This window comes from Cervus elaphus, chromosome 33 (genome assembly GCF_910594005.1).
Source record: "Cervus elaphus chromosome 33, mCerEla1.1, whole genome shotgun sequence".
NCBI classification, from domain to species: domain Eukaryota; kingdom Metazoa; phylum Chordata; class Mammalia; order Artiodactyla; family Cervidae; genus Cervus; species Cervus elaphus.
In genome coordinates this window covers 62,338,048-63,440,387 of record NC_057847.1, presented here as the reverse complement: position 1 = coordinate 63,440,387, position 1,102,340 = coordinate 62,338,048, and the positions used below count along the sequence as shown (strand labels likewise).

The 1,102,340-nt window shown below is 39.5% G+C and overlaps 9 protein-coding genes, 3 long non-coding RNA genes, 3 other non-coding genes and 2 pseudogenes across 31 annotated transcripts; 8 read left to right on the top strand and 9 right to left on the bottom strand.

Annotated features, from left to right (window-relative positions):
- Window positions 1-14,956: 14,956 nt before the first annotated feature.
- RAB3GAP1 (RAB3 GTPase activating protein catalytic subunit 1) lies at window positions 14,957-111,397 on the top strand. 2 transcript variants are annotated; one of them, XM_043894249.1, is made up of 25 exons: window positions 14,957-15,005; window positions 15,107-15,162; window positions 20,331-20,406; window positions 40,925-41,057; window positions 44,013-44,091; window positions 57,359-57,478; window positions 58,909-59,074; window positions 64,120-64,219; window positions 67,405-67,486; window positions 72,859-72,927; window positions 74,341-74,414; window positions 76,947-77,039; window positions 77,458-77,627; window positions 79,834-79,923; window positions 80,933-81,105; window positions 82,450-82,504; window positions 83,351-83,722; window positions 95,778-95,915; window positions 99,547-99,774; window positions 105,063-105,159; window positions 105,257-105,360; window positions 105,484-105,599; window positions 107,074-107,176; window positions 109,655-109,675; window positions 110,502-111,397. In XM_043894249.1, exons 1-25 carry the CDS (start codon window positions 14,988-14,990, stop codon window positions 110,736-110,738), a joined length of 2,970 nt encoding a protein of 989 aa, XP_043750184.1. In that variant the 5' UTR covers window positions 14,957-14,987; the 3' UTR covers window positions 110,739-111,397. The 2 variants fall into 2 exon arrangements, with proteins under 2 accessions (XP_043750184.1, XP_043750185.1); XM_043894250.1 differs by lacking the exon at window positions 109,655-109,675.
- LOC122688332 lies at window positions 88,116-88,416 on the bottom strand (annotated as a pseudogene).
- On the bottom strand, window positions 88,620-89,431 carry LOC122688333 (annotated as a pseudogene).
- A 16,198-nt stretch (window positions 111,398-127,595) lies between the features above and the next one.
- On the bottom strand, window positions 127,596-406,235 carry ZRANB3 (zinc finger RANBP2-type containing 3). Of its 6 annotated transcripts, none has more exons than XM_043894549.1 (22): window positions 405,926-406,235; window positions 380,185-380,352; window positions 298,892-298,910; window positions 258,269-258,447; window positions 254,918-255,149; window positions 248,223-248,308; window positions 220,780-220,951; window positions 219,465-219,581; window positions 191,755-191,874; window positions 189,245-189,364; window positions 186,309-186,488; window positions 185,645-185,797; window positions 164,465-164,870; window positions 161,271-161,462; window positions 157,279-157,370; window positions 153,355-153,456; window positions 152,054-152,196; window positions 141,338-141,448; window positions 139,922-140,324; window positions 136,916-137,047; window positions 134,706-134,792; window positions 127,596-128,166 (listed from the first exon to the last, which is right to left on the bottom strand). In XM_043894549.1, the coding sequence occupies exons 2-22, from the start codon at window positions 380,343-380,345 to the stop codon at window positions 128,020-128,022; spliced, it is 3,354 nt and encodes a 1,117-aa protein (XP_043750484.1). In that variant the 5' UTR covers window positions 380,346-380,352; window positions 405,926-406,235; the 3' UTR covers window positions 127,596-128,019. The 6 variants fall into 6 exon arrangements, with proteins under 6 accessions (XP_043750484.1, XP_043750483.1, XP_043750485.1 ...); XM_043894548.1 differs by having other exon boundaries at window positions 405,954-406,234; XM_043894550.1 differs by having other exon boundaries at window positions 406,085-406,234.
- Window positions 148,322-150,758, top strand: LOC122688540. The gene is made up of 3 exons (XR_006339496.1): window positions 148,322-148,872; window positions 149,571-149,768; window positions 150,703-150,758. It is a non-coding gene; the product is annotated as an uncharacterized LOC122688540 (long non-coding RNA).
- TRNAG-CCC lies at window positions 224,036-224,108 on the bottom strand. Its single transcript has one exon. It is a non-coding gene; the product is annotated as a tRNA-Gly (tRNA).
- LOC122688539 (ATP synthase subunit g, mitochondrial-like) lies at window positions 281,506-281,894 on the top strand. Its single transcript, XM_043894568.1, has one exon. It carries the CDS (start codon window positions 281,568-281,570, stop codon window positions 281,892-281,894), a length of 327 nt encoding a protein of 108 aa, XP_043750503.1. The 5' UTR covers window positions 281,506-281,567.
- LOC122688541 lies at window positions 357,269-377,355 on the bottom strand. Its single transcript, XR_006339497.1, has 3 exons — window positions 377,342-377,355; window positions 366,519-366,520; window positions 357,269-359,279 (listed from the first exon to the last, which is right to left on the bottom strand). It is a non-coding gene; the product is annotated as an uncharacterized LOC122688541 (long non-coding RNA).
- Window positions 389,388-389,494, top strand: LOC122688860. The gene has a single exon (XR_006339602.1). It is a non-coding gene; the product is annotated as a U6 spliceosomal RNA (small nuclear RNA).
- A 672-nt stretch (window positions 406,236-406,907) lies between the features above and the next one.
- R3HDM1 (R3H domain containing 1) lies at window positions 406,908-561,768 on the top strand. Of its 11 annotated transcripts, none has more exons than XM_043894567.1 (27): window positions 406,908-407,066; window positions 471,193-471,401; window positions 472,845-473,055; window positions 486,931-486,972; window positions 487,422-487,511; window positions 491,668-491,782; window positions 492,812-492,890; window positions 499,750-499,809; window positions 499,893-500,033; window positions 503,684-503,792; window positions 503,882-503,977; window positions 506,302-506,339; window positions 506,420-506,470; window positions 506,587-506,813; window positions 508,846-509,100; window positions 511,737-511,888; window positions 515,227-515,328; window positions 517,525-517,812; window positions 519,894-520,017; window positions 532,758-532,912; window positions 536,337-536,488; window positions 553,609-553,712; window positions 555,728-555,900; window positions 557,395-557,539; window positions 558,944-559,026; window positions 559,393-559,477; window positions 560,424-561,768. In XM_043894567.1, the coding sequence occupies exons 3-27, from the start codon at window positions 472,885-472,887 to the stop codon at window positions 560,783-560,785; spliced, it is 3,399 nt and encodes a 1,132-aa protein (XP_043750502.1). In that variant the 5' UTR covers window positions 406,908-407,066; window positions 471,193-471,401; window positions 472,845-472,884; the 3' UTR covers window positions 560,786-561,768. The 11 variants fall into 11 exon arrangements, with proteins under 11 accessions (XP_043750502.1, XP_043750493.1, XP_043750494.1 ...); XM_043894558.1 differs by lacking the exon at window positions 515,227-515,328 and adding an exon at window positions 409,613-409,685; XM_043894559.1 differs by lacking the exon at window positions 515,227-515,328 and adding an exon at window positions 407,837-407,983.
- Window positions 428,937-429,044, top strand: LOC122688833. Its single transcript, XR_006339578.1, has one exon. It is a non-coding gene; the product is annotated as a U6 spliceosomal RNA (small nuclear RNA).
- A 16,457-nt stretch (window positions 561,769-578,225) lies between the features above and the next one.
- UBXN4 (UBX domain protein 4) lies at window positions 578,226-608,150 on the top strand. Its single transcript, XM_043894257.1, has 13 exons — window positions 578,226-578,477; window positions 584,886-584,988; window positions 587,545-587,573; window positions 588,240-588,358; window positions 589,002-589,176; window positions 592,757-592,850; window positions 595,954-596,008; window positions 596,759-596,923; window positions 597,635-597,762; window positions 601,937-602,039; window positions 603,775-603,906; window positions 605,346-605,548; window positions 607,491-608,150. Exons 1-13 carry the CDS (start codon window positions 578,396-578,398, stop codon window positions 607,627-607,629), a joined length of 1,527 nt encoding a protein of 508 aa, XP_043750192.1. The 5' UTR covers window positions 578,226-578,395; the 3' UTR covers window positions 607,630-608,150.
- Window positions 608,151-611,904: 3,754 nt separating this feature from the next.
- LCT (lactase) lies at window positions 611,905-659,498 on the bottom strand. Its single transcript, XM_043894256.1, has 17 exons — window positions 658,845-659,498; window positions 648,036-648,115; window positions 645,008-645,091; window positions 643,089-643,191; window positions 641,562-641,640; window positions 636,853-637,579; window positions 632,536-633,181; window positions 629,833-631,380; window positions 628,729-628,997; window positions 625,170-625,460; window positions 622,713-622,911; window positions 620,934-621,136; window positions 618,843-618,952; window positions 617,157-617,291; window positions 613,970-614,193; window positions 612,791-613,018; window positions 611,905-612,149 (listed from the first exon to the last, which is right to left on the bottom strand). Exons 1-17 carry the CDS (start codon window positions 659,482-659,484, stop codon window positions 611,905-611,907), a joined length of 5,811 nt encoding a protein of 1,936 aa, XP_043750191.1. The 5' UTR covers window positions 659,485-659,498.
- A 10,543-nt stretch (window positions 659,499-670,041) lies between these two features.
- On the bottom strand, window positions 670,042-707,971 carry MCM6 (minichromosome maintenance complex component 6). Its single transcript, XM_043894448.1, has 17 exons — window positions 707,781-707,971; window positions 702,842-702,988; window positions 701,378-701,488; window positions 700,074-700,323; window positions 698,173-698,338; window positions 697,754-697,899; window positions 696,817-696,967; window positions 694,397-694,538; window positions 692,009-692,150; window positions 691,196-691,303; window positions 689,998-690,153; window positions 688,067-688,195; window positions 686,184-686,345; window positions 675,530-675,665; window positions 674,887-675,042; window positions 674,020-674,159; window positions 670,042-670,785 (listed from the first exon to the last, which is right to left on the bottom strand). The coding sequence occupies exons 1-17, from the start codon at window positions 707,885-707,887 to the stop codon at window positions 670,669-670,671; spliced, it is 2,466 nt and encodes an 821-aa protein (XP_043750383.1). The 5' UTR covers window positions 707,888-707,971; the 3' UTR covers window positions 670,042-670,668.
- Window positions 707,972-750,467: 42,496 nt separating this feature from the next.
- On the bottom strand, window positions 750,468-813,509 carry DARS1 (aspartyl-tRNA synthetase 1). The gene is made up of 16 exons (XM_043894341.1): window positions 813,284-813,509; window positions 811,245-811,302; window positions 807,146-807,238; window positions 794,286-794,388; window positions 774,157-774,259; window positions 771,582-771,662; window positions 770,545-770,604; window positions 769,328-769,439; window positions 768,381-768,515; window positions 766,426-766,573; window positions 757,126-757,272; window positions 755,957-755,999; window positions 754,533-754,613; window positions 752,893-753,004; window positions 752,634-752,705; window positions 750,468-751,145 (listed from the first exon to the last, which is right to left on the bottom strand). Exons 1-16 carry the CDS (start codon window positions 813,347-813,349, stop codon window positions 751,054-751,056), a joined length of 1,506 nt encoding a protein of 501 aa, XP_043750276.1. The 5' UTR covers window positions 813,350-813,509; the 3' UTR covers window positions 750,468-751,053.
- A 133,683-nt stretch (window positions 813,510-947,192) lies between these two features.
- On the top strand, window positions 947,193-988,176 carry LOC122688586. Its single transcript, XR_006339514.1, has 3 exons — window positions 947,193-947,311; window positions 968,340-968,417; window positions 988,062-988,176. It is a non-coding gene; the product is annotated as an uncharacterized LOC122688586 (long non-coding RNA).
- Window positions 947,707-951,478, bottom strand: CXCR4 (C-X-C motif chemokine receptor 4). Its single transcript, XM_043894673.1, has 2 exons — window positions 951,341-951,478; window positions 947,707-949,285 (listed from the first exon to the last, which is right to left on the bottom strand). Exons 1-2 carry the CDS (start codon window positions 951,353-951,355, stop codon window positions 948,239-948,241), a joined length of 1,062 nt encoding a protein of 353 aa, XP_043750608.1. The 5' UTR covers window positions 951,356-951,478; the 3' UTR covers window positions 947,707-948,238.
- Window positions 988,177-1,102,340: the final 114,164 nt, after the last annotated feature.

Below are 1,102,340 nucleotides of genomic sequence, written 5' to 3'. Positions count from 1 at the left end.
TAGCTTGGAGACTTGAAAGTGGGACAGTCTCATTCAAGAAGGGAAATTAAGTGTTGTACATTCTTCAGAGTTGCTGTTTAAATGCTTGAAAGAGTTAGACTCCTATGCATTTGCATGTTTGGCACAAATGTTGTTGTTACCTTACCCACTGAGACTTTTTCCAGGAAAGCTGTGCCTTTATAATCACTGTAATGTGCCAAATGAGTCCCTTTCCAAATCTGAATATAGGTTACGGGAAGGATCCCATAGATTATCCCCAAACTGGTTGTGTTCTTAGAACACATGGTTGGGAAAACACTAGTAAATGGAAATTCTTATATGAGAACATATTTCTTGTCTGGACTTGTGCTATTACCAAGCAAAAGTTTCAATAAATAGACTGTATTTTTGTCCGAGTCATAAGTGGTAATAAATCCAGGTGAAAGAGACTTTAAAATTATGGTCTACAAAAGCATACTCATGAGGAAGTAGACTCAGGTCAATCCAAAACATAAGGTCGCCTGGCATCTGTGTGCTGCCAAATTCTTTCTACCACTAACCGTAGCATGCAGGGGTTTCTCTTCTAACCATGTACTTCACACTATATATGCTCAACTGAATAGAGTTCAGATATTTTATCACAGCAACAACTAACATTTATTAAATGCTTACTAGGTTCATCCTTCACATGAGATGCAACCCTTTTCTTTGCTGCGCTGCATGGCATGTGGAATTTCCCCAAACCAGGGATCAAAACCATACCCCTAGAATGGAAGCACAGAATCTTAACTACTGGACCACTAGCGAAGTCCCTGTCCTTTACATTAATGATGTCATTTAACCTTCACAACAACTCTATGTAATAGATACTACAATCACGATCAGCCAATAAAAGGTAGAGCTGGGGATTAAATCTGAATAGCCTGACTACAGTGTTGAAATATTCACCATTTTTACTAAGCTAACATGCAATACACACACACACACACACACACACACTCATATACTCACATACTCGCTCACACACACACATCAGGGTAAAAACCACTGAGAGATTGCTAGCTTTATGCACACTCTTTCATCACCCAATTCAGCCTGACCCAGTTTGACATGAATCCAAGTACATACAGGTTGTTACTCTGCTTTTACTTCCTCAACCTCCTTTGTTTCTACTCACAGGAAGAATAATACTCTATTAAGCTTTTATGTCAAGAGAAAGTTTCAAGTACTGTAGTTTCTGATGTTTAGCATTTCTGTAGGTTACCCTTGGGTTCAAACTGGTCTGCAATTCATGAACTTTTCACTTGATTCCCCAAAGAGTAATCCTCCTCTTCAATCTCACTTTCAGAAATAGTCATTCAGATCACCTTTTGTTTTGTTTAATAGAAACTCAGATTTTCAGAAGCAGTAATGGGATGAGCATGCAAAAAAACAGGAACATATTAGGTGATAAGGCCAGCATGGAGCTGTGTAAAAGGCTCTAAAGAAATATGAGAAAGGAGTGTCTAATCTGGGGGGATATGTTAGTTTGCTAAGGCTTCCATAACACAATGCCACAGTCTGGGTGTCTTAAACAACAATAATTTATTTTGTCACAGATCTTGGAAGTTCAAGATCAAGGTGTCAGTGGGTTTCTTATCTCCTGAGGCCTCTCTCCTTGGTTAGCAAATGGATCATTCTCACTGTGTCCTCACATGGTCTTTTCTCCCTGGTGTCTCTGCACGTGTCTTACGTAATCTCCTCTTTTTGTAAGTGTGCTTGGATTAGGGCCCATATTTGTTGTTGTTCAGTCGCTCAGTCATGTCCAACTCTTTGCAACCCCATGGGCTATAGCATGCCAGACTCCCCTGTCCTTCACTATCTCCTAGAGCTTGTTCAAACTCACGTCCATTGAGTCAGTGATGTCATCCAACCATCTCTTCCTTTTGTCATCCCCCTTTCCTCCTGCCTTCAATCTTTCCCAGCATCAGGATCTTTTCCAATGAGTCAGCTCATTGCATCAGATGGCCAAAGTATTGGAGCTTCAACTTCAGAATCAGTCCTTCCAATGAATATTCAGGACTGATCTCCTTTAGGATTGACTGGTTTGATCTCTTCGCAGTCCAAGGGGCTCCCAAAGAAACACCACAGTTCAAAGGCAGCAAGTCTTCGATGCTCAGCCTTCTTTATGGTCCAACTCTCACATCTGTACACGATTACTAGAAAAGCTATAGCTTTGACTATACGGATCTTTGTCAGCAAAGTGATGTCTCTGCTTTTTAACATGCTGCCTAGGTTTGTCATAGCTCTTTTTTTCAAAGAACAAGCATCTTTTAATTTCATGATCGCAGTCACCATCTGCAGTGATTTTGAAGCCCCAAGAAAATAAAGTCTGTCACTGTTTCCATTGTTTCCCCATCTATTTGCCATGAAGTGATGGGACCAGATGCCATGTTCTTAGTTTTTTGATTGTTGAGTTTTAAGCCAGCTTTTTTGTTTTTTGCTTTTTGTTTTTTTTAAGCCAGCCTTTTTGATCTCATTTTAACTCAGTCACCTCTTCAGAGGACTTATCTCCAGACCTAGTCACATTCTGAGATACTAAGGATTAACAGAAGGGCATAGGGAATTTCAAAGAAAGATATTTATCTGAGCTGAAACTTGAAGGACAAATAGTTCATCAGGTATAAACCATAGACAGAGGGACATTGCAGATAGACTAAACAGCAGCATGTCTAAAGGAAAGATAAAGGCATGAAATGTTGGGAAAATTGTGTTTCATGTATGTGTGTGCAGTTAGAATGCAGAATAAATGAGGAGAACAGAAAATGAGGCTATTTCCAGCTGAATTGAGAGAGAGATTAAAAGATTTTATTCAGGAACTTCCCTGGTGGTCCAGGAGTTAAGACTTTGCCTTCCAATGGAGAGGGTGCAGGTTTGATCCCTGGCTGGAGAGCTAAGATTACACATGCCTTGAGGCCAAAAAACTAAAACATAAAGCAGAAGCAATATTGTAACAAATTCAATAAAGACTTAAAAAAAATATTCTATTCATGGAGAGGGACATTCAGGCCTATGGTTTGGAAAAATTCTGACAGCAGGATTGAAAATTAACTCAAGGAGAGGGGCAGATATAAAAGTGAGAAGATTTTTATAAAGATTCAGGAAAATAATGGTGACCTAACCTAAAACAATAACAATAAAGACAAATTGGAGGAGCTGAGTCACGATATTAGAGCAAAGAATGTTTTAGATTTTCCAGGAATATAGTAGGATATACTATTTAGACCAGTTCTTCTATGGACAACAAATAAGAGGTGTAAGGTTAAATTATCTGAAGGTATACCTGAAGGAAAAGGGGGCCCACTCATTCATTCATTCATTCATCATATCTTGAATGTCTCTTTTTGTGTAAAGCTTTATTCTCATCACTATAGAAATACCAGACAAATAAGATTGTAGACTAAATGAATAAATAATCAAGGTACTATCAAGTGGTTACAAATGCCACGAAGAAAATTAAAGTGATAGAGACTGACAGTTGTGGGCAGAAAGAGTTTTATTAGATTGCATGCACATGGAAAGTCTCCCTTACAGGTAAACATTTGATCTACTACTTGAATGAAAAGAAGCAGCCAGCCCTTTGAATAGTTGATGGGAGAGCATTCTACACAGTGGGAACAGCCGAGGCAAAGGTCATAATGTATATATAAACATAACTTGTCAAAGTTACAGGAAGATGGTGAAGGTATTAGAACTGAGATTGGAGAGGTATGCAGGGGCCATATTTTGAAGGGCCTCATAGGCATCATAATGAGTTTGACTTATTCCAAGTGTAACATAAAACCATCAGAGCACTTTCCTCAAGGGAGTGACAATGTCTGATTCTTTTTTAAATCATATTGATAATTCTACAGAGAAAAGATTGTAAGGTGTAGCAGTGGAAGTCAGAGGTAAATATAAAAGCAATTGGTGCTTTGTTTACTGTAAGTACCTATTTGTGAGTGGAAACTTTGAAGGCAAAATATAAAACTATAACAACATTCTTGTTTGAAGGATATTCTTATGAGTACATTTTTATAAAAATCAAGGCAGAATAAAATAAAAGGCCTTGGGAAATGACTGCTTGCCTGAGGCCTCTATTTCTTCTTCAGCTCCAAGAAACCAACGTGAAATAACATTTTTACAGTCTATGATTAAAGATGTTCATAAACAAACTTCTAACACTTCCATTTCCTACCTCCACCGTTCCCCCCATCCCCACCCCGGCCACCTCTGATCATAGTTAAATATGGAAAAACTACAGTTTTTTTTTCTTTTTCTCACTATGGAGAATCTGGTAGTGTTATGGAAGATATACACATATGGGACCTATTTACTTTTTACTGAATATTTAAATATTGGGCAGGATGGAGTTAATACAGTTGGCCTTCATCCATTCCTCTCCCATTACTGGGGATGAAGAGGTCAAGATACTCTCAAAGAAAGAAAGTTTTGATGAATAACTCAGTATTGTAAACATGACAATAACTGAAACTCCTGGAAGATACATGGTTATTTGCTAGGAGGAGCATCCTTGTTTATAGAATGTGCTCGTTGCAGGATATCCCTACTTTACGACTGTCTATGAGAGTCCCTTGGACTGCAAGGAGATCCAACCAGTCCATCCTAAAGGAGATCAGTCCTGGGTGTTCATTGGAAGGACTGATGCTGAAGCTGAAACTCCGGTACTTTGGCCACCTCATGCGAACAGTTGACTCATTGGAAAAGACCCTGATGCTGGGAGGGATTAGGGGCAGGAGGAGAAGGGGACGACAGAGGATCAGATGGTTGGATAGCATCACCGACTCAATGGACGTGGGTTTTAGTAAACTCCGGGAGTTGGTGATGGACAGGAAGGCCTGGCGTGCTGTGGTTCATGGGGTCGCAAAGAGTCGGACACGACTGAGCGACTGAACTGAACTGAACTGATGGTAAATCTATGAAGTTAAGGAGCATGGCTTACTGAAAAATGTTACAAAACTCATTCAGCTATATGTCTATAAAATGGAAATGTTTCATTACAGACAGCTTATGTCTTACATGGGAAGAAAGGACCTGGGTGCTTCCCTCTGTGTCTCACACTTCTCCCTGCTTTGCCTGTTCCTGTTGATTAATTATACTCCTGAAATTATTCATAAAGCTTGATATTGGATGATGTTTTAGATCTGCATGAATCTGATTTGACAATATGATACACACATCCACATTTAGCTACTGGATGCAATTATCTTTGAAACATGCCTGTGAGTTCCCCTCACAGGAGATATCAGGTATTTCAAGAGACAGGAAAGCAGAAAAATTAAAATAATAAAGATTTTGGAGTGGAGCAAGGAACCCTAGAAGAGGAGTATCTAGACTGCATTCTCATCTTCAGTGTAATCTAGCTATGTGACCTGGGCTTGTGCTTAGTCGTTCAGTTGTGTCCGACTCCTTGTGGCCCCATGGACTATAGCCGGTCAGGCTCCTCTGTCCATGGAATTCTCCAGACAAGAATACTGGAATGGGTTGCCATACCCTTCTCCAGGGAATCTTTCCAACCCAGGGATGGATACCAGGTCTCCCACATGGCAGGCAGGTTCTTTATTGTCTGAGCCACCACCAGGGAAGACCATTTTCCTTTTTATAAATGAAGGGGTTGAGTAAAATGAATTCAGAAAACTCCTCTGATTCTAAAAGTTTGAGAATCTAAAATAGAAAATAAGCAAAGTAATTTCATTACAGGAGAAAAATCAAGAGATAAGAAATGACGCAGTGATGAAGTCCTCCCTCTGGTGATCCCCTGGAGAAGGGAAAGGCTACCCACTCCATGATTCTGGCCTAGAGAATTCCATGGACGTCCATAGGATTGCAAAGAGTCGGACATGGCTAAGCGACTTTCACTTCACTTCATTTCACTTGTGGTCACCATGTTCCAAAGCCAGCTCTCCTTTAGCTGTACCCCTCAGGGTCTTTGTATTAATAGTTCCCAGGCTCTGTTAGTCTCTCTGATCCAATAAGCACCCCTTCAATCCACTCTATTCTCCTGTCATTTCATACTTCTATTATGACAGAGTCTGACTTATTTTAGAGTTATTTTTATCTCTCCATTAGATTCTATTTTCCAGAAGACAAGTAACGAGTTTTAATTATCTTTGTTCTGCTATTATGTCTTTATGTTTTAGGCAGAGAAGGTTCTCAGTGATTATTTCTAGAACTAAATATACACAACAGTAGAGTGAAAAAACAATGAAGAATTTTATGTAGTGGCATTTTGCTTACTATGCGATGAGCTCAAGTTCTCAGTAGAGCTATGTTTTTTATTATTTTTCTGGCTAGGTAGAGAGGAGGAGAAAGGATTTCAGTGAACAATAATAGCAAATGAGATGCTGTAAGTGGAGGGGCTTGAAAAGGACAAAAATTGAAGTTTTGAATCCAATCTTAGCTATAAGAATACACTAATGAATACTTTTGAATATCTGGGCAACCCCACTATACTGAGTGGAAAAGGATTAAAGGATTTTAAAATTCTGAAAAGGGCTTTTCTGCTGAGGCAGCAGTGGATTGGTTGTGAGCTACGTCTTCTGCATATTAAGCATGACCCATTTGTCCCCTGCAGTGCAGTTGTAGGAAAAGGTGGCGGTGTTTTCAGGAAGACCATGAAGGGACCTTCTGCTTTTAAGGAATGAACACACTTTTCTGAGGAACACTTTCTTCCAAATCTCTTCTTTTCCACATAGAAGGTGGTAGAGTGAATGGAGGGTTGTAGGGTGATGGTGAAGGAAAGGAAGGAAGATAAATTGGGCATCTCAGTGGACAGAGAAAAGAGACGGAGGAAAGTATTGAGATTCAAGGGGCATAATGGTCTAGAGAAATCTGATAGAGAGACCAGGGTTTTTTGTGATGCTGAGTAGGGTATATTGGGTGGAGTTGTTGGTTTCATTGACTTAGGTGTTCTGTTTTGCAGCTCAGAAAGAGAATGTGAGCAGGGACAACTCCAACTCTATGAGATGGGAGCCAAAAATGATGTTCCATAAAGACTTGACAGACAAATATGATTGAATGTCACCTTCATCTGGACAGATTTTATAAAAAAACACAGACTCTTGCAATCCCACAGAAAAACAAGCAAAAGATTTGAAATCACTCTTCATAGGAGAGGAATATGAATAGTCAACAAACACATGGAAAATCGCTTAATCTCACCAAGGCTCAGGGAGATGCAAATCAAAACATTTTTTGTTCAGCATACTGGCAAAATCTTAAATGATTCATAGTATAAAATGTGTGAGGAAGTGGCTACTCTTTTACACTGTTAGTGGGTATATAAATTAGTAATGCTCATTTTGGACATTGTGATCTGGTACTACCTGTTATACTTTAAAAATGCACATACTTTTCAACCCAGCATTTCCACTCCTCCATATCCACCCTAGAATAATTTTCACACATGTTCACAAAAATGTAGGCAATAATTAATTTTTACTCTAGTATTTTTGAAGGGAACACATTTATCATGGAAAATTTCAAACATGCAAAGTAAACAGTATGGTATCATGAACCCATGCACTTGTCACCCATCTAAGAATGGTATTTATTAATAGCTTTAAATAGTAAATAGTCTACATATCAAGCATGGTAGAAAATTAATGAGTGGTGCATTCATACTTTGAATTTTGGAATGCTGTGTAGCAGTATAAAAAAGGTGGAAGGAGCTTTATATAATGCTCTAAATGGGCTCCAAATCACATAGGCAGGTAAAAAAAGTGAGTTGCCAAATTATGCATGTAGTATGATATGGGAGGTTGAAGAGGTTCAGAGCACATGCCTAGAAAGCCAGCCCTACCATTTAGTAGGCATGTGTGACTTACGCACATTACCTATGCTGCTTCTGCCTCAGTTTCCTCATCTGTAAAGGAAGGGTGTATGATAATAATAGTATCTACCTCATAGGGTTATTGTACGAATGCTCGGCATGCATCAAGTACTAGACATTATTTTTATTGGAATATAATTGCTTTACAATGTTGTGCTAGCTTCTGCTGTATAACATGGTGAGTCAGCTATATATATACATATATCCTCTTCCTCTTGAGCCTCTCTTGCACCCCCCCCCCCCATCCCACCCCTCTAGATCATCACAGAGCACCGAGCAGAACTCCCTCTGCTTTCCAGCAGGCTCCCACTAGCAGTCTATTTTACACATGGCAGTACACATATGTCAATGCTATTCAATGCTACTCTCTCAATTCATCCCACTTTCCCTCCCCCTCCCACCACCCACAATTCTGTTTTCTACACCTGCACTTCTATTCCTGCCCTGCAAATAGGAGCATCAGTACCATTTTTCTACATTCCATAGATATGGGTTAATATATGATGTTTGTTTTGTATTTCTGACTTACTTCTCTCCGTATGACAGGCTCTAGGTTCATCTACATCACTTCAACTAACTCAATTTTTTTCCTTTTAATGGATGGGTAGTATTCCATTGCATATGTGTACCACATCTTCTTTATCCACTCATCTGTTGATGGACATCTAGCCTGCCTCCATGTCTTGGCTATTGTAAATAGTGCTGCAATGAACATTGGGGTTAAAAAAATTAAACCCCTATATTGTGTCTCTATAAATGTTTATGTAAAAAGATAGGAAAGAGTCTGAAATTATTTACACTCAACTGGTATTGGTGATTTTATCTTAGGAGTATAGAAATAGAGAAGATGGTAAAGGAGATCATTTGTTTTATGCATATTATTTGAAACTTTTACAATAAGAAGACATTTCTATTATAATGCATGGACAAATTAAACAACTCCCAGGCTCTGACTTTGGTTATAAATAGTGATTTAAGTATTTCATATTTGGAAGTATATTGCAGTACATGCTCAGTTACTTTAGTCATGTCTGGCTCTTTGTGACCCTATGGACTGTAGCCTGCCAGGCTCCTCTGTCCATGGGATTTGGGATTCTCTGGATATGAATACTGGAGTGGGTTGCTGTGCCCTCCTCCAGGGGATCTTCTCGACCCAGGGATTGAATCTAGGTCTCCCATACTGCAAGCGCGTTCTTTACCACTGAGCCAACAGGGAAGCCCATATTGCAGTACATAGATGGGCAAAAGCAAAGAGCAAAGATAAATGGAAGAAAGAAGATTCACTACAGCAAAATAGCAGAAGCAGTTGAGACTGAAATTAGTCCATCTAGTCTAGTTAGAAATTAGACTGAAGGGGATGGTAAAAGGGCTCTGAGGAGCAGATAGTTACGTATCTGGAGATATTAATGTAAATGTAGTTAGCAGGTCTTACAATATGATACAAAAGGTCAGGATTATACTAAATTTTTGCATTTATTCATCACCTGTAGCTAGAATTGTTCATATCCATATTCATATCTTTCCTTATGACAAGGAAAGATCAGAGATTAAATAAGAATATGCCTATGTAAAATATGGTAATTAATTGTCCACACACACCACCCCATACAGCTAGAATATGCTCGTTCTGTAAACTTGTACATAATTCTTATGACTCTTTAATTGTTTTGTTTTCACATTCTGAGTTTAAAAATACATTAGCAATATAATAGTTTGAATGGAAACATGTAAACATGGGCAAACTAAGTCAACCTGCCAGTAAGAACTGTCTTTTCTGGATCTAATACCAGACAAGAAGCTAAGTTACAAACTTGGGAATTAGAACTAGTTGTTCTTGACTTAGCATTATCACCTAGAGGGACTTCAATTATACTTGAAACTTCCTGAGGGCAGGCATCTTGTTTTTAAGTTTTTGTTTCTCAGTTTCTAGAACAGGGTCAGGCACATAGAAGCTGCTTTTAACTGGTGTTTACTGAATGAAAAAAGGAGTGAATGAATGATGAGTTAAGGAAGTTTGCATTACTTCTCTTGAAATTCTCTAGAGATTCCTGCCTTGGTGGTATAACTCTTTCTGGTCCAAGAAACAGTGGACTGCTTATTTAGGATAAATGATATTGCTCGTGTGTTCAGAAAGGTTCAGTTCAGTTCAGTTCAGTTCAGTCGCTCAGTCGTGTCTGACTCTTTGAGACCCCATGAATTGCAGCACGCCAGGCCTCCCTGTCCATCACCAACTCCTGGAGTTTACTCAAACTCATGTCCATTGAGTCAGTGATGCCATTTAGCCATCTCATTCTCTGTCGTCCCCTTGTCCTCCTGCCCTAAATCTTTCCCGGCATCAGGGTCTTTTCCAATGACTCAACTCTTCGCATGAGGTGGCCAAAGTACTGGAGTTTCAGCTTCAGCATCAGTCCTTCCAATGAACACCCAGGACTGATCTCCTTTAGAATGGACTGGTTGGATCTCCTTGCAGTCCAAGGGACTCTCAAGAGTCTTCTCCAACACCGCAGTTCAAAAGCATCAATTTTTCGGCACTCAGCTTTCTTCACAGTCCAACTCTCACATCCATACATGACCACTGGAAAAACCATAGCCTTGAGTAGACGAACCTTTGTTGGCAAAGTGGTGTCTCTGCTTTTTAATATACTATCTAGGTTGGTCATCACTTTCCTTCCAAGGAGTAAGTGTCTTTTAATTTTATGGCTGCAATCACCATCTGCAGTGATTTTGGAGCCCCCAAAATAAAGTCTGACACTGCTTCCACTGTTTCCCCATCTATTTCCCAAAAGAAAGGTTACTCGATTATTTTTCCACCACTGATTTTACAAAGAGCATTAAGAAGATGAATAACCATTGTGCTTCCCTTTATAAATCATATTATAGTTCTTTCTGTCTTGTCTCAAGCTGTGGACACCTTTTTTAGTATATGTGCTGCCGAAGTGAGCACAGCTGTGGACACCTTAAGGGCAGGAATTATTCTTCGCACCCCTCCCTATGATTGACTATGACATGCCATGCTTCCCTGGTGGTTTCAGCAGTAAAGAGTCCATCTGCAACGCAGGAGACAAGGGTTTGATCCCTGGATTTGGAGGATCCCCTGGAGAAGGTAATGGCAACCCACTCCAGTATTCTTGCCTGGAAAATCCCACAGACAGAGGAGCCTTGTGGGCCACAGTCCATGCGGTTGCAAAGAGTTGGACACAACTGAGCGACTAACACTTTCACTTTTTTCCACTTCACTTTCATGACAGTAGATACTTGAAAATTTTGCTGAATGAATGAATGGATACTGATAATTTTGATAATTCTGATAGTTTTGATTTAGAGAATTTCTAAGAGTTTCCTGTTCTCATAGTGTCTTCCTCTTCCCGCTGTACCTTCTACTGCAATTGGTCTCAGAGCTATATCACAGACAATTCCTGATTCTCTCTGCACAGAGGCCATCAAGGCAGATGAGAATGGTGCAGTCCCATTGCTGTTGCTCCTCTCACAATGTTTGCTCTCTTGCTAAGACCTAATTAAACTGTGATGCCCCTGCATTCCTCTGAGGACTAAGCCAAGGGTGATTTTTCCAGGCCTCTAATCTCTTAAATTGCCTATGCGTCAAAACTCTCCCTGTGGCCATTATTGGTAACACCTTGAAATAACTGCAAGGTATGCCAGAGAGGGAATACACTTGCATGGAAAAACCCTTGCCTTTGGACGTGCAGCAAAATAGCTCTTAATACTGAAGAAACAAAATCTTTTCTGCTTCACGAACCAGTGAAAATCTAATAAAAGTGTGTCTCCCCTGGGTACTTTACATCATTAGCATCCTGGCTTCACACTTCACTTTAACAAATAACTTATTTAAAAAGTTTCTCCAGGGAGAAGCAGCCAAAAATAACTTGGAAGGAAACTTTACCTAGCAACCTGATAAGGCTTGTTTCCTACAGTTTCTGAAATTTAACTTCATGCAGCAAAGTCTTTGTGGTTTTTCAGTTTCAGATTTTGGCATGCACTGAAACTTCTTAATGGTTAACCAAAAAGGAAAAAAAAGTTGTTCAGTCGCTCAGTCGTGCCCAACTTTCTGCATGTCCGGCTCCCCTGTCCTCTGAACTGCTGCATGTCCGGCTCCCCTGTCCTCCACTGCCTCCTGGAGTTTGCTCAAATTCATGTCCACTGAGTCAGTGTTGCTATCTAACCATCTCATCCTCTGCTGCCCCCAATTCTCTGCTGCCTTCAGTCTTTCCCAGCATCAGGGTCTCTTCCAATGTGTTGGCTCTTAGCATCAGGTAGCCAAAGTATTGGAACTTCAGCTGCAGTACCAGTTCTTTCAATGAGTACTCAGGGTTGATTTCCTATAGGATTGACTGGTTGGATCTCCTTGCAGTCCAAGGGACTCTCAAGAGTCTTCTCCAGCACTAAAATTCAAAAGCATCAGTTCTTTGGTGCTCAGCCTTCTTTATGGTCCAACTCTCACATCCATACATGACTACTGGAAAAATCAGCTTTGATTACACAGACCTTTGTCAATAAAGTGATGTCTCTGCTTTTTAATACACTGTCTAGGCTTGTTACAGCTTTCCTTTCAAGGAGCAAGCGTCTTTTAATTTCACAGCTGTAGTCACCGTCTGCAGTGATTTTGGAGCCCAAGAAAATAAAGTCTGCCACTGTTTCCACTTTTTCCCCTTTTGTTTGCAATGAAGTAATGGGACAAGATGCCATGATCTTAGTTTTTGAATATTGAGTTTTAAACCAGCTTTTTCGCTCTCTTTTTTGACCTTCATCAAAAGGCTCTTTCGTCCTCTTCATTTTCTGCCATTAGAGTGCCATTTCCTTCTCCAGGGACTCTTCCCAACCAGAGATTGAACCAGCATCCCTTGTATCTCCTGCATTGGTAGGCAGATTCTTTACCACTGGGAAGCAATTTTCCCTTATCCCTGCATTTAATGTCATCAAGTCTGACTATTGTAACTGCAATATACCTATCAAATCAGTTGACCTTGTCTACTGATCCCTGGCAGTCAAAGCCTCCACACAATCACCCACTGGATGCTGTAACAGTCACTAGCTATTCCTACTTCTTCTTTTGCAACCCACCTCCCCCAATCCATTCCTATAGCAACCAGACCACTGAAAAATGTAAAGGATTTTATATTTTGGACCACAATACTCTCTTGCTTAAAACGTTTTAGCAATGCCCACCTTGCTTCACATTAAGGGCCATATAGAAGGCTCTTTAAGGTCTGGCCCATGTCTACCTCTTTAACCTCATTGCAACCACTGTGCTGTAGGTGTCTTCTTTTAGTTTGTTAGACAGATCAGACTTTCCTACCTTTATGCCTCTGGATATGCTATTCTCTGCCCTTAGAAGCCTTCCCTGCCCCCAACCTGGCTGCCTCCATTCTACCCTTCAGCTGGCCCTGAAGATTCTTCTTGTCATGGTCACCATTGGCCTCCACATTGCTAACGGTGATGCTGATACACATGGTACCTCTTCTTTTTGTTCGTGCAGTAAATTTTCAGTTTCCCTACTCCATCTTGAGTTCCCTTGAAATCAGGGATTGTATCTTCAGTATGTCTTCATTTCCTAGCAGTCTAGCATAATGACTGGCTTATAGTTGGTTTCTAATAAATGCTTATGTATGAAGGAAGGTGCAAGTTCAGACCTCTTGGGAAATATTGTTACAGTAGTAACTACAACTCCCACTAGTGTAGTGAACTTAAACTAGAAGGAATATCAAGAGATGGGGGTTCAAGTCTTGGCACTGGCAATAAGTATCAAATTCTTCTGACCTTAGTTTCCTCATCTGCACCATGTACATCACTGTATTTTTTATATTGCTCTCTCCTAAGCTTAAAATATTTAATTGCTAAAGCTGTATTTCTGAGTCCTCTAGCCACAAATTCCTTCTTGTGAGGTGCAAAAAATCATTAAATGAGATTTAATTAAAAAAACAAAACAAAACAAAACAAAAGCTTTTATGGACTTCCCTGGATTTCCAGTGGTTAAGATTCTGTGCTTCCACTGCAGGGGGCATGGTTCCATCCCTGGTTGGGAACTAAGATCCCTCATGCCCCATGGTGTGGCCAAAAAGAAAAATAAATAACAGGAGAATTTAAGGAAAAAAAGCTTTTAATTATGAAAAATTTCAGACCTAATAAAAGTTGAGAGAAAAGTATACATATCCATATACCCATCAATAGCTTAAACAATAGCTTATGTGCCCATGGCTAGTCTTGTTTTATTTCTAGCCATATCCACTTCCCTAGGGCTTCTCTAGTGGCTCAGCGGTAAGGAATCTGCCTACCAGCACAGGAGATGCAGGTTCGCTCTGGTTGTGAAGATCACCTGGAGAAGGAAATGGTAAGACACTCCACTTATTCTTGCCTGGGAAATCCCATGGACAGAGGAGCCTGAAGGTCTACAGTCCATGGAGTCCCAAAGAGTAGCAACTAAACAACAACAACCCTCCTCCTCCTCCAATTATTTGAAACAAATCCTGGACGTGGTATGATTTCCTCTGTAAAAGTTTCAGAATGTACGAGATATAATGACTAACAGGTAGCTGGCACTCCTATTCCTCATGGCTTAAAAAGTGTTCATTAAACAGCATGTTGCTCTTCTCAGATACCAGATAACTGGTATAATGGTTTTGATGACTTACCCAAACTGCCTGAATTCTTTGAGGGGTAAGAGGTGAGGGATGGTGGATATTACAGCATTTAGCTCAGTGCCTTGCAATTGAGAAGATGAATGAAAAAACAAGAACAAAACCAGTATGTTTTATGTTTTTTCATAGAATCATACCCGTATGAATCTAGGGCCTTGTTCTTGCTTCTGCTCCTTTCCTGAATTCATTACTCTACAGGAGAATTTTAAATTTTGTTAAATCAGCTAGAGAACGGGGACTTGAGGGTAGTGTAAGTTCTTTCTTCTCATGAACAAAATGTATTATTACAGAAGAAAAATTAAATGCCTTCAGCCTCAGGAGACTTCGCCAAACTAACCGGAAGAGGTGCCTCCGAGGGCGGGCCTGCGTGTAGGCTCCGCCCTCGCCCCGCCCCCGCACATTCTCGGCTCCCCTATTCCCCCCCTCCCCTCCCCTTCCTGCTTTTTTTCCCGGCAGTCCTAGCGCCCACATCGGCGTTCCCCAAGATGGCGGCTGACAGTGAGGTGAGGTGTCTGCCCCCTACCTATCCCTGTCTCTGTTTAAGTTAGCCCTTCCGTGTCAGCGCCCGAGAGCTCAATCTCTTTCTTTCTTTTCACTTACGCAGCCCGAGTCCGAGGTATTTGAGATCACGGACTTCACCACTGCCTCGGAATGGGAAAGGTGAGTGAGTCGTATCATTGGTTACCAGCAGTTTGGGCCCCGGGCCCGCCCGGCTACTTCCCCAACCTTGACTACAAGTGACGCCACTTCTGCGGTAAAAGTAAGCCCCTTGGCTCCCCGGTCTTCGCTTCCTCCCTTCTGTGGTCCACCGCAAGCCTCTTCCACGTCTCGAGTCTGACAAGCCCCGGCCCGCCCCCATCTGTCAAACCCCGGAGACTCTGGCTTTCCGAAGTTTTGTTTTCTCTCCTTTTAAAATCACTTTCATTAGACTTTTGGTCTTCTAGTTGTTGATCACCGGCCGAAACAGTTCCGGAGGCTACCTTCCGTTCCTGTGTTAATTTCCGTGTAACTAATTCGTTTGTTATAGTAAGCAACAAACTTCGCAGCTGCTTCCCCCCCCCCCCCCCGCCCCTTTCCTTGTACAACCGTTTCAAGAGGAGGCCTTTCTTCTGAATCCTGGTGGTTGTCCATCTGCCACACTTCCACCATCTCCATCCTTTTTTTTAGGGTAACCTTTCGAAACAGTTTGTGTGTGGCTTTGGAACGCTTAGTTGTTCCATTTCAGTGGGTAATGTGACCCCGGCTTCCTTTGCCATCGAAACTCCAAATTCCTGTATCATCAAACTCCAGTTGAGCAGCTGAGTGAAATTGTTGGATCACTGAAATTAGTTGAATGCCAAGTTTGTGGAGGAGTGATAGCTTAGGTCGAGATGTTGTCAGTTCGTCGTCCAAGAGGCCCTTCAGGTTTTTTGAGTACTGAGGTCAGCAGTTAGCTTGTTGGAATATTTTATAATCTTTCTCATTGGGAGAGGAAATCCATCTGGTTGTGAATGTCATGTCATTAAATGGCATAGAAAAGCTCCCTGCTGGGATGCTAGTTTGACCTGTGGTCCCCGCCCCACCCCCACCTCCCCCCAAAAAGGTAAGACATGACCACCCAGGCACGGCTTTATTGAGTAGGTACCATGTGTTCAGAACTACACTAATAGAAAAGAACAAAATCAAAACAAATCCTTTGATCTCTGTGTTAAAAAAAAAAACACAGCAAATAGTTATGTTAGTATAAGGATGGTAATTGTGGGTTTTAATTGTTGGAGGTATTTTCATAGAAAAGACGGGAAATGTGCCAGGCTTGGAAAGTGGAAAATAACTGGTTAAATGGAAAAAAAAACTGGTTAAATATGAGAGGGTCCTGACAGGAGCAGAGACAGGTGAAAACCTTTGGGATTTAATGAAACGTCTTTACTGGAGTGAAGACTGTTTGTTGAAGGAAAATAAATAAGATTATTAAGATAAAACCAGGTTATAGACAACCTCCAAAGCTAAGTAAAGGAATCTAAATTTGATGCTTTAAGACTAGTGATTCTCAAACTTTAGTGTGCATCAGAATCCTAGTTTATAATTCTGTATGTCTGAGGTGGATTCAAAAATTTTCATTTCTAAGAAAATCCCAGGTGCTACTGCTGGGTCAAGAGAACCATGCTTTAGAGCCAGTACAGAGCAGTAGCGGGAGACCCTTGATTTTGTGTTATGAGAGCTGTTTGCCAAGATGAGGTGAAATGAAGGCAAGTGAGTTACTATTTTGGTTAGGTTGGTGATTAGGAAACTGGAGAGAAAGGGTAGGAGGGAAGATTGTAAGACATTTCAAAGAAGTAGAAGATAAACTTGATGAGATGTAGGAGGAAAAAAAAAAACATGAAACTGCAGTTTCTTGCCTAGGAGAGTGAAGATAAGAAAGTGGCAAAGAGAGAAGAATATAGTTTTAGACCTGTTGCATTTGAAATAATAACTTAATGTCTTAAAGGTAGTTAGAAAATGTAGTAGTTTGAGTTTTGAGAGTGAATTGAGGAAACATTAGAGTATTTAATGGATAAATGATCACTTTCCACTAGCTAAATATTTAAAATATCCTCAGGTGAAATATTAAATCCTTCTAACTCCTTATTTGGAGGTAGTTGTTAACAGTTATGAAAACTACCTCAAAGTAGGAAATTTGATTTTTGGCTTTATGTTCTTGTTTATGGAATGAAACTAGCATTTTACAGTTCGTAGGAAAATGGTAAGACTTTGGAGTCTTTTAAACCTTGAGTTTAATGTTTGAATGAAATTTCTTGTCAGTATGTTATGAGCTGTATGGCAATTTATAGAAACCAATAACTCCTTTTATTATTTGTTCGTTGAAAAAATATTGAGTGAACATGTATCAAGCACAATGCAGGGCATAAGAATGTGGTGGTCAGTGAAAACAGTTGGTTCCTGCTGTTGATGAACATATAAACTAATGGAAAAGAAGGATGTGAATAAATAATAATACAAGTGAGTCTGTAGTTACAGTTGAAATGAGAGCTGAGAAGAGAGAGAAACAGTTTTTAAGAGCATATAACAAAAGAACCTAATATTGAGGAGTAAGAGGAAGTGATCCTTCAGGTGAGATCTAGAAAGCTTTCAGGGGTGGTTATTACATTTTTCTAATCAAATCTCAATACTTACAGAATAGGCTCCAATTTTGGTCTGTTTTAGTACTGATAGTATTGCTAACAGTGAATATTTTAAGGTGTTCCTTCTTTTACTGTGAAATTAAAATGTGAAGTCCCCTCAGTAGAGTCTGACTCTTTGTGATGCTATGGACTGTAGCCTTCCAGGCTCCTCTGTCCATGTGATTCCCCAGGCAAGAATACTGGAGTGGGTTGCCATTTGCTTCTCTAGCAGATCTTCCCAACCAAGAGATGGAACCCAAGTCTCTTAAGTCTCCTGCATTGGCAAGGGGGTTCTTTACTACTAGTGCCACTTGGGAAGCCCTTTTATTAACGTGAAGTGAAGTGAAAGTCACACAGTTGTGTCCAACTTTTTGCAACCCCATGGGCTATGCAGTCTATGGAATTCTCCAGGCCAGAATACTGGAGTGGGTAGCCTTTCCCTTCTCCAGGGGATCTTCCCAACCCAGGGATCAAACCCAGGTCTCCTGCATTGCAGGCGGATTCTTTACCAGCTGAGCCACAAGGGAAGCCCAAGAATTCTGGAGTGGGTAGCCTGTCCCTTCTCCAGTGGATGTTCCTGACCCAGGAATCGAACTTTACCAACTGAGCTATCAGGGAAGCCCTGATATTTATTGAAATACTTCATTATAAAAGAAAAAAAGAAAAATCACCTGTAATTCTACCACCAGGAGATAGCTACTATTAATATTTCGAGAAAATTCCATGTAATCTGTGTGTGTTATAAACTTATGTTAAACTGTATTCATACTTATATCTATAGCTTCATGTTTTCATTTAACATATCGACTTTTTCTTATTTCCTCAAGCGGGCTTCAAAACATGATTTTTAATGGGTGAATATTAGTCCATTGAGTGGATATGTCATTAATTTACGACTTTTTGCTGCAGTTGGACCTAAGATAGTTTCCAGTTTTTTACCTTTATAAATGTAATGTATATTTCATGTACACATTTTCACTCACATACACATACATTTAAATTTTTATTTTGTTTTGTAAACATATTATTTCTAGAGCACTCTTTATTAGAGCAGATAATTGCCATTTGAATCCCTTCAAAATACTATATTAATATCTTCATTTTAAAGAGGAATAATTAGAAGGTATAGTTGAATCATAAAAACTTACATCAAGAATGTAAATAATAATTTATAATGTCCCTGATGGCAAAACCTGATACTTGTGAATGTATTTTTACTAGAATTAATTTTAGTACTCTGGCAATAATATTTAGATGTTTTAGGAGAGCAGTGTTGCTGTTAGATTGCATCATACATACATAGTATAAGTAGTCAGCTCCTTGGTGGCTTGGGCTTCTGTGGTGGCTTATACGGTAAAGAATCTGCCTGCAGTGCTGGATACCTGAGTTGGATCCCTGGGTTGGGAAGATCCCCTGGAGGAGGGCATGGCAACCCACTCCAGTATTCTTGCCTGAAAAATCCCCATGGACAGAGGAACCTGGCGAGCTACAGTCCATGGGGTCACAAAGAATTGGACACAACTGAGCGACTAAGCTGAAAGTGTCCTTTTATATATATTGAACACTACTACTGAGATTTGACAGTGTTCATTTGCTGATATAGAGTGTATTGCTAGTCAGAATTCATTCTCTTTGATAGGTCTGCTTGATCATTAAAGATCAGTGAAAAGTTTAAAATCCCTTAAAGCTGACAAATCTACTTTGTTTCTTGCCAGGTGTCCATTAAAACTTGTTTTATTTTGATGGGCAAAGTTCCCAAATAATGTTTTTTGGAGGAGTGGAAGGCAAATCAGAGAATTCATAAGTATTTTTAAAGAAAGTTAATTAAAATAGATTATTTGGAGCATAGTGAAGAGATTATTGGTTTCAGAATTATCTTTATGTATGTATGTGTGTGTGCTCAGTCGTGTCTGACTCTTTGTGACCCCCACGGACTGTAGCCCACAAGGCTCCTCTGTCCATGGAATTTTCCAGGCAAGATTACTGGAGTGGATTACCATTTCCTACTCCAGGGAATCTTCCTTGCTCAGGGATTGAACCCTTGTCCCTACGTCTCCTGCATTGGAAGGTGGGTTCTTTACCACAGGTGCCACCTAGGAAGCTTGTGTGTGTGTGCTGAGTTGCTTCAGTGGTGTCTGACTCTGTGACCCTATCGTAGACTACCAGACTCTCCTCTGTCCATGGCAGGCAAGAATACTGGAGTCTGTTGCCATGCCCTCTTCCAGGGGATCTTCCTGACCTAGCTGTTGAACCTGTGTCTCTCATGGCTCCTGCATTGGCAGGCGGGTTCTTTACCAGTAGCACCACTTGGGAAGCCCAGTTATCCTTAATAGTATCATTTTAGTCTGTCAATTTTTACTTGTCCAGGTTTACTATTTTCAATATGGAGAGATTTATTTTTATTTTATATTTTATAGAAACCAGAATGGCATTGGGTAGGCAGTAGATTTTTGAAAAATGAAAAAAACATCTAAGACTTTAAAAAAATCTAAAAAGAATTAAAATCTAAGAATTCTTGGGCTAAAGATTACTTTTTTGTTTTTTGTTCCACATTGATACATTTACGATAACAATACTAAACTTTACAAGCCTTCTGTTAAAAATGTTAAAATACTTAAAAAAAACAAAGAAATTGTATAACAATAGGAAAAAATGTGATTACACAGTTTGAAAGTTTTTTCTCCTTCCTAGGTTTATTTCCAAAGTTGAAGAAGTCTTGAATGATTGGAAATTGATTGGAAACTCTTTGGGAAAGCCACTTGAAAAGGTCAGATCTATTTGCTGGTGTCTCTAAATGAGTATTTGCTTTGAAACTTCTTTTTTTAAGTCTTTTGCTGCATTTGGTACATTTAAAGTAAATGTTCTAAAAGTTATGTATAATTTATGAATATAAAATGGCATCTGGAAGAACTTGGATTTGAATCTGTGGCAATTAATATTTGTAAGATATTTGTGAACTGTTTTTTAATAATAAAATTTTATATGTATAATGTTGTTCTTTGTGAGTGATTTTATTTCTGCTTCTCCTGATGATTACTTTTCTCGTGCTTTCTCCTTTAGAATGTTTGAAAATCCTAATCCAAGATAATGATGGTTTTGCTTATAAACCATGCTCCAAATATTTACTGAAGCACATACTCTGAGAACAAACCTTGATTTCCTGTATTTCACGGGAGGGAACTAACAATTTGGTCTTGGGCTTATATAGGTGCTTTGTTAGACAAATTCTTTTCAAGTAATCTTTGGTTTTGTTAAAAATCTATTCTTAACTGCACTTTAGCTGTTTCTAAGGAGCTCTGAATTTTCATATTTGCTAGAGATTTTTAGCTTTATGGTGGTTAAACAGAATTTGAGATTTTCAAAGCATTGTGACTTTTCTTTATCCATATGAGGAAGAGCAGAAAAACTATAGAAATCACATCACTTCATACAGTGAGATATATAGATTAAATTGACTTACTGATTTAAAATATTGTATGATTGCATTTTTGAATAAAGAGATGTGAAGTTTTTAAATACAGATCTATTCCACTTGAAATAAAGACATACATACCAATAAGGTTAAAGGCAAAACACAATGGATATAACTGAGGTGGGAAATAATTTGTACTATCAAAAAGAGAGCTTAACTGTGTATTTGTCAGCTCTGATATTTCTTAAATATTTGATTTACACATATTCATTGGGTATCCTTTATGCCATATCTGAAGAAATTGTCAATAGAATAAGGTCCTTATTTGCATTGCAAATGAATTCTCATGAGAGAGGTAATGAATAAGATTAAAATTCTAGGTGCTAAGTTCAATATTGGAATTTAAGTTAGGAAATGTATTCAGTGTAGGTGGCATATTGCTATCAGGTAGTATGGGCGAAAGGAGGGTTAGCGCTTTCCAATCCTTTTCTCTTTATAGGTAGTAATAAATAAGTCAATCATGGAAAATCTGAACAGATCTCAAGGTGAGCTGTGCTGTGATGAATGAGATTAAAGAAAGTGTAAGGGATGGATTATTCAGCATAAAGAAAAGTCAGAGAAATAAGAAGTAAGATTGTAATGTATGTCGAGAACAGTTGATTATTAGTTTTCTTCCTCCACTGAGAGGGAATTAAGAGAAGTTATTTTTTTTTTTTTTTGAGAAGTTATTTTTTAAATACCTTTAATTATGGAAAGTTTCAAGCATATATAAGGTAAACAAAAATAGTATAATGAACCCCTATGTGCCTGTCACTCAGGTTCAGCAGTTCTTCAATTTCTTTCTTTAATATTATCTGTCTACTCCCCTCCCTACTAGATTTTTAAAAAATAGTTGTTTTAAATATACATAATGCACAAAACTGCTTATTTTGATAAATGTTTATTTACATCATGTAAGAGTCTTCACTCAAGATACTGGACATGTTTGTCATCCCAGAAATGTCCATAGTGAACCTTTCCACTTGATGCCCATGTTCCTCACTCATGCTGCTCCCGTGCCCCCTGCCCTGCCAAGGCATCTGCTGTTCTTTTCCTTTTTTCTTTTAAACCATAGATTACTTTGCCTACTTTACAGCTGGATATATGTGTTATCATACAGTACCATACTCTTTCTGCTGGCTTATTTTACATAGTATTTGAGATTATTGTAGGTTATTGGATGTATCATTATTTTTATTGCTAAATAGTGGTCTGTTGTATGAATATACCACAGTGCGTCACTTGTTGACAGATGTATTCACTGTTATGAATAAAGGAGACCATTCTTATGTGAGGCCTTTTGTAGACATAGGTTTTTATTTCTTTTGGGTAAATATCTCGGATTGGAATTACTGGGTCCTAGGGTAAGTGTATACTTAACTTTATGAGAAACTGCTAGAGCTATTGTAACATTTTACCTAACCACCAGCAATATGTGAGAGTTGGGGTATTTTCATATTTTCACCAACAATTGCTTGTTTTCAGTCTTGTCAATTTTAGTCTTCCTAATGGGTATAGGAAATGGCAACCCAGTCCAATATTCTTTCCTGACAATTCCATGGACAGAGGAGCCTGGTGTGCTACAATCCATGGGGTCATAAAGAGTTGGACATGACTGAGTGACTGAGCACATACATATATGCACAATCGTTTTGTAGTTTGTGGAATTAATTTGTATTTCTGTTTCTTGTTTTACTTTTGTATTTTGTGATGAATATTGGTAGTGATCATTTTTTTCACGTGCTTGTTAGCCGTTTGTGTGTCATTTTTGGTGAAATGTCTGTTCAAGTTTTTTGTCCGAATTTATTTACTTTTGGCTGAGGAAGACGTGCTCCAGAGCACATGGGCTCTGTAGTTCTGGCCTGTGGGCTTAGTTGCTGCCCCGCAGCATGTGTGATATAGTTCCCTGACCAGGGACTGAACCCACGTTCCCTGCATTGGAAGCTGGACTCTGATCCACTGGACCACCAGGGAAGTCCCCCTGCCCATATTTTAATTGGGTTTTTATTGAATTGTAGGAATCTTTTATGTATTCTGCTTTTAAGTCTGTGAAGACTTACACACAGATTTTAAGATACTATGTTTTCTTCTAGAATTTAGCATGTTAGCTTTTTATTTAGGTCTCTGATCCATTGTGAACTAATGATGTGTGTGGTGAGGTGAGAATCACAGTTCAATTTTTATACACAGCTATCTTATTCTAGGACCTTCTGTTGAAAACACCTCTTTCAATTTAATTGCATTGATGCCTTTGTCAGTCAGTTGACCTGGAGTTTACCTTCTGGAATCTGTATTCTGTTTGATTTATCTGTTGGAAAATCCTGATTGTCGGTAGCACATTGTACTGACATCAGTACTTTTATTTTCTTCAGCTCCAAAATTATGGTGGATGGTGACTGAAGCCATGAGATTAAAAGACACTTGCTCCTTGTCATTGCTCCTTGCAATGACAAACCTAGATAGCATATTAAAAACAGAGACATTACTTTGCCTACAAAGGTCCATATAGTCAACGCTATGGTTTTTCTAGTAGTCATGTATGGATATGAAAGCTGGACAGTAAAAAAGGTTGAATGCTGAAGAACTGATGCCTTCGAACTGTGGTGTTGGAGAAGACTCTTGAGAGTCCCTTGGACTGCAAGGAGATCAAATCAGTCAATGCTAAAGGAAATCAACCCTGAGTGTTCACTGGAAGGAATGATGCTGAAGCTCTAATACTTTGGCTACCTGATGCAAAGAGCTGATGCATTGGAAAAGACCCTGATGCTGGGAAAGAGTAAAGGCAGGAGGAGAAGGGGGCAACAGAGGATGAAATGGTTGGATAGCATCACCGACTCAATGGACATGAGTTTGAGCAGGCTCCAGGAAATGGTGACGTACAGGGAAGGCTTGAGTACTGCTTCTTCGGATGCGCAAAGAGTCGGACACGACTGAGCAACTGAACAACAACAAACCACATTGTCTTGGCCATTGTAGTTTAGAGATTCCTAACTTTGGCACTGTTGAAATTTTTTCCAGGTTGTTGTGGGGCTGTATTGTGTACTATAGAATTTTATTAGTATCTCTGGCCTCTTCCCAACTGGGAGGGTGCTACTGAAATCTACTAGGAAAACCAAAACTGTATCTGGTGGTAGTTTAGTCACTAAGTTGTGTCTGACTCTTGTGACCCCTCGGACTGTAGCCCACCAAGCTCCTCTGTCCATGGGATTTCCCAGGCAAGAATACTGAAATGGGTTGCCATTTCCTTCTCCAGGGGATCTTCCTGACCCAGGGATTGAACCTGTGTCTCCTGCATCGCAAGCAGATTCTTTACTGTTGAGCCATCAGATGTCCCCTGAGTTGCAAAATTGTCTCCAACTGAGAACCACTGAACAGTGTTAGACTAAGTCCTAGATTTAGTGAATGCAGATTTTCTAGCTTTTGTTGTTTTCCCAGATTGTTTTGTCTATTCTAGGATCTTATGTTTCCATTATGAATTTTAGAATAAGTTTGTCAGTTTATATAAAAAGGATTATGATTGTGCTGAGCCTATGATTGGGATTGTGTTGCGTTTATAGATTTTTTTGAGAAGTAACTTTTTGGCACTCTTGAAGCTTGACATCTCTTCACTTTTTAAGTCATCTTCACCTCAACAATATTTTGTAGTTTTTGGTGATGGCTTGCATATTTTTTGTTAATTTATTGCTAAATATTTTATATGATGCAGTTTGAAGTGGAATTATGTTTTGATTCTATTTTTCATTTTTTTGCTAGAACGTCTGTTGTAGTGGCGTTTACTCACTGAATCCTGTCCGACTCGTTGTGACCCCACGGACTGTAGCCCACTGGGCTCCTCGGTCTGTGGGCTTTCCTTGGGAAGAATACTGGAGTGAGTTTCGATTTTCTTCTCCAGGGGATCTTCCCCACCCAGGGGTCAAACCTGTGTGTCCTGCTTGGCAGGTGGATTCTTTACTACTGAGCCACCTGGGAAGCCCTTGGTACTTCATAGACATAGAATAATTTTGTATATTAATTTTGTGTTTTGATGTGGTTAAATGTAAAGATTCATAATCTTTTTGTTAATTCTTTCTCATTTTCTACATTCATAGTCATGTTGTTTGCAAACAGGGACAGTTTACTTCTTTATCAATTTTTGTACCTTTCATTTCTTACTTTTATTGCAGTAACCAGGACCCTTAATAAAATTTTAAATAGAATTGTTGAGAGTAGGCATCATTGCCTTCTTCCCAATTTTAGCAGTGAAACATCCAGTGTTTCACTACTAAGAGTTTGAGATTTTCATCAGTTCAGTTCAGTTGCACAGTCATGTCTGACTCTTTGCAACCCAATGGACTGTAGCACGCCAGGCCTTCCTGTCCATCACCAACTCCCGAAGCTTGCTCAAACGCATGTCCATCCAGTCAGTGATGCCATCCAACCATCTCATCCTCTGCCGTCCTCTTCTCCTGCCTTCACTCTTTCCCAGCATCAGGGTCTTTTCCAATGAGTCAGTTGTTTACAAACTCCAAAGTATTGGAGTTTCAGTTTCAGCATCAGTCCTTTCAGTGAATATTCTGGAGGATTTCTTTTAGGATTGACTGGTTTGATCTCCTTGCAGTCCAAGGGACTCTCAAGAGTCTTCTCCAACACTACAGTTCAAAAGCATCAATTCTTTGGTGCTCAGCTTTCTTTATAGTCCAACTCTCACATCCGTACATGACTGCTGGAAAAACTATAGCTTTGACTAGATGGACCTTTGTCAGCAATGTCTCTGCTTTTTAATATGCTGTCTAAGTTGGTCATAGCTTTTCTTCCAAGGAGTAAGAGTCTTTAATTTTCTGGCTGCAGTTACCATCTGCAGAGATTTGGGAACCCAAAAAAATAAAGTCTTGTCACGTTTCCATTGTTTCCCCATCTATTTGCCATGAAGTGAAGGGACCGGATGCCATGATCTTAGTTTTTTGAATGTTGAGTTTTAAACCAGCTTTTTCACTCTCCTCTTTCACTTTCATCAAGAGGCTCTTTAGTTGTTCTTCGCTTTCTGCCATAAGGATGGTGTTATTTGCATATCTGAGGTTATTAATATTTCTCCCTGCAATCGTGACTCCAGCTTGTGCTTCATCCAGCCTGACATTTTGCATGATGTACTCTGCATATAGGTTAAATAATCAGGGTGACAATATGCAGCCTTGATGTACTTCTTTCCCAATTCGGAACCAGTCTGTTGTTCCATGTCTAGTTCTAACTGTTGCTTTCTGACCTGCATACAGAGTTCTCAAGAGGCAGGTAAGGTAGTCTGGTATTCCCATCTCTTAAAGAATTTTCCACGGTTTGTTGTGATCTACACAGTCAAGGCTTTGTTCAGTTCAGTTTGGTTTAGTTGCTTAGTCGTGTCCGACTCTTTGCAACCCCATGAACTGCATGCAGCACGCCAGGCCTCCCTGTCCATCACCAACTCCGGGAGTCCACCCAAACCCATGTCCATTGAGTTGGTGATGCCATCCAACCATCTCATCCTCTGTCGTCCCCTTCTCCTGCCCTCAATCTTTCCCAGCATCAGGGTCTTTTCCAATGAGTCAGCTCTTTGCATCAGGTGGCCAAAGTATTAGAGTTTCAGCTTCAACATCAGTCCTTCCAATGAACACCCAGGACTGATCTCCTTTAGGATGGACTGGTGGGATCTCCTTGCAGTCCAAGGGACTCTCGAGTCTTCTCCAACACCACAGTTCAAAACATCAATCTTTGGCGCTCAGCTTGCTTTATAGTCCAACTCTCACATCCACACACGACCACTGGAAAAACCATAGTCTTGACTAGATGGACCTTTGTTGACAAAGTAATGTCTCTTGCTTTTTAATATGTTATCTAGGTTGGTCATAACTTTCCTTCCAAGGAGTAAGCATCTTTTAATGTCATGGCTGCAGTCACCATCTGCAGTGATTTTGGAGCCCAGAAAAATAAAGTCAGCCACTGTTTCCACTGTTTCCCCATCTATTTGCCATGAAGTGATTGGACCAGATGCCATCATCTTAGTTTTCTGAATGCTGAGCTTCAAGCCACCTTTTTCACTCTCCTCTTTCACTTTCAAGAGACCCTTTAGTTCTTCACTTTTTGCCATAAGGGTGGTGTCATCTGCATATCTGAGGTTACTGATATTTTTCCCGGCAATCTTGATTCCAGCCTGTGCTTCCTCCAGCTCAGTGTTTCTCATGATGTACTCTGCATATAAGTTAAATAAGCAGGGCGACTGTATGCAGCCTTGATGTACTCCTTTCCCAATTTGGAACCAGTCTGTTGTTCCATGTCCAGTTCTAACTGTTGCTTTCTGACCTGCATACAGGTTTCTCAAGAGGCAGGTCAGGTGGTCTGGTATTCCCATCTCTTTAAGAATTTTCCACAGTTTATTATGATCCACACAGTCAAAGGCTTTGGCATAGTCAATAAAGCAGAAATAGATGTTTTTCTGAAACTCTCTTTTGCTTTTTTGATGATCCAGCGGATATTGGCAGTTTGATCTCTGGTTCCTTGGCCTTTTCTAAAACCAGCTTGAACATCTGGAAGTTCACGGTTCACGTACTGTTGAAGCCTGGCTTGGAGAATTTTGGGCATTACTTTACTAGCCTGTGAGATGAGTGCAATTGTGTTTTAGTGTGAGCATCCTTTGGCATTGCCTTTCTTTGCAATTGGAATGAAAATTGACCTTTTCCAGTCCTGTAGCCACTGCTGAGTTTTCCAAATTTGCTGACATATTGAATGCAGTACTTTCACAGCATCATCTTTCAGGATTTGAAGTAGCTCAACTGGAATTCCATCACTTCCACTAGCTTTGTTCGTAGTGATGCTTCTTAATGCCCACTTGACTTCACATTCCAGGATGTCTGGCTCTAGGTGAGTGTGAGTGATCACACCATCGTGATTATCTGGGTCATGAAGATCTTTTTTGTACAGTTCTTCTGTGTATTCTTGCCACCTCTTCTTAGTATCCTCTGCTTCTGTTAGGTCCCTACCATTTCTGTCCTTTATTGAGCCCATCTTTGCATGAAATGTTCTTTTGGTATCTCTAATTTTCTTGAAGAGATCTCTAGTTTTTTCCTATTCTGTTGTTTTCCTCTTATTTCTTTGCATTAATCACTGAGGAAGGCTTTCTCTTCTCTCCTTGCTATTCTTTGGAACTCTGCATTCAAGTGGGTATACCTTTCTTTTTCTCCTTTGCTTTTCACTTCTCTTCTTTTCACAGCTACTTGTAAGGCCTCCTCAGGCAGCCATTTTACTATTTTGCATTTCTTTTTCTTGGGGATGGTCTTGATTCCTGTCTCCTGTACAATGTCACGAACCTCCGTCCATAGTTCATCAGGCACTCTGTCTATCAGATCTAGTCCCTTAAATCTGTTTCTCACTTCCATTGTATAAGTCATAAGGGATTTGATCTTTTAAGGAATTTGAACTTCCAGATGTTCAAGCTGGATTTAGAAAAGGCAGAAGAACCAGAGATCAAATTGCCAACTTCTGTTGGATCATTGAAAAAGCAAGAGAGTTCCAGAAAAACATCTATTTCTGCTTTATTGACTATGCCAAAGCCTCTGACTGTGTGGATCACAGTAAACAGTGGATAATTCTTCAAGAGATGGGAATACCAGACCACCTGACTTGCCTCTTGAGCATCATCTTTTAAAATTTGAAATAGGTCAGCTGGAATTCCATCATCTCCATTAGCTTTGTTTGCAGTGATGTTTCCCAAGGCCCACTTGACTTTGCATTCCAGGATATCTGGCTCTAGGTGAGTTATCACACCATCATGATTATCTTGGTCATGAAGGTCTTTTTTGTATAGTTTTCTGTGTATTCTTGCCACCTCTTCTTAATATCTTCTGTTTCTGTTAGGACGATACCATTTCTGTCCTTTATTGTGCCCATCTTTGCATGAAATATTCCCTTGGTATCGCTAATTTTCTTGAAGACATCTCTAGTCTCTCCCATTCTGTTGTTTTCCTCTATTTCTTTTCATTGATCACTGAGCAAGGCTTTCTTATCTCTCCTTGCTATTCTTTGGAACTCTGAATTCAAATGGGTATATCTTTCCTTTTCTCCTTTGCCTTTCGCTTCTCCTCTTTTCTCAACTATTATTAAGGCCTCCTTAGACAACCATGTTGCCTTTTTGCTTTTCTTTTTCTTGGGGATGATTTTGGTCACTGCCTCCTGTACAGTGTCAGGAACCTCCATCCATTGTTAGAGTCTATAGTCCCACCAGGGAAATTGTTTTAATTAGCTAGAAGTTTTTTTTTAATCATAATTTATTCAGATCTTATTCTGTATCTATTGAGATAATCATATGATTTTTCTTTTTTATTCTCTGAATGTGGTTAATTATGTTGATTATTTTTTTATTGTGGTAAAATATTCAGATGGTTTCCAACTTTTGGTGATTTAAGTTTTTCGATGGGTTTGGTATAAAAACTGGACACATTCAGTGGAAATTGTACTTTGAATTTTGATCTTTTCCCAGCCTAGTACTTGTGGTATAGTACACTCTCATGATGCTGGGCAGCAAACTAGCTCACAGTCAACCATTTGATCATGAGGGTAAGCAAGTGATGCACTTAAAACCATTCTGTACCCATATACTATTTTTTTCACTTTAAGTATTCAGCAAATTATGTGAGATGTTCAGTATTATATCATAAAATAGGCTTTTTGTTAGATGATTTTGTCTAAGTAGGCTAATGTAAGTGTTCTGAGCATGTTTAAGGTAGGCTTAGGCTGAGCTGTATAATATTTGATAGATAAGGTATATTAATGTGAACTTAATGATATTTCCAATTTATAAAGGATTTATTGGGCCATAATAACCCCAATGTAAGTCAAGGACAATTTGTACATAAGGTTTACCATTTTAAACATTTTCAAGTGTAAAATTCAGTGGCTTTAAGTATTTTTACATTGTTCAAGTTTCCATCAACCCAGACTGAACTATTTCACTGCCCCTAGTCTGAAACTTTTGGTAACCACTGTTCATTTTCTGCAAATTCACTTATTTAGCTCCCTCATATAAATAGAATCCTGTAGTATTTGTCCTTTTGTGTGTAGCTTGTTTTTCATCTCTAATACTTAATAAATTCAGGATTCATCCATGTGGTAGAATTTGTCAGAATGTCATTCCTTTTTAAGACAGAATAATACTCCATTGTGTGTGTATGTATTTATACACATACACAACACATTTTGCTTATCTGTTTATCTATCAATGGACACTTGAGTTACAGTAAGTCCCTTACATACAGACCTTCAAGTTGCGAACTTTCAAAGATGTGAATGTGGATTCACGTGTCTAATCATGTAAGGCATGAATGAAATTGCAGCTTGCCCGCTGCTCCTGTTGCTGTCAGTCCTTCAGCTCTGCCATCTCCCACCGTCTCTCTCTTCCAGTCAGTAACTCTTCTTGTCTGTTCACTCAGTGCCAGCCCCTGTATGCCAGCTGTCATACTGTGCTAGTGTACCTTTCGAGGTGCTATACTGTAAGATTAAACATGTTTTTTTTTTAATATTCTATTATTTTGGTTGCACTGGGTCTTTGTTGCTGTGTGGGCTCTTCTCTGGTTGTGGTGAGCGGGCTTCTCATTGTAGTGGCATCCCTTGTTGCAGAGCACAGGCTTTAGGGTGCACAGGCTTCAGTAGTTGTGGCACGTGGGCTCAGTTATCGCGCCTCCCGGGCTCTAGAGCATAGGTTCGTAGTTGTGGCACGTGAGCGCAGCATGGGTGTCCTCCTGAATCAGGGATCAAACTCATGACCCCTGCATTGCCAAGTGAATTCATTACCACTGAGCCACCAGAGAAGCCTCTGTTTTATTTTTTGTGTTTGTTTTTTATGTATTATTTGTGTGAAAAGTATTATAAACTTGGTACAATTTTACGTAGCTGATTGTGTTAGTTAGGTACTTAGGCTAACTTTCTTGGACTTATGAACAAATTGGACTCTCAAACTCACTCTCAGAACAGAACTTGTTTCTATGTAGGGGTGTATTTCCACTTTCTGGCTTTTGTGAATAATGCTGTTGTGAACATGCATGTGCAGATACCTGAGTTCCTTTCAACTCTTAAATATATACCCAGAAGTGCAATATTTCCATCATATGCTAATTGTTTTTTAATTTTTTGAATTGCCATACTGGCTGGCTAAAGCTACTATTTTTCTTTAAATGTAACTTTATTTAAAAAAATTTTTTTTAATTTATTTATTGGCTGTGCTGGCTTTTATCTAGTTGTGGCAAGAAGGGGCTACTCTGGTTGTGGTGCGAGGGCTTCTCATTGCTGTGGAGCATGGGCTCTAGGGGGCTCAGGCTTCAGTAGTTGCAGCTCCCAGGCTCTGGAGCACAGGCTCAATAGTTGTGGCTTACAGGCTCTGCTGCTCCACAGCAATGTGGGATCCTCCTGGATCAAGGATCGAACCCATGTCTCCTGCGTTAGCAGGCAGATTCTTTACCACTGAGCCACCAGGGAAGCCCGTTTACTTGGTTTATGAAGAATAGTCTTGCTGAAGAATTTTGGCTTGAAAAATTTCCCCTCCATTTCTTTAAAGATGTGGTTCTGTTGTTTTCTCTTCTCTATAATTTTTGATGAGAAATTAGGTGACACTCATTTTTGTTCTAGCTTGGTGTTCTTTTCTCTGGCTACGTTCAAGATTTTTTTCTTTATCTTTTTAAGTTGTCTATGAATGTTCATAGATGTATTTTGTTTGTGTTTTTCCTCTTTAGTTTTATTAATATGGCATATGTCAACTTTTGTTTTTCACCAAATTGGGGAAATTTTTGGCATTATTATTAATTTCTTTTTTACTCTTTGGCTACAGGGTACAGCCTTTGGGACTTTAGTTCCCTAATCAGGGATCATACTTGTGCCCCTTGCAGTGGTAGTGCTGAGTCTTAACTGTTGGACCACCAAGGAAGTCCCATTTGCCATTATTTTTTAAATATATTTCTGTCCTATTCTCTTCTTCTGTAATTTAAATAATATTTGACTTCTTGATACTGCCCCACATGTCTCTGAGGCTCTACTATACTCAGTCTATTTTTTCTCTCATATAATTTCTTAGAATTTATCTCTGCTGTCTCCAGTTTGCTGGTAAACCCACGTAGAGTATTTTCCAATTCAGTTATTGTAGTTTTATGACTAGAAATTTTTGGTTCCTTTTATGATTTCTAATTCTCTGTGAGTGCTTATCTCTAAAGTCGTTTTGGAAATACTGCCCTTTAGGCCTCCAATTGTGACATCTAGGTCTTGAGGTTGAATTTGTTCACTGTGTTCTCTTGAGTATATGTCACATTTTCATGGTTTTTTAAATTTGTTTTGTGTTTTTTTGTGTGCACTCAGTTGCTCAGTCTTTGTGACCTCATGGATTGTAGCTCTTCAGGCCCCTTCTGCCCATGAAATTTTCCAGACAAGAATACTGGAGTGGGGTGCTATTTCCTACTCTGGGGATCTTCCTGAACTAAGGATTGACCCACATCTCTTGTATCTCCTGCATTGGCAATGAATTCTTTACCAACCACTTTCCAGGTGCCACCTGGAAAGCCTTTTTTGGGGGAGGGGTGTGTATCCAATAATTTCTTAACTTTATACTTGTATTTTGAGTGAATGTATGGACTAGATTCTGTTGTGTTTTCTGAAGAACATTTTTTTTTGTTGTAGCACACAATTTGCCTAATTGGAGTAAAATTCCATTCTCTCTTTGTTGGTGACAGCAGCTGAAATCTTTTCTTTGAAGTTTCTTCTTTGTTAGTGTACCCTGGAGTTTCTATTGCACATGCATGGTTTAATAGCCAAGATTTGGGACAGAGTTTATTTGCAAAGTTTGGGGTTTACCCCTGGTTGTGCACAAATTAGTCTGTCCTTTAGGTCAGAAATTCTCATGATGTGGTCTGAGGACTTCTGTTGGACCCTGAGAACCTTCTCTGTTTTTCAGTATTTTTAGTTCTTCTAAAGAAAGATTTTTTTAACATTCAGATAACTACTTAAAATTAATTTTTGTGAATGAAATGAGGCAGTGATCTTTTTTATTCTGTTGGATAGCCAACATTTTCTGAATTATTGATTATGCTCTCTTTACCATATATTGAGTTCTATACATACTTGGGTTTGTTTCTAGAATATGAATACTTTGTATTCTTATAAATATGCTATTTTATTTTAATTATTGTATATTTATTGTATATTCTGGTGGGACAAAAATATGCTCCCATTATTTTTCTCTTCCAAAATTTTCTTTCTTTTTTTTTTTTTTCATTTTTTTTTTATTAGTTGGAGGCTAATTACTTTACAGTATTGTAGTGGTTTTTGCCATACATAGACATGAGTCAGCCATGGATTTACATGTGTTCCCCATCTTGAACCCCCCTCCCACCTCCCTTCCCATCCTATCCCTCTGGGTCATCCTAGTGCACCAGCCCTGAGCACTGATCTCATGCGTCCAGCCTGGACTGGCGATCTGTTTCACACTTGATAATATACATGTTTTGATGCTATTCTCTCAGATCATCCCACCCTCGCCTTCTCCCATAGAGTTCAAAAGTCTGTTCTATACATCTGTGTCTCTTTTTCTGTCTTGCATATAGGGTTATTGTTACCATCTCTCTAAATTCCATATATATGCATTAGTATACTGTATTGGTCTTTATCTTTCTGGCTTACTTCACTCTGTATAATGGGCTCCAGTTTTATCCGTCTCATTAGAACTGATTCAAATGAATTCTTTTTAATGGCTGAGTAATATTCCATTGTGTATATGTACCATAGCTTTCTTATCCATTCGTCTGCTCGTGGGCGTTTAGGTTGCTTCCATGTCCTGGCTATTATATAAACAGTGCTGCGATGAACATTGGGGTACACGTGTCTCTTTCAGATCTGGTTTCCTCAGTGTGTATGCCCAGCAGTGGGATTGCTGGGTCATATGGCAGTTCTTTTTTTTTTTTTCAGTGTTACAGCTCTATTTTATTTAGATAATAGCAGGAAAATCCATCTTCGAAGCGTGAGGGCACGTCGATCCAAAGACGCAAAGAGAAGAGCACCCCATCGTGCGGGAGTGAGAGAGAGAGCGCGCTTTGGCTCTTTTTTTATGTCTTTTTTCTCCCCCCTGGGCCTGTCCTATGCAAAGGGCTTAGGCAGGAGCGCTGTTCTCCCTGAAGTCCTCACTCCGGTCCTTGGACCTTCCTTTGACCTTCCTCTGTTCTATTTTTGCGGGCTTTTCCCTTCCTTGTCTTTTAGCCACCGCCAATTTTGACTCCTTTTCCCTATTCTAACTACCTAACATTCCCCCTTTGGGTGTCGAGGTCTTTCTGGCTACTTCCTGCTGAACTGGGACGGCGAGGGGTATTGGACCTCCCCCTCTTGCTAGTCTCAAGCCTCAGAGTCCTTATAGCGGTGTCCATCTAAGGGTGAGTGATGTTTTCGGTGGTCAGCTGTAGTTTTGTATCTTTGTTGAACTGGCACTGCATGTTGTAGCTTGTTGACCTTAACCGGAGGTCTTCTGGAATCTGAGACTGAGCCGCCTGGGCTTTCTGCTGAGTTTGTTTTTCGCTGCCCCGGTTTCCAGCACAATGGGCCTTCCCCTGCGCGGGGCTTTCTTCGTGTTCTGCTTCTACCGCGGGAGCTTTGGTGAGTTGGGCTCCTGCTGCGCTTGGCTTCTTCCGTGTGGAGGTTGTTTCAGCCAGGTTAAACCCGAGTCACGGCACCATAGATGTCAGGCGAGTGTATGCTTCTCGGTTCTTTGTCTCGTCACAACAAAAATGTGGAGTGACGGACATTAAAGCCCCCTCAGTGGGTCACAGCTCTTGGAGGACAGACCGTGTTATAACTCTTAAATAAATCAGTGTTACAGCTCAGTGTTACAGCTCTACTTATTTAGATCATAGCAGGAAAATCCATCTTCGAGCGTGAGGGGATGTCGATCCAAAGACGCAAAGAGAAGAGCACCCCATCGTGCGGGAGCCATATGGCCGTTCTAGTTCCAGTTTTTTAAGGAATCTCCACACTGTTCTCCATAGTGGCAGCCTGGTGGGCTGCAGTTGATGGGATCGCAAAGAGTCGGGCACAGCTAAATGACTAACAGGGCTTCCATGGTAATTCAGGTGGTAAATAATCTGCCTGCAGTGCTGGAGACCCCAGTTCAATTTCTGGGAAGATCCCTTGGAGAAGGAAACGGCTACCCACTCCAGTATTCTGGCCTGGAGAATTCCATGGACTGTATAGTCCATGAGGTCATAAACAGTCGGACACTACTGAGCGACTTTAACTTCAAACGACTGACAGTGTCACTTTCAACTAAAGAGAGTGATCTTCACTTTGCTGAGGCCTCAGGCCCTACAAAGTTCTGGCAGAGAGTATTTCTTACCTAAAATTTATTGAGTAAGTTGAAAGATTAGTGGAAAGGATTGTTGGGCCCACGTTATGCTGATGTTTAGTACGTTGTTCTTATGTAATTGCTATTTTCTTTTGGGAAAAGAACATCTTCCTCTCTCTGCCACATTTTCCTCAGAACTTTTAATATTCCCCCATATCTCATCTCTTTTTAAAGGATTATCCTTGTGATATTTTTTCTTTGTTGAGTAATAGTTTACTCACAGTAAAATGTCTAAAACTCAAGTTGACAGTTTATCTTCACAAATGTATCTTCCCATGTTACTGCCATCTAAACTAAAAATATAGGACATTTTCATCATCCCAGAAATATTCCTTGTTTTTCTCTTTGGTTAATCCCATAAGCAGCTATCGGTTTGTTTGTTTGTTTTTTTTAGTATAATTTGTTTATTTTGGGCTGTGCTCGGTCTTTGTTGCTGCACGGACTTTTCTCTAGTTGTGGTGAGTGGGGCTGCTCTAGTTGCAGTGCTTGGACTTGTCATTTCAGTGGCTCCTCTTGCTATAGAGCACGAGTTCTAGGTATGGGTTTCAGTAGTCATGGCAGGTGGGCTCAGTAGTTGTGGCTCCTGGGCTCTAGCACACAAACTCAGTTACTCCAAGGCATGTGGGATCTTACTGGACCAGGGATTGAACCTGTGTCTCCTGCATTGGCAGGCAGATTCTTTACTACTGAGCCACCAGGGAAGCCCTCATAAGTTCTTATTTTTTTCACTATATATTAGTTATATCCATTCTTGAGTTTCATATAAGTGAAATCATACACTATGCATTCCTTGTGTCTGAGTTTTTGCTCAACATGTTTTTAAAATTTGTCCATATTACACATGCCATTCTTTGCATGATTATACCACAGGATGTTTATCCATTTTCTTATTAATAGACACTTAAATTGTCTCTTTTTTTTTTATAGTAATAAAGCTGCTGGGGACGATTTGGTAAACTTATACTTTGATTTTTTTCTTGATTATATTCTTAGCAGAACTGCTGGGTCTTGTGTTCAGTTTTTTTAGAAACTGTCAGACTATTCTAAAGTACAAGGTTGTATCATATTCTTAGCAGTATGTGAAATTTCAAGTTGCTTTACATTCTGACAATTGGCATTGTCAGATTTTCATTTTTAGTCATCCTATTGGGTATGAAGTGGTATCTCATTGTGATCTTTATTTGCCGTTCACTGATGACTGCTGATATTCAGTATAATCTCATAATTCATCACAGTTAACTATTAGTCATTCGTAGCTTCTTTTGGGAAGTGCCTGTCAAGTATTTTGCTCATTTAAAAAAATTGGATTGTTTAGTTTTAAAAATTATCCTCATGTATCCTGGTTGTGACTCTTGTCAGATAAATATTTTGAGTCTTTCCACTAGCCAATGGCTTCCCTAATCATTTCCTTAATTGTGTCTTTTGATAAGTATGTTGATTTTAGTGGAGTTTATTTCTTCAGTTTTGATCTTATTGTTTAGTAACCTTTGTGTCCTGTCAAATGAATCTTTGCCTATTTCAAGGTTGTGAAGGTATTCCTTCACAACACAAAGGTTGTGTTCTCTTTTATATAAATATTTAATTATTTCAGACTCATTTGTTGAAAAGACCATCCTTTCCCTACCTGAATTGTAGTGGTTTGTTGTAAAATGATGTATAAGTGTGAATATATTTCTAGATTATCTGTTACATTTCATTGATCTATTTGTCTTTATGCCAGTACTGTACTGTCTTAAGTGCTATAGCAAGGTAAATCTTAAAATCAGATAGTATACTTTTTCATCAAAATTATTTTAGCTACTCCAGGTTCTTTGGATTTTCATATTAGTTTTAGAATCAGCTTGTTAGTCTTTACAAAATGCCTGCTGGGATATTGATTAGGATTTGATTGGATTTGATTAGTATTGACATCTTAATGGTGTTGTGTTTTCCAGTCTATGTACATGGTATCTCTGTTTAGGTCTTTAATATCTTTTTAGCAATACTTTGAGGTATTTTTAGGTAGAGTTCTTGTTTGTCTTTCATTGAGTCTCTGCCATAGATATTTGATTTTTTTGATGTCATAAGTGATATAAAAAATTTTTTTTAATTTTAAAATATTAAAAAATATTGTAAAAAATACTCATTTCCCAAGTGTTTGCTTGGGGGTGTGTGTGTGTGTGTGTGTGTATTAGTTTTAGTACTTTGTAGATTTCTTTGCACATATTATGTACATAATCAGGCCATTGGTGAAAGAAGATGGTTTTATTTCTTTCCAGTCTGTGTACTTATTTCTTTTTATTGTCTGAGTAGGGCCATCAGAAGTTATATTTGAATTATTAGATTAATTCTGAACTAAAAGTTGACCTTTCGGTTCTAATAGTAAATATACTCTTTACAAGTGACTGTATCATAATGGAATTGAAAGAGGGAGGTTGGAGTGTTATTTTTCAATCAAGCTAAATTATCTTAAGTTTGTTCTGCATACAGAATCTGGATGTCCTCTATGTCGAATACAACCAAATCCATCTTGAGATAGCTGTTTGGTAAGGTTGACAGTCATGGTACCTAGAATGCAGGAGTAGGATCAAATGATGTTTATTTGTATCATTTTTTAAAAAACTTAGTTTTTTAAAATAAACATATTTTCTTTTAAAATTTTTATTTTACTTATTTAATACAAAAAATTGTTTTGGCTGTGCTATGAGGCATGCAAGGTCTTAGTTCCCTGACCAGGGATTGAACATATGCCCTCTGCTGTGGAAATTGCCAAGTCTTAACCACTGGACCACCAGGCAAGTCCACTTCTTTCTCATTTTAAAAGAATATTTCATAATGTCATTTGTAGCAACATGGATGGATCTAGAGATTATCATACTAGGTGAAGCAAATCAGAAAGAGAAAGGCAAATACCATATGATATCACTTATATATGGAGTCTAAAATATGACACATATGAAACAGAAACAGTCTCAAAGTCATAGAAAACGGACTTGTGGTTGCCAAGGGGGAGGGGAGGTAAAGGAGGGTTGGTTGGGAGTGTGGGACTAGCAGATACAAGCTATTATATATAGAATGGGTAAACAGCAAGGTCCTATTGTATAGCACAGGGAACTGTATTCAATATCCTGTAATAAACCATAATGGAATAGAGTATGAAAAAGAGTGTATAACTGAATCACTTTGCTATACATCAGAGGCTAACACATTGTAAACCAAGTACGTTTCAATTAAAAAAAAAAAAACCAAAAATATTTTTTTTCAGCTTTTTTACAAGCTTGAAATGGGACTTATCTCTCATTTTCTGGACTTCTCCCCCTACCTTAGTTTTAGATTGCACTGCTTTATAGTGTGCTTTCTTCCTAGCAAACCAAGTTCTTATGTGTATCATAACTGCTTATTGCAGTTTGAGACTTTTGGTTCAGGTTCTAGGTATCTTAATTTAACACAGGTTAACCTCAGTTTAAAGAAACCTAACATATTAAAAAAAATAATAGTTTTTGATATGTAGTATGTTATTGTTCAGTCACTCAGTTGTGTCTGACTCTTTGCAACCCCATGGACTGCAGCACACCAGGCTTCCCTGTCTTTCACCAACTCCTGGAGCTTGCTCAAACTCATGTCCATTGAGTTGGTGATGCCATCCACCCATCTCCTCCTCTGTCATCCCCTTCTCCTGCCTTCAGTCTTTCCCAGCATAAGGGTCTTATCTAATGAGTTGGCTCTTCCATCAGCTGGCCAAAGTATTGGAGTTTCAGCTTCAGCATCAGTCCTTCAAATGAATATTCAGGATTGATTTCCTTTAGGATGGACTGGTTTGATCTCCTTGCAGTTCAAGGGACTCTCAAGAGTCTTCTCCAACACCACAGTTCAAAAGCATCAATTCTTCGGCTCTCAGCTTTCTTTATAGTCCAACTCTCACAACCATACATGACTACTAGAAAAACCATAGCTTTGACTATACGGACCTCTTTTGGCAAAGTAATGTCTCTGCTTTTTAATATGCTGTCTAGGTTGGTCATAGCTTTCCTTTCAAGGAGTGTGCGTCTTTTAATTTCATGGCTGCAGTCACCCTCTGCAGTGATTTTGGAGCCCAAGAAAATAAAGTCTGTCACTGTTTCCCCATCTATTTGCCATGAAGTAATGGGACTGGATGTGATGATCTTAGTTTTTTGAATGTTGAGTTTTAAGCTAACTTTTTCACTCTCCTCTCTCACCTTCATCAAGAGGCTCTTTATTTCGTCTTCATTTTCTGCCATACTGTTCATGGGGTTCTCAAGTCAAGAATACTGAAATGGTTTGCCATTCCCTTCTTCAGTGGACCACGTTTTGTCAGAACTCTTCACTATCACCCATCCGTCTTGGGTGGCCCTACATGGCATGGCTCATAGTTCATTGAATTAGACAAGGCTGTGATCCATGTGATCAGTTTGGTTAGTTTTCTGTGATATGCAGGTTACACGGTGGTTATTCTCCTCCCAAAAAGATTCAGAATTTTACATACCTTTCCAAGAATACATAAAATTGCCAGATGTTATATGATAGGTACAGTCCAAACTACACTTTTAAGAACTCAGTGACTCACAGAATCATTCCTCACCTTTTCTTATCTAGTTTGGGGCTCTCTGTACTTGGAAGTTGCTGAGTTGGTATTTCTGCCTCTTGGTGGTGCTGTGCTGTAATGACTATAGACTTCCCCAGTGGAAATAACAGCAATGGGAGACTGGAAGCTTTGTGGGAAAAATCCTTTTTTATGATTATTTTATGTAATTAAGGGGGCTGTTTGAAACTTTTAATTAAAATGTTTTCCAATCAAGTTGATACTTAAATGAAAATATTTGAATGCCAGAGCTCAATAAAGAAACTCACAGAACCTGTTCAGCAAATAAATGCTACAGATGTCATGCCACTTAAATTGATTTTACAAATTTGCTTGTTTCTGAAGCAATTTCTGATCTCCAACAATGCTGTGGAATACATAGTGATGTTATTAGATTTGAGATTTTTATAATAAATATTTCATTGTCATGTATTTTTTCTAATTTTTAAAATTTATAAAATTTAACCATTTTCTGTTAAAAGGTACTCAGATTCTGCTGTTGGTAGAGAGAGTTGGGTTTTTGTGTGTGTGTGTGTGAAGAGGCATGGGATTTACTATATATTCATTATTTTATATAGAGACTCATCTTACCAAAATTACTTGATTACTTGAAAACTACAGTTTTGTTAGTCACTTGATAGTTAATTTTCTAGGGAAATTTTCTTTTTAAAGGATCACTGTGATAAATCACTTATAAATAACTTCCTCTTGGTTTATTCACTTGTATGTTTTCCCTTTTCCCTTTTGAGGAGGATAAATATAGGATGAAGCTTTTAGATTAAGGGGCAGAAAAAGGGAAAAAAGATCTGTGGTGAAAAAACTAATGGTAACTATTGAATATGTTAAGGCGGTTGTTTTTTCCTTTTTTGTTTTTCTGTGAAACGCAGGGTGTGTTTACTTCTGGGACATGGGAAGAGAAATCCGATGAGATTTCCTTTGCAGACTTCAAGTTTTCGGTCACTCATCATTATCTTGTACAAGAATCCACTGATAAAGAAGGAAAGGATGAAGTACCAGAAGGTAAGTTTTTACTATTTACTATTTACTATTATTCTCTGGAGATGTTTTACATATGCACAGTTGTTTCACCACACCTGAAATAGAGTATGATTTTTGCAGAGTAATTATCACAGCATCATTCATTTTTAAATTAGTTAAATCATTTATTTGTAGAGTGCCTAACATGTGCTAGGGCTTTCCTCATAGCTCAGTTGGTAAATCAACTACCTGCAATGCAGGAGATCTAGGTTCAGTTCCTGGGTTGGGAAGATCCCTTGGAGAAGGGAATGGCAACCCACTCCAGTATTCTTGCCTGGAGAATCCCATGGACAGAGAGGAGCCTGGTGGGCTACAGTCCATGGGGGTCGCAAGAGTTGGACATGACCAACCAAACATGTGCTAGGTTCTGTGCTAAGTCCAATTGAGAAAAATGTACATTTCAGTAGGGGAGATAAAGTCTATAGGTAAGTAAGAATAATAAGAGGTAAAAAGTGATAAATGCTATCCCAAAGCACAAAGTTTTACTGGAGTTCAGAGGAGAAAAGATCAGTTTTAATCCAGGGAGATCAGAGAAGATGTTACGGAGAATTAAGTAACTAAGCTGGGCTTTGAAGAATTTTTGAAAGTTGTTTATTGATTAGTCAGTGTTGGCTTTGTGTATGCCCCAGGCTTTGGAGACAGATCAAGTGGATTAAAATTCTGGTTTCTCTACTGACTATTACTTGACCTTTCTAAGCTTGACTGATCTCATTTGTAAAATGAAGTAATACTACCTGGAGGGTAAGTGGGAAGATTTAATAAGATACTGTAGTAAGTGTGTATCTCATCATTACTAATGTTATCAGCCTCTTATATAAGCATTGCAATTAGTATTCAAGCTAGCAAACATCCTTTGCAGCTTAATAAAGGATTCTGAGAGTATTATTTCTTCCCCCCTACAAAGTCGCAAAGGTAATTTTAATTTATATTAGCTATCATTTTATTTATTTATATTTTTATTGATGTATAATTGCTTTACAATGTTGTGTTAGTTTATGCTGCACAACAAAGTGAATCAGCTACATGTATACATACATCCCTTCCCTCTCGAACCTCCCACTGCCATCCCACCCCCTAGACCATCACAGCATGGAGCTGAGCTCCCTGTGCTATATAGCAGCTTCCCACTAGCTGTTCTACACATGGTAGCGAATATATGTCAGTCATACTCTCCCAATTTGTCACACATATACTACCAGGTATTTTAAGAGAAGGATCCATGTTCAAATAGTCTTTTTTTTTTAAATAGTCTTTTTTTAATAGAATAATCTCATAATTTATTACTAACTTGAAATACAGTAATTTCTAATTCTGAGTTAATATTTTAATTTTATTAAATTTTGCATTTCCTATTGAAATAAAGTACCTGTTTTAGTACTTGGCCCCATGTTAGATGGTGTTTACAGTTGTTAATAGGTCACTATCCAAATCTTTGTTCTGAGATCTGCTAGTATAAAATAGTGAGTGAGCAAGGTATTAAAAAGTGTGAATTTTGAATCTGGTCAATATTCTTTTTCATTCACTCAGAAAATAACTATGCACAGTTAGTGTTCAATTTTTGATGGTCAAAACACATTATTATTTCTAAGTGTAGGCCTGAAATATTTTGTACCTTTTCTTACATAGGAATAAAATTATATTACCTTTTCTATTATATATATTATTTTCACAAAACAATTAGATAGCATCTGCGTTTAGATTCATAGACTAGGATAGATAATTTGACCATGTATACACTTGGATAGGACAATTATACAACAAAATAAACCAGAATATGAGAATGTATACTTTAGGAATAAGGGAAAGAGGGAAATATACACAGCTGGTAGAAGCCTAATAATAGCCTAGCTATTTCTGGGTCCAACATTCTGCTGATTAATGGCGGAAACTGTTCAAGGTATATAAATCTTGGGTGTTGTTAATTTGTAGAGAAAACATACATCAGGGAAAAGCTATTGTAATAAGGAGGCTTAGAATCAGTGTTTCTGAGATAGAGGAGACTGGAATGATGAGAGATAATTAATGAATTTAAGATAGTTAAGGCATTGTTACTGCATATGTGTAAGTATTTGGCAGTTTTAATTTGGTTGTGATTGAAGCTGTAACTAATGGTAGAAGTTAGAAGCAAATCATCAGCCCAGTTAATTTGAAGATACACATTTAAAATTATATTATCAGAGGTCAGAAGATTTGAGTACTGATTATTTGAGTTGCTTATTGCTTTAGTTAAGTAGAGCATCAAGTCATTAGTATTCTCCTATTTATTCTTTTTACAGATTAACAAAATATAAATTTGCTAAGCAAGTATAGCTGTATAGCAAAAGGAAGTATTTTTATAAACATTTTTTTGTGCTTTGAACTTATGGTGTATTTTCAAGTATAAATAATGATCACTAATGTTAGTATCTTATTATGGATTGTAATGCAAGTACTTCCAGATATATGGGTTATAAAGGAGAAGCTGCTTAGTGGTTTTACAAGAATATTTAAGATGGCTAGAGATGAAAAAAAAGGTTAGCTATGGGAGGTGATATAGAATTGACAGACTCTATATATAAATTCTGAAGAAAAGTAAAGACGAGGGCATGCCAAGAAGAACAAAAAAACCAAGGCTTTCTAGTAAGGAATGAAGAATTGTTTGAGTAATGATTTAGAAGAATGGAAAATACTATAAACATGGGAATGATATATATATATATTTTTTTTTTTAATAGACTGGCTTCTTTGTTTTTTTTTCTTTTTAAGAAAAGAGAGAGTGAGAGAGAGACATCGGTCTCCTTCCAAAGTTTAACTTTAGCCCTAGATGTAAATCCTGAAGCAATGGCAAAACTATATGGACTAGTAAGATGTGTTATAGAATGATGTCTTTAAATTATATGATGAAATACTGCCTTAGAATGAATGTACTTACTTGTTCATTATCAAATGTTTCCGTAGATGTTATTCCACAATCTATGCAAGACTTGCTGTGTATGAATAATGACTTTCCTCCCAGAGCACATTGCCTGGTAAGATGGTAAGTATACACTTTACACAGATAACTTTTAGAATGTATATCAGGGTGGCCCCCAGAGTGCCTGCAAGATAGATGATTTGCTCGGAATTCACACAGGACTCAGCATGTATTGATAGTTGCTCTTAATGCTAGGATTTCTTACAGTGACAGAATGCAAAGCAAAATCAGCAAAGGGGAAAAGTGCCTGAGGCAAAGTTTGGAGGAAGTGCAAGTGTTTAAGAGTCCTTTCCTAATGGAGTCACACAGGGTATAGTGAATTCCCTTAGCAACAAGTTGTGACAGTACATACGAAATGTTGTCTATCAGAGAAACTTGTTAAAAGCTAACTTGTTAGAAGCTCAGCTGTCTCAGATTTTTAACTAGTGACATGTCACGGAGATATCGTCTGACTGTGACATAAGAAAATTTTAGACTCCTAGAAGGAAAGCAGGTAAACCTGCTGTTTAAACCACTTTGTTTGTACAATTTATGCACAATAAGTCTTTATCAATTAGGATAAATGATGTGACCTCTCCCCAAATCCAAGTAGCCAAACCCAAATACCAGCCAAAGGTCAGCCTTGTAAGTAGGCCTTTCTGAGGATAGCAGTCACAGGGCTGTTAACTCTTTTTTGCACAGTAGTCATGGTCTAGGTTGTACCTAACTATGATTCTGATGACTAGCATAGAACAATTAAGTAATAGAAAGCTTCATATGTGTTGTTGAAAATCGAATTGACATAAAATGTTGATCTCAGTTATGTTATAGCATCAAAACTCAATTGTGTCTTAGTATTAATTGTGGTATGTTAATTTAAAAGTATCACATTTAAAAAACCTTATAATCTCTCTGAAGTTCTTTTAATTTTTTTCATTTATTCACAGCATCTCTTTATTTTGGAGATGTTAGTGTTAAAACATTCTACCACCAAAATGGCCCAAGCATAAGTATATGGTCAAGAAAGAAGACCTAGTTAAAGGAAATTTGTATACTGGTTTTAATTTACTCTGTTGGCCTGAGTCAGTCTTTTTTTTTTTTTTTTTAATTAAAAAATTTCTAAGGAAGGGGAAGAATGATAATCTGTGTTTCATTCCATAGTAATTATTATATCAAGTAGATTATGTGACACATAAAAAAAGAAAATTATTTGCATATGCAATAAACTGGATAATGTTTCATAAATAGTCCCATTATTTATTAGTAGTACTATTTATTGTTGCTGTGCAGGCTTTTCTCTAGTTGCTGTGAGGAGAAGCTACTCTCTAGTTGCAGTGTGTGGACTTGTTACTGCCATGGCTTCTCTTATTGTGGGCCACAGACTCTAGGTCACGTGGGCTTCGGTAGCTGTGGCTGGCTGGCTCTAGAGCACAGTCTTAGTAGTGGTGGTACATGGGCTTGGTTGCTCCATGGCATGTGGGCTCTTCCTGGACCAGGGATTGAACCCCTGTCTCCTGCATTAGGCAAATTCTTTACCACTGAGCCACCAGGGAAGTCCCCATCCAGATTTTCTTATCTTTTAGAATATAAATACATAGATTTAATATGACAAAATACATCAGAAGGCAGCATGGTGTCATAGAGTTTGCATTTACATTCATTCATTCAGCATTAATTGATCTACTATTTGCCCAGGCAGTGAATTAGACAAACTGATGTTTAATTTCTAGCTTAGGGACCTATTACCTTAGCAACTTTGGGCAAAACTTAATTTCGCTGATTTGGTTTCTAAGTTGGTGAAGTCAAGATAATAAATAATACGTACCTTTGAGAGTATTTGTGAGGATTTAATAAGATAATAACACATTATGTATACATCAGCATTGCAATGCTGTTATATAATTTCTGTTCAGCTTTTTAATATTTCAAAAAAGTGTACTGACACATAGTCCATGGTTAAATATTCATTGAGTGAATTCATGAAATCTTTCTTTGTATTAGATTAATGAATCACTTGTTAGTGATTTGTTTATGTATTAATGAAAATCACTTGTTAGTAGTTTTTTAATGTTCCCATTTTTATAAAATTTTATTTTAGAAATTAACATACAGTAAGTTGGACTTTTTTTTTATGTTCACTGAACTTTAGCACATTTGTTATTCAGTTGCTAAGTTGTGTCCAATTCTTTGCCGGACTGCGGCACACCAGCCATCTGTCCTTCACTATCTCCCATAGTTTGGTCGAGCTCATGTCCATTGAGTCTGTGATGCAATCTAACCATCTCATCCTCTGCTGCCCCTTTCTCTTGCCTTCATTCTTACCCAGAATCAGGGTTTTTTCCAGTGAGTAGGCTCTTTGCATTAGGTAGCCAAAGTATTGGAACTTCAGCTTTAGTATCAGTCTCTCCAATGAATCTTTAGGGTTGATTTTCTTTAGGATTGACTGATTTGATCTCCTAACAATTGAAAGGATTCTTGAGAGTCTTCTCCAGCACCACAATTTGAAGGTATCAATTCTTCAGCTCTCAGCCTTCTCTATGGTCCAGTTCTCATATCCATACATGACTACTGGAAAAACCATAGCTTTGACTATACAGACCTTTGTTGGCAAGTGATGTCTCTGCTTTTTAATACATTGTCTAGATTTTTCATAGCTTTTCTTCCAAGCAGCAAGTATCTTTTAATTTTGTGGCTACATTCACTCTGCAGTGTTTTTGGAGCCCAAGGAAACAATCTGTCACCATTTCCACTTTTTTCACATCTGTTTGCCATGAGATGATGGGACTGGATGCCATAATCTTCGTTTTTTGAATATTGAGTTTTAAGGCAGCTTTTTCACTCTCCTCTTTTACCCTCAACAAGAGGCTCCTTATCTCCTCTTCGCTTTCTGCCATTAGAGTGAAAATAATGGTACCATGTACATTCCCTGGTGGCTCAGATGGTGAAGAATCTGCCTGTAATACAGGAAACCAGGTTCAATCCTTGGCTCAGGAAGACCCCTGGAGAAGGGAATGGCTACTCTAGTATTCTTGCCTGGAAAATTCCATGGACCGGGGAGCCTAAAGGGCTACAGTACATAGGCTTGCAAAAAGTCAGACATAACTGAGTGACTAATGTTTTCAGGTTTTTCTTTTTTCATGTGCATTTGTATACAAGTTTTTAAAAATAGTTATTTATTTGGCTGTGTTGAGTCTTAGTTGCAGTACTTGGAATCTTTTTTTTTTTTTTTTGCACTTTACAGTGTATAGGCTCCAGAGTGTGTGGTCCTGGGAGCATATGAGATCTTAGTTCCCCAACCAGGAATTGAACCAATGTCCCCTGCATTGCAGGGTGGATTCTTAATTACTGGACCACCAGGGAAGTCCCGTATAGTTTTTAAATTGCTACCACCGAGTATAGGATAGTTCTATAACCTCCCCCAAACTCCTCTTCTCCATTCTAATATTTGGCAGTCACTAGCAAAGAGTCGGACATGACTGAGTGACTGAACTGAACATGTTCTTAGGCACTGTAAGCTTTGACCTTCCAGGAGTTTCATAGAGATGGAATCAAATAGTAACCATATGAGACTGTCTTCTTTCACTCACCATAATACTTTTGAGATCATTTGAAGTAATTTTGTATCAATGGTTTGTTCCTTTCTATTAGTAGTATTCTACTGTAGGGATAGTTTGTTTACTCTTTCCCCTGTTGATGGATAATAGATCTATTTCTTGGACGTTTATGAGTAGAGCTGCTGTAAATATTTTTGTGTAGATCTTTTATATGAAAATATATTTTTAGATTACTTGGGTAAGTACCTAGGGTGTGATTAAGTCACATGGAAGCCCAGTCACATGCTAAGTGTATATTTAACTTTATATGAAACAGCTAAACTGATTTCCAAAGTGATGTACCATTTTGCATTCCCACTAACAACATATGAGAGTTTCAGTTGCTCTGTATCCACAGTAGCACTTGGTGTCAGTTTTTTTAGTTTTAGCTATTTTTTGGAGAAGGCAATGGCACCCCACTCCAGTACTCTTGCCTGGAAAATCCCATGGGCGGAGGAGCCTGGTGGGCTGCAGTCCATGGGGCCGCGAAGAGTCAGACACGACTGAGCGACTTCACTCTCAAGTTTCACTTTCCTGCGTTGGAGAAGGAAATGGCAAGCAACTCCAGTGTTCTTGCCTAGAGAATTCCCGGGACGACGGAGCCTGGTGGGCTGCCGTCTATGGGGTCGCACAGAGTCAGACACGACTGAAGTGACTTAGCAGCAGCAGCAGCAGCATTCTAACAGATGTGTTGTTAGAATGAGAATATCTCATCCTAATTTTAATTTTAAATATCTTTCATGTGTTTATTTGCCATGAATATACTCTATGGTGAAATGTCTGCAAGTCTTTTGCCCACTTTTTAATTGAGTTGTTTTCTTATTGTTGTGTTTTGAGAGTTTTTTAATATATTCTAAATACAAATATTTTCTCAAGACTGTAATTTATCTTTTCATTCTCTTATTAGTGTCTTTTCCAGAATAAAGTTTTAAAAATTTGATGCAGTTTGGTTTATCAGCTTTTTACATTATGAATTATGCTTTTGGTGCCATGTCTGAGAACACTTGCTTGAGGTCAGAAAGCTTTCTCCTAATTAAAATATATATATATATATATATATATATATATATATATATATATGTGTGTGTATATAAACTTTAAAAAATTTGTGGTTTATTTTAGGTTTATAGAAAAGTTATAGAGATAGTTACAGACTCTTCCAGGATACCCTTCTCTCAGTTTTCCCTGTTGTTAGTTTGTATTACCATACGTGTGTGAGAACTGAAAAGCCAATGTTGGGACGTTAGTTAAAACTTGGCACATTGTCGTTCTTCAGTCTCTAAGTCATGTCTGACTCTCTGCGGCTCCATGGACTACAGCACGCCAGGTACGTTAGTCAGATTTTGTTTAGCTAGTTTTTCCACTAACATCCATTTTCTCTTCAAAGATCTAGTCTGGGATACTGCATTGTATTTAGTTATCTTGTCACCTTAGATTGTTCAGTCTACATTCCTGTGAAAATTTCTTAGTCTTTCCTCATTTTTGATCACTTGGAGCTTTGAGGGATACTAGTCAGGAATTTTGTAGAATGTCATTCAGTTTGAGAGATTTAAAAATTTAAAAAAAAATTTTTTTTCCGAAACTTTTTATTTTGTATTGGGGTATAGCCAATTAACAATGATGTGGTAGTTTGAGGAAAATGGCAAAGGAGCTCAATTTTAACATGTATCCGTTAAAATATTTTTTGAAGTAAAAAAAACTGTATGGTTACATTTGGGTTATGACTTTGGAAAGAAGATCATAAAGGTGAAGTGCCTGTATTGTATATCAGAAGGTCATATTAGCATCATGATTTAGTCACTAGTGACATTAACTTTGATTACATGGTCAATTTTTTGTTTTATTCTAAAAGTTTTACATTTTATATTTAGAGCTTTTATCCATTTCAAGTTGATTTTTGTATAATATTCTTTTCTTGCCTGTGGATGTTTAGTTGTCCCAACAGCATTTGTTGAAGAGTTTCCTTCATAGACTTACTTATTCAACTTTATCAAAGATCACGGGCCACCAGGTGGGATGCATGAGACAAGTGCTCCGGCCTGGTGCACTGGGAAGACCCAGAGGAATCGGGTGGAGAGGGAGGTGGGAGGGGGGATCGGGATTGGGAATACATGTAAATCCATGGCTGATTCATATCAATGTATGACAAAACCCACTGGAAAAAAAAATAAAATAAAAAAAAAATAAAAAAAAAAAAAAAAAAAAAAAAAAAAAAGAAAAGCAAACAAGGGAATAAATGTTGAAAAATAATAATAATAAAACTAAAAAATAAATAAAATAAACAAATATTAATAATAAAAAAAAAAAAAGATCACGGGCCACATTTTTGTGGGTTTATTTCTGGATGCTCTTGGTTTTATAAGTGTTTACATTAAATAGTCCCTTTCCTTTTCCTTTTTAAAATTTTTTTTCAAATTTGTTTTGGCTATTCTAGCTCCTTTGCTTTTCTGTTTACATTTTAGGATTGGTATATATCTACAAAAAGTCTCATTGGGATTTTGATTGGAATTGCCTAGAGTCTGTAGATTATTTTGGTGGAGAATTGATATGTTTATATGCTGGGTCTTCCACTTTATGGTCACAATTGGTCTCCAGTTATTTAGGTCTTCTTTGATTTCAGCATATGGATCCTGTATATTTTTTATTAGGTGTATATCTAATTATTGTTTGTTTAAAATGAGCTATTGTAATGGTATTGTTTACAATTTTTTCATATCCAGTGCTTTGTTGTTAGTATGTAGGAATGTGACTAATTTTTGTGCCTTGAGGTCATATCCTGTGACCTTACTAAATTCAGTTATTAGCTCTAGGAAGAGTTTTGTGGTGTCTTTTGAATTTTCTTTGTAAGTAGTCATATGAATAGGCATAGTTTTACTTCTTCTTTTCCAATATATGGTTCTGTTTTTTCCCTTGCCTTTTTAAACTGGCTAAGGCTCCAGTAAAATAGTGAATGTGAATGGTGAGAGTGGACATCTTTGTTTTGCTCCTAATCTTGTTTAGTCTTTTAGCATAAAATTTGACATCAAGTATAGTTTCTTCATTGATACTCTTTACTAGGTTGGGAAAGTTCTGTTCTTAGTTTGCTGGGAGCTTTTATATGAATGGATGTTGAATTTTGTGAAATGTGTTTTCTACTTAAATTGATGTGATCTTTTGTTTCTACGTGGGTTGATTTTCTAGATAGCTAATTAGCTTCACACTGCCAGGATGAACTCAACTTCTACTTTTTTGTGGTTTAACTTGCATTGATTTGCATGATTTTTACTTCTATAGCTGGATTTGATATGCTAATATTTTGTTAAGGATTTTAGTAGTAGTAGTAGTCAAACTCAGTCATGTCCGACTCTTTGTGACCCCCATGGACTGTAGCCTGCTAGGCTTCTCTGTCCATAGAATTCTCCAGCAAGAATATGAGAGTGGGTTGCCATTTCTTACTTCAGGGGATCTTCCCAACCCAGGGATTGAATCTGGGTCTCTTGCATTGCAGGCAGATTCTTTACCATGAACCACCAGGTAAGCCCCTGTTGAGGATTTTGGTGTCTGTGTTAATGAGAAATATTGGCCTACAGTTTCCTTACATTTTGGTTTTGATATCAGAGAAACACTGGCCTCATAACATCAGTTGGGAAGTAGTTTGTTCTCTTCTGTTTTTTGAAAGAGATTGTGTAAAATTGATGTTGCTTTCTTTAAATGTTTGGTAGAATTTGTCATGGAAACCACCTGGGCCTGGAGTTTTACTGAGGTGACAGTCCCTTCTAAGATCCAGGCTTTAAGCAAAAGTCTTCAGTCCACTTCCTTGTCTCATGTACACCCATATCCCTGAGGGGCCATTCAAGATGTTGCAACCTCTGTACTGATTTGGATTGACAGAAGCCCATGCACAGACAATACTTGATTAAATATAAAGGATACAGAAGGAAATTGATGTGTTCCTAGGTTACCTGGTAGAGAGATTCGGAACAACATCAGAAAAAATATGCAGCTTCTTACTCTTAGTGCCTCATAAGCTGGGGATGGTAATATCTGAATGACATCATACTTGCGGAAGCATAGTTTCCAAACCTAGACTTACTTATATTTATGAGACTAGGGCATTCTTGGACATAGCCTAACCTGTATACATACCAAAGACCACTTCTGCTCTGCTAGTTTATACTTTCTTATCTCAGAGTGGTGTAATTCACATTGTCATTGCTAGGCTAACGATGTGGTAGTCTCAGCCATAAACAGACTTTTCTTCCGTCATTCTCAGTCTCTGTAGTCTATCAAAGCATGGTCATTTTGCTCTGTAAGTCCTACCAATAGGCTTTTAGCATCTAAATGGCTTATCCTGTAAGATCCTGATCCCTAGCCACTAGCTGTTTTGGTGTCTACCCAGAGTTGATAATCCCCTGATTTTCTTCAGTCACCTTTACATGCTTACTTCTGCCTTTAAGTTCCCTCTTTGTTTTTGTGACTCAGGAATCTCCTTTTTATTATCTCAAGTTCAGCTATGTATTTCAAAAACATTATCGTATCTTACCAGGTGTTCTGGGGTGGAAGGGGACCTACGTCATATCAATCTGCTGTATCACTTCCATTTTTTTAATTTGATTTTTCTTAAAGATTAGAAAGGCAACAACCAAACTTTTGAGAACTATTTGAAAATTAGGTATATTAAAACTATGTGTTTTCTTTTATTCAACAAACATTCTTTTAAAACATTTACTGTGAGTCAGATACTGGGCTATCAAGGATAAAATGTGGTCCTTGTCTCAGATAGCTTTTGGATTAGAAGGGGGTTCAGAGATACGGGAACAGATGGCAGCACTGCTAAATGCTTTTATGGGGGGCAGCACAGAGCTTGAGGCAAACTCATAGGAGATACTGCCTTTCCAGACAGATCAAGTCAGGAAAATGTTTCCAGGAGAGGTGATACCTCACCTGAATCCTGCAAGGCAAGTGAGAATAAGCCAGGTGAGTTTAGATAAAAAGATATTCAAGGCAGAAGAAGAGCGTTAGTAGAGGTGATGATGCCTAATTGAACTTGAAGCCTGCAAATAGTTTGGGAAGCCTTGGGATAAGCTGAGGGTTGAGAATGGCAAAAGATGAGATGGTGTCTGTGTATTTGGAGTCTAATGTGAAGGCATCTTAACAAGATTTCATAATGTTCTCATATTTTTTAAATAGAATTTTGAAATTATAATTGTTAAAAATTCTTACTTTCAGGAATACAAATTAATCATGAAGCTTCTTAGCAACTGAAGAATAACATACACATAAGTTTTTCTAAGTTGAACTAAAGACCCTGATGCTGGGAAAAATTGAGGGCAGGAGGAGAAGGGGATGACAGAGGATGAGATGGTTGGATAGCATCACCGACTCAATGGACATGGGTTTGGGTGGACTCCGGGAGTTGGTGATGGACAGGGAGGCCTGGTGTGCTGCAGTTCATGGGGTCGCAAAGAGTGGGACACAATTGAGTGATTGAACTGAACTGAAAGTTAATAAAGCAGACCCTCAAAATTTGAAGTATAATGCAGAATATTTATACTATACATAGACAATGAGTAAAGATTGTCAGAATGAGAAAAACTTAATATATGATTAATCAAACTTTAAAAAATAGAACATTTATGTCAAATGCTGAGTTTTGATGGTTCAAGTTTATCAATCTCTTTCTATTTTGTTATCTCCTAGTTTCAGTTTTTATATCAAGCATCTGCCAGGTTAGCATTAACCCTGTTTAACTTTTTAAAAAATATTTTGTAAAACTAGTCTTAAAAGTATGTGGACATGACATTAATGAATCTGGATGTGGGTTCGTGCAGCAAAGCCAATTTACTGATAATGGGTTGTGGTGAAGGAAAGTACAGTGTTATTTCAGGGCACCAAACAAGGAGAATGGGAAATGCATGGTCAAAAGACCTAGCTTCATGATAGCTTTCGGGGAAGGGTTTTCAAGGGCATTGTGAGGGAGTGGGCCGCATGGTCCGTGATCAGCTTGTGCTCAGCTCTTGGGTTGGTTGGCATCAAGGTAAAGTTTTACACATCATCAGTTTTCTGGCACCAATCAGTTTGGGGACTTCATGCTTGCAGTCAGCAGTTTTCATCTGGTGGGGTCTGGTTTCTATAAAAACAACTTAGGAATGTGGGTCAGACCTTTATATTTTTCAAGGAACTGGGAGTTTGATGACTCTATTATGTGGTTGATTTATAATCTAAATTGTTATGTTTCCCAACCTAACATCTTTTCTTGGTTTCTACACGTTCACATATCCTGATAATTAATGCTCAAGCCAGCCTTCGGAGACCCAGGGGGTCTAGGAGATGAAAATAAAAGCCTCTTTCTTCAAAAGACAGGGACACAGGCACTTGCTTACTGTTTCATGATCAAGTTTTATATCTAGGCAAGGTTGTGGTTTAGTCACCAAGTCGTGTCCGACTCTTGTGACCCCATAGACTCTAGCCTGCCAGGCTCCTCTGTCCATGGGATTCTCCAGGCAGGAATACTGGAGTGGGTTGCCATTTCCTTCTCTAGGGGGTCTTTCCTACCCAGGAATTGAACCTGGGTCTCCTGCATTGCAGGCAGATTCTTTACCAACTGAGCTATAAGGGAATCTTAATGATGTGACTTGTTGGCTGCTTCTCTCTGCCTCCTTTTATTTTATTTTTTTCTATTTATTTTTATTAGTTGGAGGCTAATTACTTTACAATATTGTAGTGGTTTTTACCATACATTGACATGAATCAGCCATGGATTTACATGTGTTCCCCATCCTGAACCCCCCTCCTACCTCCCTCCCTCTCTGGCTCCTTTTATACCTATCCTTTAAATACCTTCTAATGGCTAATCCTGAAACCCTTATTATAAATTTAGTCCATTGATTAATTGCTATTTATTTTAAAAAAATAGTCATAGAAATGACACAAACATTAATCTTAGCAGACATTTATGTCCAAATGTAAATTTATGAGCTCTTTTGTGAGCAGAGGGTATGGTAGGTAGGCTCATAAGTCCTGTTAATATTCGTCTGCATACATAGTTACAGAATTTTCTTCTGGGATGAGAACTTTTAAGGTGTTTAAGATTTATTCTGTTAGCAACTTTCAGATGCACAGTACAGTATTCTTAACTATAGTCACCATGCTGTACATTACATCCCCATAATCTACTTCCTTTATAACTGGAGATTTGTATCTTTTGCTCTCTCCACCATTTCCACCACCTGTTTCACACACCACCTCTGGCAGCCACCAATCTGTTGTCTGTATCTAGGAGCTTGGTGCGTTGTGTTTGTTTGTTTTTATTGCATATGTAAGTGAGATCCTGTGTTATTTCGTTTTTCTCTGTCTGACCTGTTTCACTTGGCACAATGTCCTCACATCCGTGCACGTTGTTGCCCATGGTAAGGTTTCAGTTTTTTCCATGACAGAATAATAATCTGTTGTGTGTATGCATGCGTGCTTAGTCGCTTCAGTCGTGTCTGACTCTGTGACCCTGTAGCCCACCACGCTCCTCTGTCCTGCATATACATACACCACATTTTCTTCATTCATTCACCCATTAATGGATACTTAAGTTGTTTCTATATCTTGGTTTTTCTAAGTGATGCTAAAGTGTTGATGGGGGCACATAACTTTTTGAATTAGTGTTTTCATTTTCTTTGGATAAATACCCAGAAATAGAATTTCTGGGTCATAAGGTAGTTCCATTTTAAATTTTTTGGAGACACTTTTATACTGTTTTTCCTACTGGCTGCACCAGTTTATATCCCCACCAACAGTGTTTGAGGGTTCCCTTTTTTTTTTTTCCTGTGTTCTTGCTAATAGTTTTTCTTTTCTTTTTGATGATAATCACTCTAAAAAATATAAGGTTATATGTTGTTGTTTTGATTTGTATTTCCCTTATGATTAGTGATGTTTAGCATCTTTTCATGTAGCTGTTGATCACCTGTATGCATTGATCTTTTAAAGATAATAGTGATAGGGAAAATACATTTGAAATCAAAGAAGAGAGCATATTTAACGGAGGTAATGGAGTGTTATTTGAGATAAATATTCAAAAAAAAAAAAAAAAAAGAATCTATTGATGTTCCAGGATGACAGAGTAGGGAAAACATTCCAGGTAGTGGAAACAAAGACAATGAGGATTGAATTTTATTGCAGATAAATAGGAAGCAGTTCTCTTTGGCTTATTTCTTGTGAACAGGAGTATACACTGGCACAATTTTATGTGTATGGAGGGGGTAGTTTGGCAACAGCTATCAATGTTAAAGATGTTCAAGATGTTCTTTTATCCAGCACCTTCTAAGAATTTGTCCCACAATTATACCCTGTAGAAATTGTTGCAGTATTGTTGCAGTAGCATGAAACTGGAAACAAAGTACTGACCAGTAGGGGAGATGAGCCTTTGAAAAGAAGGTACAGAAAGTGTATTAATCGAATCTTTTTTGAGGATAGGATGGGTCAGTGAACAGATGGAACAGTTCTGGAAGAATGACCAAGAACTGTTGACAGCGGTTTCACTCTAGTTCCTGGGGATACCAAGGCAAATAAGTGCTTTTGTTTTCTTTCTTCCAAGCATATTAAGAAAAGAAAGAAAAAAACTGTATGTAAATAGATTTAGAGCCTAAAATTCACAGTCCTGGGTTCTTTGCAGTATATGATGCTACTTCTACATAACTAATTTTGATTTCAGGGGTAGGAGGGTAGAGGAGAGGTGAGAAGATGAAATGAACTTTTGTCATCTAAACAATAAACAGATTATAGTTGGATTTTAAAAAAAATTTAAATCTTTTTTGCTGCTGTTTTGGGGAATTTCTTGAGACTGTTCATAGAAGTATTCATAACTTTGTGTAGAGTTAAAATAGGCAAATGAATAATGCCTTTTATAAATTTATATTAAAAATATTGTTAAATAAAAACACAATGGGGAGTGAATAGGACAGGAATTTTCAGGAGGCAAGATTACCAGTTTGACCTTAATGTTTTTATAAATTTTGGCTGCAGATTTGTGGTTTTTAATGGACTTGTCAACTAAATGAGAAGTTTCCATTATTGTAAGATACCATAGCAAGAGTAAGCCATTTTCTGATAATTTTGTGATTCCTATCTAATATGTATTATTGAGTGAAAGAATATAATAATTCTTTAATTATGATACTAGAGTAAATCTGGAGAATTAAATGGCAACCCACTCCAATATTCTTACCTGGGAAATCCCATGGACAGAGGAGCCATTGGGCTACAGTCCATGGGGTTGCCAAAAAAAAAAAAAAGACAGACACAACTTAGCAACTAACCAACAAGAGTAAATCATGTTCTTACTTGGACAGCACAAGTATGACTAATAGTTATTTTCTTGACATTTAGGGAATCTATTAAACTTTATCTCTCCACATTAGTGGACTTGATGTTATCAGCTAATTAATGCAAGAAGTCAGTGCTGGCTTTCACGTTTTATTTATGAAACCTAACTTTTAGAACAAAACTGGTTACTTAATTTTTTTTTCTTTGTAATTTCAGCAAATCGCTGCTAATTTGTAAAAAATGGAGAGAAAATATTAGATGAATGATGGGAATTTTGTGCCAAATGAAGGAAATTCAGGTTGTTATAGGTTCAGTTGCCATTTAAGAAGGAAAGAAAGAAAGACCTGTGGTTCAAACCTAACTTTCTTTAAGGGAAATATTTTTCATGTTTCCCAAATAACAGATTTTTGTGTTCTGACATTCATGCCTGTTTAATGGCAGTGATTCTTTTTCTTTTTTTTTTTAAGGTATGGACTCCGGGAGTTTGTGGTGATAGCACCTGCTGCAAACAGTGATGCTGTCCTCAGTGAGTCTAAGTGCAATCTTCTTCTCAGCTCTGTGTCTATTGCTCTGGGAAACACTGGCTGGTAGGTGGACATTTCAAAACACCAAGACATGAGTTTTAAGAACTATTTTAAATTAAAATTTATGAAGGAAACTGCTTACTAAATATTAGGTTTTTGATTAATATAGGATTAGTGTTTATACATTATTATATTGGAATATGATATGTAAGGACCAACACAACAAAGTCTTTAGAGAAAGTATATCCAAAGGGAAACTTACTGAAATATTACATGAATATTTAAAATGAATAAATTGTACTGTTTTTGTATTTTGCTTCCAAATGTTTAAGCTATTTAAATTTTGATGCAAAATCAGAACATGGAAGCAACCTAGATATCCATCAAGAGATGAATGAATAAAGAAGTTGTGATACCTATACACAGTGGAATATTACTCAGCCATGAAAATGAATGAATTTGAGTCAGTTCTAATGAGGTAGATGAACCTAGAGCCTGTCCTACAGAGTGAAGTAAGTCAGAAAGAGAAGAACAAATAAGTATCATACATTAACATACACATGGAATCTAGAAAGATGGTACTGGTGAATCTATTTGTGGGGCAGCAGTGGGGATGCAGACAGAGAGAACAGACTTGTGGACACAATGAGAGAGAAGGTGGGACCATTGGGAGAGTAGCACTGAAGCATGTACCACATGTCAGATAGACAGCCAGTGGGGATTTGTTGTGTGACTGACTCAGGGAGCTCAACCCAGGCGCTGTAACAGCCTAGAGGGGTGGGATGAAGTGGGAGGTGGGAGGGGAGGGACATGTGTATACCTATGGCTGATTCATGTTGATGTATAGCAGAAACCAACACAACACTGTAAAGCAGTTATCCTCCAATTAAAAATAATTTTAAAAATACCAAAAAAAAAAGAATCTAATTTTAAAACTTGAGCCTCAACTAGGACTATGCATTCAGGTAACTTGAATTTTTTGTTTCAAATGACTGAAAGTGCTAAAAGTATTGATTTTTGAAGTTAAGATAGATTTTAGTGAGTAGGCTAATTTGCAGATATGGAAATCTTTGAATAAGGAGGAACAACTATATCTTCAAATGATTAAGTAAAATATAATTCATCATTAATGTAGGTTTAATTTGTATTGTTTAATACCTGTGAATCAAGTTTAATATGACCTTGAAAATCCTAGTATGGTAGGATCACTTTTAGTCAAGAAAATTTTTATTCTGCTTTTTTTTATGATTTTTCAGCCATTTAAAAATAATTTTCTGACTGTATGGTGCCACTTGATAATAATTTATTCAGTTTATTAGTGTAAGGAGAAAAGATACTAATAATGCCTTTGCTATAAATATGTCTGTGGAATGTTCCTTGTTTAGTTCTTTAAATATTTGAGATTAAAATAATGTTATACTGTAAAGGGAGATTTAGAAGCTATTCAATGTTTAATGAACTTACAGTCTATTCTTGTTAATTATATCCTACAGCCAGGTGCCACTCTTTGTGCAAATTCATCACAAATGGCGAAGAATGTATGTGGGTGAATGTCAGGGTCCTGGTGTCCGAACTGATTTCGAAATGGTTCATCTTCGAAAAGTGCCAAATCAGTATACTCATTTATCAGGTCTGCTGGATATCTTCAAATCAAAGATCGTGAGTTGGCATTGATACTTTGTCTTATCTGGGATCCAGATAAAAGTAGTAATTTAGTAATTTTATTGATTTCATAGAAATATTTCTAATATTGATCATATAATTACTTAGAAGAAAGATGTAATCGATCATAAAAATTACTGTGTGTATCTAAAGAAACAAATAGCCAATTAGTTTTTAGTGTACAAACACTAAAACTGGTTTTGGTTGTTCGGTTGGTTAACATTTGGATACTGTATTAACTCTTTATATTCCTTTTTCTCTAACAGTAATATTGCCAACCCTCCCCTGTGTGAGTGAGCATCTATGTAGCTGCTTGTTTGGGACTCTGACTGAGCAACTGAGATGTGAACTCTTTGGGTTCTGAATTGCTCTCCACCCCCCCGCCCCCAAGGGTCTATTTGATGTTTAAAATTAATCTGGCTTATAATGCTATGACTGAAGGCAGCAGGGCTAACTTGGATGTGCTCAATACATCTTTATTTTTCTCTAAAAGCACTATAACAGAGATATGGGGGACTTGCCTGTGCTACTCTTTTACAAAGTAGCTGTCCTAGACTCTTTAAAAATAGCAGTTTCATGATAGGCAATACAAAGGCTGGGAGCTGTTTAGCTTTAAAGAGACTAAAGTGATGTAACAACTAAAGGCAGTGTGTGATCTTGATCACAGCAAAATAGCCATAAAGGACACAATTGGGACAGTTTTAATATGGACTATATATTAGAAAATAATATCAGTGTTAAAATTCCTGAGTGTGATAATTGTGTTATGGTTGCATAGGCTAATGTCCTCATTCATAGGAATTACATGCTGAAGTATTTAGAGGTGAATTGCCATGATACTTGGCAATTTACTTTCAAAACTTTCAGTCAAAAAAATCATGTGGGTATTCATTATGCTAGCTTTGCAACCTTTCTGAAGGTTTACAAATTTTGAAAAATAAGAAAATGCTGAAATTTCTTTTTTTTAACATATATTGTTTGTAGAAAGATATTCAGGATTAGAACTTCATAAAAGTATGTTTTCAGTGTTGAGGCTGTAAATAGCATGGTGCTAGAATTATCACTAAAAAGATGAATCTATTTGACATTTTAAAAAGTACATGTACCAGGTTAAGAAATTAAAGAGGTAAAAACTTCTTTATATCCTTAGTCCCTTTCCTCAAAATAACTATTGTTAACTGTTTCTTGTGATTATCTCCATTAAACAAATGATAGAAGTATGTCTTTTAGAAAGTTCCCTGTCTATATGCAACTTTTTTTCCAAAACCTTTCTGGGCCTTGAAATGCTGTCTTAAATACTACTTAATTCTTCATGTGTTGCTTTGAGAAATTTTTGAAAAAGACAAATATGTGTTATTTCTACCCCATTAGTTTTCCTTTGTTCTCACCAAGTCTTCAATTATGTTTAATTATTTTAGATAAAATTCTAGTCAGATGCAAATATTAATGTTTTATTCCTCTTTTTAAAAACATTAGTGAAAGTTATTTTCATGGATCTTTTACTCCTCTACATAACTCAGCTTCTTACTGAAACTAGGGACCACATTAATTTGTGAAGCCTGATTTAGAATATGACTGTAAAAAAAAAAGTGTTCGTAATGTTTATTACATCATCTTTCAGAACTTTTACAAACCTCACTGGTCTAAATACGAAAGTTGATTTGATAAGAGTTGAACTTAAAATAATTGAGAGTTTTTTGGGTACTTTATTGGTATTACATAAAACTACTTAATATACAACTCTCTTATACTGTCTTTATAAAGCTATCTTTATAAATATTACCCTTTAAATCTACTGGAAGTGTTCCAAGACACTTTAGCCCCACAATGGCAATTTATTTCATTTTCACATGAATCTAATATTTTGAAAAGGTTTCCTTGGCAGAGTGGCAGCAGAGGGCGGTTGTCCTTGGAGTCACATAAAGTTTAAATTTAAATCCTCTTTTGCCACAATCCTTTAAATGTTTGAAAGCACTCTCATACCGTAGTGTTTCATTTTTCAGTTTAGACATTCCTCATTCTATCAGATGTTCTTTATGTTTCATGGTTTTATATTCTGATTTGGATATTTATCTTTCTTAGAACTGTATTTATTTCTTCATGTTCTGGGAAAGTTTTGTTTGCAGGCTCATTTTGAATGTCATCTTTCTGTAGTTTTTTAAGCTTTCCTATCTTCTCTAGTGGTTTTATAATTTTGTGATTGCTTCTTATCTGTAGACTATTTCAGAAGCCTGTTTTAAAATGGTGTTTGAAGCCTCTTGCTCGGTGTTGATATTGTGGTATCGCACACGGAGTCTTGGAATCATTGAATTGCTTGCTTGGATCATAGGAGTGGGTTTTTCCCCAGATCACACAACTTTTTCTAGCCCGATACCTTCCAGCACAGCCACTGCCCCAAGCTAGAGTACTCTGTTCATATGTCTGCCTTAAGCAGAGAGTCTTTGTAGTACCCTCAGTCTGGGCTGAGTACTTTTGGTTCCATTTAATGTAGTCCATAATCCTGGCTGTCACCTGGAACTTAGCAAGCATGTGTCTTGGGTCCCACTTAATGCTTTCAGTTTTCTGTACCTTTTCTATTCCTTTTCTAGGATCCGTGAAGATATTTATGTCGTGTTTGGTCCTAGCTGTTTGTTTTTGGTCATCTCTTTCTGTATTTGCCAGCATTGCTGTGTGACTGGAACAGAAGTTATGTGTCAAAGTATGGTTTCTAGATCATTACTGGGTCTAGATTTACTGGTGAATGCTCACTTGGTACCTAAATCTAAGTAAAAAGTAATTATTTCTGACCAGCCAGAATCTTACCTTGCTTCTATAGGACACAGCAGCCCAAAACTGAATTAGCTCTTTTTTTTTTGGCAGCTGTCTTGAGATTGAGTTTGTATTCAGTTAAAGTTACTAATGATATTTATAGCTGCTGCTGCTGCTGAGCTGAAGGGTCTGTGTTATTTCTCCTGACCAGCAGTATCAGAAACACCTGGAAACTGGGTAGATATGCAGGATATTGTTGAATCTGCATTTTCACAAGCTCACTAGGTCATGCTTATGCATATTTAATTCCTATTCCACATTAATATAGCTTAACCATTATTAAGGGAAGCTGAGATCATGAGATGTTTGGATATTATTAATTATTATTATTATTAATGAGTATAAAGATAGATCTTAATTTTCTGATTCATTAATATAAACTATTTTGCATGAGTGACCATTTGTCACTGTCTAACATTCTAGTTAAATATTCAAGACTGGCTTTGAGTTTATTTTCATTTCAAAGGGAAAAAAGACATCTTAAACCTAGTTTTACATTTTATAGCAGTTTTACTTTATTTAAAAAATGATTCACATTTTTTTTACATTCAACATGGCTGAAGAGACTAGTAAAAAATTATGTTTGTGTAATTAAAATTGTGTAAGATATTTTGAAATAGTATTTTACTTAATAGAATGTAATATCTCTTCCTGGTAGTAGTTTAAACAGCTTCTTTTGAAAGTTTATTTTTTTTAATTGGAGGATAATTACTTTACTATATAGTGATGGTTTCTGCCATACATCAACATGAATCAGCCACAGCCATACACATGTTCCACCCCCCCACCCCCCCCCCAAACCTTCCTTCCACCTCCCTCCCCATCCTACCTCTCTAGATTGTCACAGAGCACTGACTTTGGGTTTCCTGCATCATACAGCAAATTCCCACTGGCTATCTATTGTATATTTGGTCATGTATATGTTTCAACACTACTCTCTCAAGTCTTCCCACCATCTCCCTCTCCCACGGTGACCAAAATTCTGTTCTTTATATCTGTGTGCTTTGCTGCCCTGTAAATAGGGTCATCAGTACCATCTTTCTAGATTTCATGTATACGCGTTAATATACAGCATTTGTCTCTCTTTCTGACTTCACTGTGTATAATAGGGTCTAGATTAATCCCCCTCATTAGAACTGACTCATGTACTCCTTTTTATAGCTGAGTAATATTCCATTGTGTATATGTACCACAACTTCTTTATCCATTCCTCTGTTGATGGACATCTAGGTTGCCTCCATATTCTAGCTATTGTACATAGTACTGCAGTGAACATTGGGGTACATGTGTCTTTTTCAGTTATGGTTTCCTGAGGGTATATGCCCAGTAGTGGGATTGCTGGGTTGTATAGTAGTTTTATTCCTAGTTTTTTAAGGAATCTCCATATTGTTTTCTATAGTGACTGTTATCAATTTGCATTCCTACCAACGGTGCATGAGGGTTCCCTTTTCTCCACACCCTCTCTGGCATTTATTGTTAGTAGACTGTTTGATGATGGCCATTCTGACTGGTGTAAGATGATACCTCATTGTAGTTTTGATTTGCATTTCTGTAATAATGTGTGATGTTGAGCATCTTTTCATGTGTTTGTTGGCCTTCTGTATGTCTTCTTTGGAGACAGGTCTGTTTAGGTCTTCTGCCCAATTTTTGATTGGATTGTTTGTTTTTCTGGTATTGAGCTGCATGACCTGCTTGTATAATTTGGAGATTAATCCTCTGTCAGTTGTTTCCTTTGCTATTATTTTCTCCCATTCTGAGGGTTGCTTTTCACCTTGCTTGTACTTTCCTTCATTGTACAAAAGCTTTTAAGTTTAATTTGGTCCCTTTTGTTTATTTTTGTTTTTATTTCTATTACTGTAGGAGATGCGTCATGGAGGATCTTGCTGTGATTTATGTCAAAGAGTTAAGCAGCTTTATTTTAATGTAATTTGTTCTCTGGCATTAATTTATCTCTTGAGGTTTTAGGCTGTGAGAATTTCCCCTATGAAAATGATTTCTTAAATTCTGCACCTTTGGCTCTAATAACTTCAGTGACTTAGTTTTCCTTTTTAATGGCTAGAATGTCATACATACATTTTTTATGGCTGGTATATGTGTGCCATATCTAACACTATAATCTGAAAATCCCGGTGTCATAAAGGTAATAATTCATCTATTTCAGTAGCTTGAAATTTGGGTCTGGTATTACAAGGGTACTAACATTTCATTATATTGTCTTTGCATTTACTTCTTAGGGATGTCCTTTAACTCCGTTGCCTCCAGTTAATATTGCTATAAGGTTTACCTATGTACTTCAAGATTGGCAGCAGTATTTTTGGCCTCAGCAACCTCCGGGTGAGATAATTTAGAACTATATTCAGAAATGAAAAGTATTTAACAGTGTGTTTAAAGTGTTTGAAATATTTGTAACTCATTTTTAATGTATATAGTGTTGCTAATTTCATTGCCCTTATCACTTTTTTTCTCTTGAAAATTGTAGGTTGTTCTAGAGACAACTCTAGAATTACTCTAGACCATTACTCTAATTGTCAATTACTCTCTACTTGACAATCTGTCATTGAAAAAAATACTATTTATAAAGCATTCCCTTGCTATGGAACATTGTATGCTGAAAATTAGTATGTAATGAATGATTAAAATGTCTGCTTTCAGAATATAAGAAGAGAAACCTCTCTCCTACACGGAGAATAGACGTGCACAGAACCTTATAGAAAGTAGAGTTTGAAGAAGAGGGCTAAGTAAGGAAAGCAGAAAAGAAAAAAAAGAAATGTATATATACACATATGCTGGGAAGAGCTGTAGAATATTTTACTTTAACTTGTGTTTTTATAAAAATAAAAATCATTTTACCTACTTCGCCGTTGTTGTACTGATTCATTTAGTAGTCATTGATTTTTAGCCTATAAATTTGTTCCTGCCAGGGACACAGATATAAACAGACATTACCTAAGTTTTAGAAAAGCTCAGCCTGGTGGACATTTAGCCTAAGTAAGTGAGGTTTAGGCTCCTGGATGTTTCTCTCACATATAAGTGTACTTATATTCAAGTATATCTAGTAAGAAATTTAGTATCAACTTATAAATCGTAGAAGGATTTTATTAGCCCAAAAACATTTTTCATTCTACCTCCCTCAGAATTACATTATAATAAAATAATATTCTTTACTGTTTATTTCTGTTACAAGTGGTTGGTTGGTTTTTTATAAGATTGAAAATAGTAAATTGATAGTTTTAGGATGATGCTAAAATTAACATGGTACATTTAGCTTTTGGTGGTTTTATGTACTACTACTATTTTATATACCACTGAATAATTTGAAATTCTTAATGTGCAATAAGAGAACTGCATCTAACTATAGCAGAGGGAAATTAAAGCTAAACTGAAATTTATGTTAGAAGACTCAAATGTTTGTTTTGGTAATTTTAGTTCTCAAACAGTACCCACCAGACAATTTATAGTTGGCTTCTAGTTTTGAAGTTTCAGTTCCAACCTTCCTTTTCCTTTTTTCAAAAGCCATTCTATTAATAGTTAGATTTTAAAGATTTCCCCAGATAGTATTGTCTGTTGATGATATAAAAAGTTCAAGAATGAGAATCTTAACATTATACTTCTGATTGCCAATAAGGCCTTTGTTAATGTTCTATTGCAAGTTTTTAAAAATGAGTATCAAAATATTAACTTCTTCCTCAGTGGATTGAAAGTCACATAAATTTTTAATATTTTCCCTTTTAAGGGGAAGAGACTGAGCATGTAATATGGGCTAGACACTGCATTTTATGTACTGTTTCATGTAATTCTCATTTACTTATGAGACAAGTGGGGCTTCCCTCATAGCTCAGTTGGTAAAGAATCTGCCTGCAATGCTGGAGACCCCAGTTCAATTCCTGGGTCAGGAAGATCCACTGGAGAAGGGATAGGCTACCCACTCCAGTATTCTTGGGCTTCTCTTATGGCTCAGCTGGTAAAGAATCTGCCTGCAATGCAGGAGACCTGGGTTCGATCCCTGGGTTGGGAAGATCCCCTGGAGAAGAGAAAGGCTGCCTACTCCAGTATTCTGTCCTGGAGAATTCCAGGGACTATACAGTCCATGAGGTCACAAAGAGTCAGACACGACTAAGTGACTTTCACTTCACTTCACTTCGCTTTATGAGACAAGTATTATTTTTCTTAGAAAACAAAAGTAACTGACTCAAGGTGACATGGTCACCAAGTGCTAAAGTTCACATTTAAATCCTGGTCACACTCCAAGTTGCATCATCCTTTCATTCTACAATGTTGCTTTTCACCTTTTAATTTAATTAAAGTTTTGTACAGTTATAGTCCAGTAATAATTTTTAGCTTGCTAAGGTTTTAAAAAAATTATTTTTGATTGTGCTGGGTCTTGGTTGCTGCTGATTTTTCTCTAGTTCTGGCGAGGCGGGGCTACTTTCTACTTGCGGTGCCTTCTCTTGTGGCGCACAGGCTTAGTTGCCCTGTGGCACGTGGGATCTTCCCAGATCAGGGATCAAACCAGTGCCTCCTGCACGTTGGCAGATGGATTCTTTACCACTGAGCCACCATGGAAGCCCTAGCTCATTGATTTTAAACATGTGCTCATTATAAATTTTGAAGTTCTTAATTCATATTTTACAATAAAACTAGTTATTTTTGTCTCTGTTGTAAGCATGCTTTAGTTGGAAAAATGGAATGAATTTGAGAAAATTTACTGACTCAAGTAATTGAACCATATTTAATGCTAATTTTAATAATTTAGTTAGAGTGTAGGTATTTGTCAAACATGATTTTAGTGAATCTGTAAGTGTTCATAACTCAAGAGTAGACTTTAGTAATTCACAGTGTAGTGTGAATAATTAAAATCAATCATTTGTATTACTTTGAAGACAAATCTTTTTGACGTCTTTTAGAAGTGTTTATTACTTCTTCAAGAGGGATGAAACTAAGGGTTTCATCTAAGGGTGATTTACCTTCTAAATTTTCCTCTATTCTCAGATACCATTCATAATGGAATGGAAATTCTTTTCTGTGTTTCAGATATTTCCATGTACTGTCAACTTAAATAAAGCTTTATTAATGATGACTAATTTGGGCTATTCTGAAATTATTAACAGCAAAACTGATGAATGTAGGTTGATGATTAAATTTTTTAATGCTCATTTAATTGTTCTTTTAGATGACATTGATCACATACTTAGAAAATTTTTAAATTTTACAAGAATAATAATCTCTTTAATTGTATTTAAGGACTGTTTCAGAAGGGTAAAATTTAGAATGCAGGCTTGAATACAGCACTTTACAAACAGGAATTAAATGTATCCTTTTACTATAATTTTCCTTTTTTTTTTTTTTACTCTAACATTCTTGGAGGAAGTCTAGTATTTGACAGCTTGCTCTCTAACTTGCTGTGTCTTAATGTAGACAGTTTAAAATCTATAATCTCTCAAAAGGTTGATATAACTAGATTTAGATTCTTATTTCTCCACTTTTGGCTAACTTGTGGAAATTTTTTTTTTCATCTTTAGATATAGATGCGCTTGTAGGAGGAGAAGTGGGAGGCCTGGAATTTGGCAAGTTACCATTTGGTGCCTGTGAAGATCCCATTAGGTGTGACTTTCATTATATGATTTGAATTATGGGACTTTTTTAATTCTATTTGATGTTGATTTTACTGTGTTTTATAATACTGCAGCCTCCTGGAATGAATGTAGTACTGGAAATAGAGACCTACATGTAATAATCTGTCTATCTTTTTCTTTTTTTCCTCTGTAACTTAAGAAGTAAAAGAGGGTTTAAAGTAATATGTAAAACATATATAATACACTTAATGTATTTATATATATTGTTATATATATATAAGTGTATATTAATATAATACATTAATGTCATGTAATGTATAATGCAATATAATATATAATTTCACTAATACATTAATGTAATTAAGTGTATATTAATACACTTAATGTATAAGGAATCACTTACAGAAGTGATTCTTGGCCTACTTTGGGGAAACATTTTAAATATTGAAAAGCACAGACATTGTCATATAACACAAATTTTCATATGTCCATGACCCAGAGTTAACAATTTTTTGCATTTTTCCTGGCCACTTTTTCAAAATTAAGGCTTAAATAAGAGACACAAGGGTGACCTTATAGGTTACCCAATTGTTTTTGTAGAGGAACTACTGAACTTAAAGAATAAAAACAACTGTTTCATGTGAAAATGTAGGGGTTGGAAAACTTCATCACTGATAGCAAAATATTTGGAAAATATAAATAGTGCTGATATAAAAACTATCTCATTTGTTAAACTATTTGGTTATTTTAAAATACATATATTCATATTTTGTCGTTCAGTTGTTAAATTGTGTCCGACCCTGCGACCTCATGCTGTGACTGCAGCAAGCCAGGCTTCTCTGCCCTTGACTATGTCCCGGAATTTGCTCAAATTCGTCATGTCCATTAAGTCAGTGATGCTATCTAACCATCTCATCCTCGGCTACCCCCTTCTCCTTTTGCCTTCTTTAATACTCTCACTTAAATTGTAGAAATAATAATACTTTTAACTTAAAGTCACTTAAGGGAGACAGTAAAGTGGATATCTTTTAAAATTGATATTTATTATATGGGCCAGACACTATGCTAAGAGGAAGATACTGAAGTAAGTAAAACTGACAGATTCTGCCTTCTCGGCATTTGTAGTCTAATTAAAAAAATAGATGAACTATAATTATATAAATAAAATATATAAATAAATAAAATTAATACAAATATAAATAAAATAATATAAAATATTAATAAAAATATGTAAATAAATAAAATAAAATAAATAAAATTCATCTATAAAAATAGATGAACTATAATTCTAAGTAAATTTAGGATTATATATTATGGGATAATTTGAAGGAAAAGTATAGGACGTATTGACAGTAAAATGAGTGACTAGTTTAGATTTGTGTGCCATCAGTAAGGTCTTCTCAAGGGAAAGGGTATTTATTCTGAGTCTTAACCAGGGAAGAGTTTAGCCAGGCAGAGAATGAGAGGATGACCGTTCCAGGTGCAAGGAAGAGCCTGTGCAAAGCACCTCGATGCAGGAAAGAGCTTGGAAAGTTTACTGAAGGAAACAAAAGGTGGCTATCATGGCTAGAATGTAGTGAGCAAGCAAGAAACGGTGTGGGCTGGATACAGATATAATTGTGGCCTCCAATGGGGTCATTTATTTGAATTTTACTTAGAGTAAATTTTAGGGGGAGTACAATAAACTGACCTGATAGAAATGTGAAGGTTTTAATTATTAAATATTTCTTCCAAATCTGTATTGTGATGAGGAGTCAGTCAGCAAAGGAACAAGTGATTGAAGGACACAGAAATAAGTTGAGGGTAAGATGGTACATGTGGCACACCATTTAAATCAAACAGTGATGAGCAAATATTGTGGGCACAATGCTTTTGAAAAGGCATCTTTAATAGTGAAAGAGGAAATGAAGAGCCTTTTTCAGTGTCTTGTCTCATTGTCAAAGAAATTTTTCTATAGTTAGAGGGAGAGGAAAGGACTTAATCATAAAAGCTTAGGAATTGAATTTGAGGGTCATACTTTAAAAAATTCAGTAGTGGATAGTTTTAACTTTCAAATCATTCTAGTCATTTAAACAATATATCACATATTGTTTGTGATAATTTTTTACCTTAATTAGTTTTATTATGAATAATAAATTCATGTTCAGTGCAGAAAAAATGGGCAAAAACCATATGTTTAGTAGTCACACTGTCTAGTTGCAAACTGTAATAGTCAACTCTAATTCAAGCAAAAAATCAGTTTATTGGATAGATACTTAGTAACTCAAATGTTTAACTGGGACCATTGTAGACCCAGGCTCAGAAAATAGCCTTGAGCCAAGCCTGCCTAGTTGTCTGGTTCATAACCCAGGTTACACTGCATTGTTGTGGAGTGCTGGCCCACTGTGAATTCCTAACGGTGCTCACAGATTCAGATTCTCAGACTGGAGTTGCCAGTTAATCAAGCATCACTGAAGAGCAGAGAAATGAACTAATTGACCCTTTTGACTTCTGTATTCTCCAAACATAAGAAATGAGGTCAGAATCTAGACAGGAGGGAAAAAAAAGCACTAAATTTATAATCACCTACTCATAGGTGATCACTGACAACAGCTTGCTGTATGTGCTTCCGGCCATTTTTCATGTGTATGAATTAGGTGTGTATATGTACATGTCTATGTGTATGTATGCAGCAGATCCCCCCACCACCACCCCCAAGTTGATTTGCTAGGAGAACTCTTAGGACTCAATAACTGTGCTCATGCTTATTTACTAGGCAAGGCAATATGGTGCCAAAGTCAGCAAAGGGAAAAGGCATACGGGGTGAGGTCCAGAGCAAATGAAGGACAAACTTCATCTTCCCATGTAGTCACACAGGACACATTTAATTCCCCTAGCAATGAATTGTGACAGCTTGTGTGAAAGGCTGTCTACCAGGGAAGCTCCCTAGAGGCTCAGCACTTAGAAGTTTTAATCAGAGACTGATCATGTAGGCACCCTCTGGCTAGCATGTACCAGAAGGAAACCAGATGTTTCCATCAACCATGTTGTTGGCACAGGTAATTTAGGTACAGGGAATGATAGGAACCCTCCTGAAATTCAAGTTCCCAGATGCCACACCAGGGACTAGCCTTGCAAGTAATCCTTTCTCAGTGTTAGGCCAGCTATGGTAACTTTTCTGCACAGTGTTTTTATTTATTTTATAAATATATGTCATCATACATTTTTTGTGGCTTGTTATAATTTTACATGAAAACTTTCTGAAATTTAATTTTAATCTATAAAAAGAGGTCAGCAAACTATGACCTGTGGACCAAATCTGGCCAGTGGCCTGTTTTTATATATGTAATGAGCTAAATTACCATAGTTTAACGGGCTGAACTCTGGATGGTGAAACTGCAGCCCAAAAGATGTCCCTACAGTTAGCCCATGAATGTGCCCACAATCTGTACACACTGTGAATGGTCTTCATGGGGCTAGGTCTTGTTCACCCCATGCCCTTCCCAAGACACACCCCTTCTGATATAATGGAGCTTAGGGATCCGCTAGGCCTCCAGCAGAGCCTGCACCAGGCTTCCAGCAGATCTGCTCAGATCTTGATGCCTCTTAGCCACTCTACCCTTCATGGGTCTCCACCAGTGAAAGCCACCCCAAGCACACCAAAGGCTCAGGGGGTGAAGTCTCAACCCAAGAAAATTCTAGCGGAAATCATGCTCCCAAACCTCGTGAGACAGTGAGACTTTCCCTCCCAGATCTTCTTCATCAGGAAGACTGGTGACAGTCAATCTCAAGGTCGAGCTGCACCAATGCCTCCAGATGATGGACCCCGAGAGCATTTGAGAGCAGCTGTCCCCAACCTTCTGGCACCAGAAACGGGTTTCATGGAAGACCAGGGTGGTGGATGGTTTCAGGATGATTCAAGCACATGCCATTTATTATGTACTTTATTTCTATTCTTACTATTGCCTCAGATCCCTGGGTTGGGAAGATCTCTTGGAGAAGGGAATGGCAGCCTACTCCAGTTTTTCTTGCCTGGGAAATCCCATGGACAGAGGAGCCTGGCGGGCTACAATCCATGAGGTCACAAAGAGACATGACTTAGTGACTAAACAATAACAAGGGACTAAAAGTGGTTTTACATTTTTGAGGGTTTTAAAAGAAAAAAACAAGAATATAGCAAACTATTAATACATGGCCCATGAAAAGCACAAAATACTTACCAGAGGGTCCTTTGTAGAAAAAGTATGCCAGTCCCTGAACTATAAAAATGATATTTTCAAAATTGAGATATAACTTATGTACCATAAAAGTCACAGTTTTAAAGTATACAATTTAGTGTTTTTAGGGTTCAGAGTTGTGCAACCATCATTAGTATCTAATTCCAGAACATTTGCATTACCCCAAAAAGAAACCCCTCACCTCTTAACTGTCAACCGTCCCCCCGCCCCCGCCATCCCAGTCTCCCTAGGGCCTCTAGCTCTAGACTGATATTAATGTACTTTTTGCCTATATGGATTTGCCTTTTCCAGACATTTCAAATAGGTTGGATTTTACCATATGGGACCTTTTGTATCTGGCTGTTTTCACTTAACATCTTTTAGAGGTTCATTTACATTGTAGTGTGGATCAGTACATCATTGCTTTTTGTGACCATATAATATGCTATCCTTTGGAATAGTGCTACCTTTTACTTAACTCATCAACTGACAAACATTTGGTTTACTTATACTTTTTGGTTATTATATATAGCATAGTTTTTTCTTGTAGACATTCAGTTCAGTCACTCAGTCGTGTCCGACTCTTTGCGACCCCATGAATCACAGCACACCAGGCCTCCCTGTCCGTCACCAACTCCCGGAGTTTACTCAAACTCATGTCCATCGAGTCTGTGATGCCATCCAGCCATCTCATCCTCTGTCATCCCCTTCTCTTCCTGCCCCCAATCCCTCCCAGCATCACGGTCTTTTCCAATGAGTCAACTCTTCGCATGAGGTGGCCAAAGTATTGGAGTTTCAGCTTCAGCATCAGTCCTTCCAATGAACACCCAGGACTGATCTCCTTTAGGATGCGATCTCCTTGCAGTCCAAAGGACTCTCAAGAGTCTTCTCCAACACCATAGTTCAAAAGCATCAATTTTTCAGCGCTCAGCTTTCTTTACAGTCCAACTCTCACATCCATACATGACCACAGGAAAAACCATAGCCTTGACTAGACGGACCTTAACTTAATATAAATATGCCACCATTTGCTAAACCAGGTGCTTACAGTTTTATTATATTACAAATTGTGACCATTTTTAACATACTTTTTTTGGCATATTTCTGGTTATTTACTGAGGATACAATTCTAGAAGTAGAATTGTTGAATCAGTGTATATATACATTATTAAAGCTTACAGATATATTGTATGTTTTGTTTCAGTGAACTCCATTTAGCAACTACATGGCCTCACCTGACTGAAGGTATCATTGTGGATAATGATGTTTATTCGTAAGTATGTTAAAAATAGTACATTGAGAGTCACAGATTTCAAAAGACTAAAACTAACTGCCCAGTGGGTTAGCAATTTTTCTTTGAATCAATTTCTGATATGGTTGTTTGCTTTTGTTTTTAAAGGTCAGTGTTTAGACTGACTGATGTATATTAGAAATGTGTTTTAAGCTGTGGACTTTGGAGACAGGACCCTTAGTTCCAGGGTAATGAGCAGTCTGAATCTTACTTGGGCTTAGCGAAGAGGTCTCTAGTTAGTTTGGGAGTGAGTGCATAATTCTGTTGAACTTTTTGTAGCTGGTAAGAACATTTGATAAATGATTTTTAAGAGATGATGGTCATTAAAATATGTGGGAAGACATTTGATCATTAAATGCCATAAATAACAAAACATCCACATCATATACTCCTGATTGCACAGGAAAAAATTGAAAATTGCAGCGAGCACTACTATCCCAGAAGAATGTGGGGAAAGAGGAATTTAATTTTGGTATCTTCTCATTCTTGATGCAGAACAGTGAAAAATAGGACACTTTTTTTTTAATAGTTAAAATAAATGTGTTCTATTTTCTGATGGTAAAAGTAACACAGGCTTTTTAAATCAGATAATTTGGATGGGTATAAAGAAGAAAGATTACCTACAGTTCTGTTACTTAAAAAATAACCAGTTAGCATTTAAGGGTATTTATTTTTAAAGTATAAATTTATATATTAATTTGCTTTATTCATATAATACAGATATTCATTGAATAGATGTAGATCTGTGTTGTCAGTTTGTAAAGTACTATATAATATCCCATTAAGCGAGTACAGCATAATCTGTTTAACTGAGAAAATGGGGCACTTGATCTTGTGCAAATTTTTATAGTTTTCTTTTTTATTAATAATGTAATAAGAGATTAGGATTATTATACATTTTTGCTTGTTTCTCATTTCTCATTTTGTTTTATTTATTCCTAAAATAGTCTCCTTAGGTTATCATTGTATGTTGCCTGATCAGAATCATTTTTATGCTTTTTGATTAGTTTGTTCTGATTTTGATTTTTTTGTTTGTACTTTGTTGTCTAAGAATTTTGTCTTAAGGTTTTGTTTTTAAAAACTCATCTAAATGGCCTTCTGCATGTGAATAGCAGTAAGTTTAAGAGAGGCAAAATGGATTGCTTGTCCTTCTATATAATGTTTTCATTAGACTGCATTTTGGTAAATTTATGAGCCTTGACGATTGCTGCAAATAGGATCTTATGTTGTCCCCCCCCCCCCCCCAAGGAACTAGTGTCTTTTATTTTTTATTTTATTTTATTTTATTTATTTTTTCCATTTATTTTTATTAGTTGGAGGCTAATTACTTTACAATATTGTAGTGGTTTTTGCCATACATTGACATGAATCAGCCATTATCGTTTTGCATTTTAGTGATTTGGATCCTATGCAGGCTCCCCATTGGTCTGTTAGAGTTCGAAAAGCTGATAATCCTCAGTGTTTACTAGGTAAGATATTTATGTTCCTTTCCTGAAGTACCGCATATTTGTCTATTCTCCAGATGAGGAACACTGGATGTATTCTTTATACTTTATTTCACCTATCTGAAAACTTTTTTAAATTTTTTTACATTGTGACCTCCTTGGTTGACATCATTAAAAATTAATCTTTGTCAACAGCAGTGACTGTTTCTGGTTATTCCTAAATAATACGAGCAGACTTTCTCTTGTCATTTAGTTTTAACCAGTCTACACCTCAAAATTCTCTTATGTTTTCCCAGGATCTGAGTTTTATTTTCCTAATGCTTTATGTCACTTCTTTTTTTCCTTCTGTGGCATACTCTGCTTCTTCCATTCTGGCTAGTGGAACCCTTTTTGTCTTTTGTTATCCCTCTACACTTGCAGTATATGATAGGATGAACACTGAATTTGATGGTCTTATTAGATCCTTTCTGTAGGGCTCAGTACTGTATCTGCAGATATATTTTCTGATAGAGGTAAAGAGGTGTAAATAATCTTGTACATGTCATAGGGATATTTGAAGTAAGATAATAATATGTGAAAGTGAAAGTCACTCAGTCATGTCTGACTGTTTGCAACCCTGTTGACTATACAGTCCTTGGAATTCACCAGGCCAGAATACTGGAGTGGGTAGCCTTTCCCTTCTCTAGGGAATCTTCTCAACCCAAGGATCGAACCCAGGTCTCCTGCATTGCAGGCAGGTTCTTTACCAGCTGAGCCACAAGGGAAGTCCAAGAATACTGGAATGGGTAGCCTATCCCTTCTCCAGCAGATCTTCCTGACACAGGAATTGAACCAGGGTCTCCTGCATTGCAGGCAGATTCTTTACCAACTGAGCTATCAGGGAAACCCTGATATAATGTTATAGAAATATTATAGAAATGTTCTATAACATTTAGAACATATAGAACATTTCTATAACATTTTATAAATGTTATAACATTATAGAAATACTTTAAAAACTATCATTCACTCTTCAGGTCATAATTATTATATCCCATATCTAGAATTATCTTTCCCTTTCTGCTTTTGTAGATAATGTCTCTTTCATGAAGTCTTCTGAACTTCCTCCTCTTTCTACTCTTTTTCTCTCTTATATTTAGTGGATGTGAAAATTATTTTCTCCATATCTGTGTTCATCCATGCCACATTTATTTCATACAACCTGATATATTACCATTCAACTGATGGAGTTATTACTAAATATTTATTGATTAGAGTATTGGGGTATTTCTGTAAAGCATTTTTTTACTGAGCTCTGTATCATTCATCATGTTATTCATTAAATGCTAATTAGTGTTTACATATATAAGGTAAAATTCCTGCCACTGGTATCTTTGTCTTGAGGTATAGGGAAGTAGTGAGGCTTCCCTGGTGGCTCAGTGGTAAAGAATCTGCCAGTCAATGCAGGAGACGCTGAAGACGTGTGTTTGATCCCTGGGTTGGGACGATGCCCTGGAGAATGAAATGCCTACCCACTAGTATTCTTGCCTGGGAAACTCCATGGGCAGAGGAGCCTGGCAGGCTTCCCAGGAGGTTGCAGAGAGTCAGACACAACTTGGTGATTAAAACAATACGAAAATTGGGAGGTAGGTAGACGGGTGATACGAAATGTTTTAGAGTTGGATAGACCTTGTTTTAAATCCTAGATTCACCAACTTCATGAGAAAAGATACTATTTATCTTATTCAGGCCAATAGTAAGTGCTTAATATTACTACATCCAATTACTTTTCCTTTCATTCTAGAAGGAATTATAAGAAAAACTTTTACTATGCTGGGACACAGAGGGAAAGTAAAAGCAAGGCTACCTTTGAAATGGGATTAATTTTTAGCATTGGGTAGAGAAACTGAATGGTTCTTTTTCTTTCCTTTTTTTTTTTTGGTCAAACTTAATGCATTTTTATGACCAGAATTGCAACAAGAGTGGCAAATGTCTCTCATTTTTTTTTACACTGGGTCAAGACTAATCTCATCACCTTGCTCAGATGTCAACCTCTTGACTGGAAGGGCAGGTAGATCATGCAACAGTTCAGTTTGTTTTTTTTTTAATTTTTATTAGAATATAGTTGCTTTATAATGTGTTTCTGTTGTTCAGCATAGTGAATCAGTTACATGTATACATATATCTCTTTTTAAAATTTCTTTCCTACTTAGGTCAGTGCAGAGCACTGAGTAGAGTTCCCTTGAATGTTTTTTTTCTGCCATATGTTGAAAGTGAAAGTGAAATCGCTAAGTCATGTCTGACTCTTTGCGACTCTGTGGACTATAGCCTGCCAGGCTCCTCCATCCATGGGATTTTCCAGGCAAGAATACTGGAGTGGGTTGCCATTTCCTCTCCAGGAGATCTTCCCAACCCAGGGGTTGAACCCAGGTCTCCCTCACCACATAGTCTACCATCTGAGCCACCAGGGAAGCAATGTGTTAGTTAATAGCTTTTGTGAAAAGACATGTACCTTTATTTATAGGACTGACTTCTTTCAGTTACATTTCAAAAACGAGTAACATTTTTTCTGTGTAGGTGATTTTGTCACTGAATTTTTTAAAATTTGCCGTCGAAAGGAGTCAACTGATGAGATTCTTGGACGATCCACATTTGAGGAAGAAGGGAGAGGTGACTTAACTTTTTCTCTTTTTTAAAGTTATTTTCAAATGTCTTAACTCCTTCACATTTTCCAGCAACTTTTCATCTATTTTTCTCATTCAGGTTATATTAGGGAATCAAGTTTTGATGAACTAAACAGCTACCATTTTCTCTTGGCTATACCCTGAGCCTAAAACATTGTGTGATTAACAAGAAAATGTAAGATATTTTTAAAAATAGAGTTTTAGAGGTTTATTTTTGAAGTTCCTGGGCAGAAATTGTTATACCTTTGTTAATCATGCATCCATATAAAGCTAAACATGTGTATTAATGAAAAGTCACTGATGAAAAGGGTGACTAAAGTATTCTGTATAGTCATCAGTTTATTCATCACTTTAACCTGCTAGGTTGGTGATGTAATATGTATTCATTTTTATTCTTTTTATAGAAATTGCTGATATAACTCATGCTTTGTCAAAGTTGACAGAGCCTGCACCGGTTCCAATTCATAAATTATCAGTCTCTAACATGGTGCACACCGCAAAGAAGAAAATACGGAAGCACAGAGGTGTAGAAGAATCACCACTGAATAATGATGTCCTCAATACTATTCTCTTGGTAACTAAATGTAATGTTTTTATGTGTCTGTATGCGCACTCATTTATTATCTATACAGTTCCATCTGTGTGGCAGGTACTGAATGGGGATATAAAATGAGTAAAACACAGTCTCCACATTCAGAGTTGCCACTGGTGTAGTGGGAATAAGAAAAATGAACAGTAATTACAATACCATGTTACATGTAAGAATTCTGGCAAAGGGCCTGTGAGAACACAGCAGAGGGCGCATCTGTCTGTCTGAGCAGTGGGAATCAGGGAAAGCTTCATAAAGAGGGGACAATTGACAATTAGTCATAATTGGATTAAGGTTTAGAAGTGGACGAATTGCAGAGGCCTGAGAGAGCATGTCGGACAATCTGGTAGATGGCAGGGTACTTCCCAGAGGGCTCAGGGTTGAGACTGGAGAGTAGGTGGTGAAGTGCTTGCTGAGCATGGGACTTCATCTTACAGTTTAATGCCATTTAAAGCAGAAGGTTGACATGATCAAAACGGTACTCTCGAAAACTTGATAGCAAGTACTAGAGGGGGCTAGGATGTCTCCTAGGCATAGGCTGGTGGAACAGGTCCAGCCCAGGAACCATATACACCAGGGTTAATCCTGGTTTATTGTTTGACTTTGAACAAGCCATTTAATTTCAGTTTCTTCCTCTGAAGTGAATCTATTAAAAGCCTGTGAGGTTGTTGGATGGATTAAAGGACCTTCTGTTACACTGGTATTTAATAGACCTTTGCTAAATGGTAGCTATTCTTACTATAATTGTAGTTACAGTCTTACTTCTGACAACCTGTGCATTAAGACATTCTTGGGAAAAAACCTGTAAGAATAGTACAATGAAAAGAATATAGAACTTGAAAACTTGAAGTTAATTTTAGCCCTGCTGTTTATCTGAGAAAGACTTTTAGCCAGATTTTTAGTTTGTTTATTTGTAAGAGATGTGAGCACTGATACATAGCTCACGTAGTGGTATGAAAATAGGATATGGTGTATAAATGTGCTTAGTAGTGGAGGTTGACACTTGGTTGTTCCTCTCCTTAAGAAGAAAAATCTCTTCAACATGTTCTGTAGTACATGGCAAAGTATGCAAAGGAATTACAAGTCAGCGGTACCACAGAACACTTGGGGAGATTAGTGATTAAAGGATTGAAAATAAATTTCTGTAGAGAAGGCCCCTTCTTAAGGATAGATCCTTAAGAGATTTTATTCCAATTATGTAGCTCAGTTGTATGCACTGCAATTTTTTTTTTAACTACTTTGCACACCCTCACATATGCACCCTCACCCTCACATAAATCCTCACATGTGTTAACAGAAATCATGTAGGGAAGATTTATCAGTCATTATAGGCTTAGTCTGCTTCCCACTTTCTATAAGTATTTCGTGAGATAAAATTATGGGTCTTTAATGTCATACTTGTAGCATTTCATATATGAAAACCTGTGGGTTGTATTTCTCTATGGAGCCTCACAAGTGTTTGGGTGTTTAAATTTTTTCTTTTATAATTTTATCTATTTAATAATAGCACTTTAAAAAAAATTTAATGACCTTGGATGAGCCTGAAATCATAGCGCACAGATTTTGTGCCCTATGCACAGATTCTGGTTTTGCATTCTGTGAATTAAACAATTCACAGAACCTGGTGGTTACATTTAAGAAAATAACGATAACCCTATATGCAAAACGGAAAAAGAGACACAGAAATACAGAACAGACTTTTGAACTCTGTGGGAGAATGTGAGGGTGGGATATTTCAAAAGAACAGCATGTATACTATTTATGGTGAAACAGATCACCAGCCCAGGTGGGATGCATGAGACAAGTGCTCGGGCCTGGTGCACTGGGAAGACCCAGAGGAATTGGGTGGAGAGGGAGGTGGGAGGGGGGATCGGGATGGGGAATACATGTAAATCTATGGCTGATTCATATCAATGTATGGCAAAAAAAATTAAAAAAAAAAGAAAAGAAAGAAAAAAAATAATTAAATTAAAAAAAAATAAAAATAAAATTGACTAGCGACTCTGTTTTTTGGAGAAAAATAGAAAATATTTGAGATAGTGTAGAACCAACTGGCCAGTACAGTAAGAGCATTCTCATTGTTTTAAAAACACAACTGTTAAGATGTCAAATGGTGTTTATAAGAGTTACAAGAGTCTGCAAAGTAAGAAATTTCATTGAAAATGTGATTATTTTCTTTCTTTCCCATAAGTTCTTATTCCCTGATGCTGCTTCTGAGAAACCATTAGATGGGACTTCTTCAACAGACAACAGTAATCCTCCACTAGAGAGTGAAGAATATGTAAGTTAATTAATGTTAAATGTTTAAAATGCATTGAGTTTCTAGGGATTTTGCTATATTTCTAGCAACAGTCATGAAATTTACTTCACAACAATGACTACTGAAAACAGTTTTATATGTCTATACCTGTCATTTAAGCTCTTCCTCAGTTTAATAAAGACTTGGATGAGGAAAACATGATAATTTTCTAGCATTCACTATAAAACTTTCTCTGTTGTGAAATAAGGATCTTTTTATTGTAAAAATCACCTTAGGAAAACTTGAGTGAAGATCATGGCCTCCATTCAGTGACCTACTATAAAACGTTAACATAGATACATATTTGGGTAAAAGAAGTTTTCTGGAAATAATGAAAAAATATACTGTGTATGGTTAATAGGATATCCTTCAATTTAAACTTTTCATAAGTCATCAAATTTATGTTTTGCAATGGATTCTTCTTTGTATTTCAGAACTAGACAGAGAGTAGAAAATTCTTTAATGAAGTAATGTGTAAAATGAAGTAAAATGTTTATGTTTTCCTTTTTGAAGTCTTTGATAAATTGAGAAATAAGTTTAAATGACTGATGTAGAGATATATCAAATTGTTAACAATACTGTTAGGAAGTAATTTCATGAAGTGAGAAGGAAAAGCAGGGCTTTACATTTTTCATTTATACATCTCTGATTTTATGTTTTTGATTTTGGCAGGTGTGTATTCATTTGTAATTATAAGATCTTTATAACACATGAAATTTAGAGTATATCTTAAAGATTTCACAAAAGAAACTGAAAGCTGTACCTTTAGCCTCACTAAAATATAGTGTCATTTTTTGATCCTTATAAAGATCTTGAAAACATGGAGCTGCCTAAGAACAATATAGGCAATAATGTTTTAGACATTTGATAAAAGCCTGGCTGTTAGGATAGATTAATTTCAGGTATTAAAATCTCTGCCTACACAGTTTCTGATTATACATGTAAATGTATTGTTAACAAGTTTTTTTTGTTTCTATTTTGTTAAATTTAGAATCTCTACAATCAGTTCAAATCTGCACCGTCTGATAGTTTAACATACAAGTTGGCTTTGTGTCTTTGTATGATCAATTTCTACCATGGAGGACTGAAAGGAGTGGCACATCTCTGGCAGGAATTTGTTCTTGAAATGCGTTTCAGATGGGAAAACAACTTTCTGATTCCAGGGTAATAATTTCAATTCCTGATTGTAGAGATAGGATTTTTATTTGTTCACAAAATTTGACTTCTGACTCATTAATTCTCCTCTTGTAGGAAATCTGCCCCAAGAAAATGATAAGAAACTTAGGATATGATTTCTGTTCATTGGTATTCACTGCAGCAAATTTATAATAGGAAGGAAAAGTTACTCTAAGTATCAGACATTGAGTTCAGTCGCTCAGTTGTCTCTGACTCTTTGTGACCCCATGAACTGCAGCATGCCAGACTTCCCTGTCCATCACCAACTCCCGGAGCCTACTCAAACTCATGTCCATCGGGTCGGTGATGCCATCTGTCTCATCCTCTGTCGTCCTCTTCTCCTCCCGCCTTAGATCTTTCCCAGCATCAGGGTCTTTTCCAATAAAGAGTGTTTAAATAAATCATCATGTATTTCTATAATGGGAAGTTTTTTTCCAAGAATCCCTCTTAACATAGAAGATGATCATAATATTTGTAGTAAAGTAGACTGTAGTGTTATGTATACAGTGCTTTCAACTATGCTGATAGAGAATATTAGAAAATAGAATATATATAGAAATATGTATAGAAAAATAATTGGAAAGAAATATAACCAAATGTTAACAGTGGTTTAGTTGGAGGGAAAACATCTTTAGAGTTCAGAAGTTTGGATATTAAATATTACCTATAATTTTTTTTATATAGCTCATGTTGACATTTCACTTAAAGAGTTTAGCATATATGTTGAAACTGTGTAGGTTACTGTTCATTTGCCCATCCTACTCAAACTAAGGGAGGAAAATCATGATATTGGTAATACAAAATGGTAACTGATCCAAAAATGTTTACTCCTAAGTCATTTGCCAGCCTCTACTTAGCTGGATTCTCTTTTGGCTAATTACTGGGAACCACCTCATTTAGATTAGAGGAAATCCAGGCTCCCTTCAGCAAAAGAGAGGTGGAGATCAGTGATTTTTATATTGAGAATCTACCGTGATGATTGAGAACTGAATAAATAGTATAACTTCTTTTGTAGTGTTTGAAAGACTGCATGCTAGCTACTTCCTAGGGTGGATTTCAAGGCTTTAAGTTTTTAGTTTCTGTTAGCTTGAGAGCTATCACTACTTTTGTCTGTTGTGTTTTGTCTATTGTACTTGCTATTGGTAAATTATGGACTAGGAGAATAAAACACATTTTGATCTTTTAATTTTATTTGCTCCATCTAAGTTGCCTAATCTGTAGAAGTCTAGTTTTGCTTTCTTATCTATGTGGCTTAAATATATGGTGGTATAAAAATATGCATATCTGAAGCAATTCTACTGATAAGCTTTTTTCTAATACTTTATTTGATAGATTAGCAAGTGGACCCCCAGATCTAAGATGCTGTTTACTGCATCAGAAGCTACAGGTAAAAATTTCCCAGTGGCAGTATATAATTTGTGACAGTGGTTAGGTCAAGTTATTCTGACATTAAATGTAATAATAGATTATAGGCTGTTCTCATTGTGCTGCTGTAGGTTACGTAAGTCACTGTCTTTCACACCAAGGTCCAGGGAAAGGGTGGAGACTGAAAATAAAATATTCAGGCAGTGGGTAAATTTTTACTGTACCTGTCACTGGCGGAACAGCAATTTCCTCAGTCCTTGTCCTTGCAAAGGAAAAAATTCATTCGAGAGATATAAAGCAGTTTTAAGCAGCAGGAGTTTTATTAAGCAAAGAGAAAATAAGCTCCCATGAAAGGATGAGAATGGGCTATCTAGAAACCAGAAAGTGCCCTGAAGTGGGGGTCGGGTTGGTTTTTTCAGAGTGGTGGAAATTCTCTTCCTGTGTCTTGTGTTGTTTGACAAGTTGATTGACGCTTTAGCTTATATAACCTGTATCCTTGTGCACAGGTGCTTACCCATGAGCACCCACGCAAAGCCCACAGAGGGCGGGCAAAAACTGCAATGCTGCTTTGTTACAAACACAGTGTAATGAGCCCTGGGTTACTTTGAGTCACCTTTCAGGTCTTGGTGCACCTGTGCCAACCTGTGCTGGCAGTTTTTGTCTAGCTTGCTTCTAATAAGGCTGGAAACTTAGGGGTCCTGGAACCACAAAAGCAAGGATCTCTGGGTATATTCTGATCACCAGTGTCCAGGGAGGGGAAGGAAGGATAACTCTGTCCAGAATATGGCTGGGACCCATGCATGTCTGACTAACAATTCATATATAATAATAACTATAATAATAATAATTTTGTTTCTCTTTCCTTAAGATGTTAAATTGTTGTATTGAAAGAAAGAAGGCACGTGATGAGGGGAGAAAGACAAGTCCTTCAGATAATGTGACTAGTACATATTCAGGGGATGCTGGAAAATCTGGAGATCAGCTGGGGCCAGATAATCTGAGAGAGACAGATAAGGACAAAGGAGAGGTGGGAAAATCATGGGATTCTTGGAGTGACAGCGAGGAAGAGTTTTTTGAATGCCTAAGTGATACTGAAGAACTTAAGGGAAATGGACAAGAGAGTGGCAAAAAAGGAGGACCTAAGGAGATGGCAAGTTTAAAGCCAGAAGGACGACTCCATCAGCATGGGAAACTCACACTGCTACATAATGGAGAACCTCTCTACATTCCAGTGACCCAGGTGGGACAGGGACTGGTTCTTTAACTTGTATTTTTGTTGTTGTTATTGTTGTTTATATAACTTTATCTTAGTAGGAGATGATTGCTTTGGATAAAGGCACTTCTTTAAACAGTCTGTGTCTAAAGATCTATAGATTTGAAATCTAAATAAACTATTGGGATTTTTAGGTCTATTATTTGTGCTACTGAGAAATGTTTTGAAGTTTCAGTAGATAGTACTTCATCATGTATATGGTGACCTGTTATTTCTTCGGGTGTTTAAAAAAACAAAATCCAAAAATATTGGTGGGAAGAACAAAAGTAAAAATGCTTGATTTATGTAATTAGTTCTTATCTGTTCAATATGTAGTTTGAACACATTTTATACCATTAGGAAGTGGAATAGCAGCAGCTCAAGACCTAAGGAAGAGCAATGGTTTTTGGGTTTTTTGGGGTTTTTTTTGCATAGGTAATAAGTGAATATATTTTATTGTGAAAATCTCAGTCTAGAAAAAGTGAAAGTTACTACCCATTAATTCCAGTTCTTATCTGTAGAAATAACCGTTATTATTGGTTTGGGTTATAGTTTTTTATACCTATTTCTATGGATTGATGTATATACACGTATGCATATGGTACGTAGTTTTGTGGATTTTTAAAAATCTGTGTATTGATATGTAGCTTTTTAACCTAAAAGCTTGAAGATCTCTTCGTGTCATTACATATAGATCTACTTCATCTCTTTAATTGCTGTACATGGAAGAGCCATAGTTTATTTTAACTCTTCCTATCTTAATGCCTAATATGTTATTTGAAGCTTATTGCTATTATCCTGCTGCAGTATAAATTCTTGTTTTTCAATATTATCTGTTTCACATATGAATGTTTCTCCAAGGGAGAAATGGAATTTCTAGATAAATATATAAGATATAAAATTCCTCTTCAAAAGGGCTGTACCTATTTTATACCCCATCATTGATGAGTATAGGAATAAGGGAATATTGCTATCTCCCCAACTTTCTTTTCACACTTCCTTCCTTCCTTCCTTCCATAAATATGTGTTGAGTACCTAGTATATGCCAGCCACTGTCTTGGGACTATAGGATTTTAGTAGCAAAATTATATAGTACATTTCTTGAGCTTGTGTTACTTGTATTCATATTTTATTTAATTTTTAATAAAAATCTGACATTATGAGTCATAAAAGATTTTGCCAATATGATGGGCAGAAGTGGTATCTCAATGTCCTAGATTGTATTTCCCTGATTTTTGGTGAACCTTAGTGTCTTTTTAATATGTTTACAGCTATCCTTTCCTATAAGTTGCATTCCATTTTTCTTTTAGGTTGATGTTCTATTCTTATTGATTTATATGAGTCCTTTGTATTTTAAATATAAATCATCTATTATATACATTGTATATGTTTTCTCCTAGTTATTTTAAAAACTTGTCTATTTACTTACCTATTGAGTTATAAATTATAACTAAAGTGCACAAAATTCAAGTGCATAGTTTGAATTTTTTCATATTTGGAGACCCATTAAACTACCACTCATATCAAGATACAGAAAATTCTCATCACCCTAGAATAGCAATGATCAATAGAACTTTCTTTGAAGATGAACATGAGTATTTTGTGCTCTCCAGCACTATAGCCATTATCTATATGTAGCTATTGAATACTTGAAATGTGGCTAGGGCACCTGAGAAACTGAATTTTTTATTTAATATAATTTCCTAAAATTTTAATAGCCAGATATACTGAATGCCATAGCCTAGTATTGCCCTCCAGGTTAACTGTTTTTCTAACTTTTATCAGCATAGGTTAGTTTTATCAGTTTTTGAATATCATCAATGAAATCATACTTTGCTTGCTCTTTGTGTATAAATGGAATTGTGTACACTTGTGCATTTTTAACTACCGTCTATGAGATTCATCTACATCATTACATGAATCAATATTTGTGCATATTTTATTACTTTTATAGTATTCTATGAACATGCCACTCAATTCTTACAGTATATTGCATTCACCTGTTGGCTTCCCTGGTGGTTCAGTCGATAAAAGAGTCTGCCTGCAATGTGGGTTACCTGGGTTTGATTCCTGGGTTGGGAAGAACCCCTGGAGAAGGAAATGACAACCCACTCCAGAATTCTTGCTTGGAGAATTCCATGGACAGAGGAGTCCATGGGGTCACAAAGAGTCGGACACGACTCAGTGACTAGCTTTCACTATTTTCATTCACCTGTTGATGGAATTTGAGTTGTTTATAGCTAGAGTCATTCTAAATAAATGAACACTCTTATAAGTTGAATATTTCTTTTGGCTATATTCTTAAGAGTAGAATTGTTGGGTCATGTGGTAGTAATATGTTTGAACTTTAGTAGATACGGATAAACAGTCTCCCAGAGTGGTTGAATTAATTTATATTCCCTCCAACAATACAAAAATAATTGTGGCTTGTGCCACATAATCACTTATAATTGGTTTGTCAGGGGTCCCAGCACAACTCCCAGGTTTGATGATTTGCTGGGAGGACTTATAGGACTCAGCTTATAATCATGCTCACAGCTGTAACTTAATACAGCAAAGGGATGCAAAAAAAAATCAGAAAAAGGAAATGGCACATGGGACAAATTTCAGAGGATATCAAGCACAAGCTTCCAAGAGTCTCCTTGCAGTATAGTCAAACAAGATGCACTTAACTCCAACAATTGGTTGTGACCACATGTAAATGATGTCTACTAGGGAAACTTGTCAGGGGCTCAGTGGTCAGGGTTTTTATTGGGGCTGGTAACAATGGCACCTTCCCTAGCATGTGCCAAAATTCCAGATTCCCAAAAGGAAAAGTAGATGTTTAGCATAAACTATATTGTGTGCACAAAATTTAGGCATGTTGTTGTTGTTTAGTCTCTAAATCATGTTTGACTGTTTAGTGACCCCATGGATTGTGGGCCAACAGGCTCCTCTCTCCATGTGATATCTCAGGCAAGAATACTGGAATGAGTTGCCATTTCTTGCTCCAGGGGATCTTCCCAACCCAGGGATCAAACTGAGGTCTCCTGTGTCTTCTGCATTGCAGGAGGATTCTTTACCATGGAGCCACCAGGCATAATGAACTGTTTTTATCAGTTCTGAATATGGTGGGACTCTGCCAAAATCCGTGTTCCCAGAATCCAACCAAGCCAGCCAACTTTGCAAACAGGCCTTTCTGAGGAGAGTAATCTAAGGCCTGCTATGTTAACTCTTCTCTGCACACATTTTTTTTTTAAGGTGTTTTGTGATGCTTTAATGAAAGGAGATATATGCAATACATTTTTTCATTATTAAACATCTGTATGGAATTCACTAAAGAAATACCTCAACCACAAACATATAGCAAGGATAAAATAAAAGGAAATAAGTTATGGCACATAATTAATAAACAAAAGAAGATCTATTATTAATATTAGACATAGTATTTTAACACAAAGCAATATTTTAGATTGTTTACTACATAATATAAACAGAATAATACACAAATCACAGTTTAATAGATATTCAAGAAGAAATAATAAAACCAAAATCATAGCATGTGATTATAATATCCCCTTCTTATTTTTATTTTTTTAAACTTTTAATTGAAGGGTAATTTTTTTACTATGTTGTTGTTTTTATTTTTTTATGGTTTTTACAAATATTTTGTTTATTTAAATGAAACTGGTACAGACACTGTCCATTTAAAACCCATATCCCAGGCCAAAAAGTACAAATAAAGTCAAAAAGAGCAGTGTTCTGTTGTATACAGTTCTGCATGAATAACTTTAACTGCTGATGAAAACTAGATCTTTTCTGGGATCTTCTGACAAGATTTTTCTTTCATCCTAAAATGCTTTCTCTTCAGTGAAGCCATCTTTGGAGTTAGTCATTATTCTTTGTCATTTTGACTCCAACTGGATATTCCTCTTCTTTTGGCCCAGACCCTCAGATTTTAAAAGTAGCTTCAAGTTAAGGAAAGGTCATTTTCCACAGTTCTATTTTCCGAAAAGCTTCCATCTCCCACTGAAATTCATAGTCAGGAGTGAAACAATCACATGTTAGAACTTCAGGGCCAATTGGGAATTCATTAGGAACACTTGCATTAGTCAATCTTATTTATCACAAGCCTGCAAATGCACAGTCCTGGAAAAGGCGGGATCTCTATACACACCTGTAATTTTTAAAAAGGAGAGAGTGATATGAAGGGGGCCATGGTTTGATCACCAAAAATCAGCATAATGAAAAGAAACAATAATGAATAATGGACACTAAAATTCAAATTACCAGATGTTTTAAAGAGATAGGGTGCCAGTTTTCAATTCTGTTTTGAACACCACATTACAAAAGAACTATTTTTAAAAAAAGGATTAAGGGGAAAGAAAAAAAAGAAGAACATCTAAACCGTTGAATGACCCCCTGTTTGTTCCTGATAAACTTCAATTACATCTTCTTCCTCCATTCCCAGTTCTTTTGGAGTGTGATTATCAGCAATTCTCTGACCTTCAAAGAGAAACCTGAGTGAATTCATGGAACTCCCTGTCTTTGACAGTATGATTCTTTGAGTTTCTTGAGATGTGTTGTCATTTTCACTTTGAAGTGAATCTCACTGCTATCCTGTCCAATGACTCTGGGTTTAATATATTCTCCTTTCTTCTTATCCCACAAGTCCTTGAAGGTTTTGCTTTCTAGTCAGACATGGTGACGGTGGCTTCCCCCAGGGTCTCCGCACACCAGTGGCCTTGGGTAGGTAGAACCTCGCTCCGGGGTTTACAAATCCATCTCTGTACCCGACAGCACAACACTACGGCTGGAGGGACTTCTTCCATGCCTTCCCTATGTTATTATTTTTAATGTACACAGTTTATAATTCAAGGGCCAGAGCTTTCTCCCAGACTCAAGTTTATAAATTCTCAATTGACTTGTGAGGCCAGTAGGAGTACTTTTTCTTGTCTAATTTCGTTTCTGGAGAGACTTCATTCAAGTCCTCAGTGGTCATCTGATCAAATGGAATTATGTTTCTCATCTTCTTCAACTCTTTCTCATATTCCTGAATCCTGGTCTTTGGGAGAGACAAAAACTCAGCACAGCATTTCACATCTTCTTTTCTTCAGCCTCCACCTGGGCAGTATATTTATCCTCTGGTATAGGAACCTTTGGGCTTCCTTGGTTTCTCATCAGGTAAAGAATCTGCCTGCAATGCAAGAGACCCTGGTTCAATTCCTGGGTCAGGAAGATCCCCTGGAGAAGGGATCGGCTACCACTCCAGTATTCTTGGGCTTCCCTTGTGGCTCAGTGGGTAAAGAGTCCACGTGCAATTCTGGAGACCTGAGTTCGATCCCTGGGTTGGGAAGCTCCCCTGGAGGAGGGCATGGCGTCTCCAGTATTCTTGCCTGGAGAATCCCCATGGACAGAGGAGTCTGGCAGGCTACAATCCATGGGGTTGCAAAGAGCTGGACTGAGCAACTAAGCACAGTGGAGGAACCTTTAGGGCATTAAACTTCTCAAAATCATCACCAAGCTGGCTTTGGCCACATTTGCCTTGTAGTAAGCCCAGTCAATGGCAGGTGACTTCTCAGGCAGAGCAGCCAGCCTGGAAGTGAGGGTCTTATTCCAGGACTTCAAGGAGTTAGCCACGGCCTTCTGGTTTTGGGGGATGATCTCCCTGAAAGCTATATAGTCAGTGGCTTTTAGAGCAAGTTTCCATCCAGCCATCTTAAGAACCTTCACCAATCCCAGGTGGCCCACTAATTGGAGGATAATTGCTTCACAATATTGTGTTAGTTTCTGCCATATATCAGCATGAATCAGCCATAGGTATACATAGTTCTACTCCTTCTCTGTACTCTTCATAATTTCAGTCATTTTAATTTTTGCCTTTCTGGTGGTGGTTTGGTACTATCTCATGTTTTCATTTCTCTGATGAATAATAATACTGAATATATTTTCATATATTTATTGCCCATTTGGATATTTTCCTGGTGAAGTGCCTGTTCAAGACCTTTACCTATTTTTCAAAAGTTAGTTGTCTTTTTTCTCATTGATTTATAGGAATTCCTCACATATTTTCAGTATGAGTCCTTAGTTATATGTGTATATATGTGTGTGTGCGTGTGTGTGTGTATATGTAACAATTTCTCCTAGTCTGTGCATTGCTTATTCACTTTCTTAATGATGCTTTTTGTTGAACAGACATTCTTAATTTTAATAAAGTCTGATCTACCAATATTTTTCTAATGTAGATACTGCTTTTGTGTCCCATTAAGACCAACCTAGACAGCATATTAAAAAGCAGAGACATTACTTTGCTAACAAAGGTCCGTCTAGTCAAGGCTATGGTTTTTCCAGTAGTCATGTATGGATGTGAGAGTTGGACAGTAAAGAAAGCTGAGTGCTGAAAAATTGATGCTTTTGAACTGTGGTGTTGGAGAAGACTCTTGAGAGTCCCTTGGACTGTGAGGAGATCCAACCAGTCCATCCTAAAGGAGATCAGTCCTGGGTGTTCATTGGAAGGACTGATGTTGAAGCTGAAACTCCCAATACTTTGGCCACCTGATGCGAAGAGCTGACTCATTTGAAAAGACCCTGATGCTGGGAAAGATTGAGGGCAGAAGGACAAGGGGACGATAGAGGATAAGATGGTTGGATGGCATCACCAACTCAATGGACATGGGTCTGGGTGGACTCTGGGAGTTGGTGATGGACAGGGAGGCCTGGCGTGCTGCAGTTCATGGGGTCACAAAGAGTGGGACATGACTGAGAACTGAACTGAAGAAATTAACTACCCTGAGGTCCTGGAGATACTCTCTTGTGTTTTCTTCTGGAAGGTTTATGGTTTTGCCCTACGTATTTATCTTTGTGATCCATCTTAGATTGACTGTGCTTGGTGTGAGGAAGAGGTTAAGATTCTCTTTTTCTGTAAGGATGTACAGTTGTTTTCCATCATCATTATTCAGAAAAGACCTACCTTTTTCCATGGAGTGGCAGTGATGTTTTTGTTGTAAATCATGTGACTGTATGTGTGTTGGTTTATTTCTGGAATGTTCTGTTCTGTTAGTCCCTTTGTTTATCCTTGTGTCAGTAATGTACTGTTCTTATTACTATAGCTTTAAAAAAATCTGTCTTGTAGTATGATTTTTCTGACTTTGTTCTTCAAGATTATCTTGGCTATTGTTTTCATTTTTACGTAAATTTGGGGAACTGTCAGTTTCCACATACAAAATTATCCTGCTGAGATTTTAATTTATTTATCAAATTAGATTTAGCATTGCATTGAATTGGAGAGAATTGACATCTTAACAATATTGAGTCTCATAACCACGAAATGTCTTTCATTTTATTTATTGTTTCTTTTACTTTCCCTCATCAGTGTTTTTTAGTTTTTATTTAAAAAAGATTTATTTGACTGTGTCATGTCTTTGTTGTAGTATGCAGATCTTCATGGCTTCATGCAGGATCTTTCATTGTGTCACATGGACTCTCTAGTTGCAGCCTGTGGGCTCTTTGGTAGTAGCATGCAGACTCCAGTGTATGGGCTCAGTAGTTGTCTGACAGACTTAGTTGCTCCGCAGCATGTGGGATCTTAGTTCCCTGACCAGGGATCAAACCTGTGTCCCCTGCGTTGCCAGGCAGATTCTTAACCACTGAACCCACCAGGGAAGTCCCTGCTTTTTAGTTTTTAATATTGAGGCTTTTGTATATCTTTTATTAGATTTATGTCACAGTGTTTGTGATTTCTCAAATAACGTAAATGATGTTTTTAAATTTAATTTTTAAATTTTTCCCTGATATATAGCAATAGTTGATTGCTGTATATTGCCTTTGAATCTAGCAATCTTATTACATTCACTTATTTCTAGTAGTTTGTAGATTATTTAGAGTTTTCTATATACAGTCATGTTGTCTGTTAATATAGACAATGTGAATTATGGTTTTCTGACCTGTACACTTCTTGATTCTCTTTCATGTCTTATTGCACTGGCTAGGACCTCAGGTACAGTGTTGAATAATGGAGATCCTCCTCTTAATTTCAGAATGAAATCATGTGATAATCTTTGAGTGTATGTGACGTATGTATCATTTATTTTATGAAGGAGATTTCTATTCCTAGTTTCCGAGAGTTTATATCATAAACAGGTGTTGTATTTTATCAAATGTTTTATGATATTGAAATAATCATAAAATCATTTGAGTTTTAAATGAAATAGTGTATGATAAGTGAATGATACCATGTTTAATTCAAAATAACCACTCAATTTTTAGCTATTATTTTCTGTGAACTTTTTCTTATATAAGACATAAGAGACTAGTATTGCTTCCCAGGATGCAAGGGTTTACTTAAAAGTTTTTGTGACTAGTTTTCGTATTCTGAAATGGGTTGATCACTTGTAATAATTGTGCAGTGGGATATTGGGATGTTTGTTTGATAATTTGGAACATGGATTCTGTTAACTTTATTTCCTTGCTCATATTGTTTCCTTGTGAGCTGGCTGTTAGTTACATTAATTTTGTTTGTTTGACAGGCCTAATCTTTTTGCTTCTTTATATGTTTTAAAAGTAAATTATGTTTTAGATATTTCTTCACTAACATTTAGTATTAATAAATGGAAAAAAAACTAAAAAAAAAAACATTTAGTATTAGGACAGAAATATTCTAATACTGGAAACCAAGTACTTATTTTTTCTAATTTTGTTAGGGTGCATGCATTTGGTATTGAGGTCTTATGGCAGAGACTGAGGTTTTGGAGTCTAGCAGAACTAGATTTATAGCCTGGCACCACCAATTATTATTACTAGAATTGCTAGTAAAAGCTGTATTCTTTTCTGAGCCTTGTTTATCTCTTAAAAAATACATTAGTTTTCATTTTCTAGAATTTTATATAAATTTTATATAATTGCAGTAACTTTTTTGTGTGGGGGAAGTCTTTGAGCATAATTATTTTGAGATTCATGTATGTTGTGGAGAATCTTTTGAAGCAGGAGTTCTTAGGTAGTGGATTAGAACCAAACTAATAGCTCTCAAAGTCAGCATCAGATAGACATCCTAGATTCTCTTTAGTTTGCCACTCTGATGACATTGGGCAAGACACTGTCTCCACTCTGTTTCACTACATGTTAAATGCCCAGTTCACTTCTCAGTGATGAGATCATGTACATGAGAAAGCTTTGGGTACATCCAGATGTGGTACATGTAAGAATTATAGTCCTGGGCTTCCTTGGTGGTTAAGAATCCACCTTGCAATGCAAGGGACACCAGATTGGTGCCTGGCCTGGTTAGGATCCCACATGCCACGTGGCAACAAAGCCCATGTGGCCACAAGTATTGAGCCCTGGCTCTAGAGCTGCAAGCTGCAGCTACTGAAACCCATGTGCCTAGGGCCTGTGCTGTGCAACAAGAGAGGCCCCTGCAATGAGAAGCCAGGGCACCACAACTAAGAGTAACTACCGCTCACTGTAACTGGAGAAAGCCCACGCGCAGCATCGAAGACCCAGCACATCCAGAAAAAAATAAGTCTTAAAAAAATAAAAGGATGAAGTATAATCTTCGTGCTACTTGCCACTTGTATTCCTCTTGATCATGTTTTTCACTTACATTTCGTCTGAGTTCCCAGGTGGGAGGGGTAGTCAGTACCTCTTTCAGTCTCTTCCTTTCCTTCGGGAGGAGGCGAAAGGACAGTGAAAAGTAGTTTCTTTTCATGGAAATAATGAGGGAGTCTGCTCTTGAGTATATTGCTTCATTGGAGATTCTTGTAACTTTTGAATTTGACTGAGGAATTTTATATCATAGGGAAAATAGAGTAAAAAGCTTATGATACAACCTAAGTATTTTGTCTATAATTGCAAACGTTTATTGAGTTTGTGCTCGAGTCTGTTCTTTACAGCAGTGGATCACATAAAACATTGCTCAAGGTAACAGAGCTGGGATTCAAATACAGGCATGATGCTTCTAGAGCCCGAGCTCTTAACCACTCTGTCATGCTGCCTTACCAATTATTCAGTTCAGTTCAGTCGCTCAGTCATGTCCGACTCTTTGTGACCCCATGAATCACAGCACGCCAAGCCTCCCTGTCTATCACCAACTCCCGGAGTTTACTCAAACCCATGTCCATCAAGTCGGTGATGCCATCCAACCATCTCATCCTCTGTCGTCCTCTTCTCCTCCTGCCCCCAATCCTTCCCAGCATCAGGGTCTTTTCCAATGAGTACTCAACACCAAGTATCAGTGACCTTAAAAGTGATGTATGTTCATTGTAGAGACAACAAAACAAAAACTCACAATTCCATAATACAGAGGTAATCACTGTTAAAGTACTTCCTTCCCCTTTTCCCCTGTATCCAACCATTTCCCTGTTACTGTACATTCAGATTCTTTGAATTTTCATGCTGTTATAAATGATGCTACAGTGGTATTTCTAGAAGTGGAATTACTGGATCAGAGGGCATGATCATAAATGCTTGTCATGTATTGGTGGCCAGATTGTTGTCCAGGAAGATTTATATTCTCTCCAACAGTGTTTGAAAGTGCCCCTGTAAGGTTGTTTCAAAAATGAGAATGATACAAGGAAAAAAATTACTTTCTTCTGTTGGTTGCTGTGTTTTGAATGCTATACCTTTGCATTTCTTCTACTTTATTTCTGAAAGATATCTGTGAAAATTATTTATCTCTGTGGCAGAGGTTCTCAACTGGGAACTGTGTTTGGCCTCCCAGGGGTATTTGGCAAGGTCTGGGAACACTTTTGATTGTCATGAGGTGGAGTGGTAATACAGGCAGTAGAGGTACTACTGCAACAGGCAGGAGCAGAGATATGCTGCTAAACATCCTACAACGCACAGAAGAGGCTTCACAACAGACAATTATCCAGTCTAAAATGTCGGTAGTATGAGACTGAGAAAAAAACTAGCTTTATAGTAAGCTCCTGAAATCTAGAAGGAATCTTTTTATTGACAAGACACTGCTGCTGGGTCTTATCCTATTATTTAAGAATAAAAGAGTTCATGGTTTTCTGGTTTTAACAACAAAGCAGGCAAGATTTGTTTGGTTATTGTGTGACTTGTTAAGTTCTTCATATTTCAAATATAAAATCGAATGGAATCAGTTCTCAGAGAACTTTCCTCAACCCCTTTGAGCAGTTTTGAAATGTTTCTGTCACTCTCTTAATGATTCTACAGTTGTTTCTTCCTTTAGAGTTGCCTTAGCTGCTGTTTTATTTGGGGTTGCAATTAAAATATAGAATGTCTGTGATTCCCAAAGTAAAAAACAACAAACTTCTTGTGGGAACTGATAATTTCAACGTGTTTGGAACCTAAACTCAATGCAACTCCTCCAACATAAAACACAGTTATTTAGGGGCTTTTACTTGGCGTTCAGTTCATTTGCCTTTATTTTCATACATATATCAATTTTCATCTCTCATTAGTTATAATAAAAACCTTGTTGCAAGTAATAATGACATTCATAAAAACATTTAGGACCTCATTTCTTGATCATTGTTGTTACTCAATCACTTAGTCATGTCCGACTTTTTGCAACCCCATAAACTGCAGCATGCCAGGCTTCCCTGTCCTTCACTGTCTCCTGGAGTTTGCTCATACTCATGTCCATTGAGTCGATGATACCATCCAACCATCTCATCCTCTATCACCCACTTCTCCTCCTGCCCTCAGTCTTTCCCAGCATCAGCGTCTTTTCCAGTGAGTCAGCTCTTCACATCAGGTGACCAGATTATTGGAGCTTCAGCATCAGTCCTTCCAAAGAATATTCAGGGTTGATTTCCTTTAAGATATCATTAGTAGGGAGGAAGATGTTCAATGCATCCAGTTCCTCTCAAGAGGAAACATGATGATCTTATCTGTTGGGGAGGGGAACACTGAAAGTCATGTTTATTCTTATTGTTGCTTTTTTGTGTAGGTTCCAAAAAACTTGAGAATTTCTTTGAATTCTTTTAAATACATATCTTGTGACTGCTAGAGCTGAAACAGTTGTTGTCTTTGTTCTATTTTTATAGTTCTGCTTTCTATAAAAAAAAGCTATTCATGAGCTTTGTCCTTTTGTGCTCTGCAGGAACCAGCACCTATGACAGAAGATCTGCTCGAAGAACAGTCGGAGGTTCTAGCTAAATTGGGTACATCGGCAGAAGGGGCTCACCTCCGAGCGCGCATGCAAAGTGCGTGTCTGCTCTCAGATATGGAGTCTTTTAAGGTGGGTCACACTGTCAGCTCGGGAGTCTGTTTTGAGCTATTCTGGGACGAAGCTGTGAAAGTCACTCTATAAAGTGGTGTGAAGGCCCGAATGTCTTTTTTTCCTTAAATGTTTTGATTTCATTAGTAGTTACAACACCCTGCCTCCATCCCCTAAAGGTCACAGTCAAGCTTGCTTCTTGAATTTGAAAAAGAAAAGAACAATCTTTAAATAATAGTTGAAAGTTGAGAACTGAATCATTTCTTTATGTGTATTAGGCTGTCTTCTTCCTTTGTGTCAGTCAGTTTAATGTAAGGCTTTTAGGAACCCCTTCGGATTTAACATAGGCTGGTTTGTTCAACAAACCTTTGATTGCCTACTTTGTGACGGGCACTGTGATTAGGTAATTAAGTATAATGTTTATCCTCAATTATAGTCTGTTGAGGTTGTGGGAGGGGATATGTAAATAATTATTAAGTGATGAATTCTCTTAGGAAATCAAGGTCAAAAAGGTGACTGACTCTACTGAGTGGGAATCATGGAAAGTTTCTCAGAAGAGTCACCTTTTAGGGTGCGTAGGCATTTGCTACATGGAGAAGAGTATTTTAGGCTTAGATATAGGCCTGTATCTAGGACAGAGGATTCAGAGTGGTGACACTTAAACCCAGGGATAAAAAGAGTCTTGTTGAATTACTTTCTCTTGAAAGCAGAGGTACATCCACATACATTAAAAAGAAAACAGTGGGCAGTTCAGTGGGCCATAGGGCTTCCCTTTCCTGCTGCTGATTTTCTGACACTGTCTCTCATGCCCAGACTTTCCTCCTTAACCTACTGATAACTACGATGGCCTCCATCTCTTCATTCCATAGCCTCTCTTAGTACTGCTTTTTTGCTATGTAGACCAGACTAAGTTTGTTGTTTGAATGTAAACACTCCATGAAAACCTATGTTACTTGCATCTTGCCTGCTAACAAAGTTAAGTGACAGTAAAAGGGAGCCTTTTTATTCCCTGTTTGTTTACCCCATCATTCCTAAGAGAAGAAATCTTTAGTAAACCTCTTGAAAGCTGCAAGTTTTCCTTAGAGATTAGAAAGATACAGAAAATCTTTGAGTTTCGCTATGAGACAAGAAAGAGATGTGTTGTTTTATTTATTTATTTTTTTTGTTTTGTTTTGTTTTAAGAATCTTTTTTTTTTTTTTTTTTTTAAATTTTTTTCCAGTGGGTTTTGTCATACATTGATATGAATCAGCCATGGATTTACATGTATTCCCAATCCCGATCCCCCCTCCCACCTCCCTCTCCACCCGATTCCTCTGGGTCTTCCCGTTGTTTTAAAACAGATAGTTGGTACAGTGGGTAAAGAGAAGCCAGTTGACTGTCAGGGCCTGTGTTAAGTCAAAAAGGTAGAGAAGGGAATTGGCTTAGGGTTGTGCACAGTAGGAAGTACTGGCTCCATCGCAGCTGTTTTTTAACCCAACCATTACCTGCCTTAATAGTCATCTGTCCCTGTCCTGCTATAGTGTCCTGTAGAAGCATGTGCAGGAGGACATTCCCAATTGGAACTGTAAATGCTTTTTCCTATAGAAACGTATTTGCCTCTTGTGGTAAGGTGCTGTATAATTCCCTTAACACCGTGCTTCAACAAAACTGTGGTTCATTAGACTCTTTTGGACTAACCTGGGTAATGTACAAGTCTCTTACAGTGTTTTAACCAGAAAATAGATTGTATATCAAATAACCAACTTACACATCTGCCCACCCCTATGTGGGAGTCAGATAACATATTTAAGGAAATACGTAGTCACTCTAAAGATGGTATGGTTCCCTTTCCCTTTTTGTATAGGAGTGTACTGGGGCCATGGGAGGTCCCCAGAGCTTTGGATAAATGCTGATATGTAGCTGAGGCACTTACACGGCACAATTCCAGAGGGACAGGGCCTGTTCTAGAGCATGCCCTTGAAATAGATACCTGTAAGAGAAGAAGGAAGATAAGCCGTGGCTGAAGTGAATGCTGACAGCCAGAAGGAAGAATTCTAGTGTGAAATATCTTCCTTTAATACATTCTGTAGTACAGAGTTCTTTCTGTATTGATTTCTTTTTAAGGTTCACTCTCTTCACTCAAAGCTTAGGTTCACTGTCTTCACTCAAGGCCTGTCTCTTTATTTTCCTGCAATGTATTCATGTGGGTATGGTGTTGACTGGTTAATATCCAATCTTATACATGAATTCTGATTCATGCAGTAATCTTGACCCATTGCATTTCACAGAAGTTTTTTGTTGCCATGATGCCATAGCTCTTAGAAGTTGATGTTGTTGACTGTCAGTTAAGAACCCTGCTCTGATTCCTCACCCCTTTGAGGGCTTCCTAAATTGGTGGGCATGAGTATATTGATAGCCAATAAGCTCAATAAGGAGAAATTGGCAGTTTTGTTCTTTAAGACTAACCATTCTTATCATGTTGGTTTTCATTTTGGTCTAAGGTTAATTTGAAAAGAAAGAAAATGACTTTCTGCTTAGCACTTTTTAGCAATGCCTACATAGCTGTTTCAGGCAAGTAAATACAGTGTTCATCGCAGGATGACTATGTTGTGGTAGAGAATTGTAACCAGAAAGGAATGTGTTTAATGTGTGTACCCTTTGAGTACTAAAGGAATGACACTGATGCCCCTCCTTAGTACTCTGCTAATACATTACTGGGCTTCCCTTGAGGCTCAATGGTAAAGAATCTGCCTGCGATGCAGGAGACATGGGTTCGATCCCTGGGTGTGGAAGATCCCCTGGAGAAGGAAATGGTAACCCACTCCAGTATTCTTGCCTGGGAAATCCCATGGATAGAGGAGCCTAATGGGCTACACAGTCCATGGGGTCACAAAGAGTCACACACGACTAAACAACAACAACAACAGTGCATTACTGGGCACTTGTAAAAAGACCTCCATGTCTTACTACTCACACTGTAAAACCTCTCCCTCTTTTTCAAGCTTGGATGTAGAATTGCTTAAAAAATTTTGGCATGCATCATTGTTAATTCTATAGAGTTATCCACTAAATAAAGCTTTAATTAGTTTGGTTTCAGAAGCCTGAAAAACAGTAACTTGAATTCCAATTCCTTAATAGCACAAAAGCAGTTTATGTGATGGTAATTTGTTATATAAGGCACAAGAATTTGATGGCTGAATAGAACATATTCGAGGTTAGCTGATGTTTATTGCAGTACCAGTATTGACTCATTGAGGGAAAAAAGCAAAACTTTTCCATCACTGAGTTATTATTCTGATCATGTTGTATATTATTTAATTTACTTGACTTGAGCTTATTGATGCTTTTCTAAGTATTGAATAGTTATTGCACTGTAATTTTAAACTAACTTATATAACTTACAGTCTGAGATTTATTTTCTCTTTACATCAGATTTTTATTTCCAAATTCATCAAATGAAAATGTTTTCTTTTTCTATAAAATGGAGGCAAGAAAAACAAAGCACTTTGGTGCTTTAACATCTGATGTGATTTAATGGTGACATCCAATCTCAAGTCATGTACTAAATTTTGTGAAGATTAGTCTTTTTATGAAAATAAAAGTACGATTTTGAAAACAGGTTTATCAGTAACTGTTGATTTTTGATTCTGCTGAATTTTTTGTCTACTTTAGGCAGCTAATCCAGGTTGTTTTCTGGAAGATTTTGTGAGGTGGTACTCACCTCGGGATTATATTGAAGAGGAAGTGGTTGATGAAAAGGGCAACATGGTTCTGAAAGGAGAACTGAGTGCCCGAATGAAGATTCCAAGCAATATGTGGGTAGAGGCCTGGGAAACAGCTAAGCCAATTCCTGCTAGAAGGCAGAGGAGACTCTTTGATGACACACGGGAAGCAGAAAAGGTAACTGAGGTTTGGGTATCTAATGTGACTGCTAATTATTATCCTAGTATTTTAAAAACTGTGACAAGATACGAGAGCTTTGAACATACTTGAGAAACAAAGCTTTGAAATGTTATGAACCTTTTATATATCTAATATTCACATTTAAGGTTTTAGAACTGGTTACAAACAGGCCAAAGAATAAGACCTGCATATTTTACATAAAATGCTCATTCTTGGACCATCAGCATATGTCAAAAACCTTAAAAATGATCATGTCCTCTGACCTAGCAGTTCTGCTACCAAAAAAATGTATTAAGGAAATAATGGGAGAACTATATAAAGATCAGTATGCAACAGTGATGTTCAAGAAGTTTTTTAGTGAAAAAATAGATACAACCAAAGTTTCAAAAAATAGAGCACTGTTTAATAAATTATGGTATAATCATTTAGTAGACTACTTTGGGTCTAGAGAGTATGGATAGAGAGTCTTAAGAAGAGGTGAGAAGGGATACAGAAGACTTAGATGTGGCACAGTCACCCCAGAAAGACTGTTCCTAACACTGAGTGCCAAAATACTCAACACAGGTAGGGCTGGGCAGTTCATAGCACTGGCTCTAGGGACGTAAAGAGGGCTGGAAGTGGGCAATCAGAGACTCTCCTCTGCCTTAGGAAGGACCAGGTAAGTAGGTAGAAATGACATACCCCTTAGAGATAAAGCAATGATGGGAAAGAAGGAAATAAGGGGAACATTAAAGATTCTATAGAAAAAGAAGCGATATATATCAGCCTCCTTCATCTCCCACTATCCATTAAAGAAACTGTGCAAAGAGGGCACTTTCAAACTATGACATGACCAGTAGTAGTAAAGAGCAAACCACATCTTTATAAAACTACTGTAAAAAAGTGTGAATTGGATCATTTCAGCTAATGAAAATATTTCCCAGAAAATTGACCACAAAGCAGAATAAAATTGTAACATAATAGTCTAATCTGAATCAGATATTTTCATAGAAGCATGGGAGGGTGTGAAAAATCATGTTTAATCAGAAATAATAAAAACAAAGAGTCACATGAATCCAAAAACCCCACAAAAAAAATGAAACTACTGCTAATTTAACTCAGGATAGAAGTAGAAGAAAAAAAAACCATATTAAAATAAAGACTAAATTACATAGTACCTGCAGAAGAATAGGTTCATATTTAAATTTAATAAAAGGCATTGAGAAAGAGCATTAAAATAAGAGAAAGAAAATGAGATAAAGGAGTAAAAAGGATTAGAGAGAAAGTAGTAAAACTGAAAGATAGGAAAAGTAGAAATAACACTCATTTTTATCAGAGTCCTTGAAGCAGAAAAATCAAAACACTGGAACAGAACTAAATACTTAAAATTGTAATCTAAGAAAACTTCCTGAAAATGAAAGAAAGTCTGAATTTACATATTAAAAATGCTCATTGGGTGCAGGGGAAAATTGATTAGGTGTAATGAACTCCAAATTTTATCACTGTAGTACTACTAGACCTTAAATATTAAAAAAAAATTCTCAGACCTTGCAGGCAAAACATGAAAATAATTTACAAGGGCAAGAGAATTAGACAGTTGTCAGATTTTTCAGTAGCACAGCAGTATGGGGCAGAGTTTTCAAGAAATATAAGCAAAAAATACAAATTAAATATTTTACATTCTACCAAGATGTCCAAGTAATCAAAGTTATAAAAAATGTTTTCTCCAGGTTTTTGCACATAAAACTGTATACGTAGGCCCTTCCTGAGAAATCCACTACAGCTGCCCTGTCCAGTAGAGCTTTCTGCAGTGTTCAGAATGGTCATGGCTTTGCTGTGCAAATTGTAGCCCCTGGCTACACGTGGCTTTAATAAGCTCTTGAAATGTGACTAGTAGCATAGGAACTGAATTTTTAAATGGCTCTCTGTGGCAGCTGGCTGCCTTATTGAACAGCATAGTACAGAAGAATAAATTTAACCAAGAGGATGACTAGGGAAACTGGCAAAGGGCTAACGGTGAGCATTTCATTTATTTAATTTTAGAGCTAAAACTAAAACTAGATGGGTTCATGGGTAGAAGAAGAATATGTAAAAATTGTATATTAGGACAAAATAGAATGCATCTAAAAAAGTTGGGATGGAAAAAGAGGAAGAGGAAAGTAGAATGTAGTCATTGACTGTTACATAGATAATAGGTAGTAATCAAAGGATACTATTTAAAATTATCAGACCATAATTTTATAAAGGAAAGATATAAAGTTTATAAAATAAAGATATAAAGGAGTTAAGGGCAGCAGAAAAGGTAATATCGCAAGAATGAAAATATGAACCTCCCTAAGTACAATGGAAAAGTTATTCACAAGCAAAGAACACACACCAAATAGACCAACACACATTATAAAGATCATACTGCATAGAGAGTAATTGCAATGTAAGATAGTCTTATAAAACCCACGTCTGTGCTTTAAACAAGGTATTCTGTGACTCAAAAAGACTACAAAGTAAACAATGGACAGAGATTTACCAGGTATGAAACATTAAGAATTCAGGGATTATCATCCAGGTGCCAAATAAAACAGAATCAAAGCAGAAAAGCATTACATGAGATACATAAGGATGCTTTACAGTCTAAAAATGATATTTCGCAATGAGAATATACAGTTGTCAATGTTTATGCACTGAAAAATGTAATCATTTGTATAAAACAGAAATCATGGAAGATGCACGGAGAAATAGATCATAACACACTAATAGCAGAGTACTTTTAACACACTCCCAGTGTACGAGACAGTCAAGTAGACAAAACTAAACAAGATGATCAGTAAGGTTGCTCTTTTAGATACATCGCAAATACTATACCTTGATAATAGAAACAGCACTTCCTTTTCAAACACGCATGGAACATTCACCAAAACAGATAGTATATTAGGACGCAAAGAAAACATCAGTGGATTTCATAATGGAAATAACACCAATACTCTGATTGCTGCAATAAAATTAAGGATAATGGGTTAGATTGAAAGTAATTGATCAGTGTTAATTACATTCTTAATTTTAGGAAATACAGATATTTGGAGATAGAGGGATATCCTGTATGGAACATGATCTCAAATTATTTAGGAAAAAAATGTTTATATATTGTATGGACCTACAGAGGAGGAGAGATGCATATGATAAAAAAGAGGTAAAAGGAAATGAGTGCAGACAAAGGATGTACAACTATTTTGTATTCTTGGAAATTTGTTTTCTGTAAGTTAAGGAAAACAATATTTGTAATAGTGTTAACAAGGATGTTCAATAGGGGGAACTCTTATTACTCTATATAAGAATGAAAATCTGTTCAAATACTTAGTAAAATAAGTTGGAATATGATTTCAGTATTTGAAAAATAATAATTTGGCATTGTTTGTTTTTAGATAGATACCCTGAAGAAATTCCTCTACATGTATGCCACAAACTTATGAAATAATGTGAGGGGAACATTATTTTAATAGCAAAAAATGGGGGGTGCATTTTAATATAGCAAATTATATATAGCATGTATTAATATCTATGCATCTCAGAAACAATGCTGAATGAAAGGTTACTGAGGGGCATAACTAGAAACAATCCATTTATACAAAGATTAAATCCAGACAAAACTAGAAAACACATTGTTTAGGGCTATGTACATATGTGAGACAGCAATGAAGAAGAGGAATGAGTAGTGGTTACTTGAGGGATGGAGTGCATGATCGAGGTAGTCTTGATCAAGGCGAGCACCAGGAGGACTTGGAAAGTCCTGGTATCTTCTGTTTCTTAAGCTGATTGGTGTGTAAACAAGTGTTTGTGTTTTCTGTATATAAAATACTCTGCTATGTGTATTTTAAAAACATTTTTTAATTTTAAAAATATTTCAAAACATGAAGCCCTTCTAGGCAAATAGTTTTTTAAAATATTATTTATTTATGTCTATGCTAGGTCTTCCTTGCTTCAGTGGGCTTTCTCTAGTTGCAGAGTGCGAGGGCTACTCTCCAGTTGTGTGAGGGCTTCTCATCGCAATTCCTTCTCTTGTTGCAGAGCACAAGCTCTAGGCATGCAGGCTTCAGTAGTTGTGGAGCATGGGCTTAGTTGCTCTGCGTCATGTGAGATCTTCCTGGACCTTCCAGAGATAGAACCTGTGTGCCCTGCAATGGCAGGCGGATTCCTAACCACTGAACTACCAGGGAAGTCCCAAGGCAAATAACTCTAAATCATAAATCATTAAATGACCAAAGCAAGTTTTGAAATTGTTTGTATTTTGAGCTTTTGTTAAGAAGTTGCATACACATGTGTATCTTTGTGTTTAAATAGGCATAGAAATAAGCTTGAGAAGATAAACACAAAACTGTGTTGTTCCTTAGGAAGTAGGATTTCTCGAGAACTTCTGCATTATACTTCTTCGATTGTTTACTTTGAGATCTGTGAGCATTTTTCAGCCACAATGATGCTATATTTCTTTTGTCTTTACTGCTGTTGAATGAAGAGCTTAAAGGTAGGGACCATGTGCTACACATGCCTTCCTGTGTGTTTTTTTAATCAGAAAAGTAATAAATCTTCATTTTGGAGAAAACAATAAAACAACTGAAACAAACCAAAAAATTTAGAGGAACATCGCTAGCAATGTTTAGAAGTCCTAAGTGAGAAAAGCAGGTTACAAAACAGTGTTTTACATACCTAATATTAGTTTACTTAGGTGGCACTAGTGGTTAAAAAAAAAAAAAAAAAAAACTCTGCTAACGCAGGAGACATAAGAGACACGGGTTCGATCCCTGGGTTGGGAAGATCCTCTGGAGGAGGGCATGGACACCCTCTCCAGTATTCTTGCCTGGAGAATCCCATGGACAGAGGAGTCTGCTGGGCTATAGTTCATAGGGTCACATAGAGTCAGACATGACTGAAGGGACTTAGTACGCATGCAAATATATTATGTGTTTTCAAAATCTTGAAAAATCCTGCAGTGAAAATGCTCCACCATTAACAGTTGTTATCTCAAGGTGGTATCATTTGCGGATGGTTTTAGTGTTCTCTGTATCAAGAAAAAAGCATTGTGAGAGTATTCACCATTATTAAGGACTGAAGTTCTTAGCTGTTTCCAGTAACGTTATTCTTACTTTGGGGAGTAGCAGCTACTTACCTGAAGGAGTAGGATAGGTACTAAGAGAAGAGAGCTGTTCTCCATTCCTGTTAGAAGTGTGAATTCAGGGGACAGAGATCTTACTTCTGTAAATGGCTGCTTTCTCCTTTGGCAGCTGTCTTGATCATTTCTCTCTCTGGGTCTCTCTCAGGTACTGCACTATCTGGCAGTCCAGAAGCCGGCAGACCTTGCTCGGCACCTGTTACCCTGTGTCATCCACGCGGCTGTACTCAAGGTGAAGGAAGAAGGTAAATGTCCTGTTTGATCAGCCATTAGTTCATTTCCAAGATGAAAGTAGACTTTGCCTAACTTCTCTAATGATGGCTTTGATCTTTTTAAAAACAGAAAGTCTAGAAAACATTTCTTCAGTGAAGAAGATTATAAAGCAGATAATATCCCATTCCAGTAAAGTTTTGCACTTCCCTAATCCAGAAGACAAGAAATTGGAAGTAAGTCTGATCTTGTCAAATGTTCTTCCCAGTTGGCAGTAATTATTTAAAAATACATTTTTAAAATGCTTTGCTTTCTTTTGCCTTTTTCCAATGTATGCTTCTCCCCTTTTGCACTGTTAGGAAATCATCCATCAAATTACTAATGTAGAAGCTATAATTGCCAGAGCCCGCTCACTGAAAGCCAAGTTTGGAACTGAGAAATGTGAACAAGAAGAGGAAAAGGAAGATCTTGAAAGGTAATTGCTATCTGACTAACTCATCTTTCTCTCCCGTAGGAAAAGCCACCACTTTCTTAAGAAAAATTTCATAGAATGTTGAGATTCCTTTGTAGTGCTCCTATATTATTTGTACCAAGCATTGGTTAGAGACAGAGAAATATTTGTTCATTATAGGATTGCCCTCTCTTGTATTTCTGAGTACTTGCCACTTGTTTCCATTCCTCCCGGTTTAAGAACGAAGTCTTCCAAGTCTTCTAGGAATGTCCTTGTTTGCTCTTGGAGCAGTTGCCTCTGGAAGAACTGGCTGTTCATATTCACTCTCGTTGCTAGAAACTTTGCTTCCCACTCTAACTGTTCTTAACTACAGGCAGACGTGTTCTGAAACTATTTCTGCTCAACATTCCTACTTACCAGTTCTAAACAAGAGTTGTGAAATCAAATGTGCATATCCTCTGTCCCTTGTGAATATGTTTTGAAAGAGTGACCAGATGGCCTCTCCAAGATGAGGCAAATGACTGGGTCAGTCTTTTCCTCCTTCTGAGATCTGGACCATTTCGAAGGGGGGCTATCAGCTCAGATCCCTGTCCATTTTTGCCTGAGATACTTGAAAGAATGATGTTGTTTTAATAGATGAGAAAGTGTTTCCAGATTAGCTACTTCACTGGCTTGAATTTGTTATAACGAAAATTTTCATCAGCCTTTCCAAGAGAAATAGCATTATTGATGTTAAATAATTAATATTATATGACAAGGCATTTGCTACAGCTTTTAACAAGTTCTTGTGTGAATATCATGTCTTTTGTTGAGTGAAATTTTCTCCCAGCCTTCTCTGCTCTTGAATATTCCTTCCTTTTAAAGGAGGAGAATACACTTTATAATCAAAGGAAGTTTCTAAAATAGCAGTTCGAGTTAGTGAGCAGGTGGTGCGAGCTTGGTGGCTCTGTCTTCGACTCTCTTAGTTCCACCATGCGTTGTCTGTGGTGTACTTGGAAGACGAATGCTTCCAGCACATAATGGCACAGTTTACAATTGGGACTATGCCCAGCAAAACATATTTTAAGTGCATGTGTGTGTGTGCGCCCACACATGCACGCACACACCTCTTAAAAGAACAAAAATGAAAAACAAGGATCATTGCTTTGCTGTCTAAATTAAATGTGGTTTTTGTTGTTAAAAACATTTTAAAAAATCTTCTTTAGTATAATATTGTCTAAGCTTCTAGTCTGAAAGAAATAGACTATTTCTTCTTACACTTTGACAGAGATGGGCTTTTTGAAAAAACTTATAAAAAGAGTTGAAAGGCACGAAGGTTGTCATTTGAGTTGATTTTAATTCTAGATGTTGATCTATCCTGTTAAATTTTTACTCCAGCCTTGATGTAGGGTTCACCAGTATGATTTTGAGGGTTTGTCCCCAAAATTAATCAGGGAGGACTGAGCCAGTGTGAACTGAGCAGCTCCTTTCCCATCCTTTCTTTCCCTCTTTCTCCCAGGTTTGTGAGTTGCCTTCTGGAGCAACCTGAGGTGTTAGTCGTCGGTGCAGGCAGAGGACACGCTGGCAGGATCATTCACAAGCTGTTTGTGAATGCTCAGAGGGTATGTGAGATTCCTTCTTGACTGTGTCATGATCTCTCCAGGCCTCTGCTCAGTAAGGTACTGTTTTGATTCTCACACATGGAGCTGCTAAAAGCACTGGATTCGAACACTGAAGAAATAATGACTCTCAACAGTGACTTCTTAGTCTTTGAAATCCATCTGCTCTTTTACACATTTAAATAAAATGATAAGTTTATTTCTGAAATTTGTACCTAAATTTCAGAAGTTGGAATGGTCTGAAATTCCTTGTTAAAGAATCTGATAGGGACTTGGTTAGCAATGACCAGTGCAGTGGTGTGGAAAAAATGTTTACTGATGTCAAATTAGAATAGAGTTTAGTTTTACCAATTTTAAATTCCATGTACTGCAAGTGGATTCACAACTTAGCTTGTGAAATTGCAAATCTTAACTATTTTTATAACGGTGAAAAGATCTAACTTCAAAGCTTTCCTCAGAAAGAAGAGCAAGATTCAGATTTTTAGGACAGTGGAAACAGTCTTCAGCATAGAAAAAAAGCTCAATTTGAAAACTTTTCTGTCATTACCTTTATTGATGAAAGGAAATGTTTAAAAATTATATAGTACCTTCTGACATTCTAAACTATTAAGATTTGAATTTTTTATGAGGTTGGTATTAGTGACACTCTGTGTTGATGCTTTCTGTACAAATGTTTACTGGTTGTTTACTGGTTAAGAGGTGCTGGCTTTTTGCACATGAGTCTCACATTAGGACTTCTTAAAGATTCTGATAAAAGTATTTTGAAGCATAGTAAATACAGGGTGCCCCTTATGCAGTACTGTGATAACACTTAGAATGGTCCAATTTTGGAAGTGTAATTTTCACAGTCAAATAAGGAAAAGGATTTTCATGGGTTTATCCATGAAAAAGAAACTTCATAACCTCCTTTGAGTCAGTCTGGAGTGTATCTAGTTACTATATTCAAAATCGTAACCAGATATATTCATCTGTATTTTTAGCAAGAACTGAAAACTGAGATTATTTATGGGATGGCAAACTAAGGATTTCAAGTTAAAAACCAAGTATTTTATTTCCTTATAAAGTTCTAGAAAACAATAGATACTTACTTCGATTTATTATGTTTCTGACTCTGGCATGAAACAAGAATCAGGTTTGTTTTCACATCCTGTAATATCTTTGCCAGTTTATTAGCCAGAACCTTACAAATATATTTCCTTAACACCAATATGAATTTTCATCATACTGCAAAAATTCTTTTCTTAATTTTTAAAACTTGTTTGTTAAGAAGATTTAAAAATCTAAAGTATTTAGATTTTTAATGCTAAGAGTAGAACACTCTCATTGTTCTAAATAGTTAAGCAAAATTATTTTCCCCAATATGGAAATAATCTTCTCCCCCAAGATGTAAGTAAACTCTTACTGTTGTAAAAATTTGGATAATACAGAGAATTATAAAGAAAAATTAATGACCCTAAAACATTAATCACATTAATCTCACTACCCACTGATGATCACTGTCAACATTTAACATCTAGTATATTCAAATATATGTAAATTTTATAATATAGGATTATATTATTTGTTCTTATTTTCCACCTAATGTGATTATCTTTCTCATGGGTTATCTTTCTCATGGGTAAATATAGGACTATATCATCTTTTCACTGGGCTCATTGTATAGCTAATCTCCTTTAATGGATACTGAAATTGTACATTTATCCCACGTTATGTAATTTTCAAATATTTCAAGCTTTCAAACCTTGTAGTGAATGTTTTTCCAGATTCAGCAGACTGTAGTCCATATAACAAGCACCTGGTTGGTCTGTTTTTAAAGTCAGCTCTTAAATATCTGGGTAATACATAGAAACCAGTCAAGTTTACTCATGTAATTTTTCATAATTAACTGATACTTTATATCAATTCTACTATTAAATCAAGATTTTAACATTTTTAAAGTTATAAAATTTTACTGAAAAAATTTTATACCATAATTTTACATATTTAAAACTTTTCCTTAATATTAAGTTTTAATAAACTTTCATCATGATTACATTTATCATTGTTATATCCATATTTAAATAGAATTCTGCAAACAAATCACTGATTGGATTTTGCTTTGATTGTGCTAAATTAAGTCAGACATCTAGTCTTAAATTCATTGGGTTATCTATTTTTCAAGCCATGAGTACTTTTTTTTAGTATTTTAATCTTTAGTGAAAGAGCTAGGTTTTTGGTGAACATTTCCTCATTAAGTGACATTCTGTACATTGCCTGTTGAGCCATCAGATGCATGAGTAGTGGAATTTGTCTGCTCAGCTGGATGGCTAGGTGTGTTGTATGTGGTGTGTTTTTGTCTTGATACTCTTTTTGACAGGATCATGTTCCTTAATGTAGTGCATGCTGTCTCTGAAATAATCTTGAAATCTCTTGTCTAGCTCTTTTTAAACCATCTTGCTTGTTTCCCTTTCATCACTGTTTCTTTTCTCACCCTTCCTCAAGCTGACTGAGTCTTCTGATGAGGTAACAAAATAGCCTTTGTCCCTCGTAGTTTCTTGTTCCTTCCCATTTCTCTTAACTTCATAAGGTCATTAAGACTAACCAACCTCCTCTTTAACAGTCTGGGTTTGGCGTACCTTTCTTGCTGGTGTTTAACATTACATTTCATATTTCCATTGCTAAAACAACTTTTTTCCTGAAATTAATGGTATCGTGAAAGAAATATAGTGATCAGAGTTAAAATAAAAACTCTGGTTGAATATGTATTTTATGCAATTTTAATGAAAAAATAGATGCCTTTAACGTTGAGAACTTCTCTTTTGTGGCCACTGCTACATTTCATGGATCTCTATCACTTCTGCATCACATTAATCATCCAGCAAACAAACCAGTGTTCTCAGTTTTAATTTGACAAGTGAAAAGAATTGAAAGAATCAATAAATATCATCTTTCCAGACTCTGGAGAGCATCAGCTCCTTACTGGACTGAGGACAGCAGACTTGGACTTTGGTCATTGCTAGAAGAAATGTATAGAAACCAGAACAGCTCCATTTTCCCTCTTCATCAGATGTCTGAATATGGCCCTCACTTTCCACAGCAGATTGCTTGGCTGTCATTATCCTCTGTCTCTGTCACCAATTTATTTGTAATTTCTGGCTGCTCACGTAGTGTTTCAAGCTTCTTACATTTTCTGTGTTGTGATTTTTGAGCAATCATAACATAATCAATTGCATTACTGAGTAATGTAGAACATTTTTTCGTATTTATCATGCTTATTCATCTGTCCTTCAAAATGATCTAAGTTTAGCATTCAACTCGCTCTTGAATTTAGCATGTGATTCTCTTCAAGGCTGCAACCATGACTCCAGCAGAGGAGGAACTGAAGAGGATGGGCCCCCCAGAAGAGAAGAGGCAGAACTTGGCGGCAGACTTCCCTCCCCCCGCTGGCCGGGAACTCATTTTGCGCACAGCCGTGCCCCGCCCTGCTCCCTACTCCCGGGCTCTGCCTCAGCGCATGTACAGTGTTCTCACCAAAGAGGATTTCAGACTTGCAGGTGCCTTTTCATCAGATACCTCCTTCTTCTAGCTCTTCTTGAGTCCCCTCACTTGTGGCTTCGGAGACAGTGCTGACCCCTTCTGTGGGAAGGAAGCCATGTCAGTCAGAACCTGAGAGGCCGTGAAGAGGACCTGTCCAGTTCAGTGATTGAGTCATACCAGCATCTGAGAGACTTTCTGATGGGCTCCATAGGATCTTGGTGGGGGCAGAGGAATGGGCTTCAGCTCTTGAAAGATTTCTGCTCCAAAGAGATTGCCCTTGTTGGGGAGGGGGGTCAGGGAGGACACTAAAACAGCAGCAGTTCTTTGTACTCACTCCCTCAGGATTGCATTCACTTCTTCTGCGTGACTATCCCACAGGCTGTTGCCCTGCATTCATAGTCTCTATAACCACTTATGTTTATTAGTATCAAGTATGCAAAGTAGAGTATCTGTTAACTCAGATTTCCAGATATTTTGGTAGTAGCTTCTACTCCCAGAATCTGTGTTTTTAGAATCCTAAATGACACTCTGTTTATTCAGTCACCTGGTGGCAATCTTCATTGCACTAATTAACTTTTGATGAGCATTTTGAATATTCTAGGAGAAAGCCTGAAATTTCACCTAGCCTGTGTTTTTCCATGTAACTGTGACTTAAATGTATTCCTTCTGATTAAAAAAAAAGTATATATTAAATGTCACTGCAAATTAGTTTTATATATCTCTTGTAAGGTTTGTTTCTCTGACTTGTTTTGTCTTCAGTGGGCTTCCCTGGTGGCTCAGTGGTAAGGAATCCGCTTGCCAAGGCAGGACATGCGGGTTCAGTCCCTGGGTCAGGAAGGTCCCCTGGAGAAGAAAATGGCAACCTACTCAAATATTCTTGCTTGGTGGGCTGCAGTCCTTGGGGTCGCAAAAGAGTTGGACACAACTTAGCGACTGAACGACGACAACAAGCCCTGGAAGAGACACCATGCAGGTGGTTGTTCTTTCTCTTGCTGTACAGCATGCATTCCTTTTTTTGTAGTTACTGGACGGATACTGTATTTAATGAAGTAGAGATGAGCACATGCTAAAAATATAGCCTTGTATATAGAGATTATTATGCAGTCAGTATAATTCAGCATATGTGCTAATGTAATGAATAGAAGATAACTTCAGTGAACTGTTTTGCTTTTGTATTTTACTTAAAATGAAGATAATTGATGGGGGATGTGTGGCACCCAGCCTAAGGATAACAGCAACCTATTTCTAGTTATGTGATGATCAAGATTTATCAAGTCTGTGTTGCTAAAATGGCCTCTGTTCAGTAATTTTAAATCTATTTTTAGGCCTAAAATTCCCACCTTACTTCAAAGTTAAAAATGATTATACTGAAGCATAGGTCTTGGCTATGTAACGTAAAAGAATTAATACAACTCTGTAAGCCCTGTTACATTATTTTTGTAAAAATAAATGTAAATGTGTGTACATATGTGTATATATAAGCATATATATATATATATATATATATATATATATATATATATGAAGTGTGGGAGGCCATAATGGATTACCTCTGGCCTTCATAGCACTTTACTCTGAGATGCTGGACTTTGCTGCTGGGTAAACCACATACTACAGGCCTGAGGACTGAGCGCAGTACCAAGTATTAATAGAAAGCTTGTCTTTCAAGGACAGAGTTTGTCTGCTTTCTAATGAGAAAGTTAACAACAAAGAAACATTTTTCAAAGTGGTTGGACTTCAAAAAGGCTTCGTGAATCTAATAAAAGGGAAGGTGTTGTTCTCTGGCTAATTTTCTCTTCACCCTTCCATTGGGCATTTTGTTCTTAGTTAGTTTTATGCTGGTCTCAGATTTTCCTAAATAATTGCAGCCTGCTGAGTCTTGGCAAAGAACTCAAGAACACATTGTGCCTTTTTTAATGGCAGTTATTCCATTTTACTTTTATTGTATTTATATGTTTGTTTATTTTAAAATATTTTTAAGTACCTCCTTCATATCAGGTACTGTACTAGGCAATGAAGATAAAACAGAAACCAAACATACTCCCTCCCTATCAGTGACCTTCCTGTCAGGTAGGGAAGGCTGTGGTTACATTGCCAAAAATGGAGAGTGCAGTCAACTCTGTGGTATGAAATGAGGTCCAGGGTTTGTCATAGTAATTCATTCATTTGTTGTTAATGGAGGCTAACACATGCAGTAATAGTGAATATAAGGGATTGTGGGAGAGAGTTTTCAGCCAGGCTGTGGGGTAAGGAAACTCTTCCTAGGGATGGTTTCTAGGTTGAGAGCAGAAGATGAACAGGAGCTGAGGATCCCTGGTGGTCTGTGGTTGGGACCCCACTCTTCACTCTGGGGGCCTGGTGTCGCTGCTTCCAGGAAGTGGAGTTTATTTTTCCAGCTCTTTGTTCTGGACTTAGCCATGTGTTTCTTTGGTCATCAGAGCATTACCAAGCATACAGGGTTTGTTATACAGCAAAAATTAGCTGATATGGGAGGGTGTAGGAAGAGTGTTACAGGTAGAGAAAACAGAATGGGCAGAAAACTCACAAGCAGAAGAAAATGTATCTTTGGAGAATAGCCAGCATTTCAGTTTGGCTGGGTGTGACACCCAGAGTAGAAAGAGGCAAGATATGAAGATGGTAAGGTCACTGAGGCTAGATGGAGTTCTGGGTAAAACACAGTAAGACATTCAGGCCGTTGTCTTCAGGGCGTTGGTGAGTCGCTAAAGAGTTTGAAGGGAGGAAATGAGTGAGTTTTAGACCACACTAAATGGATTGGAGAGGCTAACAAAGTATTTGCATGTCCTAGGTCTGCTACTAAATTGGAAAGTAGCAATTATATCATCAGTGTTTCTTTTCCCCCCCTCCTTTGTGCTTTGTAACCCTGTTTCCACATAACTTCTCCTGGAACCAACAGGAAGTATCCTCTCAAGGGTCTTGCCACCTATATGTTCCTTTGTTGTTATTGTTCAGTTGCCAAGTTGTGTCCTACTCTTTGGGACCCCATGGACGGCAGCACACCAGTCTTGTGATGTGATCCACTGGAAGAGGGAAATAACAAGCCACTCCAGTATACTTGCTGTGAGAACCCTGTGAACTGTATAAAAAGGCAGTATGTTCCTCTACCACCATAATAATCCAGATTTTTCTTCAGGATGGGATTTTTAAAACCCTCTTCACACTTATTTTTATATTCCACTCATTAGTTTAGCACATGTCTTATTTTGTTGTTGTTGTTCAGTCATAAAGTCTTGTCTGACTCTGTGACCTCATGGACTGCAGCATGCTGGTCTCCTCTGTCATTCACTATCTCCCGGAGTTTTCTCAAACTCATGTCCATTGAGTCGGTGATGCCATCTAACCATCTCATCCTCTGCTGCCCTCTTCTGCCTTCAATCTTTCCCAGCATCAGGGTCTTTGCTAATGAGTCAGCTCTTTGCATCAGGTGGCCAAAGTATTGGCGCTTCAGCTTCAGTCCTTCGAATGAATATTCAGGGTGATTTCCTTTAGGACTGACTGGTTTGATCTTGCAGTCCACGGGACAGCACATGTTTACTGAATGCCAGCTGTGTGCCAGGTGCTGTTCTAGGCAGTGGGGATATCGCCGTGAACAGGGCAGGTACAAGGCCTTCATATTTACAGTGAGGGGTAAGTATAATCAGAGTATCTGAGTGAGGGGAGAATACTTTCTAGACAGGAGATAAGGGAAGGCCTGTGACGCAGGGACCGCAGAGACCTTAGTGAAGTGAGGGAACTGGCCTTGTGGATGTCTGAGGGATGATCTCGGACAGGGGACAGAAAAGAAGGGGGTGTGAGTGAACGTGGTATGTCAGAAGCACTGAGAAAAGGCCAGAGTGGTTGTAGAGATGATAGTAAATGAAGGAGGGGAGAGTAAAGGAAAGACAGTTGGACAAACCTGCAAGGACCAGATGTACACTAAAACGTTAGGAGGTTGGATTTGTTTTCTTGACTGAGAGGGAAAGTCAGTGGAGAATTCTGAATGGGGGAGGAAGGCATGGTGTCATGTTACAGCATTTGGGAACTTCACTCTGGCTGCCCTGTGGAGAGTGCAGAGGCCAAGGTAGAAGCAGTGAAACTGGGAGTGTTGATGGTTTGGAGCAGAGTGGTAGCAGTGGAGGGTATAAAAAGTGATCAGCTTTGATACATGTTTTGAAGGTGGAATGCACAGGATTTGCTGATAGAATTACTGAGGATATGAGAAAGGATCATCGATGACTTGGAAGTTTGGGACCTGAGTAACTGAGTGAATGAGGCTGTCATTTACTGAGATGGGTATGACTGTGGGATGGTCAAGTTTTGGGGCTGATGTGAGTAAAGATTTTGATTTAGGGGAATTCCCTGGCAATGCAGTGGTTAGGACTCTACGCTTCCACTGCTGGGGGCACAGGTTCAGTCCTTGGTTGAGGAACTAAGATCCTGGCAAGCCAAATGGACTGGCCGAAGGAGTTTAAAAAAAAAGAACTATAAAAAAAGACTTTGAGTTCAGTTCAGTCGCTCAGTTGTGTCCGACTCTTTGCGACCCCATGAACCGCAGCACACCAGGCCTCCCTGTCCATCACCAGCTCCCGGAGTTCACCCAAACTCATGTCCATCGAGTCGGTGATGCCATCCAACCATCTCATCCTCTGTCGTCCCCTTCTCCTCCTTTCCCAGCATCAGGGTCTTTTCAAATGAGTCAGCTCTTCGCATCAGGTGGCCAAAGTATTGGAGTTTCAGCTTCAGCATCAGTCCTTCCAATGAACACCCAGGACTGATCTCCTTTAGGATGGACTGGTTGGATCTCCTTGCAGTCCAAGGGACTCTCAAGAGTCTTTTCCCAACACCACAGTTCAAAAGCATCAGTTCCTCTGTGCTCACCTTTCTTCACAGTCCAACTCTCACATCCATACATGACTACTGGAAAAACCATAGCCTTGACTAGATGAACCTTTGTTGGCAAAGTAATGTCTCTGCTTTTTAATATGCTGTCTAGGTTGGTCATAACTTTCCTTCCAAGGAGTAAGCGTCTTTTAATTTCATGGCTGCAGTCACCCTCTGCAGTGATTTTGGAGCCCAGAAAAAGTTAGGATATGAAAAGAAAAAGAAAAGTTAGGATATGTTAATTTTGAGATACCAATTAGTTACCTGTGGTAGCCAGCATCTAAGATGGTCCCAGTTGTTCTCCACTTCTTCTCTCCAGATTCAAACCCTTCTGTAGTTCCCACCCCCCAAAAATTGTACCAAGACTGGTCTTTGTGACCAGCAGAACATGGAGTAAGTGTTGGTATGTGACTTCCAAGGTGGGTCTTCCCTGGTGGCCCAGTGGTTAAGACATGCATTTCTACTGCAGAGGGTGTGGATTCAATCCCTGGGTGAGGAACTGAGATCCTGAGTGCCAAAAAAAAAAAAAAGATTTCCGAGATTAGGTTATGAAAGACACAAATCTCAGGGTGCCTTTCTCTCTCAGATTACTCTGGTGGACGTCTACTGCCATGTCACAGACAACCCTAGGGAAAGGCCCATTTCTGAAGAATGAGGGCTCCTGCAAGTGGCCATATCCGTTTGGAAGCAGGTTCTCCCCAGCTTCAGAAGACTGCAGCCTCCTGAGGGACCCTGAACCAGAATTACCCAGCTAAGCAGCTCCTGGATTGCCAACCCTCAGACACTGTGAGAGGATGTTTGTTGTTTTAAGCTTCTCAACTGGGGGGCCATAGGTTACATAGCAACAGATAACTAATATAGTCAGTCCCATCACCTTATGGCAAATAGATGGGGAAACAATGGAAACAGTGGCAGGTTTTATTTACTTGGGCTCCAAAATCACAGATAGTGACTGCAACCATGAAATTAAAAGACGCTTGCTCCTTGGAAGAAAAGCTATGACAAATCTAGATACCGTATGAAAAAGCAGAGATACCATTTTGCTGACAAAGGTTCATATAGTCAGAACTATGGTTTTTTCAGTTGTCATGTACGGGTGTGAAAGTTGGACCATAAAGAAGGCTGAGCGCTGAAGAATTGATGCTTTCGAACTGTGGTGCTGGAGAAGACTCTTGAGAGTCTCTTGGACAGCAAGGAGATCAAACCAGTCCATCCTAAAGGAAATCAACCCTGAATATTCATTGGAAGGACTTTTGCTGAAACTGAAACTTCAATGCTTTGGCCACCTGGTGTGAAGAGCTGACTCATTAGAAAAGACCCTGATGCTGAGAGACATTGAGGACAGGAGGAGGAGTGACAGAGGATGAGATGGTTGGATGGCATCGCCGACTCAATGGACATGAGTTTGAGCAAACTTCAGAAGATAGTGAAGGACAAGAAAGCCTGGCGTGCTGCAGTCAGTAGGGTCACAAAGAGTCAGACATGACTTAGCGACTGAACAACAGAACAACAGTCAGAAGTGATTAGGCTGGAGTTTAAGGAAGAGGTTAGGGCTTGTGCTATAAATTGGGAAATATGGGCATAGATAGTACTTAAGCTGTAGAACAGTATTGAGACCCTTCAGAAGGAGATGCTCTAGGGACTGACCCAGAGATCAGAAAGAGGAGGAGGACAGCCAGAGGATACTGAGAAGGAGGATCCACTGAGGTAGGAGGAAAACTGGAAGTGTGATTTCCTAGAAGCCAAGAGAAAAAATCTTTGAAGGGAGCAGTTGATGAACTGTGTCAAATGCCATTGAGACATTGAGTAAGATGCAGACGAAGCACTGGCGGGTACCTGTGGTTGCAAAGTAACAAAGGCATCAGAGAGGGAATGCAGTTCTTCCTGGGAAAGAACAGAGGTGACCGCCGGAAGCCATGATTGTGTCCCCTCCAACCGTGGGCATACTTAATACTTCTGCCCTAAGCTAGATGGGGTTTTGGTTGCTGTGCACTATTCCTTTCCGGGAACTGGAGAGCAGGGGGCAGGAGGATAGGATAAGGAACGGGGCAAGAGTATGAAGCCAGTTGAGTCTGTTACAAGCCAACTGTGACCCACTCTTGTTGCCTGCATGCAGAGTAATGGATAGGACTGGGCATTCGTCAAGCAATGAATGAATGAGTGGCTGCCTCTTGGTGGCAAAACTCTTGTGTTTGAATCTTCTCAACTCAATTTCTTTGTCACTGGGCACCATGAAACCAGAACATTGCAGAATATTAGCTCCTGAAAGCCAGAGGCCTGCTGCTGACATTGCTCCAGCTCTGAGAAGTGGAGCTTGGCATCAGCCTGCAAAAGTGGGCTCACCTAACTTAGGAAATGCAAAATAAAGCTAGTTTGTATTCACATAACTTCTTTGCCAGCAGTGGTTCCCCTGGGAGCTTGTGATGTCTGACCAGTGGTCATTGATAAATTCCCCAGGTGAAGGCTTACCTACGTAGCAGGGACCATTCCAGGCTGAGCTTACCCGTCCAGGTAAGCAGCTGGACAGAAGACCCCTCCTTTGTCCCCACCCAGAGAGGACAGGCCTTGGCACAGTCCCTGACTTGTTCTCTGGGGTCATGTTCCTCTTGGCCCCTCCCCGAGGCCAACCTCACCAGTTCCTGGAGATCCTGATTCCAACTCAGAGGCACTTGCCATTCCCCCCACTTTCCAGCTGAGTGAGCCTCTCTGAGAAAAGTATTTGTCTTCCCTAACAGGCTGGAAAAAAAAGCTGAAATTTTTATTCCATGCAGAACCATGATAGAATGTTTCTTTTCAAGTTTTGCAGGTTTGTCTTCATCTTTGTTCCAGAACAGGTAAAGCGAATGATTTGTGAGGGAGATGTTTGCAGGCTGGGCTGGTTCGTGCTAGAGGTGCTGTTAGTTGGGTTCAAAGCTGTTGAGTTTAGTGTCTGCAGTACATAGCAGGCTTGTGATAAAAACTATTTCCCAGGAGAGAAAAAGAACTCATCACTATTCATTTCCTAAGGCTGCAGTAACAGAGTATCGCAAAACGGATGATATTAAACGGCAGCAATTTATTGTCTCACAGTTCTGGAGACTCCCAATTCAGAAATAGAGTGTTGGCAGGACTATGCTCTCCGAAGCCTGTTGGGGAGGAGGCTCCTTGCCTTTTTCTGGCTTCTGATGGTTGCTGGCGTCCTTGGTGATCCTTAGCTCCCAGCTGCAGCACTTTAGTCTCTGCCTCAGTGGTCACAGGGCAGAATATGCCCCCTACCCCCGTGTGTCTCTGTCTCTTTTTATGACATCAGCCGCCCCACTCCAGTACAACCTCATCTGAACTAGTTACCTCTGCAGTGACCTTATTTCTGCACCAGGTCACAGTCAGAGGTACTGGAGTTAGGACCTCAGCATATCTTTTTTTGAAGAGGGCTGAGGTCACAGTTCCACCCATGAAAGCATTACCCAAAAGCCATGCAGATGGACGGGGGCTGCTCTAGTGGCTGGTGAGCCCTGGGCCCTGATGACAAGGGCAGGGGCCTGGCTCTGGAGAGTTGGGTTCCAAACCTCTGCCTTCTCATCAGCCACAGACACCAAGCTGCTGCTGAACCTCCTCTTCCACTTAAATGGGGACAAAAGTGCCCAACAGGTTGTGACAGACATTCAACAAGATGAAGTCTGGAACGCGCGCAGCATGGTCCGGGTACGTAGGTGCTAAGTGGCCCAGCTCTGGGTGAGTTTCTGCTTAGCTGTTGGCTACAAGCCCTTTCCCTGTGGAGACAGATCCAGTGTTCACAGAGACAACAAAACAACAAGAGGGTCCCTGGAATCTCTACCTGCTCATCAAGTGAGTGGTTTTCTTTTGATTCCCTTCCTCCTCCTTGGCTCACAGACTCCATGGGAGAAGTTCCTTAGGTTTAAAGGCCAAGTAGACGTTGTCGAGGCAGATGGCTGGGGTGGGCAAGTGAGGAAGAGTCGTGCCACATCCAGGCGTCCGGCTCATCTGCGGAGGCCCCCAGCCCTGGTGCCTGTGTGGCCAGGGTGGAGGAGGAAGTGGCGGCTGGTTCATGATCCTCACAGGCCCCACTGGGGGGTTTGGAGCTGATTGAGTGAGAGCAGAGAAGCTCTGGAGAGTTTTCAGTAGAGTGACAGACCTATCGGAAACTGGTGATCACCACAGTGACCCCTGTGTGACGTGGCTGTGGCCTTGATCTTGGTGGTGATGGCGTGAGACATGCGGCAAGCAACACCGGCAGGACTTGGAGAAGCCCGGGAGGGGGGCAGTGAGAGCCAGGGTGGGTCTGCATGTCTCGCTCTGACCGCAGGGGCCAGCTGCTTGTTGGGAGAGGGTTTGTGCCTTGTATCCAGCCTGGCACAGCCACCTGCCCGCACAGCAGTGCGCCCCAGTGCGATCGGCACCGTCTGTCAGGTGACACGGGAAGCGCTGCTGTCTCCCGAGGGCTGCCCGGTGCTCACAGCGCCCAGGAGCCCCCTGCCCCGTCGCTGGCTGGTGGTGGGTGGGAGAGCCTGCTCCTCTGCGACTTCTCCTTTGCCTGAGCGAGTGGCCTCCACTGCACATGGACTCTCTTGTGTCAAGCACTTGTCAGGAACGTGACCTGGGCCGCTTCTAGGGGCCAGTCAGACCTGTCTAATCAGCAGTGGAGACATGGATCAGAACTTTTCTTAACTTCTTCAGCCATTTGACAGTTTGAGTAAATAATGACTTGTCAGTGCTATTTATTCCCATTCCTCTTTTTGAGCCCTATTTTTGGCCCAGAACAGTCTTTATTTTTGTCTGTGTTACATAACGAGGGAACAGCATTCTTAGTAACCCACTGTCACTCCTGTGTTATCTTGCCTACATGAAAAAAGGAAATATTTTTAGAGTGTGAATTTCCCAAACGTTCTCAACTATTCTGGGACTGGAGGGATAACGTCATGGTGGGAGGGCAGTGTGGGGAGAGGCCTGATCATCTTCTCTTTGGCCAGGGCTGACCCCTGCACCTCAGAAGCTGGCTGGACCTTCTGCCTACCTGGTCCTACCCTGGCCAAGAGGCAGGGGCTCCTCTCTGCACCGGTTTAACGTGTTCAGCTGGTTCTGGAGCCTAGAAATACCCTTAATTGATATTCTTCATTATCAAGGTTGGAGGGGGTACAAAATGACTACAAGCAGTGAGCCCCTCTTCTTCAGCATTCAGGGGACAGGCTGGATTCCCTTAGTGGGAGGTCGAACCAGGGAAGCCAAAGCGCTTTGAATAAGTTTAAAAGGCTCCTTTCTGGCAGCCCTGGGAAGCCATACTTAGCCTAACTGGCTGTGGCGTCAGAAGGCAGCTTCCATGAAATGGGTGTGAGCTGGGCGAGCGCAGTCCCAACAGGATGGGCTCGGCTGAACCGCAGAGTCTAAAAATAAACCTGTCCAAAGGGTCTGAGAGTTTCAGGTCTTGCCACCTGATTGGAGAGCCGGACATGTTTCCTTCCTGTGTTTATGAGGTTCCACAACAGTGTCCTGGTTGAAAACCGCCCTCAAAGCTGGGGCACAGCCTCCTATGGGGAAAGCCCACTGACATCTAGGCACAGGGGTGCGGCTGGAAGGAGTCTGAGACGGACCTCCCTGGGTTGTCATGGGAACCGTTCACCCAGTGAGTCCTGTGAGAGTCAGGGTACCCGGGTACTCCTACCCTGAGGAAATGCACCTGGGCCTATGGGTGCAAGTGTCCTAGCCCTCCCCCTGTCTGTGCAAGAGGAGGATTCTAGGTCTATCTGTGACCATCACACGTGTGCTCAGGTCTAGTGATGGGAGGAGCTGGGCAGGGTACAAGCACAGCTAGGCTGTGAGAGCTGAGGGGCCTGGCCAGAGGTTCCGTCCACGTGCATGTCTCGGGTACAGCATGGGGTGGCCATGGCGGGTGGTCACTTGGCTGATGCATGGGTTTGAGTCATGCCTAGAAGCAAGAGGGCTAGTGGGTGACTCTAGCTGACCACCCAGCATCAGCCTATCCCTCAGTGTTCAATAGGTTCCAAGTGAAAAAGCTGGCCCTGGAAAGAAAGCTAGAGAAGAGATTTTTTAAAAAGATTATTTACTTATTTTTGGCTGTGCTGGGTCTTCATTGCTGCGTGTAGGCTTTCTCTAGTTATAGCTAGTGGGGGCTACTCTCATGGTGTGTAGGCTTATTGCAGTGGCTTCTCTTGTTGCTAAGCATGGGCTCTAGAGCTCGTGGGCGTCAATAATCGGGGCTCACAGGCTCTACAGCGTGAGGCTCAGTAGTTGTGGCACAAGGGACTAGCCACTTCTTGGCATGTTGGATCTCCCCAAACCAGAGATTGAACCCTTGCATTGCAGGGCAGTTTCTTAAACACTGGACTGCCGGTGAAGCCTGAGGGATTTAATAAAAGGGTGACTAGATGTTTGTTCAGTTCAGTTGTTCAGTCGTGTCCGACTCTGCGACCCCATGAATTGCAGCACGCCAGGCCTCCCTGTCCATCACCAACTCCTAGAGTTTACTCAAACTCATGTCCATTGAGTCGGTGGTGCCATCCAGCCATCTCATCCTCTGTCATCCCCTTCTCCTTCTGCCTTCAATCTTGCCCAGCATCAGGGTCTTTTCCAGTGCGTCAACTCTTCGAATGAGGTGGCCAAAGTATTGGCGTTTCAGCTTCAGCATCAGTCCTTCCAATGAACACCCAGGACTGATCTCCTTTAGGATGGACTGGTTGCATCTCCTTGCAGTCCAGGGGACTCTCAAGAGTCTTCTCCAACAGCACAGTTCAAAAGCATCAATTTTTCGGCACTCAGCTTTCTTTACAGTCCAGCTCTCACATCCATACATGACCACTGGAAAAACCATAGCCTTGACTAGATGGACCTTTGTTGGCAAAGTAATGTATCTGCTTTTTAATATGCTATCTAGGTTGGTCATAACTTTCCTTCTGAGGAGTAAGCGTCTTTTAATTTCATGGCTACAATCACCATCTACAGTGATTTTGGAGCCCAAAAAATAAAGTCTGACACTGTTTCCACTGGTTCCCCATCTATTTCCCATGAGGTGATGGGACCAGGTGCCATGATCTTAGTTTTCTGAATGTTGAGCTTTAAGCCAACTCTTTCACTCTCCTCTTTCATTTTCATCAAGAGGCTTTTTAGTTCCTCTTCACTTTCTGCCATAAGGGTGGTGTCATCTGCATATCTGAGGTTACTGATGTTTCTCCCGGCGATCTTGATTCCAGCTTGTGCTTCTGATGTTTGTGTTCCCCTAGAATTCCTATGTTGAAATCCTAATCCACAGCGTGATGGCATTAGGAGGTGGGGCCTTTGGAAGGTGATTGGTCATGAGGTGGAACCTTAATGTGAATGGGGTTAGTGTTCTTACAAAGACACCCCAGAGAGCTCTCTCACTGCTCCTGCCACATGAGGACACAGAAGGAAGTCAGCAGGTGGCATCCCAAAAGAGGGTCTTCATAAGAGCCTGGCCGTGCTGGGACTGTGATCTCAGATTTCCAGCCTCCAGAACCATGAAAAATCGATTTCTTTTGATGATTGGCACCCAGTTTATGGTATTTTGTTAAAGCAGCACAAGCTGACTAAGACCAGCAGGCTTTAAAGAGTGGTTTTCAAATTTTTAGTTGCTTAGTGATATGGTTAAAACACAATATAATACAGCATTAATGGCCAAACTGTATAAATGACTTCAGGCTTATATTTACAAAATCATTAAGGATAATATATTTTTCAATTTCATGGGGAAAAGCATTGGTTAGTGGGATGCAGTTGGGTTCTTTTGGTGGTAAGAAACAAAGGATTCCCAGAGAGAAGTGAGGACCATGGAATGAAATTGAGCCATCACAGGCCTGACCATGGAGTCTAGAACCTGGGTTTTGGGATTTGGGTCAGCTCTAGAGAACCTTGGCAGCAGGAATTCACAGCTTCTCCTCCTAGTGCATGACTATGAATGCGACTTGGCTCTGAGGAACTGTCTTTCGGTCCCAGTCCCAGCTGGCCTCTTCCTCTTGTCCAGCTTGATCCCTTGGGGAATCGGTGCATGGCAGCTTCTCTGCCCTCTACATCACCACCTCTCAGTACCACTTTCTGTCGATACCTAGCTTGATCTTTCACTTTTCCAGTTCTGTAGAGAAACACCCCATCAGTCCAGTTTACCTTTTCATCCCAGCCCCATCTGGGCATAATTTGTGGGTCACTACCCAGCCTTGGGTTGTCCCTTCAGCTGTGGTGAGAAGTGTTCATGGATGTGACATGGTCACTGCTCCCTTAGGAGGGTCATGAAAAGGAAAAAGTCCTTTAGAAGATGGTGTGGCCGTAATTCCAGTGTGGTCGTGTTTATGACTTTAGTTATTCCTGAAGGTTTTTATTTAACTTTTTGTTTGGAAACTTAGAGAGTTGGAAGGATAGTACAAAGAAATCCAAAACATCCTTTATCCAAATTCACCCATTGGCAATATTTTGCCATTTTAGTTTTCTAGGCCAAGTTTTTAATACATCTGTGATAGATGAAAACTACGAATCCTCCATCACTGCTCTGCCCACCTTAGCTTTTTTCCTCCCCACCATGTTCTGATGGAGAGAAATGACAAAAACTATGTTGGGTCAACTCTAAGGAAAGAACTCGTGGGAAACGGAAGACAGTGTAACTGGGGGACAGCACACGGGTGTTAAAGGTACCGAGGATGTTGGGTTTATTGCTTTTCATTTGACTGTTTTAAAAAATAGTATACTCACTGGGAACTGAACGTTTCAGTCGCACGAGATGTATGACTGCACGCTGTGCTGTGTTCAGTTGTGTCCAACTCTTTGCAACCCTGTGGACTATAGCCTGCCAGGCTCCTCTGTCCATGGAGGTTCTCCAGGCCAGAATACTGGAGTGGGCTGCCATGCCCTCCTCCAGGAGAACTTCCCAACCCAGAGATCGAATTGAATCCAGGTTTCCCACAATGTAGGTGGATTCTTTACCATCTGAGGCACCAGGGAAGCCCAAAAATACTGGATTGGGTAGCCTATCCCTTCTCTAGGGGATCTTCCCAACCCAGGAATCGAACCGGGGTCACCTGCATTGCAAGCGGATTGTTTACCAGCTGAGCTCCCAGGGAAGCCCTACCATGACTGTGTGATTGAGGGGTAATGATGAGCAACCTGGCTTAGCTTGCCGGCCAGTTCTGGGGGTCTGGCTGCAAGATCCAAACTGGTCTGTGAGGCAGTTTGATGCCAACTTGTGGAGGCTTACATACCTGCCTTGGCTTAAGTGTGGATGGGGACAGTTGTGGATCTTATCATTGGGTGGGATTTCAAACGGATTTGTAGAGAGGGTTAAGAAATGTGGACACCTGCTCTTAGAGCTGCCTGCCATTTTGCCACCTGCCTGCACCCTCCTCTCTGTGTCTCCTCTCACACAGGATGAGACCTGTGGCTAAAGGCTATACGGTGATGTCTTATATGCACCTTTTTATAGGTATGGAACAACAAAAAAAGGTTTGGGTTCTGAACAGTAATTTTTAAATTCTCTTAGTTTATTTACATGAGATATTTAGAAAGGTCATCTATCTTTACCACCAAAACCCTTGTAACAATTATTTCCCTGCAATAATGAGAGATGGTTAAGTACGTCATTCAGCCACATGACAGAGGAGATTTAACCTCTTAGCAATAATACCCACCTATAGGAATGTCTTCCAGAGTGAACTTGAAAATGTCATACTGCCACCTCATTGGTGAGTTCGGTCTCTCTCAGTAATTATCTTGGACTAGATTATTGAGCAGAGAGAAAACTTGCTGTTTGTAACCACATACTTATTTGAGTTTGGATTCTCAAAACAGTTCTTGACTCCAGACAGAAGGGACATAGCCTGGATGTGCCACCTGCTGGGTCCTGTTGGCCGCCCATGACTCTGCCCCATGTGCCCAATCCCATACCCAGTGGGAAAGTCCTCTCTTCGGTCAGCGGGTCAGGTGGTATTTTCCGAACAGTCAGAGGAGACTTTCACTGGGGAACAATCATGGATGGAACAAGCAACAGAGTACAAGTCTGAATGATGTTTTTAACACTTTAAAAAGAGTGCCCACTAGTTGGGGGCCCTTTTGGGCTTTCCCCTCAGGCTCTCTGGGAGTGAACTCTCCAGTTTGCCCCATGAGGGGTATTTTACCATGAGGGGTACTCTGCTTGGGTAGAAAAGTTTACAACACATTTCGTAAGCAAGGTAGGGAGTGAGAACTCACCAATGCTTGCCCTGCGATTAGGCTTTTAGGTCAACGGCTTGTGAGTGAGAATGAGGAGGAGGCAGGTGAGGGCCCAGGCCGCCTCCTTCCTTTCCCCACAGAATGGCCCAGAGGATCAATTCCAGTGTTGAGTGGAGGAGGGCTGCCTGACTCACCCTGGGCTTTCGGCAGAGAAGAATAGCCTTCTTTTGTTAAGCTACTGTGTGTGCGTGCGTGCTCAGTTGCTAAGTTTTGTCTGACTCGGCAACCCCGTGGACTGCAGCCCAGCAGGCTCTCTGTCCCTGGGATTTTCCCAGGCAAGAATACTGGAGTGGGTTGCCATGTCCTCCTCCAGGAGATCTTCCCAACACAGGGATCAAACCCACCACTCCTGTGTCTCCTGCATTGCAGGCAGGTTCTTTACCACTGAGCCACCTGTGAAGTGAAAGTTGCTCAGTCATGACTGACTCTTTGCGACCCCATGGACCATACAGTCCATGGCTTTTCTTGACCCAGGAATCAAACCAGGGTCTCCTGCACTGCAGGTGGATTCTCTACCAGCTGAGCCGCCTAGGAAGCCCACTTAGGATTGTTTTTTTGAAGGGGCAGCTGGTATGAGCATAAAGTGATCAATAAAGGAAAACAAGGGAGCTGATCCCACTGGTGTTTTATAACGACCGTCCTCAGTGGTCATGTGGAGGGGATCCGAGCAGGCAAGCCTGGAGATCCGGTCCTGGGAAGATATGCCCACTGTCCCTCTCCTGGTATGTGGACGCTGCCAGTCCCTGAGTGTCAAAGGTGAGCGCCAGCAAAAAATTCAGTGTTTTGGCTTGTTCCTCATGGAGGCTTCTATTGTTTGTGGCTTAGGTTAAAACAGCGATGTATATAAGAGAGCTGAAGTCTCCCAGAGCTCAGGAGGGATGGCCTTCCTCCCAGGACACGTCCATCCTTCAGGGACAACATCCAAGGCAAGTATTCTATGTGAGGACTGGGGTGGACCCTGGGAAGGACGTCATGAGCCCTTTCAGCGAACATCTTCCCTAACAGCCTCTTCTAGAGATCCTGTCATGGGGCTGCTGGCAGAACTCAGGGTCTGAGGAGCAAGTGAGGCCTCTTGGCAGCACGCTTCTCAGGGGAACGCCCACTCACTAGGCATTCTTCCACAGAAGTGTCAGGTGCAACACCAGGAAAATGGTATGTAAGTTCCCTGAACACAGACCTAGGATCAGGGTCAGGATGAGAAGGAGGCACCCAGCAGAGTGGAAGGAGCCCCTGGGCAGGTCCCAGCACCTACAGGTAGGTAAACGCACTGATGCTCCTTGGAGATACTTCTGTGCCGCCAAGTATTTCTGAACAGGGTAAGCAGTCATTCAGGTGGCAAAATGAGAAGGTGTCTGCCTTTGATTTGCACAGCATTCCAAACATTCAGGGCAGCTTTTCAGCAAAGCTATGCAATAGGTGAAGCCTACCTGAGAAATCCTGCTGTTTGGGAACCCCACCCTTCTGTCTATTCATCCAACTCACCAGCTGATCAGGTCCCTTCCTTATACACCCCATCCTGCAGGCCACTTCCAATACATTTGCCCAGCTCTTCATAGCCTTGTACTAGTTAATCCAATGAGTTACCTCCTGCTGGTAGAGAGGAGGCCTGCTGTGATTGTCAGGACACATTATACAACAAATATAAAAGCTCTTTGATTCTGCTAGGTTGCAGAATCTTGACGGGCAGGGACCGTGTTTGACTTGTGTCTTCCTTTAATGCATTGAACCTTTGCACTATATAGGACTATTCCGCTTTAAAAAAAAAAAAAAAGGAAGAGTCGACAAAAAGTACATTTACTATTATTTCTTTTATTTAAGCCAGGTACCATTTTTATTATGAACTTTTAGATTCCAAATATGTATATGTTAAAAGGCACAAAGAATGCTAATCATCACCTGTAACCTGAGACCTGGCTTTAGAAGGAGAGCATTTTTGAACATTGAAAGGCTCCTGTGTCCCCTCCTTGATCGCATGCCCTTTCCTCCACCCACCAAATGTAACCACTCTCTCTGAGTTTCCTGCTAGCTACGCCTTGCTATTCTTTATACTTTCACCACATAGGAATGTGTTCTACACAGTCTCAGGGTACTCATGTTTTGTGTGTATTTGATCTTCGTATAGCAAAAACTGTGTGTAGTCTTCCTGACTTGCTTGGATTGTAGTTTCTATTTATGAACCACTCTCATGTTGATGTGCATAACCGAAGTTCACTAATTTTCACAGCTGTGTACTATTTTGTTGTGGAATATCTCCAGTTTATCCAGTCTTCTGTTACAAATATTTGGGTGGTCCAAGAGGTTTTGCTCCTATAAATGGTGCTCTGTGAACATTCTGGGGACCGCTCCTCATCCACACCTAGTTTCTCCCGCGTACATACCTGGTGAGGGATGCGCATCATCAGCTTTATTAGATGATATGTTGTTTTCCAAAGTGGCTGAACTAATCTATACTCCCACTCGTTCTGAATGAGATTTCTTTTTACTCCATATTCTTGCTAGCTCTCAGTACTGACAAAGATAATTTTTTTTTTTTTTATCAATTCAATGCATGTGAAATAGTATCTTATTATGGTTTTAACCTGCATTTACTGAGGTTTAACATCTTGGGTTAGGTATCTTTAAAAAAAAAAACTAAAAAAAAATGCAGTTCTGTCTTGCTCATTCAGCAACATTATAAACAGCTTTTCTTGAAGCAGGTGGGGTTCACAGATCTATCCCCACAAACAGAGAAAGATCTTCAGGGTTGTAAAGGGAAGCTGAGCTGCTACCAGCATTGTTATTCAGAAGTGGTGGGCTCCTTGCTATATTGAGTGTGAAAGTCTTGCTACTTCTGAAATGGAAGGCAAGTCCCAGTGACTTGTGCAGACTCCAGCCCCTTCTGGAACCATTCATCTTGAAGATACAAGTCATTCATGTCTCATTTCATTTTAGTCTTTCCTATTTTTTCCTTACTTAGCTTAGCTAAAGGATGGTCAGTTTTATCTTTTTAAAAAAACAGTTACTTTTGTTGATCCTTTCTGATCTATATTTCATTAATATCTTTTCTGATTTTTATTAATTCCTTCCTTCTGTTAATTTTTGGACTTAATTTGTTCTTTTATAAGAGATTAAAATAAATAAACAACCTAGGTGTAAGGTTAGGTTGTTTATTTTTAATCTCTTACAAAAACTAGGTGTTTTTTTATTTTAATCTCTTACTATACGAATTTTTGCTGTAAGCTTTCCTCTGAGAACTGCTTTTGCTGCATCCTACAATATTCAGTATGTTGCATTTTCCTTTGCACTGAAATAATTTTTCATTTCCAGTTTTGTTTCTTCTTTGACCCAGGGTTTGTTTAGAAGTGTGTTTTTAGTTTCCACATATGTATAGATATTCTCACTTTTCTCTTCTTTTCTTGTTTCATTTTATTGTGTTCAGAAAAAACAGCTTGATGATCTGTCATAAACTTGCTAAAATTTTTGTGTCGTCTATCTTGTGATCTATTCCACGTGCACTTGAGAAGAATATGTATTCTGCTGCTGTTGGATAGAATGTTCTGTTTATCTGTTAAGTCACTTTGTTCTAACATGTAGTTCAATTCCAACATTTCCTTTTGATTTTCTGTGTGGATGGTCTATCCATTGGTGATAGAGAGGTACTGAAGTCCCCTACAATTACTGCATTGTTGTCTGTTTCTCCCTTAATATCTCTTATTATTTGCTAATATATTTTGGTGTTGGGGAGCTGGGAGCCTATCTGTTTACAATATTGTATTTTCTTTTTAAATTATTTTATTGAAGTATAGTTAATTTTCAATGTTGTTAGTGATTCAGCAAAATGTTTCGGTTATCCATACACATTCTTAATATGTGCTGTGCTTCGTTGCTCAGTCGTGTCCAACTCTGCAACCCCAAGGACTGCAGCCGCCAGGCTCCTCTGTCCATGGGGTTTCTCTAGGCAAGAATACTGGGGTGGGTTACCATGCCATCCTCTGGGGGATCTTCCCACCCAGGAATCGAACCATGGTCTCGTGCATTGCAGGTGGATTCTTTACCAGCTGAGCTGCCAAGGAAGCCCATATTCTTAATATATGATATATATATATATACTTTTTCAGATTCTTTTCCATTACATGTTGTTATGAGATATTAAACGTAGTTCCCTGTGCTATACAGTAGGTCCTTGTTGTTTATCTATTTTATACATAGCCGTGTGTATATGTTAATCCCAAACTCCTAATTTATCTCCTCCCACTCCCCACTGTCCCCTGTGGCAACCATAAGTTTGTTTTCTGTATCTGTGAGTCTATTTCTGTTTTGTAAATAAGTTCATTTGTATTATTTTTTTTAATATTCCACAAATAAGTGATATCATGATATTTGTCTTTGTCTAACTTACTTCACTTAACATGATAATCTCTATGTCAATCCATGTTGCTGCAGATAAAATTATTTTATTCCTTTTTATGGCTTAGTAACAGTCTTTGTATATATATATTTACCACGTCTTCTTTACCCATCCATCTGTCAATGGACATTCAGGTTGCCTACATGTCTTGGATATTGTAAATAGTGTTGCTATGAACACTGAGGTATATGTATATTTTTCAAATTAGAGTTTGTCTTTTCCAGATGTATGTCCAGGAGTGGGTCTAGATATTACAGTAACTCTGTTTTTAGTGTAAGGAGACTTCATACTGTTTTTCACAGGGGTTGTACCAATTACATTGCTGCTAACAGTGTAGGAGGGTTCTTTTTCTCCTCACTCTCGTCAGCATTTACTATTCACTATTTGTAGACTTTTTGGTGATGGTCATTCTGACCAGTCTGAGGTGATACCTCTTTGTAGTTTTGATTTCCATTTCTCTAATAATGAGCAGTCTTGAGCATCTACCTTTTCGTGTGCTTGTTGGCCATCTGTATGTTTTCTTTGGAGAAATGTCTCTTTAGGTCTTCTGCCCATTTTTTGACTGGGTTTTTATTTTTTTTTTTCATATTAAGGTATATGACTGTTTGTCTATTTTGGAAATTAATCCCTTGCTGGTCACATCATTTGCAGATATTTTCTGCCAGCCTATAGGTTGTCTCTTTTTGTTTTGTTTATGGCTTCCTTTGCTATGCAAAATCTTTCTAAAATTTTTTTTTAATTTTTTATTGGCATATAGATGCTTTAAAATGTTGTTAGTTTCTGCTGTCAGCAGAGTGAACCAGCTAGATGTTTACACACACATATCACCCCATCTTTTAATTTTCTTCCCACTTAGGTCACCACAGAGCATTGAGTAGAGTTTCCTGTGCTATATATGTTAGTAATGTGTTTTACACATAGCAGTGTACACATGTCAATCCCAATTTCCCAGTTCATTCCACCATCCCCCCCCCCCCACCGGCTACACCCCTCATATCCATACATCCATAAATAAGAAAATAATGCCATTTGCAACAACATGGATGGACTTAGATTATCATACTAAGTGAAATAAGATAAAGACATATCATATGATATCACTCTATGTGGAATCTAATTTTAAAAAATTATACAACTGAACTTATTTACAAAATAGAAATAGACTTACAGATATAAAAAACAAATTTATGGTTACCAAAAGGAAAATGTGGGAGCAGGGATAAATCAGGAGCTTGGGATTAACATACAGTATATATAAGATTAACATACTACTATATATAAGATAGATAACCAAACAAGGACCTAGTGTATATAGCACAGGGAACTCAGTATTATGTGATAACCTATATAAGAATCTGAAAAAGAATGAAAATATATATGTATATGTATAACTGAATCACTTTGTTGTACATCTGAGACTAACGACATTGTAAATCAACTACAGTCCAATGAAATTAAAAAAATAGACCCACCTACCTATGGTCAATTAATCTGTGACAAGCAGGAGAAGAATTTACATTGGAGAAAGGCTTTTCATTAAGGGGTGCTAGAAAAACTACATGTAAGAGTGAAATTTGAGCCTACTGTAACACCATACACACAAAAAAACTCAAAATGGACCAAAGACCTAAATGCAAGGCTAGATACTATAACATTCTTAGAGAAAACATAGAGCAATTTTTGATATAAATTGCAGCAGTATCTTTTTTGATCTACCTCCTAGGGTAATAACAATTAAAAATAGGACCTAATTAAACCTAAAATCTTTTGCATAGCATAGAAAAGTGAAAGTGAAGTCACCTCCGACTCTTAGCGACCCCATGGACCGCAGCCTACCAGGCTCCTCCATCCATGGGATTTTCCAGGCAAGAGTACTGGAGTGGGGTGCCATTGCTTAAAAAAGGAAAAGACATGCATGGACAAGTGCTCGGGCCTGGTGCACTGGGAAGACCCAGAGGAATCGGGTGGAGAGGGAGGTGGGAGGGGGGATCGGGATGGGGAATACGTGTAAATCTATGGCTGATTCATATCAATGTATGACAAAAAAAAAAAAAAATTAAAAAAAAAAAAAAAGGAAAAGACAACCCTCTGAATGGGAAAAAAAATTTGCAAATGAAGTAACTGACAAGGGCTTAATCTCCAGGATATACACACAGCTCATATAACCTGATACTGAAAAAACAACCCAATCAAAAAATGGGCAGAAAAATGGTATGTTTGTTCTACTTTCTCAAGATTGCTCTGGCTATTGGTTCCATACACATTTTAGGATTTTTTTTTTCTATTTCTTTGAAAATGCCACTGGAATTTTGATAGGGATGATTGCACTGAATCTATAGATTGCTTCAGGTAGTATGGCTATTTTAACAATATTAACTTTTCTGATCCAGGAACATGGAATTTCTTCCATTTGTTTGTGTCTTCTTCAGTTTCTTTCACCAAAGACTTGTAGTTTCAGTGTACAAAGCTTTCATCTCCTTGCTTAAATATATCCTGAGTGAGTGAGTGAAAGTCACTCAGTTGTGTCCGACTCTTTACAACCCTGTGGACTGTAGCCCACCAGGCTCCTTTGTCCATGGAGTCCTTCAGGCAAGAATACTGGAGTGAGTTGCCATTTCCTTCTCTAGGGGATCTTCCCAATCTAAGGACTGAACCCAGGTCTCCTGCATTGTAGGCAGATTTTTTACCTTCTGAGCCACTAGGGAAGCCCTATTTATAATTTTTTTTGATGCCCTTATAGCATTTTTACCTGGAATTTTGAAATCTGGCAAGGAGAGAAACGATCTTCATGGGTCATTTCACCTCCAACTCTCATATAGTTCCCACACTGAGAATTTTCTCCCTGGAATTACCACTTTAGTTTGATCTAAAGAGCAAGCTCCACTCAAATCTGACCTGCTTAGACCAGTCTCACTTGCAAATATCTCATGCTGGAGGGAAAGTAGCGTGCTGGCTTCTCAGCTCTTAACTGTGAGGGATCCTTGGTTACCCTGGCAATGAGGCAGAAGACTGAAAAGAGCCTGACCAGCAAAGCAGAAAGAAGGCCAAAGAAAGCCCAACTAATTTTAAAAATGAACTGTAAAGTTTGATCTCATACAAGGGGCTTCCCAGGTGGTGCAGGTAAAAAAAATCTGCCTGCCAATGCAGCAGGCGCAAGAGACATGGGTCAGGAGACGTTTGATCCCTGGGTCAGGAAGCCCTGGAGAAATGGAATGGCAACTCAATCCAGTATTCTTGCCTGGAAAATTCCATGGACAGAGCAGCCTGGCAGGCTACAGTTCACAGGATCACAGAGAGTCAGACACAACTGAAAACACATGTTACATCATGTCAATGAAATATTGTAAACTTAAAAAAAACTCTGGAAGAGTTTGATTGTATAATATTTATAAAAATATATGTTGTGAAATACCAGCTACTAATTAAAACTAAAGAGTACTCAAACTAATGTTACATCCAAACAGTATTTGCAAACAGGCCTTTTGTGAATGTAGTTCTTCCTTGACTTTGTGAGTTCTGATGTATTGATTCTGATTCTCTCATGATTCTGATGTATTACCAGATTATGTCTTAGTTTTCTTTCATCATCACTCTTTTATGTCTATCAATTACATTTTAATGTTACCCTTGCACTTTTTAAATATTTATCTCCATCTGATCATACTTTAGAAAAAGTGTTTTATCATCATCATCCCTTTTAAAAGAGATTTCCGGAATACCCTTTTAATAAAATAGGACTTTAAAACCAGAAAATGATAACCTTGAGACAAAGAATGCTTTGACAGTAAGCCTAGTTTTATGCATTAAGACAAATTAAAAAATGAAGTTTAAATGGCATTTTGGTTTTTTTAAAACATGTTTTAACAGTTACTTCAGCCAGAATCCCTGAATTGTCCACAAACATCATGGGTCCAGTTAGGTTATTTTCAAAAGCATCTTTTCAATAAAGACGACTGGCTAAGAAATAAAACGAAGACAACACTCAAAATATGCACCCCAGGTTCATTTTGGAGGCATTTCGTGAACAAGAATCTCTCTTGCATACTAAGCAAGGAGGTCATGATTGGTCTAGAATTCCTGAATAATGATGATTTGCCTCCACAAAATTTCCCTTATGGCTTTACAATGTTGCATTTGGGCATATAGCAGTCCATGATCAATACTAACCCAGAAGCATTTTTCAAGTAATTCAGAGTATATTTTTCAAAAGCAATCTATGCGTAATACAGTGATTAAGGTATAGTCAGGGGAAACTGAAAGCTTAACAAACCCTTACTGAAATATAATGGAGTCTGCATGATATCAAGAAGATCATAGAAGTATTTAGTATTGTATTTCAGTTTGTTAAGTACTTCCAAAAAGTATTAACGCTAAAAGCATTTAACATGAAAAGGGAAGATGAATTCTTAATTTGTGTTTTGAAAATTTTCACTTTTAAAATATTAGACAAGCACAAAAAAAATTTGGTGACTTCTCCACATATAAACAACATGTCATTCATTTAAAAATGTTTATGCTTCATTTCTTTACCAAAAATCGTGTGATGTCTGATCCATGTTTTGATGCTAGAGATTGTCTTCTCACCTGGCTTCTTTCCTTGGCTTGACGGGCAGTTCTCTAAAAGTTAAAAAAAGTAATGCATGTGTACACATGTTAGAATTAAAGTATTGGCTACAGCAACTCAAAAACTCTGTTAATTCTGAAAAAAAAAAAATACATTATCACCACACTCGTGTCCCAGTGCTTTGCCCTTAGTGGGGTTACTAAGCCAATAACTCTGAGGTCTAGGTGTGTGCAGGGCCTGCCCACCTCCTGTTCTCTGGCCTTGAAAGCCTGTCCCAACCTAACAGCCAAGCCAATGCAAAAAAAAGAACAGGATTCTTTTGCTAATATAAACATTTTTCATGAGACTCTGAAACGGTGATTACAGAAGAAGGCACAGCATTCTCCTTTGCTGTATCTTAACTTTCTTACAGATCTTGACTGTGCTAACAGTTTGCACAGTTAAGAAATCAGATAACCTTTTGCCCAACTGAAGTCCATGTATGTGTGAAGTTATCCAGGTACAAGGGGTAAGGAGAGGAAAGAAAGGTTAAAACTAAAACCAAAACAAAGCCCTTCTTATGACATGATCCTACTTATGTAAAACTTATTTACATAATTTTTACACAGTAAAATTTGTGAATAAATTGAGGAATCTGAAATATTAAAAAGAGGCTAAGAAAGTGCTCCTATGATATGAATGCTGGCAGAGGATCTGAAAAATTCTCAAAATGTAAATACAGTTGATTAGCATTTTTACAAATATCAGGGTCTTTAAAATAAAGCCTCTAGGTTAGCAATTTGAAAGCAATAAAAAATATGTTTCTGAAAAAGATTTTTTTCCCCCTTACCTAACCTATTTTGAAAAAATTACAAGTAAACAAAATAATTCTTCTTTCACCACAGCAGCAATACCAGTGCAGTTAAACAGGCACTTTTCACCACCAGGATCGAAGGAGCATACCTGAGTACAATCCTTTGGGAAACAGCATGGAGGGAATTCATCTCCTGCAGTCTCAAAACTTGACTCAATTATTTTATAACTGAGAATCTATCTTAAGGAACAACCTCGAAATGTAAAAAATAGTTTGTATACAAAAAAATGTGGTTGGCAGCATTGTGTATATGAACCAAAGAATGTAAACAACTTCAGTGTTCATCAGTATGGGAGTGGCATAATTAACCACAGTAGAGATGTGTTCAATAGAATGATATGCAGCCATTTTAGATGATAAACACTGAATGCTTATCACAGGAACATGGGAAAATGCTTAAATTTTGCCATAAGTGGAAAAAAAAGTTGGGTACAAAGTTGCATATTAAATGTATGCTGCTTTCTAAGATTATATCTTAACAGGTAGATCCTGCGACCTTTTGCTGAACTACTTGTTAAAAATTCATCCTAGTTGACAGACCATATTATCTTCCTCTTTTCCTTTAGATTTAAGCCCTAGGTAATTGCTCCAAGATGTACCAGGTTTCATATTTAGGTCAACAGTGTAATGCCTGTATGTGGAAAACTGAGTTGGTCCTGCTACTGCTAACTGCTACTGCTAAGTCACTTCAGTCGTGTCCTACTCTGTGGGATCCCATCCCTGGGATTCTCCAGGCAAGAACACTGGAGTGGGTTGCCATTTCCCTCTCCAGTGCATAAAAGTGAGAAGTGAAAGTGAAGTCGCTCAGCCATGTCCGACTCTTCGCGACCCCATGGACTGCAGCCTACCAGGCTCCTCCGTCTATGGGATTTTCCAGGCAAGAGTACTGGAGTGGGGTGCCATTGCCTTCTCCAGAGTTGGTCCTAGAGATAATTTATTCATATTCTCAGATATTTTAGGACATATTTAGCTGCAGATGCAAACATATGCCACTGTCCCAATTCACTGAACTTCTAGTTTGAGGGTCTGGGTCTTTTCAAAACTGTGCAATACATAAGTTGTATTCATTTTCTTCTAGGTAGTGGTGAAAATTTCCTGGTCCTAGAATAAATCGAAAGGAAAGCAGTTTCTTTTTCATCTGTGACTGAGAACTTGCATAGACCTGAAGAAAAAACTCCAGTGGTTGGTAATGAAAAGAATAAAACACATCCCAGATCCCAGACCAGGAGATAGAGCCACCAGTGTAATCCTCCACACGTGAATGCACAGTTTCCAATGAGCTGTCTTAGGATGGAGTCAGATGTGTCTGCAGGCGTCACTGACCTCTCTGTGACAGACTGTGCAAAGGGTCTGCAGGTTGTCCAGGGAGCACTGCCCTCCCCCACCAGACACGGGCCGGATGTGGTCCACCTGCCAGAAGTGCCCTTCCCCTGGGCTTCTTATCATTTCATTAAGCTGTAATAAGAACACAGCATCAGCAATTTTCAACATACACTGTGGGAACTGCTGGTTCCGAATTGTGCCGTCATGTTTACACAGCAAAATCACAGGGCAAAATACATTAGGGTGGTTTTTTATAGCTTTTATTGTGAGTAGGAAAAACCCTCTAGGTTAGCAATTTGAAAGTAGTAAAAAAATATGTCTCTGAAAAAGGTGTTTTCTTCCCCCCCTTACCTAAACCCATTTTGAAAAAATTACAAGCAAGTATAAAACACCAAGCCTCCTGACAGACTGGGAAAAATCAGTTGCTTATGTACCTTTGAACTAGTTTATATAGTTACGAAAACAAAACTGATAAAAAAAAAGATTAGAAATAGAAAACTTCTGAGTATTACTGAACTCAGCCTTTAATTGTTGACCTAAATGCATTTGTACCTGTACCAGTGACGTTTAATAGTGATCATCTAGAACTTTTGTGATTACCTGAGAACCTCCTAAGTTATATGGACTGGAATCAAATTTCTAGAACAAATCTCTGTAACTTGAATATTTAGAATAAACAAAGATATTCATTTAAAGTAGACACTACCTAGGCCAGTCCTTGTAGACACACTTTATATTTAACCAGTGATGACTAACATTTAATTGGTATTATTTTAGCATTTGATCTGAGGTCACAGTTCACAGCATAGCAGTGTAAATAGAGTGGTTTAAATGGGACAAAGATTAGTGTGAAAGTGGTTTTCGTTTCCTTGGTCTTGAACAAGGAAGACTCTATAATCAACTTCATGGCTGCTGGCCATGGGAATCTGTGACACATCTCTGAAGTGCTTTAGGAAAGTTGTCAGGCCCACAGACAGCACGGGGACCTTAACAGTGTCTGGCCCGAAAGCGCAGCCCTAGGAGGCAGCAAACTGAAGCAGTAAACGGTCTACCTGAACTCCACTGTAGATGGGCTGACTTCCTCTCTTCTATACTGAACTTCCCGTCTTCGGTTAGAATATATATATTGACTTTTATTTTTGAGGTTGGCATTGTTAGAGGCAATGTCATATGGCAGCCTTGTGCGTAAAGCAAGTGGCATACTCTCAGGGAAAAAACACCCATTTTGGTCGTCTGGTTTGTAACCAAATCTTTTGCGCTGAGCACTCTCCACTGTGACATTTTGTGATCCAGAAGGTGCTTCTTTATTCTTCCCAAGAATTTGAAATCACTTGGGGCCAGCTTTCTATGTTCTAAAGTCACCTCTGGAAAGAAGCACCCCCTCTCCCCCTGGTCAACCCCATCTGTGCCCTGGGCACTGCTTATTCTCTAAGCGCTCCTCTTCTAGATGTATGCTACATTACTTCTGCATTCTTGGACAGATTGCCTTGCAGATGTTCATGAGTCATTTTTCTGTGTGTCTTCTGGAAGTCTCCACATGGAGGCAGCAGACAGTAGCTGGAGTCTGGCTGATGTCTCTGGGATGGGTGTCACACGCTGCTCACCAACTAGACTAGAAGATCTTTCAAGAGCTCTGGATAACGTTAGGGGAATAGTGTATTTCCCTACCTCTGAAAGTCATGCTACTTCACCTTTGCAGAAATGCTTATTAGTTAATTCAGCAATACTAAGTAAAGAAAACTGTAAGATTTTTGCTGGAATTTATCCAATATTTTTGTAGAGTCATTTTTAAAAACAAAGCATACTACAAATTTATACATTTTGCTCTAGTTTGAAGTTTAGAGGTGCTTGGATCACAACATTGGAAACCCAACTGAATTTTGGAAGTCAAAGTGATACTGAGAATACTGTGCTGGGAAGAGTATTTTATCATAAATTACATTTTACAGGGGAATAAACAAACATAAGTTTCCTTTGCATTGTAATGAACTACATTTTAGGGCTTATCTGTTTACCCCTTGTCACTCAATATTAACATCATTGAAAGTGGAATGACCAGACCCTAAGTGCCTCTCAGTGCAATGCACCACCTGTTAAGATCTCTTCCCAGAATAATCTAATGAGAATCTAGTTAGGGACTTCCCTGGTGGTTCAGTGGTTAAGATTTCGCCTTCCAGGGCAGGGGGTACAGGTTCGATTCCTGGTCGGGGAGCTAAGAACCCACATGCCTTGAGGCCAAAGAACCGAAACATAAAACATAAACAATACTGTAACAAATTCAATAAAGACTTTAAAAAATGGTCACATTAAAAAATGTTGAAAAAAAGAATCTAATTAAACTTCTAGATCTTATAACCATTATCCAGTAAGTCAGGGAGATAGAGAAACATGTCAAACAACATCATGAGGATATAGGTCCAGAATGTGGACCACACACAAATCCAGAATGTGGGAAATCCCCACAGGCAAATGATCCGGTTTCTTTAACAATCAGTGGAGTAAAAAAAGGAAAGGGGTTATATTACAGATTAAATGAAACATAAGAGGTATAATGACCAAATGCAATGTGCAGGTCATATTTTGATCCTAATTTGAACAAAGCAATTGCAAGACATTTTTGAGACCATCTGGGAAACCAATAATTATGTTGGGTGTGATCACGGATATTGGGCTATGGGTTTATATTTAAAAGAGAAAGACAAAGGCGAGGGAGAAAGAAAGTCTTCATCTGTGAAAGGTACATAATGAAAGTATCTAAGGGTGAAATGAAATGCTGTCTGAGATCTACTTTAAAATAATTCCAGGAGAGAAAAAGAATCGAAGTGAGGGAGACATGAAAATGAATAGCAAAATGTTGGTAAAGTCGGGTGACAGGTGTGTGGGTTCATTATTCTGCTTTTGTAAATGTATCTGAAAGTTCTCATATTAAAAAGGTTTTAAGAGGAAAGTTAGTCAGTGTTCATCACAGTGCAATGCTGTCTTTATCAGTCAGTGATTAAAATTTACCTGTTCCAATGAGAGCTTTGAGGTCCAGGTAGCATCCAGAAGACTCTTCCTCTGACTTTTAGGGGCATCTCTCAGACGTAAAAAGAGTTCTTGTGCATTCAGATTACACAGCTGACACACACCATGTTCAATTTCAAATACTTTGGCTCGCAGGTAACTATTATTAGATCGAATCCAAAACTCCTCCTGACATTTCAGAGAACAGAACCGTGAATCCCAAGCATCTGCTTTACGCTCTTGCTTAGTTTGGCAAGTGGGCTGCAGACAGCGAAGGCAAAGTGGGTTTCCTTCGTTATCCAGAGCCTGCAAATAGCCTCTGGATGTAGACGCCTTCAGAGCGAGATCACTGCGGGCTGTGCAGGCATTTAGAAATGGGACACTTTCTCCATCTCCAAGAAATTCTCTAGAAGGGGCAAAACATTGAATAGGTAATTAATGAAGGCTTACTCTGTTTTAAATCATTGTTACTTCATTTAAAGGTCTTCAAAGTTTCTGTGCTGACAAACAGTAAACATAGGGCATGCAGATTCTGTGATTCACTGGGGAAATGAAATATTAATAGCTATAGTCAGCACTCTATTACACACCAAGGAAAAGAAAGAATGGTGTGTTCAGAAAAATTAATTTGAATACAAATACGCTGCCTCTCTTTGTAACTTAGATGTCTTCAAGTTACACAGACTCTGAGGCGTCTAGAGAAGATGGAAAATAAAAAGTTAGAAAATGCTTCTTCAGTCTGGGAAAAGACAGGCTACCCGGCTCACTCAATGTGTTGGGTCACACACTTCATTAGGACCAGGAGGCCATTACCAAGACTTCCATGAACATCTGAATATTGCTGGCCTTCAGGAGACAGACTGTTCACATCCATTCGGTGGCAGAGCCAGGGAACCAACAGTGCTGACAGGAATTAGAATGGGAGACTTGCTACATATGTGCCTCCTTACAGGTAAACTCGGAGTTGATAGAATTAAAATTAGACATGAAACATGGCAGGACATAAACTCACTTTGTTAAACTAAAGGAAAAGGGACATTACTCAAGAATGTTGAAAAGTCCTGCATGGGAATTAGAATAGTTACTTTGCTATTAGAAGTGTTAAAAGAAAAACTTTTTATGATAGAACTCAAGACTGAGGGACAGAGCCCAGACTGGACCTCAATACTAGTATCTGGTAGCCTGGGGCAGGTCACATAACCCACTTGGCCTCAGGTACCTTCTTGATCTCTAATTTCTAAGATAAGGGAATCAGGAGCCTCACAGCGTTGCTAGGACAGAGGAGCTATTACTTTGTGAAAGCTTTTTGTAACGTGTAAAGTGGTCACACAGAGGTAAATTATTGTTATAGAAATGAATACATTCATTTAAAGAAAGAGCCTTAGTAACACTATGCCTGACAAGTAAAAAACCTCTTACTTTGTAGAAGGGTTCCCTGGCCTGGGCCCCTTTGTGATCAGTCGGACATGGCCTCCGTCATTCTTCACCTTGTCCATCGAGGCTGCAGCAACATCTTCTTTCGTTATATATCTGAAACAAATACACGTGAAGTGGATATCCTTTGAGAGTTTCTCTATTTCATGTTCACACTGCTCCTTGCAAAAGCAGTAGGAGAAAAAGGAATATATAAGTCTATTCATCATGCTAATACTTAAATTAGAGAATGGAATTTTCTTCCTCTACATTGGTCTCCATGTGTGGTAAACACATCTCTTTGTGTCAAATAAGTTTTCTGAAGATTTATTTTTCTAAGAAATTCAAGAGTCAGTCAATATCCTTTGGACCACTTTTCACTCACGGGAGAAAAGGAGTGGGTGTGGGAATAAGAAGTGATCCAGTGCGTGTGCCACTGCCTTGCCCAGCCGTGCAGAACATCTGTAACTGCACTTTGCCTCCCTCTTGGCCTCTCTCCAGGCTCCTCATATCACCTTCAGTTACAACAGTGTATCATCGTATCTGGATAAACTTACTCTCTTTAATTAATCAGTTCAATCACATTGTGTATAAGCTCAAGGTTGTTTCCATTATTATCCGCTCATACAGGGTTTATGGAATCCTCCACGGAAATAAAGCCATTTTTGATGAGGGATTCAGAACCTTGTTACACAACACTATCAATACCACATAATGGTTTAGGGACTGGAAGGAGAGAGGAAAGTTACTTCAATTACAGGGGATGGGGGATTTTAAGTAGGTGAAATGCAATTACCCAATTAATTCCTTCTAATTAGCATGGCCTACTTTCTTGAGTGGTTTACAGTTTTCTTTAAAAATTGCAGTTTTCTTTAAAAATTACTCTAACATGCATTTCTTCATATTCTCAAATACTTTATTTGGTAACTTGACAATAAAACCAAAGTTAAATCACAATGGAATTGTGCAGTTTATAGGTACAATTTCTTAAATTGCTTTTATATTGTTAAAGTATATTTAATAATTAACAGATTCCCTTTCTATAAAGTATGGTATTTTTGATTAGGTGATACAAATGCATATTTCAGAATTTTAAAGGCACACACTGCTGTATGTGGTGAATAATAAGACTCCCTTCCATTCCCATCATTTTCTCCCCACTTCTCCAAACTACATCTTTTGCCAGTTTTCAATATATCCTTTTAGAAACAGTTTATTTTTTCTTTCTAAAGGTGTATAACTTTAATATGGGGGCTTCCCTGATGGCTGAGTGGTAAAGAATCCACCTGCAATGCAGGAGACACAGGAGACCTGGGTTCAGTCCCCGGGTCGGGAAGATACCCTGGAGGAGGAAATAGCAACCCACTCCAGGTTCTTAGAAAATGCCATGGACAGAGGAGTCTGGTAGGCTATAGTCCATGGGGTCACAAAGAGTTGAATACGACTGAGCACAGGAGTGTGCAAACCTTTAATTTATTTCTCTGTATTTTTATGGTCATATAATTCACATATCATAAAATTTACCATTTTAAGGTTTACAATTCAGTGCATTTCAGTATATTCACATCGTGAATATCTAATGACATCTAATAACATCATGATCATCTAATGACGTCTAATAATATCATGACTATCTAATTCCAGAACATTTTTATAACCCCAGAAAGAAACCCATAGTCATTAGCAGTCACTCTCCATTACATTTTTTTATTTTTAAAAAAAATAAATAAATGGGACCTGATTAAACTTGAAAGCTTTTGCATGACAAAGGAAACCATAAGATGAAAAGACAACCCTCAGAATGGGAGAAAATATTTGCAAACTAAGCAACCAACAAGGGGATTAATTTCCAAAATACACAAACAGCTCATGCAGCATAGTATCAAGAAAAAACAAACAGCCCAATCAAAAATGGGCATAAGACCTACATAGGCATTTCTGCAAAGAACATGTACAGATGGCCAAAAGGCGCATGAAAAGATGCTCAGCATCACTAATAATCAGAGAAATGCAAATCAAAACTACAATGAGATACCATCTCACACTGATCAATGGTGTTTATCAAAAAATCTACAACAATAAATGCTGGAGAGGGTATGGAGAAAAGGGAACCCTCCTACACTATTGGTGGGAATGTGGAGAACTGTGGAGGCTCCTTAAAAAAAAATAAAAATAGAACTACCATATGACCTCAGCAATCCCATTCTTGGACATATACTGGGAGAAAACTATATCTCCAAAAGATACATATATCCCAATGTTTATTGGAGCACTATTTACAATGGCCAGGACATGAAAGCAACCTAAATGTCTATCAACAGAGGAATGGATAAGAGGATGTGGTACATATATACAATGGAGTATTCAGTTCAGTTCAGTCGCTCAGTCATGTCCAACTCTGCGACCCCATGAATCGCAGCATGCCAGGCTACCTGTCCATCACCAACTCCCGGAGTTTACTCAAATTCATGTCCATCGAGTCGGTGATGACAACCAACCATCTCATCCTCTGTCGTCCCCTTCTCCTCCTGCCAATCCCTCCCACATCAGGCTTTTCCAGTGCGTCAACTCTTCGCATGAGGTGGCCAAAGTATTGGAGTTTCAGCTTCAGCATCAGTCCTTCCAACAAACACCCAGGACTGATCTCCTTTAGGATGGACTGGTTGCATCTCCTTGCAGTCCAAGGGACTCTCAAGAGTCTTCTCCAACAGCACAGTTCAAAAGCATCAATTTTTCGGTGCTCAGCTTTCTTCACAGTCCAACTCTCACATTCATACAAGACCACTGGAAAAACCAAAGCCTTGACTAGATGGACCTTTGTTGGCAAAGTAATGTCTCTTGCTTTTTAATATGCTATCTAGGTTGGTCATAACTTTCCTTCCAAGGAGTAAGCGTCTTTTAATTTCATGGCTGCAGTCACCATCTGCAGTGATTTTGGAGCCCAGAAAAATAAAGTCTGACACTGTTTCCACTGTCTCCCCATCTATTTCCCATGAAGTGATGGGACCAGATGCCATGATCTTAGTTTTCTGAATGTTGAGCTTTAAGCCAACTTTTTCACTCTCCTCTTTCACTCTCATCAAGAGGCTTTTTAGTTCCTCTTCACTTTCTGCCATAAGGGTGGTGTCATCTGCATATCTGAGGTTATTGATATTTCTCCTGGCAATCTTAATTCCACTTGTGCTTCTTCCAGCCCAGCGTTTCTCATGATGTACTCTGCATATAAGTTAAATAAGCAGGGTGACAATATACAGCCTTGACATACTCCTTTTCCCATTTGGAACCAGTGTGTTGGTCCATGTCCAGTTCTAACTGTTGCTTCCTGACCTGCATATAGGTTTCTCAAGAGGTGGGTCAGGTGGTCTGGTATTCTCATCTCTTTCAAAATTTTCCACAGTTTATTGTGATCCACACAGTCAAAGGCTTTGGCATAGTCAATAAAGCAGAAATAGATGTTTTTCTGGAACTCTCTTGCTTTTTCGATGATCCAGCGGATGTTGGCAATTTGATCTCTGGTTCCTCGGCCTTTTCTAAAACGAGCTTGAACATCTGGAAGTTCATGGTTCACGTATTTTATCTACTACTGTGGATAGGAATCCCTTAGAAGAAATGGAGTAGCCATCATGGTCAACAAAAGAGTCCAAAATGCAATACTTGGATGCAATCTCAAAAATGACAGAATAATCTCTGTTCGTTTCCAAGGCAAACCATTCAATATCACAGTAATCCAAGCCTATGCCCCAACCAGTAATGCTGAAGAAGCTGAAGTTGAATGGTTCTATGAAGACTTACAAGACCTTTTAGAACTAACACCCAAAAAAGATGTCCTTTTCATTATAGGGGACTGGAATGCAAAAGTAGGAAGTCAAGAAACACCTGGAGTAACAGGCAAATTTGGCCTTGGGGTATGGAATGAAGCAGGGCAAAGGCTAGTAGAGTTTTGCCAAGAGAACGCACTGGTCATAGCAAACACCCACTTCCAACAACACAAGAGAAGACTCTACACATGGACATCACCAGATGGTCAACACTGAAATCAGATTGATTATAGTCTTTGCAGCCAAAGATGGAGAAGCTCTATACAGTCAGCAAAAACAAGACCAGGAGCTGATTGTGGCTCAGATCATGAATAATGGAGTACTACTTAACCATAAAAAGGAAAAAGCCTGCCATTTGCAGACATAGATGGACCAAGAGACTGTCATGCTAAGTGAAATAAATCAGAAAAAGAAATACCCTATATAAATGCATATATGTGGAATCTAGGAAAATGGACAGATGAACCTATTTGCAAAGCAGAAATAGAGACACAGATGTAGACAACAAACATGGACACCAAGGGAGGGGGATGGGGGTGGGATAAGTTGGGAGATTGGGATAGACGTATATATATACTATTGATACGATGTATAATGTAGATAACTAATGAGAACCTTCCATACAGCACAGAGAACTCTACTCAGTGCTCTGTGGTGACCTGAGTGGGAAGGAAATCCAAAAAAGAGAGGCTTTATGTATATGTATGAATGTAACTGATTGACTTTGCTTACAGCAGAAACACAACATTGTAAAGTAGCTACACTCTAATAAAAATTAAACAAAAACTAAAGGTAGAATAATGTACACTAATCTCCACCTTGCTCTTTTTGCCTAAAGGTACATTCTTGGAGATCTTTCCATATTAGCACACAGAAGATTGCTCTATACTTTTAATGGTTTCATGTTATTTCATTATCTAACTAGTCTCTGATTAATGCCCATTTAGGTTGTTCTAGACTCTGCTATCCCAAATAATGCTGTAATAAATAGTCCTATCCCAAATATCCCTATTTTCTATACAAGAACTATCTGTAGAATAAATTCCCTGAAGCAGACTTGCCAAGTCAAAGATCTTGGGTGCTCTAAGTTTGGATAGAGTTTGACACATTGCTGTCTCTGGGTTGGTACCAATTTCTATAGTGCTCAGTTGTGCCTGACGCTTTGTGACCTCCTGTAGTCTGCCAGGCTCCTCTGACCTCTTGCCTCTAAAAATTCCTCTAAGGAGTTTTCCAGGCAAGAATACTGGAGTGGGTTGCCATGCCCTCCTCCAGGGGATCTTCTCGACCCAGGGATCGAACCTGCATCTCCTGCATTGGCAGGTGGATCTTTTACCACTGAGCCACCTGGGAGGCCCTACCAATTTACAGACCCCGCCAGCAGTGGGTGAGAGTCCCGTACACTTTCACTACACAAGGCATAGCAGTTAAAAACGTCTCTGCTAAGGGTGACTGGTCTGTTGTTATAGCTTTAAATTTGAATTTCTCCTATTAAGAGCAGTGATGACTATCTTTTCACATGTTTGCATATCTACTTGTGTGTCTTTCTTAAAGCAAAAAGGAATCAGAGTGAATTCTTTTAGTATTCTTTAACTTGCCCTTTTACCTCCTAAATTCCCCCTACACACACACACACACACACACACACATACCATTTCTTCAGTCATTTTATTCCTTCCACAAAAGCATTTTGCTAAAGTATTCCAGCAGATTCTAAATGAACTTAAAAGCTTCCTAGCTTTGAGGGGCAATGAGATATTAAGCCTTGCCTATGGTAGTATTCAATGTTTAAAAGCTTAGAAACTTAATTTGGTAACTTTAAAAGATGCTGAGAAATTTATTCAGAGATTTAAGAACTGAAAATAACCTCTGGCTTCCCTATGAGACGTTTAAGTACAAATGTTTGGAAACTACAAGAAACAGATCAACCAGCCTCACAGCGGGTTGTTGACAACTTTTCAAACATAGTTGTGTTACCAATATTTAATTTTCCATTGAGGTTTGCTAAGTTCATAAGCATACCAACTCTCAAACAGATTACGGTGAATCCCAATTTTGACAAAGAGTGAAGGAAGAATGTTGTCTCCTGTAGCAATTCTGGGATGAGGATGGTTGTGGAAGGTGGACCATGGAAGTTTTGCAGTAAGAGAGGAGTGAGCTGGAAAGTGGCCTGCACCGATGAGAACAGTGCTGGGCTCAAGGCTGCCGACCTGACCAGCTGTGGCTATATGTTAAAAAGTTGGTATTCTAAACCCACAGGTTTCCAACTCAATCAGGCCTGCCCTCCAACAAGTGGGAACTCACCTAAGGAACCTAAACAATGGCTGGTGATATTGGCTTTAGGAGTGAGCTGCTCAAAAGCTGACTGCAACCTCTGAGCTTGGGTGTAGCCTGCAAACAAGTGGACAAATAATCACACCGGGAGATCTAGTTATTGCTTTTGGGAGAAGCCCCCCAAATTAATATATCTTTGTCTTCATTCTGAGGCTAGTCCATCTTTTCAGAGATGACTCCTCTAATCTCCTGCCTACTCTAAATTAAAATATGGCTGTTGGTGTGGCAGCTGAGCCAATAGAGGGATCTAGGGAGTGTAGTTTCTAGCGTAACACTTCTCTCTTTGTCTCCACTAAGCCTCTTGTTTCCAAGACGGGTGCCTCTCTGGTATAGTTTCTCTGGAAAGAAAACTATATTTTCTTGAGCTCCAAAATCACTGTGGATGGGGACTGCAGCCACAAAAGTAAAAGGCGCTTGCTCTTGGGGAGAAAAGCTATGTCAAACCTAGACAGCGTATTAAAAAGCAGAGACATCACTTTGCCCACAAAGGTTTGTATAGTCAAAGTTATGGTTTTTCTAGTAGTTATGAAGGGATGTGAGAGTCGGATTATAAGGAAGGCTGAGTGCCAAAGAATTTATGTTTTTGAATTGTGGTGTTGGACAAGACTCTTGAGAGTCCTTTGGTCTGCAGGGAGATCAAATCAGTCAATTGTGAAGGAAATCAACCCTGAATATTCATTGGAAGGACTGGTGCTGAAGCTGAAGCTCCAACACTTTAGCCACCTGATGTGAAGAGGCACCTCACTGGAAAAAACTCTGATGCTGGGAAAGATTGAGGGCAAGAGGAGAAGGGGGCAACAGAGGATGAGATGGTTGGATGGCATCACTGCCTCAATGGACAAAATTTGAGCCAACTCTGGGAGATAGTGAAGGACAGGGAAGCCTGGCATGTTGCAGTCCATGGGGTTGCAAAGAGTCGGACATGACTTAGCAACTGAACAACAACAACAGAAGGTAAACTGGCAGGATGATGAGAGGGCAAGGCATCCAGTATCTACCTGTTCCCCATACAGACTTCCAATTCAGTGCTGTTGTCTTGCCCCTTTCACACCTGCTTTCAGAGAGACACACTTCAGTTCACTGTGACTGCGGTTCTACAGCCAGAATCAGCATGCTTCCTCTATCATCACCCTCTGCAGAAGCACATGTTTCATTTTCCTGGCTCTGCTAAGTCCATGTCCCTGGAGCCCTCTCTCCCCCCACCTCTCTCTCATTAGTGACCAAGGTCTTTGGATCTACCTCTTTAATACCTCTCCTCATTCTCTCTCCTCCATTCCCATTTCTAATGCCTCAGTATAAGCCCCTATCTTTTTTTTCCAGGTCAACTGTAATTTAAAGATTATCTCTGTCTAGGAGTCCCATCTCCTGGTATTCAATTGAACACTCACCCAGGTAATGTTGCAAAGGGATTTTGCAGATGTAATTAAGGTTACTAATCAGTTGACCTTAAGAAAGGGAGCAATTCCAAAAGACAAAACAAAACAGAAAGGGATTAATTCCAAGCATGAGAAGTATTTGACACATCATTGCTGATTCTGAGACATAGGGGCCTATGTGCTAGAACTAAAAAAAAGTCTCTAGAAGCAAAGGGTGGCCCCCTGTCAATGGTCAGCAAGGAAACCAAAGTCCTACAGCCAGAAGAAACTGAATTCAGTCAACAACCTGAATAAATGTGGAAATGTATCCTTCCCAGACTATCATTAAGAACCTAGCCAGCTAGTATCTTTTTTTCAGTCTATAAAATCCAGAGCAGAGAAACAAGCAGGATCAACTCAGGCTCCTGACTTAAAAAATTGAGAGATAATAAATTCCTGTTATTTTCAGCCGCTAAGTTTGGGGTAATTTGTCAGGGCAGCAACCAGAAGCTAATGCCACCTGTCTCCCACTTCAAGTCTAGCCCTTTCAGTCTAATCTTTCAACTGGGGCCAGGGGGAGCTCTTAAAAAATACAAATCTGACTACTTACTCCATTGCTTCTTAACACAGCTTTATCTTTAATAGGTCACCTATATATAATATTTATAAATAATACTGTGTATCTGACTTAGGCTTGCACTGATTTTATGACTTTTGCTTTTATACCCTGACCAGCTGTCTTTCTTAGGTGGTGCTTCCATGTCTGCTGGAGAAGAAATAATAGGATGTGTTAGAAGTGGCTGGAATGAGCTGTAAATTCAGCTAAGAAGGGAATTATGATTGTGTAAAGAGAAGACCAGTACTTCAACTAAGACTATGGTTACAAAAATGAAAAGGAGAGGACTGGAGGAAGTATTGAGAAAAACAAAATAGGTGTGTTTTTTGTTATCTGTGTGTAGGTATGTGTGCGTATGTATATTTTTATATAGTCATGGGAAAAGCCAACCAGTACAAAAGAGTTGAGGCAAGAGTCCAAAACTGGCAGCTCATGGATAAATCCAACTAGTCGAAGGGCTTTACGTGACTCATACAGTGTTTAATTTTTAAATCTAAATTTGTGTGACATTAGATAGGTTATTCGGAGAAGGCAATGGCACCCCACTCCAGTACTCTTGCCTGGAAAATCCCATGGACGGAGGAGCCTGGTAGGCTGCAGTCCATGGGGTCGCGAAGAGTCAGACATGACCGAGCGACTTCACTTTCACTTTTCACTTTCATGCATTAGAGAAGGAAATGGCAACCCACTCCAGTGTTCTTGCCTGAAGAATCCCAGGGATGGGGTCGCACAGAGTCGGACACGACTGAAGTGACTTAGCAGATAGGTTATTACTTTCTAATTTGCTATAGTTTTACCCCCTACTCCATCCTTTTCTAGTTTTACACCTGACCTCATTCATTCTTGTATGGTTCCTTGCTTTATTTTTAGTCACATGAGTCTGTAATCTCAGCAGGAAGTATAAAGTCCCTACAGTCTCCACAAATCCCCTAATCATATGGTCCAGAGTCAGCAGTGGCATCAGTGACGTTGTGAAACAGGTAACTGTTTGGAAGAGTGGCCCTGTTCACTGGAGGATTTCTGGTAGTACCCCAGGCCTCAACCCAAGAGATGGTCTCAGCTGTATCCCCTAATTGTGACAATCTAAAAAAATGACCCCCAAGATTGCAACCACAGAAGAAACTGCCTCCAGCTGAGAACCATGTGTTAGAAAAACCTCTGATAGCAGTTCCTAAGCTATCTTCCCTGACACTATGTCACTAATAGCAATTACATATATTTGTGTCTCCATCCTTTTTTTTTTTTTTACAGGCTTCCCAAGTGACACCAGTGGTAAGGAATCTGCCTGCCAATGCAGGAGATGTGGGAGACGTGCGTTCAGTCCCTGGGTCGGGAAGATCCTCTGGAGGAGGGCATGGCAGCCTATTCCGGTATTCGTGCCTGGGAAATTCCATGGGCAGAAGAGCATAGTGAGCTTTGCAGTCCATGTGGCTGCAAAGAGTTAGACAAGACTGAGTAACTGAACACAGCAACCTTTTAATACACTTATTTTTACCCTTAACGATTTTCCATGTTCTCACATACGATATTTTGAGACAGCGGAAGAGGTCTTCACAGCATGAGGATTTAATGTACTTAAGCAACTGTATTGGATACAGTTCATGGATTTTTGTCACCCATGTGCATGGAAAAAGCTAGAGATGATAAAAATGCTGGATGTGAGGATGAAGAGAAATTACAGGTATATGGAGACAGCAAGAGCTAAAGAAAGGGCCTCTTCCTGCCAATTGTGCTGCTTGGTTTGGTGCTTTGTGATCTCTTCCAAAATGAGAGCTGGGCTATAGAACAGCCGCCCGCTTTTCCTCAGTATCTTTGCTTCATGCTGACAAAGAGTCTGCAGAGACTGGGGATTTCAGATCACACAAGGGGATGTCTCTGTGAGGCAAAGATGCTGCTGCTGCTGCTGCTGAGAAAAGAAAGGGATCGTGTAGAGATTTGAAAGGCACCCTATCGTGATGAAGGTGAAAGTCACAAACCCGAGATAGTCAACCTTTCCTATTACTTTGCTTCCAACCATGGGCATGATAACCGCCACCTTCCCCTAGTAGGGGCTTCCCACGTGGCGCGGTGGTAAAGAAACTGCCTGCCAATGCAGGAGACACAAGAGACACGGGTTTGATTCCTGGGTTGGGAAGATCCTCTGGAGGAGGAAATGGCAACCCACTCCAGTATTCTTGCCTGGGAAATCCCACGGGCAGAGGAGCCTGGTGGGCTACAGTCTGTGGGGTCACAAATAGTCGGACGCAACTGAGCACACACGCACAGCCTACTTGGGCGGTGGTACATCAAACAGAAGCAGCTGCCACGCTGAATCACACCCGAGATTCACGTCCCAAGAGCACCATCAACCTGCGAGTCTGGCCTCTCTCTCGATGAGCAGGACTCATAGTGAGCAAGAGCCAGACACTTTGATTTTCCCCAGCAGATGTGATCAAATTCACAAAATATCTAATTATATTGCTACAAAATACGCTGTCTTTTTATGTATCATATTCTCTTAATCCATCAGAATTTTGTTAGTGGTTCCATAAAATGTCTGACACTCCTATAGAAATAACTATGACAAACAATAAAATACAAAATGAAGAAAGGCAACTCATACCTCTTAGTGCTGTTTTGTTTGCTTTGCTGCTTTGCGATCTGTTCCAGAGCCAGAATTGGACTGCGGAACAGCTGCCCGCTTTTCCTGATGATCCTCTGCTTCATGGCAGTTAGACTGCTCCATTCTCGAACAAACCTCAAGATCTGGTGGGAAATGAGATAATGAAAAGAGTGTACAGTTCGCCAGGCATCTTCCTTTGAAAGCGAGGCTACGTATAGCATCTGAAAACGGATGTTTTATTATAACCCCAAACAGGCTTTGAGTCTCACGGTTTAAGGTTTTCTTCAGTTTGATGCAGTTTTCCTACCTTTGTTGTGAACCATCCATGGCCAGCTCTGCAGAGGTCTCTTCCAAGCCATCAGCTCTCTACAGACACCATTTAGGACACTCGGCACATGTCCTTCACGCACAGAGACCAACAGCAGTAATGTGCTCATTGACACCAAACGCGCGCACACCCCCACAGTGGCCGAGGCAAAACCGGATTTTGGGGGCAGTGGGTCTTGAGGGGTGACAGCGGCAGGCACCGTTTGTAGCTGAGTGCCTAACTCCCGCGGGAAAAAAGATGCCCATGATGAGTCTGGGACATTTCACTAGGGCTACTGCTCCTCTGCCTTACTCGTCAGTTATATGTAATTGGCTACTTTCTGGTAATCTGAGCATCAGCATTAGATGACACCAAAGAAAACAGCTCACGGCTACCTTTTCTTTTAAGATGGGTGCAGCCGACCACGGCCAGTGTTTTCATTTCTGCTCAAATGCAAAAACATCATCACTGTATTCTTGTAAACAGCACTATGATGCATGCTGGCTCAGCCCCCACACACGCTGACCCTCCTGAGCAGTGAAGATCAGTCAGCACGATCAGAACTAAGGCCTCCCCAGCAACTACGTGGCCTGCGGCTGCACCCTGTTGCTTCCCATGAGGAATGGAGTCCCCCCACATGGTGTTATCCCCGCTCTCAGAGCTCGTCAGTGTTAGAACTTAACCTACAAAGATAAAGTGTGATTCTGTCAGATACCAACCTCACAGCTGCTAATCCTGTGAATGAGAAAATAAATGATGTGAGGATGAGTCTATCCACAGAAACAGCAACCCGAGGTGTGATTGTTCACCAGGGTAACAGATTTCACGTTTATCCTGGTAAATTCATAGGCACTGCCTGGACTGATTAAAGTGCACCCAGTGATCTGACTCTGCAGCAGGCCACAAGCTGCTCTGCTTTTATCAAACTCAAAAATGGTCTTTAAGATTACTCAACAAATTTTCATTCAGAACAAATATGCAGGACGGTTCTTACCAGGGAGCGATTTTGTTTCAGCTGAAAGCTTGCTGGTAAATCTTCCCACAGGTCTAATTTTATATCCAAAGGAATGAAATTACAGTTCATCTGGTTTCCATCCTGATTATAGATGAGGAAGGCAGTATTAATCCATTTTGTCTGTAGGCACTAATAATTACTTTAAAAGTAAAGAATGCTATTATTGCATTTCATGCCCAGTCTTCTACACTGATAAACTGAGGCAGCTCATTCCAGACAAGATTCCACCCGTACTGCCCCCACTGAGAGGATACGGAGCCCAGGAGGGGGCCAGGCCCTCTGAAAGCTCCCGCTACATCTGGTCTAAGGGTAAACCATACCATGGAGAGAGGTGTCATCAGTCAAACATGAAGCATTTCTTTTATGAAGTGAAAGAAGAATCTCTGTATATAGAAATCTACTGTATAAACAAAAGTTTAACCCATATTCTGTCTAATTCTCTCAGCCAGAAAGAAATGTTACAGTTACCACAATCACTTTGGGGAAAGAAAAATACGCAAGAAGTACTTACATAGTGATTAAAAGTTCAGATGTGTAATTGTTATTCTGGCTGGGGTTCTGGCTGAAGTGAACTCCCATCAGACGTGGGGTTCTGGCTGAAGTGAACAGTTTAGAGGTATACTATTAACATGACATAAGATGCTAAACATCTGTTACTGCTCTTCCTTTTAAAGGGTGTTCTTTCAGGCACTGAATGGGGGTTTTTATATGAATTTCTGTTTCTAGATTTTATTTCAGGTCTCCTAAGGTGAAGAGAGGAGAAGGCAATGGCAACATGGACGGAGGGGCCTAGTGGGCTGCAGTCCATGGGGTCGCTAAGAGTCGGACACGAGTGAGCGACTTCACTTTCACTTTTCGCTTTCCTGCATTGGAGAAGGAAATGGCAACCCACTCCAGTGTTCTTGCCTGGAGAATCCCAGGGACAGGGGAGCCTGGTGGGCTGCCGTCTATGGGGTCACACAGAGCCGGACATGACTGAAGCGACTTAGCAGCAGCAAGGTGAAGAGAAAAGTTTTCTTCTGAACTCTCCTGTAGCTGTGAAAATCCCTGTTGACATTTCACCTGCTTAGTGTCTCGGGTTTAGAAAATTGATTGAATAATGTTTCATGGCAAGGGGACACGTAAGCATTTAGAAGAGTGGTAAAAATGCACTCGAGACTGTTGAGAGAGGTCAGGAAGGTGGCTGCGATATTTGCTTGGTGGCAGGCACACCGCTTTTCATACAGCTCAGGGCGTTCTCGTACGGACGTGACCATAAAGAAGAGCGAGTGCCGAAGAACTGATGCTTTCAAACTATGGGGTTGGAGAAGACTCTTGAGAATCCCTGGGACAGCAAGGAGATCAAACCAATCAATCATGAAGGAAATCAACCCTGAATATTCATTAGAAGGACTGGTGTTAAAGCTGAAGCTCCAATACTTTGGCCACCTGATTCAAAGAGCCAACTCATTGGAAGACTCTGATGCTGGAAATGATTGAGGACAGGGGGAGAAGGGGGTGCCAAAGGATTAGATGGTTGTATGGCATCACTGATTCAGTGGACCTGAGTTTGAGCAGAGTTCTGGGAGATGGTGAAGGACGTGGAGGCCTGGCATGCTGCAGTCCATGGGGTCACAAAGAGTCGGACACGACTTAGCGACTGAACTACAACGAAGGCACACTCTACCCTCTGCCATCTGCAGTTTCTCTCCAGTCTCCACCAGAGGAGGAAATACCCTGACATGATGATCCAGGATGCAGGGCCTTCACTGTACACAGTAAGAAGTTTAAGGGCTTCTGAATTCATGTGCTCTGCCTGGGGTCTGCCTTCTGGATTCTTGACCTTCTAGGCCCTGGGGGAGCCATTCTCTTGTTATTCTCAGGTGATGGTCTCACGAGGGGCAGGAGGTGGCTCAGACACTTAGACCTGTCTCTAGAGGAGCAAGGGGCTTCTTGGTGCTCCCCGAGTCTAGAAGTCCCACATGGTAGACCAAGGCTGAAGCCTTTAAGGGAAACTTGTCCTGCCTATCTTCATTCTTGATGTCGCTCTGGGCAGTGGTCCCAGAATGGAGACTGCTTGGAGCTTCTGGTATTCATGATCCTAGCCGTCTCCTAATCTTCTAGCAGTATCTTCCAATATTCAGTTAGAACTGAAGATTATTACATGGTACACCATCTCTCTGTATCTAATTATTTGGTTTAGCAGAAAACCTATAATTGAGTTTGGGCAGGCCCAACCTAACTTATCTTTAAAATGACATTATTTCAATAGAATGGCCCATGTGTTTAAAAACTCACAAATCCTATTTTACGATACTTGTAAAGATTAGAAGTTTGAACTGTAGATCAAGCAAAAGTGTTCATAAATCTCAGTAATTTTTTTTTCTCAAATACTCATACTATTGAACCTTGGCCAAAGATTCCCACATGGTCCCCAACACCCTTTCAGAAGACCCAGAGAGACATAAGTTTTATAATACTAGTGCAACACCATTTGCCTTTTCCACTGTTACTCTCTTAGGAATGTCCAGGGAAGTTTTCCACGCAGAGGCACATCTGAGAATCCCACCGTCTTCTATTATGCCTTCAGGAGAAACTGCTAAAGATGGAAAACAATGCCACTCTTCTCACTAAACATTGGTTTTGTTTTGGAAATTATAATTATTTTTCACAGAGATATGCTTTTTATATAAGTATGCAATGGATTTATTAGTGCTAGTTTGTTCATTTTTATTTGCTTATTCACTTATTTTTGGTTGTGCTGGGTCTTCGCTGCTGCACCGGGCTTTTCTCTGGTTGTGCTGAGCAGGAGCTACTCTGACGGTGCACAGGTTTCTCTTGCGGTGGAGCACCGGCTCCAGGTGCGTGGGGTTCAGTAGTTGCAGCACGTGGGCTTGGCAGCTGAAGCTTGCCGCCTCTAGAGCACGGCCTCATTAGTTGTGCAGCGCAGGCTGAGCTGTTCCACGGCACGTGGAATCTTCCTGACCCATGGACTGAACCGGGTCCCCTGCATTGACAGGCGGATTCTCATCCACTGCGCCACCAGGTAAGCCCTATTACTGCTAGTTTCACCTGGATAAGTATTTTAAGGTGTTTCTATTTTAATTTCAAATACAGTAAATATCAAGAGATATAACCCACATGCGGTTTCCCTGGTGGCTCAGTGGGAAAGAATCTACCTATTAATTTAGGAGACAGGGGTTCCATCCCTAGGTCAGGAAGATTCCCTGGAGAAGGAAATGGTAACCCACTCCAGTATTCTTGCCTGTAAAATCCCATGGACCAGAAGCCTGGTGGGCTATGGTCCATGGGTTGTAAAAGAGTTGGATACGACTTAGTGACTAAACAACAACATAACCTACATAAACAAAAGGTCTTTGGGTCCCCAGCAAATGTTAGGAGTGCTAAGAGGTCCTGCAACTGAAAAGTTTGAGCGCTGCTAACCCAGGCCATGAGCAGTCATGTTATTAAAGCTTCCCAGAGTTTACTCGGCATGTGTGGGCAGGCTTAGGCTTCTGTAAGGACGCTGCTGCTGCAGGGTCAGTGCAGGAGGCGCTCGGAGTGAGAGTTCACCAGGGCCAGGCACTGTGCTAAGGGCCTCCCAGGAATCAGCTTATCTTGTCCTGGCAACGACTGCTCCATATTTTACAGTTGAGGAAATAGGCACAGAGCAGCTAGGTACTGTGTCCAAGATTCCACAGTCAGTAACAGATCTGAACCTAGGCACCCTGGCCCTAGAGTCTGCACTTTTTAACTACCAAGCTGTTTGCCACTCATTGTCTTTAGATTTAACAGAGAAATCTGAGAATTAGCTTTAAGGAGGAAAAGAACTCACTACCCATCTCACTGCTAATAAAATTATCTCCATTGGAACATGAAAAAAGGAAGCTTTGTGTATGTTTCCAGAATCCACATGATGCCTACCTTAGTATAGACATGAATCCGGTCAGTATTCTTACTTGCACAAAACATCAGGGTATCATACAGTGGCCAAGCATCTGAACTCTTCAACTGTTCTAATGAAGAAGATAAAAAAGAACCTGAAGGCATATCTACCCTCTATCCAGAAGAGCTTACTTTAATCCTGTGTGGGTTAGGATGATGAAAGAGTTGTATCAAATATATCAGCACATTTGACAAACACGTACCTGGGCATGAAATAAAACATGGCAGGTGATCTAAGAGCATACTGGCTTATATGGTAACCAGTTGCTTTGGAACTTTTGCTAATGACCCAACAAGAAAAAAAAAAAGAAATTCAGCATTTGCTTAAAAAAAGATAAGCATTAGGCATAAGGGAGAATTTCATACCCTGAAAGAGTCCTTATCAGTCTTGAAGGAGTCTAGAATCTATTCTTATTGCTAGAGAGGGTTTAAGTTGAGACCAAATGAACACTATTTTGATTATCCACAGCAAGACTGCTATGTTGAGGGCCACTTAAATGACTGATGCCTTATGGCCTGGTGCCTCATATTCACAAAAGGAGATGAGTGAACAAGACGTCTTTCTCATCATCTCTGTTTATTTTTTTCTCAGTCCTACTGACCAATATATTCTGCAGAAAGGATAGGGTTATCCAAGCAGATCTAAATAATAATTAGTTAGCACTTATCAAGCACTTACAATGTGCCTGGTACTGGTCTAAGCACTTATATTAACACCTCTCAGAAACAAGTTGTGTGTCTTACAGAGGAGGGAAGCAAGGCACATCAATCTGCCCAAGGCCACTGGTAACAGAGCCCAGTAATCTGGCTCCAGAGCTGATGCTCTTAACTTCTGCCATGGTTCCTCAGTGACCCTTTACAGTATTTTTCCAGATCCACAAGTCTATGATTTATTTGCGGTACCATCTATTTGAATATTTCTAATTGAGACATCAGTCACTTTACAAACTCAGATTGTGGATTATCCCCATATTTCATAAATTCAAAAATGTATGCTTTCCCCACACTTTAATAAATCTGAAATTGGCATGTCTTCCAGTCAACAGCCTTGGCATTTTACAGCTACGGTTGGCCAGGTGACAGTTGTGAGGTAGTTTGCACTGCCTGAGCAAGAGCTTAGTCATAACTACAACACTGTCACTTCGACACCACACTTGAGATGTGTGCATTGTCATTTCCGAGTGTTGATTTTGATTACCTTCAAAATGTCTTCAAAATGTTTTACTGTGGTTTGGGATTGAAATGAAAAGTTATAATGTACACCAAAAACTTGCATATAGGATGAGAAAGCATAAATTTGTTATTAAAGAAGCAAACATGCATCACTAGAGGAATAACCAGTTACTGTGTCATAGCTAAACTGGCAGTTTCTTTCTTTCTTTATTTTGGCTGTGGGTCTTCATTGCTGAGCAAGCTTTTCTCTACTTATGGCAACCGGGGGCTACTCTCTAGGTGCAGTGCACAGGCTTCTTATTGGGTTGGCTTCTCTTGTGTGGAGCACAGGCTCTAGTCTATGGGCTCAAAGTTGTGGCACATGGGCTTAGTTGCCCCAAGACACGTGGAATATTCCCAGACTAGAGATTTAACTTGTGTCCCCTGCCTTGGCAGGTGGATTACTATCCACTACACCACCAGGGAAGTCCCATCTCTTAATAAGTGCCTATCATAATCATTGTCTCCAGATTTGAAGAACTATGTGCTTAAAGATCAGAAGTCACTCTTTGATAAAAAGCCTTATGAGAACAACTCCAAATCAGCTGATGTTTTTTGGTAGCTGCTAGTTACATCAGGGAATGTAATTTTCATTTTTTTCATGAAGTATAATTTAATGGTTCCAAACACCAGATAGCATCTTTTGAAGAAAAGGCCTTCCTTCCAGACCCTCAGAATTCCAGTTAGAATGAAGCTACAATTCCAGAGTGGTATACACCACTCTGGTTCTAAAAGAGCATATGTGGGTAGAAGAAGCATTTTACTATAATGTCCCTTCTCTTTCTTCTATTTTTCAAGGAAAGCGGTGTTAGTGGGCAGATGTGAAGAATGTCGCTTTTGCAGCCCAGCAATCTGAGAAGTAAAGAAAAAAACAGGGAATAGGTATAGGGGAACATACCAGGATTGTCTACTAGATGAGGCCAATGCAAATTTCACCAGCAGAATAGAATTTCTAAAAGTCTAGTGATTTTTGAAAGGAATGTGTAAGTAAAGCTAACATGCGTCTTCATCAAGGGACCGATTTGTAACTAACAAGCAAGTATTTCCCTGCTGTAGATGGAGAATCTCATGGCCCAGCTGATGACAGTTGCCAGTCGCTGATTCTGGGTCTGATATTTTGTTCACTGACCTGGACACTGTCCGAGAGCAATGGTTTCATCCACACTGGGGCCAGTGTCACAGCACAAACAAGGGAACTAGAGACAAAAAACCTGAGTCCAGATTGTCTACTTAAAGGCCATTAAAATGAACAGACCTGAACAGAATCTATTGCGAGATAGTTTTGGGAAGACCTTGAGGAGTTAGAGGAAAGGAAAGCTGAGTACAGAAGAAAGGAAGATGCCTAGAGTTTAGAAATACTTAATAAACATTTCATTTTAGAGCTATGAATCCAACACCAAATTATATCTATGTTTAACTTCCCTGGTGGCTCAGACGGTAAAGAATCTGCCTGTCAATGGGAAGAGCCCTGGGGGAAAGGCATGGCACCCCACTCCAGTATTCTTGCCTGGAGAATTCCATGGACAGAGGAGCCTGGTGGGCTACAGTCCACGGGGGTGCAAAGAGTTGGATACGATTGAGCGACTAACACTTTTATTTTTTTAGAGCTATGAATCTAACTCTAGACTATATCTATGTTTAACAGCAACTAACTTAAAAGAAAAACTTTGACAATCCATCCCGAACACTTTGGGGTTGTTATAATGAAACACCAACCTGTGGGTTACTATGGTCACAAACTGAGTAACAAAGAAAAAAACCCCACAGTAAACTCAAAATCTTTTGCCAGCTGGCGCACAAAGATTGTGAGGGATGACGTACAGGCTGGTTTTTGCCAACCACTGCAGCCATAAATAATGAATGGAATCAATGAAAGAAGTAAACAAACCTGAGACACTACATGGTTGGTTGGTCCTCAACACAGTCATGATTCACATAGTCTTGAAATTATGTTCCTTAAAAACATTTTACTTAAAAAAACAACAACCCTCAAAACTCTAAATATAAAATATGCTGATTAATTGTAGCCACTTAAAAGAAACTCATGTGTATGGGTTTCATGGTGGTACAGTGGATAAGAATCCGCCTGCCAGTGCAGGGGACACAGGTTCGATCCCTGGTCTGGGAAGATTCCACTTGCCGCAGAGCAATTAAGGCCGTGAACCACAACTACTGAGTCTGCACTCTTGAGGCTGCATGCTGCAACTACTGTGCCCATGTGCCTGCAGCCTGTTCTCCAGGGCACGAGGAGCCACGGCAAGAAGCCTGCACATCACAACGGGGAGAAGCCCCAACTTGTTGCAAATGGAGAAAGCCTACATGCACCAACAAAGACCCAGTGCAACCAAAAATAATAAAAAATAAAAGAAATTCACTTGTAAAGGATTAATGATCTCCTAAGTGGCTGTCAATCATCTGTCAATCTTATAGCAAACCATGGTGTCCAAAAGGACTCCCAAATATCAAAACCATGCTCTCACTGCAAGAATGGGCCAGGCTTGGTGGAAGCTGGGCAACAGGCTGGAGACAGCACACGTAGCCCATATGAGTTTAGCTCTCTCTGTAACATCTGAATGCCAACAGCTCTGCTTTTCTAGCCATCTGGTGTTTATGTATGTAGTTACAAATGGTTGGTATTTTTAATATAAAAGGGAATACAAGGAACCTGGAACAAGGTAGTAATCGCAAACCTATTAACAGTGTTCCATGTCTAAGCGTACGGTTATTACTTGGATCCTGGAAATGGAAACAAGACTTACCATCACCTGGGGGGATAAGCCTGTCTTCACTCTCAGCTTTTGAAATTTCTTCCTTGCTCTCAGCTAATGGTTCAGGTGCTGAATGTGCCAGGACTTGTTTCTCTCCGTCAGAACTAGTGTGAATTTTTTCGGAGGTGTCCTGAGAATCATCTTTCTCGTTTTTGGTTTTATTCTGGGTGTGGCTGAGGCTACCTATTTGTAGAACAAATTTGTACGACAAACAAAATAATTTGTGAAAAACAAATAATTTACATCTATATTTAGCTAAAGTCATTGTATACCCTAAAGTCAGTACAGAAAGCAGAGTTTAAAAATGTCACAGCTGAGTGGTACAAAAAGAAACAAAGTCAACAACATCTGTTCATTCTTTCTAAACATTTCTTGGGGATCACCAAGTATCACTCTAGGTGCTGGAAAGGCAGAGGGAACAAGTCAGAAAGGTCCCTGCTTCCTAGAGATTCCATTCCAAAGGGCAGAGATAAACAGGCAAACAAACAGGATCTTTTCTGCTAAAGAGAATAAGTGAGTAAGAGGATGGGGTGGGAGGCTCCCTGGAGGTGAGAGCTGCTCGGGGATCTGGGAAGCCTAGCCCCACGGGGCCTATATTCTTGGCTTAGAGCCTTAGTGTCACTGGAGGCCATTAAAAGGTTTTTAGCACAGGAATGTAATGATCTAAGTTTTTAAAGGATCCCTCCTTCTGCTGTGGAGAGAAGGACCAGCCAAAAGAAGGCATCAGAGAGAGAGATGCTGGTGGCTTCCAGTGTGACAGTAGCAATGAAGATGTGGTGACTGGAATCAAGGTACTTTGTAAAGGCTACACTAGCAGAACTTCATGAGGATGGGAGGAAAAATCAAAGATGCTGCCTCCAGGTTTTTAGCACAATAGGGGAAGACAGGGGAAGAGAAACTTTGGTGTTAGATGTAGTGACTGTAAATCAAGAATTCCATTTTGGACATATTAAACTTGAGGTACCCCTTAGACATCCAGGTGGAGATGTTACGTAGGTCACTGCATACATCCAATCTGGAATTCAAATGAGAGATGCAAATCTGGGAGTATGAAGTATAAGATGCAGAGGATAAGCAATAGATGTTAAGAACAAAGCACAAGAGAAATGTTACATACTGACAACTCTAGTGATCAATGCTTTTGAATTGTGGTGCTGGAGAAGACTCTTGAGAGTCCCTTGGCCAGCAAGGAGATCCAACCAGTCAATCCTAAAGGAAATCAATCCTGAATATTCATTGGAAGGACTGATGCTGAAGCTGAAGCTCCAATACTTTGGCCACCTGATGAGAAGAGCTGACTCATTGGAAAAGATCTTCATGCTGGGAAAGACTGAAGGGAAAAGGAGAAGGGGATGACAGAGGGTGAGATGGTTGGATGCCATCACTACTGACTCAATGGACATGAATCTGATCAAACTCTGGGAGACCGTGAAGGACACAGAAGCCTGGAGTGCTGCGGTCCATGGAGTCACAAAGAATCAGGCACAACCTGGAGACTGAACAACAGCAAGTATTCAACGTACATTACAGCAAATTTCAGCTAATGTACCAGAGACCACTAGTTAGCAACTTTATAAGACTTTCCAGTCCTGTATCCTAACATCCCTCATTTAATGTTTTGAATTCACTGTTTCCTCAAAGTGTTATGTGGCAGGTATTGATTTTAAAATTTAGATGAATTGGAATTCTGCTTTTTAATACTTTTGGGGTGCATCCAAGTCAAGGTTGGAAATGATTATGTCAAACTGTAGTAGTATTAATCTAATAATAAACTATCATATATGGTAATATCACTGTTACTTGGAATATGTATTGTTCTTAAATGAGATTGTTTCATATTCACAAAAGGTGTTTTGTTTTTTTAGGCTGCTTGACAGGTTGCTTATTAAATCATGGTTCTAGAAATCTTCATTGTTGCTCTTGGTATCATAAAGAAAAATCAGAACTTATAAAACCCTATTAAACCATGATTTTTATTGCTCAGTCATTCAATTTATAGACTTTGTGTGAACTAATATTATTTTGTAGTCACAAGATACTTTATTTTTATTGCCTGTAGCAGTTGGAAATTGAATGAGATAATGCAAATTATGGCAGATATTATATGGGATAATCTTGTGGCTCCAATTTAGTTCATAGACAACAGGTGTCCACGTTACAAATATAATCACCCAGATGGCAGACTTGTCAGTTTTGGGAGGAACACCCAGAATCAAAGGAGGAAAGACTCAGCTACTGATTACATTTTCTTTCAGATCAAAATTAAGGCAGAGGAGAGCAAGGCAAGCAGGAAGGAACTGGAGCATTAGAGCTTCTATCTTTGCTGAGTTTCTGTTAATGTCAAGACTCTGAAGAATTCACATATGATGGGGACGTGTGTATAATCATTACACACTTTGATAAGATTTAATTTATAATTTCTTCTAGTTTCCAAAACCATCCACTTGGCATTTTTAGTTACCATAAAAGTGGTCTCTAAAATTGGAAACAAAGGAATACTGATGATGTTTTCTTAAGACAACCACAGTTGTTAATAATCATTTCAAAAATAAAACACCAGAAAATGGCATATCACGCATGCAAAACATACTCTGAGGTATGTTTATGATTTCTAGTTTTAAATAGCATGTTTTAGAAAAGGATAAACTCATAAAACAGACGTGAGATTTTGTTTTTAAAAGAAGATCAATAGAGGAATTTTTATGATTTGTCATGGGAGAAACATGGCACAATAAATATTTCAGTAGGCGAAGAAGCTACACTGGATTCATTCTGCTATTTAAACAAAATAATCTACAATTTCTTTAAAAACAAGTATTATCTACAGAGGAAAGAAAACAGCAGGTCTATGGCTATAAGGCATATTTGCTGCCATAGCAACAGAGCTTCTATTCCTGCCCACTGAATTCACATCCTGCTGGCATTAATCAGAAATGTCCATTTGTGCCAAATTAATGCCATGTCACAGACGCTGAGGGATATACATTCTTGACAGAACTGGGAGCTTTTCACATTCCACAAGGGGATAAATTCACAGTCTTCACTACGTGAAGCTCTTCCTCCAGCTTAAAAGCTGAAGTCGGAACCCAGTCATGGATCTCTGATGACAGCAGTTGTCCCTAAACACACAGGTTATCTGAAGACACCACGGCTACCCGCCTCGTGGTCGCCCTCCATGTACTCACCAGCACCGGCCCGCGGACTCTCACACATCTCACAGCGAGGTAACGCGGAGTCATTGATGTAGGTGCAGAGAGCACACTGCCAGCCCTCGCCACGGAGGCCTGGGGTGGTGGCCGGGGCCTCGGCCTCACAGGCCCCAACCGCGAGCCGAGCTTCGGCCTGCCCAGGCCGGCACGGTTTCTCCTCAGGGGGCCTGCAAGGGTCATCGATGGTGACCGATTTCAGTTTTTTAGCTTCAGGTGCAAGATCACTTTCATCCTCTCTTGTAGCTGTTTTTCCAGGGTCTGCTGGCACTACAGTATTTTTCTCCTGGGATACCCTTGATTCATCACAGGAGGTCTCCAACTGTCTTTTCTTAGTGTTTGGTAAAAAGAATGATCGAATATCACGCTGTTTTTCTTTTTCAAACTAGGAAAAAACAAAGTTATTAAATTAAGAGACTACTGAGTGTGTTCTTCCTAAATAGCTTAACAAACTTGTCATTAACCATATTCTTCTATCTTTTGAATACCCTATTGGAAATGAATTCAATCCTGCAATGACTCTTCATATATACATATATGTAGAATACCACTACTGTCTCCATATACTTTGGTCTAACTTTTTTTTTTAGCACTTACAACATGTGAAGCATTTTGTGCATATCAACTCATTTAATCCTCATGCTAGCTCTGTGAGGCAGGTACTATCACTCTTCCCAAATTTCAAATTACAACACTAAAGCATTAGAGAAGTTAGGTCACTTGGCTACAGAAGTCACATAATAAAAATATACTTTGACCTCTAGATGTATGTCAGGGAAAGGAAGCAATTGTGTGTTTAAATATTTCAAGTCAGTCAAGACTTGAAAAATGTTTTCATGCCCAAACTATAAACACAATGTTCATAAACAATATATTTTTCATATTAAAATAGTTTCCTGACCAAGGAATATTTTCAAATGCAGTAAAGATATGAATTAGAACAGCTTCTTTAATAGACATAGTTTAATAATTATCTTGTTTCTAAGAAACAGATTTCTCTTTTCCAAAAGCAGCAACTTCATGATCTCATGTTTTTCATCTTCCTTTTGATGTGTAAATTTCAACCTCCTAATTAGGAGAAAGGAGAATAGCCATTTCCACAGCTGATTAGCCAGCAGTTAAGGTAAATTAAAGGAGTTAATTTTAGAGAAGTCCTGCCAAGGCCTGAATTGGGTACATGGTGGACACATGCTGTGGCAGACTGCACTTCCAAAAATGGCCACACCACTTCTTACCCCATTTCACACACTTGGCTCACAATGCCACACTGACACACCCACAGTTAGAGGTGGGGTCTGTGCACCTTTGTAACGGTGTCTGTCGACAGAATGCCGTGAAATCATCACTGTGTGGCTTCTGAGGCTTGGTCACTGATGCTAATAAGGCTTCTGGCATTCTCTCCTTCTCCTTATCTTTCAGGAGGGACCCTAGCCTTTGGGACACAGCCACCATGTTGTGGGGAAGCCCAGGCCACACTGGAGAAACCATGTATCGGTATTCAACTTGACAGCCGCACATGGGCCCCCCAGTGACAGTCAGACGTGTGAGTGAAGAAGCTTTCAGATTCCAGCTCCCAGTCTTGGGATCGTCCAGCAGAGGCCCCACTTTTCAGGGAGCAGACATGTCATCTCCATTGTACCCTGGCTGGATTCCTTATCCACAGAAACCATGAGAAAAAATACACAACTATCGCTGTTTTAGGGCACTGAGTTTTGGGGTAAATTGTTATGCCACAAGAGATTACAGATACTATGGTGACATCCAAATATTGCAAAGAGAAAGCTTACATGATAAATCTTATCTGTATTCTTTAGTTAGTGCTGAATATGAAAGATTTAGCAAATTAATCAAGACAGAAGGAATAGTGCTTACTGGGAGCTGTGAGAAAGGGAAAAAGGAGTTACTGCTAAAAGGTGATGGAGCCTCTGTACGGGGGTTGAAAATAGTTGTGTCAGTTGCACAACACTGTGGATGTAATCAATGTCACTGAATTATACACTTAAAATGGTTAAGATGGCAAACTTTATAATAATGTAGATAATCACAAATATTTTAATTTCAAAAAAAGGAAAAAAGGTAGGAAGAGAAGAAGGAATACTTATGTTGTTCCTATATTGGTATAATTAAAACATATATTTTAGGAAAAAAAGTCCTCAATAATGTACAACTTTGATTTTGTATGATTACTATTTATATACTCATATACTATTACAAAGTTATCTAATAAGTTGTGGAAGTTACACAATTTAGACAAAAATATAAAGAATGAAATCAACCATGAGACAAGATTTTTAAAACCATGCACAAGAGAAATTCTAAGAAACTGGTGGAGGAAAGCAGGTAGATTATCAGACTCAGGAAGTTTGGTGTTAAAAAAGTAACAAAGAAACAAATATAGTTATGCATTTAAAGAGAATGTTCTATTTCATACAACAGCACTGCAAAGAGAACTCCTGGAACTTTGAAAATATTGGCAAATGTTCAGCAAATGTGAACAAATTCTACCAGCTATTTCTAGTTAAACGACAATGATTTTACAAGAGAGGTTAACTTTCTGAGTCCTTGTACATGTCTCGAAATGACCTGATTTTGCCCTAACTCTGTAGTTTTGTTGGGCAAACAATTCTCCAAAATCTTTGAAGAAATTGCTCTATTTCTTCCAACATCTGATGATACTGACAATGTTCCTTTGTAGCTGCAAACTCTTTCTTCATTTTATGGAGGCTTTTGGAACCTTCTTTTCATCCCTGGTATTCTAAAATTTCACAATGATCTATGTCTATATATCTCTATGTGTCATCTATATCTATATGATTTCTGCTCAGCACCTAGGATACTCTATTAATTTTGTATAGTATTGCTCATCTCTAGTTCTTGGACATTTCTATTCTTTTTTGATAGTTTTTCCCTCTTCATTTTCTCTCTTCTGATTTTCTGGAATTTCTGCTAGCAGAATGTTGGACCTGGACATTGATGTCACCTTTTACTTTCATATTTTCCTTCTTTGTGTCTTTTACCCTCTAAACATATTTAGCTCTATTTTATCTTTCAGTGCTTCCATAAGATTATTTTAGTTTGGCAGTCATATTATTAACATGTAAAAATTCCCTCTTGTTCCTTTCTCATAGTATTTTGATTTTATTTGTAGGTGCAGTATCATCTCAAATCTGAAGATACAAATTAGTCTTTTAAAGTTAACTCTAGGATCAATTTTGTACTAGTTTATTTTGTTCACCTTTTCCTCACCACAGATTTCCTTCTCAAATGTCCAATGACCTCACACAGAAGAGCGATGGGATAGGAGGGCTGCCTGGGAACTCAGGACACATGGGCTTATCATCAAGAAGACCTGCTAGGATGTAATGATTGAACGGGAGGGGTGAGGAGGACGGAAGGGACTACAGTGCTCCTCAGACTTCTAAATTTCTGACTTATGACACTGTATGGGTGACATTTTCAATTATCATTACAGGGAATATAGGAAGATAAATGGGCTTATTATTGTCTCATTATCTTAGAATAGAAAGCAAAAAGAGAAGAGATAAGGAAATAAAAGTTTACTTTTAGATATGTATGAGGACTGGTGGGTGCCAGGGTGGTGAATTCCAGGAAGCAGGTCCACAGTTGAAGGAAAAGAAACATCTGGGTGCATGTGTGGGAACCAGTGACAAGCAGAGGTGGTTCCAGTGACAAGCAGAGGTGGTTCCAGTCAGAGGCCTGGATGTCATGAACAGAGGGAGGAAGAGGTAAGAAGTCATGGACGGAAAGCAGAGGGGTGTTAAGAGTGGAATGAAGAGGAAGAGATACCAGGGAAGGAAACAGCAGAACAGTAAGAAGGGTGGAAAAGCCAGGAGATCAGTGGCTTTAGTGTGATCCTGTGTTTTGGTTTCTACTCATGATCCCAAGCACTCAGAAAAACCCATGTCCTTCAAATCTTTTTAGTCAGATCTGGGAGATTTTCTTATATTTTTTTCCCTCTGTTTTCTCTCTTATTTCTGGAATTTCTATTAGGGAAAATCTTCTGAACTGATTATTTGATTTTCTTTACTTTTTCTCACATTTTTTTCCCCACCTCTATTGTTCTACTTTCTGTGTGATTTCCTCATTATCTTCCTTTTCGTCCTTATCAGATTATTATTTTCTGATGTTACAGGTTCACTTTCTAAGAGCTTTTCCTTGTTCTTTGATTATTCCCTTTCCTTATTCCTGTTTTGTGGGTGAAATACTTTTACTTCTTGTGAATATGAATGGAAGGTTTTTTGTTTTCTTCAGTTCAGTTCAGTTCAGTGACTCAGTCCCAACCCCTGGAGGATGAGTTGTTAATCTGAATTTTTTTCAGCCTGAGAACTTGGGACACAGCTCAGGGCTCGTGAGTCCCAGAGGGGTGCTCCTCTTGTACTGTGTCTCCACCAGAAGCGAGCCCTGTAATCTTCTCTACTGCTCACTTTGGGGTGAGAAGTAGGAAGTCCCATTGTGGCCTTTGGTTTTGGCTGGTTTCTTTAATACACCTTTTTACCAAATTTTACTGGGGTGCTTTCAGGCACTTACGGGTCTATTCATAAAGCCAGTTCCTTTTTATTCACAAGGCTATCACCAAATGGAAGTCCCCTTTGTCAGGGACTCTCAGCTGGAGTCTGGGGTACTGAACTCCACCCTGAAAATTCCTAACAATGATAGAGGTAACAGAGAAAGACAAACTGCAGACATTTCACAGGTAGTATCATCACAGTGAGGCCTGGGAGGAACCCGGTCTAACAGCAGCAGGTGCAGGAGAAGTGGAAGGAACTGAAGCAGGCATTTAAAGGAGATTCCATAACTAGAGGCATGCGAGTAGGTAAGGGCGGGACAAATGGACGCCACAGGAAGTGATCCAGTTTAGTCCAAAACTGAAGGATCCACAGCAGAGGTGACTGTGCGCGTGCTCAGTCATGTCTGACTTTTTCGACTCCACGGTACAGTAGCCCACCAGGCTCCTCTGTTGAAGCCTGGCTCAGAGAATTTTGAGCATTACTTTGCTAGCATGTGAGATGAGTGCAATTGTGCAGTAGTTTGAACATTCTTTGGCATTGCCTTTCTTTGGGATTGGAATGAAAACTGACCTTTTCCAGTCCTGTGGCCACTGCTGAGTTTTCCAAATTTGCTGGCATATTAAGTTTTCTTTAGTTCATTACAATGTTTCTGCTTCTTTTCTATCCTTTTTTTGTTTTACATACTAGTCCTCACATATTTTGGTTTCTGCTTTGCCCATGAGAGGATTTCCTCCAAACCTGGTGACCTTCACTGTCTATTCATATTTTTCTTTAACTTCTTATTTCATATTGGAGTATAGCTGATTAACAATGCTGTGATAGTTTCAGGCTGACAGCAAAGGGGTTCAGTCACACATACACATGTTTCCATTCTCCCCCAAATCCCCCCCCATGCCAGCTGCCACTTAACACTGAACAGAGTTCCCTGTGCTATACAGTAGGTCCTTGTTGGTTATCCATTTGACGAGATCGGGCATGTTCAGGGTGGTATAGCCATAGACGGTTATCCATTTGAAATACAGCAGTGTGTCAGTTTGGGATCAACATGTTCCCACTAGAGTTTTTTGGGTTTTTTAAAAAATAAATTAATTATTTTAATTGGAGGCTAATTACTTTACAATATTGTAGTGGTTTTTGCCATACATTGACATGAATCAGCCATGGGTGTACATGTGTTCCCCATCCTGAACCCCCCTCCCACCTCCCTCCCCATACCATCCCTCAGGGTCATCTCAGCCCTGAGCACCCTGTCTCATGCATCCAACCTGGACTGGTGATCTGTTTCACATATGGTAATACATATGTTTCAGTGATGTTCTCTCAAATCATCCCACCCTCACCTTCTCCCACAGAGTCCAAAAGTCTGTTCTACACATCTGTGTCTCTTTTGCTGTCTCACATATAGGGTCATTGTTACCATCTTTCTAAATTCCATATATATGTGTTAGTATACTGTATTGGTGTTTTTCTTTCTGGCTTACTTCACCCTGTATAATAGGCTCCAGTTTCATCCACCTCATTAGAACTGATTCAAATGCATTCTTTTTAATGGCTGAGTAATATTCCATTGTGTATATGTACCACAGCTTTCTTATCCATTCATCTGCTGATGGACATCTAGGTTGCTTCCATGTCCTGGCTTGTCTATTCACATTTAAAAATAAGACACTAAAATGCCAATGGAAGCTCCACGTGGGGGACCTCACTAAAGGTCACCGGGGATGGCTTGTCTGGGGATCCCTTTCAGGCTCCATACCTTTTCTTGGTCCAGCCAGTTTCTCCAGAAAGGAGTCCTCCAGTCTCCTGCCTGGAGGACACAGCGCTAGCTGCCAGTGACCTGGGGGCTGATCAGGAGAAGGGTGCTAAGGATTTCACCACTGATTAAGGAGTCTTCCAGTTAATGTGTTTGTTTTCAATTTACTGTCTTACCCCACTCCCTCAACTGTCTCTTCTATTTTAAAAGAGGAACAAATAAAACAGCTAAATAACTGAATAAAATGTCAAAAACAAAGACTACAAAAGATAAAATACACAAAGCAGGGCACTGTCACCCCCACTGAATAATGTTTAAATAACATCAGCATCTTTTGTCTCCTTCTACATTTCAAGGAATTTGATTCCAGTTGTCTAAAACATTTTAAGCTCCCCACCAAAAGATAAAAGATTATTTCAGATTTGTTTATAAAAGAACAATGCTCTAAACAATACAAAACAAAAACCTAAGAAACCTTTCATTAAAAAGTATTCTCAGAGCCTTGAAATATCAGCTTTTACAGTTGATATCTTTGTTGTTCAGTTCCTGTGTCCTGTCTGACTCTTTGCAACCCCATGGACTGCAGCACACTAGGCTTACTTGATCTGATCTCTTTAAGCTGATTTAAAAGAACTGCTTTTACTATGCAAGCAATGACTAGTTTTGGAAACTAGCATTTGAGAAAGTCTCATGAATCAAAAACAGGTTGAGAGTAAAGGTTAGCAGTAACTGACAGCAAAAGGAAATTGATTGTATATCTCTGCCAGGAGGAGGGTTAACTTACAGTGCCTGGGAGTAGTCAGCAGAGGGGCTATTTTGAAACCACTGCTGCTTGGGTAATAATAAAGAGACTGGAGAATATGAAATCCAGAAAAGGAGTAGTGGGTGGAGAGAGAATCATTTTATATAATTTTGGGAACCAAAGGATACATTTGGGGTATAATTTTAGAAGAAGGAGAGGACAAGACTTTAATGCTGTGATGGCTAAACTGGACAATGATGGTTGTGGTTTCAGCCAGTGGACTGAAGGTCCCAGGTAGTGCCCTGGTCACAGGGCTAGAAGAAGGACAAGGTTTAACAGGAATACTCAAGACCCTTCGTCTGAGGTAATCGATTAGAAACCTGGTGTATATTATCAGTTATGTTTTCATACTGAAGCCTCTGAACAATCAGGCATGAAGCTGGCTGGTGTGGTTTCTCTGAAAATAAGTGGCTATAACTGACAGAGAAACAGGTGAGAAAATCTCCTGAACATATCCTGACGATAATTACATGCATTAGAAGGAGAAGGTTTAAAGGTTTACTGAACATGAGTTAAGACTTGGGATCCACGGGCCTCTCACAAGACCTTGTATGCCCTTCAGTGAGCCTGAGAAACCTGTGAAATTGTCTGTAAAATGTCTGTACTGTATGTGCATTTTTGGAGAGCAGTTCTTTACTTTCTCTATGGTCTCAAAGAGATTTGAGACAAAAGTTAAGAGCCACTGGATTAGGAAATGCACGTGCAGTTTGATTAGCTCCATCTATTTCTTAATTTTCTATTGTAAAGAGAGATTGAGGGTTCATTTGTGAATGTACATTTGAGTGGTGAACAAACTCTTCTAAGTGGAAACAAATACATAAATTCTCTTAAATTCTTAATGAGGCTCTCTAACACCTCTCAATACTTAAAAAACCTGGATAATACCAGGGCTTCCCTGGTGGCTGGCTCAGTGGTAAAGAATCCGCCTGCCAATGCAGGAGACACAGGTTCGATCCCTGATCCAGGAAGATCCCATCTGCCGCAAAGCAACTGAACTTGTGCACCACAGCTATTGAGCCGATGCTCTAGAGCCCGGGAGCTGCAACTATTGAGCCCACGCGCTGCACCCACTGAAGCCCATACTCCGCTCCATGAGAAGCCACGACAATGAGAAGCCTGCGCATCTCAACTAGAGAGTAGTCCCCGCTCATGGTAACTAGAGAAAAGCCTGTGTAGCAACGGAGACACCGGATAGCCAAACATAAAAAAATAAAATTATGTATTAAAGAAAAGCTGATATATATACTTAAAAAAAAAACCTGAACAATACCAAATGGAGTGACTTCTGTGTAGGCAAGACACATCACTGAGCTCATTTATCTGTCCCTCTAACTGGACTCTGAGTAGCTTAAGAGAGCAAATGATACGAGAGTCTCATACAGTCAAAAAAAAAAGAGAGAAATCACTGGTGAGGTGAGAAAAAAGCACATGAATCACAATGACTGGGGAGTGATAGGAGGCACTGCTGTGCTGGCAGGACTCAAAGGCGTAATGTCACGTAGGTCAGCTTAAAACAAAACACACCCTCCGTGACGTTCTGAGACAAGGGTCTACCATCATCAGCTTTCTCATGGAGATCCCAGCAAGCATTTGGGACATGTCTGGTTAACAAGAAGGAAACGACCTTCAACAAGATTTGTAGACTCAGATATTAAACATGAATGCAAAAGTCTTGCATTTTAGTAAGATGATGATATAATTACCTTTCTTTTGTCCTTTTTCTATTAATTTTCATAAAGTGAATGATGGATCTACTGATTAAAGCATCTGAATAAAAGGGGATAAGAAATGATTGTAAACAAAATGTTCCCCACATAAGCATGTTTTCTAAAAAAAAAAAAAATTAAATTTATCAATAACATGACTCCTTAGAGGGACAAACTTTATGAGGCTCGCCAAAACAAACTAGAATCCCCAAGTTACAATAGCCATACTCTCCTGGCAGATTTATGATTGAAAAATTACCAACTGTGTTAATGTTGTCAGCATTTCTCAGTGGCAAACATATCAGGAACATAGAAAGACAATACTTTTATGACTTAGGAAAACTCTGTTACTTAATAGCAAGATTGAGGTAAGAAGTCTTTTGTTTTTTATAACTACATTCTTGCATTCAGAAGAGACAGTATAGGAACAAATTACTGACAAATGCCTTAACTCATCATGACTGTCCTTATAAAGAAATAACTATATTAAGTGACCCTTTTAATGTATGATAAAAAAGGAACTTAAAAGTACATGTTTCTAAATAGGAAGAGTAATCAAAGAGTCGGACACGACTGAGTAACTAAACTGAACTGAAATGAACTGAATCTAAGCTTATAGTAATTTTTATCACAAGGCTTTGGGGAAAATATAGTTAAGTCAACATGCCCGTGTAATAAGTGTAAGAAACAGAAGAACATATTCCTCTCCTCAGTTATAAAGCTGACACTGAGTTATTATGTTCCTGCCTTTTGTTCAATATTGTTTTTGAAAAGCAAAAGAAAAAATATTGCTTTTGGTGAGAAGCACTGGGAACAAAACCTGCAAAATGCTTAAGGTGGCGAAATGCGTGTGTTTATTTGAAAGGTTCAGGGACCTAAGATATTTGCTCCGTTTTGCACCATGGTAAACAACTGCTCTTTAGAGACAAATCCCCTGCCATCATGACAGGATTAAAAGTTAGTTATTAGAACTGAAGGAAAGGAAAAGCAAATCTGGTAAAACTCATAAAAAAAAAACCAATAAAGCACTTCAAAGCCTGGTGCCATTCCAGCGCAGGACATGCCACACACAAAAGCCCTGGTGGCAGGTTTAATAGACTTTGATCGAAGGGCGGCTCTGGGAGAAAGCAGCGCCGCCTCGTGTCTGTCCCCTCCTCCCAAAGAATTAACAAAACCATAGCTTACAAATGGGTGACCATGATATCATGCTGGTCTCCAGAACAGTGGACGACTGATGATTGGAAAGGGAACTAAACAGCCAGTTTGCTAGCACTTACAAACAAGCCAGGCGATATAGAGTGAGAAAAGTAGACTTTCAATCATCTGGCTGAAAAAATGAATTTAAATTCTCCTAAAAAAGAAATGACTTTTTCAAATTTCGCACAACGTCCATTCCCATGTACTAATTAAAATTTTGGCAGTGAGCAGCACCTAGGCACAGCAAGTTTCCTCTGTGGGCACAGAAGAAACACAGCAAACAAAATGCCTCCTAGACATCAGCTGAGCTGTTCAGAGGTGCCTCAGACTCCAGAGGGGCTGCGTGGGTCTTCACTCTGTCGGCAGACCTGCTCACTTCCCACCGTCACAGTCTCTCAGCTCTTCCCTGTTTACCAAATTAACACGAAAGCCTCTGTTATGGGGCTTCCCAGGTGGCACAGTGGTGAAGAATCTGCCTGCCAACTGCAGGAGACCTGGGAAGGCATGGGTTTGAGATCCCCTGGAGGAGGAAATGGCAACCCATTCCAGGATTCCTGCCTGGAGAATCCCACGGACAGAGGAGCCTGGTGGGCTACAGTCCCGTGGAGTCGTAAAAAGTCAGACATGACTGAGCACGCACACAGTCACCTCTGCTGTGGATCCTTCAGTTTTAGACTAAACTGGATCACTTCCTGTGGCGTCCATTTGTCCCGCCCTTACCTACTCGCATGCCTCTAGTTATGGAATCTCCTTTAAATGCCTGCTTCAGTTCCTTCCACTTCTCCTGCACCTGCTGCTGTTAGACCGGGTTCCTCCCAGGCCTCACTGTGATGATACCACCTGTGAAATGTCTGCAGTTTGTCTTTCTCTGTTATCTCTATCACTGTTAGGAATTTTCAGGGTGGAGTTCAGTACCCCAGGCTCCAGCTGGGAGTCCCTGACAAAGGGGACTTCCATTTGGTGATAGCCTTGTGAATAAAAAGGAACTGGCTTTATGAATAGACCCGTAAGTGCCTGAAAGCACCCCAGTAAAATTTGGTAAAAAGGTGTATTAAAGAAACCAGCCAAAACCGAAGGCCACAATGGGACTTCCTACTTCTCACCCCAGAGTGAGCAGCAGAGAAGATTACAGGGCTCGCTTCTGGTGGAGACACAGTACAAGAGGAGCACCCCTCTGGGACGCACGAGCCCTGAGGTATGTCCCAAGTTCTCAGGCTGAAAAAATTTCAGATTAACAACTCATCCTCCAGGGGTTGGGGGAGCAAGCCCTCAGGAGTGGAGACAGAAAATCCTTTTACCACAGACTCAAACTGGATGGGAGGGAGGCAGAAGTAATCCATCCCCAATCACCACTGCCTCCAAGAACCTGTCCCTTCTCCCTCCTGTTCATTTCCCACACTGCCATGAGGAGTGTCTTTAGAAAACAAGTCTGATCATGCTATTCATCTCCTTAAAAGGCTCTGATGACACTACACTACTTCCAGGATGAAGTCCAACTTCCTGGCAGGGCACGCGTGGGTTCCTCTCCATCCGATCAGTGCCAAAGTCTCAGGCTCCCTCTACTTTGACTCACTTCTCACACGCTCACATTTGCATGGAATTCCCATTGTCAGGATGCCTGTTCCTATCACTGGGCTCTGGCCCATGCTTTCAGTGTTTCTCTGCCTGAACCAGGACCCATTTTTCTATTATTATTATTTTTAAGTGAAGGAAACACACTCTATAAACAAGGTGTGGGCCATCTTGGAAGGCAAGAGAGACACCAGGGTATGGGACTGTTAGGTTTTTATAGGGCTGGGTAACTTTATAAGCTAATGAGTGGGAGGAGTCTTCCAGCTATTTGGGGGAAGGCCTGGGGATTTCCAGGGATTGGGGCATCACCCACTTTTTGATGTTTACCGTCGGTCTTGGAACTACCACGGTGCCTGTGGGAGCGTGGGTCTCATTTCCTTTGATCTCATCCTTCATAATCCAGCTCAGATGTTTCCCACAGGTAGTTATTTATTCTATCCTACGTTCCCAGAGCGTGTTTTCACATTTATTACACAGCATTAAAATGATTCACTTACAATCATCTCTCCCAGTTAAAGAGTAAGCTCCAAAAGAAAGTTAGCTGTTTTCCTTATCTTTGCACCTAGGATATAGTCTTTTTAAAACAACAGATGTAGTGAGATGAAATCTATTTATATACGATTACTAATTAACTCTTATAAAGTATCCAATTCAGTGCCTTTCAGTATAATTATGTAACCATCACCTCTCTCTACTTGTAAAATACTTCCATCACCCTCAAAAAGAAACCCCAATCCAAGTAAGCCGTCTCTTTCTGTCCCTTCCTCTCTCAAGACCCTGGCAGCCACCAATCTATTTTATGTCTCTATGGACTTGCCTATTCTGGCTACAAAATATAAATGGAACCAAATAATATATGGCCTTTCGTGTTTGTCTTCTTTCACTTAGAAGAACATGTTCAGGGTTCAGCTATGTTATAGCATGCATCAGAACTTCACTCCTTTTTACGGCTGAATAAGATTCCATTGTATGGATGGATATATATACATATGTATAGGGTTTCCCTAGTGGCTAAGACAATAAAGAATCTTCCTGCAATGCAAGAGACCTGGGTTCGATCCCTGGGTCGGGACAATCCCCTGGAGAAGGGAATAGCTACCAACTCCAGTATTCTTGCCTGAAGAATTCCATGAACGGAGGTGCCTGGAGAACTACAGTTCATGGGATCACAAAGAGTTGGACAGGACTGAGCAACTAACACACACACACACACACACACACAGACCATATTTTGTTTATCCGTTCATCAACTGATAGACATTTGGACTGTTCTCAACTTCTGGCTATAATGAGTCATGCTGCTATGACATTTACGTACAGGTTTTTATGTGGATATATGTTTTCAATTCCCTTAGAAGTAGAATTGCTGGGTCATACATTAAATTTGTGTTTTCACACTTTAAGAAACTGTCAGGCTGTTTTTCAAAATGGCTACACCATTTTCCATTCCTAGCAGCAGTGTATTAGTGTTCTGATTTTTCTACATCTGTGCCAATATACGTTGTCTCTCTTAATTTTAGTCATTCTAGTGGGTGTGAAGTGGTATTTGTGGTTTTTGATTTGCATTTCATATAATCTTTTTTTAAAATTAATTTTTATTGGGGTATGGTGATTTGTATATATTTATAGTATTAGGTTCTGCTGGACAGCAAAGTGAAACAGTTATACATAACAATCTTAATAAATGTTTATACAGTGAATGATCTTTGAATGCCCGGTGGTAGGAGAGACAGGTGGGACCTGGGACCCTTTGCTGCAGCACTTACAACTGGACAAATGGCTCCTTGAGAAACAAAATACAAAGAAACTACAAGGGACTAAAAATCACTGTGAGCACAGGACCAAAGGATACAAAAAAACCAAACAACCCAACTGCTACTTCTGAAGACCTAGGAGCAAAAACTGGGTGTTGGGAGCAAAAGCAGGATACTGTGCATGCCCCCTCTACTCGATACTACCAAAGGGGCGGGCACACTACCTAAGCCACCCCTCCAGCCAAACCTCTGGACACACCCCTATTCTCACTCCACATAAGGAACCAGCTTGCTCCTCCTTAATGGGAGAGTTAGCAAGGGAACCTGTTGCATATTTTTGCTCCCTTCTACTGCAGTAGGGGCTCCAGTAAAGCTTTGCCTGACTTTCTTGTCTGGTCTCTGATCAATTTCTGTTGATTAAGGAGGCAAAAAGCCCTGGTCCAAAACAGTAGTACACATCTTATAAACACTGGTTAACAGAACTGAATTTCAGTTTTCTTTTCATTCCACAAATAATTGGGGATCCACAATGGGCTAATGCATCTAGTGTAATTTGGTAAGGTTATGAAGGTAGACTTTGCAGCTGAAAGCCGTGAGTTCAAATCCAAACTCTGCTACTTATTGGCTACATGAACTTAGGCAGGTGATCTTTAATCTTTCTGAGCTTTATTAGGGCAGGGTAATATTATCTGCCTCTGGTACAGCCCTGAATGTTAAATAAAGTCATAAGTTTTTAAGGGCTTGGAATACTCAGTACAGTACATGTTAATTATTATCACTGAGTGAAATGAAGTTACAAAGGCAAACAAGAAAAATGCCTAATAATAGCACTATGTGATGTAAGCTGTGACAGAGATATTTATATGTTTCCACAGTAATGAGGCTACCCTCTTGTCCTTATTATTAGGCTATTATGCAAACTAATTACATCATGTTTACATAGTGGCTTGAATTCTAAAATACATATTAAATAAATATTCTAATTTAAGATGTGTTATCTTCAAGAAAGTAGTGCTTTAGCATACTGAGAAACAAGAGATTTTTGGATAAGAATGATTTATACTTCATGAATATAGAGCTCCTGTGATCAATTTTCTTTTTTGCTGTCACCATTTTTTTCCAACTAGACAGTATGTGGGAACAAAGTAATTTTTTATATGTATGACATGATTTCTTATTTGCAGTCCTTAGGTCAACAAAACAAACATTTTTTACAATGTTGGCATTTAACAAAAAATGTAAAGTTTGCTTTGAATTTGGAGTGCATATTTTTAAATTTCAGTGTGCTAAAGAGCTCTCCATTTCAGTTACATAGAATTTTTTCTCAGCAGACTGGTACGCATTCTATATATTTTTAATGCAAATATGGGTGTTTTAATGCAAATGTAAATTCGCGTTGGGTGAAGGACATTCTAGATGGCCTTGAGGACAGTAGACCAGGGGACTTGATGACTATGACAGAGAAAAGGCAGGGCGTGAGCCAGGTCAATGATGCAAGTTCTATGGCAAGGAAAGAAAGATGAGACAATCAGGGAGAGGCTAGTGAGGAGAAAGAATTAGGAGATGTTGAGCTAAAGCCTACAAAATGAAAACAATGGCTGAGGGAAAGCAGAAACTGCAGTGTGACTGAACTTGGAAACTGTCTGGAGATCTATTCCACAACAGAAAGAGAACTGCTGTCTGAGGTAATGAAATGGAAGCAGCTCTGGCTCAGTGGGGCTTCCCCAGTGGCTCAGATGGTAAAGAATTTGCCTGCAATGCAGGAGACCTGGGTTTGATCCCTGGGTCAGGAAGGTCCCCTGGAGAAGGAAATAGCAGCCACTCTAGTATTCTTGCCTGGAGAAACCCACAGACAGAGGACACTGGAGGGGCTACAGTCCATGGGGTCACAAATGAGTCAGACATGACTGAGCATGCACACGCTGGCTTAGTGAGATTTGGAGAAGAGAAACCAAGCCCAAAGATTTATCCTAAGCAGGAGCTGGATTTGTTACCCATATGAAGTTAGGGTCCTTTCTTTTGCTTATCTGTGAATCTCTTATGCACCAAGTTTCTCTTTGGATATTTTATTTTGTATACATATATAATGAATGAAAGGGACCTCAGGAGCCATCTAGTGATCTAGGGACTTAAGTAGCTGGATAAATGATGCTGCTGGCTCTTACCCATTAAGAGCCAAAAGAGGATGGGAAAAGAAGAGGTGAAAGGGAAGGGCCCAATTTCCCACAGCTGTCACTCAAGCAAGGGATACCCATGAGATGATGACAGGAGAAAATGAAAATTATAGAGGCAGGCTTCCTATGTGATTACTCCACTCATTCTATTTTATCCAGAAACAGCCTTTAATGACTGGAAATGACAATATAGACTACTATAGTCCATAACTTTCTCTCCTTCCATCTGGAGACGCCCTACTTTATCACTCCTTGGAAGCCAATGTAGGAAAATTGAAACACTGCAAAACCAAGAGAACTGAGAAGTCATGCATGTAGAAGAAGGTGTAGAAGAAAGGAAGAACCTTGAGAAAGTGGATCCTATCTGAGACAGTGACCTTGGCGATGGCCTCTGGAAGGAATTGGTTATTAAGGGGAGAGCCAACTGGGCTATGCAAAGTCACCCTTCTCCATGGTGGTAGAATTACTTCTTTTCATTTGAGTTGGACTTCAATTTGAGCTTCATTTGGGTTAATAAAGAATCTTTAAAAAATGTAAATATACCTAGGATGGGTAAAGAACTGTGACTCATACATTTATATGGACTCATTTTATGCGGGGTGTTATTTAAATACTTAATAACAGCTACCGCAGAGGAATTAACCAGAATCCTTGCGGCCAAGACTGTGAAGGATCATGGGGAGGTCCAGGTGGTGGGTGAGGGAGTACAATGAAGGGATTGAAGACGTGGCTGTTTACCAAATACTTAACATTTAACAGCCAGTACACTTGTATCCATATACACTGGTATAGCGCTAGCCCTGGTTCCATACATTTTTAATAAGCTGAGTTCTGTGACAAAGTATTCTGATTAAGAGAGGAGGGAGACAAAGATAATGCCAATGTCATTCTGAATGAACTCCAGGGGAGAAAGAAGACAAGAAAGAACAAACTAATATAAAAATTCTGTCCAGGAAAATATTATTTCATTTTCCTCCTCTTCTTCCCAATCACAGGTCTCCCTGAACCCAGGACCCATAATCCACTGATATTTGCTCTTCATCAATTCACAGAGAACCAATTTGCCAAAAGCCTGTGTGCTAAAGACTAAGCCAAGGTGGTTTAGACAGTAAAGAATCTAACTGCAATTCAGGAGTCCCAGTTCAATTCCTCGGTCAGGAAAATCCCCTGGAGAAGGGAATGTCTACCTGCTCCAGTACTCTTACCTGGAGAATCCCATGGACAGAGGAGCCTGATGGGCTACAGTCCGTGGGGTCGCAAAGAGTCAGACACGAATGAGCAACTAACACTTTCATGTGCTAAACGTCAGTCCGCCTGAAATCCAATTCACTGGAGACCAATTTGTCGAATGTACCACTTTCATTGGCTTTCTAAAACTCATTTTTAGAGTCTACAACGTTTTGAACATGATGAACCAGAAGAGTTAAGAAGACTGTGGCAAACCAGGGACCCAGGGAGCTGGGGCTCCTGACTCTTCCTGTCTCAGTTCATCCTCTCTCTGCCCTGCAGGTTCCCTCTCTGCTTCTCAGAGCCTCCCAGTCTCCCTTACTCTAAAGCTGACAGCCTGGGCAAGTCTCACACTAACACACACAATCTATTCCTCCGGCCTTGAGAGGTCCTTCTTCTTTGCCCCAACTCTAACCTCCAGATGCAGCAGCCACACGCCAGGACAGAGATAAAATGAACATTCCTTAAAATGCTGACACTACAGAAATATTCATAAGCTATTAAAAACCATCCAATTAGAACTGTTATCAACATTTCAGTTAAACAAGTTTTTGATGACAGTGGGCAAAGTTAATTTGGCAAAGTTTAATCGGTAAAATTGGAAGTATCCTAAAAATGCTAAATGTAGGCAACTTTTTTTAAAAGGCTTTAAAAAAGGATCTGAAAGACATCAGTATAAATAGAAAAATTCCCATAGGAAATGCTGAAATTTTGGCAGCACTCAGAAGAACATGTTGGTTCAATTTCCTTAGGATTTCTCAACAAATTGAACATTTCTTAAGATGCATGAAACTGGAGGGTATAAAGACAAAGGGATAAGCAGCTACCTCACCTAAACACACTTCACACCTTGGCCAACAAACAAGGAAATAAATGCAAAGCAAAACAAAGCAAATTGAATAAAATGGTCTCTTCACATTACAAGATTCCCATCTATACAAAACCATTGAGAAATCTGTGTGAGTTAACACTAACCTTTTGAAAGATAAACACCTAATTCAAGAAAAGCAAGATTTTCTAAGGGTGATAGGTGATTTTTTTTTTTTAACTTTGTACACAGATACATAATTTTCTTTGGAGACACCCAAAAACAATAAACATATATATATATGTGGGAACATATGTTTTAAGTTCTTAATATTTATCTTAGGAAGGAACTCAGACATAGTTCAACAGGAAATTTTAGAGGAAAAATGGCTACAAATCATGGTTTTAACTATATATATTTTAAAATACCTAGCATATCTATTGATTTTTATAGATCAAATTACAACATAATAAACACTACTAAAATAAAAGTAGTTTTTAAAATAAGAGAAAAATATCTCGGAAATAATTCTTTTTTTCTTAAAACAAATGTGACAGAATGGCATTCTGGTATCCTAGAAAAGAAAAATGTACTAGCCCTCCAAATAGCATATAAAAAAATGTAATAAGGTTCCACATAAAAAACATTACGTATTTTATGGAACTAAACTTGAGATTAAAATTTTAATTTTGCATTATGAGAAAATGTGTACAGACTTCAATTTCATTCCTATAATAGCATATCAATTCTTTAAAAAATTACAATTAAACTCCCCATTAACTCTCACACCATTTTGAACCAGAATAGCTAGGAAAAAGACAGTTTGAATGACGATATGCTCCTCTAATATATTATCTCTTATTCAGTTTCCACATGGCCTCCAAATAGCATTTGTTATTGTACAGACAATATAACAAATATCCATAAACCCATCATTCAAAATTTACAGATACTAACATTGTAATATTTACTTCTGATACTTTTTAAAAATAAAATACTTCTGATAAAGCTGCTGCCACACTTTTAGTCTTCCTTAGACTCATTCTTCTCTTCTTTCAGAGGCAATAAATTTAATATGTATTCTTCCAATCTATATTTACATATCTTATTTTATATATATGTATTCACAAATACATAATATTGTTTGTGTGTTTGTGTGTGCTGTGCATTCAAAAAATAACATCATATTTTCAAAATATGGTCATGTTCATACATATAAACCTAAGTCATTCATGTTAACTTCTATGTAGTATCCTGTGACAATTGATGCAGCCATTGTCATACTGATGGACATTTTGGTTGTTTCCAATTTTTTGCAATCCAGAAAGGATCACTGAGTACACATCTTTGTACATGTATCCTTATATATATGCAGAAGAATGTATTCCTTGCGATGAAACTATTATGGTTGTAGGAATGAGGTATTACCTCATACCAGTCAGAACTGCCATCATTAAAAAAGTCTACAAATAATAAACCCTACAATCCCACTCCTAGGCATCTATCCAGGAAAGAAGAAAACTCTAACTAGAAAAGCTACACATACTCCAGTGTATCTGCTGCACTATTTATAATAGCCAAGACATGGAAGCAACACAAATGCCCATCAACAGATGATTGGTTTAAGATGCGTCATACACAAACACATACACACAATAGGATACCTTGTGTACTCAAGAATGTTCACAGCTTCTATGGGACATATTCTCTTTTTAAGAATGAAGGAAAATTCTCCCATTTTTGAGCCATTCTTTTATGTCAGTTCTATAGAATTGCATGCAACTTTACAAATATTTTTAAAAGATATTGTTTTGTAAATATTTAATATCCTGCTAATTTGATTTTGAATTGTAAATGTCAAGTGTTCTGTTTTGGGGGCTTTTATGTTTTATTATACTTTGTTAAAATGCAAAAATTATACATTTTTAGAATGTTTTTATGAGTAAATTTAATGTACTGTAAAAAAAATTTTTTTAATGAAAAAAAAGAATGAAATAATGTCATTGGCAGCAACATGAATGAACCTAGAGATGATCATACTAAGTGAAGTAACTCTGACAGAGAAAGACAAATATCAAATGATATCACTTATAGGTGGTGTGTGTATATAAGGTTTCCACTTATGTAATAAATGGAAACTAAGGCACACAGAAGTTAAGTGACTTCCCAAGATCCCCAATTAGTGGTAGAGAAAGGATTTGAATCAGGCAGACCAGCACCAGAGTCCTTGCTGTTAGTATTCGGCCCTACTAATTCTTTACATTGCCTCTTGACAAGGTCTGTGTGATACATGTTGGGAACACTTGACAAAATATAGTTGATTTGGAAAAAGAAAGTTGTTGGGCTTGTTTGTCTCTTTGTTTGCTTTTGTTTTGCCCATTAGCTGAGTATTTACCAAGTATCAGAACTGGGCTAAGCTCGCTCTCATACGATATCTGTCACTTAATGCCGACAACCTATGAAGTAAGTAATACACTAATCTGTGTATGTGGATCTAAGGCCCATAGCAGTTCCATAACATGCTTGTGGTTACCAAACGGGAAAGGGGGTGGAGAGGAATAAACTAGGAGTATGGCGTAATTTTCACAGATATAAACTACTATACATAAAATAGATAAACAAAAGGTCCTACTGTACAGCACAGGGAACTATATTCAATATCTTATAATAACCTATAATGGAAAATAATATGAAAAAACCACATAACTGAATCACTCTGCAGTACATCTGAGACGAACTCAAATACTGTAAACCAACTATTCTTCAATAAAAACCCCAAACAACAACAAAAATCCAATAAAATAAAGGTGCTTCCTCCAGCCAGATCTTAAAAAAAAAGGCCAAGATTATAACACACTAAATAATAACAGAATCCCAAGTTCATAGTGATATTTTTTAAAAAGGAGGAAATGAGCTTTTCTCTACAGAAAAATGCCAGCTAATGAAGAAGCAATGATGGAATTCAAAAAATCACGATTTCAAAACTGCTTCAGGCAAAGATCAATGAATGCTAAAACCGCAGCATCAAAGGTTTTGGGAACAGTAATGGTCACATGATCTCAAAGTATCACACCATAGATTACGTACTAATTGTAAAGAGAAAAGGGTACCTTTATAAATTTGTCTTATTTTGGAGAAGCTAGTTTCTCTTCATGTTTTGTCTGTTCAGGCCAGTCTCCTCTGATGCTCACATTGTTTGCCTATTTTTTCTGCTAGCTTGTTTGTTTTACTAACTGAATTGTATAAAGTTATATACTTTGAACACTGTAATGCAAAATATCTTTACTGAGTATGAGACTTGTGTATGTCACTTTTTGTGGCAAATTTAATATATCTTTCCCTACCCTCAGGGTCTCAGAGATAGTCTCCCATAGTTTCTCCTGAAGGCAAGAATTCTACTTGGCTTGTTTTTCTAAGGAGTTGAACAGTGAGCACTGATATATTACTGTTGAAAAATACAAACCACTCTTGCAGCCTCCTTATATCAGAGTCATCCTTTAGTTCTCAGAACTTTTCCACCTTTACATGGAGACTCCTTTCAGTAGCATGAGCAATTAAAAATTGCTACTTAAAACAATATATGATAAAGTCATAGTTTCATGGTATTAAAAAAAAACAGAAAAGAATATAATCTTACATGAGTGAACAACATTTCATCCCTGAGCTCTTCAGACCTTTCATTTGGAGTCCAAGCTTCAGCAAACTGCAGGAAATCCCATTTTTCCTTATCACCCTCCTCGGCCTGAAGCTTTTCCTTCCTCCCGTTCAGCGTGCTCCCTGTAACCTGAGCCTGTGAAATGGAAAAGCGCACAGATTTTACCGCAGGTCGCCTCCCAGCTGACATTTACTAAGCAGTAACCTGGTTTTGCATTTAAGTCACAAGCAATCCAATAAAGAATATCTTATTTTTTCAACATATCACGGGCTTTAGCGATCAAGAATCACTCAAGGTTCAAGAATCCTTTTGAGAATGTGTATGTTCTCAGCTTACAAAAAGGACTTGGGATTAGAAAATGTTTTCTTTCCTTACTAGCTCATCCTCCGCTGGCCTCTAAAATGGTAGAGAAGGACTTGGAAGACAATAGGAACACATGTAAATTCAAGTCCCTCTCTTATTACCAAGGACAGCAGGTAAAGTATTACCAACTGAAGCCTTTACTGGACTTGGTCTCTATCAACATCAACATCTTAGTGTACATATATATGCTTCGCCTGAAAACACCAAAACTCAGCCTCTTAACTCACACAAGCTATGGATAATCACGAGTACGCTGGTAACCTGGTTTAAATTCAAGCTTTACCTTACGATTCAACATTCCCCACATAAGGGTGTCTAGAGTCCCATTTGCAATAAGGTAGTGAATGTTCACAGAACTGCACTGTCCAATCCGGTGAGCACGGTCTTCCGCTTGTTTTATGTGTCCAGGGTCCCAGTACAACTCCGCAAACACAACGTGAGTTGCAGCAGTAAATGTCAAACCCTAAGAAAAATAAAGGGAAGAAAAAAAGTGAAAAGTGAAAGTGTTAGACGCTCCGTTGTGTCTGACTCTTTGAGACTCCCTGGGCTGTAGCCTGCCAGGTTCCTCTGTCCATAGAGTTCCCCAGGCAAGAATACTAGAGTGAGTAGCCATTCCCTTCTCCAGAGGATCTTCCTGACACAAGGATCAAACCTGGTCTCCTGCAGTGCAGTCAGATTCTTTACTGTCTGAGCCGCCAGGGAAGCCCAAAGTGAAGAAACTGAGATGCAAATGAACTGAGAATTTAACACAGAACCATGTATAATAAAGTCTTTCTGAGTATGTTCACCGGACAAGAGAACACAGAAGGACTTAAAAACAAATCAGTCTTTCATTTTAAGTCAAATTAAGAAAATTTAATTCAGGTAAATGAAGACCGCTTACTGCAAATTAGTCAGGTGAACTACAAAGAACATGTTTAAAAGGTATTTTAGTATTTCTAAAGTCAGTCTGAAGAATGTATATATAAACAAAATTGCTTTATCCTCTGATGTATACTGGGTTCACATTACCATTGGAAAATCTAATAAAATACATTACAAATGAGAATATAATTCTAACACATGGTATCCATAGCAACTAGGCAGAGAGCAATGACATCTTCTATTCATTTAATTCATTCTGTTTTATAAAGCAAGAAAATCATGTCTACAGTCAAAGCCTTTTCTATCTATGGAATTTCTCATGTTGCATCCCAAAGACTCTGATGTTTACTGATTTGTATCTTGATGTATACAATACAGTTGCATTTTTGTGCAACTGTATTTTATATCAGTTTGAAACAGTATGACATTAAAAGTATTAACTAGGTCTTGTTTTATAACTAATATATGAAATTATGCAAGTCTCTTCAAACTGTGTTAAAAAGTGCATGACTTTAAAGTGGGTAGGTCAAGCGAAATGTGGATCATGCTTATGTTATTGCCACACAGTTGTGGGTGGTATTACGTGGTCAATAGAAACACCTCCCGTACTGTGGGAGTGTCATCTAATCCATGGCTGTTGCTCACATGCCCTGGAACTTCTGCGAGTGACTTTCATGACTGCTGTGCTGCTTTGATGTTATGTTAACTTAAAGTATTTTAATATCACATAACAACATCATATTAGCATTCATTAAACAGTGGCACTCATTCTCAAGCTGAAGATCAACCACTTTGGAACAGAACTTAGAAGTAATAAAAGCATGGACAGAGTCAAATAAACACCATGTTAAACTGTGCTGCTATTTAGGATTTGAAATGCTGCAGAATATCAGAGATAATGCAAAAAAATTAAGTAGCATTTAAAGTAAAAAGTATCATAAAAGTGTAAAAAGTATCGTGTGACCATACAAGAAAAAAGGGGAAATACGTTGCCAAGATCAAATCACTCAAAGATGCTATTAATACTAAACTACAATGGAAGATTCAGAAACCTCCAGGACAAAGCCCTTTCTACTTTCCTTCATTCTGATGAAGATTTTATTAATAGTATTCAAGGGTATTAAGTTTTGAATTATACAAGGCCTTCAGGAATACAGCCTTGAATAGAATGTGAGTGCCTTGTACAATCTTAATTTCAGAAAGTCTTTTATCAGGTCACTCCCAGACTCTCCTGCTCAGATTCTTCCTACTTATCTTCTCCCAAGCTATTGGTACTCCATTTCAGCTCTTTTTGATAATATTTTCTATGGCTGAAATATTCTAACAGATATAAAACTCAGACTACTAGAAATTTAATCCAACATGAAAGTTTGATTAGAACTCCTAGTGAGTTCTAGAACTTCTTCATCTTCATGGATTCTCTCTACATAGACAATTTTATATATATCAATTAACTCACTAAAAGGAGAACTCTGGCCCTGGTCCAGATTCCAGAATCCACAGAAATTGCCAGATTTGCCATATACCAAGTTGGATATTTAACAACAATACGCTCAATTACTTTTCCCTCTGTTAAATATCCTGGCTTAGATATTTACATCAAAATATCCTAGAATGCTCGTAGGAAAAATGTTCATAAGTATCCCCTTTTACAGTGGGTAGTACAGACCAATATCTATTTTTTTCTTACTCCTTTGTAACATAATACTTGATTGACCAATAAAGGCTACTGTTTCCAGTTTCATTTGAAGACAGTTGTGGTCCTGGGAATAACTGCAGGCCAGTGAGATGTAGCATGCCTTTCTCCATTCAGCTTCCTGGATCATAGATATGAACCCTAGCAGAACTCTTAGATAAGAGATACCTGCTAGGAGTGGTAACCAGCCTTGGACTGTCTGTATCCAAGAGTAAAATTTTGTATACTTAAATCATTGTTAATTTGGATTTTCATTTACTTGTAGCCAAACCTAACTCTAAGGAACAAACCAAGGGCATTCCACAAAAATTTCAGAAAGACAGGAGAGTTCTTTTTTCCTCAGGCCACCTTGCCTCACAGACTCTGATGAAAACAACCAAGACAGCTAAGTGCTGTAAGAAAGGGAAGACAAAATGCTATACAAAAGATGATGGGAAAGCGTTATAATGAAATTAACTTTATTCTTGCAGGAAATTCTTTACTTGAAAATTTAGGAAGTTTATAATCAGAGGTGTTGAGGTCTCCTTCTGTTACACTTTCTAGCACTCTCCAAGGTGGAATGAGTATTTATCACACCAGATGGGAAGTTATAGTTAAGGTTAATGGCCTTTTTATTATCTCAACATTTCATTATCAAATTCAGATGTGAAACTTCTTACCTGACCAGCAGCCTGAATGCTGAGGATAGCTACACGAGTCTCAGGATCCTTTTGAAACTGATTAACCAGATGTATTCTTTCTGAAGATGGAACACTTCCATCTATCCTGATGTAACGAGTCTACCAACAACAACAAGGGAAATGGCAAAATTAGGACAAGCTCCTATGTACCCATCTTATCATATACATGTTACAGCTTATTTTTATGTTCACACAATAAAACAGAAACTGGTGAGAATGATAGGTTAGTAAAAGACTCTTAATCAGATTTCTTAATACCTGCTTATAAAAATTTCCTATTTTTAAATATTTTAAGATACTTGAGAGTGGTATCTATGTCTAATTCATCTTCATACCATCAATACCAAGTGTGATGTCACAGATATAACAGGAGTTCCATAATCATACCTGGATTATTGTCTTCAGTAATATTCTAGGTAAAATGATATGCAAACTTTTAAAAGATGGATCAGACTAATTTTAAAGTTACAGGACCACTAATTCCAAAGTGAAAATAAAGTCAGACATGTGAGAAAAAGTGGATTCAGCCCACGTATTTGGGATTTAGGGAGAGTAGTCCTGAAATGTTGCAACATTAACAGGGAAAACATCTTTTTCAAAGTAGTATTTGAGTCATCAATATTTTTCCCATTATTAAATTTAAAAGAAATATATGATTCGGTCATCTCCACTGAGGTAGGAACCAAGAAATCCAAACACATTTTTAAAAAAGAAGGAAATACTAAGTACTAAATTGAACCGTGCCGTATTTTAAGAACAATATGAGTTTAGAAAATATGAGCAGTCAGTGTACGTCAGAATTGTTTTTAAAAACTTATTACTCAAATTTGTAAAAACACACATAAGCCCTGAATTTCAAACTGTCTTATTTTTATATGCACTTTTATGGAAAATATTGCCTTAAATACTTGAGACACAGTTTTATAAGGGAACCATCAAATTAATGATTTAATAGAATGTCCCTTATCAACTTTCTATGTCTTCATAAACAGATATAAATTGACCAGTGATCCATCAACAGAGACTATAAAATCTTCTGAGGGTCTTTCTAAAGAAAACATACTGTCAGGCAAAGGAGAGTTTGGGAGAAATTAACCTGCAACACCATGACTACCTACATTTTTAACTCTCGGTGGCATTAAACGCAATTCTAAACACCAGTAAAGTGGGAGTGGGAAGAAGAGACACACTTGGGATAGATTCCAATAGTTTTAAGGTGTAACGGAATCAGAATTAACAATCAAATATTGTTCAATCATTTAAAAATTATTTCTAAGGCTAATTAATTCTTCCTCAAAGGATCTATCACAGATACTATATGGTAATGAGAAAGCATCCCTTTAATATATAGCACTTTACTATGTTATATTATTATAAATCCATCTATGAAGGAAAGACTAGAATTATTTCTTTGGTAATGTTAATGACTAATTAGCAAATACTTGAAAAAAGTACACAAAGTTTTAAAAAACATGGCTTTATTCCTCCCTTTAAAAAAAAGCTACCTGCACCAGCAAGAGGTTCTGATATTACATGGATATTAAGCTCTTATAATTTGTCAGGAACTTCCTCTGGCTGACCCGGAGCATCTCAAGAAGGCCTTGGCACTGACAGAGGGGCGACACGTTTAAACTTGGAAAGAAAAACGGCAGATGCTGTTCTGATAGTGCTGCTGGGGAACAAGGCGGACCCAAAGGCTGTGAAGTCAGCAGGTTTCATGGTGTTTACCTGGGCGTATGTTTCCGACTTGCCCACACTAAATCTTAATAAAATATTCTATAAAGTAGGCTGCCTAGATGTTTAAAAAGTATGACTGCAGCTGGGTAACAAAACTGTCTAAATTTATTCTTCCTTTCCCCTCAAAATCACCCACGGTCTAGGCCACCATGTGGGTAAACAATTTTAACTGCCTATACCAATCTCAAATGGTATATCCAATAACAGAAACAAAATTCGCATGATAGCCTATCAAGGCAGCATAGTTTAATCCATCCATCCAATTTGATCAGTGGAATATTATGACTGGTATAAAAGGGAAATATTAGTAGTATATTATCAACACAATGGAAATATAATATTAGCGTATGTGTGCGTGCTCAGTCGTGACCAACTCTGTGACCTCATGGACTGTAGCCCACCAGGCTCCTCTGTCCACGGAACTTTCTAGGCAAGAATACTGGAGTAGGTTGCCATTTCCTACTGGGATCTCTCCAACACAGGGATCAAACCTGTGTCTCTTGCGTCTCTCGCATTGGCAGGAGGATTCTTTACCACTGTGCCCCCTGTTGATCCCAATATTAGTATAATTTTAAAAATATATACATTTGTATAATTTGCAATAAAATATGTAATAGTAATTTATAGATATACATCCCATAATCTGAAGAAGGCAAAAAAAAAACCCCACCCCAATTATAAAAACTACAATTGATGTTTAGGATATAAAAACTGCATCCTAAGTAGTGTTTTATAAATAAATGGTAACCTACCTTGTTTTCTATAACTGCTTCTGTGCAAGCTTGGAGCATGCTTAAATGGTGAGCAAAAACCAGAAATTTAAGTGAATCATTCTGAAGCATCATCTTAATATAATCCTTTACAGCACCTGCCTAAATATAAAAAGTTAAACCTCATTAATGTCATAAAAATGTTTATAAGAAATCATGCCACTTTAACAAAGCAAGAAAAGCCTGAAAATCAGTAAACTTCCATGAACTTTAACTGTTTTGTCCTCAAGGCAGCCTATAGTAGAAGCCCACACCTAAAGCAACACGCGAAAGAAGAGGAACATGAGAGGGGAGAAAACTGAGAAGTAAAATAAGAACAGGATAAGAATTTAGATGGAAAAAAAAAACAAGATAGGGAAGGAGTCTCAAAGCAAAGTGGGTAGTCAAGTAAGCCGTGGTGAGGAAGCAGTTGGTGGTTTTGTTCAGAAAGTAATTTTCAAAAAAAAAAAAGCTCATATAGAGGAGTAAGTGGAATAGAGTGAAGGAGAAAATTGAAGATAAAAAGTCAAACAAATGGCATTTTGTGTGTGTGGGAGAGAAACTGAAAAAGAATAAGAAAACTGAGCTGAAGTTTAAGGGTTAAGGAAAGTGGTTTTTTCATTTCTTTTTAACTAAGAAACTAAGGTAGATTTATAAAAAGGCTGTTAAAGGTGTAGAAAGACGGAGAAAAATGAGAAATCAGGGGACTGTGCTTGCCTCCAGGATGGAGCAGGCTGCAGGAGAGGCTGGAGTGATGGGATTAAGAGCTCAGTCGGGAGGTGAGAGAGAACAGGGAGACAAAGAAATCGTGAAGCAGAAGGGAGAAAAATCATGAAAGCTCATACTGAATAGGCTTTTCTTAGCTAGCTAGAGGCCAGGTTATTACCTGTTAAGCATAAGAAATCAATATGAGATGAATTAAATAGGAGTTAAATTTAAAATGGATAGCAAGAATTAAATTTAAAACACGAATACAGTATCCCTTAACTGTTAAAAAAAATTAGACATTTTGGGAAAAGATAGCAGGCTGAATATATTTAACCTCCACTCCACAGTGCTATATTTAAATGATAGAAAAATGTATAGAGAAAAAGAGGTTGGAGAGGGATCAATAGCAACAAAACTTTGCAAGTGAAAAAGCAGACAGACGCCTGGTAACTGATTAGCCAATCTGACAGTTCTTAAACTGCCAGTATGGAGTGTTGAGAAGTACCTGGTTTAAAAAGGCGTGATCACAAAAGGATCAGGAAATGTCACCTCTGGAAGTGAGGATAGGGATGTGGCTAAAATAGGAGGACTGTTTGAAAAAATGTTTAAGTAGCTGAATATGTGCTGTGCTGATCCATAGCCTTTCTCTACCCATTCCACTTAAGTGGTGACCTCCCAATTCATCCTGGAAGAAAACTACAAATTTGTTTTCTGGAGAGGGCAAAACAGAGGTTATCCAGATAGAGGAATCCTACAATGATGGTAGGTCATCCTGCAAAAATCAAGGGGATTAGATGTAAGTTACATAACAAATGGTGAGCTCTGACCCTCTCTCTCCACTTTTTTTTATTCCCTAGGGTCCCCAAACAGAGACTTAGGCAAGAGAGAAGAATCACGTAAAATGATTATTTTCAGGAAAACCAGACCAGTAAAAAAAGACTAAAGATACTGATATTGGGGCTCCTCAACAAGACATCCCAATCAGATCACTCAATTATTATCCTTCAGTAAACATGGAAACTCTACATATCCATGAAGAGTTCCTAGTTAGCGTTTAAAGTCTTGTAAATAAAAGCAAGCAAACAAACAAAAAAACCCACCAGACATTTGTGGAAAGCAACATGAATAGATCAACAATGCAGAGAGAGAAAAAAACCAAACTAGAACAACAGGATACTACAAAAAAAAAAAAAAAGAGTAGGGGGAGTGGGGCAGAATTCTCTTGGAAATTAAAACTATAACAGCAGAAGTGAAAAATCTACTGGTTACTAAGCTGAGGAAATCTTCCAGGAAGTAGATGGAAATATAAAATAATAATAGAGAAAATATAAAATATAATTAGAGAACCAGATGATGAAAACAATATGTGAATAATAAAAGTTCTAGAAAACAACACAGAAAAAAATGGAAATGATAATTTAAAAAAAAAAGAATATTTTACAGAACTTAAAACTGGAAGTTTCCAAAATGCAAACTGGAAAATGCCCAATGAAGAGCCTTCATAATGGATGAAAATGGACCCAGGGCAAGGTTCATAATCATGAAATGTTAGGACAATGGGAACAAAGAAAGAACTCTACAAGTTTCTAGAGAGGGAACAGATTTCACAGAAGCAAAACAGAATAAAAAATCTGAATGGCATCGCCTATCCCAACATTGATACTGAATGAGAGAAAATGATTTCTAACTAACAATTCCTATTCAGCCAAATTAAAAATCAGATATAAAACTACAACAAAGGCATTTTCAGATATGCAGAGTTTCAAACAATTTACTGCCAATGTACCCTTTCTTGGGAGGCTACTGGAAAATGTACAGCAAAACAAGGGAATAAAAAAACAAAGAAAATTATATATATTTGAAAAAGAAGTAATTCAGCACAAGAGAGAAATAAATAAAAATCCCCGATGAGAGTTTCACAGCAAACCTAAAGAAAAACTGTCCAGACTGCAGCTGATCAAATGCTACAGGAGAAATTTTGTTAAGTGGATAAAATTGACGCCATGCTAACATTTAAAGATATTGAGAAGAGACTGGACAACTGAGGTAAAGTTTGAGGATGAGTTAGTGAGAAATGAGTCATAAAAGAAAAAAACATATCATAGTATACTGTGTTGTTCATCTGTAAATATTATAAACATGGTTCTAATAATGTACAGGTTGAATATTGATCAAGCTAAAATTAGTATAAATTTACATAAAATTAGTAAAACTGTAACTTTCTATCTCTTCATCCATTTCTATCTATTGATCCATTAATCTATCAATTTGTCTATCTCCCTATCTATCACTGTTTGAAGAATGGGAACAGGGGAAAGGTCTGGGCGTGCGGGTGGGGCTGAAGACTGAAAGAGCTAAAATTTTTATTTTAGATAGAATTTTATCTTCCATATAGAGAAACCAATTGATGACACCTAAAATTACAAAGCAAGCAGTAATACAAACCAAGAAGCAAGATAAACCCATTGCTGAGGGATCTAAGTAAATCCCTCAAAATCAGCTACAAGAAAAGACCATGGTTGCCTCCAGAGAATAAATTTAGGGGACTGTTATTTTTTTTTCAAAATTTCTATTTCTCCTCATTAAATTATGATCATACGTAGCTTTGATAATAATTTAAACATTTTAAAATAGGAAATACTTTGGAACATTTTAAAACTGAAAACTACCAATTTAAAATTCACGCGTATGACTATCAAGTCACAAGACTGATTCTCTCCAAGCTACATTTTGTTCGTCTAAGTTTTCTAAAGACTAAAAATTCACACAATGAGACTGGCGGCTGTTAAGAACTTTAGCCTTGGATTTCAGTGCCTCAGAAAGTGGAAATGAAGCCCTCTCAAAATAAGGAGCTATAAATTCCAGATATGTTGCCATGGTAACCGAACCACTTTAATAAACCGCATGTTTGCCTAAAGAGCTATATTTACTGTGATAAGCCTTTCAAAAAGTACATGTCAAGTTGGAGTATTTTTAAGGTACATTCATTTACCAAGCACTGCAGACTTACAGACTAAATAATCACTGCACCCCTAGTCTCAGATGCATTCCCCACTTCTTCACAAGCAAGCTGTTTCTACCAGAGTCTCCTCCACTCCCATCACCCCCTCCTCAGTACAACCAGAAACTGCTGGTGCCAAAGCTCAAGCCCCTTTCCATCTCTTCCTCCCAATCACAGGTTCAGAAAAGCTTATAGTTAATATTATAAGTTCAATTATATAAAGTTCAATGGGCTAAACAGTCTCTTGGGACTAACCTGTTGGCTATCATTGTGATGTTGCTTCTGAGGAGAAAATGTGTTTGCAGAACCAAAAAATCTACACAGCAAAGGGACTTTGGGATTGTCTTAGGTTCTTAGGTTGGGGACTGCACAGGTTTGCATTTTAAAATGAACTATACATGCATTTTCCCTGTTCTGATTCTAGTCTGATTAAAAGCCACTGCAATGTCACATTTTAAGTTATCTGAATAGAAGTTTGCTTTTGAAGTATCTTAAGTGCATATTATATAGGAACAGCAGGTCCTGTTAACAATCAGTGTTTTGGTCACACCAGTTCAGGTTTTACAGAAACTGTAGTGCTCACAATTTCATTTTACTAAAATTGGTCTGTTACTAATGTGTCTGTGAGCCAAAGTTCTAATTTAAATAATTAATGAAGACTACACACTCTGTCTCATTTAAGGAAATGCAGAAATAATGAGAATATGTTGTACGATTTATTTCTTAAATTTTTTTTTCAGTGAACAGGTACACATCATACTTTTTGAAGTAAAAGCAAAGAAAAACCTACATTGCATTAAAGACCTGAGGAAAGTTACTTTAAGTTGTCAGTCTTTAAACAAATAATAAGAGGGGAAAAGAGCAAAAAAACACCAAACTTGAGCTATGACAAAGACTTTCTCCTTGACCAAACTTCAGTTACATTCCTCTTAGCCCTTTTCTTAACTAGGCCTCAATTTCGGCCTTCCAAGTCTCTCTTGCCCTTTCCAGGTCCAATTTTAGCAAGAATCCTGCTAAGTCAATTTATCAAGAATGCCCCCACTCTTGATACCTGATTAACTCTTGATATCTGATCAAGTTCCTAATCCTCACTATTTACAGCTAATTTCTTGGCCTTCTTTTTGCAAGAATTCTGTTTTGACCTTGGTTTTGATCTGATAAATGCACACATCCCTGCTGCAAGAAAGTCTAGAATTACCAGTTATTTAACCAAGTAGAAGAGTGAGTGACCAAAGGAAGCATAACTGATTTAATGAGCAATCCATAGTTTCACTGTACCAGCCTGTGCACTTAGACATGCATAATTTAATCTTTGAGACAAGCATGTGCTGCTAGCAGGAGCAACCAGTTTAGCAAAATCTCCCTACCCTTGATGTCTCCTCTTAGTAATTTTCTGACCACCGACCCCTTTACCCTGCTTGTTGGCTATAAATCCCCAGATCTCTCTGCTGTGTTCAGAGCTGAGTGATCTCTTTCCTCAGTTGCAATAGAGTTGACTCCTATTGCAAACTCTACTGAGATAAAGTCAACTTCTTGAATAAAGTCTTCCTTACTGTTTTAACAAGTATCAGAATAACTTTTTCTTTAGCACCTATAACTTGTAGCTAAGGGAGCATGAGCTAAAAGAAGCTCCTCCTTAAGTTTTGAAGTCTTCAACCCCAGATTAAATGGCAAATCTGTTTAGATATCTGGTGTGTGTGTGTTCAGTCATGTCCAACTCTTTGTAACCCGATGGACTGCAGCCTGCCAGGTTTCTCTGTCCATGGAATTTTCCAGGCAAGAATACTGGAGTGGGTTGTCATTTCCTGCTCCAGAGGAGTCTTCTTGACCAGGGATCAAACCCATGTCTCTTGTGTCTCCTGCACTGTCAGGCAGATTCTTTACCAGTGCACCACCAGGCACATGATTTAAGGACAACTCTTCAAGCTTTATTAATCAAGAAGAGGTGAACTGTGATTGGTCTAAGCAAGTCTAGTACTTTCATCCCCAGTGATTCTGACTTATAGGGAAAATAGGAAGTCTGCTGGAGGCTTCAAAATCAAAAACAAAAAAAATGCTCACTGACAAATGGACGTTACGGAAAATTTCCTTGCTTTGGATGTTATGACCTGGACTTGACACCAGGGCTTCCCTGGTAGCTCAGCTGGTAAAGAATCCGCCTGCAATGCGGGAGACCCCTGTTAGATTCTTGGGTCAGAAGTTCCCCTGGAGAAGGGATAGGGTACCCACTCCAGGATTCTTGGGCTTCCCTGGTGGCTCAGATGGTTAAAGAATCTGAATGCAATGCAGGAGACCTGGGTTCAATCCCTGGGTTAGGAAGCTCCCCTGGAGGAGGGCAAGGCAACCCACTCCAGTATTCTTGTCTGGAGAATCCCCATGGACAGAGGAGCCTGGCAGGCTACAGTCCATGGGGTCGCAAAGAGTCAGACATGACTGAGCGACTAAACACAGCACAGCACACTGCAGCAATTACCCTGGGGCTACTATGGAAGCTGTTGAGAAAAGTGGTGAACTAGGGCAGCCAGAGTAGAAAGAAGAACCCAGATGCTTTAAAAAAAACAAAAACAACCCTTTACTGAGATACGATTCACACACCATAAGACTCACCCATTTAAAGCATACAATTCAACAGTTTTTAGAACATTTAGAGTTGTGTATCCTTCACAATTTCAGAATATTTTCATTTCCCTAAAATCTTTCATCTCTTAGCAATCACTCCACCTCCACTGCAGGCCCCTGTATCAACCTAGCTCTAGACAAACACTAATTTACTTTCTGTCTCTATGGACTGGACTATTTTGACATTTCATACAAATGGAATCACACAATGTGTGGTCCTTTGTGACTGACTTATTAGCATAATGCTTTCAATCCATGTTGTAGCATTTTTCAGCGTTTAACTTCTTTTCTTATTGCCAAGTAACATTCCACTGCGAGGACATACCACATTTTACTTGTCCATTCATCAGTTGATAGCCTCTCTGACTCTTGTTTTTATTCATTTATCTATTTCACCCTATAATGTTTCTTACTGATTTGTAAATTTATGATAGTTAATTTGTCTTTTATCCTTTAAAATGATTTTAAATGAGGAAAGGAAAGTAGTAAGTAAAAGAGAACATTGCTTATTTACCCCTCTAAGATCCCTAGTGGCTCAGATGGTAAAGAATCTGCCTGCAATGTGGGAGACCTGGGTTCAATCCCTGGGTTGGGAAGATCCCTTGATAAGGGAATGGCTATCTAGTCCAGTACTCTGGCCTGGAGAATTCCATGAGTCCATGGGGTCACAAAGAATCAGACATGCCTGAGTGACTTTCACTTCACTTCACCTGCCCTGTACACCACCACAAAGAAAGGCTAGGAATTTGTCTTCTGCTCTCCCTTTCCCCCTGCCAATGGTTGTTAATTTAGAAGCCATTTCATCAACCTGAAAAAAAAAACATTTTCAAATCTGGTAGAAGACAACTTTTTAGGGAAGAATGGTCATTCCATACTCTTGTCAGTGTTCTGAACATTTTTACAGAACCCTATGCCAAAATTTTCCCACAGGAAACTTCCAAAGATAACTTGGATGAATTATAAGAAGTGTGATTTTCTTATTGCTAGGCAAGCTTATAAACACATCTGTAAATAGAAATCTAACATGTCTAATACATTTAATCTTTTGACACTGACCAAGTTCTGCAAGCAGCCTATTTCACATCAAGAAGCAGAAGGGCTATAATACTGTATGTAAGAAGAGATTAACCCCAATTTAATACCTTAACCAACACAATTTTACAAAAGAACCTGGGATCCTAAACCTTTCCATAATACTTTTTGGAACAAGATATTATTATAAAGCAATTGTTCAATCTAATCTATCTTTCTATCAGGCAAAGATGGATGAGGAGAGAATATTCCCATGAATAATCTACTCCACTGTGTTAACCAAATTAGAAACTAAAGGCAACATTACTATGGACTTTAAAAATATTTTTCATAAAAAGTTTGTTTCATGTGAGTTTGATCGCAAAAGTCATTGATCAAGAGCTAATCTAATTCTTTAAAAACTGAATCAATTTTGAAAAACATTCTCAATTTCTTTCTAAACTCCATCCATTGATCATGTCAATAAGGTAATCAACTTTTTATGACTAAGCATGAATAAATCTTATTTGGGCATTTAAAATGATAACACATGGAATGTACAAAATTTTAAATTCTATATCTTCTCTTCCCATACCTGAAGAGAGATGCTAAAAAGTCAGTAACAGGGAAACAGAAGTCACCTTAAACCCATGGTCAACAATAAATATTACATTTATTCTGCTACCTTAGTGGAATGATAGGTAAGTGTATGTACTTTGTAGCCAAACTGTCCATGTTCAAATCCTGCCTCCCTCATTTACAATCTGCAAGTCTGAGCAAGTCACTTAAACGCTGTATCTTAGTTTCCCCATAAAAGGGGATAAAAAGTACTTATTACACAAAGAGTAGTAGTAAAAATTAAATGAGTTAGTGAATAAAATATGCTTGGAACAGTTGGCACATGGGAAACAACTGTAAGAGTGTTAGCTCATGTTTTTACTACATTTCTCTGGTAAACAGCAAAAACAATTTTAACCCTGCTACTTTCTTCAAAATCAGAATCTATGTCTCTGAACTCTCAAACTTCCCACTGCCCAGAGAAAACAGAATTCATCATTTGAGAATTCTGTTACTTTTCCTTACTTTTTTTTTTTTTTTACTACTCATTGTTCACTTCCTTTCCTTTCATATAAGAGACATATTTCTTCTCTTCTTCCTCCACCTGTGACTCCAAACTTAACCATTCCTGCCACCTCAAAAGGCATTCCCTGATAGCTCAGTTGGTAAAGAATCTGCCTGCAATGCGAGAGACCTGGGCTAAACCACTCTTAGTTCTTGAGTGGATATCTTCCCATCTTTACTAAAGCCTTCCTCCATTCCACATAGCCACGTAGCTAATATACCACCTTCCTCCTCTAAAAAGAAAATATCATTGTTTTATTTGTACTTTATTGTGACTGACCATCTCCTTACTAATACAGGAAACCTACAGCGCCTGGCTTAGGCAGGCTCTTTACCACTGAGCCACTAGTGAAGCCCTCAGAGCCAGAGACCCTTCCTCAGAAGAAGAACTGGCGCAGGAAGAGGCACCCTAGCCTCACATCACCTCAGTCCCCGCGCAGCAGGGACACTGCAGTGACCTCATTAAACCTCACTGCGTGGCGTGAGGAGGATTCCCCCGTTTAAGCTGCGGAGGCAACATATCGGACGGAAAACCTGCTTTGTGTTGAACATAATTTGCCTTTGCAAAGTTTTTAAAGCACTAAGAAATGCTGCCATCCCCACAGTGACAGGAAATTTAAAGTTATGGGTTGATTTCATCTTCTTAGAAAAATAACTGGCATTTCTCTTAAAATGGTTTTCTCTAAAAAGATATGGTTGCAAGCTACCAAAAAATAACTGAGAGTTGGCTAAACCATGCATACAACTTACATCTGTTTCTTTTCTAGGACAATATTAGGCTGATCCTAAATCTAAAGAATCTGTTCAGGACTTGTTGGTGAGAAGGAGGGAGAGGATGCAGGAGTGATGGATTGGGAGTTTGGGATTAGCAGGTGCAAACTATTACACAGAGAAATGGATAAACAACAAGGTCCCACTGAATAGCACAGGGAACTATATTCAATATCCTGTGGTAAACCATAATGGAAAATGTAAAAAGGAATGCATAAAAATGTATAACTGCATCACTGTGCTGAACAGTAGAAGCTAATACAACATTCTCAATCAACTACAATTAAAACAAAGAATCTGCTCATTTTCACCTATTATATTCTCAACAAATATCACAGAGGAATAAAAATAATGGTATAGAGAAAGAAAAGTAATTGTAGTTACCTCAGATTCTTCAACAATTGACTTTGTGCTAGCAACATTAATTATTTTATGGTCATTTTCTTAGTTAGCACTTATCATTATCCCTTATGCTTACCATTATCATTATTAATTTCTTGTTAAGAAGTATCTGAAAAAGAGATCTCAATAATGTAAAAGCAAACATGTTTAAAACTTCTACAGAGACCTCCCTGGTCAGGGAACTGGATCCCACATGCTGCAATTAAGTATCTGCATACCACAACTAAAGATCCTGTATAGCCAAATAAATATTAAAAAAACAAAACTTATACAGCCTCTATCCCCCTAAGATGTACGAGTATCTAAACTCAAATGGCAGAGCAGAATAAATGTTTGTACAGCACATGGATGATATATGTCAACACCATTATATAGTACTGCACTGTATATATAAAAAATTATCATATTAATATGACCTAATTTGCTGACACGATCTAATTGGAAGCACTGGTATTGTTATTCCCATCTGCTTAAGACATTGTGAATGTGAAAATGAAAGTTACTCAGTTGTATCCAACTCTTTGCAACCCCATGGACAGTAGCCTGCCAGGATCCTTTGTCCATGGAATTCTCCAGGCAAGAATACTGGAGTGGGTAGCCATTCCCTTCTCCAGGGGATCAAACTGGGGTCTCCTGCATTGTAGGTTAATTTTTTAGCATCTGAGCTACCCAGAAAGCCCTCTAAGACATTGTAGGATATGAGAAAAAAAGAAAAGATGAGGAAGAAATCTATCCAGGAGGTTTGTAAAAATAGGATAGATGGAGATCTATTTGTCTGGAAGATTTTACATGGTAACTCTGCCTGGACTGAAGTAAGAGGCCAGATGGCCCACAGAGGTCCTTTAGAGTCCATTGTTCTCTAACCACAATGAATAAAGAGTGTAAAAAGAGTGATATAAACGGACGTGGGAAGTACTTATTTCCTCAGAAGAGCTGACATGGACAAGATTTTACACTTTACATATTAATTTATTTATTATGAAGTTGCACTTTTAAAAAATTAAATATCACAAATCATAAAGAGCTCATTTAATTTTAGGCAGTAATTAAATATATGCCTCTAAAAATAGCATATCCTAGAGAATTCCCTGACAGTCTAGTGGCTAGGACTCCATGCTTTCACTGCCAGGGGCCTGGGCTCACACCCTGGTCTGGGAACTAAGATCCCATACGACTCATGTCATGGCAAAAAAAAGAGAAAAAAAAAAGTAAATAAAATTGCGTATCCTATAAATATACTCTTATACTCAAATCCGATAATACTCATATCCTATAAGACAGGGAAGCCTGGCATTCTGCAGTCCACGGAGTCAAAAAGAGTTGGACACAACCGGGAGACTGAACTGAACTGATAAGTATACTCAAACAGATGCATTTACTTGAAAACTCATTATTTTCTTACAATTCCTTCTTTTTCTCATCAAGATTTTCAAATTTATATAAACTATCATTATATAGTTATAATTATCTTTAAATTTCTCAACATAACTCTTCACGTGATTCAATAAAAAGTAAAGCACTTCCAATATGCTGCTGCAGAGTATAAAACAAACCTTCTGTTACCTCATGGCTTGAGTCTTGCTGAATTTGGCACAGATCATACTTAATGGGGGACTATGTACACAAACATCAATCCAGTTGGCCCAGCAAAACATCTAGATCCTACTTTTACCAAATTCTCCTCCACATTCAATCAATCACTAATATCTTAATATATTTTGAATTATTCCTTTCTTTCAATTTAAAATGTGGTATAGCCACCACCCTTAGTTCAGATCATCTAGATTACCAGTACAATACCCCTGCCTACAGGATTACTCCTTCCAATGATTTCTCTACACACAGGCATACCTTGGAGATTCAATTGCAGATTCAACTCCAGATCACAGAAACAAAGCAAATATTACAAGAAAGGGAGTTACATGAATTTTTGTTTCCCACTGCATTCAAAAGTTACATTTACACTATGCTATAGTCTGTGAAGTGTGCAATAGCATTATGTCTAAAAGAACTATATACATACTTCAATTTGGAAATACTTTGTTGCTGAAAAATGCTAAAAATCTGAGCCTTCAGAGTGGCATAATCTTTTTGCTGATGAAGGGTCTTGCTGATGAAGTGTTGCTGGCTGCTGACTGGTCAGGGTGATGGTTGATGAAGGTTGGGGTGGCTGTAGCAATATCTTAAATTAAGACAACACTGAAGTTGGCTGCATTAATTGACTCTTCTTAACGTGAACAATTTTCATGTGCATGCAATGCTTTTTAATAGCATTTGACCCACAGCAGAACTTCTTTCAAACCTGGAATCAATCCTCTCAAGCTCTGTTGTGGCTTTTTTAACTAAATTTATGTCATATTCTAAATCCTTTGTCAGTTCAACAACCTTCACAGCATCTTCACCAGAGGTTCCATCTCAATAAGCCACTTTCTTTACTCATCTACTGAAGTGACTGCTTCTACTAAAGAATTATCATGACTATCTGCAAACCTCCACTGATGGCAATCTGTTCTGAGACTTAAGGGGCTGGCCCTGTGCTCCTAAAAGTTCAGGCTTTATAAGGGATCAAATGGAATGGACTCCAAAGGAAATTGTGCCTATCCTGTCGAGACCCTAGTCCTAGTGCATCATCCCTCTGCAACTTGAAAACAAGTGGTGTAGCCGCCCTGTCACAGTTGAGGCTCCTTGATTAATGGCTGTGAGGGCACAGGCCATAAGAGGTGGCAGAAATGGATAAGTGGCCCGGATTTGGTTTATGCTCTTATTGTGGAATGAAAGAGTGCTTGTCACATAATAAATAAAGTTTTATCATGAGACTGCAGCATTCAGTTGCATCTTGAGGCTCCACTTCTAGTTCTCTTGCTATTTCTGCCACATCTGTAGTTACTTCCTTCTAAGAAGTCTTGAACCCCTCAAATTCATCCACGAGGGTTGAACTCAAGCTTCTTTCAAACTCTTGTTAATGTTGCTATTTAGACCTCTTCCTATGAATCACAAATGTTCTTAATGGCATCTAGAATGGTGAATCCTTTCCAGAAAATTTTCAACTGAATTTTCCCAGATCTAAATTAGGAATCACTATCTGTGGCAGCTACAGCATTATGATACGTATTTCTTAAAGAATAAGTGTTGAAAGTTGAAATTACTCCATGATTCATGGGGCTGCAAAACTGATATTGTATTAGCAGGTATAAAAACAACATGAAGCTCAATGTACATCTCTATCACACCAGGTACTCTCAATGAGCAGTAGTATTTTGAAAGGAATCTTTTCTGAGCACTGTTCTCAACAGTGGGCTTAAAATATTTGTCAATCATGATGTAAACAGATGTGCTGTCAACCAGGCTTTCTTGTTCCACCTGTATAGCACAGGCAGAGAAGATTTAGCATAATTCTTAAGGGCCTTAGGATATACAGAATGGTAAATGAGGACTTAAATAGCTGAGAAAAGAAGAGAAGCAAAAGGCAGAGGAGAAAAGGAGAGATATACCCATTTGAATGCCGAGTTCCAGAGAACAGCAAGAAGAGATAAGAAAGCCTTCCTCAGTGATTAATGCAAAGAAATAGAGTAAACAACAAAATGGCAAAGACTAGATATCTCTTCAAGAAAATCAGAGATACCAAGGGAACACTTTATGCAAAGATGGGTACAATAAAGGACAGAAATGGTATGGATCTAACAAAAGCAGAAGATATTAAGAGGTGGCAAGAATACACAGAAGACCTATACAAAAAAGAGCTTCATGACCCAGATAACCACAATGGCGTGATCACTCACCTAGAGTCAGACATTCTGGAATGCATCACTATGAACAAAGCTAGTGGAGGTGATGGAATTCCAGTTGAGCTATTTCAAATCCTAAAAGATGAAGCTGTGAAAGTTCTGCACTCAATATGCCAGCCAATTTGAAAAACTCAGCAGTGGCCACAGGATTGGAAAAGGTCAGTTTTCATTCCAATCCCAAAGAAAGGCAATGCCAAAGAATGTTCAAACTACCACACAATTGCACTCATCTCACATGCTAGCAAAGTAATGCTCAAAATTCTCCAAGTCAGGCTTCAAGAGTATGTGAACCATAAACTTCCAGATGTTGAAGCTGGATTTAGAAAAGGTAGAGGAACCAGAGATCAAATTGCCAACTTCTGTTGGATCAGTGAAAAAGCAAGAGAGCTCCAGAAAAGCATCTACTTCTGCTTTATTGACTAAGCCATAGCCTTTGACTGTGTAGATCACAACAAACTGTGGAAAATTCTTCAAGAGATGGGAATACCAGACCCCCTTACCCGCTTCCTAAGAAATCTGTATGCAGGTCAAGAAGCAACAGTTAGAACTTGACATGGAACAACAGACTGGTTCCAAATTGGGAAAGGAGTACGTCAAGGCTACATATTGTCACCCTGCTATTTTACTTATATGCAGAGTACATCATGTGAAATGCCAGGCTGGATGAAGCACAAGCTGGAATCAAGATTGCAGGGAGAAATATCAAACCTCAGACATGCAGATGACACCACCCTTATGGCAGGAAGCAAAGAAGAACTAAAGAGCCTCTTGATGAAAATGAAAGAGGAGAGGGAAAAAGTTGGCTTACAACTCAACATTCAAAAAACAAAGATCATGGCATCTGTTCCATCATTTCATGGCAAACAGATGGGCAAACAATGGAAACAGTGACAGACTTTATTTTCTTGGGCTCCAAAATCACTGCAGATGGTGACTGCAGCCTTGAAATTAAAAGATGCTTGCTCCTTGGAAGAAAAGCTACGACCAACCTAGACAGCGTATTAAAAAGCAGAGATATTACTTTGCCAACAAATGTCCATCTAGTCAGAGTTATGGTTTTCCAGTAGTCATGTATGGATGTGAGAGTTGGACCACGAAGAAAGTTGAGCACCGGAGAATTGATGCTTTTGAACTGTGGTGTTGGAGAAGATGCTTGAGAGTCCCTTGGACTGCCAAGAGATCCAATCAGTCCATTCTAAAGGAAATCAGTCCTGAATATTCATTGGAAGGACTGATGCTGAAGCTGAAACTCCAATACTTTGGCCACCTGATGCAAAGAACTGACCCACTGGAAAAGACCCTGATGGTGGGCAAGATTGAAAGCAGGAGGAGAAGGGGATGACAGAGAATGAGATGGTTGGATAGCATCACCAACTCGATGGACATGAGTTTGAGCAAACTCCGGGCGTTGGTGATGGACAGGGAAGCCTGGCATGCTGCAATCCATGGGGTTGCAAAGAGGCAGAAACAATTGAGTGACTGAACTGAACTGACCTGAGCACTGGCTTCAACTTAAGTCACCATCCACAGTAGTTCCTAATTGGGAGAGTAAACCTGTCCCTTTAAGCTTTGAACACAGGCACTGACTTCTCCTATCTAACTGCATAAGTCCTAGACGGCATCTTTTTCCAATAGAAGGCTGTTTCATCTACAATGAAGACCTGTTGTTTACTGTAACCACCTTCGTTAATTATCTTAGCCAGAACTTCTGAATAACTTGCTACAGATTCTGCATCAGCACTTGCTGCTTCATCTTGCATTTTTATGTTACAGAGATGACTTCTTTTCTTAAACTTCATGAACCAACCTCTGCTACGTTCAAACTATTCTTCTGCAGCTTCCTCATCTCTCTCAGTCTTCAAAGAACTGAAGAGAGTTAGGGCCTTGCTCTAGATTAGGCTTAGGCTTAAGGGAATGTTGTGACTGGTTTGATTGTCATTCCAGACCACTAAAACTTTCTCCATATCATCAGTAAGACAGTTTCGTTCATTGGAGCAACATTCTTAATTTCCTACAAGAACTCTTCCTTTGTGGTCACAACCTGGCTAACTATTTGGTGCAAGAGGCCTAGCTCTCAGCGGTCTCAGTTTTCAATATGACTTCTTCACTTAAGTTTGATTGTTCCTAGCTTTTGATGTAAACAGACACATGTGCAGCTATTCCTTTCACTTGAACACTCAGAGACCATTATAGGGTTACTGAGTGGCCTATTTCAGTATTGTTGTGTCTCAGGAAATAGGGAGGCCTGAAGAGAGGGAGAGAGATAGAGGAATGGCTGGCTGGTGGAGCAGTCAGAACACAAACAAATATCTTAGTTAAGTTCAGTGGCATATACGGACACTGTTTAAGCCACCGCCAAAGAATTACAAAAGATAACTGATCCAATCAGAGATCACCGGAACAAACATAACAACGACAGTTTGAAATATCATGAGAATTGCCTAAATGTGACACAGGGACATGAGTGAGTGAATGCCATTGGAAAAAGAAAGCCAAGAAGACTTGTTTGATGTACAGTTGCCACAAACTCTCAATTTGTAACAACAACAACAACATGTAATCTGCAAGGTGCAATAAAGTGAGGTTCAACAAATGTGGCATGCCTGTAGCTGCTGTTCTTTTTGTAAAGTGCAAATCATATCATTTTACACTATTCCACAATATCCAATTGCTCAGAACCCTTAGGATAAATTACAGAAATTATACATCTTACTTGTTCATTCCTTGGAATCCTGAACCCCCAAGACTTGACCAAGTGTTTTCTCCCATGTCCCTCTTCAATATCCTGGTTTTCAGGCACTCAATATGCTCTATCGTAGTTGAACATTTATTTTTTTTTTCCCACTTGAGCTTTTTTGCCACTATTCCTTTTTTTAAAAAATTTTTATTTTTAATTGGAAGATAATTGATTAAAAATAAAATTTTTTTTAAAAAAGGAATAGTGGCAAAAAAGCCCAAGTGAACATTTATTTTTACTGTCTTCCCCAACACAAATTCTTTGAGAGGTTGACACCATGTCTTGTTCACCATGCCTCTCTCACACCAAGCATAATCCTTGCCATAGTAGGCACTCAATAAATATCTGCTGAATTAGTTAGGAAAACACTTAGCCAAAGAAAGGAAGCTACAACATTAGTAAGCACACAACACAATTACCAATTTATAATGTGTGGCATTTTAAAAGTTCATTAACAGATAGATTTGGGAGAACACTGAAACACATTTTCCCATAGAAACAATATTAAATGTAAGATACCTCTCTTCAATGTTACCTACAACTACAATGTGGGTAAACTGTATTATCTATAATTACTTTAGACTCTATTGGATACCAATAATATTTCTGGGGACAATATATTAAGAATTCCAATCTGGTAATGCTGTAAACTAATTATTTCTGGTTACAGCACATGAATAGACATAACAGTTACAACTAACGTAAGTGGTTGAGGACAGAGGTTCTGATAGGCAGGGAAAGCAAAAGAACTGAAAACTAGGAAGTCGGGGTAGCCTTCTGCTACCGATCGTCTTTGGGAATATGTTCCAAGCTGGAACAGGTAACTTTTCATCTCTTTACTTTTCTTCAAGGATTCTAGGAATTAGGTGCAACTTCCTATTGACTAGCAACACTTCTGACTTCCAACTAGGGTTTCTTACCATATGCAGGAAATTATCTAAACTGTTCTCATATATAAAGGCTTCTCCCAGCAGGAGATGTGGGAAGATCCCCTGAAGCAGGGCATGGCAATCCACTCCAGTATTCTTGCCTGGAGAATCCCATGGATAGAGGAGCGTAGAGGGCTACAGTCCGTAAGGTTGCAAAGAGTTGGACACAACTGAAGTGTGGTAGCATCCATACATATCAACACTTCTGACTTTCAACTGGGTTTCTCATCACATGCAGGAAATTATCTAAAAGGTTCTCGTGTATATTCTTTTCTTTTAAGCTGTATTCTACAGTCAGTACTAAGAACAAAGAAAGCTAAGTGAGCAAGCAAACAAACGAAAAACAAGATAGTTATCAACTTTAAGAAAAACAACAGTTGTCAAAGAAAAGAAATGTAATTATAGCTCAATTGTGAAGTGTTTAACAGAGTCATTATACTGTAAACAATGAACACTGATCAAACCAAAAATTATGATAGGGGAAAATGGAACTGGGGGGATGTTTTGCAAATATTTTCTTCCCATCTATATTTTGCATTTGCATTTTCAGTGCCACAGTGTCTTTCATACGTAACACTTTTAAACACCATAAATTTTAAGGGTTTGAGTCCCATTTGCTTTTCCTTTAAAAAAGAATGTGCTTTTTGTATCCTATCTAAAAAAATGTTCCTATCCAAAGGATGGGATATTTTAAAACATGTATGCTACTAATATTTTACAAATTAACTTTTATATATGTATGATTCGCTTCAAGTTAATTTTTATGTATGGTGTGAAATAATGATCAAGGCTCATTTTTTTTCCTTTTGGTTATCTAACTGCCCTAGTACCAGCTGTTGAAAAGACTACCATTTCCCTATTATCTTGCCCCCTTTCTTAAGATCAGTTGACAATAATTATGAATATCTCCAGCCTTTGACTGTGTGGATCACAACAAACTGTAGAAAACTCTTAAAGAGATGGGAATACCAGACCCTCTGACCTGCCTCCTGAGATATCTGTATGCAGGTCAAGAAGCAACAGTTAGAAGTTGACATGGAACAGACTGGTTCCAAATTGGGGAAAGGAGTACATCAAGGCTGTATATTGTCACCCTGCTTATTTAACTTATATGCAGACTACATCATGAGAAATGCTGGGCTGGAGGAAGCACAAGCTGGAATCAAATATTAATAACCTCAGATATGCAGATGACAGCACCCTATGGCAGAAAGTGAAGAAGAACTGAAGAGCCTCTTGATGAAAGTGATGAGGAGAGGGAAAAAGTTGGCTTAAAGCTCAACATTCAGAAAACTAAGATCATGGCATCTGGTCCCATCACTGCACAGCAAATAGATGGGGAAACAATGGAAACAGCAACAGACTTTACTTTTTTGAGCTCCAAAATCACTGCAGATGGTGACTGCAGCCATGAAATTAAGATGCTTGCTCCTTGGAAGACAAGTTATGACCAACCCAGACAGCATATTAAAAAGCAGAGACATTACTTTGCCAACAAAGGTCCGTCTAGTCAAAGGTGTGGTTTTTCCAGTAGTCATGTATGGAGGTGAGAGCTGGACCATGAAGAAAGCTGAGCACTGAAGAATTGCTGCTTTTGAACTGTGGTGTTGGAGAAGACCCTTGAGAGTCCCTTGGACAGCAAGCAGATCCAACCAGGCCATCCTAGAGGAAATCAGTCCTGAATATTCATTGGAAGGACTGATGCTGAAGCTGAAACTCCAATACTTTGGCCACCTGATAGAAAGAACTGACCCTCTGGAAAAGACCCTGATGCTTGGCAAGATTGAAGGCAGAAGGAGAAGGGGACGACAGAGGATGAGATGGCTGGATGGCATCACTGACTCAATGCACATGAGTTTGAGTAAGCTCTGGGAGTTGGTGATGGACAGGGAAGCCTGGTGTGCTGCAGTCCATGAGGTCGCAAAGAGTCGGACACAACTGAGTGACTGAACTGAACTGAACTGATGAATATCTGTTGCTAAGCTCTCTTTTCTGATTCATTAGTTTAAATGTCTATCCTTATGCCAACATCATGAAGTCTTACCACTACAGTGTTATAGTAACTATTTATATTAGATGGTATGAGTCTTCCAACTTCATTTAGAATTATTTTGGCTACAGGAAGTGTTTTGTATTGGTTGCCACATAAATTTTACATTCAGTTTGTCAATCTTTATAAAAAAATATTACAGGGATTTTCATTAGCATTATATTGAGTGTATAAATTAATTTATATACAAGAATGGGCATCTTCACAATATCAAATCATCTGATTCATGAAAATGATCTATCTTGTCATTTAAGTTTGCTTTGTATTCTCTAAACAATGTTTTATAGTTTTCAGTGAATTTTTTTTTCTTAAATTTATTCCAAAATTAGCTCATGCTTATTTATACTATTGTAAACTGTATTTTACAAATATGAATTTCCAATTTTTCATCGTTAGTAATATAGAACTACAAATCCTTTTTGTATCTTGAACATGAATCCTGCGACCTTGATAAATTCACTCAATTCTAGTAGGTTGAAGTGTTCGTTTTTCGATGCAAAGAATCATGTTGTCCTTTTCAATCTGCATACATTTTCTTTCTTTTCCTAGCCTATTACACAGCTATGGAAACAATGTTGAAGTAAACAGTGATGAAATGAAATGGTAAGAGCAGATTCTTATTTTGTTTCTGATCTTAGGGAATAGTATTCAGTCTTTGAGCATTAACTATGATGTTGATAGTAAGTTTTCCAAAAATGCCTTTTATTGGGATGAGGAAATCCCTTTTTACTTCTAGTTTGCTGAGATGTTTGATCATGAATGGATGTGGAATTCTATCAAATGTCTTCAATGGGATAGTTAAATGATTTTCCATTTTTATGTTATTAATGTGGTGAAATACAGTGATTACTTAATCCAATGTTATACAAACCTTGTATTGCTGGTATAAATACATTTTTACATGCTGGTGGATTTAATTTGCTAATATTTTGTTAAGGATTTTTATATTCATGCAGGATACTGGTCTGCAGTTCTCTTCTGATGTGTCTATCTGGTTTTGGTATCAGATTGATGTAAGCTTCATAAAATTATTTTGGAGATATTTATTTCTCTTCTGTTTTCTAAAAGAGTTTGTTATTAGTTTTAGTTAATACATACACACATAATTATGACTCTAAAAAGTAATTGATGAATTGACTCCTTTATCTTTATGTAAGTCTCCTCTCCAATCCTGGTAATATTTTTGTTCTGAAGCCCACATCATTTCATATTAATATATCTCCTTCACTTTCTTTTGATTATTGTTTTCATCCATTTATTTTTAACCTTCAACCTTTTATTTAAAGAGGATTTCTTATAGATATCACATAATTAATGTAATCCGACAGTTACTGTCTTTTAATTGCTGGGTTTAGAGCATTCACACTTAATGCAATTATTGAGAAAACTGGATTTAAACCTACCATTTGGTAAATTGTTTTCTGTTTGATGCAGTTGTTCTTTGGTCCTTTTCTGCCTTCTTTTGGATTAATGTGATTTTTTTCTCTCTTTGGCTTACTTTATTGTGTCCACTGTGTGTGTGTGTTAGTCACTCAGTCATGTCTGACTCTTTGTGATCCCATGGACTGCAGCCCCCAGGCTCCTTGTCCACTACCTATATATATTTTTAAAACTTTTTATTTTGAAAGGTTTAGACACATGAGAGGTTGCAAAGGTACTACAGAGTTCCCATGTGCCCTTAACCTAGCTTCTCCTAATGAGAAGATATGTATATATCATTTTTTATATAATTATAGTGCAATTAAACACTGGAAAATTACACTGGAATAATGATATTTTCTATCACTGTAATTCTATCATTTTGAAAATGTAAAAATGGTGCCATGATGTATGTAAAGTTTTGATACTGGCTTGTGTCACTTACTACAATGTTCTTGAGATTCATCCAATTTGTTGCATTTGTCAACAGTTCATTCCTTTTAATTGAGTATTCCATTACATAAAAGTACTACAATTTGTTTGAAGGGCCTTTGGGTCGTTTCCAAGTTTTTGGTTATTATAAATAAATTCCTATAAAGATGCTTGTGTAAAACCTAAGTTTTCAGTTCTCTAGGATAAATATCAAGGAGCTTACCTTGCATAATTTTGTTACATTTTAGCTGTCTTCTTCTTACCCCCTTTTATGGTAGCTACCTTCTTACTAACATTGCTCTGACAAAGGAAAACACTTTCTATGTCTCATCTCTCCTCTCAACAAACTAGAAAAAGAAGGAAATTTTCTCAGCCTAAAAAAGAGCATCAATAAAAGTCTTAAAGAAAACATTGGAATTAATGGCAAAAGACTGAATGCTTTCATTCTAAGATTAGCAGCAAGGGAAAGTTATTTAACACTACCATTTCTGTTCAAAATTATACTTCTGTTCCTTCAATGTGATAGGCAATAAAAACAAAAGGCATACAGATTACAGGGAAGAAATAAAAGTATCTTTATATGCAGACAAAATGATACCTATGCACAAAATCCCAAAGAACTTACCAAAACGTCATAAGAACTCATAAGTGAGTGTAGCCAGATTACAAAATGAAAGGTCAATATATAATAATCAATAATCTATATTTAGCAATGAAAAAGTAGAAATTTAAATTTAAAAACACTCTTTACAAGAGCATAAAAGACATGAAATACCAAGAAAGAAATCTAACAAAATGTATTCAAGAAAATTAGAAAACATTGCTGGGAGAAATTTAAGACGTAAACCAAAGGAGAAAGAAACTCTTTTCATGGATCAGGAAATTCAATAATATTAAGAAAAGAATATTCAATACCATCTCACATCTGTTAGATTGGCTATTATCAAAAAAGGGAAGAAAAAAATAGTGCTGGCAAGAATGCACAGAAAGGGATCCCTTGTGCGCTATGGTGGAAATGGAAACTGGTACAGCTACTATGGAAAACATAAATACCTTGGGAATCTCACTTATATGTGGAATCTGAAAAAACAAACCACCTACCCTCCACCCCACCAAGCTTACACTACAGAGAACAGATTGGTGGTTGACAGGTAAAACAAAGAGGGGGTGGTGAGTGAAATAGGTAAAAGAGGTCAAAAGGTACAAACTTCCAGCATAAAATAAATGGGTCATGGGATACAGTTACAGCATGATGATAATAGTTAATAACACTATATTGTGTGTTTGAAGGTTGCTGAAGGGTGAATCTTAAGGGTCTTCACCACAAGAAAAAAATTTTGTAAGTATATATGATGATGGATGTTAACTGAACTTCTTGTGATCATTTTGCAATAGACAGAAATATCAAATAATTATGTCATATACCTGAAACTAATAGAAACTGTGTTGACTATACCTCGATTTAAAGACAGTCAATTCTTCAAGTGCTCGGGCCTGGTGCACTGGGAAGATCCAGAGGAATCGGGTGGAGAGGGAGGTGGGAGGGGGGATCGGGATGGGGAACACATGTAACTCCATGGCTGATTCATGTCAATGTATGACAAAACCCACTGCAATGTTGTGAAGTAATTAGCCTCCAACTAATAAAAATAAATGAAAAAATAAATAAATAAATAAAGACAGTCAATTCTTACAAATTATAGATTCAAAATAGTTCCAATGAAAACTGTACATATTAAACTAGCTAATTCTATAAATCATAAGGAAAGCAGAGGACATGTAAGAGACAGAACAATTTTGAAAAAGAACCAAGTAGAGGTGAACATTATGTGATTTCAAGCCTTATTATAAAGATAGAGTAAATCAAGCCAGTGTGGTATTCTCTAAGATCTGATGTATAGATCAATGAAACAGAACAGAGTTCAGAAACAGATTTATATGTACATAACCAAGTGATTTCTTATGAAGGTACCAAGATAATTCAATAAGGGAGAAACTGTCTTTCCAACAAAGAATGTTGGAACAATATGAAAATCCATATGTAAGAAAAACAAGAAACAAACTGAACTTACACCTTTACTTTACATCACACACACATAAAAAATTATTTCAGGTCTTCCTTCCCTGGTGGTCCAGTAGCTAAGACTCCATGCCCCCAGTGAAGGCGGTCTGGATTCAGTCCCTAGTCAGGAAGCTGGATCCTACATGCTGCAACCAAGGCCAGGTGCAGCCAAATAAATAAACAAATATTTTTAAAAAATTATCTCAAACTAGCTCAGACTTACATATATAATGTGAGGTTATACTACTTCTAGAAGAAAACATTGGAGAAAATCTTTTTGAATCTGGATTAAGCAAAAATCAATTAGGACTCAAAAAGCATAAAATATAAAAGAAAAAATCGAGGACTTCCATGGTGGTACAGTGGATATGAATCCACCTGACAATGCAGGGGACATGAGTTCGATTCCTGGTCCGGAAAGATTCCACAGGCCACAGAGCAACTAAGCTTGTGTGTCACACCTACTGAGTCTGCTCCCTAGAACCTACGTGCTCAACTACTAAAGCCCATGCAGTCTAGGGCCCATGAGCCACAATTACTGAGTCCACATGCTGCAACTACTGAAGCCCCAGCCCCTGTGATCCACAACAAGAGAAGCAACCACAATGAGAAGCCTGTGCACCACAACAAAGAATAGCCCTGGCTAGCTGCAACTAGAGAGCGCCCATGCATAGCAATGAAGACCTAGTGCAATTAAAAAAAAAAAAGTAAATAAATAATTTAGAGATCTCTAGTCTCTTCAAGAGATTAGAAATCTCTTCAAGAAAATTAGAGATACCAAGGGAACATTTCATGCAAATGTGGGCTCAATAAAGGACAGAAATGGTATGAACCTAACAGAAGCAGAAGATATTAAGAGGTGGCAAGAATACACAGAAGAACTGTACAAGAAAGATCTTCACAACCCAGATAACCACGCTGCTGTGATCACTCACCTAGAGTCAGACATTCTGGAATGCGAAGTCAAATGGACCTTAAGAAGCATCACTACGAACAAAGCTAGTGGAGGTGATGGAATTCCAGCTGAGCTATTTCAAATCTTAAAAGATGATGCTGTGAAAGTAATGCACTCAATATGTCAGCCAATTTGAAAAACTCAGCAGTGGCCACAGGACTGGAAAAGGTCAGTTTTCATTCCAATCCTAAGAAAGGCAATGCCAAAGAATGTTCAAACTACCACACAATTGCACTCATCTCACACGCTAGCAAAGCAATGCTCAAAATTCTCCAAGTCAGGCTTCAAGAGTATGTGAACCATAAACTTCCAGGTGTTCAAGCTGGATTTAGAAAAGGCAGAGGAACCAGAGATTAAATTGCCAACATCTGCTGGATCAGTGAAAAAGCAAGAGAGCTCCAGAAAAGCATCTACTTCTGCTCTATCGACTATGTCAAAGCCTTTGACTGTGTAGATCACAACAAACTATGGAAAATTCTTCAAGAGATGGGAATACCAGACCACCTTACCTGCCTCCTGAGAAATCTGTATGCAGGTCAAGAAGCAACAGTTAGAACTTGACATAGAACAACAAACTGGTTCCAAATTGGGAAAGGAGTATGTCAAGCCTACATATTGTCACCCTGCTTATTTAATTTATATGCAGAGTACATCTAGAGAAACGCTAGGCTAGATGAAGCACAAGCTGGAATCAAGATTGCAGGGAGAAATATCAATAACATCAGACATACAGATGACACCACACTTACGGCAGAAAGTGAAGAAGAACTAAAGAGCCTCTTGATGAACGTGAAAGAGGAGAGTGAAAAAGCTGGCTTAAAACTCAACATTCAGAAAACTGAGATCATGGCATCTGGTCCCATCACTGCACAGCAAATAGATGGGGAAACAATGGAGACAGTGAGAGACTTTATTTTTTTGAGCTCCAAAATCACTGCAGATGGTGACTGCAGCCATGAAATTAAGATGCTTGCTCCTTGGAAGACAAGTTATGACCAACCCAGACAGCATATTAAAAAGCAGAGACATTACTTTGCCAACAAAGGTCCGTCTAGTCAAAGGTGTGGTTTTTCCAGTAGTCATATATGGATATGAGAGTTGGACCATAAGGAAAGCTGAGCACCAAAGAATTGATGCTTTTGAACTGTGGTATTGGAGAAGACTCAAGAGTCCCTTGGACTGCAAGGAGATCCAACCAGTCCACCCTAAAGGAAATCAGTCCTGACTATTCATTGGAAGGACTGATGCTGAAGCTGAAACTCCAATACTTTGGCCACCTGATGTGAAGAACTGACTCATTTGAAAAGACCCTGATGTTGGGCAAGATTGAAGGCAGGAAGAGAAGGGAATGACAAAGGATGAGATGGTTGGATGGCATCACCGACTCGAGGAACATGAGTTTGAGTAAGCTCCAGGATTTGTTGATGGTCAGGGAAGACTGGCATGCTGCAGTCCATGGGGTCACAAAGAGTCAGACACAACTGAGTGACTGAACTGAACTGAAAATAATCGATAAACATGATTGTTTCAAAACTTAAAATTTCTGTTCTTGAAACAGATAATGTTAACAAAACAGAAATGGACCCAAAGACTTGAAATAATTATTTGGAAATGACAGATATGTTAGAGAACTTGCTTCTAAGATATATCAAGGGCTCATATAACCCAATATAAATATGGGCTTGATGTGAGCAAACACTTTACAAAAGAAAATGAATGGCTAAAAAGCACATCAGAATATGTTCAATATCATTGGACATTAAAAAAAGGTAAGTTAAAATAACCAGAAGACACCACACATACCAAAAAGAATAACTAAAATTTTTAAAAAGATTGACAATATCAAGTGCTGACAAAGATGGAGGACACTGGAACTTTCCTAAGTTGACACTTGGAATGCAAAATGCTATACCATTTTGAAAAACAATTTGGCAGCTTTTTATGACGTTAAGGCTATGCCTTCCATATGACCCAGCAGTCTTAGTTTCAGTTATTTACTCACGGCAAACGAAAATGTGTTCATACAAAGACTTGCACATTGATGATTATAATAGGCTTGTTCATAAAAGCCGAAATTGAGACGACCCCAAATAATCACTAACTGGTAAAGGAAGTTCTAAAAATTGTTACATTATATAGATATATAAATGTTAATATATCCATATATTGAAATACTATTCAGCAATAAAAATGAAAAAACTAATTTCACATGCAAAAACATGGATGGACATTCAAAAACTTTCTGCTAAGTAAAATAAGCCAGACACAAAGCTATATACAACGGGATTCCATTTTTGTGACGTTCTGAAAAACACAAAACTATAGTGGATAGAATACTTGCCACCTGATGTGATGCCAATACTCTGGCCATCTGATGCGAAGAACTGACTCATGTGAAAAGACCCTGATGCTGGGAAAGATTGAAGGCAGGAGGAGAAGGGGACAACAGAGGTAAGATGGCTGGATGTCATCACTGACTCGATTGACATGAGTTTGAGTAAGCTCCAGGAGTTGATGATGGACAGGGAAGAGTGGCGTGCTGCAGCCCATGAGGCTGCAAAGGGTCAGACACAATGGAGCTGAACTGAACTGAATAGTGATAGAAACCAGATCTGTGAACACCAAAGTCAAGAAGGAGGTGTGAAGGAAATATCCACAAAGGTGCATGAGGAAACTTTTGGGAGTAATAGAAATATTCTCTGTCTTGATTGTAGTGGTGATTAACTATATATGTTAAGTTTCATCAAACAGTATGTTTTAAAAAGAATTTCACTATATGTGAATTATACCTTAATAAACTTCTCTTTAAAAAATTATGTTATAAAGAAATTTCAGATTTGGAGAAAGATGACATATTAGTACGTATAAGTTCAATGATGCTGGTAAAAACAGCAACAAACAATGTGTGATGCATCTATTTGATAGTCATACTGAGATTTAAAAACTAACACTCTCTAACTTGCACTTTTGGACAAACATAATGTAAGCACAACTATATCTGGAGGAATGTAAAAATATAATACCAATTAAAAATGATTGACATATAAAAAAAGATTACTAGTAGCCATTTTGTAGTAAAACCATGGCAAAAGCTGGCAAAAAAGATGAATATATCTAAGTCCTTTCAATGAGAAAGCATAAAATACACTCCCTCATCAAAGTATACCCATCTAAAGAAAAGGATCAATATATGAACAGGTATCGGGGATTTCCCTGGTGGTCCAGTGGTTAATACTCTGCCTGGCAAGGCAGGGTACACCGGCTTGATCTCTTTTCGGGAACTAAGATCCCATATGTTGCAAGCAACAGGCCTACACAACTTACTGAGCCCACATGCCACAGCTAGACAGTCCGTGAGCCAGAACAAGAGAGCCTGCGCCCCACTATGGAAGACCCCCCTTAACACAACAAAGATCCCACGTGCTGCAACTCAGACCTAAGGCAGCCAAATAAATTAATAAGCACCACAATCCTATTCCACATTTACATATATGAATATGAATATATATATATATATATATATGAACAGGTGTAACAGTGCTCATTATACTGTTTACTCTGAATATGTATGAATTTTTCCATGATAAATACTGAAAAAATTAAATGGCAAAGGCATGATGCAGTATGCAACTAGGTTGCTGAATTTAAAAAATTAAATACATTAAATAATTTGTATCAACACAAACACAGGATGGTCAGGTAATGTGTACCTTGGCAATAGCAGTTTGTTTAAACATGCGAGTAATCAACCCCATGACAGTCTCGGTAGCACCTGAATACGGAGCTCTCATTAATTTTTCCCACTCTTCAAAGCTGGAATTCAATTCCTGTGTAGGAGAAAATAACAATGTTTAGAAATACAGTATAAAGATGACAGCAATTAATGTAATAATGAATCATGTTCTACTTATTTTCTTTTTTTATATATAAAATATACATATATATATATATATAAATTTTCAAAGATACCACTGTGTTCATTTAAAAACATCAGTGTGGAGGCAAATCAGACACATGTTTGTGATAATGACAGGAAGCAATGACAAGGTGTGGGAGAAAACCAAGCCCTTTGCTAACACCATAAATCAAACAGTTGCAGCCTTCTCTTACAAAGGAACATGTATAAAGTAAAAAGTAAAAATTTAAGAAAAAATTTAAATAAAATAAAAATTTTAAGTAAAAATAGAAACAGTGCACAGTAGCAAAAATATATATGGTACCAGAGCACTTAATTTAATGGTAAGATTTTATTTAAATAAGCGTAAAGACTTGGGGAATATTGTCACATAAAAAATGTGATATGATATTGACACTTTTATTTTTCTTTTCTTAATAAAAATGGATACAGAAAATCAGACCATTTCAATTTTACTTATAATATATTGCTCAGTGTTTTTTTTTTTAATATACAAAATGCTTCTTTTAAGCTTTCAAGATAAAACAAGGCAATAAATAGTATTTGCTGATAGTTATGTCCAGATTTGAAGAAATTTTGGAGATTACACAAGCATTGTACTCCCCAAAAGTAGACGTAGGTAAGGGTTGGGAAAAATACAATTTTGGTTTTCTAGTAAGTTGGACATCACATCTTATAACATGGTCACTGAGTTTTAAGATTTCCATAACCAGGCGATGCAACCAAATTATTCTAGAAGACAGCTATGTGTACTTAAGAGCAAGAAAATGAACTTTTCTTGCTAATTACTGGGCTTCACAGCCTACAAATACTTAGAATTCTTAGTACTAAGTCTATGCAGCAATTGAAGTGTTTTTTTCACCATTCAGCAGAAATATATTTTTTAAAGACTAAGATACTAAATCTTTTCACATTATTTGATGACTAAATTTAAATTCTTCCTGCTCTTTTCTTGAAATGATATAAGACAATTCATATGGCTTTATTAATTAAACCTATTTTAAGAAAGTGAATTTTTTCCTTCTGTGAAATATGAAATATGTGCAATCTTTCATAGTATAATTTAAAATGATTTCAGATAAGACTTTCAATCAAACATGGGTTCTCACCTTGGCTGCTGCTGATGGAAGATCAAATGGAATACGCTGTCTGATTTTAGGGGGCAGCTGGGTTAAAACTTCAGTCTTTAATCTTCTAATCATTATGTCACTTAATAGCCGATGAAGTTCATTAAGGTTTGATGCCCCTCTGCAATCCCACTGAGGTCTTTTACCAAAATATCTGTTAGTATGAAGAAAACAAAATGTAGCAAAGCTGGATGCTAGAGTAAGAAAACAATTTATCCAATGTGTTCTTCCTTTAAGATAAGGAGCCATGATACTGTTTTTAGTTTTATTACTGAATGCAAATTAGTTTCAAAAAACTCTTCTTTAGAAATAGTAATGAGTAAGATTGTACATTACTCTCAGCTATACGAAATGTTAATGCTTAAGCGTAGTGTTTATGTTGAGTTAATACAAGGCTGATTCATTGGGAAAGACCCTGATGCTGGGAAAGATGGAAGGCAGGAGGAGAAGGGGACGACAGAGTATGAGATTGTTGGATGGCATCACTGACTCAACGGACATGAGTTTGAGCAAGCTCTGGGAGTTGGTGATGGACAGGGAAGCCCGGCGTGCTGCAGTTCATTGGTTTGCAAACAGTCGGACATGGCTAGGTGACTGAACTGAATATAAGACTGAGCAAAACTGATAACCCTGAATACCACCGGCACTTTGGGTCACTTCACATAAGGCACTGTGTTTAGCACATCTAGCCGTAACTAGGCACTAACTGCCAGAACACCAGTCAGGCGATGTAACAACCAAAACCACCTAAAACATTTTCTACTGTTATAGGAGGCAATATTATGTCTGCTTTTAAGCCCAGCAGACAGATCACTGGGTGAGCTCTTCTTCCTGTGAACCACTGAATTGAGAGCAAAGGCAGGGGAAAAGGTAGAAATGCCTTATGAACAAGAGATTGGGAGAGAAAACATCAGAGGATGTTCAACAAATGTTTAGAAGTCAGACAAGCAGTAGATGACTGGACAAAAGAAGGCAAGTGACACCTCAAAAATGTTTGCAAAAGGGAACTTATCCCCTAGATCTTTGAGATCAGGAGTTGGAAGCACCACACGCCGGGGGTAGGTATTACACTTGGTGGATGTACCGAACTTGGACACCAAGACAGCAGGTCTAATAGCATTCCTTTATCATTGTGACAACCCCCACATGAGTTCACAAAATTCACAATGGTCTTCTAGGGGTCAGAACTACTGAAAATAGCTACCAGAAAATAATTTTAAAAAGTTCCTGTTAGTTTGCATTACAATTATTAACAATTAAATAACTTCATTTTAGTGGGATTTGGTGGTATTTTAATACAAAGTGTTATTTTGAGAAACTTGTAAATTGCTGATACTGATTTTTTTTTTAGTTTTATGTATTTTGATAGCAAACATACAGGAATAGTACCCAAAACATTAAAAACATGTATGTGCATGTAGAACTGATTAGAAAAGCATAGTGAATGGATGAAACTTCTGTGTGATAAAACGACAAACACCATTTAGTTGTCCTCAATAAGAAATTCTTGCTTGTTTTTTTTTTTTTTAAAACTAAGTGCTGGCATTTTTTAAAAAATAAGTTTAGTTAGAACTGCTATAAGTTGAATCACTGAAATCTGTTCATTGAAGTATTTTGACTTCCTTTAATGCTTTATGTCTGCACTTAATTAAAACTTTACACACTAGTAACCCCAGTGTTCAATGCAGCACTATTTGCAATAGCTAGAACATGGAAGCAACCTAGCTGTCCATCGGCAGATGAATGGATAAAGAAGTTGTGGTACATACACACAGTGGAATATTACTCAGCTATAAAAGCAAATGCATTTGAGTCAGTTCTAAGGAGATGGATGAACCTAGAGCCTATTATACAGAGTGAAATAAGTCAGAAAGAAGACAAATATCATATGAATTCATATATGTGGGATCTAAAAGATGGTACCTCTGATCCTATGTACAGGCGGCAAAGGAGACACAGATGTAAAGAACAGATTTTTGGACTCAGTGGGAGAGGGAGAGGATGGGATGATTTGAGAGAACAGCATTGAAACATACGCAGTACCATATGTAAAACAGGTAACCAGTGCAGTTTGCTGCATGAAGCAGGGCACCTAAAGCCAGTGCTCTGTGACAATCTGGGGAGAGAGGGTGGGGAGGGAGTTGGGCAGCGTGGTTTACGATGGAGGCGACACATGTATATCTATGGCCAATTCATATTGATGTATGGCAAAAACCATCACGATATTGTAAAGTAATTGTTCTCCAATTAAAATAAATACCTTTTTTTTTCAAAAATAGAAAAATATTTGCCATTACTCAATTCTGTCACCTATTTTTCCATTCACAATCAAGATAATTACATTTTGACATCATGGCTAAAAAACTAATACTTGTCAAATATATCTTAATAAAACTGAGAAAAAATAGAACAGGAAAAAAAATCTAATGTTCAGAATTACATATAATAAGAAAAAAGATACTACTCAGTGCTAAAAAAAGAATGAACTATGAAATCATGAAAAGCTGTGGAGGAAACTTAAATGCATATAACTAAGTGAAAGCAGCTAAAGTGAAAAGGCTACACTATATGATTCCAACCACCCAGCATAGTCAAGAAGGCAAACCTATGGAGACAGAAAAGAGATAAATGGCTCCTACGGACTACAGAGGAGGTAAGGATGATTTGGTGGAACACAGGGAATTTTTAGGGCAGTGGAAATATTCTATGTGATACCACAATGGTGGATATATGCCATTGCACCTCTGTCAAAAGCCATAGAATGTGTAATACTGAGGGTGAACCCTAATGTAAGCTATGGACACAGGATGATAACGATCTGTCAGTGGAGTGCAATGATTGTAAAAATGTGCATCGTGTTGCAGAATTTCAATGGTGGGGGAGGTTGTAGATTTCTGAGGACAGAGGGTATATCAGAACTCCTTGTACTTTTCACTCAATTTTGCTGTGAACCTACCTCTGCTCTTTAAAAATAAAGTTTATTAATATAAAAAAGTGCGGAGGATTTGCATTTCAGTCTCTGCCCTGAATATTTCCAGGATTCCCCTGCACCAGAGCCCGCTAGGGAGACTGACCTTAGCAAAAGGTGCCTGAGCTGAGGTCAGACTGCTTTATTTATTTATTTTTTTTTTTAAGAATTTTTTTTTATTTGGCTGCACCAGGTCTTAGTTCCAGTATGTGGGATCTTCAATCTTCATTGTGGTGTAAGAGTTCTTTAGTTGCAGCATGTGGGATCTAGTTCCCTGACCAGGGATCAAACCTGGACCCTCTGCATTGGGAGCACGGAGTCTTAACCACTGGACCACCAGGGAAGTCCCGTCAGACTGCTTTAAATCTTGGGCTAGGGGCCTTTTAAGTGCCTAGGGCCAAGGAATTTTTAAAGGCATGTGAGACTTTTTAAAAAGCATCAGAAATGAAGTAAAAAGAACAAATTGTTGGCTCCAAAATCCCAAAACAAAGTGCAAACTTAGTATGTATTTAAGAAATACCTACACAATTATAGCAATAAAGGCCATGGCAATAGCTATAGTAAGGGTATTCCTTGAAGTAATCATTTAACTTTCAACAACTCTAGAAGACAGCTAAAGCGCCAGTTATCATCCCTATTTTATGAATGAGGAAACAGACTGCAAAGAGAGATTGGGGAATTTGTCCACGGTATCACAGATGGTAATGGTGGTAATGGAATTTGAGTTTAGTAATCTGACTCTAAAGTCTGACTTGACTAAAACTCAACTTTCATATAACAACACAAACATTATTATTTAATGTTCTTGGGATTATCTTAATATGCTTGAGCTTGTGCGTGCGTCGGGGGGTGTGATGGACAAAAACAGGAGATTCTGGGACCAAGAAACATTTCTCACTTTAGATCTTAGCCTTTTCTTGCCTGATTCTCAGTTGCTAAAATGTGTAAAATGAGAAGGTCCACTCTTCTGGGGGAATGAGTAAATAAAATGTAAGTCATGCCAAATATGGACAATTAAACAACTACTTACTAAGAACAACTATTTACTAAGAACAGTTAGATTATACGTATGAAGAAATACATCAATGATATAAGACAGACGAAAAACTGAAGGTTCAGGGTAATATGTTTGATATGAAAGATTACATATCTGTGTATGTGTCTGTACATGTGTACATATCTGTAAAATAATGGGAACAGTGCCAGAAGAATACACATCAAAATAACATCTTGCTTATCTTGGGGGTAATGGTGATTATAAGGGTTAACATAAAAACTGTTTTTTTAAAAAAAAAATTTTATTTTTTTTTAAAACTCCCATTTTGTTTTTATAGGCATACTTCAGAGATACTCTGGATTTAGTTTCAGACCACAGCAATGAAGCAATATCACAACAAAGTGAGTCACACACATTTTTTGGTTTCCTAGTGCATATAAAAGTGGTGCTTATACTATACTGTATTCTCTGAAGTGTGCAATAGCGTATGTCTAAAAAAACAATGTATATACTATAATAAAAGTACTTTATTGCTATAAGATACTAGTTATCATCTGAACCTTCAGTGAGTCATAATATTTTTATAATAACATTAAAGATCACTGATCACAGATACCATCACAACTATAATGATAAAGAAAAGGTTTGAATTATTATGAGAATTATCCAATGTGACACAGAGACATGAAGTGAGCAAATAATATTTGAAAAATGGTGCTGATACAGTTCTTTGATGCAGGGTTGCCAGAACCTCCAATTTATATTTTAAAAAAATGCATTATGTGAGAAGCACAATAAAATGAAGTATGCCTGTATTATGTCTTGACTGTTTATAATAAGCAAATGCTTTTGTATTTTAAAAAATTCAATTTAGAAAATATCACAACGAATTCCACAACTTAAAAAACTTATAAATATCTAGATGTATTTTCAGGAAAAGAAATTCCCAAATTCAGGAAAAGAAAAGATTTTTATGAATTAACTGGACACAACTATAATCACAACTATAATGTTTTTCTTACAATTTCCACTGCTTTCACTTTGATTACCTCTTCATAGAACAACTCTAATATTTTCTTTGAAGAAACCCGGTAATTCAGATTTAATTGAAGCATGGATTATCAATTTTTATTTATTAATAATGTTTCAAGTTCATAATTTATCAGCATGTTGTATAAAATTTTTTGAAACTGTCAAACCTGAAAACATTTCCATCAAGTTTCTGCCATATATGAGCTGTAAGAATTGGAATCATTTATGTATTAATCCTCTGGTTCTGTATAGTTCAACCTTGTTTCCCTCCACTACTCATATTCCTCTAGTACAGGTGACAGAGGACAAGTTCACTTTGCAGGACAACTGCCATCCTTGCACTATGAGTATTCCTAGAAGCCATTCCAACATTGGGATGGTGAGCTATTACCTAACAAGGTCTAAACAAAGGAAATGACTCAGAATTACATAAACTCAAACAAAATGTACCCCAAAACTGTTTCCTCTTAGCCTGATACATAAAGTGCTTGTTGACATCCAACACCACCAGACAATTAAATAAATACACATGCATATGTATGTACATATATATGAAAATGATGAACTGAAAAGAGATCTTTCAATCTATTAAGATTAAAGTAAGCTATAAAGTTTACAAGATACAAAACTGTGAAAATTTCCCAAGATCTTCCCAGAGCCTTGAAAGAGTCCTATATAAGCAAGGGATTCTCAAGTTTAAGGTTCATTAGTTTCATGGGAAGGAAAGAAAATTATAAAACAAATACAGTTCAGTTCAGTCGCTCAGTCACGTATGACTCTTTGGAACCTTATTGACTGCAGCACACCAGGCTTCCCTGTCCATCACCAACTCCCAGAGTTTACCCAAACTCATGTCCCTCAAGTCAGTGATGCCATCCAACCATCTCATCCTCTGTCGTCCCTTTCTCTTCCTGCCTTCCATCTTTCCCAGCATCAGGGTCTTTTCTAGTGAGTCAGTTCTTTAAAACTTCAAAGTACTGGAGTTTCAGCTTCAGCATCAGTCCTTCCAATGAATATTCCAGATGGATTTCCTTTAGTATTGACTGGTTTGATCTCCTTGCAGTCCAAGGGACTCTCAAGAGTCTTCTCCAACACCACAGTTCAAAACCATCAATTCTTTGGCACTCAGCTTTTCCCATGGTCCAACTCTCACATCCATACATGACTACTGGAAAAACCACACCTTCGACTAGATGGACCTTTGCTGGCAAAGTAATGTCTCTGCTTTTTAATATGCTGTCTAGGTTGGTCATAGTTTTTCTTCCAACGAGTAAACATCTTTTAATTTCATGGCTGCAGTCACCACCTGCAGCAATTTTGAAGACCAAGAAAATAAAGTCTGTCACTGTTTCCATTGTTTCCCCATCTGTTTGCCACGAAGTGATGGGAACAGATGCCATGATCTTAGCTTTTTCAATGCTGAGTTTTAAGCCAGCTTTTTCACTCTCCTCTTTCACCTTCATCAAGAGGCTCTTTAGTTCTTCTTTGCTTTCTGTCATAAGAGTGTTGTCATCTGCATATCTGAGGTTATTGATATTTCTCTCGGCAATCTTGATTCCAGCTTGTGCTTCATCCAGTCCAGTATTTTGCATGATATACTCTGAATATAAATTAAATAATCAGGGTGACAATATACAGCCTTGACGTACTCCTTTCCCAGTTTGGAACCAATCCGCTGTTCCATATCCGGTTCTAATTGTTGCTTCTTTGCCTGCATACAGATTTCTCAGGAGTCAGGTCAGGGAGTCTGGTATTCCCATCTGTTTAAGAATTTTCCACAGTTTGTTGTGATCTACACAGTCAAAGGCTTTGGCGTAGTCAATGAAGCAGATGTTTTTCTGAAATTCTCTTACTTTTTCTATGATCCAACGGATGTTGGCAATTTGATCTCTGGTTCTTCTGCCTTTTCTAAATCCAGCTGGAACATCTGGAAGTTCTCGGTTCATGTACTGTTGAAGCCTAGCTTGGAGGATTTTCAGCATTACTTTGCTACTATGTGAGATGAGTGCACTCATCTCACAAAACAAGTACAATGGCAATGAAATAAGGTGTATCCATGAAAGAGGAAAGGTATAAATGAATAAGAAAAAAAAAATTTAAAGGACAAAGTTGTAGCAGTATGGCTTAGGGTAGAAATAAACATTTAAACATAAAGGAAATTAAATTCCTAACAACCTAAAATTAATAACAACAACAAAATTTCAAAGGTCTCTAAAGAAGTTATGAAGCATGAATCTTTAAACTTCTTTTGGAATTAATACAGTCATTTCCTCATTCACATTTACAAGGTAAGTATTTGTTTCTCCTTTTCTCTCTCTCTCTCTCTTAGTTGCTAAGTCATGTCCAACTCTTGCCACCCCATGAACTGTAGCTTGCCAGGCTCCTCTGTTCATAGGATTCTCCAGGCAAGAATCCTGGAGTGGGTTGCCATTTCCTTCTCCAATTCTAAACAAGAATAAATAGGAACTTCTTTGTATCTTTCTTTTTCACCATGTATAATTTAAAAGAGCCATTTCTCAATAAGCACTAAATAGTAGCTTAAAAGGGGCTTCCCAGGTGGCTCAGTGGTAAAAGAATCCACCAGCCAATGCAGGAGACACAGGAGACACCAGTTCAATCCCTGGGTCTGGAAGATCCCCTGGAGGAGGAAATGGCAACTCACTCTAATATTCTTGTCTGTAAAATCCCATGCATAGACAAGCCTGGTGGACTGCAGTCCATAGGGTCGCAAAAGAGTCAAACATGATTGAGCACAATTAGCTTAAGATGATAAAATAGGAAGTATGGTAAAGAACATGTACACTTATCTTTGTTCCTAAAACACATACACACAAGCATACTCAGAGTCAACTTTGGAAACCACCTTCTGAATTTTTTTTTTCATAGTTAACTTCCCTTGTGTCCTTTTGTAGCAATCCCTTTCTTCCACTCCCAGTTCCTGGGAAACACTGATCTGTTTTCTGCCCCAGTTTTGCACATTCCATAATGGTATATAAACAGAATCATACAGTATGAAGCCTTTTAAATCAGATTTCTTTCACTTAGCAAATGTATTTAAAATTCATGTGTACTGCTGGCTATATTAGTAGTTCATTCCTTTTTATTGCTGAGTAATATATCCCACTGCATGGATATTTTATGATTTGTACGTTTACCAGCTGAAGGACATCTGGATTGTTTCAAGTTTTAAGTGACTATTAAATAAAACTGCTGTAAACATTTGCATACATATTTTTGAATGAACATATGTTTTCATTTATCTTAACTAAATATTCAAAATGGTACTGCTGGGTTGTATGTTAAGTGTATGTTTAACTTTATAAAAATTTGGCATACTTTTTTCCAAAAGTTTATACGCCATTTTACACTCCCATCATTAATGTATGTGAATTCCAGTTCTTTAGCATCATGCATTAACATCATTTGGTATTTTCAATTTGTAAAAGTCTTATCTATTCTAATGCATGTATACTGGTATTTCATTGTAGTTTTAACTAGCATTTCTCTGATGACTAATGATGTTGCATCTTTTCAAGTGCTGTTTTGATCTCACCTTATCTTTTTGATATCTCTTTGCTTTATAACTGAGTTTTGAGAGATCTGATACGTTCTTTAATAAGTTTCTTTTGTATATTTTAAAATACATGTATTTATACACATATATGACTTTATATATCCTTTTATCAAATATGTACTTTACAAATATTTTCTTCTTATCTGTGTATTATCCATTCTTTGTCTTACCATTGTCTTTGGAAGAGACATTTTCAATTTTTAAGAAGTAAAATCCATCACTTTTATCTCTCACAGTACATGTTTTTTGCATCCTGTATAAAAATATTTGCCTAACCCTAAGTTACAATGTATTCCTTTGTTTTCTTTGAGTTTTATAGTTTCAGGCTTTATAATTTAGTGTACAATCCATTTTTAATTGATTTTTTAATTTTTTAAATTGTGATCAATATACATAAAATTTACCATCTTGACCATTACTAAGTATGCAGTTCAATGGTATTAAATACATCCATAATGCTACATAACTATCGCCACTGGTCATCTTCATAAATTTCATCTTGTAAAACCCATTAAACAATAACTCCTCATTCTCTCCTACTCGCAACCCATGGCAAGCACCATTCTACTTTCTGTCTCTATGATTTTGATTAGGTAGATCACATAAGTGGATTCACACAGCATTTGTTGGAGACTGGTTTATTGCACTTATCATAATGTTCTCAGGATTCATCCATGTTGTGGCTTATGTCAGAATTTCCGTCTTAAGACTGAATATTCCATTGGATGTATAAACCACATTTTGCCTATCCATTCATTCATGGATACTTGATTTGCTTATTGTGAATAATGCTGCTATGAACAAGGTTACAAATACCTCTTCACTACCCTGCATTTAATTATTTTGGGAATATAGCCGGAAGTGAAATTGCTGAATCACATGGTATATCAGCTCACTGACTTTTGACCTCCAAAATTTCTGGTTAAGACATCAGCTAATAATCATTCTAAGAATCCCTTCTACACATTGAGTTGCTTTGCTGTTGCTATCAAGATTCTCTTTGTCTTTAGAAAGCTGGATTATAATGTATCTGGATATAGGCCACCTTGGTTTATTTTACTCTGGAGTCTGTTGAACTTTCTGGACATTTATAATGTCTTCCATCAAATTTGGGAGGTTATTAGTCCTTATTTCGTCAAATAATCTCAGCCCCTTTCTTCTCGTTTCTCTTGGGAATCCACAATGCACAGAGATCCTGTGGGTTCTGTTCACTTTTCTTCATTCTTCTTTCTTTTCCTCAAGACTTGAAAATTTCCTTTGTTTTATCTTCAAGTTCTCTGAATCTTTTTTTTTCAATCTTCATATTTTTAAAAAATATATATTTTATTGAAGCAAAGTTGACTTACAATGTTTCAGGTGCACAGAAAGGTGATTCAGTGATACAAAAGCACATATATGATTTTTGAAATTATTTTCCATCACAGGTTATTACAAGATATTGACTATAGTTCCCTACGCTATATAGTAAACCTTTGCTGCTTGTTGTGTATCTATTTTTTAATTAGAAGTCTAGCATTCTATTCATACTAAGTCAAACAAGTGGAATCAAAATGTCATCATTTTTTTAGTTAGGCAAAAATTTGTATGTTTTCTAAAATATAAATATTATACATATTTATATATATGTATACAAAAGTTTTTCCATTACACTTGATAAATGCGTGAGAAAGAACATCAAAAAAAAAAAAAAAAAGAAGGGATGGAGAAACTGGAGACAAGCTCTGCCTGATCAAAACTGCTTTTAAATTCCTCTAGGGAATTTTTCTTTTCAGTTATTTTCCTTTTAAGCTCCAGAACTTCTTTTTAGAATTTTAATAGTTTTCTCTTTATTAATATTTCCATTTTGTTCATTCATCATTTTCTAGACTTTCTCCATGTCTTCCTTTAATTCTTTGAGCATATATATTTTTTTAATTAAGCACTATTTTTTTTTTTTAAACCAAACCACTAGGAAAATATACCACAGTCTAGAAACAGCAAACAGACAGGCTATATTATCATCTCAAGCAATAAGTTGGTAAAAAGACAATAAGGTCCTTATCAAAATGATAAGACTGGGGTGAGAACAATGCATGTTACAAAGGCCCTGACAAAAGTGGTATTTAGTAATAGAGGGCTGACCCTTTTTTTGCTCTAAAGGAGTCATATCTCACCCCTGAGTTGCTCACTATTCCTCCCCTGACCTGTGTATTGCCAGAAGATTACCTCACTAGACCTCTGTTATTTTAGGGAGCAAAGTAAGCAATACTGGGTTTAGACTTTCATTCGATTCTGGTTTATGAAAACCACATTTTCCAAAGTCAATACTTCCTAACACTCTTAATTAAGCAGTTCTTTCACTGTTCCAATTCCTCTTTCACTGTTCATTCCTGAATCCTAGCAGACAGCACAATCCAAGTGCCCTTTTCCTTCAAGGGTGAGTGTCACTGCAAGATTGTCTTGTCATCATGCTGACTCTACGGCAGACAGCCTCAGGGCCCATCATGGCTGCCAGCGAGAGGGAAGGTTTGCTTCCCCTGCCAGTGTGGTATTGTTTCTCATATTTTTGTAGGCTGAAAAGACATAATGGGTGAGAATTTTAAGAAATGTGCATCCACATCTTGATGGCCAGAAATGAATATCCACAAGGACCCTTTCAAATTTTCTATCCAAATCACTTCTTAAATTAACTTTGTGTCATTGCATATAAAACAAAACCAAACAAAACGAAACTGCCGAAGCCCCATTTCCTTCTAAATTAGCGACCTCGTGGATATTGTTTTAATACAGTCTGTGGAAAATGCTGTAGTGACCCTTCTGTTAAACAGGAGATTGACAACAAATGGAAACACCTCTCCTCACATTTCACCAAATCATAAGCAGGTTAGATGAACCTGCCAGCCTCTTGGTGTCTGTGTATTGAGAGAATCTGGAACCTTGGAGACTATGACTTGGTACAAGGGAGACTTCCTATTGCCAGATAAGCACCTGCAGCATGAAGAGGAAGTACATTTTTTTTTTTTAATTCTCTTGCTTTTTCTATAATCAAACACATGTTAGCAATTTGATCTCTGCCTTTTCTAACTCCAGTTAGCATTGGGAAATACTAAAGATCTCTTCAAAAAAAGTACAGATACCAATGGAACATTTCATGCAAAGATGCGCACAATAAAGGGCAGAAATGGCAAGGACCTAACAGAAGCAGGAGAGATTAAGAAGAGGTGGCAAGAATACACAGAAGAACTGTACAAAAAAAGGTCTTAATGACCCAGATAACCACGATGGTATGGTCACTCACCTAGAGCCAGATATTCTGGAGTATGAAGTCAAGTGGGCCTTAGGAGGCATTACTACAAACAAAGTTAGTGGAGTGATGGAATTCCAGTTGAGCTACTTCAGATCCTAAAGATGCTGCTAAAGTGCTGCACTCAATATGTCACCAAATTTGGAAAACTCAGAAGTGGCCACAACTGGAAAAGTTCAGTTTTCATTCTAATCCCAAAGAAAGGCAATGCCAAAGAATGTTCAAACTACCACACAATTGCACTCATCTCATGTGCTAGCAAGGTAATACTCAAAATCCTTCAAGCTAGGCTTCAACAGTATGTGAACTGAGAACTTCCAGATGTTCAAGCTGGATTTAGAAAACGCAGAGGAACCAGAGATCAAATTCCCAACATCCATTGGATCATAGAAAAAGCAAGAGAATTCAGAAAAACATCTACTTTTGCTTCACTGACTAAGCTAAAGCCTTTGACTGTGTAGATTACAACAAAGTGTGGAAAATTCTTCAAGTGATGGGAATACCAGAGCACCTTACCTGCCTCCTGAGAAACCTGTATGCAGGTCAAGAAGCAACAGTTAGTACCGAACATGGAACAACAAACTGGTTCCAAATTGGGAAAGGAGTACATTAAGGCTGCATAACCCTGCTAATTTAATTTATATGCAGAGTACATCATGCCAAATGCTGGGCTGGATGATTCACAAGCTGAAATCAAGATTGCTAGGAGAAATATCAATAACCTCAGATATGCAGATACCACCACCCTAAAGGCAGAAAGCAAAGAGGAACTAAGGAGCCTCTTGATGAAGGTGAAAGAAGAGAGTGAAAAAGCTGGCTGAAAACTCAACATTCAGAAAACTAAGATCATGGCATCCATCCCTATCACTTCATGGCAAATAGATGGGGAAAAAGTGGAAACAGTGGCAGACTGAATTTTCTTGGTCTTTAAAATCACTGTGGACAGTGACTGCAGCAATGAAAAGACACTTGCTCTTTGGAAGAAAAGCTATAACAAACCTAGACAGTGTATTAAAAGTCAGAGACATTACTTTACCGACAAAGGTCCCTAGAGTCAAAGCTATGATTTTTTCAGTAGTCAAGTATGGACATGTGAGTTGGACCATAATAAAGGCTGAGTATTGAAGAATTGATGCTTTCAAACTGTGGTGCTGGAGAAGAGTTGCTCGGACTACAAAGAGATCAAACAAGTCAATCCTAAAGGAAATCAACCCTGAATGTTCACTGGAAGGACTGATGTGGAAGCGCCAATAATTTAGCCACCTGATGCAAAGAGCCAACGCATTGGAAAAGACCCTGATGCTGGGAAAGATTGAAGGCTGGAGGAGAACGGGTGACAGAGGATGAGATGACTGGATGGCATCACTGACTCTATGAACGTGAGTTTGAACAAACTCCAGGAGACAGTAAATTTGCAGTCCCTGGGGTTGCAAAGAGTGGGACATGACTTCTTGACTAAACAACAACAACAAAGGCTATAAAAAGGAGTGACAGAGACACAAAGGGAGAAAACAAAATAAGAGATAAAAGGAGATAAAGTGAGGCAGATGGGCTGCCAGCCCTAGCTGGAGGCAGAAAGTATGGTATACTAAAATTTCCAGTGAGAATTATTCAATTATTGCATTGAATCTATATAACGATTTGAGGGGAATGGTTATTTAAAAAATATTGAGTCTTCTAGTCCATGAACACAGTATTTCACTTCATTTATTTAAATCTTTCAGTTTTTTTCTTAATGTCTTACAGTGTATATTTATCTAATGTATAAGAAAATGTTTAGAAATGGGAATATTTTAATGTAAATATACCAGAGGGAAAAAGTGAAGTAGGAAAGCTCTATTATAGGAAGATAGACTAAATAATGGGAATTATTCAGAGTGAAAAGACTAAGAGAGATTATAAGTAGAGCTGATAAAGAGCAACAGTCTAGGTAAATAGAACATAAACTTGTTCCTCAAATCCTAAAACATTAGGATGCTCTGAAACTCAGGAAAAGTGTCACCGTGAAAAGAACAAAATGCACATTACAATGTAATCAAGCTGCAGAAAAGAGGAACCATCAAATTGTGTTATTTCTTTCACTCTAACCATATTCAGTTGATGGCATAAAGGTATGGAACATGCTGTTAGAAAACATGAAAAATTTATCTCTTCACTGCAGTCACACAATTGGCTTTGGAAATGTTTAACATTTAGTGAACAGACTTTTAAGATGAAGGATTTTGGAAAGTCCAGTGTTCTGAAACAAAATATGCGGCTCAGAACACCTTATATGATTACCAGTATAACTGGACACTTGAGTGCTCTAAACTTGAAACTGAAGGGAAAAATATAAAAGGCTGCTCTATCAGTTAAGGGAGTATAGGATTTCCGATGCAGCCAAGCCATGTGCATGGGGCAGACGGCTTCTCAAGAGTGCACTCATTTCCTGTTAGTAAAGTTCTTTGAGCTCTGCAAAACAGGAGATTCTGAAGCCCTCGGAATCAATTCGATGAAGAGCTCAAATGTGTAGAAGAAATTTGCATAAATGGAAGTAATGTTTTATGTTTCTTAAGCAGAGCCAATCTCCAGATGTATGTGAATTATCAAAGTAACTGTAATCAGGCCCAAAAGCAGCTGAATAAGCTGAGGCAAACTACTCACCCAAAGTACTTCTGCAATTACAGAGATAAACAAATATATGAATCCAAGAACTATTGCGCGGGCTATTTAGATAAATTTGGGAGCAAGTAAAAAAAAAAAAACTACCTGGATAAATGAAAATATGTTATTTCAAGAAATAACTCAAGGTTATAATGTAACTTAACAGCAGCATGCAAATCTGAGATTAGAATCATGAATATTCTGAGTGTTAAGTTTCTTAATGGCAAGGACCATGTCTTATCTACTTTGTATTCCTAGCACCTAGCATGGTGGCTAACATATAATAAGTAGCTTATGAATTAATGAACAAATGGATGAACTGACTAATGAATACACCACACAATTATTGAGGAGAGCAATTCTTTAGCAAGCAAAAACTAAAGCAACAACCAGAGTTTGGAAAGAGATGAGGTTAAACATAACAAACTAATCATATTTATCACTTGTTTCTATTATTCTAACGTGAAAGGAAAGGAATTTAAAAGCTATTACATAACAAGAACAAAGACATGAGAGAAAAGAGAGAGAGAGGGAAAGAGAGTATTTCATCCAATTTTTGGAAAACGGAAAGTAAGTAGGGGAGATGTCTTGGTTAAAACATGGTGAACTGAACAAACACATATTTATCCTCAATCAAAATGACAACCAAGAAATAAAAATACATGAGCCCACCAGGAAAAATAGAATGAAAATCAAACAACAGCAAACAATGTTAACACACTTCTACAAGCAGGGAAAAAAAAATGTGAAGACTCTACCAAACAGAAAGCTGAATACCAGGGAGTGTGTGCGCACAAAATTCTAGAAATGTGTTAGCAATGAAAAAGATCAGGTACCTTAGAAGGTGGGAATAAGTGTGACATGATAGCTAAAAATAGGAACACTGGCTCGGTCTCTGGTCCAGGAGGAGCCTACATGCCGAGAGCATCTAAGCCCAAGTGCTACAATTACCGAGACTGCACTCCACAGCCCGTAAGGCACAAGTATTGGGAGACTGAGCGCCTATAGCCTGTGCTGCGCAATAAGACACCACAGTGAGAGGCCCGCACACCACACCCAGAAAGCAGACCCTGCTCACTGCAGCTAGTGAAAGCCTGAAGGCAACAAAGACTCACTGCAGCCGTGAAGAGATAAAACTTTTTATAAAGCCTTCATCGAACACTATTAGAGAATGCTAGCAAAACAACTTATTATTTTGGAAACTCACAAAGAGGAAAAACTAATCATTTTACCCTCCCTTTTACATTTTTTGATCTATTTTAAAAATTTTATGTATTTATTTTTGGCTGTGTTAGGTCTTCGTTGCTGCATAGCTTTTCTCTGTTTGCAGCAAATGAAGGCTACCCTCTAGTTGCGGTCCTCAGGCTTCTCACTGCAGTGGCTTCTCTTGTTGTGGAGCATAGACTCTAGGGTGCAGTTGTGGTATTCGGGCTCTAGAGCACAGGCTCAATAGTTGCGGGGCATGGGCTTAGATGCTCTGTGGAATGTGGGATCTTCCTGAATCAGGAATTGAACCCATGTCTCTGGCACTAGCAGGCAGATTCTTTATCACTGACTGAGCCTCCAGGGAAGCCCTATTCTCCCTGTTTTAAACAAACAGAACCAATGAATGTCTAAATAGTGGATGAGGTGAGGATCCTTTACAGAGGTATGTTAGCTAATAAATGAAGAAAGAGTATCCAAATATTACCATTTGCAATGTCTAATGATTTAATAAACAGTGTACCGAACATTCTCAGCTACTAACATTACAAAAAGGAAGGCCTCAGCTATCATGGGCCTTCTAATGGAAAAACACAACATCCTTAGAAAAGCAGAACTGCTAAAAAAAAAAAATTAAAGTCTCTGCATCAAATACAGAGGACAGAGGAACATGTTAAACAATACTGTGGAGATGCAAACAGCAAAACCCAGATTACAGCAACAATTTAGTTTTTTCAATAAACTAAAAATAATCAAACTCAGAAATTGAGGAGAAATCTGAAGACTAAAAGAGACTTAGGACATCAAGAGTGGGACCTATGATTTGTAACATGTGAGCCTTATTTGAGTATTGACTCAAACAAACAATGGGGGAAAAACTTATAAAACTGTAAAATTCTGACATTCACAAAATAACTGAGTATAGAAATACTGATGAGGTTTTTTAATGTTATTAAGGGATTATTATTAAAGTTAATCTTTTTATGCATGATAATAGTATAATAATTTTTTTCTTAAAAAGATTCCTTACTCTCTAGATATATTTACTAAAATATTTTATGGATAAAATGTGATGTCTAGGCTTTGCTTCAAAATAACATGGGGTGGTAGAGGTTAGAGGGTCAGGAAGATCCCCTGGAGAAGGGGATGGCTACCCACTGCAGTATTCTTGCCTGGAGAATTCCATGGACAGAGGAACCTGGCGGGCTACAGTCCATGGGGTTACAAAGTTGGAAATGACTGAGTGACTAACACACTCTGAATATAGCTAAACCAAGGCTGGCCATAAGCTGACAAATGCTGATGCTCATTGGGTACATGAAAAGTACATGGGGGACTCATTATTTTGTTCTCTGTACTTTTGTGTATACTGAACTTTTTCCATAATAAAACATTAAAAAGACCAGAAAATAAACTAAGAAAGAAAAGTCTTCGAATACAGAAATGCAAAAGAAAACTCAAAAGACAGCTTTGCGCCACGCCTAAAGAAAAACAAATCCAGATTGGAGCAGAACAGAAGGCTGTGGGAAGGAGGTCTCCAGGAAATAAGAAGGGAAAAAGGAAAAGATTATTTTATGTGCTTGTATGACCTTTTGGAAATTGACAGATCTGTTGGAGTCTTTGAGTAAAAAAAGAAAAAAAAAAAAACAACCACTGATGGCAATATAAAACTCAAAAGATAGAATAAAAGAGAATAATTAAAGATAAAAAACTGACCAAGAAAGGAACACTCAACTATTGGATTTACTAGAGAACAATATTAATTTAGTCTATTTATTCTATTTAGTCAACTGTATAAACACAGACACTGACTTACCAAATAACTCAAATTTGGAAAGAGGATCGAAGAAAAGTGGTGACAAGAAGTGTTTCAACTTCTCTTTCACATTTTAGTTCTGTGATTTGGACAAGTTCCTTAACCTTTCTAATCCTCAGTTTACTCCTCTGTAAAATGGACATATTATCATCAACCTTGTAGAATTGCTGAAAGAATTAAAGATAATACATCTAAAATACATGGCATAGTATCTTTTTTTAAAAAATTATTTTACTTGTTTACTTGTAGCTGCATTGGATCTTCGCTGCTGTGCACAGACTCTCCCGAGTTGTGGAGGCAGGAGCTTCCCTTTGCTGCAGTGCGCAGGCTTCTCACTGCAGTGGCTTCTCTGGCTGCACAGGCTCTAGGCATGCGAGCTCAGCAGCTGTGGCATGTGGGCTGCAGGGCATGCAGGCTTTAGGGCGAGCAGGCTGCAGTGCTTGTGGCACACAGGCTCAGTAGTTGCGGCTCGTGGGCCCCAGAGCGCTCAAGCTTCAGTAGCTGCAGAAGCAGGTTCTGCAGTTGTGGCTTCTGGGCTCTAGCACACGGGTTCAGCAGCTGTGGTGGACCGGCTTAGTTGCTTCACAGCACGTGAAATTTTCCTGGACGAGAGACTGAACCCATGTCTCCCACGTTGGCAAGCAGATTATTATCCACTGTGCCACCAGAGAACTCGGGCATAGTATCTTATATATAAAATGTAATACCATGTAGCCAATGAAAATGATGTTTTTTAGTTATTGATAAAGGATGACAATGTAAAATTGTGCTCAATGAAAAAGCGTACTACAGAAAAGTATGCATAATATGACCCTACCTATATAAAATTGCCTTTCTATCTACCTGTCTCCCTAACCCCATGTATCTAATAGAAAGGCTATCTAGAGGGAAACTTTAAAAAATATTGAGTATATAAATACTAAAAAAAATATTAATAATCAGTACATTAGGTACTGATTATCTCTGGACAGTGAGAGTTTAGTTGATTTGTTCTTATTTAAAAACACTTTCCTCTTTGAATTGTTAAAATAATTATAAACCACTTTCCCCAAAGTAATCAACTACCTTTATCTTTAAAGAATCTGTCTGCAATCCAGGAGACCCAGGTTCAATCCCTGGGTTGGGAAGATTACCTGGAGAAGGGAATGGCTATCCACTCCAGTATTCTTGCCTGGAGAATCCCATGGACAGAGGAGCCTGGCGACCTACAGTCCATGAGGTTGCAAAGAGTCAACACAACTGAATGACTAACTCTTTCTTTCATCTTTACAGGAGTAAAAATAAAGAAAATAAAACAACTTACAAAGACAAAGGGATAAAGTGATACACTAAGTGAAGCAGCAGATGATAGCATCATGTGCAGGCTATGTTAAAATTTAAAACTATATAAAAATTATTAGACATGCAGATAGCAATAGAATTACAGAAAAAAAAAAACAATTTACTTGTTAGGATAGTTGGGATTATGGTATTTCTCCATTCCATTTTTATTGTATAGTGTTATATATTTTATTATCATATACACATATATTGTTGTTGCATAGTCTCTAGTGTTGAAAGTGTTAGTTGCTCAGTTGTGTCTGACTCTTTGTGATCCCATGGACTGTAGCCTGATGGGATTATCTCTGTCCATGGAATTCTTTAGGCAAGGATACTGCAGTGTGTTGCCATTCCCTTCTCCAGGGGAGCTTCCCAACCCAGGGATCGAACCCGGGTCTCCTGCATTGCAGGCAGATTCTTTACCGTCTGAGCTACCAGGGAAGCCCTGTTCGGTTGCTAAGTCATGTCCAACTTTTTGTGACCTCATGGATTGCAGCAGGCCAGGCTTCCCTGTCTTTCACTATCTCCTGGAGTGTGCTCAAACTCATATTCATTGAATCAGAGCTGCCATCCAACCATCTCATCCTCTGTTGCCCCCTTCTCCTACTGCCCTCAATCTTTCCCAGCATCAGGGTCTTTTCCATCAGCTGGCTCTGTGCATCAGGTGGTCAAAGTATTGGAGCTTCAGCTTCAGAATTAGTCCTTCCAATGAATATTCAGAGTTGATTTCTTTTAGGATTGACTGTTTGATCTCCTTCCTGTCCAAAGAACTCTCAGGAGTCTTCTCCAGCACCACAATTTGAAAGCATCGATTCTTTGGCACTCAGCCTTCTTTATAGTCCAATTCTTACATCCATATATGACTACTGGGAAAACCATTTGCTGGTGTTATTCACTAGCTTAGTTCTTTGGAACCCCATGAAGGGCAGCATGTCAGGCTGCCCTGCTCTTCAGTATCTCCTGGAGTTTGCCCAAACTCATGTTCATTGAGTTGGTGATGCCATCCAACCATCTCATCCTCTGTTGCCCTCCTCTCCTCCTGCCCTCAATCTTTCCCAGCATCAGGTTCTTTTCCAATGAGTTGGCTCTTTGCATTAGTTTGCCAAAATATTGAAGGTTCAGCTTTACCATCAATCCTTCCAATGAATATTCAGGGTTGATTTCCTTTAGGATTGACTGGTTGGATCTCCTTGCTGTCCAAGGGACTCTCAAGAGTCTTCTCCAATACCACAGTTCGAAAGCATTAGTTCTTTAGTGTCAGCCTTCTTTATGGTCCAGCTCTCACATCTGTACATTACTACTGGAAAAAAACATAACTTTGACTATGAGGACCACCTGCGGCAGTGATGTCTCTGCTTTTTAACGCACTGTCTAGCTTTGTCATAACTTTTCCTTTGAAGGATCAAACTTCTTTTAATTTCGTAGCAGCAGTCACTGTCCACAGTGATCTTGGAGCCCAAGAAAATAAAATCTGCCACTGTGTCCACTTTTTCCCCATCTATTTGCCATGAAGTTATGGAATCAGATGCCATGATCTTAGTCTTTTGAATGTTGAATTTTAAGCCAGCTTTTTCACTTCCCTCTTTCACCCTCATCAAGAGGCTTGTTAGTTCCTCTTGGCTTTCTGCCATTAGAGTGGTGTCATCTACATCTCTGAGGTTGTTGATATTTCTCCTGGCAATCTTGATTCCAGCTTGTGATTCACCCAGCCTGGCATTTTGCATGATATACTCTGAAATATAAGTTAAATAAGTAGGGTGACAATATATAGCCTTGACATACTCCTTTCTCGATTTGGAACCAGCTCATTGTTTCATGTCCGGTTCTAACTGTTGCTTCTTGACCTGCATACAGGTTTCTCAGGAGACAGGTAAAGTAGTCAGGTATTCCCATTTCTTTAAAAATTTTCCACAGCTTGTGGTCCACACAATGAAAGGCTTTAGCATAGTCAATGAAGCAGAAGTAAATATACATATGCCTATTTTACAAGTTCTTGTATTAAGCCAACACCTATTTCCCCATTAGATTTCACTCCTTGATAATAGTTTACTCTCTGAGGCCACAAAGCAAAAGTCTAATTCCTTTAAAACATGACAGATCTTTAAATATTTAAAGACTTGTTCCCTCTAGGTCTTTCTTTTTCAAATTCCTATAAGCTTCGTAAGTTCAAGCACTTACTCATCTTTGTATTGCCAGCAGCTCTGAAATAATATCTTAAATATACCAGGCAATCAATAATATTAGGCACTTGTAGAGATGAATATGAAATCCCCTCAGTATTCTGGTAACATTTTCCCAGATACGGTTTCATTTGTTAACATACTTCTTAAAATATGACTTTTAGTCTTCTTTTACTTCCTTGTATTCCTTGTCTCTGGTGACCTTCTAAAACCCACTCCAAACATTCCACTCCTGTGGCTATAACCAATCCTGAAAAATAGGAAATTCAGACCTTCCACTCTCCAGTACGCCCGTCCTTCTAGCCCACTTGTTCCCTCACACCCAGTGTAGCCTATCTCATCAGTACCTCTCAGTCAACTTTAAGCATGTCCACAATATACTTCCTCACCTTGCTTTCATTTCTGAGTCTATACATTACTTTTGTTTTTAACAATATAGCATAATTTCTTTTGGCCGACAGTCCATGCATTGCAAGCTAGTGTAAAAAATACCTTGGATGTCTCCAAGACTTTTCCAAGTCTCTACCCACAATGCTGGGAAGCCATACCTTACAGAAGACTGCTTCCGTTACAAATCTAGAACTGCTGAGCTCAAATGGTTCCTCAGTGCCACACTGATTCTACCACACTAATCTCATTATTTCATTCCCCCCATTCACCAAAATCTCATACCACGTCAACATTCACCAAATTTTTAATCCCCAATTTTGCCACTTCTCTGAACATATAACTGTCACTCCACTTTCCTAGAGAAAATATAAGTATACAAACTTCCTCAACTTCTTGCCGAGAAACCATGGATATTCTCAATAACAAAGTCACTAAAAAAAAAAAAAAAAAAAAGAAGCTAAAGTATCTGTATATACAAAGAAAGGACAAATAAGTACAAAATAATGTGTATGTCTGTAATAATCAGTGAAAAATAAAAATTAGTTTGAAAAAGCATACAATTTCTGTAGAAAGATTAAAACCTATATACAGTTGCCTAAAGGGAGGGAAACTGCAGTGAAAGGGAGATTTTTCCCAAGTATATGTGCTTTTGTAGGTTTAGAATTCTGAACCATATGAAAACATTGTCTTAAAAAATAACAAATAAAACTTGTGAACATACTCATGCATGTCCTTTCATGCTTTAAAGTCCCTGATGCAGTGGCTGGGGTGCGGGGTAGGGATGGGAAATTATTCCTTAATGAGCACAGAGTTTCAGATGGATGGTGGTGATGGCTGCACAACAACATTAGTAAGTGTGAATGTACTTATTATCACTGAACTATAAACTTAAAAAGGGTGAAAGTGGGAAATTTCCTCAAGCATATTCTACTGCAATTTAAAAAACCCACAAGAGTAATAACTAAAAAACACAAAACACCCTCCAATGCCTTCTTACTGCTATTATGATGAAGAACAAGACTGTATCATTATGACCCCTGCCTAATTCCATCTTGTCTTGAAATCCTCTCAAGAGGTTCAATTAACTCAAGAATATTCAGCTGAACTGAACTTCTTTTAGTTCCTCAAAAGCACAGCAGTCTCTCTTGCTCTGAGCCTTACCACAGAAAATTCCTCTTCCTAGAATGCAGATAAACATCACTTACTCACAGGATGCCTCTTCAGGCCTTTCTGACTTGCTTAGTTCATTTCCTTTATTTCCCTTTTATGATACTCAATACAACTAAAATTATCTGGTTAGTATTTGACTAGAAAATTCAATGAAGGCTGGGACCACTTGGGTTTTGTTCTCTAATGCAGGGGTCCCCAACCTCCAGGATCTAATGCCTGATGATCTGAGATGGAGCTGATATAATAATAATAGAAATAAAGTGCACAATAAATGTAATGTCCTTGAATCATCCTGAAACCATTCTGCTCCCCCTCCCTCCCCCAGGAGGAATGAAAACCTCAGGAATGAAACTGATTCCTGAAGCCAATAATGTTGGGGACTGCTGCTCTAATGGATACTTGATACCTAGTGTAAAGCATGGCAATAACAGGTACCCTATAAATATTTTTTGAGTGAATAGATTAATTCAAAATTTAACTATACCCCAGCTGTGGTCTAATCAAAGAGCAGAGTAGAACCATCCTTTATACTAGATGTTATTCTGATTAGTGTGCCCTAACATTACTTTATTTTTATCAGTTATGATAGACACTTGACTTTCATTTAGCCTGCTGCTGCTGCTGCTGCTGCTAAGTCACTTCAGTCGAGTCTGACTCTGTGCAATCCCATAGACGGCAGCCCACCAGGCTCTTCTCTCCCTGGGATTCTCCAGGCAAGAACACTGGAGTGGGTTGCCATTTCCTTCTCCAATGCATGAAAGTGAAGTGAAAGTTAAGTTGCTCAGTTGTGTCCGAATCTTCGAGACCCCATGGACTGTAGAGTACCAGGCTCCCCCGTCCATGGTATTTTCCAGGCAAGAATACTGGAGTGGGTTGCCATTTAGCCTAGGGTTATGCAAAACCAGAAGTCTTTGTGAACCGAACTACTGATAATAGGTGAGGATTTCTCAAATCCTTTCATACAAAGCAGACATTCTAAGCACAAGTGCAGAATTTATCCTATTAGTTTTTAGCTACTTATTTTTCAAACTTATCTCTGCCATCCCGTATATTAAGTATTTTTCTCAGATTCGAATTATTGGCAAGTGGAACAGACCTGATCTCTATGTAGCCACGGCTGAGAATATTGAGTTCAACACTGCTGAGGACAAAGTACAGTGCATTTCCACATAAGACATTTACTGATGCTGACATGACCTACTAATTAACACTTTTGTAGAATGACCATACATACCTTATATGTACTATCACCCAGCATTTTCCCTGTCATAAAAATTTAGACAACTATTTCTTTTGAGAAGTGGAATGGGCACAAAATACGAGCTAGAAAGAAAGTTCATAAAATTTGATAAATTACTATAAAGATATTCTTAACCTTCGAGCTTGACATCAGGGAGGTGGCTGCTGCTAACAGGATGCATGGCTGGACTATCTTGTGTCCTTTTTTCTTTGTAAAAGAACATTTATTAAAGTTACCCTTGCCTAAGTCTTTCTCACTGCCAGGAAAAGTGAAAAATAATGTAAGAGGAAGTGACACAGATGGCAAGCCATTTAACCTCACCAGGTATCTATAAAATGACAGAGGGGGACCACCTGATCATAAAGTCTTTCTAGCTCTAATTGGCTACTGGTTGAAAATTGAATGTGCTATCTTCTTCAAATCATATTTGAATTTACAGCTTCCTCTAAATATAACCCAGTGGTGTGAATGATGTAAGGAATCTTGAATATGAGATGCTCTGATTCAGGAATACTTTCTCTGTGCCTTTCAAATCAAGCCAGATAGGTAGTTACCTATACCTAAACTTCTCATCTCAAAATCACTTCATGTAAGTATTATAACTCTGTTTGCCATCATTTATATATTTAATAAACTTTACAAAGGCAAAGGTCTGTTTTACCTCAAGCTTCATTTAACTTTATTTTTAATATAGTCATAACATTTCAAATATAAAATAAGGGTTTAGAACTGAATAACTCACCATAATTTGGTTTCTGCAGAATTATAGTGTGAAAATGACAACTTCATAGATTCGGAACACTACAGGAAAAAAAAATTAACATTCTACAAACTAACTTAAAATGCCACGAAGTGCCTTGATCTGAATCAGAGTCTATGGAAACAGTGCTTCCAAGGTAAAGAAGTAAAGGAATAACTTGAAACTTATGAAATGGAATCTGAAAGAAAATGCCTTAAGAGGCATGATAAACAGTCTTGAAATGACTTTCTCTAGTAAACATGAAGGGCTTCCAGGTGGCACAGTGGTAAAGTATCTGCCTGCCAATTCAGGAGACACAAGAGATTTGGGTTTGATCCCTGGGTTGGGAAGATCTCCTGGAGAAGGAAATGGCAACCGACTCCAGTACTCTTGCCTAGAAAATTCCAGGGACAGAGGTGCCTGGCAGGGTACAGTCCATGGGACTGAAAGAGTAACAACACCGCTGAGTGACTGAGCATACACACACAGTAAGCAGGAAATAGAACACTATCTCCCCAATCAAGCATTTCATAAAGATTTTCCTTTCAAATAGTGTCTACATTCAAAAGCAAGAAAAGGACAGGCATACACTTCAAACACTTATATTTTCATGTGGTAAGTCCTAATCAGAAAAGAAGGAATGTATTCTGACCAGATAGGTTTTCCTAGTCCCCAAAAGACAAATGTACTAATGTGTTAATGTGTTTGTTTCATGTAGACACATTTTTGGCATTTATAATCTGCAAGAACCACGATTAAGGACTCCCTAACAATATCCAGTATTGCATCTATTTGGTATTATATTTTAAAACTGTTTATTATCTGTGTACAACTTTTTAATGGTAACCTTGTGCTAGGACACCTTAATGAAATCTCTTTGGTTTTGAACATTTCTCAGCTCATTATCTCAGGTCTTCTAAATAATGATATCAGCAGCAAATAATGATAATTTTGCATTTTTCTTTCTGAATTTTACCTCCTATTTTTCTTTTGAGTAGTTAAACTAATGTCCCCAGAATAAAGGTAAAGTACAAAGACAATTAAACCCTTGCCTTGGTATTAGTATTTCATGTGATGGTTGCTTTAGGCTTAAAACACAAACACACAAAATATATTTTATGTGTTTACATTTATATAAATATCATACATGAAATGAATAACTTATATTCAAAACTTTAATCAAAGATGAATGCTGAACTTCATCAAATTACACCTCAACATAAATGGAGGAAATGAAATGAAGCTTTTCCTTTTCATTATTAACATGGCTAATTATATTAACAAATTTCCTAATATTAAACAATGACTGCACTCCTGATATAAATTCCATTTCCATATGGTTAATGTATTAGGCTTTTTAATGAGTTTATGGTTTATGTTAATACTGAATATTTCTCCATTTATAGTCTTAATCCGAGCTTTCACTGTCAAACACCCAGATTCAATCCTTGGTCAGGATTAGGAAACTATCCTGCTACTATGTGGCACTAGAATGGAATGGAATGGATCAGAACATCTCAGTCGCATGCGGTTATTTCAGGGAATTGTAGAAAGGAAAAAATAAAACACACATACACACACATATATACTGAGAAAAAAGGTGGGATTCATATCAAATATAAAGAGCTGACTTCCACTATATATAAAGTTTTCCAGTATATTATTAAGATTAAGAGCCAATAAACTTAGTAGAATGTAGGGCAAAGAACACAGACAACTGACAGGAAAAAAGTATAAATGACTCTACAAGTATCAAAAAATGTTAAGCTACATTTAATAACATAAGAAGACTGACGTGCATTAAAACTACTATCAGATCACATTGGCAAGAAAAATAATTTCTCTTTGAATATGTCGGTAAGGTGTGAGGAAAGAGATAATCATATTGCTGGTAGGAATATAAATTGGTATAAATTTTGAGAAGCATAATTTGCAAATATCTAAAAAATATACAAATGCAAATGCCCTTTGTATGAGCAATTCCATTTATAATAAATTTGTGTTACAGACTTATTCCCATGTACTGAATATATAACACGGAACACTAAAATATCTAGCAATTACTGAGTGCTCACTATGTGCCAGTCACTATTCAAGACCTCATAACATAAGCTCATTTAAGGCACATAATAACTCAAAGGAAGGAATAATTATTCTCTTTTTTGAGCTGAAGAAATTGAGGGATAGAGAGGTAAAGTTACAAAATGAAATACCTGGTAGGTATTGAATGTGAAAATAAAACATAGTCTAACTTTAATTTTGCATGCTCTTTGCCACTATAATACATAGTAGACTGCATAAATAAATTATAATGCATCCAAGCACTGAAATACAGAGCAACATTTAAAAAGAATATCGAAGCTTTTCTAGTAGCTGATATTCAAAGATCTCCAATATACAGTCAGTGAAGACAGCAAACTGCAGAACAATGTGTACAGTATAATACTATACATGTAGAAATATAATGAAATAATACTGTGCATACATAACCATATGTGTTTTTCATGCATACAGTACCTACAGAAAAATATGTAAGAAACTGCCAACACTGGTTACCTGGGAAGGGAAATGGTTAACTGGAAGACATGAGCAAAATAGCCACTTACTTATCATTTCTGTACAATGTGCACATCCATCTGGTCGACACAATTAAATAATTTTAAAAATGAAAAGTAAAAAAGAAGGAAAGAAAAACTTCCATTATCTACTCCTTTTTTTCATTCTATATATGGGTCATTCACCCAAGATTTTACTTCAGATTATTCCATAGCTACCACAAGTTTATAAAACCCTGGGGGAAAAAAAAATTTAATAGAGCTTAATGTTCATGGTAAATAGGATTAAAACTTACAGAAAATAGTTTTTCGTACCTGACATGTGCATTACAGTATCTTTTGGCATACTCAGTCCATGTTCCAAATTTTTGTGGAAAGAGAGCTTCAATCTGCATGAAAAGCTGTAACAACATAGGTATTCTCAATGTGCTGTAATACTTTCAAGTTAATTGCTGTTACTATAAGTACAGTTAATGAAATAGTAAAAACAAAAATGTACCTCTTTTCCCTCAAGGCTCTTGCTTCCCCTCTACCTACCCATCCCTGCCATCCTGTTTTTCAGGACTAACTCCTATCCCTTTCTTCAATATATATTTATATATCTTGTATGCCTATATATGCATATTTATAATTCTCTTTTATTTACATGATCATATAACATACACGATTAGAATTTTTCCCCCAAGTCTATTTTAGACATCATTAAAGTACATATACATCTATCAATCATCTATCCATCCATCCATCCATCCATCCCCTATCTGCATTTCTAATAGATGGGTTTATACAGTACGTTTTTAGAAATTATGGCATGTTTTTAAAATTTTGATCGATGTTACCATGCCGCATTGTAAAAGGATGGTACCAATTTATATTCCCATCAATAGAATCATAAAATCTTTTAATTTTTATAACTTTAATAGGCTGTATATGGCATTTCACTGTTAATAAGCTTTTCAAAAAACAACAGTTTATTGAGATATAAATTCATATACCACTTTTACTATTCATTTTTAAAGTGTATATTTCAGTAGCTTTTAGTATATTCAAAATGTGCCTCGATCACCACTATCTAATTCTGGAACATTTTTATCACTCCAAAAATAAAATCTATACCCATTACTAGTCATTTTTTATTCCCACCCTCTCCCGAACTTGGCAACCACTAATATATTTCCATCTCCAAGAATTTGCCTATTTTGGACATTGCATATAAATAGAATCCTAAAGTATGTAGTCTTTGTGTCTGGCTTTCCCTGAGCATAATGTCTTCAAGGTTCACCCATTCTGTATATTAGTACTTTATCCTTTTTACAGCTGCATTTTGTTTATCCATTCAGCAGTTATAGACACTGGCTTTTTTCCACTTTTTGGATATCATTATGATCAGCTATATATTCAATTCTCTTGGGTATATACCTAGTAATGGCATCCCTAGGTACTATAGTAATTTGATTTTCAATTTATTAAGGAACTGCCGAAATGTTTTCCAAAGCAGCTTTGCTGCTTTGAAAAGCGTCAAAGTGTTAGTCCCTCGGTTGTGTTCGCCTCTTTGTGACTGCAGGGACTGTAGCCCACTAGGCTTGTCTGTCCATGGAATTCTCCAGGCAAGAATACTGGAGTGGGTAGTCATTCCCTTCTCCAGGGGATCTTCCTGATACAGGTATTGGACCCAGGTCTCTTACACTGCAGGCAGGCTAAGCCATCTTACCATCTAAGCCTCCAGGAAAGCCTTTACATCCTTTTTATATGACAACATACTCCTAAACAACAAATTGTCCAAAGAAGAAGAACCAAGGGAAATTAGACAAGACTTTGGAATAAATGAAATTGAGACAATAACATACCAAAATTCAGATCCAGTGAAAGCAGTGCTTAGAGTAAAATTATATCTGTATTGTTTATTATTAAAAAAGAAGAAAGTTCTCAAATTAATTATCTAACTTTTAACATTAAGACACTGGAAAAGAAGAGAAAACCATACCCAAAACAAACAGGAGATATAATATAATTAAGACTAGAATGGAAATAGAGAATGGAAAATACAGAAATAAATCAACGAAACAAAAAGTTGGTTCTTAAAGAGATCAACAAACTTGACAAAATTTTAGCTATGACTGAGAAAAACAAGATGACTCAAATTACTAAAATTAAGAACGAAAGAGGGGACACTACTCTTAGCCTCACAGAAATAATGAAATATTATAAGAAAATTCTATGCACAAATGTATACCAATATACTAGATAATTTAGATGAAATAGGCAAATTCCTAAAAAGATACAATACCAAAACTGATTCTAAACTAAATAATCAATCTGAATAAACATTTATTCAGTGAAGAGAATGAGTTGTTAACCTAAATCCATCCACAAGGAAAAGTTTAGACCCAAATAGCTTAACTATCAAATTCACCAAATATTTAAAAAACACCAATGTTTTGCAAAATCTTTCAAAATATAGTAGAGAAGGGAACATTTTCCACATCATTCTTTGACACCAGTAATACTTTAATAACAAAACTGGACCAAGAAAGAATAAAAAAACACTACAAATCAATATCTCTTATGAATACAGACATAATGATTGTCAACAAAATGTTAACAGACTGAATCCAGCAGTATATGAAAGGATTATATATTATGACCAAGTGAGTTTTATCTTAGATGCAAGGTTGGTTTAATATGTGAAAGTCAATTATTATACTGTAGCCTATCAATAAAGGAAAAAACATATGAGTACCTCAATAATGAAGAAAAGGCATTTGACAAAGCTCAACATCCTTTCATGATTAAACACTCAATAAACAAGAGGTAGAAAAGAACTTACTCAACCTGATAAAAGAAATCTACAAAAACCCACCATTAACAAGGGTTTAGAAAAGGCAGAGGAACCAGAAATCAAACTGCTAACATTCTTGAGATCATAGGGAAAGGAAGGCAGTTCCAGAAAAACATCTACTTCTGCTTCATTGACTGAGCTATCAGGGTTTCCCTGGTAGCTCAGAGAGTAAAGAATCTGCCTGCAATGCAGGAGACTCAGATTCTATTCATGGTCCAGGAAGTTCCTCTGGAGAAGGAAATGGCAACCCACTCTAGTATTCTTGCCTGGATGGAGAATTCAATGGACAGAGGAACCTGGCGGGCTACATTCCATGGGGTCACAAAAGAGTCAGATACTACTGAGCAACTATCACTCTGCTTCATTGACTAAGCTAAAGCCTTTGACTGTGTGGATCACAGCAAGTTGGAAAATTCTTAAAACGATGGAAATACCAGACCACATTACCTGTCTCCTGACAAAATTGTATGCAGGTCAAGAAGCAACATAACTGGACATGGAATAATGGACTGGTTCCAAATTGGGAAAAGAGTACATTATGGCTGTATATTGTCACCCTTCTTATTTAACTTATATGCAGAGTATATCATACAAAACGCTGGGCTGGATGAATAACAAGCTAGAATCAAGGTTGCCCGGAGAAATATCAACAACCTCAGATATGCAGATTATACCATTCTAATGGCAGAAAGTGAAGAAAAACCAAAGAGCCTCTTGATGAGGGTGAAAGCAGAGAATGAAAATGTTGAAACTCAACTTTCCAAAAGCTAAGGTCATGGCATCCACTTCCATTACTTCATGGCAAACAGAAGCAGAAAAAGTGGAAGCAGTGATAGATTTTTTATTTGGGGGCTCCAAAATCACTATAGACAGTGACTGCAGCCAAAAAATTAAAAGATGCTTGCTCCTTGCAAGAAAAGCTGTGACAAACCCAGACAGCATATTAAAAAGCAGAGACATCACTTTGCCAAAAGGTCCATATAGTCAAAGCTATAGTTTATCCAGTAGTCATGTATGGATTTAAGACTTGGACCATAAAGAAGGCTGAGAGTTGAAGAATTGATGGTAAGTCAATCCTAAAGGAAATCAACCCTGAGTATTTACTGGAAGGACTGATGCTCAAGCTGAAGCTTCAATACTTTGCCCACTTGATGTGAAGACCAGACTCATTGGAAAAGTCCTTCATGTTGGGAAAGTTCAATTCAGTTCAGTCGCTCAGTCGTGTCCGACTCTTTGCGACCCCATGGACTGCAGTACGCCCTGTCCATCACCAACTCCAGGGGTTTACTCAAACTCATGTCCATCGAGTCGGTGATGACAACCAACCATCTCATCCTCTGTCGTCCCCTTCTCCTCCCACCTTCAATCTTTCCCAGCATCAGTGTCTTTTCAAATGAGTCAACTCTTTACATCAGGTGGTCAAAGTATTGGAGTTTTAGCTTCAACATCAGTCCTTCCCATGAATATTCAGGACTGATTTCCTTTAGCATGGACTGGTTGGATCTCCTTGCAGTCCAAGGGACTCTCAAGAGTCTTCTCCAACACCACAGTTCAAAAGCATCAATTCTTCTGCACTCAGCTTTCTTTATAGTCCAACTCTCACATCCATACATGACTACTGGAAAAACCATAGGTTTGACTAGACGGACCTTTATTGGCAAAGTAATGTCTCTGCTTTTTAATATGCTAAGTTAGTCATAACTTTCCTTCCATGGAGTAAGTGTCTTTTAATTTCATGGCTGCAGTCACCATCTGCAGTGATTTTGGAGCCCAAAAAATAAAGTCTGTCACTGTTTCCCCATCTATTTGCCAGGAAGTGATGGGACCGGATGCCATGATCTTAGTTTTCTGAATGTTGAGTTTTAAGCCAACTTTTTCACTCTCCTTTTCACTTTTATCAAGAGGCTCTTTAGTTCCTCTTCACTTTCTGCCATAAGGGTGGTGTCATCTGCATATCTGAGGTTATTGGTATTTCGCCTGGCAATCTAGATTCCAGCTTGTGCTTCCTCCAGCCCAGCATTTCTCATGATGTACTCTGCATATAAGTTAAGTAAGCAGGGTGACAATATACAGCCTTGACATACTCCTTTTCCTATTTGGAACCAGTCTGTTGTTGCATGTTCAGTTCTAACTGTTGTTTCCTGACCTGCATACAGCTTTCTCAAGAGGCTGGTCAGGTGGTCTGGTATTCCCATCTCTTTCAGAGTTTTCCACAGTTTACTGTGATCCACACAGTCGAAGGCTTTGGCATAGTCAATAAAGTAAATTCCAATCCCAAAGAAAGGCAATGCCAAAGAATGCTCAAATTATCGCACAATTTCACTCATCTCACACGCTAGTAAAGTAATGCTCAAAATTCTCCAAGCCAGTCTTCAACAGTACGTGAACCATGAACTTCCAGATGTTCAAGCTGGTTTTAGAAAAGGCAGAGGAACCAGAGTTCAAATTGCCAACATCTGCTGGATCATCAAAAAAGCAAGAGAGTTCCAGAAAAACATCTCTTTCTGCTCTATTGACTATGCCAAAGCCTTTGACTGTGTGGATCACAATAAACTGTGGGAAATTCTGAAAGAGATGTTGGGAAAGATTGAAGGCAAAAGCAGAAGCTGGTGGCAGAGGATGAGATGGTTAAATAGCATCACTAACTCAATGGATACGAATCTGAGCAAACTCTGGGAGATAGTGAAGGACAGGGAAGCCTGGCATGCTGCAGTCCTTGGGTTCCCAAAGAGTCAAGATGAGACTGAGTGACTGAAAACACAACAAGGGTAATACTTAAAGGAGAAAAACTGAATGCTTTCTCATAAGATTAGGAACAAAATAAAGATGCCCACACTTGCCATTTCCATTCCAAACTGTACTGGAAATTCTAGTCAGGATAATTAGGCAGTTTAAATACAATCTTGCGTACAGAAAATCCTAAGCAGTCCACTGAAAACTATTAGAAGTAATGAATGAGTTTGCCAAGGTTGCAGTATACACGGTCAATATGCAATCGACTGTATTTCTACAAATGAAATTAATAAAATAATTCCACTGACAACAGCATCAAAATGGATAAAATATTTAACAAAAGAAGCAGAAGACTTATCCTATTACAACTACAAAGCACTGTTGGAAACATAAAACCTACATAAACTGAAAGATATCCCAAGTTCATGGATTTGAAGACGTAATATTGTTAACATGGCAATACATTCCAAACTGATCTACAGGTCCTACACAATAACTATGAAAATCTAAGCTGGATTCTCTACAAAAGTAGCCAAGTTATTAAAAATAATTCTTAGGAAAATTCAAGGGACCTAGAATATTCAAAATTATTTTGAAAAAGAAAAACAGAGTTGCAAGACTCACACTAGTTTTAGAACTCCTAATTTAGAATTTATAATCTTATACTTTTTTGGTGAAGAATCCCAAACATCCCCAGTTTGTATAACCATCATAATCTACAAAACCAGGATTTACCCTTGCATGGAATAGCACGTATCCTGGGTGAGGCATGAAGGTACTGGCATGTAATTACATGGGACATACCGACCACTACCATATTGTCAGTGTTCGCTTTCTTATGGTAAGTAATCAATAAGTGATTATTCATTTTACTATCACCATGCAGAATACACATATCTTTTATATACTCCCATTCTGAAATGATATATTTTGTGTATTTTTATAAAGATATAATGAACCCCACAATCCAGGGACATAATTTTGGAACATAAGGAAATTACCTGGGGTCCACTCTTCCACTTCTAGTATTTACAGCAAACATATAAAAGGTAAATTGATAATTTTACCATCATTCTCTATGTACTTTTATGTGTCTTTCGGAAGACTTCCAGAGCAGAGAACAAATGCAGAGCCATGGTAACACTAGGAGAGGTGTGACGCCATAGCTCTCTCAGAGCTGGCTTATTACAAATGTATACTAAATATAAACATCTTGTAATAAAGGTAAAAGCCATATATAAATATACCTATAAGCATGGCTAAGCTTCACACATACATAGATAAAAACAGTCGTGGTAACAGATATATTTAGCCATAAATAGAAGCCTAGAATTTTCCAGTGTGCTCTTATGGCATTTGAAGCATCTAATTTAAAAATTATAAAAACAGTGTTTGATTCCATTTTTTCTTTAAGCCCAAAATACAAGGAATTTAATACCTCTTCGGGTCTTCCCAATGCTGGAGTTCCTGTAAGCAGAATGGCTCGTTTGGCTTTCTGTACAATTGGCAATAAAATCCGGCTGCGAGTGGCACTTCTGGACTTCATGTAGTGTGATTCATCTACAATAACTACTTTGAAGTTCTGATTATTCAGTGCATCTACCAAAGTCTCCGCATCTGTGGTTAAAAGGCCATAACCTAGAACTGTCACTTTGCTGGTTGATATTCTCCTAGAAAACATAATCCATGTACTTAAAAAATATTTTGGTAACCAATGTATCATAGACAATACATTTCTTAGGGAAGAAATACAGAGGAGAAAGAAGAGGAAAAATAAGAAGAGATGATACAACGCTGAAACCCAATGTCTCTTAATTTACCATCTTCAAATATGATAAATCAGAATCCGAATTTAAAATCTGGTTAAGAAAACTAAATTTTTAGTTAAATGGTCTTTGGAATATTTTGACACATTTTACTAGGATAATAAGAAAATTACTTTCTGGGAATATTTGCTTCAGTGCATCTAGAACTCTTGCATATAAAGTAGGTAACTCGAAGATTACTTGACTATACAGTGAAGGTCAGCAGTGTTTTTCATCTCAGGTGCTACTGTGATTTTGAGCAAGATGATACTTCATGTTACAGGTCTATCCAGAGCACGGCAGGGCATTTCACATTCTTGAACCCTCTCATTAAAGGCCGTTAGAGTCCTTATCACTGTGACAACAAAAGTGAGGCCCTGGCGTGACATAATTCATATATTTATAATATTCTTTATCATACTGTAATGAAATTATTCCTTTATATGTTTATTTCCCTTATTCTATCATAAGATGGGTGAGGACAGGGAATGTGTCTTATTCATCTTTGGATGTACAGTGCTGTGCTCCCCATGAGTCTGCAGAATGAGATAATTAGAAAAATAAATTCATTAACGATAAAATGTATCACTTTTTCATTTTCTATATGACCAGTGAAAAACACAGGACAGTGTCAAGTCTTTTGCAGTTCTCTACTCTCTAACAGAAAATTCAGATCTCCTAAAGAGCCTAATATGAGTACTAATATTAGTACTAGAGTACTAATATGACAATTTTTGCATTTTTTTCTGAAGGACAACTGCATTAATACCTTGGATAAATCCACTCAATATACAGACTTATGAATTTGCTCCTGTAGTCAAATACAGGAAAAAGCTGCATGAGAAAACTTTGGGATTAATATTACTAACTTAGATACACTAAGAGTAATATATAAAAGACAAAGGCTTCAAACATCACTGTAGCTGCTGTCCTGCCATGTCTAGACTAATAGACAGTCCAGGCATAACTGGTATATGACAAAAGGAAGTATATGTATTGGCAGTAAATCCATGTTGCCACTTGTTGCTATATACCTAAAACTATTTAAGTACCTGGAAGACATTGGGTAAGTTCTGCCCTTAGCTATCATCCTGCAGAAAAGTTACATGCTGGGGTTGAAGCACTATCTAACAGACCCCAAATGTTATTCATTTAAAAACATTAGCCTCTGTTTTAATTGCAAGAGTATAGTTCCAAAATAGTAATAAAAATTAGAAGACTTAAATGCTATAAATATGATAGAGGAATATTTTCAGAATACTTTAATGTAAACTTTTAAATAAAATATAGCTTACAGAAAATGATTATAGAGGCTATAATAAATTCTACATTCTCTAAACTATTAAGTCTTAAATTTCATGCAGTTTTATTAAAAAAGAGGAAATTTTTCATAATTATTATCTACATTTTATTTTGACTATGCAAATACAGTGTGTAAATTTTCTGGGGCCCAAGAAGACATATTTTACTGAATTAGAATTCCAAGGCTGAAAGAGAAAAAGGCAGCTAGCTATTTTGTCTGGTTCCTCTTTCCACATTCACAAAGGCCAACTTTATTTCTACAAATACATTTTATGTTAACAATCTTAGAGAATAAAATATAGAAGAATAATACCACACACAAAAGAATCTAACAAAGTATTACATATTTATTTCTAGTAGAAACATAACTTTTTATTTGTGACTCAGAAATGGTAATTTTGAACTTCTAGGAACATGACAATTTGCATAATTCACCTAGAAACTGATGTAATAAATTATTAATATTCAAATTGATTGGTTTATTCCAATGGCTGGAAAATAAAATGAGAAAAAGATAGTTAACTATACTATGAGTTTAGAATAAGGACTTCAAACAATCACAAAACAAATATTTTCAATACAGAAAATATTAAAACTATAAATTGAAATAATAAAAAAGTAAAACTGCCTAACATTAATTTTGAGTTACACATAAAACTTGCATATAAACTAACAACTTAGAAGGCAAAACCTGCCATAGTTGTTGATAATAAAGCTCACAAACTTCAAGTTAATCACTGAAAAGTTGGAAAATTTATTTTTCAACTTCAAAATAGTGAATTTAAAGTATATTTAAGGTATATACAAAATAGGTATATTCATGTTTTTAAAGCATGTATATTTTACATTTTAAAAATATACCATAAAGGAACATATAACATTAAATATATGGTTGGCTTTTAGATAGGTAATTCATATTTTAAAATGGAAAATAAAATTCTCTACATTACTTTCTTATGGGGAAACAATGGAAATAGTGACAGACTTTATTTTCTTGGGCTCCAAAATCACTGCAGATGGTGACTGCAGCCATGAAATTAAAAGATGCTTGCCCCTTGGAAGAAAAGCTATGACCAGCTTAGCATATCAAAAAGTAGAGATATTACTTTGCCAACAAAGGTCCATCTAGTCAAAACTACAGTTTTTCCAGTAGTCATATGTAGCTGTGAGAGTTGGACCACAAAGAAGGCTGAGCACTGAAGCATTGATCCTTTTGAACTGTGGTGTCGGAGAAGATTCTTGAAAGTCCCTTGGACTGCAAGGAGATCCAACCAGTCCATCCTAAAGGAAATCAGCCCTGAATATGATTGGAAGGACTGATGCTGAAGCTGAAGCTCCAGTATTTTTGCCACCTGATGCAAAGAGCCAACTCACTAGAAAAGACCCTGATGCTGGGAAAGATTGAAGGCAGGAGGAGAAGGGGACGACAGAGGATGAGATGGTTGGATGGCATCACTGACTCAATGGACGTGAGTTTGAGCAAGTTCCGGGAGATGGTGAAGGACAGAGAGGCCTGGTGTGCTGCAGTCCATGGGGTCGCAGAGATGGATACGACTGTGCAACTGAACAACAACATTACTTTCTTAATTTTAAATTCTGCGATATTTCATTCCAAACACTGCTATACATTAATTATACACAGGAGGGCTTTTTTTCTTAAAGCTTAAAAAAGTTGTTCTTACCCAACATCAGTTTTATTCTGGATGACATTGATTTCTTCAGGACTCAGCTCTGGGATCCACTTCTCTATTTCCTCAGTCCAAGGATACCTCAGAGATGAAGGGACCACCACTAAAAGAGGCCATTCCTCCTTATAGAAGTAAGCGATGCCAATTGCCTGAACTGTCTTTCCTAGACCCATCTAAATTAGAAACAAATAAATAACGTTCAACTATTAAACATTATTAAACAAATTACTAAAAGTTTTTAGTCCAAGAGCAGTTATATTACTAGTTACCATTTCGAAGTTTTAAGGCATAACATTCAAGTACCAAAGTCCAAAGTTTTCAAAGTTGAAACAAGATCCAGATGAAGATAAATTTTTTCTATCTTGTATTTTAACAACAAATTGAGGATAAATTAGGCAGGACATGGGAACAGGTTAAGATAACTTAGGAATGGACACACATGCATACACACATACATAAAGCACACATTATAGAATTAAATAATTTAACATCTTAATATTCTATACCTCCTTCCAAGAAATAGCACACAACCCAACCTTTAGCCCTAAAGAGTCGAATTTAAGATTTACCTAATGGTAAATCCTAGCTCTAAGAGAAAAGAACAAGCTTTTTACAAAACTTACTTTCGTAAATCTGAACCATAGAGTGATTATATACCATTATATATGTTTCCTAGTCTTTAAAGCCTTCCAATCCTAAAAGCTGAAACCCACTTAAATTAGGTTCTGGGACCAACTTAGTTCCAAGACAGTAGAGATTTAAGATTTGAGAGATTCTTTAAATCTCTTAACAATTTAAGAGATTTAAGAATCATCACCTGGCTTGGGATCATTAGTGTTACTTCTTTCCTGCATCAACTCTGATCACTGGCACAGTTCCAGAAACTGAGTCATGGCCTTATTTTGTGTGTGTGGACCATACCACAAATCCGTGCCGTAGTTGTGAGTTTCTGGTTTTGCTTCCTTTCAAGGTTTCATAACTCATTTTCTTAATCTCAGTTTCTCTAGAAACAGGGCTCTCTTTTCTGCCTCAGTATCTTAGGGAATAGGATTCTTTCTTTGGGACTCAGATTCTACCACCAGGTGCTTACATTTTACTTGCTGTTAAATTTACATAGTATCAGTGAGCTGCCTACCTGGACTTTGGTGCATTTCACTTAGTGTGACTAACAGTGTTCTGTGTTGGCCTGCCAGGCACCAACTGATGAACCAGTGTTTAAAATTTCCTAATACTGTCTGCTCCTGAGATCAAGGATGTAGGTCTTCCCGGATACTATAAAATGTAGAGGAAAACAGGCAGGACATTCTGAGATAAACAGGAGCAATATTTTTTCTTCAATATATCTCCTGGGGAGTAATGGAAACAAAACCAAAAATAAACAAGCAAGACCTAACTAAACTTAAAAAGTTTGCACAGCAAAGGAAACCATAAACAAGATGAAATCCCAATCTAGAATGGGAGAAAACAGTCGCAAACAATATGACTGACAAGGGACTCATTTCCAACATACACAAAAACAACTCATATGTTTCAATATCAAAAAGACAAACAATCCAGTCAAAAAATGAACAGAAGATCTAAATAGACATGTCTCCAAGGAAGACATACAGATGGCCAACAGAAATGAAAAGATGCTCAATATCACTAATATTAGAAAAATGTAAATCAAAACTGCAATGAGGTATCACCTCACACTACTCAGAATTGCCATCATGAAAAAGTTTACAACTAATAAATGCTGGAGAGGGTGTGGAGGAAAAAGGAACCCTTCTACACTGTTGGTAGGAAAATAAATTGGTGTAGCCGCTATAGAAAAGAGTATGGAGGTTTCTTACAAAGCTAAAAATAGAGTAACCATATGACCCAGTAATATCACTCCTGGGCATGTATCTGGAGAAAACTGATTTGAAAATATACACACACCTCAGTGTTAACAGCAGCACTAAACCCAATTAAAAGCCAAATCAGTCTCCTTTCCTTGGAGAGCAAAGGAAAGTCATGTCTTACTATATATCAATAAGCAGGCATTGTGATTTAAACGAAAAGTTTTCCTTGAGTTCTGTAGCTTGAGCGAGAAATTTCAGAATCTGACTAACTTGGAATCACTGAAAAGAACAAATTCCTGAATCTGCATAACTGATCAGGTATCTGAATTATCTGAAGATAATACCCTATCCTGGTTGGATAATTCACCTAAAAAATAAGATTCCAGTCTGTTTTTATCTAGTTGTCTTTCATGGAAACAACCCTAAATTCATTATCTCTTTGTTAAAGATAATGTAGTTAAATGAATAATGGTGATTTCTAGAAACTAGAAAGATTTACCTATACAAAGTAAAGCAAGCAAAGCAATCAGTTGTTAATGCTCTTAAGTATTTATTTTTTAGGTATTTGCTGTTGGTTGTTCCTTTTTTGGGCACCATCAGTACAAGACAGTTTGACAGGACAAATTCAAACAAAACATGATTCCAAATTAAAAAACTATATTAATGTAGTCTCATGTTCCCATTAAGGAAAGAAATGATCCATAGCATAGAATAGCTGTGTTTTAGATAAAATTTATCAAAAGGAAAATAACTGTATGAAACTATTTTTATCGGAGAAATAAACTTTCAAATTATGTATCTAGGTTTCAATATTTTGCAAATAAGTTTAAATAGCCTAACATTCAGTTATAAAAGCAATAACACACTTCAAGTAATTTAAGCACAAAGAAGTAACCCCATTCAAAAGGTGGTTCAAAGCTCTTGACTTTAACTACCATAGAATTTGTTAAAGTAGAATAATACAGTGTTTCAGAACAATTAAGCCTAAATCACCTATTTGGAACAAAATCCTTGACTCAATAATAATACAGTTGTTTAGGTAACTACAGAGGAGGAATTATAAAGAATATACTAACTTCAAGAGAACATTTTATCAATATTTTAAAAATAATGAATCACTGTTATACTGGGGAGAACAATTTTACATTTTCTAAATGTCTTCTTCCATAAAACTATTAGTTAGTTAGTTCAGTCGCTCAGTCGTGTCCGACTCTTTGCGACCCCATGAATCGCAGCATGCCAGGCCTCCCTGTCCATCACAAACTCCCGGAGTTTACCCAGACTCATGTCCATCGAGTCAGTGATGCCATCCAGCCATCTCATCCTCTGTCGTCCCCTTCTTCTCCTGCCCCCAATCCCTCCCAGCATCAGGGTCTTTTCCAATGAGTTAACTCTTTACATGAGGTGGCCAAAGTATTGGAGTTTCAGCTTCAGCATCAGTCCTTCCAATGAACACCCAGGACTGATCTCCCTTAGGATGGACTGGTTGGATCTCCTTGCAGTCCAAGGGACTCTCAAGAGTCTTCTCCAACACCATAGTTCAAAAGCATCAATTTTTCGGCGCTCAGCTTTCTTCACAGTCCAACTCTCTGTATTAAGATCAACTAAATACCAATGGTCCTGACATCCTAATTTCTGTTTTTTTTCCCCCCATTATGATAGCTTTTAGACAGCAATTGTATACAGAAGATGCCTGGTGGTTGAAAATTTTTGAAACATAAAATTTTGCAGATTTTCAAGTTATAAGCAGCTTGTAGCTTTTAGGGTTGAGGTGTGGACTGTCTTTAGAATAGGTGGTCTGTTTGTTCTAGAAGATACCCCTTTGGAGGGCCCTTTTAGGTGTGCAGATTCAAAAGTTTAATGAAGAACTAAATTAAAGAAATCCACATAGAAAAATGTGAGACTGAAATCCTGTGTTGTATTATTCACGATTGCTAAGGAAGTGTATGTTTTATTTATTTATTTATTTTTTCTTTTCCACCGTGCAACCTGCTTCAGTGCCCGCAGCCTACTGGCAGAGGCCAGGCAATGGTTCGGGGCGCGTTTGCTCTGGCATGGGACACTATGAGAGGAAGTGTATGTTTTAGCAGAACTATTTAAATATTCTTAATTTTCTTTCCTACATAGAGGTTTAGATGATATATCTGAAAATTATTGTTTATTCTTAGACAAGTGAGAGAGACTGTGTGTGTGTCTATTCATTCATGTGCTGTCTCACAGGGGACTAGGAGCAGGAAAGAGACCATAGGAATATGGACATGCAGCCCTGATCTTTACTCAAGAATGAAGAGAGTACACTTTGGGAACTTTGCTGTCACACTTTCCTCACGGTCAGCTCTGCCTCATGAATGAAAGCAAGATTTTCCCTGAAGGAATCCACTAGAATCACGCGAGGCTGGAAAGGAAGTGGGCCTTAGAGGGCAGCTTGTGTTGTTCAGTCGCTAAGTTGTATCTGACTCTTTGTGACCCCATGGACACCGGGCACCTCTGTCCTCCACTATCTCCTGGAGTTTACTCACATTCATGTCCATACAGTCAGTGATGCTACCTAACCATCTCATCCTCTGCCGCTCCCTTCTCCTTTTGCCTTCAGTCTTTCCCAGCATCAAGGTCTTTTCCGATGAGTCAGCTTTTCCCATCAGGTCAGTAGGATAGGGCAAAAAACTCTCTCTAAAGACAAGACAGTGAGCTGAGGATGAACCATGTGAGTTGAACTCAAGCTGGCTTCACTCGAAAGCAAAGCTCACTGAGGCCCACAAGGAGGATAGCAAAAAGTGATGCTGTGAGAAGGCTCTGCAGTGGACAGTGACTGGATCTGAGCAAATGTATTTTACAGGTCTACAAGTGAAAGTCGCCCAGTCATGTCCAACTTTTTGCAGCCCCATAGACTATACAGTCCATGGAATTCTCCAGGCCAGAATACTGGAGTGGGTAGCCTTTCCCTTTTCCAGGGAATCTTCCCAACCTAGGTTTTGAGACCAGGTCTCCCATATTGCAGGCGGATTCTTTACGAGCTGAGCCACAAGGGAAGTCCAAGAATACTGGAGTGGTAGCCTATCCCTTCTCCAGGGGATCTTCCTGACCCAGGAATTGAACCAGGGTCTCCTGCATTGCAAGCAGACTGTTTACCAACTGAGCTATCAGGAAATACCCATAAATGTACTTTAAGGACACCATTTCTGGTGTTAGTAGTTAATTGCTATAGCCTTAAAACTGAAGTTTTATTATAATCAAGTCTCTAGGAAAGTTTTATTAAAAGTCACAACTTTAGAAATGGGATAAAGTATCTATCAACAGATAAATCTGAGGGAAGGGTATAAGGATGTTCTTCCTACTATTCACATCCCTGTAAAGTTGAAATAATTTTCAAATAAAAAGCTAGAAAAAAAGTTAATGCTCTACAACCTATTATCAGTTGTGCTGGTTGGAAGAACAAGAGTACTCTCCTATTTTTTTTTTTTAACTTGAAATATAATTGCTTTACAATGTTGTGTGAGATTCTGCTGTACAGTGAAGTGAATCAACTATATATATATACACATATATCCTCTCCCTCTTGAATTCCCCTCCCATCCCACCTCCATCCCACCCCATCTAGATCACCATACACAGAGCATCAAGCTGAGTTCCCTGTGCTATATAGCAGTTTCCCACTAGCTATCTATTTTACACAAGGCAGTGTATATATGTCAATGATACTCTCTGAATTTTCCCACTCTCTCCCTCCCCCACCTCCCATGTCCACATTTCCATTCTCTATGTTTGTGTCACTATTTCTGGAGGGCTGTCCTATATTTTAAAAGAAGTGGCCAAGAAGAAATGATACTAACCTATTCTGCTACTGCTGCTAAGTCACATCAGTTGTGTCCAACTCTGTGTGATCCCATAGATGGTAGCCCACCAGGCTCCCATCCCTGGGACTCTCCAGGCAAGAACACTGGAGTGGGTTGCCATTTCCATCTCCAGTGCATGAAAGTGAAAAGTGAAAGTGAAGTCGCTCAGTCATACCCGACTCTTCACGACCCCATGGACTGTAGCCTACCAGGCTCCTCCGTCCATGGGATTTCCTAGGCAAGAGTACTGGAGTGGGTTGCCATTGCCTTCTCCGACTAACCTATTCTAGACAGTACTAAAAGAAGAAAAACTTCTAAATTCTCTTTAGATTATTTTAAAAATTCAGCATAACATGAATACTAAAACATTAAAGGCAACACAAAAGATAATCAAAGATCAATTTCACATGTATGCATTGGTGCAAACATTTCAAGTAGACTAAGAATACAGAATTCAGTAGACCAGTAATAGAATAACATGACCAAGAGGACTTTAAGTCCAGGAATAAAAAATCTTTTTGGTGTAAGAAATTCAGTTACTATAATTCACATTAATAGATCAAAGGGAAAATGTCATATGCTTTAGATGCTGAAGAGGCAACTAAAAATGTGACTTTTAATTCTTGATAAAGCTCTTTTTTTTTTATTAACTATTAATAAAAGGAAAATCTCTTCACATTAAAAAAAGTGTATCACAACCAAAAAGGCTGTATCATGTTTAAAGGAGAAAAAAACATTCCCATTAGTATCAGAAACAAGAAAAGAAAATGAGAGCTATAAATATTAGAACAGATGGGCAAAAAGTGTATTAGTTACAAATGATGTGACTATGTACACAGAAATCAAAAGAATCAACAGAAAAATGATAACTACTATTGGTAGTAATACCTAAGTATTATCTAAAAAATTTTGGTAAATAACTTCTTCCAAAATACAACAAAAAAGTCTGGTCCTTTGGAAAGACTATTCAAAACAAAGCAATTAAATAAAGGAGAATGTAGGAAAATGACAAATACGTGTGGGAACTGAGGATATAATAAAGGCAGCATTTTGAAAAAAGTGGTTTATTCAATTAATGATGTTAGAAAAATTGGTAAATTAAATCTGAATATGCCCCAAATTATGTCTAACAAAAACTTTATTTTCAGCTGAAGGCAATTAAGAAGTAATAAATGCAGAAAACGCTTCCTCCTTTCCACCTAAAAGCAGGAAATAAATTCGCCTTCTGGCCACAGACTCTTATCACTCCAGGAAGGAACCAGACAAATCTACAAACAAACCTCATTAAACTAACCCTTATCTTCCTAGTTATATTTTCACCATATACCACTCCTAGCCCTAACCCTGTTGTCTTGTCAATTTTTCACAAATTCACTGTTTCATTGTCTAAAAGGTATATCAATTTCCTGTTCTGGTCACTTCAAGTCCTCATTTTCTTGTTATGGCTCTCAAGAACATGAAAAAATTCAGCATAATTTGCATACCTGCCTGTTATCCAATCTATCTTGGTCAGTTTAATTTTCAGACCCAGCCAGGGACCCTGAGAGAGTAAAGGAAAACTTTTCATTTCTCTGCACTCAGTCAGTTCAGTCGCTCGGTCGTGTCCGACTCTTTGCGACCCCATGAATCGCAGCACGCCAGGCCTCCCTGTCCATCACAAACTTCCGGAGTTTACCCAAACTCATGTCCATCGAGTCGGTGATGCCATCCAGCCATCTCATCCTCTGTCGTCCCCTTCTTCTCCTGCCCCTAATCCCTCCCAGCATCAGGGTCTTTTCCAATGAGTCAACTCTTCACATGAGGTGGCCAAAATATTGGAGTTTCAGCTTCAGCATCAGTCCTTCCAATGAACACCCAGGACTGATTTCCTTTAGGATGGGCTGGTTGGATCTCCTTGCAGTCCAAGGGACTCTCAAGAGTCTTCTCCAACACCATAGTTCAAAAGCATCAATTCAGTACTCAGCTTTCTTCACAGCCCAACTCTCACATCCATACATGACCACTGGAAAAACCATAGCCTTGACTAGATGGACCTTTGTTGGCAAAGTAACGTCTCTGCTTTTTAATATGCTATCTAGGTTGGTCATAACTTTCCTTCCAAGGAGTAAGCGTCTTTTAATTTCATGGCTGCTGTCACCATCTGCCGTGATTTTGGAGCCCAAAAAAACAAAGTCTGTCACTGTTTCCCCATCTATTTCCCATGAAGTGATGAGACCAGATGCCATGATCTTAGTTTTCTGAATGTTGAGCTTTAAGCCAACTTTTTCACTCTCCTCTTTTACTTTCATAAAGAGGCTTTTTAGTTCCTTTTCACTTTCTGCCATAAGGGTGGTGTCATCTGCATATCTGAGGTTATTGATATTTCTCCCGGCAATCTTGATTCCAGCTTGTGCTTCATCCAGCCCAGCATTTCTCATGATGTATTCTGCATATAAGTTAAATAAACAGGGTGACAATATACAGCCTTGACGTACTCCTTTTCCTATTTGAAACCAGTCTGTTGTTCCATGTCCAGTTCTAACTGTTGCTTCCTGACCTGCATACAGGTTTCTCAAGAGGCAGGTCAGGTGGTCTGGTATGCCCATCTCTTTCAGAACTTTCCACATTTTATTGTGATCCACACAGTCAAAGGCTTGGGCATAGTCATTAAAGCAGAAATAGATGTTTTTCTGGAACTCTCTTGCTTTTTCAATCATCCAGAGATTGCTGGCAATTTGATCTCTGGTTCCTCTGCCTTTTCTAAAACCAGCTTAAACATCTGGAAGTTCACGGTTTACGTATTGCTGAAGTCTGGCTTGGAGAATTTTGAGCATTACTTTACTAGTGTGTGAGATGAGGGCAATTGTGCGGTAGTTTGAACATTCTTTGGGATTGCCTTTCTTTGGGATTGGAATGAAAACTGACCTTTTCCAGTCCTGTGGCCACTGCTGAGTCTTCCAAATTTGCTGGCATATTGAGTGCAGCACTTTCACAGCATCATCTTTCAGGATTTGAAATAGCTCAACTGGAATTCCATCACCTCCACTAGCTTGTTCATAGTGATGCTTCCTAAGGCCCACTTGACTTCACATTCCAGGATGTCTGGCTCTAGGTAAGTGATCACACTAGGTTCTCTGCACTAACCACTTGGAAATGTAATAAAAGTAGGTCTTTGCCTCACCCCTCACTGGAATTCAATTTCCAAAAAGATCAAATATTTATGTACTAATAAGGAACAAAGAAAGGTAATAGAAAAATACGTGTAGAAATAAAAACAGAGTAGACATTTTAATTCACTATACCAAATCCAAAAAACAAAGGAAAATACAAAGAGAACTACATGGAAACAAAACAACAACAAAAATGTAATACAAGTGACAAAAGGCCAAGTTTCTCAATTTATGAAAAGCTTCTATCGAAAAGGGAAAGAAGAAAAAAAAGACAAAACAACCCGATGGAGAAAAGAACTGAACAACCAACTTACATATGTTAAGTATGCTTAACAACCATCAAAAAATGCCCAAGGTCACTCATACCTAGGGATGAAGGAACCAAAACTTTGAGAACCGTTTTTTCACCTATAGAATAAGATGAACAAAAACTAAAGATATGATAACAGTGTTGGAGAGAGTACGAAGAAATCTGCACTTATACACTGTTGTGGATCTAAATAGTGATGTGACCATCCAGCAAGTCCAATAATTTCAGTTTATCCAGGGATATGCTTGCATAGTACACAAAATCATTAAAGAAGAGATTGGTTAGAGAAATTATGGTACCTCCATATAATGAGACATTATGTTATATTCTTATATGGAAAGACTGGAAAGTCATAGGCTGCAAATACTGTACTGAAAGAAAAATAGTATGGTGAATATAATCCAGTGAGTACTGAGAAAGGAGAGAGAGAAAGACAGAAGAGAAGAGAGAGGGGGAAAGAAAGGGAAAGAGGAAAGAAAAGAAGGAGGAAGGATAGAGACTATTGATAGCATAACCATTGGAGGGAGGGCTTGCAGGGATAGGACTGGAAGGAAAATACTGACTTTGAGCTTGTATTAAGTCTTCCATGCCGTGTACTTATCCCCCTGAATAAATATTACTTGGAGAGGGCAGTAAAAAAGAGACAGAAAAGTTCTTTTAAAAATACACAAGAGTGGGTAGGAGGCAAGATGGCAGGATAGGAGGACATGGAATTCGTCTTTCCTCTTAAGTATATCAACAATACATCTACAAATGGAGCAAATGCAGAGGGAGAAATACTCCAAAACTCATTCTAAGAGGTCATCATCACCTGGATACCAAAAGCAAACAACAATATCACAAAAAAAGAAAATTACAGACCAATATTACATTTGAACACAAACGCAAACATTCTCAACAAAATACTAGCAAACAGAATCCAACACATTAAAAGGATCATATACCATGATCAAGTAGGATTTATCTCAGGAATGCAAGGATTCTTCAATATATACAAATCAATCAATGTGATGTAATATATTAACAAACTAAAGAATAAAAAACCAAATGATCTTCTCAATATGTACAGAAAAAGCTTTTGATAAAATTCAAAACCCATTTATGATAAAAACTGCAGAAAGTAGGCACAGTGGGAACCTACTTCAACATAATAAAGGCTTTATATGACAAGTCTAGAGCAAACATCATTCTCATTGGTGAAAAAGTGAAAGCATTTACTCAAAGATCAGGAAAAAGACAAGCATTCCCACTCTTTGCCACTCTTACTCAACATAATTTTGGAAGTCCTAACCACAGCAATCAGAGAAGAAGAAATAAAAGGAAAACAAACTCAAAAAGAAGTAAAACCGTCACTGTTTGCAGATGACATAATAGTATAAAAAGAAAATCCTAAAGATGCCACCAAAAAACTACTAGAGCTAATTAATGAATCTGATAAAGTTGCAGGATACAAAATTAATGTACTTCTATACACTAACAACAAAAGATCAGAAAGAGAAATTAAGGAAACAATTTACCATTGCAACAAAAAGAATAAAACTACCTAAGGAGGCAAAAGACTTGTACTCAGAAAACTATGAAACACTGATGAAAGTAATCAAAGATGACACCAACAGACAGAGAGATATATCATGTTCCTGGGTGAAAAGAATCAATATTGTAAAAAATGATTATACTACCCAAAGCAATCTACAGGCTCAATGAAATCCCTATCAAATTATCAATGACACTTTTCACAGAACTAGAACAAAAAATTGTACAATGTGTGTGGAAACACAAAAGAACTTGAATAGCCAAAGCAATCTTGAGAAAGAAAAATGCAGCTGGAGGAATAAAGCTTCCTGACTTCAGAATGTACTACAAAGCTATGGTAACTAAGACATTAGCACAAATTAGACTAGCACAAAAACATAAATATAGATTAATGGGAAAAAATGGAAAGCCCAGACATAAACCCACACACCTATGGTGACTTCATCTATGACAAAGGAGGCAAGAATATACAGTGGATAAAAGACAGTCTCTTCAATAAGTGGTGCTGGGAAAACTGAACAGCTACATGTAAAAGAATGAAACTAGAACACTCCCTAACACCATACATAAAAATAAACTCAAAATGGATTAAAAACCTAAATGTAAGGTGAGACAATATAAAACTCTTAGAGGAAAACTTAGAACACTCTTTGACATACATCATAGCAAGATCTTTTTTGACCCACCTCCCAGAGTAATAAAAATAAACATAAACAAATGGGACCCAATTAAAGTTAAAAGCTTTTGCTCAGCAAAGGAAACCATAAACAAAGCAAAAAGACAACCCTCAGAATGGGAGAAAATGCTTGCAAACAAAGCAACAAAGGATTAATTTCCAAAATATACAAATAGCTCATGAGGCCCAGTATTAAATAAATAAATAAGTAAATAAATGGGCAGAAGATCTAAATAGGTATCTCTCCAAAAACATACAGCTGGCCAAGGGGCACATGAAAAGAGGCTCAACATCATTAATCATTAGAAATGCAAAACAAAACTCCAGTGGGGTATCACCTCACAGTGATCGGAATGGCCATCATGAAAAATCTGTAAACAATAAATGCTGGAGAGGGTGTGGATAAAAGGGAATCTTCTTACACTGTTGGTGGGAATGTAAATTACTACCACCACTATGGAAAACAGTATGGAGGTTCCTTTAAAAACCAAAAATAGAACTACCATAGGACCCCAGCAATACCACCTCTGGGCTTACATCCAGAGAAAGCTCTAATTCAAAAAGATACATCCACCACAACATTCATTGTAGCACTACTGACAATAGCCAGGACATGGAAGCAATCTGAATATCCAACAACAGATGAATGGATAAAGAAGATGTGTACACATATACAATGGAATATTACCCAGCCATAAAGAGGAAGAAAACTCTGTCATTTGCAGAGACATGCATGGCCCTAGACACTGACATACACAGTGAAGTAAATCAGAAATAGAGAAACAAATATCATACATTAATACAGAAATGGGGAATCTAGAAAAGTGGTATAGATGATCTTATTCACAAAGCAGAAATAGAGACACAATGTACATTTAAAAAATGTATGTATACCAAGGGAGAAGGGTAGAGTGGAATGAATTGGGAGATTGGGATATATATATATATATATATATACACTACAATGTATAAAACAGATAACTAATAAGGGAACTTCACTCAGAACTCTGTGGTGACTCAAATGGGCAGGAAATCCAAAAAAGAGGGGATATCTATATCTATAAACATATATACATATATATTGACACAGCAGTGTAAAGCAACCATATTCCAATTTTTTAAAAAGTAAATTTAAAAATATGCATGAGACCATTTGAGAAGTAGCAAATTTCTGAGTATTAAATTGATAATGTTTATGCCAACATCTGGGCATCTACTATGACTTTCTAAAAAAGTCACAGTATACTGAAATACTGTAACTTTTAGGTGGAATGGTAAGGTGGTGAAGGAGGGAAAGGGAAAGGGTAGAACGGGACAGGAATGAGGAAAGGGAGAGATGTGAACTAAACACATGTATTTAAGTGTAGAATGAAAGAAGTCCTTTTCCAAAAGAAATACTGGTCAAACCCACACTCAGGGAAAAACGAAGAGGCAAAACGAAGAAGTCCAGGGTGGCATGTTTCATCCTGTTTCTGCTGATAATTATTAGGTCTAGACTCAAAGTAAGTCACTTTTCTTTACTATGCTTGGATTTTCAATATGTAACAGTGTGTTTGTTGGCTAAGTATTATAATACTCATTTCAAGGGAATAAGTGGGAAAATGTATAAGGAATAATTGATGTTTCCTGGGAAAAAAAACAATTTAGGTCAATAAAAAAGAATCATGATATCTTGAACTGCAAAACAGAATGAAAAACAATTAACATAGACTATAACATTTTAGAAGAATTTCAAGTTTTAGTTGTATTCTGGGAAGCAATCTGTTCATACCATATTCAAAACCTTCACCACCCCAAAATAAGCCTCTTTGGAATAAGGATTATTTTGAGCTGTATTTTTGAGAAATAGCACACACAGGGGAAGCTTTGAAGTTGAAGTAGAAGCTACCCTTTTGAAAGGAAAATTCACATTTATAAAAGAGATCTCTATTTTTAAGGTATCTCCCTCTTAATATCTGGAATAGAGGGATCACTCTAAAATTACGACACTCTTAGCAATGGAGAAGGCACTGACTGAAATCCACATAACAAATCTTACCCTTGTTAACCATGCTTTTCTTGGAAACTTCCTATAACCCCTCTTCCCCGTCCCTGGCCCCTGTCATATTTCCTTTGTGTTTAGCTGAACGTGGCATTTAAGGTGGTGACTTGAGTCATTTAAAGAATTTTACTCATTTTCTAAGTATCTCCCTTGTATATATGTTAATAGACTGGTCTTTGTTTTTCTCTTGTTAATCTGTCTTTTATTATAGGGAATCTCAACCAAGAATTGAAAAAGGTAGAAGAAAAATTATATTTCCTCTCCTACATTCATATTTAATCTTGAAATGATCATAAGATAGTAAAAATGAGAAATCTTTAACGTCAAATGCTCAAATATATGTATTATCATTCACACAGTAGTACTCCTAACGTAGAATATGTATTACTAAAAGATCATGACACAATAATATATGTTGGTAACACTAAGTATTTCAGAAGTAGATTTTTCATAGATTTTTCCTATCTTTAAAAAACCCGTTTTGTAAAATCAAAATTAGGTGAGCAAACTCTAATAAGATTCTTTTCATTTTCTCCATATGTATTATAGGATTAGTGTCTTGGCAATTTCTTGAAAATGAGACTCCAACACAACACAAAGAACACAATTACAGACGCTTAGAATAAAAAGAAAAGAAAAACAGAAAGAGAAAAAGTGAACCAATCTTTTGTTAATGTTCTAGGTTCTTAAAATCTATTAAACTTATGAATGGTTTGTATGCTAATTAAAAATTTAGACTTTGAGGCACCAAATTCTCAACCCTGACTTAAAAGAACTGAACTTTTAAAATAAGGACCCCTAAAAAAAAGATAAGGAGCCCTAAAGTGATTCTCATACAGACGGCTCTCAGGCTGCATTTTGAGATTAATTACTCTAAAGATTAAACGTTGGAGAAAAATATCAGAGTGCTTCTGCCTAATTTTTTTTGCCATATTCTTCTCAGAAAAAAAAAGAGAAACCAAAATTAACACTTTCAGGACTTCCTGGGTGGGTCTAGTGGTTACGAATCCAGCTGCCAATGCAGGTGACATGGTTTCAATTCTTGATCTGGGAAGATTCCACACGCCACGGAGCAACTAAGCCCGTGGGCCACAGCTACTGAGCCCACGAGCCCTACAGCCTGTGCTCCACAACGAAGAGAACCCCCACAAGAAGCCTGCTCGCCGCAACAAAGAGTACCCCCCAGCAGCCACAATTAGATAAAGCCCTCGTGCAGCAACAAAGATCCAGTGCAGCCAAAATTCATAGTTTTTTTTAAAAATAAACACTTGCAGGATTTTATTCTTGAACTTATTAATTTCTGGGGACTCTTTTCAATTACATTTCTGAGGCAGTATGAATACAGTACTTTCTATTTCACTATAATATACTATACAGAGTTACTTTAAGAAACACAGAATTTGGCTACTAACTTCACAATCTATTTAGATTAACCTATTAAATCTATGATAAACTGACAATTTAATAGAAAAAGATTAATCTGAGAAGTTTAATACAGGCTCTGAGAAGGAATCTAATTTGTGTATTAATTTAATTATTTCAGGTAAACAGAGCCCTACATTTAAGTCAATATAAATAAAACTTAACTGTCTTTCACAACTGGAGGAATAAATTAACTTACATCACTAAAATTTACATTTGTAATGAACACAGAAATAAAAGAGTGCATTAAAGAAAAAAGTATGACAAATACAAAATTACCCATGTTCTATAATAATGCTGTGAATATGCTGATCACAAATGTAAACAATAGGGTCTTTCAAAAGTATATGAAAACAAAGACTAAGCAACAAAGGACAGACAGTGAATATCTACACTCAGCAAACTGATTATTGCCAATAATGATCACAAGTCAACTCAGCTAGATATTTGATAAAAGAAAACTTAGTAAGTCCTTTGCTTGGGTAGTGTAAATAATTACAGCATGGTGTTTTGTATCCTTTTTCTATGTGGCAAGACTATAATTAATTTGAAGACAACATCAGAGTAAAGAACAAAGAGCCTCATGTATGCTTCCCTGAAGTTCAGATAGTATGTTAAAATAATATTTTCTTCAATTACATAATAGCATAGAAATCATGCTGGAAGTGAAGTAAATAAATAAGGTCACCACTTATTTCTGACAAGAAGAAAATTACTTTTGTTTTCAAATAGGAAATTAATGTAAATCAATCAAAAGTTTCAGACAAAAGTTTTACAAGGTTATTAGAATGCCTTCAGTTGAACAAGTACTTGTATTTTATCTGTCAGTTCTTGTGTTGACACATAACAACCACTTTACAACCATTAGAATGAACCTGAAATTTCAACCCAGGAATTTCTGAAGTAATTTAAACAATATCAGATTCACTACTCAGATTCAGAACTGAGACTCATTTAAAAATGGCTCTTTACGTGTATTACAAAGGAAGTAGGTACACAGGAAGTCTTCATAAGATGAGGTTTCACTCATTGGAAAAGACTGATGCTGGGCAAGATTGAGGTCAGGAGGAGAAGGGGATGACAGAGGATGAGATGGTTGGATGGAATCACCAACTCAATGGACATGGGTTTGAGCAAACTCTGGGAGACAGTGAAGGACAGGGAAGCCTGGTGTGCTGTATTTCATGGGGTCACAAAGGGTGGGACATGACTTAGCAACTGAGCAACAACAACAACAAACAGGAAGTCTTTCTAAGATAATTTTTTTTATTTTTTTAAAGAAAAGTAAGAATAGTAAGCGGTTACATAAAATGAAAAGAAAACAAGCAAAAAGAAAACAAAATGCTAACCACATCTTCTACCAGTTGCCAAAATGCCACTAATGACTGAAGACAGAGCCCTAAGGAGTTAGGTAGATAGCTTTCAAAGGTTAAAAAATAAACGATGATCATAAAAGCCTGAGGTTAGGCATTGTTTGCTGGAAAGGAAACAAGAATGTGAATCATATGAGGCTGCAAAATCAATCTGTCATCCTAAGAAAAAGACACGGGATGTTACCAAAAATAAAAATTGCAGTTTAAACTGACTTAGGCAGTAAAGAAAAACTCAGGACTCTGAAGGAATAAGACAGAGAAAATAATGAATGTTTTGAAAACATTAAATACTGAAAAATTAATTTTTGTATGTTAAGAGAATCTTTAAAGAGATGATGCAGGGGGCTAAAAATCAACGATACCACATTAAGGAAAAATTTCCTGGGTTCAAACCAGTTTTCTCCACTAGAGTAGAACCTGCATAGGCTGTTTCAGTGTTAGAATTACAGATAATTTCTCCTAGAATGCAACGTCACATGAACCCAGGGAAGCATTACAGCAAGGTGAAATATTTTTTATTTCTGACATTTTTATTAGATAGGGATGCACCTTGTTTTCCCAATATAATTAAATATATTATTGGATAACTCCACTCTTCTTTCTTTTCTGTCTTCTATTAGAACTAATAATGGCTCCTAATTTCTTAAATGAATCGATGTACAGAATATGCTCAAGAGTGCATATACCCTGTCAGTTATTACTTAAGGAATTCAATTTTAATCCATAAAAAGAAATGAGATATGTCAAAATTATGATAATGGCATCATATCCTAGTCACAGTCCTCATTTATTAAATATTATTCATGTCAAAACAAAAAATTGACTCTGGTTTTATAGAACCAGTTGACTAGAGAAAATGTAATATATCTGAACTTCAGAAATTTTAAGGAAATGTTATCTAAGAAAATCTTCCTAAGACAAAGTCAAATTGGCTTTAGAATCAAAATAAATGCTACTTGCAAAGTACTAATAACTGTAACAATAAAAAATAAATACTAGAAGTTAATTTAAAACATTTTTCATTTATTTTTAATTGAAGAAAAATTACTTTACAGTATTGTATTTGTTTCTACCAAACATGAATATGATCAGCCAAAAGTTAATTCATATGGTAAAGTTACATATGTTAAGGAAAATTAAAATACAATGAAAATGTTGGAATAAGAAAAATAATACAGGAGTTTCCTGGTGGCTCAAGTGGTGAAGAATGCACCTGCCAGTGCAGGAGACATAAGTTTGATCCCTGGTCCAGGAAGATCCCACAAGCCATAGAGCAACTAAGCCCATGTGCCAAAACTACTGAGCCCGTGCCCTAGATCCCAGGAGCCCCGACTACTGAGGCCATGTGCAGCAACTACTGCAGCCCATGACCCTAGAGCCTGTGCTCCGCATCAAGAGAAGCCACCACAATGAGTAGCCAGAGCACCACAACTAGAGAGTAGCCCCCACTTGAGAAAGCCCACACATAGTAACAAAAACCAAGCGCAGTAGAAAACAAAGAAAAAAAATTTTTAAAGTAATACATGTTAGGAATTAATAGTAGAATTTTTAAAGTAAGATAAACTCAACTGATAAATTGATATGTTATGAAATAACCTAAAACATAAGGATCCCTGGTAGCTCAGATGGTAAAGAATCTGCCTGCAATGCAGGAGACACGGGTTCGATCCCTGGGTCAGAAAGATCCCCTGGAGAAGGAAATGGCAACCCACTCCAGTATTCTTGCCTGGAGAATTCCATGGGCAGAGGAGCCTGGTGAGCTGCAGTCCATGGAATCACAAAGAGTCAGACACGACTGAGTGACTAACCTAAGCTAAAATATGGCCTTTAAATAAAAGTATACTGAAAAGTGATGGAATAACTGATAATATTACTTCATCTATCTCTTCTAACATTATTTGTCTTTAATACCCTCAGTACTAACATTAACAAAATATATAAAGAATCGTTTCAATTTACATGTAAACTCACACAGGACAGGAAAGAAAAAGGTCTTGGAGCAGCAAAAATGAACAGTAAGGAGACACATAGCTTAGAACTGTATAAGAGATTTACGTAAAGGGCCTAACTTGTCTCAGTAGTTGATAATCTTGAGTAACTAAAAGCAGGTTAAATTATGCTTAGTGGCTCAGACAGTAGATTCTGCCCACAACGTGGGAGACCCATGTTCGATCCCCAGGTCAGGAAGATTCTCTAGAGAAGGGAATGGCTACCCACTCCAGCATTCCTGCCTACAGAATTCCATGGACAGAGGAGACTGGCACGTTACACTGCATGGGGGCCCAAAGAGTTGGACACGACAGCGAGTAACACTCTCAGGCTTAGTGTACAAAGTTTAAAGAAGTGGGAATAAACTGAAAGAATTTGAAAAAAAAACTCTTTCTTTCAAATGTTATGACAAAAATAAAATTGAATGCCTCACTGTCATAAAAACTTTTACTCTGGAAACATGTCATTTAAGCTTAAATACATAAAATATAAAAAGCAGGAAAATAATATCATTATTAAAAATATATTATAGCAAATTCCCTGGTGGTCCAGTGGTTTAAGATTCAGTGCTTTCGCTGCTGTGGTCCAAGTTCAGTCTCTGGTTGGAGAACTAAGATCCCACAAGTCACATGCCATGGCCAAAAATATGCATATATGATATAAATTTATACTAATATGTTATTAATATATGATATATACTTATAACATATATTAATAATATAATTAGAGATATATTATGTATATAGTATGTATCAATATATATTAAATATTATACATTAAAATAAATTTTATATATTTAATATATTTTAATATGCTTTATTTATCTATTAAATTAATATATATGTTTTTCTTTTTCTGTTAATGCCCTAAGTTTATTTAATTTTTCCTGGTGGTTCAGACAGTAAAGAATCTGCCTGCAATGCAGGAGACCTGAGTTCAATCCCTGGATGGGAAAGATCCCCTGAAGAAAGGAATGGTTATCCACTCCAGTATTCTTTTCTGGAGAGTTCATGGACAGAGGAGGCTGGTGAGTTACACAGTTCATGGGTTGCAAAGAGTCAGACATGACTGAGTGACTAACACGTTCTATCACTTTATTTACAAATCATATCTAGTATGTTGAGTTTAAGACAGATCTTTTTTCAAAATGTCTGCACCGCTCCATATGTGTTTCATGGATTATTTTTTAAGCAGTTGGTGTCTCACTACAAAGAAAGGTGCAGCAAATCCAGATTCCAAGTACAAAGGAATTATAACTAGTAACTACCAGTTGTTTTCCACTAAAAATAGTAAATGCTTCTCTTGGCCCTCCTCACAGCAGTTTCTACAGATCACAAGCGCTGTGACCCTCCCAACACCGCGCTGTCAGAAGCTCTGTGAAAGGCACAGATGCGGAAGGTAGAAGCAGTGGCATCAGCCCAAGCCTTCCTCTCCTCACAGCCTTGCTCCCTGGTGTCTAGTTTAACTTTCTGAATTAACTTTACAGCTTGAGAGAAGGAGAATGGGATTAAAACTTGCAGAAAATGCCAGAGTGAATCATTCTATTGAAAACTTGTGGCTCACTTATGAGTAAACTTAGATAAAGGTTAAGAAAGATACACACTTCATATCACCAATACAGAACAAGAAGACACTAAGAATAGAGAGAAGCAGTTTTTAAACTTTTAAAAAAGCAGTGTAAGCCATTTTCAAATAAATCATTACACAGAAACTCAACATTGATCAAGCAGAAAAAGTTAGGTAATTGTAGCTGAAGTACGGTAGAAACTTTGAAGCATCAAAGTTTCTACACCCAAGTCTCAACCTCAGTTCTGTGAAATACAACTCACAAACCATGGAAAGTCAATAAACTCGTCGATTTTCTTTTTCCCGTTTGAATGCTGGTTTTATACTTAACTCTTCTATAAGATCCACCTTAAATCTACCTCCTTCACAAAGCATTCTGACTTCGTCAAACTGGAATTAATGTTTCCTTCCACAAAAGTACCAGGAAATTACACTGTAAACTTAATTTCTAACACTCCCAGTATCCTACATTTTACGTGTATCACATAGAGACACATACCGAACAGTCATTTCCTGATTGAAAGCTTCTCTGAGAGTGTTTTAATCTACATTCATAATAACTTGTCAAACAGAAGACCGTCAATAATAGATAGGAGTAAAATGTAGGTTAATCAATGGCTAGAGAAACAAATGGTTTAAAATATTCTAATGTAAATAAATAAATAAAATGTTCTAATGTAAAGAAATAAGACTTGGATTGATAACAGTCCCTAACTGTTATCTATGATAGGGCTGTAGCATTTATGTATATTCAGAATTGTCTAATTCTCCATGCAGATGTGGCCCCTTTCAGCTGTTCAAGAGCTGTGGACACTTAAGTCCATTACTTACAAAAAAAAAAAAAAAGGAGATTATGGGGTGATAATCAACTTTAACCTCCTCTCCAGATTTTAAATAATTTCTATCCCATTAAGAACATTTCATTTAATAAAAATTGGTAAGGTAGGAATGCTTATAGCATCCTCCTAACAATGGACTTGGGAGTATCAATGTCTAATAACAGTGCCTAGGGGTGAGATAATGGCATTAGCGCTTTGCGTCTTTCAATTCTTGATATTCCAGGAAGACGCCTTGTGTCTAACTCTGTCTGGGTTCGGTTTAACTTACTACTGCTGTCATCTCTGCATTGCATTTTGAATCCTATCCAAGACTACCAAGAGAACACTGTAATAACCCAGCTGTGCAAAACAGCAGGAGCCCTGAACAAAATTACATCCCCTCTCAAAGAAGCCAGGGTAAACGTCTTAAAAATTGAAAATGCAAAAAAAATAAATAAAAAGAAATAAAAATTGAAAATGCAATCAGTTGCATTCATACATTTCAAATGTTCAAGAAAAAAACAATTTCAGATGAACTGCAGAAAAACAGACAACTCCTTGCTGGACATTTTTTTAGTTGATTTTTTTTTTTTTGGCCACACTACGTGGCATGTGGGATCGTAGTTCCCCGACTAGGGATCAAACATGTGATCCCTGCATTGCAAGCGCAGAGTCTTAACCACTAAACTTCCAGGGAAGCTCCTGTGCTAGTCATTTTAATACAATTTTAAAACACTTAAAGGAATATTTTCTCCATTAACTCCATGCCAAGAATAACTGGAGGTAGGTAGTAGTGAATTGTGGACCTAATTTAAAGTACTGATGACTATAGACAAGATGCCCCTCTTGTTCAGATAAAGAGATGTTTATCTGAGATGAGCCCAGAAGGTCTCAAGTCAACAACAACAATTAATAATACAAAAGTTCTGTTCTCTCTCTTCTTTACTCATTCAGAAGGCATTAACTGGAAATCTACTGTTCCCTAGACACTGCTAGGTACACATGGTTTGAATCCTAGGAGTTCCAATATTTGGGAGAGAACCAGATAATACTGTGTAACATGATTCAAACTAAAGTAGAAGTGAGAGGACTTTCTTGATGGTCTAGGGGCTAAGACTCTGAGCTCCCAAAGCAGGAGGCTGGGGTTGGTACCTGGTTGGGGAACTACATTCCACATGCCACAAATAAGAATTTGCATGCCCCAACTAAAAGATCCCACATGCCACAACTAAGACCCAGCACTGTCAAATAAATGAATAATAAAAATAAAATAAATTTTAAAAATAAATAGAGTAGAAGTGAGAACCATAGGGACCAAGAGGCTCAAAGACTGGTGATACATATGTTGAAACAGAGGAAGTGATATCTGAAGAGATTTTGAATTAGGTTTTTGTTAGGTGAACTTGGGGAAAGAAGAGGACACAAAAGGAAAGGAATTAATCAGAAAAAGAACAGCATATATAAAGATAACAAAGTGTAACAAGTCATGGTGTTTGGGCATTGAAAAGGGGAAAGGACTACCTGAGATATATTCCATCTGTTCCTTCCATAACTAATTTCATGAGACAAGTGTTACCTCCAACTGTACCCAAAGAAACTAAGGCTCAGAGAGGTTAGCTGTCTAATACAACCCTGGTAACAAGTGGTAGATTTTATAATAGGTAGGAAGTTGGAAGTATCACCACAACTTATGCCAGAGAAGGGCAGAAGAGAATGGAAGACATGGGTAGCAATTACACTGTGAAGTGCTTTATTCTATAGGCAACAGGAGGAAATGGAGAATTTGAGGAATATAACTCTAGCAGCAAAGAGTAGCTATTTTCATTTGACTCAGCTTTGACCTTTGTAAAACAACGGGAGCACTTCCTGACTTATTCTACAAGGTCAGCTTTATCTGAAACCAAAAACAATGATATTAAATTAAACACACACACGCACACACACACACACACAAACAACAGATCAATACTCTGTAGGTACACAGATGTAAAAATCCTCAACAAAATATTAGCAAATCAACTCTAAGAATGTATAAAAAAGAATTATATACCATGACCAAGTAGAATTTACCCTACATAAACAAGACTGGTTCAACACTTAAATATGAATAAATGTAATCCACTAAAGAAATAGACTAAAGAAGATAAAACCACATAACTTTATCAACTGATGCAAAACATGCAGTTGATAAAAATCAAATCCCAATCATGACAAACGCTCTCAGAAAACTAGAAAGCCAAGAGAATATCCTCCACTTAATTCTTTAGAGTTATAAAGAGTTATCTACAAAATACCTACAGCAAACATCATACTTAATGGTAAGAAAACCAGACATTTTCCTCCTTAGGCTGAGAACAAGACAAGGATGTCCTGCCTTAACTCCTATTCAACACTGTGCTAGAAGAAATAGGTAGTACAAGGATAAGAAAAGGATATAAAATGTATATAGATTGTAGATATGATATTATATATATATAAAACCCAAAAGACTCCACGAAAAACTATGAGTGTTAATAAACACACCCAGTTAAGTTACAGAATACAAAATCAATACACAAAAATTTGTTGCATTTCTATCACACTAACAACAAATTACCAGAGAGAGAAATAAGGGAGGGAAAACCACTAACGACATCAAAATGAATGAAATACATTGGAATAAATTTAACCACGGAGGTGAAAGACCTTTACTCTGGCCTTCCGGGCGGGTGACATTCAGCCGGCCAGTCGGGGCGACGGGCTCTCCGTCCTAGGACCATGGCCCAGTTTGTCCGTAACCTCGCGAAGAAGGCCCTGGCACTGGTCAACGCTGCTGTGACTTACTCGAAGCCTCGATTGGCCACGTTTTGGTACTATGCCAAGGTTGAGTACTATGCCAAGGGGTTGGTTCCTCCAACCCCTGCTGAGATCCCTACAGCAATTCAGAGCTTGAAAAAAATTATCAACAGTGCTAAAACCGGTAGCTTCAAACAGCTCACTGTTAAGGAAGCTCTACTGAATGGTTTGGTGGCCACTGAGGTGTGGATGTGGTTTTACGTTGGCGAGATCATAGGCAAGCGTGGCATCATAGGCTATGATGTTTGAAGACCAATTTTTAACATGTGACTATATTTGCTTTATTATTCAAGTGTTCTTGGACCATGTGTGAACAGACTGCTATTTGAATAAAATAAGACAATGTGTCAGAATCACTGTTTTCTCTACCAAACACTACATGGAAGGTCACAATTTCTCTTGATATTAAGTTGGATTGTCTTTTGCTTCAATATATTAATACAGCTCTAAATGCATGCCTTTGCTTAGCCTGCAATTTGGAAAAGATATATATGAGTATACCAACCTGGTACCTGTATAAATGAGGTTAACTTTGTTTTGAAGGCTTGAAACAAATGATATTTAAGCTTTATTTCTAGAAAAGCTGGGGGAAAGGCTTTGAGAAAATAAGAACTTGCTCCAGTAGGAGAAATAATAATACCATGTGCCAAGTATGATACAGTTAAATCACATAGCATTAAGAATACAATTTGGACTGTTTTTCTTCACAAAAATCAGAGAAAGATCCCTTTGACAGTACCTTTTTGTCAGTTTGAATATAGCCTCCCAAAACAGCATGATGATAATCTGTGTATCTTTGTAACATCTTTAACATTAGGACAGAGTGAATGAGAGCGATAATGTATTTTTCATCTTATTTTGATACTTGTTATATTATTAATCTGTCCAGTTTTTAAGGACCTATCTTTGCAAAAATAAAATATCCTATAGATATTTAACAGGGTTATGATTTAGTATTGTCCTTGGGTCTAAATAGTATATTATGTCCTGAAATAAATACAAGTGATTGGTTAAAAAAAAAAAAAAAAACCTTTATTCTGAAAATTACTAAGACACTGATGGAAAAATAGAAGACACCAAAAAGAGGAAAGATATTTCATGCTCAAGGAGTGGAAAATTTAATATTGTTAAAATGTCCATATTATCCAAAGCAATTTAAGATTCAGTGCAATCCTTATCAAAATTACAATGGCATTTTTCACAAAATAGAAAAAAATGGAAAATTTTCAAAAAATAGAAAAATTCACAAAAATCGTAAAATTTGTATAAAACCACAAAAACCCTGAAAACCAATGCAAATCATGAGAAAGAACAAAGCTGTGGCATCATGCTCCCTGAGTTTGATGGCACCTGGTTCCATTACTTCTTGGCAAACAGATGGGGCAAAAGTGGAATCAGTGACAGATTTTACTTTCATAGGCTCCAAAATCTCCATGTGTGGTGACCACAGCCACAAAACTGAAAGATGCTTATTCCTTGGAAGAAAAGCTATGACAAAACTAGACAGAATATTAAAAAGCAGAGACATCACTTTGCTGACAAAGGTCCCTATCATCAAAGCTATAGATTTTCCAGTAGTCATGTGTAGATATGAGAGTTGGTCCATAAAGAAGGCTGAGCTCCAAAGAATTGATCTTTTAGAATTGTGGTACTGGAGAAGACTCTTGAAAGTCACTTGGACTACAAGGAGATCAAACCAGTCAATCCTAAAGGAAATCAACCCTGAATATTCACCACAAGGACTGATGCTGAAGCTAAAGCTCCAAATACTTTGGTCACAAGATGAGACAAGCCAACTCACTGGAAAATACTCTGATTTTGGGAAGGATTGACGGCAAAAGGAGAAGGGGACCACAGAGGATGAGATGGTTGGATGGCATCACCAACTCAATGAATGAGTTTGAGCAATGTCCAGAAGACAGTGAAGGACAGGGAAGCTTGGCATGTTGCAGTTCATGGGGTCACAAAGAGTGGGACAAGATTTAGTGACCAACAACAAAAAGTGATAGTAATCAAAGCACTATCATATTTGCATTAAAACAGACATATTGATCAACAGGACAGAATAGAGCCAAAAATAAACTCATGCCTACATGATCGACTAATTTATAATAAAGAAACCAAGAGGGCTTCCCTGGTGGCTCAGTGGTAAAGAATCCACCTACCGATGCAGGAGCCACGGGTTCAATCCCTGGTCTGGGAAGATCCCACATGCCGTGAGGTCGCCCAGCCCATGTGCCACAACTACTGATGCCCACGCTCTACCAAAGAAGTCACCACACAATGAGCAGCCTTGCGCTCCACAGCTTGAGAAAGGCTGCATGTAGCAACGAAGACCCAGGATAACCAAAAATAAATAAATAAAATTATAAAAAAAAAAAAAAAAAAGAAACCAAGAATACACGGAGAAGGATAGTCCTTTCAATCAACAGTGTTGGAAAAAATGGACAGTTACTCACACCACACAAAAAATTAGTTTTGACCACTATCTTACACTACACATCAAAGTTAAGTTAAAATGAATTAAAGACTTAAATGTAAGATTGGAAACCTTAAAACTCCTTGAGGAAAATGCAGGAGGATCAGTCTTGCCTATGATTTGGAATTTGATACCAAAAGCATAGGCAAAAAAAAGCAAAAATAAACAAGTGGGATTACCTGAAACTAAAAAGCTTCTGCACAGCAAACAAAACCACCAACAAAATAAGAAAACAACCTATAGAATGGAAGAAAGGGCTTACAAATCACATATTTAATAAGAGGTTAATATTCAAAATATGCAAACAACTCCTACAGCTCCACGGGGGGTGGAGGGACCCACAAACAAAAACAAAAAGCCAATTAAAAAAGGGACAAAAGACCAAATAGATATTTATCCAGAGAAGACATACAGATGACCCACAGGTATGTGAAAAGACGCTCAATGTAACTAATCATTAGAGAAACGCAAATCAAAACCACAATGAGATAACACCTCTTACCTATTAGAGTGTGAGTGTATGTTCAGTCACTCAGTCATGTCTGACTTTTTGCAACCCCAAGGACTGGGGCCTGCCAGTATTCTCTGTCCATGGAATTTTCCAGGCAAGAATACCACAGCAGGTTGCCATTTCCTACTCCAACATATTAGAACAGGTATTATCAAAGTAAGAAAATAACAAGTGTTGCTGAAGATGTGGAGAAGAAGGAACCCTCCTACACTGTTGGTGGGAATAAAGACTGGGACAGCCACTGTCGCAGGGTGTTTCTCAGGAAGTCAGAGGTAGGACTCTCACGTGATCCAACAGCTCTACTTCTGGGTATTCATCCAAGGAGTATGAAAACACTAATTCAAAAAGATACATGCATTCCCATTTTCATTGCAGCATTATTTACAATAGCGAAGACATGAAAACAACTTGTGTTCAACACACACATAAACAGAATGTTATTCAGCCATTTGTCACATGGATGGACCTTGCAGGCATTATGCTAAATGAAATAAGTCAAAGAAAGAAAGACAAGTACTGTATAATTTCATTTACGTGTGGAATCAGACAAACAAACAAACAGAGTTCATAGATACAGAGGACAGACTGGTGGTTTCCAGAGGCATGGGGTTGGGGTGGACAAAATGGGTAAAGAGAGTCCAAAGGTACAAACTTCAAGTTATAAAATAAATAAGTCATAGGGATATAATGTATACCTTTATGTGACTGTAATTAATAATACTGTCTTGTATATCTGAAAGCTGCTAAAAGAGCAGATCTTAAAAGTTCTCATCACAAGGAGAAAAATGAACAACTGTATAGTAACTGATGCTAACTAGACCTATTGTGGTGATCATTTTGCAATATATGCAAATATCAAATCATTATGCTGCATACTTGAGACTAACTATAACAGTGTATGTCAATTAAACCTCACTAAAAAACAAAAAACTTACTAATGAGCAAAAAAAAAAATCAAAGAATTCCTCAATAAATGGAGAGAGAGTCTGTGTTCCTCTGTAACAGGAAGGAAAGGGGCAGGACACAACTTTTGAAAGAATAACATAGCCCAAGGACACAACATAAACTGATTAGAATCAAACAGGTCCAGATGGCAGACAAGTTGACTTTGTTTTTTTTTTTTTTTTATTAGTTGGAGGCTAATTACTTCACAACATTTCAGTGGGTTTTGTCATACACTGATATGAATCAGCCATAGAGTTACACATATTCCCCATCCCGATCCCCCTTCCCACCTCCCTCTCCACCCGATTCCTCTGGGTCTTCCCAGTGCACCAGGCCCGAGCACTTGTCTCATGCATCCCACCTGGGCTGGTGATCTGTTTCACCATAGATAATATACATGCTGTTCTTTCGAAACATCCCACCCTCACCTTCTCCCACAGAGTTCAAAAGTCTGTTCTGTACTTCTGTGTCTCTTTTTCTGTTTTGCATATAGGGTTATCATTACCATCTTTCTAAATTCGATATATATGTGTTAGTATGCTCTAATGTTCTTTATCTTTCTGGCAAGTTGACTTTGATTAGACCCTGATCCTCAATCAGCAAGCTAAATGACACACCCAGAGGTGCCATGACAGTTTGTTCAAAGGATTTATTAACAAAATAAGCCACTCGTTATACACAGATAAACAATATAGATATTTATTAGAGAATTATCTAGGTTACTTTTAATACACTAACATTAAAAGAAAAGAGAAATAGGAAGAGCAGAGGACACATCTCTAATTGGGTTCTGACTAACATCCAGACTTAAAAAGAGGTGGGAAGTTCCAAGTCATAGCACATCTGGAGTCCCAATTGGGAAAGGGTTCCAGGTAGCGCGTCCACTCTGTGGGTGAGCCTTCAAAAATTGCAGTTCCGGGTTCCCGCTTATAACTCCAGGACAGAGGCAAACCAATATCATCATCAATCTGTGACCAAGTTGCAAGCCCCCCCCCCTTTTTTTTTGCAAGCCCGGTTTTATGTTAATTTTTTGTTTTCTCTTGTAAAACTTGGAATGTTGCTAGGGTTTGGTTGGTCAGGCCCCTCAAGAGGCTCAAAAATCTCAAGATTCCTTCCTGATCTTATCTATGGTTCTGCAAGTCTTGCACTAACAGCAGGCAGTCCCTCATAGTCACTCCCAGGAAGGGCAGTGTCCAGGCAGGTTAGAAGCAAGGTCAGGGGCTGCTCTGCAAAGCAGTTTAAACAAGACTATTTATTTAATTTCCCTAGCACAGTTCCAGTCAGTGTCCCACTCTTTGCAACAGGAGCTTGCTCAAACTCATGTCCATCGAGTTCGTTATGCCATCCAACCATCTTATCCCTTGTTGCCTCTTCTCCTGCCTTCAGTCTTTCCCAGCATCAGGGTATTTTCTAAAGAGTCAGTTCTTTGCATCAGGTGGCCAAAGTATTGGAGTTTCAGCTTCAGCATCAGTCCTTCAAATGAATATTCAGGACTGAAATGCTTTACGATTGAGTGGTTTGATCTCTTTGCAGTCCAAGGGACTCTTGAGTCTTCTCCAACAACACAGTTCAAAAACATCAATTCTTTGGCGCTCAGCTTTCTTTATGGTCCAACTTTCACAACCATACATGACTACTGGAAAAAACCATAGCTTTGCCTAGATGGACATTTGTCAGCAAAGTAATGTCTCTACTTTTTAATATGCAGTCTAGTTTTGTCATAGCTTTGTCATAGCTTTTCTTCCAAGGAGCAAGCTTCTTTTAACTTCATGGCTGCAGTCACCATCTGCAGTGATTTTGGAGCCCAAGAAAATAAAGTCTGTCACTGTTTCCATTGTTTCCCCATCTATTTGCCATGAAGTGATGGACCAGATGCCATCATCTTCACTTTTTGAATGTTGACTTTTAAGCCAGCTTTTTCACTCTCCTCTTTCACTTCCATCAAGAAGCTCTTTAGTTCCTCTTGCTTTCTACCATAAGGGTGGTGTCATCTGCATATCTGAGGTTGACATTTCTCCTGGCAATCTTGATTCCAGTTGTGCTTCATCCATTCCCGCATTTCACAAGGGCCTCCCTTGTGGCTCAGCTGGTAGAGTCCGCCTGCAATGCAGGAGACCTGGATTCGATCCCTGGGTTGGGAAGATCCCCTGGAGAAGGGAAAGGCTACCCACTCCAGTATTCTGGCCTAGAGAATTCCATGGACTGTATAGTCCATGAGGTCGCAAAGAGTCAGACACAACTGATACACAGCCTTGACGTACTCCTTTCTCAATGTGGAACTAGTCTGTTGTTACATATCCAATTCTAACTGTTGCTTCTTGACCTGCAAATAGATTTCTCAGGAGGCAGGTCAGTTGATTTAGTATTCCCATCTCTTTCAGAATTTTCCACAGTTTGTTGTGATCCACACAGTCAAAGGCTTTAGTGTAGTCAATAAAGCAGAAGTAGATGCTTTTCTGAAACTCTCTTGCTTTTTCGAATATCCAACCGATGTTGGCAATTTGATCTCTGGTTCCTCTGCCTTTTCTAAATCCAGTTTGATCATCTGTAAGTTCTCAGTTCACATACTACTGAAGCCTGGCTTAGAGAATTTCGAGCATTACTTTACTAAAGTGTGAGATGAGTGCAATTGTGCAATAGCTTGAACATTCTTTGGCATTGCCTTTCTTTGGGACTGAAATGAAAACTGACCTTTTCCATTCCTGTGGCCACTGCTGAGTTTCCCAAATTTGCTGGCATATTGAGTGCAGCACTTTCACAGCATCATCTTTTAGGATTTTAAATAGCTTAACTGGATTGCTGTGATACTGAATGGTTTGCCTTGGAAATGAAACAGAGATTACTGTTGTTTTTGAGACTGCACCCACATACTGCATTTCAGACTCTTTTTTTTTAACCTATGAGGGTTACTCCATTTCTTCTAAAGGGTTCCTGCCCACAGTAATAGATTTAATGGTCATTTGAATTAAATTTGCCCATTCTAGTCCATTTTAGTTCACTGCTTCTTAAAATGTTGATGTTCACTCTTGCCATCTCCTGTTTGACCACTTCCAATTTACCTTGATTCATGGACCTAACAGTCCAGGTTCCTATGCAATATTATTCTTTACAGCCTCAAACTTTACTTCCATTACCAGTCACATCCACAACTGTGTGTCGTTTTTGCTTTGGCTCAGCCTCTTCATTATTTTTGGAGCTATTCCTCCATTCTTTTTCTCTATTTCTCCATTCTTCTCCAGTGGCATACTGGGAACCTACCGACCTGGGGAGTTTCTCTTTCAGTGTCATATCTTTTGGTCTTCTCATACTGTTCATGGGGTTCTCAAGGCAAGAGTATTGAAGTGGTTTGCCATTCCCTTCTCCAGTAGACCATGTTTTGTCAGAACTATCTACCATGACCCGTCCATCTTGGGTGACCCTACACAGCATGGCTCATAGTTGCATTGAGTTAGACAAGGCTGTGATTCATGTGATCAGTTGAGTTAGTTTCCTGTAATTATGGTTTTTATCCTGTCTGCCCTCTGATGGATAAGGATAAGAGGCTTGTGGAAGCTTCCTGATGGGAGGGACTGACTGTGGGGGAATCTGGGTCTTGCTCTGATGGGCAGGGCTATGCTCAGTAAATCTTTGATCCAACTTTCTGTTTGTGGTTGGGGCTATGTTCTCTCCCTGTAGTTTGGCCTGAGACAAAACTATTCTAGGGGTAATGGCGGTAATGGTGACCTCCTTCAAAAGGACTTATACTAGCATGCCAGGGGCTCACAGGCACTATCAGTCCCAAGACACTGTCAAAAGACCAAGGAGTGGGTGGTGGCCCAATTCCTGGAAATCTCCACCCCTTCCCAAAATTAGCTGGAATAATCCTCCCACTCATTAGCATATGAAATTGCCCAGCCTATAAAAACTAACCATGCCACATTTCCCGACCACACTTGCCCTCTGTGACGGTCCACACTCTGTCTGTAGAATGTGCTTCTCTCTGAATCTGAATAAATCCATTTCTTACATCTCACTTTGTCTCTCACTGAATTCTTTCTGGGAAGTGACATCAAGAACCTGAGCTACATTAGGTCCTAAAACCAGGTACTGTGGGTTTTGGCTGGGTTCAAGTCCCAGCCACATGGGTTCAACTCCCAAGCAGGGTTTTGGTTGGGTTCAAGTCCTGGTCATGTGGGTTCAAGTGTCTAACTGGGTTTTGGCTGGGTTAGAGTCCCAGCCATGCAGGAGGTTCTGGCCCGGGTTTGAGTCCCAGCACGTGGGTTCATGTCTCAGTCTGAGGTGAACAGTTTCACATGGACTAAAGACTCACTTTGTTACGGTTTCTTCCCGACTTGGTCTATAAATCTACAGATTTATAGATTCCACACATCTTTATCTATAAATTCAAGGCAATACCAATCAAAATCCCAGCAAGCTGTCTATAGAGACTGAGATACTGATTCTAAAATTTCAAGGATTATTATAAAGCTATAGTTATCAAGATAGTGTGGTACTGGCAAAAGAATAGACACAGGTCTTGGGAACAGAAGAGAGAGCCCAGAAATAGACCCATACAAATAAAGTCAACTGATCTTTGATAAAGAAGCAAAAGTAATTTTTTCAACAAATGGTACTGGAACAACTGGACATCCATATGCCAAAAAAAAAAAAAAATATATATTCAAGGCACTAACTTTATACCCAAAATCAATCATAGACCAAAGTGTATTGTAACACTATAAAACTTCTAGAAAGTAACATAGGAGAAAATCTAGGTGGCTTGGGTTTGGCAATAAGAAATAAAACCAAAAGGGCAATCAATGGAAGAAAAAGTTGATAGGATGGATTTTATTAAAGGTAAAAACTTCTGCTCTGTGAAAGAAACTTTTAAAAGAATGACAAGATAAGTCAAAGCATTGGAGAAAATACTTGCAAATCACATATCTGATAAAAGACTTGTACCTAAAATATACAAAGAACTCTTAGAACTCAACAGCAACAAAAAATAATCTAATTAAAACATGGGCAAAAAAACTGAACAAAGACCGCGCCAAAGAAGATTCATAGATGGCAAATAAACAAATGAAAGGATGCTCAGAATCATTTGTTATTAGAGTACTGGAAATTGAAAGAACAATGAAATTCCACTATGCCTAGTACAATGGCTAAAATTTTTTTTTCATCTTTTTTTAACTGACATTAGCAACTGCTGGTGAAAATGCAAGGCAAGGGGAATTCTCACTCGTAACTAGTGGGAATGCCAAATGGTACAACCACATCTAAAGACAGTTTGACAGTTTTAGACAAAAGTGAACATATTCTCACCACACATTATGGGTTAAATTGTGTCTACTCACCAAAAGATAGATTGAAGTCCTACCCAATCAGTATTTCAGGACACGACCTTTTTTGGATATAGGGTTGTGCAGATGTAATTAGTGAAGAGGATGTCATATCACAGTAGGGTAAGCCATTAATCCAATATGACTAATATTCTTACAAGAGGATTAGAGACAGACAGAAGGAGAGAATGCCTCATGAAAAGGGAGGCAGGGATTGAAGTGACACATCTACAACCCCAGAAATGCCAAAGACTGCCAACCAACACCTGAAGCCAGGAGAAAGGCTTCGAAGAGATTCTCCCTCAGAGCCCTCAGAAAAAAAAAAATTCCTGACACCTTGATTTCAGACTTCCAGCCTCTAGAACTGAGAGAGGATAAATTTCTGTTGTTTTAAGCCACCAAGTTTGTGGTACTTTCTCATGGCAACCCAAGAAAACTAACACACCATATAATCTAGCAATTGTACTCCTAGTTACTCAACTGATTATACCCACACAAATAGCTACATAACTGTCAAAACTGGATGCAACAAATACACCCCTTCATCTTGGTGAATGGAAAAACAAACCGTGGCACATCTGTATCATGGAATTTTATTCAGTGATAAAAAGGAAAGCTATCAAGCCACAAAAAGACATGGTTGAAACTTAATTACATAAGGCTAAGTGAAAAAAGTCAGTCTGAAAAACCTACAAACTGTAGATTGCCAATCGTATGACATTCTGGAAAAGGCAAAATGATAGCGTCATTAAACACATCTTTGGTTGTTGGGGGTTTTGGCCTGAAGGGAATTAAGTAAGTGAAGCAAAGGGGATTATTTAGAGCAGTAAAATTATTCTGTATGATACAGTAATGGTGCCTAAAAGACATTAAGTATTTGTGAAAATCCATAGAACATTATAATACAATACAAAAAGTAAACTTTGATGTATACAAATAATTTGAAAATAATTTAGGAGGTGAGACGATCTCATGATGCAATGTAATGTGTGATACAATAATTGGAATGTATTATAAGTGTATGAAACAACTTCACTGGATCACAAAGAGAAATAATTCCGAAAATGAATGGAATCTGTAAAAATAAAGGTAAAAGGAACTGTACATAAGCACTGAACTCTAGCTAACAATTTTCTTTCCTGTGAGGGTACAGGTTAAAAATACTGAAACCACCATGCCTGTATACTAGAAATGCTTAATTAATTAAAGAGATATCAGATGGTGGGAGCTCGGATTCTCACTGATGGACTGGGAAGTTACAGTTAAGCAAGGGGAAAAAATAGAATGATCCATGTGGTAAAGGATTAGAGCTGGAGAAATCAAGAAGAATTCATGTTTATCTTAAATACAGATACAGCTGGTTGCATAGATAAATATCTATAAATATGTACATACACACACATATGTAAGTACACATACATTTACCTCTTTGTTCTGTCAGCTGAGAGAATCTAGAAGAAATGACACCTCAGTAAAAATGAGTACACCTACCACCTAGGTCTGATCCCAGTATCTTTCTCCAATAAGAAGAACCAGGATTTCCTGGAGAAACGGGTGATTCAAGGACTGGGGTAGAAAATATACAAGAGAAGCCTGGAGCATCTTGTAGTGCCAGAAAGTGAGAAAATGCTGTTAAAAAAAAAAAAACAAAGAAAACACAAAACTCCAAACAGAACAACCTATAGAGAAGTGGGCATGTCATGGAACACGGGAGTGAATTAAAAGACCTCCCAACGGCCAAAGCTGGAACCATTTGCATAACAAAATTAAAAAGTACTGATAATAACCCAAAATATAAAATGAATGTCCATGAGTCCTACAGATATAAATACACAGTAAAGTAAGTGAGTGAACGAATGAATTACAAATAATTTATGTATTTGTTGTTGTTTAGTAGCTCAGTTATGTCCTACTCTTTTGCGACCTAGCTTGCCAGGTTCTTCTGTCCATAGGATATGCCAGGCAAGAATACTGGGGTTACTAGAGTGGGTTGCCATTTCCTTCTCCAGGGGATCTTCCTGGATCTTCTCCAGGGATTGAACCTGTGTCTCCTGTACTGGCAGGCAGATTCCTTACCACTGAGCCACCAGGGTAGCTCAATTTATGTATTTACTCTGCCTTTAAGGAAGCGGAACACAAATCCCCACTCTTTAAGTATGGGCTACATTTTCTTTCAAAAAACACAGTATAAAACAACAACAACAACACAGTATGGGAAGGAACAAAAAGAACAACAAACCAGTAATTTTACAGGGTAAAAGCCTGACAAACATTACATCAAGCCAGGTAATCAAGGTTAACATCAACAGTGATAAGGTAAATTGATATTATGTACCCTTGCTATTACATGGTGACAATGGCACTTTACCTCTGTGGTCTTTTTGTCAAAACACATTACCCCAGTCTGATCATGAGAAAAACATCAGACAACATATCCCAATTAAGAGACATTTTACCAAATACTAAACAATTAATTCTCAAGACTGTAAAGGTCTTCGAAAATAAGGGAAGTCTGAGAAACTCACAACTAGGAGAAGCTATTGGTTAGTCATGTGGATGTGAGTTGGACCATAAAGAAGGCTGAGCACTGAAGAATTGATGTTTAGAACTGTGATGCTGAAAAAGACTCTTGAGGTCCCTTGGACTGCAAAGAGATCAAACCAGTCAATCCTAAAGGAAATCAACCCTGAATATTCATTGGAAGGACTGATGCTGAAGCTGAAGCTCCCATACTTTGGTCACCTATGCAAAGAGCCAACTCATTAGAAAAGACCCTAATGCTGGGGAAGATTGATGGACAACAGAGGACAAGATGGTTGGATGGCATCACCAACTCAATGGACATGAGTTTGAGCAAGCTCTGGGCAATGGTGAAGGACAGGGAAGCCTGGCGTGCTGCAGTCCATGGGGTCACAGAGTTGAACATGACTGAGCGGCTGAACAACAACCACCTTTCTATTTAAAACATATAAAGGAGTTACATGTTATAAAACACGGATGGACTCCTGCAAAAGAAAAAGGACATCAGTAAAGACCTGAGGATGTCTAAATAAAGTATGGTTTTTAGTTAACAGTACTAATATATGAATATTGGTTCATTACTTGAGACACATTACTACTAGTATAGTAAAGTAACTAATAATGGGGGACTGGCTTTGGGGCGTAAGAGAACTCTCTGTACTATCTTCACAATAACTCTATAAAACTAAAAGTGTTATTGAACTTCCCTGGTGGGACAGTGGATAACAATCTACCTGCCATTGGAGGGGTCACAGGTTCGATCCCGGTCCGGGAAAATTTCACATGCCGCAGAGCAACTAAAGCCCGTTTACCACAACTACTGAGCCCATGCTCTAGAATCTATGAGCCACAACTACTAAAGCCCCTGTGCCCTGGAGCCTGCACCCCACAAATACACAGTTGACCTGCTGCAATTACTGAAGCCCAATGCCTAGTGCCTATGCTTCACAACAAGAGAAATCCCCACAATGAGAAGCCCATGCACTGCAACAAAGAGTAGCCCCTGCTCTCCACAACTAGAGAAAGGCTGCAAGCAACAATGAAGACCCAGTGCAACCAAAAAATAAATAAATAAAAAGACTATTCTAAAATTTAAAAATTATTTTTAAGAAAGGACATTCAAAAAATAGTAAAGCTGGCCTTTGAAATGAGGAACAAGCAGGCAAATGATACCGTTTTAGAGAACAGTCTCAACAGCACAAATGCTATCACTTATCATTCACCTTCATCCATTTGAGCACTGTGTCTTACAGAGTCTTCTACATTTAAGAATCCTTTTAAAACATAGAAAGTCTGGTGATTGCAGGCTTTGTATAGAACAGCAATAATGGACTTGGGAGATGGATTATTTCAGATTAGATATCAGCTTCTAGCATGTCCCAGCTCCATTTACTAACATATCTGTGCTTCAGCTTTCTCATCTAAAAAATGATGGTGGTAATAATAATCATAACCTTTTATTGGGTTGTCCAAAGATGAAATAAATGAATACATGTAAATCAGTAGAACAGAACCTGGCCCATATGTGTTAATTAAGTATAAAGTTTTTAATTGGTCTATTCACTCAACAAAAATGGACCACCACCCCAAAGGGGTTATGTTTCTGTTTATCAGAAACAGTAAAAGCTCAGAGGGGATTCAATTCTGCCAGGGTCTGGTAAAGAGAAAGAAGGATGTGTAGAAGCAAATGGAATAAAAACTATCATCTTAGCTCACTTTGTCAAACCAAGGTCGGCTTATATAAAAGGAAAACTAAATTTCTTCACATCTGGTTTAATTTCTTAGTCCTCAAACCTAAAATGTTGGCAGAGTCTATATCACAGTATCAATTTTAAGGTATTCTGCTCAGAAATAATCTTCTAAAGAGGGTTCTTTGGTGTTTTGAGACACCTACAGATTTCTGCCTGCAGAGAAAATCACAAGGCTTTTCAAACTTCAGCCTCCAGAAAAACTTCTGCAAGCATTCAACAGCTTCCACAGCCTTTCCCCTCCAAACTTCTCTTCCAGAGAAGCACCTTGAACAAAAAAAAAAAAAAAAAAAGAGCATCCATAATGATAACTCTCTAGTCTCTGTTCCAAATATTTATCTATTAATCCCAAAACAGTCACAAAGTAAGCCAAGCCAAGTGGCTTAGCCTTGACAAAAGGTTTCCTTTTCTTCTGAAAAAGGAAGGAAAGCAATACTTTATTTGGTATACCATCCCTCTGCCTTCCAAATGTTTTCTCAAGTAACAGGAAGGAAACTTAGGGAAAAATGTAGGGGGAGAGGACTAAAGTATAGTACTAACAAAACTATTACAAACAAGGAAAGTAGGAATTTTCTGACTCTGATAATAAATTCAATACACAGAGAAGACAGATCCATGTACTGACATTTTGTCCATAGCTGCACAATTATTAAGCTATTTATCTAAACCCAGGCTGTCAATCTCATTTTCTTAAGTAAAAATGAACATCACAAAAATTTTGTAAACACTAAGCTTCTACAAAGAATAATTGCCTTTAAATCCCTGAAAATAAGGTATTAAATGTGTAGGTTTAATATTTTCCTCATGTGTATCCACTTGAATTACCTGGTATATGTTAACGGGAAATTATTTTTCACATTTAAAATCTTTCTGTGAATAAAAATCTTCAACAGAACAAAGACACAGTGGTTAAAAAACTATTAAAAAAACAGTAAAGGTAATAGTGCAAGAGCCTGACAATAGACTGTGGCCCGAAATTCCATTATTAAAGGAATACTATTTCAAAAGAGTTTCTATATGTTTACTGTATAGCTCTTGAGACAACACTTAACTACACAAAACCGAAAAGGGGAAACAGGAATTAAAAGAGCTTAAGCTAAGTCTGCAAAGTTAATTTTATTAAAAGTTGCAGCTTTGTTGCTTACCTGAAACATAGTTTTATAATAAATACTCAAAGATCACACAATCAGACAAACAGAAGTAAGTCACCATTCCAATTTTAACTTAATGACTATCTTATATGCAATAGATAGATTATATAATTCCACAAAGATTTTATACATTAGAAAAGATACTAGTGGAAAGATACTAGAAGAGGACGCAGTTACACCAGTGAAGGAAGTCATTTGCTTCTAAAGCTGGGGAAGAAAGATCACAGCAGACAGTTAAATTATACAATACTCCAAGTAGGTAGTCAAGCATTAAAAAAAAAAAAGATTAATATTAGAGATGTAAAACTGTTCTCCTAAAGCTCTATTTATAAGTTGAATATTCATCATATCAAAATATATTTTTAATTTTAAAATCAAAATGTAGTTGACCTCCAAATTATAAACTGCATTTCCTTCTCTGACTTCACTACTGTTTTGCGATAAGAGCAAGAGAAGGAGAACAGTATTAGAAAATAAAATGAAGGTCAAACCAGAGTTCATATAATTTACATATATACAAGTTCTTTCTATTTCAAGACTTTCAATTTACTCACTTTCATCCATATTAGCTCAATAAGATTCCACAGAAATGGCATTTCAACTCAATCAAAAAACAGAGGATGTTATTATATTTTGAGCTGTGATCTTAGAATTTACACTATGTTATTTCTGTGACTATTTTTTGTATTTATATGTTAAATTGAGGACTTTTCCTTAATTAACCTTATTGATAGGGGATTCAACATAATGAACTTTGGAAAGTCAAATAAGTGTAAAAAATAAGAGTCTTTAAAGTGCTAGTGAAAAGGGAAGAGATATGAGGGACACAAAAGGGGGAATCTTCTTTTAAGTACTGAGAAAATATTAAAAGGTTCTTATAAATTTATTAAATTAAAAAATAATAGTTTTGAAAGATTACCGCAAATCCTTCTACATGTACCAAGTGTAATTGTAAATAATAGGAGATGAAAAGTGTAGAGTATAATGAAAAATGTACCAAGTGTAATTGTAAATAATAGGAGATGAAAAGTGTAGAGTATAATGAAAAACTCTTGTTGGCTAAAGCGTTCATGATGAACTCATCATACACCATCCTTAGTCTAATGTTAACTGAGAAAACAGGGAAATATAAATGCTAAGCAGAGTTAAGGTGCTAATCAAATGTTTATTTCAATCCATGAATGATTCTGCACATTTAAGGCATATTCAAACCACTATAACACCAAATTGAGGAACAAGGTAGCAATAACATGTCATAACCAATAAAATGTTCCCCATGAATCACTTGAGGAGATTACCAAATAATACAACATGTTATGTTGACTGTGAACATAAAACTGGTCTGTTTAAAAAATAATTTATATATACATCAATACATGTAGTACACATTTATACATTATATAAAATGGTTATGCCTAGTTTTAAGGTTTTGAAGTATGAATTTATACTCCTATTTGGTGAAAACATATTCAGGGACTAAAAACGTAAGCCTCTTTTAGTAATTTTGGACTCTCAAATCTATAAATTTATGTAGATTCTTTCAGAATTCATCTTGTTCCAAAATAGAAATTTCTACTTTTCTTCCAAATGTCCATGTCCTGTCTCTTTAATTATATTGCTGAACTTCTTCACAGGCAATGGCTATGTTTCTAACTGTAACATTTAGTCTAAACAAATGCCTATAGAGTTCAAACTAAAAACTTCAGTAATTATAAATCAGCATGAACCAAGAAGCCATATATCAACCTTCTGCTTGGCATTCATTTGCATGTTATACTCTTATTTACTTTTTTCCTAGAGGCAGGCCATTGGTGAGTCTACATGTAAATTAAATTAAAAAATAGCTAATTGAGAGAATTTTTTATGGTTTCACTTATATCTTTTTAAAAAATTCAATATCCATTTTCTTCATCTCTGATATATTTTTAAATGTATATGTTTTGCTATCATTAAAGATATCATGAAAACAGTAACACATTTTTCAAAATGATATAAAAAATCAGAACTTTATTGACTTAAATTTACTCAGAATGTATGCAGAGTACTGCAGCTTATGTAGCAAGAGCTTCCCTTTCAGTGGAAAATCTGAATATGAGTATATACAAGTACATGCTACTCAAAGGTATCAAATTGATTAGTGACAATAAAACACCATTTGAATAGTACACTTCACATTCATACAAAACAATTAAAAATAACCTTTAAAGCAAAATCTTAAAAGTCCAGGTTCTAAGCAAGCAGCATTTTGACAAGTAAAGAAGAGTTGAGCTTCATTTGGTGTTGCATTCATTCTTCTGAGGCCACAAATATAGAATTTTTGGATCACTAATTTTAATACTAACATGTTCCAAATGCATGCCCTGCATGCATGCAGACACAAACACACATACACATTCTCTTTCTCATTCTTACTCTCTCTGCTGCTGCCCTGCCACCCTCCTCCTCGCCCTCCCCCTCTCCTCTCCATATACAGATGTACAGTCATATGAGAGAGAGTACAGGGTAAATAGCAGACAATAAAAACTGGCTGGGGAATTTTATAAACAACATAAAAATCATGAAAACACTTACTTCATCAGCCACCATACACCTGGAAAAAATAAAAATAAAACCAAATTAATGTCTTAATTACCAAAGTCAACCATTTAAAAAGTTTTGATTAAGTGTTATTGTGTTAAGTAGCTTGCCACAAAACAGTTTACACATTATAGCACTAAGCCAGACAGAGGTGTTTACAAGTGTGCATAAGAATAAGGGCCTTTCCTGACTTACAAGACTCTCCAGCTGCCTACGGCATATGGCTATGTGGGACTGTTAGTTTCAGATATGCTGTTTCCCAATGCCCACCCATGGCAATAGCTACAATGACCCTTCGAAAACGTGAGCAAAACGGCAAGTGATTGTACCAATGACTTCCCTCCTTACCGGTAAGGTTTACTGGTCTAAGATTTACTGGTCTCCCCTAGAGATTAGAAGAACGCTGTATTAAAGTGCATTAGCATGTTATACATAAAATTATATTAATATATGCTAATATTATACATGCTAGGCCACTTTCAAGCTGAATTTTGTATTCTACTATTACCAACCTAGATAGTATATTAAAAAGCAGAGACATTACTTTGCCAACAAAGGTCCATCTGGTCAAGGCTATGGTTTTTCCAGTGGTCATGTATGGATGTGAGAGCTGGACTGTGAAGAAAGCTGAGCGCTGAAAAACTGATGCTTTTGAACTGTGGTATTGGAGAAGACTCTTGAGAGTCCCTTGGACTGCAAGGAGATCCAGCCAGTCCATCCTAAAGATCAGTCCTGGGTGTTCATTGGAAGGACTGATGCTGAAGCTGAAACACCAGTTACTTTGGCCACCTCATGCGAAGAGTTGACTCATTGGAAAAGACCCTGATGCTGGGAGGGACTGGGGGCAGGAGGAGAAGGGGACGACAGAGGATGAGATGGCTGGATGGCATCACCGACTTGATGGGCATGAGTTTGAGTAAACTCTGGGAGTTGGTGATGGACAGGGAGGCCTGGTGTGCTGCGATTCATGGGGTCGCAAAGAGTCGGACACAACTGAGCTGAACTGAACTGATTATTTCACTAAATTTTCTCCTACCTATTCTTTATTATTAACCTACAGAAGTAAATTCTATCCACTGGAAATTGAGGATGGTCGTAATTAGAAGAAAAAAGCAAAGAACAAAACAAAGGATAGCAGATACCGTCAAGATCACAAGAGGTCCTTTAGAGACAGTGAGTACAACATAAGGAGAAAAACCAATCTCTTAACCAAGGTGATATCCAGGAAATAAAAAGAAAGAAAGAAAAACTGGGATATTATAAAAATCAGAAAGGAAAAAAGTCCCTATACGCATTTTTCTCTTTTCTTTAATCCCAATGGCCTTGACATTATACTATATTACATGCTTTCTTTTAACATAAAACACAAATGAAGAATTTGGTAATAAATATATTATTAAGAAATAACCTACAGGTAAAATGGAATTTTGTTCTTAAAATGAAAAAAAGATGGCAGGTTACATATTAAGTTTTTATGGGAAAATAAAATACAAATACTCTAACTGAAATTTAAAACATATGCAAGAGTAACAAGTTTATTACATTTTTTGCAAACAGGCTGGAAAAGTAGAAAACTAAAAAGCAATACTTTGAAAAATATGACTTATTTCCAGGAAGATTTACATGTATACCTCCTTTTTCATTTTAAAATCCAATTCAAATTTGGTAAAGATGTCATTTGAAATATATATTATTTATTGAGTGCCTGTCAAGTAATTCAGTAGGGAAGAGAAGGGAGTGACAGAGGATTAGATGGTTGGATGGTGTCACTGACTCAATGGACATGAGTTTGAGCAAACTCCGGGAGATGGGGGAGGACAGGGAAGCCTGGCTGCTGCAGTTCATGGGGTTGCAAAGAGCCATACACAACTTAGCGACTGAACAACATTATGTAACTAGCACTGTCATAAATTTGTGTGCTCAATCGTGTTCGACTCTTTGCGACCCCATGGACTGTAACCTGCTGGCCTCCTCTGTCCACGGGATTTCCCAAGCAACAATACTGGAATGGTTTGCCATTTCCTCCTCCAGGGGATCTTCAAGACCTAGGATCAAACCTGCGGCTCTTGCATTAGCAGGCAGATTCTTTACCACTGAGCCACCTGGGAAGCCCAAGTCCTAGGGATATAGCATTTAAAGGTTTTTCCTCATAAAGGGTGACTGGAAGAACTTCTGACAATGAGCAAATACATGATCCAAGTGGTGATATGTGCCATTAAAAAAACTGAAACAAGGTGAGTGGAATAGGGAATTAAGGGAGTATCTATTTTATAGAGTGGTCAGGAATAATCTTTATGATAAAGCAATTCAAACAGACCTGAATAAGTTGTCACGAATTTAATGAGGAAGGGAATCATGAGAAAATCTGGAGGAAGAGTACCCTCAACAAAGCAATGAGCAAATGCAAGAGCTCTGAGATAAGATGGTTATGACGTAGTTAAGCAAGCGGAGGGAGTCTAATGTGATTAAAATGCATTGAGTCATGGCAAATGGTAGAAAATAAGGTTGGAAGCACCTTATGTCCTGACCATGGACAGCCATAAGCAATGGCATGAAGTCTAGATTTCCTTAGAATCCTTTGGAAGTAAGCAACATTTAACTTTTTAAAAAGATTACTCTGGCTTCTAGAGAATAAACTGTAGAGGACAAGAGCAGAAACAGAGAGAGCAGATAGGAGGCACCTAAAGTAGAACAGGAGAGGAACAACAATATATGGATGCATGATAGAGACAGAGGTGGTGAAAAGTGGTCAGTTTAGACACATTTTGAAAGCACAGTCAATAGGATATGCTGAACAATTGGGATAGGGATATTATGGATATGAAACACGGGAAAGAAGTAAAAAATGAATCTTAAGATACTGGCTTAAGCAATTAACTGTGAAAAAATGGTGGTAATGCATTCACTGAGAAAGGAAGGGTGAGGAGAACAGCAGGTTTGGAGATCACAATCAAAAGTTCTGTTTGGGGGACTTCCCTGGTGGTCCAGTGGTTAGGACTCCATGCTTCCACTGCAGGGGGCACAGTTCAATCCCTGGTCGGGGAGCTAAGATCCTGCAAGTTGCAGCAAGGTTAAAAAAAAAAAAGGTTTGAATCTGTAATGTTTCTGGTATCCTTTAGATACCCCAGTTGAACTGTTGGGTGGGGCACAGGATGTGTGAGTCAGGGGAATAGCAGGGACTGATATAATAAATCTGAGAGTCATTAGAATGTAAAGGTATTGAAATGAGAAAGGATCAAGGATAGTCTGTAATATAACACCTTGACTGTGGCTTGTTTTCTTTGCCCAACTCCAAGTTCCTTAACTTTCTAAAGTTAAGCAGCTACTGTGACCTACAGGCTGCTAGATAAGGTTTATGACCCTAGTGAAGTAACATCAGAGCAAATTGTTAGGAGGCTAAATCACCCCATGGGTGGTTAACCGATTGAAAAACAGCATTAGAGCCCCGGGCAACAACTGACACAACTGATGGCTGTGGATCACTGCCCTGGCTTGGCTTTAAAGTATCTGAAGACCCAGGTGTAAGATTACCTTCCAGCCCTCTGCTTATGCTGGATTCTCCTAACATGAGACCGGTGGGTCTTCCCAACTTTGGAAACCAGGACAGTTCAAGTACATCAAAGAGCACATCTAGTGGGGCTGACTGTCCTTCAAATTTAGGCACTATATCTGTCCCAACCTCTGGCAGTCCTGCTATTTACAATAGCTCAGCAACCAGACTTGATTTCCAATGAGCTATCATAGAAACAGAAATCATTGAAGCTGAAGCTCCAAAACTTTGGCCACCTGATGCGGACAGCTGACTCACTGGGAAAGACCCTGGTGAAGACTGAAGACAGAAAGAGAAGAGGGTGACAGAGGATGAGAGACGGTAGGAAGGCATCACCAATTCAATGGACATGAACTTGGGCAAACTTTGGGAGATGATGAGGGACAGGGAAGCCTGGTGGGCTGCATGTTCCCATGTTCATGGGGTCACAAAGAGTCAGACACAACTTGGCGACTGAACAACAACAATAACAATCATAGAAAAATAACTGATCATGTGAGGGGCTCCATCATCTGAAAGAGCAAAATACAAGTAAATCATCAGAACATATATCTAGTGAAAGAGAAGCACTAGAAAGACTAAACACCTGCACAAAAATTGTTATAGCACCTAAATAAATTCTAATGCAACACACACACACTCCCTTCCATGATTTCCAAACTAAAATGAGTAGATAAATTTTTTAAAAAGATCATTATTACTGACAGCTATATCAGTAGACTATGAGAGAGATGAAGTGCAAAGAAAAATCACTTGAAGAACAGAACCTGAAAACTAATGTGAAAAATTGGTGTTCAAATGGAGAAAGGACACAATATATGAAGGAGAAGCAAAAATTAAGTAAATAAAAGAAAATTTCTTTGGGCTTAAGAAAACACCTCTGATGGATAACCGAAATGGGGAACCACATTTCAGGGTGAGCTGAAAAGAAAAGACAAATATCTACTCACATCCTTATAAAATTCATTAATCTTATGAATAAAAAGAAAACCTTGTAAGTATTCATACTGAAAGAAAAATTATCAATAAAGGGAAAAAAAACAACTGCATTGCACTTTAATCATCAACATCAGAAAGTAAAAGACAATGGAAGCTAATCTAGACTACTTGAAAGGAAAGAAGAACTCATGAGTCTTATATCCAGTTGAGATACCCATTAATTAAAAGGGATAGCAAAAAGACATGCAGCTAATCAAGATCTCCAAGATTATATCACTTAAGCAAACCATTGGAAGAAAAATACTTGAGAAAAATAAAGTTTTTTTTAAAAACTTTAAACATAAAAAACATAAAACATAAAAACACCTTAATATAGATTCAAGATAGAAGATGAAAAGGAAATGTGATTGGCAATGAACCTATATATACATGAATTTAGTGGATGATGTATATTCTAAATGAGGACTCTACAAATGGAAGGACCTCACTCTACAATCTGAAAGTGCAAAACTGAAGGGAAGCAACAAAGGAGAGGGAATACTAAAATTATCCTAAAGCAGAACACTAAATTTGTTCTTGTTTAGTCGCTAAGTCGTGTTCAACTCTTTTGCAATCCCATGGACTATGTAGCCCACCAGGCTCCTCTGTCTATGGGATTTTCCAGGCAAGAATACTGAGGTGAGTCGCCATTTCCTTCTTCAGTGGATCTTCCCAACCCAGGGATCAAACCCACATGTCCTGCACTGGTAGGCAGATTCTTTACCACTGAGCCACCAGGGAAGCTCCGGAAAACCAAATAGGTTATATTTAAAGTCAGGAGACTAAATGAGATCACCTAGGAAGAAGAGAGCTACTGACAGAGCCCTGGAGCGCTCCAACAATAAGAGGTCACAAAAGGGAGAAGGATCCAGCAAAGGAAACTGAGGAGGATCCAGTAATATAAAAAGATACAAGAAGAATGTAGTGACCTTGAAGCCAAGTTAAGAAACTGTTTTGGGAAGGAGCTAATGAACAACGATGACAAATGCTACTGACAAGTCTAGTGAAATGCCGTCTAAGAATTGATCATTTGATTTGGCAAGAGATCATTCAGAGCCCTGACAAGAGCAACTTTGACAGAACAGTAGGGAACAAAAGCCTCACCTGAAAGGGTTCAGCAGACAATGGAAAGAGAAGAAAGGCAGAGACTGAGTAGAGATTACTGTCTTAAGGAATTATCCTGTGCGGGGAACAAATAAATATGGTAGTAGCTCAAAAGAAAACTAGGGAACAGAGAAGATATTTTAAAAAGACAAAATAGTATACATAACCCAATCACTGACTCTATGAGTGTAACATCTGTGGATCAGACACTAGGCAATCAAGTTAAGACAGCAAATAAAAAAGGTCAAGTAGCTATGCATGAAGATGGTAACAGAAGTGGTAGAAATGAATGGGGTTCTCCTGCAAAAACTGTAAAAAAAAAAAAATAGGAAGGAATTTTTTTCACGGCTACAACCTTGGGAAGCACTCTTATTCTGAAAGCAAAGGGAAGGAACTAAAAATATTTATGGAGGTAGAAAACAAGGTTCAGGGACTAAGAAGTCCAGAGGACACAAATTTCAAAACAGGGCAAATGGGTTAACAGTGTCAAATGCTGCAAAGGATGACTAAAGGCCACCATACTAAGTTATAAGGAGCTCACCTGTAAGATCACTTGCAGTTCTCATTTGTTAGAGGATTGTTGATAGTAAAAAAAAAAAAAAAGGCAGGGGGCAGGCAACAGATACAGAGTAATCAGAAAGGAATTTTGGTAGCAAAAAGCAAAAAAACAAAGAGAAAAACTAAAAACAGGGAAGTAGCCATATAACATGTTGGAAACCCGAACAGTGGGCATGGAGTCAACATTGAGAAGGAAAACAATAAAAATGGCTGATGGAGACCAAAATATAAAAAGTGAAAGTATAGCTAATCCAATTTCTCACTTCATAGAAATTTTATATCATATCTGAATGAAACTAAAGTCTAAACTTCATTTGTAAATGAAGGACTGCCCATAATCACATTATATCCATGGAAATATAAACAGTTTTTTTTTCTCCCACTAGGAAATAGCAAATACAATCCATATTATAGGGACTTTAACCTACAGCTAAAAAGAAAACTTTCTTAATTAAAGAATATGCATTTTATTTGTCAAACCTGGTTTGGTATGCCAATAGCTATACAATTTTATCTGAATTTAACAAGCAGTTCAGTTTTCCATTTTCATAAAAAATAAATAATATTCTTTGTTCCCAATTCATTGTTAATGGCTTGAATCATAGCTTATCCAGCATGGCTGCAGACATCAAAAAAGCGACTTTCCATTTCACTGAGTTGTTTCCAAAATCTTGAGGCTCCTTACATTAATCACCACTTACAGTATCCAGACATCTATATTCTGGTATTTGCAGCAGCCATATCTATGGATGCACATGTTCAGTGTTAGCTATTTTAAACCCAAAATTCAAATACAGGTAGAAAAGAGAAAACTGAACAGCATTATACTTTCCTAACAATCACTTTATACACCAGCTAAATTTCTAATCTAAGACTCATAGAACTGAATAATGTGTGTTTAACTGGAAGCTTTTCTCCAATTTCTTTATATTTAAAAAAAAAAAACACCTTTTCAATAATTAACACCCATATTTCTTTTGAATAAATCGTGTCAAAAAGAAAACAGAAAAATTCTCCAAGAGAATATTTTGATGACATTGAGAATTTAATGCTCTAATTCTGTATGAAAAACTTAAGATAGTGTATTGAAAAGCAGAGACACTGCCTTGCTGACAAAGGTCCATATAGTCAAGCTATGGCTTTTCCAGTAGTCATGGATGATGTGCGTTCAACCATGAAGAAGGCTGAGCACCGAAGAACTGATGCTTTAGAATTGTAGTGTTGGAGAAGACTCTTGAGAGTCCTTGGACAGCAAGGAGATCAAACCAGGCAATCCTGAGGGAAATCAATCCTAAATATTCCTTGGAAGGACTGATGCTGAAGCTGAAGTTCCAATACTTTGGCCACCTGACTGATGCTGGGAAGGATTGGGGGCAGGAGGAGAAGGGGACGACAGATGATGATATGGGTTGGATGGATCACTGACTCGATGGACATGAGTTTGAGCCAACTCAAGGAGACAGAGAAGGACAGGGAAGCCTGGTGAGCTGCAGTTCAAAGGGTCGCAAAGGGTCAGACACAACTTAGTGACTGAACAACAAATTCTGTTTTGAATCAGAAGTACAGAATTCAGGACTCAGTACATGAAAACAGAATCTGCTTAATCAATTACCATGCATGCCATGACCTCAAATGTGGACTATTATCCCAGGAAGAACACTGACTTTTCGGATATTCATATGAAACTGTCCAGTAGCAGGAATCAACAATTTAATATGGTTAATATACTACCACACCACCCTTTGCTGCTGCTGCTGCTGCTGCTAAGTCACTTCAGTTGTGTCTGACCCTGTGCCACCCCACAGACGGCAGCCCACCAGGCTCCCCTGTCCCTGGGATTCTCCAGGCAAGAACACTGGAGTGGGTTGCCATTTCCTTCTCCAATGCATGAAAGTGAAAAGGGAAAGTGAAATCACTCAGTCGTGTCCGACCCTTAGCGACCCCATGGACTGCAGCCCACCAGGCTCCTCTGTCCAGGGGATTTTCCAGGCAAGAGTACTGGAGTGGGTTGCCATTGCCTTCTCTGATACCACCCTTTAGTATGGTATATTTGACCAATGCTAACTTAATGTTAGTCAACAAAGGTCCATACAGTCAAAGCTATGGTTTTTCCAGTAGTCATGTACAGATGTGAGAGTTGTACCATAAAGATGGCTGAGACCAAAGAATTGATGCTTTTGAATTGTGGTACTGGAGAAGACTCTTGAGAGTCCCTTGGATAGCAAGGAGCTCAAACCAGTCAATCCTAAAGGAAGTTAACCCTGAATATTCATTGGAAGGACTGATGCTCAAGCTCCAATACTCTGGTCACCTGATGGGAAGAGCCAACTCAGAAAAGACTGATGTTGGGAAAGATTGAAGGCAGGAGAAGAAGGGGGCAAAAGAGGATGATACTGAATGGCATCACTGGATTTGCTCACATGAGTTTGAGCAAACTCTGGGAGATAGTGAAAGACAGGGAAGCCTGGTGTACTACAGTCCATGGGGTGGCAAAGACTTGTACTTGACTTAGCAACTGAACAACAACTTAATGTTACTTTAATAAACCCACCCACTACTCCCTATAGACTAAGCCACCAGGCCAGGAGTTCAGAGAACCAAGTCACATTTTTTCTAGCTATAGCCGTATCTTAAAATCCCTTACCCGTAACTATCAAAATTTAACATGATAAAATGGCCTGTGTTTTATTTGTTTAGTTCTAGTATTATTTACTTTTGGAATTGCGGATACATTATATCCACATGATTTAAAAGGTACAAAAGTAGAAAATCTTTCTCCAATCCCTATTCCTCAAGGGTGTCCCAGACATTGGCTGTAACCAATTTCTTGTGTAGCTTTCTGGAAATAGGCTCTGTGAATACAAGTTAATATATGTGTGTGCATGTGTATACAGTATATATGTGTGTGTGTATATATAGATAGATAGATAGACAGATATGTATGTGTGTCACAAATAATAACTTAAGATTTACACCTTTGCTAATCTTACATAAAATCCCTAAAGTCCACAATATAATACTGTAACATGATACTAACATGCAACATAAAAGGGGGAAAAAAAAAAAAGGAAAAAAATTGAGGTTGAAAATTAGAAAAAAAAAAATTTCTTGCTTTGACAAACGGTAAATATATGTGGTCAGGAAACCCCCTGCATCAGCTCTCAACTAGCTTGATTTTTCATACTGTCTGCTAGAACAACACTTTCTGGAAAAGATCTCCTGGGCCTCCCAGCCACTCTTCTCCTCCTAGCTTTCATCTCTGCCCCATTTCCTGGTGCCTCCTCTGCTACTCAACCTCTTTCGTGTTCAATCTTCAGTCATATTCTCCTTGTGCTCCTCCTAAATTCCTATAGCTATTGTTCATTCTCATAGTTTTAAGTACCACACATACACAAGTCCTAAATCTATATCCTAAGGCTTTTACAATATACTCCAGACAGATGCACATTGAAAACCTCTTTTTGGAACTTTTCCCTGAATATCCTTAAGTTATTATGGCATAGGATGCATGTTTATATTTGAAACTGAAGCTAATTAAGCACTTGATTAAAAAACAAAAACAATCAAAGCTCTAGAGGGATTATTTAAACAATGGATTTGAGTCTGTGACTCTTACCCTTGGGTTAGAAATTTCTATTAAAAATAAAAACTACAAAACAGCAGTATTTATTTTGTTTGTGAATCAAATCAGTCAGCCACATTTCTGTAAAAGCTTAAAGCACTGCTCTTATTTGCAAGCATATAGTTAAACATATACTAGATCTCTATCGCCAGTTTCTTAGTCTCATCTGTTTTATGAAATGACTAAGCCAAGTTTGAGATCAAACCAGTTAATCCTAAAGGAAATCAACTCTGAAAATTCACTGGAAGGACTGATTCTGAAGTTGAAGACTTAATACTTTGGCCACCTGATGTGAAGAGCTGACTCACTGGAAAAGACCCTGGAGCAGGTGAGAGAGGATGAGAGGATGGCATCACCGACTCAGTGGACATGAGTCTGAGAAAACTCTGGGAGATAGTGACGGACAGGGAAGTCATGCGTGCTGCAGTCCATGGGGTCGAAAAGACATGACTTAGCGACTGAACAACAAGTCAAGTAAGCTATGCTGGGATAAAATAAGGTAATACACTGTAAATAAAAAGATACCATAAAAACTTTAGTGTGTTATGATGGTGATAATAAGTTCTGTTCAATAAACTCCAAATAACGATGTTCACTGTCAGAAAGTAAGTACTGGCAATGACCAAAGGGAAGATACAAAGGACGATGGGCTTCCCTGGTGGCTCACTGGCAAAGAATATGCCTGCCGATGCAGGAGACGCAGGTCCCATTCCTAGGTCAGGAAGATCCCCTGGAGAAGGAAATGGCAAACCATACTTGTATTCTTGCCTTGAAAATTCCACAGACAGTGCAGCCTGGTGGGCTACAGTCTATGGGGTCTCAAAAGAGTAGGACACAACTTCGTGACTAAACAACAGAGGGAAAAATAAATAAATAAATAAATAAACAACAGAGGGCAGTGGCTTCCAATTTAGCCATTATGAATGGAAGGAAATGTGACGACTTTAAAAACTGGTTTTATAAACACTGTTTCCATGGGGATGCAGTGCAAGGAAAGAAACAACTCAAAATGGCTTAACCACTAAAGAGAATTAACATATCACATAATATATAATGAGAAATCCAGGGTGGGATGATTCCAGGTGATTAATTCAGTAGCCTACTCATGTCATCTTTCTGCTGGTTCATCCTAAGTAGCTCCAGAGAACATATCCTTACCCACCAATGTTCAGAGACACATAGAAGGTACATCCAAAGAATTCTAGACTCTGTTGACAGGAAAGGAAGAGGAGAAAGATTTTACGTGAAGCAACCCACATCTGCAGTACATGTTATGACTTTGAAAAACAGACTAAGATGACATTTAATGTTTTCTTTTGTGTTAGTTCTTTTTACCCATTATGAAACACCAATCACACACAGGAAGGACATAAAAGTCCAGTAATAATTTCAAGGTACATAAGAGATGTGGAGGAGTATAAGAAAATCTGTGTGTATACCAACAACCCAATGAAGTTTCAAAAAGAATTGCTTTTCCTGTTCATGAGTTTTTAAAGAATTAAACTAGCCCCTAATGCGTGATAATATCTTGAAAATATTATGCTTCATTAGTCTGACTTCATTAGCACAAAATTACCCTGTAACTTCTACGAATAAAGAGCAAAACAGGAAATAGTGTCTGCATCCTCCTAGGTGGTTTAAAAAAATGGTGTACCTTAGCTGTTTTGAGAGAATTATTATTGTTTTCAGGGTGTATAATAATTTCCCCTGGGCCATTATACCACATGTTAGTTTTCACACAATTATTTATTATTATTTATAAAACTGCAGGTCAAAAAAAGGTGAATATTCCTGCAATAATTAGTGGGAGAATTCTAAGGGATTAATTAGACAATAACATTCATTAGAATATTTTGGAGTTAAAAACAAAAATGTAGTTCATATATGAAAAGCAACTAAGAAGTAGTTCAGGTCTGCCTGACCTCGTCTAAAGTGGCTGTGTGCTGAGTCACTCAGCTGCATCCAGCTCTGTGACTCCATGGACAGTAGCCCGCCAGGCGCCTCTGTCCATGAGATTCTCCAGGCAAGGATACTGGAGTGGGTAGCCATTCCCTTCTCCAGGGGATCTTCCCAACCCAGGTCTCCCTCGTTGCAGGCAGATTCTTTACCAGCTGAGCCACCAGAGAAGCCCTATTTATAAGTAGTAAAAATGATTTACAGTAATAAAATTACTTAATAAAGACATGCACACCATTGATGGGGAAGCCCTCTTGTGGCTTAGACAGTAAAGATGCTTAAATATTCTGAGGTAGACGGAGAATGGATGACTGAGTGACTGAACTGAACTGAGATGGAGAAATAAGTTAAATAGCTTTATTACAAGCCGAATTCTCTCAAAATATGGAAATAAAATGATCTTTTGCTTACAAATTCCTTTTAGCCTATATTTTAGATTTATTGAATTATATATTAATAAAGCCTGAGCACTTTTATTACTGTCTCAACTGTGTGGACCTGTGAGGCTAAATTAGTGGAAGCACATATTAAAAATTATTTTAAATTTCAATAACCACCAAGCACATGATATTCATTAATATTCATTTGCTCAGTCACCAGATATACCTTTGAACACCAGGCATAGTGCTAGGCCTTTTATCTGAGCAAGATGCAAACATATAAGCAATAAGTGTACTAAGTGTTACTAATGTTATAGTAGAAGTGCTTTCAAGGTCAAGACTAAGGCCAAAGACAGGAGTAGTCACTTCTATCTAAGTGTGCAATGAAAGTTACATTCAAAAGGATATGATGAAACATTAAAATATTGACTGGTTTCAGAATGAATGCCTCAAGCAGGGCCTCATATTTGAGTAATCATCAAACTTATTTCAAAGGAAAATATTCTCCCAAAACCTTATTATTAATTAAAAAAAATTATGTCAAATAAGTACAAACCCAAAACTAGGAACAAACTCCTTATACTTGCAGATTTTAGAAAGTATTCTAAAAATGAGAACACATTTACAAAATGAGGAGTAAACCACAAAATAAAAACAATTCAACTTAACAATATTAATTTGATGGATGGTATCATTTTGCAGAATTTAAAACGATGCCTTGGGATTTTATGGTAAAAAGAAATAGACTTCTGTCTACTTAATATTTAAGCTGTATCCATATCCTGTATTTACCTCTGTAATGAGAGGGAATTGAGAACAGCCACACAAATAAAATGCCACATAGTAATGACCAAAATAGATAGGACTATTTTCCCCCATTACTTTGCCTCTCCTGCTACATATCAGGAAGCTTGGAGTTAGTAGTGCCTGCTACAGCAGCAGCCAAGATGTCAAAGCCACACCTCTACAATCTTCTCATTCTTTCTTCCTAGTAGGCCATAAGATAGCTGCTACAGTTCCAAGTTTGGCATCCTTGTTTGATGCAGGAAGAAAAGAAAAGGACAAAAGGGTACATCCCAACTGAGTTGACCCTATTTTAACAAGTTTTCCCAGAATCACTATCTAGAAACTTCTACTAATGTTTCATTGGCCATACTGTCACAGAACCACTCCTAGTTGAAATGGAGCTTAGAAAAGAGAGGGTTTGGCTGGGCATTTAGACTCCACCCCCCAGGGTTGAGTCAGTGAGGGTAAAGGGAAGAGGGATTTGGGGAAAGTAACATCATTGTTGTTGTTGAGTCACTCAGTCATGTCCCACTCTCTTCGACCCCATGGACTGCAACACACCAGGCTTTCCTGTCCTTCACTATTTCTCGGAGTTTGCAAAAGCTCATGTCCATTGAATCGGTGATGCCATCCAACAGGCTCATCCTCTGCCATCCCCTTCTCCGACCTTCAATCTTTCCCAGCATCAGGGACTTCTCTAATGAGTTGGCTCTTCGCATCAGGTGGCCAAAGAATTGGAACTTCAGCATCCAAAGAATAGTCAGAATTGATTTTGTTGAGGATTGACTGGTTTAATCACCTTGCAGTCCAAGGGACTCCCCAACACCACAGTTCAAAAAGATAAATTCTTTGGCACTCAGCCTTCTTTACAGTCCAACTCCCATATCCATACATGACTACTAAAAACTATAGCGTTGACTAGATGGACCTTTGTTGGCAAAGTGATGTCTCTATTTTTCAAACTGCTGTCTAGGTTTGTCATGGTATTTCTTCCAAGGAGCAAGCATCTTTTAATTTCATGGCTGCAGTCACCATCTGCAGTGATTTTGGAGATTAAGAAATTAAAGTCTGTCACTGTTTTTCCATTGTTCCCCCATCTATTTGCCATGAAGTGATGGGTCTGGATGCCATGATCTTAGTTTTTTGAATGTTGAGTTTTAAGCCAGCTTTTTCACTCACCTCTTTCACTTTCATCAAGAGGCTCTTCAGTTTCTCTTCACTTTCTGCCATGAGGATGGTGCCAACTGCATATCCGAGGTTATTGATATTTCTCCCTGCAATCTTGATTCCAGCTTGTGCTTCATCCAGCCCTGCATTTCTCATGATGTTCAGTTCAGTTCAGTCGCTCAGTAGTGTCTGACTCTTTGCGACCCCATGGACTGCAGCACACCAGGCTTCCCTGTCCATCACCAACTCCTAAAGTTTACTCAAAATCATGTCCACTTAGTCAGTGAGACCATCCAACCATCTCATCCTCTGTTGTCCCTTTCTCCTCCCACCTTCAATCTTTCCCAGTTCAGGGTCTTTTCAAATAAGTCAGTTCTTCACATCAGGTGGCCAAAGTACTGGAGTTTCAGCTTCAGCATCAGTCCTTCCAATGAATAGTCAAGACTGATTTCCTTTAGAATGGACTGGTTAGATCTCCTGGCAGTCCAAGGGACTCTCAAGAGTCTTCTCCAACATCACAGTTCAAAAGTATCAATTTTGGCACTCAGCTTTCTTTATAGTCCAACTCTCACATCCATACATGATTATTGGAAAAACAATAGCTTTGACTAGATATACCTTTTTTGGCAATGTAATGTCTCTGCTGTTTACAATGCTGTCTAGGTTGGTCATAGCTTTTCTTCCAAGGAGCAAGTATCTTTTAATTTCATGGCTACAGTCACCACCTGCAGTGATTTTGGAGCCCAAAACAATAAAGTCTGTCACTGTTTCCACTGTTTCCCCTTCTATTTGCCATGAAGTGATGGCACCAGATGCCCTGATCTTCATTTTTGAATGTTGAATTTTAAGCCAACTTTTTCACTCTCCTCTTTTACTTTCATCAAGAGGCTTTTTAGTTCCTCTTCACTTTCTGCCTTAAGGGTGGTGTCATCTGCATATCTGAGGTTATTGATATTTCTCCCGGCAATCTTGATTCCAGATTGTGCTTCATCCAGCCCAGCGTTGCTCATGATGTATTCTGCATATAAATTAAATAAGCAGGGCGACAATATACAGCCTTGACGTACTCCTTTTCCTATTTGGAACCAGTCTGTTGTTCCATGTCCAGTTCTAACTGTTGCTTCCTGACCTGCATACAGGTTTCCCAAGAGGCAGGTCAGGTCGTCTGGTATTCCCATCTCTTTCAGAATTTTCCAGTTTGTTGTGATCCACACAGTCGAAGGCTTTGGCATAGTCAATAAAGCAGAAGTAGATGTTTTTCTGGAACTCTTTTGCTTTTTTGATGATCCAACAGATGTTGGCAATTTGATCTCTGGTTCAGAGGAACCTTTTCTAAACCTTTCCTAAAACCAGCCTGAACATCTGGAAGTTCACGGTTCACATACTGTTTAAGTCTGGCTTGGAGAATTTTGAACACTACTTTACTAGCGTGTGAGATGAGTGCAACTGTGTGGTAGCCTGCACATCCTTTGGCATTGCCTTTCTTAGGACTGGCATGAAAATGAACATTTTCCAGTCCTGTGGCCACTGCTGAGTTTTCCAAATTGCTGGCATATTGAGTGTAGCATGTCAACAGCATCATCTGTTAGGATTTGAAATAGCTCAAATGGGATTCCATCACCTCCACTAGCTTTGTTCGTAGTGGTGCTTCCTAAGGCCCACTTGACTTCGCATTCCAGAATGTCTGGCTCTAGGTGAGTGATCAAATCATCGTGATTATCTGGGTCATGAAGATCTTTTTTGTATAGTTCTTCTATGTATTCTTCCCACCTAAGTATCTTCTGCTTCTGTTAGGTCCATACCATTTCTGTCCTTTACTGAGCCCATCTTTGCATGAAATGTTACTTTGGTATCTCTAATTTTCTCGAAGAGATCTCTAATCTTTCCCATTCTATTGTTTTCCTCTATTTCTTTGCACTGATCACTGAGAACGGCTTTCTTATCATACCCAGCATTTCTCATGATGTACTCTGCATATAAGTTAAGTAAGCAGGGTGACAATATACAGCCTTGATACACTCCTTTCCCAATTTGGAGCCAGTCCATTGTTCCATGTCAGGTTCTAACTGTTGGTTCTTTACCAGAATACAGATTTCTCAGGAGGCAGGTAAGGTGACCTGGTATTCCCATCTCTTTAAGAATTTCCCACAGTATGCTGTGACCCACACAGTCAAAGGCTTCAGCATAGTCAATGAAGCAGATGTTTTTCTGGAATTCTCTTGCTTTTTCTAGGATCCAATGGATGTTGGCAATTTGATCTCTGGTTCCTCTGCCTTTTGTAAATCCAGCTTGAACATCTGGAAGTTCTCGGTTCACATACCGTTGAAGCCTAGCTTGGAGAATATCATGGTCTGCCACAAATTCCAAGGCTAAGTTTAAGAAGTGATTTGGAAACAATGTAGACACCTCTATCACATGAAGATCAAGTTTTCTCCAAGGTGTTACAGAAATCTACATCAAACAGATACATAACTATGCCTGTAATTCAGAGGAGAAAGAGTCTTCATCCTAAGGACTATTATAGTTACCAATATATTAAAGTTTGGAGGCTAAAAAAAGCAATCAGTTCCATGACAAGTATAATGTTCTACATGCTTGTACCCCATGTGCCAGGTGATAGCTCAACTAGTCCCCTTTTCTCTATTCTACCTTTCTTAAAAACAGTAAAATCCTTTCTTCATTCAGCATTGCACAATAAGATGCATTTAGTATAGGTGTATGGGGGAGGAGGAGAGATGCTTCATACAATCCTAAATGCAACTGGGAGTACCAAATATACACATGTTTGATTTTAAAGCAGTTATTCAGATAATCCAAAATATTCTTATAGTACTGTTCTTTGGATTATACTCTACTGGAAAACGCAGCACCTAAAGAGAATTCTCGATCCCTTAAAAGAAGAGTTTGCATATTAGTGTTCATCAGTCAAAACCAGCCTATCAATTTTTTTAAATAAATTTTATTCGAAGACAGTCCTGTTCATTCATTTAAACAATATTAAATGGCTGCTCTTGTGCAACAAAAACAGAAATGAGTACTAGAGACTGTATGACACACAAACTCTAAAATATTTATTATCTGGCCCTTTAAAGAAAAAGTTTGCAATCTCTATCTCAGAATGCAACCGTGGTGACCTGAAGGTAATTTCTGGCACAGAGTCAGTGGATTGTGATTTTGGCTTGACACTTAAATCTTTCTATTAAGACTGGATGAAGAAAAAAAAATGTGGATTTATCAGAAGAGTGAACACACAGAGCGCATGCCAATAGATGCAATTTTATAAGGAATAATTACAGAGCACTATGCTTGAGTATATAAACAGAACTGTTATAAATTCACAATTGAAGAGTACAAAATAATAGTTGAAAAATATATCAGATCCCATAGATAGAAAGAGCTACAATGTTATGAAGATAGCCGATTAGAGAAAAGTTATTTCAAACTGATAGAATCTTAGTTTACTCCCTCTGACTAAATACTGAGATCTTTCTCTTTCAAAAGCACATTATCAGCATTCTTTACAAGTAACACTCAAACAATTCAATTATAAGTGAACACAGAATATTAAGCAATGATTCATACTATCTTGACATCATAATCTTATGACTTAAAATATCTAAAAAATCCTCTAATTTTGTGTGCTTTTAAGAGCATAGATTGAAAGACTATAAAAGGCAATCTAGAAATTGAGGTGAGATATTCTAACAACTAAAATTTATGTGTCTTCATTTCAATTCCTTCCTACTCCATAAACCTTGAATCTGTGGTCTTATTTTTCACAACAGGGTACATATTTTTAAAATCTGTGAATTTCAGTTGATGGCATACTTAATATATCATCTGTTGAATGAACTCTTAGAGATCTAATGCTGAGTTTGCTGTTTAAAAATACCATATTACTTTTCTTTTTTCCAGGTTTTTGAGGTATGACTTGCAAGTTAAAAATGCATATGTTTAAGATATTTTAATGTGATATTTTAATGTCTGTATGAAGTGTGAAAGTGAAAGTTGCTCAGTTGTGTCCAACTCTTTGTGACCTCATGGACTATACAGTCCATGGAATTCTCCAGGCCAGAATACTGGAGTGGGTACCCTTTCCCTTCTCCAGGGGATCTTCCCAACCCAGGGATTGAACCCAGGTCTCCCGCATTACAGGCGGGTTCTTCACCAGCTGAGCCACAAGGGAAGCCCAAGGATACTGGAGTGGGTAGCCTATCCCTTCTCCAGGGGGTCGTCCCGACCCAGGAATGGAACTGGGGTCTCCTGCATTACAGGCAGATTCTTTACCAACTGAGCTATGAGGGAAGCCTTAATATATGTAAAACATCACAATCAAGTTAATTAACATAATCATCACCTCCCACAGTTACCATTTTTTGTGTGTATGTGGTGAGAACACTTGAGATCTACTCTCATAGCAAACTGCATGTATATATTAACTAGTCACCATGCTGTAAATTAGGTATCCAGAACCTATTCATCTTGTTTGTACCCTTTGACCAATATCTCCCCTTCCTCCCACTCCCTAGCTCTTGGTAACCACCATTTAGTCTCTTTTATTATAAATCTGATTTTTGCTTTTTTAGATTCCACATATAAGTTAACCATGCAGTATTTGTCCTTTTGGGTCTAGCTTATCTTATTTAGGATAATGCCCTTCAGATCTATGTTGTCATAAGTTAAAAGACTACCTTCATTTTTAAAGCTGAATAATACTCCATTATATATAGAAATAATATTTTCTTTATTCACGCATCCATCAATAGGTATCTTATTTTAGTTACTGTAAATACTACTTATAATAAAGATGGAAGTGCAAATATCTCTTCCAGACAGTGATTTCATTTTCTTTGGATATATGTACTCAGATGTGAGACAACTGGATCATATGATAATTTTATGTTTTCTTTTTTTTTTTGGTAGTTCTATTTTTAATTTTTTGAGGAACCTCCATACAATTTCCCATAATGGGTGTATCAATTTACATTGCCACTAATGGCATACAAAGATTCACTTTTTCTCCATATCCTTACCAGTACTTGTTATCTTTTGACATTTTGATAACAACAGTTCTAACAGGTATGAGGTGATATCTCATTGTGATTTTTATTTGTATTTCCTTGCAGGTTAGTGAAGTTAAACACCTTTTCATACACCTGTTAGCTACTTGTATGTCTTCTTTGGAAAAATGTCTATTGAAGAGCTTTGCCATTTTTAGATCATATTATTTATTTCTTTGCTTTGGTGTTTTTTTTTCTTTTTGCTATTGAGTTTTATGTGTTCCTTATATATTTTGGATATTAACTCTTTAATGGATATATGGTTTGCAAATATTTTCTTCCATTTCATAGGCTGCCTTTTCATTTTGTTGATGATTTCCTTTGCTGTGCAGAACTTTTTAGTCTGATGTAATTCCTCCTACTTATTTTTCGCTTTTGTTGTTAAATTGAAGCAACACATTACCTTGACCAATATCCAGGAGCTTACCCATTATGTTTTCTTTCAAGAGTGTTACAGTTTCAGATCTTATGCTTAAGTCTTTAATACATTTCCAGTTGATTTTTGCATATGGTATAAGATAAGGATACAATTTTGTTCTTTTGCATGTGGAAATCCAGTTTTCCCAACATCATTTATTGAAGAGACTATCTTTTCCCCACCGTATATATTATGGGCATCTCCACTGAAGATTACTTGAATGCACATGTATCGCTTTATTTCTGGGCTCTCTATTCTGTTCTACTGGTCTATATTTATGTTTTATGCCAGCACCATCATTTCTGGATTATTATACCTTTGTAATACTATTTGACCCTTGAACAACATGGGCTCAAACTGTGTAGGTCCACTTATACATGGTTTTTGTTTTTTGTTTGTTTTTTCAGTAGTAAACACTACAGTAGAACACAATTCCAGGTTGGTTGACTCTGCAGATGTGGAGGAACAGTGGATGTGGAGGGCAAATGATAAGTTATGCACTTTCAACTGTGTCCCCCAACCTCTGCATCGTTCAAGGGTCAACTGTAATTTGAAATCAGTAAGTGTGATTCTTCCAGCTTTGTTCTTTTTCAAGATTACTTTGACTATTCAAGTTGTTTTGTGGTTCCACAGGAATTTTAGGATTTGTTTTCTTGTGAAAAATGCCATTGTAATATTGATAGAGATTTCACTTAATCAGTAGATTGCCTTGGGTAGTACAAACATTTTAATAATTTTTCCAACGTACGAACACAGAATATATTTACATTTATTTATATCTTTAATTTCTTTCATCAACATTTTATAGTTTTCAGTGTATAGATCTTTCACCTCCTTATATAAAATAAGTATGTTATACGTTTTTGATGCAATTGTACATGGAATTTTCTTAATTTTATCTTTTTGAAAGTTTGTTAGCAGAGTATAGAAACACAGCTAAATTTTGTACACTAATTTTGTATCCTACAACATTACTAACTTTCTTAGTTTTAACACTTTTATGACATAGTCCCTATGGTTTTTCATACCTAAGATCATGTCATCTACATTTTATGTCACCTACATGCCAGAGGATTTTACTTCTTTTTGGATTTGTGTGCCTTCTATTTCTGTTTTAAAAAATTTTACTTCATATTGGAATACAGTTGACTAACAAGTACTGTATTATTTTCAGGTATACCTCAAAATGATTCAGTCATACCATGTATATTTATCTATTTTTTTCAAATTCTTTTCCTATTTAGGTTGTTATATAATATTGAGCAGAATTCTCTGTGCTATATAGTATGTCCTTGTTGGTTATACATTTTTAAAAAAATTATGTATTTATATTATTTGTTTGGCTGAACCAGGTCTTTTTGCTGCTTCAAGGCATGTGAGATCTTCCCGGATCAGGAATCGAACCAGTGTCTCCTTCACTGGCAGGTGGATTCTTCACCAGTGAGCCACCAGGGAAGCTCCAGTTATCCGTATTAAATATAACAGTGTGTACATGTCAGTCCCAAACTCCCTCACTATCCCTCTGCTCCACCCTTCCCCTCTGGTAACCTTAAATTTCTTTTCCAAGTCTGCGAGCCTGTTTCTGTTTTGTAAATGAATTCATTTGCATCTTTTTTCTTTTTTAGATTCTACCTATAAGGGATATCACACAGTACTTCTCCTTCTCTGACTTACTTCACTCAGCATGATAGTCTCTAGGTCCATCCATGTTGCGGCAAATGGCATTATTTCATTGTTTTAGTGGCTGAGTAGTATCCCATTGTATACATGTAACACATCTTCATCCATTCCTTTGTTGAAGAATATTTAGGTTGCTTCCACATCTTGGCTATTGTAAATAGTGCTGCAATGAACACTGGAGTACATGTATCCTTTCAAACCAGGCTTTTCTCTGGATATGTGCCCAGAATGGGATTGCAGGATCATGTGCTCAGTCGCTCAGTTTTGTCTGACTCTTTGTGGCCCCATGGACTATAGCCCACCAGGCTTCCCTCTTCTGTTCATGGAATTTTCCAGACAAGAATATTGGAGAGGGTGGCTGCTTCCTACTCCAAGGGACCTTCCTGACGCAGGGATCGAGCCTAGACGTCCTGTGTCTCCAGCCCTGCCAGGTGACTCTTTACCACTAGCACCACCAGGGAAGCCCCTGCAGGATCATATGCTAGTTTTATTTTTACTCTTTTAAAGAACCTCCATACTGTTCACAGTGGCTATACCAATTCACATTCCTACAAGAGTGTAGGAGGATTCCCTTCTCACCACACCCTCTCAAGCATTTACTGTTTGTGGATTTTTTGATGACAGCCATTCTGACTGATGTGAGGTGATGCCTTATAGTTGTTTTGATTTGCATTTCTCTAATAATTAGAGATACTGAACATCTTTTCATGTGCCTCTTGGCCATCTGTACGTCTTCTCTGGAGAAATGTCTAATTGCTTTGGCTAGGACTTCCAGTACTAAGTTGAACAGAAGTGGCAAAAGAAAAAAAAATTCTGATCTATGCATATGCATATACGCATAACAATTTATAGCTCTCTAGAGGATGTAGGGGGAAAATGGTTCCAGTGACTACTTCTGAGAAGAAGAAATGGGAGCTTGGGGGCTCAGAGAGCAGGTGAAGGGGAGAGGGAGACTTCACTATATATTCTTTTGTGCCTTTTTAGTGTTGTTCCATGTACATGTATTACCATTAAAGTAAGTAACTATTTTTTAAACCCTTCTCTTTTCCAGAATCATTTTCAAACCTAGGCATAGGCCCTTCTCAAATAGAAGAGATTTCCTCTGGAAATGAAACAATCAATCAATGCAATTTTAACAAGCCCAAGACGGTAATCAATATACCCAATGCCTTTGTTTTCACCACGTTAAAGGAAATACTTTTCACTGGTTACTTAGGTCCATGAAAATTAGCCATTTTACATAAGAGAAAAAAATCCAAGAAGAAACAATCAGTAAGAGACAAACTTAAGAGATTACTTTCTTTTTAAAAAGAAGAATATAGGTAAAAGGATGCAATAAAATACATAGCACAGAACTTGATACCAGCAGAAAACAAGAATCAGAAATCAAGAGATTAAATTAAGAGCCCCTTATACAGAGTGAAGTAAGCCAGAAAGATAAAGAACATTACAGCATACTAACACATATATATGGAATTTAGAAAGGTGATAACGATAACCCTATATGCAAAACAGAAAAAGAGACACAGAAATACAGAACAGACTTTTGAACTTTGTGGGAGAATGTGAGGGTGGGATATTTCAAAAGAACAGCATGTATACTATCTATGGTGAAACAGATCACCAGCCCAGGTGGGATGCATGAGACAAGTGCTCCGGCCTGGTGCACTGGGAAGACCCAGATGAATCGGGTGGAGAGGGAGGTGGGAGGGGGGATCGGGATTGGGAATACATGTAAATCCATGGCTGATTCATATCAATGTATGACAAAACCCACTGGAAAAAAAAAAAAAAAAAGAATAAGCATGTAAAATATGCAGGGCAAATGGCCATGTTTTTTAATGGTGCAGCTCTCAAAAAATACCTAAAGTATTTATGTGCAAGACATGAAGAAATAGCCACGTCTGCTACATGCGAAAACAATGACTAAGTAGAAATGTGTTTGTTATTGTTGGTTGTTTTTGTGGGAGGGCAGGTAGGAAAAAGGATTAAATGATAATTTTAGTGTACTTTTGATCTAGGGCTGTAAAGCAACAGGATATCATACTAAGCAGCCAGCACAGTGCAAGAGTACAACGGGGTACAGGCTGGGCAAGTCTGCAACAGCCCGCCTGTAATCACGGTTACTAAAGAAAACAATGACTTTAAGCATTAAAGACAAAAAGGTAAAAAAAAAGAAAAGAAAAGAAAAAAAGAAAAAAAGGTCAGATTAGCATTGAGTTCTTGGCTGAAGAAATTATGATCTCTGATTAAAGAGAAATTTTAAGAAGGAACAGAGCTACATAAGCATGTTTAAACGTTATCTTTCAACTAGAAATCTTCCTGATTTATTTACCAAGAGTAAACTCATTTGAAAATGACAGGAAACAGATTTTCTTTTGGAGACATAAATACACAGGCCAGAAGGAGAGACAGCGAGCAAATTTCAGAAGGTGGAAAGCAGATGAACACAGAAGGGTCTCAGTAGATCTGACAAGTGGAACCCTACTTCAGCAGACTATCAAGCTGAAAAGAAACTTTAATTGGCACTGAAGAACCCCTAAAGAACTCAGAGTGGCAGAACTAGGTAATTCTGCAAGTAGGGTTAAGATAGGGCAGAAAACAGGATGATTGGTTAAAAGTGTATGAAACAATTAGACTCCCAGATCCCCTCCTTGATACAATGTCCCCCGAACACTATAAAAACTCTGAGTTTATCTTCTGGAGAGGGTGAAACAGAGTATATCACTAAACAGAGACAGATCACTAGACATTTAAGACAAAACACAAAACGGAAGCAAATTTAAGAAACAGTCACTTTTTAAAAAGAAAAAAACTCAGGAAAAGTCATCATTAACATCCTCAGAGAAGACATGTCAGCCATGAATCAAGAACAGAACACTAGTGTGGGGGCGGAGAGAGAAGGCTAGTAAGGGGAAATACTCAAAGAACAAAAACAGGGATGCTGGTAATTAAAAACATAACGACAGATTAAAAGCTCAATGAAGGAACAAAAAGACAGAGTTGAGGAAAATTCTCACAAAGGAGGGGAAAAAAGACAATGGATTGAAAAATAGGGAAAAAAGATTTTAAAAAATTAGAATACTGCCTCAGGATATCCAACACCTGAATAATCTGGGGGTGGGGTAGGGGGGGAAGAAAGGAAAAAAGAAAAAAATAATGCGGAGAAAACTGGAAGGATATAAATAATGCTAACATTAATAATACTTTTAAAATTTCTCAACTGAAAGGAAATGAACTTCCACATTCAATTGACCAGCCAGTGCCTGGCAAAAAGTATGAAAATAACCCAATGTCCAAAACTGGAAAATAAAAGTTGCAACATAAGCATATATTTTGAGATATATGAATAACTAAAGACTGAAAGAACTGATAGCGCTGGGGAATTGCAAACTGTGGAGAGAAGGCTGACGGATACCAGCAGATGGCTGTTTCTTATAGAGCTGATGATTTTTTAAACAATGGACACAAAAGGAAACTTGAAATTAAGTCAAGATCTTTCCAGTGGGTAAAAACAAACAAGCGACAATGCAACTGTCCAGAAAGATTCATTTCTTGATCAAGAGAATCATGGTTCCTTAATGACATGAATATCGCCAGAACTATGCTTTTTCACTATGTTGAATTCAACTAATCTGCTTTAAGGACACTAGTAAACAATTATCCAGAGTTCAATTCAATTCAGTTCAACAAATATTTACTGAACTCCCATTTGTGATTAGCTCTGAATATAAAACAATGTAGATATCTCAAAATGAAAAGGTCTAGAGTTTACAGTTCAAGTTAAAATGTGTGAATATTTATTCAAATAAATGTGTGCAAGCGGGCTTACTCATGTCTGACTTTTTGCGACCCCAAGGACTGTGGCCTGCCACCCTCCTCGTCCATGGGATTTTCCAGGCAAGAAGACTGGAGTGAGCTGCCATTTCCCCGCCAAGGGACCTTCCCAACCCAGGGACAGAACTCTCCTCTCCTGAGCTGGCAAGCAGATTCTACACCACCGAGCCACCTGGGAGGTCCATCCAAAAAACGAGGGACTTATTTTATATAAATAAGAAGTGGTCTTATTCTGAAGGGCATATCCAGAATCAGTGGGAAGAAGCTACAGGCAGAAAATTCTCAGCTCAATACCATTTCTCCTGTAATATGATATACCAATTTCATGACTTACTATAGAGTTACAATGACCAAAACAATGTAATATGTGCATAAGAATATGTATGAATATACGTATGAATCAACAGGGGCTTCCCTAGTAGCTCAGTCAGTAAAGAATCTGCCCGCAATGAGGGAGACTGGGGTTCAATCCCTGCATCAGGAAGACCCCCTGGAGAAGGAAATGGCAACCCAACCCAGTATCTTTGTCTGGAAAATCCCATGGATAGAGAAGTCTGGCAGGCCACAGTCCATGGGGTCACAAGAGTTGAACATGACTTCGCAACTAAACCACCACCATGAATCAACAGAACACAACGAAGTTAAGAAATAAACCCATGCATACACAGTCAATTGATTTTTGACAAAGGTGTCAAAGGAAAAGAACAGTTTTTTCAATGCTAGAATAGTTGGACATGCATATGCAAAAGCAAAACAAAACTCCTCAGCCTAAATATACCTCACACTATATATAAAAATTAAGTTGAAATGTATTATAAAACTATATACAAGAGCTAAATTCGTGAAAGAAAACATAGGAAAAATATCTCTGTGATCTCGGATGGATGTTTTCTTAGATATGACCAAAAAAAGCACAAAACTATTGAAAAATTGATAAATTGGACTTAATCAAAATTAACATCTGTTTTTCAAAAAGGCAAACCTAAGACAAGCCACAAGCTAGGAGAATATGTAATAGCTAACAAAAGACTTGTATCCAGGATATATAAACGTCTCCTGCAATTCAATAAGATAATCCAATCTTTTAATGGGCAAACAACTTGAATAGACACTTCAACAAAAATATACAGATGGCCACTAGCAAACAAAAACGTGCTCAACATCATTAGTCATCTGAAAACTGCAAACTAAAACCACAATAAGAAATCATTACATACCTACTAAAATGGTTAACATGGAAAAGATGTATAATTCCAAATATTGGCAAGGATGCAGAGTGACTGGAACGCTCATATACTTGCTGGTGGGAATGGAAAATATACACTCACCTTAAAAACAGCACATTAGTCTCTTATAAAGTCAAACATATATTTACCATATGTCCAGCAATCCTACTCCTAAGTATTTACACAAGAAACAAAAACATATTCCATGCAGGGGACTTCCCTGGTGGTCCAGTGGCTAAGACTCTTAAGTTCTCAATGCAGAGGGCTTGGGTTTGATCCCTAGTCTGGGAACTAGATGCAGCTAAAGATCCCGTGTGCTAAAACTAAGACATGGCACAGCCAAATAAATATTAAATATATATATATCCCACACAAATACCTGCATATGAATGTTTAGAATAGCTTTATTCATAAACATGAAAAACTATAAACAATCCAAAATGTCCATCACCAGGTAAATGGCTAAACAAATTTTGGTATACTCATACAATGGAATATTTCTAATTAAAAAGAAAGAAAAAAGAATGGCACATTCAACAAAGAGGAATGAATCCGCGAAGATAGAAATCAGAATTAAATGAGTAGTTGATCAAAAGATGGGACACACCAGCTCCCTTTCAGAAAGCACACCATGTGGTGGAAATTTAAAATTCTCAGACTCCAGTTAAAAATTCTAGACAGGAAATTCCCTGGCAGTCTGGGGGTTAGGACTTCAAGGTTCCACTGTAGGGGGCATGGTTTTGATCCCTGGCCAGGCAACTAAGACCCTGTAACCTTCTCACTTACTCACCCCCCAAAAGAAACCACCACCACAACAAAAACAACTCTAGATGAATCTGGCAAGTAACAACAGTTTTAGGGTGGAAAATTGAGGCAAGGCAATCTCACTAACGGTTGACCATAAGGAAAGGTTATTAAACCTCCAAACACTGACAAATGGATGACTCCCTGTTTATTAATCCATGGAGATACTCTGGCAAGGGGAACAAAGTCCAATAGCTGCCCCACCACCCTGCAAAATGAAATAGGTTATTAGTAAACAAAGACAGAGGGCTTCCCTGGTGGCTCAGATGGTAAAGAATCTGCCTGCAATGCGGGAGACCTGCATTTGATCTCTGGGTCAGGAAGATCCCCTGGAAAAGGGAATGGCAACTCACTTCAGTATTCTGCCTGAATGATTCTTTGGAGAGAGGAGCCTGGAAGGCTACAGTCCTTGGGGTCACAAAGAGTCAGATATAACTGAATGACTAACACTTCAAATTTTCATACAGAGAGTGAATGGTGCAAAGGCTTTAGAGGTAGATTAGAACAGATGTAGGATTACATCTAAACAAAGCCAGAATTAGAGGGCATGTCCTAAAATACAGACTTGTGGGCAAGTGGAGAGTTTAGCATGCACACACAGGAACATATCAATCAGCTAATGATGCAACTGTACATTTTTCAAAATTTATTTATGTTGGCCACATAAAATGGCTTATAGGATCTCAGTTCCCCAAGAAGGGATCAAACCCATGCCCTCTGGAGTGAATGAAAGCAAGGAGTCAACCACTGGACCACCGGGGAATTCCTGGTGCATCTTATTAAACACAGGGCCAGAAGTGAGTATTTCAAAGGGTGGAATTTGTTTTATAGCTCAGGTATCAGGTTCAAAGTCTGTTATTCTTTACCCTTTGATTATTATCCCACAGGCTACTGGGAACCTGAAGAGACGTTAATTTATACATATTCAGAGCGTTACTATCACCAATCTTGTTTTGCCATTTAATACCAAGTATAGAGCAGAGTGAAAACATTGGCTTAAAGCTCAACATTCAGAAAACTAAGATCATGGCATCTGGTCCCATCACTTCTTGGGAAATAGATGGGGAAACAGTGGCTAACTTTATTTTGGGGGGCTCCAAAATCACTGCAGATGGTGATTGCAGCCATGAAATTAAAAGACGCTTACTCCTTGGAAGGCAAGTTATGATCAACCTAGACAGCATATTAAAAAGCAAAGACATTACTTTGCCAAAAAAGGCCCGTCTAGTCAAGGCTATGGTTTTTCCAGTGGTCATGTATGGATGTGAGAGTTGGACTGTGAAGAAAGCTGAGCACCAAAGAATTGATGCTTTTGAACTGTGGCGTTAGAGAAGGCTATTGAGAGTCCCTTGGATTGCAAGGAGATCCAAACAGTCCATCCTAAAGGAAATCAGTCCTGGGTGTTCATTGGACTGATGCTGAAGCTGAAACAATGCTTTGGCCACCTCACGAGAAGAGCTGACTCATTAGAAAAGACCCTGATGCTGGGAGGGATTGCAGGCAAGAGGAGGAGGGGACGACAGAGGATGAGATGGTTGGATGGCATCACCGACTCGATGGACATGAGTTTGAGTAAACTCCGGGTTTGGTGATGGACAGGGAGGCCTGGCGTGCTGCGATTCATGGGGTCGCAAAGAGTCGGACACAACTGAGTGAGTGAACTGAACCGAACTGAACTGAACTGATACTGCATAAGCCAAACTATGTATTTGTTCAAAAGGTAGAACAGAAGTTGGTGCAAGCCTCACTATCCATCATGAAGCTGTACAATAGAGGGGTATACCACATATATATTCTTAAGACCACACATAAGACTTTTGTAAATGAAAAGTTAATTTCATGCTTATTCTTATAATCATTTAATGTCTGGCTGTAATTGCCTTGGCAATAACTCCTAAACTTAAATTTCAGTCAAACCTACAAGAAGAGCTATGTACAAGAATGTTCATAATAGTATTCTTCACAATAGACTAAAACTGAGAACAATATAAATACCTATCAACCAGGGAATGGATAAATAAATTGTAGCATATCCTTAAAATTGAATTCTACATGGCAATGAGGATGAGCAAACTACAACCACACAATGTGACAGGATAAACGTCACAAACATAATGTTCGGTGAAGGTAGCCAAAGGTAAATGAGTATATAATCTACCATTCTATTTATATAACGTTCAAAACAAAATGAAACAAAAATCTTTAAAATGGTGTTCAAGGGCAAGACTGTGGTTGGACAAGGAGGGGACAGTGACTGGAGACAGCATACCTGGGCTTTCTAGTGTCAGGCAAGAGAGAATTCTGAATGCTGGCTACATAGGGGTGTTCCCTTTTTGAAAAGTTAAGATGAGGGCAGTTTTTGTATATATGATATACTTTAGTAAAATGTTCACTTTAAAAAAATCAGTAAGACACTGCTTAAAAGGATCGTCTTTAAAACTTTAGAATTATCTTTAATAGGAAGACATCCTAATATGTCGATTTTATGAATGTGATTCTTATAAAGAACATGTATTATTTAAAAATAAGAGATAATACTTTTATAACTCTTAAACTTTTTAACCAAAATGTTCATTACCATAGTTTTTACTTTTAGAAAGTGCATTGTACCAACTGTCCCCACCTTCACCCCTCCTCGCCCCCTAGTCCCTCTCCCACTCCCAAAAGACAACCTTGATAATCTTAAAGTAATATACTTATTGTGCAATCTCAGTATTCATAATTCATAATTCATCCAGATATTATCTATTAACTTCTGTGGAAACAAAATCATAAACTCACTCTTTAGCTCGACTGGAAAAGAATGTTTGAGGTCTGAGTGCCAGGCTACAGTTAATAATTATTAATGAAGAACTTTAAAAAACAGGATACTGACTTTTGAAATTTCCCCAAGGAATTCCAATGCATTGCCAAGGTTGATAAAGCCTGAAGCAATTAGAGAAGAAAAGGTTGGAATGTATTTACATTCCTACTACTATTAAATTAAAAGAAGAAACATAATTATTTTGTACCTCAAATTCAGAAAGCTGAGCTTCTGCTCAATTTGTTTGCTAAGAAAGACAAATTGACTTCATTGACATAATGAAAGTTTTGTTTATAAGGACTGTTAACACTATCAACACATAACATTGTGTCTAAAATGTTTGTCAGAAGAAATGGAATTTGTTAAAATGTCTTTTACAGAAAACTATCTATTTTTAAAAAATCTAGTTTGCCATAGAAAGTTGATTTTAACATCCAGGTAATAATTATTCATAATGACCTCACTGATCTAACTCTAATTAATTCAAACTATTTATAAAAAGACAGTACAGATTCTAATAAAATTAGGAACATGACTAAAGGGACATTTCCTCTTTGCAAGTAAAATAAAATGACTACCAGAATAACTCAGAAACAAAGTGAAGAATCTTTTTTTTTTCTTTTTTTCCGACCACCGTGCAAGGCATGTAGGATCTTAGTTCTTCCACCAGGGACTGAACCTGGACCACCTACATTGGAAGCACAGAGTCTTAACCACTGGACAGTCAGGGTAGTCCTAAAATGCAGAATTTTGATTCATCACCAAAGAATATTTGGCTTCCCACTAAGGAATATCAGGCTAACTTCCAGCAGCCTCTTACCTCACCATTTCCTTCTCTGTCCAATGGTAATAGTTATAAGAAGGATTCTACTATTCATCACATTTGTAACTTTAGAAAAATAAACTTCCAGCTTCTAGCTATTGTTCCATGAACTGTAGACCACTGGTTCTCAACTTTGATTACACTCTGGAATCACCTGTCAAACTTAAGACAACAAACAAGCTGATGCCTAGTGATGTGGGTTTAATTGGTATGACGCAGTTTGATGTAGTGTGGGTATCAGTATTTTGAAAACTTCCATGGTGATTTCAATATGCAACCAAGTTTGAGAACTGTTATACAGAATGAAGGTTTTAGTAGTAACTATCATTCCTGTCCTACCCACCTTCTGTAACATCTAATTTTTTTTTTAACATTTCTTAAGGTGATACAGTAAAACTTAAGTTGCATTCTATAATTATGACTTTCACACTTTGGATATAAAGCCAATTATTCCTTTAAAAAATGAAAAACATTGTAATATGTAGTGGAACTATATGTAACTTTGTTCTGTATTTTCCAGTTCAGTTCAGTTCAGTCACTCAGTCATGTCCAACTCTTTGCGACCCCATGGATTGCAGCACACCAGGCTTCCCTGTCCATCACCAACTCCTGGAGATTACTCAAACTCATGTCCATCGAGTCGGTGATACCATCCAACCATCTCATCCTCTGTCGTCCCCTTCTCCCCCTGCCCTCAATCTTTCCCAGCATCAGGGTCTTTTCAAATGAGTCAGTTCTTCACAGCAGGTGGCCAAAGTATTGGAGTTTCAGCTTCAGCATCAGTCTTTCCAAGGAATATTCAGGACGGATTTCCTTTAGGATGGACTGGCTGTATCTCCTTGCAGTCCAACGAACTCTCAAGAGTCTTCTCCAACACCATAGTTCAAAATTCTTCGGTGCTCAGCTTTCTTTATAGTCCAACTCTCACATCCATACATGACTACTGGAAAAACCATAGCTTTGACTAGACAGAGCTTTGTTGGCGAAGTAATGTCTCTGCTTTTTAATATGCTATCTAGGTTGGTCATAACTTTTCTTCCAAGGAGCAAGCGTTTTTTAATTTCATGGCTGCAGTCACCATCTGCAGTGATTTTGGTGCCCCCCAAAATAAAGTCTGCCACTGTTTCCACTGTTTCCCCATCTATTTCCCATGAAGTGATGGGACCAGATGCCATGATCTTAGTTTTCTCAATGTTGAGTTTTAAGCCAACTTTATCCCTCTCCTCTTTCACTTTTCATCAAGAGACTCTTCAGCACTTCTTTGCTTTCTGCCATAAGGGTGGTGAGGTTATTGATATTTCTCCTGGCGATCTTGATTCCAGCTTGTGCATCATCTAGTCCAGCACGTCTCATGATGTATTTTCCAAGTCTCCTGTAAACGTGTTATCATACTTTCATAACTTAAAGAGGAAAAAAAAAAAGAAAAACAGGGAATTCTACTCAATGCCCTATAGTGACCTAAATGGCAGGAAAATCCAAAACAGAGGGGACATATGTATACTTACAGCTGATTCACTTTTCTGTACAGCAGAAACAAGTACAACATTGTAAGACAACTACCCTCCAATAAAAATTAAATAAGCAAATAATAAAAAATGACAAACAATACACAACACAACCAATATCAGGGTTCACATGAACACTGCTTAGAGAAGAAAAAATCTGTATGCTCAGGACATGACCTTCTCTTCCATGCTAATGCAAGGTCACAAGAAATCTCTTTTCTTCTACTCAATTAATTTTTCAAAATCAAGTTACTTTGAGCTTACCCAATATCTGGATGGTTAGTTTCTTTTTTTTTGGATGGTTACTTTCTTATCTAGTTATTTTGTTTCTATCTGAACTTTCCACCATCTTTCTTGTCTTGACTGAGATAATAAACTATTTTACCATAGTTCCAATATTAACCTGCTTCTTATTAATTCTAATTTATCAACTTTTATTCCATTCTTCTTGGACACAACTAAATTCCTACTTTAATGTAATTGTTTTTCTTGCCTGCTGAATGAATGTCATCTGGAGCTTGGAATCATTGGATTTGGGGGTTTCACTGATTATTGTATCCTCTCTTGGTTATCATCCTTGTCTTGATAAACAAAATCCTCAACTATTTCAAAAAGAAACATCATTTATCTCTTATCTTCAACATTTGCACGTGTGAAAACGACTATATTTTGACCTCATATTTAAGATAGTTTGGGTATAGAATTCTAGGTTAAAATTCCTTTTTCCTCAAAATGTTGGTAAAACAGTCCCTGTCTTGTATCCATGCTCCATGGCCTTCTAGCACCATATGTGCTAATTTGTAGACTTTCATTTCTTTTCTCTAAAATCTTTTGGCATCTTCTATACAACTGATGTTTTGAAATTTCCCAAGAATGCATTTCCTTCATTTTACTTATTACTCAGGGAGACCTTTTACTCTGAAAATTCATGCTTTTCTTCATCTTCACCTTTCACTCTAAACATTCTATACAATGCAAGCTTAAGTTCGGAGCACTGTTTTATGTTCTATGAGTAGTAGTATATACTAAAAAAAAAAAAAAAAGTCTGCCCTCATGCAACTAAAAGGTAAGGGAAACAGTAAACAAAATTAATTAAATGTATAGTACATAAAATAGTAATAAGTGCTCAGGTTAAAATATAAAGCAAGACAGTAGAATAAGAAATAATGGGGCAGAGGCTTCCCTGGTGGCTCAGTGGTAAGGAATCCGCCTGTAGGAGACAAAGGTTTGATCCCTGGTCTAGGAAGATCCCACATGCTGCGGAGCAACTAAGCCCATGTGAACAACTCTTGTGCCTGTGCTTTATAAGAGTCCCAACTACTAAGCCCATGTGCCACAACTAGTGAAGCCCAGGCAACCTACAGCCTGTGCTCCACAACAAGGGAAGCCATCCCAGTGGGAAGCCTATGGATCAGAGTAGACACTATTTGCTGCAACTAGAAAAAAGTCCGTGCGGCAACCATGACTCAGTGAAGCCAAAAATAAATAATAAAATTATTCAAAAAAAAAAAAAGAAAGAACAGAGCAGAACTTCTCTGGTGGTCCAGTGGCTAAGACTCCCCAAAAGGGGGCTGGTGTTTGATCCCTGGTCAGGGAACTACATCCCACATGCTGACACTAAGACTTCATATGCCGCAACTAAAATATCCTGCATGCCACAATGAAGATCAAAGATCCTGCATGCCATAGCTAAGACCTGGCGTAGCCAAATAAATAAAATTTTTTAAAAAAAGAAATAATGGCGAAGAAGTCATAGAAATGTGGACAAGGTGGCCAAGGATGGCCTAATGCAGAAAGACAGTTTTGGATAAAGACCTAAAGCAAGGAAGAAAGCTAGGGCATGAGGAGAAGTGTGGTTAGGGGAGGCCACACCAGGAAAAAGGAAAATAGGTAAAATGGATCTGAGACAGATTCTTGTGTGAAGGTCTGTGGGAGCAAAGTGAGCTGAGGGACGGAGAGGAGGAGATTATGATGTTAGAAAGGTAAGGAGGAGCAAGATTCTGGAGGATGTAGTGAATTTTGGGAAGACTTTGGTCTTACTCTGAGTGCAATGACAACTCCTTCATTAGGAGAATCTGACCAGAGAAGTGAGAAGATCTCAGTGATGTTAAACAGGATCATTCTGATGCTCTACTGAGAACATATTATAGGCGCAAAAGACCATTAGAAGAAAACAGTTGGAAACTTACGTCATAATCTTAGGTAGGGATGCTTGTGGTTCAGATGGTAAAGGATCTGCCTGCAAAGCAGGAGACCCAGGTTCAATCCCTGGGTCAGGAAGATCCCCTGGAGAAGGGTACATCTACCAACTCCAGTATTCTTGCCTGAGAATTCCATGGACAGAGGAGCCTGGTGGGCTAGAGTCCATAGGATGGCAAAGAGTCAGACACGACTGAGCAACTAATAGAGATGACGGTGGCTTGAAAGTGATGGCAGCAGTGAGGGTGGTGAGAAGAGGATCACATTCTGTGCCTATTTTGAAGGCAAAATTGGCAGGGTATTTTGATGCAGTGGCCTTACAGCATGAAAGAAAGGAGTCAAGAATCAACCAATGGACTTCCCTGGTGACTCAGTGGTTAAGACTTTGGCTCCCAATGCAGGCAGCTCGGGTTCGATCCCTCGTCAGGGAACTAGGTTCCACAAGCTGCAACCAAAGATTCTGCAAGCCACAAGTAAACGATCCCACATGCCACAACCAAGACCTGGCACAGTCCAAAAAAAAAAAAAAGAATAGACCCAAAGTTATCAGCCTGACAAGATAGAATAACAAAGATATGAATAACTGAGATAGGGTAGACCGAGACAGAAGCCAGTTTCTGGCAGCACATATCAGGAGTTTGGTTAAGTTTGAGATGTCTATTAAACATCCAAGTAGGCAGTCATGTAGACAGGCAGATATACAAGTCTGGAGAGTAGGGAAGAAGTTTGGTCAGGAGTTACAAACTTGGGAGCCACCAGTATACATATTAATATTTAAAATGTTAAGACTTGATAAAATATCCTATGGAAGCCAATAAAAAGAGAGAGAGAAGGCCCAAGAACTATGCTGCAGGACCCTTTCATTTAGGAGGAGGAAACCATGAGTGACAACCCACAGGAGACACGAAGAAGGAGCGGTCAAGGAAGTAATACCCAGTTATGGTGGCGTGAAAAGCTCAGTGATTCCTCTCCACAAAAAACCAATAATTAAAACTAGACAGAATTTTAAAAACAACCATTTCAGGGCTGTAGACTGATGCAGAAGACAAATCGAGAACATTTATTCTTAAAATCAGACTGAAGTTTCAAGTAAGAATAGCGAAGGACTGTGGCCTTTTTGCCTGAGGTTGGCCACATGTGCACTACCCTCCACTCTCCCAAATCGTTGGCAAGAACAGTAGTTTCTCCGTTTTTAATTTTTAACTGAGTAAACATATAGCATAAAACTCCTCAACCTAAGTGTGACCGTTTAAGTGTACAGTGTTAATTATATTCTTACAGTTGGGCATCCAATCTCTAGAACTCTTCATCTTGCAAAACAAGACACTCCATATATACCCATTAAACAAAAACCCTTCATTCCTCCTGTCCCTCCCATTTTACCTTCTGTCTCTGTGAAGTTGACTACTCTCAGGACAGTAGTTTTACCACTGATAGGCTGGCAGTGAAACCAGGAAGGGTTGAACTCCATTACGAGTGGAGGACAAAACACCCCATGGCTTTGGCCTTTCAAAGTGGTAGACTTAGATTGTGATTAAAGTTTGAAAAGCAACAGAAGGGGATATAAAATAACATACTGGAATAACATTTTAAAAGTGTTCACTGTGTAACAAATATATTGGAATTAGCATTAGATGCCAGCCTTGTTAATACTTCAGGAAGAACATGCTGGCATTCTGCCTTGAAAATATATTATCCTATTAATAAAAAACCACAAGTGGTAAAACCAGTAGTAGACTTAGATGAAAATGAACAGAGAAAATCTGCAGCTCTACTCATCCAAGACTGCAGTCCCAACCGGGACAAGCAACAGACAAACCAAAAATTTCACTGGGAATTCTAGAAATGAGAGCATTAAGAAAGGACTGAGATAAGTTTCTGCCCACAGTTCCTGGCTGATGAGGAAACTACAGACGCATACCCAGGAGAGACGTGAGACCCTAGGGAAAAGTGAGAACCAGGGAAGGCTTGAGAACTGACTCCAATTTTGAGTGAGTACCTCAACCCACACACAAACTGATAGACAGAAGGTGGGAGCCATAAGGATCAAAGCATTTAAACATAATCTCTACCCAATCACTGGCTGATGACTATACTATACACACAAAGAAACAAGACCTAGGGATCTAGGTCAAAAAAATAAAAATAAAATCACTGAGCAGAAATATCATTGTCTGCACATTGTGGGGAACAAAGAATATAAAAGAGAATCTGGATCTGCTACAGTATGTTATCTAACATCTACAGTTTTAGGGAGTTCCCTGGGGGCCTAGTGGTTAGGATTTTGGGCTTTCACTGCTGTGGTATGGGTTCAATTCCTGGTCAGGGACCTGAGATCCCACAAGCAGCAAAGTGCAGAAAAAGAAAAAAAAGTGCAGTTTTCAACCAAAAATAACTAGGCAACCAAATTAATGGAGCAAAAAAAAAAATCACTTAATAAAAACTGAGTGGACACAAATTCAGCAAAGTCAATGAACTTATTATAAATATGTTCAAAGAATTAAAGGAAAATATGACAATTATTCAATTAGGAAATATTAATAAAAATATAAAATATTTAAAAATAACCAAACCGAAATTCTGAAATGGAAAAGTACAAAACTAAAGTAAAAATGTCTTCAAGGGGCTAACGGCAGGCAGAATTCTAAGATGGTCCCGAAAGACCTCCCTCTCACCCTCATACGCCTATCCTGTATAAACACAGAGGAGTGATCAAAGGGTTCCTAAGTTAGAGAATCATGGTGTCAGCCCAAAGCAATATGGAGTTGGCATGCTGATGAAGAACTAGTGATTTACGAGTCTCAGCTGGCAGCTAGAAGAATGCTAATACAACTTGCCAGAAATAAGGTACTTTGGGTATGGACAAAACAGCTTACAGAAAAAGAACGTAGACGGAAAACTTCATAAATTGTGTGTATTGGGGGTGGGAGGGCACCGACATTTTACATTAAATGTTCACACACATGCACAGGGATAATAGCTTGCAGTGGTGAACTGTATCATCTAAAAATGACTGCATCAGTACCTCCCATTTCACACCTGTTCTTCTTGCAAGGTGATGCTGACTTCCTCTTGAAATTAGGTTGGTTATCACTGCAGACAAAGGAACACTAGGAGACTTCTAAAGCTGTCACAAAAGCAGATACAGCTTCCACACCCAGTCCTCTTGGGATGCTAGTTCTTAGAATTCAGATACCACGCTGTGAGGAAGTAGAGAGATCCCAGCCAAGAGCTTGAATCAACACTTGATATGTGACTAAGAAAGCCTCTGAGAAGACTGCAGCCCTGCCACTGTCTGATTGCAACTGCCTAAAAGACCCTGAGTGAAAACTACCTATCTGGGTCCAACCCAACCTTTAAATCATTAGAGACAATAAAACACTAACTGTTGGATTTCCCTGAAACCACCTGCCAATGCAGGAGACATGGGTTCAATCTGTGGTCCAGGAAGATTCCATGTTCCACAAAGCAACAAACCCACTAAGCCTGAATTTGAGAGCCTACAAGCTGTAACTACTGAGCCTGAGAGCTGCAACTACTGAAGTTTCATGTGCCTAGAGCCTGTGCTTTCCAAGAAGAGAAGCCAGCAAAATGAGAGGCCGTTGAACCATATTTGGAGTAGCCCTCGCTCTCTGCAATTAAAGAAAAATCTTCGCAGCAGCAAAGACTCAGCACAACCAAAAATAATTAGAAGCTCTTAAAAATAAAAACAAAAAACCACTAACTGCTGTTCTAAGCCACTAAACTTTGTGACAATTTATTATGCAGCAACAGATAATCAGAATGTAACAATCAGAATATCTACCCTGTGCCAGGGACTGTGCCAAGTGCTGTACAATTATTTTATTTCATTCACAAAAATATTTAATGAGTAGATGTTATTATTACCCATTTTTGGTAATGAACAGAATGAGATTAAAAGAGATTAAATAAGGCCACAGTAAGTGGTAGAGCTGATACTGAAACAAAGACCCCCCTCACTCCAAATCCCCCTCACTCCAAATTCCCCTCACTCCAAATCCCTCTCACTCCAAAGTCAGGGTTTTTGGCATTAGAAATTTTCTATGATAATAACACTGATAAGTCACGCATTCAGAGCTTATATGCAAGTCACTTTTTGAAGTATTTCACATGCATTAACTCTTTTAATCTTCATAAGCACAATGATGGGGACCAAATTTGCCACACCAAAAATGTGTCTTTTAATTTAGGCTAATAATTTTTAAGAAACATAAGACTCAAGAAGACGTTCACTTTACCCCCACGCCCCACCCCTAAGCTTTATTTATTTATTTATTTATTTGGTTTCCATCACTGCGGTTTTTTTTTTTCATTTATTTTTATTAGTTGGAGGCTAATTACTTTACATATTGTAGTGGGTTTTGTCATACATTGACATGAATCAGCCATGGAGTTACACGTATTCCCCATCCCGATCCCCCCTCCCACCTCCCTCTCCACTCGATTCCTCTGGGTCTTCCCAGTGCACCAGGCCCGAGCACTTGTCTCATGCATCCAACCTGGGCTGGTGATCTGTTTCACTATAGATAATATACATGTTTCGATGTTGTTCTCTCAAAACATCCCACCCTCACCTTCTCCCACAGAGTCCAAAAGTCTGTTCTGTACATCTGTGTCTCTTTTTCTGTTTTGCATATAGGGTTATCGTTACCATCTTTCTAAATTCCATATATGTGTGTTAGTATGCTGTAATGTTCTTTATCTTTCTGGCTTACTTCACTCTGTATAATGGGGTTAAAAAGAATTCATTTGAATCAGTTCTAATGAGATGGATGAAACTGCACCCCTTAGCTTTAGATAAAAGGCTCATTTCTGGAACAGAATGATCAGCAGAGGTATCTGCAAAGAACAAGTGCTAGATGTGAAGGGAGAAACTCCAACAGGGCCTGGAGTTCAGATTCCACTCTATGTCCCATTGTCTCTGAGCAGCCCAGCAAACATTTGTTTATCAAACATTTGCTTTTCCATCTCCACATGAATTGCCTTCCTGCCCTTTGAAGTCCTAAACCACTACCCCCAACATCCTCTCTTGTCTTTAGCTGAAGGTGGTAGTTAAAGGTGAGGATTTCAACCATTTCGGCAAGTTACTCAGTTTTCCAGGGTCTTTCCTATGTATACATGTAATTAAACTTTTGTTTGATTTTCTCCAGTTAATCTGTCTCATGTCAATTTAATTCTTAGACCAGTCAAAAGAATCTAGCAAGGTACAGAATATTTTCTTATTCACCAACAGAATTATGATGTTAAAAAAAAAAAGAAAAAGATTATTTTCCTTTTATTGACTAGAAAGTTAAGGCACAAAGAGCTTTGCCAACAAAGGTGCATCTAGTCAAAGCTATGGTTTCTCCAGTAGTCATGTATGGATATGAGAGTTGGACCGTAAACAAGGCTGAGTGCCGAAGAATTAATGCTTTTGAACTATGGTGTTGGAGAAGACTCTAGAGAGTCCCTTGGACTGCAAGGAGTTCCAACCAGTCCATCCTAAAGGAAATCAACCCTGAATATTCACTGGAAGGACTGATACTGAAGCTGAAACTCCAATACTTTGGCCACCTGATGCAAAGAACCGACTCCTTGGAAAAGACCCTGATGCTGGGAAAGACTGAAGGCAGGAGAAGGGGACAACAGAGGATGAGATGGTTGGATGGCATCACCAACTCAATGGACATAATTTTGAGCAAGCTCTGGGAGTTGGTAATGGACAGGGAAGCCTGGCATGCTGCAGTCCATGGGGTCGCAAAGAGTCGGACACGATGGAGAGACTGAACTGAACTGAACTTACTCAAAGTCAAATAGGTAGTAAGAGGAAGAGTCACATTATAAACTGAAACAGTGAAAATTCATATTCACTGTTTCACTCACATTGTTTCACTCATATTCACTCATATTGCTTTTATGTTATTCTTAAAAGTCTAGGGACTTCCCTCGTGGTCCAGTGTTAAGAATCCACCTGCCAATGCAGGTGACATGGATTCAGTGCTTGGTGCAGTAAGACTTCACATGCTACCAGTCCATGTGCCACAACTACTAAGCCCATGAGCTACAACTACTGAAGCTAGCAAGCCCTAGGGCCCAGGCTCTCATCAAGAGAAACCACTACAATGAGAAGCCCGCACACTACAACTATAGAACAGCTTTGACTCGCAGCAACTAGAGAAAGCCCGAGCAAAGCAACGAAGATCCAGGGTAGTCAAAAATAAATTAATTGATAAATTAATTTTTTAAATGATTTCTTAAAAAACCACTGATCAAGAGAGGCTAAGCCACCTGCTCAAGGTTAGAACAACCTAATCAACATTAGAACTAAAACTAGAACCCACATCTCTTAACAGCTCGTCTAACAGACACTGTGGTTGAGGATTTCTAATCTAGATTTATTGAATCCTCTTTTCACCAACAATGTCACTCTTTATAATTTCCCTTTGAGTAACAACAACAACATAACCAAATGAAAGTTATTACGACTATATCTTACATGACAAACAGATTCTCAGATTCTCACATTTCAGAGGATCATAATACTGTAATGATGGAACTGGTAGTCATATAAGGAATGATCATTCTACTTTGTTAACTCCTTCTGCTTCATTCTTCTCTCAGTTAAAACCTAGGACTATTCTCATATACATGAGATATTTTGGGCTGCAATGCCAACAATATGCTAATAAAACTTATCTCTTCATCTCATTTTAATGCATTTTCAGCTTATTCTAACTAACTGTGCTAGTGCCTCAATCTGTCGAGAGCAAAATTTAAAGCTCAAATAAAAAAAAAAAAAAAAAAGAAACTTGCCCAGAGAAGAATGAATATTACCAGAAATTCCTATTTAAAACGTTCTATTATTATTCTGTTGAAGAGAGACCTTGAGAGAAGAAACAAGGATCCTTTGCTTCACCAAGAAATTACGTTTATGTTTGATTAATTTTTAGAAAAATAAATTACATTACATTTCTACTTTCAACATCCGAAAAAAAATAAAGATCTTAAAAATAAACTGAATGGAGAAAAAATAGTTTTCATCCAATTTCAGAAGCATAACACATCTGGAAATTCTCCTAATGAATAAAACTTTTTTGCAACATGGTTATCATTAGCTGGATCTATTATTTGCAGTGATAACATAATTTTCTAGAGTACCAACTCTGGAAAACAACCAAGAAAAACGAATCAGCTGGCTAATCTATCTATACTAATTTGACAGTGGCTGTGGAAAAAATTTAAGTTAAAAACAGAAAGAATTTTAAATAACAAATATTTAGGTGATTCATTCCAAGTATTAAAGTTTAAAACTATTTGAGATTTAAAAAATTCTCTTCCTGAGAATCCTCTGAAGGTCAAGGGGTTAGGACTCCAAGTTTGCACTGCAGGGGGCGCAGGTTCAATCCTTGGTTGAGGAACTAAGATCCCGTGTGCCTCACAGTGTGGCCAAAAAAATAAAAAGTCTTCCTGATCTAAGATTTGCTGTTTCAAAATGACTTTATAAATATAGCCACAAGAAGTTCCTTCTGCAATGATAATTTTTATTTTCCTGTCTACTGCTTCAACAGCAAATAGATCAAAAGGCTAACAATTTGTGAACTTATAATTTTCTACCCATCCAGAAGCATTATCATCAGTTAAATAATATTTCTAACTTCCTGGTTAGTAAGTTTTTACATAAAATAAATGGAAGTAAGTTTAATTCGAAAGGTCTCTGGTATCTAAATAAGGGTAATTTCTCATTGGCTTCCAAGATATTAGGTGTTGAACTTAATAAATTATGCTCCTTGCTCCAATAAGGTTTCTCCAGATGAAATTCATTTAAGTATTCTACTTTTGCCTTAAAACACCTAACAATTTTATAACACATAAGAATCATATCTAATACAAACTATAATCCTTTACAGTTATGCTGTCCATTATAGTAGCTGCTAGCCAAATTAAATTAAAATTAAATAAAACCTTACAATTCATCCCTTCTGTCACACTACCCACATTTTAAGTTCTTAAGCCACAAGAGCTAGCAGATACTATATTCGATAGCACAGATATACAGCATTTTCTTCATCACAGAAAGTTCTATTAGGTAGTGACATATTGTACAGGCTTGAAAATGATTACTGAAGTTGATATTCCCATTAAGGATGAGTGTGTAAAATCTGCAATGATTACATTCATCACTCCAGATAGTTGATGGATAAGAGACTGAAATTACACTACCGATAAGAACAGCAGGTTTGACCTTTGAAGCCAAATAAGTGGTAAACAAAATGCCTATAACTTAGCTTTGGTGACAAGTTCATAAAGCAGGTTTTTGTTATAGATAAATATTTCAGTATTAATATAATAGTAAATTATGCTGGAGAAGGGAATGGCAACCCACTCCATTATTCTTGCCTGGAGAATTCCATGGTCAGGGCAGCCTGGAGGGCGATAGTCTATGGGGTCCTAAAGAGCTGGACTGGTGAAGGTAATGGCAACCCAATCCAGCATTCTTGCCTGGAGAATCCCATGGACAGAGGGGCCTGGTGGGCTACAGTCCCTGGGGTCTCAAGAGCCGGACACGACTGAGCGACGAAGCACGCACAGCACAGCGCAGATACGTCAGCATAGTGCGGTACTAGAAGTGTGGGTCTAAAGACGGGAGCTTATAAACTGCAGACACTGCATTCACGCTGACAGCACAAGTCTCAGCAGGCCCTTGGGCACTGGGGTATGATGAAGACATTATCTGATGTCAAACTATTCAAATAGGGGTTCTGCTGTTTTCTGGCTAAAAAACATCAAATTTACTGAGCTCAATTTACGTGTTAACAAAACCTAGACAATTAGTATATGTCTCAAAAAGAATGTTAGGATTAAATAACTGTAATAATTAAATAATTTAGCAGTCTCCAGGCAAAGAAAGAATCCTAAAAACATTCCTAGCCTGGGAAAGACTGAATTCAATGTGAATTAAAATTAGAAAGCAAATGCAATTTAAGGTAGGAAAAAAAAATTAATTTATTTATTTATTCAGTCTTCAGATAGATGCACATAAATCAACTGCCACTAATAAACACAACTACTAGGCAAAAACATAAAAGCACCAACGGACAGCCTCCCCAATAAATCTTGCAAAGGCATTTTCATTACTTTAATTGACCACAAATACTACAAAGCCCCTACTTCCCTGTAAACGAGACCCCCCTCCCCGGCAAGGGTCACATTAAAGACATGGTCTCAAAGAGTGCATCCAGTTATAGAAATAACCTCTGATTATAATTCTGTATAACTAAGATAAGCACACACATATAACTATGCATAGCATTTAAAAGCTTGTGATTTGCTTAAAAAAAAAATCTTGTGGGGGGATTGGGCATGGGGGATCTATCTGGGTTATCACACATATACATACTTGAAAAGATTTACATTAAACATTTTAAATAATTTTATGGGATGATGATGTAAGAAACTAGAAATTTTTATTGGGTGATTTGTAATAGTCTTATCTTTCCAGAAATTGTATTAGGTCTTGCTTACAAATGCCAATTAACCCCATTTTTCCTTCTATTTTCCCACAAAACTGTATCAGAACATTTCTCTTTGACTGACATTAGAAAATGGCCACTGACGCTGACTTTAGAGTTATAAGGTTGGGAACTAAGTTTAATTCAGGGAATATCACTTTTACCTTGGAAGGAAGTTTCAAATCCATTCATTTATAAAATCATGAGTTTCTACATGTTAAAGTTTGCTGCATCTGTGGAAGATGCCAATATCCACAATTCTCATAATTTAAGGAAGCAAGAGAGACAAGAAAAGGGCTGAACGATTTTTATCTCAAAGATAATCTCAAAGATGTGCTACAGTCAATTTCAACAAAGAAATAAGGTCAGTTCTTGAAAACAAATTAAGCTGTTATTATTTTGACCTCAACCTATCCCAGAAAAGTGTTTCTCAGAGGAAAATGGGATTTTCTTTGCTTAACGCTTTTCCTCTTCAAAAAGGGTAGGATCTGACGTAATACAACTTAAGTAAATTCTCACCTCCTCTTGTTCTTTCTCCTACACAGCCCCAGACCCTCAAGTGTCTTCAGAGCAAGGGTAAAAATGGCAGGGGTAGCACTGTGGGCAGTGTGAAGGTCTAAGATCCATGTCACATTCCTTAAAATAGAAGTGGCAAACTGCTGGGCAGGCCTACAGGAGGATTTGCTTCCACCCCCAGGTGTGTTTTGGAAATTCACATTAGTAGCTAACATATAAGAACCAGAGCTTCACACACAAAATCTTTGAAAAGCTGGCGATGTTAGATGAGTCCTCTGACAAGACAGCTGGCTCACCCAGGTAGCTGCTGTCCCCGTGACATACGACTCAGCAATCAACTGACCACACTGGGATGTGTTACCTGCCTGGCCCCTGCAAACTGGTTTTATGAAAACTTGAGGGGCAGTTCTGAAAGATCCAAAGAAGAAAGTTAAACAGTACATATGCTGATTTTACAGCTTGAATATGCCACTCATCTACCTTCTGTGGTAGAAGGATCTTTCTACCATTTAGTATTTTAAAAGCTGATGACAGTTGCTAAAAAGGGTTTCCCAGATGGCTCAGTGGTAAAGGATCCGCCTGCAGTGCAGAAGATGCGGATTCAATCCCTGGTGTAGGGAAGATCCCCTGGAGAAGGAAATGGCAATCCATTTCAGTATTCTCGCCTGGGAAATCCCATGGACTGAGGAGCCTGGAGGGCTACAGTCCATGGGGTCGCAAAGAGTCAGACACTATTGAGCAGGCATGTATGATAGCTGCTAAATGGGAGACTGTTTAGATGTGTTTGGACACTGGCTCTGCTTGAAAAGGAAGCTCTATCAATGACTTCAATACCGTTTAATTAGAGATTTTTGTCATCTGGGCAGGCAAGATGAGTTCAGAAACAGCCTCAGCCTGAGTGCAAACTAGCACCAAGAAGAACTAAAGATGGTGGGGGTGTGGTGGGGGACTGAAATGAAATTACTTCAGTCTCTAGAAGAGCAGAAGGAGAAGAGAACAAAAGAAGGTTAGGAGTGGACGGTGTCTTCCAGTTTGAGGTGCACAGTAGGTATGATGTAATGATTCCGGCATATATGGATCAGGTCCTTCTATTGACGAGGAAAAGAATCCTAAGCTGATTTATCACAGGACACCCATGCAAATTTTTACATTCATAAATCTTTAATTCTAGTTGCTTTTTAAAGTTCATGTATACATTTCCCCCTTAACTGGCAGTTACCTAATTCTGTCATCATCCTACCCATCTGTCCCTATGAGAACTTAATGAAATCTATATCCAGGAGTCCAAGTCTGAGTCATTAAACATTTATTTCCAACTTCACATACATAATCAGTTTCATGTTCTGCAAACTGATTCAATCCACCAAAAGAAATAACTAGAATTTGGAAAAAACATTAAATGTCATTGCTGTATTTGTTGACCAAATTCCTTCTGGAAGAGCCAGTCTGATTCCATCTGAGAATAATGATGAACTGTCACTTGACCTAAACTTTTTTATTTTAATTTTAGTATATGTGCTGCCGAAGCGAGCACAACTTTTTAGATTTTAAAAGGGTTTAATGAAAAGATTCCTAAGTGATAAAAATTAAAGTTAGGATTAAAATTTTCAAAAGATGCCCTGATATAATTTTTCAATAAGGCAATTAGAATGTAAGTTAATAAGGAGATAGCATATTCACTCTGAAAGTATCCTACGACATCATAAATATTAATTGGGTGGCAAAATAAAGTTGATGGCTTCATCTAACAGATATTTTGCAGACCAAGTACCTCACAATCTAAATAAGACACTAGAAAAGAAATATCAATTAAATGCTGACAACTCAGAGGAGAGTGAGTAGGATAGTAAAGAATTTGAAAACATAACACATGAAGAATGGATGAATAAATTATTATAAAAGGAAAAATGTCTGGAGAGGTGACGATCAGGTATGATAGCAATATTCACATGCACATAAGGGCCTTGCAAAAATAGTTTTAATAATGTGTTGAAATGGGAGGCAGCATCGTGTGGAGAAAAGAACAGTAATTTGTGAGTTAGAAACCTGCAGTTCAAGTTTGGATCTTACTGCTAGAAGCTGTGCTTCAGATCTTAGCTAACTGCTGTGGATGGGTCTCAGCTCTCGCTTCTATTAAATGGACAATAATAGTATATAAGGATCCCTTGGCTTTAGAATTCTATATCTGAAAAGTTAATGTATATAAAAGGTAAAAGCTCTTAGAAAAAGTTTAGATTCTTTAGATATGATGCTATCACTATTGTTGTAGATAGGTTTTCACTTCCTTTAAATGGATGAATCATAGGTGGCATGTCTCTCTTTGTCCAACTCCTCTTCCAATGGCTTAGTTTGTATTTCTTGTTACATTTTCTTCTGGGCTCAGCTTGAGACTGTGCTAACTGGTTTAATTCTCCATATAAACAAATGACCAGAGCATTATCTCATTTTCTCCCTTGTACTATGCAGTCACAGCTTTCCCCTTAAAACTCCCAAATACAAACCCATTCTCTTCTGGGAGTAGTTAGACTCCCAGAATATGCAGTTGGTCTTTCAGGTGTATCACAGAGACCAATTAAAGATGAAGTGCACAAGTGCACAAGCATCACTAAAGGCTGATACATGTGATATATTAACCACCTCTGAAACTAACTTCAGTTTATTGGTATCTGTACCATGATGCTCTTTCCTTCCCTCTTAAGAGGGATGGTGCCCTGTCTTACTTTCTCAGAAGTATTGACAATTACTTCTGTCATCCGTGCCTTCTGATTCTCTGTCTTGGCTGGATCATTTTTATTAGCTATCATTTACACATGATACACACTACCCACCTTAAAAATACACAAGAATGCCTCTGTGGTCCTTACTTTGTCACTCTATATTCAAAGCCAAACTTCCAGCCTCATTTTTTGACTCTCTCACCCCCTCAGTACTCCAGATCAACTTATCTTCTGACAATTAAAAAACACACACACACATTTATTTATTTTTGGCTGTGCTGGGTCCTTGCTGCTTCACGAGGGCTTTCTCTAGTTGCAGTGAGTAGGGACTACTCTTCATTGTGGTGCTCTGACTTCTGATTGTAGTGGCTTCTCTTGTCATGGAGCACAGCTCTAGGGCTCACGGGCTCTAGAGCACAGGTTCAACAGTTGCAGGGTACAGGCTTAGTTGCCCCATAGCACGTGGGATCTTCCCTGAGTAGGGATTGAACCTGTGGACCCTGCACTGGCATGTGAATGCTTACCCACTGGACTACAAGGAAGCCCTTTTTACAATTTCTTTAAGCACTGGCTCTGGAAACAAAATGTATGCTGGCTTCTCCTTTTACACTAGTAAGTGTAAAAAATTTACTTCACCTCTCTACCTTAGTTTTCTGGATTGTAAAGTGGGAATAATCATTTTCAAAGTGGGGACACCAGCTCAATATATATGTGTTGAAAATTAAATCTTGTGCAGAATTTATACTTTCAACAACATAAAGTTAAATTTTCAGTGAACCATAACATGTGTGTGTTAGTCACTCAGTTGTGTCCAACTCTTCATGACCCCATGGACTATAGCCCGCCAGGTCCTCAGTCCATGGGATTCTCCAAGCAAGAATACTGGAGTGGGTTGCCATTCCCTTCTCCAGGGGATCTTCTCAACCCAAGGATCAAACCTGGGTCTTCTGCATTGCAGGCAGATGCTTTACCATCTTATCCACCAGGGAAGCCTCAGAATATAATATAGTGATATATAAAAAGTCAGCAAATATGGGACTTCCCTGGTGGTCCAGTGGCTAAGACTCTGTGCTCCCAATGCAGGGGGCAAGGGTTCAATCCCTGGTCAGGGAACTTGATCCCACATGCTGCAGCTAAGGCCGGGAACAGCCAAATAAATTAAAAAAAAAAAAAAAAAAAGTCAGCAAATAATCCAAGCATCTTATCCTTCTGTCTCCCTCTTATTACCTAATGTCTCCTTGCTGTATCTTTCATTAGTACCACCATCAATACTTAGCAAAGATCGCAGATGGTTGGAAACTTAGACCAGTGCAAGTACTATGTGATAAATAGTTACTGCAATGTAGCACTTGATAAGCAAGAAAAAAACATGTTTAAAATAATGTTCTGGAATAACAGTGGATTCTTCTTCCTTATACTTCCCTAAGCACTTCGCTTTGCTGAAACAATCCCATGAAAACTCTCTACCTATACTCCACTCTGTCAGTAAATATGTATTTGTCCTTCAAAACCCAACTTAGTCCCCTGAGAAACATTCTCAGACCACCTCTGTTCCATGCTTCCATCTTCATTCCGTATCCCCTATATACCTTGAGCATCCTTCTACTGTGACATCCATCACAATGTAATAACAATTCTTTACATACGATCAGCTATTTAATACCAGGCAGCGTATTTCTTGGAGATAAGATACTGTTTTATTTATTTCTGCATTTCAAGGGCCTCTCTCGGTCCCCAGTGCAGAGCCATTCAATGAATATTTATCTGAAATGACTTCAGAAAATAAACAGGATAGTTGGCCCCTGTTTCAGTTCTATGAAATGTCATTCCAACTGGGAATTCATATGGAAAAGTAGTGATTTCTTTGCCTCTACATGATTATATTTGTTTTTAAAATCTTTTGCTACTCTGGTAAAGTAAATAAACATTACTTAAGATTATGGCACATGTAGATAAAGCTTATTCTGCTTCTAAAAAAAATTAGCCCTCACGGTTAGACGTTTGCTATGATGTCCTTAAAACATAGCAACAGTCTACTCCTAAATCAGGGAATTAAAAATGGGTGAACAATAACAGTAAATCAAAGAGTCAGAGCAAATCAAAGACGGCCGCTTGGATTTTCCTGGCTCCCTGACAAACCTTCCTTTGTGACTCAGCTGGTAAAGAATCTGCCTGCAGTGCAGGAGACCTGGGTTCGTTCCCTGGGTTGGAAAGATCTCCTGCAGAAGGGAAAGGCTGCCCACTTCAGTATTCTGGCCTGGAGAATTCCATGAACTGTACAGTCCATGGGGTCGCAAAGAGTTGGATATGACTGAGTGACTTTCACTTCAATGGAAATTAGATTTTACCTCTGGCACTTATGGTTTTTAATTTTAAGTTTATTTATTATATAATTGAAAAGATAATCTGGAACTTACTTTTCATCATTAAGATAAAAAGACAAAATAAAAATTTCTTGTGTAAATAACAAACATATTTGCAAACAATGATTTTGTGTTGAGAACTAATATCAGCTATCATAAACAGCTTGAATCTAGTAACAATCAACATTGAGAAAATCATCAAGAATTATCTATCTCAACATATCTACCTGCATACAGTAACATCTAAATATTAGGAGTAACATCTAAAATGAGGCCACAGAAATTAAAGAATAAATGATGAAACATACATCATATGTATAATTGATATGTATAATCAATTATACATATCAATTGATATGTATAACTGAAATTAAACCTCTGTGGTTCCTGCTGATCAAATTAACTTTTCACTGACTAATTTTATCTGATGCACACAAAGATAAAGGTATATACACACCTAATATATCTATACCATATCACAGAAATTGAAATTACTTAAAATAGTTTTGTACTTCCTCTTTACTAAAGCAAGCAGCTCATAAAATAATATTGGTTATTTGATCACTATTTTGGCTACACGATTAGGTATGAAGATTCTAGGATAAAACTATCTGACCATAAGGAGAGTTTTTTAAATCATTATCAGATCAAGAAGATGATTAATAATTTTAAATTCATCTTAAACATATAACCATAATAATCATAATAGATATCAGTTTGCATAGAATCTCAATTTGACAGGATGAAAGTGACAAACTGCTTGTTTGGATTTCTTGAAAAATAAAGTCTGAGACAGGCATGCAATGCAATAGAAATCACATATATGCTACATCTGTAAGCAGCAGCAACACAACTCTCAAAAACAGATTTATGTGCAAACGTAGATATATTATGGTTAAACACAATAGAAGTGGAGAACAGAGGTTTCATATAAGTTCAAACCCTAACTGTCATTAAGTTGGCAAGTTATTTAATATCTCAAAGCAACAGCTTTCTCTTAAAAAAAAACAAAACTGGGTAACACCACCACCATTGCAGAGATCTTATAATAATTAAGGAACATAAACAAAAGTGTTTTTTTAGAGACTTGTTTCACAGTAACAGTTGCCCTTTCGCTATTTTAAATGAAGTTAACATTCTTGTCAACAAAATAGAAACTTTTTTTAAGTATTGGTTGAGATTTTGAGTTTGGACAAAGAATCTTTGGTAAAAGAGGAAAGAGAAATTCCAATAAAACAATAAGGCTAATTTAGCATGTGGTGAAAGGACCTGGAAAATGAAAGCCTTACAGTAGTGTCCAGCTCTTTACGACTGTATACTCCATGGAATTCTCCAGGCCAGAATACAGGAGTGGGTAGTCTTTGCCTTCTCCAGGAGATCTTCCCAACTCAGGGAACAAACCCAGGTCTCCCGCATTGAAGGCAATTCTTTACCAGCTGAGCCACAAGGGCAGCCCAAGAATACTGGAGTGGGTAGCCTATCCCTTCTCCAGCAGATCTTCCCAACCCAGGAATTGAACCAGGGTCTCCTGCATTGCAGGCAGATTCTTTACCAACCGAGCTATGAGGGAAGCCCCCATTCTTTAAAAATCAAACAAAAACAAAATCTCCATACAAGCAAGATATAATTTGTGGACTCCTATCCTCATGCAAAATGCCAGGCTGGATGAAGCACAAGCTGGAATCAAGACTGCCAGGAGAAATATACACAGATGACACCACCCTTATGGCAGAAAGCAAAGAGAAGCTAAAGAACCTCTTGATAAAAGTGAAAGAAGAGGGTGAAAAACGCTGGCTTAAAACTCAACATTCAAAAAACAAAGATCACAGCATCTAGTCCCATCACTTCATGGCAAATAGATGGGGAAACAATGGAAACAGTGACAGACTTTATTTTCTTGGGCTCCAAAATCACTGCAGATGGTGACTGCAGCCATGAAATTAAAAGACGCTTGCTCCTTGGAAGAAAAGCTATGACCAACCTAAACAGCATATTAAAAAGCAGAGACATTACTTTGCTGACAAAGATCAATATAATCAAAGTTATGGTTTTTTCAGCAGGCATGTATGGATGTGAGAGTTGGACCATAAAGAAAGCTGAGCGTCGAAGAATTGATGCTTTTGAACTGTGGTGTTGTAGAAGACTCTTGAGAGTCCCTTGGATTGCAAGGAGATCCAACCAGCCCATCCTAAAGGAGATCAGTCCTGGGTGTTCATTTGAAGGACTGATGCTGAAGCTGAAGCTCCAATACTTTGGCCACGTGATGTGAAGAACTGACCCATTGGAAAAGACCCTGATGCTGGGAAAGATTGAAGGCAGGAGGAGAAGGGGACGACACAGAATGAGATGGTTGGATGGCATCACCAACTTGATGGACATGAGTTTGAACAAACTCTGGGAGCTGGTGATGGACAGGGAAGCCTGGCATACTACAGTCCATGGGGTTGCAAAGAGTCAGACAGGACTGAGTGACCAAACTGAAATGATCCTGGTGGCTCAGACAGTAAAGAAAGTGCTTGCAATGCAGGAGACCTGGGTTCAATCCCTGGGTCAGAAAGATTCCCTGGAGAAATGAATGGCTACCCAGTCCAATATTCTTGCCTGGAGAATTCCATGGACAAAGGAGCCTGGTAGGCTACAGTCCATGGGGTTGCAAAGCACTGGACACAACTAAGTGACTAACATTTTCATTCAAACAACATTTTGAACAATATAACATATATAAGAATATTTAATGTTAAAAATAAATAAAATAAGCTTATGACTAAAAAAATAATATTTAATATTACTACAAATCTACCATTCACTCTCCCAGTGACAGTTTTAACTGCTGCCAGTAACAGTTAACTACTGATCAACACAACATTCTTCTCTTTTTTCACTAACAATAAAACAGCATAAGCTAGCTATTTATCAAGAACCAGAATACTACTTGTTAAAAGATATTTAATTGTGTTTCTTTAGGATTTAGTAAATACTCTAAACATTTCCAAAGTACGTGTGTTTTATTGTCTTGATTTTAACAAAAAAATACCGCAAAAATGAAACAAGCCCAGAGAAGTGAATTACTTCAAATACTGAATCAAACTTTTTGTCCAATGAACAATAATTTTGCAAACGATAAAAACAAAATGTCATTTCACTTTTTTTTTAAATAGGAAGTTTGCACCAAGCCATGAAAGAAAGTATAGCAATTTCTTAATGAATACAGTTCCATTAAGCAGCCCACTGGAACACGGTGTAAAGAGAAATGGCACATATTGGCTTTTGCAAGTGTGGGTGTCCTGGTATTCTTGGGATTTTTCACCCACTCATATGAGTCAGCTTTATATAACACTGTAACATATAATTTCCCTCCTACTAACAAGCCAACACTTCAGAGATAACATCTCACCATGAGTTATTTAAGGAATATGGTAACTAACAACATTTTAATATTTTATAAAATGTGCAAACAACCAAATTATTACTATGTCAGCAACAAGCTCCTTGGCTTTCAAAGAGGCATTCCATAATATTTCAGCACTGTAAGTGTTTGGGGGAACTTGTTAAGAAAATATGTAAATTGTTTCTGCATAATCAGAAACATCATGTCATTTTAAAATCTAGGTATTTTACCAAATATCAAGCATTTTTGTACATAAAGGAAATCAACTAATTAGGTAGTCATTTAGCAATTCTTTCTGGGGAATTATTTCCATGGCTACTAAGGATAGTTAAGTACTAGGGTTCAAGAGATGTAGGATTAAGTTTATGGTATATCAAATGTTCCATTTCTGAAGGGTAATTGGAAGGGAACGTTTGTGAAATCAGATTACCACAAATAGAAATCCTTTTTTGTTGATAGAACAGAACTCCAGAACTCCAAATAGAAATCCAGATCCTTTTTTGTTGTTTATTCTAAAATGCTTATGTTTATACTATTTTGGAAAACACTGATTCTATGACTAGAGTTTGAAAAATCTTAATTATCTTGAGTAATTTTCTATTAAATTGTTTATCATGATGAGACAACTTTCATTTTCTTTCACGAAAGGAATGAGTCTCATCAAGAAAAGCAGACAGGAATAAAAAATGCAATTTAAAATAGCAAACAGATTGCACAACAAAGGAAACTATAAGCAAGGTGAAAAGACAGACTTCAGAATGGGAGAAAATAAGAGCAAACGAAGCAACTCAGAGAATCTCAAAAATACACAAGCAGCTCCTGCAGCTCAATTCCAGAAAAATAAACGACCCAATCAAAAAATGGGCCAAAGAACTAAACAGACATTTCTCCAAAGAAGACATACAGATGGTTAGCACACATATGAAAAGATGCTCAACATCACCCATGATCAGAGAAATGCAAATCAAAACCGCAATGAGGTACCATCTCAGGTCAGAATGGCTGCTAAACAAAAGTCTACAAACAATGCTGGAGAGGGCGTGGAGAAAAGGGAACCCTCTTACACTGCTGATGGGAACGCAAACTAGTACAGCTGCTATGGAGAACAGTGTGGAGATTCCTTAAAAAACTGGAAATAGAACTGCCATATGACCCAGCAATCCCACTCCTGGGCATACACACTGAGGAAACCAGATCTGAAAGAGACACGTGTACCCCAATGTTCATCACAGCACTGTTTATAATAGCCAGGACATGAAAGCAACCTAGGTGTCCATCAGCAGACAAATGGATAAGAAAACTGTGGTACATATACACAATGGGATATTACTCAGCTATTAAAAAGAATGCATTTGAATCAGTTCTAAAGAGGTGGATGAAACTGGAGCCTATTATAGAGAGTGAAATAAGTCAGAAAGAAAAACACCAATACAGTATATCAACACATATATATATAGAATTTAAAAAGACGGTAACAATGACCCTATATGCAAGACAACAAAAGAGACACAGATGTAAAGAACAGACTTTTGGATTCACTGGGAGAAGGGGAGGGTGAGATGATTTCAGAGAATAGCATTGAAACATGTATATTCAGTTCAGTTCAGTAGCTCAGTCATGTCCGACTCTTTGCGACCCCATGAACCACAGCACTCCAGGCCTCCCTGTCCATCACCAACTCCCGGAGTTTACTCAAAATCATGTCCATCACGTGAGTGATGCCATCCGACCATCTCATCCTCTGTCGTCGCCTTCTCCTCCTGCCTCAAACTTTCCCAGCATCAGGGTCTTTCTTTCCCAATGAGTCAGTTCTTCACATCACGTGGCCAAAGTATTGGAGTTTCAGCTTCAGCATCAGTCCTTCCAATGAACACCCAGGACTGATCTCCTTTAGGATGGACTGGTTGGATCTCCTTGCAATCCAAGGGACTCTCAAGAGTCTTCTCCAACACCACAGTTCAAAAGCAGCAACTCTTTGGTGCTCAGCGTTCTTTATGGTCCAAATCCAACATCCATACCTGACTACTGGAAAAACCATAGCCTTGACTAGACAGACCCCTGTGGACAAAGTAATGTCTCTGCTTTTTACTATGCTATCCAGGTTGGTCATAACTTTCCTTCCAAGGAGTAAATGTCTTTTAATTTCATGGCTGCAATCACCATCTGCAGTGATTTTGGAGCCCCCAAAAATAAAGTCAGCCACTGTATGTTACCATATGTGAAATACATCGCCAGTCCAGGTTTGATACATGAGACAGGGCACTCAGGGCCAATGCACTGGGATGACCCTGAGGGTTGGGATGGGGAAGGAGGTGGGAGGGGGGTTCAGGATGGGGGATGCATGTACATCCATGGCTGATTCATGTCAATGTATGGTAAAAACCACTACAATATTGTAAAGTAATTAGCTTCCAATTAAAATAAATAAATTAATTAATTTTTAAAAAACTAAAAATCATAAAAGAGCAAATAGAAAAAAATAAGATACAAGAATCTTTTCCCTTAGAGATTCATGGTATACTAAAGAGATGCACCAACTTTATATCTGGTGGGAAACTAATTTAAAATAAAAAATACTGTAGCTGATGACCTCATGGTTCATGAGTCATTTCCACCATACACTACTCAAATTAGACATGAACTGCTTCAAGCCCACAGACATTACACACAGTTTGGGGCTATCTCAGGGTTCCTGCACTGCTGCTGCATGAGTTTTTTGTTTCCAGTCTGGAACCATAACATGAGAATCTACAGTATAACAGAATGCCACATCAGCTTTTTAACATGAAGCTGCAATATTCTCATAGAAGGCAAGGATATAGAATAGGAAGAGTACCTGCCCTAGAGACAAGCAGAAATAGGTCCAAGCCTCCGCTACATCTTTTACTGACTATGGGGGAGAGAGAGAGTGTGTGTGCGCGTGTGTGTGTGTGCGCGTGTGTGTGTGTGTGCACACATGTGCACGCTCAGTCACTCAGTCATGTCTGACTCTTTGCAACCCGTTGGACTATAGCCCGCCAAACTCCTCTGTCTGTGGGACCCTCCAGGCAAGAATACTAGAGTGGGTGGCCATGCCCTCCTCCAGGGGATCTTCCCGACTCAGGGATTGAAAATTTGTCTCGTCTATCTTCTGCTCTGGTAGGCAGATTATTTACCACTGTGCCACCTGGGAAGTCCTAAAAGTATTGTACTTCAGCTAAATCATCCTGAGAGCTAAACAAAGAGTACACTATTCATAAATTTGCTACAAACAAACCTATTTGACTTTTAATTTCTTAATTGGTAGAAGAAAATTAGTAAAAAGTATATACCTCATAGGATTCTAGACTTACACATGTAAATTTCCTAGCACCTAACATGTGCTTTTCAAGATTAAGTTCATGTACCTACTCATTCCTATGCCCTGAGAAAGGGAAGCATTCAATGCTAGTACACAGTAATACATTTGTGATTGTGGTAAAACATATAAAACATTAAATTTACCATGTTAACCATTTTTAAGTGTATAATTCAGTGGCATTAAGCACAGTCACATGGTTGTGTAACCATTACCAACCAGTATCCATTACCTGAACTTTTGCATCCTCTCAAACTGAAACTCTGTGCCCATTAAACACTAATTCCCTATTCTCTCCCTCCTCTCACCAACTCCTGGCAATTGTTATTCTACTTTCTTTCTCTATGAATTTGACTATCCTAGGTACTCCATATAAGTGCAATTATACAATTTTCATTCTTTAGCTATACATTTTAAAGTATCAAATAATCCAATGGCACTGTATTTAATAAAAAAATCTTTCAGAAAAACATCTAAAATAAGTAACTGCATTCATATCAACGTTATAAAAATGTTTATATATGCTCAAAATATTTGGGCTCAGAAAAGGACATTCACTGACTAATCAATTTTGTGGTATAAATTGGAAACTATGACCAATATGCATAAAATACTGTTAATAAGTACTAAGAAGCAGAATACATATAAAAGGATCCAGGAAAAGTCCATTAACTTTGTCTCAAGATGGTAATATCCCCAAACACAGGGGGAAAGTCTAAGACAGCAAAAAAGGTAATATGGAAGTACCACATTCAATTTTTAAGCATGTTTTTATTACATAACATTGTATCATACCACATCACTAGGTAAGCCAACAGCATTATTTTGGTGCCTACATGCAGATAATAGTGTTTTGATATTTGTCTTAAAAGAACCAAGGTCAGTATCAAAGATTTCTGGCACTGACTATAACCCATGGCAGACTTTCATTAGCCCCCAGGTGGCAGTGTGACCCAGAGCAGTAGACCGCACTTTCTCAGCTCCAGATGTCCCAATACAAAACCACACCCTTCCAAAAAGGAATCTTACTTTACCCCTAGAAAAACGGATGTACAGGAACAAACTAAGAGCAATATACTCCCATTTGAGTAAAGATGAATCCCGTGGATTCTGCCACATACTTCAGTTCAGTTTAGTCGCTCAGTCCTGTCCGACTTTGCGACCCCATGGACTGCAGCACGCCAGGCTTCCCTGCCCATCATCAACTCCCAGAGTTTACTCAAAATCATGTCCATCACGTGAGTGATGCCATCCGACCATCTCATCCTCTGTCGTCCCCTTCTGCTCCCTCCTTCAATCTTTCCCAGCATCAGAGTCTTTTCCATTGAGTTGGTTCTTTGCATCAGGTGGCCAAAGTATTGGAGTTTCAGCCTCAGCAACAATCCTTCCAATGAATATTCAGGACTGATTTCCTTTAGGATGGACTGGTTGGATCTCCTTGAAGTCCAAAGGACTCTCAAGAGTCTTCTCCAACACCACAGTTCAAAACCATCAATTCTTCGGCGCTCAGCTTTCTTTTATAGTCCAACTCTCACATCCATACATGACCACTGAAAAAATCATAGCTTTGACTAGACGGACCTTTGTTGGCAAAGTAATGTCTCTGCTTTTTAATATTTTGTCTAGGTTAGTCATAACTTTTCTTCCAAGGAGCAAGCATCTTTTAATTTCATGGCAGCAGTTACCATCTACAGTGATTCTGGAGCCCAAGAAAAAGTTTGTCACTGTTTCCATTGTTTCTCCATCTATTTGCCATGAAGTGATGGGGCTGGATGCCACGATCTTAGTTTTCTGAAAGTTGAGTTTTTTTGTTTTTATTTTTTATTATTTAATTTTTTATTGTATTTATTTATTTATTTTTTATTATTGTTTAAAAAATTTTTTTTAATTTTGAATGTTGAGTTTTAAGCCAAGTTTTTCACTTTCCTGTTTCACTTTCATCAAGAGGCTCTTCAGTTCTTCTTCGCTTTCTGCCATAAGGGTGGTGTCATCTGTGTATCTGATGTTGATATTTTTTCCAGCAATCTTGATTCCAAGTTTGTGCTTCATCCAGCCCAGCATTTTGTTTGATGTATTCTGCATATAAGTTAAATAAGCAGGGTGACAATATACAGCCTTGACACATATTTAACTCAACCTAACTTTAGCCCTGAATTTCCTCTTACAAACAAATGGATACTGAACTATTTTCAACAATATCTGTGGTTTGGTTTCTATATAGTTCAGTTACCATGATAAACAGAAAGTTAACCAACTAAATCTCAGACATTACTAGTTTTAAGATAGAAGTCTTAAAAAAAAAAAAGGGGAGGGGGAAAGGCGGGGAAAGGGGAAGAATATATATATATGCAAGGTATCACAGATCCAGAACTGAGATGCAACTCAAGAGGATCCAGATATACACCATCCACACCCTCCATTCACACACCAGGACTTACAGGAGAAAATTGGCCATCTGCCTCTGCCTTCACGAGCAAATAGAAACCATGGCATTTTTCTTCTGCAAACCAAAAGGCTGTTTTATTTTGCACTTCATTTGGTAGTTTCTCCTCTTGGAGAAGACTGAAATCAATCAGTCACTCAGTGACCAGTTTTAACTGAAGTCCAAAACAGTAACACAGATCAACGTAACATTCTTCTCATTTTGTCACTATTCTCACAAGTCTAGTTTTTCAGTTAAAAAAAGATGATTTGTTACTGATAAAAATTCCCTATTCCTCTCTGTACAACAGACTAATCAGGCCTAACCTTTGAGTCTATACTTACACATGGAGTGTTCACTTAATTTTGGGGTCTCACTTACTGTGCCTCCATTGGTCGAGTATGCTCTTCTGGACCTCCATCTACTTTTCTGTCCACACTCCTTCTGAAAGGCTGAGGCTTCCAGAGATAACTCATGTACTCATGGATATTTAAATAAGTAATTCATGATAATTAAATCAAATATTTTTGAGTACCTCTTTTGAACTGGGCTTCATATTATCATCCCCAACTTCAAAGAATTTTAAGAATACGCCCATTATCATAATGGTAGAATGGGTGTAATAGACTCACCATAGGCCAGCTATGACCGAAGAATATGCTGCTTTTGCTCCACCCCAGTGTTATTAAATGCCCCGGATCACAGTAGGCACTACAGAAATAATTTCTGGAAAAGCAGCCATTAAAGTATTACTTTATTCCATCAGGTTATTTTGAGGATTCATAAAAAAAAAATACAAAGTGCTGGTGAATATTTAAATTCATCATAGAATTTCTTATATTAAAAATAAACTGAAGTTCAACCAAGGAAAAATTTTAAAGGTTAATAATGCAAGTATACAAATGAAAACACTATAATATTCCTATGATTTGTTGATCTAAAAGTGAAACAACCATGTGGCGGCCTGGATGGGAAGTGAGTTTGGGGGAGAAATGGACACATGTACATGTATGACTGAGTCTCTTTGCTGTGTACCTGAAACCATCACAGCATTGTTAATCGGCTGTACTCCAACATAAAATAAAAAGTTCAAAAAAATAAAACAGCCAACCAAATGCAGTATGTGGCCCGTGTCAGAAAATAATTCAAAACAAGCCAACAGTACAGAGAAATTTTATGGTAAGTGGGGAAATTATTATATATATACAGATCGTCCTCAATTTATATTGCTGGAATTGACTCTCAATAAACTCATCCTAAGTTGAAAATGCATTTGAAACACCTAATTTACAAAATTAAACATGTTCAGAACACACATTAGCCTTTATTGCAGCAAAATCAGTTAACACAAATCCTAATTTATGATAAAGTACTCACTATCTCACACAATTTATTGAATACCTTACTGAAAACAGGCGGGTGTATAGGTACAGATGGTTGGAAGTGCATCAGTTGAGCACCCCTGTGATTATGTGGCTGATTAGGAGCTACATAGCTCAATTGGTAAAGAATCCGTCTACAATGCGGGAGACCTGGTTTCGATCCCTGGGTTGGGAAGATCCCCTGGAGAAGGGAAAGGCTACCCACTCCGGTATTCTGGCCTGCAGAATCCCATGGACTGTATGTATAGTCCATGGGGTCGCCATGAGTGGGACAGACTTAGCGACTTTCACTCTCAGGAGCTGCAGCAGCAGTAGTCAGAGCCCAGCACTGCAGGAGAGGATGGTACAGCATACTGCTAGCCTCAGACTAGAGACCAAAGGTCAAAAATCAGATAAAATCTTCACACCATCGTAAAGTTGGAAAATCATAAACTTAACCACCTCAAGTCAGGGAATATCTATAATGAGGAATTAATTACCTTTAACTTATCAGATGTGATAAAGACGTCTTTTTTAAGTCCTTATTTGTTAGAAATTAAACTGAAGTGTTTATGGGTATAATACAACATCTTATAAAATATTATAATATAATATCTTTTATAGATATTATATAAATAGTTTCTTTAAAATACTCCAGAAAAAGAAAAGTATGTTTGTAGGTATAGAATGCAGAACAGAACAACCAATACCTGGCAAAATGTTCCTAATTATTAAAAATGGGTGATAACTACATGTAAGTTCCTTAAAATACTCTCTCCATTTTTTAATACACTTGTAAGTTCCCATAATATAATCTTTGGATAAAATAAAGTGCAGTATTGCACCCTGTAAACTTTCTAATACTGGTTTCCCATAACAGAAAACCCTGAAGGAACTTTTTGGCTAACCCAATACAAAACTTAGGGTAACTGTGTTGCAAAACTCAATTGAGACAGAACCTGAAAATCCAACAAACACTTAGCCTTCATAGTCCCAATAACTAACATTTCTTTTATTGTTTTAAACTCTTAACCATCATGTGCATGTGTGCATGCTCAGTCGCTTAGCAGTGTGACTCTTAGGGATCCTAAGGACTGTTGCCCACCAGGCTCCTCTGTCCAAGGGATTCTCCAGGCAAGAATGGGTTGCCGTTTCCTCCTCCAGGAGATTTTTCCAATCCAGGGATCAAAGACCTGTGTCTCCTACATCTCCTGCACTGCATGCAGATTCTTTACCGCTGAGAATAAATCATTGCTTTTAATTAGTGATTTGAAATTTAGTGTTAATTTTCACTTTATGTGCTGTGAAGTGTGTGTGCACATGCACAGAACGAGAGAGAGAGACGGATGGATGAATGGATACGTATATGTAACATGAAAGTTACCCAAGATGGAACTTTAGAGGGCAAAGGTAAAAAGAGATCAAAATATCATATTCTATACAGATTTTCCAGGAGTTCTCCAAAGTCCAAAGTTGCACTGATTATGGGTGGGTTCACACAGAGTTTTGCCTATGGGGGTACCAGTTGGAGATAATGGGAACAGTTAAGTCTAGAAAGTTTAGAACAGAAAGTCCAGAAATGACTGGGTCCCTCCAGAACATCAGGTTCTGCCTGTGCCCCATCCTCCTTAGCTTCAGCGCTCACTGAGCTCCCATAATACTATCTTCTCCCTTTGTGTTCTCAGACATGGGAGTGAGCATGACTGGCTGCTTACAATTTATTGCTGTCTTAGCGACTTGAACTAATTGGTGGCTCTTTAACCTTACCCACAACTCCCATGAGTCTCCTCATTAAAACCTCTTAAATTGAACCATTTGAGTAACATTCCATTTCATGCTAAAATTTACCAATGAAGTAGTACAGCCTTATTGCACTTCCCAGGTGTGTGTGTGTGTGTGTGTGTGTGTGTGTGTGTGTGTGTATACACATATACATATGTATGATGTGATGATCTGATATACACATTTATTTTGAAATGATTACCATAAGATTAGTTAACATATCTAGCATCATATACAGTTACTATTTTTCTATCTGTGCTGAGAACACGGGGACTTCCCTGGTGGCTCAGACGGTAAAGAATCTTAGGATTCACTCTCTTAGCAACTTTCAAACATACAGTGTAGTACTGCTAACTATAGACACCATGCTATACACTAGATTCCAGAATTTATTCATCGTACAACTGAAACCTTGTACCCTTTCACCAGCAACTCCCATTATTACAACTTTACCCATTCATCTATTAACAGATACCTAGGTTGTTTATACATCTTGGCTACTGTGAATAATGTTGAAATGAACATGGGGTCACAAATATCTGTTCCAGGTAGTGGTTTCATTTCCTTCAGATACATACCAAGAAGTGGGACTGCTGGATTACATGGCAGTTCTATTTTTAATTTTCTTAGGAAATTCCATACTGTTTTCCACAATGGCTATAGCTATTTATATTCCCATGAACAGGGGACTAGGATTTCCTTTTCTCCATATTGTCACCAACACTTGTTATTTATTGTCTTTTTACCAAAAGTTTTCCTAAAGGTAGAAAGTGATGGCTTATTGAGATTTTATATTTGCATTTCCTTAATGACTGGTGATGCTGAGCATCCTTCCAGGTACCTGTTCTCTAACTGTATGTCTTCTTCAGAAAAATGTCTATTCAGGTCCTTTGACTATTTTAGTTTAATGGGATTATTTATTTTTTGAGTTGTATAAATGTACATCATGGGAAATGCAGGGCTGGATGAAGTACAAGCTGGAATCAAGACTGCAGGGAGAAATATCAATAACCTCAGATATGCAGATGACACCACTCTTATAGCAGAAAGCAAAGAGGAACTAAAGAGCCTCTTGATGAAAGAGGAGACTGGAAAAGCTGGCTTAAAATAGCATTCAGAAAACAAAGATCATGGCATCTGGTCCCACAACTTCACGGCAAATAGATGGGGAAACAAAGGAAATGGTGACAGACTTTATTTTCTTGGGCTCCAAAATCACTGCAGATGGTGATCACAGCTATGAAATTAAAAGACGCTTACTCCTGAGAAGAAAAGTTATGACCAACCTAGACAGCATATTCAAAAGCAGAGACATTACTTTGCCAACAAAGGTCCATCTAGTCAAAGTAATGGTTTTTCCAGTAGTCATGTATGGATGTGCGAGTTGCATGATAAAGAAAGCTGAGCGGTGAAGAATCGATGCTTTTGAACTGTGGTGTTGGAGAAGGCTCTTGACAGTCCCTTGGGCTCCAAGAAGATCCAACTAGTCAATCCTAAAGGAGATCAGTCCTGAATATTCATTGAAAGGAGTGATGCTGAAGTTGAAGCTCCAATACTTGGGCCACCTCATGTGAAGGGCTGACTCATTAGAAAAGACCCTGATGCTGGGAAAGATTGAAGGCAGGGGGAGAAGGGGACGACAGAGGATGAAATGGCTGGATGGCATCACTGACTCAAATGGACCTGAGTTTGAGCAAGCTCCAGGAGATGATGAAGGATAGGGAAGCCTGATGTGCTGCAGTCCATGGGTTGCAGAGTCGGACGTGACTAAGCAACTGAAAAACAACAATGAATTCCAAATATTTTGGGGGTACTACCCCACATCTGATATATGATTTGTAAAAATTTATTCCCACTTGGTAGGTGCTTTTTCATTTTGTTGATTGTTTCCTTCGCTGTATAAAAGCTTTTTACTTTAATGTAGTCTCATTTGTTGATTTCTGCTTATGCAAAATGTATACCTGCTGATGTATGCAACAATAATGCTTTTTTAAAATGTATTTATTTTTCACTGAAAGATAATTGGGCTTCCCTGATGGCTCAGTGGTAAAGAATCTGCCTGCAGTGTAGCAGACAAAGGAGATGCAGGTTCCGTCCCTGTTTTGGGAAGATCCCTTTGAGAAGGAAAAAAGGATAAATGCTTTACACTACTGTGTTGGTTAATAATGCTTTTTAACATAGTCAAGTTTCTCTATAGATACTGTTATAGAGCCCTCATTGCTTGCGGAGGGAGCAAAACAATTAAGTTATTCTACAACTCAAATTAATACTATTTAGAAGGTCAAAATTTCAATTCTCATGAATTAGATGACTCTGGTTGTATGAATATAATAGGTAAATTTTTGTTACTTTTTTCTTCAGCATTTTATACCCATTCTTCAAAGTTCATTCAAACTTTCACCTACTTATCATATTAAGTTGAGATGATAGGCATGGTGATACACACTGATATTAAAATAATTTAACAAAGAAACTTTTTATAGTAAAACCACCAGGTGTTTCAATATTTTTGTTCACTGATGCAAAAATTCAATCTATATTCAGCTAAAGAAGGGATTATAACACTACAAAAGCAGTATATCTAAATGGGTAATATAACAAAAAGTTCTTCAACTTTAGCAAAGAAAACAATGAAAGAAATTACACTGTCAAGTGATACTTTTAAAGACTACAAATGACTACAAAATCATTTCTGACACTTTTGGTAAAAGCCTTAAATACCACAAAGTCTTCTCTTCCACCATGCAGACAAATAATTAAAACAACTTTCTCTCCAGAATTTCTGGAAGAAATGAATTGCAGTTTAGTTCAGAACACCATCTATACAAAGAGTATTAACTAATTATGAAGGTACCAATGATGGCATACAATACTAAGCCTAATAATTCAGTCAGTGACGGATGTCTTACATCACATCAGATGTGAATAAGTAAATGACATTTATAGCAAATCTTCCTATTCAAGTATATACTAGAAATTTCTTTATCTTTGGCCACGTGACCAAAATACAGAGTCCCAACATAGCATTGAACTCATGTCCTCTGCAGTGAAATTGTGGAATCTTAACCACTGACCATGTGTTCAACCTGGTTTTAGAAAAGGCAGAGGAACCAGAGATCAAATTGCCAACATCCGCTGGATCATTGAAAAAGCAAGAGAGTTCCAGAAAAACATCTATTTCTGCTTTATTGACTATGCCAAAGCCTTCGACTGTGTGGATCACAATAAACTGTGGAAAATTCTGAAAGAGATGGGCATACCAGACCACCTGACCTGCCTCTTGAGAAACCTGTATGCAGGTCAGGAAGCAACAGTTAGAACTGGACATGGAAAAACAGACTGGTTCCAAATCGGGAAAGGAGTATGTCAAGGCTGTATATTGTCACCCTGCTTATTTAACTTATATGCAGAGTACATCATGAGAAACGCTGGGCTGGAAGAAGCACAAGCTGGAATCAAGATTGCCGGGAGAAATATCAATAACCTCAGATATGCAGATGACACCACCCTTATGGCAGAAAGTGAAGAGGAACTAAAAAGCCTCTTGATGAAAGTGAAAGAGGAGAGTGAAAAAGTTGGCTTAAAGTTCAACATTCAGAAAACTAAGATCAGGGCATCTGGTCCCATCACTTCATGGGAGATAGATGGGGAGACAGTGGAAACAGTGTCAGACTTTATTTTTTGGGGCACCAAAATCACTGCAGATGGTGACTGCAGCCATGAAATTAAAAGACGCTTACTCCTTGGAAGGAAAGTTATGACCAACCTAGATATCATATTAAAAAGCAGAGACATTACTTTGCCAACAAAGGTCCGTCTGGTCAAGGCTATGGTTTTTCCAGTGGTCATGTATGGATGTGAGAGTTGGACTATAAAGAAAGCTCAGCACCGAAAAATTGATGCTTTTGAACTATGGTGTTGGAGAAGACTCTTGAGAGTCCCTTGGACTGCAAGGAGATCCAACCAGTCCATCCTAAAGGAGATCAGTCCTGGATGCTGGGAGGGATTGGGGGCAGGAGGAGAAGGGGACGACAGAGGATGAGATCATTGGATGGCATCACCAACTCGATGGACATGGGTTTGAGTAAACTCCGGGAGTTGGTGATGGACAGGGAGGCCTGGCGTGCTGCGATTCATGGGGTCGCAAAGATTCGGACACGACTGAGCGACTGAACTGAACTGAACCGAACCACTGACCACCAGGGAAGTCCAAATTTTCACATACTAATAGTTTTGTGGGGCTTCCCTGGTGGTCCAGTGGTTAAACATCCACTTGTCACTGCAGGGCACAAAGGTTTGATTCCTGGCCGGGAAAGATCTCATATGCTGTGAAACAACTAAGCCCATGTACCACAACAACTGAGAGCAACTGCCACAACTACTAAAGCCCACGCCCCCTAGAGACTGTGCTCTGTAACAAGAGAAGCCACTACAATAGGAAGTCCGGAGCACCACAGCTGGAGAGCAGCCCCACTCTCCACAACTAGAGGAAGCCCACATGTGGCAACAAAGACTTAGTACAGCCAAAACGAAAATAAATTTAAAAATGTGTTTGTTAATTATTTTTAACCATGTATATACATTATTAACCAGACAGAAATACACTTAATAATTACTTAAGCAATGTATATAACACTGAGTTCAGTGGAGCACAGATTCAAAAATTTAACACATGGTTATTAATCAATTTGAACACTAGGCAAAACAAAGATAACTGTGCTAAGTTCTTTCGTCGTGTCTGGTTCTTTGCAACCCCAAGGACTGTAGCCTTCCAGGCTCCTCTGTTCATGGTATTTCCCAGGCAAGAATACTGGAGTGGGTTACCATTTCCTCCTCCAAGGGATCTTCCTGACCCAGGGATCGAACCCCTGTCTCTTACGTCTCCTGTATTGGCAGGTGGGTTCTTTAGCACCAGTACCCAACAAAATCTAAAGGAGTATATCTAGAAAAAAAATTCTGGCTTCACATCTCAGGGAAACAAAACAGTAGGATGAATTTCCAAGGTAAGGAGAACACTTGCATTACCAGGTCAAGAATCCCTTCTTTAAATCAACACAACAGGCTAGACAGACTGGCAGCCAGAATATCCGTGGGTCCAGTCTGGCTGGAAGGAGAAGCAGGTGTTGCGAGGCTCAATGATGAAACCCCAAATGGGAGAAGTAGAGAGAAGCTAGGAGAAGACTGAGAATCTCTGCATCATTAGTTTCCCTGCTATGTGGATTTCTTCTGCTCGGGTAATACAACCAAAAGAAATAAGTTACATATAAAAGTAATGTCATAAACATGAAACCATAAAACTCCTAAAAGAGAAAACAGGCAAACCAGTCTTTGACATAAATCGTAGAAATAGTTTCTTGGACCAGTCCTTTAAGGCAAAATAAATAAAAGCAAAAAAAAGCAAAAAGGACCTAATTAAATTTAAAAGCTTCTGCACGGCAAAGGAAACCATTGACAAAATGAAAAGACAACCTACGAAACGGGATAAAATATTTGCAAATGATGCATATGACAGAGGGTTAATATCCTAAACATACAAACAGCTCATACAACTCAATATCAAAAAACCAAACAATCCAAACAAAAAATTCGCAGAAAATTTGAATAGACATCTTTCCAAAGAAGACATGCAAATGGTTTACAGGCACATGAAAAGATGTTCAGCACCAGTAATGCTTAGAGAAACAGAGATCAAAACCACAATGAGGTCTTCACCTCACACCTCACACACACTTTTTGACGACTATCATCACAAAGTCTACAAATTGGGGACTTCTCAGTGGTCGAGCAGCTAAGACTCCAAACTCCAATGCAGCAGTCCCGGGTTACTGCTGCGATCTCACAGGCTGCAGCTGAGGATCCCACATATCACAAAGAAGATGGAAGATCCTGTCTGCCGCCACTAAGACTCAGCACAGTCAAATAAATTAATAAATGTTAACAATAAAAAAAGTTTACAAGAAACAAATGGAGAGGAATGTGGAGAAAAGGGAAGCCTCGTATACTGTTGGTGGGAATGTAACCATGTCACTATGGAAAACAGTATGGAGGTGCCTTAAAAAAACTAAAAATAGAACTACCATATGATCCATAAATTCTACAGAAAAGATACATGTACCCCAATGATCATAGCAGCAATATTTACAATAGCCAAAGACACAGAAGCAACTCAAGTGCCCATCAGTAGACAACCAGATTAAGAAAATATGATGCATGGAACTTCCCTGTAGGTCCAGTGGTTAAAAATCCACCTGTCAGTGCAGGGGACGTGGACCTGAACCCTTGTGGGACAATCCCACGTGCCGTGAAGCAGCTAAGCCTGTAAGCCACAACTACTGAGCCCAGGTGTGACAACTACTGAAGCCTGCACTCTGGAGCCTGCGCGCCACAGCGAGAGAGGCCACTGCAGTGAGACGCCTGTGCGCCGAAACTGAAGAGTAGCCCCCACGTGCTTGCTGCAGCTAGAGGAAGTCCACATGCAGCAACAAAGTCCCAGGGCAGCCAGAAAATGAAAAAACAGAAGATGTGATACATTACACACACACACACACACACACTCATGCAACGGGGTATCACTCAGCCATGGAGAAGGATGAAATACTACCATTTGCAGCAATATGGATGGACCTGGAGAATATTATGCTCACTGAAATAAGCCAAAAAAGAAAGACAAATGCTACATAATATTACTTAAATGTTAAAAAAAAATACAAATGAATGTACAGTATATACAAAATGGACTCATAAACATCAATGTGTGGAAAACAAATCTGTAGTGACCAAAGGGGAGAGAGACAGGTTGAAAGGGACCAAAGGGGAGAGAGACAGGTTGAAAGGGACAAATTAGGGGGATGAGATTAATAGATAAAAACTACTATATATTAATGAGCTAAGCAACAAAGATATACTGTATAGCACAGGGAATTATACTGATTATCTTGTAATAACTTATAATGGAACACAATCTGCAAATACACTAGATCATTATGCTGTGCACCTAAAACACAATATTGTAAATCAACCATACTTTAATAAAAATAAAATAATATTTTTTGAACAAATAGTGTCATAAAGAGAATAGTGTTAGTTTACAACATTAAGCCTCTCTGAGGTGATCTTTTGCAAATAGTAGGGTTAGGAAAAATTTTCCTCATTGAATGATGAATAATTATTATTTTTTTAAATCAATGTTATAAATATAAAGAAGGAAAGAAAAATAGATATCAAAAGAAAAAACACACAAGAAAAACACCACCCATGAAGCAGATGAAAATCATAGTTAAACAGTTAGCTACATACTTACATTTTAATTACCTCTATAACACAAGACAAATAAAGCAGAGATACAGAAACTTGACGAAGCTATAGCAAAAAGAAAAAAGAAATTAAGGATGAATTGACAGGTCAGAGAAGTAAACGAAAAAATAAACACCACTGAAATGAAGACCAAATGGAAGCAGAAGAAAAAACAGGCACTGCTAAAAAAAAAAAGTACACACAGGACACGATTGAAAGAAAATTTTCAAAGGGAATGAACAGACCAAAAAGGTTTTTAGAGAAAAAAATAAATTATGAAAGAAAATGACAGAAAATACAAATGATAGAGATGATAAGCCAAGATGAATCAACAAACACAAGCATACCTGGTGGTTTAAAAGAATTAAAAAAAAAGAAAGAACTGAAAAACTGTTCTCCATATAATTCAAGTAAATTTTCCAGAAATGAAAGAAAAATGTAAACCAGAGATTAAAATAATATAGCACATCCAGGAAAGCGACATGGACGCATCAACACTAAGACATATTCCAATACTAGACTGCCAAAAGGGTAGTGAGACCAAAAAAAAATCAATCATCTCTAAGGAGAAAAAAAACCCAGGCAGCCCTCAGAACCTCTACAGCAAACAGTGAACAGCCTAAAACATCAGCCAGAAAAGAAAGTGAGACTGAGGAATTTCTTACCCAGCCAATTTGTCATTTAGGATAAACTCTGTGTAAAGACAGTTTTAAAATGTAAGAACCTAGGAAACTGGTTTCCCATTAGCTCTTCTAAAATATTTTAAAAAGTTAACTTCAGCCAAAGAATACTATACAGAAACAAAATGGACTGAAGGGAAGTAATGAAATCACTTAGTATTTTAATAATCTGCATACAGAAGAGAAAGTAACAGCTATAGACAACAACAACACAGAAATTACATATTTATCAAGAGGTAAGAGAGGAAAAAGGCAAACCTCATTTAAAATTGGAAAGGAAAATAATCTAAGTATATAGTAGGAATAAATTATAAGTATTTTCAAAAATACAAAGGTGACATCAAGAAAAATAACCAATTACTATGATATGCTGAGAAAGAAGGTAGAAAGGGAGAAAAATGAACTACACCAACTATCACTACACTGGGAATTAGAAAATGTTGGCTAATAAAATAGAGATCCAAGTAATATAAACTATAGTTATAAATAGTACCAGTGAATTCAAACTCTATACCTTTTGAATTACTAAAAACTCATTCTAAACAGGAAGAAAATGTTAATCTCATGTTTATTGGCTCACACAAAGATTGTATAATAACATATTTTTAGGAACAGAAACAGTAACAAATACTATGATGGCAGAATTAAGACCAAACATAGCCCTAAAGTCAATGAATGAAAGTGACCTTAATAATTCTTAAGAGAAAAGACAACTGATTCACAAAGTGAAATCTAAGACTTCAAAATACATCTAAAGAAGTGTCTCAAAAAATGGTGAAAAGAGAAAGATAGTTAAAAGTATGCTAAGGAAAAAAAAAAAGTATGGTCCGAAAGAAATAGAGTTTCTTCGGTGGCTCAGAGGTAAGGAATCCGCCTGCAATGCAGGAGACACAGAAGACACGGATGTCATCCCTGGGTTGGGAAGATCCCCTGGAGAAGGGAATGGTAACCCACTCCAGTTTTCTTGCCTGGAGAATTTCATGGACAGAGGAGCCTGGCCAGTTACAATCCAAGGGGTTGCAAACAGTTGGACAGGACTACAGTGACTTGGCACATACACACACACACAGCAGAAATTAATACAACATTTTAAATGAACTATACTTCAATAAAGTTTTTTTAAATTTTAGTTAAAATTAAAGAAATAGTTGTTGGGATATTACACAGGATTAAATTTAGAGTATAAAATGAAAGCATTAACTAATTTGATAATACAGGTATTTTATAATGATAAGGAGTATAATCCCAAATGAAGATTTAACAGTAAGATTAAGATTTATGCTCCCAGTACTATGATGGTTTAGATATTCTAAAAACCCTTTCCTTTTCAAACACCTAAAAATAGTAATGCAGAGTACATCATGAGAAATGCCAGGCTGAAAGAAGCACAAGCTGGAATCAGGATTGCAGGGAGAAGTATCAATAATCTCAGATTTGCAGATGACACCACCCTTACAGCAGAAAGTGAAGACGAACTAAAGAGCCTCTTGATGAATGTGAAAGAGGCAAGTGAAAAAGCTGGCTTAAAACTCAACATTAAAAAAAAAACCCAAAAAAACCTCAACATTCAGAAAACTAAAATCATGGCATCCAGTCCCATCACTTCATGGAAAATACATGGGGAAACAATGGAAACAGTGAGACTATTTTTGGGGGCTCCAAAATCACTGCAGATGGTGACTGCAGCCATGAAATTAAAAGACACTTGTTCCTTGGAAGAAAAGCCAGAACCAACCTAGACAGCATATTAAAAAGCAGAGACATTACTTTGTCAACAAAGGTCCATCTAGTCAAAGCTATGATTTTTCCAGTAGTCATGTATGGATGTGAGAGTTGGACTATAAAGAAAGCTGAGTGCAGAAGAATTGATGCTTTTGAATTGTGGTGTTGGAGAAAACTCTTGAGAGTCCCTTGGACTGCAAGGAGATCAAACCAGTCCATCCTAAAGGAAATCAGTCCTGAATATTCATTTGAAGGACTGATGCTGAAGCTGAAACTCCAATACTTTGGCCACCTGATGTGAAGAACTGACCCACTGGAAAAGACCCTGATGCTGGAAAAGATTGAAGGCAGGAGGAGAAGCAGACGACAGAGAAGGAGATGGCTGGATGGCATCACCAACTCGATCGACTTGAGTTTGAGCAAGCTCTGGGAGTTGGTGATGGACAGGGAAGCCTGGAGTGCTGCAGTCCATGGGGTGGCAAAGAGTTGGACACGACTGAGCGACTGAACTGAACTATAATAATTAAATACTATATTTTATTATAAAATGTAGAGCTGGCCTGAAGAAAAGTAAAAAAACTTTACAATGACCAGAAACAAGACAGAAAGTCAAACCCAGAGTAACAAGTTAGTGATAAGGCTATAGGCCACATTGAAGGAGCCTGCAGACACCACCAACAGGGAACCTGAAGACTTACCAGTCAAGCAGAGCAATAGATATATACAAAGTGAACAGTGGAAGTGAGGATCCTAAACAAAAGGTGAGCCTAAGAAAGCTACAACGTAAGTGAAAATGGGAAAGGACTGACAATAGAAAGAGAGTTACAAGCAAAAGGAAACTAATGGGAAGTAGATTTATACATGTTTGGTCAACTGCTTTGCCACAAGGGCACAAAGGTAATTTACGGAAAAGAATATATAGAGACTTTTCTACAAATGGTGCTGAATAACCGGATATCAGAGTGAAAGAAATCTGAACCTAGAACTCTCATCTCACCCCATATAAAAAAAATTAATCTGAGGTGAAAAATGTATCAAAACACAAAAGTTAAAACTATAAAGCTTTCAATACAAAACACAGGAGACCATATCTGTGATCTTGGGGTGAGAAAAGACTTACTGCTGACAACATAAAAAACACTACAATAAACTATTGTATAGCCCAGGGAACTCTACTTTTTCAATATGTAATATATATATCCACTCTTTTTAGACTCTTTTCCCACATAGGGCATTACAGTGTACTGAGGAGAGTGCCCTGTCTGCAGGTCGATTTATCGTAGTGCTTTTTATGTTGTCAGCAGTAAGTCTTTTCTTACCCCACAGATATGGTCTCCTATGGTGGCTCAGATGATAAAGAATCTGCCTGCAATGAAGGAAACTGGGTTTGATCCATGGATTGTGAACCCCTAGCGAAGGGAATGGCTACCCACTCCAGTCATCTTGCCTGAAAAATTCCATGGACAGAGGAACCTGGTGGGCTACAATCCATGAGGTTGCAGAGTCAGACACAACCAAGCAACTAACACACACACACACACACACACACACACACACATATATACACACCTGAATCACTTTGCACTACAGCAGAAACACAACACTGTAAATCAATTATATTCCAATAAAAATGAATTTTAAAAAACCACTACAGTATAAGAACTGGATAAATTGGATTTTATTAAAATTAAAAATTTCTATTTATCAAGGGATATCATGAACAAAATTAAAAGGCATGGGTAGAGGACTTTTCTGGAGGTCCAGTGGTTAAGACTCCACGCTTCCACTGCAGGGGGCATGGCTTAGATTCTTGGTTGGGGAACTAAGACTCCACATGCTGTGCGGCACAGCCAAAAAGTAAAATAAAAGGCAAGGTACAGACTAGGTGAAAATATTCATAACTCACATATGTGACAAAGGTCATTTATTCAGAATAGGAAAAGAACTCCTTCAAATCAGTGATAAAAAGAAAACACAGGTAAAGCATCAGTATAAGATATATCTATCTCATGTAGAGAGACAGACAGCAAATAAGCACAGGGAAAGATATCAACATCATTAGCCATTCAGTTCAGTTCAGTTCAGTCACTCAGTCGTGTCCGACTCTTCTCGACCCCATGAATCGCAGCATGCCAGGCCTCCCTGTCCATCACCAACTCCCGGAGTTTACTCAAACTCATGTCCATTGAGTTGGTGATGCCATCCAGCCATCTCATCCTCTGTTGTCCCTTATTAGCCGTTAGGAAGACACAAATTAAAATACAATAAGCTGCTTCTTGAAGATCTATTAATTGTGAGTAGCTAAAATGATATAAGCTGACAACATCAAATGTTAGCAAAGACTTCAAGCATAGAGAACTCTCATATATTGCTGATGGGTTGGGAAAAAAGTTGAGCAGTTTGGCAGTTTTCTTACAAAGTTAGACACCTACCCTAAAACCCCCCAAGAGAATTGAAAGCATGTCCAAAAAAGGACTTGTAGGAATGTTAATACCATCTTTATTATAAGAATCCTAAATTAGAATCAACACAAATGTCCATCATTAAGTTAATAAATACCTAACACTCATAGATCAAAAGAATGTACATGAATCTCAAAAACATGTTGAACAAGAGAAGTCAGATACATATAAACTGTATTCCACTCAAAATAAGTTCCAAAAGACAGAAATGTAAGCTATGGTACCAAAAGGGATTAGAACCCATTCAATGTATATAGTATTCCATGGTCCCATTTTGAGGAGGGATGAATAGAGCAGAGACAGAGAGAAAGAAATTGTTGGGCAGAGGCAGGGCTCTTCCTTAGTGCCGAGCGCCAGTCGATAAATCAACATTTTAACAACCACATGGCAAAAATTATTTTGAGCAATAATTATCTATGGATGCTAAATCCAAGAGGAAAAAATGAATAAGGAGAAATATATTTGTATGTCTTAACATTTCTTGTTAGCTGTTTGCTAAATAGGCAACAACTGAGAGAGGGGAAAATAATAATTATATATAGAGAAACTACGACACTTTGACTAGCAATGAAAATTAATACTACCAGTGAGGGGCTGACAGATACAGTGTGTCTACAAAAGCAATACCCTGGCAAGGACAGGACCTGGATCTCATATACTAATCCAAAAAGGACTAATCTAAATCCTGTCATGAGAAAACATTAAAAGAAATTGAGACATTCTATAAAATAAACAGCCCTATATTCTTAAAAGGGGCTTCCCAGGTAACACTAGTGGTAAAGAATCTGCCTGTCAACGCAGGAGATGTAACAGACGCCGGTTTGATCCCTGGGTCAGGAAGATCCCCTGGAGGAGGGGATGGCAACCCATTCCAGTATTCTTGCCTGGAGAATCCCATGGACATAGGAGCCTGGCAGGCCACAGTCCACACAGTCACACAGAGTCGGACACGACTCAAGCGACTTAGCATGCATATTGTTAAAAAACCAAAACAAAACACTAGTGTCACGAAAGGCTGTGGAAATGTCCTACATTAAAGGAAAGAGATATCATTAAATGCAAAAATTGATCTGGGCCTGGATCTTGTGCTAAAAGAAAAAAATGCTATAAGGATATTACTAGTACCAGTGATAACTGATGTGTAGATTAAGGGCTTCCCCAAATGGCTTAGCAGGTAAAGAATCTGCCTGCAATGCAGTGGACACAGGAAATGCAGGTTCAATCACTGGGTCAGGAAGATCCCCTGCAGGAGGGCATGGTAACTCATTCCAGTATTCTTGCCTGAAAAATCCAATGGACAGAGGAGCCTGGAGGGCTACAGACCAAAGGGTTGCAAAGAGTTAGACACAACTGAATGACTACGCACGCATGCATGCATACTTCCCCATGTAGATTAAAGAATTATACAGAAGTTAAATTTCCTGAATTTGATAAATATACTGTGGTTATGTTAGAGAATATCTGTGCTCTTAAAAAATACATACTACACTGAAATATTCCAGGTTAAAGGATCATGATATATATAACCTACTCTCAACTGATTCAGAAAAAAAAATAAACCCATGTATGTAGAGAGAGAGAGGAAAAGGAGAGAGAACTAAAAAAGTAAAACTTAAGTGGAAAATGTTTATAATTAAACTAGGTAAAAGGTATATGAAAGCTATTTCTATACTTTTGATAACTTTTCTGTAAGTTAAAATTACTTCAAAATAAAAAGTTAAAAAAACTAAGCATCAGGTAACAATAAAAAAGTACATTCTGGTGACAGCAGTCAGATCTCTGGTTATCTAACTCAGGGGGAAGGTGTTGACTAAAAAGCAGCCTATTCTGGGAAATGGAATTATTTTATATGCTGACTGACATGTCTGAAAACACAGAGGTATACATACAGCAGAATCCACTGAACTGTATATTTAAAACCTGTGCATTTAATTAAATTTAACTATACTTAAATAATGTTAAAGCCATTAAGGAGATGTAAGGCTTGGCATGGGGAGAAAATCAATGATCAAAACTTATAATCATCAGCCTACATAAAAATGAATCAGATACTGCCCATGTAACCTGGAAAACGCTAAACCAAACAGTTAGTTTTGTCAATTCTCCCTAAAAGAATTTACCCACTATTTAGGTTTCTTAAAATTCCCAGAAATTAAGATTACCTGATTATTAAAAAAAAAAAAATTTCAATTAGCAAATACAGTTGAGAAATAAGCTATCATGAACAACAATAACAATGAAAGGGAAGATGAGCCTTCAAAGGACTTCAGATAATGTAAGTCTGTTCTAGATATTTTCAGAAATAAGAGATGGAATTAAAACATGGCAAGAAAAGGGATACCAACAACATACCAGGCAGACGGAAATTGGATAAACTATCTGACATTAGGAACAGAAAACAAAATGCTCCTATTCTTCAATTTCAAGACTGGAAAGGACTGACTGTTCTTTGACATTAGTCAGCTAATCTCTATAAACTACACTCTGAAATTCAGCAAGTTCTTAAATAATCCTGCTTTTTAAAAGTCCACAGACTTCCCCCAAACCAGACACAATACCAACTTTCCGCTTTGTTTAGAGAGCCAGTCTAAGAAGCACAAGAAGTCTAAGAAGTCTAAGTCTTCCTTGCTTAAGTAAGTAAGTAAGTTAAATCGCTTAGTCGTGTATGACTCTTTGCGACCCCGTGGACTGTAGCCCAAGCAAGTAGTAAATTCAGTTTCCTTGTTTTAGACATATTGCATGGGTTTTGGTTGCCAGTACTTTGAGTGATGTCTCTTTCTTAAGAGAAAGCAGTAGATTAACTTAACAGTGAAACATAACAAAAGTTAACAAAACTATGGCTAACAAAAATATCCAACTGAAGCAGAGAAATTTAAAGTTAAGAAAATACAAAAAATGCAATAAAGGATATGTGAGACACTGAGAAAGGTCCAATGGATATAACTGGCGGCATGGAGAAGGAAATGGCAACCTACTCCAGTATTCCTGCCTGGAAAATCCCATGGACAGAGGACCCTGGTAGGCTACAGTCCACGGGGTCACAAAGAGTCAGACACAACTGAGTGACTTCACTTTCACTTTTCACTTTCAAGGAATATTAAGAAGGAGCAAAAATAGTAGTTGAAGAGATAACAACTGAGGATTATGCAGAGCTAATGAATGACATCAGTCCACAGATTAAGAAGCATAAATGCAAAGAAAACCACACTTAGGCACATCATAGTCAAATTTTGGAGAGCCGAGTAAAGAAAAAACAAAAACAGCAAGGGGAAGAGAAAGACAACTTATAATAGCACCAAAAATATTAAATACCTAGGGGGAAAAGATAATTTATAGCAGCACCAAAAATATTAAATACCTACGAATAAATTTAATTATATGTGAAAAATTATATACTGAAAACTATAAAATTTTATCAAGGGAATTCCCTGACAGCCCAGTGGTTAGGACTCCCTGCTCTCACTGTCATGAAGTTTGACCCCTCACTTGGAAACTAAAATCCCAGAAGCCATGCATGGTGTAGCCAAAAAATAATAGCACAACAACAAACAAAAGAACTCAAAATACTTTATTGAAACAGAAATTAAATAAGGGCAAGATGATATAATAATTGAGGTGAAAGTAAAAGTAGAACAACCAAAGAAATGGAAGAATAATTCACATTCATGGATTAAAATACTCCCTATTGTAAAGATATCAATTCTCCCCAAACTGACCTGTATATGCAAAACAATCCTATTCACAATCCTAGCAACTTTTTTGTGAAAACTGAATAATGAGTTGTAGAATTTAAGGGCAATGCAGAGAGTCAACAATAGAAAAAGCAATTTTGAAAAAAGAATAGGGTTGAAAAACTTATACTAAAATATCTATTATAAAGTTATAGTAATTAAGAAGTATGGTACTGTCACAAAGATTGGCAATCGTTCAAACAGAAAAAAAGAATCTATACCTACACGGTCCCATATGGTAGCCACTAAACATATGTAGCTACTTAAATAAATTAAAATTAGTTAAAATAAAAAATTCAGTCCTTTTGAGCACTTGCCACATTTCAACATCTCAGCAGCCAGCTATTAAATTGAACAGTACATATACTAACATTTCCATCATGGCAGAAAGTTCTATTCAACAGCACTTATAATAGAGAGATACACATAAAACTACTTGATTTATAACAAACGTGACACTCTAGTGCAGTGGGGGAAAGCTGGTCTTTTTAATAAATTGTGATGGTGCAATTTTATGTTCATATATGAAAATTAAATAAATAACCTATTAATCCACCATCACCTCTACCTTACACCCAAGATCCCCAACCTCTGGGATTTAATGCCTATACGATCTGATGTGGAGTTGATGTAATAATAATAGAAATAAAGTACACAACAAATGCAGGGCTCTTGAATCATCCCAAAACCATTCCCTCCCGCTACCACCACGTTCCATGTAAAAACTCTCCTCCATGACAGTGGTCCCTGGTGCCAAAAAAAGTTGGGGCCACTATCTTACACCATATATAAAAATCAATTCCAAGCAGACTGCAGGGAATTCCCTAGCAGTTCAGTGATTGGGACTCTGAGCTTTCATTGCCAAGGGCCTGGCTTCAATCCCTGGTCCAGGAGCTAAGCTCCTGCAAGTCAAGCAGCCAAACAAACCAGCGAAAAAACCAAGTAGACTGTCATTCTAAATGTAAAAACATAAGACAAAGAAGTTTTTAGACGAAAACACAGGAAAGTAACTTCACAACCTTGTAGTCGACAAAATTGTGTCAGTCATAAAACACAATACCAGTAAAGAATATTTAACAGGAAATTAAATTTGAGAATGTCTGCTTATCAAGGCATCATTAAGAGAGTGTAAAGGCAAGCCATAGCCAGAGAAAAATCATTTCCAACACAGATACCTGACAAAAGACTCATTCAGAATATAAATCTGGTAAGTCTCTACAAAATGGTAAGAAAAAGGGAGGCAGATAACCCAGCAGAAAAATGGGTAAGACATAAACAAGCACTTAACAGAAGAGGATATCCGAACGGCTAATAAGCATATGAAAAGCTGTTAAGCTTCGTTTACCATCAGAAAAATGTACATGAAAATTCAGTGGGTATCACTATATTCCTACAAGAACACCACAATGAAATTCCAGATAAGCAAAACGAGGCATTGGTGGTACAAATGGAACTCTTACACACTGTGGACACAAGTATAAAACAGTAAAACCACTTTGAAAAATGTATGGCCGAGTTATGGGTTAAACTGTAACCCCAAAATTCATATGTTGAAGTCTTAGCACCCAGCCCCTCAAAATGTGACCTGATTTGGAAACAGAGTCACTGCCCATGTGACTGGTCATTAAGGTGGGCCTGAATCCAATTATGACTGATGTCTTTATAAGATGGGAAATTTTTGACACAAATAGAAGGAAGATGATGTGAAAAGACATTGGAAGAAGATACCCAACAAAAAGCCAAGAAGAGAGACCTGGAACAGATTCTCCTCTCACAGTTCTGAGAAGCAATCAACTCTGCCAACATCTTGATTTTGGAATTCTAGACTCAAGAACTGTGAAAACAGTAAGTTTCAGTTGTTTAACCATTCCCCACCCCCCAGTCAATACTTCATTTTGATAGTACTGACAGATTAACACAGGTGGCATCTACTTAGTGGAATATATGCATGTTTATAACCCAATGATTCCTCTTCTTGATATATGCACAATAAAAATGTATATATATTTTTACCAAAAGAATAGTCTAAGAATGTTCACAGCACTGTTATCTTTAAAGGCCTCAAACTAGAAACAACCCAGTGCTCATCAACAGTACAATGAATAAATAAATTATGGTATATTTACCCAATGGAATTTTATATAGCAATGGGAATGAACCAATTACAACTACGTGCAACAATACTGAAGGATCCTGTAGTGATGGAGAATGAGAAAAGTCAGACACAAAAGAGTACAAATGGATGATTCAGTCCAGTTCAGTTCAGTTGTTCAGTCATGTCCGACTCTTTGCAACCCCACTGACTGCAGCACTCCAGGCCTCTCTGTCCATAGCCAACTCCCAGAGTTTACCCAAACTTATGTCCATTGGATGATTATAATAATACAGTTGAACATGTAAAAGTAATGTGTGGCATAATAAGTCAGGATGGTGATTACACTTGGAAAGGAGGGAGCCAACAGGGATTGGGAGAGGGCAAAAGGAAGGTTTCTGGGATGCGGGTGATGTTCTACTTTGTGATTCTGGTGAATGACTATCTTCAAGTTGTATGTTTATGATCTGCAGATGCTTTTCCATATATTTTATTCATCATTTAAAAAGTTCTTTAAAAACTGAGTACGTGAGTAAATAGATTAGAACAGTTCAATCATATATATGAGAGGTTTTTAAAAACAACCATAATGTAACACAGATAATGAGACATTAATGGAAGCATAGGATAAAGAGAAAAGGTCAAGTATAAGTCTAACTGGAGTAGCAGAAGAAGATACTGAAGAGAATGGGTGAGAATCAATATTTGAATACTGAAAATTTCCCAGAATCAACATGACACAAATTCCACATTAAAAATGTATAATACCAACCAGGATAAATAAAAAGCAAATCATATAGAATAAATTATAGTGCAACTGCAGTACTCCAAAGACAAAGAGAAAACTTAAAATCAGATACAGATATAACATAGATGATTTATAAAGGCATGAAAAATAGATCAATTTCTGTTTTTTGGAAAATTCTCATGTAAAAGCCAAAAAGAGTAATATGATGAACACACTATAATACCACTCAAATGTTCACAGTGTTACTATTTTGGCTGACCCCTCAAAGTTTCTCTAAACAAATACATGCCTTTCCCTTTTGGGAAAATGCAGAAAATGGGCTTTCGATAGCAGGATTCTTTATTCCCAAATTCTTTATCATGCATTTCACAGGAACAAAAACATTATTCTGTTCAACTATAACACCATCACTGTATCTATAAATTGATAACATCACTCTAATAGAGTCCAGTTGAAGTTCTCCCAGTTAACCCAAAAATGTCCTCTAAAGCTTTTCTTCCTACTTATTCAGGATCTAGCTATTATTTCATGATCCAGTTAAAAAAAAAAAAATCAAATCAATGGGAAGACTATGTATACACAAAAAATTTTTTTCATTGTTGTTCAGTCGCTCAGTCATATCTGACTCTTTGCTACTGAACAACAATGAAAAAATCACACACACTTGACAGATTAATCATTTTACCATGTCTTGAAAAAAGTACTTACCTGCCATCTCTTCTCAGGGCAAAAGTGATGCCATCTTTCTGGAAAGGAAGCAGCTTTGCTCTTAGTTTGTCAGGCAAAAAATCCAGGTGTTTATAAGATTCATTTGTCGAACAAGAAATTTGAGGTGTAAGACACTTTTTTATGTTATGACCTCTGGACATGATGATCCTAAAAACAAAACAAAACAAAAATCACAAGGGGGAGGGGTGAAGGAAATAGATATTACTAAGTGTATTAGAAAATTAAAGATAAATAATAATATTAAAGTACTTATTAGTAGTCTTGATATACCAGATATAAACTGGTTAAATTGTGTTCTCAGAATAAGCAATTAAGAAAATTCAAAGCACTGAATCCAAAAGCAATTACTTGTTGCACTGTCTAGGGACCAGCATTTTCTATTTCATTTGTATTCTATTATATATAGTTGAGCCATAATGTAGCAATAACCTCTCTTTTAAGCAACAAATGCATTACTGAAAAGTTATAAATCAACTAGATTTATAAATGAAATATATTATTTTTAAAATAAGGAATGAATTTGTTACAGAAAGATGAAATTCTTTTTTTTTTTTGAAACTTTTTTTATAGTTGATCCTTTTATAGATACTCATCTTCACATTATATCAGATTTTCTAAGAATGAAGTCAAATTAAATTTTATCATTTGTTTAATTTATTTATTTATTTGGGCCTACCATGTGGCTCGTGGCATCTTGGTTCCCTGATGGGATGGAACTTGGGCCCTCAGCAATCAAAGTGGAGAGTCCTAATCACTGGATCCCCAGGGAATTTCCTAAATTGCACTTTAAAAATGATAAGATACAAAGACACTAACTCCAAATTTATAATTATTAAATTAGCTCAATATTATTAAATGAGATTGATTTTTAAATATTAAAATGAATTCTTTAACCACTTGAATCCACAGTATAAACACAGCCTGATTAGCACCTTTCTCACCAGTGGGTTTCCACAGCTATAGTTTTAATTTTCTAACATAAAAATTTCATATATCAAAAAAAAAAAAAAATTTCATATATCTTCAAATTCTTAGACCTCTGCAAGAAAAAATCCTATTAAATCACTGAACTATAAAGCTTCTTTAATAAGACACTTTGTATTTAGATTGCAACATTCATCTATTTATAACCTCATTTCATTTTAAAAACAAATTTGCTTTAATTATCAATTGCTTGCAGACTTATAAACTTCAGCCTCTCACTCCCCTAAAAAAGTAATTAATCTCTGTATATAATGTTTAAGAATATCAAGAATTTGACAAATATATATTATTAACAAATACGTACAACATGCCACAATCTAGAGAAGCAAGGATCACACCCCCACAGAGCTTACATTCTTGAGGGGTAGACCGAAAATAAACAGATAAACAAGGAGATTAATTACAGTATATAGTACAAGTATTATGAAGGAACTTAAGAGGCTAATAGCTACTTTACGCAAGCTGACCAGGAAAGTTCACTCTTAGGTGATGCCTGCTCTACAGTCTAAAGGATGTGAAAGAACCAGTCAGGTTCAAAGTTGATAGAAGAGCACTCCGGCTGAACAGAATAAGTGAAAGGACCCTAATTTGAGAAAGGGCTTAGTGATTTCTAGAAACAGAAAGCAGGCCAATGAGGTTAAACCAAGCGACAGAATGACATGAGATGAAGCTATTGAGATAAGCAAATGTCAAATCACAGAAGGCTGTCATAAAGAGTTTGGATTCCACTTTAAGAATGAAGGTAAGTCAATGGAGATGTCTTGCCAAATACACTATTAGGCAGATATAGCTATTTAAATGTAATTAAAATAAAAAATTAAATTCCTCAGCTCCATCCACCATGTTTCAATTTTCAACAGCCACATATGGCTAGTGGCTATCATACTGAATGGTTCACATACACAAAACACTTCATTCTTCACTGAAAGTTGTATTGGATAGTAATCACTGAAAAGTTTTAAGCAGGGCAGGAACATAATCTGACTTATAGTTCAAAAACTACCAGATGAGGATAAAGCTGTCAATAGAAAGGCAGGGAGAAATGTTCTTATAGGACTTGGCCAGTCCACAAAGCCCATACTGCCTCAGTGATGACTGAATTTAGAGGTGATTTATAACTCAGACCTGTTCTCAGAAGCAACACTGAGTCAGTATCCCCAGTACCCTGTCAGCAATAATAACAAAACTCTGAATAAAGAATAGAAAAATGGCTCAAAAGGGGGGAAAGCATGAAACTCCTCATCATGCTGCGAAGCACATGGCAAAAATCATCTTAACTATGGAACTATAGAGATTTAGGAAATCTCTCAGAGCTAAAGCTAACAGGACTTGCTGATGGAGTACATGGGGGGAATGAGGGAAATGTGAAATCAAGATGTATGTTTAGTGTGATGGAGTTGTACAATTTACTGAGAGGCTGCACAAGTTACTTAAAGGCTAATGAACAAATGGATTGGGAAGAAAAAAAAAATCAACAGATCTTTTAGGAATATATACAGTTAGAGATGACCACAAGATAAGAAGTGGACATGTCAAATAGACTTGAAAATACATCAGTCTGGAACTCTAGGGAGAGATCAAGGGTGGTATGTCTTGGCAGTCACCTTGGGATAGTAAACCTATATCATTTTTTGCAGCCACCCAACATCTGGGACCCCTGCTATATTTAGAAATTTCCTTACATTACATATATGGGTGGGAGTCAGGTATCACCTTCCAAAAATAAAGCTGGAAATAACAGATTCTTGCTCTCCCAGTTTGCCTTACACATATAGATTTTGCTAATCAGATATACCCATTTCAGTCTTTAACCTAGAAAGTAAAAATTCAAAAGCATTGGGATTAAGTGAAATTTACTCTGGTAAGGGTAGTAACAGCAGAAAGAGTCATGTCCACTTTCCAGAAGGAATAAGGGCTTAGAAACCTTTCAGGGTAAGTGGCATAAGGGATACCATGTTTTAGTGACGGACACTGCAAGAAGCTAAGAAAAATATACAAAATATACAAAATCATTTTAGTACCTATTATCTCTGCTTTTTAATATTGTAAAAAAAAAATTAACAAATACTCCAAGAAAAAGAATATCCACTATGTTGAGGTCACATTGCAACTTTTATGAGGACTGAATCAGGCACTGTTATTAGTAAAAATAAACAATGAAACTAAAATAATCTTAATAAAAACTGTTCTAATAGAGTAACAAGAGAAAAAATAATTATTTAATATGAAGATGAAAGAACTCTGAAAGAGTAATGTTTAGAAAAAATTAAACTAAAATTATGAGCTGGCTCACTTATAATTCAAATAGGTACCTGAATGCATAAAGAATTTAAAAATGTAGTGGTACAATCTAATTAATAGAAAAGGAATGTTTTACTTAATACTCAAAAGAAAAACACTTTTAGAAAACCATTTCCTATTTATACTATCTTTCTTAAAGAAGTACTTACATTTCTTGGTTGTAAAACCTACTATGAAGCCACATAATGAAGTCAGTGTAGTACTAGCATAACGATAGACAGATCAATGGTTTAGAATTCAGAGTCCATAAATAAACACTTAGAGTCAGCTGATTTTTGACAAGGGTATCAAAATAATTCAAGAGAAAATGAATAATCTTTTCAAGAAATAGTGCTGGGACAACTAGATGTTCATATCCACATATAAGAGTGAAACCAGACCCCTAACTCACACTATGCACAAAACAAGTAAAAATGATCAAGGGCTAAAACTAAAAAACTGTTAAAAGAAAGCATAAGAATAAATCTTGGTGACTGTGAGTTATGCAATGGTTTCTTAGATACAATGCCAAAAATAAAAGTAACAAAAGAATAGATAAAATGGATTTCACCAAAATTTAAAACTTTGGTGTTGCAAATAATACCATCCAGAAAGTAAGGGCAATCCACAAAAAGGGAAGAACAATCTGCAAACTATATCTAACAAAGGACTTAAATCTAGAATATACAAGAACAACTATAACTTAATGAAAAAAAAAGACAACCCAATTTTTAAATGGGCAAAAGATCTGAATAGACATTTCTCTAAAGAAGATACATAAATGGCCAATAACTACACAAAACGACGTTCAACATCATGAATATTAAGAAAATGGTAAATCAGAACCACAGCAAAACATCACTTTATACTTGTTAGGATGGCTAATGTAAAAAAGATAGCTGACAAGAAGTTTGGCAAAGCGTGGAGAAAATTAGAAGCCTCAAACACTGATTGTGGGAATGTATACAAGTGTAATCATTGTGAAAATCAATATAGCAGTTCATCAAATGTTAAACATAATTACTATAAAACCTGAAAACTCTACCTCTAGGTATATACCCAAGATAAATGAAAATATACATCTACATAAAAACTCACATACAAACTTTCATAGCAGCATTATTATAGTTAAAAAATAGAAACCTAAATGTTTATCAACTGATGAACTGATAAATACAGTATATCCATGCGATGGAATATTATTTGACAGCAAAAAATGAATAAAATATTAATACATGCTACAACATGGGATGAATCTTGAAAACATGCTAAGTGACAAAAGCCAGTCACCAAGAACCACATATTGTGTGATTCCATTTTTATGAAAAATCTAGAAGAAGCAAATCCATAGAGACAGAAAGTAAATGAGTGCTTGCCTAGGGCAGGAGTCAGGGGGATGGGGGGAGAGTAGGAATACAGGGGAGGAGAATAAAGAGCAACATCAAATGATTACTAGGTTTCTCTTTAGAGTGAAGAAAATGTTAAAAAATTAGATCATGATAATGGTTCTACAACTCTGAATATACCAAAACCCACAGAATTGTAAAATAAATGAATTTTGATTTTATTTTTGGGTGAATTTTATCTCATTAGGCTGTTAAAAAAAAAAAAACCACTGTAAAAACTTCAATCAATGTAATTTTCAAGAATAACAAAATAAATAAGAGAATTTATATGGTAATCTTAACGGTACAGGGAGAGAAGCATTTGATAAAATTAAAGATCTGTTCAGAGTAAAAGCTCCCTGACATAGGAAAAACAGAAGAAGACATTTCATATGATGAAAAGATTTTACCAAAAACCTTCAGTGAACATCTTAAGGTAAAATGTTGACAGCTTTCTTTGCAAGGTCAGAAAAGACACAAAAATGCTTACAATCTCAAGTTTTATTTAACAATGGAAATCAATTGAACAAGGCAAAAGAAAGGAGAAAAAAATTTTTAATTCACACATGACATAGGATTATGTACAGAGAATAAAAATAATCCAGTAGGAGATTTATAAGCAAATTTAGTAAGGTTGATGAATACATGACCAATATACAGAATCCATTATGTTCCTCTACATAGGCAAAAATGAGAAAATAAAATGTTAAAATTGATACCATTCTTAAAAACATCAAGAAATTCAAAGATCAGAAATAAATCTAATAAAAGGATGCACAAGACCTGTATATGGAAACTATAAAAGATTTCTAGAAAAGAAGGTGTAAAACAAAGAATTGATAACCCTGTTACTAGATTGGAACTGATAAGTGTCAGCAAAGAGGTGATGCCTATGCCACTGAAACAATATGAACACCAGTGAAAATAGGCCCTGTTTTCAGTTCTGAAGGTGGGGAAAGAACTAATATTTCTGGAGTGTCTGTCTTGTGCCAAGAACTTGAACATATGCTATCTCATGTAATTCTGCTATCTCATGTAATTCTGCTAAGAACCCTATGAAATAAGTATAGCTCAGTTGGTAAAGAATCCACCTGCAATGCAGGAGACCCCGGTTCAATTCCTGGGTTGGGAAGATCCCCTGGAGAAGGGATAGGCTACCCACTCCAGTATTCTGGCCTGGAGAATTCCATGGACTACACAGTCCATGGTGTCGCAGAGTCAGATTTGACTGAGTGACTTTCACTTTCATATTCACTAATGAGTAAACTATAACATGGTGGATAAGAAAGCCAGGATTCAAATACAAGTTTCAGTTCAGTTCAGTCGCTCAGTTGTGTCCAACTCTATGCAACCCTGTGGACAGAAGCACACCAGACTTCCCTGTCTATCATTAACTCCTGGAGCTTGCTCAAACTCATGTCCATCAAGTTGGTGATGCCATCCACCCATCTCATCCTCTGTTGTCCCCTTCTCTTCCTGCCTTCAATCTTTCCCAGCATCAGGGTCTTTTCCAATGGGTCAGTTCTTCACACCAAGTAGCCAAAGTATTGGAGTTTGAGCTTTAGCATCAGTCCTTCAAATGAATATCAGGACTGATTTCCTTTAGGATGGACTGGTTGGAACTCCTTGCAGTCCAAGGGACTCTCAAGAGTCTTCTCCAACACCATAGTTCAAAAGCATCAATTTGGCACTCAGCCTTCTTCATGGTCCAACTCTCACATCCATACAAGACTACTGGAAAAACCATAGCTTTGACTAGATGGACCTTTGTCAGCAAAGTAATATCCCTGCTTTTTAACATGCTGTCTAGGTTTGTCATAGCTTTTCTTCCAAGGAGCAAGCATCTTTTAATTTCGTGGCTGCAGTCACCATCTGCAGTGATTTTGGAGCCCAAGAAAATTAAGTCTGTCACTGTTTCCATTGTTTCCCCATCTATTTGCCATGAAATGATGGGACTGGATGTTTATATGGCTACAAAGCCTGAAATGAAACGAAGTCTCATCCAAAGATTTAAAACACAAACAAAATCAATCTATCAAACAAGCAATTCCTGTCTTGATGTATGCTTCTATGGAGTATACATACAGTCACTTAGAAAACTACTGATAATTTCTTCAATAACTACACATGCAACTATCATATGACTCAGCAACTGTACTCCTGGGCATTTACCCTAGAGGAAAAATGTCAAAATTTATGTCTACGCAAAACTTATAACTATACCGAAATGTGAATGTTTACAGTAGCTTTATTCATTATAGTGAAAACCTCAAACCAGCCTAACTGGAATGGATCATTCTACAAGGTAAATGGTTAAACAAACTGGTACACACATATCATGGAATACTAGTCAGCAAAAAAATAAAAAAGGCACAACGGACACACACAATATGGATGAGTCTCCAGAGATTTGTGCTGCTGAAAAAGTCAATCTCAAAAGGTTACATTTGACTCCATTTATGTAACATTCTTCAAATGACAAAACTGTAGAAATGGAGAAGAGATTAGTAGTTGCCAAGGGTTAAGGTGGGGAAAAGAAAGAACAGATTGTGACTCTAGAAAGGCAACATGAGGGACCCCTATGAGAGGGAAATGTGCTCCATCTTCATGGTGTCAATATCCTGTGTTACAGTTTTACAAGATATTACCATTGCAGGAAACTGGGTAAAGGGTAGACAGGATTGTACCTGCATTATTTCTTTGCATTATTTCTCACAACAGCTATGAATTTACAATGACTTCAAAATTAAAACTTCAGTTTTAAAAGTTGGAAAAGCAAACACACTGGCTTAACATGTAACAATGAATCTGAAGTTTGGCATAATGAGGGCCAAAAAGTTAAAACAGGATCACGTAGCTAGTGGCAGAGGTAATACATCTGGGTCTGTACTCTCTTTTCAAGGTAAGAATGCTCCATCTCAAAAAAAAAAAAAAAAAAAAAAAAGAATGCTCCATCTCTGCCTCAGGGCTAAATCCCAGTGAAAATATCTATTTTAAATAGAATATTTGCTCTGTAAAGAATTTACAGTTAAAAAATATTCACTTAATGAATTTCATTTTTTTCATGTATTCAACAAAAAAAATATACTTTCATGTTTATGTGGAGCAGACATTGCAGAAGGCTCTGGATATATAACAAAATAGAACAAACACAATTTTCAAGAAACACTACAGGGAATGTACCAGGCAGATGTTAGTGGAACATATAAGAGGGACAGTGTTCAGATTTGGGGTTTTGGAAGGCTTCTTAACAGATATACATATCAAGGCTGAGATCTGAAGAACAAATAGACAATAACCAGATAAGTTTATACAAAGGACTTCCCTGGTTCAGTGGCTAAGATGCCATGCTTCCAATTCAGGGGACCCAGGTTTGATCCCTGGTCAGAAAATTAGATCTCGCATGCCACAACTAAGACCTGGTGCAGTCAAATAAGTAAATAAATAAAAATAAATATATATATTTTAAAAGTATAAAGGAAATGAATTGGAAGTAAAAGGAAGAGAGCATGAAGGAATTCTCAGTCTGCATCTCACTATCAGTAAATCATTCCCTCTTCATTAAATCGCTTTTTTTTTTCATTTAGATTCTGGAACACTACACCCTCATGGATTTTATCATGTATCATTTTGTTTTGGTCTAAACTTTTCCCTTTTCCTCATCTCCCTGTCCTCTTAAGAGAGTACCAGGGCTCGGGTTTTAGCATCCTCTGCTCTATCCTTTAGAGATCTCATTGGTTTCATGCCTTTAAATACCACCTCTATGCCAATGACTCCCATACGCGTATGCGAAGATCAGACCTCTTCTTAACTTCAGATTTGTTTGCATATTTAACCAGACATTTCTACCTAGCCGTCTAACAGACATCTGAAACTTACTGTGGCCAAAATGAACTCTAGATCTTTCTCGCAAACCTTCCTCCATCAAGGGTCTTCCCTATCCCATCTTGCCAGTTACTCACACCAATTCCTTGACTTGACGCTTTGCCTCACATTGCACATCCAATCCACCACCATCTTCTGTTGGCTCTACATTCAAAACATATCCAGAATCCCACCATCTCCACACCTACTCGCCCGACCTGAGCCACCATCATGTTACCTCCAAGCCTGAATTCTTGCAATAGCCTGATCCTCCAAGATGCCATCGTGCTCCTTACATTCTCCTCAACTCAGCAGTCAGTGAGATACTTTCACAACGTAAATCTGATCACATTACTTCTCAGCACTCCTTGGTGGCTCCTGATGTTACCTGGATAACATCTGTCAATGGTTTATGAGCCCTTCTACACTCTGCACCCTTCTCCTATTACCTCCCCACCTCACTTTTTCCTGTCAAACTTATGTTCTTATGCATTCCTGCTTTGGACTCCACACCAGCTGGTCCATCAGCCTATACCACTCTCCTCATCCCCATCCCCCACTGCTTCCTCTTTGCATGGCTACTGCCCTTGTTTCCTTCTAGACTTTCCTAAAATGCCAATCTCTCAGTGAACACTTAACTTGACCACCTTATTTAAAACTACAATGTTTGTGCTTGCTTAGGCAGCACACACTCTAAAATTAGAACAATATAGAGAACATTAACATGGCTCCTGCACAAGGGTGACACACAAATTCATAAAGTGTTACATATTTTTGAGAGAGAACTTTAAAGTAAATATGACAAAACATTAACAATATGTGATTCTCGATTAAGAGCATATTTGTACCATTCTTGCGACTATATATCTTAAATTTTTCAGAATAAAAACTTTTAAAACAAAAAAATTGAACTCCCTTTTATCCGTTACCTGCTCTACTTTTTCTTTCCTGGTACCACTCATCAACTTGTAAAACACTATATAGTTTACATACTTACTGTGGGTTTTGTTTTTTTCTCTTTCCACTAGGCTAGAAACTCTCCAAAAGGGCATAAATTTTTGTCTGTTTTATTTCGGGTGTATTCCATGCACCTAGACCAGTGCCCGGCACTATGCACTTGATATTATTTGTTGTATTAAAACTTCAGGAGCTTCCCTGGTAGCTCAGTGGTAAAGAATCTGCCAGCCAATGCAGAGGACATGGGTTTGATCCCTGATCTGGGAAGATCCCACATACCTTAGAGCCACTAAGCCCATGTGCCACAACTACTGAGCCTGTGCTCTAGAGCTCAGAAGCCACAACCACTGAGGTCTGCTTTCCTGAAAGGCCATGCTCTGCAACAAGAGAAGTCACTGCAATGAGAGGCCCGCACACCGTACTAGAGAGTAGTCCCCCACTCTTTGCCCCAACTAGAAAAGCCCGAGCAGCAACAAAAACACTGCAGCACAGCCAAAGATGAATAAATACTAAAAACAAAAAAATTCAAAGGGCAGGGACCATGATTAAACAGTCTAGAGGTAGAACCATTCCTAGAGATGAGACAACATAAGACGGGACCACTGGAGTGCGTAGCTGAACTAGTGTGAAAATAAAGTTTACAGGCAATACGACAGTTGAGGAACTAAAAACCTAACATACCAGATCAGCTAAGGTGTGCATTCAAATGTAGAAGTCAGGATGTAGGCAGACAGAAAGAAAACCAAGTTCAAGTTACAGCAGGGAAAATGACACAGTTTGCAAAGTGATTAAGATTAGAGAGGGGGTAGTTTATTAAATATGGATTAAATATGGTTTCATGTTAGAATATCAGGGTATTAGAATACTGCAATTTAAAAATAAGTTCAGGGTCTTCCATGGTGGTCCAGTGGCTAAGACTCCGAGCACCCAATGCAGGGGGCCCTGGTTCGATCCCTGGTTGGGGATTTAGATCCCATATGCCACAGCTAAGAGTCAGCATGCCAAAACTAAAGACCCCACATGCTGCAGTTAAGACCTAGCACTGCCAAATAAGTAAAATTAAATTTAAACACAAGCTCAGTTAATCTAATTCATCCCAAACAAAAATTGTTAGTGGAAATGGTCCTAATTACTATGGCAATTTGGTTACATGGACACAAGTAAATGTAAAAATACTTAAATAAATCTTGGGTGACTTACGACAAGCAACTTGATTACTCATTCCTCCTCTCCTCTCATCCACTGATAATAGAAAGCAAGTAGTCAAAGATGAGGGAGGAGGACTACAAGCTAGTAACACCGGTGCTTCCCCAAGTTAAGTACAGAAATAAGCATGTATTAACAGAAATAATTCCAAGTTCCTTATTGGAAATACAAATTGAGCTAAAATAAATTGCTAGTTCCCACAAATGGTGAATATGGAAGTCTAATGGACAACTCTGCTCTAAAGTACATGGATCCAGAAAACACAAGTTACCGAAACAAACTTGGGTCCACACGCTGACATGCAGTAAAGCCAATCTACTGACACCAGGTTGTGATGAAGGAAAGCGGACATAGTATTAATTACAGGACACCAAGCAAGAACTCCAGGACTCTCAATGCTCAAAAAGCCTGAAATCCGCAAAGGTTTCAGCAAACCACTTTTAAAGCCAAGCAAAGGGAGGGGGCATCCCAGAGCATGTGATCAGCTGTGCACAATTCTCTGACTGGTTGATGGTGAGGTAACAGGGTGGGGTCACAGGGGTTAACATTATCAATCCTTAGGCACCTGTAGGCTGTAGGGGCTATGTACTCAAGGTCAACAATTAAGTAGTTACTTTCTCCCAGTTGGTGGGGGTTTTAGCAGCTGTAAAGAATCTGCCTGCAAGGCAGGAGATGTGGATTCGATCCCTGGGTCTGGAAGATCCCCTGGAGAAGGGAATGACTACCCACTCCAGTATTCTTGCCTGGAGAATTCCACGGACAGAGGAGCCTAGTGGGCTACAGTCCATGAAGTCCCAAAGAGTCAGAAACGACTGAGCAACTAACACTTTCACTTTAGCCTCTGTAAAACCACTCAGGAAATGGGCATCAGAGACTATTCTCTAGGAAACACAGAGGAGCTAAAGCAGAGGATATGACGGAGGGGTCTGTCCTGGGAAGGCCCTATAGGGTCCTGCTCAGTTACAGACACACTCACAAAAACAACAGCAGCAGTTTGAATATGAGTTTGAAAAGGCAGTCTATGAAGATGTCACTTACCTACTCAGATACTTCCAGTTATTACCCACAAAATCATATACTCAAATCTTACGAACTCTTCAGATTTCATCAGAATTTATAAATGTACCTATTTGATATTTTGCCATACTTCATAGTTTCATAATAGAGAACATTCTGCTTCGTGTTTTATCTGATATAGGTATATTAAGGATTGTCAGTAAGTTACAAACTAAATTTAATAAATTAACATCATGTTTTGTTAATAAAATTGAATCATGTTCTAAAATGATAAAAGATCAAGTTCAGAAAACCATAAAATTACATAATATTTTTAAAATAACTGATGGGACTTTAAAATTGCCATATCTAATATCTAATTACTTTAAAAGCAAGGACACTACAATCTTCCATTCTACAGGGAACTGTTTTCAGAAAGATAAAATAACTCCTACTAATGAATGATCTCTTTCTGTCAGGCAGTACAGTAAGAAAATTTAGAAAATCTATAATTCTCAAAACAACTCACAAAGATAAGTTATCATTATCCTCACATTAAGGACAAGAAAACTGAGATTCAGAGATATTAAATAATTTATCACCAGTTAGTAAGTGGTGATATTAAGTCTAGAACTCTGACTGGTCTAATGTAAAGTCTGAATTTTGCTATTATGCAACACTGCCTCTTAAAATCATTCATTCAACAAGTAACTGTTGAGTGGCTATTATGTATTAGGCATTGAAGAGGGTGCCAGGTAAACAAAGATGACTTTGTGCCATTGGAGCCTCACCCTCCAGCTAAATCTAAGGTGGAAATAAGAGTTATAAACAAATAATTGCAGCACAATGAAGTAAGCGCTATGAAAGAAGTATACATAACAATACCACACATAGGTGAGAGTGTTGAACCAAGTGAGGTAGCAAGCAATCAAAGGAGGCTTCACTTAGAGAAAATGCTTGGAATGCAGTACACCTTATTTAAATACTTGATGTAACTCAAAACTTAAAGAAAGAGGGGAGTTTGCTGATGGAAAATCAAGGAGATTCTAAAGAGAAAGAGGCCATATTTGCAAAACTATAAAGTTTCACAAAATCCTAAGCAGTTTAGCATAACTAAAAAATTAAACGCTTTGTGACAAGTGGTAAAGAAGTAAAAATAGATCAGGTCAGGGAGGTTTCCTTATGCCATATTAAAAAAAGAGTTTAAACTTTATTCTGTAAGGAATTGGGAGCCTTTCCTAGAGTTTAACCAAGTCACTACTTTACAAATATTACCTTGGCAAATTTGTAAGAATGGATGTGGGGACAAGGACAATCTTTAGAGGAGTACTACAAATAGTCTGGGTAATATATAATCTCTTAGCTTCAGACTCCTACATCTAATTACTTACCTGACATCTTGGATGTCTCAAAGTGCTGGGCTGCACCCCACAGTCCTATAAGGCCTGCACTTGCCCAGTTTTAAGACCGAAGAAAGAGCCTGGAGTTAGCAACAGAGACAGCAGTTTAATGGATGAGGGCACTTACACGTCTGAAAGCAGGGTTCTGGAGAACTACCCCACCATGCGCTGCTAACAGGAGGCAAGGCAAGGTGGCAGCCTTTGCTCCCCGGGGTTAGGTGGGGAATTGATGTCTGGTGGGTGCATCAGTTACCTGGGAAACCAGTAGAGAAGCCCACCCTCAAGATCTCTTTGATAAAAGCAATCACTAGTTGGCCTGGGGGAAATGTAAGCAGGAAGGTCAGTCAGGTGAGTAGGGCACAGAGGAAGCACTGGCTGGTGGAGCAGGCAGCGCGCAGAGCCCAACAGAACAGCCGTCCTGACTGGCCTGACCGTACACACAGACATTTCTAGCCTAAATGTCCAAGACCAAAGTCTTCTAGTCTCCATCAAACCGTGTGCTCCCTGACCAACCCTCTCAGTAATAGTGCAGTCATGAAGTTACTCAAACCAGTAAATTGAGTTCATTCTTGTTTTTCACTTCTTCTTTAGCCACATTAAATTGATTAATTATTAACTATTCCCCAAACATATCGCAAACCCATTCGTTTCTTTCCACTCCGACAGGCATCACCCACCCCAAGCCATCAGTGTTCCACAGGAATATGCAGTACTTCCCAATAGGACTCTCCTACATTTACCTTAGTATCAGTTCACTTCCTTTATGCACTTACTGTGATTGAAAATTATTTTGATCTGTTTCCTCTCTCATTACAATGTCTTTATGAAGTCAAGGACCACAAACTTTTCATTCTGTTTTACTTCAGTACACTAGTATTGGGTTTCCCAGGTGGCGCTAGTAGTAAAGAACACACCTGCCAATGCAGAAGACATATGAGAAATGGGTTCAATCCTGGGGTCAGGAAGATCCCCTGGAGGAGGGCAAGGCAAACTATTATTTATGCTTGTATTATGGCCAGTATTATTGCCAGGAGAATCCTATGGACAAATAAGCCTGGCAGGCTACAGTCCATAGGGTCGCAAAGAGTTGGACAAGACGGAAGTGACTTGGTAGGCACACACCCACTCTAGCATTGTGGTTCAGTCGCTAAGTTGTGTCTGACTATCTGTGACCCATGAACAGCAACATGCCAGGCTTCGCTGTCCTTCATCATCTCCTGGAGCTTGTTCAGACTCATATCCATTTTAAAACTGCTATATCTAATATCTGCTATATCAATATGAGTCAGTGATACCATCCAACCATCTTGTACTCTGTCGTCCCATTCTCCTCCTGCCTTCAATGTTTCCCAGCATCAGTGTTTTTTCTAATAAGTCAGCTCTTTACATCCAGTGGCCAAAGTATTGGAGCTTCAGCATCAGTCCTTCCAATGAATATTCAGGACTGATTTCCTTTAGAAGTGACTGGTTTGATCTCCTTGCATTTCAAGGGACTCTCAAGAGACTTCTCCAACACCACAATTAAAAGGCATTGGTTCTTTGGTGCTCAGACTTTTTATGGTCCAAATCTCCTATCCATACGTTGACTACTGGAAAAACCATAGCTTTGACTAGAGGGACCTTTGTCAGCAAGGTAATGTCTCTGTTTTTCAATACGTTTTCTTGGTTTGTCATAGCTTTTCTTCCAAGGAGTGAGTGTCTTTTAATTTCATGACTGCAGTCACCATCTGCAGTGATTTTGGAGCCCAAGAAAATAAAGTCTGTCACTGTTTCCATTGTGTCCCATCTATTTTCCACAAAGTAATGGGACCAGATGCCATGATCTTGGTTTTCTGAATGCTGAATTTTAAGCCAGCTTTTTCACTCTCCTCTTTCATTTTCATAAAGAAGCTCTTTAGTTCCTCTTTGCTTTCTGCCATAAGGGTGATATCATCTGCATATCTGAGATTATTGATAATTCTCCCTGCAATCTTGATTCCAGCTTGTGCTTCATCCAGCCCTGCATTTCACATGATGTACTCAAATATAAGTTAAATAAGCTGGTGACAATATACAGCATTGACGTACTCCTTTCCCAATTTGGAAGCAGTCCACTGTTCCATATCCAGTTCCATGTCCGGTCCTGTTGCTTCTTCACCCACATACAGGTTTCTCAGGAGGCAACTAAGGTGGTCTGGTATTCCCATCTCTTTACGAATTTTACACAGTTTGTTGTGATCCACACAGTCAAAGGCTTTAACGTAGTCAATAAAGCAGATGCTTTTCTGGAATTGTCTTGCTTGTTCTATAATCCAGTGGATGTTGGCAACTTGATCTCTGGTTCCTTTGTCTTTTCTAAATCTAGCTAGAACATCTGGAAGTTCTTGGTTCATGTACTGTTGAAGCTGGAGCCTACCTTGGAGAATTTTGAGCATTACTCTGCCAGCATATGAAATGAGAGCAATTGTGCGGTAGTTTGAGCATCCTTTGGCATTGCCCTTCTTTGGGACTGGAATGAAAACTGAACTTTCCCAATCCTGTGGCCATTGCTGAGTTTTCCAAATTTGCTGGCATACTGAATGCAGCACATTAACAGCATCATCTTCTAGGATTTGAAATGGATCAGCTGAATTCCATTACCTCCACTAGCTTTGTTCACAGTGATGCTTCCAAAGCCCTCATATTCAATGAGAGAGTCCAAAAAGCAGTACTTGGATGCAATCTCAAGAATGACAGAACGATCTCTGTTCGTTTCCAAGGCGAACCATTCAATATGACAGTAATCCAAGTCTATGCCCCAACCACTGATGCCAAAAAAGCTGAAGTTGAATGGTTCTATGAAGCCCTAACAAGACCTTCTATAACTAACACCAAAAAAGATGTCCTTTTCATCAAAGGGGACGGGAATTCAAAAGTAGGAAGTCAAGAGATACCTGGAGTAACAGGCAAGTTTGGCCTTGGAGTACAAAATGAAGCAAGACAAAGGCTAACAGAGTTTTGCTAAGAGAACAAAACTTGGCAAACTTGTTTGGTCAGAGCAAACACCCTCTTTCAACAACACAAGAGATGATTCTACACATGGACATCACCAGACGGCCAATACAAAACCAGATTGATTATATTCTTTGCAGCCAAAGGTGGAGAAGCTCTATACAGTCAGCCAAAACAAGATCAGGATTTGACTGTGGCTCACATCATGAACTCCTTATTGCAAAATTCAGACTTAAACCAAAAAAAAGTAGGGAAAATCACTAGGCCATTCAGGTATGACCTAAATCAAATCCCTTAAGATTATACAGTGGAAGTGACAAATAGATTCAAGGCAACACATCTGATAGACAGAGTGCCTAAAGAACTATGGATGGAAGTTCATTAACAATATACAGGAGGTGGTGATCAAAACCATCTCCAAGAAAAGGAAAGGCAAAATGGTTGTCTCAGGAGGTCTTACAGATAGCTGAGAAAAAAGAGAAGCTAAAGGCAAAGGTGAAAAGGAAAGCTACATCCATCTGAATGCAGAATTCCAAAGAAAAGCAAGGAGAGATAAGAAAACCTTCTGAAGTAAACAATGCAAAGAAATAAAGGAAAACAACAGAATGGGAAAGACTAGAGATTGCTTCAAGAAAATTAAGAGATACCAACGGACTATTTCATGCCAATATGGGCACAATAAAGGACAAAAATGGTGTAGACCTAACAGAATCAAAAGATAGTAAGAAGAGGTGTCAAGAACACACAGAAGAACTGTACAAAAAAAGTCTTAAGGACCCAGATAACCACAATGATGTGATCACTCACCTAGAGTCCGACATCCTGGAGTGTGAAGTCGAGGGGGCCTTAGGAAGCATCACTCTGGTATTAGCCCAGGTCAATAAAAATAATATTAACAAAATCCAGCACCCACTAAGCACCAGGCATATATTAAATGCTTTACATATATTAAGTCATTTTAGTTTAACAATGGCCTGCGATTTCCTTTGTCTCAGTTTTACAGATAAGTAAACAAAGGCACTTGATAGTTAAGTACTCTGCCAAAGGTCACTCAGGGACAAGGAAGAACTCACAACCAAGCCTTCCCCGCCTGGAGCCCATCTTCTTGACCATTACCTAATACCTTTCGTAAGAGATGCTCAATATTTCATGACCAAATACACAATTGACATAGAGAGTAAAAAAGAAGAGGAACACATTAAGGAGACAGGGTGAATCTGAGGTACTCTGAAAAGACACAGTAGGATAAGTAGTTACAAATAGAAATAAAAGCATTCAGAAGTTATCAGATCCTACAGAAAGTCCCTACAAAATATTAGCCTTTGTATAAAAAGTAAGTATATATTTTAAAAAATTACATGTGCTCTTAAACTGTCACCACTTAGCTCCAACTCTAATAAAAACATATTTTAACAAAGCACAGAATGCCCCAATTAACCTTGACTATACAATGAAAAATTCTGTACTGTTAATATGAAATGAATATGCCTTTAGGTAGTATTCTACATCTGTAAAAATGTCAAACTTGTATTTTGTTAAAATATAACAGTACAGATATTGGGACTTCCTTGGCAGTCCAGTGGTTAAGACTCTGCACTTTATCTACAGGGAGAAAGGGTTCGGTTCCTGACCTGGGCGCTAGGATCCTGCATACCACATGGTGCAGCCAAAAAATTAAAAGTGCAGATACTTGTTTTTAACTTGACAAAATGACACCAAAATCCATCTAATAAAAAGCAAGAAAATGTGAGAACAGTGAGAAAACATCTAAAGAAGTGAAAGCACGCCATACCAGATACAAAAACATAAAGTTACAGAAATTAAGAAAATGGGTATGGTACAAGTCAAAGAAAAGAGCAATCAAACAGAAGAGAACCCAAACAAAACCAAGTATATATAAATTGTGAAACTGAAACAGGAGGGAGGTGGGCAGGGCACAACCTTTAAAAGAAGAACATAGTCTGACGACATGACATAAACTTATTAGAATCAAATAGGTTCAAGATAGCACATATTTGACTTCCACTAGACCTTGAGCCTCAGTACACATTCATTGTAACATATCAACAAGCTAAATGATACATACACAGGCACCATGACAGTTCTAAGGCTAACCATAAAGGACAAAAAATGGGCAGTGGCCCAATTCCTAGAAATCCCCACTCCTTCCCCCAAATATTTGGACTACTTCTCCCATTCATTAGCCTATGAAATTACCCAATTTAGAAAAGGATGAGGGACCAGAGACCAAATTGCTAATATCTGTTGGGTCATAGACAAAGCAAGACAATTCCAGAAAAACATCTACTTCTGTTTCATTGAAAATATCCCTGGTGGCTCAGAGGGTAAAGGCGTCTGCTTGCAATACGGGAGACCCGGGTTCAATCCCTGGGTGGGGAAGATCCCCTGGAGAAGGAAATGGCAACCCACTCCAATCTTATGGACGGAGGAGCCTCATAGGCTACAGTCTATGGGGTTACAAAGAGTTGGACACAACTGAGAAAGGACTATGCTAAAGCCTTTGTGTGGATCACAACAAACTGTAAAATTCTTAAAGAGATGGGAATACCAGACCACCTTAGCTGCCTCCTGAGAAACCTATATGCAGGTCAAGAAGCAACAGTTAGAACTGGATATGGAACAACGAACTGGTTCCACATTGGGAAAGGAGTACGTCAAGGCTGCATATTGTCACCAGTTTATTTAACTTATATTTGAGTGCATCATGTGAAATGCAGGGCTGGATGAAGCACAAGCTGGAATCAAGATTGCAGGGAGAAATATCAATAACCTTAGATATGGAGATGACACCACCCTTATGGCAGAAAGCGAAGAGGAACTAAAGAGCCTCTTGATGAAAGTGAAACAGGAGAGTAAAAAAAGCTGGCTTAAACCTCAACATTCAAAAAACGAAGATCATGGCATCTGGTCCCGTCACTTCATGGCAAATAGATGGGGAAACAATGGAAACAGTGACAGACTTTTTCTTGGACTCCAAAATCACTGCAGATGGTGACTGTAGCCACGAAATTAAAAGATGCTTGCTCCTTGGAAGAAAAGCTATGACCAACCTAGACAGCATATTAAAAAGCAGAAATATTACTTTGCCAACAAAGGTCCATCTAGTCAAAGCTATGATTTTTCCAGTAGTCATGTATGGATGTGAGTTGGACTATAAAGAAGGCTGAATGTTGAAGAACTGACGCTTTTGAACTGTGGTGTTGGAGAAGACTCTTGAGAGTCCCTTGAACTGCAAGGAGATCAAACCAGTCCATCCTAAAGGAAATCAACCCTGAATATTCATTGGAAGGACTGATGCTAAAGCTGAAACTCCAATACTTTGGCCACCTGATGCAAAGAGCTGACTCAGGAGAAAAGACCCTGATACTGGGAAACATTGAAGGCAGGGAAAGGGGACAAGAAAGGAGGAGATGCATCACTGACTCAATGGACATGAGTTTGAGCAAGCTGTGGGAGACGGTGAAGGACAGGGAAGTCTGGCGTGGTGCAGTTTATGGGGTCGCAAAGAGTCGGAGACGACTGAGCGACTGAACAAAACATAAATACGAATAGATTCAAAGGATGAGATCTGGTAGACAGAGGGACTGAAAAACGAAGGACGGACGTTTATACCACTGTACAGGAGGTGGTGACCAAAACCATCCCAAAGAAAAAGAAATGCAAGAAGTCAAAGCGGTTATCTAAGAAGGCCTTACCAACAGCTGAGAAAAGAAGAGAACTGAACTGCAAAGGAGAAAGAGAAAGATATACCCAACTGAATGCAGACTTCCAGGGAACAGCATGGAGAGATAAGAAAAAGTCTTTCTTTTTAAGTGAACAATGCAAAGAAACAGAGGAAAGCAACAGAATGGGAAAGACTGGAAATATCTTCAAGAAAATTAGAGACACCAGGGGAACATTTCATGCAAAGATGGGCACAATAAAGGATAGAAACAGCAAGGGTCTAAGAGAAGCAGAAGAGATTAAGAAGAGGTGGTGAGAATACACAGAATAACTAAACAAACAAACAAAAAAGGTGTTAACAACCCAGATAACCAGATGGTGTGGTCACTCACCTAGCGCCAGATATCCAGGACTGTGAAGTCAAGTAGGCCTTAGGAAGCATTACTACCAACAAAACTAGTGGAGTAATGGAATATCAGCCGATCTATTTCGAATCCTAAAAGATGATGCTGTTAAAGCGCTGCACTCAATATGCCAGCAGATGTGGAAAGCTCAGCACTGGCCACAAGACTGGAAAAGGTCAGTGTTCATTCCGATCCCAAAGAAGGGCAATGCGGAAGAATGTTCAAAATAGCATGTTTCACATGCTAGCAAGGTAATGTTCAAAATCCTTTAAACTAGGTTTCAGCAGTATGTGAACCAAGAACTTTCAGATGTACAAGCTGGATATAGAAAAGGCAAAGGAACCAGAGATCAAACTGCCAGCATCCGTTGGATCACAGAAAAAGCAAGGGAACTCCAGAAAAACATCTACTTCTGATTCACTGACTACACTGAACTCTTTGACTGGGTGGATCACAATAAACTGTGGAACATTCTTAAAGAGATGGGAAGACTACATCACCTTACCTGACTCCTAGGAAACCTGTATGCAGGACAAGAAGCAATAGTTAGAACAGGACATGGAAAAACGGACAGGTTCAAAATCAGAAAAGGAGTATGTCAAGGCTATATACTGTCACTGTACTTATTTAATTTATATGCAGAGTGCATCATGGGAAATGGAGGGCTAGATGAAGCACAAGCTGGAATCAAGACTGCCTAGGGAAATATTAACAACCTCAGATATGCAGATGATACCATATATAGAAAGTGAAGAGGAACTAAAGAGCCTCTTGATGAAAGTGAAAGAGGAGAGTAAAAAAGGTGGCTTAAAACTCAACATTCAAAAAACTAAGATCATGGTATCCGGTCTCATCACTTAGTGACAAACAGATGCGGGAAAAGTGGAAACAATGGCAGATTTTATTTTCTTGGGCTCCAAAATCACTTCAGTCACCAAATTAAAAGACACTTATTCTCTGGAAGAAAGCTATGACAAGCCTACACAGTGTATTAAAAAGCAGAGACATCACTTTGCTGACAAAGGTCCATACACTCCAAGCTATGCTTTCCAGTAGTCATGTATGGATGTGAGAGTTGGACCATAAAGAATGCTGAGTGCCAAAGAAATGATTTTTTCAAATTGTGATGTTGGAGCAAACTCTTTAGTCCCTTGTACAGCAAGGAGATCAAAGCAATCAGTACTGAATGTTCATTGGAATGATTGATGCTTAAGCTGAAGCCCCTATACTTGGGCCACCTGATGCAAAGAGCTGACTCATTAGAAAAGACCCTGATGCTGGCAAAGATTAAGGACAGGAGAAGGGGTGACAGGATGAGATTTGTTGGATGGCACCACCAATTCAACAGACATGAGTTTGAGCAAACTGTGGAAAATAGTGAAGGGCAGGGAAGCGTGGTGTGCTGCAGTGCATGGGGTCCAGAAGTGTCAGCCATGACTGAGGAACTAAACAACATAAAAACTGTCAACCCCAAAGTCTGCGGCCACTGCTACATTTTGAGATGGCCCACACTGCCTGTGGAGTGTGTTTCTCTAAATAAATCCATTTCTTACCTATGAGTTTCTTTCTCATTCAATACTTGCTGTGATAAGACATCAAGAACATGAGCTTTATTAATTCCTAAGATTATATGTGGTCTCAGCTAAAAGTCTGTGGGTTCAAGTCCCGGTCTGGGTTTTGGCTAGGTCCAAGTCCCAACCCATGGGTTCAACTCCCAATCTGGCTACATGGTTTCAAAATCAAATGTAAAAACAGATAAAAATTGCATATACATATTATGTTCTATTATCTACTTTCTATTCATCATAAAGCTTTTTTAAGTATCACAAATAATCTAGAAACCATAAGGGCAAATACATAAATTTCAACACTAAAATAATTTATACTATATCAAAGAAGAACAGAATTAAAAAGTTAAAAACATGAAATTCAAAATGAGAGTAAAAGCAAAATACACAACAAGTTAAAAACCTATGAAGTAATTTCTTTAAAATTACTAAGAGTCTGTGAAAGATAATAGTCTACTCAAAAGAGATTAAACAATGGACAATGTACACATAAAAGATGCTCAACATCAACCAAATTCAACTAGATAGAATTAAATAAATGACAGATCACTTTTTACAATCAGACAGAATAGAATAAAAGATGGGAAACTGGTGCTCTGAAACACTGTTAGTTAGTAGGAAAGAAAACAGGCATAATCTCTCTGAAAAGCAATTTAGGAATTACAGAGTTTTGTATTAGTAAATAAATAATACAAAGTCACACTATTCCTAAAAAGTTAGATTTAAGGGATAATCAGGAAAGCATAAAAAAATGATGCTCATGATAGCATTGCTTTTAAAAATTAATAGTTGATCTAGCAATCCCACTTCTGGGTGTAGCTATATACCCAGAAGTATACATATGTATATACAAATATCCAAAAGAACACATATGTCCAAAAAGGTATAGACACATATGTCTAAAAAGAGGATCTTGACGTGACATTAACATTTACTGCAGCATTATTCACAACAGCCAATAAGTGGAAGCAACATAAATGTTCACCGCAGATGAATGGATAAATAAAATACTGAATATACATGGACTGTAAGCAATGAAATATTATTTCAGCCTTTAAAAAAAAAAAAAAAAGGGGAGATCCAGCCATATGCCATGACATGAATGAACCATGACAGCAGGATGCTAAGTGAAATAAGCCAATCACAGAAGGACAAATACTTCATGATTTCACCACTTATATGAGGCACATAAAGTCAAACTCTTGGAAACAGAAAGTAGAATGGTGGTTGCCAAGGGCTGTGGAAGGCAGGAAAAGAGTCGTCAAGTTGTTCAGTAAGTAAAGAGTTTCAGTTTTGTAAGATGAAAAATTTCCACAGATCTGTTGCATGACAAGGTGTATATACTTAACACTACTGTACTATACACTTACAAGGGGTTAAAACTGTAAACTTTATATATTTTTTACCACAATTAAAAACAGTTAGGAAATGGTTATGTTAGAAATATACAGTGTAATTCTAGATAGCCATCAGAAATGATAATATTGATCTTCAGTCATAGTCACAGCCTACTTTTTGAGTCAAGAAAACTTACAAAAGAGCAAAGTAGTCTCATACTATTCATAGACATCTGTACCTATTAAGATAGAGATCTGAAAAGATACTCGTCAAAATTTCTAGAAGTATCTCTGAGCAATAGGAATACTAATGGGTTTCACTTCCTTTTAAATATTTTCCTGTGTTTTTAAATACAATGAGTATTATTATGTGATGCCAAAGGAGAACTCAAAAGAGGAAGTGACTGCCACTATTGGTTCCAGAATCCTAGGATGAAATTTCACATTTCTCACTATATGCCTGGCACATATTGGGGAATTAATAAAGAAAAGGCAGGATGAGCAGTGGTTAAGAATTCAGGAATGAGACAGAGCTGGATGTGAATCTCAGCTCCAAAGTTTGCTGACTGAGGCCTTAAAGTCTTATTGAGGGTGAGGACGGATAAAGTGGGAGATTGGCATTAACATATGTGCTGTGCTATGCTTAGTCGCTCAGTCATGTCCGACTCTTTGCAACCCCATGGACTGTAAGCCCACCCGGCTCCTCTGTCCATGGAATTTTCCAGGCAAGACTATTGGAGTGGGATGCCATGCCCGCTTCCAGGGGATCTTCCCAACCCAAGAATTGAACCCAGGTTTCCCGCACTGCAGGTGGCTTCTTTACCAGCTGAGCGACCTGGGAAGCCCACTGACATATACACACTACTATACATAAAACAGGTAACTAACAAGGGCCTATTGTATAGCACAGAGAACTCTACTCAATACTCTGTAATGACCTAAAGGGGAAAAAATTTAAGAGTGGATATATGTACATGCGTAACTGACTCACCTTGCTATACAGGAGAAACTAACACAACATTTGAAATCAACTAATACTCCAATAAAAAATTTTTTTAGTCTTCCCTGAGCTCCAGTTTCACCTATAAAAATGTCACAGAACAATCCTTGCAGATTGTTGAAGGGGACACTCTTGAAAGCACTTAACACCATTCCTGGCTCAGAGGAAATAGTCAATAAAATGAAAGCCATCATTACTATTTATTGACTTGATTTACACTGGAAGCACTCATGACAAAAAAAAATCTAAGCATCTACAGAAGAACTTTGTGCAAATTATAAGAAATTCCCAATTAGCATTAAAAAGAAAGAGGCAACACTTTGTCTGGAGGACCCAGAACACTGTTTGGCTGAAAAGTGTGATGACATTCCTGTATCTACCAGTATTACACTATAAAATTTACCATCTAGTTGATGTATAAACACCACTCATCAGTCTAGGACACAAACCTATCAGTGTTTGAAGTAAAAAAAAAAAAAAAAAAACAGAAAATATGCTTAGTTTAGTCCTCCACATATAGAATGAAAAAACTAGCAACACATGACTAATGAAGATTTGACTTAGAGATAGGAGAACAAGTAACCCTATCATTAATTTTGTTTGGCTTCTGTCTTCCTCACTACTTTTGGATAAGGAGCCTGTCTTTTTGGCACTGCTATTCCTAAATCTGGCATAGTGCCTGGTTGGTCTGGGTTTAATTGCTCAGGCTTGTCCGACTCTTTGAGACCCCATGCACTGTAGCCCGGCAGGCTCCTCTGTCCCTTGGATTCTCCAGGCAAGAATACAAGACTGGGTAGCCTATTCCTTCCTTCTCCAGCGAATCTTCCCAGCCCAGGCATGGAACCCAGGTCTCCCGCACTGCAGGCAAATTCTTTACAAGACTGTAAAGCCACCAGGAAAGCGACATAGTGCCTAACACGAAATTAAATTCCCAATAAATATTTTCAATATATTTCTAAGTCTCAGCGAAAGAAGAGAGAAAACTGAGTAAGAACTTATGGCAGAAAGTCTGTGAAAATGATGGTGAAAGCCATCAGGCTTGGGGAGGGAGTCCTGTTTTTGCGGGGGAGGGGGGGAAGACCTTGTCTGATACCACCTTCTGCATTTCCTTTGATCAATGAGTTATCCAAGGAACCTCAAAGGGAACGTTCAATGGTAAAAACACACACACAACTTAGCACCCGGACAGGGGCACAAACAGGGCCTAATGTGTTCAACTTGTTCGGCTTTTGGCTCCAACGCCTTTCTAATGATCTGTATTCATCGGGGTACCATAGTTGGCATCCGGACACTTGTTTAATGTTTGCTTTACTAAAAAAAAAAAAAAAAAAGTAATGCGACTATTCCCAAGCATCAATCATGAGCCCTTCTGCAGTTTTTCTTGGAACCAGCCTTTAGAAGTTGGTTTGTAAAAATGGGAAGGCTTCGCTCAGAACTTCTGAGTCGGTTCCTTTTAGTCAAACTGAAGACGTGAAGGTTTTAGAGGCACACTCCCCCAAATTTATGCGTGCAATCTAATACTTGGCAAGTCAAAAGACAAGTGAGACTCCGGGATTGACGAGGAGGTTGGAGAACGGCATCTTGGACTTTGGAACTACCCCCATCCCATTTCATTCACTCTTTCTTAAAATGCAATTAAATTCTGTTCAACTTCCTATCACTCACGCAAGAAACAACCAACTAACCCGCCACGCCACTCCCGGACGACCACACCTGGTGTATCCGCTGCAGAATCTCCAACTCCCGCCACGGGTTTGGCCTGTGTCCGTCCCAAAGCGGAAGTGACTTCAAAGGGACAAACTGAAAGCAATAGAGTGCAAATAGTAGGAATCTAAAATCCCTACCGCGTTCCGAGAAAATACTCTTCCCCGACCCCTTTTCTAACCCTTTTCGCTCTTCTATTAGGGTGGCGAAAAGGCTTCACCACAGCCCTGGGGTTACTTCCCAGCCCCAAACTCCAAATCCTGCAGCAGTATATTCTTTTTCATTGGCCGATGAGGCGGCGTGGGTACCTCCCATCAACTACAATTCCCGTCAGGCCCCGCGGGAAGCAAACTGAGGAAAGGATATGGGCAGGGACAGAGCACTTTGGGAGCTGTAGTCGGCTGCAAGCCGAAAAGGGCAATCACCCCGCCTTTCCCCATTGAAGCTGGAGAAACCAGGTGTTGGTCTCAGAGCCCGTTACCGCTGAGAGGAGGAGCCAAATCCTTCAGCAGCATTCCCCACCTCCAACCACATGGAGGACGAAAATTTTCCTTTCCTCTTATAAAACAGTATAAATACTCTTGAGGAAATATAGTTGTCTTTCCAATACATCGAGGTCAGTAAAAATTCCCAGAACTCCCCCAACCTCAGGTTCCAACTCGTGGGAAAAGGTGGCTCTTTCTCAAGTGGGCAAAATGGCTGTCCTCCTAGGTTTATTATTGGTTGTCCTTTGTGTCCTTCAAGGGCGGATACTTACAGCCGATTGGCTCTTTTTCCCTTGAGGGTGGAGAAAGATTTGGCACGGCTCTCCCGCGGCCCGGCAGGAGATGAAGGGGTGGAGAGAAGGCCGTTTGTTGAGGTGTGATTGGATAATCCTCCTGCCACTCCAAGGATGTACGTCCTATGATTTGTCGACTGCTCTCAAAGAGAACGAGGAGGCGGGGCTAGTGCGTGGTGGGAAGGGGCGGGATTCTGCCAGCCGCGGCTGCCGCTGGAGCCGGTGTCCGGGCTGGTGATGGGGTTAATTCCCTTTCGTAAGACTCCTACTTGCACCCACCCAGCCCCGCCGTCGCCCCGCCGCGCCGCGCTCCAACCGCCGCCTCCTCCTCCTCAGTAACGCGGGTAAGAGATGCCCTCCCCTCCCCCTCCTTCAGCTCCCCGGGAATAACGCGCCTCGCTCCCCTCCCCCGCCCGCCAGCCGGTAGCGCTAACGGAGAAGGAGGCAGTCAGGGGAGAGATGTGGTGTGTGAGAAGGTGGCCTTCCCCGCCGAGCGGTCGACGCTCCAGCCAGGGCCCCGCCGAGGTGTTCCTGCTGCCAGCCCCGCTGGGAGGTCGGGTTCTGAGGGAGCCCGGGCTCGCCTGGCCCGCCGCTGCGGCTGCAGCTGCATCTAGTACCTTGCGCCCACCGCCCCCACCCGGGGGCCATGTGAAAAGCAAACCCCTCGAGGCCTAGCGGAGGAGACGGGGGAAAGGTTCCCGAGTCCCTGCCATGGCTGCTGCTGCTGTTCTTGCAGCCCCAGGGACTGGGGAACCAGCCACAGCAGGCCTGCCCGGAGCGGGTGCCTTGCGGGGCTCTGCTCTCTTGGGTGGCTGGCGCCCGTGCTCCGGGCTCCCCGGCCCACCCCGCGGCCGCTGCCCCCTGGCCTTGCACCCCGAAAATTTTTAGAAAGTAAATAAGACATTCCGAATGGTTGATGAAATGTTAGGTGGTACATTGTGCGTGTGGTACCAGAAAAAAGCGCAGTGGGAATATTGGAAAGAAAGTTGAATGACTGTCAATGCCACAGACCTCGGGGATCAGATTTACACCCATCAGGGTTGAGCCTTCGGCTCTGCCCCCCAGATCCCTGTGTGTTTGAAGTTTTTTGTCGTTCTCTTTTTTTTGTTGCTAGGTGCAGAGGAGAGTGCCTCTGTTCCTTGAGCTTGCTTTTATGCAGAAACAAACTGTTGAGGCTTTCAAGGTCCCGTGTATAATTGGGATAGCAGGTCAACTAAGTAAAAGGCGAAGAGGTGCTTGCTCAAATAGGAAGGCTTAGTAAGTAAGTAGCAGATGGTTTTTATAATATGATTTTCCAGAGTAGAGAAAAAAAGTGTGTGTGTACATATATGTATATATGGTTGTATGTACATGAATATATATGCATGTATATGTATGTGTATACATATCTCTTGAGATTATGGTTTGCATAACTGTAATCTGAAGAAACTGTTTGCTTTTAGCCTAAATGTCATTGATTAGAAGAACTTTGGAATAACAAAAAGATGGTTCAAGTCGAACTGGCAGCCCACCTACTTGTAATATTTGAAACAGTAAACTCTGTGTCATATTTTACATAGTAGGATACCAGTATGACTAGGTTAATTGGACACACGACTTGATAAAATTTGGCACATTAGGCCGTATTGCGAGGGATTTCTTCTTCCTCACGTGTTGATTGAGTGCTCATCTTTTCACTCCTTGCTTTTTTGTCTGGGTGAATATGTCCTTAAATACTGGATTCTGTAGTTTTTTGTGGACATGTCTGTAATCACAGGTAAAACCGTAGGCCCACTTCTGAGGCTTACTTGTAACCAGCATAAAGTAGGGTTCTGAAGAAATACTTGAGTTTTGACTGTGTTGAACCCTTTTCTTCAGGGTCTGAGAAGACTGTACTGGCTTAATGATCTCCCATATTCCATAACTAATATACCTAGATATAAAATTGACTTGGATTCATAGATTCAGTATCTGAGAGAAATTTGGTTGTGTGTTAGAATTTAAAAAATGAACCATGTAAACCTGAAAGGTAAGTGCTCTCAGCTCCCCACAAAAAGTACCCAGAGCATACAGTACTCAGCCCAGCATTTTCTAAAACTTGTTGGTTAATTGAAAAATATATAATGCTTTCAGATCTCATGTGCCTTATGTAGAGAAAGAGCTGATGAAAATACAGACGGCCTCTGTATTCTCTTACTAGCTACAGGACACCTCTATGATCCTTAGTTCAGTTTCCTCATCTATACAATGGGAATAGTTATGCTCAGTTCATGGAATTGTGAAGTTTTTAGAGATGAAGTATGTAAAACCCCTAGCATCAACTAACACTTAGTGTGTATGTTAAACATTAACTATTGTCACCGGCACACATATTGAGAGAATGAGTTGGTTTCTCGAATGCCTATGGTGTTGTTGGCGCCCAGGACATGTTCTATTAGTGAGGAGTTCTGTGGAGGTTTTCCTTTATATTGTAACTTAAAGTGCAATTTGTAATTAGCCATTTTCAAAGTGAAAGATGTGAGAAATTGGTCATCAGGCACAGAAGAGTTATTATTTTATAGAAGATTTTTTGATTTTGCATCAAAGTATAAGTGTTGACTTTCAAATGGATTATCTGGAGTAAAAGTATGTGTCAGGTTATTTCAGTGATAATTATAATAGCTCTAAAGTGTTATTGAGCTGCTGTGTTTTCAAGATCAAGTTTATGTACTTGCTATCCATTTTCACCCGGGACAGGCAGCTATTGAACTTTTTATATTGTTAGTAAGATGAAGTGAGTTATTTGAATTCGTTATGGCCATAGATTGACTACTATTTTGTTGCTGTTTTGAATTCTCATTATTTATCAGGTCTTAAGTGTTTCTTTTCTGTGTAACAACATTCCAGACACACTGTTCCTTTCTCCTCCCAGGAACTTTTGAAAATGTACTGGTTCTTCACACATAATGGTGTCCTTGGAGTGTGTACAGTGAGACAAATTTAAGGTTAGCTTGAAAACAGGTTTTTTATGAGTCTTCTGACAGTAGTGTCTGGCCAGGGTTCAAGGCAGCTTTACCTGATGCTGAATACGAACTGAAGTATATAATATGGCACTTCTCCCAGGTTATTGAACCCATACTATTGGGTGCTCCTTTGAGGGACCTTACATGGCAGCAGCAGTAGAAAATTTTGTAAAATTGAAATAAGCTTTTAAGAATACTATGTATAAGACAAGAATCGCTGAGTAATGAAAGATTTTCTAGTACTGGCACTTTATACCAATTATACTCATTATACCCATTTCAGTTAATGTTAAGTTCTAATTCCTCAGAAATAAAGAAAGAAGTACTGAGAGTTGATAGCAGGTTTTGTGGGTTTTTTTCCATTCTTGAAAATGTTATAGTAATAAACACTTTAAGACTGATGGGTTTATATTATATTGTTGCTGCTTGAATTAGAAAATCTCACTATTACCACTTTCATGGTCTATTATAAATATGTTGGTAGTCTGTGTGCCAAAAGAGGTGTGGTTACAAATGGTAGCGAACTTTTCAGATAGCACTTGCTGCTCCAAACCACAGAATCAGTACACTGTTTAGTCATATCTACATACAATGATGATACCTTACTGCTTATCACTTAAGATGAATAAACTGAGATGGTTATCATAAAGAGAAGGGAGCGTGTCCATTCTTCTCAGAATAATAGTCTTTTTCTAAAAAAGTAAAATCTTCCACTTGATCCATGTGAATTCTGATAATGTTTACTAATGTTACAGACATGGGCAAAGAATCAAATAATAAAATCAAACAATTTTATTAACTTAACTTTGCTTTCCAAATAAGTATATGTTACATAATTTAACAGATTTGCTTATACCTGGTAAGCATGTGTATTTTTTCAGGATTTATTTCAATTAGTTATTGACTGGTGGTTGAACTAAGAGATGAGTTATTTAATCCTGGCTCAAAACTAGTTCTCTACCTTATTTTCCAAAAATTTGTTTTTTTTAATTCTGAGATTTTCTTCTTTATTATTTTGCCTCTTCTTTCCTCCATAGTTAACACATACTTGCTAAGTTAAAATTTTTTTGTATGAGTTTTACAAGCCTACACTTGATAATTTTTGTTATTCTCTCTTTGCCCTCTGAATTGTAGATTAGTGACTTTTTTCTTAATTTCTACCCATAAGCTCCTTTCTCCAAGCAAATTGTGAGATTTTTGTTCCTCCTCTTTTCATAAATGCTAGATCACATAACACGTTTAAATGATTGTTCTTGTAAGCCTGCTTGACTAATGTTTTCATCCACAACTCCCTAAAACTACTTTCTCTCCAAAAGAAATTAAATGTGGAGCATAAACTCCATTTGTTTTTAATTCTTGACATTTGTTCTTAAAAGTCAATAATTTGATATTATTTGATATTGTCTTAAGAGTTTAAAGGAGATCAGTCCTGGGTGTTCATTGGAAGGACTGATGCTGAAGCTGAAACTCTTAATACTTTGGTCACCTCATGTGAAGAGTTGACTCATTGGAAAAGACCCTGATGCTGGGAGGGATTGGGGGCAGGAGGAGAAGGGGACGACAGAGGATGAGATGGTTGGATGGCATCACTGATTCAATGGACATGAGTTTGAGTAAACTCAGGGAGTTGATGATGGACAGGGAGGCCTGGCGTGCTGGCCTGGGGTCGCAAAGAGTCAGACATGACTGAGCGACTGAACTGAACTGAAGAGTTTAAAGACTATAATTTGACTTCTCCCAACTTTAATCAGTGACAGATGTAACTTACTTTTGTGGACTAGTTGTGCAGTTAACTTCACTAACCTGCCTTCAACATGAAAGAAGTTCCATGCTGGTATAAAATAACACGTTATAGTCTGAGTTAGACGTTTAGCTATCTGCAGATTTACTTTGTTGTCTTGGCCCTCACTGAGGAGGGAAGCTGTGGGATTTAATTTTTTTTTTTTTTTTAAGATTTAATGTTGGCGGGGGGAGGATCTCTGTATTTATATATATGCAAGGCAGCAGTTTAAATAATCATAAGGCCTTCATGTTAAAAGTCCTCTTGTGTAAAAATAAGTATCTTTTTTTACTGGAAACAGCCCAGACACCCTTAAGTGAGTGGACGGTTAAACAACCAGTGCTGTCTCTACACCACGGAATACTATGCAGCAATAAAAAGGAACAAACTGTTGTACACAGCAACTTGGATATATCTTAAAGGAATTATGCCAAATGAAAAACCAATCTTGAAATGGAACTACCATGTGGTTCCGTGTGTGTGTGTGTGTGTGTGTGTGTGTATAACTTTCAAAGTGACAAATTAGGAGGCAGATGGGTTGGCAGTTGCCAAGCATTGCTGGGTTGGAGGAGCAGGGTGATTGTGATTGTCAAGGGTTAACATGAGAGTTCTTTGTGGTAATTGAACAGCTCTGTGCCTTGATTGTGGTGGTGGTTATGTAAATCTCTATACATGAGATAAAATTACATAAAAACACACAGTGTGTGTACAGTTGTTAAAATCTGAATCAAATTGTGGATTACATCAGTGTCAGTCCCTGATTTTGATATTGAACACACTTATACAGTCATTCCTTGGTATCCACTGGGGATTGGTTCTAGGACTGCCCTTCAATACCAAAATTCACAGATGCTCAAGTCCCTTGTATTAAATGGAAGAGTATTTGCATATAAACCTACATATATACTCCCATATACTTTAATCCACCTCTAAACTACTTATAATATCAAATACTTTGTAAGTTGTTGTAAATACAATCCAGATGCTGTATAAATAGTTGCCAGTGCGTGGCAAGTTCAAGTTTTGCCTTTGCAACTTTCTGAAATTTTTTTCCTGAATGTTTTCTGTCTGAGGTTGGTTGGATCCAGAGATATGAAACATGTGGATAAGGAGGGCCAATTGTATAATGTTATCATTGGGGAAAACTGGATGAAGAAGAGTACTTGGGTATATATGCAGTGCTGTTTTTTGACGACTGAATTTATCATCATTTGAAAATTATTAAGTCAATTACAAAAAATATCCATTACTTATATATGTGTCCCTGTATAGTATTGGGGGGCAGAAGCATCTGTTTTTAAAAAAATATTCTCTGCAAAATACCAATTCATATATTTGTTATTGTTCATTTGTGTTATTTATACTTTCTTGTTCACGTGCATCTGCATGCAGTAAAAATACTTCTACGTTAGATGTATCCAACATGCAGTTTCTGTTTTCATTTTATATCCTTTGTTTTCCCTTAATGCCAGTTCAGCCTTTTTATTTTTAGTTTTTTAGGCTGTGCTGTGTGGCATGAAAGATCTTAGTACCCACACTAAGATGGGTGGGATTGACTAAGGGATTGACCCATGCTGCCTGCATTGGGAGCGTGGAGTCTTTTTAAATTTTATTTATTTCTTTACAGCTGTGCTGGGTCTTGCTGTGCGCTGGGTTCCTCTAGTTGCAGTGAGCAGGGGATGCTGTTTGTCGCAGTGCACAGGGTTCTCAGTGCGGGGGCTGCTTCTTGTGGAGCACAGGCTGTAGGCGCGAGGGTTTAGTAGTTGTGGCTCAAAGACTTAGCTGCTCCACCGCATGTGAGATTTTTCTGGAACAGGGATCAAACCCATGTTCCCTGTATTGGTAGGCAGATTCTTAACCACTAGACCACCAGGGAAGTCCCCATTCTTCTTTTTTTCAGACTTGCTGCACTTTCTCTTTCCAACCTTGCTACATATGAACTGGAAGGAATCTGATATTGGTCATCTATATTATTTTGTTCATTTCCCAATTCCTATGAAAGAATTCTGGTTTTGTCAAAAGAGGTGGTACATTCATTATTCAACTAGATAGTTGCATTTTAAGCTGTTGATTATCTGTAAAACAAGAAATTTTGTTCCCTTGTGAAGACAACAAATGAGATATAATTTGACAGAAGAAAGTTATAATTAGTTACACTGTGTTTATTGTGTGACCATGAACCTTTTAGTACCAAAGTATTAAATGTTTTAAAGCAATGCAGGAGGAATGTGAGGAGGTAAAAAATAAGTCATAGGTCACCAAGTTGGAGGATACACTTTGTGTGATATGCATGATCTTGATCCACTTTGAGTTAATTTTTGTGTATGGTATGAGAAGATCCAAATGCATTCTTCTACACGTGGATATCCTTTTTTTTTTTGTCTCAGCATTATTTGTTGTTCTTTCCTCATTGAATTGTCTTAACACATTTGTTGACCATAAATGTAGGAGATTTGTTCTGATTTCTTTTCCATTGATTTATTTGTCTGTCATTATGCTACTAGTCCCACACTGTTTGATTATGTAGCTTTGGAAAAAGTTTTGAAATTAGAACATGCGAGTCCTCTAACTTTGTTATTCTTTTCCAGGATTGCTTTGGCTATTCTGAATGCTGACCACTTTCTTTGAAGAAACCAGCTTGATTTTGATAAGATTGTATCAAAATACAATAGGTCAATTTGGGGAGTATTGTCATTTTGACAATATTGAGAGGATTTCTTTAATATTTAGTAATTGATTTTAAAAGGATAAGAAGTTTATTGCTTGTAACATAAATACAGTTGAACCTCCGTATCTGCTGGTCTGCATACATAGGTCAGCCAGCAGTGGATTGAAAAATAGTGTTAAAAAAAAATCCAGAAAATTCCAAAAACAAAATAGTTTGCCATGTTTGGGGGACTATATAGCATTTATATTATATTTATGATGGTTTACATAGTATTTGCTTTGCATTAGGTATTGTAAGTAATCTAGAGATTGTTTCAAGTTTACGGAGGATGTGCAAAGGTTATTTGCAAATACCGTGCCATTATATATGAGGGACTTGAGCATTTGTGGATTTTGGTAACCAGGAGAGTGACCCTGGAACAAATACCCCATGGATATTGAGAGACAGCTGTAATGTATTTTGTTAAAAATATATTTTCAAGATAAAAACGAGAAGAAAGGCATTGTTCTACTTTTTTGCAAAACTCCGTAACGTATGGCTTATAAGAAAATATCTATTATCTATTTTTCCATTCACTCTGATATTATATGTGATTTTCATAGAAGTATAAGACAATTTAGCCTCATACTGATACGTAGAGGAAAGGGGAAGGATCTCATGAATGCTTTGAAAGCATCTTGATCTGCAGTGTTCATTGAACCACACTTTAAGAATGGCTTGTCCAGTGGAAAGAAGTATGTTTGGAGACTCAGAAACTTGGTTGAAAGTCACCAGTCTGCCACTTAACAGCTCATGTGGTTTTTGAGCAAGTTACTTAGCCTCTCAGTTTTCCTTCACCTTTTAAATGAGGATTTTTACAAGGAGGAAACAAGATCATGCCTGTAAATTTGTGTGTGTGTTAGTTGCTCTGCAACTCCGTGGACTGCAGCCCACCAATCTCCTCTGTCCATGGGATTCTCCAGGCAAGAATTCTGGAGTGTGTTGCCATGCCTGCCCCCAGGGGATCTTCCCAACCCAGGGATCGGACCCAGGTCTCCCGCATTGCAGGCAGATTCTTTACTGTCTGAGCCACCAGGGAAACCTAACTTTTGGGTGTATAAAAAACACCAGAAAATTGAGGCTTGTCTTTTTCATTTATATTTGTCAACCTCTGTTATATAGGAATGGCTGCCCTGGTGGCTCAGAGGGTAAGGCATCTGCCTGCAATTCGGGAGACCTGGGTTCGATCCCTGGGTCGAAAAGATCCCCTGGAGAAGGAAATGGCAACCCACTCCAGTGTTCTTGCCTGGAGAATCCCATGGACGGAGGAGCCTGGTAGGCTATAGTCCACGGGGTCACAAAGAGTCGGACACGACAGCGACTTCACTTTCTTTTTCTTTTCCCAGGTGACTCAGTGGTAAATAATCCACCTGTCAGTGCAGGATACGCAGGAAACACTGGGTGGGGAAGAGCCTCTGGAGTAGGAAATGGTAACCCACTGCAGTATTCTTGCCTCAAAAATTCCACAGACAGAGGAGCCTGGAGGGTTATAGCCCATGGGGTTGCAAAGGGTAGAACATGGCTGAACGACTGAGCACACTCACACATGCACATTATATAGGGTTGGCTAATTTTTTTTCCCACTGAAAGTGTACATACCACAGCATGGTAACCTTCATGTAAATTTGGTTCATTGTAATAATAGTATTTATTTAAAAGCTGAACTTTGTTCATATAATTTTCTACTTAACTACAGATTACAATAGCAAGCAAGTAAGGATGAGAAAGAGACAACAAAAAAGGTAAAGAAATTTGTCAGAAATTGGGGTAAGCTGATGTCTCCTTTAAGGCAATTTGTTACCTTACTGCAGTCCTGCTGTTAACTTTTGGAAGGAAATTGCAAAAATTCTGCCTTAGAGAATGGTTCTTTAGTGTGTATTTTCCCAGTAAAAAATTAGTTAGGTTAAAATATAAATGATTTCAAATCCTCAGTGATTGTATAAATACTGAACCAAATATCCAATCAGCATTGCTGCAGTTTTTTTTTTTTTTTTTTCAACAAAGCAGGTTGAAAAACAGAATGAGGTGTGGGGTCCAGTTTGGACATGGTGGTCAGAAGGCCTCTTGACATAACTGATGATGTGAGGGAAGAACAACATTCTGAGTAGGAGGAACAGAAAGTACAAGGGCCATGGCATGGGGGCATACTTGGGTGGAGATGGAAATTACACTTCTTTACTGAAGTTCAGCAGTGTTCTCAAATTCAGGATTTAAAGGAACAAGGACATTGGAACACTTTGAAGTGTGGCTCTGGGGCTGTCTTCTGTGCGTACTTATTGGCTAAGTGAATCATTTCCTCTGTAGATCCTCTTAACTCCAAATGTTCTGAATTTTAAGGGACATTTTTAAAGCTTAAACTCAAGTCTTTAATCTGTGTTTGTTAAAGGTTTCTTGTCATTTCAGTGCTAAACCAAGAGACCTGGTAGTTTTTCTTAGAATTACCTGCATTTACATAGTGTGTGAGGGAGCTCAGTTGCTACGTTGTGTCCAACTCTTTTGAGGCCCTATGGACTGTAGCCTACCAGGCTCTTCTGTCCATGGAATTTTCCAGGCAAGAATACTGGAGCGGGTTGCCATTTCCAACTCCAGAAGATTTTTCCAACCCAGGGATTGAACCCGTCTCTCCTGTTTGGCCAGCAGATTCTTTACCACTGAGCCACCTGGGAAGCCCCACAAGATAAATTGTTCTCTTGGAATGTTGAGAAGTCATCTGGTCCAACCTTAGTAGTTCTCAAGGACTGGTCCCGTTACCTAGATAGCTTTTCATAGTTAGCTGCTTTTCCTTACTTTCTTCTTTCAAAGGATATTAGAATAGGGGAGATAGCCAACTCATGCCTTTTTGAGCAGGCTTTTTTGGGGACTTACATGAGAGGGAAATCAAGCAGATAGTGATTTAGCCTTTGCTTGAGCTATTCTAATGACAGGAGTGCATTCTCAAGGAACTTGTCTCTTCTGCATATAGTGTATGTGTATAGGGGGTGGTGTAGGGAAGGAAGGCATAGTCAGAGGAGAGGAGATTCAACTGGTCCCAAACACAATTGAAAAGTTATCATAAAGGTGTCTCAGTATCAGTGTCACCAGTCGGCTCTCCCCATCCCTCACATCCTTAGAGAGTAAAAATGTTGGCAGCGATGAGAAGCTTATTTGCTCAGGCGTAAGACCCTTTTGTTTGGCCCTGTTGTCTAAGTTGAGAGAAATGGTGGAGGACTAATCCTCCAGATGTCCTCAGTAGGTACTTTGCTTCTTTGTATTCCCCTGGGCTGTTTAGCATCAGCCTTAGACTTGCTGGGTTATAGTCCTTGTTGTTACTGGCGGAGGAGCTCCAGCTAGTCCTCAGAGCTCATTAGATCTCGTCAAAGAACCAGGCACCTAGACCATGATGGTATCTTTATGATGTTAGGTTTTGTTTTATTCAAGGTGGTATGATCACAGGAAATGAAAGTCTTAGAGACAGTTTTGAAATCTATTTTTAGAACATTCTGATAACAGTCAAGCCGATTGGAGAAAAATGATGCTCAGATTTAAATGTTTTTACGCAGGTAATATTGCCTACATCTGTTCAAATCAAAAACATTTCATGTTTATTCAGTACACTCAACAGATTGTAAACTTGTTAAACTTTAAAAGAATTAAAACAATGTAAACACGAAAAAATCAAATAGTAAAGTGGATCTATAATTGATTATCACGCCTTTGTCTACTGTTATCAGAATTGATGAGTCCCTTGAAGACAGTTCAGTTCAGTCGCTCAATTGTGTCCAACTCCTTGCGACCCCATGAACCGCAGCACGCCAGCCCTCCCTGTCCATCACCAACTCTCGGAGTCCACCCAAACCCATGTCCATTGAGTCGGTGATGTCATCCAACCATCTCATCCTCTGTCGTCCCCTTCTCCTCCTGCCCTCAATCTTTCCCAGCATCAGGGTCTTTTCAAATGAGTCAGCTCTTCGCATGGTGGTGGCCAAAGTACTGGAGTTTCAGCTTCAACATCAGTCCTTCCAATGAACACCCAGGACTGATCTCCTTTAGGATGGACTGGTTGGATCTCCTTGCAGCCCAAGGGACTCTCAAGAGTCTTCTCCAACACCACAGTTCAGAAGCATCATTTCTTCTGTGCTCAGCTTTCTTTATAGTCCAACTCTCACATCCATACATGACTACTGGAAAAACCATAGCCTTGACTAGACGGACCTTTGTTGACAATGTAATGTCTCTGCTTTTTAATATGCTGTCTAGGTTTGTCATAACTTTCCTTCCATGGAGTAAGCGTCTTTTTATTTCATGGCTGCAGTCACCATCTGCAGTGATTTTTGAAGCCCCAAAAAATAAAGTCAGCCACTGTTTCCACAAATAGAATGTTATAAGCATCAAAAGTCAAATCGATGTTTTTTTTTAAACTTCCATCAGTTTGTCAACATCATGTCAGCTTGTTTTGTTACACATTAAAAGCATGTATTTCCTTAAAAATATTTTTTTTCCAGTTTTCCTGGGGTTTCTAATTTTCCTTTTTTTCTGATGAACAAATAATAATGTACCATCAGTATATCCCCATTGTTATTTAATGTCTGTTTCATGGAGGCCTCTCTCAGATTTTTTCTTGAATTCTGTGTCCTGCTCTCAGCCTGGGACTTACCTTCACTGCCTTCCTAGCTTGAATCAACTGTTTGCTGGATCCTGTGGGTCCTTCCTCTTTCTTGATTTTCACACTCATCTTACTAGACAGTAGCCTGAAGTGTTTTCTCAAGAAAGATTGCTTAGGAAGTAAAGCTGTCTAGCTCTTGTATGCCTGAAGTCTCTATCCTACCATCATACCTGATTGGTTGTATAGAACTCGAAGTTCAAAGTCATTTCTCTCTTGGACTTAGACATATCACTAGTGTCTTTTATACTGATGAAATTTTTCTAAGCATACAAAAAGTTGATGGATGACTCAGTTGATAACTCCAGTTATTAACATTTCATTCCTTTAACTTTATCCTGTATCAGTCTGTCTTATTTTTTGATGCATTTCAAAATACATTGCAAGGATCGGTATACTTCTGAACACTTTGGTGTGCATATGAGTAACTAGAGTTCAGTGTTCAGTTACTCTCTTTTTTTTTTGACCACCATGCTTTTTTATGATTGTTAATTTTCTTGTTAGTGAATGCTAATTTTTAAATTTAATTCAAGTTACAAAAGCATAAAGTGGTTTTTTAGCTTAGTATTCAAGCTCTATTTTACATGTGGAAATTATTTCGTGATGTTTCTGAAAGCACAACTTTTCTGTTATGTTTAGCTTACTACTAAAATGGAAAACCTAGTGATTAAACAGGTGAATTTAAGAAGATTGACATAAATGTTAAATGAAGCTTGTATCTACTTTACTTGCATCTAATACTGATAATTTTAGAAAGGGCTTATTTATCTTTTCTCATGTCAGTTTTTTTGTTTTGGTTTATGTGGCATTTGTCAATAAGCTTGCAGAAATGCTAGTAGGGATAATTGATGTTCTTGTTTATGAAAGTTACACTAACATCACAGAAAGGGCTAGTAATTGAATTGCTTTTATCCTTAAAGACATACCTTTGAGAAGCTCATGATTTATCGGGAATCCACCTGAATCAAAATTTCCATATTGTAAATGGCTTCTGCTTCCCTTCCTTTTTCTCCTTATCCTACTTGTCCTTCTCTTCTTTCCCCTAGTCTTTGGAAGATTAAAGAGAGATAGGATTAATGGAACTATGGTAAAGGAGGAACAGTAGGAACTGTGGTGTCTGGTGGTCTTTTCCAAGGATTATGTGAGATTTACACCTTCTAAAGGCAAAATAGAGAACCAAGTGAAAGTTGGTGGTCAGATAACCATTCATTGAATTGCTTTTATATATCCTATTGTAAAATTGGAATACATGCATTTTTGTCTTGCCCTCATTTCTCTTACAACTTTTTACCTGGCATCCTATATTTCAGATGTACAAAATTATTTACCCAAAATTAACATAATCAGTTAATGGCCCAGCCAGGACTCTATACGGCAAGTTCAGCTTTATACTGTATCAAGTATAAAGGAATTAGTAGGTCGGTTAATGCGCCTGTTTTTTAGCCCCAGAATATTATAAGGACGTTTATTGGGGAAGATTTCAAAATAGATAGATAGCTTGTCAGAATTATTGCTATCAGACTCCATACTTTGTTCTTCTAGACTTTGTTACTCCTAGAATTGCCAGTTGCTTAAAACTACTTGCTTACATGCTTAGAAGACCTTCTGTCTTGACTCAAGTGCTATTATTACAACTAGCACTTCAAGATATTTTTTTCCAGTTTTCCTAGGGTTTCTAATTTTCCTTTTTTTCTGATGAACAAATAATAATGTACTGTCACTATGTCCCCAATGTTATTCAATGTCTGTTTCATAGAGGCTTCTCAGATTTTTTTCTTGAATTCTGTGTCCTGCTCTCAGCCTGGGACTTACCTTCACTGCCTTCTTGGCTTGAATCAACTGTTTGCTGGATCCTGTGGGTCCTTCCTCTTTCTTGATTTTCACACTCATCTTACTAGACAGTAGCCTGAAGTGTTTTCTCAAGAAAGATTGCTTAGGAAGTAAAGCTGTCTAGCCCTTATATGCCTGAAGTCTCTATCCTACCATTGTACCTGATCGGTAGTATAGAATGAGAAGTTATTGTATTATATTGTAAGTGACCCTGAGCTATTCAGAGTGTGCTAATTACAAATTGAAATGTTAGCATAAGTTGTCCATGTAATAACAAAAATAATTTTATTTAGTAAAGAGGGGTTTTTTTGTTTCTACCGTGCAAGAGTTTTTCCTTTCAGCATTAAATGAGATTTAATGGTAAGGAAATAGACCCTATAGTAAATATGAAAGTGTACCTGTATCTCTTTTTAACTTGATAACTTGTTCTAACCCAAAATTTTCATTTTTCACACAGTAGACAAAGTCAGTGAGTCATAGTTAAGTAATGTTCTACTTATTTTGTAAACCAGGATGTATTTATTAAATAAAGTAAGTTTTGTGAAGTAGAATATTTTCATAGCTAGTTTGTTGTTAACATTGCTTGGTATTCGTTCCATGAGTAATTTTCTTTGTTATCTAGGCTATTTTTGTTTATACCTGAAATAGTCTTCCTGAACTAAAATTTAGCCAAACTGGAGGAAATTCAGTATATGTCATATGGAAATGAAGTATTAAGATTTGTCATATTTAGGATCACAGCAAATGTGTTGTGACAGTAGCCAGACATCAGTGGTTTGCATGAATTTTCCACTAATCTAGGTTAGCAATAATATTTACAAATCATCACCATGATAGGAGGAGTAGGTAAGAATTGAGATGGACAGCAGTTGCAGAAATTGAGGCTTGAGGAACATCAGAATATGACTTTTCAGGTGTATTATGATCCTAAAGGTAATGAGTTTGACTTGGCTTTCATGAGCTGGACTTTGAATTCAGGTCAGTCAGATGCTTTTGATGAAGCAGTGTTAACAAATTCATACAAAAAGATTTGAAACTGTGGTGTGAGCTTTTGAAAGAGGTAATATAAAACCTGGCATATAAATCACATTGAAATTTATTGGCCAGTGTTGACTTTTTTATGCTGATATTTTAAAGTAGCTTTATTGAAATACAATTCACAAACCGTAAAATCCACTGACTTAAAATTTACAGTTCATTGGGTTTTAGTGTATTCAAAAAGTTATGCAACTATCACCATAATCTAGTTTTAGAACGTTATCATCACTTCATAAAGAAACCCCATATCCATTAGCAATCATTCTCCGTGTTCTTTTCCTCTTCCCCTAGCCCTAGATAACCATTAATCTATTTTCCATCTCTATAGATTTGCCTCTTCTGGAAATTTCATATACATGAAATCATACAGTATGTCATTTTTTGTGACTGTCTTTCACTTAAGCATAAAGTTTTTAAGGTCCATCCATGTTGTAGCAAGAATTAGCATTTTGTTCCTTTTTGTGGCTGAATAATATGCTACAGTATGAGCAATACCACTTTTTTTTTTAATCACTTCATCAGTTAAGGCCATTTGAGTTGTCTCTACTTCTGGGCAATTATAAATAACACTGCTATAAACATTCTTGTGCAAGTGTTTGTGTAGACATATGTTTTCATTTCCCTTGAGTGTGTGCCTACCAGTGGAATTGCTGGGTCAGATAGTAACTCTTGAACCATTTGAGGAGCTGATCAACTGTTTTCCGAAGTAGCTGTAGCATTTTGCCTTCCCAGCAGCAATATAAAAGGATTTCTGTCTTTTCCACATGCTCATCAGTTCTTACTATTGTCTGTCTTTTTGATCATAGCCATACTAGTAGATGTGAAGTAGATTTTTCATTGTGGTTTAGATCTGCATTTCTCTAAGGATTAAAGGTGTTGAGAATCTTCTCATGTGCTTATTATGTGCTTTAATTTTATGTAAACTTTGACATCTAAATGTTTGTGTAGCTCTTATGTGCTCTACTGTTGATGAGTATTTAGGCTCCATATTTCATATGAAATACCAATATGTGTACAAATACATTAAAGGCTTAGCTCTAAGACATATTGGAGGATTGGAATGATACTGATGCTTGAGTGTTTTCCAAACTTAACTGATAAATAGGTAGTTACCAGTTTGCCTGGGACAGTCCCAGTTTATGCCTGTTGTCTGGCTTAATTGTAAAAGTACCATCTTTCATTCTGAAGTATGCCCTGTCTTGGACAATAAATCATATGGCCAACCCACTGACAGTTACCTTAGAGTGTGTTTCGGAGTGGGTAGCCATTCCCTTCTCCAGAGGATCTTCTGACCCAAGGATTGAACCTGGGTCTGCTGCATTGCAGGCATATTCTTTACTATCTGAGCCTCCAGGGAAGCCCAAATATACACTTGCTATCTACTAAGTTAGAATTTCCATAAAGGGAGCCTAGAAATATGTTTTTAGCAACTTCAAGGTCAAGCACACATATGCCTTTGGCATAGTCAATAGTTAGGTGAGAGTAAGAGAATTCACAAAGTTGTTCTTCATACCTGAGAACTAACAGCAAGAATTAATGAGGATGCTGCTGCTAAGCCACTTCAGTCGTGTCCGACTCTGTGAGACCTCATAGACGTCAGCTCACCAGGCTCCCCCATCCCTGGGGTTCTCCAGGCAAGAACACTGGAGTGGGTTGCCATTTCCTTCTCCAATGCATGAAAGTGAAAAGTGAAAGTGAGGTCACTCAGTTGTGTCCGACTCTTGGCAACCCCATGGATCACAGCCTACCAGGCTACTCCATCCATGGGATTTTCCAGGCAAGAGTACTGGAGTGGGATGCCATTGTCTTCTCCATTAATGAGGATAGAGGGAGGCAAAAGAAGTACTTTTTTCAGACTTTGAGGCCATGTTAAATAGAATGTGATGCTGTTGGTTTTATTTATTTGTTTGAGTGTCAGTGGGATTTGATAATATTTGCACATAAGGTTGGTTGTAAGACAAGCACTTCTAAGATATCTACCTAACAGGTGGTAGAGATGCCCCTTTGGGTTTTAAGATATATATTTTTTGTTAACTGTATAGTATTTGTGTTCAAGATGAGAGTGAACACATTTGACTCATATTAAAGCACATTCACCTTAAGAATGGGCTTCCCTGGTAGCTCAGCAGGTAAAGAATCCATCTGTAATGCAGGAGACTCCGGTTCGATTCCTGGGTTGGGAACATCTGCTGTAGAAGGGATGGGCTACCCACTCCAGTAGTCTTGGGTTTCTTTGCTGGCTCTGCTGGTAAAGAATCCTCCTGCAGGAGAAGGAAATGGCAACCCACTCCAGTATTCTTGCCTGGGAAACCCCATGGACAGAGGAGCCTGGCGGGCTACAGTCCGTGGGGTCCCATGCAGCCCCTCACCAGGGGAAGCCACGAGGATGAGGGAGAAGGGGACTCTTCTGCCAGCCAAGGTGCTGGGCATCGCCCCTGAGTTCTCACAAAAAAAAAAAAAAAAAGAATCCTCCTGCAATGCAGGAGACCCGGGTTCAATCCCTGGTTTGGGAAGATCCCCTGGAGAAGGGAAAGGCTACCCACTCCAGTATTCTGGCCAGGAGAATTCCATGGACTGTGTAGTCCTTGGGGTCACAAAGAGTCAGACACGACTGAGTGACTTTCACTTTCAGCTTAAGAATATCTCTCCCCCCCCCTTTTTTTTTTGGAATGTCAAAGGATCTTTAGAGATTATAAATGTGGAGTGAGGGTAAAATGAGAAGAGTACTTTCCTATTTTCATCTCCTTGTTTGCTTTCTTAATTCAGGTATACCAATGAAAAAACTGTGCTTAAAATACAAAGAAATACACATAAACAGTTCAAGCCAAATTCATAACTCTAAGAGATGGTATGAGAATCTAATAATACACTTTTTTTCAATCTAATAAATCATTACAAATCCACTTAATAAGTTGATTAAAAAAAAAAACAAAACACCCCAGCAGGGTGGTCTCCCGTGTGTTCTTCCATTCACTGCATGTATATATATGTGTGTGGGTGTTATTTTCATATCAGTTATTGCTTGTTTCTTGTATTGTGTATAATTCACCATGTACTCAACCCTCACCTCCACTGCTGTCCCCCTACACCCAGTCAGAGACACTGCTCCAGTTTAAAGTTACCTGAGTCGAAAACTTTTATCAGCTTGATTATAATACCTTGTATGCAGTTGAACTTTATAAATGTTTGTATCAGTAGATTTAAATATATTAGGTATCTTAAATTAATTTGAGATAATTAAACTTACAGCTCAAGAAAAATTATTTAGAGAAAGATTTAGAAAAATAAACTTTATTCAGATATATTCTACTTCAAGTTAAAATTCTATCAAAACTTTGACTTGAATAAAATTTCTTTCCTTTATGTCTTGGATGAGAAGTGATTGCAGTCTGATAGCTGAGAGATAACTTTATGAAATGAACTGATGACTCACTCCTGATGTCTGTGTCCCAGTGAACACCAAATCCCAGTCTCAGCACTGGCATCAGCTGATGTGATCATTAGCACTGAACTGTCCTCATCCTTCCTGATACTCTCTCATATTTTTCCTCTAGGCGGAGGCATGTCTTAAGAGCTATTTGAGGAACTTGTGTTTTCTACTAGAATTTGTGTTTCTAGTTAAGAGAATTGATTTTCAAAGCTATGCTAATTAACATTTTCCTGTTTTGAATTCTACCGTAGAGGAACTGGTAGTGTAATTGATAAAGATAAAGAATGGTGGTTTAGTCGCGAAGCTGTGTCCGAGCCCTCCAGGGGATCTTCTGGACTGAGGAATTGAACCCAGGTCTCCTGCATTGCAGGTGGATTCCTTAGGGAAGACCTAAGTATGAAGAATATTAACCCCCCAAAAAATGTTTTGTAGTATGCTCTTGTTTTATCAAGCCTTATTAAAATTACCTCGCTGAAGAACTTTTTCACAGAGCTGCTCACCCATTTTGTTTCACAGTAAATGCATAACGCTGTCTTACTTCACAGAGGCCAGTGTCCTGACCTTCGTTTCTAGATCACCCACATGGTCTCATTTTTATGCTTTTTCTGATATGTGGGGGTTGGTTAAAGAAGATGTAGAACTGGGAGGGGGGATCGGGATGGGGAATAAGTGTAAATCTATGGCTGATTCATATCAATGTATGACAAAACCCACTGAAATGTTGTGAAGTAATTAGCCTCCAACTAATAAAAAAATTTAAAAAAATAAAAAAAAAAAAAAGAAGATGTAGAACTAAGCATGTATAACCTTTTTAAAAACTTAAGTTTTTTAAAACCTTAAAAACCTTTAAAAATCTTTTTAGTCAATTCCTGTTTTGACTTGGTGATTGTAATCCTTTTATAACTGTCTTTTGTATGTCTAGACTTGAATTTACAATTGGCTTTTCTCCTTTCTCTTTAAGCCCCTTGCTATCGCCTGCCCTTATTTTCATAAATAAATTTTTCTCCTATCTTTGTGAAGATATTGAGGCTATTTATAACAGTTGGAGGGTCACTGATTTATCCATGAGTAATTTAAAAACCTCTCCCAGTACTCATACTCTTTGTCTTCTACCAGTCTCAAGGGAAGGAATGTCCCTTTTCTTCAAACCTAGTCCGTTTCTCTTTAGAATGTGTTTGTTGATCCCTAACTGTATACCAGGGACTGTGATAGGATTTCTAGGAGACACAGTAATGACTAAGAATTCTCACTTGCCCTAAAGCTTACTGACCTGTGCTTATGATCCCAATTCCTGCCGCTTCCATTATTCTCATCCTTGTCATTTGTGCATTTTTCTTTATATTTCTAGAAATAGAGAGATTTTAAGTGGAAAGGGAGAAGATTGCTTTCCTTCAAGGAGATAAGAAGAGGGAGAGTCATTCAAATTATACCTTTTCTTTCCTCCCATTTGGGAAGATTTCAGGAGTATGTTACCTCTCAGGCTGCCAGGTGTGTGCTGGCAGGAAAAGAGGCTGCAGTTCTCTGTGGTAAGGATTCTTGTATCTGGTTTATTCATCCCAACCTCTCAACAAGTTTAAATCCAGTAATTCCTTATTTCATTTGTATGAGCTACATATGTGTGTGAAGTGTACATATATTTCTACTCCATTTATATACCAATACATTCCTCTTGAAATCTGGTACTAATATATAGTTTAAAGTGCTGTGTTTACTTTTATGAGTTTGTGTGTGTTCATTCCTAAACTTAGGGCAAAAACCAGCTTGATCCTGTTGGTGGGTGAAAAGTTTTTTTTATTGTAGTAAAAAAACACATAACACAAAATTTACCATCTTAACCATTTTTGTGTACAGTTCAGTGGTGTTAAGTATGTTCACATTGTGCAACCAGTGTCTAGAACTCTGGCAGAACCGAAGCTCTGTAATCAAATACTCCCCGCTCCCTTCTTCCCCAGGTTTTGGCAGCGAGCATTCTGTTTTGTCTCTATGATTTGACTCTTCTAGGTATCTCATACAGTATTTTTCTGTTTGTGACTGGCTTATTTCACTTAGCATGATGTCCTCAAGGTTTATCCTATTTTAGCATGGGTCAGAATTTGCTTTTTTAAGGCTAAATAATAATCTGTTTTCTGTATATACCACATTTTGTTTATTTGTTCATCTCGATGGGCATTTGGGTTGTTTCCCTCTTTTGGCTATTGTGAATAATACTGCTGTGAACATGGGTGTACAAATGTCTATTTTCAGACCTCGATTTCAGTTCTTTTGGGTGTGTAACCTAGAAGTGGAATTACTAGATTATATAGTACAGACATACCTTGCTTTATTGCACTTCACAAATACAATGTTTTGTTTTTGTTTTTTTACAAATTGAAGGTTTGCAACAATCCTTCATCAGGTGAGTCTGCCAGCACCATTTTTCCAACATTTGCTCATTTTGTGTCATATTTTGGTAATTTTCCAAATATTTCACACTTTTTCATTATTATGTTACAATGATCTTTGAAAATACTACTACAACTGGGTAAAGGGTCAGAGGAGAGTTGGCATGTTTTAGCAACAAATTGTCTTTTAATTAAGATATATACATGTTTTTTTAGGCCTAATGTGATTGCACACTTAATTGACTATTTGTTACTGTTGTTTTAGTTGCTAAGTTGTGTCTGACTCTTATGGGACTCTTTGAACTGTAGCCTGCCAGGCTCCTCTGTCCATGGGTTTTTCTGGCAAGAATACCGGAGTGGGTTGCCATTTCCTTCCACAAGGGATCTCCCCTACCCAGGTATCCAGCCTGCATCTCCTGCATTGCAGGCAGAAACTTTAATACTGAGCCGCTAGCAAAGTCCTGCTAGACTGTGGTATCCTGTAAGTATGACTTGCGCTCTGGGCAACCAAAAGGTCTTTTTGACTCGCTTTGTGTAGTTGTGTGGATATGAAACTGCAGTATGACTGAGGTATGCCTGTAATTAAATTTTTAAGTTTTTGTGGAATAACCATACTATAAACGGTGCCTGTACCATTTTACATTTCCACCAACAATGCACAGGGGTTCTAGTTTCTCCACATTCACACCAACTCTGTTATTTTCTGCTCTCTTAATAGTAGGAATCATAATAAGGATTAGATGTTATCTCTTTCTTGTTTGTATTTTCCTAGTGATCATTGAGGCTGAGCATCTTTGCATGTGCTTCTTTAGCCGTTTGTGTATTTAATTTGGAGAAATTTCTGATCCTTTTCCCATTTTTTAGCACAGTTGTTTGGTTTTTTGATTGTTGTGTTAGAGGTGTGTTTTTTTATCATAGCTTTCTTGGGCTTCAGTTTTAAATAATTCTTTTTGAAAATGAGACTTTATTATTATTTAATGACACAAAATGTATTGGGCCCTTAATAAAGTAATAATGAGGCATATTTTTTCTTAGCAACAATTGAAGCTGTTTATCATAGTAAAATTAAATACTATGTAGCTTCAAGCTGTTTCCAGAGGTTTACATTGGACATGAAAAAATACACATTATATGTGGTTTTCAGATTAGCTAGTGTTCAGTCAGTTCTTAATAAATCAATCTAAGAGTATAATTACAAGGTTTTTTATCCTCAATTAAAATTCTGCCTTAATAGATATTTAAGAAGCATTATAAACTTTTATAATTTGAACTTTTCACGTTTACCACTTAGTCATATTAAGGTTAAAATGCAAAGCATCTAAGAAATGCTGATACTGAAATTTAGATACCTGTGTCAGTTGGCTATTTTGTAATTATCTAAGTCTGTACATCTGGGATAAATTCAGTATATTTTTAAAAACCTTTTCAGTGCTCACTTCGGCAGCACATACACTAAAATTGAAACGATAACAGAGAAGATTAGCATGGCCCCTGCGCAAGGATGACACGCAAATTCGTGAAGCGTTCCATATTTTTTTAATCTCAAAAATACACAAGCAGCTCCTGCAGCTCAATTCCAGAAAAATAAATGACCCAATCAAAAAATGGGCCAAAGAACTAAACAGACATTTCTCCAAAGAAGACATACAGATGGCTAACAAACACATGAAAAGATGCTCAACATCACTCAGTATCAGAGAAATGCAAATCAAAACCACAACAAGGTACCATTACATGCCAGTCAGGATGGCTGCTATCCAAAAGTCTACAAGCAATAAATGCTGGAGAGGGTGTGGAGAAAAGGGAACCCTCTTACACTGTTGGTGGGAATGCAAACTAGTACAGCCACTATGGAGAACAGTGTGGAGATTCCTTAAAAAACTGGAAATAGAACTGCCATATGACCCAGCAATCCCACTGCTGGGCATACACACTGAGGAAACCAGATCCGAAAGAGACACGTGCACCCCAGTGTTCATTGCAGCACTGTTTATAATTGCCAGGACATGGAAGCAACCTAGATGCCCATCAGCAGACGAATGGATAAGGAAGCTGTGGTACATATACACCATGGAATATTACTCAGCCATTAAAAAGAATTCATTTGAATCAGTTCTAATGAGATGGATGAAACTGGAGCCCATTATACAGAGTGAAGTAAGCCAGAAAGATAAAGACCAATACAGTATAACTAATGCATATATATGGAATTTAAAAAGATGGTAACGATAACCCTATATGCAAAACAGAAAAAGACACAGATGTACAGAGCAGACTTTGGGACTCTGTGGGAGAAGGCAAGGGTGGGATGTTCTGAGAGAATAGCATTGAAACATGTATATTATCAAGGGTGAAACAGATCACCAGCCCAGGTTGGATACATGAGACAAGTGCTCGGGCCTGGTGCACTGGGAAGACCCAGAGGGATGGGATGGAGAGGGAGGTGGGAGGGGGGATCGGGATGGGGAACACATGTAAATCCATGGCTGATTCATGTCAATGTGTGGCAAAAACCACTACAATATTGTAAAGTAATTAGCCTCCAACTAATAAAAATAAATGAGAAAAGAAAAACCTTTTCGATTTTGTTTCTGGCCTTCAAAACTTTGTCTTTAACATGCTGTAAGTAAAGCTTTTGTAGTTGAGAAAAATTAATGTTCACCAACATACAATGGGCTTCCCTGGTGGCTCAGATGGTAAGGAGTCTGCTTGCAGTGCAGGAGACCTGGGTTCAATCCCTGGGTCAGGAGAATCTCCTAGAGAAGGGAATGGCAACCCACTCCAGTATTCCTGCCTGGAGAACTCTGTGGACAGAGGAGCCTGGCCAGCTGCAGTCCATAGAGTCACAAAGGGTCAGACATGACTGAGCAACTAACACTTTCAACGTACAATGAGAAATAAGGCACATGAAAAAGTTGAAAGCTGATGAACTGCCAATAACTTTTGAAATATAGAAATAACTTTTTTTTGAGACTTTTTTTTTTTTTAAGAAAACCTCTACTTATTGTATTAACTTCCTTTGATTGCATGGACAGGAACAGTTTATGAACCAAGCCCGGTGATCACAGTAAAATCCCAGGCTTCTATTATTACTGGAAAATGATCATGGCAGTATCAGTAGAAATCATAGACCATGGAAAAGACATTTTGACAGAGCAAGATTTATTTTTAAAGAGTCTAAAATGTTAGATTCTTTAAGACCTTTCCTCCAACATCATCTTTTTTTTTTTTAATAATTTAAAAAATTTATTTATATTTGACTGTGCTGGGTCTTCACTGCCGCACAGTTTCTTTAGTTGCAGCGAGCGGGGTCTCCTCTTCCTTGCATTGTGCCGGCTTCTCATCCCAGTGGCCTCTCGTTGTGGACCACAGGCTCGAGGGCACTGAGCTTCAGTAGTCGAGGCGCGTGGGCTCAATGGCTGCGGCTCCCTGGCTCTAGAGCACAGGCTCAGTAGTTGTGGCCAGTGGACTGAGTTGCTCCGTGGCATGTGGGATCTTCCTGGATCAGGGATCGAACTTGAATCTCGTGCATTGTTGGGCAGATTCTTTACCACTGATCCACCAGGGAAGTCCCTAACATCACCGTTTTTAAGTCATAAATTCTTACAATATTATTATAGGATGAATTGTGCCCTCCCCCCCAAAGTTGATGTCTTACCCGCAGTACCTCAGAACATAACCTTACTTGTAAATAGGGTCATTGCAGATATCATTAGTTAAGATCAGGTCATGCTAGATTAGAGTGAGCCCTTTATTCAGTACAACTAGTATCCCTATAGAAAGGGGAAATTTGGAGACCCATCTGTAAGCCAAGGAGAGAGGTCTGGAGCAGGCCCTCCTGGGGAACCAACCCTGCCCTGTTTATGTCCGTCCCAGTTTACCCCTCCCTTTCCTGTCCCCTGGTAACCACAGGTTTGTTTTCTACATCTGTGATTCTATTTCTGTTTTGTAAATAAGTTCATTTGTACCATTTTTTTTTAGATTTCACATCTAAGCAATATTCTGTGATAATTGTCTTACTCTGTCTTATTTCATTCAGCCTTTTTTCTTTCTTAGTCAGTGACTTAAGCCCTGACTTAACTCTAGTTTAGAGACCCAGGGCTAGGAGTCTAGGACAAGTGCCCTTTGGTGCCCCTGTTCTACTGTGGTAATTATCAATACAGTTATCTTAAGATAATATTTTGTTGTTGAGTTTGCTTCTTTCTTTGTTTTTTTTTTTTTTTTTGCATTTACTTTTCTAATGGGGAAATTATGCACTTTATTTTGTTTCTTGTAGTAATTACTGGTTTTAAATATGCATCTTTAAGTATGTCATTAGTATCTTATTCTCCTTCCCAGACAGTTCCAGGGGTCTTTACAGTCTGATCTTTCTTTAGTCTTCCCTTATTCCTTTAATTATAAGCAGAAGAAATCCAGAACATGCTAACTCAACAAAAGTAGAACTTCCTAACTCACATGCTAGGTCCAGACCTCAGATGGTATAATCTGACTCTTAAGGTCCTCTCTGCAGGCGTCCTGTGGACAGCTTCATCCATGTTGCCGGAAAAAATTCATTGCCTGTAAATCCCGGCTTACTTAATCTTTAGATTTCTTGATGTCTATAGGAATGAGCTGGTGATTGGTGACAAGGAAGATCTTATGGCTCGTTTCTGAATGACTCACCTTAAGTCACAAGTTCAACCCTGAAAATGTCCAATATTGGTTGTGATGTATATAGTATATGCCTACGTCATATACACACCCCTGGGGCTGTAAGTGGAGGTTGAGTCAAGTACAGGGCAAGGCCACTGGTGAGTGATACCAATCCAGAAGAAATATTGGAACTGGGCCTTCAATAGACAGAAATAACAGAAGCCAGTCTGTATATAGTCATCATTCACTGAATAAAATAATGGACCCATAAATGAAGGAATGGGCTTCCCTCATAGCTCAGTGGTAAAGAATCTGCCTGTAGTGCAGGAAATGCTCTTTGGATTCCTGAGCTGGAAAGAATCCCTGGAGAAAGGAATGGTTACCCATTCCAGTATTCTTGCCTGGAGTATTCCTTGGATAGAAGAGTCTGGCAAACTATAGTCCAACAGTCTATGGGGTTGCAGAAAAGTCAGACATGACTTAGTGAATAAAAACAACAAAACAGTCTTAAATTTTGATATAAGCTTTTAAAATACATTAGCATTTAGTACATAAGCATTAAATTAAATACATAAACATTTAAAATACATTTTAAAATACTATATTTCTTCAGATTGAAGCCTGGAGTCTAAAGTGCTGGAGAGGTACACATTTTTAAGAGATTCAAAATGGTAGATTTCAATAATGATAGTAAGTTGGGGTGGAGAGGAATAACAAAACACTGGAAATATTGAGTTATAGATTAATTGGTTCACATGTAATGCCAGTTCTCTAAGCACACATCACTTTTCACATACAAGAAAGGAATACTGTGTAGTGGCTAAGATTGCAGACAGATCAGTAGTATCCAATAGAACTTTGTACAACAGTGGAAATGTTCCCTATCCGCACTGTCCAACATGGTAGCCCCTAGACATATGTAGCTGCTGAGCTCGTGAGATGTGGCCGTGTAACTGAAGAACTGAATTTTATTTAATATTAATTAAATTTAAATAGCTACATGGGCTAGTAGCTATCTTATTAGGCAGCACAGCTCACTAGTCTTGGAATACCTTGAATAGTATTCTGCCCCCTCTTATTTGATAGCTTTAAGGCATTAGGCATTTTGCAAAACCCTCCTTGCCTTTATTTTCCCCATCTGTATAATGGGGGAAATACATACCTAGCTTAATGGGCTATTTTGAGATTAAATGACTTCATTTATGTGTGTTGGCACTCACTATCTTAGTTTGAGCTGCTACAACAAAATAACGTAGGCTATGAAAGGTGAAAGTCACTCAGTTTTGTCCAGCTCTTTGCGACTCCATGGACTGTAAACCACCAGGCTCCTCTGTCCATAGAGTTCTCCAGGCAAAAATACTGGAGTGGGTAGCCTATACCTTCTCCAGAGAATCTTCCCAACCCAGGGATTGAACTCAGGCCTCCCACATTGCAGGTGGATTCTCTACCAGCTGAGCCGCAAGGGAAGCCCAACAATACTGGAGTAGGTAGCCTGTCCCTTCTCCAGGGAACCTTCCCAACCCAGGGATCGAACCCACATCTCCTGCATTACAGATGGATTCTTGACCATCCGAGCTACCAGGGAAGCCCATAGACTGGTGACTTGTAAATAGCAGAAATGTACTGCTCACAGATTTGGAGGCTAGAGTACAAGATATGAGAGCCAGCCTGATTGGGTTCTGGTGAAGGCTGTCTTCTGGGTTGCAGATTGTGGACTTCTTGCAGGGAAGAAGGACTGAGGAATTCTGAGGGGTTCTTATTTATAAAAGCTCCATTTCCATTCGTGAGGGCTCCGCAAATTAATGACCTTATGGCCTAAGCACCTTCCAGAGGCCCTACCTCCTAACACCGTCTCATTAGATTAGGATTTCAACATAAGGATTGAGGGGAACCAAACATTTAGACCGTAGCACCTGGCATGCCATGCTCAAGTGTTAGTCATTATCGTCTTTATGGTCCCCACCCTTTCACCACCCTTGGAATGGAAGCCAAAGAAATTGAGGGCCAGTAGTCCCAGCAATTAAAATTTCTCATTGAAGGTATTTTAGCTGTAACACTTGGGCTATTTATTCATAATGTATACATTATTGTTCACTGACTACAGGAAATGGAGTTACAGTGTAGCTTGGGGACATTTCGGGAAGAACATTTTGATACTAAGTATTGTGAATTGGAATTGGTTCTTGGAATTGGTTGCCAAGAGAGATAGGGAAATTTTAATTTTTATCAAACGAGGGTCCCTGAACATGCCTCATGGTGTTTTGGTTGGCATTTTTCATTTTTAACGTGAATAAATGTATTTTAAAATCTCTAAAATGATAATCATGTTTTTAAATATTTTCAAGTTATTTGCTAGTAATACCTATGGCCTTCCTACTAGGCATGTTTAGCAGAATTTTTTTTTAAGAATATCCTCTAAATGTCAAAATACAATTACACAAAACTTAAGAGGTTACTACTTTTGAATCTACTTCCATTTTAAAATCATTTGTTCAATGAAACTTGAAAACCAAAATGTCTTTATCACTGGTGTTGACGATTTTACAGGGTATGTTAGCTGTCCTCCTTCTTTTCATCCCTTAGTATCAGTTTATATTTTGTCCCCTACAGTGTTTTGAGATATTGAAAAAAATCACTGGGTTCATTTTTCATTTCTTCAGATTTCTTTGATTTTTGTAATTTTTTCCCCATCAACTCTGCAATTTAATATTTTAAACAATTGTTTTGTAGTTCATTATGTCTTATTAATAATAATTTGAAAGATTTATTCCAATAAATACTTGTAGTATGCCCTGACAGAACCCTTTAATCCTTTTTAAATGTGCAGCTGAAATCGTTTTCAGGTTTTTAGCTTTCTCATGGTAATATTGGTCAACTTTGTTTAGTTTAAATATTTCAGTACATCCTCTTATTTAATTTCTCATACTTTCTCCCTCATTTTTGCATACTGACTGTTGATTGTTAATATTTTGTGCCCTATTTTTTGTGCTTTGCTTGTGAGGTGTAGACTGTTAAAATTGTGTTTCTGTCTTCCTAGTGTAACAGCATATTCTGGTACAATTAAACTGGTTTTGAACTGGGAACTAATTTTATAAAGCTTGGTGAGTTTGTATAAATGAAGTCTTACCATGTAATACAACATTCACTTGCTAGATTAAAGGGGAAAGAGCTACCCTAATTTATGTCTTTTAGTATGCCCAGTAGATATGGCTAAACAATCTATAAAATATTTCACTATCATCATGTATAATTTAGCTTGCAGCTGTTTCATACTAACTAAATGAATTCAATGAGAAGTGTTGAGATTTTGAAATGACCAAATTACCAAGTTTTCTCTCAGTGATGGCATAGAACTTACTTTATTTTCATTTACAAAGTCAGTACACGTATATATTTTTCTGCAAGACCTATCAATTCTTCTGTTCCAATCATGTAATGTTTAAAATTTCAGGTTGTTATGATTCATTAGTACCATTGAAGCATGCTAAAATGTGAAATCTATGCAAACTGAAGAAATTTAATCCACACATGCTACATATGATATTTAGTTTCCTTTTAGTTCTATCTCAAATATAAAGCATTTTTGCTCTACCACCAGCTGTGATATTTTGAAACATTTCTTTCTAAATCAATTTTAAAAGCATTTCATTATGAGATATACTAAAAATGGAAATTACAGTTGAAATATTTAGAATCATAGACTCTCAGAGTTAGAATAAAATAATACGAGCAGTGGTGGAGACTTACCATGCTTTCCCATGTTGGTGTTCTGCTCCCTTGGGCATCTGGATCAGCACACTCCCCAGCCCTGTTGTGGTTAGGTGGTGCCGCATGACTCATTCTGGAGCGTGACCAGAAGAGACCATAGTGGAGACTACTTGTTGAGATGGCAGAGCTATTGAGAAGGAAGGAGCCACGAGGTGGAAGTAGCCAAATCTCTGAAGCACTGCGTGAAAGGCAGATGATAATGTTTTATGTGGCTTTGCAAATCACGTATCATTTCTGTCACATGTTCTTTTGTTGTGTTTTATATTGTTTTCACAAATCTTTACAATGAAAAAGCCATTTATAGCGCAAAGGACATGTGAAAACAACCTGTGGGCCCTGGTTTACTGTCTACTAGAGAGTCACCTGACTGGTATCAAATATGTGGTGCCAGACAAAAATTTTTGTATTAACCCAGTAGGTTGTAGGTGCTAATTATCACAGCATGCCTGACTTATACACCTGTGATCTCATCCAGCTCCTTAACCACACCAGATTCCTGAAGAATGCTTCTGATGTCAGAAGTCGGTGTACTACAAATTCTGTGAAATGGCCTGTTCCATTCTTGAACAACTCCATGTGTGAGAAACTGTTCTCTTTTTAGTGAGCCAGAGTCCTGATTCCATTTTATCTATTGATTCTCCTTCTACCTGTGGATAAATTTACACTTTATGAAAGCTTTTTATTGTCCGAAAATAGCTTTAGGTCTCCCCTGATCTGTTAACTTAGAAGAAAACAGAGTCGTATATTAAGTAATAAAAAAAGAAACAGACTCAAAATAATAAAAGTTATGTAAACTATTGGGTTGGCCAAAAGGATCATTTTTTAATACATGCATTTTAAGTACTTACTCCAAAAAGTGAATGTTTGCTTTGCATTTGACCTTTCTAGCCAGCATTTTCTTGTGTGTATTTGAGCATGGACCTCAGAGCTTCCATAGAACATTTGTTTGGCCGATAACTTATTTGAAATCGTAACTCATAGAGTCTGTAGTATATTAACTATTTAGTAACTATCAAAAAAGATACGCGGTTTAGTATTACATGATTTACTCTGTCTGTGCTAGTTCACAGTAGTTGGTTATCTTTTTTTAAATTAACTTCTGTTGGAGTCCAGTTTAGTTGCTTTACAATGTTGTCTTACTTTCTACCGTATAGCAAAGTGGAGCAGCTGTCCATATACATTGTTGTTGTTGTTAGTGACTTAGTCTTGCCAGATTCTTTGTGTCCCCATGGACTGTAGCCCACCAGGCTCCTCTGTCCATGTAATTTCCCAGGCAAGAATACTGGAGTGGGTTGTCATTTCCTCCCTCTCCTCTTTTCTGGATTTCTTCCCATCTAGGTCACTACAGAGCATTGAGTAGAGCTCCCTCTGCTATACAGTAGGTTCTTATTTGTTGTCAAGTTTTATAAAATTGTAATAAGTGGTCATGTATTTTTTAATTGCTTTTTTTGTAATGATTTCCCGGGGGAATGATACCACTTTTACCAGTCGTTAACATCATTCGTTGAAAATGGGGAGATCACTTATCAGTACCTAAACTTTTGAAAATTTTTATCTTCTCAGTTTTATAAAACTTTTCATTTCAGATTTATTTACAGTTTCAGGTTCGTGAAAACCTGAACAGTTGAACTAATTTTAAGTTGGCTAGGTGCTGTGGTTTAGTCACTCAGTCAGTCTGACTTTGCTACCCCATGGACTGTAGCCTGCCAGGCGCCTCTCCGTGGGATTTCCCAGGAAAGAATACTGGCGTGGGTAGCCATTTCCTGGTTAGGTGCATTCACCTTCTTATCCTTGCCTTATTCCTGTATTTTCAGCAGATATCTTTGTAAAGCCATTTGTTGTGAATAAACTAACCTTGTTTGCCCAGGACAGACTCAACTATAGGAAAGGTAGACGTCCTGTTTCAACTTCAGTAGGTGTTCATGTTCATTTCATTTAATTTCTGGTGGAAATAAATGAGCTTTTTCTTCTTTTACTTTCTACCTTTACTATTTGCTGTTAGGTTGATAACTAGAGTGACCACATATACCAATTTACACCTGTTGCATAACAAAATAACATACCCCTCCTACTCTGCCCAGTTTGGAGAAAAAAAATTACATGATTACCTTATTGATCATTGACTTTTGACAATGATTGTCAGAAATGTCTTGTGTTAAAGTGTTCCATTTTGTTTGACTGATAGCAACCTGATTCCTTCATTTATCTCTTACAATAGCAAGTAGTCTATAAGATATTTGGACATTCTGAAATCCTTAGGATGGGGAATAATAATTCATGAATGTGTGTGTCATCCTTGGACAAGGGCCATATAATCTCATTTTTGCTTATGAGCTGCAAAAGCAAATACAAGAATTACCTTTTAATTTAAAGAAACAGTCTCTCTGTTCTGAAAGATTTGGTACATTTTCTCATTTTCTAAGAATGAGAACTGCATGCCTCTGTTTCCCTTTTGCCTTTGCTGCTGTAACACTCACACCCAAATATGTTCCTCAGTCAAGTATCTCTGGTAGCTGTTTTGATGGTTAGTGTCTGCCTGCCTTTTAGTGAGAGTGATTTTATAATGTGCATACTCTTTGGTTCTTCTTTAACAGTCATAAGTTTTTGGCAAGGTAGTTGATAATAAAATCATAACAGGTACCTTTTCAGCACTCAATATATGTCAGTCATTACTGTTTTTGAGGCCGAGTGGGAAAGTACCCAAAGCCCAGTGGAATACTTTTGAAACCCTGATACAGGGAAAACAAGACCAATCATTAAAAATAAGCTAGCCACACAATATTAGCCTTAAAGTAATTTGAAGTACTTGCTACAAATTTGGCTCTTTATTCTGTATTATCCTATGTATTTTGTATTTCTACGTAGGCAGTAAGTTAGTTGTGAGCAGTTGCTTACTATGAGCAGTGTTAGAAATAAGAGAGCTGTAAGATAGATCTGAGAGTCACATTTCCCTAAGTATAAATCTGAGCACATAGATTTTTGTTGATATTTTTATAAATAAATATGTAATATACATTAACAGAAGACAAATAAGAAAATATAAACAAAACTATGAAAACTAGCCACGAGTAAGTAAGTTACTATCACACAGAGAAAGTAAGTCATTCCTTTTTTTTTTTTTACAAATAAACCAGATCATATTGTACATACTATTTCAGGAACTAGTTTTTTTTTTTCCTTTTACCCTGAAATGATCATCACCTTGGCTGCCAACAAATGAGTTTCTGCAGCTTATTGAATGTATTTTCATTTAGTTAGCCAGTCCTGTAGTGTTCACAATTTTTCACTTTTACACAGCACCATCCATTTACATTGTAATTCTTTCTTTAGATTAAGATCATCTAAATGGTCTTACTGGATCAAAGGTGGGGCTTTTGATGATACACACTGCTAAATTGGCCTCCAACGAGTTTGGGCCATTTTTCACTCCCACAAACAGTGTATAAGAATGTCTGTTTGTCTGGGCCCTGCATTCACGCAGTAGAGGCAGAGTTCTCTTTTATCATTGCTAGCGGAAAGTGCTGTTTTTTAAAAATTGCTTTTCTTTAATCAAAAAATCTTTAACTTCTTTTCTGTGAAGTACTTATTTATTTCTTGGGCTGTTTTTCACAGGTATGTTCATATTTTTCTTTATTTGCAAAATAAGTAATAACCTTTAATAATAACCATTACTACACCGAGCTAACTGAAGGCTCTTTGCAGCCTCAGTAATAATAATTGTCTAAATTACTGCCTTGTGCAATAAAAAATATGTTTGAGACTTAAATGCAGATATATATTTAATAAAATTTAAACTTTCCTTTTTTATTGAGGTATAATTTGCATACTACATTATATTGTAGATAATGATTATATACAGTCATTATACATAACATAATGATTCAATATTTGTAAAATGATCACCACAGTGAGTCTAATTAACATCCATCACCATGCATGCTTAGTCACTCAGTCTTGTCCAAGTCTTTGTGACCCCATGGACTACATGCCTACATGTACTACATACATGTAGCCTACATGGCTACAGCCTGCTGGGTTCCTTTGTCCATGGATTTCCCAGGCAAGAATACTGGAGTGGGTTGCCATTTCCTCCTCCAGGGGATCTTTCCAACCCAGGGATCGAACTCGCAGTTCCTACACTGGCAGTCGGATTCTCCTACACTAAGCCACCAAGGAAACCCCTATCACCACACACATTCACAAAAAAATTTTTATATTTTCAAGAGAACTTTTAAGGTTTTACTCTCAGCAGTTTTCAAATAGAGTATTAGTATAGAGTATTAGTAACTATAGTCACCCGGCTGTACATTATGTCCCCACGACATGCTTACTTTATCACGGGAGTTCTGTCACTTTTAATTCCCTCACTCATCCCCTCACTCATCCCCACCACCGCCACTCTGGCAACTACCAAATCTGTTTTCTATATCTATGGTGTTAGCTTTTGTTTTGGGTTTGGTTATAGATTTTTGCATATTATTTAAGTGAGATCATACAGTGCAGTAGTTCCCTCTTAGCTTTTGAGTTCTCTCTTTCCCTGGTTATAATTACCTGCAGTCAGCCAACATCTGAAAGCATTAAATGGAAAGTTCCAGAAGTAAACAATTCATAAATTTTAAATTGTGTGCCATTCTTAGTAGAGAGATGAAGTATTGTCTTGTCCTCCTCCGTCCCCCTCTGGATGTGAATCTCCCCTTTGTCTGGTGTATCCCACCAATGAGTCACTTAGTTTCTGTCTTGGTTATCAAGTCAACTTGCCCCGTAGTATCACAGTGCTTATGTTCAAGTAACCCTTATATATCATGGCCTCAAAGCACAAGAGTAGTGTTGCTGGCAATTTGGATTTGCCAAAAAGTACTTCCTTTAAGTGAAAACGGTAAAAGTTCTTGACTTGAAAGGGAAAAAAACAAACAAACTATAGGTTTGCTAAGGTTTGCTAAGCTATAGGTTTGTCTGAGGTTGCTAAGGTCTACAGTAAGGATGAACCTTCTCTCTGTGAAGTCGCAAAGTAGGGAAAAGAAATTTGTGCTAGTTTTGCTGTCACATCTCAGACTGAAAAATTATGGCCACATGATAAGTACTTAGTTAAGATGGAAAACACTTTGAATTTTGGGGTGAGAAGTGATTGACAACAGTGTGTTGTGCCAGAAAGCACTGAGCTTATAGCAACACTTCAGCAAGGGAAATGAGTGAACCACATCATTTACTGCAAGTTAGGAAGGTTACACAGATTCTGGAATGGGTTTGGACTGAAAAATGAAGACGTTACTGGAGAGGCTGTCTACTGCAAAGGAGCTAATGCTGCTTTTCAGCAGAGGTGAAGTTAATTAAGGAGAAAAACCACAGTCACATAAATTTTATTACAATGTATTGTTTTAATTGTTCTGTTATTAGTTATGGTTGTTCATCTCTTACTGTCTCTATAAATTAAACTTTATCAAAGGTATGTATAGGAAAAAAGATAGTGTATATAAAGTTTGCTACTGTCTACTGTTTCAGACATCCCCTAGAGGTCTTGGAATGTACCTCCCATGAGTAAGAGGGGACTACTGTATTTGTCTTGCTCTCTCTGACTTATTTAACTTAGCTTAATACCATCAAGGTTCATCCATGTGGTTGCAAATGGCAAGACTTCCATTTTTTTTATGGCTAAATAATACTCTATTGTATATGCATGCTACAGCTTTTTTATCTGTTCATCCATTGATGGACACTTGGGCTGTTTCCATATCTTGCCTATTGTACATAGTGCTGCAATGAGCTTAAAGCTTTCTTAACTAATTTGAGATTCACATATCACTCTTGCATCTTACTTTATCCGGAATGCTCTCCGGTACAACTTCTATTCGCCCTGAGCTAGACACTTGTTATTTAAGTAAATAGAACACTAGATTTTCTTCCTTTGTAAACTCAGCCGTTTCTTTGGAATACTGATCTAGGATATGTGTGTAACTCTTTGTTATCTTACATGTTCCCATTATTAGAAAGAGGATGAGTTAGATGTAAGATTGGTACTGTCACGAGACCTCACAGCACGTTTTTGTCAATGGCTTTGCACAGCTCTAGTGTTTAGGAGACCTCAGTTTTGAAAACCCAAGAGTTTGTTTTTGTAGGCTCACATAAAGTAAAGCAAATACTCAGGTCACATATGTTAATGAAGTTTATGGAGACTGAATATGTGAATGTCGGTTACTGTGAGAGTTGAGTTCTGCTCCTGTCAGCATGAATAGTGTATTCTCTTCAGGTTAATCTGCATGGACTAGTCCAGTTGTAATTAGAAGGCTGTTGGTTAAGCAGGGCTTCAGATTAAGGTGAGTTTGGTTGGATAGATGGTCTGTTAGGAAGATACCTGTCACAGGCAAGGAAACGGTCAAATCTGTAGGCCTTGGCGGGATGTTTTCTCTGTTACTGAGATTGGCACGATGGGCACTACTGCTTGCCTCCAAGGTTAGGTTCTCAACTTTCCCAGTTGTTAAGAAACTTTCTTATTAAGTTCAAAAAAGATCAGTAATAGTGCTTTGGATGCAGGTGGATGTAAGAGTCTCTCGCTATAACTCAGCAGTACCGTAGCAGTTAGCAGCCCGTAGTCTGATAACCCATGCTGCAGCCTAACAACCCTGCTTCTCTTTGCAGACTTGGTCCAGTTAGGGCTCACTATAATTAATTAGTACTCACTGCTTTGGATTATATACCCAGGTTCTTTGGATACTGTTGAACTCTGGAATCATGTTTACAGATTTATTCCCAAGCATGGATAATTGCATCATGTGTGTGCACAAGGACAGACACATAAGCTTTGCTTCTCACTCCCAAAGTGTAGTCTTTTTACCACTGCTGAGGAGAGGGCCAGGGGCTCCCTGTTTGCTTGAAATGCTGCCACATTTAATGTATACCGATAGAGTGAATATCCCAGAGTTCATCAAGATGCAGCTATTATATCTTTCTTTATAAAAAAAAAAAAAAGGAAAGTTAGCTCTTCTTACTTTTAATTGTCTAAATTGGTATGGTATTCATAACAGCTTCTTCTCGTTGAAAGGCTAAACCATGCCCAAGAATCATCAACTGGTCTCATTTCTTGTTTTTTTCTGGATGGAGTTTTCCTGTGGTTTTCTTTTCTTTTTTTTTGTTCGTTGAAATGTAGATCGGTGTTGATGTAAGTTTAACAGTAATTTTTTAAAAAATTCTTTTTAACTTTTTTTGGTTACATCGGGTCTTAGTTGTGGTGCATGGGTTTAGTTGCCCCATGGCATATGGGATCTTAGTTTCCTGACCAGGGATCAAACCATCATCCCCTGCATTGGAAGGCAGATTCCTTACCACTGGACCACCAAGGAAGTGCCAATAGTAATTCTTAAATGTACTTTTTTTCACTAAAAGGAGCCCTACTCAAAGGGATTATTGGTGACCTGTTAGAGAGGAAGGAGATTAAGGCGTTATCACATGGCTGCTAAGGGAACAGTTTGCTTGTAGGGATCCAGGTCAAGGAGATGAGCGGTCTAACCACTGAGTCCTGGGGTGTTTTTGCCCTCAAAGCCAAAGAATGTACAAGGAAACAGCAAAGGGAAGACTCCCCATTCCTCTTCCTCCTCCCCAGCTCTTAACCAAGCTCACCTCTGTACACTCAGTTGCACAAGCCAGAAACTTGAGCATTGTATTTTCTCTTTCCCCGAATCTGATCATTCACAAGTCCTGTAGATTTTACTATGGATTGCTAGTTTTTAAATTTCTGCTGGCTTAATATTCTTGAGTTTATGGACCAGGCTTGCTCAACTCTACCACAGAAGGAGCAAGTAAGAATAGGTGGTAATGTCTGTCAGCTAAACTAATGGAGAATGTGGAAGACGTTTTAAATACTATACCATCAGGAATAGGTGATATGTCAAAGTGAATAAGCTCATGAACTCTAGAGCCAGACTGCTTACTTCAGATTCTTCTCTGCAGCTCACTAGTTGTGTACTTTTGAGCAAGTTACTGTGTCTCCATTTTCTCAACTCTGAAACAAGGATACTTAATACTACTTGCCTCATAGGAAATGCGTAGAACTGACCTATCACATAGTAAAGTGTTAGCTTTTGGTCTGTTCAAGAATGAAAAGAATCTGTTCCTCAGCTGATGAATTTGATTCTGTTAATTGTTATCAGCTCTTTTACTTAATAGGGTATTTGAGATGAGTCATTTTAAGATAGAGCAATTAAATTATCCTTATTATCCTTCCCCTCTTCCACTCAAGCTTGTGTGCCACCATTTGATTCTGGATTAATTCTGTCTTTGTTAATGAGTTAAGTGAGCTGAATGTTACGTAGGATCAGAAAGCATTTCTAAAGTGTTACTTTGCATACATGATGATGTCTGTGATGCTGCCTTGGCAAAGAATTATCTTTTGTTTGTCGTTAGTGATAAGATGACTGCATCACCGTTGGTTACCTTCCGCCCCTCAGAAGTCTGTTTGGTGTCATTTGGGTCTCCCGCACTGCAGCCAGATTCCTTACCACCTGAGCCACCAGGGAATCCCCAATTATCAGCTAAGAAGGGAGTGATCAGCACTGGGAAAATTGGTTCATATAACCAAATGGATAGAAAACTTTGGGGCAGCAGGGAGGGCTGTAGTTATTAATTACATTATGCATCCCACACCTACTCCAGGAATAAGAATCAATTTCCCTTTACAGCTCTGTGGTTCTCCCAGAGTTGTAGAAATGAGCATGAGGAGAAAGAAATTAAGTAATTCTCAGATACTGTTGTATAATAAAGCTCCTTGCCAGCATTGCCAGAGGCCTTGTTGCTCTTACATGAGATCAAATGTGTATTTTCATTACAATACATGTGTATTTTTATTCTAAGTCCCCTGGCTTTTGATTCCACTTTGTTGTCTCATTTTCAGAACTTTTTTTTATAAATTTATTGAAACACCTGTGCTGTGCTGTGCTTAGTCACTCAGCTGTGTCCAACTCTTTGGGACCCCATGGACTGTAGCCTGCCAGGCTCCTCTGTCCATGGGATTCTCCAGGCAAGAGTACTGGAATGGGTTGCCATGTCCTCCTCCAGGGGATCTTCCAGACCCAGGGATCGAACCCAGGTCTCCTGCATTGCAGGCAGATTCTTTACCGTCAAAACTATTTTTGACATACATGTCCTTTGAGAAGACTCGTTTAGGCAATGACTTTATCAAAAACTACCTCTCTACCCCTAAAAAACAGTCAGTGAATACTTTATTAGCATTCTTTGACTCATTTATTTTGAGCCCAAAGATGACTATACATTGTTCTTTAAAACATATTCATACTACCAGAATTTCTAGAATCAGTATCTATTTTTAAGTTAATCAGTAGTATAAAATGTTTTTTGGAAATTGTTTCTCAGATATAGATAAATTACACTTCATCAGATTTAAAAGTTTTGTATTTCAAAGGACACCACTAAGAAATGGAAAAGAAAAAACCTAGAAAGGGAGAAAATATTTGGAATATCTATCTGGTAAGGGATTTATATACAGAAAATACGTAAAAAATTCTCTTAACTCAGTAGTTAAAGACACATAACTTAATTTTTCTTTTTTTTTTTTTAACTTAATTTTAAAATGGTAAATGATCTGAATGAATAGAGGTTTTTCCAAAGAAGATATGCATACAGACAATAAGTACATGGAAAAATACTCAACACCATTAGCCATCAATGAAATATAAATCAAAGGCACAGAGAGGTACCACTTCATACTCACTAGGATGATTGTAATTGAAAAGACAGTAATAAATACTATCAGGGATATAGAAAATTGGAACCCTCACACACTCCTGGTGGTCATTTAAATTGTGCATCCACTTGAAAAAATAGTTACTATTTGACCCAATAGTTTGACTCTTAGGTATATTACCAATAAAAGTGAGAACATATGTCCACACAAAAATTCATGATGAATGTTCATAGCATATGCATGGTAGCGAAAAGAAATAACCCAGGTGTTCATCAGCTGACGGAAAACAATTTATTTGAAATTTGCAGAATAGGGAAATCTATAGAAACAGTAGATTAAGGGTTGTCTAGGGGTAGGTGGTGGATAGAGGGATTAGGAGATGAAAACTAAATAGTACAGGCATTCCTTATGGGACAGTTTTTACATTCTGAAACTGTGCTGATAGCTACACAACTCTGAATATACTAAAAGTTATTGCATTGTATATTTAAATAGGCAAATTATATGAAACGTGAATTATATCTCAATAAAGCTGTTACCAAGTATAAATGTCAAGGACTTCCAGATAACTGAAGACAGTGATGGTCTTCTAGCTACTGCTTCCCAATTTTCCTTCAAAAAATAGAACAGTAAAAAGAAAAATGTAAAGACACAGCGTAATTTAAGAGAATTTAAAACTTCAAAATAACTTGAAACAAACCAACAAAAATTCACCAAATTCTATATGTGATCTCTCACACTCCTACTCTATTCCTGCCTGCCATAAAACTTTGTGGCCCCCCAAAAAAAGTTGCCAGGGAGGTCAGCCAGGTGGCTCAGCTGGTAAAGAACCTGCCTGCCAATGCAGGAGACACAAGAGACTCAGCTTCAATCCCTGGGTCAGGAAGATCCCCTGGGGAAGGGAATGGCAACCTGCTTCAGTATTCTTGTCTGGAAAATTGCCATGAACAGAGGAGCCAGACGGGCTATAGATCATGGAGTCGCAAAGAGTTAGACACGACTGCGCGCACACACACAGAGTCATAAAAAGACTGAAGTTCTGTCATTTGCAGCAGCATAGATGGCCCTAGAGAGCATTATGCTTAGTGACAGAAGTCTGACAGGGGTAGATAAATAAGTCTCGTATCAGTTATTTGGAATCTAACAGATAAAGCAAACCAGATGTATATAACAAACCAGAAGCAGACGCACAGATGTAGAAACAAATGGTAGTAACCAGTGGGGAGAGGAAAGGGGGGTGATAATGGGACAAGATATTGAGAGATATAAACTACTATATATAAAATAAATAAGCAACAAAGATATACCGTACAACACAGGAAAATGTAGCCATTAATAACTTTAAATGGAGTACAATCTATTAAAATATTGAATCAATAGTTGTACTGAAATACATAAAATATTGTAAATATTGTAAATCAACTATACTTCAATTGAAAAAAAGGAGGCGGCAAAACAGAGGGAAGCTAACCTTGATTTGACCTCAGCCAGAAAGACTAAGTTTACCTTAAAAAATTCTAGAAGAAAAAAAAAAATCTCGATTGGAACAGGAACTCTAGGGAAGGAACTTAAAAATACATGCAGTTTGAAGTGGCAGCCTTCAAAATACATAGCTTCTAGAGGAGACCAAAAGGCACATAAAAAAGGGAGAAGGACCCTTCAGCAGGTAAAGGGAGACAATCCATAATGCAGCAAGACAGAGAACCACAAAATTGTGGATTCATAACCAACTTCTCCCCTCAGAATAAAACAGCGGCTGAAATATCTGGACTTTGCAATATTGACAGAAGAGGGCACCATTAAAATAGGAATCTGTAAAACATCCCAGTAAAGTAGTGTGCAAATGAAAAACTCATAACAATAAACAGATTTATCTGTAACGATGAAAATAAGTGAAGTAAATTTCTAGCTCAAAACAAAATCTAGGAAAACAGCAACAAAGTAAACCTAAAGAGAGTACAAGGAAGGAAATAATAAAGATAGAAAGTAGGAAGTAATGTAGAGAATAGAAAACCAGTAGACCTAGTTAATCTATACTATTTTTTTTAATTATCAAATTAGACAAATCACTAGCTACCTTGATCATGTAAAGGAAGAAAGCATAAATATGCAAAGTAAGACAACAAGGTTGAAAATGGTTATTGAAAACAATTTTTTATTTTAAAAAGTCACAAGATAGGGAATTCCCTGGCGGTCCAGTGGTTAGGACTCCGCGCTTTGACTGCCAAGGGCCCTGGTTCAGTCTCTAGTCGGACAACTAAGATTTTCCTGGCCAAAGAGAGAGCATACAACTGCTAAAAGAAAACGTGGGTTTTTTCTTTAACCTTAGTTTAGGAAAAGATTTTCTCATTGTGACTCTTAGAGACACCCTTGCATATGCACAAGTTTATTCATTTGGGGAGTGTTTGTAATTGGAAAATACTGAAAATAACCTAAATGCTCATACAGGAGAATGACTGCATAAATTATGGTACAGCCACACAATGAAGGATTACGCAGTTGTAAGGAAATGAGGAAAGTCTCTGAACTATTAAGGTACAATTAAGAGAAACGAGTAAAGTACAAATAGTATCTGTAGTAGGCTACTCTTCATGTAAGAAGGGAGATCTATCAATATATACATGTATCTGCTTATTTCTGCAAAATAATGCAGGAGTGATAAACCAGAAACTAATATAATTGCTTTCCTACAGGTAAGGGGGTCAAAATGGGGTAGAAAGATCAGCAACAGTAGAAACAAGACACTGGGGAGAAGGGGGAGCAACATTTTGTATAGTTCTGACACTTAGAACTCTGAATTTTTCACATATCCTCCAAAAATAAGTAAAAGTCAATCTGGATGTGTGTTTGGTAGGTGGTGATTCTAAAATGGAATATAAACTCACAAATGAACCTTACTGTGTTACAAATGAATAACAAAATCACTGAACTGAGTGGGGAAGAAAGGAACTAAGTAATTTTGGAAAACAGGGTTTTGATTATATACTGGAGGGCTAAAGATTGAAAGAACACATGTTGTACTCTGTGTGGTAAAAGTGTTTCTCACAGAAGTATTGTTTAGGAATTCTGAAACTGTCTCTGAGTTTGAACAAATAAGTGAATATATTGTGTCAACAGATACTGAATGTACAGTTTTTCTGTGTTGAATAAGGAAGCTACAGATAAAGAAATAAGCAATTATGAACCCTGTTTTCTTTGGAGTTGGAGATAATCCATAGGAACCCATTGAAGCTACAGATAAAGAAATAAGCAATTATGAACCCTGTTTTCTTTGGAGTTGGAGATATCCATAGGAACCCATGATTTTTTATGTATATGCAGATGAAGAATTCAGAAATAAATATAGACATGTGAATATGTATGTTTGCGTACATGTGTGCATGTGTTCTGTCCTGAGAGGGGCAAAAAGCAGTGAGATCCTAGTAACAGTAAACATGTTAGTGCCTAGATCTTCTCTAAGTAGCTTTCTTCAGAAAAAAGAACTGTGGTTCCTGGGAGAAACAGTTGAGTCTGAGGCTCGGGTACAGAAAATAACAAGATAAGGCTGGAACATCATATGGTACCAGAAAGTCATTTTAAAAATGGGACTACTGGATTTTAACCCACAACAAAATACATTTCTCATACATAAAAATAAATAGATAAATTGAGAGAAGGGACAGCACTTTCTTACATAAGGTGGAATTCCAGGGAAATTAAAACATCAGTAGGTAGACAGCACTGTAGTAATTATTGCATGCAAGAACTTTCAGTGGATCCTAAAATTAGAGAAATTATGAGAAACAAGATATTTTCAAAGTCATAAAATACCTCCCACAAGATGCTTATTAATTACAAAGGAGAAAATAGTAACTTTAGGAAAAACATGGCAGACACCACTTTAACCCTAACCCTAACCCTAATCACCAGTTGTAAGATTTATCAACATCACGTGTACCCTGATTATGATGCACTGAGGGTAGTTTTACTTCTGTGGTGTTCTTGCTAAAAATGCGTGAGCCCAGTCTAGTCTAATCATGAGAAAATACAAGGTAAGCCTAAATTGACGTTCTACAGAATAACTAACCAGTGCTCTTCAAAAGAATAAAGGTCATGAAAGACAAAGACGGGTGAGGAACCGTCACAGGCTGAAGGAGAGTAAGCAGACATGACAATGCAGTGTGAGATCCCAAATTGCATCCTCCATCAGGAAAGAAGACATTGGTGGGAAACTGAAGAATTCTTTTTCTTAAGGAATTTAAGTAAGATCTGTACATTAGTTAACAGTTCTTGCCCTGCTGAGCTTCTTACCATGCACCAAATTCACTCCTCCTCTGCCTTTGGCTCTCACTCATGTTACTTCTCCCCCAAATACTTTTCTCTTGCTTCTTTATCTGGCAGATTCCTTCAAAAGATAGCTTAAATGTCACTTCCTCCACAAAACATTCTCTGACTCTCCAGAACTAGTCTTCGAGGCCCACTTCAATGCTTCTTCCCCTGTCCTAGCATTTACCACACTGATACAACAATGTTTGTATCTTTCTCTAGACCATCTGTGCTGTAAAGAATAAATTAGAAAGGGGCAAGACCATTTTAATAGGGCTTCCCAGGTGGTGCAAGTGGTAAAGAATCTGCCTGCCAGTGCAGGAGATGCAAGAGATGCAGGTTTGATCTCCAGGTCGAGAAGATCCCCTAGAGGAGGAAATGGCAACCTACTCCAGTACTCCTGCCTGAAAAATTCCATGGACAGAAGAGCCTGGTGGATTGTGGTCCCATGGGGTCACAAAGAGGTGAACGCAACTGAGCATGTTAAGACCATTTTAAAGGTTAGAGACCAGTAGGAAGCCTCATGGGGAAATCCAAGCAGGAAATAACATTTGCCTATATTAGGATATTGCCAGTGGAGGTAGAATTCAAAGATACTTAGAAAGTTTGGACGATCCTTGAGGGCAGTTTGTCCTGTTTGCCACTAGATTCATAGCAAGGAAATTCTCACAAATCCTGCCTTATAAGCATGACTCCAGTTCCTGCCCATGAAATGTTTCTTAACTATCTTGATGCCTTATTTCTGTAATTATCTGTGGAGGTCTATGAGGCTGGCACTTTGGATATTCCACTGGTTATGAAACGTTGATTCAGTTCTTCTAATTGGGGGATATCTCAGTTCTTCCTTACCACTCTCGAATCTTCTTTGACATGTTAAGTTGAAGAGGATAACTGAGTTTATTTGTTTACTTGCTTGTTTGCTTTTGGTGAGTGGTAGCCAAGAATAGAGATGTGGGTTTGATCCCTAAGTTGAGAAGATCCCTGGAGGAGGGCATGGCAACCCACTGCAGTTTTCTTGCCCGGAGAATCCCTTGGATGGAGGAGCCTGGAAGCCTTCGGGCCATAGGGTCGCAAAGAGCTGAACATGATGGAAGCGATTGAGCATCCAGCCAAGAGTAGATGAGAAGCTAGTGGTTTTTTCTGCCTCTAGACCAGTTTCCCATGGTAGATACCTTTATGGTTCTTTCATAACATTCTTTCAGTTACCCAGTTTTTAAAAGTGTTTGGATTATCCTTGACTTAGCCCTCTCTTTCATGAGTCATACATGACTAGCCAAATTTTGCTTTGAGGTGGCTCTCCATTATCTTCATTTTACCCCAACCATAGTCGTCTTATATCTAGATTATTCTAAGAATCTCCTAGTTTACATTCTTAACTTCTCTGCTTTATTATCTTTGACTTAGCTTTGCAAGAATTATGTTGATGCTAAGCTTTGATATTGAATTATCTCAGTGGATTGAATTTCCCCCCAGAATTGAAAGTATTAAATAAGATAATAGTTGAGTGCTTTATAAGTATATATCCCCTAGCTCTTGGTGTATTTCTTCCTTTTAAAATTCTTTTCATTTAAACTATAATGTTTGATTTTAAAGGTCTTTCATAACTGAACCAACATTTGTTTATCCTTAATTTCTGCAGAGAGAGGAAATAGTGTACCAAGTGTACCAATTAGGAGTAAAGGCTGTAGAATATAAAGCCAGCCTCACAACTTGGGTCTAACGTTACACAGGAGAAATCACTTGATCCATTTATACCTCTGTCTTTTCAACTTTAAAATTGGGGGTACGGGGCAGTGTTTCTTTCAAGGTTTTTGTCATGAGGAATACCTAATATTTGCAAATGACTACTTGGCCTTGGACTGCAAGGAGACCCAACCAGTCCATCCTGAAGGAGATAAGTCCCGGGTGTTCATTGGAAGGTCTGATGCTGAAGCTGAAACTCCAGTACTTTGGCTACCTCATGCGAAGAGTTGACTCATTGGAAAAGACCCTGATGCTGGGAGGGATTGGGGGCAGGAGGAGAGGGGGACGACAGAGGATGAGATGGCTGGATGGCATCACCGACTCGATGGGCATGAATTTGAGTAAACTCCGGGAGTTTGTGATGGGCAGGGAGGCCTGGTGTGCTGCGATTCATGGGGTCGCAAAGAGTCGGACACGACTGAGCGACTGAACTGAACTGACTTGGCATACTACAGGATATCACATTTTATGTTATTGGTAGAAAATAAAAGTATATTAATATTCATCTTAGGTGATCAGTTCTGAAGCACTTAATACATGTTATATATTTTTAATGTTAACTGCACATGTGTTAACAGACAGGAAACATTTAAATCATGAAATACTTTCGCTTGGGGAAAATCTCAGGTGCAGTAAGTGTTAAAAATGCTTGCATGACTAACGAGACTCATTACTACTGTGGAAAAAACAGTCCAGGAGTGAACTTCATGCTTTACAAAATGAAAGGAGTCCATTCCATGAGGGACACAATCCCTTTATGTTTATATTATCCACCTTTGCAATTAATCAGATCCAGTAAAAGCTCACAAGGCAACAGGTTAGATAAGGTTAATGTTGGGTTACTTCCAAGTACCATGTGATAGAAACTTGCTGTAGTATATGATTAGCTGTTTTACACTAAGACTACTATCCTAATGAATAAAAAATGCTAGAGAAAAGGAGGACTGCTGGAAAAGGTTGTACAGAGAAGTTTAAAGATGGTATGAATGTCCAAATAGCCTTCTGGCTTTACCAGGTCTAAGCATTTCACCTCACTCACTCATATTTTTATCACACTCCCATAGTTAAACATTGATAATATTATTATCTAATATACCAACCACATTCATGCTACCCCAGTTATTAGTTAATATCCTTTATAGCTTTTTGAAATATCTTGAAACCACTCAAAAATCCTCACACCACTTTATATTTGTTACATCTCTCTAGTCTTTTATAATTTTGTCTATTTTTCCTTTTACAATATTGGTATCTGAAGACTTCAAGCTAGCTGTCTTGTAGAATGGTCCACAGTCTACATTTATTTGTTTTATCATGACAGATTCTATTAAGTATTTTCAGATGAGTACTACATGAGTGTTTTGTGTTTTTTTTGTCCCCAATTACAACAGCCTGTCCTATTATTGGTGATGTTAAAGTTGCTCACTTGGGTAAGGTAGAGTCTGCTGGTTTAACTTTTACTCTTTGAAATTAAAAGTTAATGGTATCTTATGATAAACATACTCATGTAAGACTAAAAAAAAGTTAACAGTAATCAAAGACTATCTTGGTTCAGTAACAATCTTTCATCTGGTAGGTTTTTGCCATCTATTCCTAGTCTTTGCTGGAATCAGCTAACATTGGAGATTGCAAAATACCGATCTGCCACTTCTAAGAAAATGTTAAATTTCTAAAAAAGTTGGCTCCCATAAAGTGTCTCCTGTTACGGTAATCATTTATTCTTTTTATTTAAAATGTCTTAGGCAATATGTGAGAGAATTAGGTTCAAATGTTGTTTTCATCTTTAAAGGTTGAGCACTTAAAAGTCACCTCTTAAGAGCTCAGGCACCTAAAAATTAAGAAAGTTTATCAGCAGTGTCAGTAATTAGATTTAGAAAATTAAATTTCTGTTATTAGTCCCATAGTTGCCCCAGTTCCTTTAATTCTATTGGGAATTAAGTTTTTACATTATAACTATAGTTAAACGCTGTTAATGGAGTCCGTGTGCTTATGCTTTTGCAGAGGAAGTTGTGAGCATTCAGAAATGTACGAAATGAAACTTGAGATGCAAGCAAAAAATTAAATCTTACTAATTCATATTCCTTTTTTTTTCTTTTTTAAGATGTATTTATTTATTGGCTATGGTGGTTCTTCATTGCTGCGTCCAGGCTTTTTCTAGTTGAGGCGAGCAGGGACTACTCTTCGTTGTGGTGCATGGACTTATTGAGGTGGCTTCTCGTTCTGGGGCACAGGCCACAGTAGTGTGGCACATGAACCTAGCTGCCCTAGGACGTGTGGGGTCTTCCTGGACCAGTATGTCTGAACTAGAGTCCCTTGGGTTGCAGGGCGGATTCTTAACCCTTGGCCCACCAGGGAAGCCTCATTCATATTGTTTTTATTGAGGATCTATTCTTTGAAAGTTTCCTTTGTTACCTGATCTTGGTACCATGTTTTAAACACAGTTCCAAGGTATTACAAGAAAGCTTTTTTAAACCTGTTTCACTGTTATTTGTATTGAACATTTACAGGGTACAACAAAGCTAATTTATGTAATTAATGATATTGTCCAAAGAAAATATTGAAGATTTTGTGTCTTATTAGCACGTTATAGGTTGTTCCTCAATTAGGTGTTCACTATTGATAGAATTCGCTGTTGACAGCTGAGGTCTTTCAGAGTTAGAGGGAGACCTCTACCTGACAGTAATGAAACTACATTTTAAAATATTCTTTATTATGACTTTTCATTAATTCAGAGTTACTTGAATTTATAAGGCCTAACAGTTTCCAAGGGCTTCTCTGGTGGCTCAGTGGTAAAGAACCCACTTGCCAGTGCAGGAGACGCAGGTTTGATCCCTGAATCTACAAGATCTCCTCAAGAAGAACATGGCAACCCACTCCAGTATTCTTGCCTGGGGAATTCCATGGACAGAGGAACCTGGTGGGCTACAGTCCATGGGGTTGCAAAAAAAGTCAGATACAGCCTAGTGACTTAACAGCAAAGCAACAATTTCCAAAGCTCAAAGATAAATAGAATCATTTGAAATAGCATCCATATATACAAGTGGTTTTATCCTGACCTTTCCGACTAGTAGAAATATTCAGTTTCATTTTGCTACAGTGAAGTTGGGTTCCTTCATTATTCTGCATTTCAGTTTGTTTTCCTGTTTCATAACAAGAGCTTTTGTTAGGGTTTTTAAGGAATGTTGCCTTGGATTTATCTCTCTCAAAAGTAACAAAGTTTTATCTGAGAAAATATGACTTGTACATTTTATTGAAAGCAGTAGCCATTTTGGGAAAACCTAGGGACTTGGATACTTGTGTTTGGGTACCCAGGCTAGTGCTTGGTTTTTACCTCTTACGTGCAGATGAGTAGCAGAAAGCATGCGACGTGGTAAAGGATTGTACACTGAGGAAATAGGTATTTGGGAACCTTTAAGTAAATTAATGCAAAACATCTCAGACAAGAATCACTGTCTTAACACCTTTGAATGTTCAGGAAAGGTTTTGTGGATTTACATATATTAGAAGCTTAAATCTATGTATATAAGTCTGAAATATAGCCTGTTGAAAGCAATAACATAGTTACAGTGTCTTTCATTTTGCCATTTCCTAAGCTGGTATACGGCTTCTCAGGTGGCTCACTGGTTAAGAATCCACCTGCCAGGTTGGAGACTTAGATTCGATCCCCGGGTTGGGAGCATCCCCTGGAGAAGGAAATGATAACCCACTCCTGTATTCTTGCCTGAGAAATCCCACGGACAGAGGAACCAGACAGGCTACAATCCATGGGGTTGCAGAAAAGTTGGACATAATTGAACATGTAAGCAGCAGCAAGCTTGTATACAGAGCACTGCTGATACGTTAAACTCTATAAGACTTAACCATTTTAGTGGCAGAGAAAAGTATTTTTGGTTAGTGGTATACATTTTTTTCTTCAAATAGTACAGGTAATAAATGTCTGGTAGGATCCTTGCAGTACCCCTGTATGTTTATGGAAAGTATTTTGCTTTTCTTAGTTCTTGAACGATGTTTTCAGTTCATTCTTTAAAGTCTGCCACTTGAGCTAATATAGACAACAGACAGCTGTCACAAGGCAAAATTGTCTTCTGATCGCAGTTCTATTGCTGTCTCCATCTGTTGGTGTGAAGAAGTAATGCTCTTGCCAGAAGAAGCCAGCTCATTTAAATTTTAGCAGAAACAAATTAAGAAATAAGGAATTATGCTCTTAATGCAATTTGTTTCTTTGTGACAGTTAAATCAGTTTGAAGATGAAACCATCATGGGATGTCAGCTTTTGTAGGCAGATTGTCTTTGAGTTTTTTTTAAAGGCTTTTTGTTAGTGACATTAGAAGTGTTAAAGAGTGTTATGAAAAACCTGATGTATTAACTGCCTAGATTCCATACATTTTGTTCTTAAGGGAATTCTGGAGAATATAATCATCTCAACTTTTCTCATCAGCGTGCAACAAAAATTTAATAGTGAGAAATCTCAAAAAATCCTGATAGTCTTAGCGCATTCACAGTTTCATGGACTTTTGCATCATTGCTTCTGAATTGCTAATGAAGAGCTCAATATAGCTTCCGATGCATTTCAGATATTCTGGGTGGTGACTGGCTAGAGTGTTACTGACATCACAACATACAGCTGTTGACTTTCTATTGTCTGAGTCCTCTGCAAGTGCTGTAGAGCGCTCCCGCAGCACTCTCCCAATGCCTGACTGATCGCCGGCTGTGTGTGCACTGAGCTCTGTAGAGGAGCAATGCAGAGCATCAGTTTACAGATGCTATGGCAAGTACATCCTCATTCACTCTGTGTGATGAAGCAAATACCAATACGATGAAGGTATGTGACTCTTAATTCATTTAGTAATGTGTGCAAAAGGTAAATCAGATGTGTGAAGAGTTACTCGTGTTCACTTAGTACCCTAATTTTGCTAGGGGCTTGTGAGAAGATCCAACACAAGAGCATGTTTTTTAAATGGTTTTTGTTTCTTTTTGTAAAGATATGTTTGTTATGGTTGGTAGAATGAGGAGTAGGATTCATTTGCTTCTCAGTAATAGTACAAGTTTTTTCTCCCCTAATCCCCAAATTTGTGATGCTCTTTGTATGTTGTTGATAGAATGGTTTACCTGAGTATTCATTGATATTTGTGTGTTAACGGAACAGTTTGTCAGTCAGGAAGATGTCTTCTCTTTCAGATTCATCTCAAAACAGACATGCTGTGTGGCTTTTTCATTTAAAATTTTTCATTGTGTAACCAGTACAGTGTGGATGAGACTTTGGAAATTATAAAACAAAGAACCTTAACTTTCAAACCCGATGTAAATTTTTGTACTCTTTTTTGGGAGAAGAGGTAGAATAGTTTTTAAAGTGCTTATAACAGGAAAACCTGTATTTGTCATTGCTCTGATTAGTGTAATCAATTATCACATTGCAAAAGAGAGCAAATGCTAACCAAGCTGTAATTTTTGAGAACTATCTGATTTCTAATCTTGCTGTCTAAAAACTTTGACATTTATCTTGATATGTTATGATTCTTCAAAACTGAAATCCCACCATATGGGCAATACTGAATAACTGAAATATGTCCATTAGTATATAATTGACTTGTTTGGAAGATTTTTGAGTTTTGCTTGCTTTTTTCCTGGATTTAGCCGAAATGTTAACAGTTTTTGAAATTGCTGTATTGTTTTCAACCACTCCCCCACCCATAAGAATCAATTATTTTGATCTGGAGAAATAATTCATCTTTTTTTAGAGGAGACAGGAGAAAACTCACTAAATGGCCTTTTTTCATTGCTGAATATCATTATTCCTTTTTCTTTTGTTTCTTTCTGATTCCCAATTGTGTAAGTAATTAGAATTGTGAAAGTGTTAATAGCTATTATTAAAATTAGGGAGTTTTATTAGGTACATTATTTCAATCTAATGCCAGGAGAATTTCAATCATCATTTCTTTTTTATGCTTCAGGTTTTAAATTTTATATTGAACAACGAAAGAAAAAAAATGAAAATTAACAGCAGTTCTTACCTACAACTTCTTTTACCCATCCTTTGTTGCATTCTGCTTTTCTCTTTCTTAATTGTCTTTCTTCCTTTTCATTTATTCTGTTCTTTAGGTTTCCTTTTATGTCTCTGCTCCCTGCCCCCCTGTGTGTGTGTGTGTGTGTGTGTGCGTGCGAGTGTGTGAGTGACTTTCTGAGTGTCTGTCTCTTCTCTGTCTCTCTCCTTTCCCTCTGTCTCCCTCCACTGGCCTGTTAGTCTTGCTCACTTTGTCTCGGTCTGTCTCCCTCTGTGCGTTTCTACCTGGCGTCTCAGCGTGCCTCTCCCTCTGCATGTCTGTCAGTCCTTCCTTTCCTCTTCTGCTCAGCTGCTTCTCCTCTCTGGCATCTCCGCCTCTCTCCCTACCCCCGCTGTCTCTCCCTTCTCCTCTGTTTGCCTCTGCCTCCCCCTCTCCCTTTCTGTTAGTCTGTCTGCTTTTCTCCTTTTGTCCCTGGTGTGCCCTGCCCTGTGCCCCTTCCTCCAGCTTTCTGTTTGCTCCCCCCCTCCACCGCCTCTGTCACCCTTCTTTTCCTCTCCCGTGCCTGACTTTCTTCTGCCTCTCTGTCCCTGTTTGTGTCTCCTGTGTCCTTGACGCTGTCCTGGCAGTCTTTGGGCCTCCATTTCTCTCTCCCTCTTAGCGTTTTGCTTCCTTCTCTACTCTGTCCCCTGGTCTTTCTCTTTCCCATCCAACCTTCGCTCATACACATACACTCCAAATTTTCATTGTCCAGGTTTTCAGTTTTCATTGGAACCACATCTGCACTTGATTTTAAATGTCCTTCGGTTATTTAATAGCAGTGACTGGCGACCCTTTATGTTAAACTCCGCACTTAATAAAAAAGAAACTATTGAGTAATAGTTAAATATATTTTAAATAAACAAATTTTACCCTTCAATTTCTTTAATTTTTAAAAATTTATGTTTCGGGCCTTATAAGTGGGTTGAAATGATCATATATTGAAATTGTCATTTAAAATATTTTGTCTTCCAAAGATACACATTTTAGACTGTTAAAGGAAATTCTTTTTCTCTTAAATGATTTTTGTGTTAGTTTTCCTATTTTTCTTACAAAGCATCTTTAAAATTTTCACTTTTCAAGATAACTTAAAGACAATACCTACTTCAGAATTGTGTTCCAGGTCATATTTTTTAACATACCATTCTGTATTTTTGCAAGTGTGTTACAGTGGATGTACAATGGGATTTTTAGCTTTTTACTTTGAAATAATTGTAGAGTCACAGAAAATAGCAAAATACTAGAGAAGTCTCATGTGTTTAAAGATTTTTAACATTTAAAACATGTTTTTTCAAGATTTTGTGCCTTGTATCTTCGTAATTAAAATGGTCTGAGGAACAGACATTCACTTAACATTTACATGTGTACATAGTAATAAACCTAGCAACTTGTCATCACACTGTTTTTATTTTGTTTTGTAAAACAGATTAATATAGCAAGTTGATTAAGGCATAGTTGTCTTAATGGCACTGTGGTTTTGTGATAACTCATATAGAGCTATCAGGGAAGATACTTAAATTTTCAGCTAACAAGTTGTATATGTTTAAGGCACAAAGTAAGATGTATAAGATAAAAATGTTTTCAGAGCTGAGTTAAATGTCATCTTCATGTATAACTCTCCCTTCTGTGAAAGCATGTAACATTTCTCTTGGTGCCTCTGCTGATTGTCATAGTTCTCTTCTCTGCTATATAATCAGATTCTTGGTCATGTGGGACATGGGGTAGGAGTGAAATAGAACCCCCCAAAAAATCATCTCTGAAAATCTTCTTGTCACACCTCCCTAGCTGAGCAACCCCCATTCTAATCGATATAAGATGTCTTTAATAAAGTTAATACAGTTATTTTTTTTCAATCAAGTTCCTGTAAGCCCTAGAATTCCTCAGATGTGCTTTAGTAACTAGATAAATGCTTGAAGCCCAGTTAATATCTCTCAACCCACCCCACCTTCTCACTTGAAATTTACGGGTTTGTGTAAAATGTGTGTGTATGTATTTATACATGTGCATGTGTGGATATATGTGTGTGTTTCTCCCAAGCCTATACTTGAATGTTAATTAACAGTCCTTGTTTTATATTTTGTATAAAACACACATATAAAATATTGTATATAACATGCATATATAAAATATAAAACAAGCGATGCCAACTAGGATCTATGTATGTGCTTGTAAATAACCTAAAACCACATGGAAAAAATGTCCATGAACCTATTCATGTCTGAGTGCTGCATCCCTGCAGAGAGGATCTTTCGGTTTAATAAGCTTCTCAGGCCGGATCCTTTTATGGTCTAAAAATAATTAAGAATTACTGCTTTATGGTGTCAGTAAATCATTATTCAATCTACTATGCTGGTTTGACATCTTCTCTCTTTTCTGTTATTTTCAAATATTTAGAAGGGTATATGGTTTCTGTCTTCAGCAGAAGGCACTTTCACAAAAATCACATGCCTTTTCTGTTTTTTTCAAGTAGTTTGAACGTATGCAGTGCTGATTATCAAGCATATCTGATGTCACGCCATAATACAGGATCACCAGAGAGAGACAGTAGAACATTTTATTATCTCAGTGTTTTCAAAGTGCTAGCTAAACCACAACTTCTTTTAACAGGTAGGAAATGAATGACATCAGAAATTGTAGACTGAATGCCAGTGAATGACAACAAAAATTGTAGACTGAATGCCCCATTGAATTTCAGTGACAATTGTAAAGAAAGCAACAGAAACTTATAAACTACTAATAACTACTGAAACAATTGATGTAGTGGGTATAGTTCAAGGAATAATGAAAGAAAGCCATTAATAAATCCAATCTGAAACGTATTAGGCTGGATTTATTCATTTTGTGCACAGCCATAGGAAATTGAACTAATTAAATTGGACAGAACCTTAGGTACTTTAAATAGAAGCTATATCTGCTCATTCTACAAATGTAAGGGATAGTGTGAATTTCTGGAGGCCAGGAGATTCTCAGTGGTGTTCACACATGCCTCACAGAAGCATCTTCAAGCTATAATAGTATTTGCACTTTGTTGTGCACATCCTTTTACAGAATATGACGGTAGATGGTGGCCATTGAAAGACAACACCTGTTCTACCTCAAGCTGTTTTTAAGCTATTTTTACTGACCATGAAATGCTCTTTGACTGAAAAGAAATAAAACATTTTTGAGCCTTTTTTCCCCTGAACATAATCCCTAGGTGCTTTCTTGAAAGAGGGTTGTGATCCTTTGTTAGAGAGAATATAGTTGGCAGTTCAAGAAGTGAAGGGTGGCACATTAGTAGTTATAAAACAGAATGTCTGCCAATTGTAACCTAAATTAAAATCTTGTAAAGGAAACATTTTTTGTCATAAGGAGGAAATGGGTCATGTTAGACCTACTGATTCTAATGCTAGAGAAAATGAAGTTTCACATGTTGATGAAATACATTAAGCCATCAAAGAACCTTTGGATGGATTAGATAAATGTGCCAGGAGCTCAGTGTGAATTTTGCTAAGACTCTTTGATGACAGAGCTTAATACCTTTAAGGCCTTCAAAGAACTTCCATTGTGATCCAGTGATAAGAATGAAATGCTAGCCGTGGATAAAAAGTATATTAGAGATAAATTCATTTAGTTATTTTAGTAGTACAGAGGGGGAAAAAAAATCAAGTGAAAGAGTTCTGAAGGAGTAAAGGGATACCACATTAGAGTCTAGCTTAAATACCATAAAGACTGAAGGCTTCTGATGGAGTGGCCTAGCATGCCATATACAGATAGGCCTTTTCATTGATGGCATTAGGAATGGCTGAATAAACTGGGATATCATCATGCTGTGAACATTGCACAAACTGCATTAGTGAGAATGGAATCAATGAGACTAGACTCTGCAAAAGCTTAATAAACTGCAGTGGCTCGTGACTAAGCAACCCAGCATTAGACCAAGCTCCACAGGCTAAGGGATCGTCCTCTACACGTCTACCCTCACTTCGAATCAGCCAGCTACAGATTGGAAGGTTCCCATTACCCCCTCAGGTTTTAAAAACTCACTGGAATGACTTCTAGAACTCAGGAAAGTGCTGCACTTCCATTACAGCTTTATTGTAACAGATTAAAGATTTGGGAGGGTCCCAGATGCAAAGCTTCCCTCGTCATCTCTGTGGAATGAGTTAGGATGTGTTACCCTCCTGGTACAAATATGTGACAGAATATTGCAATCTGGGGAAGCCCACCCAAGCTTCAGTTTTCAGAGTTTTTATTAGTGTTTCATTACGTCAGCATGACTGACTGAATCATTGGCCCCTCGGTTGAACTCAGTCTCTCACCCCCTTCCCTTGGCTCAGAGCCCCAACTTTCTAATCCAGTTAATCGTTCAAGTGTGGCCAGTCCCCATCTTGAGTCATCTTCTTCACATCAGTTCTGTAGGGTCTTCACCGTAAGTTACCTCAGTAACATAAACTGTCAGTACCCAGTATTCCTGTCACTTCCAAGAATTTAAATTTATTTTTTGATCTTGCCATGTGGCTTTTGGGATCTTAGTTCCTTGACCGGGGATTGAACTCAGGCCATGACAGCGAAAGCACCAAGTCCTAACCACTGAACTGCTGGGGAATTCCCCCAGTTCCAAGAATTTAGATGCTACCTCCCAGGAACTGGAGACAAAGGCCCGCCAAATTCTTTGCTACACAATACTTGATTCTCTTAAATATTGATAGTGTCTTTGGTGTTCTGTATTAGGGAAATAATTTACTTTTCTGGCTGTCATTATTCCAGGAGATAACTGAAGTCAAGGTCGAATAAACAGATGTTTTTCCCTTTAAATAGTTCCCTTTAGCAGGTTCCATAGCTTAACAGCATCTCTCAGTAGATAATATACTATGTAAAGAATGAATTAACATCAGTTCAAACTCAGTATGGAACAAAAAATCTGTACTCTCTTCTTACATGCCCATTATCTTAATTTCTCCTCTCACATCCTTCTTATCTGTGCTGTTTCCAAGAATCTAAACCTTCAAATGTTCTCTATTTCCCAAAGCATGATCAAATGATAAGACCAGTCTTTTTTCTTCCATGTGGTCTTTAAAGGGGATCTTACTGTGTGCCAGGAGATCTTATTATAACCTGATATGTTTATGTCAGTCCTGCATTTAACACATACGTAGGGAGCATCTCTCATGAGCTCATGAGCAGCCCTTTCATGCTCTTTGAGTTTTTGTCCTTCTCTGGCCCACTGCCACTTTTGCTAGTGCTTGCTATAAATTTGCTAACATTCCTGCCTAAAGTTCTGTCTCCTAGAACTCCTGATACAGTTAGTCTTCAGGGCATCATATTCTCTAGAATCTTCTGTACTGGCCTTGATCCCTTATATAGCTTGAGCTGTTTGTCTCCCCCTTTTTCTCTCCTGCTTTGGTTCTCTAATGGGAAACACTTTCTTTAGCCTCTGCATCAGCTCAAACTAGGAACCCCACTACATAAAAATATAGAAAGACTTCTTTTAGTACTCTAGCATTCCTAGCCTCCAGCTTTTTACCTTCTGATTGGCATTGTTAGGCTTCTTAAGCACTGTACCGTATAATGTTATAATGGTAGGTCTGGAAATGGCTGTTCAATACCACCTGAGGTGTCTCATTTCATTTACTCCCATTGCAGTGACTTCAGTTAAAGAATCTCAGAAACCTGTAGTCTTGATATCTGTAGACTTCCCCTCAGAAGGACTGTGCCTAGACACTTCTGGATGTTGGGGTCAGCTGTAATGAGCCTCCCGCTACAGACTCACTCCAGTATTTACCCTCACCCATCATTCTTCGAAAAGTCCACAGCCATCCCAGCGTCCTCACTTTTAGCACATAATGTCCTAGGTTTGAAATAGAGGAAGTGTTTATTAGATATGAATTCCCTCAGTTTCTTGTCACGTTCTCTTCATTTTTTCTGAGAACAGTAAGTACTTGTAAGGCTTATCCTTTCATTTGTCCTTCTGACTCCAATTCTTCATTTCTTTCTACTTCAGTCTTCCCTTCTCATTCTCATCCTTTTTTCCTTTTCAAGACTTCAGCTTCCCTCCGTCCTTTCTCTACTGGCTTATTCTCTTCCGCCCACATGCTTTCTATCCTGACAGCCTTCCCCTAGCTTTGCATCTCCTGCTAACCTTGTTACCAGATCCAGCAGACCCTTTTTGTTTCTCCACCTTCCTGCCCTTCTCCTAAGGATTTGGTATTCCCCAGGAATTCTATCCGAAGTCCACTTGTTTTCTTACTCAGTGGCTTCTCAGCAACTACATCTAGGTTGATAGTTCAGAACTTCTATCTGTTCAGCACTTCCCCCCAGTCTACAGTATCAGCCTTGCCTTCTCTGCTGAACACCTGATGGTACAAATCCTGGTTAGATTTTTCCACCTGAATGTCCTGAAGGCACCTTGAACATACTGTATACAAAACTGAAATGAGATTGTTCTACACCAAATCCTCTTTTTTCCCCCCTCTTATGTTTCCTCCATCCTAAAGGAGATCAGTCCTAGGTGTTCATTGGTAGGACTGATTTAGAAGCTGAAACTACAGTACTTTGGCCACCTCATGCAAAGAGCTGACTCACTTGAAAAGACCCTGATGCTGGGAAAGATTGAGGGCAGGAGGAGAAGGGGACGACAGAGGATAAGATGGTTGGATGGCATCACCAACTCAATGGATATGGGTTTGGGTGGACTCCAGGAGCTGGTGTTGGACAGGGAGGCCTGGGCATGCTGCGGTTCATGGGGTCGCAAAGAGTCGGACACGACTGAGCGACTGAACTGAACTGTCTCCTCTGTTAGTGGGTAGCGAGCATTACCTGCACAGTCATTTGTACCCTGTCATGACTATCACATCCCTAACCTGTATCTCTATCAACCTCTGTATCTAGCTGGTCTCCCCAGTTAATTCCTTTCTGTTCTATTAACACCCTTGTTTCTAAAGGCAGTGTATGTAGGCAGTCGCTACTAGCAAGGGCTCTGGAGCCATACTACCTGAATTCAAATTCTGACTCTGCCACTTAGTCATGCAGCCTTGAGTAAGCTGCCTGATCTTTCTCTGCCTCCGCTTCCTCACTTGTAAAATGGAGACATTAGGAACTCCTATCTTAGGGTTGTTAGGTGGATTAAATGAATTAATAAAATGTCAAGACCAAAAAAAAAAGCATTATAACAAAATGTTCAGTACTTACTACTCAGAATTAGCAAATTGTTAACCATTTGTTGTTTGCTACAGATCTTTTTCTTTAAGAAATAAAATAATAAAGACGTGCTTAAAATTCCTGTACTGTCTCACCAGAAGCTTTTTCTTTTCCAGAGAGAATTACTAACACGAAATAGATGTGTATCCTTCCAATTCATGATTGTGTGGTTTTAAAATTTTTCTGTAAGTTGCATTGTATTAAAACAATGCAGTGAGTATTTTTGTAGTCTCCTCATGTACATGTATGAGTCTCTTCAATGTGTAGATCCAGAAGTGGAAATGTTGGGCATAGGATAAGACGAATTTAAACTTCATTTGTTACCACAGATTACTAACATCAACTCATGGTATTTGAGAATTCCCATTCCCCATGCTCTTGCCAATTCTAGCTGTCCTCACATTTCTTGTCTTTAGCCTCAGTTCATATACTCTGTTCCCATTAAATGAGCTTCTTTTTCCTTTGGCATCTTTGTATGCAGAATGCAGCAAATTCATGTAACACTTTACCTCCCCATTAAGTTTTTTAGTAAAAGTAATTTGTCTCAGAATCTGGTTGTTGTTTAGTCACAAAGTTGTGTCCTATTCTTTTGCAACCTCATGGACTATAGGACTCTACTAATCTGTCATTCCCTCTCATTCTTTAACTTACCAAGCCTTTTTACTTTACTTTTTTTAAATTATTTTCTCTCCTTTTTAAAGTTTTTTTTCTTTTTCTCTCTTTTCCTCTTTTTAATGTCATCTTAAAATTATTTTATGTGTTTGTTGATAAATGTCATTATTAACCTCCTCATTCGGGTTTAGCAAACTTTGCATCAGGGTAGTTCTTTCTCTTCTGTTCATGTGCAATAGTATAGCTAATACTTGTTGCAGCTTCCTGAGGTCACTCCATACCTTTTGTTGGATGACAGCAACTGTTTATAAATCACATAGACATTTAGCATTTCGAAATGTTGCTGCCTGTATTCATTTTCAAGTAAATGACAAGTGATTGAGAATGTGAATTTCCACTATTTCTAAATATGGCATAAACCATGGGTGGTTGTGGGGAGGTGTTTTTTGTTTGTTTGTTTTGCCTTTCTAACTACAGGCCCTTGGCTAATGGTTTGTGTCAGCCTTTAACCTTAGGAGAAGCTGTATGTTGATCTTGTGCATTTGGCTTATTTAATAAATAAATTTAGTACTGCCTGATTACATTTCTTCTCTAAGGGAAAAAATACAGCATTGTGTCTAATAAAGTGACATCGCAGTGCCAAATTCTATTCAGATAACTTCAGTAATGCAACTCCCCCCCCCCCCCCAATATTTATGTGAAAAAAAATTATTTTAACCTGTATGGCCACATTTCTTTCCCACGGCAAAATTATAATTACTATTTGGGGGATGGGGGTGAGCCATGGGCTGGTGGGATCTTAGTTCCCTGACCAGGGATTTACCCAGGCCCCCAGCAGGGGAAGTGCAGAATCCTAAACAATGAATCATCAGGGGATTCCCTTAAATAATTTTTTGATATTTTATCTAGAAAAAATTGGTTTTCAGTGTGTGAAATTAGAATATTTATTTTTCTAATTACCTAACTTTTCAATTCTTTTGTGCTATGTAAACACATAGGCTTCTCTGGTAGCTCAGACAATAAAGAATCCGCTTGCAGCGCAGAAGACCTGGTTTGATCCCTGAGTCAGGAATATCCCCTGGAGAAGGGACTGGCTACCCACTCCAGTATACTGGCCTGGAGAATTCCATGGACAGGAGTCTGGCGGACCACAGTCCATGTGTTAGCAAAGAGTCGGACATGGCTGAACACCTAACACACTCATAGAACCACATATATTAGACTGTAGGCAGAATAACGTAATCCTTTGAATTAGCAGTGGTTAATTTTTATTGCTGAAAATTCTGTCTGAAATTTTCACTGGAGAAAATTTGTTCATGGACTGCATATGCTTTCAAAATGTTGATCCTAATTCTGCCCTGCTTTGTTACCCTGAGAAAGGTACCTAACTATGCATATTTATCATTTGTAAGCTCCTTGGCTTCATGTTGTTCCTTCACCACAAACTGAATCCTTATTGCCAGCCATGTTTAAATAGTTTAATACTTGTCATCACAAGAGATAGGGAAATTAAGAGAAACTGGATGATTACCTGACAGTTCTGCTAATTTAGTAGCAATTAGCCTGACTGACCATAAATAAAAATAGGATCTCTGTACTACTCTGTACTATCTAGGTGAAAAGGGTAAGTTTACTGCTTTCTTTCTTGAACACAATGTTACCAAGTTACTACATGTTTTAAGTATTTTTTCAAATAAATATGCTCTATAAACCCAAATTGTCTCTCTTCTTGGTACATATTAATGATACTGTAGCATTATGGGTAAGAGCTTAGAGTGGAGCATCTGTCTGCCCCGGTTCATATCCTGCTTAATATCCTACGTTTACCATCTATGTGACCATGGACAAAGCAATTTATCTGTGCTTTAGTTTCCTAATCTGTAAAATGGGGATATTGATACAGCCTACTTCCTAGAATTGTTACGAGATTTTTTTTTTTTTTGCTTTGCTTTTTTTTTTTTAGTTCTACCAATTTATTGCTACCAACCCATCTCCCTCCACCCTCATGCATGCATGCTCAGTCATGTAACCCCATGGATTGCAGCCCGCCAGGCTCCTCTGTCCATGGACTTTCCAGGCGAGAATATTGGATTGGTTTGCCATTTCCTTCTCCATGTTATGAGCTTTAAATGAGTTAGTTATGAAAGGTATTAGAATAGTACCTGCACTGGTAGGCTGTTTATGAGTAGTTATTGGTGCTAGTTACTTGTATTTCTTTTGTAAATTTCTGATTCTCATTTCTCTCTCCTTTTCTCTTTGTTTTTTAAGACCTTTTTTTACTTTAGAGATTTTGGCCCTTTTGTATTGGAAATATTTTTGTTACATGATTTGCCTTTTAATCTCTTATATTTTGTCATACAAAAATATATTGAAACTTTATTGTAAGTTTTGTTAATATTTTTCTTTGATAGCTTCTAAATTTTTACATCATTCTTGGGAAGGACTCTCACACAATAACCATAAAATATTTCCTATATTTGTATACTTTTTTAGTTTTACTTTTTTAGGTTATAAAAATTTAATTTTCCCTCTAATGCCCTTCTGCTTATGGTGTTGGGTGGATGCCAGCCTTTCTGTGCATAAGGTTCTGAAGATTTTATTATGTATAATACATACATGTGGCATTTCTCTTCTGTTGGCTACCTGGTAGCTTAGAAATTGTATATAATCAAACCTCTGTTGTTTAGTCGCTTAGTCATGTACAACTCTTTTGTGATCCTGTGGACTGTAACCTACGGGGCTATGGAATTTTCCTCTGTCCGAGGGTTTCCCAGGCAAGAACACTGGAGTGGGTTGCCATTTCCTTCTCCAGGGGATCTTCCCAACCCTGGGATCGAACCCACATCTGCATTGGCAGGCAAATTCTTTATAGTTGACCACCAGGGAAGCAATAAAATCTCTGATATGTCCCTAATAAATAACATTACTAGCTGGAAGAATGTATTTCCAAAGACGAGTTTGAATGTTGAGTGTGTATATCCATCTCTTTTATGTTGAAACAAATTCTCAGGAACTCAGTTTTTAAATATCAGTAACAGTAGGTACTCAGATGTATGCATTTAATAGACGTCAATTTTTTTTTCTCTTGTCTTTCTATTGTAAAAACCTACCCAATTCATTCAGGTTCCTTAATCATGTTGACTTACTGTATAGCTATCTTTTACATAAGGAAGGTGCATTTAATTGACTCTTGAGTGTTGTGGCAGAGATATAATCTGCCATTTCTGTCTGTGGCTTCCTGTACTTGACACCTACACATCCACATAGCCTTAGGTAACCCTAGAAGTATAGGCTTTGTGCCACAATAAAAGTAATTTTGTTTTAGTAAGTACCAAGAAGCTGGAATATTTCTTTTACTTGAAGATTTAGAGAGGAAAACATTTTTATTTAAAATAAACACATTATTATTTTTGAGAAGTAAAGTTGATGTGAAATTTTTTATGTTTAATGACAAAGCTCTAATGAGAGCCCCTTGAGACTGTGCCCTGAGGCAAGCACACTCCTCCCCAACATAGGCACATTCATACAAACTCCAGTCATTCTCTTCTATTGAGCTTTGTAGGATTTATGCATAAGAAAACTTGAGGTATACAAGGCCACTGTGCACCCTTGGTGGGCCTTGGTCAGTCTGCTATCATGCAGGGTACAGCCAGGACACAACAGACAAAGCTTCAACCAACTGCTGGCCTAAGGTGATTCTGACCATGAAGGAAAACTATTATAACATTTTTGGGGTGCCCACTCTGTGAGAGATACTGCAGCAAGTGTTTTACATTTAAGCCATTCAAATCTTCTAACCATTTATCAGCTAAATATTTTTTCCCTACAGTCTATGGGATTGCAAAGAGTCAGACGTGACTGAGCACACACATACTAATGCTAGTGCATTTGAGTTTTCTGTTATACCGCTACTTCCTTTCCAGGCAATAACTGGCCAGTTGATTCAGCAGCACTCGTTAATTTGTTGTCAAGTAGTGTGGCTTATTGGAGAAGGCAGTGGCACCCCACTCCAGTACTCTTGCCTGGAAAATCCCATGGATGGAGGAGCCTGGTAGGCTGCGGTCCATGGGGTCGCTAAGAGTTGGACACAACTGAGCGACTTCACTTTCACGTCTCATTTTCACACATTGGAGAAGGAAATGGCAACCCACTCCAGTGTTCTTGCCTGGAGAATCCCAGGAACGGGGGAGCCTGGTGGGCTGCCGTCTATGGGATCACACAGAGTCGGACATGACTGAAGTGACTTAGCAGCAGCAGTGTGGCTTATTAGCAAGTATTGGTCATATAAGTTGGTTGTATGACTTTGGACACGTCATTTTACTTCTGGGCACTAATAACTTGCATGTTTATCGTACAGTTGGATTTGGTGGTCCCTAAGACTCCTTGGGTCCTCAGAAGATCTTCTAATCCTCGTTCACCTCTTCACATTGTACCTCATCCTCATTATCCCTTGCAGCTTTTCCTTTCGTGGTGCCTTACTCACTTCTTAAGTGAACTGCAACCATGCTCTCTTAGAGTTTTGAATGTAAAAGAGTCACAATTAAATCACAGAATTTCTGCAAGACTGCAAAGAATTTTGCTGCTTACTGAGTGCTGCCATCTTGTGTCTACCATTTTATGAGAGAAAAAATTTTAAATGAGAAAAATGCTATATTTAAGTATTTTTTGGTTTGTTTCAGGTAGATTTTTTTTCTTAAGCCTAGTCATTATATTTAGTGGCCCAGCACCCTTGGCCATATTGAAATGACAGTGTCAGTTAGAAAACAGTTTGACACTTGTTTGTAATACCTCCTTTTCTTTTATCCTGTAGTCAAACACAGTGTAATTGAGATATTAAAACTAATATGAATCTATGTTGGGGTTCAAAATAATTCCATTTCAAAGTCGTTTTTGAAGAATTAGTGTAAGATGTGACTTCTGTGATGTATGCTCAGCAGTATTAGTATTGCATCTCTTGGTGGTTAGACCCCATTATGTGCAGTTGTTCACCTTAAAACTGTGCTGTCCTATTTACATTTGTTGTCTATTGACAACAAAATTGTCAAAGGAAGATGGAAGAGCAATACAGGAAGTGTTTTTTGCCGTGATGTAGTCACTTGTACCAAAAAAAAAGTTTAAATGAAACTGACTTTAAAAACAGATGATACTGAGAATTTTGGCATTGATCTTTCAGATGTCTTTAAAAATAGTCTGTCACCCTTTATAGACATTTGCTTTTAACAGACAATGTGTGTTTCTTTGAACGTGTTAAATGGCTTATTACAGCTTTTGTTCTTTTGTACTTTTAGAAACCTAGAATGTGATTTTTAAAAATTACTGTTTTACGTCCATGGAGTTGTAGCTTTGGAAGAAAGCTCTAAAAATCATAGTTCCTGGAGGCAAGAATTCCCTGGTTTCTGATACTGGGCAAACTTTTAAAATGAAAATCATCATCTCCCTTACAACACTGACCATATACTCGGTTCTTATTATATATCTATTCCCTTGCTTTCTTCTTCCTTCTGCTTTTACAGCTGAAGAGTCTAGATGGCCTCATGACTTACTCAGGCTCATAAGACCAGTGTATGTCAGAATTGTCTAGAACTAAGTGTTCCGGCCCTTGTTTAGGGAAAGAAAACAGTAAAGTCACCAACAGTAGTATTTTTAATTTCCAAATTACTGTGTACTCTTTCATTTCCCTTGGCTATTTTGTTAAAATATTTTGTTTTAATTTTAGGCTGCTGAGAGGTATGATATATTTGATCCAAGACAGTCCATTTCAGTCCGGGAATCTACAGTGGTGACAAGGACATGGGACTCCTCCTGCCAGATTCCAAATGGGTCAAGACAATTGACATCCTGGCTGACAACTGTGAAAAAGAACCTTGGATTATTTTATTTTATTTTTGTGGAACACCACAATCCCAAATCCATAGGACACATCAGGTAACCTAACCTGTCTTATCATTTGAGAAAAATTAGAGATTTTTCTTTCAAAATCATAAGCAATCAGAGTAGTTTAAATAAGCCCTTCCCCCTTAGTAACTTTACTGTTTTGAGAATGAATCACTTAACTTTGGTATAAATATAATCAAGAAAGACTTTTTTTTTAGCTTTTCAGATGTATTTATGGATTCCTCAGATAGGTTTAGGTATCTCATGGCAAAAATTTCTTTTAGGAAAAGAACTCTTGAATTTTCCATGTAGAAGAAACAAGGTCCACTGGATTTTTCCCTTCTCAAGATTTAATTATGAAATTTTTAGAAATGCAGAGAAGTTGAAAGAATTTTACAGTGAACAACCGTTTAACAACCGGTTGAACAACCACACCTGCATTCTACCATCAGCATTTTATTATACTTGCTTTAACCTGCATCTGTCCATCTGTACCCATCCCTCTACCTGTCCATCAGTTCATCTTCATTTTTTTGATGCGTTTTGAAATAGGTTGTTCTTACCACACACACATACAAATTTAATTATGTGAGGTGATGGATTGCATTACTCGTTTCACAATATATATGTGTATCAAATCATCATATTGTACACCTTAGGCTTATATGTTATTATGTATCAGTTATATCTCAATAAGTCTAGAAAAAAATAGCAAATGGTGTATAAGTTCTGCTCTTCAGGTTCGCATATCTCACATGTCCTAAAATGAGAGCTTTATCTCATAAGTTCCTATTTGATATTCAGTGTAAAGTTCCCATTGTTGTCTTAAACTCACTGAAGATATGAAACATATTGGCTTCTTTTGTATTTGATCTCCTTTGAAGTACTAAAGCATCTGGTAATGTATGTTGTTTGGCCCTGAGTCACGTAAATCAGGAGAGTTTTCAATGCTTGATTCATAATGCTGGACAGTTATTAGTGCAAATTCACAACTGTGTTTTGTATAGAATGTTGCTATTTTTTAAGTTACTTCCTTTTGGAATTGCAGGTTAATTTAAGAAATTAGAAATTTTAGGAATGCTAGATGAACTCTCTGAAGCGATGACAGGAAGATTTTTTTCCACGGGACAATACTCATAATATCGCTTCAGATAAAAAGGTTTCTGATGTCAACCAAGTATATATCTATAACTCTCCATCCATTATCTCTCATCTGGATAGGACATATTCCTTAATGTTTCTTGTGAACTTTCACAGTGGTGTGCACATCAAAATCACCTCATACTCTTATTATATCCCTTATCTCATTGTCTTATGATTTTTTTTAATTTGGATATACTTGCCACTAAACTGTATGCCCTTTGGAAGCAGGAATTTTGCTGTGTATATTTGACATTATTCCTGGAACATAGAAGATACTTAGTCAATGTTGTATACTAACTGAATGTAAAGGATGTTTCAAACTGAATTAAAATTTTTTTCTTGCTTGCTAAGGCTTCAAGTTCCCTGTAGAATTCTAAAATAACCTTTGCTAATGAGGATGTCTGATACTGTTACTATAAAAAATGAAACTGAAACAATGAAGGATTTGGAGGCAGAAGTGAAAGATACAACTGGAGTTGAAAATCTTACCAAATCAGAAAGCTATGGGAAGATTCTGGCAGAGAAGAATGAACGTTGTATTGACAACAATATTGATTTGCAGGTAAACAAGAGTTTTTCCCCTGGCTACAAGTATTAAATATTCAATAATACATAATTATACTTTTCATACAAAACTCACTTTCAGAATTGTATAAGGGTAAGGTGACCTTTTGTGACATGCCTACCAGCTGCTTTGGGTGGTCATCTGGATTAACTTGTTGAATTTCGCTCTTTGATTTGCTTGTATCACCTATTTCTTTTTATTTGTATGTGGCCAATATTGGTTTTCTAGTGGCTTTACACTTTTTCATTCCATTTTGCACATATCAGTGTTGTGAGAGTTCAAAATAACCTAAGATTAGAGGAGATTAGAATAGAGAGATTGAAACTGCAGGAGTTCTATTGGCAAAAACAGCCCTGGGGAAGTAATCAATCAGCTGTGACTGAGGGAGAAAAAAGATTGGTGAAGAAAAAAAGGTCACTTGAGGCTTTTGATGCTACACATGTATGATGACCTAGCACTAACCACTGAGAAGGCTTTTAATTCCAGGCATAGATGAAATTGATGATGGTCCACAGGTTCCAGGTAGGTAAAAATTGTGTCAAGTAGTCCTTAACAGTGCTTACTTTTATGTGTTCTTATTATTTGTTGCTGTACAACGGATGATCACAAAATAAGGGTTTGCAATTTTAAAATAACATTTTCTTTTTTAATATCTCATGATTTGTGTGTTGGGAAATGGATCAGTGGCTTGACTGAGTGAATCTTGTCCATACAAGGCATCAGACGAGATCCCTCACTGATATTTAAATGTCAGGTGGGCTGGCCTGGAAGGTCCATAACTGTTTTGCTCACTTATCTGGCTTGTTTGGTGGCAACAGCTGGAATGTAGGCTGAGCTAGAACTAGGATCACATACCTGGATTGCCTCCAACACAATCAGCCCAGGTAATCAGACTCATTATAGGCAGCTCAGGGGTTCCAGAAAGAATGTTCCAAGAGCCAAACAAAGCTGCAAGCATCCTTGAGACCTAGGCTTAGAAGTCCCAGAATGTCACTTCCACTGTTGTCTTTTGATAACACTTGTTAGTAAAGCCAGCCCAGATTCAAGGGGAAGGGGCATTTGACCCTGTCTCTCAGTAGGAAAGACCTTTAATCTACCATAAGCTGTTAACTTAAAATACTGTCTGATACTTCTGTTTTAGTTAGCCCTATACTGCTAAGTCACTTCAGTTGTGTCAGACTCTTTGTGACCCCATGGACTGTAGCCCACCAGGCTCCTCTGTCCATGGGATTCTCCAGGCAAGAACGTTGGAGTGGGTTGCCATTTCCTTCTCCAGGGGATCTTTCCGACCCAGAGATGGAACCTGTGTCTCTTATGTCTCCTGCATTGGCAGGCAGGTTCTTTACCACTAGTACCACCAGGGAAGCCCATGAACTGTTAAATTAAAATACTATGTCTTATACTTCTGTTTTAGTTAGCCCTAGAAATAAAGAATTCTATTTGGGGAGAAAAATACTCTTATCATTCTTTCTACATCCTAAAGACCTTGAAGGCTTTGTGCCAAAACTTATACTTTATTTTTTTAGAATAAATTAAGAAGTTTCTTTGAAAGGTTGTTTTATTCTTTAATTCACTCAAAAACTTTATTCTTCATTATGTGCCAGAAATGTGTTAGAAAATGACATCAACTCATACAGCAGTAAAAAAGCATTTAGATCCCACTGCTTAAGTATGGTCAGGTGGCTATTACCTAAGAGATTTGGAGGAATAACAGTTTCTCTAATCATTTTTAGAAATAGCACTTTTTAAAACAAAAAATTGTCATGCCTGCCATCAGTACAGCCATTGATGGCAGAAAGTCAGTATCCTGATTGGATCAGAGAAAATGCTTAAATTCTATTGCATTTGTGATTGAAATGGTAAAAGATATCTTTCTAGTCTCTTTTCTACACCTAAGGTTCACTCTTCCAGGTCATGTTTCTCAAAAGGCGATTAACTTAAATTATGGCATACACTGAATTTATTTCAGGTTTGTTTCCAGACCACTGCAGTAAAGCAAATACCACATTAAAGCGAGTCACACAGATTTTTTGGTTTCCTAGCACATGTAAAGACACTATACTGTAGTCTGTTAGGGATGCAGTAGCATTATGTATAAAAAAAATAGTTAGGCCTTAATTAAAAATACCTTATTGCTAAAAATGCTAACCATCATCTGAACCTTTGACAAATCATAATCTTTTTGCTGTTGGAGTGTTTTGCCTTGATGTTGATGGCTGTTGACTGAACAGAGTGGTGGTTGCTAAAGGTCACTGGCAATTTCTTAAAATACGGCATTGAAATGTGCTGCATCAATTTACACTTCCTCTCATGTCCAGTTTCTCTGTTGCATGCAATGATGTTTGATAGCATTTTACCTACAGTAGAACTTCTTTCAAAATTGGAGTCGGTCCTCTCAGACTGTTGATGCTCCGTCAGTGAAGTTTATATAATATTCTAAATCCGTTGTTGTCATTTCAGTAATGTTCACAGCATCTTTACTAGGAGTAGATGCCATCTCAAGAAACCACTTTGCTCACCCCACACAGGAAGCAACTCCTCATCTATTAAACGTTTATCACGAGATTGCAACAATTCAGCTACATCTTTAAGCTCCACTTTTTTTTTTAAGGATAGTGTTTTTCATTCTCTCTCTGTCTCTCTCTTTTTTTTTTTATTTATCTATTTATTTTTGGCCTTGTCAGGTCTTAGTGGCAGCCTGCAGGATCTTTGTCGAGCTGCACAGGCTTCTCTCCAGTTGTGGTGTGTGGACTCAGTAGTTGAGACACATGGGCCTAGTTATTCTGTGACTGGGATATTAGTTCCCCAACCAGGGATCGAACCCATGTCCCCTGCATTGCAAGGCAGATTCTTAACCACTGGACCACCAGGAAAGTCCCCAGGCCCCACTTCTAATTCTAATTCTCTTTCTGTTTCCACTCCATATGCAGTTACTTCCTCCGCTGAAGTCTTGAACCCCTTAATGTCATCCATGAGGGTTGGAATCAAATTTTTCCAAACTCCTATTAATGTTACTATTCTGAACTCTTCCCATGAATCACCAGTGGCATTTGGATGGTGACTCTTTCCAGAGGCTTTCTGGGTTTTGCCCAGATCCATCTGAAGAGTCACTATCTGTGGCAGCTATAGCCTTACAGAATGTATTTCTTCAGTAATAAGACTTAAGAAGTTGAAAGAACTTGAAAGTTGAAATTACTTATTGATCCATTGGCTACAGAATGATGTTGTGGTGTTAGCAGGCATAAAAATAATATGAACCTTGTACATCTCCATCAGAGCTCTTGGTGACCAGGTGTGTCGTCAATGAGCAGTAGTGTTCTGAAAGGAATCCTTTTTCTGAGCAGTAGGTCTCAACAATGCACTTAAAATATTCCATTATCCATGTTGTAAATAAATGTACTATCATCTAGGCTTTGTTGTTCCACTGATAGAACACAGGCAAAATTCTTAAGGGCCCTAGGATTTTCAGAGTGGTAAATGAGCACTGACTTCAACTTAAAGTCACCAGCTGCATTAATCCCTAATAAGAAAATCAGCCTGTTTTTGAAGCTTTGAAGCCAGTCATTGACTTCTCCTCTCTAGCTATGGAAGTCCTAGATGGCATCTTTTTCCAATAGAAGGCTGTTAGTTCTGGCTAGCTTGCTGCAGCTTCTACTTCAGCACTTGCTGTTTCACCTTGCATTTTTATGCTGTGGAGATGGCTTCTTTCCTTAAATTCTGTGAACCAACTTCTGCTGGCTTTAAACTTATACATCTTCCTCACCTCACTCCACCTTCATGAAACTGAAGAGAGTTGGGGCTTTGCTCTAAATTAGGCTTTGGCTGGTTTGATTTTTTATCCAGACCACTAAAACTTTCTCCATATCAGCAGTAAGGAAGTTTCACTTTCTTTTTATTCATGTTTTCCCCTGGAGTAACACTTTTAATTTCCCTCAAGAACTTTTCCTTTGTAGTCACAACTTGAATAATTGTTTGGCAAACAGGCCTAGCTTTCAGCCTGTCTCAGCTTTCAGCATATCTTCCTCACTATGCTTAATTTCTAGCTTTCAATTTAAACTGAGAAAGATGTGACTCTTACCTTCTCTTGAACACTTAGATGCCAATGTAGGATCATTAACTGGCCTGATTTCAACATCGTTGTGTTTCAGGGAATGGCGGCCCCTGGGGAGGGGAAGAGACTGGCAACAGCTGTCTGGTTGGCAGAGCAGTCAGAACACACACCACATTTATTGGTTAAGCTTGCCATCTTATGTGGGTGTGGTTTGAGGCACCCCAAAATAATTGCAGTAGTAACATCAGAGGTCACTGATGACAGATCACCATGACAAATAAAATAATAATGGCAAAGTTTGAAATATTGTGATAATTGCCAAAACATGACAGACACAAAGAGAGCAAACGCTGTTGAAAAAACGGTGCTGCCTGAAGCAGGGTTGCCACAAACCTTCAATTTGTAAAAGCACAGTATCTGCCAAGCACAGTGAAACGAGGTGTGTTTGTATTACATTTTCTGCCATGTCTCCTGTGTTGCTCTTGGCAGTAAACACAAAAACGTTCTGATGACCACTATTGAATCGTGGCTCAGTGGTTCATGCTGCAGGAGAATTTCATGCTGCAAACACTTACTGAAAACCTATTCCATGGCAAGGAAATAGTGTAATAAGGAAAAATGGGCCTGGTCTCTCATATCACGTTCCATATAGCATAGTGAATATAAAGACTGGGAAGAGGAACAAAGAGAATATGAGAGTTCGTTTTATGTTAATCCACTGAAATGCTGTATTCCTTGTTTATTCAAATGTTTATTAAGATTTTACTTTTATGTGTATATATTTACTCTGCTTGGAGATTTTGAGGTTCAGTATGCCTCTATGCAAGGGATCTAGCAAGGGGTTTACAGTCGAAATAATGTACACAGAGATTTAAGTAATGGAAATTAGGAGTGGAAGTAGATAAAATTAGAAAAAATTTTTTATGTTTTCATATAAATAAGTCAACTATTTTAAGAATGAAAAGGGAATAGAGTGTCTTGTTAAAAAAAAATCTGTTTTGTATAGTTACCTCTTAATATGGAGTTACCTATTATGAAATGCCTTTTTTTCTAAGATACTAGTAGACACTTCATCTTCTTTTTCTACCTCTAAGATACTTCCTGAAGGCTTCATTTTAAACAGCAACTATTATTTTTACTCAAATTTAGATGTATGTGCTGATTAAAAGTGACTTAGGAAAATGGAAATGTTTTCTTAAGGAAGCAAATAGTTCATCTGTTTCCAGGTCTTAATTTCCTGACCATCCCTTTAGTATTTTATTGAGGAAAATAATTTTTGAATGAAGGGATGTCATAGTATAAAATTTTAAGAACTCTTATGATTTTCTACTATTTGTTAAAGATATTATTTATATAAACTGTTCTTTTATCCATTTGTTCACTAATACGTGATTCAAACCTAGATGATATCCTGGTGCCAGAGATTGCACGGATCTATAAAACAGAGATAAGCACTACAGAGTATCTCGGGAATGGACTCAGAACTGTCCCATGTGATGATGCTACCTTAAAGTTAGAAAAACCTTCATTATAGCTGGAATAAACTTTAAATTATTGTTCCTTTTTTGATTTTCTTATGTGAGTGCTTTCTTGTCAGGCCTCATCTTTTTTCATTTTATTTTTTGTTTACCTCCATCCATTCATTCATTTGCTCATTTGAGAAGACTTAAGTTCTATCTTCAGACAATAAATGCTTCTAGAAACTGTAAAGTAGTTACAAGAGGACAGTTGCCCAAGGTGCAAATTTTTTTTTTAAATGGAGCATGTGTATTACGTGGCCAGTTTTTTCATTCTAACTTGGTTATGAGACTGAAACCATTCCTCAGTCTGCTTTATCATGCTGAAGAGTCATCTGAGGGGGAGGGAGATGGATGCTGAGTTGTCACATCAAAGGAAGCAGCATTATTCTAGCAGCATCCATCCTTGTTTAAACCTTCCACTGTTAGAGGTTTGAGGTTACGTGATATGCTTCATGTTCATAACTGATGTGCTGGAGAATTGCTGTTGAATTTATAGCATCAGCAGTACAGAAAATGTGATGTATTTTATGCATGTCAATAGAGGAATGACCTGTTCTTGGTCTACAGAGAGTGGAAATTGGAAGTCAAACACCCTTTGTATTCCAAAACAGGGTCTCAAACATTTTGTATTTTTATGTATATATTGTTAGGAGTCTTGGAGCTGTTAGTTAATCTGTCTTCGAATACAGTGTTTAATATAGCACTGAATAAATGATGCCAGTCATCAGTGGATGAGTAATCAACTAATAGCTCTGCTAGTAATTGATTTTTTCTTCAATAACGCTGCCTAAGCCATGATAATAATAACAATAATATCATCAAGCTGGAGAGAGGCCAGCAGACATTAGACATCTCTTTGAATGTTTCCAAGCAGATATTATCTTAATTAATAGAAAGTTTTTCGACCACTTCTTGTATAAATAATTTTGCTTGTATGACAGTGTTGATTGTGTTTTTTATTCAGTTTTATTAGGGACTATAATCTTTTAAGAATTTTTATGACTACTTTGTTAAGAATTATTTAGAGTTAATTCAAGCAATCTGTCACATTAATCTCAAGCAGTTCACTTTCCCACATAATTGCTATGAAGTTCTGAATTGTTGGTATGGTCCCAAATAATTATACAAAGAGTTTTTGATTAGTAATGTTTCTATTGCCACACACACACTATTCCTATAAATGAATTTAACTAAAGTAGCAGAACACAAAGTCAGCACACAAAAATCAGTTGCATTTTCATATACTAACAGTGAACAATCTGAAAAGGAAGTTGCAAAAGCAGTTTGATTTGCAGAAGGATTAAACAGAATGAAATACTTAGGAATTAACTTAATCAAGGGGTGAAAGACTTATTCAGTGAAAACTACAAAACATTGCTGAAAGAAATTACATATGACATAATTAAATTGAAATGCATCCATTGTCATGAATTGGAAACATAAGTATTGTTAAAATGTTAATACTGCCCAGAGTGATCTACAGATTCAGTGCAATTCCTGTCAAAATCAAATGTCATTTTTGCAAAAATAGAAAATCCCATTCTAAAATTCATGTGGGACTTCAAAGGACCTGGAATAGTCAAAACATTCTTGGAAAAGAACAAAACTGGAGGGACCAGTTCATGACTTCAAAACTTCCTACACAGCTACAGTAATCAAAGCAGTCTGGTGCTGGCATAAAGACAGACACTTAGGCCAGAGGAATAGACTAGAGAGTCCAGAAATAAATTCTTGCATATGTGATCGGATGATTCTTGATAGGAGTGCCAAGGCAAATGGAGAAAGGACAGTTTTTTTAAAATGGTGCTGGGAAAACTAGATATCCACAGGCAAAAGAATGAGGTTGGACTCTTACCTAAGACCGTATATTGAAATTACCACAGAATGAATCAAAGACCTCTAAGAGCTATAACACTCTAAGCGTCTTAGAAGAAAACACTGGAAGAAAGCTTCATGACTTGATTTTGGTGATGACTTCTTAGACATAATACCAAAGGGGCCAGCCAAGAGAGCTTTCTCAGTCCCCAGGCCTGCCTCTATAGACATCCCACTGCCCAAGGATGCCTATCATAAACTACACACCCAAGAGGGAAGGGACTATAGTACCAGAACTGCTGGAGCCATTTGTAAAGTCAGCAACTTTAAGAAGGGCAAAGGCTGAAGACTGAAGAAGGTGTTGGGTGAGACTGCCAAGATTCTGCATCTCAGCAAGCTCCCAGGTGATGCCAGTATTACCCATTGACACGTCTGTGGGCAGTACGTTGAGCAGCACTGATAAAAGAAAACAACTGTTAAGCTGTGGAAGCGACTCTAGTCAAATGATCAGTGAGGCCACACTCCCTGCCCCTTGGCGTCTCCCAGGATGACAGGCCCTATGTGATGCCCACAGCGAAAACATACATTGCAGAGAAGACATGCTGATCTTGTCCCCACAGTGGGGGGACAGTTGCTGAAACATCTCACTTTTACCAGAGAGAGAATGGTATTTCTAAGAAAAGAGTCAGTGCTCAGGTCTAGGGCAAGAGTGTTGCAAGAGCTGGCCTCAGGGTGGCTGGGTTTCCATTTGAAAACTGCAGACCTTTGTGAAAGTTACCTTTACCACCGCCATCCTTCGTGAACCTGAGGGAGAAATACCCAGAGGAAAGATGCCCTGTGATGACATTTCTGGCAAAAAGGATCCCGAATTGGCTAGAGGAGCTCAAGGTTATGACCAACTATTTAGGCGTTAGAGTCATAGAACTCAAGAGTTGCAACTCAAAATTGAGTCCCACAAACCTTCCATTTTTCAGAGACTTATTTCAGTGAATTGCCAGTGTCACCTGGAGATCCAGTGGCACAGGCAGGACTCAACCCGAGCCTTCTACCTTTGTGTACTTCTGGAGCACCATGCTGCCCCATTCATGATCTTTCCCAACCTTGTTTGGGCCCAGCTCCCCTAAAAGTAGCATCTGTGTTTCAGTGCATTTTACAGTGAACTCATACCTTTTGAGTCTTGTATAAGTTTCAACATGCTGAAACGCAGACTCTCCAAGGGGCTACCCTTGGAGTGGGACTTGCTTTTTATTTTGTGAGACTTGACTGATGAGAGCCAGATAAGACATCAGGTTGGTCTTAAGTTGGTTGGGTTTGAAAGGGTTAAGTAAAGTGCCACACAGACACAGACACACACACAAATAAACCACCAGTTGGCTCAGGAAGATGCTCAGTGTCTTTATTAAGCTGGTAAGGGGAGAATACTTGGGACATGTGAATCTTGCTTTATCTTGATTCATGCCACAAGAAGCTTTCTTTAGCTGAAAGCTATTGTGGAGACTTACTCCAAGATGGCTAATGGAGATTTACTAAGCAGTATATTAGCCATGAGTTTTCCAGATATGTCGAAAGTATTCTGAAGACCATCTTGCAGTTCCCCCCAAGCCACCCATCTTGCTTTGCTGAGAGGTTGTACTATTCTGTGAAAGATGCTGGCACAGACGACTTCACGCTGGTCAGGATTGTGGTCCCTTGAAGTGATATTGATCATGTAACATGTATTGGGTTGGCCAAAAAGTTGGTTTAGGTTTATGCGTATGTTATGGAAATGCCCTAAGGAACTTTTTGCCCAACCCAGTAGAACAGTTGTTCAGTCAAATGTATCAGAAGACTCTGTACCCAGTAGTTTCAAATAACATGAGAGGAGATCATCAAAGGCTACTTCTGACCATTGTGGGCCAGTAAGAGGGATCTTTTTAATGAAGCCATTCAAAGCTAATCTTCAAGATGAAAACTGACCCACATGCAACAATATTAATCATCACCTAAGGAAAAAGCTTTTTATTGAAGACTATGTCAGGATAATGTATTTGGTTTGCACATGTGGTTATTGCCCTAACTCCAGTGTTATTTTTTTTCTCTGTACAATCAATATAAAGCTATATCACAGTATTTTAGTAATAATTCAGTGTTTATTCTCACTGATCTCATGTTCTTACTCTAATCGGAGTACCAAATTGGAAAAAAAAATCAGTCTCTTAAGAGGTGGGGGGAAACATAGGACAAAAGCTTTACAACATTGAATTTGGCAGTGATTTCCTGGCTGTCACACCACAAGCAGGCAGTTTGGACTTAATGAGAATTTAAAAATTTTTTACAGCAAAAGACTATAAAAAGAGTAAAAAGACAATCCATAGACTAAGAGAAAATATTTGCAAATCATTTGTCTGAGAAGATATTATAAACATAATATATAGAGAACTCCTAAAACACAACAACAACAAAACCCCAAACAACCCAATTAAAAAATGGAGAAAGGATTTAAATATACACATTTTCAAAGGATATACAAATGGCCAGTAAGTACATGAAAAGATACTTAATATCACTAATCACTATGGAAACGCAGATCAGAAGTACGAGATACTATGTTACACCATTAGGATGGCCACTGTCAAAAAGGAGAAAGACAAGTGTTGGCAAGGATGTGGGGAAATTAGAACTCTTGTACACTGTTGTTCGGAATTTAAAATGATACAGACATTATGGGAAACAGAATGGCAGTTCTTAAAAAAATTAAAAATAGAATTAGTCTGTGATCCAGTAGTTACACTTCCAGATATATACCAAAAGAACTGAGAGCATAATCTTGAAGAGGTATTTGTACACCCGTGTTCATAGCAGCATTAATCACAATAATTAAACATGGAGTCAAGCCAAATGCATTTATCTTGAGATAAGTAGATAAGCAAAATATGAAATATGCATACAATGGAATAACATGTAGCCTTAAAAAAGAAAGAAATTATGTGATATGCTGCAACATAGATGAACGTGGAGGTTATTATACTTACACTAACTGAAATGTCAGTCATTAAAAGATAAGCACTTTGTGATTCCACTAACATGAGGTACTTGACTCAAAATCAGAAAGTAGAATGGTAGTCACCAGGGGTTAGAATGGGAGAAGATGGGGAGTAATGTTTAATGGCTACAAGATGAAAAGAGTTACAGATACGGTGTGTGGGTAGTGACATAACATTTTGAATATATTTAATACTACTGAACTGCATACTTAAAAATGATTAAAATGGTAAATTTTATATGTACTTCTCCACAGTAAAAAGAAATTGAGAAGGAGGCTTGGCTTGGGCTGAGCTAAAATCCAAATATATGTAGGCTACATGGAGGGTGGAAGGGTGGAGTGGAATGGGGGTGGAAAAGTGAAAGGCATGCTTTAAATAATAAAGTCCACTTTAGAAATAATTCATTCTTATTTAAAGCCAAACTTCTTTTCTCTGTTGTGTGTGCTTGTGTGTATATGGCAGATTTTCTGGTATTTATTATGTAATTAGTATCTTTGTCATTTGATATGAAATAATAAGTGATTTTTATTGAATAATGCCACTTTGGCAGTTTATGCTTTACTTATGTAGTAGCTTTCTATTGCTGCATAACATATCACCACAAACTTAGAGGATTAAAACAATGTCCAGTTTTCAACTCATGTAAGTTGGGAGTTTGGTTGAGCTCAGCTGAGTTCTCTGCTTAGGGTTTCTCAAGGCTGAAAGTAGAGGTGCTGGCCAGTCTGGGCCCTTAATCTGAAGACTCTGGGGAAGAGTTTGTTTTCACACTCATACCAACAACAGCAGCGCCTTAGTGTTTGGCAGCTGGAATTCTGAGGTCCGTGTTTCCTGGCTGACTTTTGGCCACGGGCCACTCTGTGCCCCTGGAGGCTGACTGTAGTCCTCTTCTGTCCCCTCTGTCTTCAAAGCCAGCAGCGCAGTGTCAGGTCCTTCTCACCTGCCGCCCCACTCCCAACCAAAGAAATTTTAAAGGGCTTGCTTGTTCGGGTCAGACCCAGCTGAATTATATCTTAAGAGCAACTGACTTGGTACTTTAATTACATGTGCAAAATTCTTTCACAACCTTATTTAGATTAGCATTTCATTAATTTACCAGAGGAGGGAAATGTTAGAAGGCTATCTTTAGAATTCTGTCAATCACAAATAGTATTTGACTCACAGGAATGTTTTTTTATAGGTGTGATATAAAGTGCACGGGACTAAGATTCTGAAGATCTTGGGTTCTGTGTGACTATTATTCATCTTTATAAGCCTACTACCTGGCACAGAGTCTGGCATGTAGCAGGAACTTAGAACATGTTAAGTCACACTGAGGTAATTTTACCTCTTTGGTTTAATCTTCCTTCATCAAAGAGCTCTTATGAGTTAAAATGGAGACGTTTAAAGCATGTGTAAATCTATGAAAATTCTGAACCATTACTATAGGGACAGTGTACAGCCTCCCCAAAGCCCTTTTCTTTTTTTAAAATTTTTTTTATATTTATTTGGTTGCACCAGGTCTTACTTGCAGCATTTGCAGTTTAGTTCCCTTACTAGGGATCAAACCCGGGTCCCCTGCATTGGGAGCAGAGTCCTAACCACTAGACCACCAGGGAAGTCCCTCATTTTTTAAATCTACCATTTCACTGAACTTTTTCAAGAACCCTGAGAATTAATACAAGTAGTATGAACTTTTATACAAGGAAAGTAAAATGACATAATTTGACTAGGGTCACCTATTCATAAGAAGCAAAGCTAGAAATTTGAATCCGGTTCAGCATATGAATGCAGTTTTTACTTGCCAGTTAATGATTTTTTTTTTCATTAAAAAATAAAATTATAAGAGAAAGTTTTGTGCCATTGATACTTAGAATTGTGAGGGATTAAATCAGAAGACTGAAATAAATCATTAATTGTTTTCCTTAGAACTTATTTAGTCATGCGCATTTTGCTCATATCTATTGGTTTTTCTCCAATTTTTTTCTGTAAACCCTTACTCTATGTAACATAGCCTCTTTTAATTGTATATGTAGTGGTAACAGAAATTGTCTTGAATAAATTAAAGAAGTGAGTAAATAGAAGACAGATCAACATGAAGTTCTCTTAGCCAGCGCTGTCATGGGCATTTGTGCGTGCATCTGTATCATTTCTTCTCTTGAAGAAACAAAGTCATTTCTTTTTTTTTTTTTTTTTTCTGTTTTTCTTTTGTCATTGGTACTGCTAATTTTTACTGTTGAATAAATCCAGGGTCAAAATCCCAAGAGTACAGTGCTTCTTATTTCAAGAACTTTGACCTCAAAATGGGAGACAGACCACACTGGTGCTATAGATTCTTGTTTCTGTTGGTTCTACAAGGAAGGCCTTTTCAGATTCTGGAATGAAATGGTGGCTTTTATTCATATGTGAAGCATACTAATCTAGGTATTAAGGACTTTGTTTTATGACTGGTATCAAACTGGCTCCTTGGTTTTAATGAGTTTAAGTGATAGATAACTAGGCCTTGTACTGTTTGGGTTTGGGGTGAGAGAGGTAGATTAGAAGGAGATGGAAGCAAAGAAAATCTTCCAGAGTCCAGTTCACAAGCCCTTCAGCTGTTTTCTCAAACCAAAGCCTGGTATCACAGATCAGAGCCACTCACCCGAGTGGGTTCCCCAGTTGTGTGATTGATGATCTGGTGGTTAAGCTGAACATGCATATTGGAACTTTGCTCACTTTTCTTCATTTCTACTTCATTGTTTTACCCTTGACCAGACAAATAGGATTCCGACTGATAAACTGGGGTTGTACTGTGACGTACAGCCAAGACTGCCGATAAGTCTAAGGCTTGGTGCAGTGATTTCTCTCTGGAAAACTTAGAGATCATATAGTTAGCTGAGAAATGGCTTCAGGGGAATTTTAAGTTATTATGGAAAAGTTATACTTGAGAACTTCCAGTTAATGTAATTGCGATGAAGTTTGCCCTTTTGATTTTGGCTTTTAGCACGGTGAACTACAGTGCTAAAAAGGCTCAGTAGAGAAGTGGAGGTACTCTGATTCAATGGGCATTTGAAACCTTGTCTTTAGTATCATAAGTTTGGAACTTTGCTAGGCATAGCTACTTAAAATTCCTCAGGGTTTCTTGTGGGTTCCCCCCCCAACCCCTCGCCAACTTTGACTAAAGTGTAATATGTTACAGAATACAAAAAATGTGTATTTTATTTTGCTACTAAGACATTACCTTATAATTCAGTTTAGCTCAGTCAACACAGAAATTATGGCTGTTTGCTCATTTAAAGAACATGGCCAACTCACAGAAGGATTTTAGAAAGTCTTCTACAAGTGTGCTTTTGGGAGGAATCAATATTTCTTTACTTGAAACCAACTCTGATTTCCTCATTTTCCATTCTTTGTGCAGTTAGTTTCTCTGTGGTTTAGGATTATGTACTAAGAAACAATTTTTCTGTTTCAGTATGAAATTTAATGCAAATCTTTCTTGTGTATTCAGCGGCCATTGCAGTCATTTGGACAGACAGGAAAAAGGTCTAAGGTATAGTAAATATTTTGTGCTGGCATGCAAAGGGCCTTCCCTCATGCTTGATGAATCTTTGTTTTCATACAGCGCTGCATTCAGTTTAGTTTTGTCACATTTTGTTTGGGGCAGAAAGCTTATTTTGTTTTATTTGGGGTTTTTGTCTTGCCTAGTCGCTTTTGTGCATTGCTTTTATATCTTTAATGGTTCTTTATCTGTAGAGAAAATGGCTCTCATCATTCTTTGGGTTTTGAGATTGAAGTTACTCCCATTCTTGCTATTGCTATTATTTTTAAAACTGCAGTTATTGTTTTCCCTCATAACAAAGAGTTTTAATGGTATCTGATAATATATTTAACTTGCACATTTCACCTACATCTATACACAGCAGAAACTATTATAAAGAAACTTAAACTCTAGCCCTAGATTTATGAAATGTAGCGTTAATTTTAAATACTTTTCTTCAGTCAAGCTCAAAGTTAAAGCTAGTTCGGAGCCTTGCAGTGTGTGAAGAATCTCCACCACCCCCTACAGCAGAGATATCACAGGAGAACCAGGTAAAAAAAATAATAAACACCAAAACAATAAACAAAACAAAACAATTATTATTCAAAGATACAATGGAAAAGCCTGCTTCCTGGAGAATATTTTTTCATAATGTTAAATAAAAATTGTATGTGCATGTACATGTGTTGTATATGTTTTTACTGAGTAAAACTACCAATAAGTCTAAGGCTTGGTGCAGCGATTTCTCTCTGGAAAAACTTAGAGAACATATAGTTAACTGAGAATATGGCTTCAGGGGAATTTTAAGTTATTATGGAAAAGTTATATTTAAGTAGTACTTCCAGTTAATGTAATTGCGATGAAATTTTCCCTTTTGATTTTGGCTTTTAAAAATTTGTCAAACACTTCTTGAGTGTGAAGGGGAGACTACCCAAGACTTCCGCTTGATATGTATCATTTTGCTTAATCTGAATGCATGGTGAAGCCAGTCTTCATAATAGCTTGGCTCTAATAGTTGTCTAATATTTCTTATTCCGTTGTTTATAAAGTATAGAACTACTGAGGCTCAACAAATAGTTTGGTTTTTTGCTTTTTATATATTTTTTTAATGCTATGACTTTACTTTTCTGTTAGTCTTAGCTACAGATTGATCTTTGTCTTATGTTACACTTGTATATTTACATATAATTATTTTTGGACCCCCTTAACGATGTTTATTAATGTGATAACTTTGGCTGTTTGTGGCTTGTTCTACTTTTAAGAGTTTAAATAACCTGAAGTCCCCCTGTATCCTAACAATTAGTTTCCAAAGAATTGAGGTAATATTTTGGTTAAGAGAGATGACTGAATAAAGGAGAGAGAGAAAAAAGAGCTATGACAGATTCTCTGCCCCCTTTTTAATGCCAGTTGTATGTTTGTTGATTCAAGCAGAGACTGTTGATGCTTTGCCTTGATTTAGAAGATGATGCCATCAAAAGTATACTATAAATACTGAAGGTAGTTGTCACATGTTTAGAATGTGTTCTGTTTTTAAAAAGCACTATGTGCTTTTATTTTATATAAGAAAAATTTTTAATAGGTTATTGACAAAGTGTCAAGGAATATAGGGATCAAAATTTACTTTTGTTTATATTTAAATTCTTACATAAATAGAAGATAGTTTTATGTATTATAAAACTATAAAAACTATAAAAACGGATATTTTTAAGCAATAAAAAATAAACTTCCAAAAAAAATAGAAATATGCTCAAAATATTTTACTAAGAGCTATTGCCTAGAGAACGTTTTCAGATGTTAACTTGGCTTTTGCATGCTTGTTGATGAGGCTGAAGAGTTGTTTATGCACTCTGAAAAAAATTCAGTAAATTGTGTTTTAAAAAGCAGTTTTACAAGTTCTTTTGTACATGTCAGAGTAACGAATATACCTGTTCAGGGTTGAGCAGTAGGCAGCGTAATGGGGTTTTTTTGAAAATTAATGTCTTCATTTTTTTGACCAAAATGTTACACCATCAGCCCCATAGAATAACTTGTCCAAGGAGATTGAGGAAATGAGAAGTCAGACATTCATAAGGCTATTAATCCAGAAAAAGTGTCTTCTTTTTGAGAAAAAGCGTAAAGTACATGATCTTTGGTTTGATGTACATTTCAGCTATCTGAAAATTATGATAGGAGGTGGGAGGGAGGTGGAGGTTCTTACGGTACTACATAGATGTGTCTAGTGAAAATTTATGCAAGAAATAATATGAGGAGGATATGTTGTATATTGATGTATATGTTATTCAAAAAGCTGAGTTGCAGCATATAGATAATGAATAAGCTGGATGTGCCAAAGTTCAGTTGTTCCACATAATATATTATTTCTCAATTTTTCTTGGATACAGTTAAATTTTTCTTTTGGGATAATAACCTGTTATTATCTTCTATGAACAAAGATACTCTTTTTAATAGAAAGTCTTTTTCCAAGCGTTGAGTTTAACTAAATTGCACCTGAATGGGAATTGAAAAATAAATTATTTCTCATAAAATGTACTAGCATCTAATCCTTGACAGCAGACACTTTCCAGCTAATAACGCTTGCTTCAGAATGTGATTTTTTAGGAATTAATCTGGAGTAAAACTCATTATTTGAAAGGTTGAGAGGCAATTAAAAAAGAGATGTCACTTGTATCTGATGAGAGCTTATGAGAAGGCAATGACCTCAATAACTGGTGTCAGTGACAGTGAAGAGTAAAGGAATTATGGCTGCCCATGGAGATAGTGGTATCATTTCAGTTATTTGTAGTCAAGAGAGTTTATGTATAAGGACTTACTTAGGCTTTTAAAATTAAAATGTCTTGTTTATTTGCTACTGAAAACAAGGCCTCAATACCAACTGAAGACAAGCCTAGATACATTATGTCTACTAGATCTTTAAATACAGTTCACCTTGATAAAATCGTTTAATATCTGTCTAAATGTGGAATCTTTTCTTCCAACCTTGGTTTCATAGATTATCCTTAAGTAACAGGATAGAAGTTATAAGTCAGGGAAACTTCTGAATATTCTACTTCTGAAACAGTTCTGGGATTCATTTTTAAATATCTATTTTATAGTTAAAAATATAAGGAAAGTAGATTAGAAAGTGAGTCATAATGAGAAAAATGACTGACAAATACATGATGTTGATTAACACATGAGCTTTGGTAAATAAGACAAAGGAGGGCATAAGCAGATATTTTGTCATTTTAGTGGAATTTGCAAGTGCCTCACTTTTGTCCTGTATTCTGAGCACAACTTTGAACTAAGATGAAATAGGAATCAGAACTGAGAAAAGATAAAAATAGCAGTCAGAAACCCCATGGTGGGGGGGGGAGGGGATATATATACATACATATGTATATGTATTAGATCTGAAACTCTTCTGCAAAATTCCATTTTGAAAAAAAAAAAATATATATATATATATACACATATGGGGAGAAAATGTTTAATAGAAATCCTGGTGGCTGCAAGTTTCAGAATCTTTAAATTTATATCCCTTCAATATTGACTTCTTGTGCCTACTGCCACCACCAGCCCTCACCCAGAAAGGCGAAGTTATTTATTAATATTCTCCATCACTAAAGAACAACTGTATACAGCAATTTAGCCTACATCTCTATAGGCTACACCTTTATCTTTAGTAGAAATGTTCTGGAAGTTTGTCTGTCTGTCTTTATAACTTTGCCTGAATAATCAAAGCCATGTGACTTTTAACCTATTTCAGCTGTATTTCTAGTAACTCCTTTCTGTTCTGAAATTGCATGTAATGACATTGTTTTAAAAATGTAAAATTAGTTCTCCTTTTCAGTCTTAGACAATGGTTACTTTACAAGTAAATGTTACATATCACTAAGGGAAATAATCTTGTCTGAAATCTTTCTAAAACAACTTTGTAGTACTTAGAGGAGGAACAGGGATAGTAAATCACAAACAGGAAATAATCAAAGTTGGGATTTGGTTTTGAAGTTTTTACTTACAGTTTTATATGATAAGAAAATGAAGGAATATGAGCCCAGGTGGGATGCATGAGACAAGTGCTCGGGCCTGGTGCACTGGGAAGACCCAGAGGAATCGGGTGGAGAGGGAGGTGGGAGGGGGGATCAGGACGGGGAATACGTGTAAATCTATGGCTGATTCATATCAATGTATGACAAAAAAAATAAATAAAAAAAATAAATTAATTAATTTAAAAAAAAAGAAATTCCTTACAAAAAAAAAATAAAGTGGATACTTAAGAAAATTAGTTTTTGGTAAGTGTTAACCTGACACTCATATGTTCCTATTGTCATGATTAATGATAATTATCATACTTTGGTTTGACCATGGTATCTCCATTGCAAAAGTAGGTTAAAAAGACCTTTGTTCTGATCCTTCAAGGGTTTTAATAGATTCATTGAAACTATTATAAAAAACATTTATTTTCTCTAAGATAATTTTCAATTGATATTGTCAAGGGATATGTTTCAATTGATATATTCAGCTCAAAAAATTAATTTTAACATTTTTTAATCAAGAGTTTGATTAACATGGTAAAGCTATTGTAAGTTGTATTTTCTTGCTTGAAGAATCTTGTTGGATAAAATAAAAACTTTTTTTTTCCTCCATGCAGTTTTGTAATATAAATGTGGGGTATTAACTGAATCATGTTTATATTTTCACTTAATAACTGATTTTACCTTCCAACAGGAGAAAATTCAGATCCAGTTAACACAATCATTTGAAAAAGAGGAGAAGCCCTCAAAAGATGAAGCAGAAAAAGAAAAAGCCAGTGATAAGTTGCCCAGAAAAATGTTATCAAGAGGTTTGCAATTTATTTCTGTTTTTTTTTTTCTGTATTTTTTAAACAAAGGTTTTATTTCACCATTGATCCACCCTTTACCCCTTGAATAATTTTATATAGTATATTTCTAATAAAAGTAATCTAGAACAGACTGAAGGGATGATATAGTTCTGGGTAAAATGGCATGACACAGGTGATAATTTAGCCAAAAAACTGCACCTCATGTCAAAGTCACCAAGGAAGATAACTCATGATCATTTATTGGTCTGTCTCTTGTTTCAAAATAATGGAATCACTATAATTTAAATACTGATTCCATTAAAAATATGTATTTTTAATTCCTTACAATACAAAGAGCTAATGCCAAAATGTTTAGTATGCAGTAAGATTATTCTTGGAAACCCAAGATGTTTATCTTTCAGACTGAATTTTAAAGAACTTCATCATATATCACTACAAGCCTACAAAAATGCTTTTTAAATTTATAGACACAGTTATGTTGACCAGTTTTATAAACAGCATAAGGATATTACATTTAAGGAGAAGAAATAAACGTGAATATTTATAAAAAAAAAAATTTCTTTTTGAAAGCAAATTTTTTATGATAAATACTCTTTCAGAGCTAAAGTTCCTGCATATCTCCAAATTATTACCTCCTTATATTTGCAACTGAACTAAGCAGACTCAGTTTGCTGTCTGAATTATTCTGAGTTCTTCTTGTTTAATGAGGCATTTTTGAATATGAGAATTATGGTGAGTATATAAAAGAATCTTTAAGAATTCAGAGTAAATTAAAGTGGCACATATGAGAGAAAGGTTTTCTTTTTAAGACGGTATATAAACATGCAGTTACATAAATCCATGTCATACTCATTATATAGGAGTAGCAAAATTGTGGTTATCTGAATTCATCATAAATTCCATTTTCCTACTTCATCAGTTTTCTTTCATTGTGGGGCATCTCAATTTATTTGCTATGCATCATGTGTGAAGGGAAAGGAATTTGTTTCAAACAACTTTATACTGGGTTTTTGTGTTGTTGTTTTTTAGATTCCAGTCAAGAATACACTGATTCAACTGGCATAGATCTACATGAATTTTTAGTAAATACATTAAAAAACAATCCCAGGTAAAAATTAAATTTATAAGGTTTACATTGCTTCTAGAGTACCATAATTTTGTTATATATGTTTTCATTACTGAGTTAGAATAAGATTAGAATATTTGAAGTACACCAGAAACATTTTAGTTTCTTAGGGCTACGATGTTGCTGGCCTCTATATACACATGTGTAAATATCTTTTTTGCATTATGTATATCATGATGATATAAAGATAATTCATACTCTTTGTAGGAATTTTGGGAAATAAAGAATCACTAAGATAGTTTGGGTCTTAATTGAGACTAAAGAGTTATCATTAATCATGAAATATGAGAGAAATATACCTCATGATAAAGCACTCAGCCAAATTACTCAGTATATTCACTTATAACAAGTTTCTGGACTTAACTGAGTACAGAATTTTTGTTTCTTCTTGCCTAGTTTATGAACCTCCAACCCAAAGATTTTAAGGTGCTTATTTGAGTCACTAACTAATTGTGAAATCCTTTGTTTTGCCAGGGTACTAGATTTTAACTTTTTGGCAGGTCATTGATCCCATTGAGGCATTCTTCCCAGATAAAGGTTTATTCACAAAATATCTGACCAACCCATTCTTGGAGTAGAAGACTTGAAGGTCAGGAACCCCTCCCCTAGATGTTAGCTCCCCAGAATGGTAGTTAAATTTGTGAAATTTTTAGTTCATTGGGTGGGCACACGTGATAAAAAAACATGAACAAATCTCTTCAATATTGCTGAGTCTTATCTCATGTCTTACTTCAAGATACACCTTTGAAAAAAAAGATACACCTTTAATTTCATTGAGGATTTATTTTTTCAGTACCATCTTGATTTTCTATTTCACATTTAAGTTTAATCCCAAATGGAGAACCACTAAAAGTGGAAAGCAGTCTCCTTGTAGTAGGAAGTGTAAGTGTGAAGTCAGTCAACTCTGCGTGACTTCTTTTTTTCAGTTCAAGTTGATTCCTCAGTGGTCCCAACTGAAAATAGTCCATTGAACAGGTGTTCTTTGGGTATCTATCATGTGCTAAGCACTGTGCTAAACTTTGTAGATATAAAGGTGAGCAAAATATAATCTCCGACCCTAAAATATTCACTTTCTATGTGCTAGGGCAAAAAGGAAACCCCATGATATATAATTAGAATAAATGTTGTAAAAGAAGTTTTTCAGGGTGCTATAAAAGCACAGTGATGGGATCCCACCTCTGAGAGGATCTGGAAAGGCTGCACTGAAAAGATAATGCCTCAGCTGAATTTTGAATTCACAGTGCTTTCAATGGGAGCATGAGAACGTGAGAGAGACAAGAGCATTGCTAGGGCACAGTAGTATGAGAGGGAGGTGGTTTACCCAGGCAGACAAGATTGTACACTGGCTCTGGCAGGAAGGCATGTAGCAAGTAACTCCAGAAAGTGATGGGGAGTTTGTTAGTAAGGTATGACGACACACTTCAGTTGTCCTCAACCTAGATCGGTACCAACACGCTGGAGTGGTTACTGAGTAAGAAGTGCTGATGGGAAGCCAGGGATGTGATGAACAATTAAAAATCATCTTCGCTGAGATGCAGTAGTGCACCATTGGAGAAATACTAAGTATGGCATGCTCTGTGGAGAAGTCATGACAGAATTTTGAGTAGGGTAATTCCAGAGTGAGATTTGCGTTTTAGGAAGATTATTTCATCAGTGAGGGGCCGAGAATCATGAGCAGGGAGTGTGGGTAGGAGAACAGAGAGGAAAAGGCTTTTTCGGAAGATGTTTAAGAATTACTCCCGTGGCAGGACTTGGTGATTTTTTGGATATGGAAGAGTCATGGTTTGTTAGAGCAGCTGCCAGGTTTGCAGCTGGACTGATGGTTAATCCCATTAACAGGGGAAGTAATAAGGACAAGCCTGAGGGAAGTAAGACATGTTCTGTTACAAATAAGTATAGTTTGAGGTATCTGATGAAACACTGTGGCAAGATTAAGTATATAGCTCTGATTTTCAAGTAAATGAGCCTGGATGCTGTTACAGATTAGGAGTCATCAGTAAAGGTGACCCTTGTTTTGTGAGTTTGGCCAGCGAGATGCAATAAATGACAAGGATGAAATTCTATGGAAAAACAGTATCTTGAAGGTAGAGGAGAAGTAAGAGACACGGAGTCTGAAATTGCAGAGGAATCATGAGAACATTTGTCTTAGAAATCAGCCAAACAGCAACAGTTTCATTAAAGGTAAAACGAAGCAGCCTGTTAGATTAAGGAACTAGGAAGTTGTTGGCTACTTTAACAAAACATTTAGTTTGCTATAGACTGGTAGAAATGAGAACTCAGTAGGTTAAGGTGAAGGTACAAAATACATAGCTAGTTTGTGTAAGGCAAGAAGGGATCCTAAACAGATAGGACTTTTCTTTCTTCTGAACCCATAGCAGGTTCAGAAGAAATTCCAAAATATTCTTCTTTTGTGCAGTTTTCGGTTTTCCTCTACAAATGCAAAAGTTTTTACATTATCTGCATATGTGTTTTTGAAGTGTACGACTTAATGATTTTTAGTATATTCACAGATTCATGTTACCATCATTACTGTCAATTTATGAGCTTTTTCATCCACCTCCAAAAGAAATCCTTAACCATTTTGCTATCACCTCCTTATGCCCTGAACCCTAATCTAGCTTGTCTCTACAGATTTCCCTTTTCTGGGTATCGTCGTATGAATGAAATCATATGTATGTCGTCTCCTGTAATTGGCTTCATTCACTTAGCATAATATTTTCAAGTATCCATGTCGTGCAGCATGTATTGGAACATTAATTCTTCTGTGTTTGCATTTTTATTCAAAAAAATATGTAAGTGAGCCACTCATATAATGGCTGATGAGTAAGTCAGTACTGATGTCAGTGTGGTTCACACAGTTGTGGCTGATGTTAAATTTTGTGAGAAATACGATTTGCCTGATGGCTCAGTGGTTTCTCAGTGAAACACACCATTAATCGCCAGGCATAGGTGGCACAAAATTAATAAGTCTGGCAGATTTCCACTAGAACTTGAGAGCATTCTAGATGTTAAGCAGATTTATTTTGAATCATACTGAAATCTAGTTTACATTTTATTTCAAAATTTTCCTTCAGATCCTTAAATTTTGTTCTCATCCCAATGAATAAATTAACTTCAGGTGTTAAATAACCATTTATCTGTAATTCCTCTTTTAAGAAATAACTTTCAAAAATTGTAATAACTAGTCATTACTAGATGAGAACCTAGGAACCTGCAGTTGCCCAGGATAGAGATTTCACTCACTGACATGGTTTTTATGTGTTTTTGTATTGGTTTTATAACCATTTTCTGTAAATTCTACAACATACTGAAGAAATATGGACAGTATAGGCAACTGTGTCACCAATGGAGGGGAGCAGCCCCGTGGATAGATTCTAAGAGTATATATTTTAAAAGTAAGCGATGTTGTTGTAGGGAACATCATGCAGTTGTTCTGTGCTTGAAATATTTTCTGAATTTACTTTTATTAGAGATAATGTTTAAATCAGCATATTTCTTGCCTGTTGCAGATATTTGACCCAGTTCATATAGAACACTGGGAAGGGGATGGTCAAAGGGAAGAATTCTTGTTTTCTTCTCTTTTATTTGCCACTTGTGTACCAGCTGCACATACTTTCTCAAAAGTCAGTTCCGGTATGATGACTAGAACACTAATAACTAAAAGATTATTGCCCTTTCATTTTAACTTCATGTAGTTTATTGGTCAATTTGATTGAGATCTTTGTTTTTCTTATGTATTTCTTTAATAACAGCATGTATTGGTTTCTTTTAAAGATTATACGATGACAAGTTCTATGTGTGTCTATAAGTTCATGTGCTAATAAACCTATGCCATATGAAAATTAATTTATTGATCTGTTAGTTTGAGTACTGTATGTAATGGTTCTGTAAAGGATTATTAATTTTTGACTTATGGCCATTACCAGGATATCTAACCTTGATGACAGAGTTGAAAATTTGGAAACTTGGACTAAGCTGTAGCAGATGCAAGGCAGGAGGTGTAAATCTTGAGAACTTAGGAAAGCTATTTTTCTAACAAGTTCTACTTTTTGCTAACTAAAAATTTAGTAAACTAAGTAGGGGAACTTAATTTAATAGTAAATGGTCCATGTAATAATAGAAAATCCTCTGCAACCCATAAATCTACATATAAAAGGGAAAAAAGCCTGAATTTGTATCAATTACTAATAAAATTGTTAGGTTTTTGTTTTCTTTCATGGAGACAACAGAAATTTCTTTTGAATACCAGTTCATTCACTGAAGAATATTTCACATATTGTAGGCTTGCTGTTTAACTCAAACAGAGGAACCAATTTAAATGCACTGTTTCATGAATGCTAAATAAGTTGCCTGCCTCTGATTCCTTTTTCCCCCCTACAATAAGTATATAAAATACATTAGAAAATTTTACCATGTCAAGACAAATTGACCCCCAAAAACATTAGAAGAAAAGAGTCTTAACATTAAGTAAATCTTTTTCAGTGAAAACCATATGAAGGAAGTAAAAATTTCCCATCCTCCCCTAAAATTTTAAGGAAAAACATTAAAAGACATTGGTAAAATAATCTGATTAATTTATTCCACTCAGATTTGTTGAGCTCCTCACTGTAGCACAAATAACTATATAAAAGTAATTGTGATAAATACTCTTAAAAGGTATGAAAGAAACAGGTTCTTCTATGAAAGAATGTAAGGAGCTGTGCTAGGGACTTCCCTGATGGTCCAGTGACTGAGACCCTGCACTCCCAATACAGACAGCTTGGGTTCCATCCCTGGTCAGGGAACTAGATCCCACATGCCGCAACTAAGACCTGGTGCAGCCAAATAAATAAATGTTTTTAAAAAAAAATGTGCTGGGCAAAGGAAACAGCATGTTCGAGGAACCTGTGAGAGGAAGGAGCTTGGGAAATACAGCGATAAGCCAAAATGATGACGGTTTTGTGAGAAAGGGGCAGGAAATGTGTCTAAAGAGATAGGTGACGGCCATACCTGCCTTGTAAGGCACATGCGTTAGTGCGTGTGGGTGCTCAGTTGTGTGACTCTTTGTGACCCCATGGACTGTAGCCTGTCCAGCTCCTCTGTCCATGTGATTCTGCAGGCAAGAATACTGGAGTGGGTTGCCATGCCCGCCTCCAGGGGATCTTCCTGACCCAGGGATTGAACCTGCATCTCCTGCATTGGCAGGCAGATTCTTTACCACCAGGCCACCAGGGAAGCCCCATGGGGCATGTTACAGATGTTCATTTCTAACCTAAGAGAAATGGGAAACCTGTGATAAATGTTTACCCCAGACCATGACATGTCTTCACATTTGTGTTTTTAAAATATTGTTACGGATGTTCTAGGTAAAACAGATTTGGAGGGAACAAGGGAAGATACAGAGAGATAATATACTACTATCATAGAGGTCAAATCACTATCCTAAATACTTGGTCCAGGGTAATTAATGGCAGCGGAAGGAGAGGAAAAATAGATCGAAGATAGATAAAGTTTGCAATTGTAATTAACTGCACGGGAAGATTTGGAAAAGCATAGTAGTGGGCAAAAAAAGGTACTTCTAGTACAGTATGCTGAGTGAAAGGTGGTGCCACTTGCTGAGGTAGAGTATACTAAAGAAGAAAAATTGAATGTTGCTGAAATTTTTATTAAAATGTAATCCTGTTCCACTTCGGGTTTAAAATCACCACTTAGGCATGTATTCTCTTGATTTTTTTCAACTGATATAAAAATGTTTATGGTTAATATTAGTCTCAGTTTTATAAGACTACTTTTGCAGTACAGAGAGATCAAACTCAGGGCTGATGTGTAGACTTTCAGGCAACTTAAGCAGGGGAAATGGAGGACATCATTTCCCCTTAGAATCTGAGAGGGATCCACTATGTAATGTTTATTTGAGAGGGAAACATTAACCTCTTGGCCTCGTTTTCTTGATTTACAAAATTTCAGAAACAGAAAGCTGCTTCTGTAAAGCTGCTTCTAGCTTTAAGGTTCTTGAGGTTTGGTTTTGTTTTGTTTTTCCCACATGCACATGAAGTTTACAGTGACCACAGGAATACTCTCTTGAGCTATGCTCTTGGTGTGTGAGCAAGGAGGTCCTTTGGGGAGTGGCACCAGTAACTTGTTTTGTAAGCGCACTAAGTAGGACCCTAGTGGTCTGAAGGAGCACATGCAGGTGTTCCCTGGTGTCCTTATTCATTTTCATATTGGAGATATTTGGTTCACTTTGGCATTTTATTGAAAAAATTCCGAATATCTTAAAAATGTGTTATAGTGATTTTCAGAATAATTTGAAGTCTTCTTCCTCTGAGTTAATCTTAGTAATATAGTTCATACTTCTCTGCTGTGGTTCCATTTATATACTAGCATTGGATTCCCACTGGAGTATTTCTGTTGTTACTGGCATTGCATGTTCTTTAGAGTACTGTTTCTATGGAGTTGAGCATGGTAACAAAGTCATGAGCCTACCTAAAGATGTCTGTTTTCCTGCTGCTTCTCACTTTATTGAGTAAGGGATAAAGACTAATATTCTGTTATAATCCATGTATTTGCAGAACAGAATCTAATATAATACAATAGTACTTAACAGATCAAGATAATGATATAATGATAATTTTGAAATTGGATGGTATTCTCTCTACATTTGTATATGTGAAATTTTCCATAAGTTTTTAAAAAAGTCATCTTTATTCTTTTAAAATATTACTTTTTTAGAAAGCATATATCAAGCTTGTAATGTTCTTCAGTGTACAGGTTTTACAAAAAATATATATATAGCCCTGTAAATTCAACGTTTATGATTATTTCAGTGTTAAGTTTTACAAGTTTTCATATTTTGTTTCAGGGACAGAATGATGCTGTTGAAATTGGAACAAGAAATTTTAGATTTCATTGGTAATAATGAGTAAGTCCTGACCTTTAACAAGAAAATAAATTGTCATCACAGTTATTCAAGATCTGCTAAATTAGTCTTTCTTCTAATTCTAGATCTCCCCGTAAAAAATTCCCCCCAATGACATCTTACCACAGGATGCTCTTGCACAGAGTTGCCGCTTACTTTGGATTAGACCACAATGTTGATCAGAGTGGGAAGTCAGTCATAGTAAACAAAACTAGCAATACAAGAATGTAAGTATCAAGAAAGGTTGTTATGTGTGTGTGTGATAATTCTTTATCTTTCTGTAACATCTTTTATCTCAGGTTTTCCACATGTTTTAGCAGCCTGCTTCAGCTTTGTGATAACCTTATGTGACAGGTCTAAAAAATACACTCTGCTCACGAGATGTAAAATGCACCAGTCTGGACTGAAATAAGACAGGTGACTAAAATAAGACAGGTGAATGAGGATTGCTTTTTTTAAAAAAAAGCAGGAAAACCCTCAAAAGTCATGATGTCAGTGATGTTTAATAACCATTTTCTTATGGATTTTAAATTAATACAATTTAAATAGCTACGGCCAACTTCAGGCAAATTTAAAAGGAAAAAGCAAACTTTAAAACGCTTACATTTTCACTAATTTTCTATCATTTCACTGTCTTTTCCATCTTTGTTTTGCTTCTTTTCTTCCACAGATCTCAGAACACTGGGACTGTTGGTTGGTTAATCCAATATTATCCATAACATTGTGTACCCTTCTGAGCTATGTATGACTTAGTGAGCAAAAATTTTAAGAAGAGGAATCATTTGCTTTAAAAAATGTTAGCTTTAAAAAATAAATAAATAAATAGAAATTAAAAGTGTTAGCTTTGTAGTATGGTGAAATAGATAATCAATGCTGATATTTGGGAGCAAAAGGCACAATGCAGAGACACCTAAAGTTATATGTTCACAATACCTCTTTTGCCTGTTAGTGAAACTAATCCTAAAGCAACCTGTTGAGTTCAGCTAAAATTCTTCATGGTGATCTATCAAAAGAATTGTCTGTATTAATTTCATATATGATAGCAGTAGATCTGTGAGCAGCAGTCAGCTTCAGATGCCATAAATAATGCTTTTCAGTTCATAATTTTTCTTCCTTCCTTGAAGCTAGACTTCTCAAGGTTCTGTCTATTATGAACCATTTGGTTTGTACAATTATATTTAATTAATTTATTTCTCTTTTGTTATAATGATCTTTACCCTTGTAGCTATCATATTGTTTGCTTGAACTAAGTTGGTTTTCTTCCATTTCAAAGAGTATTTTGTTAAAAAGGTATATTTATTGGTGGAAGCTTGTACTTTTTAAATGATTGTTACCAGAACTAAAATTAAATTAATGAAGACAGCTGTCTTTGAAAAGGATCCCATATTTCTTCAGGGATTAAGTTTTACCTGCAAATGTGAATCTGATTTAATTGTCTACTGCCTATCTTTTAGTCTTTTTTAAATATCTTTTAGCTTTTTCCTAGTTAGTTATATCATGACTAAAGTGGGACAGTAACCGTAAGACATGAACTGGACTGAAGGTGAATAGAAATCTACTTCATTTAACCAATACCTTTCAACATTACTCAGAGCTGCTGGATACCCAAGCACGTGTTCATTAGCAGGCATTTTGACTAACATTTCGACTGGTGACTCTCTAAGGTTTTCAATGCAGTGTAACCTCAGTTATTTGAATACTACACATGATATCAGGGTTCTCTTTATCCAGGTAGTCAAGAGTTTAGTTAAACACAGATGTTTATAATGTATTGATACCTAAAGAAGAAGGATCAATAGCATAATTATAACTAGACATTTCAGATCATTGAAGTTACACTGTATTTTTATTTTTTTCTTCTGGAATATGAAGAAGGATGTAAATCAGAAAACCTTAGAGATCTGCTCCACATTGAATAAAAACAAACTTGCCTTTTCCTCATAGGCAGATTACCCGCTCCAGCCTTGAACCAGTGGTGTTGTGGATGTCAACAACCCGGTGTCCACTGGGGTGTCTCATTGGAGCGGGAAGTTGGCGATTGCAGGGCAGTAAATTCAGGCATCTATAAAAGACAGAGGTAAGACAGTCTTAAGGTTAGCTGAAATGCCTGCTAATGCTATTTGGTGTGGGAATCCAGCTGCTCTTAGAAAAGTTGCCAGGCTCTTGGTTAAATCTTACAGTCATATCGGAATAACAGTCTCTCACCCAAGTACAAACTCCTTGAAAGAGAAAACGTAATTTTGAACAGCTGCAAAATAGTTGATATTAATCAATGGGACAATCATGTGACAAATAACAGTATACTGCCATTGTCAGGATTAAATAGATAATCTTTCAAATTCCTAAAGAAAGCAGTCTTTTTCTCATCAGTTTGGCCATGAAATTTTTTTTTTTTCTGTTTTTATTTTTCTCTTTAGTTCTGTGTATAGCTCTATGTGGAGACATGTTCTGTTTCACGTATCTAAATATATTTTAAAATAAAGATTTCTTCAGCTTACTTAGATAATTCTCATTTAAAATCTTTGCATCATTTGACAGAATGTAGATACGGTACTCTATTAAAAATTCATTAAGTTAAAACAAATATTCAAAAGTGTTAATTACTATGTATAATGAAATATCTTATGAAATTTGCTGAAGATGTCCTTACTCAGGTTTATTTGGTTTAGAAATTTATTTACGGTACCCATAATAAATTATACGACTATATCATATATATTTTAAGTATATGTAAAAAATTGCTTAGGAGTTCAGTTAGCCTTTCTTTATTGCCTGTAAATATATTTTTTATAGATCACATATTTCAGTTTTATGATAGGATTATATTAAGTCTCAGGAGTGTTGAATGAATGAATTTGTTATAGCTGAAAATATATATCAGAAAGTGAAATTTTATATGATTATAATTTTCCAAGGGCAACAGTGTTCTGTCTGTTTTCTGGATCCCAGCAGAACTTGGCAGCATTTCCATAGAGGAAAAACCAATCAGCCATGAAATATATTGTTAAGAGTTCATAATCCTTACTTTAGGTCAGACGGTTAACCTTCAAAAAACTTCTCTTTTTAACCTGTTTCAGTTAATACAAAACAAAGATGTACCCCGCTGTAATTAAGAATACTTGGTAACTTGGTAGCATTTTGAAGTAGTCTCTTAAGTTTTATTAAATTCAGCCACAAAATGTTTGGTTATGTAACATCAGAGCAGGTCCTGTGAGAGTGTAACGTAAGACCCTGTGCTGTACTTTTTCCTTTGTTCCGGAATTGTTTCTTTGAATTAGAGGAGGCAATGCAAAGAGGACAGACAGGCTTACACACCAGGGCTCCAGCTGTGGCTCAGTCATTTCCTTACCCCCTGATCTTGGACAGTGAGGACAGACAGGCTTACACACCAGGGCTCCAGCTGTGGCTCAGGCATTTCCTTGCCCCCTGATCTTGGACAGTTGCTTTAGTCATTTGATCCTAAGTTTTGTCAGTAGTATTTATAACAATAACAAACTTCTACCGTTTACTGCTTTAAGTGCTGGTCATCTGTTAATTCATCTTCAGAACAACCTTATGAAGTAGGTAGACTGTAATGAGGAAAGTGGGGAAAAGAAAGTTTAGTAAGTAACTAAAGCAACTAAATGTGAAAACTGAGTGTTTGAAGCTGAGCAGTCAGATTCCAGAGCCCACAGTGTATTTCATATTTCCTTTCAGTCATGACGTGGGATAGTTAATGTTTTCTCATAAGATTATTTTTGAGGAATAACTGAGATAACATAAGTATCTATAAATAGCACCAGTGAGTGGGAACATACTATTTTTACCACTTTTCATAAAATGTAATATTTAACTTTTTTATCTGTTTTTTCCCCTTGGTTTTTGGTTAATTTTTTAGACCTGATCAGAAATTTACTGAACATATTAAAGATGATAAAGGTGAAGACTTTCAGAAACGATATATCCTCAAGAGAGATAACTCTAGCTTTGACAAGGATGATAACCAGGTAACCTAGCACATTTGGAACATTTTTATAGATGCTGGACTTATCCTGGCAGATCATTTCCCCAAGATTAATTGTTCTCTTTTCTTTAGATGAGAATACGTTTAAAAGATGACAGACGAAGCAAATCTATAGAAGAAAGAGAAGAAGAGTACCAGAGAGCTAGAGACCGAATATTTTCCCAAGATGTATGTACTGACTTATATTTAGGTCTTTGTGTTTAAATATATGCTAATTGCACATTCACTCCTTCCTTAATCTATTGATCATATTTACTTTCAGCTACATTTGTTACATATAAAGTCATCTTTTTAGAAATACTATAGTCCTATTCATGTTAATGATTTAATAGTTTGTAAAATACTACATTGCTACAGTTATGTGTACTTTCAAAAGTTGGAAGCAGATCAACTAAGAAGTAGTACTTTGGACTGAGTGTATAGTTTATAGTATTTTTTCCTCTCAGATGTCTCACAGAATGGAGATTTTTGGAATATTGGTCACTTATCTACAAAATCATGGGCCCTAAATCCTACTTGCTAGTGGACTTTTCTTGATAAATAACTTGTTTCTTTTAAAATAAAGCTAATTGATTTTTTAAATTAATATTTATTTTCCACTTTATGTGTGATTATATGGAACAGATCTTTTAAGTGGCTGCATATTTTACACATATATTCAAGAAGAGAATCAATTTGGTTTTGCCAGTATCTGCTCTGTGCAGTAGTAGGGACTAGTCAAGGATATAAGAATATATGTAGTTTGTGTTAATACTTTCAGAGATAGAAATTTTCTCTGTATTAAAAAAAAAGGAAATGACACTAAAATCTAGACTATCAGTTAAAAGTTTATAATATTCAGCAAATCTTAGTGATCACCTATAGTAGGTACTTTGCTGGGCACTAGATAAATGTATTCGTGCACATTTATGATAAATTATCTCCCAAACGGCCCTATTTGCGGTATCACCGTTTATATTCACAGATGAGGAAACTGAGGCTCCAGGAGACTAGGTAAAATAGACAAAGATCATCTAGCTAGAAAATGACAGGATTCAGCCTAGGTCTTCTGAACTCGGGGCCTAACCTAGGTCTATTTTCCTCTGTAGTTGTGAGATGGATGAGGTCTCTACCCATGATGAGTATTGAGATAATGACAATACGGTGTGTGATTGGTATAGAAACATGAAGGTGAAATAGGGAACACAGTAGAGACGCACCAAAAACCAGAACTCTGGAGTGAGAGGAAGAGTTAGCTTCCAAGAGGAGACCTGAAGGATTGAAGTGTTCCATGTCCAGGGTCAGCATCTGCAGGTGCCAGAAATAAAGGAGAGCTAGACTCATGAGGAACTGAAGAATTCATAATCCACCTGGATTATGGCCTAGGGGGCAGGAAGTGAGGGATGTTTCAATTGGAGAATTAAGCAGGAATCTTATTTCAGCTTGCTCCTGAAATCTACTGCAGGGAGTTGAGTTTTTAGCTAGAGCAGGGTTCAGCAGACTTTTTCTATAATGGAGCAAATAATGAGTATTTTAGGCTTTTCAACTATATAGCCTTCATTGCAACAACTCAAAATTCCCATTGTTTAATACAAAAGCAGCCATAGACAGTATGTGAATGAATGGACATGGCTGTGCTCCAGTGAATCTTTATTTTAAAAAACAGGTAGCTGACTAGTTTGCTGACCCCTGTGCTAGAAGATAGGGCTTCCCTGGTGGCTCAGAAGGTAAAGAATCTGCCTGCAATGCAAGAGACCTGGGTTCATTCCCTGGGTTGGAAAGATTCCATGGAGAAGGAAATGGCAACCCGCCCCAGAATTCTTGCCTGGAGAATTCCATGGACAGAGGAGCCTGGCAGGCTACAGTCTATGGGACTGCAAAGAGTCGTACACAGCTGAGCAACTAATACTGAGTACTAGAAGATCAGTGAGCTATTAAGGAGTGGAAAGTCATGATCAAAGAGGTTTCTATGGCCTCTGCTGTTTAAATTGGATGAAAGGAGCAAAACTGATAGCTGGTAAACTAGAAGACTTATAATTAATACAAGATGCAACAATGATGGCTATCTGACTCAGGTTATTAGCACTGGGAGGCTTTTGTATAAGCTACATTGAGGCATAGCTGCTTAATCACTGCTACAGCTGCTGCCAAAGCAGAGCTGATCAAGGTATTTGTTGAGTGAATAAGGTGGAATCTACAGACATGTGTATATCTTGAATATTTAACAGTGAGAATGGGTTTACGTGTTGGAAACAATATTTGAATTTCAAGGTACTTTGTACAACAGAAATGAATTGCTTAAAAAATAGTGTCTGTTAAAAGTAAACATAGTATCTCCAGGTCAAAAAGATTTTTCATTATCATTTATTTGTGTACCTTATCACCATGTTTGAGGACCGGGAGTAACTATTTTTTGTTTTAATTATTACACATGATTTTTGTTTTCATCATTGGTTTACAGATGGCATTATTCGACAAATGCTCAACTTTTTATATCTGTTCTTTCTTTCTAGTCCCTGTGTTCCCAAGAGAATTATATTATTGACAAAAGGTGAGGAATTTAACATTTGTTTTGGTAAGTGTCTGACTGACGCTAATAAAAGTAAAAATGTTTTATTAAAATGCCAACAGAATCCAAGACGAGGATGCTAATAGCACTCAGCAGAGGCGCCAGATATTTAGGTATTGGAAGCATGTTTTCATGCAGTACAGTATTGAAAATTTAGAGCTTTTTTTTTTCTTCATAATTTTCCTTTTTGTCTCTATTGGCTTTTCAGAGTTTTATTTCTAAATTACAGAGTTAATAAAGATGCTTCAGGAAGATCAACAAATAGCCATCAAAGCAGCACTGAGAATGATTTGAAGTACTCTGAACCACGGCCCTGGAGTAGCACAGATTCAGACAGCTCTCTCCGAAACTTCAAGCCTGCTGTAACCAAAGCCAGCAGCTTCAGTGGAATTTCAGTTCTGACAAGAGGTGATAGTTCTGGAAGCAGCAAAAGCATAGGCAGGCTTTCAAAAACAGGTATAAATATCTGTCTAGAACTGTGCAGTCAAACATTAGTTTCCATAATGTTGGCTTGGCATTTATCATATGGCTTCTGTAATTATCCTTAAATAAAAGATTCTTATCAGCAGTATATTGAGCACCTCCAAAGTACTTATGAGGTAATACGCGTATTGACATTAGGATTTATTCTCTGTGAGACAGATTTACAGACATCAGTTAAAATGAGAATCCTCCACTGTGATGTAAACTTAAATCAGGTTGGTTAATGAGATATCATTTCTTGTTTAAGTGCCTTAGGTGATTGGAAATCCTTCAGTGCTTAGTTACAGTTAGAAGCCTTGGTTTCTCACACAGGATTAGTTAACATTGATTGCATTTTTAGCTAATACCATTATTAGCTGAAATTCAACTACTACTATCATATCATTGTTTGCATTTCATGGTAAAGTTCACTTGCTGTTCAAAAAAGGTATAAAATTGCTGAGACTTCTTGAGGAATTTTCAAACTGAAGAAATGTAATACAATATAATTATTATAGATGAGTAGGAATTTCAGTAACATTTTCATTCTAAAACTTCTTTATTTTACATTACATAACTTTTAGGCTCATAGCATTTACTCTTTTCACTTTCACTAACTGGCTTCAATACTAAAGAAGTTTATGTCTCTTTTAGGATCCTCGTAGATCTTTATTTTTATCCCAAAATAATCAGGAAAATCAGAAATGGCACTCTCCTTATCCTTTTGGGTAAAACCTAGACATACAGTTTTACAGATAACAGTTGAAGGGAGAGGTGTAAATTTGAAGGTGACAGTATTTTTTAATCTCTGACTATAAGTCAGTGCTTTAAATTCTTAAGGTTTTTGAATTGCATTTGTCATCTTTTTAACATATAATGTGGATATTTAAAACGTCTTAGTGTATATGATATATCACCAAAGAAAGGTAAGTTTTATTAATGTGAGAAATATGCACATGTACCAAATATGCATTTATTTGATAAATGGTCACTTAATCATCAGGTCGTCATAACAAAACTACTCATGTGTCCTGAGAAAGTCATTTAGACATCCAGCCAAATCAAAACATTTTAAGAACATGTGCTATTTATAATCTATATTATCTTCAGAGATGAAAATAAATATATTTATTTTTCATAGTTATTGGCAACAGTTATTTTGGCACAATGTAAAACAGAAGTTATCCTCCAGGGAAATCTATATAGTGTGTCATGTTTGTTTACTTCTTTCATGAAAAATTAATTCTCCTCATAGAGTCAATTCTATTTTTTAAAACCTAATTAACCTAATTCATCAAAGTCTTTCCCTTTCTTCATTGTTTCATTGTCTCCCTTTAGCCATTATACATCAAATTAGTTTATTAAGTATAGTAAAAAATTTTAAGCCAGTGCTAATATAATTGCTTGGAATATTTTTATTCTGTCTTTGTCCCTTGCTATGATAAAAATGGAAAGTTGACTGTACCTTGTAGGAAGATGCTGTGATCATGAGCTGAAAATGAAAGTATGCAATGAAACTTGAGAGTTGTTTCTCTTGGTAGAGAATTTATTGTTTTTTTGTTGTTTCCTACACTACTCTTAAATCTTTCTGTGTTCTTATAGATAAGGGGTTTCTGATAATAAGAGGTTTGGGCATTTGGCTGTGCTAAGTTGCTTGTCCTGGGGAAAAATTATAATCTATATATTCCTAGGTGTTAATCTAAAGGTAAAAATGTACATAACTTTGTCCTTTTGGGGATGTGAGTAATGTGTTTTTTTGTGGCTGTCTGTGGCTGATGTTATTATAGACTTACTTAAGTTGCATGCTTTGGCTTTGACTTACCTGACAACTTAATGTGATCAGTCTTGGTGTATTAAACTTGTTTTTGGTGGGGAGGGGAGGCAAAATTGTACAGTAAATCAAAAATAATTCATGCTTTTTTGTGTTAACTGCATGTTATGCAATGTGAATTTTATTGTTATGTATTTAAGCCTGCGTCTTTATATGAGGTTTTAAAAACTCCCTTTTCTGTTACTCCTCCCCCAGGTTCTGAGTCTTCTGGTAGTGTAGGGTCGTCTACGGGCTCTCTCTCACACATCCAGCAGCCTCTCCCAGGTACAGCTCTTAGCCAGTCTTCTCATGGTGCACCTGTCGTCTATCCAGCTGTCAGCACTCACAGTTCTCTTTCCTTTGATGGTGGCCTAAATGGGCAAGTTGCATCTCCTAGCACAAGCTTCTTTTTGCTTCCCTTGGAAGCAGCAGGCATACCACCTGGCAGTATTCTGATCAACCCTCAAACAGGTTGGTATCCAGAAAAAGGTTTATTTCAGTTGAGATATCAGGAGTTATCCGAAAATTAAAGAATGTATATTAAATGTATTATCTGTATATGTGTTGTTGGCCTTTTATTTTCATGAGTGATTAGCGTTTTCCCTGGAACTTTATTAAAAACAGTTTATGCTAGAGAATGTTAAAAGGCATATTTATATCAGAAAATATTTTTCTCCTTGTGACATTGGTGACGTCTTTTAGGTCAAATAAATGAAACAGTTCATTTCCTAGAAGTGCAACCATCACCTTTGAAAGAGCTTTATTCAAAAGAAGAATTTTATCCTGGGGAAAATAGTATACATTTCATGAAAAAGGAGAACATTAACAGCTCTTACTTCTTTTATAATGTAGTGAAAAGAACCTATAAGTAATTGTCCTTATGAATATGGTAATTGCTTCTACTGAGGAAAAGTTATTATAAGGTACATCTTATTATTAACGAAAAAGTAGTCATTGTTAATTAATATCGACAACACATTGTTTGCAACTTGGAGGTAGTACTTTGTGTATATTGAATGTTTACTGTGTGGCATATACTGTGTTGTGCTTGAAATACATTCCGTATAATAACCCTGTTAGGTGAAATCTACTTTGAGAGATAAAGAAACTGAACCTCAGAGAGATTAAGAAACTGCAGTCATTATATATGTTAATTTTTTTCTTAAGTCAAAAGAAGTCTTGGTTGCTAATCAAAGCAACATAGCCCAATCATATAGTTAGATAATGAAAACAACCTTAAATCATTTGGTCACCTTCCTTAAATATTCACAGATTTAGCTGATATGGTCAGACTGGCATGGTAGTTGTTGGGCAAGGTAGATCAAGGTCAGGGTCTCTGAGTGTTCCTGAAACTTTTGTTTGTTGTAGAAAAACCCTGGCTTGGAACTTGTTACCTTCAGATATCGTTTGTATCTTTTGTTTCTAAGAAACAAATTAAATTAGCATAGGAAACTGACTCTTAAGAAATATAGTTTCAGTTTATAATGGTTATCTTTTGATATTTTAGGTCTGTTATATAACTAAACTGCCTATTTTCCTGGAGCAGGATATAAGATGATTTAATATTTTACTATTTTCTATTGTTTTTCATTCCATACATTAGTTAATATGTTTTTTGAAACATGGAAGTGTCAATTGAGTGGGAAATTATAAAATGAGAAACTAATCAACCTGAAATTGAATTGTATGCTTAATTTTAAATTAGTCCGAAAGTGACATTTTTTTGAGAAAAGCATTACAACACATCCAGCTTTTTTCAAGCAGTCCTTAAATTACGCTGAAACATACTTTCACTCAAGTCTTATCTACCATTGTTTTAAAAATTAATAAACAATCCACAAATATCCAGCATGATTTCTTTTTAGTTCTCTATATCCATCACATGAATTGTCAGGAAATTAACTGATGAAAATAATTTGACTTTGGAGAACTTTTCCCACTTGATCGCAATGGAACAGTGTATTCTTTTCTCCCAAATATTATCTTATTATATGTCACATACTTATTTTTTAAAAAGAGAATGTCTGGGGGGCTGTTTAAGACAGTATTATTCAGTCAAATTTCTCTTATTTTGTATTGTTTCCATCCTAAAAGGGTATCATAATCAGTGATCTTTTTATTTCATAATTTTCTTAACAGTCCAGTGTATTTTTTTCTTTTTTCTTTTTTAGTCATTCAGTGTATAGTATGGGAAAAATACTGATCTTTGAATCTGTAGGTGCATTGAGAAAAAAATCTGGAAGAAGGTATCCAAATTAACTGTAAGGTTATGGGGAATTTATTTTCCTTTTGATCTGTGTCCATTGGTTATTTTCCCACAATAAAAATATTACTTCGTGTAATAAAAAGTTTTTAGAATCTATGTGTAGAGAGTTACTTAAAAATATTCCTCCAGTAATTGATAACCAATAGAATAAGCCTCAAAATCAATACTGAAGTTTCCTCTCATTTTATTTTTTGCCTGTGAATAAAGCTCACTGAAATTAAAAGGAAGTTATTTTAGATAATTATTTAGAATTTTTAGATTATTTTCTACTTTTAGCAAGTTAGAATCTCTGAAATTAGGACACTGCCATCAAAGCCACAATTGGAAATTTGAAGTTATCAGCCATTTAATTTTCATCAGGTTTTAATCTTACTAGTTGAATATATGCAGTGTTAAATATTTCCCATCTAACAGGCTAATTAATGAATTTCCAGTATCCCAAAGTCAAGTTTTGTTTTGTTTTTTCCCTCAAAACTGAGATGTTACACAGCCCTATGACTCAATTCCTTCACAAGGTGTGTTTCAGAATTAAGTTTTTTGGAAAATATTGTGTATTATAATATAATCTGAGTGGATTCTGGAGTGACAGCACCACAGTGAAACACTGCAGCAAATTTTTGTATATTTACTCTTAAGTGGGAAATACAACGTCTAGAAATAGCCTTATGTAAAATCAGACTTTGCTTTCCAGGCTAAGAAGAAAAAGCTTTTGGTTTTCAGAAACTTGAGGCCTTTGGAATTGTGAATAAGGACTGAAGATATGTTATAAGTTATTTGTAGAAAGACCTATATTCAGTCTCCATTGTAAGTGACTTTTTTCCCTTGTTCTTAAAATTTTCAGGTCAGCCCTTCATAAACCCAGATGGGAGTCCAGTTGTGTATAACCCTCCAATGACGCAACAACCAGTTAGAACCCAAGTGCCTGGACCTCCGCAGCCTCCTCTGCCACCCCCACCACCTCAACAGCAAGCAGCTAATCACATTTTCTCACAGGTGCACATATCCACAATTACATAATGCTAAGTTCATCTGCCTTTGCATATTTGGGGCTGAATTCACTAATTATCATTGACATAGCTAAGTAAGTATCTCTTAGAACTTTAATGTTCTCCACCAATGATGTCCCACTCACTGCTCCTAGGGAGAGAGGTTAACTTCAAGGGCTTTTCTGCAAAGGGAAATTTTTATCTCATGATCCTGTGTGGTGAGTATTTTATCCCTGTTTCACAGTAGCAGGAAATGGACAAGAGGAATCAAAACTAAGATTATACATTATTCCAGTGAACAAAGTGAGTTGTTTTAAAAGTCAACAAATCAGTCACTTTATAAGAAACTGAATTGTTGCTTCAAGGGACTCTCCATCCCACCTACTCTATGAAAAATAAAGATAAAAATACTTGAGTTAGAAGTATCAAAAGCACTTTTAATAATATTTTGAATTTGTATAAATGTTTAGAGTTTCCACATATATTTTCACATTTAGGCTTTTCTTCTAGAGATGTGTTACTCATTCCTACTGGACTTGATTATTCCAGTGTAAACTCACACATTCATTCTGTCTTTCAAAAGGTTGTATAGCATGTCAAAGACACTTTGTACAGTTATTTGCACCTCTTTTTCCCTGGAAGACAATCTTAAGTGTTCCACTGGTGAGAACATGGAGAATATTTTGTGACAGAAGTATAGTGGTAAAGTTGAACTGGAGAAGTTTTATTAGTTTTGTTCACAGGTTAAATTGTTTGTATTACAAGAGTGGAAAATATATGAGCAGTTTGATGAAGTTATCACATATTTTTAAACTAATTAAAATAATTACTGCTCTGGCAATTAAGACTCCTTATTAGGCAAGGCAGTTTCTCTAAAGTTGGACTTGTCAGTTTTTTAACTTTCCAACCTCATTTGATTACATGCACTCAGGTAGATTATTAGACAGAATAAAACTCCCTCACAGTCCTTCTCTGTCTAGGATTCATTCAACTTGGTCTTGAAGTGTTTCTCTTTAATTTGGTATCACGTCATCTTTGCAGTGCTATATATTTCATCAGGAGTTTTACAGGGCAGATTTTAATTTGATTTAATTCAGTGGAAATAGTCTGGCAGCTTCAGAAAAAAATCCTAAGGTTTTATCTACAGTTATATATTTCAGATTATTATCTCTTAGAAGTAGCTTTGTCTGATTTAGTTTCAAGAGACAGTCCTAAAAGATATAGGCAGCTTACTTTAGAAATGATGTCTTAATAGACTATAATTTGAAATCTTGGGGTATGTATCAAACTCCATGGTTATTTTCCCTGGCATTGCTTCAAGTGCTTCTGGTAATTTTTCATTGAATACAAGAATAGAGAATTGATGAACAAATGATACTCACTAACGATCTTTTGCACGGAGATAATCCATCCATGAAATTTCAGCTAACCAAACAAAATAATGCCTGATTTCCAAAGCCTTCAGATAGGCCACATTCTTGAAACCAGTCACTTTAAGTGAATGCTGTTTTGCAACCAGTTGCAACTGAAGTAGGAAAAAAGGACATGCTAAGGCTTTTTCTTTTCTAAGAGTTGTCAGAGTTTCACTTTGATCAGCCAGTCTCCCAGCCCACATTTTTCTCATTACCACTTGACACTCTGACAGACATAAAATCATACCCTTGGTGCTCATATTACTCCTCTTTCTCTTATTCCCCAGCAGACTAAAGCTTTTGTTTCATTTGACACTTACATAGTAGGTTAAGTTGTCTGGAAGAAAGTTGTGTCTTTATGGTTGTCTGACTTAATAACACATTGAAGAGCTTGTACTTTGTAGTTTTAAAGCTACTGAACCTTATTTGGTGTGATGCATGCTGTCATCCATTAGGAAGCTTGCTAATTTCTTCTCACTAACCTTCAAGAGGTTAGTGAGAAATCAGTGGCTACTCTTTAGATCTTTCAACTTTTGCTTTTCTTAGTACTTTAACTGTAGGTTTTTTGTGTTTTGTGTATGTGTGTGTGTGTGTATGGAATTCTAAACTACTCTAAGCCATTCATTTTTTAGAAACTTGATTTTGTGGTGGAAGGGCAGTTCAGCACTATATGTCTTAATCATAGGAATTCCTCTTTGTCTAGATTATTCTTTGAGTAACCTTATTTTGTTCATTTTGCATTTCTAAAGTATACTCTTTGAAAGTATTGTCCAGAGAGAGATTCAAAAGTTAAATGACTGTATGCAGGTGACTTAACAGATTGCCACCTGTATGCTGGATTATGATAGTTATTAAACCAATATGTATATTAGTCCTTTGTAACAAACTACATAAAGGTAAGATTGGGAAACTAATTTGCCTATAAATAGCCAGGTGTATTTCCTAAAATTTAAATATGATTGAAACTTCTTTCATTCTTTAAAATACCTGTGAGTACCCTTGGGAAACATAAATCTTGATTTTTTTTTTTCCCCTGATATGTATTTTGTTAGTAAAATTTCGAAGAACTTCAGTGGATCTTTGTACAAGTTTGAACTGCAAGGATCTGCTTATACACAGATTTTTTTATTTTTCCTAGCACGTACATACTACATACAGTATACGTGATCTGTGACTATTTGGATCCATGGACTGGAATCTGCAGATGTAGGGCCAGCCATTTATACCCAGATTTTTGACCCTGGAGAGTCAGTGTCCCTAAGCCCTGAGTTGTTCAAAGGCCCAGTGTAGTTTCTCAACTTCTAATATTCTCTCAATAAAAATTTTTAGTTAGAAAACTGTATGTATCTTCCTTATATAGAAGAGATCTGTTCGTGTGTGTGTTTTCTTTAGGCTATTTGTAATGGTACCTACAGTATATTTTCCTTGAAAAATTGCTAAAGTTTAGGCACTTTGATCCCAAAAGAGTAATAATGCCTTGTCAAATAGAATACTTGACATAGATATAATGTTTGTTATACTGTTTGATAATAAGAATAGAAGAAAAATTCTATTGCTTAGTGTTTATATAGCTAAGTAGAGCAGCCCCTTCATCAAACCAGGAAGAAAGAATAAAGGGGTTTTCTTTTACAGACCTAACCCAAGGGTCTTGTAGGATAATCATTTGAAATCTCTAAATTACCTGTTGTAGTGAATCAAATAGTTTTATGAAAAAAATATTTTCTAATTATGGTTTAAATTAAAATGTATGTTCTCAAAAATTTTCTATGTAGAGTTTCTTCGCTTACTATTGTTTTTGTTGTTTCCTATATTGTTTTTAAGATGACTATAGTTTTAACCTATTGCCAAAAAACTGTAACTTTCCATTTTATCTAATTCTTCTCTAACATTTTATTCTGACATTAACATTGTTTGCCAACCTGTTATTCCTTAGCCTATTCGTCCTCTGCAGCCCTCTTCACAGCCTGTTCAGTACTCTACAGCCCCTTACCCATCCCCGCTCCTGCCAGTCTCACCCACTCAGCAATACTCCGTGGTACTATATCTCTATTCACCTCCTGCGTTGTTTCTATGGGTGTATGTGTGATGAATCCTTGTGAATGTGATTAATGTGATATGTTCTTCTGTGATTTTCTAACGTCAGGGATACATATATTTTGGAAAAAGCATTTTTTTTAAACTATATTAGAAATAATTTATTCTGTTCCATAAAATATTTGTTATATTGGCTTATTTTGGCAATTATGTAAAGCCTAATATTTTCCTTGTTTTTCATAATGAAATAATCTTCAGGTCCTAAGATGTTTTAACTACTTTTCTCATTGAGGCTGGTGCAGATCTGTGCAGCCCTGGGGTAGCACACGCTTTCATCTGGGTTTAGACTTTCTTTCCCCACCAGTTCCAATAAACTTAGTATCAGTCATTGGGGTGAGTTGGAACTTCCAGTTTCCTAAGATATCAAGACCTCTAGATATTTAATCTGTGACTATAAAGTAATGGTCCTCCCTTTCATCCAAAGCATGCCCCAAGTTATACCTCTCAGTAAGAGCTCCGTAATGACCATCTCTAGTTAGTGAACATATGGGACCACAATATAAAGTACCTCCTGCATAGTGCCTAAAATGAAATAGATACTCAGTAAACGTTAATTCCTTCCATTAAGTTGACTCTACCTAACCACCTGTATACTTTTTCCCAGTGATGCTCTTACTTTTCAGACTATATGGTCATCACATTTTTAAACTATAAGATGTCTCTTAAAATCACTCAACACTTTTTAAAAAATGTTTTGTTGAGGGTGTTTTTGTTTTGAGCTGTAGGGCAACCTTATTTACCAGCCTTGGCTCTGAATGATTTTCAAAGATCACTTTCAGTCTGAGAAAATGAAATTTTGCCAGCATTGAGAACGTTGAGAACATTTTTTAAAATAACATAAAAGCCTCAAAAATGTTTTGAAAAATGGCAGATCATTGGAGTAAGAAAATGACTTTTTTACCAAGATGACTGTAATGGTGGTATATATCAATCATTATGGTATCTTTTTTTAAAATATTTGGACATATTACATTTTCATTACAGCTGGTAAGCATTTTTAGGTATATTTTCCTCTTCTGAAGTTATTCATTGAATTAGGTGCATAGTGCTAGACTAAGTCAGAACAACCATTTGGGAAGGGTAAAGCCATGCCATATATTTTCAGTCACTAAGTCAGGTTTCCTTTTTTCAATCCTTTATCATCTCCATAGCCTTAATTTACTTTGCAAAAATAAACAGATTATAGAAATTGCAGACATGTCAGCTTTGATCTGACAACTCAGTTGCCACAATTTTTAAAGTAATTTTCCTTTTTCAAATTTTTTCTATCAGCAAAATGTGATACACATTGTTGCCAGTCTGGCTCCTTGGAAACAAGGGAATGCTATTTTAACCCCATTGTAGTCATTTCAGTTGATACTATGTAGACAAGTCAGAATTGGTCCTTACTTTGTTGAGTCAGATAAACATTTGTCAGATAGCAGATAGATTGTAGCCTTTTCTTGACACCACTGGGGCTCTCCAAGTAGCAAAAGCAATAGAAAACTCTCACCTGGTTTACATTTGCCTAGTATCTGATTTAAGGAGTAGACCAAAAAACACCAGGGAAGAATAGAATTGATAACCAAATTATTTTTGAGTTTAGAGAGATCAGAGAGGGTAGATCAGAGAGGATAGATTTTATATATTTTATTTCATTTCTGCTACTGTATTTGATCAATAGGTATGGGAGGAAATACAGAAATGCATAGAACCTGACTCTTCTTACCTTCTAGGAAGAAGGGCATTAAAGAGTAATTAGACTCCTGGTCTTTGAAGTCTTTTCAGAAAATGTTAGTTGCCTAATATAGAAGTGTGCCTTTAATCTTCATTTTAAATAAGTGTCTCCATTTTTTTATTGTGAAATGTTGTTATATTCTACTCTTTTCTGCATGCTATACATTTCCATGAGATATATTTTATAAGTAATTTGTGATGACGGCATTGACAACATTGTAATATTGCTACCTTCCTGCCTCAGAGTTACAATTTTCTTGAAGCTGTTCTTCTATTAAATCATGCTTATTGTAGATAGATAATTTCCATGATATTAATATATACTACTGTAGCTCTTCTTAAAATACATGAAGTATTTTTCTTTGATAAGATTGGTCTGTGTATGGAAAGCTTACTGATTTCTGACCTCTCCCTTTTTTAGCAGGACAACCTTGGGTCTCAGTTTAGCCACATGAGTCTTGCCCGCCAGCCATCAGCAGATGGTTCTGACCCTCATGCCACCATGTTCCAGTCCACTGTTGTTCTTCAGCCCCCGCAGCAGTCTGGTTACATCATGACGGCAGCCCCTCCGCCCCCGCCCCCGCCGCCGCCGCCTCCTCCCCTACCACCTGGGCAGCCAGTCCCTACTCCTGGCTATTCTGCCTCTGGTCATCCTGTCAGCCAGCCAGTGCTCCAGCAGCAGGGATATATCCAGCAGCCCTCTCCACAGGTACATTGCTTTTTCATCTTCTAACTCTAGAGACCTTAATTTTAATTTTGTGCGGAGAGACTTTGTGAGAACATGTGAACAAAACTTGTCAGCCATCTTCCCTTTTGGAGACTAAAATGGATTCTAGACAACCACATGACCGGTAGGTACTTCAGTTGGAGGGTTAAACTATATGATCTTTGAGTTCCCTTCTGACTCTGAGAGGTTTCTTTTGTTTTAACTAGCTTAAGAGAAACACATAAAGTAAATACACTATGAAAATAAGATGGTACATTTTAAGAAGAAATAGATCAGTTTGGGGAGAATTAGCATCTTAACACTGTTGAATCGCCTATGCAAAAATATGTTACCTTTCTCCATTTATTTAGCTCTTCTGTAATTTTTTTGTCAGTAGTATTTTGTGGTTTTCATTACACAAGTATCACATATAGTTTTTAAAATATATCCTAAATATTGAATGTTTAAAGTGATATTCTAAAGGAAATTATTTTTAAATTTTATTTTCTATTTGTTAACTGATAATATGTAGAAATAAAATTGTTTTTGTATATTGATCTTTTTATCCTGCAGACTTTCTAAATTTGATTGTTCTACATATATTATTCTTTCCAATCTCTTTACCTTTTGTTTCTTTTTTGCCTTATTGCATTAGCTAAGTGCACCACTGTTGAATATACTCACAGGAGAGGGAAGTAACATCTCTAGAATCCATGTATTAACTGAAATGTGTTTTGAAGTACCTATGCTTACATTGTTCCCAGTCTTAGGGGTAAGCTTTCAGTCTTCCATCATTAACTGTGAAACTATCCGTGGATTTTTTTTGTACATTTCTCTTATATTCCTAGTTTATTGGGAGTCTTTACCATGAATGGATATTAATCTTATTTAAAAAATTAAAAAAAAACACAGATCTCTGTTCTTTTAGAAGTAGCCCAATCAGAAGAGCAGAACTTGAGAGCCAGTGAACCTAATGAAGTTAACTCTCTACATACTTCCATATCAATGGATTAATTGTTTATTCTTTACCCCAAACCAGATCCGATTACGTTTAGAGAAATTCACAACTGATACAAATGGCTTTGGGTAGAAAACTAAATCAGGCTAGTCTTATTGGCACTTTTTCCAGCTTTATTAAAGTATAATTGACAAAATGTGTATTGGCATTTTAATTTGCATTGGAAATATGAGAAAAATTAAAGAATGCAATCAGTGCTAATGTGCCTATGTAGGAAACGATAAACTGACTTACATATTTGGTGATAGGTGTTCAGCAGGTAAATTGAATGAGCTCCCGATACATGCTTTAACCAAAATGAGTCTCAGAAACAATGTTAATTGCAAAATGAGCTGCATGAAGTTATGTGAATGAGTGTGTGAAAGTTACTCAGTCATGTCCGACTCGTTGCGACCCCATGGACTATACAGTCCATGGAATTCTCCAGGCAAGAATACTACAGTGGATATCCTTTCCCTTCTCCAGGGGATCTTCCCAACCCAGGGATCTAACCTAGGTCTCCCACATTACAAGCAGATTCTTTACCCGCTGAGCCACCAGGAAAGCCCATGAAGTTATGTAAAGTAACCATAAATCTGCGTTTTTAAAATTCTCAACAATTCTATAGTATATTACATAGGTAATTGATAATAGGTTACACACATACACACACACACACACTCGAGAAGTTTAAAAATATTTATGGGAATGATATACACCAACTGTGAGATAATGGTGCTTTTTCTATGGCATGTAGAGCAAAGGAATGTTGGAGTGAGCCTTTAAGTATTTCAATAGTATTTGGTTTTGTAACAGAAAAATCTGAAACAAATATGACCAAAAAATTTAAATCTACTAAATCAAATTTAGTAGTGGGGAAATTGGTATATATCTTTTGTTATGTATACTATATGTTTGAAATTTTTAAATTTTTTTTTCAGGTAAATTTAAAGCACAGAAAAATCAGTTTTCAGATGATCAGTGATGGGGAGAATTATTACTCATTACACTCTGATATTTCTGACAGGGAAATAAAGATTTCTACTGCACGTAAAATTAATTATTTTTCCCTCAATCCTTATTCTAGATGCCAGCCTGTTACTGTGCTCCAGGCCACTACCACTCTAATCAACCTCAGTATCGCCCAGTCCCTTCGGTCCATTACAGTTCACATCTGAACCAACCACTGCCACAGCCTGCACAACAGACAGGTGAGTGGAATTCATGAGTTTAGGAATTCTTAGCTTTGAGGATTGATGTTTTTTCATCCTGGTTTATTTCCGTCTTACCATTAAGGTACTGCCAAGGTACTGCCACCCTCAGTCAGTCAAGGATTGTAGATAGATGAATACATGTGAATATGCAAACCAGTGAGAGGAAAAAGAGTAGGCAGATCTTAGATGAAAAGAGTGGGCACCATCCAGAGAATACCACACCGTCAGGTTTCCACGCTAAAGACTTGGGAGCCATAATGAGAAGACTGTGCCGTGAGCAGCTTCGCAGTGCTGACTGCCGCGTACCTGCAGCCGTCACTGCGTCCTGTAGTAGACAGCAAGACTTACAGAAAAGGAAGTTAACATGTCTGCTGAACAGGTAACCCAGAACAAGGCCCAAAGTGACCTAACTTTGGTTGAGAGTGAGGATATTTTGGTGTCTTCGTCTGTGTAGGAATGCATTGAAAGGAACGATGTTCTTACACATCTTTTTTGTGTTTTGTTTTTCAGTTTTCTGGTTGTGTAGTGAAAGGTATATTTAAACCAAATGCAGTCTAATCCTAAACATGTCAAATGTATTAAAACTGGAAAGATTGTTTTTCTTTTGCCCCTTTCAAATTTTCTCTAAGCCTTCCATGAAGACAACTATGATCTCAGTGTAAAAGCTATCTTACTAATTTTACTAAATTCATTTCTCTCTGTGCTTCCCACCTAGATGTGTGCTTCTGCCCCAGATGTTTAATAAGGTATTCTTTTCAGCCTTTTATATAACTCTAGGTATTGAAAGAGAATTTTTATTGGTTTCTTTGAAGCCTTTTTAGCTGCTTGTCACCATTTGAAGGTGCTCAGACTACATCAGCATGATTGCTGAGGCCACATAACCCTCCATCTGTTCTGGACAGTTTCTTGCTCTTGCTCATGTATGTAGCCTTTGATGGGTTCCACAATTTCAGGAGAAAGACATCTGCCCTGCGTGGTCTGATGAGAGAACTGTTCTTGCCTCTCCTCACTCGTGCAGTCCTCACTCATCATCAGTTTTACCAGATAAGACTCTTACTTATCACCTCAGCAGGGAAACTTCCAGGGCCTCAATCTGTTGCTCTCAGGAGCTGAGCTGTCTTGTACTTAATGTGTAGGTTTTTCCCATTTTTGTGTTACTGGCCTTGTCTTATATGTGTGACAAACGTTCTTCCAAAGGATGTTGAGTACATACAGTGGTCATTTTGGCCAACTTAGAATTTGTCCTCTGTCTCAAAATTGACTCCCTTTAATTTCAGGGTTTCCTGAGGTTTAGTAATACATTCCAGTTCAGCTGGTATATGGTCTAATTTTGAAAGGCATCAGAAGCTGTCCCTTATAGCTGGAGACATAGGTCATGACACTGCTCACTAACTTTAAATACATTGTTGTTTCATTCTAATAGAAATTATTTCCTAAGTTTCCTGGACCTCCTTGACTGACTTTTCATATCATAATTATGATAGTTTATTATTTTTATTGTTTTTTTTATTTTATTTATTATTTGTTTTTGTTATATTTACTTATTAATTATTTATAATACAGATTATATTTGTTATTTTTATTTTTATTATTTTATTTTATTTTTTAAAAGATTATATTTATTTTTATTGTTTAACTTATTACATTTTAATGTTTAATTATTTTATTGTTATTTTATAAAACAAATTATAATACAGATTACAGCTAATGTTATGATAGTAAAAAAAGAAATTGGCCTTTTCTTTCCCCATTCAAATACTTTGCATGTGACTAATTAACTTATTAGTTCATTAGTATACCTAGTTAATGAAGCGGGCAAAGAAACTTTGTTTTGTATTTGTGTGAGCTTCTCAGTTTTATTCTTTTTCATGGCTAAATTTTATTCGTCTCTATTGTCAAAGTGCCTGCAAAATTAAAACTTTCAATCACAGTTTGGACCACTGTGTTCATGCAAATGCTTCTCTACCAAAAATATTCCCAATTACTGTAAAACAACTGTGAATGCCACACCTCCCAGTTCAGGGCCAGAATATCTACATAACAAATGACATGTGTTCATTATCAGTGATATTTTAATTGTTGGGTTTTTCCTAATGCTGGTGGTTGTGGTGAGAAGGAAAGAAACAATAAGTCAGATTGCATCTGGACAGTACAGGCACAGAAAAGTGTATGTGTCTGTATGATTTTGCCATTGTGTTTGACTCTTAAAAGAGTCAGTCATAATATTAATGTAACATGTAATAATATCTTCTCAACTCAAACTTAAGGTTCATGTCATTCAGTTTGAAGAATAGAAGAGAAATAAATCCTCAAAGCACCCTTATCTGAAAGGGGAAAAAATTATTATTATGCTAGTAAGTAGGAAAGAAAATTTCCCTTTAAAGAAAATTTCAGTCATGCCAGTGCCACTTACTTTGTTCATCTTTATATTGAACCTTTGTATGGAATTTGTAGGAGTTGGATGATTAATATATATAATCTAAAGACTTTTGTGATTAGCCAGTGATCATTTTTTATGTCTAAGCTTACAGAAAAAAATGTGCATTTTAAAAAAAAAATAAAAATAAAAAACAAGAATTGTGCATTAGGAACTTCCCTGGTGGTCCAGTGGTTAAGAATCCGCCTTGCAATGCATGGAACATGGGTTCAAATCCTGGTCGGGAAACTAAGATCCCATATGCTGCAGAGCAGCTAAGCCCAAGCACTGCAAGTAGAGTCTGTGCACCACAACCAAGAGCCCATGTGCTGCAACTAGGCCCCAGTGTATTCGAATAAAGACATTTTTTTAAAAAATGTGCATTTATGTTTGTATGTCTCCTAACAGAAAAGCAAAATGCACTGGGAAATGCACACAGTAGCTTTTCGGTTCTGATTTTCTTTTTACAGATTTAAAGCAATTTACTTTGTAGTAACTTACATTTTTGTATGTAAACATTATACTTTCTCGTTTTCTTTTTTTTTCTTATATTTTTTACTTTCCACCTTCCCACTCTGATTAAAATTAGAAGCAATTTGTTAAATCCCTTAGATAAGATAGATAAGTTGGAACAACTTATTTCCACTGAGGCACAAATAAATAATTTTTAAATGTTTGTATATGAATCTGAAGAAAATTTTGCTCTAAATTAACAAACCCAGTTGAATCAGATGTTCTCAGATCAGTAGGGTATGAGCAATAAAACATAGGATTTTCTATTATTTTCCCTTTTGAGGGCAGGAAAGAAGTTGGGGAAATATCTCAAGGATTGGTCTTCCATCCACATGCCAGAGGACAGCTGTAGTTACTGATCTCCTTGACAATAAACCCATCTATTATGGGAACTGAATTGAAATCAGTACTAACATTACTGCTGGGGAAAGAACATACAAATCTTCTGTTATGAATGTGAAACTACTATGGTCATTAAAACAAGGTTGAAAGGTTGAGTCAACCCCTGTCAACAGAAGCAGAAGAAATTCTGGCTACATAAGGCCTTTTGGACAATGTATTTTGTTACATGAAAGAAAACAAAATAGGAGTCAAATCCTAAAAGCCCTTATTTGTATTTAACTGGTATTAGGTGTATCATGTAAAGCCCCTAGGTTTCAATTTACTCACTTGCCAAGTAAGGGAGTTTTGCTAATACGTCTGTTGAAGCTTCTGTGTACCCTACAATTCCATGATTCTGTATGTCTGTCTTAGATAAGTCATTTCTAGTTCAGAAGCGTAGAATATGGAAGATTGGTTTGCAATAGCTTAGTGCCTGCTGCCGTTAACAGGAACCATACAAGCAAAAATTTTAAACGATCGGTTACCTGCCAGCTGCAGTATAAGAATTTGTTATCTTAACCCTTTACCATAAAATGTCCAGCTTGAAAACTATGGAGTATATGATAAAGAAACTTCCTGCAGGTAGTAGTTACAGCAAAGATTTTAGGTTTATGAGGCCTGGCTGTTCTGTTTAGCTGCTTTCATTCTTAGGACTCTTTTGAAAAGTTTGCAGCTTCACCATATATATTTAATATTTTGCAATAATTGGCCTTGTTCCTGAGCTGTTGGATTCGGGGCCGTAGCACTGTCTGAGAGGTTTACATTTCTCACAGTGAACCGGTCTCTTTTTCAGCTGCTTCCTGGCTTCTTTTTACTCAGGTTTCCACTGCTTTCTTTTCTTTTCTTTCCTTTTTTCCCTTCTTTCTTTTAATGCTATATTAAAGTGTTAACATTTGCTTATATTTTCCATTAATTGTAATGCCTTTTAATCATGCTTCATACTCAGAAATAGGGATTTGAATTTAAATGACAACCTTGGCTTAATATAATTTACCTTTTAAAAATTCATGAAAGCTGTTGCTTTAATTTCTTTTCCAAAGAAGAATTGAATGGCAGATTGCTTTTGATTGGAGCTTTTCTTGAAAGTTTAATGTCCTATAAGCATGCCAGATTCTTTAGCGAAAGTCAAATACATCTTTTTCCCTATTACTAAATAGCTTTTTAGGAGTATTGTTGTGCATGCCATTAAATGGACTTAAGATACATAAAAGCATTTGAAGGTATTTGAAGGGATATAATTTAATTTTTTTCCAAACTGTGATATTGTATGCATGTGGGAAGCAAAAATGACTCCATAAAGCTAAATATCATTTTAGTTTTGCAGCCTGTGGTAATTCAAAGATTATCAATGCATTATACCTGTAGTCTTAGCTTTCCAATCAGCAGACTACAGTAGGGTCCTGTTGACCACAGCCACAGGAGAAACATTTTGGGTTAAACAGTCTGTAAGATGCCCAAGAATAATGGCAGCTTTGCAGGGCACAAATTTAAAAGTAACCAGGATATGAAAGACAAACAAGGAAGAAAGGATCCTATTGGATAATCAGAGGAGGGGTGATACTTATAAGAGATTAGTTATGTCAAATAGGGACTCTAGCTACAAAGTCACTTACTGACAACTATTGACTTGAGTAATAGGAATTTTGTATTTATATTACTAGGTGGTAGTCCTGGCTACCCTTGTTTTATCATTGATTCTGTAAGCGTTTCTTAGTATTGCGTGACCAGCACAGACTCAAACATTGTATGTTACCTACAAATCCACATATTTCCCTTTTCCCTTCCTCACTAACCTGCCGCCGCTGGAGCCAAACACATCTGGTAAGTACCCACAGATTTCCTTGAGTTGTATACCCTCTTCCACAGGACTGTCATTTAAATAGCTTTGACCTATAACCTGTATGAACCTGCTTTTATTAGATTAATATTTTGTGTTTGTAATTTTGTTAATTTAAGGCACAGGAGTAGGAGAGCAGAGGGTGATAGAAGATAAAGAACAGCGATTGTGTGCTGGTGTTAGGTGAATGTGTATTCTTCCACATGCACCTAACAGACTTATCTTAGTTGAATTTGCCTGCTCATTAAAATAATGCCACAGACAAAATAGAAATCAGATTACAAACTTGAGATTTTGATGATTTGGAAACGGTTTTCATAAACTGTCTTGTAGATACCTGGTTACAATTAAATTTAGAGTTGGCAAAATGGCTCACCCAAGAAAGAAAAAAATCTACCCTGACAGCAGTGCTTCTGCTGTGCAAATTCAGTCTTGAAAAAATTTAATAATACCGTTAAATGAAATAACCTTATATTTATGACTATTCTGACTAAGCACTTCTTCAGTTTCTTTTTCTTATATTTCTGATTATGTCTAATCCGTATTAAGATTGCTTTCTTAAGCACAATTGTGCTTAATTAAGCGCAATTAAGCACAAGTGATAGTTCAGGTCACCTGTATAAAATAGAACTAGCCTGTTCATGCCTGTGCAGTGCTTTTCTGCTGAGCGCTGTGTTTCCTTCTTGCTCTTTTCCCTGCTGAAGTCAAAGAGAGTTAAAAACAGAATATTCTTTGGAGCCCTCCGGGGAAGTGCCTGAGCCATCAATTTGTATTGTCCTAGTTCTCTCAGCTTGCAGAATTGATTGTGGTTTCCTCTGAAAGCGCTGGAAGAAATGGGATAGTATTGCAAAACTGCGATCTTTTAACAAAGGAGAATGTCAGTGTTAAATAACACTTACACTGAAATCTGGGTGTTTATTCTGTTGTTTGATATCATATATAGTGGCATTGCTTGCTTTACAAAACAGATGCTTTCCTACAGTATTCAGAAATTTCTACAAGAGATATTCTATTTTCTTCATACACCCAGTTTAAATCCAGATTTGTCACTGAAAGTATTTTTTTTAAATAGATGTACTGAAACACTTTATTGACAAAAGAATAATTTAGGTAGTAGCCAAATTGGAGATGTATTGAGCCTCAGAATACTGGAAATACTCTTGTAGTATTTTTAAAACATAGCAATACTTTTCATTCTCAAGACGCTTTTTTATCCTTCCTAATCTCACCCTTCTCCCTCTTTTCCAGATCGTTGGATTTTTTTTTTTCTCATATTTGACAGTCTTCAAACTATACTTTTGAACATATCAGAGCTTTGTCCCTCCCCTCCTTTGGCCTGAATTAGATAATGAACTTGAACCAAGGTGCCACTTCTTTAATAAATGCCACGCTGTAACAGTGATGCTGTGAAACCTGACTATTTAAACACAGGTTTAAAACAACATTTCTTTAAGATGTAAATTTTATTAAGCAGGTGTGAATAAAGTAAGGCATGTCTTTTATTACATGGTTCTTTATGTTGCTAACACACTATTATGGTTTTGTCTTGCATAAACAATAGTAAGGTTCTTATCTTTAATAGTAGAATGATGGGCATTTCTTTCTTTTTTTAGTGCTTTCAAACTGAATATTTCTAATTTTACTTGTGATTATAGTAACTTTAACCAACATATATCCCATGGTCTTACATCATTCGAAAAAGTCCAATAATCTTTTTGCAGCATTTAATATCATGTTCTGTAGAGAGTATACTCTAAAATTATATACTTTTTAACTAGTTACTTGACTGTTTAAGTATTGGAATGAACGGTCAAACACCTTATCATGACTCCTGGAAAAAGTCTTTTAGGCACCTTTCTTAATGTTGTAGAATTTCCCTCCTAGGATACCAGCCATGCAACGTACCAAATGTTAAATGATGGGTTTTTTTTTCTTCTTCTTCTTCTTTTTAAGCTAGAAAGATTTCTAAGGTCCTGGTAGCTTTCTGTTCAGTATGGTTCACACCTGGTGGGTTTCCCCTCCTCTAATATAAAAGTAATGTAAAACTTATTCAGTATGTAGAAAAGAGCCATTCCTTCACAGGAACTTCAAGCCTTCACCCCTGTTACAGGACATGCCCCTTATATACATGGTGTCCAGGTTAAAGTTGGCATTGCCCCACTGAGTAAAGGCTCACTTCTTGGTGCAGGAACTCAACATTGTGGAGAGGGGAGCCAAATTTATGAAAATTCTGCTAGAGAAATCTGTGTACTCACATCTGGAATGTGGCAGTAGAGTATAGCAAGGCTAAAATCCAGAGGAGCATTGGAGATTGACACAAAATGCTGAGAGGCACAGACCAGGGGACGTGGAAGCTGAAGTATGACACCATTTGAGCCTCTTCTTCCCCTTCCAGTTGCTTTATGTCCATGTGAAATCATTATAATGAGGCAAAAGAAGTATAACCTTGCAGTTAGAGGGCACAGCCGATGCATCTTGGGAGTAGTGGGCAAAACAAGTGAAGGAGAGAGAGAGGACATTATGGACTGATTGAATAAACTCTGGGACAGTTGGCCTTGTTTTCAGCCGTAAGTTCTTTTACCTACAATCTGGACTAACTGCTTAATAGCCTTTCATTGTGATTCCTGTTTTGGATAACACTTAATACTCACAAATATTGACCATTTACAATAATTCTTTGTTTTCCTGTAATTAAATTGCTGTTGAGACTCAGGTATGTGAAACTGTAGTAAAAATCTTCATTAGCCAAAATGCTCAGACAGTAGAAGGTCAGGCATTTCATGTTCTGCTTATTGGAGCAGTATTACTGTAATACTCCGTCTGTGTCAACATCTGTCCCTGAGAAAAGTAAAGTTTAGCATCAGGCTACTCTGCAAATCCAGGTACAACACTTAACAGCTGTTAACCTTACGCAAACTGTGAGCTTCTCTATGCCTTTGTTCTTTCATCTGAGAAATGGGGATAGTAAGAAATAGATTGAAGGCAGAGGAGAAGGGGACGACAGAAGATGAGATGGTTGGATGGTATCACCAACTCGATGGACATGGGTTTGGGTGGACTCCGGGAGTTGGTGATGGACAGGGAGGCCTGGCATGCTGCAGTCCATGGAGTCGCAAAGAGTCAGACACGACTGAGCAACTGAACTGAACTGAAGATTTCATAAGATTGAAGATTGGGAGCATGGAAGAAGTTCGCACATGAAAGTGCTTAGAGTAGTATCTAAAACCTAATAAATGTCATGTGAATATTAGCTACTAGTAGTACCTTGTGCTATCAAATAAATGGTAATTATTTAGTATTTTAAATGAAAACCCATGGGAATTTGGGCTTCGTTTGTGTTTGGGTGGGATTCCACAATGGAAACCAAAAGCTGATTTATTGTTCTGAAATACTTAGTCTTTTTGTCTTGTTCACTTCTTGACACGTGCCTTCTTCCTAAAAGGCAGTGGAGAGTTCAGAGTCTTTTTCTCATCCTTCGATTATTAACTTGAGGTAGGTCTAAATATGTTCTAAGAAAATTTCCTTAAATACTTCTTCCCATAGCTTTGTAAAATCCCTGTTGTTTAGCTGTGGAAACATTGCTTGGGAAAAGGTTTTGAAACAATGCGTCGTATGACCCATTTCTATAAATAATGGAAGTGGGAACATATGTTGCTGTCTATGCAGAAAAAACAAGGCTAGCCATAAATACAACATGTAAATAATGATCATCTGCAAGTTATTGTTTTACAAAAATGGTTTTTTCCACTCTGACTTTTTCCCTTTTTTGTATTTTCTAAATTTTCTTTGATGAAAACCTATTTTTTAGTCAAATAAAGCTTTTTCAAGGGTATTTTTAATGTCCCTTCATTCCCCCCAGCAGTGTTTAAATTAAACCTTCATTTCAAGCTTTACATATTAGATATGAGCTAAAACAGTTATGTTTTTCCTTATCAAGTACACACTGAGGTGGTTATGTGTTTTTTAAGGGAAGACTTAAGGAGTAATTCTGGACTGAGGTTAATTTCTGTTCATGGGATCAAGTTTTATTTTAATGAGAATGCAAATATGTTTAACCTTACTATAGACATGTTACCGTAAAACTTAAGTATGACTTTTGCTGTCAAAAGCCATTCAGTAAACGTGAACAGTGAGCCTGTCAACACATAGGGAGCTCTGGGTTTTGTATAGAAACATCAGTTCAGTTCAGTCGCTCAGTTGTGTCTGACTCTTTGCCACCCCATGAACTGCAGCACACCAGGCCTCCCTGTCCATCACCAACTCCCGGAGTTTACCCAAACTCATGTCCGTTGAGTAGGTGATACCGTCCAACCATCTCATCCTGTGTCGTCCCCTTCTCCCGGCTTCAATCTTTCCCAGCATCAGGGTCTTTTCAAATGAGTCAGTTCTTCCCATCAGGTGGCCAGAGTATTGGAATATAGAAACATATATTATTTTTATTCTATTAAGAACATATTTTTCCTCACTATTTATTTGGTAAATGTAATTGAGTGCCCACTTCCTTGGCTTATTTGCTTAATAGTTGGTATGGATATTTGGGGTTTTTTTTTCGCTCTAACAGGGTGGATAACCCTGCCCTTAGAAAGCACACCATTTCAGTTTTGTTGTTTTTAAGGTGTACACAAGCCATGAGAGAACAGTTAACAGGAACAATTTTATATTACCTGTCGAGTTTTTAAGAAATGTGGATTAAGGCAATAAACAAAATTATGGGAAGATTAATAGGAGGGCTTCTTGGGAAAATATTTTCTTTTAAAGTGTTTGGCATTCTTATTTTTAATAGTTCCACTGTTAGTTAAGAACATGTCCCCAGTTTATTTATGCTACTTATGAATGAAGTAGTAATATTAGTTATTTTTCTACTTTCACAGTCTTTAAAATCTAGAACTTCTTAATGGTTCTCTCTGCTCTTCTACTTGTAAAATCTTTGATTCTCTGCCAATATTCTACCTTCATCTTCCACTTTTCACTCCATATGCACTGTTTAAATTAAACCACTCCTTAATGTTCTCTGTTCCTCAAACATGTTACTCATTTTTTTACTTTTTCCAGACCTTTTCTTTAAGTCCAGGCTCAAATGTTAGTACCTCTGTGGATATCAGCCAGGATTAGTTTATCCCTCTTAATTTCATAATACCCTACGTATTCTGCTATTCTGATATGGTGTCAGGGCTAAGAATGTCTAATTTCAAATATAGGGACTGTGTTTTACTTACCTTTTATCACCCTCCAGGCACATCTTGAACTCACAGAATCCTTGTACTACCCTCTGTAACAAATGAGGTGCTAGAATCAGATGTTTTGGATTTTGTGTTGTCACATTTTCAAAATGTGATGTTTGTGTGCAGATAAATATATCCATTAGTAGGCATGAACATTAGTGGAGATAAGGTTGCATTAAAGAATAAAAATACCACTGGAAATTTATTAGTGCAGATTCCAAGCAGTCTTACATTAGACCACTGTGTCATGGTATCTGTAGCTACTGATTGAAGCTTTCTGTATCAGATTTTTTTTCATAAGAGGGAATTGCCAGCAGGAAGCAAACAGTGAATCTCCAAATACTGATGTATTTAGATAAAGAAAATCAGAACCACATTTGCACATAAATGGCTTGTTTTCCCAAAGTTTTCTTTCAAGGCAACCTATAACTCTGAATATATTTTGAATAAAATATAAAAATGTTATGAAAAACATCTGAGTTTCTTAGGGGACGTGACAATTTAAGTCAAATTATGTTACAATGAATTCTGCTAGGTGTTCAGATTTTTCTTTTTATTTTAGTGGACTGTGATTCTGACAAGTCCATTATAAGAAGTTATTTTCCCAGTGTATAAAGAGCTATGCCTACATTATGATGCTGCGATCGATGCTGTGTGGGTGTTCAGAGGCGACACTTGCAACACAAGAAGGAGTCCTCACATCCCTTTTCCATTCCTGCCCTTTATTTTCCTAGTAGTGGAAATGTGTCTGTGTATGTTTTGATGGTATTTGGACTTTATGAATTTGAAATGCTTGTCACTTGATAAACTGAAAATAGAGTTGGATGTCACGTATTAGACTGAGGAGCAAGAAAGAAGTTTATTTATCTGCAAATTTGAGTATTAATAGGAATTTCACAGGTAGAGATGTTTAAGAAATAGCCTGTTTATAGTCACTTTATTACCTGTAAAGACCATAATACACATTTTTTGGGAAAGGTTGACTGGCGAGAAGTCATTTGAAATGTGGCAATAAAGCACTGTTGCCACAGAAATAGCATCATTTTATAAAACCCTTCATTATTAAAGGATTGATTGTATCTGTATTTTTACTTTGTTGTTAATATGTTGCTTAGTTACCAGATATGTTTTGTATTCATATCTTTAGAAAAGGGTGATGCTAAATTTATTCAATTATTTTAGTCATTGAGAAGAATCATTGAGACTTCAGGCAAGTACACTGATATCATTGTCAAAATCAACACCTGAGATGGGATCTTTGCCATTCCTGTTGTTTTAGGAATTAATGAGGATAGAAATAAAAACTGGTATTTATAAGATAGCAAAATAGATCTATGGTATTAGAGAAATCATTTAGCTTACCTTTAGTTGTAGAAGTTTGTATAGGCAGTGCCATCATTTGGTTTGTCTTTGTAAAAGCTTTTTAGATTCCCTGGCTGGAAGATTGGTTGTTTATTTTAATCTGGTTTCTTTTTTTAAAAAGAATCAAGAATTTGTGGTAGTTTCTAGTAATTTACATATGTCTTGAGCTAATTAATTTACTCAAGGAAATCCTTTTAGGGTCAAGAGACACATAAAATTCATATTCATTACCCAGACCTTATTGTGGAGTCATTTAAATAACTAATAAATTCACTTAATAAAAGTATATTTATACTCTTAGTAAAGTTACCAGCAGTGTCTCAAGTTTAGGAAGAACTGTCCTTTTGGTGTTTGATGTATGAACTTCAGGCAGATTGCTTAACCCCTCTAATGATCAGTTTCTTTGTTAAGTAACCTTAATAAGGAGATAATCTTAAAAGTTGCTAGTAACTACATTTTCCCTTGTGCCCTGGAGACATTCCTAATATAAGGATTCATATCTTAGTCAGAATTTTCAAACATACAGCTCTTCTATAAAAGTCATCCCACCTTCCATTATTTCCAGTCTCGAAAAGGATTAGCTCTGCCAATACCACCTCAAAACTCTCCTTTTTTTTAACCAGAGGCCCTGCATTTTGCTTTTGCACTGGGCCCCACAAATTATGTAGACAGACCTAGTCCACAGAAAGTTATTTTTAGTATCGAATTATAACACATGCCGAATAGTAACTGTCTGTATAAGCCAAGTCTTTGGCCCTATAAATTTCCTGAAGTGCAAAGGAGATCTTTGAATACAAATTTAATTTGAATGTTTTGGGGTAGGGAAGTATTGACTGACTTGGGTTACCTACATAGTAAACCTTTTAAATGTTGGCTGTCATAATAGAAGACTTTTGAGATTTGCTGTTTAAACGAATTCTGTCATTTTAGAACTTGCTTAAAATACAAAAACATACTGCTAGTGCAATAATTTCAAAGCAGGATTTAACTCACTGTGCCATTACAGGTTATCAAGTTATACCCAACCAGCAGCAAAACTACCAAGGCATAGTTGGAGTTCAGCAGCCCCAGAGCCAGAGCCTCGTTGGCAGCCAGCCCAACGGCGTTGGAAATCAGATTCAAGGAGTGGTCATCCCCTATCCTTCAGTGCCATCGTATCAGGTACGTGGTCACTCGCTACCTGCACTGGCTAGAGGTGATTTTCAATAAATAAAATGTGGACTACTTTCTTCTCCATTTAATGTGGGGAAAGGCTTCTGTAATACGTAACTTTATAGTCTTAAAAGTTTTATTAGTTGTTACAATTTTGTTCTATCATTTTATTGCATTATTCATTCACTTCATTAATTTTTTGAAAAATATCTGAACCGTATTAATATTGTGAAGTAAATTTTTCTGGCACTGTTTGTGTTTCCAACTACCTACATGTATGAGCAAATATCTTATTCTATTCTTCAGCTGCTTACAAAGTCTCTTGAGGAGAGAGTGGAACAGGAGGGAAAAGTAAAGGTGTAAGTAGGTGTATGAAATAGAGTAGATTATAAATTAGTGTTTATAGATTAAAGAATGTGCAATTTCCCATGCTGGAGTTGATATCCACCCCCCACACCACCCCCACTCAATGAAGAAAAGAAATAGTATGGTATTGAAAATGTCATGCATTTTAATTCATAATTCTCAAGTAGAAATACCTACTGTTTCATTAATATGTCAGATTTCTTTAGCCCATACAGTGTCACGTTTTCAGGTGTCAGGTTTCATTTATTTTATCTTCCTTTACCTTTCTGGAGTAGCCTGCGAGTGAGTTTGTTTTCTTAGCATCATGTTTTCCCATAGTTGAGTCTAATGTGAAGAAATCCAGGGGCTATTTTCGTTCAGTCCCACAATGTAAAAATAATCAAGTTGGGAAGGTAAATGTACATATATTTCATCTAAGGACAAGTCAACAAATTGGTTATAATCTACAGACTAGTAACTGAAGGAATTATGAAATACAGCCATGGATAAGTTGGGGACTTAATACAGAAGAGAAAGACATAAACCTTTAATTAGCTCTTAAAATAAAATTATGGGCATAAATTAATTAAGACATTCTGAGAATAGGGCAGGATGTGAGCAAAGGAGGTAGCATATTCTGTGAAATTCCAGAAAATGAAATTCGTAATTGAAATGTGAAATCGTTGAGGACTTTTTGAGCACTAAGAATATGTCTAGGTTTGAAGCCCTTTGATAATAGAAAGCAACTGAGGAATAAAGGTACATATGGGAACAGATTTTGCATCTTCTCTCACATCCTTGCTTTTTACTCCGGTCCTCCCTGCTTAAGGGGCTTCCCTCACAGCTCAGTTGGTAAAGAATCTGCCTGCAATGCAGGATACCTGGGTTCGATTCCTGGGTTGGGAAGATCCCCTGGAGAAGGAAATGGCAATCCACTCCAGTATTCTTGCCCGGAAAATCCCATGGACAGAGGAGCCTGGTGGCTACAGTCCATGGGGTCACAAAGAGTCGGACATGACTTGCAACTAAACCACCACCATCCCTGCTTAAGTAGAGGCCCACGAGACTGCCCATCTCCCACTTCCTCCATAGCAAGACATTAGACAGGATCACTACCAAGCCAAGTACTCTGCCTTGTCAAAGACCCTGTTCATGCTACCTACCTAATCTAGTCTGTCTAGCATCTATCAGATACCCAGGCACTATGTAAATAAGATCTGCCTTGAAATATAAGTTTAAAATAAATTATCTCCTTGTTATTGTAGTTTTTAAAAATGGAGAGAGATACTCAAAGTGTTTCAGAGCTGAGACAGCTGTTATAACTTCTATAGCATACTTTTTTTTACAAGGTACATTTTCTCATGGTATTTCACATAATCCTTACATTGGGTGAATGATTATGAGAAATGTTGCTCTGACAAGCGATGAATGATAGAAAAATGCTTCATTTTTCCTACCACATTTGGTTAGAGAAGCTAGGTGGTGATAAACTCATCTAAATAATAAGCCAGAGGGAATTCCATGGCAGTCCAGTGGTTAAGACTCCTTACTTTCACTGCCGAGAGCCTGGGTTTAACCCCTGATCCTGCAAGCCTCGTGGCTCAGCTGAAAAAATGAAAGTAAAATTCATAAATAAAAAATAAACCTGAAAAGTCATCTATTTAGTAGAAGGTACAGCTGTACCTTCTCAAGTACCATTTCCTCTCTTTTGGTACTTCAGGTGTTTTGTTTACCTCTAGTTACAAATGTAATCTGTAGCTTAAATCATCTAAATTGAGCTGTGTGGTTTTTCTTAGATCTACCTAGCATATACACTAACTTAAATATTATCTAAAATAATAATAGAATGTTACACTACCTCAGTAGATAAAAAGACTGAAATACATTTTGTCATACAAAATTGAGTAAATCAAACCAAGAACGGTATCTTTGCCTATGAGCCAAATTGAAACTAATTCAGAGGGTACTGTGTATTTTGAAGGGACTGTAGGAACAACCTAAAAGTTAATCATTAACTTATAAATCACAGACCCCAGATACAGAGAATCACGAGGTAATTGAAGAACTGCGGCTCTGGAGCCAGTGGGCATGGGTTCAAACCCTGACTTCTCGATAGCTATACAACATTGGGCAAGGTTTTAACCCCTTCTGTAAAACAAGGATGATAAAAATATCTTCTTAGGGTTGTTAGGAAGACTTGATGTAGTAATATACATAAAATTCTTGGAACTGAACTTGAACATGGTAGTAAGTACTCAGTGCCAGCCTTGACTGTCATCACCATTAACTACTGTTACTGTCATTGACACTGCTGTTGTTGACATCAGCATCAGCAGAAGCTTTTACTGGCCAAAACCATGGCAATGCACCTGTAATGTGGCACACTTGTCAATTACAAAACCCTTATGCCTTTGTGCTTTTTATTTTGGATAACTGTGGAAACTGGAGAAATGAATCCATTATGTTCACATGGTTTCTATGTAGATACTGTAGAAAACAGAATTGAAAGATCTGCTGTTCCTCAGATACCTTCTGTACTAGATCGTGGAAATAGAAATTATAATAGCCCTCCTGAGGTGAAAGAGACATCCCGTTTTTGAAGATAATGAACTCTGAGGCCTCAGAAGAGTTAAGTTATTTGTCCAATGTCACATGAACAGTAAAACTGATGGATCATTATCACATCTAGGTATCTTAAGCTCCAGAGCTCATACTTCCTGATCCAGTGTATCTCACCAGTACCCTCACCTGAGTTTTACTTAGCTCTACCTGAGCTAGATGTGATTATTCTTTCCATGTCAAATGGTTATCCTTATTTGGAAGCAATTTCTTTTTTAAATAACTTCTACTTTGGAACACAACTCCTGGCCTACTGTACTATTGATAAATGCTAGCCAAAAACAATAACTGGCTTAAAAAACATAAAAATAAAGTGGTAATGCTGTAACTAAATTATCAAGACAGCCTATGGGCAGGTTTAGCTTATTCCTAACTGCTCATATTTGAAAAGCTTAGGGAGGCTGGAGACATTGACCTTTGCAAGGTTTTGAAAAACCTTTTCCCCTTTAAATTGTCTTTCAAATTTTAGGTTTCACTGCCTCAAGGTTCTCAAGGAATTGCCCATCACACTTATCAACAGCCTGTTATGTTCCCTAATCAGTCTAATCAAGGATCTATGCCTGCAGCAGGAATGCCAGTTTACTATAGCGTCATTCCACCTGGCCAACAAAATAATTTAAGGTGAGTGAATAAAAAGCCTAATCTTATAGCTCCTCATTGTTTATCAGGATTATGGTCTGTTGCTAATTTTTTTAATATGGAATACTTCATGCATTTGCGTGTCATCCTTACACAAGTTGCCATAACCTAGTAATATTGTACACATTTGTAAGAAAGTCACAGTGTCTCTCATTGTTCATTAGTAAATTCTAAGCTCTAGTCCTGAGCCAAACACTCATGTTTCTTCTAAAATATAACCAGACTATAAGGTTTCTATAAGAACACTAAGGGAGCCTTTGTTCTGAAAAATGTCTTCCTTAGCTTGAGTTGCTTAGCAATTCATTTGCTTGTGGAAGCTCCTTATGCAGAAAAGTATAATTTGAATTATCTTTACTTTCACCTCAACTAATCAGTTATCACTGAGGCAATTTTGTATTTGATTGTATTGTTACATATACTATGAGGATTTAACATAGCCTGATTCAGATCATGTGTGTTGTCCCTTTCAGCAAGCCATGTACCAGTCACAAAAACTAGTTTTACAACTAATCATGGTACTTCTTTCAGTCAATGATGTAGACAAAAAAATAATTTCAAAAAAGTTAATAATTTCATTCCTATAGTCTGCAAAAGTGGCAAGCTAGTTGGATAATATCTTCAAACTGCTTCTATTTGAGTGTTGTTTTTTTTCCTTCCTATTTTAGCATTTATTTTCCCATTTTTATCTTGAAACTCAAAAGAAGAGTATACTTTTGTCTTTGATCTGCAGTCTCAAAGGCTAGCATACAGAGAGGAGAACTTGAAGAGACCTTTATTTTTCAGAAATTTGTTAAAAAGATCCTTCACAGAATCTTTATGAAACATGAGAAAAGAAATCCTACTTTTAAGTTTTGTTCCTTTTATCATTTGCATAGTCTGATTTCCTGATCTTTGTAAACTAGTATTCCTCTAGTGTCCCCTTTGTCCTATTTCTGGAACTGTCTTAGATTCATTTTATTTCTCCTAAGTGTCTTGTTTTGCATTTTTGGCTTTTTGTTTGCCTCAGTCATCCTTTGAAATAATTGTCAGTAACAAAGTCTCAATCTGAACCTCATCTTTTAGTGAAATTTTACTTCTGTTATTAAAAGAGAAGTTAACACAGCCTAGAGAAATAAAATGTAATAAGAAGTTTACTTTTGGTGCTAAAACATTTCCTTTTCAGAGTATTTATTTTCTCTCCATTGGATATAGCAGCTGTTTTTGTAAGCATGTATTTATCAGAAAAATTAAGTAGTAAATTATATTAACAAAAGTAATGTTAAATGGAAAGAGAATGCTTAAAGCTATTTCATTTCTTGTGAACTCACCAAAAATTAGTAATAATTAATATTTTAGATTAATAATTTTTAAATAGATACCTTTAAAAAATAGGGAGGAATGGTAATATCTCATGCAAAAATCTTTTCATTTTTCAATCTCTCACTGAGTTTCTATTGAGAAAAACATTTCTCATACATCTTGCATTTTGTCCATTAAAAGAGCATTTTCTGTATTTAACTTGTTTGGGTTTTTCTGATTATACATATAATACATAGTCATTGTAGAAAATTTGAAAATATACAAAATTTCAAGCTGTAAAAAAAGATGAAAAAGCAAATCAGCCACAACCTCACCATTCAAGAGATAATAGCTGTTAAATTTTGATGTCTTCATTCAGGTCATTTTTCAGTGTACACATAATATGTGAACTCTGTTAGGAATCACATGTTCTAAACATACATTTTCTATATTTTTAATTACATTATTCATAATCTTTGATTTAAAAATTAGACCACTTAAAAACACATGGAGTAAGGGAATTCCTTGGTGGTCCAGTGGTTAGGACTTGGCGCTTCCACTGATGTGACCCGGGTTTAATCCCTGTTGGGGGAACTAAAATCCCACAAACTGCTCAGAGCAGCCGAAAAACCCCACACTCATGAAATTGCCCTTCATGCAAAGCAGTTACTATTCATTGACCAAAGTAATCACTGTTTAGAGTTTGCCATTTATCTTTCTAACACTTTTTCTACTTTTAAGTAGATACATGAAAAACTTTATGGTTTGAGGAGAGAGGTTTGGTGTTTCTGTTTTGAAGTAGATTAGGGATATTTACATTTGTGTTTCAAAATTCATTTGTCACTGAATTTTTCTGCATGTGTTGAATTATTTTTATGAATATTTTGTTTGTTCTCTTGCTTTTTTTCATTGAATTTGTTAGCCTTGAACATCTTTTCCACAGAGTACCTGAATTTATCTGTATTTTAGACTCCTGATATTATCAATTGTTTGTGATTTCTGAAGTATGAAATTGATATGGTAAAGCTTATTTTTTTGAAAAAAATTAGCTCAGTAGCAGTCATTAAGAAGGACTTGAATTGGGTGGAGACCACAAGGAGAAGTGTTGTAATTTAAGCGCATTACGTGACAGGTTGCTCAACTGTGGTGGTAGCAGTAGGAAGGGAGGAACTTTGAAAGAAGAAATGAATATTTGGTGATAATATAAATGAGAATTAAAGGAAAATTTGAGATACCTTGGTGGAAAATGTCCCACTTGCAACCGTAGAGAATCAAAGTTGGAAATTAGTGTCATTGTAATTTGGATTTGTTTACTTACAAGTACTTACTAGATCTAGGGTCAGCACACTATTTTGTAACAGACCAGACAGGAAATATTTCAGACTTCATAGGCTAAAGTATCAAATTATGGGTACTATTTTAGGTATGTATGTAACAAGAGAGAACATAAATTTCCAAAAAATTTTTATTGACAGAATTCAGAATGAAGTAATTGAGCACAAATTTTTTTCATACAGCCCTACTAATGAGAAGAATGGAATTACTGTAGGTGAGGGACCATTCTTACCTTGCAGGCCATCACAGAGCCCCCTGGTCCTGAACTTTTTAATTATTTGTTAGACTTTTACAACTTTCTTCCTCAAGTAAATTTTAAGCTTTTTCAAATTGTTTCTCAAAATCCATCCATTCTTCACAGCCCAAGAATTTGAGTGGCTTGCCATTCTATTTGATATTTCTCGAGGCCATAGGTAACCTACATAACAAGTGATCCCCTGAGATAGGCCAAGTTTAGGAAAGTTTTGTGTTAGAATTACCCCCTCTGGCGTATTCTATATATATTATTTTGTGAATAATTTCTGTGCGTTGAGAGTGTGCTGATGTCTGTGTTTTACTAATCAATGTTGGGGCAGTATCAGGCATGTTGATGAAAGGATGCTAAAAACTGACATCCTCTTGATTTCCGTTTTCAGCCATGATATAGTAGGGACCAAATTTAAAAACTAAAGCAAATTTAAAATCTGCCTTAAAAACTAGAGAAACATATGAAACAACAGTTTTCATTAGGCAGTTAGGGACAGTAAAACCTGAGAGAAGGAGAATAAACAGTCTTAAGGATTACCCCAGCTTCCTGCCTGCAGAGAGTTTCAAGCCACACCTCAGTGCAGGGGAACCCAAGCAAGACCCTTAAGTTAACAAGATGGAATTCAAAGTCCAAGGAAGCCAAGGTGGCTTAGAGTTTACAGGGCAGGATACTGAAGAGAAGAGAGTTGCAAAGAGGTTGGTCTGGCCATCCAAGTGGGGTCCTTTTGAGGCTGAGTTGATTGCTGACCAGTGCATGTGTATACAAAACCTACCCAATGCCAGGGAAAGAACACCTCAAAAGAAACAAGCAGAACAATCCCTGAACCTCACACAAGGACAGGAATAGTTTATATTCCTACCAGCCCGCATGTCAAAACCTTGTAATACAAGAGGCAGTGAGTAGAGGACTTTAAAAAGAATACTGTGTCAGTAGTGGAGGACAGTTAGCCTTAGATGAAAAGCTGCTCTGGTCCTGCCTTAAACAAGCAGGACCCAAAAAGATTAAATTGTCTCCATTTAACTGTGGCTCAGAACAAAGCTCAAAAATATTATTAAAAATTCAAGGCTGTCCAGCACTCAACAAGGTTAGATTCATAATGGCTGGGATCCAGTCAAAAATTGTCAAGTATGCAAAGAAGTAAGAAACAAAGGCTAATAATGGGGGGAAAAATCAGTCAGTTGAACCTGACTGAAACGACGCCAGTATAAAATTCAGACAGAGGAAACAGACTGGGGGAAAATGAACAGAGCATCAGTACTTTTGGGCCTAACGCGTGTGCAGTTGGCATCCTCAAGCGAGGAAGAGGGAGGACCAGAAATATACTTGAATAATAATGGCTGAAATATTTCAAAACTTGCGAAGATTATAAACCTGCAAATCCAGAAATTTCAACAAACTTCCAGCAAAAGAAATATGGAGGAAATTTCTTAAAACTTTATAAAGGGAAAATTATAAAAGTAGCCAGAGAAAAAAGAACATTACATATAAAAGAACAAAGATAAGAATTTGGTAGACTTCTTGTTAGAAACAGTACTATTTCAGATGTGCAAAAACTGAAAGAATTAATCACCAGCTCACCTGCACTGCAAGAAATTCTAAAGGAAGTCTTTGAGACAGGAAGAGAATTATACCAGATGGAAGCTGGCTCCACAAAAGAATAAAAATGAAAAGTCAAACACTATACTGACTGGGAAAGCATATATTTGAAAAAGTTCTTAGTATATCAAGAATCCTTAAACCTCGATAATTAAAAAAAAGAAAACCTTCAGAAACAATTTGTTTAAAATGTGAAAACTACCTATGGAGCACTACTACACAACAGTTGACATTAATGGTGAGGGAAAGTGTGGAGACTTGGTATTCTTAATCCAAATGGAGGTTACGTAGTTTTATATCATACAGTTCTTTAAGATTCTTCATATTTCTGGGTATTCTTGTTGTATATATGTTTCAAACCCTTTAAATAGGTAATAAAACCACTGAATTATGGGGGGAAGAGTTTAAGAGCTAAAAGTCAAGAGAATGGGAGGACAGGAATCCGAGACAGTAGATAGAGACAGCTTTTGAGAATTGCATCCCTAAGCAGGAGCATTGAATTTCAGCAGTATATGGGAGGGGAAAATAAGGTTAAAAGAGAGTAGTCTGTTCTTAATTGAAAAAAGAAGTCTTTATATGCTGAAATTGAAAAACAGCAGAAAGAGGTATGTTGCTATAGGAGAGAGGGAAGAGCAGTAAGGTCCCCAAGAAGGATGATAGTAAACACTCAAATGGAGGTCAGTTAGCCATATATAAGATGTAGAGGATTCATATGTGGTAAATGGGGAAACAAGCAGAGTGCATGGGTAACAGATATTATTACGTAGATAGGTGTGGTGAAGAGCTTGTGAAAATACTTAATTACTTTGCTTTTGTCACTGACATATAAGATTCAAGATAGGCATTATCAAAGAGTAGATGAATGTTTTAAAGGTTGTTTTAATATAAAGATTCAGCACTGTTACATCAAGACAGATTTTTAAAAAGAAAGCATCAAGATACGGGTAAATGTGACAGATGTCTAAAAGCTTACAAGCATTTTTATCACCTCTGTATGTTCTAGAATGGTTATATTGCAACTCTACAAATAAACAATACATGGAAATAAGTAGTTTACCCACTTGGCAAGAACTAGTGATAAATTATCACATAAGAAAATATTCACTCTCACCAGCTATCTTAAGAAATGAGAATTAACGTGCCCATAACCCCAAAAGGACAAAACACTTAGCTATACTAAGATACTAAGCAAAAAGACAAACATTGCTGGGTTCTGGGCATATGAAGCCCATTTTGTCCATAAATCATTCTGATGACATTTAACAAAACGCAGAACTCCTGTCCTTTTTTATTCTGTAATTCTGCCTCAGAGTTGTGCCACAATTATTATCCCACCCCCCAAAAAATTAAAATTGCTCCAAACAAGTTGTAAAAAAGTGTTGTTACTTATAGGAAACTCCAACAAAAATGATCCAAAAGAAATACGGAGTAACCTTTGAATGGTTTAAACTTTCATTTATCTCTCTCTTTTTTTTACTGCTAGACTGATTAAATTTGGTTTAAATTCTCACGGAATTTACTCAGGTTGTCACAGGTGGTGAACCAGTTATTGGGACCAGTGAGATTCAGAGTGCTTGTTCTTTGTTAACTGCTTCATTCTTTTTATTATTAATGAATTAAATGTGATACTCAGACTACTGCAGTCCCCAAATGGATTATATGGATTACTTACAACATCTTCACAGCACATGTCTGCCAAGTAATATTCAGGAAGCTTGTTTGCCTATCATTGGCAGTAAGGCAGATAGGCATTTGCCTATCATTGGCAAATGGTTTAAAAAAGCAGAAAACCAAATGACTTCTTTCTTTTTGTTGTTTTCTGTGTGTTTTTTTGCATTTTTTTTCTTCAAATGACTTCTTAGAAACACATTTTCTTGCCATCTGTTCTTGGATTTTCACAGATATCATCTTTTGTAGCTGATAAAAGCGGTAGATATGTGGGGCTTGCTTTTCAGGTGAACTAATTATTACTTAAGAATACATTGGGTCCTTTCCTCCCATCAAAAAAAAAAAAACAATAATTTGAAATAACAATCATAATATTTGCAAAACCATAAAGAGAAGAGAGGACTCCTTGGAAATAAATAGCGTAGGGAAATCTTTAAAGACAGAAAGCAGCATGAAGGTTATCTGAGCAGGATGACCATTGTCTGAAAATGCTCTCACGTAAAATCTGAGACTTGGCTGACGGTTGCCTTGATGACTTGATGGCTGGAGATCACCTTGCTGGGCTGAATTCTACAGTCACGTGTGGTTGCATCATATCGGAAGAAAGTGAGGGATCGGCATGAAGAAACATCTGGAGGATCAATAGAGTCGATGCCCGGGAAGGTGCCAGGACACGCGCCGTGCTTACGTGAGCGATGCACCATCTGGGATTCCGGAATCTCATTCTCTAAATCTGCTTGCTGGAAGCGCGTCAATTACTTAATATAATCCATTTAAATCCCTTATTGGTCTAAAACATTCTACAGCTATTGAGTCCGATTCGGAAGACCCACAGCTAGAAAACAACAACAAAAAGAACACTACAGACTTTATGCTGCAAAAACCGAGACACCCCACAATTCCCCCTCCCCATCATCCCACGAAATCATCTTACATTCTGCACTCCACTCTCAGCCTTCAGTCTTCCCAGAGAGCATCTCTCACTTTTCCCCAAAGAAGAAACAAAACCAGTCGCACCTTAAATACGGAGATTTTTTTCCTCAGGGGCTTTAAATAGTTTCCTATGCAACGTGTCTTGTAGCACAAATTCAATTGTACGAAAGTTGCAGTAAATTTTCTTTGGATATTTTAACCTAAAAAAAAAAAAAAGAGAAGAGAGGAATAATGACAGTAACATTTTTCAATTTTTTTTTTTTTTTTTTTTTTTGCCCGCCGCGGACCCGAGAGCGTCACTCACGAGACCAGCTCCGTGGACAGACCTAGCGGGCCCGTTTTGGGCACATTTTTCAATTTTTGTACTTTTTATTTCATTTCCTTGCCTCATCGCCCTGGCTAGAACCTTTGTGTTATGTTCAGTACACATTGTGAGAGCTGACATGCTTGTCTTCATGACTGGAGAGCATTCAATCTTCCACCTTAAGCATGATGTTAGTTGGGGATTTTCTTTTTTTTTTTTTGGAGGGGGGATATATTAATATTTTAATACATATGTATAAAGATACAAAATTAAGGCTCTTCATTCTAACAAAAAGTTAGAAACATGGTGTATTTATACCATACATTCTCAACAGGGGCAATGTTGATAGCTTACTTTGAACAGTGTTGGATTCTTGATCTCCAAAGAAGAACATTTAGCTTCGGGACCAGGGACCAGGCTTGATCACTCAAGAGCTTTTGTATAGTAGAGTTTTATTAAAGTATGAAAAGGGGCAGAGAAAGCTTGTGACATAGACATCAGAAGGGGAACAGAGAGTGCCCCAGTTGTGGATTTTCTGTAGGTACCCTGTATCATATTGAGAAAAAAATAGATATTACATTAATTGATTTTCAGATATTAAATGACCCGGGCATTCCTGGGATAAGTCACATTCAGTCAGATTTTCGCATTTATAGTCAAAAGAGATACTGGTCTGTGGTCTTATGGTGCCCTTGTCTGGTTTTAGTTTTAGGGTAATATAGAATGAGTTGGGAAGTATTGTTTTCTGTTTTGAAAAAAAAGTTTATGAAGAATTACTGTTAACTTTTCTCTAAGTGTGATAGTGATGAAGCCTTGTATGCCAGGGTGTGTGTGTGTGTGTGTGTGTGTGTGTGTGTGTGTGTGTGTGAGTTGTTTTATGATTGCTACTTCAATCTCTTCATTTGTTATAGGTCCACTCTGATTATCTGTTTATATCTGATTATCAGTTTCTACTTGAGTTTGTTTTGGCAGTTTGTATGTTTCTAGGAACTTGATCTGTTTTCTTGGTATACAGTTTTTTATACTATTTCATTATCCTTTTTATTTCTGTAGTCTGTAGTAATCTCCCTTCTTTGTTTCTGATTCTAGTAATTTGAGTTTTCCCTCCTTTTTTCTTGGTGAGTTAAATAAAAAGTTGTCATTATTGATCTCTTCAATGATCCAGCTCTTGGTTTCTATTGATTTTCTCTTTTCTGTTCTCTATTTTGTTTATTCCCATTGTAATCTTTCTTATTCACTTCCTTTGGCTTGCTTTAAGCTTGGTGATCTCTCCCCCAGGCCACCCCCAGTGTCATAACATGAAAATGAAGATTATTGATCTGAGATCTTTTTTTTTTTTTTTTTTTACTTATTTTTGGTTTTACTGGGTCTTCATTGCTGCGTGCAGGCTTTCTCTAGTTGTGGCAAGCAGAGAGTAGCCCCCACTCTCCATTTGTGGCGCATGAACTTCTCATTTTCTGTGCCTTCTCTTATTATGGAGCATGGACTCTGTGGTATGCAGGCTGCAGTAGTTGTGGCACACTCCTTGTTGGTTGCAGCACATGGACTCTAGAGCGCATGGGCTTACGTGGCTGTGGCTCACAGCCTTAGTTGTCCTATGGCATGTGGGATCTTCCCAGACCAGGGACTGAACCCATGTCCCCTGCATTGGTAGGTGCATTCTTTACTACTGCACCACTGATGAAGTCCTTTCTTCTTTTTTAATATTGGCATTTACAGATATAATTTTCCTTCTAAACTCTTGCTGTTATGTTTTCATTCATCCCAAAGTATTTTCTGGTTTCTCTTTTGATTTCTTTTTTGGCCTTTTGGTAGCTTAGTATTGTAATGTTTAATTTCTACTTACATGTGTGTGTCCCAACTTTATCCTACTATTGATTTCTAATTTCATTTCTTTGTTGTTGGAGAATTTATTTTGTATTATTTCTATCCTTTTAAGATTATTGAAGTTCACTTTATCGCCCAGCATATGGTCTATCCTAGAGAATACTCCACGTATACTTGAAAAGATTGTAAATTCTGTTATTGTTGGATACAGTGTTCTATAGATGTCTGTTTGGTCTAATTAGTTTGTAGTGTTGTCCAGGGTTTCTGTTCCTTATTGATCTTCTGTATTGTTGATCTGTTCCTTACTGAAAGTTTAGTATTGGGAATTCCCTGGCAGTCCAGTGGTTAGGACTCCACACTTTGACTGTCTTGCGCCTGGGTTCAATCCCTAGTTAGGGAACTAAGATCCAGGAAGCTGTTAAGAAAATGTTGTATTGAAGTCTCCAACTACTATCACTGAATTGTATATTTCTCCTTTCATTTTTCAGTGTATGTTTCCTGTATTGCTCCTTTAGTAGGAGCTGATGAGTTTATAACTGTTACATATTCCTGATCTTTTTTTCATTATGAAATGCTTTATCTTGTACAGTTTTTGTTTCAAAGTCTGATTTGTGTGATATTAATATAGACACACCAGTTTTCTTGGTTACTGTTTGTTTGATGTATTTTTTCAGTTTCAATTCAGTCGCTCAGTCGTGTCCAACTCTTTGCGACCCCACGAACCGCAGCACGCCAGGCCTCCCTGTCCATCACCAACTCACAGAGTTTACCCAAACTCATGTCCATTGAGTCGGTGATGCCATCTAACCATCTCATCCTCTGTCGTCCCCTTTTCCTCCTGCCTTCAATCTTTCCCAACATCAGGGATTTTTCAGATGAGTCAGCTCTTCACATCAGGTGGCCAAAGTATTGGAGTTTCAGCTTCAACATCAGTCCTTCCAATGAATACCCAGGACTGATTTCCTTTAGGATGGACTGGTTGGATCTCCTTGATGTATCTTTTACTGTCTTTTTATTTTCAGCCTTTTTGTCTCCTATAGACAGTATATATTAATAGTTGGATCATTTTTTATCCTTCTGACATCTGTCTTTTGATTGAATTATTTAATGCATTCACATTTAATGTTATTACTGATGTACTTTGCCTTATTATGTCTGCCATTTTGCTTTTGTTATTTATCTCCTTTGTCTAGAGGGGTTTTTTTTTTTTTTTAAGTGTTTTTTCTAGGATTTATCATATGTGTCTTAACTTATCCAATCAGCTTCTGTTTTATGCTAGCTTAGTTCTAATGAAATAGAGAAAAGTTACTTCTACATAACTGCTCTTTTCCCCCCTTCTCCTGATACTTTTTTTTCCCTGATATTCTTGTTATGCATATTATATTAATGTTACAAACACAATACATTGTTATAATGATAATTACCTTACCATCAGTAGGCATTTTCTTAGCCCATACAGGTTTGTTCCTATCCACATCCTTTGTGCTATTATTGGCACATATGTTACATTTCTATATGTTATAGGTCTGACATTACATTATGTACATATTATTTTATACATTTGCTTCTTAAATCAGAAGAAAGGGAAAATGTTCATTTCTACTGTCTTTCCAATTACATAAATACCTGTACTTGGTTGTGTTAGTCTGTTCAAGCTGCCACAACAAACGGTCATAGACTGGGTGGCATAAACAACAGAAATTTATTTTCTCATTGTTCTGGATACTGAAGGTCCAAAATCGAGATACCAGCAGGGTTGATACGTGCTGAAGGCTCTTCCCTTGGTTTGCAGATGGCCACTTTCTCATTGTGAGCTCATTTGTCCTTTCTGCAGTGTGTCCACGCAGAAAGACAGCAAGCTCCCTGATGTCTTTCCTTGTCAGAGCACTAATCCCATTGGACCAGGGCCCCACCCACATGACCCCATCTAACCCTAGCTACCTCTCCATGGCCCCATTTCCAAATAGCATTATATTAGGTTAGGGCTTCAACATGTGAATCTGGGAGGGATGCAAACATTAAGACCATAATACTGTACTCTCTCTGTTTATTCTAGTTAGTGCCTACTGTAAGGTATGTGTGCCAGCAACAAATTCTCAATTTTTACTTACAGAAGTAAGTTTTTAAGTTTTTACTTACTTTTAAGTTTTTACTTACAAAGTCTTTGTTTTGCCTTCATTTTGGAAAATAGCTTTACTGAATTTAAGAATCTTTGCAGACAGGTATTTTTCCTTGACCATTTTGAGTATGTTATCCCACTGCCTTCTGACTTCCGTTGTGTCTGCTTAGAAGTCAGCTGTAAATTTTACTGGGGTTACATTGTAAACAACTAATCATTTTTCTTATACTGCTTGTGTTTGACTTTCAGCATTTTTACTGTGGTATCTCTTTGGGTCTCTGAATTTATTCTGCTAAAAGTTTTTTTCAGGTTCCTGGATGAATAGGTCTATCCCCCTCCCCCCCCCCCCCAATAAATTTGAGCTGTTTTCAGCCCTTATTTCTTGGAATATCTTTATTGCGCTCCTCTCTGATAATCCCCGTTATATGTGTGTGAGTTTGTTTAACAACGCCCCACATCTCTCTGGAGCTCTTTGCTCTGTGTCCCTTTTCCTCTCTGTTCTTTACCTTGTGTAATCTTTCAGTCTGTCTTCAAGTTCATTTATTCTTTCTTCTGCCAGTTAACATCTGCTGCTGAGCCTTTCTAGTGAATTTTATATTTTAGCAGTTTTTAAACTCCATAATTTCCATTTGGTACTTTTTAATATAATTTCTCTCTCTTTTATTAATGTTCTCTATTTGTTAATGCAACCTTGTCACCATTCCATCTTTACTTCCTCAATCATGATTTTCTTTGTTTCTGTGAACATGTCTATAATGTTCTACACTATGGTCTTTCTGATAAATGTGAAAAATCTTTCTCTCAGGCAGCTTCTGTTCCCTGCTTGTGTCCAAAGTAGGGGTTACACTTTCCAGTTTACTTGCATACCTTGTAATTTTTTTAATTGGATATCTTAAATAATGTAGCCTGTCTGGTTATTGTCGTTCACTTGTTAATTTGTTCACTGACTGACTGGATTACTTAGTGAAGTCTATTTAAGCTTCCCACCACACCAAATGTTCAGCCTCTTATGTTGTTCCTCAAGCAGGGAAAACTGCTTTGGGTATTCTCACAGTCATCCTAGAATCACAGTTTTCTTTTTTCCTTGACAGCATCCACTAGCTGCCAACTGATTACTCTGTTGCTTCCAATAATGCTCTGACTCACAGATTGCTCTACAAAGTAATTCAGTCAAAATCGTGCTCCTTTGAAGGAAAAGTTTTTGTAGTCAGTATTTGGTTTTTATTCTGCCCTAAGAAAGGATCATTCCTGCTGTATTTTTACCTGTTTCCCTCCTGCGAACTAGCAGGCCTACAATTTAGCCTGAATGTTATATCTCCTCCCAGTTGTCTTTATCACACCCACTCCTGTTCTTTTTTCTTTTTTTTTTTCCACTCCTGTTCTTGAAGGGAACAACTGCCCACTCCAGTATTCTCGTCTGGAGAATTCCATGGACAGAGGAGCCTGGCAGGCAACGGCCTGGGATTGCAAAGAGTCAGACAAGACTAAGTGACTTTGACTTTTCACTGTTCTTGAAAGCACCTGTAGGTGTGAACGTCTTTCCTCTGTGTTACAATTGAAGACCATTCTTTTGAGAAAACATTAGATGCTATCTGTTTTATGACCTGTTTTCTGCCCAGAAATCTCTGAGCCGGGGCTCAGAAGCTGGGGGTGTGGACAGTGATTAGCTTTTCTTGAAATAACATCCTACCCTATAAGCTGAGAACTTTTGGTGGAGGGTGAGGAGACCACAGCCTGGGATCACTGGCATGAAATCACCACTTCTTGAGATGGGGCAAAGGTGATCTGACCAGAACCCCGGTATTCTCAGTACACCACACCCACAGTAGACCCTCTGTCCTACACATGGATGTTGAAGGAAAAGGAGTTCCCATCTCTCACCTTCATTCACTCAGGATTTAGCTTCAGCAGCAGGTACCTGGGAGCAGGATGAGAAAGCTGACATACCACTCCCAGGAAGAAACCCTTCCTCTGGGTGTTGTGGGGAGAGGGAGCTCTGTGTTCTTTGCTGCAGTGGTCTTGAGTAGGCTGTATTTCACTGAGAGAGGCAGGAGGGAGCGATATTGTTTCAAATACCAGACTCATCTTTCTTAGCAGCTTTTCATAGATGCTCTTGAATAAATGTTTCTATTTTGCTTTTCATCCTTAGGATCATTTCTATCACCTTTAATAGCTTTCACCAGTCTCAGTGGGGAGATAAGATGAGTAAACTCAGCTGTTGTGCTAGAAGTCATTCTCTAATAGGTGAAATTTGGTTCAAAAAATAAGAAATTATATTATTTGGCCTTCTATCTTTTGAAATTATTTTAAAAGATTTTATGAAGCTGTTTGAGAAATGGGATGCCTCTTCTACAGCTATATCACACAGCAGGTGTACAAGCATCATCCTGAGTGCCAGTGGCAATGTTATGGTCTCACTGTAGGAGCAGACTTAATAAGTAGCTAAGGTATTGTCAAAAAGAGCACCAGCTCTTTTTGGACCAGCTGTACTAAAACTAAAATTACTGTTTGGTGAATGTTTTCTACCACTGCAGTGAGCCAGTAAAGTGATATATCCATAGATCCACTAACACAGGTGCTTGATAAGAACCAGTTTATACTAGTGGCTTAGTTAGAATATGGTCCATTTCAAACTCAGTCATTCACCCAGAAGCACCATAGATACCTTTGTGTTTGATTGTGTTTGATAATAGCTGCCTGTAAATTTCTCAAACCAAAGGCATCTTTTATGTAAAGTGTGCAGTGCAGACCCTCTGGTCTCATTCAAGTACTTGAAAAATACAAGTTTGTTTTTAAGGAAAACATTAGCCCTTACTGCAAGTACTTCTGCATCCCATCTATTTTTAAAGGGAAGTAATCCTCTCTTTGGACAAGATCTCCCTTTTATCCTCTCAGTTGCCTAGTAAAACATGAACTGTGTTTCATATCTTCTGTCAAATGACTACATTCCTCTGTAATTAACTACTTGCTCTAAATTCATCATAGAATACAATTATGATATGTCTGTAATCCATCACCTGCCAGAGGCTTACATACTTGCTTCCTTTATCATCCTGGCAGAGTCTTACAATTCTCTGGATTTAACAATTTGTCTTAACTGCCAGGATACAAAGTAGATTCAGTTCTCAGTGAAAGCAGCAATCTTATCCTAGATGTCCCTACATATTTTTTGTTTTGTTTTGTCTCTGAAATATATTTTCTCTGTTTTTTAGTCTACATAGTTTTGTTTTGTTTTCCCACTATTTCAGATTGAAAACAGGTAAACTATAAATTAAATACATCTAGGAATAGAAGCATTTAACCAGAAAACCTAAAAAAATTGACCATTTGCATTTAAGGGAAAACTCCAGATATTGGACAACAGAAGTTTTACTTGACATTCATTTTCATTAATTGAGCATATTAGTTTGGTCAAATTCAAATTGATTGAGGGCTTATTTATATTGTCCTAAATAGGTACCCTCATCATAAAAAATAAATAAAGTGAAAATCACTTTGAATTGCAAAAGGCTTATATCGCAGAAAGCTAATATTTTCTTCTAGAGAGAACAAACCTGACTGAGGTCTGTCCTTCAGATGAATTGGAGGTGTTTTATATTTCAGAAGATCACAGGCCATACTGTGACTTCTGAAGAAGATTCAGATTATTAATTGATACTAAATCCCTGATACAACATTTAAAAGTAGAACCTTGCAAGCAGTTTTCACAGGGTATTTTTAGTGATTATAAAATGCATGCATGTGTTTTTGGAAAATGCAAAAGCAAGTATAAATTATCAGGAATCAGCAAATATATCTACAACCCTAAGGTGACTTCTGTTTTCATGGTCATACCACATTCTCTTTATCTTTCTTCTCATTGTATGTAGTTTTAGGGCTTCCCTGATAGCTCATTTGGTAAAGAATTCGCCTGCAATGTGGGAGGCCCCAGTTCAATTCCTGGGTGGAGAAGATCCGCTGGAGAAGGGTTAGGCTACCCACTGCAGTATTGTTGGGCTTCCCTTGTGGCTTAGCTGTTAAAGAATCTGCCTGCAGTGCGGGAGACCTGGGCACGATCCCTGGGTATGGAAGATCCCCTAGAGAAGGGAAAGGCTATCCACTCCCGTATTCTGGCCTGGAGAATTCCCTGGACTATATAGTCCATGGGGCCGCAAGGAGTCAGACATGACTGAGCGACTCTCACTTTCATGTAGTTTTAACATAGTTAAGATCCTATTGGATTTTTATCCCAATGAAGAAAGAAGAACCTAAAAATCCTTCTATCCTATGGTGTAGCTTTCTATTCTACCCAGTCGCAGTACATTTTACAAACTATGCCTGAGCTGTATTATTTCTGCAGATGGCTAATACTCATAACACATTCTGATCATAATTAGTATCAGTTTAGAAAGTACTACTTTTCCATTCTGTCATATGGCCGAAAATCACTTTTTATCAATTCATCCCTATACATTCCTTTCTTGTTCCCTTTTATTGAACTACACTGAGTTACTGCCACAGAAAACAGTAAAACTTTACAAATTATTAATTGGAGACTTGTCAGCCTGAGTTAGAGAATCATTTATAAACTTTTCATTACAGACATTTTTAAATACACAGTAATGTAAACAGAAGTGCACTGCAGCCCCGTGTAGCATCACTTAGTTTCTACATTTATCGATTAACAACTAATCTGTTTTCATTTAAACTTCTACTTCATCCTCCTCTCACGTTATTTTCAAAAAACCAAAGTATTGTATTATTTCATTTATGAGTATTTCATTATAGGTATCTCTAAAAGGTTTTTTTTAACCTACCTAGCTTAGGAGTACTATTTCACATTCTAAAAAATTTAACAATTAATTTCCTAATTATATCAAATACCCAATTGGTCTTTGTATTATCAACTACCCCACAAGTACGGCTTACGTTTTCACACATTTGTTTTGTAGAATGTCCCAGAGCCTGAATTTGACTGATTGTGTCATCATGGTGTTAGCATGTCTCCCTGTATTCTTTCTAATTCAATCATTGGCTCGAATGTGTATTTTTTGATGCAGTTATGTGAGATGTAAATGCAAAATGTGGTTAAAGCTATATTAAGAAATAAAATACTATGTAAAGAAAGTTGACTTAAATGATGAAAAAAGGATGGTAACAGGGTTTAATAGTAAATGAAGATTTCTAATTACTTCAGAATTCTCAGAATTCACAGTATTGCTCTATGATTTTCACTCTTTTCCTGAAAAATTGCTAAACAGGGAAAACCTTAAAGACATATTTTACAATAACAGCCTTTTATTTTTGTCAGTATTTATATTAGAATGTCAGAATCATGTTCTAGTGTTTATTTTATTCCTTATATATTACATTTTTTAAGGAATAAAACCTTTTTTCTGTCTCATCATTGTCCAACTGCATATTTTCTTTTCTAAAATATAGCTTAATGAGATTCAAATAAAGTACTTTTTTATTTTGTAAAATTAGTGAGTTTTTTCTTCTTTTTAAAATGATTATTTGAACAGTACAAAAACCCTATTTAGAATAACTTTTAAAAGAATAAGAGCAATGAAATCAGCAGGTTTTTTTTTTTATATCTGTGTTATTGTCAAAAACAAAGTGATTTTTATTCAGAAAGTAATTACATATAACTCACAATTTAAAAAAGAGTTAATTTGGCTTGTAGTAAGCTTACTACTTGAAAAATAATTTTATTTAAATAAATTTACAGGACTGTTCATTCAAAGAATCTTTACAGTCATCTCCATCTCATTGTGCTGTGTTTTTATATTTGTTTGATTTTTTTTCCCCCATAGCTCATCAGTAGGTTACTTGCAACATCCAGGATCAGAACAAGTACAGTTTCCTCGAACTACTTCACCGTGCAATTCCCAGCAGCTCCAAGGCCACCAGTGTGCAGGTATGAATAGATAATTGGGGCCGGGGGTTGGGTGGCGGGGATGGTTTGTCCAATTGAGAAATAAGTCCCTTGGACATTTCTAGGAAAAAAGGTTTTCAACCTGTTAGGTGCTGAGATATGCCCAGGGTGCTCAGGGCGCATGAGCAGTCAGATTTCACAGGTTCAGTCCACTTCTTCCTTCCCCGCTACCAGCAGCCCTGCCCTCTGTCTCCCCTCAGGCTCTCCTTCCTGCCTGCCTCGTCATTACTGATATCCTCTAGGACACTTTCTTTCATTACTCTTTGGGTTCTTCCTCGGAAATTCAACCACTTCCCAAGCTTCAACCTTGGCTTTCGCCACTGTCTCCCAAATTTGCTTCTGCCATGACAAGACCACATAGCCAACTGCCTATTGGACATTTCCTAACCAGGAATATGTCAAAGGCACTTTAGATTTAGTATTTCTCCCTTTTCATCCCTTTCTTCACCTTCCATATTGGGATCAATACAGATTTCAAAATCCTAACTCTCTTCTGTTCTCCTCTTTCACACTTAGGTTGTCACCATTTCCTCAAATCTGGTCCATTCTCTCCTTCCTCACTGCTTCTGCTTTTGCTTTTTTTATGTTATCTGCATACCCAGCCTTCCTCCTCCCCAACACATACACACATACATACACAGTTAAAGAATTATCGTCCTGAAACAGATGTCTCTTCATGTCATTCCTCTGAATTAAAAATTTGCGTAGATTCTCCATCTCCACTCCCCGGCAATTAAGCCTCCTATTTATATCAGAATTCTATTTCTAGAATGTACTATGCTTTTTCGTGCCAAAGATACTTTTGTACCTATTCTTCCCTCCTCCTGGTGTTGCCAGCCCACCATCCAGTTGCCAAAATCCTGCGTATCTTTAAAATTTGACTCAGAAATCATGTTTTCTGCAACGTCTTACTCAGTCCTTAAAACTGAGTTTGTCGCTTTGTTTTCTCTGCTTCCTTAGTTTCTTAAACAATCCTTTATCGTAAGACCATATTTTATTGTAATGATCTGTTGACATATGTAATCTCTCGAGGAAACAGAAAAACAATAGATGATTATCAAATATATGGCTAATAATGGCTGCACCAATATGGGCTGCTGTGGCCAAGGAGAACCTTGAGATACTCCTAAGCAGTCAGCCCTTCTGTGGTGTACCTACCCAGGTCAGGTTGGTGCTATTCCTGGGGAACTGGAAATTACCAGTACGATTCCTGCAGTGTAAACAGTGGTCCTGGAGGCAGGCCCCAGGGCACCTTACCTTACTGAAGTGGTGAGTGGCAGCTACATTCCTAGTACTAGGAGGGCTACAGCACTGATGCCACAGCAGGAGTGAATCAGACAGGACACTGTAGTCCACTGGTACCCAACCGCTGTCAGTGGCTGACAGCTGTGAACAGCTATCACGTGATTATTTCAGCTCTTTTAAAGTCAGCCAAAGTGGTCTTCCTAGCCGTTTTCAAATGAGAAAATACAATGAAAGAGGGTAAGTAATTTTCTCTGAGTCAGAGGACATTTCAGAGCACTGAAATTATGCTTTCTCAATCCCATATGCCAAACTTTTCCCTACCACATGAAGCTGATTCACTCAAAAGATGACTTTTTACCATATATCCAAATTTCTGTAGGGTACTCCATTTTCCCAGTTTTCCTTTATGTATTTAGAATAATGCTTATTTGAAAATAAATTTATTTTAAAAATTAAGCACTTTTATAGGTCATATCACAGTTGTGCTACTCTCTACTAGGTCTTTTAGATAATTGGATGTTCCTGACCAATTATGTTTAGGATAAGTAAGATGTTTAGGTCTACAGAGTCAATTTCAATATTTTTTTAAACACACAACATTTGTATGAAGCATCAGAGCTTAAATCTGGCTTACATAAATAACAATAAAATTTTGGTCAGAGATATAAAAGTATTGTCATTATCTTGGTGTTTAAAGAAACTAGCTATTTGCTAAAGTATGCTAATTGCTGGGCCCTAATTCTGATTTTCAGCTGTGCCACCTCCACCACCTGGGGGCGGAATGGTGATGATGCAGCTCAGCTTACCAAACAATCCACAGTCTCGTGCCCATTCACCCCCACAGTGGAAGCAAAACAAATATTACTGTGATCACCAGAGAGGACAGAAGTGTGTGGAATTTAGTAGTGTAGACAATGTTGTTCAGGTAAGATGCTTCTTTTGTCTATTATATTTTTAAAACTTTCAACACTTAGTCACATAAAACTGACCAACCTATGACTTGATGCTGAATTTGAAATCTTCTCAAACAGATTAGTAAAGAAGTTTGGACATTCTCTATAGCCAGATAATTTAAATACTGTTTCCCAATGTTTGCTTAGTTAAACATTTTTAAATTTAGAAATTAAGAAGATAAACTAGATCTGAATTTTATTAAAGAAAATGAATTAAGTTGCTATCTTGCCTTTCCTATATGAACTGTATTTTAGTGTAACCAGAAGGTTGATGAGGGAAGGCTCTTCATCATAGAAGAAATGCAATCAGTAAATTTAAAAACAATGATAGAAGCTCCAGTGGCGCAATCAGTTAGCGCGCGGTACTTATAAAAACAATGATAGAATTTTAAAAGCACTATTTTGGAATCCTATTAAAGTAATGAACAAGGAAACATCAAAAACATCAGGAAAAGATTTATGGGAAGCTTTCAAATAGGTAGATTAGGCAAACAACACTTGAAGCAACTGATCATTTGTAGAATCAAAGTGGGCCCAGGTTCTCTCTCTGGTCAAGAAACTAAGGAATCCACAAGCCGTGCCTGGGCGGCCAAAGAAAATAGTACCTGAATCTAATCAAGCCTCTCTAAGTCTAGCTATTAATTTACAGAAAATACAGGAAGAAAATAAAAAACAGTTTATAGGTACCACAGATATTTTATTGGACAAATTGCCTATTTCTTTAACAAACAAATGGCATTTTGAATTGAAGGATGAGTCTATTATAAATTTAAAAAGACTCAAGAGTTCTAACAATCAGATGCAATGTATGGGGATCTTCCTTGAATATTAGTCAAAAGACATTTTGGGGCAAAAAGTGAATAAATATATTCAAAGTGCTAAACTTAAAAAGAAAGAAACTGTCAACCAAGAATTTTATAACTAGTAAAACTGTTCTTTAGAAGTGAGGGGAAAATTAAAAATTTCTGGATAAACAAAATTTGAGACCTGCCCTACCAGAAATTCTCAAAGGAGCCACTGCAGAGGGAAATGAAAGTATAATACTAAACAGTAATATGAAGCCATACTAGGGAGAAAAACTCTCAGTTAAGTACATGGGCAATTTTAAAAGCTAGTAAAATTGTACCAGTATGGTGTATAGTGTATATTTTCTAATGGAAAAGTATCTACAATACTATTTTAAAAGTACAAAAGTATAATTCAAAAATAGGAAGTATAGTCTGTTTCCATTTTTGTAAAGCAGATATATGGATACGTATGCATAGAAACAGTGTTACTAGTGTTTATCCTTGGGAATTGGAAATTATAAATTTCTGTACTGTTTTAACTTCTTAAATAACAAGTACCTATTATAATGATGTAATGTGTACATATTTGTAGTCAGAAAGAATAAAAATTTCTGTCCAAAAGGAACTCTTGGAAAACCCTGACTAAAATGCTGGCCTGTTTTCTTGATATAATTGCAGCACAGTCCTCAACTCAGTAGTCCCATTATTTCACCAGCTCAGTCACCAGCACCAGCGCAGCTGTCTACCCTGAAAACTGTCCGTCCCTCTGGACCACCACTTTCCATCATACCCCAGTTTTCTAGAGCTTTTGTCTCTGGGCAAGGTAAGTGCAGAAAGCTAGTCACAGCCTCAGAATTTTAAGATATCCATTCACTCCCCATCAATTTGTAATTTACCTGGTATTGCTACCTTTCCTTTTCCAAAGGACTGCATTTTCACCTTCCTTGGGCATTTTCATTTATTACCGTTTTCTCTCCTGATCTTAATGTTTCATCATAATTAATAATTAATTAGTGGTACTTCCCTGGCAGTACGCTGGTTAAGACTCTACACTTCCACTGCAGGCATCCCAGGTTTGATCCCTGGTTGGGGAACTAAGATCCCAAATGCCACAACTAAGCCCTGGCATAGCCAAGTAAATACATAAGTAAATATTTTAAAAATAATAATAATGTCTTAAAGAATCATTAAAAAGGAGAGTAGTATCTGTATTTTTGGTAATTATATGGTAGTTTCAAAAAGGAAGACAAACAGGTGTCCAGTAAGCCGTTGAAAATGTGCTCAACATCATTCATTGAGGAAAGGAGTATTAAAATCTCAATAAAATACCACTTCACTCTGTCTTCGTGCTTAAAATTGTGTCCGGTCTCAGCGCTAAACCTTCCTGTTGACCTGTCCTTCAGCTAGTGTTTAGGAAGGAGCAAGTATGTCGTGGGTGTGTTCTACCAGGGAGCTGCCCAAGCACCCTGACAGTGTTCATCAGAAAAGAGCTGCACACAGTGGCAAGAGGCTCACGCCTCGCTTGTCTCTGTTAGGAAACTACCAGGAGAAGCACTGTATGATTTCCCGAAGATGCTCTCTTAGCACCCACCCATAACCCTCCTCCGGACACTGAGTGTGCTACATTTGGGGACTTACAGTTAAAATGAGAATACAACAAATGAAAACATTACTCTACAGACAAAACTTTTGCAGTCAGCATGTGTGAAGTGCTTCCCATGGGATGACTCTGGTCACTAAGGTGTGAAAGAAAATATATTTATAGTAATTAATAATGATTTGGGGGAGATAGCTTCATGTTTTTCCAAGGTTCTTTTGTCCCCTGAATGTATGTTCTGTTCACTTTTAACCATCAGAGAAAATGTGGATTTTAGTATCTCAGATGGGCGGAATGAATTCTTACAGTTCCTTTGGAGGATTTCACTTAGAATGTTAAGGTTTACAGAGAAGTTTCTCTCCATGCTAACTTTTCTACAAGCTCCTCCCACTTAACCTCCTTTATAACTGTTGTTATTAGTCCCTAATGCTTGCAGGAGTTTATCCCAGCTCTTTGAAGGATATGTGGAGGCTTTTAATTTTTTAAAAAAATATGTTAGTACCTCCACTTTTTTATTCTATTTGGTAGAATATGTTCCCTCTCTCATCCTGAGACAGCTGAGAAAACTCTGTGAAGTACTCTGTACCCGAGTAAAGGAAAATGTGAAAATGGTTTTTTATTAACTTTCAGGAGATGCCAGATACCCGTTACTTGGCCAGACCCTGCAGTACAACCCTCCTGCTGTTCTGCATGGACACATTCCAGCCCAACAGGTGTGAGAGCTGCTCTCTGACTTCCTGGGCCTTGTTGGCTGCTGAGAGCGGGGCGCCCTGGCCCTACCGAGAGCAGAGGGAGGGAGAAGGTGGTGGGGGCATCACTTCCCAGCACAGTCCAGATATGAGGGGTTGGGGGCGGGCGGCAGGAGGCATTGGGTGCCATCACTTACAAAAGACTGTCAGCAAGTGATGGGCCAAAGTTCTGCTGCCACTGAGGCAGAATTCAGAAGGCCTGGAGGTGGGTTTTTTTTTCTTCTAAGGTACAAACCCCAGACTGAGTGCGGTTAGTTGTTAAGTGGTCAGACACTGCAATTACATTTTGCAGCATCATCAACCTTATTTCTCATGTTTGTGGATTTTCAGGGTCAATCTGGCAGTAGGCATGGCAACCGAGGAAGGAAGCAAGCCAAAAAAGCTGCCTCCACCGACCTGGGTGCAGGAGAAGCAGGTGTGTCCCCAGGAGGCATCCGGATGTGCTTCTATAGACTGTTGGCCTGAGAGTCTTAAACTGCCACACCACAGAAGTGGGTTTTCCTTGTCTAGAATCCTACACAAAGTCTTAGACAGTTATGCTGTCTATAATGCAGGCTTCTTGAATGTTCTTTTAATTCTGTCTCATTTCGGGTCTGGGAGTACTGAAGCAAAGGTAGGTTTAGGAGGAGTGCAGGGACCAAAGGGATTCGAAAGAGATGTGAGAGAGGAACAGGTAGGATGAAATGCATTGCCTCTGTATTCTTTGAGAAAGGATGTATTCTTTACACCCTTCAGGCAGTACAATCTGAAGAACAAATACATTGCCTTTCTATGGCAGAGGACTTTCAAGTCTGTACCTTAACTTTCTATTCAATAGCCTTGGGTTTGTTAGGGCAAGTGCTATTTTAAAGATAACATACAGAATACTTCCCTTGTGGTCCAGTGGTTAAGGCTGCACTTCCAATGCAGGGGGCATGGGTTCCGTCCCCCGTCAGGGAACTAAGACCCCACATGCCAAAAAATAAATAAATGATAAAAAAATTAAAAAATAATAAAAAAAAAAGATCCCACATGCCTCATGATACAGCCAAAAAATAAAAATTGAAGAGAACGTATAATTTGACAATGGGAATTTGAAGTTCAGGAAGCTGTACCCAGGAGCACACACCTAGTTTGAAGAAGCCACTGCACAGGCTGCATTTTGTACGTGAGGCTGTGAGTGTGGCCGGTGGCATGGGTCTCTCTGCCCCCCTTGCTTGGGGGTAAGTAAGAAATATTTAGAAGATGGCCATACCAAGCATAACTTTGTGGATTTGAATGGTTTCAGAAAATTGTGTTCATTTCCTGTGTCATTTGAGTCTGCAGTACATTCTGTCCACCTCTTGGTAACAGGGATTAATTCTCTGCCTTTTCCATTCCAGTTGTTGGGAAGGTCTTGGAAATTACTGAACTACCAGATGGAATAACTCGCATGGAAGCCGAGAAGCTCTTTGGGGAACTCTTTAAAATTGGCGCCAAGATCCGGTGGCTCCGGGACCCTCAGTCCCAGCCCCAAATGCGTCGTCACCCTCTCTGTTGTGGCAGTGGTGACAACACTGTCAACCCCGAACGCTCGAAACCCAGTGACTTGGCCTCCACGTACACCGTCCTAGCCACATTCCCCTCCATCTCTGCTGCGCAGAATGCATTGAAGAAACAAATTAACTCGGTTAACAAGTTTAAGCTGAGAACAAGCAAGAAGCACTATGACTTTCACATTTTGGAAAGGGCAAGTTCTCAGTAACAGCCACCTCAGACCCTTGGCCTTTGTGGTCCCCCCATCGTCACCCATCCTTAACTGGCTTGGTATCGGGAGCTTCTGTTAACACGATAGAGACTCCTAAGATGTGTGGTCATGGCGTTACAACTTCAGAAGACAGGCCGGTGATCCAGCAAAGAGGGGGAAAAATACACGTTTCACCCCACATGACTGTAGGAATCCACATCAGAATGATACAGAGTTAGCAGCTTTTTCTGAGGAAATGCTGTTCAAATGCCTCCTAACTTTTATAGTTATTTTGTTTTATATTTCTGAATTCTTGTATCAGATCCAAAGCTCTATTGTACAGCAAATTATTCTTCAAAATGAGTACCACCAGTTGCAACCTGTATTTCTTTTTTGCAGCCAGCACAGTGTGACCCGACATAGAATTTGGGGGAATAAGAATGCAGGAGTGGAGTAGCCAAGTTAAACCACATACTATCTTTTGGGGGGCCCAGTAGGTGACTAAGGAGAGCTCACAAACAGGATTACTCTTCCCCTGTATCTCTAAACACAAACAATTTCCAGAAAATAAAGAATTCCCTCATAGGGTCCTTTCCTTATTCACTTAGGTCATATGAACACTGTCAAGTAAATTATGTTCTTAACACCTCTTAATCAAACCACTTAGATTCAAAGGGGAATAGGAATCATTCTAGGCAGGAAAATACTTCCACTTTTTTTTTTTTTAAAAGTGTCCCTCTGATAACTAAATGCCACTTATTTGCATTCCCTTCCTTGTGGATTTTTTTTTTTTTTTTTGTCACCTGAGGAAATGCATTTGATGAGTGCTGGAAACTTCTTAAGTGGTTTAAAATGTGTTTTCATTGTTTGCAGCGGATCACTGGACATCAAAGATTCATTGCACTTATGAACAAGGAACCTTTTTTTCAATTTGCAAGGCTGTACAATGTGTGCTGATGCAAGCCTTTTTCAGTTCAAAAGAATAAATGTTTACAAATATATTCCCACTTTGTCTTTTGTAAATTAAAATCACCTTTTTAAATGAGTCAGTACGGAAGACTTAACCTATCTTGAAGATTTCAATTTCAGACTCAGGGAAGATGAGAGACATTAAATCCCCTCACTTTACAAATACTCTAAAGCACCAGTCTCTCTATGGGAGTGTTTCTTGTGGGTATAACTCATGTCATTTTGTCTTCAGTCAGTTGTAGACAACTGTGAGTATGAATGAATGTGTAGTGAGACAGCTGAAAATATAACATTGTGACCATTTAGGTAAAGAATTTGTGGGTTTAGGTGATGTTTTGAGCACCCAGTTGTCCAGTTTAGCTCAAGTTCTTTATGGAAAGCTTTCCCCACTTGTCAGCCCAGCAGAATCTAACTGGTAGGAGACCCAAAATGGGGGCGAGGGGAAGGGGATTCTGCCATCTGCAGCTTGCCTGAAGCCTGACTGGCTTCCAGCCCAGACTAGGAGTTTATTTTTTGCAGCTCAAGAGCAATAGGTGTTACCAGGCTCTGGCGCAGATGTTCTCTCCCTCTAGAGCATCTGCAAAGCCCTACTTTGTCCCAGGGGATCCCAAACCCACCGCGTCCCCTTGCACACACACAAGCTGGTGTGTTGCGATTATGGATATTGTGCTCCTGAAAGCAGAAGTGGGAGCTGCCTCTAAACCAAGTCAGATTAAGGAGCCAGACACAGAGAAAGAAGTAGGAAGGAGCACTGTGAAAATCACTCACTTCCAAGGACTGTTGAATTTTTTAATTTTTGATTGTAGAGAGGGCCAACATTGCAGTAGGAATTTTTTAATTATGGGGGTGGAGACAAAACTACAATCCTATGATTTATTTCAGTTCTCTGAATATTCTAAGTTTTGCTGTAGAAATCCTGATAAAGTGAGGGGTTATTTTAATTGCGATATAATTGACCTGTATTCATTTCAGACATATGACATAACAATCTGATACTGAAAGATGTTGATCGCAATAAGTCTAGTTAACATTCATCACATAGTTATTTTTTTTCTTGTGACAAGAACTTCTAAGATCTGTTTAGCAACTTTTAAATATACAAAACAGTATTAATGACTGAGGTCACCATGCTGTACATTAAACCTAAAGTTCTGCTCTAGACACTTGGTTTACCCTGTAGGAGTTGAAGACTGCCCAGAGGAAGGCAGAGCTGAAGCTATTGTAAAGTCAGCCCTGAGTCTTCACCACCAACATCTCCCCACCCCTGTCCCCAGACAAGCACAGGTCCCCGAAACCAAGGAGCCTGCCATTAAAAAACAACTGTAATGATTAGCTTTAAAACTGGCCTTGAAACTTTAATGTGAACATATTTTAAGTGACCTGTTGATGAGAGTCAACTAAATGAACACCGTTTCTAATATAAGGGCAAACAGCACATAATTTTTCATAATCGTTCTCAATTGTGTCCAAAGATACTGAATTCACATGCTTAATACTTGCTTTAGAATTTTTGAAATATACTTAGATATATAAAATCCTGCATGTGCTTTTAAAAATACAAATATCCAAATTTCCACCCCCCAGATACGCATTACAAAAATACACATGCATTCCCTCAACTATATTCTCCTGTTCTTTTTGATCTAGAATCTAATTTCATCTGCAGAAAAATGTTGGGAGGAGGAAGCACTCAAAGGAGGCGTTTAAAGATGTGATTTGGTGCAAACTTTAAACCTTCCTAGGGACAGCTTCCGTGCACCACAGTCCTGGCTGTGGGTTTTCCCAGAGCACTGACCGTATTTAGGGGCAGACAGTACTTTTACCAATAAGATGAGTTATTTGTATCTGTATCAATATTAGCAGCTCCAGCAGCCCCTTTGGGAATGATGGAGGGCATCTGATAACTTTGTGGGCACTTCTGCTACCTTATGTATTAGGAAGCTGAGAGTAAAGGCTTACAGGTTTTTAAGCCCTTGGTCCACAAAGAATGTGAATAGGTGTGCTTGTGAATCTGGAGTACAAAGTGTGTTTGCCAACAGTAATTTAAAAGAATTAGCTTGTCACCTGAGCTAACAAAGTAGGTATCTGAACCCTCCCCCACACTAAGAAATTGGGTTTTTTGATCCCACCAGGGGGGGACCTATGGCCTATAAATAGTGAGGAAACCTACAGGTCTCAGTAGAGCCCACAGTGCCAAAATAGCTTGGGAAGAGGCAACCCAGCACATCCTCAGCTACCGCGGGAAGCCAGAAGAGTTACATGCTCCATGTGTCAACAACTGAAAAAATGAGAGTGTTAAGACCAGCAGAGGGCAGCCAAGTTCCTGTGTGAAGGTGGCCAGGTCCCTCCCCACTGACCCAGTCTCCTGCCTTCACAGCATGTAATGAGGCCTGGTACGTATTGTTGGACACGAGTGATTAAACAACAACGGTGTATTGTGTGTTGTCTTCAGAGATGGAGAGCACTAATTCCCGCCGCCTCTGGTGACCAGTGTGCACGCATGATGGTGGCAGGATTCAAAACTGGTCGCGTGTTGCTTGGAAATCTTCAAGCCTGTATGAGCTGATGCTAAAAAAGAACCAGAGACTTGCATCCATTCAGCTGGTAGCCCTCACCAGCCCAAGAAACAGATAGATACAGGCGCTATTTATTACCCCATGGCCACATGTGCTCAGGTTGTGTTTTGCGTATTTGTTCGTCACTTTTCCCCTTTTCGTGTCTCCACTCTGGATTTTATTTCACCAACATGAGAATATTGGAGGAGTGTAAGGAAGAGACTGTAGGAACTTCTAATCAGAAAACTGAAGATGTTGGTTCTTTGCAGGGGGAGAGAGAATCATTGAAATAGACAAATCATTAGCTACCTTAACCCCTACCAAAAAAAAGAAAAACAGCACATTTTCAGTTCTTTCTTGCTGCTTAGCAGACCACCCACATTTAGTGGTTTACAGCACTAATCCTGTGGGTCAGGAATTTGGGCAAGGCTTAAAGAGGACAGCTTGGCTCTTCACCTGATATCAGCTGCACTCAGCTGAGCTGGGCTGGAAGTTCCAAAGTGAACTCAGGACTGTTGTTCAGTTGCTAAGTTATATCCGACTCTTGGTGACCCTGTGGATTGCAGCATGCCAGGCTTTTCCTGTCCTTCACCATCTCCCGGAGTTTGCTCAAATTCATGTCCATTGAGTCAGTAATGCCATCCAACCATCCAGTCCTCTGTCATCCCCTTCTCCTCCTGCCTTCAGTCTTTCCCAGCATCAGGGTCTTTTCCAATGTGTCTCTTCGCATCTGGTGGCCAAGGTACTGGAGCTTTAGCATCAGACCTTCCAATGAATATTCAGGATTGATTTCCTTCAGGATTGACTGGTTTGATCTTGCAGTCCAAGGGACTCACTCTCAAGAGTCTTCTCCAGTAACACAATTTGAAAGTATTAGATGCATTTTTGACACCAGAGAAGCTATTTTTTATCTAAACCTGGTCACAGTGCTTGCTGTTAAACAGGTCTCAGTAATAATGACCTTAAGGGAACAATAGAACAAGCTTGTTATCAGACAGGAAAAGTAACAATGGCAAAGGAATCAGTTGTAAAGACTCACAGTTCTGTTTCAATGGTAAAGATTAGCTCAAAGCACTTTGTTGGACAGTGGTAGAGAATTTCAAACCACCTCCAGCATTGAGTCACCAGACCAACTGGAACCTAAAGGATGATGATGTTGACCTTTTCTAACCCTTATGACTTTGGTCAACTAAAGCTTGAACTCAGTAAACCTCTGCGCAAGGTCTAAGCTGAATTCTCTGCTCAAGCCCTTTCATGAAAATGCATGTATCCTTAGCTTAAAACTTCCCCAATGTGCTGTTTGGGGAGACACTGCTTTGGGAAAGATCCCTGATGTTTTCCTTACTTCCTGCAAGTAATAAATAAAACCTTCCCTCTCCTGATCTTTGGCTTGGTTGTGTCTTTTGGCTGGATACCCACCAAGAGGCAAACCCAGTTCGGGGGTAACAATATTGAAGTCCCAGATGTCATTTCTCTTGCATTCTGTTGGCTAAAAATGAAAAAGCATAGGGTCCACTCACAGCAGAGGCAATAACCCTACCTCTTGATGAGAGAAGCAGCAAAAAGCCATGCAGAATGGAAGAGAATGGTTACAGTCATCTTTGGAGATAATTTACCGCAAGCACAAATAGCCAGTAAAAGTCCCCACTGACTCTGCCTCCAAACCACATCCTGAAGTTTCTCTCAGGATACTAGGATTTGTCTTCATCACTACCGCCCTGGTCCAAGCTGTCATCTTCCTATATTGAATGGAAATGGCCTTCCTAAGACTCTTGAGAGTCCCTTAGACAGCAAGGAGATAAATCAGTCAATCCTAAAGGAAATCAACCCTGAAAGGACCGATTGAAGGGACTGATGCTGAAGTTGAAGTTCCAATACTTTGGCCACCTGATACGAAGAGCTAACTCATTGGAAAAGACCCTGATGCTGGGAAAGATTGAGGGCAGCAGGAGAAGGCGATGACAGAAGATGAGATGGATAGTCGGGATGGATGGCATCACTGACTCCATAGACATGAGTATGAGCAAAATCCAGGAGACAGTGAAGGACAGGGAAGCCTGGTGTGCTGCAGTCCATGGGGGTCACAAAGAGTCAGACATGACTTAGTGACTGAACAACAAACTGGTCTCCTAGCCTCCACTCTTGTTCCTACATCTGCACAGAGCCAGAATGACGTAAAAGGTAACCAGCTTATGTCATTTTCTCCTGCCCCAAATCCCTCAATGACTTCCTCAATACTGGTTTACAAAACTCAGTCTAGCATCCATCTCTGATCTGTTCTTCCCCTCTACCTGGCATGTTTTGCTCTTGACCAACTCCTTTATCTTTCATAAAAATGTCATTTCAGCAGAGAGGTCTTTATGAGCCACCCAGTTTAATGTCGCCACCCAAACACAATCACTTTATCTCAATTTTCTGCATATCATCCCTTCAGATCTTTTGTTTATTTTGTTTCTACAACTAGAATATGAATTCCATGAGACCAAAGACCTTACGTTGCTTGTACCTTTATTTCAAAGCACCCATTAATTGTCAACAAATATTTTTCAACTGTTTAAGAGGCTCAGGAGAACCCTGGCTGTTTCTCTGTCTGGAGATCTCCCACTATGTGATGTCAGGGGATGGGAGGCAGCTGGAGGAGAAGCATAATTAACGTCTCTGGCTGTCTTGGCACTGAATTCCTTAATAGTTGAGGTAAGGTAGGGGCTGGTCTACAAAGGCCAACAAAACACTCATATTTTGGCTCCTGCAATGTCAAATCAATACAAATGTCCTTGAGTTACTCCTCCTTGGTTGCTGTCTAGATTATCCAACATTTCATTTTTGTGGTCATCTGTCAAATTTAAACCTTTCAAATACCCTTCCTGTATTTGGGAAAATCTCATATACAAATCTTTCTACCCCGAAATAGCAGCTAGGATGACTCAATTCTCAGCTTCACTTTTGCTCAGAAAAGCTGCACCCCAACATGGCTGTGTTCTGGACATGGGATCTGGGGCTCCACCAGCCACATTCACATCCAGAAAAATCTAATCAGGAAGAGAACAGGGGAGGAAGCAGGCTGTACATAGAATCCCTCGTTGTAGTTGGATTGTTTCTGTGTGCAATCCCAGGAGATTTCAAAGCTGCTCCGTCTTGTCCTCCTGAGGGTTTGTAAGCAGATAACCTTGCATTAGTTACTTTTCTGTTTAAACTCACTATTGTGGATTCTGCAGTCTGCACCACTGTTATCTTCTACCTACTAGGACATACCATTTGGGATCTCTGTTTCCTTGAATCCTATGCATGCTTCACCCATAAAGACTTATGTGGTTACTCAAGTCCACTGAGATAAAAATAACATCTGATGTTTACTGAACACTTGTATGTAGACACTGTTCTGTTTATAGCACTTAAATTTATAAAAAACCCAACTCAAGGTAGTTGAAGTAACCAAGGGAATTTATTGGCTCAGGTATGGCTGGATCCGGGGACTCTGCAATATCATCAGGATAGACTGTCTTCATCCACGGGCTCTTCTATCCTGCAATATAACATAGTGTGACTTATTTCATTTTGATTATATACTATCAAGTATTGTTGGTTATCTTCTCACGTAAACATCTGATCCCAATTCCTGGAGCTGTGCTATCCAGAATTGTAACTACATGCCACATGTAGATAGTAAATTTAATTAAATTATTGAATAAATTAATTAAATAAAATAGAAATTCAGTTTCTCAGTTGTACTAGCCACATTTCAAGTGTTCAATAGCCACATGACTTTTCACTCTCCAAAATCTTTAATCACCTCCCAGGTTTTGGATGCTCTGACCCTTGCCTATCTACATCTCTAGACTTACCTGGCTCTGGCCCTCTCCATTTTAGGTTCCATTCACAATGGACTTCCCTAAGTTCCTCAAACATGCTATACTCTCTTGTCTCTGGGTTCTGTAAAGTAATGATCTTCTGCTAGATACTGGGATTCTCCCCATTTGTGGTTAGCTATTCAGCAAACTGTGGCAGGAGGTGGATGTCTTTTTTGCTGGCATGTGCCAAACTAGGTTTTCCAGCCCCCTGCACCTAGATGCACTGTGATTCTGAGTTTTGGCCAATGAAATTTAAGTAGAAATGATGCAAGCCCTTCTGTGCTTGACCTCTTCAGTTCAGTTCAGTCGTTCAGTCATGTCTGACTCTTTGCGACCCCATGGACTGCAGCATGCCAGGCTTCCATGTCCATCACCAACTCCCGGAGTTTGCTCAAACTCATGTGCATCACGTCAGTGATGCCATCCAACCATCTCATCCTCTGTCGTCCCCTTTTGCCCCTGCCTTCAATCTTTCCCAGCATCAGGGTCTTTTCCAAGAAGTTAGTTCTTCGCATCAGGTGACCAAAGTATTGGAGCTTCCCCTTCAGCATCAGTCCTTCCAATGAATATTCAGGACTGATCTCCTTTAGGATGGACTGGTTGGATCTCCTTGCAGTCCTTGCAAGGGACTCTCAAGAGTCTTCTCCAACACCACAGTTCAAAAGCATCAATTCTTTGGTGTTCAGCTTTCTTTACAGTCCAACTCTCACATCCATACATGACTACTGGAAAAACCATAGCTTTGACTAGATGGACCTTTGTTAGCAAAGTAATGTCTTTGCTTTTTAATATGCTGTCTAGGTTGTCTAATACCTTCTATATATATGTATATTAGACATATATATATATTCTAATATATATGTTGTCTAATACCATCTAAGAGATTCTTCCTGCTCTGGCTAATCAGAGTGGGGGCTAGATTATCAATTACCAGTATCACCAGAAAGCTTGATACAAATGCAGGCCCTCAGGACTTCCCCAGAGGTCCAGTGGCTAGGACTCCACACTCCCAATGCAGGGGCCCTGGGTTCGATCCCTGGTCTGGGAAGTAGATCCTGCATACGGCAACCAAGGATCCTGTGTGCCCCAGCTGAGATGGGGCACAGCCTAAATAAATACGTAGTGTTTTTAAAAACTAAGCTTAAAAAAAAAATGCAGAATCTCATATCCCATCCCAGGCTGACTTGAATCAGAATCTACATGGTTTTGTTTTTAATAAAATTTCACTTATTTATTTATTTATTTTTGACCGTGCCAGGTCTTCATTGCTGCACGGGGCTTTTCTCTAGTCATGGTGAGTGAGAGCTGCTCTCCAGCTGCAATACATGGGTTTCTCATCACGTGGCTTCTCTTGGTGCAGAGCCTGGGCTATAGGGGGCATGTGGTCTTCTTGCAGCTTGTTGACTCCGCGGTTGCAGTTCCCGGGATCAGAGCACAGGCTCAGTAGTTACAGCATGCAGACTTAGCTTCTCTGTGGCATGTAGAATCCTCCCTAACCAGGGATTGAAACTGTGACTCCTCCTACATTGGCAGGCAGATTCTTTACCACTGAGTCACCTGGGAAGCCCCAGAGTCTACATTTTTAACCTGATTTCCAGGTGATCTGTAAACTTTAAAATTTGCATGTTGGCTGCATATGAGTTCAGTCAGTTCAGTCGCTCAGTCGTGTCCGACTCATTGCAACCCCATGAATCGCAGCAAGCCAGGCCTCCCTGTCCATCACCAACTCCCAGAGTTTACTCAGACTCATGTCCATCGAGTCGGTGATGCCATCCAGCCATCTCATCTTCTGTCATCCTCTTCTCCTCCTGCCCCCAATCCCTCCCAGTATCAGGGTCTTTTCCAATGAGTCAACTCTTCGCATCAGGTGGCCAAAGTATTGGAGTTTCAGCTTCAGCATCAGTCCTTCCAATGAACACCCAGGACTGATCTTGAGGATGGACTGGTTGGATCTCCTTGCAGTCCAAGGGACTCTCAAAAGTCTTCTCCAACACCACAGTTTAAAAGCATCAATTTTTCGGCGCTCAGCTTTCTTCACAGTCCAACTCTCACATCCATACATGACCACTGGAAAAACCATAGCCTTGACCAGACGGACCTTTGTTGGCAAAGTAATGTCTCTGCTTTTTAATATGCTATCCAGGTTGGTCATAACTTTCCTTCCAAGGAGTAAGCGTCTTTTAATTTCATGGCTGCAATCACCATCTGCAGTGATTTTGGAGCCCCAAAAAATAAAGTCTGACACTGCTTCCACTGTTTCCCCGTCTATTTCCCATGAAGTGATGGGACCAGATGCCATGATCTTAGTTTGCTGAATGTTGAGCTTTAAGCCAACTTCTTCACTCTCCTCTTTCACTTTCATCAAGAGGCTTTTTAGTTCCTCTTCACTTTCTGCCATAAGGGTGGTGTCATCTGCATATCTGAGGTTATTGATATTTCTCCCCGCAATCTTGATTCCAGCTTGTGCATCTTCCAGCCCACCGTTTCTCATGATGTACTCTGCATAAAGTTAAATAATATAGAGGGTGCCATAAAGATCTCTGGGATGCCAGGGAAAGGGAGAGCCACTGATGGGAGAATTCAGGAGTTCTTGAAGGAGTGGATGGAGCAAAGCCCCTTACACAACCACCCCCTTTTACCTCTGACTAACATTCATCATGAAGTCAATGGGAAATAACCCTGAAATAACTGAAATTTGTAAGTTATACAAGCTATCCATAGATAACTTGTGGATTGTTTTTGTCCCACATGTAATTTCCCTTCTGCCTGGAACATTTATTCTTCCCACCCTACCCTCCACCTTCTGTTTACTTGTACTCACAGTTCACATCTCACATCAAATATTTCTTCCTTCAGATACCCTGCTCTTCCTCGAGAGCTCCTTAATTCTGTCCTCCAGACTAAGTCACTTCTGCCAGTAATAGCTTGAATAATATCCTGTGCTTTCTCTTCAAAGCATTAATCACAGTAGTAATTGTGTAATTGGCCAATTAGTTCCTTAATGTTTTCTATACATCAATATGTAATCAGGGCAGGAAAAACATCTAAGGCTCTGTTACTAATACATCCCCGGCCGCCACCAGTGCCTTTCTCAGTAAATATTTGTCTTATGATTAAATGGAGAAATGAGCCGACAAGTCAAAAGCCTTGAATCCTGAAAGGCATGTATATACATTTTCCTCAAGTATGGTTTTGGAAGGCAGGCAGAAATAATAGCTAACATTTGTAAAGCAGTTAATTACTATGTGCCAACTACTTGCACTTATAAGGGTTCTTATTTAATCATCACAATAGCCCTAAGTGGTAAGTTCTATTATTACCTCAGTTTACAGTGAGGTAACTGAGGAAAGGTTATTTGAGAAAGAGGTGAGGAAATTTGCCCAAGGTCACAGAGCTAGTGAGTACTGGCTGTATACCTCAATCAAACAGCTGACTCCCGAGTTCATGGGATTAACCACTTCAGTTACTGCCTTAAGCCTTGTCAATGTAATGACTGCCATTAAAAAAATTCTTTTTTTTTTTTACTTAACCGTAGATGATTTAAGGAGAAGGAAATGGCAACCCACTCCAGTGTTCTTGCTTGGAGAGTCCCATGGACAGGGGAGCCTGGCGGGCTGCTGTCCGTAGGGTCGCACAGAGTCAGACATGACTGAAGCGACTTAGCATGCATGCATGCATTGGAGAAGGAAATGGCAACCCACTCCAGTGTTCTTGCCTGGACAATCCCAGGGACGGGGGAGCCTGGTGGGCTGCCGTCTGTGGGGTCGCACAGAGTTGGACACGACTGAAGCGACTTAGCAGCAGCAGCAGCAGATGATGATTTAAAATGTGCCAATTTCTGCTGTACAGTAAAATGCTTCAGTTATCCATATATATACATTATTTTCCCTTATGGTTTATCACAAGATACCGAATATATTTCTCTGTGCTATACAGTAGGACTTTGTTTGTTCTATATATAATATTTGGCATCTGCTAACCAGAAACTCACAATCCCTCCCTCCCCCACAAACCCTCCCCCTTAGCAACAGGTCGTCTGTTGTCTTGTCTGTGTGGACTGCCATTTTTTATTTGTCTTATTTACCTGGATCTATAGGAAGAGTCAGGAGTACCACCCTATCTTTACTTCTGAAAATGGAATTGTTGTGAGTGAAGCTTACAACATATTCAAATATTTCTTCTTTCCTTTTTATATTTTACGTGCATCCATAATCCTATTACAGCAACTAAATAATTCTCTTTGTGGTCTGTTGTTGTTCAGTCTTAGTCGTGTCCAACTCTTTGTGACCCCATGGACACCAGGCTTCCCTGTCCTTCACCATCTCCCGGAGCCTGTCCTTTGAGTCCATGATGCCATCCAACCCTCCTGTCTTCTATCATCCCCTTCTCCTGCCTTCAGTCTTTCCCATCGGACATGACTGAGCGACTTCACTTTCACTTTTCACTTTCATGCATTGGAGAAGGAAATGGCAACCCACTCCAGTGTTCTTGCCTGGAGAATCCCAGGGACGGCGGAGCCTGGTGGGCTGCCGTCTATGGGGTCGCACAGAGTCGGACACGACTGAAGTGACTTAGGAGCGGCAGCAGCAGCAGCTCTAGCCATTAGGTGGCCGAAATATTGGAGCTTCAGCTTCAGCATCAGTCCTTCCAATGAATATTCAGGATTCATTTCCTTTAGGATTGACTGGTTTGACCTCCTTACAGTCCAAGGCACTCTCAAGAGTCTTCTCCAACACCACAGTTCAAAAGCATCGATTGTTTGATGCTCAGCCATCTCTACAGTCCAACTCTGACATCCATACATGACTATTGGAAAAACCATAGCTTTGACAAGATGGACCATTCAGCAAAGTAATGTCTCTGCTTTTTAATATGCTGTCTAGGTTTGTCATAGCTTTTCTTCCAAGGAGCAAGCATCTTTTAATTTCGTGGCTGCAGTCACCATTTGCAGTGATTTGGGAGCCCAAGAAAATAAAGTCTATCATTGTTTCCATATCTATTTGCCATGAAGTGATGGGACCAGATGTCACGATCTTCATTTTTTGAATGTTGAGTTTTAAGCCAACTTTTTCACTCTTCTCTTTCATCTTCATCAAAAGGCTCTTTAGTTCCTCTTGGCTTTCTGCCATAAGGGTGGTGTCATCTGCATATCTGAAGTTATTGATATCTCTCCCAGCAATCTTGATTCCAGCTTAGACTTCATCCGGCCCAGCATTTCACATGATATACTCTGCATATAAGTTATTAAATAAGCAGAATGACAATATACAGTCTGACATACTCCTTTCCCAATTTTGAACCAGTCCATTGTTCCATGTCCGGTTCTAACTTATGCTTCTTGATCTGCATACACGTTTTTCAGGAGGAATGTAAGGTGGTCTGGTATGCCCATCTCTTTAAGAATTTTCCACAGTTTGTTGTGATCCACACAAAGGTTTTAGCATAGTCAGTGAAGCCAAAGTAGATGTTTTTCTGGAATTCTCTTGCTTTTTCTAGGATCCAACGGATGTTGCCAATTTGATTTCTGGTCTGTAGATGAATGATTATGCTTTCCGTAAGCACTTTACTTTTTTACACTTCCCCTTTTCACTCATGAAAAAGCAAGGACAGAGACTGTTTTTTTACCTTTACATGGTTTTTTTTTTTTTTGGTTTTAATATAAATAGCTTTGCAACATGAAGTCATACAGCCTCCCCTAGTGGTAAACAAGTGAAAATTTCCATGGAACAACAAATATCCTTTTTTTTAAAGCATGGTGTGGGATTTTATAGTTCAAGCTTCAGTAAGAAATACACTCTGGTTTCTTTTCCAAGCAATCATAAAGGACTGGCAACTTACTACTTTCTTATGAATATCCAAATATACTTGAGTGACCAGAGTTAAGAATTCAGTTTGTGACGGGTTTTTATCTGTGCAATTTGAAATAAAAACCTTTGTAGTGGGGAACTTTTGGCCTCATGACACTAATAACTCATTCAGTCTGCGAAGAACAGAAGGCATTGTGGGCGATAGAAAATTAAGTCGAGTTGCTCCTTCTCATCTTTTGGAGGAAAAAACCCATCAACCCAGGAATTTAAATATATATGAAATAAAATGTTCGCAAGATAAAATGGCCATGAGAAACTACACTCTTCTTCCAGCTGTGCCCCCTTCCCTGACCAATTGTCTTTCAGTTTCTTAACTGGAAGCTGGTCTGAGCAGGTTGGTGAGACAGCAGCCAAGGAGGTTTGTTCATGCATGCCTGCACACATTTTGATGCCAACTCAATGTGTACAGCCGGCAAACTCAGATATCTGTATGCCAGCGAGGAAGTAAATGAGTGGGAGGGGCTGTGGCAAACTAAAATGCACATGACTTTTATAAAACCTTGTGCAAGCACAATAATATTGGGACATCAGTAGAGTCCATGAGCTCTAGCATAAATGCAGGACCAAAGCATTCCAGGATCCCACGCTATCAAGATATGAAGCAAGTCAGTGGTCCTGAGCTGGGTAAAGGGCCATGGGAACTGTTGGCAAATCTGAAGCAGCAGGTAGTGATACATCACAGAGAAGAGCTGACAGATTCAAGAGGTGGAAGGTGAGAGGATTTATGGTCAGCCAACTGGGAAGGGTCCCCATCTCAGCCCAGAATCACTGTGAACCATCTCTGTATCTTTGATGGCTTGAAGACGGACTTTGAGAATTCACACTGGTCAAGCTGTCATGAGGGGAGGTTCTTCCAATGGTCAGGGACACACAACTGAAACCTGGCCTTCCTCCTCATTGCCTCTGGACCTGGGAACAGGCCTGGTATCTACGATCCCTCAGAAGAGCTCATTGCAATAAAACCCACTCTTTTTGCACCAAAGAAGCCCATAAATCCTTGGAGTCCAGGATGATGTGGGGTGTTGGGAAGGAAAACAAGATATAACTCATATAACTCAAGATATAACTCACAGTTTGCCTGCTATACACCAATAAACTTCTGGTTTTGTGGGTGTGATCATAAAACTGAGCTGTAGCTTTTCATCAGCAATTCAGGTTCATTTGAAAAATAGGGCTGTTGCCATTTCCTCCAAAAGACCATCCCTGTTCTTCCCTTCCTCTCGATAATACCCTAGACACTGTTCTTACATTCTGCCCAAATCAACACATTATATGTATGTTTCTTCCAGTGGCTAGACTTTAAGCTTTTTGAGAACAAAAATAGTATCTGTCAATCAGTCAACAAATAGTTCTATTCCAGGCACCTGGCCTCCAGTCTGTCCCATGTGAGCACTCAAATATGTGTTGACTGAGAGAAAGAGAATTCCAGGCAAGAGGAACCAATGAATAAAAACAGAGACTGCGAGGACCATGGCCTGGACAGTGGATACAATGTTCTGGTTGGCCCATGGACCTCAGGTGGGGAAATGGAAGAATGAAAGTTGAAAAAGAAGGTTGGAGCCAAACTGTAGAGGATTTTGAACGTCGAGCTACAGAATTTGTACTTTATTTTTAGAGGTACTACAGAGCCAGTAAAGTTGTTTTCCATTTTTGTTTTGTCATGCTGGACAGCTTGTGGGATCCTAGTTCTCTGACCTAGGGATCAAACTGGCGCCCCCTGCAGTGGAAGCATGACGTTCTAACTAACTACTGGACCTCCGGGGAATTCCTGAGCCTGTAAAGATTTCTAAGCTGAACAAAAATGCTAAAAATAATTTTGGGGAAAGTTGGCTATGACAGCACTGTGTAGGATGGACTGGAGAGAAGTCAGAAAGAGCAGTAAAGAAAGTTGTGTGAATCTCTCAAGCAACTGGGGTTCTGTCTTGTGGGGGTTCACAGAGAGAAGATCTGCTTCCAGGAAGTTCATCAGGGAGTAAATTACGTCTCTAACAACGCTGGTAGAATGCAGGGGTAACCGAGGCTTAGGATGATCCCGGGGATATTACAAGCAACAGTATCCAATTTACAGAGTAGCCTAATCTATGAGGACAGTTATTCTCTCACAAGATAAGACTTAAGTCATCACAGACCTGAGTGCTTTCCATATTCCACTCTACCACTCTCAAGAGTGTCGGCAACATCATTCCTCTGGCCATAGCAGACCGGGCATTGTTTGCACACAACCATATCTAGCAAAGAAGGGTTGTACTTTCTTCCATGGGTCTCTTTTTTTAAGGAAAATTTCTCCTAGAACTACCCCCCCGCCCCTGCTACTTCCCATGAGGTCCTAACTGGCTCCAAGGGGAGGCTGAAAAAACAAGTATCTAGCAGTTCCCCTCTCAGTGGGGAAACTCTGCCAGCAAAGAACAGTGGGGAGTGTGGCAGAAGCATGATTGTTGGGTGGGCTATCAGTGAAGTAAGTAAGTGAAGTCGCTCAGTCATGTCCGACTCTTTGCGATCCCATGGACTGTAGCCTACCAGGATCCTCAGTCCATGGGATTTCCCAGGCAAGAATACTGGAGTGGGTTGCCATTTCCTTCTCCAGGGGATCTTCCCGACCCAGGGATCGAACCCGGGTATCCTGCATTGTAGGCAGACGCTTTACCGTCTGAGCTACCATCAGTAGAATTTGCCATATATTTCATATTCCCTCCCATCTTTCTGGGCTTCCCTGGTGGCTATTATCTATTCTCTGCTTCTTTTTTTTTTTTTTTTTTTACAAAAGTTTATTCTTAAATGTACAATAGGTTCCGAGACAACACTGCATTCTAGCTATAGGTGGGAACAGATATTATGGTAGGGAATCCAGGTGTTTAAACAGGAATGGAACTAAGGGTTATCATTCCTCAGGCACAACGAACAGCTTACTTTTTGCCAGATTTTTTAATTCCACGGGTGGCCAGAGGGCCTTTCTCAAGGCCTTTGCTTTTAGCTCCTCGAGTTTCTTCTGCTTCTTCTTCTGCTTCTGCTTGAATGCCTTATCTTCCTTGTCCATCTCCTTGGCTTGCTTCTTCTTTTTTTTAAATTTTTGTATATTTATTTTTATTTAAATGTTTTTGACATGGTACAAATTTAAGAGTTACCGCAAGTTAGCTTCATAATTTATATAGTGTAATGTAATTATTATTGTATTGATAGTTACCTCTATCATGTCACATAATTATTTTTGGGGGAGGGGTGGGAATAGATAAGATTTTTCTTTGCATTTGATGTTTATAGTACAATATTATATTCTATTGTTGGTGTTGTTTAGTCACTTAGTCATGTCCGACTCTGTTGTGACCCCATGGACTGTAGCCCGCCAGATTCTTCTGTCCATGGGATTTCCCAGGCAAGCATACTGAAGTGGGTTGCCATTTCCTTCTCCCTTGGCTTGCTTCTTGGGCTGCTTCAGGGGCTTCTTGCCACCTTCGGGGCCCAACATGGCGCCTGCCACCCCTTCCCCAGAGGCTTCCACCGGAAGCCCTGACTTAACTTTTGAAAGCAGCTGTGGCAACAGCATAGCTAAGTGTTTTGAGGTTTGTAATGATCTCTAACCAACGACCTTACTCAAGGTCTGCGTTCAACCAAAAACTCCCCTCAGGTACACGGGCTGTATGGTATTACAGAAGGTGACTGTTGTATTTCTTTTCTTCAAGATCGAGCTGATAAATTAAGTTCAATAGATGTAGTAAATCCCTACAAACCCCATTAAGTTTCATACCGAGAGACACCCATCCTATTACACAACAGCCATTAATCATAATAGAGAATTACATCGTCGCACTAGGCAGAGTTCCATCCAGGGCGAGGATGATTTCCTCCTTATGTAAGGTCTCGAAAATGCCAGGAAGGGTATCTTCCGATGAGTAGCACCATTTCTACTCTTTATAGAATATGAAGTGGCTCTCACGGTCGCCCCCTTAGCCGTACCCGGCAAACCACAATTAACATTTCCTACAATATTAAAGGGACCAAGCCAAGACTACAATTCCCGTCATGCACCGGGAAGGCGCCACCGACGCGATTTAGCGATTAGTCATTCTTCCCTACGCCTCCTCCCATTTCCGGGACTGCAGCGCCTGGCGGCCTCGCGGGCACGCGCACGCTCCGACTTGCCAACGAGACAAGGCACGGGGGCGCGGCGCTGACGCCGACGTGTGGCGTCACGTGTCGCGGGGTGCGCCTCGCCTGCGCGCTTGTGCGCGTCCAGTGGGCCGCTGACGGGCTAGAGCGCCTGTGCAGAGCGGGAGGCGGGGTGCGGACCGGCTGGCGCTGCGGGGCCGCGGAGCCAGGCGACGGAGAGGGCGGGGCCAACTCCGGGGCCGCGGCGACAACACACCGAGCGAGCGCCTCGGCCGGAGGGCAGCGATGCTGTGGTTCCAGGGCGCCATTCCGGCCGCCATCGCGTCGGCCAAGAGGAGCGGCGCAGTCTTCGTGGTGTTCGTGGCAGGTGAAGGAGGCGAGGGCCCGAGATGTAGCAGGGACACCCCCTCCGGCCTACCTCCAATCCCAGGGGCCCCCAGCCTTTCCTCCGGGCGCCGAGAGGCCCGGCTGCCAGTCCCTGGCGTCTCAGCGCTTCCCCGTCCGTTTGGAGTACACTTGGCCTGACCCCCACCGCTGGCTTTTCCCGGCCCCCCTGCTGGAGGCACTGTCCCGGCCTCGCCCCCGAAACGCGCTGAACCCCGCCGTCTCCCCTGTGCGGGGCGAGGGGACGGGTCGAGCAGGCCCTAGGGCCGCCCTGCTCGCTGTGGAGCCTGACTCCGCGCCGCCTGCGGAGTTGGCACCCGCAGACCCCCACCGTCGCCTCCTGGCGCCCCCGACGGAGTGCTCCAGTTGGAGAGACTTTAACTCCCGTATAGTTAGTGTGTAGGTGAGGAGAGAGACGGGCCGTAAGACAGGCAGTTTTACTTGTAATTAGTTGTGGACTTTCAGGAAGAAAGCTGTGTCATCGGTAATCAACAAAGAGAAACCACCTGATGTTCACTGTTACTGGCTTTCGTGTGTTCCTGAAACGTAAACTTTTGAGGTCTATATAAATTGGATTTTTTTTAATGCCATAGGAGTGGAGAATCTAATATGAAATGATTTGATGCAAGTGGATTGTTTTTTAACCGTTTGTTTAGAAGTAGACACACAAGCATTGATTCTTTTTATTGTCTTTCTAGTAACACAGATACAGTTTTAGAATGTGTACTAACTCATCTATTCTGTGTTGCTCTGGGTTATTTTGCTCCGTATTTTATTATTGCAGTCTTCTAGATTTACAGTAAACTTGTGCCTCTGTGAAGTTTTGCTGATCCTCATTACCTGAACCGAATTAGTATTTGCGACTACCGTTAATTTGAGGTGCATTATTTCAACTATTTGTGTTTAATAACGGTTTGTTCATTATTAACTTATGGCTTGGAAGGCTCGGTAATAACTCTATAGCTTTATGCACTGTAGTGAAGAGCAAGTTGCTGAAATAGGAGTTTCACATTAAATTTGAAATTTTAAATTGTTTTAAATTAAACAGTTGCTGTTTATTAGAAGAGCTGGAGTAGTTCAGATTCTTTTATGCTGTTTTTTTAGAGTTATATTTCACATAATAAGTAACTGCTGTAAACCTGTAAGAAAATAAGTGGATTAAAAAGGAAAGTTTGGGCTTCCCAGGTGGCTCAGTGGTAGAAAATCTGCCTGCCAGTGCAGGAGACGCAGGTTCAGTCCTTGATAGTGGAAGATCCCACGTGCCACGGAGCAATTAAGCCCATGGGCCACAAGTACTGAGCATACACCCCGCAGCTACTGAAGCGCCCCGCTCCCCGCCGCCCGCCGCCCGCCGGCCTAGAGCCCGCGCTGGTCACTTAGAGAAGTCACCCAATGAGAGGCTTATGCACTGCAACTAGAGAGCTACTGCCATAGATAAATGAAATCCTAAGAAAAGGGAAAGGAAAACTGATGATACTGAATATGCTCATTAAGAGTGCAGTAATAGTTGTAACACCATTTTAAGTTGTGTTTTTCACATATACGCTCAATTGATCCCGCACGTTGGTAGAACAGGGTTTATTTATCATGCCCATTTTATCGATGAGGAAACTTAGGTCCACAGGGGCTAAGTGATGTACACCGGTGTCACAAAAAGAATATGTATCTTTTCTTGACAGATTTTTTTTTTTTATCAGCTTCCAAAAAACTGTCTTTTTTTGTTTCTCCAGAGAAAAAAACAACCATTGTACAGACAGACCTTAGGTAGTTATACAACAGACCTTAAGTAGTTACTGAAATTGGTGTAGAAATCAGGAAATCTATGAAGTCTTTATAGAGTTTGTTACAACCTCTCTGTTTGTGCCCAGGGGTGGAGCTCTCACCTCCTGCCTTAGAAGAGGACAGGAGGAACTTTTCACCACGGCCTGCCGGGGAAGTCCCCAGTAGTCATGTTTTTAAACAGAAAGCACACTTGATCAGTGTCCAAAGGTTCCTTGAAGGCACTCTTGGACTAACCTGTTAATTTGAAAGAAATGCTAGGTTTAATTAACAAACATTCAGAAACCCTTTTCGAAACAGTAGCGCTAATTATTACAATAGAAAAATAAAAGTTATCGGTCTTTGGGGCTTTGCGTCTATATATAATATATACCTTCTTCAATTTTTCAAGTTTTTCTGATGAGCATGTATCATGTAACATATGTTTTTAGAATATCAGTGACTGTTGAATGTTTGCAGGAGGACTATTAGCAGTCTGTGGAAGAAGTCGCTTCCACATCGCTTGACCCATTCAAGTACTGTTAGTTTTCCTAGAGTTTTAGGAAGTTAGTCTCCAAGACTAGATAGAGTGTGTAGACAGTGGAGTCATGAAATTGCAACACTTACAGCTTTCTTAGACCTTTATTCTTTTTTTAATGTATTTATTTAGTTGTGGCATGCAGGTTCTTTAGTTGCAGCATGTGGGATCTAGTTCCCTGACCAGGGATCGAACCTGGGCCCACTGGATTGGGAGCGTGGAGTCTTAGCCCCTGGACCACCAGCAAAGTCCCTAGACCTTTATTCTTGACTTTGAAGAGTACAGTCAGAACTGATGATTTTTCTTCGATCTGAGACCTTGACAGTAATGTGCCGGCTCACTGGAAAATTAAAAGGATAGCATTTTAGTTGGAAGGAGTGGTCATAAATGTATACTTTGGTTCATATAGCCACTCAAGTGGGAAACATTTTAGGCAGATTGTTTATATTATAGTGAAATTTTCATGGATGAATTAAATATGTGGGATTAATGTTAAGAGACTGGAGAGGTTGCTAGTTAAGTCAAACAAGTATTTTCAAAGTATTATAGGTGTGTAAATTGCAAGAAATAAAACTGAAACAGGTTTTGATTCTTTTCTTGGGAATGTACAATAATTTGACAAGCATTCTGAAGCAGAGGTGTCTTGTCACTGACTAGACAACTAAACACTGGTCATCGACTAATGGTTCTATTTGGCTAAAATCTCCTTGACCAACACTATGTAATGCCGCCCCCCCCCCCTCCCCCGTTTGGTTTGGTTTGGTTTGGTTTGGTTAAAATAGACTAAAAAGCCATTTAGGTTTAGACCAGTTGAGTTTTTCTCTGTTGAAATTCCTGGTTATAGAGTCTGCAGCTGCTTCTGAGTGTGTACTGCTCTTTTTAAGTGGCTTTACTTTTGGATACTGCTGATACCGCCAAGAATGTAATGTTTTCTCCTGAAATCTTTGGCCCATCTAACTCCACAGCATAGTTCATAATTTGATTTAAAATAAGAAAGTAAAGATTCCAAAGTTGGCAATTAAAAATCTCACCCAGTAGAGCTAAGGTTAACTCTCATTATGTAATTCCATTCAGTCTTAACATCTCTGTTGGTCAGGCAGCTATTGCTGCCCTCTGCTGAATCATGAGCACACATTGCTAGTGGAGATGGAGCCCTTGAGAATATGCATCGTACAACCTAGGTGAGGGAGTGAAGAACATCAGCCTCAGGAGTGGCAGGTCATCCTTCCAGCTGCCTACTTGACATCCCCATTTGGATGCCTCACAGGACTCTCAAGCCTGAAAGTATTACTGCTTGAATCTGTCCCCCACCCCCTGGTTCTACTGCTAAGTAAATGGCGCCACCTCACATCCAGTTGGATAAACCCACGCATGGGAGTCATCTTTGGACTCAACTCTTCAGTCTCATCTTGTTCCCTGGTACCTAGTGTTCGCAACACTCCTAACCGTACAGCCCTTTCCTCCACAGAAACTCCTCCTGCTTGGTGAACTTTTCTGGCTTGTGGCATGGTTTACCTCTTCCATCCTTTAGGTCTTACCTTAAATATCACCTCAGAGAGGGCTTCCCTGACCAATTTTAAAGGGGTCTGTTTTTTTTTCAAAGCGTTTCTTACCATAATTATAGTTTACCAAACAAGTATTTTTTTTAGATTTTAAGCTCCACTGAGGGCATATAGTATCTCATTTGTTTTATATTTAGTTAGCACAGTGCCTAGCAGAGTATAAATGTGAAGTAAAATAGTGAATGTATGAAAGAAAGAATGAATAAAAATAACCCCTTACACCTCACAGCCTTCTCTAAGTGTATTAAGGATGTTCCTCTGTAGCTATTTTCTAGGTTGATAATCTTGTCATTTACTTGGAATTTTGCATCTCTCGTCACCCCCATAGTGTCTGAAGATATGCTCAGAATGATCTCATGGCAAATGATAGTTTTCCTGTCTGCTGCTTCGACATCTAGGCGTCTGCTAATGGGCATTCTTTTAGTCTTGGTCTGTGCATGCATTCTATCCCTGTCTACTTTTCCATGGCCATATTTCTCAAGCCCCTTATTACTGAATATTCCTGAATCTCATTTCACAAAAGATGTTTTCAACCGTGTAGCATTAGTCAGGTTTTGTAGGCATGCCAAGATCCTATACCAGAAATTTAGTTATTCATTCTACAAAATACTTTTTGAGAGCCTGCTCTACTCCCAAGTATTTACTATATATTAGATTCTGTTGTAGGTGTTTGAATTATATCAGTAAATAAGAAGGAAAACAATTCTTGCCCTCATGGAGCATGAGATCTAGTGGAAGGAGACAGACAACAAACAGTAAACATGATAATAAGTAAAACAAATAGTCTATTAGAAGGTTATAAGTATTACAGAAAAGAAAGTGGGAAGTGAAGAAGCTTTGGAAATATCTGGAGTGTGTAATTTTATTTTTGCTGTGATTTGTGGCTTGTGGGATCTTAGTTCCCAACCAGGGCTCAAACCTGTGCCCCTGTAATGAAAGTGCTAAGTCCTAACTACTGGACCACGAGGGAATTCCCTGCTCTGACTTTTTAAAAGGAAGATGCTGCGTTAAGAGTAGACAGAGCAGGGAGACCAGTAGGAGGCTACTGTAATCATTATGTGAGAATTTGATAACTTAAGTCAGGGTGGTAGCAGTGAGAGTGTTATGACAAAGTCATACTCCAGATATATTTTGGAGACAGCATCAGCTGAAGGCAAAAATAACTAAACTTTTTGGTCTGAGAACTGAAAGGATGGTGTTATCAATACCAGATAACTGAGATGGAGAAGACCAAGGGTAGATTAAATTGAGGAAGGGGAACGCACATGGGAAGAAAACAACTTACAAAAGAGTAGGTATAGAAAGATCTCATTTTTGTAAAGCGAAAAAGTGTGATCAAAAACATAGCTCTGCTAACCTTCGAAATATTTTTCAGTGACTTAACTCTGGTAAGTTTCCTTTGCCCATCAATAAATGGTTATGCCAAAATCTAGATGTTACAGGTCTAAAATGGAAATAATCTCTTGATGGGTGTAATTTTTAAAATATTTTATCACTGAGTATTGCATACAGTATATTAAGTAAAATATATTCAGTGAACAGCTGGATGAATTTTTACAGATGATACACTTGTGTAAGAGATAAACGTTTCCTATCATATGACATCGCTTATGCAGAATCTAAAAAAAATGATACAAATGAATTTAATTACAAAATAGAAATAAACAGAAAATGAATTTATGGTAACCGGGGGAGAAGGGTGAGTAGGGATAGATTGGGATTGACATGTATACACAGTACTGTATTTAAAATAGATAACCAATAAGAACCTACTGTATAGCACAGGGAACTCGGCTCAGTTTTCAGTAATAACCTAAATGGGAAAAGAATTTGAAAAAGAATAGATACAGGTATATATATAGTTGAAAAACTTTGTTGTACACCTGAAACTAACACAACATTGTTAATAAAATATATAAATATATATATAAAACATTTCCAAGATCCTGGAGGCTCCTTCATCCTCTTTCCCAATCAGTAGTACCTCCACCAAGGTAGCATGCATGCATGCTCAATTCTATCACCATAGATTAGTTTTGGATCAGCATACCTTTTATAACTGGCATACCTCTTAACAAAAGGCAGGTGCAAAACTGCAAACAGAATCACCTGGCTTCTGTCTACCTTGGAGGGATTCTGGAGAGTAAGTGGTGTGTGTGTGGAGGACATTAAACTCAACAGAAAGATATTACGTAAAGGAAAAATATTGTACCTTTGTTTTCTAAAATCAATGGTACAAAAGGCAAAATAGACACATTTCTGCCCATGACTTCTAATTATTGTGATAATATTTGCATCATAATTTGGATGTCTTCATTTAGAAACACTTTGTATAACCTAAATACCAATATTTTCTTTTTCATTACTTTTTATTAATGTTAACAGTCACTTCATTTATGGAAAAAGTCAGTTTTCAAATTTGGTCAAAAATAGTATTTGTGGGTTTATATTTTATTTGAAGTTCCAGATTTACAGGGAAAAGAATCAGCAGATACTGGCCTTATGCTATAAGAATGCTTGAAATGTTTTACAGGTGATGATGAGCAGTCTACACAAATGGCTGCAAGTTGGGAAGATGAGAAAGTGACGGAAGCATCTTCAAACAGTTTTGTTGCTATTAAAATCGATACCAAAAGGTTTGCTTATGTTTTACTCTTGCAATTTAAAAAAAAATTTTAACCATTGTCTCTGGTTGTGATTTATGATTTATACTTTTGGACTATAAGAATGTTGATTTTTGTCTAAGGCATGTTGAGGGCTTATAGTCTGATTGCCATTTTTCAAATTTCTCCTTATATCTTATTGAAAAACCGATAAATTCTTGGGACATACACCAGTAATGCAAAGGAACTGTGATCCTCAGATTCTAAAAACTTGGAAGTAATTGTAAACAATATATTAAATATCTCTGAAAGGTTATAACCACTCTTTTGGATCGTGTTTTTGAAAATGGAGTCATTTAATTCAGTAAAAATAAGAGCATTTATAGGCACATCATAATACCTGATAACCACAAATCTGTTTCATTTGTGAATATATCCCTCTTCCCCCATTAAATTTGTGTGTGTGTGATGGAAAATTTCAAGCATACACAAAAGTGTTTGAGTAGTGTAATGAACACTGCCCCCCCCCCCACCTTGTCAACTACTTTGACAGCTATCACCTCTTGTTAGTCTTGTTTCATCTTTTCCCCCACCCATTTTAACCCCATCCATTTCAACTCATCCCATATAATTTTGAAATAAATCTCAGTCATCATATCATTTCATCTATCAGTATTTTGGTATGTCTCTGAAAGATAAGAATTCTTGATTTTTTTAACATAATACTTCAAAAATTAATCTTAATTTCTTAATATCAAACATCTACCAAGTGTTTACATTTTCAGTTGTTAAATCAGTCAGGTTTTATTATTAATTTAATTTATTACAGTTTGTTTGGTTCAGGATCCATAAAGATCTACACATTGTGATGTGTTGATCTCTGTCAGGTCTGTCTTACTCTGGAGGCTGCTTCTCTGGATCTCCCTCTTTGTCTTTTTCTTTGCAGTCTGTTTTTTGAGAATCCAGGTGTTTTGTTGCATAGTTTCCTGCAGTATAGGTTTTGTTCATTGGAGTCCTGTCAGTGTCATTTAGTTTGTCGCTCTGTCCTCCATTTTCTGTAAATTGACAGTTGGATTCAGGTTTTTTTTTCCCACTTCAGACTACTTAGATGGTGGTGTGTCTTCCATTCTTCTACGACAGGGTACATAATGCTCTGTTGTTTGTCTTTATGATGTTAGCCACAGCCATCAATGATGAATGCCTGGAAATACTAGCAATTTTAAAGTGGTATTTCTGTTCTTTTGGTATTGATAATATCAAAATGAAAATTACTGTCAACATTAAAATAGAAATTTACCTGTAAGTTTGTAAACTTTTTATTAAAAGTTTTTTTTTCATTAATAAAACATGAAGCAAATCATAGTACAGTCTGCTTCACAGTAGTTACTGAACTATACATTTATTGAGCTATAATCATCTTTTTTTTTCTTTTAAATAGTCTATAATATCATTGATATTGTCCATTCTTTTCCAGAAGCACCTTTTAGAGTCAGTAATGGCAGGAGGGATGTAGGGTTTTGTTGGGAATGTGGGAGAAATGAGAATTTCAGAATTGTTGTGATTTATGTACAGACTAATATATCTAGCATTTTTAAAAACAAATTTCTATTAGCAGATGCAGGAGTACTTGTGTATAGTGTTGGTTGATGGTGGTTTCATTATGGACAGCGGATGGGCTCTAGTATGTCTTTTAAATTATGAAAGGTAAATTTAATTTATTAGATAATAAAGCTAACATTCTAGGAACATGTTAGTATATTTTTATTTATGGAGGTATCTTGCAATGAAAATAGATTGTGAGAAAATGTATCAAAAGTTTACAGTGGTTATAGCTGAGAAAGTAGGATTCTCGATAATATTTTTCCTTATAGCTTTCTTTTACATTTTCAGATGTTTTTATTATAATCATGTCTCAGATTTGGAAAAAGACAAAGCAAATTTCTGGTTCTTTGAGGCATGAATTTGGTTCTTGGAATTACCTATATTTATCAGTGTCTTTTATTCATGTTATAAAGTCTCTCCCATCCCTGTCCCTAACCACTCAGTTCTCTTTGGAGTAAACCAAATCAGGAGAATACCATTGTTTTCCTCTCCCTGTTTTTTATAAAAATGATAGTAGTTTGACATACTTTTTTTTTCCTCTTTATAATTGCATGATTCATCAGTTTTTAACTGGTGGATATTTAGGTTGTTTTGAGTCCTTTCATATTACAAAGTATTGCATTATCACTTGCACAAGTAATTCATAGGTATTGATATCTTCTTATTACAAGCTACAATATTGTATTCAGAAACACATGCTTCTGAGGAAGCAACATGGCAGATACTAAGGTCATCTTTAGGTACCACATCTGACCACTAGTTTGTGGTTTGCAAGAGCACGTGTCTCTCTAATTTGAAAATTGTAAACCGAAAATGGTCTGTGAGATAAGGAATACATTTTTCCCCTTTCAGTTGATAGCTATGAAAGGAACTTGTAGTTTCAGGAAAATACTTGTAATTGATACAGTACATTTTTATAAAAACAACTCAGTATTTGGGAAATATTTACATTCATCTAGTGATTTTTTGTTTGATTTTGTTTTACAGTGAAGCCTGCCTACAATTTTCACAGATCTGTATCCTTTCCATGAAGAATCAGTCGTATATATATGAATATTGCTTGAGGATTCACCTTTCTTTTGGTTGATGCATGACAATTAGAAATTATTAGTTTTTATTTAGGAACTGATGCATTCTTGTTTATTACTAAGTGTCCTTTAAGACAGTGCACTGTATCATATGGGGTCATAGGGAGTTTGTTGTGGGTTGTTTTTTTTTTTTTTTGACTGTGAGGTGCAGCATGTGGTATCCCACAACCAGGGATCCCAGGGATGGAATCCATGCCCTCTGGAGTGGGAGTACAGAGTCTTAACCACTGGATTGCCAAGGAAGTCCCCTTCAGGAGTTTTTTAAAATTGTGATTACTATAGCTGGAAAGCAATGTGATGCAGTTGGAATGTTATTTAATAAAAGTAGCTGGCAAGAAATATAATAGATATAAAAGTCATGATAGAGGGGAACGTAATGAGTGTTTTCCACTTAAATATATGTGATAGAAATAAATCATAATTCATGTATCACATGTACTGCAGGAATAGTGATAAACTAGTTGAAATTACTTTGTAAACAGGTTAGCTTATTGTGAGATTCACAAAGATTATTTTGCTTTTTTTAATCAGTAGTGTTTAATAAAATTATTCCCTTGTTTCTCATGAGTTGTTAGACTTGATAGCACTGTGCAGATCCTGTAGTGTGTGTTCCATCCAGTTTTTTTATTGGAGACAGTGGAATTCCTTTGGAAGTAATAGCAGGAAGTATTTCTGCAGATGAACTTGTTACCAGAATCCACAAAGTCCGGCAGGTGAGAAGGAACAGAATTGGTTCTTTGTATAAACACTGGAAAATGATCTGTCAAGAACTTGACATTGGAATATTTTTGGAGTCACTCTAAATATTCAGGAACTAGCCATGCTATTAAACTTAAAAGATAGTAAGTACTGTCTTTCTGGACTGATTTTCAAAACCACTTTATGAAGTTAGAGGTGCCTATACATGAGTGACTTCTTATTCTCCCTTCCCTTTTCCTCCGTCACCCAACCACACAATGTAGTCACTATTACTTTGTTGCAAGAGAGTATTGCTCTCACATTAAGGTCCTTAACAGTATATTGCTTGACTTGTTTTACGGATCTTACTCAATTTCTCACTTCCATCCACTTTGGGCATATGGCTAATACAACTTGTAACCTTTTTCCTTGAATTCACATTTTAAGAAAAATCAACAGTGTGCTTTAAAAATCTTTTAATGCTCTTGTCACCTAGCTGTTGAATTCCATAATGTGATTATGTCATGTTTAGGACTATACATTTTACATTGATTTACTAGGAAGGTTCAGTACTTCTCACTTCTGTGGAGTACAGATTGACTTCCTCATTTTTGGTCTCATATACCATGGTAAATTTGGATTCTTATCTGTAATTAAAATCTGTTTTTTTTTCCCTAGATGCATTCATTAAAAGGTGAAGCATCATTGGCCAATGGCAGCCAATCAGAAGGTTCAGTCTCTACTCCATCTGCCTCATTTGAACATAACAATACTTCTGAAAACTGTCAGTCCAGAAATGTAGAGCTCTGTGAGACGCCATCCTCTTCTGATACAAAGTCAGATTCTGCAACAGGTAATTTTTAGTGTACCCTTTTAGGTACACTAAACATCCTACTTCACTTTGAAGACTGTGGATTAATGTTTTTAAAAATAAAAATACTGTATTTTTCCCCTTCACATTCACTTAATTTAAAATTTACAGACAGTTTTAGATACACATGTTTGTCATTTAGTGGCGGAAGAAGATAAAGTCAGTGACTGTGTCTTTCAAACCCAAATAGGTAACAGTCCAGAACAGCTGATAGTAGTAACTTCTGCTACTGTGCTATATGGTTCAGGGACTGTCATTATGACTCTCATCAGTTTTGTAAATCTCTTCTCAGCCAGAGGATTTTGAAAGGTCCAAATGAAACTGATGTATTTGGAATTATTTTCGTTAGCCTATAGAGTATTGTACATATTTAAGAGAATTGTATTGCACTTTTAAAATTAGAATTAAAAGTTAATTGTAAAATAGAGCTTGTAGCAATGAGTTGTGACTGCAGAGGGGTTGATAGAAAAGGCAGAGAGAAATTCTATACAGTATTTTAAGGATCAAGTACAATCAGAGTTGTTTTGTATAATAGAGCTTTGTATCAGGCAATGTACGGTTAGATACAAAGCCAGAATATTATTTTTTTATTCTGTTTATTTTTGGCTGCATTGGGTCTTCATTGCCACTCACAGGCTTTCTCTAGTTGTGGGGAGTCGGGGCTTCTGTCTGGTTGTGGTGCACAGGCTTCTTACTGCAGTGGCTTCTCTCTCTGCAGAGCGCGGGCTCCAGGGCATGTGGACTCAGCAGTTGCAGTGCATGGGCTCTAGAGCACGGGTGCACAGTTCCTAGTTGCTCCAAGGCAGGTGGAATCTTCCCGGAGCACGGATCGAACCTGTGTCTCCTGCATTGACATGTGGGTTCTTAACCACTGGACCAACAGGGAAGTCCAAGAAACTAGATTAGTATCTTAAAAGACGATCCTGCTCCAGCTCCTGGATAGATAATCATCAAGCTTGTATTTGGATATATTTAATGAGAGGAAGCTCATTTCCTTGCTAGGAATCTTGTTCTGTTGTTGAAGCCCTTAGGTTTTAGCAAAATTCTTCCCCATATTTGATACTCTATAATTCCCCATTAACTTTAGTACTACTTAAAGAGTTACACATAACACTCTGGATTCTGTTATATTCCCACAAAGAGCATTCTTGTCTTTGTTTTAGTAGGTAGGTAGGTAGTAGGTAGGTAAATAACTTGGTTAGGCCCACGCTGTTACACTCTCTTATCTGAGGTGAGTAGCAGGTCTAATCTTAGTTCTTTGTAGGTTTTTTTTTTTTTTAGCTTCATTATGGAAAATTTTAAACATACAGAAGTAGAGAAAATAGTATAAGAAATATCATGAACCCATTGCCCATCTTCCAACTATTTTTAACTCATGGCCAATATTGTTTCATCTGTGCTTCCTTTCCATGTCTTCTTGCCTCTTATTATTAGGATACACGTAGGCATTATATCATTTCATCTTTAAAAATGTTGATATTGGGACTTCCCTGATGGTCCAGTGGTTAGGACCTACCCCATGTTCTCACTGCCAAGGGCGCAGGGAACTGAAATCCCATAAGCTGAGTAGCGTGGCAAAAAAAAAAGAAAGTATCTTAAAAAGCATTTTAGAAAGTGTAAATAGAATGTGATTATCTCTTATGAATCCTGGAAAGTTTAACATTGATTCTTTTTTATCATTAATTATCTAGGCAATATTTATATTTACACTAAAATTTTCAGTTTGAGGTGGAGTCCAATATATCATTATTAGTCGGTGGTTTTCATAGATTCCCACTGTCATCAGTGGTTTCTTTTTGTAGTTTCCCACAGTCTGGATTTGGTACATCCCTGTGATAATTTGTAAAAATTCCTCTAAATTGGAAGTAACACTACAGGCTTGTTTTAGTTGTTGAAGTCAAGTTTATTCTTTATTCTTTTTTGTCAAGACTACGGGTGTTGCTGTGCATTCTTATCAGGAGATAAGTTATGCGTGATAATCCAGTTGTCTTTAAACCTAAAGATAGAACCTCCTCTAGTAATTTTACTGTGTTTGGATTTTTATCAGTTGTTTTAGCTGATTGCTGTCCATTTTTCTTTGTTTATGAGTCACAGATCCACCTCACTAATTGTTATACCCAACGCTTTTTTTCAGCTTGTCCACAGGTTATTTTCAGAAGTTTTCTTAAATATTTTTTTCTAATATCAAGATATAAGTGATCTTGACATTCATTTTACTTACTAAAGAAAGCATTAATTTCCTATTGAATACACACTGGCTGCTAGAGGTTACCACTTCTTACTCAAGGGTTGCATTCATAATATGCTAGTAAATATTTAACAAAAGTTTTTTGTAGCAGGGGAGAAAAGCCCTCATTTGTAGCGTTTACTAATTTCCAAAGTGTAAATAATCCTTCTGTAGCTGATTTCAAGTTATGTAGGTGATACTCTGAATGTTGGGGTAGGAGTACATGCATACCATTGATTCTACTTAGTAATTCTAATATTTCTGTTACTGCTGCAATAATTGAACCACTTCATGCTAGTCCTAGCACAAATTTCAGTGTTGTGCTTCTGTAACATGTATTTCTCCTAACAAGTCTATGCAGTTAATACCTCCATTTTGTAGATAAGGTATAGTGAGATTGAATAACTTACTGAAGTGACAGAACAAGATTTAACCCAGACTTTGTTGCTCTGCAGTCCATACTGTTTCAAAGATCAAACATATGAGGAATAATTAAGTTGATAGTGAGTGATAAGGAAGGAAATAGCAGAGGTTTTGAAAGGGAGTATCAGACCATAGCTATCCTCTACTGCAGGCCAGGACAAAATTCTGTCCTTCAGGAAATCCTTTAAAGAATATTAGTTAAAAAAAAAATAATATTAGTGTAGGTATGAAAAGCTTCTCTAAGGAATCATTGTGGTCTGCAGAAGCAGATCCCATGCGTCATCATAAGTTTAGTAATACCCAGTATCATACTTGGCCTCTAGAGCTTCGTGCCTTTTCCCGCCCCCCCCATGAGGCTTGTGGAACGAAGAATCTAACCTGTTCCCCCTGCAGTGAGACTGCAGAGTCCTAACCACTGAACCACCAGGAAATTCCCTAGAACTCTTGAATACCATAACCATAGCCACATTTGGCATTTTTAATTAAAATTAAGTATAGTTGAAAAAGTCTCTCACCTGCACTAGTTCATTACAAGTGCTTAGTAGCCACACATGACTGACTAGTGGCTGCCCTAATGTGTACCAAAGATCCTGGACCCTGCTGCTTTAAAGGAGAGCCTGCCCCTGGCTAGGGCATGCTTATTCTGTTTTTGTTATATCCCCTCCTGCCAGATTAATATTTCTGCATGTTTTATTTTGGTGGCTTTCAGCTGAGTAACTGCCTTATTTCTCACTTATATACTGTTATTCCAGGTTCAAACTTGCAGAGTTGGTAATAGTTCATTTCTTATCTCCTACTCCATCCCTAGGGAAAATATGTTTAAGAAACAAGATTGTTAACAGATGTTGTAACCCCAAAGATATATATCTTTTTAAAAATTGGCATTCTTTTGTTTTTCTTTTATTATTTAAGGAGGAGAAAGTTCAAGCCAGACCACTGTGTCTCAAGAGCCTAGTGGATGTTCAAATCAGAGACCTACTGAAGACCTCACCGTCCGAGTGGAAAGGTTTGCTCTTGTTTTTAGACACAGTGTTTTGTTATTAATAGACTGTGGTTTTCAGTTACTTCATTAATTTGAATTTGGGCTAAAATTATAAAAAATTTTAAAATTCTAGGTTGAAATTTTTTACTTCCTGACCAACTTATTTGTATCCATAGAAATTATATTCTAGAAGTAAGAACTTGTGTATATCTCTGAAGTCATTGGTCAGCTTTAGGTCTGATAATTTTAACAGTCCCTCTTCCACTAGTATTTTGGTATATGTGTTTCCATCTGTCACTTCTGCTTTTATCTCTCTGTGTCACAGGATAAGTTCCAGATGGGCAGCCAATTTTATGACTATGCACACCCATGTGGCTGTCTATTAAGTATCACGTGCTCTTAGTCTGATAATCAAATTTCTGCCTTTTTGTGGCTTCTAGTTTAGTACTTTCTAATGTTACAATAGTTATCAAATCATAATCTTATAGTATGATTCTTAAAAGGTACTTGAGTTAATGGTGAATGGATAAGCAGGAATATTTTAAAATCTTGACTTAAAAATCACTCAGTGTTATATGGAAGTTAAGAAAAACTACTTAGACTTGATATTTTCTTGTTCACATAGATATTATGGGGAACCGAGATTCATAATGATTGCTGTCATTGGGTTTTTGGGTTAGTTCATGCATGGTTCAGTATAAATGAGTTTCATTTTAGCAGAACCTCCCTCGATTCTGATTGTTCTTTATGAGTGTGGCAGGGCCAGGATCTAGTGGTGCACAGCAGGATAGACCTCTCACGGTGGAGAGAAATGGTGTGTGTCTGGAAGAAGAGCAGTAGGGAACGAGAGCTTTAGAGGCTCTTCCTTTTCTGTTTCATTCTACTTTGCTAACACCACATCCCTCAGCATGCACCCTTACTTGCATCACCCTGGGATCCTAGAGTGAAGAGAGAATGAAAATTCCGGAAAGGATTTCGAGAATTGGAGGGAATGTGAAGAAACATGGCAGGTAGCCCTTTATTGTGAGGTGGGATCAAGTGCTGTTTAATTGCTGTGGGAAAGGGGAGCTTCTGTTATTTAATAGTTTCCATTCTGGTTTGGGTTTTGTTTTTTTTTTTTTTGGCTACACCAAATGAGTTGTGGGATCTTAGTTTTCCCCTGCTAGGGATTGAACTCAGGCTCTTGGCAGTGAGAGCTAAGAGTACTAACCAGTGGACTCCCAGGGAATTCCCCCAAATAGTTTCCATTCTTACATAAAGGGATGTCTACTAGTGTCTGCCTGTATGGTTCTGCAAATAGAATATAATAAGCCATTTTTAATTAAAAAAATAACGATATGTACACATCCTGGTGTATATGTGTTATGTAGGATAATGAGCCCCAGAAGATATTTGAAGACATGCACAAAATGTTTATACTGGTATCTGTGAAACTGGAATTAGAGGTTTCTTTGTTTTGTTCTCAGGTTGCCAAATTTTCTTCATTGAACATTATTACTTTTATAGTTAGCTTATCAGGACAGAGTGGTTCTAGAGTTGTTTGAGATTCTTTAACTGGAGGAAAATCTTCAAAGTGCTCTTAGAAGATACATACACCCAATTTTTTAAAAACTTTTCAAAAGGAATTCTAATGTTGAAATTAGATAAAATGTTGAAAAGATCTTAATAAACAGTTTTCATTGGGAAATAACTATTAGCTGCTTGACTTTTCAAAAATTTGAGCATGATCAGATAATTAAATCATACAAGCACTTCAAATTGTTGCTCATTACTGTATAGCTGTAGTGACTGTGTATTGATTATACCATGATTTATTTAGCTATTCTACTGATGATGGATGTTTGAATTATTTTCAGTTTGAGTTGGTTATGAATAGGATTGCTGTGAACATTCTTTTATTACATGTCTCGGTGAACGTATCTTTCGGGTATGTTTTCAGGAGTGGGAATTTCTGGGTTGTAGATGCTGGCTGAACAGTGCCCAAAGTGGTTATACAAGTTTATAATTTCCCTCAGCAGTAAGATGTTTCATGGGTCCTTTTCTTCCCCTCTAATGTGTTTCAGTTAATTTCTCTCGTAACTTTTTTTAGTGCACAGAATACTCCAGATTTATAGCAGAACCCCTTCATGTTGGTTCTTAAGTCCTTCTGACATCCTTTTAATGAAGAAGAAGAAACCTGTGGACATTTGCTGAATTTTTCCTCTGGTGTTGCTGCATTCTAGTGCACCATTCATTTTTCTCACCATGTGCACCTAAACCTCATCATCTCTTTGGGGTTCTAAACCATCATCTATGAACATCCCTTAGATTTCTAGCTGAGTTCTTCAGCTGAGTTTTAACAAATGCATATGCCTGTGCAACCCAAACCCCTCTGAGAAAAAGTGCCATTAGTTTTAAAAAATTGAGATAAGATTCACATACCATAAAATGCAAAATGTATGCAGATTGGGTGGGTTTTTATATATTCACAAAGTTGTGGAACCATTACCACTGTCTGCTTTCAGAATCATTAGTTTTTAATTGATGAATTTCTCATAGTTCAAAATCAATTTTGGTATTACTGGTCTTTATAAATGTTAGCCTTCAGCTTTTAGCTTTTATCAATTCTGTGCTATAGTCCTGTTCTGTGTAAGAGGTAAAGCATTTTTAAGTCATTGATTTATATATATATTATTATTATCTTAAGACATTTAAAAATCAATATCTGATGAACTCCCTGGTGGGCCAGTGGGTTGGACTCTGTGCCTTTTCTGCCAAGGCCTCAGGTTTGATCCCTGATTGGGGAACTAAGACCCCAAAAGCCATATGGTATAGTCAAAAAAGATCAGTGTCCGAGAAATCAGGTGAGGAAAAGGAGTGAGTGGTAAGTAGGATATGGGCCCCTAGAGCTGGAGGGGGGCTGCTTATGGCTCCCCCTGACTCTCATGGGCTTTTTTCAGGGCCAGGGGCCTGGTAGAGAAGTTGTTGCTTAGCCTTTAGGAGCTTTTTTTGTTTGTCTCCATATTTCCCCAGTTTTTAGCTAAAGAAATCTTCTAAATGTAATTTATTTCAATATAGTGTATCTCAGTTAATGCATTTCTTTAAACTTTCTCAGTTAATGTATTTTTTAAATACTTTCAAAATACAGACTAACCAAAAAACTTGAAGAAAGGAGAGAAGAGAAAAGGAAAGAGGAAGAACAGGTAAATTGATGTGCCTGCATTTTTTCCTCTTCCTTTCCATGAGGGAACGTTTGATTTCTTGTTTAGCTTGGTGCATGGGATGACTTCCTGGTCCTGTAGTTCAGCATTGCTGCACAGTGAGGGGCATTACCAGTCTCCTGTCATAAAGTCACAGTGTACACTTTTTTGTGATTTTTGGGAATTGCTAGGAATAAATTAGACCATCCTTTCTCCCTCTGCAATGAATCTTTTACACTAAGAATAAAGGGACTTGAATTAAAATTGGTTTGATGCAGATCAAAGTTTTAGTTCCTTTTTGTGAAAAAGAAGTGGGTAGACATTTTGCTGACTATTTCTTCTGGTGGTGGTGTATTCTAGTTCACCATTCACTTTTCTTACTCTGCGCACCTAAACTTCATCATCTCTTTGGGCTTCTAATATACGAAGGTTATGTCTTCAGGCCAAATAAATGACTACTTTGTTGTCCTTGGAGGGACAACCTGTAATTCTGTTTCTTTTTTTCTCTTTTTTCCCAAATTACATTGACCACATGATAGTCTTTACAAAACCACTGGCAAAGACTTATAAATTGATAGGATTTGACCATTAACCCATGCTGTTAATACATTCTATTAGACCCCTGCATTTTGTGAAGTGGTTCTGTTCCTTTAGCTGTACCCTACAACCAACTTTGCCTGGGTACAAAATGGTATTGACAGAGGATTATTAACTTGTTTCTGGTTCATAAAACTTACTTTTTCTTTAATTCAGAGAGAGATTAAGAAGGAAATTGAGAGGAGGAAAACTGGAAAAGAAATGTTGGATTATAAAAGAAAGCAAGAAGAAGAATTAACAAAAAGAATGTTAGAGGAAAGAAATAGAGAAAAGGCAGAAGATAGGGCAGCTCGAGAGCGTATAAAACAGCAGATTGCTCTGGTGAGTACTGTTTCTTTTTAATGCTTGGCTCTAGAACACTGGTGAAATTGTTTGTCCAGGCGCAGTGGTTTTGGTTTACTACCAGACAGGGTGCACAAAAATAGTAGATTCTAGTGACTCAGAGAGTACTGATTCTCAGTTTTCCTTTATTAGAAATTGTCTCTTTAATTAAAATACAGTTAAGATTAAAACTGAGATAATCTTTTGAAGTAATTTTTCTCCGTGTTATGTTATGAATTTTATCAGTAGTCAAAGACAGTTTTCAAGATTCCCCAGAAAGAAGCCAAGAATTTGCTCCCTCATAGTCTCCTCTAGTCATAAGCATTCTTTTTTAGGACATTCAAAGGATTTAGGCACATGAAGCTTAGGATGGTTTTGCATCAGTTGGTTTTAGAATTAAACAGTTGCAATACATAAGAAAACCTCTTTTCTTAATATTGTTTGTTCATGTATTCGTTCAGTAAATATTTATTATCTACTACTGACCTTGTTCCAGGCTTGAGAGATAGTGACCAAAATCAAGTCCTTGTTTGTTTAACAGTAGCTGTGGTCCCTGACAGTTGATAAAACTAAAAAATGCCAGATCCAGAGTGATGAAGTTCATGTATGGTCTTAAGGAATTCATGCATATCTGTGTTCCATATGTTGGAAATGTGTAACTAGATCTTTCTGGCAGTGAAAGATTATTAATATCTAACAACTGTTTTCAAGGACCGTGCAGAGAGAGCTGCTCGGTTTGCAAAGACGAAGGAAGAGGTAGAAGCTGCTAAAGCTGCTGCCCTGCTGGCCAAACAGGCAGAGATGGAAGTCAGGAGAGACACTTCCACAAAAGAGAGAAGGTACTTTATTTCTTGCCAAAGTGTATGTATGTGTGTGGCAGCTGAGGAGAAAAGCAGTTACGGGCTTCTCTTTAACACTGATTTATTCTGTGGCTTAATAAACAGTTCCAGAAGAATATACTAATCAGTTGGCAGCTGCCAGTGGTATTTGTCATTGAATGTGAATGTACAACCTTGCAGTACTAAATACATGACGTTTTAAAGAAAGCCGAAATCTCTTTCAAAAGACAGAAAGCATGTTCATCAAAATGATTATAGTGATGATCTCGCAGAGGATATGAGATGGTTGGATAGCATCACCAACTCAATGGACATGAGTCTGAGCAAACTCTGGGAGACGGTGAAGGACAGGGAAGCCTGGTGTGCTGCAATCAATGGGGTTGCAAAGAGTTGGACATGACTTAGAGATTGAATAACAGTGACATGAATACTGGAGTTCTTCACTTGTCAGAATATCAAGTCAAATAGGATTAAGCAGAAGAGGGGATCCCCTGGCTCTGCACCTGGGAGTTACGGTGTAGATTTGGTTAGGCGTCACTAGACCCAGGAACCTAAAAGGTATCATTAGACCTTTTCTGTCTCTCTTTAATCTCCTGGTTTCTGTTTTAGCTTTATTCTCAGAGAAACTCTTTAGATATTGTCAGGAGAGCCCAGGGCCTCCTGGCACCTTCTTGATCTTGAGCTTCTGATCCTAGAGAGCAAAGAAGTGAAGTCCCATTCACGGAGAATTCTGACTGGCCCTGCTTGGGTCACATGGCCATCTCAGTACCAATCACTTTGTCACTTGTGTGGGCTTGCTGATTGGGGTAGTAAACGTGCCCACTCCTGTGGTGAAGGAGATACGAGAAATATTACTGATAATCATACCAGAATGAGTGACATATTGGAGGGATAAGGCAGTTCCCCAAATAAAAGTGTGTTGCAAAGACAGAAATTCAGATTTCTAGTACATACTGCCAGTGGGATTACTATTAATACTTTTTTCTCTGTACTTTTCTGTATTTTCCATATTAGAAAATTAACAAGCATTACTTTTGTAATCAGAAAAATTAAAAATGTTTGTTGATTCAGTTATTTATTTATGGCTGTGATGGATCTTAATTGCTGCACATGGGCTTTCTCTAGTTGTAGTGAGCAGAGGCTACTCTCTGGTTGTGGTGAGTGGGCTTCTCATTGCAGTGGCTTCTTGTGGCAGAGTAGGGGCTCCAGAGCACAGGCTTCAGTAGTTGTAGCACTTGGGCTTAGGTGCCCCAAGGCATGTGGGGGCTTCCTGGACCAGGAATCAAACCCATGTTCCCTGCATTGGCAGGCAGATTCTTAACCATTAGACCACCAGGGAAGCCCAGAAAAATTACTTTAAGAACTATTTCCCAAAACAAATCAAATACCTAAGAATATATTTAACAGAAGTGTAAAACTTATACACTGAGAACTAGAAAACATTGAAATAGTTAAAGAAGACCTAACTAAATACATGGAAAGATATTTTGTTTTCATAGATCAGAAGACTTTATATTGTTAAGGTGGCAATTACTCCCAAGCTGATTTACACATTCAACACAATCCCTATCAAAATCCCAGTTGGTTTTTTTGCCAAAGTTTTTGCAGGAATTGGATTCTAAAATGTATATGGAAATTCAAGGCACCCAGAGCAGTCTGGAAAAAGAACAGAGTTCTCAGACTTCCTGATTTTAAATCTTAACTACGAAGGTACATCAACCAAGATGTTGTGGTGTTGGCATAAGAATGGACATACAGATTGATGTACAGGCATACCTGGTTTATTGTGCTAATGCTTTATTGCAGTTTTTTACAAATTGTAAGTTGTGTGGCAAACCTGTGTTGTCAGTTGATCACATTTTTTGCAGTAAAATATTTTTATGAAGGTATGTACATGGTTTTTCTAGACATATGCTATTGCACACTTATTAGACTACAGTATAGTATAAATATAGCTTTTATGTGCACTGGGAAACCAAAAATTCCATGTAACTTCCTTTATAATGATAACTTAATTGTGGTGGTGTGGAGTCAATCTCTCTGAGGTATGCCTGTAAGAGGAATTTGAGTCTCTAGAAATAAACCTATATGATCAGTTGATTTTTTGAAAAGGATACCAAGACCATTTAATGGGGGAGAGAATGGTCTCTTCAACAAATGCTTCTTGGGCAAGTGGATATCCATGTGTAAAATAATCAACTTGGACCATTATCTCACACACCATATGGATCATCTACCTAAGTGTGAAAGTTAAAAAGTATAAACTCTTGCTGGAGGCAGGAAATAAGGACTTCTTGTGATTTTGGACTAGGCAGTCCTCTTAGACATGACAGCAAAAGCACAAGTGACAAAAGAAACCAACAGATAAGTTGGACTTTACCGAAATTAAACACTTTTGCGCCTCAAAAGATATCAAGAAAGGGCAAAGAAACCCACAAAATTGGAGGGACTTCCTTGGTGTTCCAGTGGTTACAACTCCATGCTTCCACTGCAGGGGGAATGGGTTCAATCCCTGGTCAGGGAACTGAGATCCCACATGCCACGTGGTGCAATCAAAAATTAAAAGAATTGGCGAAGATATTTAAGCCAAATATTTATATTTAAGCCATATATTTGATAAGGGACTGGTAACTGGAATATAAAAAAAAGACTTGAAGTCAACAAGAAAAAGCAAACAACCCAATTTGAATATGGAGAAAGGATTTAAATAGATGTTTTTCCAGGGAAGATATACAAATAGTAAGCACATGAAAAGATGCTCCACATTATTAGTCATTAGGAAAATCAAATCAAAACCACACCTTCTAGGATGCCTCAATTTAAAGTGACCTCTAAGTCTTGGCAAGAATGTGGAGATTTTGGAAGCTTCCTGCATTGCTAATGGGATTATAAAATGGTACAACCACTTTGGAAAAACAACCTGGCAGTTTCTCAAAATGCTAAGCAGTTCTACTCTTAAGTATACATCCAAGAGAGTTGAAAACAGTGTCCACACAAAAACCTGAACGTGAGTTTTCATAGCAGCATTCTTCATAATAGCCAAAACGTGCTAATAACCAAAATTCCATCAACTGAAGAATGGATAAACATGCTATATCCCATACAATGGACTATTAGTCACCAAAAAAAAAAAAGGGGAACGAAGTACTGACACATGGTGCAACCTGTGCGAACCTGAAAACAGCATACTGTGTGACAAAAGCCAGAAGCCACCCACCTTACGATTCCATGACGTGAAATGCCAGAAACAGACAAATCCACGAGGACAGAGCGGATGAGTGGGTGCCGGGGCAGGGAGAGGGAGGAGTGGGACTCACTGCCGATGGGGCTTTCGTTCTTTCTGGAGTGATAAGGATGTTCTGGAATTAGTGATGCTTGCACAGCTCTGACTGTATCAAGAGCTACTGAATTGTTGTATATTTTAAAAGGATGAATTTTACGTGAATTATATTTCAAAATAGCTGTTGCTAAAAATAATGAGATTGTACTGTGAAAAAAATTTTTTTTCTAATTGGAGAAATATTTGACATAATTACTGAATAAGTTTAAGGAATACAGCATGATGGTTTGATTTACATATATTTTAAAGGGACTGACACAACATGTTCAGCTAACATCCATCTTCTCATATGCACTTGGCCCTTGAATGATGCAAGAGTTGGGGTTGCATCCAAGGTTTCGCCACCCTTGCCTAGTCAGAAATCCACAACTTTACAGTTGGCCCTCCATATGTGTGGTTCTACATCTGTGGATTGAATCAGCCATGGATAGTGCAATACTGTAGTATGTATTTATTGAAAAAAAATTTCACCTATACGAGGACCCATGCATTTCAGACCCCTGTTGTTCAAGGGCCACAGGGAGATACAATAAAAAGAAAAAAAAGCCTTTCCTTGTGGGGAGAGATCTTAGGATTTACTCTGAGCAGCTTTCCATAGCACACAGCAGTGTTAGCTGTAGTCACCCTGCTGTACATTACATCCCCAGTACTTATTTGCCTTAAACTGGAAGTGTGTACCTTTTGACCACCTTCCTCCAATTCCCCCTCCCTCACTCTCCATAAATTCCTGTTTTCATTACACAGTTTCATTTCCACTTTCTTCTAGTTTTAATGATACAGTTTGAGAATTTGTAGAGATAAAGATGCTGACTTTTAATTTTCACTTTCTTACAGCACTGTTGCGAGAATTCAGTTCCGTCTTCCAGATGGTTCTTCCTTTACAAATCAGTTCCCTTCTGATGCTCCTCTAGAGGAAGCAAGGCAGTTTGCTGCACAGGTAAATTTATGTGTTGAGTTGTAATGAAGGTTGATGAATGGGTTATTAAGTGTAAGAGGGAAAAATTTCCAGGCAGAATTGGAAGAGTATGAGTAAGGCATGACTTATCCCCAGGAGGGAGGCACAAGATGCCTCTGGGATGTTGTGGAGTTTCCGTCATGTATGAGTGCCATATGGGAACAGCATATCTGCTTGTTCTGTGAAAAGAGGGATTTGCTGACACCGTATAATAGACTCTGGAAGCTTTTCTCACTGTTCAGTGCATTGAGCTGGGGGAATGAAAAGCAAGTGATTTTCCAGAAGTCTAATCTAAAGGAGTTGTCCTCAATAAAAGATGCAGTTTTTCTTGGTCCTCTGCAAATTTTCTGCAAGTTGCTTAGAATGCTGTGGGGCTGGCAGTTTTCCCACCATCTGCTGATTGGTCAAACCTGAAGATCAATAATCAATCTGTATTTGGCAACAAGTATCTTCCTCAAGAATTTACTTCCAGAACTTGGCCTTGTTCAAAATCTGAATGGGTGTGAAATAAACATCTTAGGAAATAAGATATGAGTACTTTCCAATTACTTTTTATTCTGATAGATTATGCATTCAAAATGAGGCATCAGATGTCCCTTAGGACCTAGGCTTATTATATGTACCAGTATTTCATGTATCACTTCAAGACTGAAATTAGGTTTCAGGTTTTTCTGCTAGATCTCTTCTGCATTTAGTCGGCTATTTCACTTAATAGGTCCCAAGAAAAGGATACCTAAAAAGCTTCTTCCACTGGTGAGCTTGGCTGGACAATAAACTTATTTTATTAACTGTTTTCCCCAAGCTTTATAATAGGATCCACTTCAAATAGCCTTTTTCATTCCTCTTTTGCCTTGGGGCCCCATTTGGGGCCTCCTCAAATGGCCTGCGCTGGCCTGAGTCTTTTGCTTCTGCCACAGGTAAGTGAGGAGATCACACGAGTAAAGAGAGATCTCTGATTGCATCAGTCCTGTTAGAACTTCACCTCAGTACAGTGATTTAATTTAATGACCTGATGTTGAGTGAGAACAGTGAGGGGTGTATATATATATATGACCTAAAGTAAAATATTTTAAAAAACAAAAGTTACATTCTTCCTTTAAAAGATTTTACAAGTATAGGTGACTTAACAGTGTGAAGGTGATTGTGTTGCTTGCCCAATGTAAATTCCTAGGACTGGATTATGTGTATAATATGGGTTGATTATGGACCATTTACTCTTTGAGTCAAGGAGGAGGCAAAAACTCATGCCATATATATATATATAATATGAGGGAAATTCTGGTCTCTTCCAGAATTTTAAATTTTAGTTTTTCGTATTAGAATTTTTTCATGTTTTTAATATGAAATACCTGTAACCTAAATGGGTATTTGTGAGATACTAACTTAAGTTTGACAAACAACAGTGAAAATTCTTAATTGCAAACTGTAGTCGTAGTTAAGATATATAATTATTCATTTTTATTCATCTTATTTAGTCTTGCTACTAGAAAACATATTCTTGATATTTTGTGGTCATGTTTGAGTTACAAAAGCTTTTAGGTACTATTTGTATTTGATAGCCTTCAGCTATTTTTTAAAGCACAGAGTTTTTATGAATGTTTTGATTTTATATTTAAGTGAACTTTTAGGTCAGTCATTTTGAATGTGTATAAGTTTGTAATATCTTACTTTAAAAAGGCTCCACTGTAAGGTTTTAAAACTTATTTTTATATTACAGACTGTTGGCAACACTTACGGTAACTTTTCATTAGCAACAATGTTTCCCAGGAGGGAATTTACCAAAGAAGATTATAAAAAGAAATTATTGGATTTGGAACTTGCTCCAAGTGCTTCAGTGGTACTGTTGCCAGTATGTATATGCATGTATATTTTTTCTATTCTTATAGGTCTGTCTGTTCTGCTCTTGATTTTTTCTTATAATTAGAGGAAGGGAAAGTGAAAAAATATACTGTGGATAATTAGAATCCAAGTTATCCAAAAATGTTAGATTACTTTATTGTTCCATTATCCCAGGCTTTATATTTGTAATGCTAGTAAAACACTCAGCACACTATAAACACATTTTCAGCTTCTTCCCTCAGCTTTTCTCATGTCCAGAAAATGGCCAGTAGAATAGGAAAAACAATGTAGAATATCTGTCTAATCTACTGACTTGGTGTCATGTATTTATTTATGTATGATTGCTGTTTATCAATTAAAAAAAAAAAGTTTTAACATAAAAATCACATTAAGTTTTAAACATAGTAATCCTAACAACATTTTAATCTCTGATATTAAAAAAAAAGAGGCTCAGAAAATTTAAATGTGCCACCTTAAGTGCCAGAGCTGGGATGAGAGCCTGGGTCGTCCATAGCTTGGTTAGTGTACGGTAGTGCCCCCTAATCTGTGGCTTCTCTTTCCCTGCCTTCAGTTACTTATGGGCAGCTGCACTTTGAAAGTATTACATGGAAAATTCTAACAATTTTTTTTCCTAATAATTTTAATAATTCTAAATAATTCATAAGTTTTAAATTACGGGCTATTGTGATAGTGTGAGGAAATCATGTGTCGTCCCATTTGGGACATGAATCATTCCTTTGTCCAGCGCATCCGCACTCTACACGCTGCCTGATCATTAGTCACCTTGCGGCCCCCTTGGTTATCCGATAAGACTGTTGAAATACTGCAGTGCTTGTGTTCAGGTAACCCTGATTTTACATAATAATGGCCCCAAAGCGCAATACTGATGATGCCGGCAATTTTGATAGTCCCTTGTGCCTAATTTATAAATTAAATTTTATCACAGGTATGTATGTATAGGAAAAAAAATAGTATATGTGGAGTTTGGTACGATCCATGGTTTCAGGCATCCACTGGGGGTCCTGGCAAGTATCCCCTGAGCTAAGGGTGGATGACTATAGTTTACCCCGACTGAAAGCAGGGCCTCAAACCTAAAACAGTCCTCCAGTACTCAGAATTTTTTGGAGTCATTGATATTTGAAATCTTTCTCTTTTTTAAAATCATGAAGACTTTTAAAATCAAAATTGTTAACTTCATTACAAAAGTTTAGTTGTCTTAAATGTAATTGGTTCATTTCATTTCTGGTTTCTATGTTGTGATTACTCCTTAAAAGTTCCAGAAGTTCCTTGAAGTTTATATACACTTGAAAAATAGCAAAAGATGGCAATTTTACTTTATTGCAGTAAACTAAAATCCATAGGGCTTTCCCAGATAAAAAATTTATCTAGAACCTTGAGTGTGATGTGGTTGGGCTGATGTAGTCTTTATTTTGGTTTCTTCATTTTTAGGCAGGAAGACCAACTACATCCATGGTACATTCCTCCAGTGGAGACTTTTGGACATTGTTGGGGACAGTGCTTTACCCATTCCTTGCCATCTGGAGACTGATAAGCAACTTCTTATTTAGTAATCCTCCTCCTGCACAGACCTCAGTGAGAGCAGCATCACTGGAAACCTCAAACCTTGCTTCGTCTAGCAACTCAGAAAAAAGGTATTTGTGTTTTCCCCATTTGCAAAATATATTAGTAATTCCCAATGCCTTATTCAAAATGAAAAAAAAATTTTTATAGGTACTTCGCCTTTTTTCTGTGTAAAGGGGAAAACCCAGCATGTTCTGAAGCTTTATTGTATCACCTGGGAAACTCCTTACCTAAGTTTTCTCAGCCATCTTTCTAAAACCTATTGCATGCAAAGCAGCTTCACTGCTACTGATTTTATTATTTCATTTATTGGATTCTCTTATTCCATAACAAAAGACATACTTCTTTCAGGTCTAAATAGCAGTATCTTTCTTGTTAGCCATATCTTGTCTGACAAGATGTTCATTCCATTAATTTCTTAGAGTCATCGCACATGATTACTTTGAGGGATCATTGTGCTCTAGATAATTTAACTGCCTTCTCTAAGTCATTTAGAGAAGACCAAAGTGAGGAAACTGTGTATTCACTTGAAAATGGTGTCTTCTTCAGAGAGTTACTTCGGACTAGTTCCTTAACCGGTAGGCCTTACTTAATGGTTACTTACTTAACCATTGCACATGGCCATGGTTAGAATGGTAATACTAATAGACAGCACTAATGATCTTAGCTCACACCTCTGTTAAATTTCTAAATATTTAAAAGAGGTTAACAGGAAGTATTTCCTTAAAATTTAAGATTATTCCCCCTTCTAATAATAGCATAATTTATTACACTATATACCTACTGCTGTTCAATACTTTATTGGGCCATTAGTAGCAAATCCTCACACCAATCTTTGATATTTAATGAAAACCCTTGCCTCTGTCTGTTGTGAGTGCTAAGTTGCTTCAGTCATGTCTGACTCTTTGCGACCCCGTGGACCATAGCCCGCCAGGCTCCTCTCTCCAGGGGATTCTCCAGGCAGGAGTGTTGGAGTGGGTTGCCATTTCCTCCTCCAGGGGATCTTCCCAACCTAGGGATTGAACTCATATCTCTTATGTCTCTTGCATTGGCAGGTGGGTTCTTTACCCCTAGCACCACCTGGGAAGCCCCTGTCTGCTGTAAGGAGATCCCTGATCTTGTGTCCTGTTGACAGTCTGAATGAAGATTTGAGTGAATATTGTTACTGGGCTGATGTAGTCTTTATCTTGATGTCCTTCTTAACTATTATTATGCAAGAAGACCAGTTATATCCTTAGTACATTACTCAAGTGAGGAGGACACAGAGAAATTCTTCTCTTCTTATAGAGCAGCATTCAAACTAGGTCTTGTTAGGTCTGAATTTTAGAACTCCTACTGAGCAATGAGTGGAAGCTTTTCATCCTGAAAGAGCTTGCTGAATGGGTCTTAATTCAAAAAAGGGAAAAGATCTTGCATTGGGGCAAAGAATGGGACAGATGTTTATCTGAGTGGGTGAAGCTTTGTGTTCCATTATTGCTTTTTTTTTCCTCTCTAGTATTGGAGAATGTATTAGTTTAAATTTCACCTGTTTCCTTCTCATTTTCAGATGAAGAAGGTTGGTTTGTTGTTAATTGTCCACGTAGAAATACATCACTCTTAAAGATTTTGAAAGAGTTAAAATTGCTAACTGACCATTTCCATATATTAAGCTATGAATGGAGTTTGGGATAACCACTTGGGTGCTGTGTAAATTATAAATATTTTAGTAGATATATCAACTTGCATAAATGATAAAGGAGCAAATTAGTTGGCAGATAGTCCCACTCTTCTAAAACTTAATAAGTCATCAAAAAATACATGGACAGGGGACACATTTGACTGGTTTGGCTTAGAGAACAGATGGAGTTAAAAACCACCAAATATAAGTCAGCGTTCGTAGATACAAGGATCTCCTGTGGACTTTGCTTAAACTATAGTTGTCTTTGTACTAATGGCAGTTTAAAGGAAAAGACTCTATTACTGCTGTTTTCATTTTATATCATTTTCCTTTTTCTCTCCCTTTTGTTTTATCAGGGAACCAGTCAGAAAAAGAGTGCTGGAGAAACGGGGGGAAGACTTTAAAAAGGAAGGCAAGATATATAGATTGAGGACTCAAGATGATGGTGAAGATGAAAACAACACTTGGAATGGGAATTCTACTCAACAGATGTAGTGTGACAAGTACAATATGTGCAAAAATCATTGTTTCTCTTATGATTTAATTCAGCTAAAATTCTGCTGGAGAAGTGGGACTGCTTTATGTGTTCCAACTCATCTACAAAGTGTCTCTCTATTCCTGCTTAGTGGGTTAAAGTTGTTTAACTCAGACAAGTTAAGAGATCAGACAACTGGCTGCTAGGTCCTTGTATATGGTAACCAACTGCTAGAAGCCTAAAAAAAAAGTCTGTGACAGCCTCCCTTTATCAGCTTTCTTATTCAGTATTTCATACGCCCATTTTAGCCCTATGCTCTCAGATGATCCATTTGTTTAGGGCTGTTTTGCTCCAAATCCCTAAGCCAACATAAGGTAACTGTTATGTCACTGAGTAATCTGACTCTGAGTCAGAACATTTTAACTAGCCAGCCAGGTGATAATTTGGGTTTAACTTTTCTTGCTCATCAGCTGCAAGCAAAATCTTGTAGTTTTTAATCTTACTTAAACACTGAATAAAAAAACTTTTCCAAAAATCAGAATGATCTTATCTTTGCTCTAAGTTTTGTTATTCTAGCATCTTTTTGTTGCACAGGGCTCTGTGGAGGTCATGTGTCTCTGAATCCCCCCACCCACCTGTACTGCCTGGAGCTATCCCAGGAAAGGAGAGACCACTTTATCATAAATATCACTGCAGGAAGAAATTTTCTGACACCCACTGATGCTATGTTAGTATCTCTCCTAAGTCAGGGAGGCATCATTTTGTTTGCATAATGTAGTGGCCTTTGTTCTCATTAGATGTAAAACAACTGCTGGTCTACAGCTGGTTCTCACTTTTATACTGGAGTTTTGCTCTCAGTAATGATAGTCACTCTTCAAAGAAATAAAGCACCTGTACTGTTGGGCATGAAGTAGGGAATTAAGATTTGCCTCTTGCTTATTTGGTTATTCTTAAGAATTTTGGATTCTTAATCTGATTTACATGATGTGATATGTTTATGTTGGTGAAGACACTAAGAATGTCTGGAAAAGGGAGTAATTTTGACTGTTCCTTTCTAACCTTTTGTGTTTAGATTGGGAGATACTTAACGTTGTAGAAGGGCTCTGACTTTATTTTGTAATGGGAGGAGGAAATTTTCTCAGAGCAAATTTTGTGTTTCACCTGTGAAGTAACAATGGTAATAGTGTTGGCAAGGAAACAGACCAGGTATGTTGTTGGTAGGAGTGAAAACTAGGATAATCTCTCTGAAAAAACATTATCAGAAACCTTAAAAATTTCATGCTTTTTGATCTAAAAAGTTTTTCTAAGGCATGATCATAAATACAGGCAAAATTTAGGTATAAACCTGTTAAGTTTTATTTATTTTACCTCAGAATTAGAAACCAACTACATGCCTTCTGCAGAATTAACTTTTGCTAAGGAAAAATGGGGCAATACTAATTCAACAATTTGATTTAACATGTTTATTGACTATTTGTTATGTGTTTGGGGAAAAAGCAGGATACAGAGCTGTAGGTACAGTGTCATCTCAACTTTATAAACACATCATATATAGTATGTGTTAACATAAAGAAAAACCAACAGCAGTAAGAGTGATTTATATTATGATTTTAGTTCTTTTTGCATCCTTATATGTCTTCTCAGTTTTCTAGAATGAAATTACTTTCATAATTTAAGGAATGAGTTTGAAATAGATACATCTCGAGCAAGCATCTCATTTAAGTAAAGGTTTGTCATTTTGAAAAATACAGCAATATGTGAACAAAAAAACAATTTTCCCTTGAAAAAAAATCAAATGCAGATCTTAGAGAAACATACATAAAAGAATGATTCACAATCTTTGAGTACAAGGATCCTTCCTCAATTTAATATTTTTAAAAGTATAATGGTAAATTCAAAACAGTATGGAAGGCTATAAAATGACATCTTCCTCTTGGCACCACACACCCAGTTCTAGTCTCCAGAAGTAACCTGTCTTAAGTTTCTCTTCTAGTCTTCAGAAAAATTTTATGTGTACATAGGCAAGTATGTAATCTTTATTTTTTAAATAAATGGGATCATATTATATGTATACTACTCTGCATCTTGCATTTTAACATACACTGTCTTGAAGATCTTTCCCCATTAACCCATAGCTACCTCATTCTTATTAATGGATGCAAAGCATTTTACTTGGTAAACTACCTATTCTCTTATTGCTTTCATTGGTTATTACAGTTTATGTGCTTGTTCTGTTTTTCTATTACAAACTTTGCTACAGTGAACATCATCTTTGGGAAGGTATCATCTTAGCTGTGGAAATATACCTGTAAGTCACTGAGTCAAAGGGTATTTGCAGTTTGGATTATAAAAAATGCTGCCAAATTGCCTCCTCTGAAGGCTCTGTGAATTTACAGCCCCACTAACAGGTAGGAGAATGTGGATACGCCCACATCTTTGCCAACACTGTATTACATTTTTTCATCTTTATCCACGTGATAGATGAAAAATGGTATGCATTTTATATGCATCGTGTTGATTGTGAATTGAAGGTGAACATCTTTAATATTATTGGTTATTTTCTTAGAACTGCCTGTGTTTTCTTTGCCAGTTTTCATTTTGTGTTTATCTTTTTCTTACTGATTCACAACAAATTTCATGTATATTAAGAAAGTTAGCTGTTTGTCTAGCATATGCTATAAATATTTTCTCCCTGTTCATCTTGTGATGAGTATGTTGATGGTAATTTCTTGCCATAATTTTTATGTGGTCCTGTTAATCAGTGTTTTTATTTATGACCTCCGGGTCTTAAGTCTTGAATATAAAATACTTTTCCCACTTCAAAAAGTAATTTTAAAAAACCTCACCTGTCTGTTCTAGCACTCTTACGGATTTCTAACATTCTCATGGGTTTCATTTTTTTACATTTAAATCTTACATCCTAGTAAGGAATGTGGCTCCCTTCCCCCGCCTGTGACTGACATCCCTGGAACTGACCTGTGACCCCCCTCCATTTATGGACTGGTCCGTCATCACCCTTCTATGGCCACCCCCCCATTTGGCAGGTCACCTCTGTCATGCAGCCTGTCCCTGGTATGTAGCTGGTCTGTGTCTAGCCTCTGTCTTCCTTTGTTGATCTTTCTGTTCACTCTGTTTCAAAACTATAACTAGCTTTATATTTTTTTTCTCCCCCCCCACCCCCCGATTTATCCTGGCTCTTTTTACAAATGAGTTCTGTGTGCAACTTTATATTATTTTCCATTTCCTGCCCTACCCCTGCAGAAAAGTTATACTGACTTTTGAAGATTAATTTACATAAAATTGACAGCTTATAGCAATTTTAGAACCATCTTCACCCATCTGATCAACTTTTCCTGTCTGTTGGTGGGAGGAAATGCTGGTGCCCCACAATCTTGACTGCCAGTTGGGGCCCACAGTAGTGGGTCACTCGGGTAGGAATTCTCTATGTCTTGAGCATGATCAACCTTTTAAAACCAATTGAAAAAAAAAAAAAACCAATTGAAAACTATTAAAAAAATCACCTAGATATCTAGGAAGAATATATAAGTTAAATAAGTTTGAGTATTCCATACTGTGATTGTCTCATGAGCACATTTGAGTCGAAGTGATAGACTCACCCACTTCTCTGAATGTTTTGTGAATAAACATACAGATGTAGTGGGTGTGCTTCCCTCTGTCCTGTCTCCGAAAAAGTGCTTGCCAGAGACACTGAATCCTGGTCCTCTGGCCTCCAGAAGCCAATAGCAGAGGATTAATGTGGTGAGGCTGTAAAAGGGGATGTTCATAACTTCTGTGGAACCCGTCTTCTGAGGAGAAGCACCCGTAGGAGACAGGACACCGTTAATAGCACCTTTTTCAGTTTTTGAGAAACAGAAGGTAAGAGAGGTTGGGAGGGATTTTAAAGCAAGAGATGACCAAGTGGTTAATCTTTTCATGAAAAGGATTGCTATGGTTTTTACTAATGTTTCCACCTTTAAAAATCTCTGAAAATTAAAACAGCTCAGTTAAATGACTCACAGAACCTAGTAAGTTGAATTCAGTAACTACGTATTTCCACAGGAGCCACTCGCAGGGTCTTCTAATGCCCAGATGAATTCCTGATACTGGGGCAAGGTGGGGATGCTTCCATTTTAATCAGGGACTTGAAATCCTTCACGATTAGTGTCTAAGAGTGCAGAGACTTTTACAAAGTCTGTCATAGACAGAGTATTAGATCCTCAGTGGTGCTGGGGGTGGCAAAGACTTGCAAAGAAACTAGGCATATTTTACAGAACTGGAGGAGGTGGTCTTCTGGGTCAGAATGAAGAACTGTGGCTCAGTTGCTCTTCGCCTGGTTGTGTGTGCTTTTGCTTGGAGCGCTTTTGCTTGGAGCTCTTATAGTACTTGTAGGACAGAAGTGCAACACCACAGAATCCAAAAAGCATGAGAGCAAAGAGTACATTAAGCGCTCTCTGGGCCTCTGTTGTACCCAGCCTGAGGCCCAGGAACTGAATGTTCTGTCTCACGGGGCTGGCGGTGGGGCTGGCGGTAGGCTCAGCATCTAGGAGAGGACAACAGGCAATTTACGTACCAGTACAGGTGGAGTTACTGCATCATGTTGACCTAGATTATTAAGCCCAAGCCGGATCCTTGCAGGAGAGAAGCTACCCTGGTATCCAGGGTCAGCACATTGCTGAGGTGACTCTGCACATCCTTCTCGTGAGTTATGAGAGAAGTCACGCAGTTTTAAGCATCTCTCTCAGCAATTAGACTATAACCTATACTGGATAATTGTCTCTTAATTTGTATAGTAATTTATACTTTGTCAGTCATTCAGCAAATCTTGGGCACCTTACAATGTGCCAGGCACAATATTTTTAGTCACTATTTGATCCTGGCCTCGGCGTAGCATTTGCCTCATTTCTTGCCTGAGGTTACACAGCAAGTTAGCGGCAGGGCTGGGGCAAGAGTCTAAACTTGCTGTTTGCAGGCCAGGGCCTAGTTTCTAGATGTAACTTTAGCCCTTGATACCTTTGTTCCATCCTGAGAATGTCTGGAGCATTCAAAGAAAAAATACTGATTGAATGAATGAAGGGGATGGAGAAGCAGGGAGGGCTGGTAATAAACTAGAAGAAAATGGACTGAGAAAGGCCTGTTTGACCCTCCCCCTCTAGCTTTGTCCATCCCAGAGCCACAGCTCACCTTCTTGCTGAAGACAAGGGTGTGGCCCTGCAGCAGGGTCAGGGAAGCCACTGCACCGGATTATGGAGGCGTAGACCTTGGCTGACTCTCTGGGGATCCTTGGCAGAGCAGGGTCAGTATAGTTCACAAAATGCAAACCAAACTTATCTGAGAAGCCGGTGGCCCACTCGAAGTTGTCCATTAGAGTCCAAACCGTGTATCCTCGAAGGTCCACCTTATCCTGCATAGCTGCTCAAAGACAGAGGCCCCAGCATGAGCTTCTCTGATGGTCTAAGCCCCTCTCCACCGGGCCTGCTGGGGCTGTGCCTGCCCACAGTGCTCCCACAGTCCCCAATTGCAGGTCAAGGCGAGCTTTTTTTCAGCTCTTGGAGAGAGCAGCCTACCCTGCACGGAGGAATCATTAGCTGGTCCCCCGTTGGTGTTACCACAGAGCCATCTGTATTTTTCTAGACAGGCTTAGCCCTAATTGGGAGCTAGGAACATGCCTAGACTAAATTAACCCTGCTGGGTCAGCTATCATCGTCTTCACATCTTGGGATACTGTTCTTGGGCAGTCTCAAGGGACCCTTGGGAAAGATTTTTATCTGGAATAAGATTTTCTTTCTTTTTTTTTAAAAAACAAAAAAAAACTGCAATTTATTTACAAAACAAGTTCTTTTGATTTACAAAAATTACCCCAAAAAGTGACAAAAATAGAAATGGAATAAGATTTTCTATTTGTTTCTCTCTGCTGCTTCATTGCTCACTTTCTTTTACTCAGCATTACATTCCCGTGTCATAGTCCCATCCCTGGTTGTTCTGCTGAGCTGTAAGGGTCTCAGACTTCTGCTTGGGGAACAAAAGATAATACAATTTCTCCAGCCCATTCCTCCTGGGCCCTGCCCAGACTGTCCACAGGAGGCCGCTGCTGTTCAGGGATATGGACACCGGAGGGTCAGACACAAAAGGGCAGGCCAGGAACTCTGGTCCAGCTGCATCAGGCAACAGGGTTTTGCTTGCTGAACTTTAATGTAGGAAGGAAAAATCTTAGTGTGCAGCCCCCCAGAAAGGCTTAAACACAAAAGGAGGTAGAAGCCTCACCTTTCTCATCTGAGACTGGTGGGTGTAGTATCGGCTGCAGATGTTAGATGTTTCCAACAATAAAAGGCACACATAGAGGAAGGGGTAGGCCCATCATACCTTTGAGTGCCTCATTGATGTAACTGCGGAGGTAGTAGATCCTTGCAGTGTCGTTGAGGTATGCTTCTCCCCGATGGGACACTCCATTCTCTGTGACATAGATTGGGGGGTTGTTGTACTCCTCCTTCAACCAGTTCAGGATCCTCCTGAAGCCAAAAGGGGTCATCTTCAGCCAGAAGGAGCCAGAGTCTGGCCAGGAGCGGTCTGTGATGGAGGCCACTCCCCTGCAAGTTCAAACACTAGGGATTAGGTGTCAGTTTATAAATCCCAAGAGATGCTCTGCACAAAACATGAACAAGATTTACACTGAAAAACAAAAAACCCTTTGACTTTTCAGCTCAGTCGCATCTGACTCTCTGCGACCCCATCCATGGACTGCAGCACGCCAGGCCTCCCTGTCCATCACCAACTCCCTCAGCTTACTCAAACTCATGTCCATAGACTTGGTGTTGCCAATCATCTCATCGTCTCTCGTCCCCTTCTCCTCCTGCCTTCAATCTTTCCCAGCATCAGGGTCTTTTCAAATGAGGCAGCTCTTCGCATCAGGTGGCCGAAGTATTGGAGTCTCAGCTTCAGCATCAGTCCTTCCAATGAACACCCAGGACTGATCTCCTTTAGGATGGACTGGTTGGATCTCCTTGCAGTCCAAGGGACTCTCAAGAGTCTTCTCCAACACCACAGTTCAAAAGCATCAACTCTTTGGTGCTCAGCTTTCTGCATGGTTCAACTCTCAAACCCACACATGACCACTGGAAAAACCATAGCTCTGACTAGACGGACCTTTGTTAGCAAAGTAATGTCTCTGGTTTTTAATATGCTGTCTAGGTTTGTCGTAGTTTTTCTGCCAAGGAGCAAGCGTCTTTTAATTTCATGGCTGCAGTCACCATCTGCAGTGATTTTGGAGACCCCCCAAAATAAAGTCTCTCACTGTTACATTGTTTCCCCATCTATTAGCTTTGAAGTGATGGGACCAGATGCCATGATCTTCGTTTTCTGAATGTTGAATTTTAAGCCAGCTTTTTCACTCTCCTCTTTCACTTTCATGAAGAGGCTCTTTAGTTCTTCACTTTCTGCCATAAGGGTGGCGTCATCTGCATATATGAGGTTATTGGTATTTCTCCCGCAGTCTTGATTCCAGCTTGTGCTTCATCCAGCCCAGCGTTTCTCATGATATACTCTGCATATGAGTTAAATAAGCAGGGTGACAATATACAGCCTTGACGTACTCCTTTCCCGATTTGGAGCCAGTCTGTTGCTCCATGTCCAGTTCTAACTGTTGCTTCCTGACCTGCATACAGATTTCTCAGGAGGCAGGTCAGGTGGTCTGGTATTCCCATCTCTTGAAGAATTTTCCACAGTTTATTGTGATCCACACAGTCAAAGGCTTTGGCGTAGTCAATAAAGCAGAAGTAGATGTTTTTCTGGAACTCTCTTGCTTTTTTGAGAATCCAACAGATGTTGGCAATTTGATCTCTGGTTCGTCTGCCTTTTCTAAATCCAGCTTGAACATCTGGAAGTTCATGGTTCACGTACTGTTGAAGCCCGGCTTGGAGAATTTTGAGCATTACTTTGCTTTTCTCTTTTCACTGGTTGTAGTGACATCAGTGCTGGTGTAACTTTGGACAGACCACCTAAACTTTCCACCAGTACACAGGAACGGACTTACTCATGGACCTAACCTTCCAAGCTGCTCGGGAACAGGCCACACCTCACACTAGACGTGGAAGGGTGCTCACTCCCATGGAGCGCGAGTGCTAGGTCTTCAGAGAAGGGGCTCCCTTGAGTCACCTATGTCTGGTCAATACCTCATGCAGGCCACAGGCAGTACACCCACAGGAATGAATATTTGGGCCCCCATTAGTGTGATGATGGGGTAGATATTCTAGGACCTGCCTTAAGTGCCCAAGACCCTGTTTCTCTCTCCAGTGATGGGCAAAGAGAGGGTATCACATTGTGCCAAAGGCGTGCCGCCAGGGAAGGCACAGGCTCATGCATTTCATTATTAGGACCAGCCATTTAGATATTTAACATCCACAGTCCTTCAATAAAAAAACCTTTTACCAGTAGCTGGATTTATCTTGTTCAGCTGAACTGAATGTGGGACATTTCATAAGCTGAGCACAGGTGGCTGGGAAGACAGTCCCAGGACCAGTGAGGTAGCAGAGTCAAGTGGGTGCTGAAACAGGAACCAGCGGGGGCGCCCCCTCAGCCCCTCTCAGCAAGCCTGACTCTGCTGGTTGGAGGATGAGTGGGGATGTCCGTGCTTGTTTCCAAAGAATCCGGACAGATTCACAGCTACTGATGTGGAAAGGTGCTTGTCAGAAAAGGAACAAAAGGGACTTCCCTGGCAGTCCAATGGCCAGGACCCCGCACTTCCCCTGCCGGGGGAGCTAAGATCCTGCGTGCCGCATGGCACAGCCAACCAAAGCAAAACAAAACCCAACCAAAAAAAGCTTTCTTAATCTAACAAAGAATGTCTACAGGAAAAAAAACCTACAGAAGACAATGAATGTTGGAATATTAAACCTTGCCTCGAGATGGGGAATAAAATAATGTCTTTGTAAGTATTAGAGGCTATTATAAAATAACAAATATCTTTGTAAGTGTCTCAATAAATATTAGATATTTACCAATTTTTAAAAAAGGAACAGATACTGTGCATATGTGTAATCTTGTTTTTCTGTAATATATTCCTGTATGACATTTCTGACATATAAACTATAATATATATATCATACATATAAAGAGAGGTAGTATACCTATACACATACAAACACTTCTGAAATGACAAGAATTTTCTCCTCTTGCTTTCTAACGTTTCTACTGTGAACATACATTATTGTAATAGAGAAATGGTTTAACTTTTACCCTCAAAGGTAAAAAAGAAAGTTATTTTAACTGAAATACATCTGATAAGTGAGAAAAATCTGATGAAAAAACATATATATATGTAAATCTTAATTATTTTTAAACACTCTAAGCCTGTCTGCTTTAATGAAAAGCATCTTGGAAACCCTAGCCTGTATAATTGTCTGACTGACAGGTGTATATCAGGAGTTGGGGGCTTGTCTTGCAAACCCCAGGATAGGCAGCATCAGGAGGCGGTTTCAGAGGCTGTGCAGGCCTCTAAGTGAGAGAGGGCACTCTGCTGTCTTCCCCAAAGATTGTTCCAGGCGCCCTTCCTTACCTGTCTGCATCGAAGGAAGAGATCCAAGAGTCATAGTTGAGATTGTAGGCCAGGACAGTGGTGTAGTGATTGAACCCAAAAAAGTCGTAGGTGCCGTTGATCCTCCTCCTCTCACTCTCCGTGAACTCAGGGAGCCTGGGCGGGAGGAGCCGTTAAGGGCGTGGGGCTTTGGGAAGGGACTGTCGTAGGGCAGGGCCGGTGGAGGGCTCTGCACCCAGGTACCCCAGGTGCCCAGGGGCAGCCGACCAGGAGTGAGGAGAGGCCCTCCCAGGTGCCGCTGAAAGCGCCTGAGCCTCCTTCCACCAGGACACAGACCTCACCTCCCTCACAGACCCTCTCTTCCGGTTTTTTTTACTGTAGTTTGTTTAGACGTGCTTCTTTTCTCCAAAGTCTGTCCTTACTAGTAGGGGAAATGCTTTTATAAATTGAATTGATAGGCCTTTTGAGATCTGGACTTTTCTGCTCACATGATTTTACTGCACTTTCTTTTTAAACATCTAGTGGAGCATTTTCCATATATACATATATTTTTTCATTGAAGTATAGGTGATTTACAATGTTGCGCCAGTCTCAGCTGTGTGACTCATTTATATACATAAATACATTCTTTCCACGTGTTCTCAGTGAGACTTTTCTGTGTGATGTGATTAACGTGTCCTTGTGTGTGGCACTTAGAGTTTCCCCTCTCCCAGATCCTGACCACATGCTGCTGGTTTAGGGTTGCTGAGAGAATGCCCTGCTTCGGTGTCTGACTCTTCATCTTGACCTTCCTGCTACCATTAACCTAGGAAAGAACCTTACTTCCTGGAGTTTCTGAAATACTGGGGCAAAACTAAGGTCCAAGTTCCCCCGCCCCAACCCCTGTCATACCGTTTACTTCCCTGCTCAGGAGCCAGCAAGGGCTTCTCAGATCCTGTGGCTTCCAGACTGAGCCCCTGTGCCCAGCCTCCAGCCCCTCTACCGTGTGGCCTTGGCCCTCCCCGCGGCTGGGCCAGTGTCCCCAGTTGCAGCCGTAGGTGCTCCACTCACTTCTACCCCTAGGCCGGCGCTCTCACCCTTCCCCTTGGATCGAAAGCCTCCTGCTTTCCCCAGTGCTGTTCATTGTCAAGGCCCAGTCAGCCAACACGCTGTCTTGTCCAGGGAGTCTCCTGGGTCCACCCAGCCTGCCCTGATCTCAGCTGAGTCTTCGATGCATGAAGAAATCGGGGAATAGAATTCCTTGGAGTCATGAAGGTCACTGTCTTCCCAGCTGCCGTGTCAGCACCTGAGGAAGCCATACTTAGAAGTAGGTGCTTCAGCACGGTTGTGTTGATGGACTGGAGCACTCGCTTGTTGGAGGCCAGGGTTGACAGATCAGACCTTTTGGCTCAGCAGGACTTGCCCAACCAGGCCAGCACATGCATGATGTAAGGGCTGGGGTGGATTGCTTAATCCTCACAGCTGGGCTAGAGGAGGCTCAAAGAGGGAGCTCGTGGGTCACTAAGAAGTGGGTGCCCCAGATGTCCTGCCTATTCTGAAGAATAACCAGAGCAACTGCCTTTGTCAGAGCCGTGCCTGTCCGGGGCTGAGAGCTCCACCTACACACTCGTGTCGTCTTTCCAGCACGCATGGAAGAGCAGACAGTAACTTGCCTCAGACACTCCTCTCCAACCCCAACAGCACCTCTGCCAGCCACCCAGGACCTACCGAGACTTGTTGAGGCCTTCCGCTAGGCTCCTGTCACGGATCCGCGTCTTCATCACCTCAGGGTAATCCCCATTCTTGAATATCGGATGTGCGAACCAGCCTCCCATGAACTGCAGTGGGGGTTGTGGGGACAGTCAGCGTTGGCATTAACAGGCAGGCTCCCGGCCCAGGAGTCACTGACCTCAGGCCTCCTTCTCCCCATCCAGTCTTAAACCCGCCCCTCTTCCAAGGCTGTTCCCATGTTGCAGTTTAAACGCCCATGGGTCTTGTCACCGTGCTGGGAGTTCACTACGGGCAGGGCCATGTTCTCACCCCCTGCAGCTGGAGGGATGTGAACGGCGCTGAGCCCTGGGCCTGCTGGGTGCTGCCTCGCTGCGCTTAGGAGGGCCGGGCCCAAGAGGCGGAGAGACTCCAAGCCTCCAGGCCCTGATTCCCTCGCTGACCACAGAGGAGGTCTACTGCCTAAGGACCCATCAGAACCTTCTAGGGTGGGCAGAGATGCGAGGCTCTCCTGGTTACCCAGGCAAAGGTTGATTCCTCATGGGCTTTGGACTTGCAGCCCTAAAGTGGGGAACTTTCCTGTCTGTTTTCTTGAGTAAGGTTCAGGCCACCCTTAGCCCTTAGAGGGTATACACGGCACTTGCGTGCTGTGATGCTGTGGGTCCTGAGAGGCTTGTCTCTTCACATCCTCCCTGCAACTGCTGGCTGCTGCCTGGAATGTGGGGTGAGAGCAGCCTTCCATTCTTAGCCAGAGATGAGGTTTAGAACATACTCGCTCCAGTAAAAGAAGCTTCAGTTCACTGGGAGGTGAGGAATTGTGTTTCCGGGGAAGCTGAATTCAAGAAGGGGTGTGCAGATCACTGTCCTGGGCTGCAGGATCGCAGCTCACTGACAAGCTGATGATTAGACTACAGTGTGACATTTCCAAAAATGAATTACTGCTCTAATTCATCAGTTCTGTGAATCTGAAATGAGGGAATGCCTTAATTTTGGTCCTAGGCTTCCCCCCAAGCTGGCTACCAAATGGGGACATTAAATTCTTGTTTGCATTTAATTCATTTGACCACTTTTGTCAAGTTCCTTTGTGAAGAATTTGGCAAACCAAGGCCATTGGTGTCCTTTCAGAAATGCCGGTCTGCATGCTATTCCTCAGGGCCAAAAGTGGGGAGCAGTCTGGAGAGGGAGATGCTTGCCTTTCTTTCCTTATCCTGAAACACGGGAGAGGGTGCCTTCCAACCTCCCAGAGGCAGTAGCAGGAGCCAGGGACAAGCTATGCCTGAAGAAGGCTGTTCTCTCTCTCTCCTTTCAGGCACCCAGACTGAAATAACGGGAGCCGTGTTGGCACCTGCTTACTTGTGTCTCTACTTCCTAAGAGCAACATTCCATGACCAAAAGATGCAAGTCCTTATATTAACTCATGGAATTAGAAAATTAGGGGTGCTGATGAGTTTCACAGAATTCCAATTTAAGGAAGTCTCAGGCAGAGAAACCTTCCCTGGTGGCTCAGGCAGTAAAAGCATCTGCCTACAATGCTGGAGACCCGGGTTCAATCCCTGCGTCGGGAAGATCCCCTGGAGAAGGAAATGGCAACCCACTCCAGTACTCTTGCCTAGAAAATTCCATGGATGGAGGAGCCTGGTGGGCCACAGTCCATGGGGTCACAAAGAGTCGGACATGACTGAGCAACTTCACACTAGGCAGAGAAAGTAAGGTCAGATGGTGACACCTAGAGGTGAAGTGTGACATTGCAGCCCAGTCCTATAGTCAAACCACCGATTGGAGAGGCTGAATTTCTGTTACTTAGCCTCAAGCCAGTGTTGCATTCAGTAAGAGCTGTATGTATAACTGATTTTCTAAGACTTGAAAGAAAACTCAACCCCAAAGAACTTTCATTCCAGCAAACCTATGGGGTAGTTAGAAAACTAAGATATTAAAAGCTTTGATGATTTTCCCAAGTGCACAAAATAAGGTAACAGCAAAACAAGGCCTAGATCCTAAATCTTTCTTTCACAGTCTAATTCTGTTTTCATTAGATCATGACAGGAGGGGAAAAGAAAAGGAGTAAAAACAACGCCTAGAGGAAAATCTGACCTGAACGTATCTCTTGGCTGCCTCCACATCCTCCTGGTTGGAGGGGTCTCTAGGCTCAGCCCAGTCGCTGCTGATGGTGATGGAAATGATGCCACCTTGACGGGCACGGTACACATCATTGTACAGATGCCAGACCTCAGCATGAGCCTTTATTAGGTTGTGGCCAACAATGTAGGGGGCAGTGCCAGGCCTAAAGGAGATTCCTGGAAATACAGACATAGACGTCAGTGAAGAATAAATGTGGCCAGGACTTCCCTGGTGGTCCAGTGATTGGGAGTCTGCTTGCCAATGCAGGGGACATGGGTTCAATCCCCAGTCCAGGAAGATCCCACATGCCTCAGAGCAACTAAGCCTGTGTGCCATAACTACTGAGCCCATGCTCTTAGAGCTGTGAGCTACTACAAGAGAAGTCATTGCAATGGAAGGCCCATGTACCACAACTAGAGAGTAGCCCTCAATCTCCAACTAGAGCAAACCTGTGCACAGCAATGAAGACCCAGCACAAGAATAAATGTGGCCAAGAACATCACTTTCTGCCTATAGATGGCCTCTTGGTGTTTGGGAGAAAGACTGTAGATTTTGTCTTGAGGAAGAATGGAATTCAGATCCTGGCTCTACTCCTTCCTGGCTGACCATGTAACTTTGGGTGAGTAATTCAGCCTTTCTGCTTCTTCCTCTGCAAAATGAACAATACAGAGTTCTTGTGAATAGTGTGTGTGTGAAGCACCCAGAAGTACTTGATGTTGGTTTCTATACCCCTCACCCAAAGAGTGGCTCACGTGTCTCGGGCAGAGTGCCTGGAAGAGTGTGTGCCTCAAGGGCTGGCATCCTGACTCTCTTCGGGGACACAGTGAAAGTAAGAGCTGGAGCGTATAGCTGATGGAAGCAGCTGACACAGATTCCTCGAGAGCAAACGTTAGAGAGGCAGCCTCTCATGTGTTGGAGGAACAAAAAACCAAAACATCAACCAAGGACCAATGGCTGATGCATCTGATAATGAGTTGAAGCAGATCTCCCCGTGGCTCTTCCCAGCTTGGACACATAATCCCAAGAAATCAGAGAAATGAACACAAATTTACCCTCTAAGGCTCAGAGTCAGAGAAAAGGAAAATCGGAGGGTTCTCAAATGACAAGGACAGGTTCACAATTCCTTATTCAAAATTCTTAGGAATACAATGTTGTAAATCAAATATACATCTGTTAAAAAAAAAACCTCAGAGTTTGATGTATTTAGAAATTAAAAGGTTTCTGTGTCTTAGAAATGTAATAAGTTGCATATAACATATTTACATATGACCCCAGCAGGGCTCAGGACAGCTCTCCATATTTAAAGACACTGATATATCTGCAGCAGAATTTTTGAAATTTCTAAGTGGGATGCCAACCTTATACTGGTTCATAACAGGTTAAGCCCAGGTCAGCCAAATCAAACACTGGGAACTTTGGCCTTTCGGGAGTTGATAAAAAAAAAAAACCCACTGTGGATCTGTATAGTCTGATGTATTGTCCTTTTCTGTATCAATTAGTTCTCACCCTTGATCTCGGGGAGCTTCTTATCAGAGGTAGATCAGATGCACAGAGCAAAGAAGCCACTTGGCAGTTTGAGACGTGAGGTTCACGTTCAGCAGAAGTGGTGTCAGAACGGAGCGGTGGGGAGGCAGGAATTGTGAGGCCTTGGGGCTTTCCTGGCCACCTCCTCCAGGGCCACCTGGATTTCATGTCTGTGGTGCTGAGAAAGCCACCCTCCGGTTGCTGACCAGTGGGGTCTGAGATCTTTACCTGGAGCTGCCGTCCCGTAGCCGTAGCCCTGGTTAGCAACGACATAGGGCTCGTTCAGTGTGATCCAAAACTTCACCTTGTCCCCCAGCCTCTGGAACAGCACGTCTGCATACTCCTTAAACCGCTGTACGATCGTCTCGTTCTCCCAGCCCCCAGCATCCTGGAGTGCCTGGGGCAGGTCCCAGTGGTAAATGGTCACCTGTGAAAACACAGACCGGCATTTCCATCAGCCTGCTTTTCATGGGAACCCACCGGTGCTACATGCACCAGCATAAATGTCTATTGCTAAGGATGAGGAGGAATGATGAGACAAAAAAGCTTCAAAGTTCTTTGGAGGAAAGGGTAGGACAGCAGAGCTGAAGTGTGAGAAAAATTCATACATCTGGATCAGAGAAGCCTGGGTTTGAGTCTCAGCTCTGCCCCCTACCAGCTGTGTGACCTCGGCTCAGGCACTAAGACCTCCGTGTCCTGCAATCACTGTGAGGCCTAAATCGCACGGCAGAGGACAGGAAAAGTGACTGACATCCTGCCAGCTCTTTGGCCAGTGTTAGCTCTGACTCTAATCAAGGATCAGAAATGCTAGAGCTTCAGAATCTCCTGGATAGAATGCTCTGAGGGCTTCAGAAGGAGGGAGGCATTTTGCTTGTCAAGGGGCATCCCCAAGGACGTCTAGTGTGTCTGCAGGCTCTTCCTGTGGGATGGGAGCCCTTTGCTGGAGACGGGCCCCTCTGGCCACACCCATGTGGTGGCCTTTCCTCCCCCGGGTCCCCTTTTGCTGCTCCTGACACACCCCCATGCCAGGGTCTCCACTGAGCTGCCAGCCGTCCTCAGCTCAGACCCAGTCTTTCCCTTTCCCTGAAATGCCCTTTGCCTGCCTAAGCAGCCACCCAGATTCTCTTCTTTTTTTAAGACTCACACCTCCTTGAAGGTTTTTATGGCCATATCACTTTTCTGCCTTGTCTCAATGTCCTTAAGAATTCCTTGATGGTTCAGTGGTTAGGACTCTGAGCTTTCACTGCCCAAGGCCCAGATTCATTCCCTGATCGGGGAACTAAGATCCCACAAGCCTTGTGATGCAGCCAAAAATAAATAAAAGTTTAAAATCTATAAATAAATAAAAGCTTAAACACTATTTTAAAAAACAAGAACCATAAGATAATTTAGCCCTGAGTTGTGTTCTCTCTGAATTGTGCGTAATGGATATTAATTCCCCCTGATCTTGGGGTCCTACAGGACAGCCACTGGCCCTCCCATCTCCATCACAGCTAGCACTCACACGCACTGTAATAAACGCTGCATGACCAATTTATTCCTGCAGTGCTAGCAGTGTGAGGAGTCCAGGTAGCACTTTTTTAAATTAAATATTTATTTTTATTTATTTACTTGGCTGCACTGGGTCTTAGTTGCAGCATGAGAACTCTTAGTTGTGACATGTGGGATCTAGTTCTGTGACCAGGAATCGAACCCAGGCCCTCGGTATTGGGAGCTCAGGTCTTAGCCAGTGGACCACCAGGGAAGTCAGGCAGGTAGCACTTTCATTTGTAAAAGTCTCTGCTCTGTGGGGTGGGAAGAAGGGGGTTGTAATTCGGAGATTATACTCTGGCTGTGGTACGTAATCTCCAATCACTACAGCAGAGGACACACCAGTACCACAGAGCTAGTGCCCTCTGGCCCTTTATCATAAATGGCCCAGGAGAAAAGGAAAAGAGTTCTTAGGCTCCCAAGTAAAATGTAAAAGATCTGGTGATAGCGAAGGAAGCCCCCACGTGAGCTTTATTATTCATAAAAACTCATGGCTTAAAAGCACACGAACTTTTGCCTCAGCAGTTCTGCTTCCTAGGATCATATCCTATAAACTTCTACCCTAGTCTAATTATGTAACTACAGTTACACAGACAGAGGAGCCTGGTGGGCTAAAGACCATAGGGCTGGAAAGAGTTGGACACGACTGAAGCAGCTTAGCATGCATACACACTCATTGCAGTGTTGGTTACAAGGGAAGAAGAGTGAAAACAGGGAAGAGTGTCCACTAATAGGGAAGTGATTAGAAAAGTGAGGTGCAATTTCCACATAACTGAAAAGACAGAAAGAACAAATGAGGAAAATACATATGGATATGGAAATATCTGTAAGGACTGTTGTTAAATAAAGAGTATCAAACTATATGTATCAATCATACCATTAGGAAAAAGGAAGGGAAAAAGCACAAACACACACACACATACATATTGCCTTCTGGTCAGAAACCCCAAAGGACATGAAAACTCAGCAAACTTAGTCACCTGTAAACAGGGTCACCTGTAAAGCGTGGCAGTCAGGGACAGAAGGAAAATCTTTACAGGCAACTGAAAAACTAAACTTGACAACAGCACGTTTTCCCCACAGTAGATGGGCTCCGCAGCCCAGCTGGTTCCCTCTTGTGGATTTGACCAAGACCTGCTCAGGGCCCCACCTCACCTGGGGCTGGATGTTGGCGGCCAGCAGCGTGTCGATGAGTCGCACGTAATAGTTCAGGCCCGCTTCATTGATGTACTTGTTGGTCCCGTCAGGGAGGATGCGAGTCCAAGAGATGGAAAAGCGATAGTGGGTCACGCCCAGGGTCTGCAGGGCGACCAGGTCCTCGGCAATCTTGTGGTAACTGTCACAGGCCACGTCTCCCGTGTCATTGTTCTCAACCCTCAGGGGTGTGTGAGAAAACGTGTCCCAAATACTGAGTCCTTTGCCATCTGCTCTCCATGCACCTTCGATCTTAAGATGACAAGACATGGTCAAGTCAGTCATGTAGTCATGTCAGTGGGGGAGTCCTGGGTCAGGAGTGGGGGAGTCCTGGGTCAGGCCGTAAGTCAGCATCACCTTCTCTGCTCCCCCGACTTCTCAACTCCTGCAGCTTTCTGTACACACTTTCTGAACGTCATGGCACTATCACACTGCACTGAGCAGTTATGTGTCTGCTGGCTGGCCTCCCTCCAGCAAGACTAGGCAAGACTAGACGTGGCCTCTTTCATCTTGGTGGCCCGGCTGTCAGTGCAGCAACGTCTGGTGTATGGTGGGTGCTCATTAAACGTTTCAATGAACAATCTGATGTGCCTTAACCCCAAGCACAGTCAGACACATCCCGATGATGCCAGACGTGGAGGCGGAGTTTCTAACCAGGATGGGTATCACTGTTTCTATGCCTCCTTTTCCTCCTTTCACCTAATCTGCATGGAAACTGACACAAGCCACTGAGCAAATGCCTACGCATGGGCTTGGGTAGTCCAAGACGTGTAATTTCTATAAATTACTTTAAAACACTTTGACAGGTATGGTGTGATACTCTGTGACTGGCTGCAGCTAAGGCAGTGTGGCGTTTTAACCAAGAATGCATATCCAGGCTTGGCCTGCTCGGCCCCTGTGAGAGTGGCAGGGCGTTGGAGCAGCGGGAAGGACCAGGTGTTGTCCATCTGCGTGCAGGAGATGGCTTGGTGGTTGGGAGACTAGTTAATGCAGGGGGACTAAGACAATAAGCGACTATGTTGAGGATATTGGGAGTTAGATTTCTCATCATTGGAGAAAAGAGATATGACTATGAAAAGCGGGAAAGCCGGCATTAACCTTGTGAGTAGGATTGGACTTGGGGGTATCAAAGTGTTTTTTTTAACATACATAAAGATGTGGGTGGATATAGAAATAGATATCTGTGCACACACACTGTGTGTGTACACATGTATTTCCTCACTCTGTCCACTTCTAGAGGGCCTAGAAGTAATGACCCGCTAGCATACTAAGCACCTAGATCTTGGTTTCTAGATGCCCTTATCCAATAAAAGAAACCAGGGCTCATTAGAGAGATGGCTGATTAAAGGGCTGGGGCAGAAAAGACAGAAGATGCTTGGAACATCTTGTTGTACCAGAAAGAATTAGGAAAGTGCTCAAAGAACGATGGGCCACGTCAAAAGGACGCAGGCTCTAGCTAAAGGACTATCCACCTGGCAAAATGTGGGATGATTTAAATATCTCCATACTAATGATGACAAAAATATAACCCACTGAACAAAATAGAATTTCATGAGGCCATACTTTTGATACATATCAATATGTATTTATATGCAAATAAAATGTAAAAAAGCAGAAGAAAAGACAAAACTCGACCTTTCTGTTGAATGCTACCTAATAAATATAAAAGCAATGATGGACTGAGAAAAATCACCATTTGTCAACTGTCACAGTAATACCTGATTCAGGCCTGCAGCCATGCCCTAGAATGAGACCCTTTCCCTGGCCCTAGAATAAGTCCAGCTGGAAACCCATGGGGCTGTGGTTCTCACCCAGGGATTATTTGTCCCCGAGGAGACACTTAGCAATGTCTGGAGACATTTCTGGTTGTTACAGCTGGGGAAGGGGTCTACTGGCATCCAGTGGGCAGAGGCCAGGTTTGTTACTAAACATCCTGCAGTGCACAGGATGGACCAAAGTGCATGGGATGGACCACAGTGCACGGGACGGACCACGGTGCACGGGACGGACCACGGTGCACGGGACGGACCACGGTGCACCGGACGGACCACGGTGCACGGGATGGACCACAGTGCACACGACGGACCACGTTGCACGGGACGGACCACGGTGCACGGGATGGACCACGGTGCACACGACGGACCATGGTGCACGGGACGGACCACGGTGCACGGGATGGACCACGGAGCACGGGATGGACCACAGGGCGCGGGATGGACCACGGAGCACGGGACGGACCTTAGTGCACGGGACGGACCACGGAGCACGGGACGGACCATGGTGCACAGGACGGACCACGGTGCACGGGATGGACCCATGGTGTGTAGGATGGACCACAGAGCACGGGACGGACCACGGTGCACGGGATGGACCATGGTGCACGGGTGGACCACAGTGCACGGGATGGACCACAGGGCACGGGACGGACCACGGTGCACGGGACAGACCACGGTGCACGGGATGGACCCATGGTGTGTAGGATGGGCCATAGTGCATAGGACAGCCCACAGCAAAGAGTTCTCCAGCCCCAAATTTCAGTTGGCCTGGCTGGAGAAACCCTTCTACAGAGGATTCTGTCTGCCTCAAGTAAGAGTAACAGGATCCTGTCTCTGAAATCTTGGCATTTCCTCCAATGAACCTTTCATGTTCAATGTACCAGAGCTCCAAAAAAGGACCAAGAGCTGTGGTTTCTTCTAGGCCATGGACAGACACATGAACAGTTTCTATGTTTGTGTGCTTAGCTAATGTACATCTGGATACTGCAGAATTTGGTCTGAGATGTCATTATATCATGGTAGTCAGGTCATCTGGCGGGGCTCCCCTCACCTTTCTTGGAAACAGTTTCAGCAGCTATGGTCACCTATAAAAAACTCAAGAGCTGAGCAAGCCAGAGTCAGGTCAGCTCAGACCACTGACCCCACCCAGGTTCCACACTGAGAATACAGAGCACCCACTCCTGGATCAAAGAAAATAAAAGGAGGCAGGAGATGTAAAGTAGGGTCCCACCCTTAACTGCCTTGGCAAGTCACACTTCACTTTGTAGCTTTCTTTTCTCTGAGGAAAAGTGAACCCTCGTATTTTCTGTATTAGTGAGCTTCATTTAGCATGAATAAGGTAAAGGTATGATGTTATTAGGATGTCAGAAAAAGCCCAGGTCCACATGATAGTCATTTTGATCAAACTGTCTGCTTGGAAGATACGAGGTAAGAAATAAAGGCATCCAGCTGAGAATCTTCATATTTGCACATCTTTGCCTAAGGGTTTCTGCCTGGCTCCACCTGGCCCGCTAACACCTGTCTCAGCCTGGCCCTTCTAACTGTGCTTGTTCTCCTGAATTTGGAGATGTGAAGAGGCCAGGCTGTCTGGGAAGAGGGTCTCCCAGACGCCCCTCCATCCCCACCCTGTGGTACCTGTCCCTCCCGCCCACAGGTCTGTGAAAACCCACTGCTCCTGCCTGCCCTCTGCAGCCCCGACAGAGCCTGGCATGTAGTAGGTTTACTGTAGACGGCTAGCTCCTCACCTGATATGAGGCGGTCGCTGCACTCCAGATGAAGTCCTTGGGGAACTGTCCGTATAGGAACTCATCATCCTTGGACAGCGGCATGCCATTGTTGGTGATGACCTCTGTGTAGTAACTGGCTGAGGCTCTTGCCGTGCGAGACCTGTTCACGTCATCAAAATCAACACGGTACAGTCCAAACTTGACCGTGTAGCCTTCCAGCCACTCAAAGTTGTCCATCAGGGACCAGGCAGCATATCCACGAAGGTTGACGCCATCAAGTCTGTAGGCTGGGGACATTGCACAGAGGGCAGAGGAGAGCTTTACACCAGGAGGGTGAGGGCCCAAGAAGCGCAGCCCCGTACTGGCTCCTCACTGCAGGCGGTCTTCAACCACCAACTTGTACACACAAGTAACGTGTGCCATGATAGATCGCCCTTTTGTTAACACTGATAACCCCATAACAAGTATTAATGACTGATCTTTGCAAAATCAAATTCTTTTGTTGGAGTAAAGGGACATGTCTGCAATTCAAGAGTCTTAGCCCACTTTAGAGGTTATTTCTCTGGGGTACATGGAACCTGAAAGTCAGTGCTAGTCATTCAGTCGTGTCTGACTCTTGGTGACCCCATGAACTGTAGCCCACCAGGCTCCTCTGTCCATGGAATTCTCCAGGCAATACTGGATTGGATTGCCATTCCCTTCTCCAGGGGATCTTCGTGACCCAGGGATAGAACCTGGGGCTCCTGCATTGCAGGCAGATTCTTCCCATCTGAGCCACCAGAGAAGCCTGACAAATGGAATCTACCAGAATATAGTAAGCTCCTTGTCAGCATAAAGGTGTTTGTTCTGTTCACTGCTGTGTCCCCAGCACTTAGAATAGTACTTGTCACACAGTATTTGGTCAGTAATGAAAACACGCCTGTGGGACTCTGTGTCACATGTGGGGAGAAGATCACTGCTTTTTTTCAGATTCCAGAGGGATATGTAACCTCAGACAGGGAGAGAGTTATAGGATCAGGGTATAAACAAGAGACCCATTAATGGTTTGTACTCCATTCTGCCAAGGCTCCTGACATATGGATGTTGGGAGACTTTGTAAGGGGAACTTGAACCCTCACGTACCTTTCAGAGCTTCGTTGATATAGGTTTTGTGGTAAAATATCCTGTCGGTATCTTCCAGTTTGGAGTCCGTCAGCCCCACTCCGTTCTCAGTGATATAAATGGGGATGTCCCCATACTCTTCCTTGACCCAGTTGAGCAGTCTCCGCATCCCCCAGGCGGCAGCCCTGTTCATGGCTGTGGCAGGCCAGGAAGTGTCCTCCCTCTCCAGCAGCTCCTGGTCACTCGTGTAGGAGGGTGGGTTTAACCTGGGTGTCGTGTGTTGCACGATCCTGGAGGAGTAAGTGTTGAGGCAGAACACATCGGCGGTAGCTGCGATGTACTGCTTCTCTTCCTCCGTGAAGCTGGGCAGGCGGGAGGTGGCCAGGTGTTGCAGTTCACTCCTGTTCCCCACCTTCCACTTCATGGCATCTGGGTAGTCTCCGTTTCGGAAGATGGGGTGGGCAAACCAACCCAAGGAGAATTGCAGCATTCGGTCAGCTGCCTCCACGTCCCTGGGGACCAGCGACTGGGGCTCTGCCCAGTGGGAACTGAGGCTCAAGGAGATGACCCCCTTCTGCTCTTGCCTGTACTTCTCATCATACGTGTGATAGACTCTGGCATGAGCTTTGATGATTGCATGGCCAATCCTATAAGGTCCCCAGCCTGGGTCATTCACATTTGGGGGAAATTCCCCTGAGCCATACCCCAACCAGGCCTGGTATGTGGGCTCATTAAAAGTCATCCAGAACTTGACTCTGTCACCAAAGGTCTGGAAGCAGAAGTCTGCATAGCTGTTGAACAAGTCAATCAGGGAAGGATTCTCCCAGCCTCCAATATCCTGCAGGGCCTGGGGCAGGTCCCAGTGGAACAGGGTTACCATGGGAGAGATGTTGTTTTCCACCAAGCCATTGATCAGCCTGTTGTAATAATCAACACCATGTGTGTTGACAGAAGTGTTTCTCCCAGTTGGGAAAATCCGAGACCAGGAGATGGAGAAGCGATAAGCCTTCACCTTCAAAGCTTGGAGCATGTTCAGGTCAGCATCCAGGTGGTTATAGCTGTCACAGGCCACGTCTCCAGTAGCGTTGTCTTTCACGTTGCTCCCTGGTGTGTGGGTAAAGTTGTCCCAGACGCTGGGGCCTTTGCCGTCAGCATCCCAAGCTCCTTCAATCTGATAGGCTGACGAGGACACACCCCACAGAAAGTCATCCCGGAATGTGCCATGGTAGAACAGATCTCTCTCAAACTTGGGTTGGTTGGAGAACTTCTCCCAGACCACTTTTGCCTTAGAGGGCACCTCAGATGGAAAAGTGAAGGCTCTGATTTTCTGGGGGACATTTGCTATACTGGGTGGTGACAGTCTTTTTACTACCTTGTTGAGGAAACCATTTTTTTCTATCACGCTGGTGAAAAAGTAGGCAGATTTCCTGGCAGTCCTTGGCCTGCTGCTGTCATTGAAGTTGACGTGGTACAGTCCAAACCTCTGGCTATACCCAGAAGGGCCTTCAAAGCCATCAATGAAGGAGCGAGCGATGTAAGACTGAACAACCACAGAGTCTTCTTTGACAGCTATGGAGAAAAACAAAATTGGAAACTGCTTTAAAGTCTCTGTTACTGGTTGTTCTAAAGTCTCTGCTGTTATTTTTTAAATAGAGGTGCTTATTTGGGGTTTCTTAGCATTTCAGCCATGCTCCTTGGAAGAAAAGCTATGACCAAACTAGATAGAATATTAAAAAGCAGAGACATTACTTTGCTAACAAGTCAAAAGCCATGGTTTTTCCAGTAGTCATATATGAATGTGAGAGTTGGAATATAAAAAAAGTCGAGCACCGAAGAATTGATGCTTTTGAACTGTGGTGTTGGAGAAAACTCTTGAGAGTCCCTTGGACTGCAAGGAGATCAAACCAATTAATCCTAAAGGAAATCAGTCCTGAATATTCATTGGAAGGACTGATGCTAAAGCTGAAACTCCAATGCTTTGGTGACCTGATGCGAAGAACTGACTTATTGGAAAAAACCCTGATGCTGGGAAAGATTGAAGGCAGGAGGAGAAGGAGATGACAGGATGAGATAGTTGGATGGCATCACCAGCTCGATGGACATGAGTTTGAGCAAGCTCCAGGAGTTGGTGATGGACAGGGAAGCCTGGTGTGCTGCAGTCCATGGGGTCGGTCACAAAGAGTCAGACACAACTGAGCAACTGAATTGAACTGAGCACTGCAGCCCAGAAGGCACAGATTTAAGCAGCACTTGAATTGTGTTCTGCTATAAAATAGGGGAGGCTTGTAAAGGCAAAGCCTGTAAGGTTACATAAATTGTTTATCTAGAATTAGGATTGGAGGGGACTTCCCTGGTGGTCCAGTGGTTAAGACTCCATGCTCCCAATGCAAGGGGCATGAGTTCAATCCCTGGTCAGAGATCTAAGATCCTGCTAGCCACATGCTGTGAACAACAACAACAAAAAGATGATGAGGCTTGATGAATGGTTAGGACTCAGATGGGCAGAGCGTAGAAGGAGCATTGTAGGGACTAGGAATATAAAAGCAAACACTTAAGACCTTTAGAGAGAGAGTTAGAAGGCTGATATGAAGGACTGACTATTACTACAAACACTATTTTCTGGCTTCATTTCCATGGGAGATTGTTTTTGTCCCATAAAACAAAAGTCTGAAGACTTGATGAAGTACCACCCATGCTTGATCACTAGCATATCCATGTCCTTACCCTTGAGCACCTCATTGATATACTGGTTGAAGTAGTCAACTCTCAGGGAATCATCGATGAGGTCTTCATTCTCCGCTATGGGCATGCCGTTCCCGGCTAGGTAGATTGGAACTTTGCCTTTTGTGTATTCCAAGGATACAAAATTCAACAGCCTCCTTATGCCCCAGGGCACGACGCGAATCCAAGAGGATGCGGTCTGGGGCCACGTGGGGTCCACATGCTGGGAGAAGCCGCCGATGGTATCATAGCTGGGGATGCAGGTATGTCCTTGGGCCTTGCTGATGAGGCGGGAAGTGTAATGGGACAGACCCAGAAAATCAGCAGAGCCTTTCAAGAGCTGTTTCTCTGCCTGGGTGAACTCAGGGAGCTGGACCACAGGACTGGGGCACAGCTCGTTCAGCGGTTGGATCTGGGCCCTCAGGGCAGCCGGGTAGTCTCCATCCACGAAGACGGGGTGTGCAAACCAGCCCAGCATGAAGTGCAGGAAGCGTTCGGCGGCTCTCAGGTCCTCGGGCCTCTCTGGGGACAGGGGCTCTGCCCAGTCCGCGTTCAGCACGATGCCCACACGGCCCTGCTGCTGTGGGCGGTGGTGGCTGTCGTAGTGGTGCCAAGCCCTGGCGTGCGCCTTGAGGACCGTGTGAGCCACCTTGTGAGGAAGAAAGAAGGAAATTCAGGACTTAGTGACAAGTCAGTAACAAGTCAACGACAACGATGTCAGCAAGTTAACACCAAGGTGAATGATGGCAGCAAGTTAATAAAAGCAGTAAGGCTGATGACGTCAACATCAATATATCAACACTGATGTCAACAGTGTCATCAAGTCATCAACAAGTTAACACCTACGTCACATTGGCAACAAATCAACAAAATATCAAGTCAACAGCACCAAAGAGAAGTTAAGACTGATGCTAACAATGTAAAGGAGGCTAGAACATGGACAATGTTGACAACACCACCAGTGCCAGCAACATCAGCCACATGGACAATAGCTTCCCAAGTTAACAGCAACTATGTCCACAAGTGTTGACAACCAGTCAACACCACCATCAGATCATTAGCAATAGCACCACAACCACATCAACAATAAGGGTTAATGGCTTCTCTCGTGTGATCCTCAGTTAGTTGACAAGTACAAATACTATTTCTACAATACAGGTGCGGAACACAGATCCAGAGAAGGGGTAAATGCAGGCCGTCCAACCCCAGGCTTCTACTGTCCCTCATAGTGCTACATGGCCTCTGTGCTCAGTAAGGGCTTATTGACTAACTAGCCAACAACTAATTGGAAGGGGGGATCATTTTAATTAATACAAAGGAGGGGAAAATTCCTTCTAGCCTGCCTGATCTCCTTTCTACTTAATAAAATCTAGGAAGAGAAACCACCACCAAGATCTGTGTGTAGACTCAACTCATGGTCTTACAAAAGTCAGCATGGTTCCTTGGCGGAGCACCGTGAGACACTGGGCAAAGGTGGGGTGTGTGGAGCATAACAAGTCGAGATTTAAATCGACTCTGTCACATGCTCAGTAAACTCAAACCATCTTCTCTCTCGGCTTCAGCTTCGTCTGCAGGAAGTGGGTCATTCTGGATCCTCCCAGAAGGGCTCAGTGTGGCTGTGTGGGCAAGGCAGAGAGCAGAGACTGGGGTGCGGGAAGGGGTTTGTTACCACTGAGCTCCTTTTCCTGTTCATCATGTGAAGAGGCTGACGCCTGTGTTTGAGGAATGTTGTACCAGAACATTGCTCCATGAAGAGGGGCTCCTGACTGCTTCTGGTGTACCAAATATTAGTTCTTAACTGGGCCCTGACCTCCAGCAGCAAACTGTGCACCTTTCTTAAAAGCAGGAATGCTTCCCTTCTTAGCCTGCTGGTGTCAGGGCAAAACATGGAAGCAACCTAAATGTCCACTGACAGAGGGATGAATAAACAAGATGCGGTACATCTATACACTGAAATACTACTCAGCCAGAAAAAAGGATGAAATCATGCCATCTGCAGCAACATGGATGCAACCAAAAATTATCACACCAAGTGAAATATGTCAGAAAGAGAAAGACAAATACCATATGATATTATATGTGGAATCTAAATACAGCACAAATGAACCTATCTACAAAACAGAAAAAGACTCACAGATATAGAGAATAGACTTGTGGTTGCCACGGGGGAAACGGGGAGGGAGAGGGGTGGAGTTTGGGGTTGGTAGATGCAAACTATTATATATGGGATAGATAAACACCCATATATAATAGTATATATAGTATATACTATACTACTGTATAGTATAGGGAATTATATCCAATCTCCTGGGATAAATCATAATGAAAAAGAATATTTACAGAGGTATATATGTATATAACTGAGCTGCTTTGATATACAGCAGAGATTGGCACAACACTGTAAATTAACTATACTTCAATAAAAACAACAACAATAAAAATCAAAGGTACTAAGCCGAGGGTACACTGTGACTACACTGTGAATGCAAGGAAACTGTGACTGGAATGAAATACTGGTAAGGTTATGAGAGAGATCTTTTCTTTGAAATTTTTCCTTACTGGTATCATAATGTTTTATAAATAAAAGGAAGAATTGAGAGAGAAAAGTGAGGTGGACTTTCTCATCACAGTCTCTATAGGAAAATCTCAGGAGACATAGCTGTAGGGATAAGAAGCCTAAGGAGAAAAGGATGGGATGAGCTTCACAATAAAAACACAGAAAGGTCCAAACCTTCCCCTTTCAGGAGTGTTCTCTTTCTCCGTGGGTGTGGTGAACAAGTGTGCTGAATGAGAACAAGCAAGTGTGCTGAACAAGAGCAGAATGGAAGCCTCGACTTAAGTGCTATGTTCTGGCATTATATTGAGTCACTTACAGAGCTCACTCTGTGCATAGTTTGAATTGCTCTCTAATTTTCTAATATGTGTTAGTATCATTTCCCCCCCCCCTCAAAGGTTTTAATGTCTTGATGACTTATCTAGCATGGGGCACAGTGAATACTCCTGTCTTAAAACAGTTTGTGTGTGTTAGTTACTCAGTCGTGTCCTACTCTTTGTGATCCCACGGGCTGTAGCCCGCCAGGCTCCTCTGTCCATGGAATTCTCCAGGCAAGAATACTGGAGTGGGTTGCCATTCCCTTCTCCCGGGGATCTTCCTGACCCAGGGATTGAACTCGGGTCTCCCTTATTGCAGGCAGATTCTTTACCATCTGAGCCACCAGGGAAGCCCATTTCAGAACAGAACCCAAAGTGTGGCAGAGGAAAGCCAGACTAACGTGCTTATCCTGAAGAATGTTGCCAGTGAAGCTGGTAGCTTTTCTGGGAGATTTTAAAGAAAAAGGAAGATGATGCTTGGGACCCATATGAAGATATTTAAAATTTTGTCTCCAGGGACTTCCCTGGTTAAGACTCTGCACCTCTACTGCAGGGGGCATCAGTTCAATCCCTGATTGGGAAACTAAGATCCCATATGCCACATGTGGCCAAAAAAAGAAAAAATACTTTGTTTTCAGGTTATACATCCCCTTCTTATTGAAGTGATACTCTGATTGCCCCCTGCACCTTCCTCCGTCCCCACCTCCCCATCTCTCAGCCAGTATTGAGGGGTAGAGCTGGGATCTGCACTGAACTTCACAGACTCCTAGCCTAGACCCAGTGACTGGGTCAGGGATGAGCATGCGACCCACACAGAGATCATGAGCACAGGAGACCTTTGCCAGAACAGTGATAAGCCATCTTTCCTGTCTTCTACTGATGCTGAAATATGGGAGAAGGATTGCAGCCATCTGGCTACTCGGAAGCCCAAGAATAAAGCCAATGAGGGGAACAAGAGAAAAGGAAAAACTGAGTCCTGGTAACATCAACGCTGGTCCAAACAACTCTACTCTGATCAGCTAAAACTAGGACTTTCCAGTTTCCTGAACTCAGAAATTCCCTCCTTGCTTTCAAGTCAGTTTAGGTTGGGTTTTCTGTCACTTGCAGTTAAGTCCTGGCTGACATGGAAAACTTGCTTTGGAGTCAAGTAGATTTGGGCTCAAAATGTTGGCTTCACACTGCTAACCCACTATCAATGTCATCACAACCAAATTGCTTCTTCTCCTGAACCCCAATTCCCTCATCCATCAGAGCCGTTCTGAGGATGCAGTAACAATTTTTAAAGTGCCAGAACAGCGTTTGGCGCTTTTAACAATTTTAACAGTTCCTTCCCTCCCTCCAATTTCTTCTAAAGAAGAAAAAGAAAAGACTTGCTGATGGGAAGGTAAAAGAGTGTTTTTCCAACCAAATGCCCTTCCAACAAGTAGGCACGGCAAGGATGGGAAGTACCTTAAAAGAGGCCACCCCTGGGTCAGAGATGCCCGGTGCGTGTTGGCCAGTGCCGTAGCCCGCGTAGCTCATCACCCATGGCTCGTGGAAGGTCACCCACAGCTTCACACGGTCCCCAAACGTGGAGAAACAGAAGGCCGCGTAGTCCAGGAAGGCATCCACCACGTCCTCATTCTGCCACCCGCCGCGATCCTGCAGCGCCTGAGGCAGGTCCCAGTGGAAGAGTGTGGCCATGGGCTCGATGTGCGAGTCCAGCAGGCTGTCAATCAGCTTGTTGTAGTAGGCAACGCCCCGGGGGTTGGGGTTATGCCCCTGCCCAGTGGGGAAGATGCGGGACCAGGAGATGGAGAACTTGTAGACCTGGGCCTGGAGGCCACGGAGCAGGGCGACGTCAGTGTCTACCTTGTGGTAACTGTCGCTGGCCACCTCTGGCGTTGCCTGGCCCTTGGCGGTGTTCTGGGGCCCGACTCTGTCCCAGATGCTCGGCCCTCTTCCATCCTCAGCCCAGGCTCCTTCCACTTTAAAAGCTCCCGTGGAGACACCCCAGAGAAAGCCTTCAGGAAAAACATCCTGCAGGAAAGCATCCCTTTCTGCCGTGGACTGGTTGGAAAACGCTTCCCAGACTCTCTGATAGGCTGAGCGGGGCGGCCAGGCGTCTACTGCTGTGTCCGGGCCCAGCTGCAGGGCAGTCTGGAGGGTCAGGCTGTCACTCAGAGAACAAGACCAGCTGAGGGAGTGAAGTGATATAAAGGGACATAATAAGTAATAACTCTAATTTATAGGTGACCTGAGACTGATGAATGGTGACAATGTGTTTAGTCAGTAAAGATTCCAATAACACTGACTCTAAGTGATGGGCAGGAAGTGACTGGGAGATGGGAAATTATTATTACCCCTTCTTAGGCAAGTTAGGATGAGATGGTTGGATGGCATCACCAACTCAATGGGCATGAGTTTGAGTAAACTCCAGGAGTTGGTGATGGACAGGGAGGCCTGATGTGCTGCAGTCCATGGGGTCACAAAGAGTTGGACACAACTGATCAACTGAACTGAACTGAACTTAGGCAAGTTATCACTGCTCCTGCATGACTGAAAATACTGTGCTAATGCTACTATTCTCTGTATTAGACCACCCTTCAATATTGTCTTCAGTTCTGATGAAATTTTTCTTCTTATAATGTATATTTATAAAACACAGCTAAAGATAATGACTTCAATTGTTGAGTCTTTTGATTCTATATTGGCCACTGTGATAAAAATGTATGTACATTAATTACCTCATTTAAATTTCAAAATAAGTGTATGAGATAGGCAGTACATTATTTATTTTCTTCCTACAGAGAAGGAAACTGAGACTTAAAGAAGTGAGTAATTTCTGGGCATCAGGGGCCAGCAGCTATTTACCAGCTGGTACAGAAATATTTCAGTAATTGAACTACCAGTACAGCTCTACTGATGTATACCACTTAAATATCAACCCCAGCTACAACTTCCTTTCTTCTTCATGTTGCCTGGGTTATGGTCATAATGGCAGGAGCTCAAGCATCCATCCAGCACCATGAGGCAGAAGTTTTGTTAAGGGTGACAAAGCAATGAGAGAGGAGCCTGGGTTCCTGATGATTTTACCCACTCTAGACTGTCCATCTCTGGGCTTCATTTATGTCAATAAACTTTAATCTTTTTTTAAAATGAGAACTCCTTGATTATACAGCTTGCAAATGATAGAGCTCAGAGTCTGTGCTTTTAACCACATATCACTATGTATATGTGTAGATATGTGGACATTATATGCATATATGTTATGTTTTATGAACATAAATATTTATTCAGAAATAAATATATCTGAAATAAACATAACGAAATAAAACATAACATAGAAATGCTAGTTTGAGGGCTTCCCTGGTGGCTCAGTGGTAAAGAATCCACCTGCTAATGCAGAAGACATGAGTCCGATCCCTGGTTCAGGGAGATCCCACATGCCTCAGAGCAACGAGGCCTGTGCACCACAGCTTCTGAGTCTGTACTCTAGAGCCTGGGAGCTGCAACTATTGAGCACTTGTGCGGCAACTACTGAAGCCAGAGCGGCCTTGAGCCCATGTTCTGCAATAAGAAAAGCCACTGCGATGAGAAGCCTGCACACTGCAATGAGAAGTTGCATCACTCCTGCTCTCTTCAACTAGAGAAGAACCCGTGCAGCAATGAAAACCCAGCTGAGTCAAAAATAAATAAAATTATTTTTAAAAAGCTATTTTCATAGACAACCAAGTCTGATATATTCTATTTAATTCTAGTCTGTTTTCCTTCTCTCTCCTTCCTCTCTCCCTCCCTCCCTCCCTGAGTCCTGCGTGTGGGCTGGAGAGCAGTGCCTGAGAACATGCGGCAGTTTCACCAGCAGAGGGCAGCCTTGAGGAAGTGTTGGTAGAGGGGCGTGTGTTTAGCCTGGAGAAGAGAACACAGGTGGGGAAAGGCGAGAGCAACTCCCTGTCCTAGGGCTCTCCAGTGGAGAGGGGCTGACATTTTACAAGGTTGGCCCAGAGCGCAGAACTGGTACAGGGACCCTGCAGAAAGACCTCTCTCCCATGGAGTGGGGCCTGGGCCTTACAGATTTGTGTGTGTTAAATCCCTTCAGTCATGTCCGACTCTGCGACCCTGTGGACTGTAGCCTGCAGGCCCCTCTGTCCATGGGGTTCTCCAGGCAAGAATATTGGAGAGGGTGGCCATGCCCTTCTCTAGGGTTCAAACTTCAGCTCCTTCTGTTTTATGAAGCATCAACTCATCTGCCTTTTGTAGAAAGGTGGTGCTGGGAAATGATGGCCTGTAGCTGTAGATTATCCAAAACAGACGCATGAGTCTGGAACGCACCAGGGACCCAGAGGAGTGCCCACTCCGCTGTTCTGACCCAACCCTTCTGATCATGACCGTCCTTCTGGCTTGGGTGAAAAGAGGTTTTCAAGAAATAAACTCCCCCTGGATAAAACAGAACTTGCCATACAGGCCTTGGAGCCTGGGTTTGCCTCACTTGGGTAGAGATTTAGCTCAAGCAGTCCGTATGCCCAGCCTTCCAGGTGCCCCTCACTCCCTACTCTAACCCCTCAGAGCACCCCAGGTTACGCTCTCATCCTCTCCTCTGGGGAGCAGTGCTGTATCTCCTGCCACTCTCTCTGCCAGAGTCACTGGTGGGCCTCTCTGTCTCATTTCTGAGTCTAAAACATTCCAATGAGAAAATTATGTCTGTCCTCCCAGAACCCCCTTCCACCTGCCCCAGCACCTGCAGATTATCCATCAACATTCACCCACTCTCAGTTTGTTAGCCAACATTGGACCTTCCCTTCAGGAGAATTAGCAAGAGATCAAGCCGTTAGAAAGAGAACCCTGGAACTGATGTCTCATGTCATCTTGCGGTTTTATAATCACTGCTTCCTCAGACTGCCCCCTTTCTTATGACCTCTTCAGTTTTATTTTCCAAAAAACACAGCCCAGCACTCCTCGGCTGATTCCAAGTACAAACAGAGAGCAGGTTTGACCTGCTTGCTCATGCAGTATACCCACAATATACTTCTCATACTCTCAGCACAAAGCCTGGCGTGTAGCTGCTTCAGGTCTGGTGATGTGAACTGCTGATGTGAAGTGAGTTGAGAGGATTGAACAGTAGAGGGAGACATGGCTGAGGACAGCCAACTGCTGGGAGAAAAAAAGGTACAAAGAGATAGTGCACTGAAGCTTATGATCTTGGACAGAGCTATGCTAGAACTGTCCGCAGCGAGCTTTAGCCGAAGGTCTGGGAAGCTAATGGTTGCCCCTAGTCCTTCCTTGACACAGGGTACGAGACATTCCATTCTGCAACATACTCCTGTGGAGTGCTGAGGGTTCTGGGAAACGCCCTGCACTGGCTTCCACACCAAGCTTTTCTCACTCGAGAAATGCATTGGAAGGTAAGTGCATGCATGCGTGGGTGCTGTCCCTTCAGTCACGTCCAACTCTTTGCAACCCCATGGACTGTAACCCACCAGGCTCCTCTGTCCATGGGATTCTCCAGACAAGAAGACTGGAATGTGTTGCCTTGCCCTTCTCCAGGTAAGTGCAAGAGACTGACATGATTATGGAAATAATTGCAGATCTGCTCTTTTTTTTTCTTTTAGTATGTGTCTTACAAATTTTGTACTTTACTCATGTGCTAAGAAATTATTTGCAATCCCACAATAATTAAAAAACTTTGTCCTGAGAAACCACTGAATTAGGCTTCTACCTGGTGCATGGCTGACTTTCCCATCTATGCTGTCTCCTTGCAGGTAATATGCTTCACATTTCACGAGAGAAAATGGTGCAGAGAACTCACTTTACTCAGACCACGTAACTTCAGGGATGGGCAGGTCTATCATGAACACAGCCTGCTCTTCATCATCTAACAATGCCTCCAACAAGATCTTAACTGGAAGGCAGGGGTTCAAACATCAGCTCTGTTAGTTGTGTGCACTTGGTGAACTAGAGGAGGCTGAATGATTGGTGAGAGTCAGAACCGCATGGGGCCCAGGGACACTGTTCCCAGCTTTTCCCTCTGAGTCTCCATCTCTCCTGTCCAGAATGGCCACAGAGGGCCCACTCATCCAAAAGACAAATGATAACAGTCCCATGAGCTTACACAGGTGAAGAACAGCGGAGCATTTGGGAAACATCAGTTATTGATAGTTCAACAGGAAATCTAACATTACCTTTTCTTGGAACTTGATGAACAGCTCAGGAATGTACTAATATCAAACCCAATGATGAGCACTTGGTCTTCATTTACGGCTGTAAGAGAAGAAGTTTAATTCACTCCACCTGAAGCTCACCCAACTATGCATGGCTGCCCATCAACAGTTCTCCTCACTCATGTACCACAGCCAAACTCCAAGCAATGGTTCCAAGCCCCTCTGGAGAATTCCAAGGCTAAGATTTAAGAAGGTCACATGTGATTTTTTTTTTTCCCTACTAAGAACAGCTGTTCTCAAACTTCCACGTGCATTAGCATCACCTGTGGAGCTTGTTCAATGCAGATTGCTGGGCCCACTCCCAGGTTTCTGAGCAGGGTTTTCTGATCTGAGGTGGGCTCTGGAATGTGAATATCTAACAAGTTCCCAGTGATGCTGATGCTTTTCTAGAGACCAAACACAGAGAACAACTGACTCAGATGACCTCAAACATTAGGAGAGGGTGGAACCTTTTTTCTAAGAAACTATAAACATAAGATTGACTATTTCAACCATTTAGAAAGGGATGGGATTTAAGAACAGAAATCATGACTCCAAAGATGACTTAGGGCAAGAGTTACTATCGCATCCATGGTTGTGGTTCATGAGGTCTGTGAAGCCAGCTCAGCACTCGTTACAGGTGATAGAAAGGGCACGACCAACATCTCCCATATTCTGACCTTACAGGGAGACTGAACTGGATATCAGGCACCCAGAGGCCTGCCCCTGACCCCTTCTTGCAGAGTGTCTAGTGGTCCTCAGCCCCTGAGGCCTTAATGGACACTGCTTTCCCTTGACCAGATTGGACCAGGACAATCTTCTTTTTAATAATCATTTTAAAAATTTTTGTGAAAAGTAATGTTAACCTTTTTTATATGCTATACAGCATGCGGGATCCTAGTTCCCTGACCAGGGATCAAACCTGCAGCCCCAGCATTGGAAGCATGGAGTCTTAAGCATTGGACCACCAAGGGAAGTCCCAAGAGAAGTCTTCTGATGCATGGCCCACCCATCAGATTCACTCTCAAGAATTTGAAATAAGAGACATTGTGGAGATGGTCCATGAGTTGTGGGGTCCTATAACTGAAGAGGCTCATCAGGAAATGGGGAAATGAACAAAAGTAAAAGTGTCTGGGGGTGGGCAGAGAGCAGTCTTGCAAGGTGGGGCACAGATGAGAGACCCTAGAGGGAGGAGTAGTGGAAGCAGACAGATAGGCGCAGGGCTGTTGCCAGGCTTATGCCTGACATCTCTGGCCTGATGGTCTTCATCTCCATGAGACCCTGGCATCCTTCACATGCTGTACAGATCTTCTCTTCTTTCTTGGGTCGGTGGGAACTAAATGACCAACAATAAGAAGGCAAGGAACACTACACGCATCTAGGGTAGGCTCTCAAACCAGACCTTCTTTGGTCGCTCCTCCTATTGGAACCCCAGACTCTCAAGATTTCTACCCTACAAGCCAAGGCACCAAACGTCACTGCAAACCTCTCCAGTGATGGTCCGCTCACCTTTGAGAAGGCTGAAGAGCAGATGGGCTATGTTGTTCCTGGTGGAGAGGCAGTTCTGGAGTTTCAGACTGAAGATGAAAAGTTTCACTTTTGGTTCAATGGTCTGAAAATGATATAGGCCAGAAAGTGAACCGAAGCTGCTGAGAGTAAGTTATTAGTTAACAGGGACAGATTTTCAAGATGTGAAGCCACAACACTCAGTGTGGTTTTGGAAATAACTGCTAGCCATGTCAGTTAATAAAGGGAGCTGACTCCAGACTTGAGGGAGGAAAAAAATGACACTTTTCTATAACATAGGCCATTCTCTATACAGACGCCCACCAAAGACATAGGTTCATCTATCCTGTCTCCTCAGGCCACAAGGTACCTGCTAGAACTAGTCGCTGTATCAGGACCAGGAACAAGGCCATCTGCCCGTGGCAGGGGCCTGAGATACTACAAGAGGCTCCATCAGGTGCTGCAGTCATGATGTTTATAGTGTCGAGGCTTTGCTTCAGAACAGTCTGGTTTGGGGAGGGGGGAGGTAGGGTATAAATGAAGCAAGATCTACCCCGAGTTGACAGCTTCTGAACCTGGAGATGGCTTCATTATGTTTTTCTTTCTACCATTGGATATGTCTGACATTTTCCATAAAGAAACTGAAAAGAAACTATCTTCATTAAAATTGGACCAGGTGTCGTTTTTCTGCCATTTCTAGTCATTTCAGTATCAAAAGGAACATCTTTGGGCTGACAAGTTGTTTGACCTCATTTTAAGTTACTTTGTCTTGGGTTTGGTCATTTTCCCCACACTATCTTCCCCTACTCTGAATAGTTAACAGCCACTGAGAAATACCAACAGTAACTTCTCAAACAGGAGCCTGGCAGGTTCTTTATTTTCTCAGAGCCACCAGTAACAATGAGGTGACTTAAGCTCTGAGAAACAGAGTAACTGGCTCAGAACCAGTTGGTGGGGCTCTGATTCACATAGCTTTGCTCCTTCCCTGTGCCGGGTCAATGTGGTAAAGTCAAATTATTAAGGGAATAGAGTGTTTTTTCCTTCCCAGGAGATCCATGCATAGTGGGGCAGCCTGTGATGTCACAGGGCTGGAGAGCTGGAGGATCTGTCTGCTGAGTGGGGGATTCCCTGGGGAGCAGGGTTTCTTCTGAGAAGGGCATGCAGGACCCCCACACGCAGCTCCTGCAGAATTCAGAACCTGTGGACATGCGGTGGGTCCCCAGGCCCTAAGACACCTGTGTGCCGGTGGGGAGCGGCAGCTGAGGCTCAGAGAAGGGGCACGCAGGTGCTCTGGGGAGAGTGGAGAGAGAGTGAGGGTTGGCTTGTTTAGGTAAATATTTCTGTGACCACATCTACGAAATGTCTTTTTCAATCTCAGAATGAACATGAATTCTGACTCTCAATAGCTTTCTGCATGAGAGAGCAGAGGATCCATGTAAATATTTACCTGAACAAGCCAACCCTCTTTATCCTTTCCAGGGAAGACTATCTAACCTCCAGAGGTTCTCTATGGGAATTTCCTCAGACGAAACTGCATGTATGAAAGAAAGTGAAAGTGAAGTTGCTCAGTCATGTCTGACTCTTTGCAACTAGAGTACTGGAGTGGGTTGCCATTTCCTTTTCCAGAGGATCTTCTCAACCCAGGGATCTAACCTGGGTCTCCCGCATTGTAGGCAGATGCTTTATCATCTGAGCCACCAGGGAAGTCTGCATGTATACAGACTTTTGTTTTTTTTGGCTGTGCTGCAAGGCTTGTGGGAACTTTGTTCCTTAACTAGGGATTGAACTCAGGCCCTTGGTAGTGATGAAAGCGTGGAGTCCTAACCACTGGACCACAAGCTTATGCATCAGCTGAAGCATTAAATGCCTAGTACCAGGAACCTTTGCCATTCATCATCAATATGGAGAATAGCTTAAGTTACCTGCAGTTCACTCAACTTGAGTGGTAAATCTGCCTCATTGTGGCATTCATCAGATAAATCAAGAGAGACGAAGTCAACTGCATCCTGGAAATAAGCAAATAGAATCATTAGAACATAAACATTTTCAAGATGAAGAACTGCTCAGAACTATTCTTTTTTTGTTTCTCTCCTTGTTACTAAGTGGAATACTCCAAACCGGGACTTTCCAAGGGAGAAGCAGGATGAGGAAAAGCTGGGGACAAGATGAGAATGTGTATGGGGTGTGCCTCTTGTGTCGTGAGGAATGCATCATGTATGCACTCAGCAAAGTGCTTGGCACACAGGAAGGGCTCAGTAAATGCATACGATTGAATGAGTGAGTGAGTGAGTAAAAGAAGTAGTGTGGGCCAGAAAGGGTGGGTTTTCACTGAGTGAGTAAACTCTAAAGGAAAGGGGTCAGAGGCCAGAGCTGCCCTGGGTGGAAAGCCTTCTCATGGCCCTTCCACTCTGCAGGACAGAGGCTTTGGAGTTTCAGCCACCCACAGGCCAGTTAGTAATCTCTGCAGACTCTACCGGAGTTTGGAGTTTTAATTGTAGGCTATACTCACTGGCTACTTTCAAACCACAGCTTAAAGTCCACTCCGTTGGCCCTAGCCTGGCCCACACTGTAATCCAAGAACAGAGCTCTCATGGTCCGTGGACACCCCTATCTGTGCTCCAATTAAGGACATACCTCTCCACCCTGTCTTTTTCTGCATATCCTTTAAGAACTACAGATTCAGAGTCTCCACCCTTTTCAGTGAGTCATTTCTCTCCTGGCCACAACCAGACTGCTGCCGGTGTTCCCCCCTTCTCTTCCCCTGGGATAAAGACTGTGGGTAATGGCATCTGGGAACAGCCCAGTGCACTGTGACCTTAGATAACTGACTCTCCACTGCTCCCCGTGGCTTTTCCAATCAAGTTATTGTCATGTGTACCCAACATTCCACAGGCTTGCTCCCCACTGGCAAGCTCCACTGGAACATTCCCTTTGGCCCCCTCGGCCCTTGCTTTGTCTATCAGCTCCACGCAGCGTGTGATCATCGACTTCATGCTCTTGAAAGCCACTGTGCTGGGTTTAAAGATGAGTAGGATCCACAGAAACTTACAACTTGACAGAGTTAGTAAATGTACTGACCACATGAAGAACAGGCAGGAAGTTCTAAGTGATATAAGAAAAGTCCACACCTCAAATCTTGGCACGGAGAAGGCAATGGAACCCCACTCCAGTACTCTTGCCTGGAAAATCCCATGGATGGAGGAGCCTGGTGGGCTGCAGTCCATGGGGTCATGAAGAGTTGGACACGACTGAGCGACTTCACTTTCACTTTTCACTTTCATGCATTGGAGAAGGAACTGGCAACCCACCCCAGTGTTCTTGCCTGGAGAATCCCAGGGACGGGGGAGCCTGGTTGGCTGCCTTCTATGGGGTTGCACAGAGTCGGACATGACTGAAGCGACTTAGCAATAGCAGCAGCTAATCTTGGAGGGAATTAGACTCACCTGCGAATGTGGGAAGGCTCTGAAAGCCCAGGGCGTCCCTCCACATTTTGTACTTTATTAGCTCTCCAGGTGATTCTGATACCAAAATTTGAGAACTGCGGATCTAAACAAATGGCTAAAATGTTCCAAGCGAGGAGAGACCACATCAGGTTTAGTGGGAAGTGTTATTAACAGAAGCCTCTTTATGGTGGGCACATTCACACTGATGTTAAAAGTGGGCAGAATTTTGTTGGAAGAGATTTGAGGAAGGCAAGGAGGATAGGACTTCAGGTAGGGGATGCCGGAGAGCTGGTGGAGAGCACAGCGTACACAGTGGGGAAAAGGTGAGGCCAGAGAGACAGCGAGAGGGTCTTGGTGAGCCGCATTCTGGAAGGCTCTGAGGAATTTCACCATTTCAGGGCAATGTAGCTTCTCAGCAGGGAATTCAGCAAAAGATGCATTGCATGGTGGGGGGACTGGGGGCAGAGAGCCCAGTTCAAAGACTACTGCTTGACAAGCATTTTCTGATCAGCACTTTGGTCTCCTGAGCTCATAACTGATAGCAGTTATCACTCCTTGTAAAAGAATTTAGATATTCTGGTGTTTTGGTCATACTATCAGTCTTGGACCTGGTCATTTCAGAACCTTATCATGTCTGGTTTTTAAATCCCCGAGCTTGTAAATCTGAAGTTGGACCTTGACATATGGGGCCTCCATCCCAGCACAGACACAGGGCCGCGCAACCACAGGAATCAGGTGTCTTCTCAGAGGGCTTTCCACGCCGCCCAGCAGTCAACATTACAAGGGCCAAAGCTGTTAAATGCTCAAATGTTTTAACGTTTCTTACTAAAATTATAGTTAAAAGTTGTTTTTAGAGGAGGTAGAAAGCAGGATGGGCACTCCAGGGACCACATTGTTACTGTTATTAAAAAAAACAAACCAAAAACTCTTACCCTAGTACCTGTTTTGCTAAAAAACAAACAAAAAAATACAAAACTGACTTCTCTTCTGATAAGCTCTTTTTAAGAAGGAGCAAGACCAGAGGCATTTGACGTCTTTGTGTAGGCAAAAGCTGACACTTGACCAAGTGAAAGCTGGGGCTACAACAAATAAGACTTTGTTTTAAAGTAATTATAAATCTAGAGAATGCATAACACTCAGAAGAGGCATTTGTAAGAATGTCAAGAAAACCATTATATGTAGGGTGGATAAACAATAAGTTACTTCTGTATAGCACAGGGAACTATATTTAACATCCTGTGATAAACCAGAGTGGAAAAGAATGTGACAAAGAATGTGTATATATATATATATATATATACACACACACACATATATATAATATATATAACTGAATCATTTTGCCGTACAGTAGAAATTAACACAGCATTGTAGGTCAAGTACACATCAATAAAATAAATTTAAAAAGAAAGAATGTCAAGTCGACAAAAATTTCTATTTTTTTAAAAAATTAAACTTGCAACTTTTCTCAGAAGTTACAGATTCTGTTTCTTTGGGCTGTCATTACCTTGACAAGCGCAGACGTAGATGGTTCTAGCAGGAGCTTGGAGACCGTCTCAGCTTGCAGGACCACAGAGAATTTTCCACCTGAAACCAACCAGACAAGGGGATGTCGGTGAGAGAGGAAGGAGGCTGTGACCCCAGAAGCCACTGGTGAACTTGTTTTCTATTGGCCTTTCTAGTCCACGTTCACCAACTTTAAAAAAGATTTCTGCAGAAATCACTCACATGATTTTACGCTAGCTGAAAGATTTTAGAAAACAAGGTAGCTTTTTAAGAAATGTCCCTTTAGAGACTGTTTCATATAAATCAGAAGGGTGAAGTGCAAGACACTTGTAAAGTCTTTTGCAAGAATAAAAACAGTTCCTTTCCCTAACCCCACACAATGTAAAAGGCAGAATGGAGAGAACTGCGTCTCAGTTCCTAATAAACCTTGGCCTCTGCGTGCTTTACAAGCTCTCCAGGTGATTCTGACACACACTAAATCTTGGGAACTGTTGGTCTAAACAACAGTTCAGAGTTCCAAGTGGAGAGACTTTGGAAAGGTGGGGTGTTCTCAGGGGACTGCTGCTACCTGTCCTCATTCACTGTGCAGACGTCCATTCAACCCTTACTGTGCACTGAGGAGAATATGAAGGCAATAAAGACTTGTGCAGCTTGTGCCCTCTCACTTTGACATTTGATCACCTAACAGTGGTGTGGAAGCTTATGTACATCAGAATCACCTGTCCTTCTTGTCAGCCGACTGGGGTGGACCCAGGAATGAGAGCCTTTCACAAGCTTCCTGGGTGCTTCAGATACAGTGGTGCTCAGACCACAGTTTGAAACACGCTGCTGTGGGCTTCTCAGGTGGCTTACTGGCAAAGAATCCACCTGCCAATGCAGGAGATGCAGGAGACGTGGGTTTCATCCCTAGGTAGGGAAGATCCCTTGGAAGAGGAAATGGCAACCCACTCCAGTATTGTTTCCCGGAAAATCCCATGGACAAAGGAGCCTGGCAGGCTACAATCCAAGGTGTTGCAAAGAATTGGACATGACTGAGCATGCACCCATTCACGTGGTGGACTTGGGATGCCTCAGTTGTTAGAAGCACCAGCTAACTCCTTGATGCACAAAAGTCTTTATCTCCTGCTGAGATTGTGTGCTCCCTGAGGAGCAAGCGTCAACATTTCTCGAGTCTCTCCGAATAGCAAGCTTAGGATGAATGCATAGGCAGGTGCTCAGACCTGTGCTTTGGAAACAGTAGACAAAATGGCCTAAAGCCAGAGTTTGAGACTTAAAACTACACGATTATATGCCTGACCTCTCTCCTACATTCAAATTCCATACAGGAGAAAGATCTCCTCAGTCAATGAAACCACTATTAATAACCGCCGCCAACTACTGAAGTGCTTATTTTGATAAGCATAATGGAACTTTGAAATCCTCTGAGCACGGAATATCACTCAGAGACATTTGGTCCTCATTCTGATAAGATAATGCTATTTTCCAGTTATTCAGTGATTGTGCCCCGTGGAGCCATTTCACCTTCCACAGATTTTCCACACTTCAGTCTATCATCAAATCAGCACACGTAGAACATATGTTCTCAGCCTGTGCTGAACATTTTTAAATGTCCACTTTAGTATTATCTCTGGATCAAGGACATGACATGGGAGGACAGTTAATCCCTAAGTGCAATTGACTCACACATCACTCCTATTTGACTTTACAAGCTGTTTTTAGACTCAGAGTGAACAAACGTACCTGAGGTTCCAGAAAGTCTCATATCATACAAAATAAACTTTCCGACATTGTTCCTAACTGGTTCCTAGGGCAAGCACAAACTATACTTCTTAAAATCACGTAAAATGCAGGTTCCTCAAAACTGGAACCTCATTCTAAGCTGGCCGTTCATGTTTCTTTGGGACTGACGCGGGGGGTAATTGCACTGGCTTAAGATAATTTATCTTGTAATTTTTGCTGGATATGGTTAAAGGTCAGTGTTCTTGTCTACAGAACTCAAAATCAGTATTTGCTGGGGGTTGAGTATTAACTGTTTCAAGCCCACGGCAGTGGGTGAATTCATGTCCCTCACAGGTATTACTAGATTTTGTTTAAGGTTACGCTCAGTTCTGTTTCCAGCACACAAGTATGTCCTTCCTCTAAAGCCATTGCTATTGTCCATACAAGACAGCCCCTGTTTGTTTGCTCCTCTCCCTTTTGCCCCAAATGTTTAAATAAAAGTAATCAGTCAGGCCAGTATTGAACTGCCCGTATCAATGCTTCAAGAGGAGGGTGGGAGTTCCCAGTGTTGCCCTAGATTGTGTTCCAGTGTTGGCAGGTGGGAGGCTCTGTGTGCAACTTGACTCTTCCTGTGAGAGAGATGTTCACCCTCCTGCTGGCCTTCTAACTAACTCTCTGCCAAGAATCTTCCTTCATATCCTTCCCATGGTAGGGCATTGAAGACTTGAGCAGGAGGTTTATAACAGCACACAGTCATTAGGGAAGAACTTCTCAAATTTGTGGTAAAAATACGTAACATAAAATTCACCATTAAATTTTTTTAAAGTGGCTTTGTTGTGCAACTGTCACCACCATCCACCTCCCCAAATATCCATCATTTCAAACTGAAACTCCGGGTCCATGAATACGTCCCCATTCCCTCCTCCACCCAGTCTCTGGTAACCACTATTCTACTTTCTGTCTCTGTGAGTTTGATCATTCTAGGTCCTTCATATAGGTGGAGTCATACAATATTTATCCTTTTGTGTCTGGCTTATTTCACTTAGTGTAGTGTACTTAAGGTTCATCCATGCTGTAGCATGTGTCAGAATTTCATTTAAGGCTGAATAACATTCAATTGTATGTATCTAGCATGTTTTATTTATCCATTCATCCTTGTATGGGCATATGGATTATTTTCATCTTTTGATGGCTTTGAATAACGCCATGAAAATGGTTGTGCAAATATCTGTTCAAGTTCCTGCCTTCAATTCTTTTGGGTGTATACCCACAAGTGCTAGACCATATAGTAATTGTACGCTCAATTTCTTGAGGAACTGCCATACAGTTTTCCATAGTGGCTACACCATTTACATCCTGGCCACGAATGCACAGGGTTGTAACTTCTCTCACAGCTCAGAGGAGCCTACAGAGATATGACAACTAAATATAATGTGGTATCTTGGATGAGATCCTAGAGTAGAAAAAGGACACACAGGAGAAATTAAGGAAATCTGAATAAAACATGGGCTTTTGTTAGTAATAGGGTATCAACATTGGTTCTTTAATTGCAAAAAATGTCCCATAATAATGTAAGATGTTTATATTAGGGGAAACAGGTTTTAGGGACAGGGACATATGGAAACTCTGTACTATCTGCTCAAATTTTCTATAAATCTAAAACTGTTCTAAAAAGTAATGTTATTATAGGATGTATGCAATCTTGAAACAAGCCACTACCTCAGTTATTTCAGTGAGTTACTGGGATACTTCAAATTTTGGATTCAAGTGAATTTAGGTAAAGGAAAGTACTTTTTAAAATAGCCAAATAAATTCAAATCACCAACTCAATCTGTTTTCAAAGTAGTTGTTTGGTTTAAGATTTTCTCACGTACCTCTAACTCAAAAAACATGTAAATAAAGAACTAAAGTAATAAAAAGTAAAAATGCTTTAAAGGTTTGCTTATATTGATAGACTATCTTCCTATGGATATATTACCTACATGCTGAACAAATTACTTCCTTGGCCCTGGATATGCAAAACAAGTAAAAATCAAAACAAACAAAAAAGTAATATTAATTTTTTAAAAGTCTTGATTAGAAAGGAAAAAACTTTTAACCACCAATAGCTTTTAATTTTTCAGGTTATCTCTGACTTTTAAATGATTACCCCTTAATCTTTAAGAAATATCAACAATGACACAATGACAGAAAATGACTAAACAATGTGCTTGGAAATATGTACAATTACCTAATATCTTTGAGATTCACAGTAGAGGGGAAAGGGATTGGGGGCTTCCCTGGGGGCTCAGTGGTAAAGAATTCGCCTGCCAGCACAGAAGATACAGTTTTGATCCCTGATCCGGGAAGATCTCGCATGCCTCAGAGCAACAAAGCCTGTGTGCCACAACTATTGAGTCTGTGCTCTAGAGCCCAGTGTCTGCAACTCCTGACCAATGAGCCACAGTTACTGAAGTCTGAGCGCCCTAGAGCTCATGCTTGCAACAAGAGAAGCCACCGCAATGAGAAGCCTGCACACTGCAACCAGAGGGTAGCCCCCACTCACTGCAACTAGAGAAAAAGCCCACGCAGTAAAGAAGACCCAGCACAGCCCAAAATAAATAAATACACAAAATTATTTTAAGAAATGATACAAATGAACTTATAAAAAAAATCTACCAAAAGAAAAGATTGATAATTTTGTATCAAGTAAGAAATTCTGTTCCTCAAAGTCTCCATGAAAAAATTGAAAAGATAAGAAGTGGAAAAATACCACCATCCCATATACCCAATGCAGATTAAAGAATATATAAAGTATTCCAACAAGTCAAAATATAAATGGATAAAAGGCAAAACAGGAATTATATAAAAGAAATAAATATGGCTAATAAATACATGAAGACCTGCTCAATTTGAATAGGAATCAGGTAAAGAAGATGGTAAAGGATGATAAAGAAATATTTTTACATCTGTAAGATAGGCAAAAATTTATAATTTTGGTAAATACACGTGTTGGAAGAGGTCAACAGGAACTTATACATTGCTCAAGGAAATGTAAGTTGGTATAACCACAACAGAAAACAACTTATCTCTCACAGCTAAATATTTACATCCCTCCAATTAGCAATCACTTGAGTATAAACACAAGTGAAATTCTTAAACATCTGCAGAAAGAAGCATGTGCAAGAATGTTTATAACGGCTATGTCCATAATAGCAAAATTTGAAAACTAGAATGTCCATAAGCAGGAAAATGAATTAATAAAACTTGGCTTAGTCCCACAGTAGAATATCATTTAGCAGTGAAAAGAAGATGATATAGCTCTATCCAACAATATGAATAAGCCTTGGAAACAATTTTGTTTGAACAAAAAAGTACTAGAGGACTACAAAAAGTATATTACTCTTTCATCATGCTAAATTCCAAACCAAGCAAAATTGGACACCAAATTGTTTAAATACATACGCAATTGGGATAGAAACTTTTTTTAAAAAAAAGTAGTGCAATCTAAATGAGATACCATCAGAATGGCTAAAAGAGAAAAGGATGAAAATGCCGAATGTTAGTAAGGATTATGAGGCTACTGAAATTCTCACACATAACTAGTGGAAGTATAAAATGGAACAAGTGCTTTGGGAAACTGGCAGTTTCTTAGAAAGTCAAATACATCTCTCCCCTGTAATCCAGCATTTCCACTCCTAGGTATTATTCAAGAGAAATGAAAACATACGCCCATGCAAAACCTTGTACAAGAATGTTCATAGCAACTTATTTATAAGAGGTAAAAACTGGAAATTGCCCAAGTGCCCCTCAATTGTGATACATCCATAATAGAAACCGCTTAGAAGAAACAAACAGCAAATTACTGACAGCAACAAAATAAATGAATCTCACAAACATGCTGATGGAAAAAGACAGACACAGAATAGTACATACTGTGTGATTCCATTCATACCTATACTGATAGGAGCCAGATCAACGTTTGTTTCTGGGGTAAGGATTAGGAAGGGATACAATGATCAGAAATGGGGTTTTCAGAGGTTTTGATTAATGTTTTATATCGTGATGAGGGGATGGTTTCAATTTTATATCTTGATAAGGGTGTGGGTTCAATTTTACAGATCAGACTGTTAAATTAAGACCCATGCATTTCACTGTAGGTAACTCATACCCTGATAAAAAATTCTTTAGAAAAAAATCAAAACTTCATTTCAGATTGTTTATTTTCTAATCATCAATAAATGGGAATTTAATTTTTAAACATGGTGATTTCTTGGCTGAAATATATTTAGTAAAATGCCACTTTTCCTGTAATTATTTTATTTGAAATGCTTGACCTTGTACATCCATTGTGATACCAAATGTGGGAGGGGGAAGCCATAGTCTAATGCAAGATGGATGGAATATTTAGCACAGCGCTAACCTGGGATGGAGTGGGGAGAATGGGAGATGAGATAGGGAAAAATATACAAGTAGACAAAAGTTGTGATATGGTTTGTTTTGTCTTATAAACCCTCAACTTTCTAATTTTTACATTAAAATTGAGGCATAATTCATATACTATAAAATACATCCCTTTAAACTATAAAATTTTGTTATCTTTAGTACATTTACAAAGCTGTGCAACTCTCTGTGCTAATTCTGGGACACTTTAGTCACCCAGAAAGATATTACATACCCATTGGCAGTCAGTTCCCATTCTCTGTTCTAGCCCCAGACATCACTGATCTACTTCAGTGTCTCTACTATAGATTTTTCTACTCTGGACATTTAATATCAATGAAATTATATAATATATGGTCTTTTGGGGCTGGCTGCTTTCACTTAGCATAATGTCTTCAAGAATTATCATATTGTAGCATGAATCAATACATCACTCCTTTCAAGTGCTGAGTAATATTCCATTTTACTAGTATGCCACTTTTTGTTTATCCATCAATTGATGGACATTAGGGTTATTTCCACTTTTGGTTATTATGAATAATACTGCTATGAATATTTGTGATACAAATATTTTTGCCTTGACATTTGCTTTTATTTCTCTTGGGTATCTACCTAGGAGATATTATATTGTACATATAATTTCATTTTTTGCTGTTTTCTTGCTTTAAACAAATTGAAGCATAACTGACCTACAACACTGTTATTCTATGCGTATAAATAGTAATTCAGTATTTCTATATGTTACAAAACCATCACAGTATTGTTATAGCTTAATTGGTGGACTGAGTGGTCACTTCATGGATGTTAACTATGGTGTGGCTGAATCACACTGGCTCCATTTTGTCAGCTCCTTCTTAGGCCTGCAGTCCTACCAACCTCCCTTCCTGCGTGACTGAGCTCTGGTGTACTCACAAGAAATGCACCCAAGCCAGATAAGTTTCCTATCAACTTTTACCCTTGTCTTCATCTGATGCAAGAACTGGAAGAATGCTCTTCAACTAACACAGATAGTTAATGGGCCACAAGGAAAAATGGTCATGAGACCCCAAGGGGGAGGAAAACCCCTCGGCTCCCATTGGTGCAAATGTGCTACTCCCTTGGTAGTCAGATTGTATTTTTAGCTTTGGCCCCTTTAAATTCCCCGGCAGTGGGGAAGCGAAAGTCACTCAGTTGTGTCCGACATTTTGTCGTGTCCATGGGCTATGTGGTTCGTGGAATTCTCCAGGCCAGAATACTGGAATGGGTAGCCTTTCCTTTCTCCAGTGGATCTTCCCAACCCAGGGATCAAACCCAGGTCTCCCACGTTTCAGGCGGATTTTTTACCAGCTGAGCCATAAGGGAAGCCCAACAATACTGGAGTGGGCAACCTTTCCCTTCTCCAGGAGATCTTCCTGACCCAGGAATTGAACCAGGGTCTCCTGCATTGCAGACGGATTCTTTACCAACTGAGCTATCAGGGAAGCCCAGCATTGGGGAATGCAGCTGCAAATGCTTCCAGATCGCCGATCCAACCCATATGTAAGTTACCCACAATAAACCCCATAACTACACTTTATGGAGTTGCCTGCTTCACTTTTTGGTCTCAAAATTTCTTTTCAGTTCAGGGGATATTATTCAATATCCCTGTCCTTGAAAAGTTATATTTTGCTTTTAATCAACATATGTAACTTTTTTGGGTATATTAAAAATGTATTTTACAAAGAACAGCAAAGTTATGGAATTGGATTAAAAAGCGGGGGATGAATGAGACAGAGGAAGGAAGAAGGAAAACTGCTTTTTGGAATAGTAAAGAGACTGAGAAGAGAATTTACTTTGTGTCTCACATTATATCAGGGACAGACAATCTAGTGATGTTGATAAAACAGGAAATGAAGGCTGGAAGGAATGAACAAAAGAAGAAAAGAAGGTGAATATGAGTTTAAAAAAGAAATAGTCTTTAGTAACCTGATGAAGATCAAAAATGAAATATGTAGAACATTTTAACAAACATGTATATATAGCTTTATAATTTAAAATAATTCTATGGGAAAAAAATAAAATAATTCTATGGAATTAGTCCTCAAAATAAGACAGATTTTGTTCAGCTTCAGATGATCCATGTCTATCTTTGCCTTCTTTCAAAGTTCATTTTACTCAAAGCTTCTTCAGTAGAATTACAGTCAATAAATATTTATTTCTTTTCTCACTCATCCCATGATAGGCTTTTAAAGAATTCAAATCCGGCATCTCCTCTTCTCCCTTGCTCTACAGTTTATAAAACCAGCAGCTGGGCTTTTGTGGTTCCCTCGTCAGGGTTGTTCTCTCACCCAATGGTGTGTAATCCTCCAGATCCTATGGTTTCTCTCTCCCTCCTTCCACTTGGCTAAAAAGGGGGTCCAAGGACAGCCTTTTTGACAATCATATCCACACTCCCACTGTTTCTTCCCTTGCCCTGATTTTATTTCAAACACAGAAAAAATGTTTAATGTCTCTATAATTGAACACATGCAAATAAAGAATATAAGGAGATAATAGTTTTCAGCCATCAAATTACCAATGATGGAAGAAAATTTTTACATACTGAGATCTGGGGAAGTCATTCCGGCTTATACATGATTTAACATAAACTTTTTGCTAACTAGAACATCCTGTTTTGTAGTCTATTAAACATACATTGTTCATGTGCTTTAACCATTAAAGAAGAAGATGCATTGTCCAGAAGTAAAGAATGTCTGTTATGAAGACAGGATGAGTGCCTTTTTCCCTGGGACATCAGTGTTAGTACACCTTTGGTAATAATGCTTCCTTCCCAAGTGGCGAGGCATATACACTCTCTGTGCACATACTAATCTGTCTTTTTTCAAAACTTTACAGGAATGTACCCCTGTCATGGTTGATGTTCTTTTTTCTGACGAAATATAAAACTGTGCTTAAGACCATGTTTTTCTTGAGGAGTTCCTCAGAGCTTTCTGAGAGGCTCTTTCCCAAGATATAGTCCTCATTTGGCTTGAATAAAACTCTTTTCTATTTTTATTACAGATCGGTTTATCAACTGTTTCTGTCTACACCAATGATAAAACAATTACATCACTGAAAACAGGCTGAGTGGGTCAGAAGAACAATTTTGTAATTGTTAGTATAAAGTTACAACTTTTCTGGAAAGTAATTTAGGAACATTCTTTGAAGTCTTACAGAAGGCGCATCCTCTGATCTAGTAATTTCAGTTTCAAGAACCTCAGAGGGCTTCCCTGGTGGCTCAGTGCTAAAGAAGCTGCCTGCCGAAACAGGGGACCCAGATTTGCTCTCTGGTCCAGGAAGATCCCCCATGCCATGGGGCAACTAAGCCCATGCACCGTAACTACTGAAGCCCTCAAATAGAGGCTGGAAGCAGCAACAGAGAAGGCGCTGCAATGAGAAGCCTGCCCTTCTCGTTGTGCAACTAGAGAAAGCCCGTGTGCAGCAACAAAGACTCGGCACAGCCATATAATTATTTTTTTAAAGGAATCTGTCAGAAAGAATTTATCTGAAGGCAGGCATTCACACATATGTTCATTGCAACATAATTTTTAATTGTGAAAATTAAACTAATATGTAAAAATGAAATATCTTAAATGAGCCATCAATATAATGTGAACATGTAAGAACACTGATAATCATACTTTCAAAGAGTTTTTATAAAATGAGAATCTATTAATTAAATATGTTAAGTTTCAAAAGTAGAATATGGTGTGGGAGGGAAGTTTAAGAGGGAGGGGGAATTTGTGTACTTATGGCCGGTTCATGTTGTACGGCAGAAACCAGCACAAAATTGTAAAGCAATTATCTTCTGATTAAAAATAAATAAAAAAAGTAGAATATACAAGTATACAGATATATAAATATACTGTATATAATAAAAAATAGAAAGCATATCTAATCCAATTAATCTAATTAATTTAATCTAATTGGTTCTCAAAAGTGGTATACCTCAGATTCATCTAGGGAATATATTAAAATCAATGTCCTGAGTCTGTCCAGACCTACTGAATTGGAAGCTTAAATTAGCTATGAACAGGAATATGGACAATTGTAATCATGCTCTTCTTACTATCCATCAGCATATCATTATTTTATCTTGTATTTGTCTCCCCTGTTAGAATATAGGCTTGAACTAGAACATGTAATTCACTTTACATAAGAAAAACGGGGAGGCTCAGGGTTTCTCTGGTGGTCCAGTGGTTAGGACTCTGAGCTTCCATTGCAGGGGGCATAGTTTTGACCCCTCGTTGGGGAACTAAAGTCTCCCAAGCCACACAGCATGGTCCAAAAATATAAAAAATTAAAACATAAAAAAGAAAGCAGGGAGGCTGAGAGAGAACGAGCAATCTTGAAATCCTAGGGAGAGTCAGGGAGGCAAGACTGAAGAAGGAAAGAGAGAGAGATAATTGATAATAGTGTAGACTCCAGACTAGGTAAGGAGGGTTTAAAGATATTTTTCAAAGGGGATGTTGGGCATGGTACAATACAAGCCGCCCTTACCTACCTCCACCAAGAAATCTTCAGGATGGTATTAATTTCTCACTTATAAATAGCTATGAGGGGACTGTCGAAAGTAAGTGGAAAGAAATGCTGGGTCCTACATTAAGAAGGGGGATGAAGGTGGATGATGAAGGCTGCCGGTGGATCAGCTATCAGTGTTGTGTGAACTCACCTTGAGAAGCATATTTTTCATGGTAAATCTCATAGGCTTTTCTGTGGGCATCAGTGAGGATCTGCAGACGTGAAGATCTTGATTCCTGGTGGGGAAGCTTCGTGATCACTTTCTCCAAGTCACTAAAAGTGAACCAGATCTCAACTAGGTCCCCAAAGGAGTGGAAGGCGAAGGAGGCATAGGCAGCAAACAGATCGGCAAAGGCCTCAGTTCTCCGGAGAGTGCTGGCAGGGAGGGTCTGGTGGTGTAGAACAACCAGGGGCTGAAGTTGAGCAGTCTTGAGGGCCTCAAGCAGTTGCCGATAGCACAGCACTGTTTCCTTGTCTGGGTTCTCCGAGATTCCTTCTGGGAGAAGTTGTGCCCATGGCAGAAATACTTTGTAATGGGTGATCATACTGGCACGGACACTCCTGAAGTACTCTGGCAGGAATGCAGGCAGTGGCTGGCGACAAACGTAAATTTCTTCATCTTCTGCTACAAAGGGTGAATCCTGGTTTCCCAGGGGATCCCTCAGGCTGTGTAACAAGTTGTTGGTCAGAGGACCAGCAGCTGAGATGAAATTTTTATCAGAGTCCCAGTCTAAACCCCAGCAAGAAAAACTTAAAAGTACAATAAGGACTAAATGCCAGGCCAGCTCCATCTTCAAGGAACTGTCAGGAGGTTTGTGGAATACTTACTTTATAACTTCAGTTGAGGTTGTAAAATACCAAGCAACTATTAACACTTAATATGTAACTGGATTATCTACAATAATGAAATCAGTACATGATTCAACAGTTCAGTTCAGTTCAGTCACTGAGTCGTGTCCAACTCTTTGCGACCCCATGGACTGCAGCATGCCAGGCCTCCCTGTCCATCACCAACTCTTGGAGTTTACTCAAACTCATGTCCACTGAATCAGTGATGCCATCCAACCATCTCCTCCTCTGTTGTCCCCTTCTCCTCTTGCCTTCAATCTTTCCCAGCATCAGGGTCTTTTCAAATGAGTCAGCTCTTTGCATCAGGTGGCCAAAGTATTGGAGTTTCAGCTTCAGCATCAGTCCTTCCAATGAACACCCAGGACTGATCTCCTTTAGGATGGACTGGTTGGATATCCTTGCAGTCCAAGGGACTCTCAAGAGTCTTCTCCAACACCACAGTTCAAAAGCATCAATTCTTTGACACTCAGCTTTCTTTATAGTCCAACTCTCACATCCATACAGGACTACTGGAAAAACCGTAGACTTGTCTAGGTGGACCTTTGTTGGCAAAGTATTGTCTCTGCTTTTGAATATGCTGTCTACGTTGGTCATAACTTTTCTTCCAAGGAGTAAGCGCCTTTTAATTTCATGGCTGCAGTTACCATCTGTAGTGATTTTGGAGCCCAGAAAAATAAAGTCTGCCACTGTTTCCACTGTTTCTCCATCTATTTGCCATGAAGTGATGGGACCAGGTGCCAGGATCTTAGTTTTCTGAATGTTGAACTTTAAGCCAACTTTTTCACTCTCCTCTTTCACTTTCATCAAGAGGGTCTTTAGTTCTTCTTCACTTTCTGCCGTAAGGGTGATGTCATCTGCATATCTGAGGTTATTGCTATTTCTCTCGGCAATCTTGATTCCAGCTTGTGCTTCATCCAGCCCAGCGTTTCTCATGATGTACTCTGCATATAAGTTAAATAAGCATGGTGACAACATACAGTCTTGACATACTCCTTTTCCTATTTGGAACCAGCACCATTTATTGAAGAGGCTGTCTTTGCCCCATTGTATATTCTTGCCTCCTTTGTCAATATAAGGAATCACGGCAAGCGGTGGCTGCATAACACTGGAGCGGTGAGCGGCCGAGAGGAGATACCCCATGTCCAGGGTCAGGAGCAGCAGCCATGAGGAGATACCCCACATCCAAGGTCAGAGAAACCCCAGTAAGATGGTAGGCACTGGAGCCGCTGTGAGGAGATACCCCATGTCCAAGGGCAAAGGAGAAGCCCCAGCAAGACGGTAGGAGGTGCAAATTCGCCTTTAGAATCAAACCACATTCCCTCCAGAGATGCTCAGAGGGCTCAAACAAACCTTGCACGCACCAGGACTCAGGGACCCCACAGAGACTTAGACAGAACTGTGTTTGAGCATCTCCTGTGGAGGTACGGGTCGGCAGTGGACTGCCGCAGGGACAGGGGCTCTGGGTGTGGGTATGGCATAAGTCCTGTTGAAGAAGGTTGCCATTAACCCCACCATAGAGCTGCCAGAACTTACACAGGACTGGGAAATAGACTCTTGGAGGGCACAACAGAACCTTGTGCACCAGGACCCAGGAGAAAGGAACAGTGACCCCACAGGAGACTTGCCTGTGGGTGTCTGGGAGTCTCCGGCAAAGGCATGGGTCGGGGGTGGCCTGCTGCAGGATTAGGGGCACGGACTGTAGCAGTACATGCCTGGGATCTTTTGAGGGAGGTCACCATTATCTTCATTACCTCCACCATAGTTTGGCCCCAGGTAAATAGCAGGGAGGGAGCACACCTTCACCCATCAACAGAAAATAGGATTAAAGATTTACTGAGCATGACTCCACCCATCGGAACAAGACCCAGTATCCCCCTCAGTCTATCCCATCAGGAAGCTTTCATAAGCCTCTTGTCCTTCTCCATCAGAAGGCAAACAGACTGAAAACCACAATCACAGAAAACTAACCAATCTGATTACATGGACCACAGCCTTGTCTAACTCAATGAAACTATGAGCCATGCTGTGTAGGGCCACCCAAGATGGATGGGTCATAGTGGAGCGTTCTGACAAAATGTGGTCCACTGGAGAAGAGAATGGCAAACCAATTCAGTATTCCTGCCTTGAGAACCCCATGAACAGTATGATTCACCAATGTAATATCAAAAAATTTTAAAGCCATAAGGGATAGCACAATAACCTCAAACTTCTCATACAATTTAAGCCAAGGAACCAGAGAAGTGAAGAAAAAAGTCCTTCACAGTTTTTCTTACTTCTGTTCAGTCACTCAGTCATGTCTGACTCTTTGCGACCCCATGGACTTCAGCACGCCAGGCCTCCCTGTCCATCACCAACTCCTGGAGTTTATTAATATATTTTTCTTACTTACAAATTATTTTAAAATATATTTACATAGTGTAAGAACGCCGGGGCAAGATGAAGAGAGCGCTGGAGTGTTAAGAGGCTTTATTGGGCAATCGCTCCCAGGGGCGAGCACGGGGGAAAGCGGGAGTCTGCGACCTGCGGGAAGGGGGCGACACCTATATACCCTGGCGGATGCGGAAGTGGTGGGACCTTTCCATATATGGTTAGAATCGGGCTCTAGGGTGCTGATTGGACTTTTCGGTCTCGTGTCAGTTTTTGATTGGCCGGAGTCTTGGTGCCTTCGCGTCCATCAGTCTGCCTGGCAACAGGCTGTTGATTGGTGGATGTCTGTCCCTGGGACTTATCCGGGACTTTCCGGTGGGGGCTTCTCCGTCAGCATTTTCCGGCTGGCGCTTTCCCGCCTGCGGTCAGCGTGACCTTTCACATAGCAGAACAAAAGTGAGTTCCTCACCAAACTTTTTTCCTCCTTTAAAGATACATAAGTATATAAATGATGAATACATTTTATAAAAGATTCAAATGATATAGAAATATGTATAAAAACTTCCTAATTCCCCTCTTTGTTTCCCTTCCTAGGATAATCATTTTCAATACTGTGCTTCCTTCCAATTTTCTTTCTCTGCATATATTAATAATATTCAGGAGTCAGAGTGCCAGGAGTATCTGCTGGAAGTTACTTAATTTCTGTGTCTCTGTTTTCTCAGTTGTAGAATGGGGGTATACATGATTGTGAGAATTAAATGAGGTCATTTATTAGCATATTTAGAACCATGCAACTCAATGATAGCTATTATTACATATACAAATGCAAATATAATGTGTATAACATTTCAAATATATAAAACATATATGGTACTATGTCTAATGCAGTGTTCCTTAGCTTTTTTTCCCCTGCACTTCAATTTAACCTCTTGCATATTGAATATTGGTTCATTCTTAATTTTAATATGTTGCAAATTAATCCTTTTAGCTATACATCTTTGTCCACATTTAAGATAGAATTTTAGAAATTAAGTTGGTAACTGAATGGAGTGCCCATTTGGAATTTTGATTGCAATCCAAAGTCTTCCAAAACAGGCTTCTTCAAACTTAAATCCAACTGATAGTTAGAAGTGTGTCTAAATCTCTTATTTGCTCACACCTGTTATAAATTCACATTTGGACACATTTTTGGTTTGGAGGGGTAGCTTTTCATATTAAATGGCTACCTATTTTTCTTCTGAGATTTATGTTCATAACCTTTGTACAGTTTTATTATTTAACTTATTATAGTATAGGAACTCAATAGTTTGGATATCATGTATTAAAATGTGATAGAAAAAAAGTAGTCCCCCAGTTTTAAAATTTGGCTTATAACATCCTTCAAAATACACTACTTAGTACCATATTTTTGAAAGCTTGTGTCAAATGTATTATTTAATATTCTTGTTTCTAAGCTTTAGATCTTTATCCCATCTTTACGTTGCATGTTAGGGTTTATAAACTTCTAATGGGTTGTTGAATAGGCCATTCCTTCCCCACTATTTGAGATGCCATTTATCAGAAGCAAAATATTTGGGACTTCCCTGGTGGCGCAGTAGGTAAGAATCTGCCTGCCGATGCAGGGGCCATGGGTTCAAGGCCTGGTCCAGGAAGATTCCACATGCCATGGAGCAACTAAGCCCACATGCCACAACTACTGAGCCTGCACTTTGGAGCCCACAGTCGTCCACTAGCAAGCCTGCGTGCTAGTAGTACTGAGGCCTGCGTGCCGAGAGCCTGTGCTCCACAACAAGAGACCCTGCAGTGAGAAAACCACTCACCACACCTAGACAAAGCCCACACAAAGCAACAAAGACCCAGGGGAGTAAAAAAAAAGAAAAAAAGGAAATGAAATATTTATCTAGACATGTTTCTAGACTTTTATTCCTTGTCTATCTAATCACGTAATGAAAGGACATGGCCTCTCCTATCATTTTTTTCCTTGGAATTGTCCTAGAAATATGTGATATATATATTCTTTTTAATAGAAATAGTTTTCTTTCATGTAGTGGAATTTTCAAGGTGACCCTGACAGCCCCATTTAAATATACCATCTTCAAATTTCTCTGTTTACAATCATTGTTATCTCTCCAAATATATATATTTTAATTATAGAAATAGTAAATACGTGCATTCTCATAAATATCCCTGGAATTTAGATAAAATATTTCCATTTGTCCTATACCTAATACCAGGTACTTAAGAAATATCCATCATTTTTTACATATGTATGTACACAAAGAATATCGTTTTACCTACAAGCTTACAAAATAAGAGGTACTATAATGTGAGTATTGATGTACAACTAGCATTTGTACCATATAGCACACCTTGGAGATCTTTTCACATTGTGTAAATATTGATATATCTGATTCTTTTCAGAGGCTGCATTGTGTGACGCTGCACCATCATTATTTTGTTAATTGAGTGTCATCATCTATGTTTTTTTCTGTACACAGATAGCTATTTCTTCAGGAAAAATACTGGAGTACACTTGCTGGGTAATAGGGTAGCCAGTCATATTTTAATTTCTAACGGTACTAACAAATTTTTCCCTGAAAGCAGTGTCCCAACTTACACTCCAAACAGTAGTGTATTACAACATCAAATTCCTAGCAAACCTACCAATGCTATTGTAATACTATCAAATTATTAGTGTTTTTATAATTTTGAATGATTTAAAAAATTTATTTGTATCAGCTCTGTATCTATTTTGGGAAATAATCTTTATTACCATTGTAAATTGAGAAAATATATAGCTATTGAAATTATATATAATTATATATATATATAGTAAATATATATAGTATATTCTTCTCATCTGCAGCTTATTTATTCTGGACATTAATCCTTTCTCTAGTATTATAGGTTGACAAAACATTCTCCAAATCTGTAGCTTTGCTTTTTAATTTTTAATGTATTAAATTTTGGTGTAGTCAAATTCATTAAATTCTTTATTGCTCTCTAGATATAGTTTTAAAAAGCCTCTTCTACTTACAAAGTTATAAGAAAGCAAAGTTATAAGAAAAGCTCATATTTTCCCTTTTTAAAATTAATTTTTAAAAAGACACAACTGACTTTATAACATTGTATTTGTTTCAGGTGTACAACACAATCATATACATTGCACAAAATCACCACAATAAGACTAGTTAACCTATCCATCACTAACATACAAATTTTTTTCTTGTGTGTGGTGAGAATGTCTAAGATCTACTCTCAGCAACTTTCAGATAGATAGCAGTAACTACAATCACCATGATGTACATTATATTCCCATGACATTTACTTTGTAACTGGAAGTTTGTACCTTTTGACCACCTTCACCTCTGTCAATCATCAGTCTGTTCTTTGTACCTATGAGTTCAGTTTTTATGAAAACATTATGTTTTAGATTATACACTATTTGTCCTTCTCTGTCTGACATTTCATATAGCATAATGCTCTTCAGGTTCACCCATGTCACAAATGACAAGATTTCTTTTCAGAACTGAGTAATATTTGATTATACAGTTTCTTTATCCATTTATCCATCAGTGAACACAGGTTGCTCCCATGTCTGGGCTATCATAAATATTGTGGCAATGAACATGAGGGTGCATATATCTTTTTGAATTGGTGTTTTCATTTTCTTCAGATAAATACTTAGAAGTGGAATTGCTGGATTACATGGTAGCTCTATTTTCAGTTTTTTTGGGAAACTTCGTTTTCCATACAGAGGTTCTTGCCAATAGTACACAAGGGTTCTATTTTCTCCACATCCTTGCTAACACTTGTTATTTTTCTTTTTCATAATAATCTTTCTAAAAACAGGTGTAATTGGTATCTCATTGTGGCTTTGATTTTCACTTTGATGATGGTTAGTGATATTGAGCACCTTTTCATGTGCCTGTTGGCAATGTGAATATCTTCTTTGGAAAAATGCCTATTCTGCTCATTGGCCTATTTTAGATTGCTGTTATTGAGTTATGTTTTTATTTATTTTGGATATTAACCCCTATCAGATATTATTTGCAAAGGTTTTCTCACAGTCATTTGACTGGTGGTTTTCCTTGCTGTGCAGTAACTTTTGGTTTGATGTAGTCCTATTTATTTTTGCTTTTGTTGCAATTGCTTTAGTGTCAAGTCCAAAAAATCATCGCTAAGGCTGATGTCAAGGAGCCTGCCATCTGTTTTCTTCTAGGAGGTTTATGATTTCAGGTTTTATGCTCAACTTTTAAATCCATTTTTAACTTTTGTGAATAGTGTAACATAGTGATCTAGTTTTCCCAACACCATTTAAGAGAATGTTTTTCCTTACTGTACCAATACCATAGTTTTAATTACTACACCTATGTAATAATAGCTTGAAATTAGGACGCATGATGCCTCTAGCTTTGTTCTTTCTCAATATTGCTTTGGCTATTCAGGATCTTTTGTGATTCCACACAATCGTAGGATCGTCTGTTCTGTTTCTATGAAAAATGCCACTGGTATTTTGAGAGATTGCACTGACTGTGTAATAAAGGGGCATTTTAAAATGAAGGGGCATGTTAACAATATCAATTCTTCTAATCTGTATGCATGGAATATCTTCCTGTTTATCATTATCTTTTTCAATTTCTCTCACCACTGTCTTGTAGTTTTCAGTATACAGGTTTTTTTTTTTTTTTTATCTCCTTGGCTAAATTTATTCAAGGAGATCAGTCCCGGGTGTTCATTAGAAGGACTGATGCTGAAGCTGAAACTCCAATACTTTGGCCACCTCATGCAGAGTTGACTCATTGGAAAAGACCCTGAAGCTGGGAGGGACTGGAGGCAGGAGGAGAAGGGGATGACAGATGAGATGGTTGGATGGCATCACCGACTCAATGGACATGGGTTTTAGTAAACTCCGGGAGGTGGTGATGGACAGGGAGGCCTGGCGTGCTGCGATTTATGGGGTCGCCAAGAGTTGGACATGACTGAGCGACTGAACTGAGGTATTTTTTTACTATACAACTGTAAACGGGATTATCTCCTTTTTCTGATACATTAAAAAAATAAATACTTGGCTGTATCAGGTCTTGGTTGTAGCAAGCGGGATCTTCACTGTGTCTTGCAGAGCTCTTGTTCTGGTACACTGACTTTCTACTTGTGGCACGCAGGCTCCAGAGCACGTGGGCTTCAGCAGTTGCGGCATGTGGGATTTTAGTTCTCTGATCAGGAATTGATCCTGTATCTCCTGCATTGCCAGGCAGATTCCTAACCACTTGACCATCAGTAAGTACCCGCCCCCCCTTTTTTTTTGGTGGTGTCTTTAGGGTTTTCTATATGCAACATCATGTCATCTGCAAATAGTGACAATTTTACTTTGGATGCCTTCCTTTCCTAGTTCTGGCTAGGATTCCATTTTTATTAAATAAAAATATTGAGTGTGGGCATCCTTGTCTCATCCCCAAGAGTATGACTAGCTGTGGACTTGCCAGTTAGTCTTTATTATGTTGAGATACTTTCCCTCTATACTCACTTTGATATCAGTTTTTTTAAAATCATAATTTGATGTTAAATTTTATCAAATGCCTTTTTTCCTTATCTATGGGGATAACAAGTATTTTTATCCATTTAGTTAAGCTGTATAGTACATTGCTTGATTTGCAGATGTTGAATCTCCCTTGCATACCTGGAATAATCTCACTTGATCATTTTAACATATTATTGAATTAACTTTGCTAATGTTTTGTTGAGGATTTTTGCATTTGTTTTGTTTACAACATGAAGGGATATTGGCTTTAATTTTCTCTTCTTTAGGTGTCCTTGTCTCATCTTGGTACCAGGGTAATGCTGGCTTCGTGAAATGTGTTTGGAAGTAGTACCTCCTCTTCCATTTTTGAAAAATATTTGATAAGGACTGCTATTCCTTTATCTTCAAATGTTTGGTAGAAGTCATCAGTGAAGCCATGTGGTCCTGGACTTTGTTGGGAGGTTTCTGATTTTTTATTCAATCGCACTACTAACCAGACTTATTAGATTTTCCATTTTTGTCATGATTGACAGCATTTTTCTAGCAGTTTATCTACTAAGTTGTCCAATTTGCTGGTGAATATCAACATCTTATGATTCTTTATTTATATTCTGTGGTATAATTCTCTCTCATTTGTTTTCTTCTTTTGTGAGTCTAGCTAAAGTTTTGTCAATTTTACCTTAGAAGGAAAAAAAAAAAAAGCTTAGTTTTACTGCTCTTTCCTACCAACACTTAGGGCTCTATTCCCCACCCCACCCAGGATATAAAGTTAGGCTGAGATATTTGCTTCTTGATAAAGGCATTTATCCCTGTGGGATTGCTTTTGCTGCCTCCCATTAAGCTTTGCTATGTCATTTCTCCATTTTCATGTTTCATTTTTAAATTTCTTTTGATTTCTTTGACCCATTGGTTGTTATGTAGGATGTTGTGTGATTCCTACATATTTGTGAAAACTTCAGGTTTCTGCCTGTAGTTATGTTTTATATCATTATAGTCAGAAAAGATGCCCATTTCAGTCATCTTTAACTTAGTAAGACTTGCTTTGTGGCCTAACATATGATCTATCCTGAAAAATGTTCCATTTGTGCTTAAGAATCTGTATTCTGTTGCTTTTGCACAGAATGTTCTGTGCCTGTTAAGCCCATCTGGTCTAAACATATTACTTGAAGTCTATGCTTCCTCACTGGTAATGTCCTTTGATGAAAGTGGGATACTTAAGTCTACTATTATTGTTTTGCTGTTTCCCTTAGGTCTGTTAATATTTGCGTCATATATTCAGTTGTTCCATGGCTTTATTTGCACATATCTTCCATATATCCTAGAGATATTTCCATTTCAAACATCTTCATTTCCCTCATTTTAGTTTGTATAATGCAGAGAGCATGGCTGTTATCATAATTTATGTAGTCATCTCCTTTCTGATGGACATCTGTTGGGATTTGGTTGAAAACATTAAATTTATGGTTGACAATTTACAATATTCAAGATGTCCTTTTCAGAAACAATTTACATCTATCCACTTAACTAAATACTTGTCTAATTTTCTTCATAAAGATCTTATACATACTCCATCATCCATTAGCCACTTAATTTCTCTGATAAGTAACATGTAGATAGAGGGGGTGTGTGAAAATGTAAGCACACTTACTCAGATGTATAAAAACTTTTTTAGTTGTATTAATGGTCTCACTTTGCTTTACAGTCCCCACTTTCACTAATAGCAAAACTGGGGGAGAAGACAGATTCACCATTAAGGAACTCATCTTTCCTGGGCTTCACACTTTCCTCTAATCAAATTGAAGTTCAAATTACTGTCAGCTGTTTCTCTATTCAGAAATTCCTTACCCCATCTTCTTTATCAAGTTGGGAACTAGTGCAGGGAAGGAACTCTTTCTTGCTGTTTTATGAGTTTTTACTAGTTGTTCTTCCTATCACCTATTTCTGGAACCTTCTGCCTTAGTCCATGCCTTACTCCAGCAGCTCCTATCTCAACAATAATTCTGAGATCCTGTACACTGAAGTTTCCTTGTCTCAAAAGGCTTGCCTACCCCCATTAATTAGTAACTTAGTTTTCACACAAGTTTATACCCTTTATCTGCTAACTGTGCAACTTCTCTGTTTCCAATCTCCCTTACCTTTAGTGGTGAGTGAAGTTTCTATTAGTGAACTTTAGTAACATATATAAACATTCCCCGACTAGCCCCACAGACCCCAGAATACCATCTGTTGTCAAAAGCTGCAACAACAGTACCTTCTACACCATCAGCCTATGATCAAAGCTAAGCCTCAGAGACTGTTAGTATCATAAACTGCAGTAATTTTTTCCCTAGAAAAATGCTGTATAATTTAAGGGTGGTTATATATATAGAAAAATGACATTTCCCATCTGTTGTCAAAGCTGCAACAATAGAAACAGGTACATCATGAACATCCTGATCAAAGCTAAAGCCTCAGAGACTGTTAGTATCGTAAACAGCAGTAATTCTCTTCCTTAAAAAAATTTAACGATGGTTATAGTATAGAAACTGATAAAGTTCCCTTAAAAAAGCAGTCAGAAAGTAATTCTGAGATCTTAACTCTTAGAACATAGAAATTTTAACCTATTAAAGAGTAGTGGAAAAGTATAATAAACTTTTTATTTTCATAAACTCTCTTAAAAAAACAAATAGAACTTGATTTAACTTTTAAAAGTCATCTCCAAGGCCTCTTAGCTTTCATACTAACAAATTATAATAAGGACTCTCCTCACAGGGAGTTATGCTTAAATGTTTACTATGTCATATTTCCATCCCTTTGCTATATTCATGAATAAATGGAAGCAATAATTTGAGTAGACTAGAAATAAATCCAATAGACAACTGCTGAAAAAGTTTTTTCTGGTGAAAAAAAGCAGTAATTGACACTTGAAAAAAGTTATTTCTCCAATAAGGTATCACATAACATATAAGCAGCAGACCTTTTTCTACACATGAAAACACAAGGTCTTAGTTATAGAAACAACACATTATTGCAATCCAACTCTTTTTAGACAAGAAGTACACTAAACAAAGGGATAAAACCTGTGTTGGTATAAAAGGAATGTGACAATATAGGATAGGACAATCAACTCAGTTCTTATTCCTCAAAGTAAATCTTCCTGAATCATCACTCTCAGAAGCATTTCTCTGGCTAGCAGAACTCCATCCAGACTCCAGGCCCAAGGTGGAGGGCCATAGTTTCTCCAGTTTCTTTCAATAGCTCAATCTTCAAGCAAGTAGTTAGGGTTAACAACTAAGTAGGGATCTTCTTCATAGCTCTCACTTCCTTCTGTGGAGCCTTTCAATCCAGCTTGGGTGAGCTCAATTAGAACATGATCCTATGAAATACAAATGGTTGTCCTCAGTTCTTTAGCAGTATTGTAAGAATGGTAAGATACACAGGACCCGACCCTCCTAAATGTCTGCTACTAACATTTTCTTTCATTTTCCCCCAGAAACTCTCAGAAAAAGGATTCTCTCTTAGAAAAAGGATATTGGTCTTAAAACCATATCAAATTTCTGCTAAATTACCATCCCATTATGATACAGACCTTTTCATATCATAAACTTTCTTTGAAAAATTAGGAAATATATCAGTAAGATCAACATTATGATTTTAACCAGGTTCCCTAGCATATCACATCATGTACTTAAAAATAACTTCAAAATTTTATGGTCATGCAATTGTATAAATCCTGATAAATGTTTATCATTCTACTTATCATTCAAAGTGTTTAATACTTAATATTATGTTAATTTTTAATTACCGGCCACTGAACTCTTTCATATACCACCCATTTTCCTAATTCAGTTAGAAGTAGAATCTAAAGATAATTAACATAAAAATTTTCACTTTGATCTATTAACTAGTTAAAAAAAAAGGTAGAACATGCCATGTGGCTTAATAAACTTGATGACAGATTTGAAGCCATGATATTATAAGTCAGTGTAGTATGCCCACAAACAAGGAGGACTCCTACCTAAGGCCCATACAGAGGAACTCAGGAAATAGCGATTTGATCCTCAAGTGGAAAAGTCCAACAGTATGAGCACTAATACCACTAAGACGGATCAGACACTTGCAAGTACTCCATGTACTAGCACATCTTCAGAGAAAGCACACTTGACCAGCACAGCACAAGTTCCTTAGTCTTTTGTACCAAGTTGGCTCAGGAGGTGCATCAAACTTAAAACCGTAGCCCAATTTTGATCAGTTAGTTTCACAATGTGTCCCAGTGTGAGTTTTTTGCATGAATTATTTTACCTTAACACTGATTCCAGGGCTACTAGGAAGGGCAGGGCTGGCCCGATGGAAACACATTGTCCACCACTAGGCAGACAACTCTGAGCACCACCACCCCACTTCAGCTCTATTTTTACACATATTATTCATTAAATTTTGAATGGAATAGTTTTTCAAATCCCCCCACCTGTAGTCACAGACTCACCTAGTTCTACAGGGAAATAGTTCATCAAATGATAAACTCTGATGTGTGCCAACTATAATATTTATAAAGTGAGCACTGTGAAGTTAGATGCAATTTCTCCCATTTGAACAGAAAAATTCAATCATTTAACAAGTATCTGAACCCTCTCTGAGCTAGTCACCACTGCAGATACAGGGGATTAACAACATAAAGTCCCTGCCCTCATGGTGGCTGCACATTATTAAACACCTAAACAAAGACTGTACGCCCAGGCAGTCATAAACACTGAGAAGAAACAAGCAGGGTAGGGGTGACGGCAAGGAGGAGGCTGCTATCTCGACAGACGAGGCAAGAGAATTACTCTGAGAAGGCAGCATTTGAGCAGACATTAGAATGGAGGAGAGAATACGGGAAAAGAAACAAAGGGCAAGTGCAGAGCCTTCATACTTGGTGTGTCTAAGAACAGTGACAAGGCCAGTGTCACTGTGCAGAATGGGAAAGGGAAGAGGCTACAAAAGGAAGTCAGTGAGGTGGGCAGGGGCCTGCTTGTGTAGGGTTCTGCCGACCCTGGTACAGAGACTGATCTTATTCTAAACATGAGGGAAGGAAGGCAGGGCAATAAACCAATTTTATTTGTTAAAAGATCTGTCTGCTGCTGGGCAGAGAGCCACCTCAAGGCTCTGTCACCTCAAGGGTGGACAGTTAGGAGGCATCTGTGGAAGTCCAGGCATGGTGGCTTGGGTAGCTGTGATGGTGGTGAAGAGAACAGAGAATACTGAAGGTAGGGCTCATGAGATTTGCTGATAAAATAAGTTGTGAGGGGAAAGGAATCAAAGTTAATTCTAAGATGTCTGGCCTACAGCAACTGAGTAAGTGGAACACTACAGGGAAGTAACTGTTTTGAACACAGAGTGTGAGATGCCTATTAATTTGCGAGTAAGCAGCTAGCTATACACGTTAGGAATTTAGAGGACAGGTGAGAGCTGGAGATATAAATATGGGAGTCATCACAAATGGTTCTCAATTCATGGAACCAAATGAGTTCACTTAGGCAATGAATGTAAACAGAAAAAGAGGTTTGAGGACTACGTATAGTACTTCATTTAAAAAGTGACAAGAGAAAGAGTCAGGAAAAGAAAAAAGGAGGAGGGACTTCCCTGGTGGTCCAGTGGTTTAGACTCAGTGTTTACAATGCAGGGGGCACAGGTTCAATCCCTGACTGGGGAACTAAGCTCCCACATGCCATGTTATGTGGCCAAAAAATAAAACAAAACAGAATCACACAGCTCAAAATTTAAAAAAAAGAGAGAGAGAAGAGGAGGAAATAACAGTGAGAAGATCCAGGAGAATATGGTGACTCAGAAGCCAAGCAAACAAAGTATTTCTAGGAGTGATCAACCTGACAGATGCTGCTGACAAGTTGAATACTGAAAATAGCCAACTGACTGGAGCAGTGAGACGGCGTGTATGTGACGGTCCTTCAAGAGAGCGGGAGAATGAACAGATGAGGAAAAGCAATGGCAGTGGGAAGTGCTACTGTGAGGTCAGTGCTACTGTGAAGTAGATAAGACAGAAGTTAAGAACTGTCCATTTGAGATTTGTGGTCATTAATGTAAAGTAAGAGTAAGGACATGATTGTATGCTTTTCTCCAGATGCTTTTAACTTCTTAGATACAGGTACAGTAAACAAACTAGTTTTAACCAAACTAGATGAAGTTTTTGCCAAGCAAGTATTACAAAAAGAGAATGAATGAATTGGAAAGTATAAGAAAAAATGTATGGGACAGACTATAAGCTGGGTAATGGGGGGAGATAAGAACAGGAGGAAGGATAAAATGCAGAATTTAGATGATAGTGGTCAGGCTGCTTTCAAGGTTTATGGTAGAGAGAGTAAAAAAACAAAGGTTAAAAACACTCAAATAGTTAAGACCCTAAATTCACTTTCCCAGCTTTAATATAAATTCTGCTTATTTTGGCAGAAGAAATAAGTCAATTAATTATTAATTCTCTCTTATTTTACACAATTTTTAATTCTGACTAGACCCTCATGATTCAAAATAAATGAACATCTAAGGAACCTACAAAGATATGAAACATGAAAACCTTCCCTCAGTAATACCCCAGCAAACTTAATTATATACGTACATAGTGGGTGAGTCGATAAATGACTTTTTCAATGATTCTCTTTTTATTTATCAGTTCCTCTTCAGAATCTATTTCTGATTCAATTTCCTTCAAGTACCAGTTAACAAGTTCACTCCTCTTTAATGCCGACTCATCCTCTTCTGAAACCAAAAAATAAATTTAAGAAGGATTAAATTATCTTGGTAGCAAACTGTTTTGCCAATTCCTGGAGTTTGTATACACAACAAAATAATGTATAGATTAAGTAACCTATCTGTCAGAAAATATATCTGCTAAAATAAGGTTTGCAATGTTCCAGCATAAGCCTGAAATAACCTGCCATATTACTTCAATTAAAGTATCCTTACTTTATCCTGAAAAGAAAAATTAAAAAAAAATAGAGATGATAAGAAACAAGTTTCTTAAAGCTATTATGATTTCAAAGTATGCAGGTGTTTCCTTCACCTTCTTATGCTTCGCCACCCAGACAATGTCGGTCAACAGCAACTGAAAGCATAAATCGGAATGAAGGATTCCATCCATTTTAAACAAAGCCATTGTAAAGAAGGAAGATTTTACATCTGTAAAAAATCTGTTAAGTGCTTCTTTATATATTATCAGATCCCAAATTTGGCTTAACAAATATTAAATAGGCCAAGGACATTAACAAAAGTGGGTCATAAAACTCTGACAATGAACTTGTAGGGAAAACACCCAGGTTGGTAGATATGCTGACATTCCCTCATAGATTTTGTTTGCCAAAGTGAGCTTAACAAATTATCATCTCTTCTGACAAAACAACACAATCTTAGCAAACCATAAGCAGTTTATGTGAATACAGCTTATGTAAATGACTCAGCATAAGAGCAGCACTAGGTGTGGCCTCACCTTCTTCCATCTTTCTGAGGTGAAGCACAATAAGGTTAGAGATTCGGCAGTATTCGGAGAAACCCAGCCTTAAGGAGGCTTTTGGAACAGAATCTTGGTTCATGTCTTCACTGTGGCCGTTAATTCCACTCACAGGAGCAGGGCTATCAGCATGACCTAAGTGAAATATTAGCTGTTTGAATCTTCTTCCTGTGCCAATACCCCCTACCAGCGGCTTTTATAAATACACTATTTATATTTTAATACTTATTTTAAAACAACCATATAATTGTACCCAGTATTCAGTAACTGTACAAATAAGTTAGAAGCAATTTTATAAATGCTACTAGTTAAGATAAAAACCCATTTGGAAGAAATGGGAAGAATGGGAGATAAAAAAGATTTCATGATCTAAAACTGCATTTGCAATATTAAGTCCACTATCTCCATTTTGGTGTACTTTCTCTCAAGTCTTTCAAGCATATATATTTTATATCAACTGTTTGATTATATTTTAACTTATAAATAGTAAATAAAATTCATTATCTATTTTCCCCTTTTTGCTACACAGACTTCATAACCATCAGTAAGTGCACTTTTACCACGATATCTCAGAGAACATTTTGGCCCCTAACTCTAGAACAGTCATGAACAGACACCTCACCATTGATGCCATCTGGGCCCTCATCAACCTCCATCTGGGCATCATCTTCTTGATCGAGATTGACATCAGGTGTTTCCACACGGATGATTGATTTATTCAGTAATCTGAAAGCTTCCTTCACATGTTTAGGCTGAACCTAAACCAATCAAGATGATGAGGTAAACCAGCAAGCCAGTCTTTTTGATACACCAAACAGATTTTCTCCGTATGAAATTTCAGTGGCATTTTTGTTTTCTCACACTCTCCCTCTCACATGACATAAAAATATGAGATATTTATGGCAAACCATAAATTTACCAGAATGGCTAAAAGGACCAGCAATATTGAGTGTTGAGGATGTACACTGCTTTCATTCACTGCTCTTGGGAATATAAACCATTACAACCATGTGGGAAACCATTTTCCAGTCTTTACTAAACTGTGTATGCATACAATCTGTGACCCAGTAATTCAGTACCTCCACTTGCAGGTATACACTGAATGGAAATGTACACACATATACATCAGACTAAAAGACACATACATCTCATAAGAACCCAAACTGGAGACTACCCAAATGTCCGTTTTAATAGAAGGATAAGCCAATCACTAACACACTTACTGACAGTTACGTGTTTTTAACCACAACTGGCAGGGGGGAAAAAGACTGAAAACAACTTATCTATCAGGAAAAGTATGGTTGGAGTACTATACAGCAATAAAGAAAAGAAAAAGGTTATCCTCAGAGAAGAGGGTAGCAGTGACTGTAAACAAAAAGCTCAAAGGGTAGCTCTTGGCAATGCTAGTAAGGAATGTTCGACTTCCTCATCTGGGTGTGGATCACACAGGTTTTCACTGAAAGCTAACTGAACTGTACACTTGTGATTTGTGCACTCTCTGTACTTACGTTTTGTCTCAACAAAAAAGTTTACTTAGAAGAAAAATTAAAAGTCTATTTTGGGGGCAGGGGACATTGCTTTAAGTCCTTATATAAACAACCAACAGTCTCTCTAAATATACTCCCTTCCTAACTAGCTGAGCCCCATAACAACAGATAAATCCAGCAGAGCACTTTTTTGTTTTTTTAAATACACTGCCTGAAAGGAAACTTTTAAGTCATTTTAGAGCAGTCAATATCAAGACATACCCTAGTAAACTTACTGATCTAAACTTGGAAGAAATGGACAAATTCTTAGAAAAGTATAACTTTCCAAAACTGAACCAGGAAGAAATAAAAGATCTTAACAGGGCCATCACAAGCAAGGAAATCAAAACCGTAATCAGAAATCTGCCAGCAAACAAAAGCCCAGGACCTGATGGCTTCACAGCTGAATTCTACCAAAAATTTAAAGAAGAGCTAACACCTATCTTACTCAAACTCTTCCAGAAAATTGCAGAAGGTAAACTTCCAAACTCATTCTATGAGGCCACCATCACCCTAATTCCAAAACCAGACAAAGATGCCACAAAAAAAGAAAACTACAGGCCCATATCACTGATGAACATAGATGCAAAAATCCTTAACAAAATTCTAGCAAACAGAATCCAACAACATATTAAAAAAATCATACACCATGACCAAGTGGGCTTTATCCCAGGAATGCAAGGATTCTTTAATATCTGCAAATCAATCAATGTAATACACCACATGAACAAATTGAAAGATAAAAACCATACAATTATCTCAATAGATGCAGAGAAAGCCTTTGACAAAATTCAACACTCATTTATGATTAAAACTCTCCAGAAAGCAGGAATAGAAGGAACATACCTCAACATAATAAAAGCCATATATGACAAACCCACAGCAAGCATCACCCTCAATGGTGAAAAATTGAAAGCATTTCCCCTGAAATCAGGAACAAGACAAGGGTGCCCACTCTCACCACTGCTATTCAACATAGTGTTGGAAGTTTTGGCCACAGCAATCAGAGCAGAAAAAGAAGTAAAAGGAATCCAGATAGGAAAAGAAGAAGTGAAACTCTCACTGTTTGCAGATGACATGATCCTCTACATAGAAAACCCTAAAGACTCTACCAGAAAATTACTAGAGCTAATCAATGAATATAGTAAAGTTGCAGGATATAAAATTAACACACAGAAATCCCCTGCATTCCTATACACTAACAATGAAAAAACAGAAAGAGAAATTAAGGAAACAATACCATTCACCGTTGCAACAAAAAGAATAAAATACTTAGGAGTATATCTACCTAAAGAAACAAAAGACCTATACATAGAAAACTATAAAACACTGATGAAAGAAATCAAAGAGGACACAAACAGATGGAGAAACATACCGTGTTCATGGATTGGAAGAATCAATATTGTCAAAATGGCTATTCTACCCAAAGCAATCTATAGATTCAATGCAATCCCTATCAAGCTACCAACGGTATTTTTCACAGAACTAGAACAAATAATTTCACAATTTGTATGGAAATACAAAAAACCTCGACTAGCCAAAGTAATCTTGAGAAAGAAGAATGGAACTGGAGGAATCAACCTGCCTGACTTCAGACTCTACTACAAAGCCACAGTCATCAAGACAGTAGGGTACTGGCATGAAGACAGAAATATAGACCAATGGAACAGAATAGAAAGCCCAGAGATAAATCCACGAACCTATGGACACCTTATCTTTGACAAAGGAGGCAAGGATATACAATGGAAAAAAGACAACCTCTTTAACAAGTGGTGCTGGGAAAACTGGTCAACCACTTGTAAAAGAATGAAACTAGAACACTTTCTAACACCATACACAAAAATAAACTCAAAATGGATTAAAGATCTAAATGTAAGACCAGAAACTATAAAACTCCTAGAGGAGAACATAGGCAAAACACTCTCCGACATAAATCACAGCAGGATCCTCTATGACCCACCTCCCAGAATATTGGAAATAAAAGCAAAACTAAACAAATGGGACCTAATGAAACTTAAAAGCTTTTGCACTACAAAGGAAACTATAAGTAAGGTGAAAAGACAGCCCTCAGATTGGGAGAAAATAATAGCAAATGAAGAAACAGAAAAAGTATTAATCTCAAAAATATACAAGCAACTCCTGCAGCTCAATTCCAGAAAAATAAATGACCCAATCAAAAAATGGGCCAAAGAACTAAACAGACATTTCTCCAAAGAAGACTTACAGATGGCTAACAAACACATGAAAAGATGCTCAACATCACTCATTATCAGAGAAATGCAAATCAAAACCACAATGAGGTAGCATTACACACCAGTCAGGATGGCTGCTATCCAAAAGTCTACAAGCAATAAATGATGGAGAGGGTGTGGAGAAAAGGGAACCCTCTTACACTGTTGGTGGGAATGCAAACTAGTACAGCCGCTATGGAAAACAGTGTGGAGATTTCTTAAAAAAATGGAAATAGAACTGCCATATGACCCAGCAATCCCACTTCTGGGCATACACACTGAGGAAACCAGATCTGAAAGAGACATGTGCACCCCAATGTTCATCGCAGCACTGTTTATAATAGCCAGGACATGGAAGCAACCTAGATGCCCATCAGCAGACGAGTGGATAAGGAAGCTGTGGTACATATACACCATGGAATATTACTCAGCCATTAAAAAGAATTCATTTGAATCAGTCCTAATGAGATGGATGAAACCGGAGCCCATTATACAGAGTGAAGTAAGCCAGAGAGATAAAGATCATTACAGCATACTAACACATATATATGGAATTTAGAAAGATGGTAATGATAACCCTATATGCAAAACAGAAAAAGAGACACAGATGTACAGAACAGACTTTTGGACTCTGTGGGAGAAGGTGAGGGTGGGATGTTTCGAGAGAACAGCATGTATATTATCTATGGTGAAACAGACCAACGGCCCAGGTGGGATGCATGAGACAGGTGTTCGGGCCAGGTGCACTGGGAGGACCCAGGGGAATCGGGTAGAGAGGGAGGTGGGAGAGGGGATCGGGATGGGGAATACATGTAACTCCATGGCTGATTCATGTCAATGTATGACAAAACCCACTGCAATGTTGCAAAGTAATTAGCCTCCAACTAATAAAAATAATTGGAAAAAAAAAATTAAAAAAAAAAAATCTTACATCTAGCAGTCAAAAAAAAAAAAACAAAAACTTACTGGTCTATAAAAATAAGGAATAGTATAGGAAGAGAAAAATATCCAGTTACTTATGGGGGAGAAATAATAACCAAGGGCTGGCCTCAGATTTCCCCAAAAGAACAATTAATGTCAGGATACAGTAGAAAAATTCATAGGAAAAGAAACTATGGGCCATAGTTGTAGATCAAGCCAATCTATCATTCGGGTAAAGACTACAAATAACCCTGTTGCACATAACACTCAGGGAAAATTATTCCCATGAACTCATCTCTTTCACCAAACCCTTGAAAAAGGACCAAATTTCAATCAGCCAAGAGATAAATTAGGAAATCATAACAAATTTATCTTCAATGAGCTACACACATATTTATCTAAAAAACTATGACTTAAAAAAAACAAGCGTGGGAATTAAGAGTGACAGAATACAATGTATATGGTATGACCTGAAGACAGAGGGGTAGAGGGAGACCCAAAGTGAATTTGCTGATTGCCTCCCACCCGTAACAAAAGTCAAAAGATGAGAAATCAAGTGATGGATAACTACATTTGACTGTGCAAAGGAAAGCTGTAAAATATTATTTACTAAAATCATGCTGTTGAGAGGGAAGGGAAGAAAAAGGAAGATGATATATGCTAGTTTTAACACTCTTCCTGGTAGGGAACCAATAGGGAATGGAGGGTATAATATAAAATTATAGTAACAAAAGTAACCACTAAAATAAAATGTAAGCTTTCTGAATCTCAGAACTGCACATTAAAGCAAAAGCAAAGTTACCACATAATGAAAAATCATTTCAACTATAAAAAGAAAAACAAAAAATCCTCTCTCTCATACCAATAAATGTAAATGGGTTTAACATACATTAAAATAATATTTGTTTGGATCACAAAATAAAACCTAACTCTGTGCTATGTATGTGTGTATACACACTTACCTTACTCAGAAATGCCTAAAAATAATAAAAAGTTATGCAAAGGAATATCAGAAAAAGAAAGCAAGGTAGAGTTCAGGCCAAAAAACATAAATGAGACAAAGTTAGAGGGTACACATCAAAATGAAAAGATATGTATTAGTTTAAGAGAACAACAATATTAGTAAAGCAGAAACTATAGGAGGTAAAAGGATAAATACAAAGAGAAAAAACTGTATTACTGGTAGAGAAATAAAAAGTATTCATAAGAGTTTAAACTTGCAATCTAGAGACGATATGGTAGACCACAAACCCCATAAAAAAAACAGAAGGCTTATATAATATAGTAAGTTAACTTCCCCTTTCACAGATGTAAGATCCCCTGGAGTAGGAAATGGCAACCCACTTGAGTGTTATTCCTGCCTGGAAAATTCCATGGACAGCGGCGTCTGGTATCCACAAGGTCGCAGAGTTGAATACAACTGAGCACACATGTAAGCACACAAACAGGAACTAGGCCTTCCTTCAAAGTGCCCATGAAACACTTATGAAAACTGGTATTGGGGACTTCACTGGTGGTCCAGTGGTCAAGAATTTGCCTGCCAATGCAGGGGACATGGGTTTGATCACTGGTCTGGGAAGATTCCACATGCTGCAGGGCAACTAAATCCACGTGCCACAACTACTCAAGACTGCGTGCTGCAACTACTGAAGCCCACGTGCAAGGAACCTGTGTTCCGCAACAGGAGAAGCCACAGCAATGAGAAGCCTGTGCACCATGACAAAGAGTAGCCCCCACTTGCTGCAACTAGAGAAACAAGACCCACCAGCCCAAAAGAAAACAAACAAACAAAAATGGACACTGGGCTACAAAGAAAGAATCCTAGAAACTAAATGAGAAATTGTCTAATCACAATGTAGTACTGAAACAAGCAACCAAAAAAACACATTCTAACTGGATATTACTAAACTCTGCAAACTCTTAGAAATGGATACTTTTTCAGGAAAATATAGCTCACCCAAAACTGACCTAAGAGAGAGAGAAAATCTAAACAAGAAATTTTATATACTAGACTCAAGAGAGTTTTACTTGAGAATTCTTATCAGTAAAAGCAGATTTTTATTTCATTTTATTTATGGCGGTATCATGCAGCATGCAGGACCTCGGTTGCCTGACCAGGGGCTGAGCCTGTGCCCCCTGCAGTGGAGGTGCAGCAGCACCCTAACCACTGGACTGCCAGGGAATTCCCGGGCAGATCATTTCAATGCAAGTGAAAATCTAGGATAGAGAAACAATGGGGAAAATTTCAAAAAATTTAAATGAAATAACAACCATGGTTTTTTGTGAGTACTGTTTAAAAATTCTAAATAACAGCAAGCAAAAGCCAAATGCATTAAAAGAGGGGGATTTATTCCAGGAAGCCTTGATATTAGTAAATTTATTTTCATTTTAATAGATCCAGGAGAAAAAAAGTCATGATTAACTCATATACACTAAAGGGCTTTCCTGGTGACTCAGATAGTAAAGAAACCACCTGCAATGTGGGGAACCTGGTTTCGATCCCTGGGTTGGAAAGATCCCCTGGAGGAGGGCATGGCGACCCACTCCAGTATTCTTGCCTGGAGAATCCCCGTGGACAGAGGAGCCTGGTGGGTGATAGTTCATGGGGCTGCAGAGTTGGACACGACTGAATGACTAAGCACACATACAACACTAAAAAGACACTGGGCAAAAAACAAAACCATCTTCCTGACAGCAATATTCAAGATATGAATAATAAATGTATAGTTCTTATTGATAAAAACATATTTCAGCCACAGAGCCAACTAAGAACAAGGAAAAAAAAAGTCCAATTTCATAATTATTAGACATTATATTACAATAGCATAAGCAAAAGTAAATTAGTAGAGACTATGGGAAAAGATTTAAGCTTACTTTTTCAGTAAGACTAGAACCATTTATCATTTGAAAAAAGAATGAAAATCTGGAAAATCAATAGACTTGACTGAAAAAGAAACTAAAGATTTCATATAGTATAAAACTAGCATACAGAAACCAGTAGTTGATATATACAAGCAACCACCAGTCAAAATATAAAATGGAAAAAAGTCTGCCTTCAATACCAAGAAAAAAACCAAAATATCAAGAAATAAATTCAACAAGAAACATGCAAAAATCACAGGAAGAAAACTTTAAAAGCTATTAAGTGAAACAACAAAAGACTTAAGTAGAAAGATAATGAATGAATCATCAGAACTGTTCACAAATGTTTGCTTTCCTCATTCTAGCCCCCTGATAGGAAAGCACTTCTTTAACCACTTGAACTTAGGCATGGCCATGTTAATTCCTCTGACCAACGAAATTTGAGTGGCAGTGCCATGTCATTTCTAGATAGAAGGTTAAGAAGCGGTGTTTGGTTCACCTTTTCTTCTATCTTCTATAATCATGAAGTGTATGTCAACAAAGAGACTTATATCAGCCTGAATTTCTGAGCAATGTGGAGAAGAAAGCCTCTGGCTAACGTAAATGAACATGAAGCATAAGCAAAAAAATAACTATTTCTGTTTCAAACAGCTGCAATTTTTAGTGGCATAATCTAGATTCTAATTGCTATCATGTTTTCTTAGATAGGAAAAATCATCATAGAGATGTCAGTTCTTCTTATTAACAAATTTAACATGCTCTCAATTATCTATAATTTAGGGGGTATACTATTTTTATTTTAGTATAAAAGTACTAAAAACTGGATATCAAACACTGAGCTGAAGTATATGTTGGCCCTATGTTCAGGTTTTTTAAACAAAGATAAATGAATAGACAGCTTTAAGGGTATAATGCATTTCATTACCACACAATATATTCAACAGTTAGAGGAAAATCTAGGGGGTGGTATAATTACGTAGCTTCATACATTCAGCAGCACAAGTATAGGAACAAGCCAGGCAACTGGAGGAAAAACCCCTTTCAGGACTGAACAGAGTCCTTGATGGCTGACAGATTCTCCCCTTGTCTTCAGACAAACCAAGGAGTTTGTCAGTATACAAAACGCACTGACTTCAGGAGAAACAGGAGCAACAGGATAGGTATTAAGGAATTGGTTCTTGCCAATGAGGATTGTAGGGGCCAATCTGAAGTGAGCAGAGGTGGCTGGAGGCTGGAAGTACTGCAGTTCAAGTCCAGAATCTGTAGGTGAGAACAGCAGTCTAGAGACAGAATGGTTAGTGCTTTCTTCAAAAGTTCCCAGATTTTAAAGAAGTTGTGTATTCCATACATACAACACAATATTACTCAGACATAAAAAGGAATGCATTTGAGTCAGTTCTAATGAGGTGGATGAACCTAGAGCCTATTATACAGAAAGAGAAAGATAAACCTCCTATACTAAAGCGTATATATGGAAGCTAGAAAGATGGTACTGAGAAAGTTATCTGCAGTGCCATCAGTGGAGACACAGGCATAGAGAACAGAGATAATAGAGATGGAGGGCAGGGGAGGAAGGAAAGGGTGAGATGCATGGAAGAGTGACAAGGAAACTTATATTACTATATGTAAAACAGATAGCCAACGGCGGGGAGGGCAAAGGAGGGGCAGAGAAGGGGAAATTCCCAGGTTTTTCAAACAAGTTCCTAGGATGCTTTCCTCTTAGTGAATATCAGTAATTAAAAAAAACAACAACACAAAAAACCTAAGCCAACCAATCATTAAGTTCACAACCGCCAAAAAAGAACAATGCCAGTGTGGTGGAACTAGCTGTACATTTAAAATATAAAGCCCCACTGAGTGAAATATTGTGGCACTAATGCAAAAGAAGGTTGAAAGACCAAAGGAATAGAAAAAAAGAATTCAGAAGGAGACTTTAATAGGCACAAGAATTTAATACAAAATAAAAGCATACCAAACCAGTGTGGAAAAGATAGAATGTTCAGTAAGTGGTGCTGGAACTAGGAAACTAGCTGTAAAAGAATCAACTAATTAATAGCTTACCTCCTACAGTAGAATAAATACCAAATGTTTGAATGATTTAAATACAAACAATGAAACCATCTAAGTGCTTGAGGAAATCCTGAGAGAACTCTTTAATAATCTTAGACTAGGGCAGGCCTTTATAATAAAGTAAAAATGAACAAAGAATACGATCATAAAATAAAAGGAAGTAGAAATGGCTTTTAAATATATGCAAAAACACTCAATTTTATTCAGGAAATGTATTTCTGGGTATATATGCATATTTATTTTCATATCATGTGAATTTGCTACCTACTAAAACACCAAAAAAAAAAAAAAAAAAAGGAAAGAAAAACCTAACAAATTCTCTAAGACTCATCAGTTCTGACACCCATTTTAGGAAACATTACAATGGAAAAAATGGTACAAACGTTAGCATAGTTTTTAAGAATTCCCCTTCACCATGACCTATTCTTTCTCTGCAGATTCCACTACATTCTTGCTAAACTTTCCTCCTTTCACTCTAAAAATGCATATCAAAATTCCACATGCCCTTCAGTGATCCAGTTCAAATGTTGGCATCTCCCCAAACCCTCCACCTTCCTTAGGAAAGAATTCATTGATCTCTATATTCTCTGCTCATGACACTCTACCATAATAATCTCTCTCATATTTCACATATTTAATTAAACTAATATCTTCTCCCACCAAATTTTCAGCAATGGAAAACAGTGGCTCTTTTATTCATCTCTTAACCTACAAAGATGTCCATTAAATGTCAGAAGACTCAAAGAACAAGTAAGACAGTGTTAAAGTATTTTGTAAACATTAAAGCGCTATAGCAGAGAATTTGAAAAATTAAACAAACACACACCTGAGAAATGAAATTTATGGGACAAAAATGTGAAGTCACTACAGTGCTTACTTATGGGGAAGGGTGTAGGTGAACTTCCTAAGACGTTGTAAATCTATATTCTGAGCTGGGTGGCCATAACGGTGTATGTAAAAAGCCAGAGCTGTACAGTCTCTCCTGTGAATTATACCTCAATCGTACTATTTTAAGAAAAATAGCCAAATTCTTTCCTCAAACAAAATCTTACACTGTTTAAAAATATAAAGTTATATAAAGCAGGGCTGGTTTGCATGAAGCAGAGATAAGGGTGTGAATATCCTTCCATACTGTTCCCCATTTACTCCCTAAATACCCACTGACATGTACCTGTAAAACCCAGGCTCAAAGAACAATTTAATATCCACACATTATACAAAACTAAGAAGGAAAATTCCCTTCTCAGGTGACTGGGGGCGACATTATCACATTTGTATCCTATGCCCAGAAGCCTAGCATACTGTAAGGTTTAAATGGTAAGGATTAAACATCGTAAAGTTTAAAAAAAATAAAATAAAATAAACATCATAAGATTTAAATCTTTCTTGAACAAATGGCACTAATCTTGAACTCACCTCTATTTGACTCTATAATCTATGTCATGATTATCTCATTAATCTAACTACTACATTCAATAAATGCTTGACAGCAACCTTCTTTAAGGGAAAGCCCCCAGGGTCAGGAGTCATGTATCCTATGAGAACTCAACAGTTATATAAAAATAAATCTGCAGTGAATGCTAGTATGTTCTATACCAAAGATAAAAACACACATAAAGCCAAATATCAATTTCTCTTTCCCATTATGTTAAAGTGAATTTGATACCTCATCACAGCAGTGCATCCGAGCCATTGCTTCAGAGAGACGGATCATGCTCTCAAGCTGTCGCACTGTAATCCTCCATGAAGACTTGGTTACCCCAGAACCATCCCTCTGGCGGAGGCGTTTATACTGTTCCACAATGAAGTCCTCTGACTCTTTAGAAATCTGTTTCAGAACATCGATGAAGTCAGAGCATTTCTACTTAATGGAAGCTACATTAAACATGAAGGTTAAAAGCTTCCCAGATGGAGATACTCTGGGGGAACTGAGAGGGTCAAGACTTTGAAACCAATGACAAGAAATTAGTACTGAAATACCTTTCAAAAGAAACTAATACGAAGGAGGACTATGAATTTCATGCACTAATTTTATGAATAGGAAGACAGTAGAATTAGTATTTCAATATGTATGTAATAGTCCTCCCCACTCTGTGGCTTCTCCACATTCTATTGTTTCAATTACCTATGGTCACTGTAGTCTAAAAATATTGAAGAGAAAATTTCAGACCGAAACAATTCATGTTTTAAATTGTGTGCTGTTCTGAGTAGTGTCAAGAAATCTTAGCAGCTGTCCAATGTCTCACCCAAGATATGAATCATCCCTTTATCCAGAGTATCCACAGTGTATATGGCACTTGCTTATTAGTCAGTTAGTAGCAAACTAAGTTGTCAGATCAACTGTTAGGGTAACACAGTGTTTATGTTCAAGTAACACTTTTTTACTTAATACTGCTTCCCAAGCGCAGGAGTAGTGATGCTGGCAATTCAGATATTCTCTTATTGTGCTAACTTATAGGAAAAAACAGTATATATAGGGTGGTACTACCTGTGATTTCAGGTATCCACTTGGGATATACTTAGCAGCTATTTCAGTAAACCTTATCATTTGTTCAATAATAACAACAAAGTAAGGCAAACTACAGGATACTCAGTTTTTCAGAGCAAGGAACTAAGTGTGTTAAGGAAGCATGCCAAAGTTATAGAGGGACCAGGTTAGTCATGGAGAACAAACGCTTCTGCAAACAAAAGTGATATCCTACCCTTTCCTTGGGACAGTGAGAGTCAATTTTGATATTATGGATGATCAAGTGAAGGTGATAGATAATTAAAATCTAAGCATAACTCCCAAAAGTCAAGCCAGAAATAGTGTAGACATTTCAACAAGAATCAAATGAAAGTTTTTTCTATATTCTATTTTAGGAAAATGCTAAACAACATATGCATTATGGAGTTTCTTTTTTTTAAATGTTGGTGGGAGAGGGGTTCAGGATGGGGGACACATGTACACCCACAACTGATTCATGTCAATGCATGACAAAAACCACTACAATATTGTAGTAATTAGCCTCCAATTAAAATAAATAAATTAAAAAATAATAACAACAAACAAACAAAACTAAACATCCAAGTGAGCATCCTGAATCCAGTGCAGATTTAATCCAAAGATCTACATCAATTACTGTAAGATAGTTATTTATGTTCATTACAATGAGCTAGAGGAATCCAAGTTTTTCCTCAGAGGAAGATTCAAGAGCATCTGTAGACTACTGACTTAAGCATACACAGTTTTAAGATTCTTAGGAATAATGATCGAAATAAAACGATAGTCTAGTTTGTTTGGTTATTCAAGACTCTTCACTCATAAAAACCTTTTTATTAGCACCTAGTAAGTAGAAGAAAAGGAATATTTCAGACTTTTAAAACATTCCTTTTTCTCAAGTCTCGCTGAAGAAATAAACTGTTATCCAAAAAAAAAAAAAAAAGCCAAAACAAACCCCCAGATCAAGCCAACCAACCAACCATAAAAAATCCTCAAATCTGGTTAAGTTAATTTCCAAGTAAGGCATCTGTTTAAATGCCTGAATACAGTACAAAAGGGCAGGTTACCTTGGGTTTAAACTGTCTTGCAAAAAGAAGATACCTCCTGATATCATCAAGGGAATACACACGATCAATGGAATCCTCAATTCTTGAATGCAAGTCTACTATTCGCCTGGCAATAGCATAATCTGTAACCTAATTCCAAACAAGAAAATCACTTTGATCAGTTATAATAACATCCACTGCAGACTATCCCAGGCATTAAGAAATTATTTATAGCATGATAATCTCAAGCTTTAATATGCCACCATAAGATGTATTAATGGGTTCAAGTTTCTGAGGAAAGTTTAATACCAGTTTCATCCAAAATCAAACGCTTAAATGTATAGCTGTGCCTTACTCTAAGTAAGACTATTCCTGAAGAAATTAACTGACTTAATTAATCTGACAGAAATAAGAGTTCTAGGGCCCTCAGTAAATGCCAGGCTCTATTGCCTTAAGTGTTGTCAAGAAGCATTAATTCATACAATCCTCACAAAGACCTTATTAGGTAGATAACATTATCCCATTTTACAGATGAGTAAATTGAGGCCTAAAAAAATTAAGTAACTTGTCCAACATCACAGTTAGTAACTGAGCAAGGATTTGAAGAGTTTAGCTTCAGAATACGTCCTCCTAGCCACTATATCATGCTGCCGCTTGTGAATATATGAAGATACTCATCATAAAACTGTTACTAACATTGAATAAAATCATACAAAAAATACGTAATTTACTCTCAAATGGTATAGAAAAAAATGTAGAGATATACAGAGCAAATGGTAAAGCAAATAGGGCAAAAACTTATGTGAATTGAATAACGGGTATATGGGTACTATATGCATTATTGTATTTCCTGCAACTTTTCTGTAAGTTTGAAATTATTTCCAATTAAAAAGTTAAAAAATTAATCAATTATGTAGAGACATAAATATATGAAAATCAGTCAATGCCCAACAATGGGGGGTGGGGACTGGGTTAAACATTTTATATAGGTTTGTGAAGGAAAAGAACCAAACCCAAAGATAAAACATGAAAACCCTCTGACATTCACATTATTGGAAGGCAAATTTTATTTAGATAAATTTAAAACTTTACTGTAAGCAAAAGTTATGTATTCTGCCTAAAGTAATGTAGTCTCTCCATGCTCAGTAATTAAAACTACAGTACAATATTACCTTCTAAGGTCATTTTGCAGTTCTGCATACATCTGAGATGTGCAATGTTGTTAAACATTTAAGTCTAAGTAACTCTAATACTAGGCTTCCCTTGTGGCTCAGCTGATAAAGAATCCGCCTACAATGCAGGAGACCTGAGTTCAATTCCTGGGTTGGGAAGATCCCCTAGAGAAGGGAAAGGCTACTCACTCCAATATTGCGGCCTAGAGAATTCCAAGGACTGTATAGTCCATGGGTCATAAAGAGTTGGACACGACTGAGTGACTTTCACTTTCTTTCAACTCTAATACTAACATGTTAGAATGTAAGTAAATCCAGTTTTACATTCAATCTTAAAACTGCTACATAATTAGAAAAAAATGTGACACATGCAGTAATTTGACAGGAAGATATAGGGAGACAAATGACTCATAATTTGCGGAAAAAAAGGAAAGTTGGTTGGTATCTGAATTCTTTTCAACCTTAATGAAAAAACAAAAATCTAATAAAAATCTTAAAGGGTACGGTTAACAACTGTGGTTTTTTTTTTTTTTTAAGAATTAAAAAGCAATAACAAAAACAACAAACTTGATATTCCTTAACACAATTAAGCAGAACCATCATTTAAGTGATTTTGAGTTGCTTAATAAACCTATCTAATCCTGTGCCACTCAGAGATATGAAAGGTCAGTGCCAACACATGCACCAATTCTTCATGAGTACATCTTCCAGGCTTGTCTCAACCAATTACTCAAACTGGAAATAATAAAGGGAGCTCAGAGGGACAGCTTGTGTAGTTACCTCATTACATTCATCCACAAGTATAAAGAAGAGATCAAATCGGGACATGATAGGAGCTGACAAATTTATATTCTGTTTCAACGATTTTGATCTGTCATAGTGTCCACTGATGGGGTTTGCTGCTGCCAAAATAGATGTCCTGGCATTCAGAGTAGCCTGACCACAAAAGGAAAAAATCATGACAGGTTTAAAGACAACTGGAATGGCATATGACAAACCTCAACCTCATTCATAATTAACAAAAACCAAAATAAGAAGATATCATCTTTCACCTACTAAATCATTGAAATCAAAGTCTGATATAGCAACAGGTATCCCCATACGATGTTGCTGGTATGATGTGTATGCCCTTTAAGTCAGCAATTTCTTATTAAGCGTTCATCTTGCAGCCAGATATAGGAAGAGGCGTACAATGCTTACAATGTTGTTTGTAATACAAAAGGCTGGAAATGACCTGAACATCATTCTTTTTTTATAAGAGCCTAATGAGTCAAACTGGGATATATACAAGTGAAAATCATGGAGTAATAAAAAACTAAAGTGGATCTAATATATACTGGTATAGAAAAACTATCAAAATAAAATTATAAAGTTAAATGAGCAAGGAATAAAACTTTATGTGCATTATGCTTATTTATGATAAAATATTCCTAAAAGGGACATAAACTCAGCAGACATTTCTGAGTATCTACTGGTGCTGGGAGGAGATTTCTCTTTTTAATTTCTATTTACCTCTTACATTTTTCTTAACTATTTGAATGTATTACTTTTATTTTTAAAGATTTATTTCTCTCTAATGATAATTATAATATTGTACTTATTATTTCCATTTAAATGATTTGTCAATTTTATTTCTGTTACAATTGGAAGCACACTGTAGCAAAGACTACAGAGAAGCTTTGTGGAAATTTTGAAAGAGCTAAAAATTTCACCATTACTTCCTCTACTTTGTGTCATAACAATTAATTTTCACAGTACCTTTAACAGCACCTGTAATTTGTAGTCAAGTGCTCTACCCCTGAGCTATGCCCCCAACACCTGTAATTTGGATTAATCCTCAGGGCTGTGTTTTCCATTTCAATTAACAGCATTTCATGTTGAAGTAATTAATGCATTTTATCTAAGTGACCATCTCCTGAGCTACAGAAGTCTACAAGGCTAAGGCATGATGGAGTGGAACAGAAGTGGACACACATACCTTCACTCCTGCTTTGGTGATAGAGATGGTTTGCTGTTCCATAGCTTCATGAATAGCAACCTGATCCCGCACATCCATCTTATCAAATTCATCAATACAACATACACCCTGTAATCAAATAAGCCTGGTATAAGAAACTTCCTTTCAGATGTCAAACAGCAAGGAAACTCAAAGTTTGCTACCATAGTGACTTTAAACAACTAAGGTAAGTAAGCAATTCCAATTCCCTCTACTAGAGTAAGACAGTATAAGATCCCCAAGGGAACCATACAACTTACAACTCATTTTAAACTTTAGTTTGCCCTTTAAACTAAGGGTAAAACTAAAACCAGGCAGTTACTTATTGCACTTTTATTCAACATCAAAATGTGTAAATCTCAGGGTCAAAACATTCTGGATCACCTCAGTGTTGATTTTAGGCTCAAAGTGAAGGATGAAGTTGGAACATAATGTTTCTAAGTATATACAGCTACAATTTACATGCATTCACAGATCTAACTGATCTATGACAAATACATGCAAAATACAATAGATATACTCACAGATGTATCACAGTCTAGAAAGGAAAAAGTGCTGAGACATACTAGTCATAGCAAACAAGCTCAGGGCAGGCAATATAGTCTACAGAAGTTCAGAAAGTGCTGACTAATGATGATAATCCCAATTTCTAGATTAATAAAACCATAAATTATTCACTAAAAGTATTTTATTTTTTCTTGAAAAAGAACACCTTAACAGAAACTTATAGGTCTTTATTGATAGGGTAGGGGGTATTCTGATTTCTTTGTATCTAATCAGGTAAAATGTTCTTACATTATCAGCCAGCATCAAGGCTCCAGCCTCAATGACAAACTCATGAGATTCTTCATCTCTCACAACAGCTGCCGTTAAGCCAGCAGCACTGGACGCTTTGCCACTGGTGTAGACAGCTCTGGGACTGAATTCCTCTACGTGCCTGTTCAAGGTTATCATATTCATTAATATATGATTACAAAGCATCCTTTTCAGGATTATCAGCTTGATACAGTTTACATCAATTAAGAATTTACATCAAGTAAGAATTTAAGAGAACATTTGGAAAAGGCATTAAAAAAATGCAATAAAGATATATGCCATAGACCAAATAGAAAGTCTTTTCTCCTTTGGTCTTCTGAATAGGCTAAATCCATTCCTATCAAAGGAAGATGAAATTCATACATGACAAAAACATCAATTAACAGTTTGGCACCAGTAATCTATTACAAGACCTTGCACTTAAAAAAATGAAAACAAACAAAAAACACAAACAACAACAACAAAAATAAAATAGATGTGAAATTTATTCCAAAAAGGTAAGGTTGGCTTAACAACTAAGAAACAATAATATGCCATATTAAAAAAGATAAGAAGCAGTATAATAGATGCAAAAAGTGTGAAAAAATCTAATACCCTCTCATGACAAAAACTCAACTAATTAGAAGAGGCTTTCCCTCAACCTGCTAAAGGGTATCTATGAAAACCCACAGCTAACATCATACTTATCTAGTAAAAGACTGAATGCTTTCCCCCTAAGAACAGGAATAAGACTTATGGGTCTATTCCTGCCACTTCTATTCAACATTACACTGAAAGATTCAGCCAGGGCAATTAGGCAAGAAAAAGAAAAAGGCACCCATATTTGAAAGAAAAAAGAACTATCACTATTTGCATTTAACATGATCTTGCAGACAAGTTAGATCCACTAAAACACAACTAATAAGTCCACTAAAACAGAATACATCAGTTTGTTCATGTTGCAAGATAAAAGACCAATAGCTGTATTTCCACACACTTGCAACAACGCAAAAATGAATCTAAGAAAACAGTTCTACTTATATTAGCATCATAAAGAATAAAATACTTAGGAATAAATTTAATAAAAGAAGCACAAGCATATACACTGAAAACTACAAAGCATTACTGAAATTAAAGATGGCCTAAATAAATGGAAAGATAACCCATGTTCATGGATCAAAAGACTTAATATTGTTAAAAAGCAAATATAATCAGGTACAATACAATACTGCTCAGAGGCAACACTAGTACATCTTTTGTGGCGGTGATGGAGAGATGGGAGGCAGGAGCAACAGAAATGAAGAAAAATAAAGAGAATTCATTTAACACAGGACTATTATCTTCAAATCTAGAACTCAGTCCATGATATACTTGAAGGAAATAATATTTAATTTTAAAGCTCCAGCTAAAAATTTTATGTTCTAGAACACTGCCAAGTTAAAAATTTCCCAAATAAAGGAAAGGCAGCTTGATACAGTATGAAGAGCACATGCTTTGCAATCAAAGGCTGAATTCTAATATTCATGGCTTAGAGCCACCTGTCAGCTCTAAGGAGTTAGACAATTTACTGAGACTCAGAGTTTTGTTTGCCTCCCTGGAAAAAAAGAGAATATTATATGCCTGTCTGAATGCTGGCAGGATATGACATAATACACATGCACACATACACAGACACACACAGCACCCAGAACACAAGAGGTGCTCAAAAACTGGTTGCCATTATCTTGACCTCTAAGTTTCTTAAAAGCTTGACAGTAAGCAAGTATTTATAGCTTTTAAAAATTAACAGAAAAAAAATTAATAAAAATTAGCAGAAATTGCTAACTTCATATTGGTAAGTTCAGCATAAAATGCCTCATCTTTATCACACTGTTTCTGGAAATTGTGTCCTGTATAAGAACCGTGAAGACATTTGTATTCTTAACCTCAGCAATCCTATGCCTAGGAATTTACCCAAAGGAAAATGATAAAATAAAAACTTATACACATTATGATGTTCACTGTATTTCATCGTTAAAATAAGTTACTCTGTTAAATTGTCTAATATCAGGGTAGGGGAATTATATTTTAAGCTATAATATGCCAACAAAAAACCATTGTGAAAATAGAGAAACATCGAAAAGTATTTAAGATATTAATTAAAATTAAAAATATGCATGCTGTGACTTATAACCATGGAGATATATATATATATTCATACATTCAAAGAGTTTAATACAAAGATTAAAAGAATTCTGTGTGGGAATGTAATTACTTATTCCAAAATCTGTAAAATGTTGTTACATTCTCCTTAACGAATTAAGGTGTACTTTAACCTAAGAGAGTTTTTGAAAGCCTGCAACTATGCGTATTATTTTCTTTGTTGTACTATCTCAGCCAAACACTTACTTGAGAAACTGGCTCTTAGCTGTACTTGGGTCACCAACAATGCAAACATTTATATCCCCTCGAAGAGAGGTCCCTTCCCCTGTTGTCTTTGGGACACCACCAAAAAGCATCAGCAAGACACCCCGTTTTACTTCATCATTACCTGAAATAAAAACCCAAGGTATTTTTCAACATGAGTTTAAACAATTTCACAGGACACTACAAAGGCATGTTTACCAACCAAAGAGCAAAGGCAGCTGAAGCAAAGCTAAGACCAGAGTAAAAATATCTATCCGGTTTCTCACCTTGATCTTGGTTCTCGTCCTATGAATGCAAAGTCACCTAATCACTGTACTAATACCTTCACCTGAAACAGATGCTGATGCTCACCAATCTAAGAGTCTTTCCTTGTCTATAAGTCCTGCTTCCTACACAACGTCTTTCTCTATGTCACAGTCCTCAAATACCTCTCCCCACAAATAAACTATGTCCACTACAGCCTACCATATTTGTTAGTTCTTTCCAACTGCAGGTTATACAGCTCTATCAAGAGTTTCAGGAAATGGTCCATGACTTACCTCTTTTGTATAAGGAATAGTGACCCATGCTGAATATAAATACAAGCTAACTGAACTGATATGGATTAGGCAAGATGCTGAATGTGACCTACAGCTGCTTCTAAGAACTGTTTTTAAATGCATGACGGAAATGAACAATTAAAAAAAAAAACACACAACACCATATTTTAGAAATGTGATATTGGAAGAAACATTCTTCTGTCTTAATTATTACGACTTTCTGTGAATGCCATCAACGAAATGCTGGCACATGTACACAAAGCACTCTTTAGAAGCAGAAAATTTAAAATCCATTCCAAAAACAAAATTTCTGACTTATAACCTGTATGAAACAAATGCGTTGGAGGTGTGGTAGTTTAAACTAGCCCACAAATAATCCTCATTTCTAGATGGAGCTTAAAATTCTCCTCTCCGTAAGTGTGGCTGGGCTTAGTAACTTGGTTCCCACAAATAGCACATGGTGGAAGTGAAGGTGTCTAACTTCCAGCACTAGGTCCTGAGATGCATTTTGCTTCCTCCTTGCTCTGCTCTCTTGGACTCCATGCTCTGAAGGAAGCCAGCTGCTGTGCTATGAGGACACTGGAATAGTCCAGTGAAGAGATTCACGCGGTAAGGAACTGAGGCTTCCAGCTAACAAGCACTGACAGATAAGCAGTGAGCGGATCCTCGTAAGTGGATCCTCCAGCTCAAGTCAAGTCTTCAGATGACTACAGCCCTAGGTGACATCTTGGCTACAAAAGCTACAAAGACTGACCAAGACCACACAGCTAAGTCTCTCTCAAATTCCTGACCGACAGACTATATAAGATAATGTTTGCTGTTTTAAGCCATTAAGTCTGGGATAATTTGTTACGTAGCAATAGATTAACTTATGGTGGGAGAATGGAACAGTAAAAAAATTTGATACCTACTCATTGTAAGGGAGGATACTCTAAAACCCACAAAGGATTATTAACATTAAGGATTTCAGTTCAATTTCACTGACCAAATATTTAAGCAGAAAAAAAGGTTAATTTTCAATGATTAAAACTACATACCATAATCTTACTAACTCTTGCCATTACTTCAACTGAATATGGAGGGATGGGAATAAAAAAAATAAAGCATGAGACCTGAAAAGTTAGTCACATCCTTCAGTGTGCAAGGGGATTTAATGACAGTGAGCAGCTAGTAACCAAGAGCTAAGGAAGTGTGAAAGTAGAAACCACAAGGTATAGGCATAGTTGTTGTTCAGTCACTAAGCTGTGTCTAACTCTTTGTGACCCCATGAACTGCAGCACGCCAGGCTTAGGCACAGTACATATAACCAAAAAAAAAAAAAAAAAAAAGAAATCTCTTCCCATTGTGAAAACTAACAAGAAAAAAAGAGATCAGGATATTAATCTGGCATATCAGAATACACTTACGTGCAGTTTTGTCCTAAAGTCCGAAAAAGAAGACTAAATGACTTTTTCTTTTTTCAAAAGAAAACTGGCAAAATACACACAACATAAAATTAACCACTGCAACCACTTTTAAGGGGTTCAGTGGAATTAAGTACATTCACTATCTTTTACAACCATCACCCATTGACTTCTAGGACTTTTCATAACCCCAAACACAAATTCTATCCATTAAACAATTCCCTATTTCTCTCCTCAGCAGGTAATCTTTTTCTACTTTCTCTATGAATTTACCTATTTAAGTATCTCATTTTAACTGGAATCATGTAATATCTGTCCTTTTATAAATGACGTTTTAAAATCCCTTCTAAACCCACTAAAAACCTTTTAACATCTGATTTATGTATTTTAAGAAGTTACATGTTGCTGTTTTACAAACAGTACTTTGACTTCAAGCTTATTTCACAGATAGACTTCTTACCATGTATAGTAGGGAACAGGCTTGTACAAAGATTGTGGTACAGATTTTTATCTTGACTCATTTCAAACACTTTCTCCCACTCCTTCACAGTCATTTGGTTCTTAATGCTCTCAGCTGTCTGTTCCTCATCTCGGAGCTCTTTTCCTCCAAACTGAGGGGGAGAAGACAGGAAAAAAATAGTAGTATAAAAATAGTCAAAATAAAGCAAAAGAGAAGAAACATCACCACAAACAAAATACATCCTGGGAGGTCAAAATCTGTTGACTGTAAAGGTTTAAAAAAAAAAAAATCTAAGCAGTATGGCCTAAGTTAACCAGGATTCCAAAGAGCTTGTCATTTGTCCAGTGATTTATAAATAACAAAAAAAGCTACCATTGTTTTGCATTGCTATCTAAATGAATCCAGATGCTCAAGAGATGAGCCATAATAAAATGGTAATCATTGTTATGAAGACGAGAATGCACAGAATATTATGTTCACTCCTCACTCCCCAACACTGGACTATTTTCCAAAATTTTTCTCACTGCTTTCCCATCCTGCAAACAAAATAAAGTTCTCAACAACTATAATACCACGGGTCAATCACTCTCAGGAAGAGTAATTTATAAGCTATTTCCCAGATTACAAAATTTTTCTATTTGTACTTTCTCAAGGAGTATGACAGAGGAACTGTAACAATTAAAAAAACAAACAAGACCACCCCCACCTCCAGAAAAACCACCATTAGTAATATAGCACTAATGTGCTTAAAGCACTGAACTTCAACACACAAAAATAAGTAAGAGTTTTCCTTAAGGTCAGGAAGACAAGGCATGAAAAAATCTGGTTTTAGAACTAAAGAGCAAATCTCAACCCAAACACTTGTCTTTAACACTGAATTTGCGGCAGCCTCAGGTAATGTCTTTCTTAAGCTTTGCCATTCTACTAAGACACTCACCCTTGGGTTGGTTGGTGCAACACAGCAGGCAAGAAAGACCAGCCTGTATGAAAGGTCTCTAACACCAAGGGCCCGGAGACCTCGAACACCTTCTGTCTCATATCCATCAACACCACTGACACGGGAATCAGTTTCTGCACGTGCTCCTGAAACATTAAATGATAGGTTGTTTCATAGCTCAAATACTGAAGGTACTGATAATCAAAATTGCTCAGATAAATGAAACCTAAAAATATAAAAATTTCATTTCAGCTTTGAAAATTTCAGAACAGTAGGTTCTGTAGCAAAACCAGTTAGTCTTTGTTATCATTATAGTTCCTTGCTCACTCTGATTGGTAGCCAAAAATAAGGAAGAGGCAAGAAGCTAGATGTTCTGCAATAACTGAGAATTTGTTAAACTGGAGCCACAGATTACTGACCTGGTGTGCTAAGTTTAGACACGTCAGGCACAACAATCAGCGTCCCTGTAAAGTCACATTTGTCACCAGCTTGAGCTGACTCCACAGCTTCAGCCCTCAAGATCACTTCTAAACTACGGGGGATACTCCCTCGAGGAAGCTCAGCTTGAGTCTCTTGAATACGAACCTATAACAGAGACAAATAAATGGCCAAGGATGAGATCTCTTTCAAGTGCCATGTGATCTTAATTAAATGCACAAATATTGATATATCCTAAATTATCTTACCAGTTGGCAGACTTTTGACATGTGCCAACATTCATCTTAAAAATTCTCTACCATAAAACTCTTCAATTTGGTAAGATATTACATCTATTTAAAAACTGCAACTTCACTTTTACTCTCATTAAACAATACATATTTTGTTCTCTTTGTTGAAATTTCTTTGTGCTTTGGGTCCCATCCTCCTCTAAATTGTCAGGGAAATTTTATGAAAAATTTCACATCTATTATACCCTCCACCTCAGTGCAACTGTTAACATTACTTAAGATACACATGTTTACTATATTATTTGAAAGAAGTTGCAAAAATCAAGATATCTTACCCCTAAACATTAAAGCACTCATCTCCTAAGAATAAAGACAATCTCCTATGTAACCACAATGCCATCAATCACATCAAGGAGTTAAGTATTTAATTCCATGTCTTCTATTATCCAGTCCACTTTCGTATTTCCCCAGTTGTCAAGAATGTCCTTTATTACAGCTGTTCCCTCCCACAACCTAAATTCATATTTGGTATTTGGTTTTTATATCAAGTTCTTTATCAGATACAAAGCATCTCTTACCCAAAGTTGTGGGTAGAGTACAGGCTTCTTACTAACCAAGTATCAAAATAATACAAGAAAACTAAGTAAAGACTAAAAGTTGAATTTAATATTATTTATTTTAGTCTGGTACTCATTCTCCTAGTGCTTGAGCTACTGCAACTTTTCTTTCCTCCTTGCATATTCTGGAGCTACTCAGTCCTGAAGAGACTTAGCCCCTTCATTCTTAACTGCTACCATCTATCTCTTGCCCAGGTAACCATAACTGCCTGTTAGTCTCTAGTTAAATACTACCACTGTTGTCCCATTAATCTTCCTGAAACAAAGAAAAATACACATCTGAAAACGTATTCCTCTTGCTTTTCAAAACAGGTCCAAACTTCTCAATTTGAGGATCCAAGTACTTCCATGCCTCATATCAAATCATCTCTCAGATGATCTCCAATTTGGTTCTTCTACTTTAATCATGATAATCCCCATAGCTATTGACAAGCATGTCCATTTTCACCTGTCCTTTTACTTATGCCTTCCTCCTGCTTAACCACCATCTCCAAATCTTATACCAAGTCTCTACTTCTTCAAACTTGATTGGATTCGCTGTCCATACATAGGGCTTGTTTTCCAAAGAAAAATATTGTTTAGAGTAGCAAACTTATAAGCCTGCTCAGGCATGTTGTAAAGCCGCTGGAAAAGTAACTTGGAGCAAGTTTTGTGAATGGAAATGTAGTGCCGAAGTCACATTCTGCTTTAAAAAGTTGTAACAAATACAGATGAATTAAAAAAAAAAAAAAAGTTTCCATAACTCTAACTTATAGTGATAACTAGTAACAAGTTACTGTTTATTCTTTGACAAATATGTTTTATTTGTCTGAAGGAGCTTCCAATCCAAGATACTAAAAGTTAGAACACATTTATATACTGATAATTGAAATTTGCATGACAAATTTTTAGCTTAAACTTGTAGTTAGTTTTTATGTAAGTTACGGATCTTTAGGCAATTACAACATTGCCTAAGTTAAACTTATAATAATAATTACAAGTGCCTAGAAGTGAATTATTAGCATAGGCTGAATCTGATCTAAACAGAATTAATACCTTTTGAAAATCAACAAATCTTGATTTATTTGTATCCAGCAGGAATCTCCGTCTGTTGGCACAAACTGGATTTCGACAGATGTTTGGCTGTGTGTATTTGAACTGCTGTTCCACATCCTTGATCACTGTCTGACAGTCCAAGCACAGGAAAGTTCCGCTCACAAGCTCTGGGTGAACTGGGTGAGTCCGTACAACCTGCCCACTGATGCGAGTAAGCAAACCAATTCTGGATGAGGTGAGCTCTCGAATTCTGTTTAAAGAAAGATACTGCATTAGTAAATGTTCATTTCCAAACTAAAAATATTCACTTTTAATGAGAGGATATTCAAAGACAATTCACGCTTAAAACAATAAGAGACAAGGTATTCTTTAGACTCTCCTAAAAGTGATTTAGTCAACATGCCCATTCCTGAAGTATAATGTACATGCATCCACAACAAAATACATAAATGAATAATAATAAAAAAACAAAAAAACAAAAAAGCCACCAAAAAACCTAAGTAAAGGACATGAAAGAAATGCAATTACAATTATAAAACAGGGGCTTCCCAGATGGCGCAGTGGTAAAGACTCTGTATGCAATGCAGGAGATGTGTGTTTGACCCCTGGACTGGGGAGATCCTTTGGAGGAGGAAATGGCAACCCACTCCAGTTATTTTTGCTGGAAAAAAGCTCACGGACAGAGGAGCCTGGTGGGCCACAGTTTATGGCATCACAGAGAGTTGGACACAACTGTGTGACAGAGCACACACACAAATATATTTTCTGCTGACCTACATTTCTAAATAAGCATTTTTATTGTACAGTTGTCATGGGGGAAAACTTGTTTGAACTTGAAGGTTTAGAAAACACTTTATTTCAGAAAATCATTTTATAGTAAATAACTTGATAACTTTATAGGTAATTTTAGTAAAGTTTTCAAAATATCACTTTAATTTCCTCCAATAAATTTATTCTTTAAATAATTGCTAAAGAGGAGAACAGTTTAAAAGTTATGCTATTTAAGCTCTTGACAATTCATTACTTTTTGTGACTGCTCTCAATTTTCATATTTTCTCTCTAAATTAAGCTTTCACCTAAACATCCCTTAAAAGGTGTCCTAAAGTATTATAATCCCTAGAAATGACTTTACCTAACTTACTTCCCTTTCCATTTCCCTGGAAATATAGATTTTCCCAAAACTAAATGTTCTGGATAAGTGGGTATAACTCCTTACAGATGTAAGATTACAACCTTCTGAGCTTTCTGACAAGTGACAGCTATACTATTCAGTGAATTCTTTTTCCTTTCAAAGAGTTTCTTACTTGTGTCTGGTAGGTAGGTCTTGAAATGCAACATAAAAATCCTTGGCAAGAGGGATCTCTTTACGGTCTTTGACAAAGGTTTTCAAGGCTCGACATAGGTAAGGGTAAACTCTGAAAAGCAAACAAGAAGAAAATCAACTTACAAGGCTTACCAAGCCCTCTTTTCCCTTTCATGCTTCCCAATAGCTGAAACCAAGGAATTTCATCTGATTACATCCAAGCTTTAGAATGTAATTACTCAGGACCCTTCTATTATCTGGTCCAGGAACCTCTTTAATCCTCTATTACACCACAAATACATCTAAGATAACACAAACACCAAATATAAAGTGCTATTCCTTGATATCTATTATTTTTAAATGATCATTTAGCATGCACACCACAGACCACTCCTCTGTCCAAGATTACTCTTCTTGAACCTGGGCAGTGTACTACCTCTTAATAGCAAAGCAGCCTCCCATTTGGTGTCAAGGCCTAGTATGTTCTTCCAGGTTTAATTCTTGATTGACAGGAAATGGATAAGGGTAGGGAAGGAATCTGTGTACTGATGTGAGAGCAAGTTGGCAGAAACGTTTCACCTGACTGGTTAGGTGGGTGTGTGCAGGTCCCCTTGAGTTAAGTTTTAAACAGCTGCAGTAGCTTGGCTTACGCAGTAGGATCTGGAAGTCCTCTGAAGGATCAGCTACTCTCAGGAGACAGAACTGTGCAGCAAAGTCTGTGCATGAGGTATGGACATAGGTGTTTCTACCATCAGCCCAATTTTCTACCTCCCTCTCACTTGTCAGGACAACTTCTCCTACTGCATACATTCACAATAAACTCTACTGCTTATCCTTCTAGCCATTCTTGATAGTCAGATATAACTAGAAACACTGAGACAAATCCATCTCCCAGTCCACCAGGTGAAAAAACAGGACTGTGACTCCTTATTCCTGGGTCTTCATTTCTCCTTCATAACTGTCCACAGTGTTTATTTTAACCTGATTTTATTTATACAGATTGTCACATTTATTTAATCCAAATGAAGACAGAATTTTGTGTAGAAAGATGTTTCTTGCTTTATATAGCAATCAAAAGCAGATTAAAAGCCTAATGTCTAACTTCTGCCCCCCAAATAATTCTTTAGCTTTTAAAATGTTTCAAGGGATTTTATTTAATATGGGATGGGGAATGGATTAATGAATGACACAGCAATAGTACTGAATGCCTGACACAAAATAAGCAATTCTCTTAACACTTGGAAAAACTATCAATAGAAAGCAGAGATTTTCAATATCTGCATGTGAAAACTAGTCAACCCCACAAAGACCTAATTAGCTCAGAGCAGCACTAAAATGACCACTGGCTGTAAAAAAGGGCTTCTGTGACACCTGCCCTCCCTTTATCCTCACAAATTAACACTTCCATTCCAACAAGAGCTGGCTTCCCAGGTTCCATGTCTACTTAAAGATTATTATACCATACCTATAGAACTCCTCTTGAATGGTGGTAGAAAGTTGCTGGTTAAACTGCTCCAGGTCCACAAAACTCACAACCAACGTGTTTCTCTCAGGACGAATTAACTCCTCAGCTAACTGCAAGTATTTAATTTCTCCATCGCTGTTCTGGAACCTGCAGATATATACAAATCAGATGAAACTGAAATTAGGCAGTAAAAAGAAGAATCTGAATGCCTGATAATTCGGTGTACTGGTTAAAGATCATCAGCTTTAGGGCCAGAGAGGCCCATTTTAGTAGTTGTACACCTTAAGGCTAGTTACCTGTCTTCTCTAAACCTGTCCCTCTTCTTTTTGAATATAATAATAATAAAAAAGGTTAGAACATCATCCTCTAAGGTTAACTGTGGTGATTAAATGAGAGAATGCCTACGAAATCTTTTGTAAACTTGGGAACATAGAAAAACTAGGTCTTCAGATTTAAATCTGAATCCCGCCCCCCCCCCCCCCAATATTTATTGATTTAGCTGCATCGGGTCTTAGTTGTGGCATGTGGGATCTTCACTGCGTTGTGTGGGATCTTTTTTTGCAGCACATACTTTCTAGTTGTGGTGTGCCGGCTGGCTCAGTAGTTGAGGCCCACAGGCTTAGTAGTTCCATGGTACATGGGATCTTAGTTCCCTGACCAGGGATCAAACCCACAACCCTTGCATTGCAAGGTGGATTCTTAACCAGTGGACCACAAGGGAAGTCCCAAATCTGAATTTCTTGATTTACCATTTCCCAATCTTAACTGTACATAACAACAATAAAACAACAGTTAGCATTTGTTGATTAGAAAATATTAAATAAAAAAACTCAGGTTATAATCCAAAGATTCAATTTCTAAAGGGAAAACTGACAGATTGTTGATTTAAGAACAAGAATATCAATAAATACATGGAAACGAGGTGCTTCAGGGCTCAAGACCTCAGGGAAATGAAAATGTACATACACACAAAGTAAAGCTGGGGTGTTTTTTCCTAACAGGTATCATACTAACATATTTACTTTTTATTCTTTTAACATAACCATGCATATAGTTTGGAGGAAAACTAAATTCTTCCTTCAAATACAGCATGTTCTGTTTAATACATTATGAACATCTCTCTGGAAAGCACTATGCCAGAGGTACCATAAGTTGGAAATAATAGCATTGCTCTTCTCCTAGGGTTGACACTCTCATACGAGACATTTCTATTAAAGAGAGGGATGAGACATCTAAACGTCTAAGACAAATGAATAGACAAAATGTTTATTCAATCTTTTTCTAAAATTTATTTTTTAATTGAAGGATAATTGCTTTACAGAATTTTGCTGGTTTCTGCCAAACATCTACTTGCAATCAGCCATAGGTATACATATGTTTCCTCCCTCTTATCTCCCTCTCCACCCTGCCCCTCTAGCTTGTTACAGAGCCCCAGTGTGAGTTCCCTGAGGCATACGGCAAACTCCCATTGGCTATCTATTTTACACATGGTAATCTAAGTTTCCATGTTACTCTATATGTTTACTCAGTCTTCAAACAGGATATTCTGCAATGTCTCAGTGTGGATGAATCTTGAGGACATGGTGCTACGTGAAATAAACCAATTCAGTCCAGTCCAGTCCAGTTGCTCAGTCGTGTCTGACTCTTTGCGACCCTATGGACTGCAGGCCACGCTTTCCTGTCCATCACCAATTCCCAGAGTTTACTCAAACTCATGTCTATTGAGTTGGTGATGCCATCCAACCATCTCATCCTCTGTCATCCCCTTCTCCTGCCTTCAATCTTTCCCAGCAACAGGGTCTTTTCAAATAAGACAGTTCTTTGCATCAGTTGGCCAAAGTACTGGAGTTTTAGCTTCAGCATCAGTCCTTCCAATGAATATCCAATCACACAAAGACAAGTACTGCATGATTCTACTTATATGAGGTATCTAAAAGAGTCAAATTTGGCAATTTCCTGGCAGTTCAGTGGTTAGGACTCTGTGCTTTCACTGCTGTGGGCCCAGGGTTCAATTCCTGGTCAGGAAATTAACATCACATAAGTCATGGGGTAAAGCCCAAAAAGAAAGGTCAAATTCATAGAATCAAAGAGTGGAATGTTGGTTGGAGGAAAAGGAAAATGTGGAGGTATTACAGGCATAGTTTCAGTCAATAAAAAGAAATGCATTTGGATCGATACTAATGAGGTGGATGAACCTACAGCCTATTAAACAAAGTGAAATCAGAAAGAGAAAAACAAACATTGTTTATTAAGGCATATATATAGAATCTAGAAAGATGGTACTGATCAATCTATTGGCAGGGCAGCAATGGAGACACAAAGATAACAACTTGTGGACACGGTGTGGGAAGGAGAGGGAGCGACCAACTGAAAGAGTTAACACTGAAACATACATATTACCATATGTAAAATAGATAGCAATGGGAATTTACTGTATGATGCAGGGAGCTCAAACCTGGTGCTCCGTGGCAACCTGGGGTGGGATGGGGTGGGAGGTGAGAGGGAGGTTCAAGAGAGAGGGGACATATGTGTACTTATGGCTGATTCATGTTGATGTATAGCAGAAACTAACACAATATTAACAACAAAGCATAAATAAAAATTATGAAAGTTAAAAAAAAAGTTTTAGTGAAGCAAGATGGATAAGTTCTAACAGAATCTACTGAACAACAATACATTGTACAGTTAAAATTTTGTTAAGAGGGTAGCTCTCATGTTACGTGTTCTTTCCACAATAAAGGAAAAAAAAAAAAAGGTGAAAGAAATGTGACAGGTGCATATAAACTAATTTTGCCTAACAGTAACACCTAGAAGCGCTTTATGCATATAACAGGTGGCACTGGAATTTGGCCTGGAAAGACTTTTAAAAAATCTGAAAGGAAAAATGAGTGATAGATAGACTGGCTACAGATGTTTCCAAGTATGGGACAGTCAGAAAAGATATGGGAGGACCGTGGGTGATGACAGATGGCTGTGGAAGATGAAACTAGAAAGAGCAGCTATGAAGTATTTGGACTTTATTTCAAAAGGAATGGCAAATCAAAGTTGGTATTTTGAGAGGGAGGTTAACATTTTTTTCTCAACAAGGATTATTTGTCTTATTCATCATTGTGCCTAGCAGTTAGCTGCAAGGCAAACTGCAAGGAAGTGAAGGTAACTATATTATTTGTTAATATCAAACATAGTTGAGGACCTTCGTAAAATGGTATGGTGGCTAGGTGGGATTAAGCATGGGATTCACATTCAGATGAAATAGCTGGCAGTAGATACACAACCAGAGGTAATGCAAAGTGGCAGCCTGGGAACATAAGGGAAGAAAGGATTGGTGCTGCCTGAAAGGTTCATAGGGTTTAACAAACAGCTATGAATCTTTAACTAGGCTTTGAAGGATGAATAGTTATCAGGCAGAAAATATTATGAAAAGTAGGGAAACATAAACTATGGTATTAAGTATATCAGAATTTTATTAGGACAGCAGAACTATTAACAGTAAAAGTATGGAAATATCCCATATGTCCACGGATGGATGAGTAAACAAATGAAACGGTAATAATGAGTACTATTCACCCTTAAAAAGAAAATTCTGGCACATGCTACAACATGGATAAATCTCAAAGACATTATGCTAAGTGAAGTAGGCTGGTCACAAAAGGACACATATTGTATAATGCGAAGTCTGAGGTACCTGGAGTAGTCCAATTCACAGACAGAAAACAGAATGGTGGTTGCCAGGTGCTGGAAAGTGGGGGGAATGGTGAATTATTGTTTAGTGAGTGCAGTTTGTTTGGAAAGAAGAAAAGCTTCTGGAGATGGATGTTAGTGATGACTATATTACAAGGCAAATGTACTTAACATCAGTGAACTCTATGTTTAAAAAAGGTTAAAACGGGTTTTTACCACCACAACAAAGAATTTCCTGTCATGTTATGCTTAAAGATACTGAAGTCATTAAGGTCCTTAAGGACAGCCACAAGAAACTTTAACGACGGAAAGTATTTTCATAAGACATGGTGCTAATTTTTTAAAGCTTCAATATAACTAATGCTGACAACTTAGTAGAGCTTCTAAATATTAGTAAAATCGTATATAATTTTTTTTAGGACTATTGCAGAATCTCAGGCCAAGGATGTCATCGAAGAGTACCTCAAATGCAAAAAATGATCACATTAAAAAGCTGAGCTCTTTCTTATAAAAATTTTTTTCCTAACTCATTCCAAAGTGCTTCCACTTCTTCCTGGAAGCAGTAGAGTCCATACTCAGGGAAAGCAGCGATATTCTGCGCGATCTAAGAAAAGTAACCGGTGGCAGTGGCTGCAAGCCAGAGAGAAGCGGTTTGAGATGCCTGGAGCCTAAAAAAAAAAACAACAGGAAAAAAAAAAAGAAAGAAAAGAGGGATTTGGGGGGTTGGAAGGGAAGGAAGCGAGAGATGGAGGGAGTGCGTTCAGTGCCATAAGCAACGCAGGGCGGCCCCTAACCCGAGCATCTGTCAAGCACCAGGTTCATTCCCGCACATTCACCTCCACAGGCTCCAGGGCTGCCTGGCCTTCGGTGGACCCCATGAGGTCCCCGCCAGTTCGGCCTCCCCCCACGACTCAGCCGTGCGGCCTAACTGGACGAGTTACTCATTCCCACCCAGCTTCGGCGTCCGCACAGGGAACCCGGGGCTACGCGACCACCAGCCTTTCGGGCTGTGAGGGCTGAACAACGGGCCTAAGCGTTCGGCCCAGGACACAGCACACGGCAGGAGCCCGAGGAAGGGCTCCAGATGAATTTCACCAACCCTGGAGATCAGCCCAGCCCGGCCCAGGCTCCTCCCCAGGGCCCGCTCTCCAAGGCGCGCGACCCCTCAGTACCCAAACGCACGCGAGGCCCTAGGCGGCCCCAGACTCCGGAAGTCGGGAGGGGAAGTTCCGCGATTAAGGGGCGACCGCCGACTTACTCCTCCAAGAAGTCCAGGAACAGTTTCTGGCACTTCTCGGCCACCTCATCGCGGACTTCCAAATGCTGGCTGCCGGCGCCAGGCTCTGCCGCGGCAGCGAGATCCATATCTGCCTAACGCTGAAGGGCAGCTGGCGCCACACTAGAGTTGCTTCTCCTCCGCCGCTGCCGCTCTGCGCGCGCCGCCTCCGTCCCGCCCCTTCGCTGGAAGGCCGGAGCCAATCGTGGCTCAGGAGCCCCGGGATTCGCGCCAAACCTGTCCAATGAACGCGGTTTCTCTCTCAGCCCCGCCCACGGAGCGGAGATTTCGCGCCAAATGCAAAGCTCCGAGAAAGCTGGGTGGTCTGCCTCTGCGCCTGCGCAGTTGGTCGTGTCCAGGGAAACTTGGCTGCTGGAGGTTGAAAAATGAGATCTTTGTTCTGGGATGGGGTTGGGGGTGATTTTTCAAATTTTCTTCGAATCGTTTGAGTGATATTAATTGAGCAGGAGGCATAAGGCTTTAGAGAGGAAAATGAGTAAGATTCAGACCTCCTGCTTGAGCCATCCAATTTAGTTCAGTTCAGTGGCTCAGTCGTATCCGACTCTTGGAGACCCCATGAACCGCAGCACGCCAGGCCTGCCTGTCCGTCACCAACTCCTGGAGCCATCCAATTGGAGGACATAAACTGTAAACCACCGGTTAAAATCCTGTAAAAAGAGTTAAAAGTGATGTATAAACAGTACCAGGGGGAAAGGAGAAAGGGGAGTTGGCAAAATTATTCTGGTTGGTGCTGACTGGAGAAAACCAGCGATTATTTGACGCTGTTGATTTAATTCCTCTGACAAACGCACTCTTGATTTGGGTCTTCCTGACTTGCCTTTCCACCCCTTGGTGGCCATATTTCCCCGACTTCATTTCACTTGTTTTCTCGTATATCTTAGACATTTCTGATTAGCCCCCTTTATAAGGTGGCTCTTTAGGGAGTCCCTTAAATGTGCTGTTTCTAGAACCCTCTTTTCTCCTAAAGGAGCTCTCTTGGGCGAGACCCTCCACTCCCTTGGTTTCAATTCACCAAGATCTGGGTGCTGATGAATTCTCAAAGTGTATTACCAACCAGTTATCTTTCTTGGGCCTCCAAAAATTATGAGAAACTTGGCTTAGTTCTATTTTTTGAGGCTTCTAAGTATATTAAAAGGAAAGTTTTTTTGTTTTTTTTTTTTAATGGCAAACAGGATGATAGAAGCTCCAGTCATTCTTTTAACACACACACATAAGTTGAAGGCCCTATTCACAAGACATTTACAAGGTTTAACAAAAAAGTTCATTGCTTGTGTACCATAGTATATCAGATGGTGTGTATTACCTCATTTGAAGGGGATGGGAACCCTTGCAGATCTGTATCCCTCAGCTCTTCACCAGCTCCAGATCTGCCTGCCCACAGAACATCACCAGTTGTATATACTATGCTAACTGCTAAGTCACTTCAGTCGTGTCCGACTCTGTGCGATCCCATGGACTACAGCCTACCAGGCTCCTCCATCCATGGAATTTTCCAGGCAAGAGTACTGGAGTGGGGTGCCATTGCCTTCTCCGATGGTACAACTAGTGGTGCTCAAAGTTTTTGATCTCAGGATCCCTCTTTGAAGCCTTAGTCTTTGAAGCCCCCAAAGAGCTTTTGTTTACATGGGGTTTATCTATTGATAGTTACATGGGGTATACCTATTGACATTTATCTACTTATTTACTGAGAAACTAAAATTAAGAATTTCTAAATATTTATTCATGTTTAAATAACAATAAACCCATTACATGTTAACAAATATTTTCTAAAACTGTATTTTCAAAACAGGACAAATGTAGTGGTAAGACTTATACTGTTCAGCACTTTGTAAATCTCTTTAATAAAAATTAAATTAATTAAATTAATACCCCATTATTATTTTGAAATAGTTTTGACCTCATGAACCTCTTTAAAGAATCTCAGAGACCCCCAGAGGGTCCTTTGAGAATCTCTGGTTCAGACTTAAAGGCATCAAAACTATGAGATGTAAAAGATTATACTCAGCCATAACTGATTTCACATAAGCTGCAACACAATTAAAAATGGAGACTTTGGGTTGCTGACCTCTGGCTTCAGAGATGGATTTTTCCAAAAAAGTTAGGAATGAACTGCCCAGTAATTACCCAGAAATCATTCTGTTACATGATTCTGACTGAAAGCAAGGAAAAGCCGGAATGTCAGTAATCATTTGTGGCTTCTGGGGATGCTGCATATTTTATTTATTTTTTAATTAATTAATTTATTTTTATTAGTTGGAGGCTAATTACTTCACAACATTTCAGTGGGTTTTGTCATACATTGATATGAATCAGCCATAGATTTACACGTATTCCCCATCCCGATCCCCCCTCCCACCTCCCTCTCCACCCGATTCCTCTGGGTCTTCCCAGTGCACCAGGCCCGAGCACTTGTCTCATGCATCCAGCCTGGGCTGGTGATCTGTTTCACCATAGATAGTATGCATGCTGTTCTTTTGAAACATCCCACCCTCACCTTCTCCCACAGAGTTCAAAAGTCTGTTCTGTATTTCTGTGTCTCTTTTTCTGTTTTGCATATAGGGTTATCGTTACCATCTTTCTAAATTCCATATATATGTGTTAGTATGCTGTAATGATCTTTATCTTTCTGGCTTATTTCACTCTGTATAATGGGCTCCAGCTTCATCCATCTCATTAGGACTGATTCAAATGAATTCTTTTTAACGGCTGAGTAATATTCCATGGTGTATATTTACCACAGCTTCCTTATCCATTCGTCTGCTGATGGGCATCTAGGTTGCTTCCATGTCCTGGCTATTATAAACAGTGCTGCGATGAACATTGGGGTGCACGTGTCTCTTTCAGATCTGGTTTCCTCAGTGTGTATGCCCAGAAGTGGGATTGCTGGGTCATATGGCAGTTCTATTTCCAGTTTTTAAAGAAATCTCCACACTGTTTTCCATAGTGGCTGTACTAGTTTGCATTCCCACCAACAGTGTAAGAGGGTTCCCTTTTCTCCACACCCTCTCCATCATTTATTGCTTGTAGACTTTTGGATAGCAGCCATCCTGACTGGTGTGTAATGGCACCTCATTGTGATTTTGATTTGCATTTCTCTAATAATGAGTGATGTTGAGCATCTTTTCATGTGTTTGTTAGCCATCTGTATGTCTTCTTTGGAGAAATGTCTGTTTAGTTCTTTGGCCCATTTTTTGATTGGGTCATTTATTTTTCTGGAATTGAGCTGCAGGAGTTGCTTGTATATTTTTGAGATTAATCCTTTTTCTGTTTCTTCATTTGCTGCTATTTTCTCCCAATCTGAGGGCTGTCTTTTCACCTTACTTATAGTTTCCTTTGTTGTGCAAAAGCTTTTAAGTTTCATTAAGTCCCATTTGTTTAGTTTTGCTTTTATTTCCAATATTCTGGGAGGTGGGTCATAGAGGATCCTGCTGTGATTCATGTCAGAGAGTGTTTTGCCTATGTTCTCCTCTAGGAGTTTTATAGTTTCTGGTCTTACATTTAGATCTTTAATCCATTTTGAGTTTATTTTTGTGTATGGTGTTAGAAAGTGTTCTAGTTTCATTCTTTTACAAGTGGTTGACCAGTTTTCCCAGCACCACTTGTTAAAGAGGTTGTCTTTTTTCCATTGTATATCCTTGCCTCCTTTGTCAAAGATAAGGTGTCCATAGGTTCGTGGATTTATCTCTGGGCTTTCTATTCTGTTCCATTGATCTATATTTCTGTCTTTGTGCCAGTACCACACTGTCTTGATGACTGTGGCTTTGTAGTAGAGTCTGAAGTCAGGCAGGTTGATTCCTCCAGTTCCATTCTTCTTTCTCAAGATTACTTTGGCTAGTCGAGGTTTTTTGTATTTCCATACAAATTGTGAAATTATTTGTTCTAGTTCTGTGAAAAATACCATTGGTAGCTTGATAGGGATTGCATTGAATCTATAGATTGCTTTGGGTAGAATAGCCATTTTGACAATATTGATTCTTCCAATCCGTGAACATGATATGTTTCTCCATCTGTTTGTGTCCTCTTTGATTTCTTTCATCAGTGTTTTATAGTTTTCTATGTATAGGTCTTTTGTTTCTTTAGGTAGATGTACTCCTAAGTATTTTATTCTTTTTGTTGCAACGGTGAATGGTATTGCTTCCTTAATTTCTCTTTCTGTTTTTTCATTGTTAGTATATAGGAATGCAAGGGATTTCTGTGTGTTAATTTTATATCCTGCAACTTTACTATATTCATTGATTAGCTCTAGTAATTTTCTGGAAGAGTCTTTAGGGTTTTCTGTGTAGAGGATCATGTCATCTGCAAACAGCGAGAGTTTCACTTCTTTTCCTATCTGGATTCCTTCTACTTCTTTTTCTGCTCTGATTGCTGTGGCCAAGACTTCCAACACTATGTTGAATAGTAGTGGTGAGACTGGGCACCCTTGTCTTGTTCCTGATTTCAGGGGAAATGCTTTCAATTTTTCACCATTGAGGGTGATGCTTGCTGTGGGTTTGTCATATATGGCTTTTATTATGTTGAGGTATGTTCCTTCTATTCCTGCTTTCTGGAGAGTTTTAATCATAAATGAGTGTTGAATTTTGTCAAAGGCTTTCTCTGCACCTATTGAGATAATCATATGGTTTTTATCTTTCAATTTGTTCATGTGGTGTATTACATTGATTGATTTGCGGATATTAAAGAAACCTTGCATTCCTGGGATAAAGCCCACTTGGTCATGGTGTATGATTTTTTTAATATGTTGTTGGATTCTGTTTGCTAGAATTTTGTTAAGGATTTTTGCATCTATGTTCATCAGTGATATGGGCCTGTAGTTTTCTTTTTTTTGTGGCATCTTTGTCTGGTTTTGGAATTAGTGTGATGATGGCCTCATAGAATGAGTTTGGAAGCTTACCTTCATCTGCAATTTTCTGGAAGAGTTTGAGTAAGATAGGTGTTAGCTCTTCTCTAAATTTTTGGTAGAATTCAGCTGTGAAGCCATCAGGTCCTGGGCTTTTGTTTGCTGGAAGATTTTTGATTACAGTTTCGATTTCCTTGCTTGTGATGGGTCTGTTAAGATCTTCTATTTCTTCCTGGTTCAGTTTTGGAAAGTTATACTTTTCTAAGAATTTGTCCATTTCATCCAAGTTGTCCATTTTATTGGCATAGAGCTGCTGGTAGTAGTCTCTTATGATCCTTTGTATTTCAGTGTTGTCTGTTGTGATCTCTCCATTTTCATTTCTAATTTTGTTAATTTGGTTCTTCTCTCTTTGTTTCTTAATGAGTCTTGGTAATGGTTTGTCAATTTTGTTTATTTTTTCAAAAAACCAGCTTTTAGCTTTGTTGATTTTTGCTATGGTCTCTTTAGTTTCTTTTGCATTTATTTCTGCCCTGATTTTTAAGATTTCTTTCCTTCTGCTAACCCTGGGGTTCTTCATTTCTTCCTTCTCTAATTGCTTTAGGTGTAGAGTTAGGTTATTTATTTGGCTTTTTTCTTGTTTCTTGATGTAAGCCTGTAATGCTATGAACCTTCCCCTTAGCACTGCTTTTACAGTGTCCCATAGGTTTTGGGTTGTTGTGTTTTCATTTTCATTCATTTCTATACATATTTTGATTTCTTTTTTGATTTCTTCTGACTTGTTGGTTATTCAGAAGCGTGTTATTTAGCCTCCATATGTTTGAATTTTTAACAATTTTTTTCCTGTAATTGAGATCTAATCTTACTGCACTGTGGTCAGAAAAGATGACTGGAATGATTTCAATTTTTTTGAATTTTCCAAGACCAGATTTATGGCCCAGGATGTGATCTATTCTGGAGAAGGTTCCGTGTGCACTTGAGAAAAAGGTGAAGTTGATTGTTTTGGGGTGAAATGTCCTATAGATATCAATTAGGTCTAGCTGGTCCATTGTGTCATTTAAGGTTTGTGTTTCCTTGTTAATTTTCTGTTTAGTTGATCTATCCATAGTTGTGAGTGGGGTATTAAAGTCTCCCACTATTATTGTGTTACTATTAATTTCCTCTTTCATACTCGTTAGTGTTTGCCGTACATATTGCGGTGCTCCTATGTTGGGTGCATATATATTTATAATTGTTATATCTTCTTCTTGGATTGATCCTTTGATCATTATGTAGTGTCCTTCTTTGTCTCTTTTCACATCCTTTATTTGAAAGTCTATTTTATCTGATATGAGTATTGCAACTCCTGCTTTCTTTTGGTCTCCGTTTGTGTGAAATATTTTTTTCCAGCCCTTCACTTTTAGTCTGTATGTGTCTCTTGTTTTGAGGTGGGTCTCTTGTAGACAGCATATATAGGGGTTTTGTTTTTGTATCCATTCAGCCAATCTTTGTCTTTTGGTTGGGGCATTCAACCCATTTACATTTAAGGTAATTATTGATAGGTGTGGTCCCGTTGCCATTTACTTTGTTGTTTTGGGTTCATGTTTATACAACCTATCTGCATTTCCTGTCTAGAGAAGATCCTTTAGCATTTGTTGAAGAGCTGGTTTGGTGGTGCTGAATTCTCTCAGCTTTTGCTTATCTGTAAAGCTTTTGAATTCTCCTTCATATCTGAATGAGATCCTTGCTGGATACAGTAATCTAGGTTGTAGGTTATTCTCTTTCATTACTTTCAGTACGTCCTGCATTCCCTTCTGGCCTGGAGGGTTTCTATTGATAGATCAGCTGTTATCCTTATGGGAATCCCTTTGTGTGTTATTTGTTGTTTCTCCCTTGCTGCTTTTAATATTTGTTCTTTGTGTTTGATCTTTGTTAATTTGATTAATATGTGTCTTGGGGTGTTTCACCTTGGGTTTATCCTGTTTGGGACTCTCTGGGTTTCTTGCACTTGGGTGGCTATTTCCTTCCCAATTTTAGAGAAGTTTTCAGCTATTATCTCCTCAAGTATTTTCTCATGGCCTTTCTTTTGTCTTCTTCTTCTGGGACTCCTATGATTCAAATGTTGGGGCGTTTCACATTGTCCCAGAGGTCCCTGAGGTTGTCCTCATTTCTTTTGATCCTTTTTTCTTTTTTCCTCTCTGCTTCATTTATTTCCACCATTTTATCTTCTACCTCACTTATCCTATCGTCTGCCTCCATTATTCTACTCTTGGTTCCCTCCAAAGTGTTTTTGATCTCATTCATTGCATTATTCATTTTTAATTGACTCTTTTTTATTTCTTCTAGATCTTTATTAAACATTTCTTGCATCTTTTCAATCTTTGTCTCCAGGCTATTTATCTGTAACTCCATTTTGTTTTCAAGATTTTGGATCATTTTTATTATTATCATTATTCTAAATTCTTTTTCAGGTAGATTCCCTATCTCCTCCTCTTTTGTTTGACTTGGTGGGCATTTTTCATGTTCCTTTACCTGTTGGGTATTTCTTTGCCTTTTCATCTTGTTTAGATTGCTGTGTCTGGAGTGGGCTTTCTGTATTCTGGATGTCTGTGGTTCCTTTTTATTGTGGAGGATTTACCCAGTGGGTGGGGTTAGACGATTGGCTTGTCAAGGTTTCCTGGTTAGGGAAGCTTGCGTCAGTGTTCTGGTGCGTGGAACTTGATTTCTTCTCTTTGGAGAGCAATGGAGTGCCCAATAATGAGTTTTGAGATGGGTCTATGTGTTAGGTGTGACCTTGGGCAGCCTGTATGTTGACGTTCAGGGCTATGTTCCTGCGTTGCTGGAGAATTTGCGTGGTATGTCTTGCTCTAAAACTTATTGGCTCTTGGGTGGTGGTTGGTTTCAGTGTAGGTATGGAGGCTTTTGGACGGTCACTTATTACTTAAAGTTCCATGTAGTCAGGAGTTTTCTGGTGTTCTCAGGTTTTGGGCTTAAGTCTCCTGCCTCTGGATTTCAGTTTTATTCTTCCTGTAGTCTCAGGACTTTTCCAACTATACAGCACTGATAATAAAACTTCTAGGTTAATGGCAAAAAGATTCTCCCCCGTTAGGGACACCCAGAGAGGTTCACAGAGTTACATGAAGAGGAGGAGAGGGAGGAGAGAGATAGAGATGAGCAGGAGGAGAAAAAGGGGGACTCAAGAGGAGAGAGACAGATCTATGCAGTTGTCTGTTCCCAGAGTGTTCTCCGTAGCCCAGACACCTACAAAGATTCACAGAATTGGATTGGGAGGAGAAGGGGAAAGGAGGAAATAGAGGTGTTCTGAGGTAGAAAACAGACAGTCAAGATTGGGAGAGAATAATCAACACACTCCTGAATAAAAATGGGAACTGAATTTTGGTTTAAAAATAGGGTTTCTCTTCTTTTTTTTTTTTTGTAAGGTTATAGTGTATTGAAAGTGAAAATTAAGGAGTAGTAGAGGAGTACTAGAGGACTTTAAAAGAAATAAGAGAAAAAGAAAAATAGAAAATAAAAGAGAAAAAGGAAAGGAAAAAAAAAAGAAAGAAAAAAAATTTTTTTTCCCTAATTAAAAAAATCGTAAAAATCTATGAAAATGAAAGTTGCTAGCTGAGGTCATCAGGCGCCCAGAAAAGCAGCCCATTGTCTTCCAAAGGAGGTAGGACAAAATATAAAACATAAAAAGTGAGACAAAAGAGCTAAGGACGGAGATCCGTCCTGGGAAGGGAGTCTTAGGTGGCATTGCTTGGGGTAGGGTCCGGGCCTGAGTGCCCTGAGGACAATCGGAGGGAACTTCTGTGAGGTGCCAACTTGAACTGTGGGAGAGCAAAAGAGAGAGAGAAAATTAACCGGCCCGAACACACTGCCGGCTGTTCGCAGAACAAATGGACCGAGAAAGTCCAGAGAAGAGCTCACAGGCTGCGAACCGGCCCAGCCCCGCCGGAGGCAGGAGGCAGGGGGGAGGGGAAGGTCGCGGCGAGACACAGGGCGCAGGCACCCGACCGGCGCGGGCGGGGACTGGGGCTGGGGACGCAGAGGGCGGAAGGCGCGCGCACCCGACTGGCGCCAGCGGAAACTGAGACTGGGTCCGCGGAAGGGAGTGGGCGTGCCGCACCGGGGAGAGTGCGCCCACCAAGCCCCTCGCTACCTGGACCGCTCTGACGGGGAAGGCACAGAGAGCAGGTGCAGCTTTTTGCTCCGCGCTTTTGTGGAACACCCGAGGGCTGGAACTGCGCGCAGCGTGGGGCGCGCTCCATATGGAGCGGCCGGGAGCCTGAGCAGCGCAGACGGAGAAAGCAGCGTCAGGCCCTCCCCGCAGCGCCAGCCCCTCCCCGCAGAGCGACGGAACTAGCTACCTGAATGAGTCCACCTCCGCCTGCCTGTGTCAGGGCAGAAATGAGGCTCTGAAGAGACCGGCAAACCGAAGCCAAATAAACAAAGGGAACCGCTTCAGAAGGGACCGGTGCAACAGATTAAAATCCCTGAAGAAAACACCGACTACACCGGAAGGGGCCTGTAGATATCGAGAAGTGTAAGCTGGAACGAGGAGCTATCTGAAACTGAGCCGAACCCACACTGACCGCAACAGCTCCAGAGAAATTCCTAGATGTATTTTTACTTTTTTTTTTTTAAGTAAGAAAAAAAAAATTTTTTTTCTTTTTTTATTTTTTCTTTTTTCTCTTTTATTTTCCTTTAAAATTCCCTATTACTCCCCCATTACTCCTTAACTTTCATTTTCATAGATTTTTACGATGCTGCATATTTTAAAATCACACGAACTTAATGCCTCATTTACAGTTATTTTAGGAGAAAGCAAACAGTTATAACCAATACAGCAACTGAGAGCGTGAACTCCAGAAGTCAGACTGCCTGGGTCTGAGTCTTACTTCTGCCACACACTCATGTGTGTCCTTAGACAAATTATTTAACCTCACTGACTTATTCCTCACCAGCAGGAACCTTAAACTCACTTGTTTTATGATATTCCCAACCCTCCTGCACTGGCATAAGAATGGATCCAGGAGATATCCAGGAGCATTTTGCTGATGGGATTCTGTCTCAGTCTCTCAGAAGGCCTCCTTCTTTTCTCTTCCATTTTTCTTTTCCTTCTCTTTCTCCAGGTAGACTTCTCAGAACTAAGTACCACCTACAGAAGGAAAAAAGCAAAGAACAAAAGTGCAGAGTTCCAGGCTTATTTATGGCTATGCCCACAGAGAATCTTGGAACTTGTTCTTCTCAGCCCTCCACACCTTGCAGGTTCTCCCTCTTGCCTTCAGACATGCACCTGTCGACCAGAATAGGAGATGGGGTCTCCAAGTGAGTATTGTGGAGGTACCTTCCACAGAAGAGGAGGATGTGAGTTATGAAACATCCTTGTGCTGTATCAGAGAGTGGTATGCCTCTGTGTGTGTGTAGGCCTGAGACTATCCTTATAAAGGCTTGCTGGCAGGGTTGGCCCTTTGGTTCGCATTTGGGAACTTGACTGCTAAATATTTCCCTACGTTGATATTACACTTTACCTAAATGGTATGGATGGCTCACTGTGCCTAAAATGTTTTACAATGTGGTTGATACTGAATGTTTTCTGAGAGTCTGGAATCTTGACATGTGCTAGGCAGAGGGTGCTTATGTAACCAGTCTTCAGTAACAGCACTGGGCTTCTCCAGTTGAGCTTCCCTGGTAGACACGTGTGATCCTGGGAAGGAATTAAGTGCATTCTGTCTGACTTCAGAGGGAGAGGACTCTAGGAAGCTTGTGCTGGGTTTTGTCTGAACCTTGCCCCCTGTGCTTTTTCCCTTTGCTGATTTTATCTTCTGTCCTTTCACTGTAAGGATATTTATCTTTATTTAATGATGGGCTCATGCACTTAATATAAATATTTTGGCAATTATGAGCTTTATACCTAGCATCATACTTAAGGAAATTTTTTTGAAAGAAAATTTTCTGATTATTGTTAAAATTCATAAATGATTAGCTTTATTCCTTACATACATATAATGTTCAAAAGGATAATATGATATATAATATAAAAGGAATTACTGTAAACTATTTTAGATTGCCATAACAACTTGCATCATTAAATTGCAAATAAAAGTATATTGTTTTCTATATTTAACTCAAATAAAGCTTATAATAAAAGAAATTCATAGCTGTATGATTATACGCTGAGTCCTAGATGGCTGGATGGCATCATCGACTCAATGAACATGAGTTTGAGCAAACTCTGGGAGATAGTGAAGGACAGGGAAGGTTGGCATGCTGCAGTCCATGGGGTTGCAAAGAGTTGGTCATGATTGGACCACTGAATAACAAGAGTCCTCCTAGTAAATCATAGAACCTGTGGATGGCTTTGAGGACCCCCCAATACAATATATGTATTTTTTAACCTTATAATAATTTCAATCATAAATAAATATAGACAGAAAAGTATAATGAACTTCCATTACATAGCCCCAGGAACCACTAACACGTGGCCAATTTTGTCCCAACCATACACCCCATCTGCTTTTCCCTCTCCATAATGATTATCTTAAAATTTTTATTTATTTTTTTATTTTTGGCTGCACAGCATGTGGGATCTTAGTTCCCTAGTCAAGGATTGAACCAGCGTTCCCCATGTTGGGAGCAGAGTCTTCACCACTGTACTGCGAGGGAAGTCCCTTAAAAATTTTATTTTAGAATTGTCTTTTCTTTCTTTATTTTTGGCTGCATTGGGTCTTTGTTGCTGCTTGAGGGCTTTCGCTAGTTGTGGAGCTTGGGTTCAACAGTTTTGGCTCACTGGCTTAGTTGCCTTCCAGCATGTGGGATCTTTCCAGATCAGGGACTGAACCCATGTCTCCTGCATTGGTAGGCAGATTCTTAGCCACTGGACCACTGGAAAAATCCCTGGAATTGTCTTTTAAAATAGTCTTGCAAAAGATAGTACAGAGTTCTCATGTACTCTATGCCCATTTTCCCCTATTGTTAACATCTTACATTATCACAGTACATTTGTCACAACTAAAGAACCAATTTCAGTACTGTATTGTTAACTAAACTCCATACCTCATTTGGATTTCACTGCTGCTGCTGCTGCTAAGTCGCATCAGTCGTGTCCAACTCTGTGCGACCCCACAGACGGCAGCCCACCCAGCTCCCCTGTCCCTGGGGTTCTCCAGGCAAGAATACTGCAGTGGGTTGCCATTTCCTTCTCCAGGATTTCACTGGTTTTCACCTAATGTTCTTCTCTTCCAGGATCCCACCCAGAATACCATATCACATTTACTTGTATCTCTTTAGTTTCCTCTGGTCTGACACTTTCTCAGAATTTTCTTGGTTTTGATGACATTGATAGTTTTCAAGATTACTGCTCAGGTATTTTGCAAAATATCCCACAATTGGGATTTGTCTGATATTTTTCTCATGTTTAGACTGTAGTTAGGGGGTTTGGGAGGAAGACCATAGAGGTAAAGTACAATTCTCACCACTCCCTTATGACTTTGAAGGAAATCCTTCAAAAGGATTTCATATTATTTCATTTGTAGATACTTCAGAAAGACTCTCTAAAAGATAAGGGCTCTTCTTTCCTGAAACATATCTTATGCTGGACTGTAGCAATACAGGTTCATGATACTGAATCTTTTAAAGCTAATTGTAATATTTTCCTGGCTTATTAACACTTCAATATATTTTGAATAAAACCAGCAGATTAAATTGTATTTTACATGGTTTATTTTAGGTGGTATACAATATTCAATAATATATTTATCAAATCATAGTATGAAATATTTTCCTCCAAAGAAAGTCAATCCTCTTAAAATATTTAATATATATTTTTATTAGCAAAATAAGAGCAAAATAAAATTATATGTTAGCTGCTGACCAATTCATTTTTAGCAGTACATGATTAAGTGCCTTTTTAGTCATTTGCCTTGCTCTTTAGTTACTTATGTATGAGAAGTTTAGTCCTGATGTACGGCAAAAGGACTGGTGAGAGAAGAGGCAATGATGGCAGTTTTTATCTGTTTTAAAAAATTTTATTTATTTATGTTTACAAATATTTTCTTGGCTGTGCCACATGGCACACAGGATCCTCAGTTCCCCCATCAGGGACTAAACCCACACCTGCTGCATTGGAAACGTGGAGTCTTAACCTCTGGACTGCCAGGAAATTCCCTTACCTGTTTTTATATAATTCCTATGTAATTTTTTCCAAATAATTATACACAAACACAATTACTGCAAAAATATTTAAAACTTTCATTAGACTTCTCAATTTATATAATGACATTATTTTTGACTATACTTATTTTACACTATTGTAAATTAAGAAATGAGAAACAGCATATAAATGTATTCCTGTTTTTATAGCTGTTATAAAAATTGGTAATTTAATTATATTGGTGATGCTTCCTAAGGCCCACTTGACTTTGCATTCCAGGATGTCTGGCTCTAGGTGAGTGATCACACCATCGAGGTTGGGTCATTAAGATATTTTTTGTATGGTTCTTCTGTGTATTCTTGCCACCTCTTTGACTGTGTGGATCACAACAAACTGTGGAAAATTCTTCAAGAGATGGGAATACCAGACCAGCTTACCTGCCTCCTGAGAAATCTGTATAAGGGTCAGGAAACAACAGTTAGAACTGGACATGGAACAACCGACTGGTTCCAAATAGGGAAAGGAGTACATCAAGGCTGTATGTTGTCACCCTGCTTATTTAACTTATATGCAGAGTACATCATGCGACATGCCAAGCTGGATGAAGCACAAGCTGGAATCAAGATTGCTGGGAGAAATAACAATAACCTCAGATATGCAGATGACACCACCGTTATGGCAGAAAGCAGAGAAGAACTAAAGAGCCTCTTGATGAAAGTTAAAGAGGAGAGTTAAAAAGTTGGCTTAAAAGTTAGCATTCAAAAAACTAAACTCATCGCATCCGGTCCCATCACTTCATGGCAAATAGTTGGGGAAATAATGGAAACAGTGACAGGCTTTATTTTTGGGGGGCTTCAAAATCACTGCAGATGGTGACTGCAGCCACAAAATTAAAAGATGCTTGCTCCTTGGAAGAAAAGCTATGACTAACCTAGACAGCATATTAAAAAGCAGAGACATTACTTTGTGACAAAGGTTCATCTTGTCAGAGCTATGGTTTTTCCAGTAGTCATGTATGGATGTGAGACTTGGACTCTAAAGAAAGCTGAGCACCAAAGAATTGATGCTTTTGAACTACAGTGTTGGAGAAGACTCTTGAGAGTCCCTTAGCCTGCAAGGGAGATCAAAGCAGTCAATCCTAAAGGAAATCAGTCCTGAGTATTCATTGGAAGGACTGATGCTGAAGCTGAAACTCCCTTTGGCTACTTTATGCGAAGAACCGACTCATTGGAAAAGACCCGGATGCTGGGAAAGCTTGAAGGCAGGAGGAGGGGACGACAGAGGAAGAGATGGTTGGATGGCATCACCAACTCGATGAATGTGAGTTTGAGCAAGCTCTGGGAGTTGGTGATGGACAGGAAAGCCTGGCATGCTTCAGTCCATGGGGTTACAAAGAGTTGGACATGACTGTGCAACCGAACTGAATTGAATTATATCAGTATTATTTTAATATCAATTTAACTGTTTTTAATCATTAATTTTACTAAGTATGTTCTGTATTTTGTCTCTCAGTGGTTTTTAAGACTATTTCTTGAAACATTATTAACATTTTTGTTTGAACTGAAAAACAAAGTTGGATTTTTTTCCCTAATAAAACAGTGTGATTTAGCTAACTGTTTTACAACAAGGATAGGCTTTGCTAAGTGTTTTGTGGTGGATGTTTCTGGATATTGAGTGACCTAAATCTTGACCTCTAAGGTTTTGGCTAATGTATATCTAAAGAGCACTGTAAAATGAAAATACCCAATTTCATTGGTAACCTAGTGGTTAAGACTTTGCAAAGAAAAAAAGAATTAAAAAAAAATAAAAAAGAATAAAAATTTTTTTATTTAAAGAATTGCATAAGCAGAAGTTTGTTGAAATTCACTTTTTTTTTTCTTCTCAAGTTTAAGAAAGATTTAGGCAACAGAAACAGATTGAGGACTCCTCAGAAGAGACACTAGGGAAGCCTCAGTAATAGATGTGATCACCCAGACAGCATCTGAAGAAAGAGAAGGTGGGTCCATGCATGAGGCCCTGGGGAATACCAACATTTAAAAGGAGGCTGAGGAGAAAAATGCCATGAGAGAGGCTGGGAAAGAACAGCCAAAAAAAACTAGGAAGAGAAACTGAAAAACCAAAAGAGAAGGCTGTAGAGCCAGTCATCATCGTTAGCGAAGGCTGCAGAGCAGTCAAGGAGGACAGAGACTGACCATGGCCGAAGGGGTTTCAAGGTGGTGGAGGGGATGGGAGTTAGATTGTAGGGGAGTGTGATGGGAGCCCAAGAAGCAGAGTGAGTGGTGGCTTACTGAGTTGGGCTACAGAGACCTGCTCTGCTCTGTCTGGGTTGAGAGGCCCTGACATAGGCTTTGGTGCTTTGGAAACCATTGACTGTTGGAACAAAGGTGCAGAGAGAGAGCCAGTCAGCACTTACTCCCTCTGGCAAATCAAGGATAGAGGGGAGACTACATGGCCCCCAACATCTGTGATGGAATGAGTGCTTCTCACTCCATGAAGGTTTCCTGTGACTCCCTCTTGCACTCCTACGGCTGGGATTACCATCTATGGTAGCCAGGGTCGAGGGATGCTGAAATCTAGTCAGACTCTACCAGCCCAGCCAATCACCCTGGACTAAGAGAACTTTGTTCTGGATTGCACAGTTACTAGATGGGCTAGCAACTTCCCTGCATACCACCCTTCCCCAAGAAAATTGGCATTAGCTGATCCTACTTGTCCCCCTCAAAAGGCAAATATGGGGAAGTCTTTTGCTCTACAAAAGTGTGTACGGTAAAGGAGCACTCACTTGGAACCTTGCACGAGAATCCAGTTGTACCTGAAGCAGCGTTTGAGTTGTGGGCATGGCCTCAGAAGTTAAGCACTTGGGCTCTGGATCTGAGTCCTGGCTCCACTCCGTAACTGACTTAACCCCTCTGTGCAGAGTACTTAAACTCTCTGTGCAGAGTACTTCACCTCTCTGTGGGACAACAATGGACCCTGTTAACCTGGTAATTGCACTATCATTATAAAGAGTAAATAAGATAATTTATAATGAGTTTTTTATCTGAGGAATGATAATAAAACCTGCCAGTAGGACTGTCATTGTAAGGATTTAAAGAGATCATAGGACTTCCCTGGTGGTCCAATGGTTAAGAATCTGCTTGTCAATGCAGGGCACGTGGGTTCAATCCCTGGTCTGGAAGAATTCTACATGCCGTGGGGCAACTAAGCCCGTGTGCTTAGCACAACTACTGAGCCTGTGCTCTGGAGCCCGCACGCCACAGCTACTGTGCCCACGCACCCTTGAGCCTGTGCGCCACAGCAAGCGAGGCCACCACAATGAGAAGCCCTCAGACTGCAACTGGAGAGTAGCCCCCACTTGCTGCAAATAGAGAAAGCAAGCCCATGCACAGCATGAAGACCCAGCAAAGCCAAAAATAAATACAATTAAAAAAAGAGATAATTTGTGTAAAGTGCTTCATAATATGTGCAAATATGCCTGGCATATATTATTAATAGATATCATACTCATATTCTATTTAACCCTCCTCAGTACTGATTCACTGTAATGCTGTTTGTCTCTGAAGTATTTTCCATAAAAATACTTGTATAACATAAACATACTATGGTGTAACGTGTGTGTATGTGTGTGTGTGTAACCTTGTTGGGAGTACTCTTATTAGTGCTTAGCCAAAGAAAACTGCTATAGCCCACTGTACTGCCTGCTCTGTACCAGTAGAGGTTGGTTAGCCCACCACACCATAGAACTGCACACCACCATCTGCCGAAGTGAATGAGGTCTGCAATTTAGCTGTATTTAGGACCACCCATTGGAGACTAGTGGAAGATGGATGTTATGAAGGGCTTCATAAACATCACTGCCACTTGGGAGGAAAGACCAAGAATGGTATGACATGTGCCTGGGAGAAATTTTGACCCAAGGCATGTCTTCAGAATTTTTGAGGCAATCCAAGAGCACACACCAGTGTTCCAGGAATCCACTTCCTGATATGAGGATCCAGGTAGGGCTGAGGTGGCTGGCATACCCATTTCCAGGGACCCAGAGACCCCTTGCCAACAGGGGATATGTGTCCATTATGATTAGACCTGTCTCCTTACTGTCCCACCTTCTCTATGAGGCTTTCTGGCCTCCCAGCCTATGGTTCTGTCTCCTTTCTCTGAATGCTGGAAACATTCCATCTCCCAGTTGGCATATGTAGTTTTCTGCCTTGATTAGGTTGGTTATCTTTTGGCTTGATATCAAATATTTTTATTGACTGATTAAAACTGGGAACTTGGGAAGTCTTAATATCTCCTAAGAAACCAAAGAGCACATTTTCATAAGAAAATTTTTTGTTATAGAAAATTCCAAATGTATGAAATAGAAATATGTACCCCCATGTATCTCTCACCAAGTTCAGTCTTGTTGGATCTATAACCCATCTTCTCCTGACACCAAATTATTTGGGAATAAATTTCTGACATACAACTTCTTTTGTAAATATTCCAGTATGTATCTCTAAAAGACAAGTATTGTTGTAAAAAATACAGCTATGATATCAGATGCTCTTAGGCACCCCTTCAGATCCTTACCTAGTGTCTTGTTCCAGTTCCATGAAGGCTCTGAGCCGCTTGGCGGCTTCTGTCCCCGTGCCTCTCAGGTGTCTCAGTTGTCACCACTGAGGCACTGGCTCATGCCTCTCAGAAGCACCTTGGAGGAGAGAGGGAGTCAAGATCACAGAGAATCTTTGATTGGTGGAAGAGGAGAGTCAGTGGTTAAATTGCTTCCCCCTAATCAATCCTCTACATATGGGTATGTAGGTTAGGTTAGGAATTTTTTTCCCCCATCTTGCTTCCCCTTGCCCCCCATTAGAAACAATAATGCAATCAACCTCTTTGTATGTGTGTATTTCTGGAGGATAAATTTCTGAAAGGGTTGATCCTAGGTGACAGTGAAAATATTTTCCATTTTCATAAACTGCCAAGTTACTTTTCAGTAAGGTTGTACCAATTTATTCTTTTACTGGGGACTTTTCTGGAGGTTCAGTGGTTAAGACTTTGCCTTGCCATGAGGGTTTGATCCCTGGTTGGGGAACTAGGATCCCACATGCCTCGTGACCCACAAAAACAAAACATAAAACAGAAGCAGTGTTGTAACAAATTCAATAAAGACTTAAATTTTTTATTCTCTTACCAATGCACAGGGCATTTTCATTTTAAGTGAAATAAAAACCTCAAGGCAAATGGGTTAAGTTCTGACTTTAGAATTACAGGGTATCGTCTGCCAGTGGGAAACAGTTATTGTGTAACAGAGCTACCTGGTACCCCTAAAAATCTCAGCAATCCCCAAACTTTGCTCCATCCATTCATTTACTCAACCATGCAACAAGTTTTTAATGAATACCTATTATATGTCGGTACTAAGGTATTAGCAATACCGCAGTGGCTGTCTGTTGTGGAGCTTACGGTCTACAGGGCCAGACTGAAGTGGAGCATACTGAAGACTTGGATAGAATTCATTCCTTCTTGCTATTGAGCCTCAACTAGGTAAACTTTTTCTGTTGTGGTTTAGCCCAGTACCTAGCTGCTGCTGCTGCAGCTGCTAAGTCGCTTCAGTTGTGTCCGACTTTGTGTGACCCCATAGACGGCAGCCCACCATGCTCCCCCATCCCTGGGATTCTCCAGGCAAGAATACTGGAGTGGGTTGCCATTTCCTTCTCCAATGCATGCAAGTGAAAAGTCAAAGTGAAGTCTCTCAGTTGTATCGGACTCTTAGCCACCCCATGGACTGCAGTTTGCCAGGCTCCCCCGTTCATGGGATTTTCCAGGCAAGAGTACTGGAGTTGGGTGCCATTGCCTTCTCCGGTAATTAGCCAGTGTTTCATAAAGAGATCAAACACATCTTCTTGGCTTTAAATTGAGAAAGGAAGTTTCACAACACTTTCTTCAAGACAAAAAGGGATTCATACTCTTCATGTGCAGTTGTGGCAGGCTATGCAGGCATCATGGGCTAGTCATCCATCTTTTATCAGCCTCTGTAGACTCATCCTGGGCCTGGCAGCCTGGTGGGTTGACAGGCAGCTCAGAATAAGAGGCACTTACAAGCAGATCACATGGACCCAAGAAACAATCTTCTGATCTGAATGCAAGTCCACCAGGTTATTCTGAATAATTAAATGAAACAAAAAAAAGGAAGCACAAAACCAAAAAGAGCCCATGCTCCCTTCAGGGGTTGTGACTGATAGCAATGTTCCAGAAAGTATTGCATTGCATGGTATGTGGGAGGCAGTAAGGACAGCGAGTCTGACTCCTAGCATGACTTCCACTAGAGTTTCTGAGGGTGTGTGGCGTGTGTGGGTTTTGTTGTTGTTGTTGTATATTTTAATTAACAGGAACAAAGGGCGATAGTGTTTTGTGCTGCTGCTGGGTCCTTCTGTGCTTCGGCTCTGTGTAGGGATCCTGTCCTTCAGTCATCAGTGTGTTGGGATATCCTGCAGTCGGCAGACAGTTCTCTAGATAGGGCTCTTAGAGACTTACAACCTAATGATGAAGGCAGGTTATGAATGTAAATATACATTGTAGAAAAATTCAAATATAACAAAATATGCAAAGTATAAAGTCACATAAAAGTGGAAAGTTGAAATGGGAGATTCTAGTTAGGATATTTTCTGTAAAATTAGATAACCTCATCATAGATAGCATATTAAAAAGCAGAGACATTACTTTGCCAGCAAAAGTCCGTCTACTCAAGGCTATGGTTTTTCCAGTGGTCATGTATGGATGTGAGAGTTGGACTGTGAAGAAAGCTGAGCTCCGAAGAATTGATGCTTTTGAACTGTGGTGTTGGAGAAGACTCTTGAGAGTCCTTTGGACTGCAAGGAGATCCAACCAGCCCATCCTAAAGCAGATCAGTCCTGGGTGTTCATTGGAAGGACTGATGCTGAAGCTGAAACTCCAATACTTTGGCCACCTCATGCGAAGAGCTGACTCATTGGAAAAGACCCTGATGCTGGGAGGGATTGGGGGCAGGAGGAGAAGGGGATGACAGAGGATGAGATGGCTGGATGGCATCACCTACTTGATGGACATGTGTTTGAGTAAACTCTGGGAGTTTGTGATGGACAGGGAGGACTGGCGTGCTGCGATTCATGGGGTCGCAAAGAGTCGGACACGACTGAGCGACTGAACTGAACTGAACTGAACTGATCATTGTTCATTGTTCAGTCACAAGTCATGTCCGACTCTTTGCAACCCCATGGACTGCAGCACGCCAGGCTCCCCTGTCCTTCACTATCTTCCGGAGTTTGCTTAAACTCATGTCCATTTAATCTGTGATGCCATCCAACCATCTCATCCTCTGCAGCCCCATTTTCCTCCTGCCCTCAATCTTTCCCAGCATCAGGGTCTTTTCCAGTGAGTTGGCTTTTCACATCAGGTGGCCAAAGTATAACCTATTGGGATAATCTATTGAGAAAACCTATTGGGAGGCAAAAAAAATAATTTATTCTTTACAGTAAATTATAATTTTAACAATTCCAAGTAATACATATTCAGAGGGAAACAGACAAAGGCAGAGGAATACAGTAAGTGAATAATGAATAAAAAAAAGCCACCCCAAATTGTATCACACAAATATTATTGGTTAGTATTTTGATGATGTATATTATTACATGTGAAACACATTATTGCACAGCTGTTTTTTTTTAACCACTCAACAATATGTCATGAACATTTTCAGTTGATAAATATATTTCAGTATTATTTTAATGGCTATCTAGCAACTTCACTTTCACTTTTCACTTTCATGCATTGGAGAAGGAAATGGCAACCCACTCCAGTATTCTTGCCTGGAGAATCCCAGGGACAGGGGAGCCTGGTGGGCTGCCACCTCTGGGGTCATGCAGAGTTGGACACGACTGAAGCGACTTAGCAGCAGCAGCAGATTACTATAAAATTCATCCATGTAGTATGTTTTTACAAATTTTATTTAAGTCTTTAGGTAATTTTCTGAGGAATTAACGAGTCAAAGGGAAAAGCATTTTAATACTCTTGACAGGTGTTGCCAAACTGTCCTTCAGAAAAATGATGCACTCTCTCTGGCATTATGGTAGTTCCATTGCAATTTTTTCCCTCCTTGCCAATTTAAAAAGAATAACTGAGACCACATTTAGGTTTTACATATATCCTGTTTCCTAGGGCAGCTTACCAGCTTTCAGTAAATATATCTCAGTGGATTGTACTGAACCTGGATTTCTTTGATTTCATTGTGATTTATACAAGGGTATGCTCTTCTGTTCATTCTGCCTAGAGGGGGAAACTCTGAGACTACATCTTCCCCATTGTCTTGGTCCTCAGATCAGAAATGCACTGACATAGAGATTTCTGTGCAGGAGGTTTAAGGGGGAGTGATTTTGGGGTCAGTACCTAGTAGAATTAAAGAAAGCACAACCAGGAAGAGGCAGAAGCTGAACTGTGATGCAGAGACCTCAGTCAACCCCACAGATAGCCCTGGAGGTCAGATGTGCTCTCAGAGTCGTCCCAGATCAAGGCTGGGGACTGGGCCTTTGCCCCAGTATCAAGCAGTCATTGAATACAGGCTGCCCTTGGGGAAGAAGTGTAACTTTAAATGAAGCACCTCCCTTCAGTCAAGGGCAATTCCTAGAAAGGGATGTGGCTCTGAGTCTTTAACAGCCACACTCCCTCAGCTGGTGGTGAATGAGGTCCTGAAGAGGATGTCTGGGTGGCACATCACAGCATCCACTATAGCCCATGCTTGCATCTCTTAGATCCACTTGCTTTCATATAGCAAGTAATTCTGCATCTGGGAACAGCATTTCCAGGATCCTGGTTGGCACTTTTCTTGGAGAAACTTACAAGAGGAAGATTAGTAGAATGAAAGACAGCCCTTGCAGCTGAAGCTGAGTTGGTGGGGTGACACAGAACTTTGTACTTGAGGGCCTAAGCCTTTGGTCATGGTGCCTTTCTCAGGCCATGGCTAAAACTGCTTAGCAGATGTATGAGGAGAAGCCCCTACCGGATCTGACGTCCAGACATTTTCTTCTCACTGTATGGTAGCTGCCGTCCTTCCTCCTGCCAGTCAGATCAACAAAACTTGCCAGTATTGACTCTTCCATGCCTCCTGCTTTCTGGCATGAGGAGCCTGAAATGGCAGAACAGCAGCTATAGTTTTAAGCTCTACTGTGTCTTTCAAGGTCTATTGTGTCTCTATGGGGCTCTCTTGTGTCTCCTGGTGGAAGAGAGTAAGTGGAAGAACTTACTCTCAGGGGACCAGGACCTTTAGATTCACACAGTCTCATTCTGTGGGGAAGGGAACACTAATTTCCCAGGTGGACTGCTGGAAGAGATGGTGAGCTGGTCACTCCTTATACCTCCTGTATCCTTGTATTCTACCTGATGGGCACTGTGTATCTTGCAGTAGTTGTGGACCATGTTAGGCTCCACAGAGGAGCCTTGGTCAAGCATTCAAAAGGCCCCCTATCCTTCTATAAGGGTTGAAACTTCTGGGGGTGCAGTATATAATAGATTGGTGTCAGGAACACAGCTGAGTTGGGAAAGAGCTAAGTTGTCAAATGTCTGAATAGCTGATCAATAAAATAAGCCAAAAATGAAAAGCTAAACCATTAAGCACTTACTGCAATGGTGTAAGCAAAAGGCTAAAACCAGAGAAGCAGACTCCTCCATTCATTTTCTCCTATGCAATGATGAGTGGTGGAGAGTTAGGTGAATCCATGCAGGTGTGGGGTCATCTCATTGTTGACTGAGCCTTGAAGAAAAAGCTCTGGCAGGACTTCTCTGGTGGTACAGTCGATAAGAATCCACTGCCAATGCCTGTTCTCGGGAAGATTCCACATACTCTGAGGCAACTAAGCCCATGAGCCACAACTACTGAGCCAGCTCTTTAGAGCCTGAGAACTGCAACTGCTGAGACCCCAGCTGACATCAACAGGCCTACTGTCTACAAGTGCCTCTTCTGTGGTGGATGTTCTCTGGTAGGCATTAACATGTAAGACAGGATGAGTCAGTAGGCATCACTGACTCAGTGGACATAAGTTTGAGCAAACATTGGGAGATGGTAAAGGACAGAGAAGCCTGGCATGCTGTAGTCCACAGGGTCCCAAAGAGTCAGACATGACTTAGCGACTCAACAGCAACATGTAATACTAAGATCTTTACATTCTGTTCCTACTCCCATACATCTGTCCATATGCTTTTTCTTTTTAAAATTTTATTTGTTCATTTATTTTTGTCTGTGCTGGGTCTTCGTTGTGGTGCGCGGGCTCATTGCGGTGGCTTCTCTTGTTGCAGAGTATGGCTCTAGGTGTGTGGGCTTCAGTAGTTGTGATGCATGGATTTAATTGCTCTGTGACATGTGGGATTTTCCCAGACCAGGGATTGAACCCATGAACCCTGCATTGGCAGGCAGATTCCTAACCAGTGGACCACAAGGGAAGTCCCTGCCTTCTCTATAAGCCTCCTTATTCTCGAATTTCCAATCTTTCTCTTTCTTGGCCTCTGACTAATCAGCCTAGCTATTCATGTGTGCCCACAAATGTTATATATGGTCTTACCTTGGGCCATTTCTTTTTCCATACAAAAGCCAAAGACAGCCAGAGGCACTGTCCGTTGGGAGGATTTCAAGCCTTTCAAGGCCACTTTTGAGTGGTAGTGAAAACAGCAGCAGCCACTTGCCAGGTCAGCTCAACCAGGAACCATTCATGGCCTTTTCCTCCTCTGCCAGCTGGCCTTAGGGAAATCTCCTTGTTCCTGATTCCCCTACACATGGCCATAAGTTTGAGGGAAGCAAGGAAGTAACTGTGGTGATGAGAAGGAACTCTGGGAGGTCTGCTTATCCAGCCTACTTGGGCTTTTTTCTATTCATGCCAGGGCCCAGATGTACCTACCACTATCTTATGATGGATTGCTTTGACCCTTGTTATTTGGTGGATCTGGTAGAACCTTGCACATAGTGGAAAGGTCTGGTTGCATGGTCACTTGATGTCCTATGGTCACATGTTCTATCTTCACCAGGGCCCTGTAGCAAACAGAGGTTGTTTACTGAATGGTATATATTTCTCTGCGGCAGATGGCATAGACTTGCTCCAGAAGCTAACAGGTCTGTGTTGTGATTCTCCTGTTGGGGCTTCCTATAAACTCCACATGGTACCTTTTCTTATTCCATAATAACTACAGGTTCTGTTACTTGACCCACAGCCTGGACCTCCTTAAGATCCCTCTCCTATTCTAGACACTACTCAAACCTGCTAGCATTCCACGTAAATGCATTAGAGCCAAGTGGGAAGTATTTTGTTCAACAGTTATTCATTCCATGTCTACTAGACTTGGAAAGTAAAAATAAACTAGGATACTATTATTATTACAGTTTTTAAATGTCTTATAAAAAGTGGGGCAAACATAAAAATGTTATGGAAGAAATATTTCGTTAATCTAGAATCAGAAAAGCAGCACGGTGCATTCTGCAAATAAAGCTGTGTAAACTGTTAGGGCAAAGGGAAGGAATTCCAGTGACAGATCTTCTTTGAGGATGCTCTTCTATGATAGGTCTCCTTAAAAATATTCAAGAAATGTTTTACTTTCTTAGTACCTTAAAAAAAAAACCCAAACAATCTTCAGCATTTCAAGTGATAAAGTCACACAGGCATTTTCAAACTCCATTTTGTGTATATGTTGAGCCCTACCATGACTGCTTTGCTTTGTTAAATATTCTAGTGACCGGCAATAAAAAAAACAAAAGAATTTTGGAATTAGCATGTTAATGCTTCTCACAGGTGGAAAATTCAATTAGGTCTTGTTCTGAAGGGAATATTAAGTTGGATCCGTGGAGGCTATGGCAAATAATCAGCCAGAGCAACAATAAAGCTATTCAACTGTGCTTGTCGACAGTTTTCCTGCAAATTGGAAAACGTCAGCTATCCCAAATTAGATCCAGTGACAGCCCAGGTGCAGAAGCCTGTTAGGGAATAAAGCATGATCTGAGTTTCCTCATTTAAGAAAGCAGACAAGTGATCTCATTTAATTCCTAAAATTTGTCTCTGTTCAGCAATTTCTTAATGCGAACGGCTGCATGATCAACTCTTGTTAGAACAGCTTTAAAGCACACTCAAAGATATGTCTGGCTGAGTATGTTAAAAAGTAGAGTGGTTAATCTGGAAACTTGTATAAAGATTCGACTAAATCAGAGAAATGAATAACTAATTTGAAGCTCATATAACCATTAATACTTGTAATCCAATTATTTCTAAAAGCAGACAGGAAAAAAGCAAAGGGCTAAAAACAAGTTACTGCTTATATCCTTTCAGACCTCTCTCTGAGCACATATATATATATTGTTGTTGTTTGTTGTTCAGTCACTCAGTTGTGTCCAACTCTTTGTGATCCCATGGACTGTAGCTGGCTAGGCTTCTCTGTCCACGGGATTTCCAAGGCAAGAATACTGGAGTGGGTAGCCATTCCCTTCTCCAGGGGATCTTCCCGACCTAGGGATCAAACCTGGGTCTCCTGCACTGCAGGCAGACTCTTTGCCATCTGAGCCACTAGGGAAGCCCCAAACAAAGGTTTGGGAAGCTTTAAAGGAAACTATAAACGGACAGTGAAGCATCCAAGAGCCAGCAACCATAGGAAGCTGTTACCCTTGTTAGGCCTGAAGGCGCAAAGAGAGGAAGCAGTAATTGGACCTGAGAAGAAACTGTGGTTGTAGAGAGGAAGCTGTGACCTTCAGGAGAGGAGAGCAGCCAAGGCCACAATGTGGCCCAGCAGAGAAAGAAAATAAATATCTTTCTCTTCTCTCTCCATCTGATTTCTTGTTGGTGTCTTCTGACGATTAAATCCAATTAGAAGACATTATGAAGGCTACCTGGTTGACGTAGTCCATAGAAGCTGACCTTCCAACAGCAGAAAGGTGAAGGGGCAAATAATATCCAGTTTACATGAAGAGTTTTCAATGTCAATGCATACTATATATATGTAGTCCTAACTTTGCATGGTTCTGATAAATACGATTTTCAGTTTCTACCATCTTGTTAAATTATACCTGTCCTCTAACAACATGGTTCAGATTTCAGTTACCAGAAAATACAAATGTCATTGCTAGCTCTTCAGTCTACAGATCCCTCCATAAATAACAGATAGTCATCATGAGTAGTGACCAATCACATCGCTTCTTTCAAAGTGTGTCAGTAACTGATGGCTGCACATGTTAGTTCACGCAGATAACATCATCTACTGATGAACTCGTGACATTTTACAAAAATAGATCATTGAAAGTGGGAACTGGACTTTCCTGGTGGTCCACTGGTTAAGAATTCGCCTGCCAATGTAGGGGACATGGATTTGCTTGGTCTGGGAAGACCAAACATCTCTTGGAGCAACTAAGCTTGTGTGCCACAACTACTGAGCCCACATGCCACAACTCCTGAAGTCTGTGAGCCTAGAGCTCATGCTCCACAACAAGAGAAGCCACAGCAATGAGAAGCCCGTGCACTGCATCAAGGAGTAGCCCCTGCTCACTGCAACTAGAGAAAGCCCCAGCACAGCCAAAAATAAATAAATAAAAATTGAAAAAAAAAGTGGGAATTGTCCAACAAAAATGAAAGGGTGCCAAAGAATCAAAAAGTAAAAGTTGAATCCAATATAAATGGATTTACAGAGGAAATAAGAATATGGGAGTGTTGACACTGCCACCATTTAAGAAACTCAAGATATGTAGCCAGCAACATCACTCATTATCAGAGAAATGCAAATCAAAACCACAATGAGGTACCATCTCACACCAGTCAGAATGACTGCTATCAAAAAGGATTAATCTCAAAAATGTACAAGCAACTCCTGCAGCTCAATTCCAGAAAAATAAATGACCCAATCAAAAAATGGGCCAAAGAACTAAACAGACATTTCTCCAAAGAAGACATACAGATGGCTAACAAACACATGAAAAGATGCTCAACATCACTCATTATCAGAGAAATGCAAATCAAAACCACAATGAGGTACCATTACACGCCAGTCAGGATGGCTGCTATCCAAAAGTCTACAAGCAATAAATGCTGGAGAGGGTGTGGAGAAAAGGGAACCCTCTTACACTGTTGGTGGGAATGCAAACTAGTACAGCCACTATGGAAAACAGTGTGGAGATTTCTTAAAAAACTGGAAATAGAACTGCCATATGACCCAGCAATCCCACTTCTGGGCATACACACTGAGGAAACCAGATCTGAAAGAGACACGTGCACCCCAATGTTCATCGCAGCGCTGTTTATAATAGCCAGGACATGGAAGCAACCTAGATGCCCATCAGCAGATGAATGGATAAGGAAGCTGTGGTAAATATACACCATGGAATATTACTCAGCCATTAAAAAGAATTCATTTGAATCAGTTCTAATGAGATGGATGAAACTGGAGCCCATTATACAGAGTGAAGTAAGCCAGAAAGATAAAGAACATTACAGCATACTAACACATATATATGGAATTTAGAAAGATGGTAACGATAACCCTATATGCAAAACAGAAAAAGAGACACAGAAATACAGAACAGACTTTTGAACTCTGTGGGAGAAAGTGAGGGTGGGATGTTTTGAAAGAACAGCATGTATATTATCTATGGTGAAACAGACCACCAGCCCAGGTGGGATGCATGAGACAAGTGCTCGGGCCTGGTGCACTGGGAAGACCCAGAGGAATCGGGTGGAGAGGGAGGTGGGAGGGGGGATCGGGATGGGGAATACGTGTAACTCTATGGCTGATTCATATCAATGTATGACAAAACCCACTGAAATGTTGTGAAGTAATTAGCCTCCAACTAAAAAAAAAAAAAAAGTCTACAAACAATAAATGCTGGAGAGGGTGTGGAGAAAAGGGAACCCTCTTACACTGTTGGTGGGAATGCAAACTAGTACAGCCACTATGGAGAACAGTGTGGGGGTTCCTTAAAAAACTGGAAATAGAACTGCCATATGACCCAGCAATACCACTGCTGGACATACACACCTAGGAAACCAGATCTGAAAGAGACACGTGCACCCCAATGTTCATCACAGCACTGTTTACAATAGCTAGGACATGGAATCACCTAGATGTCCATCGGCAGATGAATGGATAAGAAAACTGTGGTACATATATATACACAATGGAATATTACTCAGCTATTAAGAAGAATGCATTTGAATCAGTTCTAATGAGGTGGATGAAACTGGAGCCTATTATATAGAGTGAAATAAGTCAGAAAGAAAAACACCAATACAGTATATTAATACACATATATAGAATTTAGAAACACAGTAACAACGACCCTATATGCGAGACAACAAAAGAGACACAGATGTAAAGAACAGACTTTTGGACTCTCTGGGAGAAGGCAAGGGTGGGATGATTTCAGAGAATAGCATTGAAACATGCATATTCAGTTCAGTTCAGTAACTCATCGTGTTCGACTCTTTGCAACCCCATGAACCGCAGCACACCAGGCCTCCCTGTCCATCACCAACTCCCGGAGTTTACCCAAACTCATGTCCATTAAATCAGTGATGCCATCCAACCATCTTATCCTCTGTTGTCCCCGTCTCCTTCTGCCCTCAATCTTTCCCAGCATCAGGGTCTTTTCAAATGAGTCAGCTCTTCGCATCAGGTGGCCAAAGTACCAGAATTGAAAGAGACACATGTACCCCAGTGTTCATCGCAGCACTGTTTACAATAGCTAGGACATGGAAGCACATAGATGCCCATCAGCAGACTAATGGATAAGAAAGCTGTGGTACATATGCACAATGGAATATTACTCAGCTATTAAAAAGAATGCATTTGAATCAGTTCTAATGAGGTGGATGAAACTGGAGCCTATTATACAGAGTGAAGTAAGTCAGAAAGAAAAACACCAACATGGTATATTAACGCATATATATGGAATTTAGAAAGATGGTAACGATGACTCTATATGTGAGACAGCAAAAGAGACACAGATGTAAAGAACAAACTTTTGGACTCTGTGGGAGAAGGTAAGGGTGGGATGATTTGAGGGAATAGCATTGAAACTTGTATATTACCATATGTGAAATAGATGGCCAGTCCAGGTTCGATGCATGAGACAGGGTGCTCAGGGCTGGTGCACTGGGATGACCCTGAGGGATGGGATGGGAAGGGAGGTGGGAGGTGGGAGGGGGGTTCAGGATGGGGGACACATGTACACCCATGGCTGATTCATGTCAATGTATGGCAAAACCCACCACAATATTGTAAAGTAATTAGCCTCCAATTAAAATAAATAAATAAATTTAAAAAAAAGATATGCAGCCAGATGAAATACTTAACATAAACAAGGAAAGTGGCTGTGATGGAAAGGATGAAGATATTTCAGAAAACGTGACAAGAGCAAAAACCTTCATAGTTAAAGAACTCCTGGACATACTTCATGACATTGAAAGTACAAAGGGTTAAGTGTTAGAAGTTTATCTGAACTTAAGAAGTAGCATGACAATTCACCAAAGCATAGGACAGATGCTCTTCGTACTAAAAGTTAAAACAAGAAGGGAAACACTCTTAATAAAATGTTAAAACAAAGGATTAAAACTGTTTAATTCTCAATATTTCTAATGTTTTCAATTATAATATATAAATATTAATACTGCTATTTTTTACTTTCTTATATACTTATAATCAACACTAAGAGAATTTTTAGCATTTGACAAATTTTAAGGTCACAGAACAATCATATTTCCCCCTTTGATTCTTGACATTGCTTTGCACAGTTTAGGTTTGTATGGTCATTTTTAGGGTCCTGCAGAACTATGCAAAATAAGGACAGCCTGTATTGTGCTCTTCAAGGACTGATTAACATTCTATAAAGTGTATAAATTATTTAATGACCTATTAGTGGAAATTTAAGTTGACAGTTTTTTGCCCACTGATATAAACAATGCTGCAATAAATATCCTTATATAAATATCCTTATAATATCCATTTTCTTCTTTATTTTTTTCTAATGGCTGCACAGTGAGGCATGTGGGATTGTAATTCCCAGACCAGGGATGGAACTCATGGCCCCTACAATGGAAGCCCAGCGTTATAACAACTGGGTGGCCAGGGAACATCCCTGTACCATCTTTTTTGAGTACTTGTATTCTCAGGATAAATTCTAAGAGTGAGGGTTTACAGGGTCAAAGGCTGTGCACGTTCACCTCTGAACATGTACTGCTAAACTGCCTTCCAGAAATGCAGGCTGAGGGCCAGGTTATGCGCCACCCACAGGGTCTCAAAGTTCCCAGTTCTCCATTCTGTTGCAAACAATAAGCATGTCTTATCATCACTGCCAGTTTGATATCTCACTGGTGTCTCAGTTTGATTGCCAGGGATGTTGAACATCTTTAAGAGATAAGGTTTTAAAAAGTTATCTGGAAAAAGAGTTCCCTAAAGATTACTGATGTTGAAAATAGACAGAGCATTTACTTGCTCCAGGGACGTGATGACATCTTAATCTATGAGAAACAGCAGGAAGCACCAGTTCAACTTTCTGCGCAGCACTTAATAGTCTGGCTCATTTTAATTAAGCAAGGTACAAACAAACAAACAATGATTTGAAGACAGAGCATATAGAAAAACGTTAAGATCTTACAAACCAGTAGCTACTATTCTTAGCCAGATGGCATTTTTATCTTTTAAAATTTATTATTTTAAAATTATTTTCTTAGAAAAAGTTTCCTTTTTATTTGCATAAAGAACACTATCCATTCCAGTCCTTAAAAAAAATATTTATTTGGATGCACTGGGTTTTAGTTGCAGCATGTGGGATCTAGTTCCCTGACCAGGGATCAAACTCAGGCCCTTTGCTTTGAGAGCACAGAGTCTTAACCACTGGACCACCAGCGAAGTCCTTCCATTCCAGTTCTTATGAACATTGGCCTGAACTTCAAATGCATTTTGAAATTCAGTAGTCTTTAGCAATAAAAATTAAAAAAATTAAACCTTAGTGAATGGGAAGAAAATAAAGGTAATTATTTAGCTGGTCTCTAAATAGAAAAATGCATTCTAGTAATAAAGTAATAGGATATTGTATAATATATAGGTACACATGTGTACATGTTCCTTACATATATATAAGGAAAAATATATACCTATATATTAGACTACATCAAAATTTAAAACTCACTCATGTCAAAATACAACAAAATTAAAATAAATAAGTACATTTATGATATTAACACTTGGTGTATTTGTTGCAATAATATATATTGTTCCCTGGTCACAGATGTGACCAGAAGCTATTCTTATTGTGTAACAAACCCATATAAACCATATTCTTTACCATCTGAGCCACCAGGGAAGCCCATGAAGACAAACACTAAAATTGAATTAAAAATATGCAAAAGATACACACACACAAACATAAATGTTCGAGAAGAAATATAAATGTCTGTGGTGTATTTTCCAAGAACTCTTGCCCAATATGATGTGGTGTCTGCTTTGTAAGGATCCAGGTCTCTGCTTTTTTTTTCTTAAGCACATTTCTCTGTGAATTGTTTACCGTCGTTGTGTCCTTGTTTTCAGTGATTACTGGAAAGGTAAAAAACCATCCTTAGCATGGGTGAAAGATCTTAATACCATACCATTTATATATCCCCAGTTTCCCTTTCTTTTCTTTTCCCCAGTTTTCTCACTAACAATTATCTTGGAGTATGGTTTTATTTTGCACGCATGCTAAGCTGTTTCAGCCATGTCCAACTCTGTGCAACCCCATGGACTGCACCCTGCCAGGCTCCTCTGTCCATGGGATTCTCCAGGTAAGAATACTGGAGTGGGTAGCCATTCCCTTCTCCAGGGATCTTCTTGACCCAAGGATCAAACCCATGCCTCCTGCATTGGCAGGTGGATTCTTTACCACTGAGTCACCAGGGAAGCCCAAGTAAATCATTACATTAAGTCATATTTTACAACTTCTACACATACTGCATAGCATCTCTCTGAAGTTTACCTCAGTAATCTCTTGATTTTGTACATCTGAGTTGTAAACAGTTGTAGGTATAAAGAGCCAGCCTCACCTCCATCGTCCACTTCACTGCTTCCCTCTACTTAGTTCAGCCAGAGGTTCAGGATAAAAACTCAGCTATTCCTGTTTGGAGTTAAAAAAAAAGGAGAAAGGGGCAGCAGAGGATGAGATGGTTAGACAGCATCACCAACTCAGTGGACATGAGTTTGAACAAACTCTGGGAAAGAGTAAAGGACAGGGAAGCCTGGCATTCTGCAGTCCATGGTGTCACAAGTTGGACACGACTTAGCGACTGAACAACAAAAAACAATCCCTGTTTGGTGGCACCACCTGCTGGCCGATTTGGGGGACTATTTTGGCTATTCTGATTCTTCCTCACAAGTGGCAGCTTCTAGGTGCCAGTAGGGGGGAGTGCAGGTAGTTGCAGTCCTCCCAACAACTTTCTGGGCTGTGTATCATTATTACTTTTTGGCTGCACTGGGTCTTCACTGCAGTGTGCGGGCTTCCCATTGAGGTGGCTTCTCTTGTGGAGCACAGGTTCTCAGCCTGGGGGCTTCAGTAATTGCAGCTCTTGGGCTCTACAGGGTTGCAGGCCCAGTAGTTGAGGGGCACAGGCTTAGTTGCTCCACAACACATGGGATCTTCCTGGACCAGGGATTGAACCCCAGTACCATGCATTGGCCTGGGGATTCTTAACCGCTAGACCACCAGGAAAGTCCCGAGCTGCACATTAGTATCTCCATTTACATATGGGAAACAGAGATAAAGTAACTTGCACATGATCACAAATTGAAGAAAGGACAAAACTAAGATTTGAATACAAGTCAGTCAGTGTACTGGTTTTCTTCTGCTATATAACAATTTATGACAAATTTAGGAACTTCAAGCAATATCCACTTGTTAGCTCACAATTCTGTAGATCAGTGGTCCCCAACCTTTTTGGCACCAGGGATTGGTTTCATGGAAGATAATTGTTCCTTGGAATTAGGGGATGGTTTTGGGATGATTCAAGCTCATTACATTTATTGTGCACTTAGTTTCTATTACTATTATATCAGTGTACCTCAGATCATCAGGCATTAGAGCCAGAAGGTTGGAGACCCCTGCTACAGATAAAAAATCTAGGAGGGCTTGTCTGGGTGCTCTGCTTAGAGTCTCATAAGGCTGAAACCAAGATATCAACCAAGCTGGCCTCTTCTCTGAAAACTCTTGGAGAGGCATCTACATTGAAGCTTGTCCAGGTCTTTGGAAGAAATAATTTACTTGGGGTTGTAGGACTAAGGTCCCATTTTCTTCATCTAGGCTCCTTGTCATAGATGGCTAATTTTTTTTTTTTCAAAATTTTACTTATTTATATCTGGCTGTGCTGGGTCTTCATTGCTGTGCACATTTTTCTAGTTGCAGCGAGCAGGAGCCACTCATTGATGTACACTGGCTTCTCATGGCATTGGTTTCTCTGGGGGAGCACAGGCTCTAGGGTGCCCGCGCGTCAGTAGTTGAGGTTCATGGGTTCAACAGTTGCAGCTCCCAAGCTCTGAGAATGGGGTCAATAGTTGTGGTACACAGGCTTCTTTTCTCCATGGCTTGTGAGATCTTCCCAGACCAGAGACTGAACACGTGTCTCCTGCGTTGGCAGCTGGATTCTTTACCACTGAGCCAGCAGGGAAGCCTATGCTGTGCTGTGTTTAGTTGCCCAGTCATGTCAGGCTCTCTGCAACCCCGTGGATTGGAGCCCACCAGGCTCCTCTGTCCACAGGGATTCTCCAGGCCAGAACACTGGAGTGGGTTGCCATGCCCTCCTCCAGGGGATCTTCTCAACCCAGAGATTGAACACAGGTCTTCTGCACTGCAGGTGAATTCTTTACCATCTGAGTCACCAGGGAAACCCATGAATACTCGAGTGGGTAGCCTATCCCTTCTCCAGGGGATCTTCCTGACTCAGGAACTGAACTGGGGTCTCTTGCATTGCAAGTGGATTCTTTACCAGGGCTTCCAGGGAAGCCCCAGGGAAGCCTATGGATGACTTATTTTTAAAGAAGGCCTTTGGGGAACACTTTGGTGTTTTAACTAAATATACACATATAATACATTGTTACATGTAAGTAAACACAGAAAACTTTCAGATATGAATATAAAACTCCTATGTAAAACTCCATTTTGCCTTGGGCTAATTATTAACAGCTTCATCCCTGAACTCCCAAAATAAACCCATCAACTTATAACTAATATCAAACACATGACATTTTTGGGGGCAGGGTAGGGCAAGGAATAGTGACTTTATTGGGAAAGCCAGCAGACTGAAGTGGTGGGTTAGTGTCCCAAAGAACTGAAGATGACATAAACAAATGGAAAGTTGGATTGGAAGAACTAGTATTGTTAAAATGACCACACTACTCAAGGTAATCTACAGATTCAATGCAATCCCTAGCAAAACATCAATGGCATTTTTCACAGAACAAATAATTCTAAGATTTGTATGGCAACACAAAAAACCTGAATAGCTAAAATTATCTTTATGAATCTTGTTTATCATGTAACTCTTCATCTACCCATCCCCCTATCATCTTATTTTTGGATGCATTTAATTTTATTTTTTGACTGACCTGAGCAGCATGTGAAATCCTAGTTCCCTAACCAGGGATCCAACCTGTGCCCCTTGCATTGGAAGCATAGAGTCTTAACCACTGGACCACTAGGACTGCCAGGGGAGTCCCCAAAACAATCTTAAGAGGTGGAAATATCATGCTTCTGGACTTCAAACTATACTAAAAAGCTACTATTATCAGAATAGTATGGCCCTGGCACAGAAACAGACACAAAGATCCATGCAACAGAACAGGAAGCCCAGAAATAAACCTACACTTACATGGTCAATTAATTTACAACAAAGGAGCCATGAACATACAATGGGGATAGACAACCACTTCAATAAATGGTGGTGGAAAAACTAGACAGTTACATCCAAGATAATCAAACTGAAGTTTCTCACACCATATAAAAAAATAAACATAACCTGTGTTAAAGACTTAAATGTAAGACCCAAAAACCGTAACTCCTAGAAGAAAACATAAGCAGTATGTTCAATGACACTGACCTTAGCTATATACATATGTGTGTGTGTGTGTGTGTGTGTGTGTGTGTGTGTGTGTATTTGGTTCTGTCTCCTCAGGCAAGGGAAATGAAAATAAACAAATGGGATTATATCAAACGAAAAAGCTCTTTTACAGCAAAGGGAACTATTAGCAAAATGGAAATGCTGCCTACTGAATAGGAGATGTTTAATATATCTGATAAGGTGTTAATATCCAAAATATAAAAAGAACTCATACAACTCAACATCAAACAAACAAAACAACCCCCCACAAAAACCCAACCCAATTAAAAACTGGCAGAGGATCTGACTAGACATTTTTCTAAGGAAGACATACAGATGGCCACCACACATGGAAAGATGATCAATGTTGCTAATCATCAAGGAAATACAAATCAAAATCACAAGATAACATCTCATATCAATCAGGTGGCTATTATTAAAAAGGTGATAAATAACAAGTGTTAGTGAAGATGTGGAGGACATGGAACCCTTGTGTACCGTTGGTAGGAATATAAACTAATCAAGTCACTATGGAAAGTATGGAGGTTCTTCAAAAAATTAAAAACAGAACTACCATAGGGTTTCCTAGGTGGTGCTAGTGGTAAAGAACCTGCCTGCCAGTGCAGGAGACATAAGACACACAAGTTCGATCCCTGGGTCAGGAAGATCCCCTGGAGGAGACCATGGCAACCCACTCCAGTATTCTTGCCTGGAGAATCTAATGGATAGAGGAGCCTGGTGATCTACAGTCCATAGCGTCACAAAGAGTCAGACACAACTAAAGCTACTTAGCACGCACTACATGATCCAGCAATTCTACTCCTGAGTATTTTTTCAAAGAAAACAAAAACACCAATTTGAAGAGATATATGCACTTCTATTGAAGAAGGCAATGGCAACCCATTCCAGTACTCTTGCCTGGAGAATCACATGGATGGAGGAGCCTGGTGGGCTGTGGTCCATGGGGTCGCGAAGAGTCGGACATGATTGAGTGACTTTACTTTCACTTTTCACTTTCATGCACTGGAGAAGGAAATGGCAACCCACTCCAGTATTCTTGCCTGGAGAATCCCAGGGACGGAGGAACCTGGTGAGCTGCCGTCTATGGGGTCACACAGAGTCGGATATGACTGATGTGACTTAGCAGCAGCAGCATGCACCTCTATGTTCACTGTAGCGTTGTTTATAATAAGGAAGATATGGAAGCAACTTAAGTGTCCATCATACATGAATGAAGATTTGGTATATATAATAATGGAATATTAGCCAGAAAAAGGAATGAAATTTTGCCCTTTGGGAAAACATGAGTACCTAGAAGATATTATGCTGGGTGAAATAGAGAAAAATAAATACCATACGATTTCACTTTTATGTGGAAATAAAAAGCAAAAACTTATAAAAAGCAAAACAAATGAACAAACAACAAAACAGAAACAGACTCATACAGAGAACAAACTGGGGGTTGCCAAAGGGGAGATGAGTGAAACAGGTAGGTGAAGGAGACTAAGAGGTACAAACTTCCAGTTATAAACTGAGTAAGTCATGGGGATAAAATGTACAGCATGAGTAATATAGTCAATAATATTGATAACTTTTTATGGTGGAAATGGTAACTAGACTGATCTTGGTGATCATTTTGTGACGTATAAAAATATCAAGTCAGTATATTGTACATCTGAAACTAGCATTGTAAGTCAATTATTAAAACATTAAAAACTTAATTTTTTCATTAAAAAGACTGGCTTTTTTCCTTAAGAGAGACTATTTTAATGGTCTAAAAACTTCCAGATATGTCAATTATATCTCCATAAAGCTAGTAAAAAATGAAGACAAACAAAAAATCCCAAACCTTCGAGAGGATGCTGCAGCTTCTATATTGAAAAATATATTCCTATCTGACCCATCTATACAGTAATGTATGGTTAACGGTAACTTAAAGGAAAAATATTTTTTTAAGCCTTAAACATGTTTCAGCTTATCAGTTACACTTCAGAAAGTACTATTACTATAAATAAGTTGAAAAGAAAACAAATCTGAAATGGAGGAAGTTATGCAATACAAGAGATGGTCTCTGACAAAAGCCTCAGTACAAATTTGACTCTAGCAGAAGCCTTTGTGCTCCAGGCAATAGTTAGACAGAACTTCCTGTGGAGCCTGCTACACTCAGCCTCTGCAAATGTCAACTGGTAACAACTTAGCACAGAACTACTGCGCTAGGAGAGAGCACCTACTCATTATTTAAGGATTATTTTCTTCTTTCATATTATAGTCATATTCCTCAAGATGGTCCAATGAATTTACATGTGACAACCCCTTCTATGTGAACATGTCAAGAATAGGCAAAAACAAAATTAGACATAGGCAAAAATATTTTGTTGGACAGTGTAATAAAAAATTTATTGAAAGACATAAATGGTAATTGTCATGTCATTGGCATAATTGTCATGAAATCATGAAAGAATGTATGGACAGAAACAGACATAAATGAGATAAAAATGAATTAGAAACTTTAGATGTGGAAAAAATTATATATATTAGAAGACAGGACTAAGGAATTCATCCATAAACAGAACAAAGGTGACAAATATGAGACATAATAGAATGGTTAGAGGCCCAAATTTAGCTATTAAGAGTTTCAAAAAAACACCAAAAAGTGGAGAAAATAGTAAAGAAGCAATATTTGAAGACGGCCTTGCTAAGAATTTTCCATAATTGAAAAGATATGGGTTCTTAGACATAGACAAACTGACTAATGAACAAGATGAATAACAAATACCATAAGGAATTAGTAGTATATCAGAGATAAAGAAGCAACTTTACCTACGAAGGAAAGAGGGCAGATTATCTACAAAGGAAAAATAATTATACCATACTAACAGCAAACTGCTCACAGGCAATGAGAGAATTTAACAGTGTTAAAAAAAAAAACAAAACTGAAAGAAAGCTAAAGGAAAGCAAATGATGTAAGAGCAGAAATTAATGAACTAAAAACAAAACAGGATTAATAGAATCAAATGCTAAAAAATAGTAGCTAAAAAATAGTATCTAAAAGACTTAAAAGGTAACTGTCTAGTAAAACAAGTTTTAAAAAGTTAGAAAATGCACACAAAGATGAGACTAATTTTTTAAAAAACCATGAGAATACTGGGAACATTATCCCATTAAATAGAAAACTCTTGGGAATTCCCTGGCAGTTCACTGGTTAGGACCCTGTATTTTCGGTATAGGGGGTCAGGGTTTGATTCCCAGTGGGGGAACTAAGACCCCACAAGCCACATGGCCAAAAAACAAAAGAAAAACAACTCACTCTTAAACTGTTTCAAAAAACAGAAACTGATATACCACAGATATCTAAACTAAAAGAGAACATGAAAAGAAAATAGTGGCTATAAACATAGATACAAAATTTTTATATAAAGTTAGCAACTATGAGTGTAAATGTTAAGAATGTATATTACAATCATTACAGCAATCACTAAAAAAACAACAGAAATAGTTTACTTAAAATGCCAACAGGAAAACGAAAATGAAATTATAAAAACTATTGAAATAGTCATTAAAAAGACAGGAAAGGAAAGAACAAATTAAAAAAAAAACAGAAGAGGCAAAGAGGAAACAAAAACAATGAAAGATACAAATCTTTTCATATAATTAACGACATTAAATCTTTTGGGACAAATTCCCCAATTAAAATGTAGAGATTAAGAATGGATAAACAAGATCCAACTATACGCTGTTTATAAGAAACTCATTAAATAAAAAGACAAAGGTGGGCTGAAGGTAAATTATGGAGAAATATATGCAAACGATAACCACAGGAAGATGGGAATGGCTATATTAATATCAGATAACACAGATTTCAAAAGAGAGCATTACTGGAGTTATAAAGTGGCATTTTATTAGATAAAACAGTCAATCAGGAAGACATAACAATTATAAAAGTGTAGATACCTAACACATTCTTTCCAAAAGCACATGGTTAGATTTACAGAAAGATATATAAATTAGTACACAGAACTAGTATACTGAAAACTAAAAAAACAACAACAAAAATTGATGATATAAAAATTTAAATGGAGACGCATAGGACTTAGAATAGTTAAAATAATCCTGAAAAGAGGAACAAGACTGGGGGACTTAAACTTTCTGATTTCAAGATTTACTTAAAACTGAAAATCAAGACATTGTGCTATTGATGCAAGAACAGACATATAGATTGATGGAATAGAACCGAGTTTAGAAACAGACCCATATTTATATGGTTAACTCTTTTCCACAAAGGTGCCAAGTTAATTCAAACAGGGAAAGGAAAGTATTTTCAACAAATGGTCTGGATCAACTACATGGGTGTGTGTGTGTGTGTGTGGGGGGGGGCACGGAAACCTTGACCATTACAAATACCATAAATACCATAGACAAAAATTAACTTGAAATGGATCATGGATCTAAATGTAACAGATCAAATTACTAAAACTGTACAAGAGAACAAAAAATACTTGTGATATTGGACTAAGCAGCGATTTCTTAAAACAGATCACAGAAGCACAACCATAAAAGAAAAAACTTCTGCTCTTTGAAAGGCAACTAAGGAAAACAAAAGAAAAGGCAAGCCATAGACTGAGAAAAGCTAGTTGCCAAACGTATCTGACATATGTTCATATTCAGAATACATAAAAAGCCCTTATCAAGTAGAAGACAATCAACCAATTAAAAAAATGAGCAAGATACGAAGGCACTTCACCAAAGAAGATCTACTAATACAAATGGCCAATAAGCACATGGAAAGATGCTTAGCATCATTAATATTAATCACTAGGGAAATACAAGTTAAAGCCACAACCATGAGAATAGCTTAAATTAAAAAGGCTGACATTTCTAAGTGTTGGTGATAATGTGGAGCAGCTTAAACTCTCACTAATTGTTGGTAGAAATGCAAGGTGATAATAGCTACTCTGGAAAAAACAAATAGCAGTATCTACTCCTAAAGTTAAATATACACTTCTCATAGTTCCCAGACATTTCACTACTAGCTATCTACCTAAAAGAAATGAAAACATGCCTGTAGAGACTTGCAAGCAAATGTCCATAGCACCATTATTCACTACAGATTAAAAACTGAATGTTACTTATATGTATATCAACTGGTGAAGAGATAAGCAAATTATTGTATATCCATTCTGTGGAATACTACTGATCAATACTAATAAATATGCTATTAATATATGCAACACCATGATGAATCTCAAAACATCATGCTTAAAGAAAGAAGTCAAACACAAAAGACAATATATTGTTCCATTTATATGAAGCTCTAGAAAAGATCTTCGTTGCTGGACTTGGCAACTATTAATGCACTGTGGAGCTTTCTAGGGCAATGGAAATGTTCTGTAGTTAAGGTGGAGATTACCTAACATATAAAATAACCAAAATACATCAAACTACACACTTAAGATGAATGAATTTTGTTTTATATATTAGCAAGTTGAATTCAGTAGTACATACATAAAGTATCAATAATACATCGTATTCAAGCAGTATTTATTCCAGAAAAATAACAGAAATTTCTGTTACTATCATCTGTCATATTCAAAACTAAAGGAAAAAAATTGCAGCAAATACAGAAAAAGTACTTGACATATTCAACAGTCATTCTTAACAGGATCTCTTAACAAATGGTCTCCTCATAACCTGTTAAAGGGCAACTATCAAAAACCTACAGAAAGTATCACTTAATCTTGAGTCTTTAGGAGTGTTTAAAATTAATTCAGAAACAAAAGCATGCTCCCATCACTGCTTTTATTCAATATTCCACTGAAGAGCTTGACTAATAAGTAAATATGACATGAAAATTAGAGAGGAAGAGATCAAATTCTTTTTATTTGCCTGACACTATTCTATGTGTTGTTCTTAGGGTTTCATACTTTTTAATCCCCACAACAGTCCCATGAAACAGGATTATGAAAATGAGGAAAGTTGAAGCAAGTTACCCAAGGTTACATGGCTGATAAAACAGCAACATGAGAACTCTAATCCAGGCGGAATAGCCACAGAATCCATACTTAAAAGTCTCGTTTCCAGTAGAAAAAAAGTGGGAAGGTTTTTTAGCATAAATGAAAAATTAAAAAGTAATTTTATTTACTTTATTTAATTAATGTATTTTTGGTTGCACTGTGCAGCTGGTGTTATTTTAGTTCCTAACCAGGGATCATACCCAGGCCTTCGGCAGTGAGAGTATGGAGTCCTAACCACTGAACTGCCAGGGAATTCCTTAAAAAATAATTTTGAAAGATATTAAAGAACACCAATATATTTTATGACAATTAAGGAAAAAATACCAAAAAAGGAAGGGATGTACTATTTTCATTAACTAGTAGACTGAAGAGATTGAAAATGTCAAGTCTTCTCAAATTGTTTCATAAATTCAAGGTAATTCCATCAAAATCCCAGAATATACATGTCAAATAAGTCTGCAAAATAATACTAGACAATGTTCATAGGAGCAAATATCGAGGTAAAATATAAAGCATGGAAAGGAATTAAAAACCACGGAATTTATATAGTAGTTACCACCAGGGTAGGAAGGAATAGGGTCCGGGTGTTAACTGGGAAGCCTTAACTGTATCCACTACTTTTTCCCTAAAAAAGGAAAATAAACATCTGAAGCAAATATGACAGTGTTCAGATTTGCTAAAGCTTGGTGGCAAGTGCAGGGGTGTCCTTTTTTTATTATGCTCTAATCTGGCTGACGTGTTTGAAACACTTCATAAAAAAATAAACAAAAAATTACATCATTCTTAGACTCTATAAACGATTTATTTTGAAAGAGCTGTAATTCTATGAACTTGAGAAGAATAGCTCTAAGGCTATTATTATACTATTTTTGGGTTTGGGGATTATACAATATAGAAAAAAATAGGTCTTGGTGTGGCTTAAATGTATTTAACACTTCTGGGGTGTCTAACAAAAGTATCTTGAGATACTTTGGTAGGTTATGAAAGGCAGATTTAAAATTGAGTCTCTACTCTCAAAGAAATAATAATCTAGGATGGTGAAATAAATTAACTTTAAAAAATAATGGGCAGATGCTTATGAACCAGGGGTAATATCCTACCTTTCTGACCTTCTTACTTTTCTGTATTATTTTTCCTTTTCCTGTAGGAAAATAATTGCATTAAATTGTTTTGTTCATAAGTATTATGTGTGGTTCACCATAAAACTAACATTAGCATGGACATATTTAATAATCTAGAGGAAAAGTGTATTTAACTGTAATTCTTTTTGGGAGGGAATGGGAGTGCATTTTAGTGACAGTCACTAAATGCCTACCAGTTAAAAATAAAAACTGAAAATTCTGCAATATTTTTTAATCTATATGAAATAAACTATTAAGCAACCTAAGCCTTCAGCTTTAAGAACTGTATCCTTACACTCATCTGAATTAATCTCTTGATTAATACATATTATGAATATATCAGTCTTCATTTGCTTTTAGGCATTTATATAAACTCGTTTACTTCCCCCCCCCAAATTATAAATGCCAAGAATCAGCTATAAAATCATACTGCCATGAAGTTACACAGAAACATCCATAATTAGCTTTAAAATTTTATTGAAATTTGGGTTTAATTAGTTAGCAATTTAATATAATATTATGTTATGTTGTATAATTTCTAACCAGTATTCTCACCTGCTTTACATGATTTCCAGGCACAATTATTAAGGATTGATATTTTCTGCCTAATTTTCCATAATACTCCAATTACACATTCATTAAAACCTCGATACTTCCCTAAAATTGTTCTTACCTCATGTCAGACTTAAAAAAAATAAGACCAAATATTGAAAATTTAAGACATTAATATTAGAGCCACTGTAATATAGAAAAAAAAATTTACACATTATTAAACTGTTTAAAATTGTTGTTTAACATTTATTTTAGTAATGCAAAATGAACTTTTAACATAATAATATGAATTTTTCATTAAAATGTTTAACCATTTCCTACTGAAGCATGTCCAAAGTTATAAAAATCTTCTCTTTTAAAGTAACGTACACTGAATTAGTTCAAAAGTAATTGTGGCACTTTGGATAAGACATTTATTTTATTGCATATTTTAAGTACCTAAGGTACAGCCTGATTAATAGCAGGTTACTGGAAAGAATAAAAAAACATTTTCTTTAAGGAGTAAGTCTTTTGGGATCACGGGGAAACATTGAGGTTTGACGAACATTGTGCAAGCCCAAAAACAGCATGGTCACTCGTTCCAACCCTGGAGAAAACAAAATAATCATTAATTCATTTTCAGAATTAATCATTCAGGGTCATACTTATTGAAAACTACCAAAATAACATCACTGATCAACAAAATGCTTTTCCTTGTTAGAAAGGAAATGACTTCTATTATTTTAAATGAGTTTGAAATGGAATATTCTGGGTCTGATTCAGAAACAGGTGATGCTATATGTGGGAAAGATAAATGAGATATCCTTAAGTTGTATGATTCTGTGAAATGTGAACCACAAATCTATGTAAGTGTCCAAAACTTATGATTTAAGCAAACAAAAATATAATGTAAGCCTACTATTATATTTTCAAATGATACCAGGTTCTATCAATAGGAATCTGGTCACCAAGATTACCATGAATTCTTTCAATGGATTCTATGTAGTGATTAAAAAAAAAAAAAGCATTAAAAACTTCTTTAAGTGTTGATAAGGAGCAACTTACAAAATACAGTAAGCGAAAATGCAAGGTACTGAATGGTTTATACGGCACACTACAATTTGTGTAAAAAATATATTTTATATACTTTTGCATATGCAAAGATTATCTTTGTAGAGGTAAAGAGAAAACTATAAACAATAGTTTTCTGTAGGGAGGTGAATGTACACTATTCTATTTGCTTTGAATTTGAAATTTGTATATTACCTGTTTACTAGAAAAACCAAAACAACCAACCAAACCTTCAACAAAACTATACATTCAGAATTCTTTCTAAAACAATTCCAGTTAATTAATTTTGGCTGTGCAAGGTCTTTGTCTCTGCACGGGCCTTTCTCTAGTTGTGGTGAGTGGAGGCCATTCTTGCTGCAGTGCATGGGCTTCTCATGTTGCGGAACACAGGCTCTAGGGCGCACGGGCTTTAGTGGCCCGGCTCGCGGGCTCAGTAATTGCCGCTCTCAGACCTCTGGAGCACAGGCTCAATAGTTGTGGCGCAAGAGCTTAGTTGCTCCAGGGCATGTGGGATCCTCCTGGACCAGGGATCGAACCTGCACCTCCTGCATTGGCAGGTGGATTCTTTACCGCTGAGACACCAGAGAAGCCCCAGAATTCTTTTTAAGAATTTTTGATACAAACATCCCAAAGTTGAGTTAAATATTTACTCATTTTAAATCACAGAGCAGTATCTTACACATACTCTCGTGGTTCTAAAAGCCAATGAAATGTTTTCAACAAAAACATTTAGCAGCCATCTGAACTTGAGGGACTTTAGCTTTAATTTGGACTAATCAGAATGAACTCATGAATACAGAGAGAAATGAGGATACTCAAAAATTTCATTTAGTCATAACTCATTTAAAAATTCTTTTAATTCAAATTTGTATTACATCTAGCACTTATAAACTTATTTGTAAGTAATAACAAAATACAAAATTTACTTTTTGGAGTCTAATACTGAGGACATTTAGAACTGAAGAAACACTCTGTCAAATGAAATTTGGGTTGGAAATATTGTCATCATATAAACGAATATTACCAATGCCTCCACCAGCATGAGGAGGGGCTCCAAAGCGGAAGGAATCAATGTATGCCTTAATTTTCTCCAAATCTACAAACCAAACATAAAACAAAGAAATGTAATTTATCATCTTATTTAGCGTAAAAAAATTGCAAAAGCAGTTACCATGCAATGAAAATTAAAACAAATGACTGTGTTTCTGAAGTCTTTAAAGGGTTTTAAAATGTATTGCTTTCAGAATATACATGACCCTCCTCAATATACTGAAGTTGTTTACCAATTCCATGATGTAAGGCTCTCTCTGTTAGCAGCTGAGGCTCATGTATTCTTTGAGCTCCTGACAGTATTTCTTCTCCTCTCATGAACATATCATAAGAGTTGGATTGTTTCTATAGGAAAAACAAACAAAAATACCACTCAACAGGTTATTATCCTATTTCTATCACACATATGTGGAAAAACACTCTGTTGCATGAAGAACAATATCATTTTTTCCCCACAATTAATTATACACCCTGCTCCAATGAACATGACTTGCTTTTCTAAAATGGGATTAAACTAGTGAGGGTTGAATGATAACTTCTTTACCTTTATCAGATTTTATGCTCCCCTTCTCCCACACCTTCCAATAACAAATCAGAACAATACATCTTCTTTTAAGCAGTACCGTAGTATTGATTCTTTTTTTTTTTTTAAATTATCTGGCTGTGCCAGATCTCAGCTGCAGCATGTGGGATCTTGTTCCCTCACCAGGGATTGAACCCAATCCCCGGCACTGGGAGCAAGGAGTCTTGGCCACTACACTGCCAGGGAAGTCCCCATAGTGCCGATTCTTATTTCACTTTATCATCTGAAATGTTTTTAAGTGTGATATGATGTTGGGATCACTTTTGGAACTTGAAATTATCAACAGGTGTTAGTCTTTTTAATTTTTCAAAGTTATTATTTTAAGGAAAGTGAACTGAACATCAATTTACCATAGCTCAATTCAATCTTTATCAGGTTTTAACTTATTTTCCTTATCTTTCAGTAAACCAATGGTTCTCAAAGTGTGATTCCTGGACTGATAGTTTCACTATTACCTTATGAGAAATATCAATTATCAAGCCCCACCTAAAAAAAAGTTTAAAAAAAAATATTGTTATTCATTTATCTCTGGCTGTGCTGGGTTTTCGTTGCTACAAGGCCTTTTCTCTAGTTGTGAGCGGGGGCTGCTCTCAGTCGTGGTGTGCAGGCTTCTCATTGAAGTGGCTTTTCTCGCTGTGAAAACACGGGCTTCACAAGTTGTTGCACATGGGCTCACTAACTGTGGCTCCCAGGCTCTGGAGCGCAGGTTCAACAGTCCTGGGGCACAGGCTTGCGCACATGGGACATTCCTAGATGAGGGATTGAACCCATGTCTCCTGCATTAGCAGGTGGATTCTTTACCACCGAGCCACCAGGGAAGCCCCAATCTGTGTTTTAAAGGCCCTCCGAGTGATTCCGACACTCACTAAAGTTGGGGAACCAATGCAAAGGGAAACCAGTGAAAGCCCACAAAACATTATTTAGATTAACTGCCAGGATAGAATGTGAGTTCTTAGTTCAAGGTCGATGAGAAAATGATTTGATAAAGTCCTCAAGTCTATTAATACTATTTGTTATTTATATAGTGTTTCTTCTTCATATATCTTTAAAAATGATACATGAAAGTTATTTTTAATACAGGTTTTGGGGACTAATTTGCTAGAATATTCAAATTTTACAATATCACTTTGACCTGAATTGACAGGAACTAGTAGTAATACATATAAAAATGTGTCTTTTAGAACTGCAAGTTATTAATGAAAACCATTATTTCCACTGTATAATGTGACACAGTGACAATAAAGTTTTCCCTCTTCCCCCAAACAGGTTATTTAAAATCAAATTACTTACAGGATTTCGTGGGTCAGGCATGGTATAGAAAGGTCTTACAGCCAATGGATATTTATCAAGAATATAAAAATCGGTATCATACTATAAAAAGAATAAATATGATTAAAACAGACTTTTAAGACATTTAATGAAAGTAAAAAGAAGGCTACCATTTTGGTAACTGTCTTTTTTCTGTACATAAGTTTTGTTCTTCAAAATTACTGTAATTATACTCCATATACAATCACTGTTCTGCTTCTTACAGCTGTATCCTACAATTTTGCCATGATGTTATAAATTCTTCCAATATACTTAATTTTTAGGAGCTATTGACTAGTCAATCATAGTTCACATATGCATTTTTCTTTTTCTTTTTTTGGACATGTAATCTCTTCTCAATTTCTCCTCTGCTGAAAACTACGCAGTGATAAACTTATTTTCACCTTTTTCCATTGCAATTCTAGCTCATTTAATTTTCTAGATGTATTTTAAAACTGTTTTTGTTAAATTATCCCAAATCTCATTGGGTTTTACAAAAACTACATTAAATCTATAAATTATTTGGGAAAAACTGATGTCTTTTATCTTCCAAAAACCTTGATTATTTCCCCAATGATTTACATTTTCACCAAAATGTTTAAAATAAATTTAGTAGTTTTTCTCAAATGAAAACTACTGAAATGAATAACATTAACAAGAAATTATGATATCTTTGTTAAAAAGAATATTTACTATGTGACCTACATTTAATTAAAAAGAAACAGTCGTGTTTTATCTGTTTTGATGTTAAACATTTTCCCTAAAATTGGCGTGTAGAGGGAATGTCAACAGAGCTGACCCTGGCTCCACTGAAATAGCGTTTTAAAGGTGTGAACTCAGTACTGTGCAGTTTCAGTGTTCCCCAGTCAGTTGAACCATTTTGAGTGCAACCAGCAGGAGGAGCTCAAGGACTGTTTTTATTCAATTACACAATTCTCTTAATTTAAGATTGCATTAAGTTTAGCTTTTCTCTTTTTTGGAGTTTTATAGAAAAATAAGATAGGAAAGTAGCCTTCATGTAAAAGGCAGAAAAAAATTCATTCACCCTCTAGTCCCACGAGTCAGCGAGGGTAGCCAGGGAAGACCATTTCTAAATAATTTCAATCACCTTGAGGTCCTCTCTAACTAATATGACAATCAGAGCCACATAACACTTTTAGAGATACCTCAGTACAAGTTAATACAAAAATCAAACACTGAGCTAATCACACCATTTGGGTTTGCAAAGCCTCAATACTTTTTATTTTTCTAAGAATTAAAAAAAATATTATCCCCCTTGGGTTTTATTTATTCTGGAATATTACCATTCTAGGGAGATTAGTCCCTCATGTAACTTATTACATGTTCTTTAGAATTTAGATGCGTTTCAGATTTAGAAAAAGAAATCCAGCATCATAGAGTCCTACCTTCTCCTTTACCAAACGACCCAACAGTTTTTCATTGGGTGTACTGCAAAAGAAACATGAATCAGGTGTCTGAGGATCAAACAGCAACTTAAAAGAGGTTTTTTTTTTTTTTTTTTTTTTTATTTATTTTTTTTTTCCAGTGGGTTTTGTCATACTCTTAAAAGAGTTTTAAGTTTATAAGGAACCCCTTCTATTTGAAGTTCTCAGAGGATAAAAAATTTAGCTAAAATACACAGCTGTCTATTCTGCTCCTTTTAAAAAAGGCAACTACTACTGGAAACCATTCATGGGTATACCTGGGACAGTTAGTCGGTGCTACTCAATAATACTTAAATAAAAGTATAAATAGAATTTAGCAATTCACTGATTCAGAAATAACATGGATGAAGTAGTTTCCTACAATTACATATAATGAAAATCTACATCAACACAGACTATTCTTGTCATTAAAATGGTTCTACTGCAAAATGGTTTCTCTTTTTTGTTACTCTTTATTAAAGGTTTTAAACCAATTTAAGCTCTATCCTATTTAAGAAAAATTTCCAAAATACATACAAAAATATCATCCAAATTATAGAATTTATGCTTTTCCTTAAATTGTCATCTAGCAATGTAGAAGATGATTAAAACTATATATATGTATATATACATATATGCACGTATATATATTCATTAAACAAATAAAAGTAAATGAGGGTTTTGAGTGAAATATGTTTAAAAAAACCCTAAAAAAATTATAATAATCCTCTCTTCCTTCTGATACCAACTATGAATCATTGTGTTGGCTTGAAGTATTTTAACTTAAGAATCCCTGAATAAAATATAAGTAGACAGAAATCTCCAATCTTTATTAAACTATCATTTCAAAATTATTTGATCTGAATTTAGATAATGAAATATAGTATATCAAATAGAGAAGAGACTTGCATAACTTTTAGAGATTGTTAAAAGTTTCACACCTTAACATACAAAAATATTAACGGTTAGGCAAACCACATTAAACATAACAGTTTATTTCAGATCACACATGGAACAAAACAGCATCATACTATATAACCAAAGTTAATAATACTTAAGTTTACCAAGTAGATGAAAAACATTCATCAATATATTCATTCTTTTGTATCTTAAATCTAATTACTAAAGTTTTAAAAATCACAAATACAAACCTTAGATCTTCTTCATCTCCCATTTCAATTCCAGCTTCCCTAAGCATAGCCAATGCTTCACAATATTCTAGTCTTAAAGTTGGCTCCAAAAATTTGAATGGCTCACATGGGAATTGTTTATTCACTGTCTGAATTTCAGTTTGAAACCTATTTGTACAAGAGTTAATAAAAATGTGAAATAAATGTTTTTAACACAAGAGGTCACTATGGTAATACATAAAGAAAAATTTTTAACCAATACTGTTGAAGTAAGGAACATATAGCTTTTCTCTTCCATACATCTGATACACACTTTTTTTTTTAAACAAAGCAACATTTTTAACATTTTAGAGGAATTACTATGTGTGCAGTGAAGAGAAAAGGGCAACCTGAGCGGGCCCCAGGGTGGAAACATGCCTTTTCCTGCTCACCACACTCATCGCCAGACCTCCCAGGGAGGTTGAGGGAGCCTATACTGAAGAGGCCAGTTGACACGGACCCGGAGCCTACTGTACTACTCTTCCATGTTTCCACTGGTAACTATTTTAATTCAGAGATAACAGAAGGAAATGCTTTTAGAGCAAAGCTCTTTCCTGTAAGCTCAGCCTCAGTGTAGAAATTGCCTCGGGGACTTTCAAGCTCATCTGTAATAGAAACAGCAGCTAAGAAAAAAATATCTAGTGGGTATTGAGTCCCTGTTTATGTCACATAAAATCATTCTTTGAATTAGTGTATGCATCAGAAAAAAACTGTTAACAAGAAATTAAGTTAGATAATTAAATGCAAATACTTAAAAAATATTTAACATCATTTCTCAATCCTGTATTATTTGTCACTGCAGTGGCATTACAGGATGAAAAACTTCCTTTATAATTCATATCAACTAGCACTGTTAGAAACATAAAATACCTATTTTATGAGGCACTAAAAAAATCTGATTTTTAATACTTTTAACAACATTTGTCATCATTGAGGAAGACCAAACTAATGAATATTGTTTTGTTTTCCCCCATTACCATTATACCATAAGTTTGTTTAGGAGAGTGCCTATTTCTTTCCCATTTTAATAATCCCTACAGTATGTTCATCATTTACCTTCTAAAAACAAGAAATGTTCATTGCACTAAACTGCTGCTGTAGAGGATGGCAAAATTAAAAATGTAGTTTTACTAAAGTATTTATGGATGAAATGGTAGCTGAGATTTGCTTCAGAATAACAGAGCATGGAGGGAAATGGGTAAAACAAAACTGGCCATGGATTGACAATGGTTGAAATTGGGTGATAAGTATATGGGGGTTCATTAGGCTAGTCTACCTTTTTTTTGTATGGTATTTAAATTTTTTCATAATCAACAGAATTGAAAAAAGTATGTTTATAGTCTATGAAAACAGAAGAAATCATTGATTTATTCAAATCTTGACATAAGATGGGTTAAAATGACCCCAAGAATTAATTTTTAAATTGCTTTGCTTTGAACATTAACCCCCATTCATGTTAATCAATGGTAATAAAAAATATGAATATCAATATTTTAAAATACATTTGTTTATTCTTCTGTTAGAGATAAGTACTAATGATAAACACGAGAGGGATAAGACAACCACCAAATAACCCAATTTACAACTGACACAGAAACTTAAAATTCCTAAATGATGTATAGAAGACAGGAAGAAGGCTTTTATTTCCAAGTTGCCATCTTAAGCCTACCCATTAAGCCCAGTGATAATGGTGTCTGAATATCTAATTTGTAAGCAGAGAGTTGATTAATTCCAAGTGCTCAAATCATGCTTGCTCTTTTGTTACAAAAACAAAAGTGGAAATTCCACTTCCAATACTAAGTAGAGAAGACATCAATACCTAAAATAAATGAGCTTCATAAGCTTTCTTCAATTATAAATGTAAATGAAAATAAAAATGTAAAAAAATGAGGGAGTTCCTTGGTGGTCCAGTGGCTTAAGACCATGTGCTTCCAATGCAGGGGGCCCTAGTTCAAACCCTGGTCAGGGAACTAGATCCCCCTAGCACTACAACTAAAGATCTCACATGCCAAAAGGAAGATCTCATGTGCCACAACTAAGACCTGGTACAGCCAAATAAATAAATTTTAAAAATACATAGTAAATAAGTAATGAGAAAAGCTCTATTCCTTAACTGTAGTTTCAAAAGATATTTTGTTTTACAGGGAGACATTAGTTGTTCTATAGACTATCTGAATGGAAGTTGCTTAAAATAAACTGTATAGAAATATTTCAGAGAAAAAAGGGTAAAAAAAAAAAAAAAAGTTGGGAGGAGTGGCCAAGATCATAGAATAGGAAGACCTTGAATTTACCTCCTCCCATGGGCATACCAAAATTACAACTGTTCACAGAGCAACTATCCATGAGAATGACCTGAAGGAAAGCAGAAAATATATTCTACAACCAAAGATATAAAGAAGTAACAACAAGACAGATAGGAGCAGCAGAGATGTGGCAGAGTCAATATTCATATCTACAGGCAGGCAACCCACAAAGGACAGGATAATCACAACTGCAGACATCCCCTCCAAGGAATGATAGGTCTGAGGCCCATATTGGGCTCTCCTGGCTAGGGATCCTGCACCAGGAAGACAAGCATCCTCTAGAAGGTCTGACTTTGAAGGCCAGTGGGGCAGGCACTTGGGAGAATTGAAGGCCTGTAGGAAACACTTGAACATGTAAAATCTCGAGACCTAGGGCAGAAGCAGTAATTTGAAAAGAACCTGGGTCAGAGTCACTTGCTGATCTTGCAGAGCCTCCTAAAGAGGCAGGAGACAACTGAGATTTACCTCTGGGGACAGACATTAGCAGCATCCATTTTGGGGAGCTCATTCTATCACGAAGACACTGCTGCTGGCAAGCCCTATCTTGGAACTCTCCTCCTAGCCTACTGGAGCAAGTATCAGGTCTGGCCTACCAGCCAGTTAGCACCAGTACTGGGAAGCCCCGGGCCAAGCAGTCAGCCACACAGGGATACAGCGCCACCCACCAGCAGGCCAGGAGCAGCCGTAGACCCCCTGCTCAAAACACCCCAGCTACCCCAGGATTTGGCCATGTCCAACAGAGGGCCCAAGATTGGGTCCCACCAAACAGTGGGCCAGCATCAGTTCTGGAAGACCTGTCCTGTCCACCAGTAACCAGAAGCCTCAGCACTAGGCAGCACTTGGCCACCAAATGGGCTGGGGGCCATCCAAGCCCACCGGCATGCCCACAGAAGTCAGCCCTGTCGGGGGGCCTACATAGCTCGCGTATAGCAGGCATCCCTAGAACATGCTGCTCTGCTGAACAGAGAGCCCCACAGGCCTCTGTGGGGCTCACAGGATGTCTCCTACATGAGGCCATTTCTCCAAGATCAGGAAATATAATTAACCTATCTAATACATAGAAAAAGAAAAATTAAAAATGAGGACAGTTTACAAAACAAAAACAGACTCAGAGACTGAGAACAAGCTTACGGTTGCCAGGGGGAAGGTTGGGGGAAGGGATAATTCGGGAAGGACATATACACACTGCTATATTTAAAATGGATAACCAATAAGGACCTACTGTATAGCACACGGAACTCTGCTCAATGTTATGTGGCAGCCTAGATGGGAAGGGAGTGTGAAGGAGAATAGATACATGTATACTTATGGCTGAGTCCTTTTGCTGTTCATCTGAAACTATCATAACATTGTTAATTGGCTATACCCCAATACAAAATAAAAAGTTAAAAAAAAGTGAAGTCAGAAAAACAAATATTGTATATTAATGCATATATGTAGAATCTAGAAAAATGGGTTAGATATTATTTGCCCAACTGAAATGGAGACAAAGACGTTGAGCACAAAGGTATGGACACCAAGCGGGGAGAAGGGGCCTAGGAGGAATTGGGGGATAGGGATTGACATATATACACTACTGATATTATGTATCAGAGAAGGCAATGGCACCCCACTCCAGTACTCTTGCCTGGAAAATCCCATGGATGGAGGAGTGTGGTAGGCTGTGGTCCATGGGCTTGCTAAGAGTCGCACACGCCTGAGCGACTTCACTTTCACGCACTGGAGAAGGAAACAGCAACCCACTCCAGTCTTCTTGCCTGGAGAATCCCAAGGACAGAGGAGCCTGGTGGGCTGACATCTATGGGGTCGCACAGAGTCGGACACGACCGAAGAGACTTAGCAGCAGCAGCAGACACTATGTATAAAATGGATAACTGACGAGAACATGCTGTAGAGGCTCAGGGAACCCTACTCAGTGCTCTACAGCGACCTAAACGGGAAGGTAACCCAAAAAAGAGGGGATGTATGTATACACATAGCTGATCCACTTTACTGCACAGGAGAAACTAGCACAACACTGTAAATCAACTATATACTGCAATAAAAACTGAAACAAACAAAAAAAATGAGGACAGTTTAAGTGACCTCTGGGACAACATCAAGCACACAGACATTCACATTATACAAATCCAAGAAGGAAAAGAAGGGGGCAGAGAATGCATTTAAAGACATAATGGCAGAAAACTTCCCTAACCTTGGAAAGGAAAAAGATATCCAGGCCCAGAAAGTACAAAGAGTCCCAAGTAAGATCAACCCAAAGAGGTCCACAAGTTCACTGTGTGTGCTTAGTCACTCAGTCATGCCTGACTCTTTACAACTCCATGGACTGTAGCCTGCCAGGCTCTTCTGTCTATGGGGATTCTCCAGGCAAAAATGCTAGAGTGGGTTGCCATGCCCTCCTCCAGGGGATCTTCCCAATCCAGGTCTCCTGCATTGGAGGCAGATTCTTTACTGTCTGAGCTACCAGGGAAGCCCAAGAATACTGGAGTGGGTAGCCTATCCCTTCTCCAGGGGATCTTTCTGACTCAGGAATCAAACTGGGGTCTCCTGCATTGCAGGTGGATTCTTTACCAGCTGAGCTACTGGGGAAGCCCTGTAGGTTCTTTATCACACTGTAATTAGGCAAAAATTAAAGACAGAGAATATTAAAAGCAGCAAGGGAAAAGTAACTGGTTACATACAAGGGAACTCCCGTAAGTAGATTAGATGATACTCCCCTAAGGGGATTAGATGATACAGAGGAACAAATTAGTGTACTAGAAGACCAAGTGGTGGAAATCACTCAAGCTGAACCTACATATATAGGTTACTATATATAAACCCCATGGTAACCATATGCCAAAAATTTATAATAGATACACACACGTAAGATAAAGGAATTTATATTAACACTAAAGATAATCATCAAGTCATAAGAAGAAAAAAGGAGAAACAAAAAAGAAATAAAAAAACCTGAAGGCAATTTACAAAATAGCAATAAGAACATACTACATGTAAATGGACTAAATGCTCCAACTGACTCAGAGTGGCTGAATGGATAAAACAAACAAGGTCCATACATATGTTGTCTGCAAGAGACTCACCTCAGATCTAAAGACACACTCAGACCAAAAGTAAGAGGATGGAAAAAAACGTTCCATGCAAATGGAAATGAGAAGGACATTACATAATGATAAAGGGATCAATCCAACAAGAAGATCTAACAACTATAAATATACCCAACATAGGAGCACCTAAATGATAAAGCAAATGTTAACATAAGGGAAAAATAACACAATAACACAAAACAGTAGAAGACTTTTAACTGCCCACCTACATCCACAGTCAGATCACCCAGACAGAAAATCAATAAGGAAACAATGGCCTCAAAAACACATTAGATGACATGAACTTAAAAGACATACACACACACACAGGCCATTCCATCCAAAAGCAGCAGGATGCACATTATTTTCAAGTACACAGGGAACATTCTCCAGGATAGATCACACAGTAGGCCACAAGATAAGTCTCAGTAAACTTAAACTTAAAATCCTATTCTGGATCTTTTCTGACCACACTCAAAGAGACTAGAAATCAACTACAAGGTGAAAAACAAACAAAAAAACCCAGCAAAACCCACTAACACATAGAAGCTAAACAATATGGTTCTAAACAACCAGTGGGTTACAGAAAATATCAAAGAGGAAATAAAAAAATACCTAGAGACAAGTGAAAACAAACATATCAATCCAAAGTCTGCAGGATGCAGCAAAAACAGTTCTCAGAGGGAAGTTTACAGTGATAAAAGCCTACCTTAGGAAATAAGAAAAGTCTCAAACAATCTAACCTGACTTAAAGGAATGAGAAAGAAACAAGCAAAGCCCAAGGTTACTAAAAGGAAAAAAGTAATAATGATCAGAGTAAAAAGAAATAAAATAGATTAGAAAAAGAATCCAAATCTGTAGCATCAGAAATGAAAAAGAACTTACAACTGACACCACAGAAATATAATAAAGGGTCATAAGAGATTATTATGAATACATATATGCTAATAAACTGAACAATCTAGAAGAAATGGATAAACCCCTAGAAATGTGAAATATCCAAAGACCGAATCAGGAAGAAATAGAAAATGTGAATAGAACAATTAACAGTAATGATGTTGAATCAGTAATAAAAAAACATACTCTGAACAAACAAAAGTCCAAGACCAGATGGCTTTAGAGGTGAATTCTACCAATACTTAAAGAATTAACAAGTATACTTCTCATCCTATTCAAAAAAGTTCCAGAGGAAGAAATGCTTCTGAACTCATTCTATAAAATCAGCACCACATTGATACCAAAACCAGACAAAAAGGAAAATTATATGCAAAAATCTTTAAAAATTAGCAAACTGAAATCAATAATATATTAAAAGGATCATACACCATGATCAACTGGGACCTATCCCAGGAATGCAAAGATGGTTCAACACCCACAAATTAATCAATGTGATCCACATTAACAAACCCAGGAATAAAAATCATACTATCATCTCAACAAAGAACTTTATGACACAATTCAATGTCCATTTATGATAAAAACTCTCAACAAAGGTATAGAGGGAACATACCTTGTGTACTGTTGGTATTAATTAACCACCATGGAAAACAGTATAGATATCCTCAAAAAATTAGAAATAGATACAATTTAGCAGTTCCACTTCTGGATATTTTTTGAAGAAATTAAAAAAAAACTAATTTGAAAAAAAAAAATATATATCCCTAAGTTCATTTCAGCATTATGATTTCATCCGTCAAGATATGGAAGCAACCTAAATGTCCACTGATAGATGAATAAAGAAGATGTAGTGTGTACACACACACACACACACATATATAAACACACTGGAGAAGGAGATAGCAACCCATTCCAGTATTGTTGCCTGGAAAATCCTATGGACAGAGGAGCCTGGAGAGCTATAGTCCACGGGGTCTCAAAAAGTTGGACACAACTGAGCAACCAAACAACAACACAGACACACACGGGAATATTACTTAGCCATAAAAGAATGAAATCTTGTCATAGGGAGGTGGGAGGGGGGATCGGGATGGGGAATACGTGTAAATCTATGGCTGATTCATATCAATGTATGACAAAACCCACTGAAATGTTGTGAAGTAATTAGCCTCCAACTAATTAAAAAAAATAAAATAAAAAAAAAATTAAAAAAAAAAAAGAATATAGATGAATGTAGAGGGTATTATGTGAAGAGAAATAAGTCTGACAGAGAAAGACAAATACCATATGGTTTTACTTGAATCTAACAAAACAAATTAAAAAACATAACAAAACAGAAACAGACGCAGAGTTACAGAGAACAAACTAGTAGTTACCAGAGTAGAAGGGGTTTGGGGGATGAGTGAAACAGGTAAGGGGGATTAAGAAAAATAAATTCCCAGTTTAAAAAAAAAAAAAAAGTCATGGGGATGAAAGGTACAGCATGAGAAATACAGTCAATTATATTGCAGAAATATGGAATCACTATGTTGTGCACTGGAACCAAAATAGTGGAATAGGTCAATTATACCTCAATTAAAAAAAGGCATCAAAATATTAATGATGGTTATTCTCTGGGGGGGTGGGATTATGGGGGATTGTTAATTTTTATTTTATGCTTTTATTTCTAGCTGTCTGCAATAAACATGTATTGCTTGTAAAATCAAAATGAAAACAATACATGTCATGAGAAAAAAAAATCAGTGGTCTTCAAATAGGAATTTTAAATACAATCCTTCATCAGTTATCAAAGCACTAGATAATCTGTCATATCCAACTTAATACTTTGAGTACTCTCAAAAGTATGGAGAAAAGAAAAGAGAAAAAAAAGACACTCTTGATCCTAGTTAACATGCCTTCCATCCTCTTATTTTCTCTATTTTAAACATTATCATAAGAAAAAAATTTCTAATGCACTTTTAAGGCAGAAACTATTTGCCAGTTTAAAGGCTATATAGAAAGTGAACATTTAACATAATTCAATTTTATGAACACCCAGACATGCCTAATAATTTCTATAAATGTGTCAATTCACCAGGCCCACATAAGCTGAAAGCCCTTTCAGTATACCAGTTTCTAATTTCTACGGAGCACTCACTGTAAATATAAATTGATCAAAAAATTAAACAGTCTCAACACAGGCTTAACTTACACAGATTCAGTAAAGATTAGAAACTGAAAGACTAAGGGGACTCTTTAACTCTGAGGTAAGTAATAATATTATCTTCACTTGTAACAGCAGAGGAAACTGAGGCACAGAGTTATGTAACTTCCAAAATGCCCACACCAGATATACAGCCAGCTTGGGATCTGATCCTAGGCTGCCTGGACCTGGCTGAGCTGAAGCTCTGAAATACCATTCCCTCCCTGTGCTCTCTCGCTCAGTCATGTCCGACTCTCTGCAAACCCCAAGGAATGTAGTCCGCCAGGCTCCTCTGTCCATGGGATTCCCCAGGCAAGAATACTGGAGCGGGCTGCCATTTCCTCCTCCGGGGGATCTTCCCCACCCAGGAATTGAACCTCTGTCTCCAGAGTCTTCTGCACTGGCAGGCAGATTCTTTACCACTGAGCCTCCTGGGAAGTCCTACTATCTCATACTACCTCTCAAATAATAAACTGCTATAAAGGTAACATAGGCTCTATTTCTGAGAAATTGAGGATGTAAAATATTGAGGAAAAAACAAATATAGTTAGGCTGTTTACAATCTGGTAGATTAGCTAGCTAGCTTAACTGGCTGCAGCCCTAACTGACTTGGATTCAGACGTACTCTTTTGAGTGTGGATTTTCCCACTAATTAACTGATAATCTAACTGGCAAATCTTCATATATATATATATATATATTTTTTTTCAATAAAAACTTAGTTTACATGTTTTAAGAACTGCTTCATTTTGGAGAACTTAAACTGTTTTAAAAATTAGATTCATCTAAGGTTATAAAATATATATATTTTTACCTTTTCTGAAGTCCTTTGAATATCTGCACTAAAGTGTCGGCAATTTCTTCCACAACTTCATGGTAATGGTAATTAAAAGCCATTTCAATATCCAAGCCAACAAATTCAGTCAGATGTCTGTGTGTATTAGAGTCTTCAGCTCTGAATACTGTAACATTAATAAAAGAAAATGGTAAATGGTGTTTACATAGTATGTAAATACATAATTAGCATACATTACACAGCACAGTAAATGGTGTTTTAAATTTTGGATAAACTGGGATTTAAATACAAAAATTCTATTTACTAGTACTCCAGTGGCACTATTTCATTATCATTATAGGGTTGGAAAAAAATCTTTGATAAGTCATCTGTCTCAGCATTCTCATGGATGGCAAGTTCATTACAAATTCCTATAGTCGTAAAAGCTGTAACAAATGTAAATTAATAAATGAGACTCATGAGAATCCCAAGGGAATGCAAGATTCTGAAGTGCCTTCTCAATAATTAAAATAGATTCAATACAGTGAGTTCTCAATTTTATTAAAACTTGACTCAAGCTAAATGAAATCTGTGCAGATGGAGTAATATTACACACTCCAGCCATTACCTCAGTCCAGTTGCTATTATCCTCACTGCACTTTCCTCCTCTCCAGTCTTCCTGACTCTACTCTGCTCCATTTTTTGTATCACTGCAAGATTGATATAATCTATAACTCATCCTTGCTCAGTAACTTACAATGGTTCCCAAATGACTACCGTAATAAGACAAAATGTTTAAAACCTTCATGCTTTCATAATTTAGTCCTATCCTGTATTTCCCATTTCTTAATACTAATTAGTCTTATTTTTATTTCCTCCCATGCTCTTTACTCATCTCGCCTCCTCTGACTAGAACGCCAATCCCCATTGTCTATATCTCCTACTCTGTCCTTAGAGCCCACTTCAGTATGAACTCTCTCTCATTGTGACTCTAGCAAATTCCATCTTCTCCCCTTTTTACACTCTCTAAACTATATAATTAACACCAATCTGCTGATTGCACAGCACAATCTGATTAACTGCTGTGAAAATCAGTTGATTACTCCCTGTGACTGCTGTATGTATACATGTCTTATTCTGTCTTGAAAGCAGGGAGAATGATTTTCCTTTCACAAAGCATGGTCTGTCTGCAAATCAGCAGCATCAGCAGTACCTGGGAACATGTGAGAACTGCAGAATCTTAAGCCTCATCCCCGACCTACTGGTCAGAATCTGCATTTTAACAAGGCCCCCAGGTGACTCATGTGCACATTAACATTTGAGAAGTGCTGGTTGATTCTTCTTTTATGTACATGGAACCCAGAGCAAGGCTGTATACATGCAGTAGGTGTTCAACGTGTAATTGTTTAATAGATTCAGAAAACTAAAATGCTTAAAGATCTTGCCAGTTTTTCTATTAGCAGGTATTTAATTTTTATTAGGCCATCAAAAAACTTACATATATACAATAATTTGGTGAGTTTTAAAGAATGAAGTAAAGCTAGTTTTTGTTTATAATTAGTCTCGTAAAAGAATCTGTCACATGATTGTGTGTGCTTACTTGGACTTGTAGCAACTATATCTTAAAAACTATGTTAATATAACCTACTAAAGATCATACATTTGTACTAATTTCTAATGGGCTTTAGCATATTAACAATACTAAGAACAGTACAAATAGTAACAGTAAAACAGAACAGCTTTGGAATAAAATTGGTAGCACATTTGTAAACTTCCAAGAGTAGTAAAGGGGCTATCAAGGACAACAAAATTTATCATTTGGAAGGTCTGCCTAAGTACATTGTCATTTTTTACCTCAAAGTCTACTGTCTATGTAGTCAGCATATAAAAAGATTTAAGCTTTCAAAATGTCTGCATGTAAAATGTGTTTCTAAAACCATTACTATGGTACAATTAATGAATTTTGAGAAAACTGTAACTGCCAAAAACCTTACCTGGCCCAATACAGAAAACCTTCTCAAAATCAGCACAAATACACATTTGCTTGTACAGCTGTGGAGACTGAGCCAGGTATGCATTATTTTTAAAATATGACACAGTAAATACATTGGCTCCTCCTTCACTGGCAGCTGAAATGTAAACATTTAAGTTATTACAAGTAATTGTAAACTTATCAATGCAAACTTCTAGTAAAAACAGTTTATACTTTTGGTTCAAGTATTTCACTAAAAGAAACAACTAGAAAATCAAGAATTGCAGAGAAACTATAATCATAATATGTCATATATCTGATTCTAAACAGTTTACATTTAGGACAGACTTACTTCTTTGGCTACACCTCCATTTTACTTCTTTTGCTATGTATGCTCTCTTTCTACATCAATTTTAAATCTATTAAAGCTACTCTGGAGTTATAAAAAATTTTTTTAAATGGGAAAAAAGATATAATTAAAATCCATTCATAACATTTTATTGTTATTTAAGTAACTAAAAAAGTTAAATGATTAAAAATGTTAAGTTTCTCATTAAGAATTAATGAGGTTTTCCCATCTGTAGTATCTAGTAACTTGACATTGCAGTTTATAAAAAACAAAATTGTAATACCAATTAGAAAGAAATCTACATCATGAAAGTAGTTTCTGATGTACCTTATATTAACAAAAAAATCTTGCTTTATGTGTTACTGCCTTATTTTATAATCATTATCATGTAATGACTCCTGAAATAGGGAATTTAGTATTACTAGTGTTAGTGATATCTGATTGCTGCTATATAGCATAGTCTTCAAAACAGTCTCATAGCAATAAACCTTAAGGAACACTTGGGACTCTTAAATTAAAAAACAAAACAAATGAAACAAAATCCCCCATAAAAAATCTAATTTGAAGCCAACTTTGGGGAAACCAATTTATTTTAAAAAAATAAGGGAAATAAAGCATACCTGAGATAATTTTAGGAGTTTGTATCTCCACAAAACCTTTGTTAGTTAAAGTTTCTCGGAAAAGATGGCAGATGCCAGACTGGAGACGGAAGATTGCCTGACTAGTTGATGTCTATAAGACAACAATAAAATCTAATTAAATCAATTTGACACATTAACTGAGACAGAGTACTTTCTAATCAGGCCACATGCCTGGGAAGTTCATACAGAAAATAATTCATTATACGAGAGAAAAGTTAGGAGCTGACAATCAGTATAGGGATCTATTTTGGAATTTTTCATATTCTAGAAGGAGAATTACAATTTTGCTCTTTTATTTCCAACCAAAGAAAAATACTTTTCAGGCCAAATGTTAGAGGCACAACCAATAACCTGTGTGAACAAATAGCTAATACAGTAGGATGTCTAACTATTGTGGCCAAAATTATGAAAAACCTGAGGTTTCTAGGCAGTATTAAGAGAACTTTTGATTACTGCTAACCTTTTCTATGTGCTGTAAATGAAAATGGAAAAGGTAAAAAGCGGGCAAAAAGCAAATAATCAGGGGAAAAATGAGTATATAATAAGGGCAGACAAGTTAGAAAGAACTCTTAAGGTGACAAAGCATTTAAACTTTAGGTAGATTATTTAAGTAAAGGAGGAAGATGTGGTCAAAACATTAAGAAAGAGAGATGACATTGGTTTTACGATGATGAAACCACTGAACTCTTTCACTTGCAACCAAACCAGAAAGGGAAACAGAAGACCTATGTATGGGATTACTATATACACCATCAGAGCCAACTACTTCTTTATTATGAACTCTGTGCTCAGACCAAATTCAAAGGATTGAGGCATTAACTGCTAATCTCTACCTGATCATTCTAAAGTGTGCACAGAACTTCTTTCACAATTATGTAGTGACAACTAATTATGTTTTTTCTTGCTGACTATCATGTCTGAAACAGGTACTACCTGGGAGTAAGCCCATTTATTAGCTTCACGCTCCTTTGTCATTTTAAAATGAAGCAAGTCAGTATCCTGTGAACTATTACTTGACTGTCCTTGTTGCCTGCAATTCTTTTTAGGGGAAGGGTGAGTCAGGTAAATTACTTTTTGTATTATCATATTACATATAGGCAAATGTCAATTAGTTCTATAAACCTGAGTCAGGTATGGTACTCTTGCCCACCTTGATTTCAGCACAATCTGTCACTAAATAAACAAACGAGGCATACCCTAAGATCAATGACTCTGTTGTCTAATCTCGTATCCTGGTTAACAGTAGCTCTTCCTTCCTAAAAAAAGGATTAAAAAAACAGATTTTATTAACTTTTTTTAAGGACACAAACATTTGTAGAAGTCATGTTGATTTTTAAATGAGAAGAGGTATATATTCATGTGTGTTCACATTATACCCCCAAATCAAAGATCCTAGAAGTAAGCGGGGCCAGAGAGAAATTATTAAGAGAAAGAGCGCTTGGAAGAAAAGAAATGAGAATGAATTAAGCTAAATGCTTTTTATCCACCTCCCACAACCAAACCTTTGACTCATTACTGGGATATCAGAATAATTAACAACTGTCACAATCACTGATCCCTGGAGTTTACCTGCTAGTTGAAAATGGAAGGAACAAATAAAAGCTGACAAAGCATGTTTTGGGGACCAGTGAGACACTTTCAGAGAGTCTGTGAAGTCAAACCTACATTTCACAATAATATCTTTAAACACCCATTTTTTTCCTGACTATATTTAGAAGTTTCCCAAAGGCTTTATGATGTGTGCAGACAACAGAATGAATGCTGAGGCAGATATGAAAATCTAATTGTTGTGTATCGAGCCAGATATTACCAAGAATATAGACATGTAACAAAATGTTACTTTTGACATTAAAAAATACATTTCATATGTATTGCTGTTTTTATTATTTATATAGGAATACACAGACATATAATCTAATTATATTATTATTTTTAATAAAGTCATAAATATTAAAAATTTTGTCTTAACTTTTAATACTGTATCTAATACTGTAAATGGTGGTAGACATACCTATAAAAATAAAAGCTTGTGGGGTCAATTATTTTTAAAAATGTAAAGGAATCCTGAGAGCAAAAAGTTTGAGAACTTTTAATGTAAGAGTAGCTTTCAATGAAAATGAAGCTCAAATCAACTCATAGGTACCTTTCTTACAAAAGTAGGACATCAAGTTATCAATGTTGTGTAAACTAAATATACAGAGGAAGCACATTATTTCAAAAATATAGTTTTCACCTCTTCTCCTTCTACTTCAGGCCGAACAGCATCGTCCAGCTGCAGGGGCAGGCGGGGTTCAGCTGAACTGATCACATAAATCTGAAAGTGAGAGATTACCAAAAATATCAAGAAGCACACAAAACCTGTTATCTTTTGCTTAAAAAAAATCTACAGTTGACTTAACATGAGAAACATTGTTTGCATACATCTTTAACTGAAACTACTTGCTAAAATCAAACAAGATGGCACATGTTTCTACATCTATAAGATGGGGTTAATAGTTATTTCCTGTCTACATCCCTGTGTTGCTGGAATAGTCAAATGAAATAACATATGTATGAAGACTTTGTAAACTCTAAGGTGCCCACCAGTATCATAGTTGAGGGGTCTGGCTTAAGGTCTCTTTTTGTCAAAGGAAACTTGTCACAGGCAAATCACCTTACCTAGAGCTTCAATATTCTTCTGTAAAATGAGGCTGGTGTTAAGAATCAAATGGAATAAAGAATAAGAAAACACTTTGATTGTTTGAAGGTGCCATTAACAAATAAGTTATCGTGACTGTTAACAGTATCTGGCCATTTCTACCACCAGGATCAAAGTTAGCTCAACTTTGCTGCACTGCTCCTTCCTTTCCTCATTCATTTTCTAAATATACCTTCACTGCCTTCTTTCATCAAGTGTATCAAGTATATCTTGCTTCCTGCTGCTCTCCTGGTTGGGAGCTGCTGGAGAAGGTGTTTCTTTATGGTGTTAAAATCCCTCAATATTTATTCAAACTAAATGCACATTTTAGTGCTAAAAAGCAGTTAGGTCATAAAGAAGGAGATGGGTTTTTTAGCCACTTAAGTGCATGTTACCCTATTAGTTTCCCCTAACTATTCCTGGAAACTCTGCTAAAGCACAAGAGGAAAACAGACTTTACTTAGTTAATTACAGAAAGGAAATTATATTCTTCCAGTTGGTAAAAAACATTTAGCATTCAGCTCAGACACTTCAAGAAAAAGTATCAGAAGGATACTCCAGTCCTACTCATAGTAAAATAGAACTCTTTGTCGCCATCCTCTATACCCAAGTTTTTGTGCTTCCCTTTGGTTAGTTAACAGAAACTTGATCTCCAATGTAAAGCTGGAGATCTGGACAGCTACCTCTTTCATTTTTCTAACTAGTAGAAAAATCTCCTTCATTAGGTTGTGACCACTTTCATCCCCCAAACTTCACATAGTGATTGGTACTACTCAGTAACTGCGGGCTGGATAAATAAATGATAAGAGAGTCATTGCTTATTATAAAATTCTATTTAGTATACAGTGTTTTATGCTTTGTGAGATACTTTATAATTATTTTTCTTAAGGCAAAATTTGTCTGCAAGCACTTTAGGCTTTATATTTAACATTTATTAAGGTTTAACTGGATCCTAGGTAATTAAAATATTTTAGAAATACATTTACTTGCTCTAGTCACTAATATTTTATTTATTCAAGTATTGAAAAAGATGCTACTTGGAAGATATGGTTTTTTTTTTTTTCCCCCTTGGTCAGCATACCTTTAGATCAGTTTGCCTTTACTAGGTTATAGACTTCCTGGTGTGGTTAGTTTGAAATAAGACGTACAAAAAGAGAACAAAGTAATTTGGCAAGTTAGGTCAGTAAAAAATACAAGATTTTCTAAGTCTTAAAGAGTTTCATGACAATTAATTTCAATTAAATACAACCTCTACTACCAAATTAGCGTGTATGGATCAATCTGTCCTTCTGCATTCATCTGTTTTTGCCCACCTACCTGACATGTACACACACACACACACACACACACGGGTTAGAGTGGGAAAGGACTAGTCCATAAGAGAAATTCAATGAAGAATATTGTGGATACAAACTAGGTCTGGATCTGAGACTGTAGGTTGTAGGTTCAAGATTGCAGGGTTATTTCAAAAATACTAAATATATGTGAATTCACTTATAACATTGTTAGTTTGTATGTCTAAGAAAATAAATGTGGGATAAATCTTATGTGAAAAAGTTATTGCTGGAATCTAAGCCCGATCCAGTATTATCTCTTTTGACTTTTCTATACTGTAAAATACCAGAAATACAATGATTACAAGGCAATACAATGATTAATAAGAGTTAGTATAATGAATCAACCTTCATTCAAAGAAGCTGAGAGCAAAATAGATTCATGACAGTGAATAAAGTTTTTCAGATGTGTTTCATACTTTCCCTGCGTGGTATGGGAGATGTACCATGTCAACAAGCCCGGGCTAGCTCGCAGGATGAGGAAAGTCACAGGGACAGATGTCCCAGGAATGTCAGTGAGCCCAGTTGATACATCACATTGTACAGATCACGCATCCCAGATGCTGACCCCAATTCCCTTACTGCACAGAATTATGAACAAATAAAAAATGTTTGTTGTTGTTTTAAGTCGCTAAGTATTGAGGTGGTTTGTTCTATGACAAAAACTAGTTGAGTCAATAATCAATTTATAAATCTCAATATTTTATATCAACTCTAATTACAGAGTTGATGTGAATAGTTGTAAGAACCATTCAAATCTATTTCTGGACACAATTTTATATTTTGAAAAAAATTACCTTTTGAACATGTAACTCTACATCTTGTTGTGTACAGCTTCCAATTTTCTGATTCACTTTTCTCACAATGCCTTCCACATCGACGATGCTCTCTTTGTTGATGCTGTCAAAAGAAAAACATTCCCAACTTTAATCATCTTGTCAGAGGTGTCAGAACTTGTTTGGTGTTTTACCAGTAAAGCTGAATACATTAAATTCTTCTTTAACATAGTAAGCCACTTGAGATAAAGCCAGTCGCTTTAACCCACTTATAATAAGCTACCATGCAGCACACGTTGTGAAACTTCTTGAAGAGATGATTTTCCAGGCCCCATAATTTAGTTACCATTTATAAAATACTCTAGACATAACAGACAACAGGACCAGCACTGAACTGTGAAAAAGTCTTTCAGTTATTTATTAAAGAATATCTCCCTACCCACAGTTGAAATTTACTAAGATCAGCATTTCCCATAAAGAGAAACATTGGCTTCAATAAATGCAATTACTGGTATGTAACAGAAGTACATTAATGTAGAAATACATTACATAATAGAAGAAGGTCAACTGAAAAGATTTCAAGGCAATAAGAGGACATTAGAGTACCACAATGGAATCTTCATTGCCTAAAGTTTGAGTACACACTGTCACTGGATTTGTGGCAGATACCCTATTGAATTGTGTACTTTCATTTAAGAATGCCTACCTGAAGCTAGCTAAATATAAACTATGAGTAAAAAAACTGTATCTCCTGAGCAATTTAATTCTATAACAAACTTGAATTTTGAATACCAGACACTTAAAAATCGGAGATAACTGATTATTTTTTGGTCTCTTGTATATAACCAAGGGAAAAAAAGTGGAATCTAAAATGGTGGCTCCCATACAAAATGTATCGGCTCTCCTCCCTTGTATATTCTTGTACTGACAGAACATGTCACTGTACATTTGTGGAAAAGGATAAAATTTTAACTTCCAGATCTTGGCGAGTGATGTCAGCATGATGGCAGTTCAACTGGCCAAATGCAAATTCCCATGTAAAACTATTAGTTAAAACTCTCGGGTGGTAACTGAAGCTACATAAGTGAGTTGAAAAGAGAAGGAAAGAAGAAAAATGCCAAAGTGACAACTGACAGATAATAGATTTCCTGGGGCAGCCGGCATAATAGAAAGGGCAAAAATGGATTAGGAAAATCTGTCCTGGACTCCCCGTTTATCTGCTATCATAAGCTCCAGTTAACTTCTGCATTACGGTCTTATGGCTCAAGTATCCCTACACAAAATTCTGCAAGATGGATGACCAGAATCTAAACAAAGCAAAACAACAATAAAAAGATTTAACCATAATAAGAAAAAGTCTATTCATTTGGATAAAGAACTGGGTCCTTATTAGTTATGGAGTTATCTGATAAGATCCTAGAAATCTAACAACTTATATTACAAACCATTTCAACAAACATTTGGGTTGGAAAAGGATCATATAACAGGTTAAGCGTTGTGAAGTAAGACACTTTTTTTGCCCTTCCAATCCCGATATTTGCCTTTATTTCTAGTAGTTATGTGCTAGAAGAGCAGACTTAGATCATGATAAAATAATTCCGTTCTAATATCTCTATGGCTTTATCTATATCTATCTGTCCCTATTTACTCATGCACATGAATGAATTCGGAAGAATAAACATTAAAACAAAACTAAAAGAAAAGTCAAATTTGTGAAAAAGGGTAGGCTAGAACTTGCTAGTTAAAACTAGTAAAAGCTTATATGAGGCCTTAGAATGGGAAGGACTAGAGATCTCTTCAAGAAAATTAGAGATTCCAAGGGAACATTTCATGCAAAGATGGGCTCAATAAAGGACAGAAATGGTATGGACCTAACAGAAGCAGAAGATATTAAGAAGAGGTAGAATACACAGAAGAACTGTACAAAAAAGATCTTTACGATCCAGATAATCACGATGGTGTGATCACTCACCGAGAGCCAGACATCCTGGAATGTGAAGTTAAGTGGGCCTTAGGAAGCATCACTACGAACAAAGCTAGTGGAGGTGATGGAATTCCAGTTGAGCTATTTCAAATCCTAAAAGATGATGCTGTGAAAATGCTGCATTCAATATGCCAGCAAATTTGGAAAACTTGGCAGTGGCCACAGGACTGAAAAAGGTCAGTTTTCATTCCAATCCCTAAGAAAGGTAACGCCAAAGAATGCTCAAACTCACGCACATTGCACTCATCTCACATGCTAGCAAAGTAATGCTCAAAATTCTCTAAGCCAGGCTTCAGCAATACGTGAACTGTGAACTTTCAGATGTTCAAGTTGGTTTTAGAAAAGGCTGAGAAACCACACATCAAATTGCCAACATCCGCTGGATCATTGAAAAAGCAAGAGTTCCAGGAAAACATCTATTTCTGCTTTATTGACTATGCCAAAGCCTTTGACTGTGTGGATCACAATAAACTGGAAAATTCTGAAAGAGATGGGAATACCAGACCACTTGACCTGCCTCTTGAGAAATCTGCATGCAGGTCAGGAAGCAACAGTTAGAACTGGACACGGACCAACAGACTGGTTCCAAATAGGAAAAGGAGTACTTCAAGGTTGTATATTGTCACCCTGCTTATCTAACTTATATGCAACGTACATGGTGGCTGGATGAAGCACAAGCTGGAATCAAGATTGCTGGGAGAAATATCAATAACCTCAGATATGCAGATGACACCACCCTTATGGCAGAAAGCAAAGAACTTAAGAGCCTCTTGATGAAAGTGAAAGAGGAGAGTGAAAAAGTTGGCTTAAAGCTCAACATTCAGAAAACCAAGATCATGGCATCTGGTCCCATCACTTCATGGCAAATAGATGGAGAAACAGTGGAAATAGTGGCAGAGTTTATTTTTTTGGGCTCTAAAATCACTGCAGATGGTGACTGTAGCCATGAAATAAAAAGACGCTTACTCCTTGGAAGAAAAGTTATGACCAACCTAAGCAGCATATTAAAAAACAGAGACATTACTTTGCCAACAAAGGTCCGTCTAGTCAAGGCTATGGTTTTTCCAGTAGTCATGTATGGATGTGAGAGTTGGATGATAAAGAAAGCTGAGTGCTGAAGAATTGATGCTTTTGAACTGTGGTGTTGGAGAAGATTCTTGAGAGTCCCTTGGACTGCAAGGAGATCCAACCAGTCCATCCTAAAGGAAATCAGTCCTGAATGTTCATTGGAAGGACTGATGTTGAAGCTGAAACTCCAATACTTTGGCCTCCTGATGTGAAGAGCTGACTCATCTGAAAAGACCGTGATGCTGGGAGGGATTGGGGGCAGGAGGAGAAGGGGACGACAGAGGAGGAAATGGTTGGATGGCATCGCTGACTCAATGGACATGAGTTTGAGTAAACTCTGGGAGTTGGTGATGGACAGGGAGGCCTGGCATGCTGCAGTCCATGGGGTAACAAAGAGTTGGACACAACTGAGTGATTGAACTGAACTGAACTGATGTGTATTTGTATGTATAGAGTCAATACAAGAGGGACTGCAATACTTGAATAAATTAATTGCAATATTCCACTTTGTAGAAAAAGTCAATGTGACATGATTTCATCTGACACTGTGTGTTATGATGGCTTAATAGTATGTTGTAAATAAACTACAGCTTGACTGCTGCCATAAAGAGATCCTATTAAAGTTTGCTTTACATTTTGAAACTAATATGTCATTGTGTCTTGTACTCTGAAAGAGCGCTATATCTAACAGGCAACTAAAAGCTCTTGGTTTTTATAAAGGATATGGCAGGCATGGAAGCAGAGGAGCTCCTGGGAACTACTTTATTATAGAAGAAATAGATGAAGTAAATTAAATATATTTTTTTAAGAGCTAAGTCAGCTATTTTTTATTATTACCAACACCTCCCAAAACACACTATCACAGCATTTTTTTTATACTTCTTTCATTTTCCAACTACCCTTCTGCCCTGGAATATAGGGACTCACTCTACAAATAAAATTAGTAGAGCCTTGATATTAGAAATACCTTAATAGGCAGAACAGACTTTATGTCATGCATTAGGAACTGTCAATCATTCAATTTAATTAGTTTACTTCTAACTCCTTTTATCCAGGACCTGAACTTCTAATTTAAACTGTCTTTAGAAAAAAAAAATTGTAAAAATCGCCATTCTTCATATAAAGTGTTTTATAAAAATATTTTAGGTGGACTATGGGTGGCTGAGATGGTAAAGAATCCGCCTGCAATGCAGGAAACCTGGGTTGCATCCCTTGTTTGGGAAGTTTCCCTGGAGAAGGGAATGGCAATTCACTCCAGCATTCTTGCCTAAAGAATTCCATGGAGAGAGCCTGGTCGGCTACAGTCCATGGGGTCGCAAAGAGTAGGACACGACTGAGTGACTAAAACAAGTACATCAAGTTTTGTGGGTTTTTTCAAGTTTTTTTTTTTTTTTTTAAATAAATGATATAAAGCATGGGTAACTCAAACAATTATACAACACAGCTTGTGGGAAAAAACAAATAGTACTCAGTTATCTGAAGGAATAAAATCCCATCTTTCCAACATGACTGTCAGACAGTTTGCTATTTAGGGCCTCCCCATCAGCCACAGGAATACCCTCATTATCCACAGTTCTATCAATTGTGATTATAAGTTGTCAAGTCTCCATTATATGATACTGGGGCTTCACTCTGTTGGTAAAGAATTTGCCTGCAGTGCAGGAGACCTGGGTTTGATTCCTGGGTTGGGATGATCCCCTGGAGAAGGGAATGGCAGCTACCCACTCCATTATTCTTGCCTGGGAAATCCCATGGACAGAGGAGCCTGGTGGGTTACAGTCCATGGGGTTGCAAGAGTCGGACTTGACTTAGCAACTAAAACCACATGACATAAGAAGCAACAAACTAAAACAAAGTCTGTTGGAACAATTAGAAGTAGGCACAACTGTTGTGTTAAGTAACAACTGACTCCTGAAGAAAATATATTAAAAAACAAAGACATGAAAGCACCAAACAATACATTATAACCTTGCATAGTAACTGAAGTTCACAATAATGGCCCTGTGTCATTAAGAAAAAGTTAAAAATGAAGAATGTATAAAATAGGCTTCAATGATTCTGTTAAGGTTGTTGAAATAGTTTTAGTACTTGAAGGAAGAAGTACGCTTCATAGTCTAAAATAATGCACTACTGAGTGATGCCTTATTCTTTAATATTGTGTATCATTACATACACTTTGCAAACCTACAGTGGGTATTATGCACTGTAAAGAGATTTTTAAAAAAGCAGATACACAAAATTTGACTATGAAGCATTAGGATTGTGTACAGCAGAATTTATCCATTCAACTGAATACTGGCCTCTTCAAATTGACTGCTCAGGGGAAGGAGGGAGGGGTTATAAACACATTTCAAAATCAGCACAGCCTAAAACGATCTTAAAACAACTTATCTGGAATTATTTCTTGGTTGTGTCACACCAATCAGTTTTTTTTTGGGCAAGTCTCACTTATCCCTCTTGTTTACTATCCTTCAGAAATGCTAACGATCATAATAGAACTCTGGAGGGTAGAGAAGAGACTTAAAAAAAAAACAAAACTGAATGCCATTAGAGGTGCAAGGACGTAACATGTTTCAAAAAGGAGAGAATATTTAAATATATAAACTATAGGGTTAACAGCTAGATGTTAACCTCATTATAAGCTTAATGCACATAGCTATAGGTAGTTAATATAACTACTACAGGGTTGAGTAGCTCTCTCCAAACCCTTCTGATAATTTGATTTACTCTATCAGTAAAAAAGTGGTAAGTATGTCCCCTAATATGTAGATACTTTACTTATTTTAAAAACTATATACATGTAATACTAAATGTAAGTTATTACCTTTAGGCAAATAAAAATTTAGGGTGAGATGCATAATTAGCAATAGCAAATAATTAGTAATAGCAAACCCATATTTCACATAGTTTCCTGATAATTTCTATCTAGCTAGGGGAGTATGGAAATCTTGTAAGATATGATTGGATTATCATTTAAAAAAACAAACAAAAAAAACCCCCCAAAAAACGCTTCATCATGCGGCTGATACAAATATTTCACACCATCAGTAAGTGTGTCAGCATTAACACTTTGTGCTTTTAAGTTTTATCGTCAATCTACAGAGTCCAGCAGTCATGTATGGATGTGAGAGTTGGATGATAAAGAAAGCTGAGTGCTGAAAAATTGATTCTTTTGAACTGTGGTGTTGGAGAAGATTCTTGAGAGTCCCTTGGACTGCAAGGAGATCCAACCAGTCAATTCTAAAGGAAATCAGCCCTGAATATTCATTGGAAGGACTGATGCTGAAGCTGAAACTCCAATACTTTGGCCAACTGATGCAAAGAAATGACTCATTGGAAAAGATCCTGACGCTGGGAAAGATTGAGGGCAGGAGGAGCAGGGGACGACAGAGGATGAGATGGTTGGATGGCATCACCGACTCAATGAACATGAGTTTGAGTAAGCTCTGGGAGTTGGTGACGGACAGGGAGGCCTGGCGTGCTGCAGTCCATGAGGTCGCAAAGAGTCGGACACAAATGAGCGACTGAACTGAACTGAACAGAGTCTCTTGGAAGAAATCATTTTAAGCCACTTGTCTACTGTGTGATGGTCAGTTTATTATCTTAATAAATATAAATAAATATAATCCCCAAACCATTTAACCAGACACAGTAAACTAATATGTTGAAAGTGAATTAGAGAGTTGGGGTACCATTCTTTGCTCCTCTGTGTTCCTGGAATCCTGCGGTCTTCCTTTAGAGACCTCACATGCTAGAGGTGACATGTGTGTGACCTTATGAGATGCAATCCAAGTGATAGGTCTAGTGTTTATCTATAAATTAATTATTAGAAAAACTTAAATTTTTCCTATCATGCTTAGATAAAAAAGAAAGGAAGGAAAGGATTATTTTCTTTCCTTTAGTGGGTAATTTTGAGCAAATCACACTTTGGAAGTCACTGGGATAGGACACAAGAATCACAAATGAGAAAAGGCTGTTGGAGCAGGTAGATGATTTGCAGGTGAAAATGTATTTAATAGCATGTAGCTGAATCAGAGAGATCCTGATCTTGCATATAAATAGTGGAGAAATAGAGCTGGTAAAGAAGTACTTCACCCATTTTTTGTTGCTGGGTCCCAGTGTGAGGTGCTGATTCTGGCAAGTCCTTTTGGAGAACAAAAAAAGAATCACCCCCAATTCATAATGCCTCTCACCAGCAAGGGATGGGGAAATGGCAGGGTTTGCTCTTACAGTTTTAAGTTATTTTTTAAACATTACTTCAAAACCTTATTATTTTTTATTATAAAAGAATATACTTACTGTTAAAAACTGCAATGTTCAATAATGTGTAAATTTAAAATTTTAGGTTCTCTATCATATACTCAACTCCCTCTTCCTCTAATCACTGCTCTCTACACTTCTCTACATTTTTTCTCATTTACAAAAAATATGTAATGCATCTTTAGTAGTTTTGTTCATTTTCTCTGTATTTGTTAAGTTTGAAGAAGCAGTTTTATTTCTACAGCTTAAATGAAATTGATCTTAATATATATAAATACCTAACATAGTATTATTTCCATGTCACTTTAGCAATTTCCACTTATGATCTAGTTCCCATGGGAAGTACTTTACACATATATCATCCTGCTTAAACCTCACAAAGGCCCACAAGGTAGGTACACTACCATTTTATAGTTGAAAAAACTGAAAGGTCAAGTAATTAGCCCAAGATCACGCAGCTAGTAAGATCAGGTACAGATTACTTACTGCACTGAACAGTTCTGTTACAGACTCACAAATGAGCCTCCAAATTTAAATACTCCAGAATGCATCATCAGCTCACTTTGAAATAATTCAATCTCATTCTTAGAAGCTCATGAGCTGCCAGATTCCTTTATAGCTTGTGTGAAAGAAAGTGGAAATAACAGGCCCTTCACAAATAGTTTTCAAAATGCCCAAGAGTCATGCTGCCTTTTCTGGCAATGCTGATGTATCCTGAGGTCCTGCTGTTGCCAGCCTCAACATATATTCATCAGAATCTTTGTATAAAACAACATTAAGTTATTACTTAAATAAACGTAGAAGAATCAATCCCATAAACTGGGAACTAGTGACACCAGATTTTTGACCTACTTTTAAAGCACTTATTTATCAAAGTTTTCAATACAAATTTTGAACTGGACAGGAACAGATATAGAAATTCTGTTTCTGATCCAATAGATAAGTACCTCATTCCAACAAAGAGGCATAAACTAAGTAGGGTTGTTCAAAGGGATGCAATTCAGAACAGTGTAACAACCCAGCCTATGTTCATCAACTAATCCCCATGATGTTCAAGAGGTACCCAAATGCCGACTAGTGTCTGGGCCTCAACTTAGATGATGTATAGAAATACTTCCATCACAGGACCTGCAACATGTCTCTTCACGAAGTTGTTTATTTTTTGTCCTCTCCTCAAATTAAGTTCCTTATGTGATATACAGAGTCACTAAATAACTAAGCCCAGCAGAGTGCCTGGACCAGAGCAGAGGTTAAGTTTTCTAAATCAATGAACCTTCTTCTGAGTACTATTTTGCTATTTATAGTTCTAAAAATTAATGTGCAAGCTGAAGATTTAGCTTATTAACTAAGGAAAACAGTTATTTTCAGGTGAAAGATCTAGAAAGGAAAGAAAATAATCAAACCTGTAAGTAGCTAGGTGACTCACTAGAGAATGAGAAACAGACTTGTGACTCACCAGCTACCAATAAATAACCTAACCACAATGACTAATACGAAGAAAAAGAAAATAAAACATACACATTTTTACAAATATTACAGCCTGAAAAAGACTTTTTTTTTTTTTTCAGAATCCAAACATCTCTAGGCTGTTGGTAGGTTACAGAAACACAAATAGCAAAATATAATTTTTAACTTTAACATCTGTTCTTTAAATGAACTGTAGGCTTCTGCACTGAGTCACTATGATTTTAATTTTAAACTTCAAAACCTGTGTTTACATTTACTCCAGTTGTTAAAAGCAGTCAATACAAAAAGGCCTACAGGGCTGCCTTTAAAAAAACTTGTCTCTACAAGACTCAATCATAACTAACACAGATTACTCTTTCATTATTTTTAAATGACACTAAATAAACAGTAGTTTTAAAAAGAAAAAAAGGGATGACTTCTTGCCTCAGTTCTAACACCAGCTACTAAATATTAGGACATTAATGTCAACATAAGATGAGGATCCAGAAACACTGGCCTAGATGGGTATCCCATCTTCCTGCTTCCAGATAAATTTCATTTAAAGATCTCAAACCATTTCAGATACACAATTAAGAACCCGTTCTTAAAGACCTCTAGGGAATGATATGTGCCAACCTTCCTATGTAACTCATTTAGTTGTTTCATTTCTATATGCATTCAACCATGAGAAAATTGATCCTCCCAACAAAGTGATTAAAATAATGTGTTGAAGAGTCCTGTGACACTTAAATCCAATTAATGAATCAACTTTTCGGATTAGTATATTGATGAATTGGATATTCCCAGGAAAGATAATATGGAGAAAACAACTGACCCCATATTGTTAATGTTGCTCTTAAGGAAAATACTAAAAAGCTAGAAACTGCTAGTGGCACAATCTAGTCAGTAAGACTAAAATAAGCACCTAAGATTTAATATCTTAAGTAAATGCTAAGATAGTTATCTACTTAAGATATTAAAAGTGACCTCATAGTTTGCCTTTTAAATGATTAGGAAACCCCAGCTGGAACAATCTGATTTGATATTTTTAATAGTGCAGTCCTTGCTTTTTTCCACCTGGTATATGGCCAGAGGGAATACAGTTAAATGTAGGGCCTCATGGAATTAACATATAAATACCATTTTTCTCCCACTTTTTTGTGTAGGAGTTCACATGTTTTAAATGTCCAGTATCTTTGCAGTATTCAAGATGGAAACACCTTGAGAATAAATAAACAGTCCTTAGGCACTCCCTTCATACTAAAGATAATCACAAGCATTTAATATAAAAGTCTAAGATAGAATGAAAATTAAATAAGGAGTAGAAATGGCCTTTTTCTCATGAACATATTTTCTGCTATGCTATTTTCCAAACCAAAGATTCTAGCAGAATGGTTAGTTGGCTTACTAACTAAACTGCTGGTCTGCCACAGTGAATGTTACTAAATATTCATTTGAATTACCTTATGCCTAACTGATCCTCAAATTTCTAAAGCAAAAAAATCTATAAGGATTTTTTCTTTATTTAAATAAGTAACAGAATCCATTAAAATTTATATGTTGCTGCTAATATGTGTTTTCAATCATAACAGAAGGCCAATAATATAATGGGGCTTCCCTGGTAGCTCAAAAGGTAAAGAATCTGCCTGCAATGTGGGAGACCCAAGTTCAATCCCTGGGTTGGGAAGATCCTCTGGAGAAGGCCATGGCAAGCTACTCCAGTATTCTTGCCTGGAGAATCCCATGGACAGAGGAGGCTGGCAGGCCACAGTCCATGGAATCAGAAAGAGTTAGATAAGTGCCTAACATACACAATAATATATTCAGCATTGGAACCCACAGAATTTTCCAAATCTTTATTTTCTTATTATAGTTATACTCGGAAACAAGGGATAAAGAGGAACGAAATCCTGAAGAGTTCAGTGAAACAATGAAAACAGAAGCAACCTATAAACCTCTACTTTCATTATAAAGTAGAATATAGTCTCCTAGGCCCAGCTGGGGAATAAAGATCAATTGTTCGGCCATAAATACACAATACACTCTTTAAGCCTGGTGTTAGATTATGGCAACAGTAGTATATGGGACACGGAGTCAGTAAGGAATTTGCAGGGCAAAAGAAACAAAGAGAACAGTGGATAAGGATGCAGTGAAAGTAGTTCTAGGAATGGAACTGGGGTTGTGTGAGGTCAAAAGGGGAAAGAAAAAACTGGGAGAAAGTCGGGAGATTTTCCTCCTCCAGAGTATCTTCCTGACCCAGGGACTGAACCCGTGTCTCCTGTGTCTCCCTGCACTGGCAGGTAAATTCTTTACCACTGAGTCACCTGGGAAGCCCACACAGAGAACAGCTACTGGAGTTTAAAATGAAATTCTAACAGGGAAAATCAAGCCTGTGGCCACAGCAGTGAGTTAATAAAGTGAAGCAATGGCGAAGATGGTAGAGGAAAAGTAAGGAATTTCAAGGCCAACTTTTCCCATATAGTAGTCACTTGAAAACATTTACAATGAGACAATGACTTGGAATAGGAGGAAAAGAATTCTATCAGTTGGAAAAAGAAAATGGTCTCAGTACAACAATCTAGCTTTTATGAACTCAAAAGGCTGGAACTTCTCTCCAATTTACTCAACATCATCTAAGCAAGTTTAGGAGACACTGTCCAAATCTCTCTCCCCTTGTTCACTACTAACTGAGCCCCACCCAGCTCGGTTTCCACCTTTACCTGGCCAGGTGTTCTAAGGGAAGGTGAGTCCATCCCAGCTCTGGAGAATGAATTGTGTTTTACTCCCAGCCCACCCTGGGGATTGATTCCAGACTGATGGTGTTTTTTCCATATAGTTTCTCAAACTAGAAACTTTGAAGCCATTTTCCACTTCTTTCTTTTCCTCACCTCCACACATCAGCAGCCAGCAAACAGATAAGATTTACATTGGGACCCACTCACTGTGCAAGCATCATTATCTCTTTTAAGAGTATAGTTTTGCTTTAACACTTGTTTTGAAAACGTGAATTAATTCTAACCAATTGATGTATTGGGATTTCCCTAGTGGCTCTGTGGTAAAGAATCCTCCTGCAGTGCAAGAGACACAGGAGTTGAGGGTTCCATTCCTGGGTTGGGAAGATCCCGGAGGAGGAGGAAATGGCAGCCCACTCTGTATTCTTGCCTAGAGAATATCATGGACAGAGGAACCTGGCAGGCTATAGTCCCTATGATCGCAAAGAGTCAGATGCGTCTGAGCACACATGCAATGCACAACTGATGTATTAAATATCAATCTGAGAATAATGAGAATTTGCGTTTGCCTATGCCAGATTTCATCAGTGAGAAACACTAGGTCAATGCAGAAACTGTACTCAGGTGAACTTAGCCAAACGGGAATACATAAAATATACACACCTCAATCATCTACCTATGTTATAAGCCGCACTCATTCACATCAGCTAGTCTAACTTTCCTTCTGATTTCAGAAGGAAAGCCTTTCTTGTACCATTACACAATAATTTACAAGTTGCAACTCTTTTGATACCCACTTCCACTCAGAAACAGTGAGTCTTTTTAAAGATAAAGTGAGATATTTATGTAATTCTCAACATTCAATACATATAAAACTATTCTATGGTTTTAAAAAATTAGGTTCTTTTTATAAAACTGTATCACTGATGTTTTTGACTGTTGTGCTGTGTACCTATTTTCTGCACAAATCTTGAGGTTTTTATTGTGTAATTTTGCACAGCATGGTGATTTTTAGGAAAGTATTTATTACAACAACAGAACTGACTGAATATTAGCACCACAATACAAAAAGTTAACCCAAAAGGACACCCACACCTCCACGTCCACGATCTCTTCCCTTGCTGCCAACAGAGCAATTCTCTCAGTCCAAGTGTGTTACTAAGGGCCTGATGTGTTATGGGACAGCATTAGTTACCCAGCTAAACTCTTTCATTTCCTTCCTGACTCCAGAATCCTGGTAAAGGATAAATTCTCATTTTAGATTCTGAGTGTGGTTTAATTTCCCATCAGTTCCATGTATCACACAGCTGCTTTGTCCAGTGACTGCGTTTTATTTCCTACAAGAGTGAAAAGAACATGTGAAATGCATGGTGTGGCAGTGCTGCGGTGCCAAGTGAAGTGAAGTCAGAGTCGCTCAGTCGTGTCTGACTCTGTGCGACCCCATGGACTGGGGCCTGCCAGGCTCCTCTGTCTATGGTATTCTCCAGGCAAGAACACTGGAGTGGGTAGTTGTTTCCTTCTCCAGGGGAATCTTCCCAACTCAGGGATCGAACCCAGGTCTCCTGCATTGCAAGCAGATTCTTTACCATCTGAGCCACCAGGGAAGTCCGATGATGATAAGGAAAAGTCAAAAGATTAAGCAAAAACAGATGTAAATTTGCCTAGTGAGCTTTAGGCTTCATATTTATACTTACAGCTATCAAATATTTTTATATTGAAATTATTCAAAAAAATACCTGTCTTTGCAAACATGAAACTCTTGACCCCCTCTCCCCCACTGTTTTCATTGCATGCTTTTAAACTACTGGGCTATTTCTGCTTTATGAATGGCAACTACTGCCTTATGCTAGAGGAGATAAGCTCATTAGTATTACTGATGGCTAGAAAAACATTTAATTCCTCCTTTGGAACTGTCTTTAGCATCAATTTATGACTCAACACAAAGGTCTTTTTTATTACTTTAGTATCAGCTATACTTTTTAAAATCAAAATTATTATTTTTCATCAGTTTTGGTTCTCAATAACTTGGGGACAATAAATAAAAGTCATTATCACCCTCAAGAAATAAAACAGCTATCTAGTTCTTGAGGATGTATACCAGAATAAACTGCACACTCCAGAAAACATATTTTTGAGGCAAAAAAGCAGTAGGGCTTCCTTTACCTGGTCACCAACACATTTCAATGACGTTAAAGTTGTATTCTAAGTGACCTATATATATTGTGGAGGGCTTTGAACTAGTATCTTTATACAATCTTAGAGGCAGGATGACATAGGAGAAGCATGAGCCTAGAGACAGAGACCTTAGTATTTTAAGTATCGAGGCTCTTATCTGTAAAATGAATAGACAAGAGGAAAAAAAAAAAGACAAAAGGGTATCTATACCTCACAGTGCTGTTATGAGGCTCAAGGGGAAAAATGCAAGTACTGTACTTTGCAGCTCCATACTGAATATACAGTAGGAGCCAGCTGTTACTGCTGCTACTGTTACAAGCAAATCTGTTATTTCCCCTGTACATGAGACAGGGAAGCTACTGGTGATCACTACACTGAATCCTTACTGGGGTGTACCCCACAAACATAAAAATTCATGGTGGACACTGGAAAACTTGGCAAGAGCGAGCAAGAGCAATCATCATACTAAATTTTAATTGTAGATTAAGTTTCTTAAATATTAAAAATATTATTTCACATGCAATAAAAGTCCAGGTATATGTGTGGGGGGGAGGGAGCTTTTTTCCATGGCCTTTCATTAAAAAAAAAATCTATGGCATGCCCATTCAGGGATGCCCCCCCCCCCCCCCCCCCCAAAAATCTAAGGCACCTGTTATAGAGGTCATTGAACAGTATCCCATCATTATTCATATAACCTGCTTAATATACACAAGATGATGGAAGATAAGCAAAATAAGCTTTGTATGAATGGTGATTTTATTTTACATTGTTGTAAACACCACAGATTTAAGCCCTTCAAAAGCCCTTAAGCTTTATTATACTAGATTGTCACAATAAAGGTCTAAAAATGTGTAAGAAATCCTACACTACATTGATATATGCTGACTGTTACTTGTTAATAGTAGGGATAAAGTTGAGAGCTGAAAGCTAGGTGATGACCTAAATTATAATTTTAGGCAGTCACTATTTCATATTTTTCAAAACAATTCCCACATTATTCCTAATTACCCCCTTTACCCCTCCCCCTCAAAATCAATAATGGTGAAAATGACACTATTCTAAGTTTTTCTTTCTGCATCTTTATATATTCTAATAGCAACAAAAAACTATTAAAATTTAGACACAGAAACTTGAGTATTAAAGGTTTTCAGCAAAACTGCCAATAAACTTGTTAGCTTTCTGGTTGTCAGAAATAATTTGTTGAATCTTACTGTACTTAATGAGAAATGTGGTCCATAGACTTACACAGTTACTCACATTCAAATGAATAATTTTTAAATCCTGGGCAAGGTATAATAAAAGATTAGTTGAAAAGAGGACAAAAAACTATAAAGTTGCTGCATGCTAGTTTTCCTGGTAATGTACTAACATAAAATACTTCCGTGATATAAATTCAATAAACAATTCATTGAAGCAAACAACTCAAAATGCCCAAACATGAGAAACCATATATTTGCCAGTTACATCAAAATAGCATCCCCAAAACATCAACTGTGCATATATTTTTAAAAATAATAAAGCACCCTAATAAAAACCTGCGCTTCAATCCCAAGGCAGGCATGAGCTTGGCTTGTGTCAAGCGACTCCCTTCAATCACAGTGAGCTAGCAATACATCCGATCTCAGACTTTAGTATTTCTCAGGCAAGCTGAAATACAGATGTTTGAAGAAGGGTCTTAGTCGTGAAGAGTGAAGTAAGACTAACACACAAGGAAACAATTTACACAGTCCTATGCCTAATCAGTAAGGAGCCAAGTCTCCAAGCTCTCTATTACACTCCAGTGTTCACTGGCACTTCAGCTTGGTTTCTACATCATCTTAGTAGTTCTATGATAACTTATTTTGTGAACTTAATTTTCTTCACCAAAACCCCAGGAATTTTAAGTTCTAAATAAGCTTGGTAAGAATTAAGCACTACTCAATGTGGCATAGATCAGTTGTCTCTCTTTATCGTATCAGGGACCCTCAGTGAACACTTAATTTTATCATGTTACTTAAATATCTACAAATATGACATTAGTAGAGGTAAATGCCTTATTGTCATAGCCCTTAGCTTTAGATTGAAGTGAATTTTTACAGTCTGGTTTTTTTTTTTTTGGCTGTGCTGCACAGCCTGCGGGATTATCTTAGTTTGCAGACGAGAGATTGAACCTGGCTCCTTGACAGTGAAAGTGAGCAGTTCTACCTTGGGACTGCTAGGGAACTCCTCCTCAAGGTGAATTTTTAAAGAAAATAAAAGCAAATATTAAAAACCATAAAATTCAAATTAATAGTATCACTTTAAAGTTTGTTAAAAGTAAATTTCTGACATTTGGTTTACTGTATAAAGCTGTAGACTCATGTACAGTTCTGGATTTAATTTTTCTGTATTTTTAATACTAGTAATGTAAAGCATGCTTGTTCACAATTACATAAAACATTAACTCTGAGGTTGGTTCAGGATAATTAGGCCTCACCATTAACCAAAGTACTGCAAAGAGCAATCCAAGAATGACAATTTATCAGTAGATGACTTTATAAAACCATGGTGTTCCGGTCAAAGTCACTAATGTAGTATCTTAACTGATATCTGAATCAAACAGGTGTCTAATCTGATAAATACAAGAACTGTAAACAGAAACATTTTCCCTAGTATAGAAACTACTGTACTACTAGTTATTTGCTGCCTCTATACAGATGGAAACAGGAGTCAATAAGTCTGCTTGAGTAGCACAGACTTAAGAAGTAAGTACTTCTTAACTGCCAAGTACCACCAAGTAACTCGCTTAGCAGGTCACTTTTCAAACTACAGTGAAATCTTCATTTGTACAGAACATGGATATTGTTGGCTTCAGTTGGCATCAACACAATTTACACAGCAGTTTTCTGTAAGTCAGCCTATAAAATGATATGGCATGGTATTTTTTATGTATCTTTAAGATAATCATTTTTAAATTTTTATTTTAAAATAAAAAAGAAAAGAGGCCACTGTAGATAAAATTAAAAGCTTATCATCTTTCACTATAGTCATGAGAATTTTCCTTTTTCACAAGGTAGCAAAAGCTATTAACACATTTATTCTTACTCAGGCAAGATACCTTAACATGTAAGTAGCACCAAAAGTTAAATAACCGCAACTTAAGTACCACATGTTAAACCTATTATATAAAATTGGCTCCATTCACTTGTATACAACCAGTTAAAGGCTTTATAATTTGCAACAGCTCTATTATGAAACCATCTTTTCCCACACATTACTAATTATATAAAATGCAGTTTTTTAAATGGATTAAAAATGTTCTTTTTAATGTTCTTTTCTGGTTTAAAAAAGGATTCAAGTCTTCCCTAGTGGTCCAGTGGTGAACTCCATGCTCCCAATGCAGGGGGCTTGGGTCCGATTCCTGGTCGAGGAACTAAATCCCACATGCTGCAACTAAAGATCCTGCACACTGCAACTAAGACCTGGTACAGCCAAATAAATAAATTAATTAATTTAAAAAAAGGAAAAGAAATCAAAGTCACATCATGATAGTGAAATAGTGAAAGTCGCTCAGTCATGTCCGACTCTTTGTGACCCCATGGACTATAGCCCACCAGGCTCCTCTGTCCTTGAAATTCTCCAAGCAAGAGTACAGGAGTGGGTAGCCATTCCCTTGTCCAGGGGATCTTCCCGACTGAGGGACTGAACCCAGGTCTCCTGCAATGCAGGCAGATTCTTAACTGACTGAGCCGCCAGGGAAGTCCTGGTTAATAGTCAAACCTGAATTAAGATTAAAATCAGCTCTTGAGAATTCCTTGGTGATTCAGTGCTTTCACTGCTGTAGGCCTGATGGGCCCCAGTTCAATCCTTGGTCAGAGAACCAGAACCCCTGGGTTGCAAGCAGCCAAAACAAAAATGAAAGAAAAAGGTTAAAATCAGGTCTATCGATAGATTGTGACTGAGTTTAATCCACTTCAGGATTATGAAATCCAGGTTAAATTATCTGAATTCTTCCCTTATTCTAAAAAGAAAAAAAAGGGTCACCCATACACTATACCATTTAGACGAAAGCCTTTCTTTAACATTCATTATAAAGGCATTGCTTCCCAGGTGGCTCAGTGGTAAAGAATCTGTCTGCCAATGCAGTAAGATTCAATCCCTGGGTCGGGAAGATCCCTTGGAAAAGGAAATGGCAACCCCCTCCAGTACTCTTGCCTGGGAAAACCCACGAAGAGAGGAGCCTGGTGGGCTACGGTTCATGGGGTCATAAGAGTTGGACATGACTTAGCAACTAAATGACAAATAAGGGCATCAGTGAACCAAGTTCTGTGTGCAAGTATGTTTTCCAGCTGGTAAGCTTCGGTTGACATCTGATATGGTCAACGGCTGTCAGCCCATCAAGTTCCAGGAGTTTCTGAGAAGATCCAAAATAAGAAGTAACTATTTGTAGACTACTTTAATGTGTCTGCCTCTAAAGACATCAAATGAAGTTACTGTTCTCTTGATATTAGAATGACTCTTAAGTGATTGATAGCAAATGGGATTTCCAAAAGACTTTCAGACTGCTAATCTTTTAAGAACGTAATACTGAGGTTATAATGCAGTTTAAATAAAAAATATATTTGATATAAAACTGTCAGCTCTTTGTATAGCTGAGCCCCTCTGCTGTTCACCTGAAACATTGTTAATTGGTTATACCCCAGGACAAAACAAAAAGTTAAAGAAAAAACACAAAAAACCCAAACTGTCAGCTTCATATATTAGTTTTCAGAACCAGTTTAATATGTAAAAGACAGAAGCTGTTAGGGGAAACACTGACTGAACCCACCTGAGCAGGCACCACTCTAACCACGTGCGTGAGTTGTTTTATGACAGGAGGTCCTGGCAAGGAACAAGCCAGCACCAGGCAGAATTCGGGAAAAGTCAAAAGGAGACACAACAAATCCTACCAACCCCCCAGAATCCTCCTTGCTGGAATCCCTCTCGGCTAAGCAATGCACCCTGAGTCAGAAAGATTCGCCAGAGGCAACCGGGAAACTAATCCCATCACCATGAAACCTGAGCCTGAAAGCACTCAGAGCACTCCTCCTGGGCTCCCTTCCCCTCCTGCTCTCCACCCGGGTACCCCTTCCCAGTAAAGTCTCTTGCTTTGTCAGCATGTGTGTCTCCTTGGACAATTCAAGTGTTACACAAGAGCCCACTCTCCGGCCCTAAAATGGGTCTCCTTCCTGTAACAAAGTCCTGAAGGTTGTTTGTTGACTTGGAGTTGACTTTTCCCCAGTATTTTCCAGTATATTTAAGCATACACATCTGTGGTTTTCAGGGGCTCTTACAGAAGCCTCACTGTAGATAGTTTATTTCTAGGAACCAAGTTTACTTATGTCCTACTTCATAGGATACAGATTGACCCGAAAAGGCTAGGTGACAAAGGCACTCCCGCAAGCATACACCCTTAAAGACTAGGGATGAAAACAGCAAAATGAATCACCAAAAGATACAGGTTGAAAAGATGAAAGTGACAGTCTCTCAGTAGCAGGACTGTGAGATAGGGATGGGTGGGGCTAGCGGTACTACTAGTACTGATACCTCTGAGCTCATCAGAGGTAAACGGATGTAATTAATGGCCTGGAGTCTTTAAACCAGAGGGCAGGTATTGTTATGATACAATCAAACTAAATTTGATAAATAAATCTGTAAACCAAAACCAGTTGCTAAGCAGTCACTACATGTAGACCACTGTGCTGAGGGAGTCAGGGAGGGTCAAACATAAATTAAAATATTAAATTAGATCAGCTTTTAGTTTCTTTCTAGTTCTAAAGTTGACAATTCTATCTGTGTTAACTCATCTTTAAAGTGTATACATATAAAGAGCAGAGATATCCTAATCCTATATCCTGCCCCTTACAAATTGAACAAACAATAAGCTTCTGCAGGAGCCCTGGGCCAGGAAGAAATACTTCTGGGGGTGGTGGTGGTGGTGGAGCAAGCCTTATTTAAAAAACAAAACCCCCTTTGGTGTCCAAATTAAAAGCTGTGACATGTTAAAGCAATTGTTTTACTTCCTTCAGGATGGAATCATTTGCAAAATTCCATATTCTTATTTTATTTATTTTTTTTCCATTCTCTTATTTTAAACACTTCTGTTATTCAGTTAGAAAACTTGTTGCTTAATATGCAAATCCTAAACTAGGAAAGGGAGGGAGGAAATGAAGCTCAACAAACACAACAAAATAAAGTTGCTTTGCAGTGTTGAGGCTGCCAGGCTTTTTGTTACTCTACTTGAAAGTAAATGTGACTTGTCTGTAGAGAGTGCTGCTTCAGCAGTTCCAAATGAATTTCAAGCTTGTGCTCCATATTTTCTCTTTTGTAAGTTTAATGTATTCAGCAACACTGAACTGACAATTTAAATAACTACACTTTTAAACAAATGAAGCATTGATGTTAATGTATGAAAATGGTCCAAAGCCCTGGGAGTCTCGGTTCCCACCATTGTTTATTCTGACAACAGGATATAATTGCTTACTTACTTGGCAGCAAATTTAACCATCTGCTTGCTTGCATGGTCTCCTACCGCCACAAGAGCCTGGACATTAAACTGCTGCTGTCGTAGGACTAAGAAACACTGCTTTCCTGAAAAAGACAAAAAGTATACAAGTGTATTAAGGACATGCTAGTTTTATAACATGCTAGTTCAGGTTTTACAAAGAAGAAAAATGTTTTCCTATTTAAAAATTGGGTCCAAATTTACTATACTCAATAGGGCCATACATGTGAGTATTTGGCTTTGACAGCCAAAATACTCATACTCAATTGACAGGCTTTAAAGAAACCCAAGTTCCTCCTATGCTTTACAAATGTTATGGAGGACGTAGGCAAATCATCAATTTCAAAAAACATTATTTATCAAGAGAATTATTTTGTCATTGTATGTACTTACTAAACAAATTTCAAGTAACTTCAGATCACTTTCACTATTCAAAAGCTAGTATATTCTTTTTTTTTTAATTTTTATTAGTTGGAGGCTAATTACTTTACAATATTGTAGTGGTTTTTGCCATACATTGACATGAATCAGCCATGGATTTACATGTGTTCCCCATCCGGATCCCCCCTCCCACCTCCCTCCCCATCCCATCCCTCTGGGTCTTCCCAGTGCACCAGCCCTGAGCACTTGTCTCATGCATCCAACCTGGGCTGGTGATCTGTTTCACCCTTGCTGGTATACTTGTTTCAATGCTATTCTCTCAGAACATCCCACCCTCGCCTTCTCCCACAGAGTCCCAAAGTCTGTTCTATACATCTGTGTCTCTTTTTGTGTTTTGCATATTGGGTTATCATTACCATCCTTTTAAATTCCATATACATGCGTTAGTATACTGTATTGGTCTTTATCTTTCTGGCTTACTTCACTCTGTATAATGGGCTCCAGTTTCATCCATCTCATTAGAACTGATTCAAATGAATTCTTTTTAATGGCTGAGTAATATTCCATTGTGTATATGTACCATAGCTTCCTTATCTATTCGTCTGCTGATGGGCATCTAGGTTGCTTCCATGTCCTGGCAATTATAAACAGTGCTGCGGTGAACATTGGGGTGCACGTGTCTCTTTCAGATCTGGTTTCCTCGGGTGTATGCCCAGGAGTGGGATTGCTGGGTCATATGGCAGTTCTATTTCCAGTCTTTTAAGGAATCTCCACACTGTTCTCCATAGTGGCTGTACTAGTTTGCATTCCCACCAACAGTGTAAGAGGGTTCCCAAAAGCTAGTATATTCTATAGGCAAAGGTACTAGGCTAAGCATCACAGGAGCCTCAAATGATGCAACCATGAAAGTACTAATACAGTGCTTAGTCACAGGAACATAAATGTTTTTTGCAGGTGGTTTCTTTTATTTCCTTCCAAAGTACATTTTAAAGAGCATTTAGAATAACAGACTAGCTTATCTCATGTTCTATTTTACTCATTTTTTCTTTATGATCTTCCTAATCTTTCATCCTATATAATTGTTCCACTTTTTTTAACCCCCAATAGTTCACTTTGTCTATAAAAGATCATTCTCTTTATGCCCTAAAACCAGTATTATTTCTGTGTAATTCTGAGCCTGGTGATTCTCTCTTCTTTCATAAGGAATTGTCATTCCTTATTATTAACCTTTTGAAGGATATTCATAATAGATCCAGTCATCCTTGTGGCAACTCTTTTTTTCCAAAATAGATTCTTTTTACAAGTCTCTGATCACATTTTGGGACACTACTTCCTCATAAAACAAATTAAATCGTTTCCAGACCACTTTTCTCATCAGATTGTCTTTCAAAACATCAAAAGATTTTGGGGTTTTTTTTAAATGAGAATTATCTTTTACACTGAGAATTAGCTTTGCCCCTCACTCCCTCCCCTAAAAAAGCAAAAGATGCAAGCAGACTTGTAGTTAATACTTTCAACATACAGTTTTGAAATGCAAATATGACAGCAATCATGATGTTTAAAAAAAGGCTGCAGAGTGCCAACACAGACACAATCTATGGACTTCCAAATCATGTATGATTGACATATTTTTACACTACATAGATGCCATTGCGCCTTTCCTTTGGAGTATGATCCAGTTGCTAAGTACAATCTCTCTCTTTTTAAATTATTTAATTATTTTTGGCTGCACTGGGTCTTTGTTGCTGCAGGTTTTCTTTCTCAAGTTGTGGCGAGAGGAAGCTACTCTTCGTTGCAGCATGCAGGCTTCTCACTGTGGTGGCTTCTCTTGCGGCAGAGCATGGATTCTAGGTGTGTGGGCTCAGTAGTTGCAGCGTGTGGGCTCCGGAGTGCAGCTTCAGTAGTCATGGCACACAGACTTAGTTGCCTGGTTGCATGTGGGATCTTCCTGGGCTAGGAATCGAACCTGTGTTTTCTGCATTGGCAGGTGGATTCTTAGCCACTGGACTTCAAGGGAAGCTCTAAGCAAAATCTCAAAATTACGTGAGCTGTACAAATTCAAAGGGATTTTTAAGATGCTGAATTGATAAAGATTGTTAGAGAAATCTGTAGATGAATCAAATGACATCCCAAGAACTACTGAAATTATAGCCAGATATTAGCCCACTCAGAACAGAATGTTAACAGGAAATAGAAGGTAATGTACACGACTTAGTAAACATTTTAGCTGCTCTAATAGTGCAGACAGAGGCAGCACTGACCTGGCTGCACTACAAAGCAATCTTGTGATGAACTGCGATGCCAGACAAAAACCCTGGGAGACAGCAGAGAGCTCCACAGTACTTAACAAACGGTGACCACGTCTTTAGGTTAGCCCTAAGGGGTGACATGCAGTGCAAGGGTCTGGTAAAGAGTAAAGGCTTTTAAATCAAAAGCTATGGGGTCATATCCTGTTACTTCCTATAAGGGGCCTACCAGAATATTAATTATGTGTCAGTATTCATCTGCAAAATGAAAAAAGTAATAGTATATTACTCATGGGGTTTTCTTGAATTTTCATCTATACTCTTGAAGATTACATAATAAGTTTATAATTGTGACAAACACCCAGTTAATGTTAACTTTAAACTAGTATTACTACCTTTTAACTGTTATTATTATTGCTAATAGCACTACTGCCACTGTCTACTTATTTGAGGACTATGAAAACTGGCTTCCCAGGTGGCCCCAGTGGTAAAGAACCTGTCTGCCAATGCAGGAGACGCAAAAGACAAAGGTTTGATCCCTGGGTCGGAAAGATCCCATGAAGCAGGAAATGGCAACCACTCCAGTATTCTTGCCTGGAAACTTCCATGGACAGAGGAGCCTGGCAGGCTATGGATCGCAGAGTCAGACATGACAGCATGCATGCACTGCACGACCATTTCTATTTCACAGCTGGATCACTATGTCCAAAAACTATGGTGGGTGCTGGGAACACAAAGTATGTATTTGTTAGACATTCATGCCAGACTGTTACGTGAACAAAGTGATAAAGCCAATCATAATTTTAAGAGATATTAAAATTGGCTGCATAAAAAACCCCACCAAAGTATCAAACTGTATAGGACAAAAAAACACCAAAAACTGTGGCTACTAGTGGATGGTGAAACCGTGGAGCATTTTTCTGTTCTTCGTATTTTCTGAACTTTCTATAATAAGCATGCACTGTTTTTTTTAATCAGAAAAAATAATTTTTAAGAGACCAACAAAGTTAAAGATGAAGGTACAGAAGAAAGGTAAGGGTTAAAAGAAAACTGTGGCCATGTTCCAGATTCAACACAGGAGGTAAGCAGAACTCCTGTGTACTTAGAAGGACATAGAAGCAAACGTACTCCTAAGAGCTAACATGCCTGCTAGGAAACAGAAATCATGAAATCAATGATTATGAGTGAAGCAAAGAATGTTCACTGTTCTTTTTTAATGTTTGATGTAATTACTCTATGTAATTTTAAAATTTAAATCTTTTTTTAAAAAAAAAGCCAACAGATGAAAGGAAAGGGGAGGTGAGACCAATGTATGGTGAGTCGCTTCAGTCGTGTCTGACTCTTTTCGACTCTATGAACCCGCCAGGCTCCTTTGTCCATGGGATTCTCCAGGTGAGAATACTGGAGTGGGTTGCCATGCCCTTCTCCAGGGGATCTTCCCAACCCAGGGATCGAACCCTTGTCTCTTAGGTCTCCTGCATTGGCAGGCGGGTTCTTAACAACTTGCGCCACCTGGGAAGTCCGAGACCAATACCATCAGCATGTTATAAAGCCACAGTAAGTAAAAACGTACAGAAACAGCCAGATCAATGCAGCATAAAAAAGAACTGAGAAGATGCCCTATTAGAGCAAAGAGATTTTAATTCTAGTGGAATTCAGGAGATAAACTAAAAAACTGAGTAATAAGAAAATGGAACTGAATACTAAACTATACAATAGAAAAGGGGAGGACTCTCTAAGTTTGAAAATTATAGAATGCCTATATATAAAAATAGAAAAACCACTCTGGGAAAAATATCTACTGAACGACATATAACCTGTATGAGTTAATATCTTTAATACATAAAGATCTTAAAGATGTATATGTAAAGAACACTGAGATCCCAATGCATAATGGACTAGAACAAATAATCTAAAAGAAAAACACCGTGGTAAGTAAACATAAGGAGAAAAATGTTACTGGAAATGAAACTAGTGTAAGTTGAAACAAATACTGATTATGACACATACGTCTCATACTAGAATAAATTTAAAAATATACACTATTATTCGATGCTCAGAAGAATTAAGTGAAAACCGTTCCTTCATAACTTGTCGATCGCAAGACAGGCTTGTACAATGCTTTCAGAGATCAATTTGGCAATGGGCTTAAAATGTTCTGATTCAAAAAATATGTTTCTTAGGATGTATGTTAAGAAAATTAAATAGGCAACATCTTACTGACAAAGCTGTTCATAATAGCATTATTTAAATAAAAGAAGTGAGGTTCAACATCACCCCGTATTTATGTAATTTTTACTAGTAGAACAGATCTACATGTGACTCTAATACTATGGTCCCAAGTTTTCTGTGTTCAAAGCACTTTCAAATACTAGAACCTTGATGGTACATTCAAAAAGATTTTTAAAAGACTTAAAAAATCAGTACTGGTTTCCTGGTAAACAGAGCTGTCCACTCAGACCCCCTCTATCAAGTGCTTTTGACACCAGGTTCTTGAAGGGTGTTAGTAAACTAAATTGTTCTTTCTTTGTTCTCTGGTCAGTGATACACTGCACAGCGTGATCTGCTCAGTTCAATGTCCTAAAAGGCATTTTCCTATAGACACTGGTGAGTGATAATAAGGGGCAGTATGTGTGACTCGTTTATACAAATTTAAAAACAAAGGCTATGCTCATACTTGTAAATGCACTTTTCTTCCTGAGAGAATACACAAGAAACAAGTGGTTATTTTGGGGCGCGGGGAGAGGAATAGACTGGAGCTAGATTTGTGGTATTTATATTTTTCTTCTTTTTTAAAAACTGAAGAACAGTTGATCTACAGCACTGTGTTAATTTCAGGAGTACAGCAAAGTACAGACAGGCAGATAGATAAAACAGGTAGGCAGATACATGGCACATCTTCTTTATCCATTCACCTGGTGACGGCCGCTTAGGCCGCTTCCATGTCTTCCTTAGTGTAAACAGTACTGCTTATGAACAGTGGGGTGTGTGCATGTATCTTTATGAACTAGTTTTTGTCTTTTCTGGATACATGCCCAGGAGTGGGACTGCTGGATGATAGTGTAGCTCTATTTTCATCTTACATCTTTTTGAACTATATGATGTTAATTTATACTATAGCAATATATTATTTTTTATTCTAAGAAGCAAGACATAATTTCTCAGTTTAACAAAGAGTTCTCATTACTTAAGTTAGTACAAGAACTTTATATGACAGATTAATCAATTGCTATATATGACCCTAATGCTGGGAAAGATTGAAGGCAAAAGGAGAAGGGAGTGACGGAGGATGAGATGGTTGGATGGCATCATGACTCAGTGGACGAGTTTGAGCAAACTGGGAGATAGCGAAGGGAGAGGGAAGCCTGGCATGCTGTAGTCCATGGGGTCACAAAGAGTCAAGAGATGACTGAGTGACTGAACAACAATTTATCTTCCTTCATGGAATGCCCCAGTCAGAAGTGAGTTTAAGAAAGGAAAGTCAATGTTCGAAAACAGCAAAATGAATTCACTATTTTTTTTTTTTTTTGAATTCACTATTTTTAAATATTTTAAGTTTAAGTCCTCAGCAGTTAAAAATTTGTGTTGCACTTTTATTTTTAAGTTTTTAAAAGAAGCAGTTTCTTAAATTTACACAAGAGGACTGTTTTAGAAAAATGTAAAGTTGGAAGCCTTCCTTTATAGCAGCAAGTGCAATTCTTATTTCTAAGCTGAAGAACAAACATGGTACATAGTCAAGACAAAAGGTTTGCTCTTATCTCCACTTCAGTGATGGCTCAATAAAGAAGTAAGCCTTGGTGGAAGAACCAGTTATCAAAGATGTAAGGCAATCTTACGTTTTCATCTATTCCTACTGTCCTTTAGCTTGCCAAGCTCTTGAATTTATTAGATGATGTATCTTCACTTCCTAACACCCAACATTAACATCTTCCTTCACCGCTTATGTTAATCAATTATGGAATAAACTACAAAGACCTATATGTTTTAAAATACTTTCCACTTATTATTTTCCCTGACCCTGAAATATTCTTATATGGATATAAGTTGACGTTTTGACTCTTGGTATTAAAAATTCTAAGGGTTTCTCTGGTGACTCAGTGGTAAAAATACACCTGTCCATGCAGGAGATGTAGGTTTGATCCCTTGGTCAGGAAGATCCCCTGGAGAAGGAAATGGCAACCCACTCCAGTATTCTTGCCCGGAAAATCCCATGGACAGAGGAGCCTGGCGGGCTATAGTCCACAGAGGGTGCCAAAGGGTCGGACACGACTTATCGACTAAATACAACAACAAATAAAAATTTTATCTTACTACCTAAATAAATCAGCTATTTTGGAAGTAAAAGTTAAGGTTTTAGGAAGAATAATCTTGTGCCAATGACTTCATGCAGTATGTATAAAATTTGAAAGGAATCATACATATTTCAATTACTTTTTTTATTTCAAGATTTATTTTAATTAATTAATTAATTTTAATTGGAGGCTAATTACTTTACAATATTATGGTGGTTTTTGCCATACATTCACATGAATCAGCCATTTCAATTACTTTCAATAAGCACTTAAGCTTTCACAATCGAAGAAACTAATGCTAGTGAAACAGATCACCAGCCCAGGTTGGATGCATGAGACAAGTGCTCGGGGCTGGTGCACTGGGAAGACCCAGAGGGATGGGATCGGGAGGGAGGCGTGAGGGGGGATCGGGATGGGGAACACATGTAAATCCATGGCTGATTCATGTCAATGTATGGAAAAACCACTACAATATTGTAAAGTAATTAGCCTCCAACTAATAAAAATAAATGAAAAAAAAATAAAAACAAACAAACAAAAAAAGAAACTAATGCTAAATGTTTCATTAAGAGTTAAAAACATCTCACTTCTATATAAAACTCTTGATTTTAGGGATTTGGTACATAAACCTATTGTGAGAAATGTGATTTGTAATCTTTAAAAATATGTAAAATACTGCCCTTAATTTGAGGAGAAAAATATACAAATATTTGTTATATAAACAGACTAGAGGCTGCCCCCCTTAACAGAATTCTAGCTGTCATACTTCTGACAGTTTAATTTCCTTATTCATGGTTTTTCAGCACTTTACTTGAAACTGACAGCATTTGTAGTTTTTCTAAGTCCAATTTTAATGTGCTACTACTTCTGGAATTAAAACACATGAATGATTCTAAATAAGTCATATTTATTGTCTTTATAATTTTTCCATGTAAGGAAGAAGGGAGTAGCAGCAACCAGGATTCTGAAATTCAAAGATTTTATTTATCTTTTTCAAATAATCTTGTCATAAATAAAAAGCACTGACAATCATTACTGGCCAAGTGTGAAGCAAGTGGTACTGTCAGACACTTGGGGGACTATAACTGAGTATAGCATTTCGGGAGTGTAATCTGGTACTGGAAAATGTTAGTATGCGTATGACAACCCTTCAACCTAGCAATTTAACTTCTTGAAATCTACTTTGGAGAAATACTGCCTTATGTAGATCTGTAACCGATATCATGGAAGTATTTCCAAGAAACATTGTTAATTGAAAAAAAAAAAAAAGAGGTACAGAAACCATGTACAAATATGGTATCATCTACATAAAATAAGACAAATTAAAACACATACAAAACAAAATCATGTATGCATGTATGTGTGTGCATATGTGCATTAAAAAAAAGATTTGGGGGGAAAGACACTGAACAAACTATTAAGAATTAATAGAAAAGGCTGGGGCAAAGGATAGGCAGTAGAGAAGAAAAAGGAAGATATTATTTGTACTCTTTGAAAAATCCATGTGAAAACATTAGTGTATCACCTGGGTAACTTACAACTTACATACACACATGTATACAAACTTAAAAACAAAGTAGGATCTTCTAAGTAAAAATTATAAAAACCTATTAATGAAAATTCAAAAACAAAATTACTGAAATTTAGCTTAGTACTATACTAAAAGAATATTATCCACTCCTTTACCAAATTCAGTTTATTACAAGAATCCAAAAATGGTTCAACATTAAGAAATCCATTATTGTAAACCAATACAATTACATATAGTTGGTTCTTGCTACTCGTGGCCTTATAGGTTTTCCATTTGGGTTGCAAAGAGTCAGGTATGACTGAATAACTGAGCATACACACACGTTTTATAAAACCACTAGGAACAATGAATTAGCAGATACTGAACCACTGCTCCTAGGGGAAATATAGAGTGAGGCTTCTGTGCACGTCTGGTCACGGTATTTTTATTAGTCCAACAATATATAAATCTGTTGTGTGTATTTCTGTTTAAAGACACCTTATTTAATATATATTGTTGATTCATTAACATAGAACTCATGTCCAACAACACTATAACTCATGCTGGGACAAAACTTAGCTATTAATAATTCATATTTTCTTCATAATGTATATTATGGGTTCTCTTTTATATAGGAACACCAGAGAACACTTCAGCACTGTGCTTCAGGGGCAATTTTAAACAGTTAAACTACCAAAATAAAGCAGAAAACTGAAGAATGTAGCATTAAATAGACTGCAAAGAGGACACTTGTTGCGAGAGCTGATACAAGGCAGAGCTTCACTGTGTCTAACCTCAGCTGAAAATGCTATATTAGGAGACTCAAATTTCTCACCACTGCTCATGTGGATATCTGGTACGTCTGTGAATGACAGTGAAAGCACACCAAGTGCTGATTCTGGGGTTACAAATACATGTTATAGTAGGTGAATTTGCAAATACACAATCTGTGAATAATGAAGATCAACTGATGATTTCCAAGGAACAAACAAATAAACAGGAGAGTATACTGAATCTCTATATAAATATGCTCAACACAATGCTATTTTGAGGGAAAAATTTTTCTGGAAAAGGAATGATAAAATTTAACACCTATTCCTGATAACAGAAAACTTGGACTAGATGAAAACTTCTTCTAACCTACTTTTTAAACTTTGGTACTGTTTCCTAGTAACACTGTATGCAGAACACCTAAAGACATGAAGTAACTCTTTATACCTCTACTGTTTGAAAAATTCTTCATTGTGAGTATCCTTGCAAAACTGGGGAATCTACTAATTATTGCAGAGAGAAACAAGAAATGAGATAAACATTTGAAAGAAAAGGACAAAATGATTATTTGTAAATGACATCAATGCCTACCTAAAATCCTCACGTAACTCAATAACAATCAATTCATGGCCATTTGTTTCAGCCTTATCCCTCAATTTCTGTACTATTTTGAAGCAAACTCCTGCAAACTCTCTATTATTTCATCCATATATAATTCGGTATGGATCCATAAGAGATATCTTTTTAAAAATAATATTATGACAGTATTATCTCAACTTGAAAAAAAATGGACAATTTTTTTAACACCAATTATCTAGTCAATGTTCAAATATTCAACAGTCTCAGTGCCTTTTCAACTATATATTTAAATTAGGATCTAAATAAGTGATTAGTTGAGAGATATATCTGTTTTAATCCATAGACTCCTCCTCCTGGTTCAATTTATTTCTTGAAGAGATCAGGCCTTTTTTGCCTGGTAGTTTACTACAGTCTAGCTTTTGCTGCCTGTATCCGCATTGTCGTTTAACATGTTCCTTTGTCCTACAACTTTCCTGTAAGTTGGTAGTTAGATCTAAAGGCTTAATGAGATGTGGGTATAACTTTTTGGGTAAGACTACTTCATTGGGTGGTGTTGTATTCTTTCATAAACAGACATAAAATATTTCTGGTTGTCTCTCTATTATATGTTGTTAGCAATCACTGATGATCAATACCTAGATATTCACTGGGGAGCAAAATAACAATGTTCTAATATTCTTCATTTTATTAGCTAGATACTTCTCTAAAGGGACACCTCCCCATTATCTACTATTTGGTTAGTCAGTGATATATAATTCATACAGAAATGACACTTCCAGTATTTACCAGATTTGAAAATAATGAGCTTGTTCTATTTATGACCAACTAGGTTTTCTGTTTGTTTGCCTTAACTTTATTATAAACTTGTGGATTTAAACATATCTGATGTGTTTCAATTCACTGTAGCTGTCCTTTCTCATATTCACACTGTTCTATTTTTTGGATGAGTGTGAAGGGAAGTACTGTTGGTTCAGGATTACAGGTAGCATGCACTCTATCTTTTAATTTGCTAAATAACTGTGTTTAGGAAACAAGGTACCAATTTGGACAGAACAAAGGTTCCTCGTCTAATGGGAGAAAGACAAATAAGTGAAGGATTACAATACAATGTGATTACCTGCTGGTAGAATAAATGGCCCAATCTTTCATGAAGGCAAATCAACATTTCTTTAAAAAATTAAAATTCTACCAGTATTTTTCTCAAAGTCAAGTAGTAGTCATCTATGTGGGGGAGGATACTGAAAGAATAGACAAATTCTTAATAGAAGTGATTCTGAGATTGTTAAGATATATATGTATAAAATGTTGGAATTTTTAAAATAATAGGTCTATATTAATTCGATAATAAGTATTTTAAAATAAAAAGAAGTGTTGTAACACAGAATGTATTAAATAGTATAGAAGAAATTAACTGCTAGGGCAACAGAAGGTGTCCTAAAAAGTTTCTGAATTCTGTTCCTATTCCACCAGTTACTATGAGAATTAGGGCAAGTAGCTTTATCATTTTGAGCCTTACTCTCCTCACTTACAAGGAATAGCAATGTCTATTCTGCCTATTTCACAAGTTTGTGGGGATGACCAAGGGTGAAAAAGTGTCCAAAAGTATAAAGTTATAAACTAAGGAGAGTCACTGATGCTTTCAGGCAATTTGGAACACTAGTTTCCATAAGAAATTGAAGTTTGTCTAAACTCCCCTAGTATTTCTTTTCCGTTGTTAACACTAAATTCTTAGCACTGTCTAACAGAAGTTTCTACAATGATAAAAATATTTTATATTTGTCCTGTCTGTTCAATATGAAAGCCACTAGCCACTCTGGCTATTAAGCACTCAAAATACAGCTGATGTCTGAACTATAGAATTTTAATTTTAATAGCTAAATGTAGCCAGTGGCTACTTGACAAGTTCAGTCTAGCTGTATCTCTCTTCTACCTCTCTCCTTATCTAAATATTACAAATGCTAGAATATTTTCATATTAACAAAGAAAAACTTCTCAAAAACTCTTTACTTCAAAAAATCAAACTTTTGAGAGGTTCTAGAAAAGTACCTTAAAGTTTTAGATGTCATCTGAGTTTTAAGGCCAAATTATTATTATTACTATTTTTTAATTGAAGGATAATTGCTTTATAGAATTTTGTTTTCTGTCAAACATCAACATGAATCAGCGGTAGGTGTACATATGTCCCCTCCCTCTTGACCCTAACCCTCCCCATCCCACCCCTCTAGGTTGATACAGAGACCCTGTTTGAATTCCCTGAGACATACAGCAAATTCCCATTGGCTATCTATTTTGCATATGGTAATGTAAGTTTTCATTTTATTCTCTCCTTACATCTCACCTTCTCCTCCCCTCTCCCCTTGTCCATAAGTCTATTCTGTCTCCAATGCTGTCTTGTAAATAAATTCATCAGTACCATCTTTCTAGATTCCATATATATGCATTAGTATATGATATTTATCTTTCTCTTTCTGACTTCACCCTGTGTAATAGTCTCTAGATTCATCCACCTCATTAGAACTGACTCAAATGTGTTCCTTTTTATGGCTGAGTAATATTCCAGTTTGTAGATGTACCACAACTTCTTTATTCATTCATTTGTTCATGGACATCTAGGTTGCTTCCATGTTCAAGCTATTATAAATAGTGCTGCAATGAACAATGGGGTGCATGTGTCTTTTTCAATTTTGGTTTCCTCAGGGAAACCTAGGAGTGGGACTGCTGGGTCATATGGTGGCTTTAATCCTAGTTTTTTAAGGAAATTTCCATACCATCTTCCATAGTGGCTGTATCAATTTATATTCCCACCAACAGTGCAAAAGGGTTCCCTTTTCTCCACACCCTCTCCAGCATTTACTGTTTGTAGACTTTTTGATGATGGAAAGGCCAAATTAAGAATATATTATAAGAACCTAAAATTAACCATGTACTAATATTTTACATTGATTTAAGAAGGAAAACAGGTGTTTCTGTTTTGTTTTTAAAGATCTGCTTTGCCTTATGAGAAATCTGCAAAAGAAAAACTCAGTGATTACCAAAAGACCTGTAACCATCTAATCAATCTTACCTTTAGCTCTGCTTGTATGAACCCTTGCACGCACCCAAACAACTTCACCAGCTTTTTGTACTGTCAAATCACTAATTCGAACCAAAACTCGATCTGCAGCAAAAAAGTGAAACAATTTTGTAATTCATTATTTACAAAGCGATTAAGATCAAAATTACTTTGCTTGATAGCTAACGTAAATACTTGATATTATCTTAAATGATTCTTATCTCTAGGAACACTCTTTTCTTTTGCTTTTCTTTTTATTGGTTTATAACATCATATGCTTCATATGTATAACATTATATTTCAGCTTCTATATACTTAACAGCATGCTCAATACCAAAAGTTTAGTTTCCAAACATTACCACAGATTTGACCCCGTTACCCATTTCACCCTCCCCTCATGCTCCTTCCCCTCTAGTAACCACTACTCTGCTCTATGTTTTGTTGTTTGGTTTGCTCATTTATTAATTTTTGTATTCCATCCATGTCATTGCAAAAAGCAAGATTTCATCTTTTTTAATGCCACACATATATACCACGTCTTCTTTATCTATTTATCTATCGACAGGCACTTAGGGTGTTTTCATATTTTGGCTACTGGAAAAAATGCTGCAGTAACATAAGGGTGGACATATATTTTGTATATGTATTTTGATTAGTACATATATTAGTACATATGTTTTGCACATATATTTTGATTAGTACATATATTTTGCACATATATTTTGATTAGTACATTTATTAGTACATATATTTTGCACATATATTTCAATTAGTACTTTCATATTCTTCAGATAAATACCCAGAAGTGGAACTGCTATATTATATGGTAGTTCTATTCTTAATTTTTTGAGGAACCCCTGTACTGTTCTCCATAGTGGCTATAACCAATTTACATTCCTACTCACGCTGTATGAGGGATAACACCTTCTCTATCACCTTCTGTATGCAATTTGCCTCAAGTTGTATGAATTGAATATCCTAAATACCTAAATACTTCTAAAAGCTATCCCATTTTCTTTCATCTTCACTGCCACCATTCTAAACCAACGTACTATATTATATCTTGCCTAAATGAGAGCAAAAGCATTCTAACTGGCAATCCCTTGATAATTCAATCTACAGTGGAGTCAATATAATTTCAAAGTGCAAATCTCCTGAACATTTCAATGACTTATAAAGCCAAACACAGCCTGTCTTCACCTGCCTCTGCCTGAGTGGACATGGTATTTTTGCTTGCCTGTCATAGTATGTAAGTCAGCTAGCTACATGAGGGGACTCTCTGCCAGGCCTGGTCAGTCACAGCACCCCATTCCCCAGGATATAGTGACTGTATTCAACTAGGCCAATCAAAGTCCTTTTCTGGTATGTAATATACAGATAATGGGAATGAAGCAGTCTTCCTCCAGGTCACTGAGCTGAGATAGTATTGACCCAGGGCTGTAACCACCATCTTTCCTACTCCCTGAATTTGCAGGATGGGAGAATGAGGTCAATAGCCTAGTGGAAGCAGAGCCAGAAGTAGAGACTGAAAGCCCCATAATAATGTTCAAACTTCTAAATCCTATCATGGCATATGCCATCCTGTACTTTGTTTCCTACTGTTACATGAATCAGTAAATTTCCCTTTTGACTATAAGTGAGCCCCAACAATTATGCCCCCCAATACTAACAGCAAAGTACTAGAGTCCCCCAAACAGGAAAACTGTGAAAAAACTATGGTGTGAAGATAGTGATACAAGGCAATCATGATCCAGAAATTATTTTGATATTGTTCTAAATATGCAATAATTTCAGTATTAAAGAAAAAGATGTAAGCATTAATTAAAAATATTCTAATAGAATATTAGAACATCACGAATAATAAAAAATCTCAAGTCTCAATGGTTATGTGGCTTGACTATAACCAAATCTGTCAACATCACATGCTGGTATAATCTAGTTACCTTAATACTAAAAATACTTTTGTGGGGGATATTATAATAAAAATCAAATTATAAATATATTTCACCTACTTTGCCTACATGTATTTATAATTTATCTCTTGAAGTAAAGATGTAGCTTAGAGAGAATTTGGTTTACAGGAGAATCCATGGTTCTCACTGCCAAAAGCAAAGAGAATGAATGTGAAATTTTCAAGCACTACTCATCACAAGAGGCTTTCTGTAAAACTCTGTACATGGACCTTAGAAATTAAGCTGACTTCCAAGTCTGCTGTGTAAACTCAGACAAAAGAAAGTGTGAAAGAAAAGACAGACATAGTAACATAATATTTTAAAAGACAGATCTGAAAATGCCAAGACTGAAAGAGCAAACAACTTACTAGACAATCAAAATTCAAAACAAAACAGTAAGTCTAAAAGAACAGACTTATACGCAAGCATCATGATTACAGTAATTTTAATAGTACTTTGGAAAAGAAAGAATAATGGCCCCTCTTTCATGTGTCATTCCAATGAATTAGCATAGGAGTTCTCAACCTTAACGTATCCACACACGGCTGAGGTGCATGTCACACTCCCACCAATATGAATGGCTAAGGCAAAGATTAATGGCAGTAGGGTTTCAATTTGAAAACCTACTACGTCCTCCACAGTTAAGTCACTCATATAAGAATAAAAGAATTTTGGAGAAATGGAAGCAAACAGATAACTTTATGTTGAACAAAATTTTCTGATTTTAACAGAGGTAAAACCAAGGGTAGAATTTTGCTGTTATTTAGTGTAATCAGATTACATAGGTAGTTTAACCTTTCTTTTGGTAGGGAAAGCTAATAACTGTCATAGTTACTGTTATAACAGTAGTCTGGATTTGATAGCTAAATGGGAACAATAATTGTGGCCAAAGGGTGACTGAGGCTTATGTAAAACTCCAGTGAGATTTTTGATGTTAGAACTCAAGGAAGTGCAGTTCAGGAAGACAGATAAGCTGAGAAAAAGTCTCACATGACCTCTTCTGCTTGTCCTGGTAGGGGTAGTGGTCCTCTCCTATAGCATATTGCTCCTATGCCATTGTATACTCAATTATTTTACTTCACCAGCTTTATCTTTTGGAAATGGTTTATTCTCAGCAACCTATTTTGGTCTTTCATTACACATTTTCCCAACAAAGCTGGGGAGGAAAAGTGATTTGTGACCATGCAGTAAGTTAAGTCTAAAATAACAATTAAAACTGACCTGGGGTATATTATTTTCAAAGCATAAAATTCACAGGCAGGCATATATATTAGAAGTACTTGGTGCTTCCAATGGGCCAGAGCCTAAAGGTCTGCAGGTGTACCAAAGCTTGAAAGACATAATTTGGGGTGTCTACCAGAAGAAAAATGATTGTTAAATAGTTGAGTAGGATAAACTTGTTGAAATTGCATATATAAACTAGAAAAAAAAAAGAGAAACAGACAAAAATAGACACAAAAAAGAAACAAATAAAAGGAAGACAAATGTTTACAAATAGAAAACTTACAGGTCTGAGAGAAACAATTAAATCATTTTCAAAGACATATTTATATAAGTCAAGGAGGGTACTAAAAGAGGTAGCTTCATGAGGCATGCAAAAAAGGCTGCATATGAAGAAAGAAGCTACTATTAACTATCTTTTATCTCCTAGGCCAGGTCAAGTCTTTTTACATGACCACTTAGGAATATCTTTCTAATATAATTTACAGCTTAAAATATACTAATTTAATGTATTTTCTTTCTTTTCTAGATTAGGGACCCTAAACTGATAATGTTTGCACAGGGTTATGGCATATGCTTGGACTTTCAAGGTGGCTTAGTAGTAAAGAATCTGCCTGCCAGACAGGAGATGTGTGTTCCATCCCTGGGTTGGGAAGATCCCCTGGAGAAGGAAATGGTAACCCACTCCATTCTTGCCTGGGAAATCCCATGGACAGAGGAGCCTGGCTGGCTACAGTCCCTGGGGTCACAAAGAGTCAGATGCGACTTAGCAACTAAATAATAACAACAATGGCATAAGTTTGCCATTTAAGTTTTTCAGAATTATGCCTTCAGAGTTATATTTTCAGTTATGTCAGCCTTACTTAAAACTTTATGAAGAGCTTTCCTGGAATTAGAAAGTAAAAAAAGCCTTTTTAAATTATCACATAACTACTAACCTGGTTTTTCTTGTGATTGTATCATTGAAGATACTCCATATCTTTCTTTTGCATAATCCTACAAAAAAAGTTTTTACATTATGACTTTTTATTTAAACACTGATAGCATAGTATTAATAAACACAGAAACACAACAGAAAAAGATGAATTCATTTTAACTTTCAGGACTATTTTATTAATTCAAACTAGTAGTTTTAAACTGTGGAAATATGTCATATCATTTATATATGCACTCCATAGAAAAAGGATAAGTATACCCAGCTTCTGGATAATTTATTTTGAAGATCACCACTCCTGGATTGATATACCATACAGAACAGCATTCTCAAATAAAATTTACACACATGTACAACACATCTTAACTACTTTCTTCAAAAAGGAGATTAAACTACTTCAAAGCAGGGTTATAAATTTCCTCTTTTTGAAGGGAGAAGGATGAGATACCACAGTTTTATTAACTTCCTATTACAGGAAGAGATGTTCAAAGAGAACCAACAGTTAGGGATAAGCTTTCTGAGCACCAGATGTCCAGTTTTTAGAAATCAGAGATGTTGGATAAAAGCTAACTACAACTTTCCTTTTGTAAAATACCATCAAAAAATTTGCCAGCTTCCTGTTCTAAAACCTCTTCATGATATCAGGTTGCAAGTGCTTCAACACTGACAATATGACACCAAAATTCCCATTACAGATTTTAAGCCAGGAACAGGAAAAAAAGAGGCCTAGAGTCTAGACTATTATTAACAAACTATAGTTATTAAATTGGTAAGCGGCCTTTTATTTTAATCTCACTTTACTGAGAAAATGATCTCTTAAGATCCTTCCAGCTATAGTGACAAAACTCTGCCCCAATGTCTACCTTATATTATCTATAGACCTACACTATTTGCAAAGGCACACTGCTAGTTTACATACTTAATCAGATCAAGAATACATAAAAATGGTTTCCTTCAAGGTAATTTAGGATGTGAATAAACAATTCATTTCTGTCACTCTGTTGGAATCCTCTCCTTTAGATTTGGAAGATATTCGATTTTGCATTTACACCAAAACAAACCAGACAACATGTTAAGGTGTTTACTGAACAATTTTTTTTCGGAATTAAAAAAAAAATACACCTTAAAGAAAATGTAGTAGGAGGGCAGCATAAAAAGGTTACAGCACGTGAAAAGAAAAAAGGGGATCACTTATTAGTACTGTTCATATTTCAGCAACCCTATTCCATCTAATGTTTTTAAAATGACCTATTCCTTATGCAGATGATCACAAATTCATATCTCCTCAATAGAAAAGTTAGCAGCCAGGTAGAAATCTCAATTTCATTAAGAGCACACATCACTGGTAGAACGGTTTCAAACATTCATTTCTGAAAAGCACTGATGGACTACGGGGTATTATGAATTACATAGATAATCTGTGGTCACTTCATCTCAAACGCATTCTCTACAAACTTTCCCCCCTACCTCACTTGGGTTACTTAAGAAAGGAAATAAAAATGACAGCTTTTCTCTAAAGCTGTCACATGGAAAACGGTCATTATAGTGGCAGATCGCTTTACGAAGTACTGTCATTACTTGAAAAACATAAGGTACACGAGTGCTGAGCAAAAATCGATTATCAGTGCACATTAAAAATTTCCGGGGAAGAGAAGGAATACGTGAAGTACGTGCCTAACCCAACGAGGTTTAAGACTGACCCGGCCGCTCCTACTTCCGGGGCAGTGGGTACTACACGCCCTCCGCGCCCCCCTCCCCCGCCCTCCAGCTCAGAGAAACGCTTCTAGTAAGCCATTCCTCCAGGCGCCCCAGTGAGAAATGCGATCCGGGGTGAATCTGGCTAAGGTGCTCGGGCAAGGGCCCTGGAGGTCCGGTTGAAGGCTCCGGGCGCCCGGACCCCAGGCCCGTGGCCTGCAGACAAAGTGCCGCCAGGGATCCAGAGGCCAGGGCCCCCGCTCCCCCTACTCCCCGCTCCCCCCGCCCCCCAGCGCGATCCGGCCCAAGGGTCTGTTCTTCCAAGGCCCGGAGAAGGAGGAAACCCACTTCCGCCGCGTCCATGATCTCCCGCGGCTTCTCCTGACTCCTGCGGCTGGCGTTGGCGCTGGGCATCTGGACAACTGGACGGGGCAGCGATCACCACCCTCCCTCGCAGGCTTCCGTAGGGCAGGCCAAAGGGGCTTCTCCCTCCCGCACAGTCTCCGCCCTCCCTGCACTCCGGTCACAGCACACGAGCTCCAACTCCGCGTGGAGTGCCGGCTCCGGAAAGATCGCGATAACCGCAGTTCTCTCGAGATCCCGGAGGCTGAAGGCCGCGCGCCGGCGTCTCCTTTTCTTGCCCCGCCCTGCGGGACTTTGCCTGGAGTTAGAGGAAATCCCCGGGAATTCCCCGGGAATTAGTGACAGTTTCGCGAGATCGACTCTGAGGGGAAAGGTCCCGGGCATGCCAGTTGGCACGCTCTCCCACTCATTTCATTTTTCAGCCATATCCCACCTGCGAAGTCTACTGTGTTCTCTTTTCAGCCCTATTTACTCCTCCTCGCTCTGAGAGCAAACTGTTTGCTGAAACATCCACACACGCTCAGAACTTTTCCTTCCTTGAACTTCTCCGTCAGTACTCCCCAGCGGTAGTGTAGCTGCCTGGACTGAAAAAGCTGCCATGTAGTGGGACACAGGAGTGCTGGGTTATAGGTAGATGGCTTGTTGAGGTAGGATTGAATACTGGTGTCTAAGTCATGTGTGAAGTGTAAGTGAAGTTGCTCAGTCGTGTCCAACTCTCTGCGACCCCATGGACTGTAGTCTGCCACGCTCCTCCGTCCATGGGATTTTCCGGGCAAGAGTACTGGAATGGGTTGCCATTTCCTTCGCCAGAGGATCTTCCCGACCCAGGGATAGAACCTGGGTCTCCAGCATTGTAGGCAGCCGCTTTACCATCTGAGCTGCCAGGGAAGCCCAATGGCAAAACCTTCCACAGAATTGCACCGATTGCCACACAATTGGTCTGATTGCATTGTTAAAGACAATGTATAGTGTTGGTTGTCTAAAGAATGAATCTCCCCGATTTAAGCTTTTTTTTTGGTCATCCACGAACCTCTTTTTGCGATTGAAACTGATTTAGGGGCTTGGTAAAATACTATTTCCTCTGCTAGACTTCTTTGCACCCTGCCATGTTTTAATTATTCTAGCAATCTTAACCTGGCACAAAGTGGCACAGTTTATACTTTTGTTCAAGAGTGCGGTTAGACGCTAGCGCGACTGAACGGGTTGTGGGGGGTTACTGCATTCATGTCCTGGGATAGGATAGTGAGAGGACACATGGTCCCAACCCTCGTGTAACTTACCGTCTCACTGCAGGTGTGAAGTACGTGTAACTTACCGTCTCACTGCAGGTGTGAAGTAGGGGTACCAGGTGCTAAAATTTTCTTTGAAGGCATTCACCTCAGGCTTCTCTGAGAAACTGATACTTCAGCTGAAATCTAAGGAAGGGGTAGGAGTTAGCCAGGTGAAGAGACAAAAGAATATTCAAAGCAGGGGGTTAGGGAGAGAAAGATCATGGATCAGTTTTGGACGTAGTGTGTATAAAATGCCTTTGAGACATTTAAGGGGAGAATGTCCAGGAAACCTCTAGCTTTGTGGGGTCTAGAAAAAGATGGGCAGATAAAGATGAAGAAGACACTGCCAGGTATGTGGTAATTGATGCCCCTGGACTAGTGAAGAGGATGTTCCAAGAAGAAGGTGTTAACATTGTCAGCTGCTGCCTGAACTTCAAGTAAGATGGTAACTGAAAAGTAGTTGTTGGATTTAGCAACGTAGAGGTCATTGGTGTTCTTAGTAAACACGTGAAGTGATGGGGTCAGGATGGGCTGAGATGTGAGTGAAAGTAAAGAAATAAAGATAAAAGTGATTACAGCCAACCTTACTCTGTGCTAAGCACTAGTGTCAGTGTTATAATCTTTTTGTCTATGGGGAAATTCAGGCAGAGAAGTGGAGTAATCTGCCCATGGTCTCAGAGACATTAAATGATGTATTTCAAAACAGGTAGTGTGGTGCCAGGATCCATGTTCTTAACCACTGTACCTCACTACCTTTCCTGTCTTTTGGAGATAATGAGAAGATAAGATGGGAGCAGAAGGAAAAATACAGGTGGTAGTTAACAAGGAATAAGTGAAGCTTTTTTTAAAAAGAAGATCTCAGTACATTTAAAAACTAATGGGAAGGATTCATGAAAAAGTAGATTGATATACAAGACCGAAAAGGATTGAGTGATGGTATAAGTTTTTTTTTTTAATAAGGGAGAGATAGGAGGTGGGACAAGGGGAAAAGGAACAATTCCTCTATCTCAGCTGGAGGTGAGTATGCTAGGATAGTGGTAGATGTTTGATTTTAGGGCAATGAGAGATCTCCCATGTGATGACTTTTGTTTTCTCTAGAAGAGGAGGCTAAGTTATGAATGATGAGTTTGGAGTTTCCAGGGGAGGTAGAAAAGGGAGATTGGTGATTTGAGGAGAATAGAAAAGGTTAAAATATTTATATTTCTTCAGGTTATTTGGTATTTGGTATTATTTCTGGACATTGTAAGGACCCATTTAATAAGGACCCATGATTTGGTCCTGGAACTGAGACTTCTCCAGTAGCACATGGCTGATGTGGTGCCGTTACAAAGAGGCAGTTACTTCAGTCACTGTGGAGGTTTTGGTGCTGATGCTGTACAGTAGAAGGGAGCCCAGAAGAGATTTGCCCTAAGTATGCATGTAAATGCCATATACATCCCAGGAAAATGAGAAAGAAAATTTTACCTGTAGTTTTTTTGAAAGACCAACATTGGGCATATCATTTATTCTTCGATGAGGATGGAGGAAAGGAAAGGACAGAGATGCAAACAGCTGAATGTGGCTCTGTAGATGGATAGGTGGCCCTGAAATTTGAGAAGTGAAATTTGAAGAAAAAGAGTAAATTTTATTCCCCTTTTAATTGATCAATGATTATTTATAGGCATCTATTTTGTGCCAACAATTATGCCAGGTTCTGGCAATAAAGAGATAAATTAGGATCCTGGTTCTCAATAATACATAATCCGCTTAGTAAGATTGCATATAACTAATGATAAAGAAATGTGAAACTTGTTCTAGTAGTGGTAAGTATGTGCATTTCCAACGAGAACCCTAAGATTCACTTTGACTGGGCCAGTTAAGGACACAAGTCCACTACTGACCCAAACCATACAGTCAGGGAAATGGAATATTCTAATTGGTTTAGCCTAGTTTGCATTTCCCCTGGAGTTTGGAACAGAGTTAGCTTACCGGAACCATGTGGAAACCACTGTCAGAAGCTAAGGGACAGGGAAATGGACCCTGGAAAGGCAACTACAAATAACCATTGTAGAGGTCGAGAAGATCTGGGCTTTGGACAGATAAGCAGACTCCAGGGGAGTGCCTCCTCCTATCTAGTCAGGATTGTTTGGATATGCTGTGTTAGTAACAAACTGATGCCCCAGTCTCAGCAACTTCAACCACCACCACCACCACCACCACCACCACCACCACCTATTTCTTGTTTATATTAGGTCTGCAGTAGGTTAGCAAAGGGGTTGTGCTCATGTAGTTACTCAGGCACCTAGGATGACAGATGCTCCATCTTGGCACATGCTTCTGATCTCAGCTGTGAGCAGTCCTGAAGAAAGATCTTCATTTCCAGCTCAGGAATTGAATCTGGATAGCTTGGATTGAGGGCTTCCCAGGTGGTGCCAGTGATAACCCGCCTGCCAATGGAGGAAACAAGTAAGAGATGTGGGTTTGATTCCTAGGTCAGGAAGATCCCCTGGAGGAGAGCATGGCAACCCCCTCCAGTATTCTCACCTGGAGGATCGCATGGACGGAGGAGTCTGGCGGGCTGTAGTCCATAGAGTCACAAAGAGTCGGATAGGACTGAAACACAACTTAGCATACATGCATGCACAACCCGAATGAAAACCAGGAATCCTAGCTGCTAGACCACCAGGGGCTAGAAGCTAAAAGCAAAGTTTCCCTGGCTCTTACCTTCATTGAAAACAAGAATATTTCAGGGAGACAAAACTTGTGAAAACAGGTACAAAGTTTATTATTAGAGACACACACATTAAGTGGGACAGCACACAGAGAAACCGTTTTATTTAGGACTGAAGCAAGGCAGAAATACACATTCAGAGACAAAGGGTATGGGCATCCCCCATAATGAGGAGGAGTATAGTATGATTTAAATCATACAGGACAGTCCTTCTGGGACTTGGTTTACATTTGGCCAATTACCTTGTTTCTTTTTTACACCTGACCTGTTCTAGGACACTTCCCAACCTATGTGCACATCTTTTTGCTAAGATGGAGTCCATAGCAGAAGCCTTGCAAGTGGGTCCATGGCCATACTTATTATGGGGTGGTACCCCCTCACTTTTTGACCCCCAAGGAGCCTTTCTGTGCAGGTGCAGACAGGGAAGTTTTCCTTGACTTCAGGAATGGTCACCTTATCTCTTTACTTCAGCAGAGCTCAGTTTCAGCCACTAGTTTTGACTTTGGAGTGTCTGGGTAAGCTTCAATTTTATTCCACTTGACAAACCCCAGCTGTGCAGTCCAGGGGCTATCTATCTCCTACTAAAGAGCCTGGCCATGCGCAGCCCTTAGAGTGGCTCTTGGGGCACCTGCCGTTAACCCGAAACCCGCTTGCTTGGCAGTGGTTACCACAGCACCGTTAGCAACCAACTGTCAATGAGTGACCGTTGGTGGTCCTGCTCAGCCATTGGTTGGTGCTGCAGTGGGCCCTTCCCCCAAGCAACTGTCAATGAGTGACCATTAGTGGTCCTGCTCAGCCATTGGTCAATCTGTAGTGTGCCCCTCCCTCAAACAACTAACTGGCAACGGGCAACCATTACCGGGACCATTCAGTCAATGGTCCTCAGAGTGGTGGTCCTCAGGCAGAGAGTGAGGTAAGAGGCAAATCCTGGCCTTCTCTGTGGGCCCTCCGATTTACCTGGCCTCAGGCTGGTGGGTGAGCTGGGGTGGTGGGGGGTGGCAAGGCACAGGGAACAGGCTTCATGGTTGTGTCCTTCATGGCTCCAGATTACTTGCCAAGGCCCCCCAGCCCTTGAGTTGGTGAATCTGTCTCCCATTCCCATCTCTGCGACTTAATGGCAGCGGTAGTCTGCCTGGGTCGCAGTCTTTTGGGCCTGGCCTCTGCCATTTGGGTGGCTGAGGAGCCTGAGGGTCAGTTGGGTCCCGGGCGCCTGGCTCCCTCAGCAACAACAGCTGGGCAAAGTCTGGGAACATGGCCTTAGGAAGCTATCAGCTGAGATCTGCCTCCTCTCAGCCAGGACATGGACCTTGGAGGGTGAAAGTTATGACTTGGGACCTTGCCTGTTCTTGTCAGAACAGGGAATAATATTTATTTGGTGGAGGTTTGCAGGAACATTATTACCTGACCATGACCTGACCTTAAGAACAGAGGTTCTGACACCAAGAAGTGCCAGAACAACAACTACTCACGCCCCTCCCTCACCTTTCCTAGAAAAGGGCTTTGCTGAAAGCTTTTGGGGAATTTGGGGCTTTAAAGGCATGAACCACCCATCTCATTGCTGCTGCTGCTGCCGCTGCTAAGTCACGTCAGTCATGTCCGACTCTGTGCAACCCTGTGGATGGTAGCCCACCAGGCTCCCATCCCTGGGACTCTCCAGGCAAGAATACTGGAGTGGGTTGCCATTTCCTTCTCCAGTGCATGAAAGTGAAAAGTGAAAGTGAAGTTGCTCAGTCGTACCCAACTGTTCGCGACCCCATGGACTGTAGCCTACCAGGCTCCTCCGTCCATGGGATTTCCCAGGCAAGAGTACTGGAGTGAGTTGCCATTGCCTTCTCTGCATCTCATTGCACGGCATTGCAATAAATGTTTCTCTGCTGCTTCTCCAACATTTTGGCTGGCTTCACTGTGTGTCAGACATACAGACTTGTGTGTCAGTAACACTACCTCACTTCCATGATCACAGAGGCAGGGAAAAGAGAACCTAGCTCTTAAAATGGCTGCCTGAAGGTGACACGTTTCATGTTGTACTCTTATTTCATTGGCCACACAAGTCACATGGCTATTCATGAGTTCAACAGGGCAGGATAATTTACTCTTTTGTGAGGGAACATCACTGGATTTTTGTGATCAATGAAACATTCTATCATACTCATGAGATTCCAACATAGAAGTGAGTCTATGAAACTGTTCCATCTTGGGATTTTTTTTTTTAAACTTTTATTCCCTCAATTAGGTATAGTCCTAAAATATGAACTGCTCTTCAGAAATCTGAACAAAAATCCCATATATTGTCCCTTAACTAGGGTATGGATCTTAACTTTCCATTGCCTGTGAAGCCTCTACATGTACTTACTTCCTTACTTTACATGTTCCTTACTCTACATGTTCTTCTTTACTTTGATCCCTTAACTTGGTAGATTATTCTTATTTAGGACATAGCCCTGGGGGAATACTTTTGCTTCTGGCTCTCTGTCCTGAAGGTGATGGAGGAGAAGAATTTACCAGATCAGTGGCCACTGATACCATGTGCCTGAGGTCTTGTTAATCTACTCTAATGAAGATACAGCTGCAACTAAAGCTTTGACTTGGTTGAATTTGCAGTAGTCAACTGCCAACCTTCTAGATTGTTCTGGTTTTTGCGGGAGCAAAAAACGGGAATATGATGGGGACTGTCAGCTATCAGGTCTTCAAGAGATGCACTCATCTCTGCCATTCCCCCTGAGCATGTGATACTGTTTATGATTCATCATCCTAGTTGGAGGCTAGGGAAGCAAATTTAAAAGTTTTCCTGTTAGCTTTCTGCAATATGATAGCTTTAACCTGTAGGCCAAAGAACTGTAAGGGAACAGTTCTGCCTTGTCACTTGACCTCCTTGTAGGCATCCAAATAAGCCATGTAGGCAAGGGTTGGGTTGAAGTGCAGCTAATCTGAGTCTTGGAAATACACCTTGTGATCCTCCTGTAACAGAGGGGATGAAAACCGTCTCCCACTGGCTTCCCTGTCTCTCTGGGAGGCTGTCTGATGAAGTACGGCATTTTCTGCCATCCTCCCTACCCCTACTCCCCACTAGTGAAGCTAAACAATGTAAAACTACATAGCCAGTGTCTAGCCTCCTTGGTGTCCCATAAGTCACACTGCAGTCATCTGGTCCCTTTTGTTTCAGTTTTGTCCTTTTTTGGTATGAAGGGCAAGGATCAAGTTGGGCTGGCACCTTTGGCTGTTCTTTTTACTGTGTAAGTGAGTAGCAAACTGTTCAAATCTAAAAGTGGTTATTATGTCTTGACTGATCAAATTTGTCAGGGTTTGACCTTGGCCTTGCTTGTTTTGTGTGTTCCTGTCTTGCCAGGAACCAATGTGGGGTTTGCCAACTACCAAATGTGTTCATTCCAAACTATGCATTTAGAGACCAGGAAAATGACTGTGAGACCCATGGATCCACTATAGGTGTGTATTGCTGTTAAGAGGTTTGAAGCATCACTGATTCCTAATCCTTTGTATGTGATTTTTTTTTTACCATGGAAAAAAAAGAAGTTTGCAGGATAGCTGATAAGTAAGTCACCACTAGTCTTTTTCTTTGTTCCTAACCTTCTGAAATTTCACAATGTGTACCAACCTATGGGTCTAAATTCAACATTGTGCTGGACACTCAGCAGGCATTTCAACCTGGAAACTCACTTAATTCTGGGGCATTTTCTTAAAAAAAATTTCTTCAATGATTCTCTCCCTTTAATTCCTCTCTGCTTTCTTACTTCAATTATTATTCAAATATTGGCCTTTTCAAACTGGTCATCTTATTTCCTTATCATTTCTCTTCATTTTCTATCTCCTTGCCTCTTTAAATTGCCTTTGGGGAGATTTCTTTAGCTTTATCTTCTAATCTTTCAATTGAGATTTTCTCATTTCTGCTGTCATGTGTATCATTTCCCATACACCATTTTGTTCTCTGAATTGTGTTTTAAAAGAATAGAATCCTGATCTTTTTTCATCAATGCAATATCTTTCTGAGGATATTAATAAGGTAATTTTGGGGGGTAAGTTTTAAAGTATTCTCTCTGAATAGCCCATGTCTTACAAGTTGCTTTTTGTTTGCTTTTGGTCTCTATCTTTCATGTTAGAGACCCACATCAACTGTCTGGTTAATCTTTATTTATTTACGCTGTGCTAGGTTGACATAAATAAATTTATATTTATTTTTATAAATTTTATAATTTATAAATTTTATATTTATTTATATTTCCTGTATATTGTGATGTTTCAACATTCATTCATTCACTCATTTGTTTATGGGTGATTCTTTGATTTTCAGCTCATGTTAAAAGTGGGCACTAAAAAGCTAATTAGAAACTCTGAGCATTTGACTGGAATTTGCCAATTTCAAGTTTTACTGGGTCATGATCTGGTTGGGCCATTTGATGGGCAAGCTTAGGTGTCTATATCTTTAGTTCTTTCCCTTTGGCTAGTCAGACTGTTCAGCATAAAATGCTTCTAATCTCCTGCCTGAAGAGAAAGGTCTTCTAGTGTTCTAGGAATGTTCAACATTCTACATGCGTAGAATTCTAGTTTTGATATAGTACCTAGGTTCTAAAGTTAAAGGACCCTCTCTTTTACCCTCTCCAGAGAATACATCATGTCAGGGTAGAAGAGGACTCTTGACAAAATAGTGAAGTAGGGAGGGATGTAGGGATCAGACTTTTCATGTAGTTTCCCACAGTTTTCCCTGTAAGTTCTCCTCCCCACTTCTATTTGCAGAGGTAGTTGGTGCTGCTTACCCTGAGTATTCTGAGGTTTCTATGGTATAAATTAGGTTGTTTCTCAGCTTTCCTGACTACTGCCTTAGGATTCAGCTTTTCCTATCTGCAAAATTGCTTAGCACTGGTCTGTCTGCTCTCCAGCTCCTCGAATTTTGGGGGTATTCTCCCCCTTTCTGTTCTCCCATCTTTTTGATTTTAGTTTCTATAGGACTAGGGGCAGAAGCAAGACTGGATCTGCCATCCTAACACAAAAGTCATTTTTCATATTTTATTTTATAATGTTAGTGCAGGTAAGGGGCTTCCCAGATGTCACTAGTGGTAAAGAACCTGCCTGCCAATGGAGGAGATGTAAGAGATTCAGGTTGGATCCCTGGTTTGGGAAGATCCTCTGGAGATGGGTATGGCAATCTGCTACAGTATTCTTGCCTGAAAAATCCCATGGACAGAGGAGCCTGGCAGTCTATGGTCTACAGGGTCACAAAGAGTCGGACACGACTGAAACAACTTAGCACACACACACTTGTGGTGCATGTAAGACACTTAGCTGATGACTAATGCTCATCCATTTGTTCAACAAATATTTACTGAGTGCCAACTATGTGAAAGGCATTAGTCTGGGCATTTGAGATACATCAGGAAACAAAGTAAGATAAAGATACCAGCTCTTGTAGATCTTACCTTTTAGAGGTGTGGAAGTAGACAATAAAAAAAATTATAATGAGTAAATTCTAAAACATGTTAGAGAGTGATAATAAGAAAGAAAAAAAAGTAGAGCAAGATAAGGGAAATGGGGAGTGCTGAGTGGCAGGAGCATGGGGTGAGCTGCAATATTAAATATGATGATCAGGGTAGGCTTCATTGAGAAGGTGACATTTCACAATTTAAAGACAGTGAGAGATGAGGCCAGGAACATATCTGGGGAAGACGCGTTCCAGGCAAGGGAACAGCCAATGGGATTTAAGGTGAGAGGAACAAGGCAAATATCATATACAACAAAGTAATGTCTTCAGGGCCTCTGAACTGTGGGCCTAAATGACTCCGGTTTGCTAAGCAATTTTTTTCACACAATTTTTTTTTTTCAAATTGTGATTAAGAAATCACATAATATAAAATTTATGCTCTTAACTTTTTAAAAGGTACTGTTCAGCTGTGCTAAGTGTATTCACATTATTGTATAATAGATCTGTAGAACTTTTTCATCTTGTAAAACTGAAACTATATACTCATCAAAGAACAACTCACCATTTCCTCCCTCCCCAGTTCCCTGGAAACCATCATGTTAGTTTCTGTTTTCATGGTTTAACTGCTTTAGGTATTTCATATAAAATAAAATATTTGTCCTTTTGTGAATTGTCAAGATTTTTGAGTTCTTCAGTTCAGTTCAGTTGCTCAGTTGTGTCTGACTCTTTGTGACCCTGTGGACTGCAGCATGCCAGGCTTTCCTGTCCATCAACTCCCGGAGCTTGCTCAAACTCATGTCCATTGAGTCAGTGATGTCATTCAACCATTTCATCCTCTGTTGTCCCCTTCTCCTGCCTTCAGTCTTTCCCAGCATCAGGTTCTTTTCCAATGAGTCAGTTCTTTGCATCAGGTGGCCAAAGTATTAGAGCTTCAGCATCAGTCCTTTCAGTGAATATTCAGGACCGATTTCCTTTAAGATTGACTGATTGGATCTCCTTGCAGGCTAAGGGACTCTCAAGAGTCTTCTCCAACACCACAGTTCAAAAGCATCGATTCTTTGGTGCTCAGTTTTCTTTATGGCCCAACTCTCGCATCCGTACATGACTACTGGAAAACTTATAGCTTTGACTATATGGATCTTTGTCGGCATAATAATGTCTCTGCTTTTAAATATGCTGTCTAGGTTGGTCATAGCTTTTCTTCCAAGGAGCAAGCGTCTTTTAATTTCATGGCTGCATTCACCATCTGTGTTTCTCTCTAAATAAATCTGTTTCTTTCCCATCACTTTGTCTCTCACTGCATTCTTTCAGTGAGGAGGCATTAAGAATCTAAGCTTCTTTAAGTCCTGAGACCAGCTATGAGATCTCAATTTAAAAGACCATGGGTTCAAGTCCCAGTCTGGGTTTAGGCAGGGTTTGAGTCCCCTCGGTTCAAGTTGCAAATCTGAGTTGCATGGTTTCAGCGCTTTGTTACGGCAGCCTTAGCTAACTAATATACTCGGAAACTTGTTAGAAATGTAAGGGCTCTGGCTTCATCTCAGAGCTACTAATGTCAGAAATTCTGAGGGTGGACCTCAGCACTCTGTGTTTTAAAAGCCTTTTGGATGATTCTGATGAGCACTTAAGTTTTGGAGGGGCCAGTTAATTTATTTAGGATGTAGGAACCTGACTAATCTAGGTTCAGATCCCAAATCTACCACTTACTAGTTGTGTGATTTTGGGTACTTTAAAAAACTTCTCTGTGTTTCAATCGCCTCATCTATAAAATGAAGATAATCCTAGTCCTTATCTTTAAGGTTGCAATAGTGATAAATGAGTCCATCCAGATAGAATTTAGAACAATGCCTGGTGCATAGTTAGTGCTCAACAAGTGTGAACTATTATTATAGTGGAAACTATGTAGATGTTGAATTTGAAACTTGCTTTAAATGGTTGAGTTGGAAAAAGTATCGAGGCTTATTGGAATTATTGCAGAGTGAGGGCCTGGGGACTTGAATAAAGTTGAAAACTCCCACTCCTAGTTTGGCTGCTTCAAATGCTTTCTTCCCCCACTTCCTGGTTTATGTTTGTGATGTGAAAAATGTAGACGGTGCCAAGTTCTTTGGAGTTTATGCAAATAACACATAGCACACATTGTTATGTTGCTCTTCATCCTCTATGAAGGCCCATTGTCATCAACTTTATATCCTGTTCCCATGAGAACTTTACCTTTTTCTCTTCTTTGCATTCTGTCCTTGATGGATTGTCTTGTTTCTCACTTACACAACTTATCCTCTTTCCCTGACGGCCCATTTAAAACTACCTTCTATTAAAAAAAAAAAAAGTTTTCCATTGAGGCATCTAGGTACTCATTTCCCTTGTTTTTCATTTGCCTTCTAGCTGAGACGATTCCAATTGTTTTACAGTGTGCAGCTGCCGCTAGATACTAATGATATTTTCTCTGGGTGAGTTGCATTTCCCAGGCTTGTTTCTGTATATTTGATTGTTTTCTGTATTTTATGTGAGTTGTAAACACACTGGGTAGAAACAACTCAATAAATGACAAACAGTAAAATGAATAATAAAAAGTTATAGTCTCATAAAAAGGAGAGTGAGTGGGGATCCTTTCCCAAATAGAAGTAAGCCGAGGATATCAGTATGTTATGAAAATGCTGGCAAGCTGCTACTTTGTCTTAAAATATTCTTTCAGTCTCAAACTTGTTTTTGTAATCTTCCCTTGCAATACACAATTCACTTTCCCTCCTATTTACTTTCTTAATCACTCTAGCAAACATAGCCATTCATATAACATCCAGGCCCCAAATCTTGGTGTCATTTCTTATTGCTTTCTCTTCTCCCCAACATTGAAAAATCTACCCAAATCTATCTGCTCTTGACTTTTTCACATTATCCATCTATAACTTATCTCAAAGACCAGGCTTTGTACAATTGTGGGGACCTAGAGAGTTCAGGGTAAATAGTAATTCATTTGGTTGGATTATGTCCAATCTTATTTTGTGATTCCACGTTTGACTGTAGCCATATCCAGAAATACTACAAAAGGACTCAAACTCCCTCCCTGCAATAAATTGAAATATAAAATAAGAAGCAAATGCAAAGTGTATCGCACTTCTAAAAGAACTGTACATGAGGTTGGAAGTGGGGAAACAATCAAATTCTCTGTAATAAGAGCTACAGGGCTCTCATGTGCCTCTCACTGTTTGACTGTTCTTATTCATTATTCAGGTGCCCTTTTGTTGTTTTCTGCTTTGTTCACTTTAACATCATACAGTTTTTCCCGGTAAGTTCACTGTTGCCACCATTCAGGGAGCATGTGAAGTTTTATCATCTATCTCTTCTTTAAGGAAAAGTGTTTTACTTTTAGAAATGTTCTTCACTGATAATTATGTTCTCTAGTCTAATGCCTTTTTTTTCAAAAAAATTATTTTTAATTGAAGGATAATTACTTTATAATGTTGTGTTGGTTTCTGCAGTTCAACAATGTGGATCAGTCATAAGTATACATATATCCTGGAGCCGGGCATGGCAACCCACTCCAATATTCTTGCCTGGAGAACCCCCTGGACAGAGGAGCCTGGTGGGCGGCAGTCCATGGGGTCACAAAGAGTCGGACATGACTGAGCAGCTAACACTACATACATATATCTTCTCCCTCTTGACCCTTCCTCCCACTATCCCACCCCATACCACTCCTCTAGGTCACCAGAGAGCACCAGGCTGAGCTCCTTCTACCATACAGTAACTTCCCACTAGCTATCCATTATTTTACATATGGTAATGTATGTGTTTCAGTGCTACTCTCTCAATTATCCCACCCTCTCCTTCCCCTGTGTCCACAAGTCCGTTCTCTATACCAGCCTTATGTCCTTTATCTATTCTTATTAATGATTCTAAATATGACTTTAGATCCAAAGGAACTATTTTCTGTATTCTGAAGAATAACTTTAAGTCACTTATAAACAAGTCATGCTAAATTAAAACACTTAATTCCATTTATTTCTCTTTTCAATGATCAAAACTCAGACTGGTCTTCCTAATTGAGGACTCAATCCAAAAGTTGTTAAGAAACTCTGGTTCCTATTCCGTGAGCCAGGAGTGTTTTTGAGGATGGCAAGAAGAAATATCTCCCATCCCATATGTTCTTTTGCAGTGTGACTGTGCTATATACATAAGTAGAGGTTATTTTCATTACTTGTGAATCTAGGCTGGCCAATGATTTATTCTAATCAATAGGATACAGCAAAAAAAAAAAAAAAAAAATGATGCCTTGCAACTTTCAAGGCTGAGTCTTAAGAAATCTGCAGCTTCTATTTCATGTCTGGAGTGATCTTTCTTGGATCCAGTTGCCATGCTGTGAGCTGTGAGGAAGCCCAAGAAGCCATGTGAAGAGTCCTCATGGAGGAAAATGAAACACATTGATCAGCAAACCTTGCTGAGCTCCCAGTTAGGATGTGAATGAAGTCATTTTGGACATTCCAGCCATCTCAGGACCCTAACCAACACTATGAACTAGAACTGTCTGATCAACTCATAGAAAAGTGATAAATAATAAGTTGCTGCTGTTAAAACCACTATGTTTTCAGACGGTTTGTAATGCAGTAAGGGGCTTCCCAGGTGGTGCTGGTGGTAAAGAACTCGCCTGCCAATGCAAGAAACATAAGAGACATGGGTTCCATCCTTGGGTTGGGAAGATCCCCTGGAGAAAGGCATGGCAACCCACTCTAGTATTCTTGCTTGGAGAATCCAATGGACAGAGGAGCCTGGTGGGCTACAGTCCAATACCTAACTGGACTGCTGGGGCTCTCCTCACCTTGTTGTGAGGCCTTGCATCAAGTTCACCTGCTTACCTCACCACACCCAGACTTCTGGACAAGTGTAACTTACTTTCTGCGACTTCACAATATCCTTTTGGCTCTATGGACAAAACAGTTCACCCTTCTTTGTTTATGAAAATGGCCAAATGATAACCAAAGTAGTCATAACAATTTTTGAATACTTATCATGTGTCAGGCACTGTTTTAAATGTAATATATTTATTAATATATTTAACCTCCAGAACAACTTTGAGCTAGATGCTATTATTATCTCCATTTTACAGATGGGAAACCCAAGGCACAGAGAAATGAAGTAACTTGTGTGAAGTCCAATAGCAAGTGAAGGAATCACCAGCAGAACCCAAGCATCAGATTCCACAGCCACGAACTGCTTCCCATAGAAAATGCCTCATGCTCATCAGGTTATCCCTAAAGTGACTTAGGCGAGTGAAATTTCCTTCATTTATGTTACTTGATCCTCACGCTTTAAGAAAGTTCTTTCAGGCTTTGACTGCTTCACTCATTTTTATTAATACTAGGCTCTGGATTGTATCTCACGCTGCCACTTACATTTAGAAAAACATAATGTTAGAGGAGTCTAAATGCTTGGCTATTTCTACATTCACAGCGGGTAGTATGGAGTGTTTGCTCAGTTTTCACAGGCTTCTCATCCCCATGTGGCCACCAGAGAGGGCAGCAGAGTGACAAGCAGGCAGCCACCTGGAGGAGCGGGTGGAGGAGCAGAGCTGGCCGGAGGACCAAGGCAGTGAGTGCCATCGTGGGCTGGGTAGGGAGACCAGGCGAGAGGGCAGCAGAGTCCCTCATCATGCGTCAGAGTGGAGGGGGCAGCTGCTGCTTCTCAAAACAGAAGCCAGCGGCAGCCAGTGAGGCCAGCCATACTTAAAGTGGGGAGTAGCCTCTGTGCTCCTAATGCAATTGCAGCCTTAACGTGAGCTCCCAGTGCCACTTTTCACACTGGACGACTGCCTACAGGTCCCTCTTAGGCAGACATTCTAGAGATATTACTGTGAAGACAGGGTGTGATTTTGCTTCAAGTAGCTTTAAAGTCCTTCTCCTCCCTATCTGCCTGATAACTGCCTCAAGAATTCTGGGGGATATAAAAAAGCTAATTATAAAATTGAATAGATCTGCATTCTCATGCGTATTTAGAGCAAGGTCTTTGGAGATAAACAGTTCTGGGGCAGAGTCCTGTCCCTGCTGCTTAATTGCTTAATTGTGTGGCTTTGGAAAAATTGCTTTCTTCTCTGAGCATCAATGTCCTTAGGTGTAGAAAGGGTTAGTGGTATTTACCTTGTGTGGTTGTTGTGAGGACTAAATAAATCCTATAGGCAAACTTCTTGGTTTCATGTAAACTAAGCTACAATCAGGGTACCTATTATTTCTATACACAGTATATATGAACATGTAGATAACCATGAATTACCATGCTGCCTTAGAGTGTAAAATGCAAAGGTTGGAGCTGGTGTTTCATGCTCAACTACACAATGTTTGCTCAGGGAAAAACACCACTGTCACAACTACTTTACAAAAGTACGATCTTTTTTGACGCTTTTATTTTAATTTCATCCCCTAAAGTCTTTGGAGATATGTGTTATGAAACTGACTTCTATAAATTTAAAAAGTATCTCAGTTCTTCAATCACATGTTCTTAATCTGAGGGTTCCTGGTCTCCAAGAGTCCCTGACCCCTTTGAAATATTATGTGACACTTTGTGTGTCTACATGTACGTGCACTTTTGGTGGGAGGAAATGGTTCATAATTAGCAATAGACACTCAGAAGGGTCCGTGCTTAGACAAAAGACTAAAAAACTCAAATACAGAAACAGTCGCTTAAATCTTCTTCTACTGAAAGTAACTTGGAGGCCTTCCCTGACTTAAGACAAAGCAAGCACTGCTCTGGAAAGCAGTGGAAATGAATCCTGTCTTTCAGCCAGTCTTTTTTCCCCAGTGTGTCCCTAACAGAGTGGGAGGCTGGCTGTTCCTGCTGGCACAGGTGATGCTGTAAAGATAGGACCTTGTGGATGAAGAGGTGTTGCCTTCCCTAATTACAGCTGACAAGACCAAAACCTAACCTCAGCTGCACCTTCTGTCTCTGGGAAGTCATTGATGGAGCAGATCGATAATGAGGATTTGCTACCTGAAACATAATTCTCAGGATGACAAATATCTAAATTACATCTCTAGACATATACCTGAGGCAAAGCCCTAAGGGCTGGTGGCCACAAGGAGCGTGTGTGGTGTTCTTCATTCAGTGGGGATTATTAAATGAGGCTGATGTCACTTAGAATCTTGGAAGGGGCAGGTGTCCAAGGGGCCCTTTTGGCTTCTGCAGTGGGGACTGACAGCCCGAGCACTGGGGTCTGTAATTTATGCCTCCGGCACAGAATACACACAAGGCAGGGATGGTCACATCAGCATTTAGGGATTTAAGGCTAGTTTCTCTTATCTGCAGACCCCTGTCTCCCAAATTATAAAGATAATTCAGCGAATTAATAACTTTTTTTGAAATACGGAAAGTTTCAACATTTCATTACTAAGTTTAATGTTTTCTAGTTTCTTGTAATATGTACTCATTTTCAAAAAAAATTTATTGTCATATAATTGATTTACAATGTTAGTTTTGGGTGTACAGAAACTGATTCAGTTATATATATATGTATATACATATTAAAACTAAATATATACATATTCAGATTCTTTTCCATTATAGGTTATTATAAAATACTGAGTACAGTTCCCTGTTTGTACCTTATTTGTAAATAGCATGTTTGTTGGTGTTTAAAGTAAATGAAAATACAGTCCTCAGGGGAGAGGATTTAAAGTGATTTATTAATAAGATTTCAATGGATGATGACTAATTTTGCAATTGTTATTATTACATCCCTTTAATTAACAGATAACCCATGAATTATGGAATATGCAATAGACTGTGTTAGGGAAACATTTTTTGATCTGTGTAAATAAATTGAGAAGAATGGTGGGTGCACCTGTTCCTAGTGTGTCCAGGGAACATGTGAAACTCTGGCACAGGATGAACGTCTGTTGGTGTCAGTGTGACAATAATAAAACAAAGCTGGCACTGAGGTCAGGAAGTCTTTGGTGGGCGGGAAGCTACCGTCTGCAAACAGAGCCCAGCACGGCTGTGTGTTCTGATGCCCATCAACCAGGAAAGGGAATCTAAGGTTTCCAAATGATTTTCCCTCTTCACAAAGCTGTTATAAAATAAAATACAAATCCTTCCTGAATGTTCCTAGCTTTCCTTCCTCTAGGAAGTTTTCGGTCAATGGGAAACAAAGTCGTATTCAAAGGATTAAAGCCATAGTCATTCTATTGTTAACAGCTTCAATAACGTGGCTTTCCTTCCATGCACAAAGTTTTCAATTCACAAATCATCTAAAAAACAGGAAATTTGGGGGAAACACGTGCGTGTGATAACAAACAAGGGATCTATCATGTGGTATAGCAGTTTACGCAAAGAGGCATCCGATTTTTAGATTTTTTTTTTAAACTCTGCTGTACTTCTGGATGCATTCTAGGAAGATTATTCCTTAAAAGAAAAAGCCATATGGTTTATAACATAAAACGACTCAGTTCCCACCCCTGCCTCTAGAGCCGGGAGTGGTGGGGAGGAGGGGAAGCAGATTCTGTCTGTTACTTCCAAGGCTGTAAAGCAGGCAGCACCATAGAGGCAACAGGCATCTTCCATACCCCTTCTCCCTGCTGTCCTCAGTCGTCTGCTTCCCCTCCCAATCTGGCCAAGTCCTGGGTCCTTTCCGAGGGGATGGAGGGAGAACGGCTGGCAACATCGGTTAGCAGAGATGAAGAGAAAGCGCGCGAGAGAGGCCATGGTAGGCAGCTTTTAGCTCTGGCTGTGGGCAGTAATCCCAGGGAGCCACAGAGGTAGTGGAAACGGTTTCATGTTTGCAAGCAGGGGAAAGCAGGGCTGGTGGGGCCTGAGGACAGAGCAGCAGAACTTAGCTGTGAGCAGAAAAACTTGCTCTGTAAGATCTGTTAAAGTTGCTTCTCAATAAACTACAAAAGGAATTCTTATTTTATCTAGATTAATTTGCTGACAATATTTTAACTTTTAAATCTATATGCTAAAAGGAACATAATAGATTCTTCTGAATAATATTTAACACCTGGAATTCCCCAACATCATGATTTATCCTAAGTCCCCCATCTTCTACCATTCCCTTTAACTTTCATCTGTATTTTCAAGAAAAATATCACTTCTCTTTCAATGAAGGATGACAACATTCTCTCTTTACTTCCTAATATTTTCTATATTCAAAGTGTGGTCTGGATATCAGTTGCAGTAGCAGCAGCAGCTCGGTTGGTAGAAATGCCTCAGACCCTATTCTATGACGATTGAATCAGACTCTGCATTTAAGGGGATCTCCAGTGGTTTGCATGCAAATTAAAGTTTGGGAAGGGCTAGACTATATCATATACAGTGTGTGTGTGTTAGTCACTCAGTTGTGTCCAGTTCTTTGAGACTCCATGAACTGTAGCTCTCCAGCCTCCTCTGTCCATGGAATTCTCCAGGCAAGAATACTGGAATGGGTTGCCATTCTCTTCTCCAGGGGATCTTTCCAACCCATGGTTCGAGCCCAGGTCTTCCACATTGCAGGCAGATTCTTTACCGTCCAAGCCACCAGGGCTCACCGGATTCATGATCTATACCACTAAGGCAGGTGTCATTGCCATTTTATAGATTAGGAAACTGGGCCCTAAGAAATGATTCAGTTTGCCTCTGGTCATACAGTTTTATCAGAATCATCTGGGAAACTTATTAAAATTGCAGATACCTTGGCTCTACCCCAGATCTACTGAATGAGAATCACTGTGGCTGAGGCTTTGAAACATGGATTTAAAAAAGAGAAAACACTTCCTGGGAGAATCTGAAGCTCCAAAAAGTTTGATAACAGATTATGCTGGAACATAGAAGAATGGGAATTAGAATATATAGCGTGTCATATTTAATGTGCTGCTGCTGTAGGGTCTTGAGTAGAGTAAGTACGAATGGTTACCCTTTAGTGAAAACAGTTAAGCCAACGTTTCAATAATTCTGTCACTTTTATTAGACCCTAACTCTTTTTGCTGCCCTTGAAAGCCAGGGAGAATCAAGTCCAATGAAAATGGGCTATTTTTGGTATATGATTTAGTTGTGATTATTATGGAATTAGCTAAATGGACCATCAATTTAAGTTTGATGTGTTTTGTTGGTTTGTGATACAGGAATTAAAAAAATTTTTCCTGCTATGGGAGTTGTAAGATAGTGTACACCTGCCATCCTTTGCCAACCACTATGCTTCCTTCCCTTTGCATACATCTTCTAACTAAGAAGAAAACTTTAGAAAAATAAAAAAAGCCCAAAGCTACAGCTGTTTAAGCAGTCTTTTAAACCTCAGACATCATTTATTCACCTGGCTAGTAAGAAAAGATTAACTTTTAAGAAGACTTCTCCAAGTTATCAGGTAACTCCCAAATCTCTCTCTCCTGCCCAACCTTCTCCATAAGCTCTAGAATCCTAAATTCAACTGTGTGTGGAACAATTCTGTTCTGAATGTCCTACAGACTTCTCAGACTTGGAGTGTCTCAATCCAAACTCATTACCACTCCGCCCCTTGTTCTTCCTGGATACACTCTGTAAGCTGATGGCTATACCATCCTTTGCATCATCCCAGCCAGAAATATAGGCATTACCTCTGGATTCTTTTCTCCCAGTGGATAGCCAGTCTTCCCTCTCTCGGATCCCTCTCCTCTTCTCCACTGTAGTGCCACCTCTGGCCTCCGCTGTCTCTTCCTTAGGCCACCATGATGGCTTTCATGGTGGCCACCCACCTAGGCTTCTCCCTGACTTCATTGCCCACTGTCCTTGCTTCAGCGTAGCCCAGCTGCTTTCACTCTTCATGCTGTCTTGCCTGTCTGTGCCTTTGTACATGCAACTTCTGCTCTCCGGATTTTCCCTTCCCACCCCCTGTGTATGGCAAACTCCTACCTGATTTTTATGATACTGCTCTGTATTCCCTTCTCTGTGAAGCCTTCCCTGGGGACTCCTCTTGGGTGTGAAATGTTCCCTCCTTTGTAATCCCATCAGAGCCTTCATTATAGTACCCCTCTCACTGGGTTACAGCTGTGTTTCTATTTTCTTCTCCTTCATCAAAGTTTGAGCTCCTTGAAGGAAGGGAATGTGCCTTAGTAATGTTTGAATAAGGCATTCAGTGATCCAATAACAATTCAATGACAGAACCTGGTCAATCAGACAAACATATGTTCAGTGAATACCTGGCTAGATTTCTGGATTCCAAGATGGCTTAGGGTAAGAGGAACTGAAATGTATTGAGCAACTATTATGTGTAAAGAGCTTAACACCCATTATTTATCTAGTTTTTAAAGATAATCCTTTGACGTCAATGTCATTCTAATTATGTAATGTTGAAACTCAAGACTCTAAGCAATTAATTGCTTGCTTGAGGTCTCTGTAAATAATAGTTGGAATTGAATTCAGGCTTTTCTAACTCCAAACTCTTACCATCTCATGCAGTTCTTGGTATTACCTGAGCAGAGCCATAGATTTTAGAATTACTTCTCTTTGTTTTCAGAATATTAAAATATTTATTTCTAAAGAGTAGTGGTGAAATCATGTATGTTAGGCAGTCTCTAAAGATGATCCTGAATGAACTCTGCCTCCTGGTATTCATGCCTTCCCCACCCCCTTCTTTCTTTGACTCCCACCACGTGGCATGTAGGATCTTGATTCCCCCACTAGGGATCAAACCTGTGCCCCTGCAGTGGAAGTGTGACCTTTTAATCACAGGACGGCCAGGAAAGTCTCTCGTGCCTTTTTATAATCCACATTCCATGTATTTAGATCGGTCCTGTATTACCAATAAAATGTAGCAGAAGTTGGGTCATGAGAAGCCTCACAATGTCCACCTGAAATACTTGTGCTGGAGGAAGTCAGCTGCCATGTAAGAGATCTGACTCCCTGGAACCACCAGGTTGTGAGAAGCCCAACTTATCCTCATGGAGAGAGAGAGATGTCTGACCAGCCCGCAGTTTTCCCTGCTATCCCAGTTCAGGTACCAGACATGGTACTCAAGGAGCCTTCTTAGGTGTGGGGGCTCAGCCACGAGCTGATGGCAACAGCCCCAAACACTCCAACTGAGAACTGCCTAGCGGAGCCAAGCATTGTTCTCTCTCATGGAACCATGACAGATATGTTCTTTGAAGTTGCTCAGTTTTGCAGTGGTTTGTTAGGCAGCAATAGGAAACTAGAACACCATGGCCCTTTTAATTTTTTTTTATAAGAAAATAACTTAATATTTGTAAGTGCATCTTTTTAAGCTTTTTATTGTTGCTTTACAGAGCACACACTGTAATATAAGTAGATTTCTAGCTCAGTTCTTAATGAGGTTTATGACCTTGAGCGAGTCTCTTCATAATAATGTCTCTGAGCTTCATATACCTCAGTGTCAAAATGAAGGATTGAAACTAGTTAATCACTAAAATCCATTCTAGTTCCAAAACTGTATCATTCTCTTCAAACTGTCAGGGAGCAATTGAATTTTCGTCTGCCAAGTTTTAAGTTGCAGTAAAATTTTATAGTCACGAGAATTTTCAGAGAAGCAATGAAGGCCAGGGAAGTGCTGACTCAGCACAATGCTGATTGTTAGCAGGAAAAAAATGTCAGGAGCTACTACTAATCTGATTCTTTCAATCCTTCTCCCAAATCAAAATTCAAAAAGATGACTGTCTGTAACAAAGACTTGAAAGAGAATTCCTAACACCCTTCCACCGTCCCGCCCCTCCCCAGCTTGAAAATCTGTTACTCAAGTCTGTGAGTGACTTCAGGACTTTTGGCAAAATATTCAGTGTTGCAGAGTTGAATCAGTCTCCGGAAGATCTCTGCACACAAATGCTAAGTTTAGGGCCAGCGAACGAGGTGATTCCTAGAGGAAATAAACTCTCGCCTGAGAACAACAGCTGAAGTAAAATCCCATAAGCCAGGAAAACAGCCACACAATCACAGTAACAGGTGGTAGGTTTCAAAACAAATTTCAAGGTCTGACTCTCACAGCACCTGCTCTAGGACCACAGACGGCAGCATAACTCTGTCTGGGTCTGAGTTAAGTCATCTCTGCCATGCTAGGAGGAAGATTATCTACCTTTATTAGTTGAGCTAAGTCATGGTAGGTTAGATGACTGCCTCTCTGTGGTAGTAACCCTTCTGTTCTCTGTCAGAAAGGCAAAAGGAACGAGAGAAGTAGAGAACCAGAAGGGAACTTAGAGATTAACTAGTTCAATCCCCTGGATAACTGAACAAAGGAAAGCCAAGACAGTTAAGTTGAAACTTGCTCAAGGTCACGTGACCTATGGAAGCCGACCATCCTCCCTGCCCCCAGTTTTGATGTGAAAAATTTCAAACACATAGAAAAGTTGGAATGATTTTTACGGGGAATACCCATACACCCATTACCTAGATTCTACTGTTACCATTTTATTAATCTCTTTCATCATGTATCTTTTCATCTATCCATCTCCCTATCATCCTACCTTATTATTTGGATGGATTTTACTTTTTTCAGCTGAGCCCTGCAGCATGTGAGATCTTAGTTCCCCCATCAGGGATTGAACCTGTACTCTTTGCATTGGGGGTGAGGAGTTTTAACCACTGGACCACCAGGGAAGTTTCTTGGATGTATTTTACTTAAAAAAAAAAATTATTTTATTGTTTATTTTTGGTTGTGTTCAGTCTTCATTGCCGTGAGTGGGTGTTACTATGCATTGCTGTGCTTCTCATTGTGGCGGCTTTTCTAACGGAGCACAGGCCCGAGACACATGGGCTTCAGTAGTTGTGGCGCGCTGGCTTAGCTGGCCCACAGCATGTGGGATCTTCCGGGACCAGAGATCAGACCCTATGTCCCCTACACTGGTGGGCGGATTCTTATCCACTGCACTACCGGGGAAGTCCTTTGGATGCATTTTAAAGTGAACTGCAGACATTTACACTCTTCCCTTAAATCAGCATTATGCTTTGTCATTATTTATCTAATTATTATTTCTCACTATTTGTCTAATTATTTGATACCCCAAATGTATACATTATGGAACCAGAAATAATTACCGAAACATATCATTGGATACAATAAATGTAGATTAGCATCAGTAAGCCAGAAAGGAAATCCAGCTTCCTAACTAACTCCAAGGACCTTGAGGACTCTTACTAAGAGGAAATTCAGAGAAGGCAGAAATACTGGTCAATACACAGCACTGCTTACACTGTTCCCTTTACCTGGAATCCCTGTCCTTCCCCTTCCTGTTGAAATCTTCCCCATTCCCCCAAGAATGATCTGAGATATCTATAAGTAACACAAACTACTATTAGATATGTATTCCTGTTTTAGGAAAAAAGTTATTAAAATCTGAAATGCCATCTCCTTACCAATGCCTTTCCTGAACCCTGAGTTTTAATCTAATTTGAATGTTCACAGGTCTTCCTTTTCACTTTTTTCCTACCTCATTCTACCTTGTTACAGTTTAATGCATATTTGTTTATCTATCACTACTGTTGCCACTGCTATTGCTACCACTATCACCACTATTACTTTTTGTGGTTAACTCTTCTTTGTAAGGGGACTGTATTTTAAGACTTATCTTTGTATCTCTTGCATTTCCTTGCACAGAGTCATCAATGAATGTTAAGTGACTTCAGATTTTGAATCAACAAAATTAATATTCAGGCAGCTTTGTGAAAGTCAGATCTTGAGCCACCTGAGGGACTTGTTTAATGTGAAGAATTCTGAACCTCCCACCTTCAGAAATGCCGATTCAGTAGGTTCTGGGATTCAGGAAGCTACAACTTTAGCAAGTGCCCCCCGAGTGATTTCAATGTGGGCAGCACAGGGATTGCACTTGGAGAAATCTGCTCACAGGTCCAAATCACCAACCTTACTTGATGTTAGGCCTTTAATCATTTTTTGTAAACCAGTAATCCAAGTCTGCCTTGTCTCTCTGATGGGTCCCAGATAAAGGTGTGGCAGAGGAGGTGTCTGTCATGGTAGGGTGTGACAGTCAGGGCATCAGACCCCACCACATCATGTGCTGCCAGTCACAACTTCTGCTGTTGCCACTCACTGTCAAATTTCCCTTTGTCACTTCCCCTGGGCACCACCAACCGCCACCACCCCTCAGGCCCCTCCTCCTCTGAGGCTGAGTCAGATCCATTGTGGAGCACTTGAGGAAGCATACAGGGAAGCATGTTGTGGAAGGCAGGCTGAGGTCTCATCCTGCATTCAAAATCCCACGTCTGGGAGCAAAGGAACACCTGCTTCTGACCCTGGCTTCTTAAGGAGCTCTGTAACCTGGTAGGAAAGTTGTGCCCGTGAAAGTTGAATTTCCTGCTGTCTTGATTTTACAACTAAGTAGAACCTAAAGTTGAGTAACAGATCTCTTGCCCAAGCACTGAGGGCCACCACACAGCATGGAACAATGGGACGGGAGCTGATTGAGATGTGATTGCTTCCCTCCTCCTGGTCAAGTGTTACTGTGTATGGGATGTCAATTGCAGTCATTGCCACTGTCAAGCCTTACAGAATGTTTTTCATATATGCCAAAATTTACTTTCTTTTAGGTGCAGAAGGCTAATACTAAGAAAAACTATCGACCAGAGAGTTGTTTCATAAAGCATAATCTGAGGCTTTGAGTTGAATAGTCTTAAAATCAATTTCCCTAAGACATCCACAACATTGTCATTTTTAGTTCAACATATTTCTCTATTGTGGTGGTTCCCAAACAGGAGTCAGAGGGAGGGCTGAACCTCACTCACAGAGTTTTTGATTCTCGAGGTTTGGGGAGGAACTGGGACTTTGCATTTCTAACAAGTTGTGGGATGATGCTGAAGCTGCTTATCCAGATACCAGGCTTTAAGAAGCATTGTATTATGAGAGAAAGCAAAATGGTCGTATTTATTAGACTACTTGCTGATCTGCCTGCCTGTCTTCTTGTATCACAATGACTTAGAGCAGTGATTCTCAGCTCTGCTGTCCATTAGAATTACCTGCAAAACCGTAAAACATAGGGTCTGGGTAGGATGCTCAGACCCAACCTCTAACCAGATACATCCACAGCTCTGGTGTGGGGCCTGGGTCTTTTTGCAAAAGATCCCGAGGTGACCCTGATGGAAATCCAGGGTTGAGAACCACATGCATACAGCAAACTCTGGCCCTATTCTGTGGTCACATACGATTTTCACTTGACATATATTTATTGACCACCCAATATATGTCATAGAAAATGATAAAGTGTCTGTGAAATGGTCCCTGACCTCAAGCAGAGATAGATCACATACCCAAACGTTTAAACAAAAAGCTGGTGTGTAGTGAGTGCCAATTAGAAGAATAAACCATTACTGAAAACAGAAGGCTGGATGATCCAAGGTAAATCAATGCTTCACTGAAGCCTCACATTGTTTGTGATAAGTTATGTATGCCTTTGCCACACAGGAAACATATCCCTCTGGTGGGGGAAATTGCTCATTTATTGGTTCATTGAGGATGCTCCATCTGATTCACCATGGTAGGCATGATTGAACCATGGAAATTATGGAACATTAAATCAATAACTAGTCATCTGGCAACTATTCCTTTGCTAAGTATGCTATTAAGTTTCCCTTCCAGAAACCCTGTGCTTAACAGAGGTGAATCTTTTTAGTGGAAAAATAGAACTTACATTGTTTAGAATCTAATATTCCTTTAACATATACCAAAAATCTAAATTTATTTGTGAATCAAAAGATAAGTCCCTTAAAAATATGTTCGTATTTACATCCACTGGAATACAAAATAATTTAATGATTCAATGACAGCTGACCCATGAAGGGGAAGGTTTCTAGAAAGGAGAAAATATCCTCCTCAGGTGTTACATATTAAAGGCATTGTTTAATTCACTGTGGCTATTTAATTTGGTTATATCTTTCCTGAGATTTTGGTGTGTGTGTATGTAGGATGGTGTGTATTCTCCAAGAATAAGAGACTCCAATGACAACAAAAGAAATTGTCTTCAAGAAAAGGAAATAAATACTTTTTAAGCTGTTACATTTCTTTCCATTCAAAAATACTGGAGGCGGATTTTAGGGGCTGTGGGAGAAACTGAATATGACAAAGTAACTTGCTCTCAAGGAAGCTTATAATCTAGTAGAAGGGAAAGATAAGTACCTATTTGAAGCAAAATGTGATACATGCCTTTAGAGAAGAATAAATTTTAATGAAGCTTCAAAGAGCTGGAAGAAAAGGAGGTCAAGGTTCAAAGAGCCTAAGATCAGGAGTACAACTGGGGTTCTGGTGCAGTGCATTATTGCATGGCCAGTTTTCAAAGGCCAGCTGTTCCCAGTCAGATGAAGCCCAAGGATGAGGGTAGATGCAATCAATGGGAAAATCAGGGCGCCCTCCCTTATTTTCCTGGAGATGTAGTTTCGAGATCAATGGTTTTACAATTTTGTTTTAGGAAGCAAAATGAAAATGAATCTGATTTATTTTTTTAGTTCATTTCTTACTAATAAAATCCAAATTAAAGGGTTTTGTATGTTGGCTCTATGGCCACTAATATTTGATAAAAATATTTAGGCTCGTTAATATTTAAAGATGAAAAAGTATGACAATTAAACTGTAATACCGTAAGTGTTTTGGCTTATTAAATCTATAAAGATTTTAAACAGCTCCCAAGTGCTGGGGAGGCTGGGAGGAGCAGGCCTCCTCCTTCTGCCTGTGAAGTACTTCCTGGTTCATCAGCGCTGGAGGACAGTCCATGCCCTTCAGTTCATCAATATTCTAGGAATCTTTTCTAAGGAAACAGTAAGGGTGCTCAGTCTCTCAGTCGTGTCCAACTCTTTTGACGCTATGGACTGTAGCCCATCAGGCTGTTCTGTCCATGGGATTTTCCAGGCAAGAATACTGGAGTGGGTAGCCATTCCCTTCTCCAGGGGATCTTCCTGACCCAGGGATTGAACCTGTGTCTCCTGCATTGGCAGGCAGATTCTTTACCACTGAACCACCTGGGAACCCTAAGGAAACAATACAGATGTGTGCAAATACTCATGTACCAAAATATTCCTCAGTGCTTTATTATTGGGAAGAACCAGTAAAGAAATAAATGTTTCCCAATAGGGTAGTATATATATAGTATTATACTAGGAAGGAAATAGTGGCGGTCCACTCACCTGGAAACCTAGAAACCATGGTCTGGAAAAAAATCTTCCTGAGTATAAGTCAGTCTCCCTAAGGTCAACCCCTTTCCCTCATTTCCTCCTCTTAGATATTCTGTACACCGGCCAAAGGGACCGCTTGTTCTTTGTGTCCTTAACTGACCCTGCACACTTTTTTGCCTCCCTGCTCTCGTTCATGCCTCTCACAGTGTCTGAGGCCTTACCTTAATCTCTGAGGTCCATGTCTTGAAGACTCAGTTTTGTAAGCCTCCGTACATGATGTCACAATGATGTTCTCCTAAATTACTCAGACGGAGTGTTTCTTCCCTTCTCTGTCCTCTCATAGGAATTTGGTTATCTTCCTGTAGGTGGCCCTTCTTACCTCTGTCCTATATTAAAATGATCTGAACATAAATTTTATTTTCCCTATTAAGATTTCAAACAGCTTGAGGACAGGGGCCAGTCATGTTCAGAATTATATCCCCTATAGTTATAAAGCATGATGGGTATGGTGGTTCGATGAATGAGTGAAAGAAGTACACTTGGAGTTGAATTCTAAGGATCTCCACGGGCATAGGATGGGCTTGACAAGAGTGCAAAAGATGCTCTTTGGTGCCTCCCTCTTGTGTGGCAGGGGGCTCATGTATTCCATCTGAGCCCTGATGAGGAGAATAGTAAGACCAGGACTGAGAGGAGTTGTTGAGAGAGGAAACCAGGATGATGAAGCAAACTGCAATCTCCCCCATCCTCATGCATTCCCCCCTCCATTTGGTGGAAGAGGGGGAATTGATGAAGACCTTTGCAGAGGAAAGTAAGCACCTCTGATCAGCTATCAGTTCATTTACCATCCCAATAACATCTGCTTTAATCAGCAGGGCTTAAAGACAGCATATTTGCACCAAAATGAAGGAATGAAGATTATTCAGATAACTGAGAGGCAAAATAAAAATAAAATATTTTCTGTGGGAGAAAAAGAAATTTGAAAGAGTTTTAGTGAATACACATTGATTTACGCATTTCTAGATTCAATAGGCAGCATAAATGCCATTCATGTTGATGGTGAGAACACTATCAGTAAGGAAGTTAATAATCTGAGCAGCTGAGCTACTGTTCAAAATAGTCAACTTAAGTCTTGCTAAGGCATTTTCTGACCCACCTGGTACAACCCCTGCCTACATGTTGTATTGCACTTACCAATACACCTGCTGCCTTTTGTGGGCCTTCAGGAAATGCCTTTAACTTTCTGAAGAATGCAACAAACTACAACACAAAACACCACTGCAGCCAGTGGACACCAAACTGTGAACTGTGGTTCCCCTTGTGACAGGGTTAGATACTTGGGTGATTAGTATTTGCAGGTTATGCTATGGCCAAGTTTGCAAAAGAAATTCTTACATAAAAAATTCTTATGAATATGGAAAATCCACACTATGGATTCTACTGTATATGTATGCATGAATCTCTGCATGTGTATATGTATGTATTTATAATTTGTGTAGGGGGGAACCATTCCTTTTTTTTTAACTTCCCAGTGTGGCAAAATTAAGCCTCACTGAATTATTTTTATCAGTAAACAACAACAAAAACTACTTTTCACCAAACAAAGGTTCACTCCTTCTGCCAAGTAGCAGTGATTTAAGACCTAAAATGTGAGCCAATGGGAAATACTATATTTCCCGATTTGGGTAATGAATAACCTCTGAGGGCTTGAACTTTCCTCCGTTCCCACAGACTGCATCCACAGAGCGATGCTCTTGCCCTGAAAGGAAGGATTTGCCCGGGTTTGGAAGGAAGTGGAATAAATAGAACTGGAAGTGGCAAGGTCACCTTTAATATCATATGAACTGCCTCTTAACAAGCTTCACAATTGCTTTGTTTCTTCCTCCTGCAGTGCTATAAACAGGCAAAGTCAAAGAAACTCTCAGAGTATGCACAGTGTGCGGAGGAAGCTCCCAGAGCCTGAGGAAGGGGAGGGTGCAGGCTGCGTGGGGCCCATCCCACACGCCAGGCTTGCAATTGTATTCCAGTGTGGTGGCCAAAAGGGAAAACTGCTTGTTTTCAAAGGAAGGGGTTATATTGTCCTAAATTCCTTTGTATGAAGTAGAGAGCAAACAAGTTACAGTGGGAATATTTAATTGGAGTATGGGGAATGTAGGGTAAATTTGCCCTTCACTTGGCATTTCCCTAGGAACTTTAAGTATCACATGGTAGGTACATAAATACAAACATGTTATTCTAAAAATCCCTCTCCTGAGGACCCTGTTCAGTTGGCATTCCAAACACAGTGTAAACTCTTTACTGGTATTCCACTTCACAGAGTTTTCTTCTTTTCCAAGTTCCTTCAGGCACATGCATACCTCTCTCTCTGCTGTTGCCCAGAACTTCTCTTTGAATGTCTCCCTCTTGAGGGAAGGGAGAAAATCTAGGAGGTGTGGAAAAGGCACTAACAAGCTCAGAATGCCAGAGGGTTTCCAATGCTGGTTGGGTTCCAGACAGGAGGGAATTTCAGTGAACTGGCTTTCAGTGAGTGCATGCATGCTCAGTCATATTCGACTTTGCAACCACATGGACTGTGGCCCACGAGGCTCCTCTGTCCATAGGACTCTCCAGGTAAGAAGACTGGGTTGGATTGCCATTTCCTTCTCCAGGGGATCTTCCTGACCCAGAGATCCAACCCGCGTCTCCTGCACTGGCAGGTGAATTCTTTACCATGGTACCACCTGGGAAGCCCGGCTTTCTGTAATTCTCAGATAGTCCAATATGTAAGTTGTCTTGGAAGACCAGTTGTGTAGGCAGCACTGCTGTTATCAAGAACAGAATGATTCAATCTGGGCTTTGAGTCTAAGAGAGAGAACCTCACATGGCTTAAATACAGGCTTAAATCGAGCTGGTAGTTTGTAAATTAACTTACCCCTCTGTGTGGACTCTCCACACTTGGCAAAGTTGTCCAGGAAAACCTCCTTCCTCATATTTTGAAAGTGCCGTAGAGCCATGAACTGTTACAACTTCAAAAAAGTATGATTAAAAGGATATAAGAAAGATATGGTAAAAGTCTCCAAGGGATAGAAAGAGAAGCCCAATGGGCAGTCTCTGCTTAATCTGAATTATGGCTACTTCTTCACAATTCCAAAATAATTTGAGATCTTGGCGCTGCAGATAATGGAACAGAGCTGGGATGTTGTGGAAACTGCTAGATGGAGCTAGAGCTGCTACATGAACAAATGTTTTGATCTGTAGATAGCACTTAATATCCAGAGATTCTGATCTCTGGTAGGTGTCTAAAATTAAGTGTCTGGGGAGCAGACAGTGAGACACCAGTTTAGAAATTCTAACAGATGTGCTCTGCTAAAATGCTATGCTAGAATGGACCTGACCAGGCTAATCATCCTCTCTGGTGCCTCCTGCACTGTAATGGCTAGGCGACATTTTCTCCTTGCCAGGAGGAGTGGGGGTGGGGGTGAGCTCTTTGTCCCTGACCACCTGGAATAGCATGGCTGATTTTCTTTGTTCAGCAAATAAGAATCCTTACAACATATTCAACTGTGAGGTTGGTGCACACATGTGCACACACACACACCCCTGCTCACATTCACTTCATACCTTCACCTTTTTCACCTTTTTTTTTTTTAAATATGGAAGTGGTGACTCCAGATTGAAACTTGCCATACTTTTCAAAGGTGTGCACACACACACACCCCTGCTCACATTCACTTCATACCTTCACCTTTTTCACCTTTTTTAAAAATATGGAAGTGGTGACTCCAGATTGAAACTTGCCATACTTTTCAAAGGGACGTTCCCTTTTCTCCCAGGGTAGCAGAACCTCATCCAAATGTGTCAGCTGTGCAGTTGTGCTGTTATTTCTTTCCAGATGACAAAATAGCAGCACATTTTAAGATGGTGAAACCCAGTTTTCTTTTTTTCTTGTAGTTCTGTTTGTAGCAGGAGTCTGACACCATTTACTCTTTAGGCAGTAAGTCCCCCAGGTCTGAACTAGGAGATTGTGTGAGCCCTGCTCCCTGTTCATTAAGACTGCCCCCCTCTGAAACGGAATTGATGAGTTTTCAGTGGCCATTTGTAGCATTTGAGATCCATAGGCATCAGGGCTTGATGCATGGCCCTCATCTCTGTGGGCTTGTGTGCAATGATTCTCATCTGTCTTGGTTAGAAAGTGAATTAATCTTGACCTTGGCCCCTGGGGTGTGGTTCTCTGTCCTGTCACACATTTTCAACTCACTTCTTTATTAGAAGTACTTGTTTCAGGTCCATGCTCCTCCAATTTCAATCACATATAGCCTTTTATGTTTAAATTGTATTGCTCTGATTTTAAACAAAATCTATATTTCTAGTATTATATATCTAGAAAGTTCTCATTCTGAGTTATAATTTAATTATATGGATCATTAAAGCCTTGAAGGATGCTAAAGGGCAGAAAGAGACTAACAAATGAAAGTTGTTATTAGGAATTACAAATCACTTTGCATTTCAACACCACTCGTCGGATGTGGGCACTTTGTTGAAAGAGACCTTGTTTTGCACAGTGACAGTGCAGAAGACGTATGATAGAAACAAGCTTCCAGCCTGATTTCTATTATTACAGCACACATAGGAAATTATCAATTATATTTTATACTAACAAGGTAATAGATTTAGAAATACTATTAGCTGAAAATGATGTATTAGAGCCACACCACCTCAGTCCAACCCCTCAACTGTATTTATTTTGTCCAGACTTTCTTTGGATGTTAATGAAGTTGGTATTTCACAATGAAAGTAGAATTGCTGAATATTCTTGTTTATGCTTTTGGTGAGCCGAAGAGTTAAACCATGGTCACAACACTTTTGGCTAGGAAGGTAATGAAAACTCCAGGCAGTTCAGGATTAGTCTTATTAACAAGCATTAGTTAAATCTAGATTTAGGAAGAACTTTTTCTAAGAAAGTTAAAATTAGGAAGTTAAATTTAATACTTATCCAAGTATTAAAAAACCATGCAATGCTGCAAAATGTTAATAGTGAAACCTTGTGTGACTACACTATTATTTCTACCAATTTTACTAAGTTTACATATTCAACTTTTGTGCCTTGAAAGGAATGCTTGCTTGAAATCACGAAGAGAAAAAATATTTCAGGTACACAGAAAGTAGACAAGGCTGGAAAATCACAGAAAAATGGTTAGTTATTCACGTCAAGTCTAAAGCTCTCAGGGTCTCCTGGTAGGCCATGCAGAGCAAATGAAACAGAATGGTTTCTAATAAGAAGATTTACCACTGCTGCACTGCAGCTCCCCGACCCCCAAGCCTCTGCCGCTGTGTTTTCTCACTGAATAGGCCCCCTCCATCTAGGCCACTGCAGGGAGGGGCTCTGAGCCGTGAGGAGAGCATGCTCACTGCTCTCTGGCCTTCACACTGGCCATCAGTTCTATTTGATCTGGCTGCGAATTGATACGGCTGTATTTTACAAACAATGGGGATCATGGAGACTGTTAATGCTGAGTTGCAAGCCACTGGCTGTGTCTTCCAAGGAGTGACCAAGTTCTATGATAAGATATCCACAGAGAGGAAAGAATACAGACAGATGTGAGTGCAGTGCTCAGGGCTCTGTCGCTCAGTTATGTCCGACTCTTTGCAGCCCAATGAACTGTAGACTGCCAGCAACTCTGTCCGTGGAATTTTCCAGGCAAGAATACTGGAGTGGGTTGCCAATTGCTCCTCCAGGGGATCTTCCTGACCCAGGGATCCAACCCACATCTCATGCGTCTCCTGTATTGGCAGGTGGATTCTTTTACCACTAGTGCCACCTGGGAAGTGGCAGATAGATGGAAGGACACATAGAAAAACAGTCAGCTTGTACTGCTGATTTTGTACTATCCAGGCAAGTAAGAAGGGGAGAAAGAAGATAAATTGTGGTGATGGGAAAACCTACAGACAGGGAGAAGTAGAGAAGGAAAAGAATTTAGGAGGGGCCAGTAAAAAAGAGGAGTAGAGGGAATCCCAACCAAACACCACAGAGTAAGTGGAATCACTGTAAGAAGAGATTTTTCTATGAATAAAAAAGAAAGGCATCTTCTAAGTATAAAAGAAATAAAAGAAACAAACAAAAACATATTGAGAGATGCAGTTATCCAAAATCAGAGGTAGAAGGTAGAGGCAGATTGTGCAAAGTAACTTTTAATGTAGTAGAAGGTTTATTTTATTTCTTATGGTTTATCCCTTAGAAAAAAAGGTACCTACTTTATCAGTTCAGTAGCCAAGGAGCTAATTATACATAGCTACACCAGAGAAGACTTGAATTAAAGGGCATCTTCCTTTTTAGAACTTAACTGGTCTAATCATGTTATTTAAAGATTGCTCCAGAGTGCATGAATTCACCTAAATTCCAAATTCTGTTAAACTACTTCGAGGAACTGAGAGTTTTATTTTTATGTAAACTGCACACTAGAGTAATTTGTGGAGCCCTGGAAGGGAAATGCGAGTTCTGATGGTATCTCAGCTTAAAACACACAAAGCGGAACCTGAGGTCACACTCAGAACCTGTCAGGAATTAGAGGAAGTGATTCCACTTGAAAGACCCTAATGTCAAGACTGGAGGAGGTAGGTCCCTTTCCAGAGTGGGGAGAAAGGGAGAATAAAAGTAGAAAGATGACCAAGAGGAAAACAGTTACAAGCACTGTGTCTGGGGAAGTGATTATCTTGTTGTGTCCTAAGCTCTGAATCTGGATGTCACTGATACCTTGTTCAGTCTTCCTCCGAATCCATTAAACTGTTGAAGCCGCTGCTCAATTCCTGCACCAAGCTCACGGTATAGGTTAATATGTGTTTTTATTGAACTGGGATCTCTGTGACTACCAAGGCTGAGAAAGCAAGCTGAGGGAAGATGAGATTGACTTCAGGCTGACTCCAACCCCTGAGGAACACTGGGCTGCATCCATTGCACAGATCTGCCTAGAAAATTCTTCATCAGCAGCAAGTGCTTGCTTTTGGTTATTTGTTTGAAGAACACAGGCTGATTTCAGAACTAGTTGTCCCTCTCTGCTTCCTTAGATTCTGTGCATATCTCTCTGATCATTTCTCATGGCTTATTAGAAGGCGGCTATCAACATGCCTAATTAAGAGTAGGGCTTCTGGAGATAGAGCACCTGTGTTCACATACAGGTCCATCCTATACCAGACGTGTGACCTTGTGAAAGTAACAACTTCTCTGAGCCTCAGTTTTCACATTTGCAGAATGGAGGCAATCATATCTAACTCCTAAAATTATTGGAAATCAATAAATTAGTAGTATAACATTCTTAGAATACTGACTAAAATGTTAGCTATTAATGTGGGTAATAAGTCTATTTTTTTCTACTAGACTATAAGGTCTTCAAAGGCAGGGCAAATGTGTATGTCTAATCCCTAGCATAATAGAATATTCAACATTTATTGAATGTTATAAGGTAGCTTAAGTAGGTTTGGTTTTAGAGATATGATCCACATTTACTATTCATTTACTTAGTCACTCAACAAATGTTCCTTGAACTTCCACTAGATGCCAGGGATCTTGCTAAGTGTTGGGTGAACCAGAGGGAGAAGGTCTCTGCCCTTGGGGAGTTTAGTGGTGGAAATTGTTATAAAAAAAATAAACACAAAAATAAAATTTTGATTAAAATTAGTCATAAATGCTTTGAAGGAAAAGACTAGAGAGCTATGAAAGAGAAGAACTTTTTGTTATCTTCAGGCCCTTGATCGGTGCTACAATGGGGAAATAACAGAGGATGGAAGAATATGTGTATATTGTGCTAATAAATATGGGTGATCAAGGTAGAGACATCTGTGTAACTGATCTTTTGCTGGTTCTTCTTATGCTTTGGCTTAATCAACACATAATGCTCTCTGATGTCCATGGCTGGTTAGCTCATTTGGTTAGCTAATGAGGTCAAGGTCAGAGGCCAGCATGGGTCAGTGAGCTTTTCTCCTTTCTGTGGCCAGATTGCACTGTTAACCTTAGTCATCTTTCAAAAGTGTGTATTTGGTCACAGGAAGGCTGTGTCAAGAGAAAGTAGATAGAGGAGCCCTAAAACCACCCCAAACGCAAGCCTCACTGATAGTAGGTCTCTTGGCATTTTTTTTATACTGCTGATAGCATTCTGTATTTTATTGTTCTCTGTCTCTAGGGAGGGTCTAGTCCCATTTTTGACAGATGTAACCAATAATTTTTACAAGTTTTTCCCCCAAAAATAAAACTTCATTTCAAAATAAGCAAACAATGTTTAAACATTACTTCTACCGGATGGGTTGCTGTAGACTAGTCTTCTCCAGTGGTCATAAAAATCACCTGGGCTATTGTTAACATGCAGATTGTGGTGCAGCGGATCTGGGTGAGGCTTGAAATTCTACATTTTTACCAAATACTTAGGTGAAGCTGTTGGTGCTGATCCATGGACCACACTGTGTGGAGCATGGGGCTAAACAGTCATGAATCAAAGCTAAGTCTAGATTTGAAAATTACAGCAAGTACTAAACACAATGAGTTTGACCACTGGAACAATTTGCTGTAAGTGTTTGCTGTTGAAGGCACTTCATTGTTTATAGATAAGTTCTCCTCAAACAATGTTTCCTTTCAGCTTTTTTCCCCCCAATGTGTTCTAATTTCCTGGGAGGGTAAATATAAGAAAGAATTAAAAATTCTTTCATTTTAGAGAATATATTTATATAAATATGCAAAGCTCAAAGGGCTGGAGCTGGGGCTAATTCCATGTTACGCAACATAAAATGCCTTTGAAACACACAAAAAGCCTTTTATTTCATAGAGGAGGCTTTAGTTCCATCTTCAACTTACTCCACCGTATGTGACAAGTGTAGTAAAAATCTTTTGTGTCTTCTGTATTTGTTTTTGGTAATAAAAGGAGACAGCTCCTTTTTCCCACTGCCCAGAAGAGGCCTATCCCCCTGCTGACATGTCTGCAGAACTCCCATTGATACTAAGCAGATCATGAACACAGGGCTGCAAGAGAAACTGCTTCTCTGAGGAAGCACTTTCCATGGGTGTGAAATCATGGAAATCAAAACTGATGGGAAAGCCCTTCCACACTTAGAGAATTGCCAGGATTCTTATGAGAAAAGAGCCTAGAAATACCATCCTTTACTATTTTGTAAGATGCATTTCTGTTACTTTTGGAGAAAATGATCAAGATCTGCTCAGTGCCAAATGCTTTACTTTTTTTCATATGCTTTGGATGGATATACACTTGTAAAATTTGAATGTTCATCCCTTCGATTATTTAGTTCAGCTTCAATGTTTAACAGGCAAGGAGACCAAGTACAGAGGAACTAAATAACCTGTCTAAGGTGTTACAACCAAGTTAGAGACAGAGCCCAAGTCTCCTGGTCCTTTCCATTGCTCCTCCACACCTTGGTGCCTTCGGATGGTCCCAAGGGCAGAAACTCAGAAGCAGGCTGATTTGAAGAAAAGTTTAGGATTTGCACATACCCTGGTTTCTCAATTTATTTCAGGAGTCAGTCAATCAATAAATATTCAGTTAGCTTCTACTAGGTGCCCAGGACTACTTTACATGATGTAAAGTAATTTAATATTTATTTATTAGCTCAGATTTTCTGTCAGTAAACTACTCTGAGGCAAGTTTGACATTGGGAGTTGTCGAGTTAACTCTTGGATACCACTTGAGAGCTGTTTATTATAACAAACTTCTGCAAATTTGAAACCTCCATCACGTTTTACTCCTTGGTCTCATATCCCCCACATAAATCAGTGGCTAAGATTCTTTCCCAAGTGCCTCTTACATCACTTCTTTTCTTTCTTCCTCTACTTGTCTTAAAGGCCCTGTTACACAACTGCCACCTCTAGCCTGTGGTTGAACCTTGGGGCCCCTTCTTGCAGAAAGCCTCTGTACCCCTGACATCTCTCTTCTCTTTTTCTTCAAAACATGATTATCTTTTTTCTGCTCTCCTGAATTTGCTAGGTAACTGAAGATAGTTTACTCCAACACTCTGGTTTCCTTTTTACAGTCTTTGACCTAGATTCTTCCAAACTTCTCCTACCCAGTGCCCTTCATTGCAGCATTTTCTTCCTCTTATTCATCCTGCACAGAGCTACTAAATCCAGGTTTCTAAAGTGTGGTCATCTGTATTCATGGCCATCTTGCCTGGAACTGTACCTGAAACCTTGCAGGCAATCAATAAGGACTTCACTCTTCTTTTGCTAGAGGAGGAAGTCTCTCATATTTCTTTATATTTCCATATATGTAAAATGGGGAGAATAATAGTACCAATAACTTCATAGGATTGCTTTAAAAATATAGCTATTGTTATTACCAAGAAAAATTCCAAGCTGTGAATATTAATTTTATTGTCTTCTATCACTTGCTATCATTTGGTTTAGTTGCTAAGTCATGTCTGACTCTTGTGACCCCATGGACTGTAGCCTGCCAGGCTCCTCTGCCCATGGGATTCTCCAGGTGAGAATACTGGAGTGGGCTGCCATTTCCTTCCCCATCTCATCATTTAGTGTATGCTAATTTCATTTAAAAAAAAAAACTGAATAATAAATACCTTGAAGAAAAGACAATGTTTTACCTTTTGGAACTCTACTCACCCCTCACTCAGTTGCTTGGCATGGATTTGTGATTCTTGTGGTGAAGACAGTAGTGTTCAGTGGGTTCATGCCCACGCAAGTTACTGGCCAGGGTCCATGCTCACTACTAGGGCATCTGTTCTGACAGGTCAGTGCTTGTGACACATTAGTTAACAAATAGTTGCATCATCCCTGTTTGATTAATTTATGGTAGCTGGAGTTTGACATTAGCCAACTGAAAGCTAAAATATACTAAAGACATTGCTCCCTCTCTCTCACTCCTATAATATGAATTCTGCATTAAAAGTAAGTTTTAACTGTATAGGTTTAATTCCTCTCATGACCCATCTTGTTTCATTGTGCCTGGATCTTAGCAGCATCTTATCACAATAAACTGTGGAAAATTCTGAAAGAGATGGGAATACCAGACCACCTGACCTGCCTCTTGAGAAATCTGTATGCTCGTCAGGAAGCAACAGTTAGAACTGGACCTGGAACAACAGACACCTAAGTGAGCACATACACTAATCACCCCTTCCTCCAGACAGGTCATAAATTTTCTGTACCTATCGAGTGTAACCTCGGGCTTATTGATTATTGGCTAATTGTTTAACTGTCTGAGCACATGGTTTCAAATAGGAAAAGGAGTACGTCAAGGCTGTATATTGTCACCCTGCTTATTTAACTTATATGCAGAGTACATCATGAGAAATGCTGGGCTGGAAGAAGCACAAACTGGAATCAAGATTGCTGGGAGAAATATCAATAACCTCAGATATGCAGATGACACCACCCTTATGGCAGAAAGTGAAGAACTACTAAAGGGCCTCAATGAAAGTGAAAGAGGAGAGTGAAAAGTTGGCTTAAAGCTCAACATTCAGAAAACCAAGATCATGGCATCTGGTCCCATCACTTCATGGCAAATAGATGGGGAAACAGTGGAAACAGTGGCTGACTTTATTTTTTGGGCTGTAAAATCACTGCAGATGATGATTGCAGCTATGAAATTGAAAGACGCTTACTCCTTGGAAGGAAAGTTATGACCAACCTAGACAGCTTATTAAAAAGCAGAGACATTACTTTACCAACAAAGGTCCGTCTAGTCAAGGCTATGGTTTTTCCAGTGGTCATGTATGGATGTGAGAGTTGGACTGTGAAGAAAGCTGAGCGCCGAAAAATTGATGATTTTGAACTGTGGTGTTGGAGAAGACTCTTGAGAGTCCCTTGGACTGCAAGGAGATCCAACCAGTCCATCCTAAAGATCAGTCCTGGTTGTTCATTGGAAGGACTGATGCTGAAGCTGAAACTCCAATACTTTGGCTACCTCATGCGAAAAGTTGACTCATTGGAAAAGACTGTGATGCTGGGAGGGATTGGGGGCAGGAGGAGAAGGGGACGACAGAGAATGAGATGGCTGGATGACATGACAACCTCGATGGACATGAGTTTGAGTAAACTCTGGGAGTTGGTGATGGACAGGGAGGCCTGGCGTGCTGTGGTTCATGGGGTCGCAAAGAGTCAGACACGACTGAGCGACTGAACTGAACTGAACTGTCGGGGAAGGGAGCAGTACTAATGAGAGACACACAAAGATGGCAGGAGGCTGCAGGTACACCTGCATTCCCACCTTGCCAGTAGCCAGTGTGCTGAGACCTTGAAGAACGAATTCATAGGGCCTGGGCTCCATCTTAGGCCTGTTCATGCTGATCATGCTCGGCCACCTCTCCAATGGACTCTGAACTCTGTGTTTAGTGCCTATGGAAAAGACAACAGAAGGCTAAGACCCTCTCTGAACAGGGGAACCTTGAAGATCGTATCCAGGTTACTCATCGCCTAAGTGAGCACACACACTAATCACCCCTTCCTCCAGACAGGCCATAAATTTTCTGTACCTATCGAGTGTAACCTCGGGCTTATTGATTATTGGCTAATTGTTTAACTGTCTGAGCACATGGCACATGAGTGATGGGGTTATTGGGATTGTATTTACCCTTTGTTTCTGTAAGTCTCAAGGAATTTGGGGCGGTGGGTTCGGACACATACACATGGGGTATAAGAGATTTTCACAAATGCTGGTCGGGGTCCTTTGCTAAGAGGAGACTCTGCCTTGGGTCTGCTAGTGTAATAAACTGCACTCCACTATCTGCATTGTCCTTCTGAGTGAGTTTGTTTCCCAGAAGGCGTGGCTACAACAACCTGAGGCTTGTGCCTGCCTCCACCCCCGCCCTGTGAAGGCATTGTGGGTGGAGTCCACACTTGGGAGCCTCCCCTGAACAACAAGCATTTCACGTAACAGTATAAAAAAACCAGAATAGTGTTACCTTCATGCACTTCTCCCTCAGCAAGTAAGAAATGGTATCAAATATCTAATGGGATGCATTTGTCCACGTTTAAGAAAAATAGACTCGTCTCAGAATGTTTTTCCTTTGGAGGCGACTCCTTTCAGCTTTTACATGCAGTTGTTCGTAAGCGTGACTTAACATTTCTCTTTTTGGTTCACCAGCAAATTCCCTCAAATCTGAACACGGTGCTGAACAATGGATTGGGCACAGAGGTGGTAAATAAAAGGTAACTGTCTTCAGACTGGAGAACAGAGGAGCGTTGGCAAATCCCAAGGGCTCAGCGATGACTTCAGCCTCTGAAGTTTGAGGAGTTTGGCAGAGGCCAGAGAAAAGCTCCCTTCATCTCTTAAGTTGTTTGAGTGCCCTAGCAACCGCAGCCTCAAAAACTTGAGAGTGAGGTATGGGGGATAGGGGGATGGTTGAGAAAGAGATAAGAAAAGATGACCACATAGGCCTGGGATTTTTATATGCGCCGCTTAAGTTTGAGAAAGAAGGAAGCAAGTGGGGAGGAATGCCCAAGACCGCCACTGGAGTGATCTCATACCAGTCAAAAGGCAAAGGAGAAGCCAGGCCGCCAGCTGAAAGGAACAAAGGAGATTGGTGGGCGGATATGGCGAAGGGAAAGAGGGAGGGAGACAACTCGCCCACACTCAGGGAAGCGCTTTAGCTTGTGAGTGACAGGCTTGGGGTTCTGGCATTGGGAGGGGAAGCATCCCAGCGCACAAAGGCTGGGGTTCAAAGAATGGCCTGGCGCGTAAATTTAATGCAGGGCCCGGGACTATGCTGGAGTTGTAGTCTTTTGTGTGAGCAACAACAATGGAGAGGGAGAAATCAGGCCACAGTCTCGCGGTGCAGACGGGCTGATGCGGGTGTGTCTCGGCCCTGGCGGCAACGTGCGCTGCCTTTCTGGCCGTTGCCCAGCAACCAGACGCCGCCCGCCTGTGCCTGCGGAGCCCATTGAAAGGCGCCGGGTGAAAGGGAGAGCAGTGCTGTTCACAGGCCGGGCTGGTGGAAGGGGAAACAAAGGACAGGGATTACGTGGGACCAGGGAAGGCCTCACACTGAACGAGCGTGGACGTTGGGAGCCTGCTTTACGAGGGGCCCGAGTTGGTACCCTGCCTTGGCCCAGTACATGGACTGCCTGAACAAATATAGCTCTTCCTCCATCTTCAAGTTCACAGCGTTCCTAGCCCAGATGTTGCATTAAATTGTCTGCCTATTGTGTAAAACATGTAAACAATCCCAAACAAACAACAAAAACAAACTGTTCAAGTGGCTAGCTGAGATCCATTTGTTAGGCCGGAATATTTTCCAAAGTGTGATGAAGCACCTGGTGGGTGGATGCATTCACACAAAAGCGTAGCAAACACGGCCACACTGCAGTGCAACGTGTTATCCTGGACCGGACCGTGAAGCGTTAGTGGAAAAACTAGTCATCAGAAGTCCGGGGTTTATTTAGTAGTATCGCACCATTGTGAATTTCTTAGATTTGACCAGGAGTCAGCAAACTTTTCTGTAAAAGATCAGAAAGTAAAACTTTGGGTGAGGAGGGTTCTGTGGTCTCTTGTTGCAACCACTCAACTCAGCCATAATAGTGATAAAGGGCTATAGACAGTTTGTACAAAAATGGGCGTGGCTGTCTTCCAGTAAGATTTTATTTATGGGTACTGAATTTTGAGTTTCATCTACAATTCATGTGTCATGAAATATTATTCTTCTTTTGATTTTTTCAACCCCATAAAAATATAAAAACACTTCTTTGTGTGCAGGCCCTACAAAAACAAGCAACAGGCTGGATCTGACCAGTAGACTGCTATAGTTTGTCATCCTCTGGTTTAGAAAAATGGACCACAGTCATAAAACATCTTAACATTAGAAAAAAATTGATTAACTGGGCTTTCTTTGTAATTTTTTCTGTAAACCTAAAATTCCAAAATAGAAAGTTTATTTAAATATATTTAAATGGCAAACTTTTTAGACAGAATGTTTGGAATGGGATTTGTTATGGGGAGAGGGTAGATGAGTTTTGTGTGTGTGTGTGTGTGTGTGTGTGTGTGTAGAAGCCATAAAGAAATATTTTTTTAAAGTTTCATTGACATATGGTACACGCTCAGTCATTCAGTCATAGCCGACTCTTTGTGACCCTTTGAACTATAGCCTGCCAGGCTCCTCTGTCCATGGGATATTTCAGGCAAGAATACTGGAGTGGATTGCCATTTCCTCCTCCAAGGGATCTTCCTGACCCAGGGATCAAACACACATCTCCTGAGTCTCCTGAATGGCAGGCAGAGTCTTCACTGCAGATTTCCTAAAATGAAACCCCTGCTATACCACCATAATGGCAATCAGGCCATTAATGGCACATAGCCTGAAAACAAAATAACATTCCAATAACAGAGACCTCTTTGACCCCGAGAGTTGGGTGAAGAATATTTTCAGCTCCCACTGAATCAGGATGGGAAGACACTAGGACAAAGAATCAACTCCATTTTTCTCTAATGGAAAATTTGAAAATTCCTGGGAAGCTCATTTTTAACTGCACACCCACATATGTACACACACACACACACACACACACACACACACACACACTTCGAGTATGGCTAACATCCAGTTTCTCTATTCTTGTCCTGATTTTACTTGTTGTTGGAATACAAAGTATTATTTATCTTCGTGTAAAAGTGGTGTAATATTATGAAACCCTTTCCATATCTTTGTTCAAATTGAGATTTAAAACTTTCTATCTCAGGTTGGACACTACTGATTAAGAATGGATTATCAGAGAGTACAGGAGGGCATTTAGCATAAAGCACACCTTCTTCCCGATGCAATGCTAGAAGGATATGGGATACAGGATAAAGATGACATAAAAGTCCACAGGTAGCTGATTGGTGTAATACCAGGCATGGTGGGCTCAGTAATGGGAGTTGATTCTGAAAGTGAAGAAGAGACTTGCAGTAATGTTTCTTGGCAAAATATGAAGCAGTTAGAGATTTGACTTCAGGGATTTTCTGTCACTCTTACCATCTAATTCCTCTTCCTGGCCTCATACTCACAACTACTCTACATAAAGAATTTATTTAATGTTTGTTTTTTTCAACCAGAGATATTTCAGGACTCATTTATTCAACAGCTTTTTGAAACGTGGACTTTCCCTGTGCCATGGATTGATCCTGGACTGGAGCTGGGAATATGAAGAATAATTAAAGATGGCTTTTAGTCTCAGTTTTCAAGGAGCTGTGGGTGGAGACAAGACTGAGTTCTCCAGTGTTGTTGGTGGATAACCAGCATCAGGATCATTGGGCCTACCCCACACCTACTGATTCAGAAATCTCTGCACAGGGCAAGGGAATCTATATTTTTAGCAAATTCCTCAAGTGAGTATTTTGAATACTAAACATCTGATATCCACTGGAAATGTGAGTAGATGGGAAAATGTCATAAAGAATGATGCTGATATTAATTGGTTATTATAGAAGCACGGAAAAAGGAGAGAGAGGGTCCCTAAAACTGACACCTGAGTCTAATCTTAAAGAAAAGGAAGACAAAAGTGGGGATAATGGTGAGGAAGAGCATGATAAAGGGAAAGATACCAGGAAACACAGTCCTGAAGTGTGAAAAATCACATTTTCTTACATAACTGGAGTTTAATTAGCAAGGAGGATGGATGACTGATGGTGGGCTTTGTGATAGGCACTGGAAAACCTATTTTGAGAAAGGGATCCACCTTTATGTCACTCTGCCTAAATATAAGTTCAAATCTATTTCCCTCATAAGGGTATATGATTTTTGATAAAGTCTTGGCTTTCCCCTCCTTGCGTTATAGTCTCTGCAACACTGGCACATAGAATGAAAATGTGTTCTATGTCAAAGGTTGATAACAGGTAAGAACTTATTGGTTATTTACACCACTCTGCTTGTAGACTCAAACTTTCCTGGAAATAGTTATCTTCCTTTTGATTGGAATAGGGCTATGAGGTCTGTAAGCAAGAGAGGACATGGGTTATCCTTTAATGCTTTTAACATTAGGCAGGCAAATACCTCTATTTGGGAGCATGGTTGTGAAGTACTTATGGGAAAAGAATGTGCTCTCCCTTGGCCCCACAACCTCTGGTTCTAGTTTGTCCTATCATTGCATCTGCATCAGCATTTCTTTCTTCTTCCACTGTTTCTTTTTCTGAACTTTAGCAGGTGACCTGGGCATGGTAAGACTTTAATTCTTCTGAAAATGAGGTGATTGGCTGGTCAGCCTTATCTTCTATTCCACAGTTTCATCTTTCCTTCCAGGTTGATCTGGTTTCTTTGACTACCCTATTTTAGGAATGAGGCATTTTGCTTGGTCAAGTGCATGAATTAATGTAGCCAGGGCAGCTAACCTTGACAAAAAAAAGTACACAACACACAAACCTCCCAGCAGCTGCAGAGACCATTATCTATGTTGTTTTTCTCCACCAGCTAGAGAAGAACCTCAATTCATCAAAACAGTTGAAGACACTTGAAAAGTTAGGATGCACCATTTGGCTGCTGGAAGAGAGAAACATTTGTTTTGTGCTAAAAGTGACCCTTAGTGTCTTTCATTTAGAAGCTGTGGATTTTGATGAAAGCAGAGTGGTAAGCAGTTACACAAAGGTAGAGAGGAGGATTTTGAAGGATGCAGAAATAAGGGAGCAAATACGTTCCACTATCATCCTTACATACCCACATCCATGCACATCTCCACAGAACAATTGTGAGAAAAAGAACACTCTAGATCAGAGTATCTCAACCTAGGTACTATTGACATTTTGGGCACAATAATTCTTTGCTGTTGAAGGGCTGTTTTGTGCCTTGTTTAGCATCATCTTAGGTCTCTTCTCACTCAATGACAATAGAAACACCCACCCCCACCCCGCATGTTGTGACCATCAAAAATGTCTCTAGACATTGCCAAAAGTCCCCTAGGAGGCAAAACCAGCCCCTGTTGAGAACCACTGCTGTGGTAGAATCACTTAATCACTTTAATACAACTAGCACTCTCCCAAGTATTTGTGGTAGTGATGGGAGGGCAGGATGATCTAATGCCTGCATGTTTGTGGTTGGCAGTTTTCATAGGCAGATCATGCTTAAGCGGACATGGAGCATAACTTCACCTCAAGAATGTGACAGTCACAGCTGTGAGTTGCAGGACAGTTGAAAGAAGCAAATCCTTTTGGATAGGATATCCTGAGAGCATAATATGTGACATTCATCGGTTTTCAGAAGTAGCTTAAAATTTTTTTTCTTCTTAGGCTTTGTGCTGTTGCTGTCCTCAAGCATATAATTTCAATTCTTCACAGTTCATAGGAGTTTCAGGAAAAACATTTTTTTCTCCCTTCATGTAGTCTGTGAGTCTCCTTGACAATATACTGGTATCCATAAAAAAGAGAAATTCACCTGAACTTCTCACTTGTGATATTTTATTTCACCCAGAGGTGGACAATGTTCCATACCCGCCCAGATCCATTAATCTTAGGGTGAAAATTAAGCTATAGACTGGCACATCCTTCAGGAAATTCCCATGGTTCCAGGCCTCTAGGGTGGGTCCCTGTTCTGGAGGAAATCCATGCTGCCTTCTCCAAACTGTGTTAAGCCTTTCCTTTGCTCTTATCAGGCTTGCCCTGCCTTTTAATACAATAAGGTCCAAACAATGAAAAAGTAATGTGAGATTTAGACCAACAAATCACAAAGGAAGGAAATTTTGAATTACTGCTTTTACTCAGGCTCTCATTCAACGGTCTGTGTTATCTAAAGATCAGGGAATCATATTATGCATCCCATAGCGTATAATTATCTGCAAACATACTATTATAGGCTTAGAATCTTAAAATATCTCAAGCCCTGTATGGTTAGGTAAAAATTTCCAGAGTACTAGCCAGGATGTCGAGATCCTGGAAATGAATTATGAGTTTAATTGTAATTAAACCTAGCAGAATGTGGTTAAGATTGGTAGTTGTAGTAGCTTTGATCTTTGATCAAATTTGGTCTAGACTTTAACACCATGCTCAGATATCCTGACCTTCTTCCATTTTTATGTTGAGATCATAGTTAGATAGGTTTGCATTGACATACTGACATGAATACGCAGGGATCAAGTTGCTTTCTTCTTTCTAGTACTGACATTAGTTATGTCTCCTTTAAAGCAGCGATTTAAGTCTGTGGAGATTTTTTGTTTTAAGTCAGTTGTCAGTCAGTGATTATAGTTTCACTCTCTTCTCTTGGGTGTAAGTTAACACTATTGGCTTTACCTTGGCATGTGAGATAGTCATAATAACATTAAGTTTAACAATCTCTAGGACAAAATCTAGAGTTTTAGTTTCCCTAACTCTTTGCAGAGCTGTAGCTCAGCTGGAAAATGACATTTCAATTGAATGTTCTATAGTGCTCTGAGGTACTGCAATAAATGAGTGTGAAAATGCTGAGCACATCCCATCTTGCCACTTCTTATTAAGCATATAACATTCTTGAGTGAAAGTAATATTGCAGAGTAATTTGGTTATTAAGGCAATAATAGCATATCTTGTCTCAGAGATAAAGTTACCTTTTGTTAGCTGTTTCTCTCCCCCATCTTAATAGCTTCATTAAGAAAGATGTATGATAAATTCTCTCTGAAAATACTGCCTATTCCACATTGTTTTCTTCTGTTTGATTCTACCACTGTGTCTAAGGCTGGATGACAAAGTTCCATCCTTAAGACTAGTAAATTCAAAGATTTCTCATAGATAACTGATAAACTAACAACTTCTTAAAATAAACCTAGCAGGATATTTTCCAAGTACTTATTCCTAGGTGATAGCGTTATAGGTGATTTGTTAGATGTTTAAAAATTACTACAATTAATACATATTATTGTGTGTTTTAAAAACTTTGTTATAAGTGGGTTTAATATACCTAGCTTCTGAGCTGTTTCAAATTATTCAGTCATAGAAACTGAGTAAAAAATTTTTTTGTATACTAACACATATATATGGAATTTAGAAAGATGGTAATGATAACCCTATATGCAAAACAGAAAAAGAGACACAGATGTACAGAACAGACTTTTGGACTGTGGGAGAAGGCGAGGGTGGGATGTTTCGAGAGAACAGCATCGAAACATGTTTATTATCTATGGTGAAACAGATCACCAGCCCAGGTTGGATACATGAGACAAGTGCTTGGGCCTGGTGCAATGGGAAGACCCAGAGGGATGGGGTAGAGAGGGAGGTGGGAGGGGGGATCGGGATGGGGAACACATGTAAATCCATGGCTGATTCATGTCAATGTATGACAAAAACCACTACAATATTGTAAAGTAATTAGCCTCCAACTAATAAAAATAAATGAAAAAAAATTTTTTTCCATGAAGATATTTTTATTGCTTAAAAATGCATAAGGTGATACGTTCACTCCTAAAGCTTGTTTAACAAAGAAAGGAGCAAGTCATTCTTAACTTTTGGTTTAGGATATTCCTAGGGAGATGTGAGCGTATTATGTATTCATTTAAGCATCTCAGGTAGAACAAATTGAAACGAATTAAAGATTCCATCGTGAATTCAAAATTGATTTGCCTTTTTAGGGTAAATGATGCTTGGAATGTATTCAGATACATTTCTGATAAATGTTTTTAATGTAACTAAATAGAACTTAAGAAAGTCATACTACACACACAAGAACAGCCTTGTGTTGTAAAGACATGAAAAAGTGAGTACAATTAGCTGCCACTCAGTTTACTACACATTTTCATGTTCTTTCTGTGTATCTACTGTTACTATTTCAAAAAAAGAAAAAGACAAAAAAACAGAAGTAGGAAGCAAAAATGCATTTTAGTCAACAATGTATGCTGAGTACTTAATACATGCAAGTCATTGACCTGAGTGCTGTGAAGAGTTCAAAGCCAAGTAAATTTTCTACCATTACAGAACCTGACACATGATAGATGGTTAATAAACATTTGTCTTGAGTGAATGCATGAATTTATAAAAGACAGATTGTGATAATGAATAAATGAGTGTAGAAATTCAGAGCAACGAACCCTGACTGTGGTTTGTGATGTTTCCACCAAGAAGGTGGAACTTCAGCTTGGTCTTGAAATATGTGTATTTCTTAGGTAGAGAAGGCAGGGAACAGATGCCTCAACTTTAAGGCCTTGGATTCACAGAGATGAGATCTTTCTTGAGCAGAAGGGGAGGTTGTTTTTAGAAAGAGAAAGAAAAGTGGTCAAGAAGGAAAAGAACTGTTCTGTTGTAGAGGTAAAGTCAGACATGCTTGTTCCACTTCTGTATTAGGTGAACCCGTTGTATCTTGAGGAGATTCTTGGGTTGACCTTTGGGAGCATAGTTGCTATCTCTGACCTTCTATTTCTTTTCTAGTTCTTGTCTTAACTTCTCAACTCCTCACGGATGTAACTTGCTTCTGCCCAGCTGGGCTGATGGTTTAGGACACATGACACCTACCTACAGGGTCCTTCCCTCAGGCCTGACTGAGGGACACACTGCTGCTCAAAACGTGATGGAAACTGAGTGGAGAAAACAAGACAGAGGAAATGTCCTCTGAAGAATTCCTCTAACTGATATTGTCATGAAAAAATATATAGTGACTGTAAGACTTTTATATATGTCATGATGTCATATGTGTATATAATAGTCATGCTTTAATATACATATATATGGATATACTATAAATATTTTTTATTGTGTTAAATTATATGTATTTCATATAATAATATGTATATATTCACAAAATTTACCCTTAAGAATACTTATGCTTGTTCCATACCCTTACGACTTGGGGCACTCTGATATATTCTAGTCTGTTCTGTTTTGTATTTCCTTATTTATTTATTTATTTTAATATTTATTTATTTATTTGGCTGTGCCAGGTCTTAGTTATGGCAAGCAGGATCTTTAGTTGCAGCATGCAAACTCTTAGTTGTGGCATGTGGGATCTAGTTCCTTGACCAGGGATCCAACCTGGGTCCCCTGCATTGCGAGCTCAGAGTCTTAACCACTGGACCACCAGGGAAGTCTCTGTTCTCATTTCTTAAAATGCCTATCATGACTCACTGAATTCACATCCTGTAACAAGTCTATAGATTTAAAAAACTATAGACTGAAAAACTTGACTTTAGTCAGAGGTTCCCAAACATCAGTGTGTACCAGAATTACTTGGGAATCTTTTTAAAAAAAGTTAAATTCCTGAGGCCCCTTCCCCAGAGATTCTGATTCATTACAACTTGTGGGAGGTCCAGGAATCTATGTTTTTATCAAGTACTTCAGTTTATATTGATGGTATGTAGGTCATATTTTGGGAAACATGACATCTGGAGATTAAAAAAGAAATCCATCCCCAAAGTCAGTCAGACTAGCCAAAAAGAGATCCTGTTGCTTTGGAGCCTCTCATTATTATTTTCACTAATTTGGACTTTTTTCCTCCTCATGTTATACCAAGTGCCCACATTACTAGATGTTTCTACTCTAAGAAGATTGCTGAGGGGAAATCCCTAGTTGTCTAATGGTTAGAACTCCTGTCCACCCCAGGAGGTGGGGAGGACAGCTCCCCACCTGGTGAGGGATCTAAGATCCTAAAAGCTGTGTGGTGCAGTCACAGACAAAAAATTTTTTGGGGGGACAGTTATTTTTTGCTAAAGAGCACAGTATCTTCCGTCTGCACACCTCAGAGAGACATTTCTCTTTGTTTTTGGTATCAGAAACTATTGGGCTTATACTGAGAAATTGGTTTTTTTTCTATCTTAATTTTTTATATTTATTTGCACAATGATTCAAGTATCAAATTGTGTTCTCCTCCCAGCATGCATTTTCTAGAACAACCTTGATTTTGTTATTCAGTTATCTGCTGCTGCTGCTAAGTCACTTCAGTCGTGTCTGACTCTGTGACCCCATGACTGCATCACGCCAGGCCTCCCTGTCCCTCACCATTTCCTGAAGCTTGTCCAAGTTAATGTCCATTGCATCAGTGATGCCAACCAGCCTTCTCATCCTCTGATGCTTTCTTCTCCTTCTGCCCTCAATCTTTCCCAGCATCAGGGACTTTTCCTGTGAGTCAGCTGTTCACGTCAGATGACCAAAAATACCAGAGCTTCAGCTTTAGCATCAGTCCTTCCAATGAGTATTCAGGGTTGATTTCCCTTACTTTCTAACCAGAATCATTCCTTTGTTATAATTTTGTGACCAACTTATTTTAAATTTCATGTTATCCTGCCTGAAGTTTTGTAAACTTTCTGAAATTCTATTTTGGAAGAAGACAGATATATAAGTAAAGAATAAAAATAATAGAGAAAAATACTTAGGACTTAAATAATAGAAGTTGTGTTTCCATTATCAAGCTTTCAGCCCATAGTCATCTTCCTTTCTCCCTGAACTGCTCTCACTCCTTTCTGTCTTGATCCCACAGCTGGACAACTTCAATCCTTACCTACTCTACTAATTAGGTTTTTTTTTGCCTCTAGTATGTCCTGAATTTATCCATCCTATATAACTCTATCAGATCAGACTTCCTAAAAACTGACTTTCATTTTTTTCCTCCTCCTGCTTTAAAACCTTCAATGGTTTCCCAGGTGGCCCAGTGGTAAAGAATCCATCTGCCAATGCAGGAGACACAGGTTCGAACCCCAGGTTGGAAAGATCCCCTGGAGGAGGGCATGGCAACCCACTCCAGTATACTTGCTTGGAGAATCCCATGGACAGAGGAGCCTGGCAGACTACAATCCATGGAATCACAGAGAGTCAGACAGGACTGAGCAACTAAGCATGCATCCTGTCCAAACTTCTTTGCCTTGCACTGGGGAACCCTTTGTGATCTGATCTCATTCGACACCTGTGACAACTTGACATATCCTGATATTTCCAACAGGTCTAGCACAACTCTTGGCATCAAGGGCAGTGCTCCATATATGTTGTTGTAAGATGATGTAATATGCTCAAATTCTACTCCCCTTTATATGTAACTTCTGAAGAAGATTTTTAAAAAGTAACAATACCAAGAGTTAGATAGATTCAACATCAAGACTCAAAGAGATAATACAATTAATTCACAATTTCTTGTTGGGGAGAAGGATTAATACAAAAAACTAATGATGCTAAGTACACTTTGCTAAAGTCCATGTGAGCAGTTCTAACCATATGTTAAATATAAGTTCAGAGTGAAGAGTGCTCAGTCTCCTAGGCAGAGTCTACAAGGCTCTAATTGTATCTCTCAGTTCAGTTCAGTTCAGTTCAGTCTCTCAGTCGTGTCTGACTCTTTGCGACTCCATGAATCGCAACACGCCAGGCCTCCCTGTCCATCACCAACTCCCGGAGTTTACTCATGCCTGTAGAGTCGGTGATGCCATCCAGCCATCTCATCCTCTGTCATCCCCTTCTCCTCCTGTCCCCAATCCCTCCCAGCATCACGGTCTTTTTCAATGAGTCAACCCTTCGCATGAGGTGGCCAAAGTACTGGAGTTTCAGCTTAGGCTTCAGTCCTTCCAATGAACACCCAGGACTGATCTCCTTCAGGATGGACTGGTTGGATTTCCTTGCAGTCCAAGGGACTCTCAAGAGTCTTCTCCAACACCGCAGGTCAAAATCATCAATTCTTTGGCGCTCAGCTTTCTTCACAGTCCAACTCTCACATCCATACATGACCACTGGAAAAACCATAGCCTTGACCAGATGGACCTTTGTTGGCAAAGTAATGTCTCTGCTTTTTAATATGCTATCTAGGTTAGTCGTAGCAACCAACTCCTTTCCTTCCAAGGAGTAAGCGTCTTTTAATTTCATGGCTGCAGTCACCATCCACAGTGATTTTGGAGCCCAAAAAAATAAAGTCTGACACTGTTTCCACTGTCTCTCCATCTATTTCCCATGAGGTGATGGGACCAGATGCCATGATCTTCGTTTTCTGAATGTTAAGCTTTAAGCCAATCCTTTCACTCTCCTCTTTCACTTTCATCAAGAGGCTTTTTAGTTCCTCTTCACTTTCTGCCATAAGGGTGGTGTCATCTGCATATCTGAGGTTACTGATGTTTCTCCCGGCAATCTTGATTCCAGCTTGTGCTTCTTCCAGCCCAGAGTTTCTCATGATGTACTCTGCATATAAGTTAAATAAGCAGGGTGACAATATACAGCCTTGACGTACTCCTTTTCCTTACCTGGAACCAGTCTGTTGTTCCATGTCCAGTTCTAACTGTTGCTTCCTGACCTGCATACAGGTTTCTCAAGAGGCAGGTCAGGTGGTCTGGTATTCCCCTCTCTTTCAGAATTTTCCACAGTTTATTGTGATCCACACAGTCAAAGGCTTTGGCATAGTCAATAAAGCAGAAATAGATGTTTTTCTGGAACTCTCTTGCTTTTTCGATGATCCAGCGGATATTGGCAATTTGATCTCTGGTTCCTTTGCCTTTTCTAAAACCAGCTTGAACATCTGGAAGTTCTTGGTTCACGTATTGCTGAAGCCTGGCTTGGAGAATTTTGAGTATTACTTTACTAGCATGTGAGATGAGTGCAATTGTGCAGTAGTTTGAGCATTCTTTGGGATTGGCTTTCTTAGGGATTGGAATGAAAACTGACCTTTTCCAGTCCTGTGGTCACTGCTGAGTTTTCCAACTTTGCTGGCATATTGAGTGCAGCACTTTCACAGCATCATCTTTCAGGATTTTAAATAGCTCAACTGGAATTCCATCACCTCCACTAGCTTTGTTCGTAGTGATGCTTTCTAAGGCCCACTTGACTTCACATTCCAGGATGTCTGGCTCTAGGTGAGTGATCACACCATTGTGATTATCTGGGTCGTGAAGATCTTTTTTGTACAGTTCTTCTGTGTATTCTTGCCACCTCTTCCTAATATATCCTGCCTCTCTTAGGTCCATGCCATTTCTGTCCTTTATTGAACCCATCTTTACATGAAATGTTCCCTTGATATCTCAATTTTCTTGAAGAGATCTCTAGTCTTTCCCATTCTGTTGTTTTCCTCTGTTTGTTTGCATTGATCACTGAGGAAGGCTTTCTTATCTCTCCTGGCTATCCCTGGAACTCTGCATTCAAATGGGAATATCTTTCCTTTTCTCCTTTGCTTTTCACTTCTCTTCTTTTCACAACTATTTGTAAAGGCTCCTCAGACAACCATTTTGCCTTTTTGCATTTCTTTTCCATGGGGATGGTCTTGATCTCTGTCTTCTGTACAATGTCACGAACCTCCGTCCATAGTTCATCAGGCTGTCTATCAGATTTAGTCCCTTAAATCTATTTCTCACTTCCACTGTATAGTCATAAGGGATTTGATTTAGGTCATACCTGAATGGTCTAGTGGTTTTCCCTACTTTCTTCAGTTTAAGTCTGAATTTGGCAATAAGGAGTTCATGATCTGAGCCACAGTCAGCTCCTGGTCTTGTTTTTGCTGACTGTATAGAGCCTCTCCATCTTTGGCTGCAAAGAATATAATCAATCTGATTTCGGTGTTGACCATCTGGTGATGTCCATGTGTAGAGTCTTCTCTGTGTTGTTGGAAGAGGGTGTTTGCTATGACCAGTTCGTTCTCTTGGCAAAACTCTATTAGCCTTTGCCCTGCTTCATTCTGTACTCCAAGGCCAAATTTGCCCGTTACTCCGGGTGTTTCTTGACATCCTACTTTTGCATTCCAGTCCCCTATAATGAAAAGGACATCTTTTGGGGGTGTTAGTTCTAAAAGGTCTTGTAGGTCTTCATAGAACCATTCAACTTCAGCTTCTTCAGCATTACTGGTTGGGGCATAGGCTTGGATTGCTGTTGTATTGAATGGTTTGCCTTGGAAATAAACAAAGATCATTCTGTCATTTTTGAGATTGCATCCAAGTACTGCATTTCAGACTCTTTTGTTGACCATGATGGCTACTCCATTTCTTCTAAGGGATTCCTGCCCGCAGTAGTAGATATAATGGTCATCTGAGTTAAATTAACCCATTCTAATTTCAGAGGTGCCAAGAAAGAAAAGACAACTCATGGAAGAGAGAAATGAAAAGGCTGGTTCTTTGGAGAAGTGCTATTCATGTTATCTGTAAAAACAGAAACTTTTACAAGCATAGCTTTATTTAATACCATCACCTTATTTACTGTTTATAAAAGCATGTTAATCTTCCTCTCTTCCTTCTCAAACATGATTAAGTTAATGTTATGTAGAGGTGACAGGCTGAAGCAAGTTAAATGCTTGGTAAATAGCCCTTTGGTTGAGAATCCCATAGTGAAAGAAGTCTTCAGCAGATCTCTAGGGAAAGACTGCAAAGGAACTTTAGTCTGCTATGAAAACAAGTAAAGGTCCACATGCGCAGAATCTAAAACATAGTTACACAAAGTAACCTCATGATATTCAGATAGTGTCTTAGAGAATGGGTAATATTTGCTCATTTACTTTTTTTAGATCCCTAGAAGACCACACTTGTTTTCAGCAGCTGCAAAATAATGAAACAGTTTAGCAAAAATTAAGATTTGATAGGAATATCCTTGTTCTCATCAAAGAGTATGTTTAAGCCACAGATGCTCCATGAAACACAAAATAAATAATGTTATTTCTGTATTTAGGAGCTGACATTTGCAAGAAGATGCTCAGGAAAGTATGGATATAAAATACCTTCTTGTAGAAACATAGTGTGCTGTCTTTTGTATAGGGCTTCCAGGGTGGTGCTAGTGGTAAAGAATCTGCCTATCAGTGCAAGAGACATAAGAGATGCGGTTGGATCCATGGGTCCGGAAGACCCCCTGGAGGAAGAAATGGCAACCCATTCCAGTATTATTGCCTGGAGAATCCCATGGAAGGAGGAACCTGGTGGGCTACAGTCCATAGCGTCGCAAAGAGTCAGACATGACTGAAGCGACTTAGCACCAATGTATGTCTTTTGTATAAGAAGATAATGTTCCTAACCTACCAAAATTTATTTTGAAGTTCTTTTCTTTCCATATACCTCATAGCCTTGCTACCCTCACAGCCAAGCACATAATTGCTGGCTGAAAGAATAATTCATGGAATAAAACAAAATGAGATGGACTGCAATGAAGTTGGTTTATCATTTCTGCTTTTAGATTTCGGTAGTTTGTGATAACCAGGTGAACTAACCAGTTAAATTAGAGACCACTTAAATTAGAAAATACTAAAAAAAAAAAAAAAAAAAATTAGAAAATACTTTAATCTGGTTCAGGGCAAAAGAAATAATTGCATTATGTAAATTCATTTTTTCCTGGACACTTGCATTACATACATTTCAAAAACAGCTTTCTTGAGGTATAACTGACATATAAATATTTAAATATATAGTTTAAATATGCACATATTTAAATATACAGTTTGATAAATTTTGACCTATGTTTAATCCATGTAAACACTGCCACAATCAAGGTAACGAATATATTCCATATTCATTACTCCCAAACATTTCTACATGCCTCCTTCCACCCAGCGTCACCTGATAACTACTGATTTGCCTTCCGTTACTATGGATTAGTTTGCATTTTTCTAGTATTTTACATAAAGTTACCGTACAGTATGCACTCTTGTTTTGTCTAGCTTCTTATACTCAGGAATTATTTTGAGATTTACCCAGACTGTACCCTTCATCAATAGTTCATTACTCTTTATTGCCATAGAGCATTCTATTGTATGGCTACCCCACAATCATTTATGCATATAGCTGTTGAAGGATATTTGAACTGTTGCCAGTTTTTGGTAATTACAAATAAAGCTGCTATGAATGTTCATGTATATGTCTTTATATAAATATATGCTTTCATTTTTCTTGGATAAATATTTAGGAATGGAATGGGTAGATCATGTGGTGGGTCTATGTCTAACTTTTTAAGGAACCCAATCTATTTTCCAGGATGCTTGTACTATTTTACAGTCCCATTGGCAGTGTATAAGAGTTCCAGTTGTACACAACACAAACACTTCCTATGATTAGTCTTTTTAGAATTGCCTTGTTTAAACTCCAAATATTTTAGGATTTTCCAGCTACCTTTCTGTTACTGATTTCTAGCTTAATTTCACTGTGGCCTAAGAATACTCTTTATATGATTTCTATTTTTAAAATTTGTTTTAAAAAAAATTTGTTTTAGGTGCCTATTTTAGATAGGCCCAAAATATGGCCTATCAGTGAGTATTCCACGTGAACTTGAGAAGAATGTATATTTGCTAACCGTTAGGTGAAATATTCTATAAATGTTGATTAGACCCAGTTGATTGATGATACTATTTAGTTCGATTATGTTCTCACTATTTTTTCCTTTTTCTGCTGGATGTGTCATTTACTGAAAGATGGGTGTTGAAGTCTCCAACTTATATTTGTCTATTTCTTATTGCAGTTCTACCAGTTTCTGCCTCATGTGTCATGATGCTTTGTTGTTAGGAGTCCATGTTAAGGACTGCTATATCTTCTTGGAGAATTGAGCTCTTTATCATTAGGTCATGCTCCTCTTTAGTCCTAAAGACTTTCCTCGTTCTGAAGTCTGCATAGTCTGAAATTAATATAGTGACTACAACTTTCTTTTGATTAGCATGGTATATCTTCTCCTGTACCATTCATCTTTCTCTTGTTCTGCCTTCTCTGATTTTAACTGAACATTCTGTGTGATTCTGTTTCTTCTCCTCTCTATGCAAACTAATTATACTTCCTTAAATAACTTTCTAAGTGGTTGGCCAAGGGTTTGCACCATTTCTTTAAGATTAATTTAAGTCTTTTTTCAAATACTACAGTACCACTTCATGGATAATTGGTAATTAATTCTTTTAGCTTTTTTAGGTTTAATTTTGTAAAAAGTTTGTCTTTGTTTAGAAAGATATTTTCCCTGGGTATACAATGGTAGGTCAACAATATTTTTTTCAGTTCATCAAAGATATTGTTCCAATGTCTTCTCATTTGCATTGCTTCTGATGAAAATTTGCAGCCATCCTTATCTTTACTCCTCTGTGTGTAATGTGTCTTTTTTCTGATTTTTAAAATGATTTGTTTCTTCCTCACTGGTTTTGAGTAATGTGGTTATTATATGTTTTGCTGTAGTTTTCTTTGTTTCTTGTGCTTGGAGTTTGTTGAGAGATCTGTGGTTTTGTAGCTTTTCATCAAATTTGGAAAAATTTTGTCTGTAAATTCTTCTTTTCTATATCTAAATTACCTGAGGAACTCCAATTACATGTACATTATGTCCCTTGTATATTATGAATCCTACAGTTCACTGATTCCCTTTCCTTTCTCCTTTTATTTTTTCTCTTTGCATTTCATTTTCTATAATTTCTATCACTATATCTTCAAGTTGACTGATCTTTTCTTCTGCCATATTTCCTCAGCTGTTAATCACATCCAGTATATTTTCATTTTAAACGTTGCATTTTCATTTCTAGAAGTTATTATTTTAAATTAATTAATTACTGGCTGCACTGGGTCTTCACTGCTGCTTGTGAGCTTTCTCTAGTTGTGGCAAGCAGGGACTACTCTGTAGCTGTGGTGCATTGCTTCTCATTGTGGTGGCTTTTCTTCTGGAGCACAGGCTCTAGAGCATGTAGGCTTCAGTAGTTGCAGCTCAGGGGCTCAGTAGTTATGGCACATGGGCTTAGCTGCCCCATAGCAAGTGAAATCTTTTCAGACGAGGGATCAAACCTGTGTCTCCTGCATTGGCAGGCTGATTCTTAATCACTGGACCACCAGGTAAATCATAAAAGTTTTATTTATTTTTTTATATGTATCTTCCATGATGCTACCTAACTTTCTGCAGTATGGAATATAGTTATAATGTTTGTTTTGATATTAGTCTGCTAATTTTAGCATCTGTGTTTCAACTGATTGTTTTTTTCACCTCATCGTGGGTTGTTGTTTCCTGCCTCTTTTTTTTTTTTTAATTGTTTGTTTGTTTTGCTGTGCTGGGTCATCACTGTGGCAAGCAGGCTCTTTGTTGTGGTTTCTTTAGTTGCAGCATGTGGGGGCTTCTCTAGTTGCAGCATGTGGGTTTCTTGTTGTGACACGCGAGCTTCTCTTGTTGTGGAGCATGGACTCTAAAGTGCATGGGCTCAGTAGTTGTGATGCATGGGCTTAGTTGCCCTGTGGCATGTGGGATCTTAGATCCCCAACCAGGGATCAAACCTGCATCTTCTGTGTTGGGAAGTGGATTCTTAACCACTGGATCAGCAGGAAGTCCCCTCCTGCTTCTTTAAATGTGTGGTAATTTTTCACTGGATGCTAGACATTGTGAATTTTACCTTGTTGGGTAAGAATAGTGTGAATCACAAGGTCTTCCATTCTGGCTGGTGGTAACAGGAACTATTCTCTACCCTGTGTGAACATTGTTCCCTTCAATCCTTTCAGGTGGCTCTTTCCCCTGGCTTGGACTTGGGTAGCTTCCTCACATGCATATACTTATCAGTGCTTAGTTGCATTCTCAAGGGGAAGCCTCTGCACATCTCTGGAGTTCTCTGTGTGCAGTTCTTCCCTCTTCTGTATTAGGAACACCGGCTAACTTGATTCCTCTAGAGTTTCAGCTTCATTTTCTCAACTTCATGGGTTGGAGGAATCACTGGGCTCTGTCAGGATCATTCTCTGTGTGCTACAGCATGAAAAACTCTCTCAAAGTGGTAAGTTGAGAGGGCTTACCTCAGCTCTATAGACATTCACAGCCAAGAATTCTTCTGTGGAGGGGGCTGGAGTGCACTGGAGGATGTTTACCTCCATTCCTGGCCTCTACTCCCTAATAGTAGTGTCTGAGTTGTGACCACCAAAAATGTCTCCAGATGTTGCCAGTACTTCCTGGGAGCCAGAATTGCTTTCAGTTGATAACAGCTGATTTAGGGATTTGAACACAGACCCCTCAACTTGGTATTGAATCCTCCAAAATATGTTCCCATTTAACCTCTCCCAGCCTCATCATCTAGTCTTTTACTCATTCCATTCTCTCGCCAAACAGCTACTTGCTGTTCTCCTATCATTCCCTGAACACCAACGCCCTTGTGTCTCCTTTGTGCTGCTCCCTCTGCATAAAATGCCCTATCCATTTCTCTGTTTTTCAAAATTCTCCCTCCTTTATTTTATTTAATTTTAAAGAATATTTATTTATTATTTATTTGGCTGCATCGAGTCTCAGTTATGGCACATAGGCTTCTCTCTAGTTACAAGCATGTAGGCTCGGTAGTTGAAGTGCACAGGCTTAAGCTGCCCCTCAGCATGTGGGATCTTAGTTCTCTGACCAGGGATCAAACCCATGTCCCCTGTAAGGGAAGGCAGATTCCTAACCACTGGACCACCAGAGAAGTTCCAAAATTCACCCCCTTTAAAAGATCCATTAGAAATACCAACTTGTCCATGAAATACTTTCTGATTTTCTAACCTTATAAGATTTTTCTTTACTAGTGGATTTGTCTTACTGTCCCCACTTAGTAATTGTAAACTTCTCCTTTAGTTATAATCCAGTAGAGTAAAAGCATAAACTATTTCAGCTCTTGCTCCAGGTTATTAATGAGGATATTTTTTCAAATACAAAGATAAATATGCTCTCTTATACACATTCATTTTAAAAAACCTTTTATTTTGTATTGGAATATAGCTGATTGACACTGTTAGTTAATAATAATAATAGTTTCAGGTGTATAGTAAAGAGACTCAGCTATATATGTACATATGTCTATTCTCTGTCAAGCTCCCCTCCCACCCAGGCTGTCACATAACATTGAACAGAGTTCCCTGTGCTATAACCATAGGATCTCATTGGTTATCCATTTTAAATATAGCAATACACATTCATTTTTTAACATGCATTAATTTTTTTGTGATAAATATATTCTTTATTCTGTTTTTCCCAAACTTATTTATTTTTAATTGAAGGCAAATTGCTTCACAATATTGTATTAGTTTCTGCCATACATCAACATGAATCAGCCATAGGTATACATATAAGTCTCCTCTCTCTTGAACCACATTCACTTTTAAGACAGGAATTTTAAAGACCACATGTTAATAAACTGCTGAAATGTAATCATGTTAATTCTAAGAAAATTTTCAGGAAAAATATCACCTTGCTGGAACTCTATCCAACTTATGAATTGGGGTTGGCCAAAAAGTTCATATAGTTTTTCTATAACATCTTATGGAAAAACCGTACAAACTTTCTGGCCAACCCAATATACGTGTGTGAGTGTGTTTTAGTGTGAGTTTAGTAGCGGTAATTATACCCCCTCAGATGGTTAATTGCTTTTAGATAATCTGTTTTACTGAAAGAGCCAAAAATATAAATGAAAAGAGCTTTTGAATTCTGTTTTTTAACTAACGTCTTAGTGTGTAAGTAGTAAAAGCAAATCAAAGGCCTACTTGGCTGGGAAACTTTTAGTCATCAGCTTTGATGTTCATCTTTTGATAACCCAAATTATTTGGGGTAGAGGAAAGGCCAGCTCTTCAGAATTTGCTTCCACTGACCAGTGTCTGACAAATCTGTAAATTTTGACTTTGTGTGGCAGTGCCTGGAATGCTGGGCACTGCCTGTGAGCAGGCAGATAATAAGAACTGGGAAAAACATACACTATTCTGTGGAAAATATGGGAACAAAAAATAAAACTTGTGGGAATAGAGCACATATGAATTTTGAACTGGAAAAGAGTTTAGAGGTAATCATGTTCAACATTTTATTTTTTATTATTATTATTTTTTTTCATGTTCAACATTTTAATTTTGCTCGTGGGAAAAAAAAATGGATCCCAGAGAGGTTAGATGAAATATCCAATATCAATAGTTAGTTAGTGCTGGAACCAGAATTGGAACTCAACACCCAGAAGTGTTTTTATTACTGTATCAATCATTTATTCACTTGGTCATTCATTCATTCTACAAATATTTATTGAGAGCATATGATGTTCCAGGTTCTGTGGCAAAGATGGGCTTACAATAGTGAATAAAACATAAGTGATTCTCACCCTCATGTATCTTACACACACACACACACACACATTCTCAGACATGGATCTTACAAACCATTATGAACTCTGGAGCACAGAGACAGGGTGCTATAAGAACATTCCATAGGGAGGCTGGTTAATTGGCACAGTCAGAGAAAGCTTCCACCAGTGTATAAGTCCATTTTTTCTCATCCCTCAAGTCTAACTTCCTATTTTGACTTCTAGGCCTGATTGCATCTATGTTCACTTTCTCTCACCCTGAGGCCAGTTCTCTTTACTTTTTTTACCTGCAAACATCCACTTGTCTTCCTGAGCCCTTCAATGTCATTTCCACAGAGCCACTTTCCTTGACCCCACAGACTAATTACACATCCCTCATTAAATGTGTTCTCCAAGCACCATACACTTTACATAGTAATACTTCTCACAGTCAATTGTGCAATTGTTTATTTAAGATCCAGCCTCCTCCCTAGCCGGAAAGTTCATCAAGAGCAGAGACCATGGCTGCCCTGCTCAGTTCTATAAACAGTCCTGCCGTCTAGCAGACATTCAGCAAATATTTATTGAACAGTTTATTGAATGAATGATTCTGTCTTTCAGCTGCCAATAGTAATGTTGACCACCTTCTCTTGAAACCTCAAAAGTCTGTGAAGTCAGAACCAAAGATTCATTTAAGGGTCATGTTCCCTATTGTCCTTTCTCCTTCTCTTCTGTTTATCCTGAAGTTTTGTAGTTCTTGACATAAAAACAGTCCTCTTTCTAGACCTTATTTTCCTCTTTTAGTCTTTGGAAAAGTTAACTAAAATTAGCCCAGAAATTCTAATCAGTTTTAATTACAAATGGGAAGCTCTTTATTTAAGGTTTGCCTGTCCACATGCCCCTCTTCATGTAGCTGACCAGCATGCTCTGGAATAAAGAAATCCCATCCAGCTGATGGTGTTGTGAACATTCCTTCAGAATGTACATTTCCTTGATATGTCTGGGGCAAGGGCATGCTCTGATGATAAGGAAATTCTGTCAGCGTGTACTGGTCCATGCTTTCCTGAAGTGGCCTGACTTCCTGGTACAGATACAGACACAAAGGAAGAGTGGTTCAGAACAAAAATAAGTTTTAAAAATGAGAAATATCAAGAATACAGAAGTCTGGAGGGGAAACCCATGTAAAAAATACGCTGATATAGAAATAACAAAAGATACTAAAAAAAAAAGCACACATGAATTTTCATAGGCTATTTGGACTTCACAAATTTGTTATGCTTATTTAAGAACACATTCATGCATCTTGTTTGTCCTTCTTCAACTCAGTTCAATACATTAAAGTAGGTTTAAGTACCTACTTGGTGTAAATCTAGCAGGACTATAGAAATGAATAATACCATGACTCTCTTCAGAAAAGCAACAATCTAGAGGGAGATGTGGCTATATTATGACTGTAATGCTAGGTATAAACAGTGTCCACCAATCTAGAGGCATAAACAACCTGTAATAGGAGCCCAGAAGGGTGCATGAAAATTGGACCAGGAGGAATCAGTGATGTTCTTCATGGAGGCTTTAGCATTTAATTAGGCTAAAAAAAAAGTTGGCTTTAATAGTCCAACAGAAATCATAAGGCAGAAGGAATGGTGGCAGGAAGAAAGGGAGACATAAAGAATGCAGGCAGAGAGTATTCCAGGCTGAGACAATGGCTTGACTGAAACTAAAGAGATAGTGCATTTGAAAACAGTTATGTTAACCCCAAAGTTCAGGATTTGGGGCCGAAGAGGTGTGGAAGGGGAGAAGAATAGAAAAGTATCTGAGACCAAATTGTATAAGGTCTTCAGTTTCATGTTAAGATAACTGGATTGGATTCAAGCTGGCCAGTGACTTTGGAAAGTTCATGAACCTCATGAACCATCCTAACCATCCTCCAAATGCATAAACTCTATAGGCATCTATTTTAATTTATTTCCACTCTATCCTTATTACATTTGTTTAATGGAATAGTTTTGGTGGATGTTTATCTTTTTAATTTCTGTATTCCTGGCACTTAGCACGCAACCTAACTTGTACAGGCACTCAATAACTTCGTTGGGTGTTGTTTGCTTCCCCTCAGGCCTTGTTTATATACAAATAAAAACTATCACAACACATCAGTTGAGTTCCTTGCAAGTGACTGATCTGGACCATCCAGACTGAAGGAATCTTTCCTACTAGCACATGTTCTATCCTATAAATCAAGTCAGATTTCTAATTTGTCTTGCTTTTGTGAATATAGCCAACTTCAGTTCCTTTTGGATTTTCCTGTGTATTGCCGATATTCTCTTTGGTCAGAAGACAGCCAACCTAGAAAATTGAAGACAAAAAGGAAAAAAAAAACATTTTTCTACCATGATCGATCCTTCAGTTCCTCTTAATGTTGGTGATAATTGCTTTAACACCCCACACTTCAAGTTGCCTGACTTAGTTTTTCATTTCAGGGTCTGATGCACAATTCCTTGGAATTCAGTTGACATGTTAACTTTGAACCTTCAAAGAAGAAAAAGTTTTCACTTCTGCAGTCACATATACATGAACGGCTTGCCTCTTTACATACAGAACAGGCTTGGCCACCTTTGCAGAAAATTAAATAACTCATCCTTTTTATGCCAGTGCCAAACATCAAAAGGGCCAACTACCTACTGAGTTGTGTTCAAAGAACAGCTTAAAAAAAAAAATCAACAGAAGAATGAAAGCCAAGGTTTCTGCAAAGCAAATGCTTGCAGGAAACCTCTGGTAGTCATGGAGTGAAATCCCATTTTCATAGTTCACTCTGTGCTTTCAGATACATTGAACCAGAGTTTCCTGTTGTATGTCTTATTCTCAGGGGTAAATTGGGTACTTTTGCTTTTTCAGAAACTAAATTAATTTAGGCCTGTCTGATACGTGCAGTAAAAATGTACCACAATGCCGATTCAGGGAAAGGAGATGACACTCCTGAGGGAAGAATGGTATGATCCATGGTATGGCTGATCCCATGGAATGCTTTCCATGGGGCAGGATTGTACTGCAGGAGCCTGTGGGATTAGTCCAGTTCATGTCACCCATTAAAACTTCTGTCTTCCATGAAACCACTTCTGTTTCCCATTGGCTCTGGGCTGAGTTGGAAGCAGATTTGGACCTCATTCCTCTATGGCTTTGCTTTCTGTCTTCTTCTCTTGCTAATGTGCCAAGTCTTTGTCATCAGCACTTGCTTGTGTCTGTCAAAGACAATAACCCCTTGCTCTGTTCTTTCTTTCTCCTTTCTTTTCCTCCCTCCCTTCCTTCCTTCCCTCCTTCCTTTTTTCCTTCTCTCTCTTGCTTGCTTCCTAGTAAATGTAGTAACTAAAGTTTATTTGGAGACATCTTGTCTTTTATTTGTGTTAGATAGGAATGTTTCCAGTAATTTACAAACAAAAAGACTTAGAACTGGACTAATTTGGTAAGGATGGACAGAGATGAGGGATAAGAGTGTAGGGCATTGATATCTCCATCTTTGTGCTCCCAACTGCTGCTCTGCCGGACCCCATGTGTCTCTGTGCCTGACCAACTCATTGTCCCATGCACAGGGCTGTTGAAGGGGTAGCTCAGTATGGCTTGGTTTTATACCATGTGACCTTGCTCCTCCAAACATAGTTGATTGGACGTGCCAAAGGCAATCCGTAGACTGGCCAGTGACCTGTAGTATGACCTGGTAGAAGAAGAAGTGCTGTGTTGATTATATTCTCTCCCATGAATATTTTCAACAGAAAAATATTGAAAATTTCTACTGGGAGCTGAAGCTGAAAGATCATTAAATTAAGAGAGACTTAAGATGTCCTACGGAAAAGGCAATGGCACCCCATTCCAATACCCTTGCCTGGAAAATCCCATGGACGGAGGAGCCTGGTAGGCTGCAGTCCATGGGGTTGTGAAGAGTTAGACATGACTGAGTGACTTCACTTTCACTTTTCACTTTTATGCATTGGAGAAGGAAATGGCAACCCACTCCAGTGGTCTTGCCTGGAGAATCCCAGGGATGGGGTCGCACAGAGTCGGACATGACTGAAGTGACTTAGCAGTAGCAGTAAGATGTCCTAAGTGGGTTATATTGTGAGGAAGCAGAAGATATGAGGCAGAGAAAAGATATACAGAGTCAAGCACAGGAATGAAGACCTCTAAAATCGCCAAGTGAGAATTCCTGCTAAAACTACTGTTCAGTTAAGGCTCTGGGAGGTCTGGATTGTTATTAAAGTTTTATGACATTCTGTTTCCTTCTTAGTCATGTGAATCCTTATAATAAGCCCTTTCTTGGGCCACCTCCAGTGAGTTCATGTTAGAAATACTTTCAGCTACAAGGAACAGAAAACTCAGCTGTCAGTGTCTTAAACATAAGGATGCTTATTTATATAACAATAATTCCAGTTCCATATGTTGGTTCTGCAACTTCATGATGTCAGGAAAGATCCTGGAGACTTTGCCCTCTGCATTCCCTTGTTACCTCACCGGACAGTGTTAGTTGCTCAGCCATGTCCAACTCTCTGCGAACTCATGGACAGTAGCCTGTCAGTCCTCTTTGTCCATGGAATTCTCTAGGCAAGATTACTGGAGTGGGGTGCCATTCCCTTCCCCAGGGGATCTTCTTGACCCAGGGATTGAACCCTGGTCTCCTGCATTATGGGCAGATTCTTTACCATTTTGGCCACCAGAGAGAGCCTTCAGTAGATAGGGAGAGAAGTGGGGTGGGAGTGGGGCAGCACTTCTCTTTGAATTTCTTTGCTAATTTTTATCAGGGTGGGAAATCCTCCCAGGAAGCCCCTGGCAGAAGTCTCTTTGTGTTTCACTGACCATGACTGGGTCATATGGCCACCACTGGGTCAATCACCAGCAAACTAGATTGGGATTGCCCAGTTAGATTAGAAGCACTGTGATTCATGTTCTGAGGCTGGGCCCACTGTTGTGGTAAGAAATTGGAATGATGTTATCAAGAAAAGGGGAGAATGACTATTGAGATGGCAACCAACTATTGCAGATTAGATTTTCTAGAAACAGACTATAAAAGAATTTGAGATGTAAGTTATTTATTAGGATCAAAACCTGTGAGAGGAGAGAAGCCTCTAGAGACATAGGATCTAGGGGTGGAGGGAGGGAGATATATGTATACTTAGGGCTGATTCACTTCATTGTACAGCAGAAACCACCACAACATTGTAAAGCAATTATTCTCCAATTAAAAAAAAAAGAGACATAGTATCTAATTACAACGTGGTATTCTGGCTGTAATCCTGGAACAGCAAAAAGATGTTAGGTACAAACTAAGAAAATCTAACTAAACTGTTGGCTTTAGTTAATAGTAATGTATCCGTATTGGTCCATTAATTGCAACTCCAACATACTGATATAAGATGCTAGTGATAGAGAAAATTGGATATGGAATATATAAGAACTCTCTACTATCTTCTCAATTTTTCTGTGTATTAAACATTATTCTAAAAAAGAAAGTATTTTATAAAACAAAACAAATGCCTGTCAAAGGAAGGGGGAAGTAACAGTATTGGGCAGAAGAAAATGTTGAACTGCAGTGCATGTCCAACAGAACCTTGGCCAGCCCACGGTGGGGCTCTGAGACAGTACTGTCCATTTGCATGTCTGGGCTTTACCCTGCTGCCTTGCTCAGTCACTAGGTGCAGACTATGCCAGGAAGGCACGTCATGGGCAGAATGGTTCTCTAGCTGAGAGAGGCTGGCCCTGGAGAAGCCGACAGCAGGAGGCCATCTATCGGCCACGCTCCTTGCAGCCGGGTGGCAGTTCCTCCTTGATGGAGATCTGGGTGGTGCATGTCCATGTCCATCACACCAGCACTGTGTACCTCAGAGAACCCCTGTGACAGGCGTGGAGATGTGCCACAGCAGCAGCTGGAGGTGCAGCCTTTCTGACACCACGAAGGGCATCAGCAGGAGAGACCTCAGTGAAGAGGCCTGGGGAACTTCCTGCCGATCATTGCTGCCACCTCAGAGTCATGGGGTGCCTGTGACCATGCAAGAATTTCCAAGAACTATACCGCAGGGCTTTTAGCTTCAGACTATTTATGAACTTTCTTTACTCCAAAATTACATGTGCAAGTTGGTTATTTAGAACCTTAGAACCTTAAATATATTTTTTCCCATAGAGATAGTTATAATTAGATTGACTAGTAAGCCCACAAAATATCACAACATATCTAAAGTGTAGTACAATTTTGTCTTTACCAACTGCTATTTATGAAACTGTTTCTGTTAAGTAAGAGAATCAAAAAGTTAGGAGCTCTGGATCATGGTTCTAGCATGGCTGCTTTCTTAGCTCCATTAGGGCATCTTTTTCTGTTCTGTCGAAGGATAAGATCTAAGTAGATCATCTCTAGAGCTTCTCCTGTCCCTAAATTTCACTGTCTCTCTAAAGTAAACAGTCTGAATTAGGGAACAAAAGCCATTTGTATACAACGGAACAAGAACATGGTTATAAATTCATATTGTTCTTGGGCTTCTTCACATGCATAGAATTACACAGTGACATAAATTAGTAAAAGAAAAATGGGCCTCCATGCTAAATTTAATGTGGATTTCCCCTGGATTTAACAAAGAGGTCTCTGTCTTTCTCCAAAGAACTGGGCTTGGTTAGAGCAGAAAAATGTCTTACTCAGGGAATAGGGTGAAGATAGTCAAATCCCCTTCCTTCCAAACCCTGCCCAAGGCGAGAGCAATGCCCTCGATGTGTAGTGTTGTTGTGACCATTTATTTAGGCCACAGCTTGTGTTGGTGTTGTTAATATTCATACCAGAGTATGATTTTGAAACTCTCATTTCTGTTTGTAGGCTAAAAATCAGACATTCTACACTTGTCATTAGAATTCTCCATGTAAAGCTACTTGTAGGTCCATAGTGAATAGGACCATAGGTTTAGTATCCAGATCATTCAGGAAATGGTCTCTACTCTGGAATGAATCCCAGAGGTGATTCAGGTGAATGTCCCTGCCTTCACCTGGGTTATCTGGGAAATTAGACAGAGCTGACATGTTCCAGAAAAATAAAACATGTATTTTGCTTAAATGTATGACTTAAGCTCTACTGCCTAAGATCATACAAAAATTACATTGATCACTGACCTGCACTGTGTCATTGAACCTCCTTGAAACTTAACATGAGTCATTGAAACTTGTTTAGCTTCAGCTTCTTCATTCATGAAATCAGGGTTGATAAAAATGTTCCAAAAGAGAGAACTGCTTTCAAACTTTTATGTTTTAGTCTTTTGAATTGTAGATTCTCAATTCTCTGTGGTAGAATTCTTCATGATGGCACCCCATGACTTGATGTAGAAGAAATTTACATTTAATTCCCCCAAATCTTAAAGGTACATCAGTGTTGACAGTGGTCATTAATATGCAAGAATCATAAGTCCCAATGTACTACTACCAGCCAGTATTTTCAAAATTGTCCCCAGTGCATCTTTTTACCAATGCTAGTATCTAGTAGTGAGGTATTTCTGTCTATACTATTTAAGAAGAGTCAAATAACACCCCATTAAAAAATAATTTCATCTAACTAATGCAGAAAACTTGCTTGCCTCTCTTCCCAGTGTGTACCATCCTCTCCTCTGTGGTGTGATCTAATACATGTGTAGAGCTGTGGGTCAGGCTGACCCAGCTTTTTGCTTCGGCTTTGTCACCAACTAGCTTGTGGGACCAGCATCCACTAGATGCTCAAAAAATGCTAAATATAAGTTTTAAAAATTCTCTCAGTCTCAATTTTCTTATTGCCAAGTAAGATAGTTGTCATCTATGGAAGGTGCTGTTGATTGGCTAATCCTGTAATCATTTTAACCCTTTTTCCTTTTCCTTGTCTGTTTCTCAGTAATGGAATAGAGACTGAAAGATGAAATGTGACTTTGCTTAGCCTCCACTGCAGTTCCGCCTGCCTCATGTGGCCTAAGGAGCAGGCTGCTGAAGGGTTTCTGAGAAGGATCTTTTTTCTAGAGAAAGTGGCAGAGATATGGGGAGAAAACATGTTCTCTGCCTTCCACTTCCTGCCTTGAAAGCAGTTGTTGGGGGGAAAAGGATGCCTGGAATTGTGACAACTGTTCTGCCTCACGTGTAAACAAGCATGTGGATGAAAAGCCAATCCTCTGAGGATAAGGCCTGGAGATGGGAATAGGCTAGCCCTTGGCCTGTTGCTCACCAGTGGACTTATTATATGAAGTAAATCACATGTCTTTAGTTTTTAAAATCAAACTTAAATCCTTAGCAAAGTCAGCTTTTCTCTTCCTTGAAGCCAAAGTCCATCTGAAGACATCTTAATGGCTATAAAGGGATGATTTTAAAGTCACTTTGTTTTATGATTCTTTTTCTTCCAAATCAAGTATCTTTCTTGGTATTACCTAATTACAGGTGAGTTTCATTTCTTTCCCTGTCTTCTTTTGCAGAGGTGCTAATGAGCAGTGAAATACAGTAGAGTTAATTAATAGGAGACAAAAAAAGTAAGAGACGCAGATTTCATACTAACCCACATTTACATAACCAGAAAGTAATCATGAGGAAAATGCTCTGAGGAAACTGGGGTACCTTGGGGTGATCATCGCCATTTCCCTTCTGCATTCTTGGGAGCTATGTGAGCTACGTGAGCAGAACATAACAAGAATTTTACTGAGTCATTCTATCCTATAAAACAACTTCAGACTGGACAACAACATCCTTCCTCAAGTAATTTTTGCATAATCTGTGGAGGAGGGTGGCTTCCATACACAGGATGGAATAGTCAGTGAAGAAGGTCACATTGGAACAACGGGGAAATTAATCTGGCTTTGTATTTGCATTGTGTCTCTAATCCAGGTGTCTGATAGCCCTTTACAAACTCTAAGAAAATGGAATTGAACAGAGATTGTGGAAGCACCTCTTAGAGTCATTTTCGAGCTGCCTTCATGGCAGCTGGTTTCCTCTGGGAAACAGAGCGCTCAGTAACTTCAAGAGGGACAGTGTAATTTGGCTTGAGAACAGAATTCATACCAGCATCTGTGAACGATTTGCTCTATTTGAGTTGCTGTGAATGATGGGACTTTTCATAAATATGCATTACAACCATATATATCAGGTTGACTAATATAACTCTGCTCAAGGGTTCTTCCTGTAATCTGCCTGACCTGAAGTGGGCGCTCAGTGAGTGCCTTCTTGTGATTTTGTACATTTGGTTAGTCAAGGCCTCCTCGGCCTCACCAAGAAGTGAGTGTTTGGCTAGATAATTTTTAGATAATAATTAAAAAAAAATGATGGATAGTCCAAGTCATTGATACAGCAGAATTATGTTAAAGGGGTATTTCTCCATCATGCTGCCCTTTCACCATTTTTCTTGCCAATGTTACCTATGCACAGAGGTATCAATTCTCTCCCCTTGGGTGTGTGTTTGTCAGTTCTCACGTTTATATAAATTTGCAGTCAGAGAAGAGGTGCAGTAGCCCTTCAGTTTAGTGCAAATGTAAGAACTCTGGCCCAGAGTTGACCAACTGTGAGAGAGATAGTAAAAGACTGATCCTGAGCCACTTTTATCATCTCTCTGGGCCCAAGCGCCTGATCTGTAGAGTGGGACAACTATCCTAAAATTACCTTTAGGATGATTTCTTATAGCTCTAACATGCCATGATTCTACAGAGTCTTCTGAATAAAGGTAAGACTATTCATTATTTTAAAAAAGTGGTCTTTTAAACTCTGAAAATGATTTCAAGGGAGCAAATCCCTTGTAACTTTAAAAGGATTTTTAGTAATTGCTTTTTCACCACAATGTTTTCTGTAGGCAATGTATGTCCTGATCAAACTCCCACTATATTCCTTTGGCACTTGATTTCTGTTTTAAAATAGTGATGCCTGACACTGCCTATGATATAACCATTTTTAAGAATAACACTGAAGCCAAGACTTCCTTTTTTGAAAATGGTTTTACAATCATGTTCCGATGTGCATATTAAAATGAAAACCTAGAGGTTTGTTTACAATGTAAACAGAATGCAAAACTTGTTTTTAGTGGGGGCAGGAGGAAACTTTGGGAAATGATGGATATGTTTATGACATAGATTGCTTTGGTGGTTCCATGGGGGTATAAATGCATTTCTGCTGATCATTTTTGCAAAAAGTATTCATATACATTAAGGAAACCTGTTGGAACCAAAGCATAGTATGAAAAGCTAAAGTTAAGCAGTCTGGATGAAAGCCTTATTTTATTAGAGAAAAGAAATTAGAAGAGAAGGGAGGGACATGAAAAATAGTAACAAACACTTCTATGCTGCCACTTTGTGTGAATGAAACACTGTTCTAAGTGCTTTATGAATAGAAGTATATTTAAAGCTCATAGCAACCTTAAGGACACATGATATTATCATCACCTTGATTTTCCAGTTTAAGAACTAGAGGCATATCGAGATTAAATAGCTGGCTGAAGCTCATTCAGCTAGTAAGTGGCAGAGCTAGCATTTTTGATTCCAGGCAATCTGGCTCCAGAGTCTGTGTTCTTAATCCTGTAACTCTACTACCTTTGTTTAATTCCTCTGATCAGATGCAATCTAATAGTGGGTCCTGATGAACCTCCTGTAAACCAGGGTACAAAGGCATTTAAGGATCCCTTAGATGTCCGTATTGTTTTTGGCTTGGAATGGAAGGAAAGAATATTGTCCTCCCGATGGCTGAAGGATTGCTGTGTAGTCATACAATTTCCAAGTAACACCATCTGCCTCCTAGGGGTAGGGTTGTCATGATAATAACCTGTCTTTCTTCATCTGGTCTCCTCCACATTCTCCCTTTCATATTCTTAAGCCAGAAAACAAGTGGAACCCCGAAGAGTTTTATAATGATTGTCATTAGGTATGCATGCATATACAATATTTCTGTCTTTTGGAAGTTGATTGGCCAGTCAAAGAGAGAAGGAGAGAGAGAGAAGAATATGAACCAATTACACAACAGTAAGATGTAATGAGAAACAAGTGTGGGCTGCCCTTGTCCAGGAGGGCTTCACTGAACATAGAGATTAAGCTGGGCCTTGAAGAATGATTGTGTTTTGGCCAGGCCAGCAGGATGGTCAGAAGTAGAATGAAAGGAGGAGAGGGCAGGGAGTCACTGCAGCTGAAGGGGTACCATCTTTCCACTCTCCCTGGGAGAGATCTGGGAGGGCTAGGAGGACATGAGCAGGGATGGCTCGTGTCCTGCTGCTGCTGCAAAGTGCTCTGATTTGCTCTCCCTAAGTCCCAGTTCTTCCTTAGGCCCAAGAAAATGGATGATGAATATGTTCTTGTGTGCAAAATGGGTGATCTGGGTCCAATGAGACATATGTCTTCTAGTGAGTTCTCTATGAAGCAATGAAAACTGTATTTGAAGAACGTTAAGGGAGTAGCTACAATACCAGTAGGGGTTGACATAATGGCTGGATGGATTGAAGCCCTAGGCTATTAAAGCCCCAGTAATTACATAGTGCAATAACATCAAATTGGACAACAGCTACAGTTTACCCTGCACACAAGAGCTCGTGATAGCCACATTATTCCTTTGCAGAAGAGCATGAAGTCCTGTATGTGCTGCAGAGGAATTTTCTCGTCTGTCAAATGGGGATAATAACTGTCTCTACCTCAATGGGTTGCTGTGAAGATTAAATGAGTTTATATACATAAAGTGCTTAGACTAATCCCTGTTGGTTTATACATCACACATGGAGAAATGTTCTTTAGAAGAAGGTATTAGCTAGCTAGCTAACAGAAGTGATACAGGCCACATGTGAAAAACGTATGTTGAAAGAGGTGAGTTTAGAAATGGGGCTCAGAGGGACAGATCCTTTTCCAGAGCCTAAGGGGGATATATAGAAGACATACTGATCTCCATTTCTTTAAGGGGTATATCCTGCAAGGAGTGACTTTCTCTAAGAAATGTCACATAAACCAAGTCTGATTCATTTGAGAACAGTGGGATATGTAACAAATAGAGTTTACCTTATTTTTCATACATTTTTAACAAACTGGTAGTTGTTGAACAAAGCTTTATTATATTTCATATGAAGCAAAAACAAATGGTAGGCTATAAAAATGACCCCAATATGATAACTCAGTAGCTTTTATTCTTGAAAATTATCTGCACTTTGCAGAGGGGGTAAAATTAATCAGAGGATTACAAACAGGCTTTAATCAGACTATAACATCTTTTTAAAAAAGTTAATTTGTATTGAATTATAGTTGCCATACAATGTTGTGATAGTTTCTACTGGACAGCAAGATGAATCAGTCATATATATATATATGTATATCTCCCCACCCTTTCAGACACTGTTCCCATTCAGGTCAGTTCAGTTCATTTCAGTTGCTTAGTCATGTCCAACTCTTTGTGACCCCATGGACTGCAGCATGGCAGGCTTCCCTGTCCATCACCAATTCCCAGAGTTTACTCAAACTCATGTCCATTGAGTTGGTGATGCCATCCAGCCATCTCATCCTCTGTCATCCCCTTCTCCTCCCACCTTCAGTCTTTCCCAGCATCAGGGTCTTTTCAAATGAGTCAGTTCTTCGTATCAGGTGGCCAAAGTATTGGAGTTTCAGTGTCAGCCTCAGTTCTTCCAATGAATATTCAGGACTGATTTCCTTTAGGATGGACTGGTTGGATCTCCTTGCAGTCCAAGGGACTCTCAAGAGTCTTCTCCAACACCACAGTTCAAAACCATCAATTCTTCGGCGCTCAGCTTTCTTTATAGTTCAACTCTCACATCCATACATGACTACTGGAAAAACCATAGCTTTGACTAGACAGAACTTTGTCGGCAAAGTAATGTCTCTGCTTTTTAATATGCTGTCTAGGTTGATCATAACTTTTCTTCCAAGGAGCAAGCCTCTTTTAATTTCATGGCTGCAGTCACCATCTGCAGTGATTTTGGAGCCCCCCAAAATAAAGTCTGCCGCTGTTTCCACTGTTTCCCCATCCATTTGCCATGAAGGTCACCAGTGCATTAAGTAGAGTTCCCTGTGTGATACAGTATGTTCTCATCAGTTATCTATTTTATAGCTAGTATCAATAGTGTGTATGTGTCAAACCCAAATCCCAATTTCTCCCACCCTACCCTAGACTATAACATCCTGTTTCTTAAAACAAAGGAGTTAAAGCAAAAAGACATAATGTTAATTTTTGTTTAACCTGGACATGATTAGATTATTTTCTCTATTATTCTGCATGTTTGAAATTTTTAAATTTGTCATCTAAAAAGATGTAGCCCCCAGTTCATTTTCTTTTGCCATATAACCAGCTTTGCATCATATTCCCACCCCCCGCTCCTGCTTGGGTTCCACAAATCTCTCTATTCCTACTAGAAACAGTAGAATGTTTTGCATCTTTCTCTTTGGGGATTTCCACTTCAGCCTGACCAGTTTCGGTAAATACTAACCCAGTTTTTCCTTTCATCTCAGCTAGACTACTCGGTAGCAGCTATTTGCAGGGCTTCATTCTGAGAAGAAGATGTCTGTACCTACTCCCCAGTGACGCAGCAGACATATGAAACCTAGTAAAAATGAAACTTCTAAGGCAGCCTTGGTCAGGATGAGTGTCAACAGCAGGGAGAGTAGTGGGTAGAAGTGTTGTAAGGGATGTGAGGCAGTTAAGGTGGCAGAGATGAGGGAAATGTCACCAAAGGAGTAGGAGGTTGGGGGTGAGGGAACTTGGAAGCCAGTTCCAGGCCTGCTTCTGTTGCTTTGATGACAGCAAGGTGAGCAAGGAGGCAGTTTGTTGTTGGGTAAGAGCTGGTTAGATGACTTGTTAACCAGGTGGCTCTCTGATGCTGACTTGAGTCAACATGCAACTTGAGTTTGTTGGTTTCTAGGGAGGAATGAGGTCCTTTGAGTTTCACAGACACTAGGGACTGCTTTCTATGCTGGCAAATCTGTCACCAGTATTGAGCCCAGTTCAAAGTTAAGTCCTCCCAAATGCTTGTTGACTGACTGAATGATGAATGTAAACATGATGCAGCCTTAATTATAAATATTAAAGTCAATAGTAGGCTTTCAGCAAATGTAGAGTTTATGGTATCCCTGTTTCCTCCTTGTTGTGTTGAGTGTCCATGGGCTGTGCTCCTTGGCAGAAAAGTTAGAATGTGTGAGGATATGCTCTGAAGCTTGTCCTTTCACCCTGACCTGGTCAGTTTCCCCTTGAATTCTCTGATTGCCTTGAATCCATTTTAAAATGTAAGGCCCCTGAAAGAGACAGCCGCAGTCTTCTGCAAGCTCTTGAGTGCCCTGCCAGGACCTTGTGGGCTTTCAATAAGTTGTCTGATGAGTTCCAGTTGGTTGACAGATACAAAAAACAGCTGTGATTTCCAGAGAGAAAAAAAATCTGTGACTGCTGAAATCTGTTATCTTTGACTCTGTATTGTCTTTTATCTGTTGCTTTAGATAACAGGCTTCACTGTTTTGTATTTTACAGTCAAATAAACTAATTAAAGATCACCCTTTGACTGTTTTGCTATCTCAGTGCACTTACTTTGATTGCTCCCTGCAAATAGTTTGCTTCCAGTATTTTAATTATGAATTCCTAATGGCATCTTAAACTTGCTTGAGAAAGAAAGTTGAAAAGTATATTTTTAAAAACGTACACGTTGGTCTTCATTGATTTACTCTTTTAGTCAACAAAAATGTAAGAAGCCACTTCCTAAACTGCATCTTCCTGGATTAGTTGCTTACCCATCTCTTGCCACCTCTGTTTTCTTCTATGAAAAATAGAGCCAGTAATAGTATTTCTTGCCCAGATTGCCATAGAGAGGAAATGCTCAGCATAAGAAAACTTGCCCTCAAGATTATAATGACCTAGTTGGGCTATATATATATATATATATTTAATTTTTAGTTTTTGGCTGCATGACCCAGGATCAAATCTGTGGAAGTGCAGAGTTTTAAACACTGGACCTTCAGGGAAGCCCCAAGTTGGGCAATATTGACTCAAAATAATGTTAAATAACAGCAGAGAGTGGAGTTGCCAAGTATGTGTACTGATGACACACACCCTACAGCAGTTAGCCCTTCTCTCTCGTTTAGGAATGATTTTCTCAGTCCTGTCCTTGTTCTACTCCCAGACCAGGCAGAGCCTCCTGCCGAGTTCTCACTGGCTGAACTCCCAGCTCATCCAAAGACCCCATTTGCTCCCAGTTCTGCCTCCAGGCTCTTCCTCAGCAAGCAGCATCCTGGCCAAGCCCTGAGCCTTGAGGCTGTGGTGTCCATTGCCCTCTCAACCACACAAGTCTTTCCTTCCCTAGGACAAGTAACATTTTTCACTTGCTCTGACATAGGCTTGTCTAGTGAGAAAGTAGCTCCTTTGGTTGCCAGAAACAAAATTCTTGCTAGTTCTTTACTGAAATCTTGTAACCAGCTCTAGCCATAAATCAGTCAGTCTGAGAACATCAATTAGAAAGCAGGGTACTGGGTGTGGTGGGCTGACTGGCTTTTGCCAGGAGGGTGTCATGAAGTAGAAAATTTATCTTTTCTCTAGAAGGCCTTTCTGTTTCATCCACTGTATAGTTGAATCAAGTTAAAAAACCATATTTTAAACCCTTTATATTTCCTCCATAAATGAAGTGGGAAATCAGAGATAACTGGATGAAATGCAACAGGGTATAAGACTTCCACTTGTGTAACTTTCTTTCTAGCACCTGGTACTGTTAGTCTTAACTACAGTCATCTTGGTAGGTGTATTGGAGTTTCCGAAAATTTTATTTGAATTTTTCTGATGCTTAAAGATTGATTCAGTGCTTTTTCATGTTTATTGGCTGTTCAGATATCTTCTTTTGTGGAGTTCTGCTTCAGATGTCTTTGCCCACCATTATTGGATTGCCTGTTTTTTTTCTCACTGATTTGTATGAGTTCTTTATATTTTGAATACATAAGTATTATAGAGACAAAAAGGAAAAAGAAAGTGGTTTACTGGATGAAGGGGATGTTATTTGTTCCACTCGTGGCAAAGGACAATTGGCTTTTGACATTAGTCAGGAAGTAAGTCCCTCTATGATCTAAACATGTCTAACCTGAATTTATCTTTGTCTTTTCTGTTATCCTTTGCCTTTGAGGTTGCTGATTTCAGGTATTTCTAGTTTGCCCTTTAAGCCCAAACTACATCGATTTTATGCATTTTTATTTTGTTAGTCATTTTATTCCTTATGATATTCATAAGCACATTCTCACTAATCTAATGCTTACCCCAGGGCACTCTGTATCAGTATTTTTATTACTTGCCATAATGCAGTTTCTGCTACTTCTTAAGGGTTACAGAATGAACTAGGCTTGTTTTAGTGTCTTTGGAATGACAGATGTGAGGAGAGTTTCTTATCACCGAGAAGCATTGGGAAGGTATAGTGAATAACAGGTACAATCTAAAAGTAAATGGTTTGTGGCACTTACCTTTCCATCAGAGTTCAGCAAGAATACATGCTGTTTCCCACGGAACTTCAGCATCAGGCAAAGGCATAGATCCGTCACTTGAACCACATGATGGCTCTGAGACAAACAACACTCTTCCAGTTTATTGGTTTAAACAGGAAAAATTGAGCCAATTTCTAACCCAACCATAACCTTCCAGAATAGAGATGTGTTAAAAAAAAGAAACAACGAGCCCAAAATGGAGTTGCTTGTGCTAAGCCGCACTAAGACTTAATATCGAACCTAATTGTAGTTTCAGCCTCTCCCAGGAGTGTGACCTTTAATCAGTCAGTCTGGAATTAACTGGTCAGCCCTAGCAGACCTGCTGCCTGCTAGACCCCTGCCTTCCCCCAAAGGAAGGTGACTTTGCCTGAAATAATCTACTCTGCCAGAAACTTCCTTCTTCGAATCCCTCCTGCCTATAAAAGCTTTCCGTTTTGTACAGTTTCTCAGAACTCTTTTCTATCTGCTAAGATGGGGTGCTGTCCCATTCATGAATCATTAAATATTTAAAGTTATTAGATATTTAAAGTTATTCAGTTGAATTACATTTTTTTTAAACAGATTGTTGGATACACCCCAGACTCTTAAGAACTGGAAGGAGGCCATCCTGGGAGGGTGGAAATGTATCTCTCCATCGATGCCTCCTCCACCCTCAAATATGGGCAAACTGGTTAAAACAAACATTGAGGGTAAAGTCATCTTGACATGGAAATGAGCTGAGAAGGATGGGCAAAGTCTCCTATATCCAGCTGCCTGGGAGGGAGTGAGGTAGTGGCAGCCAACATATAAGTACTTTTTTCTTTCTTCCTTTCAGATTCACCATGGGAGGTCTGGACTCAAGGTACTCAAGTTCCACATACTTCAACAGGGTGTGTCAGTTCAAAGGCACAGGGCAGAGCTTTAGCACAGGGGAAATTGAGCTCATTAATGTTTTCCAGTGCACTTACTGGAAAGCTCACAAGATGATTTGCATGCCTAATGATTGTACTTAAGTCCCATTGCTTCAGTAGAGCTTCCCTAGACATTTCCAAGCCCTTGCTGATCTCCTGCACTTCTGATCCCGTCTAGCATCTGATCTGAATCTCACACCCCTACTCAGTTATTCACAACTCCAGCCTTGGAAGTGCTCATGATCTAGAGGGCTTAGCTATTGTACATAGATGCTTGTGTACAAATCTCTGCTCCCCAACCCAATTATACATATATTGAGTGCAGGCAGGATCCCTATTAGGCTTTGGATTTCTGAAGCACTCAACACAATGCACCTAACTCACTGCAGCATTAATCCCTGTCTTCCAGATAAGGCAGTTTGAATGAGAGAAATAGGAAGAATAGAAAATACTCTTGTTTTCAGGGGGACTATCATTCTTTTCATGTCATGGTGCTGGGAAATGGCCTCTCAGCAAACCAAGACATGAAAGCAGAAAGAAGAGTGCTTCCCAACTGTCAGGGAATATATACAAAAGATGGAACACAGAGCCATATGTAAGGGTTGGTGAGACCAGACAGATCTATGTCGGTTAAAGTTCCCTGGTCAGTGTGACCACAAAGTTCAAAGGATACTTTGCGTTGCCCAGTCAACTCACTATTGTTGTAGATGTCTACTCTACACTTTCTCTTTCCTAAACCATAAACACCTCCCACTTCCTTACTCTCAGCTGATGACCTTGCTTCTTATTTCTTGTTAAGAAAAGAGATGTAGTCAGAAGAGAACTTCCATAAGCCTCTACCACCTGAACTCCTCACCCACCTCCATTAGCATCCATATACCCTGTCTTCCCTTTTGTGATCCCAAATGAATTGACACTGATCCTATATAAGGAAGGCCAACCCATATCTTCTTCATGATTTGGTTTTGTTCTATTTTTCACATTATTGTTTTCCCCCCTTTCTCCTGGAACATTCCCATTAGCTTGCAAATCAAAACAAAATAAATCTTTCCTTGACCCCATGTTCCCTTCCATCTACCACCTCAGTTTTCTGCTTCTTTTTATAGAAAAATTTTCAAAAGAATTATATTTCATCCTTGAATCCACTTCCTTTCCTCCTATTCTCTCTCTTGAACCAATTTAAACAAAGTTTTTCCACACCACCATACCAAACAGTGTTGCAGCCACGCATTCCGGGAAACAAACTCACTCAGAAGGACAATGCAGATAGTGGAGTGCAGTTTATTACACCGGCAGGCCCAAGGCAGAGTCTCCTCTTAGCCAAGGACCCCAACCAGTTTTTGTGAAAACCTTATATACCCTAAGTGTACTTGCTCAAACCCACCCCCCCGAATTCCTTGAAACTAGTCTGGACAAGGTAAAAGAGAAATACAATCAAAGTTAACCCATGATTCATGTGTCACAAGACTAGATAAACAGTAGATATTTATCAATAGGCCTGTGGTCATATCCATAAACATAATGGAATATACCACTTTGTTCTGTTACAGAGATAATTAGCATATTCTTTTAGGCAACGGAGAGTCCAAGTACAAGTCCTGAGGCTCTTTTATCCGAATCTGGTATTCATTGGTGTGACACTTCTATAGACACCAGGCACAAAGTTCAGAGTCCATTGGGAGGGTGACCATGCATGTAGCCTAATGTTTGCAGCTTGGGCTAAGATGGAGTCCAGCTCTGTCTGTTTCCTCCTTCATTCCCCACTCTTGATGCTCTTAACTCATATTATGAGCATCATTCATAGGGATATATTGCACCCTGACTCTCCGACCGCCAATTTGGGAGAATGACATCAACCTTTGGGTTACAAAGTTCATAATACATTGTAAAATTCAGGGTCCACAAAGCAGAACTGTCAAGGCAACTATAACAATGGTAAATATACTTTTCCACCAATCACCCTTCACCCAAGATAGGACCAAAGTCCAGAAAGGAATGTTTTCATTTGACATTGCTTTTACCTGGTTTTTCATGTCATCTAAAGCAGTTGATACATTGCCAGATAAGTCAGGAATACATACACAACATTCAACCTTAATTATAGCACAGGTCCCTACTTGAGCAGCTGTGAGTATGTCCAAAGCCATTCCATTTTGAATTACCGCTTTTCCTATTTGGATTTGCTCTTCATTTAAGGCCTGGATGGCTTTTGTTCTATCTAGGAGGACCTGTTTTGTGAAATTAGTCAAGGCCTGTACTTTAATCATAATATCTGTTGTCCCTATAGAGAGTACGAATAAGGCAGCAATATACTCATACCATTGAAACACAGATCTTGTCCACCTAGCATGTATATAAGGTAGATTTACTGGGTCTTGTTAGGCTTTTGTTAACTGGCATTTATATCAAATGTAACCCTATGACCCAAGTCTATTGACTGTAGGTCTGGCTTACGCCCAGAAAGCAGGGAGAGATTATGATTGTGCCCCAGAAAGGAGCAGAGTGGTTTAAAATCTCCTTGGCGGAGCGGTGACAGCCCCCAGGGAAGTCCATCCATCACAGACAGAGGCATAGCCCCACATCCCCAACAGCTGGAGCTATTGTGGAAGTTGGCATAGGAATGTGCACGTTGATGAGACCAAGCAGCAGGCGTTGATTATGCGGCTTCATCCTCAAGGAGCTCGTCTGGGATCTTCTTTTCCCTTTTCTTAAGGATGGTCTCAGTCTCTCAAGGGTTAGTGGGGTCCCTCTGTGCAGTCCACTCAGCGTTTTCTGGGTCTGCATGGTATGCTCTCTTCACCCTTGTATGATGGATCCAAGGGGCAATACCTGCAACTTTAACTGCAGTAGGGGTAATTAGAATAACAGTATAAGGGCCCTTCCACCGAGGGGCTAGTGAATAAAATTTCCAATCTTTGACCCATACTTAGTCACCAAGCGTAAACTCATGAATCTGTTCCCCAAGGGGGAATGGGTAACTTAGTTACCCGATTTATTACCTTACCCAGTTCCATCTGCTATGAAATCCTATCCCCCCTTCAATTCAGTTCAGTTCAGTTCAGTCGCTCAGTCGTGTCCGACTCTTTGTGACCCCATGAACTGCAGCACGCCAGGCTTCACTGTCCATCACAAACTCCTGGAGTTTACTCAAACTCATGTCCATCGAGTCGGTGATGCCATCCAGCTATCTCATCCTCTGTCGTCCCCTTCTCCTCCTGCCCCCAACCCCTCCCAGCATCAGGGTCTTTTCCAATGAGTCAACTCTTCACATCAGGTGGCCAAAGTATTGGAGTTTCAGCTTCAGCATCAGTCCTTCCAATGGACACCCAGGACTGATTTCCTTTAGGATGGACTGGTTGGATTTCCTTGCTGTCCAAGGGACTCTCAAGAGTCTTCTCCAATGCCACAGTTCAAAATCATCAATTTTTCAGTGCTCAGCCTTCTTCACAGTCCAACTCTCACATCCATACATGACCACTGGAAAAACCATAGCCTTGACTAGACGGACCTTTGTTGGCAAAGTAATGTCTCTGCTTTTTAATATGCTATCTAGGTTGGTCATAACTTTCCTTTCAAGGAGTAAGCGTCTTTGAACTTCATGGCTGCAATCACCATCTGCAGTGATTTTGGAGCCCCCAAAATAAAGTCTGACACTGTCTCCACTGTTTCCCACCTATTTCCCATGAAGTGATGGGACCAGATGCCATGATCTTAGTTTTCTGAATGTTGAGCTTTAAGCCAACCCTTTCACTCTCCTCTTTCACTTTCATCAAGAGGGTTTTTAGTTCCTCTTCACTTTCTGCCATGCAACCCCCCTTACCTGAGGCAAATTTGTTGACGCCTGTTTTACTATGGGAGGGGGCCTCCCATACACAATTTTGTATGGAGAATAGCCTTGGGACTGTGGGGTCATCCTGAGTCTGAGCAGAGCCATTGGAAGCAAGTCCACCCAGGAGCAATCAGTTTCTATGATTCACTTGGAGAGTCTCTTTAAGTGTCCGGTTGGTTCATTCCACCATCTCAGAACTCTGGGCCTATATGCAGTGTGCAGTTTCCATTTGATGTTTAAAGTTTTGCTTATTTGTTGTACTAAATCAGCTACAAAAGCCAGGCCATTTTCTGATCCAATGCTGGTAGAAAATCCAAATCTGGGAACTATTTCCCTAAGCAGGCACCAGGCCACTTCTGATCCTCTTTCAGTCCAGGTAAAAAGCTTCTACCCATCCCGAGAAAGTACATACCATGACCAGCTGGTAACGGTAATGTCAGTGAGGTTTCATTTCAATGAAGTCCACTCCCAGGTGTTCAAGGGGCAGCGTGCCTTTCAGCTGAATACCTGGAGGTTTTTGTCTGAATACCCGAGAGGCAGCATTAACCTGTGAGCAGGCTGCATGGCCTAGGTGGGTTGCTTGGTGTGTCTGGCTTACCAGAGTGTGTGCCAGCTCCTCCGGTACCAATAATTTGCCACTTGGCAATTCCCACCATCCCTTTTCAGTCTTGATGGCCCCTTCCACTTTGGCTAACCTGACAGCCGTTATCCTTGTTTTATCAGGCTAATGCCATCAGTATATAGGACCCAATTAGGGTCTGGAACCTTGTGCCCTTCTTTAAAACAAACCCCAGATACCTTACCTCCTCTTTGTAGATCTGTGCCTTCTTCTTCGACACCCTCTAACCTGCTTCCATCAACAGCTGGAGCAGTGCATTTGTCCCTTTCCAGCATTTTTCCTTGGTCTCGGCAGCCAGCGGCAGGTCATCCATGTACTGTAGGAGCCAACATCCATACTCTCTTGGATGGAATGAGTCCAGGTCAGAAGCCAAGGCTTCCCCAAAGATGGCTGGGGAGTTCTTAAACCCTTGTGGGGGGTCCAGGTGAGCTGTTGTTTGGTGCCCCCAACTGGATCTTCCCATTCAAAGGCAAAGATGGGCTGTGACGCTGGGGCGAGGCATATGCAGAAGAAGGCATCCTTGAGATCTAGGCAAGTATAAATTTTAGTCCTCGGCGGGAGGAGGCTAAGTAAGGTGTAGGGGTTTGGAACAGTGGGGTGTAAAGTCACAGTAGCCGAGTTGACTAACCTGAGATCTTGTGCAGGCCTATAGTCCTGTCCTTCTTCCTTTTTGACTGGCAGGATTGGCGTATTCCAAGCCAAGTGGTACTCTACTAGAATGCCTGCTTGTTTCAATATATTGATGTGGGGCAGTATGCCAGCCCAGGCCTCTATCGGTGTGGGTACTGGCACTTTCTAACCGGGATGGTGCCTGGTTTGAGTTCTATTATCACTGGGGCTTGATGTTTAGCCAGCCTGGGGGAAGGCGGGGTTGTCTTCTGCCCAGACCTTCGGGAATAATTGAGTTAGCTCTCTCTCATGCTCTTCTGGCCCACCCGGTTCTTCCTTCAGAGGCTCATGCAACGTCCGCTCATCTTGGGGGGGTATTGAGAGAGAGAACAAATAAGTCATAGCACCCATCTGGAAGGTGGGCCTCTCCTCAGGGGAGAAAGTCACTTGTGTTCCTAGTTTGGAGAGCAAGTCTCTTCCCAACAGGGGTACTGGGCACTCAGGAATATAGAGGAATTCATGAATCACTTGGTGCCCCCCCCCCCCATCTGACATTTTCTGGGCTGGCAAAACGATTTAATCATCTCTTCTCCCGATACCCCAGTTACAGCGGTAATTTTTTTGGACAGTGGTGCCACAGGTTTTGTTACTACTGACAGTTCTGCTCCTATATCTACCATGAAGTCAATATTTTGGTCCCTCACTTTTAAGTTTACCATGGGCTCTTGGGGACCTGATATCCCTGAGCCCCAGCAGCCCTAGTTAATTTCCAAGTCAGCAAGCCCTACAACTGTGGGAGCTTCCTCTTCCTTCCTTGTCTTAGGGCATTCATTCTTCCAATGGCCAAAACCTCAGCACCGGGCACACTGGTTTGGCTGTAAGGGGGCCCAGGGCCTCCTTTGGGACCAGTTGAAGGACTGTCCTGTCCCTGGGGCAGAGGAGACTTTCCCAAAGCAGCGGCTAGCATTGCAAATGTCTTGTCTGTTCTCTTTTGTTCCCTCTGGCTCTCTGGCAGAGCGCTGCTGCTGCTGCTGCTGCTAAGTGGCTTCAGTCGTGTCTGACTCCATGCGACTCCATAGATGGCAGCCCACCAGGCTCCCCCGTCCCTGGGATTCTCCAGGCAAGAACACTGGAGTGGGTTGCCATTTCCTTCTCCAATGCACGAAAGTGAAAAGTGAAAGTGAAGTCGCTCAGTCCTGTCTGACTCTTAGCGACCCCATGGACTGCAGCCTACCAGGCTCCTCCATCCATGGGATATTCCAGGCAAGAGTGCTGGAGTGGGGTGCCGTTGCCTTCTCCGCTGGCAGAGCGCAGTCTCTGCTTAATTCCAACGTCTCCCTCCCCTTCCTGTCACTACTCACTGGGAGAGGCGGATATAGCTTAGGCAGTTCAGCTGGAGCTGGATCCTGGAAGTGTTGGCCAGAGGCTTCTGCCACCAGGATGGGAGCCTGCCGAGGTGGCGGCTCTGCGACCTCCGGGAGAGCAGGCCAAGGAGCAGCGGCTGCTGCAGGAACTTCACCTGGCCCTGGATTGGGCTTTAAGGCAGCCTCTGGTCCTGGTGGAGCACTGGGCCGCATCATCATCCAGTATGGGGGAGGGGCAGGTCATCCTCGTCCAAATCCTGCCAGATCCCAGAGGGAGAAGGGGGATCAGCGTGTCTTCACCTGCCGGTTAGTTAGCAAGGCCAAACCAGAACACCACGTGCGTGGTCCAAGACTGTTTCTCCCTTAAAGTCCCTTCTGCCTTGGTGGGCTTGATCAGGTGTGGATGAAAACATAGATAGGTTAAATATCCCAAGTCCCAGGCCGTCTCCGGAAAAGCCAATTAATACTCACTTATGTATCCCCCTCCTCCTAGCCTGACAGTTCGGAGGGGGTCAAGAATTTCACAGCAGACAGGACACCTCCTGGGGGAGGGCAGAATATGAGCATACAAGGACCAGTTTCCTATCCTAAAAATCCCCTGGTGATCGCTGGTAATAATTTTCCCTGAGATGGAGTGGACACACCTCCTAAATGACCTTTGCAAATTCCCTTCCTAAGCCCTAGCATGCTGGTAGACCTGTGTACCAAGCAATCGCCGCCTGCCTATTCCAGGCTCCGTGGCCCGTGCCCCTCCCAGGGGGGTGATCAGGCCCCCTCTCCCACCCTGACGGGTGGGTTCCTCCTCACCTGGGCTCTCAGTTCCCCTGCTGCCATCCACTACCTGCTAACGTGAAAGGTCTGGGCGTTGAGAAACAGAATCCTTCCAGAAGGGTGAGGCGCCTTCCCCCCTCTAGAAGATTCAAGTCACAAGGCCTCAGAGTAGTCCCAAATGGGACTTTTCTCCTCAAAGTGAGGAGTTTCTGGGCCAATGCACCAAATGTTGTAGCCACGTGTTCCAGGAAACAAACTCACTCAGAAGGACAATGCAGATGGTGGAGTGTAGTTTATTATCCCGGTGGGGCCCAAGGCAGAGTCTCCTCTTAGCCAAGGACCCCGACCAGTTTTTTTGAAAACCTTGTACACCCTAAGTGTCCTTGCTCAAACCCACCTCCCCAGATTCCTTAAAACTAGTCTGGACAAGGTAAAAGAGAAATATGATCAAAGTTAACCAATGTTTGATATGTCACAAGACTAGACAAACAGTGGATATTTATCAATAGGCCTGTGGTCATATCCCAATAAACATAACGGAATTTACCACTTTGTTCTGTTACAGAGATAATTAGTATATTCTTTTAGGCAACGGAGAATCCAAGTACAAGTCCTGAGGCTCTTTTATCTGGGGAGTCTGGTTTTCCATTGGTATGCCATTTCTATAGGCACTGGGCACAAAGTTCAGAGTCCATTGGGAGGGTGACCATGCGTGTAGCCTAATGTTCGCAGCCTGGCCTAAGATGGAATCCAGCTCTGTCTGTTTCCTCCTTCAACAGCTCCCTTTATTGTCACCAATGAGCTCCACATTGCTGAATCCAGATATCAACACCTATCTGATGTCAACACAGTTGATCACCCCCTCTTTTTTGAAACACTTTCTTTACTTAGCCATTGGAGACGATCTTTGAATCCCTTTCTACCTCATTCAGTCACTTTTGCTGGATCCTCTGAACTCTAAATGATGGTAGACCCCTATGCTCAGCACTCGGACCTCTTTGTCTGCATTGGCACTCACAAGTTGATCTCATCCAGGTGCATGACTTTAAATGCCATGTATAAGCTGATAATTCCCTAATTGATAACAACTCCTCTTAATCTTAATTTGGAGAAGGCAATGGCAACCCACTCCAGTATTCTTGCCTAGAGAATCCCTTGGACAGAGGAGCCTGGTGGGCTGCAGTCCAAGGGGTCACACAGAGTCGACACAACTGAGGCGACTCAGCATGCCTGCATGCATTGGAGAAGGAAATGGCAACCCACTCCAGTATTCTTGCCTAGAGAATCCCAGGGACAGAGGAGTCTGATGGGCTGCCATCTATGGGGTCGCACATAGTCGGACATGACTGAAGTGACTTAGCAGTAGCAGCCTGTTAATCTATGATTCCCTAATCTGTAAATCCTGACTGCTCCTGCTAACTCCAGTGCTGAATATCTGTTGCCTACTTGTCATCTCCGTTTGGATACAGAATAAGTATCTCAAATTAACCTTTGCAAAACAAACTTCTGACATCTTGCTGCCTTTCTATTTCAGTTCAAGCTACTACTAGTATCTCTTGCCTAAGCAGTTGGAATTGCTCATTAATGGTTTCCCCTGCTTTTGCTTTTATCCCTCTGCAGTATATTCTCCACATAGCAGTCAGAAATTTACTTTTTAAAATAAAGTCAGATCATATTATCTCTTCTGTTAAAGAGAAAACCACAGGCCCCCAAATGGTATCACTTGTGCTAAAGTTGATGATACCAAACCTAAACTTATTACCTGATTTACTTGCAGTTTCTACTTTCTCAGAAATGTAATCTTAACCAACCAGTCTGGAATTGTCTGATCAGCAGCGATGAGGTTATCTGTCAAGTGGTTCCTCTCCATCTCCCAGAGGAAGAAGAGGCAAGTGCATAATAAAATCCTTGCAGGTTCCTTGTTCCACAAAAGATGTCTTGCCTAAAGATCATTGTTTCTTTTCTTTTACTCATAGCTCCCTTGTTCCACCTCTTTCCCCTTAAAAACCTTCCATTTTGTACAATCTCTCAGAGCACCCTCCTAGGTGTTAATGGGTTGCTTCCCAATGCATGAATTGCCAAATGAAGACAATTAGATCTTCAGATTTACTCAGTTGAACTTTGTTTTTAACACTCTGCTCAAACTCTCCAATGGCTTCCTATTTCTTTCAAAATAAATTCTAAAGTTGTTACCATGGCTGTCTTAATCCATTCAGGCTGCTATAACAAAGTACCATAGATCAGGTGGCTTGTAAACAACTGAAATTTAATTCTCACATTTCAGGAGGTAGCAAGTTCAAGGTCAGTGTGACCGTATGGTTGAGTTCCAGTGCACTCTCTTCCAGGTTGCAGACTGCTAACTTCTCACATAGTGGGATGGGTGAGGGACGCCTCTGGGATCTTTCATAAGGGCATTAATCCCATTCATGAGGGCTCTACTCTCATGACCTAATCACTATCTAAAGGCTCCATTTACTAATACCATCACATTAGGAATTACGATTTCAAAACATGAATTTTGGGGGAACACAGACATTTGATCTGCAACAAATGCCGTATCTAGTCTAGACTACATCACCTCTCTCAGTTTCTGTCCATGGCCCTGTAATCACTTCTCTCCAGGCAGCTCTTTAAACACTTAAGCAGGGAGGATGTGGGAGGGGGGTTCAGGATGGGGAACACATTTACACCCATGGTGGATTCATGTCAATGTATGGCAAAACCAATACAATATTGTAAAGTAATTAGCCTCCAATTAAAATAAATAAATTAAAAAACAACAACAACAACAACACTTAAGCAAGCCTCCTCCTCAGGCTTCTGCATTTGCTGTTCCTTTTTCCAGGAGAGTTCTTCACCTGAAATCTCTACTTCCTTTGTGCATTTGCTCAAATGTCTTTTTAGAGATGCCTCCCCTGAATACTGTCTACTTCATACCAAGTAGCCCTTATTTCCTCATTTCCTCTCACTCTCTGTCCCTTACACTCCTTTATATATATATATATTTTAAAAATAGCTCTTGTCATTTGACATTTATATGGGACTACATACAGATTGGTAGGAGCCTGGTAGGAAATAGATGACACATTCGTTGATGTAATTTAATGAAAAAACCATTTTCAAGGATGTGGGCAGAGTTAAGAGACCAACCGGAGATGGTTAAGCATTAGGGTTTGGCAACAGGGGAAACTATCTTAAGGAAAGCTTGGTGGTCCTGATAGGATGAGACAGGAAGCTGATACTGGAGCCCAGAGAGAGCTCTTGCCATGGTGGAGAGGCCTTCCATGAAGATGTGGCTTTAAGTAGAAGAACATAGCCACTGCCAAATGACCATCAGGCAGAAGGAGGGCCAGGGGAGCAAACACTTTCTGTCTCATCCTCATCTCTTAGTCCCTGCTGGTGCCCTCACTGGACAAACCCATGCAAAAACCAATGGTCAAGGAAGCCCAAGTGAAGCAACAGGTAGAGGTCAGCCTCCTGGGGCACAGAGCAAGGTGGAAAAGAGTGGAGACTAGCAAAGACAGACTGTCCAGCAATCGCTGTGTTTATTAGTTGATTTGTCTCTCATTACATTGTAAGCCCTGTGGAAGCAGGAACTAAAACAGTGCCAGGCACAAAGAAAGTGCTCAATAAACATTGTAAAGTGAGTGAATGGTTGACATGTGGTCTTTAGTTAGATGGGCAGCAAGGTATGATCTGTGAGGTCATGACCCTGGGACCATGTGCTTAAAGGTAGGGAGTCACTTGGAAAACAGCCATCGTCAGGAGCAAGTGGGCAAAACTGTACACAGAGCTCATCCCAGAGCAGGCAAAGCAGTCAGTCTCCTGAAACTGAGCCAACTATGGCATTATGTAGGACATACAAATGTGCTGAGAAGGTAAGAAGCTGCCAGTTGCAGCAGCCACAGCTGTTATAGCAGAGAAAATTCGCTGGTAGAAGGAGAAAGTTCTTGCCTTGTAATCACTAGAAATGAAAAAAAAAAAAAAATCACAGAGAGACCCTAAGATTAGCATAAAAAACCCCAAGCAGGTAAACTTGATCCCCTTTGTGGCACACCCATGATTGGGGTATACAGGGCGCCCCTCATCTGTATAGGCTTAGCACTGTAGCTTCTGACAGGCAGACCTGGTGCCTTAACCATTTCCACAGCAAAAAATTTAATCATATTTGTGTTTTATGATGTTTTAAAAAGAGTCGATGAAAGATACTGCAGGGAGCACAGAAGAAGTAATTTCTATTGCATACTACTTGGTTGTTGTTTTGCCACTCAGTCGTGTTCAGCTCTTGCAACCCCATGGACTTTAACTCCGCTGTCCGTGGGATTTCCCAGGCAAGAATACTGGAGCGGGTTGCCATGCCCTCCTCCAGAGGATCATCCTGATCCAGGGACTGAACCCCTGTCTCCTGCCTTGCAGGTGGATTCATTACTGTCTGAACCACTGGGGAATTCCTACACTACATAGCAAGCAACTGCAAATATATTCACCAGACAAGTTTGTCCAAATCCTTTTCTCCTTCTCCATCTCTTCTACCTTCTCAGAAGAGACAGCTTAGTTCATTCCCCAACTTGCATATCTACTCAGTCTGCAAAGCAAAGACCCTTTCTGAAGGGCAGTTTAGGGACCACCTATCATTATCAGGGAAGGTCCTGAGGGTCCCACCCTCAATTCAAACAGCATATAAAATATTTCTGCTAAGCACTCACATAGTCTTCCTGGCAAGAGGACCATAAATGGAATTTTCTCTAACTTATTACACATATGAAAAACTTATCTAGGACAGTAGGTTGTTAAACAACTCATGTGTAGGTCATTCATCCTCTTCCTTCTCATCTCATTCATTTCGCTGTTTCTTAAATCTTAAAGAAGCCCCTCCGGTACTGTAAACCAGATATCTTGAGCTGAGTAGACTCAACTCACCACCTAGCATGGATGTATGTGCTGAGGCAGGACAGCCCCATTGGAGGCTGCCAGGCAGCCTGTTCCACAGATGCTGGGTATGGGTCTGGCACCAGCTGTGTTACACAGCCGGGGAAAAAACCGGCAGTAAGAGGTATGGCCCTGCAAGAACCTTCACTCTTTCTTCAATCCCAGTGTGGAAGCATAAGATTATGTCAAAATGCATGATGGAGACAAGACAGGTACTGATGGGGAAGGGAGATAGCACATGAATAAGAAGGATCAGGTTGGAAAAGTCTTCTGGAGTACTTGGGTACCCATGGGTATGAGATGTAGTTTACGTCAGAGGCTGTATGCATTTCACCAGTTGGGAAGACATCTGAAAGCTCTGGGTTACTGAAGAGCTTGTGTTCACAAAGCAGAGAGAAGTATTCAAGATGTCTTTGAAGCTAACTCAGCATAAGCCAATAAGAAGGCAGTGGGGAGGCCGGTCTGGCTGAAGCAGGAGCAGGGGAGCCTAGCTGAGGGCAAGATGGTAGGGAGAAGGCAGATGATGAGGTTCTGGGATTTCATACTTTCTGTGAAAATGCCCTTAAAAATCCAATCATTTGCAAGTTTTGAGATTTTTTAAGAAAAGCCTTTACATGAAAAAGTAGAGTTCATGCTTTTATTTATGCCTTGTGACACAAAAGTACCTTCTTTCAACAAATTCACCACGTCCACTTTTCCCTGCAGAGTTAATATGGATGTGCTGCATTTTTTGTACTCTGGGGTATACGACCTGCCTTCAGAATCTTTATAACTGGCTTACTCTTTGGGTTCACACCAAATCAAAGTAACCCTTGAGTTCCATCAGCGAGGGTGAGGGGCAGGAGGAGCCTTGCTTGTGTGTGAACTCCTGGGGGACCCCGCCGGTGTTGGTTTACTCTGATTGGCTGACATTCCCGAGCACTGACTTGTCTCCAGATTCAAGGATGGAGGTTGGAGACTGACTCAGATCTGCCCTGTAATTAGATGACCTTGAGCTCCAAGAGCTGGGATGTCCCAGGGACCTAGCCTGTGGAGGGCATCAGAAGAATCAACCTACAGTTGAGTGGTCCGCCCTTAAACAGCGATATAATCCAGACCCACATGTGGGAAGTGAAATGGCAGAGCCACGTGTGATGTGGCGCAAACTGTGGGTGGATGAGTTCACGGTAAATTCCATTAAGATGCAACACTGCTTCATACTTCTAAAAGCACAGGATAACCTGAATTTTGGTCTGGGATACAGACTCTCCTTGATGGAGTTTCAGCAAACTTCTTTGAACTGTCGGGAGTGTTAGAGGCAGCGAACAAGGGGCAGCTGGTGGGCGTCCGGTAGATAGATTTGAGTGTAGGAAGCGTCCAAACTCTGCCCTGCACTCAACTCCTTGGCCCAGGGCAACTGCTCAGAAGAGGGAAAAAAAAAAAAAAAAAAAAATAGACATCACAAGCCTCCTTTATGACTTAAGATTCTCTTCACTCCCTGGTACTTCCACTGGTATGTGATGTTTTGGGTTATGCTTCTTTGAGTTTCTGCATCATTCAAGATGTCTGAAGCAAGATTCAGTAGAAGCCAGGCTAGGACAGAGGGTAGGTCTATCTCCATTCATATTAACAAAGGCTGCTTAAAAAAGAAAAGCGAATTGTGGCATCCCAATACCTAGGTGACATGAGGGCGGCTACAAATCATCTCCTTGGGCACAGCAGTTCTGGGTGGTTTTCTGTTCTTTGTCTTTGCTTCGGTTACCAATTCCTTCAGGCTGTCTTCCTTCCTCCCTCCCTTCCTTCTTTCCTTCCTTTTTATTTTTTCTTTCTAATCCACACATTTTACATAGGACCTGACCCTGTCAGTACCCCAGGTTTGATTAACTTAGGCAAACCCTTCATCGTACCCAGCTGTTGATTTCAGATGCAGGCTAGGGAGATAAAAAACTGTCAAGAGGGGAAAATGGATGAGCAGCAGATAAATGGGGGGAATAGCAATTTGCTCAGGCACGGCCTGCCACTCGCCTGGCTTATAATTAGAGGCATAAGAAATGTGTTTTTCCCTTCCAGTTTCGGACTCTCTTTCTTTTCCACAAAAACATCTGAATCCTGTCTTTAGTGTGATCTTGTGCTTTTTGGCTGGCAGTTCCACTATAGCCACCAACTTAGGGACTGCTGAGAGAAGCCAGATAGCTCTGCCAGAGAAAATGCATTCCTGAACCTGACATCTGGGTCTTGCAGCTGGAGGGAAGAAGGAGACAAAAAAGAAACAGTCCTGAGTGTCATCAAAGGCAGTTGATGGTGCCAAACGAGTATGGAAATTACATACAGTACAGATGCCATTTTCAACATCAGACAAATAATGCGGCTATTTAGGAAAAACAAAGATGTGCTTAGAAATTGATCATCCGTGTACGTGCAATGAAAATGTTCATAGTTTCCAGAGTGCGATAGAATTGGGCTAAGTGCTCATTTCCAAACGACTCACAATCTTTTCTGACTACAATTCTAAAAGAGTAAGGCTGAAGTAGGCAGAGTTTGCCATCTTCATCCTTACTGCTGCCCGCCCCCTCTGCTGCTTTTATGAAAACTGGAGAAAAAAGAAGTTACTTGCAATTGAGCTCCATAAACACTCTCTACAGGAATATTTAAGTTTTTCAGATTTACGCCAGCTTTCCTTGTAGACAGCATTGTGGGTTGCTTTATGTGACCAATAAGGGAATACAAAAGCAAGAAAGTAGGTCCTGTCATCTACAGGCCCTGATCGATCACAAGAATTAGTTCATTGTGCCACACAGGATCTGAGAGAGGAGGAGGAGGGGTGAGAGAGGAAATTGGAAATGCTAATGAGCATGAAACCACCTTGCCCCTCTTTCCTGTCTTTCCCCTTTGAGTTAGATCTGTTCAAGTCGAGAACCTCCTGGATGCCCTCAGCCAGCGCCACGTAGGTCAGAAGCCCCATACACAGTGGATGTGGAGTGAATGCTTGAAGAAGCACACAGCAACGATCAGCTCCAAGGCCGGGAACACACATTTTAGAAAAGGGCTGTTTTACCTTTTCAAAGATTTCGTTATTTGCAAAATACCCATCAACCAGAGTAAATTTGCTAAGGAGAGGCCTGGTAGGAGATGGTATTCCTTTAGCTTAGTCTAAAAGATGACCTGAAACTGGGAATCTCACATTTCCATCGGAGCAGCAAGTGGATTTAAGTTAAGTGGTTTTTGTTTTTAATTGCTCCTTTAAAAATCTTATTTTTGTTGCTGTTTAAAGGGAAATCACCAGTTGGCAGTCAAAATGACCTTCCGGAACTTCTGGGGATTGAATTCTAGGCATGCTCAGTAGCATCTTTACAATTTTTTTACCAGAGGGCAGAGGAGTGGAGATCTGTAAGAAGAGGAGTGGCTGGAAACCTGGCTTGAGGCTATGTTTGTGTGGCAAGCACACTGTTGCCACTTAGATTGTGTGATTGTTTGCAGTGACTTGAAGAACCTTTGAATCAAAATCCCCTAAGCCATCCCCGTTGACCAGCACCCCTAACCTTGTCTTAAGCCTGTGTTTCTCAAAGAGGGCACCATTGGCATTTTGGAATGGACCATTCACTTTATGTGGGGACCACCTTGTGCTGCCCAGCCCTCAGTGTCCCTCACCCTGCTCACTACATGTCAGGGAAGAGGGGGCTGCCATTCCAACAACCAAACAATGATACCCCCATTTCCAAGCATCCTCACTGAGAATCGTTAGTCACCAGGCAGACACTTTTTCTTAAGAGGACTTAGGTGAAGACCGAATAAGCAAATGCAGCCGAGTCCCTGAGAGACAGTGTCATCTGCAACAGCAGTTCTGAGATTTTTCCCCCACTTCTGTACCATTCACATGCACAATCCATGCCCATCATTATCAGCTCTCACTAAAAGGATTTTTTGTTCCATTTATTTGGGAAAGGGTCAGACTTTTAATTTGGAAAAAAAAAAAAAAAAAAACAACTTTCCATAGATTTAGGCTGTTCCTAACCCCTACCTCTGATTGAGTGTCCTTGGTCAGTCACAAGTGCAGTGGACTAGGAAGCCAATTTGTCATGAAGTAGCTGTTACATTACATAAATCATTTAACCTCTGTATGCCTCAACCACCTCCTCTACAAGATGGGGATAATAATCTATGTTCTATGAACCTCATAAGGTTGTCAGAACAAAACAATAAATGTAAAAGCATTTGAGGAGTTTAAAGCATAGTAGATAGAATTGTATGACTGCAATGAAAGACAGGATAGAAGTTTCTCAAAAAATTAAAAATAAAACTACCATATGATCCAGCAGTCCCATTTCTGGGTATTTATTCACAAGAATAGAAAACAGAGTTTTGAAGAGGTATTTGTACACTCATGTTCATAGCAGCACTATTCTCTGAAGCCAAGAGGTAGAAGTAACCCAAATGTCCATTAGTGATTGAATAAATAAAATGTGATGTGTCCATATTCAATGGAATATTATTCAGCCTTTAAAAGGAAGGCACTCCTGTTACATGCTATGATATGGATGAAGTTTGAGGACATTATACTAAGTGAAATAAACTGGTTGCAAAAAGACTAATACTAAAATATGACTCCATTATATGAAGTAGCTAAAGTAGTCAAATTCATAGAAACAGAAAGTAGGATGGTGGTTTCCAGGGTATGGGGTGAGGAGAAAAAAGGTGTTATTGTTCAATGGGTATAGAGTTTCAGGTTTGCAAGATGAAAAGTTCTGGAGATTCATTTCATAATGTGAATATACTTAACACTACTGAACTACACATTTAAAATGGTTAAGATGGTAAATTTTGTTATATATTTTACACCACAATTAAAAAAATCATGATAGAAACAGAAGGTATTATCAACCATAATACAGACAAACCATACATAATACATTACAAACTATAACACATAATCCAGTAGTCAGGTACAGATGTGAGAAACGGACCATAAAGACAGTTGAGTGTTGAAGAATTGATGCTTTCAAATTGTGGTGCTGGAGATGACTCTTGAGAGTCCCTTGGACAGCAAGGAGATCAAACCAGTCAATCCTAAAGGAAATCAACCCTGAATATTCATTGGAAGGACTGATGCTGAAGCTGAAGCTCCAGTACTTTGGCCACCTGACGTGAAGAGCAGACTCATTGGAAAATACCTTGAGTCTGGGAAAGCCTGAAGACAAAAGGAGGAGGAGGCAGCAGAAGATGAGATGGTTAGAGAGCACCACTGACTCATTGGACATGAATCTGAGCAAACTCTGGGAGATGGTGAAGGACAGGGAAGCCTGGTGCACTGCAGTTTACGGGATTGTAAAGAGTCAGATGTGATTTAGTGACTGAATGACAACACCACAAGGAATTAAGCAGTTAGAGAATTCATTTAAAAAATTCTTAAAGTGAGTAATATACTAGAATTCCCTAAGGAGGCCTTTTTCAAAATACATAGATCAGGATTCTAGACTGCAACTAACAGAAGCCACTCAGATTAGTTGTATCGGTTAAGATTCTTCAGAGAAACAGACCCAATAGGATGGGTATATGTATATACCTTTGTTTTAAGGAATCAGTTCACATCATTATAGAGGCTAGCAAGTAGAAAATCTGCAGGGTGGGCTAGCAGACTAGAGACGCACAGAAGAGCCAAGGTTGTAGCCCAAGTCTGACGGCCATCTGCCAGCAGAATTCTTTCTTGTTGGGGAGGTGAGGTGGTGGCAGTCTTTGTTTGAGTTTAGTCATGCCTTCAGCAGACTAGATGAGGCCCACCCACAATGGGAAACGCCATCTCCTTTACTCAAAGTCTACTGAGTTACCTGTAAATCTCACCCAAATCTCATCCTGTGGCCCAGCCAGGTTGACATAAAATTAACTGTCACATTAGCTTAAGCAGAAAAGGAATTCACTGAAGGTGTATCACAGACTTCCCTTGGTTCCTGGGAAGACCCAAGAACCAGGTTGGACACTGAGCAGAAACTGATATAGCCCAGGGGGGCAGTGCTCCCAACTCACGGCTAACTAGGCGGCTCCCTCTGTCTCTTCTCCAGAACACTGGACACCCATCCTGCCCTACTACCTCTGGCCTGCTGTCACTTGTTTTAGATCCAACCTCCTAGGTAGGAGCAACCCCGGGGGCTGAGCCTAGTTCACGTGCCATGATTACCAGGAAGCCAGGTAGTGAGCACCCGGCATATGCAGTTTTGTGGTGGGAGGCAGGCCCTACTTTCCACCAAGACACACAATGGGGAATTTCCCAAGCAGAGGAAGAGGACTTAGATATTGGCCAGTCAAAAAGATGATACTACATAGAGGTCCACTCCCAATCCAAAGGAATATAAGGGTAGGTAGGCAACAATTTTCCCTGGGTGATTCAAAGTCACTTTCCCTCCACCTCCACTCCCATTGTTGGGTATCTTGCTGTTTTAGAAACAACAGTTTTGACATTATTCTATTTTCTTATGTCCTATTAACTATGAAACCATCATCAGCGCTCTGACTAAGAATAAGAAAAACTGCATAAATTCCCTCTACACATGCAGGCCTTACCCTGGTGTGGACTTGAATGAGGATGCTCTCAGATCCAAGAGTCTGAGATCAATGCTAGCTATTTTAATTAATTTACTGGGGGTACAGCATGGCTTATAGAACCAATTGGAGACCAGCAGTGAAGATTTGGGAGTGGGCTGCAAACCAAGCAGCCCTGAGTGCTGAGAAGTTGATGTTTCAGTGGTAATGGTCAGGCCCTGACATCACCTCAGGGGCTGCTGGACTCTGTGGATTCCACTACTACCTCTTTTTAGTCAAGATTTAATGGAGAAGGAAATGGCAACCCACTCCAGTACTCTTGCCTGGAAAATCCCATGGGTGGAGGAGCCTGGTAGGCTGCAGTCCATGGGGTCTCGAAGAGTCGGACACGACTGAGTGACTTCACTTTCAATTGTCACTCTTGTGCATTGGAGAAGGAAATGGCAACCCACTCCAGTGTTCTTGCCTGGAGAATCCCAGGGACAGAGGAGCCTGGTGGGCTGCTGTCTATGGGGTCGCACAGGGTCGGACACGACTGAATCGGCTTAGCAGCAGCAGCAGCAGTCAAGATTTAAAGGTCGTGAGCCAGTCAGGCCACTTGCCTGTACCTTGATTCCTGGGGGAAAATCTTGTCTCAGACTTTCCTTTTCTCTAAAATTATTAATATGCACTACGGGGAAATCCTCCCTGTTTGAAAGAGTCAAAACCAAACAAAATAACATAAGACACACACACACACTCTTCTAGCAATCAAAGCAGTAAGTGGTCCTGTTTATATTTTGCATGGACCTTTTTTTTAAAAAAATTGATTTATTTGGTTGTGTCAAGTCTTAGTTGTGGCATGTGGGATCTTTATAGTTGCAGCATGTGAATTTATAGTTGTGGCATGCGAAATTTTAGTTGAGGCATGTAGGATCTAGTTTCTTGACCAGGGATCAAACCTGGGTCCTCTGCATTGAGAGTGTGGATCTTAGCCACTGGAACACCAGGGAAGTCCCTGCATGGGCCTCTTTGGTTCTACCTTGCCCTGTTGCACAATCTTTCTCTAAATGATTTGTTCCTGTCTCTTCTACTGGTTCCTGTTCATCCTCTTGTCCTCTGTGGTTGTCACTGTTGCTGTTTACCAAATAATTTCACTTCAGTCCCTTTTGGGTACATGATTGGATTATACTCTCATCCTCCTGAGGTTGAGTGTGGGCATGTGTTTTATTTTGGCCAAGAAAAGGTGAATGGACGTGACTTCTGTGTACAAGCTTTACGAGTCTGTGCCTGATTTGCCGCACTCACTTCTCCCTGACATGGTTGGTGGTCACTGAAGCACATGTGCAGACAGAGCTTCTGTCAGCATGGGTCCCTGAGGCATTAAAATGAATGAATCCACCAATCAACCCAATGGAAGTGAATCAGAGCAAGAAATACACCTTTATTGCCATTAAAATATTAGGGTTGTTACTTAAGCATAACTTAGATCACCCTAACTGATCTAGCTGATATATTCCTTCTCACCACCCCTAGCTAGGCTTTCCACAAGATCCCGGATCTGCTGCTCTCTCTCCCTCAGTGTATCCTTCTTATAGGTTCAGCTTAACCCTCCATGCACTAGGGTTAAGTTGTATGCCCTGCCTCAGGTTCCTACTTAAAATTTCCACTAGCTACTTCCACCTTTCAGTATGTGTAGGATTGAATTCCTCCCAATCTAATTTTTTGTGAAACTTCTCTTTCTCTACCAGGTCATTATCAATGATCTGAGTTCTACATCTGAGAGACCTCCTTGATGCATTCTCTACCTTCATCCCCATTTCTAATTAGTCCCCAAATCGTCTTTTATCTTTATGTATGAAGCCTCTGGAGTTTATCCTTCGTGATATTGCCTGTCACTTCCCATCCTCCCTTGCAGCTAGGGAAAGGCATATGAATAAATACACTGCATTTAATCACTAGGGTTGCCATAACAAAATACCATAGATTGGGTACCAAAAACAGTAGAAATTAATTTTCTCACAGCTCTGAGACTGAGAGTCCAAAATCAAGGTGCTGTCAGGCCTAGTGTTGGTGCTGAGGCCTCTCTCCTTGGTTTGCAGATGGGCAGACGGCTGCCTTTTCACTCTGTCCTCACATGGTTTCTCTGTGCCTGCACCTCCCTGATCTCTCTCCTCCTTCCTATAAGGACACCAGTCCTGTTGGTCTAGGCCCCACTCCTTATGACATCATTTAAATTAAATGATCTCTTTAAAGATTCTATCTCCAAATACAGTCCCATTGTGGGTAAAAATATGGAATTGAGGGGCTTCAACTTAGTCCATAAAAGCCTGCAATCAACCATATTGGGGTCAGGCTCTGACTCAGGAGCAAGTGAGGGAAGGATGTAAAGCCGGTGACAGCGGCAGAAGCCAAGGCACATGAGCTTCTTGGCTCAGAAGTCACAGCTGGGCTGGAAGCATAGCGATTGGTCTCAGTTTGAGTTTCCAGGCTCCAAAGTTGTCAGAAGTGGCATAAAAATAACTGCCAACAAATGGCCAGTGCTTGGTCATAGCAATCATGATTATCATTAGACCAGTTCTGCAGTGAGACAGGCAATGTTTCTACAAGTTGAACTTCAAGTGTGATTCTCCAATCTTTCTAACAGTCCTCTTTGCCTTATGTTTATGATGTTTATGGTCCACAAGAAAAGTAACATAGCTCTTGTAGCTTACTGATTTCTTGTTTGCCTACACTGCATGCGTGTGAGATCTTAGTTTCCTGACCAGGGATCAAACCTGTGCCCCTTTGTAGTGGAAATGCTGAGTCCTAACCACTCCCCTTGTAGCTTATTTGGTATAAATGATTAGTTATTCAATAGGACTTGTCCATCATGAACACATCTGTAGAAAATGTTCAGTTCAATTAAAAAAAAAAACTCATTGAAATTATAGTGATTTGGATACTTTCAAGAATAAGAAGACATCTTTGGGGTTGAGGTCTCTATGTAATAGAAATAGCTTGACCAAGTTGTAGAGACTGGGTCTTCTACATCCTTTACCTAAAGATCCTTTCTTTTAATCACTTGGAGTTGAAATAAAATTCCAAGTTTTATATTACTGCTTAAAATAAAAAATCCTAATGCCAAGATTATGGGCAACTTGGTGACTGTTCACCAATTTATCTTAAAAACAAATTGTCAAACATATATTCCTCAACCAATCAGTGTCCAGATGGATAGGCCAGCCCAAGCTGTGCATTAGCTTTCAAGGTGGGAAATGTGGCAACAGTCCTTCCAGGTCAAGGGTGATGATTCTCCAAAAGAAAAAAAATGTTTTAACAGAATACTTTCAGAAATACACCAGCTTGGGGTGGGGGTATATTTTCTTCCTCTCCAAATCACACTGGCTATTTTCCTGTTCTGCCAGTGGGAGGTCAGCTCTGGTTTTCTAGACACTAGTGATGACCTAGGGCTTTCTGACGAAGAAGCTGTCTATTTCTAAGGGAAACAAATGTTCTTTGAAAGTGAGGGAAGATTGTCCTGGGCCAGAGGGCTGTGTGCTCTGTTTCTGCTCTTCTATCCTATTTTACCGCTTTTGAAGCTAGCCTAATTCACTCTTCACTGGTGCTGGCAGCATCACCAACCACTCTTTCCATTCATAGCTTTGCAGGAGGCCATATGTGGTCTTTTGACAGCCCACTCCCTGAACCCAGGGAGAATTGGACGCATTGTTTCTCGGGGCTTCCTTTAGGCTAATCTGAAGAGTGTGAAAGAATCTATTTAAAGAGGTCTGATGAATAAGAACAAAATAAAGATCAAACCCAGGCATAATCAAAAGCTGTTTGTTAACAGACAAGATGTTCTTCAAAGCCTTTATCAGGAGCCAGGGGAGACTTATCTTGTAGTGTTGTGTGGAGAAAGTAGGCGGATGTGGGGGGGCATTCATTTGAAGTTCTAAACAGATGACTGCTGGCCTGGCAGCTGGGCTCAGAATTATCAGTAAGTCTTTTGGTTTACGTGGGCAGCACTGGTAGATAAGGGATTGGGAAAAATAACAAGTTATGCAGTGGGTAATGTTCATTAGAGAAGTCCTCCAAAGCCTCCTGTCCTTGCACCACTTCCAGGAAGGAGCCATATGCTATAAATTAGAGAAGCTCTATCGTAATCCTGGATCCCAGGCTTAGGAAATTAAGCTATCCTGGTGTCATATAAGCCTTTGTATCTACTTTTCAGATAAGAAAATGAATACATTGAGACATTAGTGTCCTCAGACCAGCACCAGACTGGGGCATACTGGTGCTTGCTTCCGAGGCTGGTCTCTCTCATGCATGCTGTTAATGATAATAGTTAACATTTCTGAATTTTTGTTTTATTATTTATACCTACTATATGCCAGGCAGGCACGGTGCCCAAGTGATTTCATTTGAACCTTACCCTAGACTCTTATTATCCCATTTTCCAGATGTAGGAACTGAGACACTGAGAAGTTCATGTAATTCACATAAAGTTTCACAGCTAATACATCATAGAGCTGGGAGCTGGACATCTATAGCTTGCTCTACCCAAAGCCTCTGGTCTTAATTGCTTATCATACAGCCATTCTAGCTAGATCCACCCATGACTTCTTTTTTCCTTAGAAAATGGGAACTGAGCTGTTTTCATTTCAAACCTCATTTCTAGATGGAGGGATTAAGGCACATAGAGGTTAAAGTGACTCACATAGAACTACAGTGGTTCATGGAATTGACTATAAGAGAGGAATTTTTTAATTTTATCATAAAAGACAAACTATGAGCCAAACACCAACAGGTTTAAGGACATGAAGGAGGTGGTGGTAGAAAAGTGACCCAGAATCCAGAGTTACTCAGGTACCTATCTGATTAATGTGTGTAATTATTCCTATCAGCAGGCACATGTGTCTTAATATCACTTCTCAAAGGAACAACTACAAACTGTGAAGCCATTTAAATTAAATAAAATTAAGTAATATTTAACATTCAGTTCCTCAGTTTCATCACTCCTCAAATGCCCAATGGCAGATACAGAACAGTCCCATCACAGCAGAAAGTTCTGTTGGAGGGTGCTGCTACAAAACCTCCCTAGACCCATGCTCTGTGCTAGTGAATGGTCCCACATCTCTGCTGTTCCTTCCTGCAAAACTTCCTCCAAGTGTCAGCTCTACTTGTTATCTCCATTTCTCCACCACTGTTTCTCTCCCCAGTCCATGCCATTCAGTCATATCAATCACCTCACTGAACTCACTCTTTACTGAGTTGCTGATGACCCACATTTTGCCAAGGCCCGTGGTCAATGTCCTCACCTTGTCTATCTTCTCAGCTGCCTTGGATGCCGCTGGTCACACACTCCTTCAAACACTTTTTTCTTTGAGCTTCTGGAAGACCACAATCTCTTGGTTCTCCTCCTACCTAAATAACACACACGGCAGTCTCCTTTACTCCCTTCTCTCCAACAACACCTCTCATTGTGGGGTCACTGGGGCTCAGTCAGCAGACCCTCGGTCTTAGGTATATGCACTCTCTTTACAGGTGATCTCAATCACCACAAAGCAGAAAGCTCAGCACACAGCTCTGGACTTAGAGCCCCCAGTGGCTTTCCATCACAGAATAAAATCCAAGGTCCCTCCTATGGTGACTTTCAAGGCCCTACATGAGATTGTCTCTGCCTGTCTTTCCCTCTGTTCTGTCTGTGTTGGTTTTCTTTCTGTCCTTTTGCTAGGCTGTTTGCTCCTGGCTTGGAGCCATTGAATCAGACTGCTTTCTTCCAGATCTTTCATTGGCTATTCCTTGTTGACGATTGGGTCTTAGTTATCAGAAAATTGACCCTTGATCACTCTGGATTAGCAGCTCTCTCCATCACATGTATCTTGTCCTATTTTATTTTATTCATGGCATTTATTGGTCATTGAAATACATCATTTATCTATTTGTTAACGGTCTGTTTTCTGCACATAAGCTCCTTGGGTTCAGGGGCTCTGTTTCTCTTGCTCATGACTGTGTCCTCAGTACTACCACAATATTTAGAACACAGTAGGTGCTCAATTAAGTCTTCTTGACTTGAAATGTTTGCTAACAATTTGGCCAGGAGTCAGAGTGGGGATGTTAAAACTTTAAGGGACTCCCTTGAGAGTCAGTTAGAGGCAGAGGAAGAATCAATTACAGTAGTTAGTGAAATGTACAGCTACCAATGGAGAGCTTTGTTGAATGAGCTCTTTACCCCCTGGCCTGCTGGGCATATCTTAAACCAATTTCCTTCATATTTTGTGGCTATACCTATACTTTAAGAATGTCAATTTTCCTTCTTTTCACTTATTTCCTCTCAAAGATATTAACCTAACAACAATATTACTTTGGACAAACCATTCATAGGCTTTGGTTTTCCTGTCCATAAAATGACTTGATTTTTGGTAGAGAATACCTAAACTTTCTTTCAGCATTATATTTATAATTGTCTAATGTCACAAAAGAACCTCAGGCTATACTCTTTCTGAAAAGCAATTTAACAATAATTTCTAAAAAACTTTAAAAGTAACTTCACTTTTAGAACTTTGTCTTAAAGAAACAGTCATAAACTTTAACAGATTTATTCATAATGATGTTTATCTTAGATTTGTTAATAATAATTTAAAAGTCAGAACCAGCTTAAATAAAAAAACAGTAAGAAAAGCTAAATAAATTCAGATACTTATATGTTTGAATATTATAATGTTGGGATACATTTAAATATTGGAATAAAAATTTCAAGAACCATTGAAAATAAAGGTTTCCCCTAAAATACGATAATGAGGAAAAAGTTTTGCAATCCAGTGTTAAATTGTTTATAAACTCAAACTGTAAAATACATATGTTCATGGGGAAAAAAGTTGGAGGAGATAAAAATGAAACTTGTAATTACCTTTGGGTCATGAAACTAGTCTATTTTTTTTTAATATTTATCATTGTTTTCCAAGTCATCTTCGATGAACTCTTTTTGCAGGCAGTGAATTGCACTTTTGGGGGGGGGAGAGATTCTAGAGCTATGAGTTTAGAGTTAGAAGTCTTGATTTTAGTACAGTTTAACTCAACAAATATTCACCGAGTGCTTTTTATGAGTCAGGTATGTGTCATGAGCTGGGGATGAAACGGGTAAGACAGACTATGGCTAAGAGATGGAAAACTGGAAATCTGCTGTGGAGGTCATCACAGGGTACTGTGGGAGCTCAAGGAAGAAGGAGAGGGTGTTTGGGAGAAAGGGATGAGTGGGACACAGTGTCCTGTAGGTATTGGGTCCTGGTTCTGGTCCCCTTTACTTGCTTGTAACCTTGGACCAGTCATTTAACCTCTCAGCCTCTCAGTTCCCCATCTGTAAGATGGAAATAGCACTACCAGTTCTCTCTCTCGAACAGCTTGTAATTTTTGCAGATCATATTGAGACTGAGTATAGAAATGCTTTCAGCACCTGAGAAGTGTTGCCAGGAGCTCTCGGAGTTGACCTTCAGACCACAGGAAGCAGAAGCTTTGATTTAGTGACTAACAGGGCAGCCAGCCCCGGGGCCCGCTGGATGAGAGTTCTATTGCGTCCTCGGTGACCTTGCCACTTCTCCCTTCCTCTGAGCCTCGCAGCTATTTTGTGGCATGTTACTGCTCAAAAGAAGAACGAAAAAGCTGATTAGGGATAAAATGGGACTTGGCGAGAGAGTCTCAGCTTTTATACTGGAGTGTCCCCTCCCTCTTCTTCCTGGCTTCAGCTCTGGGGGTGATCTTCTGAAATCATCATGTTTCATGACCCAGAGGAAATTGTGCTGCCCTGGAGGACCCAAGTCCCTTTCATTTTGAAATCAACAAGCCTGGAGACTCTCTGGAATTAGACTGGGGGACCGGTGGGGCTGGTAGTGGTTGTGTTCAGTTTGCAGCTGTTTAAGCAGGATTCTTTTGTGCGCTGGCATCTCGGATTGGTCCTTGGGTCATCACACATATCAGAACAAAAGGGAAAGAATAAAGCTTCCCCTTGGATAACCAGATCTCAAATCTGCTTACTCAGAAAGTCAGTGTCACTAGACATAGGATCTGGTGGTTCCCCAAATAGTCAGGGAGTCCTCTTCTGTTTTCCTTTTAAGGGGGGTGCTGTCTTTTTCCTAGGAGTCTTTCCAATCCATTATCTCTGTTTCTCTCTTTCCCACTGATATTTCTCCATTTTATCTCCCCTCTCCTCTCCACTCCTTTTCATTTCCAGCAGATATTTATGGAGAATCTATTAGGCATCTGATGCAATGTGTTAGGCACTGCGGGGAAACAAATTGAAAATGCTACCAAGAGTTTTAGATCAATACTATGGAACTTTTGGAGAGCTATGACTACCAGGCAAGCTGATCAGGTCAGACTTCATGGGAGAGGGGTCTTCTCTGCTGAGTTTTATAGTAGAGCTGGAATCTGCATATGCAGAAAGAAAGTGGAGGCTGTAGACCAAAGAAGGACATGAAAGTGGGACCATAGTATGTGTCTCCAGTCAGTGGAGTGAAGGGTGAGGCGCCAGAGCTGGCAGAGGTTGGCCAGTCTTCATTTCCCCTATGAAAATTCCATTTCTTAGCATGAAACATTCCCCTCTTCCAGTTCTGAAGGAGTAATCTCAGTACAGTTGGGCTTTTCCAAAATGTTTAACCCACTGGCTGAAGAATTTTGACACAACAGGATAGCTATGGCAACATTAAAACCTGCAGTTCAAAGAAGATTTTTCCTTTTAAGTTACAGTAAGTATTAACATCATAATTAGCAACACCCATGTTTTTGTGCAAGTCTGCTCTGTGTGACACTAAATAAAACCATCTTATAATTGCAGTCTCAGACCTTAAGAAGCTTCATTGTACACTTCTCTAAGCCAACAAGTGCCTTGAGAACAGGGACTGGGTCTTATTTATTTTTGTAACTCTAATATAGTGCTTCATAAAAGTTTGTTGACCAACTAACGTGGACACATTAGGGCATGCATTCTGAAAAAATCTGGGAATGAGAATAAAGTGGTTGCAGCCCTGTTTTTCAGGAAGAAAAATTAGACAAAGCACATGAAGAGCTTTGCTTAGCGCTTCTACTAGAATTTGACAAGTTTTCTCTTCCATTTTGGCCCATGGTGAGCTCTGTGTGGCCTTGGCAGCGAGGCGCCTGTCGTGTCTACCACATGGCTGCCCCCCTGCGGTGCCAAAGGATGAGGCCATTTGGAGACAATCACCTTCTGTCTCTGGGCTTTGACATCTGGAAGGTGGACGACCAACAGGCCTTGGCCCGGCCTCCTGGCCCACAAGCTCACTGCATGTTTGTTGGAAGCTGTTTTTTAGGAGAAAGCCATGGTGGTGAAGGTCACCTTCTGGACAAATAATTCTAGTCCAGGGGCACCAGATGCAATAGGGAGCTGAGACAATGACCAAATGAGCAAATGACTTCGTCTTAAAAGAAAATAAGATTTCAACAGAGCTGTGTCTGTCCTTTGCTCAATAGGATTGGCACTCCGTAGAGAAGCAGCCGAGGATGGCTTGGTTAGAATCCAATTTTAGTAATTAGTTCTATTCTCAATAAGGCGTGTTAATAGGTCCCATGTTGAGTAGGCAGAATCCCCTGTCTCAGGTGCCAAGTGCCAATTAATGAAACCAACATTCAGGTCCCACAGGTAAACAACCATTCCGTACCCATTCTCTTAGATCAGTGGGCAGGCATTTCCCACTGTAGCACAAGTCATAGATAGATAGACTGTAGGCTCCAAGAAGACAGGGCTCATACCTGTGTTGTTTGCCATCGTATTCTCAGTTGCCTGGCTTACTCTAAGCACCTGTGTTAGATGGCCAAACAACAACAACAACAACAAAAAAACAAGAACAAAAAGCCCTAGTAATTCTTCCCTTCCCTCTATCCTTGCCTTTTGCAGTATGACTTCCTAGTTTCTGGCCTTGAGTCATGCCTTCTTGGACCCCACAGGACCTCCACATGAACAAGCTTAGGCCTACAGATATATGACTCTGTTGCTTTTTTCACTCCAACTGACAACCAATCAACCCAAGTATAAGCTGCCAACATGGCCAGTAGGTGGTCACAGATGTATGAGTGAGTCTAGCTGAGACCTGGAGAATTGTCCAGCTGGGCCCAACCCAAAAGATCACCCAAAGAAGTATGAACTAAAAAAATGGTGGTTATTTTAAGTCACTAAGTTTGGGTGGTTTTTTATGCTGAAAAAACTAATTGATTGAGCACCCAATGTATATTTGCTGAGAGATGGATTATCCATCCATTGATGGATCCATCATCATCCATCTGTTGGTTAGATGTTGGCCAACCTTAAATAGAGGAGAAGGCAATGGCACCCACTCCAGTACTTTTGCCTAGAAAATCCCATGGACGGAGGAGCCTGGTAGGCTGCCGTCCATGGGGTCCCAAAGAATTGGACACGACTGAGCGATTTCACTTTCACTTTTCACTTTCATGCATTGGGGAAGGAAATAGCAACCCACTCCGGCGTTCTTGCCTGGAGAATCCCAGGAACAGGGAAGCCTGGTGGGCTGCCATCTATGGGGTCGCACAGAGTCGGACATGACTGAAGCGACTTAACAGCAGCAGCATCAACCTTAAATAGCTTGCCTGGTCACCCTCTTTTATATTATTGTTTTACTTTCTTTCTAATATTTACTACAAGCAGAAATTATCTTGTTGTCTTATCAGTTTATTTCTTCACTATCATGTGAGCTCCATGAGAATCAGAGGACATCTTGCCTATCTTGCTCACCTTTAAATTCCTATGACCTAGAACAGTTCTTGGCACATAGTGGGCTCTTGATAGATACATACTGAATGAAAGACTGAGGCACAGAATGGCTCTCATTAAATATTTATTGAATAAAGGAACAAATGAATTTCATTAATATCACTTAGAGTGAGGTTAGGTGAGCAAAGAGTTTGGCAAGGGGATTTTGTGTGTATTGGCTGAGGTATCCTTTGCTCATTGCTCTTCTCTGTAGGGAAGAAAAGAATTTTTTTCTTGACATCTTTAAGGTTCTTGGCTGGGTATGAAAATTAAGCTGACATAGATTTAAAAGAGAAAAGCATACAAATTTGTGTAATGTAAGTTTTATATGACGTGGGAGACTTCATAAGGAAATGAAGATTTCAAGAAATGGTTAAACCTGAGTATTTTTTTTTAAACCTGAGTATTTTTATGCTAAGTTTGATGAAGAGTGAACAGTTGTGTAGAAATATGAAACGACAAAGAGTATGAAGTAAATGTAGTAATTTTGGGGGAACTTAGTAAGGCCTATTTGTTCAGATTCTTCTTGTGTCCTTTTGTCTTTGGAGATGAGGATGCTCCTTTCTCCTGGGTTTAGGAGGGCATCTCTCTCAGGAGGGTTTTGATGACTTGTTTCAGGGGAGAAGGCGGAGCAGAAAAGTTCAGAGTAATCTTCTGCTTCTGCTGTTTTCTCAAATTCCTCCAGCTTAAAATATTCAATATGCCAAGGTGCCATATTTTGGGGGTACTGTGTCCTGAACCCAATCATCCTTACATCTTTGTAAATTAACACTTATTGAAGCCTGGCAGGTGAAAATAAACTTCCATCTGTGGAGATATTGTTATATTTGCTTTCTTCTACCTCAGTTCTTAGACCCCTATTTCTCTTCCCCAGTAATTTTTAATTATCTGTCTTAAGATGAAGAAAGCCTTTGGTTTGCTTGGATTTTCTCCATTAAAAACCCCACCAATGGGGAGTTGCTATTCAAAGTGTATAAGGTTTCAGTTAAGCAAGGGGAACAAGTTCTGGAGATCCACCCAATAACATTGTGCCTATGGTTAGTGATATTGCATTGTACACTTGAAAATTTTGTTAAGAAGGGTTAGTGTTCTTACCACAAGTAAAAAAACAAAAAAACATATATAATGTGGCTGCAATTTTTTGGGATTGACAATTCAGAACATACTACCTCAAAATATGGCACCTCGGCATATTGAATATTTTTAAGCTGAAGCAATCTGAGAAACAGCAGGTGCAGGAAGAACTCTCTGACTTCTCCCTTTTCACCTGAAGCAGAGCATCAAACCCTCACATGAGCGCTGCACTCCCTACACCCGGAGGGAAGGAGTATCCATATCTCTGAAGATAAGAACACTCAGAGGAAGCTGAACAAACAGGCCTTACTAAGTTTCTGGCAGTTTACTACACTTACCTCACACCCTTTCATCCTGTTCCATTCCCTCTTGACTTTCTACTTTTCATCAAACATAGTATAAAAAATACCCAAATTGAACTTTTTTTGAGTCTTCGTTTCCTTACAAAGGCTCCCATATCATGTAAAACTTACATCAAATAAATGTGTATTCTTTTCTCTTGTTAATATGTCTTTTGTCAGACCAACTGTCAGGACCTCAGCCAGAGAACCTAGGAGAATAGTATGAAAAAGAGTTTTCCTCCACTACAGAATGGACATGAGTTTGAGCAAACTCTGGGAGATAGTGAAAGACAGGGAAGCCTGGTGTGCTGCAGTCCATGGAGTTGCAAAGAGTTGGACACGACTTAGCAACTGAACAACAGAATGATACTTAAAAGAGAATATAGTGGGACTTCCCTGGTGATTCAGTGGTTGAGAATCTGCCTTCCAATGCAGGGGATGAAGGTTCAATCCCTGTTCGGGGTCAGATCCCACATGCCGTGGGGCAACTAAACCCGCATGCTGCAACAAGAGAAGCCTGCCTGCAGCACAGTCAATAAAATGGCAATTTTCCTGATTTTAAAAGACTGGTTCTTCGGATATGATCGGAGTCTGATAGTGGAAACAACTCTCATGGTGGTAACAAATTTATCCTTAGCAACTAAAAAATGAAAACTGTTAAAAAAAAAAAAAAAGGAGCAACAGCAGCAGCAGCGGCATCCATGGCATCGTCATCAACAACAACAAAGCTTTATTTCTGAGACTTCCTTTCTCTTCCTTCCCCTGCTCTTACTTCAGATATTTATCTTGGCCTCTTGGCATTTACTTCAAGCATTTTATTTATTTACTTATACTTGTAAATAAAGGGACAGAGAAATTACACAGAAGATAATAGCCACAAGATTTGCACTTTAAAATCAGAATTATATTTATTTACTTCTTAATTGATAATAAGACAAAAAAACCCTGTTATACTGGGATTTACATGAAATGAAATCTTTCTCCTATTTCTCAACAACTATTGTTAGTGAGCTTATGTCTTAGGTTTTGTAAGGAACAACATGTATAACTGATATTTTATGATATATTCATTATGAAAAAATAAATAAGCAGCTATTATTATAAATAATATTGTGCTATTACTATAGCACAATAAATAAGCAGATTTGGACTCAGGTTGGAATCTTACTGTAAAAAGGCCAAATACATGGTAGGTTTCCTTTTGCCTTTATGGTCAGGGACTTCAGCATTTGGATAAAGATATGAACCTCAATTTTCATAGGAAGCTTTAAATCTATCATCTTGCACCTCTAGAGTTGAAAAAAAAATAGGCGTCAGTGAATGGATACTTTTTTTTAAAGTTAATTAATTTATTTTTTAATTAGAGGAAAATTTCTTCACAATGTTGCTGGTTTTTGCCGTACAACAATGCAAATCAGCCATAATTATACATGTACCACCTCCCTCTTGAGCCCCCCTCTCCTCCCCCCATCCCATTCCTCTAGGTCATCACAGAATCAGGCTGGGCTCCCTGTGTAATACAGCAACTTCTCTCTAGCTATCTATTTTACACATGATATTGTAAATATGTTGCTGCTCCTTCCTCTGTTTGTCCCACTCTCTTTCCCACACTGTGTCCACAACTCTCTTCTCTATATCTGTAGCTCCATTCCTTCCCTGCAAATAGGTCCATCAATGCCATTTTTCTAGATTCCATATATATAAGTCAACATACTATATTTGTTTTCCTCTTTCTGACTTACTTCACTCTGTATAACAGCCTCTAGGTTCATCCGCCTCACTAGAACTGACTTGAATTCATTCCTTTTTGTGGCTGAGTAATATTCCATTGTATATATGTACCGTATCTCCTTTATCCATTTGTCTGTCAGTGGACATCTAGGTTGCTTCCATATCCTAGCTATTGTAAATAGTGCTGCTATGAACACTGGGGTACATGTGTTTTTTTCCATTACAGTTTTCTCAGGGTATATGCCCAGTAGTGGGATTGCTCGGTCATACGGTAGTTTTATTTCTAGTTTTTAAAGGAATCGCCATACTGTTCTCTGTAGTGGCTGTATCAATTTACATTCCCACCAACAGTGTAAGAGGGTTCCCTTTGTTCCACATCCTCTCCAGCATTTATTGTTTGTAGATTTTTTGGTGATGGCCTTTCTGACTGGTATGAAGTGATACCCTATTGTAGTTTTGAGTTGCATTTCCTCTAATAATTAGTATGTATTAGTTTCTAGTGTAGTGTAGGAGAGGAAAATTTTTCCTTGACCCTTTTAGGGACCCTGAGTGGGTCTGAAAATTAAACTGACAAAGACAGATTAACAAGAGGAAAGCATACAGATATATTTAATGTAAGTTTCACATGACATAGGAGCCTTCATAAAGAAATGAAGATCTGAAGAATTAATTAAACCTGAGTATTTTTAAAAAATTTTGGTTGCACTGTGTGGCATGTGGGATGGTAGTTCTCCGACCAAGGATTGAACCTGTGCCCCCTGCACTGGAAGGCAGAATCTTAACTACGGGACCACTAGGGAAGCCCCTTGGGTATTTTTCATGTTAGGTTTGATGAAGAGTGAACAGTTGTGGAGGAACATGATAGGTTCAGATTACAAGGTAAGTACAGTGAACGGGGCAGGGGGGAATTTAGCAAGGCCCAGTTGTTCGGACTTTTCTTGGTGCTCATTTGTTTTTGGAGATTAGGATGCTCCTTTCTTCTGGATATAGGACAGCACCTCTCAGAAGGGTTTTATGACCTGTTTCAGGGAGGAATGGGAGGTGGAGATCACAGTGATCTTCCTGCTTCTGCTGATTTTAAGTCTTTCCACCGACACTGTTTAATATGCCAAGATGTTATATTTTGGGGTAGCTGGTGCCGAACTCCACCATTAGACATTTCAGACATTTTTGACATTGTCACAGATTATTTTCCTAAAGTCACTTTAACTTTAGGAGGAGGGAAAAGAAGCAGGTCAGGGATGGGAGATTTGTGAAGGGGGTAGAGGGGGGAGAATCCTCCTTTTCCCTGCTTGGATTACCTGTGGCAGATAACTGCTGTCATGACTTCTCTTCAATCCTGGCTCTGACCACGAGCCACACATGTTACATGTGACATGAGACATGTGGCTGGCGGAGTGCCTGGTGCTCAGAAAACATCGTATGAAAGGATTCAACTGCATCAGTTAAAGCTCTCAATTTTTAAGTCTCCCTTGGACATTAATGGTTTGGGTTTGCTAGACCCTTCTTTTCATTCCTCTTTTCCACGTGGGGCTAAGCACATCAAGATTCTTTTCCTTAGTCTGTTTCTGGGCCATTTATTTGGCTTTCAAATCAGCCCATTAGTGTGCTGACTTCAGGGGGTATGTGAATAGAAAGGAATCCAGAGAAAGGCCCACCTGCACCTCTTCCTGTCACTGACATCTTCAGAAGGGATTTATTAAGCATTGACTTGTGCCTAATCTCCCTTAGAGTCTAAATTTATTGCTGAGAAATCTCAGACCTTAATGGATAACCAAGTGTTTCAGCTAGATTTGCAGATGAGCCTTAATGGTAATTCAAATGTTTGAAGACAATGTTCCACAGATTCTTTGCATGCTTTTATTTGGTTACTGTCTGTTATTATGAGCTTATAAATTGAGTGCATTAGACTGACACTTGCTGAGCAAATTTTTATAAAGATCTCATTTCAGAAAGTCAATGTGGGTGAGATTTTTAAGCTAACTTTTTTGCTCTGGACAGCACATCCAGTCTCTGCTTCCCATCTGCCTGTATCAGGACCCTGACCCTTGCTTACACGTAGCCAGGACATCAGATCCTGGAAAGCCCAAGGACTGAGATCAAAACATGGATGACAGGAGCTCAGCAGGAGAATATTAACACTAATTAGAATACTTCTTCCTGACCACAGATAATGATGGCTTTCTTTGTTCAGCATCCTGAGCAAATCCCCTCACTACAGATTTCCATACTCTGAACCAATCTGAGCATCTGGATGGAACTGCTGTTATGGCTGAATTAGTCATTCCAATTAGAGAAAGTAGAGAGTTGCCCTTGTGTTTCGATTCCCTGATCATCTGTGATGACTGGCTTTAAGAGGGGTTTATGAAGCCATTCCTGGAAGGAAGACCATTAACTATGACATGACCTATTAAGCATGTGCAAAAGTTATGAGCTAGGGATGGGTAGGGACATGCATAAGTATTTTGAAATGACACATTTTTTTTCCTGTTGCTGCACTAACTCTGTGCTGAATTAATTCCACTTTACCTTGCTTTTAAATAAAAATTTATAGACGGCAGCTGAGGTCCTTTTTAGGGTCTTTATGATTTGGGATTAAGATCCTCAAGTGCCTGGGCAACTCATTAGCATGTGTACTCTAACCACTTGTATGGAGTCAGTAGAGGAAAAGAAATGAGGGAGAAAGATGGGGGAAGAACAAAGAAAAAATAAGTAGGCACTTTCAGAAAATAGTCATGTTAAATATATAATACATATATTAAATATAATTTCTTTCTAGAACAATTAGAAGGCTTCATTTAAAGGCGAAACATCTCCTGCTACCTCCAAGTAGGGCAAAATAAGCATCTTGGCCAAAATTTATATTCATTTTGAAAGTAACGGTTTAAAAATTTAAATTCTAAACTTTGGGTTTTAAAACTTTTAAAGAAAACTTTTAATTAGTTAATTAATTAACTAATTACTTAGTTTATTAATACAAATAACATTCTACCACATGAAGATTCATTCTAGCCTGTTAGCTTTGTGCTTGTTGGGCAGAGCTGAGTAGATGTGAAAATCAGTGCCTGACTTTGAGCCCTGAACCAAAACCCACATCCCAGATGTTTCCATGAGATAGTCTCCTTTCTGCCCTCATCAGTGATTAGGTACCCAAGCAGGTGAATCTCAGGAAGCCCTTTTCTCAGCAGAGGCTGCCATAGCTGTTACCTGCTAGAGGATCCCCAAAGGGACTTAGTCATATAGAGTCTTTTGGTGTGGCATATGAGGTGTTTTTATAAAGCAGTTCCTTTTACAAGAGTTTGAACTGGCCTGCCCCTGACATTGGGGGTCTGAGCAAAATGCAAAGGGAGGCTTCAAGCCACCCTTTTCTTTCTACTCCTAGCTCCATCTTAGCTGGGGACACCTAGCTGGCATATCCAAGTTCATCCCCTACCCCTTCAAAAAGCTGTCCCTTGATCCTAAGAGTGTGCATATTGGTGATATATTCTGGCCTCAGGAGGATGATCCAGAGAAGAGGTCCTCACAGTCTGGCAGCAGGCCTAGTACTATTAGGATACGGACTTACCAGGGCCTGGGTGCTGACAGTACCTGAGGCACAGGTTCTGCTGGACATTTCCTTCTGTTCCCATGAACTCCTCACCAGTGAGGCCCTCTACAGGGCAGGGGATTCCAGGACCCCAGATGTAAGGATGTTTCTGGACTTCAGAACTACCACTCTGTTAGCCACTTGTCTATTTTCTGTGAACTGCACAGCGAGGTCAATGTAAAATGGTGCTACCCAGTTTTTGAGTAGCTTCTTAAAATGTTCGTAAGATTTCCTCAAAAGGATTCCTTGACCCTTCCCTGGCACCTTTCCAGTGTTTAGTAAATTTTCTCTCATCTCCGACCTGCACCTGCCCTGCAGTGGCCCTCCCAAAGCAAATACTATGGTGGTTAAATGCTGGTTAAGAATATCTCTGTTCTACCACAAACATTTGTAAGTCAACATATGGACGATTGACGTATCACAGTGAGATTCATACAAGGCTATTTGAATTAGAGAAGAACTAAATACCTCTAAATGTTAAATATATTTATTGGCTTGATATATTTACACTAAATTTGGTACAACTTATAGCATATAAATGGAAGAATTGTAGTGAGGCAAGTAAAAGTCAGCTCCTGCAAGGGAGCATTTTTCATCAACTGAAGCGGTTAAGATGGGGCTTTCTTTTATGCCTGTGCATATGATTCAATGTTCCTTGGAAAACTGGCGCACTGCTGGAAATCAGGAAGGGAGAAACTGATATAGTCTTCAGCTTCTCTATCTCGAGTCCTCAAGGGCACAACCTCCTTTTTGCTCATAATCACAGAGCCTGACACTCACCAGGTGTTCAATAGATGCTTCATGGGGCACTATAGAAGGAGCTGAAGCAAAGGGAAGATGGGTGAAAAGCACAATTAGTGAGGCACGGTGTTTCATTGGTGCTCCTTGATGAGGAAGGTGACTGACTGTTAACTTGATTCTGTTTTAAATACAGAGAAAACATTTTCATGTTGCTTTGACTTTAGGTTTTCCATGTGTAAGTTGTAGATTTGAATCATGTAATCCCAAAGGTCCTTCTACATCTAAAATCTATTCCCACATATTGTATCCAGAAAGCATTACGTTTATGCCTTAGTCACTAAATACTGGGTACCCACTAGTTTGGGTACTCAGCTAACTCTATTAGCTTGTTTGGGATATGGAATAAATGTAACGTGGTCTCTACCCTTAAGAGTCAGGGAAAAAGCACATAAAATATAATGAGAAACCAGTTTACTGTTCAACTAGTGTGGGCTCTAAGAGTCAAAGATGGCGTCACGAATGGGGAAACTTGAGGAACAAGGATAACTTGGGTAACAGGAGAATGGGGAGAAATATCAATTCAGGGAAGAGTATGATCAAAGGTGGGGACCAGTTGATATGTGTGGAAACTTTGAGAATATGGACATGATTTTAGAATGAGAAGTAGAAATATGTTTGAATAGATACGCTAAAAATAGATTCTAACTTCTCTGAAGGAAAGCAGAAGGTAGAAAAGGCAGCAGAGATACATTATAAGTATCTATGCGTGTGCATGTGTGCTAAGTTGCTTCAGTCATGTCTGACTCTTCGCGACCCTATGGACTGTAGCCCACCAGGCTCCTCTGTCCGTGGGATTCTTCAGGCAAGAATCTTGGAGTGGGTTACTGTGCCCTTCTCCAGGGGATCTCCCCAACCCAGGGATTGAACCCATGTCTCTTACATCTCCTGCATTGGCAGACTGGTTCTTTACCACTAACGCCACCTGGGAAGCCCTATAAGTATCTATATTTTCATTTTACTAAGCCTCTAATTGGTATGTGATACAATGGGCCATCCTTCTGGAAATGTTCTCTGCTCTTAGCTCTCAGAAACCACACATTTTTTTGGTCTTCCTCTTACCTTACTGATCTTCCCAGTCTCTTTCACAAGCCTGTCCTCCTCTATCCAACCTCTAAGTGTTAGAGGCACCTAGGGTTCAGTCCTTGGCCCCTTTTCTAGCTACTGTACTTGATTTAATCTAGAGTCACAACTTTAAATATCATCTGCATGGAGATAATTCTCAAACACATGTCTCTAGCCTCACACTATCCTTTGAACTTCTCAGAACCATATTCTCATCTACTACTTGACATCTCCACTTAGGTGTCCTGCGGGAAGCTCCCACTTACACATTTACCATTCCTACCTAATATTGATCACCTTTCAGTGTGGTTGACACTGCCATTGTCCATCAGCAACCTTTATACTCTTCTTCCTTTAGTAAAAGAACTGTCCAATTTTTGCTTGCGCAAAGAGGTGCAGCCAAAAGCTGCACTCCTAGTCTCCATTTCAGTTAGGTGTGGTCATGTATACAGCTGTTACCAATGAGAGGTCAACAGAAGTGACATGAGCCACTTCTAGCTGGTGGCCCCCAAGTTGTGCTGGGTGGGATGCTATAGTCAGGGCTGAAGTTGTAACAACCAACTTAGATCCAAAAAACATTGCGCTTATACTGGTGAAGGTGTCATACCAGCCTTGGACTCTCACCTATGGCTTATTATGTAAGAGAGAAATGGTTCATATTCTGTAGGCCATTGTGCTTTGGGACCATTCTATATTGCAGCTTCAATTATACTCCTAACTCATCCATCTAGTCTTCCCCATCTCAGGAAATGACATGTTTATCAACCTAATTTTGCAAGCCAGAAATCTGTTGATACTCCATTCTTCTTCTTTAGACTCAAATTATAAGTTAAGTCCTATTGTTTGAACCTAAAAAGTATCTTAAATTCGTCTACAATCCAAATTCATGTATAGCAACTGCACTACTTCCTGACTGATCATTTGGCTTTGACCCCATCCATCCTTCTCCTGACTGCAGCTAGAGACATCTGTAAGAACGTACGTGCTTCGGGTCATGTTGCTGTTTGAACCCTCTCAGTACCATCTCATTTTATTAAGATAAAGTGCTAAGACCTGAGCTTGACCCTCTATGATTAGGTTTCTGCTTTCTTCCCTGACCTCATCCTGTGTCACTTTTTCCCTACTCACCAGCCTTCAGCCACAGCATCCATCTTTCCATTTTAGTTTCTTAAATACTCCAAGCTCTTTCCCACTCCGGACCTCTTGATCATGGGTTGTCTCTACTAGGAAAGTTCTTTGATTCATTCTTTGTCATGTTTGTGCCTAGTCATCCTGCAAGCATCAACTTGACCCCTTCTTTCTCAGCTCTCCAATTGTTCTTCATAATAACTGATTCTTCTCATGGTTAGTACATCACCATTTATGATTGTACATCAGATGGAGACTCTGTTCCCCGCTAGACTCAAAGCTCCATGGTGGTAGGGGCCATGTTGGTGCTTTTCACCTCCATACAATCAGTATTATCATGGTGACTTTTGCATAGTAGTTTCTCAATAAATTTAATGTTTCTTCAAATCAAACAATTAGGAGAGGAATCTGATGAGAGCAGAGATTAAGGAAATTTTACCTGGAAGAAACATGTAAAGGGGATTTTAGTTGGAGAGAGACTGAATATATTTGTTTCCTAGGATTTCTGTAATAAATTACCACAACTTGGGGACCTTAAAGCAGCAGAAATTCACTCTTTCACAGTTATGGATGTTGGAAGACTGAAACCAAGGTGCGAGCAGGGCCAGATCTCTAGCAGAGGATTCTCTCCCTGCGTCTTTGGATTCTGGTGGTTTCCAGCCATCCGTGGAGTTCCTTGGCTTGTGGCAGCATTGTGGTGGCTTGTGGCAGCTTCTATTGTCCTATGGCTCTCTCCCTGTGTGCCTCTTCTTTCTCTACATCTCTTCTTAGAAAGACAGCAATTACATTGGTTTTATGACTTGCCCTTTTCTAATATAACCTCCTCTTAACTGATTATATCTACAAAGACCCTGTTTCTGAATAAGGTCACATTCTGAAGTTCCAGGTAAACATGAGTATTTTGGGGGGAATTCTCTTTAACCAGTTTGCAATATTCCAGGCAGGAGGTGAAAAAGGCCTGAACTATGTTGTAGTGAGAATCAAGTGGGAAACATTAGAAGTAAGTCAGAAAGAGAAGAACAAATATCATGTATTAATGCAAATATATGAAATCTAGAAAAATGCTACAGGTGAACCTATTTGCAAAGCAGAAATAGAGACACAGACATATGGACACCAAGGAAGGAAGGGAGAAAGGGGGGTAAATTGGGATTGACATTTATACAAAATGGTGGCTTAGACAGTAAAGAATCTGCCTGCAATGCAGAAAACCTGAGTTCAATCCCTGGATCGGGAAGATCATCTTGAGAAGGGAGTGACAACCCACACCAGTATTCTTGCCTGGAGAATTCCATGGATAGAAGAGCCTGGTGGGCTACAGTCCATGGGGTTATAAAGAGTTGGACACGGCTGAGTGGCTAACCATTATACACACTACTGTGTATAAAACAGGTAACTAATGAGAACCTACTGTATAGCACGAGGAGCCCTACTCAGTGCTCAGTGCTGACCTAATGGGAAGGAAATCCAAAAAGAGGGAATATATGTATACATATGGCTGATTCACTTTGATGTACAGCAGAAAATGGCACAACATTGTAAAGCAACTGTACGCCAATAAAAAGAAAAAAAAAAGACCAAGTGACATTTATGAAATGACAGACCATGGAATTTTAGGGCTGAAAGAGACCTTAGAGGCATTCAAAACCTCTAATTTAAAAAAATTGCTTTTCAAATTAAGCTTCTTATACCCTTCAAATAAGGGCCCTCAGAGGTGGCTAGGAAGTGGGGGGCACAGGGAAGTTTTTCCTGGTCTACCACTCTTTGTTTAATCAGAACAATTATGATTTTATGTTTCACATGCTGGGTGTCCACATAAGATTTTGTTTGAAAGTTGGCTTTTATTATAAGTCTTGTCTAAATCTCCCATTTGGCTATTTAGGAAATTGCAGCCAATCAAAGAATAAGACAGTGATTCAGAAGCAAATTGCATAGTGTGGACTGTTGGATTTAAGAATATGGGGAGAAGGCAACCAGGGTAATACAGGAAACTTTCATGAAAGAAGAGGTTTAAACCTAGTGACCACCCTTGTGAAATATGATGAGGATGCAAAATTAAACTGTCTTTGTTCCTGAAAACCACTGTTCTTCTGATCAGAGACCCCTGTGTGGCCCTGTCTTGAAGGGGGACAGGGACATGGTGGAAGTAGCCAGGAGATCTGGGTGTAATTCTGTCCTGCCCAGGTCACTAAGCAACAAACTGGACACAGGGACGAAGGAGAGGGAAGTGCCACTGGTAACATCTGGGTTTCACACGTAGAAGATGAGACGTGATGCTGCGGCAGGTGGGAGGAAGTGGACTTGATGCAGATCTAGTTTATAGACGATCCCTTTCTGTATTGGGTACATTTTGAAGTGACAGTGGAAAATGAAAACCTTGGTGAGTAAACCTGTAAGAAACAGGTCATTTTTTGTGTCTATTTTGAGGCCCCTGTGATCTTTTCATTTCAGTGATGGGCAGAGTAGTTTCTCCTCTTCCATGGTGTCCTCCCCAGTGTGCCCTATTTGAAATACACATTGTGAAGGTTAAAGAAATGGTGATCAGTGACTGGGACCCTCCTCTCTCACCTGGACCACATACTTTCACACTAAGTTGTCTTCCTATATCTACTCAGGCCATTCTAATTTTTTCCCACATTACAAAGTTATCATTTCAAAACATGAACTTTATCATGTTTATGGTTTTCATAGATTTCTGCTTTAAAATACTTCCCACTGCTCTTAGGCAGAGATCAAAGTGATGTGCCTTATGAAATCTGGCTAGGTCTAACCCTGCCTTGAGTCCCTAGTTTCATCTGGTACGACTTCTCCCCCTGGCCTTGGAGATCTGATCACATAGTCTTAGTTTTGCTGACTTCTCCCTGCCCCAGGGCCTTTACACATGCCCTTCATGCTGTCATTTCGTGTATCCCTTACTCTCTCCAAATACACACTCATCCTTCTGATGCCAGCACAGTCAACATTTCTTAGGAATTTCTTTCCTGCCTAGGACAAAGTCATTTTAGGTCATATTCCTTGGCTTCTTGCAGATTACTAAGTCCAGTTCATAAATATGCATTTGTTTAGTTCTTTTACTCTAGGCTCCATATGAGTAGGGACTATGTATGGTCTGCTGTGTTCAGCACCTAGCACAACACCTGGAGTGAATGAATGAATAAATGAATGAAATTAATAACTTCAAATATTTGATTCCAAATCCTAATGTTGCATTCAAAAGTACACTCCCCTTTTTTTTCAAACATGCTTTTGCCTATAGTGACATACCACATTTAAGTAAAAATTCAAAATTTAAATCTTCTTTCCACTATTTAAATATCTGTTAAGTTAACCTTATATCAGGTGTTAAAAATGCATTTCCTTAAAGATCTAGATTTTGGCTAAAGCACTTGCTGAGACACATTCTTATGTTTTAAAAGGAAAGAAATTGTTTGCATGGAATTTTAAGTAAAGCTAGTGGATGTGATGGAATTCCAACTGAGCTATTTCAAATCCTGAAAGATGATGCTGTTAAAGTGCTGTACTCAATATGCCAGCAAATTTGGAAAACTCAGCAGTGGCCACAAGACTGGAAAAGGTCTGTTTTCATTCCAATCCCTAAGGAAGGCAATGCCAAAGAATGCTCAAACTACTGCACAATTGCACTCATCTCACACGCTAGTAAAGTAATGCTCAAAATTCTCCAAGCCGGGCTTCAGCAATACGTGAACCAAGAACTTCCAGATGTTCAAGCTGGTTTTAGAAAAGGCAGAGGAACCAGAGATCAAATTGCCAACATCCTCTGGATCATTGAAAAAGCAAGAGAGTTCCAGAAAAACATCTATTTCTGCTTTATTGACTATGCCAAAGCCTTCAACTGTGTGGAGCACAATAAACTGTGGAAAATTCTGAAAGAGGTGGGAATACCAGACCCCCTGACCTGCCTCTTGAGAAACCTGTATGCAGGTCAGGAAGCAACAGTTAGAACTGGACATGGACCAAGAGACTGGTTCCAAATAGGAAAAGGAGTATGTCAAGGCTGTATATTGTCACCCTGCTTATTTAACTTATATGCAGAGTACATCATGAGAAGTGCTGGGCTGGAAGAAGCACAAGCTGGAATCAAGATTGCTGGGAGAAATATCAATAACCTCAGATATGCAGATGACACCACCCTTATGGCAGAAAGTGAAGAGGAACTAAAAAGCCTCTTGATGAAAGTGAAAAAGGAGAGTGGAAAAAGTTGGCTTAAAGCTCAACATTCAGAAAAGTAAGATCATGGCATCTGGTCCCATCACCTCATGGGAAATAGATGGGGAGACAGTGGAAACAGTGTCAGACTTTATTTTTTGTGGCTCCAAAATCACTGTGGATGGTGACTGCAGCCATGAAATTAAAAGACGCTTACTCCTCGGAAGGAAAGTTATGACCAACCTAGACAGCTTATTAAAAAGCAGAGACATTACTTTGCCAACAAAAGTCCGTCTGGTCAAGGCTATGGTTTCTCCAGTGGTCATGTATGGATGTGAGAGTTGGACTGTGAAGAAAGCTGAGCGCCAAAAAATGGATGCTTTTGAACTGTCGTGGTGGAGAAGACTCCTGAGAGTCCCTTGGACTGCAAGGAGATCCAACCAGTCCATCCTGAAGGAGATCAGTCCTGGGTGTTCATTGGAAGGACTGATGCTGAAGCTGAAACTCCAATACTTTGGCCACCTGATGCGAAGAGTTGACTCATTGGAAAAGACCGTGATGCTGGGAGGGATTGGGGACGGGAGGAGAAGGGGACGACAGAGGATGAGATGGCTGGATGGCATCACCGACCCGATGGGCATGAGTTTGAGTAAACTCCGGGAGTTTGTGATGGACGGGGAGGCCTGGCATGCTGTGATTCATGGGGTCGCAAAGAGTCAGACATGACTGAGCGACTGAACTGAACTGAACTAGAAAAACAGTCTCCTATTTTACCCTTTGAAGGCTGCAAAAGTCAGGAAGGTGCTGCTCAGAACTCTCTTCAGGAAGAACCTTGTCTTGATTCCACACAGCTGACAGTCTTCAGCTGTGGACACCTTCAGGCCCCCACATCAGCTTTCTAGCAGAAGCCTCCCAGGCAGCCCTCAGCCAATGAGGAGCACCGTTGGTGTACCAGGGCCTGGCCTTTTGTGCCCCATCCAGGACTTCTCTAACAGGTACCCCTTTCTTGGGAGCTCCCTGTTGGGTTGGCCAAGATTTTGTTGGGTCTCCACTGTGGTCTGAGGCTCTCTTAATCCTGCTTTCTCCTCAAGATCATAGTTTAAAAGCTTTCTTTTCCAAATCCCCTTCCTTTCTCTTAGCTCGTTCAAGGGCTATACCTTCCAATAAATCTCTAGCACTCCTAACTCTACCCCACCATCTGCTTACTGAAAAATATAACTGATGCAGAGGGCTTCCAGTAATATAATGATATGCAATTAAAATGCTAGGGTTTTATTTATTTTGATTTTTCAATATTGCTTTACTGGTTAATTCTCTCTGAAGATTTTTAGTGGCTCAATATATAAGGCCTATTTCTGCAATGAAGAATAATTCTAGAAGGAGAATAATTCCTTTGCTGCTGTTGCTGGTGGTTTAGTCGCTAAGTCGTGTCCAACTCTTGTGACCCCATGGACTGTAGACTCCAGGCTCCTCTGTCCATGGGATTCTCCAGGCAAGAAAACTGCAGTGGGTTGCCATTTCCTTCTCCAAATTCCTTTGTTACTAGTCCGTAAAGTCCATAGATCAGAGACTTTGTCAGTTAGTGTTGTATCTCAGCACTTGACACATATGAGGTGCTCAATGAATATTTGTTGAATGATTGGATGTATTTTTTTTTTTTTGGTTTATATTAAATAGAAGAGACAAGAATAAGACATACCATAATAGCATTTTTAAAAAGAGTCTGTATTAGTTTGGTAAAGTTGCCAAAACAAAGCACTACAGATTGGGTGACTTAAACAATAGAAATATCTTTTCTTACAATTCTGGAGGCTTGAAGTCTGAATTTGAGGTGTCAGTAGGGTTAATTGATTTTTTCTTTGATCTCTTGTTGGCTTATAGATAGCCATCTTTCCCTGTGTCTTTACATGGTCTTCCCTCTGTTTGTACCTATGTACTAATTTTCTCTTTTTATAAAGACACCAGTCATGTTGAGTTAGGATCCCTAAAGAATTAATACCCTTTCTCAAATTTATAGCCAAAGAGTTATAAAAGTGTATCTAAAAAACATACAATGAGCATATAAGACCAAAATGCCTTGGTAATTCCTGAGTGGGCTCGTAGTGCTCAACTAAGTAAATCATATATCTTAAACAAGAAGTAAATTACAACTCTTAAGTGGCCATATGCTTGAAACTATCAGTGGGGATTTCTTTATTATGTGGATTTGAAATCCAAATCAGACCAGATTGTATCTTTATAATTAAAACATATTGTTTTTAAGATAATTTATATCTGCACTAGAAAAATTTATTTACTAGAACATAATAAAATATTAAATTTCTTATTAAAATATTAATTTACTTTAACTACAGGAAAAATGTCAGTTATTTTCTTTCTAGTCCTTTTGTCTACTTGGTTCCTCAGTGTATCTCAAGTAGTAAAAGTAATAAACGTTTGGTATCTTTGTCACAAAGTGAACATTGGTCTTTTTCAGCTGGCATTCCCCACCTCAGAACCTTTTGCATTATGTTACATCTTGTAAACCACCATTGTTGTGTGCTGCTGTATTTTGAAGACTTATTAGAGTGAAGGAAGTTCTTCCCTAACATGACATTTCCTTTCTAATACAATACAAAAGTGGAGTATTTAGGGTTGACCACTTACACATTGTTCCCATTTCAGGCCCCACAGTATTGCCGTCATATATGAATGCCTGACTTTTAGAGATTTCCTTTAGGTTTTCTTGTGTGTTTATTTTCCTGTAGGTTTTGAAAGGCTTGACCTCTCTGAGAGAAGTCCTTTGAGAGACCCCAGATCCATATCACCTCTACCAGAGCCTTAAACGGCCAGCCTTGTAAAGATGGCGCCATGAATGTGTATTGATGTGAAACAGCTTCACTCACCACCATAAGCTCAGTCCAGCTTGCGGTTACTGCCACACAGTCCTGAATTCCATTCTCTTGTACTTGTGGAATTCTCTAGAATGCTTTCTTCAGATCATAACTTTCAGTTCAGAAACACTTGATTTTATCAAAGGCTCTAATTTGGAATACAATGTTAAGATTTCTGCTACTAGTAAATTCTATCTATACTACTACATTCTAAATACCTTCAGGGTAATATAAATGTCTGATATTTTAAAAATATCAGACAGCTTAAAGATAAACTGACACATATTAAAATTTTTTAAGAGTTTATTTGAGCAAAAATCGACTGAAATTGGGCAGCACTAAATCAGAAGTGGTTAGGACACAAGCGCTCCTCTGCAAGAGCCAGGGCAAAGATTTACCTGGAAGAGGTGCAGCAGCAAAGACAGGAAATTATTTGATTGACTATAGCTTTAAGCCTAGTTGGCCGTTTGTAATTGATTGTCCTTAGCATTTTGATTATATAACCTTGAGGCATTTAAAAGTTTAGATTTTGGTTTGCTTAGTAGGCTGCCAAGGCATTACAGCCTCAATCTAATGATCTCCTGTTTAATTAATTTAAAACTGCAAATGCCTAGTTCAGTTCAGTTCAACAATCATTTATTTAGTACCTACTGAAAGGAGATCAGTCCTGGGTGTTCATTGGAAGGACTGATGCTGAAGCTGAAACTCCAATACTTTGGCCACCTGATGCGAAGAGTTGACTCATTGGAAAAGACCCTGATGCTGGGAGGGATTAGGGGCAGGAGGAGAAGGGGACGACAGAGGGTGAGATGGCTGGATGGCACCACCGACCTGATAGACATGAGTTTGAGTAAACTCTGGGAGCTGGTGATGAACAGGGAGGCCTGGCGTGCTGCGATTCATGGGGTCGCAAAGGGTCGGACACGACTGAGCGACTGAACTGAACTGAACTGATGCCATAAGCCGACTTAAAAAAAAAGGAAAAGACTGGGTACCTATCCTGGAGGGTTTATAGACTAGGAAGGGGCTTGCATACTTCTTTTCTCCCTGCCCTACACCTTTTTAAAATAAGCTGATTACTTTTTCGTTATTCATTATAGTAGGTTTGGAAAATACAGAGAAATCAAAAGAAAAAAATGTTTAAAAATCAATAAAAAACCTATCACTTAACTGCTGCTAATAACGTTTTCATTTCTTTTTTATATCCATAGACTTAAAAAATTATAATCAGGTAGTATGGCACAGTAGAAGCTGTATGAAACCTGCTTCTTTAATGTCACATCTCATAAACATTTTCCTGTAGTCTTTGTAAATATCCCTGAAGAAACTAGATAATATTCTACTATGTAGATTCACTATAGTTTCCTTAATTTTCATTTTGCTGCCAGATATTTATTCATTTTTGGCCATGCTGCAAGGCATGGGGGATCTTAGTTCCCTGACCAGGGGTCAAATCTGTGCCCCTTGCATTGGAAATGTGGAGTATTATCCACAGGACCACCAGGGAAGTCCCAGCTGCCAGACTATTTAGATGATTTCCTGTTTTCTGATATACCGCATGCAAATAGCTCTGTGCACAAGCATTTTTAATATTTAGGATTGTTTTCTGAAGTTAAAGATCCAGAAAGATATAGACATGGTTTCTGTGTACAAGAGGATGAACACTGAAGCTTCCAGGACATCTGCCAGGGCTTTGGAACTGTCTGACCAATTTATGCCTGACCAGTAGTGCCTAGTGATGCCTGGCTCACTGTGTCCTTCCACTTGGGACATTGTTACTTTGAAAATGTTTGCTAGTGTGATAAACGAGAGGGAGTGTGGTGTTGTTTTGACTTTTATTTATTTGGTTGCCAGTGGGGTTGAACATTTCCTCCTATCTTTGTTGATCAGCTTTATTTCCTCTTTTATGAACTGGCACTTTGTGTCCTTTCTCATTTTATGTGTTATTTCTCCCACATCACTCTTTTCCACTCCTTACAGGTAGGATTCTGGCTCAGTCAGTGAGGTTTTTATCCCCAGGGCCATTTTTGCCCATATAGCTTGTCTTCCTTACTCAGGCCTGTGGTGACTGAGCGGTCATTTTTGTACTGCTGTAACAAAGCCCATCTTAAACAGAAAGCACCTCACAGTTTCCTCATTGTCTTCTCATCTGAGACGAAAGCTGGGCCTCTCTCCTTGGGAAGAACGTTCTGTAATGAAGTTCACTTGGAAACTCTTTTAGTACCATACATACCAGTGGCAGCCCCTTGGAGCTTAATTTTGAGATTTCCATGAGGCACCTGAAGGCTAAAAGGGAATAGCAGAATTATCCTCATTCCCCCCAAAGATGGGGTCAGGTCCATAAGGGCTTTCTGCACCGTTGATTTTTCTTGGGCTTTTGTGGCTCAGCTTGCTGCTGTGAAGCACTATTCATTGCTGCAGATTATGGCTTTTTCTTTTGTCTTATTTACTGACTGGGGAGTTACTGCCAAAAGTTGTGACTGGTGATTATCACTTTGGAGAAGCGAGGAAGGTTAGTCTGTGTGTCCTAACATCTTCTATGAGTGAGCCATTGCTGTTCTAGTTACAGGGAGTTAAAAAAGGAGATGCTGTTTTATCTGCACTCTGGGAGATGAGAGTGAAAGAACACCAAAGTGGATGAAAAAGGCAACTCTGCTATCCCAGACCTTTCTTCCCAAGTAAGAGACATGGTAAAGTAGCAGGATTTGGCCAACCAACAGGGCACTGACTAGCACTCAGACCCAGGCTGAGGTTCCATCTCTGAAAGTGTTTTGTGGCTGCTTAAGTGTTTTTTAAGTGGTAGGTGTTGTGTTTTTGCAAATACTTAAAAGTCACTGGTTCACTGCAGCTCCTTGTGCTTTAAAGCTTAAAGAGTAAACTTTCTCATGTTGAGAGTTTCACATATTCATTCACATTTATTGAATTTCTACTGTATTTTAAGCATCATTTAGTCAGGGGGCAGCAAACTACAGCCTGCAAGTCAGATTTGACCTGCCCCTGTTTCTCATAGCCTGAGAGCAAAGGATGCTCTTTGCATTTTTATGATATGGTTGAAAAAAGCATAAGGAAGAATCATATTTTGTGATATGTGAAAATTACATGAAATTCAAACATCAGTGCCCCAAAATAAAGTGCTTTGGGACACAGAAATACTTATTCATTCACGTATTCTCTCTGGATGCTTTCTTGCTATAATGGTGGAGTTGAGCAGTTGTGACAGAAACTGCATGGCCTGTCAAGTCTAAAACATTTACTACTTAGTGCTTTATAGAAAAAGCTTCAATTCCTGTTCTAGACAGTGTAAATACATCTATAAACAACGTAGACATAGTCTTTGCATTCATAGAACTTATAGCCATGTGCAACATCACTTTAAAGATGGCCCTAGTGGGACTCACCCTTGGTCCTGGCTTAGAAACATCAGGTTCTAACCGACTGAGCTAACCTTATATAATTTTAGCTAACATTGGCACAGCCTTATGGAATCTGGCTTGTTTTTCATCTAATCCAATCCAATCTATCAATTAACTATGTTAGACTGCAAATGTCTCTGCACTTAAGACATTTAACTAGTTGGGAAGCAAATTTTATTTAAAAATAAAAAAAACAATAATGGTAATGACACTCAGTAGCTGCTTTTAACTTTTCAAAAGCTTTTTATGCATGCTAGCTTACAAGCTGCAGACTTCATGAGCTAAGAATTTAGGGTGGAAAAGCTTACTTTGGACTGATAGAGATGGAGTAGGCTTGCCAGAGGAAGGATGTGGCCCACAATGATGGTCATGATTTCCTTCTTCAGTCCCAGGGGCCTATCAAGTTGTCTCTTGTGGACAGAATTCCAAGAAACTGGCTTTAGGGTTCTTTCCCATATCCTATGGTTTGACAGAATTTCTGCTCTTAGCCTCATGATGTGAATGGACAGCTTCCCTTGGGCTGGTGAAATAGGAAAAGCAGGATTGAGAGCTTCTCATCCAGCTTGAGAGGTGGGCAAGGAGCTGCTCTCCACTAGATGGGGAATCACTGGAAGCCAGACTTCGGAGGCGGGTACTGAATAATAGGAAAATTGAGTAGGAGGATGGAAACTTTGATTTCTTAAAATGTAAGAAGTTGGAAAGTCTCAGAGTCCTTTAGTTAATTTTCTGGCATGTCTAGAACACCAAAGAATTACATCTCCCACTATATCATGAGCAATATTCATATCCGTATGGCCCAGGGTTTTGTTTAACAAATGGCTCAATACAAGAATGGCTGATAAAAAAGAATGAAATATTGACATTTGTAGCAACATGGATGGAACTAGAGATGATCATACTAACTAAAATAAGTCAGACAGAGAAAGACAAATATTTCATGATATTATTTATATGTGTAATCTAAAAAGTAGCACAAATGAACATATATACAAAATAGAAACAGACTTAAAGACACAGAAAATGAATTTATGGTTATCAAAGTAGGAAGAGTTGAGGGAGAGAGATAAAGTAGGAGTATGGTATTAACAGATACAAACTACTATGCATAAGATAGATAAGCAACAAGCATTGACTATATAACACAGGAAACTGTCAATATCTTATAATAACCTATAATGGGAAATAATCTGAAAATATAACTGAATCACTTTGCTGTATACCTAAAACTAACACAATATTGTAAATCAAATATGCTTCAAATTAAAAAAAAAAAGAATGGCTGAAAGAGTAAAGAAGGAAGTCGAGTCACACACAAACATTAATCAGAATGCTTCAACCATAGTGTGCTCTCAGAACAGAAACTATGGGTGCTCATTCAACAAATATTTATTGGGTCCTGCTATGTGCCAGGCACCGAAACCCATTTTATTTCAATGACTAATAGTGAAAATCTTTCTCAAATGTCAGTGTCTGCTTTGTTGCTTTAAAAAGTACAATCATTGGAGTGTCTTAGTATTGAACCCTAAAGAGAACTGGAGAGCATGGAGGATCTTTTTGACCTCATGGTGATTACCCTGGCTACCATCATAGAACATAAATTACTGTAGTGCTTAAGAATGTACAGTCTGATGTCAGACTGCCTGGTGTCAAAGCTTTACCACTCATTAAGTGTGCGGCATTGGGTTAATTTTGCCTCAATTTCTCCGTCTCTAAAACAGGCAAATAATGATTCCTACCATATATGGCTGTTGTGATGAAATAAGCAATACTTTTTTTAATGTAGGAAACTCTCAAAGTAAATGGTAATGGTAACTGTTTTGTTATCATGTAGTACTCAGTCTAGAATAGATAGAGATGTTTGGATTGAATATATTGAGAACTTGAAGACATATCACAGAACTTGGTGGTTCTGTTTTAATACCATTTTTAGTATGTGTAGCGGAAGGAGCATAACCCTTTATTTGTAGTTTGACTTCTTCGCGTCCTCAGTTGAAAAGTAATATTATCTAACTGCTGGGGTTCATGCATGGACCACATATTTGACAGTGTCTGGAATTTAGTGAGATCTCAATAAGTATTCGGATAAGGCAATGGCACCCACTCCAGTACTCTTGCCTGGAAAATCCTATGGACGGAGGAGCCTGGTAGGCTGCGGTCCATGGGGTCGCTAAGAGTCGGACACGACTGAGTGACTTCACTTTCACTTTTCACTTTCATGCATTGGAGAAGGAAATGGCAACCCACTCCAGTGTTCTTGCCTGGAGAATCCCAGGGATGGGGGAGCCTGGTGGGCTGCCGTCTATGGGGTCGCACAGAGTCAGACACGACTGAAGTGACTTAGCAGCAGCAGCAATAAGTATTACTTTCCTTTTTGACAGAGTTAAATATCAGGAAGTAATTCCCTTTAATTAAGAGTGTTGATGAGTTGGGTTCTAGTTAATTGAACTGTAATATGTAAATCAACTTAATTGTGTCCTGACTCTGCTAGATAAACAGCCAACACCTGGTATGGTTTGGTTGAGCACCTGTATTTGTTTGATTTGGAAAAATTCTTTCCCCTTTTGTGGCTTTCTTAACACTGTGGATCCTTTATATCAGCCTGCACGCATTTTACATTTTCAGTTGAAAGGAGGGTTTTCAGTAGGTTTCATAAGATTTTAATCGTGGGACTTAACAGGACTGATTTAAATTAATCTGAATCAGTTGCAGACAATGGAACAATGGGCTGGTACCTCATCACTCCTTGTTTATTTTTCAAATAAAAGGAGAAAAAAATGGGAAGTGTTCCCAACTGAGTCACAGGCTGTGGTAGGAATTAAATGAGTAAACATCATAGTCTTTGCAGTGAAAGATACTGGGTAGGAACTAGAGATCTAACTGCTAACTAGATCATTAGCAGTCACCCTTTACCATGTATTTCCCTTTGTGGGATGTCTTCCTAGAATGGCATGAGAGAAGAAAACAGAAAGACATGTTCATGACAAAGTAACATTGAAATAAGGGTGAAAGAGAATTGTAAGTCGAGTAAGGCGGGAGTAAAAAAATGCATTGCCATGAGACAGCGTAAAAGAGGCTCAAGGGAAACCTTGGGACTCTGTCAAAACAATAATTTCATGAGACCATGCGGGTTGGAGTCATCCTTATTTTTTTAAACGTCTTTATGGAGTTTGTTACGATATTTCTTCTGTTAATTATATCTTGGTATTTTGGCTCTGAGGCATGTGGGATCCTAGCTCCCCGACCAGGGATCCAGCCTGCACCTCGTGCATTTGGAAAGTGAAGTCCCAATCACTGGGAAGTCCCTGGATGTATCTTTATTATGACAATTATTTTCATACCATGGCCCTCACCTTAAAAATGTGTTCTCAGTCTTGAACACTATTGACACTTCGGGCTGGCTAACTGTCGTGGGGGCCTGTCCTGTACAACACTGGATGTTTAGTGGCATCCTTGGACGACGCCAGTAGCACTTCACCTACTCTTCCACCCACCCACTAACCCCCCAGTATGATAACCACAAATGTTTTCAGACCTTACTAAATGTTCCACTCTGAGAAAACATCACCCCCAGTTAGGAACCATTCTTTGAAAGGATTTGTTTCCACTACTTTATGGGTCCTTGAGGCTCCAACTTTCCTCTCAGGCCATTCCTTTGGCTAACCTTTGGGATCTCTCCAGCACTGCCTGGCTAAGTCACATTGGCAGCCAGGTGGAGACCTCCTCAAAGAGGCCTGGGTTAATCCCTACAATGCTAGGCTCAGTGCCACATTTCCAAGTGCTGGGGCTGCCTAGATTAATTTCTAAGGTAATGTGAATCTTGTCTCCAGTGGACGTTGTCCTTCTTAAGTGTTACCTGGGAATGTGTGTGTGTGTGTGTGTCTTTGTGGCTCCATGTTATGTATGTAGCCTGCCAGGCTCCTCTGTCCATGGGATTTTCCAGGCAAGAATACTGGAGTGGGTGGCCATTTCCTACTCCAGAGAATCTTCCCAACCCAGGGATCCAACCCGCGTCTCCTACATTGTCAGGGGAATTCTGTACCACTGAGCCACCTGGGAAGCTGATGGAAATAATGACAACTCAATTCTGTTTGTGGTGCCTTGTTTACTGACGGTGAACTTGGAGAAAGTCACAGAGACTTAGCTGAATTATTAAAAGAAAGCCTGTAGGTTATCCTCTTAGCAGAGTAGCCCAGAATTATTGCTTTAATATGGGCCTAACCACAAAAGGAGGCGGAGAAGCCCAGAGTAGGGAGAGGTGAATTGCCAAGTGGTGTTTTAGGAAAACAAAGGCTTTGCAAGATAAAGCCTCCCCAGTTACAGGCTTCATGTTATTAATAACTCAGATGTCATATTCATGCCATTATTGGCAGCATGCATACAATTTAAATATTTTAGCTTCCATTATACAACTGGATCTACATTACTGACCTTCCAGGGCCCCATTCATAAGGGGATGAGGAAAGGGAACAATCAACTACTTCATGCAAGGGCTGGCCAGCAGACTGGCTTTCCCAGCATTGTCAGACAAACCAGGACACAGGGAGTGCTTTGGAGCCGTTCAGAACATGGCAGGGTCGAGACAGAGAATGATGGGGCTGCGGGAGCTTTCAGGGCAGGGAACGAGCCAAGGCTATTTTTCCTTTTGAAAAAGAGATATCCCACCTTTGTTCCAAGGGAGAATGAAATATCCATTAAGACTGGTGACACTGGGAATTTTGTTTCAGCTCAGCGCCTTTTGTTGTGACTCCAGGGCAGAGGCAAGGAATCTGGGGTGACAGGTTTCAAGCCAAGATGAGAAAGAAAAAGAATTCTTTCCGAGGATTTCTTCTATTGTCTCCTCAAGAATAAATATTTATAGAGAAAGTTCAAGTGAAGTCTTTTACAATGGTCACGGCTTTAAGACTAAGCCTTTGAGAGAGAACATGTAAAACTATGCTTAAATGAAGGGTGATCCAATTAGGCTTCCCAGGGAAAACCAAGAAACCTCAAGATAATTTCCTATGTAAAATCTAATTGTCTTCTCAAGTGGAATAGGAATACCACTCTGAATTATACCAGCTCCATAGACTGCAGCAAAAATGTACAGCCAAATTGGATTCTATTCTAAGTAATTAAGTTATTTCCTTCACAGGGTCTATAATTTGCCTTCAACAAATGTGATTTGCCTCAGAAAGATAAGACATTGCAATTTTCCTCCAAAATGGATCTTCTGTGCCAGAAACAATTATGAAAAGTAGACCAAATATTTCCTTAATTATATCCTGGTTATTATCTTTAGAGCGCATGTCTGGAGTGCCCTGTCTGTGTCACAGAGTAAGACAGGTAAGGCTGCTATAGTTTAGAAATTATCTGTAAATGGAGACCAGAGTTGAAATTTACTCAAGAGTCTGGGGCTTGCACAACGGTAGTGTAAATAGCTTTGGTTGATGTTACATAAGACTCCAGAATCTTGTGCAAAATGTGGGCAACGGGGAGCTTGCTTCAGTGGACCTTTCTTCTGAGCTCTGAAAGCACCAATTTAACTTTTATCTGCTTGGCTGAACCCTTGAGGTGCTAGATGTTGCAATAGATTAAGAATAAGTGTTGAGATTTGCATAGAAGATATTGCAAGAGGGATATTTTGGGCACAGTTAATTTTATGAAGAAAACATTCACTTTTGGCTTTATTTTCAATAACAGTTCAGTTGACTTGTTACCAGGTGTTCTGGGGGACAACAGTGGGTAATGGTTAAGAGCAAGGGCTGGAAGGATGAATGGAGTAAGCTCCTGATATGTCCCCTTGAAAGTACATGTTATGGCAAGTCTCTAAACCTCAGTTCCCTCACCTGTCAAAAGGATGTGATGACATCCAGATTGAGAGGAGTAGGTGAGAAGAGCATACAATGCCTGGCTGGCACAGATCTGGAGTACACAGGTGAGGATACTAGTAAAATCTAAGATGTGGGATTGCATATCTTTCCTTTTTTATGCACATCTATCCTTCAGGAATATTATCTTTCATAGGAATATGAACTGGTTGGATATTTCTAAAGTTGCATGCATTAAGAGTTACTGAAGTCACATTGCCTGGTTTGAAATATTTGTTGTTCTTACTTACTATACTTTGACCAAATCACTTAGGCTTTCAATAGCTTGGTTTCATGCTCTACAAAATATTAGAACCTAGCAGAGCTGTGATAAGCATTAAGTAAAATATGACAACTAAATACCTAGGACAGGATCTGACATGCCATACACGTATCTATTATTGTTATTTTTGACTTCTGCCAGCCAAAGGAATGTCAATAGAAATCAGAACATAACATTAAGTAGGTTTATCATGTAGTTTTATTAACAACTTAATTAATACAAGGCTGTACATTGTAGGTGTGGAAATCAATCCACTTCTGAAAACTGAAAAACCAGCATTTCCATATCACTTCAGGCTTTGGTTATAAACGCCATCTTCTACAGCAAAATCACATGGTATAACCAAAGAATTTAAGAACAGGAAAAAGAAAATGTTCCACTGGAATGGAGAGATCGTTTATTTACAAACAGCTGAGAATCATTTCTAGCTTAAGTGATTTCACTATACACACTGGAATGTTCAGTTCCCTTTTCTACGGTCCTACAATGACATACAGCAACTAAGAACTTGGCCACAGGTCCTGCCTAGACACTTATCAACATGAAACAAAAAATATTTATATAAATAAGTCAATTGATCCTCACAAAAACTAAACAAATACAAGAAAAAAATCCAACAGTCAATAAAAACTGTACAGTGTTGGTCAGTCTTTTACATCTGAAAAAATGTGTAACTTCAAAAAAAAGTTCTTTAATGTATAAAAGTTCAGTGTTAGCTGGAGTGAAAACTCGAAGATTCAGACTCGGTTGAGACAGAAGAATGTCCACCTCGCTTGCCCTTGGAGAGGATCTTCAGGCTGGACCCTCTGCTCACAGAGGTAAGTGCATGCTGGGCAGAGGTTTTAAATTTGGCCCCAAGGAAGGCATAGAGGATGGGATTCAGGCAGCAGTGAAAAAAAGCTAGGGCCTCGGTGATGGAAATCCACTTATGCACAGTGCTCTCAAACTCACACCCTTGCTGGATGATTTCTAGAAGGATGAAGGAGTCGATGCTGATCCCAATGTAGTAGGGCAGCCAGCAGGCGAAGAAAGTCAGGATGAGGATAACTGTGGTCTTGAGGGCCTTGCGCTTCTGGTAGCCCTTGGAGTGGGACAGCTTGGAAATGATAATACAGTAGCAGGATAGGATGACGATACCAGGCAGGAGAAGGCCGACCACAATGTGCTGAAACTGAAACACCACTAGCCACAGGTCGCTGGGATAGAAGCGATCACAGATGTACCTCTCATCCGCCACCTTGATGTCGGCAAAGATGAGATCAGGAATAGTCAACAGGACAGCGGGTAGCCAGACACCAACATAGACCACCTTTTCAGCCAGCAGCTTCCTTGGCTTCTGACTGTTGGTGGCATGGACGATAGCCAGGTACCGGTCCAGACTGATAAAGGCCAGGATGAGGACACTGCTGTAGAGGTTGACCGTGTAGATGACATGGACTGCCTTGCAGAGGAACTTCCCAAAGTACCAGTTTGCCACAGCATCAACTGCCCAGAAGGGAAGTGTGAGGACAAAGAGGAGGTCCGCCACGGACAGGTGCAGTCTGTACTTGTCCGTCATGCTTCTTAGTTTCTTCTGGTAACCCATGACCAGAATGACCAATCCGTTGCCCACTATGCCAGTCAGGAAGATGATGGAGTAGACAGTGGGCAGGAAGATCCGGTTGAAATGGGCATTTTCCTCCCGGAAGCAGGGTTCCTTCATGGAATCATAGTCACCTGAGCCCATGTCTTCCTCGGTGTAATTATCTGAAGTGAATATCTGAAAAACAGGCAAGGGAACAGACATTCACTTTCAAGTTCAGCAGGCATTCTCCAATTTCAAAACAATGTTTCTGGTATTTTAAAAAAGCAATTTGTAAAAACCAACTCAGTCCAGCTTTCTTCAGGAAATTCTGCTCCCACTAAAGCACCGGGGTAAAAAGAACACAAGGGAATTCTAGACTCCTGCGGATCTCCTCCCATCTTCCCCCCACAGTCACTTTATTACATCCCTCTTTGGGAGAACCAATTACAAAACTCTTTGTTTAAAACAAAACGGCGATGAGATTCTTTGGGTTCCAAAGTCACACCTCTGCTAACTCTTTTGCCCCGCCCACTGGAGAGAAGAAAAAAACCTCCGGGGAGAAAAACCAAAACAAAACACAAAGGCGGCATGGGAGCGTGGGTGGAAGTGGGGGAAGAATCTCGTGTTCTGAGGAGCTGGGATTAACTTTCTCTACGAAGATTCGCCAGGACAGGGAAGCCGGGAGGAAGAAGCACTGGGGGGTGTGTGTGAAAGGGCGGGGTGTCCCAAAGACTCTTATTCTAAGGCATGAAACACTGTTTTCTCCACGACTGTCTAAACACCTACCATTCTGCACTTCAAGCAACACGTAGTGAGGAAGGATAATGCGGCCTTGAATGAAGGGCTTTGGTGCTTGGGGGGCAGGGGTGTCAGAAGTGGGTAACCGCTCCCCCCCGCCCATGGGCGCTCTTCAGGGGCTTGCGTTTCTTTGCCAAACCTCTGTTTATCACTTGGCGCGTCTGGGACGTTAGCGGGCACAGAATTTTAATGGGAGGGGAAAGTCACGGGGTCTACACCCGTGGTCCTCGCCCCAAGTTTCATTTCCTCACTCTCCCGAGTCGCTTCCCATCCCGCCAAGGATCCAGTAAATGCGGTGGGAGGTCTGCAGCGGGAAGCCTCCGGGCGGAGGGCGCGCTGGGGACAGGGTGATCCAGCTCCGTCACCCCCCGCCGTCCACCAAGCCCACGCCTGCCGCCCGCCCACTGCGGTTCCAGCGGTTTGGCCCCGCCGCACGCCAGGGGCAAGTACTGCTGGGTGCTGGGGAGAGGCTGGGCGGCTCCGCCGCGGGAGCCTTTGAATCGCGCGCCGCGGGGGGAAACGAAAAGCCTCCCTAGTACGGGGTTTTCAAAAGGTTCCAGGAAACCGCCGACGGTTGAATGGCGCAACTGGGCGCGGTGAGAGGCAAACCGTCTCCCCACTTGCACCTGCCTGTCTGCACCTCTACCACCGGCAGCCCAGGTGCCCCTCCAAGCCTTCATTCCACCCCCAGTCCCCGCCGCACACACCTCGGGGTGCTGCTGCTCTGTAACCATTTATACTCCTTCAGCTTCTGCACGACCCCAAAACTCCAGAACCCAGGAGCCCACTCGCGGCGCTGGCGACGCCCACGAATTCTCTCCCTCGATCCCAAGGCGCGCGGGCTGTTCCCGGTACCTCCTCCCTGCTGCGACCAACGCGCAGACAGCTCAACTGAGCAAGTGCCCAGTCACTGGCACAACTCCGCGGGCAGCGGAGTTTAGTGAACACGCGCCCAACGCCAAGAGTGGTTCCCAGGCGCCTTTGCCTGAAGTTAACCAGGGGAGTAGTCTCCCTCTGGTAACTGCCCGGGAGCACCTCCCTCCACCTCGAAATTCAGATCGTGTAATTTGCTCCGAAAGAAACCCCCGCTCCCTCGAGGAAGAGACCCCCGGTCTCTGGCAGAGCGCTCATCTCTGCACTTTTCCACAGAGAGTTCTTCTGTTTGCAAACAGCGTGCAAAACCGGCGCGCGCCGCAGAACTCAGGGTGGGGAGATAAATGCAACCATTGAAACGGTCGTCCCAATCTTTTCTCCTTCTACTTAGAAAAAGATTTCAGTCCAACCTGCCTCTCCCCTCCTGTAGCCAAGCGCACGAAATCTCCTTTCCACACCCCTTCTCCGGGGCACTGGCACCTGCAATATTCTGGTTGCTCCAGCCCACTCAGACAGCGGTTGCGCTATAAATTCAGGTGTTTGCACGTTTAAGTAAAAACAGGTTGAAACTGGACTTACACGGATCCCTTCCATGGTAACCGCTTGCTCTCCAGCCGCGGGGGCTACCGGCTACTCAAGTCCTCAGGGTCACTTTGCTACCTGCTGCCACAGCCAACACACTGAAGTTTCTGGCCGAAGCTGGACTTTTATAAAAACACGCTCCGCGGGCGGCGCATGCGCCGCGCGGGTGGGCGGGAGGGCAGGGCGGGGAGAAAGGCGGGGTGGAGGAGAGGGGCAGACGCGGGGGCGGGGGACGCGAGGGGGGCGGAGGGGAAGGCGCTCGGGCAGCGTAAGCCTGGGAGGCCCTCGGCGGGTACCTTTAGCTCTACCTCGCCGTCACCTCGTGAGTCTTAAGCTGGGACGCGCATCCCGGAGGCGTGTCCCAACTTGGGAAAGCAGGATGCGCTTGGAGGAGGTGGAAAGCGCGGGCGATTGACGCGCCCTGTGTGGCGCGTCTATCCTCGCTCACGTGGGTGGTATTGCTGACCCGGGAAAGCTACAGATGAAGACACTGAGGTCCAGAGAGGGGAAGTGACTTGCCGGAGAAACCCGACCAGTAGGCGGCAATGCTAGCAGTGGGTCCAATATCTTGAGTCCATTCCCTGCTCTTTGAGCAGATGCGGTTCATTCAGAAAATGAAACAAGTAAAGATTCTTTCTTCAGAGCACCACCATATATAACTAGACATGCACATCCACCGTAATAGTGCCAGAGTCAGGTGTCGACAATCAGGAAACCTTTTCAGAAGAAGGTCGGATGATTTGGCGTAATTCTGGAGGGAGATTGTGATAGAGAAGTAGATGTGTGTTCCCAGGTAACCAGTTCGTGAATAGTGCTTTTAAGAAAGTGTGCTGTGTTATAAGAGATACTCAGCGAACAGTACTTCCCTAACATGTCACCAGGTAGCTGCACAGATTCATTCATTCTCACAACACCCTGTAGGTGTTATCATTACAGAGATGCATTTAGTCAACAGATAGTTAGTGAGGGCTGACTGCATGCCACGCACTGTTTTAGGAGCTGGGGATACAGCGGTGAACCTGACAAGGCCCCCATGCGGAGGAAACAAGAAGCAGATCTAAAAAACAAAGCAAAACCAAGAAGCAGATCTGTAGAGATGAAATTCCAGGGTTGCCCGGAGACTACAAGCCGAACTCAAACCCAGATCTACGGGCCTCACATCCGCTGTCCGACCCAATGTGGAGAACAGGCGTTGGCAACAGTAAGAAATTCGGTTGGAGAGCTTGGCAGGGTGGAATAAGGGTGGGGGCTGGACGCTTAAAGGTGTCTCAGACTGCTGGGGTTTGCAGTGGGCGCTCAGACAGTGCTTACCAGTCTCGCGCCGCTGGCCGCCCGCCCACAGCGCCCGGCTGGGGCGGGGCCCCAGGGAGGGGCGGGGCCGATGAACAGTGAGACCGGCGAGGGCGACCGCAGGAGTGAGTGAAGGCGGGGCCGAGGTGTGAGTTTCGGCTAACGACTGGCGGGAGCAGTGGTTGCGTTACCAGGAGGACCCCGGACACCTCGCACCCTGGGACCGTCGCCAGAAGGCTTGCCCAGACGGGACCCTAAGCACCACTTCCTTTTCTTCCTGAGAAAATCTTTCAATCTGGAGATATTCCCAAGACAATGTGTAGACTGGGAATCCTTTCTTCACAGAGCATAATTTTTATCTTTTTTCTGGACCCATTCCCTAGTATTTGCCAGTGAAGGTTCTCATCCACTGAAAGCTGATGTTGGAGTTTCTCAGAAACTGTCAATTTAGGTCACAATAATGATTGGATACAGTCAATGATAATATTATGCAGATTTAAAAAAAAGTCTTAAAAACACTTAAAATCATTAATAAAACATCAGTACCTTCACATTTTCATAAGCTAGGTAGGACAGGCATTCTATCTGCTGAAGGGCTGGAATTTCAGACAGGTTCCATAGCTTGATTTTCAAGAAGCTTGGTGGTGGCAGAATCAATGTTTTGACTCAGAATGTCAGCTGCATTGTACCTCAAACTCTTATCTTCACAATGGCTAACACCTGAAAAGCAGAATCTCCCAAACCCACTCAAAAAGAGGAGAGAGGATAAATCCAGAGCAAAATGATTTGCACATTAAATATTTGTTGATTGTTTGCAGACAAAAGAAAGCTCCTATCCTTTATCTGAGAACTCCTTTAGATCCTCTTAGGTATATTGCTAGAAGGAAGAAGATAGTTAAGAGAACAATGAAATGCTATTTCATGACTGTCAGCTTAGGAAAAAAAAATTTTCTTTCCAAAGATAATATTGGGTCTCAGGATTTGGTAAGACCAACTGTCTCTCTCTTGTGTCTGGGGGGAATGTGGGTTGGACCTCTTTGTGGAAAATGTTTTATATCCAGCAGGAATCTTAGAACAGTAATTCCACCTGTAGAAACTTATCCTAAGGAAAGAGGATTTTGCAACAACCACAAAAAATATATTCACAAGGCTTTACTTATAATAGTGAAATATCTGAACAGCCCTAAGTGTCCACTGTTGGTGGAATAATTGAGAAAATATTGGTACATCCATATGTGAAATTCCATATGGCCATTGCAAATGATGTTTGCAAAGAAATTTTAATGACAGGGCAAATACTTATGAAACATTAGGTGCAAAAAGCAGGATTCCAAATTGTGTATACAATGTGATCTCAGTTAATTTAAAGCTAGGAGAAGATTGAAAGAAAACAAAAATGTTTTATAGGAGTTTTCATTGGGTGCAAAATTGTATTTGATTTTTAACTTTATTCCTTGCATTTTACTATGCTTTCCAAATTTCCTGTAATAGACATGAAATATTTTCATATTCAGGAAAAAGCCAATATGATTTAAAAAAAGAAACAATCCCTTTTCATACCTTTCCACTTCCTAAAGTATTTGCTAAATATGATAACTTTTTCTGTGAGTTTCCTCTTCAAAGAATGGTCTTGCACCATTTTCTTCTGGGCTAATCCTACCTGAACTGATTTTTATTTTACCTCTTTAATGTTCTTCAAAACAGAGCAATACATAAAACTCAAACATTTTTTGAAGGCTTGGATTATGCAGCTGACCTCATGTAATCCCCTCAGCAACCCTGTAACACGTACCACCTCTTCTCCACTGGTAAGCAAACTTAAGTCCAGAGAGGGTGAGGAAATTGGCTGTGATCACACAGTGAGGATCTGCATGCAATCTGTGCGGCAGCAAAGCCCAGGCTGTCTCCTCAACATCACAATGTGCCTTTTCTGACTGCGGAGATTCACCCTCTGGAGCTCCCTCCTCTGAAAGTCATTCAGCATTTACTTACATACAGCTTTGAGTGGCATCTTTTTTTGTGTGTGACGTTGTGTGAAAGCGTTAGAAATTTTTAGATGCTCAGTCATCTCTTTGCAACTCTTTGTGACCCCATGGACTGCAGCCCACCAGGCTCTTCTGTCCATAGAATTCTCCAGGAAAGAATACTGGAGTGGTTGCCATTCCTTTCTCCAGGGATCTTCCTGACCCAGGGATTGAACCTGGGTCTCCTGCATTGCAGGCAGATTCTTAACCATCTGAGGCACCAGGGGAGCCCCTTGTGTGACATTATTCCATCTTAAAATGAGTGTATTTGTGTGACATTATTCCATCTTAAAATGAGTGTATTTATGTGACGTTATTCCATCTTAAAATGAGTGTATGGCTTTTCTCCTCAGCCCCAAATATTCTAGGTTCCTTAAAGTGAATGCTCAGATATCTTCTGTGCAGCTAGCCCACTGATAAACAAATGATGGGCTCCCTAATCTTTTTCTGAAGCTTTGTTTAGTGAATTAATGACTTTCCTGTGTGGTTCTGGCAACAGAGCTAGGCCTAGGGGCTGTTGGCTTGGCAGGATCCCCAAGTTCTCAGGCTGGCTTTAGCCCAGGGAGTAACTGGTCTTGGCCATGTTTTGGAGGAGATGCTTATAAATCCGGTGACACAGTGGCAAGCATTCTGCCACCTCCTGTTGCTCTGCAGCTGGTTGGTTTGTGTGTGTGAGTGTGTGTACATGTGTGCGTATCTGTGTGTGCATGAGAGAAAGCTGTACTGTGTCCCCGAATAGGTTTGGAGCCAGTTGGGGACAGAAGGCTGGGGGACAGACCTCCTCCTGATGGTGGGTGGCAGGAGGCAGCATCATTAAAGGGTTTCTGAAAGCACCAGGTTCCCCTGACCCTTGCTGGCTCCTGCCATGTCTCTGAAAAGAAAAATTGCCACTTTTGTTTCTGACAGAGAAAAAAACATACAAACTTCCTTGATGGCAGTAGGAGATACTGCCATCAAGATAATATTTTCCCAAGTAATTTTTAAAAAAGGAAGCTATTTCTCAAGGGCCATGTAATTCTGGCAGAGGGTTACAAATCTCAAAGTGACTGTTATTAAATGTCAGCAACTTCCAAGTTGATATTAGGTGGGAGAATGGTCTGCCATCACACTGCAACCACACATAGCCCCTCTCCATCCCCAACTCCTTATGTCTCCAACACCTACAGGTAAAAGATGACTTTGGCAAATAAACCTAAGTCTCTCATCGTTCAGCTATATACCAATTTAGGAAAATTATTACTGTTTTTCTGGGTATATTTTTATCCCAGATTCAAGTCATGTCTTGAATTTCTAAAAGGTCTGATTTTGATAAGATGAGATTTATTTGTGATTTCCATCAATTCTCTGTAGCAGTCAAGAACAATAGAAAGAGAAAAGCTAGACTGGTAAACAAACACAGCCAATTTAGAGTCACCCTGGTAGGTAATTTTAACAAAGCAGTCACTTAATTAACAGTGCAATGATCATTACTTGACTAGTTTCACTGCCAGGAGGATGCATTACTCGCAGAGTTTGCTGGGCTCATGTAGCAGGTGCAGTGTGACTTTCTGGATCAGAAGAACAAACAATAAAACAAACAGGACTCAGTCCTGTTACCTCAAAAATTATAGTGTCTAGTTGGGAAAGAGGGCATGACTTTAGGAAATAATTGAGTGAGCAAACTCTGTTCCCCATGGAAAAGGCTTGTCATTGTTTTCCTTAAACCAGTAATTTATTGGCAGTGACCTCAGGCAGCTATATAAAAAGAGGAGACACCCAGAGCCCTGTGGACAGTCTGCTTTCTAAAGAGAATTATGCATCCATGGCAGAGTCAGGGTCCTTCCAGAAATGTGGCGGTCTGATCACCCATACAGATGGGCTCTGAGATCATTCTACCAAGAGTTTTATATTAGCAAAAGGACAGGATAGGAAATGTGTGTGTGTGTGTGTGTGTGTGTGTGTGTGTGTGTATAGAAGGAATGCATGCAGTGTTCTTGCATGAACAATTTCCTAAATCCAAAGCTATGATCAACCAGGCTACAAGTATCCAGAGCTACTTGTAGGCCTGAGGCAAATTCTAAACACCTGCAGATATTGTAAATGAGTGAGGCATTAGGGAGAGGTGCAGACTGTGAAGAACAGGAGAGGGTACATATCCTGTCCATAGCCATCATCCTTGATTACCCTCTGAGAGAATTTGAGCCTTATCTTCTATTTTTTTTAAAAGAGAAGCTGAAAGACCTGATTTTTTAAATGTGAAATCTCTCAACTTTAAAATGTTGATTCAAAACAGCAAACCAACGAAAACTTTATAAACTTCCAGTTTACACTGGCCTAAGGTATTGGCAGTAGGAATCAAAGGAAAAATTGGGGATTCGGACACTTGGAGGAAAGGAATGGATACACACAAGAGAAACAGTGCCAAGTAGTCAGAACTGGCCTCCGAATCCTTTCGCAGTAGCCTCTGTGTCGTAATTTGTCCATTTCTCCAAGACTGAAATCAATTACTTTGGATTTCCTGAGTTGTTTTTCCCTTGCGGATCCCAGTGTACTCAGGTTAATATTTAGGACCCTGAAGAGAATTAACTTCTGTGTGGCTCTGTTTTTTCTCCTAAACCCTTCCCCACTCCCAGGCTCTCAGGCTTCTTGACTACCTTGATGCATGCATGCTGGGCTGTTATTCCTTCCAGCTTTGGGGGCAGATTCCTTCTGGAAGATGGGCCTTCCTTTCTCTGCTCTTTAAACAGGAGGACTGACAGTGGAAGGATGGCCAGAAGGACAGTGAAGCTTAGTGGTTCGGAGCACAGGACTTTGAAACCAACTCATATGGATTCTTGAGTGCTAACTTCACATCTTTCCCAGCTCCACATGCAGAAGCATCACAGCCGGGCAAGCATACCTCTAAGTCTGTTTCCTTAGCTGTAATAGGCAGATAACAAGAGCATTTCCATTTTTGGATTGTTGGCTGGGCTAAATTGGCAAATGCATGTAAAGTCTTTCTCACAGTGTGGGGCACCTAGTAAGTCCTCAATAAACATTAGCTGATATTATTACTGTATAGACTTATTTCTCAGCTGTTGAAATGTCTTTCTTATCATTGGAGGCCTTTGATTAACTGGGCAAATGGCTTTCTCCACCGTTACCCACAGAAGTGAGGTAAAGGGAAATAGAGCCTTCAATAAAGTGTGAAAAGTTCTTACTTCTAATTGTGGGGCAGAAGAGAGACATGTGATGGAGGGAGGAAAGAGAAGTCATAAAGTTTCTCATATGTGCCTTGAAAGCCCGCTCCTGAGTTACAGAGACTCAGATCCGGGGTTGGGAACCCATTTGGTCTTCTTTCCAAGGAGCTCCTTCTATAACCATATAGGGTAGTCTCATTCTGAACACTCCTGGGAATGGACAGCCCATTATTCAGAAAGGGAGCCCATTCACTGATGGGTGAGCCTGACCACAGGACAGCCCTTTTTCCTAGGCACCCACTTGCCCAGTTTTCCATCTACTGGGTCTAATTTAGCCAGAGCTCAGCTGGATGAGATGCCACAGGAGGAAGCCAAAGAGAGCAGCAGCCAAAACTATCCTAGGGTTAAGTGAAACCTGCCTGCCCTTCCTGAGACATGTATTTCTGCAGCCGCAGGGATGAGTCTAATGAGAGGCCTCTTTGTTCCATTAGCAAGTTTGAGAGCGGAACAGGGCCAGGTTAGGGTTTCTTTTCATAAAGGAAATTATCTCCAAACGTTGAAGATTTGGGGATTAAGTGACTCAAAAGATTTAGTGCTAGACTTTTTAAGGCCTCCTGAGACTTTCTGATGTACTCGACAAAAGAAAACAGTGGGAAAGCAGTTCATCAAGGGTGAGATTAACCCCATCTTTGCTTGGTATTACATTAGGGGAAAGCCAGGTGAAAATGAATACTTAAAAGATTGTCTGAAGATCCATGCCTAAATGGGTTTCTTTTTAGCAGGTGCTGATGGCTGCCTGGAGAAAACCTTGCTTTCTCCTCTAGCTGACCCTCAGACCCCTCTCTTTCAATCGAAAATCTCAGGGCATTTCCTGGAATCTCTGTCAACTGAGGATGGCTCTGTGGTGGAGCGATTTCTTTTTAAATGGAGGGAACGAAATCATTTTCAGAGTTATTTAAAAATATCAGGGTCTTATGCTTCAGATATTCTTTCATGTTTTTCCACTCATTGATCCCTGTGGTTAACCAGTTTGGGCATTATCCTCCGGGCTGTGGTTCCTCAGGCCACATTGCCAAGTGCAGCCCTTCTTGTCTCTGATAGCTGCGAAGGGGTAGCTCCTCAGAGGGAGCAGCCACCAAACATCCCGAGTCTGCCCCGTGATCCCTTTGTGGTTCGGAAATCAGCTCACATGCAGATAGTTTATTGGTTGTTTGGGGGCAGAGGAGAATGACCTCTTTGGTGACATGCTGAACAACTAACTGTGAACAACTTGGATGAATCCTTTCCACAAATAGCTCCCCATTTGCACATCCAGGTTGCTGAGAACTTTATCTTTGATGATAAATGAGAGGGCATTCCAGCCCCATCTTCAAGCTTCCCGCTTAAGTGATTTCAATTAGGCTCCTCAGGACTGGGTAGGACTTTTCTTCTCTGCCAAGTAAATTTTCACTTCAGGGTTAGGGTCCTGGCAGCTGGTTACTTTTTGGAGGGGAAGATTTTTTTCTGATTCCTTTTCTTGCCACCCCATATGGGGTGTGCTGAGGTTTTTTTGGTCATAATTTGGCAATTGGCCAGGCTAAAAAAAGAGCCACCTTCACACCTTCAACCAAAGACCCTCCCCTAACTTCTCTCTTACGCCTACACTGACATACACCGAATCACACCATCATAACCAAGCACCTCAGAAACCTGTGTTATCCAGCATTTCTGAATTTTTTGATGCCTCAGAAGCAACTCCTTTCCCTCCTCTCTGTTGTGTCTGCCCTGTGCCCCAGCATCAGTTCTAGAAACGGACAGGCTTGCTTCGGGCACTACCATGAATTGAGCTTCTGCTTAAAAGTTCAAGTGCTGAGGGTCACTAGACAGGCTGCCTGGTTCCAGGTAGGTAAAGACCGTCTCTGCCCTTTTATGCTAAACATTGACATTTGATTGGCCGTCCTTCCAGGTACATCCCATGAGAAATCTCTGGCCTTGTCCTTGAAAGCCTTGACTGTAGAGAAGATATTTTTCCTGCCCATTCTCCACCAGCCTAGAGGGTTTTGTTGAACTGTGCTAGCTTTCTAAAGTTTGTCCTGTGAAACAAGTTGTTTTCCAAATATGAAAAAAATACACGATTAAGTATTAATATATATTTTTCCATTTTTACGCTTTATTTTCTCCTCAAAAATACCTGCTTTACCCCCACCTTAAGTAAAAAAAAATCATTTAGAATGCCCTGCTCTCCTGACCTGCAGGAGACCGCACATAGTCCGTAGTCTCTGGCCCCATGTCTTTTGAGTCCTCCGTGAACAGAATGAGCTGTCTCGAATGAATTCTACAGAAGAGCTGAAAATGGGGGTGTGTGAGGCATCCATAAGAGTCAGAAATTGACAAAAATAAACCAATACAGTCAGAATTTCTCTCCCCTGCTCCCCGTCCCACTTTGTAGTGAGTATAGAGCTCTCCTCTTTTGTCTCAGCAGCAGAGGAAGTGGGTTTTACTGCATGAGCTCTCCCTTCCATCTGTTGCTCGGGGCAGAGGTAGTTTACACACGTGTCTGTGTTTCTTTGCTGGCCAGAGGCAGTGCTGTGGGTCCCATCATCTCCCTGGTCCTGAGTCCCCTTCCAGAGTTTCCACAGAAGCTGAGGCAACAGAAGAATGCCAGGTGTGCCCGTCTGGTGATGAACACCCCCTTTCGCCGCCATGAGAGGACTTCAGAGGGTCCCTGGGGTGCTGCTACTCCAGTCCTCTCTGAGAAGACCTGGCTTCTGGAGGGGAAGATTGTGAAGAGCTAAAAGGAATTCGACCCATTTGTCCATTCATCCCACCTATTTGTCTCACATTTATGAAGATGATGAAGTATCAAATAGCAGGCTGTGTCCTGGAAACCGGAGGAGATGGGTCTCCCTAGGTGTGACAGGGGTTTAAGGAACTAATGGAAAGGTGAGTGGAGACCACACGGAATGTCCCTGACAGACAAAATGCTTTGTGGACTCTAAAGTGCCAGACGACTCTCAGGGTGTAGCTATCATGTTATCCACTTACCCTGCACCACTGCTACAAGGATGGTACTGGGTCATGGATGAAGATACTTTGTAAACTGCAGTGATACTAATTAGAAGTTAATTATTGTAGAGACAAGATATTTTAGTTAAGTCTAGGTGGAATGTATGAGGAAGGCCAGTTTCTCCCCGTTCAGGTTTCATAAATCATAGGAACCAAGTTTCCACCTGGAGACCCCAGCCCTGCTGTGAGGGATAGGGGAGAGAACAGGATGATAGAGTCTGCCCCTGGGATCAAATCAAGGTTGCTGTAAGTCCTCTCATGGTGCAAGCAAGTTTCTTTGGTTCTTCTCCCCTTTCAGATCTGGAACACACACTCTCATGCTGCCAGAATCTGTTCCATAGCATTTAAAATTTTTCCATGTCTTTATTTTTCTTAAATTAATTTTTATTGGAGTATAGCTGCTCTGCAATGTTGTGATAGTTTCTACGATACAGCAAAATGCATCATCCATACATATACATATCCCCTCCGTTTGGGACTTCCTGCCCGTTCAGGTCATCTCAGTGCATTAAGTAGGGTCCCTGTGCTCTTCAGTTTGCGCCCCCCCCCCCCCCCACATGCTTAGTGGATTCTCTTCCTGTTCTCTCTGGCCCCTTCTGAGCTCCTTTCTTATATTGCCGAGGCCTCTTCAGTGCCTGTTTCCTTCCCTTCTTTCTTCTTTCCTTCTTGTCACAAACTGCTGTGAGTGCCTGTGATGTGCACAGCCCTTCTAGGCAATGGGATAGAAACTAGATAAATAGCATATTTATCTAGGGCTTCCCTGGTGGCTCAGACAGTAAAGAATCTACCTGCAATGCGGGAGATGTGGATTCGATCCCTGGGTTGGGAAGATCCCCTGGAGGAGTGCATGGCAACCCACTCTAGTATTCTTACCTGAAGAATCTCCACCAACAGAGCAGGCTGGTGGGCTACAGTCTATGGGGTTGCAAAGAGTCGGACACAGCTGAGCAACTAAACATACAGCACAAATAGCATATAATCCTTGGTCTCAAGACTCTACAGTCCAGCATGTGAGATAATATAGACACAGATAAATGTGACACAAGCCAGAGCAGAATGGACAGTGTAAGTGAAGTAGAAACAAGGTCCAGTAGAGAAGGAGGATATCTTTAACCCAGGAGATGTAACTAGAGTGGGTAGGATTTTAACTTGGACAGAGTTGGGCAGGAAGGAAGACATTCAGGTTGAAATGAGAAAGCTTAAACAAAATGTTGGAGCCAGGAACAAGGATCAGCCCGTCTGATTGGAATGTAGGTTGGAATTATCTCTGGAGAGGCACACTGAGGCTAGATCATAGATGGTTTTATAGGCAAGGCTGAGAGGTCTGGACTTTAAAAAACAACAGGGAAACTGTATAGATTTTGAGTTGGTGGATAGTATGGTCAGAACCATGCTTTGGAACAATTAATCTGTAGGTGGAGTGTAGAGTGGGTTGGAAGGAGGAAACAGAGGTGGATGGCTCAGGTGGGAGGTTGTAGATGTCTGGACAGTGGACAGTGGTGGGAATTGGAAGGAGGCCAGTGAATAAAAGAGATCTTGGGGAACTGGCATCTGGTGACTCATCGAGGTGGGGTTGAGGAAGACAGAGGAGCTCAGGGTGATTGGAATTCCAGCTAGGGTGTGATGAATAGAGGTCGGGAGAGAGGATGTTATTTGGGGGGGGAGTGATGCTCTTTAGAGAAAGTCTGAAGGCTTATCCTTTTATGTTTTCAAAGTTTGTGTGTTGGTTGCACCTGCCTTGTGGGCTTTTGTGTGGAACAGGGTGTCTGATGATATCCCATTACTGATGTCACCGGGTGACTCCATCTACATGCACATCTATTTTTTTTTTTTTTAACATACACATGGTTAGAAGATAAGTATCAGAGGTGGCAAAACCTGGCGGGCCAGAAAAAGAAATGTAGATCTCAAGATGCTTCTTATATCCTTATATTTCTGAGGCCTCTGACTGGGTCTGATTTGGAGGTCAGTTTCTGGGGTAGGACACTGCCAGGTCAAAGCTAATCAATATGTGGATATTGGACACCAATTAGAGGCAGGTACTGTGCTAAGAGTTACGGGAGAAAAGGCAGAAGGAAAGAAGAGGCTGTCTTAGGAAACTTAAATAACTTCAATCCACATCTCTAGTGTAGTAACAGTTTAATAGTCTATAACTTTTATGGTCACAGATGAATTTACAAAAAACAAGGAGTTGATGGCATCTGCCCTTCCTTAGACCCGCAGAATCAGAATCACCAGGTTTGAGGCCCAAAGGACAGAGGAGGGAGTCATTTCAAACCAGTGTGCCCCAGGAAAGCTTTGCAGAAGAGATGGAATCCTGTTTGCAGAGGGGCTACAGTGCCACATCGTTCACCTCCTGGATGGACACACTTTTGGGAAGTCCTACCCAAATGCCTGAAGTTGAAATAATTTCAGGGCCCTTTAACTGCAAACAATCTTTAGCAGACCACTGAAAATAACTTGCTCTAAACTTGTGCCTTTATTTGTAAATTGTGCTGCAGTCGTTTTTGAGGAAACAGGCACTCTTGCATCCAGACCTTTACTCCTACAATATTATAAGAGTTATTTTGCTGAGTGTTCTGGTCTTCCTTTGTTTGTTTATTTAAATTTTTATCTATTTATTTGGCTGTGCCAGGTCTTAGTTACAGCACATGGGATCTTTAGTTGCGGCATGCGAACTCTTAGTTGCAGCATGTGGGATCTAGTTCCCTGGCCAGAGATTGAATAGCAACTCCTGCATTGGGAACATGGAGTCTTAACCACTGGACCACCATGGAAGTTCCCTGGTCTGCCTTTGAGTGTTCAACTTTGGTTCCTGAGTGAGGCTCAAGGCTGGCCCCTGGTACACTTCACTACGGGCAAAGTTTATCTTCAGATCCATTTTCTCTTTTTTTTCTTGACCTCAGGTCACTTTTCTGGCTTTTTAGTTATACACTGGTGGCTCCTTTCAAATACTGCTATTCCATGACTAGATCCTTTGGTGGACATTTACTGGTAGGATGCAAGTGAGTACAGATGGACAGGCCTGTGGTGAATGAAATACAAAATTTATTTGAAAGTTTTCTTGAATCCATAATTTGTTTTGGGGTTTATGGGTGTATGTGTGTGTTTAAGCATGTTCTCCATCAACAGACACTAAGGGCATGACCAGCTTTCATCTGGTGGCTCATGAAACTTTGTGGTTGTTAAAAGTGATTTTCTGGTTTGGCAGAGAAAAGGCAGCTTGGAGGGAGCAGAGTTTTTGTCTGTACCTGGAGCTTACCCCTGCTTGAACTGCCAGGGAGAGAGCTTGGGAGATAAGCAGAGTGCAATGGGATGAAAGGAATATTTCTCCATATGCTAGTACCACTTGGCTTGCGGCAGGGAGCTACCAACTAAGAACCAGCCAAGTAAGAAGGCTGTTATTTGGGAAGCAGCTTCCAGGTCCTGGAAATCTATCCCCCATCCTGGGTGGGAATACCTTACGGAAACTCCTGGAAGGGTGTATATTGAATTCTGCCCAGGCCCCTACATACCAGGTACTACTACTACTAGGTACTAATTCGACCACTAGATAAGTTGATTAGAATCACTAGGTAAGTTAATTAGAATCACTGGTATGTAAAATTCAGATCCCTGGGCCTCAACTTTGGTGTTTCTGATTTGGTAAGACTGAAATGAGGTCTTTGGTGTTTGTATTTTTAAAAAATGCTCTAGGTGATTCTGATGTCGGCCAGAGTCAAGACAGAAGACTACTAAGAAAGGACACAAATACCCTATTAAAAGGTTTTTTGTTTGTGAAGTGCTCACTAATGCATGAACAGCGTCATGGTGAGGCTTCTGCGGTTATATTTTCATGCCCCTCTTCTTTCTTCTCACACCCACCCTGGTAGATAGATCCCTATTTCAAAAAACGGATGAATTAGGGCCCAGGGAAGTGAAACCAGTGTGCCGGCTGGGGACTGGCAGTTGGAACCTCAATGTACAAATGAAACTGGGGAACACTGGGTGTGACAAGCTCCTGAGGAGGTATAAACAGTTGTGACCTTGAGCCCACCACTGCGACTGGCAAGCATAAAGCAGGCGCTTGCCCCAAAGTAGGAAACTGATGCTGCTGGAATCAGGGGAGGGGAAGTGTTCTTTAAGAAGGTTCTGACACACCCAGTTCCTCCATCCATCCAGACTACCTTGAGCAAACGAGATGAATCAGCTTTCGTGCTTGGGCTCTGGAGTTAAATGATGTGAATTTACTAACCAAGCAATTCTGGGCAAATTACCTGATGTTTTGGGACCTTGGTTTCCTCATCAAAATGATGATAATGCAAAGTGGTGCCTACCTCTTGCTCATGAGTCCAGCCATCAACATCAACCTGCGACACACCTGCCCTGTGCTGGACCTGGGCTGAGGATACCATTCTCTAGCAGCCAATAGAAGCCCGTGTTGAGGACGCGGGAGAAGGAAGAGAAGGGCATCAGAAGCTCACATCATTCTTTATGTGAAGGAGTGTAGGACCAGGGAAGCAGATGTTTGCATGTTCTCTCTTGTACCCCATAGCAGGGGGCACCTCACTGGATGCCTCCAGAGGCTGATGGGGAGCAGGAAGATGGCAACCACCATTTCTTATGGCTGCTCCAGTGTGTGGGTGACAACATGCTGCTTCTAAGGCAGCAGTTCACCCCAACATCTCCTACCTGGTCCTTGAGGGGTGACTCTCTCGTTAGAAGTGTGTGTGTGTTAAGTTGCTCCAGTCATGTCCAACTCTTTGTGACCTCATGGACTGTAGTCTGCCAGGCTCCCCTATCCATGGGATTCTCCAGGCAAGAATACTGGAGTGGGTTGCCATGTCTTCCTCCAGGGGATCTTCCTGACCCCATGGACTGAACCTGTGTCTCTTATGTCTCCTGCATTGGTAGGCGGGCTCTTTACCACTAGTACCACCTGGGAGGTTGGTCACATGGATCCCAAGGAACACAGAACTTGGGTTGAAATGCCACTTAGAAATTCAAATCTGCTTGCAGATGGACCTCAAGAATGGGATGCTGTCTCTAGTGAGGCTAATCACGTTAACTCTCTGCATCCATGTGGGGTTGTCGTTGCCTTCCGTGCAATGACATCTCAGACCACAGGATGTTTAGGTCTCTAAATCAAGAACCTCCAGGTGACCTTACCTTGGGGAGAGGCAGAACAATTATGAACCTGTTCAAGGCTCTTCCTTAGAGATGAGTCAGACTTTTCTACTATGAGTCTACTCTAGGTTGGAATTGATATCACCAGCAACAGTCCAGGACTGCCTAACAGCTAGGCGTCCATAGCAATATGCTTTCTCTCTCCTCCAGCCTCTCATTGTCCTGGCATTTTCTCTAGGTTAATGTCTTGCTAGAATGGCATGAGTTGGCATAGAATATCTGCGGGGTTTTACTTAGTATATGGCTGCCCACAAGGTAATGCTTCAGCCTTGGATGTTGGGGGGGGAGCATATTTAATATCCCTAATCCCACTGTTTTAGGATTCTTTGTTCCTCCTTCACACCTCCCCTCTCCCAGACAAACTATTTTGCTCTTTGATTTTGATCATTCTGTGGATGAGCCACGAAGACAGCAGAAACCGAGCCCTCTCTGCCGTTGATAATTATAGTTCTTCTTCTCGGAACTCCTTTCTTTTCGTAAATGCCTACCAGGTGCCCCCAAGTGAAAGATACTCTGTTTGTTTGGTAAAGGCATCCAGATATGAGGACTCAGAACCATCAGCTCCCCACAGAGAAGTGGTTTCCTCAGTCCCGGTTACCACATTAAAATGTTCACCCTGGCCCACTAGCTGAATGAGTCAGTGGTCCTTTCAGAATTTCAGAATTCCCTTTAGCACAGTGTTTCAAAGAAGTCTGTGATTGAGATTGCAATTCATTGTTTTTTGTCACTGCAGCTGACTATTTTGCATTTTCCTAAGGTGAAACTCAGCCTGTCTTTTCAGGTGTTCAACGCTTCAAAATTGAGAAGGGAGGAGAACCCCAGCTACCACTGGGAAGCCTGAAAGCTTTCTTTGCAAGTGTAGGAAAAATGCTTCTCAAAATCAGATTCTAAAACTGAGCTAAGTAGTTTGCCGTGCACAGCTTTCTCCCAGTTTGAGTTTTCCCTAATTCTCTTATTTTTAAAGAGCAACACACCTTACTTCTGGCCAGTCACCATCATGCATTTAACCTCCCTGACCACCCAGAGTCTGGCCTTATCTGACTTACCCAACAGCACCTTCCTGGTCCTCTTCATCCAGGATGACTACTCCATTACTGAGCGTGTCCTCACTGACTTCTCACCAGCATAGACTGGGGTGGTTTTTCTATGGGGAAGCTGTTATCCATCCATTTCTGGGCCCCCTTCTGCATTTATTCACATCCTTCCTGTTTTTAGAGCCTATTTCCAATCCCGTTTGATGACTAAAAGGTTTTCAGTTGACATTCAGTTTTTTTTTTCCCCCAGACATTTACTGAGTACCATCTATGTTCCAGGCACCCGACATGGGAATACCCAAGTCTGATCAGGAATTTGTTCTCAAAGGGCTCACAGGGACCCAGACAAGTGCACAGGAACTTAGAATCCAACCTGAACCAAACCCAGGAAGGCTTCCTGAAAGAGGCAATATCAAAATGAAGACAAAAATCACATTTAGAATGAATGAATAATAAAGTCCTAATATATAGCACAGGGAACTATATTCAATTTCCTGTGATAAACCATAATGGAAAAGAATGTTAATAAAGGAATATATACAAATGAATACAAAACCATTATGTCAACAAAGTGAAGAGAGTAAAGAAGAAAGCATTTCGCTTTTCATTGTATGAGATGCTATTGAGCACCTACTTTGCTTTCATCTGTATTGTTTCTATGCCTAATGTGTATAGGTTGCTACCTTTAAGATTTTATGATTTCTTGAGGGCAAGAGTCTATGGTATGAAAGATGGGATGGATGAACCTATTTGTAGGAGAGGAATAGAAATGCATCGAAAATAGATGTGTGGAGTTGGGGTGGGATGTGGAGTGGGATGAATTAGAAGACTGGGATTGACATGTATCCAATACCTGCTGTACAGTGCTCTGTGATGACCTAGAGGAGTGGGATGGGGGGATGATGAGAGGGAAGTCCAAGAGGGAGGGGATATGTGTATACATATAATAGATTCACATTGTCGTATAGCAGAAACTAACACAATGTTTAAAGCAACTATAGTGAAAGTGAAAGTTGTTCAGTCATATCCGACTCTTTTGTGACCCCATGGACTATACAGTCCATGGAATTCTCCAGGCCAGAATACTGGAGTGGGTAGCCTTTCCCTTCTCCAGGGGATCTTTCCAATGGAGGGATCAAACCAGGTCTCCTGCATTGCAGGCAGATTCTTTACCAGCTGAGCCACCAGGGAAGCCCAAGAATACTGGAGTGGGTAGCCTATCCCTTCTCCGACAGATATTCCTGACCCAGGAATCAACCCGGGGTCTCTTTCACTGCAGGTGGATTCTTTACCAGCTGAGCTCCCAGAGAAGGCCCGAAGGAACTATACCCCAGTTTTGAAAAAAAAGAAGTCTATGGTATGTTTTCACTTATCCTTTTTGGGGTTTAGCACAATGCTGAATGCTTGGCAAGGGTGGAAAGTAGTGTCTATTATGCCTACTCTGTGCCCACCAAGTTGTGTGCAGGTGGTTGTTTAAGTTACTGTGTTATGCAAAGGAATCAGAGATAGTGTGTCTAGCGCAACACCTGCAGCTTGGAAATCAGGATGCTGAGTAGTTGTGTGTGTTTGGTTGAATCTCTGAATTTCCTATGGGCCTGGATTTCTTCATCTGTGGAATCATGAGATTGCACTCCTGTGTCTTCCAGCTCTGTGACCTGCTTTTGCCTGTGGCCTCTTGGGGCAATCTTGTTGTCGTTACATCAGTGCAAAGACAACTGCAAAAGACAGTTCAGGAAACCCAATGTGGAAATGAAACCACAACCCCGGGTGCTTCAGTGCTTCCTTAGCACTGAAGCACCCAGGAAAGGATGCCCCTGAGAAATGACCCCGACATGGGGTCAGCGCCTCCCTCCCCTCCTCTGTGCCTGGTGCTGGACATGCTCAGCATGAGCTGCCCACCAGGGAGGAACCGTGTTTGCATGGGTTTTGTTCTGTGGGGCCAGTGGAGCATCAACACCTGCGGTCTTGTAACCTAGGCTACAGAAATAGCAAGTGCGTGCACAAAGGTGAGTTGATGAGATAGATGGTACTGGGTACTGACGCTGGCAGCAGAGCTTTGGTGCTAAAAACACCTAGTTCAGGACATCATGTACTAATTCAAGGGCTGGCCCCCCTTCTCTCTCTCTCTCAAACTTTTCAAAACAGGAAGAAAAAGTTTTGTTAACTGCAGACACCAATAACATATGTCCTTCTAGAGAAATCTTTCTGGAAGCCATCCAAGAGAGCTACCTTCACTAAGGGGATGGTAATCACATGTTTTTTTTTTTTTTTTCCTCTTTACTTTGAACTTCTGGTAGCGTTTTGGAAGGTTGGCACAAGGCCATCTGAAACCACACTGGGGTGTTAGGTAATCATGTTCTCATTAAAATGCTGCTCTGTGGTTTAATTTTCAACGGTTTATTTGCAGCTTGGCAACACACATACTATATTTTTGAGGCAAAGAGAGACTTTGTTTACAGGCAAAAAGGCGGGAAGATGGGCTGCCTGTAAGATACTTCCTTGTGGGTTTCCAGAAAACTAGCAGCCTCCGTCATTCTAGAGAAGGCAAACTGAGTGTGTAGCAGTTACAGGGTTTTCTAGAGATTGATGACATTCAATTGACCTTGGGGACAAATATCTTAAAGCATCCTAAGACAGTTAAGATAGAAAGTATCAAGTAGTTTCTCATAACCATTTGTCCACTTAGTCACTGAGTTGAGCACTTGCATTGACTGTCTAGCAAACAGTAGCCACTGGATTAGGCCCTAAGGACCCAGAGATAGGAGCCACTGCCCATAAGGATGTCACCACCAGCTGGGGTGCGCAGTGTAACTGGGCATGCAGCCCAGGAGGGCGGGTGAGTTCTGTCTCTTCTCATCTTCGTGCATGCATGCTGCGTTGCTTCAGTCCTGTCCGACTCTTTGTGGTCCCATGGACTGTAGCCCGCTAGGCTCCTCTGTCCATGGGATTCTCCAGGCAAGAATACTAGAGTGGGTTGCCATACGCTCCTTCAGCGGATCTCCCCGACCCATGGACTGAACCCCAGTCTTCTGAGGCTCCTGCATTGCAGGCAGATTCTTTACTGCTCAGCCACTGGGGAAGCCCTCTTCTCATCATAACCTCTGAGGAATTCCCACTTGGGGCCCTTTGAATTTTATCAGTACAGACAGCAAACTCAGGCCTAGGGTTCTCTCTCTCTCTCTTTTTTTTCCTTAAGGGGATAATTAAGCCTCCAAATGCTCGCATTAGTCAGTCTTCTAGGAACTGCCTCCAACTCTTCCTTTCTCTGTGCTGCCGACCTGTTCCCACCTGACCAACTCCGGCTCTGTGACCTCGACTGGTCCTTGACTCGGCCACTCTGGCTCTGCTGTTTGCACATTCCCAGTGGTTAGACTCTTGGCTTCCTTTCTGTTTCTTCCATTTGACTCTTGGCTTCCCTGAGGCCTTACAGAAACTGGGCTGGCCCCTGTGATATGCTTTCAGAGACACAGGCAGAAAAGTGCCCGAGATGCTATCCACATATGATGAAGATTGCCCCAGGTAAACGGGACAGACCAATTTGACTCGGTCTGACTCAAGCATTTCAGACCAGACCTCTTCTAGTAATCATAGGTGAAAACTCTACCTTTTCCAGAAATGGGTGAAAAAGAAATTCATCTTTGGTTCCCCCCCACCCCAACTTTCTTCCTCTTTCCTTCCCGTCTGCTCTCACGCTTTTAAACCCTTTCTCTTTCTCTCTCTTTGGTTTGGCAGTGTTATTGTATGCATATTAATGGAGAAAGTTGCACAGTTACTTTTGGCATTTATTTTGAGGGATTCAGGTTTTCACAAAGCACTTATCACTGGTTGAAATTTAGATGTGCCTTGTTTTTCCTCTTTTAATTTTTAAATATTTGACTTAATTGAAACACTCAGCAGGAGTCTTTAAAAACTTTTAAAAATCATTGTGAAAGTTTTGGATTTAATCAAAACCCCTCTCATTGGTGAACATTTTTGAGACAAGTCAAATTTTCTGACACTTCACTGGAGGTATTTTATATGCCCCAAAAAGTAAGTATGGAGTGAACTGGACTGATTTCATGTTAGTTTCTCAAAACATTGAGATTAAAGCAGGTAAAAATCAGTGTGGTTTTTTTCGTGAGGGTTTCACTTTGACTTTCAGCCTTGAATCTGATAGTTTGATGAACCAGAAATGCAAAGTGAAACTTGGGAGTGTGAGTGCGTATCACAGCACGCAGACTTCTATGAATGGGAGCTGAGTTCCCGTAGAGTTTCTTATCAGCGTTTACCGTTTGTGAGATGTCACCTTCTACTCTTCATAGAAAACACGGTCCCTTACCTTGAAAGGAACTTACTTAAAAATTAAATGTATCGTCAACCAACCATTTAACAAGGTATTTTCTAGTTCTTTTCTTTAAAGTTCTGTGTTCATTGTTGTTTAGTGGCTCAGTCGTGTCCAATTCTTTGCAAGCCCATGGACTGTAGCCTGCCAGGCTCCTCTGCCCATGGGCTTTCCCAAGCAAAAATATTGCAGTGGGTTGCCATTCCCTTCTCCTAGGGATCTTCCTGACCCAGGGATCAAACCCATGTCTTCTTCATTGGCAGGGGGATTCTTCACCACACATATGGACTATTTCATTTAAACCAGAGGTGCTGAGACTTCCCTGTTGGTCCAGAGGTTAAGAATCTGCCTTCCAATGCAGAGGACACGACTTCTATCCCTGGTTGGGGATACCACAGGCCACGGGGCAACTAAGCCCAAGTGTTGCAACTAGAGAAAGCCCGCGCAACCACAACCAAGAAGAGCCTGAGTGCTTCAAAGAAGACCCAGTGCAGCCAAAAATGAAAAAAGGCAAAAACAGAAAATCAGAGTTGCCATCTTTGGAGAGTGGGTTGCAAGACCTTAGAGCTTCCTGCCCCGTCATCTGGAAGGTTGGAAGAAGGAGATTGTGAAAGGCTAGTGCTCTGCCTAGCTTTATTACCATGTTTGGATAAAGTGTCCCCCTGCCCACCTCCCTTTACTGTTTCCCAACCTCCTTAGGCTGTGGCGGCTCTGGAAAGCAATGAAAAGGACAGAGAATGCGGAAGGGAGACCCTGAGACACTGCAAATGCATTTTTCTGTCTTCCCACTTTTGAGTGCTTGGGCTCAAGGAAATCAATAAAATAGTGTAATGGAAGCCCACCCAGCAGATTGCTGTTGAGTGTACGTTCAGTGTCTCGAATGCTAAATACACTCAGACTCCTGAAAGTTTTGTATAAAAAGTGGAGAATGTACAGGTACAGAGGAACTTTTCTCATAATAGTTTAACCGGATTTTGTGTTCAAGGTAGATGTCTGAGTGTTTGCCTGTGAAATGAAAGGTGGCTTTTAGGTCCTAAAATCCCGCAGAATACCTGAGTTGGAAAGGGGCTCTATCAACTCTCCCCCTCACCCCAGTTGCTTGCTTACAGTTGTTAAAGTTTAGCCTAGGAGGGATCAGAATCAGTGATCGGATGGCAAGGTGCTATTGTGCTATCTCCCTGAGAGAGTTTACACATGCTCAGAATTTCAGATGTGATTGACAGAGGAGTGTGTGTGAATCAAACCCCTTGTTCTGTTTTGCACAAAGAATCCTTTCCCTTTGAAATCCAAGAAGGTCTCTTCTTCGGACCTGTGGAAGGAATTAGGTAGCAAATAACCATGAATATTTTCTAAAAATCCACTGAAAGTTTAATTGATGAAGCATTTATGGAGCACTTAGGAACTTTAGGACGACTTTCTTAACCTTAACCTATCTTCCAAATACAGCCACCTAATGCTAAGAAGTCACATTTTCTTCTCTAAATCCTCTGATCTGAACTTGGTTATTATTTAAACTTTAAATAAATGTATTTGTATCTAATTAGATGTTATTAAGAGAAAACGGACCCAGTGATCAAAGGTTTTCTTTCTTTGTCTGATAATAATTTGTACCACAATTCTGCATAGAAGTTAGTGACTCTGTGACAAAGATTTTGTGTTTGGCTTTCAGAAGTGGTTGTGCAAATATTCAGTCTGAAAGCCCTTTTAATGGCCCAAGATGGAGGAGTTGACAATCAGGAAAAGCCAGGTGGACCTGAGCTGGGATGAGTGGTTTCTTGGCAGGGAGCCCATTTCTCATGATGAAAGCTGGGAAAAGTTGCTTGGGGAGAGTAATCCAATGATATGAAAGGATTAGGCAGGCTTACATTTAGTGAACTGTAAACCATGAATCTGAATGGTGCACCTTGTCCCCGTGCAGACAGCTGCTTTGCTTGTAAAACAGAGTAACCAAAATTAAATAAGAGGAGAAACTAAAGAGAGAAAGAAAGTGGGTAGAAGGAAGCACCGGGTATTTCAAAATGATATTGCACACATACAAACTGAGTGTGTCAGCTGCAATTCCTGGTCAGCTCTAAAAGAAGACTCATTTCAGTAGAAAACAGCTCCCCAATACCACTCCAATGACAGGTGGAAACTTCTATCACCTTGAACCTGCACAGACTCCAAGTTCACCTTCCACCTCTGGCTCCTATCGGTCTAGCTGCTTAATTACTTCACCTCTGAATACTTAGCTATTAGTGACACTAATTAAAACCTGCCTTGCCCTTAGATGTATTATGAAGCTGTTTGTAAAATGCTGTGAAAGCAAATTGCTCCAAGAGCTATTAATTCTGGTAAAGGCCATGTCAGCTTCAGTTATGTGCTCATAAATGCAAACCCAACTGGTCAATAATCTCCAGGGATGGTCTAAATTGCACAGCTGGCTTTTTAGAAAATGTGTGTGGAGGAACATGAAAAGATTGCTGAAAATGCCTAAGTAAGGTTAGATAATAAATGGAATTGTACTGGGCAGGGGGAAGGAAGAACAAAGAGGTTATTATTGGGCATCAGATATATACTCTCTTGTACAAAGGGGCGATTTAGCTTGGTTTCATAAGGTATTTGGGAGGAGGTTACTGAAATATGGAGTCAATACAAAGCACAATAAGACGGATGAAACATGTTCTCAGCAGGGCCTGCTCCAGGTCCTTTTCTTTGCTGGCTGTCATCCTGTCATTCCCATCTGGAATAGCCAAGGACGTGATGTTAGAAGATGACTTTCAACCACCAGTTTGTTGGGCCTGTGGATTTTAACCTTAGGGCTTGTTCTCCAGAATGCTGTTTCACAAAATATAAACATCTGTATATATATATATATATATATATATATATATATAAAATATAAACATCTGTATATATATATATATATCTTACTTTAACTTTCAAATAGATAACAAAACAAACTCACTAGTAGGCATGGCTTTCTCTTATGGATGGATATATAGGTACATGATGGATAAATAGATGGATAGATGAATGAATGGATAGATAAGTGAGAAATTCATTCATTCACTTACTCAGCAAATATTTAGTAAGTCTGTACAATGTGCCTGGCATCATTCTAGGTAATAAGGGGGCAGGGGTGAGAAGACAAGGTCCTCGTACTCAGTGAACTTAAATTTTAGTCAAGACAACATGCTGCAAACAAATAGATACATAACATGATAATGACAATGAGGAATTATGAAGATAATAAAACAGGATAATATAATACAAATGAACAGAATAATTAGATAAACTTACAGCAACCCCCTCCCCCCCACCACCAGGGGTTCAGATAACTTAGTGTTGTGGTTCAGACTTGATTTTAACACTAGGATCTGTATCTTTTCAATTGAAAATGCATGTCCTATGGGGTAACCTCCATATTAAATAGAGGTAAAAGCGTATCTGCTGTAGCTGAAGGCTGTTTGTGTGTTTGTGTGCGCACGTGTGTGCACATGCACATGCTTGCATTTATGGAACTGTCAGACCCCTATCTGCCAACATAGGTAAATTACAATATATAGACTACAAATTGTCTTCATTATAGAATAAAAGAATAAAACAATATGTTAAAAATCAAATGATAATTGTCTTATTGGGTTGAGATGGATGATGTTGCTGGCAACCTCCCCTTAAGACATCTATAATTTGTTTGTATCAACCTCTTGAGTCATTGATTTGAGCTGCACCAAGTCACTTTCTTTACTTTGCTTTTTTCATCTTTTCTTATATTTTAATTTTGTTTCCTAATTTATTAAACAAGAAAACCCTGTCTTACAATTATGAAAGTTTGGGGAAAGGCACATGTATTTGCCTCTGGACATTTCAGTCATACACAGACCCAGTAATTATGATGCAGGCTCTCTCTGAAGACTGCATCTGATGTTTGTCAGATGCTCAGTGCATGAGCTTACCACACTCAAATGTGAGACAGTTGGAGGTTGCAAATCAGGAGATAACAGTGAACAGATCGCTAGTCTATTCTTGGGTTTCATTTGGCTCTGAAAACTATTTATGTCTTATTGCCATATTCAGGTGTGTTTTTAAATATATAAAATAATGCATAATAGCTTTTGTTTTCCAGTGAGTGAGGAAAGCCATTAAATGCTGGCAACAAATCAGCTTTTTTTTTTTTTTTTCATTTTTGAACACTTTATGCAATGGTTCAGTCTTAAAAATACCTGGATGCCTTATCCTTCACATGACCATGCAGGGTCAGGCTGTCTAAAATAAGGACTGTATCAATGAGATATGTTCTGTAGCAAGTCATTTGAAATCATAGAAATGGTCATGAAGAAATTACTGCTTATTTTTATATATTTATTTTACTTTTACAAAACAACAATTTTATTTGTTTTACTTTTACTTTATTTAAGTTATTTCCCCCCACCCTTTCCACCCCCTGCCTCTGGCAACAATCAATCTGTCCTATCTATGAGCTTGGCTTAAAATTAAAAAATTTTTTTTTTTTTTTTTAGATTCCACCTATAAGAGAAATCATACAGTATTTGTCTCTCTCTCTCTCTGACTTATTTCACTTAGCATAATGTCCTCAAGGTCCATCCACCAAGAAATTACTTTTATCGCATCTCTCATTTCAAAATCTTCCTCATGAATAATCAACATTACCTATCAGTGACTAGTATCTATCAGTGACTATCAGTGTCTATCAGTATCTGTCAGTGTTATTATCTATCAGTGACCACAATTTCATCATGTTTCCAGTTTTCACCATTTCCTTTGTTGTGGGCTCTATAATGTCCACCACCCAGGTCCCCCTCCAGGAATGACAGACTTGTTCCCCATCCCCCACCCCTCCCAGTTCCTGGGAGTATGACTGGAAGAGTGCTGTCAGCCAGCAGCCCTCTTTGAGGATGCTTCTGCTAAAGTGAAAGGCCCAATCCAAGGTCCTGTCTCCTTCCAGGAGCTGACCGATCAGTGAGGGGATGGAGCACGTGCTGCCTGATGGCAGTGAGGACCTCATCACTGGTGGCAGGGGGAGCATAGATAGGCCCTGGCTCAGGGTGGCAACTCTTACCATGGTTAACTGCCATGATACGTGGGTGGGAGACAGTGTGATAGCTCGTGCAGTGTATTAGGCTTTAGAGCAATATGTGGGAAATAGTGACTTTAAGGACAGTGAAGTTTGGTGGCTACAAGTAACTCCATTTGGGAAAAAGAACTTAAGGCTGAGAGTGATTAAATAGCAGTTATTAAAAATATAAGTGTGAATCCAGAGGGCCTCCTTGGTAGCTTATGAAAGGCCTTCATCATCTTTAGCACGAGAGAAAGCTGAGGTTCGGGCCCAGGATTTAATTGTAAGAGTAACTGAGCTCTAAATGAGAGTCTCTTGAGAGTCCCTTGGTTAGCAAGGAGGACAAACCAGTAAATCCTAAAGGAAATCAACCCTGAATATTCTTTGGAAGGACTGATGCTGAAGCTGAAGCTCCAATACTTTGGCCACCTGATGCAAAGAGCTGACTCATTGGATAAGACCCTGATGCTGGGATAAAAGATTGAGGGCAGGAGGAGAAGGGGATGACAGAGGATAAGATGGTTGGATGACATCACTGACTCGATGGACATGAGTTTGAGCAAACTCCAGGAGATAGTGCAGGACAGGGAAGCCTGGTGTGCTGCAGTCCATGGGGCCTCGAAGAGTCAGACATGACTTTGTTACTGAATGACAACAAACAGGAAGTTAAACTTCCCAAGGTTACAAGGTTAAGGCCTTGGTTGGGAAAGAGTACGATAGGAGCTGGGAGCATCTGGGTTCCTACTTCCAAATATCTTGGCTCTGGGATTCAGACCCTCTGAAGCTGCACAGGTGGCATATCTCCTTGCAAGCACTGATGCTTCCCACTTGCCTGAAGAGATGCAGAGACCTTCCCTGTAAGACAACATGTGTCTTTTTCTTCTTCTTTGTGTCCATTAAGCCAATGTCTAGGGCTCATTCACAAAGTAACCCAGCTGAGGACATTAGGGGCCTGCCCAGGGAGGGAGCTGCAGGACCTAGTCAACTTGTAAGCAGCAGAACCCAGGAGAGAATGGGATTCTGAGGGTACAGTGCTGGGGAAGGGGCAGAACATACATTCAATAAATGAGAGTTTATTGATATGAGAGCACTCTTCTGAGATACAGGATTTAATACCCTGGTAAAGATACCTAGGAAATGGTACAAACATGCTACTAAGATGGCTCTTAGACACATGAGGAAAGTGGTGATCTACACTAACTGAAGCAGAAATTACAGAAATTCCAGATGGTAGAAGAAGAAAAGGCTGAGAAGTGGTCACATGATAGTAGATATACTGCCTAAGGGTAAAAACTCCACAAGTCGGTTATGTTCTTTGGAGGAGCCCAGAGGACACACCATTGACCAAAGCAATAAGGAATGTGTTGTACCAGTGTTACTTAGAAGTTCAGTGGTTCTTGTGTTCTGTATTCTAGGCCTGACAGAGGAGATGCTGTTTCAGAACTGGTTTCACAGATGCTACAAGGGTCAAAGGAACCCCAAACATTAGAGCCCATTGGCACTGTGTTACTGTTAGCAGCCAGGTGGGGACAATTACAGTGAGCATCAAGATTGAATGGCATCTAAGGGGGCCTCACCTACAGATTGCTCTAAAGATAGTTAACCAAGCTCGATTTTCTTAGGGGCAAAATAGATGGGCAGCTCATAAGTGTACTGTTTTAAAGAAATCATGGGTGGATGATTAGGAGGCTGAGAGTCATTGTTCCAATAAAAATTCATGATTCCTTGCCCAGTTTTGAATGTGAGTCAATTTTTAAACCAGTCACACACACATCTAGTGGAGGGAGAGTTCAGATCCTCTCTCCATGTATTCAGGAATGATTTGTCCCAGTCCTGCCTCAGAGGGGCCCATGGTCACTTACTCTGGTAGCTTTACACTGGGAAAAGGGAAATATCCAAACATTTTCAAGGACTGTTGAACACAGAGTCAGAGTTGCCATGAAAGCTAGGTGTATGAGAGCTAGGTGATAAATGGGGTCCTGGTCCCTGTCTGGCTCACGGTGACTTCCCTTGATCTGTAGACACACTCGGTGATCATTTCCCAGTCCCTGAATATGTAACTGGAACAGATATACTTGGTCATTGGCACAATCCCCACACTGGATTCTTGGTTTGTGGGGGAGAGATGTGGTTGTGCGAAGAATCAAATGGCAGGTCCTAAAATGACCTCTTTTCACCCTGCCCACCAACAAGACAGAAAATTAAAAATACTACATTCTGGGGGGTAACAGCAGATATTATTACCACCCTTAAAGACTCCAGGTGGAAGTCCCCATCATATCACATATACTACACCAGTCTGGCACCTGAACCCCACAGATGGATCCTGAAAAATGACAGTGGACCCCTGTAAACTTAACCAATTAGTAATCCCGAATGCAATTTCTTTATCAAACAGATTAACATGGCCTCGGGTATATGATATGTGCTCATTGCTCTGGCTAAGGGTATATGATATGTGGTCATTGCTCTGGCTAAGGATTTCTTTTTCAACCCTATTAGGAAAGAGGATCAATCTACGGCCATAGCACCCTGAACTCGCCCGATCTCGTCTGATCTTGGGAGCTAAGCAGGGTCGGGCCTGGTTAGTACTTCGATGGGAGGAAAGAGGATCAGATATAGCTTGCCTTGACTTGGAAAAGACAAGAACATTCATTCGTGGTTTTGTCCCAGTTAATTCTCCTGTCTTCTATCATAAAATAGTCTAGTTTGTCTGGACATCCCATGGAATATCACATATGCTAATCAGATCAGGTAAAACTCACCTTGGTAAAGCATATACACTTCCAAGGTAGGAGATAAACACTACAAAGATTCAGGGACCCACCACATCAGTAATATATTTAGAGGCTTCTACTCCCTTGGGGTAGGTCAGGATATCTCCTCAAAAGTAAAGGACAACTGATTACATCATGAGCCTCCAGGCACCAAGAAGGAAACTAATGCATGACTCTTGGTAGGCTTCTTCTGATTCTGGAGACTGCTTATTCCAAACCTGGGGGTACTGCTCTAGTTCATATAGTGAACTATATCATATAGTGAACTATAGTCAAGGCTGTCAGCTCTGACTGGTGCCCGGAGCAGAAAAGAGTTCTGCGGCCGTTAGAGGCTTGGGCTATATGACCGTAAGGCCCATGGTACTTGTGGTGCCAATGGTGGGAAAAGATTCCTTGTGGAGTTTATGGCGGTAGGAGAGTTACAGTATCAACCCTTAGATTTCTGTAACAAGGCAATGCTGTCTGCAGTGAGATTTATATATCTTCTGAAAAACAGCTTGTGGATTCTAGCAGAAAGACAGTCAGCAAGTTGACTGTATCTCAGTAAAAAAAGAGTCCTGTAGATAGTGGTGATGTTACACAACATTGTAAATGCATCCAATGCCATTGCATTATATGCCTAAAATGGTTAAAATGGCAAGTTTTATATTATATATACTTTTTAATCACTATTTTTAAAAGACCCATAATGTAATATATCAAAACCCAATGACTTTGTATACTATAAGTGGGTGAATTATATGGAATATGAATCATATCTCAATAAAGCTATTTTTTTAAAAAAGATTTTGCAGGGAGGAAGTCATAAAGCACATCTCTTTGCATACATGTGCCCCACAACAGAACTGAATTTTGTCCATATACAAAGTGATATGTCTGCACAGAGATGATACCACCTTTCTCACACATTGTATACGGTTGACATTTTGCAACATTTACTGATGTTCTTTGATAAAGAAAGTTTCCTGATAGTTCTGCTTTCTTTCCAAGCATAATATTTATCATTCCCTTTGTAGTTGTTGTTTTTTTTTTTTTTTTTGTAGTTGGTTTTAACAAACTTTTGGCAGTAGTGCAGCATATACCTCCTCTTCTATAAGGAGTGAATCCTTTATGATGCCTTTGGTAGTTTTGGCTACTCCATCACTTTGAGCAATACAATTCATCAGGTGTGTATTGGGAAACACTTACAGTGTTTGCACTTGTTCTGGAAAAACCTTATTGTTCTATCAGAGAAGTCATTGTAATTTGTTGGAAAATAGCACTGAAGCTTTCATGGCTTCCTGCTGTTACTGGAAAACATTTTTTATAAAAGAGGCCACCCTGGAGGTCTAGAGGAACATATATCACCAGTTGAATACAATTCAATTTTCAGGTTTTTTTTTTTTTTTGGTCAAACTTCCTATTCTTGACTTACAGACTTAGATTTCTCTTAACTTGATCATCACAATCATATTTTCACTTCTCCTAGCACGTACTGCATCACCTCCTTTCGTTTGTCCTTAAATCTGTTCTTTACATTTAAGATGTTATCGTGAGTCATGGTATTTGCATGACGATTTTCATTACTACCACTTTTTAGCCATTGATCCATTTTTTGGTCAATTATGGATAATCATAATAGTTGCAACTAAAAATACAAATGCAGTAAGCAAAAACAGTGACATGTTAGCTGAGACAAAATCCACACCATGCAACTGAATATTGGCGGAGATGAACAGATGGGTTGCTGGGGTAACCCAGGCTCTTCGAATCCCATTTTGAGCAACCACACCTGTTTTTTTTCTCTTTTCTTCCTTTCGTTCCTTGCTAGTCATGGCTGAACTCCTTACTTGGCTTCTTCCTCTTCTATCCTTTCCCTTGCTCCTCTGTTTCCTTTTTGAGAGGTATGGCATTAAAATGGAAAGATACATTGGAAATATTTAAGTCTGATGATTCCAGGAAACTGAAGTCTAGAGAAATACAATGAATCAACCAGTCAAAGGGACCAGACCTAGTCCCCTGCTCCTCTGCCTCAAGGCCATGTGTTTTCATTTGCCTTGGAACCACTTAAGGAGAAGAGCTTCTTTCTCCTTAAGTTCTTCTTTCTGGTCCTCTCTTGGACACAGAATGAGATGGTTGGATGGCATCACCGACTCAATAGACATGAGTTTGAGTAAGCTCTCGGAGTTGGTGATGGACAGGGAAGCCTGGGGTGCTGCAGTCCAGGGGACTGTAAAGAGTTGGACACGACTGAGAGACTGAACTGAACTGAACTTGGTGCTGACAGTGGTTGGACTCATAGTGATTGAGGTGGTTTGTTATCAAGGCTAAGGAAATAAAGGCTTAATGGAGTCAAAGCTTTCCTCTTTTGTTTCCTCTAACTCTGTGCCCAGTGAATAGTCACCAATTCAGTCTCTGCATTTTCCTTCCTAAAGTATCCACCAAAGTCACACTCTCCTTTCTGTGCCATACCACTGCCTTCGTTCATGCTGTCATCGTCTTTCTCCTGTACTGTTCCAACACCTCTTTTCTAATTTCTCTGCCTTTAAGAATTACTTCTCCCCTTCCAGGCCCAAACCCAAGTATTCATCCATTCATCCATCCCACTGCTGCCAGAATGGTCTCATATTCATCTGTATTCTTTGGTGATTCTTAAATCCCCACAAGATAAAGTTCAATCTTTGTTTGGGGCACTTGGCAGACATGTCTCTCTGTGGTCTGGCCCCTGCCCTTCTGTCGTCTTATCCCCATTACTCTACGTATTAGTCATGCAAAGTTATGACATATTAACAAACAACTTCAAATTCTCAGTGGCTTAACACAACAAAGATTTATTTCTTATTTATACAAGGTCTGTTGCAAGTTTGGGTGATTCTCCAGAGGAACTATTCTCCGTGCAGTAACTCAGAGATCCAGGCTGCTTTGACATGTGATGTTTCCTTTTCACCACATTTCCTCCATGATTGCCATGGAGGAGAAAGAGAGACCTGGAAGGTGGCCATGAACTCTTCTGAGATTCATCTTGAAAGTCCATTGGCCCGAGTTTGTCACTTAGCTGCAAAGGGCCTGGGAAATGCAGGGAATGTTTGGTGATCACTGCTGTTCCTATCATGGTCCCTCTTTGCAATTCAGTTCAGTTCATTTCAGTTGCTCAGTCATGTCTGACTTTGCGACACGACCCCATGGACTGCAGCATGTCAGGCTTCCCTGTCCATCACCAACTCGTGAAGCTTGCTCAGGCTGATGTCTGTCGAGTCAGTGATGCCATCCAAACATCTCATCCTCTGTTGTATCCTTCTCCTCCTGCCTTCAATCTTTCCCAGCATCAGGGTCTTTTCCAGTGAGTCAGTTCTTTGCATCAAGTGGCCAAAGTATTGGAGTTTCAGCTTCAGCATCAGTCCTTCCAATGAATATTCAAGACTGATTTCCTTTATGATTGACTGGTTTGACCTCCTTGCAGTCCAAAGGACTCTCAAGAGTCTTCTCCAACACCACAGTTCAAAAGCATCAATTCTTCGGCACTCAGCTTTCTTTATGGTCCAACTCTCACATCCATACATGACACTGCTGGAAAAACCATAGCTTTTTTTTTTTTTTAAACCATAGCTTTGACTAGACGTTGGCAAAGTAATGTCTCTGCTTTTTTAATATGCTGTCTAGGTTGGTCATAGCTTTTCTTCTAAGGATCAAGCGTCTTTTAATTTCATGGCTGCACCAACCATCTGCAGTGATTTTGGAGCCCCCCAAAATTAAGTCTGTCACTATTTCCATTGTTTCCCCATCTATTTGCCATGGAGTGATGGGACCAGATGCCATGATCTTCATTTTCTGAATGCTGAGTTTTAAGCCAGCTTTTTCCACTCTCCTCTTTCACTTTGATCAAGAGGCTCTTTAGTTCCTTTGCATTTTCTGCCATAAGAGTGGTGTCTTCTACATATCTGAGGTTATTGATATTTCTCCTGGCAATCTTGATTTCAGCCTGTGCTTCATCCAGCTTGGCATTTTGCATGATGTACTCCGCATATAAGTTAAATAAGCAGGGTGAAAATATACAACCTTGACGTATTCCTTTCCTTATTTAGAGCCAGTCTGTTGTTCCATGTCCAATTCTAACTGTTGCTTCTTGACCTGCATACAGATTTCTCAGGAGTCAGGTAAGGTGGTCTGGTATTTCTATCTCTTCAAGAATTTTCCACAGTTTGTGGTGATCCACACAGTCAAAGGCTTTGGTGTAGTCAATAAAGCAGAAGTAGATGTTTTTTGGGAACTCTCTTGCTTTTTCTATGATCCAATGGATGCTGGCAATTTGATCTCTGGTTCCTTTGCCTTTTCTAAATCCAGCTTGAACATCTGGAAGTTTATGGTTCACATAATGTTGAAGCCTGGCTTGGAGAATTTTGAGCATTACTTTACTAGCATGTGAGATGAGTGCACTTGTGCAGTAGTTTGAACATCCTTTGGCATTGCCTTTGTTTGGGATTGGAATGAAAACTGACCTTTTCAGTCCTGTGGCCACTGCTGAGTTTTCCAAATTTGCTGGCATATTGAGTGCAGCACCTTAACTGCATCATCTTTTAGGATTTGAAATAACTCAACTGGAAGTCCATCACCTCCACTGGCTTTGTTAGTAGTGATGCTTCCTAAGGCCCACTTGACTTCACTTTCCAGAGTGTCTGGCTCTAGATGAGTGATCACACCATCATGGTTATCTGGGTCATGAAGATCTTTTTTGTATAGTTCTTCTGTGTATTGTTGCCACCTCTTCTTAATATCTTCTGCTTCTGTTTGGTCCATACCATTTCTGTCCCTTGGTATCTCTAATTTTCTTTAAGAGATCTCTAGTCTTTCCCATTCTATTGTTTTGCTCTATTTCTTTGCATTGATCGCTGAGGAAGGCTTTCTTATCTCTCCTTGCTATTCTTTGGAACTCTGCATTCAAATGGGTGTATCTTTCCGTTTCTCCTTTGCTTTCCACTCCTCTTCTTTTCTCAGCTATTTGTAAGGCCTCAGACAACCATTTTGCCTTTTTGCATTTCTTTCTTTTCCTTGGGGGGGATGGTCTTGATCATTTGCAATTGGAACTCTGGGACCTGACTTCTTCTCCCCTGACTACAAATTCTTTTCCAGTGAGTTGGGTCTTTGCATCAGGTGGCCAAAGTATTGGAACCTAAGCTTCAGTTTCCGTCCTTCCAATGAATATTCAGGATTGATTTCCTTTAGTATTGACTAGTTTGATTTCCTTGCAGTCCAATAGACTTTCAAGAGTCTTCTCCAACACCACAGTTCAAAAGCATCAGTTCTTCAGCATTCAGCTTTCTTTACAGTCCAACTCTCACATCCATAGATGACTACTGGAAAAACCATAGCTTTGACCAGACAGATCTTTGTTGGCAAAGAGATGTCTCTGCTGTAGCTTTTTTCCCCAAGGAGCAAGCATCTTTTAATTGCATGGCTGCAGTCACCACCTTCAGTGATTATGAGTTTGAGCAAACACTGGGAGATAGTGAAGGACAGGGAAGCCTGGTGTGCTGCAGGTCATGGGGTCGCAGAGATTTGGACATGACTTAGTGACTGAGCAACAACAACATCAAACTATTTTAAAGCCTCCATGTCTTTCTGAGGCATTCAGCCTAGAATATCCTCCTTGCTGTTCTGACAAACTCCTTAAACCCATGTCTCTATTTCATCAAAGAATCTGTACCTGAATTTCCCAGGCCAAATTAGTGGTTTCTTTTCCAGTGCCCCCAGTGCATCTTGTAGTTACTTCCATCACAGTTCTTTTTATATTGTTATAATCATTTTCCTGTTTTTTTCCCTTTAGATAGAAGTCTCTTTTGGATAGCAAAAGTATATTTTCATCTCAAGGTCTTGAACTTTAACACAGTGGTACACAGAGACTCTTCATTTCCGTGGTTGAATATTTAAATGTACAAGTAAATTAAAGAAATGACTAAAAAACTATCTAGTTTTTTGTTATGTTCCATCCCTACCACCACTACCTAGCCTAAGAAACCACCTTCTTTTACCCAGACAATCACATAGGCTCTTTCTAATATTCCTCTCCCATTTATGCCCCTATCCAGTCATCCAATCCATTCTCTACTCAGCAACCCCATTATCATGAAACACAAATCAGAGTGGGATTTCCTATTCCTTAGAATAAAATCTAAGCATGCAGATTCCTTCCCATGACCCCCTGCTTGCCAGTCTGGCTCCAGTTCACTCTATTATCCTGTGACTCCCACACTGGTCTCCACTTATTCCCTGAACACACTAAGATTTTTCCTTCTCCAGTGCTTTCTTAGGGCTGGCTCCTGTGCCTGGAATGCTCCTACATCCTCTTCTCTCTTGGTTAGTTCTTTCTCAGTTTTTAGCTTAAATATCACTTGTCTAGCAGTAACAATTGTTTTGATTGCAAGTGAGAAAATCCCACTCAGACTACCTATAATAAAAAGAATTTGTGTATGTGTGTGCCAAGTCGCTTTAGTCATGTCCGATTCTTTGTGACCCTATGGGCTGTAGCCCACCAGGCTACATGTGTCCATGGGATTCTCCGGGCAAGAATACTGGAGTGAGTTGCCATGTTCTCCTCCAGGGGATCTTCCTGACCCAGGGATCCAACCCCCGTCTCTTATGTTTCCTGCATTGGCAGTCGGGTTCTTTACCACTAGCCCCACTTGGGAAGTCTCCTATATCTAATAAGTCCAGAAATAGTTCTGGCTTCAAGAAAGGCTTAACTTCTGTCACTGAAGACTGTTTCTCTCTCTCACAATCACAAAATGGCTGTCACTATTTCAAACTTACATCCTCATACCACAATCTCCAGGAGTAGAGAGAGGGTCTCTTCTGGTGGTTCCTGCTCAAGTCGAAGGATTCAGTTTCTCTCATTGGACTAAACTGTGTCACAAACCCATGTCTAAATCAATCACCTTGGGAGGGACATGAAGGTAGGGAAAGGATTAGACTTGCTTAAGCCAGTCAGGACCTTTATCTGGAACTGAGGGTGGGACCCCACATGATCTAAAAGCATGGCTGCATATGGGAGAGAGCTGAAATTTCAAAAATGATACAGAGTACTTTTGCTGGGAAAAGTAGGAAATTAACTTCAGAATACCACAGCATCAACAACAAGTCCATTACACTTTCTCAGAGGAGCCTTCACTGCCCACCCCCATCTAAGGAAGTCCGCTTTGTTATCTTCTATTACCGAACACTATGTACTTCCCTCAGAGCACCTGTTACTGTTTGTACTATTTATTTTGTTTTTAACTTGTTTATAATCTGAATCTCACAGTAGGCTCTAACTTCATAAGAGCAGATGCCATGTCTGAATTGCTTACCTAGGGCTAGAATATACTAGAAAATTCAAGAAACATCTAGGAAAATGAACAATTTTTTCTTTTTCAATTTAGCCCTGTTTTTTAACCAGGAGATACAGGAGAGGTGGGGTTGGAAGGATAAGAGTGGCTGTGAGAACTGTGAGTGTTAATTTGGCCTTTCTTTGTCTAGAAGCTTAGTCCCCTGTCCCTTCCAATAATCCCTCAAATTCTGCATCCCCAGGCCTTTTCTTATTAACCTACCTGCTCCTGGCACTCTGGTAATTTGATGTTTCTTTTTTTTGAAACCTAGCTTTAATTAGTGTCTTAATAGAAGTCTTGATTTTAAAAAAGAGTTAGTTAAATTATGTTTTTCCAGAGAAGGCAGGAACCAAGTATTCTCTCTTTGTGTTTTCCCAGCTCCTACAAATGTAATGGGCGTGTTTTACTGAGTGAAAATTCTATCTCCTTCATGGTGGTTCAGAATGTAAAGAATCTGCCTGCAATGCAGGAGATCTGGGTTTGATCACTGGGTTGGGAAGATCACCTAGAAAAAAGGGAATGGCTACCCACTCAAGTATTCTTGCCTGGTGAATTCCATGGATAGAGGAGGCTGGCAGGCTACAGTTCATGGGGTTACAAAGAGTCAGATGCAGCTGAGTACTAACACTTTCACTTTTTTCACTTTCATGGAAATTGAGACTGAAGTCAATGCCAGGTAGTAGAAAGGAAAGTTGGGAGTGAGTCAGGAAAGAGGAAAAATTGCAAGGGAAGAATAAAGTTTGGTAAGCAGTGAAGTGGGAAGACTTTTGGGGAAAAGGGACGTAGTTGAAGAGAAGGAAAGTTAGAATAAACTTGGGAAAAGGAGTAAAAACTTACAAAATAGAAATAGAGCCAGAGGAATATTCCTTCCTTCTTACATTTATTCATTTATTGGTCAACACTTATTTAGTATGTGCCAGACACTCTTCTGGGAGTGTCTGAAGATAGAGGGGTGACCAAAGCATTCCAGTCTTTGCCATCACGGAGCGTATATTCTAGTGAGAGCAAATAGACAGTAAGCAAATAAGCAGATAAACACAAATGTCAGATTGAAAACACATATCTCCTTTTACTCCTTTCTGAGACGTCACAGAATGAAATAAATCCCCTTTTTATTTATTTATTTTTGAGGCCATGCCATGTGGCACGTGGGATGTTAGTTTCCCAATGAAGTGATTGAACCTGTGCCCCCTGCGGTAGAAGCATGGAGTCTTAACCACTGAGTGGCCCGGAAGTGCAAGGCATTTTTTAAAGGCTTAGATATTCATGGATGAGGAAATAAGGAGAGGAGGTTATAGGACTAAGCATGGGAGCTGGGAGGCAAACCTGAGAAAGTCGCGTCCTCAGTGGGTAGAGGAGAAAGCTGAGAACCAACTTGGTTTACACTAGTCACCTCCCAAAGTGTGGGTAATGGGTGTGTTGGGGAATCTGGAATGGTGTGTGTGTATGTAGAAGACAGAAGATCAAATAAAGAAGATCAGTTCAGAGCATCTCCTTTTCTCCACAGAGGAGAGCCGGGTACCTCTGGCAGAAGACTGGGGCTCTAGTCCCTGGAGCAGACTGCCTGACCAGCAGAGGATGGCAAGCTGACCGGACTCAAATAGGGGATTAAGTGAGTACATATGTACTGCACGCTGAGGCCCTCTCTCCTTGTGAGTAGGGCAGCTAGGCCTATGTGCTCCAGCAGGGGTTTGGAGAAGTTTTCTCTGGAGAGTCTGACTATCTCAAGAAAGACCTGAAGACAGTGGTATTGGAGTTTTCCAATCAAAGTGTGCAGTCTGATCGCAGTATGTAGTGAAACTCTTTATAGTCAGCAAGTCCCACCTGTGCACACAGAGCTTCCAATCAGCACTTTAGTTCCCTGATCCTCAGAGGAGCAGATGGCCAAGGATTACCAGACATCTGAGGAAAGGTTCTAATAAGAAAGACCAAACAAAAGCCAAATGTGCAGAAAAAAAAACAACTTGGAGGAAACAGACTGTTCAGGGAGAAGAAAATCTGTAAGACAGGGGCAGAGAGAGGGAGAAAATTCTCAATGAATATTCAGAGAGATAAAAGATACTGCAACCCTGAGAAAAGAACAGAATGCTGTATAAAAAGTAATATTCAGAGAAAAAAAGAGCTGTTGGAAATTGAAAATGTGATGGCAAAAATGAAAACCACAGTAGAATAATAGGAGACTTGAAGAAACCTCTTAGGAACTAGAGTAAAAAGACAAAGAGGTGGATATATAGGATAGAAAAGATGAAAAAAATTAGAAAAGTAGCCTAGGAGGTCCATATAATAGGGATTTCAGAAAGAGAGAAAAAAAGACACAAGAGAGAGGGGGATTGTCAAAGAAAGAATTCAATAGACATTGCTAGAATTAAAAAAATACGAGTTTCCAGATTGAAAAGGCCACCAAGTGCCCATCACAATTGTAAAATGGATGAAAAAAGTCCTACACTTATATTGTCATGAACTTTCAGAACACTAAGCCAGAGAAGGAGCTTGAAGCTCCCAGACAGCAAAAATACATCACTTACAAAGGATCATTAATCAGTGTGGTTTCTATTGAGAAAACTTTGGGAACTGAAAGACAGTGGTGCAATGCCTTCAGAATTCTGAAGAAAAATGATTTCTGAGCTAAAATTCTACTTCCAGACAAATTATCTGAGTTGTGAGGCTAGAACAGAAACATTTTCAGATTACAGATTCTTAAAAATAATGTGTCTTTCATGCAGCCTTTCTTAGGAAGCATTTGCAGCATGTTCTCTACCAAAACAACAGAATAAACCAAGAAAAATAAAGATATCAGGGTCAGGAAAGAGAATATGACTAGAATGATGGTGAAGAGAAATTCCAAGAAGTCAGCTGTGTTGCAGATACACAGGGAAACCATTTAGACTAGACCATGTCACAAGACGAAGGGAGGAAAGTACTTCAAGAAATAGGCAATTCGTGATGTTTGACTGTTATGCAATGTTTGATGTTTGATTGTTGATGCAAACAGAACAAAAGAAACAATAAAACAGGAAACTATACAGGTAGTATCTCCAGGAAAAACAGAGATAATTGGAAAGAAAAAGTAATACTATAACAGTGTATGGTTCAAGGCTTCCTAGTGGTGCTAGTGGTAAAGAATCCACCTGCCAGTGCTGGATATGCAAGAGAAGTGAGTTTGATCCATGGGTCGGGAAGATCCCCCAGAGGAGGAGGAAATGGCAACCCACTCCAGTATTCTTGTCTGGAGAATCCCCATGGATAGAGGAGCCTGGTGGTCCATAGTCCACAGGGTCGCACAGAGTTGGACATAACTGGAGCGTACTCACATATGATTCAAGCATTTGCATAGTTATAATTATATAACTCACTGTTGACCTATCCCAAAGTAGTATATATTAGGGGGAAAGAGACAGAAAGTATGTGGCTGTGTGGTAAGGGAAGTGGAAAGAGAGAAGCTAATTCCTCACCTTCCATGAAGTGAAGTGAAGTGAAGTGAAAGTTGCTCAGTCGTGTCTGGCTCTTTGTGACCCCATGGACTATACAGTCGATGAAATTCTCCAGGCCAGAATACTGGAGTGGGTAGTTGTTCCTTTCTCCAGGAGATCTTCCCAACCCAGGGATCGAACTCAGATCTCCCGCATTGTAGGTGGATTCTTTACCAGCTGAGCCACCAGAGAAGCCCTCGCCTTCCATAGTGGAAATCAATAGACAAGCTGAAACGTGTTTTCTAATTAATTTATTTTTTGTATTACTTTTAAACATTGATGTTTAATTGATTTGTAATGTTTTCTGAAAGAGATGGGAATACCAGACCACCTGACCTGCCTCTTGAGAAACCTGTATGCAGGTCAGGAAGCAACAGTTAGAACTGGACATGGAACAACAGACTGGTTCCAAATAGGAAAAGGAGTACGTCAAGGCTGTATATTGTCCCCCTGCTTATTTAACTTATATGCAAAGTACATCATGAGAAACGCTGGGCTGGAAGAAGCACAAGCTGGAATCAAGATTGCTGGGAGAAATATCAATAACCTCAGATATGCAGATGACACCACCCTTATGGCAGAAAGTGAAGAGGAACTAAAGAGCCTCTTGATCAAAGTGAAAGAGGAGAGTGAAAAAGTTGGCTTAAAGCTTAACATTCAGAAAAGTAAGATCATGGCATCTGGTCCCATTACCTCATGGGAAATAGATGGGGAGACAGTGGAAACAGTGTCAGACTTTATCTTTTTGGGCTCCAAAATCACTGCAGATGGTGACTGCAGCCATGAAACTAAAAGACGCTTGCTCCTTGGAAGGAAAGTTATGACCAATCTAGACAGCATATTAAAAAGCAGAGACATTGCTTTGCCAACAAAGGTGTATCTAGTTAAGGCTATGGTTTTTCCAGTAGTCCTGTATGGATGTGAGAGTTGGACTACAAAGAATGCTGAGCACTGAATAATTGATGCTTTTGAACTGTGGTGTTGGAGAAGACTCTTGAGAGTCCCTCGGACTGCAAGGAGATCCAACCAGTCCATCCTAAAGAAAATCAGTCCTGAGTGTTCATTGGAAGGACTGATGTTGAAACTGAAACTCCAATACTTTGGCCACCTGATGCGAAGACCTGACTCATTGGAAAAGACCCTGATGCTGGGAAAGATTGAAGGTGGGAGGAGAAGGGGACGATAGAGGATGAGATGGTTGGATGGCATCACTGACTCAATGGAGATGAGTTTGAGTAGACTCTGGGAGTTGATGATGGACAGGGAAGCCTGGCGTGCTGTGGTCCATGGGGTCTCAAAGAGTCAGACACGATTGAGCAACTGAACTGAACTGAACTGAATATTTTTTTTAGTTTCAGGTGTACAACACAGTGATTCAGTTTTTTTATAGATATATTCCATTATAGATTTTACAAGACACTGGGTACAATTCCCTGTGCTGTACAGTAGATCCTTGTTGCTAATCTATTTTATGTGCAGTAGTTTGTGTATGTTAATCTTGTACTACTAATTTGTCCTTCCCCTTCTGCCTCTCCCCTTTGGTATCCATAAATTTGTTTTCTATGTCTGTGAGTCTGTTTCTGTTTTGCTATAGACATTCATTTATATAATTTTTTAGATCCTACATGTAAGCAATATCATATAGTATTTACCTTTTTCTGACATTTAACTAAGTATAATATTCTCTTAGAGCCATCCACATTGTTGCAAATGGCAATACTTCATTCTTTTTTTTGACTGAGTAGTATTCCATTGTATATATGGACTATATCTTTTTAATCCATTCATCTGTTGATGGAGATTAGGTTGCTTCCATGTCTAGTCTATTGTAAACAGTGCTGCAATGAACATTGAACATTGGATGTATGTATCTTTTTGAATTAGAGTTTTCATTTTTTTCCAGATATGTACCTGGGAGTGAAACTGCTAGACCATACCTTTAGTTTTTTAAGGCATTTTCATGCTGTTTTCTATAATGTCTGTACCAATTTTCATTCCTACCAACAGTGTACAAGGGTTCCTTTTTCTCTATGTCCTTTCCGACATTTATTGTTTATATACTTTTTGAGGACAGTCATTGACCAGTGTGAGGTACTTCATTGTGGTTTTGATTTGCATTTTTCTAATTATGACTAATAACGTTGAACATCTTTTCAGGTTCCTTTTAGTCATCTGTATGTCTTCTTTGGAAAACTGTCTGTTTGGATCTTCTGCCCATTTTTTGATTGAATTTTTTAAATATTGAGTTGTATAAGCTGTTTATGTATTTTTGGATATTAACCCTGTGTCAGTTAATATATGCATTGTTTGCAAATATTTTCTCCCATTCTGTAGGTTGCCTTTTCATTTTGTTGTTATTTTCCTTTACTGTGAAAAGATTTTTATTAATAAGTTTAATTAAGTCCAATTTGTTAATTTTTAAAAATAGATTTGTAGGCAGTTGTTAAAGTTGTTGGCGGTGGTGGGCTTGGGTAGGGACTGTGGAAGGGTAGGAAACTTGCTCTTCACAGTAAGCTTTGTAGATCTTGTTGATTATTTCATTCTGTGCACAATTAACAGTGAAAAAGAATAAGACCAAAAAAAAGGAAAAGAAGAATACTAGAAAGAAATACAGCAGAATGTTAACTATCTCTGGGTTTATAGTAATGGATTTTTTTATTGTCTTATTTGTACTTTTTCATATTTTCTGCAGTCTCTGAAATGAACATGGCTTAGTTTTTAAATTATGAAACATATATTTTAGGTTGAGGAGAGAGAAAATTATAGTGAAAAGAACCAGTTTTGATAGGAGGACTTGAGACAGCTTCACTGATGGTGACATTGGCCATATGTTTGAGGGGGTAACAATGTGGATACTCAGAGGAAGAGCATTCCAGAAAGATGTGCAAAGGTCCATGTGCTTGAACATGCTTGGTGCCTCTGAGGAGCAGGATGGAGGCCAGGTGTGTGATAAGTGTAGAGGGTGAGAGACAATGACTTCAGAGTAAGAGCTTGGGGCCAGAACCTGTGGAATCTTGTGGAGCTTGTTAAAAACTTCAGACTTCATCCTGACCACTAAGGGAAGCTGTCAGAGTTTTGAGGAGAAAAGCAGCATGATTTGATTTGCATTTTAACAGGATCACTGTGGCTGCTGTTTCTTCTGCTGTGTGTGTGTGTGTGTGTGTGTGTGTGTTGGGAGAGGAGGGGAACGGGAAGGGGGAGTGGGGGGAAGGGAGGTGGCAAGAGTAGAAAATGGGAGACCACTTAGGAGACTTTTGCTATAGCTCAGATTAAAGATGCTTCAGGGTTAATGTTCAAAAAATTTTGGTTTCCTTTTATCAGCAGAAACCATTTTCAAAGGAAATCTTGTGTTGGTCTTTCATTTATAAAACATTAAAGTGTAGTATTAAAGCGAAGGGGCTTCAGTTGAAGTAGGAAGTGGGGGGTCCAGGGCTCCCCATCCCATCACTTCATCTTTGCCTGCTCATCCTGGTGATCCCTGGGAGGTGCGCCTTTGAAGCAGGGGACCTGCAGGTGGCCATTTGAAAGCTCTGACTCACCAGCTGCTTCCTTTTACTGAAGAGATCCAGTACAGGGAGGAGTTGGACAAGGAGTGAGGTTGGGCAGAAGATCTTCCCAACTGGGATTTGTGCTACAGGAAAAGGCGGGGAGACAGGAAACAAAGAACTGCACCATACCCCTGTCTGGGGAGAGCAATCCCCGGGCATCTTCCCTCCAGCTCGAGGCACTTCCCGCTGCACTGTCTTGGTGCTGCTTTCAGGCCAAGTGTAGTATGTCAGGATTCTGCTGTCTAGCTCTGCACCCCCCGTCTTTTCCCCAGGGGGACTTTCTTTACCCAAATTGATTCCATAAAAAAGGCTAGGGTGGGGGTCTGGGGCAGCTAAGAAAAGTGGGTGAGGAAATGGGTGAGGATTTTCTGTAGGGGAGTCATGGTTCTTAGAGATTAGAGCCATGGTGTCCTAGTAAATGGATTTAATGACATCAATATGATGTCACTGAACACTAAGTAGGGACATTGTACATCATTGTGCAGTTTTCCCACCACATAGATATGATAGACACAGCAATTTCACAGCTTAGAGGATAGTAAACTGAACTAGCTTAATTAGAATGTGACAAGCTTTGAGTATTTATTACCTTTACTTTTGATTTAGCTTTTTAAATAGCTTGTTCAACAATTGGCTGGCATCATTTCTGAAACATTAGCACTCAACTTTCATGATCCAGTTTGAGCCAGCACCCCACCGCCTGACGTCTCAAAAACCCCTCCGAACTTTGAGTAAAAAACTTCAGTCTACAAACAAACTGTAGTACACCCACAGAGAGGAAAACCATTCAGGAATAAATAGGAATGAACTACCAATACACCAAAGTCTCAAGTGATTGTTTCAGCCTCTATGCTACTTCTAAGAAGCCTGTTTTAAAGGTTACATCATGTGTGACTCCACTTTTCTTATAGACTTGAAAGATAAAACTGTCGTGATGGAGAATAGATCAGTGGTTTCCAGGGTTAGGGGTGGCAGGAGGGAGTGACAGTAAAGGGGTGACTTGAGCCAGATTTGGGGGATGATGGAACCATTCTATGTCCTGATGTGGTAAAGGTTACATGAATCTATATATGTGCTTCGTTAGTGGCTCAGATGGTAAAGAATCTCTGCAATGTAGCAGACCCGGGTTCGATCCCTGGGTCTGGAAGTTTCCTCTAGAGGAGGAAATGGCAACCCACTCCAGTATTCTTGTCTTGTGAATTCCATGGACAGAGGAGTCTGGCAGGCTACAGTCCATGGGGTTGCAAAGAGTCAGACATGACTGAGAAACTCACTACCACATGATATATATATGCATTAAAATTTATGGAACTGTACAAAAAAGTCAATTTTGCTGTATGATAATTTAAAATAAGAAAGAAAAGTTAACATATTGTTGAAAAACAATAACAAAAGCAGAGTTCCAGTCTGAATTGATCCAGTCATTCTACAATTTTGAGCCTCCTTAGACTCTGATGCGAAATGAAAGGCCTAGACAGGAGCTGCAGGTGCCAATTCCTATGAGGGGGAGGATGGATAATGTAAATGGATACAAATAGGGAGTGGTGGGGAGTGTGGAGAACTAGTGAGTTTCCACCCACCTGAATGGAGGAGCTCCAACTTCTGTCTCAGCTGACAGCTACCATGATGGATTATGCACTTAATTTGTCTGATCTTTTGAATTTCAAGATAAGTGAGGACTCTGGATTTTTAAAAGCTGAAATTTCCTTATTTGTAAGCATTACCAGAACCCAACAGAACATGTTTGTGAATCATAATCAGCTGAGAGGCTGCCAGTTTACAGCTACTGGATAGAATGCTTTCTACCATCCTTTTGAACACTCTGGGCCAGGACTGTACACCCTGATAAGCAGTTTCTTTGTCAAGAGATTGCATCAGAGATTTGAAGTAACTTTGAAGTTTCTTGCACCACTGAATGTAAAATTAAGCTCTACTTTGCCTCATTTAGAAGTTGTGCAATTGAGGTACTAAGTGTTAGTGTGGTTGTCAGAATCCATGCATGGGGAAGAAAATCTAGTCCTGATGGGGACTCAAATGGCTCTGCTATCCTCTTGGCAGCCATGTGGGAGTGATTGCAAATGTGTCATTTAGTCTGTTACAGAGCATCAGTCAGTCAGTCAGTTCAGTTGCTCAGTCGTGTCCGACTCTTTGCGATCCCATGGATCGCAGCACGCCAGGCCTCCCTGTCCATCACAAACTCCTGGAGTTTGCTCAAACTCATGGCCATCAAGTTGGTGATGCCATCCAGCCATCTCATCCTCTGTCGTCCCCTTCTCCTGGCCCCAATCCCTCCCAGCATCAGGGTCTTTTCCAAAGAGTCAACTCTTCGCATGAGGTGGCCAAAGTATTGAAGTTTCAGCTTCAGCATCAGTCCTTCCAATGAACACCCAGGACTGATCTCCTTTAGGATGGACTGGTTGCATCTCCTTGCAGTCCAAGGAACTCTCAGGAGTCTTCTCCAGCACTATAGTTCAAAAGCATCAATTTTTCGGCACTCAGCTTTCTTCACAGTCCAACTCTCACATCCATACATGACCACTGGAAAAACCATAGCTTTGACTAGATGGACCTTTGTTGACAAAGTAATGTCTCTGCTTTTTAAGATGCTATCTAGGTTGGTCATAACTTTCCTTCCAAGGAGTAAGTGTCTTTTAATTTCATGGCTGCAGTCACCATCTGCAGTGATTTTGGAGCCCAGAAAAATAAAGTCTGACACTGTTTCCACTGTCTCCCATCTATTTCCCATGAGGTGATGGGATCAGATGCCATGATCTTACTTTTCTGAATGTTGAGCTTTAAGCCAACTTTTTCACTCTCCTCTTTCACTCTCATCAAGAGGCTTTTTAGTTCCTCTTCACTTTCTGCCATAAGGGTGGTGTCATCTGCATATCTGAGGTTATTGATATTTCTCCCAGCAATCTTGATTCCAGCTTGTGCTTCTTCCAGCCCAGCGTTTCTCATGATGTACTCTGCATATAAGTTAAATAAACAGGGTGACAATATACAGCCTTGATGTACTCCTTTTCCTATTTGGCACCAGTCTGTTGTTCCATGTCCAGTTCTAACTGTTGCTTCCTGACCTGCATACAGGTTTTTCAAGAGGCAGGTCAGGTGGTCTTATATTCCCATCTCTTTCAGAATTTTCCACAGTTTATTGTGATCCACACAGTTGAAGGCTTTGGCATAGTCAATAAAGCAGAAATAGATGTTTTTCTGGAACTCTCTTGCTTTTTCGATGATCCAGCGGATATTGGCAATTTGATCTCTGGTTCCTCTGCCTTTTCTAAAACCACTTGAACATCTGGAAGTTCTCGGTTCATAGCCCCCCATAAATGGACCTGACTTCTCTGCACACATTACTGATTTTGTGATGATGAGTGAGAGCTGAGTTCATCTTTCATCCCCATTGCCAGACCATGATTGATGTGCTTGCACTCTTTGGGTTATCCCGGTCATGTAGTATGGGAATGTCCATGATAGAGGGCTGGAAAATGGCACTGGGGTAGGGGACAATATGTACCTAGAGCAGGAAGCCAGGGAAATGGAGTGCAGACATACTGAGTAGGGCCGATGAGCTCAGGAGTTGGAGGGCCTTGTCTCCAGGGGCTGGAAGAATGGTATCTCTCTCCCACTGTACAACTGTGTTATACAGCTGCATTGCACACCAAGAGAAGAGCCCCATTTGGAAGTCTGTGGAGGCAGGGCTAGGACTGGAAAGGGCCTGGAAAGGGGCTTGCCTGAAGGTATTTTGGTTCTCAGGGTTGCATCCCCAGGACCCCGACTGAAGGAGGGTGATAGGAAGAAATCTGTAGATATAGGAGTCTGACTCCTGAGGCCTCAGATCCCATGAAAGGGAATTGGACCTTTTCTTGCTAGTGAATGTGGCAGCCAGAGATTTTGCCTAACATGGCTTCCCCTCTCTGCTTCATCAAACAATCAAAACTTGTTTTTCGGAGAGAACTTATTTCATGTTATCTGGGAAGAAAAGTGATCTTACTTTCAGAGAAGGGCATATAACCAGATTCCTCTAATCAGAGCACTGATTCCCTTAGCTTCATTATTAGTTCAGGGATGGACTTGTGATTCCAGCTGGTATAGTCTGAGTTCTTCCTGGTCCTTCTACTATAACTAAACAGAAAGAGAGACTTTTCTCTGTGAGTATTAGTTGTAAGAATGGTATAACCTAGAGCATCTTGTAACCATGTGGAAGAGTCTATGAAAGGAGAATTTAAATGATAAATGCATTTAAATGGTCTTGATGCTATTGACTGAGGTCCTGGATGTAGCCCTACCTGAAGTCCACATTAGAACTTTATAGTTACATGCATTGCTTTCTTCCTTCTGTCCTGACTTTACCCTTCTTTTTCTTCTTATCTTGAGCTAGTTTGTGCTCAGTTTCTGTCATTTGCAACTCAAAGTCCTGATTACTATATCTCCTTATATATGCACAGGATGCAAAACAGATTGACACCACATATTGAATATATTAATAGAAAATTAAATAGTATATGAATATAAGATTTAGTTTATTTAATCAATGAATGTATACTATATGCCAAAACTATGCTAGATACTAGGTAGGGATCTTATTATGAACAAGACAGATAGTATGTGTTAGGTATTTTGTGACTAAACATTCAAATAATTCATCCAACTAGTGCCTAATATATGCTAGGATAATGCTATGATAAAAGAGGGACCAAGACAGATACAGTTCTTTTCCTCATGAAACGTAACACTCTGCTTCAGTTTCCTCATCTGTACTATGGATATAATGCTTGTCCATACTTCCCAAGGTTCTTGTGATGAGATATGTAAAATGCTTAGAATATTATTTGAATTGATATCATTATAATATCATTAGAATTGGCAAGGCCAATGCCCAATGAATGGTAGACTGTAATTTTTTTTAAGTTTATTTATTTGCTTGGCAGCACCAGGTCTTTGTTGCAGCACACGGGATCTTCCATCTTCCTTGCGGTGTGTGGGATCTTTAGTTGCAGCATGCCAACTGTTAGTTGTGGCCTGTGGGATCTAGTTCCTTATTTGGGGATAGAACCCTAGATCCCTTTCATTGGAAGCATGGAGTTTTAGCTACTGGACCACCAGGGAAGTCTCTAGGTTGTAGTTTCTAGTACCAAACTTTTTGAATATTCAAGGGTCCTTTTCTCTCTCTTAAGTTTGTTTTATTTTCTACTGCAATGAGAAGTAGTTTTGGGGGTCAGATAGAAATGTTTCAGTTCAGTTCAGTCGCTCAGTCATGTATGACTCTGTGACCCTGTGGACTGCAGCACACCAGGCTTCTCTGTCCATCACCAACTCCTAGAGCCTACTCAAACTCATGTCCATTGAGTCGGTGATGCCATCCAACCATCTCATCCTCTGTCGTCCCCTTCTCCTCCTGCCTTCAGCTTCAGTGTTAAAGCTGAAGCTCCAATATTTTGGGCACCTAATGCAAAGAACTGACTCATTGGAAAAAACACTGATGCTAGGAAAGATTGAAGGGAAAGAAATGGTTCATATCCTGCTTTTACCAGTAACTAGCCAAAAGACTTTGGGCAAATTTCTTAGAGTTTTGATTTACTCATCTGTAAAATATAAAGTGGAATAATACCTTCCTTGAGAAGCCACATAGTGGATAGTTAATTATTATCATTATTAATCCATCCACAGAAATATAATGAAAACATTGCTTAGAAAAATTATCTCAGGGAAAATAATAATAATAACTATTATTATTTTTATAAATAACATTCAGAATCACTACCTAGTACACTTCTCATACTTTTCACCAAAATTCTTCTGGGAACAGAGGGAGGAAAATGATCCTGAGGGTGGGAGTCTGGGAGGGTCATGACCCAATATGGCCTCCTGCAAATGAGAAATCAGTTTGTCTAAATTTATAAAGTTTTTTTGCATTGCAGTGTGTGATCAATTCAGGCCTATTTTAACATGAAGATGTTTTGACTTACCTACTAGTTAAGTTGCTTCCTGATATGTCAGTAGAAAACAACTGGTTTATCTTGTGGCTTCATATGCACCCCTTATCCCATTCCTATACACCAGTCACTACCACCCAGGGCGGGGATCTGTGCCCCCAGTTTGAGAAGCACAACCGCAGAGAGCACTCTGAGTGCCAGTGGGCATGGAAGTGATGTCCTTCTCGATGCTGTGTCACAGAGGAGCGCTCCCCCAAGACACCCACAGCAGTGGGTGGAAACAGGGGTGAGCGGACTCAGGTCAGCCTTTCCCTGCCTAATTTGGTTCATTTGTGCTAGAAACAGCCTTTACCGTGGAATTTGATCACCAAGATAAAAGTCAGGATAAAGATGTAGAAAAGTACATCACTTGGGCAATACATTCCTAAGGAATGTCCCTCCCCCACTAGACTGTCCCAGAAAGTTGCTAGCAAAGAGAAACCCAGACACCACAAACCAGGCACAGGAGTCAATGGATGGAGGAGAGGGGACCAGAGAGCCGAGGAGGAAGGCAGCATGATTACTGAGAGTGAATTGCATGCATCTGGGAAATTGGGGTGATGAAACACTTTAGAATTGGGCATCCCACAGTCTTTTAATATGATCAGGAAGGGAAGTATGAGCATCGAATTTGCTAGAGTTGACCTAGAGCTGGCTGCATGGGCCATATGGTTTCTCTGACCCATAAAAGTCACCAAGTGAGGAAGTAATTTATTGCTGGAGATCACTGTCTGTACCAGAAGATCCTGGTGTGTTCGCTTCATTGTTTCCTTAATAAGGGAATGGGACAGGAGTGGGCAGGGAGGGGTGGGGGGTGGGGAGCCAAGAGAAGAGCTTTGGGTTGTTTCTAACAGGCTGAGTTGGTGGGGGAGGAAGAGGGAGATTGGGAAGCCTGAGGCTTCTGCTGCTTGGTTCACAGGGGTTTTTCCAGCCGGGCAGTTAAGTAGATTGTGAGAGAGGGATAGCTGGGAACATGGAGAGGAAAAAGGGGTCAGGAACTTCAAATGCTTAATTTGGTCATTGTGCAGTTTGAAGAGAGGACATATCATAAATGGCAAATCATTCCGGAGCCCGGGGAAAGAGGCCCTGCCTTATAATGAATTGATGCCATAAAGGTGAGGACTGTTTGCTCCCCCACACACTGCACATGGAGAAACACACTAGCTGCTGATAATCTTTCAGTGGAACCTGGAATTCTGGACAGTGAATCCTTTGCTGGGGTGTTTACCCTGTTTAACAATGAGCTTCATACAAAGGCTCCGGAGCTGAGCTGCAAGACCAGGCAGCAGCAGCCCTGAAAGTCTGCTGGTACAATTGCAAGTCTTCGTTCTTCTTCTTCTTTTAGTAGCCCCAGGGTTCTCAGCAGCAATTATTTCAGTGATTGCATCCTGGGTTTCTTACCTCAGTCTTATCTGAAGATGTTATCAGATGAATTTGAAATAGGAACATTGCTCCAGCTCCTTGTCTGATCTGCTTCTGCTTCTAGTATTGAAACACATGTACTGACAGCTCGGAACATTTTTGACTTTCTGTTTTTCAGGCTGTGTGGAAACAGATTCTGCTAAATTCCTACCTGGGCATTAAAAAAGCTCTCAGAGTATCCTTGACTAGGCCTGGTAGTTTTAGCTATCACATGGGCTAAATGAACCCTGGGGTCATTGGTCAGCCTTTTAGTAAGTAGGAGTTTAAGAGTTAGGCCTAGTTAAAATGTGTCTAAATACTGCCTCTGAATGAATATTTCACCTGGGCCTTTAGAGTTCACTCACTCCATAAGGCCTCTGTCTCCTCTCAGATTGAGTCGTACCAGCCACATTTTCTAAGGCCCCTGCCCTGGAATCTTTCCAGTTTCGGGTATTTGAAGAACTGTGTACCTCTTGGAAGAGTTTGTATCTGGAAAGGAGGAGATAGAAATCTGAAGAAGAATACAAACTCCAGTCTTGTGCTTAAATGGCAATCATTTGTCCTCTGAGGTGGTCTGGGGAGGAGGAATGCAGAAGAGAGAGAAGGGGGTGGGTGTGCTCTGTGCTATGTGCCTGTTTTAGCTTTTGCAGTAGTACAACCTTAACCTTCTCAATGAAACTGTTTTGCTTTATGAAAAGTTCAGGGGCTGTTGGGTCAGGTGATTCAGCTTTAAATTGAAGCTATATTACTATCTAGCTGTGTGTCTTTGGGCAATCTCTTAACCTCTCTGAGCCTTAGGTTCCCAAGCAGAAAAGCAGATCCCTTAATACTTCCCTTCAATGGGCTGTTGTGAGATCAAGATCTGGATGAACCAGGGATCATGAGTAGTCCAGCAGAGAGTTTCCCTCTTTCTTCCATAATTACAAGAAGCATCAAGGCCCCGCTCATTTAATCTAGCATCTCTCAGTTCAAATTCATGTCCCTGAAACTTTCTTAACATTGTTCTTTCTGTGGGTAAACTTCCAGGGCTTGCATTAATAAATATAGTCTTTAGAGGGCATATCATCCATTAACACGTTAGCTTGAATTGGTTTAGGGACTAGCTAGATTGATGATGACAAAGAAGGAGAAACACAACAGGGGAGAGGGTTATGGAAATAAACTGACGGATTTTTCAGGACAGGGAGTTAGGGGAAGCAGATAGTAGGGAGAGACTCAGGGAAGTGTTGAGTAGGGAGGGAGAAATTGAAAAAGAATCAAGAACCACGAGAAGATGGGAAGGGAGTACAGAGGAGGCCATGATAGGCATAGTGTGGTTATTAGGCTGTTAGCCCCAGAAAGGAGGGATTGTTTCTCTTGAGATACAGAGGACGGGAGAAAGCAAGAGGGCCTGAGGTAGAAGCCAGGGAAAGGAAAGGAGACTGGCAGAACTGGTTCAGTGGGTTAGAGGGTAGAAGGTGAAGCTTTGGAGCCAAGTAGGCATAGAAGTATTCCCTGTCTGGGACACTAGCCATCTGATCTTGAGCACTCCATGTATATCCAACGATATGTCAGTTACCGCATATTTATATGGGATGATATCTAATTGGGAGCGCTGACTCAATGAAATACTGCAGAGTGCCCAAAACATGTAGGCCCTCAACAGACCGCCCACTGCATATCATTGCCATCTTCATCCTCATTGTCTGCTGACAGTGGGGACTTCGGGTGGCCTAGTACTTGAGGAGAGGGACCAGTGTGTGGAGGAGCCACTGTGGGATAGTAGTAGTAAGAGGCCTCAAGGACTCAGTGGAAGTGAAACAGAATGGACCAAGAGTGGACCAAGCTCATGAAGCCCGGTGATGTCCAGTAATGTCCCCAGCCCTGGGACCAGAAGTAGAGAACCAGAACAAGGTGAGGGGGATCTGGGGCGGGGTCTGGCCTAATTCCTGGCCTTCAGACCTAGTAGATGATTAGGGAGACAGGGAACAGTTTGCTCCCCTGGTCTGTACTGTCGACAGCTGCACAAGGGGAAGGCAGAAGGGTTGAGTCCAGAGAGGTCTCGGTGATGGTGCAGAGCTGACACCATGCTGGAGTGGAAGGATGCTGTCAAGAGGGAGAGGCCTCAGCTGGGCACTCATCAGGGAAGCAGCCCAGAAATACTAATGTGAAATAAGGCCCTGATGCAGGGACAGCAGGGTCAAGAGGTCTGATGTGTTGTCAATAGGGGTGTTACAGTCTGGAGAATCCTTGGGCGCCCAGAAACAATGTGGACTGCATTTGTCCAAGAATGAAGAACTGTGCCATGAGGAGGGTCAGTAGTCAAGAAAAGCCATGAAGTGAGGACATGGCCTTGCTAGACCTGCAAGTCCACAGCAAGAGGGATGTGCTTTGATGGGGGCTTGGAGGGCAAGCTCTTGAGCTGAGATATGCATCTTGTGTTTGGCTTGCATATTCTTTTTTAAAAAGGCTGAGACAACATTTACAAAGTTTCTTAAAAAAAAACACCACCACCTTGATTTCTGACTTTTGTAGAAAAGTAGGATTATCAGACAGTCCTGTGTGTGTATTATGATATGTTAATACTTCACTCTTCCCATTAGAAGCAGGGGTGATTTTTCAGTTTGCTATATTCCTCACCATTTCCTGTTAATCCCCAACAGATTAAGTGTCATTTGTTATTTGTTCTTGAACTGTTCTTTGGTTTCTCTCTGGTAGGGAAGTTTATTATATGCATATAGAAATAGGCACCCGGAGGTATTGAATTTGTGAACTTGGTTTGAAACAAGGGCTGAACCAATGAAGCTAAGTCTTGGTCCCTTGGCAGAAGAGGGACCCTAATTGTGCCATGAGCCGTGACCATGGTGGCAGGTAGAGAAGGGACACAGGGAGACAGAAGTCATGGGTCAGAAGGGACTAAAAGAGAGTGTAGTAAAAGTTGCTCAGTCATGTCTGACTCTTTGCAAGCCCATGGACTATACAGTCCATGGAATTCTCCAGGCCAGAATACTGGAGTGGGTAGCCTTTTCCTTCTCCAGGGGATCTTCCCAACCCAGGAATCAAACCCAAGTCTCCTGCATTGCAGGTGGATTCTTTACCAGCTGAGCCACAAGGGAAGCCCAAGAATACTGGAGTGGGTAGCCTATCCCTACCCAGCAGATATTCTCAACCCAGGAAATTAACCAGGGTCTCCTATATTACAGGCAGATTCTTTCCCAATTGAGCTATCAGGGAAGCCTCTGAAAGAGGGTGAAGAAATGTTGCAAAATGAAGAAACCACTGTTCCTAGGGCTACTTGCTCAAATCCTTTGAGAATCTTGTTCATTCAAAGTGTTGTATCTAGCTTTGCCCTGAGGGCTGAGCCAATGAGACTGATGGCTTTGTGGCAGATCCTTCCCGTACCTGTCCGGTGGGAGGGCTATGAGACCCCCACTTATCTACTTCCTTCTTTGAAGAACTTACCTTCTACTACAGAAGCTGAAAATGTCAGATTTTCCATTTTCCAGTCTTCGCTACAACTAAGGCTTGGGCACTGTATTATTAATAGCTTGTTTGGGCTACTATAACAGAATGCCAGAAACTATGTGGCATATAAAACCAAACACTTATTTCTCACAGTTCTGAAGGCTGGGAAGTCCATGATCATGGTACTGGTAGATTTGATGTTTGGTGATTGTGAAACCAAGTCCCCCTAAAACCGCGTTCCCTTACTTACTTTATGTTTAGGCTCTCTATTCAAAACTCCATTTCCTTTCTTGTCCCACCCTCATTCCCCTCAGGATTGAGGAGTAGTAAAGAAAAGGGGGGATTGAAACTGAGCAGGATTCTGTGGGGCCTTTCAGGTACAATAGGCTTTCTCTGTTCCTCATTTCTTGTTTATAAGAAGACAGGCTTTGGTCTCCTAGACCTTCCTCGTGTTCCAAAAAGCAGTCTCAAGCAGTTAACGATTAGGGCAATAGAGTTACAGGATTCCTAGTTCCTCCTGAAGGCTGTAGGTAACAATCTGATGCACATCTTTGAGTTTTTCTGTAAAATGTGAGACCCCCATTCAAGTGGAGGTTAGTGACTGTGTTATGACCACAAGCACGTACACCCCAGACTAGCTGGAACCAGAAAGTTGAGATTTCTGAAATATTACCCTGTTACCTCACCACCAACCAATCAGAAGAAGGCTCAGGAACTGATCTGGCATCCTATGACCCTCTCTCCTATGATGGTATTTAAAAACCCTTGCCTGAAATCCATCAAGAGTTCAGGTCTTTTTGTGCATGAGCTGCCCATTCTCCTTATTTGGTGCCCTGAAGATAAATCCTTACTTTGCTGCCAGCACCCACTATCAGAGTTTGGCTTTCTGCGCTGGGGGCACAGATCTGGTAACAAGGACCTCCTTCCTCACGGACAGCACCCTCTCGCTATGTCCTCCTATGGTGGATGGGGCTAGGGGACTTTCTCAGGCCTCTTTCATAAGAGTAATGATCCCAAACATGAGGGTTCTGCCTGCATGACTTAATCATCTTCTGAAGGGCTCCACCTCCTAGTACCATGATATGGGGGTTAGAATTTGGGGAAAATACAGACATTCAATCTATAGCAGGCATATGGTTCAATCATGGCCAGTGGAGCTTGAGGGAAAGTTTCCTTGGGCGGGGTGGCTTTGGGAAAAGATTTTCTTCCTTAATAAAGCATGGTTCATGAGAGAAAGCATTCATTTTCTTCAATTAGATGTTAATGTATTCTGTCTGAATGCCTGAACCATGACACTCATCTTGTGTCTGAGAGGACAAACTGAAAGTTCTTGTAAAGTGGAAGGTTGCCAGGAGCCTGGGTCCTTGATGACATTTTTGAAGCACTTAAGCAATCTTGTACCATTTATCTTTGGAATTTTCTATACGCAGTAATACATTTTTTGGTCACCATTAAAAAAAATTATTTATTTGACTGTGGTGGGTCTTTGTTGTGGCATGTGAGATCTTTCGTTGTAGCATGCAAACTCTTAGTTGCAGTTTTGTGGGATCTAGTTCCCTGACCAGGGATTGAGCTCAGACTCCCTGCATTGGGAGCATGGAGTCTTAGTCACTGCACCATCAGAGAAGTGCCTAGGCTACTTTTAATTGGATATGTTTTTACTTGCAGCCAAAAGCATTCTACTGGATAGAGAATGGACTTTTTAATGGGTTATATAGGCCAGAAGCTGGGCTTTTTAAAGGGGGTTTATGCCAGTGAGCTGGGAATATGCCTAGAAACTGGAAAACACAGTGCATTTTCCTAGTGGGTTTGTTAACTTGATAACAGCTTAGATAGCATTTTCATATGAAGACAAACATGGATAATATTGGTATAGGGTATAAAATTCATAAATAAACAGGAGTCTTGAGGCTTTTTCCAGGCAAAGATCCTAGGAGCTTGAGATATTTTGTGACGAAAGTATACAGTTTCTCTCTCTGTTGGATGCAAGACATAAGACAACTCAATTTAAACAGCAGTTGGAGGGATTAAGTTAGACACAAGGAAGGACTGTGTCTATTGTGATCATGAAAAAGATTCTAAATTGGAAACACAACAGGACAATGGAATGTCAGAGCTTTGGATGTTTTCTTGAGGAGAACATTGTGGTTTCAAACGAGGTTTTGTCTGGACTTGTTTTCTCAGCTTTCTGGGTCCTTGTCAATGTCTTGCCATTGTTTTGTATTTGTGAAGAATAATGATTTTTTTTTTCTTAGGTGATGACTGTATTCCAGACCCTCCAATGTTTCTTTGGTGATTTATCCTTTGTTTTAATTCAATGTGCTACTCAAAATGCTGCCCTGGAGTTTTCCTCTAAGTAGTTAATGTGAATGAAAGCAGAAAATTGCCAGGAGTCAGCCAAATGTTGAGACAGATTGTAAATACCTGAAAGTATTTAAGCATTTCCGATAGGAAGGATACTGTAAATTTTACATGCAAAGGCTCTGCATCAAAGTCTAAATCCCAGCTTTTCTTCCCACTTTGAGACTTAGACAAAGTCAGCACAAAGGATCTACTGTTTCCACAGGCATTTACATCACCACTCTATCTTGTTATTCCTGACTTCTTGCCAATCATATTGAGAATTTCTCCAGGGGAGCAAAGCAGAATAACCAAACCAGCTTTGCCTCCTTGACAGTGAAGAATAGAAAGAAAAGGCTCTCTTCCAAAGACAGGCTTTTCTTTCCTTTTTCTTCTTTATTTTAGTTGTATGTTTTAACTTGACACTCTGCCTTTGACAACCCCAGGAGTCCAAGCTGATGAAAAGCTGAGTTAATTTTCTCTTCCACAGCTCAAACTCACTTTAATTTTTTTTTTCTTAAACAGGAATTTTGGAGGAGTGTTGATTTAGGGATTAGACCTAACAGACTTCTCCTCTGGGTTATAAACCCATACCCTAGCGTTATAAACTGTATCACTAGACTGAGGGCGTGGTTACTCCCTTCAGTTCTGTCGGCAGTGGCGGGCATGATGGATGACAACTTGGGGGTGGAAGGACGGCTGAGAAGTTCTGACAATTGCATTCCAGGGGCATCAGCTCCCCCTTTGAAAGAAGGTTTATCTTGTGCCAGCATGTTTCTCTGGACCAGACCTGCTCTGCTTCAGTAAATTTCTGCTTCAGTCTTCAGCCTCTGGGCAAACTAGAGTGATCCTCCATTACCCTCTCATTCAGTCTTTCAACAAATTGATTAAACACCTACTCATTACTGCAGAGTCAGAAAGCTAACATTCTGAGGACTTTCTATTCCCTTTCTCAAGAGGAGGAGTGGACTAGAGTGGTTAAGAGCAGGGAGTCTAAAGCCTGATTGCTTGGGTTTGAATGCTGGCTAGCTGAATGACCTTGGCTGAGTTCCTCAACCTTCACAGGTCCTGGGTAGTAGCATTCCACCAGCTTCTTGTGAAGAGTGAATAAAGTATGGCATCCTCAGAGCTCAGCCAGTACCTGGGAGGCAAAGCAAGCTAGTGGATGGTCGTTGTTAGAATCCTTGTCATCATTGTCATTGGTGTTCAGGAACTGACAAACATGGTGGCCTTCTGGATCTCTTCTCCTTTCTTGGACATCTTCATGCCTTTTCTCCTTCTTGAGCCCTCGTTTCCCCACCTCAATGATTCACCAGGTGAATAGTCAATGCCTTCCAGGAGCTCTGCACGGTGCTCAATGCTGTGGGGTGACAGAAGACTGTATGTCACCAGGCCTCCTAGTGGGTCCACTGTTTGAAGGGACATACATAATGCCAGACTGGACCTGATATATGCCGATTTGTGTGCTAACCAGTAGGAGGGAGCTGGGGGTGGGGTGTTCAGCATGTCAGGAAGGGGGTCAAGAGGGGCTGGCTCCCCTCTAGTTGGCCATAGGACCCTTGGTAAGTCATTGACCCTCTTGGGCCTCACTTCCCATCTGTAAAACCAGAGGGTTGTTCAACCGTTTTCAAACTTTTTAGACCAGGACCCACACTAAAAAGTGTCCATAATTTTACATCGTGATCCTCAGGATTACATCTATAACTAAAACAAAATTTTATAAAACAGAAATTACTCTTTCTATGTGAAATTCTCTGTTTTTCTGTCTTTAAAAATGCTGGTCATAACGCTTTATATTGACTTCCTGACCCTCTCATGGTTCAGTTTGAACAACACTGGACTAGATGATCCCCCAGGATCCTTTCAGCCTGTACTTTCTATAATTTTAGATCTACACGGGCTGTATAGATTTAAGAGCAGAAAGAATAATTAATTTCCCAGGGTAATGACTGGCTAGAGCCCAGCTGGATCAATTTAAAAGAAATTACGTATATGATTGGCTCCCATTCCAGTTTTCTGGAAGTCAAGGACATGGTCTGAAGGAAGAGAAGAAGCTAATTGTGGAGAATCGTTTACTGGTTTGGGGGGGTGGGGAGTGAGGCTGTGAAGAGTTAGCATGTGCACTGCTTGTCTGAACTGGGGTTTTGTTTTTGGAAAGAGAAGAAAGAATCCTGTCATCCAAGTCTGCTCCTGCTCTCTAGAGTATGGGAATTCTGGAAGGAATCTACTACTCTCTTCAGGGGAAAAAAGCCAGCTTGTTTTAATCCCTAAATGGATACAGTCCTGTGAATTAGGGGACTTGGGAGAAAGACTTCCCTGCCTGTGTAAATGTTTGTTTTTAACCTAATGTGTTTGTCCATTTGCTTGACTGCTCAGGAGATAGTCATCTAGAAACACAAGCTTCAGGAGAAACTTAAAAAGCGACCAAAACAAACAAAACCCACCACCCCAACCCCCCAGACCAAAAAAGCAACCTGCAATCTCCCACGTCAACATCCTCAGCCTCTCTTTAGTTCATTACTTGTAGAGAAAACTCACATCCCAGTGGGCCGTTTGGGAGCATGCTCTGTATTAGGGCTTACAAACACCCAGACATTTCAGTGACACACCTTCATGTTATCCTGAATCAAATCAATTAGAAGACTTCTTTCTCTCTGTCTCTGTTGCAGGTGGCTTTCTCTGGCTCCTTGCACCCTAAGGAAATGTGTGGAACTTCCAGTGACTTCTTTCTGAGATCAAATGCCCTTTTTAACATTTTGAGACTTTCAAAGTGCTTCCCTCAGTGCAGACTGCAGCCTGATCAACACCTGCAGAGACAGGCCCTTTGGGGAAACATCAGCTGGCAGCCTCATGGGTGCAGATTTCGACTGGAAGAAGTAAAGCTGCTTTTATGGCCTTATTGTCTGGTTTAGATTTTGGTTAGGAACACTGGGATCTGAGTCAGTGTGTTGGGCAAGTTTCTGAGCCCCCCATACCTCCATAAAATTAATAATAATATCACATTTATAGGATTACATTAAATATTGCATATCAGACTGTTTAGAACCACGTGGTAAGTTACTCGTAAAGAGTAATCACCAGTTCTATATACACATTATCCCAGGAAGAAGGTGGAAAATTCTAAGATGGAGATGGAGAGAATGAACTAAAAGAAGTACCACTAGAGCTAATCAACGAATATAGTAAAGTTGCAGGATATAAAATTAACACACAGAAATCCCTTGCATTCCTATACACTAACAATGAGAAAACAGAAAGAGAAATTAAAGAAACAATACCATTCACCATTGCAACAAAAAGAATAAAATACTTAGGAGTATATCTACCTAAAGAAACAAAAGACCTATACTTAGAAAACTATAAAACACTGATGAAAGAAATCAAAGAGGACACAAACAGATGGAGAAATATACCGTGTTCATGGATTGGAAGAATCAATATTGTCAAAATGTCTATACTACCCAAAGCAATCTATAGATTCAATGCAATCCCTATCAAGCTACCAAGGGTATTTTTCACAGAACTAGAACAAATAACTTCACAATTTGTATGGAAATACAAAAAACCTCGAATAGCCAAAGTAATCTTGAGAAAGAAGAATGGAACTGGAGGAATCAACCTGCCTGACTTCAGACTATACTACAAAGCCACAGTCATCAAGACAGTATGGTACTGGCACAAAGAGACAGAAATATAGATCAGTGGAACAGAATAGAAAGCCCAGAGATAAATCCACGAACCTATGGACACCTTATCTTTGACAAAGGAGGCAAGGATATACAATGGAAAAAAGACAACCTCTTTAACAAGTGGTGCTGGGAAAACTGGTCAACCACCTGTAAAAGAATGAAACTAGAACACTTTCTAACACCATACACAAAAATAAACTCAAAATGGATTAAAGATCTAAATGTAAGACCAGAAACTATAAAACTCCTAGAGGAGAACATAGGCAAAACACTCTCCAACATAAATCACAGCAGGATCCTCTATGACCCACATCCCAGAATATTAGAAACAAAAGCAAAAATAAACAAATGGGACCTAATGAATCTTAAAAGCTTTTGCACAACAAAGGATACTATAAGTAAGGTGAAAAGACAGCCCTCAGATTGGGAGAAGATAATAGCAAACGAAGCAACAGACAAAACATTAATCTCAAAAATATACAAGCAACTCCTGCAGCTCAACTCCAGTAAAATAAATGACCCAATCAAAACATGGGCCAAAGAACTAAACAGACATTTCTCCAAAGAAGACATACAGATGGCTAACAAACACATGAAAAGATGCTCAACATCACTTATTATCAGAGAAATGCAAATCAAAACCACAATGAGGTACCATTACTCGCCAGTCAGGATGGCTGCTATCCAAAAGTCTACAAGCAATAAATGCTGGAGAGGGTGTGGAGAAAAGGGAACCCTCTTACACTGTTGGTGGGAATGCAAACTAGTACAGCCGCTATGGAGAACAGTGTGAAGATTTCTTAAAAAACTGGAAATAGAACTGCCATATGACCCAGCAATCCCACTCCTGGGCATACACACTGAGGAAACCAGATCTGAAAGAGACACGTGCACCCCAATGTTCATCGCAGCACTGTTTATAATAGCCAGGACATGGAAGCAACCCAGATGCCCATCAGCAGACGAATGGATAAGGAAGCTGTGGTAAATATACACCATGGAATATTACTCAGCCATTAAAAAGAATTCATTTGAATCAGTTCTAATGATATGGATGAAACTGGAGCCCATTATACAGAGTGAAGTAAGCCAGAAAGATAAAGACCATTACAGTATACTAACACACATATATGGAATTTAGAAAGATGGTAATGATAACCCTACATGCAAAACAGAAAAAGAGACACAGATGTACAGAACAGACTTTTGGATTCTGTGGGAGAAGGCGAGGGTGGGATATTTCAAGAGAACAGCATCGAAACATGTATATTATCTAGGGTGAAACAGATCACCAGCCCAGGTTGGATGCATGAGACAAGTGCTCGGACCTGGTGCATTGGGAAGACCCAGAGGGATCGGGTAGAGAAGGAGGTGGGAGGGGGGATAGGGATGGGGAATACATGTAAATCCATGGCTAATTCATGTCAGTGTATGACAAAAACCACTACAATATTGTAAAGTAATTAGCCTCCAACTAATAAAAATAAATGAAAAAAAAATTTCTTAAAAAAAAAAAAATAAAATAAAAGAAGTACCACTGGCCTTAAGTCAGATTGCAAGTCCAGAAGGTTGGAACCGAGATGGTGTTTGGCTTTTCTGACCCAGCCCATCCGTCTGGTGCATGAGAGGGGGGCAGCCATGTAGTCCAGATGTAAAAGGGATGAGAGTAGGAGATAGAGACACCAACCCTGCAGTGCTGCTAAAAGGATGAGCAAATCGGTGGATAAAGCATTTGACTGGAACTTGGCACACAGTGGGGACTGGATAAACAGTGCCCATATTAATAGCCTTCCCTTCCCACAGCTGGGCCCCTTCCTCAAAAGTCTCTGAATTCAGAACCTTCCTCAAGGTAAGGAAATGGCAGCTTGCTTGAATACAATGGTCTTTTTAAGGCTGCTCAGATGTTTATCTTATTCCAATATTTACCCTATTGAGTAGGATTTGGGGGTGGCTTACTTTTTATTGCTCTGGGGAGTGAGGTTTCACGGTGTTAAGTTGAATATCAACTTTTAAGTGAGAAATGTAGAGAACAGAGAGGAAAACCCTCTTCTGACTCAGGGGAGGCAAGGCTCTGGTAAAATCTGGCCTGGATTCTTCTCCACAGGCCACTGTGGGTCCAAGGAGCCCAACAGAATAACTGTAAGGTGTTTGGTTTGGTTCAAACATCTGCAGAGGTTTTGCAGGAACCCTGTCCAGGTCTGGGGCCAGGAGCACCTGGGAAGTTCTAGCATCTGACTGCCTATCAGCTATGGTGCCTTGTCCCAAGCCCAGAGCAGCTGTGGATGGAGCCAGAGGTCTCACCCCCTACCCCCAGGTAGCCCTAGGTCTGTCTAGCCTATGTTAAATCCTATATCGTTATTTTTTTTCTCTCCATTTTGGCTGAAACCACCCCTCAGGATATAGAACTTATGATAAACAGCTTCTTCAAAGAAGCTGGACAGTGGCCAAATGAGCCTATGCTGTGAGTGTTCAGTCATCAGTACTTCCTTTTGGGACAGAAGACTTTATAGTATCCTTCAGAACCACTATTAAGTTTTCCCTTCAGTAAAGACTCAAGACAACAGGTGTGTATTCAGAATATCCAAAGGTTTTGAGTGTTTCTTCTTTTCCAGGATTGTCAAGCAATGATATATTTTTATTCAGCTAATTTTCTCTCTCAACAGTTCTATAAAATAGGGTTTTATAGATGAAGAAACTGAGGCACATCAAGGTTAGGTCTCTTTGGGATTAAATAACTAATGAATGATGGGGCCGGAGTTTGAAAGTGTCTGCACACCTCCCAGAATGGTAGTCCCATTGGAGCCCTTCTTGGAAACTAAGCTTCTGTGGGTGTGTAGAGGTGGTGGGCTTTATTTCCCTCAGTAAGCTTCTATCAGATCAGGGAGTGGGGACTGGCCAGATGAGGTGAAAGGAAATAGTATTGCTTGTCAGATTAGGTTTTCAGTTCTAGCACACGCTGTCTGTACAGTATAAACTAAAATCCTTTAGATCTCCACGATGCTGGGAGGCAAGGAGGACACTCAGGCCCTTCCACCCAACCTGAGCAATTTCATTTGTTCTCTTCAGTGGGTGAGGGAGCCATACAGAAGGGGAGAAAACAGGGAACTGTGCAAGACAGTGGGCATGTTTCTCGTTTGGACCTTTCCTGGGTGCTGAGGCTGTGTGAAAAAGGAATAGTCTGCCCATGAGGGGTTTTTTTTTGAGAAAAAAATTCTCAAAGCAGTGCTTATGTGTTGTACCAGCAAGGCTCTCCTCCTACAGACTTCTATCTCAAAACATGAGAATTTCTGCCAGTGATATTTATAGAAGTTTCCTTTTAGTACAAAATTTCTTTTTCTTTAATACTTATTTATTTGACTATTTAATATTTATATATTTATTTAATACTTATTTATTTATTTAGTTGCAGCTCATAGGATCTTTAGTTGTGGCATGTGGGATCTAGTTCCCTGACAGGGATTGAGCCTGGGCCCCTTGGCACTGGGAGCATGGAGTCCTAGCCATTGGGCCACCAGGGAAGTCCCATCCCTTTAGCACAAATCTGCTTACTCATTTTCTTCCATCCATCCATGTCTATTGAGCACTATGTACCAAGCATTTCTCTAGAAGCTGCAAATACAGGGGTTGAAAGATGGTCAGATAAGGCAGCACTGATGATTTTACCATCAATACTATCATCATTCAAACTATTAATTTTAACTGATAATTTTCTTCTGTTAATGTTATAACCTATACTGTGAGGGGAAACAACATTACTTTTGGGGTTTTCTATCATGCCGTGGCTTTTCAGAAAATAATTGAACTAGAACTACATAATTATTTTCATTATCAAATTCTCCATTAAAATATGAGCTGAACTACTGTAGAGAAAAACCATTCTCCTTCCAAAACACAGCACCTGTAACTGAGATTATTTTAGAAGATCAAATTTTGGGCAAAAATTCGGAAGTATTCCAGGAGCTTAGAATTATGCAATAAGTTTGGAAAGTCTTCAGGCATTGGAAAGTCAGCAAAATGGGACATTCCTTTGCTGGTGTTGGTGATGACAGATTATTAGATACTTGCCCAGCTATTTTCAACAATCCCCTAAAACATCAAATAGAAGAATGATAATCAGGTACTTAAAAAAAGCTTGAAAATTCTTATTTTCCCCCATCAGTTATTTATTAGATTATGTTTTCAGAGCTTTTATAAAAGCATCTTTTGGAACTTCAATGTTGCCAGCTTTCCTCAATTTTTTCTTTCCTTTTGCTTGCTTCTTCTAAAGTTTCATTTTTGGGATAATATTACCACCATAGTATCTTGCCAACACATAACAGCAACAAAATTTCTGATGTAGTGAAAAATGTTACAAACAACATTAAAATTAAATCAATAGAGTAGGACACAATAGTACTACCTATGTCAATTAACAGGTCAATAGCCATACTATGGAAAGAGCACCTATAAATCAATATGAATAAGGAAAATGTATAATAAAGTACAACATGATATATATGATTAACACTGTTATATGACATATATGAAAGTGAAGAGAGCAAAATCTTGAGTTTTCATCACAAGGAAAAAAATTTTTTTTCCCTATATCTCTAACTTTAAAAAATCTGTATGAGATGATAGCTGTTTCCTAAACTTACTGTGGTCATCATTTCACGTTAGTCAAATCATGCATTACACCTTAAACTTACACAGTGCTGTATGTCAATTATACCACAATAAAACTGGAAGTGAAATAAACCAGTAAGGAAGAGACCCATCCAATAGAAAAATGGGCAAATAATAAGAACAGAAAAAGAGACTCTCGCCTTCGATTCAGAATCTAGCAAGGGGGAAATACTGATTCTCAAGTGATAAATGTTATAAACAGAAACAGGTGCGGAGGAGTCACATCAACTCTGTGTTAGTCTCTGAAGTTTGATGGTAGCAAAAGCCAGCTGAGTAAAAATTACCCTTACTAGGACCCTTAAATCCCATATGTATAGTACACATGATTTTGTGTACACAAGCCTTTACTTCTTGGTCTCAAAGAAGTACTGCGACAGACTGCACACCTACCTGCAAAGGTCTGGAGATTCAGCTGTTTCTTTCCTTAGAGATAATGGAGAGATCTAGGGACCATTTGGGGCCTGTTGGGTTGAAGTTGCCCCAGGACTTCTGGTTGGAACCACCTAGCACAGAGCTGTGAACACGGACGCAGGCTTAGCTCAAAACTGGGGAGAGAAAGGCTGGACATGCAGTGATAATCAGTGGCTCCTGTGAGTAGAAGGGCCTAGACAGGCAGCGAGGAGACATGACATCTTTTGCTAAGTCGTATGGCTAGCTCTTCCTGTGAACTCATTGCTAAGGTATTAATGACCTCATCAACATCGTTCTGTCTCTGAGAACAGAACTGCCGAGACTCCTGGGCATCTGGCCCAAAGCAGGAGGCTCTGAAAGGGCTGAGAGATGACCTTGGAAGATGCCACTTGACTACTTTTCTCTGAAGTGATAATACGCCTACCCAGGGATTGGAGACCTTGGACGGCTGGAGTGAGCAGTGAGGGTAAGGAGGAAGGAGACACACCATGGCTCCCACCTGCTGCTTGTGTAGTGTGGCCTTCTTCAGGGACCCCGGGAATGGAAGGGGAGCACTCTCAAACTTTATTGTTCATAAAAATCATCTCAGGAGTTTATCAAACTTCATAATGATGGACTCTATCCTCAAAGACCTTGAATATACATTAGTTTAGCCTAAGGTCCTGGAATCTTAATTTTAATCAACACTCCAAGTGCTACTAATGCAGGATTCAAAGTGGCTTGAAGGTACATACAATATGGACACATGTTTAAAAATATAGGAAAGATAAAGATTAGACAATCCTTTGAGAAATATTGGCCTTAAAGACAGCTCAAAGGTTGGAAGCCACCTGTGTGGGTGTTTAGTAATGGGTGTGGCTTTGTTGACAGTAGATCTGGTGTTTGCCTTCAGCTTGCATTGAGAAACCTTAACAGAAATTGCATGAGAGTCGGTGTCATGTTTGCTGAAGGGCTGTTGGGGAGCACCCAGCCTGCCACATCACAGAGCTTGTGCTTTGGGGATCCAGGGAACAGTGTTCGTGGGAGACTGTGCTGGGAGACCTGTGCTTCTCTTCACCACTGGCCTGCTCTTGCCTGATGGAAGATGGGGATGTCTTCCTAACTGATCAGTTGGTTTCCTAGACTGTTCTGTCTGCGAATCATGGCTGAATTGGTGGCTCATCTCAGCAAACATGGTTTGCACTGTGGAGCAAACCATAGTGATTGTGGGGTAACAATCACTACCCCACTCCAGGCTCCGTGTTACTCTCTTACCTGTTGTTTTCCCTTCATGCTTTGGTACTATTTTTGTTTTTTTTTTAGTATTTTTTAGGTAAAATTCATATAACATAAAATTCACCATTTTGAACATTTTAAAGCATACAACTCAGTGGCTTTTAGTACACTCACAGTGTCGTGCAACCATCACTGCTATCTAATTACAGAATATTTTCATCACCCTAAAAAGAAAACCCCTTATCCATTAAGCAGTCACTTCCCACTTCCTCCCCACAAGCCTAGGCAAACACTGATCTGCTTACTATCTCTGTGGATTTTCCTATTTTGGACATTTCCTATAAATGGAATCGTATGATATGTGGCCATTTATGCCTGACTTCCTTCACTTAGCACAATGCTTTCAAGGTTCATCCATGTATCCATATTTCATTCCTCTTTTTGGCTGAATAATACTCCATTTTAATGGGGGCTTCCCAGGTGGCTCAGTGGTAAAAGAATCTGCCTGCCAGTGCAGGAGACGTTGGAGATGCAGATTCAATCCCTGGGTGGAGAAGATCCCCTGGAGAAGGAAATGGCTACCCACTCCAGTATTCTTGCCCGGGAAATCCCATGGACAGAGGAGCCTGGTGGGCTCCAGTCCATGGGATTGCAGAGAGTCAGACATTTTAATAGATATAGCAAATTTTGTTTATCCATTCATTAACTGATTTGTTCCATCACCTTTTAAAAACTATGATTTTTGTATAGTAATAGTTTTCAGTTCAGTTCCCTTCAGTTCAGTCGCTCAGTCATGTCCGACTCTTTGAGAGCCCATGAATCGCAGCATGCCAGGCCTCCCTGTCCATCACAAACTCCCGGAGTTTACTCAAACTCATGTCCATCCAGCAGTCAGGGATGCCATCCAGCCATCTCATCCTCTGTTGTCCCCTTCTCCTCCTGTCCCCAATCCCTCCCAGCATCAGGGTCTTTTCCAATGAGTCAACTCTTCGCATGAGGTGGCCAAAGTATCAGAGTTTAAGCTTCAACATCAGTCCTTCCAATGAACATCCAGGTCTGATCGCCTTTAGGATGGACTGGTTGGATCTCCTTGCAGTCCAAGGGACTCTCAAGAGTCTTCTCCAACACCACAGTTCAAAAGCATCAATTCTTCAGCGCTCAGCTTTCTTCACAGTCCAACTCTCACATCCATACATGACCACTAGAAAAACCATAGCCTTGAGTAGAAGGACCTTAGTTGGCAAAGTAGTGTCTCTGTTTTTTAATATGCTATCTAGGTTGGTCATAACTTTCCTTCCAAGGAGTAAGCGTCTTTTAATTTCATGGCTCCAATCACCATCTACAGTAATAGTTTCAGCCACCTCTAATTCTTTTTGTAATAAAACAGAACACAGGCAGTTGGAATTCATTTATACATCTACACATGAATAGCTGCATATGTGATTCTGTACAATGATCAATAAAAATAGTCTTCATTTCTGAGCTCAGATAATAACGTGTGGTTTCTAACTATTCAGCCAAGTATTAATCTATCATTTGGACCCAGTTCTGAGTCTCTCTTGGGTCCTCCACATCTCGCTCAGAGCTCGAGGCAGGTTGGGGATGGGATCCACTTGCCCTGGTGATAGCGCCTCACCTGAACCACTGTTACTCACCAGCACAGACACTTCTTCCTTCTCAGAGGCAGGAGCAGGAAAGGGGAACTGGATTGGACTGCTCTTCCCGAGTCCATTTTACTCTTTACAATGATGGATGGGTTTCAATTAACATGAGGTCATGGGCTATTAGGATGACCGCACAGTGTGTGGGGGAGAGTGAGTCACCTGCGTGCATGTGAAATGCCCACGGCTGTTTGGTAGGACCTGTGCGTGTTTTGGGCTCCTGTGTGTGTTTTCCTCTGGGGGTGGGTTTAAGAACGGGCAGCAGAGGCGTCACTGGAAATGAATGAGCTCCGTGCAGGATAAAGATCACCTCTCTGCCTCCCCCTTTACCCTTGTCCACACTCTCAGAACAAAACCACATGAAAACAAGAGAGAAAAAAAGTTGTCAATTCTGGTTGTATTCTTGGAGACCTCACTTCAGCATAGCACCCTGAACCAGAGCTTGGTGGTGGGAAATGAGGACAGGATCAGGTAAGGATAGGCAGCGGGTGTCTCTTTAGGCCCGTGCCCAGTTCAGCCATATCTGCCTGGTCGGTAGTTGTGGTGGGCAGCTGAGGAGCCAGGGAGATTCTGCTTGGCTGTCCTTAGCTGCTGCTGACGGCTGGACTTACCAAGAGAGAGTCAGAGTGTCAAGCTGCTTTCTGAAAATGAACACCTCAAACTTCAGCATCTGAAATCATTTTAAGATGTACAAGGATGGGCCAGTTCCTTGTGGCTTTTTTTAGGGGAGGAGGTGAACTAACTAACCTTTGAACTCCTACCAGAAAGGGTAGCTATGCAGCCCTATGAGGCAGTCACTCAGGGTCACCCTGGAGATGCAGAATTCCAGGCTGACAGCACTGAGCAGCCGGCTCCAGTGAGTGAGATTCGTGTTCTGGTTGTCTTTGGGACTGTCTGGCCTGGTTGCATGCACCCGCATGGCCCCACCCTTCAACTTTGTGAACAATGTAGTGGTGGAAGAAGAGGGGCCACTGATGCTGGACTGGCTGGGTTGGTTAGGCTGGGTCTCTGACCAAATGGGAGGTGTCAGAACTTGGATTCTTTAGAGGATTGAGCCAGAACATGGATGTTTCAGATCTGGGTTGCAGATCTCATGAGATGTAAGGCAAGTTGAGTTAAAAACCTTTAGAGACAGCCATGTTCAAATTCCAGAGAGCTCAAGAGTAAATGCCAAGTGTAAAGGTCCAGAAGCAGGCCTGAGGGTTAAAGTTTAGGATCACAGAGCCGAGACTTAGAGGGTTAGCAGTCAGGTAGGGAACTGAATAAGAATGTGTGTGTGTATGTGTGTGCATGCAGGTGGGCATGAACACGCGCGCACATAGGGTGTTTGTGTGTGAGCACACGTGTAGGCTGAATATGGTGCATATACGTGCATGTAGGGTTGTATGTACAGAGTGTGCTGGATGTGTTTCTGTGTTGAGATAGTGTGTAGATACGAATGTGAGTGGTGAGGCCCTAAGCACTTGTATAGATTTTGTTGTGTGAGTTCAGAGGCCAGCAGGTGTGTGATGATGATTGGGTAGTGGTTGGTGTGCTTGTTAACTTCACATACAGCCAAGGTCAGCTGGACTCAGTACCTTGCCTTCTGAGAGTGGCTATTCTTAAAAGGCTGGTGGGAGTAGAGAATCTGAGGCTGCATTTAGAACTTTATAGGGTTGCATTTCCTAAAATTAATGGAATAGTGAAATCTACTGAGGAAGGTAAGGAGAATTACTGGAACATTAATAATAATTGTGTGCGGACAGTTCCTGGGGAAACATTTCTGCCTCTAACCTCTGACTACCAGTTTTTAGTTTCTGAGTTCATATGCTTTCAATGGGCTATAAATTCAAAGGCCACTCATAGGTCTAAATTGCATCTTCAACTCTTGGTACCTCCGATGAAAGGCACTTGGTGGTGGGGGGAGGGGAATCAGAGCCACCTTAGGGTGGCAAGGGGACTGTGGAGCTGCAGATGAACTTGGGTGGGAATTAGGGGTGCTGAATTCTGGATTAGACTCTGCCAGTGACCATGGACAGATGCTTCTGGCCCTAGTATCTCATCACTAATACCAGGGTGTTGTCGGGAATGGATTCTCCAAACCCCCCTTAAGGTGGCAGTGTCAGGATTGCCGGCCGATGACTGGCAGTGGTTTCAGACTGGAGGGAGGATTGCCTTCCCTCTAAAGTAGCACTTGAGCTTTCCCACCAGTTTGACAAGTGCAGCAATGCGGGTTTCTGGAAAAAAAAAGAAAAAAAGATCAGCTGCTCCTAATGGACATAGCCCTTTACTTTCCTGACCAATCAATACATGATCACAAAATCAATAATGTTCCACAAAAGTGTGTGTTTTTTTGGTGTTTCAGACTGAGTTAAAAGACATAATAAAATCTACTGGCACTTTCCATAGGCTGAATAGCTGCTGACCTACATAATAGCAGGTTGTGTACTCTGGGTTAGTAGTTATTCAACCTTCATAAACCCTGCCAGGCAGGCACTATCGTCTCCCTTTTACAGATGAGATCCAGAGGCTCTGAGAGGCTAAATCATGGAAATGGGTGTGTTTCACCCCTTTGCTGGTTTCTCTTCTCTTAGATTCTCAAGGTCTTGGTTACAGAGCATCCTTTTCTTTTTTTTTTTTTTAAATTTATGCATTTATTTGGCTGTGCGGGGGTCTTAGCTGTGGCATGTGGGATCTAATACTCTGACCATGGGTGGATCCTGGGACCCCTGAACTGGGAACACAAGTCTTAACCACTGGACCACCAGGGAAGTCCCCAGAGCATCCCTTTCTTATTTAAAAATAGGCTTATGAGAAATGCACAGAGTTTGAAGCAAATTCCCAACAGATTCCATGAAGTGACAAAATCCAGTCCCTCTGCTAGCAGGAAAATCCCGTAGGCAAGAAGCAGTCCCACCAGCCAAACCAGCAGCTGGCTCCCTACGTCTGTAGCCTCCTGGTGGTGGAGGGGCAGAACCTTGGGTGGGGGCTCCCTGGAGTGCACCCAGTGGGAACTATGGTTTCTGGTCATATTAGCGTAGCACTGAGCTAGTGATGGGTAGGAGGATGGCAACCCTCTAGCAAAGACCTTTTTATACATTTATTAATGAATTATTAAGCATGATGTTTAGAGATATCTTCCTGTTAAAGAATAATCCTCAAATCCATGAAAAAGAATCAGCGCCCCTCCCAAGCCCCTTTCAAAATCTTCCTCCCCACCAGCGTAGCTGTGGGGTTCTGTGCTCAGAGACTGAAGGAGGTGTCCTGCTTAGACCGCCTCTCTTTGTTTTTCCCTCCGCACAAGTTAATTTTCCCAGGGTCGTGTGGCGACAGTTCACTATGGACACAGCATTTTCCTGCAAGATATTTTCTGAAACCACCAACAGCCTTTTGGTTTTCAGGGTCCTTATATAAAGAAATTTGCATTAAGAGCTCATTGGGCCCCCTCATTTCCATATGTGTTTGAAAGGGCAGGAGCTTGGGGAATGCAATGAGAAAAATGTGAATGCCTGCTCTGGCGGTGCCGGCTCTGTGGAGATGTCCACGACTTGTAAAATGTAGAAATTTAACTTCCAGTTACCTTAAATATGTTTGTGTGCAGTTACGGAGTCTAGGAAAAGAATAAATACTGTTTCTTTTTTCTTACCTTTGCTGCTATGATGGTTATTCGCTTTTGATTGTTTAGAAGAAAACAAAGAATTTTTTTTGGAATGGTTTTTCCTGGGGTGGCCCAAACAGGACATTAATTAAGAACCAGTAGAGAATGGAGTGGAATGTGTTCTAAGGAGCCAAAAATGCTTTGCAGTGAGCACCGGATGGAATTTGGTGCAGCGCCCTACAGGCAAGCTTTCTTTGGGTTTATGATTCTGAAAAAGATGGGCCCATGGGTCAAATACAATTTTTTTTAGGGTTTGAGATTTTTAAGGCAATATCCATACAAAAAGACTACATATATTCTATCACCAATACTTATCTAGGAATTATTTGTGTATTTTTTAATTTTTTAAATTGTGAAATATACGTAACATCAAATTTAGCATCTTAATCACTTTAAGTGTCCAATTCAGTGGCATTGAGTACATTCATACTGTTGTGCCACCATCACCACCATTCACTTCCAGAACTGTTTCCAACTTTCAAAATTGAAACTTTGAAATACAATTATTTTTAACCAATTATATTTGGAAATTAGGTTGGATCTAGTACATTTGCTGAAACCTATTGAAACACAAATGTGAGTATGTTTTGTGTTTCATGTAGTAGATCCTAGGGTAATTACTGAGCCACAAGTATACTCATTCCAAGTTTTAAAATGAAAAAAAGAAAAAAGGCAAGGGATTATGCAACCATGTTTTTAAATGGACTATGAAAAGTAAAATGAAAATGTAAATTTGAGTGGCATGAAGATTTGTTGAACCTGACTTAAACTGAGGTCTATGTTTAGAATTCTGAATTTCTCTAATTGAAAATTGGTGTTTCCTTTAATTACTAATATAGGTGGCAAACCACAGCATTAGCCAACCTATGACTGTCACCAGTATAAATCACAGCTGTTTTCTTAGCACATTGAAATTACTTCAGTTATATCAAAATATGTTTTATTTCACTACTTCAAAATGATGGCAGTTACTAGGTCAGTCCCTAGATTTTCAGTGTTTTAATATATAGTAATATCTTGTCATCACTACGTGTTATTGTAAAAAATATTTTGATAACAATATTTCAATGCAGTTGATTTTCTTTTTATCCTGGGTATTTTACATCAAGCACTGAAAAAACATTATTCTGAGAAGAGGTTCAGAGATTCCTTCAGCTTGCCCCAGGGTCCATGGCACGAGAAAATGAAGAACCTGGGGCTTCTTCCCTTCTTTGTCGTCAACGAGACTGGAGGGACAGTGCGGGGGAAGGCACACAAGGGCAGGTGGCATTTCCCTACCTCCATTCCCAGTACATACGCTGTGGCTCATTCCCAGTGGTTTGGGGCAGCTGACCCTCTCTGAGGCTGTGTGTTCTGGTTTCTAAAATAGCAATAACAGTAGGAAAAACTTTGTTGTTTGTAGGAGGTCCGACTGCTTCTGCTCGTGTAAAGTACTGAAAATGACTTCTGACCTTCCTTTCTTGCTAAGCTAGGCTGATCTGCAAATTACTGAGACATGAACTGGAAACCACTGTAATTGTGTATTTAGAAGGAACAGACCTGTTTTCATTCCTTTAATCCACGTCCATCAGCTCTTCTACTGAAATCCTCCTTTTTTTTTTTGCTGGTAATTTCAAGCATCTACACCAGTGGTTCTCAGAATGTGGTTTCTGGGCCAAGAACACAGTCATTACCTGGGAGCGAGTGACAAATGCACCTTTTCTGGCTCCACTGCAGATGTACTAAGACTCATACGTGATGACGGTGGGGCCCTGCAATCTGTATTTACCAAATCTCCCAGGTGATTCCGCTACTCCTTAAGATGTGGAGTAAACCATCCCTCCCCTCACCATTACCTCTGGAAATGAATCAGATTGGAGGCAGCTGGTCTCCATGGCTTGATTGATTTCTTGCTACTCGCTCTTGATTGTACCTGCGATAATCTCAGTTTTTGACCCATCTGGGCTTGCCTTGGCTTTTGGACTTTCCAGCTTTTTTTGAAATCTATCTTTGGGACTGAATAAATCTTACTCTTGGACTGGTTTTCTTTACCATGGCTCCAGGTAAAAGTGACCCTCATTAACAGGATTCCAGCAGTGGAGGGGGAAGCTGGGAGGTAGGGGTATGGGGAGGTGGGTTGGATGATATGCTTAGAGAGGGTAACTCATTCTCAGCTTGCTTGGTTTCGCCTTTGCCCTAGGTGTTCGTCTCAGGCCTCCTCCCTTCTCCAGTCTACCTGTGTGAGGCAGGCTCTGAAGCTTGAAATTGGCCACAGAGGGAGTATTTACACCACGGAAATTGCAAATGCTACAGTTCCAGGTATTTTTTGTTTGTTTGTTTCTTTGTTTTCTAGAGACTCTGTTCATGAGCATACTTCTTGAATGCACGACTTAAAACAACATTGTACTTACCAGTTCGTGTTTACTCAGGAATGTTATTCAACCTCTTAGCTATCAGTGTACAAAACTGAGGAATCAAGTCTAGATAAGAGAATGGAAATTAACCATGATTCTACCTCTCAAACATAACCATGATTAATGTTTTGATGCGTTTCTTTTATGCTGTGCATTTTGCTTAAATATTGGAGATTATACAGTGGGGCATCCTTTTTCTTGACCACCATCAATCATAAGCATTTCCCTGTATTTTATCAAAATTATTGAAAACATGTTTTTTAATGACTGTAATATACCACCCTTGGGATTAAATAGTTTACTTGGTCTGCTTTATAAATAATGGTGCGAGGTCCTTTTTCCTGCATTTTCATTGTTTTCTTAGATCATGTTCCCAGAAGAGAAATTACCAGATCAGCTTTTGAGGCTAAAGTACATAGTTCTAAATTGTTTTCCAAAATGTTTGTATTAGTTTATATTCCCTCCAATGAAGAGGGTGCAACTTCTTTTAATTACTGTATTAACCAAACTAAGAGCTCTGTTTTAACTTAGAAACCAGCATTTTGGCATGTTGCATTTGGATGTCTGTTTGTTGCCTGATAATTTTAGAAGGAGATTACCATATTTGGAATTTTCTTTAAAGGCATGCTATGTATGCTTTAGTATATTCTCCTCATTTCTCCCTTTTACCCCCCTTAAACAGAATAGACTTTAAGTGCCTTTCCATGCCATTTAATAGCTTCCTAAGCATCTCTTAAAATGCCTGCCCACTATTCTGTATATGGATGTACTTTTTAAAATTTGAGTCATCCCTTATGGTTGGACACTTTGGCATCATGTGTTTTCCATTATTGTCAATAATACTTTTTATCCACTGACTTCTGTGTTTTATAGCTAGCAGCCTTGTTTGGGAACAATTCAGGGAGAAGCTGACTCAATTGTAGAAGTTCCCAGCTGACCGACTTCAAGATGGATTCTTGTGCCTGCCCTTTGCACTTCTTTCCCCCTGACTATCCCCCTCTCTTTGTTTCACAGATCTATAACCGAGGGAAGCGATGGGCACTCCATCTTCCCCAGCTCACTCGGTCTTGCTCTTCATCTCGGGAGCCTCACAGGGCCGAAGGCTGAGATAATCCTAACTGCACCATGCTGCCTCCTATCCCTGTTTATTTAAAATAATTAGGGGCACAGTTAGAGAGTAAGATAGTACTATGAGGATTAGGCAAGAAGTGACAGTCACCTGCCTGCCTCCTGACATCTTCCAATGACCTATCATTCCTCAGAGCTAACCAGTTATACTTGTCTACTTCTTGAGATGCTTACTTGTACATTTTGATAACATGCTTATATAGCAAGTTTTTTCCATTTTCCCTTTTCCCATTTTCCCATTTGCCTACTATAGATTCAGAGAGTATTCCAGTAACTTGAAAGTGAAAGTCACTCAGTCATGTCTGACTCTTTGTGACCCCATGGACTATACAGTCCATGGAATTCTCTAAGCCAGAACACTGCAGTGGGTAGCCTTTCCCTTCTCCAGGGGATCTTCCCAACTCAGGGATCAAACCCAGGTCTCCCGTATTGCAGGCAGATTCTTTAGCAGCTGAGCTATCAGGGAAGCCCGTTACTATATCCTAGGGTCTCCAGTTCCTTTCCATACAGTCTACTGATGGAGTTATACACCAGTTTTAGTTAGATCAACATTAGGGTGTTTTTTTTTTTGTGTGTGTGTGTGATTAACAGGTCTTTTGTTGGTAGTAAACTAGAGCAAACAATCAGAATTGTGTATATGCGGTATTCAGTACACATAGTAAAATTAAAGAAATTCAAAGCTTGTATAAAACAAAACACTGGAGAAAAAATATCATACAGCTCAAGAGATACTCAGGTGGGAAAGTCCTCCCCATCCTTTGATTACAGCTTGTGCTCTGTACCCAATAGAAATGATCACACTTACCAAAATAATACAGATGTTTTAGTACTGGGTGTATTTAAGAGGACTATCAACATTGGTTTTTACATCACTATCACTAATATAGCCATTGTTCACAGCAGAGTCAGTGTACTAGAGTTGTTATTCCTTTTCTGTGAAACATTTTATTTTCCTTATAGTTAATAATTGACTTTTTGCTTTTCATTTGCACCTGTTACTAATATATCTCTATAGTCTTTGCCAGAGTTTAAGTCCCTCTCAAGGTGGTCAAAACTGTTAGATAATGTATTAGTCTTCCTAACCCTCTATTTACATTCTCCTCAGCTATCCTGGGATTTCTCTTCATTATTATCTTTATAATTTACTTAGCTTTTTCTCCTAAGTAGCTTTGCTATTTCCAGGATCCGTTGTCTTTTTCTCTCTCAGCTTATTTCAGGGATGTGCTGGTAAATGTTTCATGACTACCTGGGGCTAGGGGACAGTTGAAAAGGGGAGGAAGCCCTAGTTTTTAGTGTTGCTGATTTCTGTGGTATCAGTATTCCCTCCACGGCTGATTTTAGCTTACTAATATAAAATCACTAAACTTGATATATAAGTCAGGGTTCTTCAGAGTAACAGACCCAATAAGATAACCTATCTATCTGTCAATCAATCAATCAATCAATCATTAAGAGACTTATTATGAGGGATTGGCTCATCAGGTTACATGGGCTGAGAATTCTTCCAACCTGTAAGCTGGAGGGCCTAGAAAGCCAGTGGTTTAATTCGAGTCTGAGTATGAAGGCCTGAGAACCAGGGGAGCTGATGATATAAATCCCAGTCTGAGGGCAGGAAAAGATCAATGTTCCAGCTCAGCAGGCAGCCAGGAAGTGAAAGGGGCAAATTTCTCCTCCCTCTGCCTTTTATTGTTCTCAGATTGGAAGATGCCAACCCACACTGGGGAGGACAAGACACTGTACTGAATTGAATCCTCCAATTGAAATATTAATCTCATCTGGAAACACCCTTCTAGATACACTCAGTAATGAAGTCTTTCCAGGTACCCCTTGGTCCAGTCGCACTGTCTTGCTTAGGAATGCGAGGAGATGCTCCTGTGGGCCAGTAAGAGCCCGCTAACAGTACACCACTGGGTCATCACCTTACTTCTGATGCAGCATCTCTTCTAAGAGCTTTCTGAGAAAGAGTACATGGAAAGTAGATGTTTAAAAAACTTAAAAAAAAAATGACTATTTTACTTTCATACTTCATTGACATAGTCTTAAAATCTAGGTGGGAAATGGTTTTTACTCAGAAACTGGGGGGGTGGGGGTGTTTGTTTCCAGTGTTGCTGGAAAGAAGTGCAGTGCTGTCCTGGGGCCAATCCTTTGTATGTATCTTATTTTTCTTCTTTGAACACTTCTAGAATTTTCCCTTTATCTTCGATGATAGAAAGTTTCATAATGGTGTGTCCCTAATCCCCAGGTGGTCTGTAGCCTTAGCATATCCTTTTCAATCAGTGAGCTCACACCTTTCAGTTTGGGGAACTTTATTTCTTTGATTTCCTCCCTTTTCTTTTTCAGTTCTACCAGTTTATTGCTACCAACCCATCTCCTTTCACCCTCATGCATGCATGCTCAGTCATCTAACCCTATGGACTGCAACCTGCGAGGCTCCTCTGTCCCTGGACTTTTCCAGGCAAGAATACTGGGGTGGGTTGCTATTTCCTTCTCCATGAGTTCCTCTCTTTGCCTGGAACTCTGGTTTGCTGGATATTAGATCTCTTGTTTTGATTCTCTAATTTTCCTTTTCTTGTTGTGATTTCTAGGAAAAGCTTCTAGATTTTCTTTCTCAACTGTTTCCTAGACCTTCTGTTTAAACACTAGCTGTTCCTGTCAGGGTGATGGCACCTTGGATTTGGGGTCATGTCCTACATCTATGTTTCTTCTGGAGTGCCTGCCTGGCACCATGCTTGGCATGATGGAGGAGTAGAAACAGTGGAGACTTTTCATCCAGGTAGATCTGGTTTTGAATCATACAGCATGGACAAATCATTATTTTTTAAAATTAATTTTTATTGGAGTACAGTTGCTTTATAATATTGTGTTACCTTCTACTGTACAGCAAAGTGGATCAGCTATGCATATACATATTGTGCTCAGTCACCAAGCTGTGTCTGACTCTCTGTGATCCCATGGACTGTAGCCCACCAGGCTCCTCCGTCCATGGGATTCTCCAGGCAAGAATACTGGAGTGGGATGCCATTTCCTTCTCCAGGGCATCTTCCCGACCCAGGATTGAACCTGCATCTCACACATTGGCAGGTGGATTCTTTACCACTGAACTACCTGGGAAGCCCATTCACATATGTATATTCCCTCTTTGTTAGATTTCCTTCCCATTTAGGTCCTCACAGTAGGTTTCCCTGAGCTATAAGTAGGTTCTTATTAGCTATCTATTTTATACATAGTATCAATAGTGTATATATGCCAATCCCAATTTTCCAGTTCATCCCCCACTTTCCCCTCTTGTTATCCATATGTTTACTCTGTACATCTATGTCTCTATTTCTGTTTTGCAAATAAGATCAGCTGTACCATTTTTCTAGATTCCATATATATGAATTAATATATTTGTTTTTCTCTTTCTGACTTACTTCACTCTATATGACAGACTCTAGGCCCATCCAAGTCTCTACAGATGACCCAATTTCATTCCTTTTAAGGTTGAATAATAGTCCTTTCCAAAGAAGACATAAGATGGCCACAAACACTTGAAAAGATGCTCAACATCACTAATTATTAGAGAAATGCAAATCAAAACTACAATGAGGTACCACCTCACACCCATCAGAGTGGCCATCGTTAAACAATCTACAAACAATAAAGGTTTAGAGAGAATGTGGACAAAAGGAAACCCTCTTACACTGTTGGTGGGAATGTAAATTGATACAGCCACTACAGAGAACAGTATGGAGATTCCTTAAAAAACTAAAAATAGAACTACCATATGACCCAGCAACCCCACTCATGGGCTTGTACCCAGAGAAAACCATAATTCAAAAAGACACCCCCCCACCCCCACCCCGGCCGCCCAGTGTTCATTGCAGCACTATTTACCCATCAACAAAGGAATGGGTAAAGAAGATGTGGTACATATATACTATGGAGAAATCGTTTAACTTCTCTATTCTGACTTTTTCTGCTCAGAGCAAAAGGCACATCACCCCATGGGGAGGGAGGCCAGAAGCCTGTGGGGAGTGGTCTACCAGGTCTGGTGAAAGGTCTACTGGACCCTCCCATTTTTCTACTCTCCCCTCAGCCTGCATTCCAAATAATGCATTGTATCTTAAAAATGGAAAATCTCAGAAGAGATTACATTTTATAGTACTCAGTGTCACAGTTAAATAATTCCATCTGAATACAGGAAGATTTTGATACTTAAATAGAAGTAGTGCTTTTCAATGATGAAATTGTCTTCTTCCAGCTACTTTCCACATCCAGTCTCCCTTGACCAAATTAAGATTTATTGAGCATTTACCAAGTGCCAGGCCTTGTTCTGAGTACTTAGCCTGCATTATTTATTTCTACATCAACCCAATGTGGTGGGTGGTATTGTCATTCCTATTTATAATTGAGGAACCAGAGGCTTAGACAGGCCTAGGGTTACACAGCCAGTAAATGTAGGGTTGGGACTGAAACCCTGAAATTAACTGTGGATTGTATGCGATGATGAAATCTTCTTGGAGAGTTCCATTCATGGATTTATCACTTGAGGTAAGCTGGGGGCCTAGGGAAAGTCTTTGTAATGGGGGTCCTGAGTATCCCAGGACCCAGCTCTGATCCTGGGAAAGGACGACAAACAGGCTGAGCAGATGTCCCAGCCCAGGAGGGTGGAGGCTTCTTGCGGCCGACACCCTGTGCAGCTGTCCCTAAGGCCAGGCTGCCAGTCAAGTGACCTCAGCCAGTAACACACAGTTTCACCTCAGCAGCCAGGCCCAGCTCCTGGCAGGCCTTGTTTAAACAGGCGGCTCGAAACAGCTGGGGCTGGCTCAGTGGAGCATGTTGGAGCCCGAGCAAGGATGCTCTGAGTGCAGGTGCCTGCCTCTGAATGTGCAATCATGCAAATCCAAGGACCGGATTGACATGCACTGAAGACCTGCTGGTCTGTTCAAATAACTCAACCGTCTATTGCCAGAACAGCCCAGACACTGGCAGTCCTCAACTCCAAATCAAGTGAGCAGTCCTGGTGATGGAGGAAAGAAGTGTGGGGTGAATCACAATCAAGGCTCACTGCCTTTGGGCAGATAGCATCCAGGAAAGGCTCAGACACCTTTCTGGGGAGTGACTGTCATTGGAAATGGTTTGGAAGATAGGAGGTATTGCCAGAGGAGGTGAGGGAATCCCTTTGCTTGTAGGATCTTGGTGATCACCTGTTCTTCCCTCCCCTTTCTACAGAGGAATCACGTGAAAGCCAGAGAGGGTAAGAGACTTGCCCAGGCACACAGCTCACCTCACCAGAGAGCTGAGCCTGCTGCTTCTGAGTTCTGGTTTCCTGTGAGTCATTCCACCTATCACACTGTCTCCTTCAGCTCACTGCTTTGAGCCTCAGGTCATAAGGGAGCCTACCACCTTCCAGTGGCTCTTCCCTGAAGCCTCTTTGGGGGACTGGTGATCACAAAGTTGGTGCAGTGCAAAGAACTGAACATGTTGTTTGCAGCATGGGAAAGGGGAAGCTGAGGGCAGGTTGCGGCACAAATGTCTGGCACTGTCTCGGCTACAGAGTGGCTGGTAGCCCACAAGACTTGTCACCCACTGTCTCTAACATTCTGTTCTCTTAGACTCTCAACGAGCCTTCAGCTTTGATCTTGACTGTTAGGTTTGCTGGGTAAGTTAAGGCTCTCGGGTTGCCAGTAGTAGAAAACAACTGTTGCTGATAAAAAGACAGCCTGAGACATCCTTTCTCCATCAGCAGAGAAGCATTCTCTTCTCTGGTCCACCTAGCCAACCATGACTGCCCTTCAGCCCAGGAGCCGTGTTACACAGACCTTTGACTACTCCCCATTCCCCCACTACATAGGGCTGCTCTACCCTGACCTCTAAAGACCATGGAAAGGCTCTAGAGAGGAGTCTCATTAACCTGAAAGTGCCAGGATCTTGTTATTCCAATGCCACACAGGCCAGTATAAGGGGAACACTTGGGATGGTAGCTTTGAACCACTAATTCAGGAACTTACCTGCAATGCCATCTTTAAGCTCACTTGCGAATTTGGTCTATACACTGAAGCCACCACATCGTCCTCCGAGCCAGGAAGACCAGCAGAGAGGCTATTCTGACACCAGATGTGGTTACACAATTCCAATTTTTCACTCCACCCCCACTTTGTGTATCATATTCCAGGAGGAATAGTAAACATTGTGTTGGGCAGCCACACCCAGGCAGTTAGAGCTCTGTAAGGATGAACACCTCGGATTTTAAAGTTCAAACGGTTAGAAGGAAGACTGGAGGATGAGCATATGTTTTCTATCTTGATCCAGGAAGCCCCCAAACATGTGATAGTGCCAGTTTTATGTGGAAACTGACTCGCAGTCTCACAGTTCCAACTCTGAATTCTGGATGAGAGGATCTGATCGATTCCCTGTGGGTCCAGTGTCTATTGCTGGCCAGTCATCAGAAGGGGCGGGGTCACCAGCGCCGCTGTTGAAAACCCATGCACATGTATTGCTTGGGAGAATGTTTTCAAAAGAAAAGGGGGTTTCTGACAGGCTGTGCAGACAGACACCTGAGAGACATCTCTCGTTGCCAAATATTCAGGTTAAATGGCTTCTCTGTCACCAAGTATTCTATCTGAGTTTGGGGACTGTTAGCCAGTTTTTTTTCAAGGCAAGACCACCCTGTATTAAACCAGCCCCTCAGGTGCATGGAATCCAGGGTGTTTGGAATGGCAAGGGGAGCAGTGTCCTTGAAGCCATCTCCTAACGGCTCAGCATGGCAGGCTTTGGTCTAACCCCTTCTTTTTTCACATGAGGAAACTGAGGTTCAGAGAAGACACATGCCCTGCTCAAGGTCAGCCCACCTCCAACTTTGTAAAGTGGGGAGGCTGGTAGAGCCTCCTTGTCAGCCCTTCACCAGCCCATAGCTGGTGAAATGCTGTGGAAATGCTGACTGGATAAATACTGAAGCTCTGTGGCAAGATTTGTGGCCCTCAGAAGCATTCCTGTAACAACACCTAAGGAGGTTTTAATGATCTGCCTGTGGGGCATTGCTGAAGCATTCATTTCAGAGAAGGCCAAGGGGCTCAGACTATAATTCTGAAGCTAATTTCTCCCTGGACTCTCATGGCCTGGCAGCATGAATAAGGAGAATGCCTAGGATCGCACCGACCCTTGACTCTTATCCTTTTGACCTTGTGCAGCAGAAAGACAATGGGCTTGGTGTGACTTTTTACACCTGCTTCAAAATGTTGGTTCATCATGCCATCTGCCTCAACACGGAAGGACCTAGAGATGATCAGACTAAGTGGAGTAAGTTGGACAGAGAAAGACAAATAACATATGATATAACTTATCTGTAAAATCTAAAACATCACACAAATGAACACATAAAACACAAATTTATGGTTACAAAAGCGGAATGGGGTAAATTAGGAGTTTGGGGTTAACAGATACAAACTATTATATATAAAATAGATAAGCAACAAGGCCCTACTGTATGGCACAGGTAACTACATTTGATATCTTATAATAAAAGATTATGGGAATATGAAAAAGAATATGAATATGTATATATATATATAGCATATATTTAACTAAATCACTTTGTTGTGCAGCAGAAATTATCACAACATTGTAAATCAACTATACTTCAATTTTAGAAAGCCATAAAAGTTGAAAAAATGTTTCAGAGGGTGTGGAAGGAGGTGATGAGAGAATCTGCCATCAACCAGGGCCTCTCCCTGCAAAATGTCTTCCTGTAGTTCTTATGCTCTTAACCCTGAGATCAGAGTACTTCCAGGAACCAGTGGAGTATAGAATTGAGCTGGGGGTGGAGGTGGGAGTGGGCTGATGTGAAGAGGGGGCATAGTCACAGTTTCCTTGAGCCCACTATATCCCAGGCGACAGGGAAGCTGATGGATTAGGGAGGAATGGATGAAAGGTAAGCCAGGGAAACGAAGCGAAGGAAGTGGGTATTCAAGTAAAAAGTGAAATTCATGGGAAGCATGCCCAATGTTTTGTCCATGCCCAACTGGATTAGGAACAGCTGATGAAAGTGAGTAGATTTAATGGGGTGGGGATGATGAATGATGTCTTGCGATAGGTCAGGAAATGACTTTGTTCAGGAGGAGTGGTACAAGAGGAAATCGAACTTAATTCTTATCTCCTCATGATGTTTTAGTTGTTTGACTTCTCTGTACACACCTGTAAAACCAGAAGACAAAGAGGTCTAAGGTTTAATGTGTTGTTTGCAAAGTAACTTGAGATATGAATGTCTTGAGTATGTGCTTCAGCACTGTCAAGGACTAGAGTTTTGTTTCTAGCCGTTTATTGTAGTAAGCGGTGTCAGTGTTCTGTGAGTAAGTGTCCTGTCAGTGTTCCTGGTGACTGGTTAAAAGTCACCTGCCAGTGAAATGAAAGTACAGTTTCTCCCCATCAACTAAGTCCAACCATTTGCTGGCTTTGTAGGGCAGAGGGGAAGTTTCATTCGCACAATGAACTTTATGATGTATCTTCCTTCTTTGGGGTCTTTGTATCACTTTATTTGCATTACTTATCTTTGTATTTCATCATGTATGGTTTGGCATTGCTAGTGCACTGTAGTGGAATTTGAATTTTTCAGACTACTCTGATATGGGGACTTGTGGCAGACCTCCTCCTAAATCCCTCACTGAAATAAAAAAAAAAAAATCCAAAATATCTTTTCATTTGCTCTTTTATATAGCACCTCTCTTTATGTGTAAGACTTCTTTTCAGTAAAGATTTTTAAAAGTTTGAAAGACCTTAGAGACTTAAAATCTAGTAAAGGAGGGAAGAGTAATTCAGAAGAAGACTTAGGACAGGGATCCATTGAATGGTATCAGAAGACAGCAATGGGAAATGGGAGGACTGGGGGACTGAAGAGGGCTTGGGGTATTGAGAAGCCTCTTGGGAGGAGATGGAAGGTAAGCCAGGCCTCTAAGAATAACTCTGCTTTGAAAAAACAGAAGGAAGAACTTCTGAGTACAAAGACCTGACATGCAATGAATCAGAGGTGCAAATAAGCATGCTGTGTTTGTGGGAAGGCGAGGGAACCCAGAGAGAGGCACCAGCTGTCCTCGCTGCCTTTAACTAGCAGTGATAGAAAGAGGCTTCATCTACGCATCACCTGGGAGTGCTGCCTGGAGTGCTGTGCTGACAACTGTCTTAAGGCCACAGTGCTCAGCAGGAGAGAATGCTGTCATTGATTAGTGATGTCTGCCATAGACGCAGGCGGGGAGAGGAGTGACGTGTGTTTCAAGAGTGTCACATTTACCCTAAAACCTGACATATGTTCCAAAGAACCTCTGGCATGGGGATTTTCTTCATTTTTCCCCTCTTGAATTTAAGTCAATAGATACTGAGAGTGATGCCTGTGATTCTGATTAACATCTTGTTACACCTCTGCTGAGTACTCAAACCTAGCTGGACTGACTCCCCAGTTGTTTTCCAAGCTTCTCAGAGAAGCCAGGGTCCTTGTCTTTGCTGCTGGGTTATAGGAGAGAAAAGTCTTTTCAACTGAGCACAGATAACTTTGGTTCAAGAGAAGATGATTAAGGCATTGAAAAGTCAAAGAGAATAGGGGAAGTTATGACTATGGACACTTGGTAATATTATTACGTAAGTGTGTTGTTACCTAATGTGGGGCACTGGTCCTGTATTGCTTCACGTACCCAAGCCTTATGTCCCTATCAAGGTTATAAGTCTCTCTCTTGAGGTCAGAGATTGTGCTTTCTATCTTTTCTAACTTTATTTATTTATTTTTGGTTGGGCTGGGTCTTCTGGGTCTTCATTGCTATGAGGGCTTTTCTCTAGCTGCAGAGTGGGAACTGTTCCCTAGTTGTGGTGCACGACTTCTCACTGTGGTGGCTTCTCTTGTTGCAGAGCATGAGCTCTAGGATGCACAGGCTTCAGCAGTTACAGCTTCGGGGCTCTAGAGCAGAGTCTTAATAGTTGTGGCGCACAAGCTTAGTTGCTCTGTGGCAGGTGGGATCTTCCCGGCTCAGGGATAGAACCCGTGTCTCCTGCATTGGCAGGCACTTTACCACTGAGCCACTAGGAAAGCCCAGGGAGTGTGCTTTCTTTATCTCAGGGTTAGAGAGACAGAAAGTTGGTCTGTGTTCTTTGTGTCTCTATCGTGCTTTGCATATGGTGGACATACTGTCCTTCAGAGTGTTAGAGGCTTATAAGATGACTGTTAAACTGCTTTGAGAGTCCTGCTAATGACTTGTTCAATTTAAAGAAAAAGTAGAAAAGGGGTTCAAAGGGGAAAATTATAAAGCTCAGCTGTGATGCTTGAGTCTGCACAATTGGCAGAAAATAACAATGTGCCATTCAAATCTGTCTTTTCCAGACATTTGATTTTTTTCGGGCCTGAGCCTCCTTTCAATTCATATGATCCTCCCTTGAGGGTGGAGGAGAATTGTGTGGGGACAAAGAGAGGGCTGACTGGATGAGGCACCTTCATAAATATTTGTCCTGGAGCCTGCAGAATGGCATTTTTCTGTTTGCATTAAAGTTGTCCAACGGGTATTTTCAAAGGATAGATTTCTGGAAAATTGGAGCCCCAAGGGTGACTTTTCAGGAAATTGGCTCTGATCTTTGATCTATTTAAAAAACTGCACACCAGCAGGAAGATTGCATCGCCTCAGCAACAGAGTAACCTGGCACTCATGATGAGAAGGGTGGGGGCAACTCTGCATCATGGCATTCACAATGAAGCAAAGTGGTATCATTGTGGAAGGAGCCGGGGCTGCCAAGGCCACATCAGTCAAAGAGAGCAAGTCAGACTTACAGAGTGTGAAAGGGAAGTCCAGGTTAGCCCAAGTGCAGATGCCTTATGAAATTAAGAAATGGTTTCAGAAGTGTGTGCACCTTAAAATGAGATGGGCAATGACTTCTATAGAATATCTATAGGTATCATCATCTGGATTTTAAGTTTCCTGCAGCCTTTCAGATGATCAATATTTAAATCTTTGATGAAAGAGCACTATAGCAAATAAGATTAGGAAAACCCTCTTTACCTTCAGATTTTGCATTAGAGCTGTTTTCCCAGGGGGCTTGGGAGTTGGTGAGAGGGCTTGGGCAGGCTGTGCTGCTGTAGGAATGTAGAGCTTAAGGGGGCAGGAACTGCTCCCACCTGCTTTGGGTTTTCGATGAGAACTGGGAGACCTAAGTGACTAACCGGCTTGTTCATGTGCTTCAGTTACTGGCCAGATGAGGCTCAAGGTTCAGGATTCCTCCTCTAGGTCTGGGCTCTGTCCACCCCACCTCCTTGACCTTTTGGTGGACAGGAGCTCAGCTGACCTTGGCTCCTTTGAGTCTAGGGTCTAGAGCCCTTGCCACCTCTCTGCTCTGAAATGTAGCCCCACCAAGCTTGAGTTGCCCTGCAGTCTATACAATAAGGACAGCATCAGGCAAGCTGCTTACCTTGAAGGAGAGTCAGGCATGTAAAGAGACCATGACTAAAATCAGTCTCAGGCTCCCTTCGGTAAAGGTGTCAAATAATATGGAACCCCTTCAGTGTTAGTAGCAGCACAGAGGTTAAGCATGCGGCTTCTGGGCAGGTTATTTAACTTCTTCATGCCTCAGTTTCCTCATGTGTAAAATGGTGTTAATAACAGTGTCTACCCTATTGGGCTCTCAAACACACATGCACACACACTCTACTTTGTAGTCCTTATAACAGTGCCTGGTACAGATAGGCACATGAGAACACTTGCTAATACTATGTCAGCGTGTTGTTACCTAACATGGGGCACTGGTCCTGTGTTGCCTCATGTACCCAAGATTTATCTCTCAATCAAGGTTGTCAGTCACTTGAGGTCAGGGGCTATGCTCTCTTTATCTTACAAAGTTATATGGGAACTGGGTTGGCTATTAGCCTATGAGTTGTAATATGTCTTTCCAAATGGTTTGGATTCTTGAAGCTACATAGTGCGTTTAACGCCTCTGATACGCATATAAATGAGGTATTATAATCACCCTCTGCAGGGATGCTGTTGGCCCCTATCTCCTCCCCTCAGCCTGGGCCATCAGTCTCTCTCCTGAGGGCTTCCTGCCTCAAGTGCTTGCCGAGTCTCCCAACTCTCTTTCTTCTTTAGGATTTTCTCTTAAACCGTGGAGGACTGTTAGGCCTGGAATTGCAGGAGGGTACATGCTTCCTTGACCGATGAGTGACAAGAGTTCCTGCCTTTCTGAAGTTCAGCAGAGAGGTGCTTCTACACCGAGTGAGTGAGTGAGTGAGTGAAGTCCGACTCTTTGCGACCCCATGGACAGTAGCCTGCACCAGGCTCCTCCGTCCATGGGATTTTCTAGGCAAGAGTACTGGAGTGGGTTGTCATTTCCTTCTCCAGGGAATCTTCTCAAACCAGGGATCGGACCCAGGTCTCCCACATTGCAGACAGATGCTTCACCAGGGAAGTTGCTTTCTACACTAGGACCTCTTAAACTTGAATCATCCAGTGATATAATTTAAATGCAAATTCTGGGTCAGGAGGTGTAGGGTGGGACAAGATTCTGCTTTTCTGACTTGCTCCCAGGTGATTCGGATGCTGCCAACCATGGACCACACTTACAGGGGGAAGTCTCTACAGAGTTTCCTTTGAAAGTCCCTAGGGGGTTAGAATCAGAATTGCCCACAGCAGGACCCAGCTCAGTAGCATGCTCTTATTTGTCTTCCCTCCTTCCCTGTCTCACCATCTGTCTGCGGCTCCCTAAGATCACCTTCCAGATAAGCCATCTGTTCTTCACCCAAGATTTTTCTCAGACTTGGGAGCACTCACAGAAGACACTGTCCTTTACAGATAACTCTCACTGACACAGGTCACACACAATTATTACAGAGGTGGGGCTTGGGTCTGAGTCTGATCCCTAAGCTCTATGTGTTAATGTTATACCCCTGTACCTTTGTACGATATTGTCTCTCCAGTAGTCTGTGACTGATTCGAGTTTTGATTTTAGCCACAGATAACTGAAAACCCAAATAACAATGGTTTGAACATAATAGGAATTCATTTTTCCTGTGTAAGAAGAAATCCTTGGATATTGAGTTGATGTTAATTTGGGCTCAGAGATTTTTAAAAAATTATTTATTTTTAATTGAAGGATAATTGATTTACAGTATTGTATTGGTTTCTGCTATACATCAACATGAATGGGCTCAGAATTTTTAAGCTGAGGGTGCTATGAATCTCTTGGTCTTTCCCTCATGGTTGCAAAAGAGCTGCCATACCCCCTGCCACCACGTCTGCATTTCAGGAATGAGGATGAACAAGACTGAAGGGCAAAAGGGTACATGCTAGGTGACAATGTCCTTTCTCTCCTCTAGGAATTTTCTTTGAAGCTCTACCTAAAAACTTCCACATATATTACGAAAGTTAGAACTTTCATGTGGCCACCAGAGTTAACAAAAACTTTGAAAAAAAGTAGTTTAAAAAAAAAAATTCATACATTGCTGCCCCCAAACAATCAATGCTAGCCAGTCATGCCCCTGGGAAGTTAATTGAGGGTATCAGGAGTTTTTTCTGAAGGGCTTTGATGATTTTCCCAAAGCACTCTGGATTAAGTTGGTTGCCGAGATGGAGGAGGTGATGGCTGAGGAGGCATAGCATTGTGTCCCTGGTCTAGGTGCCTCACTCCCTGGTCCCATAGAAGGGTGAGAGGGGGTCTGGAGTATTTTGGTGAGTGGGAATATGGTGTGGCTTTAACTTCAGATTGTGTTGGCTTTCTCCTGAAGTGTAAGAACTCAAATTCCATTCACAACCTCTGGGACTAATTTTTCCCAAAGACCCCCATCTGGTCAACAGGAGAAATTCATATTCTTCCTATCATTAAATCTTGACCCTAATTCTAGTAGACTGATAACCCTCATAATAACCTGGTCATCTTATACCAAGAGGGTATCTGCCTTCTCCCTGCCTGGGTTATGGCCGAATGCTTTCTAACATTGACTCACCGAGATAGACAGCTTGCTTCAGTCATTTCTCCCAGATCTGTAGTTTCTCATCTCCCTGCTCCACCCAGCACATCCTTCTATCATGCTCTACCAGGCAGTAATTAGGTTATTTAAGCAGGTGTCTTTTCTACTTGTGAGCAGCTGTGCTACTGTGTCTTAATTCTTATTCTTTCAAATGCCTAGAACAGTCAGCATAATATAGAGAGAGCAACGATTTAACCCAGATCCCCTTTCTCCTGGAACTCCGAGTCTTTTCCTCAAAGCAGGGACTTATGAATGTTTGTTGAATTCAATTAGTTACTCAAAGAATAGTAAAAAATTAATTATAGAAGGGTTCTGGGAGATGTTTTCCTGCTCGACTTTGAAATCAGTTCTATTATTAAAACTCACTGTTTAAATTTAGGTAAATCAATTTATCTCTCTGTCCTCAGATTCTACACCTGTAAAATAGATCTAATAATAATAATGTGAGTGTTTTGAGTACTAATTATATGCCAAGTGCTGTTCTAAGAGCTATATGCTTATTAACTCATTTAAATTCTTATCATTGAGTACTCACAAGGTATAAGTGAATTAATACATGAAAAATGCTTAGTGTGGCATTTGGTATAGGCAAACATTCATATTTGTTAAAAATTGTTGTTATAATCAGTTCTCAATTCTTGCCCAAAATTAATGTTTGGATTTAAGATCTGTTTTATTAAATAGTATCTTTTTTTCCCCTGTTTTCTTCTCCCCTGTTTTCTTCTCTCCCTCCTTCCCCCATCCCTTCTCCTCCTCCTTCCCTCCTCTTCCTCCTTTTGTTCCTCTGTCTCCTCCTCCTCTTAAATTCAGAGCAGTATTTGATCATCCTCTAGACTTTGAGCACCTCTGCTCCTCACTCTCTTTCTGCTACCCATATGGATTCTTTTGGGTTACTTGCTGCAAATTGCCTTCTTATTCTTTGTTGCATTCCTTCTCCAAAACCATTCTCTTCTCTTGGTGGTGGAGACAGAAAAGGAGTGGATTTTCTAGGCTTTTCAATGCCTTCTAATTGTACTGACAGTATCTTTTCTTTTCATACTACCACAAAAAAAAAAAAAAAAGAAAGAAAAAGAAAACCCATAAGTGATGAGAGTTGAATAGAAGATGGCCATTATAATATGTTATATCTGAAGTATTCTATAGTTTGCAAAGCCCTAGTTCCTACATCTTCTTGAGTCTTCCAGCAATTCTAGGTGGTTCTCATTGGAATCCTTGTGATATAATTGGCTAGTAAGTTTCAAAGCAGGTTTCAAAGGATAGGAGAACTGCCTATCCACAGTCATCTGGTGGATTCTTAGTTTAGACCCAGTGACAAGCTTAAACGTGGCTGCTGTGGGTAAGGAAGGCAGACTGTGTCCTGAATGATGAGCTTCCTGAGGGAAGGGATGACATCCCATAAGAGCATCCCCAGGGCTCAGATCAATAAATGTTTGTCCAATGAATAAGTGAATAAATGATGAACAACAATTTTAACATTCCATAGTTTGAATGACCACAACTCAAATCATTCAAATTTTAGAAATTTAAACCTGTTTGGTTTTCAATGAATTGCTCACTCATTGTAGCAGTGTAGAGTAGAGATAATCAATTTCTGACTTGGAGTCTCTCAAATCTCCCTCTTGAGAGGGACCTTAGGTATCTATGTTAGGGCAGGAAGAGAGGGTTTTAGGTGAAGGAAGCCACTCAGCTGGGGTCTTTGAAAATCTGGATGTCCTTTTCAAACTGTACATACAAAGGACTTACCAAGAAGGATCTTCTGACTATGAGACACTGGAGTGGGGACCATTGAAGGTGACAAATGAAGCAGTGGAGCCACGAATCTCCACACTGGAAATGGACCTTCTGGTTGGTCAACTTTGTGTGTTGTTTCACGTTTGACCTAGTTTTCTGGACAGCCTCCTAATGGCTCTTACATTTGTGGGGGAGAAATAAAGGGGAAAAGGAAGGTTATGGGACTCTTTTGAAATTCCATTGACAGTTATGTGCTCCCTGTAGAAAACGCATATACCCACATACAGACAACTATGCTCCCTAAATTAGAGGACGTGGTTACACACCTCCTGTCTCTCACTATACTTCCCGGAAAAAGGATTAATTGTCCTTGTTTATGAGTATTCCTAATGTGCTCCCTGTGTTCCTAGCTTTGTCCTCTTTCTGAGAGCAACTGTCACCCCATGGCCCAAATCACTCTTTGGGTTCTCTGGGGCTGCCTTCAGGTCAGCATTTTGGTAGCGAGCTCTGGCAGCCACTGGGGAGGGCACAGTGATCTTACCTTTAGGCTCCATTATCTGGGAAGCACCTATTGATTGCCTACTCTCTACACAACTGAATGTAGTCCTCAACTTGGGCCATATCTCTTGAAACATAAAGAAAGAAGGTGTGGCTGATGCTTGGAGAATTTGTGGAGGGAATTAAAAAGTCAGCTCCGATAATTGGGGTAGGAGGGCCAAAAACAGGGGGAATGTGATAGGAAGATTGATTATATCATGATTGATGGCTGATGACATCACCAAACTCTTTATTGATTTGTCCTTGGAGGAGATGATTAATCAAAGATACTTGGGTTCCATCAGATTGTTCCATCCCCTGGCCCTCTTTTTATTTCTGCTATAGTGATCTACCAGGTTATCTTGCTCATGTTGATTCCCAGAGTTGAGTATTTTGGGCCAGCAGAGACAAGGCATGAAGTAAACTTTTGTTACTTACCGTCTGCTGGGTCTCTTGTACAAATTTCCCCACATGGGCTCTTTCTTCTTGAGCTATTGATTGGCTGCCTTTGACACAGGCTCAGTGATTTCGGATTTCCTGAAGCTGAAAAGGGAGAAAGAAATAAAGAAGAGTCTTTGGTTGGGGCCTTCCTTAGAGATACTTGGGGCTGTCCCCTGAGTTCACTGTTCCGACTCTTGTTTACCTTTATAAAAATAACATGAAGAATGTAGATGCATCAGTGGAGCCACCCACATCTGCATTGAAAGCTTATTTCTAGTGAAAATCATCATACCAGAATATTCACTCAAGCAGTACTTAGTAGGATCTACCACAGCAAGGGCTTTTTTTTTTTTTTTTTTTTTTTAAGGAAACAAGCTGTTAAAAATGTTCACGATGTGCTTTTCGTGCTGCGTGAAGAGCTCTTGGAGAGTTCTGCAGATGCTCCCAAGCTTCTTTCTGCCTATCCATCTTGCAGACACTTAAGGGTCCAAAGGCCTGTTGATTTACGCATAACCTCTAAACTTGAACTACTTCCTTGTGTTGGTGGATTACTTTAGAGTCCAAACCTCTAACTTCCCTTTTTTATGGCATGTTTTCCAGGTTGCTTGCTTGCGTCACAGATAGCCACTGGTCAGTCAGGCGCTTTGAGTTTTACTTTGCTATCATACAGTGGTAGAGATATCATGTTTCTGATGTTTAGTGGGTTTTTTATTTTTTTGCTAGTGTTACCTCAATACCCAAAATGGTCTCTAAAGTTTATTGAACCACCCAGGGTCAGAAATATGAGCTCAGCTCTTTGTTGGGCTTGACCTATTGACCCAGGAGAGCAGCTGGGGTGGTTCCTACAGCTGCCCTCAGCTCACGGAGCCTTTTACCCAGAGGAGCTCCCTTTGATGGACTTCTCTGGGAGGAGGGATGTTCCTGAATGAATTCCCCTCTGAAGCCTCTCCTAGGGCCTGGCAGAGAAAACAATGTGGAGGGGACAGAGCTGAAGGATGACTTCACGAGAACAACACAACAATGAGGAAGGCTGCTTTGAAGTGACGTGAACCCCTGAACTTTAGGAGTGATTCTGCAGCGACTGGAGGGAAAAGATGGAGGAGCAGGAACTCTTTCAGTTGTAGGGGAAAGACAGTGTCCCACGGCAGAGGAGAGCTTAGCATGCTTGGGTCTGACTGACTGTGGGCCTTTGTTAGGAATCGCCCTAGTGAATCACCCAGTTGTCCAGCAACTTGGACCCCTGGCCCCTCCCCACCCCAAACACACACACACACACACACACACAGCTCCTCTGAGCTCCATTCAAATGTCCACTAAGGCCCTTATCTGTGGATCACATTGTGCTGAGTTCATCCGGTTCCCTGGCTACTGAGTTCCTCCAAGAGAAGGACCCCCTGCCTCCTCCCTCTGTATCCCAGGGCCTGGCCTAACATGGGGCCCAGTAAACATGGATCATCCCGCATCCGCCCCCATCCAGTACTGCCTCTCTGTATTGTTGATTCTCTTCCCTTCTCTGTTTCTGCTGCTCTGTAAGCATTTAGGAGACCAGAGACCATTTTTCAATGCCTGTGTCTTCCTGAGACCGAGGGGAGTGCCCCAGGCCTAGGAGGCTAAACACAATGTGATGTTTGCAGAGTGCACATGAAGCATAGCCTGAACTGGGTGCTGGCCCTGACTCTTCCACCCACCATGGCTGACACCTGAGGGCAGTCACTCCACTGCCCTGAGCCTATAAAACCACCTTTCCTGTTCTAGAAGTTTCTATAAAAGATTGAAATTCAGGAAGCTATTACAGATATCCCTGGTGGGGGTGAACAATACAACAGATAAGAGTTAGAAGGCCTGGGTTCTGGTTCTGAGCTAATTGGCCATGTGGCCTTGGATGAGCTGTAGAACACAGTGACAATAATATCATGGTCTCTACCTCACAGTTTTTATTTTTTATATTTCTATTGACTCTTTTAAAGAAATGGAAAAGTAATATGTTCTTGTGATAAGAAGTGACACGGGATAGAAAAAAACAGGGTAAAAGATCAGAGTTCCATCCTCCAACCCCAATCAACCTCCCTGACACCCAGGCTCTCATTAGGATCTTCCAGGAACTCTGGCAAGAACAGGACTTAACATGGAGATGAAGTGGTGTGTAAGTGTGTTATGCTCACACAGATGCCAAGTATTGTTGTTATTACTACTGCTGTCCATAGTAGTATTGGTAGTTTGAGACACAGGGTTTATATTGGAGGATTCCAAAGTGAACTAGCTGGGAGGTAGGGTAAGTGGTGTATAGCAAGGCGGCCTACAACAGCAATAAAGTGATCCTCAGATTGGTTTAAAATTATCTACTGGTAAACCTTTCCAGGTTAGGAAGCAGGAGGAATTGGTGTCGATTCAGGGTGGGGCTCAGGCAGCCTGTGACTGACCTCATTGTGTCCCTCCACGCTGCGTAACCGCTGGAGAGTGCCTTAGCCTCTGAGTCCCACTTCCTACTTCTGTAAAAATGGAAGTAATAAATGCATTCTCTTCAAGCACTGAGACAGGGATTAAATGAGTGAGTATACTTAAAGCACTTAGCACCTGGGCCAATATACCGTGAGAGCTAAATACCTGTGAGCTTATGGTCAGTGAATCCCTGAACAGATGGTCAAGGGAGAGCTGCCCAGAAAGATCTTTGCTTGTTGGATCTACTTTTAAACTGGGATTTGGTGCCTTAAATGGTTTGGCAAGTATTCTGAAAAAGAGATTCCAGGTTTCTTGCATTTGAAAACAGCCCTCCCTGCATCAGTAAGGATCCTCGTGGGGTTTTCGCATCTCCTGTACTTGACCATCTCTCTCGCTCGCCTGCACAAGTTATCACCGTGCATCATTGCCAGTGTGAAACCCAGTGAAAATCTGCTTCTTCAGCAAACAGACCTGCCACTTGCTCTGGGGAAAGTCAATGACCACTTTGCAAGATGACCTCTTCTATTTTTATTTTTTTATTTAAAAGAAGAAATTAAATTGACAACTAGGTAATGCCGTATAGATAATGCCGTATACCAGTGCGATTCTATTCCTAATTAATTTGTTGGCTTTGCTTCATACAACATGGATTTTCTTATTAAAATGTTCAGCTTGGAGGCATGCCTTCTGCTCCTTGAAGTTCCCATTAGGTTTACAAATGAGACCCTTGTCCTGACTGATGTTTTCTGGGGATGCCTTCCTGCCTTTTGTCTGCTGTCTATCAATCTTCCTGCTGTCAAACTGCTTCTTGAAGTCTCAACTTTCCCCACTGTAGTTTAAAGAAGTCTCTTTCCCTTATGGGCTAGCTCTCAGGGGGCATGGTCTTTGCCTAGAACTCAGGGCTGGGGGCAGTTCAGAAAGGTGGCAGGGGAGGGGCGGGCTCTGCACCCCCTCAGCACACCCTGGCAGGAGTCCTGTGATGTGGCATGCTGAGGACACCGGGTGTTTGTTTATTCTTGGTTTCCAGGCTTCCGTGAGGATTATTATCACCTTGTTTCCTGCGGGCTTCCCTAGAGCTCCTATCACTTCTGCCTGATGCCCACACCTTTCAGGTCTGTTTTGACATACATCATGTGTCTGGGAACCCTGAAAACACTGGCTTGACCTAACTGGACCCTCACCCTCTTTTTTGATGAAACAGTACTTACCAGAGCATGTGGGCTGGAGGCTTCTGGACCTCCTCAGCACTGTCGAAGCTGAGATTCCAAGTGTCAGTCTTGGCTGCAACATCCACCTGTTTCTCCTTCTTGAGAATCTGCTCTTCAGTAACACTAAGGGTCAGTTGGTCTCCAGCCTTCAGAGTCTGGTCCATGGAAATTTTAAATGGATTGTGAAGTACGTTCCTTCTAAGGAATAAGGAACAGAGCCCAGAAACCCAGCTTTGTAACCGCAGTGGCTTGTGGTGAACCTTTGGGCTGGTTGGACAGGGATGCAGGTGAGAACTTGGAGAGGGGCCTGTTGAGGATGTTAGCCTGAATTTCTTGGAAGGTGAAGCACAGAAGCCTTAGAAAACAGCCCAGGTTTGGATGCCAAACAGGTGCCGGCTCCAAGCCTACCCCACAGCTGCCCTGGGACTACACCCAAAGGAACTGGCATTAAAATATATGGCTTAGGAGTGCTCCCCAACCTTGGGGAGTGGTCACAGGTCCCCTTTAGAAAATGGTTGGAAGTTCTGGACCAGATTTTCAGGAATGTGCATCAGCTCACTCAATACTTGCATAAGAGATTTATTTCCATCTTGGGGAGGCCCCTTGAACCGAAGGGTCCAGGATCATGTCTTGAACCCAAAATGCAGGACCCAGGTTGTTTCCTTGCCTCTGACACCGTCTCTGGTCTCCTGTGGGCTGTGTCTGTGCGCTGTGAGCAGTCTCGGTTAAACCCCAGCGCCAAATGGTCATCAGATACAGGCGGCACCCAGTCACCTGGCACTGAGGAAAACTTGATACAGCCATAAACATTTTATGTGGGTCTTTACCACTGTTATTTAATTAAGTGTCACATTACCGTGCACTGGGAGAGCTGTACTGTACAGCTGGGTGACAGATGGATGGACCAGCCACAGAAAGGCGCCGGGAGGAAATCAGTGTCTCTGAAAGAGCACCAGCTTGGAAACTGAACAGACGAGGGCCTGAAGTTTGGCTCTGTCCTATAAGTGACCTGATTTCTTGGATCCTTACTTTTCTCACCTGCAAAATGGCATCAGTTTGATAGAAACTCCAGCAGGTGAAGATTCATGAAATGAGATGTAGAGTTCCTGCCCAGAGCTCTCCTATAGGGTTTACATGGGAGCTCCTGGCTCGCACGGGGCCTGTGACTCATGGTCCATGTGTTGTCCTGGTTTGGACGTCACTCCTGGCATAAGACTGGCATTTCTGCTTCACATAGCTCATTCACAGGTTTGTTCTTCCTTATTCAAGTTTCCCAGTTTCATATTCAAGGTTTGGCAATGCTAAGAAAATGCTAACCTCACTAAACCAAGAGGATTTTGTGAGTCCACTGGGGACATGTGGGTTGGTAGACAAGGGAGGTTGGTGGGTAGGTCCATCCTCTATTTCTTTCCTGGAGTTTGTTGTAATCAGACCCTGGAAGATTCTGTATGAGAGGAACTGGTAAAACCAATGGACCTGTGTAAGGATTGAACCCTGGCCTTGCTATTTTCATGTGTTAAGCAGCTGAGCTTGATGTATATAGGCACAACTCAGGAAATCCCCATTTTCAAGTACTTCTTCCTATTCATGTGGATTCAGGTACAAAGGTCAAAAGACATTCAGAAGTGAAAATGAAATTCATAAAACAGATAAAGGATTGGGTTTACATTTTACCTGTCTATTTTGAATAATAATAAAGGATTTCTGTGTCTAGAAGCATGTCTGTTTATATAACACATCCCTTATTATGGAGAAAAAAATACTTTGTTGAGATATGAAGTTCCTTTGTCTCTACCAACTGTTGTTCATTCATCATCTGTCAATCCATCTGTTTATTCTTCCTTCCTTCCATCCATCCATCTGAATCTACCATAGTCAAGTTTTTCTGAGGACTGAAAATTGTAAGTACCATAGTCGTCTTTTGTGTGGAGCCAGGTTAGGGTTTCACTTAAGTTCTTTGGTTTTAGAATCCAACAGACTGCTTTGGATTTATTTATTTGGGACTTCCCTGTGTCTCAGATGGTAAAGAATCCTCCTATGATGCAGGAGACCTGGGTTTGATCCCTGGGTTGGGAAGATCCCCTGGAGAAGAGAATGGCTACCCACTCCAGTATTCTTGCCTGGAGAATTCCATGGACAGAGGAGCCTGGTGGGCTACAGTCCATGGGGTCACAAAGAATCAGATATGACTGAGTGACTAACACTTCACTTCAAAATCTCTGTGTGTTCTTATGGTTTACAGATTTGTGATTTTTAGTGGATAATCTCTGTGATGAAAAAATATTTGTTTATCTATTTATTTTTGGCTGTGCTGGATCTTTGTTGCTGCTTGTGGGCTTTCTCTGGTTGTAGCAAGTGGAGGTTACTCTCTAGTTGCGGTGCGTGGGCTTCTCATTGTGATGGCTTCTCTTGTTGTGCAGCAGGAACTCTAGGACACAAAACTGCAGGCTTCAGTAGTTGCAGCATGCAGACTCAGTAATTGTGATTCACAGGCTTAGTTGCCCCATAGCATGTGGAATCTTCCTGGACCAGGGGTTGAACCTGTGTCCCCTGCATTGGCAGGTGGATTCTTATCCACTGGACCACAAGGGAAATCCTGCTTTGGATTTATAGTCCTACTCTTCCTTCCCTAACAAAGGAAATGTCAGTAGGTTGATTACCTATTGAAGCACCAGTTTCCTCATCAGAAAAATGAGGGTAAGACTATCCTCTTGTTGAGGATCCAATGAAATAATAAACATGCAGTGTTTTGCATTGGTTGGGAATGTATGAAATCCTTATAAAAAGTAACTGGCACAATGTGTGACAATAGTTCATGCTCATTAAATAGAACAACTGCATAATGAAGAAAAAGTACTTCTGAAATGCTTAAATATTATTTACCTTGCAAAAATTCAATGTAGGTGAAAGTTTTAGGCCTATGCCTCATCAGCATGCAAGTGACTATTCATGCTGTGTGTGTGTGTGTGTAAATCAAGGAATATATACCTTATGGGGCAAGATTTCTCTCTGTGTTTATGGTGGTAAATTCTATATCCGTTTAGATTGTCATGTGGGAAATTTAGAAGGTAATGTCTTCCTCCCCAACACTAGTTTTATTTTTTTTTTAAATATATAAGGCCTTCGGGAATATATATTTCAGTTGTATGGTCTTTGCTGTGTGTGGTTCCTTATGTTGTTCTCGGTTGTACCATTCTTTGTAAAGAATTTTGTCTTCTGTGCCTGGAATGCTAATGATTATAGGTATTAACAATTCTTTGCTCCTAGTTATTAGTTGGATATTCTTTCTCAATATCCTTATTCCTATTATGGTTTTACTCAGACTCTCCACATGCATCTTATAAAGTAATTTTGAAAACCCTCAGTATTCAGGCAAAGGTGAAAAAGGAAATTTGACTTTCAGGAAACAAGGGGGAAATTTTAATGTCTTGATAAAGGAGACTTTGGAAGAGGCTCTGTCTTCAATCAAAACTGATTTGTCCTGGTATAATTGCTGCTGGAGGGAAGGGCCCAGCTCTCATACCAAATCTTTCCCATTTGTTCTTACCCGCTTGGTTCTGACAAATATTTTATCTCAAGTGTCTTTACAGCAAATCCTAAAGGCATATCTCAAGGATTATTTAATAACATCTGGAAGCCCAGACCAAAGAGATGATACAGGAAATAAAACAAAGCAAGGGAACGGAACAAGCCTGGGACAGGGCACCCCAGACCCTGATGAGGAGTGGATAATGGTGCTTTTAGCCTGGCTGTGAGGAAAGGGATTAGGAGAAACAGCGAGGGAAGCAGACCACCCAGGCTGAGATGTGTTCATTCTTGTTTCACAATTTGAAGTGGAATGGAAATCCAAATTAATTTCTCAGGAGAGCATCAACTCCTTTGTGTAAGGCAGCAAACAGCCGGTCGGATGTGCTATATAAAACCCAATAGCAGCAACTTGATTCTGTGCCGAAGTTCCCAGCATGGGAAGGGAATGCCACCTCCCTAGCTCCTAGGCATGTTGATGAGAGGCAGAGCCAGAGACCACGGGGGTTGGGGCTGGCATCTACTGGGATCTGTCTTTTCAGCCTCACTGATCAAAGTCACCTGGCTATGTCCTTTAAGTTATGGATGAGATGGGAAAGGGCCAGAGTTCAGGCTGAGGCAAACATGGCAGTGTTGGGAGGCATTTCATTGGCAACTTTAAGGAAAAGCTATTCGCTTAGTATCATTGTGCAGGTGAAGATCAAGAGGATATTGGATGTACATGTCTAGCTGATTCACTTTGCTATACAGTAGAAACTAACACAACATTGTAAAGAAACTATACTCCAATAAAGATTAATTTAAAAAAGATGTTGGGAATGTGTGCAAGGATCCATATGCCAGAATGTTTACACTATTCGTAATAACAAAAACATTGGGATTCACTTAAATGTCCGTCAGGAGGAGAGTGGATAAATGAATTGGGCTGCATTGCTGCAATGGAATAATAGACATTGATGACAAAAGAATAACTAGAGCTAAAGTTGTGAGTGATGTTCAACTTTACAATGCTGAGCCAAAGAACATCCCAAAGAAAATATGTGGCACAAAACCATTAAATAAAGGTCAAGAAAATGTAAAACAATACAATATATTATGTTTGGATATTTACATATATTGTAAATATGTTTAAAAATTCATGGGAATGATAAAAACCTTATTTAGTTTAGTGATAATCTGTGGGTATGGTTTGTCATCAGGAAGGAAGGGGGACATGTAAGATGTCAATTATATTGATGTCTTATCCCTTAAGGTAGGCAGTTGGTACACAAGTGTTTCGTTCTATTACTCTTTACAGGTTTTTGGCAAGTCTGAAATATTTCATGATAACTTATGTACCTCCTTCCTCTGCACACAGAATGTATTGAGAATCAGGAGGGAAGATTTGCTTGGGGTGGGAAATGGGTATGGGCGTGTGACAGGGAGAAAGTGAAGCTGTGTTTTGCAAGAAGAGATGCTTCGTCCATGTTTGCTGAATTAGCAAAGAGTCAGGAAGTAAGAGAAGGTGAATGAGATGAAAGGAGTCTGAGGAGAAGCAAGTTTGGAGCCAGTGATGTGTGGAAAATAGCAGCATATGCAATAAAGCAAAGCAGGAAGAGGAGTGAGATGGAGGGACTCTGGGACCCTGCTGCGAAAAGCCAGCCAAATGCTCTGCTTCCTCGGCTCCAGAGGTTGGAAAGAGCTCTCACCGTGATGGGAATTCCTGCTGCCAGAAAGTCATCCTCTAGTGTTGTCTATTGTAATAATGCCTTAGATGGTTTCTTTTCCTTTTTTAAATATTTATTTATTTGGCTGCACTTGGCCTTAGATGCAGCATGTGGGATCTAGTTCCTTGACCAGCGATGGAATCCAGACTCCCTGCTTTGAAAGAGTGGAGTCTTAACCCCTGGACCACCAGGGAAGTCCCTTAGATGGTTTCTTTAATTATTCTTGTAAAAAGAAAAGGAGAAAGAAAATGCATTTGAGTTTGTCCCTGCAAGAAAGTAATCAAAAGATGGCATTGTGATGAACGATCCATGATGTAATAATGATGGACACATGATGGGTTTTTGGGAGACACACCATATGTCTTTAAGATGATTATTTCTTTGCTGTGCTGATTTATTCTTGTGGACTCTGAGAACACAAGTTGGGCTTTTAGAGTTAGCAGGCAGGAAAATGTTCAGGAAAAAAAACTTTTTTTCTTACCTGACTTAAAACTAGTTACTCATCAAAGTCCACTGTGCTTTGAGCTCCTTTGATGTTGCTCAGTAGACGTTGTGAACATATCAGGCAAATTCATTTTTAACGGCTCACAGAGGCCTTTGTGATTATCATCTAGTTGTTGTTCTAACCATTTGGACCGACCTCTATTGAACAATGTGGAATTAATCATGCAGAGCAGAGCTCAGCTCTGTCCATTCCTTTTGTCAGAATGGAGTGAGCCCTGGACTCAAAGTATGTGGAATTATGGGGCTAACAAAGTTTTTGCCCCTGCTTCCTTTTTGTTATTTTATTTAATTTTAACATTAATTTAGTTTGCCTTCTTCCTCCTCTCTTGCCTCTAGCCATTATGGCTCAAACTATTCAAGGTAGTTTCGAGGAAGGAAATGCAAAATAGCAAGCGGTAGTTCTGCTTGCTAATGGCCCAGGCCCTTTTGCTTTCTAGGTTAGAAGGACTGCTCTGAGGGAAATGAAGTTCTGCCTCCCTAATGACATTGTTTAGTTTTGCATCCCATTTCAGCAGGAGGGTAAAATGAACCAGATCTGTTTCCAGCCACTCTTGACTCTTTGATTCCAGAGCAGGGCATCCCCAACAGGGCTTTATATCCTGCTGGAATGCAAGGCTGTTTTAGGAAATCTGTGTTGGATTGAGAAACAGTTGCAGCATAATGACAGTGACCAAACTATGTGCCCCAGATTTTCCTGAATGGTCCTCAATTCATACAGTTTGAGGCTTTAATTAAGGCAGTTTATTTTGTGTGTATTAACACAGAATTTGATAAAGGGAATGTTCATGTGTGTATGAAATACATTTATAAATGATGTATAAATAATATAAATAATTGAAAATATGTATTGCACACACATACACTCACATATACGTGATTTGTGGGTTTATTTGCATGAAGTCTTCTTTAGGATCTTGTGGCTTCAAAACATGTGTTCTAGTAAGTGTTGTGGAAACAGCTAACTACCTGATTGACCTTCTACAAGTCATTTCCTGTTCCCAGGCCTTCTCAGTTCCCCAGTGCTCCAACACACAGTAGGATCTCGATAACTGTGCTGGCGAGAACTAACGGCAGGCGCTTTCAGAGTTCTCTGTCCGTCTTTGCCCTTTCTTCTCTCTCTGTGTGGGAAGGTCCATAGCCTTGGCCTTTGTACTGCCTCTATCTTCATACCTTGCGGCCTTCACTGTGATCCTGTTTCCCTTGCTCATCTGCAGGAGACTAGAGGGCTGGGACAGGTCTCTACTTTTGCTATTCCATTGTTTAGTACAGAGCTAGGCAAGTAGAAAATACAACAAACAAAAGAAAAATGACTGGAAGGAAATATACCAGAAAGATAACGGTGGTTGAGATAATGGATAATATGTTATTCTTTATACTTTTTTCATGTTTTCTTTTAAAAATAAACTTGAATATGTGTGATGTAGAGAATTCAAAAAAATTTTTTAAATAGCTTTTGTTTCCTTCAAGCTCTCAGGACTGGAGAGGAGAGGAACATGTTGAACAGATGTCCAGACTCAAGGCTGTTGCAGCATATCCTCTGCTTTAGCTTCTGACATGCAGGGGCAGCTGACTCTTCCTCGGAGTCTCCCACAAACTGGCCTACACCCCTGTGACAGGCGGCCATGTGGGCATCAGAGCTGAGGACTGAGTCTGCGGTGGGTTGTCCCCTTCTAGGGACTGATTTGCGCTGCGTCATGATGACCAAGCACAAATCGACATTTGTTTAGAATGTTTCATGTATGAAATGTCCCAGCAGTTAGATGGCACTCAGGGTTCTTAACCCCAGACTGTGTGTGCCCTCGCTGGGGGCTGAGTTGAGCAGTGGGCCAGATTCTGTGCTAGGTGTAATGATGAGTCAGAAGGGCCAGGATGTGATTCCTACCTTCTAGAAGGATGCTCTCTCTATTAGTAATAGTTGGGCTTATAATTCGTATGCTTTAGAAGCTAGGCAACATCACAAGGCAGTGTTTATGCTTCAAAGGAATGGTAAAAATAAAACAAAAAAACCTAAATGGGTCATAGGAGCTTCTAGCAGGGAGAGAGAGTGACAGGCGGCCACAGGGGCATCAGAATATATATATATATATAAAATATATATATACATACACACACACACACACACACACACACACACATATGTATATATAAAAGAATGTGATGTTTTGAGGAACTTACCTGGTGGTCCGGCGATTAAAACTTCACCTTGCCAATGCAGGGGGCCCAGGCTCTATCCCTGGTCAGGGAGCTAGTTCCCACATGTGGCAACTGAAAGAGGCTACATGCAACTAAGATCTGGCGCTGCCAAATAATAAGTTAAAAGAAGAAGAATGGTGTTTTGAGATGGGATTTTGGAGGTCTCCACTGGTGGAGAAGAGGAGGTAGCCTCCTAGAGAAGGAAATGGCTTGCAGAAAGGTATGGAAGTAAGGTCAGCTCATGTGTTTAGTTTCACAGGCTAACAGGGAAGTGAGTGGGCTTCTCTGGTGGCTCAGGCAGTAAAGAATCTACCTGCAATGCAGGAGACCAGGTTTCGTCCCTGGGTCAGGAAGATCCCCTGGAGAACGGAATGACTACCCACTCCAGTATTCTTGCCTGGAGAATTTCATGGACAGAGGAGCCTGGTGGGCTACAGTCCATGGGGTCATAAAGATTTGGACACAATTGAGTAACTAACACTTTCATTTTTTTTTTCAGGGAAGTGAGTGATGGGTGGGAATGGGGGAGAAAACGTGTATCTAGAATGAAAAGTGCTTAGTTAGGAAGACGGGGAAGTTAGGATGGAGAGGTGGGGATCAGCCAGGTCAGGGAGGGCTGTAAGAACAGGACAATGCTATAGCCTTGAACTGGGAGGTGGTAGGGAGCTATTGTGGCTCTCAGGGGAGGGGTCATGGAATGTAAAGTAGCCTAAAAATGGTTAAGAACATGAGCTCTGGATGACGTTGCCTGGGTGTGATGCTTGGTCCCAAGTCTCTGAGACTCAGTCTCCTCATGTGTAAAATCGGTGTGGTGATAGCTTCTTCTCATAGAATTGCTCTGAGGATAAAGGAGATAATCCATGTAAAATATTTATTTAAAAAACTTTAAATTTTATATTAGAATATAATTATTTTTCTTTCTTTAAAATTAATTAATTAATTTATTTTACTTTACAACATTGCATTGGTTTTGCCATACACTGACTTGAATCCGCCATGGGTGTACCTGTGTTCCCCATCCTGAACCCCGCTCCCACCTCCCTCCCCGTCCCAGTGCACAAGCTCCGAGCATCCTGTATCATGCATCGAACCTGGACTGGCGATTTGTTTCACATATGATAATTTACAAGTTTCAATGCCATAGAATATAATTATTTTTCAATAGTGTGTTCATTTCAGATGTACAGCAAAATGATTCCATTATACATATACATATAACTATTCTTCTTCAGATTCTTTTCCCGTGTAGGTTACAGAGTACTGGGCAGAGTTCCCTGTGCTGTACGGCCAGTCCTTGTTAGTTATCTATTTCATACACATGTAAATATTTAGCACATTGCCTGGCACATTGTATGAGCCGAAAAATTATCTGTTATATGTAAATTAATATTAATACAATACTTATTTCATCAGCATGGTAAAATGGTAGTGAGTTTGAAAAGCCAAAGATTAAAAACAACTAGCAATTGTTCTATTAAGGGGTGGAGCTTGAGAATACTTCAGGAAAGTCCCACTGCAATCTCACTATTTGACTCTATTTACTGTCACTTAGATTTTGTGAAATATTTACATTGGTACGTTACTCTGCTATAATTTTTGTTCGTTGTCCTCCCCAGCTTGGTGAGGAAGATTAGTTCGTTTATCTTATATTGCAGAAGATGCACATAGATATAAACGTGATTACATTTAGTTACAACATCTCTTCTGTTAGTTATTTACCACCGTTATCAACCAGAGCTTCTCTAGGTGAAAGTGAGGGGTGGGAGTCGTGATCAGGCTATTTATTCTTCCCTCTGAAGAAGAAAGTAGTAAAAAACTAGAGAGAACCAGGATGATTTTTTTCTCAGCCAAACTTAAGACCTTAGCCTTGAAGAAGTTTCAGAGTGACTAGAATGGCTAAAACAGAGCTGGCAAAGCAAATGAAATAACACACACTGTTTAGGACCTTAGTTATTCTTTTGGATACAATAACTTATCTTTAATTAAAATGTAACTGCCTTTGGAAGGGATGTTATTTTTGTGCTATTATCTGTGGATGTCTTAGTGGAGAATTAAATTCCAAGCCAATGAACAACATCCTCAAACTTGGCTGCCACTCTGACGTTCAAATGTGCGGGACATACGTGACTCTTTTTAATTGATAACAATGGTGCACCGCGACAGTCCCCGGAGGATATGACTCAGCGAATCAGGTGCACACGGAGGCTTGGTCCAGCCCTATTGTCTTTTACTAGCAGGTCTTCACTGTGCTCCAGCTGCAATGTCAGTGCACTTGTGTGATGTGAATGTGATGGAAGGAAAGACATTCAATACCACGGCTCTTGCAGGATGCTTGGCAGCAATGGGTGGGTCCTCCGGCAGTGACTGGCCTCAGGGCCACATGTGCTGGTGAACCGGACAAATGAGGACAGCAGCTCAGGTAGCCTGTGATCTGGGGTTGCATTATTGTTCTGCGTGTCCCAGAGAAGCAGGTATGGAAGAGGGGCCTAAGAAAGAAGGAAGGGGCCCCCCACAACTCTGTACCTGTCAGTGTTCTACTCAGGGCACAGCCTTAACATAAGCTCCCTTCCTCTCTCCCTGGGACCAGGACCTTCCCATAAGGGAAGGTTCGCAGACGAGCTAAGCTTCCATTCCTGACCCATGGAACTGTACTCCTGTGTCCTCTTCCCTACCCCACACTGTCTTCGTTACTGGGAGGGAGGCCCTCTGCAGGAGGAAAAGAATAACTCCCTCTCCTTTTAGTTCTAGAAACATGTTGTAGAGAGTTGGGCCCTTGGCGTTTGGCCCCAAAGCTGGGTAGTGTCTTTCAGTTGTTTTCCATGCACTCATTTCCTTTTCCTCTAGAAGTAGCGTTTCAGTTTTCCTTTGGGTTGGCAGCCCTCCCTCAGTCTTAGGCCATGTGGGCCAAATGAGGCTGACTACGCTTCCTGAGTCCCGGGCACATGCACACACATGTGGTGTGTGCTCTATATTTGGCCAATGAGCATCATAGTACTTGTTGCAGAGATGAACACACAAGAGTCAAGTTGGACTGATGGGCATTAGTCCTGGGGTTTTCAATGACACTATTGGCAAAGAGGTGCTTTCTTTCTTGTGAGGTTGCTAACTTGGTAAATGGATATAAACTTGGAACAACTGGTAAAAATCTCAGAACTTCTCCAAAGAATAAAGTAAAACTAAGAGAAAGAGAGAGACATATTCCCGAAGATAGCAATTGAGCACCTGGATCCAGCTGTTCCTGAAGACATAATGTTTTTTTTTTCCATTTTATACAGGAGCCAAATAAATTATCTTTTCTGTTTGTTTGAGCCATTTTGAAATGGTCTATCTGTAACATATAGTCTAAATAATCTTGACTGATATAGGTCACATTCTAGATCATCTGAAAGTTGTACACTTAAAGTTATAAGCTTATATTTATTTTCCTGATGAATGTGCCTTCACATATCTCTGGTATACAAGCATCCTGCCACATACCCAGGGATCACAGCAATCTTGGGTGACAGGGAAGGGTGATACTTTCCCATCTCTAATACCTTTCCCATTTCTAATACCTGTGGCTCTTGGCCACCCAGACGTAGAGAAGAGAGTCAAAGGGAACATTGAGTTGCAGAACTTGCCTGAACCAGACAACCTATATTTTTCTCTATTCTGCAACACTGAAAAATCCCCACACAAAAGTTGACCCTCTGAGTTATGCAGAAAAGATGTAGAAATCATCTGCTGAATTGGAAAGTCAAGTGTATCCTGGGTAGTGCTTTTAGGGATCTGAAACATTTCAGAGAATATTACAAAGTTCTGAAATCACAGTTTCAGCCCTTGTCTGAACCCTAGAATTCTCCTTGTTCAACTCCCTTTTTCAGAGGAGGATAGACTCAGAGACAAAGAAGCTTGGCTAAGGTCTCATAGCCAATACGGTTGCAGACCCCTATTGCCAAGAACTAGCAGGAGAGAGAAGGTGCCTCTGAATATCTCACAGAGACCAGAGACTAAACCCTTTGCTCATTGTATTAGGGTCCTTTAGCTGCAAGTGACAGATCTCTGCCACTGAAATCAGATCTCTGTTCTCACAGCTGAAAAATCCAGGAGCCTGATCTAACTTCAAGTAAGGATGGATCCAGGAGTTCATAATTATATTATGAAGTCTTGTTTTTTTTTTCTTCTTTATTATGCAGTGGTTTCCTCTGTGTTGGCTTTGATTCTTCAGCAGATTCTAGCCATATAGTGGCTTTTAGCAACAGTAAAATTTTATGCTCTAAGGTTAGTAATTCTACTTGATAAAGAGCTTCTATTTTCCAGGAGTTCCTTCAGAATTCCAGGGCTCATGTTCATGGGCTCAAAGAGGGTCAGTGTGGACAGGGATTGGCAATGCAGTTTGCATTGAGGGGCTACCACAAAGCCCAGCAGCTCGGGGAGGAATGGGCGTCACTGAAGCTAGCTGAAGGAATACCAAGAGTGGGGGAGAGGAGGCAAAAGTGAACTTGTTCTTGTTACCTGGAGGGGGAAATGACAGTTGCCAGAAATGATGGTTGCCCGCTACTCTTACCTTGAGCAGTGAGGGAGTCTCAGGGAGGCCAAGAGTTTTATTTTGGGCTTAGTAATGGTATCTGGCCCTAGGCCTGTGAGTTGCACTTTAAACCCAGCAATATAACTTCTGGAGTTTTACTCAACTGCAGAGATGAGGTTTTGCCAGAGAGGATGTCAGGGTGGCCATTTCTTTTGGTCTCACCTCTGATAAATACCCTCAGCTTGGCTGCATTTTTCTATTTTCTGTCCGTGATAGGGCAGCAGGCCAAACATATCTCAGACAAATATCTGTATTGTTTGTGGCGTGATTGTGACTTCCTGTCTTCCAATTTAAGTATTCTGCCTCACTTTTCACTGTCTGGGTCATTTGATATTACATCTGGCGCTTCCTGTTTTTAAAGTCTCTGACTCTAGTCATCCGACTGTAGAAACCAGGGTTCAGCTTCTTCATCAGTGCTGCCGGCTTTAGTCACTTGTTTTGGTATCCTGATCGAGATTTACGTAAGGAAAGCTGTCAGGTGTCTGCCGGTTTTCTCAGCTTCGGATACTTCCTTATTTGTGTTTTTGTTTTTCAGACTTTGGGACTTTCTCTCACTGTGTGGATGTGGTCGTGGTGGGCTGAGCTTCCCCACCCCCACCACTTCAGTAGCTGTTCTCTTTCCCTAAATAAGAGCTTCTGAGCCCCAGAGGTCTGGCTCTCAGAATGGGGCTGCTTCAGGGGTGACAGGCTTAGCTATCCTTCTGGTGCCTCCCCCCCACCTGTTTTCCCAGTCTGGGGTTCACTGGTCTCCCATTTCCTCTCCTCTTCAAAGGGTTCAGTTCCGTTAAAATGCTTCTAGTCAGGCCCGCAGAGAAGAAAAAAAAAAAAAGCTACTAAATGCAGATTTACTTATTTTCTCCAAAGAAAGAGAATGTGTTAAGCTCCTTGAAAAGGTTCACTTCATTTAAACTTTCTTTCCATGGAATGGCCTGACTTGGGAGGAAGCGGATAAAAGCCCCAAGACATTTATATCGAGGAATAGAATATTTATGATATATCACTTACACAGCTTCCTGACCCTCTGGGGAGAGGAGCTTGGCTGGCCTGAGCTGTACCAGACTTACCTTATTTCTTTTTTGGTTAAGGCAGATGGGTTCAGGGAATTTAAGATAATGGGGAGAGAGGAGATTTATTCTGCCCTAAAGGCAATGGCAGCTTTGGGCAGGGGACTTGCTGGGGGGCTGGTGAGGGGGAGGTGGGAGGCCTGGCAGGGTAGGGAGTGGGAGAGGGAGGGCTGGGGAATCTATAGCATCGAAACCAGCACTTGATACGTGACATTCTGCTCCTTCTCTGGGTGAAGCCTTCGCTGAACGAGCGAATGGTGGGCCAGGGCAGTTGTGAAGGGTCTGAATGTCATTGTGGGCAGTTCCACTGGGGTCTTCTGAGGCTGCAGTTGGGCTCACAAAGGCTCCATCTTCAGAGGAAGGGCCTGGATGGCTCTGCTTCCCGGGGCAGGAGGGGCAGAGACCAAATCTTCCTCATCCACCTTTCCTCAGGCCAAGGGACCCCGGGGCTGGGAAATGTCTGGGCCTCTTGCATCTGTGCCAACACTGGCACAAGAGTGAGGAAATCCCCTCTTGTCTGGGTCCTCCCTTCACTGCCTCTTCTCTGGGTGATGATGGGGGGAGGGCCTTGGAAGTCTGGCCAGTTGTGTAATTCTGCGTGCGTGAGATGGGCTCGCTCAACAACACAGTCCTTGATATTCCTCAGTCAGAATCAAGTGCTGCCCTGAGTCCAGGGAAAGAGAGGGCAATAGGCTGTCATGATTTAAAACGAGAAAAAAAAACCCAGTAAAATCCCAAACCAAAAAACCCCTTGTTTCTGTGCAATCTTTTCAATGACCTCATTTCTTCTCTGCTGTCACCCCGTGAGGTCAAGAAGACGGGCGTCACCAGTGGATAGGAGAGTTCAGAGGGGAAGGGAAGGGACCCGGTCAGTGTCAGTAGGCTTCCAAGGCCGAGGCGGGTCAGGAACACTGGCCTTTCATTTTTAGTTGACAAAAGAAACAAAACCACACAATAAAAAACAGACTCTCAGCCAGACAGACCAAAGATTCAGATGTGACTGAAGTTGCTGGGGTAACGTCCAAAGCAGATGAGACCATCCCCAAGTTATCAAGGCCGTGAGAAAGGGCAGGCAGACAGCTGGGGCAGAACTGGAGACTGTCCTAGAGGCGCCTTGATTCCTGCTTCCATGTGGGAAGGTGCCCTTCCGCACCCAGCTCCTGTTGCCCGGACAGACGTCAGCCTTGGGTGTTTCCTCAGCTGCAAGGAAGGTAGCAGCTCGCCCTGGGCTGACCCCTGCTCTGTGCCCCCTGACTCTTCCTTCTCCCGCTCTGCACCCAATTCCAATGTCAGTGACGACATCCCCTGAGAAATACCTCATGTGTCTCGGAGTCCTGGGAGTCTTGTCTTTTGGATGTTCTGCTGAGTGTGCCCTTTTGAGAATCTACAGTACACCAGCATGGTGAAGTTCACAAGGAGTCAGAGCCCTAGGTTCAAATTCTGACTCAACTATTCTTAGTTACGGAATGATCTCAAGCTAGCTTTTTAAACCTTGTACATCCCACTTGGGGGAATCACTTGGTTGTCCAGTGATTAGAACTCAGGGCTGTGGGGGGCATGGGTTCAATCCCAGGTTGGGGAACTAAGATCTCACATGCTGCGCAATACGGACAAAAAGCAAAAAAAAAAAAAAAAAAAAGCCCCACTTGGTTTATCTGTAAAACAGTTGTTTTGTATGGATTTTTAAGAGTGCTTTGTATAGGCCTGGCACTCAATAAAATGAAGCTATCAATATGATTAACATCCTGCTGGATAAATACAGTCCAGTTTTCTTAATCCGATGTGAAATTCTGGATGAACTGCCACTTTTGATTATTATGATAATTATTATGATTTTTAAACATCTTCCCTTTCAAAAATATATTTGTATACAGCTTAGCCTAATATTATGGGCTTCCCTGGTGGCTCAGAGGTTAAAGCGTCTGCGTGCAATGTGGGAGACCTGGGTTCGATCCCTGGGTTGGGAAGATCCCCTGGAAAAAGAAATGGCAACCCACTCCAGTATTCTTGCCTGGAGAATCCCATGGACGGAGGAGCCTGGTAGGCTACAGTCCACGGGGTCGCAAAGAGTCGGACATGACTAAGCTACTTCACTTTCACTTTAGCCTAATAGTAGAGCCTCTGGAATGAGACTAGCCTGGGTTCATGTTCTGGTTTTGCCATTTCTCTTTGCTATGTGAAACTTGTCTGAGTCTGTTTCCTCCTCAGACTGGGCCTAAGATCAGCTCCTTCAGATTGTATTGTATTTATGAGAATTGATGGAAGGGGCTCCATTAATGGTCATCTTTATTACATTTTATTAAGTCCTGACTGTATGGTCAGTGTTCCCACACCTGATTTCTTATTTTGTTAACACAATAATCTTATGAAGCTGCTAGTGTTGTTATCCCATTTCATGGGTTAGGAAACAGGCTCAGAGAGGCTAAGTAACTTGTTTGAAGTCACAGAGCAAGTTAGTAGTAGAAACTGGATCCTTCCACATTGCTCCCCACTCGAGTCCTATGCAATACATTTTACTCTAAACCCGGGAGTCACTATTTTCTCTTTAGCTTTTGATGTTTCCAGGATTCATTCTGCCCTTAGGTATGTGGCTTTGTCCTCAGCTGGGGTGTCCAGAGGCTTCCTGTCCTCACCTCTCTAACCTCTGTGTCCTTGCATGCTTGTCTCTCCTGCCAGCCTCAGGCATTCTTGGGGCTAGGGACTGGGTCATTCCTTCCTTTCTCAGTGCTGGTGGCTTGCCTGGTCTGTGGTAGGTCTCTACCCAGTGTGTGCAAAATTAATAACTGATGAATGCAAGGCAGTGACCGTGGGCGTTTGAGAGTGAGGGCCATCCCACGCTGTCTGCCTCTGTATCACCTGTCACAGACGGGCTCCCTGAGGTGTCACGAGCATGTCTGTGGCCTGCAGACTCCACTTCCCCTGAGTCATCAGCGCGCTGTGTACTCATCGGCATCTCCCTGCCAGGATGTCCCAAGCCTGGCGACCGGCATGTGGTCTCATATCCTACCCCGACCCTGCACACCTTTTCTGGGGTACTAACACCCATGGATTCCAGGCTACACCAGCTCCCTAGACCTCAGCCTGGGCCCCTCCAGCTGACCACAGCCACACACAACCTTCCAAACATGCATGCCTTTGTTTATTCATTTGTTTGTTTCCCCATAGATCTAAGTCCAATAGATATCTAGATAAATAAGGAACAATTAAGGGTAAGGTCCTCTCTGGGGGCTCAGATGGTAAAGAATCTGCCAGCAGTGCAGGAGACCTGGCTTCAATCTCTGGGTCAGGAAGATTCCCTGGAGAAGGGAATGGTAACCCACTCCAGTTTTCTTGCCTAGAAAATTCCATGAACAGGGAAGCCTGGTGGGCTACAGTCCATGGGATCACAAAGAGTTGGACAAAACAGAGTGACTAACACTTTCACTTTCTTTCTAGGGTTCAGTTCAGTTCAGTTCAGTTCAGTCACTCAGTCGTGTCCGACTCTTTGCAACCCCATGAATTGCAGCATGCCAGGCCTCCCTGTCCATCACCAACTCCCGGAGTTGACTCAAACTCTTTCTTTCAAGGGTAGCATCTCTTAAACTTGAATATACCTTACACTAACCTAGAACAGTGCTTACAAATACAGATTTCTAGGCCTCATCTGAGACCTCCAGAAGTGAATCACTGGGAGTAGTAAACTTGTAACTGGGCATGTGTGCTCAGTCATTCAATCATACCTGATTCTTTGCAACCCCATGGGCTGTAGTCCACCAGGCTCTTCTGTCCCATGGGATTTCCCAGGCAAGAATACTGGAGTGGGTTGCCATTTCCTTCTCCAAGGGAACTTCCCAATCGAACCTGCATCTCCTGTATCTCTGGCATCGGCAGGCAGATTCTTTTCCATTCTGCCACTTGGGAAGCCCTGTAACTGTAGAAATCTGTATATTTAAGATGTGCTCAGTGTGGTTCTGAGACACAGCCAGCTTGGAGAACCTCTCATGTGGGGAGTTTTCCCTGTATAGTGGATTTCCTGAAAAGGCCTGGGAACCGAGACTCAGGGCTGCTGAGGGAGATGTTGCCCTGCTTCACCCCTTCTTTGTGTTTGGGCTCAATAGTCTCTAACCATCCTGCACTGCTTACTACTTCCTGGGTAGGAAGAGGGGTTCTTATTTATTTGTATTGTTTTTATATTTTTTTGCCATACCGTGCAGCTTGTAGGATCCTAGTTCCTTGACCAAGGATAGAACCTGTGCCCTTGGCAGTGAAAGCATAGAGTCCTAACCACTGGGCCACCAGGGAATTCCCAATTCCCTTCCCCGAAACTGCTGCCAAACGGTCTGCTCCCTGGGACAGTGATGATGTCTGTCTTTTGCACTGTTGCATCCTCAGTGCTTACACAGAGTCTGGTATCAGGTAGGGGCCCAGTGAATATCTGTGAATGAACTATGCATACACAAATGGATGAATGAATGAGCAAATTCCTGATTTCCTTAAGGTGCATGGTGGGCCCCTCTGCTTGTTGTTTCCATTATCCTGTGACTAGGAGGCAGACAGGGAGGGCACCAGGCTAGGATGAGAGGCAGTCTCAGCTCTGCAGCCCTAAGGGCCTCCTTCCAGCCCTGGCCTCTGTGATCCTGCCTGGACAAAGGAGCGTGTTGGGACAGGAGTGAGCCCAGCCCTCCAGGAAGCATGGAGTTTGCCAGACATGAGATTGGCCTGGACTGAGCCTCTGAACAAATGAGAGGCGGCTGGCACGGGGCAGTCATTAAATGGTGGTTGACCTCCTGGCAGCTTGAGTGAGGCCCTGGAGCCCTCAGCCCTCCCTGCTGGCCCCCTGGGACCCTCAGAGAGAGGCCCATCCATCACGGGGGTCCCCAGAGAGGGCCACGGGCGTTTCGCTGAGAGTTGGTTATGGGGCTCTGTCTTCAGCACAGATCTTGTCAGATTCAAGCTGTCAACCACACAGACCCTGAAAGCCTGTCACAGATCCCTGGGGAGGCGTGTGTGGTAGGGCGACCTTGAGGGGGCTCCGCTGAGTGTGGCACTGTGGTGATAAGAAGGACAAATGGGAAGAAGCCACCTGGGCCTAGAGCCCATTGTGCGGGTCCACGTCACCGCCCTGTCTGCCTTTGAGGGGCGTCTGGGCAGCTGTGCTGAGCATGTTTTTGCCCTCACACCCTCTGTGGCGTGTCTCCCTCTGTCCATCTCTAACAGGGAATGTGGAAGGAGGCAGTGCACACAGCTGGTTAACGGTACCAACCAGCTGCCACCTAGAAGCTGTGTGATCTTGGGCAAATTACTTAATCTCCCTGAATGGTTTTCCTCAGGTTGCGGTAAAGATTGCATGAGACGAAGCACTGCTAAGTGCAGGGCCTGGCGAGTGGGGATTGCTCAATGATCATCTGCTATCGTTAGCGTTTTTGTGGAAGTGACGCACAAGCAGCTTGGATTCCTTGCACATCTTTCCCCTCGTTTCGGTAGCGTTTAACTCCACATGGCCTCATGCCATCTGGTGCCCCTGAAGACTGAGTGTGTGGAGGCCAGGCTGGGCGCCGGGTCTCCCACTGGGTTGCTCCTCTTCTTGGTCTTCAGATGGTCTGCTGAGGGACAGGACAGGTCTGCCAGCCTTGTGTGTGGGCACAGCCATCCGGGCTCTTTTCTGAGGCGTGCACGCTGGGCTGTGTGGAGGGCTCTCTCCTTGCTGTGTGTGTGTAGGGGGGCGCGGTGTGGGCAGCAGCTGGTCTGATGGGTGGGCTTTTCTCAGGGCAGCTCTGGGGCAGGGGAGATCACATCTGGGGCCACGGGGAGCTCTAATTTTGGACCAATGAGTCAAAATTTGAAATCACATTAAAACTATGAAGAAGGCCAATGGCAGATAGGAACTTTGAGGGATCTGAGGAAAGGAAAAGCTGCTCTAGACAGTGCCAGGGGGCACACACTGATGCCTGTGAGGAGGTTATTTAAGACCTCTGGAAGTGTCCTTTTGGAAGGGTCAAGAATGTTCTAGAAGGTGCCTTTGAGGGGAAGCCGGGGTCCCTTCACTTTGGCTGCTGGGACTGATCCCAAACCTCCTGCTCTTCAGGAGGACATTTTCCTAGTTAGAGGACACGAGATGGGAACGACAGGACTCATACTCACAGGCTGGTTCCTCACAAGCGTTTGTTAAGTCCCTGCTGGGTGAAGGCGAGAGAGAAAAAGGTTGCAGGTCAAGGACTGTTGGCCTGGCCCCTCTACTTCCCTGGCGGGTCCCTACTGCTTGCCAAGGTGAGGGACTTGCCTGGAGGTTGGAGGTTGTCCTTTGATCCTGTGGAAAGAGGTTGTCCTTTGATCCTCTCCTGAGATCAGGAAAGGCTGCTGGGAGAGGGTGGCAGAGCTAGGCTGTGACCCAGAGGGGCCTTGAATTGTGGACAGTGGCAACTGCCTCCCCCACTACCTGCCGGAAGCAGGCCTGGTGGGTAGAGGGCTCAAGGGAGAGACTGGTGGTTGATGTGGGTGGGCTATCAGGTTACAGAAGGGCTCTGCTTGCCTCCACAATTACTCAAAGGCAGAAGCTGTGTTCCCTACAGACCATTTAAGCAAGGCACGGGGCAAGAGAAAACGCAGAGAGTGTGACTAGATGCCAGTCCCTCTGTGCTGATGGTCACACATTTTCCAGTGCAGACCTGCACGTGTTCATGGGGATGTCCAGGTGACCCTAGACCCACCCACCCACCCACAGAGCTTACCAAACAGCCCTGGGCTGCCCCTGTCCCACGTAGTGACCATGGACGGCTCATTTTCTTTCTCTCTGGATATCAAAGTCTTTGTAGTAAACTCATATTTCCCAAGATGTGGCTTTTTGTCCCACGGGGCAAAACGCAAGCTGAATTTAGGCAGTATGTGGATGATCTATTTTATGTATTTATTTTAGTGCTTATTAGGAAAAAAAAAAAACTGGCACAGTGAACTTGTGGTTCATGGTTATTATTAGCCTGGGATAAGGCTAAGTTTATTGAAGTAAAAAAGGTAAGTCAAATGTAAAGAAAAAAAACCCAGTTAAATAATAGTAGAGGTTAGTTTGGGCAGCTGAACTACTGGGAGGCAAACATGCAAACCACATATGTGATTTAAAATTTTATGTTAGTCACATTTAAAAAAGCAGTTTTAATAATAGATTTTATTTAACCTGTGATATATAAAATATCATTTTGATGTGTAATTGATAGAAGTTATTTAGAGATATTTTATAATAGTTTTTGGTGATGTCTTCAAAATCTGATGTGTATTTTACACTTAAGTCACATCTCCATATGACCTGGCCATGTTTCAAGGGCTCAGTGGCTACGTGTGGCTGTGGCTACTGCCTGGCAGCATAGGTCTGGGTGATAGGTATATGAGTGTCAGGGGATGTTCCTGACCCAGGGATCGAACACATGTCTCTTGCATCTCCTGCATTGGTAGGCAGGTTCTTTACCACTAGCGCCACCTAGGAAGCCTGGGTGATAGGCAGGCAGCGTGATAAAGGAGGCATGTGGATTTCTGCAGTCTAGAGCCTCCAGCTCAGCTCGAGACTCCAACTCTGTGCTTCTTTCACACACTCATTCTCTGCCCCACTCAGAATTGCCCTCTCTAGCTTTCCAAATTTCATCCGCCTTCTTGTCTACATCCTTCCTCCTTTCCTCCCTTACCCAGCAATGTAGTTGCCCATAAGAAATTTTATGTGTGGAAGTTTGTATTGCACATGTCCGGCGCATCTTTTGCAAGAGATAAATCAGAGACAAGCCCCTTTGAAAGCCAGATAGAAATGCCTTTTGGGTCATCTCTCCTGCTGTCTCTTCATCGGCCAGTGGCTACTTGCAAATCTGTGTTCATCAGTGATGGATCTGCCTTCTCTGATTCAATTGGCAGGTGGCCTGAGGGGATGTGACAGGCTGTTTTGCTAGTCCTTTAACCTCTTTTGTTTTCAACATTTATACTCAATCAGAATTATCTGCAGGACTTCCTAAAAATGCAAGGGTGATTTTGACATCATTGGGTATGGGGAATATGATTCTGGTCTGGGCATGTTATCCTGATACACATGAAGTTTCAGACCCACTGTCTGAAATATATTCCTACAGTCTATAGGCTGGTAACAGCATGCTGGTGGAATCCAAATTGGAATTTCACAGGCCTTGTCATTTCAGACATAAGCACTAGCAGAGGAGACATGGACTGTTTCCACCCCACAGTTATGGCTAAATGAATTAGAAATGCTCCTGAATTTGCCACAAAGGACTGAGCATAAACCTAAAATTGCCTTAGAAGAAATACCTACTACACTGTAACCAAGCCAGGCATCAGCTCCTTGGGCCCTTGGTGACTATTATTTCCAGAAAGCATTCTCAATCTCATCTCCCATTTGTTATCCCTGTCATTTTATCCCCTGTAATGTTCTCCAGGGACCAATTAATATTATCTGAATGGATGCATGAGTCATAAGTGGGAATGAGTTTGTCTGAGATCGGATTTCAGTGTGTGTGCACATGTACACCCGTGTGTGTGTGTGTGTGTGTACGCACGTGTGCATGCATGTGCACACAGCATTATATAGGAGGGAAAACTGCCTGTATCCAAAAATCTCAGGTCTCATCAAGAAAACCAGCCTCCCATCCCACTTTAGGAATAAAGCCCTCAGAATTCATGAATTCCAGATGGAGAGGCAAAGCGAACTCAATTCATGTGAAGGAGGGGGACCGAAGGATTCTCAGACCCAAATGCAATAATGTTAAGACTGCTGCTGCTGCTAAGTCACTTCAGTCTAGGACCCATGAGAATCCTCAAAGTAAGGGGAGAGAGAACTTATATTCAGTAAAGGTGTACTCTGTACCAGGTATTTAACACTTGTTATCTTTAAATGACCATGCTGAGTGATATTTTTAGTCCCATTTAACAGACTAGGATGTTGAGGCTCAGAGGAATAACTTGCCTGTGTCAGCTGGTGGATAAGCAGTAGAGCTGGGGTCTGAATGCTTGGAAGGCTGACTCCAAAGCTCGTGTTTTTCTCTGAATGCAAAGTGCTTTTTTAATATAGCAATGCTGAGCCCATTTCTGGGTTCACTACAAACTGCTTGACTTGCCTCTTGTGAAAAGAGAAGAAGATGACGTTAGACTACGTCTCTGTTGAGGACAGAACCCTATTCTAGATTGCTGTGTCCACAGAGGAGGCTGGTCCTTCCCTGCCATCATCAATGTCCACGTGCACTTATGAAGGTGGCCCTCTCAGTCTGGGAGCAGTGGCATCATTGATGGAGTTCACATACTTTGGACCAGCCAGGGAGCTGCCGGGAGGTAGATGGATCAGTCAAAAGAGTAATGAAGAAGGTTTTAATAAAAAACCAGGCTGGGTAAAGGGAACCAGCAGGGAATAGAAAGGCACCCAGGGGATAGCACTCTGGGCCTGGGGGGGAAACTGAGGGAGTATCTTCTCAAATCCAAGGAGAACTGTAGCCCTGGGAGAGGGGCCTCTAGGCAGTTGCTGAGGGCATAGTTAGAGGCATACAGCTCCTGTTAAAGTTGGGGGGTTATGGAGCAGGGGAATCAGCCCCACAACTTTCGTCTTCTTGCCCTGCCATCCTGTGCCTTGGAGACTCACCCACACATACCCAAAGCCTAGAGAACCATGCCTGGCGTGTGGTCAGGGACAAGTCAGTGCTGGCCATTATTCCATCAGTGGTCACTGCATCCTCTGGTCTGGGGCCTGTCTGATGCAGCTTCTCCAGAGAGAGAGAGAGAGGTGTGCTATTTTTCTCCCTGCTGCAAACCGTAGTGAGTTAGTTTGGAGACATGAATTAGCTGCTTGAGCAAAACCTAGTGTAGTTCCTCACCCACAGAGTTGGCTGTGACCATGGTCAAATTATAAGGGTAATTCCTGCTTGGTTAACTGCTGAGGTAAATGACTCCAAACTGGACTATCTTTCTACTAAGAAATTTGGAGACTGACCCTTAGGAGCTGTTTGATCAAGAGAGGATTTCTGCTGCTTTCTGCATGTGCCTTCTGACTGGGGGACACCCCAGTTCAAACAGGAAGCAGCAGGGGATGGAGGGAGAGCCCCAGTGCTAATTATTTTCCATCGGTACCCGCATCCCCTCCAGACCTCAGCCAGACTCCTCTCTTCCCCACTCTGCTCTGTGCTCAGTGGGGCCAGACTTGAGGATGCATGATGCAGGTCCGCTGATCAGATGCCCTCCAGCTGGGCTTAGCAAGTGGGAGAACATAGTAGGGGGCCCCAGGGTGGGAAAAGAGAGAGGCTGGGCTGTGTCTGTGTCCTGAGTCTCTGGGCACTGGCTGAGCCATCCTTCAAGTCTGCTGCCTCCTTGAGATCCCTCAACCTTAGCATGGTATGGCTTCCTGCTGGTGACTGGGCCCTGGCTGCTTTGCCATCCTTGGTCTGTTCCCTCAACCTGGCCCACGGCTCGATCAGAAGTCCTTTCATTAGGACCATCTCTGATGCTTGTGAACTGCCTACTAGCGGAATCTGACTTACTCATTTGTTATTATTCAGTCACTAAGTCGTGTCTGGCTCTGTGACTCCATGGACTGCAGCATGCCAGGCTTCCCCATCCTTCACTATTTCCTGCAATTTGCTCAAACTCATGTCCATTGAGTTGGTGATACTATCTAACCATCTCATCCTCTGCCTCCTTCTCCTTTTGTTGTTAATCTTTCTCAGCATCAGGGTCTTTCCCAATGAGTCAGCTTTTCACATCAGGGGGTCAAAATATTGGAGCTTCAGCATTAGTCCTTCCAATGAATATTCAGAGTTGATTTCCTTTAGGATTGATTGGTTTGATAGCCTGTTCTGATCAACCTCTTCCTAGCTAGTACTCAACTAAGAATCTTGAATGGATGAGTTCTCTGGCATTTTGGGTATCCCAGAGGGTATGACTAATGTTCTTATGTAATTATACTACTGTGTGTGTGTGTGTGTGTGTGTGTGTGTTGCATGAACTTGAGTAAATGGGCTCTAAAACTTACTTCAAAGATGCAGGTATTTTATGGTAGATTTCAATGACAAGAGATAACAGAAATGACCATCAGTATCATGCATGGCCTTGTCATTCACAAGTCATCATAAATGTAGTGTATCTTGGTCATATTTAATCTTAGAGAGGTCAAAATAGCGAGGATTAATCCTCATTACATGTTGCGTTTACAGAATAATTTCAGACACTCAGTGTTTCTACGTTCTTATTCAATCCTGTCCACTTTGGACTGAGGACTTCACATTTTATACTCCCCTTGTGTCAAATGAAGAAAAGGAGATATTAGGGTCCTGGTGTCTTAGCCCCTCAAGATGCCGTTGTGTAGTCATGACTTGTTATTCCCCGCTTGTCTCTCTGGAGGCTTCCTTGGCTGTTGTTCTTAGTGTTTGGCTGTACTTGAAGCAAAGTGCTCCGAAGGGAAAGTTGGCTTTGAAACTATGGACTTACTGAGGTTAGAGTGGTTTCCTGTCCCCATTAAGAACCGTATCTGTCACACACGTTGAGAGAGGATTCTGCTTCTCAGAGTTCTGCCTGGTAAGAGGACATGGAGATATATGGGATTCCCACACCCCCAGTGCCCCCCAAGGAAATGAGTTATTCCCAGAAAGCTTCAGTGTCTTTAATATGGGAGATATATTTTGGTCCACATGCCTTGAAGTCCATCCGTCAATCTGGCTTTGTTTAACTTCCCTGAGAAGCAAGGCTATGGGAAAGACTGTTAAATGTTTCCAAAACATCTTTTGAAAAGAAGCCACTAGAAGGAGAAACAATTTGCCAAAAATAAGTCACTCACCCATTGCAGCGCTTTTGTTGTTGTTTGCTCTGAAGAAACGAAAACCCCAAACCCTCAAACCCAAGTGTGGCCCAGATTTTATGATCTGGCCTAGGGAGTTTCATTTAGAAGGACATACACAGTTATTTAGGGCTCTCTGGGCTCACAGTGGAGACTAATGATGGTCAAGGCTACAGCGGGGTGGCTGACTGGGCTGCCAGAGCCTTGGTGCCGGTTACTCTCTCTTCCTTTCTGCTCAGCTGCCCCAGCCCCCGTCCTGCTCCCTCTCCAGGTGCCAGCTGCAAACAACTGCCCTTCTTCTCAGGAAGTAATGTGGACCCTTTCCCATCGATTCCAACGTGTTTTCTCTTGTCTACCTCTCTGATTTCAGAGTTCACACTCTCTCCCTTCTCTGGTTCTTTTCTTTGGCAATCCCTTGGCCTGTCCTTTTGGAATTCAGCCTTCAATTCTGACACTCATCTATGCTTGACCCTTAAATGAAATGTCCCTGCTCTAGCCCTGGGTCTCTGGAACCTTACCATCTGGGCTCCCACACTCCCCTATGCCTCCATCAAGGGTGTGCGTGTTGGGGGGTTGGGATGGGGAGGGATTGGCTTCTATTTTTGGCCTCAAAAACTGTAACTGGTTTCTCATGATAAGAGAAATGCAAACTGAGACAATGAACTACCATTCACATCTACCAGATTAGCAAAAATTAATTAAGTCTGACAACAACAGGGATGGTGAGATGTGGGCATAAAGGAACTCTGGTGGGAGTGTAAATTGGAACAGTTGCTTTGGAGAATAATTTGGCATATCTTTTGAAGTTGAAAATGTGCTTGTGCTATGAAATATCAGTTCTGCTCCTAGGTGTAAAACCCAGAGCTGTCATCTGTGTGTGCAGATTTATGTTGTGTGTTTTTGTATCTGTATACTGTACATGTGTGTATATATATACACACACATATACATATACACACATACACAAAAGAGTGCTGATCACATAGTCCACAAGCTGTGGTCTATAAAATGTGTTCATGCAATTAAATATTCTATTATGTAAAAGCTAAAATGGTGTACTAAACTAAATTTTTATCAAAATGTATAAATTCTAAAACAATGTTGAGTGAAAAAGCAAGTTGTAAAAGGATATGTGTGTGTGTTACATACACATACTTAATATATGTGGATGTAATTTATATTAAAATGTTAAAATATGATTTTCATTAATACATTCATGTTTATTAAGAAACAAAAACACACATGGGAATGATCTAGGCCAACTGCAGACTAATGGTTCCTTTGGGGAAGGAAAAGGGAAGGGTTGAAGAAATGGAACAGTATCTGGACATTTTTACTTTGGGAGGATAGAGAAAGAGAGATCTGAAGCAAATTTGGTAATATGTGTTTGATCTTGGTGATGAATTTATAAAAGTCTAGTTTATTATTTTCTTTATTTGGTATGATTGAACTATTTCCAATTTGTAAATGTAAAACAGTAAGAAAAGTATTTCTCAGACTTATTATTGTCTTGAATAACTGACACTAACTTGAAGATTCATAGAAATAGACTGCCAGGTAAGGACAAGGTTTTTGAGAACATCTGGTCAACCTCTGTCTGGTTCCAGAATCTCCTCTATGACTTGTCTAAGGCCTTGTGTCAACACCTGTCCTGGTGGGGACCTCCAACCACTGGAGCTTCCCCAGATGGAACTCTTGGAAAGTTATTGTCTACATTGAAATCGACCTCCTGCTGGCATCATGTCGTTGGTCCCAGGTCTAAGCCTCCACCATCAAGATTCCCACCACAGTTGCTTGGAATCAGGAGCCTTGGGGTCAGGGAAGGAGAGGAAGCTGAAGGACTGGAGCCCACCCCCGGGCGTTCCTCTCTGGGAAGCTGGCTCGTGAAGGGACTTGCCAGGACCAGACCTCTGAGAGGAGGAAGCCCGGCTCTCAGGGCAAAATTCCGTTGATAAGCAGCAAACTCTGCCCCTACATTGCTTCTTTCCCAGGCTTCACTTCCCCAAATGTGGGCACGTGAACAGTTGCAGCCGCCTGGCTGCAGCACCCTGAAATTTTTAAGGCCAGGCCAGCAAAAGGGTGGGATCTGAGTCAGTGACTCATGGGGACCATCCAGGGTGCCCTCCTCTTCCTGATCTTTTGTGAAGTCAGCTGGAAAAAGAGGTCACATGCCTGCTTCCCCACCCCCTACCCTGGGCAACCTTAAAAAGAAAGTCTGCTTCCAAAAATAGCTTCCTCTGTTTCTCTCGTGCCCTGTTAAAAATACAGCCAAACTCTTGTGTCCTATTAAACTATAGCCAAACTCAAGCCCAACAAACAGGTAGGAAAACACTTTGTAGGCACAAAGGAGAACCTATTCTCCATATTGCAAACAAAACAGTGACTACCTTCATTTTTCAGGACTACCATCACTATACTTTTGATGACCTGAGTTTTTTTAATTCTATTTTTTTCAGTTCAGTTCAGTTCAGTTCAGTCGCTCAGTCGTGTCCGACTCTCTGCGACCCCATGAATCGCAGCATGCCAGGCCTCCCCATCCATCACAAACTCTATTTTTTTAGGCACTCTTTATTTCTGTTTTTTTTTTGGGGGGGGGGGGTTGGGGTGGGAAATGGTAAAGGATTTGGTGCCCCAAAATTAGCTGCCAGAGCAAGATTTGGAATTAGCTTAACTTTGGCCTAATCGCCTTTGTTCTATTATTTTGGAATGACAAGCTTGAGATCGTCAAGAGCAGTTTATTTCTCAGTAGTGGCCTCAATGAAGTAAGGATACAGGTGATGGTACAGTGGCTCTAAGCTTGGCTACTTGGTGGTCCTCTTCTGACCTGGTCTCTAGTTACAGGTTCAATTCTGTCAATCAGTGGCTGTCAGATTTTGTTGTATGTAGGATCCCTTTGGAGCTAGATGCAGTGGGAGTCATGTCCCAGGTGCACCCTGGACCAATGGAAACAGAATCTTTGGGAGTAGGACCTAGGCATCTGTACTTTTAAAAACTCCCCTGGTGATTCTAAACGAGGGTGAGAACCAGTGCTGTGCCTTGGAACATCCAAGAGCTGTTCTTAGGGTCTTCTAAGAAAGCACAAACACTAGGGATTTCATTATGTTCTTAATAACATTAAGAACAGAACACTTCAGGACTTGTCTGATGGTCCAGTGGTTAGGAATATGCCTGCCAATGCAGGGAACACAGATTTGATCCCTGATCTGGGAAGATCCCACATGCCACAGAGCAGCTAAGCCCACACACAACTGCTGAAGCCTAAGAGCCTAGAGTCCATGTTCTGTAATAAGAGGAGCCACCCCAATGAGAAGCCCACACACAGCAACTAGAGAGAATCCCCCCACCTCACTGGAACTAGAGAAAGCCCATTAGCACCAGTGAAGACCCAGCACAGCCCAAAATGAATAAAATAAATAAATAAAAACTTAAAAAACACTTCTGTGTTCATCATTGACCAGGCAGGTCCCAAATGTTTTCTGTAGATCATCTAATTCAAACTTTAAAAGAGTGTGCTGAGGAGGTAGTTTATTTATATCATAGAAGAGGAAACTGACCTTCAAATAGGTTAAAGAACTTTCCCAAGGTGATGCAGCAGAAATCAATTCCAGGGCCCCTGACTTCAGAGGCTGAGCTTGGCCTCTGAAGCTTGGCCTCTGAAGCTTGGCCTCTTGATGATATTTACTAAGATGGAGATCTCTCTCTCTGTCTCTCTCTCTCACACAAACTATTTAGTAACATTTTCAGTAATAAGTATTTGTTTTGTAAAAAAGGTCTTGACAATTCATTTCTTTCTAGTTGCTATCCAGGCAAGTAAATTCTTGGGGACACCACAGTTCTTGAGTATGGAAGTTTCACTGAGTTTATACATCAAGGCAAGGGAGACACCACGTCTGGTATTGGGGTTCAAAAGTTGCTTTCATTACTGCCCTCAACTGAAGGGCAGAGGAGACAGTGAGGCAAACACCTACTTCTAGGAGGCCTGAAAAGTTGATGCCATTTCTCATTTTTAAGACGATTATGATGTAAAGAATGGATGAAATCAAGGCTTGCCTTTGTTTTTCCACCCATGAGCTGCGTTGTTGAGCAAGTCACTTCCTCTGTGTGGGCTTCCTCATCTGAAAAAGAAGAAAACCAAATCAAGTGTTTGCTAAAAGGCCTTCCAGCTCTAATTTTGATCCAAAGGATAAATATCATCATAGCAGCCTTCCTGATTCTGAGGTCTCAACACATTCGTCTGACATCATAGGTCCATTTAGTCCTGCTTGAGCATCGTATCTGCTGGACTGATGTCCCCAAGTGACTGACAGTCTTGCCAACTTACAGTGAAGGGTCCTTCTTCCCTTGGAAAGTTTGCATCTGCCCTCTGGGAAGAATCCTCTGCCCCTGCACAGGGAAGGAGCATTGGAAGTGGAAGGGTGGCTAGGTGAGCATGGGGTCAGGTCAGAGGCCTTAGAAAACACTTCCTTAGACCATGCTGTGGATATTGACTTGGCCAGTGATCACTGATCATTCCCACTTGCCAGCAGCACTCTAGTTCTCTTCCAGGGGTTTTTCCCCTCCTCCATCGTGTGTAACCCTTTGGGACTGGTTGGTCTAGTGCATCCCCTCCCATAAGTGAAATGCTCCTCCTAATGGAGCCTTCTGCCAAGAAGGAAGCATTTGACCTCGTCCTTCTCTACTGCCTACTCTCTCTCAGGGCTGTGCTTCTTGAAAGGAAGTAATGGTTGAGTTCATTTATTCTGGGCTCAGGACCCAGGTGAGGCTACGTAGTAGCTTCTATGACCAAGACCTTCATAGTAGGCTGGGGTCTCATCTGTTCCAAGCCTGGTTTGCCAGCCCCTGTGTTCATCCTCTGTGCTCTTCTATATATTTTCCTTTCCAACAAAGTATACCCCTTCCCTGCCTCCCTTTTGTCCCGAAATGGTCCAGTGTCAGTCATTGTGGGACAGTCAAAACCCATGAAAGCTGCAGGTCATGCTTAGCCCCGCAGAGCCCTCCTTGCCTCGCATAGCATGCAGCCCTCTCATGATGAGGCTCTGTCCATAGAACTGTCTCTCTCTCCCCTGGGGGTCATGAGTAAACACGGCCAACCTCTGACCCCACTGGTTTGCTTTTCTCTGTGAACTCAACCTCTTTCTGTTTGTACAGAACTTTCCCAGGCGGCACACAGAATGGCTGATGACTTCTCCGTTTTCTAAAATCCAATTATATTTCAATCCTGTCACCTTGAAGGGAGACTTAGGTGTGCTCAAACTCTGGGCACACAGCTGCAGAAACTCTTTTAGGTTACTCCCCCCCTCCCCTTTCTCTTAGTGTAATAGCTAACCTCATCCACTTGTGAATGCACTTTTCCAACCTAACTTTCCAAGGGCAACTGCCTTTCCAAGTTCTTGGAAGTCAGCTTCACTTCTTTTTCTCATGTACCGTCCAAATGCTTACATTTGTCTTGAAATGATTAGTAACCCTTTGAAAATTCTGTCTTCCACGCTTCCTGATTGTGAGTAGCCTCCTTTGTTCAAGCTCATGTATCAACTCTATTATACTCTAATGTCCTGAGCGACAAGCTGGAGGGAGCAAATATGTGGGAGACTGGTTTCTTTCCTTTAAGGGTTTAAAACCTATTGGAGGTGAGATTTGTGCCCGTGAAACAGTTATGGGACAACCTAGACCTTTGAGGATTCCTCAATGACCTGTGATCATGGTTTTCACAGTATTTTTCTGAAGCCCTCCTCGCTGTGTGGTGCCCCTCCCCCTGAGGATCCTGGGGGTATGGTGGTGAGAAGGGGCCCACCTGTGGTTCTGCAGGGTGTCTTTGGAACTGAGGTATCTGACAGTTATCAAGGCAGACAGTTATCTGCCTTGAGATTAAATGCAATAATAAGCTGCTGACAATCTTGCTATCTTGCAATGAGGGATCTTTTCCTTCCTGTAAAGAAAAGTTTGCATCTGCCATTGGGGAGGAACCCCCTGCCCCCACCCCCAGGGAAGGCAGATTGGAATTGAAAGAGTGGCTAGGTGAGAATGGGGTCAGGTCAAAGGCAGAAGGACAGAGTCAGAGGACATTTCCTCAGACATGAGTTTGGGGACTGCAGGATTATAGGATCCAAGGTCCTTTCCAAGGTCCTTCTCCATCTCCCGTGTGCCCCATCTATGGCAACAGACCCACACTCACATTCTGCTGCCCAAACCTGGGGGGCTTTCCGGTGCCTCTGTGCTGTCCTGCTCATCCCTGCCCCTGATGTTTGTGCTTTGCGTGCATCACCAGCACCCCAAAACCACACTGCACCTCAGTGATAAACCCTGAAGGCAGAACCTTGTTTTACCTGTTTGGATCCCCAGTAACTAAGTGAGGACCTGGCACACGCTTGTTGAATTAAGAACCAGATTTCATATATTAATACATGTTTCCATTCTCCCCCTCCTCCAATTAGGCTCCCCCTCCCTCCTCAATAGGTTGTATCCATTCAACCCTCCTCCCATCCAGGCTGCCATATAGCATTTGAGTTCCATGTGCTGTACGGTAAGTAGGTCCTTGTTGGTTATCCATTTTAAATATAGCAGTGTGTACATGTATATGCATGGCTGAGTCCCTTCACCAATCACCTGAAACTATCACTACATTGTTAATTGGCTCTACCCCAATATAAAACAAAAAGTTCAAAGGAAAAAAACAAACAAACAGATCTTCAGGTGCCATCTGTCCGTGCTGTAGAACTGGAGATGGGGAAGATCTTTACTGGCTGGGGTAGTCTGGGAAGACTTCCTAAATAAAATGCCAGGCTTGTATTAGGCCTGGGGGAAATGTGGCATATTTAGATTTATGAAAAGGAAGAAGGAAGGCATTTCAGGCAAGGAAAACATCGCTGAGCAAAAGCTCAGAACAAGGTTTATGAATATCCCACAGAGCAGTAAAGAGCTGCAGAAAAGAACTGACCAAAGACTATTTAAAATATACCTTTGCCTGGACCCGCTGCAGACCCAGTGAATCAGAGTCTCTGAAATGGGTCTGGGCCTCTGGCATTTTAGAGCTTCCTCAATGAGTCTAATGTGTGAAAGGGCTGAGGACAGTCCCAGGACCGTCAGGTCATGTGGAAGGTGTGTAAGAAAGTCTGGGTTTGAGGAAATGAGGCTCCTAATGGAATTACTTCTGTTTTGGGCCAGGAGTTTTGAACTTGGGCCAGTGCCTATGAGAGTGCTGTCACCCTCTGGTGCTTTTTTCGCTTTGCAAACCAGTTTTAATGGCAGGTTAATCTGGTTCAGATTCAAAATGAGGGGAGGGAGTGGGAGGTTTGGAAAGCCAGAGAAATGGATGACACAAAGTTCTGGGAGAGAGGTCTGTGCTCTCAGGTGGGGGAGCAGAAAAGAGTAGATGAATCCAAGAAACACTTCACAGGAAGAGTGAATGGAACACAGTGGGATGAAAAGATGAGGACCTGTTTTCTAAACAGCTTCGGCAGCCATGAGAGAAATCTCTCTTTACATGGACAGTCCCAAAGTTACATAGGCCAGGAAGTGGAGAATGGTATCAAATCTCCACACCCACGCTCCTCCCCGCCTCAGAGAGCCTCGGAGAATACATCCTTTCCTTTAATCTTACCATCTTCTGAACTGGCATGCCATTCAAGTCCCTCATTCCTTCCTTGAGAAGCTTTCTGGAAAGGGAACTATATTGCTGGCCTTACTCTCTCACCAGCCACATTCTCTCTAACCCCCCACAATCTGTCATCTACCTACAGTCTCTCCTGATGGTCCCTATTGGTCTCCCACTTCCAGAAGTCCAGTGACTTTTTCACCCAGCCTCATCCCACTCCACCCTTTGGCTGCATTTTACCTTTAAATCTTGCCACTTTTGGCTTCTGGGCTAATGGATGCTCCCAGATCTCATTCCTCCACAAAGACTCTCTTTTTCTCACTTGCATTTTCTCTTCCACCTGTGCCAGATTCACCCAGGAGCCATCCTTGAACCCATTCTTCATTTTCACTCTCTTAGCACCTCTCAACTCTGCCCAGGTTTCAATTTTTCATTTCTACCAAGATATCAGCCATCATCCAGCATGGCCCATCCATGCTCCCTACTCCCAACCATTGCCATTAACAGTATTTGCAAAGTTCTCTATTGCTTAGAAACTGATGTACCCCTAGTGTTTCACCTGAGCTCCAGTGCCCTCCAAACTCTGCTTCTTTCATTTTGTTATTCCCTGAAATTGAATCTGGCTATGTTGGTTGCTAACTGAAGTCTCAGTTTCCCAATCTTTAAAATGGGGGTGGCTCAGCAATAAAGGATCTGCCTGCTAATGCAGGAGATGTAGGTTCAATCCCTGGGTCAGTAAGGTACTCTGGAGAGGGAAATGGCAACTCACCCTAGTATTATTTCCTGGGAAATCCTATGGGCAGAGTAATCTGGTGGGTTACAGACCACGGGGTTGCAAAAGAGTTGGACATGACTTGGCAAATAAACAACAACAACAACAAATAATACCTGTTCCCTAATAATAATACCTAATCATCGGGGTGTTATGAGCCTTAAACAAGAAAATGTATGTGAAAATGTCAAGTTCACTGTCACAGCCCTACTTCTTCTTTCTTGAAGGCAGGATATGCATATTGTTTTGTGTTGTTTGTTTTCTGTCTAACCCCCAAAGGAAACGCTCCTAAAATAATGGAATGAACAAATTCCAAACACTAGAAAGAGAAGTTGCCTAAGTGACAATTTGAATAAATTTTGAGGAAGTGACAAATTTCAACTGAACTGGGTCTGAGCTTATTTTTTCCTTCTAAGTATCTTCTCAAGGTTCTGAGGAAACTATGTGTTTTGGGCAGTATCACTGGAAGGGTCTAATTTTTGACAAGGCTGACTCTGTGCGATGTACACAGAAGGCAGTATGTATGCCTTTTCTATTGGCGGCTTTGCATGTCAAGGCAACAGTCTATCTTATCAAGAGGTATCAAGTTTTTGTTGACCTCTGAGTTGGAAGATTTGATGGCAAGATTTTTACTGTCTAAAGTAGTCTACTAATATCTTGTCAATTTTGATTCATGAGTTGTTTTAGGTCTGTGAATTGCTGGGCAACCCGATCCATGACTTGCTACTTGGATTTCTCCCTCCAAATATTTGGTAGGGGGAGGGAGGAAGTTGTAAGCTGATAAGGTTCTAAGGAGTATGGTCAATAATCAGACAGTTCCCATGACAGTTGACTTGCTTGTAATACGATGTTCTAGCATAACCATGAAAAATTACCCAGGCTTGAGACCTAAAATGCATCTCGAATCAGTCCAGAACTATGAACATCAGCTCTTTAATGCATCATTCTTAATTTACCTTAATTTACAGCAGCTGTTTGGAACATTGTCATCAAGGCTTTTTGGACTTGGTTCCAAAGAAAATGCCTGATTGTTTTCTTTTGAAATTCTTTGGTAGATATTGTAAAGATATTGGATCAAATGTGGTATAAAATGAGGAAGTGAACTATATATATATGTCTAGTATATATCTATACATATATATATATACATATATAGATAAATTTTGCTTCATGTGTGGGAAAGCAAAAGCAGTTTTTCAAAAACTGCTTAATCACATTCTGTGATTGTAGTTACATATTTTCACAATGTGGGTGGGTATCCAATGAAATTGACATGAATACGTGGTGACCAATGGACTGTGGAGATAAGTGAGCAGATAATGTCAGGATAAACTGCGCACAATTTAAGTTCAGTTTCAATTATCCTTGTTATCCCTTGCATCAGGAGGCAAAATCTATTATCTCATCCCTTGAATCTATGTGGCTCTGTGACTTGCTTTTATTTTAACTTATAAAATGCAATGGAAGATGTATAACTCTGGAGTCTGTACAACCGCTAATTCTTGAGAGGCCATAGAACTTCTGCTCTTGTTTTCTTGGAATGCTGCCCTGAGTCTGCCACATGAAGAAGCTACATGGACCAAGCCATCCCACCTTTGTCCCCCTGGGATGAGAACCAGCCTCAACTTGCAGAAATAGGAGTGAGGCTTCCTTGGGTCACCTGAGGCTGTGTCCAGCCCCACTTAAGCTCCATGCACGTGAGGTCAGAGGAAGAATCGCCTAGCTGAGTCCAGCTCAGATTGCTAACTCAGAGAGAGACTCATGAGCAAACAAGAAAAATTTTGAAGGCTGTTTTAAACACCCAAATTTTGGGATAGTTTGTTGTATAGTAGCAGATACCTGATACAGCAGAGAAAACCGAGAAAACAGGAAAGCACCATTACTTTTATTTTTTAAAATTTTAACTGGAGGATAATCGTTTTACAATACTGTACTGGTTTTTGCCATACATCAACATGAATCAGCCACAGGTATACATATGTCCCTTCCCTGTTGAACCTCCCTCCCATCTCCCACCCCACTAGCTATTTTATATACGGTAATGCATATGTTTCAATACCACTCAGTTTGTCCTATCTTCTTCTGCCACTGTGTCCACAAGTCCGTTCCCTACGTCTGCATCTCCACTGCTGCCCTGCGGGTAGGATCAGCAGTACCGTCTTTCTAGATTTCACACACATACGTTAGTATACAACATTTGTCTTTCTCTTGATACAGCCACTGTGGAGAATAGCATAGAGATTTCTTAAAAAACCAGGAATAGAACCAACCCAACAATCCCACTACTGTGCATATACCCTGAGAAAGCCATAATTGAAAGAGACACATGTATCCCAATGTTTGTTGCAGCACTATTTATAATAGCTAGGACATGGAAGCAACCTAGATGTCCACTGACAGATGAATGGATACAGAAATTGTGTACATATATAAATGGAGTATCACTCAACTATCAAAAAGAACACATTTGAGTCAGTCCTAATGAGGTAGGACTGGACCTAGAGTTCATCTACCTAGGAATAAGGTAGATGACCCTAGAGCCTACTATACGCTATTACTTTTCAATGGTATCTTTATGAGAAAGACAACTTAAATACATTGGACAGTGATTGCTAGATCCCAGAAGTTAGAACAGAAGAGACTTCTGAGGTCACCCCTCTGATTCTTTTGATTCCTGCCGCTATTTTCATGGATGCATGTTTTGCTGTCCCCATGACATGAGCTGTTCTTGAGAGCTGGGGCCAGGTTTTCTGCTTCTTGGTGCCCTGCCAGGGAGCTCAGCGCCTAGGTCTTACACAAGATCTCAGTAAATCTCTGTCGCTTGCTGGATTATATGGGAAGTGGCATGAAGGTCCCAGGGTCATGAGTTCCCCAGGGGTATAACCCGAGGCCTGTCAGCTTCTTGGATTTGTTTGTGGTTTAGGTTTGTTTGTGGTTAGGTTTGTTTGTTAGGTTTGTTGGCAGGGTGTGTTTTGGCGATACAGGATTTGAGCCTGACTATGCTCACTGGGGTCAAGAGTTGGACACGACTGAGTGACTGAACTGAACTGAACTGAACTGATGCTCATTGGTAGGTTGGTGCCCAGGAGGTCAGAGGAGGCAACCTTTAGCTTTAGAATCATATTTTATGTGTATGGGTGTGTGTTAAACTGCTTTCGTCATGTCTGACTCTTTGCGACCCTGTGGACTGTAGCCCGCCAGGCGCCTCTGCCCATGGGATTCTCCAGGCAAGAATACTGGAGTAGGTTGTCATGCCCTCCTCCAGGGGATTGTCCCAACCCAGGGATCGAACCAGCATCTCTTATGTCCCCTGCATTGGCCGGCGCATGCTTGACCACTAGCGCCACCTGGGAAGCCCCGTATTTTATGTACCACTTATTATTTTTGATAATGGTGGTCTTACTGATGCCTTAGTCCAAACAAAGGCATTCCTGTCATTGTTCTGTATCCATGAAGGGCATTGAATCGAAACTCAGAAATCTGGCCAGTTTAGAGCCCAGAATCCTAGGCTTTGGGAACTTTTCTCCTAGAGGGACCAAAACTGCTGGTTACCATATACAGTTAAGGAAAGTGTGACAGTCATCAGCCTGGGGGTGGTTAAGAGTAACAGTTCTTTGAAGACTCTTGCAAAGTGCTTTTAACTTTTCTAAGAACTCCTATAGCATTTGATTGTCACTGCAGACTGGGAGAAAGAAGGGGTTACTGTCTATATTTCTAGGGCAAGGAAACAAGGAAGCAAGTGTCAGACCTGGGATGAATCCCCAGACCTTCTGGCCATCAGTTCAAGATCGTTCCTACAGACCAGCCCATCTCAGTGACCTTTATAATAGAAAGTAGCGTTTGGCCTTTAGAAGGTGGCTTTGGTGACTCTATGACATGCTTGGCCAATTGTGTTACAGTGAGTCTGGGATTTTGATTCTGTACTTCTAGACGTGAGACTCACTGTCCATATACCCACACCAGCCTTCAAGGAGGGACATTATGTGTAGCTGGGAAAGTCTCTAGTACTGAGTTCTTTCAGGATCAGCCTCTGTTGCTAAGAGCTGGCTCGCCCAAGGTCAACCCCTTCCTAGGACAATCTGTATCTGATGACTGAGTAAGACAAGATATAATAGTCCATCCACTGGGACTGATGAGAGGCAGCTCTGAATAGCAATGTATTTTCATAAAAGAGTATGCTTTTATTGAGGTGTATTGAGGTATAACTTACATTGAATAAACCTCATCCATTTAAAGTATACCATCTGATGTGTTCTGACAATTGCATACACCAGTGAAACCACCACTGCTGAAGAAACCTTTTCAGTCACACCTCATGGTGTCTACCTAGGTGTAACCATCTCTCTGTCCTGAATGCCGGGCGATCACTGGGCTGCTTTCTGGCGCTATATATTAGGTTGCACTTTCTAGAATCTGACAAACAATATTTGAGCTGGAACGTTTTTCTCATGTGACATAGGCTTGGTCAGGCATGCCTGCTTCTCCCTTTGTCTAATCTTCCTTCTGCCCCCTTCCTTCCACAGGTGTAGATCCCCAGTAGACATTCTGTCCCTCATATCCCGTCTTAGCATCTGCTGCTGGAGACCCAACCTGTGACAGTTCCCCCTCTATTTACTTTGATTTGACAGACATCAGTGTCAGGGTTTATAGATATGGGAAGCTGTAGACAGCCCACTAACATTTATTTTTTAATTAAAATTTTTTTGATGTTATATTTATTTGTTATAAACTCAGACTTGACATTTTATTTTCTTAAATTTTTATTGGAATATAGTTGCTTTACAATGTTGTGTTAGTTTTTGCCATATGATACAATGAATAAGTTATATGTACACCACTGACATACTTTGACTAGCCTGTACAATGACTACAAAAGTGAGTCAACATGCAAAAATTGGGGTGTCACACATAAACTCTGAGTTTCTAACTTCTATTTTGAAAAGTAGATGATGTGGCAACATTGGCCCTTTGTTTCTGCCGTATAGTTTGAGGCTGAACAGTAGTTGCTCCCTTTGAGAACAGAGTGACGACTCAGGCCCCAGAACTTCCCCCTGACTTGTACCTGCCCACCTCCTTCATTTACGTTACTTGTCTGACCCCTATGGACGTCTGTGTTTTTCCCTTGACAAAGATAAATGAATCAACAGGTACAAAGAGAAAGCTCCCCATCTCTACTGAATCTTACTGATCCTACATGGGTGTTCAAGAATTGGATTCCCCTTGGTTCAAGCCTAGAATAGTCTTTTTCATGGACCCGGGTGTTTAGCTAAGTAGTCAGGATCCCCTGATAGCTCAGTTGGTAAAGAATCCACCTGCAATGCAAGAGACCCCAGTTCGATTCCTGGGATGGGAAGATCCACTCGAGAGGGGATAGGCTACCCATTCCAGTATTCTTGGGCTTCCTTTGTAGCTCAGCTGGTAAAGAATCTGTCTGTCATGTGGGAGACCTGGGTTCGATCCCTGGGTTGGGAAGATCCCCTGGAGAAGGGAAAGGCCACCCACTCCAGTGTTCTGGCCTAGAGAATTCCATGGACTATATAGTCCATGGGGTCGCAAAGGGTCAGACATGACTGAGAGACTTTCACTCACTCACTCAGGATCCACACTGATGGTCCAGCCTCGCCTTATCCTCTACCACTGGCCACCTCTAGAAGAAGGCATTTTTATCAGTGAGGTTCTCGTCAGATAGCTCTCACAACATTTATTTCTGTTAAAAAGTATAATGTTTTCACTATAAAAGATGTGCCCATTACTGAATATTTGAGAGAGATGACCTTCCAAGGGTATTAACATTTTGCCAAAAATAAATACATCTCTTAAAGTGTGTGCATGCGTGCTCAGTTGTGTCTGACTCTGTGACTCCATGGACTGCAGCCTGCCAGGCTCCTCTGTCCATGAGATTATCCCAGAAAAAACACTGGATTGGGTTGCCATTTCCTTCTCCAGCGGATCTTCCTGATGCAGGTATCGAACCCGCATCTCCTGCACTGGCAAGTGAATTCTTTACCACTGAGCCACTTGGGAAGGCCCTATGTCTCAAAGAACTCTTAGGTTAGCAGTCAGCTCCTCAAGCCAAAGGAAGAGACTAGGCAGGAATCAAACAGCCCCGCTCCCCTCTCTCTACCAACACTGCCTGTGGCCAGGGGTCCTGTGCTTATTTGCTCAGCTGTGACCACGTGGACTGTAGCCCGCCAGGCTCCTCTGTCCATGGGATTCTCCAGGCAAGAATACTGAAGTGTTGCCAGGCCCTCCTCCAGGGGATCTTCCCAGCCCAGGGATTGAACCCAGATCTTCCACATTGCAGGTGGATTCTTTACCAGCTGAGCCACCAGGGAAGCCTGGCCAGGTGTCCAGGGGCAACCAAAAGTCCCTTTGCCAGCCAAGTCTGATTCCCACCCCCTGAAATAAAAATTGCTGCTGTTTCTTTGAGGATGTAGTAATTATAACACACTTAATTATATAGCAAATTATATATATATATGTGTATATATATTATATATATATAGAAAAGACTCAATTATATAACAAATTGCTTTGAAATAATTATTTTAATTGTGTATTGGCAGGAATTGGATATTTGAATATAATGAGTTTCACTGATCATAAAAGTGTCTTCTCTGTGCTGATACAATAACTACCTCTGTCTGCTGATTGCTGCTGGAAATATCAGCCAGCTGAAAGACTCTAGAAACTCAAATTGTTTGAATCACATTCAAATACAGAAGGCGGTTGGCTTGCTTTGTAGCTTCTGTTCCTGGGCGATAGGCTCCCTAGAATAGATCCTTGGCCCCAACATGGGGCAGCCGCTTCGGCATGGCTTCCTGCCAGAGCAGGCAGGGCTGGTGCCCAAGGAACCAGTCTGGTGCAGGGCTGTGGGCCTGCGGTCTGCAAACCAGGAGATCCCCTTAGTATGGGGATCTGGAGGGTGCCCTAGACCTCCTGCCATTTACTTCTCTTTTTTTCCCCCCACCTGCTCTGCCCACCTGGGGGAAGAAGTGTATTTTCTGCTTGACGGGTGGTGTGTGGGGCTAGACTCTTCATGGCTTTCCTGAAGGCCTGGCTCTCAGGAGTGGTGGATGCCAGGAGTATGTTGGAATGTCCATTTGTCCTGCGTGAATCATTACTGTGAGGAGTCCCTGAAGGTTGGCACAGACCTGCAAGGTTACACACAGAGGAGAACTATTAATAGGAGGGGTCCAAACCCCTCAGCCCTTAAACTGGTTGCTCTCCTACCCAGAGCACCTGCCTGGATCAGGAGGGGGCCTTGGCAGCCAAAGGTATTTCAGTTTTCCCAGGCAGACCTCAAGGAAACTTGTCAAATAAGGGTTACATTTTTGGCCACTGTAGTCTAGTCCAAGCATCAGCAAATTTGTTTCTGTAAGGGACCAGATGGTAAATATTTCAGGCTTCACAGGCCCCAGATTTCCCTGATGAGACCGCCACTTCTTCCTCTCCCTCTTCTCTTCCCCACTCTCTTTGCTCCTCTCCTCCACCCCTTACCCACCCTGTCCTCCTCTTCTTCTCCCTCCTGCTTTTTCTTCCTTGTTCAACATGTAGAAAACAATCTTAGCCATGTCCAGTAAGGCTGGATTGGCCCTGGGGTCATAACAGCTATCCCTGCCTCCTGTTGTGCATTTGGTGATGAAACTCTGGGTGTCTTTGCTCTGCACACTGAAGCCACCCAGAAGTGATGGTGGGCACCCAGCAGCCAGTCTGGGTAGTTTAGGGGAAAAAAAAGGCTCTCAGATCTGGATAGCCCTTTTAGAAACATGAACATGCACTGAGCAGTCACATGACTCCTTACACACTCTGAGAAGGCCCCCTACCTGACGTGACCCTGCCCTCCTGCAGTACCCAGACCTCCTCTAGGACCTTCTGGGCAGTTAGCATCTACTGCCTGGCATTTGGACGGATGCTTTCCTGTGTTCTTGTGTGCCCAGGCTGTTCTCCCCGCCTCCTTCCACACTCCCCACCTCCTCTGAGAGTCCCATGAAGGTAGCAGCAGGGCAGGTTTTCAACCACCTCATCCCCTGCCAGCACCCAGAGCAGTATCTGCTACCCGGCACAAATCATGTGTCATTGAGTACATGCCTCATGGGCCACACTAGGTTCCATATTTCCCCCTTCCCTGCTGATGAACCCTAACAGGTGGAAAAATTAAAGACATCCTGTGCTTTGTGGACTCTTGGCAACGTGTGACTGCTTGAGTGTTTCCTAAGGCTTCACTCTTAGTTCTGAGTGTTACCCTGTCCAAACCCTGCAGCAACCTTTGTTATTTGTTCACAAAGCATGGAACGTGGCTGCCGCTGGGTTCAGAGGAAACCTAGAGCCCACCTGAACTAAGCCAGGGGGCTAGGACAGCCTACAGATCTGCTGCTCCTTGAGTTTCAGGATTGTTGGGTCAGGAAGCCAGGATTTCCACAGAATCAGAAAAACTGACTACTCCTTCCTAAGACTGTACCTTTCTGGACTCCAGTGTATTATGACTGGCTTCACCCTGTGTGCTTGCAGAAGTATTTGTGTCTGAGCCTCAGACTATGGGTTCTTATTCAACTCAAGATATTAGGGTCTCTGTCAAGGTAATTTAAGGATTACTTCCTTTCAGAGATTACCTTTTTTAAGATGGCAAATTTGCCAAATACTCTTGGGTGCTAGCAATAAAAATCACGGACTCAAGTGGCTTGAATAGAAAGAAACATTATCATCTCACATAATAAGAAGTCCCAAGTAGGGTGCTACAGAGTTATTTAAATTAGTAGCTCCAGTTTGTTGTTAAGGATCAAGTTGTTTCTTCTCTTTTCTGCCATATTTAGTGTGTTGGCTTTGTCTTTGCATCAGCTTTCCTCATGAGTACAAAATAGTTGCCAATGGCTCCAGATGTCGCATCATCATGACAGTATTCAGAAAGAGAAAAGGGACTGCACACACACTTTTGGTCCCTAAGGAAAATTCTTTCTATAAGAAAATTCTGTCTTACTTTTTCTCATCTTCTATTAGTCATAACCATGTCCTGTGCCCATGTCTGAATAAATTTCTGATATGGGCCATGAACCACCATGATAGGTTTAGATCAATTATGTCTCAGACTCTGGGGCTGGAGCCAGACTTCCTGAGAGCATAAGACCCTACTGAGGAGTGTAGCATGACAACAGGATTCTGTTATGAGGAGAGAGAGGGGGAATTCCCAATCAAAGTGAAAAGTGAAAGTGAAAGTCACTCAGTCCCATCCAACTCTTTGCGACTCCTTGGACTGTATAGTTCATGGAATTCTTCAGGTCAGAATACTGGAGTGGGTAACCTTTCTCTTCTCCAGGGGATCTTCCCAACCCAGGGATCGAACCCAGATCTCCTGCATTGCAGGTGGATTCTTTACCACCTGAGCCACAAGGGAAGCCCGCCAATCAAATATCTTGTACAATAGAGATTCCTGAGAATCTTCCTTCTTTGAGAGTCTGAATCACTTAGAGCCTTCTAAAATTCTAAAAGAGAACTTTCAGAGAAGGTTGCTTGAAAAACACCTATAAGAATATCTTGAGTTATCTTGTCTTGCTCTATCTGGCTTTCACGCAAGCACTTTGGATATGTCCAGTCATGCTCCTGACCCTTGGCATTATGGCTTTGAACGTAACTGTGACAGCCATTATTCACTGAGCACCTACTATGTGCCATGTATAGTGAGAGGGACTTTACACATATGGTTTCTAATCATGCAGCTACAGTGGGAGAGCTGCATTATGCTCCCCATTTTACAGATTAGGGACCTGGAGCCTAGAGGCATTCAGTAGCTTGCCTCTGTCTGCACAGTCTGTATATGTCCAAGCCAGGAGTCAGCAAGGGCTATTTGAACATGTGATTTGAGGATGCAAAGAAGAATTAAACCTGGTTCCTGTCCTTGTGGAGCCCACAACCTTCTCTTTCTGGAAGGTCACCCTGGATAATTGTGTAGCTTTCTTCCAGCCTGGAAAACAACTTTGGACAAATGAGGAAATGAGAACGTCAATTGCCTTCTACTTGGCTCCTGTAACGAAGCCCAGGAGGCCTAAAGCTTTGTTGAAAGGTCTGGCAGAGGGAGTGGTAGTGATGCGGGGTTTGGTGCCACACTGCCTGGTTTCAGATCCGAGCTTTTCCTCTTTCTGACTGTTGGCAAGAGACTCAACTCTCTATGCTCACCTTGTGGGCTGTGCTGCTCTGAGTTTGAAAGGGAGACCATGAGAGCACAGCAGAGCTCAGTGAAAGTTAGCAGCTGTTATTACCTAGTTATATGGCTCTTCAGCACCCTCTTCTTATCAAGTAAAGATTATCATAGGCTCAACCTTCCTGCCTCCTGTATCTTGCAGCGTCTCACATCCTCCCCCAGGCTGGGGCACCGTGTCACAGGCTACAGCTTGCAGACTGTTCTGGGTGGCACCCTGCCATGGAAGGTTTTTGATATGGGCACCTTAGTATGAAAGGTGTGCTTGTCAACAATCTCTCCCTGAAGCTTTAATTTCCTCCTCAGTGCCTGCTGCGGTGGGAGGTGATGGGACAGAAAGCCAGCTCGTCTCTGCCTCTGGGAGACCTTGGTCCACCCTTGGCTTCCCCAGGCTCTTTGGTAATATGGCCTGCTGTGCAGAGGGTCCCCCGGAAAGAGACATGAGAACTCACGGGCTGGGGAATCCTCGCACTGGGCTCTCCTGTCTCATTGCAGGCCTGGGCTGGGGCGCCGGGAAGTCCCCGGCCTCGGTTTCCTCTTTTCTGAGCTGGGAGGGCCTTCTCAAGCCTGCAGTCTCATTGAAAAATCCCCTGGGTGGGGTGTGGAAACAAAGATGAGTGCCTGTTAGAAGCAGCCCGGCCTCCTGTGACACAGCTTCTCCACCTGGGAAAGCTGCAGGGGGTGCATTCTCCCTGGGGTGACGGGCCCCATCCATCTCTGGGAGATAGTTAAGGCCTGCAGAGCCTTGCCAGGCTCTGTTGGTGCAGGGTGCTCTTAAAAGCAGGATAAAAGTTCAGAGCCTTGATTTAATCTTGAAAACAAGGCCCATGTGGGCATTTTTCTTTGTCACCAGGGTGTCATGGGAAGAAGGAAGAAGATGAAGTAGAGAGGAAAAAGCAGTTTTTGAGAAAAGAGACCACAGAAAAAAGGCCAAAACACCAGGAAATCCCTGTGCTTTCTGATTTTTTTGGGGGTGGAGAGGAGCACCATGAGGGCCCCACCACATGTGTGATGATGATACCACACACTGCCCCGCTTTCATCTCCCTTGTCTCAGGCAGACAGTCATCCTGCCCTTATTCCTTGGGAGCTTGTTCAGAGGGTGATTCTGTGCTCTGCTCTTCTCCTGGGTGATGCCTGGCCTCAGGGTACCCCTGGCCCAGGCCCCTGTCTCCTTCCTCTTCTGTGGCCTTTGCTTGCCTGTGTGTAGGGGATGGGTCTTCTCAGAGGTCAGCTTGTGATGGAGAGGCTTTCCCTCTGGCCCTCAGAACTTTATTGAGCATTTGCTCCCTTTTTATTACCAGCCTTTGGCAAAGCAAGCTCTCAGGGCTGAAATCCAGCTGAGGAGATCTGATTTCTCAAAAGCCATTTTGATCTTTTTCACTTCAAAGAGAGTTCTTTTCACGCCAGAGCCCCAGTCTGGTGGCCCCAGACCTGCACCTCGGGGCTGTGTGTCTGGACGGGGCCCTCTGGTTTCCTCCTTCCATCCCGCGAGTAGAGCCCAGGAAATGGCATTGGGGCCACCAGGAGAAGCTTGTGAGAGAGCAGGATTTATCCCCTGAGACCCTGGTCTCCGGCACATGAAGGTGCCCTGCCTTTTTGTCTTTCTAGTTCTGCCCCACTTAAGTTCCAATATTCAAAGTCTTTCTACTGCCCTGTCAGCATCTTATCCAAACTTGCTCTGAGCCAGGGAATGTGTATGTGTATGTGTATGTGTGTGTGTGTGTGTGTGTGCGTATGCGCGCACATTCTTGTTGCTCGGTCATAGATGACTCTTTGCAACCCCATGGACTGTAACCCACCAGACTCCTCTGTCCATGGAATTTTCCAGACAAGAATACTGGAGCGGGTTGCCATTTCCTACTCCAGGGGATCTTCCAACCCAGGGATAAATCACCTATACCTCAAAAATAAAGCCTTCCTCTAAAAGTGGACCCTAACTTTGGGGGTCTCCTCCTTTGATGAGCCTTCCCTGCTCTTCCTACCTCCCCCACCCTAGCAAGGTGAGATCTATCACAGTCTGTGTAATTATCCCTTTCCTGTCCATGACCCTCAGGAGAACGATGAGGTCCTTGAAGAAAGAGGCTGTTATTCCTGTACCTGTGGTCCTAGAATCTAGCACAAAGCCAGGCACACAGTGGGATCTCAACACATGTCCAGTAAATTAATGAATTCCTTCCTGCAGCTGTTACAAACTGTCCTAGGAGTTTGACTGAGATGGCTTAAGGGTGATCCAGCTTGGGGGAAGGGCAGACAGGGGGAGGTGGAACAGGGGGGAGCTGGGGATATTCTCCTTCTGTCCACCAAGAAATTTCCGATCTGGCCCTTGCTTTGTCCACAGTAAAGTTTACTTTGATCTCCTTTGTATTTATATACACATACGTTAAATTATATATTATGTATATTACATGTAATAAACATACAATATAGTATATATGTAATAGTCACATCGCAGATGTGTATATATAACACATCAAATGTAAAGTATAATATGACATATAGATGATCCATAAACAACACACACATATAAAGATATTTTTGCTGAAAGTGTTCTGTTGAAAAAGAAGTTTGAACACTTAAGACCTTGAGCTCTTAATCCATGGTCTTCTCTCTCCTAGGGGCTTTGGCTTTTGAAGTCGTTACTAATTACCATTTAGAGAATAGAAAGCTTTGTCCCTGTTGAAAGTGTTTTAGGATTTTACTGAGCCGATGGAGGCATTACTTTTAGCATAGTGATTTCTTTCTGGTCTACCTTCTGCCCACTCCCATGCCCCCCCACGTCAGCAATCCTGGCTGGTGGTAAAGAATGAGGAAGGAATTGGATTATCGGAAGCCACAAAGCTGTTAATGTCATTTATCTCAGAGGGTTTTTGTTGTCGCTGTTGTTTTGTTCAGCACTGGGCCAGCTGGGAGGGCGATGTTGACTGGGTTGTTGTAGGGGAGATGGGAGTCCTCACAGATGCAGGCCAAGCGATAGCGTTTCTCACTGGCCTGCAGTTGGTTTTGTCAACTCTTGATTGCTTTTCCTCTGAGCCACCTTTTTTCTTCCCCTCTGTCCCCTAAAGTAATCACCCCAGAATAATCATCCCATCCTTCCTACCATGAGGGGTTCCCCCCAGGCTTGTCATTCCTAGTGCAGGAGCCATCACCCTCCTTACTGCTCTGCCCTCATCCTCTGCGGCTCCCCTGTTAGTTTCCCAGGGCAACTGTAACAAAACACCACAAGTTGGGTGGCTTAAAACAACAGACATTTATTCTCTCATGGTTCTTAGACCTAGAAGTCCAAAGTCAAAGTAGGGTCACGCTCCCTCTGAAACTTGAAGGGGAAGGATCCTTCCTTGCCTCTTTCTAGCTTCTGGTGGTTGCTGCTATTTTTAGCATTTGTTGCCTTGCAGCTGCAGCTCTGTAACCTCTGCCTCTGCGGTCACATGGCCTTCTCCCTGTGTGTCTGTCGTCATGGGGCTGTCTTCTTATAAGGACAGCAGCTATGTTGGATCAGGGCCCACCCTACTCTAGTATATTCTCATCTCAACTAGTACAACTCCAATAGCCCTATTAACAAATAAGGTCACATTCTGGGGTCCTGAGGGTGAGGACTTCAAAATATCTTCTTTTGGGGAACATAATTCAGCCCTTAACACCCTCTCCTGCTTCTTCACTCTACTTCAGTCACGCTCACCTAGAGATTTAGCAAACAAAAATAGAGGACACCCAGTTAAATCTGAATTTCAGATAAACAATGAATAGTTTTTTAGTATAAATATGTTCCAAATGTTGCATGAAACAAAACTGTTTTAGCATTAATTATGGCCCATTCAATCTCTGGGATGTACTTATGCTAAAAAATTCTTATGTTGTTTATCTAAAATTCAAATTTTTAAATTATTTAATTTGGCTGTTTTGTGTCTCAGTTGTGGCATGAGGGATCTTTAGTTGTGATATGTGGGATTTGGTTCCCTGACCAGGGATCAAACCCAGGCCCCCTGCACTGGGAGTGTGGAGTCTTAGCCACTGGACCACCAGGGAAGTCCCTGAAACTAAAATTTAACTGAACATTTCATATTTTATGTGGCAACTTGTACTCCTTGTTTTTTCTCAAACGTAATAATCTGCATGCTCTCATAGCAAGACCTTTGTCTTGGCTGCTCCATCTGCTTAGAATACATTTTTCCCAGCTCTCTGGGATACACATTCTCTGACTGCCTTCAGTAAGGCCTTTCTGGGTGCTCATCCCTCATACACCTACCTTCTACCCCCCTTTCTTGCTTTTATTTTGTTACCTTATCCCTCTCCACAGTCCAACAGGCTGTATTTCACAGGCTCACTGTGTTTATTAGCTGTCACGGCAGTAGAATTTAAGCTTGATGCTCTCATGCCCGGCCGTCACTCCAGGGCCCAGCACAGTGCCTGGCATACAGGTCAGCAAATATTTATTGGATAGAAATCTTTTCACTTTCAAGCACAGAGAGTGGGCATCTGTGGGTTCCGCTCACCTAGGATCCACTTCCACTTCTGGTGAAAGCGTTCCTCCCTGACTCTCAGTTTAAGTGGTCTGGGAAAGTCCTGTCCCAACCCCCAGATTCAGACCCAGACCAGTCTGTTAGTTTCATCCGCTTGGCCACCATCTTTAGTGTAGGGATGGGTGCAGAACCCAAGTCTGCTCATCAGGGCCTGTCTCAAAGTTTCTGCTGGAACTGCTAAGACAGAGTTCTCTCTTCCTTGTGGTGTTTCTGAAACGCATAGGATGTCAGTCTGGAGCTGCTGATAGTCATCTCACGACCATAGAGGAAAAGCGAGGATCGGAGCCTAGCCAAAAACCTATGTGTGATCTTTCAGGCCTTACCATAGGCAATTTTACAAAGATTTTATGTCAGATGGGGTGGCTTGAACAATGTACACTTGTTCTCGCAGTTCTGGGGGCTGGTAAGTCCAAGATCAAGGTGCTGGCAGATGTGAGGGCCTGCTTTCTGGTCTGCAGACAGCCGCCATCTCCCTGTATGCTCACATGACCTCCCTGTGCCTGTACATGTGTAGAGAGCGGCAGAGCCCTGGTGCTTCTTCCTCCTATAAGGGCATAACCCCATCAGTGGGGGCCCCACCCTCATGACCTAATCTAACCCTCATTACTTCCCAAAGTCTCTACTTCCAAATATTATCAGATGGGGGTTAGGGCTTCAGCATACAAATGTGGGGCGGTGGGGTGGGAGAACACAAACATTTAGTCCATCACACTTTACCTGGCAGGCCTCAGGGCGGAGAACTGTCCTCCCCACAGCAGCCAATGCATGGTAGGCTCTGAAGGGAGTTGCAGTCAAGGACTAGGCCCCATGGCCAATCTGCTGTTATTCAGATCTGCATTCCTGGCTCAGAAACCTCCATCAGAGGCCTCAGCTGCAACTTTCTTGTGGGGGAAGTGGGGGGAACCTTGCAGATACTCTCTCCACTTGGACTCAGTACTCTGAACTTTTCTCATGCTAGGTATCCCCACCCTCTCACCCCAGATGCATAGAAAGGCAGGAACCTATTGTTTGGGGACCCCTCAGCAGTGAGACAGTTCCCCCTACCTGTGCTGACAGAGCTGTCCCTCCCCAGGTGCTGACTCGTGGGGATAAATGGAGCGCCGGGGGACAAGGGATTTATTCTCCTTCCTCTCCTATGTGTGCATGCTTAGTCACTTCAGTCTTGTCTGACTCTTTGTGACCGTATGGACTGTAGCCTGCCAGGCTCCTCTGTCCATGGGGATTCTCCAGGCAGGAATACTGGAGTGGGTTACCATGCCCTACTCCAGGGGATTTTTCCGACCCAGGGATCAAAGCCACATCTCTTGTGTCTCCTGCATTGACAGGCGGGTTCTTTACCACTAGTGCTTCCCTGATAGCTCCGTTGGTAAAGAATCCACCTGCAATGCAGGAGACCTGGGTTTGATTCCTGGGTCGGGAAGATCCACTGGAGAAGGGATAGGCTACCCATTCCAGTAGTCTTGGGCTTCCATTGTAGCTTAGCTGGTAAAGAATCTGCCTGCAATGAGGGAGACCGGGGTTCGATCCCTGGTTTGGGAAGATCCTCCGGAGAAGGGAAAGGCTACCCACTCCAGTATTCTGGCCTGGAGAATTCCATGGTCTATATAGTCCATGGGGTCGCAAAGAGTTGAACATGACTGAGAGGGAGACTTTCACTTCCACCTGGGAAGCCCCTTCCTATCCTATGGTAGCAAGTAAATAAAAGCTTATTACTTTCATTTTGTCATGTTGTCTTAATCTACTCCTTTGACACTTGGCAGATCAGCTCAGCCCTTGTAAAACAGTCTGCTTGAAAAGGAGCCAAGATAGCAGAAGCAGAGTCAGAGAGGGGTGACTGGGTCTTTATAACATCATCTGGGCTGCCCCCAATCTAACTGTGCCGAAAACCAGTGTGACACTTGTTGGAACTTTTAGTTACTGAGTATAAGCCAATTAGAATTGTTTTTGTGTCGCTGAGTCCTGAGTCGCGTATACACTGTTAGAGATATCCCAGTGGGCCTCAGGAGCTCCTGTCCCTGGGTTCCTATTCTTCCTAGACTAAGCCTTCATCGTGGTCTATGTCACCCTGTACTATTCTGCGTCACATGCCTTCTTTCCCAAGGGACATCTGCTCTTAGAAACCAGGGGATTTGACTTCTTTCTCTCTCTTTTCTTTATCCATACCTCATACATGCCCTTGCACAGAATCAGACAAAAATCTCTGTAGAATGAGGACTTAACGGAGTGAAACTGTGGTGGACTGTTTATAATTACTTAGCTAGGTAATTATAAACAGGATGAAAACCTCCTCTTAATATTTTAAAAATAAACATTAAAAACATTTTTTATCCCTGTAGAAAATCAAATCTGTAGGAGATAACATCTGTATTAGTCATTTTTTGCTGCATAATAAATGACCCCAAAACTCATCAGTTTAGAAAGACAATTATTATCTCAGTTTCTCTGAGTCTGGAATAAGATACAGCTTAACTGGAGTCCTCAGGCTCTGGATCTCTCCCAAGGCTAAGACCATGATGTTACTGAAGCTGCAGTGATGCAATGCTCAGGTGGGAAAGGAACCACCTGCCAGCTCGTATGTAGGGCTGTTTTCAAACCTCAGGTCGTCAGTGGCTGTGAGCTGGAGAAGTCAGATCCTTCTCAAGTGGGCCCATAGTGCTGCTCACAATATGGCAGTTGGCTCCCCTCAGAGTAAATGAGAGAGTGCAAGAGAGAGAGAAAAATCCAAGATGGCGGCCATGGTCTTGTTATAACCTAACCTCAAAGTGATATCATAAACTTTCCTCCATATTCTACTTTTTAGAAACTAAAGTCTACCCCAGCTCAAGGCGGTTATTATACAAAGCCTGGGAATATAGGGCAGAAATAATTTGGAGCTACCTTAGAGGTTGCCTTTCATAGCCTTTCCTCTGACCTACAGTGATTCATATCCCTCTGACATACAAAATACCCTCCTCCCTTCAGGTCCCCAAAGCCTCATCTCATATTATACCTGTTCAAAGTCTAGGTACTCTGTGCTCAGTCACTCAGTCATGTCTAACTTTTGTGACCCCACGGACTGTAGCCTGCCAGGCTCCGCTGTCCATGGGATTTGTCAGGCAAGAATACTGGAGTGGTTGCCACTTCCTCCATAGGATCTTCCCGACCCAGGTCTCTTGAGTCTCCTGCATTGGCAGGTGGGTTTTTTTTTTTTGTTTGTTTGTTTGCTTTTACCACTAGTGCCGCCTAGGAAGCCCCTCAAAGTCCAGAATTGCATCTAAATCAAATTCCTGTGTGGGTAAGGCTCCTCAAGTGTAGTACCTTACATATAGATCCTCTTGATCTATAGACCTGACTAAAGAGATAAGTGATCTGGCCTCCATATATGCAACATACAGTTGTTGCTCAAGAATATATTCCTATTTAACAAGGTGGAAAATTGGAGGCACAAGGGCTCATTGGTCCATAGAGATTCTGAAAGTCACCCAAGCAAATGATGGCTATTTCTTGATTGTATCCCAAGGCCTGAGGTTATTTCTGCTTGGTTTGTAGCTTTTCTCTCTGGGCTGTTGTTCTGCTCTTTGAATCATCTTTTCTTTTTTTATGGAAAGTAGTACATTTTTGCAGCTGAGTAGCTCTCTTAGCCTGCATCCTGCCTGTAGAATTCTGGGAATCTAAAAGCATCTCCTCATTCTGTTCCGTTTCTGTCTCCTGCAGTCAAAGATGGCAATGTTTCCACAAATATAAGTCTTTTAAGAAGTTTGTACATCTCCTGTGAATCTCTTTGGGGTTCACTCCATTAGGTAAAAGTCATACTTCCAATTTTTTTTTTTTTTGAGATAAGCCCCTTTGGCTCTTGCTGAGATGGCTGAGGTCCAATACCCTTGACTTTCTAGGAGCCCTATAGTTTGATTGAGAGGAATTTGTTAGACACACCTTTAATATCTTGTGATACTATAAGAAATATGTATCTAGTCTCCATCCCTAGCTCCTGACCAGAGCTTCACAGGTGTCCTGAATAATAATAGCATTGGCAGAATCCTTTGCTATGTAGTATTTGGTTTTTCCTTGGCTCCTGAAACAGCTCCAGAGTGCTGAAGATAGCAGGAGAATCTTCTGTCTTAACAAGCCTCTTTCAATCACACCTGAGTTTATGGTAATGAGACAACTTTTGGAAAACCCCTAGGAATTGGGGGAGGGAAGGGGGGCTGGTTGCCAGTGGAACCAAGCATATGATTAGAGAATTGGGACTTTTAGTCCCAATCCTTGTCCTCCAGGGGCCACTAATGAGTTAATCAATCGTGCCTGTGTAATGAAGCCTCCCTAAAAACCCTAACTAGAGGGGTTCAGTGGGCTTCCCTGGTGGCGCTAGTGGTAAAGAACCTGCCTGTCAGTGCAGAAGACATTAGAGATGTGAGTTTGATCCCTGGATCAGGAAGATCCCCTGCAGAAGGGAATGGCTATCCACTCCAGTATTCTTGCCTGGAGAATCCCACGGACAAAAGAGCCTGGCAGGCTATGGTCCATGGGGTCACAAAGAGTTGGACATGACTGAAACAACGTAGCATGCACATACAAAGGGGTTCAGAGAGCTTCTGAGTTGGCGAACACCTGGAGGTGCTGGGAGGTAGACGCCTGGAGATGGCATGGAAGCCCAATGCCCTTTCTCTCATACCTTGCTGTCTGCATCTCTTCCATCTGACTGTCACTGAGTTGTGTTCTTTATAATATTAATAAATAGGTAGTAGTAAGCAAAGTGCTTTCCTCAGTTCTGTGAGCCATTCTGGCAGATTATCAAACTTGAGGATGGGTTGCAGAAACCCACCATTTACAGCCAGTTGGTCAGCAGTGTAGGTGGTGACCTGGAACTTGAGACCAGAGTCTGAAGTTGTGGGCAAGGGCAGTCTTATGGGGCTGCATTCGTAACCTGTGCGTGTTGTTGGTGTTCAGATGCTCAGTTGTGTCCAACTCTGAGACCCCATGGACTGCAGCATGCCTGGCTTTCCTGTCCTTCACTATGTCCTGTAGTTTGCTCAAATTCATGTCCATTGAGTTGGTGATGCCATCCAACCATCTCATCTTCAGGGTTGATGCCAACTCCAGGCAGTTAGTGTTAGAGTTAAAATATAGGACATCGAGCTGGTGTCCTCTGAGAACCAGAGACTTTCTCGATGTGGGAAGTCTCCCCGCATCTGGTTTTGGTGTCAATAGTGTACACAGAGGGAAATAGGAGTTTTTCCTTTCCTCTTTAAGGGGGCTTTTATAAACTCTGAGGCTCCATCCTTGATCTTTCTGAGGTTTTAACAAAAGTTTTACTTTCACATCTTCAGTTTTATCTTTAGACTCTGTTTTCCTAGCAGTGCTAGATTTAACATTTGCTTGGAAGTCATTTTTGAATTTTAGCATTATTTGCTGTCTGGAGAGGCTGAAAAATTTCAAAACCTGTTTTGTGTATCACAATATTTTCCTCCATTTGTTTTTCTCCTCCTATATTTTACTATGTCTCAATAGGAGACCAGGTGACACCTTCATTACTTTGAACACCATCCTTAACTCAACTGCACAGTACATTAGGAATATTTCTTTACTTTCCATATACCAGCAGGTAGCAGTGTTACTAAACTTTGCTATTTTATAATAAGGTTTCTCTTCCTGCCATTTCTAAGAGCATATTTCTCATTTCCTTCTGAGCCCTCACCAGCAGTGTGCCCAAAGTCAAGATTTCTACCAACAGTTATTCAGACAATTAGACTTTTTCTAACTTGCTCCTCAAATTCCTCCCAGCGTCTGTCTGCTCTTAGGTTCCAAAGCCACTCCCACATGTGTCTGTTACAGCATCACTCTGCTTCCAGGAACCAAAATCTGTATTTATCCTTTCCACATCTTACCTACAGAAGTAACTATTCTAATGTATTTAAAGAAAAGTCACTTCATGTAAACTTCTTACAAAATGACACTATAGTTTTATAAGTGTATATTTTTTAACTTCCTAAATATTATTGTTTTATGTTTTATTCTGTTTCTCACTCTTTTCAACCATCTCTATGCTTTCAAGATCCATCTGTGTGTTTACGTGATTATCTAGTCAGTTGCTTCCCAGGTGGCTCAGTAGTAAAGAATTTGCCTGCCAATGCAAGAGACACAGGAGACATGGGTTTGGTCCCTGAGTTGGAAAGATGCTCTGGAGTACGAAATGGCAACCCACTCCAATATTCTTGCCTGGAGAATCCCATAGACAGAGGAGCTTGGTGGGCTATAGTCCATGGGGTCACAAACAGTCACACATGACTTAATGACTAAACACAAACACACACTAGTCAGCTGCTTCCAACTGAGTGTAGTACACCATGGATTACACTGTTTCCCCCCCATATTTTATCTGTCCAGTCTCCTGGGGTTGATACCCAGATTACCCCCAACTTCATGCCATCATCCCCAATAATGCAAACATGAGCATCCTGCTTCATGGTCCCTTATGAATCTGTGTGAGGATTTCTTTGGGATATATGCACACCCAGAACTGGAATAATGATGCACAGGTTACACATATGCTCCTGAGCTGTGGCTCAGATCATGAACTCCTTATTGCCAAATTCAGACTTAAATTGAAGAAAGTAGGGAAAACCACTAGACCATCCAGGTATGACCTAAATCAAATCCCTTACAGTGGAACTATAGATTCAAGGGATTAGATCTGGTTAACAGAATCCCTGAAGAACTATGGATGGAGATTCGTGACATTGTATAGGAGGCAGTGATCAAGACCATCCCCAAGAAAAAGAAATGCAAAAAGGCAAAATGGTTGTCTGAGGAGGCCTTACAAATAGTTGAGAAAAGAAGAGAAGCTAAGGGTATGGAGAAAAGGAAAGATATACCCATCTGAATGCAGAGTTCCAAAGAATAGTAAGGAGAGATAAGAAAGTCTTCCTAAGTGATCAATGCAAAGAAACAGAGGAAAACAACAGAATGGGAAAGACTAGAGATCTCTTCAAGGAAATTAGAGATACCAAGGGAACATTTCATGCAAAGATGGGCACAATAAAGGACAGAAATGGTATGGACTTACCAGAAGCAGAAAATATTAAGAAGAGGTGGCAAAAATACACAAAGAACTATACAAAAAAGATCTTCATGACCCAGATAACCATGATGGTGTGATCACCCACCTAGAGCCAGACATCCTGGAATGTGAAGTCAAGTAGGCCTTAGGAAGCATCACTATGAACAAAGCTAGTGGAGCTGATGGAAATCCAGTTGAGCCATTTCAAATCCTAAGAGATGATGCTTTGAAAGTGCTGCACTCAATATGCTAGCAAATTTGGAAATCTCAGCAGTGGCCACAGGACTGGAAAAGTTTAGTTTTCATTTCAATGCCAAAGAAGGGCAATGCCAAAGAATATTCAAACTATCACACAATTGCACTCATCTCACATGCTAGCAAAGTAATGCTCAAAACTGTCTAAGCCAGGCTTCAATAATATGTGAACCATGATCTTCCAGATGTTCACGCTGGTTTTAGAACAGGCAGAGGAACCAGAGATCAAATTGCCAACATCTGCTGGATCATCAAAAATACAAGAGAGTTCCAGAAAAACATCTACTTCAGCTATATTGAGTATGCCAAAGTCTTTGACTGTGTGGATCACAACAAACTGTGGAAACTTCTTCAAGAGATGGGAATACCAGACCACCTGACCTACCTCCTGAGAAATCTGTATGGAGGTCAGGAAACAACAGTTAGAACTGAACTTGGAACAACAGACTGGTTCCAATCGGGAAAGGAGTATGTCAAGGCTGTATATTGTCACCTTGCTTATTTAACTTATATACAGAGTACATCATGCAAAATGCTGGGCTGGATGAAGCCCAAGCTGGAATCAAGATTGCTGGGAGAAATATCAATAACCTCAGATATGCAAATGACACCACCCTTATGGCAGAAAGTGAAGAAGAACTAAAGAGCCTCTTGATGAAAGTGAAAGAGGAGAGTGAAAAAGTTGGCTTAAAACTCAACATTCAGAAAACTAAGATCATGGCATCCGATCCCATCACTTCATGGCAAATAGATGAGGAAAATTTTGGGGGGCTCCAAA

What these genes read in the sequence shown, in the direction of transcription:
- R3HDM1 (XM_043894567.1), top strand. Translation starts at nt 472,885, where the DNA reads ATGAGGATGTCTGATACTGTTACTATAAAAAATGAAACTGAAACAATG. An exon ending in CTAATCACATTTTCTCACAG is followed by an intron (nt 511,889 to 515,226) that starts GTGCACATATCC and finishes GTTATTCCTTAG; the next exon opens with CCTATTCGTCCTCTGCAGCC. An exon ending in GGCCAACAAAATAATTTAAG is followed by an intron (nt 536,489 to 553,608) that starts GTGAGTGAATAA and finishes TTTCCCCCATAG; the next exon opens with CTCATCAGTAGGTTACTTGC.
- LCT (XM_043894256.1), bottom strand. Translation starts at nt 659,484, where the DNA reads ATGGAGCTGGCCTGGCATTTAGTCCTTATTGTACTTTTAAGTTTTTCT. An exon ending in TCATCAAGTTCCAAGAAAAG is followed by an intron (nt 637,580 to 641,561) that starts GTAATGTTAGAT and finishes TCACTCCCTCAG; the next exon opens with CTGGTCTTGTTCTCTGAGTG. An exon ending in TATCAACGAAGCTCTGAAAG is followed by an intron (nt 628,998 to 629,832) that starts GTACGTGAGGGT and finishes CAATGTCCCCAG; the next exon opens with CCTACAGACTTGATGGCGTC.
- LOC122688539 (XM_043894568.1), top strand. Translation starts at nt 281,568, where the DNA reads ATGGCCCAGTTTGTCCGTAACCTCGCGAAGAAGGCCCTGGCACTGGTC.
- ZRANB3 (XM_043894549.1), bottom strand. Translation starts at nt 380,345, where the DNA reads ATGTCCAGAGGTCATAACATAAAAAAGTGTCTTACACCTCAAATTTCT. An exon ending in GCATTCAGGCTGCTGGTCAG is followed by an intron (nt 186,489 to 189,244) that starts GTAAGAAGTTTC and finishes TATTTTTCTTAG; the next exon opens with GGTTTGACATTTACTGCTGC. An exon ending in GCACAGTCTGTCACAGAGAG is followed by an intron (nt 134,793 to 136,915) that starts GTCAGTGACGCC and finishes TTTAACTTTTAG; the next exon opens with AGAACTGCCCGTCAAGCCAA.
- RAB3GAP1 (XM_043894249.1), top strand. An exon ending in TCCTCAATACTATTCTCTTG is followed by an intron (nt 77,628 to 79,833) that starts GTAACTAAATGT and finishes CTTTCCCATAAG; the next exon opens with TTCTTATTCCCTGATGCTGC. An exon ending in ACACACGGGAAGCAGAAAAG is followed by an intron (nt 99,775 to 105,062) that starts GTAACTGAGGTT and finishes GGTCTCTCTCAG; the next exon opens with GTACTGCACTATCTGGCAGT.
- DARS1 (XM_043894341.1), bottom strand. Translation starts at nt 813,349, where the DNA reads ATGCCCAGCGCCAACGCCAGCCGCAGGAGTCAGGAGAAGCCGCGGGAG. An exon ending in ATGGTTAAATTTGCTGCCAA is followed by an intron (nt 774,260 to 794,285) that starts GTAAGTAAGCAA and finishes TTCTTTTGACAG; the next exon opens with CATCAACAAAGAGAGCATCG. An exon ending in AGCCTTACATCATGGAATTG is followed by an intron (nt 752,706 to 752,892) that starts GTAAACAACTTC and finishes TTTGGTTTGTAG; the next exon opens with ATTTGGAGAAAATTAAGGCA.
- UBXN4 (XM_043894257.1), top strand. Translation starts at nt 578,396, where the DNA reads ATGCTGTGGTTCCAGGGCGCCATTCCGGCCGCCATCGCGTCGGCCAAG. An exon ending in CCTACAATTTTCACAGATCT is followed by an intron (nt 587,574 to 588,239) that starts GTATCCTTTCCA and finishes AGCACTGTGCAG; the next exon opens with ATCCTGTAGTGTGTGTTCCA. An exon ending in ACTTCCACAAAAGAGAGAAG is followed by an intron (nt 597,763 to 601,936) that starts GTACTTTATTTC and finishes ACTTTCTTACAG; the next exon opens with CACTGTTGCGAGAATTCAGT.
- MCM6 (XM_043894448.1), bottom strand. Translation starts at nt 707,887, where the DNA reads ATGGATCTCGCTGCCGCGGCAGAGCCTGGCGCCGGCAGCCAGCATTTG. An exon ending in ATTCAAGAGGAGTTCTATAG is followed by an intron (nt 701,489 to 702,841) that starts GTATGGTATAAT and finishes TTTGCTTTTCAG; the next exon opens with AGTTTACCCTTACCTATGTC. An exon ending in TTGCACCAACCAACCCAAGG is followed by an intron (nt 696,968 to 697,753) that starts GTGAGTGTCTTA and finishes TCTCCCCCTCAG; the next exon opens with TTTGGAGGAAAAGAGCTCCG.